Source organism: Oryx dammah, unplaced genomic scaffold (genome assembly GCF_014754425.2).
Source record: "Oryx dammah isolate SB20612 unplaced genomic scaffold, SCBI_Odam_1.1 HiC_scaffold_26, whole genome shotgun sequence".
Taxonomy (NCBI): domain Eukaryota; kingdom Metazoa; phylum Chordata; class Mammalia; order Artiodactyla; family Bovidae; genus Oryx; species Oryx dammah.
In genome coordinates this window covers 23501904-24464942 of record NW_024070210.1, presented here as the reverse complement: position 1 = coordinate 24464942, position 963039 = coordinate 23501904, and the positions used below count along the sequence as shown (strand labels likewise).

At 39.0% G+C, this 963039-nt stretch overlaps 9 protein-coding genes, 1 long non-coding RNA gene and 1 other non-coding gene across 24 annotated transcripts in view; 7 read left to right on the top strand and 4 right to left on the bottom strand.

Annotated features, from left to right (window-relative positions):
* Positions 1-44344: 44344 nt before the first annotated feature.
* Positions 44345-56912, top strand: CCDC196 (coiled-coil domain containing 196). The gene is made up of 10 exons (XM_040226255.1): positions 44345-44394; positions 44499-44651; positions 45922-46018; positions 46898-46948; positions 48593-48670; positions 48873-48956; positions 49480-49539; positions 49906-50047; positions 56550-56608; positions 56793-56912. The coding sequence occupies exons 1-10, from the start codon at positions 44345-44347 to the stop codon at positions 56910-56912; spliced, it is 894 nt and encodes a 297-aa protein (XP_040082189.1).
* Positions 56913-68026: 11114 nt separating this feature from the next.
* GPHN (gephyrin) lies at positions 68027-615148 on the top strand. 5 transcript variants are annotated; one of them, XM_040226254.1, is made up of 24 exons: positions 68027-68566; positions 200047-200125; positions 273484-273541; positions 312374-312466; positions 343884-343978; positions 376488-376554; positions 382629-382901; positions 414324-414458; positions 430083-430139; positions 432278-432349; positions 465817-465859; positions 507855-507992; positions 528466-528558; positions 538024-538079; positions 545757-545876; positions 547369-547427; positions 548716-548869; positions 565201-565322; positions 587115-587202; positions 599265-599338; positions 603684-603748; positions 605828-605931; positions 612942-613038; positions 614146-615148. In XM_040226254.1, exons 1-24 carry the CDS (start codon positions 68503-68505, stop codon positions 614277-614279), a joined length of 2340 nt encoding a protein of 779 aa, XP_040082188.1. In that variant the 5' UTR covers positions 68027-68502; the 3' UTR covers positions 614280-615148. The 5 variants fall into 5 exon arrangements, with proteins under 5 accessions (XP_040082188.1, XP_040082184.1, XP_040082186.1 ...); XM_040226250.1 differs by lacking the exon at positions 432278-432349 and adding an exon at positions 384290-384397; XM_040226252.1 differs by lacking the exon at positions 432278-432349.
* LOC120852805 lies at positions 74827-78384 on the bottom strand. The gene is made up of 2 exons (XR_005718653.1): positions 75459-78384; positions 74827-75426 (listed from the first exon to the last, which is right to left on the bottom strand). It is a non-coding gene; the product is annotated as an uncharacterized LOC120852805 (long non-coding RNA).
* On the top strand, positions 226434-226505 carry TRNAR-ACG. Its single transcript has one exon. It is a non-coding gene; the product is annotated as a tRNA-Arg (tRNA).
* A 14780-nt stretch (positions 615149-629928) lies between the features above and the next one.
* FAM71D (family with sequence similarity 71 member D) lies at positions 629929-645904 on the top strand. The gene is made up of 5 exons (XM_040226249.1): positions 629929-630087; positions 633187-633386; positions 634250-634784; positions 637940-638184; positions 645797-645904. Exons 1-5 carry the CDS (start codon positions 629929-629931, stop codon positions 645900-645902), a joined length of 1245 nt encoding a protein of 414 aa, XP_040082183.1. The 3' UTR covers positions 645903-645904.
* Positions 645905-667224: 21320 nt separating this feature from the next.
* Positions 667225-749161, top strand: PALS1 (protein associated with LIN7 1, MAGUK family member). Of its 2 annotated transcripts, none has more exons than XM_040226243.1 (15): positions 667225-667407; positions 694897-694975; positions 701141-701428; positions 720084-720292; positions 722701-722778; positions 723775-723921; positions 725074-725235; positions 727274-727351; positions 733041-733224; positions 736953-737024; positions 737387-737458; positions 739797-739964; positions 740617-740819; positions 742201-742311; positions 746198-749161. In XM_040226243.1, exons 3-15 carry the CDS (start codon positions 701164-701166, stop codon positions 746372-746374), a joined length of 1926 nt encoding a protein of 641 aa, XP_040082177.1. In that variant the 5' UTR covers positions 667225-667407; positions 694897-694975; positions 701141-701163; the 3' UTR covers positions 746375-749161. The 2 variants fall into 2 exon arrangements, with proteins under 2 accessions (XP_040082177.1, XP_040082176.1); XM_040226242.1 differs by having other exon boundaries at positions 700891-701428.
* Positions 749162-751696: 2535 nt separating this feature from the next.
* ATP6V1D (ATPase H+ transporting V1 subunit D) lies at positions 751697-767721 on the bottom strand. Its single transcript, XM_040226247.1, has 9 exons — positions 767435-767721; positions 763369-763486; positions 762525-762604; positions 760743-760810; positions 759978-760022; positions 758960-759063; positions 758320-758386; positions 756334-756412; positions 751697-752409 (listed from the first exon to the last, which is right to left on the bottom strand). The coding sequence occupies exons 1-9, from the start codon at positions 767473-767475 to the stop codon at positions 752268-752270; spliced, it is 744 nt and encodes a 247-aa protein (XP_040082181.1). The 5' UTR covers positions 767476-767721; the 3' UTR covers positions 751697-752267.
* Positions 767722-767732: 11 nt separating this feature from the next.
* On the top strand, positions 767733-791584 carry EIF2S1 (eukaryotic translation initiation factor 2 subunit alpha). Of its 2 annotated transcripts, none has more exons than XM_040226246.1 (8): positions 767733-767812; positions 772316-772557; positions 778932-779011; positions 780950-781101; positions 785063-785169; positions 786904-787001; positions 787758-787901; positions 788559-789659. In XM_040226246.1, the coding sequence occupies exons 2-8, from the start codon at positions 772317-772319 to the stop codon at positions 788682-788684; spliced, it is 948 nt and encodes a 315-aa protein (XP_040082180.1). In that variant the 5' UTR covers positions 767733-767812; position 772316; the 3' UTR covers positions 788685-789659. The 2 variants fall into 2 exon arrangements, with proteins under 2 accessions (XP_040082180.1, XP_040082179.1); XM_040226245.1 differs by lacking the exon at positions 767733-767812 and adding an exon at positions 767990-768234 and having other exon boundaries at positions 788559-791584.
* Positions 791585-792022: 438 nt separating this feature from the next.
* On the bottom strand, positions 792023-812124 carry PLEK2 (pleckstrin 2). Its single transcript, XM_040226244.1, has 9 exons — positions 812023-812124; positions 800059-800223; positions 798084-798265; positions 796477-796568; positions 795983-796170; positions 795656-795757; positions 795278-795361; positions 793306-793384; positions 792023-792563 (listed from the first exon to the last, which is right to left on the bottom strand). Exons 1-9 carry the CDS (start codon positions 812062-812064, stop codon positions 792436-792438), a joined length of 1062 nt encoding a protein of 353 aa, XP_040082178.1. The 5' UTR covers positions 812065-812124; the 3' UTR covers positions 792023-792435.
* A 51912-nt stretch (positions 812125-864036) lies between these two features.
* TMEM229B (transmembrane protein 229B) lies at positions 864037-904932 on the bottom strand. Of its 7 annotated transcripts, none has more exons than XM_040226236.1 (3): positions 904866-904932; positions 877531-877712; positions 864037-867849 (listed from the first exon to the last, which is right to left on the bottom strand). In XM_040226236.1, exon 3 carries the CDS (start codon positions 867832-867834, stop codon positions 867331-867333), a length of 504 nt encoding a protein of 167 aa, XP_040082170.1. In that variant the 5' UTR covers positions 867835-867849; positions 877531-877712; positions 904866-904932; the 3' UTR covers positions 864037-867330. The 7 variants fall into 7 exon arrangements, 6 of the variants coding, with proteins under 6 accessions (XP_040082170.1, XP_040082169.1, XP_040082175.1 ...); XM_040226235.1 differs by lacking the exon at positions 904866-904932 and adding an exon at positions 887055-887247; XM_040226241.1 differs by lacking the exon at positions 904866-904932 and adding an exon at positions 887055-887241 and having other exon boundaries at positions 877523-877712.
* A 19641-nt stretch (positions 904933-924573) lies between these two features.
* PLEKHH1 (pleckstrin homology, MyTH4 and FERM domain containing H1) overlaps positions 924574-963039 on the top strand; it is a 55748-nt gene continuing 17282 nt past the window's right edge. The window contains exons 1-9 of one of the 2 annotated variants that reach the window (XM_040226231.1): positions 924574-924701; positions 935835-935993; positions 949820-949882; positions 950739-950888; positions 954833-954916; positions 956383-956464; positions 956596-957338; positions 960052-960130; positions 960754-960845. In XM_040226231.1, the coding sequence (XP_040082165.1) occupies positions 935868-935993; positions 949820-949882; positions 950739-950888; positions 954833-954916; positions 956383-956464; positions 956596-957338; positions 960052-960130; positions 960754-960845 (1419 nt within the window). In that variant the 5' untranslated portion in view covers positions 924574-924701; positions 935835-935867. Of the gene's footprint in view, positions 924702-935064; positions 935994-949819; positions 949883-950738; positions 950889-954832; positions 954917-956382; positions 956465-956595; positions 957339-960051; positions 960131-960753; positions 960846-963039 lie in introns of those variants that run through there. The other variant, XM_040226229.1, reaches the window with a different exon arrangement.

The following is a 963039-nucleotide window of genomic DNA, read 5'->3' as shown; positions in this document are numbered from 1 at the left end:
TCAACATGCTATCTAGGTTGGTCATAACTTTCCTTCCAAGGAGTAAGCGTCTTTTAATTTCATGGCTGCAGTCACCATCTGCAGTGATTTTGGAGCCCAGAAAAATAAAGTCTGATACTGTTGTTTCCACTGTTTCCCCATTTATATCCCATGAAGTGATGGGACCAGATGCCATGATCTTTGTTTTCTGAATGTTCAGCTTTAAGCCAACTTTTTCACTCTCCTGTTTCATCAAGAGGCTTTTTAGTTCCTCTTCACTTTCTGCCATAGGGTGGTGTCATCTGCATATCTGAGGTTATTGATATTTTTTTATGCAATCTTGATTCCAGCTTGTGTTTCTTCCAGTCCAGCGTTTCTCACGATGTACTCTGCATGTAAGTTAAAGAAGCAGGGTGACAATATACAGCCATGACATACTCCTTTTCCTATTTGGAACCAGTTTGTTGTTCCATGTCCAGTTCTAACTGTTGCTTCCTGACCTGCATATAGGTTTCTCAAGAGGCAAGTTAGGTGGTCTGGTATTCCCATCTCTTTCAGAATTTTCCACAGTTTATTGTGATCCACACAGTCAAAGGCTTTGGCATAGTCAATAAAGCAGAAATAGATGTTTTTCTGGAACTCTCTTGCTTTTTCCATGATCCAGCAGATGTTGGCAATTTGATCTCTGGTTCCTCTGCCTTTTCTAAAACCAGCTTGAACATCAGGAAGTTCACGGTCCACATATTGCTGAAGCCTGGCTTGGAGAATTTTGAGCATTACTAGCATGTGAGATGAGTGCAATTGTGTGGTAGTTTGAGCATTCTTTGGCATTGCCTTTCTTTGGGATTGGAATGAAAACTGACCTTTTCCACCTTTTCCAGTCCTGTGGCCACTGCTGAGTTTTCCAAATTTGCTGGCATATTGAGTGCAGCACTTTCACAGCATCATCTTTCAGGATTTGAAAGCTCAACTGGAATTCCATCACCTCCACTAGCTTTGTTCATAGTGATGCTTTCTAAGGCCCACTTGACTTCACATTCCAGGATGTCTGGCTCTAGGTGAGTGATCATACCGTTGTGATTATCTTGGTTGTGAAGATCTTTTTTGTATAGTTCTGTGTATTCTTGCCACCTCTTCTTAATATCTTCTGCTTCTGTTAGGTCCATACCATTTCTGTCCTTTATCGAGCCCATATTTGCATAAAATGTTCCCTTGGTATCTCTAATTTTCTTGAAGAGAAGTCATTTACATAGGTTAATTCCTAGGAGTTGAAATCGATAGCACCCTTTTGCTATAGCAAGTGTGGGAGAAACTTTTCTTTTGCCATAACACATAGGGTTCATCTTCTTAAGCACACATATGTGGGAACTCCTGACAATAGAAATATTCAATATTTTGTATTGTTCCTGAACATTTAGGATTGAATATCTTTCCTTCCCTGGATATGTTACTCTTCTGATACCAAATGCCACAGTTGCTGTCCCAGTAAAGCATTGCTTGAATTTTCCAGGATTCAGCACTCGTTTGCAGATCATTGCTCAGTCTCTGGTCCTACTTCCCAAACTCGATTCAGTCACTATGTGTATATCCCACAAGGCTTCACTAACCTCAATAATATACAAGTCACCTTCATCTCTGTGGCGGGATGATTTACTGAGATACGAATTTTACCTTGTTCTTGCTCAATAGGAGAATACAAAGAATGAAAGGGAAATTTTCCTCTTCCTACCTCCCCTCCAAGCCTCCCTTGCTTTTGTGGGCATTCGTTTAGTCACTTCTTTGTGATTCAGAAGAGACCTTGAAAGTAACACCCCTCTCACACCCAGATCTCTGAGAAGAAGCTGTTGCTTGGAAAAGGGGAATTAATGTCCTGAATTCTGGAGAAAGAGAAGGATTCCTGTAGAGTGGGAGGCTTTCGGAGGGCAGAGAGAGCTGTTATGTGATCCAGGTGTAGATGGAAGACGACCTTACCTCCTGTGCAGTGGCCCAGCAATGGTCAGGCCTCTGATGTGGCAACACATGGGTACCAGGTATCATGGTCTTTGCAGCTGTGATCAAGTCTGGTACAAGGGAGTGTTCAGATTCAAATGGACCAGATAGGCTTGGGCAGTGAACATCTTCGCAGCAACTATGATAGAACTGAAGGCCTTTTCCCAAGTTTCCTCCATTGTACAAATCCTGGTAGAGGAAGAGCCCTGTGCCCCCTCCCTTGCCCTATGTGCCTACAATTAGATTTTCTGCTGGCAGACCCCATGGAGGAGGGCATTGCAACCCACTCCAGTATTCTTGCCTGGAGAATCCCCATGGACAGAGGAGCCCGGTGGGCTGCAGTCCACAGGGCTGCAAAGAGTCAGACGTGACTGAGGCAACCTAGCATGCACACATGCTAGCCCAAATGTGTCCAAGGCGGGAAACAAAGCATGAATTCCTTTCTTACATCTTAGTCAAAATGTGAAATTACACCGACGTATACTCATGAAAAGAAAATCTCCATCAACAAGTTCCTAGGAGCTGGTGCTCTAAGGTGCTTTCCATTCTTGCACTTTTTGGTTTCAAGCTAGTCACCATCCCTGGACAACATGATCCAGGAGTTGGTAGGAGTCAAGTGTGTCGGTGCGAACATTTCCTCTGGATCTAGTGACAGCTAACTGGCACCAATAGGCCTGTTAGCAGGTGTGAAATAAAAAAGATTCTGATGCTACCATGCCCACAAAAGAAATTACACAGAAATTTTGCTGCAGGACTTAACAGTAAAAAGCTCCATCAGTTGTAGTTGGCTCTATCTACTAGTCCAAAGGAAATTTCCTTCCAAACCTTTAGCATTACAGATTCTCTCTTTCCCCTTGAACTTGAAAATCCAGCTGTGTTCTCTCGCTTCTGACATCAGCATTACTGGCTTTGATTCAGCCAACCATCTGGTTGATGAGGCATGAGACAGAATGGGATCCAACTCACTGGTCCCTGCTGTTTCCACAAGAACACTACCAAATCAACTGGCATCAACATGGATGGTGAGCTGTGACTCAGACTAACAAAGAATGGATGCATTAAATGACCCTGGGTCATAATTTCTGATGACCATCATTGACATTTTCAGGTTGAGAATAAGGCATCTCTTCTTGTCATATCATGGAACTTTTGGAGGATGTTTTTAGTTAGGTGATTTCCCCAAGAAGTTCACCAGATGATGGGAAATCTTTAACACAGATGATAGGATAAAGATCCAGAAAACTGAGAAAAAGACTTAACATTTTTAGCTATTTCCAGTTAGACAGCATCACCGGTTCAATGGACATGAATCTGAGCAAACTTCAGGAGATAGTAAAAGACAGAGGAGCCTGGCATGCTGCAGTCCATGGGGTTGCAAAGAGTCAGATACCACTTAATGACTGAACAACAACAATTTTTAAGTATGGAATGTAGCTGTTCTTTTATTGTTTGAATTCATATTCCTTCTAAAGCTGTTCTTTATTTTTCCCTACTCTTTTTCAACGCCTTATCTGTAAGTAGGAAAGTTCTATGCATCAGTGTTAACCATTTTCTTCACCTCCCATCCACAATAACTCACTCCTCCAGCATTCCTGTCATTTATAAGGTGGGGAATTGTAAAGGGAAAAGAGAGATAACAACTACAAAAAAGGTGTAAGAGTAAGAAGAGGCAGCCTGATGGTGGAAACAGATTTTGTCGTGGGAGAACCTGGATTTAGTCTTCATTCTACTACTTACTAAATGGTGGTATCTTTTTGTAACATCATTTGAATTCTCTTCACCTCAGTTCCCTAATCTATCAATTAGGGAATAGCAAATGAGGTCACAGAGAAGGCAATGGCACCCCACTCTAGTACTCTTGCCTGGAAAATCCCATGGGTGGAGGAGCCTGGTGGGCTGCAGTCCATGGGGTCACTAAGAGTCAGACACGACTGAGCGACTTCACTTCCACTTTTCACTTTCATGCATTGGAGAAGGAAATGGCAACCCACTCCAGTGTTCTTGCCTTGAGAATCCCAGGGACCAGGGAGCCTGGTGGGCTGCCGTCTATGGGGTTGCACAGAGTTAGACACGACTGAAGCGTCTTAGCAGCAGCAGCAGCAGCAAATGGGGTCAGGTGTGGACTGTGCAAGACTTTATTGACATTATTTATTAAAGAAAAATTGAGAAAAGGATTTTGAACTTCATATTAGATCATGAATAGAGGCAATAAAATGGAAGTTACCAAAGAAAACTAGTTTATCCTTCTTATTTTCCCCATGAGCACTGAAGTAGGGACTATACTTGTCCCTACTTTGCTTTCATTATGGAGATGAATTCCCTGAATAGATTTTTCCTGGTAGGGTGAGAACTTTGGTCTCTTCGGAGAATAGACACTTAGGATTCAGGAAAAAACACCAGGCTTTCTACTTATTTATCTGCCTGTGTCCCTGGATGTTCCTCTTGCCCTTCTCCAACTCTCCTTTGAAACTGAAATATTGAAGAGGAAAAAAAAGGGCCATCCACAGCCTTGCTCAGTGTGACTGAGCAAATCTATTCCATTCTTACTCTGTATTCAAGACACACACGCTCCTCCTCCTGTAGTATTTGCTGATGTACTTTGCACTCCAGCTGCTGCAATATTTAAATCAGTGATTCAATACATAGACCACACGATGTGCCACTGCACTCCAACAAGCAAGGTCTCTCTCTCAGTGGGGACAGAGGATCTAAGCATCTGTCATTCTCCTCCTGTCGCTTATAATTAACCACACACCCCTTTACACACACAAATATTTATATGCAAAAATAAAACTCTGGTGCTTTAAGCCAATCTCTCTTCTACTCAGTGAGCTTTGAAAGTTGCCAAAATGGATGTTTTACTTAATTCAAGACTCTATAAGAAATTCTTTGGTGTGAAGAACTTATAGCACATAATTATATTCCCAGAAAATAATTTTAAAATCTTGGAGTGGAGTTAGAAGTAGGATACATGAAAACTTCCAGAATGTAAGCTCCATGAGGGAGTGGTCTCTGTCTATCTCATTGACATACCCCAAGTGTTAGAAGAGTCCCTGGTATAAAGTGTGAGCTCAGTGAGTATATTTTGAGTGTTGAATGAATGAATATATAGAAACCCCAATTGTGAGGTATGATCCTGCTATTTAGGATGAAGAATTTAAGACTAGAACTTCTAGGCAAACATTGTGAAACTTGAAAATACTTTGATATTAAGTGAGACTAAGGCAGAGTGAAAAATAATCACCCACTTATTTATTAATTGACCTAATGAATTATTTAACCATTGCCAAGCATGATGAAACTAAGTACTGAAACGTCTATAAAAAATAAATAATGGTCCTTCCCCTCAGGGAACTCTTGGCTTGTGTGTGATTCTCAGAGGATGGCTTATGGATCTCCTATCTGTATGTGTTAAAAGTACAGAGTCCCAGGTCCTACCCCAAACTAACTGAATCAGAATCAATGAGGATGATTGCTAGCCAGGCACTTACAAGCACTATTTGAGAAGCTGGTCTAGTGGAACTTGAGGCTTCCCAGGTGACGCTAGTGGTGGAGAATCCGCCTGTCAATTCAGGAGACATAAGAGATGCAGGTTTGATCCCTGGGTCAGGAAGATCCCCTGGAGGTAGGCACGACAACCCACCAGTATTCTTACCCGGAGAATCCCATGGACAGAGGAGCCTGGCAGGCTACAGTCCATAGGGTCACAAAGAGTCAAACACGACTGAAGTGACTTAGCACACACACACACATGCACTAGTGGAACTTGTGTTATTTGCCTGTTTCTCAGCAATTACCATTTAGGTAATATAACATCATCACAGCCAAGCATCTCTTAGTGAACCAATAGAATGTAATAATATTAAAATAAAATGACTACTTTAGATTAATTGCTCAGTATCTTATTGATTGGGCTTCCCTGGTGGCTCAGGGGTAGGGAATCTGCCTGCCAAGCAAGAGATGTGAGTTCAGTCCCTGAGTTGGGAAGATCGTCTAGAGAAGGAAATGGCAACACACTCCAGTATTCTTGCCTGGGAAATCCTATGGGCAGAGGAGCCTAGTGGGCTACAGTCCATAGGATTGCAAAAGAGTCAAACATGACTGAGTGACTAAACAACAATCCTATTGACTGGAGCTTACAAAATGGTCCTCTGTAAAACTAATCTTTCCTGGGACTGCAATTTGAGTTGTGTTGAAAAGGCAAGCATGTAGCACTTATAGACTTTCAGAAACGGGCCGAAACTGAATTTCCTGCATGTTCACTAAGTTTCTAAACTTCTGCAAATTGTGTTTGAAACTTGCCTCAGGCCTCATCAATTTCAAATATTAGAGTGTCTCCATTAAACTGTCCTGCCCAGCACTGACTCCAGAATTGACTGACACCTGCACACCTTCTTGAAAAAACTAATTAGGTCCTCAGTGCCCAAGGTATAATCAGAATCAACCACCATCTGTCTAAGGGTGACAGAGCCTTAATATTCTGAATGTTTAGCTTTAATTATATGTTGTATAATTTAGTGCAATTTTTATGACTACTGACATAGCACATCTTTAAACAACTTTGCTGACCTCCTGTGGATTGTAAGATCTGTTTCCCAGTTGTTCTTCCCCACTGGAATATTCTCTTCAACATGGCTTTAGCAAGCAGAGCCTTTCACATCTTTACTTGTCTAATGTCTTGTTCACGTCTACTCTTGCATATTTCTGCATTGTTCAATTCTGTGATTTCTCCTGGCTCATCAATTATTTCTTTTATAGATTCTGACATCTTTAATAACCACTTTCCCCATTTTAGGGCTTTCTAAGTGACTCAGTGGTAAGGAATCTGCCTGCAAATGCAGGAGATGCAGGTTCGATCTTTGAGTCAGGAAGATCCCCTGAAGGAGGAAGTGGCAACACATGCCAGTATTCTTGCTGGGAAAATCCCACGTGAGCTACAGTCTATGGGGTCACAAAGAGTTGGACACAACTGAAAAGGGCATAGCAGCCCCACATTTTAACATTCATGCCAATCTTTCTCCAGTTCCTCACCAATTATTTTTTAAATGATTTGTATAAATTTAACTTTAATTATTTTCCTAGTTCTGTGCCCCAGAACTGTGTTGTTTACCATTTCACTAAATAGAAAGTACAAACTAAGAGTTGATCACATAGTAATGTTGGTTATTATTTATATACTAGTATATTATACTCTTATCCTCTGTGGAAAAGGTATATATATTTATACTTAAGATCTTTAATGATTGAACTGTAGCAGCAACCTTTGGTGAGAATGTAATTTTTTCCCTAATTTCCAAACTCTCACTGGTTTGGAAGGACAGTTAAGAAAATAAGAAACAAAAACCTGATTACAAAGTCACAGAGGATTGTCTCAGGACTAGATGGTGCCCTCTGCTCTTTGTCCACAATAGCAAAATGGACAGGAGGGGTTGGGGACAACCACATCAAGGGGGATGAAAGGAAGACTAAGGAAAGTACTGGCAATCTACGCATTTTGTGGAAAAGGTATATTAAATTCAATCCCAGCCGGAGAAACTGCAAACATTGGTCACTGAGCTAGTACAAACAACTCCTCAGCATTTTGAAAAAACAGATTAATGATAATTTGAGATAGCATTTAATATCTTAGTGTTGAATTGTTCATATTTGCTGTTAATCAAAACAATTTTCTCAACTCAAACGGATGGTACTTAATGTTCTGTTAATTATTCAAGGAGCTAATCAATTTGTCCCGTAAATGGATGTTCAACTGATTAAGAGAAGCTAATCATCAGTTATGAAATCCATACGACTCAGATGAGTCAGTGATAAAATGCTTTCTGCTAACTTGGGGCCAGTAATTCTGTCTCCTTTAATTACCTCTTATTTCAATTGGAAGAAGTTATTCTTTTCTTAAATATGTAAGTGTTATATTATTACTTGTGGATAGGAAATTAAAGCCCAGGCTAGCCTATAGTTTAGGAATCAAACTAAGGATAATGAAATGATAGTTCAATTTCTTGTGTAATCTCTAGATGACAATAACTAGGCACAGCAAATATAATTCAGTATTAAGAATTCAGTTCAGTTAAGCCGCTCAGTTGTGTCCGACTCTTTGCGACACCATGAATTGCTATAAATAAGACCATAAGTTTAACTCTGCTCAATGCTATAAACAGGGACAAGGTAGGTTAATTGTTCAGTACTCTAAGAAGATCGTTTTATTGATAATATCATCCACTTGACAAATTTTATTAAGCATCTATTAAATATCAGGTACTGTGCCAGACACCAAAAATGTAATTAAGGGCATGTGAGGCACAGTTCCTGATCTTAAAAGGCCAAAAAGAAACAAAAAGCAACTACCATGTAGACATTAGGAGTCCTCATCATAAGAAAAAAATTCGGTCTATGTATAGTGGCAAATGTTAACTAGACTTACTGTGGTGATCTTTTCATAATATACGCAAATATTGAGTCATTCTGTTGTACGCCCGAAACTAATATAATATTATATGTCAATTATACCTTAATTTTAAAAATTTAAGCAACCAAAATGATAGATAATTAGGTACATTTTTACCTATAAGAGTCACTCAAAAATAAACATAGCAAAAAAGAAAGAGAAGCAGAGTCACACTGCAATGTGCTAAAGCTTATACATCAGAGATTAACAGGTGGATAAAAGCTACTCAGGTCAGAAAAAATGTATAGTTCAATGACTCCAAATTCAATTGACTGGCAGTCAGAATGCCTGGCTTCTAATTCTACCTTGTAGCTATCACTGGTGTCCTTTTTGACTCTGGGAATATTTAAATTCTCTCTGTATTTCAACTTTCTCATCTGCAAAAAAAAAAAAAAAAAACAGTGAACTTTCCACCATGCAGTAGAGGTCAATTTTAGATCACTTGGAGGAAAACCAGCAGATCCTCAAGGGCTTCTGTAGTGAGAATTCAAATGCAAAGTGCATTAGTCGATCAATCATTCAGTCAGTTATCTATTGATTATCTAATGAGCGCTTTTCAAGATGCTGCCCTGTGATGGAAGAGGAAATAAAATGATCATTTTCTAAATTAGCTGCCAGCCTTGTTAGGAAGAAAACAATTAATATGCAACAATAATGAAGAAGGAAATAAATGAATATATATCGGGTGACTACTAAATAACAAGAAACCCAAGAGACATGGGTTCTATCCCTGAGTTTGGAAGATCCCCTGGAGAAGAAAATGGCAACCTACTCCAATATACTTGCCTGGGAAATTCCATAGACAGAGGAGCCTGGTGGGCTACAATCTGTGCGGTCACAAAGAGTCAGACACGACTGAATGCACACTGAATAACAACAACTATATGCAGACACTGTTACTTTAAACTGTAAGTCTCTTTCACATGTTATGTTTTTTAAGACTGAGCAAGTGAATAAAATCAAATACTAGATTGCAGCCTGTTAAGAACTGTAGAAAATTTGAGGAGAGAGAAATCAGTTTTGGTACATTCAAGGATGGCTGCACTGAAGTTAGAGGACTGAACTGCGCCAAGATGTTGAACTGTTTGGAGCAGGTGAAGTTGGATAGAAAGCAGCACATTTCAGAGGAAAGGGATAAACCCCACAGAGGCAAGGAACAGAAGCTGATTATGGTGGATTTGCGGGCATCTGCTTTTACTGAAGCTAGAGGTATTATAGACAGATGATGAGAAACCAGAAGTGGACTTTGAAAGCCTAATTTAAAATTTGCAAGAATGTCAATCTAGGAGAAAGTGTGTAAAAAGAAAGAAAATACTTGAAATAGGGGTAGGATGAAATTTCTAGAGTAAGGAACTAATGTGATAAAAGAAGTTTAAGGGAGATTGGTCTGGTCCTGGCATACTGACTAGATTTTAGGGCTCAGCAACTAGACCATCAGGAGATTGGCTTTTTCTGATCCCATATTTCCGATTTCTGCAACACCCAATCACAGATTTTGTTCTTATCATTCGTAGAATAACATATCACAGAGAGATGTTAGATCTGCTATTTGATTTACTGAACCTGCCATGACAGATGGCTCATGCAATGTCAAATGTTGATTCTACCTTATCCAATTTGAGATTTGTCATGCAAAGATTTTCTCAAAAAGAGAGAGAAGTTGTTTATACGTCCAGTTTATATTTCTTCGTGGTGTTTCTAACTATCTTTTGGTTCAGGGTTGAGCTAAAACAAAGTTAGCAAAATAAGGCCATTAATTCTTTTCTTCCTTCAGTATCCAGGCACGGGTGAGTGCCTGGCCAAGGTGAAATGGGGTCATGACCCAAAGGGTCCTCAAATCTTTTCACGGGGTGAAAAGTTGGAAGTCTAAGAATCAAAATGAAAGTGGCCACAGCAACTGCCCTCTCTTCAAGATGATTGAAGAGAGCTTGGAAAGAAGGGAGAAGCAGCAAAGAAGAAAACAAGTAGAGATAAAATGCGTGTTCTTTTCAAGTCTAAAGGAGGAGCTGTAGAGCCAATTCAAGACACAAGCTCAGTTCTGCAATTGCCTGGAGCATCTTAGGAAATTCCCCGGCAATACCTCTAGCAGAAGAATTTGCCTTCTGTCTTTCCTCTTCTGTTTCCCCTCTCTCTATGTATTTCCAACCCACAAACCTCCTCCTCTGTCAGAATCCAGGCCTTTTTTTTATCCAGACCCACTGTTCAAAGGGGAAAGAAAAAGAGTTCTTGGGTTGCACATAGGCAAGGCTGGCATTCAGTTATTATGCAGGTACCTTTTTTATAAGTTATACTTCAACCTGTGTGGCTATCTATCTACCTATCTATCTCATACAGTTGTCTAAATATATATTAACCCTATACCCTTTTATAAGAATGGCCATGAGGAATCAATTCCAGGCCTATCTGGAATCCTCAAAAATGTTCCTTACTGCCCTACTTTTTCCCTTATTTTTTCCATCCTTTCCTTCCTGGCTCTTCTCTCCTCACTGTCTTCTCCTCTTCTCCATTCATGGCAGAAAATACACAAAGAAAAAGAAAATAAGGGGATTTCCAAGAATAAACATTGACTTTAATAGAGGAGGCTTGCTTTCTGGAAAAGGTAGACTGTAGAGGGACACCCAAACAGCACACTCTTCTTTTTTCATGGTTTTTGTCAATGGCCATAGGACTTCCCTCTTTCATACATCAGTGGATCTGAAATTGGGTCACTTTAACCACAGCACTACTCATCAAGGTTTCAAGAATCATTGTGCTGTAGCCCTCATGCTCCTTTGTTGCCTTTCACAGAATGCCAGTGGGAATAAGCTATTCTCAATTCTAACAGAAAAGCTTTTTCACTAGGGCATGGGCTCATGGGCACTGAACACAACACAGAAATGCTGCAATGTCCCTCTGCGTTGGAGAGTTAAAAGAGAAGATCATTTGGTCTAGAGTCTGGATACAACTTTCTGAACCCTTTTAATATTCAATTTTTTGATTTCTGAAATCGGCCATATTCCCATCAATTTTAATTTTTTTTCTCCTCCCTCTCTCTCCCCACTGTCTCTTTTTTATACATACTTCTTTATTCTATTTTACAGCAAAGAACTCCTATCTAGTTCCCTGTATTCTCCTCCATTTCAGTTGCATGTAAAAACATCAGCAATGATTCTAAAACCATAAAGTTTATGTTTTGGAAATACTATATTCTAATTAGGTAATTGTGCATGGAGCAAATGCATACTGCTTCAGACCAAGTTATGACTACTTCATTTCCACAGTGCTGTAAGCCCACTCTGTGATCAATTTTGTAATAGGAAATGGGTCTGTTTTAATAAATATTCAAGTTTACCTGCTTTGAACTGGCCTTCAGATTTCTTATTAGCCTCTAGCTTTTCAACCACATGTGTTCCTAAAGTAATAATTCTCCACTGGCTCAGTGGGTAAAGAGTCTGCCTTCAGTGCACTAGATGCAGGAGATGTGGGTTGGATCCCTGTGTCAGGAAGATCCCCTAGAGAAGGAAATGGCAACCCTCTCCACTCTTCTTGCCTGGGAAATCCCATGGACAGAGGAGCCTGGCAGGCTACAGTCCATGGGGTCACGAAAGAGTTGGATATGACTAAGTAACTGAATACACAATCAACAACAATTTTCCATTAGCTAATCAATGAGCTTCCTTGTAAGAATTTTGATAGATATCTGAGTATTAAAATAGAGGAATGAGATGGAGTAGAAAAATCAACCTTGTTGGGATTTTTTTTTAATGTTAGGCATAGTATCATGCGTGCATGCTCAGTTGCTTCAGTTGTAACTGACTCTCTGTGACCCTATGGACTATAGTCCACCAGGCTCCTCTGTCCATGGGATTTTCCAAGCAAGAATCCTGGAGTGGGTTGCCATGCCCTCTTTCAGGGGATCTTCCCAACCCAGGGATGGAACCTGCTTCCCCTGCATCTGCTCATTGCAGGCAGATTCTTTACCACTGAAACACTGGAGAAACTTTTTCTTCTAATGCAGTAATCTAGTATCATGCTGGTTACATTAAATAAGATTCCATATTAACCTATTTAAAATTCATTTTTAAAATTAAAAGTACTTTTTGACTCTTCTTATCTCAGAATGTTTCAGACACATGCTGCTACATTAGACATATTTCACACCCACATTAATCAAAGCTCAGAGACTTTATTACTAAAGATGTGAGATTGACAACACTGTTTTTTGAGACTTCTTGAGCAGACACTATACTGCATAGAAGATAGTATTCAACCCAAACCTCCATCTGCCCTCCTTCACTTCTCAATGAATCTCTCCTAAAAGTTTTTGTTTATAAGCCAAAGAGGCCCCAACTCAAGATAAGAGAAATTGTTGAAATCTTTACAACCAGATCTATTTTTGACTTTATTAAGTAAACAAACAAACCAAAACAATAATCAACAGTAGATGTGGTTATAGAAATGCTGCATGACAATTGGAAAAGTCTAAGAGAAAGCAAGTTATTTTTCTCCAGAAAGCCATATTGCTCTCCAATAGCAGTGATGCCATCATTTACTTTTACAAAACTCATTGACAAAGGTCAGCAATATTTTTCTTGAAAGTAATTCATTCTTCATTCAAAAAATACTTGGCATTTATTATGCACACAAATTCAACATGCTGGGGATCAAAGCAATCTCAAGAAGGAAGAACAGAGCTGAATGTGTCACATTCTGATTTTGTACACTACAAAGCTACATTAATCAAAACAATATGGTACTGGCACAAAAATAGACACATAGATCAATGGAACAGAAAAGAGCCCAGAAACAAACCCATGCACCTATAGTCAGTTAATTTACAACAGAAGAGACAAGAATATACAGTAGGAAAAGACAGACTTTTCAATAAGTAGTGCTGGGAAAACTGGACAGCTACTTGTAAAAGAATGAAATCAGAACAATTTTCTCACACCGTATATAAAAATAAACTCAGAATGTGTTAAAATCTAAGATTAAGACATGGTACCACAAAACTACTAGAAGAAAATGCAGGCAGCACGCTCTTTGACATAAACCATGCCAGTATGCTTTTTGGAACTGTCTCAGCCTAAGGAAAAAGAAACAAAAGTAAAAAATAAACAAATGGGACTTAATTAAACTTAAAATCTTTCACACAGCAAAGGAAACCATCAACAAAATGAAAAGACAACCTGCTGAATAGGAGAAAATATTTGCAGATGTTATGATGGGAAGGGATTAAAATTTAAAATATATAAATAATTCATACAACTCAATATAAAAAAGGCAAACAACCTGATTATAAAATGGGCAGAAAAAAGTAAATGGACAGAAGACCTCAATAGATATTCTTCCAAAGAAGATACACAGATGGCCAACAGACACATGAAAAGATGTTCAACACTGCTAATTATCAGAGAAATGTAAATTCAAACAACAATGAGATATCACCTCACACCTCAGAATGGCTATGCTGTCATTAAAAAAAAAAAAAAGGCCACAAATAACAAGTATTGGCAAGGATGTGACAAAAAAAGAACTTATATACTCTGTTGATGGGCATATAAATTGGTGCAGCCACTATGGAAAACAGTAAGAAGTTTCCTCAAAAAAATTAAAATAGAATTACCATATGATCCAGCAATTCCATTCCTGGATATATCCAAAGAAAACAAAAACACTAATTCAAAAACCTATAGGCACACCAATGTTCACAGCAGCATTATTTACAATGTCAAAGATATGGAAGCAACCTGTCCATCAACAGATGAATGGATAAAGATGTGAGATATATACACACATATATATACACACAATGGAATACTACGCAAACTATAAAAAGGATGAAATTCTGCCATTTGCAACAACATGAATGGAACTGGAAGGCATTATTCTTAGTGAAATAATGGCACAGAAAAAGACAAGTACTGCACATTATCACTTATTTATGGAATCTAAAAAATAAAATGAACAAGACAGAAACAGACTTACAGGCACAGAGAACAAACTAATGGTTACCAGGGGAGAGAGGAAAGAAGGAAGAGGTAAGAAAGGGATAGGGGATTAAGAAGCACAAATTGGTATGTATAAAATAATAAGATAAAAGAATATATTGTACAATACAGGGAAACTAACCAATATTTTATAATAACTTAAAATTGAATATAATTTATAAAAATTTAGAATCATTGTGTTGTATACATGAAACTAATATATTGATACTATACCTAAATAAAACTTTTGTAATTTAAGAAAAAGGAAAACCTGTTTTTTTAAAAAAAGGAGTAGGGATACAAGATTCCTCTTTTCCTGGAATAGCATAATAGAACTTTCTGCAATGATAAAAATGTTCTATCGTCCTACTATCCAATATGTTAGCCACTAGCTACATGTAGCTATTGAGAATTTGAAATATGACTAATGCAATTTGAAAACTGAATTTTTTAATTTATCTTTAAATGTATATTTAAGTAGCCATATGTGGCTAGTGGCTATATATTAGACAATGTGGTTTTGTGCACGCATGGGTGTGGTGTGTATGTGAATGTGTGTGTATTGAGAAGGTAGAAACAAACTGTATAAATATTTACCTGAATAAGAAACATCAAATTATACTAAGCACAAAGCAGACAATTAAAGTAGGGTAATGTGATAGTGCTTGGAAGGTTACTTTAGAATGAGTGGTTGAGGAAGCAATCTGACAGCGACATTTAAACTGCCAATGAATGACAAGAATGTACACACGTGCTAAGTTTCTTCAGTCGTGTCTGACTCTTTGTGACCCCGTGGACTGTAGCCTGCCAGGCTCCTCTGTCCATGGGATTCTCCAGGCAAGAATACTGGAGTGGGTTGCCATTTCCTCCTCCAGGGGATCTTCCTGATCCAGGTATCGAACTCATGTCCTCTATGTCTCCTGCATTGGCAGGTGGGTTCTTTAACACTAGCACCACTTGGCAAATATCAGAGCATCCCAAGGAGAAGAAGTGACTAGTGACAAGCCCTGAGGTGGGAACCAGTTTGGTGTTCCAGCACCAAGGACAGCAGGGAGACCAGTGTGGCTGGATGGCAGAGGGCACAGGAAGGGCAATAGAGTTGAAGCTAGTGAGTTATAAATACACCTATATTTGTTTCCTAAGGCTGTTCTAACAAGATAACAAACTTGGTGACTTAAACAGCATAAATTATATTCTCTCACAGTTCTGGATGCCAGAAGTCTGAAATCAGGGTGTCAGCAGAACCTGCATCCGCTAAAGGATCTAGGCTCTAGGGGAGAATCTTTCCTTGCCTCTTCCCAGCTTCCACTGGCTCTCAGCAATCATGGGTGCTCCTTGTCTTGTAACTGGATCATTCCAATCTCTGCCCTTGTCTTTGCACGACCTTCTTCTCAGTCTCTGTCTCCTCTCCTTTTGTTTTTAATAAACTAGAGCCTATTATACAGAGTGAAGAAAAGTCAGAAAGAAACATCATATACTAACACATATATATGGAATCTAGAAAGATGGTGCTGATGCAATTTTCTGCAGGGCAGCAATGGAGACACAGACAGAGAACAGACTCATGGACATGGGGTGGGGATAGGAAGGAGAGGCTGAGATATGAGGAGAGAGTAACATGAAAACTTATGTTACCATATGTAAAATACATAACCTCTAGGAATTTGCTGTAGGATTCAGGGAACTCAGACAGGGGATCTGTTACAACCTGGAGGGTGGGGTGGGGAGGGAGATGGGAGGGAGGTTCAAGAGGGAGGGGATATGTGTATACCTATGGCTGATTCATGTTGATGTTTGGCAGAAACCAACAAAATTCTGCAAAGCAATTACCCTTCAACTCAAAAATAAATAAATTTCTAAAAAGATTTAAAAATGTTTTAAAACTTTATTTATTTATCTATTTTTGGCTGTGCTAGGTCTTCACTGCTGCACAGACTTTTCTGTAGTTGTGGCGAGCAAAGGCTACTCTCTAGTTGCAGTGCACGGGTTTCTCATTGTGGCGTCTTCTCTTGTTGCAGAGCATGGGCTCTGGAGCACTTGGGCTTCAGCAGTTGTGTTCTCAGGTTCCAGAGCTCAGGCTCAGTAGTTGTGGCACACAGACTTAGTTGTCCCACAGCATGTGGGATCTTCCTGGGGGATCGAACCCATGTCTCCTGCATTGGCAGGCAGATTCTTTACCACTGACCACCAGGGAAGCCCCCTTTCCTGTTCTTATAAGGACACCAGTCATTGGATTCAGGGCCCATGCTACTTCAGTATGACTTATTTTAACTTAACTACATCTTCAAAGCCCTATTTCCAAGTAAGATCACATTCTGAGGTTCCAAGTAGACATGAATTTGGGGTAAGATGCTATTTAACCCTCTATAGCACCAATTTTAGAGAAGGAAATGGCAACCCACTCCTAGAGAATCCTGTGGATGGAGGAGCCTGGTGGGCTGCCATCTATGGGGTCGTGCAGAGTCAGACACAACTGAAGCGACTTAGTTTGCATGCATGTATTGGAGAAGGAAATGGCAACCCACTCCAGTGTTCTTGCCTGGAGAATCCCAGGGATGGAGGAGCCTGGTGGGCTGCTGTCTATGGGGTCGCACAGGGTTGGACACAACTGAGTGACTTAGCAGCAGCAGCAACACCACCACCACCAATTTTGTAAGACTTTGAAAGTAAGATGAAGGAGTTTGACCTTTATCTTAAATGTGTAAGAAACTATTGGGAAATTCAGAGTAAGAGAGTGAGTAATATGATTCATGCTTTAAAAAAAGTCATTTTGGTCATAGGTAGATTGGATGTTAGAGAAGTAAGAAGTAAGAGTAGAAGAACGGAAACTAATAAGGAAACTATTACAGGAGCCCAGACATGAGATGACAGTGGGGGCACGGATAAGGCAGTATGGTGGAAATGGAAGAAGCAGGCAGATTTGAAGTATGTTTTATAGGTAAAGAGGTTGGGATTCACTGATGGATTTGGTTTGAAAATGAGGGGGAAAGAAGAATCAAGGAAAATTCCAAGATTTGGACTTTGAGCAAACAGCAAGTGGTGGTGCCACTTGTAGGTCAGGGCAGAGTAAGGACTAAGGCAGGTTCTACTTTATTTTGGGGGGCTCCAAAATAACGGCAGATGGTGATTGCAGCCATGAAATTAAAAGACACTTACTCCTTGGAAGGAAAGTTATGACCAACCTAGATAGCATGTTGAAAAGCAGAGACACTACTTTGCCAACAAAGGTCCGTCTAGTCAAGGCTATGGTTTTTCCTGTGGTCATGTATGGATGTGAGAGTTGGACTGTGAAGAAAGCTGAGCGCTGAAGAATTGATGCTTTTGAACTGTGGTGTTGGAGAAGACTCTTGAGAGTCCCTTGGACTGCAAGGAGATCCAACCAGTCCATTCTGAAGGAGATCAACCCTGGGATTTCTTTGGAAGGAATGATGCTAAAGCTGAAACTCCAGTACTTTGGCCACCTCATGCGAAGAGTTGACTCATTGGAAAAGACTTTGATGCTGGGAGGGATTGGGGGCAGGAGGAGAAGGGGACGACAGAGGATGAGATGGCTGGATAGCATCACTGACTCGATGGACGCGAGTCTGACTGAACTCCGGGAGTTGGTGATGGACAGGGAGGCCTGGCGTGCTGCGATTCATGGGGTCACAAAGAGTCAGACACTACTGAGCAACTGAACTGAACTGAACTGGACTGAACTGAACTGACTGATGATGTTAAGTTTGAGATGCCTTTTAGATAGTCAAGTTGAGACACTGCTAGGCAATTTCAAATGCAAATCTATAATTCTGAGTAGTCAAATCTGGAAATGCAGATTTGAAGATTTAGAAGAAGAAACTAAGGCACAGAGAAGCTAGGAAAGTTTTCCTATTTCACACAGCTAGTAAATAAATGGAAGAGATGGAATTAGAACCTGAACATTTCAGCTCCAGCATCCATTAATTTAACTGCTTTGCTGTACTACTCATTAGCACGTAAAAGGAATTGAGCTATCTGGAACGTAAAGAATATATCCAGTGAGAAAATATCCAATAAGAATTAAACAACATCTTGATCAAGTATGGTCACACAAAAATAATTATTTAACCAACAATTAGAATTTAGTAATTAAACCATAGCAACAGGTGATGCCATACCCTGTAATTCAGTTCAGTTCAGTTCAGTCCCTCAGTCGTGTCTGACTCTGCGACCCCATGGACTGCAGCATGCCAAGACTCCCTGTCCATCACCAACTTCTGGATTTTACCCAAACTCATGTCCATTGAGTCAGTGATGCCATCCAACCATCTCATACTCTGTCATCCCCTTCTCCTCCCGCCTTCAATTTTTCCCAGCATCAGGGTCTTTTCAAATGAGTCTTCTTTTCAAATTGAGTTCTTCACATCAAAGTGGCCAAAGTATTGGAGTTTCAGCTTCAACATCAGTCCTTCCAATGAACGATCAGGACTGATCTCCCTTAGGATGGACTGGTTGGATCTCCTTGCAGTCCAAGGGACTCTCAAGAGTCTCCTCTAACACCACAGTACAAAAGCATCAATTCTTCGGCCCTCAGCTTTCTTTATAGTCCAACTCTCACATCCATACATGACTACTGGAAAAACCATAGCTTTGACTAGATGGACCTTTATTGGCAAAGTAATGTCTCTGCTTTTGAATATGCTTTTGAGGTAGGTCATAACTTTCCTTCCCAGGAGTAAGAGTCTTTTAATTTCATGGCTGCAGTCACCATCTGCAGTGATTTTGGAGCCCAAAAAAATAAAGTCAGCCACTGTTTCCACTGTTTCCCCATCTATTTGCCATGAATTGATGGGACTGGGTGCCATGATCTTAATTTTCTGAATGTTGAGCTTTAAGCCAATTTTTTCACTCTCTCCTTTCACTTTCATCAAGAGGCTCTTTAGTTCTTCACTTTCTGCCATAAGGGTAGTGCCATCTGCATATCTGAGGTTATTGGAGTACAGGATGAAGCAGGACAAAGGTTAACAGGGTTTTGCCAAGAGAACACAGTGATCATAGCAAACACCTTCTTCCAACAACACAAGAGAAGACTCTACACATGGACCTCACCAGATGGCCAACACCAAAATCAGATTGATTATATTCTTTGCAGCCAAAGATGGAGAAGCTCTATACAGTCAGCAAAAACAAGACTTGGAGCTGACTGTGGCTCAGATTATGAACTCCTTATTGCCAAATTCAAACTTAAATTGAATAAAGTAAGGAAAACCACTACACCATTCATGTATGACCTAAATCAAATCCCTTACGACTATAACAGTGGAAGTGAGAAATAGATTTAAGGGACTAGATCTGATAGACAAGAATGCCTGATAAGCTATGGATGGAGGTTCATGACATTGTAGAGGAGATAGAGATCAAGACCATCCCCAAGAAAAAGAAATGTAAAAAAGCAAATGGCTGCCTGAGGAGGCATTGCAAATAGCTGTGAAAAGAAGTGAAAAGCAAAGGAGAACAGGGAAGATATACCCATTTGAATGCGGAGTTCCAAAGAATGGCAAGGAGAGATAAGAAAGCCTTCCTCAGTGATCAGTGCAAAGAAATACAGGAAAACAATAAAATGGGAAAGACTAGAGATAGCTTCAAGATAATTAGAGATACCAAGGGAACATTTCATGCAAAGATGGGCTCAATAAAGGACAGAAATGGTATGGACCTAACAGAAGCAGAAGATATTAAGAGGTGGCAAGAATACACAGAACAAAAAAGATCTTCACAACCCAGATAATCACAATGGTGTGATCACCTTGTAATTAACATAGATTGAATTTTTAAATGGCATCCATGATTAGTGACAAATAGTAAAATACTTAAGTTTAAAGTCACTGTACTTACAGTCAAGAGAGAATGTGGCTTTGGGAAAAAAATTCAAACTTCTGAAAAAGAAAAGTAGGAGATTTTAAAAAGATGTAGTATGCATTTTAGACTCTTTGGGAAATGTCCTAGCGTGTCTGCTTAAGCAGCCCAGTGTCTTGGACCAGAGGCAACAATGCACAGTGATTCAAAGCACAGACGGCTCTGTGTTCTACCATGTCCTCGAAATGGGCACTGGGGAAATTATTTAACTTCTCTTGCCTCCCCTTCTTTATCTACCTCTTAGAATTATCATAGGAATAAAGTGACATAATACACAGAAAATGCGTAGAGCACTGCCCAACACATAATAAATACTCCAAAAAAATGATCCATTTTCAGATTTCCTCACTCTGTTTGTCTTTCTGGCCTTAACTAACTAAAATAATTGCCTAAGTATGAGGTGCCAAATATATGTTCCATATTTCTAAACCGGCTAACTGAAACTCTCATCAGAAGCTCCCCCAATATAAGCTCAAACCTGCTGCTCTGTGACAACATAGAGGGATAGGATGGGGTGAGAGGTAGAACAGAGGTTCAAGACGGAAGGGACACATGTGTACCTATGGCTGATTCATGTTGAGGTATGGCAGAAACCAACATAATATTATAAAGCAACTATCCTCTAATTAAAAATAAACAAATTTAAAAAGAAGAAGAAGAAGAAGCTTCCCCAGTGTAAAAGGGGCCACCTGATTACCTCATATCTCTTCCTTATTTCTGCTCTTGGGAGCTAAATGTTTTCTTCAGGAAATCATTCAAAATCTCCATTATCAACTATGAAATTCCACTTCTAGAATTTGGTAAATTTATCCTGAAAAAAATAGTTAAGAATTTTATGCTCAGATTTAGCTGTGATATTGTCAATAATAGTGATGAAATGAATTCAGACAAAGTAACAACGGAGGATTGTTTGGATAAATTGTGGAGCACCATTCAAGCAATAGAATCTTAATTCTAAAAAGAATGCTGTTCAAGAATAATGAGTCCTGGGGAGTGATGTTAATAATATATATTAATTTTTACAAAGCAAGCTACAGTGCACGATAGCATCCATTGTACTATTTTTTTAGTGTATAAGTAAATATAAGCACTGAAGATGTCTCGAAGGTTTTCACCAAAATATAGCATATCAACCACTCACATTTCCCTAACATCACAAAGGTCTACTAGCTAGCCTAGAAAACCAGCTATTCTTGTGTAAACAGCCTAATCCTTTTCTTGCTAAGCAGAGAGTGGGAGACAAAAGGGGACACACTGGTTACAACTAGAAGGAAGGAGCAGCAGTCTGTACCTTTATAATTCTTCCTTTTATACCTCTTTGCTTTGAAGGTTTTACTGCTGGGGTTTCCTTGAATCAATGCCCACAAGTAGCTAAAGGAGTCAGGGATGACAACAGAAGCAAAAGTTATTATATTTCCTCTGTAGGACTTTGCCCATGATCACTGTTGTGGTCCTAGGGCCATTGTCCTAGCCCAGACCTAGGCCTTTCAAATGATTTTATGAGTATTTGGAAATTTGAAATTGTTCAAATAGTGAAGATCAAAATTAATCTCCTTGCCTTTTATCATTAATGGCAGTATTTTTAAAAACAAGCTATAGATTCAATTTGTTATTATGTTCTTAATTATGAAATACATGAAATCTTTTTTAATAGTTGAGAGTTCTTGTTTCAACTTCAGAAAAGGAAGGGACTGCTATGTGTAAAGTAATCAATATTTAAGGACATTAAATCTTTTTACAATATATTCAGATGGTCATTCCACAGTCTCTAGTGGCAGATTTATGATTAGCCATAAAAGTTCATAGTAAAAATGTCAGCTTCACATATTTTAATGAAGATGCTATAATATTTGTTCTAATTTTTTAGATCACTTTCAGTCCCTGGCATTTGGAAGCAAAGAGCCCTCTTAATGAACATTAAAGTACATTTTCTTCAAGCTTCAGTGTTTTCATCACTTGGAACTATAGGCATAAATTAGATGGTAATTTGTAAACTAAGATCACACCAAATGAAATTGCCATTTTTTTGACCTCTAAAAAATGACAATTACATACGGTTCACCCTAATATGGTAATCAAAGGTATATAAATGACTTCTAAAATAAAGCCTCCTAAAAAAAATCTTAAACAATTGTTTTAACATTTGTTATATACAACAGAATTTTTTGTTAACTTGTTTGTTTTTAATCTGAGATTTACCAGAAGTTTTATAATCACACTATGTTCTAAGGGAAACAGGAACAGGGAGACATTAAGTATAAATTGTGTAACTTGCTCTAGAAAGTAAACAGGTTAAATGGGTATCTAAGGAAAGAGCCTCAAAGCTAAAACAACCTTTTTATCCATTCAACAAATATTTGTTGAATGTATACTATGTGTCAGACACTAAACCAAATGCTGAGAACACACCAGTGAATAACTTCCTCATGGAAATTGTGTCCAACTTTTTACTTAACTTTATGAAAATATTCTCATGAGTTTATTTCTCATTTAGATTCTAAGGAACATTTTCATGTACCACTGTCATCCTTGATGCCTTTTTTTAAATGTAGTAAAATATGTATAGAATTTACTGTTTTAACCACTCTGCTAAAGTAATTTTGATAGGGACAGTGTGAAGAAACAAAGTAGGTGATTAAGTAATTAATCCCACTAGGGAATTGTAAGTAGAAAAAATATGGAGGTCTCCTGTAAGTTGATGATTATTCAAGAAAGGTTTGCTTAACCACCAAACGAAGTAGGCTTGCTTAACAATAAAACCACGGATCAGAAACACAAGACAAGATCAAAAACAATAAAACAATGGTGGAAAGAGACCCACACCTTGCCCAGTGAGCTCAATAAGTTAGGGCACACTCTCTGAACACATAAAAAACAATAATCTGTGGACCTGACTTCACCATGTAAGGACAAGAAAACTCCCCTGGTCAACCTGGAGAAAAAACTAATGACAGAAGCATGATGTCTACTCAAGAAAGACAATGAAGGTCTTCTCCTCCTCCCCACTTTTCCTTTGATTATAAAATGGTAGACGAGTAAGTTCTCAGGGCATGGCACCCTCTCACCCACCCGCTTGTAAGTCTCACAAGTATACTATTCTAATAAGTCACTTCTTATCTATCACTCAGCCTCTTGCTGAATTCTTTCTGCGCTGAGACGTAAGGGACTACAGATCTTTGGAACCCCTGAAACAACACCCAACAGTTCCGGTTTTTGTCATCAAGTGTGTAAGGAAAGTGTTCAGGCTATGTGCATTAACAGTATAGATCTATGTGCATTGGACACTGTGGATCTGTCTGATAAAGTACCAAAAGTTCAAAAAGTTGGAAACTAAATCGAGACTAGAGTCTACCCTTTGGGAAACTGGCAATCAGGGTACGGTAAGAACTTGGCAGCAAGTTCTAAATCCGTGTTTCCCATACATATTTTATCTCATATAATGTGGTGATGAAAAATCAACAGGACCTCATAAAATATAAGCATCTGGTCTAAAGTAGACAGTAAAAGATGATCTCTAAGAAAATGTAACTGTTAGACATAATCAAAATTTTATCCATATCTCAAATATGCACAGTATAGGCTGAAGATCATGAGAAAATCAACATACACTACTGTTTAGATTAAGCTGGTAAAATGGTCAAATCTGGCTCTGCAGTAATTAATAAGTTGAACACCAGTCAACTACTCTTCAGGTTACATATACAACTCCCTTTGTTCTTAGAATTGCCCACCATTTCTTGGTAACAGACTTTTGCATAATAATAAGAGCAACAGAAATGTGCTTAGTACTTTTCTCACATATATTTTTGAAATGTACTTTTGAAGAAAATATTGTTAGCACCAGGTTTTGGGGTTTGTTTTTTGTTTTGCTGAACCTATTAATATCTTAGGACAGATTGGGAACATTGTTCTATATGCCACACAAGCTATAAAGTATTAATAAAAAAGGTTTCAGTCATGTGTGAAAACTCACCTTATTTTTTCAAAAGGTTTTATTAACACTGAGAGTATCTGCCAACTTACATGGCTATACATGATCTGCCCCACTTGTTTATCAGGTTAGGACATTATAAGACAATTGGTTAATCAATTCAAGGATTTCTTCTTAAGATTATAAACTCTGAGAGACAAGGAGAGAATCTGCTCCTGGTTTATATCCCTAATCATCTCCTTATTTAAAGCACCTACCATTGTACCTTTTATATAGTAGACACTTAATAAGTGTCCACGGGAAAAAAGGCAGGGTGCCTAGTCAAACACCCTTGAATTCAAACTCTAACTCAGCTTCTTAATAGCTAAGTAACCATGGGCAAATTTATTAATCTTGTTTATTACAAATTACAGGATTTGTTAATCCTGTATTATATGATGGTGACAACTTGTTCCATAATTGCTATGAAAAGTAAGATAAATACAATGTGTCCAGTACAAAAGCTGGACACAATAGAGACTCAGTGAATGTTAAGGTCTTTTCCCTTATTTAATATATCCTTCTTACTAGAATCAATCCTAGAAAAAATTGTAAAGTGAAGCCCCCTTGCACTTTCCCGTTAGGTACCCAAAGATATTTTCACTTGTGGTGGGCTGATTTCGGCTAAGGTACAGTTCCTGTATGTTCAAATTCCTTCTTTTGTTAGTACAGTTGATTTGTTGAAAAAGTTGATGATTTTTAAGTTTTCTTCCAGCGCAGGAATTCTTTCAGCTCATCATTCTCCTCCTCTCCTTCCTACCAAATTTCAACTTAACCTGATAAACTAGGCATCAGGGAAAACCTACTGCATATTGCCCAAGGCTTCCAGAGGCAATTTTCTGGGCACAAGCAATTAGCTGCCCTAGGCAAAACTGCACAGTAGGCAGTTTGCCTCCTCCCTCTCCTGCTGTACCCACCCCCATTCCTGCAGGATTCCTCAACTGCCTTCAGCCTGCCAGAGCACTCACACCCACTTACAAGTCTGACTTTTACCTGTGCCTCAAGCTCTAAACATTCCCCCTCTATTCCTCTTTATAATCTTCATTCTGTCTTTGAAGTTCATCTCAGCTAGGTTATATAAGGTAATCTGATTTAAACTTTTCTGATTGACACCTGCATTTTAAAGAAGAATGTGTTGGTAGAAATAGTGAAATGTTTATGGGAAATGTTTCTGAACCCTTGAACCATTAATCTGCTCTTTGTGCATTCTGGGCTACCAGATGTTGCTCTATGACTTTTATCTCTTCAAAAGAACAGAGGACATGAAATACTTCCCATTATTATGGAAGTATTATGAGATACTTCCAATTATTTTGATATTATTTCTTTTGTGTTATGTGGAACTCATAGGATTTAAGCTATATTAAGTAATTCAAATGGAGTCACAACGACCAAAGCAAGCTTCTGTATTTGTTGCTTTCAAACATCTGGTTTAGGACTGCAAGTTTCTCAGTCTGATAAACGAAGAGTGCTACTTTAGATAAGGAATTTGTTTGGTAGCATCCAAGGAAAGATGTCACTATAACAGAAAGAGTAAATGATAGAGATAAGACTCCCTGGGGCATGACTACTACACCCTACAGGCAGACTCCTTAAAAATGAGACCCTTGAGCCCCGTGACTCTTGGCTGCAGGACCTGACTCTATGCTGCTGAGAAGTGATGCAAATGAAGGCTGTCAGAGGCTTTTCTTGGGAATGGGTCATTACCTCCTTTTCTGTTTTCACTACTTTGACTAACTTGTATTGTGTGCTAATTCTGTGCAATAGACCGAGTGATTCAGGAATTGAGTAATAGCTATTTCCTCCATCTCCTATCCTGTGATTCTTACCTGGCCTTACCACTGGGCCCTGTGTCAAAACACCAAATCCCTGTGATAAATTAACCAATGCCAGTAGAGTTCTTAGAGAATATACAAGTCTCAGTGACTTCTTTTTCATATTACCCTTCAATCTGTAATATCTCACTATCCTTCCTCCATCTGTATGAAACTATAAAATCAGGGATATTGAACTGGTGGCCTAGGATTTGTAGAGGCAACTTCACTTTTCACTGAATATGTTTTGTTTGACTATTGGGCCTATAACAAGTAATGAATCACATATTAATCTAACCCAGCAACATAAACAGCTTAGCACCTATTGTATTGTATCTAGTCTACTTCATCTAATTACGCACAAGGCCTTTCAGTTTGTCAAACTTTACTCAACCTTCAAGATTTCTCATCCAAAAATCATCTATTCCATGAAGTTGAGAATCAATCCTTTGTATATTTATAGCAAGTTAGGTGCTAGTTTCATTAATTAAAAGTACCTAGCCTTACACAGAGTCTCTAATAGAACGCATGTATGCATGCTCAGTTGCTTCAGTCATGTCTGACTCTTTGCAACCCTATGAACTGTCGCCGGCAAGGCTCCTCTGTCCATGGGATTCTCCAAGCAAGGATACTGAAGTGGGTTGCCATTCCCTTCTCCAGGGAATCTCTCCAAACCAGGGATTGACCCTGGGTCTCTTATGTCTCCTGCATTGGCGACGGGTTCTTTACAACTGCACCATCTGGGAAATCCAATGTGGGAGACCTAGGAAGTTGGTTCTAATGGAATAGTTCACTGCAAATGCAACCCAATGGAATAGGTATCATTGTGGAGATTTCAGGTATCCAGGGAGCGAGAGGTATTTTGAGGCCAACTGAGCTTTTCTGTGCCCTTAAATTGCCCAATATATGATGTTAGTTACTTAACATCTAGGAATGTCTAGTACAGCCTGTACCTTCCAGTGGCCCTGGTGGCAGTACTTACCCTTATATCTTATATGTTATTGGTGTTGTTCAGTCACCCAATCATGTCTGACTCTTTGCAACTGCATGGACTGCAGCACGCCAGGCCTCCCTGTCCCTCACCATCTCCTGGAATTTGCCCAAGTTGATGCTCATTGCATCAGTGATGCTGTCCAGCCATCTCATCCTCTGATGCCCTCTTCTGCTTCTGCCCTCAGTCTTTCCCAGCATCAGGGACTTTTCCAATGAGTCATCTGTTCACATCAGATGACCAAAATCCTGGAGCTTCAGCTTCAGCATCAATCCTTCAGCAGTGAGTATTCAGGGTTGATCTCCCTTAAGAGTGACTGGTTTGATCTCCTTGCTGTTTGAGGAACTTTCAGGAGTCTTCTCCACCACCACAGTTCAAAGGCATCAATTCTTTGGCTCTCTGCCTTCTTTACTGTCCAACTCTCACAACCATACAGGACAGGTGGGAAGACCATAGTCTTGACTATATGGACCTTTGTCGGCAGAATAACATCTCTGCTTTTCAACACACTGTCTAGGTTTGTCATCGCTTTCCTGCCAAGAAGCAATCGTCTTCTGATTTCATGGCTGCAGTCACCGTCTGCAGTGATTTTGGAGCCCAAGAAGAGGAAATCCGTCACTACTTCCACCCTTCCCCTTCTATTTGCCATGCAGTAATGGGGCCAGATGCCATGATCTTAGTTTTTTTAATATTTAGTTTTAAGCTGGCTCTTTCACTCTCCTGCTTCACCCTCATCAAGAGGCTCTTTAGATCCTCTTTGCTTTCTGCCATTAGAGTGGTATCATCCGCATATCTGAGGTTTTTGATGTTTCTCCCACCTATCTTGATTCCAGCTTGTAACTCATCCAGCTCAGTATTTCTCATAATGTCCTCAGTGTATAGGTTAAACAAACAGGGTGACAGCAGACAGCCCTGTCGTAATCCTTTCTCGATCTTGAACCAATCCATTGTTCCATACAGGGTTCTAACTGTTGCGTCTTGACCTGCATACAGGTTTCTCAGGAGACAGGTAAGATGGTCTGGTATTCCTATATACACTGTGTCAATATTTACACAAATTTCACTTGTATTATGTAACATCATTTTCCCCCTCTCATGTGTGAGCTGAACTATTTGAGCCACTTGGGCTGCAGCCAGAAGCCGCTCCTTTGTCACCTTCCCCCTCATCTAAGCAAAATAAGCAAAAACAGCACGCCTGTGCTCATTTCCCTCCATTGCCATGACTCCCAAGAGAGTAAACAGAATAATAAAGCAATCAACATTTTTTTTTTAAAGGCACAAATCTACTGTCTTGGAGATTTGCTATGGGCCTACTATATAAAAAGGCTTCCCTGGTAGCTGAGCTGGTAAAGAATCTGCCTGCAATGCAGAAGACACCAGTTCAATTCCTGGGTCAGGAAGATCCCCTGGAGAAGGGATAGGCTATCCACTTCAGTATTCTTGGGCTTTCCGGGTGGCTCAGACAGTAAAGAATTCAAGGAGGGTATGGCAACTCACTTCAGTATTCTTGCCTGGAGAATCCCCATGGACAGAGGAGCCTGGCAGGTCCATAAGGTAGAAAAGAGTCGGACATGACTGAGCAACTAAGCCCAGCACAACACCGCGCCATACAGGAACTATTCTCCCGGTATTTTGGTAACTGAACCTCCTTGGACTGGAGATTGAAAGAACATAATATTATTCTAAACCGTATTCTTTTGCAAACAGAATAATGGCAAAATTCCAGCATAATAATACTGGACATTTACATAATGCCCTTTTTCACAGGCATTCATAGGGCTTTCCAAAATTTTTATGCATTTTTTCAATATTAAATAAGAAGACAGGCAAAGCTGATTGATTTTAGATGGGGAAAGAGGGATAGGTAAAGCCTGGCGGGGGGGGAAAGTGTGAAACAGAAAGCTTAACAATATAATCCTGACTCTGAACCTAGTGCTTGTTCTCGCCACTATCCTTCTAAAAGCAAAGGATTTTTCCTTTTCTTGAGTCTGCTATTCAATAGCACCATGTGAATATTGAAAAGCAAAGAACATTAAAATGGCCCTTAGTATTGGACACAGAAAATAGACATGTTTAGAAGGCAGTGTTTATTAAAAATGGGTTCCAAAGAAGCCTATTTTATGAATTAAGGAGCCAATAGCGAGTCAAAATTAGGGGAAAATATTAAATACCAACAAAATGAGCTATACCTTTGTATACCCTAATAATGGAAGTACAGGAAACTGTTAGCTAAAAAACAGACGAGACTACCCTTAAATAACTTAGAGTAATAGATTATAATCCATCTGATAAATTTCTCAAAACAAAAATATATCCAGCTTGGACTCACTAGGGATTTTTCAGAATATTAGATTTAGAAGAGAAAAGAAAAGTACCTGAAATAGAAAAGCCAGGTGGAGAGGAGAGGCAAGGAATATACAGAGTGATTAAATTCTGAGCCTGACTTAAAAAAAAAAAAAAAACGGTAAAAAGAACTAGTGACGTGATAATAGCCCCAAGGATTTAAAAAGAGTTTCCTCAAATATATCTGGGGGATAAGAAACACTGGAGAGAAAATAGACCCATTAATAAATGACAAATGAGATGAAATGAGATTTTGAAATAGTTGGGCTACTGAACTGCTTTCTTAAAAAATAGCTCTTTTAACAAGAAAAACAAAAAAGAGGGATAAGGATGGGGAAGGAACAAGGCTTGTCAGCAGAATGCTGATAAATAGCGAGCAAGGGAATTCAGTCCTTACAAAAAAAAAAAAAGGATTTTCCAAATCAGCAAACTTGGGGGATATGCCTTCTACTGGGGATAAGAAAGAACTGAGTAATTTATATACTGAAGCACATTTTCTCTTGCATCTTCTTCTAGCCAGGATGATCAAACCATATTATCAACCCCAGAAACTAACTTCATGCAAATCACCTGTATTGTGCTCTTACTTCTAATATCCTCAGATAATCTCACATGCTTTTAACAAACGTTAATTATCTCCTAGTGCCAAGCACTGTATTAGGAACTGCAAATACAAAGGCTGAAACATTAGCACGTATTCTAATTCATCCAGCTTAGCTTGGGCCCCTCAGTTTTGTTCAGGACCTTGTTTTTTAACAAGCACACATACACACACATGCAACATCAACCTACAAGCATACAAGTTAATACCTTTTTTCCTTTATATGACATTTACTTATCTTCATTCCTAAACTGAGGATTCTGGAACTAAATACTCATGACCTTGAGCAAGCCAGTCATAGCCCTGAAGCTCTCAGAAAGCCTATCAACTTTCTTCTAAAGCATAGCAGTTTTAACTGAAAAAGTGATTAATATATATGGTCTACATTTCAGACTCTCAAAAGGATCAATATACAATTAAAAGTAAGCATTCCTCTCAACCTAAATTACTAGACCTCCTTCCCCAGAAGTCATCACTATTGAATTATGTAGTAATCTACCATATACTTTTCATATACAAAAATAGGTATATGAATACTTTTAAAAGAAAACTTAAACTAGCTGATTTAAAACCCTGTTCTTCATTTTTACCCTTTCTTAATAAATTCCTCTATATCTTGGATAGCTTTCTATAACAGCAACAGAGAGATTTTTTATAAGCTACATTAAAAAGTAGCTGCATAATATAGTATTTTATTGTACAGATTACTGTAATTTACTTAACATGTCTCCTATATTACACATATTGATTGCTTCCTCTCTTTCACCATTACAGAGAACTATGTTATTTATGCATCTATAAAAAGGAGATAATAATGTACTTCTGTGCAGAGTTAATGTAAAAATTACATGAGATGTGATTTATGTGAAAGCATCTAGAATGCCTAGCACATGTTAGGCATTTTTGGTATGTGTTAGCTAAATGAATGAATTGAATGAGGGAGCAAATAAACCAGCAATACTCCCTGTTTTGTTCCTGTCCAGTGTCAGTCTCCATCCACCAGAATAAAAACTATGAAAGCAGAAATCAACTTACTTGTCTTTGGTCACTGCTGAATCCTTACAGCTTAAAATAAGTGCCTTGTGTATAGTAAATGTTCAAATTGGTTAATGAATATCATTAGCCATCATTGTTACTTTCCTATGACTCAGTTTTAATTTCAAGATATAAAGGCCTATAGTGGCGGTGGTTTAATGACTAAGTCATGTCCGACTCTTGCAACCCCATGGACTGTAGCCTGCCAGGCTCCTCTGTCCATGGGGTTTCCCAAGCAAAAGTACTGGAGTGAGTTGCCATTTCCTTCTCCAATAAAAGAGCCTATTTAAGATGAAAAACAGCACAGCCTTCTTTCAAGTGAGATTATTTGTAATTTGATTCTGAGAAAAGTTAAAGATCAAGGCCACTCCCAGAGGAGTGTAAGACCCTGGCAACTTATACTATCCTGCCTGCCCACACTAATCTCTCACTCGCAAGCCAGTTACACCGTCAGCAATTTTCATAAGCCTCTTGGGATATCATTATAGGCAGAAATTTTGAAAGTGACTTCAATTACATTAAAAAAAAAAAGAACAGGTGCAACACCTACACGGCCCTGCCTCCACATCAGATGCTCAGGGTGACAACTCTCATTGCCCTACCCAAGGGATCAGCCTCTTAAAGACAGCCAGCATTTGTGAATTGATCACTATTTTCGAATATAGATCAAAGTCTAGTCAAAGATTTCTTTATAAGAACATTATGCTCACTAGAATTGCTTTCTTAATTTGGAGAGATGTCTCAACTCTGGGTACACCATGCAAATATGTCTCCTATAGGAACAACGCTTGTCCCATGTGTTGCTAAAAGAAAAAAAAAAAGATAACCATTGGTCTAGAATAGGGCTTTTTAAGTCATGTGAGAAAAAGTTGGTCAGATTTCTGGGACTTCCCTGGTGGCTCAGAAGGTAAACAGTCTGCCCACAATGCAGGAGACCTGGGTTTGATCCCTGGTTTGGGAAGATCCCCTGGAGAAGAAAATGGCAACCCATTCAAGTATTCTTGCCTGGAAAACCCCATGGATGGAGAAGCCTTGTAATTGCATATCTGGGACAAGCAAAGTCTTAAGTTTGGGAATAATGTTAGAACTCAATAAATTGTGTCGAGCCTCACTTGGCTCATTCTCAACTTGTTTTCATGTTCAGATGCAAACACCTGGGAAGTATTAGTATAATACTGTACTCTCTTCACTCTTTACTTCTAGTAGAGTGGAGAAACATGCACTCCAAAATGGAGAGTGCATTCTGAAGGCAGAGCAAGAATCTTTTAAGTCCTTTCTCCATGGCTGTCCCTTTCTATAACCTCCTACAGATGGCAGCTGCTGCCCAAAACATTTACTCACAGCGTCTCCAAGACTATACCTGACACCTAGCCCGTGAGTTTCTCTCTCTTCTTCCTCACCTCCCCACGGAAACCTGTCTCTCACATGGTGTAAGTTTTGGGCATGTAGTTTTCCCTTCTTCAGTGCTGATTGAAACAGATACTCTTTATTGTCAGAATTATCTCAAGTGACTTGAAAGGTTTTTGTTTGTTTTGGTTTTAAATCTTCTATTATTATTTCTAAATACAGATGTTTCCATGTTTTCTTCCTTCTTATTTTCCTAGTTTTAAAATTAGAATATTTTGATTCTACAATAAGAAAAATGTTTTTAATTTTAAAAGTTTCCACGTGCTCATGAGAGAAATTTTGGAAAGTCCAGAAAAATAGAGGAAAATATGATCACTGAGAGCACCTTGATTTTAGTGTATCTTCTTCAGTATTCTAAACAAACACACACATATATACACACACACATAGACTCTGCTGTTTTGTGTTTGTTTCTATTTCATATTGTGTTTTGAGTGTTTTCTCTTTTTAATAATAATCTTTCAGAGTAAGATTTGTATGGCTCAATGAATTCTATTGCATGGATATATCATAATTTATTCACCTATTCTCCTGTTGTTAGAAACTTAGATTATTTTCAATTTTTCATGACTTTATAATGAATGTTCATTAATCTTTGAATCTAGGATATTTCCTTAAATAAATCACTAAAAATTAGAATTCCTGAACCAAAAATGATAAACATTTTTTAAAAGTTTATGAAAATTTCAACTGTACCCCAAAGTAGAGAAACCAGTATAATAAACTTCCCCATATATAAAGAATATCACCGCACAGTCAAACATTTATCAAAATTTTGCAACATCTTTATTTTTAAGGTTATGGATATGCAGTATATTGTCTAATCACTTTCCTGAAGTGTGCCAATTGTCACTTTCACCAGAACTGTGAAGTTCCCACAACTACTCTAACCAGTATTGAGTATTTTCAATGTCTAATCTCTGCTGGCTAATTTGGTCAGTTATTTCAAATCTAACTGGTCAGAATATGGCATTATATTGTCCCAGAGTCCAGTTCAGATCCTTTGAGAATTCGTTTCATCCCACAATGCAATTTCTATTTTTTAAGACCGCCTGCCTGTCTTCAGTTGAGCAGAGGAACTCAGACTTCATCTGACAGTCCTGCCACCTCTAGAGAGAATGGCATAGCAGCAGCTCCTTTTCTATGAGACTCTCTTTGGTGTACTTGAGCAGTGCAATTGATCATCCTGTTACTCATCAGGAATCACTGTGATTAATGATGATTGAAGGTTGTTGGCAGCTTTTAATCTCATACTAACAGTTTCCATGTGTCAGTCTTCTTCAAGTTCTGCATCTTTGCTGAATAGACTAAACTATAGAATATATAATTAAACATGACATTATATGCATTATCAGAAATAGGTTGGTCTATTTATAGAGAAATTGAATATCTCACAGGCTTAATACTTTTATTTGAGGCTAGATGTTCATAGGCAAAGGATTATTATTGTTGCTATTCAGTTCAGTTCAGTCGCTCAGTCATGTCCAACTCTTTCCGACTCCATGAATCACAGCACACCAGGCCTCCCTGTCCATCACCATCTCCTGGAGTTCACTCAGACTCACGGCCATCGAGTCAGTGATGCCATCCAGCCATCTCATCCTCTTTCGTCTCCTTCTCCTCCTGCCCCCAATCCCTCCCAGCATCAGAGTCTTCTCCAATGAGTCAACTCTTCACATGAGGTGGCCAAAGTACTGGAGTTTCAGCTTTAGCATCATTCCTTCCAAAGAAATTCCAGGGCTGATCTCCTTCAGAGTGGACTGGTTGGATCTCCTTGCAGTCCAAAGGACTCTCAAGAGTCTTCTCCAACACCACAGTTCAAAAGCATCAATTCTTTGGCGCTCAGCCTTTTTCACAGTCCAACTCTCACATCCATACATGATCACAGGAAAAACCATAGCCTTGACTTGATGGACCTTAGTCGGCAAAGTAATATCTCTGCTTTTGAATATGCTATCTAGATTGGTCATAACTTTTCTTCCAAGGAGTAAGCGTCTTTTAATTTCATGGCTGCAGTCACCATCTGCAGTGATTTTGGAGCCCCCAAAAATAAAGTCTGACACTGTTTCCCCATCTATTTCCCATGAAGTGATGGGACCGGAGGCCATGATCTTTGTTTTCTGAATGTTCAGCTTTAAGCCAACTTTTTCACTCTCCTCTTTGACTTTCATCAAGAGGCTTTTTAGTTCCTCTTCACTTTCTGCCATAAGGGTGGTGTCATCTGCATATCTGAGGTTATTGATATGTCTCCCGGCAATCTTGATTCCAGCTTGTGCTTCTTCCAGCCCAGCGTTTCTCATGATGTGCTCTGCATATAGGTTAAATAAGCAGGGTGACAATATATAGCCTTGACGTACTCCTTTTCCTATTTGGAACCAGTCTGTTGTTCCATGTCCAGTTCTAACTGTTGCTTCCTGACCTGCATATAGGTTTCTCAAGAGGCAGGTCAGGTGGCCTGGTATTCCCATCTCTTTCAGAATTTTCCAGTTTATTGTGATCCACACAGTCAAACACTTTGGCATAGTCAATAAAGCAGAAATAGATGTTTTTCTGGAACTCTCTTGCTTTTTCCATGATCCAGCGGATGTTGGCAATTTGATCTCTGGTTCCTCTGCCTTTTCTAAAATCAGCTTGAACATCAGGAAGTTCATGGTTCACGTATTGCTGAAGCCTGGCTTGGGGAATTTTGAGCATTACATTACTAGCATGTGAGATGAGTGCAACTGTGCAGTAGTTTGAGCATTCTTTGGCATTGCCTTTCTTTGGGATTGGAATGAAAACTGACCTTTTCCAGTCCTGTGGCCACTGCTGAGTTTTCCAAATTTGCTGGCATATTGAGTGCAGCACTTTCACAGCATCATCTTTCAGGATTTGAAATAGCTCAACTGGAATTCCATCACCTCCACTAGCTTTGTTCGTAGTGATGCTTTCTAAGGCCCACTTGACTTCACATTCCAGGATGTCTGGCTCTAGATGAGTGATCATACCATCATGATTATCTGGGTCATGAAGATCTTTTTTGTACAGTTCTTCCGTGTATTCTTGCCACCTCTTCTTATCTTCTGCTTCTGTTAGGTCCATACCATTTCTGTCCTTTGTCGAGCCCATCTTTGCATGAAATGTTCCCTTGGTATCTCTAATTTTCTTGAAGAGATCTCTAGTCTTTCCCATTCTGTTGTTTTCCTCTATTTCTTTGCATTGATCACTGAAGAAGGCTTTCTTATTTCTTCTTGCTATTCTCTGGAACTCTGCATTCACATGCCTATATCTTTCCTTTTCTCCTTTGCTTTTCACCTCTCTTCTTTTCACAGCTATTTGTAAGGCCTCCCCAGACAGCCATTTTGCTTTTTTGCATTTTTTTTCCATGGTGATGGTCTTGATCCCTGTCTCCTGTACAATGTCACGAACCTCATTCCATAGTTCATCAGGCACTCTATCTATCAGATCTAGGCCCTTATATCTATTTCTCACTCCCACTGTATAATCATAAGGGATTTGATTTAGGTCATACCTGAATGGCCTAGTGGTTTTCCCTACTTTCTTCAATTTAAGTCTGAATTTGGCAATAAGGAGCTCATCATCTGAGCCACAGTCAGCTCCTGGTCTTATTTTTGTTGACTGTATAGAGCTTCTCCATCTTTGGTTGCAAAGAATATAATCAATCTGATTTCAGTGTTGACCATCTGGTGATGTCCATGTGTAGAGTCTTCTCTTGTGTTGTTGGAAGAGGGTGTTTGCTATGACCAGTGCATTATCTTGGCAAAACGCTATTAGTCTTTGCCCTGCTTCATTCCATATTCCAAGGCCAAATTTGCCTGTTACTCCAGGTGTTTCTTGACTCCCTACTTTATTATTATGCAAACAATATAACGGTTCTATGTTGTACTAGAAAGATCACGAAGATGGGAATAGAGGCAAAGTGTAAACTTGACTCTGCTATTAGTTATGTCATGTTAGGTTTGTTTTAAAATCACTTAAGATTTAATTTTTCTCTGCTTTCCTAAAATCCTGTGCAGTTCTACCTACAGCCTGTCATACAGAGTGAAGTAAGTCAGAGAAAAACAAATGTTATATATTAATGCATATATATGGACTCCAGAAAAATGGTACTGATGAACCCATTTGTAGGACAGTAATAGAGATGCTAGCTCAAATAGTGAAGAGTCTACCTGCAATGTGGGAGACCTGGGTTTGATCCCTGGGTTGGGAAGAGCTCCTGGAGAAGGGCGTGGCAACCCACTCTAGTATTCTTTCCTGGAGAATCCCCATAGACAGAGGAGCCTACTCACCCCTTTTAAACTTTTTTATGTTCCTAGGCAGTATTATTTTTAAACACTAAGCCATATCATAACTTCAGTTCCAAAGAACTTTTACTTAATGAATGTGAACCTCTTAAATTAAGCTTTGTGACCATTGTAAACAGTCTTTAATGAATGAGAAAATATAATGAATGAGAAAATTTCAGGACTTTTATTGTCATGATGCATTACTACATAATGCACTTCATTTAGTAAATGCTGTTTGGCTTACAGATAAGTTTATAATACATGTACCCAAGTAATAATACTTTATAAAATGATTCTGTAGTTCAGAAATAATGTTTAATTTGATGCCTCATTTTGTAACATTCAGAAAGTTTGCTATAGTGCACCCAAACTGAAATTGGAAAAGGAGTCTGATTTGGTATAGTAAACAAATCTCTGAATAAAATTTTCTGTGCATGGAAAATAGCAGCTTATAAAGTCAGAAGATTTTCAATTTTGTCACTTAGCGCTATACAGCCTTTCAAAAATACAATCCCTGCTCAGACTTTGTTTTTTTATATTTTCTAATTATCATTTATAATCCTCTAATTACTTATTTGCAAGTGCAAATTAAAAAAATGCTGCAATGCAGAAGAAACACTTAATAACATGATAAATCATCTTATTTTTAGTATTTGATTATTGAAGCAGTATAGGTTACAAGGGTACATAATTTTGTACTTATTTTTATTTTGTAGCATCTAAAATTATACATGGTTATTACTAAATTTTTAAAACTTCAGTAGAGAGATACTTCATGCTGTTTGGTTTTTTCAGTTGATGTAGCATATAAGCCTGTATGAACAGCTAAACCAGAATCAGAGAATTCTCTGCTCAGTTTAGACTACTGAGCCTACTTGTGATTCTGACTATACAATATGCCTAGATTGTCTACTAATGTTACATTTTATTTATATAATACTTTTTAATGTCCCCCATAAGGCCTAACAATAAATGTCAAAAATATCTGTGGTTTTGGGGGTTTGGTTTTCATTTTGTTTTGGAGAGTGTTGCCTCTGTCATTCACTCTCTGATACACTCAATCTAAACCTGTCAAATTAGGAAATGAGATCAAATTGGCATTTCATATAATTTAAGCAAAACATTGTGTAAATTACCTGGATCTAAAAGGCTATTTGAAAGTGATCATTTCAATGCAAGAAAAAGAAAAACTTGGAAAGTACAGAAAAAATGGATTTACCTTGAGTTTAGGTTTCAAAATGGCAGCCTGCAGGCCAGATGAATCCCATAAATATGTTGTTTGAGTCATACAACACTTAAAAGTCAAGAAGTGACATAAAAAGTCAACCATTTTCTCTTAAAAGTCACTAAGAACTGGCAGAGTTGGATCTGCATTTCAGCTGGAGCCAAGTGGTGACTCCCATCCCCATACTTACTGCAGACAAAGCCTCTGCTGCCCTCTATCCCCACTCAGTCCCCACCATGTAATAAGCTAGTCCCCCAAGTCCATCTAGTTTATCCTACTCCCCATTTTTCCAGTTGTGCACCTGAAATCCCAGTATGACTTACCAGTTAGTACACCCAAAATGTAACAATAAATTTCATCAATCCATTCTGTACTTCCATAAGTAAAGCAAGCTTCCTTTACAGATGTATACACACACAGGTGAATAAAACTAGAAAATATTTTGGCTCCAATCTATTGTATCCATATATATTTAAATTGATACAAAAGAATAGTTTTTGCTATTGTTTACATATTTATACTTCTCTAGAGAGGATCTGAGATGATTTAGTAATAAAAAAGAGGAAGGTCATTTAAAAAATCAGGACCAAGAAAAATATTAATTGGAAGATCATAAGCAAGAAAGAGCTAGGACCCAAATGTCCAAAGGCACAATATTATCTCTAAGATTCTCAGTAAACCAGAGGAAAAGAAAAACAAAACTTAGTTTATTGATTTATCCCTAAGGAAAACTGCATACCAATAGTTTCCTGAAGAAGCAACACTTTCTTTAGTACCTAATTCTGAGTGAAATGTGTGATATGTGATCACCTGTGAGCAGTACTGGTGGCCAGGAGAGTAGATAAGAGACTGATGTGTTGGATAATCTTCTTTACAAATTCAGGAAGGCTTCATAAAAATTTCTCAAGGCATCCCAAGTGAACGGTGAAGGTGTGACACAAAATATGACTCAAAGGAGGCAGGAAGTTCTATAGATGACCCAGGAAAAATGATGCAAGTAAGCAGCCTTCTGCTGATGCGCTGTGATCTGAGAAGAAACCTTGAAGTGGTATTTCTCAAAGGTCAGTCCACAGATCACATATCAAAATCACCATGGAGTGCTTGTTAAAACTGTACTTTCTCTAGATGTACAGAGTAGGATCTCTGGGGGATGAGCCTGGAAATGTGCAGCTTTTGCAAGTTTCCCAGGGGATTCTTAAATACAGCAGAGCCAAGAACCACTGCCCTGGAGCAATGGTCTTTAGCCTTGTTATTTTTCACTTGTCTATTCTAAAAGAATTTTGAAACATGAGGAAACTAGGTATCATTTCACATGTTTTTAGGTTGACATCTAATCTTTTTATTGTAAGTTTAAGAGGTTAAAAATATAATTTCTGATGTAATACTGACATTTCAAATAAATCTTTTATATTACTTTAAAATGTATACAATTAATTTAAAAAACTCATATGCAATAAAATCTAAATACATGAAGAAGCTCTTCTTTAGCAGTCAAAATTTTTACATTTTCTCCTTTTCCTCTTCGAACGCAAATTTCCATCCCATTTCCCCCACAGAATTTTATTCAAATGCAACATATTTTATGCTTGAAGTCTCTTTTTTATCACCCTATCATTCTTCTCTGCAAAATAGGTATGTACATTGAAATTTTATTTTTTATTTCCTGTCACCTTATGTTGCTAAATGTTAAAATTTCTTCAGAATTGCATTAGCATTATAGTCATTAGTAGTACGCATTGACAAAAAAGACATTTTCATATTAATTTTTAGTTACAATGAATTATGTTGGAAATGCTTCTATTAATTTGGTTGGTAGACTGTTTCCCCCATTTAGTTTTTGTATTCATAGGTGAATATTATTTATGGCTAGAATAAAACAGACCAGCACCAATTTTATTCACATTTTTTGCTTTACATACAATGTTCCCTGAGAGAACTTTATACAAATAAGCAAATAAGAATGGAAGATGTTTTGTTATAGCAGGGTCTCTCAGACCTTTGAACTCTCTCTGAATTATAAGCCAAAACCCGTATAGTAATTTATCATCAAAATTTATATTTAATAAATTTAAGCTGACGATTTGATTATGTCATTCTTCAATTTTGTTGGAAGAATTGGAAACGACATGACCTGCAAAAGAATTTGTAATCTAGTCACTAATAATCATTCACTCCAACTCCAACACCAACACTGGGGTTAGTTTAAGGTCTTAGATGTTTATACACATCCACCAAAGCATACCACTGAAGTAGGATAAGTCATGGAAGATTTCAGATGGTTGAAAGGTTTTCATTTTAACAAGTGTAAAAGTGATAGGAGAAGTCATCAAGGAGCATTTTCAGGCAGATCCATTTTAATAAGTAAGTACTTGTGGAAACCCAGAATCAAGCAAGATCTCCTGAAAACAAGCCTTGTTTTCGTGTTTCTTGTGAACATTCACGTACCTCGGTTTGAAGACCATTGTACTAAGCATCTGGATACACTGAGAGAATACGTTGCTTTCATAAAGACCTCAACAATAACACAGAGAATTCAAGAGTTCCAAAATTTAATCTTCCTCTTCTTAGCTACCTGGATTCACTCCAAACGTAGGTGCACCCTAGCCTGGGACAGCTCTAGCGCAGATTAAAGTGAAGCAGACCACAAAATGGTTATAACAAGCGACACAGAGAGATGTGGGTGATCTTTAAGAGCCTGCAAGCTTTTGCTATTATGATTTTGCCAGCACTTCTCTCCTTACTTTAGTTAATGGAATTCTTATCATCTCCTCAGGGGTTGAAGTGGCTCTGGGTCAGAAAGGACCAGAAGGTCCTCATGTTTCTTCCCTGAGCCACTCTGTAATTTTGTTGCTACAACCAAAGCTGAGGGAGAGAGGGTAGGGAAAAAAAATTTTTTTTTGCTTTAATATGAAAATAATTGCCTCTCCTCTTGGAGACGTGGCTTAATTAAACTAATCTAATTTTCTACTGGTAAAACTAACATGAAAATGCTACTGCTCTGAGTTCTCTAATTATAGAGCAATCACACTTTTTCTTAACAGATACTAAAATCAAATGCTATAATGTTGGATGAGGTCATTGTGAATAGCTTGTTATAAGGCCTATTTTGAGGTGTCACATGAATTTCAGTGAATATTGTGCAGTGACAGGAAGCAATAGAAAGCTTACTGCAGGAAAAAAAAATATGGATTTCTACTAGAATTTATCTAAAAAGTGATGAGGTTCTACAAATTATTTCTTAAGAAGTGTGGTCACTGACCATAATCTCCTGTTCTTCCATCCCAAAGTCCTTAAATTCAACTCCTTGATTTCCCCTCTTAGCTACCCCCTTTTTCATGTTTTTCCCCTGCCTCACCTGAATGATGATCTCTCTTTTGCTGGTTATACTCACCAGCCCTCTCAGCCTCCCTACACTCTTGAACTTCTACATATCCATTCTGCCAAGTCACATCTCAGAATCAAACAACCATCTGCTCTCTCTACTACTGCTTCTAGTTTGCCAAGTACTGCTGGAGAAATTGTGTTACTACCAATTCATGCCGTAAGAGATCTGCAGTTCCCAAACTGACCTTGACCCTTGGCACTACTTGGCAGTCCTTTCACTCTTGCCTGGTTGACTTCCTTTTCCACTGCTCAGGTACTATTTCAAATCGCAAGTCATTACTCTTTCGAAGTTTCCTACCATGCTTCCTCAATCAACAGATGACCTGAATGTCTACCTTAGGAAAAACTAGCATTCACCTTCTTTTCTTTCCACTTCTAATGGTCATCTGTAGCTTTACCCTCCCTACATCTGTCCCAGAGATAATTAATATGTTGATTTTCTTCCATTCCATACTGTTGTTTTGGGGTTTCGGTTGATTTGTTTGTTTGTTTGCTTTAAGCTCTTAATGTCTGTGTATGTTATTACACGGAATTCTTCTTGGAAGTCATATTCCAAGTTGAAGAAAAGGCGTCAGAATGTTAGGAAATTAAAAGTGCTGATTGGTTATAGAAAAGAGCACATCAGAATAACAAGTGTTCTACTTTCAATCATTCCCAACCAAGGACAGAAGGGAAGGTGAGTTGGGATGTGGTCTGTGCATTAAATGCTTAAAATTCTAACATAATTCTGCCAACCAAATGTTACAACATGTAATTTAAAGAGGTCATGCTTTAGTGATCAATGCCATTTTTGTTCTCTATTTGTAAAATCCACCACATCTACAATCTAAAAAGCTACTACTAATAATTAGTACACTTTGTTCCTTTTAATTATATGGAGTTTGCTCAGACTCATTCAACCCAAACTTTTCATGGGCACTCCTAGGGCAACCAATGTAAATTACATTATGTTGCACCTGATATAGCTATTCTAATTTGGTGTCTTATTACACTAACTATCATATAAAACTTACAAGTGACACATATATGTTTTAGAAAAAAATATTTGTAGAGACTGCCTAAAGAGAGGTTTTGGTATAGAAAATACTTTATATACCCTTAAAGTATATATAGTTTGGGGAGTTCTCTCCTTCCAAAAAAGAATACAAAATAAGATACAGTGTCTTTGGAAGAGGTCTATGAAAATGAAGGACTCTGAAACTTAAGTTTCATTAGCATAATATAAATCTTTTTTTTTTATTTGACCTCTTAGGACATAAAACAATCCCTAAATCAAAACCATCCAAAAATTCACTAAAATGTAAATACCTGGCATGAGCCAGAAACTTCACATAACTACATCTCATTCTCACAACAAGCCTTTTAGTTCACTGCTGCTACTGCTGCTGCTAAGTCGCGTCAGTCATGTCTGACTCTGTGCGACCCCATAGATGGAAGCCCACCAGGCTCCTCTGTCCCTGGGATTCTCCAGGTAAGAATACTGGAGTGGAAACTAAGACAGAGAATAGAGTAACTCGCTCACAGTCAGTGCACTGCTCACAGTGAAGCTGAGATTCAAACCAAGATCTGACAAAGTAAATCTTGTTTAATTTTCACTACATTTTCACTGCCTTTAAGGTTTCCCAAAAGACAGAAAGTCTAAGTTACTTTGGAGAATGCCCCTAGAACATCCCCGAAAAGGCTCACTTGAAATTAACAAGACAGTTCACACTTGAGAATGTGATTGAAAATATGGTCCTAAAACTGTTTAAAGAGCATAAAAGGAATTCCCCCAGTGATCCAGTGGTTAAGACTCCATGCTTTCACTACATGGGCCCAAACTGAATCCCTGGTTAGGGTACTAAGATCCCACAAGCCATACAGCAAGGCCACACACACACACACACACACACACACAAGAACATAAAGAAACAAAACAAATGTATAACTGTTAAGAGTTATCCTCTGATCACTACTGGAATAGAAGAAAATGGAAGATCTTAGGGACTAAGAGAAATGTGATTCTAGTAGGGTGAGGAAAGTGGAAGCGAATTCAGAATCTGAAGGGAAGTCTAGAATTACAGCCTCTCAGGAAGGAATTTGGCCATGGGGTGATCTTTTACATGAGCTTTTACAAACTATATCCTCTTGTTACATGTCTAGTATAATTCTACCTTGCCATTGTGATACATCACATTTTTAAGATAAGAAAGTAATGACAATCGGCTCATGTATTACATTGCTCAGTATTGTACCCATACCTTGCATTTGCCAGTTTGGCCTCTATTTTTTTTAAGATGTATGCTAGAGATGTCCCCTTCTCCTCTGAAGACTCCCAAAGGTAGATGCTTTGTCTTTTATCTTTTCCTCACTCACAGAATCCAGTCAGTACTGTGCCCTACAGATAGCAGGCACTCTATTCCCTGGAGGTCAATTGCCATGGAAGATGGTGTTGACGAGTTATTTTTGACAAGCCATCATTCTCTAACACAGTAGGAATTCCATAATATAGATGTTTTATGATACTGTCCTATTTAGTCCAAGACTTCAGAATAAAACTGTTGACATTGGCTAAAGCTAAGGCAAGAACTGATCAGACATCGTTAGTAGTATTTTCAGTCAACAAGCTGTCACTGATGTTCAAATTACTTAAGTGAAGTGAAGTGAAGTCGCTCAGTCATGTTAGACTCTTTGCAACCCCATGGACTGTAGCCTACTAGGCTTCTCCATCCATGGGATTTTCCAGGCAAGAATACTGGAGTGGGTTGCCATTTCCTTCTCCGGGAGATCTTCCTGACCCAGGGATTGAACCCGGGTCTCCCGCTTTGTAGGCAGATGCTTTACCGTCTGAGCCACCAGGGAAGTCAAAGGCCTGTTTAATCTGTGGTCTTAGCGCCATTGTGACCTCAACCTGTAGCTAAAATCAGTCCAGTGCAACAGGAGTTTGAAGAAGAGCAGCACAAAAACGATGACTTAACTGAATGAACGGAACAAGAAGGCACATCTTTCCAAGAAGACCTTTTTTATTCTTGGAGTAGAAGTTTTCCTTCAAGATGACAAGTGCTTCAAACTCTCCAGAATCTTACTTATCTTCCAAAGCAAGGTAAGTCTATGATGAAAGATGCTGAGTGGTAACTATCCAGGAGAGAGAAGACAGTCTCTATTATTAGTCCAGGACAAGGGAAAATATAGTGTCTTTTCCCACAGAAGTTCTAAATTAGATGACAACTACTTGAAGGAGTTAAATGAGGACTTAAAACTGAGGAAGCAGGAACTGCTAGAGATACTAAAACCTCTAGAAGACAAGAACAACCTGTTGTTCCAGAAGTTGATGTCTAACTTGGAGGAAAAACAAAGAAGGTATGTGTTCCCTTTTCAGGATTTCCTAGAAGGGGAAAGGGAGGATAACTGGATTTTGTGATGATTATTTACATTTTTAAAAAGGTTTAGTAGCTATAGTAAATCAATAAGAAAGTAACCACAAAATCAGAGTGGCAAGGAATCCTTTTTTCTTTTGGTAGAATTAAATATGACTCAGCTCATCTCACAGGGCTACAGTTACAACGTTTCTTCCCAAAGAAAAGATAAGGCACTTCAGTATCCTCTGTGTATCAGGGTCACACAGACAGCTGCCCATTCATGTTTGTGGAATCACCTTAGGAGGCATGACTCTGCTCTTCAAATGCAATCATTTCTGAGCATCAAACTCCTCTGGATTAGGGTCTGGCCTTACTCTTAATAAATGTACTAGGCAATCGAGGTCTTAACTCTTTGCTAAGGCACTCACTGTTCTTGGAATCTACCAACTTTCTTTTTCCTTCCTAGTCCTAGGGAATCTCACCTTAATGTGTCTACCTTAGCAAAAGTACTTCATGGAGCTTGGACTTTTGGAAAGCAAAACTCAGGCAGAAAGCTGTGAGAAAAAAAGCCAGGCAGAAAATTGTGGTCAATCAACAGCTGCTTACAACCCAGAAACTTAGCCCTCTCAGGGCAAGGTAACACAAAGGCTTGCTTCTCCACTTATAATTAGAGAGGGAAAAGTACAAAAAGGGAAAAGTACAAAGAATATAAGCACAAGTTAATTAATGCCTTTGAAGAATATCCTCTCTTACAGTCATAGACTTGATATTTATTCAGATTTTGTCAAAAACTTTTTGACGGCTTGATTCTCTAGAGGCTACCATAGGATATAAGTGGGTTCCTCAGTTAACTCCAATGTTTTTATATAGAGAAGCAAAGCAGGGGAGAGGACAAGGAATGATTCTGAGATTTATCCTTAAGACAACAAGTTTCTCAACCTCCTTCCTCACAGAGGTGAAAAACGCCCCCTTTCTACTCCAAAAGTCGATAAGCAAAACCTCGTCTAAAAGGGTGGAGAGGAGTTTCACTAGCTCTTGGAGACGTAACTTTTGAGTGTTTTAGGGCACAGAATTCACTCCAGAGCACATACCTAAGATAAATGTCAATTAGGAATGAGATTGGAGAACTTTTATGTCCAGAAAGACTTCCACAGCTCCTATGATTTCAGCCCCCATCTCCCTCTCATGGTAGAATAGTTTCTGGCTGGTCACGGAATGTTAGTATTTCTCTTTAGGAAGTATTGTTTATGCTATCTCTTTCTTCTTTCCAGTCTACAGATCATGAGGCAGATCATGGCAGGGAAGGGGGATGATGACTCCTCAGTCATTGAGCTTGTTAAGGAAGCAGAAGAGATGAAGCAGAACCTGGTAAGAGGTTGGAGGGCACTCCAGGGAATGGCCTTCTGAACATGGTCTCAGTTCCACAGCTTCAGACAGAGAGCTCATCCGGAGCACTGGTGCTCCAGCACTCATAGGGCCTTGATCTAGGAAGTCCTGGTTGAACCAAAGAGAGTCAGATGAAACATTGGGAAGAATAAGGACTAGCTAGTAAAAATTCTATTTCTTTGACTTTTAGAAAAACTTTCCATCTAAAGATTAATGAGTAGAAGCACATTCAGTTCAGTTTAGTTCAGTTCAGTCGCTCAGTCGTGTCCGACTCTTTGCGACCTCCATGAATCACAGCACGCCAGGCCTCCCTGTCCATCAACTCCTGGAGTTTACCCAAACTCATGTCCATTGAGTTGGTAATGCGCACCCTCTGTCGTCCCCTTCTCCTCCTGCTCCCAATCCCTCCCAGCATCAGGTCTTTCCCAATGAGAAGCACATTAACCCCTCACATTTCAAAATAAATAGAACATACCAAAGTAAAAGGGAAGAGTGTGAGAGATTCTTTAAGATTTTTAAAAATCAACAACAGAGGATCTTAAAAATGAGAAATTAGGGGTCTGAGTCCCAGAGAAGCTGTCCTATGATCAGGAAATGTGAAGTAGTGCAAGAGTGAGGAACTCATTACTATATTATTACACCACAATTACCATAATTAAAGTTATTATTCCAAGTTGTTATTATTTTTTTATCATCATCATCAATCTCATCTCTCATGTTCCTGGGTTTGAGGCGAGGCTCATTTATTGCCTTCCTCTGTGGTTTATTATGCCGCTGCCCCCTGTTCACCCGATTAGTAATTTCTTCCAACTTTAATAAGACAAACAAATTTCTGTTTGTTTGGACTTTCCCCTCCAACAGGAGAGGAAAAACAAGATGCTTTGGAAGGAAATGGAGATGCTGTGGAACAAGGTATGTGTGTGTGCCTCTAAGGATCTCTCGGAAAAAGAGAAAATTCCCTTTTTTCTGGTCCACATCCTCACTTTTTCATGTCTCTGTTTCCACACATGCCTTATTCCAATTCATTCTTTAATCTTTATTTTTAAAACTATTATGTCATGTCGCTCTTCTTATGAAAACCCTTTACAGTTATTCCTTATTATGGCATAGGCTGCCTCTTGCCACCTTTCCAGTCTCCTCTCAGAGAAGTGCCCCCCTCCCACACTGGCCTCCACATGTCAAGACCTTTCCTTGCTCAAAACTTTTGCCTTTGCTTTATCCCTGGGCTGTAATGCTGTTTTCTTATAGCTGACTCATTCTCATCCTCCAGGTCTCTGCTTAAACGTTACCTCCTCAGGGAAGCCCTCCTTATTTACTCCATCTGAAAAAGGGCATCACCCCACCCCTTACTTTCTATTATACAATTCTGTTCACGTCTTCCATAGCACTTTTTATAAGTCCATTATTATTTTTTGTGTTATTATTATTTTATTTGCTTGTCTCCCTGCCCTGCCCTGAAATACATGCTTCTCCACTATTTTGATTGCTTTGTTCATCTCAGAATCCCTAGCATTGTAGCACAATGCTTGGCACATAGTAGATGATCAATATATGGAAGTTGAATGAATAAATACCTAGTTCTAATTCCCCTACAACTTTGCAACAGTCAAGGCACGGTTTAATATAAAAATTTTATGGCCTTTTGATGGGAAACCAAGCAGGACAGAAATTCCTTCATGCACTTAGCCTTTGGGATTCAAGAGCTTTTTCATATATTATGAGACGGAATAGCAGATTGTCTTGTGCTATACAGAGGTGTGACTGTGTCTCTGACAGTTTTTTCCATCTCACCTTTCCACACATAACTGGAATACTATCAAGGCCTGTATCTTGTACTGAGATCTGCTCTTAGTGCTTACTGGGAACTACATACCAGTTCTATGAATTATGAGAAATTTTAGTTCCTGAGTTCTTGAATCCTAGTGACAAGAAATATGCCAGCACCCTTCCTCTGTCAACATTCAGTTTCTCCAGAGCTCCCAAAAGACTTTGTATAAGGGATGTCCATATACCCAAGCTTATGGTTGACTTACCCTACTGATATTTTTAGGCAATGAGAAGTGGGGAGACAAGATCATCTGCCTAATGGTTAAGAACACAGACTTAAGGAGTCCAAGAGATCTGGTTCGAGTTCCAGCTCCATACTTCCCTACTTGAGTGACCCTAAACACATGACTTAACCTCTCCAAGTCTTGGTTTTCTGATCTATAAAGTAGATCAAAAATAAAAACAGCCATGTTAGGATTAAATGAGAAAGTTTGTAATGCGGTAGCATAAATAAGTAAAGGAGTGATTAGCTTACTATAGTGATTGACGTATGATAAAGGTTCAGTTAATAGTTTTTATTATCATAAAGTACACTCAAGAGACCAGACAGAAAGGCTCACTTCATTCTGAACCTCCTTTGGTAGTACCCTTTTCATGTCAGACCCTGAGAGGTTGCTAAGTGGCAGTAATAAACCAGTTTTGCTGGCTTTCCAGTTGACCCATATTGGCTTTCCACTTCCCTCACAAAGTCCCACTAATTTAAATGTTTGCCAAAATGCCTCTCTACAGACATTCAACACGGAAGAATTCAGTGATGAAGAAAAAGTACTGCAAATAAAGAACAAAACAGACTTACAGGATGGAAAGGCAAGTGGACAGCATAGTACTTAGAATTTCAGAGTTGTTGATGCCACACAGATGGAAACAGCCTGTTGACAATCCAGGCTAATTTGGGTAGACAGACAGGTAGGAGCTGGGCCTTAAGGGTATATTGGATTTACTGTCAGCTGAGACATTACATTTCTTTCCTGGGACCTCCTATTCCTTTAGCTCTCTTCTTTCCTCCCAGGCTCCCAAAACCCCCTCATCGTCTAGGAGGACCAAGAATGAACTGGAGACATTGTGTGCAGAGAAAGTGAAGGAAATAAGGAAGGTAGTATGATCTTTCTGGAAGTAGTGACTTTTAGAGCTGAGAGATTAGAAATCTTTAATGTAGCAATAGTCTGCCTAAACTATGGTGTGCTCCTGAACAGATACAAAATTTTATGGGAGATTTGGGTCCCTTGGGATGCTACATTTGAGTCAGAGTGACATTGCAAGTTTCTTGTAAATTATGATAGCTAGGGCAAAGTAGGAAAAGCTATGCCAATAATGACAAATTTGAAATAGCTATGTGATGTCAAAATACTTGTTAATTTGTTTTTGAATGTATATTTAGAGATATCATGCATCTCGCAACCACTCATTGATAGAAAATGATTCTATTCATTTAGCTTTCAGCTTTCAGAGAGTTAGGTTGTTCAGGTGGGGCCAATTAAGAGGACTAATGCAGTTGAAACCAATATATTAGTGAATCTATGACACCATAATTTTGCTATAAAGTCTTTGCAGCATACTGAGAGAACTGATTTCTGATCTCAATTTACTTTGTCACCAGAGGCTCTTTCTCCCACCAGGAAAAGAAACAGAGGAAAATGGAATGGGTCAGGTATCAGGAACAAGCCAACATCATTCAGGTACAAAGTCTTCCCAGGCTGGACATGGGGTACAGTTCCATCTATGCAATATAGAAACTTTTAGTTACTTAATGTTAAACCTGATCCCCTCATCTGGATTACCAGCCGTCATGCTAAAAGAAATATTTTGTGGGAAGATGGCTGGAGAGATCTACCTCCAGCTCCACCTTGGGTATAGCACTTTTCCCCTATGATCTTGATTTTGCTCTATTTGAAATGGGAAAAGAATCACAAATACTTTCTCCCCACTTTTACAGACTGAGCATGGTAGGATCATTTTAAAACTTAGGAGTAAAAAGGATTCAGGTAGTAGTGGATTTAGAGAACAATTCTATATGAGTAGTCTTGAAAAATGTTCTCTTGTAGAATGACTTTAATGGCAAAGTGATTGAGCTGAGAATCGAAGCCTTAAAGAACTACCAGAAGGCCAACGATCTGAAGTTATCACTGTACATACAGCAGAATTTTCAGCCAAAGCAAGCAGTTTTGAATCTTCCCAGATCCCAAGGTAAGTACAATAGCATAGGTACATAATTTGAGGTTTGTTTTGTTTTCCACTGGAGAGTCCATTACTTATAAAGTGATAGCACAATTCCTGGCACACAGTAAGTTAGTAGTATTTTAATAAAGATTATCACTATCATCATCATTGTTATTACACTGAAGCTCTTATATCAACATAAAGATTCTTCTGGAGGAAAAAAAATTTTCCTTTGTAAAGATTAAGTCATACATTGTGTACTTAGCATATGTACAAGATAGAGTTGACACCTGATAAAAATTAGTTTCTTCCTCACCGCCTCTCCTTTCCTAGTAATTAGAGTAGTTTAATCTCACAAACCTTTTTGGAATAGGCTCTGCTACTTCAGAATGGAAGACCAGAGACATCGGACAATGGTTGTGCGTTTCACCACTCCAGATATTCCTCTGGGAGTTTCAGCATTTCCCCACCCCAAAGGATTTATGACATTGTTAGAGGACATCATATAGGTTACCATAAGAAAATGAAGAAATGGGACTTCCCAGAAAGCCCATGGGTTTAGACTTCGCTGTCCTGATGCAGGCTGTGCAGATTCAGTCCCAAGTGGGGAAGCCAAGGATTTGGCCACAAGGATTTTGGTTAAATCCCAAAACATAAAACAGAAATAGTATTGTAACAAATTCAATAAAGACCTTAAAAATGGTCCACATTAAAAAAAAATCTTTCAAAATAAATGAAGGAATGGTCTCTGAGGGGCAGGAAGAAAGGACATTTAAATTTTCATGGATCTATGAATCTGTGTAATTTTTAAAAAAGAGACATGCAATAAAAAAATCATGGCTAAGGGATGCCAATGTTTTAACAGTATTAATGTGTATGTCTCTAATTTCTTCTCAATCTTATTCCCTAATGACTTGAATAGGTTATAAAATCATTTATAGCACAAAGATTAAATAAATGACTAAATCAAGGCAAAGTAAAAATAAGTTGAAGCCAGGTAAATACATGAAAATGTGTAATGAAATACACAGTTGGTACAGGTAGGCTTCAAACTCGATTCTGAATTTCCCAGAAAAGGAAACATGGATTTATGGTGTCCAAAAAATAAAAATAAACCAACCCCTCAGAAAAAATATAGCTTTTACTTTTACTGAAATGAGAGAAACTTCTCCTCCAATCCTCATCATGGGAAGAGGATGCTCTAATGTGTGTCATGTTAGCTAACGTCCTCAACAATATTTCTAAGATAAATTCAGAATCTCGATTTCTAAGACTGGTTCTTATCTACTCCTTGGCACAGTGTGATAAGAGATTATTGATTTGAATTTTTGTGTCAGTGATGGATCAGCTCATGAGGATTTGGTCCATGTCCATAGCACTCCGTTGAGCTGAATTGATCCATATTTAAAAGTTAGAAAATGTAGAGACTGGAGGAATCTACCTGTCCTTCAGCCCATGTTCCATCCATATTTTTCTTTTAACTTTTGTTTTGATAAGAATTGGAAAGCAGAAAGCTTGAGGTTTTCCTCTCCAATAAGAATCTGGAATACAACCAGAAGCAGTATAAAGTCATTAAAATGTGAATTAAAAAGATAGAGGAAGGGAGGGTGACGAGGGTGAGAGATCCATGTCTTATTTCGTTTAAAATTAGCTGAAAGTCATCTCAAGGGATCCATAGAGTAAGGAGCCAAAAATCCTTTCATTCTGGATTCAAATCAAGTCAATAGTCAATAAATAGTGAAGGGTTCCATTCAACATGATCACTTCAGAAGATTTTTTTTCCCCTTAATTTCAGAACCCTGAATCTTTGAACTCTGAACTAGAACAGCCCAGAGATCAACATCTCCTTTTCTCTTCTCTCCTCTTAAGCTTCTGGAGTACTAAGTGATAGGGCACTAAACTGTTCAATTTCCACAAGTGCATGTAGCCCCAGGTATGTGTTACCCATTTCTTGTGTGTTATTGATTTATGGATTGCACATGCATTGGATACTGATTGCAGGCCAGTTTTATTTTCTAAAACACACGCATACAAAATCTTTGAGTTTGTTTGAGACCAAGTGGATCTGAAATCTAAGTCCTAAATTTTAGTTATATTGATCTATTTATAGCCTAGTATTTAATTAATGAAAAGAAAACAAAAGAAATACTAATTTTCTTCAATGAGGGATTTTAAAAGTAATTATATTAAGATATAATTACCAACCTGGAGAAGGAAATGGCAACCCATTCAGGGTATTCTTACCTGGGAAAGCCCATGGTAAGAGGAGCCTGGCAGACTAGAATCCATGGGGTCGCAAAAGTCAGACTCAACTTAGGAACTAAGCTACCGTCACCATGATTACCAACAGTGATACGATAGGGAGGTGGTTTGGTGGGTGCTCAGTGTTTCCCAACTACTGTGTCACTTGAACTATTTTTTATTGTTTATTCAGTATTTGTATTGTTTATTCAGTATTTTTATTGTTTATTCAGTATTTTTCTGTTTACATTGACTTCAATTTCTTAAATACCTTCCTTGAAAATAAAATTGTATTGCTGTTTTACATGAAAAAAGCCTATAGTTTTCTACAATAAGTAAACATCATAAGTGAAAGTGAAATTGCTCAGTCGTGTCCGACTCTTTGCGACCCATGGACTGTAGCCTACCAGGCTCCTCCGTCCATGGAATTTTGCAGGCAGGAGTACTGGAGTGGGTTGCCATTTCCTTCTCCAGGGGATCTTCCCAAGACCAGGGATCGAACCCAGGTCTCCTGCACTGCAGGCAGACGCTTTGCTATCTGAGCCACCAGGGAAGCCCAAACATCATAAGTATACAGAAAATAAAATTTTAGTATTCTAACAAGATACTGAAGCCTAAGGCCTCTTTTATCTTTATTAGGAAGTGAGATTGGAGAAGGCAATGGCACCCCACTCCAGTCCTCTTGCCTGGAAAATCCCATGGATGGAGGAGCCATAGGCTGCAATCTATGGGGTCGCTAGGAGTCGGACATGACTGAGCGACTTCACTTTCACTTTTCCCTTTCATGCATTGGAGAAGGAAATGGCAACCCACTCCAGTGTTCTTGCCTGGAGAATCCCAGGGACGGCGGAGCCTGGTGGGCTGCCGTCTATGGGGTCACATAGAGTCGGACAAGACTGAAGCGATTTAGCAGCAGCAGCAGAAAGTGAGATTAGCAAGATGTAAACAGTTTTAAAGAAAACCACCAAATTGAAACTTTTCTTCTTGATGCCATCAGGGTTTCAACTTTGAAAGAATCGAAAAGGGGGTAGTTATCTCACTATGATTTATAGTATTTAATGTGTTCCAGCACCTCCTAAATTATTGCAGTTGCCTCATAAAATCATCTCACCATCAGATTTTGGGAAATAGTAATTTAATGGGTAAAAGCACTGGATTTGAATTCAGATACATGACTTACAGGCCTTACACTTAGGCTAACCAGTGAGATGACCTGGACCAGTCATTTTGTTTCAGTGTTTTTCTTTATCTAAAACAACCATAACACAGTACAGAGCAAGTTGAAAACATATAGTTTGTGTAATCCTCACAATGACTCTTTGAGGTAGGCATTATAGAACAAGAAGCTGGTTCAGAGAAGCCAGGTTTCTGACTCCGTATCCAAATCTCACCTCCTAAAATATTCTGTAATTGATAGTGTTCCAGTATATGATTTCTTATGACTCTTCCAGCTCTAAAGTCTATGATTTGGATCCAGGCCAATCACCTGTTTGATGTATAATCCTCCCAATAAAGAATCATACCCACAACATTCCTTTTTTCAGTAACAGAAATGCTAGTTTCAAGAGGTTGACAGATTTGTAATTCTACATTTATCCCAGTAGGTGGCACCAATCACATCCAGGCCTCTAGCCCATAAACGGTGGTAATTCAGGAAACTTTAGGGAGCCATTGGTCTTTCATGGCCCTTAGACAAAATGTACTACCCCTCAATATCAAATGAAAATATTAAAAAATCTGTTAGTGTTTCCCACCATGCTTCATGACACTGGGATGTATTACTGGCAGCCTTGATTATACCATATTAAATTCAGTATTCTGCTACAATATCTGTAACTATCATTCCACTCCGTAAACTACAGGAGCCTCCATTCCAAAAACGGCCACTGTCCACTTCCTCCACAATCGCTGTCTAATTCTGTTTTTCTTTTCTACCACAGATAAATCAGGTGATTAGGACAAGGAATTTAAAAAATCAGGCAATTGTACAAGGTGGTGATTTTCTTGAAGTTGAAGTACTTAAAAGGGTTCCTGGATAATGTTCCTTTTCCTCTAGTTTCAAAAGAATTGAATTTCACAAACCTGTGGTAAAGAATGGATGGAATGGAATTTTGGACACACCTTCCAGCAATTCAGGGTACAGGCCCTTCTGTTACAGGCATTTCCAAGCAGAGGGAGGGTTTTATTTTCCCCCACTGCTCCTGGCCAAGAATTCCTCCTCCCACATCAATTGTCCTGTGTGCTGGTTGGCTGCGTCACAGTGGTGTGATCGACTTGGTTGGCAAAATACAATCCTCTGTTAATACTGACTTTGTTACACTTCAAGCAACCCCTCTTTGCAAATTCCCTTGAGGCCCAGTCGCAGCATTAGCACTGTCAGTCTCATCTGCTTAGCATACTGCATCTCCTAGTCTTACGGAGAGAAAAGCATGTTATAGCCTGGGTGAAGTTTTACCTTTTGGTCTCACCAGAAACGAGTCACATTTGAAGGGATTTACTTCCAGACCAGTTGTAAAAAGACAGTTTGACCCAGAGTATATGGCAGCTCTGCCCAGGTTTCTGTAGAGTCAAGAGAGCAGTTCTTGGCCTTTGGCAGTCACCTGTTTTAAGAGAGCTCAGGCATGTAACCATCTTTAAATTCAGCTGAGTTTCCCATCACACCTGCTGCTGATCAAAAAAGAGCTTTATCTTCCGTCATAACAGAACTGGGGATGAAACACTTGATTCTGACACCCTTGCTTTTCCCTCCTCCCCTACCCCGCCCCCTAGTTCCCTCCCCAACTTTTCACATTTCCTTGAGCTCTTTTAAGAAGCTGAAGGTTGTATGTGAATATTTTGCTCCTCTTATAAATTCAGATGAAAGCCCAGTGCGGTGGGAAATGAATACTCCTGAGACTTTATTTATTCTATAACTCCCTCTGTTCTGAAAGCAAGTCTTTCTCCCCAGCTTTAACCTTCACTTCACTTTAGCATTACTCTCCCTGATGGCCAAAATACATTCCCGCAGGTGCTGCGAAAGGAAAATAGTAGTGTTAAGCTAAAATTCTAAAAGGCAGGGGTGGAAACCCACAGCTACCTCAAACCTGGGTCCTTGATAAATAGCATTGCTCTCAAACACAGATTTTTTTAAAGCTTTGCTGCAACTTGAACCTTTTCAATGTCAGCGTTAGGCTCATGGTATTAGTAGGTCATGAAGTTAATTTCTAAACTAGGTCATTCTTTCACTTCTTATAAAACCCCATAGAAGTCCAGGGGAGAACAGACGTCATCTTTCCTAAACATAAATTTTGAAGGTTGAAAAAAATGTAAGCTGTACCGTTATTAATATTATTATTTCTTCAATGAATGACAGTAGATTGTAAACTTTTGCATCACACACTCAGGAGAACAACAGGTTGTCTAGAATAGGGTTGTCATATTTAGCTAATAGAAAGAAGATGTCCAGTTAAGTGTAAACTGCAGATAAACAATACCTTTTAATTTAAATATGTTCCGAGTGTTGCATGGGACATACTTATACTAAAAATTATTTGGTGTTTATTGAAATTCACATTTAACTGGGTAACCTGTATTTTAGTCTGGCAACCCCCACCTAGGACAGACTCACCACAGAGCCTGTTTAACACTTTAATTGTCCCTCTTCCCCCTTTTCATTGTCTCCCGTGTCCTTCTTCTCTGTCTGGGCCTGTCTTTTTTTCTGCCTCCTCTTTCTCATTCCCACCCCAACCTTTATCTTTTGTTTGTTCTCTGCTGTCCACAGTTGGCCATTTTTGAGGAATATGTATCTGGGTTATCAGAGGGTACACAGATATTACGTGAGTTATCTCATTTTGTTATTTAAAGGAGGGGTTGGAGGAGATAGATACATGTATATGTAAGAGTGAGTCCCTTCACTGTTCATCTGAAATTACCACAGCATTGTTAATCGACTATACCCCAATACAAAATAAAAAGTTAAAGAAAAATGTTGTATTGGAAGTATCCTTTTTAGGCTCTCAAAATAAAATTGTTTTTATTTGATGTAATCCTCAAATGATTTTTTTTTCCCTGTGGGACATGAGCTTTCAAGAGAAAAAAAAAAAAAGATTTGCCACTTCTACTTTAAAAATATTGCTTGATGAGGTTATTTTCTAAAACATCAATTAAAAAATCCGTATCAGCACCAATACCAGAGTCAGTCCTACAATGATATGATACTGTGCTGAATGCTAACAGACTTGCAACTAAAAATAAAACTAGGGTTTTTTCACTCAAATAAAGCTCTCATTTTCCTAATTTTCCCCATCAGGTACCGTGGACACTACAACTATGAGCAGAGCAACTACCTGCAAAAATGAATCTAATGAGGTGAGAATTACTTTGGTTTTGGAAGTCATTTTAAAGGCTTGAATAGACAGTAGGTATAGAATTTTGGAATGTATTTGTTAATGTACATTTTAATTTAATATTTGCATGGGATTTGCAAAGTGAGTACCAGGAAACTTGGGGTTTTAGCTGTCTTTTTTTTTTCTTCTGTTTTTCCCTGTCTTAGAGAATTCTGGGATCAAAGACCTACACAGAACAACAAAGAGCTAAAGGAAGTCAGTTTGATGATGCAAGAGGGAGGCTCTTTTTTCTAAGGTCAAGGCCAGATGAAGTGCTGAAGGATTAGAAGGCTTTCACTCCATTTGCTTTGGATAGATTTAAAGACTAGGCACAGCCATTTGTGTTAATTAAAATCTTTCCAACCTTTGTTTTAGTGCTGTTTTCACTCTCTTTCTCTTCCGAATGGGTGGAAATGCTGGTTAGATGCTTGGCCTTATGCATGTCATAAATTTAGTCATTTGGAATAAACAGCCTCTGATTATTTTGATAGCTTTTGCTTTTGAAATGACTAGATCCAAACCACATTGTATGTTGTTAACAAGTCCATAAAAAGCTGCTGCTCTCCGCCTCTCAGGGCTTCCTCTGGTACCTCAGGGGTAAAGAATCTGCTTGCCAATGCAGAAGACACAGGTTTGATTCCTGGGTCGGCAAGATCCTCTGGAGAAGGAAATAAAGCCCACTCCAGTATTCTTGCCTGAGAAATCCCATGGACAAGAATTAGTGACAAGAATCAGACAAGATTTAGTGACAAAACAAGAACAACTCCACCTCTGAAGTGTTTAATTCTGGGCAGATCCTCCACTGACAAATGAGCCAAAGTAGTTACAAACTAAAGAAATAATATTCCATAGACTCCTCTTACTCTCTCACCCATTACATCCATTTGCTCTGTTGATAATGCTTCCTAGTTACCTAGTCCTTGAATACCTTCTACCTTCCTGGTACCACTGTTTTTGTTCAGGTTCTTTTTCCTGCCTGGATTACCAGAGCCTTATTTGGTTTCCTTGCTTGGTTTCCAACCCTTCTAATTAACCTTCCACAGCACCACCAAAACTATCTTTTCTAAAAGAGAAATGAGATCATGTCACATTCCTACTGATTTCCCCTTGACATTAGTGTAAAGTTCAAAACTCGCTCACAAACCACATAATGATCTACCTTCTACCTACATCCCCAGCCTCGTCTTCTACTGTAACCCTCTGCCCTGATACATCTACACTGAGCTATACAGAACAGGTTGCAGTTCCCCTGATGCTCCATGAGTTCTATTATCTCTATGCCTCTGCACAAAGTTGTTCCTCTGCCTGAAAGAGTCTTCTCTTCTTGTCTGCTTGACCACTGCCTACTGATCCTAAGGGCCAAGTTTGGTACCCTTGTTCTATCCCAGTAATTCTCAGTCCTAGTTGTGTTTCAGAAGATCCTTGGGAGCTTTTAAAAACACCAATTCACCAAGCCCCTCTCCAGGTCATTTAAATTATGATCTCTGAGAGGGAGGGCAAAAAAGCATCTGCATTTTTTAAAAGCTCCCTAGGAAATTCTAAGGTGCAGTCAGGTTTGAGAATTATGGTTCAGGCTGTCTTACCTCTATCATAGCACTTACCAAACTATGTTGCAATTATTTACCTAGCCATTGATTTCCCTAACTAAATTGTGAGCTCTTTGAGGCCCTTGACTGTCGTCTTCATCTTTTCATTTTGATCACATAACAGTACCTGGGATTTGATAGAGCCTCGGATATTGCAAAAGACCACAGAAAGTTAACTGTAAAGTCCCAGGTCTCTTGACACTCTGTGTGTGTCAGTATAATACCACTGGATCATATTGTAGTCCCTGAGATCTTCAGATCTTTTAATTAAATTGTCATTAATTTCCTATCTCATGTCAGTAAGAATGTTGACTTGTTACAAAACACTTCATGACCTGTAGGAATCCTCATATGGTATAATGAGTAAAGTAAGCCAACCAACTAAAAATCTTCCCTTTCCCAAGGTCAATTTAAATTTTTAAAGGTCGCTTGAAAAGGTGGATTTTTAAAAAATCTGTTTTCAGACTGGAAAACTTTTCACAAAATCATAGAATTGGGGCATTAGATGGAACCTAAAGTAAGTATGGGTTTCCCTGACAACTCGGTTGGTAAAGAATCCACCTGCAGTGTGGGAGACCCTGGTTCCATTCCTGGGTCAGGAAGATCTGCTGGAGAAGGGATAGGCTACCCACTCCGGTATTCTTGGGCTTCACTTGTGGCTCAGCTGATAAAGAATCCACCTGCAATGCAGGAGACCTGGATTGGGAAGATTCCCCAGAGAAGAGAAAGGCTACTCACTCCGGTATTCTGGCCTGGAGAATTCCATGGACTGCGTAGAGTCACAAAGAATAAAAGAAGTATAAATCTCCATCACTTTTCAGAAGATACTGAAGTTCAGATATGTTGAAAGAGTGTTCAAGGCCCACAGTTAATTGAGGCTATTAACAGTTAAGCTAATTACCAGAGCCTGGTATTATTACTGCCAATTCCAACTTAACTCCTATCTTTTCTCTCTTGACCACAAAAATAAGAGGCTCTTCAGTTCTATCAACTGAAAGTGAAAGTCACTCAGTTCTGTTCGACTCTTTGCAACCCCATGGACTATATAGTCCATGGAATTCTCCAGGCCAGAATAATGGAGTGGGTAGCTTTTCCTTTCTCCAGGGGATCTTCCCGACCCAGGAGAATCCTCTTGCAATGCAGGAAACCCCGGTTCAACTCCTGGGTCCGGAAGATCCTCTGGAGAAAGGGATAGGCTACCCACCCCAGTACTCCTCGTGGCTCAGCTAGTAAAGAAATCACCGTTACAGTCCACGGGGTCTATACAGTCCATGGGGTTGCAAAGGGTTGGACACGACTGAGCGACTTTCACTTCCACTTTTTCTATCAACTGAGTTAGCTGAGTATATAATCTATATTCTGTTTCAAGAAAGCCACCTCTCTTCTCCTTTGGACCCTCTGTACTTTAGCAGTCCTGAAAGATTTTCCAAGCCAATTGGGTTACACAGAGCAATAAGAACAAAAACCAGGAATATAAAATCTGATTGAACCACTGAGTACCTTTGATAAGTCATTTAATCTCAAGGTCTTAGATTCCCATTTTAAAAGTTGAATTAAAAGAACACCATTCAAATGTTTTAAAATCATGTTTTTTGTCTGTTTGTTTTTACCATGAAATGAGTTTGGATGAGTATATGACCTTCCCCCCACCAACACCTTTTTTTCCTGTTAACCAAAGCATGAAGTAAACAATTCACTTGCTAACAGAGATGTATAACTTCTTAACAAATGAAACCATTTGCTATCGCTAAACTATTGAAATCGTATGTTCATTATTATTAGGCTTATCGCTTTTACCTCAATGCTCCAAATCTTTCAGTTTCTTCAAAACTCAGAACTGAAACGTTATAGCCTTTTTTTCTACTGTCTTCAAGACTTCACATTGGATTTTGACTTTCACTTGTATGGCAGTGCAGTGTTATCAATTAGATTGGCTGGCTATGCCTGGGTATCTGCATTTTGGTAAGTTCAAAATATGGATCTCAGCTTTGTGGGTACAAATTTATTTGGTCAACTTACCCAACAGATCAAAAACTCATTCAAGATACCCAACATCCCAAGAAAAACACTGATAAATCCAATATTGGATATTCATGGTGGCTCAGATGATAAAGAATCTGGTTGTAATGCAGGAGACCCAGGTTTGATCCCTGAGTTGGGAAGATCCCCTGGAGAAGGGAATGGCTACCCACTCCAGTATTCTTGCCTGGAGAATTCCGTGGACAGAGAAGCCTGGAGGGCTATCCCCTGGAGTAGGCTACAGTCTATGGGCCACAAAGGGTCTGACAAAACTGAGCGACTTTCACTAGTTTAAATCACAAAGAGGGCTATACTTCCTAATATGGTTGAAATATGCCTATATTTAGGGCATTCCCACCTCAGAATCAAATTGTTAGGGAAACTGAATTAGTAATCAGAAAATATTGATGGCACTGAAACATTAACACTTTTATTTATATTCATAATATTCCAGTTATGCTTCTCGGAGAATAAAACTCCTGATACTCTTGACTGTACTTAGGAGATATGTTCCCATTTTAAGTTCAGCTGAGGAAAACTCTATCCCCATCAGCAAAATGCTTAATAACCATAATCTTGGGTAGTACTATTTTTGTGGCTTATCTCATTTCTTCTGCCTTGACAATCTACCTATTCAAAGAATATTTGCTAACATTTCACCCTCAAAAGTTGCCTTTTTGCAATGACCACAAAGTGATTAGTAATGTTTGTCACACTTCTTTCCTAAATGAAATAAGGTCGGCAACAGTCTGCAATTTTCATCTTTAGTCCAGAATTGCAGTCACCAGAGAGGGTAAGTGATAGTATGCAACATTTCACCATACACTATTCAATCCAGGTAGAAAAATTCAGTTTTAGCATTGTTTGTGTGAACTCTGGCCACGTGGGTTGTGTCTCCTTTTATAAACAGAGGCTTCTGCAAGCTGTTACAAGCCAAGGCAAAATTTTAACAGCCCCACTGGTACCTTGGGAGGAGCCTGCATTGCTAGCAATTCCAAGTCCCTACTGCTTCATGTGTTCTGAATTTAGTCATCAAATATTAGGAAATGGGAAGAAAACAAGATTCTGTGTTGAAAAGTGATACTTGCTCTGCACCCAATCAATCCCACAGCAGGAGATACACAGGCAGATAAATATGAAATGTAATTATTACATGGTAAAATGAGATTTTTCAGGACAACTGAAAAATCCATCATTTCTGCTTCCTCCACCAATTCATTTATGCTTGCTAACATTTCAAATTCTACTTAAGGTTCATTTTAAGCTAAAATACTGTACAAACATTCCTATCAACCATATTTCCTCCAATTATTACTCCAATTATTAGCTTGGGAGAAAATGAAGCTTCTTAGGTTAACAAAATTATTTTTTTGTTGCTTTACAGAGACAAAACTATTTTGCTAGGGCAGTTGGGCTCTGATTACATTGAAACCAATTAATAATAATTTAAGAAATTCACGATAAATTTGATTTTTTTAAAGCTCACTTAAACTCAATCCATGTTGGTGGTTAGCTTTGGGACTACTTTTTCTTTACTTATGTATTATTGTTGTTCAGTCACTAAGTCATGTCTGACTCTTTGCTACCCCATGGACTGCAGCATGCCAATCTTCCCTGTCCTTCACTCTCTCCGAGTTTGCTCAGACTCATGTCCATTGAATGAGTGATGCCATCCACCCATCTTATTCTCTGTCACCTTCTTCTCTTCCTGCCCTCAATCTTTCCCAGCATCAGGGTCTTTTCCAGAGTCGACTCTTCACATCAGGTGACCAAATTGGAGCTTCAGCTTCAGCACTAGTCCTTCTAATGAATATTCAGGACTGATTTTCTTTTGGATTGATTGGTTTGATCTCCTTGCTTCCCAATGGACTCTCAAGAGTCTTCTCTAGCACCACAGTTTGAAAGCATCAATTCTCCAGCATTCAGCCTTCTTTATGGTTCAACTCTCACATCCATACATGACTACTGGAAAAACCATAGCTTTGACTCTACAGATCTTTGTTGGCAAAGTTGTGTCTGCTTTTTAATATGCTGTCTGGTTTGTTACAACTTTTCTTTCAAGGAGCAAGCGTGTTTTAATTTCATGGCTGCAGTCACCATCCACAGTGATTTTGAAGCCCAAGAAAAGAAAATCTGTCAGTGTTTCCACTTTTTTCCCACCTATTTGCCATGATTCACTTTTTGGAATGCTGAGTTTTAAGCCAGCTTTTTCACTCTCCTCTTTCACCTTCATCAAGAGGTTCTTTAATTCTTCTTCACTTTCTGCCATTACAGTGGTATCACCTGCATATCTGAGGTTGTTGATATTTTCCCTGGCAATCTTGATTCCAGCTTGTGCTTCATCCAGCCTGGCATTTTGCATGATGTACTCTGCATAAAAGTTAAGTAAGCAAGGTGACAATATACAGCCTCGACATACTCCCTTCCCAATTTTGAACCAGTCTGTTGCTACATGTCCAGTGTTGCCTCTTGACCTGCCTTCAGGTTTCTCAGGAGATAAGGTCGTTTGGTATTCCTATCTTTTTAAGAATTTTCCACATTTTGTTGTGATCCACACAGTCAGAGTCTTTAGCATAGTCAATGAAACTGAAGTAGATATTTTTCTGGGATTCCCTTGCTTTCTCTTGATCCAAGGGATGTCAGCAATTTGATCTCTGGTTCCTCTGCATTTTCTAAATCTACCTTGTACATCTGGGATTTCTTGGTTCATGTACTACTGAAGCCTATCTTAAAGGATTTTGAGCATTACCTTGCTAGCACGTGAAATGTGTGCTTGTGTATACCAGATCCTAAAAATGGAAAGCCTTGTAGATAGAGCCCTTCTATGAAATCAAATAGTTTCTGGACACTTAATGTTACTTTTCCATTTAACAAATCCCATTCTCCGTTCCCCTATCTAATAATTCCTTCCTTTTCTAGCAAATACTGTTCTCCTCCCTTTTCATCTACACTTTCTTTGAATTGAGGGAGAAAAACCACTGCTTTCTTTAGAAATAAAAACGTGTTTCTGGTTTCCTCCTTTTATCAGGTAAGCAGCCATGTAAATAAGTAGTGACCTTGCACATTTGTAAATTGGCAGGACACACAGGGAAGAGCTTCTCTATCTTCTGAATATTAACATGAAAAATTGTGGGTTGTATCAAAGGTATAAATTAGAGTCCTCATTAAAGATTAAAATCTATAGTAATGATAGAGAACAATAAGAGGTTTTGTGAGTGTGTGGTTATGCATTTACTTTCTCAACAGTTCTGCTAATTCAGATACTTAAATGGAAGTACAGAACTTTTCAAGTTTTTATCGCCAGAAATAATTTTAATTCTCAGCTGATATCTTAGTTTAAGTCCTTTCTGACTAACCTATCAAGGCACTAACCTAGCGTATGGTTTCCAGAGCCATCCTCCCTTGATCTTAGTCCTTTTGGTAGCAGTTCAACTGATGCTGATCCTCTGGGTGAGTACATTACTGAAGCCTAACTAATGAGAAGATGCTATTCCCTTTGCCTTAGTGTTCTGGGATGGAGCCATGACCTTAACCTGTGGTTTCTAAGACTTTGACCTCAGGACCTCTTTACACTCTTAAAAATTATTGAGGACTCCAAAGAACTTCTGTTTAAGTAGGTTATACCTACTGATATTTACTATATTAAAATTTTAACATATATGAATATACAGACATCGTTCATTATCTATCAGAGTGATGATGTCACTACACATCATGTAACCTCTGGAAAATTCTACTGCATCTAGTGAGAAAGAAAGAGGGGAAAGACACATAATGGCTTACTGCTAGTATGAAAATACTTTTGACTTTGTAGACCTTCTGAAAAAGTCTTGGAATCTCCAGGTGTCCCTTGATATTCTCAACAACTGCTGATAAAAATTATAACCTACAGAAGCCAATGCATGTCTGAACTTCCTAAGCACATGAGCCAATGCTTTTTAGCTTAAACTACAGTCAGTCACTTGCAAGCAAAAACATTCTCATACATTTGAATTCCCAGTTAGGAACCTCAGAGGAAGAGAATAAGGTGGGGGAAAAGTACAAAGGACTGTGGCACAAAATTATTCATCTGGGCAGCAGAAATATAATATGAAGCCCAAGGAAGGAAAGGTTCCAATTTATTTTAATAAACATGGCAGACATTGGAAAACACTGTCCTAGTTGTTCCCAAATAACTGTCATCAAACTCCATGAGAAATTGAGGTTTCTCAGCTTCACTTCACTAAAAGATAACCAGGGCACCAGAACTGAAATCAAAATGTCAGTTTCATTAGTGTGTGTGTGCTCAGTCGTATCTAGCTCTTTACAGCCCCATGGACTGTAGGCCACCAGGCTCCTCTGTCCATGGAATTTTCCAGGCAAGAATGCTGGAGCGGGCTGCCATTTCTTACTCCAGGGGATATTCCTGACCTACGGATCAAAACAGCGTCTTCTGCGTTGGCAGGTGGATTCTTTACCACTGTGCCACATAGGACTGAATAAATTTTTCATTAGACTTTGGAAATTCCTAATTTAGAAAACTACTTCTGGGGAAAAAGCATTAAGCTATTTAGGTCAAATATTAAAAATTTCCCCATTATTCTCTATTCTATAGAGCTGTATTTTCTCTAAAAATGTGTCTAATTTCTAAGTCTAAGCTTTGAAAGAAACTTTGGAACGTTCTTTTCTAATAGGCTGAATTTCTGATTTGTAGGATTACACAGTAATTTCATTTACCACTGCCTGTACTAGACTAAACAGTGTCCCCTCAAATTTCACATCCACACAGAACCTTGGAATGTGACCTGTGTGGAAATAGGGTTTTTGGAGATGTGATTAGTTAAAATGAGGTCATACTGGATTAATATGGGCCCTAAATCCAATGAGTGGTATCCTTATGATGGGCAAATAAAAATACACATAGGGAAGAAGGCCATGCAAAGACAAAGACTGGCTGATGCAACTGTAAGCCAAGGAATGCGGAGGACTGTAGGTTACCACCGAAAGCCAGAAAGAGGCGAGGGAAGAACTCTCTAGAGCCTTTAGAAGGAGCATGGCTTTGCCAACACCTTGACTTTATATTTCTGGCCTCCAGAACCACAAGAGAACAAATTTCTGTTGTTTTAAGGCACTGGGTTTGTGGTACTTAGTTATGGCAGCCCTAGGAACTAATACATTGCCTAATTCAGTCAGTCAAAAATTCATTTGAACTCCATCACACTTCCTTTGAAGAATACACTATGTTAAAACCAGCCAGAATTTCACCTTACATTCATAGTTTTTTAAAAAATTGTGCTAAAAACACATAACAAAATTTACCATTTTAATCAGTTTAAAGTGTACAAAGCAGTGGAATTAAGTATATTCAAAATGTTGCTTGCACCCATTTGTAATCCACTCAGTTGTGGCTATTAGACAATCAGGAAAGAGGCAAGAGTAGAATAAGACTTAGCAGAAAAATAATCCATTACCAAATTTGTTCCTGTTTACATCTAGTGCTAATGAGGAGAGTCTAACCCTAGAAAAACCAGTAAATTTTTGCCTTATTAATTACATTGAAAGTGTGACTAACCAGAGGAAAACTAAAGTCCTAGGAGGGCTAAATGTAAATACACCATTACTAAAAAAACTCAACTTTTCTTCATTTAGTAATTCATTTTTACTGATTCATAACTTTTATAATGAAAATCATTATAACAGCCAAATATTTACCCATCTTTTATGTTCATTCTCATTGTAAACTCTTAATTTTCAGTATTAAAATATCAGGAATGGAGAGACTAAATCCCTGGGCATTTCTAATTCTTTAGGTACAAACCTTTAACTTTTTTACTTTCTCTCCTCTCCCACCCCCTGCCTCTATATGTTCCTGAGACATTTATCAAGGATTGGAAATACTACTCTCTTTCTACTTTCCAGAAAGCCTTTATTGTAAACTTGATTCCATGATGAATTCTGAAGAAATGTCACATGGAGTTAAGAAGCATGTGCATACCCAATATTCATTCAATAACCAGCAGTAAAAGAAAAAATCACATTAGACAGTAAAGTCGCTGGACTTTTCCTGTGTAAATTTTGTTGTGTGCATAAATTTTTTTTACAGATTCCTAAATTCAGCAGAAATGAATACATTTGAGGAAAATTGTTGAAAGACAAGCATCTATTATAATTGTCCAGTTTTATTCTAACATTACTTTTCAACAATTTTAGTAGTTTTAACAAACCTCCATATACTTTAAAAGGCTTAATTCATTTTCACCCTTCCCAATTAAATTTTAATGAATTTCACCATCACTTTTATAGATAAAGTCTCGTTTTCTGTTATTTGTGAAACAAAATTGCCAGTTTCTTTCCATGAATAATAACAGAATACTCTAAATTGGAAGGGTGCTTATCTACCAATTTATTTAAAGGATATTGAAAATGGCCCCGATTTATTTAAGGTTGCAGAATCTATAGTGGGCAGAATTAGAATTTCTCTAAAAATACAAGATATTTTAAAATCATTTCAGACTATGGAGCCTTAGAGGGAATAAAGATAGAAAGGTAAAGTAACCAACTATTTGCTTATCTTTGTTTGAAATAAAGTAAACATACTTCCCATATATACCTCTCATTTAAACTGGTTCAGAATCCACAAGCTCCCAGGCTCTATGGTGACAGATTATTATAGGAAGTGGGATCATGATATGGCTTCATTTTTAAATCCTGTCAAAAATACTAGCAATACATACTCAAGTAATTTTGCTAATTAATTTTATTCTACCTCAATTCCACCCATCTCTATGTACTCCCATTATTTAAAATGAAATACGTAACAATATGAATCTTCAGTTAGAGATTAGTCCACGTTCTAGTTGGCATAATAAAACGCATATAACCATAGAGATGTTCATTGTGTACAAATGATAATTATACTTTTTGGGGGACATATTTCATTTTTTATGCTTCCCAGTTTTACTATAGTTGAGAACAAAAATTATACATATATGGGTGTACATGTTTTATTCAGAAGTTGAAAGGGCTAGAAAGAACTAAGAAACCAATGTGAAATAGCCACAGGTGATTAATAACACTTCATGAAAGACACATGAAGATAAGTGTCAACAAAAGCTATTTTCATGGTAATTTCACATCCCACAAATACTGAAATGAAAATTGCCACCACCGGGGTTCTATTTCCAGTTTTGCGATTGTAGCTCAGGTGGGAAAAACATTCTCTAATCTCATTGTCTAAGATTGGTGTTTTTCAACTAAAAGCAGAGCCTCTAGCGAAGAAGCCTGATGCCACAAAACCATGGGACAGCGTGGGGAGCAGAAGCCTGTTATTTCTGCCGCAGGCTCCTAAGCTTCGGGAGTGAGTATCCTCCTGTAGGTACAGCCTTGGAGTTGGGAAATCCTCCGGCAGGTCGAGTCGACTAAAAAAGCAAGCGGGAAGATGAGGCTGGATGGGATACCTCCTCCCTCGCTCACCGCGGGCTGTCACAGTAATTGGGGGTTGTGCCACTCACGCAGGTTTCTAAGGCACCTCCAGGCTCCCTGGAGCCCTCTCTCTTCTCCTTCGGGAGAGCGGGCTCCGTCGCCCCAAGAGCCGGCCGGAGTCGCTGACAAACGACCAGGAGCCGGGCTCGGCAGGGGATTGCTTCTGTCTGGGGCTCGGCGGAACCTGCGTTCGTGTCTCGCGCGCACTCGCTCCGCGTTCTCCTAGCCAATCCGGCGCTACTCGCGCGCCCAGGAGCGTTCCCCGGTCCAGTTTGGGCTGGGCCGGCTCCTTCCCGCTCCCAGCGCTTCGCAACCGAGCGCTCACTCCTCCCCTCACTCTCCACGAGTTCCACGATTCGCGGTGTAGCTCCGCCCCTGGCCCGAGTCCACCCCCGCAATCTCGGGAGCTTGTGCTCTCCTTTCCCCTCAGTCTCCTGCCGACTAGCCGCGCTGGGTCTCGCGCTCCGCAGAGCGGCACGAGTCTCTGCCGCCTCGCTCTTACGCCTCCGCGCGGTCTCCCTGGGCAGCCACCGCGTTCCCCCCCGGCAGCTCTTCGCCTGCGACCCGAAGTCGGGGTCCCGCGCCCTGACTCCGCCCCCCCATCCCCCCGCGGACTCGCGCGCTCGGGGCCCGGCCTCTCACTCGCGTAGGCCGCGGAGCACTCGGCCGCCTCCCCCTCCTTCCCTGCTCGGCTCGCTCTCCCCGGGCGCTCTCGCTCTCGCGCTCTCCAAAGCGAGCGCGCTCCCGGCCCGCGCGCTCCGGGCTCTGGTTTCTCCCGGCTCCTGTCAGTGCGGTGACTGCGCTGGGAAACATGGCGACCGAGGGAATGATCCTCACTAACCACGACCACCAAATCCGGGTTGGAGTCCTCACAGGTAACCGAGGGAGGAGGTCCAGGACCGCCGCGGCCGCTGTCCCCGGCTTGCCTCAGGCTTCTTGCCTGTGATGACCCTTCTCTGCGGCCTCGGGAGAAGGGAAGGCAGAGGAAGGGGACGGGGTTGGGGGGGCGGACGTTTTTACAACCGCTGAGAGGTGCTCGGAGGTTGGGGTGTTCCCGCGGGGTCCCCCGGGAGCTGGGGCCGATCCCGTGGATGTCAGGCCCCAGTGCCTTCGCAGCCGAAGTCCTGGGCCCCTGGGGACCGAGGGGCCGGTGCGGCGGGCGCTGCGGGGCTCCTGGCAGGCGACGGGATCCCGGCTCCGCAGTCTGAAGCATGCCGCTCTCGGCTGGCCCGCGCGCTCCCTCGGCTACTGCCTGTCCCAGAGAGGGGGGAAATCCCTTTTCCACCCCCTCCCTCTTTTCCCTTCCCCCTACTTGGGCGGCCCCGCGCTGCTCTAGCAGTGCTTTCGCGGGGCACCGGCCACAGTCGACATGGGTGTTCTTTAGGCGAAACTCTGCTCGGTCTCAGGCTGCCCCTCGCGAGCCGGGAATCCCCTTTGCCACCCATGGGACACCCTTCGTTCCCCACCCCGAGAGGTGGGGATCGGCTTGCGCCCGGACCTCGGAAAGTGTTTGCATTCTGCCTTTCCAAGTGGAGGGCCCTCTGCCCGCCTCTTCGTTTTCTTAGAGGGAAGGCTGTAGCCTGCGACTGGAGATCCAGCCTTTCTACTTGAGAGGGAAGGATTCCCCTACTCGGGCTCTTCTGTCCCCCTCCCTTGTGGGACCTCCCCCCACCCTCCCGAGGCTTGTGAGGAGCGCACTTTTCCCGGGTCGCGTTTCCCTCCCTCGCGGAAGCCGTGTGTGCTCTGCATGTCTGATTCCGTTGCGTTGTATTTGGGTAATATCCCTCAGTTCGGCGACAGGCAGTTGCTGCAGGGCATGACTTCTGAGATGAATAGCAAACCGATTTGTAGGGGTTTCTGCTGTGGTTCTGTAGTTGGTAAGGTTTCTGTGTAATTGAGTGGCGAGGTGGGGGTTAAAGAACTATATTTGGAACCTGAGAGCTTAGTTCGGAGGGAAGGAAATCCAAGACTTACTGATTTTGGAAAAAGAAGCGATGTAGACGGGAATCCTCGTGTTCTTCCCCCCTCTCCTTACCCCCGCCCCACCACACACACACACACACACACACACACACTTTTTTTTCCCTTGTCAAATTCTGACAGGTTGAGACGGAGCTCGAGAAGGGACTAAATTGAATGAGACTTGCTTTATTATTATTATTAGGCAGAGAAAAATCTCTGTTGATAAGATAAAGAATGCAAAGCTTAATTTGGCTGCTGAGTTTTATGAAGATACTCACGGTGCCCCTTGTTCCCTTTTAACTAACTGGGTCGTCTTTCTCTGATATTGTTTCCAGATGTTAATAGTAGTTTATTGAATTTTCCTAATTGAAAGCCCCCGCGATAGTGAAACTAGTCTGAATCTGTTGCAGGGAAGGGAAACCACCCCCCACCCCCACTGTTAGAAGATGCGCTGTTCGCTTCTTTTGGTGCTGAAGCTCTTGCTTTGTGTGAAGATTCAGTTGTAACTCAGCAATCTTGGCGTTGACATTGCTGGTATTTAGAGTCTTTTTGCGGGGTGTAAAATTGTATACCGTATATCAGCCCTCAGCTCTCACTTTAGAATTTAAAATTAATAAGAGTAGTGAGAGTAAAGCTTAATAGAAACCAAAGTGTGTCAACTGTTCACGGAAATGAAAGGTCATAAATGTTTTCAAGTTAAACCATAGAGATTTTTTTTTTAAAACTTTTTTTTATTGTTTATTTAAGCTTTCTCTGATACTTTTATTTAGTGAATCAGCTTACCTGAGTAAAGTGACTTAGTAGATAGCTGTTGTACAGAATGCTTTGAAAGGTGCAGCCCTTATCTGTGTCTCTGCACTCCAATAGGGATGACATTGATATGCAAACAAATAAACATTGTGTGTAATTACTGTGCTAAAATTGTCTAAATAAATTACTTGTGTGATTGAAAGCTAAATGTAAAAGGTATTCGTTACTCAGATTGATTAGGAGCAAATGTGATTACTTAAAGAGAGAATTTGTTATGTTTCTCAGTGGTAAGAGGAAACTGACATTTTTAAGGGGAGTTGAAAGTCAGTTCAGTGGCAGCCTTATAAATGAATATGTTGCTGAGGTTGAGGCTCTTGAGCAGAATTAAAATGTAATGCAAAGGCCCTGGAATGCCTAGGTAGGATAGGTAGGTGGCACAAGCAGAATATCAATGAGAGAAGATAACTTTGGCAGTGGAATTAAAGACAATAGATTGTCCAACTATCTCATGAAAATGAAGTACAGTAGTTTAGGGGGAATTCTAGGGTCAGGAATAAGGATATAGCTGAAGGAGTGAAAAGGAAGGTGCACATTTGGGAGAAATGGTAACAGAGGACAGTAGGATTTGGTGATAAAATGGATATTTGAAGTCAGAAATAATTCAGAGAGATTTTTACTTAAAATTATTGAAACAAATATTGTCTGCTATGTTAGAGTCCGGAAACATGGAGAAGAATCAGAGCAACAGCACCAGCTCTGTTTGTGAATAGTGGATTTTACTATGAATAGCTTAATATTTATGATCTTAACATTCCACATACAATGAAAACCTACAAAAATAAAACCATTTTGCACAATTTTGTCTTGTATAACTTCCAAGTATTGCAATTTTACTATGTAAAATTATTCTTTACTGAACTTAAGCAGATACTATGGTTTCATACTTAAGAAAATTGAATTGAGGCCACATTTGAAACCATGTTTCTTGAGTCATAATTTGTGGCTCTCTTATTAAAGGTGGAGGGCTTGTTTTATAAAATATCCTCTTCGTGTTTCATAATAGTGATTTTAAGTAATTTATCTAAGTCTGTTTTAGAGAGGTTTTACATATTTTAGAGGAAATACACACATTTTACAATATGTTAGTATTTTGGTGAATTGTGTTGTCATTTCTGAAATCTTTAATTGACTTCTTTGTGACATCTTTGATAATCTCTTGAAAGATAATTTTTGTACCATTTTGAAACTTTTCATTTTCTAGATGTTTTTGTAATCCTGTCTCAGCTATAAATTTGGAAAATACGGTACGCAGCTATTGAAACTTATCAAATCGATTAACTGTTAGAATTTTGAAAGAATATAGTAGGAAAATATTTAGCAAAGGCATTTCTTTTTTGTATTACTATCTTGAATCATTCAGAACTTGGAAATCAGTATGATAATTAATGTAACACGGATATTTTAGTTACATTAATTTTTTGGTCAGGAAAAAGGGAACATTTACATAGGTTATCATGGAAACATTTTATGTTGAAGATTATTGTCCATCTGCAAAAACAGTATCTTTATTAGTAACTTTTTATGTTGATTTGTTAGAAATGAAAGTTATATGATCTTTAGTAGTCTGAGATCTAGTTTATAATATATTAATTTCTAATAGTCTCTAAGACTAAAGACAATGTGATGATGAATAACATGAGGCAAGTAAACAAGTATCTGTTGCTTTGAGACTAGAAGTGAGATGTAGGACAGATGTAAGAATTTTTCTTTTTTCTTTTATTTTTTTTACAACTTCAGTAGTGATTATACTTACAGTCAGTCTTAAGAATTACACAGCAGGTTCACTATATCAAATGTGTCACTTTTCACCTTTTTTTCCCCCTATTTCTGAAGAAGCTGTTTATTAAGGAAGTAGACTACTACCTCTATAAGCTCCATGGAAACATCAGGAAAATAGAGTACATGTATGTTTGTGATACAGGAATAGATTATGCTCCATTGGTTGTTTAATATCCTATTAGCTAGCCACTGCTGATGTTTGGTATACCAGAGCACTTAGCTAAAGATAATAATCCATTACCTAAATTTTCACTGATAGTGACATGGATGAGAAAAAGAGGCAAATATTTAGGAAAGGGCATTTTAAAATCATGGTTTTGCTCTAATAATATACATTTTATTGAACTAAGTTGTAGATTTGTAATCAGTAAGAGATATTAGACATATATAAGACTAGATAATAGAGATTAGATGAAAGACTAATTGTAAACTAGAAACTAAAATATTAGTAACATTTAGGGAGTATTTCAGTCATTTATAACTAAAATCAACGTATTAAAAAAACAAATTCTAAGCCAAGGATTTAATAATCATATGACTCTGGAATTGTTCAGTCATTTATTTCATTTCATTCCTCATGCCTATCTTTATATATTATGTGTGTGGTTCTTATTTTCTGAAAAGCCCACTTACTGATAAAGATATATAAATATATCTTTTGAGAATAAATGCTGTCATTAAGTAAGGCAAATCACTATAGCAAACAAAACCTGTATCCTACAAAATGGAATTGTGTGTACTGTCAAGCATACCAATATTGATCTATATGACTGTTATTAAATAGAAGCTTATTTCTCAAACTAGGTCATTCCTTCATGAATTTCTGATTGGAAGCAATGTATTAGTGCTTAAGAAATCATTACATTAGATACCGTTGAATACATTTAATACTATTACCTTTGATCAAAGACTTTATAAACTAGTAGTACACAAACTTAGTTAAGAGTTTTAACTGTATTAAAGATACTTATGATTATTTGACTTTAACTGGGGTGTGTGGTGGAGAATCAGCAGCCTGTTATTGGGGAGGAAATGATGAATGAATCTGTTTTTCTCTTACTGGTGATAGATTCCTGGTTAAGGTGAATGGGGTGCTTTTTGAAATAGTGAGTAAAATAGATAAAGTTTATACTTGGCAATTGTAAATAAGATTGAAAAACTAAGCTTATTTGGAATTTGAGATGTTAAAATAAGGAAATCCTGAGAAAGAAAATAGTGAAACCACAAGGGATATGTTCCTTCACATCTAGGCAGAGAAGAAAAACAGATTATTTAACTTGTTTAAAAGTAATTGGATCTATTGTTAATATGAATAGCATGCAACCTTACTTAATTTTTGAGTGACCTCTGGGAAGAGCGAATGTCTAATGAGTTATTGTGATGTAGAGATTCCATCCAGGTGGTTTAATGAGTTTATAAGTGAATTTGTACTTAATCAGTTTAAACTGAGTATGTAGAACTGCTTGAAGATGTTGTAATTAAACGACTGCAATAACTTTTACAATAGTTTTGCCAGTAAGTATACATTTTGAAAAAACGGAGTTAAATTTACTATGCTTTAAAAAAATGTCCTCATTTGAAAAATAAAGGAGCAAGGAAATGTGAAAGGAGCATTACACAATTTGTGCCATTTCTCCAAGTTGGGATACATGACATTGAACACGGATACTCTAGTGATTCTAAGCACTAGAATCTAAGCTATGGAAACAAACATAATAATTCCTGAAATATTGATTTCCTGAAATATCAATGTTTAGATCAAAATTGATCTAAAATATCAATTTTAGAATGTAGTATTTAAAGCATTTTAATACTACAGTAAGCATGAGTAAATCAGGCATGAATGTACAATTTTGAAGGAGCTTTTAGATAAAATTAAACTTCAAAGAAATTTCAAGTGAACCTATTACATAACTCCAGACCTCATGTTCTTCTGTTGTTGGTGCCTTGGTGAGGAAAAATTAAGGAGCGCGGGGCCATAGCAAGAACTCTGGAAGACTCATTATCTAATGCTAGTCTGGCCAGTGAAGTTCTGTAACTCTCTCAGCTTTTCTCACTATTAACATGAAGGAGGCTCTTATGGCAATATGTGTTTCTATCCTTTAGTATCCTGACTAGCTGGAAAGAGAAATGTTGGATAGCAGGCTTAGTTTTTTGTTTTTGTCTTTTTAATGGGAATCATTATGGGGGAGGGGTAGATTATACATTGAAAATACAAGAGAATAAGAAATGGAAGAAAGATGAAAAATTTAAGTGATTACATTGTCAGTATAAGCCTAAGGGAAAATATTTAGATTTTTTTTCATTTAGAAGTTTTTGTGGTATCACTCACAAAATTAACAGTGGTTTCAGTTTTACATTTAATTTCAGACTCAGCTCACACTTCATTTCCTCAACAGAATCTTTCCTAGGAATTATTCTCTATGATGATGTCTTTCTTTGTTTTCTTGTAATGTTTATAAATGTTGCTATACCCTATAATCATGTACATGTGGGAGGCTGCAAGATGTAGTTTAAAGGAAAAAAAAAAAAAAAGACTTTGGAGTCAGACTTGTATTTCAGACTCTGATTTGCCCTTTATTTTGGGAAGCTCATTTTACTTCTCTGAATTTCACTTTCCTTCTCCAGAATGAATGTAGTGATGCTTACTTCACAGGGTTGTTAAGAACTGAGATAATGTATGTGAAAATTCTACCATATATGTCTAACTTGGATTATACAGTTAACTCTTTAACAATGTGGAAAGGGTGAGTAGGGATACCATCACTTACCCCAACTTGCCCCACAGTCCACAACCGGTAAGCTTTGTAGTCTGTCTTCTCTGATTCTCCCCTATCCAAGATTCTGTCGATTGAACCAACCTTGGATCATGTAGTACTACAGTACTTAAAAAAAAAAAAAAAAATCCTAGGTGTAAGTGGATTGGTGCAGTTCAAACTATTATTTTTCAAATGTTAATTGGGTACTAAATAATCTTCTTTCCCCTTCATATGCTATTTTGGTGCAATTTGCTAATAGGTTCATGTATAAACATCTTATTTAAAGTAGATTTTACAGTTTTTGAAACAGGTGATTGTGTTCTTCACTTCTTTGCCCTTTTGTTATAGGATCTATTAATAAAGTATTTCATTAATATTAATGAAGTATCAATGATGTTAAAAAAGAACAACTAGACGGTGTGACTCTTAGTAGTTTAGGAAACAGTAGCTCAGCCACGGTGTGACTCTTAGTAGTTTAGGAAACAGTAGCTCAGCCACGTTTAGATAAACAAGAACTTCACTATTATTACTAAAAAGATAGTTCAGGGTAAGTGGAGTGGGGTTTAGTATTTTTCTATACATTTATTACTGTTGACAGGATGATATCAATGATGTGTATTTGAGATATTTCATACTATCAATTTAATATTTATATAGTTTTATTTTTTCTTATGTGTTTATATATTTTCTGATTTTTATATAATTAAGTTGATAGGCATTATCTGTGTAAGAGTTATTTTAGAGTAGTTTTTTAAACTTATTTTAAAAAATTAAAAATTGAAATTATAGGTGAAAGATTCTGAAAATGCTGTTATTTTGAAAGTTAATTCTGATAGACATAAAAGCATAAGATAGGAGTCAAAAGTTCTACATCTTTTACCACTTTCAAGACAATGTAACTGCGTTTTATCTGAATTTCCTTAGTTTTGAATGGGAGAAATTATGCTCAGCTTGTCCAGTTACTGTGAGGGAGACAGAAAGCAATGTATCCAGTACTCAGTGCCTACTGCTTGCTTGGCTCTGTGCTAAAGTGAGGGGCACCACAGTGAGCAAGACAGACACAGTCATCCTCTTGGAGATTATATTTTAGTACCAACACGAACACACTATTTAGTCAAGTTAGAGTCTGACAAATCATGTTTCATTTATGTTGCATTTCGAGGAATAAAGTGCTTCTGTATTTTATTTGATGTGGATAAGTATAAGCACCAAAACTGTTTCACGTTAAGCCATTTTTGATACAAATTTTTAAACCATTACACATTTTCAGCTTTCTAAGATGGAAAGTATTGAACATAATTTAATTTTCTTATTTAATCAGGTTTAAGTAATTATAGCTAACATCTGTCGAGTTTATATATATATAAATACACATATACATATTTATATGGCATAAATATGTCCTGTTTGTGCTTAGCACTTAGCACATGTTATTTACTCTTTATAGCCTTTATAAGGAAATATATTATTCCTTTTTATTCTGCCTGAGAAATAAAGGTTAGGTAACTTGCTTAAGGTTGCACCTGCCGCCCTGCCAGAATTCAAGCACAGGCCTGACTGTATTCTGAGCAATTATATTTCTGTATTCTCTTCTGAATACCTTTTATTGTGGTGTATGGTACTGTGGTTCTCTGTTGTGTTTTCTTTTCTGCTGTGACTTTACACACTTGTCCCCTTCCCTACTTCTAGCTTCTCATCTGCAGTCAGTGGTAGATTATGGACTACTAACCAGTACAACGTTTCATTAGGCCCATACTGTGTCTTTACAAAAAAGTTTCTTTCTAATGTTACCAAAGACATTTTATATTAACCTGTATTTTTAGTTTTTTTAAGATCAGCGATGCTGTCATCTCTTCCCACAGGACAGCAGTTGGTTAGAGTAGCTGTCCTCGTGAGATAGGGCATGTATTCTCCAGTTTCCCACAATTCCCACTTAACCTGTTTGTTACCTGCCTTGCCTGGTAGGTGTTTGAGTTTGTGATCTTTACTCGCATGTATTCTGTACCTTCCTCTTTTTTCATCATAGTTCAGACAACTTTTCATGTTAGTGGAAATAATAATACAGGGTTAATTGAGAGTTACCAAGTATGAGATAATTTTCTAGAGCTTGCCATAGAACCTATTAATTTATTTAATCCTCATCATAGTATCAGTATTGCCACTTTACATTAGAAGAAATTGTAGCAGAGAGAGATTAAGTAATTTGCTCAAATTACTGTAATAAGAGGCCACATTGAGAAAAGGCCAAACTGTGAGTTGAACTTTTCCTAGGGCTTCCCTGGCAGCTCGGACAGTAAAGAATCTGCCTGCAGTGCAGGAGATCCGGGTTTGATCCCTGGATCAGGAAGATCTCTGGGGAAGCGAATGGCTACCCACTGCAGTATTCTTCCCTGGGAAACTCTGTGGACAGAGGAACCTGGCGGACTGTAGTCCATGGGGTCGTAAAGAATCAGACACGACTGAGTGACTGAGCACACATACAGAGGCTGTTCCTAGAGTAAAGGTCTTAACCAGTACAGTATATTCCTTGGCATTTAATAGTTCATAGAGATGCACATCTTTCTTTTTAATGTTTGTTATATATCATCATAGGTTTCACTATATTTAATCAATCCTCTATTGATGGACATAGAGGTTTCTAATTTTTCATGTGTCAAATGCTGTAGATGATAACATGGTACATTTGTTATTGCATATTTGTGAGTTTTTTTAGTGTAAAATTAATTACTATAAATATAATTTTGGGGTAAACAGTATCTGCTTTTAAAAATTTTGATAAAAATTACACCCTTTTTGGAAGACAAGTTTGTACTAATTGTAATGAATATTCTCACCTTCATTTGGTATTATCTTTTTAATCTTCATGAGTTCTTTTGAGATACAACTCTTACATGAATTATATACATGTATTAGGAGTCCCAAGTTGCTCAGCGTTAAAGGATCTGCCTGCAGTGCAGGAGACACAGGAGATGAGGGTTTGATGTCTGAATTGGGAAAATCTCCTGAGGGAGGAAATGTCAACCCACTCCTGTATTCTTGCCCGGAAAATCCCATGGACAAAGGAGCAAAGGGGCCATGAGGGCTACAGACAGTGGCGGATGGGGGGTTTTGGGGGTCTTCGGGGGTGTCACAAAGAGTCAGATAGGACTGAGCGACTAAGCACAGCACAGCACATGCATGTAACAGTAGGATCTTGCTAGTTTTTGCAACAGCTCTTTTATATTGCTTTATTTAAAGTTTTGTTCAGTTATGAGTCCTTAGTTTTCTTTTTCTTCAAATGATCCCTTCCAGTGTTTCCTAAGTTGTGTTCTAGTAGCACTTCTTTGGGAAATGTTATAATAGGTATGATATTAAGAGCTTTTAATGTGGTTAAATAAATTTGGAAAGTGCTGTATAATATATCCCTTCTTAAGGAGATTAACAGTATACTAGAGCAACTTCCAGTACTCTTGCCTGGAAAATCCTATGGACAGAGGAGCCTGGTGGGCTGCAGTCCATGGGGTCGCTAAGAGTCAGACACTACTGAGCGACTTCCCTTTCACTTTTCACTTTCATGCATTGGAGAAGGAAATGGCAACCCACTCCAGTGTTCTTGCCTGGAGAATCCCAGGGACAGGGCAGCCTGGTGGGCTGCCGTCTATGGGGTCGCACAGAGTCGGACACGACTGAAGCGACTTAGCAGCAGCAGCAGCAGCAGCAGCAGAGCATATTAAAGATGTGAGTAACATGGCAGTGTGGAGCCTGTTGAAGATTAGTTTAGTGTTGCCAAAACTTTTTGAAGATGGAATGCTGTTTAAAGACAAAGCAGAATTCTGTTTAACACTTCTTTGGGAAATAATGGTCTTTGTCCTGAAAATGATCTTTTGGAAGTCTGTATGATGTCTTTGTATTATTAATATTTTAGCTTTTGCTGTAGAAATATGGTTTCCAACAGTAATCGCTACTATGAAAATTAATCCTTTTTTTCTGGATTTGCCTTTAAAGTGTGTATGCGTGTATTTCCCAGTTATCTCTTTTTTCTTCCTCTTTCGACATTAAAGGATTGGCTGAATGTATTATTTTATTCCGAAAATCTATTATAGCAACAGCCAGTCTTGATTCTGTTACTACTGTATGGGGAAAGAACATTGGAATAAGTTCTGTTTTGGATTTTTCCAGTGAGTGTTTGGTATCATTATCTGTAAATGTAAAGATGAAGTGATGCTTTCTAAAGTCTCCTTCAGCTCTAAAATCTTAATAATCTCAATCTCATATTTACCTCATGTTTACCATACTCTCACTGCTAGTAGTCACCTTATCTACAGTTTGTTACTGACAGCAAAATTATTGATTTGAAATGCCTTCCTTGCTTCAAATAGGAAAACTGCTGGAAAAAGACACTGACATTCATACCAACTGTAAATAGAAATAATGTCTGTTACTTCCATTGCAGAATATATGCAGTTTTATTTCATTAACTGTTACATGCTACAGAGAGTTCATATTGCAAGACACTGAAGATTTAGAATACAAATTATATTCATGTAAGTATAACAACTGATTCACACAGTCAAGCTTAGAAGGGTAATAGTGGGTAAGAGGTTTTGAAATAGTACCTTTTTCCTTTTAAATTTAAATTGTAGTAATATGCCAGAGACCTGGAAAGCAAAAATTAGCAAGCCCCACAAATATGATTATTTTGCTGTTAAATATTTAAAATGAAGCTATTGTAAAAATAAGACATATAGCTTCAATGAACAGTATTATGCATTAGGTTCATGCCTGGGTTTATACCTGAGTTAAGTGAAGTTTTCAGAATTACTTCTGTAAGCTTCAATTTTCTCATCCTGTGAAATGAGGAATAATCCATTGCTTGCCTAAGAGGGTTGTTTTGGTAAGTGAAATAATAAGTGTAAATGTTGAGTGAGTGTGCCCACATAATAAATAATCATTACCTGCTTGTTATATATTATAATAAATTTAAGTCTAATTACCATTACAGATATAATAATAGAAAGCAAACGATGTAACTTTTAGCTATATGACCCAATCATGATTAATTTTCATGCTGTTTTTCTGTTTTATCTTATTTAAGGAGCATCATTAAAGATCAATACTATACTAGGGATTTGCTTGATCTAGAGTCTTATTTTCTAGCTTAATTTTGGTGTTGTTAGAGTCAGAAAATGCTGTTTGTAGTGTGATAACTAAGGACAAATATTTGAGATTTTTGAGGCATAGGTTTAAAGTATATATGGGAAACTGCTTCTAATAGTCTCTAAGGCTTGTTAAGATCTGTAGAGAAAATTGCCTTTATATACAGATATGTTCGTATTATAGTTATGGGATACTATACTGTAGTTAAGAAGGTGGAAGAGTTTTAAATGTTATACAGTGGTGTTAAATGTTAAGTGAGGCAGTAATACAGGATGATAAAGTGATAGCAAAATGAAACTATTTATATTAGATAATAGTTGATTTATAGAAGAGTTTTAATCGATATATAAGGAAAATAGTAAACCCCAGGGACAGTGAGCCAAAGCCTAGACCTTGCTGTGTTTGGGGGACATAAGACAAATGAATATTATATATAAAAGGTGAAAGATACTTTATAAAGTACCAGATACCAAAAGAAAATCTATAAAATTTAAAGCATTGTCAAAGATGATTTTAGGCAGGAAAGTTTGAGAATCATTGATTATGTTGATACTGGACTTGGGTTTTCCATTTTTTTCCTGCAGACACATCTATGAAGCATTATTAATTGAAAAATTGCCAATTGTACCTCATAATGAAACATTCATTCCTTTCTGATTTTGAATGCAATTCAGAAGTGGGTCCTATCTAATACATGAGAAACTTGAAATAGGGACCCTCCTATCCCCATAAGTAGGAACTTTATTTAGTTATAGATTTGATTTTATTACTGTTGTTTTCCTGGCCTGTCATTTCCTATTAATTAATCTGTTTGACCATAGCCTGACTTGTTAACAGGCACTGCAGTCCAATTCAGTAACTGTCTTAAGTCTGCTTGGGTTGCCATAGCAAAGTGCTATATAGACTGGGTAGCTTATAAAGAACAGAAATTTATTTCTTACAGTTGTGGAGTCCAGGAAGTTTAAGATCAGGTTACCATCAGCTTCAATGTCCATCGAGGGCCTACTTCATGGTTCATAGATAGCCATCTTCTGTTTCCTTACATTGCAGAAATGGAGAGGGGACTCTCTGAGTCTCTGTTTAAACGCTACTCATCTCACTCATGAGGGCTAGGTCCTCATGACCTAATCCCTCCCAAAGGCCCCCCATCCAAACACCACTAACTAGGGGAATCGGTTTCAGCATGTGAATTTAGAAGGCTGGACACAAACATTCAGCCTTTGGCAAATATGTGCCATGTGTTTTGTTAAGCTAAAGCTACTGAATGTTTACAGTGTCATCTTTTAGGTATGAGGAGTTGGTTGTAAAGTAGGTTTACAGTTTTAGTCATTTATATATTAAAACACTTACCAAGCAGTGCATGACAGGGTTTACTAAACTTTTTCTGTAAAGGGCCAGATAATAAATATTTTAGGCTCTGCCAGCTATATGATTTATGTCACAGCTACTCAGCTCTGCCCTCATAGCATAAAAGCAGCCATAGATAATATGTAAATAACTGAGCATGATTATGTTTCAGTAAAAGTTTATTTACAAAAACAGTTGGTTGTCCAGGGTTGGCCCAGAGGCGCTATAGCTTCCCAATCCATGCTGAAAGACATAGTCTCTGTTAGGAAAGTATAATTTTAAGTTACCTGCATGTGAATCAAACTTTATTTGCCCTGTAAACCACCACAACTTTTGTGGTTTAAAACTACAATTTAATGTTTCTCACATTTCTATGAATTAGCTCAGTAGTTCTGCTTTACGTGGCATTGGTCAGGGTTGTGGTCTGTCTGCAGTCATCTGGAGGCTTGGTTGGGACTGTTGTCCAGGGTCTTGGTTCTCCTGCATGTGGATTTCTCCACATGTCTGATTCATTAGCCTCATGGTGTGATGGCTGAGTTCCAACAAGGATTCCAAGAGCAAGCATTGTGAAAGGAAGAAACAGAGCTGCCAGGACAATTAAGGGGTAGGCTTGAAATTGGCAGAGCCTCACTTCTAACCTTATTTTTTTGATCAACATAGTCAGAGGCTCAGCCCGGAGTCACTGTGGAAAGAGACTAGGAATACTAGGAAGCATGATAAATTTGGGATCATCGAAATAACAGTCTATTGCAGGATTGTTTTGGTTGCAAGTGACAGTTCAAATGGACTAGCTTTAGTAAAGGGGAAATTTATTGTAAGAATAATGGAGTGTCTTACTTCACAGAGCCTAAACATGGGATGAGGTGCTAGAAATTTTGGACCCAGGGTTTGAAGGTCCTCACAACTGTTTTTTGTTTTTGCTTCACTCTGTAAAGTAAGCTCCATTTTGTCTTACCACAGCTCTACCTTTTTCATAATGGAAAAAACACTATCATTGACTAGTCTTGTGTTGTTTAGATCTTCCCATTTCAGTCATTCAGAGAAGGACTGACTTTATTTTCCCAGTTGTGTTTCTAAAATATTTCAAGAAGAACTTTGTTCTGGACCAATCATTTGTGATCAGAGCATAGAGGTTATGTTGTACCAACTATGTGGACAGGAGTAGAGTCAATTAACAGAAAAGGGATACTAAATATTTAACCACTAAGCAGTTCGCTTGCTTTCTCCCTAATCAACTATTTCCTGACATAAGATAATTTGGGGATTATTTTAATAAATAGTTTCCCCATTTCAGGCCTAACTGGCTATTTTATTCACCTATCTGCCTTTGTTTATTTCATTGGAGAACAGGCTGAATTAGCTCAGTATTTGAATGTTCATTGTAATTTCTTCTGGCATTGAGTAGGGGACAGCAGCATTTAGTACCTGTTGTTTCTCTTTGCCACCATTAACATAGAATCAGATATGAAGGTGATCTTACTATACTGTTATTCATTGATTTCTGAGTTTGATTTGAATGATATGGTTGGCTGAGGAAGTATATACTTCTGGAAAGGGTGTAATTGTATACAAGAATGCAAGGAACAGAATGCAGTAATACACAATGAAATAAGAGCTATAATAGAAGTTCAAGCAGCATACTGTGGGTGCACAGAGGAAGGAACAATTAATTTAGACTGAATGGCTGTAGGAGGGTGTGGTATTTTAAAGGAGACAGTGTTTGAGTAAGGCCTGGAAGAATGAATAACCCATCCTTAGGAAAACAGGAAAGGTAATCTGGCTGTCAGGTTTCTTGGGTGACACCAGAAGGGGTGGCTCCAGAATGTCTTGGCTAAAGTAGATGAGCTTAAGTATAAGTATAGAGGATTCAGAATAAACAGCAGCATGTACTTCTTCTAACCTGCTTCAGTTAGAATTATAAGAGCTAATTAGGTTTTGCTACATTCAGACTTTAGGTGACTCTGTAGTAGTTTGAAATTTGATTTTTTAAATTAAACAATTTATCTTAAAGACTCAGATTTTTGGATTTAGAAAGAACTTTAAGGATTATCTGTACTAACCCACTGTAGTGTATAAAGAAACTAAGATGCAGTTAAATGACTTATTTAACGTTACACATCTAAATGATAGAGTTGGAGCTAAAATCTGGGTACTTTACTCCTAGTCTTGGGTATTAAAATAAATTATATGGTGTATCATTTGTAGTAAGATTTGTCCCAAATATTCTATTTGAATTATGTAGTGTAGAAGTTTTAGAATTTGAGATATATATACAGTAAAATGCACAAATGTTATACAGTACTGTGAATTTTTCATATGTATAGATCCTTTTAAGTATCACCCATGAACATTCCAGCAGTCCAGAATTTTCCTTCATGCCTTCCTCCATCGTTTGTATTATCATATGTATTTAGAAACAGATTACAATTCTAAAAATCTATAGGTATTACAACTAGGATTGTATTGAAACTGTAGATCAGCTTTCAGAGAATTGGCATGTTACAATATAGAGTCTTTCATTCTTTTATTGCCTTTTTATACTGTTTTGTCAGAAAGTGGTCCCCTGAAGAAGGCAATAGAAAACCACTCCAATCATCTTGCTTTGAGAACCCCATGAACACTATGAAAAGGCAAAAAAAAAGATATGACATGGGAAGCACCGCAATTAGTGTCCAATATGCTACTGGGGCAGAGTAGAGAAATAGCTCCAGAAAGAATGAAGAGGCTGAGCCAAGTGGAAATGACAGTCAGTTGTGGCTGAACCTGGTAGTGAAAGTAAAGTCTGATGCTGTAAAGAACAGTATCGCATAGAAACCTGGACCGTTAGGTCCAGGAATCAAGGTAAATAGGATGTGATCAAGCAAGCAGGAGATGGCAAGAGTGAACATTGACATTTTAGGAATCAGTGAACTAAAATGGACGGGAATGAGTGTATTTAATTCACATGACCATTGTATCTGCTATCTGTGGGCAAGAAACCCTTAGAAGAAATGGAGTAGCTCTCATAGTTAGCAGCAGAGTCCGAAATGCAGTACTTGAGTGCAATCTCAAAAACAACAGAATGATCTCTGTTTGTTTCCAAGGCAAACCATTCAGTATCACAGTAATCCAAGTCAATGTCTCAACCATTAATCCCAAAGAAGCTGAAGTTGAATGGTTCTATGAAGACCTACAAGACCTTCTAGAACTTACACCAACAAAAGATATGCTTTTCATCCTAGGGGATTGGAATGCAAAAGTAGGAGGTCAAGAGATACTTGGAGTAACAGGCAAGTTTGGCCTTGAACTACAAAATGAAGCAGGACAAAGGCTAACAGGGTCTTCCCTGGTGGCTCAGATGGCAAAGCATCTACCTACAGTGCAGGAAACCAGGTTTAATCCCTGGGTTGGGAAGAGCCCCTGGAGAAGGGAAAGGCTACCCACTACAGTATTATTGCCTGGAGAATTCCATGGACAAAGGAACCTGGTGGGCTACAGTCCATGGAGTAGCAAAAGTCAGACATGATTGATGCAGCTAACACTCACTCGGTCAAAGGCTAACAGAGTTTTGCCAAGAGAACACACTGGTCATAGCAAACACCCTCTTACAACAACGTAAGAGATGACGCTGCACATGGATGTCGCCAGATGGTCGATACTGAACTCAGATTGATTATATTCTCTACAGCCGAAGATGGAGAAGCTCTAAACAGCCAGCAAAAACAAGACCTGGAGCTGGCTATGGCTCAGATCATGAACTCCTTATTGCCAAATTCAGGCTTAAATTGAAGAAAGTAGGGGAAACCACTAGGCCATTCAGGTATGACCTAAATCAAATCCCTTATGGTTGTACGGTAGTGGTGACGAATCGATTCAAGGGGTTAGATCTGGTAGACCGAGTGTCTGAAGAGCTATAGATGGAGGATTGTAACACTGTACAGGAAGGGTGATTAAACCCATCCTAAAGAAAAAGAAATGCAAGAAGGCAAAGTGGTTGTCTGAGGAGGTCTTACAAATAGCTGAGGAAAAAAGAGAGAAGCAGAAAGCAAAGGAGAAAGGGAAAAATATACCTGACCGAAGTGAGTGAAAGTCGCTCAGTTGTGTCTGACTCTTTGCGACCCCAAGGACTATACAGTTCATGATTCTCCAGGCCAGATTACTGGAGTGGGTAGCCTTTTCCTTCTCCAGGGGATCTTTGCAACCCAGGGATTGAACCCAGGTCTTCTGCATTGTAGGTGGATTCTTGACCAGCTGAGCCACAAGGGAAGCCCAACAGTACTGGAGTGGGTAGCCTATCCCTTCTCCAGCAGATCTTCCTGACCCAGAAATCAAACCAGGGTCTCCTGCATTGCAGGTGGATTCTTTACCAACTGAGCTATCAGGGAAACCCAGAGAATATCAAGGAGAGAGAAGAAAGCCTTCTTAAGTGAACAATGCAAAGAAATAGAGGAAAACAATAGAATGGGAAAATTAGAGATACCAAGGGAACATTTCATGCAAAGATGGGCACAATAAAGGACAGAAACAGCAAGGATCTAACAAAAGCAGAAGAGATTAAGAAGATGTGGCAAGAATATACAGAACTATACAAAAAAGGTCTTAATGACCCAGATAACCACGATGGTGTGGTCAGTCACCTAAGCCAGACATCCTGTGATGTGAAGTCAACTGGGCCTTAGGAAGCATTACTATGAACAAAGTTAGTGGAAGTGATGGAATTCCAGCTGAGCCATTTCTAATCCTAAAAGATAATGCTGTGAAAGATGATGCATTCTATATGGCAGCTAATTTAGAAAACTCAGCAGTGGCCACAGGACTGGAAAAGGTCAATTTTTCATTCCAATCCCAAAGAAAGGCAATGCCAAAGAATGTTCCAACTACTGTACAATTGTGCTCATTTCACATGCTAGCAAAGTAATGCTGAAAATCCTTCAAGCTAGGCTTCAGTAGTACATGAACTGAGAACTTCCAGATGCACAAGATGGATATACAAAAGGCAGAGGAACTAGAGATCAAATTGCCAGTATCTGTTGCATGATAGAGAAAGCAAGGGAATTCCAGAAAACATGTGCTTCATTGACTACACTAAAACCTTTGACTGTGTGGATCACAACAAACTGTGGAAAATGCTTAGAGATGGGAATTCCAGACCACCTTACCTGCCTCTTGCAAAACATGTATGCAGGTCAAGAAGCAAGTTAGAACTGGACATGGAACACTGACTGGTTCAAAATTGGGAAAGGAGTATGTCAAGACTGTATATTGTTATCCTGCTTGTTTAACTTATATGCTGCATACATCATGTAAATATATGTACAGCCTGACTGGAGGAATCTCAAGCTGGAATCAAGATTGCCAGAAGAAATATCGACAACCTCAGATATGCAGATGATACCATTGTAATGCCAGAAAGTGAGGAGGAACTAAAGAGTAATGTTTAAAAATATTGTTGTGAATATTATTATTTATTTAAATTTCATTTTCCAGTTTTATATTCATAGAAATACTATTGATTTTGTGTTTTGGTCTTTTGAACAGGAGCCTTGCTAAATTATTTATTTTGCTTTCTATTTTTTATTCATTAAATTTTTAAAAAATTTAACTTTTTAATTGAATGAAAGATTCTTTAAATTCTATAGCACTTTGTAGTTTTCAGAAGTTTTAGACACACATGTGCTCGCATAATAACTCTTTCTCTCCTACTCACTTATGTCCCCCCCAACCCTTCCCAGTAACCACTAGTTGGTTCTCTATATCTGTGAGTCCATTTTTTTGTTGTTGTTGTTTTATTTTATTCACTAGTTTTTTTTTATAATTAATTTTTATTGGAGTATACTTGTTTTTTAATGTTGTGTTAGTTTCTCCTGTATAGCAAAGTGAGTCAGCAATACATAGACATATATCCCCTCTTTTTTGGCTTTCTTTCCCATTTAGGTCACCACAGAGCATTGGGATGGGTTCCCTTGCCAATCAGTAGATTATTTTATACATAGTAGTGTATAAAATCTCTTAGTTTATCCCACTACACCTGCCCTTGCCACCTGGTATCAATCTGTTCTGTACATCTGTGTCTTTATTTCTGCTTTGTAGATAAGTTCATCTGTATCATTTTTCTAGAGTCTACATATAAGCAATATTGTACGCTATCTGTTTTTCTGACTTACTTCACTCTAGGTCCATCCACATTTCTACAAATGGCACAATTTCATTTCTCTTTATGGCTGAGTAATATCCCATTGTATATATGTAACACATCTATATCCATTCTTCTGTTGAGGGGCATTTAGGTTGTTTCCGTGTCCTGACTATTATAAATAGTGCTGCAGTGAACACTAGAGTTCATTTGTCTTTTTGAGTTATGTTTTTTTCCAGGTATATACCCAGGACTGGGATTGCTGGGTCATATAGTAGTTCTATTTTTAGTTTGTTAAAGAGTCTCCATACTGTTCTCCACAGTGACTATATCAATTTACCTTCTGATCAAATTTGTTGTGTTTTGAATTCCACATATAAGTGTTACTGAGTCCAAGCTCATACTACTTGCCATACAGCAGGCCAGTAATTCAAGAGGTGAGTTGTTGGGGCAAGGAACAGAATTCTTTTAGAAAGCCGGCAGATGAAGATGGTGGACTAGTGCCCCAAAGAACCATGTTGCCTGAGTGAGAATTCAGGCTTCTTTTATAGTAAAAAGAGGAGAGGGTGTGGTTGGTTGTACAAACTTCTTTGTGCTGGAATCCTTTGTTCTTTTTTTTTTTTTTTTTTTAAGTTTACTAAAATATTTCTTTATTTGAATAAGGTCAATGTCCTTTGTTCTTGCAGGTGTCCACTAGGTCTGGTCACAGTGTTTGTATAAACCTCCAGCAAGACAAATGTTATTCTCTGTTCTGCAACTTTTTCTATCTGTATGAATGGAAAAGTTCTGAAGGTCAGAGACTTGAGAATGGGGCTGTCCTGTATATTTCAGGCTAGAGGCAACATTATTTAATTTATTGTAGCAAAAGCATTAGAATAAAAGGATAAAATAAAAGAAACAGATCCAATATGGAGTCAGATGTGTTCTTTCCTGTTTCATAAGTAACATCAGACAGTGTTTGTCTTTCTGTGTCTGACTTATTTCACTTAGCATAATGTCCTCCAAGTCCATCCATGTTGCTGCAAATGGCAAATACATTAGCTTATTTTTAATATATAACAGTTTGTAGATTCTGTTCTATTTCCTGTTTACAACTATATCATCTGAGGACAATAATACTATTACTCCTTTCTTGTCTTTACACTTTTTTCTTTCTTTTTCTTAATTGCAATAATCAGAACTTTCAGAACAATGTTTAGTGGAAATAGTGATTGTTTTATTCCTGAACTTGGTGTGTGGCGGGGGATGTTCACTTTTTCATCATTGATTACTATGTTAGTATAGGTTTTTGTAGGTACCCTTTATCAGATTAAAGAAGTTACTATCTATTCCTAGTTTTCTGAAGGTTTTCTAAATTAGTAATGGCTAACATTTATTTAGGCTTCTCTGGTGGCTCAGATGGTAAAGAATCTGCCTGCATGTGGGAGACCCGGGTTCGATCCCTGGGTTGGAAAAGTCCCTTGGAGAAGGGAATAACAACCCACTCCATTATTCTTGCCTGGAGAATTCCGTGGACAGAGGAGCCTGGTGGGCTACGATCTGTGGGGTCACCAAGGGTTGGACAAGACTGAGCGATTTTGCTTTCTTTTCAACTTTTATTTAAATATGCTTATGTTTACTTTAAATATAAATTGTTAATAGTTAAATTTTATGAAATGGTTTTCTGCTTTTACTGAGATAAATCATATGATTCATGTTCTTAATTCTGTATTATGGTGAATTATACTGATTTCAATGTTAAACTAACCCTGCACTCCTAGGATAAATCCCATTTGGTCACAATGTATGGTATCACTGGATTCAATTTGTTAACATTTTGTTTAGGATTTTTATTTCTGTTCGTTAGCCTGTAATCTTTCTTTCTTGGGAAGTTTTTGTTAGGTATTGTTATCAAGGTTTACTGGCCTCGTAAAAAGTACTGGGAAGTCTCTGTCTCTCTTATTCTCTGAAGGAGTTAGTGTTGGATTGGTACATTTCATCTGTGCTAGGAAAGAATATTTATTCTACAGTTTGTTGATCTTAGTCCTATGTGTCAACAATATCAAACTGGTTAATCATGTTGATCAAATCTTCTAATGATTTTTAATGCTTTTCTTTCTTTTTTGTCAGTTATGACAGAAGAATCATAAAATCACCAACTCTGACAGATATTTCCTAGATATTTCAGCTCTCAACTTTTCTTTTATGTTTTCTGGGGCTCTTGTTAGGTTATAAAAATTTAGGATTGTTATAATTTTCAGTTGAACCATTATGTAATTATAAAATATCCTTTTCTATCTCTATTAGTGTTTCTTGCTTTGAAGTCTACTTTAGAATTTCTGTTAATATGATTGCTCTTTCTTTTCATCTGTATTTCTATGGTTTATTTTTCCTTTTATTTCAACCTATCTGTATTCTTGTGTTTAAGGTATTATCTTTTGGAAATAGCATATTATTGGGTCATGTTTATTTGATCTAGCTTGACAATCTTTGTGTTTTAATTAGAATGTTTATTTACATTTAATGTGAATACTAATGTAGTTGGGTAGAATTCTGTCATATCACTAGCTCTTTTCTTTCTGCTCTATCTGTTCCTTGTAATTGTTTAATTATTCCTTTCTTGCATTTTTGATTTGTCAACTTTTGTAAGTTTCATTTTTTTCCTAATTAACTTTTCTGTTATGCATTCATCTATAATTGTATATTTTTTAGTCATCCTAGAGATTTTAATGGATATCATTGATTAATTAGTGTATCTTAAATCAATACTCTTGCTACTTTCCAAACAGTGAAAAACTTAAGGCAGTTAAGTTTCATTTACTCCTGTCTGCCTTTCATGGTGTTTTCATCAACATGTGTTATAAAACACATAGACATAATTTTTTCAAACAATATCTTCTTTATTTATTTGTATACTCTTTCTAGTGCTCTTCATTCTTTTTTGCTGTTCTTTGCTATCATCCAGGATAATTTTCCTGTAGCTTGATGTCATTCCTTTAATATTTCTTATATTGCTCATCTGCTGGAGGTAGATTTTCTTAGCTGTAGTTTGTCTGCAGACATCTTTCATTTCATGTTTTTAAAGGAAAATTTTTCTATTAAGAGAATTCTAGGTTTGTGTCTTTTATTCTTTCTACAGTACCAACATGTCGTTCCTTTCCTGGCTGCCATAATTTCCTTCGAAAAGTCAGCTGTCAGACTTATTGTTGCTTGTTTAAACGTAATGTGTGTTTCTTTGCTGCTTTTGGAATTTCTTTATGCTTTTAGTTTCCAATGGTTTGACTGTGTGGTATCTAAGCATGATTTTATTTGCATTTATCCTGTCTGGGGTTTGCAGAGTTGGTTTTTGTTGTTGTTCTTTCTGGGTTGATTTTTTAAAATAATTTTGGAAAAATTTGGCTTTTGTATCTTTGTTGCTGTGCTGTGCTCACTCGTGTCCTATTCCCAGGCTCCCCTGTTCATGGAATTTTCCAAGCAAGTATACTGGAGTGGGTTGCCATTTCCTACTCCAGGGGATCTTCCTGACTCAGGGATTGAACCCGAGTCTCCTGTGGCTCCTGCATTTGGCAGTCAGATTCTTTTACCCCTGAGCCACCTGGGAGGCCCTTATATCTTTTGTTACTTTCTCTCCTTTCTCCTCTCTCTATTCCCTCTCCTCTCTCCTCAACCATGTTAGATGTTTTGGTTGTATACTATATATCTCTTGTGCTTCTCTTTACTCTTTTCTCTCTGTGGGTTAGTGGGTGTTTTCTATCATCTTATTTCTTAAGTTTATTCTCTCTTTATATGTCCAGCCTAATACTGAAATTACTTCAAATATCTTATTTTCTCAGTTCTAGGAATTAAAAAAAAGTAGAGTCCTGTTTTTAAAATAGTCTTTTAAAATAGATCCCCATTTTTGTTGACTATCTCCATTCTTTCATAAACTTCTGAAGATTCTTTTCTTTCATGAAAATACTGACAATTGCTATTTTAAAGTCTTTGTCTGCTTATTCCACTATCTGCATCACCTGTGACCTTGCTTCTATTTTCTTGTTTTTGTCTTGATTATAGGCCATATTTTCTTGTCTCCTCACATAAGTTATTAAGGAAGCAAAAGAATATACAGTGAAAATATTGATGAAAAGGATGGTTATGTTAATAGCAGTTCAAAATTTTTTTATTATATACTGAATATTATATTTTAACTCTATAAAGTTTGAAGAGAATATATACCTTTTTCCAACTGTTAGGCCAGTTGAGTGAGGTGCTGACACCTCAATTTAATTAAGAATTGAGCTGGGTTTAATTAGGGTCAGTCTTGATTGCAGTTCTAGTAATATTTTAGTAAGATTTAATCATCTCTCATTTGTTATACTTGCCCTACTAGATTTTTGAATGAGAGATTGTCAGGCTTCTTCTCCACAGTCCTGAAAGACTACAGAAGTTTCAGTTCTGTTCTTTGGCGGTTTTGAGATTGGCCCTTCGATCTCTTGCTTCACACTGCTTCAGATTCAGGCAGTGTTGGAGACCTGCCATGTGTTTGCTTACGTGAGTCTCCTTTTTCTAGCAGGTTTTCTCCCAACTACCATGAAACTAAGGGACATTTATCTCTGCAATTCAGTCTCCTTCACCCAGCCTCCTGGGAGAATTACTGGAGAACTCAGCAGTTGTCCCTTTTTTTGCCTTATATTTGGAGCTTTCTGGTTTTCAGTCCATCACACTTAAAAGCTCTGCTGCTTACTCTTTTCACCTGTGCTCTTGCCTGGGCCAATCTCAGTTCTCAGTCTGTGTCCAGAATCATTAAATGATGTTAGGAGAGAAGTAGCATGTGATTGTCACCTATCCTAAAGAGGACTCTTCTCTTTCTGGAATTTCAGTTTATTTACTTCTTATTACTTCTTAAGTTTTCTGATGTCTTAAAAATATGATCACACTTGCTTCATTTTTTCCCCCTAGTTGTTGTTGAAGTATTTATTACATACCTACTTTCCTTAAAGATTGAAGCAGTGAAATCTATTTTTTCAGATTTAAAAAATAATACATGCTGTATTAACTTTTGCTGAATTATATTGTGTGTAACAGAAGACCCCAATATTTCACTGGCTTATAACAACAAAGGTTTATTTTTCACTCTTGCTGCATGTTACCTGAAGGTTGGCAGTGGCTCTGCTCTTGCTCCATGTATCTTCTGAGATTTCTGACATCCAGGTTGGGGAGCAACTCCTATTTGGGCCACTCTGTTCTTATAACGGGGAAAAAAAGAAAGAGATTTGGCAGAAATATGTTCTGGCTCTTAAATCTGCTTGGATGTTTGTTTATATGCCATTGGCAAAAGCCAAAGTCAGTGGGGCAGAGGTGTTTACTCCTGTAAAAGTACTGTGTTACGTAGGTACAAGTAGAGGTGATTCTCCTTTTGATGAAAGGTAGATTGAATAATTGTAAATTTTAATAAAACTGATTAGCCATGCTAACTGAACATAACTACAGAGACAGGGAGCATTTGTAGTAGAATTCTGCCTTCTGCCTTCCAAGATCATCAGTGATGGTACTTTGATATTTTTTCAGGATTGAAGCCTTCTTGTTGTCCTGACTTTATGGTTTCTTTGAAAATAATAGTCTTGACTAAATTATAAATAAGATCTTTGTCTTTTCACCCATTTACTCATAATAACAAAAGAGCCCTCAGTCTGGCTACATTTACTTCTTGCTTTGCCATGTACTTCCAGACTTACTATAATGTTCAATTTACATTTCTAAATATAAAATATCTTTAACACAAGTTTGGGTCTGATTTGTGGCTTATAATATTATCACTTTTTCACTCTGAGAGAAGGTAAAATTCTGTATTGTGGGATTTTTTAAAGGATATAGTTAAGGGAGACAGTGCTAGAAAAATAAAAGTTAGTAAAAAATTCTTATGCAGCTGAATTATTTTACCTAATATGGTTGACATTGGGGCTTAAAGAGGGTTAACCAGACTCCCTGTTAGAATGAGAATACCTGTGATGAGGGTTTATTTAGTCCTTTAGAGATATTTTTACATTCAGAGCGATTCTTAAGTGGTTCAGATTTTCATGAAGGGGGTCTATTAGAAGGGGAAAATGAAAGCAATTTTGTATAAACTGAGGGAGGGCATGACTTATTTGTGAGTTTGGACACAGAAGAGTTCTTAGAAGAAGGAGGAGGTGAAAGAGGCCTGGGAAAAAATTGTGTAACTTGTAATGTGCCTAGGTCCAACTTGACAGAGGGTGGCATGCCAATGAAAATCAGATTTACAAGACACTTGGTGCTATTGGTATCATGGAAGGAGTGACTGGAATGAAGCACATCTGAGTTCATTTTCTGTTCTTATTATGTAACTGAAATGATGCGTGATTTGGACAACTTAAGTCTTTTTTTACAAAATAGAGATAATTGATTTATTGCCTCTACCATCTTTTAATTTGTCCCTCTGTTCCTTGAGCTGTCACTTCCTCTTTTATCCAACATAAATTTCATGGTCCTTCATTATCTATAGCATGCATTCACAACTCCTTTCATAAACAGGTGACATAAACCTTTAACTTTCTTATCTCACTTTAACGTGGTCATATTCACTTAAAAAAACTATAACCCAGGTTAAATCCAGTCTTTTAAATTTAGTTTGTATCTGTGGAGCTGTATGTGTCTAGAGGAAACTGCAAAATCATGCTGACTAGTTTTACTTTAAATTCATCGATATTTTCCTAGATCAATTATTTTTCTCTTCTCTTAATGACTGATTTCATGTTTTCTGTCATCATACCTTCCAATAGTATCTCATCCCTGGTTTTGTCCTCTGCTGATGATTTTGCTTCTTGCCATACTGAAAAAATTGTAGCAGTCAGAAGAGAACTTACATAGACTCCTTTTTACCACATTTACCTGCTATGAATATCCCCAATCCCTATAGTCTGTATTCTCACCTGTTACCTTCTGTTGTTCTAAAGCCAGTCCTCTCCATTGTGTTTTAGATTCTATCTCTTTATGCCTAATTAAGGACATCAGTTCTCCACTCTTATTATGTCATAAAGTTTTCTCAGTACTGCATCACTGCCATAAGAAGACAAAATCTACTGCTCTTTTCTGTCTTTAAACCATGTTTCTTTGTTGTTTTTTTTTTTTTTTTGTGCCCTGCTTACTTACCAGCTAGCACTTACACTCGCTCCCCATTTACAACAGACTCCTTGAAAGAGTTCTCTATGTTCACAGTGTCCAATTCCCTTTTTCCTGTTTCCCCTTAAGTCTAGTACAATTAAGCTTTTGCCGTTACCATTGCATTGAAACTACTTTTGACAATATTATAAATGACCTTCATTTTGCTAAATCTCAAGTTAATTCCTTAATACTCATCTCCCATGATTTAACAGCAGTATTTAATACAACTAACTATTCCTTCTTACATATACCTTCTCCTTCTGCACTTGGCTTCTAGGAAATTATAGTTTTTAAAAATCTTTCTTTCTTTGTCACTTGTTTTCCTCCTTTTCCCAGTCTCTTAAATATCTCAGCATTTGTTTTGGGTTCTCTTCTGTATCTCTACTCACTACCTTGAGGACCATGGCTCTAAATACCAACTATATCCTGAAAATTCTTAAACTTATATACAGTTGACCCTTGAAAAACATAGATTTGTGAACTGTGTGGGTCCACTTATACTCTTTTTTTTTTTTCTTTTCAGTAGTAAATACTGTAAGTACTATACAAGCCATGGTTGTTAAATCTGAAGATAACAGAGCCTTGGATACAGAGGAACCTCAGATAAGGAGGGTAAATTATAAGTTATACTTGGATTTTCCACTGTATGGACGGATAGGTGTCCATAAGCCCTCTGTTGTTTGAGAGTTAGCTGTGTATCCCCATTTAAGATCCCTCTCTTGAACTCCAGAGTCATATATTCTGTATACATATCCTCTACTTAGCATCACCATTGGGATGTCTAATTAACATCTTATAATTAATATGTCTGAAACCAAATTACTCATTACCTGCTCAAAACTTGCTCTTTCTGCAGTATTTTTTAGTTCAATAAATGTTTACTACATTTTTTCCAGTTGGAGTCGCCCTTGATTCTTCTTTTTTACTCCCATGACCAATTGTAATCAAAATCTTGTCAAGCCCTACTTTCAAAATATGAAGATTTATTCCAAATATGTTGGTTTCTCACTAAAGCTTCTTCCACCTTGGTCCATACCACTATTATTTCTCATCTGGGTCACTGCAATAACTTTGTAATTTAACTCAGTTGCCCTCTTACATGCCCTCTGACAGTCTTCTCTTAACATAGCTCAGTGATCCCTTCAAAAAGAAAGTAAAATATTTCACTTCTCTGTTTAGAACTCTTCAGTGGCTCCCAGGAACTACACAAACAACTTCTTTAAATGTCACCATCTCAAACCACTGTAATTAAAATCACAGCCTTATCTCTTTTTCACATACACTCCTCTGCTATATACCTCTAATCCCCCTTACCTGGTTTGTTTTTTCTATAGGGTTTTTTTCTTCTTTTTTTTTTGCCATTTAACACATTTCTTAATTTACATATTGAATTCATTCTTTATTATCTACCTCTTTTGTTAAAATAAGCTTGACCAGGGCAGAGATCTTCACCTTTTAGTTTTGCTTACTGATGTATTCTGAGTATGCCAAACAGTGCCTAGCACATAGTAACCCAGTTAATATTTGTTGAGTGAAAGAATTGCCTACCTCTCAAGATTGTGTACATAATAAATGTGATATTGAGTGTATATGAACCTCTTAAAATAACTGACAAGTTGTACATGCTTATTAATTTTGTTCTCTTTCATCCCCTGTTTCTTAGATACTCATGCTTTATGTAGGTTTTCTGGAGGTATTAGGAGTGTTGTTCAGTTCAGTTCAGTCGCTCAGTCGTGTCCGACTCTTTGCGACCCCATGAATCGCAGCACGCCAGGCCTCCCTGTCCATCACCAACTCCCGGAGTTCACTCAGACTCACGTCCATCGAGTCAGTGATGCCATCCAGCCATCTCATCCTCTGTTGTGCCCTTCTCCTCCTGCCCCCAATCCCTCCCAGCATCAGAGTCTTTTCCAATGAGTCAACTCTTCACATGAGATGGCTAAAGTACTGGAGTTTCAGCTTCAGCATCATTCCTTCCAAAGAAATCCCAGGGCTGATCTCCTTCAGAATGGACTGGTTGGATCTCCTTGCAGTCCAAGGCACTCTCAAGAGTCTTCTCCAACACCACAGTTCAAAAGCATCAATTCTTCAGTGCTCAGCCTTCTTCACAGTCCAACTCTCACATCCGTACATGACCACTGGAAAACCATAGCCTTGACTAGATGGACCTTAGTCGGCAAACTAATGTCTCTGCTTTTGAATATACTATCCAAGTTGGTCATAACTTTTCTTCCAAGGAGTAAGCGTCTTTTAATTTCATGGCTGCAGTCACCATCTGCAGTGATTTTGGAGCCCCCCCCAAAAAAAGTCTGACACTGTCTCCACTGTTTCCCCATCCATTTCCCATGAAGTGATGGGACCGGATGCCGTGATCTTCGTTTTCTGAATGTTGAGCTTTAGGCCAACTTTTTCACTCTCCTCTTTTACTTTCATCAAGAGGCTTTTTAGTTCCTCTTCACTTTCTGCCATAAGGGTGGTGTCATCTGCATATCTGAGGTTATTGATATCTTTTAGATACTGTATCTTATCCCTTTCTCCCTAGCCTTTGAAACTGAACCCAACTTTTTCTCATTCTTTTTGCTCCCTTCCTCTATCCAACAGAGGGCAGACGGAGTTAGAATTAGAGGAGAAAGAAAGAGGAGAAGGAGGTCTCTTATCTTCTAGTAGATGGGTGAAAAATTGATCGGACTTCTTTTAATAATCTCTCTCTCATTTTAGCAGGTTTCTTTTTTTCTCTATATATATGTTATTTTCTGGTTCATAGTTCCTAGCGTGTAGTTGATGCTCTACAATTTTTGAATGACCATATTTCCTCTGTTCAATGGAATTGATCTTTCCAAACATAAAAAATGTCTTCTATGAATCAAAAGGGTCAGAAGATTCTGAGAACTAGGGGGTTAATTCAGAACAGTGAGTTAAAAGTTGACAGTTCTATGCTACATGGTCCAAAGGGAGAAAATTTAGTTATGCAGTGAATTAGAGGTAGACAGGTTTTGACATGAATAAGATGTTTGAAAAAAGTGCAGCCCCTTAGGTTTTTTAAGTCATTTTGTTCTTTCTTGTTGTTTATTTATTTATTTTTCTTTCTTTCTTTATTTTTTATTTTACTTTACAATTCTGTATTGGTTTTGCCATACATTGACATGAATCCACCACGGGGGGGTTCATGTTTGGGAACGCATGTACACCCGTGTTTCTTTATTTATACAAAATGTTTTGTTATCCCAGTATTATAAACGGGGAAACAGATTCAGAACTATGATATATCTTATACAAGGTCATACAGTGAAGTATCAGAGTTGATTCTCAAAATTAGGTTCTCTTGATAGCTAATTTCATGTTCCTTCTAGTAAGACAAGGAAACAATGAGGAATAACAAAAAATAATATTCTAAGGCATTTATCCTAAGTTTATGTCCTGGTTCTGCAGATTATAGGTGAGATCACATTCTATCTCTGAGCCTGATAACCTTTTACAGGGTGATGGTTTTGAGATTTAAATGGGAGGATGAATGTAAAAATGCTATAAAAATGTTGTGTTGTTGGTGTTATTATACAGGGTGGCAGACCATGGCTGTGTTGAGATTATAGGAAATGGTATGACTGAGTAGAGGCAAATAAAAAAACAGTTCTATCAGTCTCCTAGGAAAACGTGACCAGAGTGAATAAGAAAAACAAGAGACTGGTGAATCTGAAGAAAAAGTAGTAAGCATTAAAATGAATGAAAATAAGTGAGAAGTTAAGGGGTCACAAAGAGTTGGACATGACTGAGCGACTGAGCACATATTAGAGAGAAGGAATTTCAGAATGAGCAAGGGAGAGAAATGATGTGAGCTCCTAATTTAATGAGAAGAGAGAATGTGAATTTTCTTAATGCATTTTAACATAATGAGAAATTCTTAAACTGAGAGAGACCTTTTTGTTGTTCAGTTGCTCAGTCATGTCTGACACTGCGACCCAATGGACTGCAGCACGCCAGGCTTCCCTGCCTTTCACAGTCTCCCGGAGTTTGTTCAAACGCATGTCCGTTGAGTCAGGGATGCCATTTTATAGGTAAGGAAATGAATGAGTCACAGAGAAGTCAATCAGATTGCTCAAAGATGTAACAAGTGGTGAGATTAGGATTAAAACTCCACTGCTGGGCTTTTTACTAGCGTGTGAGACGAGTGAAATTGTGCGGTAGTTTGAGCATTCTTTGGCATTGCCTTTCTTTGGGACTGGAATGAAAATTGACTTTTTGCAGTCCTGTGGCCCTGCTGAGTTTTCCAAATTTGCTGTCATACTGAGTGCAGCACTTTCACAGTATCCTCCTACAGTTTTTGAAATAGCTCAACTGGAATTCTATCACCTCCACTAGCTTTGTTCGTAGTGATGCTTTCTAAGGCCTACTTGACTTCACATTCCAGGATGTCTGGCTCTGGGTGAGTGATCACACCATCGTGATTATCTTGGTTGTGAAGATCTTTTTTGTATAATTCTTCTGTGTATTCTTGCCCCCTCTTCTTAATATCTTCTGCTTCTGTTAGGTCCATACCATTTCTGACCTTTATCGAGCCCATCTTTGCATGAAGTGTTCCCTTGGTATCTCTAATTTTCTTGAAGAGATCTCTAGTTTTTCCCATTCTGTTGTTTTCCTCTATTTCCTTGCATTGATCACTGAGGAAGGCTTTCTTATCTCTTCTTGCTATTCTTTGGATCTCTGCATTCAGATGCTTGTATCTTTCCTTTTCTCCTTTGCTTTTTGGTTCTCTTCTTTTCGCAGCTATTTGTAAGGGCTCCCCAGACAGCCATTTTGCTTTTTTGCATTTCTTTTACATGGGGATGGTCTTGATCCCTGTCTCCAGTACAGTGTCATGAACCTCCATCCATAGTTCATCAGGCACTCTATCTATCAGATCTAGTCCCTTAAGTCTATTTCGCACTTCTACTGTATAATCAACGGATTCAAAATTCTCCAAGCCAGGCTTCAGCAATATGTGAACCGTGAACTTCCGGATATTCAAGCTGGTTTTAGAAAAGGCAGAGGAACCAGAGATCAAATGGCCAACATCCGCTGGATCATGAAAGAAGCAAGAGAGTTCCAGAAAAACATCTATTTCTGTTTTATTGACTATGCCAAAGCCTTTGACTGTGTGGATCACAATAAACTGTGGAAAATTCTGAAAGAGATGGGGATACCAGACCACCTGACCTGCCTCTTTTGAAACCTATATGCAGGTCAGGAAGCAACAGTTTGAACTGGACATGGAACAACAGACTGGTTCCAAATAGGAAAAGGAGTATGTCAAGGCTGTATACTGTCACCGTGCTTCTTTAACTTATATGCAGAGTACATCATGAGAAACGCTGGGCTGGAAGAGGCACAAGCTGGAATCAAGATTGCCAGGAGAAATATCAATAACCTCAGATATGCAGATGACACCACCCTTTTGGCAGAAAGTGAAGAGGAACTAAAGAGCCTCTTGATGAAAGTGAAAGAGGAGAGTGAAAAAGTTGGCTTAAAGCTCAACATTCAGAAAACAAAGATCATGGCATCTGGTCCCATCACTTCATGGGAAATAGATGGGGAGACAGTGGAAACAGTGTCAGACTTTTTTTGGGGGGGGGCTCCAAAATCACTGCAGATGGTGACTGCAGCCATGAAATTAAAAGACGCTTACTCCTTGGAAGGAAAGTAATGACCAACTTGGATAGCATATTCAAAAGCAGAGATATTACTTTGGTCAAGGTTGTGGTTTTTCCAGTGGTCATATATGGATGTGAGAGTTGGACTGTGAAGAAAGCTGATCCCCGAAGAATTGATGCTTTTGAACTGTGGTGTTGGAGAAGACGCTTGAGAGTGCCTTGGACTGCAAGGAGATCCAACCAGTCCATCCTAAAGGAGATCAGTCCTGGATGTTTATTGGAAGGACTGATGCTGAGGCTGAAACTCCAATACTTTGGCCATCTCATGTGAAGAGTTGACTCATTGGAAAAGACTCTGATGCTGGGAGGGGTTGGGGGCAGGAGGAGAAGGGGATGACAGAGAATGAGATGGCTGGATGGCATCACCTACTTGATGCACATGAGTTTGGGTGAACTCCGGGAGTTGGTGATGGACAGGGAGGCCTGGAGTGCTGCTGTTCCTGCGGTTGCAAAGAGTTGGACACGACTGAGCGACTAAACTGAACTGAAGCGATAATCAATTTTAAATGTGTTGGTATAACTGAAATTATACAGAAGATGACATTGAAATACATGCTTTTCCAGTGAACCTAGTAAACTTACTCATACCTGTCTTTTCTAAAGTGCTACCAACTCAAATTAATAGAAATATCACTGAAATTTTGTTCATACAAAATAATGCTAAGATATTTCCAAGTAGGCTAATATTAATAAGTCATGCAGTCTGCTTCGGAAGTATTTTGTAAAGTCCTTGAGTTATGTTAACATAGCTGAATAAAGCCAGGTTTTATTTTTTTTTGTTCTTTTTTTAAAATAAATTTTTATTTTTACTTTATTTTACTTTACAATGCTGTATTGGTTTTGCCATACGTTGACATGAATTTGCCACGGGTGTACATGAGTTCCCAAACATGAACCCCCCTCCCGCCTCCGACCCCATATCATCTCTTTGGATCATCCCCATGCACCAGCCCCAAGCATCCTGTATCCTGCATCGAACATAGACTGGCGATTCGTTTCTTACATGATAGTATACATGTTTCAATGGCATTCTCCCAAATCATGCCACCCTCTCCCTCTCCCTCAGAGTCCAAAAGTCTACTCTACACATCTGTGTCTCTTTTACTGTCTTGCATACAGGGTTACTGTTACCATCTTTCTAAATTCCATATATACGTGTTAGTATACTGTATTGGTGTTAGTATACTGTATTGGTGTTTTTCTTTCTGGCTTACTTCACTCTGTATAATCAGCTCCAGTTTCATCCATCTCATTAGAACTGATTCAAATGTATTCTTTTTAATGGCTGAGTAATACTCCATTGTGTATGTACCACAGCTTTCTTATCCATTCATCTGCTGATGGACATCTAGGTTGTTTCCATGTCCTGGCTATTATAAACAGTGCTGTGATGAACATTGGGGTACAAGTGTCTCTTTCAGTTTTGGTTTCCTTGGTGTGTATGCCCAGTAGTGGGATTGCTGGGTCATAAGGCAGTTCTATTTGCAGTTTTTTAAGGAATCTCCACACTGTTCTCCATAGTGGCTGTACTAGTTTGCATTCCCACCAACAGTGTAAGAGGGTTCCCTTTTCTCCACACCCTCTCCAGCATTTATTGCTTGCAGACTTTTTGGTTTTATTTTTAAATGGCAATTTAGGCAATCCCATTTAGGGTTTCTCATGATGATTATTTCAGTAGTAAGGGCAGATGATACACCATTTCCAAGGCCCTTGGTTTCCTCTAAAGAAATCTTCATCAGGTCTCAGCTTCCAAGTTTCTCTGGTTGTTATTTGGTACCTAATTTATGGTTGTTCTCTGGGTCCTGTCATACTTACTCTTATGTTCCAATGGCGACTCTTTGCCTCCACTGTTAAGCTGCCTCTTTTCTGTATCTTTTCTGTATTAAAACATGCTGTAATAAATTGCAAAAATGGCCACAATTTTTTGCATCTCTTTCCATTTTGAGGTGTAGGGCATTTTGTCTTACCCCTTGAATCTGGGCTTGTCTTGTTACTTGCTTTGACCAATTGTATATGGCTAAGAACTATTGTGCAAATTCTGAACCAAGACCTCCAGAGGTCTTGTAGCTTCTACTTTTGCTGCATTTTGGAGCCTCTTCTCTCCTTCTATGTATGAAAACCTGGATTAGCTTTCAGGGTGATGAGATATATACATGACCCCTGTTACCCCAGGTTTCAGCCTCCCTGCTGACAGGCGTGTCAGTGAGGCCATCATCCGTGTACCAACTGACAGTACCAATTGATATATGAGCAAGCCCAATAGAGATTTGCTGGTAACTTAAAAAAAAAACTTTTTATATAGCTCATTAACAGCATTGTGGTAGTTTCAGGTGAACAGGGAAGGAACTCAGCCATATGTATACATTGCTGGTAACTTTTTTTAATGTCTAGTCTTATGGGTAACTTTTCTTATAATTCTGGCTTAAACTTTAATACTCAGTTGATGCACAGAGTTTTGAGCTAAAATTAAATGGCTATTTTTAATCTACTAAGCTTTAGAGTGGGCTTCACTAATGGCTCAGTGGTAAAGAATCTGCTTGCCAATGCAGGAAATGCAGTTCATTCCCTGGGTGGGGAAGACCCCCTAGAGAAGGAAATGGCAAGCCACTCTAGTGTTCTTGTCTGGGAAATCTCATGGACGGAGTTACCTGGTGGGCTACAGTCTATGGGATTGCAAAGAGTCGGGTACCACTTAGTAATACAGTGGTATCAACAACTTTGATAAATAACAACAACAAAGCTTTAGAATGTTTTATTGTACATAAAACAAAAGATAAAAGATTCACATACTTTCCTATGTTGTCAAAACTCTCCCTTGATTCCATACTCCATCTCTGTTTAATTTTAAGGTTGTCTCTTTCTTTACTCATAGATGAGTCAGCAGTTTCCATTTCCTAGCTGAAGGCCAACGAGCAATGTTTTCTAGTTCTTTTTCACGAAGGACAGTTTCTTTCTGACTTTTGGCTTTGTGCAAGAATGTCAGTGCTAGCTATCCTGTGATTTCCATTCTTTTAGGAATAAGCATTAAAACTGTAGCCTTTAAAATGCATACATGGGATTTATACCTACCATGGTTGCTGAATGTGAGTCTTGTTTACTGTTATGAGTTTGAGTTTCATTTTTACTTCTGGCACCTAGAGACTTTTCTTTTCATCTTTACACATTCATCTACTTATCTTGATTTAAAGTCTGCCAGGATTTGATATGCAGATGACACCACTCTTATGGCAAAAAGTGAAGAGGAACTAAAAAGCCTCTTGATGAGAGTGAAAAAGGAGAGTGAAAAAGTTGGATAATGCTCAACATTCAGAAAACAAAGATCATGGTATCTGGTCCCATCACTTCATGGGAAATACATGGGAAAACAGTGCAAACAGTGTCAGACTTCATTTTTGGGGGCTCCAAAATCACTGCAGATGGTGACTGCAGCCATGAAATGAAAAGATGCTTACTCCTTGGAAGGAAAGTTATCACCAACCCAGATAGCATATTGAAAAGCAGAGGCATTACTTTGCCAACAAAGGTCTGTCTAGTCAAGGCTATGGTTTTTCCAGTAGTCACGTATGGATGTGAGAGTTGAACTGTGAAGAAAGCTGAGCGCCGAAGAATTGATGTTTTTTAACTGTGATGTTGGAGAAGACTCTTGAGAGTCCCTTGAACTGCAAAGAGATCCAACCAGTCTGTTCTAAAGGAGATCAGCCCTGGGTGTTCTTTGGAAGGAATGATGCTAAAAGTTGAAACTCCAGTACTTTGGCTACCTCATGCGAAGAGTTGACTCATTGGAAAAGACTTTGATGCTGGGAGGGATTGGAGGCAGGAGGAAAAGGGGACGACAGGATGAGATGGCTGGATGGCATCACTGACTCCATGGACGTGAGTTTGAGTGAACTCCGGGAGATGGTGGTGGACAGGGAGGGCTGGAGTGCTGTAACTCATGGAGTCGCAAAGAGTCGGACACGACTGAGTGACTGAACTGAACTGAGGATTTGATCTGCTGATCAGTCAGTTCTTTAAAACTCCTTTATCCTCTGTCAGTGAAGCTACTCTTTCCTTATTTCAGTTCAGTTCAGTCGCGTCCGACTCTTTGGACCCCATGGATTGCAGTACCCCTGGCCTCCCTGTCCATCACCAACTCCTGGAGTTTACTCAAACTCATGTCCATCAAGTGAGTGATGCCATCCAACCATCTCATCCTCTGTCCTCATCCCCTTCTTCTCCCACCCTCCATCTTTCCTAGCATCAAGGTGTTTTCAAATGAGTCAGTTCTTCGCATCAGGAGGCCAAAGTATTGGAGTTTCAGCTTCAACATCAGTCCTTCCAATGTATATTCAGGACTAATTTTGTTTAGAATGTACTGGTTCAATTTCCTTGCATTCCAAGGGACTCTCAAGAGTCTTCTCCAACACTATAGTTGAAAAGCATCAATTCTTCAGTGCTCAGCTTTCTTTACAGTCCAACTCTCACATCCATACATGACCACTGGAAAAACCACAACCTTGACCAATGTTGGCAAAGTAATGTCTCTGCTTTTTACTATGCTGTCTAGGTTGGTCGTAACTTTTCTTCCAAGGAGCAAGTGACTTTTAAAATTTCATGGTTGCAATCACCATCTGCATTGATTTTAGAGTCCGCCGGAATTAAGTCTGTCACTGTTTCCACTGTTTCCCCATCTACTTGCCATAAAGTGATGGGACCAGATGCCATGATCTTAGTTTTCTGAGTGTTGAGTTTTAAGCCAACTTTTTCGCTCTCCTCTTTCAGTTTCATCAAGAAGCTCTTTAGTTCTTCACTTTCTGCCATAAGGGTGGTGTCATCTGCACATCTGAGGTAATTAATGTTTTCCTGGCAATCTTGATTCCAGCTTGAGCTTCATCCATCCCAGTTTTTTTTCATGATGTACTCTGCATATACGTTAAATAAGCAGGGTGACAATATACAGCATTAATGTACTCCTTTCCCTATTTGGAACCAGTCTGTTGTTCCATGTCCAGTTCTAACTGTTGCTTCCTGACCTGCATACGGATTTCTCAAGAGACAAGTCAGGTATTCCCATCTCTTTCAGAATATTCCAGAATTTGTTGTGGTCCACACAGTCAAAGGCTTTGGCATAGTCAATAAATCAGAAGTAGATGTTTTTCTGGAATTCTCTTGCTTTTTCAATGATCCAGTGGATGTTAGCAATTTGATCTCTGGTTCCTGTGCCTTTTCTAAATCTAGCTTGAACATCTGGAAGTTCACAATTCATGTACTGTTGAAGTCTGGCTTGGAGAATTTTGAGCATTACTTTACTAGCATGTGAGATGCGTGCAATTGTATGGTAGTTTGAACATTCTTTGGCATTGCCTTGCTTTGAGATGGGAATGAAAACTGACCTTTTCCAGTCCTGTGGCCACTGTGGACTGGCAAATTTGCTGGCATATTGAGTGCAGTGCTTTCACAGCATCATCTTTTAGGATTTGAAATAGCTCAACTGAAATTCCATCACATCTACTAGCTTTGTTTGGAGTGATGCTTCCTAAAGCCCACTTGACTTCATATTCCAGGGTGTCTGGCTCTAGGTTGGTGATCCCACCATCATGATTATCTGGATCATGAAGATCTTTTTTGTACAGTTCTTCTGTGTATTCTTGCCACTTACTTCTTAACATCTCGTGCTTCTTTTAGGTTCATACCATTTCTGTATGGACAGAAATGTTTGCATGAAATGTTCCCTTGAAGTGAAGGTGCTCAGTCGTGTCCAACTCTTTGCGACCTCATGGACTGTACGCTACCATGCTCCTCCATCCTTGTGATTTTCCAGGCAAGAATACTGGAGTGGGTTGCCATTTCCTTCTTCAGAGGATCTTCCCAACCCAAGGATCGAACCTGGGTCTCCCTCGTTATAGACAGATGTCTTACCGTCTGACCACCAGCGAAGCCACCAGGAAATGTTTCCTTGGTATCTCTAATTTTCTTGAAGAGATCTCTAGACTTTCCTATTCTATTGTTTTCCTTTATTTCTTTGCATTGATCAGTGAGGAATGCTTTTTCGTCTCTTCTTGCTATTCTTTGGAACTCTGCATTCAAATGGGTATATCTTTCCTTTTCTCTTTTGCCTTTTGCTTCTCTTCTTTTCTCAGCTATTTGTAAGGCCTCCTCAGACAGCCATTTTGCCTTTTTGCATTTCTTTTTCTTGGGGATGGTCTTGATCACTGACTCTTGTACAATGTCACGAACCTCTGTCCATCGTTCTTCAGGGACTCTCTCTATCAGATCTAATCCCTTAAGTCTATTTCTCACTTCCACTGTATAATCGGAAGTTGTTTGATTTAGGTCATATTTGAATGGTGTAATGGTTTTACCTACTTTCTTCAATTTAAGTCTGAATTTGGCAGTAAGGAGTTCGTGGTCTGTGCCACAGTCAGCTCCTGGTCTTGTTTTTGCTGACTGTACAGAGTTTCTCCATCTTAGGCTGCAAAGAATATAATCAATCTGATTTCAATGTTGAGCATCTGGTGATGTCTATCAGTAGAGTCTTCTCTTATCTTGTCAGAAGAGGGTGTTTGCTGTGACCAGTGCTTTCTCTTGACAGAACTCTATTAGCCTTGCCCTGCTTCATTCTGTACTTTAAGGCCAAATTTGCCTGTTACTCCAGGTATTTCTCGACTTCCTACTTTTGCATCCAGTCCCCTATAATGAAAAGGACATCTTTTTGGGGTGTTAGTTCCAGAAGGTCTTTTAGGTCTTCAAAGAACCGTTTAACTTCAGCTTCTTCAGCATTACTGATCAGGGCATAGACTTGGATTACTGTGATATTGAATGGTTTGCCTTGGAAATGAGCAGATATTTTGTCATTTTTGAGGTTGCATCCAAGAACTGTATTTTGGACTCTTTTGTTGACTATGATGGCTACTCCATTTCTTCTAAGGGATTCTTGCCCACAGCAGTGGATACGATGGTCATCTGAATTAAATTCACCCATTCCCGTCCATTTTAGTTCCCTGATTCCTAAAATGTCGATATTCATTCTTGCTGTCTCCTGTTTGACCACGTCCAATTTGCCTTGATTCATGGACCTAACATTCCACGTTCCTATGCAGTATTGCTGTTTACAGCCTCAGACTTTACTTCCATCACCAGTCACATCCACAGCTGGGTGTTGTTTCCTTTTTGGCTCAGCCTCTTCATTCCTTCTGGAGCTATTTCTCCGCTCACCCCACTCTAGTACTCTTTCCTGGAAAATCCCATGGACGGAGGAGCCTGGTAGGCCTCAGTCCATGGGGTCGCTAAGAGTCAGACACGACTGAGCGACTTCACTTTCGCTTTTCACTTTCATGCATTGGAGAAGGAAATGGCAACCCACTCCAGTGTTCTTGCCTGGAGAATCCCAGAGACAGTGGGCCCCCGTCTATGGGGTCGCAGAGACGGACACGACTGAAGCAACTTAGTAGTAGCTCCGGTAGTATATTGGGCACCTACTGACCTAAGGAGTTTATCTTTCAGTGTCACATCTTTTTGCCTTTTTATACTGTTCATGGGGTTCTCAAGGCAAGAAAACTGAAGTGGTTTGCCATTCCCTTCTCCCTTTTCCCTGTTTATCACCTATCTTCATGGCTACTTATCATTCTTTAAGGTGTTTTTCTTCCTTTGTATTGACTGATTGTGTTTACTGGAACTTTATCCCTGGTCCTTAGTCCCTCTTACTTTAGATATTACTTTTGGATAACCTTTCCTACACGTAACTACCAGTTTTATGTTCTGGCCTTGTATCTAAGCCTTAAGCTAGAAGGTTTTCACCTCCACATTCTTGCATTCCATTTCCTATTATCATTTCCACTTGATTGTCCTCTGTGCATCCTCTGCATGCCCAGAACGAAACTCACAGCCTTTATGTTTGAAAACTTCTTTAACCATATCCCCCAGTGTGGTTAAGGGAAACTAACTGATGGCTCTGTAACCAAGAAAATTTGAAGTCATCCTAGATATCTCCCTTTCGTTCTTCTCAACGTTTATTTACTCATTAATGCCTGACTCACTAACATATCCGGAAACTATTTGCTTTCCTAATTTCTTTCCATATAACTGCAAGCTAGATAAGAATCCTTCTATCTTCTTAGAAGGTTCTCATATTTCATATCTCACACTTCCTACATCACTGTCTGTTTCTCATTATCCACCTTACCCAGCTTGTTTCCTGTTTCCAGTTTTCCAGTGTAAGACCTTACTACAAGATACAGTTATCTTTGGTATCCAAGGAAGGTTGGTTCCACGACCACCCCCCATACTAACATATGTAATCGCTCAAGTTCCTTATATAAAATGGTATAGGATTTGGGTATATCCTAGGAGCATTTTCTCAATACACACTTTAAGTCATTTCTAGATTATTTATAATAACCTATACAGTTTGAATGCTGTGTAAATAGCTGTAAAAATAATATAAATGCTTTGTAAATAATTACTGGCACATGGCAAACTTAAGCATTGATTTTTGGAACTTTCTGAAGTTTTTCATTATATATGTTACTTCTGTGTACTTTTTGAACCCCACTTTACCCTATGCTGCTATATTTTACATTAAACAGTTATTTAACTTTTAAGGGCTAAGGAAGAAAGCCTAGTCTTTGTTTTCCCACTTATTTACCACTTCTGGTAGTCTGTGTTCCTTTCTTTAGATCCGAGTATCCACTTTGTATTCTTTCTTTTTGACCTGAGAGATATCCTTTGGCATTTCGTATAGTGCAGATCTAATGGCAAGTATTTATTCTCTCAGCTTTTGTTTAGCTGGAAATGTCTTTTTTCACCCTCATTTCTGAAGGATATTTTTTTAATGAATATAAAATTTTAGGTTGCTACTACGTGCCCCCTCCAAGTACTTTAAAGATGTTATTCTGTTCTTCTGACCTCCGGTGAGAAGTTGGCAGTCACTCTTATCATTATTTCTTTGTATATGATGTGTTTTCCCTCTCCCCTTTTTTGTTTCTCTTTTCTCTGGTTGCATTCAAGATTTTTTCTTTATGTTTGGTTTTTATCAATTTGAGTATGATATGCCTAGATGTGATTCTATTTATGTTTATCCTGGTTTGGATTGGCTGTGAAAAAAGTGAAAGTGTTAATTGCTCAGTTGTGTCCGAGTATTCGAAATCCTATGGACTGTACCCCTCCAGGCTCCTCTGTCTGCGGAATTCTCAAGGCAAGAATACTGGAGTGGGTAAGCCATTCCCTTCTCCAAGGTGTCTTCCTGACTCAGAGATCAAACCTGGATTTCCTACGTTGCAGGCAGATTATGGTCTGAGCCATCAGGGATCAGGTATGCTTGTTAAAATTGGTGTTTTTCATCATATTTGGAAAGTTTTCAGCCATTTATTTTTCAAATATTTCTTTTCCCCCAGTCTCATTGTCTTCCCCAGTGAGACCACAATCATACATATTTTAGATCATTTGATAATGTTCACAGTCCCTGAAGCTTAATAATTTTCAATTTTTTTCCTCTCTGCAAGGTTGGATAGTTTTAATAATTGGTCTTCAGCTTCTACTACCGCCAGTATATTGTTAAACCCCATCTAGTAGCAGTGTAATTTCAATTACAGTACTTCTAAGTTCTAAAATTTCTGTGTTTAATGTTTTCCATTTAGTTAGTTTCTCAGTTAATCTCAATTATTGAGTTTTATATGGATAGTTCCTTTGCCCTCTTATTTCATTTCATCTTGCTTACAAAATAGTACTAGGTATAACTTATTGCAAATTAAAATATTTGACTCCTTATCTGAAAGTTTATTATACATTTTGGGATATTTTTACTTTCCTGAATTTTCTGGGTTTTATTCTTTAAAAACCACATGGATTTACAATTTATGCCAGAATGGATGTGTGTAATCAAGGGCAGAGACAGGGACAGAAATGAGATTAAGGTTATGTTCTGTAGAATGGCCAGTGGAACAAATAGAGCTATCACTTTAATGATGTTTTAAATTAGGTACATGTCCCAATAATTTATTAGATTTCTCCTGTGTTTTTCTGTTATACTGTCCGTTGCACAGTTAGGAAATCATGGACTTTTAGTTCCTGAATAGACTTTAGAATTGATCCTAATAACTTCATTTTCATTTTTTGAAAGTAGGTATATAAGAATTTCATTCACACTGAGTTGAACGGATAGGTGAAAGATATTTCTAATGCAAATAGTTAAGCAAAAATACCTAGTAAAATACATACATGGTACAATACAAAGGTTTCAGTAGTTTTCAGCCAATTCATGGCAAATATTAATGTATAGATTTAAAATACTGGAACAAAGGTAAATTCAGAATGTGAAGAATAAACAAGTTACTAATTTAAAAACATGGGGCTTCCCTGGTGACTCAGACAGTAAAGAATCTGCCTGCAATTCAGGAGACCTGGGTTTGATACTTGGATCTGGAAGATCCCCAGGAGAAGGGAATGGCTACCCACTCCAGTATTCTTGCCTGGAGAATTCCATGCACACGGAAGCCTGGTGGGCAACAGTCCAAGGTTTACAAAGAGTCGGACACGATTGAGCAACTAACACTAAAACAAAACAAAAGCAGAAGACAGTAGTAGCATAAGCACCTAATGTTTTTTTATTATGTCACAAAATAAAGTCTCTGTAGAAGATTGTGAACATATGGTAGGCTACATAGAATAGTATATTATACTTTTAGTATATTGCATCAAATATATATATGTACATTTATCTATATACACACATTTACCTAAATTGTATCAAGTTCTATAATATTACCAAATAATAGTTTTCATCTTCTTTCCTATATTGATATAAGATTCATAGGTGTTTAACAATAGGAAATGAAGTGACTGTTTCACAAATGTGTATGTTATCACTCTTATCTCCCTAGCATCTATTACAGTATCTGGCATATGTTAGATGTTTAATAAATATTTATTGCATGGATAAATGCATACAATTTTTAAAAGAATCATTCTTTTGAAAAAGTGCTTAGAGAGATGGATTTATTTTTGTACTACTACCAAATAATTATCATTATAATAAGCCCACATAAAATACTCTAAAATAAAACTTTTATCCTCATAATCTGGGGTTTGTTGTAGTATTTGGAATTTCTCCTTAGTCTTCTTCATGAACATTAACTTTGTGTTAACCATCCTGAAATCAGTCCTGATTGGAAGGACTGATGTTGAAGCTGAAACTCCAATACTTTGGCCTCCTGATGCGAAGAACTGACTCATTTGAAAAGACCCTGATGCTGGGAAAGATTGAGGGCAGGAGGAGAAGGAGACGACAGAGGATAGGATGGTTGGATGGCATCACCGACTCAAAGGACATGAGTTTGAGTAAACTCCAGGAGTTGGTGATGGACAGGGAGGCCTGGCTTGCTGCAGTCTGTGAGGTTGCAAAGAGTTGGACACACTGAGCGACTGAACTGAATGGACAGGTAATAGCTAAAGCATTTTTATGTGATGTGTACCTAGAATTATTAGGTTGGTGCAAACGTAATTGCGGTTTTAGATTGTGAATTTTAAATCATAACTCGGCTCAAGCACATCTTTATTAATCAAAATAGGAACCATTACAATCAACACATTTTGCCAATAAGAAATGTTTGTTTATTTCTGTAGCTTAAAAAACTATGCTTTGGGATTCATTGAACGCTTGGAAACCTTTTTCTGCCTCCTGTTGATTGTGAAAGCGTTTTCCCTGCAAAAAGTTGTCAAGAAGCTTGTAAAAGTGAGGTCAGTGAGGGGTCAGTTGAATATAGCATTGCCCAATTCGTTCAACTTTTAAAGTGTTGGTTGTGCTACTTGCCATTGGGCATTTTTCGTGGAGAATTGGGCCCATTCTGTTGACCAGCTGCAAGTGTTGCAGTATTCTGTGCATCTCATGGATTTGCTGAGTGTACTTCTCAGATGTGATGGTCTTGCCGGGACTCAGAAAACTGTTGTGGATTAGATGGGCAGCAGACTACCAAACAGTGACCATGACCTTTTTTTGGTCCAGGTTTGGCTTTGGGAAGTGCTTTGGAGCTTCTTGTGGCTCCACTGGTGACTCAGAAGGTCAGGAATCTGCCTGCACTGCAGGAGACCTGGATTTGATCCTTGGGATGGGAAGATCCTCTGGAGAAGGGAATGGAAACCCACTCTAGTATTCTTGCCTGGAGAATTCCATGGACAGAGGAGCCTGATGGGCTATAGTCCAGGGGGTTGCAAAGAGTTGGACATGACTGAGGGACTAACAGTTCACTTTCACTTTTGGAGCTTTTTGTTGTCCAGCCACTGAGCTGATCGTCACTGGTTGTGGTATAAAATTAACTTGTTGTCACATGTCACAATCCAGTCGAGAAATGGTTCATTGTGATTATGTACAATAATAAAAGACGACACTTCAGAATGATGATTTTTGGTCAGCCCATGAGGCACCCAACTTAATCAAGCTTCTTTACCTTTGCAATTTGCTTCAAATGCCAAACCACCATAGAATGGTAGACATTGAGTTCTTCAGCAGCTTCTCATGTAGTTTTAAGAGGACCAGCTTTGATGATCCTCTCAATTGGTGCTTGTCCACTTCCAGTGGCTGGCCACTTTGCTTGTCATCTTCAGGACTTTTGTCTCTTTTGCAAAACTTCTTGAACCACCACTGCACTGTACATTCTTTACCAGTTCCTGGACCAAATGCATTGTTGGTACTGCGAGTCGTCTTGGCTGCTTTATGACCCATTTTGAACTCGAATAAGAAAATTGTTTGAATTTGATTTTTGTCCAACATCATTTCTGTGGTCTAAAATAAATAGCAAGTAATAAGTCATTAGCAAAAAACATAAAGTAAGAAATGTGTACTAATATGATGTATAACACTATCACATTTGTTTAAGAATGTATTCCAATGTCAAATGGCAAAGTTCAACAGTGCAAAACTGTACTTTTGCACAAACCTAATACCATGTGACCTTTTCTACCCCCACTTTTAATCGTTTCCATTCATCTTGGCATTTAATCAGCTTCTATCTTGTATTTATTATTTAAATGTTTTACGTGTATAAATGTTGTTTAGCCATGGTGTTGTGTACATCTTAAGTATGGAACCCCTCTTTTAAACAGTTATTTGCCATATAGCGTAGTATTACTCATGTAGTTGATGGTCTTTGGAGCCAAAGATGGAGAAGCTCTATATGGTCAGCAAAAACAAGACTGGAAGCTGACTGTAGCTCAGATCATGAACTCCTTATTGCCAAATTCAGACTTAAATAGAAGAAAGTAGGGAAACAACTACACCATTCAGGTGTGATCTAAATCAGACCCATTCCGATTATACAGTGGAAGTGAGAAATAGATTCAAGGGATTAGATCTGAAAGGCAAACTGCCTTATGAACTATGGATGGAGGTTCGTGACATTGTACAGGAGACAGGGATCAAGACCATCCCCCAAAAAAAGAAATGCAAAAAAGCGAAATGGCTGTCTGAGGACACCTTACAAGTAGCTGTGAACAGAAGAGAAGCAAAAAGCAAAGTAGAAAAGGAAAGATAAACCCATTTGAATGGAGAGTTCCAAAGAATAGCAAGGAGAGATAAGAAAGCCTTCCTCAGTGATCAATGCAAAGAAATAGCGGAAAACAATAGAATGGAAAAGACTAGAGATCTCTTCAAGAAAACTAGCAATACCAAGGGAATAGTTCATGCAAAGATGGGTTCAATGAAGGATAGAAATGGGATGGACCTAACAGAAGCAAAAGACACTAAGAAGAGGTGGCAAGAATACACAGAAGAACTAGAACAAAAAAGATCTTCACAACCCAGGTAATCATGATGGTGTGATCACCAACCTAGAGCCAGACATCCTGGAATACGAAGTCAGGTGGGGCTTAGGAAGCATCACTATGAACAAAGCTAGTGGAGGTGATGGAATTCCAGTTGAGCTATTTCAAATCCTAAAAGATGATGCTGTGAAAGTGCTGCAGTCAGTATGCCAGCAAATTTGGAAAGCTCCGCATTGGCCACAGGACTGGAAAAGGTCAGTTTTCATTCCAGTCCCAAAGCCAGGCAATGCCAAAGAATGCTCAAACTACCAGACAAATGCATTCATCTTACATGCTAGTAAAGTAGTGCTCAAAATTCTCCAAGTCAGGCTTCAACAGTACATGAACTGTGAACTTCCAGATGTTCAAGCTGGATTTATAAAAGAGAGAGGAACCAGAGATTAAATTGCCAACATACATTGAATTATCGAAAAGCAAGAGAGTTCCAGAAAAACATCTATTTCTGCTTTATTGACTATGCCAAAACCTTTGACTGTGTGGATCACCACAAACTCTGGAAAATTCTGAAAGAGATGGGAATACCAGACCACCTGACCTGTCTCTTGAGAAATCTGTATGCAGGTTAGGAAGCAACAGTTAGAACTGCACCTGGAACAACAGACTGGTTCCAAAAAGGGAAAGGAGTATGTCAAGGCTGTATATTGTCACCCTGCTTATTTAACGTCTATGCAGAGTACATCATGAGAAATGCTGCACTGGATGAAGCACAAGCTGAAATCAAGATTGCTGTGAGAAATGTCAGTAACCTCAGATATGCAGATGACACCATCCTTACAGCAGAAAGTGAAGAAGAACTAAAAATCCTCTTGATGAAAGTGAAAGAGGAGAGTGAAAAAGGTGGCTTGAAACTCAACACTAGGAAAACTAAGATCATGGCGTCTGGTCCCATCACTTCATGGGGAAACGGTGACAGACTTAATTTTGGGGGGCTCTAAAATCACTGCAAATGGTGCCTGCAGCCATGAAATTAAGACGCTTACTCCTTAGAAGAAGAGTTATGACCAACTTAGCACATTCAAAAGCAGAGGTATTACTTTGCCAACAAAGGTCCGTCTAGTCGAGGCTATGGTTTTTCCAGTGGTCATGTATGGGTGTGAGAGTTCTACTTTAAAGAAGGCTGAGCACCGAAGAATTGATGCTTTTGAACTGTGGTGTTGTAGAAGCTTCTTGAGAGTCCCTTGGGCAGCAAGGAGATTAAACCAGTCCATCCTAAACAAAATCAGTCCTGAATAGTCATTGGAAGGACTGATGCTGAAACTGAAAACTCCAGTACTTTGCCCATGTGATGCAAAGAACTGACTCATTGGAAAAGACCCTGATGCTGGGAAAGATTGAAGGCGGAGGAGAAGGGGATGACAGAGGATGAGATGGTTGGATGGCATCACCAACTCAATGGACATGAGTTTGAGTAAACTCCGGGAGTTGGTGTGGACAGGGAGGCCTGGCATGCTGCAGTCCATGGAGTTGCAGAGTTGGACACGACCAAACAACTGAACTGAACTGAGTTGATGGTCAATACATATTGAATAGTTTAAAAAGACGTCACGTAGCACAATTACGTTTGAGAGCTGGGTGGTCATTAAACCTCGAGATGTTGTTAAGTGCCTTTCCCCGCATATCTTTCTAAAAGAAACAGCCTCTGTACTATTATATCCTCTGCCAAAGTGGTATGCCGAGGCAGGTGTGCATAGTCATCTGGACTTAAGAGAGGGTAAGAGATGTTTCAAGAGATGCTAAGTAAATAGACTGGCCTATTATCTGTTTAACTTCTTGTGTCTGAGGTGTTTTTATCTAATCTGATGGAAATTAGGAAAATGAATGAGTTAGGAAGGAAGCTAAACTAATGAAATTTCATGAGATTGACTTAATTTATGTTAAATTGAATCAAAGTTACCAGCTCATGTCATAGGAAGCAGAAAAGAGAAAGGATAGAAGGTAAAATAGCTTGTTAGTAGAATGATCAGAGCAGTAGCTATGTGAATACTTAGATATTATGACACATAAACTGGCTTAACTTGAATTACTATTTTAAACTATACACAGTAGGGTCTTAAGTTTTCTACTTAAGAAAACAGGAGTGACACTGCAGTGTTAAATACTTATATGCCTGTTCTGTGACTTATCTTTCGTGATGTTTAGGATTAGTTTTAGACTTTGTTCAGTTCAGTTCAGTTCAGTTCAGTTCAGTCGCTCAGTTGTGTCTGACTCTTTGCGACCCCATGAATCGCAAGAGTCGATGATGCCATCCAGCCATCTCATCCTCTGTCGTCCCCTTCTCCTCCTGCCCCCAATCCCTCCCAGCATCAGGGTCTTTTCCAATGAGTCAACTGTTCACATGAGGTGGCCAAAGTACTGGAGTTTCAGCTTTAGCATCATTCCTTCCAAAGAACACCCAGGGCTGATCTCCTTCAGAATGGACTGGTTGGATCTCCTTGCAGTCCAAGTGACTCTCAAGAGTCTTCTCCAACACCACAGTTCAAAAGCATCAATTCTTCGGCGCTCAGCTTTTTCACAGTCCAACTCTCACATCCATACATGACCACTGGAAAAACCATAGCCTCGAATAGACGGACCTTTGTTGGGAAAGTAATGTCTCTGCTTTTGAATATGCTATCTAGGTTGGTCATAAGTTTCCTTCCAAGGAGTAAGCGTCTTTTAATTTCATGGCTGCAGTAACCATCTGCAGTGATTTTGGAGCCCCCAAAAATAAAGTCTGACATGGGCTAGTCTAATTCACTTTTGCTCTTGTTCCATGTAGTCCTAAATCCAGGCCATTCTGAGGTCTCAGCTTAAAGCCTGGGGGGTAATTTATCAAGGTCTTTTAAAACTTAAATTGCAGTCTTACCAACATTATATGATTACTGAAACCTTTGCTCAGATCTTTAGTTTCCCACCTGCCATTTCTGCTGGCATTCTTGAAGTTTTGTTTTGTGCATGTGAAGTTCAGGAGTAAGTCCACAACTGGAGGAAATATCTTTACAGATTTTTAGGCTCCTACTCTGCAGTTTCTTTAAAGTCTTAGTTCCAGTGGTGGTTTAATAATAGTTTTATTTTTTCCTCCCAGACTTCTTTTCAGAAGCTAGGGTTGTGGTGGTGTGGTAGTAGTTTGAGGTGTAAGTTCAAGCAGTGAGTCTAGGTGTGGTCTTTGCTAGAGCTAGAGAACTTTAGTTCCCATTACCCTACAGGAACTGACTGATTATCTGCTACTGCTTTCTTCTGTACAGAAGCGCTCAATAGGTCTGTAGCTTTAGCTCAGTTCACTTTATGTTTTTATTTTATTCCAGATCACAGGATAGGAGTGGGGGAATATATATAGATTAGGCTCTTGAACAGTACAGGTTTGAACAGTGTGAGTCCACTTAATATGCAGAGTTTTATTCAATAGTAAATACTGTAGTACTACATGGTCTGAGGTTGGTTCAATTTGTGGATGTGGAATTGTGAATACAGAGGGCCAACTATGTGTTAAACATGGATTTTCAACAGTGCAAAGGGTTGGCACCCCTAACCCTGTGTTGTTCAGGGGTCATCTATGTGTGTATACACACACATACACACACACACGTATGTAAATATAAATATAAAATACAAACATACAATATGTAAAGTAAATATCTTATGTAATTTTTGTATTAATTATTTTAAAATGAATGTTGAGTAACATTGACTTTTTGGGCACTGTTCTATGAATTTTAATTCATGTATAAATTCACATAGCCATGACCATAGTCAGGATACAGGACAGTCTCATCATACCAAAATCCTCCCTTATGTTGTCTCATTTTGGTCACACCTTCTTCCCACCTATAACTTTTGGCAACCTCTGATCTATTCTTTGTCACTGTAGTTTTTATCTTTTCAAGAATGGTATTTCAAAGGAATTGCATGGTGTTTAATCTTTTCTAGACTAGTTTCTTTCGTTCTGCAGAATGGCTTTTGAGATTCTTCTAAGTTGTTGCATTTATCAGTAGTTCATTTCTCTTTAATATGGAGTTGTATTTCATTGTACAGATGTGCCGTAATTTGTTTATCCATTCACCAGTTGAAGAACATTTGGGTGTTTTGTTTTAACAGATCAACTCTAAAAATTCATGTACAGGTTTTTTGTGAACATACGTTTTTGTTTCTCTAGGGTAAATACCTGGGAGTGGGATGATGGGACCTATGGTAAGTGTATGTTTAACTTTTTAAGAAACTGCTGAACTGTTTTCTATGTGGCTATGCCGTTTTTGTCCTCCCAACAACGTGTGAGAGTTCCGGTTTCTCTGCATCCTCGTCAGTATTTGTTCTTGTCGATATTTTTCATCTTAGTCAATCTTCTAGGTATGTAATGGTATCTCATTGTGGTTTGCATTTCTCTGTTGACTAATGATGTTGAACATCTTTAAAAATGTGCTCATTTGCTATTCTTACACACTATTTGGTGAAATATCTTTTCAGGTCTTTTAAATCTTTTGTCTATTTTTTCAAGTTTTTTTTTTTTCTTTTAAGCTTGAATATCTTTCTTTTTTTTTCCCTTTCCAATTTTCTTTTCTGTGTCACTACTGTGTGTTTGGAGCTGCTGCAGTGAGTCTAAATTCACTAAACCTTTTTTTTTTTTTTTTTTTTTGCTGGGGAGGCGGAGAGGGTCGTCGAGCTACGAGGCATGTGGAATCTTAGTTCCCTGACTAGAGATTGAACCCCTGCCCCTTGCATTTGAAGCACAGAGTCTTAATCACTGGTGTGCCAGGGAAGTCCCACTTACTGTACCATTTTGATAGAAAGTTCAAGGCAGAATATTTTCAAAGGCAGAGTTTTTCATATGAAGGGATTGCAGAAAAACTACAGCAATGGAAATGGAAGAGCATAATCAGGCATATTTAAGTAATCCAACTAAATATGCCTTTGTAGGTATATATAGTGACCTAGAAAATGAGATGGGCTTCCCAGGCTGGCACTAGTGGTGCTGTCTGCCAGTGCAGGAGACGCAAGTGACTTGGGTTCAGTCCCTGGGTCAGGAAGACCCCTTGGAGAAGGAAATAGCAACCCACTCCAGTTTTCTTGCCTGGAAAATCCCATGGACAGAGGAGCCTAGTGGGTTATAATCAAGGGGGTCACAGAGTTGGACATGACTGAGCTCTCGTGCATGCACACACACACACACATATACAGAGAATATGGAATGAAACTAGTTTTTATTCAAATCAATAGGAGATTTTGAGATATTAGTAAAAGTCAAACTTTTGGTTCTAAATTTTAAAAGCCTGCATTTAAAAACTAATTTTAAAAGTCTGTTTATATAGATTTATATTAAATACATTGAACATTTAACATTGACTTTATTGAAGAATAACAGAAGCACTGTTGTACTGTTAAGTTAGATATGTCAGATTACATTAACATATGTTTTCAGTTCAGTTCAGTCACTCAGTCATGTCCAACTCTTTGCGACCCCATGAGCCACAGCACGCCAGGCCTCCCTGTCCATCACCAACTCCTGGAGTTCACCCAAACTCATGTCCATCGAGTCAGTTATGCCATCCAGCCATCTCATCCTCTGTCATCCCCTTCTCCTGCCCCCAATCCTTCCCAGCATCAGGGTCTTTTCCAATGAGTCAACTCTTCGCATGAGGTGGCCAAAGTATTGGAGTTTCAGCTTTAGCACCATTCCTTCCAAAGAAATTCCAGGGCTGATCTCCTTCAGAATGGACTGGTTGGATCTCCTTGCAGTCCAAGTGACTCTCAAGCGTCTTCTCCAACACCACAGTTCAAAAGCATCAATTCTTCAGCGCTCAGCTTTCTTCACAGTCCAACTCTCACATCCATACATGACCACTGGAAAACCATAACCTTGACTAGACGGACCTTTGTTGGGAAAGTAATGTCTCTGCCTTTGAATATGCTATCTAGGTTGGTCATAACTTTCCTTCCAAGGAGTAAGCGCCTTTTAATTTCATGGCTGCAGTCACCATCTGCACTGATTTTGGAGCCCAAAAAAATAGTCTGCCACTGTTTCCACTGTTTCCCCATCTATTTCCCATGAAGTGATGGGACCGGATGCCATGATCTTTGTTTTCTGAATGTTGAGCGTTAAGCCAACTTTTTCACTCTCCTCTTTCACTCTCATCAAGAGGCTTTTTAGTTCCTCTTCACTTTCTGCCATAAGGGTGGTGTCATCTGCATATCTGAGGTTATTGATATTTCTCCTGGCAATCTTGATTCCAGCTTGTGCTTCTTCCAGCTCAGTGTTTCTCATGATGTACGCTGCATATGACAGCAGGGTGACAATATACAGCCTTGACGTACTCCTTTTCCTATTTGGAACCAGTCTGTTGTTCCATGTACAGTTCAAACTGTTGCTTCCTGACCTGTATATAGGTTTGTCTCTTTATAAATTGGAGTTCCTTCATGGCAACTGTGATAGTATCAATTGGTGCCGGACTATACAAAGGCCTCCTTACACCTGCTTATGTTTTTTTTTTTTGGACATGCCAAAAGGCAAGTGGGATCTTGGTTCCCCAACCAGGGATGGGTCAAACTTGTGCCACCAGTGTTGGAAGCATGGAGTCTTAACCACTGGACTGCTATGGAAGTTCCTACATATCTTAATTTAAAAAAAAAAACAAAAAAACTGATAGTGTTTGATGAATACTGAGATAGTAAAATGTTTCCCAAGCTTGAAAATATAATGGTAAAATGATATTTTAATGCAAAGCGGTTGTCACAATGAACAGAAACATGACCCAGTGTGTTTTCCTGGCTGATTTGAGGTTGCAACTATCCAGCTTTCACAAGAGGAATATACTGATTTTGCCATAGTGCCTGGATTTCCAGCTTCAAGCTAACACATTTCCCTGCACATTTAGAGCTGTGTAGAGACACTCCCTAGTGTACAGACACTGTACTGTTTGCTGAGCAAAGATATCAATGGAGAGTGCTCTGTGAATGTGGATGGCCAAGCCTGTTTTACCTGATTAGGTGGAAGGGTTGTCAGATGATTAGATGGAACATACTGTCAGATGACCTCGCAGCAAGTAGTGGCAAGCTGCCTGATTCTTGAGAAGTGAAGTTTTTTAGTCGTGTGCGACTCTTTGAGATCCCATAGACTAGCCTACCAGGCTCCTCTGTCCGTGGAATTTTCCAGGCAAGAGTATGGGAGTGGGTTGCCATTTCCTTCTCCAGGTGATCTTCCCGACCCAAGGATCGAATCCAGGTGTCCCACATTGCAGGCAAATGCTTTACCCTCTGAGCCATCAGGGAAGCCCCCCAATTTTTTTTAATGCAAAAGCAACTTATAATTACCACTTTAAAATATAAGTCATCACTTGATTTAAGTGAACAATGATTGAGATATTTGACATCTGTAAATAGAATGACTGCTTACATAAAGTATGTCATATCTTTAGAAATTTGTTTTTAGTTGTATTGGCAGAATTATGATTTCTCTGGGAAAGAAGATACATTTTTTACATTAAATCATAAGATGGAACATATTACATGATTTTTTGAAGGCATAGTTTTAAAGTTTTCAAAGCCTACATTAAAAAAAATTATTATGTAGCTTTGTTGGGTCTGAGCTGTGGCATGTGGGGTCTTCTTGTGTCATGGGGGATCTTTCATTACAGCACATGGATTCTCTACTTGCAGTGCAAGGGCTCAGTAGTTGTAGCACACAGGCTGAGTTGCTTTGTGGCATGTGGGATCTTAGTTCCCTGACCAGGGATCGAACCCATGTCCTTTGCATTGCAAGGCAGATTCTTAACCACTGGACCATCAGGGAAGTCCCCATATTTTCTCACAAATAAAACCAAAATATTAAATTGCAAGAAAAGTAACGTTTCATGTTCTGATTATCTGTATGTTCCCTTTTGAATCCACTGGATTCTATGATTTAAGTTTGTTTAAAGATGGCTATTATCAGAAACCATCTTGGCTTTTTTTTTTTAATGTGTGTTACATCTATTTATATTTACCATTTGAGAAGTAAAATAAGAAAAAAACCTAAGTATTGGTAAGCTGACAAGCTCAAGGTAGAGAATATGAGTTTCCAATATTCTAATTTATTTTCAGAGATTGTTTTTGTTGCTCAGTTGCTCAGTCATGTCCGATTCTTTGCAAACCCATGGACTGCAGCATGCCAAGCTTCCCTGTTCTTCACTATCTCCTTAGTTTGCTCAAACTCTTGACTTTTAAAAGTGTATTCTACCTAAGAATTATGTGTAAAATAATCTCTTAAAACTGAGTTATTGGGACTTCTCTGGTGGTCCAGTGGTTAGGACTCTGTGCTTCTAATTCAGGGGGCATGAGTTAGATCCCTGGATGGGGAACTAAAATCCCACATGCCATGCATTGCAACCAAAAAATAATAAAATAAATTTAAAAACCAAACAAAACTGAGGTAATTTTCCAGTTATGTGAGTTATTAATATATGTAATAGTTGTGAAATTGCAAATTGTGATAATCCTCTTGCCCTTTATTCTCATTTTGGTTTGAAAATAGTTCCTGAAAGTGTTGTGTTAGTTGCTCAGTCATGTCCAACTCTTTTCAACCACATGAACTGTGCCTACTAGGCTCCTCTGTCCATGGAATTCTCCAGGCAAGAATAACAGAGTAGGTAGCCATTCTCCAGGGGACCTTCCTGGCCCAGGCACTGAACCCCTGTCTCCCACATTGTAAGCAGATTCTTTACCATCAGAGCCACCAGGGAAGCCCAGTTAGTATCCACTGGAGACATTCAACAGTCTTATCTAATCATTATTTTAGATGTAGTTTAATAATTTTTTTGAAAAATTACTAAAAAAAAAAAACCAAAAAACCCTCACAATGAAGTGTTTCTTTTTAAAAACCTGAAAAAAATGGCTTTTCCCCTCTCTTAAAGGATATCTCTCAAACTACTGTGGGGTAGGTTTCCAGTAGAAGAGTTTTGGTAACCTTTACTGCTGTGTGCTAGCAAGTGTCACTGTATAAAACTGAAGGTTTATAGATTCCTGAGGAGCTACAGCATCATAATAACATTTACTCCCACTCAGAATTTATTTTAAGAAATGACATAAATACTGTGTTATAATTGATCTGTTGTACAAAAAGTACTGAATAATACACAAACAAGACAACATCCAGTCTTGATGATCAAAAACAATTTTTTTTCTGTGAAATTCTCTTTGAATAATGAAAGAGAAGGTGTCAGGGTGAAAAAAATAATCTGATTCTACTGTCTGTGTCTTAGATAATGACATTCATCAGATCTATATATATTTTGTTATTATTTCCTTTCAAAGTAATCTTTAAATGTTTGCTCCGCCCTGAAATTTGATCCTTCTGTTAAGGGCTTTGTTACATATTTTAAGTCATTCTTTTAATTTCTCATATCATTTAGTATATAATTCATTGTTATAAATGGGATTAATTGTATAATGTTATTCTCATTAATATAATCTTAAATTAATAGCTATTTGTATATTCTGTTTAATCCTTAGCTTTCTGGAGTCTAGGATAGTATTGACTATAATTGTGGTTTTGATTTATTTCATAACAAACAGTTGGTCACGAGTTTCATATTACTGATGAGGAAACAGTTGACCCAATGATGAAGAAATAGTTTACCCAAGGTCACACAAATATTTAACTGTCAGACTGTGGCTAGAATTTAGGTTATCTTATTCTTAGTGTAGCATTTTGCTTTATATATGTTTGTGTGAGTATTATTTCTAAAAATAGGCCAAGTTGAAATATCTTAATTTATAAAGCTGAAGTTACTTATAGAATATATATTATGTTTCCAGTTGCTGCTGTAACAGATTATCACACACTGGCTTAAGAGTCCAAGATGGACCTTCCCACTAAAAGCTGTTGCTGCTGCTAAGTCACTTCAGTCGTGTCCAACTCTGTGCAACCCCATAGCTGGCAGCCCACCAGGCTCTGCCATCCCTGGGATTATCCAGACAAGAACACTGGAGTGGGTTGCCATTTCCTTCTCCAATGCATGAAAGTGAAAAGTGAAAGTGAAGTCGCTCAGTCGTGTCCGACTCCGTGCAACCCCATAGATGGCAGCCTACCAGGCTCCTCCGTCCATGGATTTTCCAGGCAAGAGTACTGGAGTGGGTTGCCATTGCCTTCTCCACACTAAAAGCTATAAACATCCTATCCCCAGAATCTAAGAATATGTTATCTCACATAGCAAAAGGGATTTTGCAAATGAAGATTACAGACCATAAAATGGGGAGATTATCCTGGATTATTGGGTTGACACAATCTAATTACTCGAGTCCCTAAAAGAGGATACCCTTCTCAGTTGTTTTCAAAGGAAAGCAAACAGGTTGAATGGCAGTATGAGAAGGACACACTCCATCGTTGTTGGCTCTGAAAATGGAAGGAGACCTGAGCCAAGGGATACAGGCAGCCTCTGGAAGCTAGAAAAAGCAAGGAATCTATCCTGTAGCCTCTGGGATAGAATGCTGCTGATACCTTGACTTTAGCCCAGTGAAAATTGTTATATTCTTATTTTACCTCCCAGTTCCAATATTTTTCTTTATGTCTTCTGACTAAACCTTTTTTTTTTAATACTTTGATTCCAGTAATAGGTATCATGTCTGACTCATCACAGGGCTTCCCACATAGCTCAGTGGTAAAGAATCCGCCTGCCAATGCAGGAGATGTGGATTTGATTCCTGGGTTGGGAAAATCCCCTGGAGGAGGAAATGGCAACTCACTTCAGTATTCTTGCCGGGAAAAACCCCATGGACAGAGGAGTCTGTAGTCCATAGGGTTGCAAAGAGTCAGACATGACTGAGCAACTGAGCTCACACACACTGGTTCATTACCACTTCTTTGGCCTGCTCATTTGGGTAATTCTGCTTGACTGCTTGCTTTTTTTTTATTTGACTGGACACTTGTATGTCTCTTTCTAATCACAAATGCTAGTAATTTCCAGTCTTGTTTTTCTTGTCCTTTAACAGAACCTTGGTTCTGCTATTAGCAAGTTTTTTTGTTAATGTTGTATATTACTATCAGCATAAGTGCATAGTAAGTATTTGATGAATAAATTAAGTGTATGTTCCATTTGAAGCTTCCCTGGTGGCTCAGATGGTAAAGAATCAGCCTGCAATGCAGGAGACTCAGGTTTAGTCCCTGGGGTGAGAAGATTCCCTGGAGAAGGGAATGGCAACCCACTCCAGTTTTCTTGCCTGGAGAATTCCATGGGCAGAGGAATCTGGAGGGCTTAACTCCTTGGGGTTGCAGAGTTGGACATAATTGAGCAACTAAGACTTACCATTTGAAGCATTTAGAGGTTGTGAACATGTATTCTTAATAATTTCCTAGAGATTTTTCAAGTTCCTATTCCTTTTTTACCTCTGGGGAAATAGGTAGCAATCACTACATAATTGTAGTTCATTATTAAAATACAGGGAGATTTAAACCTTTCATTGGACTCAAAACATAAGTGTCCTTAGCATTTACTTTAGTGGTTTCTAAATTTTTACATTTCATGTACTAGTAAAATGTATTGAAAAGTTCGGAGGATGAACAAAGACATACTAACTTTTTGTTTTGCTGAGAGCATGATAAAAAGCCATCACCAGCTATCACCATTGCATTGTAAAAAGATTTTTGAATGTCTAAAAAAGGAAAAAGTCACTGAATAAAACAGTTCTCTAAATTTAATAAAGTTAGCTTTATAGAAAAAATCAATACATTGTCATTTGCTTTTCTGAGTTTTCTGAGAAGGAGTAAAACTTGAAAGGAAAATTGGTCTTGGGTACCACTAGTATAGTCATTCTCTTATTTAAGTGGAACTTCAGTTTCAGTGTATATGGCTTTCATAAATCTTAAAGCAAGCCGATATTTGAAGGAAAAGGCAAAGAAGAATCAGAGGTACGTTGTAGTCTTTTTCTTAGGGTGACTTGCTTTGATCACATTTCCAACATTTTGATATAGTAAATAGTATTTTACCCTTTTTGCTTCCTCTATTCTCCATTTCCTACAAAAATATCCGTTCTCCCACTTTGTATTCAGTACTTGTAATCCTCTGTATTTTCCATACGCTTGAGCCTTAATGTTGTTGTTTTGGTTGTCTAAAGCTTCTTTTTTTCATGGTCTGCTTAATACTTTCTGATTTATTTGTATTTAATATATACACACATTCAGTATATCACAGAAATGTTGAAAATGAAAAAAAATTTCAATCTCAATCTCTTGTCCTTTTCTTTAAAGGTAATCATTGTAAATTTCTAGTATAACTTTTTAGAAAAAGCATTTTCTGCATATACCAGTAGCTGGCTATACTAAAATATGTCTTCTAATATATACATCTGTAAAAACATACAGAAATGGATTTTCACTTATGGTACATTCTTAGCTTTATTCCTGTCTCTACTTTGGCCGTACCCTTGTTTTTCAGTTTTCCAACCTGTATTTGGACTAAATTATTTTTTGACCTCTTAACTTGCTTTATTCTGTTGGCTAATGTTGAAACGTATTTGTTCTAGGGGTGACAGTTTTTAGGGTTGCTGGAAGTGCCTTTCTCTGGACTGGATGTACTTTGATTCTTTTGATCACAGTGAGATTTAAATTTCAGTATACTAGAAAACAGAAACCTATGAAAACAGGATTTCTCTAACCCTTTATTTTTATCGAAAGGAACGCAAACAATACCTCTTCTGTCCCCACCTGAAGGTGGGAATTGTCCAAAACTTCCTTGTACTAAGAACTAGTTTTGTTAGCTCAAAAACAGTAGGTTGACCTGTATGGGAGTTTTGCATCTAATCTATACTACTCCAGCAAGGGGAAGTGTTCTGACCTTTCTCTGTGACAGAAATTGCAGAAGTTATTCATATTCTCCTAGGGCAGGGACTTTATTTCATATTTGCGTAGGGTTATGATTTGCTAGTCTTGTTTGTTTCTACAGAGTTCAAACTGTTGCATGATGGTACAAGGAATCATAGAACCCAAGTATTATTTCTTAATTAATATAAAACTAGGGAGCTAAAATATTTTAAAAACAGAGAATATTTCTACCTAAATTATTGTGGTAATTAAGAGGTATTTAAGGTATTAAGAGGACCTAACAATTTGTTTCCCTTTTATGCAGTTGGTAAAAAGAAAAAAAGTGTAGGAATGCGGAGTTGTTTCTCTCAAATTTTTAGCTAAAGTTATATAACTTCTGATTAACATAAGATTTTGTCCCAAACTGTGAAGGCACTTGAACACTGAGATGAGTTTTAAATAATCTTATGACTAATATGTTAAAACAAGAGTGTATGTCATGTTTCAAAGTATAAGGTGATATTTGCTTTATTCCTGCAACACTGTCATATTCTTACCTATAATTCATTGGTGTTTAACTGTAGAGAATTAGACTTTGTTCCTTTGAAATATATGATCATTGAAATAAGAACCAAAGATTTTGTTGGTTTGTTTTTGGTACCGCCAGCCTCCTGTTTTTTTTGTTTTTCCTGTTTTGGTGATGAAAGTGAAAGAGGAAAGTTAAAAAGTTTGCTTAAAGCTCAACATTTAGAAAACTAAGATCATGGCATCACTTTCTGGCAAATAGATAGGGAAACAGTGGAAACAGTGGCTGACTTTATTTTGGGGGGCTCCAAAATCACTGCAGATGGTGACTGCAGCCATGAAATTAAAAGATGCTTGCTCTTTGGAAGAAAAGTTATGACCAAACTAGACTGCTTATTAAAAAGCAGAGACATTACTTTGCCAACACAAGTCCATCTAGTCAAAGCTATGGTTTTTCCAGTAGTCATGTATGGATGTGAGAGTTGGACTGTAAAGAAAGCTGAGTGCCAAAGAATTGATGTTTTTGAACGGTGGTGTTGGAGAAGACTCTTGAGAGTCCCTTGGACAGCAAGAAGATCCAACCAGTCCATCCTAAAGGAGATTGGTGTTCATTGGAAGGACTGATGTTGAAGCTGAAACTCCAATCCTTTGGCCACCTAGGGCAAAGAGCTGACTCATTTGAGAAGACCCTGATGCTGGGAAAGATTGAAGGCGGGAGGAGAAGGGGACGACAGAGGATGAGATGGTTGGATGGCATCAGTGACTCAATGGACATGAATTTGAGTAAACTCTGGGAGTTGGTGATGGGCAGGGAGGCCTGGCGGGCTGCAGTCCATGGGGTCGTAGAGTTGGACATGACTGACTGACTGAACTGAACTTTTTGATCTGTTTTAATAGTTGCCAAACTTTCACTCCAAACTTAAGTTAATGGCACAAAATAAGCATTTCTAGTGCAAGAAAAATAGCATACCCTCTGACATACCATTTTTAGTACTGTCTGGCAAAAGCAAAGCAAGGGCTTGAAACACAGAGTATAGTTATAAAATATTAGGACTGAAAAGGGCTTTAGAGATTATTCACTCTAACTCCTTTCCTTTTAAAATTATCATCTTTGAATTGATGAATAACCTTTTTGAACCTTGATTTACTTTTATATAATTTGACAACAGACTTGGGGAGCCTTATGTGATTGTTAGAATTAAACTGATTAATATAAAAGAATGATGTTGTAAAATTCAATGATTATTGTTGTAAGCAAAGTTATTACTCTAATTTTTAAAAATTTAGAACAAAATAGTAGCAAAAGATAGCATGTGTAAAACTGTAAAACACAAATAACACTTGAACTGAAAATTTTGACTTCAGACCCCTGATTTTGTGTGTGAGCTAACCTATATTAACTTTTTAAAAAAAATTTTCATCTTAGTCATTTTACTACACTGTTGTATAAATAATCTGAGACTTAAACTAGGTAAGGAAATACCAAAAACTTAAAGCTAAAAGATAGTGTTAGATTCGAGAAATTCTTTCAAGACCTTCAGGAAAAAAAGGAACAATATAAAAGAAAAATGAAACCAAAAGCCAAAAAGCAGAAAACAAAAAGACTCATCTTTCTACTTTCTATTTATTTTAGAATTTTCTGTTTTTTAATACCATCAGTTTATCAATCCTAAAGATTCTTCTTGTCTTCATTAGGAGTAATAAGGATTTTAACATCTGCTGAATTCATATCATATAATTTTTTTTTTTAAGGATACCGACATTCCTCCACCTTCAAATTTTCTATTACTGGGAATTTAGTTAATTCATCTTCTTGCTTTAAAGAACCTTAAAGTATTTTTGACATTTGTGTTAACTTTAGCATACTGGAGAAAGAAGTTCCCCCATTTCACTGAAATCCATTCTAGTATTTAATAGCACGCATTGAAGACATATTTCCATTTAATCAAATAGATGGGAATAAAAGAGACATGAATCCTTGTATCTTTGGTATTAATTCTACAGCTGACTTTAGGAGACAGTTATGGAAACAGTGGGAAACTTTGTTTTCTTGGGCTCCAAAATCACTGCAGATGGTGACTGCAGCCATGAAATTAAAAGATGCTTGCTCCTTGGAAGAAAAGTATGACACACCTAGACAGTGTATTAAAAAGCAGAGACAGCACTTTGCTGACAAAGGTCCACATAGTCAAGGCTATGGTTTTTCCAGTAGTCATGTATGGATGTGAGAGCTGGACCATGAAGAAGGCTGAGCAGAGAAGAATTGATGCTTTTGAACTGTGGTGTTGGAGAAAACTCTTGAGAGTCCCTTGGACTGCAGGAGATCCAATTAGTCCTTTCTAAAGGAAATCAACCCTGAGTATTCATTGGAAGGACTGATGCTAAGGCTGAAGCTCCAATACTTTGGCCACCTGATGGGAAGAACTGACTCATTGGAAAAGACCCCAATGTTAGAAAAGATTAAAGGCAGGAGGAGAAGGGGATGACAGAGGATAAGATGGTTGGATGGCATCACTGACTCAATGGACATGAAGTTGAGTAAACTCCGGGAGTTGGTGATAGACAGGGAAGCCTGGCATGCTTTAGTCCATGGGGTCGCAATGTGTCAGACATGACTCAGTAACTGAACTGAGGGTCTTTTATGAGGGAATAAAAATACTAAAGAACTGTGGCAACTATGTCTCTGATACATGAAAGTGAAGTTGCTCAGTTGTGTCCGACTCTTTGCGAACCCATGGACTGTAGCCTACCAGGCTTCTCTGTCCATGGGATTTTCCAGGCAAGAATACTGGAGTGGGTTACCATTTCTTTCTCCAGGGGATCTTCCCAACCCAGGGATCGAACCTGGGTCTCCCGCATTGGAGGCAGGCACTTCAACCTCTGAGCCACCAGGGAAGCCAACCTGATATATAGTAAGCAGATAATATATTTTTTATTGTCTGATTCTTTCCCAATCTAGCTTTTATGGGTTCCTGATCTATCCATACTGTTAACTTAATGGAAATCTTTTGACCCCACTACTGGGCTTCTTGAAGAAAGGAAATTTCTTCTTCATCTTAAGATCTTTAATCAGGTCTAGCTTTGGGAGGTAGTCAGTCAGTTTTTGTTTATTAGTTTTTTTTTTTCTGAACTGGTGATACTTTGAGTTTCAGGGGGTTAAAAGTGTTTATGAAAGTGAAAGTCACTCAGTTGTGTCCAACTCTTTGTGACCCCATGGACTATACACTCCATGGAATTCTCCAGGCCGGAAAACTGGAGTGGGTAACCTTTCCCTTCTCCAGAGGATCTTCCCAACACCCAGGTCTCCCACATTGCAGGCGGATTCTTTACCATCTGAGCCACAAAGGAAGCCCAACAATACTGGAGTGGGTAGCCTATCCCTTCTCCAGCGGATCTTTCCAACCCAGGAATCGAACTGCGGTCTCCTTCATTGCAGGCAGATTCTTTACCAACTGAGATATCAGGGAAGCCCAAGAGTGTTTATAGACTCCTAAATATTTCACAGAATAAAGTAGAGGACATAACATTTTGGGACAATGACAAGGTTTCTCTTGGCAACACAGGGCTGTTCACAGTAAAGGAGTCTTGAGACTTAGCCTCTTGGGAACTTTACAGCATAGATTGCTTGTAGATGCCAACTTTAGAAATTAAACTGAATAGATCAAAGTAATCAAAAGGTGTGGCAGGCTAGGTTGTCTTTAAAACAGTGTTTTGGGCACTGCATTTTCAAATGGAGCTAGTGCCAGCCACGTAGGCAGAGCATTTTAGGAAATTCATAACACGTAACAGTCATGAAGGGGTTATTAATTATCTTGGAGCCAAATTTTGCCGGTTAATAGAGTCCTGGATATGAATTCAGACCCTCAGATAAAGAACTGTAAGAAAACAGAAGCACGCATTAAAGCAAAATCCAGCTGGAATCTTACACATACTGGGTTGAAGAAAGCTGAGACTCCAGAGCAGCATTGGAGCCTAGAGGTGGTATCTTATCTTTAGATTTGTTTAGCAGTCTAGGGGACACTTAGGATGGTGGTGCAGTTTTGCCAGCAGGGGCTCTTTATCATTACTTGGTTTGGAAGGGTAACCGAGGCTAAACGCCAATGGATAAATAGCTAAGACTATTTAATGCTGAACTGCTTTCATCTGGAATCTTCCAGGGGCTTATTTTATCCAAATGTAGAACAAGAAAATGAGAAAGTGGTGGGATGCAGAACTGATAAACCTAGGAGGACTGCCTTGGAGGCTTGTTTAAATCCCTAGGATTTGTTTAGCTCTTGACTGTAAAGTTAGATCATATTGATACGTTGTAGGTTCCCAGAAAATATTTTTTGAATGATTGACTGAATCAAAATGGTCACTTTGGTGCCCTAAGGCCATTAATACAACCTATTTAAGTTATGTGGATCATTTCCTTTATGTAACTGTGGAAATAATCACATCGCCTCATAGCTCAGATATAAAAACTCCTAGTTAAATTACTAATCTGGGTAATAGGATTTTATTGGTATCACTTTTGTTGCTTCTGTAAATTGATGTATGTGTGTGTGTGTGTTCAGTCATGTCCGACTGTTTGTAACATCATGGACCTTAGACTACTGGGCGGGCTCCTCTGTTCATGGAATTTTCCAGGCAAGGATACTGGAGCAAGTTTCTATTTCCTGCTCTAAGGGATCTTCCTGACCCAAGGATCAAAGTTATGTCTCTTGCATCTCTTGCATTGGTAGGCTGATTCCTTACCACTTGAGCCACCTGGAAAGTCCAGTTGATACATATTCCGCTCAGTAAGGGCTTCCCTGATGCCTCAGAGGGTAAAGTGTCTGCCTGCAATGCAGTTCGATTCCTGGGTTGGAAAGATCCCCTGGAGAAGGAAATGGCAACCCACTCCAGTACTCTTGCCTGGAAAATCCCATGGATGGAGAAGCCTGGTAGGCTACAGTCCATGGGATCCAGAGTTGGACATGATTGAGCGACTTCACTTTCACTTTCACCACTCAGTAAACATGGAATACATTTTGTTGCTGAATAGTATGTGTAGTGATTTATTTTGTGCCTTTGTTCAGTAGGTGTCTTTTGAGGGTCACTATGTGTATGTTCATGTACTAAGCACTGGGAGATCTATATAAGGTGTAAGATGTACTCTCTTGCAATAAGAAGCTTGAGTTTCAGTAGCTAACTCAGAGGAAGTTAGGTAAATTATGCCAGTCAGTAAACGAAGAGTGCAGTGAGTGATGTTTGAGAAGAAAATATTTGTAACTGTACATTCAAAACTTGATAATGGCAGTCTAGCTGAAATTTTGAAAACATTGTTCTCTAATATTATCTTATTTTAAACTCACAGTATTAAAAGAAATAGAAAGTAGTATTATTTCACATTTTAATTATAAGAAAGGCAGTCTGTTTTTCAGTAGAGGTGTTGTTAGATAACTCATTAACATTTACAAAGAAAATTTATAGTATTCTAGTTAAACTGCAGTAAAGAAAAAAGTGAAAGTGAAGTTACTCAGTTGAGTCTGACTCTTTGCGACCCCATGGACTGTAGCCTACCAGGCTCCTCCCTTGGAAAGAAGTAAATGTTTTATAAATAATCATTCGCTATATTTAAGATTTGATTGGTTCAATGCGTCAATTAATACAGATGTTCAGCATGCTGTTTTATATTTCTGGTTAAAGTATATTGGTGTTGGTTAAGTTTGTGAGCCCTGTTTTTTGTATTAGATCCATTTTGATTTAATGAGAACAGTACCATCTACGAGTCACCAATGTGACATAATATGTATTATTTACAAGGGAAAAGAGGAAAATATACATTTATTCAGTTATTTTTCTTTCTTCTATTTTAAAATCTAATTGTTTAGTTTCAAAAGAAGTTTTAATGAAAGAATATGAGTAAGCAGGTGCTTTGATGCTAAAAAGTTCCTTGGTTGGAAGTAGTAATTGAATTTAAACATTAAATGCATTACTTTCCTAGTACATTAAACAGATTGAATACTATCAAAAGCCTCTAACTGCTTGTAAAATATATCACTTTATCCATCATCATCCTTATGCCTTTCTTCCTTTTATATTCCACGAGCGTATTTTTTCTGCTTCTCAAGTCAAACTGTTTTTAATAATGGATTGAATACTTCCTTTTCAATTCAGTGAGGTAATTCAGTGAATTGTGAAAATTATCCTGCTATCCCATCATTACATAAATTCATGCATGTTTATATGCTAAATTCATAGCATGTTAGCAAGTTGTTTGACCTTGAAAAGATATTCTAGGAAATCTCTATTTCCAAGAAGAAAAAAGCATGTGAAATAAAGTACATTGTGCTGTATTATCATTCAGTCAGTCATGTCCGACTGCGTCCCCGTGGACTGCAGCACACCAGGCTTCCCTGTCCTTCACCATCTCTGGAACTTGCTCAAACTTATGTCCATTGAGTTGGTGATGCCATCCAACCATCTTATCCTCTGTTGTCCCCTTCTCCTCCTTCCTTCAATCTTTCCCAGTGTTAGGGTCATTTCTAATGAGTAGGCTCTTCATATCAGGTGGCCAAAGTATTGGAGCTTCAGCTTCAGCATCAATCTTTCCAAAGAATATTCAGGGTTGATTTCCTTTAGGATTGACTGGTTTGATCTTCTTGCAGTCTAAGGGACTCTCAAGAGTCTTCTCTAGCAGGACAGTTCAAAAGCATCAATTCTTCTGAACTCAGTTTCAGCACCACCCATTAGCAGGAAATTGAATTAAAGATTTGCTGTGAGCATGGCCCTACCCACTAGAGCAAGACCCAGTTTTCCCCCTAGCGAGCCCCTCCCATCAGGAAGCTTGCACAAGCCTCTTATCCTCATCCATTAGAGGTCAGACAGAATGAAAACCACAATCACAGAAAACTAACCAAACCGATCACATGGACCACAGCCTTGTCTAACTCACTGAAACTATGAGCCATGCTGTGTAGGGCCACCCAAGATGGATGGGTCATGGTGGAAGTGAAGTAAAGTTGCTCAGTCATATCTGACTCTTTGCGACCCCATGGACTGTAGCCCACCAGGCTCCTCCATCCATGGAATTTTCCAGGCAAGAGTACTGGAGTGGGTTGACATTTCCTTCTCCAGGAGATCTTCCTGACCCAGGGATCAAACCTGGGTCTCCCACATTGCAGGCAGAGTCACCAGTGGAGAGTTCTGACAAAACGTGGTCCACTGGAGAAGGGAATGGCAAAACACTTCAGCACTCTTGCCTTGAGAACCCTATGAACAGTATGAAAAGGCAAAAAGATGTGACACTGAAAGATAAATGCCCCAGACCGGTAGGTGCCCAATATGCTACTGGAGAAGAGCGGAGAAATAGCTCCAGAAGGAATGATGAGGCTGAGCCACAGTGGAAACAGCACACCCTTGTGGATGTGTCTGGTGGGGCAAGTGAAATCCGATTCTATAAAGAGCAATATTGCATAGGAATCTGGAATGTTAGGTCCATGAATCAAGGCAAATTGAAAGTGGTCAAGCAGGAGATGGCAAGATTGACATTTTAGGAATCACTGAACTAAAATGGACTGGAATGGGTGAAATTAATTCAGATGACCATTATATCTACTACTGTGGGCAAGAATCCCTTAGTAGAAACGGAGCAGCCCTCATAGTCAACAAAGGAGTCCAAAATGCAATACTTGGGTGCGACCTCAAAAACGACAGAATGATCTCTGTTCTTTTCCAAGACAAGCCATTCAATATCACAATAATCCAAGTCTATGCCCCAACCACTAATGCCAAAGAAGCTTAAGTTGAATGGTTCTATGAAGACCTATAAGACCTTTTAGAACTAACACCAAAAAAGGATGTCCTTTTCATCATAGAGGAATGGAATGCAAAAGTAGGAAGTCAAGAGAGACCTGGAGTAACAGGCAAGTTTGGCCTTCGAGTACAAAATGAAGCAGGGCAAAGGCTAACAGAGTTTTGCCAAGAAAACTCACTGGTCATAGCAGACACCCTCTTCCAACAACACAAGAGATGATTCTACACATGGACATCACCAGATGGTCAATACTGAAATCAGATTGATTCTATTCTTTGCAGCGAAGGCAGAGCAGCTCTATACAGTCAGCAAAAACAAGACTGGGAGCTATGGCTCAGATCATAAACTCCTTATTGCAAAAGTCAGACTTAAATTGAACAAAGTGTATATGCCATCCAGGTATGACCTAAATCAAATCTCTTAAAATTATAAAATGGAAGTGACATACAGATTCAAGGGTTTAGATCTCATAGTTAAGAAAGCCTTCCTAAGTGATCAATGCAGAGAAATAGAGGAAAACAATAGGATAGGAAAGGCTAGAGATCTCTTCTAGAAAATTAGAGATACTAAGGGAACATTTCATGCAAAAATGGGTGCAATAAAGGGCAGAAATGCTATGAACCTAACAGAAGCAGAAGATAGTTAAGAAGTGATGGCAAGAATACACAGAACTATTCAAAAAAGATCTTAATGACCCAGATAACCACGATGGTGTGATCACTCACCTAGAGACAGACATCTTGGAATGTGAAGTCAAATGGGCCTTAGGAAGCATCTGTACGAACAAAGTTAGTGGAGGTGATGGAATTCCAGCTGAGCTATTTCAAATCCCAGAAGATGCTGTGAAAGTGCTGCACTCAGTGTGCCAGCAAATTTGGAAAACTCAGCAGTGGCTACAGGACTGGTAAAGGTCAATTTTCATTCCCATCCCAAAGAAAGGCAATGCAAAGAATGTTCAAATTATGGCACAATTGCACTCATTTGACATGCTGGCAAAGTAAAGCTGAAAATTCTCCAAGTGAGGCTTCCACAGTTCGTGAACCGTGAACTTCCAGATAATCAAGCTGGATTTAGAAAAGGCAGAGGAACCAGAGATCAAATTGCCAACATCCATTGGAGCATAGAAAAAGCAAGAGAATTCCAGAAAAACATCTGCTTTATTGACTATGCCAAAGCCTTTGACTGCGTGGATCACCACCAATTGTGGAAAATTCTTAGGAATATCAGACCACTTGACCTGCCTCCTGAGAAATCTGTATGTAGGTCAAGAAGCAACAGTTAAAACAACTGTTGGAACAAAGGACTGGTTCAAAATTGGGAAAGGAGTGTGTCAAGGCTGTATGTTGTCATCCTGCTTATTTAATTTGTATATAGAGTACATCATTTGAAATGTCAGGCTGCATGAAACACAAGCTGGAATCAAGATTTCCGGGAGAAATATCAATAACCTCAGATATGCAGATGACATTACCATTATGGCAGAAAGTACAGAGGAACTGAAGAGCCTCTTGATGAAATTGAAAGAGGAGAATGGGAAAGCTGGCTTAAAACTCAACATTCAAAAAACTAAGATCATGGCATCAGGTCCTATCACTTCATGGCAAGTAGATGGGGAAACAGTGGAAACAGTGACAGACTTAATTTTCTTAGGCTCCAAAATCACTGCAGATGGTGACTGCAGCTGTGAAATTAAAAGATGCTTGCGTCTTGGAAGAAAAGTTATGACCAACCTAGACAGCATATTAAAAAGGAGAGGCATTACTTTGCCAGCAAAGGTTTGTGTAGTCAAGGTATGGTTTTTCCCAGTAGTCATATATGGTTGTGAGAGTTGGTCCATAAAGATTGCTGAGCTCTGAAGAATTGATGCTTTCGAACTATGGTGTTGGAGAAGACTCTTGTGACTCTTTGGACAGCAAGGATATCAAATGAGTCAATTTCAATCCTAAGGAAATCAACCCTTAATAGTTATTGGAAGGACTGATGCTGAAGTCGAAACTCCAATAATTTGGCCACCTGAAGAACCAGCTCATTACAAAAGGCCATAATGCTGTGAAAAATTGAATGCTGGAGGAGAAGAGGATGACAGAGTTCAAGATTGTTGGATGGCATCACCAACTCAATGGACATGAGTTTGTACAAGCTCTGAGTGATGGGGAAGAACAGGGAAGTGTGTCATGCTGCAGTCCATGGGGTCTCAAAGAGTCAGAAACGACTGAGCAACGACAATAGCAGCTTTCTTTATGGTCCAGCTCTCACATCCGCACATAACTACTGGAAGAACCATAGCTTTGACTATGGTTGTGCTGTGTATTATAGCTAAATTGAACTTATTCTAATAACTACAGGAAACTATATAATATATATATTTTTGATTTGTCATTCTTAAATTCTTGATACTGAATGATGGCTGTGTTTAAACACCTCTGTTGATAGTTAGAAAACCATGACTGTTGAAAAAGTTGCTTTTCCTCAAGAACTGACCAAATCTGTTTTCCCCTGCCAAAATAAATGTATGTGTCCTAAGGAACTGGTTATACACAGCTAGAAGAGAAAACTCACTATGATTGTGAAATTGAATTAAAATGCTATAGATATTATTTTTCTCTGTTCTGGATACTTTTCTCATTTCTGTTAACAGACTCCTTTCTCCCCAGCACACTCACCACTGTGCTTTGTTGAGATTACCTAACATATTATTCTATTCTTGTTTATTGAGGTGGGGACTTAATCCAGATGTAGTCAATTGTAATGCCCATCCTACTAGCTATGGTGGTATATCCTGGGGTGAATAGGAGTTCTTAGCTGCCAGAGGTCATGCTCACCCTTCCATCTCCCACACCATGTTGACAGACAGTCTAAGGTTTAGTTAGAATGAGATCCACTCACAGAGTGACTGAAGAGGCACAAATAATTTTAATTGCATGGTCATTTCCCAGGTTCTACTTCTTATTGTCCCTATAGTGGCCCTATATCTGGCTAGTTTTTGATACTATCTGCTGCTGCTAAGTCGCTTCAGTCGTGTCTGACTCTGTGCGACCCCATAGACGGCAGCCACCAGGTTCCCTGTCCCTGGGATTCTCCAGGCAAGAATACTGGAGTGGGTTGCCATTTCCTTCTCTACTGCATGAAAGTAAAAAGTGAAAGTGAAGTCGCTCAGTCCTGTCCGACTCTTCGCAACTCCATGGACTGCAGCCTACCAGGCTCCTCCATCCATGGGATTTTCCAGGCAAGAGTACTAGAGTGGGGTGCCATCGCCTTCTCCGTTGATACTATCTAGATATCCTGTAATAACACTACCCATGCAAAGATGGGCTCTATAAAGGACAGAAATGGTATGGACCTAACAGAAACTGATTGGAGAAGAAAATGGCAACCCACTCCAGTGTTCTTGCCTTCAGAATCCCAGAGATGGGGGAGCCTGGTGGGCTGCCGTCTATGGGGTCGCACAGAGTCGGACGTGACTGAAGTGACTTAGCAGCAGTAGCAGTAACAGAAACAGAAGATATTAAGAAGAGGCGGCAAGAATACACAGAAGAAATATACAAAAAAGAGCTTCACCACCCAGATAATCATGATAGTGTGATCACTCACCTAGAGCCAGACATTCTGGAATGTGAAGTCAAGTGGGCCTTAGAAAGCATCACTACGAACAAAGCTAGTGGAAGTGATGGGAATTCCAGTTGAGCTATTTCAAATCTGGGAAGATGATGCTGTAAAAGTGCTGCACTCAATATGCCAGCAAATTTGGAAAACTCAGCAGTGGCCACAGGACTGGAAAAGGTCAGTTTTCATTCCAATCCCAAAGAAAGGCAATGCCAAAGAATGCTCAAACTGCTGCACAATTGCACTCATCTCACACGGTAGTAAAGTAATGCTCAAAATTCTCCAAGTGAGGCTTCCACAGTACGTGAACCATGAACTTCCAGGTGTTCAAGTTGGTTTTAGAGAAGGCAGAGGAACCAGAGATCAAATGGCCAACATCCGCTGGATCATGGAAAAAGCAAGAGAGTTCCAGAAAAACATCTATTTCTGCTTTATTGACTATGCCAAAGCCTTTGACTGTGTGGATCACAATAAACTGTGGAAAATTCTGAAAGAGTTGGGAATACCAGAGCACCTGACCTGCCTCTTGAGAAACCTATATGCAGGTCAGGTAGCAACAGTTCGAACTGGACATGGAACAACAGACTGGTTCCAAATAGGAAAAGGAGTACGTCAAGGCTATATATTGTCACCCTGCTGTCATATGCAGCATATATCATGAGAAACGCTGGGCTGGAAGAAACAAGCTGGAATCAAGATTGCCGGGAGAATTATCAATAACCTCAGATATGCAGATGACACCACCCTTATGGCAGAAAGTGAAGAGGAACTAAAAAGCCTCTTGATGAAAGTGAAAGAAGAGAGTGAAAAAGTTGGCTTAAAGCTCAACATTCAGAAAACGAAGATCATGGCATCTGGTCCCTTCACTTCATGGGAAATAGATGGGGAAACAGTGGAAACAGTGTCAGACTTTATTTTTGGGGGCTCCAAAATCAGTGCAGATGGTGACTGCAGCCATGAAACTGAAAGATGCTTACTCCTTGGAAGGAAAGTTGTGACCAACTTAGATAGCATATTCAAAAGCAGAGACATTACTTTGCCGACTAAGGTCCGTCTAGTCAAGGCTATGGTTTTTCCAGTGATCATGTATGGATGTGAGAGTTGGACTCTGAAGAAAGCTGAGCACTGAAGAATTGATGCTTTTGAACTGTGGTGTGGAGAAGACTCTTTGAGAGTGCCTTGGACTGCAAGGAGATTCAACCAGTCCATTCTGAAGGAGATCAGTCCTGGGTGTTCATTGGAAGGATTGATGCTAAAGCTGAAACTCCAATACTTTGGCCACCTCATGTGAAGAGTCGACTCATTGGAGAAGACCCTGATGCTGGGAGGGATTGGGGGCAGGAGGAGAAGGGGACATCAGAGGGTGGCTGGATGGCATCACCGACTTGATGGACATGAGTTTGAGTAAACTCTGGGGATTGGTCATATACAGGGAAGCCTGGCATGCTACCATTCATGGGGTTGCAAAGAGTCTTACATGACTGAGTGAGTGAACTGAACTGATCCCTCTGTTTAAAATTTAAGTTATATCATTTGCCATCAAAATAAATCTTTATTTTTCATACTTAATGTTGCCAGTTGATTTTAAAGCACATTTGCTGAGAAAGCTGACTCTGCTTTAAACCTCAAATTTAAATATTTTTCTGTAGGCTAGAAAAGACCTCCATTTTATCATTAAGTCAAGAATTCAGAAACAAAATTTTCAGTTCAAGGGTTATTTCTATTTTATATTTTTATTGCCCCTCTTTTTTCAGTCTTGGAACATGTAATTAGTTCAGGAATGAGGGTGGGGATTTGGGAGGAAATCAGGGGCTTCCCTGGTGACTCAGAGGTTAAAGAATCCACCTGCAATGCGGGAGACCTGGGTTCGATCCCCAGGTTGGAAAGATCCCTTGGAGAAGGGAAAGGCTATCCACTCCAGTATCATGGTCTGGAGAATTCCATGGACAGAGGAGTCTGTAGTCGATGGGGTGATAAAGAGCCGGACACGACTTAGTGACTTTCACTTTCAGAGTAGTCAACAAATGTTTGTGAGTTCAGGCTTGGGATAGTTTTTACAGTGATAAAAAGAAGTTTAGAAAATTCTGACTAACGAAGGTTCTGAACACAGCCACCTTCCTGAGAGGATCCTCTCCCTCTCTACACTTTAACCTGGGACATTCTTAGAAATATCAGTGATTCTGGTTGGGTATCTTTGCCAGCCTGCGATTTCTCCTTCTCCTTGTGGATCATGTTTGAGCAAGTCATCTCCCTAAATGTGTATTCGCCCTTCCCTGTTCCCTCCCCACCAATCTCTTGTCCTGCTAACACTAAATAAAATGTCAAAAGGATTCCTTTGCCTTCAGCCATTCATTTGACATCTGCTTTCACAGATGTTAGATCGAGAACTAAGACATTGAGTCCCTAAAAACGTCAATTCTGAACATTATACTAGTCACTTACTGTAACATTCACATCTTTAAATGAATAAGATAAACAAGTAGGTGAGTCTTTTCAGCTCTAAGAAGTGAACAATTCTAAAGAAATTGCTTGTTTTAATGACAACTTTTCAGTTTACTTAAACATTATCATTAAGTGCCTACTGTGTACCAGTTACTAGACTAGATACTCTGGGGAGTTAAATATAACATTCATTTTCTGCCAGTAGAATTTTAAGCTGTTTAGGGGATTAACAAGAGAGAGGTATCAATTAAGAAACAATATGGTGTGGTGTAGTGTTTCTCAAAGTATGTTACATTCAGATAATTGGGATGATGACAGGCATGTTCAGGACAGAGTATCAAATAACGTCAAATTGCATAAAAAGCTTTTCACTTTTTCTCTCTCAGTCCTTTTCATTATATTTATAAACATAAGCCCTTAACACCTTTTGAACACTTAACCATTCTCCCTTTTTAACAAAGAGGGCTCAAAATACTGTGAGCAACTGTTCTCTAGTAGTATTTAAGATATATATAACATATATTTATATTATAATATATATTTATATTATATAATTTATATAATATAAATATATAGTTTATATTACATTTATTTATATTAATATATTTTAATATTATATAGTAATATTTAAGATATATAGTTATCTTTTAAAAAATTTTACTGAAGTATAGTGATTTATCATGATGTGTTAGTTTCTGCACTACGGCTAAGTGAATCAGTTATGCATTTACATATTTACACTCTTTTAAAAATTCCTTTACAAATTGGAAGATTGAGATCGACATGTATACTATTATCTTTTATTTATGTCAAGCCATACATTTTTTCTCATTTGTTGTAATGATATAAACGTTTTACTTGGAAGTTTTTGTTTTAAAAAGTGAGTTGATTAAAGATGGCTAACATTGGGAAGCTGATATACTGTTTTAAGAACTGCCAAAATTAGTATCTTTCTTCTTTTGCCTGGATTGTTTTAATTTTTTTCAAATTACAACAAAATAGAAATTTTAGAAGAGATATCTAAAAGATGCTCATTCTTTATTCCTTTTCAAATGTATGTCTCAATATCTATGTGCTCTACTTTCAGTCTTCTGTTTGAATGTAAGAATGTATAACTCTTCACTCGTCCAAAGGATGTTGGTTCCAGATAGGATATTTTTCCTTCAATGATTAAGGGTAGAGCGGTACAGAAGGATTGTGCTTAACCTATACTAGGATAGATATTGTGGGTCCTCTGGTGAAATTTAGTCATGTCTGTCCCTAGTGATATCTCATTAGGCCTCTCCCCAGGCAAAATTCCTTTAGCTTTTTCTTTTGCTTTATTTGGTAATTAAATGGATAAATCTCTCTCTAAAATATCTTGGAAAGAGACTGGTTAAAACATCAGGGAGCAGAATTTCTTAATTTCAGAAGGAGAAAATGCATGTGTTACTCATTTTCCCTTAGTGTAGATGTGACTGATATCATTTAAACCTTGATTGCCAAATCTTGTCATAATTTAATAATACACTAGGTTACTTGAAGAGGGAACAATGGTAGCATGACACATTGGAAGAATTTCAGGTTTGCTGCATAGATTTAATTGCCTTGTAATTACATATAAATAAATGAAGATTGAGAAGCACTGGTATAGTGAAAAGTGGACAGAATCTGTTGTTAAATTTGATTTTCTATGGCTCTACTACTATTATAGTTACAGTGACCTTGTTCAGGATCCTAAAATTCTCTGTTTTTAGATGGATTTTAAATTTTGTAAAGACCTTTATAACTCTTAAAATTTTGTAATAACCTACTGCATACTCTATTTTAAGTTCCTTGCTATTCTAGGTATAGAAGGTGGACTAGTAACAGTGTCATCTGGGAGTTAATTAGAAACACAAAATCTCAGGCCTCAATCCTAGACCTAATGAGTTAGAATCTGCATTTTTACAAGATTGCTGGGTGATTACATAGAAATGGAAATTTGAGAAGCACTGCTATAAAATGCTTATTTCTTTTAGTTGTTACTTGAATATTCAGTTGCTCATCAGAACAAAGGTAAAAGTAGAAGGCATAGGGGTTTGATTAGAGAAAAGGGAAATGTAGAAATTCATGTTCATTAAGATTAGCATAGCTGAAGAACAATAAACCTTAACAATACTGATTCAAAGTATGAATTAAATAGATATTTTAGAGAAAAAAAGATTAAAAAATAGTTCATCTCTCAATCTCTCAGAAGAGAGAGATGTATTTAGCATTTATTAAGAGTAAATACATGCTAGCATTTATTAAGAATACACTAGTTTCAGGGATTCCCTGGTGGTCCTCTAGTTAGGATTCCTTGCTCTCACTGATGAGGGCCTAAGTTCAATTCCTAGTCAGGGAATTAAGATCCTGCAAGCTGTGTGGCATGACTGGTGGAGGGAAAAAAGAATATACTAGTTTTAATTACATAGATGTATTATTCTATTGGTAACACCATGGGATTGACACGAGAGTATTTTAGCTCTTTTATTTCCACCAAAAGTTGTCTCCCACTGAATCTCCCAAATAAATTTAGACTGCGTATAGAAAACTTAAGCCTTTCAGCCTTATACTCTCCCAGGAAGATTTCTATCCTGGAATTCTTCTTATATAGCTATCTCTGGCAACATTATACATATTTTTAAGATAAGAAGACAGGTTGCAGAAAGGTTTAGTAAATTGCCTAAGGTCTCTCAACTAATAAATGGCTGAGGCACGATTCATATCTTAGGCTGACTCAGTTTTGTCAGTTTTCCTACCATTATACCATTCTGTTTCTCTTTTGGGGAAAAAATCAAATTTATTACAAAATAGCTAAAGACTGAACATTTACTTTGTAAAAGAATTATTGGTTCCTTTAAAAACCATCACAAGACTTTCATAATCCTTTGTAAAACAAAATGACTTGCAGCTTTTTAATTTGTTTATAACTTTTAGAGATACAGGTAATAGGATAAATGAGGTAGGACTATATCAGTCAGAGTTCAGTCAGGGAAGCAGAATCATCATGAGTTTTTTAGAATCAAGGACATACTACAGATATAAAACCTTGTATAACTGTGGGAGAAACTGGTAAGAATCCTACAGAGGGAATTGGAATTGCAGAGGAAAGTCACTAATCAACTATTCTGAGACATTGATGTGGGTGTATTAATTGGAGCTTGCAAGGGAATATGGGAAACCAGGCATCTCGAACTATTAGAGTGGGATCACAAAGAATAGCTACTGGATAAGTCTTGTGGAAAGCTGTTGCCTGTGTTTCTGTCTTTCATCACATCTAACTGTGATGATCTTTAGAAACTAATGGCTGCTGCTTCACTTCTGCCTTGTAGGTCTCATGCTCATTTGTATGGATTAGCCAAAAACTAATCAGAGAAGAGGATTCTGGGAAACATAGTTTTGGCTTATCCACGTGGACACTATTAAATCACCATAATGTGTCTTATGTGTCTAAGATTGAAAAGAGATGCTAAGCTATTGGTTGATGTTATATACTATTAGTGAGAAATATATTTAAGTATACTGATAAATTCATTTCATGAATAATTCAGCGTGAGATTTTGGATGAAGCAGCGGTACTTTTGGCGACTTTGGATTTTAATCATATCTTAGATTTATGACCAAGATGCTTAATTGTCATGTTCTCTTCCATGCAAAGAAAGAGCCAGCTTCATTTGATAAGTAATAGTTAAATAAATAAGTGGAAGCCTGCCTACTCTCCTCTAACATTTTATTGTAAATGTTATTTTAGAATATTTATTTTATTATAATATTTTATTTTAAATATTAAATATCACCATAATATTTAAATATTATTTAAATGTTTTGAATATTACTTAAAATATAATATTTAAAATATTATAAAATATTTATTTTATGATATTATATGTTCTGACATATAACAAAGGTAAAATAATTATATACCAAATATCTATATAGCACCACCTAGATTCTGCTATTAATATTTTATTTTTCTTTGTTTCATCAGGCATATCTAGCAATCTGTCTATCCCATGTTCCATCTGTTAGTGCATTTTATTTTTCGTGGATCCAAAGTAAATTTCACATATCTGTATAGTTCTTAAATACTTCAGCATGTATATTTTTACCTAGATTCAGCATTAATATACAGGTTTCTTTTTTCTTTGTATGTAGAATTTACATGCAGTGAAATCTCGTCTATTTTTGCTGAGTTTTGAGATGCATATATCTGTGTAATCAAAATCCGTGTTACTATAGACTGAGTGTATCTCCCCTACCCCCAGATTCATAAATTGAAACCTTAATATTTCAATGTGGGACCTTTGGGAAGTGGTTAGGTCATAGGATGGGACCCTCATGAATGAGATTGAGTTCAATTCAGTCACTCAGTCGTGTCCGACTCTTTGCGACCCCATGGACTGCCGCATACCAGGCTTCCCTGTCCACATCACCAACTCCTGGAGCTTGTTCAAATTCATGTCCATTGAGTTGGTGATGCCATCCAGCTATCTCACCCTCTATCGTTGCCTTCTTCTTCCTGCCTTCAATCTTTCCCGGCATCACGGTCGTTTCCGGTGAGTCAGTTCTTATATCAGGTGGCCAAAGTATTGGAGTTGCAACTTCAGCATCAGTCCTTCTAGTGAATATTCAGGACTGATTTCCTTTAGTATTGATTGTGTGTTAGTCGCTCAGTCATGTCTGACTCTTTACAACCCCATGGACTGTAACCCACCAGGCTCCTCTGTCCATGGGATTCTCCAGGCAAGAATACTAGAGTGGGTTGCCATTCCCTTCTCCAGGGGATCTTCCCAACCCAGGGATTGAACCTGGGTCTCCTGCATTGCAGGCAGATTCTTTACCACTAGGCCACCTGAGAAGCCCATAGGATTGATTAGTGCCCTTTTATTTATTTATTTATTTATTTATTTATTTTTCTTTGTGAAATTTTTTAAATTAATTTTTTATTTTTTAAATATAAATTTATTTATTTTAATTGGAGGCTAATTACTTTACAATATTGTATTGGTTTTGCCATACATCAACATGAACCTGCCACAGGTGTACCCGTGTTCCCCATCCTGAACCCCACTCCCTCACCCTCTCTATCCCATCCCTCTGGGTCATCCCAGGGCACCAGCCCCAAGCATCCTGTATCATGCATGCCCTTTTAAAGGATTCCAGAGAGCTTCCTTATCTTTTCCACCGTGTGAGGACATGGCAGTCTGTGAACTAAGAAGTCTTTGCCAGACACTGAATCTGACAATCCTTTGATCTTGGACTTCTCATCTGTGAGAAACATTTATCTGCTCACAAGAAACAGTATATGTTTTATTCTACAAGCATTATAATTTTAGGCCTGTTTATCTCAAATTAATTTTTGTGTGTGATGTGAAGTAGAGGAAACCCCTATCCTTTCCTTGGACCATGAATGGAAATCACTATGGGTAACACACTAGGTTTTATTTTGCCCCAAATATGATAAAACAGATGCTGTGGATTTTATTTGTTCAATGTGTTTTAGATTTAAAAAGTTTTGAGAGTGAAAATGATCAAAAATCATATGATAGAGTCTTTATAGTTCTGTAAGTTGACATTAGAAAATCAAGACCACCCTGGGAACAGAAGTCTACATGTGGTAAATAATTGCGCTCGAGAGAGGAGCTGACTGTGGTGGATGATCTAATGTAATTCTGGCATAAAAATACCATTTTTCAAAAGTTTCTCAGTCATGTCTGACTCTGTGACCCCATGGACTATACACAGTCCATGGAATTCTCTAGGCCAGAATACTGAGTGGATAGCTTTTCCCTTCTCCAGGGGATCTTCCCAACCCAGGGATCGAAATGTAGTCTCCTGCATTGCAGGCAGATTCTTTCCCAACTGAGCTATCAGGGAAGCCCATATGTGAACTTTATTCTAATTTAGTGTCAGAGATGAAATGATTGCTGTTAAAGTCACCAATTATATATGTTTCGAGATATACTTTCTTATACAGTGCTTTTATGTTTTTCAACAGACAAAGCAAATGTAGACTTTCAAAAACTAAGAGTATTATCTGCTATTGTAATACCTACTGGGGCTTCCCTGGTGACTCAGTGGTAAAGAATTCGCCTGTGAGGCAGGAGACGCAGGTTCACCCCTAGGTCTGAAAGGTTCTCTGGAGAAGGAAATGGCAACCCACTCTGGTATTCTTTCCTGGGAACTGCCATGGACAGAGGAGCTTGGCAGGCTACAGTCCATGAAGTTGCAAAAATGTTGGACATGACTTATCGACTAAACAACAATAACTATTAAATGATTCAATTTAGTTGTTTACCTTTGGTGATGAATTTCATAGCCAGCAAGCAGTGTCAATGTAGGGCTGTGTAAGGAAGTTGCTTTATTACTGAAAAATTTATGTCAAGTTGTTTCTTAATCTAGCTCTGATACACATTTTATTTTCCTTATACCAGGCCCCAAAATATGAATTTTAGCTATTTTAAGATCACAGTGTTATTTACAAGTGACCGGAAAGAAATATAAATGTAAGGGAATGAAGAACAGCATACCTGTTTACATACCTAGAATACATCCCATTTGGCCTTGGTGTGTAATTATTTTTATATGTTGTTACTAAGTTTGTAAATGTTTTACTGAAGTTTTTTTGCATCAAAGTTCATGAGATATTGCTGTGTAATATTGCTATTTTTCATTCACTAAAATTACTCATTTAACTATAATGCTTTTTTCAGTGTTTGGGTCATAGAAGTTATCAAATACCTATAATTGTAAAATCTTTTATATGTGTAAAAATTAAAGTTTATAGTACAATTTCTTGGGACATAGTAAATGCTGTCATCACATTAGCAACATTGTCACTTTTCAGATGTCCCTAGAACACTGCTGTGACTTCTGTGACTTTTTTTCCTAGGTTAGTTGATACAATCATATCGATTTTCTTCCATTGATATGGCATATTACATTGATTTTTTTTTTGAGTATTGAACAATTTTGCGTAACTAAAATACATCCCATTTGGCCTTGGTGTGTAATTATTTCTGTATGTTGTTATTCAGTTTGTCAATATCTTACTGAAGATTTTTTTGAATCTTAAGTTCATGAGATAATTGCTGTGTAGTTTTCTTTGTATTATCTTTGTCTGTTTTTGGATTTAGAGTAATATCTGCTTCATAAAATGAGTTGGGAAGTGTTTGTTTCTCTGTGTCAGGAAGGATTTTGTAAAATGTTCTTTAAATATTTGGTAGAATCCTCCTGTGAAAACACCTGTGCCTGGAGTTTTGTTTTTTTAAACTTTCATAGTTGTGAATTCAGTTTCTTTAATAAGAAACTAATCATATATATGTGTGTATGTGTGTGTGTGTGTGTATATATATACACCTCCTAATCAGCTATTCAGTACTGTTTCATCTTGGTTGTATTTAATCGTTTGTGGTTTTGGAGCAATTGGTACATTTTTTGTAGTTTGTTGACTTTGTGAGTGTAAAGTTATCTGTAGTATTCCTTTATTACCTTTTAATGTCTATGTGATCTTTACTGCTCTCTGTTTTATTCCTTATTTTAATGACTTTTATCTTCCCTATTCATATGGGTATATCTTGCCTTCTCCTTTGTCTTTTGCTTCTCTTCTTTTCTCAGGTGTTTGCAAGGCCTCCTCAGACAACTGTTTTGCCTTTTTGCTTTTCTTTTTCTTGGGGATGGTCTTAATCCCTGCCACCTGTAAAGTGTCATGAACCTCTGTCCATAGTTCTTCAGGCACTGTGTCTATCAGATATAATCCCTTGAATCTGTTTGTCAAATCCACTGTATAATCATAAGGGATTTGATTTAGGTCATACCTGAATGGTCTACTGGTTTTCCCTACTTTCTTCAATTTAAGTCTGAATTTGGCAATAAGGAGTTCATGATCTGAGCCACAGTCAGCTCCTAGTCTTGTTTTTGTTGACTGTATAGAGCTTCTCCATCTTTGGCTGCAAAGAATATAATCAATCTGATTTCGGTGTTGACCATCTGGTGATGTCCATGTGCAGAGTCTGATCTTGTGTTGTTGGAAGAGGGTGTTTGCCATGACCAGTGTGTTCTCTTGGCAAAACTGTGTTAGCCTTTGCTGTGCTTTGTTTTGTACTCCAAGGCCAAATTTGCCTGTTACTCCAGGTAATATACTACGCTAACATTAATTTAAAAAAAGCTGGAGTAGATATATTAATTTCAGATAGAGCATACTTCTAAGCTAGGAATGTTATCATTACATAATGAAAAGAGGATCAATTCTCCAAGAAGATATAGTGATCTTTAATGTGTGTGCACCCAACAACAGTGTCAAACTATGTAAGGCTGAACTCCAAAACTGCAAAGAGTAATATATGAATCCATTATTTTAGTTGGACACCTCAAGCTCTGTCTGTCAGAAATGGACAGATACAACTAAGAGAAAATCAGTAAGGACATGGTTGAACTCAACACCATCATCAATCAATTGGGTATAATTGACACCTAAACAAACTTCATCCAACAACAGCAGAAAGCACATTCTTCTCAAACTCACATGGAGCATTCACCATGATAGACCACAATCTGGGCTGTAAAATACATCTTAATAGATTTAAAGGAATAGATATACAGTGTCTACTTTCAGACAACAATGAAATTAAAGTAGAAATTAAACTTCTTCAATGACAAAAAAATAACTGAAAATCCCCAAATGTTTGCAGATTAAATAACATTCCTGTAACTAATAAGTGATTACAGCAAAACTGAAGGATAAAAAGTTAATATACAAAAAAGCAGATTGCTTTCCTATATATTTTTCAGCAACAAACAACAGAAACTTGAAATTAAAAATAGAATACCATGTATATTAGCACCTTTCATAAAGAAATACTTAACTTAGGTATAAGTCTAACAAAATATGTATAAGTTCTATATGAGGAAAACTACAAAACCCTGAATGAAATAAATAAAGAAGAAATAAATGACAGATATTCCATGTTCATGGACAGGAAATCTGAATATTGTCAGTTCAATGATTCAATGCAGATTCAATGCAATCCAAATAAAAACCTAGCAAGTCATTTTATGGATATCAGTAAACTGATTCTGAAGTTTATATGGAGACACAAAAGTATCTAAGTAGCCAATACAATATTGAAGGAGAACAGTGTTGGAGAGCTGATACTGTATTTTGACTTTGAGACCTACTGATACTATAAAGCCATAGTAATCAAGATGGTGTGGCATTGACAAAAGAACAGATAAATAGATGAATGGAATAGAATAGAAAAACATAAATATAGTCAGTGAATCTTTTACAGAGGAGCAAAGGCAACACAATGGAGCCAAAAAAAAAAAAAAAAGGCTTTTCAGCAAATTGTACTAGACATCCATCCACATGCAAAAACTGAATTTAGACACAAGATACAGACTGTTCTTCCTTGTAAAAATTAGCTCAATATGGGTCACAGAACAAATTTGTAGCCACAAAAATTATAAAACTAGAAGATGATATAGGAGAAAACAGATGACTTGGGTGCAATGAGTTTTTGGATGTAACTTTTAGATACAAGGGCATAATCCATGGAAAAAATAATTGATAAGCTGGACTCATTAAAATTATTGCTTATCACAATGAGAAAGAATCAAGTTTGTAATTTCAAGATGTAGAAACTCCGCTTAAAAAAACTTTATTGAAGTAGAATTTACATACCATACCCAATTCATTTTTCTATAATTCTATAAGATCTATTTTTCTGTGGTATTTTGCAGTGTTACTATGAGGTGAGTAGGTATAGATTACTTTTTATTCATCTTGCTAAAGACTTGTTTGGATTTCTACATGTGAAGATTGATGCCTTTCCAAAGTGCGAAATTATTATTTGTATTGTATGATATTTCAACCGTTTATTTTCCTTCATCCTCTATTTTCTTCTGAACTTTAGTATATTTTATATTTTCTTACTCTATCTTCCATCCAACCAGTCCATCCTAAAGGAGATCAGTCCTGGGTGTTTATTGGAAGGACTGATGTTGAAGCTGAAACTCCAATACTTTGGCCAACTGATGCCAAGAGCTAACTCATTGAAAAGACCCTGATGCTGGGAGGGATTGGGGGCAGGAGGAGAAAGGGACGACAAAGGCTGAAGAGAAAGGGACGACAAAGGAGAAGGGGCTGACAGAGGATGCAGTGGTTGGATGGCATCACCAACTTGATGGGCATGAGTTTGGGCAAGCTCTGGGAGTAGGTGATGGACAGGGAGGCCTGGCATGCTGCAGTCCATGGGGTTGCAGAGTCAGATAAGACTGAGTGACTGAACTGACGAACTGAACTGATCTTCCGTGTTTCTTGTCAGTTTTGCTACAAGTTTTAAAATTTTTAAAACTTTTCAAAGAACCGGCTCTTTATTCCATTGATTTTCTTTATTGTTTTCCAGATTTTAATTTTATTAATTTTTGCTTTTATAGTTTTCTTCCTCCTGGGTTCCCTTACCCTACTGCTCTCCACCCGGGTGCCCTTTCCCAATAAAATCTCTTACTTTGTTAGCAGGTGTGTCTCCTCGGACAACTCATTTCCGAGTGTTAGACAAGAGCCCAGTTTCAGGCCCTGGAAGGGGTCTGCCTTCCTGCAAAAAATGGCAACTCTGGCGAGACTCTTCTTCGCTGAGACTGACATTCTGACCACTCGGGGTACTCGGGCCAGCTTGCCTGCCAATGGACCAGACCCAGCAGCCGCAACTGGGACCCTTTTGTCCCTGGTCTCCTCCTGACGTGGACAACTGACCAGAGTGCCCTGACCCGTAAGGAGCAAGAGACTTTATTGATCTCTCTCCCCTTCCCTCTCTCTTTCCTCTCCTTAACCCTTCCTATCCTTCCCTGTTTTTCTAGTCCCCTGGTCCTGGATGCAGGAATCTGGTCGAAGGCCCCTCAGCCTGACCTGAGGATTGGAGACTGATCACCTCTTGGGAGAGAACTCGAATTCTGGTTCTGGTCTGGTCTGATTTCTAGTAGGGCCGAGTTCCAGTCCTCCCTTCTCTGGAGGCCCAAGGAAAAGTCCCATAACGCCTGGGCATCTGTAGGTGGCAGGAGACGTCTGTAAGGCCACCCCTTTTGCCCCGCCCTCTCCCGCCTCCTTCCCCTTCTTCTTTCAACGTGGCTTCCTTTCCTCCCTTGAAATCTTTGATGTTAGTACTTGGATTCTTGTATTTAAGGGCTTCCCCGGTGGTGCAGAGGTTAAAGCATCTGCCTGCAATGTGGGAGACCTGGGTTCGATCCCTGGGTCAGGAAGATGCCCTGGAGAAGGAAATGGCAACCCACTCCAGTATTCTTGCCTGGAGAATCCCATGGACGGAGGAGCTCGGTGGGCTACAGTCCACGGGTCGCAAAGAGTTGGACACAACTGAGTGACTTCACTTTTCTTTTGCTTGCTTGGGTACATTTTATCTTTTTGGTTGTTTGTTTCTTTACATAGTACATGCTTGCTTTACTGATTCAAGGTATGCTTTTTTATGATGTAAGCATTTTAATGTTGTACATTTTCCTCTTGGTACTACTCTAACTGTACTGATTACTTGATAAATTGTATCTTCATTTTTAGTTAGTTCTATGTATTTTTTAATTCCTTTGAGAGTTGTTTCATTCCTGAGTTATTTAGGAGTATGTTCTTTAATTTCAACAGTTTGGAGATTTTATTGTTGTTATTGTTATCGTTTTCTAGTTTGATTCAGTTATAGTTAGAAAACATACTGTGTATGATATCAGTCATTTTACTTTGTGAGATTTATAATCCAGAATATGGTTTATCTTGGTTATTATTCCCTGGGAACTTGAAAAATATGTTTATTCTATTATTAGATTGAGTGGTCTATAAATATTATTTAGATACTATTTCTTGGTCATGTAGTACAGTTCAGTTACTTCATATTTTTGCTGATTTTTCTGTGTGGTAGTACTTTCATATGCTGCAAGTAAGATGTTGAAGTCCTCAACTAAAATGTGGCTATGTCTGTCTGTCCTTTTAGTTCCCAGTTTTTGTTTTATGTATTTTGAAGCTCTGTCATTTGATTCACACACATTTAAGATCCCTGTGTCTTTTTGGTGGTGGGTTGATCTGTTATCATAAGGTAAGATCCTGCTTTGTCTCTAGTAATTTTTATTGCTCTAAAGTTTATCTGATAATAGTATATCCATCTTTGTTTTTTCTGTTTTTAATGTTTGCATGACATTTCCATCATTTTCTTTTAACCTTTTTATATTATGTTTGAAGTGAGTTTCTTGTATACATTGTATAGTTTAGCTGTGTTTTTTAAATCCACTTTGCCAATTTCTGCCTTTGTATGTGTGTGTTTGAACTGTTTACATTTAAAGTAATTATTGATTTGTAAGGGCTCAAGTCTGCCGTTTTATTATTTGTTTTCTGTTTGATCTTTTGTTTCTCGTTGTCTTAGTTCTCTTTTCTTGACTTTCTTATGGATTACTTGAACATTTTTTATAATTTTAATTATAATATGTATATAGTTATACATATAGTCCCTCTAAAACCAAAACTATAGCTTTTGTATAGTTTTCGTAGTGAGAAAGAAAGCTCAGTGAGCTGTTATAGGTAGTAACATAAATGTACATAATTTATCATAGTCTGCTGGTAGGTATCACTATTTTACCATTTCAAGCAAAATGTGGGAAACTTTACTTCCATTTAGACCCCGTTACCCTTTTATTTATATTTAAAATATAATTGTTATAATTATTTCCTTTACTTGTAATAAGCACTTTAGATTGTGTCATAATTTTTGCTTTTGCCATCAAATATAATTTTATAAATATATGAGGAAGATAGTCTGTTAATATTTATTCCTGTCACTTTCCTTTCTAATCTTCTAAGACCTCTATTTAGAGAATTTAATGTTAATCATTCCTTAAAGGTATATGCGCTAATGACAAGTTTGTCTGAGAAATTATTTCTCATTAATTTCTGTAGGATATTTTTGCTAAATATAGAATTTGTGGTTGACATTTCTTTTCATTCCACGTTTGAAAAATATTATGCCCTTTCCTTCAGGTTTCCATGATGTCAGGTTAGAAATCCAGTGTCATTGGAATTGGTGCTATTCTGTGTAACATTTTCAGGTGTATAGCAAATTGATTCTGTTATATATATATATATTTCTTTTTTAGATTCTTTTCAATTTGGATTATTACAAGATATTGAATATAGCTCCTTGTGCTATACAGTAGGTCCTTTTTTGTCTGTGTTATATATGCTGCTGCTGCTAAGTTGCTTCAGTCATGTCCGACCCTGTGTGACCCCAGAGATGGCAGCCCACCAGGCTCCCCCATCCCTGGGATTCTCCAGGCAAGAACACTGGAGTGGATTGCCATTTCCTTCTCCAGTGCATGAAAGTGAAAAGTGAAAGAAGTTGCTCAGTCGTGTCCGACTCTTTGCAACCTCATGGACTGCAGCCTACCAGGCACCTCCGTCCATGGGGTTTTCCAGGCGAGAGTACTGGACTGGGGTGCCATTGCATTCTCCGTGTCAGTAGTATGTATATGTTAACCCTGAACTCCTAATTTATCTCTCACCCCCCTTTCCCCACTATCCCCTTTGATAACCATCAGTTTTCTTTCTGTGTCTGTGAGTCTATTTCTGTTGTAAATAAGTTCATTTCTAACATTTTGTCTAGATTCCACATATAAGTAATATCATATGATTATATGTCTCTGTCTGCCTTGATGCTGCAGATGGCATTATTTCATTATTTTTTTGTGGCTGAGTAATATTCCATTATGTATATAATATTCCACCTTACACACACACACACACACACACACACCACACCTCCTTTATCCACTCATCTGTTGATGAACATTTAGGTTGCTTCCATGTCTCAGTTATTGTACACAGTGCTGCTGTGAACATTGGGGTGCATGTTTCATTTTGAGTTACAATGTTTGCCTTTCCCAGATATATGCCCAGGGGTGGAATTGCTAGATCATATGGCAACTCTATTTTTAGTTTTTTGAGGAACCTTTCTACTGTTCTCCTTAATGGCTGCATCCATATACGTTTCTACCAGCAGTATAGGAGGGTTCCCTATGTCCTCTCCAGTATTTAGTATTTGTTTTCCTGATTTTAAGATTTTGGCTTCTGTTTCTAGAAGGTTAATTATAACATGACTTGAAATGGATTTGGGGAAGTTATCCTGATGTGGCTTGACTTGGAATCTTTTGGGGGTTTGGCTGGTAGGCTTATGTCTTTTGTCAAAAGGAAAGTTTTCTCCCAGTATTTCTGTAAATTCTTCTCAGCCTTTTTCTTTTTTTTCCCCAATGATATGAATTTAGGTCTTTTGATGTAGGTCCACAAGTTCTTCAGTCTCTGTGTATATGGTTTTTTAAGTCTATTTTTGCTCTATTCAGACAGCTTAATTTCTATTGTTTTAAGTTCACTGATTCTTTCCACTCTCATGTTCATTTTATCAAATGTACCCGGTGAGTTTTAAAATTTTGGTCACTATATTTTTTGAGTTCTATAATTTACATTTGATTTTTCCCCCATATCTTATATTTGGTAAGATTTCAAAGAATGTTTGTGATTGTTGAAGAATTTTTATGATGGCTGATTTAAAATCCTTGTCTCATAATTCCAGCATCTGATTCCTGATGGTGTTTGTTGATTTTTATTCTCACGAATGTTTTGATTTTCCTTTAATCTTGGTATCAGTTCAGTCGCTCAGTCGTGTCTGACTCTGCGACTGCATGGACAGCAGCACTCCAGGCCTCCTTGTTCATCACCTACTCCCGGAGTTGACTCAAACTCATGTCCATTGAGTTGGAGATGCCATCCAGCCATCTCATCCTTTGTCATCCCCTTCTCCTCCTGCCTGCAATCTTTTCCAGCATCAGGGTCTTTTCAAATGAGTCAGTTCTTCACATCAGGTGACCAAAGTATTGGAGCTTCAGCATCAGTCCTTTCAACGAATATTCAGGACTGATTTCCTTTAGGACAGACTGGTTGGCTCTCCTTGCAGTCTAAGGGATTCTCAAGAGTCTTCTCCAACACCACAGTTCAAAAGCATCAGTCTTCAGTGCTCAGCTTTCTTTACAGTCCCAAGTTTCTTTCTTCTCACATCCATACATGACTACTGGAAAAACCATAGCTTTGACTAGATGGACCTTTGTTGGCAAAGTAATGTCTCTGCTTTTTAATAAGCTGTCTAGGTTTGTCATAACTTTTCTTCCAAGGAGCAGGCATCTTTTAATTTCATGGCTGCAGTCACCATCTGCAGTGATTTTGGAGCCCCCCAAAATAAAGTCTGCTACTGTTTCCACTGTTTCCCCATCTATTTGCCATGAAGTGATGGGACCAGATGCCATGATCTTAGTTTTCTGAATGTTGAGTTTTAAGCCAACATTTTTACTCTCCTCTTTCACTTTCATCAAGAGGCTCTTTAGTTTCTCACTTTCTTCCATAAGGGTGGTGTCATCTGCATATCTGAGGTTATTGATATTTCTCCCGGCAATCTTGATTCCAGCTTGTGCTTCATTCATTCCAGCATTTCTCATGATGTACTCTGCATAGAAGTTAAATAAGCAGGGTGATAATATACAGCCTTGACATACTCCTTTCCCAATTTGGAACCAGTCTGTCATTCCATGTCCACTTCTAACTGTTGCTTCTTGACCTGCATACAGATTTCTCAAGAGGCAGGTCAGGTGGTCTGATATTCTCATCTCTTGAAGAGTTTTCCTCAGTTTGTTGTGATCCACACAGTCAAAGGCTTTGGCATAGTCAATAAAGCAGAAATAGAAATTTTTCTGGAACTCTCTTGCTTTTTTGATGATCCAGTGGATGTTGGCAATTTGATCTCTGGTTCCTCTCTCTTTTCTAAATCCAGCTTCAACATCTGGAAGTTCATGGTTCATGTACTGTTGAAGTTTGGCCTGGAGGATTTTGATCATTACTTTGCTAGCATGTGAGATGAGTGCAGTTGTGTGGTAGTTTGAGCATTCCTTGGCATTGCCTTTTTTTTGGGAGTGGAACGAAAATCCAATATTGGTATGGGGAATGTTTTTTGGTTATGTCCTATGAATGTTGGTTGTTGATGTGGATTCTATTTAAATCTTCTAATTTAAGCAGACACACTGTGACAGTTTAATTGTGTAGGTCTTGGCCTACTTTTGGGAGCTGTGGTTTCAATGACAATTTATGCTGAGAGTTTTTATAATGCTGTTCTGATCCCTCCTTTTACCTGGTACTTCTGTGCATTCTGTTTGGTCCTTATTGGGGCCATCCTCAGGTGTCGAATGAATGTTCTTGGTTTGGATCTCCTAGGTCAGAGGCAGAGGTCAGTCCTATGGGAACAGAATACTCTTCCCCTTTCTGCCTGCTGCTGGCAAGACTCCCGCACCATCCCAGTTGGTGCTTTTGCTAGAGCTCGAGTCCCTTGGACAGCAGTCATAAAGGAAATCAGCCCTGAATATTCGTTTGAAAGACTGATGCTGAAGCTGAAGCTGAAGCTCCAGTACTTTGGCCACCTGATGCAAAGACCTGACTCACTGGAAAAGACCCTGATGCTGAGAAAGACTGAAGGCAGAAGGTGAAGAAGGTGGCAGAGGATGAGATGGTTAGATAGCATCACCCACTCAATGGACATGATTTCAGCAAACTCTGGGAGATGGTGAAGGACAGGGAAGTGTGGAGTGCTGTGGTCCATGAGCTCACAAAGAGTTGGCCAAGACTTAGAGACTGAACAATAACAAAGGTGTTTCTCAACCTACCTGGGCTGCTTTTCACCCCTGCGTGTTGGTTTAGATAACATCAAGCCTTGGGTGCCTTTTTTAGTTAGGTGATAGACTGAGCAGTGCTTAACTGCTGCATTATTTCTTCAAGTTCTGGGATCCCTAGCCAGTTGCCTTTTTCCGCCCACTCCCATCTTTCAGACTTTTATATGGCTGTCTCATATACTGTTTCCTGGTTTTTAAGTTGTTCTAAGCTTGGAGAAGCATGGATAGATGAATGCATGCAGTTGTGCCCAAACTGAAATCGTAAAGCTTAAAAAAAATTAATTTAAGAAGGTAGTAGTATTGTAAATGACGATATGAGGTTTCTTTTGATGGATTTATGTTTAGCAGTATTGGTCATTAGATTTATTTATTCTCCTTTGTTAAATTTGCTTCTATTTCTTTTTTAAAAATAGAAAGTACTAAAATGTTTTTTTTAAATAGCAAGAATATACAATAATTAAAAGCAAGCTTAATTTTCCTGTGACACCCTTTAAAACCATATTATTTTGGAGTGTGCCATTAGGGCAAATTATTCTGAAACCAGATAAATATTTAGTTGTTAATTCATTTCTGTATCTTATAGCCTGAATCCCTTCAGCCATCTATGTATTTTTGTTGTATTTCATTATAGAGCTGAAGTGTGTATGATACTGGATTAGCAAAAAAATTTCAGAGTGGACCTGATGAAAGATATTGGTAATGTTTTAATTAAAGAACAAAAACTTTTGTTAGCACATTCCCTCGAAGTGAAATGCTGTTTGTTTCTGGGAAGCAAGAAAATTTGATAACTAGGGTAAAGGTAATTTGATGACATGGTAACAAGCTTCCTTTTTAGTGTGCTTGTTAATTTTGTGGTTAGTGGATTCTGTCTTCTTTGAATAAGTATGTGGTATTTAGTATATTGACAGACGTGTATAGCTGCTACCACTCTTCTTACTTCCAGAACATTTTCATCACCCCATAAAGAAATCTTGTATTTCATTAGCAGTCACTCTGTTTTCTCCTCACGTCACTTACTAGCCACCGACCAATCTGTTTTCTATATAGATTTGACTCTTCTAGACACTGAATGTAAATGGAATTGTATACAGTATGTGTTTTTCTGTCTGGCCTGTCCCCCTTAGTATATGCTTTTAGGGTTTATTCATGTTGTTTCATATATGAATACTTCATTTCAGTGCCAAATAACATCGTATTTTATGAATATACTACCTTTTGCTTATCCATTGATCCATTGATGGAGGGTTGTTTCCACTCTTAGAGTATTATAAATTATGCTGGGTAAGAGGATTGATAATACAAGTTTTTTATGGGCATGTTCTCATTTCTTGTGAGTAAATATTGATACCTAGTAGTAGAACTGCTATGTCATACTGTGAAAGTGAAGTCGCTCAGTCGTGTCTGACTCTTTGCGACCCCATGGACTGTAGCCTATCAGGCTCCTCCGTCCATGGGATTTTCCAGGCAAGAGTGCTGGAGTGGATTGCCATTTCCTTCTCCAGGGGATCTTCCCGACCCAGGAATCGAACCCAGATCTCCCACACTGCAGGCAGACTCTTTACCGTCCGAGCCACCAGGGAAGCCCACTTACTTTTAATTTTTTAAGGCAGTGCCAAACATTCTGAAGGGGTTGCATCATTTGACTGTCCCACTAGTAAATGTTTGAGGATTCCAGTTACTCTACATCTTTGTCAAGACTTGCTATATCTTTTTTATTTTAGTCACCCTCTGATATCTCATTGTTTTGAATTGTATTTCCCTAAGGACTAACAATGTTGAGCATCCTATCATGTACTTATTGGCCATTTTAATATCTTCTTTTGAGAACTATATATTCAGGTCCTCTTGCGCACTTTTAACAATATACTTTTTTAGAGCAGTTTTAAGTTTACAGCAAAATTGAGAAGAAGAAGCAGAGATTCCTCATGTTACTTCTACCCCTATATATATTTGTGTGTGTGTGTGTGTGTGTGTGTGTACATATACATATGGCCTTCCACATTATCAAAATCCCATACCTGAGTAGTGCATTTGTTAAAGATAATGAACCTACATTTACACATCATTATCACCTGAAGTCATAGTTTAGATTAGGCTTTATTTTTCTTGGTGGTGTATGTCCTATGGATTTTGACAAATGTATAATGACATATTCACCATTTTAAAATCATACAGAGTAGTATCACTCTGCCCCTCTGTGCTCTGCCTACTTGTGCCACTCTCCCCTAGTCTCTGGCAACCACTTATCCTTTTACTGTCACTATCAGTTTGCTTTCTCCAGAATGTCATAAAGTTGGAATCATATGTTGTCTGGCCATTTCAGATTGACTCCTTTTACTTAGTAATATGTATTTAAGTTTCCTCTGTGTGTGTGTGTGTTTTTTTTAAATGGCTTTGTGTCTCATTTATTTTTAGCACTGAGTAATATTCTAATATCTGAATGTACCAGGTTTATTTATCTGTTCACTTACTGAAGGACATCTTGATTGCATCACAGTTTTGGCATTGATAAGTAAATCTGCTTTAATCATTCACGTGCAGGTTTTTGTGTGAGTATACGTTTTCAGCTTGTTTGGGTAAATACCAAGAAGTGAAGTTATTGGACTGTATTGTAAAAGTATGTTTAGTTTTGTATGAAATCACCAAACTGCATTCCAAAGTGGCTGTACCATTTTGCATTCCCACCTGGAATGAATGAAAGTTCCTTTTGGTCCACATCCTTGCCAGTATTTGGAAGTATCACTGTTTTAGATTTTGTCCATTTTATTAGGTATAGAGTGGTGTCTTTCTGTCATTTCATTTTTCAAATCTCTAAAGACATATGATGATGAATATCTCTTCATATGATAATTTTGTACTTGTATATCTTCTTTGGTTAGGTGTCATTAAGGTCTTTGTGTGTGCCATGCACTCAGTCATGTACGACTCTGAGACCCCGTGGACTGTAGCCTGCCAGGCTCCTCTGTCCATGGAATTTTCCATGCAAGAATACTGGAGTGGATTGCTGTTTCCTCCTCCAAGGGATCTTCCTCACCAGGGGATCGAACCTGCATCTCCTATATCTCCTGCATTGCAGGGAACTCTTTACCTGCTAAGACATTGGGAAGCCCTATTTTAATTGGGATTTTTTTTTTTTAATAATTTTTGAGTTGTAAGAGTTCCTCTCTTATGTAATTTCTAGGAGTTTTATATTTATAGTTTTATGTTATACATTTAGATTTATGATGTACTTTTAGTTAGTCCTCTGACCATTTTTTGGCTTACTAGGTGGTGCTTTTTCATACTATTCATGGAGTTCTCAAGGCAAGAATACTGAAGTGGTTTGCCATTCCCTTCTCCAGTGGACCACATTCTGTCAGAACAGTATGAAAAGGCAAAATGATAGGATACTGAAAGAGGAACTCCCCAGGTCAGTAGGTGCCCAGTACGCTACTGGAGATCAGTGGAGAAATAACTCTAGAAAGAATGAAGGGATAGAGCCAAAGCAAAAACAATGCCCAGTTGTGGATGTGACTGGTGATAGAAGCAAGGTCCGATGCTGTAAAGAGCACTATTGCATAGGAACCTGGAATGTCAGGTCCATGAATCAAGGCAAATTGGAAGTGGTCAGACAGGAGATGGCAAGAGTGAACGTCGACATTCTAGGAATCAGCGAACTAAAATGGACTGAAATGGGTGAATTTAACTCAGATGACCATTATATCTACTACTGCAGGCAGGAGTCCCTTAGAAGAATTGGAGTAGCCATCATGGTCAACAAAAAAGTCTGAAATACAGTACTTGGATGCAATCTCACAAACGACAGAATGATCTCTGTTCATTTCCAAGGCAAACCATTCAGTATCACGGTAATCCAAGTCTATTCCCCAACCAGTAATGCTGAAGTAGCTGAAGTTGAACGGTTCTATAAAGACCTACAAGATCTTTTAGAACTAACACCCAAAAAAGGTGTCCTTTTCATTATAGGGGACTGGAATGCAAACGTAGGAAGTCAAGAAACACCTGGAGTAACAGGCAAATTTGGCCTTGGAATGTGGAATGAAGCAGGGCAAAGACTAATAGAGTTTTGCCAAGAGAACGCACTGGTCATAGCAAACACCCTCTTCCATCAACACAAGAGAAGACTCTACACATGGACATCACCAGATGGTCAACACTGAAATCAGATTGATTATATTCTTTGCAGCCAAAGGTGGAGAAGCTCTATATAGTCAACAAAAACAAGACCAGGAGCTGACTGTGGCTCAAATGATGAGCTCCTTATTGCCAATTTCAGACTTAAATTGAATAAAGTAGGGAAGACCATTAGACCATTCAGGTATGACCTAAATCAAATCCCTTATGATTATACAGTGGAAGTGAGAAATAGATTTAAGGGCCTAGATGTGATAGATAGAGTGCCTGATGAACTATGAACTAAGGTTTGTGACATTGTACAGGAGACAGGAATCAAGACCATCCCCATGGGAAAAAAATGCAAAAAAGCAAAACAGCTGTCTGGGGAGGCCTTACAAATGCTGTGAAAAGAAGAGAAGTGAAAAGCAAAGGAGAAAAGGAAAGATATAAGCAGAATTTGAATGCAGAGTTCCAAAGAATAGCAAGAAGAGATAAGAAAGCCTTCTTCAGAGATCAGTGCAAAGAAATAGAGGAAAACAATAGAATGGGAAAGACTAGAGATTTCTTCAAGAAATTAGTGATACCAAGGGAACATTTCATGCAAAGATGGGCTCGATAAAGGACAGAAATGGTATGGACCTAACAGAAGCAGAAGATATTAAGAAGAGGTGGCAAGAATACACAGAAGAACTGTACAAAAAAGATCTTCACAAGCAAGATAATCACGATGGTGTGATCACTCACTAGAGCCAGACATCTTGGAATGTGAAGTCAAGTGGGCCTTAAAAAGCATCACTACAAACAAAGCTAGTGGAGGTGATGGCATTCCAGTTGAGCTATTTCAAATCCTATAAGAGGATGCTGTGAAAGTGCTGCACTCAATATGCCAGCAAATTTGGAAAACTCAGCAGTGGCCACAGGACTGGAAAAGGTCAGTTTTCATTCCAGTCCCAAAGAAAGGCAATGCCAAAGAATGCTCAAACTACCGCACAATTGCACTCGTCTCACATGCTAGTAAAGTAATGCTCAAAATTCTCTAAGCCAGGCTTCAGCAATACGTGAACCATGAGCTTCCAGATGTTCAAGCTGATTTTAGAAAAGGCAGAGGAACCAGAGATCAAATGGCCAACAATCGCTGGATCATGGAAAAAGCAAGAGAGTTCCAGAAAAACATCTATTTCTGCTTTATTGACTATGCCAAGCTGTGGAAAATTCTGAAAGAGATGGGAATACCAGACCACCTTACCGGCATCTTGAGAAACCTATATGCAGGTCAGGAAGCAACAGTTAGAACTGGACATGGAAAAACAGACTGGTTCCAAGTAGGAAAAGGAGTACATAAAGGCTGTATATTGTCACCCTGCTTATTTAACTTCTATGCAGAGTACATCATGAGAAACGCTGGACTGGAAGAAGCACAAGCTGGAATCAAGATTGCCGGGAGAAATATCAATAACCTCAGATATGCAGATGACGCCACCCTTATTGCAGAAAGTGAAGAGGAAGTAAAAAGCCTCTTGATGAAAGTGAAAGAGGAGAGTGAAAAAGTTGGCTTAAAGGTCAACATTCAGAAAATGAAGATCATTGCATCTGGTCCTATCACTTCATGGGAAATAGATGGAGAAACAGTGGAAATTGTGTCAGACTTTATTTTTTGGGGCTCCAAAATCACTGCAGATGGTGGCTGCAGCCATGAAATTGAAAAATGCTTACTCCTTGGACAGAAAGTTGTGACCAACCTAGAGAGCATATTAAAAGGCAGAGATTGCTTTGCCAGCAAAGGCTGTGGTTTTTCCAGTGGTCATGTATGGATGTGAGAGTTGGACTGTGATTTTTCCAGTGGTCATGTATGGATGTGAGAGTTGGACGGTGAAGAAGGCTGAGCACCAAACAGTTGATGCTTTTGAACTGTGGTGTTGGAGAAGACTCTTGAGAGTCCCTTGAACTGCAAGGAGATCCAACCAGTCCATTCTGAAGGAGATCAGCCCTGGGATTTCTTTGGAAGGAATGATGCTAAAGCTGAAACTCCAGTACTTTGGCCACCTCATGTGAAGAGTTGACTCATTGGAAAAGACTGATGCTGGGAGGGATTGGGGGCAGGAGTAGAAGGGGATGACAGAGAATGAAATGGCTGGATGGCATCACCAACTCGATGGACATGAGTTTGAGTGAACTCCAAGCAATGGTGATGGATAGGGAGGTCTGGCGTGCTGCGATTCATGGGGTCACAAAGAGTAAGACACGACTGAGCTACCGAACTGAACTGAACAAAGTCTAAAACTAATCCTCAAAAACAGCATGAAAGATAAGTCACAGAACAGACATATAAGTATTTAACATTGCAGTGTCACTCCTGTTTTCTTAAGTAGAAAACTTCAAATACTTAAGACCCTACTGTATATAGTTTAAAACAGTAATTCAAGTTAAGCTAGTTTATGTGTCATAATATCTAAGTATTCACATAGCTACTGATCATTCTACTGCAATTCATGGGGTCACAAAAAGTCGGACAGGACTGAGTAACAACTGAACTGAACTGAGGTGGTGCTAGTAGTACAGAACTTGCCTGCCAGTGTAGGAGACTTAAGAGATGTGGGTTCAGTCCCTGGGTCGGGAAGATTCCATGGAGGAGGACATGGCAGCCCACTCCAGTATTTTTGCCTGGAGAATCCCATGATCAAGGAGCATGGAGGATTACACTCCATAGGGTCACAAAGAGCCGGAGTCAACTGAAGTGACTTAGCTTGCACACATGCTGTCCATTTTTACATTGGGTTGTTTTTTGTTGTTGCTTAATTTTAAGAGTTCATATCCCTCATCATATATGTGATTTGTAATTTCTTTCTTTCATTCTGTAGGTCGTCTTTTCATTTTCTTGATGTTATCCTTTGAAGTGTAACACATTAAAATTTTAATGATGTCCAATTTGTCTATGTTTTTCTTTTATAGCTTTTTTTTGTGTTGTCCTATTTAAGTAACTGTTGCCTAATACAACCCATGAAGATTTACTCTTCTGTTTCCTTATAACAGTTTTAAAGGTTTATTTCTTAACAGTTTTGTCTACGATACCTTTAGAGTTAATTTTTGAATATAAGATGACGTAGGGGTCCAACTTCATTATTTTAAATGTGAATATATAGTTGTAATAGCACCATTTGTTGAAGACAGTATTCTTTCCCCATTGAATGGTTTGGCTTTGACCATAGATGTATATAGGCTTATTTCTGAACTCTCAGGTCTATTCCCTAGATACTTAGGTGTATCCTTACCCCAAACACATACGATTTTGAGGTGGTGCTAGTGATAAAGAACCCACCTGCCAGTGCAGGAGACACGTAAGTGACACAGGTTCAGTCCGTGGGTCAGGAAGATCCTCTGGAGGAGGGCACAGCAACCCAGTCCAGTATTCTTGCCTGGAGAATCCCATGGACAGAGGAGCCAGGTGGGCTACAGTCCATAGGGTCACAAAGAGCTGGACATGAATAAAGTGAATTAGCACTCACATTACTTTCTTGTAAGCTTTGAAATCAGAAAATGTGAATCCTCCAAATTTGCTCATCTGTTTTCAAGATTATTTTGATTATTCAGAGTTCCTTGCAGTTTCTGTGAATTTTAGGATAAGCTTTTACATTTTTACAAAAAAGGCTATTATGATTTTGATAAGGATTGTAGTAAATCTGTAGATTTGAATTCTATTTCCGTGGTGGCGCAGATGGTAACGATCTGCCTGCAGTGCGGGAGACCTGGGTTCGATCTCTGGGTTGGGAAGATTCCCTGGAGGAGGGCCTGGCAGCCCACTCCAGTACTCTTGACTGGGGAATCCCATGGCCAGAGGAGCCTGGCAGTTGACAGTCCATGGAGTCAGAAAGAGTCGGACACAGCCGAGTGACACAGCACAGCACTGTCTTAAGAATAGTGAGTCTTTTAATTGATGATTGTGCAATGGCTTTTCATTTAGTTACATTTTAATTTCTATAGAAAAATGTTTTGTAGTTTTTAGTATACAAGTCTTTACTTAAAAAACAACCTATTTTTTCTTTTTGATGCCATTGTTAATAGAATTGTCTGCTAGATTCCACTTTTGGGTTATTTATTGCTAGAATATAGAAGTACAGTGTATTTGATATATTGGTCTTTTATCTTTTTGAATTTATTAGTTTCAGTAATTTTATTCTGGATTCCTATGTATTTTCTATGTACACCATCATTTTTCCATAAATACAGATAGTATTTTATTTTAGTTCTTTCTGCTGGGATGCCTTTTATTTCTTTTTCTTGCCTAGTTGCTCCTGCTGAAACTTCTAGTACAGTGTTCAGTGTAAGTCATTAAAATAGACTTTCTTTTTCACGTTCCTGATCTGTAGGGAAAGCATTTACTCTTTCACCATTGAGAAAGATATTAACTGTATTTCTTATAAATATGTTTTCATGTTGTGTAAGTTCCTTTCCAAGCCAGGTTTGTTGAGTGTGTTTGTCATGAAAAGGTGTTGGATTTTGTCAGATACTCTTTTTGTATCAATTGTGATAATCATTCTTTTTTCCTGTATTAATGTGGCCTATTATATTAAATCTGATTTTGATTACATTTCTTTATCCTTTTCAATTTCAGGTTTTTGTGGTATTTCATTCTTTCATTAAAATTTTTTGGAACATTTTTTAGCAGGCATTGTCTTAGACATGTTCTTATTCTTTTTGAGCAGTTTTAAAATTCTTTTTTATATACTATTGTTGTTTTGTACTGTGTTTCAGGTTTGCCTTTATATTAACCGAGGTTTTTTATCATCATTTTTTTATTCACTTCCTATGGCTTTCTTTTAAAGACATATTCCCTCCTCTTTGGCATGCTTTATTGAGAAATTCTTTTTGGAAACTTGGAAACTCATTTATTATTTATCTGAAAATGTCTTTGTTTTGGCCTTGCTCCTAAGGAAAGATTTTCCTCTTTCATCAAAGTACACAATTAGCATTTTAGAATGGTGGTTGTTTTCAAGTTATTATTACATTTATCTTCTAGCTTCATTTGAGCTATTAAGTCTTTTATCAATCTAATTGTCATTATTTCTAAGTGATATGTCCTTCTACTTGGGCTGCTTAAAAGATTCTTTGTCTTTTTGTACTACAGTTTCTGTATATTGTATCTGGATTATGTTACATATAGTATGAATTTCTATTTTTTCATCATTTGTTATTACTGTCTCTGTGGATTGAGTCCTTGATCTATTGTGGAAAACTCTTAGGCATATTCTTTTTGAGTATTATTGCTTTTTTTTTTTATAGTGTTGTTGTCTTGTGCCGAGTACTATGCTAAGTAATTTACTTGTATTGTCTCGTTAAATCCTTTACAATTGCCCCCCTGTTTTTTACATAAAAGAATACTGAGATTCTGACAAAGGCATTAATTAACTTGTTCATGGTGGGGCTCAGATGGTAAAGAATCTGCCTGCAGTGCGGGAGACCTGGGTTCCATCCCTGGATCGGGAAGATCCCCTGGAGAAGGGAATGGCAACCCACTCTAGTATTCTTGCCTGGAGAATCCCATGGGCAGAGGAGCCTGGTGGGCTATGGAGCATGGGGTTGCAAAGAATTGATCACTACTGAGACTGACGCTTTCACTTCATGGTTCTATGTTATTGAACCCAACAGTCTTACTTTGGAAAATTTTCTCAGCCAGAAGATACGGTGCCCTTCTCCCAAACTTCCATTCCTAAAAGCCAAAAGCAAAAAGAGAAATGGGAAGAAACTCAGTGATCATTTTATCCAGCCCTATAGTTTAGGTGGTCTTCAGCAAAACACTCTTAATGGTTTGGGAGGGAAGGACATTAATATAGTTTTGTACATGTTGAGCTTAAGAAGCTTTTGAGGCATGAATCTTTGATGGTTGCATTACTTTTAAATATATTTCCTCAGCTCATTTTGTGCATTTTTTCCCCCTTAATTGAAGAAACTCCTTTTAGTAGAAGTAGTTTTAAGGAGTTTAATTTGCTAGGGATGTTCATTGCTTTTCTGTAACTGTTATTTTTAAGCCTTTCATTGGATGGAAGTCTTTTTTTTTTTGTTTTAAGTTTTTCTTCCTTACTCTGAGTTCACATATTTCTGTGCTGTATATATGCCTTTGTTTTTTATTTTATTATTTTCCTTTTTAGGCAGAGTCTTCTCTTCATTTTTTATCCAAGTAGTTTTTTGGGAGAATATATATAAAATTATATACTTCCTATATGTTAATTTTACATTCTTCTTAGTTACTAGTTCTCTTGTGATTTGTTACAGATTTTTACTGATTATTTTTGCATTTTTATAATGTAATATACCACAAATATAGAATGCTCTAAATAGAGATTGCTTTACCTCTTTTTACTATTTTTTTTTTGTGGGAGGGGTCTCTGATATTTTTTCTTCTCTAATTCTGTTGTTTAATACTACTAATAAATTAGTTGTATGTTTTTAATGCTAATACTAATTAAATACTATTAAATACTAATTAGTATTTAATACTAATGCTGTTAATTAATAGAGTTGGTAATAGACATCCTTGTCTTGTTCCTTTTTTGAATGAAAAAGCGTCTAGCATTTCACATTAAGTAAAATGTTGGCTCTTTATATCTACACACACAGTGTATGCACATTCAGGTTAAGAACATATCTCTTAATTTCTATTTTAAACCTTTTTTTTTTATGAATCACGTTGAATTTTGTCACTAGAGTTTCCAGCAATTACGAGGATGAATATATAAATTTTCTATTAGTAATAATAATAATGATAATAATTTTCTATTATTTCTGTTAGTATGATGGATTTTGTGAATGGATTTTTGAATATTGAAGTACAGTTGAATCTGAACTATACCCCACTTTTTCATGATTTTTTAAAGGTGTTTTGGATTTTTTTACATATTAAGATTTTTACATTGTTTTTCATATGTGTTTTTCGTATGTGTGACTGATCTGTAATATTCTTTATATGGTTTTTGTTAAGTTTCAGCATCAGTGTCACACTTGCTTTGTAAAAATAATTTGGAATTTTTTTTTTCTATCTGGTGCTTATTTTAATTTTATAAAGGCAGCAATTCAGTACCTACTGTGTGCTAAATAACTGTGTGCTAAATTTATCTACTGTGTGCTAAATAGCAATAAAGATTTAATGGTAATACCTACTGAGCTCTCAATATGTAACTAACTTTCAGTAATTACTGAACTAACTTTCAGTAGTTTTGTGCTATAAAGATGCTATATTTATTGACTTAGTAGATACTGAACCATTGCTTCTAGAGGAATTAGAGGGATAGGTTCCTGAGAGTCTCCAGTCACAACATTTTGGTCACCTGAGCAATACGTAGTCTTCTTTTATATATGTTTCTGTTTAAAGACACCTTGTTTAATATGTAATGGATTCATAAATGTTGAATTCACATCCAGCAGCATTATGGATCATACCTGAATGATGATTATCCAACACACACATTTTCTCCTTAAAGCATATCACAACCTTCTTGCCCTTGGACATTATAAATAGCACTTAAGCACTGTGCAAGGGGTCTAGTCTAAATAATGAATCACCAACAGAAAGCACAAAAATAGATCGTGTAAAGGATATTTGTTTACAGTATGTGAACTGAAACAAGAATATCACCTTGTTTGACCTCAGCTGAGGTCATGTGAGTTGCCTGACATTTTTCTCAATTCTGCCTATTTCTGCAAAATCTCTAAGTACAAGTATTGATTTTAGGATTACAGGAAATTTTAGTGAGTAGGCGAATTCACAAATACTGAGTCTATGAATAATGAGGAGTGACTTTGCATCTATGCATTTAATATGTATATTCATTCATTTATTCATCACAGAAGTCCTATGAGGTAGATTCTGTAATTGTAGATGATGTACTCTGCAATAAAGAAGTTATGTAGCTTTCTTGGTGTTACAGAATCAGTGAGTGATGGACTTAGCAGTAGTCTATCCACTGCTAAAATAAATAGGACATGGTACCTGCCCTTGGGGTCCCTTTCTATCAAAAGGGTTAATAAAGTGTTTTGCTAAAATAACTAAATTCAAGGTAATTTTTAAAGTAGTACAGGGGTAATACCACCAAAATATAATTGATATCCAGCAGAAGAATTATTTCAGAGGTCTTGAAATGGTTTTATACAAATAATAGTATCTAAACTAAGCCTTAAAAAATCAATAAAATATCACTAAGTGGGCTTGTGAGGATGAAAGAAATCACTTAAATTTAGAATGGTCTCACTTTTTACATAATGGCTGGTTCTAATATTGTCAAAATAGGGAATTGAGAGTAGAGGGTCTGCATCTATATTTTTGGATTTGTATCATCACTTTGACCATTTTTCAATTACCGTCTCTTTTCCTTCTGTTCTTGTGATGTCAGAAAGTGAGACAGTAGCACCTTTAATTGTAAGAGGAACATGGCAGTGTTTTGTTGTAAATGCATGAGTTTCTCATTATGGAAGATGGAGAAACATTAGCTAGATGGAGAAATACTAGTTAAAATTAATTGGGTATTTCTAAGTAGGACTACATAGAGTGAATGTTTTGTTGTAGAGTAAAACAAGCAAAATTTTTTTCAAGTAATTATTAAAATTTGCTAAAATGTAGAGATTTTCCCCCTCATATATTTTTAAATACTAGACTCATTGTCTTCCTTAGCTACATCTTATTAAACTATACCTTTTAATTGCATCTTAAAACCCAGAAAATTAGAGAATTTTTAAGCTCTATTTTAAACCAAAATATTTTAATAGGCAAAATTGTGATGATCTTCTTATAATTGGGTTCTTATAATTGAGTTGCTTCATAGTTGGTGGTATATGTAGAAGTCTACTGGGGTATGAACTAGCTGATGCAAGAACTGTGGCTTTCATCTTCTACATTTCTAATGCCTAGCAAAGTTCTTATCTCATAGAAAGCCCTGAGGAAATGTTAACAATTAAATGAATACTTACAAAGCCTTTGTGACTAATATAATTAGAAGTGACACATATAATCAGAAATGTAAATGTTATTCTCATTTGTATATTTTAAGGAATTCCATTTTACTTGTTACTTAAATCTTCATAAGATCTTTAGTGAAGGAACTTTAGAAGTTATTACAATTTCATTTTAATGCCTATGGTAACAAACATTTATTTCTGATAAACTAGTTTAGTTAAGTAATAGGTGAAATGTAAGATTAGGAAGGCAAATTATTACTAACGAAATAAAGAAAAGAGGAAATTTTAATATGATGTGCAAGCTTTTGGGGCTTATATTTTAGGAAGAGGTGGAAGATGAAGTTTAAAGATCACAAACACTTGAATCTAAGGCCAATAAAATTGAACATTTTCAACTAAGAGTTATAGATGACTTAGTATTTGTTCCTGGTCAATTTTTTTTTTTTTTGGTCCCACAAGAAACTGTTTTTTGATCCAGTGTTCAATTTGGTTCTGTTACACCCAACAGGATTATGAGGCTGAAATGAGGATCAGTGAGCATGTATCTCACCAAAAATGGAAAACATTGTTTTTAAAGCATGGTATACCATTGTGAATCTCATAGACTATGAAATCTTTGTGGTAGCAAATTTGTATGTGGGTGGAAACTAAAAGAATAGGATTTCTAAAAATTCTAACTTTTAAGAAAATTTGAGGACCGTAAAATACAAAACAAAGAAAATTAAAAAAATCATAACATGATATTTTTCCTTCCAGTTCTCTTTTCTCTGTATATTATACTAACGGAATCAAACTGTAAGAACTCCTTTGTTCCTTGCTTTTTTAGCTTTATGAACATTGCCCATGCTATTAAAAATTTAGCACAAAACCATTTAACTGGTTATATAGTTGTCTGTTGAATACCTATGTTATAGTATAAGCTAGTCTCTAACAGTTGGACATTCAGTTCAGTTCAGTCCCTCAGTCGTGTCTGACTCTTTGTGATCCCATGCACTGCAGCATGCCAGGCCTCCCTGCCCATCACCAACTCCCGGAGTTGACTCAAACTCATGTCCTTTGACTCGGTGATGCCATCCAACCATCTCATCCTCTGTTGTCCCCTTCTCCTCCTGCCCCCAATCTTTCCCAGCATCAGGGTCCTTTCCCAATGAGTCAGTTCTTCGTGTCAGGTGGCCAGAGTATTGGAGTTTCAGCTTCAGCATCAGTCCTTCCAATGAATATTCAGGACTGATCTCCTTTAGGATGGACTGGTTGGATCTCCTTGCAGTCCAAGGGACTCTCAAGAGTCTTCTCCAACACCACAGTTCAAAAGCATCAAATCTTTGGCTCTCAGCTTTCTTTATAGTCCAACTCTCACATCCATACATGCCTACTGGATAAACCATAGCTTTGACTAGACAGACTTTTGTTGGCAAAGTAATGTCTCTGCTTTTTAATAAGCAGTCTAGTTTGGTCATAACTTTTCTTCCAAGGAGCAAGCATCTTTTAATTTCATGGCTGCAGTCACCATCTGCAGTGATTTTGGAGCCCAAGAATATTAAGTCTGTCATTGTTTCCATTGTTTCCCCATCTGTGTGCCATGAAGTGATGGGACTGGATGCCATGATCTTATTTTTCTGAATGTTGAGTTTTAAGCCACCTTTTTCACTCTCCTCTTTCAGTTTCATCAAGAGGCTCTTTATTTCTTGTTTGCTTTCTGCCATAAGGGTGGTGCCATCTACATATATGAGGTAATTGATATTTCTCTCAGCAATCTTGATTCCAGCTTGTGCTTCATCCAGCCTGGCATTTCTCAGGATGTACTGTGCATATAAGTTAAATAAGCAGGGTGATGATATGTAGCCTTGATATACTCCTTTCCCAATTTGGAACCAGTCTATTGTTCCACGTCAGTCCTAACTGTTGTTTCCTGACCTGCATACAGATTTCTCAGGAGGCAGGTCAGGTGGTCTGGTATTCCCATCTCTTGAATAACTTTCCACAGTTCATTGTGATTGACATAGTCAAAGGTTTTGGCATAGTCAGTAAAGCAGAAGTAGATGTATTTCTGGAACTCTCTTGCTTTTTTGATGATCCAGTGGATGTTGACAATTTGATCTCTGGTTCCTCTGCCTTTTCTAAATCTAGATTGAACATTTGAAAGTTCACGTTTCACGAACTGTGGAAGCCTCGCTTGGAGAATATTGAGCATTACTTTACTAGCGTGTGAGATGAGTGCAATTGTGCGGTAGTTTGAGCATTCTTTGGCATTGCCTTTCTTTGAGATGGGAATGAAACCGGACCTTTTCCAGTCCTGTGGCCACTGCTGAGTTTTCCAAATTTGCTGGCATATTGAGTGCAGCACTTTCACAGCATCCTCTTATAGGATTTGAAATAGCTCAAATGGAATTCCATCACCTCCACTTGCTTTGTTAGTAGTGATGCTTTTTAAGGCCCACTTGACTTCACATTCCAGGATGTTTGGCTTTAGGTGAGTGATCACACCGTCGTGGTTATCTGAGTCATGAAGATCTCTTTTGCATAGTTCTTCTGAGTATTCTTGCCACCTCTTCTTAATATCTTCTGCTTTTGTTAGGTCCGCACCATTTCTGTCCTTTATCTAGCCCATCTTTGCATGAAATGTTCCCTTGGTATCTCTAATTTTCTTGAAGACATCTCTAGTGTGTCCATTCTATTGTTTTCCTGTATTTCTTTGCACTGATCATTGAGGAAGGCTTTCTTATCTTTCCTTGCTATTCTTTGGAACTCTGCATTCAAATGGGTGTATCTTTCCTTTTCTCTGTTGCCTTTCGCTTCTCTTCTTCCCTCAGATATTTGTAAGACCTCCTCTGACAACCATTTTGCTTTTTTTGTGTTTCTTTTTCTTGGGATGATCTTAATCCCTGCCCCTTGTAGAATGTCATGAACCTCCGTCCATAGCTCATCAGGTACTCTGTCTATCATATCTAATCCCTTGACTCTCTTTCTCACTTCCACTGTATAGTCGTAAGGGATTTGATTTAGGTCACACCTGAATGGTCTAGTGGTTTTTCCCTACTTTCTTCAATTTATGTCTGAATTTAGCAATAGGGAGTTCATGATCTGAGCCACAGTCAGCTCCTTGTCTCATTTTTGTGGACTGTATAGAGCATCTCCATCTTTGGCTGCAAAGAATATAATAAATCTCATTTTGGTATTGACCATCTGGTGATGTCCATGTGTAGAGTCTTCTCCTGTGTTGTTGGAAGAGGGTGTTTGCTATGACCAGTGTGTTCTCTTGGCAAAACTCTGTTGATCTTTGCTCTGCTTCATTCTGTACTCCAAGGCCAAATTTGCCTGTTACTCCAGGTATTTCTTGACTTGCTACTTTTGCATTCCAGTTTCTTAATTTAAAGGACTCTTTTTTTGGTGTTAGTTCTAAGGGTCTTGCAGGTATGCTTCTACTTTATCTTAAATATTTTCAAATTATAGCTTTAACTATCCAACTTGGTGATATGTAGTCAGCTAATACTTGATAAATTAGGTCACTTTTGTTAAAGGTAAAATACTTTTTATTTTCATTTTTCTACTTTTACCCAAGACAGTTTTAGATGTATGAAGGAATCTTATATTTTCTTAAACCTGAAACTTTTAAATATGAAAGATGAAGCTTATATTTCCTCACATCTAACAATATGATTATACATCTTAATGTTAATATTCCCTGAGAAAAATATTCCACTGTTCTTTATGTATAATCAACTGCACAATGTCTACTGTGATAAAATATGCCTCTGTGCAATCCTCTGAATTTATTAGTTGTCAAGGCCTTCGGGTATGAACTTTGTTTCAGTATTTGCCAGTATGTCAGACTAAGTACTTTAATTGGATTATATCTTTTAATTCTTACGATATTAACAGGAAGCTAAGATAGTGTTTTATCCTATTTTATAGAAGATTTCTGTTTCTTGGAGATTTTTACTAAGTTTCTATAAGGTGTAAGTGGTAGAATCACTGTTAGATTATGGGAACTCTGGCTCCAGCATCTGCATTTGCAAACATATATATCATGAATGTATACCATTTAATACTGTTTTCTTCCTGTTACAAATCTCATTTGGTTTTTGAATTCTCTCCATTAATACAAGTTAAAAAATTTTTTTGTATATGATATCTATACTTTTTATATACTGTGTATGTATTCAGGTATAAATATATACCAACTTAATATTAAAATAGTCACCAGAAACTGTATCAACATTGTTAACTGGCTATAACAGTTAAAAAATATTAAAATGATTTCTTTATAGACACTAGGTTATAGGATATCTATTAAATGAAGTCTTTTTTCTAGCTGTCATTGGAATATAATTAAAATACAAATTCAAATGTCTCTCTTTAAAAATATATTTCAGAAAAAAAGATTTTAGTACTTTCTTCAGAAAATTATTCCAATTATGTAGCTATATTTTTACTCAGAAGTGTTTATGTCTAATTTAAAATTATTTAGTTGATTCTTTTATTTGTACGATAATATTTTTGTCATTAGGATGGACAATACTTATTATCTTTATAAAGCCCTTCAAATAATAAAATCAGTTTTAATGACTATTAATTTAACCTTGAATAGAAATTTTCCAGGTTGGAAACTATATAGTTCAGGTATAGGTAGGGTGATTTTTTTACTCGCAATTTTATGTTTCCCTTTTTTTTCCCCCTTAGAAGTTACCTGAGAACACTGTTTATTTCTGTTGACTAAGGTTTATCCCTTTGAATGTAAAGCATTATTTTCATGGTAAATCCACAGGTGGTGGTAATAGGGGCTGTAAGAAAGAAATTTATTATAAGATGCCTTTAATACTGATATAAATTCTTCCTGTTTTAATATTATTTCTATAAAGACAGCACAGCATAGAAAGTATAATTATTGCTATTTTTGAGTAATCTTTTGCAAATCTGAAATCCCTACTTGTGCTTTTATAGTAGTTCCATAACAGGGTTATTTTTGAAAACAATGTACAAAACAGAAATTCCAACATTAATTGGATTGACACTTCTAGTTGTAAATTAACACTTCAATTGTAAATCTTGAGATAATTGGCATCAGACTTCAACATATTAGGTTTTCATTTGGTTAATGTTCTGAGTATTATATTGTGTTGAGAAGACTCTCAGTGCTTAAACCTCTGTAGATATATCTAACTTGATATTTGTTCTTTAGAACATCTTAGCAGTCAGTCGCCAGTTCAGCTGTCTGTGGCCTTGTTTCCTTTTCTCCTTGTCGTTGCCCTTATCATTATCTCTCATAGGAGCATAGTAACGCTTCCATACTGTCCTTCAGTTTTGCAAGATTAAAGTTTCTAAAGTTTAGCTCTAATCTTGTCATTTCCAAACTTGAATGTGCAGAATGATTCCCTATTGCTCGGTGTGTTTTCTGTGGCCAAGGATTTTATGCTGTTTTGATAATTTCATCTTCTACTTTTTCAAGTTTATTTCACATTATTGTTTTTTCTTGACCTTATATTTAAGGCCAAACTGTTTCATAAATAGACTAACTCCAGTAATACTTCTGTGATTTTTGTTTACACGGTTTTCAGTGTCCACTTCATGGACTTTCCTTGCTTTTGCCTAAAATCTACCAAATATACCCATTTCTAATGACTTTTCCATGAAAACTTCAAATCAAATTATCACTTTAACTGTTTTATAAAGTTTGCTTTCTTTCCTGTAGTTTCTCTACATACTTGTATCTCCTCTTATTATTTTTTAAACTATTCATTTAGGAAGATTTAGTGAATGTACAAAAAAATAGTGTTATATGCCCTGTGTACTCATCAGATACAGTAGTTAGCATTTTGAGATTCTTATTTCATTTATATATTCCTTTACTTTCCACCTTCCACTCAATTATAGCTAGTTATTTGAGATAATTTATGTATTAAAATTCACAAATGTTAGCTGTATAATGTTGACAATTATGTGCATACATGAAACTCTTCACCTTTCATAATACAAAATGTTTCCATTTTTCAGGAAGCTGCTCCTACCACTTTTCATTCAGTCCTCCCACACTGAAGCAGGCACTGTTTAATTTTTTTCACTATATATTTGTTATACCTTTCTTATACTTTCCATGTAAATGGAATTAACTCTTTGTGTAAGGCTTCTTTTGTTCAGCATAACTTTTCTGATCCTTTGTTATTCTGTTTTATTGCTGAGTAGTATACCTTTGTTTGTTACACAGTTTATTTATCTGTTTGGTTAATGGACATTTGGGTTAGTTTCAGTTTTTGGCTCTTGTGAGTACAACTGCTATGGATACTTGCTTAAGTCTTCTTGTGGATATAGTTGATTCTTATTATTTGCACTAGTTATGTTTTAAAAAGTCACTAAGAACATTGAACTAGCTAATACTGAGCCATTTCTCCTAGGGGAAGCACAGGGCTAGGTTTCTGTGAGCTTCTGATGCAGTATTTTTGTTAACTGATTAACACAGCTTTCTTTTATGTGTGTTTCTGTTTAAAAGACATTTGCCATTGGGAGCTTTGAAGAAGAGGAGAGACTCAAACTTTTATGAGTTTTATGGTTCTGTTGGGAGAAGGCAATGGCAACCCACTCCAATACTCTTGCCTGGAAAATCCCATGGATGCAGGAGCCTGGTAGGCTGCAGTCCATGGGGTCACTAAGAGTCAGATACGACTGAGCATCTTTGCTTTCACTTTTCACTTTCATGCATTGGAGAAGGAAATGGCAACCCACTCCAGTGTTCTTGCCTGGAGAATCCCAGGGACAGGGGAGCCTGGTGAGCTGCCGTCTCTGGGGTCGCACAGAGTCGGACACGACCGAAGCGACTTAGCAGTAGCAGCAACATGGTTCTGTTGAATAAAAGTGCTCAATTCACCATCCTTCCGGGTCCCATGTGAGGAGGAAAAGAGGCACAGGCTTTGCTAAAAGTGCCAAAGACTGAAGGAAAGAGCTGCAGTAATATGCTGTTTCCCTCAGCTGGGGTGTTTTCTAAATATTGGAAGTTACACGAGGGAGGAAGCAACCCTGGGGCTTGAACCCAGCTGTGGAGGAAGCAGCTGTAGGAAAGTCTGCTGCTGCTTCCGTGTCCCTGTCATCCCTTTTCTCAAGCTCTGTTCTCTTCCCTGCAGTTATACCCAGGAGTGTCATCGGCATTTGTGGCTGTTACTGTAGCCCCAGATGTGTGCTTATTAGGGAACTTGGTTGTGTTTTGGAAGGGGAAAAAATACTTGAATTCAGCTGGTAGATGTGAACAAAGTTTATAGCTGGGAAATTAAATTGACCTTCTGGGTAAAGGCCTTGGGCTGATTATGTATACAGAGTTAATCTTAAATATTTGTACCTGGCTCACTGATGATTCAGCTAAGAGAAAAGCTGATGGTGTCCACTGGGTGGCAGCCACTCTCCAGCTCCAAGGACAGCTCTGGAAGACCGACTGTGGTAAGGACTGTTGAATAGGCTAATTTGAGTTATTTTCTTTGCCTTGGGCCAGGAGTTCGCAAACTTCAACCTGTGTGCCAAATCTATCTTCAGCCTGTGTTTGTACTGCTCTTGAGCCTGGGAATGTTTTTTACGTTTTTAAAATAAAACATTAGGAATAAAATGAATATATACTAGAGATTGTATGCAGCTTATAAAATCTAAAATATTTACTATATGTCCTTCTCAAAAATAGAAAAATTAGCCAATCCCTGCTTTAGAAAATACTCCCAAGGGTCAACAAACGTGTTCTATTTTTCCTGAGTGGTGGGCTGCTGACAATGGTCCACTTGGGTAAGGTTTCAGAATAGCAGACTAAAGGCACATTCCCCAATGAGACCACAAGCTATGGAAACAAATCACACTTGCCTTTTGGAAGGTCATGGTCACTCATCTTGATGCTTAGACTAAGGACCTCTTTTTTCATGAGAGTTACTGGAATCAAACTGCTTATTAAGCCTGCACTGCCCAAGTCACCACTCTAGCCACTTGGATCCATCATTGTTTGGGGTGTGGCTCATGTGTCCACCATCATAAACTGGGTCAAAACTGTAGCACTATATGCTTGTGACAGGCAAGCCATCCTGGCGCCAAACTTGTCACCCCAGCAGAGGCGGCCTGTTTCTTCCACAGTAAAGGACCTTTGACTCCATCTTGGGTCAGTTATTGGTGCTTCACATAACTATTTTAGTAATGATTTTGTTGTCCAGTCAGATCAACTGACTATATCATTGTAACCCTTGAAATGAGTGTGTCACGTTTTTGGCCTTCTGAACTATTTACTTTCTGACATTGGTGTCCTTTTTGTCACAAAGGCCAAATTTGATGAGCCAATAGTCAAATTCTTTGACGGAAGTTCAGTGTTTTGTACCACCCACAGACATCTGGTATTGCTGAGCACTGAGTTTGCTTTCTCCAACATCAGCTCAAAAAGATTCTTGAATGACTCTCTTTCAAATCTTTCTGATGCACATACCTTGGTAAACATGACCATCCTCAGAAAGTGGTCATCTCTTGATTGTTTCCTTGCTAATAATAATGATCAGGGAGGGCTGGAGGGGTAGAGGATTATATAAAGCTATTTTGAAAATTCAGTGTTTTGCCTTAAGTATTTCTGAGCATAATACTTCTTTCTTTCCGCTAATAGTTATTAGGTTACAATGGTTAGTACTCCCTCAGGGTGTCACCTTGCCAAAATGGAGAGAGTTGACTGGCAGGTGCAAACTGTCTTTGTGGCTGGGGTTCTAGAGAGTCTAGCCACCTTGTTTGCCCACACTTGTCCCTAAATATTTGTTAAGGCCTTTCTGGTTTCTTCTTGTCCCCGTTTATAAGCAGCTCTTCTTAGTTTCTGTTTTCTGGATTTTAGTTCATTAGACTTCTTTGCCTCTTAAGCTCTATATACATGGTTTTTTGGTTTAGTCAGTATGTTCTTATTTTTAAAGTGAGAGTGATGTTCTCTTATAACTATAACTTATGCAGAAGTCTCTACGGAATGGCTTTTAAATGATAGAAAGCATAGAAACCACTTTATTTGGTGTGACACAAATAGGAAACACTCAGTAAGTGTTAGTTCTTATTTGTGTCATTGCTTTGTTGTTACTGATGCTATCTTTATCTCAAAGGAATGGATTATGCAGTCAAATTTCTTTTATTATAATCCCCTCTGTGATCCAAACTTTGTAGCTAGGCAGAATCAGGAAAATAGATATGGAACAATAAATATTTTTAATCAGATAGAGAAAGTGAATATCATTTAAAAGTCAATATTTTTTGTGTGCTTTTATCTTTGGAATCAAGGAAATGCATTGATATTAAGTATTAAATGGAAATTTTTATCATGAAGATTCAAAAGCAAAAGAAGAAACACATTATGTTACTTAAAAAAATGCATTGTAGCTGTTGCTGGTAAGATGTGACAACTTTTTAATACAGTACCAGGTAATATGATAAGGTGGAACTCAGAGAGCACATTACCAAGTGTTTCCCTTAAGAGAAAAGTCAGAGGCAGAAAAATGTGCCTTTATAGGAATGCCAGCATATTAGAGTTAATTCCCTGGGGCAATATATATCTAATCAGAACTTTGATAATTAATTGATATTCACATGGGTTCTTTCCTGAGGTATTTTCACAGCTCATGCCAGCCTATTTGGTTTTTATCCTTGTGGATATCAAATATTATACATACAGCCTTTTGGATCCAAAATTCGTTAATCCTTTATGAAAAGTTAGTCTTCACAACACATCTCAAGGATTGTATTTTATCTAAAATCAATGTTTGTCAGTTGAGGAGATTTTATGTTTAAAGTAAGCAGTGCTTATCCTATTTGTATTTAAAAGTATAGGGGTTCAGGATGGGGAACACATGTACACCCGTGGTGGATTCATGTTGATTAATGGCAAAACCAATACAATATTGTAAAGTAATTAGCCTCCAATTAAAATAAATAAATTTATATTAAAAAAAGTATAACTCTGAGTCTGTTGGTGGTTAAGTTTGTTGTTGTTGCTTAGTCGCTAAGTCATGTCCAACTCTCTGTGACCCCCATGAACTGCAGCACTCCAGGCTCCCTTGTCTTCCACTATCTCCTGGGATTTGCTCAAATTCATGTCCATTGAGTTGGTGATGGTATCTAACCTTCTCATCCTCTGTCTGATGGTGAAGTTATGGCCTCTTAGAAGAAAAGATTAAATGTTGGGGTTTATTAAGGGATTAGGGATGATATGGACTGAAAGAATGCATTGGTTATAAGGATGAGGAAATGAGTAGGTGGAATGGATCATATTATTTTCTTTATTCCTTAAGTGATACGTGTGTGTGTTTGATAATCTGTTTCTGGCACAAGTGGTTTTGAAAGATATCTACAATAGCTATTTTCTTAGGTTACATTAAAAATTAAAGTGGTATGGCTTACTTTAAATAATTTTTATCCTTTGGAATTTTAAAAGTGTATTGCTACCATATTATTAAACTGTAAAATGTCAAAGGTGCTGCTAGAACTTGCTTATGGGGCAAAGATTATTCAGACTAAGTTTGCCTTTGAACATCATTTTAGATTTAATATAGGCTTTCAAGTATTTGATGATGTGGAAAGCTAAGTTTTGAAACTACTTTTGAGTGCAGTGGAGTTTTGTTGTTTGGGTTTCCCTGGTGGCTCAGCTGGTAAAAATTCTGCCTGCCCATGCAGGAAACTTAAGAGATGCTGGTTCGATCCCTGGGCCAAGATCCCCTGGAGGAGAGCATGGCAACCCATTCCAGTATTCTTGCCTGGAGAATCCCATGGACAGAGGAGCCAGGCAGGCTACAGTCCATGGGTTCATAAAAGAGTTGGGAAGCCCCTGTTGATATTTGGTTTCTTGGTTTCCTGTAAAAACTAAAAGATCCTTAATACAAATGAAGGAACACATATAACTGAAAGAAAGACATATATATTTATTGTACAGTTTTAAGTCTTTTTCTTAAAAATTTAATTTTATTTAAAGTATACTGGGAGGTTTTGGAAGGCTGGCATAATCCAGTTTACATTTTTTATAAACTTTATACAATTCACTTTAAGGTTTTTAATTGTGGTAAAGTACACAACACAAAATTCACATCTTAACCATTTTTAAGTATGTATTCATATTGCTGTGAAAACTATCTCAGGAACTTTTCATTTTGCAAAACTAAATCTCTGTACCCATGAAGCAACAATTCCCCATATTCTCCTACCCTTATCCTCTGAAAAACATGGTTCTACTTTCTGTTTCTATGCTTTTATACTATTTCTATACTGTAGGAATCTCATATAAGTGGAATCATACAGTATTTTCTTTTGTGACTAATTTGTTTCATTTAGCCTAGTATCTCAAGGTTTATCTGTCTTGTAGCTTGCATTAGAATTTCATTTCTTTTTTAAGGCTGAATAATTTTCCATTTTATGCATCAGTTCAGTTCAGTTCAGTCGCTCAGTCGTGTCCGACTCTTTGCGACCCCATGAAACACAGCACGCCAGGCCTCCCTGTCCATCACCAACTCCCGGAGTTCACTCAGACTCATGTCCATTGAGTCGGTGATGCCATCCAGCCACCTGGATCTTGTCCCCTTTTCCTCCTGCCCACAATCGCTCCTAAGCATTGGAGTCTTTTCCAATGAGTCAACTTTTCGCATGAGGTGGCCAAAGTACTGGAGTTTCAGCTTTAGCATCATTCTTTCCAAAGAACACCCAGGGCTGATCTCCTTTAGAATGGACTGGTTGGATCTTCTTGCAGTTCAAGGGACTCTCGAGAGTCTTCTCCAACACCACAGTTCAAAAGCATCAATTCTTCAGTGCTCAGCTTTCTTCACAGTTCAACTCTCACATCCATACATGACCTCTGGAAAAACCATAGCCTTGACTAGATGGACCTTTGTCGGCAAAGTAACGTCTCTGCTTTTGAATGTGCTATCTAGGTTGGTCGTAACGTTCATTCTAAGGAGTAAGCGTCTTTCAATTGCATGGCTGCAATCACCATCTGCAGTGATTTTGGAGCTCCCCAAAATAAAGTCTGATACAGCTTCCACTGTTTCCCCATCTATTTCCCATGAAGTGATGGGACCAGATGCCATGATCTTTGTTTTCTGAATGTTGAGCTTTAAGCCAGCTTTTTCACTCTCCTCTTTGACTTTCATCAAAAGGCTTTTTAGTTCCTCTTCACTTTCTGCCATAAGGGTGGTGTCATCTGCATATCTGAGGTTATTGATATTTCTCCCCGCAATCTTGATTCCAGTTTGTGCTTCATCCAGCCCAGCGTTTCTCATGATGTACTCTGCATAGAAGTTAAATAAGCAGGGTGACAATATACAGCCTTAATGTACTCCTTTTCCTATTTGGAACCAGTCTGTTGTTCCATGTCCAGTTCGAACTGTTGCTTCCTGACCTGCATATAGGTTTCTCAGGAGGCCGGTAAGGTGGTCTGGTATTCCCATCTCTTTCAGAATTTTCCACAGTTTATTGTGATCCACACAGTCAAAGGCTTTGGCATAGTCAATAAAGCAGAAATAGATGTTTTTCTGGAACTCTCTTGCTTTTTCCATGATCCAGCAGATGTTGGCCATTTGATCTCTGGTTCCTCTGCTTTTTCTAAAACCAACTTGAACATCTGGAAGTTCACGGTTCACATACTACTGAAGCCTGGCTTGGAGAATTTTGAGCATTACTTTACTAGCGTGTGAGATGAGTGCAATTGTGCGGTAGTTTGAGCATTCTTTGGCATTGCCTTTCTTTGGGATTGGAATGAAACCTGACCTTTTCCAGTCCTGTGGCCACTGCTGAGTTTTCCAAATTTGCTGGCATATTGAGTACTTTCACAGCATCGTCTTTCAGGATTTGAAATAGCTCAACTGGAATTCCATCACCTCTACTAGCTTTGTTCATAGTGATGCTTTCTAAGGCCCACTTTACTTCACATTCCAGGATGTCTGGCTCTAGGTGAGTGATCATACCATCATGAGTATCTTGGTTGTGAAGATCTTTTTTGTACAGTTCTTCTGCATATTCTTGCCACCTCTTCTTATACCACACTTTATTTATGCATTCAACTGCCAATGGACATTTTGGGATGCGTCCATCTTTTGGCTCATGTTAATAATGCTGCTTTGAACACAGATGTACAAATATTTCTTCCAGATCTTATTTTCAGTACTTGGATGTATGCTCGGAAGTGGAGTTGCTATTATCGTGTAAGAGTTTGCATGGCAGATCTTCACATATCCTTTATTTCAGCCTCCCTTGGTCTTTATATTTAAGATGTGATTTTTGTATGTAGCATATAATTGGGTTTTGTTCAGTTTTGTACAAAGTGACTAGTGTTTCAGTTGGAATTTTAGTCTATTTATATTTAATGTAATTGACAGTATGATCAGGACAGAAGAGGTGGACTGAGACTTACCACAGATGAAATTGAGACTTAAAATATGCCCCCAACGTAAATTCAGCTACTGATGGTGGTGTCTATATTTTATTCTGTTTTTCTAGGTAGGCATGCTGATTGGCTGCCAGCTACGCTGGTGATTCAGTTGTAAAGAATCTGCCTGCCAATGCAGGAGACATGGGTTCAATCCCTGGGTCATTAAGATCCCCTGGAGGAGATCTAACCTCCTATTAGGTCTTTGATTTTCTTCACTCGGTTCAGTTCAGTCGCTCAGTCATGTCCGACTCTTTGCGACCCCATGAATCACAGCACACCAGGCCTCACTGTCCATCACCAACTCCCAGAGTTCACTCAAACTCAGGTCCATTAAGTTGGTGATTCCATCCAGCCATCTCATCCTCTGTCATCCCCTTCCCCTCTTGCCCCAATCCCTCCCAACATCAGAGTCTTTTCCAGTGAGTCACCTCTTCGCATGAGGTGGCCAAAGTACTGGAGTTTCAGCTTTAGCATCATTCCTTTCAATGAACACCCAGGACTGATCTCCTTTAGGATGGACTGGTTGGATCTCCTTGCAGTCCAAGGGACTCTCAGGAGTCTTCTCCAACACCACAGTTCAAAAGCATCAATTCTTCAGCGCTCAGCTTTCTTCACAGTTCTACTCCCACATCCATACATGACCACTGGAAAAACCATAGCCTTGACTAGACGGACTGTAGTCGGCAAAGTAATGTCTCTGCTTTTCAATATGCTATCTAGGTTGGTCATAACTTTCCTTCAATTTTCAGTATACAAGTCCTATACAAGATTGGTTAGATGTACTTATTAGTATTTCATTTTCTTTTGAACAGTTGTAAATGGTATTATATTGTAACTTTACGATAATGTTTTCACAGCTAGTACGTAGAAATACAGTTGATTTTTATATGTTGATCTTGATAAACTCACTTTTAGTTTTAGGAGTTCTTGGTAGGTTTCCTTTGTTGATGATAATGTTATCTGTAATTAGGGATAGGATAGATTACTTCTCTCTTTCTAATCTATATGGCTTTTGTTTCTTATTATTGCCTCTTGCACTCGCTAAATCTTCCATTGCTTCATTCATTGCGCATGATGAAAACAGACATCTTCATTTTGTTCCTGACCTTTAGAGAAAAGCATTCCATCTTTTTGCCATGGAGAATGGTGTTAGTTGAAGATTTTTATAAATGCTGTTTATTAAGTTGATGAATTTCCCTTTTATTCCTATTTTTTTTCTTTAATCACAGAGAGATGCTAAATGTTATAAAATGCTTTTTCTGCCTCAATTCAATGATTATGTGATTGTACATTAACCTGTTACTATATGGAATTACATTAATTGTTTTTCAATTTTGAAACAGTCTTGCATCCTTGGAATAAATCCCATTTGATCATGGTATGTAATTTTTGTATATTGCTGAATGCTGTGTGCTAACATTTGGTTAGGGATCTTTCGAGTCTATTTTCACATAGGAAACATTTGTAGCGTTTTTATTGTTTTTTGTGGGTTTTTTTTTTTTTTTTTGATCTTTGGTTTCTACATCAGATAATAGTGTCTTTATAAAATCAATTTGGACGTTTTCCCTCTACTTGTTTTCTGGAAGAGATGATATAGAATTGGTATTAATTGTTCTATAGATATTTGGCAAATTTTCCACTGAAGTCTTCCCAGACTAGAGATTCTTGTTTAGGGAGATTTTAAATTGTAAGTTAAATTTTATTAATAGTTGTAGAATTATTCAAATTATTTATATCATATTGAGTGAGTTGTAGTAGTCTGTGCTTTTTGAGAAATTGGTGTATTTTCTTTGTGTTGCTAAATTTAACGTCTTTAGAGTTGTTTGGAGGATTCCTTTATTATTATTTTGATTTCTATGAAGTCTGTAGTCATACATATCGTATTTTATTCCTGATATTGGTAATTTGTGTCTTCTATTTTTTTTTCTTTGTCATTCTAATAAGAGGTTTGTTAATTTATCTTTTCTCAGATCTAGCTCTTTAGGGTAAATGTGCTCCTCACAAATTTTCTTGATTTTACTTCATTTGAAAATGTTATAATTGCTTCTCCACCTCTAAAGGATATTTTCACTGGATATAGGATGCAAGTTCATAGTTCTTTTATTTGAGCATTTGAAAAAGTTCTTCCTCCTGTCCTCCCTCGTTTCTGATGCTGCCATTTGAATTGTTTTTCTGCTGTTGGTAAGGTGTAGTTTCTCTCTCACTGTTTTCATGATGTTTTCCTTGTCTCTAGGTTTCAGAAGTTTGGCTATGATTGCCTTTGTATACATTTTATTATTTATCCTGTTTGAAGTTTGCTCAGCATGTTGCATCTGCATATTTCTGTCTTTTGCCAAATTTGGGAGGTTTTCAAGCCAATATTTCTTCAAATACCTTTTCAGCCCTGCACATTTTCTCCTCTTGCTTTAAGACTCAAATGATAGGAAAGTTACGTCTTTTGTTATTGTCCTATAGGGCCTTGAGGCTTTGTTTGTTTATTTGTTTGTTTGTTGGTCTATTTTTCTCTGATTAAACATTTTTTCCATTTTGGTCTTGGCACCTATCAGTTGTCTTTCTTCATTCAGTTTTAGCCCTTCTTGTTTCTTTTTTTTTTTTAATGACAATTGACTTTTTATCTGTTTTTTTTTTTCCCTTGAAGTATAGTTGATGTACTGTGTTAGTTTCTGGTGTACAGCAAAGTGATTCAGATATATATATATATACATACATACACACACACACTTCATATTCTTTTTGATTATGATTGATTACAGTGGATTGAATATGGTTCCCTGTACTATACAATGAGGGAGACCTGGGTTCAATTCCTGGGTTGAGAAGATCTCCTGGAGAAGAAAATGGCAACCCACTCCAGTATTCTTGCCTGGAAAATTCCATGGACAGAGAAGCCTGGTTGTCTAGAGTCCATGGGGTCGCAGAGTCGGACACGACTGAGCAACTTTCACTTTCACTGCTTTTAGTAACCATAAGTTTGTTTTTTATGAGTCTATTCTGTTTTATAAATAAGTTCATTTTTAGAGTCCACATATAAGTGATATATGCTATTTTTCTTTGATTCGCCTCACTTAATATGATAATCTCTAGGTCCATCTATGTTGCTGCAGATGGCATTATTTACATTCTTTTTAATGACTAATTAGCATTCTGTTGTATGCACACGTGTGTGTGTGGTATGTGTGTGTGTGTATGAATGACACCTTCCTTATGATTCATCTGTTGGTGGACATTTAGGTTGCTTCCATGTCTTGGTTATGGTAAACAGTGCTTCTGTGAACACTGGGGTGCATGTATCTTTTCACATTAGAGTTTTGTCCAAATATATGCTCAGAAGTGGGATTCCTGGATTATACAGCAACTCTGGCAACTCTGTAGGAGGGCTTCCTCACACCCACTCCAGTATTTCTTAAATGTAGACTTTTTAACAATGGCCATTCTGACCAGAGTGAGATGATGTATCATTGTAGTTTTGCATTTCCATCTCTCTAATAATTAGTAATATTGAACATCTTTTCATGTGCCTTTTGGACATCTTATGTCTTTTTTAGAGAAATATCTGTTTAGGTCTTCTGCCCATTTTTTGGTTGGTTGGTTTGTTTTTTAAATATTGAGCTGTATGAGCTTATTTAACTTATATGCAGGGTACATCATGAGAAACACTGGGCTGGAGGAAGCACGAACTGGAATCAAGATTGCCAGGAGAAATATCAATAACCTCAGATATGCAGATGACACCAACCTTATGGCAGAAAGTGAAGAAGAACTGAAGACTCTCTTGATGAAAGTGAAAGAGGAGACTGAAAAAGTTGGCTTAAAGCTCAACATTCAGAAAACTAAGATCATGGCATCCAGTCCCATCACTTCATGGCACATAGATGGGGAAACAGTGGCTGACTTTATTTTTCTGGGCTCCAAAATCAGTGCAGATGGTGACTGCAGCCATGAAATTAAAAGACGCCTACTCCTTACAAGGAAAGTTATGACCAACCTAGACAGCATATTAAAAAGCAGAGACATTACTTTGCCAACAAAGGTCCGTCTAGTCAAGGCTATGGTTTTTCCAGTGGTCATGTATGGATGTGAGAGTTGGACTATAAAGAAAGCTGAGCACTGAAGAATTGATGTTTTTGAACTGTGGTGTTGGAGAAGACTCTTGAGAGTCCCTTGGACTGCAAGGAGATCCAACCAGTCCATCCTAAAGGAGATCAGTCCTAGGTGTTCATTGAGAGGACTGATGTTGAAGCTGAAACTCCAGTACTTTGGCCACCTGATGCGAAGAACTGACTCATGTGAAAAGACCCTGATGCTAGGAAAGATTGAGGGCAGGAGGAAAAGGGGACGACAGAGGATGAGATGGCTAGATGGCATCACCGACTCGATGGACATGGATTTGGGTGGACTCCGGGAGTTGGTGATGGACAGCGAGGCCTGGCGTGCTGCGGTTCATGGGGTCACAAAGAGTGGGACACGACTGAGCGACTGAACTGAACTACATGAGCTGTTCGTATTGTATATTTTGGAAATTAAGCCCTTGTTGGCCACATTGTTTTTAAATATTTCATAGGTTGTCTTTTCATTTTGTTTATGATTTCCTTTGCTGTGCAAAAGGATATTAGTTTGATTAGGTCCCATTTGTTTATTTTTGCTTTTATTTCTGTTTCTTTGGGAGACTGACCTAGAAAACATTGGTATGATTTATGTCTAAGAATGTTTTGCCTATGTTCTCTTTTAGGAGTTTATGGTGTTGTATTTTATATTTAAGTCTTTAAGGTATTTTGACTTTATTGTTGTGTATAGTGTGAGGGAATATTGCAACCTTATTGATTTACATGAGGCTGTTTAGCTTTTCCAACATCAACTGCTGTAGAGACTGTCTTTTCTCCATTGTATATTCTTGCCTCCTTTGTCAGAGATTAATTGACAGTAGTTGTGAGGGTTTATTGCTAGGCTCTTTATCCTATTCCAGTGATCCATAGTGACAGCTAACTTTTTGTTGAAACCTGGACTTTTGGGGTATTACACTATGAACTGAGGTCTCATTTAAATCTTCTGTTTTAGCTGGCTTATTCAGATACTACCCAGGCAGGTAAAGGGCGATAAACATTTCTTCTTTATGCCAGACTGGGATAGAAGTTGGACACAACTGAAGCGACTGAGCAAAGTGCAGGGGTAGAAGTCAGGTTCTCCATTTTACCTCCTTTGATAGTCTATAGATAGGGCTCCAAGGCACTGCTGGGTGAGCGTGGTATTTCTGGCCCCCCACTGAGTCCTCAGTGATCTCTCATTGCCAAGGATTGGTAGATGAACATATATGAGGATGAATGAAGTTATTTGGAAGATTTCCTCATAATTTGAGTTTCCTTGGAAGGAAAGTTATGACCAACCTAGATAGCATATTCAAAAGCAGAGACATTACTTTGCCAACAAAGGTCCGTCTAGTCAAGGCTGTGGTGTTTCCAGTAGTCATGTATGGATGTGAGAATTGGACTGTGAAGAGGGCTGAGCGCCAAAGAATTGATACTTTTGAACTGTGGTGTTGGAGAAGACTCTTGAGAGTCCCTTGGCCTACAAGGAGATCCAACTATTGCATTCTAAAGGAGATCAGCCTTGGGTGTTCTTTGGAAGGACTGATGCTGAAGCTGAAGCTGCAGTACTTTGGCCACCTCATGCGAAGAGTTGACTCATTGGAAAAGACTCTGATGCTGGGAGGGATTGAGGGCATGAGGAGAAGGGGATGACAGAAGATGAGATGGCTGGATGGCATCACTGACTTGATGGACATGAGTTTGAGTGAACTCCGGGAATTGGTGATGGACGGGGAGGCCTGGCTTGCTGCGATTCATGGGGTCGCAAAGAGTCGGACATGACTGAGCGACTGAACTAAACTGTACTGAATGGGCTTTAGTCAGAGATATAAGAAAAGCAGAGGAGAGCATAAATCAGTTCTGTAATTTGTGTTCTGTGCATAGCCATGGACATAGGTTATACTAATGCATGTGCTAGGAATTGCATTGATTAGCTCTGTTTAGTGTGTGGTAGTTTGTATAATAATCAATGTATAGTTGAAGATAAGGTGGAAGCTCTTTAGTGGAACGGTTATTAAGTCAATTTTGAAACATGAAAAAATTTCTTTTCCACTTGAGTCAGATCCAAAAAAATGCTACTCAATCTGTAGCTTGAACTCAGAAAACATATGTTGCAAATATTGGGAAAGCAGATTTTGCATCTTTTTTAAAACTTTTCTCAGAATGGGATATGTTACTTTTTGATAGTGATGCACAACAACTTGGAATTACTTAAGATTAAAGCAACATTGGTAGTTATGAAATGACTGTCATAGTATAACTTTTGAATATCAGCATTAGCATTATTATGGAAGCTTCCATAAGCCTCTTATCTTTCTCCATCAGAAGGAAGACAGACTGATTAGTTTTCTGTGATTGTGGTTTTCAATCTGATCACATGGACCACAGCCTTGTCTAACTGAATGAAAACATGAGCCATGCCATGTAGGGTCACCAAAGACAGATGGCTCTTGGTGGAGAGTTCTGACAAAATGTGGTCCACTGGAGAAGGGAATTGTAAACCACTTCAGTATTCTTGCCTTGAGAACCCCATGAACATATGAAAAGGCAAAAAGATAGGACACTGAAAGATGAACTTCCGAGATTGGTAGGTGCCTGATATGCTACTGGAGATCAGTGGAGAAATAACTCCAGAAAGAATGAAGAGATGGAGCCAAAACAGCACCCAGTTGTGGATGTGACTGGTGATGGAAGTAAAGTCTGATGTATAGTTGAAGACAAGGTGGGAGCTCTTTAGTGGAACGGTTATTAAGTAAATTTTGAAACACGAAAAAATTTCTCTTCCACTTGAGTCAGATCCAAAAAATGCTACTCAATCTCTAGCTTGAACTCAGAAAACATATGTTGCAAATATTGGGATGATATTGTATAGGAACCTGGAATGTTAGGTCCATGAAATCAAGGCAAATTGGACATGGTCAAACAGGAGAGGGCAAGTGTGAACATCGACATTTTAGGAATCAGTGAACTAAAATGGACTGGAATGGGTAAATTTAACTCAGATATATATCTACTACTGTGGGCAGGAATCCCTTAGAAGAAATGGAGTCATAGTCAACAAGAGAGTCCAAAATGCAGTACTTGGATGCAGTCTCAAAACGACAGAATGATCTCTCTATTTCCAAGCCAAACCATTCAACATCACAGTAATCCACCTCTATTCCCCAACCAGTAATGCTGAAAGAGCTAAAGTTGAAGAGTTCTTTGAAGACCTACAAGACCTTCTAGAGCTAACACCCCAAAAAGATGATCTTTTCATTATAGGGGACTGGAATGCAAAAGTAGGAAGTCAAGAAATACTTGGAGTAACAGGCAAATTTGGCCTTGGAGTACAGAATGAAGCAGGGCAAAGGTCAATAGAGTTTTGCCAAGAGAACACACTGGTCATAGCAAACACCCTCTTGAGATATCACAGGAGAAGACTCTACACATGGACATCACAAGATGGTCAATACCAAAATCAGATTGATTATATTCTATGCAGCCAAAGATGTTGACGCTCTATATAGTCAGCAAAACAAGACCAGGAGCTGACTGTGGCTCAGATCCTGAACTCCTTATTGCCAAATTCAGACTTAAATTGAAGAAAGTAGGGAAAACCACTAGACCATTCAGTTCAGTTCAGTTCAGTTCAGTGGCTCAGTCGTGTCTGACTCTTTGTGACCCCATGAATCGCAGCACGCCAGGCCTCCCTGTCCATCACCAACTCCTGGAGTTCAGTCAGACTTGAGTCCATCGAGTCAGTGATGCCATACAGCCATCTCATCCTCGGTTGTCCCCTTCTTCTCCTGCCCCCAATCCCTCCCAGCATCAAAATCTTTTCCAATGAGTCAACTCTTCGCATGAGGCGGCCAGAGTACTGGAGCTTCAGCTTTAGCATCATTCCTTCCAAAGAAATCCCAGGGCTGATCTCCTTCAGAATGGACTGGTTGGATCTCTTTGCAGTCCAAGGGACTCTCAAGAGTCTTCTCCAACACCACAGTTCAAAAGCATCAATTCTTCAGCACTCAGCCTTCTTCACGGTCCAACTCTCACATCCATACATGACTACTGGAAAAACCATAACCTTGACTAGACGGACCTTTGTTGTTAATGTCTCTGCTTTTGAATATGCTATCTAGGTTGGTCATAACTTTTCTTCCAAGGAATAAGTGTCTTTTAATTTCATGGCTGCAGTGATTTTGGAGCCCCCAAAAATAAAGTCTGGCACTATTTGAACTGTTTCCCCATCTATTTCCCATGGAGTGATGGGACTGGATGCCATGATCTTTGCTTTCTGAAGGTTGAGCTTTAAGCCAACTTTTTCCATCTCCTCTTTTACTTTCATCAGGAGGCTTTTTAGTTCCTCTTCACTTTCTGCCATAAGGGTGGTATTATCTGCATATCTGAGGTTATTGATATTTCTCCCAGCAATCTTGATTCCAGCTTGTGTTTCGTCCAGTCCAGCGTTTCTCATGATGTACTCTGCATAGAAGTTAAAGAAGCAGGGTGACAATATACAGCCTTGACGCACTCCTTTTCCTATTTGGAACCAGTCTGTTGTTCCATGTCCAGTTCGAACTGTTGCTTCCTGGCTTGCACACAGATTTCTCAAGAGGCAGGTTAGGTGGTCTGGTATTCCCATCTCTTTCAGAATTTTCCACAGTTTATTGTGATCCACAAAGGCTTTGGCATAGTCAATAAAGCAGAAATAGATGTTTTTTGGAACTCTCTTGCTTTTTCCATGATCCAGAGGATGTTGGCCATTTGATCTCTGGTTCCTCTGCCTTTTCTAAAATGAGCTTAAACATCTGGAAGTTCACAGTTCATGTATTGCTGAAGCCTGGCTTGGAGAATTTTGAGCATTACTTTACTAGCGTGTGAGATGAGTGCAATTGTGCGGTAGTTTGAGCATTCTTTGGCATTGCCTTTCTTTGGGATTGGAATGAAACCTGACCTTTTCCAGTCCTGTGGCCACTGCTGAGTTTTCCAAATTTGCTGGCATATTGAGTGCAGCACTTTCACAGCGTCATCTTTCAGGATTTGAAATAGCTCAACTGGAATTCCATCACCTCTACTAGCTTTGTTCGTAGTGATGCTTTCTAAGGCCCACTTGACTTCACATACCAGGATGTCTGGCTCTAGATGAGTGATCACACCATTGTGATTATCTGGGTCGTGAAGATCCTTTTTGTACAGTTCTTCCGTGTATTCTTGCCACCTCTTCATAATATCTTCTGCTTCTGTTAGGTCCAGACCATTTCTGTCCTTTATCGAGCCCATCTTTACATGAAATGTTCCCTTGATATCTCTAATTTTCTTTAAGAGATCTCTAGTCTTTCCCATTCTGTTTTTTTCGTCTATTTCTTTGCATTGATCACTGAAGAAGGGTTTCTTATCTTTTCTTGCTGTTCTTTGAAACTCTGCATTCAGATGCTTATATCTTTCCTTTTCTCCTTTGCTTTTCTCTTCTCTTCCTTTCACAGCTATTTGTAAGGCCTCCCCAGGCAGCCACTTTGCTTTTTTGCATTTCTTTTCCATGGGGACCGTCTTGATCCCTGTGTCCTATACAATGTCAGGAACCTCATTCCATAGTTCACCAGGCACTCTGTCTATCAGATCTAGGCCCTTAAATCTATTTCTGACAGAATGTGGTCTACTGGAGATGGGAATGGCAAACCATTTCAGTATTCTTGCCTTGAGAACCCCATGAACAGTATGAAAAGGCAAAATGATAAGATACTGAAAGAGGAACTCCCCAGGTCAGTAGGTGCCCAATATGCTACTGGAGGTCAGTGGAGAAATAACTCCAGAAAGAATGAAGGGATGGAGCCAAAGCAAAAACAATACTCAGCTGTGGATGTGACTGGTGATAGAAGCAAGGTCCGATGATGTAAAGAGCAGTATTGTATAGGAACCTGGAATGTCAGGTCTATGAATCAAGGCAAATTGAAAGTGGTCAAACAGGAGATGGCAAGAGTGAACATCAACATTCTAGGAATCAGTGAACTAAAATGGACTGGAATGGGTGAATTTAACTCAGATGACCATTATATCTACTACTGCGGGCAGGAATCCCTCAGAAGAAATGGAGTAGCCATCATGGTCAACAGAAGAGTCTGAAATACAGTACTTGGATGCAATCTCAAAAATGACAGAATGATCTCTGTTCGTTTCCAAGGCAAACCATTCAATATCACAGTAATCCAAGTCTATTCCCCAACCAGTAACGCTGAAGTAGCTGAAGTTGAACGGTTCTATGAAGATCTACAAGACCTTTGAGAACTAACACCCCAAAAAGATATCCTTTTCATTGTAGGGGACTGTAATGCAAAAGTAGGAAGTCAAGAAACACCTGGAGTAACAGGCAAATTTGACCTTGGAATGTGGAATGAAGCAGGGCAAAGACTAATAGCGTTTTGCCAAGAAAATGCACTGGTCATAGCAAACACCCTCTTCCAACAACACAAGAGAAGACTCTATACATGGACATCACCAGATGGTCAACACCAAAATCAGATTGATTATATTCTCTGCAGGAAAAGATGGAGAAGCTCTATACAGTCAACAAAAACAAGACCAGGAGCTGACTGTGGCTCAGATCATGAACTCCTTATTACCAAATTCAGACTTAAATTGAAGAAATTAGGGAAGACCACTAGACCATTCACATATGACCTAAATCAAATCCCTTATGATTATACAGTGGAAATAGACAGAGTACCTGAAGAACTACCCACAGAGGTGAGTGACATTGTACAGGAGGCAGGAATCAAGACCATTCGCAAGAAAAAAAATGCAAAAAGGCAAAATGGTTGTCTGCGGAGGCCTTAAAAATAGCTGAGGAAAGAAGAGAAGCGAAAGGCAAAAGAGAAAAGGAAAGATATATCCATTTGAATGCAGAGTTCCAAAGAATAGTAAGGAGAGATAAGAAAGCCTTCCTCAATGATCAGTGCAAAGAAATAGAGGAAAACAATAAAATGGGAAAGACTAGAGATCTCGTCAAGAGAATGAGATACCAAGGTAACTTTTCATGCAAAGATGGACACAATAAAGGATAGAAATGGTGTGGGCCTAACAGAAGCAGAAGATATTAAGAAGAGGAGGCAAGAATACACAGAACTATGCAAAAAAGATCTTCATGACACAGATAATCATGATGGTATGATACCTCATGTAGAGACAGACATCCTGGAATTTGAAGTTGAGTGGGTCTTAGAAAGAATTACTGCAAATGAGTTTGAGTGAACTCCAGGAGATTTGATGGACAGGGCGGCCTGGCGTGCTGTGATTCGTGGGGTCACAAAGAGTCAGACAGGACTGAGCGCCTGAACTGAACCCACTAATTTAAAAAGTCAGACAATAATGTCTGTGATTGTGGGTGCAAGGAATGCTTGTACATTGCTGGTGGAATGTAAAACAGTGCAACTGCTATGGAAAACAATTTTGCAAAAAATTAAACATGAAATGTCCATATAATCCTGCAATTCCATTTTGGGGATATACTGCAAAGAATTGAAAACAGGCAGTCAAAGAAATGTTTGTACATGAGTGCTCATTTAGCCTATTCACAATAACCAAAAGGTGGAAGTAGCTCAAATGGCCAACAAAGGATTAATGGATAAACAAAAGTGGTATATACATACAGTGGAGTATTATTAAACGTAAAGAGGAATGATTTTTCTCTGTACGTGGATGAACCTTGAAAACATTATGCTCAGTGAATGAATCCAGACACAAAAAGCCATATACTTTATGCTTCCATTTGTATGAAATATGTATGATAATTAAATTCATAGAGACCAAAAAATGGATTGGTAGTTTCCAGTGATTGGGGGAAGAGAAAGGAAGAATGGGAACTTGCTGTTTAATGTGTACCAGGTTTTCTCTTGGGATAATGAAAATGTTTTGGAAATAGAGGTGGAGATGCACAACATTGTAAATAAACTAAATGTCCCAGAACTGTCCACTTCAAAATTATTAATTTTGTGTTACGTGACTTTCATCTAAATAACAAAAAGTGTACATTAGAGATTTATATTAAAATGAAACCAAGAATTATGAAGTTAATTTTTCTTACCAGTTATTAATTAAACTATATGATATATTTTCAAAATAAAACAAATTAATTGTTCATATTTCTTGACATATTTTAAAATTACATCATACTGACATTTTTCCACTACACTTTCACACTGTGATTATAGAAAGTGACATTTTCTTAAAAAATATGTGTGCTCCCAAGACCCAGCTCTTAATTTTGTGGTGTTTATTAATCATTGGTACAAAAAGCATAATTTTTTTGGTTGGCATATACTGGGGCAAAAAGCAACAGAAAAATGTGATGACCAAACTGGTTGATTTGCATATAATGTATTTATGAAAGAAGTACATTCACTGGTTTCTGAAAATGTACCATGTTCTTATTTATAATTCAGAACCAAAATTTGTTGCATTGTTGAAATATATCTTAAACTTAATACATATATTAGGTGGGTAAAGGTTTGGAATATTTGTTGAAAATGTATTGATATTTAGATTCTTTCTTCTGTTTTTAACTTAAAATTTGGATGTGATATGAACTTTAGAAAATATTTACCTCCTTTAGCAAAACTCTTTTCTTTTTTTTTTTTAATTTTTAAAATTATTTATTTTTTATTTTACTTTACAATTCTGTATTGGTTTTGCCATACATTGACATGAATCCACCACGGGTGTACATGTGTTCCCAAACATGAACCCCCCTCCCACCCCTCTCCCCACAACATCTCTCTGGGTCATCCCCGTGTAGCAGCCCCAAGCATGCCGTATCCTGCATCGGACATAGACTCTTTTCAATAGCTGTCTAACAAGCCTTTAGAGGAACGAAGGTTTATTCTGTTTTAATTAAGCCTTCAAAACTTTCAGGTTCTTGAAGTTTGTAACTCATATTTTCCAAATTGGGCAAGAAACTTTATGAGAACAAGTGTTTTGATGTAATATATTATTGCTTCAAGTTCAGCTCAACTGGAAACCAACTTTTCTTATCGTGTGGCAACATTTTATTTTTTTCTACTTGGCTCTAATTAGGAAATAATTTAATAATGAGTATTTGTGGTAAAATTAAAAACAGAATTTGTCTCAGATGAACAGGTTGATATCAGTGTCTGTCAAATATGGAAAGAAAATTATATATTGATCAAAATTGCTTATCTCATTGTGAAAAAAATGTGAGGATTATCTTTTTGCATTTAATAAAAAGAATACAAACTTGATTTCAACTTCAGATGCATCCTTTAAATGCATCATTTTATGCATTTATCATTTGTATCAGAGGCAGATTTAGATTTAGAGAGCTTATAACTTTGAGCTGTAAGAAAAGGGAATATAAAATCCAAATAAAATACTAGGTAATGAATCTTTGAAAGGAGCAAGGCAAGTGTTATATTCTTCTTGCTCCTGAGAAGATTTGAATTGGCTGAGATACATAATGAAACTGTTAAATTAAAATAGGAAATAGTTGCTTAATATTTGCTAACATATGTTACCATATGTTATATATATAGCATTTAACATGTATATATAGCATATAACATGTTAGTATAATATAGGAAATAATCACTTAATATTTATCCTAAAATATGAGTAGAGTTTTAGTTCATCTTTAATTTTAGGATGAATGTTTAATCAAGGCATAGACTTACATTCTAGATTTTCCCCCCAGCATTTTAACTATATTGTTCTATTGTCTTCTCTGTTCCATAGTTTATGTTTGATACTCAGCTGTAAGTCTTATTGTTTTTTCTTAGAAGGTGATGTGTCCTTGCTGTTTTTAAGATTTTGTTGTTATCTTTGATTTTCAACAGTTTGACTGCTAAGTGTGATTTTCTTTCACATTTTCCAGTACAGCCTTGGCTATATTCCCTGGGTCATTGAGTAATGTGTTATATCAGTTTTGGAATGTTCTTAACTGTTTTTTCTGAAAATACTGCATCTCCCTCATTCTCTTTTCAGCTATAGTCTCATTGGCTGTTTTATTCCCACATGTCTCATGTTTATTTTTTTTTTCTCTTTTTGCTTCAGTTTGGATGTTTTCTGCTGATCTCTTCCAAGTTCACTAATCCTCTGTTTTGCTGTCTTGAGTTGGCTATAAAATCCAGCCACAGATTTCTTAATTTCAGATAGTGTATTTCTCAGTTCTAAAATTACTGTTAGATTCTTTTGCATAAGATTTTAATTCTCTGTTGAAGTGTTCCTATTTTCATCTACTGTGAATGTTTTTCTATTTTTTTAACTTACGGTTTTCTTTAGATTTTTCGTCAAGTCCTTGTCTTCGAGTTCTGTATCATCTGTGGGTTGACATATACATTATTTTTTCAACTGGCTATTGGTCACATATTGTGCCCTTTACAGTATTTTGTATCAAATACTGTTTATTATACAATCATAGAAATTGATGTAAATATTACTTTCTCTCAATGTTATATTAGAAAGAAATGATTAAGTGTCAACCCTCTCAACTCAACTACAACTTGAACTAGGTGGTTTGAGTGACAGCTTTAGATATATTCAGTCTGCCTCTGGTTTTAAATGTCTTAAGGGCCAGACATACTGTGTTGCAGTCATTTCTCTTTGCTGTGGCTTTGTACTAATGTGCTGTGAAATTGTTGGAGATTTTACTCTGCAATGTGGCTTCTTCACCCTTTCTCTCATCTTCCCTCTCAAGGTGGGATGCTTTTGATTGATAGCAAATATATTGAGGGGAGATCGATAGAAATTGTACACGGGACATAGTAGGCACAGTTTGTTGCAGAGTGATGTTAACTCTTAACCACCACTATACTACAGAGAACATTATTTGCCCTATGTCCTGTTCCTTTCTCCTTTCCCCAAATCCTCTTATGCAATCCTAGCCTTCAGCAGATCTCCCAGAAGAAAATTTTCATGTGTGGGTCCCATAGGATTCCCATGAGCTATCAAAAACTATACTTCTTTCTCTTTTTCTTAGTAGTGTCCCTCTCTCTAATTCTTACGTTTAAATGGCAAGTCCTTTCAGAAATGAAACAATCAAGGGGCTCAGCTTACCCAAAAACAGATTTCACTTTTCTCCTAGTTTACCATTTTTTTTTTTTTAAATCCAAAATTCTCTCTTCCCTTTAAAGATGTTGGGGCATAGTTTATCATTTTTTTCTCTAGTTGTTGTGAAAGCAGTGACTTGCTACTAGACTGGTAAATTAATTTTGTAAAAGTAAGAATAAAATTTAGAACTATATGTTCACTCTTTTATATATTATATTTATATAAAGTCTGTGTGCTTAGATTATTGGCTTTTTTATTGAATATTAATATTTTCTGCTTAATCTACCAGGCCCCAAAATTAATCATTCTTGGTGTTTAGAAAAGACCTATCCCGATAACCAATTTTAATTTCAAAATTCCTTTTGGGTAGTAGTAAATTAACTGAAATGGAAACAAAAATTAATTTTCCTTTCTCCTTTTCCTGTTTAGTGAGTGATAGTTGCTTCAGAAATCTTGCAGAAGATCGCAGTGGGATAAATCTCAAAGATCTCGTACAAGATCCTTCTTTGTGAGTATTTGGTTTTCAGTATTAAGTGTAAATTAAAACTTGGTGTGACTTTTCTCAGAGGGATTGTAACTGTAAATTAAAACTTGGTGTGACTTTTCTCAGAGGGATTGTAACTGAGCGCTAATTTCAGATTGAGTAATTTCTTCTTTTCTAACAATTTATGTTACATGTAATGAAGCACATAGAACAGTTTCAACAGAAGTGAAGTTAACCACTTTCTGTATAGATATAGAAGAGATTTTAGAAGAAGAGATAATGAGATTAATGATTGACTTTCAAAGAGTATCTACTAATGTTTGATGATATCTTACCAATGTGGCAGTAGATACTAGGCAGATAATTAGTAGTTTAGTTGCTTGGGGAGGCAAAATTGAATTTGTTTACATCAGTTTTAAACATTTTTGAATAACTTGCAGTAATAATTTGTAAGTATAATTAAAAATGTAAAATAATTATAATAATATACTTGAGTATACTGAATACATTTCTGATGTTTTACATTTGAAAGTTGTGTGTAGCACAAGATTTTTGAGGAGTTCAGCAGGTTTCAGTTTTTAACGTTCTTAATCATAAGTCAATTCCATTCTTTATCAGAACATATTTCATATCAGAGTATAATGTCACTTTGTTTCTATTTCATGAATCAGCTTTTTTGCACTTACATATTAAACTCCAAATCATACATGCTATATTCTGTAGCATGTATGCTTTAATAAAAGTTCCTCTTTTATTAAAAAAATAATCAATACTAGTTAAGCCATAGGCAGCAGGGAAAGAAAATCAAGTGCTGACAGATGCTTTCCTTAATGATATTTAATGCATTCAGTAAAATATATTACAACAAAAAATTGGTCTTCCACATTATGTGTAATCTATATTCATACATGTTTTACTAGTAATTCATTTAAAATGTGAGGAATAAAACACAAGAGTATGTTGAACCCGAAGATTATTGATTCCTTTAGTGATAGTCCAAGTCATTTTAAAAAATGTAGTTACAAGACAGAATGGTGAAAATGATTGAATATTGAAGTTATTATAATGAACTCATTGTTATAATCAGTTCAGAAATGAGTTTTCAATCCCAACTTTCTAAATTTTTTTCTTTTTAAAATGTCTCTCTTTTCTTCATTTAAAAGAATTGTCAGTACTCTTTCTACATGGTTTTTACTGAAATGAAGATTGACCAGTTGTCCATTCAATTCTATTAAGTATTTAATGAAGAATAGAATTATTCTATGTGGATATAAATATTCCTAGTGAATGAATATTGAATAACATGTTCATGAATATATGGAAAGAAACTTTATAATATCACTGAAAGATTTCATCCACTTGAATGAATAAAATAATTATTCCATTATTGTATTATTTATAAGGTGTATTTTTGGTTCAATGGAATTATATATCTTTTTAATGCAGTCTTTGTGGGAAAAATGTGCTTATATGGACTTCAATGATATAAAAGCTGTGGAGAATTACATTTGAATAATGGATTATAGTAATGAGTTATAGTATTTGGAAATACTTTGGTACTTCTTCTTAGAATGTAGAATAGTATTCATCAGGTAATCTATCACTAAAATATGATTTTAATCTTAGTATTCTAAGAGAAATTTATCTCAGATCACTATTACATTGAGTGGACAAAATAATTCTTAGCCTGTGTTTTAAAGTAGTCAGATATCTTAGCTTAACATCATTCCCTTAAGTTGGCATTAGTCTCTTGGCATTAGTGTTGAATGTAAGAATTCAGTGAGCAAGAATTTGTCTTTGCCCTTAACACTTGGATTGGGAAAGAACTTTTTTCTTAATAAGAATTGTCAAAATGTACTATTAATGACTAATTCATTTTTTAGAGATAGATTTCTTGGTAAAATTCTTTAGAGAAAGTAATGCCTGGTGTGGAAAAGAATTATTTTTTGGGTTGTTATAATAGGAAATATTTTATTCTGAGTTACTATTCTGTAGCAATATTTTGTGTCTCTTGGGTAAGGATTTTTTTTAAGCCAGCTACCTCTTTTTCTGGCCTAGACTCCCAAACTCTCGACATAATTCATTACTTTGTTCATTAGTTCATGTGCACTACTATATGGTTTTATGTGAATTGCTTTGGTTGTAACATTAAGTAGGAAATATGTGAAAAATAACTTTTCTGAAAGAACTTTCTCAAAAAATCACTGGCATTTAATGAGTATTCTGTTAGGCTACAATCCATGGGGTCACAAAGAGTCGGACATGACTGAGAGACTTCACTTTCTTTCCTGACAAATGTAAGGGTTGCTAAAATTTTATGTTATTTCAATACATGTTCTAAATAAAAAATATTAATAGAATAAGATATGTATATTAAATGAATGCTCCATATGTAAATATGCCTGTCAGATTTGTATTATGCTTTACCTGCTTGAACTCCTGATGAAGAAAGGAGTTGATGTGTGAAGAAAACTGTACTTCAGTCACTAATGCTGTTAGAAAGAGAGAAGGAAAAAGTAGATTGAGGAGATCCCAGGCTAATTTGGTCAATGAGACACTCGGAGTGGTACTGTAGAGTGTCTTAATCAGATAAGTGAGCAGGTATAAAATATCTGTAAAATCATTGTAGTAAAAGTAATTATTGTGCTTGAGTGAACTGAGTGAGCTATATTGTGTGAACATGATGAAGGAAGGATGGTATGGGAGGAGGAAAAAAAAATGAGAAAGTTGTGAATCCTTAAGCAAGACTTTCTGGTCTTGGTACTAACTTTTTATCTGTTGTAATAATGAGAGCAGAATCTGACTTGTAGCAAGATTGTGATGAGGGGAATACCTGAGAAGCTCTCTTCTTTGGGTAGAAAGAATATTTGTTTCTAGTGTAGTCCTGTAGGTGTTACATATAAGACCAAGTAGAAGAACCTTTCACTTTTTTGCTAATAATGTGCAAAAATGTTTATTTGAATTATTAATTTATATGCATGTTAAATTTTGAAATAAACAACTGTTTTAATAATATATCTTCTATTTATGATTATAAATATTTTAAAAGTGATTTCCTCTGTTGTATGCATAGTTTGTCAGAATTGTTTTATAAGACTTCTTGTTTTAGTCGTGGTCTTCAATGGCACACTGAAAAATGTCAAATTTAGCTTACTGTCATCACCCTATTAGAAACATATCTGGGATACAGTCCATAGGATCACAAAGAGTTGGACATGACTGAAGCAACTTAGCATACCCACACATATCACCACATTAGAAACAGATCTAATATGATTCATAATTTTCATACATAAAAGGAATTATTCTTAGCATGATACAATTAATTTTTATTCTTTTTAAGTGGAGGATTATGTGCTATTTAAATCATACAAATTTATTTATACTTTTTCTTGTTACCTATGCAGGAGAGCTGACTACTATATGGAAAAGAGATACTTTATATATAACATACTTTTAAGTTATATCAGTTGTGTTCTCTATAGTTACAGTTCTCAAAAATGCTTTCAAGTTCCCATTGTTTGGTGAAGATGAAAGATAAAACATAAAACATACTACCATATTTATGCTTTATGGATTTTTTGCTTATAAACCATTTAGCAGAGATAATTATTTGAACTCAGATACATTTATAGAAATTATTAAAAGCTGTTTAATAATCGAGAGAAAATATAAGAATGAAAAAGACTAATAGAAATTGAACGCTTAATTTTACTATTCATTGTGTTGATGCTAATTGTGTGTGTGTGTGTGGTTGGTTGTAGATGGATATATCTTGTTTAATTTGCAAAAACTCTTAAAAATTTACATCCGTTGTATATATGTGATGTGTAAATCAGTTAGAGGAAGAACTGTTTAGTTCATAGAAGAATTGGCCATCTCCGAATATTAGAAATATAATTCATAATGTAGGATATTAGTGTTTTTTTTCATACAGCAAATAGGGAAAGAATTTTGCAAAACATGACAATTGTGCCAGCCTTTGTTATTTTTCTTTCTGTTGCTCAGAATATGTTTTCAGTTGTCCCAGTGATGTCAAGATTTTGAAGATTTTCCTGAGTTACAACCTCTTGTGATTTTTAAGTGAAATAGGAGAGATCTTAATTATAAATTCTGGATAAATTGTATTATGGATGAGGAATACATCTTGTCAATATTCTTGGTATTTTTTTAAATTGTAAAATAAACATCACATGAAATTTACTGTCTTAACCAATTTTAGGTGTACAAGTTCAGTCATGTTAAGGATATACACACCATTGCAAGCTCTCCTAGAGTTTTTCATCTTGGAGAACTGTAACAAAAACACGTAAAACATTAACTCCCTATTTTCCTCCCTCCCCAGCCTCTGGCAACCACAGTTCTTTTTGTTTCAATAGTTTTGGAATACCATAGAACTCTTATAAGCGGCATCATACAATATTTGTCTTTTTGTGACTTTTTGTCTTTTAGTTAGCACAGTTGTCTCAAGTGAGTTCTTTCATGTGTCAGAATCTCTTTCCTTTTTAAGGTTGAATAATATACCATTATGTATATATATATATCACAGTTTGTTTACTTATTCATATATTGATGAGCACTGAGTTGCTTCTACCTCTTAACTGTTGTGAATAATGCTGCTCTGAATAGAATATGCAAATATCTCCTTGAGCCACTGATTTCAATTCTTTTGGATATATACCCAGAAGTGGAATTGCTATATCATATGGTAATTCTGTTTTTAAGGTTTTGAAGAACTGCTATAGTGTATTCTGTAGTGACTGCAACAACGTATATTCCCTCCAGCAGTGCATATGTGTTCCAGTTTCTCCAATTCTTCATCAATACACACTTTTCTGTTGGTTTTTATTTTCGTTTTTTAATATAGTAGCTGTCTTAATGGGTGTGAGAGATATGTTCTTAGTATTTTTAATTGAACTTCACTTCTTTCATCTTTAAATAATTTTGATGCAGATAATTTACAGAGTAAAGAAAAATAAAAGGCACTCTGTGATTATTACTATGACTATGATACTTGGTACCTTGTAAAGTAAACTGTGTTGCTTATTAGTGAAATAGAAATTCTTTTCACTATCGTTACAAAGATTATAAAGTACAAATACATCCAGGGTAATTTTGTAACAATAGCATTTTCATCAATTAATCTTTCATGTAGTGTAGCATTGGAGAAGGAAATGGCAACCCACTCCAGTGTTCTTGCCTGGAGAATCCCAGGGACGAGGGAACCTGGTGGGCTGCCATCTATGGGGTCGCACAGAGTCAGACTCAACTGAAGCGACTTAGCAGCAGCAGCAGTAGTGTATTGTATTACTTGTCTTGTATTACTACTGCTCTTGTTATACATAATCTGTAAAGGATTGCTTTTGGGTAAAAATTTTTTTCTTGTTTAATTAGAAGTTTCCAAATTGGAAGTGTCACATACTAATTAAATAATAACAAAACCCTTCTAGCTGAAATGTATTTTGATAGTACAAATCATTAGCGTTTGATTGCAGCATTTAATGTTTAAGAACAAAGATAAAATTCGGCAAAATAGTATTGCATCTAGTTGTAAATTTTTTAGATGTAAAAATTTTATTTACATATATATGCTTCTTTACAAATCATAGCACCTTTAGAAGCTGTTCTCATCATAGTTCTTAAACACAGCCTCATCCCCTTGAGTATACTTGTCTTCACACTACAGTCTGATTGAATGATATTTTGGTCCCTTGGATCATAACATTAAATATGAAGGAAAGGCAGGATTGCCGTCTGGAAAGCAATCATATCTAAATATAGCCTGCACTTATCTGCTGGTGTTAAGACAGGTTGCTATGGTGAATTGAATTTCTTAAAAATGCCAGTCAGCAGAGAGTAAACAGTGGTTTTTGAAGTAGTTATTTTCCATAGAGCTCTACATTCTCGTTCTACAGGTAGATGATTTTAGTTAATTTTTTTATGGCCTATTTTTTAAATTTCAATTTTAGAGTATCATGGAGACCTTTAATAATTACTAATCAAAACTGAAGAGTTTTTATATTGTTATCCTTTTTTTCTGAAGGTAAATTTCCTTTGATATGGGAACAATTTTTCCAATGACATTTTAAGCATTATTGATTATCCATTTTGCTCTGCTGCCAGTAGTTCTGCTAAATCTGACAGACACCAAAGCTGTCTTGTCTATAATAATATATCTAACTGAAAGTTTTTATCCTTTTTAACCAGGTTCCTTTGTGGATTATATGATTATTGTACTATAAAGTGCATTTTTGGACAATATAGCTTAATCTAGGCTGGTACTCGGTATTATGGTTTTGTACTCTATGTCAGAACTGCAAAGACTTTGGATTTTATCTACTTTTAGAAGACTTTCTCTCATTTCCGTCATCCCATACATTCCTAAGAATGTATGTGGCAGATTTTGTGGGCTCATTTGTATAGAATTTATTTTAGTCAAAGCACTAGTATATGTTCATTTTACATTGTTCTTGAAATTAAGGAACATCTGATTGAAGATGGATAATATCTGTGTTTCTGCTTGAGGCATATAGATGACCTATCAGTGTTAGAATTTCTTAATGAAATAAATAACATATTGTTTAATTCCTTGATTCTTTCATTTTCAGAGTATATATTCATAAGTCAACTAACTTAAAAAGTTAGTTTGTGATTTATTGGCATATGTGATTAAAGAGTATTTCTCATGGAATCAAGAAAGCTTCAGAAACCAGGGCAAGAGTGGGAACCTCAAGGAATAGAATTAGGGCATTGTTGCAACTGAGTTTGTTTCTCTCACCTTCTGTCATCAGCTCTTTTGTTTTTTCTTTACTTTAGTCTCACTTATGACAATCAGGCTTTCTCCATGAAACTGATGAAATTCCATCCTGTAACTCCATGGTCTGTCTTCATTTCCACTCTAAAACATAAAATCTCATGGAATAATTCTGTGATTTTGTTAATCTGGTCATGTGTCCAAACCTCATCCAATCACTGTGGCTAGAAGGAAATGGCAACCCACTCCAGTACTCTTGCCTGGAGAATCCCAGGGACAGAGCAGCCTGATGGGCTGTCGTCTGTGGGGTTGCACAGAGTCGGATACGGCTGAATCGACTTAGTGTGCATGCATGCATGCATTGGAGAAGGAAATGGCAACCCACTCCAGTATTCTTGCCTGGAGAATCCCAGGGACAAAGGAGCCTGGTGGGCTGCTGTCTGTGGGGTCACACAGAGTCAGACACAACTGATGTGACTTAGCAGCAGCAGCAGCAGGAGGGGTAGACTATTTTGATTGACCTGTCATGGATAGATGCTTATGGTCAGAATGGTGGGGTCCTCTGTGAGAGAGAAGATAATCCCAGAAAAAGAGTGATCAAGCTAAGAGATGACTACTGTATTGATTCTCAGCTGTTAATTTAAGGACAAATTTATACATCATCAAGAATTATTATTTTAAAATAGAACAGTTTGCTTGCCTACACATACCATATCAATTAGATAGGTATTGGCAGTAATAGCTATAATAAGGACTGCCTAGTTCAATTAATTGATGTTAGTTGCTCCCTGCCTCCTGAGAAATCTGTATGCAGGTCAAGAAGCAACAGTTAGAACTGGACATGGAACAAAAGACTGGTTCCAAATCGGGAAAGGAGTATGTGAAGGCTGTATATTGTCACCCTGCTTATTTAAGTTATATGCAGAGTACATCATGAGAAATGCTAGGCTGGATGAAGCACAAGCTGGAATCAAGATTGCCGGGAGAAATATCAATAACCTCAGATATGCAGATGACACCACCATTATGGCAGAAAGTGAAGAACTAAAGAGCTTCTTGATGAAAGTGAAAGAGAAGCGTGAAAAAGATGGCTTAAAACTCAGCATTCAGAAAACTAAGATCTTGGCATCTGCTACCATCACTTCATGGCAAATAGTTGGGGAAACAATGGAAACAGAGACAGAGTTTATATTTTGGGCTCCAAAATCACTTCAGATGATGACTGCCATGAAATTAAAAGATGCTTGTTCCTTGGGAAAAAAGCTATGACCCACCTAGATAGCATATTAAAAAGCAGAGACATCACTTTGTCAACAAAGGTCCATCTAGTCAAAGCTATGGTTTCTCCAGTAGTCATGTATGGATGTGAGAGTTGGACTGTGTAGAAAGCTGAGTGCTGAAGAATTGATGCTTTTGAACTGTGGTGTTGTAGAAGACTTTTGAGAGTCCCTTGGACAGCAAGGAGATCCAGTCAATCCTAAAGGAAATCAGGCCTGAATATTCATTGGAGGACTGATGTTGAAGCTAAAACTCCAGTACTTTGGCCACCTGATGTGAAGAACTGGCTCATTGGAAAGACCTTGATGCTGAGAAAGATTGAAGGTGGGAAGAGAAGGGGCTGACAGAGGATGAGATGGTTGGATGGCATCACCGACACGATGGACATGAGTTTGAGTAAGCTCTGGGAGTTGGTGATGGATAGGGAAGCCTGGTGTGCTGCAGTCCATGCGGTCACAAAGAGTCGAACATGACTGAGTGACAGAACTGACATATACCATCTCAATTAGATAGGTATTGACAGTAATACCAATAATAAAGATTGCCTAGTTCAATTAATTGATGTTAGTTGCTCCCTACTTCTTAGTATTATTGCCTGCTTATGTAGTACACACACAAAAATGTGAATGACTCAGATGAATTTATTACTTTAATTACAGCTGATTAGACAGCAGGTAGAATAACAGCACATTAATAACAGACATTATTTCTGTCTTTCTGTGCTTCCTTCTTAAAAAGAGAAACTACTGCTGTCTGTCAGTTAAAAGGGATGTCAGAAAAAGGGATGTCAGAAAAAAGGGATGAGGAAGCGAAAAACAGTCAAATATTCTCATTCCCCATTCCATTATGATACCTTAATAGAGGAATATTATTATAGAGGCATATGAAAGTTTAACGAGAGCCCTGACAGAGATGATTTAAAAAGAGATGATTCTTGAAAAGAAGCTTTTATTAAGGAAAAAGAGAAGTAGAAGAAGAAAAGGAGGAAGGGAGTGAGGGAGGCAAGAAGGAATAACAGAGAGAAGAGAGACTGATTATGAGAATGAATAGAAATTCGAGGGGTCTGCTTCGCTTTTTAGAAACTCAGTTTGGCTGAAGATGAATCAGAGTCTAAGAGATTAAAACTAGTCATTAAAACAGTGTTTTTATATCCATGTATTTTATTTATTGAGAACACAATGATACATGCGACACTGATGGTCAAAGTGAAAAAAACCCAAATGACTACATTGTCTACTTAGAATAGCTTTATATTGCTGTGTAACAAATTACCACAGACTTTTTTTAAAACAACATATTTATTATTCACAGTTTGCATCAGTCAGGATTTTGGGTACAGTTTAACTGGATTTTCTTCTCAGAATCTCCCAAGATTAGAGTAAAAGTGTTAGCTGGTTGCATGTTGATCTAGAGGCTTGCCTGGTGAGGGTGCACAAACCTGATTCACGTTGTTGGCAGAGTTCATAACCTCATGTTTTATGACTGGATATTCTGGTTTCTGCTTGTTGTTGGCTAGTTTGCGTCTACAGCTTCAATCATCTTAGCATCTATTGCCTGCCTGCACTGCTTTTGAAATTTTCTTTTCATATGACAGTCACACTTAATTAGTTTAGCTCTGTCAATTTAGAGATGTAAAAATTAGACCTCAACTAAGTTGTAATTGATCTAAGGTCCTAAAATTACATAGATATGGGCTTCATGACAACCAGGCATTGCATTCTTTCTACTTCTAACCTTAGTTTTGACTTTCTTGGTTTTGTTATCACATTTTTTCAAAATCTTTTATCTAGTTTTATTGAGGTATTATTGACATTCAGCTCTCTGTAAGTTTAAGATCTACAGCATAATGGCTTCACTGAACTTGGCTTCAGTTTGTGTTGCTAAGTTTATTAAAAATATGATGGACTAACATCTTAGCACTCATCTTCTAGGAACCAACATTAAAATATTTGAAAATATTTTTAAATTTATGGCCTGTAGGTATTTTATTTTTGATCATTAATTGTTCTCTCACCATGAGCTTTTATATATTTTCTTCTCAGTGTTTGTTAGGAAGAGGAGGAAAAGAATTTTTCGGTTTGGTTTATGTTGATATCTGAAATATGAGACTGTGAAGACTCATGAGACTGAAAGTGAGATTTAACACCTGCAAAGAAAAAGCCTTAATGAAATAATGACAGTTTAGTCCTGTATATGAACTCCTCTCTGGGTTTTTCAATGGAAGATTGTTGCCTGTGGGTTGGGAAGACAAACCGGCAGGTAAAGAAGCTTGCTAATCAGAAATCTGCATAAGTATTCTTCCCTAATGAGTTTCCTAGGAAAAGCTTGCTTGTGACTCAGCCCAATTTAGGAAGAAAATAACAAAAGATAGGGGAGATCTATTTGTTTGTTTCTAGATGTTTTAAGAGTTCAAGCTTTTAAAATACTGTTTTTTGAGAGATTATGGGGAATTAAATTACCTCTATCCACATAGGAAAATGTCCTTAATACTAGACGATTGGATAGCAGTTTTAAGGAGACCAGCCCTTGCTACTCCTTTCCAGTCCTCCCTGGTCACTGTGGTGAATAACTATCCTAGTCTTCTTTAACCCTCTGAGAAAAAGTAAATGAAAGTTTAGAAGGAAGCCTAAATTTTAAATTTAGGGTAATCTATTTAGCTGGGAAGGCTAATTGAGCTGATTGAACTTGGGTTTTTTTTCCTCCCGGAGCCCTCTCTGGTCTCCCATGTGCTTTTCCTATATGTTGCCTAAACTCCTGTCATAGATTTTTGTACTATATTATCATTGTCTGTGTATGTACTGTGTATTTCAGAATAGATTATAACTTTCTTAAGGCCAGAGTCTGTTCATGTTTGATTGCTGCCACCTACCATAGTAGACCCAGCCAGATACATTTCTTAAATAGATAAATGAATGTGTGATTTAGTGACTAAGCTAAAGAATGGGTGATAGAGTAAGAGAGTAACAGACTGAATGTGCAGTGGATATACACTGGCAAAAGCTGCTTTCCTTCCATTTTTCAGGCAGTTCTGATATCAATATTCAGCCCTTTGCTGGTATTCAATATGAAAGCTTATTTTCTGGTGACCTATTAATAGCTGTATTTAAACTTTGACCAATATTGGTTCCTTCTTCAGCTTCAGTATCTTTCTAAGTGTGTATTAGATAATGAGAAACCTAACTTCATGAGCAAAAAGGATATGATGACCTTGCTAATCCCCATGGTTTTGATTTATAGGTACTTGCTATTCAGAATACTGAAAAGATACAGCCAAGAAAGGCTTCCATTCTTGATGAAATCAAGGAAGATCCCTGAAATAATTTTCAAAATTGAACCTGCTTTCTGAAGTTCACTTTGAAGACAACTCTGATAGCATAATTTTGTACAGGAAAAAAAATATTTTGAGTAACTCAGTCTAACTTTTAAATTGTTTCTTTAAAAGTAAGTTATTTTTGTATATGGTGTTAGAAAATGTTCTACTTTCATTCTTTCACATGTAGCTTCCAGTTTTCTCAGCATCTCTTATTGAAGAGGCTATCTTTTCTCCATTTTATATTCTTACCTCCTTTGTCAAAGATAAGGTGCCCATAGGTGCATGGGTTTATCTCTGGGCTTTTTGTCTTGTTTTGTTGGTCTATATTACTGTTTTAGTGCCAATACCATACTGTTTTAATGACTATAGCTTTGTAGTATAGTCTGAAGTCAAGAAAGTTGATTCCTCCAGCTCCATTCTTCTTTTTCAAGATTGCTTTGGCTATTTGGGGTCCTTTGTGTTTTCATACAAATTGGGAAATTTTTTTTGTAGTTCTATGAAAAATACCATTGGTAGTTTCATAGGTATCTCATTGAATCCGAGATTACTTTGTGTAGTATAGTCATTTTCACAATGTTGATTCTTCCAATACAAAAACATGGTATAGCTTTCCATCTGTGTCCTCTTTAATTTTTTTCATCAGTGTCTTATAGTTTTGAGCACAGAAGTCTTTTGTCTCTTTAAGTAGGTTTATCCATCAGTGTTTTATTCTTTTTGTTGCAGTGGTGAATGGGATTGTTTCCTTCACTTCTCTTCCTGATTTTTCACTGTTATTGAATAGGAATGCAAGGAATAGTGTATAGAAATGCAAGGGATTTAAATGTAAGGACAGAAACGGTAACACTCTTAGAGGAAAACATAGGCAGTACACTCTGACATATTTTGCAGCAAGATCCTCTTTGACCCACCTCCTAGAGTAATGGAAATAAAAACAAAAGTAAACAAATGGGGCTTAATTAAACTTAAAAGCCTTTGTACAGCAAAGGAAGCAATAAATAAGCTTAAAAGAAAACCCTTAGAATGGGAGAAAATAATTGCAAACAAAACAACTGACAGAGGATTAATCTCTAAAATATACAGGCAGCTCATGTAGCTCAATACCAAAAAAACAAACAACAGAATCAAAAAATGAGTGGAAGACCTAAACAGACATTTCTGTGAAGAAGACATACAGATGACCGACAGACTTAAAAAGATGCTCAACATTACTCATTATTAGAGAAATGCAAGTCAAAACTACAATGAGGTATCACTGGTCAGAATAGCTATCATTAAATCTACAAATAATAAATGCTAGAGAGGATATGGGAAAAGGGAGCCCTCTTGCACTGTTGGCAGTAATGTAAATTGATACAGGTACTATGGAGAACAGTATGGAGATTCCTTAAAACATTAGGAATAAAACTACCATTTGACCCAGCAATCTCACTACTGGGCAGATACCCTGAGCAAACCATAATGTGTTTGTCTCTGCACTTTTTACAATAGCGAGGACATGGAAGCAACCTACATGGCCATCAACAGATGAATGGATACAGAAATTGTGGTATATATATACAGTGGAACATTACTCAATTATAAAAAAGAATGCATTTGGGTCCGTCTTGATGAGGTGGATGAACCTGAAGCCTATTGAGTGAAGTAAGGCAGAAAGAGAAAGACAAATACTGTATATTAGTGTATAGATCTGATAGAGTGCCTGAAGAACTATGGACGGAGGTTTGTGATATTGTACAGGAGGCAATGATCAAGACTGCTCCCAGGAAAAAGAAATGCAAAAAGGCAAAATGGTTGTCTGAGGAGGCCTTACAAATAACTTAGAAAAGAAGAGAAGTGAAAGGCAAAGGAGAAAAGGAAAGATATACCCATCTGAATGCAAGTTCCAAAGAATAGCAAGGAGAGATAAGAAAGCCTTCCCTAGGAATCATTGCAAAGAAATAGAGAAAAACATTAGAAAGGGAAAGACTAGAGAACTCTTCATGAAAATTAGAGATACCAAGGGAATCTTGGGATAGCATCATGCAAAGATGGGCTCAATAAAGGACAGAAATGGTATGCACCTAACAGAAGAAGAAGATACTAAGAAGAGGTGGCAAGAATACACAGAAGAACTGTACCTAAAAGATCTTCATGACCCAGATAACCACAGTGGTGTGATCACTCACCTAGAGCCAGACATCCTGGAATGCAAAGACAACTGGGCCTTAAGAAACATCACTACAAACAAAGCTAGTGGAGGTGATAGAATTCCAGTTGGAGCTATTTCAAATCCTGAAAGATGATGCTGTGAAAGTGCTGCACTCAATATGCCAGCAAATTTGGAAAACTCAGCAGTGGCCACAAGACTGGAAAAGGTCAGTTTTCATTCCAATTCCAAAGAAAGGCAATGCCAAGAATGTTCAAACTACCACACAATTGCATTCATCTCACAAGCTAGCAAAGTAATGCTCATAATTCTCCAAGCCAGGTTTCAACAGTGCATGAGCCATGAACTTCCACATGTTCAAACTGGATTTAGAAAAGGCAGAGGAATTAGAGATCAAATTGCCAACATCCATTGTATCATTGAAAAAGCAAGAGAGTTCCAGAAAAACATCTACTTTATTTTTTTTTATTATTTTTTTAAATTAATTAATTTATTTATTTTTAATTTTTACTTTACAATTCTGTATTGGTTTTGGCATAGATTGACATGAATCCACCACAGGTGTACATGCGTTCCCAAACCTTTGACTGTTTGGATCACAATAAACTGTGGAAAATTATTCAAGAGATGGTAATACCAGACCACTTGACCTGCCTCCTGAGATATCTTTATGCAGGTTAAGAAGCAACAGTTAGAACCGGACATGGAACATCAGACTGGTTCCAAATCGGGAAAGGAGTACATCAAAGGTGTATTCTGTCAGCTTGCTTCTTTAACTTATATGCAGAATACATCATGTGAAACGCTGGGCTGGAAGAAGCACAAGCTGGAATCAAGATTGCCGGGAGAAAATATCAATAATCTCAGATATGCAGATAATACCACCCTTGTGGCAGAAAGTAAAGAAGAACTAAAGAGCCTCTTGATAAAATTGAAAGAGGAAGGTGAAAAAGTTGGCTTAAAACTCAACATTCAGAAAACTAAGATCATGGCATCTGATCCCATCACTTCATGGCAAATAGATGGGGAAACGGTGGAAACAGTGTCAGACTTTATTTTGGGGGGCTCCAAAATCACTGCAGATGGTGATTGCAGCCATTAAATTAAGAGACACTTGCTCCTTGGAAGGAAAAGCAATGACCAACCTAGACAGCATATTAAAAAGCAGAGACATTACTTTGCCAGCAAAGGTCTGTCTAGTCAAAGCTATGGTTTTTCCAGTGGACATGTATGGATGTGAGAGTTGGACTGTGAAGAAAGCTGAAAGTCGAGGAATTGATACTTTTGAACTGTGATGTTGGAGAAGACTCTTGAGAGTCCCGTGGACAGCAAGGAGATCCAACCAGTCCATCCTAAAGGAAATCAGTCCTGAATATTCGTTGAAAGGACTGATGCTGAAGCTGAAACTCCAATATTTTGGCCCGTTGATGCTAAGAACCGACTTATTTGAAAAGACCCTGATGCTGGGAAAGATTGAAGGCAGGAGGAGAAGGGGATGACAGAGGATGATATGGTTGGATGGCATCACCGACTCAATGGACATGAGCTTGAGCAAGCTTTGGGAGTTTTTGATGGACAGAGGCCTGGCATGCTGCAGTTCATGGGGTAGCAAAGAGTTGGACCTGACTGAGCAACTGAACTGAACTGAATGCTATGTATTTTACATATGTTCTTTTGGAACTGTAGGAGATCTTTCCAGAAATATTCTTTTTTATGTCAACCATTCTTCTAGTCTTTATTGAACTTGTTACAGTATTGCTTCTGTTTTATGTTTTGTTTTTTTGGCCATGAGGCATAAGGGATCTTAGCTCCCTGACCAGGGATGGAGCCCACATCCACCCCTTGCATTGTAAAGTCAAGTCTTAACCACTGGTCTGTCAGGGAAGTTCCTTGCAGAAGTAATTTTTAACTGAGAGAGTATGTACTCAAAGTACATTTTGAAGTGCTAATAATAATATCATAATTGAATTCTTTATAAGATTTTCAGTTTTTCCTGCAGTCTTCTTAGAAGGGTCATAAAGTCAATTATTGGAATACAGTATTTCATTCAGTCTTATGCCAGTTTGGTTTGATATTATTGCAGCAGTCAAGTTCTGGACTATCTGTCCAAATTGTTAGTGAACTGGGGTCAGATAGGTGTCAGTTTACCTGTAGGCTAAACATTGAATTTATCATTCCTTGAGAGTCCCTTGGACTGCAAGGAGATCCAACCAGTCCATCCTAAAGGAGACCAGTCCTGGGTGTTCATTGAAAAGACTGATGTTGAAACTGAAACTCTAATACTTTGACCACCTCATGCAAAGAGTTGACTCGTTGGAAAAAACCCTGATGCTGGGAGGGATTAGGGGTAGGAGGAGAAGGGGACAACAGAGGATGAGATGGCTGGATGGCATCATCGACTCAATGGACATGAGTTTGGGTAAACTCTGGGTGTTGGTGATGGACAGGGTGTCCTGGCGTCCTGTGATTCATGGGGTCGCAGAGTCGGACACAACTGAACGACTGGACTGAACTGAACTGAACTGAATAGTCTCATGTTTGAGACAGATGAGAAACATTAAAACAAAACAATATATGTTTTGAAATAATTATTGACCAACAATTTGAACTTTATATTGGTGGATCCATACAACATTCTACTGAAAAATTAGTTTCAGAAATAAACCACGTTTTAAAAAATAACAATGAGTCATGTACTTTAATGCGGCAGTTCAAAATTTTATTTATTGTGATTATCATAGCATAACAAAAAGTGACACAATCAGAATATTTTATGTATATCCACATGCTTTTAGCATTTTTTTAGCTATATCAATCTCTAATATTGTCACCAATATTTTATTTAAAAGTATAATCTTTGTTTAACTTTTTAAATGGATTGGGTGGATTCGTGTCAATGTATGGCAAAACCAATACAGAATTGTAAAGTAAAATAAAAAATAAAAAAAAATAAATAAATGGATTGCCTATAATCTTCCACAGGAAGTTTTAAAATGTTTATTTTAGCTCAAGTACTTATACAGGTGTTATGTTTTGTTACTTCATTCCAAATTCCTTCATTTGACAAATATTTTTAGGACATTAAACTCCTTAAAATAACTTCTATCTGTGATTCTTTGTACAGTTTCACAACAGTAAGATGTTGCCAATTTGTAGACTTTCTCAATTTTACTCAATTCTGTATAAGATGTGAATATATTAATCTCATTTGAAAATGAGAGCTCCATTAAAGACTCTTCTCACAACTATAAAATTTTAAATTAAATCTTTTATCCTGTATGGGATTTCTTTCTTTATCTAATTCCTCTTTTGCTTTATAACCTCTTCTCTTTATAAACTTTGTTTTAAGTAATTTTGTTGTCTTTGTTGTTCAGTTGTTTAGTCGTGTACAACTCTTTGAGACCCCATGGACTGCTACACAAAGGCTTCCCTGTCCTTCACCACGCCAGACTTTCCTGTCCTTTTCCATCTCTCAGAACTTGCTCAAAGCCATGTCCATTGAGTCGGTGATGCCATCCATCACAGTTCAAAAGCATCAACTCTTCAGTGCTCAGCTTTCCTTATGGTCCAACTCTCACATCCATACATGACTACTGGAGAAACCATAACTTTTACTACACGGACCTTTGTCGGCAAAATAACGTCTCTGCTTTTTAATATGCTGTCTAGGTGTTTATAGCTTTTCTTCCAAGTAGCAAGCACCTCTTAATATCATGGCTGCAGTCACCATCTGCAGTGATTTTGGAGCCCAAGAAAATAAAGTCTTTCACTGTTTACATTGTTTCCCCATCTATTTGCCATGAAGTGATGGGACTGGATGCCGTGGTCTTAGTTTTTTGAATGTTGATTTTTAAGCCATCTTTTTCACGTTCCTCTTTCAATTTCATCAAGAGGCTCTTTAGTTCTTCTCTTTCTGTCATAAGGTTGCTGTCATTTGCATATCTGAGATTATTGTTGTCATTCCCGGTAATCTTGTTTCTAGCTTGTGCTTCATCTGGGGCTTATATACTGTCTTAAAGGGGGAAGTGTAGGGGAAGAAGAGCACTTATGTGAAAAAATTTGTGTTAGAAGTGGAGGGGAAGAGTCACTAATAGAAAACAAATGACTTTCTTGAAGGATGTACATGCCCTTGGACAGATTGTTCCTTTCATAAGTCATGTCCAGCTCCTTGAGACCCCATGGACTGCTGGACACCAGGCTTCCCTGTCCTTTAGTGTCTGCTGCAGTTTGCTTAAATTCATGTCTGTTGAGTTGGTGAGGCCATCCAACCAGCTCATCCTCTGCCAGCCCCTTCTCCTCCTTCTCCCAATCTTTTCCAGCAATCAGGGTCTTTTCCAGTGAGTCAGTTCTTCATATCAGGTAGCCAAAATACTGGAACTTCAGCTTCAGCATCAGTCCTTCCAATGAATATTCAGGGTTTGTTTTTCTTTAGGATTGACTGCTTTGATCACCTTGTAGTCAAGGGGACTTTCAAGAGTCTTCTCCAGCACTACAGTTCAAAACCATCAATTCTTTGGTGCTCATCCTTCTTTATGGTTCAACTCTTACATCCATACATGACTACTGGAAAAACTATAGCTTTGACCATACTGACCTTTTTTGGAAAAGTGATGTCTCTACTTTTTAGTACGCTGTCTAGGTTTGTCTTAGGTTTCCTTCTAAGGAGGAAGCATCTTTTAATTTCATGGCTGCAGTCACCATCTACAGTGATTTTGGGGCCCAAGAAAGTAAAATCTGTCACTGCTTCCATTGTTTCCCTGTCTATTTGCTATTAAGTGATGGGATCGCATGCTGTGATCTTCATTTTTTGAAATGTTGAGTTTTAGCCAGCTTTTTCACTCTCTTTCACCTTCATCTAGAGACTCTTTCAGTTCAGGTCAATCACTCAGTCGTGTCTGAGACTTAGTTCCTCTTTGTTTTCTACCATTAGTGTGGTATTATATGCACATCTGAGGTTTTTGATATTTCTTCCAGCAGTCTCTATTCCACCTTGTGATTCAGTCAGCCTGGCGTTTAGCATGATGTATTCTGCATGTAGGTTAAATAAGCAGAGTGATAAAATACAGCCTTGACATACTCCTTTCCCAATTTTGAACCTGTCCATTGTTCCAGGTCCAGTTCTGTTACTTCTTGACCTTCATACAGGTTTCTCAGGAGGTAGATAAGGTAGTCTGATACTGCCATCTCTTCACAAATTTTCTACAGTTTGTTGTGATCCACACAGTCAAAGGCTTTCGTGTAATCAGTGAAGCAAAGCTATATATTTTTCTGAAATTCTGGGATTCCCTTGCTTTCTGTATGATCCAGCAGGTATGGGCAATTTGATCTCTGGTTCCACTGCTTTTTCTAAATCCAGCTTGTGTATCTTAAGTTCTTGGTTCATGTACCATTGAAACCTAGGTTGAAGGATTTTTGAGCATTACCTTGCTGGCATGTGAAATAAGCTCAATTGTATGGTAGTTTGAACTTTCTCTGGCATTGCCTTTCTTTGAGATTGTATGAAAACTGACCTTTTCCAGTTCTGTGGCCACTGCTGAGTTTTCCAGATTTGTTGACATATTGAGTGCAGCACTTTCACAGCATTATCTTTTAGGATTTGAAATAGCTCAGCTGAAATTCCATCACCTCCTCTAGCTTTGTTTGTAGTAATGCTTCCTAAGGCCCACTTGAATTCACACTCCAGGATGTCTGGCTATAGGTAAGTGAGCACACCATTGTGGTTATCCAGGTCATTAAGACCTTTATTGTACAGTTCTGTGTATTTTTGCCACTTTTTAATCTCTTTTGCTTCTGTTAGGCCTTAGCCATTTCTGCCCTTTCTTGTGCCCATCTTTGCATGAAATGTGCCCCTGGTATCTCCAGTTTTCTTGAAAAGATCCCTGATCTTTCCCATTCTATTGTTTTCCTCTATTTCTTTACTTTGCTCATTTAAGAACGCTTTCTTACCTATCCTTGCTATGCTCTGGAGCTCTGTATTTAGTTGGGTATATCTTTCCCTCTCTCCTTTGCCTGTCACATCTCTTCTTTTTTTCAGCTATTTGTAAGGCCTCATGAAGACAACCATTTTGCCTTCTTGGCATTTCTTTTTCTTTGAGATGGTTTTTGTCATTGCCTCCTGTACAGTGTTACAAAACTCCATGCATAATTCTTCATGAGATCTAATCCCTTGAATCTGTCACTTTCACTATATATTCATTCATAAAGGATTTGATTTAAGTCATACCAGAATGGCCTCTTGGTTTTCCCTACTTTCTTCAATTTAAGTCTGAAGTTTGCAATAAGGAGCTCATGATCTAAGCCACAGTCAGTTCCAGGTCCTGTTTTTGCTGACTTGTTATATAGCATTTCCATCTTCAACTGCAAAGAATATAGTCAATCTGATTACAGTATTGACTATCTGGTGATGTCCATGTGTAGAGTTGTCTCTTGTGTTGTTAGAAGAGGGTGTTCGCTATGACCGGTGTGTTTTCTTGGCAGAACTCTGTTCACCTTTGCCCTTCAGCTCAAAATAATCATTCTGTTACAGTGGCCATAAAGAAGTCTGAGCACCAAAGAGTTGATGCTTTTGAACTGTGCTGTTGAGAAGATTCTTAAGAGTCCCTTGGACTGCAAGGAAAGCAAAGCAGACAGTCCTAAAGGAAATCAGTCCTGAATATTCAGTGGAAGGGCTGATGCTGAACCTGAAGCTCTAATACTTTGGCCACCTGATGCGAAGAGCCGACTCATTGGAAAAGACCCTGATGCTAAGAAAGATTGAAGGCAGGAAGAGAAGGGAACAACACAGGATGAGATGGTTGGATGGCATCACCAACTCAGTGGACATGAGTTTGAGCAAAGTCCTGAAGATGGTGTGAAGGACAGGGAAGCCTAGGATGCTATAGTCCATGGGGTAGCAAAGAGTCTGACATGACTGAGCAACTGAACAACAACAACTCTCATACTTAGTAAGAAGTTTTCTTAATGAGGTAAGAATACCTAATTTTAAGTTTTAGCCCTCACTTATAAGATGTGTATCATAAAGAAGTATAGAGCGTTCCAAAGGGAGAGTCTGTCTCCTTTTGGCCAGAAGTGTCATTAAGGAAAAAGTGAAAAAACGTGAAAAGTGTTAGTTAGTTATGACACAGTCTTTGCCACCTAATGGAAGTGAGAATTTGAATGATCAATTATCAAGAGAAGGTGGATTGTAGGAGCACAGTTGTGCCTATTAAAAAAAAAAAAAAAAGAATAGGAATTGTTAGGGAAATAATAAATGCCCAGAGCATTAAGCATGTGAACAAAAGTAATGGGAAACTGCTAGAGGAAAGAACTTGAATGGCAAAGTAGAAAAGCTTTTGAGCAGGAAAGGCATGTTTAGAGTTGTCATAAAAAGGATAATTAACTGACAGTGACATGCATGAAATGGGCTGGATCCAGAAAGGCATAGAGATTATTATTGCAAGTGTACATACTTTACTATCCCCATAAATCACCCTGGGTTCTAAGTTATTTGTATTTCAAAAGTTAATAACTTTATATGTTAAGTTGTTAAAATATCAATGTTAGTATTACTTTTACATACATTATATGTTTCTTAGGTTGGATTCATTAGTCATATAATAATTTGGTCCTCCTTATTTATACATTCCAGGATATGTTCAGGATTTGGAATCTGAGAAGTCTCTTTTCCAAAATACTTTACATATTATATGAGCTATGTTAAAGTGGATCTAAACTTAGTCTGTGCATCGTCACGTTTCACAAGCTGCTAGTTAGCCAGGTCGTGATATGTCTTTTTCACATACACATGAATATAAAAATAGCACTGTATGTATATATTTTCTTTTTAAGGTGCTTTATAAATATTACTTTTCCCTCTAGTTTATACTCCCTATATTTTTATGCTCCATATATTTTATTCACTCATTCAAAAAAAAATATTGCTTTTTTCCCCCCCTCTAACCACCTTAATCATATCTGCTTCCTTACTTTTAGGTAGAACATCTCTTTAAGTAGTATTTATGGAGGAGTAGTATCTGGGAAAATGATTGACATGAGAGACAGTATAGCACAGAAGTTAAGAGCTAAGATCCTGGCTTTACAACCTGAATTGAAATAGTATGTTTTCCACTTATGAATGCTTCTTAACCCGGGCCTAAAATTGAGATGATAATCTTACCTACCACATAGGATTAGTGTTAGGTTTAAATGAGGTAATACAAATAGAAGTTCTTAGAAAAGATTCTAAGTGGAAAGCACTCAACAGATGCTGTTAATCATTATTTTTATAATTTGAGTTATTTATATGATCTGCTTTTTAGTATGCCATTTTGGTTTCTCATAGCTTTACTTCTGAGGAGCAAAGGTCTTAATTTCATGGCTACAGTCACCATCTGCAGCGATTTGGAGCCCAAGAAAATAGTCTCTCACTGTTTCCATTGATTCCCCATCTATTTACCATGAAGTGATGGGACCCAATGCATGGTCTTCGTTTTTTGAATGTTGTTTTCAGCCAGCTTTTAAACTCTCCTCTTTCACCTTCATCAAAGGCTCTTTAGTTTCTCTTCACTTCTCTCATAAAGGAGGTGTCATCTGCATATCTGAGATTATTGATATTTCTCCCAGCAATATTGATTCCAGCTTGTGCTTCATCCAGTTCAGCATTTCACAGGATGTACTCTGCATATAAGTTAAATAAGCAGGGTGACAATATACAGCTTTGATGTTTTCCTTTCCCAATTTGGAACCAGTCCGTTGTTTCATGTCTGGTTCTAACTGTTGCCTCTCAACCTGCATACAAATATCTCAGGAGGCAGGTAAAGTGGTCTGGTATTTGCATTTGTTGAATAATTTTCCACACTTTGTTGTGATCCACACAGTCAGAGACTTTGGCATATTCAATAAAGCAGTAGATGTTTTTCTTTAAGTCTCTTGCTTTTTTGTTTGTGTTAAAAAGATAAAAGTAAAACTTTGCTAGTTTCACACTTTTCTATAAATTCAGAGATTCTGTGTCCTCTCTAGGCTATTTGTTGAGTAGAGTCCTGCTGTCAGAGATCATTCTTGACTCTCAAAGATAGAGAGAAGGTATTAATTATCAGCACAGTTCTCAAAGTGTTACAGTAAGGATTAATAATTGTTTTCCACTAATCTACTGGTTTATGAAGGCAGCTGATGGGCATTACATATATGACATTACACACACGCACACACGTACACAAATTCCATAAATGCAAACATAGCCAGTTTGTATACATTTGGTGCTCACACCCCTGCCTGGTATCTTTTAGTTGATGTATAATCAGTTAAGTGACAGCTTTGATGGCAAATGGCAAAGCAGAAAATAAAGGATAGCATGATACAAAAAAGGTTGTGTTTTAATCATGTAGGTTGTTTTTGTTTATTCTTGTGGGATAGTTTGAGTCCTAAGACTTTTCTGGATTATCATTCTAGGAAAAAGTTAATCTACTAAATTGTGTTTTTATCAATTGTGAGACAACAGAAAATACAATTCAACTTGGTTTAAACAACAAAAGGAATATATTGGTTTATAAAATTCAACAAATTATAGATTTTTGGCTTCAAGTATAGTTTAATCAGAGCTCGAGCTGTGTTTTCTGGTTCTGATTGATCAGTTGGTTGATTGAATTATTTATTTTTTTATACTTTTCTCAACTCTGCCCTCTCTTAGGCTGGTAAAGTAGACAGCAATTCTAGGTGATTGATATCGAGAGGAAAGCTTCTATGTCTCTGTATTCCCAGTGGAATATCATAGACTTACTCTGATTGTACTGGTTGGCTTAGGTATTGTACTTAAGTACCACTTTGACAAGGGGTTGGAATGTGCTGATTGGTTTAACCTAGTTTACACTTCAGTGTTGAAGCTGGAAGTCTGAAATCAGGGTGCCCCTGTGTGAGGACAGCAAGAAGGTAGCCAGGTGAGCCTGGGAAGAGTGCTCTCACCAAACCTAACTATGCTGGTACCCTCATCTTGGAATTCCAGTTTCCTGAACTGTTAAAAAAATCGATTTCTGTTGTTTAAGCCACTTTACCACCTTATGTTAACTTGTTATGACAGCATGGTGACTAACATACCTGGCAAGCTTAAGTGTTTTGCATCTATCAAGCTTAAGGAATATATAGTTACAGTCGTGTATTTTGGTTTAGTTGAGCCTTTATTTAGTTCTAATGTTTTTCCCCTCAGATTCTTTGTCTTTACTGGAAAATAACATGCTTCATAGTATGGTAGTAGATCCTTGAAAATAATATTTTTAAGTGCAGAAAGGACAGATAGTTGCAATTGTCCCATTTCTACATTCTCCTGAAAATATAGAATATTTAATCTGCTTTCTGTATATTAAACTAAAATTTTCCTTTAGGTATTTTTAAAATAAAATATTTCCGTTTTTAAAGTTCAGCTTAGAAACACAGGATGGTCTTACAGTTCATACATGGTACTAAATAGGTCAGTAAAGTCCTTCTGACAACTTACTGTTGAAATTCCTACTATGCCTTGACTTTTATAATATATAATATTATATATATATAATATATATAATTGTATATAATATATAATAATTTATAATAATATCAAGATGATAAATCTGATCCTTAGCATCTTTGCTATTATTGTCATCATCTCTAAATCAGGTTCTTTTGGGTTCTTGGATCAAAAGAGATGAAACAGACTGATACTGTTTCAGCTGAAAGACATACAAATAACAGCTACTGCCAAAGATTTCTGCCAAAATTAGAAAACATGAATTATCAAATAGTGCCACAAAGTAAACACTTCTTTGGAAGATAAGTTAAATACATCTTACTGTTCTCTGTTAAATCAGTACAAACACACTATTTTTAATCATGTACTTTCTTTGTCGCTTTGTTCCAGAAAAATATGGAATCATTGACACTCCATACTCTCAGGATGGTGTCTGTCAGTAGAAGCATAACAGCAGAAGTAGAAGCATTTTGAAATTCATAAAATGCAGAACTTAATTAAATTCACAATAAGTTCTAATTAGAAGATGGTGCTGTCATAGGATGAATTCTCATGAAGAACTAGTAAATTTTTTCTACCAATCATGAATAGATCAACCCCAGTAATGAGTCCTTGCTTATATTTTTTTTAAATTTACTTGTACTTGCTAGGTAATCTTCCTCTAGAGATATTTTGGAATTCCTTAATTATTATTGGCTGGAGAATGGATAGAGTGCTGGTTGACGAGATGATGACTTTATGTTATTACCAGTTTGCATGTATATAGTAGGTTCCTTTTAGGTCAGGTGTTTCATAGAAGTTGGTCATTAATATCAGAAAATCACTCTGAATTTGAGAGAAATATATATAGGTAAGAGAAAATCCCTACTTAATTTACTTGCCCATCTGTTAAAAATTATGAATGAACATCTGGTTTGTATGTAGTAAGTTGCAATCTTATCTCCAAAGCAAATTGAATAAATTATATACTACAATCTAAAGATAATATAAGTTGTGATTATAGAAATCTGATACTAGGGGAGAGGAAGTTCACTGAAAAGAGTCATGTGCAAATATTCTGGGGTGGTGAAAATATTCCTTTATCTTGTCTGAGTGGCAGTTTCACAAATCTATATTCATTGAACATAAATCATCAATCATAACACCTGATCTTTGCATTTTCTCATATGTTAACTTATGAGAGTTTGAGTAGGGGTATAATATTAAATTTGCATTTCAGATCAATTTAGCAAAGGTAAAAAAGATGGACTATATGGGAAAAATTATGTCTTTTATGGGCACTAATATTTTTTTGTATAAAACAGATTTTTGTAGAAAATTTATGTAGACTGTAATTCTGTTTTCTTACCGAGATTTTATAAAGCAGTGAAAAGTCTCTTCAGCTTTCTGCCAGTAATTTTATTTGTCAAAGTATGGCAGTTTTTGTTCACCGGGACTATCTTATCTTATATCCACTCCTGGTTAATAAAAAAAAACATAAAACTTAAATTGATAAACATGTCAACGTAATATTGACTGCTGCAGCACGGGAAGATGTATGTCCGAATTTAATAGGGATTTATCATAGGATTTAGGCTTATGCCTAGTATGGTTCCCTTAAATTCAGTCTCCTTAACCCAGTAAGTCTGCTGTGCTTCACATGGGTTCCAACTCCTACACCAGCCACCTGGAAATTCTCTCAAAGCTTTAAAATCATCTATTTGTTTCCCATCCCTCTTAGATCACTGTCCTTCATGCTTAAGTTCCATTATTTGAATACTGTGGTTTTATGTATTTTGCCTGATTTTTTTTAATGCAGTGGGGATAATCCTGTCTCAGTTAGCCCATCTTAGTCAGCAGTAGAAGTTCTGGTATTGTTTCTTTTAAAAAAGTATTGGAGGAGGAGGATGTGTGGGTAGACAAAAAACCGTTAGTATGCCAGTGCTTGTTTCAAAGACATGAAAGTCCACAAAACTTGAATGACAATAGAAAATAATATAACAATAACTGTAAGCAGTTTCTTAAAATTAATTTCAGGAATAGTTTTTGATTTGTGGAAAGAGATGCATTTAAGCTAAGTTGTACTAAATAAGCACATATCAATTAATTAATTACAAGCACCTTGAAAAGAGTTATTTACTGATTTAAATTTGAACATGTTCATGTATTGAATGCTCAATAAATAAATGTTGAATAAGTGTTTCCAGGATCAGAGAGCTAGCATTCATAGTATTTATCTTGTCCCTGAGCTTAATAAAGATCCATTTGTAGGTAAGATGAGAACTAATGCTTATTTGTACAAATCCAGTCAAATATGTGATTTTATATTGCAAGTTTTAATGTTCAACTCAGTTTTTTTTTTTTAAATCTGTCGCTTATTCTAGGACTTCCCTGGTGGCTCAAACGGTAAAGCGTCTGTCTACGATGCAGGAGACCCAGGTTCGATCCCTGGATTGGGAAGATCCCTTGGAGAAGGAAATGGCAATCCACTCCAGTACTATTGCCTGGAAAATCCCATGGACAGAGGAGCCTGGTAGGCTATAGTCCATGGGGTCGCAAAGAGTCGGACACGACTGAGCAACTTCACGTTCATGTCGCTTATTCTAGTCTCTCTTCATGTGTTATTTTAAATTTACTGATTATCAACTTTTATTTTTTTCTAAATATTTACTCATATATACTCATTTTAGTAAATGAGTACATTTTTACTTGAATTTTGAGCACTTTAGTGATCATACATTAATATGATTCTTGGTCTTCTGGAGTTTACATGCTAATGGAGAAGGCACATGTTAGTCAAATAATCACTCTGATTTCTATATATGCAGACTGAGATTACTGTGTCAGAATTAACAAAAAACCTTTGTTAAAACTCAGAGAATCTATTAATTCTTATATGTAGTAGAGAATGTATTTTGGATGGTATTACCAAAGGTTATCTAGCATCATCCTTATAAAGAAAAAAGAATATGTTTTAATAAACATAAAAGCGTAGATTAGGTTGGTGCAAATGTAATTGCATTTTCAAGCTGTGAATTTTAAATCATTATAACTAGGCTCAAACATCTTTATCAATCAAAATAGGAACCATTACAATCAACACTTTTTGCCAAGGAAAAATAAGTTTGTTTTATTCGTGTAGCATAAAAATCTGTGCTTCGGGATTTGACACTCTTGGAAAGCATTTTCTGCCTCCTGCTGGTTGTGGAAGCGTTTTCCCTGCAAAAAGTTGTCGAAATGCTTGAAGAATTGGTAAGTCAGTTGCTAAGTCAAGGTAGTCAGTTGGCGAGAGGTCAGGTGAATATGGCTGATGAGGCAAAACTTCATAGCCCAATTCATTCAACTTTGAAGCATTGGTTGTGTGACATGCCATCAGGCATTGTTGTGAATTGGGCCCATTCTGTTGACTAGTGCTGGCTGCAGGCATTTTAGTTTTCAGTGCATCTCATTGATTTGCTGAGCATACTTCTCAGGTGTATTGCTTCCACCAGGATTCAGAAAACTGCAATGAGTCAGATGGGTAGCAGACCACCAAGCAGTGACCATGACCTTTTTTGGTGCAAGTTTGGCTTTGGGAAGTGCTTTGGAGCTTCTTTTTGGTCCAACCACTTTACTGAGCTGGTCGTCACTGGTTGTCGTATAAAGCCCCCCTTTTTTTTCCATGTCACAATCTGATCAAGAAATGGTTCATTGTTGTTGAATAGAATTAGACAAGATGACACTTAAAAGGGCTATCCTGGTGGCTTAGGGGGACACTTCAAAATGACATTTTTTTTTTGTAGTCAGCTCATGAGGCACCCACATATTGAGCTTTTTTACCTTTCTGATTTGCTTCAAATGTCAAACAACCATAGAATGGTCAATGATGAGTTCTTAGCAACTTCTCATGTAGTTGTGAGAGGATCAACTTCTTTGATCCCCTCAATTGGTCATCACTTCCAGTGCCCGACCACTATACTTCTCATCTTCAAGGCTCTTGTCTCCTTTGCAGAACTTCTTGAATCACCATGGCACTGTACATTCATTAATAGTTCCTGGGCCAACTGTGTTATTGATGCTATGAGTTGTCTCCACTGCTTTACAACCCATTTTGAATTAGACTAAGAAAATCACTGGAATTTGCTTTTTGTCTAACATCATTTCCCTAGTCTAAAATAAATTAAAAATAAACAGCAACTAAGTCATTAGCAAAAAAACATAAAGTGAGAAATCTGTATTAAATTCATGTATAATATAACCACATTTATTTAAGAATGTATCCAGTATCAAGTGGCAAAGTTCAACAGTAGAAACCGCGATTACGTTTGCACCAACCTAATATTAAATAATTTTCAAGTAGACAGTTACAGTTTTGAATTATTTTGATAGTAGGTTATTGAATGCCAGTTACATATTTAATCATCCCTGGTTATTGTACAGATCTTTCCCCATCATTCTACTTAATTTCAATAAATGGAACAACCATTTACATAGTTACTCAGTCCCCAAACGCAGGAAGCATTTTTGATTTTTGGTCCCTTCGGTTCTACTGCCATCACTACCACTCAGTCTAGAACATTGTCAAATCCTATCTGTTCTACCTCCAAAATAATATCAAATCTATTTATTTTATAAACACTTCTACCACCATCCTGATTCAAGTGAATACTGATGTCACGTGAGTGTATGTTCCTCAGTTCTTTGTCTCGTCACAACAAAGATTTGGAGTAACGGACATTAAAGCCCCCTTGGCGTGTCACAGCTCTCAGGTCTTGGATAGACCGTGTTATAGCTCTCAGGTCTCAAATGGACCATGTTATAGCTCTTAGACAAATCAGTGTTACAGCTCAGTGTTACAGCTCAGTGTTACGCGAGCGCACGAGCAAGCTTTGGCTCCTCTTTTTATATGTTTATCTCTCCCTGGGCCTGTCCTATGTAAATTGGGCCAGCCTGGAGTGTTGTTTGTTTTACCTGAGGTCTACTTTTGTTCTATTTTCGCCGGCTTTTTCCTTCCTTGTCTTTTAGCCACCGCCATTTTGGACTCCTTTTCCCTATTCTACCTACCTAACACTATCTCAAGCTTTATTGCACTATTTTTAAATATCTGTTTTCATTCCTATCATCTTCTAATCCATTTTCCATACAGCAGCCAGAGAATCACTTGTAAATCAGATCATGACCAGCTTCTCTTCTTAAAATCTTTTAATGGATTTCTGTCAACATTCAGAATAAAATTCAGTCTTTAAGATTCACTACTATTACTTCTGTGATCTGGTTCCTGACCTTTTCTCCATTCCTACCTCATAACCGTTTTCTTTCACTGTCTTCACACAGGATATGCTGACTTCCTTTTTATTACAGGAACTTCTCTTTTCTTCTAAGCTCTTTTCTATCTTGGTGTAAGTGTGTAGTCACTCAGTCGTGTCCGACTCTTTGCGGCCCCATGGACTGTAGGCCACCAGGCTCCTCTGTCCATGGGATTCTCCAGGCAAGAATACTGGAGTGGGTTGCCATTTCCTTCTCCAGCCTTCATTTAAATAGCTATCCATTGTTCTTTACATGGCTGCCTCATAGATGTTAACTGATGTCAGTTCCTCAGATAGACTTCTCTAACTAACTACAGTGGTTTCTCATTATAACTTTACATCATTGCCCTGAAGTTATCCTATTAATGTATTTGTTTTCTTATTTAGTTCTTATCTCCATAAATCCCATAAGAACTGCAGTTTCATTCTGCTTATATTGGTTTTATCTAAAAGAATTTTGCACTTAATTTCTCAATAAATACATGTTTTGCAAAATATTTCCCCTATCTTCTAAGTCTAAATTATAATGCAGGATCATAAGCACAGAAAACAGTAGCATAGCATTCATATAAATTAATAGTGCTAGTGCTAGGTTGCTTCAGTCGTGTCTGACTTTTTGAGACCCTATGAACCACAGCCTGCCAGGCTCCTCTGTCCAAGGGATTCTCCAGGCAAAAATACTGGAGTAGGTTGCCATTTCCTCCTCCAGGGGATCTTCCTGACCCAGGGATTGAACCTGGGTCTCCTGTATTGCAGGCAGTTTCTTTACCATCTAAACCACCAGGGAAGCCCCATTTAAACTAATAATATTGGTAATTGATAATTTCTGAAAGTTGTAATCCATGTCAACAGTTTAAGGTAGTAAGCAATTTGGATTATAGATGAAAGATCTTTAATTTTCAGAAGAATAAAGTGAAAGGTAAGAATTGATATACATTCACAAGTGTAATGTTATTTGCTAATTCAATTCAACAGAGATTTTAATTCAGTATTTATTGTGTTCACCATTGTGTTAGGCAGGCTGTCTAGTCTGATTGTTCTCAACATGTATTCTAAATGTGACAAGTAATTAATTTAGAATTTGGGCAAAACTTGTTATCTTCAAAATTCATGAACATCAACTATTTTTAGTTGTTATTTACTGTAAGAAGCCATAAGATAGACCCACGTTTATCCAAGAAGCCATAAAATAGGCCCACGTTTATCAAGGTCTGCACCAGGATACCTCAGGTTGCTGCCATAGCAAATTCTTAGGGGCACCACGTGGAATAGTTTAAAAATTTTAAGGGAAACTCAGCAACATTTGTCAGATATCATCCAAAGTTCTGGCTCAAGGAAGTTCACAATTTCAGTATTAGATTGCCCCTTTGATGATGTCACATTTTTGTGATGATCCCTGTAGTCACTGTGATAAAAAGCAGATGCTGTAGGAAAAACTATTTGAAGCAAGTGTGGACAACAGTTTCTGGTAAGATTCCAAAGATTTAGAATATGTGCAGGGCTCAACAGGTGTACCCATCCCACTAGTAAGTAATTAAGGCAATGGCACCCCACTCCAGTACTCTTGCCTGGAAAATCCCATGGGCGGAGGAGCCTGGTGGGCTGCAGTCCATGGGATCAAAAAGAGTCTGACACAGCTGAGCGACTTCACTTTCACTTTTCACATTCATGCATTGGAGAAGGAAATGGCAACCCACTCGTGTTCTTGCCTGGAGAATCCTAGGGACGGTGGAGCCTGGTGGGCTGCCATCTCTGGGGTTGCACAGAGTCAGACACGACTGAAATGACTTAGCAGTAGCAGCAGCAGTAAGGAAATTAAATGTTTTTCTTTTATTTTTTGTCTTTTTGTTTTTAGATAGCCACTAAATTGTTGCAAGATAAAAATGTATTAAGTTGTTTGGACCTAACTATTTAATATACAAAACAACAGTAGTTCTTTTGAGTTGGGAATGCCATGAAAAAATTATTAAGACTTGAAGGATACCTTGAACTGGGAAATTTTGAGACCATCTCTTCTTGACAAACTTAGATTCCGCACCCCCCCCCCCCATATGGATTTAGTCTTTTTTGATGGCATTTTTCTAGTAATCTTGTCTTTGGCATCCACTCTAGAAGACATTTCTGTTTATAATAACTAGTGTCTAGAGTATTATGAAAGCACAGAAAATGAAACATAACATTATCTACATGTTTATTACTGATGCTATAGACATCATTTTAAAATCTTGGTTAATACTCAAAGCAATCTTGAGGCATGAATAATATTCCCATTTTATAGACAAGGAACCAAAGGTTAAAGAAATTAAATATTTTGCTCAAGATTATTCAGCTAAATGTGTAAAACTAGTATTTAAATCTAGTTCCAAAACTTGTTACATTTTTATAATAAACAACAAGTAATTTTCATGTTTATTTGAACCCTGTGATGATGACTTCTTGAAATGATGCTTAAGATGTTAATTTCAGTTTAGGGAAGCGATTTGGGTGGGGGATCAAGGGAACAAGGATCTACGGTCTTAGGACTGGAAGTAAAGACTCAATGTTAGATTTATATGTTAGTTCACCAATCAAAAATTGCGCAAGAGAACTAAACAGACATTTCTCTAAAGAAGGCATGCTGATGGCTAATATAAACACATGAAAAGATGCTCAATATCACTCATTATTAGAGAAATGCAAATCAGAACCACAATGAGGTATCATCTCATGCTGGTCAGAATGGCCATCATCAAAAACTCTACAAACAATAAATGCTGTAGAGGGTGTGGAGAAAACAAAACCCTCTTATACTGTTGGTGGAGATGCAAACTGGTAGAGCGACTGTAGAGAACAGTGTGGCGATTCCTTAAAAAACTGGGAATAGAACTGCCATATGACCCAGCAATCCCACTTCTGGGCATACACACTGTGGAAACCAGAATTGAGAGACACATGTACCCCAGTGTTCATTGCAGCACTGTTTAAAATAGCTAGGACATGGAAGCAAACTGGAAGTCCATTGGCAGATGAATGGATAAGGAAGTTGTGGTATATATACACAGTGGAATATTTCTCAGCTATAAAAAGGAATGCATTTGAGTCAGTTCTAATGAAGTGGATGAAACGAGCCTATTAAACAGAGTGAAGTCAGTCAGAAAGAGAAACACAAATACTGTATATAGACACATATATGTGGAATTTAGAAAGACAGTAAAAATGGTAATGCAAGGCAGCAAAAGAGACACAGATGTAATTTGAGTCAGTTCTAATGAAGTGGATGAAACTGGAGCCTATTAAATGAGTAAAGTAAGTCAGAAAGAGAAACACAAATATTGTATATAGACACATATATGTGGAATTTAGAAAGACAGTAAAGATGGTAATGCAAGGCAGCAAAAGAGACACAGATGTAAAGAACAGACTTTTGGACTCTGTGGGAGAAGGTAAAGTGAGTCAAGTAAAGTGAAGTCTCTCAGTCGTGTCCAACTCTTTGTGACTCCATGGACTGTAGCCCACCAGGCTCCTCCATCCATGGAATTTTCTAGGCAAGAGTACTGGAATGGGAGAAGGCAAGGGTGGGATAATTTGAGAGAATAGCACTTAGACGTGTATACTAACATATGTAAAAAAGATGACCAGTGCAATTTCCATACATGAAACAGGGCACTCAAAGCTGGTGCTCTGGGACAACCCAGAGGGATGAGGTGGGGAGGAAGGTGGGAGGGGGGTTAAGTATGGAGGGGACACGTGTGCACCTGTGGCTGATTCATGCCGATGTATGGGAAAAACTATCATATTATTGTAATTATTCTCCAATTGAAACAAATTAATTTAAAAAAAGATTCATGTGTTCTTAGTACCGTTTGCTTCATTTGCTGGGTTATTAAACTTGTTAGTGCATTTGGTAATTTCATTTCTATAGACAATCAGTGAAGATTGTTTTAGTGTATACCTAGTTAAGTCTGGCCATCTACAATTTAATAGTCCATAAGATTCAAGTACTACAGTGTTACCTTTTCATTGTGAATTTTATAGTTGAATGTATTCTTACCTTTGTGCTCCTAGAACATAAAGACATTTCTGGAGCATATAAAATGCAGCTTGTTATTTGTTGTCCATATCTCCTTCTGGAATTTCTATAGTATTTTGAATTAATTCAGTCATTCTACATAGTCCTTAACCTTTTTTTCCCGATATATTTTTGTCTCTTTCTGCTGCTTTCTCTGTCATTTTTGAGACATGCCTTCCAGTATATGAAGTCTCTTTTCAGCTGTTTCTAATTTCTTGCAAATCTCCCTAGGTTCTTCCCCAGTCCTAAAGTACTATCATATGTTTCATTCATGAATGGCCTCGTTGTTTTTTTTTAGATCTGCCTAGTCATTTTTATTACATTTAGTACTTTCTCTAGGCATATTAAGTATATTAATGTTCTGTTATCTAATAATTCTAATACAGTATTTGCAGGTCAGATTTCTATAGCTTACTGTTTCTATGTATACTTCATGTAGTAATTTTTTGTTTACTTTTAATTTGTTTGATGACTTTTGAATTTGTGGAGTTTGATTATTTTATGAGAAAGGTGATTCTCCTATGCAGTTGGGATTGTACCAGTCTGGAACCCCTTTAAATTTGAGAGCGATATGAATTCAGGCCATAAACTTGCATAATGAGAGTCCTTTTTTCCTTTTTATTCTACTTGTTCCAAGGGAGACAGGCATGTATCTCTGGCAACTCACTCTTTGGGTTTTTGTTTGTTTTCATAGTTTATCATTTGTACTTTTGCCACAGTACAAAAGATTCTTGACTGTTTGTTGATTTTATATATGGCTCCCTATCCAAATTGAACTCTAAATTCCTAGCCTCAAAAATGGGGCTCTTCAATACCTACACTCTAGGTCACACTAGTGTAGGTCACATCAGCTGATGCCACAGGTCCAGCAAATATTGGCTGAAGAACTCTGCCTAGCTCGATTCTTGCCTCCTTTTATCCTTATGTTCCTTTATAGATTGTTTAGGTTCCAAATTGCACAGCCATGTGTTTAAATAAGTATTTTTTAAAATGTGTGTTTTATTCAACATTTTTAGTTAGTGGTATCCCAGGAGGGGTGTTAACTTAATATCTTGCTCTGCCGTAGTAAAAAAGACAACCCATTTGATTTTTTGGAGCCTTGACAGTAATCAGTGCTCACTGGACTCAGAAGCAAGTTACAAACATTAGAACTCTTCTATATGGATTTGCTATTGTGTTACCCAGAGGTAGAATTAGAACTCTTTGACTGCCCTGGCCATAGATAACTAACTCCTACTGCCAAAGGAAATTTAAAATAATGAAATTTGCCTCAAAAAAATATATCTCACACTCAAAAGACTATAGCAAATCTTGATAAAATGTAATAGGGTGGTAGTGGTGATAGGTAACCAGTTGTTAGATGTTCTATATTCATGCTTGATTCTTATACCAAAGCAGTAGAATAAAACTGAAGTTATAAATTGAAGCACAGTTAATTCAAAAATATCTTTTCTGTCTTATATTAAAGTGTTAGGCTAAAACAGATTTTCTTCCGACCCCAAAATAGTAACATGAGAACAATCTGTTGTCACAGAAGTCGTCCTATTATAAAGGGTATAGTCTTTATTTAAAATGTTAAGCTACAAATATTTATCCTTTTGAGCCATCTGCTCTCCTAAATACCCAAGTATTTTAAACTAAAATCTGAAAAATAGAGATAGTTTAAAAGCTTTGCATTGTTGACTCGATTTTTTAATAGCATGTATCTTGCTTTGAGTAGAAATAGATTGATGCAGTAAGCTTACTTGCAAAACATTACATTACCCTTATGTAAAAAAAGAGTTTTAAATCCTCTCATAGAAAGGAACGCTATATCTGAGGGGAATTATTTTATCAAAAATATTTAATTTGTAATATAAATAAAATAAAACTCTATTCAACATATTTATTCCCTCAAAACTTTTTTTTCTCTATTCTTGTCATTTTGTATATATATTTAACTCTTAGTTTAAAATTCTACTAGATGAATTTATATTTAAAATCATTACATTAGTTAACTAAGAAAGTTCCTGTTAGGATGTATCGAGGAAAGTTTGCTCCTCATTCTCTCCTGATGAAATAATTTTAATATTGTCTTTATAACTCCAGGAAATACTATGGCTTTAGCTATTTTCATGAATACATGTTTTCGTAAATGTTTATTTCATATTTCCTTTTTCAGTGTTGTTCCTCTAAACATTTGGATAGAGATTAGTCACTCTTGTACTACCTCTACTCATCCATCACTCATACATCTGTATGCATGTGTACACACATACACACAAACACGCCATTCCCAGAGAACTGAAAACTGGAAAGAAATATGCATTAGAGCTGGACAAAATAGGGGTTTAAGAAACATCCTTGAGAAGTAGTAGCCATGATCTTAGAATGAATTTTCAATTCAAATTCATATCACCTGACTGTACAAAAAACTTAAATGTGTGAATTTAGTTCAGAGCAGTTTGTGACTGGTAATGCTTCTGAGGTCTTGACAGAAACAGGTGCAAATCCCTGGTGAACATATTTTATCATAAAGTTCAGAGAGGTCTTCCCAGGTGGCACAGTGTTGAAGTGTCTGCCTGCTAATGCAGGAGACGCGGGTTTGATCCGTGGATCAGGAAGATCCCCCTGGAGAAGAAAATGGCAACCCACTCCAGTATTCTTGCCTGGGAAATCCCATGGACAGAGGAGCCTAGAGGGCTACAGTCCATGGGGTCACAAAAGCATCAGACACAACATAGTGATTTACTATCAGCAACAAAAAATCCTCAACAAAATTAATTTGAGACTGGACTGAACATGTCCTAAGACTTTATCATTTTGACCCTTCTGATTTATTTTCCCATGTTACTATTACTCTTAACTGTGGTCAATAGCTTTGGCTTAGATTCCAGTAAGCCAGGCAAGCTGAAACAGTTGTACTGAAAATAAGGTTTTTGTTTGTTTTGCTTAGATATCATTTGGCTGATTTTTGTTTTGGATCAGAATTACTTATGTATTACTTTGATATCATTGGAAGATATGTATTTATAATATTTGTTTTTTCCATAGAAGTTGTAAAATTAAAAAGTAAATAAAAGAGCAATAAATGATATTGAAAAAGTTGTGGCACTCATATTTTGGTAATGATCTTCTTAAAGCTCCTTAAAGAAGCATATGCCAGCAAATTTGGAAAATGCAGCAGTGGCCACCGGACTGGAAACAGGTCAGTTTACATCCCAGTCCGAAAGAAGGGAAATGCCAAAGAATGTTCAAACTGCCTCACGATTGCATTCATCTTACATGCTAGCAAAGTAATGCACAAATTTCTTCAAGCTAAGCTTCAACAGTATAAGAACCAAGAACTCCCAGATGTTCAAGCTGGATTTAGAAAAGGCAGAGAAACCAGAGATCAAATTACCAGTATCTGTTGGATCATAGAAAAAGCAAGAGAATTCCAGAAAAACATCTAATTTTGCCTCATTGATTACGCTAAAGACTTTGTGTGGATCACAACAAACTATGGAAAATTCTTGAAGAGATGGGAATACCAGACCATCTTATCTGCCTCCTGAGAAATCTGTGTGCAGATCAAGAAGCACAAGTTAGAACCGGACATGAAACAATGGACTGGTTCAAAACTGGAAAGGAGTATGTCAAGGCTGTATATTGTCACCATGCTTATTTAACTTATACACAGAGCACATCTGGAGAGGGAAGTGGCAACCCACTCCATATTCTTGCCCGGAGAATCCCCATGGACAGAGGAGCCTGGTGGATTATAGTCCATAGTGTTGCAAAGAGTCAGATATGACTGAGCAACACAACACACAGAGTACACCATGCCAGGTGCCGGGCGGGAGGAAGCACGAGCTGGGATCAAGACTGCCGGGAGAAATATCAGTAACCTCAGATGTGCAGGTGACACCGCCCTTATGGCAGAAAGTGAAGAGGAACTAAAGAGCCTTTGATGAAGGTGAGGAGGAGAGTGAAAAAGCTGGTTTAAAAGTTAACATTTAAAAAAAATCATGGCATCCAGTCCCATCACTTCATGGCAAATAGATGGGGAAAGAGTGGCAGGCTTTATTTTCTGGGGCTCCAAAATCACTTCCTACTTTTGCATTCCAGTCCCCTGTAATGAAGGACATCTTTCGGGGGTGTTAATGGTGAGTACAGATGGTGAGTGCAGCCATGAAATTAAGACCCTTGCTCCTTGGAAGAAAAGCTGTGAGAAACCTAATCGGCATATTAAAAAGCAGAGATATTACTTAGCTGACAAAGGTCTGCACGGTCAAAGCAATGGCTTTTCTAGTAGTCATGTACATATGTGACAGCTGGACCATAAAAAAGGCTGAGCCCCCCAAAATTGATGCTTTTGAACTGTGGTGTTGGAGAAGACTCTTGAGAGTCCCCTGGACTGCAATGAGATCAAACCAGTCATACCTACAGAAATCAGTCCTGAATATTCATTGGAAGGACTGATGCTGAAGCTGAAGCTCTAATACTTTGGCCACCTGATACAAAGAGCCAACTCATTGGAAAAAAACCTGGTATGTGGAAAGACTGAAGACAGGAGGAGAAGGAGATGACAGAGGATGAGATGGTTAGATGGCATCACTGATTCAATGGACATGAGTTTGAGCAAGCTCCAGGACATGGTGAAGGACAGGGAGGCCTGGCATGCTTCAGTCCATGTGGGTCCCAAAGAGTCGGACAAAACTGAGCGACTGAACAACAAAAATAAGCATTGTTTTATAGTATATTGATCTTATAATACCTATGCTTGTTTTCTTACTTTAAAATTTTTTTTCTCTAAATATTTATTTTTACTGAGTATAATAGTTGATTTACAGTGTTGTGCCAGTCTCTGTTGTATAGCAAAGTGACTCAGTTATACTGTGTGTGTGTGTGTGTGTGTGTATCTCCTTGGTTTCTTTTTGTACTTTAAACTCTGGTTGGAGGGGAGATTATGGTACCTTCCTCCTTTTGCAAGCTTGTAGGTGTTTATGAATTGCATAATTACAGACAGAGATCCACAGCAATGTTTTTCCAACTCTGATCTTAGATCATTTACATTGGAATTACCTAGAGTGCTTGCTTAAAATGCTTATTTCTGGCCCTCAGCCAACGCCTGTTGAATCAGAATCTACAGGGATGATATTCAGGAATCTGGATTCTAACAAGGTCTCATGTGTTTCACAGGCCCATTTGATCTAGAGTCATGTTCTCTGAAGTGGGTGAGACCATTGGGGTAAAGACTGAAGCCTTTCCACCAATATCCATTCTCTCTTCCTTCCTTGCTAACTTTCTGTGCAGATAGGTATGGCCATGTGCTTACTGGGCAAGAATCCCTTAGAAGAAATGGAGTAGCCATCATAGTCAACAGAAGAGTTTGAAATGCAGTACTTGGATGCAGTCTCAAAAATGACAGAATGATCTCTGTTCGTTTCCAAGGCAAACCACTCAATATCATGGTGATCTAAGTCTCTGCCCTGACCAGTAATGCTGAAGAAGCTGAAGTTGAACGATTCTATGAAGACCTACAAGACCTTCTAAAATTAACACCCCAAAAAGATGTCCTTTTCATTACAGGGGACTGGAATGCAAAGTAGGAAGTCAAGAAATACCTGAGATAACAGGGAAATTTGGCCTTGGAGTACAGAATGAAGCAGGGCAAAGGCTAATAGAGTTCTGTCAAGAGAATGCACTGGTCATAGCAAACACCCTCTTCCAACAATGCAAGAGAAGACTCTAAACATGGATATCACCAGATGGTCAGTACCGAAATCAGATTGATCATATTTTTTGCAGCCAAAGATAGAGAAGCTATATACAGTCAGCAAAAACAAGACTGGGAGTGGACTGTGGCTCAGATCATGAGCTCCTTATTGCCAAATTCAGACTTAAAGTGAAGAAAGTAGGGAAAACCACTAGACCATTCAGGTATGACTTAAATCAAATCCCTAATGATTATACAGTGGGAGTGAGAAATAGACTTAAGGGACTAGATCTGATAGACAGAATGCCTGAAGTCAGCTTGTACACCTGGAATTTCTTGGTTCACATGCTGCTGAAACCTAACTTGAAGGATTTTGAGCGTTACCTTGCTAACATGTGAAATGAGTGCAGTCGTAAGGTACTTTAAACATTCTTTGGCATTGCCGTTCTTTGGGATTGGAATGAAAACTGACCTTTTCCAGTCCTGTGGCCACTGCTGAGTTTTCCAAATTTGCTGGCATATTAATTGCAGCACTTTCACAGCATCATCTTTTAGGATTTTAAGTAGCTCAGCTGGAATTCCATCACCTCCACTATCTGTTTGTAGTAATGCTTCCTAAGGCCTGCTTGACCTCACACTCCAGGATGTCTGACTCTAGATGAGTGACCATACCATCCTGGTTATCTTAATCATTAAGACCTTTCTTGTATAGTTTCTGTATATTCTTGCCACCTCTTCTTAATATTTTCTTCTGTTAGGTCCTTGCTGTTTCTGTCTTTTATTGTGCCCATCTTTGCTTGAAGTCTTCTCTTGGTATCTCCAGTTTTCTTGAAGAGATCTCTAGTCTTTCCCATTCTGTTGTTCTCCATTCTTTCTTTCTTTGCATTGTTCAAATCTTTCCTTACTCTTCTCTGGAACTTTGCATTCATTTGCGTATATATTTCCCTTTCTCGTTTGCCTCTCATTTCTCTTCTTTTCTCAGTTCTTTGTAAGGCTTCCTCAGACAACCACTTTGCCTTCTTGCATTTCTTTTTTGGGGGGATGGTTTTGGTCACTGCCTACTGTACAGTGTTAACAAACTTCAGTCCGTACTTCTTCAGGCATTGTGTGTGCCATATCTAATCCCTTGAATCTGTTTGTCACCTACACTGTGTAATCATAAGGGATTTAATTTTGGTCATACTTGAACGGGCTAGTGTTTTTCCCTAGTTTCTTCAATTTAAGCCTGAATTTTCCAGTAAGGAGTTCATGATCTGCATCAGAGTCACCTTCAGGTCTTGTTTTTGTTGACTGTATAGAGCTTCTTCATCTTTGGGTCAAAGAAAATAATCAATCTGATTTTGGTGTTGCCCATCCAGTGATGTCCATGTGTAGACTTGTGTGTTGTATTGTTGGAAGCGGGTGTTTGCTATGACCAGTGTGTCTTGGGAAAACTCTGTTAGCCTCTGCCCTGCTTCATTTTGTATTCCAAGGCCAAACTTGTCTGTTATTCCAGACATCTGTTGATTTCCTGCTTCTGTATTCCAGTCACCTGTGATGAAAAGGACATCTTTTTTTCATCATTAAAGTGTTAATTCTAGAAAGTCTTATAGGTCTTAATAGATCTGTTCAACTGCAGCTTTTTCAGCAATAGTGGTTGGGACTAGATTTGGATTACTCTGATATTGAATGATTTGCCTTGGAAACAAACCAAGACCATTCTGACATTTCTGAAATGGTACCCATGTACTGCATTTTGGGCTGTTTTGTTGACAGAGGGATTCTTGCTGACAGTAACAGATACAGGGTCATCTGAGTTAAATTCACCCATTCCTGTTAATTTTAGTTCACTGATTCCTAAGATGTCTGTGTTTACTCGTTCCATCTCCTGCTTGACCATGTCATACTTACCTTGATTCATGGACAATGTTCCAGATTCCTATGCAGCATTGTTCTTTACAGCATTGGACCTAACTTTCACCACCAGACAACTCCACACCTCAGTGTCATTTCTACTTAGGCCCAGCGTCTTCATTCTTTCTGGGGCTATTTCTCTGCTCTTCCCCAGTAGCAATATTGAATAACTTCTGGCCAGAGGGGCTCATCTTCCAGTGTTAGATCTTTTTGCCTTTTTATACTGTTCATGGGGTTCTCCAGGCAAGAATACTGGAGTGGTTTGCTATTCCCTCCTCCAGTCCACCACACAGTGTACAATCCAGTGGTTTATGTCTTAGTCTCTTCTTTATCCCTAATCTCAGAAGATTGCCTGATACATGGTAAGTATTAATATTTGCTCAAAAATATTTGTTAAATATATTCATGAATTTGAATGTTTAACTTCGAAATTAACTTTAAAAGTACTTATGGAGAATTTGTAGGTTTAGTTGGAGTGTTCATTGCATGTTTGCATGTCAGTATTTAACAGTTAACATTTAGTGCTTATTTAGAAGTTACAAAATGCCTTAACCCTTCCTATTTGTTGTCAGTAATCTTGTGAGGTAGATGATGGTCTTTTTCTCTTTTACAAGCAAACCATGTGGAGTTTAGGCAAATGATTTGCTGCAAGGACATATAGATTTATACATGACCAGATTCTGGACTGGAATCATTAGCTTCTAGTATCTCTTGGATTCTTATATTAACTTTGTATTATATACCCAAATGTTCATTAACTAAAGGATAGTTGCAAAATTAAAGTCTATATAATTATCATTAAGATACACAAATAAATAAATGAGTACTTTGGATTGTTTCACATGTGCTGAAAATAATAGTCGTCCTTGATAATGAGCATGAGTTTTCATAAATTTAGGTTGTGTTCATTTAAATTTGAATTACGTAAAAGAAAACAGAGTGGACCTATTTCTAAATTAATTCTGAAAAGCAAAAATAGAATTACATGGCAGTTAATGAAGAAGGAGCACAAAGTGGTCTTTGAATTACCTAAATTAGTCATTTTCTTGCTTGTTCTACAAATACTTGAGTTCAGCTCATTAAATTTTCTATTATTTCTTTAAAACTAATGCAATCAGCAAAAATACAAGGAGTAAAAGAAGATGAAAACCAAGTAGAGCAGGATGTTTTGTTGAGAGTGTGTGCATGTGAAATGAGGGTGAGGGGTTGGGGAAAAGCCATGAAAATGTGAAAAGCTAAAACTTACTAGTACTTTCTATTTGGACTGATAGAATTTCTGAGAACTGGAGAACTAGAGATATTCATTATATAGGATCATCTTTTTTTGAAAGAATATGTCAATCTTATCTTAATGAGTAAGACAGTATGCAAAAATATGTATGCATCCTTGTATAAAAAAGGGAATATTTTTATATATCTCTTTCTGTGCAATTGCTTTTATATGCATTATAGGGACATCTAGGAAGCTGGTATATCAGGGTAGGGAGGGAGATTTTACTCCGTGCTTTCTTAATTTTGATTTTTTAACAATTTGAATGTATTATTTATTCTAAATATAATTTGAATGAAATTTTTCTTAAATTTTTCTACATGATGAGAGAAAACTGTAATCAAATTAAATTTCTGAGTTTATGATTTTCAGTTGAATCTTCTCTGAGAGTTTTCTGTTTTGAATATCAGCCATTGTGGTCCTCTAAATCTATTGTACTTGATAATAATGAAAATGTTTAAAATTTGTCCTTTTTCTTTACCTTTTCTTAATAGCTGTTATTTTATTCAGTTTTGCCTGTGAACTGAATCCTTTATTTATCTTCATGTTAAGAATATGTTTCAGTTCAGTTCAGTCGCTCAGTTGTGTCCGACTCTTTGCGACCACTCCAGGCCTCCCTGTCCATCACCAAATCCCGGAGTTCACTCAGACTCACGTCCATCGAGTCGGTGATGCCATCCAGCCATCTCATCCTTTGTCGTCCACTTCTCCTGTCCCCAATCCCTCCCAGCATCAGAGTCTTTTCCAATGAGTCAACTCTTTGCATGAGGTGGCCAAAGTACTGGAGTTTCAGCTTTAGCATCATTCCTTCCAAAGAACACCCAGGACTGATCTCCTTTAGAATGGACTGGTTGGATCTCCTTGCAGTCCAAGGGACTCTCAAGAGTCTTCTCCAACACCACAGTTCAAAAGCATCAGTTCTTCGTTGCTCAGCTTTCTTCTCGGTCCAACTCTCACATCCATACATGACTGCTGGAAAAACCATAGCCTTGACTAGATGGACCTTTGTTGGCAAAGTAATGTCTCTACTTTTGAATATGCTATCTAGGTTGGAAAGTTCATAACTTTCCTTCCAAGGAGTAAGTGTCTTTTAATTTCATGGCTGCAGTCACCATCTGCAGTGATTTCCACTGTTTCCCCATCTATTTCCCATGAAGTGATGGGAACAGATGCCATGATCTTCGTTTTCTGAATGTTGAGCTTTAAGCCAACTTTTTCATGCTCCTCTTTCACTTTCATTGAGAGGCTTTTTAGTTCCTCTTCACTTTCTGCCATAAGGGTGGTGTCACCTGCATATCTGAGGTTATTGATATTTCTCCCGGCAATCTTGATTCCAGCTTGTGCTTCTTCAGCCCAGCGTTTCTCATGATGTACTCTGCATATAAGTTAAATAAGCAGCGTGACAATATACAGCCTTGACCTACTCCTTTTCCTATTTGGAACCAGTCTGTTGTTCCATGTCCAGTTCTAACTGTTTCTTCCTGACAAATATGTTTAGTTCCTTTAATTGCATGAAGCCTATCATTTTATAGGTTTCATAATAAAATTATTCATTTTATTTCATATCAGAAATGAAGTTATTAGATTTTTTAGCTTTATTGAGATATAATTGATATAATAAAAATTGCACACATTTAATATATGCATTTTGATTAGTTCGGGCTTTTGCAAACACCCATGAGACTACCACCATAATCATGGTAGTAAATATATCCATTTCCCCAAACTTCTGTTTTCTTTTCTGTTGTCATTGTTGTTTGGTAAGAACACTTAATATGAAATCTGTCATGTTAACACATTTTAATAAATACCATATAGCTAACTGTAGATATATGATGTACAGTAGATCTCTAGAACTTATCTTGTATAAAGAAACTTTATATCCATTGGAAAATAGTTTCTCGTTTCTTTTACTGCCAGCCCTTGGCAACCACCATTCTATTTTCTGCTTCTGTGACATTGACTATGTCAAATACCTTATGTAAGTGGAATCATGTAGTCTTTTCCTGGGATCATGTAGTATTTTCCTTTTGTGACTCCTTTATTTCATTTACTGTAATATCCCCTAGGCTTATTCATATTGTTGCAAATGTCAGAAATTCTTTCATTGTTAAGGCCGAATAATATTCCCATTATGTGTGTACCATGTTTTCCATTTATTTGCTGATTGATATTTGAATTGCTTCCATATCTTAGCTATTGTATGCGGCAATGAACATGGTATAAATATATCTTCAAGATCCTGATTTCGTTTCTTCAGGATATGTACCCAGAAGTATGATTGCTGGATCATATGGTAGTTGTGTTAATATTTTAAGGAACCTCCATACTGTTTTCCAGTGTGGCCACACTATTCTACTTCCCCACCAACACAATATAAGGGTTATCTTTTCTCCAGAATCTGGCCAGCACTTGCTAGCTCTTGGTTTTTTAAAGTAGCCCTCCTAACAGGTATGAAATGGTATGTCATTGCAATTTTGATCTCCATTTCCCTGTTGGTTAGTGATGCTGAAGGTCATTAGTGATGATGAGTGATGTATATGCCTAGTAGCCATGTGTATGTCTTCTTCTTTGGCAAGTCCTTTGCTTGCTTTTTAATTAGCTTATCATTATCATCATTACTTTATTTTGCTGTTTTGTTGGGGGTTCTTAAATATCTTTTAATACTAACCCCTTATCAGATAGATGGTTTTCAGATAGAATACCTTTCACTCTACCGATTATTTCCTTTACTATGCAAAATATTTTTAGTAATATAGTCCCTCCCACTTGTCTATATTTTGTACTTGAGGCCTGTCGTCCTGGTGTCAAATCCAAGAAATAGTGGCCAAGACACATGTCAGGAAGTATTCTCCTGTGTTTTCTCCTTGGAGTTTCCAGTTTCAGATCTTACATTTAAGTTTTAATTTTGAAGGTTTCTTTTTTGTATATGGTATAAGCTAGAGATCCAATTTCATTCCTTTGTAGTGGAAATCAAGTATTTCCAACATCATTTATTGAAGAATCTATCCTTTGCCATTTAACGTTCTCATCGCTCTTGTCAAAGAATAGTTGAATGGATGTATGTTGATTTATTCCTGTAGTGTCTTTTCTGTTCCATCCGTCCATGTGTCTGTTTTAATGCCAGTGTCACACTGCTTCAGTACTTTAGCCCTGTAATATATTTTGAAACCAGGAAGTGTGATATTAACAGCTTTGTTCTTCTTTCCTGAGATTGGTTTGGTTACTTGTGGGTTTTGGGGTTCTATATGAATTTTAGCATTGTTTTTCTTTTCATGTAAAAAAATGCCATTTGGATTTTGGTTCAGTTCGGTTCAGTTGCTCAGTCATGTCCGACTCTCTCTGACCCCATGAACCGCAGCATGCCAGGCTTCCCTGTCTATCACCAACTTCCGGAGTCTATCCAAACCCATGTATTGAGTAAGTGAATGCCATCCAACGATCTCATCATCTGTCGTCCCCTTTTCCTCCTGCCCACAATCTTTCCCAGTATCAGGATCTTTTCAGATGAATCAGTTCTTCTCATCAGGTGGCCAAAGTATTGGAGCTTCAGCTTCAACATCAGTCCTTCCAGTGAATATTCAGGACTGATCTCCTTTAGGATAGACTGGTTGGATCTCTTTGCAGTCCAAGGGTCTCAAGACTCAAGACTCTCAAGAGCAGTCCAAGGGTCTCAAGTCTCAAGACTCTCAAGAGTCTTCTCCAACACCACAGTTCAAAAGCATCAATTCTTCGGTGCTCAGCTTTCTTTATAGTCCAACTCTCACCCCCATACATGACTACTGGAAAGGCCATAGCCTTGAGTAGACGGACCTTTGTTGACAAAGTAATGTCTGTGTTTTTTAATATGCTGTCTAGGTTGGTCATAACTTTCCTTCCAAGGAGTAAGCATCTTTTAATTTCATGCCTGCAATCTATCTGCAGTGATTTTGGAGCCCCCCAAAATAAAAGTAGCCACTGTTTCCCCATCTATTTGCCATGAAGTGATGGGACCGGATGCCATGATAGGAATTATATTTAATCTGTACATTGCTTTGGGTAGGATGGACATTTTAACAATGTTAAGTTTTCCTATCCATGATCACATAATTTCTTTTCGTTTACTTGTGTCTTTTGAAATTTCTTTCAGCAAGATTTTGTATTTTTTACCGTATACTTTAGTTACCTTTTTATAAGTTTATTTCTAGATATTTTGTTTTTTTTAATACTATTGTAAATGGAATTGTTTTCTTGATTTCCTTTTCAGATAGTTCATTGTTAGTGGTTAGAAATGCAACTGAATTTTATTTGTTGATTTTGTTTGCTGCAACTTGACTGAACTCATTAATTGTTTCTAACAAGTATGTGTGTGTGTGTATTCTTTAGAGTTTTTCATTTATAACTTTATGTTATGTATACACATAGTGTCATTTCCTTTCCAATTTGGATGTCTTTTATTTCTTTTTCTTGCCTAATTACTGTGGTTAGGATTTCCACTACTATATTTAATAGAAGTGGTGAGAGTAGATATCCTGTCTTGTTCTTGATCTTAGAAAAAAGCTCTCAGTTTTTCACTACTGAGTATGACATTAGCTCTGGACTTTCACATATGGGCTTTATTATGTTTAGATATATTCCTTCTAAATCTAATTGGTTGAATGTTTTTATCATGAAAACATGTTAAATTTTGTAAGTACTTTTTCTGTATCTATTGAGATGATCTGTGCTTTTTATCTTTTTATTCTGTCAAATGTAATGGATAATATTAATTGATGGGTATATTGAACCATGCTTGCATCCTAGGGGTATGTCTCACTAAATTATAACATGTTCCTTTTATTGTGTGGGTGAATTTAGTTTGCTAGAATTTTATTGAAAATTTTTGTATTTCTGTTTTTAGATATCTTTTTTTTTTCTATTTATTTTGGCTTCCACTATCCTTGTACAGTCCCTTATGACATTTTGTTGGGAATATTTCACTATCTTACTTCTCTGTCTTTAATCTTTCACTAATTAGATCATTTTGCATGCTCCTCTTATAAAAGTTTTCCATACTAAAGACATAGCTGGAGAAGAAGGAATTGAGAGGGGAAAGAAACATTAGTTAGAGGTAAGTTTTGAGGAAATTCTAGGGAGAAGGAGAGAGATTGCAATTAAGTGAGATATGACATTCTTCCTAAGAGACTGGCAAAAAGACCTTTTAAGAAATTTTGCTGTGTGCAGGTAGTATGCTATGTAATTCCTTCATTCACATATTTTAGATTTAAAGTAATTTTGCTCATATTTTGGCATATATGTGAATTTTGTCTCATATATGTAGGAAATACATAAATATGTTCATATAAAGTAAAATATAGTAGCACTGTATGCATTATATAGCAAATATGCAATTATATAATAAATACATATATGATATCTAAGACTACATATATATATCCATTATATATAATATACATAATTACATATGTTTTGTCTCTATCAAGATTATAAAGTTCGTGGAATCAAAAACCATCACTTTGTATCTGACATATAACCCCGAATATTGCTAAAGTAAGTTTTTATTGTTTACTCTTCTAATCTTTGTATTAAAGAGTGTATCTTTCCGTATGTTTGTGTCATCTTCCATTTAGTTTATCAGTTTCTTAGAGTTTTCCAAGTGCAAGTCTTTTACCTCCTTAGGTAGGATTATTCCTAGGCATTTTATTCTTTTTGATGCAATTTTAAATAGGATGGTTTCCTTAATTTCTGTTCGTTTATAGAAATGCAACAGATTTTTATATGTTAATTTTATATCCTGCAACTTTACTAAATTCATTGATGACCTGTAGTGGTTTCTGGTGGCATCTTTTAAGATTTTCTCAGTAGAGTATCATGCCATCTGAAAACAGTGACAGTTTGACTTTTTTCTTTCCTGTTTGAATTTCTTTAATTTGTCTGATTGTTGTGGCTAAAACTTCCATATTGTGGTGATTAAAAGTGGCAAGAGTGGTTATCCTTGTATCTCATCTTAGAGGAAATGCTTTCAGCTTTTCACCGTTGACTATGATGTTAGCTGTGGGCTTGTCATATATGGCCTTTATTACGTTGAGGTATGTTCCCTGTATGTCCACTTTCTCGAGTTTTTTATTATAAATGTATGTTGAATTTTATTGAATGCCTTTTTTTGCATCTGTTGAGCTGATCATCTGATATTTTTTCCCTTCAACTTGTTGATACCATGAGTCACATTGATTTGTGGGACTGAACCCTCTTTGCCTCTTTGGAGTAAATCCCACTTTATCGTGATGTGCCATTCTTCTTATGTGTTATTGGAGTTGGGTTTGCCTATATTTGGTTGAGGATTTTTGCACCTGCAATTCTTCAGTGATGTTGACCTATAATTCTTTTTCTGTGATATCTTTTTCTAGTTTTGGTATCAGGGTGCTGCTAGTCTTTACAGTTGGAAGCATTTCTTCTTTTGCAATTTTTTTGAAATACTTTGAGAGGTATAGGTATTAACTCTTCTCTAAATGTTTGGTGGGATTCACCTGTGAAACCATCTGGTCCTGAACTTTTGTTTGTTGAGAGTTTTACATTACTGATTCAGTTTCATTAGTGGTAAGTGCTCTGATCATAGTTTTCATTTCTCCCTGGTTTAATCTATACAGTCCATTAAATTCTCCAAGCCAGAATACTGGAGTGGGTAACTATTCCCCTCTCCAAGAGATCTTCCCAACCCAGGGATCAAACCCAAGTCTCCTGCACTGCAGGCAGATTCTTTACTATCTGAGCCACCAGGAAATCTGGTTTAATCTTGGGAGATTATATATTTCTAGGAATTTGTCCATTTATTCTAGCTTGTCCATTTTATTGTCATATACTTGTTTATAGTCTTTTATGATCCTTTGTATTTCTAGGTGTTGGTTGTAACTTCTTTTTCATTTCTCATTTTATTGATTTGGTCTCCCCTTTTTTTTCTGATGAGTCTGGCTACTGATTTATCCATTTTGTTTGTCTTTTCAAAGATCTGGATCTTAGATTCATTCACCTTTTCTACTGTTTTTTAGTCTCTATTTCATTTATTTCTCCTCTGATCTTTTTGAAATCTTTTTTCCCACTAGCTTTGGATTTTGTTTGTTCTCCTTTTTCTAGTTCCTATAGGTGTAAATTTAGGTTCTTTATTTGAGATTTTTCTTTTTTCCTGAGGTAAGCTTTGTAATTGCTATATGAAATGGCAATCCACTCCAGCACTCTTGCCTGGAAAATCCCATGGACAGAGGAGCCTGGTGGGCTACAGTCCACGAGGTCACAGAGTCAGAAACGACTGAGCGATTCCCTTTCACTTTCACTTTCTCTCTTAAAGCGACTTTTGCTGCACCATAGAGATTTTGGCTTTTTGTGTTTTTATTTTCATTTGTCTTCAGATATTTCTTTATTTTTCTCTTTGATTTCTTCAGTGATTCATTGATTGTTTAGTCACATATGTTTTAGTTCCATATATGTGTTTTGTGGGCTTTTTGTTGTTGTTGTTAATTTCTAATCACATGATGTTGTTGGAATAGATACTTGATAGGATTGAAACTTTCTTAAATTTGCCTAGCTATGATCTATCCTGGAGAAAAGTTCCATGTGCACTTGAAAAAGCAGTATTCTCCTGCTTTTGAGTGAGATGTTTATATATATATATATATGTATGTATATTTGAACTCCATCTGGTCTAATGTGTCATTTAAGGCCAGTGTTTTGTTTTGTTTTATTTTCTTTTGTTCATTTATTGTCTGGGTGATCTTTCCATTGATCTCAGTGGGATGTCAAAGTTCCCTGCTATTATTGTATTACTTTCAGTTTTTCTTTTTATGTCTGTTAATATTTGCTTTATATATATAGGCACTCCTGTCTTGGGTGCATGCGTTACATCTTTTTCTTGGATTGGTCCCTTGATCATTATGTAATGTCTATCCCAGGGCAGACCTGCTGGTGTGTAGATGGCATCGTTAGGCTGCAGGGCTGTGATTTTTTGTGGCTGGTGTCTACCCTTGGATGGGTCAGTGCTAGAGCAGGCTTGCTGGAGGGTGGAGCTGGGACCCATCATACTCTGAGGTTAGTGCCTGCCCACTGGTAGATTAGGTCCTGGAGTTTTATTGGAGGGCCCTGTGGGTCCTGGTTCTAGTGTTTGTGCACTTGTTTGTGGGAATAGGCTCTGGGTTATCTGGTGGGTAGGACTGTGTCCAGGGGAAACTGAAGGCTCAGAGGGCCTTAAAGGCAGCCTGTCTGCTGGTGGACATGGCTGTGTCATTGCCTATTTAATTGCTTGGCCTGAAGTGTCTTAGTGATGACTCCTACAACATATTGAGCCAGAGCACGTCTGGATCCTGCTAGAGGGAGGATTTCAAAACAGTTCTTGCTAGCAGTAATGTCTACGTGGTGGAATCAGCTACCAGTAATGGTTGCTGCCAGTGTCTGAAACCCCGGGGTGGGCTACAGTTGCCTCCTACCTCTCAAGGAGACTCTTCAAGATAAATAAATGGATCTGAACTGAGCTTCTTTCAAATTAGTGCTTCTGCCCTGGATTCCAGAGCTTATTAGATTTTGAGTGCGCCCTTAAGAGTGAAGTCTCTATTCACCCCAGCCTTTTGGGACTTTTGAAAATAATCCCTACTGGCCTTCAGTGCCAAATGCTTTGGGGGCCTCTTCTTCCTGGTACAAGACCCATGGCCTGGAAAGCCCAGCATGGGACTTGGACCCCTCACTCCATTGGAAGAATCTTTGCATTTGTAATTGTTCTTCTGTTTGTAGGTCACTCACTGTGTTACAGCAATTGACTGTTGTGACTCTGCCCCTCCTCCATGTCTCCTTGTGGTTCCTTCTTTATATCTTTGTTTTCAATCTTTTCTAGTAGGTTCTGGTCTTCTAAACCAATGGTTGTTGATTTTAGTTGTAATTTTGCTGTGCCTATTAGAGAAGATGGGCTCAGGGTCTTTTTACTCTGCCATATTTGCCAACATTAGAAATGAATTATATATGAGCATTTGAAGTAGAAGTTTGTTAGAATTCTTTACTTTAGCTGAGTTTTAGTTTTAACAAGGAAAATATGTAACTAAATAAATCTGATCTAATAGCAGATAAATTTTGAATTTTTTTAACCTATTATAAGGAAATGAAAAGATTTCTAATAACAAAAATTTTTCCTTTTCAATTAGAATAGCTGGACATGGCAGAGCTGCTGCAGGTTTATTTTTGAAACTGTAACAGATGATTACCATTATTCTTCCTTAAAACAGTAAATGAAGACACCAGACATTAGAAAGTAAATTTATTCAGTGATTTACTCACATGATTTTGTTTCATGAATAGTGACAATATGAGACTTTAGCTTAATGGGGGAAATCAATTGCCATTATAAAAGTATATTTGTTATTTTACATAAATGTTTTGGTCAGATACTTAAACACCATGCTTTTAAAATAGTTTTTGAAAGAATCTTCATAACTCAGAGAAGTCATATGGTTTAAACTGTAGAAATGTATTTCTTCTATGTTGTTTTCTACATTAAATTTTCCTTTTTTTTCACTCAGTGTGGTTTTCCCTTTTATTGCCTATTTCTTTCCCTTTATCACCTTGGAGAAATTTAGCTTTGTGTCAGTTTTTCTAGCTTTTGAGTAGTTCATTGTATCAGTCAAAATTCAACCAGGAAAAAAGCAGGAAGTGATTTTGATTTACTGGGATTAGCAGTTTACAGATGTGTGAAAGGGTAGAATGAAAGGCAAGTAAGACCTTTGCTAGACCTTGGTTTTACTGCTAACATTTAGGGAGTCAGGAAGGTGAAGCAACTTCAGGAATTATATATGGATGATTATGGTTGCCTCCATTTCCAAATGTGTAATTTGTACAAAAACACCTAGAAAGAAATGTTACTGAGTTAGCAAAAAATTTGACACTATAGTAAAATATAGAAGGGGGATATGCTTAATTTCTGAGAGGAAAGTTAGCTCTATAAATTCTGTTAATGGCCTGGGATGGCATTTTTTTTAATGCATCATATTCCATGTGGCTGTTTCTCACCTTTTTCTATTGTATCTCTCTCTCTTTTTTGCTTTATTTTTATTTTGCTTTACAATACTGTATTGGTTTTGCCATACATTGACATGAATCAGCCACGGGTGTACATGAGTTCCCAATCCTGAACCCCACTCCCACCTCCCTCCCCGTATCATCTCTCTGGGTCATCCCAGTGCACCAGCCCCAAGCATCCTGTATCCTGTATCAAACCTAGACTGGCGATTTGTTTCTTACATGACTGTATACATGTTTCAATGCCATTCTCCCAAATCACCCCACCCTCTCCCTCTCCCACAGAGTGCAAAAGTCTGTTTTATACATCTGTGTCTCTTTTGCTGTCTCGCATACAGGGTTATCATTACCATCATTCTAAATTCCATATATGTGTGTTAGTATACTGTATTGGTATTTTTCTTTCTGGCTTACTTCACTCTGTATAATAGGCTCCAGTTTCATTTACCTCATTAGAACTGATTCAAATGTATTCTTTTTCATGGCTGAGTAATACTCCATTGTGTAAATGTACCACAGCTTTCTTATCCATTCGTCTGCTGATGGACATCTAGGTTGCTTCCATATCTCCTTTGGAAGTCACCAAATTCTTACTGCCTCATGTCACTCAATCCCAGTCTTATTGTGCAGTGTTTTTCTTTTTTTTAAACCATGAAGTACTGAAGGAGAACCAAATAGGCCACATTTAGAGGTTGGAATTATTGGATATACATGAGAAAGGAAACTTTTTTCCCTAGGAAAAGTAAAAAGTAAAGGAGAATATCTTCATATTTTTATATTACATTCCAGATTACCATTTGTTGGTCACTTTTAAGTTCTACTGGAGGATGAGAAGAAATAATGTCATAGATGAGAAGAAATAGTTTCATAGAAAGTGAAAAGGGCAAATACTCAAAATTTCAAAAAAAATCACTAATTTGGAAGGCTGTGTGACTTGTCTGTTATGGTATGCCAGTGATACATATACCTTTTCATAGAAATCCTAGAGTTCCCCTTTTAGGTACTTCCCATCTTTGTTACTCTAACCTCATATAAGGTTCTCTGTAGGAGAAAAGATTTATTTCATTCTACTGCGGCATCCCTGATGATTCTAAGTATTCAAGTGCTATAATTACAAATGCTTGAACGTGTTTATGTGCATGCTTATGACCAGTAATTCATTAACCATGACAATGAGTGAAGAGAGAACAAGAAGAAAAGGGTTGTACCTTTTTTGAGTGAGATTTTGAACATAAGCCAACATTCAGAAAATCATTAGAACTACAAAGTGAGATTTTTAAAACCTAATGCATTTTTTTCTTTTAATTATCTAGAGATCAAACAGTTTAGTCTTTCTCTGGGAAGTCAACACCCATTTATTTACCCATAAAAAATCTCAAGTAAAGCTTTTTTTCCCTGAAGAATTATGACCTACTCCAAAGATAGAGAGATATTCACATTGGACTATTACATGAAAAATAAATAAAACTTGAATCATTGAAATTTGGGGTTGATTTGTATAGAATCTAGTGTTACTCTAGCTCTGTGTTGTCCAGATAGGGTAGCCATTAGCTACATGTGGTTATTTAAACATATAAATATAAAATATTTTGGTTTCTCAGTCATATGCATTTATATCAAGTACTCAACAGTCACACATAATTAGTGGCTAAAGTATTCGACTGTACAGATAGACTATTTCCATCTTCACAGAAAGTTCTATTGCACAGAGCCACTCTAATACACTGTTATAAGCACCTGAGTTTGTGGTTCCTGATTTAGGACCTGAAACAAAGAGAAAAATAATATTCTTGTCAATTATAAATGATTATACATGATTATTTGGTAGGGATAAAAACACTATTAAATTTATATGACAGTTATAAGTTAAGAAATACTTTCATATGTTATCTAATTTGATCTCCTAAACCAACTTTTTGAAGTTGGTAAGCACAAATTTTATCCTTCATCCTTAAGAGCATTTTCCATCAACAGACCTTTCTTATTGTAAAGATGAAGCTTAATATAAAAAAACACACACACAACACAGAAGTACCAGTAAGTACCTTTTTTTTTTACTTCTTCATCTTGTGGCTTCATCTTCCCTTAAGACCTTGGAGACTGTTGCTTTCACATAGAAGAGGAGAGAAAATTTTACTCTTTCCAGCCTGGAAGTCAAAAAAGATCACTCTGCTCACATTCAGTTATTGAAAACTTGTTATGTGGTCATATCTGGATCCATCGAACTGGAAAATGTAGTCTCTGGCTGGGCAACCACTATGTAGCAATGTATTTGATGGTATGGTAAGAGGAACACACATTTTTGATGTTCGATTTTGCCACAGAAGACTAGGCAGGTAATACACAAGAGTGAAGTGGGCCAGATGTCAGTGCAAATGCATTCTCTCTCTATATGTGTGGGGAGTGGGCAGAGCTGTGGCATGCCCTGTACATAGACAAGTTGCTATTCATTATCAGCTAGTGTTGTCCTGTCCTAACATACCAGATCTTTTAGGGTTTTCAATGAAATGTGAAACTCCTATTTTAATATCCCTGGTTTTGAAAGATTATAAATTAAATAGCTGTAAACATTCATGTATACATTTTTCTATAAAACAAGTATCATGTTTAACTTTTAAGAAATTGTGAAATTGTTTTCCTAAGCTGCTATACCACCTTACATTCCCACCAACAATATATGAGAGTTCTAATTGCTCTGTGTCTGACATTTGCTCATCAGTATCTTTTATTGTAGCCATTCTGAGAGGTATGTAATGGTATCTCTTAATGGTTTTCATTTCCTTCTCATATTGGCTAATGATTTTGAACATTTTTTCCTATACTTATTTGCCATATGTATATCAACTTTGGTCAAGTTTTCATTCAAATCTTTTACTTATTTTTGATTGGGTTGTTTGCTTTCTTCCTGTTGAATATTAAGAGTTCTTTATATATTCTTATATAAAGATATATATAAAGCTTATATATATATATATAAAGATATAGATATATATAAAGCTTATATAAAGATATATATAAGCTCTTTGTTGGATTTGTGAGTTGCCAACATGTTTTCTCAATCTGTAGCTTGTCTTTTCATTTTCTTAACAGTGTGTTCCATAGAGCAGAAATTCTCAATTTTGCTGAACTCTTTGCCAAACTCAGTCACTAAGATTTTTTTCCTGTATTTTCTTATAAAATTTTATAATTTTGCATTTAATTTTTTTATAAGGTGTGAAGTTTAAATCAAATTTCATTGACTTGCATATGGATATTCAGTTGTTCTAACACTATTTGTGGAAAAGAAAATAGAATTTTGTAGGCTGCCAGGAAGGAAGATATTTCTTAACTTCTATATTTTCACTAGGAAACTTCCTATAATGCTTTCTCATTTCCATTGTTATAGCAAGTTCATTTATGTTGAAAATTGCCTAATTTCAATCAAGATCATGTATGTTTACTAATGCTTATCATAGTGATTTCTAGCTATACTATTCCTTTCCCATACCATTAGATTCTGACTGTAAGCCTATAACCAAATTCGTAGAGTTCAGTGTGGTGTTGTTTACTTGCTCAGTCGTGTCTGACTCTTTGTGGCCCCATGGACTGTAGTCCACCAGGCTCCTCTGTCCATGGGATTTCCCAAACAAGAATACTGGAGTGAGTTGCCATTTCCTTCTCCTGGGAGCTTCCTACCCAGGGATTGAACCAGGGTCTCCTGCATTGGCAGACGGATTCTTTATCACTGGGTCACCCAAAAAGGTTTTATGTGCTAGCAAACATTTCTAAAAGACAATCAAAAAGAATTTAGAAGCAAATGTGTAAACTGTATAGTTATTTCATACTTTATGTACAGAACTGTTCTAACACAAATCTTCCCCAAATCACTCAAAAATCAGTAAACGAACAAATAATTATTGAGCATTCATTTTCTAGGAATTGGGTTCTGCAGAAGATAGAAAGACAATATATAGTTTATATAGAAATTCTACACTCAGGTTGACATAGAGTAAAATCTAGACCTGCAAACTCAAATATCTTCAGTTTCTGGAGAAGTATTGTAAACTTTTTGAGTTCCAGATATAAGAAAATAGGGAGAGAGAGTTAGGAACTTTGTTAGCCTAGAGTGTTCATTCATGATAAAAGGCATTCACACAAACAGCCATACATACAGATGTCCAAAGAAATCACCTAAAAAGACTGACTTCAGTCTAGGCTGTAAGTTTGCAACCCAGCCTCTGTCTGTGAGGATCTGCCTTTAGGTGTCTGGAAGGACTCTGAATTTGAAAGGATTGCCCTTACAAACAGTTACATGCATGTGTACATATACTTGGCTTTGTTTGGTTAAAAAGCAGATTTTTCAGATTTCTCATTGTAGTGTGTTTGTGTGTGTGAATGTGTGTGCATGTTCTTATGTATTTACTGTGGTGAATATCATTGTCCTTTTATTCTCTCCTACATTTCCTATTGATCATTATTGGTGTTTCAGTTTTGCTTGTTAACCTTCCAACTCATTTATTCTACTAAGCTCTTATGTGTGAATTTAACTATAGCTGAAGATTGTATGCTTTCCTAACTTTTTAGTGAGAATGTTTCTGACATCTCACCATTTAGTATAATGTTACTTTTGATTTATTGTATTAATATATCCCCTTTGGAAATTTCCTTCTATTCCTAATTTACTTGAATCTTTAGATTTTGCTTATTTAAATCAGGAGTTGATATAGAATTTTATCAAGTACTTTTCCAGTGTCTGTTGAGATGGTTTTATGTTTTTTTAATTTACATTGAACCCTACTCCAGAGATGAACCTTACTTGGACAAGTTATTCAGTGTGTTATTTATTTAATACACTACTAGAGTCTATTTAAGATTTTTACCTTTAAACTACTTTGTGTTCTAAACTTTTTTTCGTATTCTAAACTTTTTTTTTTGTATTCTGTTCAGTACACAGTGTGGTGGCTTTGTATATTTTGGTGCTCGTTATGTTTTTTAATAAATGAAACTTTGATAGTGTTTAAATTAGTATGTTGGAAAGATAGACTAGGGCGTAACTAATAGACCTTCATCTGTATCAGAATCCATGATAAATATGTTGTAGATACTTCTGAGAAAATATTTGTCATTTTCTATTTGACTTCTCTATTCCTCTAGTGCAGAGTCTCTCAGTCTCAGCTTTATTGTCATTTTGGGCTAGTTAATTGTCATGGGAGGCTCTCTTGTGCATGGTAGGATGTTAAGCAACACCTCTGGTCTCTCCCTGCTGGATGCCAGTACTACCATCTAAGCTATAACTAATGAAAACGTACCTAGACATTGCCAAGTGTCCCAGGGAGCAAAATCACTGCCAGTTGAGAGCCATTCTGGTGGTTTTGGCAGACTTTTTTTTTTTTTCAACAGAGAGTAAGAATGTAGATAAGGCAATTAAAGTTATAATCTTGTTGAAAGTACTTTTGGTATTTTTTTTTCTTTTAGCGTTTTACTGAATTTTACAAATGCATGTTACTGGACTATTAAAAATGCTATAAAGATATGCTCCTTCAGTGCTATAAATTTATAACTTCAGTAGCTTATAATGTCTGAGGTAAGCTGTCAGAAAGTTGAATTAGCTTTGGCAGTATGCCTGGATGAACCACTTAGCAAGGAGCAGGGAAAACACAGAAATAAAAAAAGAAAATGAACAAGTTCCATCCTTAATTGTTCATCTTTCTCAATGCAAAATATCTCCATATTATTTATTCAACTTATATATAAAATTAGCATACAAGAATGCTAAATACTGAATGTAGTACCTTTTTAAAAAAATTAGGATTGTTCCTACTAAGTAATTTATAATGCATGATAAAAATAACACACACACTGGAAACATTAACAAAAATGATATATATGATTACATGACAAGTGAACTGGGATTACCAGTGAATATTAAAAGTTTGTAGAGGAAGGAGATCATCTTTTCTTGGAATGATGTTTTTCCAAGTTTTCACTAGGAGCATTTTGCTTTTACTCTGCTCTTTCTCTAAAAATCAGACCGTCTTTGTACTATTAGTCTCCTCATTCAAGTTATGACCAGAGTTCAGAGCTCATTTCATGGACCTGAAGTTGGGGTATTCTCCAGCTACATGTTCTTCTGTCTACAAGTTTCCAGTCAATAATATGGGTTAATACAGTACTACGAATTCTGTTACCTCTCTGCAATTAACTTACACGTGAAATAAACTATTTTACTGTTGAAAATCATGATTAATAGACCTTTCTTCCTGGTAGTCCTGTTGCTTTTTATAGTGTTACTTGAGAAGGGAGAACAAATATGTTAGAGGTTAAGAACAACAGAAAAGTTTGCTGGTTAATCTGAAAAATAAAAATAGTGAAAAGAACAGCTGCAGCTCAGCTTAACTGAATCTTCCACTTGTACTCCTGGCAAACATTCAAAAAGAAATTGGATTTTTCCTCCATGTATACAACGTTTTTTGTTTGTATTGTTTTTCTTTTTTAAAAAACATAATTCTTATTTTTCATTGAAATAATACATTCACATGTTTTAAAAAAAATCAAACAATGCTAAAATAACCTATAACAACAGTGAAAACCAGCTACCTGCTTTTATCCTGCTGTTTCCAGAAGCAACCAGTTTCTTGCAGTTGTTTCTTCTGATATTTGCATACATATTTCATACAGTGCCCTTTGCTGTATCTATTTTAGACGGTATATGTTTGTTTTCTGTGGCTACCATAATAGATGATTATAAATGGCTTAAAACAGCACATATTTGTTATCTTACAATTTTGTAATTTAGAAATCCCGTACAGGATCTGAATTGCACAACAATACAGCATCTCACTTAGGCTGAGATCAAGATGTGGGCAGGACTACATTCCTTTCCGGAGATTGAAGGGGAGAATTCTTTTCCTTGCTTTTTCCAGCTTTTTTTTTTTTTACTTTACAATTCTGTATTGGTTTTGCCATACATTGACATGAATCCACCACGGGTGTACATGTGTTCCCAAACATGAACCCCCCTCCCACCCCCCTCCCCACAACATCTCTCTGGGTCATCCCCGTGTACCAGCCCCAAGCATGCCGTATCCTGCATCGGACATAGACTGTCGATTCGATTCTTACATGATATTACACATGTTTCAGTGCCATTCTCCCAAATCATCTCACCCTCTCCCTCTTCCTCTGAGTCCAAAAGTCCGCTATACACATCTGTGTCTTTTTTGCTGTCTTGCATACAGGGTCATCATTGCCATCTTTCTAAATTCCATATATGTGTGTTAGTATACTGTATTGGTGCTTTTCTTTCTGGCTCACTTCACTCTGTATAATCGGCTCCAGTTTCACCCATCTCATCAGAACTGATTCAAATGTATTCTTTTTAATGGCTGAATAATACTCCATTGTGTATATGTACCACAGCTTTCTTATCCATTCATCTGCCGATGGACATCTAGGTTGTTTCCATGTCCTGGCTATTGTAAACAGTGCTGCGATGAACACTGGGGTACATGGGTCTCTTTCAATTCTGGTTTCCTCGGTGTGTATGCCCAGCAGTGGGATTGCTGGGTCATAAGGCAGTTCTATTTGCAATTTTTTAAGGAATCTCCACACTGTTCTCCATATTGGCTGTACTAGTTTGCATTCCCACCAACAGTGTAGGAGGGTTCCCTTTTCTCCACATCCTCTCCAGCATTTATTGCTTGCAGACTTTTGGATCGCAGACATTCTGACTGGTGTGAAGTGGTACCTCATTGTGGTTTTGATTTGCATTTCTCTAATAATGAGTGATGTTGAGCATCTTTTCATGTGTTTGTTAGCCATCCGTATGTCTTCTTTGGAGATATGTCTATTTAGTTCTTGGGCCCATTTTTTGATTGGGTCGTTTATTTTTCTGGAATTGAGCTGCATAAGTTGCTTGTATATTTTTGAGATTAGTTGTTTGTCAGTTGCTTCATTTGCTATTATTTTCTCCCATTCGGAAGGCTGTCTTTTCACTTTGCTTATATTTTCCTTTGTTGTGCAGAAGCTTTTAATTTTAATTAGATCCCATTTGTTTATTTTTGCTTTTATTTCCAGAATTCTGGGAGGTCGATCATAGAGGATCCTGCTGTGGTTTATGTCAGAGTGTGTTTTGCCTATGTTCTCCTCTAGGAATTTTATAGTTTCTGGTCTTACATTTAGATCTTTAATCCATTTTGAGTTTATCTTTGTGTGTGGTGTTAGAAAGTGATCTAGTTTCATTCTTTTACAAGTGGTTGACCAGTTTTCCCAGCACCACTTGTTAAAGAGATTGTCTTTACTCCATTGTATATTCTTGCCTCCTTTGTCAAAGATAAGGTGTCCTTATGTGTGTGGATTTATCTCTGGGCTTTCTATTTTGTTCCATTGATCTATATTTCTGTCTTTGTGCCAATACCATACTGTCTTGATGACCGTGGCTTTGTAGTAGAGCCTGAAGTCAGGCAAGTTGATTCCTCCAGTTCCATTCTTCTTTCTCAAGATTGCTTTGGCTATTCAAGGTTTTTTGTATTTCCATACAAATCTTGAAATTATTTGTTCTAGTTCTGTGAAGAATATCGCTGGTAGCTTGATAGGGATTGTATTGAATTTGTAAATTGCTTTGGGTATTATACTCATTTTCACTATATTGATTCTTCCGATCCATGAACATGGTATATTTCTCCATCTATTAGTGTCCTCTTTGATTTCTTTCATCAGTGTTTTATAGTTTTCTATATATAGGTCTTTAGTTTCTTTAGGTAGATATATTCCTAAGTATTTTATTATTTTCGTTGTAATGGTGAATGGAATTGTTTCCTTAATCTCTTTTTCTACTTTCTCATTATTAGTGTATAGGAATGCAAGGGATTTCTGTGTATTGTTTTTATATCCTGCAACTTTACTATATTCATTAATTAGCTCTAGTAATTTTCTGGTAGAGTCTTTAGGGTTTTCTATGTAGAGGATCACGTCATCTGCAAACAGTGAGAGTTTTACTTCTTTTCCAATTTGGATTCCTTTTATTTCTTTTTCTGCTCTGATTGCTGTGGCTAAAACTTCCAGAACTATGTTGAATAGTAGTGGTGAAAGTGGGCACCCTTGTCTTGTTCCTGACTTTAGGGGAAATGCTTTCAATTTTTCACCATTGAGGATAATGTTTGCTGTGGGTTTGTCATATATAGCTTTTATTATGTTGAGGTATGTTCCTTCTATTCCTGCTTTCTGGAGAGTTTTTATCATAAATGGATGTTGAATTTTGTCAAAGGCCTTCTCTGCATCTATTGAGATAATCATATGGCTTTTATTTTTCAATTTGTTAATGTGGTGAATTACATTGATTGATTTGCGGATATTGAAGAATCCTTGCATCCCTGGGATAAAGCCCACTTGGTCATGGTGTATGATCTTTTTAATGTGTTGTTGGATTCTGATTGCTTTTTTCCAGCTTTTGGTGGCCACCTTCTTACCAGGGCTTATCATCCCTTCCAGTTTAAAAGCAAGCAACATCAGGAATCCTAGTCTTCACATTACCATCTCTCTCCTACTTTTAAAGTACCCTTGTAATTTTACATTGAGAATCAACAAGATAATCCAGAATAAATTCCCTATTTTAAAGTCAGCTGATTAGCTTTATTCCATCTGCAGGTTTAATTGGTCTCTGCCCGATAGCCTGGGCTTCCCTGATGGCTCAGTGGTAAAGAATCTGCCTGCCAGTGCAGGAGAATCAGGTTCAGTCCCTGGGTCAGGAAGATCCCCAGGGGAAGGAAATGGCAACCCACTCTAGTATTCTTGCCTGGAGAATTCCATGGACAGAGGAACCGGTGGGCTACAGTCCATGTAGTTGCAAAGAGTCGGACATGACTTAGTGACTAAATAACAACGACAGCCATACAGCCTAACATATTCAGAGGGGCGTTATTCTGCGTACTGTACCTTCCCAGTATGATCTGTTGCTGTTCAGTCTCTAAGTTGTGTCCGACTCTGCAACCCCATGGACTGCAGCATGCTAGGCTCTCTGTCCTCCACTGTCTCCCAGAGTTTGCTCAAATTCGTATCCATTGAGTCACAATGTTATCCAACCATCTCATCCTCTATCACCCTCTTCTCCTCCTGCCCTCAATCTTTCCCAGCATCAGGGTCCTTTTAAGTGAGTTGGCTCTTCTCATCAGGTGGCCAAAGTATTGAAGCTTCAGCTTCAACATCAGTCCTTCCAGTGAATATTCAAGGTTGATTTCCTTTAGGATTGACTGGTTTGATCACCTTACAGTCCATGTGACTCTCAAGAGTCTTTTTGAGCACCATAATTCAAAAGCATCAATTGTTTGATGCTCAGCCTTCTTTATGGTCCAGACCTTGGCTACATTTTTTCAATTCCTCCTACAGCTCAGTGAAGTCCCTCTCAGTACTCTTTTCTACTTTTTCAAACTCATCAAATAATTTGACTTCTGCTTTTTACCTGGAGATGTTTCTCCTGTTCCCTCACCATCAGTGTAAGTTTGTTTACCTGTACTGAAGACTAAGAGTCTTCATATATAAGCCATCTGCTAGCTTAAAATTGTTCACCTTCTGTAGTACCTTGTACCTACAGTTCCTCAGTATTTGAGGATTTCTAATATAAATCACCTTGTTATTGGTATTTCCTTCTGGAGGTGCTTAGGTAATGCCTGCATGCATGCTAAGTCACTTCAGTCATGTCTGACTCTTTGCGACCCAGTGGACTATAGCCTGCCAGGCTTCTCTGTCCCTGGGATTCTCCAGGCAAAAATACTGGAGTGGGTTGCCATGCCCTCTCCAGGGGATCTTCCTGACTGGGGGGTCAAACCTGTGTCTTTTATGTCTTTTACATTGGCAAGCAGGTTCTTTACCACACTAATGCTCCTTGGAAGCCCAGATAATGCCTAGGGTAAGCATACAGTTGATCTTTATCTGAACCTGGGATAACATTGGAGTAGGAAAGAAAGATAAAGGAAAGGCAAAGAAGGAAAGGAGGCAGGAGAGATAAAGTCAAGTTACTTTCAGCATGGACCAAGTGATATAGAAACGTACAATCTCACTTATTTAAATTCAGTGTTGATAAAACTGGCATTAAATTAGAGAAATTTTTGAATTATAAGTTTTTGCTCATTTTTAGAATAGCTTTAGTACTTTGAATATATACAATTACTCAGAATTAATATCAGACCTTAGTTTAAGTTATGACTTTCTCAGAGCTTAACTGGCACCACTCAATCTTGTCTGTGCTAACACATCATTCTGGTTTTTCTGTTTTCCTCATAGATCTTATTGGATTGAAATCTTATTTATTTGTTTATTTATACTTGTATGCCTGATAGAAGTAAGATCCATAAGTATAAATATCAGATTTGTTTTGTTCACTGCCTTGTCTCTCATACGTGGAACATGCCTAGCATATAATATATAGTCAATAAGTATGTATTGAATCAATGAGCAAAAGTGTTTAGGCATGTTATTTTAGCAAATAGATTAACAGAATTTTAGTAGCATTATCAAAAGAATCTTTGTATGTTTCTGTTTTAGATAATTTAAATTCTACTCTCCAGTCTCATTTAATTGTGGATTATACATTTTGCATATCAGCAAGAGATTAATTTATGTTAGTCCTAGGCAAATTATCATATAATCTATGAGTTCTTTGTGTTTACTGTAACTGTATTGTGTGAAATACATGCAATGAAATTTTACTTGTGTTTATTAAATATAAGATTATAAAACAGATTAAGCTGCAGATAAGAGCAACAGCATTCTTATAAATAAAGGCTTGAACACAGTGTACTAAGTACTAATGGTCAGGTCAAATTGTTAAAGATCTTAAAAGATTTTCTAAGTCCTTTCTAAATTTATTTATCTTTTAATTTGTAAGTCATTATAACAAAACTTGTTGTATTCCAGTGATCATCTGTATGAGTTGTTTGAATTTAAGAATATATTTAAGTTAATATTCTTAATGATAATTTAATTTTCTAATGTTTACATGAACTGAAGTCTGAAGAACATTCTCTGTCTTTCACTTTAGTTCAGTTGCTCAATCGTGTCCAACTCTTTGTGACCCCATGGACCGCAGCACACCAAGCTTCCCTGTCCATCACCAACTCCCGGAGCCTACTCAAACTCATGTTCATCTGTCAGTGATGCCGTCCAACCATCTCACCCTCTGTTGTTCCCTTCTCCTCCCACCTTCAATCTTTCCCAGCATCAGGGTCTTTTCCAGTGAGTCGGTTCTTTGTATCAGGTGGCCAAAGTATTGGAGTTTCAACTTCAGCATCAGTCCTTCCAATGAATATTCAGGACTGATTTCCTTTAGGATGGACTGGTTGGATCTCCTTGCAGTCCAAGGGATTCTCAAGAGTCTTCTCTAACACCACAGTTCAAAGGCATAAATTCTTCGGCCCTTAGCTTTCTTTATGGTCCAACTCTCTCACATCCATACATGACTACTGTCTTTAGAATAACATTTATATAAGAAAACTTAATTCTGAGATACGTATTATCTGACACAGACAAGTATGTGTGCTAAATCACTTCAGCTGTGTTCGACTCTTTGCAACACTATGGACTGTAGCCAGCCAGGCTCCTCTATCCATGGGGATTCTCCAGGCAAGAATACTGGAGTGAGTTGCCATGCCCTCCTCCAAGGGGTCTTCCTGACACAGGAATCAATCCCACATCTCTTAAGTCTCCTGCATTGGCACATGGTTTCTTTTACCACTAGCACCATCTGGGGGAAAAGGTCTGGGCATTGAAATGAGATAGATGTAGGTAAATGACACTTTTCTCCTGTTAGCTGTCTATAGTGTTAGTTGCTCAGTCGTGCCCAACTCTTTGCGACCCCACGGACTGCAGCCTACCAGGCTCATCTGTCCATGAGATTATATCCCTAAGCAAATTAACTTTCATGAACCATACATAGAGACTGTACTGAGACAGTATATGTAAAAATGCCTAGTATAATGTTCATTATAAATTCTCAATAAATTCTAGTTGTTTTTCCTTCCTTGATAAAGTTGGAACAGAAACTCTTCTCATTTACCAAAATAATGGAGAAGAATGATGAGATTAAAAAATATCCATTTAAGCCTAGTGAGCTTAGCTGTTATTCATAGATATTAAAGAGGGGAGTTTCTAATCAAAGGCTTTTAGGGATTAAACTTTGAGCATCTTTTATAAAGGTACCTTGTTTATTTTTAAATCATTTTTGCCTAGTCTTTTCCCCCATAGCCTCATGGTCCTTCCTAGTCTCCAGTAACCCTGTACTGTTGTAGGGCGATGCCACAGGACAGGCAGAGCTCACATAGCCTCTTAATGTATATCAGGATGCAGGCTGTGATAGTCTGGCCACTGTCAGAGATCAAGGTTTCTTCTGATATGCGTTCTCAGTAAATACTACCTACCACGCTTGCCCAGGTCTGAATAAACTCTGCATCCACACCTGAGCTCTTTCCAGTTGCCAAACCCTCAATCCAGTGTGTGACTATGACATAAAAGTAAGTGAAGCTAAAGCATTGGCTTAGCTCAGGCTGGAGTACATGCTGGGGCTATTGTGGGCAACTGGATAGCAACTTGTGCAGTCCTAATTATCCCTCTCTGTTCTTCTGTGGGAGCAGTGAACCAGCCAGTGCTGGTTCACTCCTCATGAGTGAAGTCCATGCTGACTATAGCCTTCCTGTTAGTCCCAACAGAGCTCAAGATGCCAATGAGTTACCTGTGTCAGATCCCAGGGCTTGGATACCCAATATGTGTCTGGAACCACTTCCTCTTCAGGAAGACTCTCCACGCCTGTAATCTCCCTTTTCCTCCATGTCCCCTTCCAGGGACACAAAGCCTGATCTGATCACTTCTCCTGCTATGTGATTTCTTGTGGATCTGTGTTACAGCCTTGCTTGTATAGGAGTCTTTATACCAGTTTTCATTAGTTTTTAGTGAAGATTGTTCCTTATATAGAATTTTTTTTTTTAATTGAAGTATACAGTAAAGAATCTGCCTGCAGTACAGGATAAAGTGAAAGTGAAGTCGCTCAGTCATGTCTGACTCTTTGAGACCCCATGGACTGTAGCCTATCAGGCTCCTCCATCCATGGGATTTTCCAAGCAAGAGTGCTGGAGTGGATTGCCATTTCCTTCTCCAGTACAGGATATGCAGATTCAAACCCTGGTGAGGAAGCTCCCCTGAGGAAGGAAATGGCAACCCACTCCAATATTCTTGTCTGGGAAATCCCATGGCCAGAGGAACCTGGCGGGCCACAGTCTATGAGGTCAAAAAAGAGTCCAACATGATTAGTGACTAAACACAGTAGTTGATTTACAATGTTACTTTCTGTTGTACAGCAAAGTGAATAAATTTTATATATACATATACACACACACACACATATATATATGTATTCACACACACAGATATATATATCTCCACTCTTTCTTTGGCATCAGATGGTTACATCTTTGGCCTCCTGATGCAAAGAGCTGACTCATTAGAGAAGACCATGATGCTGGGAAAGACCAAAGGCAAGTGGAGAAGGGGACAACAGAGGACAGGATGGTTGGATGGTATCACTGACTCAATGGACATGAATTTCAGCAAGCTCTGGGAGATGGTGACCGACAGGGAAGACTGGTGTGCTGCAGTCCATGGCATCACGAAGAGTCGAACATGACTGAGTGACTGAACAACAAATCCACTCTTTCAGATTCTTTTCCCATATAGGTTATTAAGAGTATTGAGTGGAAGTCCCTGTACTATACAGTAGGTCTTTATTAGTTATCTGTTTTATACATAGTATTATGTATATGTCCATCCAAATCTAGCAGTTAATCCTTCCCCCCAGCCATCTTACCCCAGTAACCATAGATTGTTTTCTATATCTGTGGCTGTATTTCTGTTTTGTGGATAACGTTTATCTGTGCCATATTTTAGATTCTATATCTAAGTGGTATCATATGATATTTTCTTTCTGTCATACTTAACTTAGTATGGCAGTCTCTGGGTCCAGCCATGTTGTTGCAAATGGCACTGTTTCATTCTTTTTCATGGCTGAATAATATAATATTCCATTGTTATGGAAAAAAAATAAAGATGGACATTTTTATTTATTTATTTTTCTGTCGATGGACATTTAAGTTGCTTCCATGTCCTGACTATTTAAAATAGTGTTGCAGTGAATATTGGGGTGCGTGTACCTTTTAAAATTATGATTTTCTCCAGGTATATGCCCAGGAGTGGGATTGCTGCATCATACGGTTGCTCTCTTTTTATTTTTTAAGGAACCTCCATACTGTTCTCCATAGGGTTTGTGCCAGTTTATATTCTCATCCACAGTATAGAAGGTAAAAGAGAAATTAAGGAAAGGAATGAAATACCTAGGAATAAACCTACCTAAGGAGACAAAAGACCTGTATTCGGAAAGCTATAAGATACTGATGAAAACTTTAAGATCAAGATGGCACAGATGGGAGAAATATACCATTTTCTTGAATTGGGAGAATCAATATTGTGAAAACGACTGTACTACCCAAAGCAATCTACAGGCTTAATGCAATGCCTGTCAAATTACCAGTGGCATTTTTCACAGATCTAGAACAAAAATATTTTACAATCTGTATGGAAACTCAAAAGACTCTGAATAGCCAAAGCAAAATAGAGTGGAAAGAATTAGATGCCTGACTTCAGTCTATACTACAAAACTACAGTAATCAAAACCATATGGTTTTGGCATAAAAACTAACTTATAGATCAATGGAGCAGGATAGCAAGCCCAGAAATAACCCCCCACACTTATGATCTATTAATTTTTCACAAAAGAAGCAAAGAATGTACAGTGGAGAAAAGATAGCCTCTTTAATAAGTAGTACTTGGAAAACTGGACAGCTTCATATAAAAGAATAAATTAGAAAACTCCCTAACACCACACACAAAACTAAACTCACAATAGATTAAAGACCTAAATATAAGACTGGATTATATAAAACTCCTAGAGGAAAACATAAGCAGAACACTCTCTTCCATAAACCAAGATCTGTTTTGACCCACCTCCTCGAGTAATATAGGTGTATTTTTGATGTGTTCATGTAGGATGTTGATTTCCACATCTTCCTACTTTGCCATGTTGATCCAGTAGTCTGGAGATACTGCTTTTAAAAAATATTTTTGCTGAGGATCTTGGTGAAATGTCATAGGTATGATTCCCCTGAACTAATTCATTCGTTCACCAAATGTGTGCTGATTTTTCAAGCTATAAGTACTCACTATTTGCCAAGTATAGAAAGTAATTTAAATATAATCTGTACCTTCATTATCTAGTGGAGAATATAGATCTCTAAGTACATAATTACAATAATAGAACAAAAGCTATAATGCAAATATGAGTAAGGCACTAGTCATAGTAGTTCAGTTCAGTTCAGTTGCTCAGTCGTGTCTGACTCTTCACGACTCCATGAATCGCAGCACGCCAGGCCTCCCTGTCCATCACCATCTCCCGGAGTTCACTCAGACTCACGTCCATCGAGTCAGTGATGCCATCCAGCCATCTCATCCTCTGTCGTCCTCTTCTCCTCCTGCCCCCAATCCCTCCCAGCATCAAAGTCTTTTTCCAGTGAGTTAACTCTTCACATGAGGTGTCCAGAGTACTGGAGTTTCAGCTTTAGCATCATTCTTTCCAAAGAAATCCCAGAGTTGATCTCCTTCAGAATGGACTGGTTGGATCTCCTTGCAGAGCAAGGAACTCTCAAGAGTCTCCTCCAACACCACAGTTCAAAAGCATCAGTTCTTCGGCACTCAGCCTTCTTCACAGTCCAACTCTCACATCCATACATGACTACTGAGGACGGGCCTATTTCTGCTTCCAGAGTTTGTATAAGTGTTCTGAAAGTGGTATTTGAGTCCTGAATGGTGATTTGAAGTTTTGGGGATGGAGAAGAATATTCAAGATACAGGTAATTGAGAGACATAAAGCAAAGGATTGCCTAATGCATTTATGAAACTATTGACAGTTGGGCATGGCTGTAACAAACAGGTATTATGAAGGGGTGACAGAAAATGAAACAAGAAATAGACTTAAGGAGTCAAGTTTATAAGAGGAATTTTTGTCACACTTCTTAAGGTATTGCCCATTAATTAATAAGGGTGTGACATGGCAAAAATTACATCATGGAGAGATAAGGTTTGTACAGCTATGATGAGGATACTCCTAAAACCATGGTTAGAATTAATAAAATTTAAAGTAATACAGTGAAATGGAGGAATGAATATTTTCCAGATAAATTATGGCAAATAAAAATATGACTGTCATTAAATTATGTGAAAGTGAAGTCACTCAGTCGTGTCCGACTCTTTGCGACCCCATGGACTGTAGCCTGCCACGATCCTCTCTCCATGGGATTTTCCAGGCAAGAATACTGGAGTAGGTTGCCATTTCCTTCTCCATGAGATCTTCCAAACCCAGGGATTGAACCTAGGTCTCCCTCATTGTAGGTAGACGCTTTACCATCTGGGCCACCAAGGAATGTTATGTAGGGGTTGAGAAGATAGACATTTAAAAGATCTTTACACTTCTGACATGCACTACTGGGTCAATTAACATTTATCATAACAAAAATTGGGGAGAACTGTAAAAGAGGAAGATATGACTTGGGGAGAAAAATCAAACTATTTTTGAGAAACTTTGAATTACCTTTAAATATTTATATTCCTAGTGAATTTTAATTTAGATAACCACGATGGTGTGGTCACTCACCTCGAGCCAGACATCTTTGAGTGTGAAGTCAAGTGGACCTTAGGAAGCATTACTACAAACAAAACAAGTGGAGGTGATAGAATTCCAGCTGAGCTATTTCAAATCAAAAAAGATGATGCTGTTAAAGTGTTACACTCAATATGCCAGCAAATTTGAAAAACTCAGTGGTGGCCACAGACAGGGAAAGGTCAGTTTTCGTTCCAATCCCAAAGAAAGTTCGACATTTTCTTATGTTGTACTACCCTTGAATTCCTGGGTTAATCTGATTTGGTCACCACATATAATCCTTTTCTTTCTTTCTTTTTTTTTTTTTTGAGGACTCAAGGAAGTATTAAGGCACTGAATCCAACAATGTATTAAAAGGATTATATATGGTGACCAAGTCAGATTACCCCCAGGAATTCAAGGGTAGTTCAACATAAGAAAATTAATTACTGTAATATACCACATTAACAGAAAGATAGAAAGGCAGAAACCCACATGATCATCTCATTTGACACAGAGAAAACATTTAACAAAAATCCAGCATCTCTCCATGGTAAAAACACTCAGAAAACTAGAAATAGAAGGGGACCTACTTAACTTGATAAAAAGCATTTGTGAAAATCCCACAACTGACATCATATTCAATTGTGAAAAATGGAAAGTTTCACCACTGATACTGAACATTGCATTGGAAGTTCTAACCAGAGTATTTAGACAAAGGCAGGACACAAAAGGTATCCAGATGGTTAAGTGAGAAGTAAATCTATCTCTATTCATAGATAACATGATCCTGTGTATAGAAAATCCTGGAGAATCTGAAAGAAAGCTACTAGAATCAATAATCAAGTTCATCAAAGTTGCAGAGTACAAGATCAACACAGGAAAATCATTTGTTTCTACACATCAGCAGTGAACAATCTGAAGAGCAAATTTAAAGCTGCTCTGTTTAAAATAGCATCTAAAAATAAAGATAGACCTATAGACCAATAGTATAAAATTAAGGATCCAGAAATAAACCTGTATCCATGGAAAACTGACTTTAGAGAAGGGTGGTGAGTCAAAGCTGTGAGAACAGCTTTGGGAAATAAATGGTGCTAAATGATTGGATTTCCACATGGAAAAGAATTAACTTAAAATGGTATCTCATGCCAACTGCAAACATTAACTCAAAATGGATCAGTACCCTAAATAGAAGCACTAAAATAATAAAACACTTTCAAGAAAATGTAGTAATAAACCTTCAAGACATTGGATTTGGCAATTGATTCTTATGCATTACACCAGTAAGGAGAGCAATGAAAGAAAAAAGTACATAAACTGGACTTCACCAAAATTAAAAGTTTTTGTGCATCAGCAACCTACAGAATGAGAGAAAATATCTGGAAATAATATCTTAGATAAGGGTTTAATATCCAGAATACATTAAAAAAAAAAAAAAAAACTCCTACAGCTCACCAGCAAAAAGAAAACCCAATTTAAAAATTGTCAGGGCACTTGAATTGTTACTTCTTTAGATAAGAGACACAAGTGGTCAATAAGAATATGAAAAGGTACTTTATACCCAGTGAAAGTGAAAGTGAAGTCACTCAGTCGTGTCCGACTCTTTGCAACCCCTGGTGGATTCTTCAGGCAAGAATACTGGAGTGGGTTGCCATTTCCATCTCCAGGGGATCTTCCCAACCCAGGGATCGAACCCAGGTCTCCTGCATTGCAGGCAGACGCTTTAACCTCTGAGCCACCAGAGAAGCCCTTAAAAAAATAGAATAACATTAGGGTAGCCATTAAAAAAATAGAATAACAAGTTTTGATGAAGATGTGGATAAAGTGGAACCCTCATGCATTCTTGGTGGTAATGTATGAATAAAATCTGTATAGCCACTTCAGAAAACTGTTTGGTGGTCTTTCAAATGCTAAACTTGGAATTACTATATGATTGAGCAGTTCCACCTCCTAGGTAAATATCCAAAAGAACTGGAAAGAAAGATTCAGATATTGTATGCTAATGTTTATTGCAGTATTGTTTATAGTAGCCAAAAAATTGAAGCAATCTAAGTTTGCATTAGCAGATGAATGGACAAATAAATATGGCATATATATATACAGTGGAAATTATATGGTCATAAAAAAGGAATGAAGTTCTGATATGGTGCTACAGTGTGGATAAAGCTTGAAAACTAGGCAGAGTAACATTTTCCAGACACAAAAGGACAAGTATTGTATGATTTCTCTTTGTGAGTTTCCTAGAGTAGTCAAATTCGTAAAGACAAAGTTGGTTAGTAATTACCAGGAAATGGGGGTAGGGGAAAGTGAGAAGTTATTCCTCAGTGATTATATAGTTTCTTTTTTTTTTAAATAGAGTTTCTGTTTATGTAGTGGGTAAGTTTTAGAAATAGATAGTACTGATAGTTGCCCATCATTTATCATTTAATTGTACACTTAAAAATGGTTAAAATGTCAAATTACAATATTTACAATAAAATAAAATGTATTTAATAAGCAAAAAGTAAATTACAATAAAATAAAAGGAAAACAAAAACTAGCTGAGCGTAAATGTGATATTTGTTTCCAGACTTTCAGTTGTACTCTATTGCTTTTGTATGTCTATTCTTATGCCAGCTCCACATTGTCTTTATTATTGTAACTCTTTAGTAACTTGATATCAGAAAATATAAATCCTCCAACTTTCATCTTTTTAAGATTGTTTGATTATTCTGTCCCTTAAATTGCCATATGAATTTAAGAATCTGCTTATCAATTTTTGGAAGATAGGACTGCTTATCTTAAGCCCAGTCTGCCATTTCTAGTTGTGAGATTTTCAAAAATTGCTTGTCTCATTTTTTCATAATCCTTATTATAATTTATTAGAGTTAAATGAAAAAAAAAAACATGTGAAACCTGACAATTGAGTGTTTGGCATATAATAAATACTCAGTATACTACTAACTGTAGTATTACTGCTATAACTACCATTGTTACTGCCAATGTAATACTTTCACATATTGACTAGAGTAAATTACTCTACTGCTACTTCTAACATTGTATCTTCCTTGAGTCAGGAAAGCAGAATATTGTAAGGGAAATTAACATGAAATTTGGAATCAGTCTGCCTGAGTGCAGTGCTGTAGAATACTGATGGTATGTTGAATTGATAAGTATTTTAAATGTAGCTGTGTTTCATGATGCCATGAAAACAGAAATGTCAGTACTGTTCTTGATACATCCTAGTTGTGACAGAATCTATTAATCAAAATGACAGTTTGAGCATCATAAAAACCATCAATAAGAGAAGCTTAATTATGGTTAAAAATCTAACTTATATTTCCTCCTTCAGTAGTCATTTATTATCTGTCTTTTTAAACTACTATATGGGAAACCTGAGCACAAAATGGTTGTTTTTCTCCTCCATAGTTATTGGGGTGGGTAATGGGCAATTACTGGTGGCACTCGGCTGCTAATGGCAAAAATAGTCCATATTTTTTAATACACTGTTGCTGGTTTTGAGAATATTTTTTTCTCCTAATTTCAGGTTGGGTGGGACTATATCAGCATACAAGATAGTACCAGATGAAATAGAAGAAATCAAGGTATAGTATGGCATTTTTCACCTCTACAAAAACTTAGTATCTTGGAGGGAAGGTGGGCAACAAGTTGTCTTTTCTTTATACTATTGAATCTTTACCTGTGTTGGGATATCATTTAACTCCCAGTTATTCTGTTTGAATTAAAATATACATATCAGATAATCATCATCAGATTTCATCTACCATCATTAATACAGGGTAGGAAAATAAAAAAAGGAACCCTTTCTTGTAAAACTCATTGAAAATTTACTTAAGAAAGCACTATATATAAGCATTATTGTGCATAAAATATTTCTTTATCATTTTAATTTCTTTTTCTTATAGTCTCTCACCAGTTGTAAATAATACTAGTTTTCTAATAAATTTTTCTGGCTCCTTTGATAACACAGTTGGCCAATTTCAATTTAAAATTAACAGTATAATACCTGAAAAATTGACCTTACTCCTTGAATATTACAGCATAGTCACATTTTTCTGTCTTTACATCTTACTAAATTCTGTGGATTGTTAGTGTTCTAACATAACGTGTGGCCCTTCTCTAAAAACAGTTTAAAATCTAATGAGAACTGAACTTACTATCTTTTCCATAAAGAAAATTTAACAACTGGATAGCAGTAGTCAAAGATAAATAAGACTGAGTTAAACTGTTAACAATGACATGTAAAGATCTTAACAAATTGTTAACTTTGATTTGATCACACTTTTTTTTTTAAATTAATTAATTAATTTATTTATTTTTAATTTTTACTTTACAATTCTGTATTGGTTTTGGCATAGATTGACATGAATCCACCACAGGTGTACATGCGTTCCCAAACATGAACCCCCCTCCCACCCCCCTCCCCACATCTCTCTGGGTCATCCCCGCGCATCAGCCCCAAGCGTGCCATATCCTGCATCAGACATAGACTGGCAATTCGATTCTTACATGATATTATACATGTTTCAATGCCATTCTCCCAAATCATCACACCCTCTCCCTCTCCCTCTGAGTCCAAAAGTCCGCTATACACATCTGTGTCTTTTTTGCTGTCCTGCATACAGGGTCATCATTGCCATCTTTCTAAATTCCATATATATGTGTTAGTATACTGTATTGGTGTTTTTCTTTCTGTCTCACTTCACTCTGTATAATCGGCTCCAGTTTCATCCATCTCATCAGAACTGATTCAAATGTATTCTTTTTAATGGCTGAGTAATACTCCATTGTGTATATGTACCACAGCTTTCTTATCCATTCATCTACTGATGGACATCTAGGTTGTTTCCATGTCCTGGCTATTATAAACAGTGCTGCGATGAACATTGGGGTACATGTGTCTCTTTCAATTCTGGTTTCCTCTGTGTGTATGCCCAACAGTGGGACTGCTGGGTCATAAGGCAGTTCTATTTGCAATTTTTAAAGGAATCTCCACACTGTTCTCCATAGTGGCTGTACTAGTTTGCATTCCCACCAACAGTGTAGGAGGGTTCCCTTCTCTCCACACCCTCTCCAGCATTTATTGCTTGCAGATTTTTGGATCGCAGACATTCTGACTGGTGTGAAGTGGTACCTCATTGTGGTTTTGATTTGCATTTCTCTAATAATGAGTGATGTTGAGCATCTTTTCATGTGTTTTCTAAATCAATTTCAATAAATTCAAGCTGTTAGTAAATAGTTCTTTAATTGGTTACATTATTTTTAAATAAGTTAAATTCATTAATCTTTATGTTATATTCTGTTACTTTCAGTATCTCAAGTGTTTTATATGGGCAACATCAGGAATTAATACCATGGTTATATTCTAGCAGAAAGTTGGGAAGAAAAGTCAGGCATGTCAAAACACTCTTTCCAACTTGATATAAATTAATAAAATAGTTTAGCTGGGAAGAACCTTAAGTCTAATCCAGATCCCTCATTTTTCAGAAGATAAAATGGGAATTAATAAAACTGAGCTTGTTGAAATTAATTTTTGTGATGCTTAAAGGTGCTCTTATAATTGCAATATGTGTTAAATGATAAAAGTGAAGAAAATATTCTGTGGAATACATAGGTAGGACACTTATTCAAAAAAGATAGTCAGCAAAATCTTTCCAAGGGGTATACTGAGCAAATTGAAATTCTATACGAAAGCAGAGGCATTTGTGAAATCATAAATAGGAGATAAGATGACACCAGATCATAGGGTATAAAATAAAGACTGTTGAGATGTAGGACTGGCAGTGAACCTTTATGCCATGTTAAGAAACTGAAAACCATCGAGTGCCATTATGTCATTTTAAGAAAGAAAGTGGCATAATCAGGGTAATGATTTTATTTTGATAAATGAGAGATCTTATTGCAGAGGAGAAGAGGAGGTTCCATTTATAAGGGAGGAAACCAGATTGCAGGAATATAGGCAGTGATTGAGACTTGAACTAAGGCATGGCCATGAGGTTGAAGAAAAAGAACTCATATTCAAGAAATACTATTTAAGAAAATAGAATCAATCATACTTGGTGATTTATTGAATATCTAAGGGAAAGTGGAAAGAATGACTCAGGTTTCTGGCTTGGGAATCTAAGTAGATTGTGTTGCTGTTAATCTAAAGAGGAGAGGAAAAAGGAGTGTTTGAGAGGAAGTGGGGTAAGTTTTGGACTTACTGAATTTGAGGTTCCTCTTAAGTAACCTTATGTTAATCAGCCTGTAACTCAAAAGAAAGATAATTCCATCTTTCAGTTGATACTGAGATTTTTAATTATACAAAAGTTTAGTTGAGCCATGCTACTAAATGGAATTACCTAAAAGAGTTATATGAAATCTTAATAGTGGACCAAAATTGTTGCTTTGGGGAAGGTCCATCCTAGAAACAGAAGATGAATATACTCTTTTATTAGTTTAATTAATAAGCAGAAATGTTGCCTATTTTTAGTAGTGACTTTTTCTCTAAAAGAGTAGTTTTTTATTATGATTTTTTTAAATTCTAGAATTATGACAGTTATTCCTCAAGAGATTCCTTGGGGGGAAAAAGCATGATTCATGGATGACATATAAGTGATTTTTTTTCCCATCGGTTCTTGTTGTTACATCTAAAGCAACTTCAGAGAATTTGAGGCCTGAGGCATAAAAAAATGTGAAACTCTTCCTTTCAAAAGTATTGGAAGAAAAACTGTCATAAAATATCTTGTCAGCATTCGTTGGCAGCATTAGTATTTTCCTTTTGTTTTGTTTAGAGGTAATGTGAAACATCTGGTTGTAATGTTTATTTTATTTGGCTAATATATGAGAAATTTAAAAGTATCTAAATAGTACAACTGTGTTCAAATTTGAAATATAGTCTCCATAGTATACCATGTATAAGTAAATATGCATCTGTATGAAAAGTGAAATGTTACTGCCTCAGTTGTGTCCAGCTCTTTGCAAGCCTATGAACTGTGGCTCACCAGGCTCCTCTGTCCTTGGAATTTTTTAGGCAAAAATACTGGAGTAGTTAGCCATTGCCTTCTCCAAGGGATCTTCCCAACCCAGGTTTCGAACCTGCGTCTCCCACATTGCAGGCAGATTCTTTACCATCTGAGCCACCATCTGTATATTTACTCTTAAAAGGATATGATTGATTGATGAAGCATAATTCAATTTTTGTCAGATGTTGTAGTCTTTTACAATGTTTCTAGCACCAGAATTCATTATTTAGTTCATACATAGTTTGAATTAAGCATACATTTATTAATTATAGTAAATCACCTCAGAGTGAATAGATGCTTGGCCAAAGCCTTAAGGGATAAAGAGCAAATACATTCTTGGCCCAATCACAACTATCTCTTCCACCCAATATTCTGAATTATTATCATTATCAGTTCCTTGCTTTTATTTAGTTTTACTATATATGTATACATCCATAAATATTATAATTTATTTTTGTTTCTTTTTGAACTTTATATGAATTGAATACAATCTATTGTGCCTTGCTTCTCTTTTTCAGCACTGTGAGATTCATCATGTTGTTGCCTATAGCTAAGGTTTTAGGGGGACTGTTTTGTTTTATTTTTTGATGTAAAATAGTACATTGTGCCACAAATTATTGAGACCTCCTTCTGTTGATGGACATTCAACTTATTTCCACTTGGAGCTGTTAAGAAAAGTGATGCTATATAGTCTTATAAAAATATATGTAAGAGTTTCTCTGAAGTATACACTGGGGAATGAAATTCCTGAGTTTCAGTAATACATATTTTCTGGATGAAATCAAACTGTTTTCTAAGGTAGTTATGCCAATTTATATTGCCACTTGGGTGAATTTATTTAAAATAGAGATATTTAAATATTAACTTTAATCCATTTGTAATTTATGTGTATACATTTATTTTTATTTACAAACGGAATCACTGAACTTTTATATTTTCCCAATGAATCTACTTTTGTCTGTAAAAGAACCATATTGGTTATAGATGACTTATCATCCATTGTAATGTCTTCAGTTCTGCCAACAGGCAGAAAATATGAGGAAATGATCACTCCAATTCAGTCAGAAATTTCGCTGGGTCAGAGCTGGATTGAGAACATGGTGGGTTTTCATCCATTCCTTCCTGTCGCTGTAGGAGGCTTAGCTGTAATAGTCTTGCGTTCCAGCCTGACTCTCTTGCCTCCAGCCTGACCAGCGTCAGCCGCAAACACGGGCAGAGATCTCCAAGTGGGAAGTGTCACTGTTTCTTGGTCAGGCTTACTTCCCCAGCAGAGCTTTCTAAAGTGCTATGACGAATGCAAAGGATTGTACTCCGCCTTTCAATAGTTTTTTGTCTAGCCTTAGAGACTTGTGTACAGCACTGCAATCCACAATTGCTCCCAGGGGAAAAAACAGCCATTTTTTTAAGTCTATTCAAGTTTCCAGCTTCTAAATGTCTAATAGCTTTCTGGTTTCTTTAAATCCCAACAAAAGTTCTCTGCCTGAAAAAGCTGATGGTCAGTCCTATGACCAAAATCAGCAGATACCGCAGTGGAGATGGGTGTGGTAGGAAAAGCCAGAGATTATATTTTAACTTAGAAAAGTTTCCTCCTTTCTAGAATTTTATTTGTCTGAAGCTCCTTACTGTCTATAAAAGTAGGATTTTTGTAATTATTTGATTGATTCTGCTCATTATGGTATTAAGTATTAACCTGCTGTGATCTACTGCACTCTACCCAAAAGCAAAATTCTTACTTTTATTTTTAAATGACTATTGCTATGGTATAGAAAATCTGTTTGTTTGCTGAATGAATCCTTTAACTACTTTTTAGGAAACACTGTTATTGTATCTAGTAGTTTTTCAGTTTACTGATTTAAATTAACTTTAGTAACATGAACTCACAGAATCAAATCATTTTGCCATTATATCTACTACTGTGGGCAAGAATCCCTTAGAAGAAATGGAGTAGCCATTATAGTCAACAAAAGAGTCCAAAATGCAATACTTGGATGCAATCTCAAATGACAGAATGATCTGTTTGCTCATTTCCAAAGCAAACCATTCAGTATCACAGTAATCCAAGTCTCTGCCCCGACCAGTAATGCTGAAGAAGCTGAAGTTGAACGATTCTATGAAGACCTACAAGACCTTCTAGAACTAACACCCAAAAAAGATGTCCTTTTCATTACAGGGGACTGGAATGCAAAAGTAGGAAGTCAAGAAATACCTGATGTAACAGGGAAATTTGGCCTTGGAGTACAGAATGAATCAGGGCAAAGGCTAATAGAATTCTGCCAAGAGAATGCACTGGTCATAGCAAACACTGTCTTCCAACAATGCAAGAGAAGATTCTACACATGGACATCACCAGATGGTCAATACTGAAATCAAATTGATTATATTCTTTGCAGCCAAAGATGGAAAAGCTCTATACAGTTAGCAAAAACAAGACCTGCAGCTGATGGTGGCTCAGATCATGAATTCCTTATTGCCAAATTCAGACTTAAATTGAAGAAAGTAGGGAAAACCACTAGACCATTCAGGTTTGACCTATCAAATCCCTTACAATTACACAATGGAAGTGACAAATACATTCAAGGGATTAGATTTGACAGACAGAGTGCCTGAAGAACTATGGATGGACGTTCCTGACATTGTACAGGAGGCAAGGATCAAGACCATCCCAAGAAAAAGAAAGGCAAAATGGTTGTCTGAGGAAGCCTTACAAATAGCTGTGAAAAAAAGAAGTGAAAGGCAAATGAGAAAAGAAAAGATATACCCTTTTGAATGCAGAGTTCCAAAGAACAGAAAGGAGAGATAAGAAAGCTTTCCTCTGATCAATGCAGAGAAATAGAGGAAAACAATAGAATGGGAAAGACTAGAGATCTCTTCAAAAAAATTAGAGATACCAAGGGAACATTTCATGCAAAGATGGGCACAATAAAGGACAGAAATGGTATGGATCTAACAGAAGCAGAAGATATTAAGAAGAGGTGGCAAGAATACACAAAATAACTATATGAAAAAGATCTTCATGACCCAAATAATAATGATGGTATCATCACTCACCTAGAGCCAGATATCCTGGAATGCAAAGTCAGGTGGGCCTTAGGAAGCATCACCATGAACAAAGCTAGTGGAGGTGATGGAATTCCAGTTGAGCTATTTCAAATCCTAGAAGATGATGCTGTGAAAATGCTGCCAACAAATTTGGAAAACTCAGCATTGGCCACAGGACTGGAAAAGGTCAGTTTTCATTCCAATCCCAAAGAAAGGCAATGCCAAACAATGTTCAGACTACCACACAATTGCACTCATCTCACACGTTAGGAAACTAATGCTCAAAATTCTCCAAGTCAAGCTTCAACAGTACATGAACCATGAACTTACATATGTTTTCAAGCTGGATTTAGAAAAGGCAGAGGAACCAGAGGTCAAATCGCCAACATACATTGTATCATGGAAAAAGCAAGAGAGTTCCAGAAAAACATCTATTTCTGCTTTATTGACTGTGCCAAATTCTTTGACTATGCGCATCACAACAAACTGTGGAAAATACTGAGAGAGATGGGAATACCAGACACCTGACCTGCCTCCTGAGAAACCTGTATGCAGGCCAGGAAGCAACAGTTAGGACTGGACATGGAAAAACAGGTTCCAGATCGGAAAAGGAGTACGTCAAGGCTGTATAGTGTCACCCTGCTTATTTAACTTATATGCAGAGCACATCAGGAGAAATGCTGGGCTGGATGAAGCACAAGCCGGAATCAAGATTGCCGGGAGAAATATCAATAACCTCAGATATGCAGATGACACCACCCTTATGGCAGAAAGTGAAGAGGAACTAAAGAGCCTCTTGATGAAAGTGAAAGAGGAGAGTGAAAAAGTTAGCTTAAAACTCAACATTCAGAAAACTAAGATCATGGCATCTGGTCCCATCACTTCATGGGAAATAGATGGGGAAACAGTGGAAACAGTGTCAGCCTTTATTTTGGGGGGCTCCAAAATCGCTGCATGTGGTGATTGCAGCCATGAAATTAAAAGACGCTTGCTCTTTGGAAGAAAAGTTATGACTGACCTAGATAGCATATTAAAAACCAGAGACATAACTTTTCCAACAAAGGTCTATCTCATCAAGGCTATGGTGTTTCTAGTAGTCATGTATGGATATGAGAGTTGGTCCATAAAAATTGCCGAGCTCTGAAGAATTGATGCTTTTGAACTGTGGTGTTGGAGAAGACTCTTGAGAGTCCCTTGGACTGCAAGGAGATCATACCAGTCAATCCTAAATGAAATAAGTCCTGAATATTCATTGAAAGGACTGATGCTGAAGCTCCAATACACTGGCCACCTGGTGTGCCTCCTTAGAAAAGACCCTGATGCTGGGAAAGATTGAAGGTAGGAGGAGAAGGGGACGACAGAGAATGAGATGGTTGGATTGCATCAGCAACTCAATAAATATGAGTTTTCATAAACTCCAGAAGCTGGTGATGAACAGGGAGGCCTGGCGTGCTGCAGTCCATGGGGTTGCAAAGAGTCGGAGTTGCTTTAAAACTACTAACTGATTTTAATCCTCATAACAAACATATAAGGTGGGTATTCTCTTGTTCCTATTCATAAGTGAGAAAGATGAGGCAAAAGCATAAAGAGTGTCCAAAGTCACACAGCAAATAATGCGGAATTTAGATTCAGACCCAGAGTCCAGATTCTTTTATGATAATGAGCAGTAGTAGTAGTATAGATACAACACAATATTTATCTGATCTACCTATTGTAATACATCAAACTGACTTAGGAAATGTTTACTTCAATATGTGTCACTTTCTGATACCCCTTTTCTTATTTGGATTGCTGTTCTTAAATTTCTTTAAATCTCTGATTTACCCATTCATTTATTAAATAATAATTTATTTGACATTTGTTTCTTCTGTATTTAAACTTGGTTATCTCATCCAGTTTCATAGATTTTGTTTGGGTTCTTTTTCCTAAAATACACCTTTTAATGATGTATAATATTTTATATGAGTTGTACATAAAAGACATATAATCATAAGTGTAAAGCTTGTTTAATTATCACAGATAACATATCTGAATAACCAACCACAGATAAAGAGAATATCATAATATCATAGAAATCTCCTGATACTCACTTTCAATCATTACACCTTACCTCTTCTTCAAAGGTAATTACTATCTGATTTCTATCACTGTGAATTATTTTTACCTGTATAGCAATGGTTAATTTTTGTGTTTTTGTTATATTAAATGTATAGTTTAGTTATCCATTCTTACGATGAAGGGTATTTGGGTAATTTCCAAGTAGCAGCTGTTATAAATAATGCTGTAATAGCAACCTTGAATATATCTTTTGATGTGTGTATGTACACATAATCTCATTAGATATACACTTAAGAGACAAGCTAGATATGATCTAGAGGTACTGGATCATAGGGTGTATAAATGAATAATTTTACTCAATTCTGCCATTTTCCCAAATACATGATGAATTTATATTCTCTTCCTCATTTTAGGGGGCTTCCCTGAGGTCACAGGCATTAAAAAAATCCCCCTGCAATGTAGGAGACTACTGGAGAACTTCAGTTAACTTCATATTCTCACTAACATTTAGTATTGTCTGTCAATCTTTTCATTTTAACCATTTCAGAGATTGACCAAAAATTATTTAAATTTGTGTGTTACTCTGATTACTAATGATGTTGAGCATATTTTCATATATTTTTTGGCCATTTGGATATCCTCTTTTGTGAAGTGACTGTTCATGTGTTTCATGTTTTAAAATTTAGGGTAAACGTGCTTTCTAGGCATTCCTTGTATATTCTGTGTGAGTCCTTTGTTTGATATGTGTATTGCACATTTATTCTCATACTCTGTTGCTTCCCTTTTTACTCTCTTAAAAGTGTCTCTGATGAATAGGTATTACTTTAATGTAAGTCAGTTATAGTTAATGAGTAAATATTTGTGGATTAAATGAATTATCCTGAAGACATTTAATGTCTGGTATAAGAGACAGTCTTATTCATTATAAAATGTAATTTTTCTTTTTTTTAATTTAAATTTTATTTTTTTTTACTTTACAATACTGTATTGGTTTTGCCATACATTGACATGAATCCACCACAGATGTACATGAGTTCCCAACCCTAAACCCCCCTTCCACCACCCTCCCCATATCATCTCTCTGGGTCATCCCAGTGCACCAGCCCCAGGCATCCTGTATCCAGTATTGAACCTAGACTAGCGATTCGTTTCTTACATGATAGTATACATGTTTCAATGCCATTCTTCCAAATCATCCCACCCTCTCCTTCTCCCACAGAGTCCATAAAATGTAATTTTTCTATTAAATATATATTAAAAATTCTTTAGAGCACAGAAGAAACAGTGACTGATTCTGGCTTAGAGGATAAAGAATTTCTTCAGGTCGAATAGAATGAGAAGGGCTTCTGTAGCGAAAACAAACCACAATGTGAGCAAAGACACTACTGAATCAACAGTGTTTTTGAGAAAAGCAAGTGTGTTTAAAGTCAAGGGATTATTAAAAATACTTTAGGAGATGACTCTGGAATGTTCGGTTGTACTCACATTGTAAATTATTTGTATGTCTTAGGGAGGGAAACTTTCATTTTCAGGTATATTTCAGAGAGTTTACCATCCTTACCAAAATGAATTGGAAGGAGGCACAGAGGCAGAACACTTTGGATGCTCTGTACCAATCTAGATGAATGGTGATAAAGGGAAGGCTCATGTTTTCGCAAGAGTCATGGAAAGCTCATGTTTTCGCAAGAGTCATGGAAAGCGTGGGAGGTACACCATAGTGTTTAATAAAACAGACTCTGTCTTAATTGGATTGTAACCATATCTTAACCATTCTGTGCTTTCCTTAAAATACGGATAAAACAAACCTACCTTTGTTGGATTAAAAAACCTGCTGTTGTTATTGTGAGGATAAAATGTTTATAAAGTACACAGTGCCTGGTACATGGTAAAAACATAGGAAATGACACCTATGTGATATGATCCATGTAGACTTGAGAAGTGAGGAGTACAAATAGATCGATTCAGGTTTTAAGCTTAGGCAACTTCACAGAAAATAATGCCAATCCCTGAGCTAAGGAATTAAATGGAAAAAAATTATATTTAGGAGGAATAAAGAATATTGAGGATCTTTAAGGCATATGGGTAAAGAACCTAAAACTGAAAATTTATTCATCTCCCAACCCGATCAGTTTAGTGTTTTTGTCTGGTTTGTTCACTGTTGATGATTTCCATCTCTCTTTTTTTCTGGTAATGTTCCCTTAACTGAGAAACTTTTTCCTGTTATCTTCTCTTCAGGATAAGGGCATTCCAGAGAAATGATGGCAAAAAACACATTTTAAAATATCAGAGGTATCAAATTGCTGCAGGTTTTCTCTCTACCATATTTTTGATCATTTAGTCCCTTAAGAAAAAACAGACCTAGCCTTACCATTGTGCAGTGTGGAGTAGGTAATTTTCCTCTCAAGATCAGAACAATCTGCTCCAGTAAAAGGAACAGTTCTTGGCTCTCTTTGAAAAGATGGCTTAAGCCTACCTCTCTTTCTGCTATTTTTTGCAGCCTGTAGATAGATCAATGTTCTATTGTTTCTCTTACTAATTATTACATAATATCTTTACACAACATCTCGGCAAAAATTCCACCCAAATACTATATTTAACCTTACTAAAATGAATTTCCTCTGCTATTCTTTACTAGTAGACATGTAAATTATATTGTAACATCTTTACAATATTTTTTACCACTGATATCCTCATTGAAAACTAAACCACAGTAATGGTTATTACTATTAAAGTCAGTGAAAATCAAATGTTTTATATTCCAATGTGGCTAAATATTAGTGAATAAAATTGTTTTGAGATCACTTTTGTTAAGGAGACTTTTAAATAGAATTAAGTTAATTACATAATATATGTTATCAATGTCCAATTATTTACCTACCCTGGCTATAATCAGGCTGGAATAAAATAAAACTCAGATTTATAAAAGATGTTTTTCATGTTCTCATTTACTTTACTCCCCTTGACAGTGGTCCAGCTTTCAAAGAGTTTCAGTAACTTGCCTGTGGACTCAAAGCCAATAAGTTGACAAAAACTGAAAGAGGCACCCAGGTCTGTCTTGCCTATAAGTCTGTTCCCTTTCTATTACCTTTTCTTCTAACCCAATGACTTTCAATTAGAAAATTCATAAATAGTGTTGTTAAGAGACATGAAAAACTAAAAGCAGCATATTTATCCATAGGGTTTTAAAATTAAAATATATAGGCTATTTTATATAGAACTTATTACTGATGGTGACCTTATTAATGATATATTGTCACACTGAAAAAACAAGTAAATAGCACAAGTATATGTGGGTTTTATGTACGGAGATTTGTATAGAAGGATGCTTAATAAGTTGTAAATGGGTTATCTCTGATAAAATATTGGTGATTTTCAATCCTTTATACTTTTTTATTTTGATTAAATTATTTTTGTCTTTTTTTAGTAAGTATGTATTTTTAGAATCATAAAAATCACTAAGAATATTCTCATTTAGGGTCCCCAGATTAAAAGTGGTACAAAAATAGGAACAGGTTAAAATACAAAAGTTACTTTTTTCACCAACTGGCATTTCCAGAACCTAGTTTGTAATTGTATAGCGGATGATACAAGTAAAACTTCTCTCACGTAGCCATTGTTTTTTTGCATATTGCCTATTCCACAACAGGGAGTAGAATGGCTTTAAATGCCAGACTTAGGTACTAAATTTTACTGATAAATAAAATAGTAGCTGTTTAAACTTAAATTTAAGAGGAAGCTCTATTACACTATAGCATAATAGCTCCTATTAGAAGACCCTATCTATTTTCACAAAAAACAATTATAAATGCTGGACCAATAAATAAATAACTACTTGGATGCACTGGAGAGTGGCCAAAAGCAAGTAGATTCTGACATTTGGAAGAAAGCCCTAGTTGAGTATTCCATTTTGTAATGCTTAGGCCCAGAATAGACCCCGGTTTGGCCTACTTGGCAGCTGAAATCTGCAGGCTTTCTTGCTAGAACAACAGTTTGGGCAACCACAGCTGCTTTAATGTGAGGGGATACCACGGCACATTGATCAGAATGGCCATCATTAAAAATCTGCAAAGAACAAATGCTGGAGAGGATGTGGAAAAGGGAACCCTTCTATCATGTTGCTGGGAATGTAAATTGTTGCAGCCACTATGGAAAACAGTATGGCAGTTCCTCAAGAAACTAAAAATAGAGTTGCCATATAATTCCGCAGTCCCACTCCTGGGCATATATCCAGACAAAACTATAATTCAAAAAGATGCATGCACCCATATGTTCATAGCAGCTCTATTCACAAAAGCCAGTAATGGAAACGACCTAAATGTCCATGGACAGATGAATGGATAAAGAAGGTATTATGTGTGTGTGTGTATATGCCCAATCAGTTGTGTCTGACTCTTTGCGACCCCTATGGACTGTAGCCCACGAAGCTCCTCTGTCCGTGGAATTTTCCTGGCAAGAATGCTAGAGTGGGTTGCCTCCTCCAGGGCATCTTCCCAACTCAGGGACTAAGCCCCACATCTCCTGCATCCCCTGCTTTGCAGGCAGATTCTTTATCACTGAGCCACAGGGAAGCCTGATACATGCATACATACATATACGTACATACAATGGAGTGCTATTCAACCATAAAAAGAATGAAATAATGCCATCTGTAGCATTCCACGGGTAGACCTAGAGCTTATCATACTAGATGAAGTCGGTCAGAAAGAGAAAGACAAATACCATATGATAGCACTTACATGTGGAATCTAAGACATGACACAAATGCACTTACTTATAAAATGGAGACAGACTCACAGACATTGAAAACAAACTTATGATTACTAAAGAGGAAAGAGCGTGGGGGAGGGATAAATTAGGAGTTTGGAATTACCAGATACAAACTACTGTATGTAAAATAAACAACAGGGTCCTACCATATAGCTCAGGGGACTATTGTCAATATCCTGTAATAAACAATTATGAAAAAGAATTAGGAAAATAAAAGTGAGCAGGGAAATCCTGGAAAAGATAAAGCCAAAGAGAAGAGCCTTACATTCTGTAAATAAGCTCCCTAGATCTCTGGCTGACCTCTGCACCATGAATGTACTGAGCAAACTACAAGCAACATAGCTAAGGCTAAAGAAATTGAATTAAATTTTGGATTGCCATCACTATAGAGGAGACAGAGTTTTCAGTTATGTCTACCCAAGTCATCTGCTTGGTGAAATAGAAATAAATCATTATTCTTTGGAGTATTATAAAAAAAAACCTAGTATCTCTTCAAAGTATCATTCACCATGTCCAGGATGCAATTCAAAATTATTTAACATATTAAAAAAAAAACAAGAAAATATGACTCATTTTCAAGCAAAAGACAATCAACTGATATTAACCCAAGATGACCCAGCTGTTGGAATTAACAAAGATGGCTAAATCAGCTACTATAACTAGGCTCAATGAGTAAAGGAAAACATGCTTGTAATTAATAAAGATATGAAATCTTAGCAGTAAAATGAGACTATTAGAAAGTACCCAGTGAAATTTTATAGGTGTAAAATACAATAGCTAAAAAGTATTCCAAGAGTATCTTTTGATCTTTAATTCAAGGTCCCAAATGAGCTAATTTAGGATTGATGACAATAAGATTATGTAATAAATATATAGTTAGTAAATATCAAATTAAATAAATTTGGCCTTGAAGTACAAAAAGAAGCAGGTGAAAAGCTAACAGAGTTTTGCCAAGAGAACACACTGGTCATAGCAAGCACCTTCTTCCAACAACACAAGAGAAGACTCTACGCATGGATGTCACCAGATGGTCAGTACCAAGACTATTTATATTCTTTGCAGACAAAGATGAAGAGGCTCTATACAGTCAGCAAAAACAAGACTGGGACCTGACTGTGGCTCAGATCATGAACTCACTATTGCCAAATTCAGACTTAAATTGAAGAAAATAGGGAAAACCACTAGACCATTCAGGTATGACCCAAGTCAAATCATTTACAATTATACTGTGAAAGTGAGAAATAGATTCAAGGGATTAGATCTGATAGACAGAGTGCCTGAAGAACTATGGACTGAGGTTCCTGACCTTGTACAGGAGGCAGTGATCAAGACCATTCCCAAGAAAAAGAAATGCAAAAAGGCAAAATGGTTGTCTGAGGAGGCCTTACAAACAGCTGTGAAGAGTCGTGAAAGGCAAACGAGAAAAGGAAAGATATACCCAGTTAAATGCAGAGTTCCAAAGAATAGCAAGGAGAGATAAGAAAGCCTCCCTCAGTGAACAGTGCAAAGAAATACAGGAAAACAATAGAATAGGAAAGACTAGAGATCTCTTTAAGAAAATTAGAGATACCAAGGGAACATTTCATGCAAAGATGGGCTCAATAAAGGACAGAAATGGTATGGACCTAACAGAAGCAGAAGATATTAAGAGGTGGCAAGAATACACAGAAGAACTGTACAAAAAAGATCTTCACGACCCAGATAATCATGATGGTGTGATCACTCACTGAGATCCAGATATCCTGGAATGCAAAGTCAAGTCAGCCTTAGGAAGTATCACTATGAACAAAGCTAGTGGAGTTGATGGAGTTCCAGTTGAGCTATTTCAAATCCTAGAAGATGATGCTGTGAAAGTGCTGCACTCAGTATGCCCAAATTTGGAAAACTCAGCATTGGCCACAGGACTGGAAAAGGTCAGGTTTCATTCCAATCCCAAAAAAGGCAATGCCAAAGAATGTTCAAACTACTGTATAGTTGCATTCATTTCACAAGCTAGCAAAGTAATGCTCAAAATTCTCCAAACCAGGCTTCAACAGTACCTGAACCATGAAATTCCACATGTTCAAGCTGGATTTAGAAAAAGCAGAGGAATTAGAGATCAACTTGCCTACATCCGTTGTATCATCAAAAAAACAAGAGAGTTCCAGAAAAACATCTACTTCTGCTTTATTGACTATGCCAAGGCCGTTGACTGTGTGGATCACAAAAAACTCTGGAAAATTCATCAATAGATGGGAATACTAGACGTCCTTACCTGCTTCCTGAGAAATCTGTATGCAGGTCAGGAAGCAACAGTTAGAACTGGACATGGAACAATAGACTGGTTCCAAATCAGGAAAGGAGGAGGTCAATGATGTATGTTGTCACCCTACTTCTTTAACTTATATGCAGAGTACATCATGCGAAACACTGGGCTGGATGAAGCATAAGCTGGAATCAAGATTGCCGGGAGAAATATCAATAACCTCAGATATGCAGATGACACCACCTTTATGCCAGAAAGTGAAGAAGAACTAAAGAGCCTCTTGATGAAAGTGAAAGAGGAGAGTAAAAAAAGATGGCTTAAAATTCAACATTCAGAAAACGAAGATCATGGCATCTGGTCCCATCACTTCATGGCAAATACATGGGTAAACAATGAAAACAGTGAAAGACTTTTATTTTCTTGGGCTCCGAATTCACTGCAGATGGTAACTTCAGCTGAAATTAAAAGATGCTTGCTCCTTGGAAGAAAAACTGTGACTAACCAAGATAGCATATTAAAAAGCAGAGACATTACTTTGCCAACAAAGATCTGTCTGATCAAAGCTATGGTTTTTCCAACAAAGGTCTGTCTAATCAAAGCTATGATTTTTCCAATAGTCATGTATGGATTGATGGACTATAAAGTTGGACTATAAAGAAAGCTGAGTGCCGAAGGATTGATGCTTTTGAATTGTGGTATTGGAGAAGACTCTTGAGAGTTCCTTAGACTGCAAGAAGATCGAACCAGTCAGTCCTAAAGGAAATAAGTCCTGAATATTCTTTGGAAGGACTTATGCAGAAGCTGAAGCTCCAATACTTTGGCTATCTGATACAAATAACTGACTCTTTTGAAAAGACCCTGATGCTGGGAAAGATTGAAGACAGGAGGAGAATGGAACAACAGAGGATGAGATGGTTGGATGGCATAACCACCTAGATGGACACGAGTTTGAGTAAGCTCTGGGAATTGGTGATGGATGGGAAGCCTGGCGTGCTGCAGTCCATGGGGTCACAAAGAGTCAGACACACTGAGTGGCTGAACAAATAAAAATTGATAGCATGTTGGATTCTGTTACAAACCAATATCATTTGCCTAGTTGGTTGTGTTTGGAAAGTTTTGGTACTGTTTATTAATGGAATTATACTGTGGAAATGTATAGGAAAAGGAAAACTGGAAAATATTTATAATTCTTAGTCTGTAAAGTCATCTTTGGTTGTTAGGTGGAGACCTCTGTAAAGATAGCCCACAGTTTTACTCTGGCAAATTTCTTATGTAGAATTAATAGCAAATAGCAGAATAGCTAGTTTTATATCTTCAAGCTCCCATTCTTCCACAGAAACACTATGAAACAAACAGAAACTGATTGGAGAGGATCAAAATGGTTGAGTTGGAGAACATGGAACTCAGCTTCACCCACAAACACAGCAAAACTCCCATCTACATGTGGAACAATTCTCATAGAAAACCAACTAGAGACTGGCAGAAGAAATGAGGGTTTCAAGAAACATAAGCACATAGATGAGTGAAAAGCAAAAACCAAGTCCCTCAGTCGTGTCTGACTCTTTGCAACCCCATGGACTGTGGCCTACCACGCTCCTCCATCCGTGGGATTTTCCAGGCAAGAGCACTGGAATGGGTTGTGATTTCCTTCTCCAGAGGATCTTCCCAACCCAGGGATCAAACCCAGGTCTCCTGCATTGTAGGCAGACGCTTTACCTTTTGAGCCACCGGGGAAAATATAGGACAAGTTAAATAAGGCATCAGGATAGGATCATCAACCCTGGAAGGGATCTGTGATGGAATGAAGGCCCTCATGGGCAGTTCCTTGCCCTGGGGGGCCCCACTGCCTGCTGGAAGGACTGCCAGGATACATAGAGGGGCTGAAGGGGTCACGACTCTGCTTGCAAAGAGTGTGCTGCTGCTGGTTTGCTGCCAATCAGGATAGTGAGAGGTCTGCTCTGACAGCTACCATCTTGGTGCACTTCTAAACCCAAAACCTGCTCCAGGCTGGGGTCATAGTATGCACAGAGGCTAGGGGCTAAATCTCAGAGGGAAGAGCCCTGGGAGAGGACTCAGTCTAGGGGCATGGATCTGGACTTGACTCCACCCTGGAGGGCTTAGGCACAGGCCAGGCCAAGCTCAGGGCCTGTTGTTAGCATGTCCACAGGGATGGAGCACCGGTCCAGCAGCAGAGCTGTCATGTGCTGGGGATGGGCTCAGCCACCTCAAGAGTTCCTGGGTGCACACACCAGGAGCACCACAGACCTTAGAGCTCCTGGGCGCACACACACCAGGAGGCTCCACAGACCTCAGAGCTCCTGGGCGCACACACCGGGAGGCTCCACAGACTTCAGAGCTCCTGGGCGCACACACCTGGAGGCTCCACAGACCTCAGAGCTCCTGGGCGCACACACCAGGAGGCTCCACAGACCTCAGAGCTCCTGGGCGCACACACCAGGAGGCTCCACAGACCTCAGAGCTCCTGGGTGCACACCCCAGATGGAAAGACCCTAGCAATGGGTACACAAGGGAATAATTGTTCAGTGGAGCATATCTTCTGCCCATCCTACACCAATGTTTGCAGTCAGATCTGGTCCTGGGAGAAGGTCCTGGGAGAAGTCTGCTGCAAAAGCAGCTCAGGTTCCAGGTTGCAGCACAACCAACTTGCTTCCTGCAGCAACAGTACCCTCGTCCTCAGCACCAGCCTAGCACTAGGTCTGGATGAATACAGCAAAGAAAGGGATGCACCCTTGGGCTGCTTTTATGCAAAACCATAGTTTCCCTGTTTGCTATGACCACACAGCGCTCACTTGCTTCAGCATTCACTTCCTTTGGGAAAAAGCATGAACTTGAAAGCAATGGAACCTTACTAAACCCAACCACAGAAGAGCCTGGTAGGCTGCCATCTCTGGGGTCGCACAGAGTCAGACATGACTGAAGCAACTTAGCGGCAGCAGCAAACCCAACCCTCAGAGCTTCTACTCCTATAATCTGGAAACAGACACCGTCCTGTACTGAGCTGTGAGCAAAGAGCAGGCCCTGCCTAACATGCAGTGCAGGCTCTGGAAATCATAACACCAGTCACACCCCCTATCAAGGGGATGGCCAGCACTCTCTAAGGAAAGATGTGACTGGCATCCATACTAAAAACAGCCCTTGCACCAAAAATACTGGACTCACACAGTCTACCCAGGGATGCTGCCACAGAAAAACACCTCTTCAAATCACAGTAGATAACTGCTTCTTCTAAATTCATAGACACAGAGAAAGTTAAGTAAAATGGAAAATCAAAGGAAATAATCCCAGTTAAAATAACAAGAGAAATCTTCTAAAAGAGTAAATGTTGAAATATCTCACCAGTCTACTAGATCCCAAGTTCAAAGCAGAGGTAATAAAAATACTAAAGAAATTAAGAAAGATTACCAGTAGAAATACAGATTACTATAACAAGGAACTAGACACTATAAAGAGGAACCAATCAAAATTCTAAAGCTGAATTGCCAAGATAGAAACCATAGAAGCAATGAATAGCAGAACAAATAATGCAGAAGAACAAGTGACTCTGGAAGATAGAATAATAGAAATCACCCATTCAAAACAGCAGATAGAGGGACACATAAAGTGAAAACAGCATGTGAGGTCTCTGGAATAATATGAAGTGTGCCACCCTACCCATAATAGGAGTTCCAGAAGGAGAAGGGGGAATTAAAAATGTATTTGAAGAAGATGGCTGAAAACCTCCCAAACCTGGAGAAGGAAACAGATGCTCAGGTACAGGACACAGAGGATGCCAAACAAGATGAATCCAAACAAACCCACACTAAGACATATCAAAACTTAAAGAGAGGATTCTAAAGACAGCAGGAAAAAAAGAGTCACTTACGAGGGAACTCCCATAAGGCTATTAGTTGATTATTTGTTTTTTTTGCAGAAGCTTTGCAGGCCAGAAGGGAGTGACTTGATATGTTCAAAACCTGAAAGGGAAAAGTCTGAAACCTAGGATACACTACCCAGAAAGATTATCATTTACAATAGAAAAGGAGAGAGAATTTCCCCGAAAAGGAAAAATTAAAAGAATATAGCAATAATAAACTTACCCTAAAAGAAATATTGAATGGTCTTCTCTAAATAGAGAAAAAGCAAGAATCTATAGGAAAGGGGAAAATCACAGTAGGAAAGGCAAATTTATAAAAAGAATTGAAGGTTCTTAAGTAACCAGGTACTTAAGTAACCTGGTACATAACAAACAATTCATTCAGAAAATGGGCAGGAAACTGAAATAGACAGTTCTCCGAAGAAGACATACAGATGCTTAACAGGCACAGGAAAAGATGCTCGACACTGGTTATTACAGAAATGCAGACAAAACCACAATGAGGTGTAACCTCCCATTGGTCAGAATGGTTACCATCAAAGTCTACAAATAATGAATGCTGGAGAGTGTGTGGAGACAAAGGAACCCTCACACACTGTTGGTAGGAAGGTAAATGAGTGCACTCAATATGGAAAACAGTATGAAGTTTCCTTAAAAAACTACAACTAGACCTACTATATACTCCACCAATTACACTGCTGGGTGTATTTCCAAAAAAGATGAAATTGTAATTTGAATATCTGTATGCACTCCACTGTTTATAACAGCACTATTTACAGTAGCCAAGACATAGAAACCACCCAAGTGTCCATCAAAAAGCAGTTGATTTAAAAAGATGTGGCTAATATTAATTAGCCATAAAAATGGAATATTGCCATTTGCAGCAAAATGGATGGACCTAGAGAATACCATACTCAGATAGGAAGACAGAGATAAAGAAATATTACATGATTTTACTTACATGTGGAATTTAAAAAATAATACTAAGGAATGAATATGTGTACAAAATAGGAATAGACCCACAGACATAGAAAACAAACTTATGGTTACCACAGGAGAAAGTAAAGGAGAGAGAGGATAAATTAGGAGTATGGTATTAATGGATAAAAACTACTAAGCATAAAATAAATAAGCAACAAAGATTTACTATGTAGCACAAGGAACTATTTTCAGAATCTTATAATAATGTATAATGAAAAATAACCTGAAAAAAATTGTTTAGCTGAATCACTTTGCTGTGTATCTGAAACTAACACAGTATTTAATAGTATTAACCTTCTTTAAAAAAATAAAAACAAGCAGAAACTGTTACAATCAACTTTCTTAGAACTCTATTTCAGAAAATAGTCAAAGGTTTATAGAAACCAAGCAAATGCTGGATCAATAATTTTTGTTTGGGATGATGGAAAAGTTTTGAAAAGAGATAGCTGTGATAGTTGCACTGCATTGTGGATGACATTAATGCCACTGTGCCACTGAACTGTATAGTTTAAAATTGTTAAGATTCAGTTTTTATTATATAAATATTTTACCATGGTAAAAAAAATGTGAAAAAAGTAGAATTATATATTAGTAATTTGCTACAGCATGTATGAGTCCTGAAAACACTATGGTAAGTAAAAGAAGCCAGTCAAAAAGACCACATATTGTGTGATTCCAATTGTGTAAATTTCTAGAATAGAGACAGAAAGTAAATTGTGCTTGCTTGGGCCCTCCCAGTCTGAGAAGTAGTGACTGCTAATGTTTGCCAGGTTTCTTTTGGAGTTGGTAAATTGTAAAATTACATTAAGGTAAAGTTTGCACAACTTTGTGACATTATTAGTAACCACTGAATTGTATGCTTTAAATGTATGACTTTATGATATGTAAACTATATCTTGATAAAGCTCTTAAAAAAAAAAGATTATGAGTTCACACAAATACACAGTTTTTTAAGTAAGACTAATCCATTAGATGGGCTAAATGATGAGACATGGAAAAGGACTGGTAAATAATAATTTAATATAGATCTTAAGTTCAGTTCAGTCGCTCAGTCCTGTCCGACACTTTGTGACCCCATGAATCGCAGCACGCCAGGCCTCCCTGTCCATTACCAACTCCCGGAGTTCACTCAGACTCGTGTCCATCAAGTCTGTGATGCCATCCAGCCATCTCATCCTCTGTTGTCCCCTTCTCCTCCTGCCCCCAATCCCTCCCAGCATCAGAGTCTTCTCCAATGAGTCAACTCTTCGCATGAGGTGGCCAAAGTACTGGAGTTTCAGCTTCAGCATCATTCTTTCCAAAGAAATCCCAGGGATGATCTCCTTCAGAATGGACTGGTTGGATCTCCTTGCAGTCCAAGGGACTCTCAAGAGTCTTCTCCAACACCACAGCGCAAAAGCATCAATTCTTCGGCGCTCAGCTTTCTTCACAGTCCAACTCTCACATCCATACATAACCATTGGAAAAACCATAGCCTTGACTAGACGGACCTTAGTTGGTAAAGTAACGTCTCTGCTTTTGAATATGCTATCTAGGTTGGTCATAACTTTCCTTCCAAGGAGTAAGCGTCTTTTAATTTCATGGCTGCAGTCACCATCTGCAGTGATTTTTGAGCCCCAAAAAACAAAGTCTGACACTGTTTGCACTGTTTCCCCATCTATTTCCCATGAAGTGATGGGACCAGATGCCATGATCTTTGTTTTCTGAATGTTGAGCTTTAAGCCAACTTTTTCACTCTCCTCTTTTACTTTCATCAAGAGGCTTTTTAGTTCCTCTTCACTTTCTGCCATAAGGGTGGTGTCATCTGCATATCTGAGGTGATTGATAATTCTCCCGGCAATCTTGATTCCAGCTTGTGTTTTTTCCAGCCCAGCGTTTCTCATGATGTACTCTGCATAGAAGTGACAATACACAGCCTTGACATACTCCTTTTCCTATTTGGAACCAGTCTGTTGTTCCATGTCCAGTTCTAACTGTTGCTTCCTGGCCTGCATACAGATTTCTCAAGAGGCAGATCAGGTGCTCTGGTATTCCCATCTCTTTCAGAATTTTCCACAGTTTGTGATCCACACAGTCAAAGGCTTTGGCATAGTCAATAAAGCAGAAATAGATGTTTTTCTGGAACTCTCTTGCTTTTTCCATGATCCAGCAGATGTTGGCCATTTGATCTCTGGTTCCTCTGCCTTTTCCAAAACCAGCTTGAACATCAGGAAGTTCACGGTCCACATATTGCTGAAGCCTGGCTTAGAGAATTTTGAGCATTACTTTACTAGCATGTGAGATGAGTGCAATTGTGTGGTAGTTTGAACATTCTTTGGCATTGCCTTTCTTTGGGATTGGAATGAAACCTGACCTTTTCCAGTCCTGTGGCCACTGCTGAGTTTTCCAAATTTGCTGGCATATTGAGTGCAGCACTTTCACAGCATCATCTTTCAGGATTTGAAATAGCTCCACTGGAATGCCATCACCTCCACTAGCTTTGTTCGTAGTGATACTTTCTAAGGCCCACTTGACTTCACATTCCAGGATGTCTGGCTCTAGATGAGTGATCATACCATCATGATTATCCAGGTCATGAAGATCCTTTTTGTACAGTTCTGTGTATTCTTGCCACCTCTTCTTATTATCTTCTGCTTCTGTTAGGTCCATACCATATCTGTCCTTTATTGAGCCCATGTTTGCATGAAATGTTCCCTTGGTATCTCTAATTTTCTTGAAGAGATCTCTAGTCTTTCCCATTCTGTTGTTTTCCTCTATTTCTTTGCATTGATCGCTGAAGAAGGCTTTCTTATCTCTTCTTGCTATTCTTTGGAACTCTGCATTCAGATGCTTATATCTTTCCTTTTCTCCTTTGCTTTTCACTTCTCTTCTTTTCACAGCTATTTGTAAGGCCTCCCCAGACAGCCACTTTGCTTTTTTGCATTTCTTTTCCATGGGGATGGTCTTGATCCCTATCTCCTGTACAGTGTCACGAACCTCATTCCATAGTTCATCAGGCACTCTATCTATCAGATCTAGGCCCTTAAATGTATTTCTCATTTCCACTGTATAATCATAAGGGATTTGATTGAGGTCATACCTGAATGGTCTAGCGGTTTTCCCTGTTTTCTTCAATTTCAGTCTGAATTTGGTAATAAGGAGTTCATGATCTGAGCCACAGTCAGCTCCTGGTCTTATTTTTGTTGACTGTATAGAGCTTCTCCATCTTCAGCTGCAAAGAATATAATCAATCTGATTTCGGTGTTGACCATCTGGTGATGTCCATGTGTAGAGTCTTCTCTTGTGTTGTTGGAAGAGGGTGTTTGCTATGACCAGTGCATTTTCTTGGCAAAACTCTATTAGTCTTTGCCCTGCTTCATTCCATATTCCAAGGCCAAATTTGCCTGTTACTCCAGGTGTTTCCTGACTTCCTACTTTTGCATTCCAGTCCCCTATAATGAAAAGGACATCTTTTTTGGATGTTAGTCCTCAAAGGTCTTGTAGGTCTTCATAGAACCGTTCAACTTCAGCTTCTTCAGCGCTACTGGTTGTGGCATAGACTTGGATTAGATCTTAAGTGTGTATAATTAGTTTTACCATTCCTGGTCTTAATGTATTTGAAGCCGATCAGGATGTACTGGGATCAGGAAATAAGAAGATAGCCAAGAAATACTAAATTATATAATCTGGATGCATATTCATCTTTAAACTGTTTGCTAAGTGATATATCATTACTGCCTGAATGTGTGAATATTCTGTGGTTATATTTAATTTTTTTGAGGTTGTGAATACCCTGTCTCTCCAGAAAATCCTCATAGGTATATACTTTTAGATATGATTTTATAAGAAATGTAAATCATGAGCCATGGTAGGAACATGGAGCTTTCCACTAATGAAATAGCCTGAATTGGATAAAAGAATCAGGAGTTTTTGAGTGAGTATGTTGATATAAAGAAGTAGGCACAGAGAGAGGAATAATGTAAGGCAAGAAAAGAGCTCTGTGAAACCACAGTAAACATGCATAAAAAACTGGGAATCTAGAGACCAGTGTTTTATTACTGCCATCTGTCACTACTAATTGAACAAATCTTTCTGGAGAACAATGAAATACATTGGTAAAGCATATGAATAGAGGATAATAAATGGGAAGAGTACAAATAATGATAGGAAAAATAAAACCATATTTGAATAAACATCTATTTGCCTTCTTAACATCCCAACTGTTCATTCTAATATTATTTGCCATTGCTTCATTGAAGTATGGAAGGTATACTTTTTAGAAAAAAATACAAAAAGTATAGAACACATATAATAAAAACTATAGAGGTTTTAATTAATAATTCAAAGATTAGCTTCTCTAAAGCAAGTGTTTATATTGATGGTTTTCCATTGAGATTTGACAGTCTTAAGCCTGAACATCAAAGATGATGCCATCATCCCCTTTTCTCTTAGAACTTGTAATATCTTTAAACATAGATCTTATTTATTACAAAGATATGTAAACAAATCCATAAATATTTAGTTATTCCAAGTGTTCAGTCTTCGAAACAGCATGTTTCAATATTTCTGTTGCCTACATTGATTGTGGAATTAGAATCTTATTAAACTTTGATCATTATCAGGCTAATCATATAAATTTCTCTAACAACTGATGTGATATCTATAAAATAGGATAAATATTCTTGCCATTATCTCATGGAATAAACAGATTTTTTTCCTTACCCTGCTTAGTTCTTTAGTCATGGGCTACAATATAGCTACTAGGTAGGTGACTGGAATGCAAAAGCAGGAAATCAGGAGATACCTGGAGTAACAAGCAAGTTTGGCTTTGGAGTACAAAGTGAAGCAGGTACAGGCTAACAGACTTTTGCCAAGAGAACGCACTGGTCATAGCAAACACCCTCTTCCAATAACACAAGAGAAGACTCTACACGTAGACATCACCAAATGGTCAATACCCAAATCAGATTGATTATGTTCTTTGCAGCCGAATATGGAGAAGCTCTATATGTCAGCAAAAGCAAGACTGGGAGCTGACTGTGGCTCAGATCATGAACTCCCTGTTGCCAAATTCAGACTTAAATTGAAGAAAGTAGGGAAAACCACTGGATCATTCAGATATGACCTAAATCAAATCCCTGTGATTACATAGTGAAAGTGAGAAATAGATTCAAAGGATTAGATCTGATGGACAGAGTGCCTGATGAATTACGGACAGAGGTTCATGACATTGTACAAGAGCCTATGATCAAAACCATCCCCAAGAAAAAGAAATGCAAAAAGGCAAAATGTTTGTTTCTGAGGAGGCCTTGCAAATAGCTGAGAAAAGAAAAGTGGAAGACAAAGAGAAAAGAAAAGATATATCCATCTGAATGCAGAATTCCAAAGAATAGCAAGGAGAGAAAAGAAAGCCTTCCTAAGTGATCAATGCCAAGAAATAGAGGAAAACAATAGAATGGGAAAGACTAGAGATTGCTTTAAGAAAATTAGAGCTACCAAGGGAACATTTCATACAAAGATGGGTACAGTAAAGGACAGAAATGGTATGGACCTAACAGAAGCAGAGGATACTAAGAAGAAGTAGCAAGAATATACAGAAGAACTATACATAAAAGATAGTAATGACTTAGATAACCACGATGGTGTGATCACTTACGTAGAGCCGGGAGTGTGAAGTGAAGTGGGCTTTAAGAAGCATCACTATGAATAAAGCTGGTGAAAGTGATGGGATTCCAGCTGAGCTATTTAAAATCCTGAAAGATGATGCTGTGAAAGTGCTGCACCCAATATGCCATCAAATTTGGAAAGCTCAGCAATGGCCACAGGACTGGAAAAGGTCAGTTTTCATTCCAATCCCAAAGAAGGGCAATGCTAAAGAATATCCAAACTACTGCATAATTGCACTCATTTCACATGCTAGCAAAGTAATGCTGAAAATTCTCCAAGCTGGACAAGAAGCATATATGAACCAAGAACTTCCAGATGTTCAAGCTGAATTTAGAAAAGGCAGAGGAACCAGAGATCAAATGGCCAATATCTGTTGGATCATAGAAAGAGCAAGAGAATTCCAGAAAAACATCTACTTCTCCTTCATTGACTACACTAAAGCCTTTGACTGGGTGGATCACAAGGAACTGGAAAACTCTTCAAGAGATGGGAACATCAGACCACCTTACCTGCCTCTTGTGAAACCTGTATGCAGGTCAAGAGCAACAGTTAGAACCGGACATGGAATAACGGGCTGGTTCAAAATTGGGAAAGGAATACATCAAGGCTGTATATTGTTATCCTGCTTATTTAACTTCTTTGCAGAGTACATCATGTGAAATGCCAGCTGGATGAAGCACAAGCTGGAATCAAAATTGCCGGGTGAAATATCAATTACCTCAGATATGCAGATAACCCTTATGGCAGAAAGCAAAGAGGAACTAAAGAGCCTCTTGATGAAAGTGGAAGAGAAGAGTGAAAAAGCTGGCTTAAAACTCAACATTCAGAAAACTAACATCATGGCATCTGGTCCCATTACTTCATGGCAAATGGATAGGGAAACAATGGAAACAGTGAGAGACTTTATTTTCTTGAACTCCAAAATCCCTGCAGAGGGTGACTGCAGCCATGAAATTAAAAGACATGTACTCCTTGGAAAAAAAGTTATGACCAACTTAACATATTAAAAAGCAGAGATATTTGCCAACAAAGGTCCATCTATTCAAAGCTATGGTTTTTCCAGTAGTCATGTATGGATGTGAGAGCTGGACCATAAAGAAGGCTGAGTGCTGAAGAATTGTTGCTTTTGAACTGTGGTGTTGGAGAAGACTCTTGAGAGTCCATTGAACTGCAAGGAGATCAAACCAGTCAGTTCTAAAGGAAATCAGTCTGAATATTCATTGGAAGGACTGATGCTGAAGGTGAAGCTGCAATAATTTGGCCACCTGATGTGAAGACTAACTCATTAGAAAAGACCCTGATTCTGGGAAATTTTGAAGGCAGGAGAATGGACGACAGAGGATGAGATGGCATCACTGACTCAATGGACACGAGTTTGAGCAGGCGCCTGAAGATAATGAAGCACAGGAAAGCTTAGCATGCTGCAGTCCATGGGGTCACAAAGAATCAGACATGACCAAGCAACTGAACAATAACCAGATGTATCTATAGTATTAATAGAAAAGGACACACACAGACACAAATTGAGCAAAACTCCAGTACTATAGCTGCATGTTCTACAGGTGAATGTTGTTTCTCAGTCATTTTTAATAACTTTGGGGACCCAATACACTAATGTGATATATGGTCCTCTGTCCTGTTTTCAAAGCCATTTTAGTTTTGATTGAAATATACTGAATACCGAATATTGAATTTCTCTCAGTCTGTTGGTGGTATATCTGTTTTGTTTTGACACCGGGCAGAGTAATCCTAGAATCAATCCTAAGAGAAATTTTGAGGGAGACTTTTGTGATTTGTTTTCCATACTTCAGCCATTCTCTTCTCCTAGGTAGCAAATATTTGACGGATTGGAGAAAGCGTGTAATTGCATTTCTTATATTAGGTTGATTCCTAAGGATTCCTATTGAAGTCATCTTGAGATAATATGTTTGATTTACTATTATTTAGTTTTAATTATTTCATTGTCCATTCTGAGGTCCAGTCAGTCTTAGGCAAAGCTTTCCATTGGCAGAATCATCTGCCATTTATTCAGGTCACCTATAAAGATCAATGAAGAGTACAAATATGCATAAGATATGGCTCTTAAACTCAGTTAAGGCCTTAGGGAAAATAGGAGAAATAGGTCAAAAGACTTCTTTCTTAAATCCACTTAGGTCCATAAATCATTTGATTATTCTCTTTTACTATTTATCTTCCTTTTAAAAAATGTCATTTCCAATGTTTGACCTATAAGAGTTCGTGCTAAAAAGATTACCATGAACCCTGAACTCTACTTAGATCTTCTAAGGTGATTAATGTTGTGGAAAAACTCCATACATAGACAGTGTAACTCTGACAAAAATAATACCGTTGAAAAATAACAAAAAATAATCACTTATTCAGCCCCTACTATGCCAAGTGCTTAACTTGCATCAGTGTGATTCCATCTTTAGGAGCAAATACTTGCTATTCTCTGAAGCAATTCAGGTTACTAATTTCTCATCATAATACAGTGTTCTGCACTATTGTGATGATTGCAGAATGTGGACCCAGGTTACCTTCATTCACAAAAGTACACTGGAGATACCCAAGCACAAATTAATTATACTTGAATAATTTGGCACATGATGTAGTTGCATCTTTTCATTTATATTTCTTTCGTCAGTGAGAGGTTTAATATACTATTATCTCATTAAAGTTGGGAAAAATCATGTTGATAAAAGACATTTAATAAAGTGCAAGAAAATGATATTCATAAATAATAGTAAGCTGCTTTCCATAGCAATTGAATACAGTCACTACAATATCTTACATTAATATCAACAATGGTTAGAACTGTAATCATTTGCATTCTTTAACATGTCTTTATATGTAGTACATACAGTATTTGTTGAAAACCATACTATTTGGTATCTAAATGAATAGAAATAAACTGAAATTGGTCCAGGAGTTAAGAATTAGATGATTTGAATAAAAGAACAGCCCTCACTTTCTTGTGAGCCAAAGATACAAGTAGCCTGAAATGGCACCTGGGTTGACTTTTTTGTGGGTGTATGAAAAGAACAAGTTATAATTTAAAATACAACAAAATATTAGTTTTCATATGAAAAATAATTGATGAATACTCCTTGGATAAAGTCACCTGTTTGCTTTTTATCTTTGCACCCCCTCACCCAAATATCCCAGGCACTTATACTTCTCATTTTAATCACTTGCTGTGCTGTTGATATTGTTTGCATTTACTTTTTAAAGAACTTGGTGAAAGCTTCAGCTGTATTAACAGATATTTAGAAAATATATTATTTTCTTCAATGAAGAATAGTTACTTACAAAAGGTTTTAGGGAAATATATTTTAGAATATTAACTTTAAAATGGTTTGAAGTAGATGACAAAGCCAAAAACAACCACAGAAAGAGATATTAAGTCCAGATAATACACTTCATGGGAAATAGATGGGGAAACAGTGCAAACAGTGTCAGACTTTATTTTTTTGGGCTCCAAAATCACTGCAGATGGTGACTGCAACCATGAAATTAAAAGACGCTTACTCCTTGGAAGAGAAGTTATGACCAACCTGGACAGTATATTCAAAAGCAGAGACATTACTTTGCCGACTAAGGTCCGTCTAGTCAAGGCTGTGGTTTTTCCTGTGGTCATGTATGGATGTGACAGTTGGACTGTGAAGAAAGCTGAGCGCTGAAGAATTGATGCTTTTGAACTGTGGTGTTGGAGAAGACTTCTTGAGAGTCCCTTGGACTGCAAGGAGATCCAACCAGTCCATTCTGAAGGAGATCAGCCCTGGGCTTTCCTTGGAGGGAATGATGCTGAAGCTGAAACTCCAGTACTTTGGCCACCTCATGCAAAGAGTTGACTCATTGGAAAAGACTCTGATGCTGGGAGGGATTGGGGGCAGGAGGAGAAGGGGACGACAAAGGATGAGATGGCTGGATGGCATCACGGACTCGATGGACGTGAGTCTGAGTGAACTCCGGGAGATGGTGATGGACAGGGAGGCCTGGCGTGCTGCGATTCATGGGGTCGCAAAGAGTCGGACACAACTGAGCGACTGAACTGAACTGAACTGAATACATACATACAGAGAAGAAGATAATGTGTGTATTAGTCGCTCAATAGTGTCTGACTCTTTGCAACCCCATGGATTGTAGCTTGCCAGGCTCCTCTGTCCATAGAATTCTCCAGGCAAGAATACTGGAGTATTCCTCCTGACATAAGGATCAAACCCAGCTCTCCCGCATTGCAGGCAGATTCTTTACCATCTGAGCCACCAGGGATGGTGACACTAAAATATACATAATGGGAGAATCGGCTTGGAAAAATAAATGAGAAGTTAAAGTAATTCAGAAAACAATTTGCAGAAAAAAACATGAAAGAATATCTTCGGAAAAATTTCCTACAGTATTAAGACATGCTTAAGATACTTGGATAATTAAAATTGTTCACATTAAGCTCTTTGGTAATGGAAATGATACCGTGTCACTTATATAAACTAGTAACTGCATACCTTAAAAAAAATCTGGGAAACAAAATTTTAAACCATTTAAAACTTTTCTATTTGAAGAGTTTTAGTGGGTTTTGAACCCATTTGTTAATATTTTAAAAGTAATATCTTCTAATTACTTTGTAGAAAGAACTAATATCTTAAAAGGTAGAAATGTATTAATCCCATTTCAAAAATGCAATGCATGTTTGATGGATGAGATTGAAAATAAATGTTGTATAATGATTCAGTAAGTGCTTCTTCTGTTTCCCCCTACTTATCTTTTAAAATGATATTTTACTTTTTAATTATTATATCACAAAATATCAAACCAAGATTTTCTAATTTTCTAAAATAATGAATATTTAAGCACAATTGCTTTCACAAAAAATTAGTGAGAAGAATATTTTGCACATTTAATTAGTTCAGTAAAATGAAAAAAATTAAAGTATTGTATCATCTTTATCTCATTTTTAAATATTTCTATTTAAGTGTGATATGCTAAATGCTTTCATCCAGTAATATGAAAATAACATTCAGCAATTGTTTACTGATAGAGATGCATGATCAAACATTTGAAGATCAGTCTCAGAGATGAGACATTTGAACATGTTAAGCTTTAGTAAACTATGAAAAGTGCTTTCCAGAGGAATGAGTAGGAACACATGTGGGGAACAGATTGCCTGGAGGAATTAGAGGAGACTTTACTGAGATGACCCTAAAACTGTGTTTCATTATGCACAGATAGGAATTTTTTAGTTGGTTCTTTCATAGCTATTTAATAAACTGAAGAAAAATATGACATTTCTGAAATGTTTTATATTGGTGAGGTCTGCTTAATTCAGTGATTCGTGTTTCCATCGATAAATGTAGAGAAAAGAAGAAAATCTATTATCTTAGATTTAGATCTAGTTAAGTATGCAACTTCAGGAGGATGTAGAGAATGGTGGCTTGTCAAACGTGTTTCCTCTTCTCACTATTACTGTCCCATTTTTCTCTTTACTGGGAGTTTTGCTCTTGGGCAAGAGAGAAATATTTCAAAACTTTTGTGGAGTGATGTTTTCATCCTAGTAATGAAGAAAATGTTACATATTTTAAAATATATAATACTGTGAAAAAGTTTTCTTAACATGGGCATCCCTCTTTCATAGCACTCACCTTGATAAATTGATGTACATTATATTAATTAGTTCATACTTCTGAGCTCTTTGATATTAAGGACATTTGTTATGCCTCCCTTTTTGCCCCATACCTACATTTTCCTGGCCTATGCTAGGCATTGGATTGTTTCTCAAAGTGAATGATTACATGATACAGTCACTTTCTTGAGACTTTATGCCAATTTATTTATATGTAATTCACGTCAAGTCCACTTCCAAAGCTATGTGGAAGTTTTTTATAAAGGGTGTATAAACTTATGATTAGTAAGATATAAATTGGAAATAGAGAAAGAGAAGGATGCAAAGATGCTAATTATGAAAGTAGTAAGTTTATTGTTAGATTAAAAACCACCACAAAATCTTGTGACTTAGGACAACAATGACTTATTAATTCTAATGAATCTGTATTTGCCTGGCTCATGTAGTATATCATCTTCTCTTACCTGGAATCACTCATATGGCTGAAATAACTAATCAGCTCAGCTGTGGCTAGAGAATCTAAGATGGTCTCACTTAGGTTTCTAGGTCCTTACTGCTCTCTGTTCTGCTAGGCCTTTCTCTCCACAATATCTCTGACCTTTCCATTATTTAGCCTGGACTTCTGGTCATGGTAATAGAAATTTACCAAAGAATGAAGGTAGAAACTGTGAAGTCCTTTTAGATATTGGGCTTCAGAACTCACACATCATGACTTCTGCCCCATTCTGTTGACCAGAGTCACAAGTCCAGCCGAGATGCCAACCTCGGAGAAATAGATTCCACCTCTTAATAGGAGGACCTATAAAGAATATATGGTCATATTTAGTCTTTCACAGTAGCATATGAATTGTTGTTGAGTATAAAATTTGTTTTTGCACTGGCTAAAAGTGAAAGTCTTAGGGGCTCAGTCGTGTCTGACTTTTTGTGACCCCATGGACAGCAGTCCACTAGGCTCCTCTGTCCATGAAATTTCCCAGGCAGGAATACTGGAGTGGAGGCCATTTCCTACTCCAAGGGATCTTCCCAATCCAGGGATCCAACCCTGGTCTTCTGAATAACTTTGGAATGTTTAAATGTAATGATTAGCATTACATTTTTTGTGATGCTATCATCTGAGCTACCAGGGAAGACCTGAAATAGTTAAAAATGAGGGGAAAATGAGATAATAAGGTACTAGCTATCAGAATGACGAACTAATACCAGAAGAGTCCATTTTTCTCCCAATTTTATTGAGATATAATTGGCATACAGTACTGTATAAATTTAAAGTGTACAGCATAATAATATGACACATATTTATCATGAAATTACCACAGTAAGTTTAGTGAACAGATACATTAAAGAAATAGAAAAAAATTTGCCTTGTGATAAGAAATCTTATGATTTACAGCTTTCATATATAATGTATAGCAGTGTTTGTTATAGTTATGTTGTGCATTTTATCCCTAGTATTTATTCTATGCCTAGAAACTTGTATCTTTTGACCACTTTCATCCAGTTCCCCTTCTAACCACCTCCTGCCTCTGTTAACCACGAATCTGATCTCTTTTTCTTTAAGTTTGTTTGATTTTGATGTATAATTGACCTATAATTCTATGTTAGTTCCTGATACATCACAGAAAATTCAATTTTTAAAATCTGTTTAATTTTTAAAAATACATCCAAATGATGAAGGATTCCAAAAATGCAAAAAATTAAAGTGGGAGTAAAAAATAAAATGCACTTCAAAATTCTAATTACCCAGAAATAACCATTAAGATTAATTATAAAAAAACCTGAAATCTTTCTATGCCTGTATTATAGATAGAAGAATGGATGGATGAATGCCTAATTGAGTAAAGATATAGCTATATGAATTTGTAATAATTCTCTAAAGCTAATACAAAATAGCATTTTATTTCATTTAAATAGAGGCAAAAGAAAGTGTATTGAAAAGGCATATTACTAGAGATATTATTTGCTAAACCAAGATCTCTAAAGTTAAAAAATAAATAAGAAAATCATTAATAGCTTACAGTCATAGTTTTAACTTTTTAAACCTTAGACAAAATTGAAAGATAAGGATGTTAGCACTGTTATATTTCCTTTTAACTACCTTCTGCTGCTGCTGCTGCTGCTGCGTCACTTCAGTTGTGTCTGACTCTGTGTGACCCTATAGACGGCAGCCCACCAGGCTCCCCCGTCGCTGGGATTTTCCAGGCAAGAACACTGGAGTGCGTTGCTATTTCCTTCTACATGCCTTCAAATTTCTATTTATTATATGGTTATCAAAAAAACACCTTCTTGAACCACACCCAGTCCTCAATATTAGCTTATTTCATAAACCATTGCTATGACAAACCTAGAGACTATATCAGATCTGGACAGACTTGCACAAAGTAAAATAGAGGAAGTGAGGAACCAGAGACTACATACCATCTTTGTTGGAATTGCCTTTTTTTCTCTGTGAGATTTTATTAAATGTCCAGTAATAGAGTTTTTGTACCTAAATAAGGGTTTAACTTACTATTATGTTAGGATATCATTAGGTTTCATACCATCCATGGGGTTTTCCAGGCAAGGATACTGGAGTTGGTTGCCATTTCCTTCTCCATTGGACCATGTTTTGTCAGAACTCTTCATTATTACCGTCTGTCTTGGGTGACCTGTCATGGTATGGCCCATAGCTTCATTGAGTTATGCAAGCCCATTTGCCACAACAAAGCTGTGATCCATGAAGGGGTATGAAACACCAGAGCATTTGACTGTGTGGATCACTGTGGAAAATTCTTAAAGAGAGAGTACCAGACAACCCTACCTGTCTCCTGAGAAACCTGCATGTGGGTCAAAAAGCAACAGTTAGAACCAGACATGAAGAAATGGACTGGTTCAAAATTGGGAAAGGAGTGCAACAAGGATTTATATTGTCACTTGCTGTTATATGTAGAGTATATCATGTGAAATGCCAGGCTGAATGAATCACAAGCTGGAATCAAGATTGCTGGGAGAAATATCAACAAACTCAAATAACAGATAATATCACTCTAATGGCTGAATGTGAAGAGAAACTAAAGAGCCTCTTGATGAGGGTGAAGGAGGAGAGCGAACAAGCTGGCTTGAAGCTCAATATTCAAAAAACTAAGATCATGGTATCTGGTCCCATCACTTTATTGCAAATAGAAGAGGAAAAAAATGGAAGCAGTGACAGTTGCTCCAAAATCACTGTGTACAATGGACAGTGACTGCAGCCATGAAATTAAAAGATGCTTGCTCCTTGGAAGAAAAGCTATGACAAACCTAGAGAGTGAATTATAAAGCAGAGACATCATTTTTTCGACAAAGGTCTGTATAGACAAAGCTGTGGTTTTTCCAGTAATCATGTAAGGAGTGAGTTGGTCTATAATGAAGACTGAGTGCCAAAGAATTGATGCTTTTGAATTGTGGTGCTGGAGAAGACTCTTGAGAGTCCTGTGGACTACAGTTGTGGTGTTGGAGAAGACTCTTGAGAGTCCTGTGGACTACAAGGAGATCAAACCAGTCAGTCCTTAAGGAAATCAACCCTGAATATTCACTGGAAGGACTGATGCTGAAGCCAACACTGCAGTACTTTGGCCATCTGATGCGAAGAGCTGGCTATTGGAAATGACCCTGATGTTGGGAAAGATTGGAAAGTGAAAGTGAAAGTTGCTCAGTCATGTCTGACTGTTTGCAACCCATGGACTATGGAATTCTCCAGGCCAGAATACTGGAGTGGGCATCCTTTCCCTTCTCCAGGGAATCTTCCCACCCCAGGGATCAAACCCAGGTCTCCTGCATCACAGGCATATTCTTTACCAGTGAGCCACTAGGGAAGCCGATGTTGGGAAAGAATGGAGGCAAAAGGAAAATGGGGTGGCAGAGGATGAGAGGGTTAGATGGTATTACTGAATCAGTGGACATGAATTTGAGCAAATTGCAGGAGAGAGTGGAGAACAGAGGAGCCTGCATGCTACAGTTCATGGAGTCATAAAAAGCTGGACACCACTTAGGGACTGAACAATAGATTTCTCAGATTCAGATTAGTTCCCTGATTCAGTGTGCATTTGTTCCTGGAACATTCAAACTGATCACAGAGATTTCATGGCTCATTTCATTTGTTTCTCTCAGCAGCTGCTTTTAAGATGAAAAAAATCATTTCTTTCAATTTACATCTCTCTTGATTTGAAGTTACTAGTGAGAATTTTTATGATTTTGATCGCCATTATGACTTTTGGGAGCACGAGTAGAATTAGGAGTCTGAGCCTGTCTGTCTCAAACACATTTTATTTCTGTCATTAACCACAACTTTTGAGATTTATGACATAGAGCTATATGTTTTTTCCCATGTGATCATTGCTGGTGGAAGTTTTTTTTTCTCTAGTTTTTACTCTTTTTGTTCATTCTTGTTAGATATGGAGAGGCAGAAATTCTTTGATGCAACTTGATTCTACTATGCTAACCTGTAAGTTCAAGGCAGTAAGTTTTTAAAGAAACACCTTTCACGTAATGGAAAATAATAATTAAAAATAGAAAATGCCTTCAGCTTCAGTTTTGCAGCAGCTGCAGAGGAATTTTTCATAATGATGGTTAATGTAGAAATCCTCAATGACTTTCTACCTGGTAGTAGCCAAATATTAAAGTATATTTCAAAATGAAAGATAATCTTTTAGGTGCAGAGAAAAATGTGATGAGATAAATCTCTTTCAGGTGATCTAATGTGATAGAAGAAAAGATTCACGATATTCTGAGTGGTACGTGGTTAGAAAGCATGGTTTAGTCCAGTTTAACGTGCAAATTGCATTTCAAGGAGTATTTCTAAAAATGTAGATCTTAAATCAGTAGGTCTTGGATGGGACCTGCGATTCTATATTTCTAGCAAGCTCTCAGTGAAACAGGTGATACTTTTAGTAGCACAATTCTTCACAACTGCAGACTCGGAGCAACTCTAACTGAACCCTTTAGGCCAGGGATTATAGCTTATTCATCTTTGCAAACCTGTTATCTAATGAAGTGCCCGAATAAAAGTATGCCCTGAAATATTCTCTTGTTAAATAAATGAATTGATATGTTAAATAAATAAATCACTACTAGATGCCTGGAATATTCATATTCTCTGTTAATGATTGACAAGGAATCCTTCTGTTTTGGAGACCAGTTGCATGAATGATAAGATTGCTGCTGCTGCTAAGTCGCTTCAGTCGTGGCCCACTCTGTGCGACCCCATAGATGGCAGCCCACCAGACTCCCCTGTCCCTGGGATTCTCCAGGCAAGAACACTGGAGTGGGTTGCCATTTCCTTCTCCAATGCATGAAAGTGCAAAGTGAAAGTGAAGTTGCTCAGTCGTGTCTGACTCTTCGTGACCCATGGACTGTATCCTACCAGGCTCCTCCATACATGGGATTTTCCAGGCAAGAGTACTGGAGTGCTAGTTTCTCTTAAAAAGTCCAAAGTCCTAATAAAATTTTTGTTTAGTTGAAACTGTTGTACATCACACAGCTACTTCGGACAACAAAATACTGCTTTTCAAAACTTGAACATATTCTTAACTGGTTCTCAATTTTGGTTGTACACTGGAATGATGGGTATTTTTGCTTTTCTAATTCTTAAATAAACACTTTGATTTATGAAATTACCACATAATCACCTTTATAACAATAACCATTGATAATTTGTGTGTGAGCTTTCCTCAGAACAAAATTATAACTACATCAGGGGTGTGAGTGAGAATAGGAAAAAAATCATTTAAAAATCTTGAATTGTCCTTCTGAATAATTATCCTGCATTTTGGGTTACCAGTGAATTTGAGAACTGGGAACACTGTATTTTACATATAAGTATCAGCCTTACTTATTTACTTTTGTATATGTATGTATGTATGTATATATACACACATATGTATATGTATATCAGCCTGTTAAGGCTTCCCTGGTGGCTCAGACAGTAAAGAATCTGCTGCAATGCAAGAAACTCAGCTTTGATCCCTGAGTCAGGAAGATTCCCTGGAGAAGAGAATGGCTACCCACTCCAGTATTCTTGCCTGGAGAATTCCATGGACAGAGGTACCTGGGGGCTGCAGTCCATGAGGTTGCAGATTCGGACATGACTGAGCGACTAACACTTTATCAGCCTGTTACTGATGTTTCACATCTGATTATCAACACATAAATGATATAATTGTATTATTAAATTTTGGAACTGGATTGTATAAAGGAAATGAAACAGTAAAATACCAAAGCAAGTATTTAATTACAATTTAAATGAACAGTTCATAGTTAAAATGTAGGATGGATGAATAGAACTAGCAATAGAAAGAGAGATCCTCTATAGCAGAAATCCTTGTCCTATTCTTTACAAAGTTAACTAGGTAACTTTGAGTAAATTATTTAACTACATTGCACCTCAGTTGTCTTATCTGTAAATTGAAAAGGCAGATCTACCAAGGTCTCTACCAACTGCAAAATTTTGTGGTATGTAACTCTAATCTCAACTAAGTGTCATAGTGTTGGTGTGTGGAAAAAAGTAACTTTAAGCAATCATTTATTCCTACACCTTTCCTTTAGGGCAACTATGTAAAATAAATTCTCAAGAATGTAAAACTTTCTTGAAACTAGCCAAAAGAAAAAAAAAATATTGAGTCAATCACAGGTAGAATATAGAGGAACATGTCTTGATGGTTCAACAGATCTAAGCTTAAATTCTAAATATTTCCCCTTCTAGTTTGTGAGCCCATGAGCAAGTACATTTCTTGATCTCTCTGAATCCATTAATTTAAAAAAAAAATGAATGAGTCTGTTTCCTTAAATGTAAATTTTAAGTATGAATATTTGCCTGACAGGATTGCTATACTTATTAAATAGTGAGATCATTTAATTAACACACAGTGCTCAATTTTTTTAACCCAAATATATTTTGAATGACTGAAAATATCTTCAGACATCCTATTTAAAGGCATAATGAGCATTAATTATAACATATTTATGCTGTTCACTGTGTTTCATTTACTTTCAAGAATTCAGTGATTGAATCTTCATTTTCTATGATCAATAAAATAAATACCCCAAACCTCAGATTTTTCTAATGAGTGTTGAATCTGTTTCCTCACTGAATACAAAGTATTCCAGTATGTGGATGTTTTGAGTAGGCAAGCAAACCCTTCTGCATGTGACAATATTATCGTTTTCTTTCAGGAAACCCTGATAGATTGGTGTGATGAAAAGGAACTTAATTTGATATTAACAACTGGAGGAACAGGGTTTGCACCACGAGATGTCACTCCAGAGGTGAGATAGTATATACTTTTCTGATATTCAAGAAGTAGACTATTCATGTGATTTACAGTCCTTTTAATTTTTTTGTATGATTTTTGTAATTTTGCTAGACAGAAACGACGTCTGTGGTTCTAAGAATGGGAACATTTTGCAATGGTTGAATATTTACATTTTTTTAAAAAAGTTTCTTGACTTATTTTCTTTGACTTAAACTAGATATTATCTAAAATGAGGAAGATTGAATTGGTCCAGAAGGTAATCTTGCATTTGCTCAATGGTCTGTGGTATCGGCTGAATTTGAGGCATATATTGCTAAAGGAAGTGATAGCAGAACTCTGACTCAGCATGCCATCTGGTCTGATGTGCTGTGTTAATGTAATTCAAAATATATTTGATTCCTTTTTTCTTTAGATACCCTTGTCATTGGTCTCAAGTAGAATGACTCCAATAGCATATTTAGACCAATTTTATAGTATTTGATGAGAAAGTTATATATTACATAATTTTAAATGTGAATTTAAATGCAGAATTTAATAAGCCAAGAAGCAAAATTAGTATCTAGACTATGCCTTAAGAATCACCTTCAACCTTGCACAGGAAAAAAAAAAGGGGGGAAAGAATGAAGAATAGACAGCGCTAAGTGATATAAGGGGAAAAGTCTTTCTTTGTTTTTAAAGCAGCCATAGACTTCAGCTGTAACGTTAGTGTCATATGCAGACTTCAGTTCATACTTAGACATTGTTTCACTCACTTTTCAAAAACTATTTCTTGGCTGAATTTCAACTTACTGTTAGCTGTTTCGTTTTGTTTCTTTTTAAAAAATTTTCAAGTCAGTATCCCATTGTGTCTACTGTCTTATTCACAGCAAGATATTTTTGCTCTGTACCTATTAAATAATTATTGTCCTACTTACTCTAATATAGGAGTTTTCAAACTTTAGCCTGTACCCCCATCAAAGGTAAAACAGATTGCTGCATCCTACCCACAGTGTTTCTGATTCAGTAAATCTGCAGTGGGTCCCAAGAATTTGTGTTTCTGGTAAGGCCCGGGTAATGCACATGTTGCTGGCCCATAAACCATGCTTCCAGACTTTGGGTACCACTGCTCTAGTATGTGAAAATGTAAATTGTTTTAATAGATTGTAAAATAATTTCTATTTTTCTATGTAAAAATCACAGAAATTTTAGAAATATTATTCTAACTAGGCTTATAAATATAATGGTTTTGTTTTTAAAGCAATCACAATAGAGTTGTATTGGAAGATTGTTAGCTTCCAGTACTTAAAAAAGAAGGTGGGAGGGGGGTTCAGAATGGGGGACACATGTACACTCATCGCTGATTCATGTCAATGTATGGCAAAAACCACTGCAATGTTATAAATTAGCCTCCAACTAAAATAAATAAAGAAAAATTTTTTTTAAAGAAAGAAAAAGAAAGGAAGTCATTCTTACATAGCTCTTGAGTCCTTAGGGGAAATGATCTTTTGGCCAATTTTTTCATTTCTTTTAAACTGTGAGACTAACTTAAAAAGATAAAATTGGAGGTAAGCCATCTCCTCTAGAGGTGTGTTTATGTTTTGTTTGTGAGGAAATCATCTACATATGTGAAGAACTTAATTTTTGAAGTTTGAGTGTTGTGTTGTTTTAAGTAAATAACTTTGGTTTTATATATCCCTATTGTTTATTGAATGGCTTGATATTTTCATAATATTATTTTTATATCATAAAAGTAGAAAAAAGTTACTATAGAATTCATTCATAACCAGTTAACAGTATTATTTTTAATTATGAGAAAATAATTTGCATCACAAAGTATTTCGTATTCCCTGGAGTTTCAAGTTTATTCCAGAACACTAGGTTGCAAATTCACACTTTTAAATTCTGGCTCTGCTACTTACGGCGTGGTGACCATAAACTAGTCATTAAACCATTCTGTGCCTCAGTTTCCAATAAAGTGAGAGAAATGAAAGTGCCTGTCTACCAGGGTAGTTGTGAGGATTGAATGAGAACTATTTTTGCTAAGAATACTAAAAGAAATTTTTATCTTTTAGTTAATAAAGGGTTAAATTTTTAAATTAGTTATTCCATAACTACCAAAGTGGACAAATCTGTGGGTTTTTTAATATGTAAATATCAAATGGACAAAAAGAGTCATATAGTGAAGTATTATCCATGCAGTCTTTGTGATCTTGTTAAATTTTTAAATATTTTGATATAGTAAGCTTCATATTTTATCTTTTCTATCTCCATTTAAACTAGAGGTCTTGAAATTCTATCATTCTAGTACAGATTTAGCCCCCAACATTTGTTTTTTTTGGCTGTTGACAAGAGTCTGTGTCTTTCCATTACCTTGTATATGGCCTTATATCAGAAATTGAGAGTTCCTTTATTATTCATTGAAGTTTTTCAGAAAACCCTAGAGATGCTCTTATATTTGTATATGCCTATAGCAATTGCTGGCTAAAATTTGTATTTGGCTTGTTTTTAATGAGTTTAAAATACATGTAATTATGTCTTCCCTAATCTGTTTTTGAAAACAAGTGACTTACCTGATTGTAAATATCATATTTTTATACAGACATACACATACACAGAGAGTATGGTTATCTACAGCAAAAGTCCATAGCACTGTTAAGCCTTTGAAAAATAACTGTAAAAGCCTTCTGACCACTCAAAAATAGTTCTACTAATTTCTTCTAATCTTTAAATAGTTACAATTCTTATAATATCTGAAACATAGCACTGGGATGTCAGCTAGTAATCCTGAAATATAATTTTGTGCCTGTAATAATATAGTTACTTGTCTTTATCTTATTTGTCTTAGATAATTGTGCCTAAAAAGGAAACATATTGATAACCATATGTGCCTATATACAACTGTTTGCAAATCTTTTTAAATAGAATCAGAAGTTATTGATGGAAGCCACAAATATTAGTGATGAGGGTAAAATAATATAAAATTTCTCCCTTAAGTCAGTAATTGTCAGTAATTAGTTTGATCTACAAACACAAAGTACAAGTTGTGGGTTGTTTAAAAAAAGGGGAAGGTGAAAAATACTGAATTGAATGATTAAAATAAAGCAACCTAAAGTTATTGTCACTGGATATGAACCTTAGAGAAAATGAAAAGTTTAATAGCCTTATCCAGATCTATTAACAGAAAAATGGAATAGCAACTTCAGTAAAGTATATCCTATTTATATATTTTATATATAAGACAATCAAAATTGACTTTTCTAAATTATGAATTTGTTTCTGCTTTTTGGCACCATATCTTAGAATGTGGTTCATCTGATAGTCACATGCCTGCTGGTCCTCTCCCCTCCTGTAAACATGAGATATTATCAAAGCTTACATATAGTAACATAATATTCCCTACTGTACAACTTTTTAGAGTTTTATTTGATATAAAAAGCTTTTTTTTAGTAATAGATTATGTTTTCTGTGAACTGATAAAGGTTGGATAATCTGTTGATATTGGTGAAATGGAAGTAATAGAAATTTGTAGTTATATAGAACATAAGAACTCATTGGTATACAGAGTATTATATCTTCATGTTCCACTATCACTTAAAAGTTTATATGTCCAAAATAGGTATTATTACATGAAGAATCTTTCATTATTCTTAAAAGTATAATTAAGGATGTATAAGTGAGGTAAAGTGAAGGTCTTTTAGAATTAAAGCCTAGAAGAAAATAAAAGATTAAAAACATTTATTTTAAAAAGAACATCTATATGATTACAAAGAAATGTTTGATATTATATTTTGGTAAATTAGAAAATATTACACTATTTAATATTTGTTAGGTAAAATTAAGTTTTAGCACGTTCATAGTACTAAGCTACACCAAAGGGTTGTATGGTAATATATTATTATGATTATGAATTAAAGAGTTAATTAAAATCCTAGCATGCATCTTAAGTCTCATTTATTTATTCACTTATCAGACTTTTTGTTTTTAATCCTTGATATGTGTCTTATGCCATGCTGGGTGCTGGGGATAAAAAATGAATAAGACACGATCCCTATTCTCAACTCAGTCTATCACATGGGTCAGCAAACTATGGCCCGAAGGCAAAATTCAGCCTGTTGTATTTTTTTTGTATGAGTTGTGAACTAAGAGCATATTTTGATTTCTTTCAGTGATTAGATGACTGAAAGAAATCAAAAGGAAAATGATATTTTGTAACATATGAGAGTCATTTGAAATTTGTATTTCATTGTCCATAAGTGAAATTTTATTGGCACATAGTCATACTCCTTCATTGACCTATTGCCTATGGCTGTGATAGCAGAACAGAATAGTTGAATGAAAACCATATAAGCCTGCAAAGCCTAAATTATTTACTGTCTGATCCTTTGCAGAAAAAGTTTGCCAACCTCAGGTCTGTTAGATGAAAATTAGTCATCTTTATTCACGTTTTTAGCGGACTTTTAAAATTTATTTTTACCATTTGTTCTTTAGTAATTTGAAATGATGTTAGTTTCATTTCTTAAATGTTTAATCTTAGAAGGAGCAAGGAAAGAACACTTCCACAGTAAAGTGTATTGCCCCATTGTCTCAGTAGACAATATAGAATAATAAAAATAAAAGATCCCTCATATAGATAATATATAAAATTTTGAACTTTAAAAATTGATCAAATTATTGGATTTGTTAAACATTGTTTCAGTCTTAAATCCTTTTCTTAGTAGTGCTGCTGCTGCTGCTAAGTCACTTCAGTCGTGTCCGACTCTGTGCGACCCCATAGACAGCAGCCCACCAGGCTCCCCTGTCCCTGGGATTCTCCAGGCAAGAACACTGGAGTGGGCTGCCATTTCCTTCTCCAGTGCATGAAAGTGAAAAGTGAAAGTGAAGTCACTCAGTCGTGTCCAACCCTCAGTGACCCGAACTGCAGCCTTCCAGGCTTCTCCATCCATGGGATTTTCCAGGCAAGAGTACTGGAGTGGGGTGCCATTGCCTTCTCCAGTTTTTCTTAGTAGTACCTCCTAAAAAGTGTCCTGATCAAATTTGTCATTTTGAAGTAATCAGACTAAAGGGAGAATTAAAGAATGTCAGGAAATTATAAATTTGATGTAAAAGATATTCATGTAAAAGGGTTTTTATGGTTCATTTTGTAAGTGAAGAGGCACCTGGCAAAATGACTAACTCTGACAGCAATAAAATAATCTGGTACAAAGGATGAATTTCTAGGAAAAGATTATGAACTTCACCATACATATTTTGTTTATATCTTAAAATGTTTATGTTTATTTGGAAAAGATTGCTATCTAAGCCTTTCTACAAATATTTATATATGTCATAATTTTAAGCGTCTGCCTCCAATGCAGGAGACCCGGGTTCGATCCTTGGGTCAGGAAGATCCCCTGGAGAAGGAAATGGTAACCCACTCCAGTATTCTTGCCTGGAGAATCCCATGGACGGAGAAGCCTGGTAGGCTACAGTCCACGGGATCGCAGAGAGTCGGATACGACTGAGCAACTTCACTTACTCACTTACTTACTTATACTATGACAGCTATCATTGTATGTGGTCATTAATCATTTCTTACATTTTAATGCTTAAAAAACAAGAATACTGTGTAAATAAAAGGAAAGAGACATAATTGACCTGAGTTACTGAGTTAATTATTCTTAATTTGTTACTCGTGAAAATTTACATTTAAAAGTACCACTTTATAGTAAATACTCAACATTTTAAAGATCAGAAGAACTCTTTTACATTATAGCAGAAGCATAGCAAAACATCATGTCCAATAACTTCTGTTTTTGAAAGAAAATTTGATCACTAATGCAGGTCCTTTAAATTACATAGTTGCTTTCAAGTGCATATCAATATTCTCTAGAAAAGATTATTTCCCTAAAATATCATATACTGATACTGTAGAACTGTATGAATATTTATTTTGTAATTCTAAAATTGTTGTAACTAAAGTAAAGTACCTGTTATACATGGTAAAACTAAAAGTAACCATATTGCAATAACATTTTGAGATTAAAATTTTTCTGTATAAATAGGATAACTAAACAATATGAAATTGGTAAGCGAGCAGAATACTAGAAACTTATACTGGAAATTTTAAAAACCAGATTCAATAAAATATACTGTCCCTTTATGGCCAAATAAGGTTATATTTTATGGTTTTTGAAGGATCCTTTTTCTTATTTTTTTGAAATAGTTCTGGAAGTGAGAAATATGTTTACATGTCTTACCTTTGTCTAAATATGTTGGGATGTAATGTACCTTTCTCATATAGTGTGTGTGTGTGTATATATATATATATATATATATATGATACTAACACTGTAGAGTCAGACAGACCTGAATTTGAATCTTACTTCTACCACTAACTAATTATGAAGTTAAAACAAATTAAACTGTTCACATTTGAGTTTACTCATCCACTCAGCTAATGCATACCTCTCCAGGTTGTTTCTTGTAATAATTGAGATAATAAAAGTAGTCAGTGATAATAATTAGCAAATATATATAGCACTTACTATGTGTCAGGAGCTATTTTAAACTCATTTAATTTTAATTCATTTAGTCTTCAACCATATGAGGCAGATACTAACTAGAGTTGTATCTATTTTAAATATGGAGAAACTGGGACAAATCAATTAATTGACTTGCTCAGGGTTATCCAAACTAGTAAGTGACAATAATGCATGTAAAAGGATTTTATGTAAAGCCTGGCATCTTTGTAGATCCTCATTAAATGTTCTTTATTTCCTTTACCTTTTTCTTCCACATTTAATTAATAATATTACCTATTACCTCTAATTTAATGTGATAATCCCAAGTATTTCTGCTGCTAATCATTGCAATCTGATATCTGTTGTTAGCTATTAACATACCTGATGGATATGTCTAAAAATTAAGTATGTTAGTCAGCATTTTCTCACTACTAATTTAGGGCATAGGCAAATGACTGAGAATGTCTATAGTTTATATTATATGTGGATTATGAGTAATTGCATCTCTCCTGATATCCTGTCTGAATCTACTTATTTTGTTCCTTTGTGAGTTTAAAATTTTTGGAATATGGCTTGAAATGTCCCAAATATGTAGCATTCAGGATATTTGTTAGTAATAGTCCTTTTTATCTGGAGTTTATATTTATTGTGCATTATCCAATTTTGAGTGGTATATGTCTTAGAGCTTAGGCACATTTATGACCTACCAGTTTGCTAAAAAACATTTAGAGTCTTTGTTCAATTTAACAAGTATTTATCAAGCATCTTGGGCTTTATTGAATAAACGCTAAGCTACATGTATTCCTAAAATAGTCACCTGACAAACCAAAGCGATATAAACTTAGTACTAGAAATGTTCAGCCAATTTAGACCAAAAAAAATTCTTTATAGGGAAAGATTAAGAGAGAAGTGAGCAATCAGTAAAATTTTTGTACGAGTAGAATTTAAGCTAAAATTGAAGGAGAGAAATAGAACTTAGATTCAGAGAGAAGACATTACCAATGGGAGTAAGAAAGAAAGGGGAATGTATGATCAAGCTATGAGAAAGATAAAATTAAGAAAATCTTCCTGGCTAGAGCAGAGGATTCACTTTACAAAGAAGGATGGACAAACTGGAACTATGTTATTTTAATCTCTTTCTTAGAACAGCTAGAGTAGTACTATCTCTGGAGATGAAAAACAGCAACAGAGATTCCTTAGAAGCCAAAATTCATAGGACAACTATCAACAAATACATGCCATAAAATCGTGTCATCAAAAGTAGATCCTTTTGAAAACTGGCACTTACTCAAATGTACATTCCCCAGTAAGACTAACATCAGTATTTTTGAAGATTGTTTCTATGCCCTGGTTTTTGTTTTGTTCTTTGAAATCCCAATGTAAGCTACAAACCTAGTACCATTATTTGTTTTTTTTTTTTTTTCTCATTATTTGTATGTAAAATTTAAACTGCTGTGAAGCACCAAGTTCCAGTTTTGTAGTCCAGAAACCTTTTAAGTCAATACCTATAATCCAGGGTTTCCCAGGTGGTGCCAGTGTTAAAGAACCCTCCTGCCAATGCAGGAGACCTAAGAGACTCAGGTTGAATCCCTGGGTCCAGAAGATCCCCTGGAGAAGGAAATGGTAACCCATTCTAGTATTCTCGCCTGGAAAATTGCATGTACAGAGGAGCTTGGCGAGCTAAGGTCCAGGGGGCCACGAGTTGGATATGACTGAACAACTTAGCACATAGCATGTATCTGATAATCAAGACATCGAGACATTTTTTTTTATCATAGATTTTTGTCAGTGGTGTGCCTTATCCTTGAGTTGGCCTAAGGTTTTATATAAAATTACTGTATAATAATAGAGAAATCACAGTATCTTAAGAGTTTTAGGAGAATTCAAAAGCCATTGTGTTAAAAGTCCTAACATGACCGTTTTATCATTCCCAGCCCTTGTGTGAATGCCTCAATTGCATATTCTTTCATGTGAGAGTCCCTTGTTTGTGTAATTCTAATTACTTGAAAGTCCAAATCTGCCCCCTTACCCAAGACATTTACCCTCTGTTTTATTTATACATTAAAAGAAAAAGCTCCTTAGTATAATTATCCCAGTTGAAAAGTAACTGGTTTAATATTAGACCATTTAGGTGATTAGAGCAATAGGTGACGTTGCATTTAAAAATCATGTTGTTAGGCCCTTATTCCACATAGCAACACTGCAGAGTGAAGCGAACATTGCTCTTTGAGGTGGGGATTTAGGAATTTCAAGCATAAGGTAAAAAAGAAATGTTTCATATATGAAGAACCCATAAATGAAATCCTATCTTCATTTTTCCCTTAAGTACATTTCTTAATTGCATGCTTACTCTGCATCAGAACGTTCTCAGCTTTTAGGGGGGGGTCCTGATGGGGAAAAGAGATCAATCATATCAGTAAGCATATGAATACAAACATACTTTTTATGGTAAATTCTATGTCTAATTAAAGCTTTCACTAGAAAAGTAGCATTGCTCATATAACTGTTTGTGAGGCAGCATAACATAGTGGTTAAGAGCTCAGACTACTTGAATTTGAATCCTAGATTCACCTCTTACTACCGTGTAACCTTTCACAACTTGCTTTACTCAGTTTTCTTATGTGTAAAATGGAGAAAATAGAGTACCTACCTCATAGGGTAGTTATATTAGGTGGGTTAATGTAAGTAAAACACCAAAAGCAACGTTTGTTTACTACACAAATATTTCCTATTATTACCAATACTCTAAATAGAAAGAACTTTAGTTTACAAAGGAAGAAGATAATGGTTGAGTATTGAAAGAATTTTTCTCTGGGGAAAAAATCCCGTAAGATAGGACCTAAGGTATACAATAGAATAGTTGTGGGAAAGGAAAAAGCAGCAGAGATGACATGCTAAATGTTTATTTTTACCTTGAATTTATCAGAGAAATAAAACCTTGACATCAGTGTTCCAACTCACCATTTTACAATCTACTCCCATAAAATGAACAGAGGCCAGCATACTAGGATAGTTCTATAAAATATATGCTAAGACATTGACAAGAAAACATCATTAAATATTTTGCAAATATTAATATAAAATACTAAAAGTGTGTTTATCTAGAGATATAGTTTCAGGAATGAAGATTTCAGAAATTTCCTTTCTTATTTTCTGAAATCAAGAATGTGAATTCATCTTCCTTTATTAGATCTTCATCCATGAAACAGACTTAATGTCACTTTTCACACAAAATGTAATATGATGACTTAAATCTGTCAAGTCCTCTGAGCTTCTTAGAATTCTATCACTGAATTAGAGCAGAATATCTGTGACTTCATGTTATTGCCATGCCTAAAAGGAAACTGATAGGGAGTAAGAAAATGGACTCAAATAACAAAATAAATTTTTGCAATTATTCTTATAATTTTACGAGTATTATTTCCTCATACTGGAATTTGGGAAGACCATGGCTGCTATTAAAGACTGGCAGGTGAATATCCAACAGAGGGAGTAACCATTTCAGAAAATCTTAATAACAGGCACACAACTGAGAATTTACAGGAAGAATCCAAGTTCCTTTAAAAGGTGATGAGAAGATAGAAGCAGTAAAGTTGTTGGAAGTATGACGTTTGAGAATGAACTGTTACCAGTTTCTCAGAGAGAGAGACGCAGACATCAAATATCAAAGGCAACAATGCAGAAGAAGCAATTGATTGTGCTGGAAGGACCAGTTAATAAGAGGCAATATATTATAATGTTCTGTGAAGATAGCATTATAGTGATGAATGTCATTGGGGTAATTTAAGTGTTTGTCCCCCACCTCTTCACTCCTGCATTGATATATTACTCTTACATGTAATTATCCTCAGGGTGAAACTTTATAAGAGGAGAAGAAAGGTCAGTTTTGATTAAGAGATGATTTTGAATAGTTTTAAATTTTTTTAAGTGCTTTCAAATGTTTTTCTATAAATTTGAAGCAATGACAAAATAACTTAGTATTGAATATTGTATAAAAATGGGACTTCCCTGGTGGTCTAGTGATTAAGACTCCCCACTTCCAATGCAGGGGGCACGGGTTAGATCTTTGTTCGGGGAACTAAGACCCCACATGCTATGCGGCATGGCCATAAGAAAATGCAATCTTATCATAATGTTTCTCACACTCTCAAAGATTCAACACTGTAATTTATAGGAGACCTAAATTATAAAAGACACTTTAGTATAACGCTATTGATGAGATTCAAAGAGATTCACATTATACTAATTTCCCACTGTTGTTAAACATGATATTTAGACGTTTGGCTAATTATGTGATATGCATATTTTGATATGAGTTCTCTTTGTGGGTCCTATTTATATCCCTTTCTCATATATTTCCTTTTTAGTATTTTTCAAGGCTTACCTATACTGTATCCTGTCCCTTAAGATGGGACTGCTCTGTGGGGTGATGAATGAATATCACCATCAGTATTAAATATTAATAATTAGAGGAATGAGAGATCTGCTTTTATATAATACTGAAAGCCAATCCTAATATAAATGCACCTTCTCTCATGGGTGTATCTTGTGCAATAGTAGCAGCAATATTAAAAATAATGCTCTAGTTTAACTTTGTTCAAACTTCAGTTGTTACTCTTTGCCTTCTAAATATAAGATACCTTAGAAGAGGGATCAGGAAACTTATTCTCTAGAGGAAGTAAATATTTAGAGATAATAAATAGTTTAGGCTTTGTGGGCTTTATAGTCTCTATCATAACTACTTAACTATGCCAGCCTGTCACAGAAGCTGCTATATGATGATATCAATAAATGGGCCCTGCTGTGCCACCAATAAAACTTTATTTATGAACACTAAAATTGGCTTTCTCATAATTTTCACGTGTCATGAAGTATTACTCTTCTTTTGAGTTTTTTTTAATCATCTAAACATTTGAAGATTAACGTTAGATTGCAGGGCATGTAAAAGACAAGTGGCAGGCAAGATTTGTCCTCTATTTTAGAGCATTCCTACCTACCATGTACACGCATCTCCTCTGTTATTCAAAAGCTCATAGTATGTAAGAGTGTTCAGAGAATTTAAGTCAGAACATTTCAGAAGAATTTTCTGAGAATTTAATAAGGAAAAGGAATTGCCCTATAGTAATTAACACTTGTTAGAATCAAATGTGTTGAGTGCCTACTGTGTAGATACCAAGACTTTGACTTGGGCAGTTAGAAGAATGGACTTGCCATTTACTGAAATGGAGAAGACTATGGGAAGAGTAGGTCTGAGGAGGAAGATCAGGAGTTTTACTTTGGTCATAGAAATTTCTAACTGCGTTTAGATATTCAAATGGAGATGTTAAGCTGGCAGTTAGATATGTGCATCTGGAGTTGAGAGAAGTCTGGGCTAGAGATACTATTTTTTTTTTAGAGTCATCAGCATCTTAATGGAATTAAAATTCATGACAACTGATGAGATCATCAAGGTATTTACTAATACTACTATTTATTTTATTACTACCCCTGCTTCCTTTCTCATCCACTTTCAAAGAGGTAGGTAGTTTCTAGTAACCTGGCCCCTCTGCTCACTCACAAAGGGTGGAAGGGATCCCATTGAACAGGAAGGAACCTGGCCTATACAGGAAGGACTATTAGTTGGCCATCCTGAAATTTTGCCATGGTGTAAAGATGAGAATGAGTTTTCCCAAGTACCTCCTTGCTGGAAACTGTTTGCACTGGAGGTAAGTGTGAAAGGGGAGGTTGTGGGGATTGATGGGGTGAGGGCTTCCTAAACCTTTCCCAAACCTCAGGAGTGGCTTGATTCTGAGGAAGGGAGAAGGTTCAGACTGGTTCCTATTTCCCTGAACCAGTTTGTACAGCCCTAAATTTGACCTGCTTTCCTCAAACTGGGAGTCAGAAATCCCTTTTCTCTTCTGTTTTTCTGCTGCAGAAATTCCCAACATTCCCATTTTGTGGGCTCCAGAAAGGGGTAAGCGAAGACTTCAATCCCAGCCGACCATTTCCAGATTAATAATTTTTAGTGTTTTGATTTCTTTTATCATCATAAAAATGCTTGGACCCATTTATCCCATTTGTTTAATTTCCTTGTGGATTGTTATGTATCTATGTTCTAGGGTCATTTCGTATCCCTGGGCAATAGAGTTCAGATCCATCTGCTCTCTCCATTTATGTGCTATTTCTCTTGTGGATTCTCATGTGCAGCTTATTGATGACTATTACCTAGATGGAAGACACTCCATTCAGGATACTGCTTCACTCTTAATCTCATCTTTTCCTGAATGGTGTTTTGTTCCCCTGCTGACAGCTTTTCACTACCCTACCCAACTGCTTCTGATGATCTGTCATTGCTTCTCTGCTGTTCTGTCTTCCTGTTTGACTGCCTTTGATTTTTTGTCTCTACTTTTTGCCCCCATTACTTATCTGCTGAATGATTTGCGTTCTTCACTCACTGGTGCTTTGTCCATCAGCAAATGGCCTGATACTACATATTCATCTGCTATTTTAGCATTTTTAGACTGCCCAACATTGTTTATCTGCTCTCCTACCATTCTCCTCTACTGTGGCCTTCCAAGTGCTGTGCTGTCTGTCTGCCTGATCTTGCCCTACCGAGTCTATGCCTGTAATATTATAAGTAGGTTCTGATTGTTTAACACTTCTGTTACCTATCTCCACTTGCCTTGTGCCACTAAGTTGGACTGCTGACTGAATATGCTTGACTACTGTTCTTCTCTACCTATTTGCTGCACATGGCTGCCCAATCAGTGGACTTGAGACATTGCATTTATCGTCTATGTACTCAGCAATGCAACTTGCTGTTTGGTCCATATTGCCTCCTTTATACTTCTGTGCTAAATCACTGGTGTTGTTCATCTGTTGTCTTGTAATCCTAATCAGATTTTATTTCCAAGAGAAGTGTTGCCTACTTATCGTCCAAACATATCTTAGGAATGGAAAATCCTTTACTATTTTAGTCCAGTCCAATTTACTCCTAAACTGACTTAAAGTCACTACCACTATCCTTTCTGCTTTTTTATACAACTCCACATTCTTCCTTCTATTTAGGAATAGATTTTTCTTTCTAAATCATTTATCATCTTTGCTTCAGTTGCCTTTTCATATCACATACTATGTGCTTTTTGTTCCTTGTATGTGGGATCTATCAGTAATTTTCCATATATTAAATTTGTTTTCTAATTTGTTTTCCCTGATTTTTTCAGGGCTTCATGAGGATAAATTGCTCCTATTACTTTTATCCTTTCTGTTAAGACCAGAATGGTTTTTTGAAACTTTCAAGGATCATCTCTAAAAATAATAAATTTAATGGTCTTATAGTTCTCTGTAGGTAAGATTAAAGTAACTTTCCACTCTGCTCCATTTTTTCCTGAGAATATCATTTCTCTGCCACTCCATAATTTATGTACTATCATTTAGAGATCCTTTTGATGTATTTATCTTTTCCTCCTAGACTTTAGGTTATCTCTTCTTGTGTGTAGGTAAACTTTTAAATTGATATTAGTATTTGGCATCTAGAAAAAATTGAAATAGAAATTATCTGCATGTAAAGCTTATTGTCTTATTCCTTTATATTTAAATGAATGACAAGATCAGACAAGAAGTAGAGAAGAATTGTGAAATTTTCAGTTTCAGGAATCTAAGGAGATTTAAATTGGGAAGCGTTTACATGCATGCATGTGTGTGTATGTAGACTTGAAGTGTTCTATGTGCGTATGTATCCACATCATTTTGCATGAAGTGCAGAAAATGCTGAGTATCCATATTAAATTTTATTTTATTTTTCAAAAAATAGAAAAGGAATAGGGGAAAGCTAAAAAGAGAGTGATAAACAGGAAATAGAGAAAAAGGTATCCATAGTTGGTTCTTTTCTCCTTTTTCTTTTCTTTTAGTAATAGAGGTAAAATTAATGTGAACCAAAGGGCTGCTCTAGGAATATCAAGAAAAGTATTTCAGTAGATTTTTTTAAATTTATAAAATACACACAACAAAATTTACTATTTTAATCATTTTTAAGTGTACAATTCAGTGGCATTAAACACTTTCACCATTCTGTATAGCCATCATCACTGTAGATTTCTAGAACTTTATCAAAATCCCAAATAGAAATTCTGTACATTAAATAGTAACTCCTCATTCCTTCTTTCCACAACCCCTGGTAACCTCTATTTTACTTTCTGTCTCTGAATTTGCCCATTCTAGGTACCTCATACAAGTGGAATCATACAATTTTTGTCTTTCTCAATATGACTTATTTCACTTAGCATAATATTTTCAGGTTCATTCATGTTGTAGTGTATATCACACATTCATTCATTTTTAAAGAATATTCCATTGTGTATATATACAATTGTTTATCTCTTCATCTGCCGAGGGATACTTGAGTTGTTTTCATCTTTTGACTATTAATACTGCTATGAACATTGCTGTGCAAGTACCTTTTTTCTTTCCATCCTTTTGGGTATTTACTTAGAAGTGAATTCAGTAGCGTTTAATGCTTTTGTCTAAGGAGAAATTAAATTAGTAGCAAATCATTTACATGATACAACATTAGCATGATAACAAGTCCAAGATACTTTATTAGGAGTAAAAGAAGTTACAAACTTTCAGAAAGGCCACAGAAGACCAAGTGAGATTTAGAAGATGCTCTGTTGTAAGAATAAAAGGGAGAAAAAATTGAAATAACACAAATGTTGGAGGTTTGAGGAAAGCAAAAGTGATTCTGGAGAAGGTTGAACTTAAAAAATATTTGAAATGAAATCAGTTCAGTTCAGTCGCTCAGTCGTGTCTGACTCTTTGCGACCCCATGAATCGCAGCACACCAGGCTTCCCTGTCCATCACCAACTCCCAGGGTTCACTCAGACTCACGTCCATCGAGTCAGTGGTGCCATCCAGCCGTCTCATCCTCTGTTGTCTCCTTCTCCTCCTGCCTTCAATCTTTCCTAGCATCAGGGTCTTTTCAAATGAGTCAGATCTTTGCATCAGGTGGCCAAAATATTGGTGCTTCAGCTTCAGCATCAGTCCTTCCAGTGAATATTCAGGACTGATTTCCCTTAGGATGGACTGGTTGGATCTTCTTGCAGTCCAAGGGAATCTCAAGAGTCTTCTCCAAGACTACAGTTCAAAAGCATCAATTAATTCTTCAGCAACCAGTTTCTTTACGTCCAACTCTAAAATCCATGCATGACTACTGGAAAAACCATAGACAACTAGACAGACCTTTGTTGGCCAAGTAGTGTCTCTGCTTCTTGATATGCTGTCTAGGTTTGTCTTAGCTTTTCTTCCATGGAGCAAACGTCTTTTAATTTCATTTCAGTTATTGGTCTTCAATTTGAATACCTAGCTTTCTACCTAAATTGAACTCTGCATCATAGTGTCTTAAACCTTAAAGGAGTTACAAAGGTTGGAAAGGATTGTTCTTTGTCATCAAGGGGTTTAAAACTAGAGTAGTTAAAAATGCACTAATAATGGGTTTAAGAAAAAATACTTTCAGTCTTTTAAGTGATAATGTTTTCCCTTGTTAACTCAATAAATTTTTGGTGATTTTAGCCAAGGTTCCTCATCTAAATTATCAAACACAGAAAATTATTTGAGTGACTGTTGTCTCAATTCTCTCAAGGATGGTGTGTAAACTAGTACTATTTTGTATGAATAAGAAAGAAATTAATTCAGTACATCCAACAGTTCTCTCAGAATCTATTGAAAAAAGGCTTAACTCTGTACTAAACAACCAGTTAGATATCTGTAACACAAAATCCTTGCTCTCAAGGAACTTACTTTCCAAAAGAGGGAAAAAGGCATTTGGCAAAACATGCATTTCTAATATCATCCACAAATTTTTGTTATTTTCTTCTAATTATTCAAGGAAAATGTTCAAAGTCAGAGTGATTACATATGAGGGAATCCTTTTGCCTCTTACAAGCATTATTGATTCAGGATTAAGAACGTCTCTATTTAATATCTTGTCACAGCTAAAGGATTCTGGTAATAGTTTAAATGCCAATAAGAATCTCTTTAATTTTAAAACCTAGGGCCTTCAGTGACAGATTAGTGATTTGGTAGCTGTTAATATACAGGGTTACCTAAAACCAAATTTATTGGTTTTATAGTGAAAGAATAGAGAATGACTAGATAAATAGATAATTAGTGTTCAAGAGGTTGTTCTTGAATTAATTGCAAGAACACTGAGGGATTGCCCCCACACACTCCGGGATACAACTGTATACTAATACAGAAAATGTTTGTTAATTTAATTTATTCTCACTGTCAGCTAAAGCTCACTTGAATTCTGGGTGTCAGGAATTTCAATTGATATTCACAGTTTTCTTTATGGATTTGATTAAGTAGTCATTTGAACTTGGAATTTATTTGTCCTCCCTAACTTGATATGTGCCTTCAAACTTAAGAGCAATTACTTTCTTTCCTATTGGTCAGTACTTCAGTGATTCCTTTAAGGTAATCTCTTTAAAGTGTTACACTTAAGATAAGTTTTAGTAACCTGTTTTTTCTCCCAACCCCTGATATCCTACTAAAGTTATTTATTTTGACAATACGGCTAAGGGAAGATCAAATTTTCACATGTCAGGAGAAAAGCAGTAAAATAGAAATAACATACAGATTTAACTTTTTTTTTTAACAATGATGAACAATTTTAAAAGATTCTGCTTTACTTGTATTCATTCTGAAAAATATATTTAGTGAAAAAAATAGATATTTTAAAGTATAAGATCTGGAATAAAGGAAAATATGACAATCATTTTATTCAGCTTGTTTTATTAGTAATAAATATATATTTTCTTTTCTTGTGACATCTGAAATTCTGATTTTATTTTGAGAAAAGCTTCAATTGGAAATAAAGTTGTATAATATATTTCTTTGGTAAAGGTTAACCTGAAAAGGCAATATTTCTGTCATACCTTTATTGGACTTCAAGTTCTTTTTATATTTGATAAGAAGATCTAAATGTCTTTGCAATCATGAGACTCTTTGTAGGCAACTAATCCTAACAAGCAAGTTGTCATATAATTTTTCTTTTTCTTATTTTTCCTTTCTTTCTTAAAGAACAGTAGATTATATTCAATACCTTGCAAAGGAAGATGTAGCTTCTTTATGTAAGCATTCTGTGGAGGAAATTTCACTCCTTCAGTTTTGAATACCAGCAATGACAATAGCAGGTGCTAATAACCAGTCTCTGAAACCCTTTATCTCTTTTTCTCCCCTTGTCTCCTACATCAAGTATTTCTTGTCCTGCTGACAAGCACTAACACAATACGTGTGTAGCACAGAAGATCTAGTGAAGTGAAAGAGAACATTGAGCGAAGTTAGTTGCCTCAGATACAGAAACTGGTGCAAAGCTTCATGTATGTTTCAGTTCATTTCAGTTCAGTTCAGTTGCTCAGGCGTGTCCAACTGTTTGCAACCCCATGAATCGCAGCACACCAGGCCTCCCTGTCCATAACCAACTCCCGGAGTTCACCCAAACTCATGTGCATTGAGTCGGTGATGCCATCCAGCCATCTCATCCTCTGTCGTTCCCTTCTCCTCTCACCCCCAATCCCTCCCAGCATCAGAGTCTTTTCCAATGAGTCAGCTCTTCACATGAGGTGGCCAAAGTATTGGAGTTTCAGCCTCAGCATCATTCCTTCCAATGAACACCCAGGACTGGTCTCCTTTAGAATGGACTGGTTGGATCTCCTTCAAGAGTCTTCTCCAGCACCACAGTTCATGTATGTTTAATAGTATGTAATTCCATAAACATCAAAATCAATACCTGGAAAGTTCACTAGTTAGATATATGGATATTTATAAAATACAAACCACTGAAGACTTTTGTATTTCTCTCTGAATGCTTTTGGATTTCTTGTAATATTTAGTATTTATAAAGAAATAGAAATTATTTTCCATCAGCAGCATAAAAACATTTTAGATGTTGAGGAATCAATTTTTCTTTGGTTTATTTGTAACCATATTACAGTAATAGATGTTTTCTTACTATGCATTCAGAGGTAATAATCTCCTTATAGAGATCTTGCACAAATGTTCTAAAAGAAAATATCTCTTACAAGTTAAATTCTTTTCTCATTCCCCAACCGGATGCCCTCTGGTCAAAATTAAGATCAATCTTAAAAGAAGGGTAGAATGTAAAAGCCTTTTTTAGATGTCCTATTTCTCATGATGCTTAGTAACTGAAAAGAAAACTTAAGACCATCTGTAGAAAGCTCTTATTTTATTTACCAGAAACTCTGTCTTCAAATTTTATAATTCCTGGTTTGTGTTAGAATATTTAGGACCATAGCATTTTGCATATTCAATTCAGTTCAGTCGCTCAGCTGTGTCCGATTCTTTGCGACCCCATGAATTGCAGCACCCCCGGCCTCCCTGTCCATCACCAACTTCCGGAATTCCCTCAAACTCATGTCCATCGAGTCGGTGATGCCATCCAGCCATTTCATGCTCTGTCGTCCCCTTCTCCTCCTGCCCCCAATCCCTCCCAGCATCAGAGTCTTTTCCAGTGAGTCAACTCTTCACATGAGGTGGCCAAAGTACTGGAGTTTCAGCTTTAGCATCAGTCTTTCCAGTGAACACCCAGGACTGATCTCCTTTAGAATGGATATTTTGCACATTACAGGTGTTTAATAAGAGCATAAAATGATGACTTTTTAATTAAGTTGTTATTGTTTAGTTGCTAAGTCTTGTCTGACTCTTAGCGACCCTGTGGACTGTAGCTCACCAGGCTCTTCTGTCCATGAGGCTTCTAGGCAAGAATACTGGAGTGGATTGCCTTTTCCTTCTCCAGGGGATCATCCGGACTCCAGGATCACACCTCTGTCTCCTGCATTGCAGGCAGATCCAGGCTGGACCACCAAGGAAGCTTAATATAAAGATGAGATTTTAACTGAAAAAATATATGGTTATTTAAAATTAAGAAAAGGCAAATGTTTTTATGACTTAAACGCTTTTTATTAATAGCTTTAATTTTTTTCTGAATATAGATTTCTAAATATATTTTGATTTGGTACTTTGAAATACCTTCCCACTGTGGAAAAACTTGGCCCAGTAAAAGAACATACCCTCTGAGGCATATCCTGTCAAAGGACATATAAACTCCCCAAGCACAAGTAAGGCAACAAAACCATTAATTAATAGGTGAAGTGAAAAAATGACTGCTAGAACTATCAAACACAAAATGTAAGACAGAGAAGACTTAGGTAACCATTCTTATTTGTTGCTCATATTAGGGGAATTTGTTTAGGACAAATACTAAACCAGAAAGGATGCAGACACAGCAGAAGTATATCAAACTGTCCCTGGAAATCCAGGGTTCACTAGTGGATGATGAAATATCCAAAGAACAAAGACATACTTGCAAAGATAAAAATATAACAAGAGACCATCATTTATGAACGAGCAAATGGGGAGAAAATGGGACTCTTAGAAATAAGAAAATAAAAGTTAAAATTTTTACATCTGAGGACAGATAAAACAGCAGATTGGAGCAGTAGAAGAGTTAGCATACTGAAATATGTACCTGAGGAAATTATCTCATATCAGAACTATCTCACAGAGAGATGATGTAATGGAAAAAAATACAGAAATAGGGCATGGAAAGTGAAATGAAAGGTCCAAAATACATCAAAATCCCCCAAAGGAGAGAATGGAGGAAAAAACATGATTTTAAAAGATGATGGCTGTAAATTTATAGAACTGATAAGAAAAACATGAATCTACAGATCCTCAACATATAATGTATCTCAAGAAGAATAAATGAAATAAATCGATACCTAACCACATAAAAGTAAAACTTTAGAAACAAAACAGACAATCTTAAATCTAGCCAGAGAGAAAGAACAGATCACTTACATAGGAATGACAGCAGGCTTTTAAACAGCATTGGAATAAAGCAGATAATAGAATATATCTTAAAAGTATTAATAAGTTATATTGGAAATTATTTTATACAGGTTTTCATTTTGTGACATATATGTGTGAAGTGTCTATTTTGAGGTTCACTTGTTCTTAATAAACTTGTTCTAAAGTTTGAATAGAGAACAGGTAGACACTTAATAAAGTGTATATGTGGGCTAAAATGAACATCAAAACAGCACTGAAAGAGGCAGTGTTTTATTGGCCAACCCAATAAATGAGCAGCTTCAGGAGTATATATGTGTATATTTTTGTGTATGTTGTCTACATGTTGATAGAAATGGTTATATCTACTCATTCTTGACTAGGTGTTGGGATTTGCTTAGTGCCAGTCTTAGCTGGTAAAGAATCTGCCTGCAATGCGGGAGACCTGGGTTCAATCCCTGAGTTGGAAGATCCCCTGGGGAAGGGAAAGGTTACCCACTCCAGTATTCTGGCCTGGAAAAGGTAAAGGCTACCCACTCCAGTATTCTGGCCTGGAGAGTTCCATGGACTGTATAGTCCCTGGGGTTAAAGAATCAGACACGACTGAGCGACTTTGACTTCACTTCATTTCAGAAGATCGAACTAACTTCTTCCTTCCTATTCCAACCAGCTGCCCTAATAAAGTCAACTATTCAGTTGCCTATAACCCTAACCTTAAGAACTCAACTTCAGTCCTGAGACAAGTACTTGTGTGTATACATGCATATACATTATCTTCAGTTTTATGAAGTGTTTTGTTTAAGGATAGACTCTATTTTGACTTCTAAATCTCAGACTTGCAGGAAATATAGGAGGTTTTTGGATAGTTAACTACATAATTCTAAGTACCTTTCTAAGTATCATTCAGATCTGGATGATCTGAAAAGATCTGGGGATCTTCACAGCTTAAGTTAAAGATCCTGATTCTACGATGTCAGCCCAAAGTTCCATACCAAAAAAGTATATGTGTGTGTATATATATATACCTGTGTGTGTACACAAGGGTACACTCACATGTAAATTATGATTCCTTGGGAGAATCTCATAATTATAGGATAAAATATTTTATGTTTCAAATTAAGGGTGGATATAAGAGCTATTATTTAACTTTTTAAGAACTTTTTATTTTTATGATCTTTTTTTCCATTTCTTTGGTTTCACTTTTTCATTTGCATAGGATAGTGGCACCTCTTTTTAGAACAGTTTTTCAAAATTGGGCCTCATTATTTTTAAGTCCTTGGTTAAGAGATTTTTTTTCCATTATAATAAAGGTAAATATTTTCTTCTAACATATCAATTTTATTTAATAAATAATGTGTTCCAGGTTGTTAACTCACTGAATTATTTATTTCTCACTCTTTCTTTTTTGAGACTTTTATAGATTTTTCTGCTATAAAGTATAATAATTCTTTGTTTTAAGTGATTATGATAAATATTAGAAGCAGAGCATTAATTTGAGTTGAGTCAAATGTTGCTTCTTTGTGTTCCCCTATTTTCCAGCATCCTGGATCTTAGTCCATCCTGATCTCTTGTCAGGCTGATGTTGCCTTTACAGCCTTAATTTGTAATTTATGGTTGTTACGGAAATTTTAAAAAATTATATTTATTTGTTTGGCTTATCAGTTTGAACAACTTATTTACCACAAGTAGTGATGGATACTTACTTACAGTTTTCCATCTTTGCTTAAGTATATAATTACATTGCTGTTTTTTGTTGGCCTTTGGGTGAAAACATAAATGCAGAAGGTTCTGTTAGTTCTTCTTTCTTCAAAATACATCTATTATCTTCGCACATTCTTTTCCCAATTTACTTTGGAGGTTTTATGGTAATGTCCAAGGCTATATTCCTGGTAATTGGTATCTCTAAAACTGCTGTTTCTTGATAAATCTTCATTAAGTTTTCAAGATTATTGCTGGCATATTGCATTCTTCATACATCTGGTAATTCACACACATTTGAAAACAAACATGCCCATAACTTCTACTCTATACTGCTTCTGAGAGAACTGTTCAGTTTTCACACTTTCTTTGACTGTAGTGCATAATAGCAACTTGCACAACATAGGTGACGTTAGGTTTATGTTTTAGTACAAATCTCAATATTCAACATTTGTTAAGCACTTGCTACATGTTAGGAATGATGCTATGCATTTTTATATTCTGTAGCGTTTAAACAAAGTACAGAGATCCTTCCTGTGTCTATATAGGGTGTAGTGCTTTTTAAACTGAAAGCACATAGCAATTAGATTTAATGGATTAATTTCAGAATTGGAGTCTACAGCCTAAGTTTTATTGATTTACTGTGTGGCATTGCATTATTCATTAAATTTATTAGTGAGTCTGTTTCTTCACTTACAAAAAGATAATAAAGTATCTCTTTGGTATTATGTAGTATAGGAATCTGTTAAGTATTTAAATAGAGAATATCTATAGATGTTTTGTAAGAAAGTCATCATAAATAAAACCTTCTGATGTGAATATTTCTCCTATTATTGAATTATGTTGCTTAGTAATAGTATTCCTTTTCATGTTTTCAGTGTCAGTAAGAGAAATAAGAGCTTTTACATGGCATTATAAATTTATGTTATATTAATATATAATGTTATCTATCATACTAGCATTAAAAATATTATGACATCCTTTCGGTTAACTAAAAACCACTTTATTGTGTTGAACTTTAGTTTTATAAGAAGGATAACAAATATGATTGCCCCTTTTTACAAATGAAAAGCTGAGAAAGAGATAAATTTCTGGAAGCATAGGAACAAAAGCTGCTGCTGCTAAGTCGCTTCAGTCGTGTCCGACTCTGTGCAACCCCATAGACAGCAGCCCACTAGGCTCCTCTGTCCCTGGGATTCTCCAAGCAAGAACACTGGAGTGGGTTGCCATTTCCTTCTCCAATGCATGAAAGTGAAAAGTGAAAGTGAAGTGGCTCAGTCATGCCCAACTCTTAGCGACCCCATGGACTGCAGCCTACCAGGCTCCTCCGTCCATGGGATTTTCCAGGCAAGAGTACTGGAGTGGGTTGCCATTGCCTTCTCCAGAACAAAAGCTGGTATTTGTTTAATATGTGAATAATGAAAGACAATTAAGTTATAGAATGAAAAAAGGCCTGATCATAAAGTGAGAGGTTATTAGGTTTAAAATCAATCTTTAGATGAGCAAAACTATAAGAGAATAAGTTATTGAATTCAAGCTACAGCATGTCCTGGGCTTCCTAGGTGGCGCTAGTGGTAAAGAACCCTCCTGCCAATGCAGGAGGCATTAAGAGACGCAGGTTTGACCCCTAGGTCAGGAAGATCCCCTGGATGAGATCATGGCAACCCACTCCAGTATTCTTGCCTAGAGAATCCCATGGACAGAGGAGTTTGGCAGGGTACAGTCCATAAGGTCGTAAAGAGCAAGACACAACTGATGAGACTTGGCATGCACGCATGCACACCATGTCATAGTCTCCAAATATATATGGATGTAGGTTTTTCTCCCATCTTTACTATTGGACTTCTTCTAAGTTAAGGTTATCTCAGTACAGTGGCGATATTGGGTTTCTTTGCTTTTAAGAAGTACTGTACTCATTTTCATATTTCCCCATTGGCCTGTAATTTTAAAACAGGGTGGTAGGAGAAGACAAAATAGAACACATAATAATATTTAAAATAAGAATGGGCTATTTTTTGATTTTTCTCTTTTCTTAGCAGGTCTTCCACTTATTCTGCTTCCTTTACCTCACTTATTTTTTTCTTCCTCTCCCTTTTTCACAAGTGCCTGTTTTGGTAAAAATCTAGTTTTGTTGAAAAAGAACTTCAGATGTAATAATTACATGTTTCTAATGTGGATACTTTCTAAAGAATCTACCAGTGAGAATTATTGTATCTTTAGGCAAAGAGCAAAGTTTTAATTTTTCTAAAATCAGTTGTCAGTGAGTCACTTGCAAATAGTACTTATGAGCCTAAAGTAAGAGCTTATTTCTTTTATTCTGACTTAAGATTTTTGAGCACAGCTTAACTTATATTGTTATATGAACATTAAAAACACTGCTGTAAGGAAACTTAGTAATTATGTGTGATCATTAATAAAGTGGAAATCCAGTGTGTAGATTTTTTAGGTAGCTTTTTAATGTAGCTTCTGTTATGTTTCTACTTATATTATATACCACTAATAACATTAAAAATAACAGAATTCCAGAGTAGTTGGAATAAAGAGGCTGGGTTATGTATTCCCCAGTTAACTGACCAGACAACAGCCTTTCAGTGAAATTTCAATTGGATCATCTTTCTACTTCATCTTTCTTCATATTTGAGAAACAGGATATTTTTCTATATCTATATATCAACCTTTGAAGAGCATGAATTAATAATATTTTGTTCTCTATAGATTAAAAGACATGTAACCAACAACTTACAATAAAGATGAACTTTATTGTTTTTAACATAATGCCAAAAATGAATAAATGTGTAATGCATATATAAAAATGCTAATAATCTGTAGAAATACCACTATTTTCTCACATTTTCCTGTAATGAGATAAAAAGTAATGCAATTTATAGACTACTTATTAGACTGTAAAGATAAATGCTATTCTTGTGAAAAATCTCTTACAAAAAATAGTTCACTCATTTGAGTTACCTTATTTTTTTTATAATTTGACTGTCAAATTATTAATATTTAGGTAAATGAGAAAAATAATATGAAAAACTACTCACTGAGTAAGGAAAGTACCCAATAAGTACTCACTAAGGAGTATTTACTGATGTACATGTACTCAATTTGGTTCTTTAACAAGGGTTGGGATCCAAATGTTAACAAATGGGGTAAGAGTTTTCATAAAGTACTTAGAAATCTTTTAATCACCTCCAGTGTATTTGTACAGCTAACATTATAATAAATCCTATGTCTGGTTGAGCCAGATAAATTGGTTGGCTTGCTTTAGGGCCATGTTATACAAGAAATATGTCTGATTGCTTAGCCATGTCCGACTCCTTGCGACTCCCTGGACCGTAGCCTGCCAGGCTCCTCTGCCCTGGGATTTCCCTTGCAAGAATACTGGAGTGGGTTACCGTTTCATCCTCCAAGGGATTTTCCCAACCCAGGGATCAAACTTGCGTCTGCTCTGCACTGACCAGCGGATTCTTTACCGCAGCGCCACCTGGGATGCCCTGTACAAAACTACTTTTCTTTAAACATTAAAATCTTAACTAGCAGGTGATAGGTTAACTCAGTGGTGCTTCTGGGAATTGAGGTGAACAGTGGAAACAAGAGACTCTTCACTCAGCATCTCATGCTTGTTGCAAAGTATATGTTCATTGAATGGACTGGAAGATAAATTTGCCTGTGATACTTAGATTTTTGTTTTACCATCTCCTTTGATTTTTTTCATTATAACCAGATCTTACTTAAGTATTATATAGCTTTAACTGAAAAACAAAATGGAGTATCTCCATTTTGAAAAGCTTTTTGCTTCTTCTAGGAGTGGAAAAAGACTAAGAAATAGTCTTAGAATAGTAAATATCTAAGAAAGCTAAAGCTCCAAAAAGAAATACATTACAAATAGGTATATATCTCCTAAGTAAAACTGGAATAACTATTAATATTTTCATTACTTGGTTGCAGCTTCTCCTTTGTGGCAATAGTCTTTAACCATTTGGTCACATTGTTGATTCACTGATATGTTGTGATTGGTTGAAAGATGTTTGTAGTTAATAATATAAAATTAACGAAATATGTAAATGAGTGTTTTCAGTTAATTAGAATAGAAGTTGCCTTTATAATAATGTGATTCGTATTTCCACTGTGCTTCTTAATTGAGGGGAGAAAAGAGTAAATTTATAGTTGTGTTCCTTAAACATCCCTAAGAGTCCTCAATGTAAATTTTATTCATCATATATAGTCCTGAGGAAAAAATATATTAAAGATAACTTCTCTGTACCGTGGGATACTTATAGGGACAAGATATGGATTGTTTATTATAACCATTTTTTAAAGTGTAAAATAAAATTTATATAGTTGGCTGGCATTAGTGAATAGAGTCAGGAAAGTTTAATTGTTTGGCATTAAGCTGCCTATTTTTACCTAATTTATCTCCTCACTAAGGTCTATATTTTGCTCTGATGAAGGATCATTAAATTTATTTCAGTCTGTTTTACAAAATTGAATATAAGGTGATTATGAATGTTACAGCAAGTTGTGCACATTATCATTAATCTATCTCATTTCGTCTGTCTGTGGTGTATTTTTCAAAGTATAGTCCTCTGACCAGGATCACAAACATAACCTGGAAACTTGTTAGAAATGAAAAATTTGAGACCCCAACTATACATTCTGAATCAAAATCTCTGGCTATGGCCCAGCAACCATTGTTTAACAAGGTTTCTATAAGATCCTGATGCACACTAAAGTTTGAGAACTACTGCTGTAATCATATTCCACCTGGATAGCTTAGCAAGTTTATTAGTACTTGTTAGTTAGATTTTCACAGATAGTCTTTGTCATTTAAAATTGTTTAATTAGCAGAAGACTCTGTAGTAGTTGTTAGGAAATTGTATACTCAAGTAACAATTATGTAAATATTTATGTACAAATTATACCTAATTAACTAAAGTATGTCTGTAAAAATAAGTAAACGCACTCTACTGTGTGATTTTTTACTACCACCATGCATACAAGGAATTTCTACACATTTACATTTACCTATTGTGTGTTCTGTGCGTACTTAAACATCATTGCCTGTTAGCAATAACATTTTTCAAGGTGATTTTTTTCTATGAAGGTAAAAATGGACCCAAACTTCACTGACAGGTTCCCTGGGCTATAGAATCATTATTTATGACACCCTTTTTTTTTTTTTTTTTTGGCAACTTGAGCGGTCTTTGAGCATCTTTTTGACTTTAATGTTATCTTCAAAGTGTCAAGGGTAAAAGAAAAAGATCACAATAAGTGATTTTCCATGGAAGTTGCAACCTTCAAAGTTTAGAAAGTATCTAAAAGTTAAAAATAAAATGTCTTATTTAAAGAGTGTAGGTAAATCTAATTAAACCTCATTGTTTTGGAATCTACTAGTATAAAAAAGGTTATATCTGAAGTAAGAATATAAATTTCTACTATTTCTCAAGGATAAAAAGAATATGGTAATCAAATTAATAATAAAGTGGGAAACAACAAGCTAAATATTAATAAGAAAATGATTTCATACTTTTAATGGCATCTCTTTTGCCATTGATGGTGAATAGATAATGATTTCTTGTTATCTACTTGTTAATAGATACTAATAACCTTTTATCTATATGTATCATTCTAGTATACATGATCAAAGGAATAAAGCTACAATTGTTAGAACTACTATTCTATTTGGATTTTCTAATAACCTATACAGATATTTTTCTTATTTTATTCCAAGTTAACTTTTATTTTCCTGCTCTTTGCCTTCTAGTTGAGCCTTCCCATTTACAGTTCACAGATGTTTCTACCCAGCTCGTGCCCTCCTGTTCATTCTTCTAATCTCTACTTAGTTTGGCTGTTTGTTCCTTTAGATACTGTGATTTCAGTATTCATCTTCCTGCCCGTGTTCTTATTTTGGGGTTCTTGCTGTCTCTTCTCTTTCCCCTCACCTTTGGTTCTCAACCACTGTTGCTTGCTGGGTTTGGTTTCTAGGTTTTTGAATTGTATCTCTTTTCTAACTGGTATAATAAAAACTATGAAGATGTAAGATTGGAAATCAGAGGCCTAGAGAAAATTGACACATATTGAATACCTACTCTATGCTAGGTGATTTACTTATATAATTTAATTCTCATAAAATGTAGGTATGCTTAATTATCAGCTCCATTTTGTTTGTAAGTACACCGAAGCTCAGAGAGGTTAAATATTTTGTTCTAATTTACAAAGCAAGTAAGTGATAAGGCCAGATTTCAAACCTATATGGGTTCATTTATTCACTCCTCTTATTCAACAAATGTTGATTGAGTATGTATTCTATATGTTGGCCACTATGGTAGGGGCTTCACCAGATCCAGTCCTTACTCTCAGGACCTTAACTAAGTGGTGGTATTGTCTGACTTCACAGATGTTGATCATTTTGCTACACCAAAGAGGGAAAAGATACATTTGATGTAGATGTGAGAAAAACTATATTTGTGCATTAAGAAAATATAAGCAAAAGCGTTGGTTTTTGTCTAGTCCTAGAGTCTCCCTCCTCACTCAGCACCAATGCCTTTTAGTGACATCACTACTCAATATGTATTTTCCTCCTATGTTCTCAGCTGTACAAGATTTATGTCTATAGGCCAACATTCTGTAGAAAGTCTTCGGAAAGAATTAGCTGTCTCTCCTAAATTACATTTGGAAAAGAGGAAGTCCTCTGTGTAAGAATGCATACATTCATCTATCTTTCAACCATATATTTACTAACACATTATAATATATTTAAGATGACTTAGCCAAATACACAAAACACGGCAAAACTTTTAATAAGATAAATGTGGAAAAATAGAGCAAGGAAAAATAAGACGAAATTTGGTTGTGTTCAGTGAAAGTATTAGACTCTCAGTCGTGTCTGACATTTTGCAGTCTCATGGACTGCAGCCCGCTAGGCTACTCTGTCCATGGAATTCACCAGGCAAGAATACTGTTGTAGGTAGCCATTACCTTCTCCAAGGTATCTTCCCAACTCAGGGATGAAACTCAGATCTCCTGCATTGCAGGCGTATTCTTTACTGTCTTAGCTGCCAGGGAAGCCCCATGTATTCAGCAAGCCTACTTAAAAAAAAATTCATAGATTTGTCTCTGTTCTCAAGAATAACTTGATTCACAATCATTATAATTTTAAAAACAAACTAGTATCATAAAAGAATGCCCATTTCTAGTTGTGATACTTAAAGAATTTCTTCTAAAGAGGACCTCGGTGTAGTGTGGTGAGCAATGGCCTCAAATACTTGCTAATAAATATGAGTTTTGCTGAACCATTTAATTGTACCCCACTGCATTACTACAAAAGCAAAGTCCAATAAAACAATTCTTTTAAAATTGGGACAAGCCTTTCCAAGTAGACCACCATGGTCTGGCCAAATCCATGGTATATTTTAGAGGATCTAGAAAAAATGAATGAATTGCATGTCTTTTAGGTGATTCTCATATGTAATTTGTCAATTGAATTTTTCACATACTAGATGACAGTGAGTTTACATACTCTTATAAATTTGTTTTATTCACTGTTGCAGTATCATTGCATAGAATTCTACCTAGTACATAGTAGGTGTTTAAGAAGAATTTGTTGTATGGATGGATAAATGCTGTGCTTAGAAGTATCTAAGTGAAAGACTTCCTCTTAGCTATCTGTTGCTATTTTCTTCCTTGTGCTTAAATAAAGGGTACCACTCTACTTTGGAGTACATCATCTTTATCTGGACCTACAAATTCATTAAATGTCAGACATTGTTAAGTTGACTTTTTCAAACAGATAATGAAATCAATATAAACTCTATGCAAAGAGCTCTTTTAAGATCGTTCTCAGTAACATGCCTTCCTTGATTTTTTAGGGCTTTAAGATTTTAAGGTTCCGAAGAAGTTGTAAACTTCAGTAAATCAATTTTAACAGGAAATAGTTTTTCTTTTCTAGAGACATCAAAATCATACCAGATTTATTGAATTTGGAAAACATGGGGGTAGATTCTGTATACTAGCTCAACAAATTTTAGCTGTATATTTTAATGAAAGTGGTTAATTTCCAAACTTAAGAATTTAAGAATGTCTATTTTTCCTTCCTGCTGGCCCTTTATTTTTAAAGCAGGTTTTATTGAAAAGCATTATGTTAGTGTTAATTTTTCTTTAAAATTTCTGACACTATTAAATATTACATTATGCTGGGATTCAGTGAACCAGTAGATTATATCATTTCTGGTAATCCTTTATCCTATATAAGTAATTTATATGCATCTTAAAAGCTTATTTATAACATCAACTGGATGTGACACATAGTGACACATTTTAACTGCTCTTCCCAGATTTCTTACTCTGAAAATCTGTTGAACTATTATAGCAACCTGCGCCGTCATTTTAAAATTTAGGTTATTAGGCTAGATGAGACATTTATCAATGTAAAGTTTCCATAGAGCAATGGCCTTATTTAGGATGATCACTTTACTTCTAATGAAATATTGAAATATCAACTTTTCACTCTGTTTTCCATAACTTGCTTTTTATTTTGTTTGCCTTTCTTCTTATTTACTATAATACTTTATTTTGCAAGCTTTCTTCCTGTGTTGCTCCCAATTATTATAGCGTGCTACATATGTAAAAAGAGGATTAGAAATGAATTAAATCATGTACTTCATTCCCAACTTTAGCATAAAGCTTATCTTTACCATCACATTATGATAATATATACATATTTCGGTTGAACTTTAGAAAATGAAATTTTCTTGCCTTTAAAACCTATCCCACATTTAACCATACTTGTCTTAAGAATGCCCAATCTTAAAACTTATATACTTAAAGCCCATCACTTTATTAATTCCTTTTTAAAACATATATAATTAATATTGAAGATTTGGAAAAGAATCTCAAGTTTTTCTTCTACCCAATTTATGGAGAAAATTGACTTGATGATTTGAGTTCCATTTATTCTATCATAAAATCATCGAGCTAGGAGAGATACAAGGGTTTCTCAGGTTTTTAGGGACTGATTATTTCAAGAGTGATAGACAAAGAAAAATACGCAGATTTCTTGTTCTGTGAAAACCTTTTGAGCCATTTTAACAATCTGAGGCTTAATTTTAAAATTAAGGTTAATAGGCAAGATGAGATTGCTGTCAAACACTTCTGAGTTATAATGGACAAGAAAGATCTACTAATATAAAAGTTCCCTCAATGTCCTGGTTTTCAGCTTTTATTCAGTGGTCCCAAAGAATTGAATCTTTAAGCCTTAAAAATAAAACAAATTGGAGCACTACAAAGTATGGTTTATATTAATAGATAGCATGATCTATAATTATTTTTTAAGTTAATTTTGCTACTCTGCCTTCCTTATTTTTTGGTTAATTTCACTCAGTCTGCTATTTAATCTTTAATTACAGGCCACAAAAGAAGTAATAGAACGGGAAGCACCAGGGATGGCCCTGGCAATGCTGATGGGATCACTTAATGTTACACCTCTGGGCATGCTCTCTAGGTAAGAAAGTCACCAAAGTGGTGCAAAGAAAATTAATTCCACACCAGTAATCACTACAATAGACTGAGAAACCTAAGAAACTTTATAGTCATACCACTTAATTTTGCCCTCCCTCAAGTCTCAGCATCCTGTCTAAATCTTGACCACAGTTTCTTTCAAGTTTTTTATCCTTTTTTATTTATTTTTTTTTGCATATTATGTTGAAACCTTGAAAATATCATATGATTGCTGAAAATAATCAATTATAACCCCAAGAAGAGTCCAGTTTTTTAAGATGCAATATATTCTTTTTTTGTGATTATAGTTATCAATTAATTTTCCTTAGTTGTCAAGTCCTAATTTAATAAATCTAAGCAATAGAGTCTTTTAATAGGTATTTACAAGTTAGAAACTTAATTTCCATTTGTAAATAGGCATATTGATATGTGGTCATGAAAAGAAAATCAATAATATATGTTCAAAGTGTTAGTCACTCGGTTGTGTCAGAGTCTTTGCAACCACATGGACTGTAACCCTCCAGGCTCCTCTGTCCATGGGCTTTCCCAGGCAGGAATGCTGGAGTGGGTTGCCATTTCCTAGTCCAGGGATCTTCCAAATCCAGGGATGGAACCTGGGCCTCCTCCATTGCAGGCAAATTGTTTACTGTCTCAGTCACCAGAGAAAGCTAGTATATTAAATTAGTATATTTAAAACTATGATTCATTGACCTACATGGTGACATCCATCCTCAATTTGATAGTTTAGTTATTTTTTATTATTTTAGTAATTATTAGATTAAAATCCCCTTTAACGAGAACAACAGACATCATTTAAGGTAAAGATAGAACTGTCAACTTAGTGAGAATCTGTTGATTTAATGACCTTTGATTTACACAGTTGATCTCAGAGCAATCTAGAAAATACATAGTAACTTTATAATTGGCAGGATTTCTCTATCATTATTTATAGTTGTTTATTGATCCTGTTTGCAAAATGAATATAAAAGTAAATATGTCTATTTAATGCATAGAATGAGTTATAATGCCCTTTCTGTTACTTAGACTAAGTTTGTATCCTATAAGTGGCAGCCACTTGAGGTGCAGCTACAGGTAAAAGTGAGTGGGTCATCAGTTGCTGTACTTTCTTTCCTGTTACAAGTACTATATTATAACATTTCATATAATAAGACCAAGAAAGAAACTAAAGTAATGATATTTTTAATTTAAAAGTCCATGCTAGTCTTTAACAAACCTACAGTGATTCTCCATATGCTGTTCTTTTTTCACCCTTACTTATATTACCTGCCCATAGGAGATCAAAGGTCACCTCTGGTCCCTTTTCTCTATGGAATTAAGCAGTAGTCCTTGAATATAACAACTCTTTCTTGGCATACAAGGAATATAGTCAAGATAGAATTAAACTTCATCTCTTGTTAATTACTTTATAATAAAAATCTAATTCAACAAACTCTTGAATTATTATTATTCAAAATAATCTATTTGTCAGGCCTTGTATTAGCCATTAGGAATACTCAGTGTGGAAAGAAAAGTAAGACATGGTCCTTACCTTAAGAATCCCCCGTTTATCTGGAGAACTTTTTCATTGTAACTGTTAACTTCTTAAACTGACTGTAGCTTTCCTGATCCAGTATAGAAACAGCGCTTTTGCCTTATTGAAAAATTTTTCTGGATTAATGTCCCCTCTGCCTTTTAAATTCACATAATTACTGAGTACCTCCCTGCCAGTGAATAAAAATAAACTAATAGGAGCTGATTTTAAGTATTTTGGAATGAGTTCATCATTCTTAGGCTGAAGGCTTTGAAAATTAAAACATATATACAGCATGGTAACAGATTCTTCTGACTTTTATTTCCATTACCTATTAACTGAGAGTTTATTTACAAAATTGAAACAGAGATAGTGGTCCACATGAGTTATGGAAAAGGAATTATGGGCTGTTTCCCTTAATGTTTATTTTTTTGTGCTTTTCAAAGCATTAAAAAAAATTTTTTTAATAGCCTTGATTAGATTGATGCCTCCTTTCTATAGAGTTTTTGCCTTGTATGTACTTGAGGCTTTGTACATGCTTATGTTATAGCACATGCTATGTTATAATCATTTACTTTCTTGTCTGTTTTACCTAATTTGTATGAAATACAAATTTGTGTTAAGATCAGCTGCTTTATCTTATTCATTTTACATCCTCAGTGCCAAAACAATTTCTGACACATAGTAAGTACTCAAAAAAAGTGTTTATTTTTATAATTATTATTGCTAACTCGATGTTTCATCCTGGTTTTAATAGAATATTTTTCAGGATAAAGTAATACATCAAGTTGGTGCCTTGCCTTCCTATTTTTATCTCTAGTATAATAATAATAATATAATACTTAACAATTTAATAATATAATAATTATTTATTTACTTAAGTAATTAAAATTAGTTAATCTGTTTAAATGGCTCCCATCTATTTCATTAACTTAATATTTTCCAGGTTTTTGTTTTTTTTTTACAAGTTGGAAGATTGTAGTAAGTAATGGTTAAGAGCATCATCTCTGAACTCAGATTGCTTGGGTTCTATTCTGGCTCTGTTACTAGCTATATCACATATTTCTTTTTCTCATCTCTACAATGAGGATGTTAATAGTACCAGCCTTCTTGAATTAAGTAAACTAGTCCATTTAAGTGCTTAGAATAGTTGATTCATAGTAAGTTTAAGTGTTGATCATCATTGTGTTGTTATTGGTTCAGAGTTTCAGTTCTTAGATCAAGTGTGCTAGCAAAACCTTTTAATACTTTCATTCATCTGGAAATGTCTTTATCTTACCTTTATTCCTGAAGGATATTTTCAATAGATATAGAATTCTGGATTAACAGTTCTTTCCTTTCAGCATTTAAAAAAATGCTATTCCACTCTTCTGGCTCCATAGTTCCTATGGAGAAATCCACAACCATTTGAATTGATATTTCATTATGTGTGTTATTTTCTATTTTCTGGACGCTTTGAAGATATTTTTTCTTTATCTTTAATTTCAACAATTTGATTATTATGTATCTGGATGTAGATTTTTTTTGAGTTTATGCTTTTTAAAAGAGTTTCTTTTAAAACTATGTCTTTAACCAAATTTGGGAATTAGCCATTAAGTTTTCAGATTTTTTCCTTTTCTGTACATATTTCTTTCTCATTTATTTCTGGTACTTTTGTGACATGAATTGCACATCTTTTAATAATGTATCACAGGTCTCTGATGTTCACTTTTTTTTTAACTCATTTTTATCCTATTCTTCAGATTGTTTATGTTAGTCTATCTTCAAGTTCATTGACATTTTTCCTCTTTCATCTTAATTTTGCCTTTGAGCCTAGGCAGTGAATTTTAAAATTACAGTTGCAGTATTTTCAGTTCTAAAATTTATATTCAGCTATTTTTTATGGCTCTGTTTCTTTTCTGCTGCTGCTGCTAAGTCACTTCAGTCGTGTCAGACTCTGTGCGACCCCATAGACAGCAGCCCACCAGGTTCCCCCACCCCTGGGATTCTCCAGGCAAGAACACTGCAGTGGGTTGCCATTTCCTTCTCCAATGCATGAAAAAGTGCAAAGTGAAAGTGAAGTCGCTCAGTCGTGTTTGACCCTTAGCGACCCCATGGACTGCAGCCTACCAGGCTCCTCCGTCCAGGGATTTTCCAGGCAAGAGTACTGGTGTGGGGTGCCATTGCCTTCTCCATTTCTTTTCTAAGAACTTCTGTCTTTGCTTTTATTTCAGAAGGGTTGACCTTTATTTCATGGAGAATGGTTTTATAATTGCTGCTTAATGTTGTTTTTCTGACAACTCCAATATCTGAATCACCTTGAAGTTGACATCTGTTGATTTTCTTTTTCTGTAATAGGTGGTCATGTTTTCTTGATTTCTTTCTATGTTGAGTAATATTGGATTATACCCTGGACATTTTGAGTATTATCTTTTAAACCTCTGGCCTCTGTTAAAATTCTCTGGAGAGAGTTAGTTAATTAGCTAGTTTCAGCAACCAATCTGATTGGATTCATGTTGAAAATTCTGTCTCGCCTTATATGGATGGTGAGTCAGCCTTTGCTATTGTGTTTGGGTCTGCCAGCACATGAACAATTCAGGAATTAGCTTAAGAATTGGGCAGTGGAGTATATTTTATTTATTTTTTTTTAAAAAAAACCCTTTCTTATACTTCTTTGAGTCTGTCACACATGCTTAGCTCAGGAGTAAGCCTGAGACTTGTGTCAGCTGATTCTCAGAATTAAGAAATCCACCTTAACCAGCTCTCTCCCCTCTAAGCATTTCCCTGTACTCCGCAGCTTCCAGTTACTGCTCTACAAGAAACAGCTTCTAGCTAAGGAAACTGGGAATAGAAAATATTTCTTGTAGAGTATTAATCCCCTGTGCTATTATGCAGTTCCACACAATTGGACCACCTTCAGGGCAAAGGCAAAAGAAAAGGAAAAAATAAAAAATAACAGAGCTTCCTCTCACTCACACTTCTAGACTTTAGCCAGGTAGATATGTCTTCTTACTGGGTTCTTCTGCTTATGCCATCATGACCATAGTAGTGCAGCTCCGTAACTGGAATTAGCCCCATTCAGTGTTATTATTCAAGTTCTGACTTCTGCCCCCAGTCTATCTGCAGTTATTTATGTTCAGAGTTCTCAGATAGTCAGTCTTTGATATTTTCCCCACAATCAATAGGAGAGCCTTAGTTAAGGTTCTGCTATCTTGGTCAACACTCATGGAAAAAGAACTCTATTTTAAAAATCAGATCTTGAGTTTATAACTTAGCATTTACTCTCCATGTGACCTTGGGAAATTTATTCAGCTAAGTTTAGCACTTCCAGTCCTAGTAGCTAATTGAATTGCCCACAAAATTGCAGCATATAATCTCCCAAATCTATAATTTATGCCCTGCTCACTTTTTGAAGAGATCAAATGCTTTTGGTTCTAAATGTCATTAACAGTAATAGAGCAACCACTGTGGTTACACACTGAGGCATAATTTATTCTTGTTTTATTCTCAGTTCAGTCATTAACTTGATTTGTAATCTCTACTTAGTTTTTTAGTGACTTCACATAGCTCATGGAAATGTTATGAGGTCCTGTGTAGATTTCTTCACTAAGAAAAACTACTATGTGAATATCTAAATTCATAAAAGGAAAAAGTAATCAGCAGTTTTTCATTCTATAAAGAGATTTACTGTTATAATACTTAATAACCCATCTTTCAATTGTTTTAAACATTCAGCTTATTTTTTGTTACATGTAATTTTCCAAAATGTCTCTATCTTCTAAAGTAGGAGGTGAAGTCTCTAGTTAGTTTTTAATGTGTGAAGTAGGACTAATCATTTTCCTCACAATTTATTACCGATTTGATCTCAGCCTCATCTAGTCCATGATGGAACATAAACACTCAGACACATGCACTGCTGTTGGGGAGCAGTTAACTCTTTCCATTTGGTACCAAAAATGGTTTCACACAGCTGTTGTTAAAAAGTTTTTTTTAAGGGAAAATATATTGGATTTAAATTTTTATAACAGTGAATTCAGTTATCCTAAGTATTTTTTAAAACATGTTAAAATGACATGGATCATTTAAAATAATAATTGTCAATAACAGTATTACCATCCTGAAGTGCTTCTGATTTTTAACCTAAAATAAAATATACTTAGCTTATAAAAGGCTGTAGAAGGGAACTGGGAAGAAGAGGATAGAAAGGAATCCATTTCTTGACCTAGACAACAATTGGACTAACAGAATCTAATACAACAATTTTTGATATCTTGAGTATATTCAAAGGCTTGCAGCTTCCAGGGATAGGTTTGGCTGGTAAATTGTGGTTAATTCTAGTCAATTTTGCCCCCAATAGTACTATCTATGTACTCCTCAACTCCTCAACTGCATGGCAGGCAGCCAACACTAACATGCTTGTGGGAGACAAGAGTGGGCAACTAGGACCTCATCTGTCAAATATTAGGGATCTAGGTTTTATTTGTGAATTATTGCTTTGCAATGTAGAGGTACAGACAAAGGCAGATTACCATTGTTGTAACTTCCACCAAATGAAGTGACTTCAAGGAGAATTAAAGGGACAGTGCCTTTTTTTTTTTAATGTCCCCTAGACTTTTCTCTTTTCCCCCTTTGGAAGCCAGATATTTAAGGATTAGGATACCCAAGAGCAAACACTTACAAAAGGAGATTTAAATAGTCATTGCACACGGCCAAAGAGAAATGCAGATTCAGAGAACACCTGGGATCACCTTAGGTTTACACCTCAGGCTGATCCCAACAAAGAAACACTCTACAACAATCAAAAATAGAGCAAGATCTGAAGGCATGGGAGGAGAATATGATTTCTAGAATTACCACATTACAAGATTCAGATGTTCAGTTTTCAACAATAACAAAAATACAAGGTATTAAAAAAAAAAACAGAAATATGACCCATTAAAAGAGAAAAAAACAATTTGACAGAAAAGATTCATGAGGATGACCAGATGCTAAACTTATTAGACAGAGATTTTTAAAACAATTGTCTTAAAGATGCTCAAAATACTAAAGGAAATGTCAATAAAATCAAGAAAATGATATGAGCAAAATGTAAATATCAATAATGAGATTTTTAAAAAGGCAAAAAGATATTCTAGAGTTGAAAAACACAACTGACATAAAATTTTCACTAAAGGGATTCAGAAGCCAATTTCAGAAGCCAGAGAAAGGAGTCAATGAACTTCAAGATAGAGCTACTGAAATTGTTAAGTCTGAGGAACAGGAAAAAAAAAAAGAAAAACTATTGAAGAAAAGTGAATGGAGCCCAGGGGACCTGTGAAACACCATTAAGTTCTTGGTCTAACACCACTAGACCATGCTTTGTGGGAGTCTCAGAAGGAGAAGAAAGGGAGAAAAGGGCAGAGGATTATTTGAAGATTAATAACTAAAAACTTCCCAAATTTGATGCAAGATACAAATCTGCAAATCCAAGATACTCAGCAGACTCCAACTACGAAAGTGGAAAGAAATCCATATAATAATCTGTCAGAAGCCAAAAACAGAATCTTGAAAGCATCAAGAGAAAAAATACTCATCATATACAAGGAATCCTCAATAAGATCAGGAGCAGATTTCTCTTTAGAAATATTGGAAATGTCAATATTGGACATGTAAAATATAATAATGAAAGTTTTAAAACTTAATAGATGGGTTAGCAGAGAAGGCAGTGGCACCCCACTCCAGTACTCTTGCCTGGAAAATCCCATGGACGGAGGAGCCTGGTGGGCTGCAGTCCATGGGGTCACTAAGAGTCAGACACAACTGAGCAACTTCACTTTCACTTTGCACTTTCATGCATTGGAGAAGGAAATGGCAACCCACTCCAGTGTTCTTGCTTGGAGAATCCCAGGGACGGGGGAGCCTGGTGGGCTGCTGTCTATGGGGTCGCACAAAGTTGGACACGACTGAAGCGACTTAGCAGCAGCAGCAGCAGCAGATGGATTATACTGCAGATTATATACAGTTGAAGAGGCAATTAGGGAAACAGGTAAAACTATTAGAAGAAATTATCCATAATGTAACTCATATTTACAATGACATAAAAGTGAAGTAAAAGTTAACCATGGATGATAGAGTAAGAAAATATAAAATATACTTAAAGTTCAGAAGAAGATAGTAGAGAATGAAGAAAAAGATTGAAATATCATATAATACCAAAAAGAATCTAAAACTCCAGAAAGTCATCAATCTTCCAGATGTGGAAATCCAGACAAGTCTTTAGCAAGATGAATAAAAATAATCTATACCTACTCACATCATAGTAACACTGTAAAATACCACAGAAAAATAGATCTTATGGAATTATAGGCAAATGAATTGAGCATTGTATGTAAATCATACTTCAGTAAAGTTTTTAAAGTGGAGTTTGCACATCTTGAAATTACAAATTTGATTCTTTCTCATTGTGATAAGAAATAATTTTAATGAGTCCGGTTTATCAATTATTTTTTCCATGGATTATGCCCTTGTATCTAAAAGTTACATCCAAAAAGTCATAGCAGCCAAGTCATCTATGTTTTCTCCTATGTTATCTTCTAGGAGTTTTATAGTTTTTGTTGTTAGTAATTTGTTCTGTAACCCATATTCAGCTAATTTTTACAAGGAAGAACAGTCTCTATCTTGTGTCTAAATTCAGTTTTTGCATGTGGATGGATGTCTAGTACCATTTGCTGGAAAGCTTTTTTTTTTTTTTTGCTCCATTGTGTTCCCTTTGCTCCTATGTCAAAGATTCATTGACTGTATTTATGTTCTCCTGTTCTGTCCATTCATCTATTTATCTGTTCTTTTGTCAGTACCACACTGTCTTAATTACTGTGGCTTTATATAGTATCTACAAGTCTCAAGGTCAGTTAGTATCAGCTCTCCAACTTTGTTCTCCTTAAGTATTGTGTTGGCTACTTATAGACTTTTGTCTCTCCATATAAACTTCAGAATAAGTTTATTGATATCCATAAAATGACTTACTGGGATTTTTATTTGGATTGCATTGAATTTGCATTGAATCACTGAACTGACAATATTCAGATTTCCTGTCCATGAACATGGAATGTCTGTCCATTTATTTGTTTTTTCTTTGATTCATTTATTTATTTAATTCAGGGTTTTGTAGTTTTCCTCATATAGAACTTATACATATTTTGTTAGACTTATACCTAAGTTAAGTATTTCTTTATGGGAAGTGCTAATATAAATGGTATTCTATTTTTAATTTCAAGTTTCTGTTGTTTATTGCTGGCAAATATATAGGAAAGCAATTTTCTTTTGTGTATTAACTTTTCATCCTGTAGTCTTGCTGTAATCACTTGTTAGTTACAGGAGTGTTCTTTAATCTACTAACATTTGGGGATTTTCAGTTATCTTTTTGTTATTGAAGAAGTTAAATTTCTAGTTGAATTTCATTGTTGTCTGAAAGTAGACATTGTATAATTTCTATTCTTTTAAATCTATTAGGATGTATTTTATGGCCCAGATTGTGGTCTGTCATGGTGAATGCTCCATGTGAGTTTGAGAGGAATGTGTTTTCTGCTGTTGTTGGATGAAGTTTGTTGAGGTGTCAATTATACCCAGCTGATTGATGATAGTGTTGAGTTCCACTGTGTCCTTACTGATTTTCTCTGAGTTGTATCTATCCATTTCTGACAGAGCTTGAGGTGTCCAGGTTAGATAGTGGACTCATATATTTCTCTTTGCAGTTTTGGAGTTTAGCCTTACGTAGTTTGACACTGTTGTTGGGTGCACACACGTTAAAGATCACTGTATCTTCTTGCAGAATTGACCCCCTTTTCATTATGTAATGTCCTTTATCCCTGATAACATTCCTCACTTTGAAGTATGCTCTGTCTGAAATTAATATAGCTACTCCTTTTTTTATTAATGTTAGCATAGTATATTTTTCTGTATCCATTTACTTTTAATCTATATGTGTCTTTATATTTAAAATGGATTTCTCATACACAACATATACTTGAATCATATTTTTTATCCACTCTGACAATTTCTGTCTTTTAATTGATGCATTTAGGCCACTGATACTCTCAAAGTGATTCTGAGGATGATTGGAGTAATGTCTACCATATGTTACAGTTTTCTATCTTTTGTCCTTTTTTTCCCTGTTTTTATCTTCCAGTCTTTTTCTTCTCTGCCACTTCTGATTGTAACTGAGATTTTAATGTGATTCCTTTTTTTCTCCTTTCTTAGTATATAGATTAAACTTATTTTTACTTTTTTTTAGTGATTGCCTTAGAGTTTGCAATATACATTTACAGCTAATCCAAAGTCCACTTTCAAGTAACATCATACTACTTCACATGTAAAATTTTTATTTGCCTTAATTTATTCCTTCTTTTATGCTCTTCCTTCCTTTATGTAGAGTTTCTTTTCCCTTCTCGCTAAAGAACTTTTTTTTTTTAATTGAAGGATAGTTGATTTACAGAGATTGTGCCAATCTCTGCTGTATAGCAAATTGATACAGATATGGACGTTTCTAAAGAACTCGTTTTAACAATTCTTGTAATTCTTGCAAATCTACTGGCAGCAGATCCCCTCAGTTTCTGTTAGACCTGCACTTTTTTTGGCTGCATCAGGTCTTGGTTGTAGCATGGGATGTGGGCTCAGTAGTTGCAGTGGGTAAGCTTAGTTGTTTTGAGGCCTTTGGGATGTTAATTCCCTATCAATGAAAGTGTTAGTTCCTCAATTGTGTCTACCTCTTTGTGAGCCCGCCAGGCTCCTCTGTCCATGAATATTTCTAGGCAAGCATACTGGAGTGGATTGCCATTTCCTTCCCCAGGTGATCATCCCAATCCAAGGATCAATTCTAGGTCTGCTGCATTGCAGGCAGATTCTTTACTGTCTGAGCCACCAGTGATCAAATTTGTGTTCCCTGCATTGTAAGGTGTATTCCTAACCACTAGACCACCAGGAAAGTCCCTGTCCTGCAGTTTTGAAGCATAACTTCACATAGTATTGTGAGTTGGTTTTTCTTTTCTCTCAACTCTTTAAATGTTTCACTGTTTCACTCCACTTTCTTCTTCTTCGCATGATTTCTAAGGAGAAATCAAATGTAATCCTTTATTTTGTTTCTGTTTAGGTAAGTGTATTTTCCCCTTTGGCTTCTTTTAAGATTATTGTAAATCACTAATCTTCTGTAGTTTGAAATGTTATGCCTAAGTGTAGCTTTCTTGGCAAATATTCTACTTGATATTCTCTATTTCTGGATCTGTAGTTTGCATCTGACATTAGTTTGAGAAAATTTTGAGTCATTATTGTTACAAATATTTTTTTGTTCCTTCCTTCCTTCTTCTTCAGTTCAGTTCAGTTGCTCAGTTGTGTTAAGACTCTTTGCAACCCCATGGACTGCAGCATGCCAGGCTTTCCTAACCATCTTCAACTCCCAGAGGTTGCTCAAACTCATGCCCACTGAGTTGGTGATGCCATCCAAGTATCTCATCTTCTGTTATCCCCATTTACTCCTCCCTTCAGTCTTTTCCAGCATCATGATCTTTTCTAATGAGTCAGTTCTTCACACCAGGTGGCCAAAGTATTGGTGCTTCAGCATCAGTCCATCCAATGAAGATTCAGGACTGATTTCCTTTAGGATGGACTGATTGGATCTCCTTGATGTCCAGGGAACTCTCAAGAGTCTTCTCCAATACCATAGTTCAAAAGCATCAGTTCTTTGGCACACAGCTTTCTTTACAGTCCAAATCTCACATCCATACATGACTACTGGAAAAAACATAGCTTCGACTAGATGGACGTTTGTCAGCAAAGTAACATCTCTGCTTTTTAATATGCTGTCTTGGTTTGTCATAGCTTTTTTTTCCAAGGAGCAAGCATCTTTTAATTTCATGGCTGCAGTCACCATCTTCAGTGATTTTGGAGTCCAAGAAAATAAAGTCTGTCACTGTTTCCATTGTTTCCCCATCTGTTTGCCACGAAGTGATGGGACTGGATGACATGATCTTAGTTTTTTGAGTTTTAAACTGTCTTTTTCACCCTCCTCTTTCACTTTGATCAAGAGGTTCTTTAGTTCTTCGCTTTCTGCCATAAGAGTGGTGTCATCTGCATATCTGAAGTTATTGATATTTCACCTAGCAATCTTGATTCCAGCTTGTGTTTCATCCAGCCCAGCATTTCACAGGATGTACTCTGCATAGAAGTTAAATAAGCAGGGTGACAATGTACAGCCTTGACGTACTCCTTTCCCAATTTGGAACCAGTCTATTGTTCCATGTCCAGTTCTAACTGTTGCTTGTTGACCTGCATACAGATTTCTCAGTAGGCAAGTAAGGTGATCTGATATTCCTATCTCTTTAAGAATTTTCCACAGTTTGTTGTGATCCACGCCATGAAAGGCTTTAGCATAGTCAATGAAGCAGAAGTAGATGTTTTTGTGGAATCTTGGCAATTTTATATCTGGTTCCTCTGCCTTTTCTAATCCAGTTTGAACATCTGGAAGTTTTCAGTTCACATACTGTTGAAGCCTGGCTTGGACAGTTTTCAGCATTACTGTGCTAGCATGTAAAATGAGTGCAATTGTGCAGTAGTTTGAACATTCTTTGGCATGGCCTTTCTTTGGGAATGAAAACTGACATTTTCCAGGCCTGTGGCCACTGCTGAGTTTTTCAGCATTTCCTGGAATTTGAGTGGCATATTGAGTGCAGCACTTTCATAGCATTATCTTTTAGGGCTGGAAATAGCTCAGCTGAAATTCCATATCCTCTACTAGCTTTGTTCGTAATGATGCTTCCTAAGGTCCACTTGACTTTATACTTGAGGATATCTGGCTCTAGGTGAGTGATCACACCATCATGGTTATCTGGGTCATTAAGATCTTTTTTGTATAGTTCTTCTGTGTGTTCTTGCCACTTCTTCTTAATATCTTCTGCTCCTGTTAGGTCCATACCATTTCTGTCTTTATTGTGCCCATCTCTGCCTGAAATGTTCTCTTGGTATCTCTGATTTTCTTGAAGAGATCTCTAGTCTTTCTCATTCTGTTGTTTTCCTCTGTTTTTTGCATTGATCACTTAGGAAGTCTTTCTTTTCTCTCCTTGTTATTCTTTGGAATTCTGCTTTCTGATGCATATATCTTTCCTTTCTCCTTTGCCTGTCATTTCTTTTCTCAGCTATTTGTAAGGCCTCCTCAGACAACCATTTTGCCTTTTTGCATTTCTTTTTCTTCGGGATGGTTTTGATCATGGCCTCCTGTACAATATTACAGACCTCCATCCATTGTTCTTCAGGCATTCTATCAGATCTAATCCCTTGAATGTATTTATCATTTTCACTATATAATTGTAAGGGAATTGTTTTTGGTCATACCTGAATGATCTAGTGGTTTTCCCTGCTTTCTTCAATTTAAGTCTGAATTTGGCAATAAGGAGTTCATGATCTGAGCCACAGTCAGCTCCCAGTCTTATTTCTGCTGACTGCATAGAGCTTCTCCATCTTCAGCTGCAAAGAATATAATCAGTCTGTTTTCGGTATTTACCATCCATTGATGTTCTTGTGTAGAGTTGTCTCTTTTGTTGTTGGAAGAGGGTATTTGCTATGACCACTGCATTCTCCAATCTACTAAGGAGCCCATCATAGGCATTCTTTATTTCTCTTTCATTGTTTTTTATATCTAGCATTTCTTTTTGTTTTTTTTTCTCAGGATTTCGATCTCTCTGCTTGCATTGCCCATTTGGCCTGGCATGCTGTCTATTGGGCCCTCAGATACTTGTGTTAAATTCCTGTCTTACAGTTTAAACATCTCTGCTATGTCTGTTCTGTTAACATTTGCTCTGTATCTTCAAATTTTGCTTTTTGTCTTTTAGTATACCTTGTAGTTTTTTCTTAATAGCTGGAAATGAAATACTGGATAAAAGAAACTGCTGTAATAGCCCCTTATTTACTTGGTGGTGAGATTTGGGGGGGGTGTATCTTGCTCTATATGGCTCCTAAGGTGGGCAATGGCACCCCACTCCAGTACTCTTGCCTGGAAAATCCCATGGACAGAGGAGCCTGGTGGGCTGCAGTCCATGAGGTCGCAAAGAGTCAGACACAACTGAGCGACTTCACTTTCACTTTGCATTTTCATGCATTGGAGAAGGAAATGGCAACCCACTCCAGTGTTCTTGCCTGGAGAATCCCAGGGACAGGGGAGCCTGATGGGCTGCCGTCTATGGGGTCTCACAGAGTCGGACACAACTAAAGTGACTTAGCAGCAGTAGCAGCAGCAAGGTGGGATACTTTACCTCTTTTCTTTTTTTTATATATTTTGTTTTATTTATTTATTTTGATTTTACTTTACAATACTGTATTGGTTTTGCCATACATCAACATGAATCCGCCACGTTTCTAATGTATTATTTAGAAACACTGTTTAAAGTAAAATGCATTGGTTTTGACATGTTGTCCTTTTGCTTTCACTCACTTAAGTATATTATTTTCATTTCTTTTGAGACTTCTTTTATCCATTGGTTATCAAGTTTATAAACTTGGTTTAGGGTTCCAATATATTGGATTTTTTTCTGTTATCTTCCTATTATTGGTTTCTAATTTTATCCTTTTGTGGTTAGAAACACTGTATTTTTTAACTTTCTGGGATTTATTTTTATGGTTCAGGATATGATATGTCTTGGTGAATGTTCCATGGGCATTGGAGAAAACTGTATATTATTTTTTCAGGTGGTGTGTTCTGTAAATGTCAGTTAGATCCTGTTATTAATGGCACTTTTGAATTCTTCTATATCCTTGTTGATCTTCTGTCTAGTTCTATTATAATGTCTGAAAAACAACCTAAATCAAAAATATACAAAGAGCTCCTAGTTATTTACCCAATTAATTTGAAAGTTTATGTGCATGAAAAAAAATGCATGTGAATGTTAAGGACTTTATTCACAATTGCTAAAAGCTAAAATAAGCCAAGATATACTTTGGTAGATAAATGGATAAGCAAACTATGGTGCATCAATACAACAGATTATTATTCAGTAATTAAAAAGAAATGAGCTATCAAGCCACCAAAAAAAAAAAAAGAAAGAAAAGTACAACCTATGGAGGATCCTTAAGTGTATATTGATAAGTAGAAGAAGCCAGTCAAAAAGGCATGCCATATGATTCCAGTTTTATGATGTTGTTTAAAAAGTGAAATTATGAGGCATAAAATGATTTGTGACTGCCAGGGATTTGTGCAAAGGGGGAATGCATGGATGAGTCACAGCAGATTTTTAGGACTATAACACTATGCTGTATGATACTGTCTTGGTGAAACATGGAGACGTGACATTATGCATCTGTTGAAACTCACAGAACTTTATATCAGAAAGAATGCTTGCTACATGCAAATTTTAAAAAAACCATTATTTAGACATAAAATAATGCAGACTCTTGATAAGAGGATCTAAATATCTTACAAACAGAGGAAACAATATTACTAAAGGGGTTGGAAGGAAAAGACACTGACATAAATAACTTTGGTGTCATGAGTGGTGTTTATAAGACTAAAGGTGAATGGAACTATACACACACACTTTTGTTGATAATGTTGTAATCCATGTTGGTATTTATTAACAATTCTGATGCTACTGAATTTGTACAGTTTGTCCTCAATTTGACATGGAGTTACTTCCCAGTAAACCCATTCTATCATAAGTCAAAAATGCATTTGACATATCTAACCTACCAAATATCATAGCTTGGCCTAACCTATCTTAAATGGGCTCAAAACACTTACATTAGCCTACAGTTGGGAAAAGTTATCTAACAAAAACTCTGTTTGGGGGCTTCCCTGGTGGCTCAGATGGTAAAGAACCTGCCTGCAATGCAAGAGACCCAGGTTCAATCCCTGGGTCAGGAAGATCACCTAGAGTAGGAAATGGCAACCCACTCCAGTATTCTTGCCTGAGAATTCCATGGAAAGAGGAACCTGGCGGGCTATAGTCCATGTGGTCTCAAAGAACCAGACCTGACTGAGCAACTAACACACAAAACCTGTTTTAAGTGTTGAATATTTCAAGTAGTTTATTGACTCCTGCACTTAAAGTGAAAAACAGAATGGGTTATAGAGGTAAAGAATGTTGTAAGCTCACTGCTGCTACCCAGCATTAGGAAAGTATATCATACTGTATATTATAGCCCAGGAAAAGATCAAAATTCAAAATTTGAAGTATGGTTTCTGCTGAATATATATCATTATCACGCCATCATAAAATCAGAAAATCATAAGTTGGGAATGATTACGTTGGAGCCTTTACTGGAATTGAACAATTGTGTAAGTGGATGATGAGTGGTGGGAACCACATTTCTTGCTGATACAGTAGGAAATCACATAGTTACAAGCAAGGAGAGGAGGCTAGAATGATCCGTAAGATATAATGAATTAGAGTTAGAGAAATCAGTATGGACTCATGTTTTGTTTAATATAGATATAAATGAGATACATAGAAATATTGGTAGATGTGTGTATATATGCATGTTAGCATGCACACATATGTTTCTTTGCTTTATTAGCAGACCACAGCCATACCTAATGCTCAGTGTTTGATTTCTAATACCATTTGCCAGTAAATGGAATTTTTCCTCAGAAATGGCTGTTTCTAGGACTAGGGGAAGAAATACACAAAATGAGCCTAGTTTCTCCTAGTGCTGGAAGGTAAGGAAATGCTCAAAAACAAAACAACCCCCTTCCCTTACATTATAGATGAATGTCACAAAAACATAGGAGCCAACTGACAACGCAATGGCCAAAGATAGAACAGTTTGAGCAACAAAATAAAGTAGTATTTGATTATTACAATTTAAAATACAAAATAAGTTTTCATGAGTCCATACTTATATCAAAGAATAATTGAATAAATTAATAGTGAAGGAAAGGAGACAGATCTCTTACCAAAGATTTCCAAATAATACATGTAAATATTCCACCCTTAAGGAGGGGGGCACATAACACCCCACTCTTTGGCATGGGCTGCACACTGTAACTTCCTGAACAATATGTTTCCTATGTGTAGAAGTATTTTTAAAGTAAGCAATGCCTGAAATATTACTTAACATGGATGAACCTTGAAAACTTGCTGAGTAAAAGAAACCAACCTCAAAAGGCCATATATTCCTCCATATATGAAGGAATTCATATATGATTCCATATATGTGAAATGTCCAGAATATATAGGTCTGTAGAGACAGGAAGTAGGTTAATGGTTGCTCAGGGCTAAGAGTAGGAGGAAATGTGGATTACTGATAGACATGTGATTTTTTTTTTTTAGAGGAGGTGAGTAATATATTCTAAAGTTGATTGCATTGATGATGGCACAACTCTGTGAAACACACCAAAAATACAATTTTTTTTAATGATTTAAGTTAGATAGTATGTGCATTACATCTTAATTAAGTTATTACAAAAATAAGTAAGAGAATGATTTTTAAATCCAAGAAAATAGTTATCTAAGGAAAAATGTGACTTGAGATCACGATAAGGTACACAGTAGTCTTTGAAAATATAGTAATAGCCTGTTTCTTAAACTAGATTGAAGTACCTAGGTAGCTTTTTTCCATTATTATCTACATTTTATATATACATTACAAGCTTCTATGTATTTAATACTTAATATTAATAAAAATTTATTTTTAAAGGAAACAAAATTGTATTATTCATGTTAATTTATATCCATGGCTAGTGTGACAGATTTTATTTTCTTGGACTCCAAAATGACTGCAGATGGTGACTGCAGTCATAAAATTAAAAGATGCTTGCTCCTTGGAAGGAAAGCCATGACAAACCTAGACAGCATATTAAAAAGCAGAGATATCACTTTGCCGACAAAGGTCTGTCAAAGCTATGATTTTTCCAATAGTCATGTACAGATGTGAGAGTTCAACCATAAAGAAGGCTAAACACCTCGGAATTGATGCTTTTGAATTGTGGTGCTGGAGAAGACTCTATGGAGAGTCCCCTGGATTACAAGGAGATCAAACCAGTCAATCCTGAAGGAAATCAACCCTGAATATTCATTGGAAAGATTGTTGCTGAAGCTGATACTCCAATACTTTGGGTACCTGATGCGAAGAGCCAACTAACTACTTGGAAAAGACCCTGATGCTGGGAAAGGATGAAAACAAAAGGAGAAGAAGGTGGCAGAGGATGAGATAGCTGGCTAGCATCACTGACTGCATGAATTTGAGCAAACTCCCGGAGACAGTAGAGGACAAAGGAGCCTGGCATGCTACAGTCCATGGGGTCACAATGAGTCAGACATGACCTAGTGACTGAACAAGAACAACAGCTAGTGTGATCAAGTTTAACATGGAATATCAAAATTCTGGCATTAATTGAGACTCAGATTTTAGTTTTTATCCAGTTATGTCCCATTTAAAAAAATTATTCTTTGGGTAATTATATTTCCAGAAAAATATATATTTTAGTATTAAAAGTTTCTTTATATTCTGTCTCATTATAGTCTCTGTAAGTCACTATACATTTGAAGACTATAACCTGTCTATTTTTCATCATCATTGCAACCATCCTAACTCACCTCTCATATTCCAACATTCTAACCGGGTTCTTTGTACCTCTTCAGTTTTCCACATTGCAGCCCAGAGACATCCTTTGAAAACACAAGTTTTAGTGTGTTATTCCTCTGCTTAAAACTTCAGTAGTATCTCATTTTTTCTATGGATAAAGACTCAATTCTTTAATACAATTTTCCAGGGCCTAAATAAGTTGTCTCCACTAACTGTCTATTTAGCAGCATCTCCCACTGTTCTAGTTTGGGCTGTTATAACAAAGTACCATACACTGTGTGGCTTATAAACAACATAAATTTATTTCTCACAAAGTACCATACACTGAGTGGCTTATAAACAACATAAATTTATTCTCACAGATCTAGAGGTTGGAAGTCTTAAGAGTAGGGGACAGCCTGGTCAGCTACTGATGAGAGCACTCTTCCCGATTGTACAGCACTGAGTCCTTTCTGTATATTCACATAGTGACAGGTGGAGTCTTTTTTGTAAGGGCACTAAATCACATTCATGAGAACTCTTCCCTTATGGCCTAATTACTTCCCCAAGGCCCCAACTCCTAATACCATCATACTGAGGGTTTGGATTTCAATATATGAATTTGAGGAGGATACAAAGATTCACTCCATCCCCCCCCTCCCCAGTTATTGTTATCACATACATCCAGTTCTCTCACTAGCTTCTGAGTCCTTTGTTCATGCCATTCCTCTGCCTAGAATGTTCTTCCCAGTCTAACTCTATAATACCTATTCTTCAGGCAGCAGCATAGGTTTTCTTCCTTCTAGAAGCCTTCTGTAATCATCCCTTGCCCTTCCTAGCGTAAGACTAAACTGCCCTTCCTGTCATTCCTATAACTAGTAACATGCCTGTAACTTAGTTAACTGTCTTAACACTTACTAATATTTTTCTGTGAATCTGTAAACTCCCTAGGGGGACACTGTTTGCTTATTGTTGTAGCCCCATTATCTAAGTAACACTACCTTGCTCCTGGAAGATACTCAGTGAATATTTGCTAAATGAATTAATTAATTTTGATAACCATACTTTATATATGAGGAAGATCTTTTTCAGTCCCCTACTCTGCGATCCCATGAACCTCAGCACACCAGGCCTCCCTGTCCATCACCAACTCCCAGAATCCATCCAAACCCATGTCCATCGAGTCGGTGATGCCATCCAACCATCTCATCTTCTGTCATCCCCTTCTCCCCCTGCCCTCAATCTTTCCCAGCATCAGGGTCTTTTCAAATGAGTCAGCTCTTCGCATCAGGTGGCCAAAGTATTGGAGTTTCAGCTTCAACATCAGTCCTACCAATGAATACCCAGGACTGATATTTTTAAATAACAAATTTATGTTGAATTATCCCATAATTAATCAGCAAATAGATTGAGGATTTTTTTTGTACTTGTTTTTGTTTTTTTTTTTCCCCCTGAGAGCTCTCCATTAGATGAGTATATTTTGAAGTTAATGACAGTTCAGTCTATCATTTAGGTTTCTGTACTAGCTGAGCTTTCCTGATTTTTAAATATATTCTTTATTTTGTTTAAAAATTACTTTTACATTACCATTTAATATTGAATATGTCTGACTATTTATGCATCTCCTAATTTGATACCTTTAAAGAAGACAAAAACTAGAATTTTCTTTCAAAGGAAACAAACAGAAATCTTTATTCTGTTTCTGGTTAGAGTCATCTCTTGTGTTGTTGGAAGAGAGTGTTTGCTATGATCAGTGTGTTCTCTTGGCAAAACTCTGTTACCCTTTGCCCTGCTTGATTTTGTACCCCAAGGTCAAACTTGCCTGTTACTCCAGGAATCTTTTGACTTCCTACTTTTGTATTCCATTCCTTTATGATGAAAGGGACATCTGTTTTTGGTATTAGTTGTAGTAGGTTTTGTAGATCTTAATAGAATCATTTAATTTCAGCTTCTTCGGCATTAGTGGTTGGGGCATAGACCTGGATTACTGTGATATTGAATGGTTTGCCTTGGAAATGAACAGATCATTCTGTCGTTTTTGGACTGCATCCAGATACTGCATTTTGGACTGTTTTGTTGACCATGAGGGCTACTCCATTTCTTCTAAGGGATTCTTGCCCCACAGTAGTAGATATAATGGTCATCTGAATTAAATTCACCCATTCCAGTCCATTTTAGTTCACTGATTCCTAAAATGTCGATGTTCACTCTTGCCGTCTCCTGTTTGACCACATCCAATTTACCTTGATTCATGGACCTAACATTCCAGGTTCCTATGCAATATTGTTCTTTACAGCATCGGACTTTACTTTCACCACCAGACACATCCACAACTGGGCATTGTTTTCCCTTTGGCTCCTCTTCTTCATTCCTTCTGGAGCTATTTCTCCACTCTTCTCCAGTAGCATATTGGGCACCTACCTACCTGTGGAGTTCATCTTTCAGTGTCATAGCTTTTTGCCTTTTCATATTGTTCATGGGGTTCTCAAGGCATGAATACCAAAGTGGTTTCCCATTCCTTTCTCCAATGGACCACATTTTGTCAGAACTCTCCACCATTACCCATCCATCTTGGGTGGCCCTACATGGCTTGGCTCATAATTTCATTGAATTAGACAAGGCAGTAATCCATGTGATCAGTTTGGTTAGCTTTCTGTTATTGTGGTTTTCATTCTGTCTGCCCTTTGATGGATGAGGATAAGAGGCTTGTGGAAGCTTCCTGGTGGGAGGGACTGGCTGTAGGTAAACTGATCTTGTTCTTGTGGGCAGGGCCATGCTCAGTAAATCTTTAATCCAATTTTCTGCTGATGTATGGGGCTATGTTCCTTCCCTGTAGTTGTGGTAGGGGTAATGGCAGTAATGGCAGCCTCCTTCAGGAAGACTTATTTCACATTACTCCTTTAAGTACAATGTACTCTGACTAGATGAAGGACTCAATATACACAAAAAGTACTTGGTGCTTTTTTTGTCTCTATGTTTTACTTTTTTCCCTCTCCACTTAAAGCTGTCCTCTTTTTCTTGCCTTTCCCTCCCTTTTCTACCTATTAAAATATTTTCCTTTATAAAATCATTCAAGTGCTATCTCTTCCATAAAGACATACTTCACCACCATCACATAGACATTTACTGCTTTTATTTTGATCTCATGGTATTTTAGGATAATTTCTGTCATCACTTACTATCTTGTAGTTGTTTATGTGCTTTCATGATCTGTGTTATAGTTGTAAACTTAAGGAATTGGGTTGCATTTATCCCATAATACTTACCCAGGTTTAGTGAGTTTAACTTAATTAAACTTAATAAGTTATTTGATAAATTTGGCATTCAGAAAACGAAGATCATGGCATCTGGTCCCATCACTTCATGGGAAATAGATGGGGAAACAGTGGAAACAGTGTCAGACTTTATTTTGGGGGGCTCCAAAATCACTGCAGATGGTGGTTGTAGCCATAAAATTAAAAGATGCCTACTCCTTGGGAGAAAAGTTATGACCAACCTAGATAGCATATTCAAAAGCAGAGACATTACTTTGCCAACAAAGGTCCGTCTAGTCAAGGCTATGGTTTTTCCTGTGGTCATGTATGGATGTGAGAGTTGGACTGTGAAGAAAGCGGAGCGCCGAAGAATTGATGCTTTTGAACTGTGGTGTTGGAGAAGACTCTTGAGAGTCCCTTGGACTGCAAGGAGATCCAACCAGTCCATTCTGAATGAGATCAGCCCTGGGATTTCTTTGAAGGGAATGATGCTAAAGCTGAAACTCCAGTACTTTGGCCACCTCTTGTGAAGAGTTGACTCATTGGAAAAGACTCTGATGCTGGGAGGGATTGGGGGCAGGAAGAGAAGGGGACGACAGAGGATGAGATGGCTGGATGGCATCACCGACTCGATGGACGTGGGTTTGGGTGAACTCTGGGAGTTGATGATGGACAGGGAGGCCTGGCGTGCTGTGATTCATGGGGTCGCAAAGAGTCGGACATGACTGAGCAACTGAACTGAACTAAACTGAAGAATATGGTGCTTGTGGTTTTAAAAATTATTAAATAGTGTTTGTAAAAATAACTTCTTAACCTAAAAGGCTAAATAAATAAAAAAGACTTTCTTCTTACAATAACTCTGGATATTCCAGAGATGAAAAAGCTAACTAATTTTTAAACATTCAAAGAAAAGGAAACAAAGGACTTTTGTTAAGTGTAATCTAATTTTGGAGGGGACAAAATAAAAGGCCAAAGAGTCAAATAGATTAAGGAGAAAAAAAAACAGTTTCTCTGGTTGTATACTTAGTCTTTTAGTTATATCATACATATATACATAGTACATACACAGAAGTAGTGGTCTGAGTATTACAACTATTATGTACATACAGTACAGATAGAAGTTTACATCCTTAGCTTTGTTAACACTGCTATTTGGGTATCAATCTAGAGAAGATGAAGTATTATTGAAGGCATAACGGGCCTGGGCTTGATGACCAAAATATTGGAATTAAAAGTATTTACTGCATTTTAATTTGTCACTAACATTGTGGTGGAGGGAGTTAAAACTTGGAACATTCTTGGAAACATTCTTACAAAATAGTTATATTTTGGGAAATATATTCCAATTTTTGTAATAGTTGATAAATTAGAAATGTATATAGATACATCATCATTCTTCATAAGGATAAATTTATGACTACTATACTTAGAAATGACGTGAGTGCTGACAGAGTGAACTTACTTTGTAAAATAAAAAGATCCCAGAGGCATGTATTAATCAAACTCTTTATACCTAAAAGGCAAAACTTAAAAAAAAAGAAAAGAAAAAGAAATGTTAAGAAACAGTGATAAGTGGTTTATCTGGGAAAAAATATTCACAGTAATGGTCATAAAGGTGCTTACCAAGGTCAGGCGAACAATGCAAGTCCAAAGTGAGACTTTGACAGAATATAAGAAAGTAGAGTATAATAACTGAATTGAAAATTTCATTAGAAACAGTCAACAGCAGTAGAAGAAAGGATGAGGGATAGGGCAATGGAACCCTTGAAGATAGGGCAGTGGAACCCATCCAAAGGAGTAACAGAAAGAAAAAGTACAGCTAGCTTAAGGGACAGGACAACATCAAGCAGAATACTATTCATATTATAAGAATCCCAGAGAGAGAAAAAAGGAAAAGACAAAAACCTATCAGAAGAAATAATTAATGGCTGAAAATGTCCCAAACCTGGGAAACAGACATCCAGATCCAGGACATCCAGAGAGTTCCAGTAAAGATGAATCCAAAGAGACTCACCCACAAAAAACACATTAATTACATTGTCAAAAATTATTAAAAACAAGAAGGGAAGCACGAAAAACAGCTTTTTATATATAAGGGAACTTCTGTAAGACCAACAGTAGATTTTTTAGTGGGCTTCCCTGGTGGCTCAGTGGCAAGGAATCCTCCTGCATTGCAGGAACCACAGGAAACACGGGTTCAGTCCCTGGGTTGGGAAGATCCCCTGGAGGAAGGCATGGCAACCCACTCCAGTATTCTTGCCTGGAGAATCCCCATGGACAGAGGAGCCTGGAGGGCTACAGTCCGTTGGGTTGCAAAGAGTCGGACACTACTGAAGCGACTTAACATGCACACACAGATTTTTTAGCAGGAACTTTGCAGGCTTAAAAGGAGTGACATGATGCATTTAAAGTGCTGAAGAGAAAAAACTGTCTACAGAGAATACTTACACAAGAGAGCTGTCCTTCAGGGTTATAAAGGAAAGATGAAGAATTTTCCAGTCACGCAAAAGCTGAAGGAGTTGAGCACCACTAGACTGGCCTTACAACAAAGCTTAAGGGCACTTCTTCAACCTGAAATGAAAGCATGCTAACAGGAAAGTATATGAAATTATAAACCTACTGGTAAAGGTAAATAGATAGTTAAATTTAGAATAATTTAATGTAGTAAAGGTGGTGGATTAACCACTTATAAATCTAGTGTGAAGGGTTAAAGTAGTAAAAATAGCTGTAAGTACAGTAATTTGTTAGTAAATATGCCAATTAAAAAGATACAAATTGCAACATCAAAAACATAGTGGAGTCAGAATGTGGAGCTTTGGAATGTGTTTGAACTTAAGTTGTTATCAGCTTAAAATAGACTTATAATAAAAGATATTATACTTAAGCCTACCGGTAACCATGTAGCAAAAACCTATGGTAAATAACGTAAAAGATAAACAAAAAGGAATCTAAGCATACTACTATCAAAAAAAATCATTAAATCCCAAAGGAAAGGAGTAAGAGAAAAAGAAGGTAACAACAGAATTATGAAACAGCAAGAAAACAGTTTTTAAAATGGCAGTATGTCCATACTTATCAATAATTACTTTAAATGTAAACAAATAAATTCTCCAATCAAAGCATACAATAGCTGAATGAATTGAAAAAAAAAAACAAAACACCCCACTATATGCTGCCTGACCAACTTCTCACATAAGGATACTGAAAATAAAGGATGGAAAAAGATATTCCATGGAAATTAAAAACAAAAGAAAGCTGAGATAGCTATAATTGTATCAGGCAAAATAAACTTCAAGCAAAAGACTATAGTAAGAGACAGATCACTGTAAAATAATAAAGGGATCAATCCAACAAGAGGAAATAACATTTGTAAATATTTAGGCACCTAACTGAGAACCTATATATATAAAGTATATAAAGCAGTATTAACGACCTTAAGGGAGACATAGACAGCAAAAGAATAATTGGAGATTTCAGTACTCCACTTTTATCACTGGAAAGATCATCCAGACAGAAAATCAGTAAAGAAACACTGGGCTTAAATGACCCTCTAGCCGAATTCATTCAGCTATTGTATGTTTTGATTGGAGAATTTATTTGTTTACATTTAAAGTAATTATTGATAAGTCTAAGGAGATCAGCCCTGGGATTTCTTTGGAAGGAATGATGCTAAAACTGAAACTCCAGTACTTTGGCCACCTCATGCGAAGAGTTGACTCATTGGAAAAGACTCTGATGCTGGGAGGGATTGGGGGCAGGAAGAGAAGGGGACGACAGAGGATGAGATGGCTGGATGGCATCACTGACTTGATGGACATGAGTCTGAGTGAACTCTGGGAGTTGGTGATGGACAGGGAGGCCTGGCGTGCTGCGATTCATGGGGTTGCAAAGAGTCGGACACGACTGAGCAACTGAACTGAAGTGATGGACTTACTGCCATTTTAAAATTGTTTTCTTGCTGTTTCATAATTCCGTTGTTACCTTCTTTTTCTCTTACTCCCTTCCTTTTGGATTTAATGATTTTTTGATAGTAGTATGCTTAGATTCCTTTTTGTTTATCTTTTGCGTTATTTACCATAGGTTTTTGCTATATGGTTACCATTAGGCTTATGTACGGAGAAGGCAATGGCACCCCACTCCAGTACTCTTGCCTGGAAAATCCCATGGACGGAGGAGCTTGGTGGGCTGAAGACCATGGGGTCGCTAAGAGTCGGAAACAACTGAGCGACAAGTGAAAGTAATGGCAACCCACTCCAGTGTTCCTGCCTGGAGAATCCCAGGGACATGGAGCCTGGTGGGCTGCTGTCTATGGGGTCATGCAGAGTCGGACACGACTGAAGTGACTTAGACAGGGAGGCCTGGCGTGCTGCAATTCATGGGGTCGCAAAGAGTCGGACACGAGTGAGCGACTAAACTGAACTAGACTGAGAAATCAATTATAAGAAAAAATTGGAAATTCACAAATATATAGAGATTCAACAACATGCTACTAAACAACCAATGGAAAGAACCAGGTCTTCATTTCGCTGGGTTTTCCTATTATCTTCTAAGTCTCCATTTCATTTTTCTTTTCTACTCTGGTCTTTGTTATCGCCTTCTTTCCACTAAAGGCTTAGTTATTTATTTATTTTTAATTGAGGGATAATTGCTTTACTATTATTTGTTAGTTTCTGCCATACATCAACATGAATCAGCCATAGGTATAGGTGTGTACCCTCGCTCTTGAACCTCCACCCACCTCATCCCATCCCTCTAGGTTGTCCCAGAGCCCCAGCTTGAGTTCCCTTAGTCGTACAGCAAATTCCCACTGGCTATCTGTTTTACATATAGAGTGTATGTTTCCATGGTACTCTATCCATGCATTCCACCCTCTTCTCCCCCTACCCCACACCATGTCCACAAGTCTGTTCTCTATGTCTGTATCTCCACTGCTGCCCTGCAAATAGATTCATCAGTACCATCTTTCTGTATTCCATATATATGCATTACTATATGGTATTTATTTTTCTCTTTCTTACTTACTTCACTCTATATAATAGGCTCTGGGTTCATCCACCCTATTAGAACTGATTCAAATGCATTCCTTCTTATGGCTGAGTAATATTCCATTGTACATATGTACCACAGCTTCTTTATCCATTCATCTGTCGATGGACATGTAGGTTGCTTCCATGTCCCACCTATTGTCAATAATGCTGCAGTGAACATTGGGATACATGTCTTTTTCAGTTATAATTTCCTTAGGGTATATGCCCAGTAGTGGGATTGTTGGGTCATATGGTAGTTTTATGCCTAGTTTTTTTTAAGGAATCTCCATGTTGTCTTTCATAGAGGCTGTATCAATTTACATTCCCACCAAGAGTGCAAGAGGGCTCACTTTTCTCCACACCCTCTCCAGCATTTATTGTTTGTAGATTTTTTTGATGATGGCCGTTCTGACCACTGTTAAGGTGATATCTCATTGTAGTTTTGATTTTTTTTAAAAATTCTTTGAAGTGGTTGTTTCTTTAAGCTCTTACCACTTTCTTAAAGTAGAGATTGAGCACTCTGAGCTTCCCTCTTAAAAGGAAGCTTGGGTTTATCTTTGAAAAGATAAACAAGATGGATAAGCCTTTAGCTAGACTCATTAAGAAAAAGAGGATTTAAATAAATAAAATTATAAATGAAAGAGGAGATGTTTTAACTGATACTACAAAAATACAAAGAATCATGAGACTATTATGTACAATTAAACACAACAAACTAGACAAGCTAGAAGATATGGAGAAATTGCTATCATCCACAAATCAGTCAGCATGACAAGACCATAGGTAACATACTCAGTGGTGAAAAACTGAAAACTTTTCCTCTAAGATCATGGACAAAACACAGACAGCCACCATTTCCACTTTTATCCAACATAGTAATGGAAGTCCCAGCCAGAGCAAGTAGACAAGGAAAAGAAATAAGTCATCCAAATCATAAAGGAATAAATGAAAATTGATATTCTTCTTTAAGGCATCTGGACCATTATTAAGAATATACCATATGTTGAAACACAGAGCAAGTCTCAATAAATTTAAATATTACAATCATATTAGGCATATTTTTCACCACTATGCCATGATCAACTATTGATACAAGAAGAAAACTGGAAAAATCACAAATACATGGAGACTAAACAACATGCTACTGAACAGCTGTAAGTTGATGAAAAAATCAAAAGCAGAAATCAAAAAATACCTGACCACAAATAAAAATGAAAATACAACATATAAAAATCTATGGGATAGAGCAAAAGCCATACTTAGAAGGAAGTTTATAGCAATACGGTCTCCCTCAAGAAAGAAGAAATATCTCAAATCAAAAGTCTAACCTTATACCTAAAGGAACTGGGTGGGGTGGGGGGAGAAAGTCTGACATCAATATAAGGGAGAAAATAAAAATCAGAGCAGAAATAAATGATGTAGAGACTAAAAAGGCGATAGAAAAAGTTAATGAAACTAAGAAATAGTTCTTGGAAGAGAAAATGAAATTGGCAAACCTTTAGCTAGACTGGCTTATAAAATCAGAAATAAGGAGAAATTGCAAATAATATCAGAAATATAAAGGATTATAATAGAAGACTGAACAGTTATAGATCAAAAAATTAGGCAACCTCTAAGAAATGGGTCGATTCTTAGAATCATACATTTTTTCAAGACTGAATCCATGCAAATGAAGAGATCACTCACTAGTAGGGAGATGGAAACAGTAATCAAAAACCTCCTAAGAAACAGCATCCAGTACAAAACAACTTAATTGTTGAATTCTGTCAAACATTTATGTTTTACTTATTTATTTATTTTTGGCCCCGAGGCATGTGGAATCTTAACTCCCTGCCAGGGATCGAACCCTCACCCCCTGCATTGGAAGGCAAAGTCTTAACCACTGGACCGCCAGGGAAGTCCCTATCAAACGTTTAAAGAACTAGTACCAGTTCTTCTCAAACTCTTCCAAACACTAGAAGAAAAGGGAGCACTTATAACTCTTTTTATAAGCCAACATTACTCTAATACCAAAATCAGACAAGGACAACAAAAAGAAAATTACAGGCCAGTATGTCTAATGAACTTAGATACAAAACATCTAGACAAAACATTAGCAAATGAATATAACAATATGTTAAAAGGATCATACACCATGGTCAAATAGGATTTACTCCAGGGATATAAAGATGGTTTAATATACACAAATCAATCAACATAAATACAACACTTTAACAAAAATGAAGCATAAAAATCATGATCATTTTATCAATAGAGGCAAGAAAAAAGCATTTGACAAGAGTCAACACCTATTTATAATTAAAGTAAAATACAATGAGATGGAAGGAGCATACATCAGTATGATAAAGGCCATATATGACAGACTCACAACTAACATACTCAGTAGTGAAAAACTGAAAGATTTTCCTCTCAGACTGAGACCAAGACAAGGATACCCATTCTTGCCACTCTTACTCAACATGGTGGTGAAATTCTAGCTAGAGCAATTAAGTAAGAAAAAGAAATAAAAGTCCAGATTGGAAAGGAAGAAGTAAAACTGTCAGTATTTGTGGATGACATGATTTTATATATAGAAAACCCTAAAGATTCCATAGAAAAGCTATTAAAAATAATATTTTTATTATAAATTTATTTATTTTAATTGGAGGCTAATTACTTTACAATATTGTATTGGTTTTGCCATATATCAACATGAATCCACCATGGGTATACACATGTTCCCCATCCTGAACTCCCTTCCCACCTCCCTCCCCGTACCATCCCTCTGGGTCATCACAGTGCACCAGCCCCAAGCATCCTGTATCATGCATCGAACCTGGACTGGCACTTTGTTTCATATATGATATTATACATGTTTCAATAATAATAAATGAATGAAATAAACTTGCAGGATAAAAATAAACATACAAAAATCTGTTGCATTTCTCTACACTAAGAATGAACTAGCGTAATGAGAAATTAAGAAAACAATTCATTTTACAATTGCAACAAAGAATAAAATACTTAGGAAGATTTTAATCCAAGGAAGTGAAAACTACAAGACATGTTGAAAGAAACTGAATAAAACACAAAGAAATGGAAAGATAGTCCATGTTCATGAGTTGCAAGAATTAGCGTTGTTAAAATGTACGTATTACCTAAAGCAACCTGTAGATTCAGTGGAATCCCCGTCAAAATACAATGATATTTTTCATAGAAATAGAACCCGAAAAATCCTATAGTTTGTAAAAAAATAGCAGAAGACCCTTGGATAACCAAAGCAATCTTGAGAAAAATGATCAAACTGAAGATATTACATTCCCTCATTTCAAATTATACTACAAATCTGTAACAATCAAAACAGCATAATATTGGAAGAAAAGCCCAGAATTTGAGAGCTCAAAAGTAAACCCATAGATATATAGACAGTTAATTTGCAACAAAGGAGCAAAGCACATAAAATGGAGAAAGGAATATTGGGAAAACCAGATAGCACATGCAAAAGAATGAAACTATACCCTGTCTTACATTGTACACAGAAATTAATAAAAATGGATTAAAGACTTGAATGTAAGACTTGAAACCATAAAACTCCAGAAAAAAATCATGGGCAGTATGCTTTTGACATTAGTTTTAGCAATATCTTTCTGGATATGTATTCTCAAGCAAAGGAAGCAAAATTAAAAGTAACCACATGGGACTGCGTCAAACTAAAAAGCTCTGCAGAGCAAAAGAAGCCATCAGCAAAATGGCTAAAATGGCAGAAGATACTTGCACATCATGTGTCTATGAGTGGTTGATACTCAGAATTTATAAAGAACAACAACAATTTTTTTTTAATGGGCAGAAGTTCTGAATAGACACTCTTACAAAGCAGGCATACAAATAGCCAACAAGTACATCAGATTTTCCACATCACTAATTAGGGAAGTGCAACTCAAAACCACAGAGAGATATCACTTCACATCCATTAGAATATAACAAGTGTTTGAGAGGATGTGTGAAAAAGGGAATCCTCATACACTGTTGGTGGCAGTGTAATTATGTGCAGCCACTGTGGAAAAACAGTATGGAAGTTCCTAAAAACATTAAAAATAGAACTATCATTTGATCCAGCAATTCACCTTTTGGATATTTATCCAAAGGAAGTAGAATAACTATCTCGAAAAACTATCTGCATTTCCACCTTTACTGCAGCATTATTGCCAGGACCTGGAAACAACCTAAGTGTCCATTGATGGATGAATGGATAAAGAAAATGAGGTATATATATGCTATAGGACATTAGTCAGTGATAAAAAAATTAAATCTTGCTACTTGTAACAGTATGAATGGACCTTGAGTCTATTGTGCCAAGTGAAATAGATCAGACAAAAACAAAGACTATATGATTTCACTTGTATATGTACTCTAATAATAATCAACTCATAAATACAGAGAGTTGATTGGGGTTCCCTTGTAGCTCAGTCGGTAAAGAATCTGCCTGTGATGCAGGAGACCGCGGTTCTATCCCTGGATCAGGAAGATCCCCTGGAGAAGGAAATGGCAGTCCACTCCAGTATTCTTGCCTGGAGAATCCCATGGACAAAGGAGCCTGGCAGGCTATAGTCAATGGGGTCACAAGAGTTGGACACGACTTAGCGACTAAACCACCAGATACAGAGAAACAGATTGGTGGTTGCCAGAGGCAGCGGTTGGTGAGTGGATTAAATGCATGAAAGGAGTCAAAAGGCACAAACTTCTGCTTATAAATCCTGGGGATATGATATACAGCATGTTGATTATAGTTAATAATATTGTTTGGCTGAAACTTTCTGAGAGTAGATTGTAAAATTTCTCATCACAAGAGAAAAATTGTACAATGTGTGGTGACAGATATTAGCTAAATTTATTGTACTGATCATTCCATAATATATACATACATCAAATCATCCTGTTGTACACCTAAAATTAATATAGTGTTATTTGTCAATTATATCTCAATTAAAAGGAAAGCTGTATGGACAGTTTTAAATAGCTATGAGCACTTTGTATAATAAAAAAACAATAAAATACAAGACAATTTTAGATTATTTCAAAAAGTTAAATAAACTCAATTAAAAGTTGTAGAAAAATATTCTTATGTGACTTACAACCTGAGTTATAAAATTTTAGAAATAGACTAGTTGAATCTAGTCCCTTTGTTTTCAAATAATGGAAATTATATGTTACCAGGTCAGAGTCATATAGCCAATTATTGGAAGAGCATGGTTCAAACTCTTATTTGAAATCTAGGCCTTCAACTCTTTATTCCAGCTTTCATACTTCTCAACTGCTTATGTTTTTTATCTAACCACTTGGTTTTAAAGTGACCTGAAAATTTACAGTGAACTTTGAAAGACCTTTATACTTTAAATTGACTCTTGTTTATCAATTTATCAGTTAATAGTTGCGGTCTCTAAATTCTCCCTAGCGCTATTGATCTATGAGAGACCTGTCTCACTTTTTTTAAATTTATTTACTTATTTTAATTAAAGGATAATTACAATATTGTGATAGTTTTTGACATATATCAGTATGAATCGGCCATAGGTATATATGTGTCCTCTCCATCCTGAACTCCTCTGCTACCTCCCTCTCCACCTTATCCCTCCAGGTTGACACAGAGCACCAGCTTTGGGTGCCCTATATCATACATCAAACTTGCACTGGTTATCTATTTTACGTATGGTAATGTATATGTTTCGGTGCTATTCTCTCAAATCATCCCACCCTCTTCTCCCACTGAGTCCAAAAGTCTATTCTTACTTTAAAACTTACAGACTTCCCGAGAAGTAAGCGTTTAAACATCTCACTCAATACCAGAGTGCCTTATGTGTTAGACTTTTGAACATAGACATTACTATATTAGTCATTTTTAGTACGCTATCTCATTGAATTCTTAGAACTGTAAGACATATGAAAAAGCTGAAGTTAGAGAAAGAAGATAATTTGGCCATTATTTCTTTAAAGTGGCTAATTTTTTCTGATATCATGTTCAATGCACACTAACCATTGTTATAAAAACCTCAGCTAGAGAGAGTGCCCATTTTGTATAATACTTGGTAAATATTTAGCTGTAACAGTTTTATTCCTAAAAAAAATTGTTCACATATAAAAACAATGATTGGTCTTTGTTGTTGAAAGTATTTAAACCAACCATCATGCTAAGTTAGTACTCATCCAGTTTCTTTTTCCTTCCAGGCCTGTATGTGGAATCAGAGGGAAAACTCTCATAATTAACTTGCCAGGTAGCAAGAAAGGATCTCAGGTAAGCAGTCTTCAGATTTATATGGTTTAGTTTGAGAAATTTTGGCCAGCTGTGAGAGTTAGTCATACAAGAAGTTGGAGCCCTCCACAAGACCTCACTTCTGACACCACTTGCAGTTCAGTGCATTCCCAAAACCACCCTCTGTTTCAATAATTCACTCGATAGATTCAGAGAACTCATTGAAAGGTGGTATACTCATAGTTATGGTTTATTATATGGAGGATACAGATTAAAATCAACTGGGGAAAGAGGTGCATAAGACAGAATAAAGAAATACCAAATGGAGAAGAGCTTCTAATATCTTCTCCCTGTGGAGTCATGAACACATTACTCTCTGGGCATCAGTATGTAACGACACAAGGTTTATTGCTTATCAGGGAAGCTCTAAGTCCTTAGCATCCATAGTTTTTTATTGAGGTACATCATATATTGCCCATATGGCTGACCTTTAGTCTCTTGCATTTCCCAGAGGCTGGGCTAATACTAGTAGTCTCCAACACTTACCAGAGCCAAAAATCACATTTCCCAAAGTCTCCATAATAAATCACACTGTTAGACTGCCTGGTAGCAAAAGTTTCCAGACAGAAAAAAGGTACTCCTTTCATTTCCTAGTAACTAAGGGCATAGGCCAGATTCTCTTTGGGTAAAGTTAAATTTTCATTATACAAGCTACCCCCTGGCCTATGGCCAAGGCTTTCTTACAACTAAACAATAATATTTGTCTGGCTGAGCATCTATATTTACTATAGCATTTATATTATAGACATAACAATAATAGTAGTGTGAATATGCCTAAGATTTGGAGGAGCCAGAGAGAGATAGGACTAAAATCAGAGAAACGAGTAAGTCATCCTCTAAAGCCATTATACAAATTTTCATATTTTTGTACTCATTTACCAGTTTTCCACCTTGATCTTCTGTTACTGTACCCTATGATACATTTGTACAGAACTGTTTACCATAGAAATTAGCTCTCTTGCTCAGGCCAGTCATTTCCCATTGAGAAGGCTTTAACTCAAATCCCCAGTACACATGGCCATCAATATCAGCAATATAATCTTACTAACAAGGCTTGTATTATATTGTAGTACAGTAGTAAATATAACCTGAAAAATAAGAGTCAAAAGGTACTGAAACATTACCGGAGTCCTGTACACACAGTTACAGTTAACCTAGTCGTCATCATATCACATGATCAGGATGTATCCCAGAGCAATGCTCCTCAGGTTTACAGACTTGTCATGTTCCAAAAGCAACCTATGCCTTTTCCCTTTCTAGCATCTGCTACAGCTGAGCCAAGAAACAATATCATCTCTTGTTTTAAGCTGCTTTTGAGGCACCAAAGTAATACTGGATTTCCCTGCTGCATAACCCCTTTAAACTCATTCCTTTACCTTCAACTACCATTTCTCCTTCTCTCCATTTATATTCAAGCATTTCCTTAGAACACCTCTAATGAGACACCTGATTTGGCCACTGGGCTGGTCCAGATGGCCCATCAGTAATACTAGTTCAACAAGTACTTCCCTCTCAATCCATTCCATTTATTTAAGATAAGGTTACATAAGTACAGAGTTGGTGGGCAGTCTGAAACACCAGGCAATATAATTGCATTTACTCTTAAGCCCAATTTGGCCAAATGGAGTAAGACATAGTCTGCACCATCAGATCCTTAGGAATTCTGACATAAAGGTTTAAAAGTATAGTTAACAGTTTCAGCCTAAGAATCATCCCTGCCTCTGGCACCCACAGTTACAGCCCTGGTCCTCAGACCACTACATCACATAGAAAAGAATAGTGTTCAGGTGATGTGGGGATAAAAGAAAAAGGACAATTGTAAAGAGAAAAGTGTAGTTGTATACAAACATCCTTTTTCATCCCCCCTTTAGCAGAAAAGCAGACGAATCTGTCCGGAGAGAACACTCACTTAACCTCCCTAATGTTGAGTACGATCATACACTAATGAAAGCTTCATGCATTTATCTCCTCCCATTTTAGACAACAAGTGTTTCAATTTCATTTTTCTATCATATTATTGCTCTGAAGATGAAAGTGTGTTCCTTGGTCTAAAGATGTGTGCCTCCACGGTCACTGACATTGTATCTTCTGTCCTGGTCCTTTTATAGTCTGTTGAGCATGTGTATCTACTCTGGAATAAACAAAGCTCATCCAGAGTAAGTGTCTATACCTAGTAGACCTCATTTGTAGCCTTGTACCCATTTGTAGTTAGTTGGACTAACAACATCAGCCCAGCTTGCCAGGTATACGTAGGACTTTTCCCTTGGGGAATTCACTGCATAGCCCTCTGCCGTCTCTGTCTCTCTTTATAGCAGACAAAACAGTTCTTATTGGCATTTATGCCTCATAGTGTAAGAGGACTATATCTAGATTCAGCCTGTTTCTGCCTTCTATAGGCCCCTAGTGTCCACTCTTCTCATGGGCCCAGGTGGCCTTGTCAAGAAAGTATACCAGGATATCTGCTCTCTAGTACCAATCAACTTCCAATTATGAAAGGGAGTTCTTCTGATGGGCATTAACAATCTACTTTAATATACCCATTACATTCCCAGTGATTTCCATAGAGCCATACTCCATACAGGTGTCCCTTTAATAGACCAGTTTTCCATTGCCCATCTGCCTGACCATATGACTAGGCCATTTGAACACTTCCCATGAGTCAGTAAAAACCCAAACATAGGGGCAAACAAGCAGTTCAGCCCATGGAGCTGATTTGTTTTTACCTTCTTCAATCAGAGTGGCGGCCTTCCAAACAGGATGCTGTCCCTTCACCTTGGAATTGCCATCCATAAACCAAGCAGCTCTTTGTTGATCAATAGAAAGCTGTTTATAGGGCACCGCCCAAGTGGCCCAAGTGGCCATAGGATCCAGCAGCTCCTCAGGTGGTTCCGAAGTCAGCCCTAGGTGAAAAGAGGCTGCCTGCTCGTGAGTACCTCCTTGCATTCTCCTGGTAGCATGATTCTATAATGCAACATTTCCATTTTATTATGGAACTCCCCTGGGCATTGCCTTCCTTCCTCATTAGAGTTTTTCTCTGAAATTACCAAGACATTATAGATATTTCAGGTTTCAGAGTTATTGTATGTCCTTTAGTCATAAGGACAATCTCAGTCCAATAACAAGTAGTAATTGTCTCTCAAATGGAAATTTTTTGGTGCACAATTCCAGCAGTTGTTGAGTGGCTCTCACAAATTTTTGCTATAAGCCCTAGTCTGCATGCCACACAAGGCTTTTGTACAGCAAATTAATAATCTGTGTGGTCCCATTTAGCATGTCCAAGTAGAAAACTGGATTTACATGCCTCCTGTTTTACACTGTGAGATAGGGGAAAAATTCTCCAGACACAACATGCATCCTCATAATACATTCAGGTAGAAATTCACCATTCACATAAAGTTCACTGTCCAAATATTGTAATTCTTATCTAAATGTTTACCTTAATCCCATCAACTGCTGCATTCCCATAGCCTCCCATTCTAACTATACTCCTCCCACCTCCCATTAGCATTTCAACAGGTTTTAGAATCACAGTACATGGAGCCCCCATGTCAAGGAGTCCCAGAAAAGTCTCTTATCTGTCTCCAAATGAGTTTAGCCATTTGTGTGCATGTGGCCTTAGAATTAAGGCGTGGCTTGGGCCAACGAATCCAGACTGTTTTGTCATACCTCATATCGATTAGATTATGGGGCCATCACTTAAGGTGATTCAAGGTAAGGTTTCTTTGCCTTCTGTCTTTCTAAATTCCGCCAAACAAGTGTAAAACGAAATTTGCTTAGGATCTCTTAATGTTAGGAGATCAGCAGATCTCCCATCTGTCCACTCAACACAACAGTGCTTCTTTAAGACATCTGTTTTGCCCCCATTAATAGTCACTTCATTCATACATTTCTTAATAACCATGTAAGTGTTTCCACCCTGCTAGGACAAGTCCCTTGAATCTCTTATTTCTCTTCACCCATTTTCTTATGAATCAGTCCAACTTTATTTACTGTTTATTGCTTCATCGTAAATTTTTCCATGGGAAGCAGCTCTGAGGCTAGCAGCTATGTGTCAGACCATCCAGAAGCCAAGCTTGACCCAGCCTCAGAATCCACCCCAACATTCTCCATTACTTTTGTTTTAGCTAGTACAGATACCATTTATTGTTTGTGTATTGATGTGACTCCTTAGGAGTTAGATCTTTCATTTTCAAATTTAACTGCTAATTTTGTTTCCAGTAACTAATTGCAGTACAGCTGCAATTCCGTTCTTTGGGTGACCCTGTATTCTTTGAGACTCTAAAGATTCATTATCCCCCACATTCTCTTCCTTCCTCTTCCTGGGTCGCAAGTTTCAGTGAATCAGGCTGTTTCTGTCAAATCTCACTTCTTAATACCAACTGTAAGGAGTTTTGACCAGCTGCAGAAGTTAGCCGACCAACTTCTTGTGGAGCATTCCACAAGACTAACCTCACTTCTGTCATCAATTGCAATTGAGAGGATTTCTAAAATCACCCTCACTTTTAATAATTCACTAGAAGGACTTACAGAACTCACTGAAAGCTGTCATACTCATGAGTATGTTGCATCACAGGGAAAGAATACAAGATGAAATCAGCCAAGGAAAGGAGTATATATGGCAGAGTCTAAGTGAGGTAACAGTCAGGGAACTTGTGGTCATTCTCTTTAATGGAGTCATAGATAGTATCACCTCCTGTTAACATAAAACCATTGTTGTTGCTGTTTAGTCGTTAAGTCATGTCTGACTCTTTGTGACTCCATGGACTGTAGCCCACCAGGCTCCTCTATCCCTGGAATTTCCCAGGCAAGAATACTGGAATGGGTTGTCATTTCCTCCTCCAGGAGATCTTTCCAACCCAAGGAACGAACCTGTTTCTCCTGCATTGCAGGCGGATTCTTTACTGCTGAGCCTCTGGGGAAGCCCAATATAAGACAACACACATAGAACATTGCTGACTATGCACACTCTCCTTTACCTGTGCTAACTCTCCTTTACCTTTGGTGTTCAGAGTTTTTGTTGGAACTTGATCACTTATTGCCCATGTGGTTGACCTTTAGTCAGCCATTCCCGGTTCTTTCCAGAGGTAAAACTGATACCATGTTTCCCAAAGCCCTCATAATAAACCATGTTGTTAGACTGTTCAATGGCTAAAGCCCCCAGGCAGAGACACTCTTATCAGGCATGATGTAATAAGGAACTAGAGATCACCTCCCAAAAGCAGAGAATAAAGGCCAGACCTCTCTTTGATTAAATTCCTTACTATACAATTTTTTTCCAGGAGGGTAAAAGGTTAGTTACCTTCCAGGTATTCCAGTAACTGATATTTCTTTACATATTAGATTTTAAGGTAAGTTGCTTCACATGTGAAAGAGAAAGACTTCTGCCCAAATATACTCTCCAGATATATCTGTCCTTACTTTCTGATTTTAAAGTTCTCACCTGTTTTCTTTTGGTGATAATAGGTGATAATGGACATATTTTGGGCATTAGCTGCCTATTCTCCTTACTTATTAGCACCCTACAATAAATGCTGTACTTTCCTTCACCTCCTTCCAAAAAAAAAAAAAAAAGAGAGAGAAAGACTGTTTTGACTTTTATGCTGCACAAACTTATATCCATTTTTACATATTGCACAATTTTGTCTATCTTTATTTTACAATTGTAATCAGAACCTAAGTTCTCTGAATAAAATAGTTCAGTATTCAGTTGGTTTGTTAGTTCTAGTATCCTTCTTTTACCAGAAAGGTAAAAACTGTTACCTGCTCTCTCATAATGTATCTTTAAATCCCAAAGTTGTATAAAAGTTTTACTTAAAAAAAAAATTGCTGTGTGTTTATATAATGGAGTTCTTCAGCTTATGGAGAATACTGTAATATATACCAGCTAACTTCATATTTCGCATTGCAAAGACAATACATTAAATATGATTCATTCTTAAGATAGATGGAGAGAAAATCACAAGTAAATCCAAAATCACAAATAAATTTGATTGCTCCCATTTTACATGCCTATAAAAATACTTTATCTTCATTTTTTTCCTTCCTCTTGCATACAGGAATGCTTTCAGTTCATACTACCAGCCCTACCTCATGCCATTGACCTTTTACGTGATGCCATTGTAAAAGTAAAGGAAGTTCATGATGAACTTGAAGATTTACCTTCCCCGCCACCACCTCTTTCCCCTCCTCCCACAACTAGCCCCCATAAACAGACAGAAGACAAAGGGGTTCAATGTGAGGAAGAGGAAGAAGAGAAGAAAGATAGTGGTGTTGCTTCAACAGAAGATAGTTCTTCATCACATATAACTGCAGCAGCCATTGCAGCCAAGGTAAGCCTGTTGAGAGAGACCCAGAGATCTAAAGGACCCATAGGTAAATGTATTGATTTCATCTCTCTTTCCATCCCATTCTTCCATAAGTTAAATACAATTTTGTGGCATCCTTTAAAAAGAACTGGGATATTCATGACACTCTACAGCTGTATTCCCTCCATTATGTTGAGTTCTTGAAACATTTAAGTTTTGTTTTGAGTTCTGAGGCATTAAAGATTCTGCTGTTACCTATTGAAGCAGTAGCTCCCATGATAAACAATGTGACATTTAAGAACTCTGTGAAGATGTCAGTTTTGTGATCATATTAAATATATAATGTTTATGTATTTAGAACATCAAACATTCACAAATTCTTAAAGGAGCATCAAAAGAGGGTAAGAGACCTAAGATGGTTCAAAGAATTAGTTGAGAAAGATTAATATATTTTTTTTAAAAGACAAGACTTTTCATCAATTAACTACCATTTATTTAACTGTTGGACACAATTTACACCAGTCATATGGAGAAGAAATGGATGTAAGGTATTTGTATTTTTAATTTAATAAAGCAATAAATATTATTAAAGCAGTATCAAAATATTGCAAGTTCTCTTCAAGCAATTCTGGGAGTAAATAGTACCATACAGTACCATACAGTACCATACAGTATTTAGTACAGTAAATAGTACCATACATTACTTCTGTAAATTTCATCATCATGTCAGAGTCACAGAACATGATTTACGTTGTTAACCATATGTCGTATAACCCACCTTGTATACTTTAAAATCTTCAGACAGTAGCATATCCCTTCTGGAAGTAATGCTTGTTCATTGATCGAGAATGTAAAGAATCTAATCGTTTATGAAGTAATTCCTAAAGTTTTATGGCTCGTTCCAAAATTTCAGCTATGAGCTTAGTATGAGAGGACTTTTTGAGAACATATATATTGGAAAGAATCATAGAGATCCTTTTGAAGTGTCCATTCAGACAACCAGTAGATGGTTCCTTCACTGAAAACTGGATCATTCCATCTCCAGATCCATTCAGTGACCCATTAAGTCCTTACTTAGGGTAGTAAGTATTTTAGTTATGTGTGAGGTTTGTTTTATTTCATTTTGTTTTGTTTTTATGGAACTGAATGATGAAATAGGTACATTATTAAATCATCATATGTTCTCTTTCTTTTACTCTTAATTAAAAGAGTTAAAAGTACCATCAGTTTCAACCTTTAAAAAAAGCGTATACCATCTGAATTCTAAGCTGATTTTGTCATTATACATTTGCGAATTTTGGGCATTTCAGTGTTCCATTTGTTTTCAACTTTTTTCCTTTCCAGTCATTTTGCTTGTATAGTTTCATGTTTTCCTCTCATTGTATTCATCATTGTTATGTGTTGTGCATTAGAAGCATCCATTCTACACCAGTCCTGCTGTTATCATGGCACACGGTGAGCAGCCCATCCCTGGTCTCATCAGTTATTCCCATGATGCAACAGGCAGTGCAGAGGAACCGGTAAGACAAGAGGCTTTTGCATTAATGATTTTGCAAGCATACAACCTACCTCCTGTCCTTAGAGGTAGGCTGTAACTTATTACAGAAGATGTGTTTTATTCTGAAGGACCTTCACTAGTGCTTTTTTGTTGAAAATATAAGTGCCACTGAGTATCTTCCATCAAGGAATTTAATAGTTTCTCCTGTACCTGAAGTACTCTAACATCATTAAGATTTTATAGTATGTGGCAATGAACTTTCATCACATGATTTCCAAGAAATTCATGACTCAGAAGTCTTTTTATTTAGTAATTTCATCACATACTTTTAAATATATTGCCTGCCTTAATTAAGATAATCCCGTAAGAAGATCACATTAAGTTTTAAAAATCTAAACAGATTGATCAAAATAATATTTAATTTATATCAATCTTGCTTTTTTTTCTTATGGTTTTGCATCTTTCTTTTCTATAACTCTGTTTGCATTATAACCATTTAGAGAGTTGAGGCTTTGTACAAAGGCTGATATTACTAATCTTCAGATAGAAACTTTTAAGGATATGTATTACTTCTTTCCAGCTTTCCTGGTGGCTCAGACAGTAAAGATTCCACCTGTAATGCAAGAGATCTCTGGGTCGGAAAGACCCCCTGGAGAAGGGAATGACTACCCACTCCAGTATTCTTGCCTGAAGAATTCCATGGACAGAGGGACCTGGAGGGCTACAGTCCATGGGGTCACAAAGAGTCAGACTAATACTTTCACTTTTTTTTCATCACTTCTTTAAGTCATTAGCTGTGAATGGTACTTTGTCAAAAGTGTCAGGCTAGAAAAGATTAAACTGGTAAGTATAACTGAATAAGCAGTGACAATTTAGACCAAGGCTTCCAAAAAAAAAAAAAAAACAGTCCCTGATATGAACATAAAATAAGAAAAGTAATAAAGTATAATTTTGTTTATAATCCTTAGAAGAAAAATACCCAGAATTTCAGGGTAATGCAAGGAGGAAAAGTAGTATTGGTTATCTTTTGGTGGATAAGCTACCAAATGGTGACTTTCACCATCTATTGAACAAGCCACACCTGGTTAGAAACAAGCTTAGCCAAGTCAGAGGCCAAGTAGAAAAAGGAAATATTGGTTAATAAAATGATTAAGAATTTCAATCAACAGCTGAATTCCCCAGCTATAGCTTTACTATAAATTATAAACATTCCAAAATATACCAAACTGTCTTTTGTGTTCTCATATTATAAAGCAACCATAGCAACTATAATAATAATCCTGATTTTCAAACTGAAATATTTGGAAGTTTTCTATTCATAACCAAGCTTTCAAGTTGTCATATTCTGTGTGTTATGTTATTACATGAAAAATATTTGAATAACCAAAAAGATTTGAATAACTCTTCAATAGTTAGTTCCTAGTGATCTGAATACTTGCTGTTGCCAAACCAACAGGTTGCTTTTTCAGGAAACGAAGAAGCTTGAGGAATGCCCCTGAAGCTTGTAGTGGTTATTTGTTAGTTGCCTCTCCAGCAGCCATTTGCAGTTCCCTCTTCCTAACACTTTACCACATTCCCCAGTCATGTGAATTGGATGAGATTGACTAATCCTCCAGCATATGTATTTCACATAGCCACAGTTTTAATTCAAGAAACACATAATTCAGGTCAATAAGAGAATCTGTTAGGTTTTATTTGCACTGCTAGGAACATAGACTCTATGTTTTCTATTGAATATGAATGAGGACATATATAACTCTAAAAGAATTGCTATCTTGAACCATCAAAGTAATGCCTTCCAGTAAATAAATAAATAAATAAAGAAGCAATCCTAAGAAATGGAAGAGAAAGTGAGATCCTGAGTCCTGGTCACATTGTTTGACCATTTACTCAAGCCCTTACTGACTTCTCAGTTACCTGAGCCAATAGAGTACTTTAAAAATGTTAGAGATATAGACGGGTCAACTGTGGTGTGCAACCAAAAAGCATGTTAGCATATCTCAATATGTAGTGTCTAACCAAAGAGCTACCAATGGTATTTTTCACAGAGTTAGAACAAATAATTTCACAATTTGTATGGAAGTACAAAAAACCTCGAATAGCCAAAGCAATCTTGAGAAGGAAGAATGGAACTGGAGGAATCAACCTGCCTGACTTCAGGCTTTACTACAAAGCCACAGTCATCAAGACAGTATGGTACTGGCACAAAGACAGAAATATAGATCAATGGAACAAAATAGAAAGCCCAGAGATAAATCCACATACCTATGGACACCTTATCTTTGACAAAGGAGGTAAGAATATACAATGGATTAAAGACAAACAATCTCTTTAACAAGTGGTGCTGGGAAACTGGTCAACCACTTGTAAAAGAATGAAACTAGATCACTTTCTAACAGCATACACAAAAATAAACTCAAAATGGATTTAACATCTAAACGTAAGACCAGAAACTATAAAACTCCTAGAGGAGAACATAGGCAAAACACTCTCCAGCATAAATCACAGCAGGATCCTCTATGACCCACCTCCCAGAATATTGGAAATAAAAGCAAAAATAAATAAATAGGACCTAATTAAACTTAAAAGTTTCTGCACAACAAAGGAAACTATAAGCAAGGTGAAAAGACAGCCTTCAGAATGGGAGAAAATAATAGCAAATGAAGCAACTGACAACTAATCTCAAAAATATACAAGCAACTCCTGCAGCTCAATTCCAATAACAAAATAAACAACCAATCAAAAATGGGCCAAAGAACTAAATAGACATTTCTCCAAAGAAGACATACAGATGGCTAACAAACACATGAAAAGATACTCAACATCACTCCTTATCAGAGAAATGCAAATCAAAACCACAATGATGTACCATTTCACACCAATCAGAATGGCTGCGATCCAAAAGTGTACAAGCAATAAATGCTGGAGAGGGTGTGGAGAAAAGGGAACCCTCTTCATTGTTGGTGGGAATGCAAACTAGTACAGCCACTACGGAGAACAGTGTGGAGATTCCTTAAAAAACTGGAAATACAACTGCCTTATGACCCAGCAATCCCACTGCTGGGCATACACACCAAGGAAACCAGAATTGAAAGAGACACGTGTATCCCAATGTACATCGCAGCACTGTTTATAATAGCCAGGACATGGAAGCAACCTAGATGTCCATCAGCAGATGAATGGATAAGAAAGCTGTGGTACATATATATACACAATGGAGTATTACTCAGCCATTAAAAAGAATACATTTGAATCAGTTCTAATGAGGTGGTTGAAACTGGAGCCTATTATACAGAGTGAAGTAAGCCAGAAAGAAAAACACCAATACAGTATACTAACACATATATATGGAATTTAGAAAGATGGTAACGATAACCCTGTATGTGAGACAGCAAAAGAGACACAGATGTATAGAACAGTCTTTTGGACTCTGAGGGAGAGGGAGAGGGTGGGATGATTTGGGAGAATGGCATTGAAACATGTATAATATCATATATGAAAGGAATCTCCAGTCCAGGTTCGATGCATGATACTGGATGCTTGGGGCTGGTGCACTGGGATGACCCAGAGGGATGGTACGGGGAGGGAGGAGGGAGGGGTGTTAAGGATGGGGAACACATGTATACCTGTGGTGGATTCATGTTGATGTATGGCAAAACCAATACAATATTGTAATTTACCTCCAATTAAAATAAATAAATTTATATTTTTAAAAATGAAAAAATTTCCATATAATAACTGAAAAATTTAAAATAGGAATCCCTGAAGTTTCATATTTGAGTAAGAAACCTCATTCAAGGGAATAGAGAGTAGGAGAGTGTGACACACAGGAGGTATCTTGTCCCATCACTACATGGCAAACAGATGGGGAAAAAGTGGAAACAGTGACATATTTTCTTGAACTCCAGAATCACTGCAGATGGTGTCTGTGGCCATGCAGTTAAAAGATTCTGGTTTCCTTGGAAGGAAAGCCATGACAAACCTAGACTGTATATTTTTAATAAAAAGCAGAGACATCACTTTGCTCACAAAGGTCTGTATAGTCGAAGTTACGGTTTTTCCAGTAGTCATGTATGGATGTGAGAGTTGGACCATAAAGAAGGCTAAGCACTGAAGAATTGATGCTTTTGAACTATGGTGCTGAAGAAGACTTTTGGAATCCCTTGAACTACTTGGACGTCAAACCAGTCAATCTTAAAGGGAATCAACCCTGAATATTCATTGGAAGAACTGATGCTGAAGATGAAGCTCTGATACTTTGGCTACCTGATAGAAAGAGCAGCCTCATTGGGAAAGACCCTGATGCTGGGCAAGATTGAGGGCAGGAGGAGAAGGGGATGACAGAGGATAAGATGGTTGGATGGCATAATCAACACCTTGGGCATAAGTTTGAACAAACTCTGGGAGATAGTGAAGGACAGGGAAGCTTGGTGTGCTGCAATCCACAGTGTCACAAAGAGTCAGACATGACTCAGTGAGTGAACAACAACAACACACAGGAGGAAACAGGGATAAATAAATCTTGCCCCTCTGATTACTAAATAAGGGTAAAGGTCATTTCAAGGAGACTGGATCCAAACGTGAAAAAATTACAACTATACTTTGTATGCTTGCAATATGCTTCCACAACTCCAAACATAGTGAGAGGCATTTAAGACAAAGAGGCAAGAGAGCCATGGAAATACATAATAAGAAATCATATCCCACTGACAGAAATTAAATCTTCTGGAGAAGTCCCACATAATAATGGTGGTCCCCAACATGCATTGATTACAAGAAAATCTGCTGCCTGCTATGAAAAGAAAAAGAGTTGCTGATTTCCCATTGGGAAATAATGGGCTTCCCTGGTGGCTCAGACGATAAAACATCTGCTTGCAACATGGGAAAACTGGGTTTCTATCCCTGGGTTGGGAAGATCCCCTGGAGGAGGGTATGGCAACCTACTCCAGTAGTCTTGCCTGGAGAATCTCCATAGACAGAGGTGCCTGGTGGGCTACAGTCCATGGGGTCACAAAGAGTCAGACACAACTGAGTGACTAAGCACAGCACGCAGCATAGAGAAAACTATGTTCGATTGATAGGACCAATCAGGAAGAGTCTACTTCCCAGAGCATGTATTTGTAACTTAAGAGAGAAAATGCTGAGTTAGCAACCTACTAATATTATTATTGATTTCAGTTCAGTCACTCAGTCATGTCTGACTCTCTGCGACCCCATGAATCGCAGCACGCCAGGCCTCCCTGTCCATCACCAACTCCCGGAGTTCACTCAGACTCACATCCATCGAGTCAGTGATGCCATACAGCCATCTCATCCTCTGTCGTCCCCTTCTCCTGCCCCCAATCCCTCCCAGCATCAGAGTCTTTTCCAATGAGTCAACTCTTCACAAGAGGTGGCCAAAGTACTGGAGTTTCAGCTTCAGCATCATTCCCTCCAAGGAAATTCCAGGGCTGATCTCCTTCAGAATGGACTGGTTGGATCTCCTTGCAGTCCAAGGGACTCTCAAGAGTCTTCTCCAGCACCACAGTTCAAAAGCATCAATTCTTCGGTGCTCAGCTTTCTTCATAGTCCAACTCTCACATCCATACATGACCACTGGAAAAACCATAGCCTTGACTAGACGGACCTTAGTTGGCAAAGTAGTGTCTCTGCTTTTTAATATACTATCTAGATTGGTCATAACTTTCCTTCCAAGAGTAAGCGTCTTTTAATTTCATGGCTGCAGTCACCATCTGCAGTGATTTTGGAGCCCAGAAAAATAGTGTCTGACACTGTTTGCACTGTTTCCCCATCTATTTGCCATGAAATGATGGAACCAGATGCCATGATCTTCGTTTTCTGAATATTGACCATTAAGCCAACTTTTTCACTCTCCTCTTTCACTTTCATCAAGAAGCTTTTTAGTTCCTCTTCACTTTCTGCCATAAGGGTGGTGTTCTCTGCATATCTGAGGTTATTAATATTTCTCCTGACAATCTTGATTCCACTTTGTGCTTCTTCCAGCCCAGCGTTTCTCATGATGTACTCTGCATAGAAGTTAAATAAGCAGGGTGACAATATACAGCCTTTACGTACTCCTTTTCCTATTTGGAACAGTCTTGTTCCATGTCCAGTTCTAACTGTTGCTTCCTGACCTGCATATAAGTTTCTCAAGAGGCAGATCAGGTGCTCTGGTATTCCTGTCTCTTTCAGAATTTTCCACAGTTTATTGTGATCCACACAGTCAAAGGCTTTGGCATAGTCACTAAAGCAGAAATAGACGTTTTTCTGGAACTCTCTTGCTTTTTCCATGATCCAGCAGATGTTGGCCATTTGATCTCTGGTTCCTCTGCCTTTTCTAAAACCAGCTTGAACATCAGGAAGTTCATGGTTCACGTATTGCTGAAGCCTGGCTTAGAGAATTTTGAGCATTACTTTACTAGCATGTGAGATGAGTGCAATTGTGTGGTAGTTTGAGCATTCTTTGGCATTGCCTTTCTTTGGGATTGGAATGAAAACTGACCTTTCCTCAGCCACTGCTGAGTTTTCCAAATTAGCTGGCATATTGAGTGCAGCACTTTCACAGCATCATCTTTCAGGATTTGAAATAGCTCCACTGGAATTCCATCACCTCCACTAGCTTTGTTTATAGTGATGCTTTCTAAGGCCCACTTGACTTCACATTCCAGGATGTCTGGCTTTAGGTGAGTGATCACACCATCGTGATTATCTTGGTTATGAAGATCTTGTTTGTACAGTTCTTCTGTGTATTCTTGCCACCTCTTCTTAATATCTTCTGCTTCTGTTAGGTCCATACCATATCTGTCCTTTTCGAGCCCATCTTCCATTTAGGTGTTTTATTAACCACCACCACCACCCTTCTCCCACAAATAACCCAGAAAATAATTAGAGGCAAATAAAGCAGAGAATCTGAAGAAATTGGAACCCTTATGTAGTTTTTTTGTTGGAAGGAGTATAAAATGGTGCCACCACAGTGAAAAACACTTTTGTGGTTCTAAAAGTTAAACATGTGATGTAGCAATTCTACCACTCTTTCTATACCCAAAAGAATTGAAAGCAAGCACTCCTGTTTATAGCAGCTTTATTCATAATGGCCAAAAAATAGAAATAGCCAAAATATTTATTAGCAAATAAATGAATAAACAAAATATTATATACATATAATAGAAATATTATTCAACCATAGAAGAAAAGAAGTTCTGATATATGCTGCAGCATGGATGAAACTTGAAAACATTATGCTGAATTTAATAAGCTGAAATAAAAGGGAAAGTATTATATGAGTTCACTTACTTGAGGTACTCAGAATAGTCAAATTCATAGAGACAGAAAATAAGATAGATGAAAACAGGGAGTGGGGAGTTACTGTTTAAAACTTAGGAAATTTCTTTTTGGGATGATGAAAGTGGTGGATAGTGGTGATATTTGCATTACATTGTATATTTGTTTAATGCCATTTCATTGTACACTGATTAAAGTGGTAAATTTTGTTATATATATTTCACCACAATAAAAAATTTTATTATTAGTAATTGATGTCCCCTAATTCTTATTTTAAAATTATCCATATTTCTAATGATTATCCATTAATTAATTTAATATCAATCCAAAGTTTAAGTTACTTAAAGATCGTGGAAATTATATTCAAGCTGACATGTACTTTAGGAGTAATTTAAGCTTGTTCAGTCAGTAAACCTCTATGTGTTTAGAGAAAGCAGCCCACGCAAAACAAAATATATACTTATATTTAACATATAAAAAATTTCAAGACAGTCTTTAAATTATAATTATTTAAGCTTATCACATTTGCCAAAGATTTACCCTAATTATATGAACTTGAATTTTTAAAATATGAATTACTTTCTATTGATTTTTTTAAGTCTAGCATATTTGAAGTATTAAAAATTCAGTTTCTTTATTTTGGAAATACTAAGGATAATTCCCCTTCATGGATCACAGCCTTGTCATGGTGAAGGAGCTTGCATAATTCAGTGAAGCCATGAGCCATACTATGCAGGGCCACCCAAGACAGACGGGTCATAGTGAAGAGTTCTGACAAAATGTGGTCCACTGGAGGAGGGAAATGGCAACCCACTCCAGTATTCTTGCCATGAGAACTGCATGAACTGTATGAAAAGGCAAAAAGATGTGACACCGGAAGGTGAGCCCCCTAGGTTGAAAGGTGTCTAATATGCTACTGAGGAAGAGTGGAGGGCAACTACTCATAGCTCCAGAAAGAATGAAGCAGCTGGGCCAAAGCAGAAATAACTCTGTTCTGGATGTGTCTGGTGGTGAAAGTAAAATCTGATGCCATAAAGAACAACATTGCATAGGAACCTTGAATGTAAGGTCCGTTAAGGTAAATTCGACATGGCAGTACATTGTACTTCCCTAGTGAAAAAGGGCACTTGGAGAAAAACTTTCTACATTACTCTCATTTTTTTTACAACTTAAATTTGTAAAATATCTAAAAGACTGAAGAGTACAGATAATTCAAAATGGTCTACAACACAAGACAGCTAATAATATTTTTGCCCACTTCAGAGTCTTTCACAATTTTTGCTGGCAAAGGAAAGGAATTCAGTAATGCATGGATGTTTACAGAATTGAATTAAAATTTCTGTTCAAGATGTCCATGGGCTTAGTGTGCTTTTTTATACTTATTTGTTTCTATTCATACAGATGCCACATAGTGGGATTTTTTTAGAAGATTATGTGATCTTTAGTAATAAATGTTTGAGTTTCTCAAAATTTGAATTGAAAAAACCAAAAAGTTTTTATATTCCTATTATAGATGTCAATTTTCCACAGTTTATTGTGATCCACACAGTCAAAGGCTTTGGCATAGTGGATAAAGCAGAAATAGATGTTTTTCTGGAACTCTCTTGCTTTTTCCATGATCCAGCGGATGTTGGCAATTTGATCTCTGGTTCCTCTGCCTTTTCTAAAACTAACTTGAACATCAGGAAGTTCACGGTTCACATATTGTGGAAGCCTGGCTTGGAGAATTTTGAGCATTACTTTACTAGTGTGTGAGATGAGTTCAATTGTGCGGTAGTTTGAGCATTCTTTGGCGTTGCCTTTCTTTGGGATTGGAATGAAAACTGACCTTTTCCAGTCCTGTGGCCACTGCTGAGTTTTCCAGATTTGCTGGCATATGTGCAGCACTTTCACAGCATCATCTTTCAGGATTTGAAATAGCTCCACTGGAATGCCGTCACCTCCACTAGCTTTGTTCATAGTGATGCTTTCTAAGGCCCACTTGACTTCATATTCCAGGATGTCTGGCTCTAGATGAGTGATCGCACCATCGTGATTATCCGGATCATGAAGGTCTTTTTTGTACTTTTGAACTGTAGTGTTGGAGAAGACTCTTGAGAGTCCCTTGGACTGCAAGGAGATCCAACCAGTCCATTCTGAAGGAGATCATCCCTGGGATTTCCTTGGAAGGAATGATGCTAAAGCTGAAACTCCAGTACTTTGGCCACCTCATGCAAAGAGTTGACTCATTGGAAAAGACTCTGATGCTGGGAGGGATTGGGGGCAGGAGAAGGGGACGACAGAGGATGAGATGGCTGTATGGCATCACTGACTCGATGGACGTGAGTCTGAGTGAACTCCGGGAGTTGGTGATAGACAGAGCGGCCTGGCGTGCTACACTTCCTGGGGTCACAAAGAGTCAGACACGACTGAGCGACTGAACTGAACTGAACTGATAGATGTCAATATAGGGACTGATTTATTAGGATGCCAATTGTTTTCTTCCTAACATTGACCATCGAGTAATATTGTGGACTGATTGTGTATATATTTGTTATAAACTTGTAGTGATCATTACTTGGGTAAAAAATGTATGTTCTTACAGTTTTTCAAAAATATTGCTATTATCAATAAGGTAAGTAGGAAGTTACATTAAAGTAAAGTTCATAGACTTTTTCAAATCTGGGAAATAGTATGCACTGTGCTTTAACAGCTAGAGCCTTGACATTAGATAGTTTCTGTTCTGCTAGATTCTACATGATCTGTTTCTAGGTCCTTCTGTTACCATTTCTCTCCCTCTCCCCATTGCTCACTAAGTTTACATCCAGCTTTGTCTTGGCTCTGGGAACATGCTGTTACCACTACCGAGAAGCTCTTAACCCCACTCTTTGCCTGGCTAACTTCTGTGTATCTTTCTGTTCCAGTTTCAGTGTCTCATTAATCACAGAAAGACTTTGCTAATCTGCCTTCTCCGATCTAAACTTTTCTCATTATTCTCTCTCATAACACCTTGTTATTTTCCTTTATAATACTTACCACAATTTACAACTATATATTATTCATGTGTTTGATTTCTATGGGACTTCCCTAGTGGCTTGGATGATAAAGAATCCACCTACAATGCAGGAAACCTGGGTTCAGTCCCTAGGTTGGGAAGATCCACTGGAGAAGGAAATAGCAACCCACTCCAGTATTCTTGCTTGGAGAAGCCCATGGACAGAAGCATCTAGCAGCTGCAGTCCTTTGGGTCACAAAGTTGAACATGACTGAGCGACTAACACTTTCACTTTGATTTCTGTATATGCTATCTATAACAACCATGAGACAAGGGTGACATCTCTTAGTTTATATGATTAATCCTGGAGGAAATCAGTCCTGAATATTCATTGGAAGGACATACTGAAGCTGAAACTCCCGTACTTTGGCCACCTGATGTGAAGAACTGACTCATTTGAAAAGACTCTGAATGATTGAAGGCAGGAGGAGAAGGGGATAACAGAGTATGAGATTTGGATGGCATCACCGACTCAATGGACATGAGTTTGAATAAGCTCCAGGAGTTGGTGATGGACAGGGAACCCTGGCTTGCTGCAGTCCATGGGGTTGCAAAGAGTTGGACATGGCTGAGCAACTGAACTGAACCGACATCTGGCACAGTTTGACTCATAGTATATACCCTGTATGAATATTTGTTAACTATATTTTATGAAAAAATATTAAATATTATCCAACTAATTTCATAAGACATATTAAAAAAACAAAATATATTTAGCATTCTCCATGATTTATAAGAACTTTTCCATGATATAAACAAATAATCAACATATTCTTTCCCTATACTAAGCAAATATATTAAGCAGCTGTAGTAATAATGATAACAGACAGCTTTTAAATGCTGATTATGTAGCAGACATTTTTCTAACAGTTTTAGACAAATACACAATCGGAAATTGATACTGGAATACAGGTATCAGCAAGGTTATACATTTTTATTTTCCTGGAAGGCAAATTTATATGAAATAGCATGTTATAATAAAAACTCTGATTAAGACCATTAAGAACAACAAAAATCCTAAATAATTTTAGTAGGTGTAAATAATTGTTAAGAAACAAACTCATGAATATTTAAATTTTTACATTTATTTAAAAACGTCTATTATAATCATACTTCATAAGGTCTCTGTCTAGACAAAATCATAAAATGTGGCTTTTCTTTATAAATATGAATCATAAATTCTTGTGGGTTTTTTTTATAACATTGATTTTAATCAAAATCCAGGTCCTCACATATATTCTTGTTGAATTTCATTTTGCTACATTTAACTGATCAATCCACCCCAAGGAGACTTTTTCAAAATCTGTATAAGACATCTTATATTTTATGCAAATAATGCAAATACATTAATCATGTTGTCACTTAGTCACTTAGAGAACATTTTTTTAGGATAGGCTGTTTCACATGCTGGTTCAGTTCAGTTCAGTTCAGTTGCTCAGTCGTGTCCGACTCTGCAACCCCATGAATCGCAGCACGCCAGGCCTCCCTGTCTATCACCAACTCCCGGAGTTCACTCAAACTCACCTCCATCAAGTCAGTGATGCCATCTAGCCATCTCATCCTCGGTCGTCCCCTTCTCCTCCTGCCCCCAGTCCCTCCCAGCATCAGAGTCTTTTCCAATGAGTCAACTCTTTGCATGAGCTGGCCAAAGTACTGGAATTTAAGCTTTAGCATCATTCCTTCCAAAGAACACCCAGGACTGATCTCTTTCAGAATGGACTGGTTCGATCTCCTTGCAGTCCAAGGGACTGTCAAGAGTCTTCTCCAGCACCACAGTGCAAAAGCATCAATTTTTCGGCGCTCAGCTTTCTTCACAGTCCAACTCTCACATTCATACCTGACCACTGGAAAAACCATAGCCTTGACTAGACGGACCTTTGTTGACAAAGTAATGTCTCTGCTTTTGAATATGCTATCTAGGTTGCTCATAACTTTCCTTCCAAGGAGTAAGCGACTTTTAATTTCATGGCTGCAGTCACCATCTGCAGTGATTTTGGAGCCCCCAAAAATAAAGTCTGACACTGTTTGCACTGTTTCCCCATCTATTTGCCATGAAGTGATGGGACCAGATGCCATGATCTTAGTTTTCTGAGTTTTAAGCCAACTTTTTCACTCTCCTCTTTCATCAAGAGGCTTTTTAGTTCCTCTTCACTTTCTGCCATAAGGGTGGTGTCATCTGCATATATGAGTTTATTGATATTTCTCCCGGCAATCTTGACTCCAGCTTGTGCTTCTTCCAGCCCAGCATTTCTCATGATGTACTCTGTGTATACTATGTACATGCTATTTAGGATAGGGTATTTCACATGCTACCAGAAAGCCTATTGGTTAATTGCTTAACCAGCTGACGTATTTCTCTTACAGCCCATCAAAAGCCACTTTGTCTATCTTGTTCCAAGAACTTTTGGAATTCTTGTCAAATATATGGCTTGTCAAATACCTTACAGAACTCAAGATACTCTGGTTTGATAGTTTTATTCTTTAGTAAAATTTTCATAGTGCTTAATCATAGAACTTTAATTGGTATTCTGACCAGTATTAGAAGCTCTGGAAAGACATATGATATATATATTTTTTTTTTCTGAAAGAACCCATTTAGGCATTCATATGTAATCTATTTTTATTATTAGTTCAGATCCTGTACTGTACACTTGGATGTATAATAGGATTTTTAAGAGAGTTCAGCCTACCTTAAATATCTCTAAACAGAGACATAACTAGGAAAGGTTTTATATGAGATAGCTAACCACCAGGCTAGACAAGGACTTCAAATCTTCACCATGGAGACTGGCAAATTGTTGTTATGAAAGCCATATTTCTTTATATATGGCTGTTTTGGGAGACTCACGTCAATTATTATAAGTTTGATCACTAGCTACCCAAAATTTAATCCAGATAACAGGTCTTCTATTTTATTTGTCTTGCAACTTTTCTGTTAGTTTAAATATTTTTTCAAAATAAAAGTATTAGGTGGTAAAAACAGTGATTGAAAGGGAAAATGTCTGCTCACTTAAGAATTTCTCTAGCATCAAGATACAAAGTTGTGTGTTTGTTGATATTCTTACTAGCAATTCAAAAGACAGTTTAAAAGGAAATGATATTTTGGCTAGGTACTCTAATTTTGATAATATAATTCTCCATTTCAGTTTTTAGAAGCGTTTGCCCAATCAGTGAAAACAGCTTTAGAGCAGAATACCTACATAACTAGAAATAATCAGATCCTAAGAAAATAGGTATTCCAATTATAATTTCCCTTCATGAGGAGAATTCTGTTGTTTAGTAGTTCACAGTTGAAATTACAGTACATATCTACACAGGATTTGATAGTAACTGAAGCAAATTGTTTTCCCTGTGTTCTCAGTTGCATAAGATAATAGAAATATAGATGAGTGCTCTTAAAAATAGGAATGTTATTTCTTTTGGAAGTTATTGACATTTCTCTTCATTTGTGCTGACTTAACCCACTGCAAATTTCACTACTTTAGCAAGGTTTTCATTCATCTCTTACTGATTCCTTTTTTTTTTTTTAAATTTTACCTGGAGTATAGTTGCTTTACAATGCTGTGTTGGTTTCTGCCATACATCAACTTGAATTAGGCATAGGTAGATATACCCCTCCCCTTGAAAGAAACTCCCTCTCGCCTCCCATCCCATCCTACCCTCCTACGTTGTCACAGAGCACCTGCTTTGACCTCCCTGTATCATACAGAAAATTTCCACTGGCTACCTATTTTACATATGATAATTTCTATGTTTCCAAGCTACTCTCAGTTTGTCCTACCCTCTCCTTCCCCTCCTGTGTCCATAAGTCTGTCCTCTATGTCTGCTTCTCCGTTGCTGCCCTGCTGATAGGTTCATCAGTACCGTCTTTCTAGATTCCATCTACTGCTAAGTCACTTCAGTCGTGTCCGACTCTGTGCAACCCCATAGATGGCAGTCCACCAGGCTCCCCCGTCCCTGGGATTCTCCAGGCAAGAACACTGGAGTGGGTTGCCCTCTCCTCCAATGCATGAAAGTGAAAAGTGAAAGTGAAGTCGCTCAGTCATATCCAACTCTTCGTGACCCCATGGACTGCAGCCTACCAGGCTCCTCCATCCATGGGATTTTCCAGGCAAGAGTACTGGAGTGGGGTGCCATTGCCTTCTCCGTGATTCCGTATATACGCATTTATATATGATATTTGTTTTACTCTTTCTGACTTGCTTCACTCTGTATAACAGGCTCTAGGTTCATCTACCTCATTAGGACTGACTCAAATGTGTTCTTTTTATGGCTGAGTAATATGCTATTGGGTGTGTGTGTGTGTGTGTATATATATATATATATATATCACAACTTCTGTATCCATTCATCTGTTGATGGACATCTAGGGGTTGCTTCCATGTCTTAGCTGTTGTAAATAGTGCTGCCGTGAACATTGGAGTACATGCGTCTCTTTCAGTTTTGGTTTTCATGAGGTATGTGCCCAGTAGTGGAATTTTGGGGTCATATGGTAATTCTTTCACTAGTTTTTTAAGAAATCTCCATACTGTTCTCTATTGTGGCTGTAACAATTGCAATTTTTAGAGCTTTACTTTTCTTTTAATCTTCTCATTTCCCGTATTCTCTCTTGCTTATTATATTAATAAGAACACCAAGGCTAAACAACTGTCCTTTCTGCTTAAACTATTTTTCTGAGTTAATGTTTTATTCTATTCCTTCTATCTCAAGAGAGCCTATAATTCTGTTATTGGCTTCTTCAACTTCTTTATTATCAAAGAAAAATTATTCACTATCAATTCTGTACAAGACATTATGCTCCTTTTTTTGAGTTCTCCCTAGCTGTTGAGCATATTTACCACTTCTTAATTTCTGAAACATCCCTCCCAGAATTTTCATTACTAAAACTTTTTTACTGTACAGTAATACATGAGTACAGTCTTCTTATTAAAACATACAGATGAAATATAGGTAAGATTAGCATCCACCTCAGTCATCCTCTCATCTCATTCTCATTTGCGTTCATACACCCCCAGAAGTAAATGCTTTTTAGTAAATTAGAAGGATATCCTTTAAAACTTTATTATCTTTTTCTGTACAAAGGTAGTAAATAAAATCCTAACAGTTTGTATGTAGTGTGTGTATGTGTGTATTTAATTAAGAGGAGAGAGAAAAGTGACAAGCTGTTTCTAAAATTTATACAGAACAGAAAGTGCAAAGGATCAAAAATAACCACGATCCTCTTTGAATAAGAAAAGAATAAAGTGAGAAGATCTGCTCTATAAATAGCAAGAATTAAAATGATATAAAGTAGTACATTGCTGGTGCAAGAATTAACACTTTGATCAATGAAACAGAAGAGAAGCCTGAAAAATACCAACAACTTGGTATACAACAGAATTTGTACCACACATTAATGAAAAAGCTCTTTTTTCAAAGAATGATGCTGGGACCACACGCTGTCCTTATGGGGAAAAAGAAAGTGAAATTGATCTCTTATCCCATACAATATCCAAGAATCAATTCTAATTTTTTCAGAGACCTAAATATGAAAGGCAGAACTATAAAGCTTTCATAGATTTATATAGGACAAAATCTTCATTGTAACGGATCAGAGACTTCCCAGGTGGCGCTAGTGGTAAAGAGTGAAAGTCACTCAGTCGTATCTGACTCTTTGAGAGTCCATGAACTGTCCATGGAATTCTCAAGGCCAGAATATTGGAGTAGGTAGCCTTTCCCTTCTCCAGGGGGTCTTCCCAACCCAGGGATTTAACCCAGGTCTCCCACATTGTAGGCAGATTCTTTACCAGTTGAGCCACAAGGGAAGCCCTGCCTACAAATACAGGAGACATAAGAGATACAGGTTTGATCCTTGGGTTGGGAAGATGTCCTGAAGAAGGAAATGGCAAGCTACTCTAGTATTCTTGCCTGGGAAATCCCATGGACAGAGGAGCCTAGCAGGCTACAGGCCTTAGGGCTGCAAAGAGTCAGATACAACTGAAGTGATTTAGCTTAGCAATGGATTAGGGAAGGATTTCTTTTTCAATATAATTGAAGTCAGATGCACCATTTTTAGGTGTACAGTTCAATGGCTTTTAGTACATTTACAACGTGTGCAAGCATCACTGCTATCTAACTCCAGAATATTTTATCACCCTTCAAAAATACCACACCCAGTAAGTAGTCACTACCCATACCCCTACCTCTCATCCCCTGTCAGCCACTAATTTGCATACTGGGTATGTATTTGCCCCCTCTGAACATTACACGTGAGTGGAGTCATGCAATATGTGACTGTTCATATCTAGCTGCTTTCACTTCACGTCGTGTTTTTAAGGTTCATCTCTGTTGTAGCAGTATTGGTACTCTGCTTTTATAGCTGTAAAATATTCCATTGTATAAGTATACCACATGTTGTTTAGCCATTGATAAGTTGATAAACATTTTAGTTGTTTCCACTTTTTGGTTATTAATGCTGCTATCAACATCTCTGTACAAGCATTTGTTTGAAAATCAAGTTTTAATGCTTTTGGTTATACACCTTGAATAGAATTGTTGAATCATATGGTAATTCTATGTTTAACTTTCTGAGGAACCATCAAATTGTTTTTCACAGAGCTGCAACATTTTACAAATCTAATAGGAATGTATGAGGTTTTCAATTTCTCCACATATTCAACAACGTTTTTTATTTTCCTTTTTTAAACATATCAGGGCCAGTGAGTGGGTGTTAAGTATCTCATTGTGGTTTTGATTTGCATTTCCCTAATTACTAATGTTAATATCTTTTCATGTTCCTTGTTGGCCATTTCTATATCTTCTTCAGAGAAATGTCTATTCAAGTTGTTTCACTCATTTCTTAAAATGAGATATTTTATTAATGAGTTATATTTTGTTGTTCCATTGTAATTATTCTTTGTATATTCTGGATACTAAACTATTGTCAGATAGATGGTTTGCAAATATTTTCTCCCATTCTATTGATTGTCTTTTCAACCTTTTGTGATAATGTCCTGTGATGTACAAAACTTTTTGTTTTGATGATGTCCAATTTGCCTAAATTTTCCTTTGTCTCTGTGCTTTTGGTATCATATCTAAGAATCAATTACCAAATCCAAAGTAAAGGACATTTATCCCTCTGTTTTCTTCTGAGAATTTTGTCACTTTTAGCTCTTACATTTAGGTCTATGATCCATTTTGAGATACTTTTTTAATATAGTGTGAGGAAAGAGTAGAACTTCATTTATAAATGTGGATATCTAGTTGTTCTGGCAGAATTTGTTGAAAAGATTATTCTTTTCTATTATCTTAGCACTTTTGTCAAAAATTGGTCAACTATAAAAGTATAAAGGATTTATTTTGTTACCTCCAATTGTATCCCATTGATCTGTGTGTCTGTCCTTACGGCAGCATTGCACTGTTTTGATTACTGCACCTTTGAAGTAAGTTTTGAAATGGAAAAGTATGAGTTTTCCAACTTTATTTTTCAAGATTGTTTTTGCTATGTGGAGTCCATTGGGATTCCATATGAGTTTTAGGTGGGCTTTTCTAGTTGTGCAGAAAATTCTGTTTGAATTTGATAGAGATTGTATTGAATTTATAATTCCCTCTGGATAGTGTTGCCATTTTAATATATGTCTTTCCATTTATTTATGTCTTCTTATGTTTGGTAAGATTTGGTGTATAATTCTTGCACCAACTTGGTCAAGTTTATTCCTTATTGTGTTACCTTTTTGATTCTGTTGTAGATGGAACTGCTTTCTTAATTTTCTTATTGAAATTTTCACCATTAGTGCTAATACAACTGATTCTGGTGTGTTCCTTGTGTATCCTACAACTTTGCTGAATTTATTACTTCAAATATTTCTTTCTGTGGAAAAACTATGTATTTTATATATATATATACACACACATATATATGTATATATATATTTATATAGTGGTATCACCAACTCAACGGACATGAGTTTGAGTAAGTCTGGAAATTGGTGATGGACAGGGAAGCCTGTCATGCTACAGTCCATTGGGTTGCAAAGAGTCACACGTGACTGACTGAACTGAACTGATTAGTAGAGATTATCTTACTTCTTCATTTTGAAATCAGATGCCTTTTATTTCTTTTTCTTGCATGATTTCCCTAGCTAGAACTTCTAGTAATGTTGAAAAGAAGTGATGAGTGCAGACATCCTTGAGCTTGATCTTAAAGGAAACTTTCAGTCTTTCATTAAGTAGTATATTAGCTATGGGGTTTTCAAAGAGGCTATTTATGAGGTTTGGAAAGTTGTTCCTTGTTTTCTGAGTATCTTTATCATGAAAAGGTGTTTATTTTGTCAAAGGCTTTTTCTACATCATTTAGAATTTTGGACCATGTGGATTTTTTTCATTCTATTAATGTTTTGTATTATACATTGTTATATTACACATAGATTATTATGTTGGGTCACCACTAGAATCATGGAATAAATCCCACTTGGTTATAGTATATAATACTTTTAATCTGCTGTTAGATTCAGTTTAATAATATTTTATTTAGACTGTTTGCCAAACATCTATATTCATAAAGGATAGTTAGTTCAGTTGCTCAGTCATGTACTACTCTTTGCAACCCCATGGACTATGGCATGCCAGGCTTCCCTGTCCATTGGATATTGGCTTGTAATACTCTTTTCCTGTGTCATCTTTATTTGTCTTTGGTATCAGGGCAAACTGACCACATAATACAAAACCTTTCCTTCTCTTTTATAGGAGAGTTTGTGAAGGATTTATGTTAACTCTTCTTTAAATATTTGATAAAATTTTTAGTGAAGCCAGCTGGGGGCCTCTTGAGTGTCTTGGAGGTGTTCAGTTCAGTTCAGTCGCTCAGTCATGTCCGACTCTTTGCGACCCCATGAATTGAACACGCCAGGCCTCCCCATCCATCACCAACTCCTGGAGTTCCCCCAGACTCACATTCATCGAGTCAGTGATGCCATCCAGCCATCTCATCCTCTGTCGTCCCCTTCTCCTCCTGCCCCCAATCCCTCCCAGCATCAGAGTCTTTTCCAATGAGTCAACTCTTCACAAGAGGTGGCCAAAGTACTAGAGTTTCAGCTTTAGCGTCATTCCTTCCAAAGAAATCCCAGGGCTGATCTCCTTCAGAATGGACTGGTTGGATCTCCTTGCAGTCCAAGAGACTCTCAAGAGTCTTCTCCAACACCACAGTTCAAAAGCATCAATTCTTCGGTGCTCAACTTTCTTCACAGTGTAGATTCATGTATTTCATCAAATTTGAAAGTTTTAGACAATATTTTTTCAAATATTTTCTCTGCCACTTTCTCTCTTCTCCATAGGATTCCCATTATGCATACCTTGGTAGACTTGTTCGTGTCCCATAGGTTTCTTAAACCTTGTTCGTCTTTCTTTATTCTTTATTTCTACTCTTCAGTTCACTGACTTTTTTCTTCTGCTTCCTCAAATCTGATACTGAATCCCTCTAGTGAATTTTTTATTTTAGTTATACTTTTCAACTTCAGAATTTCTATTTGGTTTCTTTTTATGATTTCTGCCTCTTTATTGATATTGCCTATTGGTTATATATCAACACCATGCTTTCTTCTGTTCTTTTCCAGGTTGCTTTTAGCTCTTTGAATATATTTTAAATACTTAATTTAAAAGTTTGCCTCGTTAGCCCAGTGTCTACAGTTTCCCAAGAACAGTTTCTGTTTTTTCTTCTTTTTTGCTAGACATAGGTTATAATTGCTTGTTTCTATGCATACCTTATTTTTTGTTTTTGAAAACTGAAACCTGTGAATATTATTAGTAGCAACTCTGAAAATCAAATTCTCTTTCCTCCCCAGGGTATGTTATTGTTACCTGTTACAATTGTTGTTGTTTGTTGATTAACTTACCTGAACTACTTTTGTCAAGTCTGTTATTCTTTGTTGTGTGTGACCACTAAAGTCTCTTTTCTATTAGCTTCATGGTCAGCTAGTGATTTTACATAATTTCCTAAATGCCCAGAAAATATGTATATACAGAAAAGGAAAATCTCCCATTCTTTGCAGATGAGCTCTCTGTATATATTTTAGCACACCTTCAACACTCAGCTAGGCAGTTTACTGCTCTGACTAATCTTCACTTCCTGCTTGGGCAAAATCTTTAGCTCAGCAAGAGCTGTAATCATCTAAAGATATACCTGGCCTTGGGCATAATTATGACTTCCTGGATACTCAGGAATATCTGTGAACTTTTCAAAGTGCATTACATGGCCTTCCCTCCCAGGTTTTTTAGGTATTATGCTGTTATTTCTTTCACATTTTTTCCTTTACCCAGACAGCAGTGACTAATATATTTGGCATTAATTTTTTGGTTAACCTCCCCTCCTTATTGCAAAATTCAGACTTGAATTGAAGAAAGTAGGGGAAACCAGTAGGCCATTCAGATATCACCTAAATCAAATCCCTTACAATTATACAGAGGAAGTGACAAATAGATTAAAGGGATTAGATCTGATAGAGAGAACTCTGGATGGAGGTTCATAATACTGTACAGGAGGCCATGATCAAAACCATAGCCAAGAAAAAGAAATGCAAAAAGGCAAAATGGTTGTCTGAGGAAGCCTCACAAATAGCTGAGAAAAGAGAAACGAAGGCAAAGGAGAAAAGGAAGGATATATCCATCTGAATGCAGAGTTCCAAAGAATAGCAAGGGGAGAAAAGAAAGCCTTCCTCACTGATGAATGCAAAGAAACAGAGGAAAACAATTGAAAGGGAAAGACTAGAGATCTCTTCAAGAAGATTAGAGATACCAAGGGAACATTTCATGCAAAGATGGGCACAATAAAGGACAGAAATAGTATGGACCTAACAGAAGCAGAAGATATTAAGAAGAGGTGGCAAGAATACACAGAAGAACTATACAAAAAATATCTTAATTACTCATATAACCACAATGGTGTGATCACTGACCTAGAGCCAGCCATCTTAGAGTCCAAAGTCAAGTGGGCCTTAGGAAGCATCACTATGAACAAAGCTAGTGGAGGTGATGGAATTCCAGTTGAGCCATTTCAAATCCTAAAATATGATGCTGTGAGGGTGCTGCATCCAATATGCCAGCAAATTTGGAAAATTCAGCAGTGGCCACAAGACTGGTAAAAGGTCAGTTTCATGAAAATCCCAAGGAAAGGCCATGCCAAAGAATGTTCAAACTACCACACAATTGCACTCATTTCACACGCTAGCCAATTCATGCTCAAAATTCTCCAAGCTAGGCTTGAATAGTTCTTGAACTGAGAACTTCCAGATGTTCAAGGTGGATTTAGAAAAGGCAGAGGAACCAGAGATCAAATTGCCAACATCCACTGGATCCTAGAAAAAGCAAGAGAGTTCCAGAAAAACATCTACTTCTGTTTCATTGACTATGCTGAAGTTTTTGACTTTGTGAATCAAAATAAAGTATGGAAAATTCTTAAGAGAGATGGAAATACCAGACTACCTTACCTGCCCCCAAAACCTGTATGCAGATCAAAAAGCAACAGTTAAAATCAGACATGGAACTATAGACTGGTTCCAAATTGGGAAAAGAGTTTGTCAAGGCTATATATTGTCACCCTGCTTATTTAACTTCTTTGAAGATTACATCATGCGAAATGCCAGGCTGGATGAAGCATAACCTGGGAACAAAATTGCTGGGTGAAATGTCAGTAACCTCCGATATGCAGATAACCCTTATGGCAGAAAGCAAAGAGGAGCTAAAGACCGTCTTGATGAAGGTGAAACAGGAGAGTGAAAAGGCTGGCCTAAAACTCGACATTCAAAAAACGAAGACCATGGCATCCGGTCCCACTATTTCATGGCAAATAGTTCGGGAAACAATGGAAACAGTGAGAGACTATATTTTGTTGGGCTCCAAAATCACTGCAGATGGTGACTGCAGCTATGAAATTAAAAGACGCTAGACGCTTGCTCCTTGGAAGAAAAGACCTAGGCAGCATATTAAAAAGCAGAGAGATAACTTTGCCAACAATGTTCCATCTAATCAAAGCTATGGTTTTTCCAGTAGTCATGACTGAATGTGAGAGTTGGATCATAAAAAAGGCTGAGCATCAAAGAATTGATGCTTTTGAACTGTGGCCTTGGAGAAGACTCTTGAGAGACCCTTGGCCTGCCAGGAGATTAAACCAGTCAATCCTAAAGGAAATCAGTCCTGAATATTCATTGGAAGGACTGATACTGAAGCTGAAGCTGCAATACTTTGACCACCTGATGCAAAGAGCGAACTCATTAGAAAAGACCTTGATACTAGGGAAGGTTGAAGGCAGGAGGAGAAGAGGACAACAGAGGACAAGATGATTGGATGGCATCACCAACTCAATGGACATGAGTTTGAGCAAGCTCCCGGAGATGGTGATGGCCAGGGAAGCCTGGTATGCTGCAGTCCATGGGGCTGCAAATAGTTGGACACAACTGAGCAACTGAACAGCATCGATAACTCCTCCAGTAGCTGCCTGAGCCATTTGGGAGTTCCAAAATAGGGGAAATAAAGGCAGGTCTTTGAGAATATCCTTCAGTGAGCCACCAGAAATGTTGAAACAAACAACCCTCACTCTTGAGAACAAGGTTTGTTTCCCCTTCAGTACCCAGAACCTTCACCAGAGTTGTGGACTCTGTCATCTTCACAGCCATCACTGAGCTATGTATTGGGGGTCATTTGGGAGTTTTGTGAGTTTTTTTTTCATTAAGCACTTGGCTGCTGTAAACTTGATTAGTTTATAGATTTCTGATAAAGTTGATTCTAACAGTTTTTGTTAGTTTATTCACTTGTTTCATAAGGGATGGGCTGTTGACATTACCTACTCTACCTTTCTACTGAGGTCACTCAGGAAGTTTTCCTTTTAGGATACAAAATTCACTAATTATAAAGGAAAATACTGATTTGTTTTTTAACTATCTAATCAATAACCTCAGATATGCAGATGACACCACCCTTATGGCAGAAAGTGAAGAGGAACTAAAAAGCCTCTTGATGAAAGTGAAAGAGGAGAGTGAAAAAGTTGGCTTAAAGCTCAACATTCAGAAAACAAAGATCATGGCATCCGGTCCCATCACTTCATGGGAAATAGATGGGGTAACAGTGGAAACAGTGTCAGACTTTATGTTTTGGGGCTCCAAAATCACTGCAGATGGTGACTGCAGCCATGAAATTAAAAGACACTTACTCCTTGGAAGAAAAGTTATGAGCAACCTAGATAGCATATTGAAAAGCAGAGACATTACTTTGCCAACAATGGTCCATCTAGTCAAGGCTATGGTTTTTCCTGTGGTCATGTATGGATGTGAGAGTTGGACTGTGAAGAAAGCTGAGCACCAAAGAACTGATGCTTTTGAACTGTGGTGTTGGAGAAGACTCTTGAGAGTACCATGGACTGCAAGGAGATCCAACCAGTCCATTCTTTTTTTATTTATTTTAATTAGAGGTTAATTACTTTACAATATTGTATTGGTTTTGCCATACATCAATATGAATCCGCCACAGGTATACACGTGTTCCCCATCCTGAACCCCCCCTCCCTCCTCCCTCCCCGTACCATCCATCTGGGTCGTCCCAATGCACCAGCCCCAAGCATCCAGTATCATACATCAAACCTGGACTAGGAGAAAAACTATTAAAAATTCCAACATATGGAGGCTGAACAACATGCTGCTGAATAACAAACCAATCACAGAAGAAATCAAAAAAGAAGTCAAAATATGCATAGAAACGAATGAAAATGAAAACACAACAACCCAAAACTTGTGGGACACTGTAAAAGCAGTGCTAAGGGGAAGGTTCATAGCAATACAGGCTTACCTCAAGAAACACAAAAAAAGTCAAATAAATAACCTAACTCTACACCTAAAGCAACATGAAAAGGAAGAAATGAAGAACCCCAGGGTTAGTAGAAGGAAAGAAATCTTAAAAATTAGGGCAGAAATAAATGCAAAAGAAAAGAGACCATAGCAAAAATCAACAAAGCCAAAAGCTGGTTCTTTGAAAGGATAAATAAAATTGACAGACCATTAGCCAGACTCATCAAGAAACAAAGGGAGAAAAATCAAATCAATAAAGTTAGAAATGAAAATGGAGAGATCACAACAGACAACACAGAAATACAAAGGGTCATAAGAGACTACTATCAGCAATTATATGCCGATAAAATGGACAACGTGGAAGAAATGGACAAATTCTTAGAAAAGTACAACTTTCCAAAACTGAACCAGGAAGAAATAGAAAATCTTAACAGACCCATCACAAGCACGGGAATTGAAACTGTAATCAGAAATCTTCCAGCAAACAAAAGCCCAGGTCCAGACGGCTTCACAGCTGAATTCTACCAAAAATTTAGAGAGGAGCTAACACCTATCCTACTCAAACTCTTCCAGAAAACTGCAGAGGAGGGTAAACTTCCAAACTCATTCTATGAGGCCACCATCACCCTAATACCAAAACCAGACAAAGATGCCACAAAAAAGAAAACTACAGGCCAATATCACTGATGAACATAGATGCAAAAATCCTTAACAAAATTCTAGCAATCAGAATCCAACAACACGTTAAAAATATCATACACCATGACCAAATGGGCTTTATCCTAGGGATGCAAGGATTCTTCAATATCCGCAAATCAATCAATGTAATACACCACATTAACAAATTGAAAAATAACAACCAGTCCATTCTAAAGGAGATCAGTCCTGGGTGTTCTTTGGAAGGAATGATGCTAAAGCTGAAACTCCACTACTTTGACTATCTCATGCAAAGAGTTGACTCATTGGAAAAGACTCTGATGCTGGGAGGGATTGAGGGCAGGAAGAAAAGGGGACGACAGAGAATGAGATGGCTGGATGGCATCACCGACTCGATGGACGTGGATTTGGGTGAACTCCGGGAGTTGGTGATAGACAGGGAGGCCTGGCGTGCTGCAATTCATGGGGTCGCAAAGAGTCGGACATGACTGAGCGACTAAACTGAACTGAATAGCTATTAAATAAAATTTAAATAAAATTTAATAAAAATTAAAATATTCTGTTATCAGAATACATGATGAAGTTGGAAGGCAAGCTGCATAGTAGGAATGGATATTTATATCATATAAAACTGATAAAAGACTTGCTATCCAGAATAGATACAGAAATTTAATAATTAAATAAAAAGAATGACTCAATAAGGGGAAAATTGGGCGAAAGACTTGAATAGGAACTTTATAAAAGAGAGCATCTAAATGGCTGGTAAACATGAAAAAGTGTTTATTCTTATTAACAATGAGGGAAGAAGAAAGCCACTTTAAGATATTTTACTGTCCATCACATCTGAAAAAATATTACTGACAATACTAGGTAGAGCTAAGTTGTGAAGTAAGACAAATTGTTACTATTTTCTTTTGATAGACTTTTAAATTGGCTTAACCAATTTGTGAATTTGTAAAAGACGATATTCACAGCCATCAACCAGCAGTTCTGTTTCTGACTGTATATATCCTAGAATTAATGCATATGGGAATTATGATACATGAACAAGAGTCATTGATAATGTCTCTAAAAAGGAAAAGTTACAAACACTCTGTAACAGAATAATTGGCTTCCATTATTGATTTTATTTATTATTGTAAGAATTCACAATGATCATTGAGAATTCCTTTGCCAATGCCTTAGTTATCCTCCATGCTCATTCATCAGTGCGTTTATTCCAGATGTTTATGACTCTCCTAGAGAGATCTTTCCCACTTGTATTTCCCCCTTTTCTTGTCAAATAGACCTTTATTCCAAGCACCAAAGAAAAGAGTATTAGTGAATGTCTTTTTCTCTCCCCACAAATTTTGCTGCTTTATCATCCCCACTTGCTTCCTCATTTCTACTTTTTCTGGTTTACTTGTAGTATCTTATATAATTGTATATCTTATACAATTGCTAGATCCAAGGACATCTTTTCAGCTCTCATCTTACTCCTGTTCTCTCCAATAATTGATGTTTGGTAACATCTCCTAACAATTTCTTCTCTTTTCTCTTCCCTTATGTTTACTCTGTCTTGATTTTCCTCTTTTGTCTTGATTTTCCTCTTTTGTCTCTAACAATTTCTTAAAGATAGGAAGACCAAATAATTTATCTTCCAAACTGAAATACTTTCATACCATCAACCTTTGGTCTTTTACATATTTTCCTTGGATGACCTGAAATATTTGCATGACTGAAACTGCCACCTTCAGTGATAATTCTCAAAGTATATGTCCAGTCTAACTTTTTCATGACTCAACTCCAATAGTTTATTGTCTATTTCCAAACTAGTAACCCAAAAGTATATACATGACAATATTTTTAATTTTTATTCACTTATTTATTTATGTTTTTGGCTGTGCTAGATCTTCATTGCTGTGTGGGTGTTCTCTGATTGACATGAGTGGAGGCGAGGCTATAGTTGTGGTGTGTGGGCTTATCATGGTGTCTTCTCTTGTTGTAGGGCAAAGGCTCTAGGGCGTGCAGGCTGCAGTAGTTGTAGCGCGTGGGCTCCGTAGCTGTGGCTCCTGCGTTCTAGAGTAAAGGCTCAATAATTGCGGTGTACAGGCTCACTTGCTTTGTGGCATGTGGAATCTTCCTGGACCAAGCATTAGCCCCTTGTTATCAAACGTGTATCCCCTGCGTTGGCAGGCAGTTTCTTATCCACTGTACCACCAGGGAAGTCCCTGTACCTCACAGTTTAATCTTACCGTCTCCCTCAAATTTCCTACTCTTTTGTTTATTGAAGGGGTGGAGGTGAAAACTGTGTGTGTGTCTGTGTGTGTCTGTGTGTGTGTAAGTCTGGAAATCACACATGTATACTACTTTGTGCAGGTGCTTCATTAGGCACTGGACATACAGTAGTAGCAAAACCTTAGTTCCATCATCATGACAGTGCATTCTGGTATGAGAGAGAGACATTGACCAAACTAGCATGCATATAAATGTAGTATAAGTGTGGGTAATTTCCATGAAGGAAAGAAACATGGAACTATGTGAAATACAGTAGGGGCATTTGACCTTTTTCTTCCCAATACTTGGCCTTTCTTATTAGATGTAAGTGGCAATATATAGCTCTTCTAAATTAGAGAAGAGCTTCTACCTCTGTTTCTTAAAATACTTATTGCAATTCAGTATTTAAGTGTACTAGCAAATGGAACCATTTTTCTTAGAATTCCCACTGCTTTTCATCATAGTTATCCAGATATTGTTCATAAATCACAAAAATTAAGCCCAGAGATTGTGGCAGTACCTTTGGTATTGAGGATGTAGGTACAGAAACTAAATGAAAGAGCACCTGTGGACGTAGTATTTCCTTTGTGAGAAAGAGATGATGTGTAAAGATAAAGAGTGCCTTTCTAGTCACAAATTCTGGCTGATGTTTTCTTCTTTATACATCCTAAGTAATATTTTGATTGAATGTTAATTGGTTATTCTTTCGTCATATATATTTCCCCTCTTGTGCATAAAATTTGGAAGTGGTCAGCTTGTCATTTTGAGATTAAAAGACCTATAGTCACTAGTACTAGCCCAAAATAAGAACTAAATTATACATAGCCCTAAATAACAAATTTTATAATCAACATAAATATTAATAATTTTAAAGACAAATAATCCACAGTATTTGTCCTACATTTGTATGTTTTTACAGTAATGATGTTCACTTACATCAGTTAGTGTATAACATAATAATAACAATAGCTAATATTTATTAAGTAATAACTACTTGTAGGGGCTTCCCTGGTGGCTCAGAGGTTAAAGCGTCTGCCTGCAATGCGGGAGACCTGGGTTCGATCCCTGGGTCAGGAAGATCCCCTAGAGAAGGAAATGGCAACCCACTCCAGTATTCTTGCCTGGAGAATCCCATGGATGGAGGAGCCTGGTGGGCTACAGTCCATGGGGTCGCAAAGAGTCGGACACAACTGACCAAGCAACTTAACTAACTAACTAAACTACTTGTAAGTGCTAGATAATTTATATGCATTATCTTATTTAGCCCTCAGTAGTAATCTGGTGAGGTAAATGCTATCATTTATCCACATTTTTTGGAGAAGGCAATGGCACCCCACTCCAATACTCTTGCCTGGAAAATCCCATGGATGGAGGAGACTGGTAGGCTGCAGTCCATGAGGTTGCTAAGAGTAGGACACGACTGAGCAACTTCACTTTCACTTTTCACTTTCCACTTTCATGCATTGGAGAAGGAAATGGCAACCCACTCCAGTATTCTTGCCTGAAGAATCCCAGGGACGGGGGAACCTGGTGGGCTGCCATCTGTGGGGTCGCACAGAGTTGGACACGACTGAAGCGACTTAGCAGCAACAGCAGCATCCACATTTTTTAGATAAAGGAAATGACAGTTTAAAAATTATATCCATCAGTATCCCAGCAGAAGTCACAGTGTACCTAAATGGATAATTGTGAAGAGTTTAGTAAAGGACTATGATATTTATAAAAGCATGGGAAGATTTTAGAGAAAGCAACAAAATATGATTCAGCACCCTGGAACTAGTAGTAATTGGTATCATTAATACTCCTAGACCTAATGGGGCAAAAAAGAGAGCAGGTAATTGGAATGCAGAAAAGAGCAATAAGCGCAGGTCATCTAACAGGACCTCTGATCTTAGCCAGCCTACAGTGACCTGCTGGAGAGGAAGCCAAGGGAATAAATATCAGACCTTATTCTCCCCCAACTCTTCAGTTTCCTGATAGTACTTCTTACCTGACCCAGCTAGAAATCAGAGAGCACAAAATAGCTTGTTGATTCTATCTCTACAGTTTAGCTTGGTCCAGAGAGAGTGAAGAAGGGTGGAGAATGAATCTGAAAGGGAAATGGAAAGTATCTAGGAATTAAATAGGTGTTAAATGACAGAGCTAGTATATGAATGCCAAATACTTTACTCCTCTCTACAATTCTATACTGCCTCATAAAAAAGCTTTGATGAAATATTATTTGAAATATTATTTGGCCAAGGAAAATATATTGAATCTGAAGATTTCTACCTTATCCCAAATTTTTGGATGCAATCATACTTAATTAGTTAGACCAAATATCTGAGAGCTGAGCGGCAAAGGGTTTCAGTCATTTAATGTCTGACTCTTTGCGTCTCCATGGACTGCAGCATGCCAGGCTTCCCTGTCCTTCACCATCTCCTGGAATTTGCTCAGATTTATGTCCATTGAATCAGTGATGCCTTTCAACCTATCGTCCTCTGCCACCCCTTTCTCTGGCTTACAGTCTTTCCCAACATCAGGGTCTCTTCCAGTGAGTCAGCTCTTCACATCAGGCGGCCAAAGGATTAGAGCGTCATCTTCAGCATCAGTCCTTCCAGTGAACATTTGGGGTTTATTTCCTTTAGGATTGACTGGTTTGATCTCTTTGAAGTCCAAGGGACTGTCCAGGAGTCTTCCCCACCACCACAATTTGAAAGCCTCAATTCTTCAGCACTCAGCCTTCTTCATGGTTCAACTCTCACATCCATACAGGACTACTAGAAAAACCACAGCTTTGACTATATGTTGACTATATGTGCCACCGCGCACCGCCCCCCCCCACCAAAAAAAAAAAAAAAGTTTGGTGTGGGTATTGATTTTGCATGTGATTGGTATTTTCAGCATATTAAACCATACTTCTTCCTCTTGTTCAGATTCCAGACTCCATCATTTCTCGTGGCGTTCAGGTGCTCCCACGAGACACAGCCTCCCTCAGTACTACTCCGTCGGAATCTCCCCGTGCTCAGGCTACATCTCGCCTTTCTACAGCTTCCTGCCCGACACCAAAAGTAAGTATAGTTCCTTGGTACCTTACACCTGCTCTGCTATGTACATCTGGGAAAACTAACCAGTATTTCCCTCTGCTTGTCAAGGTTGGATTGCATGTAAGATATTACAATGAAAAATTAATGGGCTATAACATAGATATCACCTAATGTTTCACAAATTGTTGTATTAGGCCAACAATAGAATAGAAATTTCATTCAAAATGCCTAACCTCACAGCTATAGGTATCACTTTCTGTAACTCCTGTTTCTTTGTTGTAGACTTCTTATTTTTTAGCATACTTATTTGTATAGATATGCAGTTATTTATTTATGCAGAGGGTGAATGTGTTTCTGGCCAATAAACAGCAGGATTAACAAAGGAAAATGACGTCACCAAAAGGATTTTTTTTTTAACTTGTCCAGGCAGGGGTAACTCCTTGCTCTAGTATCATTCCAAATTTTTCCAAACATATTCAACTTGGAATGTTGCTGCCTAATATTTGGAAACAAATCTAAATTGATAGAAAGTTTTAATGCCAACCTTTGGGGGAGGGAGGAAGTATCTTAGTATTTATTTTTTATAATTTTTCCCAAGTACTGAAGCAGTGAGCCAGGGAGAGGATTAGATATTTATTTGCTGCCTGACATTTTCATGTGTGTGATAAACTGAGTAGCAAACCTAATTATGACTATGATACTTTTTCTTAGAATATCTCTTCCCTGTAAATTAGTCATTTGTAGCTTCAAGTTTCCATAGGATGGATCTACTATTGGCATCAGAAGCAAACAGTAACATTCCTTCTTATTTAATAGGATATGATTTTAGCTATCAGGCTATACAGTAAATTTATTTCAGAAATCTGTAGGTAATTTTTCAAACTATGACTTTTTCACTGTCATCAGATTTAAGGATTTATCTAACTACCTTCCTCAATTCCAGCTTTTCTATGAGTTTTATGACTGTTATTGTTGAATTTAACTGGAAGTGATCTCAATCAGTCCTTGAGATGTGTAGTGCTTTTACATTCCATGCTACATCCTTTTTAGCAGTCTTCAGAGTATGAACTGTTGAATATCATTTTTAGACTTGTGTCAAAAGTCACTGATAATTAATTGTATAGTTAAAAAAAATGAGGTCTTAAATCTTCATGAAGAAAAACTATAAAAACATTCTAGATATAAAATGTTTGTTATATGTTCATACATTGAATGCCAGCCAGCTGAATCTTTAACTGAAGGAAAACATGGAGTTATCAAGACATAAATTGGGTAGAAGAATATCGTCCATATCTTACAAATTTTTAAAACAGAATGATTTATTGTTTGACTTCACTAAATTCCAGCTGTATAAGTTTACTCATTTATGAAGTCTGGGAAACAATTAAAGCTAAATGTTAAGTCCACTATGAAAGACTACTCATCCATCAAATATTAAGACCTTAATGATTGGAATGTGGAATTATCTAAGACAGTATATTTTTCTTAGTGTTGTACTGTGTACATAAATATTGAAAACTAAGTTTTTTCTAAGTTCTTGGACCTTATTAAAACTTCGGAGTTACATTTTATTTACCAGGAGAATATTAAATACAGTTAATAAATGCAGTTATTAAATACAGTTTTAAAAATTGCTCCAAAATCCACATTTATTATTTTGCTTATTTCAAAACCTTAGGATAACAAGTGGCTTGTCTTGATATTTTTCCATAGATAACACTTAGCTGTTCAAATTGACAATTAATTCAAGTAAAAGTTATTTCAAAATCTTTTTTTTTTTCAGAAATTTTTCTTCTTTATTTTTGCCTAGGAATATGATTCTGTTTCTTTTAAATAATTTTACAAACACCAAAATGTAACCTCAAAGATAAAATTATTGCTTTGGTATTATTTAATTTTAAAATTGAACTTTTAAGGGTGAATCAGAGTAGTAATATAATAGAAAAACTAATTTGAATACTTTTTAAAAAGAAGTGAAGACAATCAAATTATTCTTTCTATTGAAAATCTCAAATTATAAGACTGCTTAATTAATGTATACTAGATGCTTTAACAGAGAAGGCGATGGCACCCCACTCCAGTACTCTTGCCTGGAAAATCCCGTGGACAGAGGAGCCTGGTGGGCTGCAGCCCATGGGGTCACTAAGAGTCGGACATGACTGAGTGACTTCAGTTTCACTTTTCACTTTCATGCATTGGAGAAGGAAATGGCAACCCACTCCAGTGTTCTTGCCTGGAGAATCTCAGGGTTGAGGGAGCCTGGTGGGCTGCCGTGTATGGGGTTGCACAGAGTCGGACACGACTGAAGCAACTTAGCAGTAGCAGCAGCTTTAACATGTACTTTTATATCAGTGATAGATGTAATCTCTTCCCCCATAGAGTTTACAGTTTAGTCAAAGGTATGCTGAAACAAATAGGTATTTTTAAAATAAATTTATCTAAAATAACCTTTAAAATTATATTAAATAAAAAATAAAACCTTTAAAATAACGTAAAAATAACCTTTCAAATTATAATAAATATACTTTTATAATAACTTAATAATGATACATTGAAATTCATGCTAAGAAGTGAAAAAGTGTAGTAGAAAGTAAAAGGAGGGAAATCTCAGATTGGATGATCAGAGAAGGCAGCTCTTAGGAGTAGCATTTCACCAGGAACATGACAAATGGTGAAAACAAAATAACAGCTTTTTTGCCAGGTGGAGGTTTTGAGAATTAGGTTCAGCAATAATGACCACGTTAATGGTAGTACTCACGAATCAAAAACTCTCTGTAAAACCTCATTAGTACACGAATAATCTAATTCAGTGACTTCAAAATCCAACTTCAGATCAGTTCTTCTTTATTTTAAATAGTGATTTTTTCCCCTTTGCATACTAAGTAAAATTCAAGGCCATAGGTTTTAGCACATAAATATATTCTAGATAAATTAATTTTATAGCATAACAATGTAAGGCAGAGAAGAAATAAAAATGAAGGTCAGGGTTCTAATTTAAATTTTGGGTAAATGATGTTGTTAACTATACTAAGGAATGAAAAAGCAAAGGAAAATTGTTAATACATTTTGGTTTTGAATGTTTTCAGTCTAAGATATGAGACATCCCAGGGATATTATCTTGCACAAAATCAGAACACAAGTTGAGTCTGACATCATTATTGTTACTACATCTTGGCTGGAATGTTTATAATTTAGTACATAATACTGTTAGCCAAACCCCATAAAAATCCACCTCCCATGTTTCAGATTAAGCATGCAATCTGTCATGTGCAGAAAAAAATGTGTAAATACGTTTTCCTTACATTGGAAATACAATACCATCAAAAAAGACCAACACTAGAAAGAGCACTTGACTTGATATTAGAAGTCCTGGTTTCAAATACTGGCTTCTCTACCTAATAACTACACTGCATTAAGCAAGTTGTTCAACTTCTCTGAGCTTTTTGTCTGTAATAAAACTGGTAATCCTTGCCTGTCCAACAAGGTTATTAACTATTAAATAAGTCTTTGCCTGGTGCTGGGAAAGCAGTGGTGGGCAAATAACACTGTTCTTGGCTTTATAGACAGATAAAGCAGGCAACTATAAATTATAATAAAGTCCAATAAATTTTATGATTTATCAGCAGAAGTACAGAATACTCTGGGAATAACCATCAGAAACACTTATCCTAGTCTTTGGGAAAATACGGAAGGGTTAAATAACCAAATTATGATTAAAAACTAACAGTTCTAACCTTTTCCTCTGTAACATTTTATCACGGGGCAGCATTTAAGCTGGACACTTCCTGTCCAATTGTATGTATGCATCTATTCCTGTTAGGTCAACAACTATAATGTTGGTATTACAAATTATTTTGAGTTCACATTTTATTTGCTCTCTGCAATATTTTATTCTAGATTGTGCTTTAATCCCTTAAGATTCTCCACCTATAGTGAAAACATGATCTATCAAGCAAACCAAGTCTGGATTTCCTTTTCAGTACACTCGTCACAATCTCATAAAGACAGGGTATTATCTCTTCTAAAGTTCCATATAGAATGGCATTGTTTGCTGGGATGACATATTTCCGTATATGGGGAAATTCATTTCTCCTTAATATCTGATATTTTCTTTTCATGAAATCTAACTGAAATGACAAGTGATTTTCACTCCTTTAGCTTGAGGACTCTGTGAAATGTATTTTAACAACAAACTTGAGATTTTAGTCTTACATTGCCCTAAGTAAAATAGTGCCTAAGCAAAAAAGTCAAATAGTATATAGATTCTATGAATGGGCAATCTCTAGAGGACTCAAATTCTAAAATGGTAATTGTCTCCCAAAAAATGGTTTGCTAAAAGGATAATTCTATAACAAATTCTGTTTTAAAGTGAATATGATTCACAAATGTAATAAGTTCTGCTTTTCAGTTATGAAAAGCAGCAGCATCTCTTTTAGAATCAAGAGGCTTGACATAGAGAATAATAACCAGAACTGAAAAGGAAAAAAAATCCAGACTTTCAATCAATTCACCACTCCCTATCAATGTCATCAAAAAGAGAATTTTTTACAAAGACCAGTTCAATTTTCCTTTTAATCCCTAAGCATCTGAAGTTTGACTAAAATAAATAGATTAATAAAGGTAATCTCTGCACATACTCCCTTGTACTTCAGAGTTTAGAATAGAACTTTGTGCACGGACTAATCAGCATGTTACTTTTTCTCTTCTTAAATAGAAAATATAAATTAATTTCCCTATCTAATTAAAGTTTATAAAATAATTTTTAAATATATATTAAAGTATCCTTATGGAGTATGTGTTCCTTTAATAATAATGTCTAATCTTATATTCAAACAAAATGCAGAATTATAACCTCTCTAGGCTTCTGTTATTGTCCTTTGAGCAAAGGAATTTAGATTACTCCGGATAAAGAATATTTTCTTAACTCACAATTTTTAATGTGTATATCTGAAAGGGAGTGGATTCCCTTTACATATAAAAATGGCATTATTTGATCTAGTATCAAGGTAATATTTTCTCTTGGGTTTTTTTTCCTAGTGATACTAGTTTTTACCAACTAGTCTATATTATCACCACTTTCCTTTGTGAACACCAAGATGATTGTGTAATATGGCTAGTTCATTGTTTCCCAAGTCTTTGGAGACTCAAGAAGTTCTATAATTCTAGCCTGAATCAGGACACTGACTGAGGCCTGCAAATTATTTTCTACTGTTTTTGAAAGCCTAAAGAAAATTAGTAAAACTACACTGACCATCAGGTTTCTTTGCTTTTGTCTGAAGTCATATCAGCATTGGCACATCAACAACTGTTCAGCTGTTAATGACATTGTAGAAGTGTATGGGTTCTACATGTGGAGTCAACAAACACCAAAAAGGTTGGAAAACATTTTGAATTAATAGTTATTAATATAATTAGTGTAATTAGTTATTAGTATAATTAGTGTAATAAAATGCATCTCTGGACATAAAAATATAAGTTTTGGTTAACTATCTCATGGAGATGAGGGTTGCTGAACAATAATATTCTCAACTTTGTTGGTCAGATCCATCAGTTCTCAAACTTAATAGTCTCAGGACCCCTTCACATGCTTAGGAGTTATTGAGTACCTCAAAGGCTTATTTATGTGAGTCATAGCTGATGATATTTATTGCACTGATAATTAAAACTTAGAAATTTTTTAAATGTTATTTATTTACTTTAAATTGAGAATAAGACCTTTCTATGTTAATTTAAATAATATTGCTAAGGGTAAAAATAATGTTTTCCAAAATTTAAAAAAATCTACTAGAAAGGATGACGTTGTTTTACATTTTTTTCCTATTCATTTCAATGTCTGGTTTAGTAGACGACAGCTGGATTCTCACATCTGCTTCTGTACTCAGTCTGTTGGAATATATTGTTTTGGTTGAAGGAAACAAATCCAACCTCACACAGTTATGTGGTTAGAAAATAAAGGGATATCTCAATAGCCTTTTCATATAATTGTGGATATTCTTTGATACTACAGCAAAATTGTTCAGTTGATAATATATTGAAAGTTAGTTAAATTGTAGAATTTAGCCCTGTCAAGGGCCATTTCATACTCCAATATATTAAAATCTTTTGGACATACTGCCATATATGAAATAGATAAACAGAGACCTACTATATAGCATAGGGAACTGTATTCAATATCTTATAATAACCTATAATGAAAAGGATCTGGAAAAGGATGTCGAGATATATATATTTATAAATGAATCACTTTGCTATACACCTGAAACTAATGCAACATTAGAAGTCAGCTATAGCTCAGTAAAAAGTTGTTCATTCTGGGGAAAAAAAAAAATTCATTGGTCGGTCCTGAATGTTTAATGGATCTTATATCCAGGTATGTTTTTGTAATGTATTTTTTTATCACATGGAAAATATAAGTTCTTCCAAGTGTTTAGTGTATCAAAATTCATTTTCATTAATATAACCACCAACTCATTAAAAACTCCTTGGAAGCATTGGAAGCTCATGGTGATATCCATTTTCCATAATTTTAATTTTTGCTTAAAACATAGAGTTTTATCTTTGGCCAAAAAAAAAGCCAACAAACCCTGTTTGTTTTCCCGAAGTTGACTGTCTCGTTTCATTCATTTTTAAGAAAATGTCTATCAAACATCTAAGTCTGAATAGCCATAGTTTGTGAGACATTCTTTCAAGCAAAAATAGTGTTCTGTGCAAAACCTGGCTAGTTCAGCTTGCAACTCAAACTATTGCCTAAGTTCTTTAACTTGAGACACCTGTCATTCTTTGTTATACAGCAGAAGTGTTTTATTTCATTCTTCCTATTTGTCACACTCAACAGACAAATTTTAACTAAATTGAGTTAGTATTTACTGTTTCATTGAGAGGACAATGTTAATGAAACTGTTAGGACACAAGGGTGAATAATACAATAACTGTTCACACTATTTGTATCCACTGCCTAGATTTCTACTGTAGTACCAAACCACCATTGCTTTTGTACCATCATTTCAATGTCAACATAGTGTTAGAGGCAAATAATATATTGGTATTATTATTAAAATCATTTGACCTTGTGGAACCCTGAAAGAATCTCAGGGACTCTCACAGGTCTGTGGAACAGACTTAAAGAACCACTGGTATAATCAAATGAGTGTAGTGCTTAATGTTTCTTACAAAGCATCCTGGGTCTCTTTTGTTTAGACCAAGTTGCAATGGTATTCTCATTCCAGAGATCTTATCCTTTATGTCAATGACCACCAGTACCATGCTTAATATAAGTGACTCACCCTGACTCTGATCCAGATTAATTCTAGGAAAGGGAGCAGAGTTTCTCCTCCCTGACTCAAAACAATAGAAGACTTCACAACGTCTTTTGAAGATAACAACCAGAAAATACATCTCCAGCTAGCTTTACTCATTTCCAATGTGAAACTACTTCTATATTTGTACAGCAACTAATGTTTCCCTAGAATCTCCTTTCTACTTATAGGTACACATAGAGTCCTCTTTTAAGCTATAACTTAGTTGATGGAAGATAATTTTATTAGGGATATCTTTGGGGATGACGTCCTTTTTTATAATTAGTTTGGAACATTTTAAATTGATGAGATTTTTTAAATTGGTGAGATTTTTTAAATAAAAATATAGTTTTCAGCTTTCTAAAAAATCATCTTAATATTACTAGGCCAGATGATATATATTAATACTCAACTGGCTTTCTTTATACCTTCCAGGCTACTTTACTTGTTTGCATTAAGTACCTGGCTCCTAGAGACTTTTGAGTAACTTATTTCTACTCTCATTCGTTATTGTCTATTTTCTCCTCCTTTATAACAACATTTTTTTTTTGCTATTTATTCTAGTTTGATAGAAAAACAGATCTTTGAGACTTTAAATAAAGAGTTTTCATATCTTTTCTAATAGGAAAGTCACTTTCCAGTGTGGTAAACTGTTTCATATTTTAAAGAAAACTAAAATCAGATAGTAATAATATATTTTAGCTGTGAATTTTGAGTTTACAAATTATTTTAAATGGTTGTTAGTATTCTTAACATTCTGCTAAGTATACAAGATTTACCTTGATTTTTATTTCTTCATTCATCTGATTAAACATCCCCTCTATGTACAATGAAAATTGAAAATGGAATTTCCCCCATCCTTTTCTTAGCATTTAATGTTCACAGAATTAATTTATCATTGAAACTAAGTATAACTTAACTGTGAAATGTACAATCACCACATTGAAATCTGAGCTGCAAATGAAATTTGATTAGCTAGCCTGAGAATATATAGTTAACAAGAAAGTATTAGCTAATAGTTAACAGTTTTATAGGTTAGACAGTCTACAAGTGCCATGGTCTTTTTATTATTATTATTTAAGAAAAGTAATATACATGATCATTTTAGAAAATTTTAAAAATTAATATAAGCAAAAACAAAGAGAATTCCTGTAAGACCACCTTTAATAACAGCAGCTGTTAAAACTCTGCTTATATCATCCTGGGTTTATTTTCCTATGCATTCAAATATTTCATATAAATGGATCATGATGAGAAGGCAGTGATTAAGAGCTCAGGTTCTGGAATCTGACAGGCTTAGCCTTGAATCTCAGCTTTTTCAGTTACTATAGCTTTCAGAACATTACTTCATCTCTATAACCTTAGTTATCTCATCTGTAAAATGAAAAATAATAATACCATTTGCCTCAGAGTTAATTTAAGGTTTAAATTTTAAAATGCATATAAATCAATGACTACAGTGTTTGAAATATAGGAAATTATCACTAAATATTAGCTATTGTTATTGAACTATAAATATTATAACCTATCTCATACATTTAGTAACATTCTTTCCTTTCTATGTCATGAATATATTTCCATGTTTTTAAATTAACATGTTTTAAATTATCATTTACAATATCAATCTTTGTTCAGTATTCTAATTTGTGGGTATAGCATAGTTTTTTCACCAGTCCCTATTTTGCATATTCTAGTTGTTATCTATTTCCTAGTCTTACAAATAATGCTGTGATAATCTTCTGAAAGTTAAATATTTTAGAGTCTTCTCTTAATTAAACATAGCAACTTGTATTAATTCTACCTTTGTTGGAAGTATATGCCAGACTTTTAGGCCCATGGTTCCCATAATTCATATGGATCATTTTTGCATCTTCGTGAATTCAATTTTAATATTCTGGAAGAAGCAGTTTCTAACATTTGCATTTGACTGATCTGCTGATGGATGTTTAAAAATTATAGATCCAAAGTTATTTGAAAAGTCAACAATATTGAGTATGTAAAAGTACTGCTCTTTCAGGCACTAAATATTGAGCCCTGGTCTGCCACTTTATAACTTTGTTAGAACTAGTAGACCTCAGTTTCTATATCTGTAACATCATGATAGTAAGTTAAGTAGCCTATAAAGACCTTTGCAGGCCTATAATTCTATTCTTTGAAATAAGTTTCTATACAGACTGAATAAATATTATCCTTCTCTTTAGCCCTTCTCTCTGATATTATGTTAATGTCCAATTAATGTAAAATAATTTACATTTATTTCAGCTTTTCCATTTCATGCTGCTACATAAAGATTATTAACTGAAAATATTCTAACTTTGTTTAAGATCTGTTTCATTTAGTTCAAGCTTTGTCTTTATTAAATGGAATATTGTTTTCTCTTGGTATTCACTAGCATTTTGTCTAAGTTTTGGATGATAGGGGACTGAAAGCTGTAGAAATACAAGGAATAATGAAATTAATACTTTCAGCTTAATTTAATATCTTTGATTCCTATAAACTTCTTTCTAAAAGTTTAGAATATGTTTTGTGTAAAAGCAGCTCAACAAAATAATCTGTCCAATCATTATTTCAGTAGCAGAATTTATTAGATATAGCCATAATTCAAATCTATATAGTTATCTGGCCATGTCTCATTCATGACTTTACTAGAGAGCATATCCCAAACTAAACTATTTCTTAGATCTTTATATTTTTAAATGATACATATACCAAAATTTGCCAGGTAGGTTCTTGCCCAAAACTTCAGGATTATCTGCTCTCCCTTTTCATTCTACTTTCATTCAAGATACAACACATGTTAATTCAGAAATCCATTCAATGAGTATTTTTAGTGTACATTATGTCAAATACTGGGCTAGGTTTTAGAAGTATAGTAGTGGATAGACTTACTGAACCTGACCCTAAAGATCTTATAGTGGAGCAGATGTGGGGAAAAAAATTACAACGAATCTATCAAAGCTTTGATAGTATAAAAGAGCTCGTCTCATCTTATAGGGTAAAAAATTAATAAAATGAGTAAAGGGCTGTTTACTTAGCCCTTTGTGAAACAGTAAATAGCTGTTTCACAAAAACAGAGAAAATCAGCAAAGAAATATGTGGGGGAAAATGTACTCTCACTAGAAATCTATTAAAATTTTTGTAGTCAAATTGATAACGTTTTAAATTATAATCACTGCTAGAATGAGTAGGGACATGAATATTCCTAGTCACACTAGCAGAAATATAAATTTGTATGACATTCCAAGCAAGCTATATATTTTTAAAATATTTTGTTTAACCAGTGGTATTATTTCCAGAAATTTTTGGTGGAAATTATCAAGTGGAGAATGAAAGATTTAATTATAAGATTATTTATCACAGCATTATTCATATTCATGAAACAGAATCAACCTTAACGTCTGTGGTTAAATAACTTACTATACATATGTATATATGAGTTATTTATATAATCTAAAAAGTCATATTTAGGAATATTTAATGGCATGGGAAAATGCTCAAAATAAAATATGTAGTTTAAAAAAGTAGTAAACAAAATTAGAGATTAAATTATAGGTTATTTTATAATCTAAATTTTTTACTAGAGCAGAAAAATATAAGTTTCTCTGGTTTTGTTATTTAGACAGGATCTGGTAATGACAAGGATGGGTGTCTTTTGCCTGCTTCATAAAGCCAACTATTTGCTTGTGTTTATAATTGTATTTATACCAGGGTATTTTTATATGCAGGCTAAACCATTCTATTCTTAATCTTATTGGATAGAAAAATTATATTTCAGTTGAAGTTTGAATACAAACTTTTTTCTATCTGCTATATAAATAATAAATAATTCTTCAGAACATACACTATACTATTTAAAAGTTATCTATTCCAAAGTACCTAATAACTCTTTTATACTGCACCTATAATGGGCTTCTTAATTTCTTTATAGACAGATAAGAAATTTGGGGAAAAAAGATCATGGGTTGAATTATTCTCTAGATAGTGGGCAGGAAATAGCATGCTTAAAAGTCTAATTTTGTATAGATTGCATGATTTCAAAGTCAGAGCTATCATAGAAACTTAGGGATCAAAATAATATGTGTAATAAATGTCTAGTAAAATAAAAATATTTGAAATGATAATAAACCATTAGAAATCATAGCCTTTCAAATAAAGGATTTCCTAAGTATACAATTTTTTTGTAAGCCAGGGGGCAGTTGGTAGATCTGTGACTTGCTACCAAGATTCTTATTTTTGACTTCTTATTTCTTCATTATTCTTTGCAGTATTTCCTTGATCTTCTCTATTCTTTTATTGGTTTGCCTTTCTCTAGAAACGCATTAGATTATTTTTCCTTGATGCACAGAATTACTGCTTCTCTTATTTTCATTTCTTCCTTCCTTCTTTTTTACTTTGCCTTAATAAATCGCAAGTGAAACAGAATTATTTTACATGAAGCACCAGTTTTACTGAAAGGCCTAAAATATAGTGAATTGAAATATTAACCAGATCCCAAAAAGAATTTCTTTATTCACAAATTTGTTTAAATTTTGAATTCTGAAGTAAAACTTTTTAAAAACCTCCTTCTCCGATCATAACTATCAGAAGGAAACTATAGCTGTATCAATATATGTTAAGTGATATTGGTTAGAAGACAATTTCTAGGAAAAAAGTTTTATTTTCTGTCAGTGATACCCATACTTTTTTTAAAAAAGTGGCATATTAAAAATGTCTGTTTCTCAAGGTAGTTCTAAACGTAAATTAGGTAATTCTAAAAACAAAACAATTCAGTCCCTTGGACAATCAAACAGAACTGTTTTTTAAATCTATACAATCTTAATCTAAATCAATATAAAATATATTAAGGGAGAAAAAGGGGAAATCTACATAAGTTATTCTGTAGATGAGAGGCCAAATTTAATGAAGAGATCTCAGAGCCAGATAATTTAATACCAGCTATTTACTTTTTTAAAAATTATAGGTCTCTAGAAAGCTAGTGATCCTAAGACCTGAGTTCTCTCATCAGTAAAACAAGTGTATAAAATATGTAACCTTTTCTCATAATTCTTCAACAAAATCTTGCCACTAAAAAGAAGTATTAATGCATACACCTAGTGACATGGACACTTACCTTAACATGACTTTTACAGTCCAAAAATTTCTTGAAGTTTCATATTTTGTTTCAAAAATTAATATAAAGATGATTTTATACTCCAAAATGTTGTATGTTTGCCTTTGAAAAAATATTGACATTTTGTTTACAACTACTTATTATTGGCAGGAGAGATAAGGGTGAGATGGGGTAATTTTCTGCTTTGTTAATAATGGAAATACTTTTACAGTATTTACAGAGCTCAGTTTTGGAGAACCAAGCTAAATCACAGGGAATCAACAACTCATATTGTATGAACATCCAGGCATTTCCTTTTGTTGCATAGTATATCTATAATTCAAGCTCTTATTTTAAAAAGATGAATACAAATAGCAGTCTTTTCACAATTTTAGAGGCCACATCCTCTTAATTAATTCCTTAGGGTAGATTACCCAGTAATTAATTGCTAAAGAAATATTCCCAGAATGCTGCCAAAGAAGTGATACAGTGCAGTCTTCTCAGACAACTTTTAATGGATATCTTGTTAATATATTCTAGCTGAGAGGCTGAATAGAAGATTGAAATGATTTTGATCCTCTAATTTATTTCTTTTACAATCTCAGTAAAAAATATTTACAGAAAGACCTAATAATTTTAACCAACCTGTAATCCCTACAGTTCTTTACATCCAGTCCTCAAATTTCATTTATATTGCAATGATCTTATATGTAAACATTTGAAGTTTAACCTCTTTTACTTATTGATGGAGAATGTTTAGTCTCACAGAAAAATATATATCAAATTAGCTATCATTGTGAGGCTTTTATAGTTGTAATAAAGAGTGAATTTCATTTTATCCAAATGCTAATCTTTTATTTCTTTTACATTCTAATCAAAGTAAAAAAGTAATCAGATATTTGGATTAGCTGTGAATTTCTTTTATTTATGCTACTCCATGATAACTGATGATTAAGTGTTGACTAGAATAAATGAGACCATTATATTTTAAAATCTATGATTTGACTTCTCTCTACAACTCAAATTTTATATTTACAAATTCTTTCTGAAGTTTTTCAATATTAGGCATTATTACCTGTGTCAGGAGCCAAAAAAAAAAAAAAAAATCACATGACACTTGAATTACAGCCACTTGTAGCGCTGATAAGCACATTGGTTTCCTAAAGTCTTCCTCTTAAGATAGTTAAGAATTTGCAAAATCAGATTTAAACACAGAAAATCAGTGTCAAGCATTGACAGATGAGCTTTCTACTCCTAAAAATCTTTGTTTAATTTGATGTATAGTCTATTTTTCACATCCAGGGTTCATGGTGATTGTCTTTTCTTATATTTCATTCTTTAAACTTCTGTACTAGCACTTATATTTGGAATTGAAATGATTTAGGAAGATTTTCTTCCATGCATTAGTATAGTAACAAAATTTCTAACATAAATTGGGTAGATAGACAAATAGACACACAGGGACCTGTATACTTAATACAGCCTCTTATAAACATCAGGGTTTTTTCCAACCTATTTATTTCCAGGCCTATTAAGGGTACAACTTTAAAGTAGAAATCAGGAATGGTGGATGTTGGTCTTGGCTTTGTCATTAACGTCCTATGTAACCTTGACTTCCTGTTGCTGGACTTGATGTAATTTTAAGCCTTCCAGATATAAAAGATAATGTAGAAAACGGTGTTCATGTGTTACTATTAATATACAATAACTCAGTTTCTAAACATTTTTAGAAAGCAACATGAGGTATTAGACTATTTTTATATAAAACTACATAGTTTATAATCAAGATTTTGTGAATATCAATTTAAAATGGAAAATAGCTTTTGATATAAAGATGTTCTCTGAGATCAAATAAAATAGCATGAGAAAATGACTACACATGAATGCACTGTCCATCAGAGGCCCTTTATTATAGAATTTTGCTATTCTAATGAGTATCCATTGTTTCTGAATTTGAGAATTTTTTTCAACTAAAGGATGAGTAAGGATCAGTGATTATCTTTAGGATATAACATTTAATTAGTCTTGAATTAATAAAGACTATATCAAGTAAAACCAAAAGTTGACTCAGTTCTTATGGACCAAGATGCTCTTTTCAAAGTGAAAATCCAATTTTCTCAGATATTCTTAGTATTTCTCAGTATTCCTAAGCAATCTCTTTATGCTATCAAAGATATCATAAAAAAATATAAAACAGTAGCCTGCCTCCAGAAATTATAATTTTGTAATATGGTCAGATTTCTTATTTTTCCTGAGGACTTTAACACTGGGAATTGGTTATCACATGGATACTTCATCTACTGTCTCCTAATACAAGCAAGACCATTACAACTAACTCGAGCTATGCTGGTCTGAATGGAGACCGTCATCCTGCACATGAAGGAATCCATAATGTAAAAGCACTTGATCTGAAGCTTCCTTTCAGTCTCCCCTGACTCTTTTTTTCAGTTTGTAACAATATTAGTTATTGTTACAGCTCCATTAAAATAAAGGCAAAGAGATTTCTTGTTTATAGTTCATCTAATAAAAACACTTTGGGTTTAGAATCTTCCTTTTCTCATTTACACAGTTATTTGAAACAAATTTCTAAAAAAGCAGTTTTATTTTCTTTTTTGTTGTCTTACCCAAGAGGAAAATTCAGCTGAAATAACTGAAAGTTTTGAGGGAGTGAATGTATCTAACTTTGGTCTGGCATTAAAATTTTCTGGTTGGGCAGCACAATTGTTTAATTGGGAACCTCAGTGACAGCTGAATAACCTCAGTGCTTGGGTCAGCAAGCAGAGGAACTTCACTCTGTCACCTATCAAGAATGATGCTTGTCAAGACTGATCTCTCCACTTACGGAACACTCATGCATCTAGTAATACCACTGTTGCCTTCTGATATTACAATGGAATAGACACTAAAAGAGACAAAGTTTTCTGCATAGGTATATTTGTAATTCTTTGTTTTTTGTAAGCCAAATGCAAATGTTTAACACTACGCCAGATACTGCTTCATCAGAAGTCCCCAAGATAACCAAAAGTAAGTGCCCGTTTCCTCATCTTAGGAACAGAGTCATAACAAAGACTCAATTCTAGCAACCAGCCTATTTGCAGAGCATGTCATATAGCCTCTGGGTTAGTTACTTAACTCCTTGGCCTCCTAAGACATATCTCAGAGTCGATTGATGTTTTTGCATGTATTATTTACTAATGTTTAGAAAAATTTTTAAGTTCACTTTTTCTTTATTCTGTCTTTTTTACCCATCTTCCCTCATTGTAGCAAATTAGACGGCCGGATGAAAGCAAAGGAGTTTCTAGTAGAGTTGGATCCCTCAAAGTAAATATGTTTCTAACATTTTTTGGCAAGATTTCGTCTATAGCCTACACTTCTTCCTTTTTGGAGGGTGGAGGGAGGAAGGGGGCTTTTTCCATTTTTCACCATCCCATTTTGTTTTATTTTAGTATTTTTATTGGCTGTTGGGTCATATTTTCTTTTGTTTGTTTCAGCTACACATAGAGCAACCAGCTGAAGGCAAGCTGTCAAATAACTAGCTTTGAGTGGCACCACAAACAAGAGAAAGGGCACCTGCCTCATTTCAGGTGCCTATAATTTGGGGTTCCAGAGTAAACCGTTCCTCTGATTGATGTCACTGACTGTGTGTTAAGTTCCTGTTACACAGAGAATCAGCATTTATTTTCAGATTGTTATATCCCCCTTTTTTTTTGTTAAAAGTAATTAAGTGTATTTTAGTGCCATTGCCATTTGTAGTTCATTCCAGAAAAATAATTGTTATGAGTTAATAACATGTATCACATATATATAAAATCTTAAGAATTAGAAAAGGAATTTCATATGATGCTATTATAGTGAGCTCACATATAGCTAATAGTAAGCACTCTTAATCCCCTTTGTTTTATTTGTCAAAAGTTAAAAATTGATATAATATTCAAAAGAAACTGATATTTATCTAAATGTTTGCCCATTTGTATATGTGGCCTACTAATATAGCACTTAAGATTTTTGATCTAATGGTACCATTTGGTAGTTGTTAAATATCCATTTGGTCAATATGTCTTGGGCACTTGGTACTCTAATATTTAATCACGATGAAAAGATAAATAAGTTATCACCCTTAAGCATAGCCAATTAATCACTTTTAATGCTGCCACCATAAATGCAGGTTGGAAATTTTGCTGAATTTTAAAAATAGACAGAGAAAGCTCCTTCAAAATTAGCCACTTCTTATATCTCAATCCCATGTGTCCTAACAGCAATGATAACTGCTAAATTAATCAAAATGACATAAATCACTGTACTGGAATGTCCCAATATTCAGTAACTACTTTGAGGCTAATATTAAGTCATTTAAAAATTTTACACACCTCCAATTTATTTCTATTTAACAATTTATGAAGCACTAATTTCTGCACTCTTTTCTCTCCTTGCCTCTTCTGCCTTCTTAATTTTACTTTTTGTTGTTGTTTATCTGTATGTGTGCACACATGAGTGCACATGGATGAGGGTGTGTCTGTATGTTTGTGTCTTTTATTCCAAACAAGCCATCTTCTCTGTTCTCTAACACTGCTATATACTGGGTAGCATTTTTTTGTTATTATTTCACTAAGAATAATCAGAGGGGCTTGGAAGTGTTGGTTATATGCCTATTTCAAAAGCAAGGCAAACTAAAATTATTTAGTCAGAAAAATATGACTATGTATCTTGATGATATATCAGTAGCATTCCTCACTGTCTACCTGTGAGGTATCATATTTTAATTTTGAAGGAGACATAGATCCATTATTGTTGAGACTAGATTATAATTCAGATTAAAGAGAAGGTGCAGTTTGACATAACTTTTTGGAAATGACTGATAGTGAAATAAAGATTAAATAGCATTCATAACTGCAGCACCATGTGCTATAAACTGGATTATACGTGCAAGTGCACCTATGTTGATCTTGAAGTTAAGCCTTTGGATGTATAGAACTTCAAGTTGTAATTATTTGTTTATTGTTTTTAAGTGTATATACAGTATGATTATATATGTACACATAAATATATTTAAGAACAAAATATAGATTTTAGGGTTCAGTCCATTTACTTGGATATGAATAAAGCCTTAAATCATAAATCCTGTTTGGGAAAGAAAGGCAAATTTCATAATTCTTAAGTATCTTTTTTCTGCAAAATAGAAAGTTTTAAAGTAAATCTGTAGGGAATTATAAGAATAGTTATGGTATTTATTTTCTCTAACACTTTGGGGAGAAAAGATGCTTTAATTAAAATATTCTCTTCCTAGTCATGGTTTATTGAGCATGTATTCTTGCACTGTACAAAGATCTTTGATGTTTTGAGATGTTTGCCAAAGGCAGTGAGGAATGTATAACGCTATGATCTTATTATTAAAAGGAAAAAGGAAAACTGAAAAGAGAACAAGTTGCTTTTTCAATTCATTTTCTGATGTTTACATGTAGCTCCATCGAAAGCTGGAGGAGCTCAGAGATCACCTAGAAGGCAATGTGAAAGGATACTCTCTCAGAGTAAATGTACGATTTCACTCGGTGATTTTTTTTTCCCTAAACTTCTGCTGACTGGTAATTCCAAATCAGATTGGTTTGTCCTCTCATCTCCATTTTTTTTTACTTTCTGTCTCTTTCTCCCTATCTCTTTCTTTCTTTTTGAGCTGTAGCTTCATGCTCACATTTATGAAATAAAGATTAAACTGGCAGGGTAGATGACCTTTAAGCCACACTAACATTGCATTTGATTTAATAGCATTCTAGCTCCAATGCAAATTAAAAACTTTTTTTTCCCCCTCAAATCTGCGTTTCTTACACAGTTGTATAATTTTCTCAGGATCTTTTCATGAGACTTCATTGGAGCTTTTCCATTGACTGTGTCTTCTGTCCCTTGTTAGATGTGTCAGCAGGATTCTAAATTATGTGCTGGATTCAAGTGATAGAACCTTGATGATTCCATTTCAGTTGTCAAGGAAAATATTCAATGTTAGAGTCTCATAATGGGTAATCTGGAAAGTAGATAGGTCTATTCTGAGTTAATAGACTTCTCTTAACTCAGACTCTTTGGGAATAACTAAGATACAATTTTTTTTTCCTAAAAATAAAATTAGGCAGTAAGAATCTTCACTATGAACACTATTATGTAACATCCTACAAATACTTGAGATAATCGCTAATCTCATGACCCAGCACAACACTTTGAAGGAGAACAATACCTTATAGTCACTCAGTACTGTCATACATCGTATAGGCATACTACCAATAGTATTTTTGTGACTGATTAGTTCAGACTCAAAAGGCTTGGTCCTTCTCCTGAGTATATCTTTTCAATATAAATAGAATTAAAATCTCTGAAATGGTATATGGTATAAATACAATAGAAGAAAAACAAAAATACTGCAGTAAATAATTTCTGGCTCTATTTAACCTAGATTTCCTATTTCTGGGGCTTTAAAAAGAAGATCGTAAGAATCTTAGGTCTGATTTACTTCTCCCAAGGTTATTGCCATACTTTTAATTCATATTGCTATAATAGTTATGAGGGATAGAATAAAAAATAATAGTGCTATGATAATTCTCTGGTTTCTCAGCTTTGTTTTTAATTATGTACTCTATGTATTATGTGTATCTCTTCATTAAGTTTTTGATTACTAAAGTTCAGTTTTTAGTAATATCAGTCATTAAATACTGATAGCTAAATAGAGGAGAAATTAATATGTATCTCATTTTTCTACTTCTTTCTTTTGAGCCAGTCTTTCTTTTCAGTCATATTCTTGGAGAATTTGAAAAATCATCCACAGTCATCCCCAGAATTCATTCCACTATTTTAAGAAATTAAAAAGATTTTTATTAATTTTATAATTAAATAAGTCTAGATACATCTGGATATCATTCTAGAAATACCTAAAATGAGTCTCATAATGTATGTATATAGTGCCATATTCTTCCCTAACCAGTCATAGGAAGTGATATTATTTTTCTTTCAGTGAAACCAAGAACAGAAAGTTAGACTTGCTAAGGTTTATATGGTAGGGTGTTCATGTTAGATTCGGGTTAATTAAAGCTCTGTGCTTTGAAAATTGGGTTCTCATGCCCCTCCAGTTTCTTCAATACCTATACTGCAAGGAGTACATAGTAACTAGTCTCAGTGTCCTCGCCTTTTGTTTAATTTCACTGTGTCACACTTTGTTGTACCTTTTTTGTGAAAGGACTGAATATAAAGTATATCATCCTAAGATTCCTGTTAACTGGAATAGTAGGCAAAAATTTGAAAAAAAAAACTGTCAAAAGGCAAATAATAGTATCTTCTCTACAGAGTTCAGCTAAGAAAAGATACAAATCAAATCTTGGCTGAATGTTCAGGTTTTCTCCTTTCCTGTTAATTCCCACAAAATGCTTTAAACTAATGGCTTCCTAGGTGTCTCAGTGGTGCGAGTCCACCTGCCAGTGTAGGAGCTGCAGCAGGCGCAGGTTCCATCCGTGGGTCAGGCAGATGGGGGAGGTGATGGCAACCCACTCCAGTGTTCTCCCTGGGAGCATCCCATGGACAGATGAGCCCGATAGTCTGCAGTCCATGGAGCTGCAAAAGAGTCAGCCACATCTGAGCACGCCTTAAAATATGCCTTGTATGTTAAAAACTGTTACTTAGATGTAGAATAAAGTTATTCTCAGTACCATAGGCTATATCAATAGGTTTTGTTTCTAAAATGAGATAAATTGGCATATCGTGACCATCTCATTTTGTGGAAATTTATTATTTCCACAGAAGAGCAAGTATATGAGTGCTTTTTAATTCAGTGAAACATTGCTAAATATTTCAGAGAGAGGAATGATTGAGAACCATGTTGCCACTTAAATATTTAATAGTTGAAGGTGAGATCATTCAGAAGTTTGGGATAAGGATTTAATTAAATCAGTGCTTCAACTGGTATCATCTATGTGATATATTATGTTTTTTAGAGGAAAGAACCCTGCATTTTTATTTATTACATATAATCAGTGATATAAAGTTGAATATTAAGCAATTATTTTTAGAATAGTTTTGTTTTTATTTCTCATGTGAAAACATACTTTTTTATTTTACATGGATTCTTCTATAGCAGAAAGTAGGATGCACTTGATTCTTGTAAATTAAGAATGTATCATCTTTTTCTGTACTTTGTACAGAGCTGCAGTATTCTGAACCCTAAATTGGTTTTCAGTAATTTTAATAATAATAAAATTATCATCTTGGACCCTGGAAACAAGCTTAAATGTTAAAACAGTGAGAAAAAAAATAGATAAGTGCTTAAGAAATAAAGACAAAAAAGAAATGAGAGGAATAAAAATACCTCAAAGCCACAAATTTTGAATTTAAGTCAGTCTATATAATACCCTGGTAAATTTCCATTCGTCTACAAATATATACAGATAAGTTTGGGGTAATCAAATATGTTAATTTTTTGAAAGACTTTAACAAACAGTAAAGGGAAGATGACTTATGAAAACAGATTACTGGCACATCAGTGAACTAAGAAGAAAGGTGATGAAGTAGAAGGAATATGATGAATACTTGCTATGCTAACAAAAAAAACAGATGGTATTATTTGAAGTAGGAAAAGTTAAGGGAGGAGATATCACATAAAATAAGACTGTATTTTTATTAAGAAAAATGTTTCAATCAAGTCAGAAAGCAATGTCTTTGAAGAGTAGTTTTTCAATGTTTAGTAATTTCCTAAATGCTGAAATGAGACTAGTATGAAATAGGATAACAAATAATGAATTAGACAGTTGTGATTTTACAGGCCTTTAAGATCAGTGTCTTGATTCCAGCTTTAGTTCTAAACTAACACTTCTTTATGTGTTGATGAATTGTCTGCAGGATATTTGTTCATTAAATTAATGCTATAACTCAGGGGTCAACAAACTACAACCCTTGGGCCAAATCCTGTTTCTCTTTTGTGGGTTCATGACCTAGGAATGATTTTTGCATTTTTAAATGGTAGGGAGGGAAGTCAAAAGGATATTTCATTTTAGCATGTGGAACATTATATGAAACTAAAATTTCAGTGTCCAGAAATAAAGTTTTATTGAAACACAGCCACACTGTTTCATTGTATGTAATCTGTGGTTGCTTTTGAACCACAATAGCAGAGTTGAATAATTGCAACAAAGACCGTATGGCACAGAAAGCCTAAACTGTGCAGTACTATCTCCCTGTTCGCCAAGACCTGCTAAAACTGGTTAGTGTGTCAAGATGACATTGACAAAGAGATTGTTATAATAGAGGCTGTGTGAAATTATTTTACAACTCAAGGAAAGGAGAATTGCTTATTTTTTCTTGGGATGGTTACAGATCATTCTGCGTGGAAGCATGCACTGAAAAGAGTTGATCCCCTAAAATTTCCTACTTTACATTTTTATTCTTCCTTTTTATATTATTTTTTCCAGCTTCTCTCTCTTCACATACCAAACACACACACCTGCACACTAAGTAAACTCACCATGAAATTACATTAAACCCTTCAAATATAGAACTGTCTTATGGATAAAGTACAGATTATTAATTCCTCTTTTCTGGGCAGGGGCGGGTAACCTTACAGAGATTTAAAGATAAATTGCATTCTTACTCTTTGAACTGTTTTAAAATGTGATTTTAGAGTATTTTTGCTGCATACATTGCATTTTTCTGTTTATTACTTCCTTGTATCTTAGTAAAGATATTTCCTCTGAAAACCATGTTAACTTTTGATTTCTGCCAAATTTCCTATTTGACCCCACATAAAATCATATAAGTTCTATAGGAAATTTCATACAACTAGGAAAGACACTCTAATGTGATCAAGTAATACATCATGTCTTAATATAGTATTTAAAAATGCTTAAGTGTTCACAATGAATCAACCTGCTTTGATTGAGATGAGGAAAAACAGCTGGACCATTACTCCTTAGATGAATAATCTTTATGTAGATTTTAAATGAGTAAACGTCAATTTGTTTGTGTACTCTTTCTTTGAGCAAATTTCAATGTTTTTTGGTTCTTGTATGTAGAACATTGTTTGGGCCTCCTAAGTCTTCCTTCTTTGACATTTACTCACATTAATAATAGGCATTTATTTACTATTTAATTTATAACATGCAACATCCTGAGTATCTTGGTAGGTAATGTTTTATACTGTGACCAGGTTACAATATTGATAAAGATGGCAGTAAATAAATTTTAAGATTATCTCTTTAGAAAACAGCCTAATTTTGCTTTTGCTTAACATGTAAAGTGAATTAATTCAATCCTGAAGTTTCAGTTCTACTGAAAAATAGTGAAAACCTTTCTTGTGCTTTGAACCATCTAATACTTGTAAAATTGCCTACAGTAGCCTAAGACATCACTTGGAGTGGAAGTGACACATCTGTGAGGGATTTAATGCCTATTATGGAATTGCCCTTCTCAGAATTGACTTTAATACAAAAATACGGTATTAACAAAAGATCTCCTTGACAAGTAAATTTCCCTAGTAATTGAAAATGGAGCAGTGAGAAGGAAAAAAAAGACAAGACTCAAATTATTTTGAAAGATAAAGTTTTTCAGTTTTATGGGTATAGTTATAGGAATAGAACAAACATGCTGAGGAAGGGCTTCTTAGAACTAATATCCTGCTAAAGAAAATTAGATGTGTATATGGCCGAAAGAAAGGTTAAATTTCTTAATATGTATAGAATTGATCGTATTTTAGAAACTACGTCTTAGTAACTCATTAATTGGCAGTGATACATTTTATCACAAATCTTTGTGATGATAAATATAAAGCTTTCTGAATATTAATTCACATAATTCAGTTTTTGAGGATAGGAAAAAAAGACTTTGTATATTCACTCATTCAACAAACCATTATTGAGTGCCTGCTATTATATTCCACTGTGCTGGTTGCTAGAAATATACTAAAAGAACAAATCAGATAATGACATTTCTGACTTCTCCACTGTGCCGTCTTCTTCTGTTCTTTATTTTCCCACCCTAACTTTGTATTTTGGAACTTCATAAAGAGTATGTAACTAGAAAATCCACACTTAAGTATTCAACTCACATGGCATTGTGACAGCATTATGAAAAAAGAAGCCACAATATTTAACGTGTCATGTGACAACCTAGAAAGTAACAAGAGGGCAGAAAATTAGCAAGTCAATGTCATGAAAAAGTCACAAAAAAGTCAATGAAACATTCTGATAAAAGATGGGTCTAAAGAGTTTTGTGTTCAGGTTTTTAAATATCTTTTTGTTATTCCTATTGGCTTATTTGTTTATTTAGATTCAGTATTACAGAATGGATTCAGTAATGAGAATGGAATAGTAGGAAAAGGATATCAGAATCAGAATACTGAGCTGGCTTTGACACCTTCTTTAAAGAGTAATATGAAAATGTACATAGAGTCATTCTATAAATAATCTCACATGTAGTGTGCTAACGTTATGACAGTGTGATCAGTGTAGTACCACAGGAAAAAGTAATCAGTATTCCACTTTCCTGTTAACCTTACCTGAGCATCTTCTCAGCAAGACCAGACCAGATTCTAACTGGGGTAGTCCTCTCCGTCATGGATATTTTTTAAAGCCAGGTATTTTTTTATCACAAGGTTCTCCTCAAATAGTATGAACCTTGAGATTGCAAGCTCAAGTGTCTGTTTTTAAGACTGTTTTATTATCTGGCAAATGTGTTGTCGATGGAACCTCCTAAACTTCTGAGACACTTACTGTGCTATAACTTCCACTTTAACAGTGTTTTCTTTTCCCCACTGCAAAACCAGGCTCGGCTTCCCTCGTGCTCATCTACCTATAGTGTATCTGAGGTATACTTTGCACGTGTTCTCTTACATGGTCAACAACATGCTCGCCCTCACCATTCTTCTTATTTTATTTTCCTTTTGCCTTAATTTATTTTGCCTTGCACTTTGCACTTGGCTGAAAGGGATGATGGTACTAAAGGGAAATAGTTAGCTGTTTTAAGGGGAAATTTGTATATTTTCATACAGTACTTTTTTCTGGCAGTCACTGTATCATATTGAAATGGTTAAAGCCTAAACAGCCAACTTGATTGTTGACACCTTAATTCCATAAAGATTCCTTTGAACTGGGTAATTTGTTATTACACCCTTATTGGCTATGACAAAGATTCCAGTTTGCAGACTTGTATAGGTCTGTCTCTGGTAGCTGAAGATTTACAATGAATTAGTAAAATCTTGTCCTGTTAATCATAGAGGAAAGCATCCAAAATGATTATTAAATGAGAATTTCATATGATTCCCCTATTTTTATGTAAAATAGATTCACTCCCTTTTAAAAAACTGATTGGGTTATTCAGGAAAATAGTCTCCTTGATGCTTGTATAAGGTTCGTACAGTCTAGGGCTTCCCAGGTGCCTCAGTGGTAAAGAATCTGCCTGCCAGTGTGGAAGACTCGGAAGATGCGGGTTTGACCCCTTGGTTGGGAAGGTCCTCTAGAGGAGGAAATGGCAATCCACTCCAGTATTCTTGCCTGGAGAATCCCATAAACAGAGGAGCCTGGCACGCCACAGTCCATGGTGTCACAAAGAGTCAGACACAACTGAGCACACACATACAGCATCTTAAAATCTAGAAAAGCTTATCACTCATGAGATCCATGTTCTTTTAACAGAATACTTTATGTGAACTTTGACCTATGTTCTTTCCCTTTTTAGAGATTTAATTTCTTACTCTTATTGTGTTAAACCATAGCATAAATGGGTTTTCTAATTGTATAAGCCACAGTCACAGAAATATTAAAAGACTTTGAATATCCTTTAAGCCTACTGTTCAAAGCAGGGGCACTGTTGAGTAGCTAAGAGAAAAGAGTATATGTACCTCAAAATATAATTAGTAAATAACAGGACTTTAATAGCCTGTGAATTTTTAAGATCTTAACTTTTTACTTTGCAGACATAACCTATTTCTACATATATTTACTTTGTGCAGGCTACTATAGTTAGTATATATGCAGGCCAGTATTGTCAACTTAATTCTGATTGCAGAAATATTATGTCTGAATGTCATACAAAAAACAGAAAGATGGCACTATCTAAAATACCAGGTAATGTATATAGAACCACAAGCAGAAAATCATCCTTTGACTTTAAAACTTTATAAATAGCCTTGCAAAGAATGGCATTGCTAAACCAGTAACTTCACAAAGATTAATTTATTGAGTCAGTAGAATTACAGCCATCTTCTTTAATTTTTTCCTTTGCAAATTGCAGCTGTTACAGAGTTTTTTTTTCCTTCTTAACACTGATTTTTGGAGAATTGATTTTTTCTTAAAATGTGTATTTGTAGAGAGAAACAAAGTAATGAAAAGCAGATGAATTACTTGTGATATTAGTAAAGACTTTGAAAGAGAAGATTGGTACCATCTCATCACATTTCTCTTAGGTCTTAATTCCCCAGGATTATGATTCCTAGTGTAAAAAATATATAACTCATTTCTTTCTGCCACTTCATCCAGGCAATTCTCCATTTCCCATGAGAGTATTTAAGAAGTCTACCATTGGCATCATCTCCAGTCACAGCCTACAGCATCCATCAGGGTATCACTTTCTCTGTGACAGCATGTGTGCAGGAGGGCTCTCAGGTTGGAATGCAAAACTGGTTTCTGGGGGGATGGGATTGTGTATGCTGTGGCCTTTGCTCCATAGCACTCAGCTCTTAAATGAGTTCTGGCTTCACTTGGATTTGTTTTTTCCATTATGACACATGAGATTTATTTACTTGTCATGAAGTGTGTTCCTCCTTTTGTCATCTGTGGCAGGGTTTCTACATTTCTATACTCAGTGCCCCATCTCTGTGGACTCCATAGATGGTTTTATGTTTCTCTTACGATGTGACAACCTGATAAATGTTCATCTCCTTTATCTCATCTCAATCTTCACTACGGTTCTGTTTAGAGAAGATATTATTGTCACCTCATTTTGCAGATAAGGAAACTGAGGCTCAAAGAGGTTAAATATCTTGCCCAAAGTCATAAAAGCTGCCAGATGAGTAGCAGAAAATTGTTTTGTCTTAAATACAGTGCTTTTCACTTTTCAGGATTTTTAAAAGTCATCAGCTCTCTGAATGGCATGCAGTAGTCTTGTATTTTCACAGTGTATATTTACTTGGTTCAGGTTGATTATGTAGTTTTGGATTTTATCTTATCAGAAGATACAGGTGTATCTATACAATACAAAACTTGAGTTTAAGAAAGTATTAGAAAGCCATTCCTTTCTGTAATTTCTTATTTTTCTTGTATTTATTCATTTAATAAATATTTGTTGAGCACCTACTATGCTCTGCTTAAATACAACCTTCTAGCTATTTCTTGATCTTTGAAATTGGCTTAACACTTAAAATGCATAAAATACTATGAATGTAATGAGATAGGTGGCTTCAGTTGTACACTATTATTCATCCCTTCAAGTCAAGTTAAAAAAAAAGGGGGAGATGGAGCAGGGGGAACTCACTTCCAGATTTCTAACTAACATTCAATTTTGTTCCTGCAGCATTCATTTTTTAAAAATCCTTTGAAAAAAAGTGCTTTAGAATTCCCTTAGCTTAAACCAAAGCCAAAATTAGTACTGTTTCTTGGTAGAAATGGTATTCTTTCTGACTTATTTGGAAAATTGAAGTATATACTAGATATAACTCTTTTATGCTTTGTAACAGTATCTAAACCCCCCCCAAAAAAATTGAGCCCTGTAAAATCTTATTTTTAGTGTCTTAGATTTCCCAGTAGTGAGATTCATTTATGGATTTGAGATTTTGAAGCTAAATTGATTTTTTTCTGTTGAGTGGACAGAGATTGAAGCTTAATTGTTTTTACTTAATGCTTAAGAACTTTTAGGGAACTTCCCTGGTGGTCCAGTGGTTAAGACTCCTGCAGTTCAATCCCATCCTTAGCGAAGTAAGATCTCACACACTGTGCAGCAAAAAAAAAAAAAAAAGAACCTACCTAAAGAAAAGGTGACATTTTTAAGTTGTAACCTGCTAATATACAAAACAGTTGCTGTTGGAACTCTTAACCCACTATTAGCGTACCAATTCTGATCTAAACAAATCTTGATTGACAATTTGGAGTTCTGTTGGACAATGAAGCTCCATATACTTCTGGATCAATCTCATAATTGACCATATTTATTATTATGATCGTCACCATCCATCATCATTATTATTACTTCTACTTATGATATTTTTCCAGTAGTCATGTATGGATATGAGAGTTGGACTGTAAAGAAAGCTGAGCACTGAAGAATTGATGCTTTTGATCTGTGGTGTTGGAGAGGACTCTTGAGAGTCCCTTGGACAGCAAGGAGATCCAACCAGTCCTTCCTAAAGATCAGTCCTGAATATTCATTGGGAGGACTGATGTTGAAGCTGAAACTCCAATACTTTGGCCACCTGATTTGAAGAGCTGACTCATTTGAAAAGACCCTGATGCTGGGAAAGATTGAAGGCGGGAGGAGAAGGGGACAGCAGAGGATGAGATGGTTGGATGGCATCACTGACTCAATGGACATGAGTTTGAGTAAACTCTGGGAGTTGGTGATGGACAGGGAGGCCTGGTGTGCTGCCAGTCCATGGGGTCACAAAGAGTCGGACACAACTGAGTGACTGAACCGACTGACTGACTAATGATATAGCACTTACTTTGGTCAGGGATCATTCTAGGAGCTTCATGTATGTTACCATTACATCACTATATAATGACTACCTTGGCACCAACTCCTGTTTATAAACCACATCTCTCTCCAGAGTTATAAGCACTTTATATCTAACTTAGCCCCCAAATCTTTACCTTTACCCACTAATCCAGTATATGACACTACCCAATCACTCAAAGACTAGAAGCCTGGGAGTTATATCCCTTATAACCAATCAGATCTAAGTCTTAAAGATTCTGCCTCTTTTGTTTCTTTAGAATCTATGCCTCTTCTCTCCAAAGCCACTTTCAATTATTTAGTTGGATTTTTTAATCTGGATTATTAGATCAGTATCCAGACTAGTTCCTCTACCCTCATCATTTATTCCACAAATATCACTAATCCATCTTTGCACACATAACAGAATGAACTTTTTAAAATGTTAATGTAATAATGTTATTCCACTACTTGAAATCTTTCCGTGGCTCTCCATAACCCTTAGGAGGGATTCCCTGGTGGCCCAGATGGTAAAAAAAAATCTGCCTGCAATGCAGGAGACCTGGGTTTGATCCCTGAGTTAGGAAGATCCCTGGGAGAAGGAAATGACTCTCCTCTCCAGTACTCTTGCCTGACGAATCCCATGCACAGAGGAGCCTGGTGGGCTACAGTCCATGGTGTCACAAAGAATATGACATGACTGAAGGAGTCACACTTGCAACCCTTATGAACTGGTGTCTATCTACCTCCTCAGCTACTCCTCTTACCACTCCCTGTCATGGTTAAAACTAGTTTCAGCCATGCTTTCTGCCGTTCCCTAGTTCACTTGCATCTGTGAATTATGCTGACCTTTTCCTCTGACTTTCCTATCTTTTCTTCACCCAAATTATAATTTTCCCTTAAAACTGTATTCCTATATCCCAGCTTCAAGAAATCATTCCTGATAACCTTCCCCTGTCTCCCACCCCCAACTGAATTAGGAGCATCTATTACATATTCCCATAGCAGTTTCCACTAAATTCTACTATAATACTTATTATGATATATTGTAACTGTAAGTTTTACTTTGTGAACTCCTAGAGACCAGAGGCTGCTTTAGTTTCAACCTATCATCCACAGGCTAGATTAGTTTGGGGGCAAACAGTAAACAATAAACATGGGTTGAATGAATGACATTAATTATGCCCTAATTGCTATATCTATAATAATATTCACTTTGTTATTAGATTATTAAACTCAGTTGGGTAAAGACATTGATTTACCTTCTTTATCTAGCACACAATAAGCATTTAATAAACCCATATTAACCAACTCATGAATTATAACCCAGTATTGAGTATTTCATTATATATGTATCAGAGTTCCTAAGATTTGTACGCATTTTTCTAATTCCCTGAAGCATATATTAATTTAGGTCGATGTTTTTGAACTATTTTAATTCTATACTGCCTGAATGTTCCTACAGTCTACTTTAATATTTCATTTTTAAATAAATCATAGGGGTTGCTGGCACAATTTTTCTTCAGTATAGGCTCAAACAATATCAACAATCATCTCCATCTCTAAACTTTAATTCCTTGTTGACCTTGAAGGTAGGAGCAGGAAAGAGTCTCATAAACTGTGCATTTGACTTATCTTGCCCTACTGTTGAAACTCGAAGTTTACATAGAGCAATGCAGCTTTGTTCTCTGTGACCCCAATCAGTCTCCTTGACATCCTGTTTGAAAAAAACTGTGAACTAAAAGTCTGTGAAAAATCACACTCTTATAAATTCAGATGGGAATCAGAATTGGTACACAAACAAAAGAAAATATAAAGCTGACATTTATTGTTAAGTCAGTAAGTATTTCTTAGTTAACTTTCAACAAAATTGTAGTCAGAATCTAATGTTGTTGATTGGTAAATAAGTTGTATTCAGGCCTCTGACTAAACCTTCTTCATCTGTTACCAAGACACAAAGGGAATATGGGCAGGCAATTTAAATCAAAAGGAGGCTCAAAATCTAAATTCCCAATAACTTTTTTTTAACTCTGTATCTGATATTGAGGAAAATTGACATCAAAGTGATTTTTATTGCTCATTGGGTGAATGTCTATCGTTCTCTTCTGTCGTGTGTCCTTATGCACCACAGGTCAGCATTCCATCTCCATTTTTCCTTTTCTTTATTAACCCAATTGTCTGTTCTGCATAAGAGATATACCAGTGGATGCTTGCACTGCTGCTTGTACATTACAGAGATTTAATGAATATTAAACAGTTCATGGCCATACTATGATGTGGTTCAGAGCTTTACACACATTTGGTTTACTACCAATCCTACTCCAATTTTTAAAGGTTCAGATAAGTATTTTCCTGACTACTAGCAAAGTCAGTTTTCTTTTATATGTTTACAAAAATGTGCGTTTGGTTACAATGGAATTTATAGCCTGGACTTTAGGATCAATAGAATTATCAGTTTTTTCTAGTCACCTTGTTTTTCCCCTTTGAAAAGCACATCCTTTCTCAACCAGAGTTCCTCATCTAAACCAGTGCAAGAAGTGGTTTGTTTGGCTGTTTTCTCAAGCTGCTGTGAAGATGGTGCTCTTCTAGATTCATAAAAGAGAAGTTAATTCATTATATACAGTGGGTATACTTAATTCTCTTGCCAGAATTGAAAAAGATGTAGTAATTCTTTCTTTCATTCTTAAGTATTTCAGTGCTTCTTGAAACCATTTGTTATTTAAAGCTGTACTTAAAATTTCTTCTTTGGGAATTCTCCCTATTGCCTTTTTTTTTGAATACTGAAATCTCTATATAGCCTAACGTTTACCATGTGAACTTAAGAGCTAAGAGTATGAGGCATGTTTTTATCATAAAACATGTTTTTTTAAAAATAGACTTTTCATTTTTCTGAAAGAATCAAGAGCTTTAATCAGCTTCTTAACATATTCCAAGGACAGTCATGCTTTGGTGGAAATTAATATTTACTGGTTGTCTCACAGTGCTTAAAAGTGAGCTAAAAAGTGAGATGGGCTAGATTTGAATCCCAGCCGTAGATGGGAATCACAATCCTAGATTTGATACCCTGTGCTGCCTCTTACTAAAATTGAGCTAAAAGTGAGATGGGCTAGATTTGAATCCCAGCCGTAGATGTGAATCACAATCCTAGATTTGATACCCTGTGCTGCCTCTTACTTTGTAATCATAAGCACTTGATTGTTAAGTTAGCTTATCTATACTTCATATTTTTATAAAATGGGAATGATATCACCTTAAGGATTTAATTGGTTAAGGCTGCTTGGTGCAGTGCACAATATGTGTAAGTACTCAGTAAATATGTTTTATTATTATCAATACTGATTATCATACTAAAGGCCCAAACGTAAAGTTATTTTACTTTGAACCAACTCTGTCAGACATATGCTACATCTGTCACAGAGTAAAATGTGTCTTGTTCTGTTATGGTTATTAGCTACAATCTGACTGAAAAATCAAGTATTCTTAGCTGCACTATCAACTTGATGCAAGTTAATGTCAACACTTGTACCATGCCTGCCTTCTTTTTCCTAATCATTGTCAAGTATATTGAATATGATATATATGAACATATATCTATGAGATATATCCTTTTTAATTCAATGAGTTGACTTATCTTCTCCAATATTTATCTTGTTTTTTCCTCCAAAATCACTTTCCTATTTAGTGGCCACATTATTTATGCACATAGACCTCACCTTACAGAAGAATATCGCTAAAAAGAATAAGGCTTTTTTATTATAATTATTATTTTAGGGTAGGAAAAGTTTTCCTTGACCCTCTTAGGGCCCTTGATTGGATCTGAAAATTAAACTGATAAAGATTAACAGGAATAAGCATACAAATTTATTTAATATAAATTTTACAAGAAAATGAAGACCCAAAGAAACTGTTAAATCCGATGTTGTGCTGGGGCATCCCAGGTGGCACTAGTGGTAAAGAATCTGCCTGCAATGCATGAGACGTAAGAGACACAGGTTCGATCCCTTGGTGGGGAAGATCCCCTGGAAGAGGGTATGGCAACCCACTGAGTATTCATGCCTGGAGAATCTCACGGACAGTTGTTACATGGAGAAATATGATGGAACAAAGAGTATGAACTGAGGATAGTAAACTGAAAGAAACTTAGTAAGACCTGTTCATTCCTATTCTTCTTGGTGTCCTTCTGTCTTGGAAAAAACAATGCTTCTTTCTTCAGGGTATAAAGAGGACACCTCTTATTTGAGGGTCTTATGACCTTTTTGAGGGGCAGGGAAAGGACAGGAGGCCTTGCTTTCGCCATTTTCTCATACTTCAGTTTATTCAAGGTGCCCCATTTACAGGTAACCCATCCTAGACACCATCATTGCATTGTCCTTGAATTTCATTAGATTCCACTTTATGTCATACTCTAGAGAGGGTCACCAACTTATAAGTGGGGCAAACCAGTTTCCAGTGAAAACAGCTTTATAAGTGGTTACCACATTTTTACGCTAGTTCTTAAAAGTTTAACCCTTAATAAGCTGAAATGTAGCTATGGTTTAACTGAATTGAGGGTCAAGTAGACATATATGGATTAATGTAGGAATCTATATACTATTTGTAACATTATTTGCTGAGAAAATGCTTTAAAACCTCTGACAGAATTCAGTTTACTCCAAAGTATTTTCACCCTGGCAAATTCTGAATGGCATCAGGATCTTACATTCTGTTTTCTTCTTGCAGCAGCTTAAAATAGAACATCTTCTTTAAAATACACATTGTTGTGGAAGGTAAAAGTGGGAGGGAGCTAGCAATTTGGGGCAAGGATGTTTCCATAGCATCATAAATCAATGTTTGCTGAATGAATTTATAAACTGAATGTTTATATCAAGGGTTTATGTCTGTATAGTTACATTGCAATATACTTTCTATGGCATGTATTATTATATCTAATTTCCCTTTCTAGTGAATGCTGATATTTCTGACTTATTAAAAACCTTCTGTGTCCTTAGTATCTTGTAAGTAAGAAACAGGTCTTTGAGCCAGCTGAGCAAAATAAAACGAATATATGACTGTGAATTAAAAGCAGTGATTTCTACTGCATAGTCTGTGCATGAGAGAACTAATTTGTTATGAATATACCAAATAGTATTTTTAATCCTATTAAAATATTAATGGTATAATTTTAAAGGAGTTGAATTTTGATTATCCAAAATCAAAATACTTTATAGGAGTATATATTTTGCTTTCTATGTGAAAGTTTAGTCAGAGTACCAAATGCAGATAAAAAACATATGTTGAGCTTGAAAGTATATAATGGATCTTAATACCCTGAATTAATGTAAAAATTGGAATCAAAATAATAGTTATTTTTACTTGATTGTTTATAACTGCTAACCCTACCAGGTGGAGAAGGCAATGGCACCCCACTCCAGTACTCTTGCCTGGAAAATCCCATGGATGGAAGAGCCTGGTAGGCTGCAGTCCATGGGGTCGCTAAGAGTCAGGCACGACTGAGCGACTTCACTTTCCCTCTTCACTTTCATGCATTGGAGAAGGAAATGGCAACCCACTCCAGTGTTCTTGCCTGGAGAATCCCAGGATGGGGGAGCCTGGTGGGCTGCCGTCTATGGGGTCGCAGAGAGTCAGACACGACTGAAGCAACTTAGTAGCAGCAGCAACCCTACCAGGAGGTCATGATTGGGCTTTCCTGGTGGCTCAGACCGTAAAGAATCTGCCTGCAGTGCGGGAGACCTAGGTTCAATCCCTGGGTTGGGAAGATTCCCCTGGAGAAGGGAATGGCAACCAACTCTGCCAGTATTCTTTCCTGGAGAATCCCCATGGACAGAGGAGCCTGACAGGCTACAGTCCGTGGGGTTGCAAAGAGTCTGACACGACTGAGTGACTAAGCACAGCACAGCACAAGTCATGATGAGTCATCAAGTGTCTTTGAGCATCTACACTACAAAGTAGACATTACCATATTAGGTATATAGAAAACAGCAAAAAAGTAAATGTGGGGCCTCACTTAAGGAGTTTACAAATTGGAATATTGTCTATTGTTTTAAATCATATTCTGTGTATTCAGGCTGTGGTGTTGGGAAATATTTCTAGAAAAATGTCTTTGGCTTAAAAAGTGAAGCTATTTAGTGGTAGCATAAAAAAATCTATAGGAAAATTACCATTTGGGGGGTCTTATATTCACAAAATAGTCATGGGGAGTTATTTTAAAATTTACTAATTTGTTGATAAGTTCTCAAGAAAGAACTTGCATAGGACAGATTTTCCTAGAATAGATTTGAGTCCTTAGGGTCTTAATTTGTAACTTGAGAAATACAATACTATTTCTTTAAGCCACATTTTTTCTATACAAAGATGGTATCAGTTATTCTAAGTTGGTGGTAAGGCTTATTTCATTTATTTGCCAAGTACACACCTCTTTGGAAAGGATAAATTTAAAAAAGCTTGATGTTACTCTTTATCTACATTGCTCATGAAGAAGAATGCAGATTTTCAGCCCTTGATGCTGTGCTCTGCCCTGCGAAGTCATCTGACACGTTAGAGCTGTGTGGGAACCCTAGGGGAGAGGACTCCAGTAAACATTATAGTTCAAGGTGGATAACATATGCAAAGAAGACACAGTTTATGAAAAAGAATCTGATTTTTTTTTTTAAGTCTACTCAGTTGATTTTAAGGGCATGTTTTGAATCCTGTGAAATCCGTTCTGACCATACTGATAGTCTTTCACATGTATTTCAGGTACTTACCTGTTTTATCTAATAACACCTCATTTACAATTGCAGCTATCATTCTCCAAAGTAGATTAATCTATAGTATTCACAGTTTTGTTAATTCTTTGTCTATGTCTGTGTCTACCATGTCTATTATTCAAGAGTTTTTAAAATAGTATTCTTTTGTCTTCTTACAGAATCTCTCTAAGGAGTTTTCATTTTATTCTCATTTTTAATAAGAGTTACAAAATGTGGAATTATAAAGACCCATTGAGAGATTTTCCACAAGGCACCCTACTAGCATCAATAGGCTAAGCTAGAAATAAAAGTGAATAATGTATGGTAATATTCTTTCCATTAGCTTTGAAAAGTTCAACTTGTGTAATTATGTGTATATAACATCAGTTTTTCATAAGTATATAAATTTTATCATATTGACTTACTTTTCTTCAACTTAAATATTTTAGGAACCCAGATTCATATTTGGTTTTTCAGCGAGGTATTTTTTATCCAGGAATAATTATCAATGCATTGGATGATAAATTAAAATCACATATAGCTTGTGAACTATATGTAGTTATATCATTTTTTAATCTACCTTTTCAAGTCCTTTTGATTTTTTTCAATGTGAGTTTTACTATAGAAAGCAAAGATTTATAAAACATAGTGATGTTATTATATAAACTAACATTATTTTTAATATAACAGCTAGATGTGTATTATGATTAGGAAACCTAAATTGCATATATCCCTGGGAATTGAGAGGGGAGAAGAAAGAAGGTATGTTGGTATCAAATGTTTTACATTAAAAGAAACTTTTTAAAATAAAAAGAGAAATTAGGGGGCAAGAGAAAGTAAAGAAAGAGAGAGATGGAGAAAGAAAGCAAGCCCTGGTTTTTCATTCCCTCTTCTGCCTCGGTATTTTAGAAATTGGTCACTTATTCTGACTCTCCCATATTAAACAGTTGCAGAACAAAAGCAACAACTTATAAGAACACGGGTAAATTCAGAAAGACCTTAAGAATATTTTTAAATTCGTGTTGCGTGAAACTCTGAATGGAATTCAGATTCATCTGGACTTTTGTAGCCAGAGTTTTCAATTATATTAGCAATTTTCCTAGTTCTACTTCTAAGTCTGCCTTAGGATAAGAAAAGAAGGGTCTATTTTTGAAATTTTGTCCTAGCCATTCTGCAGTCAATATTGCCTACAGTCATAAAACTCAGGCTTGCCGCTTTATTTTTTTCCTTTTCTTTCCTCTTTGGCAACTTGCTGCTATCCCAGCACACAACAATTAAATCTAATTCTGTTTGGGCTGCCATGCCTAACTGTTCTTGTTGACAAGCATGGCATGAACTAATGCATGGCTCTTTGAGAACGCTGCTGTGTATATCTGCACTGAAAGAAAAGTTCTGTAGCAATCTAGCCCTTTACATTGAATATTAAAACTGCAGTAATTAATGATGAACATCTCTACAGTGCTTGACAGAGAAGGGAATTCCTCAGGAATGAAAGTGAAAACTGAGGAAGAAAAATGATCTTTTGCAGTCAGATACTGCTAAATTGGGCTTCCCTGGTGGCTCAGACAGTAAAGAATCCACCTTCAATGCAGGAGACCCAAGTTCCAGACTGCTAAATTAGTCATTGCTACTTCTCATTTGAGGAGGTAGGCATCCATTCAAAGAATGCACGTGAATGAGAGAGTAGGAAAGAAAAAAACAGGATGCCATTCAGACCTGAAAGAGGTTATAAGAGAAAACGGCAATTTTTAATCTCAGATATTTGGCTCAAGAATCTGAAGTAGTTTGGGTGAAAATGAGACTGATTTTAATTGTCTTGCCATCAGATTTCATAGCCTAATCATCCAGTGTTAAATATACTGAATATGACTTAACTCCTTCGTATCCATGGCAGTCTCAAACTGTTTTTGTAAACAACTTTTTAATTGCCTTCAGTATTTTAAATGTTTATTGGGAGCACTGGTTTAAGGATCATGTGATCAGCACCTTTTATCAGTTCTGTTAAGCATTTGTCTTGTTTCATGTGTGCATTTTTTCTTCATAAGCAAGTGAATTAAACTAGATGCTATTTTTCCAAGTGAAAAAAACCTTCCTTTTTCCTTTTACATTACAGTTTCATCTTGAGAAGATGGGAAGCAAGTGAATGGTCCTAAAATTAGTCATTTCATCTTTAGATTCCTAATGCCCAGTGTTTCTGTTTTCTGGATGTTTCCAGATAAATATAAGGACAGTGATCAAACCAAACAAGCATCAGTTACTCCAACCTTGATGTATAGGTTAGTGAAGTTTGAACAAAGAGTGCTGTATGACCAGAAGTTCAGAATCCTCTAAACTGCCTTCTTTAGCTCATTTCCCTTTATACATAGCACATACACCTGTAATCTCTCCAGTTCATCTGTTTTAGAGCCATGTAGCACAGTTCAAGAATTCGAAGGACAAGTCAAAATAATACTGGCTTATTTGTTCAACCTTAAATGCCGCCATATAGCAAGGATCTCATATAGCAAGGATCTCTGTAGCCATTCTCACTACTACAGGTCAGTGATAGTAGCATTTCTAAAGTGTTCATATAGGTGCCACTCTTTCAGTTCACCTGTATCTCTCTTCTTTTACTTATCTATCTTTCAGACGTAACTGACCTCTGTTTCAAGGCTTTGGTCTGAAATATTATCTCGATAGTTACCTACTTGGGCTTTGCTTTACTGAGTCATTTATCCTGGTAGATGTAGTCATATTATATCATTGCTTCAAGTTTTTTTTCTTGAAATCACTTTGTTAAAAATATCCCACCCATAAAAGGAAATTTTGCTATTTGAGATTAGTCATGATGTAATTCAAAATATTTTCTTACATACACAGTCTTTAAAATTTTGTAAGCTATACCTTTTGACTTTAAAAGACAATTTCAGGGATGATATTGGTGTTTTTAAGGTCTACAGTGATATTTTAAAGGTTGGTGTAAGAAGTTTGAACAGAGGAATAATCTGTAAGAATCTCCAGTCCATTATTTATTACCTTATTTACATTCACCCACCTTCTTACTACATACAGTTTCCTATATGTCATCCTCTTAATAATTGCTGTTAAAATTAATAAGTGTATCTCATTTTACTGTAAAGGAAGAAAATGGGATGAACATAGCTGCTCTTGTGTTTAATATAGTGACCCAAGCATATTATTGTGCCTAAATTTTAGGCCTGTTAGTTCACAGCAGTATAAAAGAAGTAATCTGAATGAATGAATTAGCATAAATGAATTAGATATCTCTAATTTATAAGTAGCATTTCTACCTGTAAAATTTCTAAGTCTAAAATACAGTGACCCTGTGAAAAGACTAAAGTATATGTGTGCCTTTTTTAGCTTAGATGAGTTAAAATGTAATGCTAATGCATCCAGAGTTGCAGTTTATAAAACCAGCTTAACAACTGTTCTATGATTATAGACTGTAAACTAATCCTGAGTATCTTATTGCAGATATGTATGCAGAGGAAGGACTGAGGAAGGATGTGTTGATGGTTCAAATAAATCTATCAACAGTTGACTGAGACTGAATTGAACAAATACTATAATGGTCAATCTATATTATACTGAAAGGTTTGAATTTTAGAATTTCTAAAAAAGTCAAATGTCTGTCATTTTCAATGACACTTTCTATTTCATTTTCAACAACTTTTGTCTTGTTTTTCCCATGTTCAGTAAAGAATATAGATAAGAAACGTGGGGGGAAAAATCACCCTTGATCTCTCCCATGTTGTTTGCTATTAACATTTAATAGAAAGAAGTAATATGGGTGGTGAATTTAAGAAAAGAGGAGAAAGTAGGCAGTTCTATAGAGAATGTAAATAAAGAATAAAGAAGCATGTATAGAAAGAAGAATTATTACTGAAGAATTCCCTATGTGGAAAATTTTAAGAATAGCTAGTGTATAAGAGATCTAAAAGTTGGAAAATTCTGTGGATGTGTTTCTGTCGAGTTTGACCTGGTTATATTCCTCATGTAACGACTGAGCAGCTGAGGGAGTAAATTGGCTAATGGTGAAACTCAATGTTAGTGGTTACAATTTAACAGCATTCTCAGTCCACTATATATTTAGTGAAGGAAAAAAAAAAGATGGAAAATACTTGGATTGAAACCTTGGCATTTGTATTCTTAAAATAAAGAGGGCAAAAGGATATACAGATGATCCCAAATTCTAAATGTAAAAAATATAAGCCAAAGGATTTGTGAGTATAGTCAGTGTTATACCAATGCCCTTTGGTAAATCAGTTCCCTCTTTTCTTTTTTTATAGTTCTCATGTTTTAATTAAATATATCAAATACATAGTAAAGAATATATCTGACAAATATCCATATGTTGACCAGCTTGATTTAATAAATATTAAGGTCGTTCTCTTTTCCTTATGAATTTCTCATGACCTGAATCTTGACAAGATAAGGTTTATATTCAAACTGAGTTTTCACTAGACTTGGATGAAAAAGAAAACTACACATATGTATGTGTATTACAATTTGGAAGCTATATTTTAAATCATTTTTAAAAGAATGAAAATTTCATATGAATTTATGCCATTTTTTCAATATGGTAAACTTATTTTAATATTACAATAACACAAAAGCTGAAGTCCACTTAAAAGTAACTACAGTAGATATTTCATATAATCTTAGAAACCAAGGTTATACACTAGGAGAAAAACTAAAAAAAAAAAATCACAAAACTAGAACTCGATTTACAGACATAAATTCAACTAACAGGTGTACCCTACCCAGGTCAAAAATTTATCAGGTAAAATTGTGAAAGACTTTGAAATGAATGAAAAAGAGTATTGGCTGTCTTATCTAGATCCTTCTGGGTCATCATCTCCTTTTAACATCTGAGCTATTGTGTATTGAATTGTAGTATATGAATAGTAATGTACATGATTTTAATCCATAGAAATACATATTAAGTCTGGTTGGAGATGCAATTAATTTTTGCTCAATTAATGTGTAAATTCATTTTGACATTCCTGATATTCCATATATGTGTATTTTTTTATTCTCTTTTGAACAAATTAGACCATCTTCTTGGTTCTCTCATTAATTAACACTTTAGATAAAATTTTTAACACATGTTCATTTTATAATTGTATGAGAGTCATGAGTTTATCTTTTTAAAAAAATAACTTTTAATAGTTATGTCTTCTCTGTAAGCTAAAAGTTCAGTTTTAATGGCAATGAATTTTCTGCCTTGCCTTTCCTTAAGCCTAGACCTCAAAGCTTCCCTCATAGCTCAGTTGGTAAAGAATCTGCCTGCAATGCAGGAGACCCAGTTCAATTCCTGGGTCGGGAAGATCTGCTGGAGAAGGGTTAGGCTACCCACTCCAGTATTCTTGGGCTTCCCTTGTGGCTCAGCTGGTAAAGAATTCGCCTGCAATGCAGGAGACCTGGTTCAATCCCTGGGTTGAGAAGACCCCTGGAGAAGGGAAAGGCCACCCACTCCAGTATTCTGGCCTGGAGAATTCCATGGACTATACAGTCCATGCAGTCGCAAAGAGTAGGACACAACTGAGCAACTTTCATCATCATCATCATCATCATCATCATCATCATCATCATGACATCCAAAACTTGAAAATGGAAAGGACTGATATACTGCAAACAAGAGTCTAACAATAGTATCAAGCTATGTCTGTTAACCGTTTACTTGGTTAGGTAATGGGAGACTTGATACTAGAGTTGGTAGGCCTTCCCTTCTCTAGGAGATCTTCCTGACCCAGAGATCCAACCAGAGTATTCTGCATTGCAGGCAAATTCTTTACCGTCTGAGCCACCAGGGAAGCCCAATATGCACTACATGTGGCTGCAATATAAGGCTTCAGAATACTTAGCTCTTATTTCTAGGCCTCAGGGGAAATTCCTAAACATTTTCTAAATCATTGCTGCTTATTAATATGTTTACTTTTATATATCTTCCATATACCTTATGAATACTATTAATAATTAAGCATTTAGAGAAATAATAGTCACAGCTTTTTAAACTGATGCTGTGTTTAAAAAGAAACAACAGGCCCAAAATGGAGTCACTTGTGCTAAGCCCTACATCAGCAAATCGAGGATTAATACCTGGCCATGCAGTTTCAGCCTCTCCCAGGAATGTAACCTTTAACTAGTCAGTCTGGGATTTCCTATCTAGCGGCACTGGTGAGGCAATCCACCTGATAGATAGCTGCCTTCCCCCACCCTTTTCCACCACCCCCAAGTAAGGTGGTTGTTGTTCAGTCATTCAGTCGTGTCCAACTCTTTGCGACCCATGGACTACACACGGCAGGCTTCCCTGTCCTTGACCATCTCCCAGAGCTCACTCAAACATCCATTGAGTCGGTGATGCCATCCCACCATTTTGTCCTCTCTCATTCCCTGTTGTCCCCTTCACCTCCTGCCTGCAATCTTTCCCAGCATCAGGGTCTTTTCTAATGAGTCGGCTCTTTGCATCAGTGGCTAAAGGCTTGGAGCTTCAGCATCAGTCCTTCTGATGAATATTCAGGGTTGAATATACCAAGGAAGGTAGCCTAACATAAAATATTTTTGTCTTGTCTTACACCTTTCTGCCTCCAAAATCCTTCTATTTGTTCAGCTTCTCAGAGCTCCTTACTAATTACTAGTTGAGATGCTGCTCAATTCATGTAATGTTGAATAAAGCCGAGTAGATCCTCAAATCTTCTTAGTTGAATTTTGTTTTTAACAACTGCAATATAACAGCCTTTGATTTAGAAAGGAAAACAGTGCAGCCATACTCTTACATGGTATATTATACTCAATAAAAATAGTAAATTGTTTTGTTTTAATGAATAAGTGATATGACATGACATTTAAGAATGTTAGAGGAGGCAAATAATTTTTCTTTTTTAAATATAATTTTTCATGTATCTATTTGATATTTTTGCTGAGATACCTGTGATTCTGATTAACAAGAGGAAAATGAAAGTTTGTTAACATGTATACCTCGTGTTTACTTGGGAGCTACCTAGGAAAAAATAAGTAACTCCCTAAGATAGCTTAAACTACCAGTTTAAATATCATCCTCAACTAAAGACAAATGGAAGATGGGAACAGGAAGGCCAGTTACAGATAGATTACCAGGAAAAGTTCAGTGAACAGGTGTAAGGTTTGTTACACAGATTAAATCGGTGCCGTCTCCATTGACAAGATGACCTTGTGATTTAGAGTCATCCTTCTCTTCAGGTCCAGAAGACTGAGACTGTAGTATAAATGGAAATCTGCTCTATGAATGGAAATTTCCCTTGCAAAAGGGTAACTTCTACTCTGTGTCAGAGCTGCTTTTATGTCTACTCTTTCTCAAAATAATCTTTATGCCAAAGAGCCACATTTTGGGTCAGCATTTCTGGTACTACTCGAAGAAGATCAAGGAAAGTCTAGTTAAAAACTCAACATTTCAAAATTCATGGTTAATGAAAACTAATATGGTTTTCTGTCAAGTATTAGAAAATGGTAATAATTACAAGTGCTCAGTAATTCAGGTTTTTATATTATTGACTGGACCTATCTCGTACAAGGGCCTTATTTCATGAGATTTATTAGTTCTTTTAAAGTTTCTATTCAAATACTTACCTAACTAATGTTACTTGATCTTATTTATGAGAGCTGTCAAAATCACAAAAGAAATTAGACAGCTTTCTTTATTACAGATCTAGAATATCATCCAAACAAAAGAATGATAATAATAACAACAAACATAATAATAGCTAATACTTATACACTGTTCACTCTGGGCCAGATATTCTTCTAAGCAAACACCTTATTTCATACTATCTCATTTTCTTCACAACAACCCTATGAGATAGTTATTGCTATTATTCTCATTTTATACATAAGAAAACAGAGATTATGACCTGTCCAGTTTTAACAGCTAATAATGATAGAGCCTAAAGATTCAAATCCAGTTTGGTTTCAGAGTGCTACATCAGTTTTTCTTCACTCCTACATTCACAGGCCTATTCTAAATGATTTTCATTGCTACCAGAAATAGTCAAGAGCAGAAAGTCAATGAAAATTCAGGCCTGATTAGAAATACAGTGATTGCTTTTGGTAGGTTAGAAACATAAGGTTTTCTACTAGTGTTTAGAGAAATGGATTTAGAAGTCAAGAGGGTTAAGTTCCATTACTACTATACTGTATCATCTAAAGCCAGTAACAATCCTGGCTTTTTCATCTCTAGAATGAAGATAAATTATTCTGTAAAATAATCATTTATTCATCTGAAGATTGAGATGAATAATATTTTGAATAATTCAAAATCTCTACTAGTCAAAAAGTATTTAGGTTTGTTTTATTATATATGTGTGTGTGTATGCATGTGTGTGTTTATAATTAGGTAGTGTATTTTCCTCATAATTATCATGATCAACATTAAAATCCTCAGAACAAACATAAACTCACAAATATTTTTGGTACCAAGGGAAGACCAACCTGGGATTTCCAAATTTTCTAGAGGTCATTGAGAATGACTCAATTTAGAATTAAAGCTTTAAATGGGAAATACATTAAGAATATTCTCCATTGATGTTCAGATTAATTGCCTGTTGAGTCGTGGTGTGACCAGGTCTATTCTTCTACATGTTCTTCCTATTATATTATTCTCTTTGAGAATAAGGAACTTGCCATGTTACCTATAAAGCAGCACAAAGGCTTCTTATTTTAAATGGTGATTGTTCACTTCACCAGCTGTGTAACCTGCCACAGTTCCACCTTCTTTTAGAGAAGGTTAATATTGAAAGAAGATAAATTCTACACGTTTACCTCGGACTTCAGAAAGCTAAGTGGAATTTAATGAGATGGTAGTGATTTAAATGACATGGGAAAACATTTAAGACTGGTCCTCTGGAAAAGATTTGTAAAATTATGTTGCTTATAAATATTGTCCACATGCCTGCAAAGTTATATGTTAGATAACAGCCTTGTTGCTCTCTGCCTGTGATCAACACATGGCTGAATTAAAAAGATAATTAATGAAACATATTCACACTTGTGTGTGTATGTGTGTGTGTGTATGAGTTCACTTTTAGTTAAGAGAGTTTGAAATGTGATGAATGTTAAATGATTATTCCATTTAATTATCTAAACCAACAGGAAAATAACAAGTAAAGCAGAAGTTTTTTTTTTTAAAAGTCTGAGGTATTTGTTACTTCTTAATAGCCATGTTTCTTTTTTGTTTCTGAGATGGTCTTTTAAAGGGGCAGTTGCTTAATTCAGTGACCAATATTTAATTTTCTTAAAAAGAGAAGGACTTCCTTTATATGTAATTTGATAAAAGGCAGCAGATGGAGGTGGTTAAGGTTTCTTACAGTTACAAAATCCTAGAGATAAAAGGAAGCTTAGATGTTATCTGTTGTAGTTCAGGGTTTTTTTTTTAACCTTTTTGCTTCCATAGACCTTTTTGGGAATCTGGCAAATCCTACAGACTTTGTTTCAGAAAAATACTTTAAACATATATAAAATAAAATACATAGGATTACAAAAAATTTAATTGAAATCATGAACAAAATATCTAATACAAATTATATCATAATACTGCCTTTTAAAATGCATTAAATGACAAAGTCTAGTATCATGTCATTAGACACTTCTGTAATTTGAAATCTTGGTGACATAAACAGTATTTTTAAATATGCATAATAATTTGATGATTATAATAATAGATTCTGCTAATATTACTATAGCTTGCCACCTAATAATGAACAAAAGTAATAAAATTTAATTAGGTTGGTGAATAATTGTAATTTTTTCCTGCATTCTGGTGAATGGAATACTCACTTTTAGTCACAGGTTCTCCCAAGGGGCCTCAACCTCAGTTGAAACCCCTGGAAACATCTTCATTTTGTAGGCGAAGAAACTAAGTCCCATAGAAGTGAGATAGCTTGACTAAAATTATACAACACGATATTAAATTAATCCTTGCAGAGGTAACCTCACACTTTACCTCAGTCTTTTTTTGACACTTTTGTCTAGAAATTGGCAATGATAGTCTTATGATTTGTCACTGATCAGTGGCATGATCTAAAGCAAATTCTTTATTCTCATTATGTCTCAGATTCCACCTGTATAAAATATAGGTGACTTAAAATGTACATAAGGATAATAATAATGACTTAGATTTGTATTGCTCTTTTTCATTTTACAGTAGTTTTTACTTTTACATACATGATTCTACTTAATTTTCCTCATTTTGTGGATAAGGAAATTAAAATTTCATGATGTTGAATGTCATGTCTAAATATCAGAAACCATACCACCGGACTCCAGAGGACATTAAATAAACCAAAACTCTGAGTTCAGTTCATATTTATTGTGATTTCACAAACACAAACACAAATAAATGGTCATGAGGCTCAGATGAGCCAAATACTTATACCCTAACTTATCCAGATAAAGTGATGAATGAATAGAACTACAGAACAGAGCTTTTGTAGACCAAGTCTCTGCTTTTGCAAAAGGAAGTGAGAAGAGAAAGAAATAGATTTTAAAAGTCTAAGATTGTAGAGTTGTTGGCTTAATGTTATTCAAATCAATCTTTTCTTTCCTTTTGTTCATGGTAGGCTAAAGAGGCAAGTAATCTGAGGTCCTTTTTCTCTCTCCTCTTAAATTTTACTTTTATGAGTAAATGATATTCAGTGAAGTTTGCAGAGATCGATTACTCTTAAATAAGTTTAATAAGGTAGAAAAATTAAAGTCAAAAGGACCATGATACATCAAATATCTCTGTCATCCTAGTGAGCTGACCTATGAGATACAAAACATCCTGTTCTCTTAGGAAATAAGAAATCTTCTTAACCTGACCTAAAACCTTTATTGGACTCCAAATGTCACTATTTGATTAACCTTAAGCAGTATTAATAGTAATCTGTTTTCCTAATTCTTACAGTCATTCTGTAGGTTATTTCTTTGCTATAATCCACATTTTTTTTCATGTTCTCTCTCTTAATATTGGCGGGTCCAAATAAATAAACATGATACTATAGGAATAGTTATGATCACACTTACACTGTAAATAATAAATTTGAATCTGCTGAGATTGAAAAAATATATAATTACTACAAAATAAGCATTCAGAGTTGACAAATATTTACTCTGTATAAAACACTATATTTGATATAGTAAGAAATATAAAGAGAATTAAAGTCATGGTCCTTTTCCCTCCAAAAATGTACAGTATATTTGGGGACCTATGTCAGTAATTGGAATGAAAGTAACTATGATAACTCTTAAAATAGAAGTTTAGTTAAAAGGCTTTAAGAATTTAGGTAAACTTAAAAATAGATTATGGTAATGATTATACAGCCAGATAGATCTATTAAAAGCTATCAAATGTGTACTTAAGTGAACTTTATAATAGCTGAATTCTGTCTCAAAAAGGCTGTTACAGAGTTCAAGGAAAAAAGAAATTGTTTCTAGTTGGGGAACTGAGGAATATTTTTTGCCCCAGATAGAATTTAAACTGTATCTTAAAGGACAGATAGCATAGGAAGTAGCTTGTCTAAGGACTGAAAGCTCAGGAGTGCAAGGAGTCATCCATACGAGCTAGTGCAGACATTGCTCAGCCTTAGACTGTGTGGTTTTCATTCCTACCAGGATACATATGGCCATATGGCTATGCCATTTCCAAAAAGTTTCCTCAATTCCTACTGAGAAAAACATATAACTGTACACTGAGGTCTTTTTTTCTTTCCATCAAAAATAAGAGTTTGCCTCCATGTTGAGCTGATGGGGAAGTTATAATGAGGAGGGTATATAATTCAGAATTATTTCACAGTTGTCAGTGGCTCCACTGATCATAACAACCACTGATACTTGTTTCCACCTTTATAGTTTAAAATCACTGATACAGATACTATCTCCTTTGAGTCCCATAACAACCTTTATTTTTCCATTGAAGAAAGTAAGATTAAAGGAGGGAGGGCCCAGAGCCTAAGATAATAAAGACCTGCTAAAGGAAAGGTCAAGATATTCTGGACTGCTAAGAAAAGGATGAGGAAGAGAAAATGGTAATATAAGTAAATGATCTTTAAAAAATAAAAATCTGATAACTAAATTGTATACCACACATGAATTAAAACACGTCTCAGACAAAAAATAAAGCAGGTCAAATTAACTACTATCATCAATAATAGAAAACCAAAGGTGAAATTTTTTGTAATAAACCCATACAACCATATTATTGACTTGACAGGAACAGCTTATTGTAAAAAAAAAAAAAAGTCTTAATGACGGTAGAGAAAAGTACATGGGAGTCTTACACTTTTTAAATAGGTAGTCTTCTTTATTATTTACTTTTTAAAATTTAAATATTAAAATTTAAAACAAACCATTGACATAGAATTTCTCAGATTGTATAAGTAAACATATATACAGCAAAATTAAATGTAAATAAAGCCAAATTAAATACAGAAGCTTAATTTTTAAATTTAAAATGTAACTGCCAGCCAGTAAAATCATGCTAAAAATAAAGAGGGCTTTCTTAATGTTCATCAAAGAAGATGATTTGTTTTATTCTTGGCTTTGACCCCACCTGACCCAACTGCTCAGAATCTTTAAATATGAGCCATATTGTATAGATTTATTCCAAGTCTTTTCAAGGAAAACGAATGCAAATTAACCTGGTGAGCAGCAAAAGAGAGTCAATTTTATGAAACCTGAGTTGATTAACCTGCAGTCAAATGTAGTCTTTTTTTAATATTTATACATCTTTATATTGTTACAAACCTATTCTTAACATGGGTTTTGTTTCTCTCCTCCCTCACTTCTGTGAAATGCAGAAGGGAAAGGGTGTTTGTTATTCACACATTTGTACCCCCACTAACTCGTATTACACAACTGGCTTCCACTGGAGAGCCCCTGACATCGCAGGGAACGGTGATCAAAATTCCACACACTAGCTTCAAGCTGGGGGCTCGTGGCTACCGCAGCATTGAAGGGGATCTTTTCCTGGCTTCTTTAAAATAAGCATGGTGATGGGATGGTTTAAGGGAAGAACACCTCTCAAATCACTTGACCACTGCTGTGCTTCCGTGTGTCCTGCTTCCTTCATAACAGCTTGGCACTACATTCTTTCCCTGTATCTTAGTGAGCCTGTGTGTGTACAAGTGGAATGGGGGTTGGGGGTGGGGGCTGTCAGTAGATGCTTATATATATGCATGCATCTTTCAATGTTAGAGTGATGTGCCTTCCCTTATGTGTCACAGATTAAATCTTCTGTGTTCCTGAGAGTTTGGGCTGTCTCTCTCTTATTGTTGTGAGATTCATGTGTTTTGATGTTTACACCCTCAAATGTTCTTCATGTTGCATTAAACATAAGTTGAAATGTTCTCCCATAAGAGTTAGCTTTTCATGTTGGGCTGAACAAGTCTTCATTTCTGTGTAGCAATTCATGTTATTATAACCTATGGCTTTCAATTGTACCTCCCATAATGAAGAGCTGACTTTAAACACTGTGCTATTCTTGTTATGACCTAAGCATAAGGTAAGTCACTTCTCTAACTGTATCTAAAGATTGTCGTTGTTTGTTAAAGTTTCCTCAGCTTTGTTTAAAGCATTTCACTTTTTTTCCTTGCCATTTATTACATGCTCTCCCCCCTTTTGTTTTCTGTTTCATGGCTTAAGATTTCTTAATGGACAACGTGACCTTCAGCAAAAATTATATATATGTAAACACATGTTGAAATGAATTAAATTAATTATTTGATGTCTGAAAGCAGTCTTGATTAGTAAATTAATTGCCTAAATTTTCAGTAAGTCTCTTGTGTTTTGTATTTCCTTCATTAATTTGAATATATTATACTGTTTTTACACATGATTTTAGTTTTTATTTCAATTAAAAGGGGAACTGTCAATACCAAAAATGTTAATTTTAGTAAAATAATGAAATCCAGTAGAATAAAGTAATAGATCATCCAAGGCCATACCTTTCATTTTTAATCCTTGACAAATTGGGTAAGATAAAGGAAACCAATAACAGAAAACCATAGAACTCAAGACAGACCTGTATTGCCTTCTTTATAGTCCATATTGTTCTTACAATATGGAAATGGCAACCCACTCTGGTATTCTTGCCTGGAAAATCCCATGGACAGAGGAGCCTGGCAAGCTCTAGTCCATAGGGTTGCAAAGAGTTGGACATGACTAAAGCGAGTTAACATTGTGAGAACAAAAACAGCAGTTGTTTTTCAACTTTGTCCTTTAAAATAAACCCCATTACATTGTGAGCTAAGCAAAATCTTCATATTGGGATTTTATAAAATTAAGTCAATATTAAAAAGACAGCCAGTTTCATGGTATAAAAATAAGGGACATTTACTGCATGCATAAGTATTAAAATGTTTTAATTTAATTTCTTCAATTTTTTATTGTATACTCAAAATCACTAAGGTAAAGAAGTTCATTTTATCCCTGATTTTTGACAGTGATTTCCCTCAAATTTGAATCGAATAGCCAATGTAATGTAAATGAGAAAACATTGGTTATACTGATGCTGGCAATTTTTGAACCCAAATTCACAGATTTAAAAATTTGAATTTGTTTCATCATCCAAATTTCTCTTTCCAAAACTGTTTGAAATGTATCATTCTAAACTTATGTGCCACAAAGCAAGACTTGAGTTTCTTTATTAAATTCATGTTATGAATGAATTTTTTGTTTTTTAAGCCACCTAAGGAAGGGAGAGGGTTTTTTTTGTTCTGTTTTTTTATTGTGGTTTTGGTTTGCTTTGCTTTTTTGGTAAAACCAGCTAGTACTTCACCTCCATTTCCATTTACACAATATATAATCTGTTGAAACATTTGATGAGACAATTTGAACTACTCATCTGAACTGCTCTGTTCATTGTAAATCTCTTGTTTCTATCCATACACTAGCTCCACTCTAGATTGGAAGGGCTTAAAGATGAACTCTGGAGGAATAGAGGCTACGACTTAAGAGTAACTATTACTGATCAAAGGAGCTGCTTTCCATTCGCAAACATTGCTTTGCGCTATGGGTTTGGGCTCCTTCCGTTTCTACATCTTGTTGAAGACCTTCTTGACTTCCATTTGACTTCCTTGAACTCTGTTTTTGTCTTTTAACATTTTCCCCTTTCTTTTCCTTCTCTATCCCAGATTTTTCTCTCACTCTTTTAAGTATCTCTTGTGTTCTTTGAATCGCTTTTTAAAATGTAGTTTATCTCTTTATTAAGCTTGTCTATTATTTGTCTATCAGTATTTGTTTCTTTTCTCCTTTAAGGCTGTAGTGATATAGTTAACACTTATTTTCATTCCACGGTATGCCTACTTGCTTTTTATTTCGAAGCAAGTTCATTAGTCATTCTTACTCTCTTGGTATAAATTTTCAATAAGAAATAGCAGAATATTCTGCATTTATATATTGTCCCTTTCTATAAGGCAATACTTTCTTTTCTATCTTCTAGATTTACCCCCGCTCAAGCCTCTCTCTCTTCTTTTTCTTTTCCTTGCTCTCGTGTCTTCCTTCCTGTATTATTTTAAGTAGTCATTAATATCTTTCCCATTTGGCCCAGAATTGTTATTCAATAAAACTATAAGTAAAGCATTTAAGAATATTATCTTCCAGACTAGTTTCTTCATTCTAGTGTGTTTAAAACTAAACAATCTGGGCCAAAAGAGAATAACTTTAACATCTGGAATTATTTTTCCCCTTTTTTTCCTTTCCTTTTTTTTTTTTTTTTTTTTTTGGTATGTGTGTGTGTATTTTTCTTGTGTATGTTTGTGATTTTTTAATTATTGTTGTTCTTTCTTTTAACATTAACACTTGTTTTTTTCAGGGAAGGACAACCATAACCCACCCTAAGTTGCAACATTCTTTTCATAATTTGTTTCATTACAATAGTAGACTGTGTTAAGCAATAGAAGTTAATTTGTTGTGTATACCATTTGGGGCAAGCTGCTGTGGAGTGGGAAGAAGAGGTGTTTAAACAGCTTCCTCAGAAATTAACAAGTGTCAGTGTCATCCAACATGGCTCTTGAATTCATTAGTTTTGCAACATTTAAAAGAATGTTTCCACTTTGAAATATTTGAATCAGCATTAGATTCTGATTGATGTATCTACAGACTTAAGAACTGGCAAATAAATGACTTTAATTTCATAATTTCTCTTTTCTCCTCATTAACATATGTAACTAAAAATGACTATCAAGGACTCTTTGATTACAACTTTATTACTTGAATTGCATTATTATTTTAGTCAAGAGATATGCACAATGCCTTTAATATTAAGGGTCTGAATTCACAATTGAATATATGGTAATTAAAATTTTTCCCCATATACTAATTTCAAATACACATCAATTTTAAAATGCCTTTAGTTTTACCCTTGTCCCATTTACAGTATTGTGCCCCCATTTTTTTTCTAGAAATTAGTCCTTTCTTTAAGTAAGAAAAGGATAAGTTAAAAATATATGGAATAAACTAACATTTTTATTGACATGTTATGATATGTGTGATACATAAAGCCTTTGCTCCTAGACCTCAGGAGTTTGCCCATTAAATATGCATACATATCTGTCTGTCTTTGTCATGAGCCCTAAATTACTGAGTTTATGCTCTCTCTGCAGGTCCAGTCCAGGTGCAGCAGCAAGGAGAACATTCTCAGAGCCAGTGAGTATATCATTATTTCAGATGGACTACTGGATTAGAACTTGTGGTTCAGCCAGAAAGAAAGCTAAAAATGACATTTTAGTGAAAGAATAAAATAAAACAATGGGGAAAGTTAATGTCAAGAATACAAATTTTAGAGCTTTGCCTTCCAAAAATATCATTAGCAATATATTAATGAATATTTCCCTTACACCAGTTGTTTTTGCAAGCTGACATCAGAACTTCAATAGCACTAATGGTTAGGATAGAAATGAGCTCCTCTGTGATTCAAACATGACAGCCATCTTTAATTGCAGCACTGCCAAAAAGTTATTTGAGAACAGACTAAAATAGTATAAATCCACTTAATGAATCTAACTAAAAAAGAAACGAAGATTTCTAAGAGGACACATCATAATCATTTTGTAAGTATGAATTTCTAAAAGATCTTATCTTCACAGGCAGCATGTTTTAGAACATAGTGCCCTAAACCAAGGAGGAAGAAACAATAATTTTATTTTTCTGTTTTGTCACCAGTAACATTTGCATGGAAGTCATTTGACTTTGTGTATTATTCATTTTCCTGTCTTATAAGAAGGAAATATAAATAGCTTTTCCTTACCTGTATCCTTGAAATGATTTGGTATCAATGGTTATACTTTGAAAGCTTTGAGATTCTATGAGAAAAGTAGTGTAAATGCTAATTTTTTAGATATTGTTCTCTGTAACTTAATGATATCACTCTGTCTTCTTCCTGATCATTGTCAAGAAAAGAAGTACAAGAGGGCTATACTGAAATTGGTCCTTACTTATACCACTGGGAGTTTTAGTAAATGGAATGGTTTCTGTTTCCAGCAGAATGTCTGTATTATTTAACAATCAAAAAAAAGTCAATGGAAAACTTCAAATAGGTAAAATTTTGTTTTATTTTATTTACTTTAACATAAAATTTTCTCACTTCTGTGTTGTGAAATCTGCTACCTAAGCTTGAAAACCTTGAGCTATTAGGCAAACACACTGGCAGTTCTTTGCTCAGAGACTTCATGTTAGAGTTATATAAAAATAAATGCAAACAGATTTGTTTAACTTGTATACTTTTGTGAGTTTTCATAATGTCTGACAGACATGTGAATCTGAGGGAGGCTTTTCAATTATAGGAGATGTAAAGTTCTATAATTCCTTCTTAAGACCTAAGATTGAGAAAACTAAGAGTCAGGGAAGTGATGACTGAATATTTACTAAAATAAAACAATAGCAATAAGTAACATTTTAAAGTGACATTTTTCATGATTACTGTATAATTTCCATTCATTGTTGATCCTGAGATGATTATGGATCATTGACAGTGATTGTGATGATTCAGAACAAAACTAATTTTGTATCGAGAACAGATTTCTTTGAAATTTTTTTCACCTCTGTCATGGATCTTTGTGCTGTTAGAACTGCTTTCATTTCAGTTACGCCCTTACTGACTTGTTGGCTATTAATCAGATGGACATTGTGATGGTCCATGTTTTTCTGTTCATCTTTTCTTAGGATGAAATAGTCATGTAGATGCATGCAGAGATCCCTTCCTACATTGTAGCCTCTTAGTTCTATGAGTTCTACAAGTTCAAGGTCTTTCCTCTCAATACTGCTTTAGTAACTCATGCACATAACCACACTCAGGACGTTTTCATCACCATAAGCTATTCTATCTCTGAACTTCTTAATCTCAGTACTTACTTGTGTGAAAGTTGCTCAGTCATGTCTGACTCTTTGCGATCGCATTGACTATACAGTCCATGGAATTCTCCAGGCCAGAATACTGGAGTGGGTAGCCGTTCCCTTCTCCAGGGGATCTTCCCAAGCCAAGGAGAAACTGGTTCACTGCTTAATTTTACCAGTCATTTAAAGAAGAATTAACACCAGTCTTTCTCAAATTCCTCCCAAAAATTGAGGAGGAAGGAACATTACCAAACTCATTTCTTAAGGCCAGCATTACCCTGATAACAAAGCTAGAAAAAGATCGAGCAAGAAAAGAAAAGTGCAGGTCAAGATCCCTGATGAATGTAGATGCAAAAATCTCAATAAAATACTAGCGAACTAAATTTAACAGTACATTATAAACATCATTCACTATGATCAAGTAAGATTTATCCCTGGGATGCAATGACAACTCAATATATGCAAATAATAAATGTGATGCATTAATTAACATTAATAAAGTCAAAGAAAAAAATCATCTAAGTAGACAGAAAAAGCATTTGACCGAACTAAACATAGATATGGAAAGACTGAGTGAGTGAAAGTGGCTCAGTCATATCTGACTCTTCGTGAAGCCATAGGCTATAGCCTGCCAGCTCCTAGTCCGTGGGATTTTCCAGGCAAAAACACTGGAGTGGGTTGCCATTTCCTTCTCCAGTAGAAGGAATAATAAAGACCATATATGATAAGCTCACAGCTAACATTATATGCAATGGTGAAAAATTAGAAGCTTTTCCACTAAGGTCAGGAGCAATACAGTGGTGCTTACTCTCATTATTCTTACTTAACCTATTACTAGAAGTCTAAGAAAGTTAGGCAAGAAAGAGAAAAAGCATCAGAATTGTAAAGGAAGAAATAAAATAGTCTGTATATGCAGAACACATGATTTTATATGAAGACAATCCTAAAGACTCTACCAAAAAAAGAGAATTTATCAACAAATTCAGTAAGTTACAGAATACAAAATTGACATAAAAAATTCAGTAACATTTCTATGCTCTAACAATCAGTTATCTGAAGAAAGAAAATAGCTTCAAAAACAATAAAATACTTAGGAATAAGTGTGACCAAGGAAGTGAAAGATTGCTTCACTGAAAACTACAAGACATGTATGAATGAATTCGAAGATACAAATAAATAAATTGTTCATAGATTTGTTATTGTTGGGTTGTTAAGTGTGTCTGACTCTTTGCAACCCCATGGACTGCAGCACACCAAGCTTCCCTGTCCTTCACCATCTTCCAGAGTTTGCCCAAGCTCGTGTCCATTGAGTCAGTGATACCATCCAACCATCTCTTCTTTTGTCTCCCCCTTCTCGTGCTGCGATTCATGAAGTCACAAAGAGTCAGACACAACTGAGCAACTGAACTGAACTGAACTCTCCTCCTGCCCTCAGTTTTTCCCAGCATCAGGGTCTTTCCCAGTGAGTCAGCTCTTTGCATGAGGTGGCCAAAGTATTGGGGCTTCAGCTTCAGCACCAGTCCTTTCAATGAATATTCAGGGTTGATTTCCTTTAGGCTTCATTGGTTTGATCTCCCTGCTGTCCAAGCAACTCTCAAGAGTCTTCTCTAGCACCACAGTTCGAAAGCATCAGTTCTTTGGTGCTCAGCCTTCTTTATGGTTCATTTCTCACATCTGTACATTAATATTGTTAAAATGTTCATACTGCCCAAAGCCATTTATAGACAGTAGACTGTACCCGTCAAGAGGGCAATGACATTTCTGTAATAGTTAAGTCATATGGTTCTGGCATAGAAACAGACAACAGACATAGACCAATGAGACAGAATCAGGAGCACATTAATAAATCCAGTCATATATGTTCAACCAGTATTTGACAAGGGAGCAAAGGGAGCAATATTCGATAGAAAAAAAGTCTGTTCCATAAATGGTGCTGGAAGACCATTTTTCCACGTACCAGGAGGCATGGGGATAGTTTCAGGATGATTTTAAGTGCATTACATTTATTGTGTACTTTATTTCTGTTATTATTACATCAGCTTCACCTCAGATCATGAGGCATTAGATCCCAGACATTGGGGACCTGTGATATCAGTGATCCCAGAGAAGTATAAAACCTTGTGAAAACCACTCTTACCTAAAAGTACACATGTTTTTCCTTGAAAGGCAAATATTATATCTAAAGCAGTTGAGCCACTGCCCTTGTAATTTCATGAACATTTCAAGTGAGGAGTTCTTTAGTCTTGGTGGCATTATCTTTTGTTGTTCACTCCCTAAATCATATCTGACTCTGCAACCCAGTGAACGACACCATGCCAGGCTTCCCTATCCTTCCCTATCTCCCAGAGCCTGCTCAAACTCATGTTCATTGCATCAGTGATACCATCCAACCATCTCATCCTGTATTGTCCCCTTCTCCTCTTGCCTCAATTTTTCCCAGCATCAGGGTCTTTTCCAGTGAGTCAGCTCTTTGCATCAGGTGGACAAAGTGTTGGAGCTTCAGCTTCAGCACCAGTCTTTCCAATGAATTCAGGGTTGATTTCCTTTAGAACTGACTGGTTTGATCTCCTTCCTGTCCAAGGGACTCTCAAGAGTCTTCTTCAGTACCACAGTTTGAAAGCATCAGTTCTTCAGTGCTCAGCCTTCTTTATGGTCCAAGTCTCACATCCATACCTGACTACTGGAAAAACCAAAGCTTTAACCATACAGACCTCAGGAACAGTATGAAAAAGCATTATCTTGCTCACCTGCTCATCTCTGAATCAGAGCATGTAGCACGCTCCTTATTTTCTGGGCCTCTTGTAAAGTTTGAAGTAAAGAGGCTTGAAAAAGGAAGAAAGAAAGCCAGAATTTCCCTGGAGTGATCAAGATTTCTATTCTTAAATCGAGGTCCAATTTTCTTACTTTTATAAAAATTAAATTATCTGACAATATTTTTCTTTCTTCAAAAAGAAAACAATGGCTTAAAATGGATCCTGGATGATGTTGGGGACTCTACTGAATGGCAGCATCAGTTTACAAAGATCATATCCAGTCTGCAAGTAGTAGCTAGCAGGCTTTTGTACCACAAATCAAATACCAGTCATTGGAGAGTACACAGTGACCTATTTGGGGCCAAAATACCCCTAAAGTAAAAGTGAAAGCTTCCGTCACTCAGTCATGTCCAACTCTTTGTGACCCCATGGACTATAGCTTGCCAGGCTCTTCTGTCCATGGAATTCTTCAGTCAGGAATACTGGAGTGGGTAGCCATTCCCTCCTTCAGGGGATCATTCCAACAGGGATTAAACCCAGGTCTGCTGCATTGCAGGCAGATTCTTTACTGTCTGAACCACAGGCAAGCCCTAAAATACCCGTATGTGCTTATCAAATATGTTATAACATTTGGAGCCAGTCACCAAAAATAATTCTGCACCATATAATAAAAAATTTAAAGTGTTGAGACTGTTTAGAAGATCTTAAATAAAGGAGAAATATCAATAATATCTTAACTTGTAAGGTGTATAAAAGTATGACAGCTTCCAAATAATACATTCTTGTGTCTTAGTTCCCTTACAAGTTCTATTTCTATTAAAGTTTGGTTACAAAAGCTAATTCCCACCCAAAAATCTTAAGAGAATTATTTTGGTGATGTCAAGAACCTTGTCTTCTAGGTATGACCTAAGAGAACGTGTTAGATTTCCATCTCTTTGACCTGATATATAGTTTGTCATCAGAAAAATCACCTAATAGTTGAGAATAGTTCCATAGGAAACCAAGATTCATTATCAGGAGGTGGAATCAAAGAAATCTGGGTGGCTACCAAAAAAAAAATAAAGTGCAAAACCAGTTTGGTTGTATGCATTAGCTAGTTCACAGGTGAATAACAGCCAAGTATGAATGACTGAAGATGCAAATGAAGTGCATTATTAAGAATAGGGCAATATAGATAACATAGTTAAAAGGAGCATTAAACCATGGAGAGAAAAGGAGGAAAATAATAAAAATTAATAATAGAATGCAGATGAAAATGTAGAAATCTACTGCCTTATTCTATGAATCTTGGGTACAACCTCCCTACAAACATGTGGTCAATGGTCTTGAATGGAACATGTCTCTTTCAGAGAATTGTCTATTTGTAAAGGATTTCTAAAAACTCCTCAGCTTAAAAATCCACAAGTTCAGGTTAGATTATGAATCCTTGGAAGCCCCATGAATCCAAAGATCAAACTTTTAGAGTTGTATTACTATGCTCCTTACTGACAGTACTTGATAAGCTTTAGTAGGGTTCTAGAGTTGTTTCGCCTTTTCATACTGTTCATGGGGTTCTCAAGGCAAGAATGTGGAAGTGGTTTGCCATTCCCTTCTCCAGTGAACCACATTCTGTCAGACCTCTCCACCATGACCTGCTCGTCTTGGGTGGCCACACAGGGCACAGCTTAGTTTCATTGAGCTAGACCAGGCTGTGGTCCTAGTGTGATTAGATTGACTAGTTTTCTGTGATTATGGTTTCAGTCTGTCTGCCCTCTGATGCCCTCTTGCAACACATACCATCTTACTTGGGTTTCTCTTATCATGGCATCTGGTCCCATCACTTCCTGGGAAATAGATGGGGAAACAGTGCAAACAGTGTCAGACTTTATATTTTTGGGCCCCAAAATCACTGCAGATGGTGACTGCAGCCATGAAATTAAAAGACCCTTACTCCTTGGAAGGAAAGTTATGACCAACCTAGATAGTATATTCAAAAGACACATTACTTTTCCAACAAAGGTCCGTCTAATCAAGGCTATGGTTTCCCCAGTGGTCATGTATGGATGTGAGAATTGGACTGTGAAGAAAGCTAAGAGCCAAAGAATTAATGCTTTTGAACTTTGGTGTTGGAGAAGACTCCTGAGAGTCCCTTGGACTGCAAGGAGATCCAACCAGTCCATTGTAAAGGAGATCAGCCCTGGGTGTTCTTTGGAAGGAATGATGCTAAAGCTGAAACTCCAGTACTTTGGCCACCTCATGCAAAGAGTTGACTCATTGGAAGACTCTGATGCTGGGAGGGATTGGGGGCAGGAGGAAAAGGGGATGACATAGGATGAGATGGCTGGATGGCATCACCGACTCGATGGACGTGAGTTTGAGTGAACTCCGGGAGATGGTGATGGACAGGGAGGCCTGGTGTGCTGCAATTCATGGGGTCGCAAAGAGTCGGACACAACTGAGCTACTGAACTGAACTGAGAGTTGTTTTTCTCTGATGTCTTTTCCAAAAGACCACTTATCTGGGCTTCAGGTCATGCAAGGGATATTTAAAAGGGTATTGAGGAAAGGGTACTTTTACCTACTTATACGGCTTCATGTAAGGCATGAATAATTCCTTGCAATACTTAGCCATGTCTGATTGCACTAATGCGGAATTTGGAATGAAAGATGATATTCCTCGGTGTATGTGGGAGAGTTGATGGAACCACAGAAAGATTTTATCTCATTATTATTAAAGACAATACCTTAGGCCATGGAAGTTCAGGAATCTCTGAGTTTAGCTGATCTGATATTTAGATCTATGTTTGTTCTCTCTTACCTTTGCTGAAGATTGATGGTAAAGTTGACAGTAAAGTATCTTAGTAAGTGGCAGACTTTCCAAAAGTCTTTAGTAATAGGCCCAGTAAAATGGATGCCTCCATCACTAGAGAGAAAGGTCAGAATTGTCTAGATTGGGAACATGAAATCAAGAAAATTTTGCTATTACTAGAGTTGATAAATAAGCAGGGTGACAATATACAGCCTTGACGTACTCCTTTTCCTATTTGGAACCAGTCTGTTGTTCCATGTCCAGTTCTAACTATTGCTTCCTGACCTGCATATAGGTTTCTCAAGAGGCAGGTCAGGTGCTCTGGTATTCCATCTCTTTCAGAATTTTCCACAGTTTATTGTGATCCACACAGTCAAAGGCTTTGGCATAGTCAATAAAGCAGAAATAGATGTTTTTCTGGAACTCTCTTGCTTTTTCCATGATCCAGCGGATGTTGGCCATTTGATCTCTGGTTCCTCTGCCTTTTCTAAAACCAGCTTGAACATCAGGAAGTTCACGGTTCACGTATTGCTGAAGCCTGGCTTGGAGAATTTTGAGCATTACTTTACTAGCGTGTGAGATGAGTGGAATTGTGTGGTAGTTTGAGCGTTCTTTGGCGTTGCCTTTCTTTGGGATTGGAATGAAACCTGACCTTTTCCAGTCCTGTGGCCACTGCTGAGTTTTCCAGATTTGCTGGCATATGTGCAGCACTTTCACAGCATCATCTTTCAGGATTTGAAATAGCTCCACTGGAATGCCATCACCTCCACTAGCTTTGTTCATAGTGATGCTTTCTAAGGCCCACTTGACTTCACATTCCGGGATGTCTGGCTCTAGGTGAGTGATCACACCATCATGATTATCTTGGTTGTGAAAATCTTTTTTGTATAGTTCTTCTGTGTATTCTTGCCACCTCTTCTTAATATCTTCTGCTTCTGTTAGGTCCAGACCATTTCTGTCCTTTGTCGAGCCCATCTTTACATGAAATGTTCCCTTGGTGTCTCTAATTTTCTTGAAGAGATCTCTAGTCTTTCCCATTCTATGTTTTCCTCTGTTTCTTTGCATTGATCACTAAGGAAGGCTTTCTCATCTCTTCTTGCTATTCTTTGGAACTCAGTATTCAGATCTTTCCTTTTCTCCTTTGCTTTTCGCTTCTCTTCTTTTCATAGCTATTTGTAAGGTCTCCTCCGACAGCCATTTTGCTTTTTTGCATTTCTTTTCCATGGGGATGGTCTTGGTCCCTGTCTCCTGTACAATGTCACGAACCTCCATCCATAGTTCATCAGGCACTCTATCAGATCTAGTCCCTTAAATCTATTTCTCACTTCCACTGTATAATATAAGGGATTTGATTTAGGTCATACCTAAATGGCACAAGCTGGAATCAAGATTGCCAGGAGAAATATCAATAACCTCAGATATGCAGATGACACCACCCTTATGGCAGAAAGTGAAGAGGAACTAAAAAGCCTCTTGATGAAAGTGAAAGAGGAGAGTGAAAAAGTTGGCTTAAAGCTCAACATTCAGAAAACGAAGATCATGGCATCTGGTCCCATCACTTCATGGGAAATAGATGGGGAAACAGTGCAAACAGTGTCAGACTTTATTTTGGAGGGCTCCAAAATCACTGCAGATGGTGACTGCAGCCATGAAATTAAAAGACGCTTACTCCTTGGAAGGAAAGTTATGACCAACCTAGATAGCATATTCAAAAGCAGAGACATTACTTTGCCAACAATGGTCCGTCTAGTCAAGGCTATGGTTTTTCCTGTGGTCATGTATGGATGTGAGAGTTGGACTGTGAAGAAAGCTGAGCGCCGAAGAATTGATGCTTTTGAACTGTGGTGTTGGAGAAGACTCTTGAGAGTCCCTTGGACTGCAAGGAGATCCAACCAGTCCATTCTGAATGAGATCAGCCCTGGGATTTCCTTGGAGGGAATGATGCTGAAGCTGAAACTCCAGTACTTTGGCCACCTCATGCGAAGAGTTGACTCATTGGAAAAACTCTGATGCTGGGAGGGATTGGGGGCAGGAGAAGGGGATGACAGAGGATGAGATGGCTGGATGGCATCACTGACTCTATGGACATGAGTCTGAGTGAACTCCAGGAGTTGGTGATGGACAGGGAGGCCCGGTGTGCTGCGATTCATGGCGTCGCAAGGAGTCGGACACGACTGAGTGACTGAACTGAACTGAACTGAGAGTTGTAGCTCTCTATGAAGGAAAGGCTTCAAACCATCCCAATTATAAGTGAACAATGACTACGTCATATTCAAAACCCAGACAGTAGCTTTATGAAACCCATTTGGAGATGTTTAAGGGTGCCCTGAGATTTGGGCTCTTAGCCATGTACTGCTTTTCTTACCAGGATTATATTGGTGACAGATGAGATAGAGTAACGGTTTCCCATCAATGTTAATTATATACAGTGGCAAGTTTCTTCTTTCACTGGTGGGTATTCATATAAAATTTTTACAAGATTCCATTTGAGGTCCTTCAGAGCTACTAAATAGCTAATAATGCAATTTACACACAGCTTTCTCGTAGTACCTTTTTTTTGTGACTCTGGAGCTGATCGCTGGCATTCTGTAATAGAGGCTTTGAACTCAATTTGCTGTTAAATCAAAGAGTTAGTCCCTTGGGGTATTATAAGGGCTATAATTTCAGTGAGGGCTGTCTTTCTGGCATGATGATTAGTCAAGACATTTTCTCTAGCCTCCATATTATCTCCTTTTGTTTGAGCCCCTACTATTATAATAGCCACTTCCTCAGGAAGCATTAGAGCACTTAAAGATTCTATAAATAGCTAACCATTCTTAATTGAGATTCCTGCTGAGGTCAAGAATAGTTCCTTGTTTCCAAAGCATTTCAGAATCGTAGAATAACCCAAAAGCATGTCTACTGCCAATGAATATATTAACCTTCTTATCTGTAGCTAACTGAAACTTCTGGTGTGCTCACTGAGTTCTGCCATCTGGGAAGATTCGCCTCTGGCAAAGGATCAGTCTAAGGATGAAGTGTTATTCATTAGGTAGGAAGTAAGTGAGAAGCTAATCTTAACTCACAAAAGACCTGTTCATGTTCAGGGCCCAGGGAAGAGGTTCATTTTCCAAGTACTTGGTTAAGTCTTAAATTGGCATGGCAATCGCAGGAAAGTTGGGAACCCATTGCCAGCGAGAGTGAAACTCACAAATTCTTTTAATTATCTCTTTGTTACTGACATGGGAAAATTTTTAAGAGATTTAGTTCCTTGAGATAAATCCTGTTCTGAGTAATGAATTTAGACAAAATTGTAATTTCTCTTTGGAAATTCTATCATATTTGTGAGTTGAAAAGTAAGTGGATAGAAGGAATTTTAGAGCTCGCTCTGTCTTTAGAACACAACAAATGTTATCCCCATGTTGAATAAGAATAGAATCGCAAGGAAATACAAAATCTTGAAGGTCCTGATTGAGGACTTGTGAAAAGTAAGAGTGTTTCAGTAAATCTTTGCAGTGTAACTGTCAAAATATATTTTGTGTTTTCTTAGGAGAAGGCAAACAAATATTGACTATTTTGACCTAAAAGGTCATTAAAGAAAGCAGAATATAAATCACTGTTGAATATGAAGCCTCAGGAGGCACTAAAGATAAAATAGATTTGGGGATTAGTACTACATGGAAGTGGGAAGTGATTACTCTATTATGGCCCTATTTGCTGAACAAATCCGTATCCCCCCTATTCAGCCTTTTGATTGGGAGGATAGAAGTGTTAACGGAAACACTGTAAAGCAATTATCCTCCAATTAAAATAAATAAATTAAAAAAAAACTAGTACAACCTATGTTGAATCTTTTCTCTGTTTGCTTTTACCTCTTAGTTTTAGTGCCTCTTTAGCTTCTGGTTCAAGAGAGTATTTTACACTTTAGGGTATAGGTTTCAGTGGTTTAATTTGCACATTAATAGCTTCAGCCCCAGTAATTCTCCCTATTTTCATTGAATTTTTGCTCACAGAATGAAAAAGCCTGAGATCTCCTCTAGATCTTCAATTTAGGATCTACTTAAGCACAAAGATACTGGTAAATCAATTTCCAAATTAGCCATTATCTCTTTGCAAATAAGGGAGTCCTTCGGGATTTCAGGAAAGAAACCATCAGGAAAGTATTTAATCTAATAATTCCATTTATACAGTACGCCCTGCCTAGCAAGCCAGCAGATACAATATCTCAGAAGAAGAAAGATTGTTCTTTTGTTAAATGTCCAAAGGTGACAGTTATGAATGAAGTGGAACTAACAAAAGGAGTATTTGAGAAACACTCTGAATAGTTTTTTACCTGAAGGGAGAGATTTTGTAAGAGTGGTAGAGTTTTAAGATTGATAGTGGGGGCTTTCCTGGTGGCTCAGTGGTAAAGAATCTGCCTGCCAATGCAGGAGAGGTGGGTTTGAATCTGATCCAGGAAGATTTCACATGCCATGGAGACTAAGCCTGTGTGCCAAAATGCTCTGGAGCCCAGGAACCACAACTGTTGAGCCCATGTGCAAGCAACTGCTGAAGCCCACATGTCCTAGAGCCTGTGCTCCCCAGCAATGGAAGCCAGTTCAATGAGAAGCCTGCACACTACAACTAGAGAGTAGTCCCTGCTCTCTGCAACCAGACAAAGCCTGTACAGCAGTGAAAACCCAGCACAGCCAAAAGTAAATAAATAAATACATTTTAAACTGTTCTTTTCAAAATAAAAGAAAGACTAATAGTGTATGCCTCTATATCAATTAAAAAAACTTTTTGGCAAGGTTGTCCTTTAATATTTATATAAATTTCTCCCTGGGAATTTAAGAGTAAGACAAAAAATCTTCAAAACTCACTTTATTTTTTTTTTTTCCTTTTAGCTTCTTAGCTAAGACAAGACAGTTCTTTTTTGATGTCCTTTTTTATATAGTATTGATAAGTGCAAGAGATTCCCTCTTTTGAGATTTACTGACACTGGTAGGAACATCTAGTTTTATCTGTAGTGCTATCAATTTATTTATGAGTTTTATTTTGTTTTTATTCTAAGACTCAAAAAATTCAGCAAGGTACTTGAGCTCTAGCAAAGGCATTATTTCCCATATCATTTTTTGCTTGCATACTGTATCCCCCATGTGGCTTAAGACTGTTTACAAAAATCTAGGAGAGAGTTAGGAGTCACATCTGCTTTAACATCTACTCCTGAGTGCTGTCTAAAACTGTTAAAAAGCCTGTCTCTAAAGTCTCCTGAGTTATCCTTTCCTTGCTTGTAAGACTAATTCAGAGCCCAGTCTACTTTCTCAGGAAGGACTTTGGGAATAGCCTCCTTTCCTCCAAAGGATTTTGACCAATTTCTATAGCTTTTCTAAACCCTTCTGGTTTCCTGTGCAATTTAGATTCTTCTGTGCCGTGCTTAGTTGCTTAGTCGTGTCCAACTCTTTGCGATCTCATGGACTATAGCCTACCAGGCTCCTCTGTCCATGGAGATTCTCCAGGCAAGAATACTGGAGTGAGTTGCCATGCCCTCCTCCAGGAGATCTTCCCCGCTCTGGATCGAACCCAAGTCTCCCACACTGTAGTCAGATTCTTTACCATCTGAGCCACCAGGGAAGCCCAGATTCTTCTGAGTTACCTTCAGATTCTTCACATTCTACTTTTCTCACAGAGTTTTTTGCATCTCAAGCTTCCACAAACATGAACTAACTGTTAGAGATCTGGAACCCCCAGGTATGTTCTTAAAATTATTCCAAATTGCTCTGCAGAATTCACTGTGCCCTTTCTAGGCTTTGGAAAGTCATTGATGATTCTCAGCTCAGAGGAAGAAGAGCTTAAAATCAACCACAGGGGAAATTTTTTCTGTTCTGAAGGAAGTTAACTTTAAGAGGTAACTGAGTTTTGAAAGTTTTTCACCAACCAAAAGGAAAGAGGAGTGGAGCAGAGGGAGAGATGGGCAGAGGAAAATGGAGGCGTATAGGATGGGTAATGGCACCCCACTCCAGTACTCTTGCCTGGAAAATCCCATGGATGGAGAGGCCTGGTAGGCTGCAGTCCATGGGGTCGCCAAGAGTCAGACACGACTGAGCGACTTCACTTTCATGCATTGGAGAAGGAAATGGCAACCCACTCCAGTGTTCTTGCCTGGAGAATCCCAGGGACAGGAGAGCCTGGTGGGCTGCTGTCTATGGGGTCGCACAGAGTCAGACACAACTGAAGCAACTTAGCAGCAGCAGCAGCAGCAGGATGGGTGAAGACAAATAGATAAAACCGACTAGGTTCAAGACATGATTTTTAGAGAATCTAAACAAATACTAAGTTTTTCTTATTTTTATTTTGCCTTGACCAAGAAATTTCTTGAAGCAGTTTTGGAAGCTGAATTTTTTATGGACATTTCCTGACACAAATCAAAAATATCCAGCCTACTAGATGTTTGGAATTTTGTTCCTTTTTTGTCCTACAGCACCTGTCAAACAATTCTGTCCATAACAGAATTTTCCCAAAGTGGCCACTATAATTCCAAATTGTCCTTAGTGAGATTACAGATAAGTACAAAGATTTGGGGAACAACATAAATACATGTAAGAAGTAGGAGTCTGATCTGGAAGAGGCATAGACTTAGGTTTAGACTAAGGAAAATGAGAACCTGTGAATAGTCCATCCAAAGTGTTCCTTGGATACCTCCTACATCAGACTCCCCAGCCTAATGAATAGATAGTCCAACTACAAACTGACATATTTATAGTTCTAGAGCATCAAAAGTTTGAAGGGGAGCTCTCTTCTGTAACTAGACTCTCACTAACAAAATCAGACCAAGGAAATGGGTAACCCAAGGCATAAGGTAATCCTTGTTCAAAGGATACCACTTTGAAAATAAACCTGAACCTCTCGGTTCCCAGAGCCAGTTTGCGAAATAGACTTATTGGGGCCTACTCACCATATTTTTCCACACGAATTTAACAAAAAATGTGTAACAAAAAATGACAAGGGTAGACAGAGATATATGGTAAAGTTCTTAGTAATAAGATGGGTTCCTTATTCCTACGAGACAAAATAAACTTAGCAGTTGGGGAGCTCAAAGAAAATAAATCTGTGTTTGGTCTAATGTAAGACTCACTTATCTCACTGTGATGATTAGAGACACTCCCATTCCCCAGAGCGAAAGGCTTAAGGGATCTCAGAGGAGCTTGCTGTTGTCAAATCAAGGATCTTGGGCTTTGGTGAGAAGGGGTCTGTCTTGCCTGGGTCTCCCTGTACCCTCTAAGTTGGTTGAATGCTGGCTTCCCACAAATAAGAGGTTATTATAGCCAGGGAGAAATCTACCTTAACAGAGTACTAGTAGCATCTCAGTGTGGGTTCACCATTGAAATATGTACGTTTGGAAGCTAGGTTTAAGTTGAGGTTTTCATTGTGACAGTTTGATTAGGATCGAGTAAAGTTCATGATATAAGAGTTACGATTGGTGGACACAGCAAGACAAGGGTTTTGCGTGTGTGGTGTGTGGTGGTGGTGGTTTAGTCACTAAGTCGTGTCCAACTCTTGTGACCCCATGGACTGTAGCCTGCCGGGCTCCTCTGTCCATGGGATTTTCCAGGCAAGAGTACTGGAGTGGGTTGCCATTTCCTTCTCCAGTGTATGGTGTGTGGCTTTGTTTTATTTTACTTTAATTTTGGCCTTTTTACTCTACAGAATAGTTTTGCATATAAGCAAAATTTGAAAAAAAAAAAAAAAAACTGAGCAAAGCTTGAGCAAAAGGGCCAGTGCTAACTCCAGGAAATCCTGCAGGAATCCATCAGGAGTAAAAACAACACGTTACAGTTGTGATTTGAACATAGTGAATTTTTGGTGTATTCAGTCAGTTAGCCCCAATCTTCAGGTGTCAGTCAGCATGAGTACCTACGACACAGACATTATGTTAATAACAACCTAGCCAAACTAGATAGAGAAAAAGAGCTATGTTTTTTCAGAGAAACAAGCCATTCCAAATCTGAAATGACTAAAAAAGTTCATTTCATTTCATTCATGGCTTAAATTCCACTGGAGTCAGAGATGAAGTGTCGTCAATTCCAAGAATGAAGTCTTTAGGTAATGTTTCAGATGCAGTCTTAACTAAATGTCATAGGAATACAGGATCCAAAATTTCTCTCATTGATAGGCTCCTCTGGTTTCTAAACCATCAAATGAATCACCATGGCTTCCAAAGTCTACACAAAGCCAATCCACCATGTCCTTCCTTTTTTTTCAATTGAGGTGAAATTCATGTAATATAAAATTAATCATTTAAAGTGAATAATTCAGTGGTACTTAGTAAATTTATCATGTGGAACCACCACTTCTATATAGCTGCAAAACATTTTCACCACCCCATAGGGAAACTCCATACCCTTTAAGCAGTTACTCTCCATTCCCCCACCACTGACAACCACCAGTCTCATTTTTGTCTCTAGGGATTTGCCTACTCTGAATGTTTCATATAAATGGAATCATACAGTTTTAGATGAATGTAAAATGTAATCATTTTTATCTAGCTTCTTTTACTTAGCTTAATGTTTTGGAGATTCCTCTATGTTATAACATGTGTTAGTATTTCATTCCTTGTTATAGCTGCATAATATTCCACTGTATATTTATACCATGTCTTGTTTATGCATTGATCAGTTTATAGACGATTTGTGTTTCCACGTTTTGGCTGTTGTGAATAGTGCTGCTTTGAACTTGCCTGTACCTATATTTGTTTTTGAGTACCTGTTTTCAGTTCTCTGGTGTATATACCTAAGAAGTAGAATTGCTGGGTCATATATTAATTTTATATTTAACTTTCTGAGAAGCTGACAAACTATTTTTCACAGTGACTGAACTTTTGTACATTCTCAACAGCAGTGTACAAGGATTCCAGTTTCTTCATATTCTTACCAAAACTTGTTACTTTCTTTTTTCTTTTTTTCATTTTAACCATTCTACTATGAGCGAAGTGGTATCTCATTTTGGTTTTGATTTGCACTTCCTTAACGTTTTGCGTGCGCTTCTTGGCCATTTTTGTATCTTCCTTGGAGAACTATCCATTCAAGTCCTTTGTTCGATTTTTAATCAAGTAGATTGTCTTTTTGTTGTTGTAGGAGTTCTTTCCATATTTTGAATACTAGACTTTAACTTGTATATATCATTTGCAAATATTTTCTCCCATTCTCTAGGTTATCTCTTCACTTTTTTTATAATGTTCTTTGATGTACAAAAGGTTTTAATTTTGATAAAGTTCAATATGCCTAAATTTTCTTTTGTTTTGTTGCTTTTTAAATTTTTTTTATGAATTATTTATTTACTTTTGATTGAGCTAGGTCTTTGTTGCTGCGCACAGGCTTTTTCTAGTTGCATCAAGTAGGGGCTACTCTAGCTGTGGTGTGTGGGCTTCTCTTTGCAATGGCTTCACTCGTTGCAGGCCACAGGCTCTACAGCACCCAGGCATCAATAGTTGAGCATGTTGCCTCAGTAGTTGTGGCACTGTTAAATTTTTCAGTCTTTCTTCCTTTGGATCTTAACGTACAGTTCACTTTTATATCTCAGGTATTTGTGCATTTCACAGTGAACTGGGTAGGCCATGGCATGTATTAATAAGTATCTCATGGAGATTCCATTCCCAATAACAAAGTAATCTGTGTGTTTCATCTCTGGAAGAATTTTTATCACACAAATATATATTTCATTTTCTTGCCTTAAAGTGAAAGCAGCATGTCAATGACAAATTTGGGATTAATATGATCTGTTGTACCAAACTCCAGGCACCCCTCCCCAGTTTTCCTCCCACCTGCTTTTCCAGGCAGGGCTTAGGGTCAGGCAGCCCTGACCCACTGGTCCTGTAGTGGGCCACCTCAGAGCCAGCCATGGAGGCATGAACCCTGTGCCCACAGCGTGCCTCACTCCATGGGAAGGGGCTCTGCACCACAGCAGTGCCCCGGCTGCCTCCAGTGCAAGGATCTGCACATGAGAGCTCAAAAGAGTCTTAGTGCTTAAACTGTCTTCGGTATTATCCATTTAAGAGTTAATGGGTCTTTCAGGAAATTCCTAGGTTAAGTAATAAAGTTATTTGCAGTTTTGTCTCCCTGCTCAAGAAGTTTCTGGGTTAAGGTAGGTTGATGAAAACAATGGTATGTAGTAAGGCCATGTTTCTATTCTCATTCTAGTAGCCAACATTAGTTATCTAGGCAGAAATATCCCTAGAGTGCAAAATAATTTTTCTGCACCCTAATTTGATGAAAAGGCATCCTTCATTTAACTATGTAAAAGATTCCATGCCAATTTCTGGAGACTCTTCTTTGAACAAACTGTAAAATAAGTAAAATAGAGGCTTCGGGGTTTCAGTTCTATAAAGATAGAACTGACTTCCTTCTTTGAATGAATTAAGAGATTTTACTACTTCAGTAGCAAAAACTGGAATAATGATTCAGTTGAGTCACTACTGAAGTAAGGGATTTCCCATAGATCTATTTTGAACCTGACTCACCACTGCCCTCTTTTTTAAGCAACTCTTTTCTTCCAAATTGTTTTGCCAGTTCTCAAAGACTAGCACATTCATGCCAGGTTTCAAATAGACTTTTACTTTCAAAGTAATTTTATCTTACAGACACATTTACTTGACGACATTACTATTTTATGGGAGACATTAATTATATAATAGAACAGGGTTCCGTGGGATGTAGATGAAATCAATGTCATTCATTAAAATTCTTACCAGAACTATTAAATGAAAATTTTGAGAGATGTTAGTTTATCTGCAGCTACTAACTTTCTATGAGGCTTTGCTTTTCTGCTTTATGCATAAAAGTTTGCCTAGTCTTACTCTAAGCAACTGAATTTTACAATTTTTAGGGTTTCTCTCGCTAATCTTAATACTTCAGGCAAAAGTTTCAGAAACTAGGTTTATTTCTGTTTTATTTTATAATCATTGATTCTCTATCTTACGACCTCACTTATATCTCCTTCTTGGTCACAGGCCTGTATGTTGATATTGCATACATAATACTCATACATAATCGATCATCTTTTAATGATGCATCATCATCTTAATGATGGCGATCTTAAATATTTGTAAGAAACCTGTCCACCATTCCACTACTTTGGTCTGATAAATATTTCCTCTAATGCTAGATCTAGTCCATTAAAACCCTTTCATATTTAAAGTATTATAAGTCCCAAATGTTAATTCTAATTTAAGTAATGAAAGACATTTCAATAAGCATGATTTGTGACGTAACCTGAACCCTCCAAATTAATGTACTCAAATTCAGGCACACACATAAGCAGAGCAAATGGTTGCCTTATATATATATATAAGGCATATATATCTCAAAAACAAAATATATACTATACATATGTATATACTATATTTTGTTTTTGAGATACAATGAAAAATCTGTAGATCTCAAACATGTGTCCTCACTGGCTCATTTTATACAAGAAAACACACTCTAGTATTAAACTCAGTTCAGTTCAGTCCCTCAGTCGTGTCCGACTCTTTGCGACCCCATGAATCGCAGCACACCAGGCCTCCTTGTCCATCACCAACTCCCGGAGTTCACTCAAACTCACGACCATCGAGTCAGTGATGCCATCCAGCCATCTCATCCTCTGTCATCCCCTTCTCCTCCTGCCCCCAATCCCTCCCAGCATCAGAGTCTTTTCCAATGAGTCAGCTCTTCGCATGAGGTGGCCAAAGTACTGGAGTTTCAGCTTTAGTATCATTCCTTCCAAGGAAATCCCAGGGCTGATCTCCTTCAGAATGGGCTGGTTGGATCTCCTTGCAGTCCAAGGGACTCTCAAGAGTCTTCTCCAATACCACAGTTCAAAAGACTACTTATACTCAAATCTTGGTTTCTCTACTTAGTAGCAAGTGTTCAGTATTTCTTGCCTTCATTCTCTCATCTGTAAAATGAGGATAATAAGAGTATCTATCTGCCTTATAAATTGTTGTGAGGATTGAACTGTGAAATGTTCAGTAGACAGTCGCTCAATAAATGTTAGCTACTATTATTATTACTGCTAGTACTACAGATGTTACTGTTACTGTTTTAATAAATGTTCTTTAGAGTGACAGCATTGTCTCAAAAAAGAAGCTACTACTTCAATGAAAATGTGTAAACTGAATGGGGTAACAAATTAAGCCTTTAGAACCATTAATTTTAGATAAACTTATAAATCTGACCACAACCTCTGAGAATTGAGGTTTAAGAAAATGGGTGCATACAGAACTATTTCCAGGGTGTAAGAAAAAGGGAAAGGCTAAAGGAAGGTAGGTCAGCAATTATCATCCTTGGTATTGTTCTCTCCTTTAAAATATGTTTCCTTTTTCTCCAGCTTCTCTGAAGTCTCCTACTTTGGGCCCAGTCATTAAGTATCAGTGTATTCAGAGACATTCCCACTCTGTATTCTGCATGTGCAAGATCACCCACTCACAAAGCTTCAGTAAACCTATATTTTCCCCTAAACTTTAGTAGATCTATTCTTGAATATTCTACAAGTATCTCATACTCGGCATGACTAAAACTAAATTTATAATCCCAGTCTGCTCAAGAAGTGACATCAGTATCTATGTAGTTGTCCAAACTAGAAATCTTTACAGTGTTATCTTTTATTCCTCTCCCTGCAACAATTTTATCTTTCTCAAATGCAAATCTAAACCTATCATACTCTTGTAGTGGTTCGTTCTTTAATAGCTTCTTGCTGTTCTCAGAGTCCCAAATCCTTGAAATTGTTTACAGTCTAGCTTCTGCTTACCTCTTGTTTTACCTCTACCGCTCCCACCTTGGATTCAGTGCTCCAGCGAAATGACACTTTCAATTTGCAAACAGTACTCTCTTTTCAAAATGTTGCCGTCCCTTCTCTTTCCCTGAAAAACTTCTGCTTCTCCTGTATTTCCTCCAAGAGGCACTTCTTAAATCTGAGCGCTTCTCAAACCTCAATTACTGTGCCTTGTAGTCGCATGCCTTATTGCATGCCTACTTGCAGTATGGTATTTTTTTGTCTTCACTTTTTCTTCCATTCTATCCTAAGCTCCTTTCAGTACCTCATCTATCTTGTTCACCAGTACTATTCCCAGGATCTAGCACAATTACTGTCTCTTGATAAATGAGTTGAATTGGTAAGTGAATAGATAAATGAAAGGTAAACCTTGGGCAAGCAGAGGAGGCAAGGGACAGCAAAACATCCAGAGTAAGAAATCAGAAGGGGAGCAGAGAAGGAAAACAGTAGACATTAGCAGAAATGCTAACCTCTTCTTACCAATACTGTTTTTCTTAACTGCTTCTTAACTTTAAATTATTTTCTGTTTTTCTGGCTTTTATTCCTTCACTCATTCTTACTATTGTCACCTAGACTTGGGACCTGTTACTACCTCTTACCTGGAGTATATTTTCATTACTTTATGGTTTTAGTCTTAATACCATTCAACCCTATTTTAGGTAGATAAATCTTCTAGATAATTTTCTGCACCTTGCCAGAAAAAAACATGAAGCTTTCTTTTTTCTTCATATTCCTCAGAAAAGAGAATTATGAAGTAGTTCTTGAAGTATGTTAATTTCTTGCAGTTCTTATTTCTAGAAAATTTTCTTAGTTCTCTCCTTCTGTAAACTAATTCCTTACCCCCAAGTTGGCACTTACTAGATCAGACAACAACTGCTTATCATCACGTATTCAATTTTTCTTTATACATCTAAGCATAATTAGTAATTCTCTTCCATAAATATTTTTGAGGTACTATTTATAAGCACCTCCCTTCTCAACTTTCTCATCTTATTTCCAATTTATTTACCAATTTCTTAAATTGTTTATTTACCAATTTCTTAAATACTTTTTCATTTGTAAAGCCTAATAATTCCATAAGAAGTATTTACCTTCAATTTAAATTTGATATCATTTGTCTTATTTTCCAAGATTATCACATTTTTATTTTGTATGAAAAATTATGACTCATTTATTACTTTTAGCCAATCTTTTTTAGTCCCTTCATTGTCAATATTGTATCTGATATAGCTAAAAACATTGAGTTAATAGATTGCAGAAAAGGCAGTCCTACCCTTGTTTCACCTACAGACACCAGCTTAACAATATATGGACCAAAATATCTTTATGAAAACTCCAGATACTAGTTAAGATGTTGCAGTACCCACATGTGGGCAAAACCACAAACAAGCCAAGAGCAGGGCATTAAAATGGGTAAGAAGAGCCTTTTCACTTTACCTGTGATCTCTTTTGCCCTGGCTTATAGTCTCTCGCTGGAGAGAGAAGGAGAAAGAAGAGTATATCCAACGTTCCAGCTTTTCACAAGGTTGCCCAAGGAGCTGGTTTCTGTCTTGGTTCAGTTCATTTCAGTTCAGTCGCTCAGTCATGTCCGACTCGTTGCGACCCCATGGACTGCAGCACACCAGGCCTCCCTGTCCATCACCATCTCCCGGAGTTCACTCAGACTCACATCCATCGAGTCCGTGATGCCATCAGCCATCTCATCCTCGGTCATCTCCTTCTCCTCCTGCCCCCAATCCCTCCCAGCATCAGAGTCTTTTCCAATGAGTCAACTCTTCGCATGAGGTGGCCAAAGTACTGGAGCTTCAGCTTTAGCATCATTCCCTCCAAAGAAATCCCAGGGCTGATCTCCTTCAGAATGGACTGGTTGGATCTCCTTGCAGCCCAAGGGACCCTCAAGAGTCTTCTCCAACACCACAGTTTAAACGCATCAATTCTTCAGTGCTCAGCCTTCTTCACAGTCCAACTCTCACATCCATACATGACTATTGGAAAAACCATAGCCTTGACTAGACGGACCTTAGTCGGCAAAGTAATGTGTCTGCTTTTGAATATACTGTCTAGGTTGGTCATAACTTTTCTTCCCAGGAGTAAGCGTCTTTTAATTTCATGGCTGCAGTCACCATCTGCAGTGATTTTGGAGCCCCCAAAAATAACGTCTGACACTGTTTCTACTGTTTCCCCATCTATTTCCCATGAAGTGATGGGACCAGATGCCATGATCTTCGTTTTCTGAATGTTGAGCTTTAAGCCAACTTTTTCACTCTCCTCTTTCACTTTCATCAAGAGGCTTTTTAGTTCCTCTTCACTTTCTTCCATAAGGGTGGTGTCATCTGTATATCTGAGGTTATTGATATTTCTCCTGGCAATCTTGATTCCAGCTTGTTTTGGTGCATACAGGCCCCTGAAAGCAAGGGAGAGCAGGAGCAACTTGCATCAACACCAGAGAGCCTGTAATGGTGCAGAGCCCAGCATGGTTCAGTGCAATGGAGAGAAGTCACCCAATTCACAGTTTCTCCATTGGGTAAAAGGGAGAAGAGCAGAGCATGTATCCTGCAATCTGGGTTTTTGTGTGGTTGTATGAAGGAGTGATTTCTGTCTACCCGACTCAGAGCACTTGAGCCAGCATACATTGGATGCCTAAGAATAAAAGAGTAGGTTGCTTTGCCAGTGCAACAGCAGAAAACCTGCAGCACTGAAGGCAGACACCAGAAGGAATAAGAGATTATGGACTTCTGAAAAAGAAACTGGCAACCTCTGATTAGGAAATTGTATACACAGCCAAGAGAAGCTGCCTCACCCAAAAAACGTTTCAGAGGCCTCCAATCTCTAGCCAGGCTGATTGGTGAAAATCTTTCCCTGTACAAAGCCCATCCATAAAGACTGGGAGGTGTGGCTAGTTTTTCAAATGCATAAAGCTCAGCGCTATCCACCAAAGAAATCACAAGGCATATGAAGAAACAGGGAAACATGGCTCAATCAAATGAATAAAACAAATCTCCAGAAACCAACCTCAAAGGCACAGAGATCGATAAATTTCCTGAGAAGGATTTCAAGGTTTTGTTTTTTCTTTTGAAGCAAAATGGTCTGCATGAGAATACAGATAGACAACTATGCAAAATCAGGAAAACAGTTCATGAACAAAGTGGAAGTATCAACAAAGAGAAACTTTAGAAGAAGAACTAAATAGAAATTCTGAAACTAAAGAATACAATAACTGGATTGAAATTTTCGCTAGATTCTTTCAATAGCAGACTTAATCAAACAGAAGAACGAACTTGAAAGACCATCATTTGAAATTATCAAGTCAGAAGAGCAAAAAAGTAAAGACAATAAACAAAGCCTAAGGAACTTCTAGGACTACATCAAGCAGATTAATATATGCATCATGGGAATCTCAGAAGACAGAGAGAAAGGGACATAGAGCTTATTTGACAAAATAATGGCTGAAAACTTCCCAAAGCTGAGAAAAGAAATGAACATTGAATTTCAAAGAGCTCAAAATACTCCAACTAGGAATAAGGAAGTTGGGAAATTCACAAATCTGTGGAAGTTACACAAACTCTTGAATAGCCATTGAGTCAAAGAAGAAATCACAAGGAAATTGGGAAATATCTTTAGACTAATGAAAATAAAACAAACCACCAAAACTTATGAGATGCAGTAAAAGTAGTCATAATAGGGAAGTTTCTTGCAGCAAACCCTACATTAAAAAAGAAAAATCTCAAATCAGTAACCTAACTGTACATCTTAAAGGACTAGAAAAATAACAACAAATTAAACCCTCTCATATATGGTCAAATGATTTTTTACAAAAGTGCCAAAACTATTCAATGGGAAAAAGATAATCTCTTCAACAAATGATACTGGGGAAACTTGATGCAAAAGAGTAAAGATTGACCCTTAACTTACACCATATACAAAAATTAATTCAAAATGTACCAAAGACTGAAAGGTAAGACCTGAAACTATAAAACTCCTAGAAGAAAACATAAGGGGAAAGCCTCAAGACGAGTGAGTAATGATTTCCTGGATATATACTAAAGCAGTGACAACAAAACAAAAATAGACAAATGGCACTACGTCAAACTTTAAAACTTCTATACAGCAAAGGCCATAGTCAGTAGAATGAAAAGGCAACCTATTGGATGGAACAAAATATTTGTCTGCCATGTATCAGATAAGGAGTTAATTTCTAGAATATGGAAAGAATTCCTGCAACTCAGTCACAACAATAAAAATTATTTTTAAATGGGTGAAGGACTTGTAGAGACATTTCACAAAAGATATACAAACACATGAAAAGATGTTCAACAGCACTAATTATAAGGAAAATGTAAATCAAAACTACATGTATTCAGTTCAGTTCAGTCGCTCAGTCGTGTCTGACTCTTTGTGTCCCCATGAATCACAGCACCAACACCTCCCTGTCCATCACCAACTCCCAGAGTTCACTCAGACTCATGTCTATCGAGTCAGTGATGCCATCCAGCCATCTCATCCTCTGTCTACCCTTTCTCCTCCTGCCACCAATCCCTCCCAGAATCAGAGTCTTTTCCAATGAGTCAACTCTTCGCAAGGGATGACCATTATCAAAACAACAGAAATAATAAGTGTTGATGAGGATGTGAGAAATTGGAGCCCTTGTGTACTGCCGGTGGGATTGTAAAATGGTACAGCTACTATGGAAACCTGTAAGGAGATTCCTCAAAAAGTTAACATTAAAACTACCACATGATCCAACAATCCCACCTCTGAATAAATAATTGAAAACAAGGTCTCAAAGAGAAATTTGCACATCCATGTTCAACACAGCATTATTCACAGTAGACAGGACATGGAAGTGGAGAAGGCGATGGCACCCCACTCCAGTACTCTTGCCTGGAAAATCCCACAGACAGAGGAGCCTGGTAGGCTGCGGTCCATGGGGTCGCAAAGAGTCAGACACGACTGAGCGACTTCCCTTTCACTTCACTTTCATGCATTGGAGAAGGAAATGGCAACCCACTTCAGTGTTCTTGCCTGGAGAATCCCAGGGACGGGGGACCCTGGGGGGCTGCCGTCTATGGAGTCGCATAGAGTTGGACACGACTGAAGTGACTTAGCAGCAGCAGCAGGACATGGAAGCAGACTAAATGTTCATCAACAGATGGATGAATATATACATACAGTGGAATATTACTGAGCCTTTAAAGACAAGGACATCTGTCATATGCTACAACGTGAATGAACCTTGAGTCATAATGTTAAATGAAATAAGCCAGTCACAAAAAGGCAGATACTGCATGATTAGACTTACCTGAGGTATCTATAGTAATCAACTAATAGAAACAAAGTACTGTGGTAGGTACTGGGACTGGAGGAAGGAGGAAATATGAGAGGAACTCATTATTCCATTCGCACAGAATATCAGTTACACAAGATGAAAATGTTCTAGACATCCATTTAACAACAATATGCATACAGTTAACAAGACTATTCTGTACACTTATAAATTATTGAAAGTGAAGTCGCTCAGTCATGTCTGACTCTTTGTGACCCCGTGGACTATAGCCTACCAGGCTCCTCAGTCCATGGAAAATTCCAGGCAAGAGTACTGGCATGGGTTGCCATTTCCTTCTCCAGGGGGTCTTCCCAACCCTGGGATCGAACCCTGGTCTCCCACATTGCAGGCAGATGCTTTACCATCTGAGTCACCAGGGAAGCCCTTATAAATTGTTGAGTGTAAAAGAAAAAAAGAAATGTATATTATTGGATTGACCAGCTGTATACTATTGATGCCTAAATATAGGCCTACTTTCTCTCCCAAACTCCAGACACTCCTTGATGTTGCATACTGAAATCACCCCATGATGTCCTGCTGGCATCTCACGTTTCCCCCATCAGTAACCAAAATTTAGTACCCTTCCATCCAAATTGTTCCTATATTGCTCTGTTAGTTAATGACATTCTTGCCTACCCTAATAACCAAAGTTGAAATCTGACCACAGTATTCACCTTCTTCCCAAAGCACAGTCAGTCATGCATAGAACTGTTTGTTGTGGCCCTTTTAAATATCCTTTCTCCAGTTTCTGTTGCATTAGTTCTGGCCTTCATTGTCTTTTACCTTTAGGATTTCGGTAGCATACTAATTGCTCTGCCTGTCTACAATCTCTCTTCCTTCCAATCTACCATCAGTGAAGTATTGCAGTTTTATGTATCACTTCTCTGTAAAAAGTTTTGAATGGTGTTCCATTTACTGCAATACTTAGCATCTTCAAAATCTGTCCTTAACTGAATTGACACTTTTATTTCTTAATATTTCATCCTTTCCATCCAGTCCCTAAACATATTAGGCAGTTTCTCATTCTCTACAAGTTCTTTCTCTCTTTTTTTGTTCATTCTGTTTTGAATGTTCCTCCTTTTTTCTTATTGTTTAAAGCTCAAATCAGTTGTTACTTCCTCTGTGAGGTTTTGCAGTTTGTTCCGTCAGAATCAGTTAGTCCCTTTTCTGTGTTATCATACATAGTATTTTGTTTTTACATTAAAGCATAACTATTTACAGGGTTGGTTTTTATTTGTTTGTTTTTTACTTTTTCCTTAAAACGCAGCCTGATTTGTGTGTTCATGAGACTGGGAAATAGGAATCTCATCTTGTTTACCTTAATATCACTCCATAATGTTTAATAAAGGGCCTTATATAGAGAGAGTATTCAATTCATTTTTAGTAAATAAAGTTGAGCCAAAGAAAGTTCCCCTAGTGTAATATAGGAGGAAGCACACCATACTAAATATCTGGAAATTTGATCTGTTAAGACATATGACTTTGAGCTAATGTTTTTAACCTCTCTGTGGCAGAATTTGTTTTTTTACAAGAAATCTTAATGGGCACTACACCCATACTTAGAAACTTTAAAATATTGGCCTCCGTGGTAAAGTTATATAAATAGTTTTCCATTGCCTTACACGTTAAAGTTCAAACTCCAAAGCCTAGCATTCAGAGTCCTCCACAGTCTGGTTTTAGATGCTGTTCTAGTTTCAGCTTCCACTAACAGGAAGCCAAGGAAATAAATACCTTAGTTTCATACTCTTCTGCTCACCAGCCTCCTGCCAGTACCTTCTATTGGCCTAGCTCAAGCAGGAGCCTCAAGGACAGAGAGACCCTTGGTCCTCTTCGTGAACACTAGCCCCTTGGAGGCACAGCGCACAGTAGGGAATAATGCGAATGATGAGGAGGAACAAACGCAGCTGCTTTGTTCAAACTGTTCCCTCTCCCTTCCTGGATTTAGGTCTTTTTATCTCAAGTGATGACTATAAAAATAATAATAATGCAGGTATTTAACATTTATGGAGAACTTATTATTGTCCAGGCAGTTTGCCATGCAGATGGAGGAGGAGATTAAGTCTGAGGAGGAGGAAGAAGGTAATGATGGGAAAGAGTCTTGAAGAAGTTACCAGATCATGACCTTCAATTGGCCATATTCTTTTTGCAGATGAACCTAATTGCCATGCTAGTGGGTTTGGACGTTATTGTGAAGGCCGATGAAGGAATTTAAACATGGAAATAGCAAGATCAAGTTTGGAGCTTTTGAAATAATATCTACTACTTGTGTGGATAATGAATTGAGTCAGGGTGAGAGCAGAACCAGGAATCTGATGAGAGCTTGAATGAAAGCTGACAAAACAATAATAGAAAAATAAAGCAAGATTTTTGAAATATTAAGTAATCACAATTGACAGGATTAGAAACTGCATGTGGAAGGTAAGAAAGTCAAGAATGACTCCAAATTTAAAACTTGGGCAACATATGTATTACAGTACCATATGTTGATATAATCTATACCTTATCTTCAGAGTCTTACAAGATAAACAGTTATTTGCTAGTTGGACTGGAAGGAGAATGACAGTTGAGTCAGATGTGTGACAGAATCACGGTGTGTACTAGAAATTATTAAGCAATGGCACCCCACTCCAGTACTTTTGCCTGGAAAATCCCATGGACGGAGGAGCCTGGTAGGCTGCAGTAAAAGGGGACACGGAGAGTTGGACATGACTGAGGACTTCACTTTCAGTTTTCACTTTCATGCATTGGAGAAGGAAATGGCAACCCACTCCAGTGTTCTTGCCTGGAGAATCCCAGGGACGGCGGAGCCTGGTGGGCTGCCGTCTATGGGGTTGCACAGAGTTGGACATGACTGAAGCGGCTTAGCAGCAGCAGAATAAGGGTATATGTAAGAACAAAGAGATAAAAAGTTGAATAGAAAGAACAGACCAAGAAAGACCGAGCACATTATGCTAGACAGTCTGAACTTTGTCCCTGCTGCTGCTACTGCTGCTAAGTCGTTCCTTCTCTGAACTTTGTCCCTAGAACAGTAGAAAGTTTTTGATGGCTGAGAGCACAATTAAATCAGATACTATTGAGAAATTTTCCTAGAACCCTAGAATTTGGACCTTGAGTTTGGAAGATATTGACTAGAGTTGACTAAGAAAATAATTATTTCAAAATAAACAGCATTTATTGAATTTTTTGAGTGTTGTCGTAGCAGTCAAGAATCTGAATAATAAAAATAGGGAAAAATCCACTCTCATCCTATTGTGCATGCATGCGTAGCTCAGTCGCTTCGGGCGAGTTCGACTGTTTGCGACCCAATGACCTGTAACCACCCCCCCCCCAGGCTTCTCCGTCCATGGGATTCTCCAGGCAAGAATACTGGAGCAGGTTGCCATGCCCTCCTCCAAGAGATCTTCCTGACCCAGGATCAAACCCGCCTGTCCTGTGTCTTTGCATCGCAGGTGGATTCTTTACCGCTGAGCCACCAGCGAAGCCCCGCTCATCCTGTTACTTAAAGATAACTAGTACTAACATATATAATTATTTTAATTCAGCCTATACATTGGATTGTACTTTATTTCTAAGCTATAATCATATTATGATATATACTTTTTAAGTCTACAGCATTCATATCAGCAGAATTAATGGTGAATAAACCATACTTTTTAAGACCTATGGAAAGACCAGGATCATATCAAGTGCCCAATAAGTGTAAACTGCTTAGTTTCTACCTCCATATTGTGCAAAATACCGTAAAAACTAGATTTGTTTCACCAATGACACTTGATTCAGTCTTCACATTTTCTTCATTCTCAGATTACCTATTCTAAGATTTCCTTTCTCAGCCATACAAAGTAGTATCTACTACTTGCCTAAAGACCATGTTTAACAGTGTTTACCTCTTACAAGATATGAATCAAAATTTACTTTTGATTAGTCTATCATTGAAATTAACATACAGGATGGGTATTCTGGAAGTTGAAGCTTTTGTGCTTATACCTAATAATATGAGAAACAGCACCATAAAGGAAAGATTAAGAGAAATGAGACTTTTATGAGCTGATAAAATTTCTCTAATAGCAAAGATAACTTTAACTTCTCTTGGTCCTTTTTCTCAGGCCATTATAGAGACTAATTAGTTAATACTCTAAAAGGAACTTGTCAGATTCTACTTTTAAAGATTTAATAGCTTTTGATTTCTAAGGAAAAATTACTTTTTCTCTACCTTTGTCTAGGGAATGTTTAAAACAAGGACCTAATAAAGAAAACAAAATTCTAACTTTGCATTTCAGTACTGAAGAAAACAAAAATTTAACTTTGCATTTCAATACACTGACACAATGAAAACATTCCAAATGGAAGCTGACTAGCTGACTTTGTGTTTTTTCATTTGTATATGTGTGTGTATGTGTGTGTGTGTGTGTGTGTGTGTGTGTGTGTGTGTGTGTGTGTGTCTACATCTGAAACTATCCTGACAGGCTCTTTGGGAAATAAGAGAATTCTTGGCCAGCTTTTTTGACTACTCAAGGTTTAAAAGGGGGTTTCTAGCCACCTCACAAAGGAAGCTAGTGTTTAGAGATGCAAAGTGCACCAAACCAGAAATCATAGAGCAAGACAGGGATGAGCCATCGGAAATATAAATCAAGCTCTGAGGTTTACGTTCCTGAACCAGAATTAACAGCAAAGCAAAAGGTAATTACCAATAGTGTAAGCAAATAAAAAGGTCTGATGAAAGATGGGGGCAGAAAAGGGGGAAATTGTGTCTAAAACTGAAAGCTGCCATAATGGCTATAACCAGAACTCACAATTCTTAATGTATATAAAGCATTAGTGCCACTAGTAAGGGCAGGAACCAGGGATCTTGAATTGAGACCTTCCTTAAGAATCCTCAGTCCTTAAGAAACTTTGTTGTGAAATCCAGACCTATAAAGACAGTCATGAAGAACTCCTGTTGATCATCTAAAGCCACCTCAACTCAAAACACTTTGCTTCCTTTGTTAGGAATATTGACACTTGATTCCTACATTTAAAGCTCTTTATGGCAACCCACTCCAGTATTCTTACCTGGAGAATCCCATAGATGGAGGAGCCTGGTGGGCTACAGTCCATGGGGTCGCAAAGAGTCGGGCACGACTGAGCGACTTCACTTTCACTTTCAAAATAATTTTATCCTTTTTCTAGTGTTACTTTAGCTACTCTCTTTAATCACTGTGTCTGCTAATACTGTGTTTTCTTCACTTCTATCTCTACCCTGTTATGGCAGCTCTTCACCAGTTTACTTTTAATTTTGTATATTTAACTTACCTATGTGTGACAAATTTAAAATAAAAGCCAGAGGAAGACAGTTGCTAAGACAGTTCACACCTGATCATGGGAAGTGAATTACTTTTCCTCCTTTTGGCCTTATAATTTTTCTATAGGTAACCCTTTTGATCTCAGAAATAACTGATAAAGATTTACTTACAGTGTTGTCTACAGTGTTCTCATTTTATCTTCTAGCTTGGTAGTACATGCATTAGCTTTTTGCCCATTTCCCTGATTACTTGACCTTAGCTAAAAGTGACAATTACCATATTATTTTCATTATTCTTTTTCTTTTCCCTACTACAATAACACTACTTTTTAACAAAAAGGTAAAGAGAGGAAAACCCAGTGTTCACTCCATTGCTAACAAATGTTTACTTTACAGCTGTCTTTGAAAAAGGAGTCATTCTCCATACAGATGGCTAACAAACACATGAAAAGATGCTCAACATCACTCATTATCAGAGAAATGCAAATCAATACCACAATGAGATACCATTTCACGCCAGTCAGAATGGCTTCGATCCAAAAGTCTACAAGCAATAAATGCTGGAGAGGGTGTGGAGAAAAGGGAACCCTCTTAACACTGTTGGTGGGAATGCAAACTAGTACAGCCACTATGGAGAACAGTGTGGAGATTCCTTAAAAACCTGGAAATAGAACTGCCTTATGACCCAGCAATCTCACTGCTGGGCATACACACCGAGGAAACCAGAATTGAAAGAGACACATGTACCCCAATGTTCATCGCAGCACTGTTTATAATAGCCAGGACATGGAAACAACCTAGATGCCCATCAGCAGATGAATAGATAAGAAAGCTGTGGTACATATACACAATGGAGTATTACTCAGCCGTTAAAAAGAATACATTTGAATCAGTTCTAATGAGGTGGATGAAACTGGAGCCAATTATACAGAGTGAAGTAAGCCAGAAAGAAAAACACCAATACAGTATACTAACGCATATATATGGAATTTAGAAAGATGGTAACGATAACCCTGTATGCGAGACAGCAAAAGAGACACAGATGTATAGAACAGTCTTTTGGACTCTGTGGGAGAGGGAGAAGGTGGGAGGATTTGGGAGAATGGCATTGAAACATGTATAATATCATGTAAGAAACGAATCTCCAGTCTAGGTTCAATGCAGGATACAGGATGCTTGGGTCTGGTCACTGGGATGACCCAGAGGGATGGTACAGGGCGGGAGTTGCGAGGGGGGTTTAGGATGGGGAACACGTGTGCACCTGTGGCGGATTCATGTTGATGTATGGCAAAACCAATACAATATTGTAAAGTAATTAGCCTCCAATTAAAATAAATAAATTTAAATTTTTTTTAAAAAAGTCATTCTCGTAAGAAGAACATTGAATTAATGAACAGAATAGAGTTTGAAATTGTGTGTAGTATACATCTCTACAGCCCATCTTCTTTGGCAATCTATATATTCCAGACTGACTGAAATCAAACATTTAGAAACTCATTCACCAGAATTTTCTTTGTGACCACATGTGCACAGTATCATTGGGCCTTGACTTAAAACATCTTTTCCTTTCTCAAAGAGTTGATAATCTAATTAAGAAAGCAGACAGGTATATAAAAAAGTATAATTACTGTAAGATATGTAATGAATACAATATGCAGTGAAATTCTGAGATAAAGTATTTAGAGTGCCTCAGTGTAGGAAAAAATGGAATGGTCATGCATTTCTCCATAAAAGGCAGACCATTAAAAAACTTCTTTAATTTTTTAAATTTTAAAATAATTTCAAGCTTTAAAAAATCTGCAAGAAATAGTACAAACAATTCCTGTTTCTTTCACCCGGTTTCCCACAAGTGTTAACCATTTTGCCACATTTACTTTGCCATTTCTCTCTACATATTAATATACATATTTTCCTGAACTGCTTATGAGTAAATTGCAGACATGATGCCCCTTAATGCATCAAATGTATATGTCCTTTTTTAAAAACCGAAGAAAATTTTAAAAAAGAAAATAATATTCTTAAGCACAGTATAATTATGAAAATCAGGAAATGAACCTTGCCATAATACTATTATGTAATCTTATTCAAATTACACTTTGCCAGTTTTTCTAATAATGTTCTTTGTAGCCAAAGGGAAAAAAACATTCTCTTCTTCTGATCTGGGATCCAGTCCAGAATCATGCATTACTTTTAGCTATTATATGTCTTTAGGCTATTCTGTCTGGAACAGTTCCTCAGTTTTTCTTTGTCTTTCATGACCTTGACATTTTTAGAGTGTGGGAGAGTTATTTTGTAGCATGTTCCTCAAATTTAGACTTTTCTGATGTTTCCCGATAGTTTGGTTCAGGTTATGCATCTCTGACAGTAATACCTCATATGTGACTTCATGTCCTTAATACATTCTTAGGAATTTCATGAGGTCATTACTGGTGATTTTAACTTTGATCATTTGGTTAAGGTAATATCTGCCAGATTTCTCCACTATAAAATCACTATTGTGATTAATAAGAATCTTGTGGGGAGATATGTTGAGACTATATAAATATATTGTTTTTCTTGAGATTTTCATCTTCTAGTCTTAGTATCCGTTGATGATTTTTACACCAGTTATTACTGTGAACCAATTATGGTACTCTGCTGTGTTGCTCAGTCGTGTCTGATTCTTTGCAATCCCATGGACTATATATAGCCTGCCAGCCTGCTCTGTCCATGGGATTCTCCAGGCAAGAACACTAGAGTGGGCTGCCATGCCCTCCTTCAGGGCATCTTCCTAACCCAGGGATTGAACCTAGGTCTCCCACATTGGAGGTGGATTCTTTACCATCTGGGCCACCAAGGAAGCCTGAACCAATTATTACTGTTGAGCCAATTACTACTATGATAGTTGCCAAGTGGTGACTTTCTAATTCTTTCTCTTCATTTATCAGTTGTCATTCTGCTGTAATGAAGACTTTTATTTAATCATTACCTTATACTATTATATACTCATTGATTTTAATTTTTTATGGATCATTTTATTAAATAGATTATCTGTTACTATCCTAATTTATTTTGATGCTTAAGTTGTCCCAGGTTTGACTAATGGGAACCTTTTCATATTGACTCTAAGATCCTTTGATATATGTTCTCATCACTATTTGAATATTTGCTTACCAAAGAAAGTTGTGAAAGAAGAATAATTTCCCACAAAAACAAAAAGATGAGAGAAAACTTATTCTGTGCAGAGAAAACATACAAGAGCAGGAAAATATGAAATAGTGCAGTGTATTCCAAGATCTACAATATTATTAATTTTCTGAATGATGGAATAATGTGTGATGACTGAAAAGGAAGCAAGAAAAGTTTTGTATACTATTAAATTCTAAAGAATTTAAATTTTATCCTGGCGATGATAGTGAACCATTGATAAAAATTTTAGAGTAAACATTTTGTGACAACAATGCCTTGTTTTGTATCTTGAGGCCCATAAATTCCAGGGGTACTTTATTTTAATACTTCTTATACAAATTAACACAATCCTTTCCCTCATAATTTTTAGGTTTTATCAGAAATATTGGGTTGGCTAAAAAGTTCCATTGGGTTTTCATAACAGCAGTGAGAAGAGAACGAACTTTTTGGTCAACCCAATATTCTGAGGCTCATTATCTTGAATAAACAGGTAGAAAGAGTATTAAACTGAAAGCAATATAAGAAATTTATTTTCAGTTATACAGAGTTCCCTGTAGACCTGAGCCTGCAAACACTATCATTGCCAGTGTTTCCCTAGAGGTTTGGACCTGATTCCTCTTAATTTGAGATTTATATAAAAGACTAAATGCTTTTTGTATTTCTGAGCCACACATTGTTTGAATTACCAAATGCCCTAGTTATTTAACCTGAAAAAATTACTATCATCTTTGCTTTTTAAGCTTCCTAGGAAAGTTATTCGTTATCTTAGGTGGTTTGTGTTCAGAAAGAACCAGGAAATAGAAATACAAGAAACTGAAGCTGCAGATACCATGGGAAACAGAGGCAGTAATATTAATAGGGCAGACCAGGTCTCTCCCTTGAGATTTTCTGTATCTAAAGAATGAATAATGATGTACACTTTGGGTAGTTTGGGAACTCTTTTACTGATTGTTCTGAAGAATAAAGTTTCCTCTTGAGGTTTTGAATTTAATCAAGAACTTGCATGAACATCTTGTTTCTATTATATTCTGTTCTGTCACCTGAAAGCATCTTCTCTTCACTTACTTCTAATTTAAAAAGTGGATTTTCAAGCCAAGGTGAAACATTGTATATTAAGAATTGGCAGATTAAAAAGGATGCATTTGAAATGGGAAAAAGTCATTCCACTGGTATAAACAGTTTCATTTAATATGTCTATGCCATAAGAAAAATGTTACTGCTGTATTACAAAGACCTTAGTTTACTCAATAGAAAGGAATCCATTTGTACTTTTTTGTCTCTTTAAAGGCCTTGTACAACATAGATATTGCCATTAGTATTTAAACATGTCTTGGATGATGGCGATCCTGAGTGAACATCATATATTGTCTTTTTAGTGATTATAAATGCTGCATGCCAGATAGAAAAATCTCAGTAATATTTTAAGTACTTTATCTGCAGATTCTGAACTCACATATAATCATCCCCAATTCTGAACCTATACATGAGAAAAAAATAAATGAGACAAGTTAAATTTTACTAATGGAAGCCTAAGCTTATTAGAGAAACCTCTAGGTCATCAATCTGTGCTAATTTAGAATTGCTTTAATCCCACAAATCTACTTCAGAAAATTAAACCCCTCATATAAGAATGCCATCAATGTAGGTGTTATAAAAATTCAGCCTGTTACTCTTTGCTTAGTTTGGACATTTATGAGTAGGGAAGATGTCTAGACTTCCTTTTCCCACCACCACCCCTACTCCCATATAAGGATCCCATATCCTAAACTACCTCGTAGTTTATTTTTTGTCAGAGTAGTTAGTCTGCCTCATTACCATACATCACCAGAAAATTTTACTATTATAAGTTTAAATAAATATTTATTTGAATAAGCTTAAATAAATATTTCTTTGAATGGTATAATCTCAGGACACATTTTCACATTTGTTAGTTTTGTTTCATTTTATAGTTTACATAAATTGAATGGAGCCTAGTACCTTTACATTTTCTTTGTGACTATTAGTGTTCATTTATAAGGTAGCCATCAGAATATATTTATGACTGTGAAATAGCTTTTGTTTTGTAGGAAAAGTTCTATGCAAATTTTGGATACCTTCTCTGTCGCAAAGAGTCGGACACGACTGAGCAACTGAACTGAACTGAACTCACTGTCCCAAACCCAGACTTTCTTTTGTTATAACCTTCTTACTCTTTAACAATTGTTCTTTCCTTCATTTCCTACTTCTAGATAAATGGATTTTATGGACCACTCAATGAAAATTGCCTGCTAGGCTGTATTAACTCATCTGGTGTAAGAGACAGAGACAAAAGTGCATACTGTTTTTCCCAAATTTTTTCTCTTCTATCAGATTTCTATTTGAGCTCAAAATCAAGAAGAGGGAAAAGATTTGGAGTAGAATATTTCTTGATCCTTTTTCCTGTCTGACTGAGTTCTGCAATAGTCCTGGACAGGTAGAAGTGCTTTGCGGTTATAACTTGTGAAATAAGAAAAGTCAGAGATAAATATTCTTAAATTTTGTGAAGCTTTCAATTTAAAACTTCTTATAAATCACTGGCATCAACATCAGAAAATAGTTGAAATTATGTTTTTAATGGAAACCAAACAAAAGAAACAAGTATTTGCTTACCAGCTTTATTTTGGAAATGTATGCCTTCTAATAAAGGAGCTTCCCCATGCCAGCCCATGAGAGGCTTTCATATGAGCCCCTGAGCTAACTGGTGGTGCTGTGCTTCCTCAGCCTGTACCTGCAGCTGCCAGTTCCTCTGTGTGTGTGTCCCTGGGGCTGACCCTCGAGCATGGTTTGTCCACTTTCAATCTGAAAATGAGAATACTGAATCACCTAGATCGATAGTTTTTTTTAAAACTTATTTTAGCTACAGTTTTTTGCTAAATGGAATCTTACATAACACATAGACTTCCTGCATGTGGGGAGGGATACAACAGAACTAAGTATATTAATGTTATTTAGTAATTCCGTTTATGCAAAAACAGCAGCTATTTAGAGAAATTCAAATCAAAACTACAATGAGGTCTCACCTCACACCAGTCAGAATGGCCATTATCAAAAAGTTTACAAATAACACTGGAGAGGATGAAAAAGGAACCCCCTACACTGTTCATAGGAATGTAAATGGTGTAACCGCTGTGGAGAACAATATGGAAGTTACTTTAAAAACTAAAAAGTTACCATATGATCCTGCATTCTCACTGCTGGGCATATAGCTGGACAAAACTCTTAATGCAAAAAGATACATGCATCACAATGTTCACTGCAGCACTATTTACAACAGCCAAGACCTAAAAGCAATCTAAATGTCCATCTACAGAGAAATGGATAAAGATGTTGTGTGTGTATGTATATATATATATATATATAAAATAAAACAATCAAATACTACTCAGCCATAAAAAAGAATGAAATCCCATTTGCAGCAACATGGATTGACCTAAGCGAAGTAATCCAGAAAAAACAAATATCATATGATATCACTTGTTTCTGGAATCTAATACAAATGAACTTTGTATAAATATTAATACAAATGAACTTATTTACAAAACAAATAGATTCACAGTCATAGAAAACAAATTTATAGTTACCAAAAGGAATAGTTGAGGCAGAACTAAATTGGAAGTTTGGGACTAACATGTACACACTACTATATATAAAATAGGTAGTTTTTACAAGGATCTGCTGTATAACACAGGGAGCTATACTCAATATCTTGTAATAACCTATAATGGGAAAGAATCTTAAAAAGAACACACATATATATATACACACACACACACACATATATATATATGTTCTTTGCTGTATACTTGAAACTAACAAAACATTGTAAATTAACCACACTTCAATTTTTAAAAGCACAACTATTGCTTACTTCATTAATTTTATTTTTTATATCTAGACAGTAAGCCACAAGTACTACTTTTCTCATATTTACACAACCAAGTTAACCCTTCTTTACTGGTGAAGTAGCTGATTATTTCCACTGTGCGATCTTGGGTGGGTCTTGAGTGGGAAGAAGCCTCTTGGCACATAGAAAGTTGCTCAGTAAACACTTACTGAGAACACATGCACACACTTGCTGATGTGCCAGAGAATTAAAGTACTTCTCCTTTGAGACTTTTTTTCCAGTTATTTTATCCAGAAGTCTGCTCTGATGACACACAGTTTAGTGAGGGGCGAGTGTTAACTCATTAGCATCAAAGTTTGGATTATGTATCTAGTGACACAATCACTTTGTGAAAGAGAATTGACAAATACAGAAGGTCTTAGAGAAGCACTGGGCAGAAAAGGAAGCAACACTTTGGTTCTCCCTTCCCAACTTTAGACTTGGTTTGAGGATGTGTTATTCATTCATGAAAAGTGATAGATGCTCAGTCATGTCCAACTCTTTGCAGCCCCAAGGACTGTAGCCCACCAGGCTCCTCTGTCCATGGAATTATCTAAGCAAGAATACTGGAGTGGGTAACCATTCCCTTCTCCAGGGGATCTTCCCAACCCAGGGATCGTACCTGGGTCTTGTGCACTGCAGGCAGATTCTTTACTGAGCCACTAGGGAAGCCCCATTCATTCATACCTCAAGTATTTATTCAATATCTACTAAGGAAAGCATAACTCTAAAAGTGGCAAAAGATGCACAGATTAATGAGATACAGGTTCTGCCTTCAAAGAGTTTGTGATAAGCTAGCATAAGCAGGGCAAATACTTAAATGTCTACACCATAAGGTGGAAGATGGTACATGCCATAGAAAAATAAAAGCAAGTACAAAATTATTATAAAGACAGGGAATATTTTTCCAGGTTGATGGAAATTGGTATGCAGTTTTTAATTAAAAAAAAAATACCAACCTCTAGAGAACAATGAGGTGGTTTGATATCCTCCTGCCTTTATTTTTTATTTACTTACATACCTTTCCTTTCTGTTGAACTGAAACATTCTTCATTGCAGGTTGTATCTTAGTCTGTGTAGACTAAGTACATAACTGTGCCTGGCTCATAAAATACACTCAGTAAATATTTGTTGAATGGATGTGTGTATCGCTGATAATCAAACTTGGTTTCTAATAACAAAAATTCCATTACAAAGCACATTCAACAAATAACCTCTGTACAGTTAAAAAGTGTAATTTTTCCCTCAGAAACCAAACTTAAAAAAAAAAAAGCTTTTATAAGATTATACATAATTTTCACCCTAAAGAGAGTAAAGAATATCTTAGAAAAGACCAGATCTGAGATCTATAAATCTAAATAAAATGCAGAAGCATCTATCATGCTTTTCAATTATACTGATTGTGACAATATGTATTGATAATATTTAAAGACAAAACAAGGACTTCAGTGAAAGTTGTGAATAAATTTACAGTTCAATTATAAGTAAATGATTAATCACACAAAATCCTTCTCTAAGTATTCACCTTGAAGTAGAAATTTTTTTTCATATTTAGCACTAAATAATCTCTAAGGTCCTTAAAGTTAAAAAATTTTGTGATTTCATGATTGCCCATGGATGAAAAATAAGTATATTGTATGTCTTTTCTTTGACTACTTATGACAATGTCATTTGTCTTAGAATGAAAAGTATGGGACGGTACCTGTGAGTTCAATGAATATATCTGAAGTAGCCTCTGGAGGTGGGATGGGAGGACTAAATTAAATAAATTACAATGACCAGGAACTTACAGACTTCTGAGGGATATATACAGTCATTGTTGTTCAGTCACTCAGTCGTTTCCGACTTTGTGACCCCATGAACTGCAGCATGCCAGCCTTCCCTCTCCTTCACTATGTCCCAGAATTTACTCAAACTCATGTCCATTAAGTCTGTGATGCCATCCAACTGTCTCATCCTCTGTTGCCCCCTTAAGAAGTAGGAGCTTATTTGTCCCACATATCAAAAGTCTGGAGGCAGGCAGTCCAGGGTTTGTACAGTAGCTCAACACTGTCGTCAGGGATTCTGGCTCTTTTCCTTTCCTTGTTTCTCATACTTACTCTATGGGTTTCTAGTCTCATAGTTGAAAATGACTATAGCACCTCCCAGTAGCTAGTCATGTTCTCCTCTTAAAGTTTTACCTGTTTATCTTTTTATTTGTAGTAGGAAGCCTGCCCCCAGGGACTACTTCCTACATCTTGCTGGCGAGAACTTAGGTGGCTATAAACATATTGTATGGCCAGTCTTAGGTGAAAGGCAGCTGCAGAAGAAGTGAATTATGGATATTTGTTCGGATAGCCAAGCAACAGTGTTTGCAGTTACTCCTTTTATGTTAACCCTTTGAGCTATAGACTTTTAAGATTTCAAAGAAAAGGCCAGGTATACGTATACATGAAGACATTGTACTCTAAGAAGTCCCTTTCTGTCATTAAATGATACATTCATTAATTCAAAAACTATTGTCTAGTGTGTACCAGGTACTGTTCCAGGTATTGAGGATAACAACAGTGACAAAAAGACAAAGTTGCTGCTGTCATGAAGCTTACATTAGAAAATTATAAATATATAAGTATATAAATATGAATATCCATACATGTGTGTGTATGTTTTTTTCCACAAAGAAAAATAAAATAGGTAAGGAGAATAAAGAGTGATAGTAGGTAATAGTCTTTATAGGATGTCTAGCAAAGGCCTCTGATGAAGTGATATTTTAGCAAAGACCTGAAAGAAATGAGTGATGAATGGAACCATAATATCTGGGGAAGAATGTCCAAGTAGAGGAAACGGCGAGTATGCAGACCCTGAAGAGAAACATATTTGGCTTTCTCAGGCGAGGAATCAGTATGCCCACAGCACATTGAACAACAGTAAAATGATAGGAGAACAGTGTAGACTATATGTTGGGCTTTGTAGACCATAGCAAAGTCTTTACTCTGAGTGAATTGGAAAGTCATTGGAGGTTTGTGAGCAGAGATGAATACAATTCACCTTACAGTTTAAAAGGACTATTGTAACTGCTGTGTGGAGAATAAATTATAATGGGACAAGGATAGAAGCAGGGAGACCAGTTAGGACCTTCTTCAATGTCCCGGGAAATAAATGATGGTTCCAACTATTGTAGTAATTATAGAGATGGTGAGTAATGATGGGATTTAGAGACATCTTCCCTGGTAGCTCAGCTGGTAAAGAATCCACCTGCAATGCAGGAGACCTGGGTTCGATCCCTGGGTTGGGAAGATCCCCTGGAGAAGGGAAAGGCTTCCCACTCCAGTATTCTGGCCTGGAGAATTCCATGGACTGTATAGTCTACAGGGTCACAGAGAGTCGGACACGACTGAGCGACCTTCACTTCACTCACTATGGCTCTGATAATAATAGAAAAATCAATGATGTCACCAAGGTTTTGAATTAATAACTTAATGAATGGAGTTTCTATTTACCAAGATGGGAATTGCAAAAGAATAAGATATCGTGTAGGTAGGTTAGGAGGATGGGGAATCAAAAGTTTGATTTTGAACATGCTAGGTTTGAGTTGCCTGTTGCACACTCAAATGCATGTTTGATGATTTATACATTTGTAGATATCTACTCTTATCCACCAACTGTTTGGATGACATATAAACCTAGAGGTGAAGGTAGAGGTTGGGATTGAAGATATAAAATTAGAAGTTTTAGTATATGGGTAATATGAATGCCATGACACTAGATAGGGTTACACTGGGAGTACATAACTAATATTTTTCTATGACTTTTTTTAGAAGAAAGAGAATTTCCTATGAAATTCTAAATAAACTTAAGCTTGTATATTTCTTTTCACTAACTGGCTTATTGAGTAGTAAAAGTTCAGTATACTAACTAAGGACATGGACTCTAAAGCATGGCTACCTAGGTTTGAATCCTAGCTCTTTGTTTTCTATCTTTACGATTTAGGCCAAGATATGTAAACCTCATTTTCTTCATCTGTAAATAAGGATAATAATGATACTCCCTTTAGGTTGTTGTGAAGCTTAATTAGAATAGTGCCATGACACATAGTAAGCACTGAGAAAGAATTAGCCAGTATCATCATTAAACTTCACCAGCTTTTGCTACATGATATAAAATTATTAACAATTTAATGTTCTGCCAAAGCAGGCTATATTTGGGGAGCAGTAGAAAAATTTTCCCCCTGTAATCTTCATTTCTAGACATATTAAATGAAGACTGAGAATTACTGTTGTTTATAAGCCATTCCCACTTTTTAATCAGGTTTCAGCATCATATTCTTAGTTACTTATCTTCCTGTTTAGGTCACAGTGCTGTCGATATCACCAAGGTGGCTAGAAGACACCGTATGTCTCCTTTTCCTCTAACGTCTATGGACAAAGCCTTTATCACAGTCCTGGAGATGACTCCGGTGCTTGGGACAGAAATCATCAACTACCGAGGTACTGTTATATTTGCCCATTGCCTTTTATTTTCATTCTTTTCCAAACAAGATTACTCTAACACTAATACACAGTTTTCCTGAAAAAGAAATGTTATTAACCATTTATCACAGTTATTACCATCTTTCTTTTCACTTCTTATTTCTACTCAACTCTAAGATCAGTCTAACAGTATACAGAGTAAAATACTCATAAATCTTCCTTTACATTAAAAAAAAGGAAAAATTCAACTGTGTTTCTCCTATTCATCAAAATATCAATATTCTCAAGAGAAGGCTGTCAGCACTGAATGAGGAGAATAGTTGACTGTGGTCTGCCTTATGTCCTTTCTGATAAAAGTGAGAGATAAGTAATCTGTCTGGTAATTATTTTCATTTGTGAAAATCATGTTTTTAAATGTAAATACTACATTAATTAATTTATCTGTGGATCACTGAGCAGCCAGTCTGATCTCAGTTTTTCTGCTTCATCTATCCTCTCATTTTCTGCTCTTAGTTTAGTAGCACATTGAGACCAGCTTGTGGAAAGATAATGGAAAGGTAGTATTCCCCAGTGTTTGCGGTTTTTAACCAGCTACTTCCCTTTCTAAACATCCAGTTCAGGTGCAGTCTGAATAAAATGTAGTTTCTAAATTGTTTTTGTTGTGCAAATAAAAACAATGCAGAAGTATTGATTTTACAAATAAATGACTTTATTCATAGATTGTAAAATAGTCAAATTTCAGTGATATTAGAGAACGTCTATACAAGCACTCTAATTTTTCTACAAGAAAACTCAAAACAGCAGAAAAGGAATGGAATTGAGACTCAAGACTTAACATTCTTGGGAATTCCCTGGCAGTTCAGTGGCTAGTACTCAGCACTTTCACTCAGGTGACCCAGCTTCAGTGCCTGTCAGGCAGCTAAGATCTTGCAAGTTGTGTGGCACAGCCAAAAGAGAAAAAAGAAAAAAGCTCAACGTTGTTCTCTTTCTACATGATAATGCTCTTCTGCCAATATTAAAATATAGAAAGTAATAGTAGATAAAATTATGTTAAAAGGCCTAAAGCTAGTGAAATATTAAATGCCAGATGCTAGCTCTTTGGTCTCTGGCCCTACTTAGGCAAAAATTGCTTTAATTTACACCTGTCCTACTTCTTTAACTTATATCCTCTTAGACATGTATGTCGTTAGGTTTAAACCTATTCTTTTGTTTCTGTTTTATTCCTTATTAAAGGAAATAAAGATAGTAAAACTAAAGTGGAATTAGAAATTAACTGTGTGATTTCAGAAATCAATTTTAATGAAATGGTTTCTTTCTGTTATTATATGCAGATACTTAGGTATTTTTATGTCAATCAGTACTAAGACATCTTCAGAAAATATGAAAGTAAAATTAAGTTGGAAAAAATTTAATAGTGCTTTACATTCTATAAAAATAAGTTAACCATACCTGGCCTCTTATAATATCAGGGTAGTTTCTCTTATCATCAGTCCTTAAAAGAATCTCACTGTGATGCCAGGTCACATTTAGACAGAAATTCCAGGACTTTTAAGGAAAAAAACAGAACTGGAAATGGCTGTTTCTGTTTCTCCTCTAGGGAAAAAAAGATACTGTCAGATGGATTCTCTTTTCCTGTCATATGTTTGTTTCTCCTTCATTTGTTCATCAAATCAGTTGTCACTCATAAGTAAGCAAACTCTTCATGCGTGGTTAACTCTTGTCAAGTGTTTCCACCCATGATGATGAGAAATAATAGTTAGGTTTGCATTCACCCTTTGAGCTGGATCACACTTGGTTTTTAATGCAAAAGAGCATTATAATTAATCCTCCTAGGCACTTTAGTTAGGTGTGTAGAAAACAATACCATATATAGAAATATAATTTATTCAACAAGTATCTATTAAAAATCTGCTAAATACCAGGCGTGTTAAGTCCAGGTATGCAAAGATGAATAAAATAAAACCCCACCCTATGGTTCTCACTGTATAGTACAGGAGAGAGACAGATAAACAATGTGGCACTTGTTTCCTGTACTGGTTTTTTCGTAAGCTTGCCTTCCTTTGTCAATTCCTTGAATATGAACTTTCTTTTCAGCTTGTCTCTGGCCCTTTTCAAATCTTACACTTTATTTCAGATAACCTCACATATACCAGTTGTTTCAAGTACCACCTATTAAGTGATTGCTAAATCTATATCTTTACCCAGACCTTGCCTGAGTTCCAAACTCATACAATAGATGTATACCTGCTGCTACTAAATTTAACATCACTGTTACTAAACTTTTTTTCTTTTTAATTTTACTTTACAATACTGTATTGGTTTTGCCATACGTCAACATGAATCTGCCACGGGTGTACATGAGTTCCCAATCCTGAACCCCCCTCCCACCTCCCTCCCCATACCATCTCTCTGGGTCATCCCAGTACACCAGCCCCAAGCATCCTGTATCCTGCATTGAACCTAGACTGGCAATTCATTTCTTACATGATATTATACATGTTTCAATGCCATTCTCCCAAATCCTCCCACCTTCTCCCTCTCCCAGAATCCAAAAGACTGTTCTATACATCTGTGTCTCTTTTGCTGTCTCGAATACAGGGTTATCGTTACCATCTTTCTAAATTCCACATATGTGTGTTAGTATACTGTATTGGAGTTTTTCTTTCTGGCTTACTTCACTCTGTATAATTGGCTCCAGTTTCATCCACCTCATTAGAACTGATTCAAATGTATTCTTTTTAATGGCTGAGTAATACTCCATTGTGTATATGTACCACAGCTTTCTTATCCATTCATCTGCTGATGGGCATCTAGGTTGCTTCCATGTCCTGGCTATTGTAAACAGTGCTGCGATGAACACTGGGGTACATGGGTCTCTTTCAATTCTGGTTTCCTCGGTGTGTATGCCCAGCAGTGGGATTGCTGGGTCATAAGGCAGTTCTATTTCCAGGTTTTTAAGGAATATTCACACTGTTCTCCGTAGTGGCTGTACTAGTTTGCATTCCCACCAACAGTGTAAGAGGGTTCCCTTTTCTCCACACCCTCTCCAGCATTTACTGCTTGTAGACTTTTGGATCCCACCATTCTGACTGGTGTGAAATGGTACCTCATTGTGGTTTTGATTTGCATTTCTCTGATAATGAGTGATGTTGAACATCTTTTCATGTGTTTGTTAGCCATCTGTATGTCTTCTTTGGAGAAATGTCTATCCAAGAAAAAGATAAACTTATTTTCTTTACCGCTACAATACTCATTTCCTCTACGTCCTCTTGAATCTACCCTTTATTTGCCATTCCCACTTCTCTCATTTTAATTTAAGTCTATATTATTATCTTCCCGGATTATTTTAACAGCCTTCACTTCCCCAATTAGCATCTTCCCATCCATTTTCCAATTTGATTCCAAAGTAATCTGTTCAAATGGCGAGTTTGATATTAACTAACATTCCTGCATATAGCCCTTCAGTAGTATTCCACACAACTCCAGATTAAATTCAGAACTCCTTGATATGTCATATAAGGCCCTTTGTAATCTAATTTCTTCCTACTTTTTCAGTTCCTTCTCATCAGAACTTGCTTTCCCCTAAACTTGCCATGCTGTTCCTTACCTTTTATGGTCTTATCTCTAAGGCCATTGTCTCTACTGTCTTTTGCTTAGGACAATTTTATCCTATTTCTCTGCTCAGTCACTATGTACTCTTTTTTTTTTTTTTTTTTTGGTCTGACTTTATTGAGGCATAATTAGTAAGTTAAAAGTGTATATCTTTAGGGTATTCAACCATGTTGAATATACATATATATATATATAGGTTGTGAAATAATTACCACAGTCAAGCTAATCAATACATTCATCACTTGATAGTTACTGACTGTGTATGAGTGTGTATGGTAAGAATGCTAAAGATTTACTCTTTGAGCAAATTTCAAGTATACAATACAGCATTATTAACTATAGTCACCATGCTTTATGTTAGATCCCCAGATCTTATTCATCTTATAATTGACAATTTGTACCCTTTGGCCAACATCTCCCCATTTTCCCAGTACATGTTTTTTAAGAGTAAATTTTAAGAAGCTCTCCTCCATGAAGGCATTCCTGGTGTCCACTCCTCCGTTTCACCAGCTGAGTTAAGTTTTCTTCCTCCATGTCCGCATAGCACTTTGTTCATGTGTTTTATAATAGAAATGACTGGGATATTTGATCTTCCTCTGTTATAAATGCTCTAATAAACAACATGGGTATAAAAAGTTGAGTGATCTAAATGTGAATCACTATAAATTGAGTTGTGAGTCAGATATGGCCTATAATTCTCTTACTGAAGATAAGAGATTTCTCTCCAGAAAAAGATTAGAAACTCATTCTCACTGTAGCTGTTATCTTTTCTAGGGATATTTGCATTTTAATGAACAAACCTTCTTAGTTCATTCTGATTTCAGCTGAATGCACCTCTAACTATCCAATTTCATCTATCAATCACTAAGTAGGAAAAGTATGCGGATGGAGATTCCAAATATTTTGCCTCTGCAAATACGCTGACACCTACAATTACAGAAGCCTGTAGAGAGATGTGCACATTTCCTAAGAGAGATCCAGAATCAATGAATCTTTGAGGCCATTTGCCACCGTGAGATCTCTAAAATTACTTACTATATCTCTGTGAAGGTTCAGCAAGAATCCCAGAAAACTAAGAATAAATCATGTATACAGAAGTGCTTGGAAGTGATGCTCTCAAGGTCATATACATAGGGTAGATCTGTGAAGGAATGTTAACAGTATACTATATGAAATACTTATAATTTTACAAAAAGAAAGTGATTTGGAGATCAAGTAGTCTTTCTTACTTTAAAGGCAAAGAAACTTAGGACCAAAGAGGTTAATAATGTTCTTAGAAAATTTGCTATGATTCAAAACAGCCGGAGCCGAAGATTCCGTACTCCTAGTCCTCTGTTCATTCCATTACAGCAGTTCAGTGCAGTGCAGTTCAGCTCAGTGCAGTGCAGTTCAGTGCAGTTCAGTGCAGTTCAGCTCAGTGCAGTGCAGTGCAGTTCAGTTCAGCTCAGTTCAGTTCACTCAGCCGTGTCCAACTCTTTGCGACCCCATGGACTGCAGCTTGCCAAGCCTCCCTATCACCAACTCCCAGAGTTTACTCAAACTCACGTCCATTGAGTCGGTGATGCCATCCAACCATCTCATCCACTGTTGTCCCCTTCTCCTCCTGCCTTCAATCTTTCCCAGCATCAGGGTCTTTTCAAATGAGTCAGTTCTTCACATCAGGTGGCCAAAGTATTGGAGTTTCAGCTTCAACATCAGTCCTTCAAGGAATATTCAGGACTGATTTCCTTTAGGATGGACTGGTTGGATCTCCTTGCAGTCCAAGGGACTCTCAAGAGTCTTCTCCAACACCACGGTTCAAAAGCATCAATTCTTTGGTGCTCAGCTTTCTTTATAGTCCAACTCTCACATCCATACATGTCTACTGGAAAAACCATAGCCTTGACTAGACAGACCTTTGTTGATAGAGTAATGTCTCTGCTTTTTAATATGCTGTCTAGGTTGGTCATAACTTTTCTTCCAAGGAGTTAAGCGTCTTGTAATTTTTTAATTACAGCAGCTGCTGCTAAGTCGCTTCAGTAGTGTCCAACTCTGTGCGACCCCAGAGACAGCAGCCCACCAGGCTCCCCCGTCCCTGGGATTCTCCAGGCAAGAACACTGGAGTGGGTTGCCATTTCCTTCTCCAGTGCATGAAAGTGAAAAGTGAAAGTGAAGTCGTTCAGTCATGTCTGACTCTTAGCGACCCCATGGACTGCAGCCTACTAGGCTCCTCTGTCCATGGGATTTTCCAGGCAAGAGTACTGAAATGGGGTGCCATTGCCTTCTCCAAGAGTATGTCTCAAATCAGTATGAAAATTATCCTTCTAAAGTAAGAACCTAGAAGTGCATGTATATGCAAAGTTTACTATTTATTTTAATGTGTTTTGGCTACAGGTGAATTTTCTTCTGTCTCTGAGCTGTCCTTTATTATATCTACTATTTCAACTCCTATCTGCAAGCAAGACCTTTAAGGAACAAGTGCTCTACTAATTAAACATACCTTCCTTTGGTTTCTTATAAGAGAAATACCAATGGAGATAATATTTGTCACACTACCATTTATGATTCATCTTTGCTTATAAAATACATGATGTGAATACATTATAAATTCATACTTGGTGCAGTACTAGCTGCTGTAAAGCAGATTAAAATATTCTAGAATTCCCTGTTATCCCCAATGTCTTTCAGTTAACAGTGAAAAAAACTAAGGTATGAATAGAAAGGCTTCTGCTTTCTTAGGAGCATTATTTTACAAGCTCTAGGGTTTTTTTTTAAGACTTTATAACCAAAGACTTTGGCATTTCTGACCTGAGTTCTTTGTATTTCCACAAAAGACTTAAGCATTTCTAGAGATTGGCAGTGAAGTGTCCTTCTTAGATACTGACCACAACAGATGTACTTCTCCCTGTTTCTGACCCAAAATGAGATATATTTATAATACTTTTTAAAAGAGAAAAATATGTATGTGAAAATATATAATAATATTCATAGAAGAAGGTATGAAATAGGAAGATTAGTCTACTCGTTTGTGACATAGGGATGATTTAGCCAGGATTATAGGTCTGATTTTTTTTCTAAGTGAGTTAATTATACTCAATTGTGTAACTGTAAAAATAACTCCCCCCACACAAGGGGTCTTCCTGAGTGCCAACCAGTCATATGATTAATATCTAGTCTACTGCTGCCTGCTGCTTTTCTGAAACCACACGCCCAACGTTTATTCAACAGTAGTACTTTGGCTCCACCTATGGGCAAAGAGAAGAGATGGTTTAAGATCCATGACAGTATTTAAATGTAAGCAAGAGACACCTCCAAGTAATAAAGTATTTTGCAGCACTACTACATACTCTGTAAGTTCCCAAATCGATCATCTGGTGAGACATTGAATGAAATCTAATATTAACTGCTTGGAAGAGCTAGTCATTGCCTGATCTGTGAATCCTCCTGATATATATTGATATACTTCCTGGTGTATATTTACATTTATCCCTCAGCTCTCTTATATTTGCTGCTAACTGGAAGGCCTTACCATTTTCCAATCAATTGCATATTTCTTGTCAAATCCTTTCCCTTGCCTTAGGCCTTTAGGGAAAAAAGAAACTTGGGGTAATACATGTTTTTCTCTTTGAAAAGACTTAAATGCTGCTGGTAAGTTAACTTGGTATCAACTCCAAAAGCAGAACTAATCTAATAGAGATCTAATTTACCTTAAAGATAGAATTCCTTATATTTAGTATGAGTACAAAATAAAAATTGGCCGATTTTCTGTTATTAGATTTATGCTGATAACCTTAAGCATGAAGCTGTTCTTTCTTTCCAGAGGAAATGTTTAATTTTTCTTTCCAAGATATTTCAAAGATCTATAAAGACCAGATGGTATATGTGTACTTCAAATATGACTTTTCTTTACTCTTCTAATATAATTATATATGTTAAAATGAGAGAAATATTCTTCTTTAAAAAATCTCTTATTCTTGCCCTTTAAAAAATAACAGCTTTATTGAAATACAATTCATATACCATATAATTCACCCACATAAATTATATAGTTCAAAGGTTTTTAGTTTATTCACAGATATGTATAGTCATCACCATGTCAGTTTTAGAATATATTATCACTTCAAAAAGAATCTCCACCGTCTTTAGCTATCATCCTCTTCCTATCCCCCTAGCCCACTATCCAGTCTTAAGCAGCCACTAAACTACTTCTATCTCTATAGGTTTACCTATTCTGAACATTTCACATAATGGGATTATATAATGGGTCTTTTATTACTGGTGTTTTCTACCTAGCATAATATTTTCAAAGTTTATCCATGTTGTAACATGGATCCATATCTCATTCCTTCTTTAAAAATTATTATAGTAAGAAACATAAAATTTATCATCTTAACATCATTAAGTTAATTAAATTAACAGATTATCATTGCAATTAAGTGGCATTAAGTACCTTCACATTGTTGTGAAACATATCTCCAAAATTTTCTCATACATATTCCTCCTCATCCCAGCCCCTGGTAACCACCATTTTCCTTTCTGTTTCTAAGAATTTGACTACTTTAGATATGGCATATAAGTTGAGTCAGCAGTATTTGTCTTTTTATGGCTGGCTTATTTCACTTAGCTTAATGTCCTCAAGGTCTGTCCATGTTGGGCCATGTGATAGTATTTAGATATATACTCCACGTTTGTTAATCCATTCATCTGTTGATGGACATTTGGAACACTTCCATTCTTGACTATTATGAATAGCACTATTGTGAACATGGATGTGCACATATCTCTTCAAGACCCTGGATATATACTCAGAAGTGAGATTGATGGATTATATGGTACTTCTATTTTTAATTTTCTGAGGAAATTTTTTCTCTTTTCCATACTGGTTGTACTATTCTACTATGTAAGAATTCCAGTTTTTCTACATTCTCATCAGCACTTGATTTTTTGATAGTAACCAATTAATGGGTGTGAGGTGATATCTCATTGTAGTTTTGATTTGCATTTTTCTGATCATTAATGGTGTTGAGCATCTTTTCATATGCATATTAGCAGTTCATACATCAACTTTGGAGAAATATCTATTCAAATCCTTTCCCAGTTTTAAAATTTTTTTACTTTTAGTTAATATGCAATGTTCTGTTAGTCTGAAGTGCACAGCACAGTGATTCTTTATATGTATACATATATATTCAGATATATGTGTGTGTGTTCTTCTTCAGATTCTTTTCCATTATAGCTTATTACAAGATATTGAGTAACATTTTCTGAGCTATATAGTAACTCTTTGTTGATTACCTATGTTATATATAGTAGTCTATATATATAAATCCCAAACTCCTAATTTATCTCTCCCCTGACCGGCAATCCTCTTAGGTAATCATATATTTGTTTTCTATGTCTTTGAGTTTATTTCTGTTTTGTAAATAAGTTCATTTGTATCATTTTAGAGCAGTATCTTTATAAGTGATGTTATATATCTCAGAGATATATCTCTTTCTCTGAATGACGCACTTCACTTAAGGTGATAATCTCTAGGTCCATTCATGTTGCAAATGATGCAAATGGCATCATCTCATTCTTTTTTAAGGCTGAGTACTGTTCCACTTTATATATATATGTATATATACACACACACACACATACATACACACACACACACTATTTCTTTATCCATTTATCTGTGGACGAGCATTTAGATTGCTTCCATGTTTGACTATGAACATTAGGGTGCCTGTCTTTTTAAATTAGTTTTATGTGGCTATATGCCCAGGAGTAGAATTACAGGATTATATGATAACTCTTATTTTAGCTTTGTAAGAAACCTCTGTACTGTTCTCCACAGTGGCTACACCAATTTACATTTCCACCAACAGTGTAGGAGGGTTCCTTTCTCTCCACATTCTTTACAGTATTTATTATTTGTAGATTTTTAATGATGGCCATTCTGACTGGTGTGAGGTAATGCATCATTGTAGTTTTGCTATTCATTTCTCTAATAATTAGTGATATTGAGCATCATTTCAAGTGCCTGTTGGCCATTTGTATGTCTTCTTTGAAGAAATGTGTATTTAGGTCTTCTTCCCACTTTTTAATTGAGTTGTTCAGTTTGTATATATTAAAGCTGTATGAGCCATTTGTATGTTTTGGAAACTAATCCCTTGTCAGTAGCATTGTTTGCAAACATTTCCTCCCAGTCCATAAGTTGACTTTTTGTTTTGTTTATGATTTACCTTTGCTGTGTAAAAGCCTTTAAATATAATTAGGTCCCATTTGTTTATTTTTCTTTTTATTTCCATTACTCTAGAAGACAGACCCCCCCCCCAATATTGTGACTTATGACAAGGAGTGTTCTGCCTATGTTTTCCTCTAGGGGTTTTATGATATCCAGTCTTACATTTAGGTCTTTTATCTATTTTGAATTTATTTTTGTATATGTGTGCTAGTCACTCATTTGTGTCTAACTCTTTGTGACCCAATGGACTCTAATCCTCCAAGCTCCTCTGTTCATGGGATTCTTCAGGCAAGAATACTAGGGTGGGTTGCCAGTTCCTTCTCCAATTTTTGTATATGTATATGGTGTTAGAGAATGTTCTAATTTTGTTATTTTACATGTGGCTATCTAGTTTTCCCTATACCACTTATTGAAGAGACTGTCTTTTCTCCATTATATATCCTTGTGTACTTTGTGGTAGATTAATAGACCATAAGTACATGGGTTTGGGGGCTTTCTGTCCTATTCCATTGGTCTATAAGTCTGTTTTTGTGCCAGTACCATACTGTTTTGATTAGTGCCAGTTTGTAGTATAGTCTGAAGTAAGGGATTGTGGATTGAATTTTTAGCTTCATTCTTTCTCAAGACTGTTTTGGCTATTCAGAGTCTTTTGTGTTTACATACAAATTTTAAAATTTTTTGTTCTAGTTGTGTGAAAAATGTCATTGGTTAATTTGATAGGGATTGCATTGAATCCATAGATTGCTTGGGTAGTATAATTTTAACAATATTGATTCTTCCAGTCCAAGAATACATATATTAATATCTTCCATTTGTTTGTGTCATCTTTAATTTCTTTCTTAAGCATCTTACAGTTTTCAGAATATAGATCTCTTGCCTGCTTAGGTAGGTTTATTCCTTGGTATTTTTTGTTATTGTTGTTCTTTTTGATGTAGTGATAAATGAGATTGTTTCCTTAATTTCTCTTTCTGATCTTGTACTGTTAGTATAGAAATGCAAAAAAATTCTGTTTATTAATTTTGTATCCAGCAGCTATACTGAATCTACTGATGAACTCTAATCATTTTCTAGAAGGAGCTTTCAGATTTCCTGTGTATAGCATCATGTCATCTGCAAACAATGACAGTTTTACTTTTTCCCCAATTTGGATTCCTTCTATCTCTTTTTTTCTCTGAGTACTATAGCTCAGACTTCCAAAGCTGTTGAATAAAACTAGCCAGAATGGTCATCTTTGTCTATTCCTGATTGTAGAGAAAATGCTTTCAACTTTTCACCATTGAATATGATGTTAGCTATGGGATTATCATTGATGGCCTTTATCATGTTGAGGTATGTTCCCTCTATGCCCACTTTCTGGAGAGTTTTTATTATAAATGGATGGTGAAATATATCAAAAGCTTTTTTCTGCATCTATTGAGAGGATCATATAGTTTTCATTTTTCAATATCTTAATGTGATGTATCACATTGATATGCAGATAGTGAAAAATCCTTGCATCCCTGGGGTAAATCCCATGTGATCATGGTGTACAATTCCTTTTTTTTTTTTACTATTTATTTATTTATTTTTGGCTGCTCTAGGTCTTCATCGCTCTTCATGGGCTTTCTCTAGTTGCAGCAAGTGGGTGCTCCTCTGCATTACAACGCTTGGGCTTCTCATTGTGGTGGCTTCTTTTGTTGCAGAACACAGGCTCTAGGCACATGGGCTTCAGTATCTGCAGCACATGGGCTCAGTAGTTGTGGTGCAAGACCTTAGTTGCCCAACAGCATGTGGAATCCTTCCAAACCAGGAAGCCTCCCCAACCTCACTCATAGTTACAGGTTTTACGTCTTTAATCCTTTTTGAGTTAAGTTTTGTATATGGTGGAAGATAAGAGTCCAGCTTCATTCTTTCAAATGTAGCTGTCCAGTTTTCCCAACATCATTTTTTTAAAACTATCCTTTCCCCATTGAATGGTCTTGACACCCTTGTCAAAAGTCATTTGACCATATACATGAGTGTTTATTTCTGTGCTCTCTATTCTATTCCATTTGTATTAAACAGAGCTCTCCAGAGAAACAGAACCAATAGACTATATATAGGAAGAGATTTATTATGAGGAATTGAGTCACATGATTATGGAAGCTGAGAAGTCCCATGATTTGCCATCTGCAAGCTGGAGACCCAAGAAAGTTGGTGTTATAATTCCATTCCATGTCCAAAGGCCTGCAAACCAAGGGAGTTAATGGATAAAGCCCATCCAAGGGCAACATCCCAAGTCAAAAGGCAGGGAGGAAGCAAAAGGGACCATTTTTTTCCTCCATCTTTTGTTCTACTCAAATGCCCAGTGGATAGAATGATGCCACCCCCACATGGGGAGGGTGATATATTTTATTTATTTCACCAATTCAAATACTAATCTCATCTGGACATATTCTTTTGGAATTGCATATGAATTTTAGGATGAATTTTTCTATATTTAAAAAAATGCTGTTTGCATTTTAATGAGATTACGTTGAATCTATAAGTGACTTTAGGTAGCATGGGCTCTAAGAATATTATGTCTTTAAATTCCTGAACAAAGAATGTCTTTCCATTTATTTGTATCTTCTTTATAATTTCTTTCAGCAATGCTTTATGTTTTCCATTAGTACCTCACTCCTTCTTGTGGCCAAATAATATTTCATTGTATGTATCGGGTTTTTATCCATTAACCCCCTTGGTTTGCAGGCCTTTGGACTTGGACTGGAAGTCTAACACTCGCTTTCCTGGGTTTTTCTGAATGAACTTTTTGGCTAATCCAATATACATCACTTTTATTTATCCATTCATCAAGGGATGGACTGTTGGATTGTTTCCATCTTTTGAGTATTAATGAATAATGTGCAATTAATATTTGTTTACAAGTTTTTGCCTGGACATATGTTTTCATTGGGCTTCTCTGGTAGCTCAGCTGGTAAAGAATCTGCCTTCAATTGACTCTGGTTCAGTTCCTGGGTCAGGAAGATCCACTGGAGAAGGGATTGGCTACCCACTCCAGTATGCATGGGGTTTCCTGGTGGCTCATATGATAAAGAATCCTCCTGCAATGCGGGAGACCTGGGTTTGATCCCTGGGTTGGGAAGATCCCCTGGAGGAGGGCATGGCAACCCATGCCAGTATTCTTGCCTGGAGAATCCCCACAGACAGAGGAGCCCAGCAAGCTACAGGCCATGGGGTCGCAAAGAGTTGTACACAACTGAGCAAGTAAACACAGCACATGTTTTCATTTCTCTTGGATTTATCCTTCCCTTTTAAGAAGAACAGAATTTAAATAATAGCAAAGATTCCTGGAAGTCTAGGCTGCTAAAAGTTATTTTGAATATAACCTGTATTTATTGTTTTGATTAGACATAAAGGAAAGAAAAAATACAGTTCTGTGTCTTCAGAAACTTAAGAAACCAAATGCACACTTCTCATACTCATCACCCTGAGAACTCTTACACACAACTCTGCAAGTACTTGCTGATATACTACTAACTGAATATACAGAGTCGTATTCAGAGGGGCATCAAGGAGAACCTATATCTTTAATGAAGTCTTGAAATAGATGATGGACATTTACTGATAACAAAAGGAAAATGTCCAGGTTTAGGGAAGTCATTTCTGTAATCATGGAGGTAAGCATCCATTATACAAAAAGATTTGCTTAAAGGAGTCTAAATGGGGAATAATGAAAGTAAAAGTTAGCAAGATGGCCTTCTGTATTATATATATTCTTTGGGTGAAGTTGTTTGTATTAATATTTGATTGATATGACTCTCTTCTCTATTTATCCAACATTTCCCTCCTTAGTCCTAATCATTAATGTACTCATTCATTGACTCAGTCATTCAGCAAACACTTACTGAGTACCTTTTAAGTACCAAGCACTGTGCTTGGTACTGGGGATACAATGATAGGTGAGTTATGCTGTGAAAACAAGGAATTAACAACTTAATGAAGAAGTCAAGATATAATAGCTTCACAAACAACCTAATGTAATGTGGAAAGTGTACCATAACAGATGGATACAAATGTTTGAAAAATATGAAGACTGTGTATAATCCCTCCAATCCATTCTATATCTTGTCACTAGGCACTTAAAAAGTTCTATTAAAAAGTGCTATTCCTTAAAAGTTCCATTATCTCTGAAGAGATTTAAATGCTGCTAGGAGGTTAACTTGAAGTCATTATTTTGCTTAAAATCCTTCATTGGATTCCCATTTTCATAAGATTAAGTTTAAATTCCCTTGATCCTGTTTCTGTTGTCGAAAATGCCCCCCACTCTTCTCCTACTTTGTTTGTACTTAAAACTTTAAAACTCAGCGTAGGTATCTCATCTAGGAAGATTTTCTTGATGTTCCACGAACTGTTGATTAGGTGGGTTTTTTTCCTATTGTTGTTGTCACTAAGTCATGTCAGACTCTGCAGCCTCATGGACTGTAGCATAACAGGCTCCTCTGTCCTCCACTATCTCCCAGAGTTTGCTCACATTCATGTCTTTTGAGTTGGTAATGCTATCTAACCATCTCATCCTCTGCTGCCCCCTTCTTTTGTCTTTAATCTTTCCCAGCATCAGGGTCTTTTCCAGTGAGTTGACTCTTCACATCAGGTGGCTAAAGTATTAGAGCTTCAGCAACAATCCTTCCAGTGAATATTCAGGGTTAATTTCCTTTAAGAATGAGGGTTTGATCTCTTTGCTATCCAAGGCACTTTCAAGAGTATTTCTTGAGCACCACAATTTGAAAGCATCAGTTCTTTGGCGCTCAGCCTTTTTAACAGACCAACTCTCAAATCTATGCATAGCTACTGGAAAAGCCATAGGTTTGACTATACAGACCTTTGTTGGCAAAGTGATGTCTCTGCTTTTTAATACTCTGTCTGGGTTTGCCATAGCTTTGGTTCTTTTGTGTATTCTTGCCATCTCATCTTAGTCTCTTCTGCTTCTGTTATATCTTTATGATTTCTGTCCTCTATCATGCCCATCATTGCGTGAAATGTTCCCTTGATATCTCCAACTTTCTTGAAGAAATCTCTAATCTTACCCATTTTATTGTTTTCTTCTATTTCTTTGCATTGTTCATTTGAGAAGGCCTTCTTATCTCTCCTTTGCTATTCTCTGAAACTCTGCATTCAGCTGGGTGTATCTTTCCCTTTCTCCTTTGTCTTCTCTTCCTTCCTCAGCTATTGGCAAAGCCCCCTCAGACAGCCACTTGGCCTTCTTGCATTTCTTTTTCTTTTGGATGGTTTCAGTCACTGCCCCCTGTATGTTGTCATGGACCCCCATCCACTCTGTCCAGTCACCTCCAATCTTAAGGGATTTGTTTTAGGTCATACCTGAATGGCCTAGTAGTTTTCCCTACTTTCTTCCATTTAAGCCTGAATTTTGCGGTAAGGAGCTCATGATCTGAGCTGATTTTTTCTGTATACGCCCATATTACCCTGATGATATATTGTCACTGCCCATGCTGTACTATCTTGTAGTCATATTTTTATTTTTCCATATTCTCCTTTCTCACATATACTGTTACATGTGAATTCCTTGAGGAAATCAGCCAGGTCTTACTAGTATTTTTGTCCGCGGTGTCTAGCATATAGTAGGTTCCCAGTGTTGGTGATGAATGAATAAATAAATCAGTCAGTGAACTTTTTTTTCTTGTTTAGAGGCAGAAGACCAAAGACATGATATCTGAGCTGAAACTTAGGGGATACCTAAGATTCACTAGGCACAGGAAAGGAGAAGGAAACAAATATTCCTGTCCAAGGCAACATTATTTGCAAAGGCATAGAAATAAGAAAAAGCCCCCCATGTTTAAGGTGCAGCAGATCATTCTTTGTATCAGAAACTAGACACTTGTCAGAAATAAAGCTCAATCTCAGTATAAACATTTTCCAAATTATGCTGGGCAAGCCTTACGCTAGTGCTACAGAATTCTTAAAATAGGATCTGTGTATTATTTTGTAGCCTAGTGAATCTTGGGTAGATTGTGGCATTTAAATAACTCACTTATAGCATGTAGAGAACAGGGAACCTCCACCTACACTGTTGGTGAGAATATAAATTGGTACAGCCACTGCAGAAAGCAATATGAAAGTTTCACAGAAAACTAAAAATAGGACTACCATATAACCCAGCAATTCTACTCCTGGGTATGTATCCAAAAAAGCAAAAACAGTAATGAAAAAAGATACATGCACCCCAGTGTTCATGGCAACATTATTTATAATTGCCAAAATATGGAACCAATCTAAGTGTCCATCAACAGATGAATGGATAAAGACATTACACACACACACACACACACACACACAATGGACTGCTACTCATCCATAAAAAAATTATGAAGTTTGCCTTTTGCAGCAATGTGGATGGACTTAGAGGATATTATGCTAAGTGAAGGGGCTTTCCCAGTGGCTCAGGCAGTAAAGAATCGGCCTACAATTCAGGAGACCCCAGTTCGACCCCTGGGTCAGGAAGATCCCATGGAGAATTCTTGCCTGGAGAATTTCATGGGCAGAGGAGCTTGGGAGGCTACAGTCTATGCAAAGAGTTGGACACGATGGAGCTACTAACACACACTATATATGCTAAGTGAAGTAAGTCAGACAAAGAAAGATACTGTATGATATCATTTATACATGGAATCTAAAATAAACCAGTAAATATAACAAAAAAGCAGCAGACTCACATAGTAGAGAACAAGCTAGAGGTTACTACTGGGGAGAGGAAGGAAGGGGCAATATAGGGGTAAGGAAGTACAAGCTATTAGATATAAAATAAGCTACAAGCATATGTTGTACAACACAGGGAATATAGCCAATATTTTATAGTAACTATAAATGGAGTATAATCTTTAAATGTTGCAAACCACTATATTCTCTGCTTGTAATTGATATAACATTTACAGCAACTATATTTCAATAAATAATTAAATAAACACTAATTCCTGGTCATATGTACATCTCAATCTGTCATTATTATTTGATTCTCCTCAGATTTGCAGGCTATTTTTTAGTGTTTATGTATATGGTAAAGTGGCAGTAAGGAGGGGCAATTATTACTGGAAACTTACATAACAGGATTTTTACTTTAGTTTCCAGAATCTAATTGCATCAAATTGTGGTTGAGTAGACCCTATGACTCAGACGGTAAAGCGTCTGTCTACAATGCGGGAGACCCGGGTTCGATCCCTAGGGTGGAAAGATCCCCTGGAGAAGGAAGTGGCAATCCACTCCAGTACTATTGCCTGGAAAATCCCATGGACAGAGGAGCTTGGTAGGCTACAGTCCATGGGGCCAAAAAGAGTCAGACACGACTGAGAGACTTCACTCACTCACTCGGACCCTGTACCTTAGGAACCATCCAGAATGGAATTGCACAATAAGATATATGAGTAACACAAGCATTAAAGGGAGAAATCAAGTCAGCTGATACGCTTTTCTCTAAACTGGCCATCAGTGAGACCTTAGTTAACTTATGTTAAGCTGCTGCAGTAGCTAAGACTGTCAGTATCAACAGGCTTTTGAACTTAGCATACTAAGTGCTCAGCCTCTTTCTTCCTGGAATATAGAAGTAAAAAGAGTCTTGATGAGATTGTATCACTTCTCTTGAGCTACTGGCAAGGACCTAGGGAGGGAAAATACATGTGTTAACTGTTGATGACAGCCATTCTTTGTAGTTTTTTGTGGCGGTGGTAACAAATAAGACTTATCATTTTAATCATGTTTAACTGTACAGTCCAGTGACACTGAATACATTTACGTTGTTTTGCAACTGTCACTACCTTCCATCTCCAAAACTATTTCATCACCCCAAACTGAAACTATATACTCGTTAAAAAATAACTTCCTATTTTTCCCTTTTCCCAGCCCATAACAACCACCATTCTACTTTTTGATAACTATAATTTTGAATACTCTAATTACCTCAAAAAAGTGAAATCATACGATGTTTGGCCTTTTGTGGCTGGCTTGTTTCAGCTATTTTCACTTATTTCATAGTCCCTTCAAGTTTCATCCATATGTATATGGATAACATATGTAAGAATTTCCTTCTTTTTTAAGGCTGAATAATATTCCTATATGTATGTACCACATTTTGTTTACCACCTCATCTGTCAGTGGATACTTGGGTTACTTCCACTTTTTGACTATTGTGAATCATGCCACTATAAAAATAGGCACACAGATATCTGTTCAAGTTTCTACTACTACTTCTTTTGAATATATACCTAGAAGTGAAATTGCTAGATTATATAGTAATTCTATCTTTAATTTTTTGAGGACTCACCTTGTAGCTTTTTTAAATGTTAGAACAGAAGAAGAGCAGTATATGAAGGGTATGTAGCTATTGCCATTGTATTAATGATTGAAGTTCTAAGATCTAAATTTAGGTCCTTTCTTGGGCATCTGTAAAATATGTGATCTTGGGTAGGTTACCTGTTTAAACTTCTCGTAATTTGCCTCTAAAATGAATATAATAATGCTTTACTAGATTTTTTTAAGAATTAAATGAAATTATATATGTAATATTACTTGGTAATTTATAAAATGCTATATAAACATTTACTAGATAAACTAGATCTTAGCCCTAGTGCTATCTTTGATTATTAAATACTATTACTGAGTTATTCAAATCCCAGAAAAGTTATTCTCTTGGGATCTGTACTGGTGTCACACTTCCATTTTCATTCACCACACTGGACGGAATAGTTTCAGATAAGGAGCTAACCCAAGTAGTTTATGTTGACCCTAAGCAGATGCCATAGGGTCCACTATCAAAGGCTGCCTTATAGCTTCAGGTTCATTTGGGAATTAATGTTGTATATATGTATACAAACAAGGCCCTCTAGTCCCACCACTTCCCTGGTCTTACAAAATATGGTCCATAGCTCAGGATAGCTCCAGAATAGTTTCAACCTCCTGAAGGTACCTAAGCTAGTTCTCCCAATTCAGGTGTCACTTTCCTTAAAAAGGGTTAATATCACTATTACTGTGGATCAGAGTTGGATCAGAGTACAAAATTTAAAATCTGTCTGTACTTACTTCTTTGTCCTGGGTTCTGGAAACCAGAGGACCCAAAGTAGCTAAGAATGACAAAGCTAAAAACAAAAGACAGACCAAAGAAAACTCATCCATCCAGCTCTGGAAACAATAGCATTTTCTAAACCTATACAAATGTGTAAATCAAGTTGTATATACCTATAGTCTTTGGAGTGAAGTTTGATTTTTTTTTCCCTCCTCTTCTTCTTCTTCCTTCTCTACCTCCTATTAATTATTATATTACTTCTTGAATAGCAAGAGTAATGATAATAATAAGGGCAGATTCTGACTAGAGGATTTAAGTAATTGGTCGTGACTCTTGAAACTTTTATTCTTATTGGCATGAAATCAAACTCCTGGGAGCTCACCAAAGATGCTTGTCATCCAGAGTATATGAATAGTGGTTTGAATATCCACTTCACACAATACATTACTGATGTTCTTCTAGTCACTGCTTTTTTAAGTTAATAAAGTCAAAATTTTGGCTGAAGTTAAATAGAATGCTAAGGAAGCTCCTTTCTTTACTTTTCTCTTCTAAAAGAAAAAAATAAAAATTACATGTGATCATTGTAGAAAATTTGGAAACTTTCTGAAAAGTATAGCATAGGGTATAAAAGTATACATAATTCTAACATATTGCAGTAAACAAATACTTTCTTATTTCATGTATGTCCTTCCCATCTTTTTCTATTGATCTATACACATATATCTTAACGTAGTTAAGATTATACTTTACATGTATAGTTCTACATGTTTTAAAATGCATATTATAAGAATTTTCTTGTGTCAGTGAATATTCTTTATAAAATACAAATATTGTATAATATTTTGTCATAAGGATACATCACTGTTTAAATTTCTGTATTGTTAATCTTTTTATTTCTTTCCATTTCTCACTAATGTAAGCAACTCTTAAATAAACACATACAGGAAGACTTGTCCATTTTCTTAGAAGTGAAATCACTGGGTCAATGACTATGACTATTTAAGAACTTACTTTTTAAAGAAAATCATCTAGGAGTTGTTAAAGGGTTTATGACACATCAACTTGAACACATCTTTGATGACTGTGTAGCTACTACTACTACTACTACTACTACTACTAAGTCACTTCAGTCGTGTCCGACTCTGTGCGACCCCATAGATGGCAGCCCTCCAGGCTCCCCCGTCCCTGGGATTCTCCAGGCGAGAACACTGGAGTGGGTTGCCATTTCCTTCTCCAATGCATGAAAGTGAAAAGTGAAAGTGAAGTCACTCAGTTAAGTCCAACCCTCAGCGACCCCATGGACTGCAGCCTACGAGGCTCCTCCGTCCATGGGATTTTCCAGGCAAGAGTACTGGAGTGGGGTGCCATCGCCTTCTCTGACTGTGTAGCTACTCGTATTCAAATAACCCCTACAAGTGTTACTATTCATTGACTGATCTAATCTTTCATTTCAGACACTAGGAGGCATCTCTTCCTTCTGTCGCCTATTCCTTGGGATAGAAATCAGGAGATCTGACTGAGCCCTTATACAAGCCTTATATTTATATAAGTCAGACAAGTACTTAGGTCCGTCTTGTTTAGGACCACCTGTTTAACCCACTGCACTTAACATCCATATTTTCCTTTTCTTTCTCTTACAGATGGAATGGGGCGAGTCCTTGCTCAAGATGTATATGCAAAAGACAACCTACCCCCTTTCCCAGCGTCAGTAAAAGATGGCTATGCTGTCCGAGGTAAATATATTTTGGTTTTCTTGAGTATCAACATACTCACATTGGTTCTGGGGGGTTTGTTGGCTTTTTTTGCTTTGTTTTTAGTATTCTGTTTTTAGATGTTTGACTCAGCCCAAGTACCTAATGACTGTTACATCTGTTTCCCCCTTGGTTGTCAAAATTCATTCACAGATAACAATATTAACCTACACCTATATATTTTCTGGCCCAATCTTGAGTAAAACTTCAGAGAAAATACTGTAGTTACTTGAAAATTCTTACTCACAAATAAATATGTAGAGATTGGTAAAGATACTGTGCCATAATTCTTTTGGCCTCTACATATACCAGATAGCAGACAGTCTTAGTCTGAAGTTTTCCAAATGTTTTCTAGTGGAAAACATCTATAGGGCCAAGAAGACAAGCAGACTCCCACCAGGGGATAAAGTGGGCCAGTTTTTTTCCTTTGCTTTAAATTCAAACATCAATAAGAGCTTCATAGAAAGCAAGTGTGAGGAAACCTCTAAATCCCTAGAAGGTCCTATTTTTCAGAGCTCCAAAGCCCCAGATGGTACCAGCAGTTCACGCCTTCAGAATTGCCTGGGATGGGATAAAGCTCAAAAGCAAAATCATTTGCCTCCCTAAAGCCCAATTTAAGAAAACACAAAATGAAAATGCAACTGAATTGCTTAGAAACTAATATCAGTTATATTATATTGGCTGACATCATGGAAGAAATGGCTAAAAGCATTTCCCAGTTTATCAGAGCTCTTAAGAATGCCAGTTCCTTTCTAATGATCATTTATGGAGTCCCTTAGTTGACTGTCTTCATTTTTTATTTTTTTATACTGTATCTAACTATTAAAATATTTTCCTCTTTCTTGTGATTAAATATATTCACTGATCTCCTCAATGTTGTATCACCACCTCTTAGGAGTATCTTTCTGTGTTGGAGACAGTAGAACAAATGGTTAAAGTTATGGACTTCAAGCAAAGAAAGTGATCTGGGCTCTTGTACCAGTTCCATCTGTGTAACTTTAAGCAAATCAGTTCAACTTTTTGATCCTTGGTTTTCTTGTCTATAAAACTATGATAATTATAACCATACTTACCCCAACAGGTTATTGTGAGGACTAAGTGGGACTGTAGAAAGTCTTAAAGTATCTGGCATAAAAAAAAGCTCTCAATGTTTTTAATGTTTCATAATAGTACCTATTATTATCAATCATATTTACTTAAACCATCTCTTAAAAAAGGATAACATTATCTGAACTGTTATTCTCATAGAACAATGGAGAGGTTAATTCCTCCTAGTATATTCTTTCTCACGAAACTATCTTAAATGCACCTAATTTAGCTTGATCTCACTAAATTAGTTGTTTTCGTTGTCCAGTCACTAAGTCGTGTACGACTCTTTACAACCGCATGGACTCCAATGTGCCAGGCTTCCCTGTCCTCCACTATCTCCTGACTTTGCTCAAGTTCATGTCCATTGAGTCGGTGATGTTATCTAAATTAGAGCTGAAAACAAATAACAAATACCCACTGCCTCCTTTGTTTTCTAAGTTCATTTCTTCTATAATGTTTATTAAGATGAATACTGTTCAGAAAAAAATTAATTTAGTATTCTGATAGCCTCATTGACTCTTCTTTCTTATTCCCTCTAAAATGTAGCTTCTGTCTGAACTTTTAATTGGTAGCCATTTGGATTGTTTTGAAATGAAAAAGAATTCTTACTTCCAGAGTAGAACAAACAACTACAGCAGATAAAACACCAAAGGGACAAGAAAGTCTATTTTTTTTTTACATTCTCAGTAATATAAAGTAGGAGAAAGTGAGGAGGTAAATAATATGAGACAGAATTATTCCAAAACAGAATGTTGTTCTGTGATTTTTACCTAAGGTAGCAGCAGCTCAATATAAAACTATTGCTTTTGGTTTTTTTAGTTAGCCCACATGAACAATGAAAGAGCCTTTCTGCAACTGTACAGTCTTATCAGAGACATGTATATATAAAATTACCATTTAGACTATCATAGTCTATTGTTTTAAAGTGGTGGTGTTTTTAGTTATTTCACACATGTACACAAACACACAGAGACATTTAAAATGGCATCTCACAGTATAAAAGGTTCAGCAGACAAGCTGCCATGCAGCTAATTCACATTATTTCTTTCCTGTGAAGTATTGCTAGTTCTCTAAGATATGGAACATATAACAGAGATATAACGGAAAACCATCGTGGAAATGGTTACATTTCAAAGTTGGAATGGTTGGTTAATTATGATCAATATCACAATTAAGGCAGCAAAGGTTCTCAGTGAACAAAAAGGCACGGTCTAAGTCTTTTCTGTGCTGTAACACCACCCTAGGCGGTGTTGTGGGGAAGAGCGGCCTTGAGGCTGCTGTTGTGGCTCTCTACCACTCTACTTCCTGTACCTTTCTCTCCACCCTGTCTTCCTTTACTCCCATTCCTTCCTCCCCACTCCCTTTATTCTCCCTGTTTTTCTTCTCCTCTGCCTTTGCCTTAGGCCTTCCAGTAATAACCCGTGGCACCTGTGAACATTGCTAACCCTCTAGGTGTAAAGAGGTTCCTAACTTGCTCTGGATCACTAAGCATTAGCCAGTATCCTTCAGAAACATGTGGGATAAAACTCCAAACCAGTTGGAGGATCTCTTGCTTTAAGGTATGTGGGTTGAAAACTCAAGACAGTAACAAGTAGCTAAAGAAATAGGAACAGCTTTTAAAGAATAAGAAAGAATAGAGTATAAAGAAGACAGGAATTAAGCAATGATGATGTAAATTAATAAATCTAAAACTACATTCAGGAGGAGGAGGGAATGAATTTGAAAGATATAAGCAGAGAAAACGAAAGTAGCACTTACCAGCTAGAAGCAATACAATAGTTTTATTCATATTTTTGAAGAGTTATTTCTCCCTTCACACTGATTAAGCTAATCATCTTGAGGCATTCACAGCCTCCTATAGAGATGTGGATGCCCGTTGTCTCACAGTTGCTTCTTGATTCATTAATAAAGGCAAAGATATCTCAATACCAAGTTCACTCTCTTGAAAATGTTCAATTTGAAAGACTTATCGCTTCAGAATTAGTTTAGGTATCATTTAGGCAAAGGAAAAATTACAAACAAGCCAATAATTATTTTAAAAACCATGTGCAGCAAACAATTCCGGAAAATTAAGAGAATCTTTGCATTTTAAGTTAATATTTTTTTTCTTTTTTACATGCTGATTAAATACATGCTTATGGAAATATAGAAAATCAAAAAGAACATTTTTAAATTACCCATTATCACTGTCTAGCTGCTATTAACATCTATGTACTTCCTCCCAGTAGGTTAAAGTACATACTAAAATTCTGTATAACCTTTTTAATTTTGAGCTAGTTCTTATTCTGTCACAAAAGTCATGTTTAAGAGTTTCTGTTTTGTCCAGTTAAGTCCTGTTTGGCCGTAGCTGGTTCTCCAATTCACTTGACAGCCTTTAGTCTTCCACCGTAGGACACTTTGGATGAAGAAGAGAGCCTTATGATATAGGAGTACTACTCAAGTGAGCCGAGAGATAATTTGAAATAATTGATTTTAGTTAATTCAAAAAAGCTTAAAATAATATATTTAAGGAAATAATATATCTTTTCCCAATACTAACAATATATGGGCATTTTTCTCCTGGAAGATGATGATAAAGAATATGAAATGCCTTCTAATTCACCTGTACTACTCCTTGCTCCCTGCTTTCCAGGCAACAGATTTAAAATCCCAAACAATTCACCAGATTTAATCTCTCAGTATAAGTGCAGCAAGTACTGATCCTGTCGTGTTAGTATTGTCATCTACCTTTGCCACCACTCCAAACTCTTCCTATAATGTTAATTTTAGTATACACAGAAATACTATTATCCTGTTGCCTATCCACCAGTCTTAGTTTGGTTCCATAGTTAGAGTAAACAAAATCTTAGTCCCTCTGCCTTATTCCTCCATTGAAGATACTTCCTAGGACCTCTGAAAGTTATGCTATCTCTCTGGCCTCCATTTATTCAACCCTAATGTGGAAACAATGAGACTTTTGTTACTGAAAATAAGTGAATAGCTATAAGAGATTTAAAGAGAGCTCCCATGTGACTAGAAAATGAAAATGAGGGATAATTCTAGGGCAAATAGCCTTAGGATGATCATTTTCTGTATATTGCCACGTTGAATAGTTATCTAATGCTATCAGTTTTATATCAAATGATATAATCAGAGATCTTCAAATAAAGAGGTGAACAAGACTAAAAGTGTTTCCACATTAAAAAGATGGAGGTGGAAGCAGCTTCAGGGTCTAGCATTAAGCTTTATAAATTGCTTACACAGTGCATTTGCTGTTAGGATTTGGTTTATATTGCTTTTATCACTTCCTTCAAATTAAATTCTACAGTTGCAAAACATAAAAGAAAAGCTATTAACCAAAATGCCAGAATTGAGGGGTGGGGGCCGGTGGAAAGAGTCTAAGCCTTTACAGAAATCCTTGCAATCCATCCATTGTTTCTAATGGCATACTGTGGCTGATTTAGTTTCTTTCTTTCCAAGCTTTAGGTTCATCTGCCACTGTACCTCCACTTCTGCCCCCTCCCACCCAAGCTGGTAGAATTCATCTTGAAAATGGCAACCATTTTCTTTTTTTTTTTTTTTACGTATCTCTTTAATAGGTTTTTAAAATAAATATCAACAAGTTAGGTAGATTGATCATTACCTTTCTGCCTTTATGTAAATAATGAGCCTTGTTGGTATAAAATCAGAACTTCTGTTGTAGTTCACTAATTTTTTTATTTAAGTTTTCTATTAGTCTGAATTTGTCTGGATTCCGTTCAGTCTTACAGTGCTCTGCTTCTCATAAAGGGTAGTCCCTTAACCAGCTGCATAAGCATCAGCTTGTTAGAAATGTAGAACCTCAGGACCTATCCCAGCCTACTGAATCAGAATCTGTATTTTAACAAGCTCTCTAAGTGATTTCTATGTACATAGAACTCTTAATGTACATTAAGAGTTGAGAAGCACTGTTAAAAGGGAAATGGTAAAAAGGACTCCTCCATTAATATCAGGGACTTTCTATAATGTTGGTTGACTAAACCTTCCTTAGCCAACAACAGAGAGGCATAGTTCCCAGGTGGAAATTTTCAGAGGATAGTGGAGAACCTAGTTAAAGTGAGACATATTCTCTCCCCAGTTAGTGTACCTTCCTTGGTAACAAAGCATCTTGCTTCTTTCACTTAAAGACTGCTTCAGATGTTGGCTTCCCTGACACTCTGTACCAGCTTGGCCCCATGTTATCTCTAGCCACTCATTATATAATGACATTTGCTTGGAGTGCTTGTGCAGAACACTGAGATGAGTGTTTTGAGTGTATGCGTATTAGAATGTGTGAAGAGGGAAACAGGAGGACTGAAGAGCAGACAGTTTCAAAAAAGAAATCTAGGAAGTGATCCCTACCTCAAATGAGCTTATTATCTAGCTGGAGATAAAATACACATGTTTATAAAATTATTTAAGAAAATTTACAAAGCACAATACTAATGCATACAAGACAGTTTACAAACTTCCTACCTAAGTATTATGGAAAAGCAAAGTTCAATTCTTTATTTTAACAAGTATTTACTGAGCATCAGTGATGAGCTTAGCACTATGTTAGATATAACCTAAGTTATATGGAATTGATCAGAGCAATCTTTCTAAACATTCTGAAGATGGTAAATGTTGACTCACATTTTAAAGAAAATAATATACCATGAACCAGCAAAAAAGGAAGGCATTCAAAATACAGCATTTTGTATTAGAAAATATTTATTGTTTCATTCATGGATTTATTTTTCTAAAAAGATTCTTAGGAGCCACACTCATTCATTTCTTTCACTTGCGAATACTTCATATATTCAACACTTATTGAATACCTATTTTTCAGCAGGTACCAGGAATTTCCCTGAGACAAATAAGCAAATGATTACAAATACATTAAGAAACCATAATTAGAGTTACTTCAGGAATACACTGGGGAAATAAAAGAGAAAGGGGAAGGAAGTCAGATATGACTTCCTAGAGAAGGTGACACTTGAGCTGAGTCCTAAAAACTAAAAAGTTTTTAACCAGAAGGCAGGGAGAAGGAAAGGACACTCCAAGCAGTGGGAGTAACATATGTTATGGAGCTGAAATATGAGTCATCTTGTTATTCTCGGTACGTGAGAGAGTAGCTAGACTATAAGATAGATGGAGGACAAGAACCAGAGCCTTTACACACACTCTTTCCTTTAGGTGAATATCTTTAGATGCAGCATGTCCATTTCCACTTTCTCTCTCCCCTTACCACCTCTCCTCCCTCACACACACTTTTTGTCTACTTAGTTCTGGCTTATCCTTCATATTCAAATCATAAATCCTTTATATCAAGGTGGCTTTCCCTGACCCTCCAGGGTAGTTCAGGTACTCTCAGTGTATGCTCTCATTAAATTGTGTTCCTTTCCTTTAGAGTGGTTTTCTTAATTTATATTTGCATATTCATTAATGTGACTATTTGATTAACATTAAAATCTATCTCCCTCACTATCTCAATGGCTTTAAGAGTTTTGGTTTCACCACACCCATAAAAAGACAGGCACTAAATACATTATATATCATAAACCAAGGATATACATATACAGTACATATAAATATACATGCATGCATATATATAAACAAAAGTTTCTGAAATAATACTCATCTTTACCATGTGTGATAAAATATATTTTCTATTTTTCATTTAAAAAATTGCTTACAAGATAATTTTAGAGCCCACCTCTATTTGTGTAAAACATTGCAACAAATTGACACTGCATTAAAATAGAAACAGTATCTAGTTTTACTTTGGTTTCCCTGGTGGCTCAGTCATAAAGAATTTGCCTACGATGCAGAAGACACAGGTTCAACCCCTGGGTCAGGAAGATCCCATGGAGAAGGAAATGGCAACCCACTCCATTCTTCTTAGCTGGGAAATCCCTTGGACAGGGGAGCCTGGGGGGCTGTACTCCATGAGGTTGCAAAAGAGTTGGAAATAACTTAGTTACTACACAACAACAACTAGTTATACTCTCTACTCTGTCCCAGCATCTAGTATGACACTTAGGACATAGAAGACACTCAGTAGAAACTCAGTGAATAAATGAAAGAAAGAAAAAGCCTTAAAAGGTATATTTTAACATATGGTTATTTTAAATATTTTAAAACCATATTTTAAAGTATGGTTATTCCCATTTTTATCAACAAGCAAACAGAAGTTTAGAGAAAAATTTAGTAATTTGCTGAAAATCCTAAAGCTAATAATAGTCAGAACCAGGATTCAGATTCAACTTTTACTCTAAAACCATGCTAATTTCCCCTTGTTCAAGAGGCAAAAAAAGAAAGCGTCTGGGTTGCTGTGGGGAGGCAGAAAGCTAATAATATCTCTAGCAGAAAAATAAAAATGTTTATTCAGATTTGAGATGCAATTAGTGCAAAACTCTGAAAGATAATTGACTTCTTAATTTTCTAAAGTAAGAAAATTATGATTAGTTTTAAAATACTGAGTGTGGATATAGATGAAACAAAATTGGTAAAATGTTGAAAATTGTTGAAGCAGTGATTTCTCTATCTGTTTTAAACTGTTTCATTAAAAAGAAAAAAGAACCCATGAAAGCAGCATAATAAGAATGCCATTCAGGAAAACTGCAGTAGTCTCTTTTTTACAGGTAAACACTGAAAATATTAATATAGTAGGATTCCAAAAAAACACCAGAAAGCCAAGAGTTTATTAACTGAGACAAAGTCTAAAAAGCACAAGATACAACATATAGTAAGTAGAAGACACCTAATGTTAATTTTTGTTCCTCTCCACATTAGGTTAACCAAAGCCAGCTATACAAAAAAAGTGACTTATATTGCATTGTATATATAAGCCTTTAGAAAAAATACGGCTTTGCAGTCACATAAAGAAACAATGAATTTTATATCTCCTCTAAAAGAGGGAAAATGCTTTTTATTATTTATAAACATGGCTGCAAATATGATTAAAAAATTCATATAAACACTGTTGTCTTTGCTGTGTGTGTGCCCCAAGACCCTTGCTGTATGCTGATTACAAGGAGCTAATGGTCATGATCATAAAACTCAGTAGGTACATATTGCCTTGACAGTAGTATTGGTCTGAAATCCGCATCGTATGTGAAGAAAACCCTTTTAAATACGTTTATCTTCAGGAGTATTTTTTCATCCAGCCATTACTGTACTGTATGTGGGGGGAAATTGGATAGGAAGTTTTCTCCATCTCAATTCTGAAAGTGTTTTCTTCCAGTTTAAAAATAAGCAGTCAGTGGAAATTGTGATGCAGCACTGCCTATGTATTTTGTTTTTTTAGCAGCATTTTGATCTTTCATAAAAAAATAATGTTGTATTGGAAATTCAGGGTGTGAGTTTTCAAATCCTAGCTCTCTCACTATCACTTATTAAAGGTACTGAACCTTCTCCACCTGAGTTACTTCATTCTGTAACTCATTTCCTTCAAGCATCAGTTCCGTTCAGTTCAGTCGCACAGTCGTGTCCGACTCTTTGCAACCCCATGAATTGCAGCACGCCAGGCCTCCCTGTCCATCACCATCTCCCGGAGTTCACCCAAACTCATGTCCATCGAGTCGGTGATGCCATCCAGCCATCTCATCCTCTGTCGTCCCCTTCTCCTCCTGCCCCCAATCCCTCCCAGCATCAGAGTCTTTTCCAGTGAGTCAACTCTTCGCATGAGGTGGCCAAAGTACTGGACAGCTTTAGCATCAGTCTCTCCAAAGAACACCCAGGGCTGATCTCCTTTAGAATGGCCTGGTTGGATCTCCTTGCCCTACTTCATGCTTCCCTCATAGCTCAGTCGGTAAAGAATCTGCCTGCAATGAAGGAGACCTGGGTTCGATTCCTGGGTCAGGAAGATCTCCTGGAGAAGGAAATGGCAACCCACTCCAGTATTCTTGCCTGGAAAATCCCATGGACAGAGGAGCCTGGCGGGCTATGGGATCGCAAGAGTCAGACACGACTTAGCGACTAAACCACCACCACCACTTCATGTATAAGTCTCCACGAGTGTGTACACACACATCACACATACATACCCTTTTATTTAGGAGGATAGACTAAAAGAACTTCCTATTTAAAAGTACAAGAGTGGAAATTATGGAACAACAAGAAAACTGTCTCCAAAGACACCAGGAAAGGGCACATTTAGAACCACTCCTATTGGTACTTGTAAATTGTGGATACCAACGATCTAACTAGTATTACAGTAACAAAACTTTTTTCTAAGCTAGGTGATCAGAAAAGTGTTCCAATTTCCTGAAGCCTTGCCTAATCATTTGAGTCAACTTTTAGAATTCCAAGACTAGGTTCTTATTCCTTGCCATAGGTGCATTCTGATGATTGTTCTTGCTTCTGTTCCTCTTACAGCTGCTGATGGCCCAGGAGATCGTTTCATCATTGGAGAATCCCAAGCTGGTGAACAGGTGAGATTCATAAGCCTGAAAAAGGCCCTAAAGATTTTAGTTTCATGGACCTTCAGAGTCTAATCCTGAACTTCTGCCATTGTTTTTATGGAAATTTTAGAGAAGGATTAGATGGGTCATCAAAGAGATGAAATGATGATTCCCCTGAGAAAGAATCAAATGAATTCTTTCCTAACTGAAAGAACCTGCCTCTAGTCATATGCAGCATGGACACAGTGTTATTAGTATATCTCACAGACGTGCCCCACAAGCATTTTCCAGCCCTGTGATTGGATGAATCTTTCTCTTAGTATAAACATTAATGTTCTGAATAGAGCTATAATTTCTAAGTGGTTTTCTCAGACTTTTCCCCAACTCATGTTATAAACAGGAAAACTTAGAAGAAGCAAATTATTTCATCTTTCTTGCTAATCTTTTTTTTTTTTTAACTTTATTTTACTTTACAATACTGTATTGGTTTTGCCATACATTGACATGAATCCGCCACTGGTGTACATGCTAATCATTTTGATTAATTTTACTCATTAGGGAGCTAACTAGAGAACAGATATACATATATTTCTAGTAAGAAATGAAGTACTAAAAAAAAAAAATGAAGTACTAATGGGCCACAGTGGACATATAATAGAAGTCCTCTAACTGCTTTTGATACTAGTAATTGGTCATTTGATTGGAAATAAGTTAAAAATGGCAAATTATCTTTTAAAATAAATTTAAATTAATGAACATTTATTTGTCATTAATCTGATGGAGAGCCAAGGGTTTTCTTTTAATAAGTATCTACTATTTGAGTTTCTATTATACCCACAGGGCATTATATGGGATTTCTAGTGTTGGTTTCTTTAAAGTGGAAGAAATTTTAAGGACCTTTGCACAGTGTCTAAGTATAGACTCCTTCAGGATTTTTATTATATTTTTACAGTACATTTTACAGTCGTTTGACCTACACCTAATTTGACAGGAGTTCTTTTTTAGCAGACTTTTTTAAATGAGATGTTCCAAAGGTTTAGCTTAATTTTTTCAGGAAAAATAGAACCCTTTTTACCCTCATATATCATTGGTTTATGGAATATTTACTTAAATAACTTGATACAGTAGCAGCTATCGCCACAAACTGGTACAAACAAGTTTAGGAACAAACAATTTGCATCTTAGACCAGTAGTTTACAAGTGTCTAACAGTTTCAAACTTAGAGTGTACGGTAGGCATCATCTTGTTCAGTAGGAAGCAAATGTTAATCTAGTGAGCTGTGAAAGTTGATTAAAAGAGCTCTTTCCTTTTTGACTAGAATCAGAAAAAGACCAGCACACTTTTCTGCTGTGACCAAGCACTCATAAGCACTGTATAAAAATAAAGGAGGAAATAATAAATAGAGCAGTTGAACAAAAGCTATGTCCCACACCTTAGCAAATCCTCCCATATGTACTAAAAATAGAGAGGGGTTGAGGAAGTACACAGGAGCATATGATGCTAATGGTGGCAACCCTAGCTCCCTCACCTCTACCAAGGAGTATGTGTACAGAGCCTCTGACACTGAGCCTAGCACTATAGTAATTAGATCCTTTTTCATGCTATACATAGGCTTATTTCAGTCTTCATGACTGTTTTCCTAACAAAAAGAACAACTAGTCTTGGGTCCCTTTTTTTTTTTATAAATAACTTAGATTGTGATCTTATAACTTACTTCACCTCTTGGTATGTATATACATCAACAATGGACATCTAAAGCATCCATTTTTTAACAAAGCTCCAAAATATTAATTATTCAAGGAATACTTCTCTGATCTTCAGTTGAGTCTATCCAACATTTATCAAGCACACCTACAGTTTGTACCAAGCACTCTGCTAGGTTGTAGGGATATAAAGTAGATTAATACATGATTAATATTCTGAACAGTTTATATCTAGTGGAGGAGACAGAGTATAAACAACTAAATATAATACAATATATTAAGTGTTAAACTAATGCTGTCAGTCATGTGCTGTGGAAAACAATAGAGAGGTTAAGCACTTCATCCTAGAAGGGTTAGGAAAATAACACTGGAACTGGGCGTAAGAGAGTTTTTACAAAAACAGAAATGAAAAAGGACCATACCAAGCAGATAGTATAGTGTAAGTCAAGACCTAGTAGTGTTTGTGGTAGTCACAGCCTAGTATACTTAGGCATAGGTAGTAGATTGTTAAGAATCTTATGGACCTTTAAACTTTATTACTAGTTATGACTTCCAACTGAAAACTAGAAGCACAAGAAAAGTTGTGAAATTATAAATTGCCAGCTTCTTGTAAGTTCTCATAAAAGTATGATAGGAAAAAAAGATCAACACTATACAAAAAAACAGGGTTTTTACTCAAATTACCTGGGATGTATTTTATCTCTAATGGATGTATCATACACACACACACTTTAAATCAATCTCAGGGATCTTGCAAAAGCGAAATTGCTCGTTTATTGAAAGTACATATGCTTGAGACCTAGAGTGCCACTGCATCCACTAAGACAGTTTTTTATTTACAACATACTTTATTGATGTATGAAATACTTGATCTTAGTCACTTACCATTTGGTCCTATTGATTAGCATTCAATATCAGTTCAGTCACTCAGTTGTGTCCAGTTCTTTGCGACCGCATGAACCGTAGCACACCAGGCCTCCCCATCCATCACCAACTCCTGGAGTTCACTCAGACTCACGTCCATCGAGTCCGTGATGCCATCCAGCCATCTCATCCTCTGTCATCCCCTTCTCCTCCTGCCCCCAATCCCTCCCAGCATCAGAGTCTTTTCCAATGAGTCAACTCTTCGCATGAGGTGGCCAAAGTACTGGAGTTTCAGCTTCAGCATCATTCCCTCCAAGGAAATCCCAGGACTGATCTCCTTCAGAATGGACTGGTTGAATCTCCTTGCAGTTCAAGGGATTCTCAAGAGTCTTCTCCAACACCACAGTTCAAAAGCATCCATTCTTTGGCACTTAGCTTTCTTTATAGTCCAACTCTCACATCCATACATGACCACTGGAAAAACCACAGCCTTGACTAGATGGACCTTTGTTGACAAAGCAATGTCTCTGCTTTTTAATATGCTGTCTAGGTTGGTCATAGCTTTCCTTCCAAGGAGTAAGCATCTTTTAATTTCATGGCATTGGACACTTTCAATTTCAGTTATGCAATTATGAAGTGCTATCTTTGGACAAAGTTCAAAAAATCCAACTCAGTACCTCTATTAAGGAAAAATCAAGATTCGGATAGTTTTTACTTTATATAAAGTATATGAGCCACAGTTTCCTGGTGGCTCAGATGGTAAAGCATCTGACTACAATTCAGGAGACCTGTGTTTGATCCCTGGGTCGGGAAATTCCCTGGAGAAGGAAAAGGCACCCCACTCCAGTACTCTTGCCTAGAAAATCCCATGGACGGAGGAGCCTGGTGTCCATGGGATCGCAAAGAGTCGGATACGACTGAGCGACTTCACTTTCAACTTTCAAAGTATATGAAGTATAAAAATTAAAAGGAGTATTCTTAGCAATCTATAGGAAGTACCTCATGTATTGCTAGAGTTTTTCCAGTTGATTCAATTCAATTGCCATTTATATGTCTACTCTCAGTGGATATATAAATATCTTTGTATATCTGGGAGTATGTTTTACGTTGGGTTTAATATAAGTGAGCTGGTAGGAATCCTTCAGCTAGCATTAGAATTACTATTTTGGGATAGGAGCCAAATTTTTTAATAGCTACCCAAAAAACACTTCTTAAGACTTAGTTTAAGCCAAGAAGTAGGGAAAATTACAGGTATAACCTGAAAACTTAAAGTAAATTTGCATAGTATGGTACATTGATCCAGACTAAATTGAGGTAGCCTGCAGGCTAACACACTTCAGCTTAAGAAGCAACTACCTGAAACTCACTTTGGGATTCACTTTCCCAAAAAGGCACTTGGAGCAGGAAAAAGTCTTTAAGTCTGTATTAAATATTTTAATTGCACAAGCTCGTAAGATAGTTTTGACATTAACACCTCTACTAAAAAACAAATATATCAAATATTCATACTTTTCATAAAAAAATCACCACACTGCAAAATGGTCATGTTTAGTTAATTTAAAAATGTACCAGATAATAAGCAGTATCTGGTGCTGAAGAAACAAATTAATGCATTGGGCCCTAAACTTTTTTTTTTTTAATTCTATGTATTATCTTGGTAGAAAATTACAGTGTTGTTGTTGTTCAGTCGCTCAGTCGTGTCCGACTCTTTGCAGCCCCATGGACTGCAGCACACCAGATTTCTCTGTCCTTCACCATCTCCAGGAGCTTGCTCAAATTCGTGTCAAGTTGGTGATGCCATCTAACCATCTCATCCTCTGTCATTTCCTTCTCCTCCTCTGTTGTCCCCTTCTCCTCCTGCCTTCAATCTTTCCCAGCATCAGGGTCTTTTCTAATGAGTTAGCTCTTCACATCAGGTGGCCAAAGTATTGGAGCTTCAACTTCAGCATCAGTCCTTCCATTGAGCATTCAGGATTGATTTCCTTTAGGATTGACTGGTTTGATCTCCTTGCAGTCCAAGGGTCTCTCAAGAGTCTTCTCCAAAACCACAGTTCAAAAGCATCAATTCTTCAGTGCTCAGCTTCCTTTATGGTCCACCTCTCACATCCATATGTGACTACTGGAAAAACCATACCTTATCCTATATGGACCTTTGTTGGCAAAATAATGTCTGCTTTTTAATATGCTGTCTAGGTTTGTCAGACAAATCCTGGTAGCTCAGCTGGTTAAGACTCCATCTGCGATGCAGGAGACCTGGGTCGATCCCTGGGTTGGGAAGATCTCCTGGAAAAGGGAACAGCCACCCAATCCAGTATTCTGTCCTGGAGAATTCCATGGACTGTATAGTCCATGGAGACTCAAAGAGTCGGACACGACTGAGCGACTTTCAGGTTTGTCATAGCTTTTCTTCCAAGGAGCAAGCGTCTTTTAATTTCATGGCTGCAGTCACCATTTGCAGTGATTTTGGAGCCCAGGAAAATAAAGTCTGTCACTGTTTCCATTGTTTCCCCATCTATTTGCTGTGATGTGATGGGACCAGATCCCATGATTTTCGTTTTTTGAATGTTGAGTTTTAAACCAGCTTTTTCACTCTCCTCTTTCACTTTCATCAGGAGGCTCTTCAGCTCCTCTTTGCTTTCTACCATAAGGGTAGTGTCATCTGCATGTCTGAGGTTATTGATATTTCTCCTAGCAATCTTGATTCCAGCTTGTGCTTCATCCATCCCAGCATTTCACAAGATGTACTCTGCATATAAGTTAAATAAGCAGGGTGACAATACACAGCCTTGATGTTCTCCTTTCCCAATTTGGAACCAGTTCATTGTTTCATGTCTGTTTCTAACTGTTGCTTCTTGACCTGCATACAGGTTTCTCAGGAGGCAGGTAAGGTGGTCTGGTATTCCCATTTCTTTAAGAATTTTCCACAGTTTCTTTGTGATCCACACAGTCAAAGGCTTTAGCATAGTCAATGAAGCAGAAGTAGGTGTTTTTTTTGGAACTCTCTTGCTTTTTCTATGATCCAGCAGACGTTGGCAATTTGATCTCTGGTTCTTCTGCCTTTTGTAAATCCAGCTTGAACATCTGGAAGTTTTCAGTTCACATATTGTTGAAGCCTAGCTTGGAGAATTTTGAGCATTACTTTGCTAGTGTGTGAGATGAGTGCAATTGTGCAGTAGTTTGAACATTTATTTACATTAGAATAAAGTATTTCTGGATAAACCTGAAATGTCTCTTATTCAAATATCAGAATAAGAGGATATAAAGTACGCAGCTCAATGCCAGATCTGATCTCAAGAATCTTTCTCCAATGACTTGTTGGAAAAAATTAATGAGATCACTGGAATTGTAAGCCAAGAAGGATTATATGCTTCATGTAGTTATTGTGATAATGAGATCATGCATGCTTATTCATTCATTCTGGAAATACTTATTGACTGCCAATTTTGTGTCAGATACTCTCTAGGCTTTGGGATGATAGAGCAATAAATATGTTTGCAAAGGGAGTGATTAAAGATGCATGCAAGTACTCTACCGAAGATATAGACAGGATTAAAGGAAACTGACAAAGGAATGTGAAACATTCAGGTGCTAACAACAATAAGATTTCATTCCCACCTTTAAGTCTGAAGGGGCAAAGAGAGAAAGTGGTACCTGGACCTGGGAGATTGATAGCTATGGGAGAGGGCCACCTAATAGGAAATGTGGCATCAGTGCTATTAGATATGACATAGCCATCACCAAACTGCAACCCAGCAGGGAAACAGCATGGGAAATAAAAATTGTACTTCTCTCTCTCCTACCCTCTTGTCTCTTGTTGTTCAGTCACTAGGTCTGTCCATGTTTTTACAACCCCATGGACGGAAGCATGCCAGTCTTCCCTGTCTTTCTCTATCTCTCAGAATTTGCTCAAACTCGTGTCCATTGAGTCGGTGATGCCATCCAACCATTTTGTCCTCTCTCACCCACTTCTCTTCCTGCCCTTGGTCTTTCCCAGCATCAGGGTTTTCTCCAGTGAGTCTCTTGTTAGCCCCTCCCACTGACTGAACTTAACCAGAAGCCAGAGTGATGGGAACCCAGTTGAAACAATCTGCAAAGACCAGCCTCTAGGCCACAGCATAGGATAAAAATGATGATGTGAGCTAAAAAGGCAAACAGAAAATGAAACAAATTTCTGTCTTTATAGGGCTTATATTCTGAAACATAATAATGCACTTAACCCTAAGCCTAGCATAGACTGAGTATTCCACAAATATTAGCTATCGGTTGCATTATTTGCAGCAATAACATAGAAATAAGCTTCTTAAGGCTTTTCTAACAAATGAATTTCCAGTTTTACTTTGATTGTACATTTAGTGGAAGGATAGTTTTCCTTAATCATTCCTTTTTTTTAATGTGGTGAAAAATATGTAACATAAAATGTACCATCTTAACCATTTTAAAATGTACAGTTTTTTTAGATTATATAATTATATTTGCTAAACTTTTATTATTAATTGCATGGTACTAATATATTTTATAAAGATTTCAAGAGCAGTAAATTTTCTGGTTTGCCTTTATTTAACCAAAATGTTTATTAATAAAATACTATATTTGTCAAACATCAGAACTTCAGCAAATGATTAACATGCTGGTTTTTCATAGTTGTCATTCATAAAAATCATACTGCATGGCACTTTTTAAAGACTATCATATCACTTTACATATATTAGAAAATTCACACCGAGTGAGAGACAGTAGTGGCAAATATAAGTGGCAGTTCTTCAAAAAGAAAGCAGGGCACCAAGAAAATCATCTGATAGACATCACCTCAAGTCAAGTGAAAGCCTCTTTGGTGTAAGTGTACCTGTTTGACTTTTATTATATTTTCCCAAAATGAATAATATTCTCCTTTTACGAAAGTGAAAAAAAAAGAAAGTATTAGTCGCTCAGTCATGTCCAACTCTTCGTGACCCTGTGGACTGCAGCCCACCAGGTTTCTCTGTCCATGGGATTCTCCAAGGGAGAACACTGCAGTGGGTGGCCATTTCCTTCTCCAGGGGATCTTCCTTTTATGGTTTGTTTCAAAAACTGTTACATCTGCAAGAGTTTCCTTTGCAGGAGCAAAGTAAATCACCTCTTTCTTGCGTGTTTCTATTTCCAGCCGACTCAGACAGTAATGCCAGGACAAGTCATGCGGGTTACAACAGGTGCTCCAATCCCCTGTGGTGCTGACGCAGTAGTGCAAGTGGAAGATACTGAACTGATCAGGGAATCCGATGATGTACGTCATTACCAGGTCTTATGGCTTCATTCCTGCGGCAGTATTATAAGTCATGCCCATTTTCTGCAATGTTTGTGAGATTAGCCCAATTGTTTTATGTTAGGACCTTACACTGTAGTGTATAGTGAATAAGGAATTGCCTTAGGCTTGAAAGCCTTTTATTATAGAAATTGTTTTTATGACCATTACTGGGATTACAGCAGAATTTGAACCACATTTGAGCCAAGAAATTGCATCTGCAAGCAAGGAAAGAAACTACCTCAAGATAAAAAAGCAATGATATTAACTGTTGTCCTACCATCTAGCTGAGAAGTTTGCTCATCAAAATTAGCTTCTGATAAAATGTGAAGAATTTACAAAAAATTTAACAAAGAACTTTGGGCAAGCTCTTGAATACTTGACTAAGCCAAGCATTTAAACCAAATGACCCTTTCAGCTCTGGTTTTCTATAATTCAGGAAAATCTGTGCCACCAAATTGCGGTCTGGAAACATTAAATTTATGTCAATTCCCCCTCTATTTCCTAAAATAAAGGACTCTGTTCTTTTATAAATAAAGGCCTCTAAGTAGGCCTATATTTCACTGGAACTACTGGCAGTTATTGAATCCAGAGGATCAGTCAGGAATAAAAATTTCAGTGGAAGATTTATGATTTTGTTTTGTGAAGAAGTTTAAGATATCTTGTATTTTTTAATACAAGAATAAATGACAAAATATATTCTCCCAGACTGAACATATAGTAAAATTTGGCCATGCTGAGATATACCCTCTTTTCTTCATTTGAGGATTTTCCTTTTTCTCACCCACAAGTACTTACTTCCCACAAGTAAGGCTTATAAAATCCAGCTCTTGGCATACAGGTCACATTGTCCTGCTCTTAAAACGGCCCAACAAATTTATTGGCATCAAGGAAGCCAGCAGAGCATTGAAATCCAGAACACACTCTGCCAGATGACAGGACACAGTTCCAATATCACAATATTAGTCACAGTTCATAAATGTAAAAATTATGATCACCATTAATTTATAGAAATCTATTACCAGGCAAACTGTAAGTCTTCACTGAAATTTTTACAGATATTTGGGAATTTTGGCATAGTATTGAACCCGTGATTTATGGGAACAGAATAGTTACCTCCACACACATTCACTGTATCTATGAGAGTAGAGATCTCTCTCTCTATGTGTGTGTGTGTGTTTTTCCTTGAGAATGCTATTTACAAAGTATGAGTCAATATTTGAGTTGGTACATGTTTTAAAAGTATGAGAATCAGTGAAAATGTTTATTTATTCTTTGGGATCAAGCCTAATTTTTCAGGAACCTGTGGTAGAAATTCATGTTCAAAGGATTTTGCAAAGGATTTCCTGTTCCTCTGTATCTTTATATATTCTGAGCCTATCCGATAATGAAAGCATCTGAATAGCTAAATTCTATTGATCGAAATTCAGTCAGATTGCTCTGTTTGAAATTACATGATTTGCTGTTACCATAGGGCACTGAGGAGCTTGAAGTACGAATTCTGGTGCAAGCTCGGCCAGGCCAAGATATCAGGTAAGTTCATAAGACATAGAACATATAGCCAACTTTTGTTTCTACCATGATCATGAACTCAGGAAAGCATGGCTATTATAAATTCACAGCTCAGTCAATTAACCATTAGCTTTCAGGGATTTTAACCAGTAGCAAAATGATTTTTCTAAATTATATATCCCATGTCTGCCCTACTTACTTTTTTACGACGTTACTAAAGGCAAATGATTTATTCAAAAGCAAGTTGAGAAGGAGGCAAAGTCATAAGCCTGCATAATCCATCAGTTAGTTCAGTTCAGTCGCTCAGTCGTGTCCAACTCTTTGCGACCCCATGAATCACAGCATGCCAGGCCTCCCTGTCCATCACCAACTCCTGGAGTTCACTCAGACTCACGTCCATCGAGTCAGTGATGCCATCCAGCCATCTCATCCTCTGTCGTCCCCTTCTCCTCCTGCCCCCCGATCCCTCCCAGCATCAGAGTCTTTTCCAGTGAGTCAACTCTTCACATTAGGTGGCCATAGTTGATCCTATTTCTAGATAATCCAGAATTTCCCATCCTTACCCCTAGGTAACTGAGAATTTTATATTAACACAGATACTCTCAAAGTTGAGTATTTATATAATTAGCTGAAAGCCCCTCCTCAACTACCAATAATAATGGAATGATGTGCTACTCCTTATATACAAAGTTGAGCCTACTGTCTTATTATAAGTAGTGTATATCCTTCAGATGATTTTTCTCATGATTGACTATGTTTGCCCTGATTCCATTAGTCCTAATTTATTCAACGTTTTGTAACAAAGCTACACTTCTTCCACTCCTGTGGGGGAAAAGTGAATGGGGTGGCAGCAAAACTGGGCCAGTCTAAGTGGCCTAATGGAAATTATCTCCATGGCTGTCACCTCATTAGCATCATTCTCTTCACCACAAGGCTAACAGGCTCTGGAATGGCATTAGATATTTTCATAGAAATGCCTGCCTTACACCAAAGAAAGTTTGCAGTTGGTGTTTTTGACTATAATGTGTTACAAAGCAATTTGTAAAAAAATTTTCAAACATAAAGTAGCATATTCCTGTTTAACAGCAATAGATAACAAATCTATTTCTGTCTTCCATTGTGTGATTTAATTTTTTTTAATTAAAAAAGCATAGAGTTTTAAAAATCTCTTCGTTTTAGTACTCTGTTCCATGCCTCATTTCCCGTTCTCCCCCTTGAGTGTCCTCTTTCCCTGAGACTAAAGTTTCCCTCTGAGTTGAGAAAATATTGTTCTTAGTCGTACTGCTTATGGTTCTGCTTTGATTTTCAGACCCATTGGCCATGACATTAAAAGAGGGGAATGCGTTTTGGCCAAAGGAACCCACATGGGCCCCTCAGAGATTGGTCTTCTGGCAACTGTAGGTGTTACAGAGGTTGAAGTTAATAAGTTTCCAGTGGTTGCAGTCATGTCAACAGGGAATGAGGTAAAAAGGGCGGGGGGAGGGGCGGGGTGGCAAGGGAAGAGGGGTAGTGGGACTTTCAGACAAGAGCATTTCTGACATTCCGTGTTCTATATTGTGAATAGAATATTAAGGATTATAGATCTTACCACGTTTCTATAACAAGGGAATAATAAATGGGCCTCGGGATAGTTCAAGTACAGAAGATGAAAAGGAAGAAGTAGAAAGTATATATTAAGAAGCATTCCTTTCCATTTGCTAGAATGAAATATTACAACCAATGGCCTTCCACACATTCAGTACATATAAACAGAACATTGACTGCTAGCTGTAGATATTCAACTGTGCAAACCTAGTACTTAGTCTGCTGGTATAGTGAATCGTGCCTGCTCGGCTGCTGAGATGATGGGCCACCTCTGTGGGAGAAGTAATTCAATGAATTGGGACACCATGGCTATCCCTTTTTCTTGCTTAACATTCCATGTGATCTTTAGTCACCAGGAAGGATTTGAAAATCATTTTTCTCTCTAAAGATAGCATCTCTAGTGGCATGCTATTCAGAATATGTCAAAATGTCATTTCAGTCCTAATTTAGGAAGGGAAATGTAGTCAGTATTCTGGGAACTTTTGAAAAACTTTCTGTTCCCTCTTTGCTTAGGTTATACAGAACTTCAATTGGAGGCTATAAGGCCAAACTAGGAATATTGAAAAGTGAATCTGCTGGAAATTCAAAGCCTAAAAGCAGAATCAGAAACTACTGAGATTTTTTTCAAGTTATTCCTTAAGATCTTATACTATTTTTAAAAAGATTAACAGGATTTTTTTTCTATCTCTCTTTTAATCTCTAACATTCTGAAAATAATCCATTTCTACCATTATTTTTCATTTCTTAGACTTGGAAATGAACATTTTCAAGGGTCTATTGCCCTTATAGCTCTTTTGGAAAGAACAGAAGAAAAGAATATTTTGTTTTGATAATGGAGAGATAAATCAGCATTCTACATCTGTTTACTTCCCAGTATAGGTGTACTGCTAAGCTACTAAGTCACTTCAGTCGTGTCCGACTCTGTGCAACCCCATAGACGGCAGCCCACCAGCCTCCCCCATCCCTGGGATTCTCCAGGCAAGAACACTGGAGTGGGTTTCCATTTCCTTCTCTAAATAGGTGTACTGCTGCTGCTGCTGCGTCACTTCAGTCGTGTCCGACTCTGTGCAACCCCATAGGCGGCAGCCCACCAGGCTCCTCCATCCCTGGGATTCTCTAGGCAAGAATACTGGAGTGGGTTGCCGTTTCCTTCTCCAATGCCTGAAAGTGAAAAGTGAAAGTGAAGTCGCTCAGTCATGTTCAGCTCTACTAGTCATTCCCTAAAACTATTGACTGACCCAAAAGAAACATTCTTTTTAGTTGATCTACACAGTGATGATTTTCTATCCTTAGGACCAACCAACACTATGTTTAGCATCAGAAAGAAATTTCTGTTCAACTGATTGACTTAATGAACTGTTCTTATTTGAGATTTATGTATATGCTTTGTGCATCTAAGTGACTTCATGGACCTTAGGAAAGCTAGGTAGAATGAGCAAACTAATAGACAGCTATTTATTAGGCAACTTTATTTAAGCTACATTTTTTGTTTTCCTCCTAATGACTTTGTAGGTCTGGATTCTCAGTTACACCCCCAGAGTACATTGGCAGTATTTTTTAAGCTACCTTTTATACTCTTTACTAAAACTACTTACTAGTAGTAGGGAATAGTGACAGGATGAGACTAGAGATGGAACCTACATGGTAGAACCTAAAGAAGATTTTGTAGTTTTAGTTCCCTGCCCCTGTAGACTTGATTATCTTTGAAGAAGCTTTGGCAGATCCTGCGTGACTCTCTTTCCCTTCAATTTCTGGCCTGCTGTACTTACATGGTTTCCCAAGGGAGTAATGCTTTTAAATTCCACGATCTCGAGCTCCATGTAGTTTGACGTTCCTCCCTGTGCTCTGCTGTGCTTGGTTGCTCAGTCGTGTCTGACTCTTTGCAATGCCGTGGACTAGCCCACCAGGTTCCTCTGTCCCTGGGGATTCTCCCGGCAAGAATACTGGTGTGGGTTGCCATGCCTTCCTCCAGGGGATCTTCCCAACCCAGGAATCGAACTGGGGTCTCCTGCATTACAGGCAGATTCTTTACCAGCTGAGCTACCAGGGAAGCTCTGACATTCCTCCCTACTTCCATCCAAAGTTAGCTGTTATTAAATTTATGATTCTCTGTCACCATATAATTCAACAAATGTTTATTGAGTACTTCTATGCCAGACACTATACTGGAAACTAGAGATAAAAGAGATAAATAAAGCATAGTATCTCTCCTGAAGGCTTGAGATCCTCAGATAGCCAGAAAACAATAAGAAAAAAATTGTTCATTTATATCAAAGAGGCCAAAAGTAATTACATTTGTATATTAATGTGATAAGTCTATAATTTACTCACTCACAGCACAAGCTCCACTTAAGTATTAGTTCTGATTTTTTCTGATATGTATGGCTTCACATATGCCACCTCTTGAATCCAGTGTGGTATATTGATAAGCAGAACAGTAGCCTTAGGCAGCCCAAAGAAGGCCATACAAGATGTCTATATAGACTCACTCAGAACCTGCTTTGTATTTTGTGACTACATGAGCTTATTCAGGATGAAAGAATCATTTTAAAATTGGGAAGCCAGAGTTGCAAACTATAACTCACACAGAATAGCTGATGTAGACATTTGTTAATTTTGACAAACTGTGCATGTTAAAATTTAAATAATAGCATCCAGTAATTAAATAATTGTGGTCATACATTTCCAACCTCATGCATTTGCTCAGTAAATGTTTGTTGAGCATCTGTTACATGCTGAAATACCCACCAGAGGTTCTCTTAAGTAAACATCAGACTTAGAAGATATGAGTAATCTATACCTTGAACCAGTTTCTTGAGATATTAAAAAGGAAACTCAGCATTCAGGAGGGGAGCATCAGGCTTTCTTCAGTGGGACCAGTCATCATAGTACTTCATACAGCCATCCAACAACTGTTCTCTTTGTTCTTCAAGTAACATTTAGGTGCAGGAAATAAGAGTTCTACTAGAAGAGTATGAGAACCATCAGCATAAAAGCACCAGGCCCTGCAGAGGAATCAGTATTTCTTATAACAATCTTAGGCAGTTTCCAGAGTCCCTACAAGGGAAATGCCCAGTTTCAAATGTTACCTCATTCATGGAAGCCCAAAGCCTGGCTTTCCGTTATGGATTCATTTGTAATCCCTTCTATTCCATACACAAGTTACTATTCAGAGACCATTTTTACCATAAGAAATGCTGTCTACTAACAAGTTGACCTTTTTTTTTTTTTTTTGTCAAATTTCCAGAGAAACTGAGCTAGAAAGTTAACCGAAGTGCAAATTTGTCCTTAGAAATGGAGAAAGGATTTTGTTAACTTCACATAAAAGAACACACTGTCTGTAGAAAATTAGAAAACAGTAGTAAAACTAACTACAAGTCATTCTGTTCTTTATTATCGGCATGCACTGGCAATTCTAAACAATGTCAGTGATAAAATATTCCTTTCCACTGAGGCAGTCACTCTTACAACCCCTCCTCTCTCAGCATGCTATCACACTGATGCCAGATAATATTCTGAGTACTGGAGACAACAGCAGCAAGCAAGACAGATAAAGCCCCTGCTCTTATAGAATTTATGTTCTGATGGGAGGAGGGGGATAGTCAATAAACAAACAGTGGTAAATTGTATGAATTTTTAAAGCAGGGTAAGATGATAAAGATTGCTAGTAAAAGAGGTATATGCCAGGTATATAATAATTGTATTCAATATAATCAATTATTCATTATATTCTATCGAATAATATAATTATATTCAATATAATCTATTGAAACTTATTCCATATCAACCCTTTTATTCTCTCCCTGATACAATAAAACTGGAAGCCTGAAAACACAATTTCTTAGGCTCTCTTTCTCTGTGGTCCAGGTATGTTTTGCCATTGAGATGCATTAACATGATATTAAAAGGTGGAAAAAGGCAGCAGCAGTAGAATCTCCTCAACTCAGTAGCATCTCTCTCCTCCAGCAGCCCCGGGGACATTGGTGACTTCTGGCAATTACTGATCTTTAGTGATATACTTTTCTTCTTTTGTTTCTCCAACTTGGCAACACACTTATAACCAATCCAAGCATTAATTCCTCTCTTTTCCTGCTCTCTCCATTGGAAAAAGCCAAAGGAGTTTTGATTTTCGTGTCTGGACCTGACTGGCAGACAGATAGAGTCCTCTGTTTTACAAAGGCTAATTAGGCCTCACTGATGAGGGAAATCAGAGTGGAAATGCGAAGACATTGCAGGTACATGCCGTGTGACTAGAGCTGTGTTCCAGGCAGAGGGGGTGACAAACACAAAGGCCCTGGAGTGTGGTGCATGCTTATCATGTTTGAGGAACAGCAGTGAAGGCATTGCTGAAGAATAGTGGGAAGGTAGCAAAGTGAAAGGAGATGAAGTTGGAGAGGTAACAGAAACAAGATCCTTTTATTCTAAATAGACAGTGTTGAGGAAGTGGAACATGAAATATCTTAAATTTGCAAATGCTTCCTCTGTCTTCTATATGAATGATTTGGCATATGGGAGGGAAAAGGTGAAAGACCGAGACGCCCGTTGAAAGGCTGTGGAAAGAGTACTCCAGCAAGAGATTTGGACTGGAATGGTAGTAGAGATGGTGAGAAGTAATCAGATCCAGAATATATTTTGAAGGTAAAATCAGCAAAAAAGATTTGCCAGAGAAGTCAAAGTAGAAGATAAGAGAAAGTTAAAAGTCAAGATGAACTCTAAGGTTTTGACCTGAGCTTTGATAACTGACCTAAGGAGAGTTATCATTTACCCTGATAAGAAAGATTAGGCAGCAGAAATCAAGGCTTCTTCTTTGGAAATGTTAAGTTTGAGATACTTATGAGAATTAAGAGTAGGCAATTAAACATATTAGTCTGGAGCTTAGGAGAAAGGTTAGAATTAAAGGTACATATTTGAAAGTTATCAGCATATATATATATATAGTATTTTAAAATAGTACATATATATAAATATAGTATTTAAAATCATGAGACTGCATAAGGTCACCTAGGAAATCAGTATAAATAGAAGATAGGAGGTGTAACTTTTACACTTAGGCAGCTGTCCCTTCTTCCTCTTTTCCCAACCTTTATATTTCCAAGTTTTATTTTCTAATTTTGACTCTTGATGACATCATCTCTCCATTCCATAAAATATATTGTTTCCCTTGAAACTGTAGATGGTAACTTACAGATCTTTAAACTGGATAGCAGTCTGCCAGCTGCCATTAGCTTCAAGAAATCAAGATTGTGTAATTGTTACCTAGTTACCGAAGTACTAGCAATAAGTATTCCTTCCAGAGATGGTGAGTTTTCATATAATTTCAGTCACCTTCAGCCATATTCCATAACTCATTCATTCATTTTTATTCATTCCCTCCCCCACCTCCTTCCCTGTCTCTCCCTCCCTCTCTGCAGCCCTCGCTCTCTTTTTCTCTCTCATGCACATACACACAGAACTAGGTGAATTATGTCCACTATTTATTTTATTCCATCTTTTATAAATCCCTTGGCCACTCTAATAACAGGTGTTTGTACAAACAAGTTTATAGTTTAGACACATAAGGTCTGTCTAAAATCTCCCTATACTGTTCTTTGGGGGCTGCCGCAAGCAGCTGTTGCTATAAAAGTAGAATCTTTAAAATCTTTGTCTCTACTAGTAAGAGAAAGAATAAGAAGTTGAGTGTCTACTGTGACCAGTACTGCTATATGCTTTATGATTAAAGCAACACTATGAGGTTAATATAACTATCCTTCATTTTATGTAAGACAAAATTGAAGCACAAAAACAAAGCAACTTACCCAACATCATATATTTCGTCTAAGTGATTGAGCCTGGTTTCACACCTAAGTCTTTTGCTGTAATGACCTTTTCCCACTATTCCACAATGCTTCCCAATTCCTTAAATTTCATTTCCCCAACTTTTTAATGGAAGTCTCTGAAACCTATCAGGTTAGATTTACTGACTCTGCGACCCCATGGACTGTAGCCCACCAAGCTCCTCTGTCCATGGGATTCTCCAGGCAAGAATACTGGAGTGGGTTGCCATTTCCTTCTCCACTATTTTTCTTCTAGCCACACTTTATTTCTTGTCCAGATTAAAGACCATGACTCACCACTTGGAAGTTGCCCTCTCTAACACTTCAGATAGCTTCACTCCTTCAATTTATTCCTTTGCTTACTATGGTGAAACCCAAAATGAATGACTCCTTTCTCCACTTTCTCCATTTTTGTTCTCAAGCAGAAAAACAGTACTGAATAAAATTCATAGAACTATGATTACCTGAACAACTACAAATTACTGGCATTTAGTGGCAACCTGGAACTTAAAGTTGTTCAGTAATTCTGATGTAACTGTCTTGTTGGTTTTCTAGCACATTCTTTCAGATCCAATATGATAGTTCATTCATACATTCTACCCCCTCTTCAAACCTCAGCAGCAGCCCTGCTTTCAACTCTTGGCAGATAATCTCACTACCTTTGTGGGGAAAGGTGAAGCTTAAAAATAAATATATCTGTGAAACTGAGCACTATGAGGGCTCCCTCTTCTTCCCGTCTCATTAACTCAAAAATTTCCCCATTCCTTTAGCTATATTCCTTTCTTTCAATCTAAAAAGAAGAGGTACTTCTCCTTCCTGAGAACAATACTTCTACTTTTAAGCCTGCTTTTTCTCACCTTCCTCAGAACTTTGATCGCTAAATTATTTCCTGTGTCTTCTGGGTTCTCTATTTTCTCTCTAGTGGCTCGTCCTCCTGCATCCAAATAGACAAAGATTACCACTATCACAAGAGAACCTATGTTTAAACACCGCTTTTCCTCACTGAGCTACTGCATAGTCACCTCCTATCCACTACTAGATTTGTTGACAGAGAGGTCAGCAATACTGCCTTTCCTTCCTTGCTCTCCACTCTCTACTCAGACTCCCAAATCTCATTCAGTTCAGTTCAGTTCAGTCGCTCAGTCACGTCCAGCTCTTTGCGACCCTAGGAATCGCAGCACGCCAGGCCTCCCTGTCCATCACCATCTCCCGGAGTTCACTCAGACTCACGTCCATTGAGTCAGTGATGCCATCCAGCCATCTCATCCTCTGTCGTCCCCTTCCCCCCGCTACCCCCAATCCCTCCCAGCATCAGAGTCTTTTCCAATGAGTCATCTCTTCGCATGAGGTGGCCAAAGTACTGGAGTTTCAGCTTTAGCATCAGTCCTTCCAAAGAATACCCAGGGCTGATCTCCTTTAGAATCCCATTAGTACAAAAACTGCTTTCCTGAGTACACTCATCACCTCCTAACCTCCAAAACCTGCTCTGATATTCAGCCTCCTTACCATGTATATATCATTTGACATCAGACACATTCCTCACCCACCACCTGGAAACTACTTCATTCCTAATGCTCTATGACAGTTCTCTCTTGATGCCCTGAGAACTACTCCTTTTTATCCTCATGATGCCTTTCTCTATTCCCTACTTGGTATATTCCCTTAAGATGCTGTTCTCTGCTGTGTCCTCCACTCTCTCCAGATTCTCCCTTAGACTTTTCCTCTCATGCCAAATATGTGCAGGCAACTTCTCATATCTAAAGCCCTAATTTTAACCTCTTTTGTAAATGCAAGCCTTCATTTACAACTTCCTTTGGATATTTCCACCTCATATTCCTTGGACAGCAAGGAGATCAAACTAGTCAATCCTCAAGGAAATCAACCCTGAATATTCTTTGGAAGAACTGATGCTGAAGCTGAAGCTCCAATACTCTGGCCACCTGATGTGAAGAGCCGACTCATTGGAAAAGACTCTGATACTGGGAAAGATTGGGAGCAGGAGGAGAAGAGGACAACAGAGGATGAGATGGCTGGATGGTGTCATCAACTCAATGGATGAGTTTGAGTAGACTCCAGGAAATAATGAAGGACAGGGAAGCCTGGCATGCTGCAGTCCATGGGGTTAGAAAGAGTCGGACATGACTTAGTGAGTGAACAACAATTTCATCTTCCACCATTGCCTAATCTCACTCATCACTTTTCCCTTCCTACTATAAAGAGTGGGATACTTCCTTCCTGACTTACTCCTCCTTTTTTTAATATGTTGTTGTTTAGTTATTTACTTAAATTTTTGTTGGGGTATAAGTTGCTTTACAAAGTGGTATTAGTTTCTGCTGTTTTTTAAAGGCATCATTCTTCCCTAAAATGTTTATTACCAAGTGACATTTTTTTCATTTTTAATTTACCATGTTAACTATTTTTAAATGTATTTTGTTGTTGTTCAGTCATTAAGTCATTGACTTTTGATAATTAATTTTTCCAAAAGAGGAAAGAAGAAAGAAATGATATGTATGGGAGCTGTTTGCAATGGATGTGGAAATAGTTACTGACATATAGAAGTCTAATATCTTCCCTGTGTTAAGATGAGAAAAGTCTTAGAGGCAGACAACTCCATTTCAGTACATTAAAAAGAGAGAAAGTAAATCATTATAACAGTCTTGGGCCCCTTGACAATTCCATCAAGACCATAGGGTTAAATCTCTGAAACAGAAACAAAGAAGGAGGTCTCTTAAAATAAGTGATTTCTCTTATAGACAAATAAGACAGAGAACTTCCTCCTGAGGGTTTAACAAAAGAGATTTCAAATGTTTTGGGTTTTTACTTAAATTTAATTTTGAAGCAATGCATAACAATAAAAATGATAATCATTGAATATTCAGAATAATATTCATCCTCTGTTCTAAAAGTACTTTCAAACTGTCCACTTAAAAAATAGTCACAATTGAGTTACCTTTTATTGGGTGAGAATTTTTAGGACTCAAGCCCAGGAGACAGTGTCTCAAGTAACCTTGAGAGAACTGCTCCAAGGAGGGGGGGTGAGTCAAGTTATATAGAAGTTTGCAACAAAGAGCAGGTACTCTGATCATCCAGAAAAACATCTACTTCTGCTTGATTGACTACACTAAAGCCTTTGACTGCGTGGATCACAACAAACTGGAAAATTCTTAAAAAGATTGGAATACCAGACCACCTTACCTGCCTCCCGATAAACCTGTATGCAGGTCAAGAAGGAACAGTTAGAACCAGACATAGAACAAAGGACTGGTTCAAAATTGGGAAAGGAGTATGTCCAGGCTGTATATTGTCTTCCTGTTTATTTAACTTAAATACAGAGTACATCATATGAAATGCCATGCTGGATGAATCCCAAACTGGAGTCAAGATTGCCAGGAGAAATATCAACAACCTCAGATACCACTCTAATGGAAGAAAGTGAAGAGGAACTAAAGAGCCTCTGGATGAGAGTGAAAGAGGAGAGTGAAAAAGCTGGCTTAAAACTCAGCATTCAAAAAAATGAAGATCATGGTATCCTGTCTCATCACCTCATGGCAAATAGATGGGGAAACAATGGAAACAGTGATAGTCTTTATTTTCTTGGGCTCCAAAATCACTGCAGAGAGTGATTATAGCAATGAAATTAAAAGATGCTCCTTGGAAGAAAAGTTATGACAAACCTAGACAGCATATTAGAAAGGAGATTCATCACTTTGCTGACAAAGGTCCATCTAGTCAAAGTTATGGTTTTTCCAGTAGTTGTGTACGGATGTGAGAGCTGAGCTATAAAGTAGGCTGAGTGTTGAAAAATTAATGTTTTCAAATTATGGTGCTGGAGAAGACTCTGGAGAGTCCCTTGGAGACTCAAAGAGCTCAAACTAGTCAATCCTAAAGGAAATCAACCCTGAATAGTGCTTTGGCCACCTGATACAAAAAGCTGACTCATTGGAAAACACTCTGATGTTGGGAAAGATTGGGGGCAGGAGAAGGGGGCAACAGAAGATGAGATGGTTGGATAGCATCACCAACTCAATGGACATGAGTTTGGGTACTCCGGGAGTTGGTGATGGACAGGGAAGCCTGGCATGCTGCAGTCCGTGGGTTCACAAAGAGTAGGACACAACTGAGCAACTGAACTGAATTGGAGCACAAAAACTTTCCATATATGGTTCTAGGTTCTTTGGCTGGTCTAATAATTAAATTGACAGATTACCGGAGAAATATTAATCTTGTACATATAGGAATCCCATAAAAATATGAGACTCAAAAGCAGTCATGCAATTGAGGTTTGTATGCCAATCTGAGCTGAGAAAGGAAAAGACCCTGGGACTTCAAAGCGGGAGAAGGGCAGTTCGCAGGAAGATGAGAAGAGCAGATGTTTTGTAATCAGTCATTCGCCCTGCCATACAGGTAGGTCTTTCGGGTGAAAAATTTTCTCCTGCTAATGGCTCTGTTTCTGGGCCAGGTCCCCTATCTAAGTTCTTAGGCAGTCAAGGAAATCATAAAAGTTTTTGTTGAGTCTGCTAGGGTTTGATTGCCTTCAGCTCAAAATAATCCACGTACCAAAGAGGTTCATTTGGAGGTGGCATATTCTGCTCCCCTTCTAAACAAAATAAATTTCAGCTAACTTTGAGAGCTCAACAAAAAAGGATCAGTGCGTGCTACGTCACTTCAGTCGTGTCTGACTTTGTGACCTCATGGAACTGTAGCCCTCCAGGCTCCTCTGTCCATGGGGTTCTCCAAGCAAGAATACTGTAGTGGGTTACCATTTCTTTCTCGTGGGGTCTTCCAGGCCCAGGGATTGAACCATGTCTCATGTCTCCGGCATGGGCAGGTGGGTTCTTTTCCACTAGCGCCACCTGGGAAGCCCTCTACTTGTAACTTCATCACTAAGTTATCTTGAACGTGCTGCTGCTCCTCTCTGGTATTCCTGCCATACCATCTATAAAATGAGTCTTCCAGGCTGGACAGGCTCCCAGCTCTAATGCAGTGTCACTAGTTTTAAACATCCCCACCCAAATCTTACAATGAAATCTTCCAACCACCTTTATTTTCTAGAAACCAGCATCTGTGAGAACTTTTCCATAGCTCAAAGTTTAACCATCTTCCTGTTTTTCCTGAGCTTTCTTGCTTTGTGAATGATCCTTTCAAGATCCCAAGAATAAAGCTGTCCCCAAAGCTTGAAGGAGATAAAAAGCAACAGCAGTATAAGAGAGTAAGCTCCAGGAGTTGGTGATGAACAGGGAAGCCTGGAGTGCTGCAGTCCATGGGGTTGCAGAGTCAGACACAACTGAGCAACTGAACTGACTTGACTGCCTGCCTGAGTACAAGAGGAGAAGAAATTTGTGGGCTTTCGCCTTCCTCTCCTTAGTTTAACTTCTGACCAATTTAAATATTTGTTATACTTTTCCTGGAAACTTGAAAAGTTGAATTTGGAATCCAGTCAACGAGAGAAAAAAGAATCAGAGCTTAATGTAAATGCTGGACTTACCGTCATAGATACCATCTTCCCCAAACACAGAGACTCAGAAGACCTCAGTGAGGTGCAATTTAACCAAAATGAGAATACTGGTGGCATGGGGTCTTGCCTAAGTGTGGTGGGGACTTCATGACTATCATGATCCTAGTACAGAGACCACCTGGGAAACCTGCTGCTCATACAAAGCTGGGTATATTAAATTTCTGAACAAGGGAGAGCATCACCTTGATAGAGTGCTGAGTTTTCCATATTTGCTGGCATATTGAGTGCAGCACTTTCACAGCATCATCTTTTAGGATTTGAAATAGCTCAGCTGGAATTCCATCACCTCCACTAGCTTTGTTCATAGTGATGCTTCCTAAGGCCCACTTGACTTCACATTCCGGGATGTTTGGCTCTAGGCGAGTGATCACACCATCGTGCTGGGTCATGAAGATCTTTTCTATACAGTTCTTCTGTGTATTCTTGCCACCTCTTTTTAATATCTTCTGTTTCTGTTAGGTCCATACCATTTCTGTCCTTTATTGAGCCCATCTTTGCATGAAATGTTCCCTTGGTATCTCTAATTTTCTTGAAGAGATCTCTAGTCGTTCCCATTCTATTGTTTTCCTCTATTTCTTTGCATTGATCACTGAGGAAGGCTTTCTTATCTCCTTGCTATTCTTTGGAACTCTGCATTCATATGGGTATATCTTTCCTATTCTCCTTTGCTTTTCACTTCTCCTCTGTTCACAGCTATTTGTAATGCCTCTTCAGACAGCCATTTTGCTTTTTTGCATTTCTGTTTTCTTGGGGATGGTCTTGATCCCTGTCTCCTATACAGTATCACGAACCTCCATCCATAGTTCATCGGCACTCTGTCTATCAGATCTAGTCCCTTAAATCTATTTCTCACTTCCACTGTATAATCATAAGGGATTTGATTTAGGTCACACCTGAATGGTCTAATGGTTTTCCCTACTTTCTTCAATTTAAGTCTGAATTTGGCAATAAGGAGTTCATGATCTGAGCCACAGTCAGCTCCTGGTCTTATTTTTGCTGACTGTATAGAGCTTCTCCATCTTCAGCTGCCAAGAATATAATCTATCTTATTTCAGTGTTGGCCATCTGGTGATGTCCATGTGTAGAGTCTTCTCTTGTGTTGTTGGAAGAGGGTGTTTACTATGACCAGTGGCTCTTGGCAAAACTCTATTAGCCTTTGCCCTGCTTCATTCTGTACTCCAAGGCCAAATTTGCCTGTTACTCCAGGTGTTTCTTGACTTCCTACTTTTGCATTCCAGTCCCCTGTAATGAAAAGGACATATTTTGGGGGTGTTAGTTCTAAAAGGTCTTGTAGATCTTCATAGAACCGTTCAGCTGCTTGAGTGTTGCTGGTTGGGGCATAGACTTGGATTACTGTGATATTGAATGGTTTGCCTTGGAAACAAACAGAGATTGTTCTGTCGTTTTTGAGATTGCATCCAAGTACTGCATTTTGGACTCTTTTGTTGACCATGATGGCTACTCCATTTCTTCTAAGGGATTCCTGCCCACAGTAGTAGATATAATGGACATCTGAGTTAAATTCACCCGTTCCAGTCCATTTTAGTTCGCTGATTCCTAGAATGTTGACATTCACTCTTGCCATCTCCTATTTGACCACTTCCAATTTGCCTTGATTCGTGGACATAACATTCCAGGTTCCTGTGCAGTACTGCTCTTTACAGCATCGGACCTTGCTTCTACCACCAGTCCCATCCACAACTGGCTGTTGTTTTTGTTTTGGCTCCATCCCTTCATTCTTTCTGGAGTTATTTCTCCACTGATCTCAGATAGCATATTGGGCACCCACTGACCTGGGGAGTTCATCTTTCAGTGTCCTATCTTTTTGCCTTTTCATACTGTTCATGGGGTTCTCAAGGCAAGAGTACTGAAGTGGTTTGCCATTCCCTTCTCCAGTGGACCACATTCTGTCAGACCTTTCCACCATGACCCGTCTGTCTTGGGTAGCTTAGTTTCATTGAGTTAGACAAGGCTGTGGTCCATGTGATCAGATTGGCTAGTTTTCTGTGATTGTGGTTTCAGTCTGTCTGCCCTCTGATGCCCTCTCTCAGCGCCTGTGGTCTTGCTTGGGTTTTCTCTTACCCTGGACGTGGGGTATCTCTTCACGGCTGCTCCAGCAAAGCGCGGCACTTCTGCCTACCTTGGACGTGGGGTATCTCCTCTCGGCATCTCCTGCACCACACCCTCAAAAGGATACTTAAAGGATTTTGAGGACTGGGATTGGTCATGGGTGGTTTTAAGGTAGTTTCTAAATGTGGTCTAGGCAGAGACTGATCACATTTTGTAAAGTAGGTGAGTTGCTGAAACAGCTTCATTTTTTCTTTGGAGTAAGAGTCCATATGGAGTTATCATTGTCTCTATTTGTCCATGATATTATAGGAATATATAGGTCTGAATAAGCTTGTGTTGTAACAATTTGACTTAAGATAGTTTGTGTTAAATATCATGGTTTGGTATAGTTTGCCTGTTTTGCAAGTTGATGTATCTATGTTATCTCTCAGAAAGAAAGTTTGTTGGCAAGATAGCCAATTATAAGGCTTTTGAAGAAATTCAGATATATTGAATACCTGAAATTCAGACGAATGGGGAGTTGATAAGAGAGTGAATGGAAACGTAGGGTCATTGAGGAATGGAGTAAGGATTAAGGATTGAAACCTTTGGGAAGATTGTAGACCACAAAGGGAAAAAAAATCAAAGGTTAAATGTTTGAAAGCTGGAAATACAATGGCACCATTGACAGTAACAGAAACAGGAAGTTGAAATTTGGCATTTGGTAGATAAGAAAGTAATAAGATATGAAGATAATGGGTTATCTTTTTTACTTTCTGTTGTAGTTTTTCTTTTGTATTTTAACTATAGTAAGTTTTAGGCATCATTCTAGAGATGACCAGAAGATGTTAGAAAATTAGATTTCATTTTAATGAGGAATATTGTGAATTTATTCTAGTGTATGCAACCTTATATTCTTTCATTCAATTCTGTGTATTTTCTTTGAAAAAAGAAATCCCACACCCTCATTTAACTAGCTAATATTTCATTATGTCAGTTTTACAGACAAACAGCCAGTGATCTCTAATTGTTCTATTATTTCTGGAACTTTGTGCAGCAAAATAACAAAGAGGAACATGAATGGCAAAGAAAATGCCCTATTAACAGGGAAATCTTATTCCTTAGTTGGTGGTCAGTACACTTTGTGAAAAATATCTTTTCTCTCCATTGGAACTTGTCTGATTAATGCAGTTAAAAAGCTGTAAGTCTTGGCCTTTGTAAAATTATAATAAGTTCAATAACTATGTGTTAATTAAGATCAGAAAATCAACCTATATTAGTACTTCAGTAGCTCTGCAATAGCTCTTTCCCAGCTCTGCCAGTGACAAAGGATACGAGTGGGTTGCAATGTCACATGCATATGATTAAGTTAGATTAGTACAGGATTTGAAGGGAAGTCTCCCAGGTGACAGTGAATAAGATGATCAAAGTTTTTCTCCAGATATTTTAAGGGGACAGTTGGTTGAAAAGCTACTACTTTTCCAACATAAAGCCAAAAGTCCAGCCACATGGTATCACTAATGAGTCAGAAGGAAAGACTGAAGGTTTGAGGTTACTGCTTGGCAGTACTGATATAGAAAGTCCTTGGTATTAACCATATTAACAGCCTAAGTGTCTGAAGTATGCAGGCTTGTCTTCAGTCTCCTAAGACAATATTCCAGGTTTTCTCACTTCAAAGATGTACTTTTTTTTCATTTTCTAATTTTCTGAAATCAAAGTACATCTTAAAATTGTATAAAGTTGCATGTTGAGTGTGTGTGCGTGTGTTAAGGACCTCCTCCTCTTCAGTATTTTATAATCTAATGTAAATCTATGTTCACATTGTCAACTGATTCCATCTATACTAGCATGTAGAAGTAACAATATTTAGGACAATTGGAACTAGGGGCTTTTTCAATATTATATATAATAAAGAAAGGACAGAGAATTGCATTTATTTTCTATTTGTCTATATTAACTGAGTGTTCATTATCTCAGTCCTAATAGCTGCCTTTCAAGATAGTTATTATTATTACTGTGTATTATAAATGGGAATATTATGGCATAACATATTTGGGCAACTTGAATTTGAACCTCATCTGAATAAGGTAGACTCTTGCTACTGTGCCACACTGCCTCATTAGGACATCCTAACATAAAAGAAACTTCTTATAATTTTCTTTTTTGACATATAATTGTAGATATTAAGTCTCTAAAGGGTGATTCAGTTCAAAGTCATGGAATTGTGAGTGTGTGTGTGAAGTTAAGTATTACTTGTGTAAGCTTGCTAATAGAGACAAAATATCTGGCTTCGTCTCCTTCAGATAAGTTTAACTTTTTCAGTATTACTGATCCTGCTTCAAAAAAGATATACAAAAGCTTGAAAGAGAAGAGAAAATATCAGTCTCTTCAGACTTGAGAATATCATGTCAGAGTCTCTACCTTAAGTATTCTCAGTGAAAGATTAGAAAATATTAGTGAAAGAGAAAATAGAAAGTTTGTTGTGTCTGTTTTTTTTTTTTTTTCAGTTTGACCCAGTAAACAGCCAGTGGGAAGGCCACTATCTCCAGAGCACTATTTTGTCAAATTATAACCAAAGCTGATGTGATATTTGGCCTACTGTTTAGTCACTTGAATTTCTGCATGTTTTTTAATTCTGGAGAAATGTTTTCTCATTCTCCTGGCTTTCACTATTTACCAAAGATCCTTTGAGCATATATCTTTCTCATGCCAGATAATGTTGTAGGTGCTAGATATGCTAAACTCTGTTTATTAGATCTTTTTTTTTTTTCCATTAACAATAGGCAGTATTATCCTAAGAAAATAATTTGTGGTGGTTTTTTTGGCTTTGTAGTTGCTAAATCCTGAAGATGACCTCTTACCTGGAAAGATTCGAGACAGCAATCGTTCAACCCTCTTAGCAACAATTCAGGAACATGGTTACCCCACAATCAACTTGGGAATTGTGGGAGACAAGTAAGTATTGGATTTTATTTTGAAGTTGTTGTGGTACAAATACAAATTTGGGGGATACTAACTAGGTGAGATTGTTGCTAAAGAGAAAGGGATTTAATACCATAATTTCCACTTATTTCATTCTTCAAAAGCCAAAGATTTGTGGAGGTGTCTATTTCCTTTAGTGGTAGACATTTTTCTGGAAAGCCTTGTACAACCAGAGAAATACGTTGCTCTGCCATGGGTGCTATTCCTATTCACACTTTTACTAGTTTCAAGAAAGATAAGGAAGATACAGGTGAGATGAGTAAGAGAGAAATGTCGAAATTAGCACTAACTGATGCTTTGAAGTTTAAGTACAATTATTTTCTAGGACTTTTGTATTGATTTTTGTATTCTTATATAACTTGAGTTTCTCCAGGCTTCACCCGCCTATAAGTACAAAGGGAGGAACATTGACTATAATTGACCATCTCCAAGAGCACATTACCCCCCTTTACTCAATTAACTCAGCTGTCTGCTAAATTCCCCACGTATTTCTCTAAATCTCCAACTGCATCTCACTTGTGATCAAGAACAAGTCTGCTCTTCCTGAGTAGCCCCTTCCATGCAACATGCCACCTTTCACCAGGCACTGTTTCCAGTTCACAAGAGGTGTGCCTGCCCTTAGTAACCCTCAAATATCAGCCTCCTAGAGGCAAAGGTAGGAAACAGATCTGAGTGACGGATACCCTGATGTATCTGTCACCCATAACTGCCTCTTTCTGTCTTATCATCACCTTGTCACTAAGAAAAGCTCATTATGCCTGACTCCTTCTTCTTTAACAATGAGTGCGTTCCCAAGGCTCAAATGTGCTTTTGAAGAGGCTCTGCCCTACCATTCCACAAGGTATGTTCAGACACCTATAAACCGGACACAGTGTAGTCCAGACCTAAGACACACCATCTTGCCAGTAACCTGAAAGGTAATAGTTTTTAATGTTAATCTCACCTTTTAAAGTTCTCTTCTAACCTCTTGGTTTTTTCTTTCTCTGAGAATACTAGAGTAGAGGCTGTTAGACATATCTTCAAACATTTTTTTTTAATTCACTATTTATAATTACCTGAAAGTTTAGTGCTAGAGAAATCCATAGGTAAGTAAACAACCAACTTATAACCCATGCTGGTAAAGTCAGTACTACAGGTCACCAGTATTAACTTGACTCAGACTCCCTAGCCCTGGGAAGGGAAAGAAAGAACCCACTGAAAAGACAAGGAGTGGGTTAAATTTGGACCTGACCAGTAACTTGTCTTTTTTTTTTTCAAGATTTTTAAGATAACACTTATTTCTTAAAAGTTAACGTGTATAATAGGAAACCAAAAAATGCAAAAAGCGAAGTCATTCATAATCACAGGCAGTTTACCATTTGATGTGTCATCCTAGGTTAATTTGTGCATTGCACAGCTAAGCATCCATTTTTATGGAAGTATGATCATACAGTTATGTATCATGCTGTTTCACACATCAGGAATGTTTACTGTTTCAAGGTCCCAAAGCTATAATACACTGCACCAACTCAATCTGGAAGGAAAAAAATATGCAATCCTGCCTTCTTGGTGACAAAAATTTCAGAAAAGACAAAAATGGCAACAGTCCTCTAGATAAAGATATTGGCAGACTTATGATTAAAATACTACATTCCTTAATGTTCAATTAAAAGTAAGACATAAAGCAACAGCATACACCAAGGATAATACTTCTAAGAGGATTCATCATTATTTGATGTAAACTATTAAAGAAATAAGTTTCCTTTGAATACTTAACAGTGCATTCTTATTGTACAATAAAGAGATGCACACACATGGATGGTTATCATCAAAATATAAATATGCGTACATCCCTTCCTTTATACTTCCTTCTGCCCCTCTGCTGCCAGCCTAAGTGAGCAAGTCCTAACATACATTGAGACAGTCATATAAACTTCAGGTATCTAAAAATTATCCTGATGCAGATACACCTTTAAAGATGACAAAAATTAATTTCTGAAAAGAAATAGGATGAATCCAGGAGTTCCAGCAGCACAGAGCAGGCCTGAAGTTCTAAGGAACAACTCACCAGATTTTGAGTTTGTTTCCCACCCGTTGCTGGCTCTGGCCCTGCCACCAAGTGTGTTCATGAGCTCTAAGAACTATCATTAGGTAAAAGGTGCTTTTTGTTTGTGTGTATCACTTTTACCTTATGCTGTCCTAGACTATAATTCTCTTCATTCTCTCCTCCTAATGTACTTTTGTATTAAAAAGGAAGTAACTTGATATATATACTACATGCTGCATTGTCTTTCTATGAAAGCCAAAACACCATTAAAAGGTTACTGTGTTGATAAGCTAATATTTGATTGTCTGGGGCTAATTGTTGACTTGCTATAGACATTTCCCAATAATTAATGTACCTTGAAAACAGCATATAAAGAACAACAAAACTATAAGCAAGATATAGGCAATTCTGAGAATATGCAGATCTTTAGTGTATTCTTTTCTTGGATTGTATACCTTACATAAAACTGAGAACAGTTTTTAAAGTACAATTGATGCAAATCCAAACTTCCTCAGTCTTAGAGTGCTATATTGAAAAATCCCAGAGTAAATGGTTTAAAATGCAGAGGTGGAATGTGGGAGGAAAGAATTTATAACTGTTCAGATGGAAATCTTTGCTGGGAATTTAGCAGAGGAAACAAGGTACATTTAATCTGTAGCCTGTTGATATTCTGTGAAGGTTGCCTCCCTCTTCATTCTTCTCTTTCCTCTATAAGACATTTGCTTATGAAACAAAGGTTGTTATTCCGAAGCCTTTGTGTGAAACTCTCCAGGGAAATAAGCAGGGTCTTGGGAGAAACTACCCTATGTTTAAAGCAGGGAGAGAAATAACTCAAAATGTCAGCAAGCACAGAACCGTTACTCAGCTAGGCAGATAAGAGTAGGGAGTAAGAGTACTATTCTTATTACTTTCAAAAGGTTTCAGTCCGGGTTTAAATTCTACATGATTAGATTTCTCAGCTCTTATTCTTATCACCTTTTATAACTTTAACAGTAAATGTTAAAATTGAAGAATAAGACTCTATAAAACATTTGTTGTTTGTGGTCTTTTTAATAATAGCCATTGTGACAAGTGTGAAGCAACATTTCACTGTGACTCTGATAGATTAGTGATATTGAGCATCTTCTCATGTGCCTATTGGCCACGTGTATGAAAAAGATGAATTTTTAAACGCAGAGATGTTAATTGAACTTTCCCAGCATTATACAAGTGAGTGGCAGAGGTGAAAATGCAATCTAAATTTCTTGAAATTAACTATCATTATGAAGAAAAGAGAATAAATATAAATATGTCAAAACAAGCATCATATAGGTTGGAATGGTCTGTGAGAGTTTTAAAAAGGTGCATTTTTAGCTAGAACAGAAAGAATGAATAGGATTTATGTAGTTAGGAAGAATGTGTTAACCAAGTAGGAAACAGAGAATGAACAAAAATGGAGAAGTAGAAATGAACAACTTAGGTCAGAACAGACTGTTTAAAATAGGAGGTTTAAGAAGAAGGATACATGTAAATTTGATAGAAATTTGAGGCCAAATTTTGAAAGGATTTGCAATCCAGGCAAAACTACCCAAGTTGCTTAAATGTACAGCTTTTTTAAAAGCAGAATTGACATAATAAATCATTATTTTGGAAAGATAATTTGACCAGGTGTTATCACTTGGACTAAAGTTGGAGACCTATTAGAAATAAGAACAACAGTTTATTTCTTGTTCAGTTCAGAAGTACTGATTGTGAATCTTTGCAAATCATCTAAAGAGCTTATTAAAAATGATGATTCTGATACAGCAAAACTGGAGTGGGCCAAGATTTAGCATTTCTAACAGGCTCCTAAGATATCAAGCCACTGGTCCATGGGTCACAGGAAGTAATGAGAATGTCGTATATTTAGTCATGTACCAGGGCTTCCTTGGTGGGTCCTGTAAAGAATCTGTTTGCTGTGCAGGGGCCCGCCTGCAGTGCAAGAGATGCGGGTTCCATCCCTGGGTTGGGAAGATCGCCTGGAGAAGGAAATGGCAACCCACTCCAGGATTCTTGCCTGGAGAATCCCATGGACGGAGGAGGAGCCTGCTGGGCTACAGTCCATGGAATTGTAAGAGTCAGATACAACTTAGTGAGTAAACCATCACCACCACTACAAAGCCTCATTGAAATGGTATGTGTCTATTCTATAAACACAAATAAAATGCTTGCAAAGCCCAGTTATTAGGTCTATCACAGTCTTACATCCCTCTCTAGCACTTCACCATTTCAGGTTCTTCATTCTCTATTAGTAGTTTATCCTTTCTTGGTTTTGGCAGCATCTCTTCCTGTGCTCATTTCCAAGTATAAGTGTCAACCATGGCTCACCCTTGACTATCTTTCCTTCTAATTCTTTATGCTGACTCCCAAATCTGATCTCTGTCTTGAGCTCTATGCCTAGATCTACCTGCTTGCTGGGTGTATTTTCTTTTTAAGTTCGATAGGCAGAGCAAACTCAACATGTCCAGACTAAATTCATTATCCCTCCTTTCCTCTCTCACTGCCCACCCCCACTGCCATCTTATTCCATGTCCTTGAGCTCTTTAACTTACATGCAGAGTACATCATGAGAAATGCTGGGCTGGATGAAGCACAAGCTGGAATCAGAATTGCTGGGAGAAATATCAATAACCTCAGATATGCAGATGACACCACTCCTGTGGCAGAAAGTGAAGAACTAAAGAGCTTCTTGAAGAAAGTGGAAGAGGAGAGTGAAAAGTTGGCTTAAAATTCAACATTCAGAAAACGAAGATCGTGGCATCTGGTCCCATCACTTCGTGGCAAATACATGGGGAAACAGTGGCAGACTTTATTTTGGGGGCTCCAAAGTCACTGCAGATGGTGACTGCAGCCATGAAACTAAAAGACGCTTGCTCCTTGGAAGAAAAGTTATGACCAACCTAGACAGCATATTAAAAAGCAGAGACATTACTTTGCCAACAAAGGTACAGTCAAGGCTATGATTTTTCCAGTAGTCATGTACATATGTGACCATTGGACTATAAAGATATCTGAGCACTGAAGAATTGATGCTTCTGAACTGTGATATTGGAGAAGACTCTTGAGAGTCCCTTGGACTGCAAGGAAATCCAACCAGTCCATCCTAAAGGAGATCAGCCCTGAATGTTCATTGGAAGGACTGATGCTGAAAGCTGAAACTCCAATACTTTGGCCGCCTAATGCTAAGAGCTGACTCATTTGAAAAGAACCTGATGCTGGGAAAGATTGAAGGCAGGAGGAGAAGGGGACGACAGAGGATGAGATGGTTGGATGGCATCACCGACTCAATGGACATGAGTTTGAGTAAACTCCAGGAGTTGGTGATGGACAGGGAAGCCTAGCATGCTCCAGTCCATAGGGTCGCAAAGAGTTGGACATGACTGAGCAACTGAACTGAACTAAACTGAGTTTTCTGGCTCAGCAACTGCCCACACCAGCCACCCAGTCTCCCAAGCCAGAAGAAACCTGAATGGAAAACTTCTAGCTCTCACTCACCCCTGCATTTAAATCCCTTACAGTTTCCCCCATCAGTATTTCTTATACATTCCTCTCTCTTCCTGTCTACCATCCTGGCTTAGTTTGGGGCTCCATTTACTTTTTGTTTAGACACATGAGACTAGCCTCTTAACTGGCCTCCCTGCTTCAAGTCTTGTTCTCTTCCAACTCACCATCTGTTCTGCTACGAATATGATCTTTCCATGGTACAAATTATGTACTTATGGCAGAATTGGGGTTTTATTATATATGGGTAAGCATACTCCCCAGTGACCCAGGCGTTAAGAATCTGCCTGCAATGCAGGAGCCATAGGAATACAGGTTCGATTCCTGGGTCAGGAAGATCCCCTGGAGAAGGACATGGCAACCCACTCCAGTATTCTTGCCTGGAGAATCCCATGGACAGAGGAGCCTGGTGGGCTACAGTCTATGAGGTCCCCAAGAGTTGGACACAACTGTAGTGACTTAGCAAGAGTACTCTAATAATTCAAGAAACTTTCATGAAGTGTTATGCTATATCAGACATTGTCTCAGTCTTTGGTACTACAGGGAGAAGGAATTGGCAACCCACTCCAGTATTCTTGCATGGAAAATTCCATGGCCAGAGGAGCCTGGCAGGCTACAGTCCATATGGTTGCAAAGAGTTAGACATGACTGAACAACTTTCACTTCACTTGGTACTATAGAGATGAATAAGATAGTTATTAGTAAGAACTACAAGGAAGATTTCAATTCTATTTCACTCCTCTCTTTCCTCTCCAGCTAATCCATATCCATTACCTCCAGCCTCCTCACTCCAAACTTGTCGGTCTTTACCTGGGAAGAGACACGAATCTTTACTTACTACCTAGTATGTATATATAACACTATAGTGCACTTTTTTCACTTATCTAGGCCTCATGGAACAACAGATCCAGATAAGTGTCTTTTATACTCATTTGTAGATAATATTGGGTTAGCCAAAAAGTTCTTCTGGGTTTTTTCACAGATGTTTTGGGAAAACCTATGAGACAAATGAAATTTTTGGCCAACCCAATACTACTGAAGCCCCAAAAAATTAAATAAGTTGTTCAGAGTCTTACCTTCTCCTATTATAATCTTTCCTTTTATCTTTCCTCCCACAACTACTGGAGCCACTTTTGCAACATTTATTACCTTTGGGTAATTTATTATACCAAGTTTATAGTGTCTTAGGAGTGGGAGAGAATGGAGAAGACAAAATAAAAAGTCCATCCCAGCCCTGTCTAACTCCAGGATCTTTCTCCTTTTCCTCTACCATACTATCCTCTTAATTAGGCTTAGCACCCACAATTTACTAATATTAAGGTTAATAAACTAAATATTCTATATCCATTTTAATAGATAAAACCTCTAAGTAAATAGTAATTGTCAGTATTTCAAAGGCCAGAGAGGAAAATTTAACTTTGAAATTAAGTACTGATTGTATATATGAGTGAATGAAAAGGACTTGAGCTGCAAAATCCTAGATCTTTAGATTTTATAGAAATGGACAGAAAAAAAGGCAGGAGGATTTATTTTTTATTTTCTGGACCCCTAAATAACTCTTATTTACTGTAAAATACACTCTTCCTTCCATACAAAGAAAAGTCCTTTCCTATTATAATCTCTTCTTTTATCTTTCCCCCCACAACTACTGGAACCACTTTTGCAGCATTTATTACCTTTGGGTAATTTGTTATACCAAGTTCAAAGTATCTTCAGGAGTGGGAGAGAATGGAGAGAAAAGGAGTATGGGAAAGAGAAAAGTGTGTGCGTGCAATGTGAATGTATAATAATTTCATATTCAGACCTGCATTAATTCAATTTACAAATGACCCAGATTCACAGATGGCCTATTCTAACCTTTCCCCTACTCACCATCTAAGTACCTCTGTCAGTACTTTAAGAGAAGGGAAAGAGAAATAGCTTTTAGAGAAGTGAAAGGAGGAAAGCCATGAATAGCAAAAAACTGTCAAGAGACAGTTAATCTCCTTATTCCCCCAATTCTCAAGATCCAGGCTATTTAGGGGACCCCAATGAGCGACTGAACTGAACTGAAACTGAACTTAAGTCATTGGCTCCATGTGTTTGTTCTGTTTACTTTGCAATACTTCCTGATAATCAAATATTTAGAGTTCCATTTGTGTTTTAAGTATTCTACCTGAGGATGAGTCGTTTACATATTAATATTTATTATTTCAAATCAGATATCCAACACGTGGGTAAGTCTGCTGTCCTGAAAAAACAGGAACTAACCACTTAAAACGAAGTTCTCTGACTTGGAGGAGCAAATTCTGAACAAGACCACATCAGAACCTTAGCACAGCAAGATATGTAGGCATGGCAAGAAGTACATTTTATTTATTTGGGTCCTCTCTCTTTTTTCTTGATTTGGCTAAAGGTTTACCCATTTTGTTTATATTTTTGAAGAAACAGCTCTTAGTTTCATCGATCTTTCCCAGTATTACTCTTCATCTTGTCTTTAATTCTGTGTCTGTATAGAGTTTATGTGTATGTGAATGTGTATAGGAAAAAACAAGAAATTGTACTTATTTTCAGCTTCCCTGGTGGCTCAGATGGTAAAGAATCTGCCTGCAATGCAGGAGACCCAGGTTCAGTCTCTGGGTCAGGAAGATCTCCTGAAGAAGGGAATGGTAACCCACTCTAGTTTTCTTGCCTGGAAAATTCCAAGGACAGAGGAGCCTGGCAGGGTACAGCCCAGGGGGTTGCGAAGAGTCAGATAAGAATAAGACTGAGCAATTAACACCCATACTCATTTTCACCTTTCATGTTCCTTCCATTTTTTTACTGAGTACATCATAAACATCTGTCCATATCATTACATAGTACTCCGCTATGTCATTTTAATACCTACATATTCAGTTCAGTTCAGTCTCTCAGTCGTGTCCGACTCTTTGCGACCCCATGGACAGCAGCATGCCAGGCCTCCCTGTCCATCACCAACTCCCGGAGTTTACTCAAACTCATGTCCATTGAGTCAGTGATGCCATCCAACCATCTCATCCTCTGTCATCCCCTTCTCCTCTTGCCTTCAGTCTTTCCCAGAGTCAGAGTCTTTTCAGATGAGTCAGTTCTTAGCAGTAGGTGGCCAAAGTATTGGAGTTTCAGCTTCAGCATCAGTCCTTCCAATGAACATTTAGGGCTGATTTCCTTTAGGATGGACTGGTTTGATCTCCTTGCAGTCCAAGGGACTCTCAAGAGTCTTCTCCAACACCACAGTTCAAAAGCATCAAATCTTTGGCTGTCAGCTTTCTTTATAGTCCAACTCTCACACCCATACATGACTACAGGAAAAACCATGGCCTTGACTAGATGGACCTTTGTTGACAAAGTAATATCTCTGCTTTTTAATATGCTGTCTAGGTTGGTCATAACTTTTCTTCCAAGGAGTAAGCGTCCTTTTATTTCATGGCTGCAGTCACCATCTGCAGTGATTTTGCAGGCCCCCAAATAAAGTCTGCCACTGTTTCCACTGTTTCCCCATCTGTTTGCCACAAAGCGATGGGGCCAGATGCCATGATCTTAGTTTTCTAAATTTTGAGCTTTAAGCCAACTTTTTCACTCTCCTCTTTCACTTTCATCAAGAGGCTCTTTAGTTCTTCTTCACTTTCTGCCATAAGGGTGGTGTCATCTGCGTGTCTGAGGTTATTGATATTTCTCCAGACAGTCTTCATTCCAGCTTGTGCTTCATCCCAGCCCAGCGTTTCTCATGATGTACTCTGCATATAAGTTAAATAAACAGAGTGACAGTATACAGCCTTGATGTACTCCTTTTCCTATTTGGAACCAGTCTGTGTCCAGTTCTAACTGTTGCTTCCTGACCTGCATACATATTATTCTATAGTAAAAAGTATAATTTGACTTGATGGATATGACCCCTTGTTGACAGACATTAGATTGTTTCCTAATCTTTCTCAATTGTGAGTAATTGGTGAAGATCTTTATAACTAAATCTTACCGTATACCCACAATTATTTGATAGCTTTTAAATTTCTATATTATTCATTTTATGACCATTTATTGAGCGACTGATGTATGCAGAGCTATAGTGAAAGCAGGGGTAAAATGATAAATAAAAGAGCTGCTGTCTTCAACTGCTTGGTGGTAGGCATGTGGAACAAATTGTTCATGGCTTTATCCTTAGCATTTAGAATATTGCCAGCACATGGTAGCTACTCAATAAATTCCAGGAAGTAATAGGAAAGGAAAGAGGGGAACACTGAATATAGCCTGCTGGGGATATCAAACAGATAGAAACTAGTGGGTGTTTACAGGACTGAATTACTCCTAGTGCCATCCTGTTTCTGCTTTGAATATGGAACAGTAGATGTCCTAATCTTCTTTTCCCCGTGACTGATTCAAAAACCTGTTAGCCTCCTTTTGTCCTCCTAGGCAGCATGAACTGTTGTTCCCTACTGTGGAGAAAGTCTTAGACAAATGAGGATGGTTGCATACCTACGTAAATACAGAGTACTGTGTGTGCCAGCCACGACAGTTGCAGCCCGACTTGGTTAAGATATTAGGCATTTGGCACATATGTGCTTCTCTATGTTTACATTTTCCTCTTTTCCCTCAGTGTCCTGATGTGGCCTAAACAGGGTAAGAAAAGGATTTGTTCCTGTTGAGCCAGAGTTGTTTTCTTTCCCATCACACTAATAAGCTCCTTAAAAGCCAGGACAAGATCTATCTTGGTAATCCTGTGTCTACAGCCATTAGTAGGAGTACCTCCTCCAGATTATACAACCCTGCCTTCTTTCCCTATACCACCCTCCTTTTCCATGGTACCGAGAAACTTCCAACTGTGCAACTGTCCAGAAGAATCTTCCAGGGTTCCCTCAAAGTGGGTGCCTTCGCCATGGGAGCAGATCAGAAAATATGGCTCTGACAACAAAACTAAATTAGTAACTGAGGCACATCGCAAAAAAAAAAAAAAAAAGAAAATGAAAAGCTTTGTACCTAGGATGATTCATTTTATATTTCTGAAGAATGTGGGCTGGGATGGGGAAGCAGAATTCCAAATAGATTTAGGAAGCTTCTAATGTTAAAAGTTGGAGAGTTATTCTACTGACTTTGGGTGAACTTACCATTTACCTCTTAAATATAACAAACAGTGATCATGGTTCAAATACACAAAATCCACTTGGGGAAATTTTTTTTTTAATGAAATTCAGCATTAATTGAATTATATCATTCCTAAAACTGAGTTTAACTATTGAGCTGTTTATATTTCTACATCAGTTTTGAAACAGTTTGGTAAATGTGGCTTTCAAACTGCTGACTTGTACTTTCTATTCTAGCCTTTCAGGGGCTGGAGGGCTGGGAAATTCCCTTAATTAAGAAAAGAATTCCCCCTTCTGGAAAATCTCCATCCCATAAGCCTACCCCATTCAAATCATGCTGGGCTTGTTTGGTTCTGTCATAAATTGATGTTTGGATTTAAATTTCCTGATCCTACTGCTGCCAATTTGTGAAGCTGCCTCCTTGCATTAAAGCATGAAACAAGAGGAACAGCAGTAAGATAGCAAATTGGATTCTTTTAAAACTGGCACAGTTAGCAGGAATTAACAAGCTAGACTTAACAGTACAGTGATTATTTGAGCAAAGCCCAGTGCCTTAACATCCTCCAATTTGTGAACCAAACATATCCTAGCTTCCTAGTACTTAATTTGTAGAACTAGAGATCTCATATTATCAGACAAAATTTAGATCTGGATTTAATTGGCTCATATCCTCTTTATAAAGTACCAGCTTCCCTTATGGAATAAATACCCTTTTCTGCTCAAAATACAAAGTTTTAATTTTAAGTCAACATAATAGATTTATTTTATGATCACTTATTTTCTATTGGCTAACCAAAAATATTTTTTATTGTAACAAACATTATGGTATTGACAAAAGAGTCTTCCTACTCTTAATGATAGACTTCTTCATGGCTACTGCATTTGCCTTTTTTAATCCTTAAGAGTTGCTATTACGGTTGACATGACCGTTTCTTCCTAGAATTACCTCTAGGTACTATTGTAATTTTAGAAATTTTCTCATATGACCTGGCCCTCATAAAAAGCAATATGTCCAGAAAGCCTTTCCTAATTATTCCAGGCCACTTCTGATCATTCTCTTCTACTCAACATTTGTAACATTTCTTTTCATTTGTATTTTCATTTTAATTAATGTATTTAAATTCAATCAATCAATGTTAATTTAATTGCTCCTTTTATTCATTTTCTAAATTTTTTCATCTGTTTTCTGCACTGATTTGTAAACCGAAAGGTGGTGACCATACTTTGTTCTATTTTTATATGATTCCATAGTACTTAAAAACCCAGTGGGAATGATGGAGAACTAAATGATGACTATATAAATATACAGTTTGATCCTGTACCTGAAATAGACACCCAGGACATATTCATTATTCAGGAATTTATCCTTCCTTGACTTCCGAAGAAATCAGTATATGATTAGTTTCTCTTTACCCTTTTTGTGATCTCTGTATGATCAACAGCCGTTATTTTTTCATCTCCAAATCCTAGAATTTTTTCTCACCCTCCTACCGTCATCTTCAGTCTTCTTAGAATGATGCAGCTCACAGTTGGCATAACAGATGAAACAAGAAACTAATTAGCAGTTGTTGTCCATCTGTGTGTTTATATTAAATATTTTAAAATAAAACTGCATTTGCATTCTGAATACTCTGTCTGAAATCCATAAATCTAATCTTGGGTAAAGGTTCTGTCTTTGTTTTGACTTTGCAGTAGACTACATGGGAAAGCAAAAAAAAAAAAATTTATGCCAGAATCAGGATTATAGTAAGTTAAGACAAATACAATTTTTTCCAGTTTTATTGAGATATAACTGACATACAGCACTGTATAATTTTAAGGTGTACAGTATAATCATTTGACTTATAATAAGTCTATGTTTAGTTTTATAAGAAACCTCCTTACTGTTCTCCATAATGATTTACCAATTTGCATTCCCACCAACAGGGTAAGAGGGTTCCCCTTTCTCCACACCCTCTCCAGCATTTACTGTTTGTAGATTTTTTGATGATGCCATTCTGACCAGTACGAGGTGATACATGCACTATTGTAAATAGTTCATCACAACACTATTCACAATAGCCAAGACATAGGAGCAACCTACGTGTCCATTAACAGAGGGATGGGTAAAGAAATGTGGGAGATACACACACACACACACGCACGCACGCACGCACACACACACACACACTGAAATATTACTCAGCCATGAGAAAGAATGAAATAATGTCATTTGCAAAACCATGGATAGACCTAGAAATTGTCATGCTGAGTGAAGTAAGTCAGACAGGGAAAGAGAAATATCGTGTGATATTGCTTATATATGGAATCTAAAAAAACGGGGAACTTACTTACAAAATAGAAACAGAGTCACATGTAGAAAACAAGCTTTTGGGTATAAGGGGGAAAGGGGAGGAGGGATAAATTGGGAGATTGGAATTGATCTATAAGGCTACTATATATAAAATAGTTATCTACAAGGACCTACTGTATAGCACAGGGAAGTCTACTCGAAACTCTGTAATAATCTTTATGGGAAAAGAATCTAAAATAGAGTGAATTTATGAGTTATATAACTGAGTCATTTTACTGTACCACTGAAACTACCACAACATTGTAAATCTACTCCAATAAAAAATTTTTTAAAAAATCTTTTAACTTGCATACATCATGAAATAATTGCCACAGTAAATTTAGTGACCATCATCTTGTGCAGATACGAAATGAAAAATTTTTTTTCTTGTGATGAGAGGTCTAAGGATTTACTCTCTTAACAACTTGCATATATAACATACAGCAATGTTAATTAATCATGTTGAACATTACATCCCTAGTACTTATTTATCTTTTAACTCGAACTTGGTACCTTTCCATTGCCTTATCCAATCCGTCTCCCCGCTTACTACCTGCCTCTGGTAATCGCAAGTCTGACCTCTTTTTTCATGGGTTAGTTGGTTGGTTTATTGAACTGTAATTGATCTACAACACTCTGTTAGTTCCTAGTATACAACATAGTGACTCAATATTTCTATACATTACAAAATGATCACCACAATGTTAGTTACCATCTTCACTATTGTGGATAGTGCTACAGTGAACATAGTGGTACATGTATATTTTTAAAATATTTGTTTTGTTTTCTTTGGAAATATACACAGAAGTGGAATTGGTGGATCATATGGTAGTTGTACTTTTAATTTTTTAAGAAACCTCCAAGATGTCTTCCATAGTGGCTGCACCAATTTACAGCCCACTAGCACTGCAGAAGAGCCCCCTTTTCGCCATATTCTTGCCAGCACTTGTTATTTTTTTATGATAACCATTGTCTTTTTTATAATAGCCATTCTGACAGATGTGAGTTGATACCTCATTGTGGGTTTGACTTGCAATGCTGTGACAATTAGTTAACCTGAGCTTCTTTTCATGTGCCTGTTGGACATCTAAATGTCTTCTTTGGGAAAATATCTATGCAGGTCATCTGCCATTTTTAAATCAGGTTATTTGGGGTTTTTTTGATACTGAGTTGTATGAGCTGATTGTGTATATTGGCTATTAACCCCTTATTGGTCATATCATTTTGCAAACATTTTCTCCCATTCAATAGTCTGCCTTTTCATTTTGTTGATAGTTTCCTTCTTTGTGCAAAAGCTTTTTAGTTTGATATAGTCCCCTTTGTTTATTTTTGTTTTTTGTTTCACTTGCCTGAGGAGAATTATTTTAAAAAAATATTGCAGAAACCAATGTAAAAGAGCATACTACTCATGTTTTCTTCTAGAAGTTTTACAGTTTCTGGACTTACACTTAGGTTTTTAACCCATTTTTAGTTTATTTTTGTATATGGTGTAAGAAATTGGACAAGTTTGATTCTTCTGCGAATAGCTGTCCAATTTTCCCAACACCAAAAGAGCATACTACTCATGTTTTCTTCTAGAAGTTTTACAGTTTCTGGACTTACACTTAGGTTTTTAACCCATCTTTAGTTTATTTTTGTATATGGTGTAAGAAATTGGACAAGTTTGATTTTTCTGCAAATAGCTGTTCCAGTTTTCCCAACACCATTCGTTGAAGAGACTATCTTTTCTTCATTGTATATTCTTGCCTCCTTTGTCATAGATTAATTGACCATAAGTTTGTGGGTTTGTCTCTGGGCTCCCTGTGTTGTTCCATTGGTCTGTGGGTCTGTTTTTGTGCTAGCATCATATGGTTTTGATTGCTGTAGTTTTAGTATGGTTTGAAATTAGGGTGCTTGATACCTCCAACTTTGTTCTTCTTTCTCAAGATGTTTTGGCTATTCATGGCCTTTTGTGTTTTCATACAAATTTTAAAATTAATTATTCTAGTTCTGTGAAAAATGCTATTGTTATTTTGATAGGAATTATGTGAAATCTGTAGATTGCCTTGGGTAATACAGTAATTTTAACAATATCACTTCTCCAATCCATGAACACAGTTGATGTATCCTTCTGCTTGTCTCATCTTCAGTTTCTTTCAACAGTGTTTTATAGTTTTCTAAGGACAGGTCTTTTACCTCCTTAGGTTTATTGCTAAGTATTCTATTCTTTTTGATGCAACTATAAATGGGATTATTTTCTTAATTTCTCTTTCTGATTGTTTGTTGCTAGTGTATAGAAACACAACAGACTTATATATATTAATGTTGTATCCTGCAACTTTACTGAATTCATTTATTAGTTCTAATAGGGTTTTTTTGGCTGACATCTTTAGGATTTTCTGTGTATAGTATCACATCATTTGCAAACAGTGGCAGTTTTTCTTTTCCATTTTGGATCCTTTTTATTTCTTTCTCTTGTCTGATTGCCGCAGCTAGGATGTTCAATGCTATGTTGAATTAAAGTGGAGAGTGGACATCCTTGTTTCGTTCCTGATCTTCAAAGTGCTTTTAGCTTTCCACCATTGAGTATGATGTTGACTGTAAGTCTGTCATATATGGTCTTTATTATATTGAGGTACATAGCCTCAACCCATTTTATTGAGAGTTTTTATTGTATGTGGATATTGCATTTTGCCAGAAGCTTTTTCTACATCTATTGAGATGATCGTATGATTTTTATTCTTCTTCTTAATGTGGTATATTGTATTAATTTGTGGATATTAGACCATCCTTTTCTCCCTGAAATAAATCCTACTTGATCATGATGTATATTGTTGAATTCTGTTTGCTTATATGTCATTGAGGAGTTATGTGTCTATGTTCATCAGTGATTTTGGCCTATAATCTTTTTTTGAGATATCTTTGACTGTTTTGCTATCAGATGATGCTGACCTTGTATATAAGTTCAGAATCATTCCTTGCATCTCAGTTTTTTGGAATAGTGTGAGAAATATAGGTATTAACTGTTCTTTTACTCAGTAGAAAATTTCTAACAGCTGGCCATCAAGTTTTTATTTGATACTTTTGCTGAGAAAGATGTTATTTGCCTCATGAGATAGCACATTTATTCTTGGATGGCTGTTATGGCAGGGATTTTTTTTTCTTTTTATTACACTAAGCCAAAGTCTTTATCCCTGTTTCTTTCAGCTATTAGTACTAATTCTGCCCTCATGAGCAACACCAAATAAATTAACTCCCTCATCTACATGACAGCCTTTCAAAGGAAATACTATTTATGATTATATAAATTTAAGTAGTATCTTCTCTTCCATCCACAGATAATATTATTTGCCCATAATATCATTATAGTTATAAATACTGTATACTGTTCATTCCCAAAGCTACAGTGGAGAGATTAAGTTGATGTCAGGATTCATTCAGTTCATTTATTGAGTGCCTACAGTGTGCAAGGAGTTGGCAGGACAATCAAGAGGCCTAGATAAAATTAGACTATGTCTTGTGAGGCAGACATATATTATTGTATCAGCTTTATAAATTTGCCTTTCATCACAACTTGTTTCCTCTCTTTATTCTGTTTAGTTCTTTTGACTTTAAACTCCACTTTTACATCAAAATGCCATTCCTGATTTTTTGCATGTTTACATTAGCTTGGTGCCTTTTACCATAGCTTTTGTTTTTATTCTTTCATATCTTTTAAGTGTATCACTTATAAATAAGATCCAAATGGGATTTGAGCTTTAAAAAACTACATCTTACATTTGCCTTAAGTTACTGTAACCCTGATCCTAGCTTGTAGTTCATTTTGCTTTACCGTGAAGATTGCTATAAATATTCCCTTGATATTTTTCCTTCCATCTTACATTATTTTTACTATTAATAGAACTTTTGTTATCCTTGTCCTTTTCTCTGTTGTTGGTTTAATCCAGGTGCTATTTGTTCCCCGTCACTCATTATTTTGGAAAGTATGGGGTACTCTACCATCCCCCTCATACTTTCCTTCCAAATTCTGATACTAATAATCAAATATTTATTTCTCCACTGTTATATTTTTAAAAGGTACTCACTATACCCCTTCTGCACAGCCTTCCCATTTCCTCCCTGCGCCTCCTACATCACTGAGACTTTGAGAATACTTTTACTTCTCCCAGCTACTTCCACTCCCCCCACTTTTAGGCATTGCTGAAATAATGCTTTTAAATCTAGACTAAGTTTTCTTTTGTATAATACATCTCTACAATTTCTGAGGAATCCATGTTTAGCATATATATTATAATTTCCCTGTTTGATTATTATTCATTTAGATTTAGTTATATATTTTCTAAATGCATGTGGGTATGTGTGTGTGTGTGTTACTAGTGTTTTCTCTACTCTTCATCTTCCCCTATCTTGAGACCTCTGATCTGGTTAAATTTTTTTCGTTTAAAGTCATTTTTTTGTAACATTACTTACTGATTTATTATCTAAACTTTTGCATTTCTGTTTAGTTCTTTTATATTCTTCTATACTGATAGATGAAGAGTGTCTGACTGGGTATAGGATTTGGGTGTTGCAAGCCTTTTTTCTCAGAGTACATTGATGTTAATCTACTGTTTTACAGTGTTTAGTGTTGTAGGTAAGAAATCCAAAGCCAATATTCTTTTCTTCTTTGTTAGTAAATCTAATCTGTCTGACAGTTTGTAAGATTTTCTTTTTATCCTTGAAATTTATTTACATTCTTAGGTTTATACTCTTTTGTCAGTCTTAAACTAGATCGCAATCAGTTTCTAGTGCTTTAAATCAGTGAATGTTAGACATGGAAAGGACCTCGTCCAAATTTTCATTTAAAAGTAAGGACAATGAGACCCGAAAAAAATGATGTTCATTTTTCAAAATCATCTCAGTGGTAGAAACAACTTGATTCTAGGCCCTACACTCTCAAGCCTTCAATTACCACTTCTCTTTTCTGTCACTGAGCATTTAAATTTTTAGCATTTAGCACTGAATCATTTAGCACTGAAGCTTTTAGATGTTTTTATGTAATATCAATACTCTCAAAGAACCGTGGGTAGATTGCTAATTTCAAGTGAAAGTGGAAAGTGTTAGTAAATCAAGATTAATACTAGTATTAGATTTATCTTTAAAAATGGTTAATCACTCTCCTAATTAATACTGCAGTTTTTAATGAATTAAGAATTAAATGATATCACAGTATCCCTTTAAGACCTGCTGCTCTTTGAGGAAAGGGAAGCAACTGATATATACATATATATATATATATATATATATATATATATGTAAAGTTTAATCTGCTTAATTCCATATCCCTTCCAGCGGCAATGGTGAGACTATATTTCAAATGTAAAAAGTACACTTTATTGGATATTGATCATCACTATTTGGCATACACAAATTAGATATATATTGTTAGATAACAATGATAAATAGCTATTTTTCTAAAATAATATAACAAAGTGTCTTTCACAATATGAATAACTACTATAGTTTAAAAGAATAGAAAATGAATGTAGGTGACCTTGAATCTGTCACTGCCTTTGTGAATTTCATTGACCTCTCTTGTCCTGCCTACATCGTATAATTGTAAAACTAACACATAAGTGTGAGAGTGTGTTGTTCTTTGAAAATGTGAGAATTACTGTCATTAATTTTATTTCTTAACTATCAACTGATCTTATATATGGAAGTAATGTCGTATATAAGACATATAAGGCCATATTGTGTTTTCATTTTACTCTCCTCTCTTTAAGCAAATTAATATGCTATGCTCTCTGTTTAACAAAACATAAAATCATGAATTATTTTTAGCCTACTGTAATATCCATGATTATAATCTTTACTACCTATTTTTTATCATTCAGAGTAATCTCAGTCTTAGAAAGCAAACTCAATTTTTATTTTTTAAAAGTAAAAAGGTTGAGGTGAGTGAATAAAAAATAAATACAGGAAAATATCAGCATTTGTCAGATCTGAGAGATGGATACATGGGTGTTACACTATTATTTTGTGTTAGAAATATTTCATCATTTAGAATATATTATGACTCACAAAAAAGAGAGCAAATTGATGACTTGTAAGCAGTCCTAAGTTACGTTTAATCAAATCTTAACTTAGTTTTCATCTGAATATAGGATTCAGAATTCAGTTCCCCAGAAATGTACTAACATGTCCACACACGCACTTATCTTGTCATCCCAGACAGATCCTCACCTGCTGCCTTAGCGTCCTCTGTTTGATGCTTTTGCACAATTGTCTATCCTGCTGAGAACTTTCCTTTTATGACATGTCATATGCCTGAAAAAAACTAGACAATTGCTCTACTTAGGCACTTGACAAGGAAGCAGAGGTTCTAATCCTAGCTCTGCCCCGTACTGCTCCACCTAGCCTTTAATATACCACTTTGCCACTCTGAATAGCGTTCTCCTTTTCTGTAAACTAGGGATAATTCATACCTGTTCAATCTACCTCAGAGATTTATTGTGAAATAACAGGTGGAGTTATATCATGCAATATAAAGGAAGGTGCAGATCCTCTGACAATTGCCACACTTGGCTGCCTATCCCTCTAAGCTATGATCTCGTACTAGATCTACACAATGAAGGTAGAGTTAAAGAGGTAGGCAGAGGAAGACAGAGAAGCGCCAGCCCCAGAGTGCTCAGAGCTGTGCTACTGGGGGTGCACAGTGACCCCCAGAGACCTTTCCGACTTTTTAAGATTCAGTGATTTTGTGAATCCACCACCCTCAGAGTAGAAAGCAGCATTGAGCGTATTCTTTGAAACATAATAAATTACAGTAAGGACTTGCTTGGTATAAAAGTCCTTTTAGTTTATTTCTACAAATTAGAAAATTTCCTGTGGAAAGTTGATGACTCTTCAGTTTTACAAAAATAGGAAAAAATCTTTCCCAGATAATATGAAAACAATAAATAAGGAAACAAATCATGGAAAAGTATGCTTATTTGCAGTCATCAGCTAGCCTGTCCCAGGAACTTTATCCATATGCAAAGATGTCATTGTGTATGTCACTGCTACTTTGTTTCCAGTGACTTTACAACCCTGTAGAGTCAACATGCTATGAATGAAATACTGTAAAATTGGTGGAATTAGCTAATGTCTCTTTATACTAGCACAAAATTCTATTATGTGTTGATAATAGTCACTGACCATTCACCTGAATCACATTCCACATCACCCTGTGCTTGTAATGCTTTACCATTTTCTCCATAGGCCAACCATTTGGCTCAACTTAATGATCCAACAAGGCAAAGGGACCAGAGTGCTGGGCATATAGTAATCAAGAATCCATCACATTCATATCTTACAGTATTTCAATACAGAGGATAATTTGCTTTTTTTCCTTAAAGCAAAATGAAAAAGATTGATGAAAAATCTGTTCAAAATACATAGTCCAAGAATAATTTAAATATACCCATTTTGAATATATTTCTTCCAAGATGTTCACCTAACCAAATTAACTTCAAAATCCATTTCAGGGATTTTTTTAAAGTTTTTTTCTTTTTAATGTTTACACATAAATCCTTCCTTCATTAAATGCCTGAGTATTTTTTGCTGCATAAGCAGTTAACTGGATGAATTCAAAGGATCTCTGTGTTATAGATTGAACTTCATGTCAGCCATTTTTCAACTTTTACTATTGTTTTGTCTTCTTGAGAGTTCATTCACCAAAGCCAAGCAACCTCCAGTATACTCATGGACAGACCAGTGCTTGGGGCGCAGGAGAGTTCTGTCTAGATTCAGTAAGAGAACCTAATAGTAAATGGAACTATTTAGGCTGAAACCAGGCCTGGGTTATTGAGCCATTTGGACTTTTCAAATATAGTTCTATGAATGTATTTGAGGTCCAATCTATGATATCCTTCTGTGTTAGTCATTGATATTCTCTGAAATAAAAACTGCCAAATATGCTAAAGTTGAACTCTGCCAGGTTGTTGGGTATGTTTGTGTGATGACTTCTCTCAGTACTCCCAGTAATATCAACAACAACAACAACCAAACTTCCTTGAAAACTTGTTTTGTACCAGGTTTTATTCCATAAACTTATATGTCCTGTTACTTAATCTGCATAACAACCTTATAGTATCCCCACTTTATAGATGGAAAACTAAGGCAAAGAATGGTTAAGCAACTTCTCACTTTTCCAAAGTTCTACATCTCCCAGGTCGGAGCACCAGGATTTAAACTCAGGCAGTCCGAGTTCAGAGCTCTTACTCTTAATCTCTGTGCTGTGCACCTCCCAGCTTTGTCTCTTGTAGAGCCTCTTGGGTCGATCTCAGGTTTCTTTTCTTACCTCTGTCACTCCTGGATAAAATATGAAATGATGCTGTACTTAAAAATCAGCCCATTCCTCAAGACCTAACCAAATTAAGTCATATTCCCTCTAAAGGGTCCTAAGTCTTTAGCACCTAGAGTGATCAATTTTCCTGGTATGCCTGAAATTTCCTAGAACATGTAACTTTCATGTTACATGAAACCAAATCTGAGATATTCCTAGGCAAACTGGGAGGGTAAGACAGCCTACTTACACTTTACTGTGTCCCCTCTTTATACCGCCTTGTTATATACAGCAAAAAGCCCATGAAAGTACCAGTAACCACTACTTCTGCACTTAAAAGTTTCTTTCTTCACAAGTTATGCTCCTACTGCATAGAGACCTTTTTGATTCCCACTTCATACAGAATTTAGTGCTATGCTCACATTAATGCCTACTCACTGAATAGGTGGTTTAGTTTTCAGCAGGCACTATATATAAGAATCTTTCCTTGTGTGTTAATTTGTCTGTCTTTTTTTTTTTTTTCCAGCCCAGATGACTTACTCAATGCCTTGAATGAGGGTATCAGTCGTGCTGATGTCATCATCACATCAGGGGGTGTGTCCATGGGGGAAAAGGTATGAAAAAAATGGGGTTCTTGAAACAAGATTGATTAACAGTGGTCTGGTAGACATCTTGTATCCATAATGAGACCCCCACGAAGCTGGAAATCCACAGGGGTTCAGAAATTCCTGAGCATTCTAAAAGGGATACAGTACAATAGGTCAGACAGCTTACCATCTCAAATTAAATCCAGCAGTGAGGGTGTTAAAGTATAGATATTAATAGTTATTCTCCACACAGCAGGCAGATTGCTGGGATAGTCTTCCCTCAAAGTCTCCTAGAGGTCTTGAGCAGATTGCTGCCATTTTCTCCCAAGATCACAAAACCTAGGGGCTGAGGCCTGCATTGTCGCAAAGCTGTAAAAAATACTTTGCATTACCATCAAGCTCCCTGAGGGGCTCTGAGCATCATAAGAGCAGACCCTGAGGTTAAGAGTACTTAAGTGTTATATTTATTATTTCTAGAGTGTTTCATGTAAAAGTTTTCTTGGTTGCTAATGAACTTAATAATGGGACAGTAACCATTTGGCAGACCAAAAGTTTGTTTTTCCAGGACTTCTGAAGAGGCAGCAAGCTTGTAATTAACATAGGCTTGGCAGTTGTGGCTCAGTTATGGTAAGAACAGAACACTCAATCTTAACCTTCTTTATTAGTGCTAACAAAGATGTCATTTATCCTAGGGATTTGCTCACAGGTAAACAGCCAATATAGTAAAGCATATTGGTTTTCTTTATTTTACTCTCTGTGTAGTAAGATATTTACAATAATCCTTTAATTTACTAAGAAGGCTATTTTAAGAACTTGGCATCCCAGAGTATTCCATAGTGTTATCAGTCGTGCCTGAATCTTTGTGACCCTATGGACTGTAGCTTGCCAGGCTCCTCTGTCTGTGGAATTCTCTAGGCAAGAATACTAGAGTGGGTTGCCATTCCTCCAGGGTATCTTCCTGACCTGGGATTTGAACCCAGGGCTCCTGCATTGGAGGATAACTATTTACCATCTGAGCCACCAGGAGCTAATAATTGTCCTTCCTACCTCCTCGAGGGGGTATGAGATGAGAGAAGAACCAGGAAGAAAGAGACAAAGTATCAATGCAGCAAACTCCTGCCAGCCTGCAAATTCTAGTCCTCAAAAGAATTCCCGTGTACTTCAGCAGCAGAAAGAAAGAAAAGTATAAGAGAGAGAACATCTGTTTTAGCCCAAGGGCTGAGTCTGAAAATCAGTCACTGAATACACAGGAAAGTAAGTCAAAGAAAGATCCAGCAGCATTATTTAGCAGACATGATTTTTAAGTACAGAAACTCGGGTATGCAAGAAATTTATTTACTTGTTTAAACTTAAATTCTACTATGAGCACCGGTACTATGCAACTGGCAGGAAGTTTACTTAAGCCACTACAAAATTAATTGCCTCCAGGAATTATACCAAAGAACGGGCAGGGGCTTGAGAGGCAGCAGGACATCAAGGAGATACAGGTCTGGTCACCAGTCTTCACAGGATACATCTAGAGTGTCCTTGTCATGTTACTGTATATCTCAGGTCTTTGCTCTTTGGAGATCATACTAATAGCACTGAGATCAAGGGGGAGGCTGGAAGCCTTAGAGCAGAGGGAAGGGGCCCCTGCCGCATGTGGGACCCACAGACCTCGAATCTCTTCTCAGCCAAGGAAAAATGACTCTTCATAGTTGCTTCCTTTAAAATCCCTCCCCAGTCCCACTTCTTCCTCCACAAAGCCTTTTCAAAAAGTTTTCATTTTTTATGTATCTGCTTTTTGCCCTAAAACCTAAGGAATTATATGCGTTACTATAAATTCTCCACCACCTACAGAATTGTAAAATAGCTCAAAGACAATGAAAGGTATCAGTTCAGTTCAGTCACTCAGTCATGTCTAACTCTCTGTGACCCTATGAATTGCAGCACGCCAGGCCTCCCTGTCCATCACCATCTCCCGGAGTTCACTCAAACTCACGTCCATCGAGTTGGTGATGCCATCCAGCCATCTCATCCTCTGTCGTCCCCTTCTCCTCCTGCCCCAACCCCTCCCAGCATCAGAGTCTTTTCCAATGAGTCAGCTCTTCACATGAGGTGGCCAAAGTACTGGAGTTTCACCTTTAGCATCATTCCTTCCAAAGAACACCCAGGACTGATCTCCTTTAGAATGGACTGATTGGATCTCCTTGCAGTCCGAGGGACTCTCAAGAGTCTTCTCCAACACCACAGTTCAAAAGCATCAATTCTTCGGTGCTCAGCTTTCTTTATAGTCCAACTCTCACATCCATACATGACCACTGGAAAAACCATAGCCTTGACTAAATGGACCTTTGTTGGCAGAGTAAAGTCTCTGCTTTTGAATATGCTATCTAGGTTGGTCATAACTTTTCTTCCAAGGAGTAAACGTCTTTTAATTTCATGGCTGCAATCACCATCTGCAGTGATTTGGGAGCCCCCCAAAATAAAGTCTACCACTGTTTCCCCATCTATTTCCCAAGAACTGATGGAACCAGATGCCATGATGAAAGGTATAGATAACCATTAAGGGTACCCTAGATTGAACACCCAGTAATTGTTTCTTCTTATTTCAAAGTCTCTTAATTCTTCCTAGGGCTTCCCTTGTGGCTCAGCTGGTAAAGAATCCGCCTGCAATGTGGGGGACCTGGGTTCGATCCCTGGGTTGGGAAGATCCCCTGGAGAAGGGAAAGGCTGCCCACTCCAGTATTCTGGCCTGGAGAATTCCATGGACTGTATTGTCCATGGGGTCACAAAGAGTCGGACACGACTGAGCGACTTTCACTTTGAGTTCTTCATAACAGTGTCTCCCTCACCTCACATGATCAGAAAAAAGGGCTGGTCTCATAGGTTTGCCCTGATTATTTAGCACCAAAGGTATTAATTAATCATATAGGTCACCTTGAGTATGGCTCCTAGAGCCATATAGCAGTAGAATATTAAAACTAATCAATAGTATTCCAAACAAACAATTTGTTAAAATATCCTTTTGTCTCCCTTATTTCATTTAGTCCTATGTTTCTTGTTCTGCAAGATCTTGGCTTAGCAGTCTGCTTTCTTAACACCTTCTGCTTCCATTCTAGAGGGTCCTGGGTTTCCTGACTCAGTCCACTGGTACTGTATAAAAGTGACCTAAGCTGTATCACCTCAGAGGTCTATACCCTAGAGACTATTCTTTGAAGCATCAATTGTTCAAAATTCCTATGAAGGTCCTTTTTCCTAGTGCTCTGGATATGTCTTTGTTTAGACACAGACTATTTACTATAGCTTACAGCAGTGCCTTTACGCCAGCATCAAAGTAAAACAGGAACTTTCCTTAGGAAATAGATATTAAAAGATATTAAAGTAAGACTCTGTATTTGGATACAGTATGTAACAATTTCATAAAAAATTTTGGTCAGTGTTTTCCCTGAAGGTGAAAACACATCATTGACAGTATAAGCATTGTCAAATCTCCAGACAGACACTTCCCATAAAGCATATAATTTCTGAAATATTATATTAATGACATTTTACCTGCCTGAATCTAACCTAGCACACACTGAGCCTCTCTTCTCAGTTGTAACAGTAACGTCCTTTCCATGAAATTCTTATAATGGTAACATCAAACAAACCTATTTCTAATGTCTCTTTTTATAAGATAAAAGAATAAACCTTCATGACTTTCTAGGAGCCCTCTAGGAAATTTCAAACATAGTTTTAGGCTTAAAAAATATTCTGCAATTTTTTTTTCTATATTTTGGTCTGATCTTTAGAAGGCAAAATCAAAAGAGTTGTCCAAATAAAATGAGTCCTTAATTAAGATCATGGATATTTAAGAAACAGTTCTTGGTTACCTAATTTTTCAAAGCAACAATAAAATATTTGAAAACAAGCATAGAGAACCTGCTTGCTATGCTTTTTTATTTCCTTAAATAATCAAAGACAAAATAAAGTAAACAAAAAGCACAAAAAGGCAGATTACACAAAAAGAAAAACACTACATATCATAGGGAAAGCATTGGTCAGTAAACCCAAGAAGTAAGCTCATCAAAACTGAGTGAACTTACTAAAATTTTAATATATACCTCAGCTTCATTTCAAACATAGGTATTATAAACCAAGGCAAATCAAAGTTACTTTCAGAGTTTTATCCTTTTTATGCTTTTTTAAAATGTTTTGGAACAACCTGACACTTTGCTTTAGAACTAAGAGTGGTCTGCAGATCCAAGAGTGTCCTTGAGATTCTTTAAGCAGGTCTGCAAGGTTAAAACTATCCTCATAATAAAACTAGGTCTTTATCTGACTTTTTTATTTTCCTTCTCTCATGAGTGAATAGCAAGTTTCCCAATGTTGGAAGATGTATGATCTCATCAGACTGAATACTGAAGCAAATAAGAGAATCTACCTGACTTCTCTTAAGCTGAACATTAAAGAGAGTTTTTAATTATAAAATGCATAAACAATAAATTACTTACATTAACGTGAAGTAGTTCATCATTGCTATTTCCAGATGAACCAACAAATAAATACTTTTAACTTCTTAGTTTTAATTTCTAACACAGTAAACATTGATATACATAAGCCACATAAATAAAAGCTCAAGGATCCTTAATGGATTTTAATTTAAGAGAATATAAAGCATCCTGAGACCAAATGTTTTGAATATTGTATGTCTTTAATTGTTTAAATGAAAGAATACATATAATTATACTTGTCTGTCATATTACTCCAATATTTAAGAAAATAACTAATGTCTATCTCATAGTGAAAACTAGGGGACATAGATAATTGACAACTCATATGTAAGCATTTTAGCAGACTAGCTAAGTTCATATACACACAGAATACAGCTTTGTAGAAAAGACACATCCCCATTTTCACCTTCTTAATGGAGCAAAAATGAAAACAGATTCATTAACACAACCCAAAGGTATATCCTCCCGATGACATATCAAAATAATAGGCAAAGTACATTAGCTTCAAGTTATGTTTAGTAAACAGTGATCCAGTGTTCTATCTTACTGAGAAATCATCTAGGTTTCCCATGATTGTTCATTAATTAACCAATTTAATAACTTTATGATTTTAAATTACTTAAAGATCTTGAAAATTATTTTTTCAAGCTAACATTCTACAAACATAATTACTATTTAAAAATTTTTCAGAATAATGATTCAATTTCATTGAACCAAATTTTAGATTTTTCACAATCTTAAGTATTATATAAGAATAGCATTAGCTTCTTTGATGAATTAATCTATATAATTTTAGGAAAAAACAAACCCAGGCAAAATAAAATGCATTTGTCTACTTAACACTGATAAATAAGAGAAAGAGCATGGCTGGATTTACTTATTAACCAAAATAATAAGCTAGTCTCATTTGCCAAAGATTTACCTTAACTGTGTGAACTTTGATTCTTGAAATTGTAAGAAGAATATTTTTTTAGCATAGCATATTTAAAATATTATAAGATAAATTTTCTTATTATCTGTGAATTTTAGGAATATTCGATTTATGTAAGTACTTAATCTCTCTAAGTCAATCAGAATAGGGCACCTTTAATTTAAGAGACAATAGAAGTATTTTGGTGTGTTGGCAAAGCAAAGTTTATTGTGGGCCTGTGGTTAGGGCTCTTCTCTCCAAGTCCTGGTGAAACCAGAGTTGGGAATGAGAGGCTTTTGTGTTGCTCCCACCAAGGGCAGAGACAGGGTAGGGGACACCCTGAATCTGCAGTGTGCCCTGAGAAAGGCCCACTCTAGATGGTGGTCTTACAGTCATATAATTTATGAATATCCTCCAGAAGTAGGAAAACATTTCACACTCTCAAAGCAAGATAAATGGCTTTCCGGATCAGACACATAGTCACACAACCACATAAAGAATATATAGCTTCATCTCTACAATTTCAATGACACGGGAAGAGTAAACACAGAAACAAACAAAAAACTACTCAGTCTACAAATAAAGAACTGTTTTCCTTCCCAGAGGAAGGAAAAATTCTTCACTGATGTAGGTTCAAAATGACATTAAGACAAATGAACTCGCAAAACCAACAAACCAGATTCTCTGTCTTCTCTTGCCCAACAGAGAATAGATTTCAATCATCCATTTATAGGAGTCACCAAATGGTGAGACCATAAAAGCAAATTCTCAGTCACTGCTGCTACAAGGGGGACTACCTTACTGACCATGCACAGAAACAGAAATAGAACCAAAATTAATAGAGGAGGCAAAAGTAGAGAAACCAACATTTAGCAGTTTTCAAGTTTTATTGCTGCTTGCAGAAACCAAGGGAAAATGTATCCAGGTTTAAACCACCCATGAAGTAACACTTTTCTGACAATCAAGTTTACTTGGCTTTGTCAGATAAATCAATATGGCATCTCTGTGGAGCCTTCAGAATCGAAAGATAAAATCATGAATCTCATTTATTTTATTTTATAAAATTAACATGTATCAAAGATTTTATTTAACTCATTAATTAGTGAAGGAACTAGTAAGATATTACAACTGGTTCTAAGAATTCAAAAAACACAGACGCAGATAGGTGGTCCAAAATGCTGAAATCAGTTTTCTAATAGATGTAAAACTGCTCTATATCTGGAGGAGAATAGTCAGTTACAACTCTACTGACAGAATTGATTTTTATTTCTTTGGATACTAATCATGTTCACTATTATTTTTCTGCAGACTAATTTTTGTAGAATAGCTCAAAGATAACGAAAGGCACAAATAACCCAGAAGGTTATTTGGACATCAGATAATCTTTTTTACCCATTTCAAAGTTGTTCACAATTTTTCTGACATTGTTTGTTCTTGCTTAAATTGAGTGAAAGACCAGTCTCCTTCAATGATTCATGTTTCTTTTTCATATCTGGATCTAGCTCTCAGAACATCAGAGATCCTTGCTGTTTTTGGAGATAGAAAAAACAAGAGCGATGATGATTCTCAGCCTTTATTGCTACATCTGGTACAAGCTTTCTGTCAACAGAAACACGAAGCATTTCTTCATGTTCAAAAAAGAATTGAAATGGGGCATTTTTTACAACAAAGATGACTTTTTTCAAGAAAAATAAAATACTTTCATTCATTTAACAAATATGTAATGAGTGTATATGCTTTCCAAACTCTGTATCATTATCCTTAGAGAGCCCTGCATGAATGGCCTCTGCCTGTCTCTTCAGCCTCCACTTATGCCTTTTGCCTGCTCATTCACTACCTTCCATTGTCTTTTCAGTTCTAGACACACTCTTTACTGCTGTGGAAGCTTTTGTATATACTTTTCTCTGCCTGGAATTCTTGTCCCTCCACACCTCACATGACTGAATCCTCCTCATCCTTACCACCCGTTTAAAAGCAATCTTTCCTTATTCTCCACTTGACACCATTGTTCTCTATCCTAGCACCTGCTTTTTTCCTTCAGAGTATATTCCACACTAGTTTGCTTATTTTAGGCTGGCTCTCCCCCCCGCCACCCCCAGTAAACTATAACAGGACATCTTTGTGCCAGGGACCTTGTCTGTCTGGTTTACTAGTGAGTCTCTAACACAAATAGAATTCCTGATACATAGTTCAGTTCAGTCACTCGGTCATGTCGAACCACAGCACGCCAGGCCTCCCTGTCCATCACCAACTCCCGGAGTCCACCCAAACCCATGTCCATCAAGTCGATGATGCCATCCAACCGTCTCATCCTCTGTCATCCCCTTCTCTTCCTGCCCTCAATCTTTCCCAGCATCAAGGTCTTTTCAAATGAGTCAGCTCTCTGCATGAGGTGGCCAAAGTACTGGAGTTTCAGTTTCAACATCAGTCCTTCCAATGAACACCCAGGACTGATCTCCTTTAGGATGGACTGGTTGGATCTCCTTGCAGTCCAAGGGACTCGCAAGAGTCTTCAACACCACAGTTCAAAAGCATCAATTGTTCAGTGCTCAGCTTTCTTTATAGTCCAACTCTCATATCCATACATGACCACTGGAAAAACCATAGCCTTGACTAGACGGACCTTTGTTGGAAAAGTAATGTCTCTGCTTTTGAATATGCTATCTAGGTTGGTCATAACTTTCCTTCCAAGGAGTAAGCATCTTTTAACTTCATGGCTGTAACCACCATCTGCAGTGATTTTGGAGCCCAGAAAAATAAAGTCAGCCACTGTTCCTACTGTTTCCCCATCTATATGCCACGAAGTGATGGGACCAGATGCCATGATCTTCGTTTTCTGAATGTTGAACTTTAAGCCAACTTTTTCACTCTCCTCTTTCACTTTCATCAAGAGGCTCTTTAGTTCTTCCTCACTTTCTGCCATAAGAGTGGTGTCATCTGCATATCTGAGGTTATTGATATTTCTCCCAGCAATCTTGATTCCAGCTTGTGCTTCCTCCAGCCCCGCGTTTCTCATGATGTACTCTGCATATAAGTTAAATAAGCAGGGTGACAATATACAGCCTTGACATACTCCTTTTCCTATTTGGAACCAGTCTGTTGTTCCATGTCCAGTTCTAACCGATGCTTCTTGACCTGCATATAGGTTTCTCAAGAGGCAGGTTAGGTGGTCTGGTATGCCCATCTCTTTCAGAATTTTCCACAGTTTATTGTGATCCACACAGTCAAAGGCTTTGGCATAGTCAATAAAGCAGAAATAGATACATAGTGGGCACTCAGAAATATTTGTTGAACTAACAAATGGATGAATGAAAGGCGTGTGTGTGTCACTATGGACTCATTATAAATATATTTACAGGGTCCCTGTTCTCACAAACTATATAGTACAGTAAAGAATACAGATAGTTATCAGGTAATTGCCATAGTACCTAAGTGTGTGGTGTCAAGAAAACTTGGTACTATAAGAGCATAAAAGAAAGGCCTGGAGATTTCTGCCTTTACTATGATGGAGTGGCTTATTTGGACCAACTCTCCCACCAAGAATAACTATGAAAGCTATGTGAAAGAAAGATTATGGAAGCATGAAAATGCTAGAAGGGACTAGAGGACAAAGGAAAGGGTTAATATGTAGGTAAATGTAAATGAATTGTTGATTATATGAAATAATGTCTTGAGGTTTACATGTATATAAATATATATTAAATATAGAGTATATGTTGTCTATATAATAGTTATATATACACACATTCATATTTATAATGTCTGTAAAATATATGCTACAGAATAGCACAAAAAGCAAAGAGGAATAAATAGAATTAACATGTTTTAAAGTTCTTACATTTGGGGGAAATGATGAAAATACCAGATTATGATGGACTGTAGTAAGTTAAGAATGCATTTTGTAATCTCTAAAGCAACCAATAAGAGAATGTGTAACTAACAAGCAAATAGAAGAGAAAGAAAATTTAAAAACAAAAAAATTTTGGTAAATCAAAGGAAGACATGAAAGGAGAAAAAAGGAAATAAAAACAGAAGTGACAAATAACGAATAGGAGGCCAATAATTTTATATCCAAATATAGCAGTAATGAGGGACTTCGTGATGGTCCAGTGGTTAAGAATCTGCTGTGTGAAGTAGGGGATGTGGGATCAGTCCCTGGTCGGGGAACCAAGATTCCACATGCTGCAGAGGAACGAAGCCCACACCTGGCAACTATTCAGCCTATGCACCACAACTAGAGAGCCCAGGCATTGCAACAGAGACGCAGCACGGCCAAAAATAAAAACAAATAGATAAAATTAAAAATATATAGCAGTAATTATATTAAGCGTAAGTGGACTGAGTCCTCCAATTAACAATTGTCATTTTAGATTTTAAAAAACAACAAATTGTATGATGCTTGTAAGAGACTCACCTTAAATATAAGGACACAGCTACTTGAAAGTAAAAGATGAGAAAAAAGTTAAAGAACAGCTAGTTGGCTATCTTGATATCAGAGAAAATTAAGGTAAAAAGGATTACTAGATATTAAGAGGAGGGACATTTCCTGTTCCTGTATTTACATGGATCAGTTCATCAAGAAAATTCTAAATTATTTCATCTAATAACAGAGTCTAAAAATAATCATGAATCAGTAATAAATCTACTGTCCAGCCCTGGGAATTGAGGGGAGACTTGAGATTGAGAATAGAGAGAGGAGGGCAGAAAGAAAGAGTATTCCAGACAAAAGGCAGAATATTTTCAAAGATTTAAGGCAGTTCAGTTCGGTCAGTCAGTCATGCCCGACTCTCCGTGACCCCATGAACTGCAGCATGCCAGGCCTCCCTGTCCATCACCAACTCCCAGAGTCCACCCAAACCCATGTCCATTGAGTTGGTGATGTCATCCAACTATTTCATCCTCTGTCATCTCCTTTTCCTCCTACCCTCATCCTTTCCCAGCATCAGGGTCTTTTCAGATGAGTTAGCTCTTTGCATGAGGTGGCCAAAGTATTGGAGTTTCAGCTTCAACATCAGTCCTACCAATGAATACCTAGGACTGATCTCCTTTAGGATGGACTGGTTGGATCTCCTTGCAGTCCAAGGGACTTAAGAGTCTTCTCCAACACCGTAGTTCAAAAGCATCAATTCTTCGGCACTCAGCTTTCTTTATAGTCCAACTCTCCCATCCATACATGACTACTGGAAAAACCATAGCCTTGACTAGACAGACCTTTGTTGACAAAGCAATGTCTCTGCTTTTCTATTTGAGGCAAGAAAGTGTGAAAACTGACAGCAATATTGACTTGTAGGAATGTTGAGAGAGATTGAAGAGGAATGGGGCTGGTGGGAAATGGATTGCCTGATAAGAGCAATGATTGGCAAAAAGAAGGTAGAAAATATCAATACAAGAATCCTAGCTATGATCATTTAAAAGATGAAACTTATTTCTGGAGACCATGGAGTTATTGAAGTGTTATACAGTGATTTGATCAGATCTGTCTCTCTCACTACTGTCAAGGGAATGAATTGGAGAATTGGTAGAGAGACCTGTTTCAGTAATTCAGGTGAGATGATGTTGGCTGAGGCTGTAGAGATAGAAGGAAGGAGCTTTTAAAAATAAAGTGTCTCATAACTTGTGAAATATTTAATATTTTAGTAGAATACTAGACTCTCTTGAATTAGTGAGCAGGAAACTCAGTAACAGAAGTTGCATTACTTTGGAGAAATTTTTTAAACTGCTATTTTTTTTCTTTATATTTACGAAACCAACTACAAGGCACTGTTGCCTTTCCTTTCCACAGATCAGGTTTTGTCGGATTGCTCTGGGTTGATCATAACCTTAGGTTGGTTGTGTTTGTAGTCGCAGAATATGAAGTTGGAGCAATTAATCTCCCTTAACTTTCTGTTTAGAGCGCCCTCCCTAAGTTTTCAGTTGACTTATTTAGACTCGGTAATCTTGGGTAAACTCCAGTACTTTGACCACCTCATGTGAAGAGTTGACTCATTGAAAAAGACTCTGATGCTAGGAGGGATTGGGGGCAGGAGAAGAAGGGGACAACAGAGGATGAGATGGCTGGATGGCATCACTGACTCGATGAACATGAGTTTGAGTGAGCTCCGGGGGTTGGTGATGAACAGGGAGGCCTGGCGTGCTGTGATTCATGGGGTCACAGAGTCAGACACAACTGAGTGACTGAACTGAACTGAATTGAATCTTGGTTAAATGTCCAAGTCTCTCCTCAAGGAATGCACATTACTTCAAGCTCATTAAGCAGAACAGCATGGGATACATACATGTGGCTTCCTTGCCCAAGCACAACTTCTTAAGCCATATTTATTAACACCCTTTCTCAGACAAAATTCTATCCTGAAAGAGAGACAACAGCCTATCAAGTAATAATTTGTATGTTAATGTGGTTATTTGGTTTACTCTCTAACTACTCCTATTGGAATGTTCTTTTTATGAGAGAAGGAACATTGCCTCTTTTGTTCAAGGCTGCATCTCCCTGTATATTGATTGATATTCAGCATACATATATTATACTTGATAAATATTTACTGAATGAATAAATGAATGAGGAATGAAGAAATAGTTGTCATAAATCAACCACTAAAATGGGTGTTTCTTTTCATTTCAATCTTATACATTTTTTTTTCGTTTAAAGTCTGAAAGTCTGATATTGAAATGTTTGAAAGTAAAGTGATTATTTTTCATATTTGCAGGACTATCTCAAGCAGGTGCTGGACATTGATCTTCACGCCCAGATCCATTTTGGCAGGGTTTTTATGAAACCAGGGTATGAAAATAATCTTCTTATCTAATATATGGGTTGGTTTGGCTTGCTTTGACTAACAAAGTTTTTAAATGCTTTCCTATTACATTTTCTATTATGGATTATTTATTCTAATAAAGGAATGTTACAGTATTAGAGTTCTTTGAAAAAGTATATATCCTATCTGAAATGGGAATTAATCTTCTTTATTAAACATTGGATCTGGTTTAAAAAGAAGCAAAGCAACTTTCCAAATCTTTTCTCCTTTTAATTTCCATGTCTAGTTCCTTACTTCTCTTTTTTGGCTCCTTCTCTCACTTAAAAACATTTTAGTATGAAAATTCTCAAACATACACAAAAGCAGAGAATATAATGAAACTCTCTATACCCCATAACCCAGCTTCAATAACTATTAACATTTCTCCTTAATTGTTTTATCAATCCCTTCCTTTACCTTTTTGGGAGGACAGAGGGTTAGATTGTTTTAAAACAAATTCTAGACATGGCATTTTAGTATACATCTCAAATATTAATAATAACAATAGCACTATTATCTTACATAATCACAATGGTATTATCTCACCTAAAAAAATAAATAAGAACACCTGAGTATCATCTAATGCCCCGATCATATTTGAAAAGTCTCCCGAATGTCAAGGAAGAGTATGCCTTCTTATGTATGTTTTGTTTGAATTAGGATTTGAGTTAGGTCTACTCAATGTATTTGGTTGTTGACTCTCTATTAAACAAGAACATTTAATACCCGCCCCTGCTCCCACATTTTTGTTATGCCATTGACTTGTTGCAAAAACTGAATCCTTTGTCCTTGTGAATAGATTTGGCTGATTGCCTCCTTGTGGTGGTGTTTGACTTGTTTCTCTCTCTCTCCAGTATGTTCTGTCCACTAGAAGTTAGATCTAAAAGTTTGATTAGATTCAGATTCACTTTTTTTTCTTTGCAAGAATACTTCATGAATAGTATTTCATAATGCTTACTACCTCCAATGAGGAAAGAAAAGTGAACACATACCTAGGTCTTACATATCTCCTAAAAATTAATAGCTCCCTGAGGAATGGCTGGAGGTTTTGTGATCCATTATAAATCCTCAAAGAATGCAAACATTGGTGTTGATAAAATATGTGTGGCCATATCTTTAAGCAATAGCCTGTCTGTTCAGACAGCTGCTGCTCTCTAAGTCTGTGATACATAAATGTTATAAAAAAACAGTGTTGAAAGGCCTCAGTGTGTAGGTGAGCATTTCAGCACACTGCTGTGCTATCAGGGACAACAGTGATGATGCTTAGTTCAGGGTTATACTCTGATGGGTGCTCATGTGGACCCTGAGAGTAGAGGTGGGACCTACCAGTTATTGCAAGTGAGCTGTAATAGCAGAAATAGCCGGGAAATGGCAGAAATTTCTAGAAAGAAGCCTTTAAGTGTCAAGCCAGCCCTTCTGATCTCCCTGATTGATTGGGCACCTCATGTAGGTTCTAAGACAGAGATTGGGCTTCATGTTTAAGTATCAAGTTAAGATAATCCCTAACGCCTTTCCACAATCTAATAGAATTCAAAATTCTTAGGGTTGAATTTCTGTAGTTGCTTCAATATGGCCACCACTGACAGGACCTTTTTACTGTTGAAGCTGCTGGATTGGGATCAGTCTTATTAAGAATATTTTGTCTTAAGCAAATATCTTTATGCTGTGATTACACACAGACTTTTTAAAATTCCTGTCCCCATGGGCAGTACTAATTTGATTAGAATACAGAGAACATCCCATGAATATGTCAATGTACTTCTCACTAAGTGCAAAAATTGAATTGATTATTTCTCTCCAGTGAGAAAGAAGCTGACATTACTTGCCCTTACCTCTAGGGGAGAAATATTTGTGTAATATCTATTATTTAAATTAATCTCAGCACCTATGATATATAATAAGTACTCATTTTATTTTTAATCTGTTGTTACCATTCACTTCAGCTATAGGAGTTCATCAGTTCCTACTATTTATTCTCCTGCCTTAAAGTCTAAAAGCTGTTACATTCTGATCTCAAGAGGGAAAAGGAACAAGTGTTGAGTTTTAAGGAAATAGCTTTCCAGATCCTAAACAGAAACTTCATAGTCTAGCAATAAGACAGTCATGATAGCAGTGCACAATTACAAAATGTTTTATTATAATGGAATCTTTTTAAAACGAATATCTTTAGAGAAATCACAGTACCTGCCTGCAAGATTCAAAAGATGATTTAAATTAGCTTTAAATACATAGAGGGAAGGTGTCATGTGCTCCCTCCTTACTCTTAGTTTTAGTTTGCTACAAAAAAGTGGTTTAGAACTTTAAATGGGCTTCCTTTAATTGGCCAGAATTTTCTACTGTCTGAAGATAAGAATTTAAAGTAATTGCTACTTAATAGTAGAACAAGAAGAAATATAAAAAGCTGAAGAACAATTTAGCTTTACTCTTCCCACATACCGTGCATTCAGAATGCAGCTAACCTCTTTCATTTTAGACAAAAAGATACTGAAAAACCATTTGGAATATTATCAACCAGATCTACCAATCACAGTTTTTATGGGTCATCTGCATTGAACATAGCTGTTGTCAAAATGTACTTTGGAAATTATTTTCATCACACAGTAACAATAATCGCCAAATAACCTATCTATAAATAGATAAGACAGTCAAATCTGTTTTCTAAAATACATCAAAGAATCAGGAAGTAAGCAAAAGAGGCCTCAGTAGCCAAAAATAGATGTTATGAAACCAATATAGTAACACTTAACAGCATACCCTATGAGAGCCTTATCTAATTATGAACCATAATGTTAGAAAAACCTTGGTTCAAATCTTTGTTTCCCCATTTTGTATCTGAGTGATTTTGGCTAAACTGCTTAATCTCTGAGTCTCATTTTCGTCATCTATAAAATGGAATAATAATTGTCACTTCATAGGATTTTTGTAAGAATTAAATGAAATAATGGATATAATGCTTAGATGTTTCTTTAAAAGTGGTAGTTTCTATTATTATTATTATTCTAACAATATAACTATTACTACTCTCCAGTTCCCAAACCTAAAGCCAGCTTTAAGGGTCGAGATGATGGCAGTCTCATATGAAGGGGACCCCAAAAAATAAAACACTAGGGGGAGAAAAAGCAGAAGCGAGAGCTGTAGAAACATTGCAGCGTGTGCTGCTGTATTATGGTTTAACACTCTGGTGACCCAAGATCACTGTATCACAGCAGAGTAGGATTGGCTAAGAATGAGGGCTGCAATTCATCAAAAATGTTAATGTTCATCGTATTACTGCAAAAGCTTCTGCGTGAATGATCCTTTTCTCATGCAGCCCATCAGTGAAAATAGTAAAAAGGAAAACAGGTTGGGTAGTTTTTTTAGTTACGTGGAAATTTCAGCATTCCCTAAGAATTTTGCATCATTCAAGTTTCATTTATATAATAAAAATTTTAGCTGAGATTCTGTGTGAGGGGTAGTCTATAGAAAAAAAAAAATCACTCGTATTTACTGCCTGCCCCCTTCATGCCACTCACACCCCTCTCCATCACCTCCGTGATGAGGATTCCTGTCAGACCCTTAAGGAAATAAGGAAATATAATTTGAAAATATTTTAAAAGTATTATTGCTTTAAGGGCACTCAAAGCTGATGCACTGGGACAACCCAGAGGAACGGGATGGGGAAGGAGGTGGGAACAGTTTCAGAACAGGGGGACACACGTACACCCATGGCTGATTCATGTCAATGTATGGCAAAAACCACCACAATATTGTAACGTAATTAGCCTCCAATTAAAATAAGTTAATTAAAAAAATAAATTTTAAAAATTATTATTGCTTTAATTTTGTTCTAGTCATGATATTTTGTTTTGATGTTTCAAAAAATTCCCTTCATGGGGAAGCTTTAATGTTTATTGCTAAGTATAGTCTTAAAGGGCTAAGAAATACTCATCTTCAGCAATAGGTGGTTATCTGATAGACATGTCTTACCAGATGGTTGTCTGATAAAAAGAATGGTTGTTACTGGTCAGCAGGAAATAAATGCATTAGAAATTGTTAAACTAAAGGTCTAGAGAAACTGGGGTTTGGGATACACTTCTTTGGCAGTGGCAAGAAGGAAACAAAGTAAGCTACAGAAAACCAGGAAGTGTTGGTTAAAAACAGAAGATGGTAAAAACAAATTAATTTAATTGTGCTTCACTGCAGGTTATAAAGGTTTAAAGGAGAGTCAACAGAAAAGTATTTTTAGAGAGTAAGTGATCTATGAAGGATCATATAACAAGAAAACTGCAGTATTTAATTTACTCATCAAATTGCTTAGCAGTCACTAACAAATATCCTCTATTTTTCTTCTAGCCTGCCAACGACATTTGCAACTTTAGATATTGATGGTGTAAGAAAAATAATCTTTGCACTACCAGGTAAGAATACCTTAAATACTTTCTTTTGCTTTTTCTGGAAAAATACCCAAAATCTTTTTGTGCCCCAGGTGACCAGTCCCCTATCAGAACACATGATTTGGAATCTGAAAGACCTGGACTCAAGCCCCAGCTTTTCATACTGTTATGACCTTGAACAAATCACATAATCTCTCTGAAGCTGTTTCTTCATCTATAAAATGGGGCAAATATATGCTTCATAGGGCTTGTGCAAAAGTCAAATTATATAGTACCTTTCAAAGCCCAGTTCAGACTCTAAGATGATAAGTGTTACCTGTTACTACATCATTCTGGGGTACTTAAAGGACACTGATCAAAGTTAGCAATATAATCAACTCCCGCAACTCGAGTATTGTGCTCAAGGGGCCTTGAATCACCCCTGCAGATACTAGAACAACAACAACAACGGAAATACAACATTGCATCTACTTGTTATTTTTTCAACTTCTAATATTATCCTCTGATCTGTAAGCAATGTTCCATTCTCTATTTTTTGGCATAGATTCCTTCAAAAAATAACCTACTTATTCCTTTCAGATTTACAAGTCTGGTGGCTTTCGGATGCTTATTTGCTTTTTTATAGTTAATAAATCTCAGAGATAGAAAAGGCAGGCAAAAAATTTTAGAACTTTAAAAACATTGTTAAAGCCCCTTATCTGTAAGCATAAAAGAGGTTTGATTTCTCTCATATTAAGAGAGAGGACATGTAAGTAGAGCTTAAGTCTCAAAATTTATCTGTGGTATAAAACTCCTTAAGGCCTTTAATATAGCCCTAGATACTCTGAACACCATTAGGTAGAAAAAGGATAACCTCTTTCTAGCTTCATTTTGCTTAGAAGAGACTGTTTATGTTGTCTACAGAAGATATGACTTGACCTACGAAGTATGTTGTAGTGGGAGCCTGTTTTGCCATTACTAACAAAGTGTTGTTTATCTGCCAAAGAAGTTACAATTAAATAGCCTACTTTTCACATTGCTCCTCTGAGATTTTCTATGCTCAGCCTGAAGGTACCAAAAGAGGGCAGCAACAGTGCACACGTTCAGATTGTAAAACCAGCAAAGTGGTTCTTTTTACAAGGATTTGAAAACTCAGAATTGGATTTTGCAAGTCTTGTGTATCTACTTGTTCTTTTTTTTAACTTTGTAAACACTCTAGTAACGTGTGTTCACTGTAAAACATTAGAAAATACTTAAACAATAAGAAATGTTATCCATAATCTCCCTTACCCTAAATAACCACTATTTTCAGATTTTTGGTGTTGGTTCTTCTAGTCTCTTTTTTTTTTTACATCGACCAATTCATTTTTTATAGAGTAATTTTATCAAGCAGTAGCATTACAGGAATACTGTAATCATTGTTGAGCTTTTTTTCTTTTTCCTTTTTTTTGCTTTCCCAGAAAAATTTCCATCTGTTTACATTTTGATTCAAGAGTAAAGCAATTAATTGTCACTAAGAGTCTGCTATCCTGTGGAATAACTCAGAAAAACAACAATTTTTTCTACTGAAATAATTGTGTCACTCATCACTTTACAACTTTAAAAAAATCTCTTTTTAACTGTTTTTGTAGGTAGAAGAAAATTAAAGGTATGGTTTTAGCTAGTAATAGGCTAAACCAGCCATTGCCTTTTATTTTGGTGATGAAATTAGCATCACATAGCCAGGCCAAGGGAATCTAAAAGCACAAGCCATTCCCTACCCCCACTATATATACACACACACACAGTCACATATCACTGTATAAAAGTATCAGTAAAACTATAGCAAGTACAAACTGATTAGTAAGGGCTTCAATGTATGGCTCTCAGGAAAGCAAAAATAAATGGTGTTCAGCAGCTTCTGTGCATCAGAAGTCTGCGTTTCACTGGTAGATCCAAGTGTTCTGTGCCATTTGGTTGACTATAGCTCTATTCTGGCATCCTTTTGGATTCAAGGTGATTCAAAAGAGGAAGGCTAGTGATTAGTCACTTCATTCGCTTGGATACCTGAAGATGTAGACATTCATGATTTTTGGGGTGCATTTCTATGTGTACACTATAAATAACTGCTTGCTTGACTTCCAGGGAATCCTGTGTCAGCCGTGGTCACCTGCAATCTCTTTGTTGTGCCTGCACTGAGAAAGATGCAAGGCATCTTGGATCCTCGGCCAACCATCATCAAAGCCAGGGTAATGTCTCCTAATGATCAGAAACCAAAACTGAAGCCTAATAACAAATAAGGATATGATTTTTTAACTGCACAAAACAAACATCTAGAATTTTATATTGTTGTTCAGTCACTCAGTCTCTGTGCGACCCTCTGTAGCACACCAGGCTTCCCTGTCCTTCACCCTCTCCCAGAGCTTGCTCAAACTCACGTCCATTGAGTCACTTTTGTGGGAAAATATTATTATATACCTCTCTTCATGATAGAAAACAAAGGGAAAGGAGTCCCCTTTATTCCCTTCCCACATTATTCCACAACTCCTAAAGGGAATAATTTTCTTCAGCTAGAAGTCCATTTAGGAATGGATATGTAATGACAAAATGGTCAATAGAATACTAAACTAATACTAAACCCTATGGAAGGAGGGATAAAAATTCTCTTTTCCCTAGGTAAATTTACAGAGAATAGCAATTTATTTGATCACTTTTTCTGTGACCCCCCTGATCAATTTTAAACAGTTCAGAAAAAGACAGTTAGAGGACTAGAAAGAGAAGAAGAAGGAGAGGGTGACCATATCGTTTGGAAAAGGACTACTAAGGCTGGAGTTATACCTGCAGTAAAAGTGGGTCAGAAATTACAGTCCCTTCTCGCCACACTAACTTCAACTTGATTTACTGCTAGTCAACTAACTATGTAATATAGTTTCTCTGTAACTAATGAACAATTTTCCTGGCAATTTAAACTAATACTAAGCCAGTGCTTTTCTTTCTTTTAAGACTTACTGAGGTATAATTTATATACACAAATTGCACATATTTAATGTAGACATTTTGAAAAATTTGGACAAACCAAACACCCATGATACCATCACCACAGTCAAACAACGTCCATTGCCTCCAGAAATCCCCTTGTGTTCTTTGATTTGTTTCATGGTAAGAGCATTTAATGTGAAAACTATCCTCTTAAAGTATCTTAACATGCACAGTACCACATAACTATAGGTAATATACTGTACAGCAGATGCCTTAGAGCTAATTCACCTTGCATAACAGAAACTGTATATCCATTGAGCAGCAATTTCCCATTTCTTCCATCCCTCAGCTCCTGACAGTCACTGTTCTATCCTTTGCCTTTGTGAGTCTCACTGTTTTAGATACTTCCTGTAAGTGGAATCTGGCAGTACTTTTGTAACTAGCTTATTTCACTTGGTATGATGTCCTCTAGGTATATCCATGTTGCCTCATGGGAAACAGTATGGAGTTTCGTCAAAAATTAAAAGTAAAATATGATATGATCCAGCAGTCTCACTTTTGGCTATATGTCCAAAAGAATTGAAATCAGGATCTCAAAGAGATATTTGCACCCCAGCATTCATTGTAGCTTTATCCTCTATAGCACACATAAGGAAGCAACCCAGATTTCCAACAACAGATGAATAGATAAGGAAAATGATGTATATCTGTACAATGGAACATAATTCAGCTTTTTAAAAAGGTTAGTCATTGATCTTCACAAGATATAATTGAATGCCTGTTATGTGAAAATATTATGGTCTGTAGTTTGATTTAAAACAGATATTGAAAATGATAGAACTATCTATGATTTATAAGAAGTGTAAGCCAGTTTTATTATTACTAGGAGATGAAAATTATAACTAGGTTATAGAAACTTTGGGAAAATGAAGTTGAAACTGATCTGTACCAGCATGCATAAGAATTTTAATGTTACATGATAAATTTCAGATGATTTGTGGGGCAAATGAGCTCAAGTCCCTCTCTTTTAGACTAATGAAATCAGTGCTTATAACTTCTCTAGTACTGTAAAGAATTAATGTCATGCTCCTTTAAAACCACTCTTTGGAAGCTTTGACAAGACTCAAACAAAGTCCAGGCCCTCAATGTCAGCCAGGGCCTAGAGCATGTCACCTGGGGCCTCCACTCAAATAGAATCCCCTTTTGTCATCTGTTTTCTCACGAACTCTCTTCTCTAGTCTGTGTAGCAATTAGTCCAACTTCTCCCCCCGAGTCTCCTGGAGCTTTCACCTTCCCATATAATCACCAGCAAATGTTCCAAACACATTCAGGTTTCGGCAGTTGTCTAAAAGTCTTCTTTTGTGCCTGACCTCTTATCATCAGTTGCTTTATTTCCATAATTCTTGATAATTTTAGTTTTGCTTCAGCCGCTCACATTGAAAAGCCTGTCCTTTTCAATGCCATGAAGTGCTCCATCTCAAAACTCACCAACTCTGGTATACAGTTCAAGAACAATGACAAGTTACCTACCAGTAGATATAAGAATTCAAACACCTCACCCTTTTTCCTCAGTCCAAAAGCCTCTCCTGGCTTTAACCCTTTTCTCATCCAGCCTAAATCCTATGGTGTATCACTTCAACTTTTTCTAACACCCTCAGGTTTTTTCTTTTTGTTTTTGTTTTTTTTTTTTTGCTTCTCCTTGCTTCTACTACAATCACTCTAAGAATCCACAAAGTTGAATCAATTTTCCCTTCTTGTCCTTCACTTTTATTCCCAGGGCACTGAGTACAGCTGGAGAAGAGTGTACATCTTTTTGAGTTATCACTTCCAATTTACAAATCTCAGAAGGGACCAAAATTCCCCTTGAAGAACCTTTTATATCTTGTGGATCAGCTTTTTCCATTCCTTATTCCAGCCTTCCAGATCTTCACCGTTCTCCCAACGTCCCCTCCACCGTCCACATCCCCTGTGTTTTGTAGCCAAATAAACCTGATTTGAATAATGGCACCAGCATTTGATGGTTTCTCTTCCTCTAATCTTGCCTGCTTTTAAATCCCTTTTCTGTCTAACTAATCATTGTCAGCACCTCCAATTAAAATTCTTCAATGCTTGTCATGACCCCAGGGTTAAATTCAGACACTCAAGTGAGCATAGGAGGCCCTCCGTCCCAAGGCGTGTTTTCCCTCCAGTGTTATCTGCTTCCCATCCTGCATTCTGACCATACCAAGCTTTTTACTGTCTCCAGGATGAGCATGAGATCACCTTCCTAGGAGGGTCTCTCCTAACCACCACCTTCTCTTTTCTCAGCTTAGAAAATTCCTTAATCATAAGACTCAGGCATCATCATGCCCTCTGTGAATCCTTTCCCAGTGTCCCTAAGAAGGCTGATTATTTACTTCTTTGTGCCCTTTTATACCATATAAATGGCTCCATAACAAGTTTATTATACTATATTTACGTTAATTACTTACTATGCTAGATAATTCTTTGAGGTCACTTCTCTAAAAGATGGGAAGGACAAAATATTCTCCCCTTTTTTAACTAACAAATTTTGTTTTTTATAGCACATCCAGGTTTGCAGCAAAATTAAGCAGAAAGTTCAAAGAGTTCCTGTATTAATTCTCCTCCCCACCCCATACATACACACACACACACACACACACACACGCACGCACGCACACACAATCTCCCCAACTGTTGACGTCCTGTACCACAGTGGTACATTTGTTGTAATCAATGAACCTACAGTGACACATTCATTATCCCCCAAAGTCCATAGTCTACATTAGGGTTCACTCTTGCTGTTGTGTATTCCGTGGGTCTTGATAAATGTACAATTACATGTATTGACCCCTGGGTTGGGAAGATCCCCTGGAGGAGGGCATAACAACCCACTCCAGTATTCTTGCCTGGAAAATCCTATGGACAGAGGAGCCTGGCAGGCTACAGTCCATGGGGTCACAGTCGGACGTGACTGAGCGACTTAGCACATATCACGCGCCTTTGTAGTGTCGCACACTTCACAACCCAAAAACCCTCTGCACTCTGCCTGTTCATTCCTCCCTCCCTACTAACCCTTGGTCTTTTTACTGTCTCCATAGTTTTGCCTTTTCCAAGATATCACATTGTTGGAATCATGCACTATGTAACCTTTTCAAATAATCTACTTTCACTTAGTAATATGAATTTAAGTTCCCTTCATGACTTTTCATGGCTAGATAGCTCATTTGTTTTTAGCACAGAATAATATTCCTTTCTCTGGATATGCCACCATTTATCCACTCAGCTACTGAAGGCCATCTTCATTGCTTCCAGTTTGGGCAATTATGAATAAAGCTGCTAAACATATTTGTGTGCAAGTTTTTGTATGAACATAAACTTTCAGTTCACTTGGGTAAATACCAAGGAATGTGATTGCTGGATTGCATGATAAGATATATTTAGTTTTGTAGGAAATGCCAAAATGTCTTCCAAAGTAGCTGTACCATTTTGCATTCCCGCCCCAGTGATAAGTCCCTGTTCTTCCACATTCTCAACAGGATTTGGTGTGGCTAGTGTTTTGGATTTTTGGCCTTTCTAGTAGCTATCTAGTGGTATCTCATTGTTGTTTTAATTTTCACCTCCCTATATGATGTTGAACATTTTTTCACATGTTTACTTCTCATATGTGCGTCTTCATTGATACAGTGCTCAGTTCTTTTGCCCAGTTTATAACTGGATTGTTCCTGTCCTTATTGTTGAGTTTATTCTGGATAGCAGGTCTTCATCAGGCACGCTTTGTACAGGTATTTTCTCCCAGTCTGTGGCTTTTCATTTCATTCCATTGACCTTTCTTTTTTTCCTTTTCTAATTCTCTCCATTAGATATAGTTCTTCCACCAAAATACATGTGTATATTTACTCATGGTACATCATTATTTTAAGCACTGATGCTCATAGTAAATAGGTGCTTTCTTAAGCTGCAGCTAACTGATGAAATATACCAGAACTATAATGTCAGTACAACTAAATATATTAGTGAATAAAGTATTCTGCATTTCAGTAAAACACCACAAAAACCTGATTAGCTTCATCTCTTGCTACAAAAGGAACAGCTCTTTGTGAGGCTGTGAAAAAAAATTCATTCACTTCAAATTGATGCAGTTCTTATTTCTTAAATTAACATAAATATACTCCTTTAAAACAAATAATCCCATTTTATAGATGAACAAACAGGTATGGGAAAGCAAAATAGCTTTCTAGTACAGCACACCAGTTAACAGTAAGACTGGGAGTAGAACCTAGGTGCTGGTATCTTCACAGTCTAGTATTTGCTCCACTGCACTGCCATCCATGAGCCAGTCAGCGCCACTGCTGGGGAAGAGCTTAAACATGTAGCAAATGACACAACCATGTGATAGTTCTTATGGTTTAGAACTGGAGAACACACACACCCATGGGGAGAGGTTGAAAGACAGAGATTTTTGTCCTCAGGTAAGCACAGAATAAATAAGGAACAAGGGCAAGTTACCCCCTCAGTAGATATGAAGTAGCATATAAACAAGTAATATATGAAAGAGTTGAGTGTGATTTAATTAAGGAGAAACACCCTTGAATTGAATTTTAGTCTAGATTCCAGAGAGAAAGCCTAATTAGAATAATTGTTGTTCCGTCACTCAGTCGTGTGCGACCCTTTGCGACCCCATGGACTGCAGCACGCCAGGCCTCCCTGTCCTTCACCATCTCCCGGAGCTTGCTCAAACTCATGTCCATTGAGTCAGTTGGCCATCCAACCATCTCATCCTCTATTGTCCCCTTCTTCTCCTGCCTTCAATCTTTCCCAGCATCAGGGTCTTTTCTAATGAGTCACATCAGGTAGCCAAAGTATTGGAGCTTCAGCTTCAGCATCAGTCCTTCCAATGAATATTCAGGATTGATTTCCTTTAGGATTGACTAGTTTGATCTCCTTGCAGTAAGGGACTCTCAAGAGTCTTCTCCAACACCACAGTTCAGAAGCATCAATTCTTCTACACTCAGCCTTCTTTATGGTCCAAATCTCACATCCATATGTGACTACTGGAAAAACCATAGCTTTGACTGTATGGACCTTTGTTGGCAAAGTAACGTCTCTACTTTTTAATACACTGTGAAATATTACTCATTCATAAAAAAGAATGGAATAGCGCCATTTGTAGCAACATGGATAAACCTATAGATGATCATACTGAGTTAAGTAAGTCAGACAGAGAAAGACAAATATCATGATATCACTTATATATGGAACCTAAAAAAAGTACAAATGAACTTACCTACAAAACATAAGTAGACATATAGATGTAGAAAACAAACATGATTACCAGGGAGTAAGGAGGTTGTGTTGTTGTTGTTTAGTTGCTAAGTTGTATCCACCTCTTTTGTGATCTCTATCCATGGGATTTCCCAGGCAAAAATACTGGAGTGAGTTGCCATTTCCTTCTGCAAGGAATCTTCCCAACCCAGGGATCAAACCCATGTCTACTGTATTGGCAAGAGGTTCTTTACCAGTGAACCACTAGGGAAGCTCACCAGAGAGTAAGGAGAGGGAAGGGATAAATTGGAAGATTAGGATGACCTATACACACTGCTATGTATCTAGTATATATAAGATAGTAAGGACCTACTGTATAGCACAAGGGACTCTACTCCATACCCTGTAATGGCCTACATGGAAATGAATCTAAAAATGAGGAGATGTACGTGTAACTGATTTGTTTTGTTTTACACCTGAAACTAACACAACATTGTAAATTAGTTGCACTCCAGTGAAAATTTAAAAAATGAAGGAAAGTAACTATTCCTTTTATATTAAAGATAAGTATATGAATGAGTTGCTAAATTAGCACCTCAATAAATCTGTTTGATGGATGGATGGATACATGGACAAATGAATGGATAGACAGATAAATGTATATTGAGCTTGTTTGTTGAGGTCTACCTCCTTTATTTTCAGTGTTAAAATATCTGCCTTAATTTCTCAATTCATAGGTCAAATTAGACTTCAAAAATAGACTTTGTATTTTTCATCTACCCTTTTCCGTACTGCAAGTACCAACTTCTTAGCCTTCTTTTCTCTTCTTACCAGAGCAACCCAACCTCTGGACTTCCTATATTAAGAGCATAACGTGGCCGTGGTGGAGACAGCAGAATGCCAGGATATTTCCCGGTCCATTGCACTCTGCACGACCACCACCACCCTATAGTTTTAAGAGGTGATCAAGTTTAAGTGTGATTGAGTTTGTTTTCCTTTCCTCTTTTTCCTGTAGTTATCATGTGATGTAAAGCTGGATCCTCGCCCAGAATACCATCGGTGTATACTGACTTGGCATCACCAAGAACCACTACCTTGGGCACAGAGTACAGGTTAGTCATTCACACCTGCAGGTATCTCTTTGCACCCATTCTGTTAAAACACAAATTTATGTATAACCTCCTTCCTTGAGTATACCTAATTTTGTAATTATTGTACATTTTCCCTTTTGAGGGATTAGATGTTAAGTTATTCCTAAATAGTGTGACATAACAGCAAGAGTAAAAAAGACTAATAATTGTTCATTTATTCCTTGGAACTGTATTTCTAGACAAACGTTTGAAATACAAATCTAGAATTACAGAAGATTTTTATCTGTTTGTTCAAGCAGTAAATTCTAAGCAAACTTTGGTTTTAGGAAAAGGAGGGGACTATGGCTATGCCGGGCTGAAATGTGACATTAAAACCCAAATAGACTGTGATTGTCTGTAGCCTTTACTGTCCTCTAGATATTGGTAAGATCTAAGGACTCAGAAATCCACTTTGCTAATTGAGTTCTATAGTTACCTGCTGTAGACTTTAAACTTTTATCCCCAACTTCTCTAGTCATATTTTACCTGACTTTTGATGCAATTCCAGAAAAAATTTAAACAAAGATACTATTAAGTGCAAACATCAGTTAGCACAGTGAGTAAGTACATGGGCTTTGCCATCAGAGATTGCTGGCAAATTGGCCACCACCTAGTTAGTAGGACCATAGGCAAGTTACCTAACCTCTTTTGAGGTGTCGAGAATTAAATAAAGTAGTTAAGTAAAATGCCTACTACCTTGTCTGGCACTTAAGTAAATACAAAAGAAATGGTAGCCACTGCTGTTATTATCATAATTATTTTAATAGGTTTTAGAAGCCTCTCTTTTAGACACACATCACACGTTAGCCTGAATTGAGAAAATCAATGGCCTTTTCCACAGTGCTGTAAAATTTTGGTTTCCTTCTCTTAAACAATATTTTTTAATGTTTATTTTTTAAAGTTCAATGAGAAGGTAGTAGGGTACAGTAGCTAGGTCACCTGAAAAAGATACTGGGAAGTCGGATCGTCTTTCTTCCTCTTGAAGACCTGTGTTTCTGTTCATCAGTTTTCATTTTGAGAAGAACTACAAGCGCTCCACATGCATACCCTGTGACGCTGCTGCCGCTGTAATAAGGTATTTCCTCCTAGGTAATCAGATGAGCAGCCGTCTGATGAGCATGCGCAGCGCCAACGGGTTACTGATGCTTCCTCCAAAGACAGAGCAGTACGTGGAGCTCCACAAGGGCGAGGTGGTGGACGTCATGGTCATCGGACGGCTATGACGGTCACCCGTGGGAGAAAGCTTTGATGCATGTCCACATATCATTGACTGTATCCTGTAATATGCAACGGCACAGCTAGTTTTTCTGATTTGGATAAAAGTTAATCTGTATAGTCAACATCTTGAACTATATTTCAAAAGAATTTAAATACCTTTTAAAGAAAAAAACACCTAAAAATAAATCTTAACAGACAACTCTATTCTGATTATATCAAAGCAAATTTTTCCTTTCTTGCAAATTGCTTTGTGTGTTCAATGCTAGGTCTGATAGCGATAGCTTTTAGTAGACAGCAGTAGGTGCCTGCAGAACTTGTGTTTTTCTCATCTTTAAAATACAACTACTTATGCTCTTAAATCAAGGCTGTCTGCTTATTTATACTAGCGTAGGCAACACTTGGATTTCCCTTCTTAGTATGCTTCATAACTGCTTTACAGAGAGCTTCTGCTTGTTCTTTATCATGTATCGTGTTTATGTGCACAGTGCCAAACAAAGAGTGACTGGGAGGTGGCCCTGCCCGGCCTCAAGGAGAGCCATCCCCGCAGAGCGTCCGGGGAGGAGCCTCTCTCATCCCAGTAGCCTCGTGGCACAGTACTCTTGGGCAGTAACTGGATACCTTTTATTTGAACAAACAAACTGGGGGAAAAAATGCTTCCTTAAGTGCTGACAGCCTTTTTAACCAATACATTTAAAATTGTACAGAACAAAAAATAAAATCAAAGACTGATCTTGTACAGATATTAGTGTTACCAGCATTCATGTGGAAATCAAGAGCAAAGAAAAAACAATGTTAAACAACTCTGTACCATAACATTTTCTGTAATGATACTGAAACTTAATGAATAAAAAAAATCCTTGGTCATTATTTAAAATCCATTGTGTCGGCCTTGTTATTTAGAAAAAGAGAGAGAAGATTATCATGCCATTCTGATGGGGTGCTGCTTGGATAAAAGCAGTAGTTAAGATGGCTTAGCAAGGTGAAGTGGTATAAAGAAGTGTTTTTAAAATATAGGGTAGTCTATATTTTACTGTAGCATTGTACAAATATAGACTAGAAAGTAGGGAAGAACCTGGAGTTGGTCTGGTCTTCCCAGCCATAGCTGGAGAAACTAAATTTTTCTTTCAGATGGCATAGAAAAAAATCAAACATCTACAGTTTTTTGGACTAGGAGGGAAAATAAGTAATGAACAAAAAAATTTCCAATAAGTACCTGGACTTTTTAAAATCATGATCGGAAGTAAGAAATGGGAAAAATCTGTATGACCACAGAAAATACAACAAATAAAATATATGCTGTCCACAATGGCTTCTTTATTAACTTAAGGGCACTTTTCAAACAGTGGTAACCTGGGACATTAACATGCTGTATAGTTAGTAAACCAAACAACAAACATTAGTTTACTAGTGAACCAGAAGCTAAATGATGGTGATGAATAAAGTCAAGTTGTGAACAATAAATATTTAATACTGATACTTGATATTTCCAAAACTGAAAATAAAATGTTCTTTATTTTAAATGTATATTTTCAATTTAAAAAGATAAGGTTAATTGAGGTCAAATGAAAACCGATGCAAAGAGTTCTTTACCTCCATTTATCCAAGAAACATCTATGAAGCATCTATTGTGTGCTTGAGTTTTACAAGGATGAATAGGGATAAAGCTGACATTATATTCTGTCAAGAAAGACTAAAAAAACATGTGAAAGTAAGCATAATATTTGATGTGTTTGATATTTCATAGTACATGATAGAATTGTAGAATGTGATAAATGCTATTAATATAATTCAGATTTAAAGAGTTGGAGGTGTTCAGATGGGAACCTTTTTAAGATAAGATTTCAAAGGGTAAGAATAATGCAGAAAGGGCATTCCAAAAATAGAATTATGTATAATTAATAATAACTTTTTTTACGGAATGTAAGACCTACAATGGCAATGATTTTTGTTTGTTTACTGACACCCCCAAGTCCTTAGAGTTTCTGACGTATGTACATAAGTGTAGGCATATGTAACTGTTTGTTCCATGGAACATATTATACAGAGCTTAATATGTGCCATTCACTTTTCTAAGTATTCTTCATATGTTTCATTTTCACAGCAATGGTGTGTTACTATTCCTATTATAATGAGAAAACAGAGGCACAGAGAGGTTAAGGAACTTGTCCGTGGTGACACAGCTAGTAAGAGGAGGAGCCAGGATTCAGACTTAACAATCTGGCTTCAGAATCCATATTCCTAAAAACTCAGCCATAGAAACAGAAAACTGATATATTTGTAAAACCAAAAAGTACATGTTTGAGGCCCAAACTATGAAGTTCTCAAATGCCAGGGTAAGGAGTCCAGATTATCTAGAGACAATTAGACCACTAGAGATTCTTGATCAGGGAAGTATAGGATCAGAGCCTTTTTTTTTTTTGGAAAAGTTGCTCTGGCAGCATTGAACAGGATAGATTGGATTGGGGGAAAAATTCAAGAGACACCAATTAAGAACTGATCGTGATTGTGCAGGTGAGGAGTGACGACAGCCTTAACTATAGTGGTGGAGGTGATGGTGATGGGAAGGTCATGACAGCTGAATGCACCTTTGAACAGGAAAAATCGAAAGAATTTTATGACTGATTGAAAGTTTAGGAAAGGAAGTCAAACAAAGAAGACATGATTCAAAGTCTCTTGTCATGGCTGACTGGGAACATGTTCAACAATTACCCAAAAAATAAAGTCAGAAAAATGGATTTTCTGCAGGAGCTGGTAAGTTTAGACATGTGTTTGAGATGCCAGAGGAGCCCTAAGGTAGCCATGTCCTGTTGGCATTTGAAAATATAGGTTAGGAGTTCCCAAAAGAGATGCTGGCTGAATTTAATCTTGGGGATCACTCACATAAAGGTGATATTTGAAATGTAAGGGTAAATAGGAAAGTTTATCAAAAAAGGACTTGCCAACAAGACAGGCTTGTGGAGCATCTTATTTTGAAATGTTGCTGGAAAAAGTCATGAATGGAATGAAAGGAAAAACTGTAGAAGAGATGAACAGGGTGCTGCAGTATCACAAAACCAGGGAAGAGAATTTCAAGAAGGAAGGATGTGTGTTAGTTGCTAGGTCGTGTCCGACTCTTTGCAACCCCATTGACTGTAGGCTACCAGGCCACTCTAAAGGAAATCAGTCCTCAATATTCATTAGGAAGACTGATGCTGAAACTGAAGCTTCAATACTTTGGCCACCTGATGTGAAGAGCTAACTCGTTAGAAAAGACCCTGATGCTGGGAAAGATTGAAGGCAGGAGGAAAAGGGGACAACAGAGGATGAGATGATTGGATGGCATCACTGACTCGACCGACATGAGTTTAAGCAAGCTCTGGAAGATGGTGAAGGACAGGGAAGCCTGGCATTCTGAAGTCCATGGGGTTGCAAACAGTTGGACACGACTGAGCAACTGAACAACATTTTAGAATTATGCATATATGGCATATTATGATTGATTGTCTTAGTATTATAGTTGATATTTAAATAAAAGAAGTGATGTTGCATGTTACAGCAAGTTGATTCTTTGGATGGCTTTTATTTTTGAAGTTATTTTCTAACCAACAAAACTTTCTGGATCTAACCCATAATTAACTCCTGATCTTCATGAAACCCTAATAGGTAAGTTATTATCATTCCTAGTTATAGAAAGTGGGGATTTATGTAAGCATAAAATGCAAAGAAAATTAATTGTGTATCTTATCCCAGTGATGATGGATCTGTGTTAAATAATGCATTGTATTCTAATAGCCTTATAAGAAGCATGGACCTCTACTCTCTGTTATAGTGTTGTATTTTTATAGGGTTCATTAATAACTTGACTTAGAACCAAGAGGTTAAAAAATTGCTCAATTCTGGCCATTTTTTTACAGTCAGTTAGCAATATTTCTCCTGTAGTCTTTTGTAATAATTCAATAATTTATTTAACAAGCATATATTAAGTTCCTACAATATGTCAGGCTCCATGATAGATTCAGGGATACAATGATAAATGAGACAAAAACTCTAGTATCCAAAAGGAGATAGATGATGAAAAAGCAAAAAAAAAAAAAAAAGTAAATACAGATTATGAGAAGTCTATGAAGAAAATCCTATTATATGTTAGAGAGTAACTGGATGGAGGCCTAAATCACCTTCAGTAGTGTCAGGGTCCAGCAGTTAGGAAAGGCAGAAATCACACTGAGACTTCAGTGTAGGAGTACTAAGTTAAATTTGTGTTGGACGTGTGGAAAAGCACAAAGGAAACTCTGAGATGTCAGAGATAATAACTATGGGAAGCAGATACCACAACTAGGGCTGGGGAGATGGGAGGAAAAGGTTAGAATTATCAGAATCTGGAAGCTCATAGGTCAGACCCCTGGGAGGTAGGGCTCAACCCTCCAAGGAAAGCGCACTGCCCAGATGTTGAATGGCTAGAACCAGTTGCCATTGCCAGGGTGACACACACAGAATCCAAAAACAATCCGGAAGGAACATAAGTCCCTTCTTCCCACCCTCTGCTTTCCAAGTTCCCATAGTCTAATGCAGCCTGTTGTTGAACCTAGCAGGAAGCCAGCTGGCAAAGAAAAAACCAGAAATGTAGCTAGCTGAGTTCCAGCCCCAGCTCCCACTGTATTCCGCACTGCGGAATACCGTGGTGGATTTGGCGCTGGGAGGCAGTCCCTTGTCCAGGAAGTGAGGAAAGGGTTCTCTAAGCAGGTGATATTTGAGCTCAGAGCAGAAAATAAGCCCCTCATGTTAACTGAGAGAAGAGCATTCAGATAGAGGAAAGGGCTTATAGAATACAACCCCAGAAAGGAGACTGAAACATGATGAGGGAGGGGGCAGGATCTAAAATATAGTTGGGGACGACTGAAGCCAGGATGAAGTAAGATCATGCTCACACATGTATAGGCTCTTGGGTGTGATACTAAGTACACACACACCTTAATAGCCTAATAGCATGGGAAGCCACTGAAGTTTAAAAAATAAGGACTTATTTAGTAAACACCTATTGAATACAAGGCACCACTCTAGACAGGGGCTCCTGCAGACAAGGAACCCACCCTCCCTGCTTCCTACACCTGTTCCTCTGCCTGTATTTTATTTCCTGGTTAATGGCACCACCATTTGCCCAAGTTTCCCAAACCAGAAACCTCTGAGTCATTCTTTCTTCTCACTTCCCACATCTGATTAGTCACTAAGTTCTGTCAACTCTACTAATAGTTCCTACATTAACCCACTCATTTCTAGTCCCACTGCTACCATCTTAATCTGACGCCTCTGGAATTGCCCTCCCCGAATTCACCCTTCACGCTGCTACCAAAGTGGTTGATCCAGAGCCATAAATCTCTCTGTACTAAACTCCTCATGAGAAAACTGCAACAAATGAAGTCCAAGCCCCAGTCGCCGCGGTTAAAGTCCCCCATGATCTAGCCCCTCCGTCATCTACATTCATTTCCCCCCCGCCACTTCACTTAACACCAGACCATTTGCAGTTTCCCCTTCAAACCTTGTCATTTTATGCCTCAGCGCCTTTGCTCAGGCTGCTAATCTTTCAAGATTAACCTTGGGCACTAACTCTTCCAGAAACCCTTCCCTGAATCCCCAAATTGGACTAAGTCCTCCTTATCTGTGCTTCCACTTCTCACTGCATCCCATTGGCATCACCCCTCCCCAACTTGATGGCAGAGGCTGTTCACCTCTGGAGCCCCAGCTTGATGTGGTGCCTAGGAAAGAGTAGGTACTCGTCACTAAACTTAGCGACAGAATTGACCTTGGATAGTACTCAGCAGGGAGCCGGAGACAGAACCTGACAAGAAAACTTCATATCCCATGCTTAGAACATGCAGCAGAGGGGACCCTACGCAGGCATGAGCAAGTGGGCACATCTCGTGAGGCACAAGGGTGGAGGGCTAATTGGTATGGACCTCACTTCAGCAGAGTGCCTCAAACTCGCAACTATGGCATCATCTCCAAGAACAGTTTATAAGTATGATTTAATACTCTGCATGTTAAAAAAAATTAATATTTTAAAGATGAATATTTAAAATATACCATGATTTTGATTTCCCTCCTTTGCTGTTTCTTCATGTTTTTAAGATACCGGTAGGAAAAAAAAAAAAAATGGAAGTGAGAAAGAAGCATTTCATCAAGACATCAGAATTAGTAACAACAACATGGAAGAGATGAGATCACATTTATGCAAAAATGTTTCCTGGCCCTGATGCAGGAAGCACGGAAAATGGCCCGGGATCATGCAACAAATATGCTGAATGAAGAAATGAGTGACAGGAAATCTAGCCAATGATACTCACACAGTTAGAACAAGAATTTGTCCATCCAGAAGAGGGCATTCCGGATAGAAGCAGGAAAGGGAGTGTCTGAGGCAAAAATAACAGGAAATCCTTTGATCTCGCACATGTAGAGGCTGCCCTTGTTGGCAGACGGAGCCAGTTATACATGGAAAGATATTACCAGAGTCTGCTGCCAGTAGACACCCCAGTGATACATCCAGTTCTTAATTCTGGGAAAGCTGCCTTGATATATATCCTATGGGAGTGGATGCTGTAATCTCCCTGACCCCAGCACCTGGTCCCAAATGGAAGTTACAGTTCTTAAGGAAATAGAAACCCTATTATCCACTCAAAAACTCAGACGATATTTATTTGAGAGACTGAATGTTCTCTGGGCCCTGTGCAAAGCAAGTGTTGGAGCCTGCAATATGGTGACCCAAGTGAAGTGAATTCACCAAGGTAACACCCTCCAGTCCTGAGTGATTGGTTAGTATCCCCCTTATGCTCTTCCATCCTCAGGAGCAAGCGAGGAGGTGGCTAGACGGGTGAGCACCTGCAGCCCTCGACCATAACACAAAGATGAAGGACAGTCTGACAGGAAAGCCACACAGAAAAGCAAAGACAGTTCTTCAGGAGGGAGGAGATCTTCAGACAGAGAATACTGTGTTTCATTACATTCATTCATTCATCCAACAAACAATTATTGGGTTGGGTGCCTACCACAGCCTGTGTCAGAATATACTAGAAGCTGAGATATAAAGATCCTTTATGAAATTAAAAGACACTTACTCCTTGGAAGAAAAGTTATGACCAACCTAGACAGCCTATTAAAAAGCAGAAACATTACCTTTCGAACAAAGGAAAAACACTGGTTTTTCCAGTGGTCATGTATGGATGTGAGAGTTGGACTATAAAGAAAGCTAAGCACTGAAGAATTGATGCTTTTGAACTGTGGTGTTGGAGAAGACTCTTGAGAGTCCCGTGGACTGCAAGGAGATACAACCAGTCCATCCTAAAGGAGATCAGTTCTAAATATTCATTGGAAGGACTGATGCCGAAGCTGAAACTCCAATACTTTGGCCACCTGATGCGAAGAGCTGACTCATTTGAAAAGACCCTGATGCTGGGGAAGATTGAAGGCGGGAGAAGGGAATGACAGAGGATGAGATGGCTGGATGGCATCACCAACTCAATAGACATGAGTCTGAGTAAACTCTGGGAGATGGTGATAGACAGGGAGGCCTGGCGTGCTGTGGTTCATGGGGTCGCAAAGAGTTGGACACAACTGAGCGACTGAACTGAACTGGGGTATAAAAAGGGCTCTGCCCTCTAAGAACATCACCTTCTTTTGAAGATTTTCTTCACAGAAGCTCAAAGTGGCTTAAATATTAGTATGTTTAAAGTCTGAAAATTCGGATGTAGTTAGATTGAAGGACAAATGATCACTTGAATGATAAATGATAGTGTTTTCCACTCCTCAGTACGGTATCTTTTCCATGGTGATCCTGTGACTAAATGGTCTTTTCTCTCCAGGGAAGCCTCTGAAATCTTCACACAGCAACTAGAGCTGCAGCTCCGGAGCTGGGCGGGCTCCCCAGGAGTGCTGGCGACGTCTAAGCCCAGGTGCTACTTTCAGGTCTGCTCTGCTCTTACTTCAGAGACTATGTCAGCGCTTTATGATGTGGGAGCCTGAGAACAATGCCCAGGGCAGCCTGGCCTCCTGTGTTCTTTACTAAGTGGTTAGTTGCCTGCCCAGTAGACTGAAAGCACCTTCTGCCAAAGAAATGTGAGAAGAGTTGAAAACGTGCTATTTGGAGACTATTCTCCTCGTAGACATCCGGGAGATCTCCAGAGATCTAACTCAGCCTCACTTCTCCACAGTAAGTGACTGCCTGCCTCCTGCCACTTTAATCTGAACCTGAGGGAGAAGGAAAGGAGAGTTGAATGAATCCTCATAATCTGAGGGCAAAATGTCTACCCTCTTTCCGTCTTGCCCTTTTCCTTTATAGTTTCATTTCCTTCTGGTTTCAACCGGAACAAACAAGAAATCACAGATTCTTAATACCTGGCTATTGAACTTCTTAAAAATAATTTGAGAGTTTGTTTAAAACAAGTTTTCTGGATTATTTTTAAATTCTGATTTTTCAAACTGTTACCCGAGTTTTCTCCCATAAGTGACTGAATTGGATGAATTTATGGAGATAGTCGTTTTAGATTCTTCAGATGGGAGAGAAGATCTAGAACACAGGGTTTTCTGTTCAAAGTGGAAAGGTTAGCTGGAGCCACACTGTCAGAAGAGAGGGGCCCATGACAGTTAGATCGTCTCAGTTTCAACTACAATTGCGGCCTAGGATTTCAATGGACCAATCTAAAAATGTGTTTATTACTGTGTTAAGAATCTTGGGGGAAAATCTAAGGAAATGCTTTGCTTCAAAGTGCTACAGGGAATGAATCTCTAAGCACCACGTAGTATTACAGAGACCAGCTCCAATATGTGGCAGGTAAACCTATCGTTCAGGAGCTTTCACATAATTACGGAAGCAACACACACAGAAGAAAAAGACAGGAGAATCTACATGGTCAGTGCCTGGGGGTTCACTGTGGAATTCTTTCAGCTTTGGTGCAGCTTTGAAAATGTTCTATAATAAGATACCAGGGAAGGCAAAGCCTCCATGAAAGTAGTAAACAGCCAACACGTAGAACATTTTCAGGGACATTTATAGAAGCCCTCTCTGATTTCAGTGGTCAGAAAAACTACCCAAACCACTTCCACATTGGCTCCCACTCTCTCCACTTCCCAATTTCCATTAAAACTCAAGCTGCCAAAGGTCCAGAAATTTCCCAGTAACCAATAACTACATCATCATCACCATCACAGGGTGAAGAGACCTCATAGCTGTACTATTTTTAGCACTAACAGGGCCTTGGTCTTTCTTGAAACATTACCCAGATGGGGGAGGTCCTAGTGACATCATGGAAGTCTAGAGCAAAGCTGAAGTAATTCCATCCCTGAAATGTTACAAGTCATTGCTTCTCTGTGCTTGGTTTCCCATTAAAATCCTGGTATTGGTTTCTGGTCTGTAATCAGACTTAGTTTGGAATCTGTTTTGTTTTACTAAAAGTAGCCAACAATACTTTTCAGATGAAAATCTGTACTATAATTCTGCAGAAAAGTACAACCTGATGTAACTATCTGCTGAATTAATCTCCACTTAACTGGAACTAAAAAGAAGAAAAAGAAAAACTGAGAGGATAAAGCACTAATTAAAAGAAACAAGGGATGCGAAGAATCTGCAAGTGATAGGATAAATTAGGGTTCATCTCAAATAGAACTCGATTCTTTTATGTTGTCCTTGCTCCACAACACACAAAACACCTTTCTCTGTAATAGCACTCCATATCTCACTTGCTTAATTAAATGTATAAGACATTTAATGGGCCTGGTGAAAGGCATAGATTATTGGAAAAAATATAAACTTAGATGGTGAAAACTAATGCACCATCCTTGTTAGGACATAATATAACAAAGGGTTCTGTGTATCTGTGAAATGATGCTAGTGTTTCCACGGTGGCCTATAGCAACCCTAATTTGTTTCTCTGCTTTAATTCACACATTAATTCAGCACATATTTATTGTAAATCCATAATCCATACATTCATTGAGCTTTTAATGTAATTAAGCTATTTTTAGTACTAAAATTTATTTTTTGAGTTCTATATTGTAGATAGACCTCTACTGCACATGTAATAGTAGTAAAGCAAAACAATATGAACTTTCATAATGAATTTGCATAGTCATGTTTTACTCTTAAAATATTTTCATAGGATCTATAAATGTTCAGCTTATTAATATGATAATGCTATTGCCAATTTCCCCCCCAACACCTCTGCTCTGACTTTTCATCATCAAGGCCATGTTCACATGATTCGTTCTCTGACAATTCAACAGTCACAAGGTGATACAAGAGAGATATAAATGCATTATTCATGTTTTACATTTATCCTGACTAAAAATGTATCCATGGATAATGATGAAAATGTTCTAAAGTAAGATTAGGAGATTATGGTGCCAACTGCACAACTCTGTAAATACACCAAAAATCATTGAATTGTACTAACCCTTTAAATGAATGAAGTTGATGGTACATAAATTATATCTCAAGAAAACTGTTTGAAAAACCTATCCATGGATAAAATTATTAGGAAGACAAAAACCACCTGTGAAAGCCCAGCCCACACAAATTAGAGTTATTTTGAATCACCAGAGTTCATCACATTATTTCTGTAAGGGTTGCTCATTGGCTAAGAAGGCTGGGGTCTGTGAGCGGCTTCTGATCTGTGATCCCCCCATGAGAGAACGCAGCAGAGCGCAGGGGCTCTTCAGAGGGTGAACCTCGGAGCATCTACTGCTCTTTGAGGGCAAATCTTTTCCCAAACACCAGCTGAACCATTGGGTGCAATTTGTTCTGGTAAATCTTACAGGAGATTGTGATGTTCCATACAGGTCCACACTATGATTAGTAACTGCTTTTTTTTTTTTTAAATACTGATATTTAATGTCATGGGAAAATATTAGTATATATTACACATATGAAGCAATTTTAAAACTTCCAGTTTTATGAACATAAGGTATATATGGCTATGGATATATATATATATATATATAGAGAGAGAGAGAGAGATACATATATATTGATATAGACAGAGCTATACCACAACTTTAATACTATCTCTAGGTATTAAGAGTAAGCCTAGTAAATAGTTACAGCTGACCCTGCTTTTGAACTACTGACAAAACATGTTGTGTGCGTGTACAGCCACACAATTGGTTTCACAGAACAATTCACACACTTTAAGAATTGTTAAATACTGCTGTCCCGACTAATTAACTGAGATAACTGAAGAGATTAGGGATGGGGCCTTTGGTGTACAAAGTATTAATCTCAAACCACAGTTACAACAAAACTAGGTAACATTCAGCACACATTTACCAGCCATATGCATAATCCAAAAGTATCAAAATATTTCCAGAACAAGTGCTTAGCAGCAAACAATTTTCAAAAATCCTATCACATCAGAGAAGATAAAAGATTCTATTTCATTTCCTGCTCCTTGGCTGATCCCACCCTTTGTTCCATGGTGCAAAGGGGATGTGAGGGGCCAGGCCTGGTCTTGGTGGCCAGTCCCCTGGAACCCTTCCTTCCTCTCCTCGCTCTCGGTGGCCCTGGATCCAAGCTGCTCTTGTTCCCCTGAGAGATCATTTGCCCTCTGGAGGCTTTTTTCTCATATCCAGGGATTCTGGGAGCCACATAATGACTGCACTGGGAAAGGGCCACAGGGCATATACAGAGTAGTATGTGTTTATGAACAGCAGATATACCCTCCAACATGTGGATGTTGTCACTTTGTCAGAGTGATTTTTTTTTAATGTGCACTTTATCACCCACTTCTGGATGAGCAAGAGTCAACCACTGCATTTTATCAAATCTAAAACCCATCATTTATAAGATATTATTTTATGGGCCAATGAGAAAGAAAAATGCAGCTAATTATATAGCTCAATGCTTTCTTACAGCTTGGAATTTTCCACGTGGTATTTATCACCCTCTGTGCCCTCATTCTCTGTTCCTTAGAGGAGTGCTCCACTTTAGTCTCTGGGACCTTCTTCCAAGCCTCTGATGTGCATTCTGCAAGTTTTACACTGAAAATTTCTTAATCTTACCAGACAGGGTCAACAAGAGACTTTAAGATATTCATTAATATCACATTTTAAGTGGCAATTAAATGTAACCCAGGTAGTACGACCTATGTATATAATTTAACATGAACAACCATGACACATGCAGCCAAGTGACAACCACCAGGAGATTCTGTCCCCCCTGCACACACACACACACGCACCCCGTGAGGAGTGATCACAAGACATACTCCATTTCAGTTTTTAAGCTGAGGAAAAATATGTTCCTTAGAATGAATGAAACTTGGGAAATTTGAAACTAGCAGTGATGAAGAAGGAGCCCAGCCCAGCAAACAATGGGGAGAGTGCACCTCTGGACCCGGGGTCAGGTGTGGTGGATCGGTGCGAGTGCCATTCGGGTGTTCACTGTGCGCTGGGCATGCCGTTCAGTGTGTTTTTATGCATCATTGTGTCCAGTGGGCCCAACACTGAGTTGAGGCAGATGGTTTTATCCTCATTTTACAGATGAGGAAATTGATCTCAGAGATGTTAAGTGACAGGCCAAGGGCACAAAGGAGCAGGTGACAGAGCCCAGATACGAACCTAGATGTGTCTGACTCCAATATCCTTTATATCCCCACCACACCAGTTTCCATGCTGGTCTTACAGCACTTGAGTTCTGAGAGCAATTACACTTGTAGTTGGTCTGGTCCCAAGTATTCCTGAAGGGGGTTACTTCAGAATTTCATGGAGAGGAAAAAGGATTGTCTACAGTGATTCACAATATATGGCATGAGAACTACACACTAGTGAGGAAATGGTGAGATGAGCCTATGTACGTGTATGCATATACACAACTACCAGTTGGGAATATAGAGAGTTGATTAGGGTGCTCTGGCTCTTTATAGGAAGACAATACCCAGGCTTCTCAGGACCCTACATTGCACAATGGTTATTTGAGTCTATATTACTAGACTCATGTTATTAAATATCCTCAATGATTATAGGAACCCAGGGTTTCACTTATTTGGCAGTTTCAGGCCTGCTGCAAGCTACAGACTCATGATTGTCTGGCTCTACTCACTGAAAGCCATGATCAAGACCATTGAAAACAGCTCAGCTCAAATATAGACAGCAGCTCTCTGACCACTGATAGAGTTAATGAAACTCTTCCTAAGGCATGGATCTCATGTGTGAAATGAAAGTAAGGATTAGTGTTGACATTTCTTCCTTTATCTATGCCTTATTTTCCATTTTTGTTTCCTTCACAAAAGACTTCATCATGAAAAAGAGGAAGCCCAAACTGAAGTGAGTTAAAACTTTGCCTCCAAGAGGATTGTGGCTTGGCCCTGAGTTGAGGTAAGAGGTGATGGTGCATATGGGGGTTAGGAAGGGACCGCATGGAACTACTTCTCTTGATCTCTCTCTCCCTTTAGCTCTCCTTCCCAGGCTTTTCTTTTTCTTTTTTTTTTTTCTTTTTTTAGCTGCACCAGGTCTTAGTTGCGGTATATGGGATACTTTAGTTGCAGCATGCAAACTCTTAGTTGTAGCGTGTGAGATCTAGTTCCTTGATTAGGGATCAAATCTGGACCCCCTGCTTTGGGGACATGGAGTCTTAGACACTGGACCACCAGGGAAGTCCCTCCAGGCTTTCTTTTTCTCTTTTCCTCTTCTGGGAAAGATAAGACGCTGTCCCAAAGACATTGCTTACAGGGATCAACACTTCTAGACCTCAGGCAGTGACGTGGGAACTGACAGAAGAGAGTCTGTCTGGGCTGAGAGGGATGAAAGTGACATGACGTTTGTTCTGGGAAATGAAGGGTGAATAGCTGCTCTGATATTGCTGATGACCCTGACCTGAAAGCCTGCTGACCTTTCCTCTCCTTCCTGTCATACCTTTCTCTCATCTGAAAGTGTGCTTTTCTTATGATTTCTTGTCATATCCTAGGAGATCCGCATATATTTAGGCCCCAAATAATCCAATTGATGTTTTCATCCATCTTCCCTCCTCCAACCTCACTTCCTTCTTCCTTGTATTATTATTTCCATCCATCTTCCCAAGCACTCAAGGCAGGACTGAACCGTAGGCAATGACACAAACTCCTCTCATCAGTCTGTGAGGTTCTGATTCATGGTGTGGGGACTTAAAATCTCGAGTAAGTTACTTTCCCTCTCCAAGCCTCATGGTGTATAAAATGAGCATCTTAATAATGCTACTTCATAGTGCTTTTAGAATCAAATGAGATAGCACACATAAAGCTGTTATAGCGTGCCACAAAGCAAGAACTACATAAATGTGGTTGATTATTGTTTTCTATCCTCTGTTTCAGCTTGTCATTTTATCTCTCTCTTTTATTCCTGAATGATCTTTCTTCTGTCTCATTCTATTTACATTTTGGCTCCTCTGGACTATCACTTCCTCTTGGCTCATTTTACTTTCCCTGTGTTCATGTAAGATGCACTGAAGTTGGGGTGGGGAGGGGGACATTGTGTTGTCAACAGCAGAAGGTCTGATGGGAAATTCCCGGAGTCACATATTCATGGGCTGTCAAGCAGCAGTGGTCTCTGTGCCCCTAAACTCTGGCTGGGACGGAGATGAGACATGTTCACTACCCTCTAGCTTGGCCAGGGAAAGGAAGAGAAGGATCTCTGAGAAAGGACTGAGGTGGAAATAAATCTTCAGAGCTTACCACTTGCCAATTAAGGACCCTTCCTCTGAACTGGCATGGAGTTTGTGAAGGGGAACGAGTGATCTTTTGAAGGCTTGAACAGAATTGCCTTCTGGGGCCTTGTTCCCTTGTTGGAATTCTGTGATTTCTGGCAGATGAAAGATCAAATCCAATGATGTACAGCCACTGTGTTTGTTGAAGCAGTTGTGAGAGAGAGCAGAGACACAGCAGGAGATGCACAGCTGTCAGTGACTAGACAGAATCCACTGTTCACTAAGCCTCAGTCATAGCTGAATGTTTTAGGAAGAAATGGTCTCAGGTTAGTATGGCTTCGATACTCTACTCACAATACAAGGGCTTGAGACCTATGCAATACGGGAAGCATAGTGGTAGCATTATTTAGGAAGATAGAAAATAATGGTTTGTGTAAGGGGATATATGCTGAGAGTCTTCCCCTCACCACCCTAATTCCTGTTGCTAGCATGACACCCCAGACACTTTTTGTCACATGGATCTGATCCAGAGTCTTTGTAACTCTTATCATCCAACATTTTCTTTTTCACTTGCTTACTCTGTCTCTCCAGAGAGAGTAACCTACATGTAAGTGAAAGTGTTAGTCGCTCAGTCGTATCCGACTCTTTGCAACCCCATGGACTATATAGCCCGCCAAGCTCCTCTGTCCATGGGTTTCTTCAGGCAAGAATATTGGAGTGGGTTACCATTGCCTTCTCCAGGGGATCTTCCCAACCCAGGGATCAAACCTGGGTCTCCTACATTGCAGGCAGATTCTTTGCCATCTAACCCAATAGGAAATATGTATGAGGGCAGGCGTATTATCAGTCTGATTCAGATGGATCTCCAGTGCCCAGCACAGTGCCTAGAATACCATCAATGTCGATAAAATATGTTGAATTAATGAATAAGAACATTCTGTCCTATTCATTGTCTGTTCTCTGTCTCTATTCATTGTACGTCTATTCCTTCATTTTCCTGAGGTTTATACGTAAGCACAATGAAGAAGAATAACAGGAAATCTCCCACAAGGATCGACAAGAAAGATGACATCTGTGTCCCAGACTCCAAGGATCCAGGAGAGCTTCAAAATATGTTGAATGGAGGAGAATATGCGCCTTTTGTATCTCTTCCCATATTAGAGAGCAATTTTATCCAGGTAAATGATAATTAAACCCTGAATTAAGTTATGATAACCTCAATAATTAATTTTCTCAAAGACAATGGAAAAGGTTGGAAAATTTGTTTTAATATTTTAAAAGGCACTGTGTGATAGAATTAAAGGGGATAGTTTGGGAACTTCAAACAATCTAAATTAATTATAACGTAAAAGGAAAATTCATTTCAAATTTTCCCAACAAACTCTAACCTAGAAATTCTGTCCCAATTCTACTGAAATTATTCTATAATCTTCCCAAAATTAGACAAAGAAAGTATAATCATTTTAAAACATTCTGCCACAGAAAAGCATTCAGATAACTCCTTTCTTAACTTAGGAGACATTTTAAAGAATAATATCTATGATACAACTAGGGATTAAAATGCATTTTCCTTCTTAGTTTTGAAGGAAAATATACTTGTTAAGTTGTATCAAGGAGAGAAGTTTCCTTCTCCTAAAAATGTACCTACATTATGAATGAAACTAAACTTCAATGCATTTGGGAGCGGTTCTAAATTCCTCTAAACATTCAACATTAAACTATTCAGACCGTGGGTTCCATACTGGTCCAGTGGTTATGATTCAGGCCTTCCACTGCAGGGGCACATTTTTGACCCCTGGTCCTGGAAGTTTCGCATGCTCTGAGGTGCCAAAAAAGAAAAGAAAAAAAATCCAGACAGAGAAATGGAGAACTGAATTAAATGATGTAGGGCCTACCCTGAAACCTCTTAAAGTGTCACAACAAAGTCAGACACAAAACACACCCATTTAAGCAGCTCCTCAGCTGATTCTACAAAGAAATGACAACATACACATGTCCTCTGCACTGATGGGAGAGCTCTTCATCCCCAAGAAGTCATAGTGGGGGAGGTGACGCCTCAAAGGATACTAATGTTTAAGTCATACCCCAAAACGCATGTGATGTCATGTTTTGATTTAATTCACCTTCTGTGTGCTTCTTTCCTAATAATATTTTTATTTTTCTTCTGCACCTTTCTCAAATAAGCATTTTCGAGCTTTAATGAACACTGGGTGGGGGGGGGCAGTCATAACATATCGAAGTCATAACTTTCGATAACTTAGATATTTCCCCATGTCGTAACTAGATAAGTTACTCCCTTCAACACACACAACCTCTTGTGATTGCTATATCTTTGGCAGCAAGTTATCAAGGACCTGATTCAAGTGTGAGCAAAAAAGAACACTGATTATCTCGAGTAAAGTGGTGGCTCAGATGTAAGGAGTCTGCCTGCAATGCAGGAGACCCAGGTTTGATCCCTGGGTCGGGAAGACCCCCTGGAGAAGGGAATGGCTACCCACTCCAGTATTCTTGCCTGGAGAATCTCATTGGCAGAGGAGCCTGGTGGGCTATTGTCCATGGGGTCACAAAGAGTTGGACACAACTGAGCGACTAACACAGATACAGATTGAAAGAACCACAGGGCTGTGACTCATTTGCAGGAGCCATCAGGGTCCCAGCTTCTCTCTTTTTGTCCTGTTACCTACAAATTTCTCCCTTCAGGACATCACATGTGAGCAGGACGTGACAGCTGCCAGCAACAGAAGGGGCCTCTCATCTCTGCAACTGTGAGAGCTGAGAACCCTTTCCCAGAGCCACCAGGAGGCTCGGTCCCATGGGACAGGCCTCAGTCACATGCCCCTGCAGAGAGCAATCACTGGCCAGGGGATGGGACCACCATGACTAGTTTGGGTGGATGAGGAGTTCACTCATCAGCTGGGGTCACCATCCCTGAGGGGTGGATCCTAGACAAAACCAGAATTCTATTAATCAGGAAGAATAGGAGCACGGCTTTGGGTAGGTAATCAATAGTGTAGGCTACAATCTCCTTCTAAATATATTAGTTTTTCGGTAATTTACTTTTTTGCAGCAGTTAATATGCAGCTGAGAAACCAAGTGTTTTCCCTCTCTGGCTTCCTTCACGTCCCTGTCCACCCACTTTCCCGTCTCCTCCTCCTCCAGCCAGCAGAGATTCTCCTGGGTGCCCAGCCAGTCCATGTCCCACGTTGCTCAGGTCTGATTTAGAGGCCCTTCCTCTAGGGACCTTTTTGACACTATGGCCAGGGTGTACCGAGCTGGCTGATTGGTAAGAGTTCAGGAAGTTTACAAGTCAGTTGTTAAACACAAACATCATTAAGAATTAAATAGCATAACCTTATAAATAAAACTATATTCAAAACAAAGGCAACAAATACTCAAAATTCATCATTCATTCTACTACATTTTACTATTATCTTGGGGTTATGGATACAAGAGTTTGACTTCTGTGAGAACCAATTGGCTGTATGGAGTACAACATAGAACAGTATATGACTGTAAATTGTTTGCTACAATTTATAATAAACTTATATCTTCTCTGAGAAAGGTAATTACACAAGTACCTACCTTCTTTCCCACTAAGTCAAGTTTTCTGTCATGCACCCCACAGCACAGTACCCTGAACTTGTGCTCAATAACACTTAAGACACTTAGTGACATACTTGTTTAATGTTCATCTTCCCCAGTGGACCACAGAGATCAGGGACCATGTGATATCCCCAAGAAGTCACATGAGCAAAAGCATCATGGTTCAGTTCAGTTCAGTTCAGTTGCTGAGTTGTATCTGACTCTTGGCGACGCCATGAATCACAGCACACCTGGCCTCCCTGTCCATCACCAACTTCCTGGAGTTTTCTTAAACTCATGTCCATTGAGTTGGTGATGCCACCCAACCATCTCATTGTCTGTCGTCCCCTTCTCCTCCCGCCTTCAATCTTTCCCAGCATCTGGGTCTTTTCCAGTGAGTCAGCTCTTTGCATCAGGTGGTCAAAGTATTGGAGTTTCAGCTTCACCACCAGTCCTTCCAGTGAACACCCAGGACTGATCTCCTTTAGGATGGACTGGTTGGATCTCCTTGCAGTCCAAGGCACTCTCAAGAGTCTTCTCCAACACCACAGTTCAAAAGCATCAGTTCTTTGGCACTCAGTTTTCTTTATAGAATCATGGTTCATCTCTCCTTTATTCCTACACTGTTTGGGTAAGTGAGGTTGTTGAGGCCACAGACCTTATCAGAACTTCCCTCTTCCTCTTCTCTGCCTCAGGTCAACAGGAGAGGTGAATCCATTTACCTTCATAACCGAGCCAACTGGGTGACCGTAGGCATCTGCTCTTCCAGTCCCACCATCAAGACCCCTAACATGATGTTGCTGGCTCATCTAACACCCACCGCCCAGAAAGATTCAGAACCCCTATTTAAAAGTCTCCTGACATCTCCTTCTCCAGAAAATCTGGTGCTCACCAGGTGAGTTACAAAGGAAAGAGGTTCACGACCTGTCAGAAAAAGACCCTTTACCCTGGAGGAGATGAGACTAGAAACACAGATGCTAAGTGCTCCTCATTTGTTTCCTGCTACAGATGACAGAGTCACATCCTTAGAGTCTGGGGAGGTAGTCTGACAACCTGGCAGTCAAAACAATTGGTTCACATTTAACTTCTCAAAAATTAAACCTAGGGGACTTCCTCGGTGATCCAGTGGCTAAGTCCACACTCCCAATGCAGACGCTTGGGTTCAATCCCTGTTCAGGGAATGAAGGTCCCACATGCTGCAGCTAAGACCTGGCACAACCAAATTAATTAATTAATTATATAAAATGAAGCCTGGCGTGCTGCAGTCAATGGGGTCGCAAAGAGTCGGACACGACTGAGCGACTGAACTGAATGATCAGGAGCTTCCTCCCCCACCATCCCAACTTCCATCAGGATTAGTTCTGTTCTTGTCTCAATCCACCAACTTGCTGTAGGACCCACAGCAAACCACTCTGTCTCAACCTTGCAGGACTAACTAAATGGGACAATTTCTCCTAAATAAGTAATAAATAGCTGATGTACTAGTTGATAATCTTAGGAGCATGATTCAGGTGAGTTGGTCTTCAGGAGCCTGATTATATGTATGAAAAATCAAGGTTTTTAGCCTCAAAAACCATGAGCCAGACCTGGGAACATGTGGCCACAAGAAGGTCCTGCCCCATCCCATGCCAGCTCCTCCCCAAACCTGTTTGAGAGACACACCTGGTGTCCTGTCTCACCCCACAAACGTCTATAACAGGAAAGGCCTTGTGATAGTTTCCAATCAGGCCTCCAGATGATATTTGCATTTGTCTGCAGGTTTCTCCCTCTGCAGTTTGTGACCCTCTCTGTACATGATGCCGAGAATATGCGCATCAAAGTAAAGCTGGTGAGTGGCCGAGCCTACTACCTTCAGCTCTGCGCCCCTGCATGCAAACAAGACACCCTGTTCTGTCAGTGGGTAGAGCTCATCTCCCTCTTGAATAAGGAGAAAGCCAAAGCTTCCAAAGTGTCGGAAGTCTCCAGCCTCTCGGAAATCACAAACAGCACAGACATCACAGGCTCAGTGGACATCATGGATATAGCAGCTTTCCCCGCCATACAGACCTCACACCTGTCCACGTGTTCAAACCCCAACAACGATGTAGAAAGCATTGATTTCTCGGAATTCACAGACATCACCGATGTCACCGACGTCACAGACATTCCAGAAAATGAGGTCACTGAGGCCCCAGATATAAATATTGTCACAGAAGTCACGGAAGTCACAGACATCTGTGAAGTCACGGCAAGCTCAGGGGTCAGGGTGGTGTTTGAAAATGATGACATACTCAAGGCCAAGCAAGAGGAAAAGGTATGTGACATGAAAGACTTTCATTCTCTAATAATTACTCTCTTTCACTCTCTTTGGTGAGCTTCATGACACTGATTATTGAAACAGTATGGAACTTACTCTGATTAACCTAACATTAAGAATGAGATCTGATCCCTGAACCCCTGCATAAAAGAGTTATAAGATGTCCCCTGAAATAGGCAGTGACCATCCATACCATAGAACTTAACCCTGTATCAGGAGGCATGGGAGGATCAAAAGAACTTCGGTATCAGAGTCAAAAGTCCTGGGTTGGAATCCTTCCCTGCCGGCTTCATGTTAGTTTGGCCGAGTCACTGAACATGCATCTCTCAAATGAGGATATTAATATCATGTAAGGGTTATATTAAGGTTTAAATGTGCACAAATGTATGAAGTACACTGAAGGATGGGGTGAAATTTCAATCAGTAAAAGTGAGGATGAAAATAAGAAAATAAATTCCCCAAAGAAGTGAGCAGCTTTAGAAATGGCCAGAAAGTAGAAAAACACAGAGCCATATCCAACAATATATCAGTTTGGCTGCAGCATAATATATGTGGAAAATATTAAGATATAGGATTGGAAAATTGCTTGCAAATCTTAAACGCCAAAATAAGAAGTGTAGACTCTGTCTTTGAACAAACCTTAGCCACAAAAGCTCTGTGTAAGGGAGTGAAGGGGCTGTGTTTTTAAAAGATTATTCTGACGGCAGGATGGATTGTAGGTAAAGAGATTGGTGTGTAGACTGTAGCTGAGAAATCCCCATGGGGCCCAGGATGGAAAAATGACAGAGGGCCAAGATGGACATTTCACAGAAGAAACCACTAGCTACTAAGGTTAGTGGAAAAGTTTAATCTCACTAGTAATAAGAAAATGCAAACAAAAAAAATATTTCATCCATAAAGCTGTTAAATAAGAGATCAACACAGTCAGCATTAGTAAAGTTGGGGTCATCTTGGAGTTTCTAAAGATTCATGGCAGGGTGAGAATTAGAACAAACTTTCTTGAAATCATTATGAGTCAAGAACCTAGAAATGTTGACACCCTTTGACGCAGTGATTTCACTTTTAAGAAACTTTCTTAAGGAATTAGTAAAGTCGCTTAGTCGTGCCCGACTCTTTGTGACCCCATGGATAGTAGCCTGCACCAAGCTCCTCCGTCCATGGGATTTTCAAGGCAAGAGTACTGGAGTGGGTTGCCATTTCCTTCTCCAGGGAATCTTCCCATCCCAGGGATCGAACCCAGGCCTCTCACATTGTAAGATTAATCTTAAGGAATTAATCATCAATAAGAATGAGGATCTAGCTATAAAGGTGTTAACTGTACCACATCTATACTATGTTTATAAAAATAAAATAATGATAATGAAGAAGTAACCTAAACATCCACCACAGAGGAAGGGCTAAATGAATTTAAACCATAAAGGGCGTGTGCCATGTTTATATCATTCAGGAGCAACCAAAGTGAGGGACAAGATTATATCCACTCAGTAAATACTGGGTTAAATGAACAAGTACTCCATAGCTGCTAAAACTGTTGGAGAATTTTTCTTTACTTGGAAAAATGTTTATGATATAAAGCTGAATGAAAAGTGAACTAAAAGTTACAATCCTTATTACATAAAAATGCAACTGTATACATAGATAATAGGAGGGGGATAAAGTCATGTTGTTAATAGTTATTTCTGGGCTTCCCTGATAGCTCAGTTGGTAAAGAATCCGCCTGCAATGCAAGAGACTCCAGTTCAATTCCTGGGTTGGGAAGATCCTTTGGAGAAGGGATAGGCTACCCACTCCAGTATTCTTGGGCTTCCCTTGTGGCTCAGCTGATAAAGAATCTGCCTACAATGCAGGAAGAATCCGCCTGCAGTGCAGGAAAACTGGGTTCGATCCCTAGGTCAGGAAGATCCCTGGAGAAGGGAAAGGCTACCCACTCCAGTATTCTGGCCTAGAGATTTCCATGGACTGTATACTCCATGGGGTTCCAAAAGTCAGACACGACTGAGCAACTTTCACATCCTTATTACATAAAAATGCAAGTGTATACACAGACAATAGGAGAGGAGAAAGTCATATTGTTAATAATTTATTTCTAGGTTGTGGTCTTATAAGCAATTGATGTTTTCTTCTTTACAGGTTTCTGAATGTTCTGCTTCTTATAATAAAAATAATTTTTAATTAGAAAAATTCAAGTAGCTTTACAAAGTTTTTAATAACATAGGGAGATTTTTATAGTAAATTTTAAAGTGAAAAATATGGGCTACAGCACTGCAATAAGATCACAAAACAGGCACATTCAAAATAAATAAATGGAGAAAAAGACCAGAATGAAATGTACCACAGTAGTTATTTCTGGCCTGTGGCATCAAGAAGCAATAATTTTTTCCCTTTCACTGTATATCTTTTAGGATTTTCTAAATATTCTATGAAAAATATATGTTACTTTCATTGTCAGAAAAAATGTTTAATTTTTAAAGAAGATTACTGCATTATTTTCAAAGAACAGTATAGAGGTGGTGGACTAGGTAATGACCAAAGGGGGGAGAAGGCGCAGATGTCAGGGATATTAGACAGACAGAATCTTTCAGACCAGCTGGCCTATGGCTCTGAGGCCTGAGAGAGAGTCTGGGAGAGGCAAGGAGCGGCAGAGCAGTGGTGCTAAAAACAGACGCCAGGGACACTAGGAGAATGGCTGAGATACTAGAATACTAAATTTTAGGTCTTTTGAAAAACATTCTTTAGTATTTTTATGAACCTCCAACTCCTGTCACCTATTAGATGCTCTTAAGTCAAGAGCAACTTTGGATGGGGAACAATCGGCGGCAAGACATTTCTAGAAAACCTTCCTTTCCCTGCCAGTTGAGGGAGAGGAAGCCCTGTGACTGAGTCTGAACTTTCCTTCTTGAGGTGCCACTGGTGTGCGTGACCGTGTGAGGTTTCGAATGTGCTGTGTCGGGTCCCCGTGCCGCCAGCCTCCAGTGCCCACCTAGGCTCCTCTCAACAGCTGTGCAACACCAAGCCTCATCCCTTCATCACTGTGCTTGTGCACTCGAGGGCACTCAGTAAATATGAATGACATGATTACTGCTTCATAAATAATCTGTTTCTGTGTGATGCTCTTCTGTTACCTGATTTGCGGCTGCTTGTTATTTTCAAAGGAAAAAATGGAAAACATTCTGAAGTCTGGGTGTTTACGAGATACAAAAAGTAAGAATGAGTTTAGAGAATCCTCAAAACATGTCACCATCTCAAACCTAACACTGACTTTCGAAGGTGAAAGATGTTTTCAAACTACCTTGACTCCAGAAGAAGATGAGACAGACAAGTCCAAAGAGAGCAACAGACCCTCTGAAATAAGGACAATGGACTCTGAAAGCACAACTCTCAAGGCTGAAGAATCCAGGTATGTGAAGCAGGGAGATGCCAAATGATGCTAAGATATGAAAAGCGTAAATAAGTGCAGGCTTTAAAGTCCCTGCAGGACTTCCCTGGCAGTCCATTGGTTAAGACTATGCCCTTCCAATCTAGGGGGCTTGGGTTCAATCCCTGGTCAGGGAAATAAGATCCCACATGTTGTGTGGTTAGACCAAAAATAAAGGAAAAGTAAATAAAGTCCCTGCAACTCAGGCATTTGTCATGGAAGATTCTCAGACATACGAATGACATATGAATGATAACATAATCTCAGACATATGAATGATAACATAATCAACTCAATAATCCATATTTTGTTTAACCTTGTCTAATTTTTATTTTCGCACCAACTTCTTACACCATTCAGTTGGCATTCTGAGCTATTTGCCTGGTATAGATGGTGTGTGCTGAAGGAAATAAAATAGAATCATGGTGTCCACATTTTGGAGTTAGGGCCATTGATTATCTGGAGTAATTATGGGTACTTTTATCTTTACACTTCTATTTTCTTCTTTACATGTCCCTTACACTTTTCTATACTTCCAATGAATAACTGAATAATCTGAAAAAATATTTTTATAATTATAAATTACAAGATGAATGTGAGAGACACTGTGGTATTATAAAAATAAAAGTTAATATGTTTATTCTGGAGTAACAGCTATCAAGAAACCAGAGAAAATCATAAAGATCTAAATGCTATATTAGCAAGAATGAAAATCAGGAATGTAATGAATTATGTCTAAGTTCTTTTTAAATATAAAAAGGAACAGGGGAAAACAGGGAAACAAACTTTTTAAAGGTATGAGTCATTCATTCATTCAATAATATTTACTGACCATCTTCTGTGTGCTGGAGACTGGGCATACATCAGTGAAAATAAGTCATGCAGAGTTTCATTCTAGTGGAGGGTATAGATAATAGTCAAATAGAGTGTATTATGCCAGCTGGAATGTGCTGTGAGAAAACAAAAAGTAACAGAAGCATCTGAAGAGGGAGTAGGTCTATTTTATATAAGTGGTCAGGGACTGCTTCTCTGAGGAAGGGCAGAGATCTGAAGAAACGGTGGAGCGCTGGTGGAATGGAGTTTCAAGATGATTGACTGTGTAACAGTTATAAGAGGGCCATGTTAGGTGTTCAGTAAATGGTCAAGATTGTCACTATTAATTCATTTCCAACACCAAGGATAAAAGAAAGTTACCTGTTCTGTCAGGAAAAAAATCTTAATCGACTGAGGGGTAATCATTCAAAACTCTCTTTTTCACCTTCTTCCCAGCTAAGTAGGGATCCACGGAAGCAAAGGAATATGGATGATCCTTAGAAGATTCACAAACCTTGAAGTCAGAGTAACATTTTTTTACTCTTTAGCTCCTGGGAAGCCACATTTCTCACAGTTCTGGAGCCTCTACATCCAAGTATCAATACATTCCAGGTGTTGCTGGATCTCGATTATGATTTCAATGGTCAATTTCAATTCAATTTCAATATGATTTCAATTTCAATTTCAAATTATGATTTTGGTGGTCTGCTTAAGCAAAGCGTTGTGTCCTAGCGAGGGTTTCTATATCAGTGGTTCTTAATGTATGGCTGGTAAACTCTTGAGATGAGCTCATCATTTTGTGTTGTAAAAAGCCTCCAAGTGGTTCTAATGTACAACCATGTTTGAGGACTGTTGCCTTATGAGAAGCCAGTCCTAGAAACAAAGTCGGATTGAGCAAGGAGTCCTCTCTTGTGAGTGCTTCTTCTAAGGCCCAAGAACCAAAATGAGGGTTTCTCTTCATAGCCATAGGAAGAACTATCAGTTCAAATTCAAGGAAGTCCACTTCAGAAAATTTTCCTATGTGACCAGATGTTCTGAAATTTGCATTAAAAAATATATTTAAAATCAATTCACTGCATTTTCTTCTCTGATAGCCACAGCTGCTGCTCCTGCTGCTAAGTCGCTTCAGTTGTGTCCGACTCTGTGTGACCCCAGAGATGGCGGCCCACCAGGTTCCCCCGTCCCTGAGATTCTCCAGGCAAGAACACTTGAGTGGGTTGCCATTTCCTTCTCCAATGCATGAAAGTGAAAAGTGAAAGTGAAGTCGCTCAGTCGTATCTGACTCAGCGACCCCATGGACTGCAGCCTACCAGGCTCCTCCATCCATGGGAGTTTCCAGGCAAGAGTACTGGAGTGGGGTGCCATTGCCTTCTCCGATCACCACAGCTAGGCCTTCCAAAATTATGTTGAATTAAAGTGGTGAGAGTGGACATACTTGTCTTGTTTCCTGATCTTAGAAGAAATGCTTCCAGCTTTTCACCACTGAGAGTAATGTTAATTGTGGGTTTTTCATTCTTTGTTGTTCAGTTACTCAGTTGTGTTCGACTCTTTGGGACCCCATGGACTGAAGCATACCAGGCTTCCCTGTCCATCACCATCTCCTGGAGCTTGCTCCAACTCATGTCCATTGAGTCGGTGATGCCATCCAACCATTTCGCCCTCTGTCATCCTCTTCTCGTGCCTTCCCAGCCTCAGGGTCTTTTCTAATGAGTCAGCTCGTCGCATCAGGTGCCCAAAGTATTGGAACTTCAGCATCAGTCCTTCCAATGAATATTTAAGATTGATTTCCCTTAGGATTGACTGGTTTGATCTCCTTGCAGTCTTGGCCTTTATTCAGTTCAGTTCAGTTCAGTGGCTAGTTGTATCTGACTCTTTGCCACCCCATGGACTGCAGCAAAGCCTGGCTTCCCTGTCCATTGCCAACTCCCAGAGTTTACTCAACTCATGTCCATTGAGTCGGTGATGCCATCCAACCAACTCATCCTCTGTCATCCCCTTCTCCTCCCGCCTTCAATCTTTCCTAGCATCTGGGTCTTTTCCAATGAGTCAGTTCTTTGCATCAGGTGGCCAAACTATTGGAGTTTCAGCTTCAACATCAGTCCTTCAATGAACATTCAGGACTGATTTCTTTTAGGATGGACTGGTTGGATCTTGCAGTCCAAGGGACTCTCAAGAGTCTTATCCAACAACACAATTCAAAAGCATAAATTTTTCAGTGCTCAGCTTTCTTTATAGCCCAACAGTCACATCCATGCATGACCACTGGAAAAACCATAGCCTTGACTAGACGGACCTTTGTTGGCAAAGTAATGGTCTTTATTCGGTTGAGGTAAATTCCCTCTATGCCCAGCTCCTGGAGTTTTATCATAAATGAGTGTTGAGTTTTGTCCAAAATTTTCTGCATCTACTGAGATGATCATATGGTTTTTATTCTTTAATCTGTTGATGTGGTATATCACACTGAATACTGGGAAAATCCTTGCATCCCTGGGATAAATCCCACTTAACTGTGGTTAATGATCCTTTTAATGCACTGTTAGGTTTGGTTGGCTAGTATTTTGTTGAAGATTTTTGTGTCTATGTTCATCAGTGATATTAGCCTGTAATTTTCTCTCTTTTTTGTGGTATCCTTGTCTGATTTTGGTATCAGGGTGTTGCTTGCTGCTGCTGCTGCTGCTAAGTTACTTCAGTCATGTCCGACTCTGTGCAACCCCAGAGACAGCAGCCCACCAGGCTCCCCCATCCCTGGGATTCTCCAGGCAAGAACACTGGAGTGGGTTGCCATTTCCTTCTCCAATGCATGAAAGTGAAAAGTGGAAGTGAAGTCGTGTCTGACTCTTCGAGACCCCATGGACTGCAGCCTACCAGGCTCCTCCATCCATGGGAGTTTCCAGGCAAGAGTACTGGAGTGGGGTGCCATTGCCTTCTCCAATCAGGGTGTTGGTGGGCCTCATAAAATGAGTTTGAGGGTATTCTTCCTCTAAAATTTTTTGCAATAGCTTCAGAAGCATAGGTGTTAGCTCTTCTGTAAATGTTTGATAGAACTCAAACCAGGGCTCTGGTTTGACAACCTAGAGGGGTGAGAGGTGGGAGGTGGGAGGGAGTTATAAGAGAGAGGAAACATATGTATACCTATGGCTGATTCATGTTGATATATGGCAAAATCCAAGACTATTGTAAAGCAATTATCCTTCAATTAAAAATAAATTAAATTAAAAAGTAATCATCAGTGAGAAGGAGTGAGGGAAAGACAAAGAATGTAAGAAACAAAGGTATAGAAGCAGGTGCCACTCAGCAGGAAATGTACTTTCTGCTATGTACAAGTATGACTTTCAGAGAAAAGCATAAGATTTCTAAAAAACAAATGAGATAAAAATGGATCCATACAGTCTAGCAATTTTTCCCAAACAGTAATTAATCAGGTGTGATCATTCTGACATCTTCCTCTGCTTTATTTCATTCAATATGTCTCAAATTCTGACCTGCCCCTGTCTAAGCTTTCAGAAACACACAATTTCAAAATCTTAACAAGGTTAACTGTTTAAATCATTTCAACTTCTTCTTTCCTCACCCTTTTGCAAATAATGGATGCCCTGAAGCACTGGATTAACTTTAGTGCCTTAAAAAAATCTTTAAAAAATAATAAACATTTTTAAGGTACAGTTTTAGATTTACAGAATAATCGAGCATGTGGTATATACAACCCGACACCCACACCACTGCCGCCTCCTTGCCCTCCCTCATCCTGTCCCTCATCCCGTTTGCCCTGTTGGTAACACTTGCATTAGTGTGGTACCTTTGTTAACAGTTAATGAACAGAACATATATTATTATTAACTATAGTCCCTAGTTTAAGGTTCACTCTCTATCTTGTACAGTTTTATGGGTTTTGACATATGCACACTGACATGTATCCACTGTTACATACAGAAAAGCCTCACCTCCCTAAAAATTCTCTGAGCATTAGACTGCTCGTAACATTTTAAAACGTTAAAAATTGTAAGGATAACTTGTTTCTAGGTTGAAGTGATCTGCAAGTGTGAAGTTTTGTTACTCTCACTGTTATGCTCAGTATTAGAAATGAGAAAATGAATGCCTATATAAATAGCAAAAATCTTAGGATTTTAAAGATTACAAAGGATCTTAGTTAGCAAATCCCAAAATCTTCCAGGCTCTGCCTTTTAGTCTCTCAGCTTCCTGTATCATTTATCTGCTGACTCTACTGTAAAGAAAGAAAGAAATAGATTTAAAAAACAAAGCAAAAAATGAATTTTGGTTCTAACTAATCCTCTTAAGTCCAATTTAATCAAGCATAGATTATATTTTATTGCCTATTTACATCAGGAACATAATTACTAGCTAGAGCCTAATTTGAGAATGTTCATTATAATTGAAAGATGTAATAAAATCAAAGAACAGAATGGGATTCACTGATACTTAGTCCTGGGATATTTGTAGGATTAAGTCAGGATACTGTGAGAGTGATAAATGAATTCTAGTGTATATTTTTCTTCTCCAAGACCATGGATTTCGGTGACACCTTTCTAACCGTGTACTTTGAAACAATGAAAAAAAAAAATTAAACAATGACCTTGTTGAGTATTTTGCGCTCAAATTCATTGGCCTTTAAAATGTAAATTGAACAATTTAAATATAGATGAGTGAAATACTATGGAAAGTTCTATAATGTCACTTTGGGTACTTTAGAAATGAAGGATTTACTTTATAGAGCATTTATATTCCTTTTCATACCTTGGCAATAGTGTTACTGTGACTCTTCCCTTTGTTTTAAAGAGGATAATGGCAGGCTTCATTTTAGTTTGTGCCTACTCTTTTAAAGTACACTTATTTGATACCAGTCTATTGAAAACTTTTATCATTAAACTCAACCTTATTTAAATCACCAGACCCATTTGGTAAAGGTTATGAGTATTTGCAAACTTCTCAGAAAATTACTAATTTAACCTTTACATTTGAAAGATTCACTAAAGAATTTGAACTGCATGAATTTGCCAGATCCTCTAAATGGATCAGAATTATTTCTTTGTATTTTATCTGAGAAGATATTATATAAGGATAATTATTCTTCCTATAACCTCTTACTCAAACAGCAAAACTTCCAAAATAGCTATTACAGTATAGCCAAGAAACAAAGATTTGGTGAAAATTAACTGACATAAGTTCATATTTTAGCATTCACTAGGTTAAGGAAATAAGTATTTTAATTATTGATTTTAATTTTAAAAGTCAGACATACAGGGACTTGCCAGGTTGGTCCAGTGGTTAAGATTCCATGTTGCCAGGATAGGAGGTTGGATACCTGGTCTGAGAACTAAGATCCCACAGGCCATGTAGCATGGTCAAAAGATTAAAAAATTTTAAAAAGGTATCAGGTATGCAGAAAACAGCCTTTATCCAAAGATATCTCTGAAAGTAAAATAGTCCAAAAAACTGACAGCTAGTCCCCTACTTTATATCCACTAAGCTATAAGAAATTGTAATAACTTGGATGAATGATTGAGGTTATTCACCTAGAAGATTCCCATCAAGGCCACCAAGATTGTGATGAACAGCTAGCAGAGGTGGGCAACTGCAAACCCTGGCACCCATCCATTCCAGAATATACCCCACGTGTCTATAAGAGCGTATATTCCCAATGCAACTGACTCCATTTACAGAAACCCCTGAACAGCAGCAGTTAGCTTCTTTCAGTCTCGACCCCAAATGAGTTTTTAGGGTCTGGAGATGTAGCATGATAGGGATCCTTACAGCCTCATTGAGTGACAGGTGATAGCCACAATAAAAATAGATTATATGTAATTACATACATGGAGAAGGCAATGGCACCCCACTCCAGTACTCTTGCCTGGAAAATCCCATGGACGGAGGAGCCTGGTAGGCTGCAGTCCATGGGGTCGCTAGGAGTTGGACACGACTGAGCGACTTCACTTTCACTTTTCACTTTCATGCATTGGAGAAGGAAATGGCAACCCACTCCAGGGTTCTTGCCTGGAGAATCCCAGAGACAGGGGAGCCTGGTGGGCTGCTGTCTTCATCTCTGGGGTCGCACAGAGTTGGACACGACTGAAGCGACTTAGCAGAGCAATTACATACAACTCACTTTTATGGCTTTTATAGGTTGGACAGCTTGCATGTTACATAAGTTTAGGTAATTTTACTCTAAGATGTATTATAATGGATAATACCCTTGGCTGGGGCTTCCCACATGGCACTAGTGGTAAAGAACCCACCTGCCATTGCAGGAGATATAAGAATCGGGGGTCAATCCCCGAGTTGGGAAGATCCCCTGGAGGAGGGCATGACAACCCTCTCCAGTATTCTTACCTGCAAAATCCCACGGACAGAGGAGCCTGGTGAGCAACAGTTCACAGGGTTGTATAGAGTTGGACATACTGAAACAACTTAGCGGGCACATGTGCACCCTTGGCTTACTAAATATATGTCATTACTACATTGGAAAAGACTCTGATGCTGGGAGGGATTGGGGGCAGGAGGAGAAGGGGACGACAGAGGATGAGATGGCTGGATGGCATCACAGACTCGATGGACGCGAGTCTGAGTGAACTCCGGGAGATGGTGATGGACAGGGAGGCCTGGCGTGCTGCGATTCATGGGGTCGCAAAGAGTCGGACACAACTGAGCGACTGAACTGAACTGAACTGAAGTACTTAGAGAATGGTTGTTTTCTCATACCTAGTAATTCTCTAAATATTTGCAGTTATACTGGCCAAACTTTGAAATGTGCTATTTATTTTTACAGGAGCAGGAGAACTGATTCAGACACTTCAGGTATGGACCAAATCCCACCATATTTCTTTGTGATCCCTGGTATCAAGCAGTCACCTCAGGGCCCTAGAACAGAGTAGCTAAGAACAAAGGAATCGAGCCAGACATTTTGAGGCATTCCCTTTCCAGTCTTTGCTTCCTTCTGAAAGTCTGTCCTACAGAAACTGCCACAAAGACTACATTAAGGCTATCTTTCAAGCAGTAGGCAACAATTTGCTCTTTTCTGTGCTGATAGAGTTCCCTAGTTCCCAGGATCTCTAAGGTCTCTCCTCCCAGGTTGCAGGGCAGGAACCACTCCCAAGCTATCTCTGCAAGTGGAATCAAACATGATATGGCCTGTTACTCCTGCTGCTTTGGAAGGGAAGTGATCATAACTCAATCTCTTGGTGAATCTAAAATCTGCTAGCCCCTCTTTTCTTCCTGCTTCTGTCTTTGTCTTCTGCTTTGCTGTCAGGTGATAGAATTTAACGTTTTCTTCTGGCAGCTTTTTCTTCACATATTCCCACATCTCAGGATCATTAACTGGTAACAACTGTTTGAAGTAAAGGCTGTCATGTAAACACTAGTGGAGAGTTCTTCCCTTGCTTGCTGCTGACCCACTTCTGAGTGACTGTCTAACCTCTGGGGAGGAGAAGAGACCTCTGCTCCAGTCATGCACATAAAAGAACATCATGGAAGGAACACAAAATCACATTTCATTGAACTTAAAAAGGAGGGGGAAAAAATACCAGAAATATTTGAAGGTGTTTTTTAGTTACATTTGCAGGAGTCCTACAAAAGAAAAGAAAAGAAAATGATTGGTGGGGAGAACTAAATGGGAAAGGGGATCAACCTGTATTTTTTGGGGGGAGCACATGCAGAAATATATAAAATTGTACACATGAAATTTATATAATGTTAAGTAAGTAAATATTAGCTCAAAGTTTTTTTTAAGCCAATGATTATAGAAAAGCTATATATACAAATGGGATTCATCTTTGGGCCTTCTCACTGGACTTTACTATCCAAAAGTACCAGAGGAGCTTCACTATAATGTGGTTTTTAACCTATATTCTAATCTATAGAACTGAACCTGAAAACAAATGCTATTATAGTTTATAAGAAAAATATAAAATTTCCCTCACAGTATATAGAATTTTCATCTATCAACTTCTATCCCAAATTTTATTTCAAAAAGAAATCAAATCTGTAAAAATTCCCAAGATATGCTATTACAGGCAAATATTTTCCTCTTATTTTCTAAAGGCAATATTAAATCTAGCAAAAGCCTTATAACTTAATACATAATTAGTAGCTGAGCACATAATTAGTACATTCTTCATACATTCTGAAGTACTCCTTATTTAAGCCATGGAAATTTAAAATTAATATAGGACATTGATACTTTCATTTTCATCTCATATGTGACTGATTCACCTGCCTCCTGGCACAAACTCAATTTTGTTCAACTGAACAAACATTCAGTGCCCATCTATTATATATGAAGCACTGAGACAGACTCTGGGAGAGATTAAAAATAAATAACAGGACATATAAATGGCCTCAAGACATGTGCACAAATAATGTAAGTCGGAACGTTACAGGCCCTCTAAGAGAAAAGTAGAGAACATACTTTTTCCTCAAAAGAGAAAATCATGAAGGAGTATATGAAGATGGCAATCTTTGTGTTAGGAAAGGGGACACAAGAATATCCGACTCTGTGTGACCCCATGGACTATACAGTCCATGGAATTCTCCAGGCCAGAATACTGGTGTGGGTAGCCTTTCCCTTCTCCAAGCAGATCTTCCCAACCCAGGAATCAAACCGGGGTCTCCTGCATTGCAGGCAGATTCTTCACCAACTGAGCTATTAGGGAAGCCCAATATAAGCAACAGAGTGGGCAAAATCACAGGGCTGGTACAGTGCTGGGCATATTCAGTTTAGGAGCAGTGAGAGCAAGGCAGGAGCCAGTCTGGAGGAGTCTTAATCCACACTAAGGAGTTTGGATAGTACTGCTTGGTACGTAAGGAGAATCCACTGAAACGCCACGAAAATGAAAAAATTAATATTACATTTTAGGTAGATTACTCTGACAGCAGTCCATAAGAGAAGCTGAAGCAGGTTAGAGGCAGAACGTCATTATAAACGTCTGGGTGAAAGGTACCCAAGTCTTGACCAGGTAAGAAGCAGTGAGATGAAAAAAGACCTGAACACACAGTCAACAAGCTTTAACACCTATCTACTTGTGAAAACAAGAGAAAAAAAGAAAGTAGAGGCAACATGACTAGGAGGTACTGAGTCCATGAAGTAAGCTGGGAAAAGGAAGACAACCTGGAAGGAAAAGGTGAAGAAATAAGCTGTGAAACACTGAGCTTAGGACTGAAGGCCCTAGATTTTGGTTCTGTTTGTCCTGCTTCACTAATGGGTCATTTAATCTCTCTGGGTCTCAGTTTCCTCAGCTGTCAAACGTGAGTGCATATTGGTTGGGGAATGAAGCCATGACTGGCTGTCTCAGGGCCCTTTCTGCTGCTATGGTTTATTAGCTCATGTTTGTGGTCCTGGTGGCCCATCTATGTAAATTTTAGCAGGCAGCTTGACATGGGGCTCTGGAAATGAGGAGTTGAGGAAAGATACAGCAAACATGCAGCAAAATTCTACTCTGAGCTGTTAAATCATGAAGCTGGTACAATATACAAATTTGGCATGCAGTTTTCACCAAGTATTAATTATTTTCCCTGTTTGTTTTCTTTCCTGTACTTTCTCATTCTTTCCACTTTCCTTTCCTTTATCCTCTCCCTTTTCCTTACTTAGGCTTGTACAGTTTTTCGATTTTCCCTCTGATTTGCATTTCTTTCCCCCTTGCCACACTCCTCTGAATGACTTTTTTCCCCTTTCACATTCCGTTACTCACACTTAACACTCTTCACCCCAAGGAAGCAAAGATTAGTAACCTTGTCCTATTGAATTTAGACTGAGTGTAGACTGAAAGTAAGTTTGTAAATCTGATTTCTGTTTTAGGCAGAAACCAGAATAATAACTGTTCCCACAAGAGTAAATCAAATCACTGTTTCTATTAACTTCATCAGATTCACATTCAACAACTATTGGACAAGGCTAGTTGAGGACAGCAGTCTCCAATTCTTTCTAACCTCTGAGCAGTTTGGAAGAATTACACTTTTCCTCCTTTTTGAGTAGGGTTTCAGGAAAAGCAGCACTTCAAATGTACTGTTTTTATGAAAAGTCAACAAGGTAGGGCCCAGGCTAAACCCACATCTTTGGATCTGGGTCCATCTCTCTCCTTTCTTGACTTTCCATTTCTTACCTTTCTAAGCTTTATTCTCTTTAATTTTGCTGATTTTCTTTACAATGACCCCAAACAGTAGGCTTATCTATGGTCCCCAGGCATTTTTCCAAGATGGAAAGAAATGACACAGAAGACAGAGATTAAGAAAAGAAGAGAGAGGGAAATCATTTTTGAAATACTGGGCATGTCCTCCCCTCCCCCACCCATCTATCTTTTCCATTTTCTTCTTAATTATGGCAAATCAAACCTCTGGAATCCTAATAAGTAATGGGAGAATTCTAAAAGGGAAACTGAAATTTAATAATGGGCTCCATTGGAAAGAATAAAGACATGTTTGATGAGGTTAGAAAATCATTTGAATTTAAGACTCAAGTTCTCTCTCTTTCTGTTACTTTCTTCTCTCTGGTTTTTGGCCTTTTTCTTTCTTTCTCATTTCCTCTTTCTAATGATCTCACTTCCACTTTGCTGGACTATTTTCTGGCTCTCTACTCTCCTGTCAAATCCTCTCTAAATTCCTCAATCTCGTGCCTCATCTGTCCTCCCTTTCTCAGGGGAATGATGTGAGGAAAGGAAAGTAAAACAGGAAAAGGCCAATGGAAAAAACATATAAGACAACTTAAAGGTAATTTTTGCACTTATAAGTCTCTATAGATGCAAATGACAGACACGACACGTTCACAAAAAGTTGTCAGTAAACGGAATCTTTTAACAGTGAATCATATTACTTCTATTATAGTAATAATAGGGGTGGAGTGGAATGTTGAGGGTTTTGTTGTGGTTTCTGCTCTAGAATCCACCAGGGGTCAAAATGTAACACCAGTAGGGCGAGAGGGCGCTTCAGGTGAGGCACTGGAAGAGAATTACTTGCTGCTGCTCCTAACAATGATTCCTTTCCTTCTCATTGCTACTCTTCCTCTCTGCTCCCTTATCGTACTCTTTCCCAACCTGCTTTCTCAGATTAATCAACACAGCCAAAGCCTCTTACTTTCACACCAAAAATTGTACAAATACTTATAGAGTCCCTAGAGGGCTGCCATGTACAACTGCACAGATTGTACACTGCACAGAGTGGGGGGGCCCCATTCACGAGGTAGTCTCTGTGCAATGAATGACTTGCCCAGCTGTGTGTGGTGGCCAACAGTGTACTAAGTTTCTCTGAGACACGCTTTACAGTGAGCTATTTATGAATGAAACTTCTCTCATTTGCCTCTCCTAATATAACTAATGCTGTGTGTGTGTGAGAGAGACTGCACATGCACACACATACATTTAAGGCTAAATTCACACAAGTAAATAGACAGTTGGTGAAGCAGAGGCGACTCCAGCAAGAAGCCCACGCCCATCTTATTAGGGTTCTGCTGATGGAATAGAGGTGCCTCCCCTTTTTTTCCAGCTTTCTGTCACTCCGCCAACTAAAGTCAGTTTAGCATTTGAGCACTCAGTTTATTAACAGGGCCCCACCCAGATGTACACCATCGGCCAGACGCACCAGAGAAAAACAAATATGGCCAAAAAATATCAAATGTTCACACACATTAATCCCCTGGCCTCCACATACACTCCTCATTCTGTGTTGTTTTTTGTCACTTTTTTCCCCCATTAAGTATGCTCTTAATAATGTTCTCTGGTGCTAGACAGTGAAGGGATGTCACTCAGGGTGACATGCTGGTTCCTACACCCACCTAGGGAGAGTTCCAAGCCTGGCTATTTCTCAATATATTATAGCCTTTAGAAGGAGAAATTCCTTTTAAAAGTGAACCCAATATACTACAGCAATTTCATCCTTTGACTGATATATTCTATAACAAGAAATTTCAAATACTGTGGTCTCATTAAGAGAGAGCTACAAACGCAAAGAAGGGCAAAAATAACGGTATATATAACATATTTAGACCTTGACTTTGGAAAAGTGGCTCCCAAATATTTAAATTGTGAATTACTAATATATGAGGAAAGGTAGATTTTTTTAACAAGGTGAAAAAAGTTTGCTACTAATAAAGACTTCATATTGATATTATTACAACTGAAATCATGTGAAAGTTACTAGGCCCCTTATTTACAATAAGCATAAACTATGTGTGTGTAAATCTCACATACATTTGTCTAATTTCAGGACTCAGTTTAGCACAAATCAAGAACTTGCAAATAATTCAGTGACAATGTCTACAAACTCTAAAGAATAAAAGTCCATAATTTTAATCTTGACTTCTTGATTTACTAGGTAACTGCATGGTAGAAGTAATTTTTAAAAACAAAACTTTTAAGAAATTCCTTTAACACTGTATCAACTTCTAGATTTAAAAAATTATAACTTACCTGTCCAAAGGATATTTACTGTTATATTAAGAAGAAATATACTGTATTATAAATGTAATTTTACTTATTTCAATCACTTATTTTACTCATATCTAGTTATTTTAAGTTTTACATATAACAGTAATAGCTTTAAAAGATTCTGTATTTCAGACTTTCGAATTAACTGAACTAACTCCATCTTTTTTCTTTACCAGATAAATGTAAACTACTAAATTAAAAGCAAGCACAGCTCAAGAAATAACAATTGAAGGAAGGGAAGACAAAGCAGCATCTTTCATGTGGCAGAAATAAAGACTACTACTAATCATTAAGCATTTGATCTGTGTCAGTCTTTCTTAAATCTTAATGATTGTTAATTGTGGATATTGATTTTAAAGTGAGTAGAGAACTATATACTTCATAAACTCCATTTTTATCTGTAGGGCTTCTTTTCTGTGGGACTGTTGAATGAATATGTTGTTCTCTTTCGTTTTACTTTTCTCATTTGGACATTAGCCCACCGCTGTGTGGTCTCTAACACGGGGCGCCCCAGGGTCCTCAAAGCCACGACCGTATTATTTCCATCTTGTGTTTCAGTGAGCACCTGGCCTAAGAGGCAGTACTTATGGAATCAACGAATGCCATTTTCAAACAAGTTTTTAAAATTCTCTAACTTTTAAAAATAAAGGAAATACAGACAGTCCCCATCCAAAGAATCGTTTGGATTAAAAAAAAATTTTACTTATTTGGCTGTATCAGGTCTTGGTTGCAGCACATGGACCCTCTAGTTGTGTCCTGTGGGCTCAATAGCCATAAGTAGGATCTTATTTCCCCCACCAGGGATCAAACTCACATTCCCTGCATTGTAAGGCAGATTTTTAACCACTGGACCACCAGAGAAGTCCCTGTTTGGATTTTTAAAAGCCACCACTTACCTATTTTCAAAACTTTGCCAGTCATTCTACCATATGCTTTGCCTAGATCCTCAGTCTTCACAGTAATCTGAGAGGTATGATTACTTTCCTGTTTTACAGACAGATGGTAAAAGTGAAGCTTGGACAATTAAGTTACTTGTTCAAAATCATACAGCTAAAAACATATGAGTGTGTGTGTATATATATATATATATTTTTTTTAATTTTATACAAATAGTACTGGTATTTCCTACTAGTGACCTGAGTTGCAATAACAAATATGTCTCCCCTCTATCTTCCATTTCCTGTCCCATAGACAACGCTCTAGAACTACATGGTCCAATATGGTAGCAAATGTGTATGTATGGCTCTACTGAGCACTTGAAATGTGGCTAGTACAACTGAGAAACTGAATTTTAAATTCCTTTTCATTTTAACTAAAAAAAAATGAAGCAGTGTAGAATGATTCTTCAATAAACATAAATATTGTTATGTTTTTTCACTTCAACTCTTGGAAATTTAGCATCTGTACTGTGATCAAGTGTAAAATATGCAATTGATTTTTAGGCCTTAGTATGAAAAAGAATATAAAATATCCCAGTAATTATTATATAAATTTTATATTTAAATTATAATATTTTAACTATATTGGGTTAAAATTTAGAAATTAATTTCATGTGTTTCTTTTTACTTTTTAATTGGCTACTAAATAATGTTTCACAAAATTATATATGTGGCTCATTTTATATTTCTATTGGAGCATGCTATAGAGGAAAACCCTCTACCCATCCCCCTTGGCTCACAGCCCAGGAGATTCTTCCCTTCTTTCCTTGCTGTTCCAAAGATGAAAGGGATTCCTTTCCCACTTCTACAATCAGAGATGAAATAGGGAGCAACCACGAGAAGATCAATATTAGGGTCATTTTTAAGATATGAATATATGTACACTAAAAGTTTCTAACTTGGAGTTGACTGTCTCATTATAGAAAATGCTTTGTTGAGAGTGATTATCTGGAACAAATGGTTCTTTAGGAAGAAAGTCACAACTAAGACTGAGTAATATTACCCAGTAACAGAGTCCTTCAAAAGGCAGTACCAGACCACACCAACCGTGGGTGACTATGTGCAACAACTCGATCCTGCATACATCATGGCCCCTGCACAACCACTTTGGAAAACAGGAAATGCCTTCCGAAGTTAAGACATTGTTATCAGATGACCAAATGATCCTACTCTAGGTATTTACTCAAGAAAAATAAAAGCATGTTCACAAGACATATGTTCAAAACAAGACTTGTACACAAATATTCAAAGGAGTTTTGTTCACAATAACCAAAATCTGAAAACAAACCAAATACCTGCCAGAAGATAAATGGTTCAACGAACTGTGGTGTATTCATAGAGTGATACTGCTTCATAACAACAACAACAACAAAAATATGCAACAACGAAGTCAGGTATAAAAAGAACATACGTATGAAGAACTTCCCTGGCAGTTCAGTGGTTAAGACTCTGAGCTTCCAACGAAGGGGGCGTGGGTTCAATCCCTGAATAGGGACCTAAGATCCCACATACTCCTGCAACACAACCAAAAGGAAAAAAAAAAGAATACATACTATATGATTCAGTTGAATTGAATATTCACAAGACAAAATCAATTTACAAAGACAAATTAGTAATTTCATGGAGTGGAGGTGAGCTACAGGATATTGACAAGGTGGTAAAGGAAACTCTGAGGTGAAGGGAAGTTGTATATCTTAACTGGGGTGGTATTAATAGTTACATTGGTATATGCATTTACCTAACTTACTACTTTAAAGTGGATGCATTTTATTGCATATAAATTATACTTCAACAAAATGATTTTTTAAGGCAGTATTATATTTTTATAGCAAAAAGAAACTCTAGGAAGTTCATCCTGAAGTTGCAAATTTTTATTAGGTTCACACACACACACCCCCAAACTTGCTTGCTCTTAATAATGTACTGAATTTTTTTCTTAAAAATAGATTTTTGGTCAGAGAAAATTCATAAATATTCCACCATTGAGTTGTTTCAACTTCTGCAATACTCATTCTTTACTATGTAACACATAAGACAGGTTTATAACATTTACCTAAGATTTTGGAATTTTGTACTAGTACTCCTTTATCTTATTTTCCACATCTATAAAAGTAGTTCATCTGATAACACATCAATTCCTCAGTACAGCACTGTCCAGTAGAATTTCTATGATTATGAAAAGCTCAATATCTGTGCTATCCAATATGGCCAGCATAGCCTTAGATCAAAACTCTTAAGACAATGTCTATTATAAGAAAAAATATTTTCATGATCCATTACACTTTAATACAAAAAAGTTTTAAACTATACTTTGGAAATCTTTCAGTAAAATGAAGGTGATGTTCTATGTGAAAGGATAAATAAGTGGTACATATAAATACCAAGTATTAATCTTGAGCAATCTGCTTGTCAAGTTAGGTGGAATGGTCTGTTAATGTCAATATTTAAGGAAAATTCAACTAAAGACCTAGAAGCTAATTGCATGGCTGATTTGAGTACAGTGTTACCTCTCTAGGAAGCAGATGATCTCTATAATTTAGATATGAAGTCAGTCCTTAGATGTATAATATTCATTAGAAGGGCCTTTAGACATAAATAGACTGAGGCATCAGAAGTGTGCCCTTGTCCTCTGTCACTGTTATTACCACAGGACTCTGAGGAACAGAGATGGCTATTACCTTTTTGGCTACTGGGAATGCTACTGGTGCCACTGCATGGGACCAGGGTAAAGTAGAGGAATCCCAGACATTCTGGACAACTAGCATGAGTGCTACAGGAGGCAATTCCCACAGTCATAAATTTTACCTGGAAAACACATTTTCTGGTGCATTAGTGAAGTTCTGTAGGAGCAATTTTTAGATCAAATAAGATTTTGTGGTTTTTGGAACTGATTTATAACCTCACCATAACTATAACTTGTCTGTTATCTGAGAGATCCTTGTATCATAGCTCAGTCGGTAAAGAATCCGCCTGCAATGCAGGAGACCTGGGTTTGATCCCTGGGTTGGGAAGATTCCCTGGTGAAGGGAAAAGCTATCCACTCCAGTATTCTGGCCTGGAGAATTCCATGGACTGTATAGTCCATGGAGTCACAAAGAGTCGGACATGACTGAGCAACTTTCACTTACTCATTCACTGTATCTTTAAATACGTCAAGCAGATCTAGAGTTTGCAGGGCAGGAATTCTCTGTGGCTCACTGAACACCTAAGTAAAGGCATCTTACTAGGGCAAAAGCAACACAACTTCTGAAAGGGAAGACTCATGCCACAGGAATCTATTAAAGTTCACTAAGGCTAAGTCTGAAGACAATGGAGACTTTATAGAATTTTAGAGTATGAATTTATTTGAACTGTCCACACGTTTTGACAAAGTGCCATATCCAAAGTGTTTTGCTATGTGTTGAAAGCAGCCCTGCTGTGGGAGTACAGCATTTCCTATGCTCATAAGAAAGAAAATAAGGGTTTTCTGCAAGGACTAGGGCAGGTCTTGGGTGGGTTTGGGAAAGAGTGATACAGCTATTGTTAGAGTGAATGTGGACACAGACAACAGATTGCAGTAATACTTTAAACATTATTTGATTTTATCTCAGTTCAGTTCAGTCACTCAGTTGTGTCCCACTCTTTGTGACCCCATGGACTGCAGCGTGCCAAGCTTCCCTGTCCATCACCAACCCCTGGAGCTTGCTCAAACTCATGTCCGTCAAGTCGGTGATGCCATCCAACCATCTCATCCTCTGTCATCCCCTTCTCCTCTTGCCTTCAGTCTTTGCAAGCATCATGGTCTTTTCTAATGAATCAGTCCTTTGCATCAGGTAGCCAAAGTATTGGAGTTTCAGCTTCAGCATCAGTCCTTCCAATGAACATTCAGGACTGATTTCCTTTAGGATTGACTGGTTTGATCTCCTTGCAGTCCAAGGGACTCTCAAGAGTCTTCTGCAAAACCACAGTTAAAAAGCATCAATTCTTTGGTGCTCAACCTTCTTTATGGTCCAACTCTGACATCCATATATGACTACTGGAAAAACCATAGCTTTGACCAGATGGAACTTTGTCAGCAAAGCGATGTCTCTGCTTTTTAATATGTTGTCTAGGTTGATCATAACTTTTCTTCCAAGGAGCAAGTGTCTTTTAATTTCATGGCTACAGTCTCCATCTGCAGTGATTTTGGAGCCCAAGAAAATAAAGTCTGTCACTGTTTCCATTGTTTCCCCATCTATTTGCTATGAAGTGATGGGACAGGATGCCATGATCTTCGTTTTTTGAATGTTGAGTTTTAAGCCAGCTTTTCACTCTCGTCTTTCACTTTCATCAAGAGGCTCTTTAGTTTCTTTTCATTTTCTGCCATAAGGGTGGTATCATCTGCATATCTGAGGTTATTGATATTTCTCCCGGCAGTCTTGATTCCAGTTTGTGCTTCATCCAGCCTGGCATTTCGCATGATGTACTCTATAGATGACCTGGAAAACTCTATAACTGACCTCAAAAAGATCAGTTTTCATTCCAATCCCTAAGAAAGACAATGTCAAAGAATGCACAATTGCACTCATTTCACATACTACCAAAGTAATGCTCAAAATTCTCCAAGCCAGGCTTCAACAATACATGAATCGTGAACTTCCAGATGTTCAAGCTGGTTTTAGAAAAGGCAGAGGAACCACAGATCAAATTGCCAACATCTGCTGGGTCATCGAAAGAAAAAGAGAGTTCCAGAAAAACATCTATTTCTGCTTTATTGACTATGCCAAAGCCTTTGACTGTGTGGATCACAATAAACTATGGAAAATTCTGAAAGAGACAGGAATGACCACCTGACCTGCCTCTTGAGAAATCTGTATGCAGGCCAGGAAGCAACAGTTAGAACTGGACATGGAACAACAGACTGGTTCCAAATAGGAAAAGGAGTACATCAAGGCTGTATATTGTCACCCTGCTTATTAAACCTATGCAGAGTACATCTTGAGAAATGCTGGGCTGGATGAAGCACAAGCTGGAATCAAGATTGCCAGGAGAAATATCAATAACCTCAGGTATGCAGATAACACCAACCTTATGGCAGAAAGTGAAGAGGAACTAAAGAGCCTCTTGATGAAAGTGAAAGAGGAGTGTGAAAAGTTGGCTTAAAGCTCAACATTCAGAAAACAAAGATCATGGCATCCAGTCCCATCACTTCATGGGAAATAGATGGAGAAACAGTGGAAACAGTGGCAGACTTTATTTTTGGGGGCTCCAAAATCACTGCAGATGGTGACTGCAGCCATAAAATTAAAATACACTTACTCCTTGGAAAAAAAGTTATGACCAACCTAGGCAGCATATTAAAAAGCAGAGACATTACTTTGCCAACAAAGTTCTGTCTAGTCAAGGCTATGGTTTTTCCAGTGGTCGTGTATGGATGTGAGAGTTGGACTATAAAAAAAGCTGAGAGTGGAATAATTGATGCTTTTGAACTGTGGTGCTGAGGAAGACTCTTGAGAGTCCCTTGGACTGCAAGAAGATCCAACCAGTCTATCCTAAAGGAAATCAGTCCTGAATGTTCATTGGAAGGACTGATGCTGAAGCTGAAACTCCAATACTTTGGCCACCTGATGCTAAGAGCTGACTCATTTGAAAAGACCCTGATGCTGGGAAAGATTGAAGGCAAGAGAAGAAGGGGACAACAGAGGATGAGATCATTGGATGGCCTCACTGACTCAATGGACACGAGTTTGAGTAAACTCTGGGAGTTGGTGATGGACAGGGAGGCCTGGCGTGCTGCAGTCCATGGGGTCGCAAAGAGTCAGACATGACTGAGTGACTGACGTGAACTGAACTGAACTCTATATATAAGTTAAATAAGCAAGGTGACAATATACATCCTTGATGTACTCCTTTCCCAGTTTGGAACCAGTCCATTGTTCCATGTCTGTTTCTAACTGTTGCTTCTTGACCTGCATACAGATTTCTTAGGAGGCAGGTCAGATGGTCTGGTATTCCCATCTCTTTCAGAATTTTTCACAGTTGTTGTGATCCACAAAGTCAAAGGATTTATCATAGTCAATGAAGCAGAAGTAGATGTTCTTCTAGAACTCTCTTGCTTTTTCGATGATCCAGCAGATGTTGGCAATCTGACCTGGTTACTCTGCCTTTTCTAAAGCCAGCTTGGACATCAGGAAGTCCTCAGTTCATGTACTGTTGAAGCCTAGCTTGGAGAATTTTGAGCATTACTTTGCTAGTGTGTGAGATGAGTGAAATTGTGTGGTAGTTTAAACATTCTTTGGCATCGCCCTTCCTTGGGATTGGAATGAAAACAGACCTTCTTCAGGCCTGTGGCCACTGCTGAGTTTTCCCAATTTTTTGGCATGTTGAGTACAGCACTTTAACAGCATCATCCTTTAGGATTTGAAATAGCTTAGCTGGAATTCCATCACCTCCACTAGCTTTGTTTGTAGTAATGCTTCCTAAGGCCCACTTGACTTTGGATTCCAGTATGTCTGGCTCTAGGTGAGTGATCACACCATTGTGGTTATCTGGGTCATTAAGATCTTTTTTGTATCTGTGTATCCTTGCCACTTTTTCTTAATTACTTCTGTTTCTGTCCTTTATTGTGCCCATCTTTGCATGAAATGTTCCTTTGTTATCTCTAATTTTCTTGAAGAGCTCTCTAGTCTCTCCCATTCTGTTGATTTTATCTACCTGATCCAAATGGTCATTGCTCAAAGGAGAGCAACAAGCTTAAAGCTCACCAATAAAATACTCCTCAGCCATAAATATGTTAACATGTAATTTATTGATGCCTAAAGTAATTATAACATGCTAGATTACCTGGTGGTTTTAAAAATATGTCCACAGATACCTGATGCTCCTCCCTTCGAGAAATTTGCCTTTTGGGCCCTTGCCTTGGATGTAGGCGGGACTCACTGGTCTGCTTCAGTGGATAAAGTGCAGTGGGGTGGGGTGGTTTTGAAGGCTAGGTCATTAAAAAGGCCTTGAAGTTTCTATCTTAGTTGTTCCTCTCTTGGATTGCTTATTCTGGGAGAGGTCAGCTTTCATGTCCTAAGGAAACTGAGGCCCCTAGCTGACAGCTACCTGAGGAATATTCCTGAAAGCACTTCCTCCAGTCCAACTCACTTCAGATGACTACAGGCCCAGATGACATCTTCTGGAGACCCCCATCCAGAGCCACCCAGCTGAATGGAGCTCCTGCTTTCCTAACCCTCCGCAACTGGGATTAGGGGACTTCCCTGGTGGTCCAAGGGCTAAACTCCGAGTTCCCAATGCAGGGGGCTCCAGTTCCATTCATGATCAGGAAACTAGATCTCACATACCACAACTAAGAGTTTCCACACTGCAACAAAAATCGAAGATCCCTAGAACTGAAACTAAGACCCCATAAAATAAAATAAATATTAAAAAAAAACTAAATGTACATTTGTGTGCAATTTTGTATCACAGAATCTCAATTACCCTAATTCTACTATAAGAAGAGCTTGTCCTTCTGGGTATATTTTATATAAGAACTTCTAGATGTTTTTTGAAATCTGTTAATATATTTTGGATACTCTTTGAAATAGCTCAATATTCTCATTAAAGCTAATTCAAATGTAAACGGAAAAATAATTTTCCTAGCATAGCATAGAGGAAAGATAATTATTACTCTTCTGATGTTTTACAAGGAGCTGGCTCTTTTCACTGCTAAACACAATTGTACTAAAAGATGGTTTTCAAGGAATAATTGTTCAACTGTGTGTGTGTATGTTAGTCACTTAGTTGTATCCGACTGTGATACCATGGACTGTAGTCCACCAGCTCCTCTGTCAATGGGATTCTCCAGGCAAGAATACTGGAGTGGATTGCAATTTCCTTCTCTAGCAGATCTTCCTGACCCAGGGATCAAACCTGGGTCTCCTGCATTGCAGGCAGATTCTTTACCATCTGAGCTATAGGTGAATAATGGCTTTGACTTCTAGATTACCAAATAAGAAGAAACAGGAAACCCTCAGTTTCTGCATACTTTCAAGAGCCTTTAAACTTTGGTTTGTGTATTACAAATTAAATTTAAGTGCCAAATAAAAAGTCAACAGTTCACACATTTCACCATGATCCTAGGTGTTGCTGCTGCTGCTAAGTCGCTTCAGTCGTGTCCAACTCTGCGTGACCCCAGAGACGGCAGCCCACCAGGCTCCCCCGTCCCTGGGATTTTCCAGGCAAGAACACTGGAGTGGGTTGCCATTTCCTTCTCCAATGCATGAAAGTGAAAAGTGAAAGCGAAGTCGCTCAGTCGTGCCCAACTCTTAGCGACCCCATGGACTGCAGCCTACCAGGCTCCTCCGTCCATGGGAGTTTCCAGGCAAGAGTACTGGAGTGGGTTGCCATTGCCTTCTCTGATCCTAGGTGTATTCATCTCCTATTATAGACTTAAAAGGGGCTGGTGCAATGAGACAACCCAGAGGGATGGTATGGGGAGGGAGGAGCTGGGTGGGGAGGGGGGGTTCAGGATGGGGAACATGTGTATACCTGTGGCGGATTCATGTTGATGTATGGCAAAACCAATACAATATTGTAAAGTAATTAACCTCCAATTAAAATAAATAAATTTATATTTAAAAAAGAAAAAAGAAAAAACAAAATCAGTGCATTTGTATTCTTGTTACCAAAGTGTTCTCAGTTCTTCTGTGCCCCAAATCAACATCACAAGGCTTAGGACACTCTTGTTTGCTATTCCATCCTCTTACATTTACTTCAAGTGTTATCCAGGAGCTATGAGACCTGAAAGCTTTCATTTTAAGTACTTGGTTAGTCAGGCCCTGGGACTAGCTTCACACTGTTTACTTTTACTTGATTTAAAGCAGTTTATCTTCTCAAATATGGTTTGAAAGTTTCTTCTAAAAAATACTCTGGAAAGTGGCCCTAAAGGGTTCTCTGTGGTACTCCAGATCTTTTATTCAACCCAACAGATTTTTAAAAATTTAGTTGAGGGCCAATGCATATTCTGTTTCTCCAGGAGTATACCACATGTGAAGGTTAGGACTTTTCCAGGAGAAAGAAGCTTGTAGAGTCCCAGATATCTGTTTCCACTGAGTTTTTGCAAATTCCTAATTAGAATTATCTCCTATATGTGATCTGCTATCTCCATCAGAAATCCCTTCCTCAGGCTAAGACTTCTCTACCCTGTCTCATGGCAGGGGTATGTATGCTCTGAACTGATGTATCCACTAAACAGTCACATATAATAAACCCTTATAATCTGTCAGGTGTTAGAAACAAGATATCTAAGCTTGTCAGAGACATATAAGTTCAGAAGTAAAAGTTAAGTGCAACAAAATAGTTATATCTGTTACTACTTTCAAAGGAACTTTTTGCTTTCTAATTCTCTGTCCTATTAATCAGATGAGGATTTATTGCAGCAACTGGAACGACCCATGAAGCATAGGACGGAGGTGGTGAAGAACAAATAGTTTTCTTTTTTGTGTTTGTTATACTATCTCCCTCCTTCAATACAGTACTATCTAAGAGCAAAAACAATCATGTTTAGGCAGAAATTATTCTTAAGATGGGCTAGTCATAGGCCAAAATTAGAAAAAGCTTAAGTTTTCCTTTGATCCTTTTATCATTCCTATTCCACATACTCACATCTGTTTCATTCATTCATAAAATATCTACCAAGTACTGTCTATGCATTCCCCTGGAGTAGGAAATGGCAACCCATTCCAGTATCCTTTTCTGGAGAATTCCACGGACAGTGGAGCCTGGAGGGCTACAGTCCAAGTGGTTGCAAAGAGTCAGACATGAGTGAGCGACTATGCACGCATGCACACATCCACATGTTAGGTACTGTTTAAGATACTGAGGAATCTAAAAATAAGTAGTGGTGAATAAAATGAAGTCCTTGCCATTACATTCAAAATAACAAATATGCAACATATCAGATGGTGAATAGATACAGTGAAAAATAAAGTTGGGGAGAAGGAATAAAGAGTGATGGAAGGTGGGGCATGAGAGATGTTCTAGATTTTATCTAGAATAAGACAGGCCTCCCTGATAAGATAACGTTTGAAATGAGACCTAAAGGAAGTGAGGGGGAGTAAGCCTATGGATATTGGATGTTTCAGGCATAAGAAAAAGCAAAGGCAGAGGCTCTGAAGCAGAAGCTGTTGGACTCTGTCAGGAGCAACAAAGATGAGAGCATAGCTGGTGGGAAATGAGAAGGAAAAGAGTAGTAAAAGTTGAGGTCAGGGAGATCATGCCAGGCTGCAAGAGACTGAGCAGAGCAGTGACTTGATCTCACTTTTACTTTAGCAGGATCCCTTTGGTTGCAGTAACCAGAAAAGAAAATATGGGTGGGAAGAGCATACTGCAGGCATTCAGGCAACACATGATGATGTCTTGAAGAAGGGTAGGAGCAGTGGGGTTGGTGAGAAGTGGTTAGAGAATGGAATCATTGTGAAGGTAGAAATAAAAGAATCTCCTGATGGACTGAATGTGCAGTGGGAAAGCAAGCCTCAACAACTGGAAGGGTGGCATTACCATACACTGAAATGCGTGAAACTGGACGAAAATGAGAAGTTTGACGTGTTAAATTTTTAATGCTCCCTAGAAATTCAGGAGAAGGAGGTGGCAACCCACTCCAGTATTCTTGCCTAGAGAATCCCGTGGTCAGAGGAGACTGGTGGGCTGCCGTCTATGGGGCTGCACAGAGTCGGACACAACTGAAGCGACTTAGCAGAAGCAGCAGCTAGAAATTCAAATAGAGATGTTGAGTGAGCAGTTGAATAGGTGATTCTAAAGTTTAGGGTAGAAGTTCAGGCTAGAGATAAACTTTGGGTTTGTAGTGTAAAGATGGAATTTAAAGCCACTGAGACTAGAGGAAATCATGCTGGGATGAGTGATAAAGAACATGATGATAAGAATATTTCACTCTGTTAACGCATATAGTGGTGGACACTGTTCTAAGCACTTTACATAGACATTTCATTTAGTCTTTATAACCACTGGAAGTAGCTACTTTTATTATCCTCAATTTATAGATGAGGAAACTGAGTCTTGGAGACATTAAGTGACTTTCTTATGATCAAACACCTAGTAAGTGATAGGGCTGTCTGTTCAAACCTAGGCAGAAAGAAAAGTAAAATATTGTACGTGAGAGCGCTGAGACACTTCAGCTTTTAGCATTCAGGGGGAAATTAAAAAAACTAGCAGAGAAGACTGACCAGGAGGATCCAGTGAGTAGGAAAAGAAGCTAGAATGGTACTTCTCTTGCCCAAAGGACAAAAGGAGAAAATGCTCATGGGTGTCAAATGCTGCTGGTGGCTCAAGGAAGATGAGGATAGAACACTGGCCTTTGCATTTAAGAAAGTGGCTCTTCACAAGGCTGCTTTGAAGCAGTGGTGGAGTTAAATCAGAGTGGTAGTGGTGGGGTTAAATCTCTCAGAGTCACAGAGGGTGTGAGAGAGGACATATGAGGCATTAGAGTTCAGCTCTTTGGAGTTCAGCACAGGTACCACTCCAGATCCAGTCATAGGTATTCACATATGGATATGAATCAAAGTAACTGCTGAGATGAACACATTAAAAAAATAGAGATTTGATTGGGAGCTTGGTGAGGAAAAGATATGGGTAACATTATAGTCCTTTTCAAGGAGAACAAACTTGATTTCCTTTCGCTTGGCGTTCAGTCTTGGACTTTCCTTCGTTAGATAAATGTCCAAGCTCCAAATTTGCTTACATCCTCCCTCCAAAATAAAAATTCTCCTGGATCATGTTTTATTTCCTCACATCCTCAGCCTGGTACAGAACCAGCAAAGAGGGGTACAAATAAAAGTGTGATAGATGACTAACATCCTAAATGTTAGTCATCCTTACATTATTTCTGAATATCCTACCCTGAAGTTATTGTAGACTACTTGCTGTTCCCATAAAAAGCCCATGTTTGTCTCTGTGGACTGCACTTAGTCATTCAAATTGATTAAAATTTTATATCTATCTTTTAAAAGCCATATGTGAGATCTTTTCCTATTATTGTGGGTATTTTCATAGCAGTTTACTCTCCATCCCTCTTGTCCCCTAACCCCCACCATTAGAAGTTAGTAAAGCTTCTCTTAGTATAAGACTACCTTTCTCAAAGTCCACAGAGCACCTTATTTCCATACTTTCCCTTGTATTTTACCTGTGTGAACGTGTCTCAGCTTGTCTGTTCTCTTACCTTTTTATAGTCCAGGACAGGGACTGCCACGCATTTTGATTCCCTATAGCCCAGTGCTTAGCACAGAGGAAGTACTCAATGCATGTATCTTAAATTAATGAGTGAATATGAAAGTTGATTGAGTTGAATTAATACTGACCTATACTGAATGATACCAAAGCTAAATGCAGACAGTGAGACATCCCATTTCACATGGCAACAACTACATCGTGTTCCTAGCTTAAGGTCATAATATTTCTAGCTAAGTTTATGAAAGGTTAAGAAGTACAAGATTATAAAATATCAAAATAATAACAACTAAGCCCAGTTAAATTAGAAGTCTATGGTTTGTTGGTTTGCTTTCTGAGATTTTTTTTTTTGCATTTAAGAAATTTTTAGATATTTGTTGAATAATAATTAATATGCCTACTAATTTGTTGTTTCATAACTTCTCACATTTGAATCAGTGAGTATTCTTTTAGCTTACATTATTTCTGATCACCTGGTTCATACAATTATGAAGTGATTAGGCTATAATTCAGTTATGAAAATTCAGATTTCACTGGTACACAGAGATGATAAAACCAAAGGGATATAATAACCTTAGTTAAGAATTTCCTATCTAATGGTTAATGGTAGAATCTTGAAAACTGAGATTTCAGACTTGTTGCAAATATCCAAAATGCAATACTAATATATTTCCCCAAAACCTTTAATGACATAAAATAACACAATATTTTATTACATTAACATGTAATAGAAGGTGTTGTCAGATGATGGGTTGAGCAGATGCCAAAATGAGGAAGGAGGAAGGGTATTTACTATGATTACTCTCCATGGTACACTTGATTTTACAGTTTGGCTTTCATTTCTCACCCAAAGGACTTAGTTACAAATTTGCCAGAGTGATTCAGTGGGTGAACTGCTTTGTGACAAGGATAGACAATTCTTCTGATTGGAGCTTAAACCACAAATTGCCCATTTTTTTCTATTTGGGATGAATATTATATATTTTTTCAACCGCTGATGCTATCCATATAAGAAGGAGACTTCCAGAATCCTAAAACTAGAAAGAGAAAAAGGTAGTTAACGTGTTGATTTACACATGAGAAAACTGAGGCCAGGGAAACTTGTCAGGCATCCAAATCACAGAACTAGTTAATATCAAAGCTAAAACTCAAATCCAGTCACCTTGCCTCCAGTTTCTATACTTCTCATTCTTTGACCTGTCCTTCATTTGCACATAAGACAAGTAATTTGAGTGACTTGGGGATTCTGGGAATGGTTCTATGCATCAGAAAATAAAATAAACTTTTTATTTGCCATAGGTTCTACCCTCTTTGAAGATGAAAATACCTTTAGAAAGTAAAAATAATAATTATAACGTTTGTATAGCACTTCACAAAGGAATGTCAACGTCTTTGGAGGCTGGTAGCTGCTATCTCACAGATAGTTGTCAGCATTTTACTAGGATAAGATCCTGTGACAGAAGAGTCTAAACATCTGTGGAAGCGAGGGTTCATTTGTGTGGGGTCTTTTGCAAAACTGCTTGAGGCCAAGCAATTGGAAGGAATGGGTAAAGAGAGACTACTTTCTAAGGAGGCCATTTCTTTGAAAAGCTACATCAGTGATTCTGACTGGAGGTGAGTTTGTCCCCCAGGAGATCTTTGACAACGTCTAGAGACATCTCTGATGGTCACAAATGGGGGTAGTGGTGCTGTTGGTGTCTAGTGAGTAAGAAACCAGGGGGGATGTTGCTACACATCCTAAATTGCACAGGACAGCCCCCAAAGAATTATTTGGCCCAAATGTCAATACTGCTGAAGTTGAGAAACCCCGAGCTAAAAGGAAAACAAACAAAAACTCATCGAGGAACTAAAGGAAGTTTCTTGAATTATTACTTATTTCACGTATTTAACAACTTAGAAAAGGAAATCGATCTCTCTTCTCTCTCTCTCACACACACACACTTTTTTGTTTCCTTTCCTTCCTGGATATGGCTAACCGTTTCCAGGGAATCGATGAGTGTTCATGTGGATTTCCTTGCACTGGATGTGGGTTGGCCCAGGTACTTGAGTTTTGTGCGACAGCTGTGGCCCTCTTCTGTGGCATCCTTCCTGTCTGGTTTTCAGAATTCGGTTCTAGCTGCTAGCTTTGTGAAGTCTTCCATGGCAGCAGAGAATTCTTTCGTGGAACACCACACGCATCCAGGTGTTCGGGTATGCCATGGTTCTTTTTTACACAAATGTTAGACTGTGTGACGTGCTTCACAGGACATGACGAGTAGCCTCAAGGGGAACCAGATTTTCTTCAGCAGCTGACGGACATTCAGGGAGATAAGAACGGTCTGTAGAGCGTGAGCCCGCCCACTGCGTCTTAGCGAAACCTCACGTCCTCACATAACCTGGCCAGTGAGCTCAAGCCAAAAGCAGCTCCTAGTGCCTGAAAGCCCGAAACACTCCCAGTTTTCCACTTGAGGCGCGCGAGTGCGCGCGCGGCCGGGCCCTCGGGAGCTGCAGAGCGGACCAATGAGAGGGCCCGTTCTCCGCGCCGGCTCGGGATTGGGCGAATCGCGCGAGCCTCTCTGCCAAACAGCGGGCAGGCGTGCAGAGGAGCGGCTGGGATAGGCGCGCCCACTGCGCCAGAGTCCCGGGAGCGCGTGCGCGGTCTCGCGCGGTCTCGAGGTGGAGTCTCTGGCGGCGACGGCGGCGACTGGCGGTGGGGCGGGGGCGGGGATTTAAGATTGTGAGGTAGGGAATCGCGAGTTTCTGGATTCTTTATCCGGTATTTTAAGTGCCGTTGGGAAGCTGTCGTTTCTGCAGTGTTTAGAGGAGGCCGGGGCGGGAGGAGCGGCGGCCGCCGTGGCGCGGAGGTAAGAGGCTGACCGCCGGCGGCTCGGTGTGGCGGTCTTAATCAACAGGTCTCCGCGAGCGGCTGGGGGAGGCGCGGCCGCGCTCACCCCCTCCCCCACGCGCGGGCCCGGGCGGGACCCCGGGCTGCTCCAGGCAGCGGGAGCCCGGCCGGCAGCGGAGGGTGTCAGCTCAACCTTTGTCCCTCGGAGGAACGCTGCCTGTCGGTGCCCGCTCCCTCTGCCTTGGCTAACGACTCACCACGGCGGGTCTCCTGCCCGCCCGGCCCGAGGTGCCGGGAGGCGCCTGCCCTCTGCGCCCGCGCCTCGGGGTTCGCAACTCTCCGGACTCGCTCCAGGCCGGGTCCGGGATCGTGGCGGGGCGAAGAACACTTTCCTCTGGTAGACGGAATGTACTCGTCGTTTCTCTGCCTGACTCAGCTGCTGGTATTCGGCTCCTCGCTGCAGTCTTGAAACAAATAAACAAACAATTCTTACTTCGTCCTAACCATTTTTAAAGAAAAACCTAATCCCGTTCATGGTCTCTGGTAATTTAAGTTTGCAGGTTGAAGTTGGAAGCCTATAAATTGTTGTCAGCTGCGTTTAACGAGAGGGTTTAAGCAATCTTGGGTGCAAATTATGTAACTTCCTAATGATAATAACTCACCTTCTGTCTAGTTAATTGACATACAGTAATATGTTCAGAATTTAAGTTTCCGTCGAAAGGTTTTTCTTGGCAGTTGACGTTCAAATTAAAATCTCATATCGAGGAGGTTTTTAGAAGTAGTGTTTTGTCTCCGTTCTCTTTTAGAATTGTGAAAATTTAGATTTGGCAAGCCCTTGGAACAGACATTTTGAAATTTCGATTTTAATGACAAGGTGAAAGGTGTTAATATTTGTGTTTTTCAAAAGTGTTACGTGTTAATGATAGTGTTCTAATTATGCTTTTGGATTATACCAGAAATTAATAACCTAATAAATTCTTCAATAGGAACAAGTGGCATGCTGGTTATTGGTGTCTTTGAAGTGTAAGTATTGGGATAATGAAATTATTAAATAAGCTCTTTTGGATAGTAAACTACTATTTACTAGATTTCTGTAGATTTGCATGTTACAGGTTTTAAAAAGCTTTTTATTCTGTTGTAGCAAGCGGAAGCTGTTATAGTGTAGGAACTCTGTAGATGAAACAGGCAAAAAAATACAGAAAGAAATTCATCATTTTATCTTTGTTAAAGTCAAGTAAATCTTACCATGTAGTTGAATGACTTTTGGCCACACAGACTTGAATTTGAGAAGATTGACTCATTAATATTAACGTATTTTAGAATGATAAACTACAAAAGGATATGCAAATTTTACTTGAGTGTTGCCCAAGGTAGTAGGACTTCCCTCATAGCTCAATCGGTAAAGAATCTGCCTGGAGTGCAGGAGACCTGGGTTTAATTCCTGGGTTGGGAAGATCCTCTGGAAAAGGAAATGGCTACCCACTCCAGTATTCTTGCCGGGAGAATCCCGGGAACTCTGCCTGGCAGGCTACAGTCCATGGGATCACAAGAGTTGGACACGACTTAGCGACTAAACCACCACCACCAAGTTAGTAGGGTGAGTTTAGAAGTTTATATGCTCTTTCTGAATGATTATTATATCATTAAAAAACTCATCACAGACATATAAGAAATTTGCCCCAAGTATCAGTATCCTTGTTGAGTTGGAAATAATCTTTAGTCTTTGTATAGTCTAACCTATTCATTTTCCAAGAAAAGGAAAGTGAGGTATATGGATAGATTAGTTAGCAGCAGAGTTGGAACTAAATGCTAAAATGCTTGTCTTCAGATTCCAGTACAGTGTTCTTTTCACTATATACTATTGTTAAATAAACTGATAAGTTAAACTTGTGAAAAATCATATATGGAGCCAGCAGAGTTGATTTTTTTCCCTTATGCATTTTTTTCTCTTTCTTTTTAAAATAAACACCACAGTTCATTCATTCCTTGACTGAAGGGTTATTCTCAGTTTTTCAGTATTTCAGACAATGTTTAGTGAGCATCCGTATGTGTGTCTCCTTGAACACATTTGTAAAGTTTTCTCTGGAATGAATTGCTGGGCCATAGGTTGATGTGCATTTTCAACTTTGCCAGCTGCCAAATAATACTCTAAAGTTGTAAAAATTTACAGACCTGCCAACAGTATATGAGTCACCCTTATCCACATTTAGAATTGCCAGGTTGGCATCAGATTTTTAAATTTGTGCCAGTCTGATGGGTGAGAAATGACATAATTATTTTCCTTCTTTTCACAAAGGTTTTAACTTTATTTTTAGTTTTGGTGAAGTGAAATTAACTCTTTTTGTTGTACAGTTATTTTGACAGATACATAGACCTATGCAACTACCAAAATTGAGACACCCAGTAACAGTTCCAGCCCCTGAGATCCCCTTGAGCTGCTCTTTTATAGCCTTTAACTGTTGGCAACTGATAATTGATTATTGTCTTTCCCTGTAATTTGTCTTTTCTAGAATATCAGGTAATGGAATTATATAGTGTTTAACCTTTTGAGTCTCGTTTCTTTAGCGTAAACTTTTGAGTGTTTCTTGATGTTGAGTGTATTAGCAATTCTTTATGTTGCTGAATGTAGTATTCCAGTGTATGGATGCATCACAATTTATCCATCTACCAGTTGAAAGACATTAGAGTTTTTTGTTTAAACTATGAATAAAGCTGCTATAAATCTTTGTTAGCAAGTTTTTATGTGAACACAAGCCTTCATTTCTCTTGGATAAGCACCTCCAAGTGTAATTTCTGGGTCATGTGGGAAGTGTATGTTTAACTTTAAAAATATGTGTTAGGTAGAATAGTGGCCCAAGATGTTCTGCTCCTTGGAAAATGTGAATAAATTAGATTACATGACAAAAGTGAATTAAAGTTGTAGCTGTAATTAGTCAACTGACTTTATAGAGTTTATCCTGAGGTTATCCAGGTGCTGTGCCTAGAGTATCACAAAGGCTCTTAAAAGGGGAAGAGAAGGTAGAAAAATAAAACAGTGGGAGCAGGGACAGAGAAATGCAGAGTTCTTGGTTTTAAGGTTGGAGAATTTGGGATATAAGCTAAGAAATATGGTCTCTTGATAAGGCCAGGAAATGGATTAATCTGTAGACCTCGTGGAAAAGAATGGAGTTCTGCCAACAACTTGATTTTCACCCAGAGAGACCTGTGTCAGATATTTAACCTACAGAACTGTAAAATAATAAGTTTATGTTGTTTTAAGCCACTAAATTTGTGGCAACTTGTTACAGTAGTGTAGGAAACTATACGCTCTAAAATGCATTTTCCAAAGAGGCTGAATTATATATATTCTCAGTGGTGTATGAGTATTCTAGTTCCTTTACGTCCTCATCAACACTTGGTATGATCACTCTTTTTAATTTTAGTCATTGTAATAGGTATATATATAACAGTATTTCATTGTGGTTTTTATTTGAATTTTTCTCGTGAATATTGATGAGCATCACTTCTGTGCTTACTTGCCATCTGCATATCTTTGATAAAGTGTCCAAGTTCCAAATCTTTTTCCATTTTTAAATTGAATTTTCTTATTGTCTGATTTTTTTCTAGTCCTTTGTCAGATACATGGTTTGCAGAGATTTTCTTCCAGTCTGGCCTGCCTTTTCCTTCCTTCTCAGCTGTGTCTTTTGAAGTACAGAAGTTTTAAATTTTGGTTAAGTGCAAAGTATCAATATTTTCTTTTATGAGTCTTAGTTTTGGTATTGTATATAAGAACTCTTTGCCAAACCAAGATCACAAAGATTTTCTCCTATGTCATCTTCTGTAAATTATATATTTTACCTTTAGATCTGTGCTATACTTTTGAGTTACTTTTTGTGTAGAGCTGTAAGTTGAGCTTCATTTGTCCAGTTGTTCCATGTCTGTTAAAAAGACTATTCTCCATTGAATTGTCTTTGTTTCTTGGTCAAAAACCATTCGACTACATTTGTGTGGGTTTCTTTCTAGCCTCCTCTGTGTTCCGTTGTTGTATTTGGCTTTTTCTTTTCCCTACCAGTATCACAGTGTCTTGATTAATGTAGCTTTAAAATTAAGTCTTGAAATCAGGTAATGTGAGTACTCCAACTTTTTTTTTTTTTTCAAAATTGTTTTAGCTATTTTAGTACTTTTGCCTAAACTTTATAATCAGCTTATTGCTAAAAATATATGTAAATTCTGCTAGGATTTTGCAGGTCAGGAAGGAACAGTTAGAACTGGACATGGAACAACAGACTGGTTCCAAATAGGGAAAGGAGTACGTCAAGGCTGTGTATTGTCACTCTGCTTATTTAACATATGCAGAGTGTGTCATGAGAAATGCTGGGCTGGATGAAGCACAAGCTGGAATCAAGATTGCCCGAGAAACATCAATAACCTCAGATATGCAGATACCACCACCCTTATGGCAGAAAGTGAAGAAGAACTAAAGAGCCTCTTGGTGAAAGTGAAAGAGGAGAGTGAAAAAGTTGGCTTAAAACTCAGCATTCAGAAAAGTAAGATCATGGCATCTGGTCCCATCATTTCATGGCAAATAGATGGGGAAACAGTGGCAGACTTTATTTTTCTGGGCTCCAAAATTACTGCAGATGGTGACTGCAGCCATGAAATTAAAAGATGCTTGCTCCTTGGAAGAAAAGTTATGACCAACCTAGACAACATATTAAAAAGCAGAGACATTGCTTTGCCAACAAAGGTCCGTCTAGTCAAAGCTATGGTTTTTCCAGTAGTCATGTATGAATGTGATAGTTGGACCATAAAGAAAGCTGAGCACCAAAGAGTTGATGCTTTTGAACTGTGGTGTTCGAAAAGACTCTTGAGAGTCCATTGGACTGCAAGGAGATCCAACCAATCCATCCTAAAGGAAATCAGTCCTGAATACTCATGGGAAGGACTGATGCTGAAGCTGAAACTCCAATTCCTTGGCCACCTGATATGAAGAGCTGACTCATTTGAAAAGACCCTGATGCTGGGAAAGACTGAAGGCGAGAGGAGAAGGGGACAACAGAGAATGAGATGATTGGATGGCATCACTGACTCAATAGACATGAGTCTGAGAAAACTCTGGGAGTTGGTGATGGACAGGGAGGCCTGGCATGCTGCAGTCCATGGGGTCACAAAGAGTTGGACATGACTGAGCAACTGAACTGAACTGAGGATTTTGAAATTGTTGTAGATTAGTTTGATAATTCTTAACAAAATAGAGTTTTCCAATCCATGAACATGATTTTTCTCTCTATTTAGGTCTTTTATTTCTTTCATGAATATTTCATAGTTTTCAACATGTAGATCCTGCAGATGTTTTATTAGTTGTCTACCTAAGTATTTCAGTTTTTTAGTCCTATTGCAAATCTCATTTTTAAAACCTTGTCTTTCCAGTTGACCATTGCTAGTATGTAGAAATGCAATCAATTTTTATATGTTGCCTTTGTATTCTGAGTTTTTATTAAACTCATTTATAACTTCTAGGAGCTTTTTCCTGTAGATATCTTGGAATTTGTCTAAGGAGGCAGTCATGTCATTTATGAATAGAGAAACCTACCTTCCTTTCCTGTATGTCGTTTTTTTCTTGACTTTTTGCAGTGTCTAGGACTTCCTGTAGGGTTGAAAGGGAACATCCTTGCCTTGTTCACAATCTTAGAGCATTCAGTCTCACCTTCAAAATATAATGCTAGATGTAAGTCATTTTGTAGATTCTCTAAATCATAGTAAGGAAGTTTCCTTCTGTTCTAAGGTTGCTGAGAGTTTGAGGGGGGTTGTTTGTTTGCGATTTTAATCATGAATGGATGTTGAATTTTGTCAAATGCCTTTCTGCATCTATTGAGGTGACCATTTGAATTTTTTAAATCTGTTAATACAGTAAATTACACTGATTAATTTTTCAATTTTGACGCGGCCTTGTGTGTTTCTGGGAATAACTCCAGAGTTGTTGCAAACTAAATAATTTTGGGTTCTTTTCCTTTGATACTGACATTTTTCTTAAAAAGGAAACAATATAAGATTTTATGAAAGTGTTTATAAAGTCATCAAAATCAAGGTATTCATTAACAGTTATGTACATTTCATATGTTGTAGGACTTCTTGATCTATCTATACTGGAGTTTATAGACTGTACTTTACCACTATGGGACTTCTGTTTCAAATTACTAAGTGAAGAAAGAAAATGTTTATAACACTGTAATCAAGCATTTCCTCATTCTGGCTTAATTTAAGCAAATTGTTTAAGTGTATTTGGATAGTGAAGTATATTTTGAATGAAGATAAAATGATTTAATTGGGAGATTTTTTTTACTTGGAATGAAAGCAGTGGGAATGTCACATACCACGAAGGGTGGCAGGGGTGGAGAAAGCTCCTTCAACATGAGAAAATCAACTAGACCCTTGAGTAATCACATAAATGTTTGGTTTGATCCAAGTGTAAAGAATTCAGTGAGCGTATTAAAAAATGTGAAGTGAAGTATAAACTACTTAAAATACCAGGCTCTGATTTGCTATACTGAAGATGTTCTTCATGAAAAAATGTAAGTACATAGTAAAAAAGATACATGTTTATCAAATGTGTTTTAACATGGTGAATTGTGAAGTTTTTCCTCCATCAGTTCCTACTACAGAAGACACTTTATTAAGAAGAAGGTTTCATGGGGAATTCCCTGGCAGGCTAGGACTCTGCACTCCCCCTGCAGGAGGAGGCACAGGTTCCATCCCTGGTCGGGGTACTGAGATCTAAAACGGAGATCCCATACCTTACCACCTTCCCTTCAAAACAATTAACAAGGGTTCAGTAACTTCATAATCAAGCTATTTAATTTTATCATTTTTATAAATTTGAGCTTATCATGCTTTAAACATAAAGTTTCAAGCAATTTCTCTCATGTAATTTTGAAGTTCCTTCTTTCTTAAGTTAATAGTTGTCTCAAAGACGCCAAACATTGAAGTTTTGAGGCCTCTGAGGTTCTTTGCATTTTTGATACTTTAAGGCAGGGGTTGGCAAATTTCTGTAAAAGGCCAGGTAGTAAATATTTTAAGCTTTGCAGATTGTACCAGTTGTGTTGCAGGTATCCAACTCTGTTGTTAACAGTGCAAAGATGGCCAAATGAATCTGTGTTCCAGTAAAACTTTGTTTATAAAAACAAGGTATGCCTTATCTGGCCTGTGGGCTTAGTTTGCCTATTTTGATTTTGGGCAAAAGTCAGCAGGAAAAATGAAAATAATTATAGTAATGTAGTAGAAAGACTTTAAGATCAGCTGAGTTGGAAGGTTATTCAGTGCTGTAATTCCCAGCCACGCCTTCATTTTCCTTATCTTTAACAGGTGGCCATCTAGGAAGATGATTGAAAAAGATAAAATAGGGTATGGAAAGTACTGAGCAAAATATTCTGACATGTCGTAGATCCTTAATAAGATTTGCTTCCACCACCACGCCATTTTATGTTATTTTACAGTGTGTAGTTGTCCAAATATTAGAAATTATGGTTGTATTTATATTTCTAGCTAAATTATCTTTTGAATTATGCTTATTGGACATGTAAGTTGTAACTGTTTGGTTTCACAGTAGTATCAGAAACTTCACGTGAAAAAATTGAGAGTTTGTGTTAAAGTATAATTTTTGTTTTGAGGATTTGACATTGTCACAAAAATGTTTGATATTGTCACTTAAAATGCCTTATTTTGATACGACCTAAGAATTAGGTTTTCTGTATTTTGAGTGCTTCAGAAGTGCCTGTAAGATTGTATATATTTAAATTAATTGACTCCTGTGAGTGAACTGAACTGGGTGCTCTGCTAGGATTTGGTTGTACTTTTAAAAGTACTTAAATTTAGATGCTCATTTTTGTTTAATGTTTGTGACATAAGGGATGCTTCAGAAGGTTGTTTTTCTTTCTTTCTGAACTTCTGTCCAGATAGAGCTGGATTTGAAATTTTAACTCCCCTCACTCCTCCAAAAAAAAAAAAAAATCAGTGCTTTTTGGCAGATCAGAGGCAGAGATGCCACATACGTGGCTGTTGGATTAATTTTGTGCCAGTAGTTGGTGGCCGGACTGGGGTTGGATCTCATGTACCAGATTGGTTATCTTTTTAGTACACATTTCATTGCTCTGTTGTGTGGCTTGTTAGCTCTGTTATTACCTGCCTCTGGACTCCCAGAAATTGTTTTCTTGTCCCATGTTCTCCATTTTTCCCTTCAAGCTTAAGCACAAGCTGTTGCAAAGTCTTATCAGATTTTACTAAGAAAAGTTTATATTATTGTTTAATCACAGTTATAGCTTAGAATGCAATTGTATTACACTTAGTGTGAAAGAAAAGTTTGTTTTTAAGCATATTTTTAAAATTCAGCTTTACATTGATTATATTATCTGTATGATACTTATGTATGAGTTGGTTTTTCTTTGGTTTACAAGTAATCATTATAACTAGTTTATTCAGAAGATTATAGGTAAATACTGAATATTTATAATGTGGAGACTTTGGGTGGGATATAAGGAAGTATTAGATGAAGTCACTGCCCTCAAAGGCCTGGCTTTGAAGTAAGTATGGATAGTCCCTTAGAGACTAAGTTGGATTAAGAGAATTTATTAGTTGTTTGAAATGGACAGAATCACAGAATTTCTTAAATAATATGCAAATAAATTGTAAGGTTCCTTTTATAGTGTTGCAGACTTAAAATTTTTTTAAAATTATATATCAAGGTTTATTTAACTGTTACTGTTGGTGAGTTGTTTCTAACTTTTGATTATTATGAGTAAATGTTACCATGAATGTTCCTGTAAGTTTAGTTTATGAAAGTGCATGTGAGCACATGTTTCTCGGGGGCTCTGTTCTCTAGTATAGTGGCCACCAGCTACATGTGACTGTTTAAATTTGGATTAACTAATATTAAGAATTCAGTTCTTCAGTTACCCATGCCACATTTCAAGTGCTTGTTAGCCATATATGGCCAGTGTGGCTGTGTTATACCGCACAGTGCAGATACAGAGCATTTTCATGATTGCATATAACCATCAGGGCCTTCAAGGAAATTGTATCATGAACCCCAGAGTTAAACCTCTGGCCAGGTGATTTATCTGAGGACTGTGCAGATAAGCAAATAAGCTACAGACGGTTTTCAATATAATGATCTACTTAGAAGTAAAGTAATCAGTAGATACCTTAAGAGTTTATGAAAGGAAATTTGGCGGTTCTTTTTAGGAATCTTAAAGGGACAGTGTTTTTTTTATATTTTAATCTTTTATACTTTATTTCTTACCCTTATACTTTCTGCCTTATCCTTTTATTTCAATTTTAGAGTGAGAATAGTATTTAACTTGGCTGAATCACAGTACTTTTTTCTTTCCCCTAACCCTACCCAGAACTGTATCCTTTGCCCCATCTCTTAGTTTGTCATCCTTTGTATATAGTTCTATACATTAACAACTTTGTGACCAAATAGAGGCTCAGAGACATTATTTTATTGTGATTCCTGTTGTAACTGATAGCAGGTATTTGAACTCAGTTTATTTTTCTCCAAAGCCCTTGGATTTTTCTACTTTGTATTTTAGCCTGCTTTTAGATTTACCTAGTTTAACACTGTCTTTTTGGTAAGAGTCTTTTTTAGGAAAGACATCTTTAATTTAGTATTTAAATTGTACTTGAATTAAAGTGAGAACTTTGAACCTGTAAATTGTAAGCTCCTTAAGGGTAGGGGCTACGTCTTTTTAATATCTCACTGGTTAATATGGCACATGGTAGATGGATGTATCAGTTTGCACTTTTTAATCATTTACGTATTAAACCTTAGCCTTACTTGTAAGTTTCATCCCAGAGACTGTTCTAACCTAGTCACCTCCTGTGGCCTGAGAGAATTTGAGATTCAGAACAGTTCCATTTATTCGGCGTTGACCATAATGTGTTTATTGATGGATGGGGAGGATTGTCTAACTTTCACACATTCTTAATTAGCTTTCTTTACAAATATTAAATGTGAATGGATGAATTATGGGCTTTTCTGATGGACATCATAGTCACAAACCTTGCACCAATGAAGTACTCATACTGTGGAATCGGATTGGTGCTTCTTGACTTGTGTGTGACTCTGGGCAGGTTAACCTGTGAAAATCTGATTCCTTCTCTGCAGAATGGGGGTTGTACTTATGCCTGATTCAGAGGTTGTAGGGCTGTCTGAGGAGGCCTTACAAATAGCTGTGAAAAGAAGGGAAGCGAAAAGCAAAAGAGAAAAGGAAAGATATACCCATTTGAATGCAGAGTTCCAAAGAATAGCAAGGAGAGATAAAGCCTTCCTCAGCAATCAGTGCAAAGAAATAGAGGAAGACAATAGAATGGGAAAGATTAGAGATCTCTTCAAGAAATTAGAGATACCAAGGGAACATTTCATGCAAAGATAGGCTCAATAAAAGGACAGAAATGGTAGGGACCTAACAGAAGCAGAAGATATTAAGAAGAGGTAGCAAGAATACACAGAACTGTACAACAGAGACCATCATGACCCAGATAACCACAATGGTGTTTATCACCTAGAGCCAGACATCCTGGAATGTGAAGTCAAGTGGGCCTTAGAAAGCATCACTACAAACAAAGCTAGTGGAGGTGATGGAATTCCAGTTGAGCTATTTCAAATCCTGAAAGATGATGCTGTGAAAGTGTTGCACTCAATATGCTAGCAAATTTGGAAAACTCAGCAGTGGCCACAGGACTGGAAAAGGTCAGTTTTCATCCCAATCCCAAAGAAAGGCAATGCAAAAGAATGCTCAAACTACCACACAGTTGCACTTGTCTCACACGCTAGTAAAGTAATGCTCAAAATTCTCCAAGCCAGGCTTCAGCAGTACGTGAACTTCCAGATGTTCAAGCTGGTTTTAGAAAAGGCAGAGGAACCAGAGGTCAAATTGCCAATATCTGCTGGATCATGGAAGAAGCAAGAGAGTTCCAGAAAAACATTTATTTCTGCTTTATTGACTATGCCAAAGCATTTGACTGTATGGATCACAAGAAACTGGAAAATTCTGAAAGAGATGGGAATACCAGACCACCTGACCTGCCTCTTGAGAAATCTGTATGCAGGTCAAGAAGCAACATTTAGAACTGAACATGGAACAACAGACTGGTTCCAAATAGGAAAAGGAGTACATCAAGGCTGTATATTGTCACCCTGCTTATTTAACGTCTATTCAGAGTACATCATGAGAGATGCTGGGCTGGATGAAGCACAAGCTGAAATCAAGATTGCCAGGAGAAATATCAATAACCTCAGATATGCAGATGATACCACCCTTATGGCAGAAAGTGAAGAGGAACTAAAAAGCCTCTTGATGAAAGTGAAAGAGGAGAGTGAAAAAGTTGGCTTAAAGCTCAACATTCAGAAAACGAAGATCATGGCATCCGGTCCCATCACTTCATGGCAGGTAGAGGGGGAAACAGTGGCTGACTTTATTTTTTTGGGCTCCAAAATCACTGCAGATGGTGATTGCAGCCATGAAATTAAAAGATGCTTACTCTTTGGAAGGAAAGTTATGACCAACCTAGATAGCATATTCAAAAGCAGAGACATTACTTTGCCAACAAAGGTCTGTCTAGTCAAGGCTATGGTTTTTCCTGTGGTTATGTGTGGATGTGAGAGTTGGACTATAAAGAAACCTGAGCACTGAAGAATTGATGCTTTTGAACTGTGGTGTTGGAGAAGACTCTTGAGAGTCCCTTGGACTGCCAGGAGATCCAGCCAGTCCATTCTGAAGAAGACCAGTCTAGGTGTTCATTGGAAGGACTGATGTTGAAGCTGAAACTCCAGTACTTTGGCCACCTGATGTGAAGAGCTGACTGATTTGACAAGACCCTGATGCTGGGAAAGACTGAGGGCAGGAGGAAAAGGGGACGACAAAGGATGAGATGGTTGGATAGCATCACTGACTTGATGGACATGGGTTTGGGTAGACTCCGGGAGTTGGTGATGGACAGGGAGGCCTGGCGTGCTGCAGTTCATGGGGTCAAAAAGAATTGGACTCGACTGAGCAACTGAAATTAACTGAGGGAAGGAAAAACCTTTTTCTCTTTCCTCCTAGCTTTGTCTGGGGCTCTGCAAATTAAACTCGCAAAAGACAGAGTAACAGAAGAAATGGTTTGTCACTTATGCATATGGAGGGCTACAGAGGAAAGAATTGGAGACCATAGAAGCAGTGAGTCTGAGTGATAAATTGTGGAATACAGACAAGACAAAGGAATGAGGCAAATTGTGGGAATGTAAATATGTGGGAGCAACTAGTGAATATACAGATTATTTTAGTCAGGTTTGCTATGCAGATTTATGTCTGTGTCATCTGCATTGATAAGAGTCAACTCTGAGGATTGAGTTCCTCTTTCTGGTAATTAGAAATGAAAATTCATGTTACCTTTAAAAAGGAAAATTTATGCCCTGCCTTTTAAGTCTGATAGGGGAAGGCAGTTTTTTTCTGTTGTATGCTGTTTTTTAATCGCCTTATCTCAAAATAACCCTTTTGCCAAAATGTCACCTTTTGAAGTGGAATATTCAGATCCCCTCAGAGTCTTATTTTGAGGATTAATTGAAATGATGTATCAAGAATGATTAGCATAGTACCTGGTATATATATTAATCACTTCATAAATTCTTATCCATAAATAAGAGAAAGAATACAAACCTGTTTTATGATACTTACATGGACTAAGAAAGAACTGTATTGTTTTCATAAATATATTTTGAATAGTTTGTGTGATATCAATAATTTGATTAAGCAGTTTTGTAGGAATTGTGTGACTTGGTTATCATAGGCTGAGTAAGTGATGGATAATTATAATTTTGTGTTGAAGTAAAGCTTTTATCATATCTGAAATAATAGTGAAAGTCAGTGGGAGCAAAACAATTTGTTGCTTTATTTATAAACAGCTTACGTATGTAGTGAGATCAAGTTCTGCTTAGCATTACTAGTTTCTCTTATTGACTCTCAAGCATTAGTCAAGGGTATTTTTCACTAGGTCATTTTTACTACACTTTAAAATAGGCTTAAAAAAACATAGTTTTTAGAGTTGAGTTTCATTATGGGGATTTAAAATTTTATGTTTAGAAACCATTTATTTAATTTTACTCATGGTAGAGTGCTTGAATTAGTGTTTTGTTTACTTTTTTTCCTTTTGTGTAATGGAAGCCTTTCATATATGTCTTGGGTCTTACATTCTTTCCCATTTATACAAGTTTTCTTAGGATGCTCTTCCACAACTAATTCCTGTAGCATTTTTCACAGTTGTAGTGCAGCACTTACCAAATAGCATTGAAGTTCTGTAGAGGTTTTGTTTGTTTGCTTGGACACTTGTTTTTCATACTAGAATCTCAAGTTCCTTACGAATTTAGACACTCTGCTTAGCAATCTTCTTGCCAGTGACTATCCCAAGTTTTTGTACCAAATGAGTACTTACATTGTTGAATGGATGAATAGTTTAGTAACCTTTTATAACTATAGGATTTCTGTACAATGATCTTTCAGATTGACCTTTCATTCTTATTTTTTTATAATGTCCTCATTATGTTTTACTGCCTTCTAAGACTAGTCAAAATCACAACATTACTCATAACCTCAGTCAGCAATTTTGTAGTGCTAAAAGTTCAGTGGATTCTAAACTTGGTGACATTTGTACCCTCATCAGTCTTCTTCCTTCTCAAATTCGCCTTTTCCTGTTTTGATAACATAACTTCTGGTCCTGAAAGTATTCTCTATGGATTATTAATTTTAGTCAGTTTTTTAATTCTGATAATTCTGAACTGATTATTTGGTATTCCTTCAGTGACAATGCAGATTTTTTTTAATTGCCTATTGTTGAATTGCATACCAATAAACCGTCTAGGTAGAGATAATCATTTACTAATGTGCTGACCTTTGGAGTCTTTTTTTTTCCTCTAGTAAACTATAAATCACTTGAAGTCAAGAGTTGGTGTATCTTAACAATGCACTTTTAGAGACCTGCAGCTTGTGATACAGGGATTTCAGGGAAGGAAACTGACTAAAAGGATTGACAACCTAAGATTAAAGGGGAAGGAGAAAATCTTTATAAAATAGGGATACAAATAGGCATCTAGAAAGCAAAATATTAACTCTGTGATTTTGGTAATTAGGATTCTTTGAGTTTGTGATTGTGTATTATTAATATGATGAAAGATGAACTTGACTTACTATATTATAAAGTGTTAGTAGTCTGTTTTGGAATTTTTCTTTAACGCTGTTACTCCTTTGGTAAACTGGTTTCCTCTCATTTTTAAATTACAGATGTAATGTATTCATTTTTGTGTGATAGAAGACGTCCTGATTTCTGAAGAGTTTTAACAATTGCTTAAGTGATTTATTTATAAATTCTTATTGTTGAATTGTTTATAAACTTGTTTAGGATCTTAGGGATAATATTTTGATTCCTTCTATTTGCCTAATTGTTCTGGAATTCTTGAAAGGGCTTTGGTGCTCCTGCTAATGTTTTGTACTTTAAGAAGGTAGTTGTAATTTTAAAAGTCACTACTTTTTCTGTCAAAGTATTATCTATGTGGTTTCCCCCCCCTCAAATTATAATAAAAGTGACACATTTTTTAATCACTGTTTTGTAAGGTGTCCAAATTGTGCAGGAAGTAAAACCTGATAAATAAGTTATCCTTATTTTTCAGAGATACTAAGTGAAAACAATACTCCATATATTTTTCTGGATTTCCTTGTGAATAACTTTATAAACGTTTTTATGTGCGTTTATAAAAATGGCATGATATGTATGTGTGTGTTTGTTGCTCAGTCGTGCCTGACTCTTTGCAGCCCCACGGACTGTAGCCCCCTAGGCTCCTCTGTCTATGGGATTTTCTAGGCAAGAATACTGGAGTTGGTTGCCATTTCCTTTTCCAGGGGATCTTCCCAGCCCAGGGATCAAACCTGGGTCTCCTGCGTTGCAGGCAGATTCTTTACCATCTGAGCCACCAGGGCAGCCCCTGGGTGATAGGCAAGTACCATTAATTAATTCACTTGCTTTTTTTGTTCCATGTCATTTCATTTAGGGCTTTATGCTCTAGTAGCTGCATTAAAAAAAATTTGAAATAAACAAGTGATATTCTTTTTTTCTTTTTTTTTTTCTTTTTTTCTTTTTTTGCCACACTGTGCAGCTTATGTGATCTCAGGTACTCCACCAGCAATTGAACCTGGGCCACAGCAGTTAACACGTGGAATTCTAACCACTAGACCACCGGGACTCTCTTAATAGTATATTCTATTTAACACAATGTCTAAAAAATTACCTTCTCTGCATGTATTAAATGCAGAAAATAATGAAATGTTTGTATTCATTTTTCCCCCATGAAAGTGTGTGAAAGTGTTAGTCACTAAGTTCTGTCCAACTCTGTGCGCCAGTGTCCAGCTCAGCCCACCAGACTCCTCTGTCCATGGAATTCTCCAGGCAAGAATATGGGAGTGGATGGCCATTCCCTTCTCCAGGGGATCTTTGCAACCCAGGGACTAAACCTGGGTCTTCCTGCCTTGCAGTCAGGTTCTTTACCATTTGAGCCACCAGGGATGCCCATTCCCTCCACCCCCACCCTCCCACCCCGTGCTGAATCTTTAAAATCTAGTGTGTATTTTATGCTGATGACACATCTCAATTAGAATGATAGACTTGCATTGGAAATACTTAATCTATATTTAGATTTTTAAAATTTTACACTTGAAAAAGTAGTGTAACATATCCAAATTGTTCCTAACATACTCTATAGGATAAATTTCCAGAAAAGGAATTGTTAGTGAAGGTTTATTTAAAATTTTTGGTATTTGTTGTTGTTCAGTTGCTCAATCATGTCCAACTCTTTGTGACCCCATAGACTGCAACACACCAGGCTTCCTTGTCCTTCACTATCTGCCGGAGCTTGCTCAAACTCATGTCCATTGAGTCGGTGACACCATCCAACCATCTCATCCTCTGTCATCCCCTTCTCCTCCTGCCTTCAGTCTTTCCCAGAGTCAGGGTGTTATTCTAATGAGTTGACTCCTGGCATCAGGTGGCCAAAGTATTGAAGCTTCAGCTTCAGCATCAGTCCTTCCAGTGAATACTCAGGGTTGATTTCCTTTAGAATCGACTCCTTGCAGTCCAAGGGACTCTCAAGAGTCTTCTCCAACACCACAGTTCAAAAGCATCAATTCTTCAGTGCTCAGCCTTCTTTATGGTCCAACTCTCACATCCGTACATGACAACTGGAAAAACCATAGCTTTGACTATGTGGAGCTTTGTCGGCAAAGTGATTTGTCTCCTTTTTAATACACTGTCTAGGTGTGTCATAGTTTTCTTCCAAGGAGCAAGCATCTTTTAATTTCATGGCTGCAGTCACCATCTGCAGTGATTTTGGAGCCCAAGAAAATAAAGTCTGTCACTGTTTCCATTGTTTCCCCACCCATTTACCAAGAAGTGATGGTACCAGATGACATACAACAGTGAAGTTAAATGAAGCAGTCGAGTGAGAAAAGATGAATTTCCCATAATCATGTTTTAAAGGTAAAAGAACAATGTAAATGTGATTTTTTTTTTTTTTTTAAAGGAAGCCTGTAGTTAGTATGGTATTGTTTTACAGAGACAGCACTATGGAGCCGCATGAAGGTTCACTTCTCTGGCTTTTAGTTCCTGTTCTGTAACTTTTAGCTCTGAAACTTAGCTTACAGAGCTTGCATGTCTTCTGGAAAATGGGGATATCTGACCTGCTCACCTTTCAGGGCACCTGTTGAGATCAAATGAAATAATGTGCTTGAATTACTATAAAAACTGAAAAGCTTTACAAATGTGTAAGGTGTGCATATGTAAATCACTTACAAATTTTCATTTCTAGCCTTTGAATCCCTGTCTAGCAGTTAACAGCAAGACAGAATTCCCACTCTAAATGCAATACTTCTAAAATGCAACTTATTGTCTTTCCAGTTCTCCCCTCTCCTTTTTTTCCTTGGGAGAAAAACCTTATTCTCTGAATTTTTCTATTTTAAGGTCCTGTAATTTCTGCCAGGTTCAACTATCATTCTCAATATTACAGAATTGTATTTGGTTCCTGGTCTTCAAAGCCAGTCAGATCATCCTTTATTATAAGCATTGTTTGAAATTATCCCTTTTCCTTCTGCTATTTCCTTTATCCTCCCATGCATAAAGTATTAAAACATTGTCTCTATTGACTGCTCTACTTACCTTTCTCTTAATCAACTGGTTATAGTGTTAAAAAAAAAAAAAAAAAGGATTTTAACTTTCTGAAAACTTCGTTTCCCATTCTTTTAAAATTCCGAAACCAATAGTTTCCCATTGCTTGCAGGAAAACATTCCAGCAGTTTAGTTTGCATTTAGAGTCTATTCTGGCTTTATCTTCTATCTCTTACACTGGCTCTGTTCCTTATCACGGACTGTTTTTGTTCTCCCAGCCAGGCCATAAATATTCTTGATTGGTAGCAATATTACTAAAAAGCCACATTGCAAGTAATTTTATCCCACAAGTTTAAAAATCCATTTCTAGTCAGTTTGAAAATGTTATGTTATCTTTTGTTCTAGTTCCTTTTTTCAGAAACTTTACTAACCTTTTGGATGTATTTAATCTTTCATTACCAAGTAGTTGAAGGTGATAATGGGGCAGTTCAAGTAACCAAACATTTGATATCTTTGATACTGTTTGGCTTTTAACCAGTTCTTTCTATGAGTTTGTGGCCTTAAATATCTCCTAAGACCTTCAGCCTTGTGTTTGATATAAGCAAATGGAGAATTTTCCCACTGGGGGAAAAAATAAAAACTATAATACTTTTCACTTAAGAATATTACATGATATATAGGGAGCTTAGTCTGGTAAAAAAAAAAAAAAAGATTTCCTATTCCTCCACCAGTTTTTAATATTGCAAGATATTAATGGGCCATGAAGTTTTGCCTCTTCCGCCATATTCACCTGACCTCTCGCCTACTGACTACCACTTCTTCAAGCATCTTGACAACTTTTTCCAGGGAAAACTCTTCCACAACCAGCAGGAGGCAGAAAATGCTTTCCAAGAGTTCATCGAATCCCGAAGCATAGATTTTTACACTACAGGAATAATGAAACTTATTTCTTGTTGGCAAAAATGTGTTGATTTTAATGCCCCTATTTTGATGAATAAAGATGTGTTTGAGCCTAGTTGTGATTTAAAATTCACGGTATGAAACTGCAATTACTTTTTTGCACCAACCTAATACCTACTATCACCATCACTGCTACTCAGATTCACTTAAGTAATCATTCTAGTTTTGTCCTCTGTAAAATACCATCTGAGGATGTTGTAAGGAGTATACGATACAAAGAACTTGAAACCTGGATGTGTTCAAAAGTGCATGTAATAACTGTTGAATGTTTATTCTTTATTTTTGGCTGCACTGGGTCTTCGATGTTGCACACAGGCTTTGTCTACAGAGCAGGGGCTGCTTTTTTGTTTCGGTGCACAGGCTTCTTGTTGCTGACATGGGCACTCAGGCAGGTAGGCTCAGTTTTGTGGCGCACAGATTTAGTTGTGGCTCCGCAGCACGTGGAATCTTTTTGGATCAGGGATTAAACCTGTGTCCCCTGCATTGGTAGGTGGATTTTTAACCACTGGACCACCAGGGAAGTCCCATTGAATATTTATTTTGAGGTGCTCCTTGGGCAGAATACTTGGCTTCCTTAAACCTGTTTTCTCTTTTGTCGTTGGGTATAACACTGATACTTACACTTGTATACTTGTTTGAGGATTAGCTGTGTAAAGTATGGTAGCACAATGTTCAGCACACAGAGTTAGTAAATACTAGCTTGACCATCATTAAATGTTTTGTCTATACATTTTTTAAAACAGTTCTAGTTTTTTTTTTTAATCACAGTTCACAGCATGTGGCATCTTAGTTCTCTGACCAGGGATCCCTAACACATTTTGCTGGCTTTGAGAACACAGTCTTAACCACTGGAACACCAGGAAAGTCCCCATCTTTACATTTTTTTAGTCTTGTTTGGGCCACTTTTAATGTAAATATTTATCATTTTGTATGCATGTTTAGTCTCTGGCCAGACTGTAATCATGTGATGGTGGTGGAGGTGCCGGAATGTAGTATATGCTGGAATATATTACTAAAATTGTATTCACACTGCCACTCAGGTTCCAGTGTGCAATACAAGGCAATTTATTTGGCAGTGGTTTTTATTACATTTAATGAGCTCTTTCCATCCACTGCCAGGGTGACCCTTGAAATCTTTTCCTGAACATTTTGAAAAGCAATAAATTAGATGATATTAAGTATTTTTCAGCCTCCCTGTTTATTTAGAAACTAACAGTACTTGAAAAAGAGTTTTGTCTTGGAAGTCTGAGAAGCTTAATGAAAATTATTGAATGAGTGAATGCCTCAATTTTGGGTTAGTAATTGGCTTGGTTTAATTCAGGGACTCTTAAAGTGAAAGTGTTAAGTCACTTAGTTATGTCCAACTCTTTGTGACCCTGTGGACTGTAGCCAACCAGGCTCCTCTGTCCGTGAAATTCTCCAGGCAAGGATGCTGGAGTGGGTAGCCATTCCCTTCTCCAGGAAATCTTTCCAACCCAGGGATTGCACCCTAGTCTTCCACGTTGCAGGCAGATTCTCTACTCTCTGAGCCAGCAGGGGAGCCCCAGGGTCTCTCAACTTTGGTATTATTGACATATTTTGTACTGGATCATTCTTGGCAGGGGGGTGCTATCTTGTGCATGTTTAGCAACATATCCCTAGCCTCTGCTACGTAGATGCCAGTAGCACCCCTCAGCATAGTCCTGACAGTGAATATATCTAGACACTGTCAAGAAAGATGGGAGGCAGAATCACCTGTGATGGAGAGCCACTGTGAAAATCTAGTCTTATGGAGAAGCTCTATACAGTCAGCAAAAACAAGACAGGGAGCTGACTGTGGCTCAGATCATGAACTCATTATTGCCAAATTCAGGCTTAAATTGAAGAAAATAGAAATAAATGGGGAAACAGTGGAAACAGTGTCAGACTTTATTTTTGGGGGCTCCAAAATGACTGCAGGTGGTGATTGCAGCCATGAAATTAAAAGACGCTTGCTCCTTGGAAGGAAAGTTATGACCAACCTAAATAGCATATTAAAAAGCAGAGACATTACTTTGCCAACAAAGGTCTGTCTAGTCAAGGCTGTGGTTTTTCCAGTGGTCAGGTATGGATGTGAGGGTTGGACTGTGAAGAAAGCTGAGTGCCGAAGATTTGATGCTTTTGAACTGTGGTGCTGGAGAAGACTCTTGAGAGTCCCTTGGACTGCAAGGAAATCCAACCAGTCCATTCTAAAGGAGGTCAACCCTGGGATTTCTTTGGAAGGAATGATGCTAAAGCTGAAACTCCACAAGACTTTGGCCACCTCATGCGAAGAGTTGAGTCATTGGAAAAGACTCTGATGCTGGGAGGGATTGGGGGCAGGAGGAGAAGGGGACCACAGAGGATGAAATGGCTGGATGGCATCACCGACTCATGGACATGAGTTTGGGTGAACTCCAGGAGTTGGTGATGGACAGGGAGGCCTGACGTGCTGCAATTCATGGGGTTGCAAAGAGGCACGACTGAGCGACTGAACCAAACTGATTTATGAAAGTTTATAAGTAAGTCTTTGATAAACTTTTGCAAACCAATATTTTAGGATACAGATATTTAACAGATTACAAATGCAGCAGTATTTTTTCCATGTTGTCTTTTTATTTTTAACCTCAAGGCAATTGTGTGGCCTAAAATTACGGACTAAGAATAGGAGCTTGAAAACTAAAATCTTTCTGTTGCAGATATGTTTTATATGCAGCTTTTGCCAGGAATGTTCAAAGCTACTAAGTCTTTGAAACTTTTCATCTGAGAAAGATGTGTCTTCTAAGCTATTGACATTGCCCTGTTGATATCCAGTTAAATTGAACAGGAATCCTATCTTCCTTTTTTTTTTTTTTTTTTTGTCTGTGAGAGCAATTGGTTTTAAGTACCTTTAAATTGTATGTTTCTCCTACCTCCTCATTTGATTTCTCCTTTGAGGATATTTTTCAAATGAAGGAATTTTGCTTGTGTTCTGTCTGACATAGTACATTCTAAATAAAATAGTTTTAAAACTGAGGATAGCAATGGATTCTTTGGAATGCAGTTATCTGGATGATAAAGGTTCCTTAATTTGAAACTGAAACCATGAATTAGGTAGAATTTTTAAAATTCCCTTATTATAGGATTTGTCAAAAGTTCCATTAAAAAATAAACCCAGGATATTTGCATTTGGTCTATTTCTTAAGGAACTTGGTTTGTCAGTTGTATAAATCTGTTTTGCCACTTAAAAAAAATTTTTTTTTTACATTGTACTTCATGAATTAATCTTACTTCAAATATATTATTTTTATTTTTAAAAATATTTTTTAAGTATGTTTAGTTTTTCATAAAGAATAATTGGGAAAAGTAGTGTCTCAGTTAAATCTTTGGTGAATTTATATATTTTTGCTTAAGTTGTCGGTAGTAATTTCTGAGCTAATGCTTTTCTTTTTTTTTTTTTATTTTTTATTTTTATTTTTTTTAAATTTATTTATTTATTTTTAATTTTTACTTTACAATTCTGTATTGGTTTTGGCATAGATTGACATGAATCCACCACAGGTGTACATGCGTTCCCAAACATGAACCCCCCTCCCACCCCCCTCCCCACAACATCTCTCTGGGTCATCCCCGCGCATCAGCCCCAAGCGTGTCATATCCTGCATCAGACATAGACTGGCATTTCGATTCTTACATGATATTATACATGTTTCAATGCCATTCTCCCAAATCATCACATCCTCTCCCTCTCCCTCTGAGTCCAAAAGTCCGCTATACACATCTGTGTCTTTTTTGCTGTCCTGCATACAGGGTCATCATTGCCATCTTCCTAAATTCCATATATATGTGTTAGTATACTGTATTGGTGTTTTTCTTTCTGGCTCACTTCACTCTGTATAATCGGCTCCAGTTTCATCCATCTCATCAGAACTGATTCAAATGTATTCTTTTTAATGGCTGAGTAATACTCCATTGTGTATATGTACCACAGCTTTCTTATCCATTCATCTACTGATGGACATCTAGGTTGTTTCCATGTCCTGGCTATTATAAACAGTGCTGCAATGAACATTGGGGTACATGTGTCTCTTTCAATTCTGGTTTCCTCTGTGTGTATGCCCAACAGTGGGATTGCTGGGTCATAAGGCATTTCTATTTGCAATTTTTTAAGGAATCTCCACACTGTTCTCCATAGTGGCTGTACTAGTTTGCATTCCCACCAACAGTGTAGGAGGGTTCCCTTCTCTCCACATCCTCTCCAGCATTTATTGCTTGCAGATTTTTGGATCGCAGACATTCTGACTGGTGTGAAGTGGTACCTCATTGTGGTTTTGATTTGCATTTCTCTAATAATGAGTGATGTTGAGCATCTTTTCATGTGTTTGTTGGCCATCCGTATGTCTTCTTTGGAGAAATGTCTATTTAGTTCTTTGGCCCATTTTTTGATTGGGTTGTTTATTTTTCTGGAATTGAGCTGCAGGAGTTGCTTGTATATTTTTGAGGTTAGTTGTTTGTCAGTTGCTTCATTTGCTATTATTTTCTCCCATTCGGAAGGCTGTCTTTTCACTTTACTTATGTTTTCCTTTGTTGTGCAGAAGCTTTTAATTTTAATTAGATCCCATTTGTTTATTTTTGCTTTTATTTCCAGAATTCTGGGAGGTGGATCATAGAGGATCCTGCTGTGGTTTATGTCGGAGAGTGTCTTGCCTATGTTCTCCTCTAAGAGTTTTATAGTTTCTGGTCTTACATTTAGATCTTTAATCCATTTTGAGTTTATCTTTGTGTGCGGTGTTAGAAAGTGATCTAGTTTGATTCTCTTACAAGTGGTTGACCAGTTTTCCCAGCACCACTTGTTAAAGAGATTGTCTTTACTCCATTGTATATTCTTGCCTCCTTTGTCAAAGATAAGGTGTCCATATGTATGTGGATTTATGTCTGGGCTTTCTATTTTGTTCCATTGATCTATATGTCTGTCTTTGTGCCAATACCATACTGTCTTGATGACTGTGGCTTTGTAGTAGAGCCTGAAGTCAGGCAAATTGATTCCTCCAGTTCAAAGCTAATGCTTTTCATGAGTAGCCTACATATAGTTGACCCTTGAACAACACAGGTTTGAACTGTGCAGGTTCAAGTGTAGGTGGATTTTTTTCAGTAGTAAATACTACAGTACTACAGGATTCATAGTTGGTTGAATCCATGAATGGAGAACTGTGGATATGGAGAAATCACCTATATGGAGAACCTCCTATAGGTTATTCATTTCCACTGCACAGAAGGTTAGTGTTCCTGTATCCTGTGTCATTCAGGGATCAGTTCTGTTTGAGTTTTAAACTGTATTTAGTTTTAGATATAGCTAAGTTTCTTCTCTGTGAAGATGATGCACAGGGCATTCATTGTTGGAAAGTAGAATCTGTGCATTGAGCTAAACATTTATTGATGAAATAGGATTTTTTATGTGATGTCAGTATATGACTTTGTCTTTTCAAAAACTTGGTTTTGTTAAGATACCATTTGATGCAGTTTTAAATGTATTATTTAAAATCAGCTCAGTAAGTGTAATACATTAAAATTCATTAATTTTACATGTTCAATCTGAATTTTGAAAACAATTTTTGTAAGGTATTATGTTGTATAAAATTCACATGTTTTATAAGTACAGTTTGAGTTTGTTAAATTTATATCATGTAGGTGTTACTGAAATCTAGTTTTATTACACTTCCATCCCACGAAAAAGTTCCCTCATCTCCTATCATAGCCAGTTTTTACGGCCACCCTCAGCTGAAGGAATCCACCAAAATGCTTTTCTAACAGCACTCATTTTGCCTTTCCTAGTAATTTCATATGAATGGAATCATCTAGAATGTACACTTATATCTGGCATTATGTTTTTGAGGCCATCCATGTTATTAAGTAAAGTTGTTCAGTCGTGTCCGACTCTTTGTGACCCCATGAACAGTAGCCTACCAGGCTCCTCTATCCATGGGATTTTCCAGGCAACAGTACTGGAGTGGGTTACTATATCCTTCTCCAGGGGATTAATGAATAGTATTCCAGTTTTTAAAATTTGTCCTTTCATCAGCTGAAGGACATTTGAATTGTGTCCAGTTTAAAGCTATCATTATTAATAATGCTTTTATGAATATTCCATTTAGATCTTTGTTTTTTTACAAATAAAAATATGTATTTCTCATACGGAATCACTGGATTATATATCATAAGTCTATGTTTAACTTTTTAAGAAATTGTCAAACTGATCACCAGTTCATGTTCTTACCAGTATGAGGGTTTCAGTTTCTCCACATCCTTTCCAAAGCTTAATGTTGTCAGTCTTAGATTTTAGTGATTTTGTTGTATTTGTAATGGTGGTTTAGTTGCTAAGTCGTGCCTGACTCTTGTGATCCATGGAGCCTGCTAGGCTCCTCTGTCCAAGGGATTTTCGAGGTAACAATACTGGAGTGGTTAGCCATTTCCTTCTCCAGGGGATCTTCCCAACCCAGGGATCAAACCTGGGTCTCCTGCACTGCAGGCAGATTCTTTACCACTGAGCTACTAGGGTAGTCCTGTTTGTAATGGTATTTCATTGTATTATTTAACAGCTCTGTTGAGTTATGATTCGGATACCATGTATATATAGTTCATCCAATTAAAGTGTACAGTTCAGTGACTTTACATATATTCAGAATTCTGTGATCATTACCACAATCACTTCTAGAATATGTTCATCACCCCTCAAAAGAAACCTGCATCCCTTACCCATTCCCTCCCATCACACACACACACACACACAGACACACAAAGACACACACACCTGCATCCCTTAGCCATTCCCTCCCATCACACACACACACACACACCAGCTCTCAGCAGTCACTAATCTACTTTGTCTCTCTAGATTTGCCTATTCTAGACATTTTATAAATGAAATCATATAGTACTTGGTCCTTTGTGACTGGCTTCTTTCACTTCTGTATTCAGAGTTCATCAGTGTTGTAGTATGTATCAGTACTTTTATTGCTCAGTAATATTTCATTTTGGATATACTATTTATTCATTTATCGGTTGACGGACATTTGGACTTTTTCCCTCTCCTTTTTGGTGTTAATACTGCTGTAAACATTTTTGTGCAAGGTTTTTTTCATTTCTCTTGGTTGTATACCTGGAAGTAGAGTTGCTCTATGTTTAGCCTTTTGAGGAATTGCCAGACTGTTTCACAGTGTAAAACTGTTCCCTTTGACATTCCCAACAGAAGTGTATGAGTTTCAGCGCTTCTTCTTCCCTTTTTTTTTTTTTTTTCAGTCTTAGCCATCCTAGTGGGTATTGTGGTGTCTCATGGTTTTGATTTCTGTTTCTCTGATGACTAATAATGTAGAATATCTTTTTATGCATACATTTAATAAAACCATTTGTATATCTTCTTTGGAGAAATGTCTGTTGAGGGGCTCTTCCCACTTTAAAATCAGACTGTCTTTACTATAGAGTTGTGTTTGTTATATATTCCAGGTAAAAGTCCTGAATCAAGTAAATGATTTGCAAATATTTTCTCCTTTTGTGTACACATTGTTCACATTCTTCATGGTGTCCTTTGAAGCACAAGGTTTTAAAATTTGATCATATCTAATTTATCTGTTTTCCTTTTGATGTATCTTAAGAAACCATTGCCTAATCAAGGTCATGAAGATTTATGCCTAAATTAAGTTTTATATAGAGTTCTTATGTGTGTGTTTTTGACCTGTTTTGAGTTAATTTTTGTATATGGTATAAGGTAAGAGTCCAGTTAATTCTTTTGCATGTGGACATATGGATATCTAATTTTCCTAGCGTTTTTAAGAGACCGTTTTTTTTTCTTTTTTTTTTTTTTTTATGGCCCCCCCCCCACCATTTAATTTGTCTTGGTACTCTTGTTGATTTACCTGTAAATGTTGGAGTTTATTCTGGTCTCTTAATTCTGTTCCATTGATTTCTGTCTATCCTGTGCCAGTATCTCCTTGTGGATTTATTAGCATACTTAATGATGTTGAATATTTTTCCAAATGTTTGTTGTTTGTATATCTCTGGTGGTCAAATTCTTTTGCCTCTTTTAAACAGTTACATCATTTGACTTACAGAGTTGTAAGAGTATTTATAGTGAATATAAATATTTTGCAAGTATTTCTCATTTTTTATAACTTGCCTTTTCATTTTCTTTACAGTATCTTGTAGTGGCATATTCTGCCACTCTTCAGTGGATTCTAAAAAGCTTGTGGAATCAACAGATCTTGGCAACTGATTAGAACATCTTGGAGATAGTAGTATAATTAACAATAGTAGGGAAGAAGTTGAGGTCAGTTTAGGATATATTGAAATTGAGATTCCTGGTGACATCCATGTAAAAATGTACTTTCTGTTCCCTCAACTTGGAACCCTTTATTTCAGGATATTCCCACAGCTGACTTTTTTTTTTTTTTTGGTCATTCAAGTCTCAGCTCAGTTATCACTTCCTAAAATAGACCTTTCCTGACCATCTTATCTAATGTTGAACCTTCCAAACATCATTCCAAACATGTTTATTACATAACCCAATTCTACTTTCTCTGTACTCCTTTCTCTGAAGCCATCTTACTGTGTATTTGCTTTTTGTTCTGTGTTATTCAAAATATAATCTCCCATTAGGATAGAATCCGGAGAAGGCAGTGGCACCCCACTCCAGTACTCTTGCCGGGAAAATCCTACAGACATAGGAGCCTGGTAGGCTGCAGTCCATGGGGTCACAAAGAGTCGGACACGACTGAGCGACTTCACTTTCACCTTTCACTTTCATGCATTGGAGAAGGAAATGGCAACCCACTCCAGTGTTCTTGCCTGGAGAATCCCAGGGACGGCGGAGCCTGGTGGGCTGCCGTCTCTGGGGTCGCACAGAATTGGACACGACTGAAGCGACTTAGCAGCAGCAGCAGGATAGAATCCTCTCTGTCTTGGTCTTCAATGTCGCGTTAACATTTCCCCCTCTAAATTAACTTTGGTTCCTTTCTGTCAAATTCTTTTTGGATCCTAAACTTATCATTTTCTTGGCCTTATGAAACCGTTTATAAAGTTCAAAATTGATCCAGAAGTTGTAGTTAAAGCAAAGAAAGCAATCCCTTAAACTGCGTTTCTGTTTGAGCCTTACCTAGAGATAAAAAATGTCATTAAAAATAGTCTACAGAAGGGTCATACCCTTCTTCTTTCTCATGATTGACTTCAGGTAATTTACATTGATTTTAATTGATGTTCATTAGTGATGGGTGTGTGTGCATTTTTATTGCTTTATACTGAGAAATCCGAGTTATCTGGAAACAGAATTGTATATCATATTGAATTAATTTTTCTGTCCTTTCCCTCTCTCTAAAAGATTCTGCAGATTTTTACACTTGATTGTCTCTTTTCTGTTTTACAGAGTAAGAAAGTCTGAGTTTTGCGAAAAAATCAGAAAAAACTAAGAAGATAGTCTACAAGAACTTTCCGATTTGCATAATGTAAGTTCTTTTCACTATTCTTGGCCTGAATTTTGTGTTAGCTGACAAAGCTGTCTCTATGGAAACAAATAGTGCAACTTCTGAGAATGTCAGAGGAATGCTGATCACTTAATATGAGACTTTCCAGCTGCTGGTCAAAGGGCATTACTCCTAGGAGAAGGGGAGGAAGGATGACTTGAAAAAAAATATCTGGAGTTCTAGATGCTAGTTTAGACCAAGTGTGTTTATGCCCATGAAGTGTATGTTTTACATTTCCCTCTGCCTAAAAGTTAGGATACTGATTATATCGGAACTCACCTTCTTATAGCAGTTCGTGTTTCCTGGCTCTCATATAAGTGGTTTTGTTTCTTGGTATGGAGTTTTCAGTGGGCCTGTATCCCTCAGGCTATTTCAGGCCCCCCATTCTCAATCATTTGTACTTACTGAAACTTACTTAGCTTCTTTTTACCCCCTTCTTCTGTATTCAAGTCACAGAAGCAGAGGCCTTTTTTTCTTGCTAGTTTTGAAGTTAGCATTGAAATAGCTTTGGCCTGTGAGCCTGAAAATTCATTTTCTTCTTTTGTGGAATACATAAAGAGAGTTGTTTTATTTATTTATATTTTTCTTTCCACACCCCCTCGCCACCCCCAGTCCCATGAGGTGGGATGTATAAGCTGGGATTCTGATGAGGATTTGAAATGTGGGCCTTCAAGGTGTTTTTGAAACAGTTAATTTATAATTAGAGGATAGAGAAGAGAGGGATACTCTTTAGGGCCAGCAGCTTGTAACTACTTTAGCTGCATAAGGCAGTCTTTTATTTACATATAAGGAGGTAATTCTCTAGTTCAGTCATTTACCCACCTCCAATTCCGAATCGTCAAACAAAGGAATTGGTTTTTGTTTTCTTTTTTGAGAATGAGAGTATAATTCCTTTGGATTGGTACTCTTTCATTGTTTATTTTTATGTGTTGGCTGCATAAATAAGCTGGTAATTTCGTGGTTTGTCTGTTCAAAAATTATAATCTTTAATTTTAAAACTATGGGACACAGCATAATGTTTCTTTGATTGTGGAACAGTCTGTCTTGCACCTCATGAATTAACTCATGAGTGTTATTATTAAGTCTTGGAGTTTTCGTACTGTGAGATCATTATTTAATTGAGGTGATCTGGAAAATTTTCTTGAAATAGTGGCTTGTGGTAGATCTTGAAAGTAGAACGTGAAAGGAGAAGCAGTTCTTATTTCTTAGTTCATAAGGCATTTGGGCAGGAAGAGAAAGATGTGGGATAGGCAGGTACAAGTGAGGAAGCTAACTTAGAAGACTTGCACAGGGAAGTAGTAAAAGATACAGTTAGAAAGTTGGGATTTTACCTTGTGAGTTTGGATTCTATTCTCTAGGCAATATGAAAGCCATCAGATGTTCTGAACATAGGAATAGTTTATTCATATGCCTATTTAGGTGTTTATCCCTTACTAGTTATCAGGGCTATGCAGATCAGTAAGATCCCTTAGATCATTTATCTGTATGACATATAGTCACCTTGAAATTGTGTTAAAACAAAACCTGTAACACCCTTTAATTTTTCTCCTCCTCTCTCTCATTCCCTTCTCTTGAATTCTCCGTCTTGGTTAACGACATTGCTGTCCACCTAATGACCCAAAGATAGTGTCCATGAAATCATAGCGCCTGGATCATATTTTAAAGCCTGCAGTTTGCTTGGTCCTATCCGAGGTAGGCAGTGTCACAGATCCAGAGATAAGTCAGTGTAATTCCTGACTTCCAAAAGTTTCTAGTCTGGTGGGGCAGACAAACAGATACAGACTGCTATAGTTGAGTTTGATCGAAGTTGTGATAGGGATTAAGAGGAGGCATATATCCAATATGGAAAATTACGAAAATCCAGAGGAGGATGTATGTGAGGTGAGACTTAAAAGTAGACAAGGATTAGGTTCTAGACAGTCTAGTTCTAGAGCCTGTACTCTTAAATGCTGTTCTGCCTTGGGTAACTGGGGAGACATAGTGGCATTAATTAGAGTTGAGAACGGAGGAAAAGGATCGAGGAGTGTAGAGGAGATTAAAGGGAAATATAAGTTTAGTTCTGGACACATTAATTTCTAGATTCCTGTGGGAAATTTTGGTAGATAAACTAATGGGCAGGACCCTGTCTCTGTAGCTTTAGTACCTCAGGAAAGGGTAAGTGCTCAATTAAATTTATGTTCAAATCACCCCTCTTTTTTCAACCTTTGATGGCTTTCTTACTGCCTTGAGATTAAAGACTTATATTTATAAGACTTTTTGTAAGTTGGACCCAGTCAAATTTTCCTGCCAGTATTCTCTTGTACAAACTGACCGCTATAATTCAACTAGCTTTGTTTATGCTTTCCCCAAACTTTATATGTTTTTTTGTCTTTGGTTCATATGGCTTCTTTTCTTACTCTTTCATCCTGTCCTCAAGGCCTACTTCAGTCCCTGTTCCTCATTTATAAAATAGGCATATTTGCAAGTACTTTTAGAGTTGTAGCAAGGATTAAGTGATTGAATACTGTGTAAAGCGCTTTCAATAGTATATGGCATAGAATTACGAGCTCAGTAAATGTAGTTGTTAATACTGCTACTGCTGCTGTTACTACATCCTTCTTCTCTTCCTTTTGCCCTGCTGTATGTAATAGAAATCCCAAGTTTTAGTAATTCTGTAACTTATATACTCTTTAATGTGGCTTTTTTTCACTCTAACCATCTTAGTTTAGGACCCCGTTTCTTAGAGTTACCCTCCAATTGGTCTCATTGCCATCCTTCGGTCTGTCCTCTAGCCTTCTACCAGAGAGATATTTATCTAAAAGTGAGTGTAATTGTGTTTTCCCCTGCTTTAAATTCTAAAATGATTCGTACTACTTTCAGGGTAAAGGTCGGAGTCTTTAGGTATTACCCTTTTCCATCTGGCCCCCTGCCTGCCTGTTTTATCATTGTTCATGTATGGCATATTCCCATTGTCCCATCCAGCCATTTTGCGTTCTTTTCCTACTTTTACAGCTGCCACATTCTCTTGCTCTTCCTTCCTTTTGGTCTTATGAGTCCCTCTGCCTGGAACAGATTGTTCTATCTGGCTAATCTTTAATCTTTTTTTTTTTTTTTTTTAATGCTGCTGGAAGAGAGTATCCTTATGTTGTGAGATTTGCTGTGTCTCTTTATCACAGACTAAATTTTAGAGCCCATCATCTGTGAATTAACGACACGTCTAAGTTCAGTTGAACAGATACCTGATGGGCATCTTCTATATGACACGTGTTGTGTTCAGCCCAAGGAATATAAAAAGAAGACACGAATGACCCATTTTTAACAAACTGAAAATCTAATGAGAAATCGACTGGGAAGAATGATCATTCATTTTCTTTGCTGTCTCTCCGATGGACTATGAACACTCTAAGGGAAATGACCAAAATGGAGATTTAAGTGGATTACTATCAGGTTGCAGAAACTTTCCTGAGAGTAAAAGAGTAGATCCAGGTGGACAAGCATGATCATAGTCCAGGCATTAGAACTTCAGCTGAAATTACCTGGCCTAACTTCTCTTGCATAATTATGATTTCACATTAGTGAGTATGGATACAATCTTATAAAACTTAGTTTTTAAGCTAAGTTTTAATTTCAAATAATTTTTGTAGATAAGCATATGTATAAGTAAAATATTCTATTAAATTTGATTTTTAATATCCTATAAATGTTGTAAATAGAGAAAGTTGAAAGTTTTAATTTTCTGAAAGTATATATGCTCCTAAATTTTAAAAATTAAAGTTAAATATAGCAATACAGTGGCTCCTACATAAATATCTGTTTCCTTGTAATGAAAATATTAAATAAGTTAAATTTGTATTTGTATATTATCAGTATTACAGGGCTTCTCTAGTGGCTCAGCTGTAAAGAATCCACCTGCTAATGCAGGAGACACGGGTTCAGTCCCTGGGTCCAGAAGATCTCCTGGAGAAGGAAATGGCAACCCACTCCAGGATTCTTGCCTGGAAAATCCCATGGACAGAGAAGCTTGGTGGACTACAGTCAGTGGGGCGCAAGAGTTGGACATGACTTATCGAATGAATAACAACAATAATAACGATAATCAATATTATAAAATGTAAGAATTATCTAACATTCTGATAGCTCTCATTTTTAATGAAAAAGAAGGCAAGTTAATGATAAATAAGGTATTTATATGTAGCTCACATAAATAGTGAAACTAAAATTTGGATGGAAGACAGAAAAATCTACCAGAATTCTTGTGAAGATGTAATTTTTGTGGTCATGTAGCTTGCACCTATTAAATATTTTCCTGATTGCTGGTCTAGTGGTTTTCCTGGTAGTCTAGGTGGGTTTGTGTTAAACCATCTGTGACAAGTGGTTTGCTTGAAAGGAGATTGGCTGGCATTAGGAATATTGTCTGAAAACTAAGCTTTTGCTTTGTTGGCATGTTCTCTAACAAACCTATTAACTGAAGTGCAGCTTAACTCAAGGAGGTTATTATTGTAAATATTTTTGAAAGTCTTGAGCAAGAGAAGACTAATTAATTTAGTATGTGGGTTTATACTTATATAAACAATCTGCCTATTTATGCCCAAGAAATGGCTTGATGAAACAGCCATTGTCATCCAGTAAAATATTTTTCTTGTCTAAAATATGTTGGATTTTTAAAATAAATAGAATCAAATTAATACTAAGAATTATTAAAAGTATAAATACTTTTTAGTTCTAAAACTTATATACATTATTTCATTTGAAACTCAGAACAGTTCTGTGAATAAATTTCCCAAAGGAATCCGAGGTTCAGAGAAACTAGTCTTAAGTCATAAAACTAGAGGAAATAGCAGATCCAGAATTAAAATGCAGTTTTCTGGTCTCCAAGTCCAATATATTCTTATTTGCTGTACAGTATGACTTTGAAACATTTTTGAGTGGTACCAGATAATACCATTTTCTCTAAGTGAATCCTCATAAAGAATTAACCCTAATTCTTTTTTTAGTGTAACCAATTATAAAGACTAATAACAAACATAGTCGTTTTCTCACTTTAATCTTATAGGTGTGGTTTTATCTTATAGAGGTGGTTTTATCTTGTAGATGCCTTAGCTGGTAATTAAAATTTCTTTTTCATTTCTTTTTCATAAACTGTTAAAAAGTGAATTGTCCCCTACAGTGCTGCCTTATCTCAAGTGAGTTGACAACATAACTTGCTGTATGCCAGGTTCTTTAGCAGTTAACTAGGAAGGGATTTCTGGAGAAGGAAATGGCAACCCACTCCAGTATTCTTGCCTGGAGAATCCTATGGACAGGGGAACCTGGTGGGCTGCTGTCCATGGGGTCACACAGAGTCAGACATGACTGAAGCAACTTAGCATGTTGCATGCATGCATCAGAGAAGGAAATGGCAACCCACTCCAGTATTATTGCCTGGAGAATCCCAGGGACAGGGGAGCCTGGTGGGCGGCCATTATGGGGCTGCAGAGTCGAACATGACTGAAGCCACTTAGTAGCAGCAGCAAGAAGGGATTTCAGACTCGTGTATATTAACTGACTGTAGAATATTATGTTGAGACAACTATAAAGGTGATTAAAATATCTTTATACCTTAAATATCTTATTCTCTACTAAACTAGTACCCAGAACTTTCTTATTTTTCTGCTTTGCTAAACTTTCTAATATTTCATTTTTCTCAGCTGTAAAATTAAGCAACATGCTTCAAATACTTGAGACAGCTTTTTTCTTGAAACATCTTGATTTCCTCAGTTCTGTAAAATGAAAAAATTTAATCTATATAGCAAAATAATATTATATACTTTTGAGATATTTTCTATGTTGTTTAGCAATAGAGATTGGAAGTAGATGATGTAAATTCACTTTTATATTGTAATTCTTATACTTTTTTTCCCCCCCATCTTTCCCCTTAGATTTCCTTCATGGATACATTTTCATAGCATTATTATGTGATGTGAGAAGTTTTTTTTTTTGTTTTGTTTTGTTTTTTTGAAGTAACATGGATTTTATACTACAGAATCAAGAGATTGGCTTTATAGGAAAAATTGATTTATAAAGAGTGGTACAGGTTTTTATAGATAACCATGACAACATCCCATATGAATGGGCATGTTACTGAGGAATCAGACCACGGAGTAAAAAATGTTGATCTTGCATCACCAGAGGAACATCAGAAGCACCGAGAGATGGCTGTTGACTGCCCTGGAGATTTGGGCACCAGGATGATGCCGGTGCGTCGAAGTGCACAGCTGGAACGAATTCGCCAACAACAGGAGGACATGAGGCGTAGGCGAGAGGAAGAAGGGAAAAAACAAGAACTTGACCTTAATTCTTCCATGAGACTTAAGAAACTAGCCCAGATTCCTCCAAAAACTGGAATAGATAACCCTATATTTGATACAGAGGAAGGAATTGTCTTAGAAAGTCCTCATTATGCTGTGAAAATATTAGGTAAGTAAAAACAGTAGAAGAATTAGAAAATGTTTTGTTGTTGTTTATCTCGCCTTAACATAAATGTGTATAGGAGGGAAGAGTTATATAAAGAATGTAAGTAATAACAATTTGAATTCAGACCAGGATCAGTTTTTTTCTTAGAAAGGCCATATAACTTGTTTTCTGTTAGCCATGTAGAACTGGAGCATGTATCCTAAATGTTCAGGATATGTGCTACAATGTGATTTTTATATTTAATCTTTGAAGTAAAAATTCCTATATAAGGCCTGACCTTTAAAGCCTTGAAATTCACATTTCATTTCAAAGTCAAGTTTTATATAAAAATTACTGAAAAGGAATTTTCAGGTTTTGAATTTCTGATTTAAGGTTTATGAAATAATTAATAATTATTAATGAGAAAAACTTGGTGTTATTTCTCTGGCATAATATGCATAAAACATGGCTTTAAAGTCCCTATACTAACTATTCCTAAATTTCATTTTGTGAGGAAAACCAAAAACTACTGCTATGACATATTAATGGGCTTCCCAGGTGGCGCTAGTGGTAAAGAACCTGGGCCTGCCAGTGCAGGAGACATAAGAGATGCAGGTTCGATGCCTGGGTCCAGAAGATGCCCTGGAGGAGGGCATGGCAACCCACTCCAGTATTCTTGTCTGGGGAATCCCATGGACAGAGGAGCCTGGCCGGCTATAGTCCATAGGGTTGCACAGAGCTGGACACGATTGAAGCAACTTAGCATCCATGCACGTGATGTATTTACAGATATAAAAGAATTCTGTGATCAGATTTTGAGAACAGGGGTTAAATAAGTTAAACAGCTTCTTATTACAGTACTTCTTGTAGCCTTTAGAATACTGATAGGCATTGTGAATTTATAAGAGAGATTGATGTCAAATGGGTATTTCCAAACTTAAGTATTTTACCATTGAACTTACTGCTCTTTCTTCCTCTACACACAAAAGAGAGATCTCTGAACTAGTGTCAGTGGTGTACATTAACTTGTATTCCATTAAAACCAGGCTAACTCAAAGGAAATATTTTTATTTCTTAATAATTTATAATTATAGATGTGAAAAGACAGATACTTCACTTTGGAAGGAGAGGGTTTTCATTGTTATTTTACCATTTATTTAAGTGTTTATTGAGTCCTTTACTTGATGCTATAGCAATGCCTTTCTGTGTAATTTCTACAGTAGCTCTGTTAACAGGGCTCTGTAATACCTATTTTGGAGAAAAAGAAATTGAACTTTATTTAAATCACTTGTGTAAGACTCCATGCTAAGTAGTAGGGCCAAGTTTTAATTTGCCTAATCTGGATATGCAGTTGTTATACTGCAAAGAGCAAAGGGTTTGAGTGGAAACTGACATCCATCTTGTTCTTCACTCAACCAGAGCTTTGGCTACCAAGAGTACAACATCTTTTTCTTACTTATTCAAAGTTAATCATCTATATAAATGTACCATATACTATCTATCTGTATATAAAAGTACCTTATTTACTATCTGTGTTTGTAAAAGTACTATGTGTACTATATATTTGTTTATGTGTTTACCATATATACTAATTGCAGTCTAGAACAATTTCTGCCACATCATAAAAACTGCTTTTTCTTTGCTATACCTTTACAAAGGATTCATATCTCTTGACAGAAGGCATTGTGTTGTGTTTTTCTGTAATTTAAGAAATCATAGATATATTCAGTCATAATGAAGTGTGCAAAAAATGCCTAAATGGTAATAATGAAAGGCATTATAGTAAAAACAGAGAGATTATGTATTTTAAAAATGCATTTATATGAAGGAATTTTATGCTGTTTTTTCTTAAGAGTTTTGTTAGAGTAAAAATATATCATTGCCTTTTATTGGCATCATCTCATACCACTTCATTATTTTTAAGAAAACTTACATTGTAATATATCCAACCCAAGCCTAAGTTTGAGTCTTCTGGGTTTCTATTTAAATTTCTTTGAGATTAATGTATTTGTCCATTTACTTTAATTGAATTAGGCATAAATGTCCATGTAGTAGACAAGACTCATGTAATCTCCATGAAGAAACAGAATTCACTTGTGAAATTTTTATTTATTTTCTTGCCTAACCACAGAAAATTGAAGACCTGTTGCTTGGTTTGTTTTTCTACAAGTGTAGTTAAAGGACAACTATATTTTCTTCCGACTTGCAACCCACTGTGGTTTTAAAAATTATCTTTGTGTAATCCTTGAACTTAAGGCTGTTTTACATAATTTATTTTAAAGTAATTTGGAATTTAGTACCAGCTGTCTGTAAGTCATTTCTTGGATAAGGAGAATATTTCGTGTTTTGAGAAATGAGTGATAGATTTAATTTCAATGCACTCAACACAGGTGTGTTATTTGTAGGAGGCATGAAAAGTTATCATAAGTTATAAAGTTGTTTTTGTCAGTCAAATCTTCAGTTTTTGAATGTACTCAGTTTTAAGTCTTCACTTTAAAATGAAGTATAATAGCTTTGTACCAGACATTTTTTCCCTGTTTGTAATTTGCTAACACATCAAACTACAACAGTACTCCCTAAAGTCATATAAGTCTCCCTGCCAGTGTTTAGATTAATATGCACACACCAGGAGACAACTTCTCAGCTTTTTTCACAACCAGAAACAGCAACCTTGTTTTAAATGAGGCAAGGATGGGGCAACTGATTTATTTTTCTCTGAAAGGGAGCCTTCAGTTTCCAAATGATACATCGTCATTATCTGTGAGTAGAGGGAATTCTCATTAAAGAATTGAAAGTGTGTTTGGAAAGACTGGATACTTTAATTGTCTGGGTGGTGACTTTTAAAAAGTATTTATAAATTTGGCAGTGTATAATATTAAACGTGCAGGGATGAATTGATAGAAAATATTTGGAAAGGATGAACTGAATTTTCTTATGTAAAAGCACTTAGAATCTTATTGAAAATTAGAAAATAGTGATGTGGGAAATTTAAATGAATAATTAATATTACTAGAAGGCAATGGCACCCCACTCCAGTACTCTTGCCTGGCAAATCCCATGGATGAAGGAGCCTGGTAGGCTGCAGTCCATGGGGTCGCTAAGAGTCAGGCCTGACTGAGCGACTTCACTTTCACTTTTCACTTTCATGCATTGGAGAAGGAGGTGGCAGCCCACTCCAGTGTTCTTGCCTGGAGAATCCCGGGGCCGGGGGAGCCTGTTGGGCTGTCGTCTATGGGGTTGCACAGAGTCGGACACGACTGAAGCGACTTAGCAGCAGCAGCAGCATGAATTATAAGAATTTTGATACATTAAGGAGCCTTCCTTAAAATTGACATGAGTTGTTAAAACTTCCTATGAATGAAATATCATTGTCTTGTTCTCTTTCATAAGTAAAGATACAAACTACCTTGTGAGGAAAAATTCTGAGAAAAGAGCAGAATGTAGGTTAGAGTAGAATGAGGGAGAATAGGGTTATGCTCAGATAGATGTCTTTATAGCTTTCACTGTTTCATTGATTTTTGTAATCACAGATAACTGATAGTTGGGTCAAGTAAATACAGTAGACAGACTGTTTAAAGGGAATAACTAGGAAACATTGCTGTCTATCATAGACATGACTGATTATCACATTTGTGAAGAGACCTTAGGAAACGCACACACACCCACTCAACACACACCCATAGCAAGTTATAGGTTTTGTGGCTGATAAGGACATTCTTGAAATTTGTGATTAAGGGCTTTCTAATTTTCACCAGATGCTGTTAGTGATAAGAAAAAATTTAAAACACACACACACACTGAGGGGAAGAAAACTAGGATAAATAAAATATTTTTCTATTAATAATACTGTGTTTCATCATTATTAGTACCTACATATTTTTGCCAGGTGTCTCTGCATATTCAAACTATTAATGCTAAGTCAATAGTATTCTTGTATTTGATGTTATAAAGTTAAGTATTTCTTCACATTTCTCTCTGATGTTATTTGACTTTTGGTTGATCATGGGACATACTAGAATTGTGCTGGATTGTGATGAACTTTCATTTGATTGGCTTTTAAAATAAAGTTTATTTAAAGTCAACAACAAAAAAAATTCCAGTGCCAATAAACTTCCAGTTCATACTATTTCTGAGAAGTTAATTATTCTTGCTATTAAATTTTTGCTCAACTTCTATAACTATTTCCAAATTTTATTAGCCATTCCTTTGAGGGACTTTTTTTCTGAAAGTGAACTGGTTAAATCTATTGGTATTAAGCTTAATATTTAAAATGTTGGGACTGTTTGATGATTTTTTGATTTGTTCATATTGCTAAGATTAGAGCTAACCTAAAATAAACATTAAAAAATTCATTAGAATATATGTATAGTCATACAGTGTTTGGTTATTAAATATGCATAATTCTACAGAAAAAAATTAACTGCTGTACTGTTTGGTCTTTGACACCATGTGTCAAAACTTCATTCCACCTGTTAATACAAGTATTAATAGGTTTTAACTTTTTCACCCTAGCAAATATGTTCAGAAATGTGCAACATCATTGCATATTCAAAGTACAGGGATACATGGAGTCAAATGTAGAGTTTAAATACTTTTTACCGTCACTTGCTATTGATCTTTGACAAGTTATTTCAGTTTCCTGAGTCTCAGTTTCTGTATTTTCTTGAGGACCAAGTGAAAAGAAAGCATGTATATAAAAGCATATTGTACATTGTGAGTGAGGTGAAAGTTGCTCAGTCGTGTCCGACTCTCTGCGACCCTGTAGACTATATAGTCCATGGAATTCTCCAGGCCAGAATACTGGAGTGGGTAGCCTTTCCCTTCTCCAGGGGATCTTCCCAACCCAGGGATCGAACCCAGGTCTCCTGCATTGCAGGCGGATTCTTTACCAGCTGAGCCACAAGGGAAGCCCATTGTACATGGTAAGTTTGATTAAAATCTAACTTATAAGAACCAGAAGCCACCAGAGATGATCTAACTTTTTAGTCCAAGAAATTAGCTTGTGGATTTTTTTTTGTTTGTTTTGTTTTTTTTTTAGCTTGTGGATTTTAACCAGTAATTTTTTATTTCATTTTTTAAATAACAGCTTTATTAAAATTTAAATCATATACCATAAAATTCTCTTTTAAGTGTATAATTTATGAGTTTTTAATATATTCACAAGATTGTGCAGGCATCACCATTATACAGAGTGATTTCATTACCTCAGATAGAAACTCTGGGCCCATTAGCATTTACTTCCTATTCTCTCCTCCCCCTAACTCCTGACCACCCTAATCTACTTTCTATGTATTTGTTTATTTGGAATATTTCATCTAATCATGCAGTATGTGGCTTTTGTGACTCGTTTCTTTTCACATAGCATGTCTTCAGGGTTCATCTGTGTTGTGGAATTCATTGCTTTTTATGGCTGGATAATATTCCACTGTACGGAAATAACCATGTTTTGTTTAATCCATTCATCTGGTTGGTGGAACATTTAGGTAGTTTTACCTTTCTTCTGTTGTGAATAATGCTGTTATGAATATTCATGTATAAGTTTTTGTTTAAATACCTGTTTTCAGTTCTTTGGGATGTATACATAGGAATGAAATTGCTGGATCAAATGGTAATTTTGTTTAACTTAGTGAGGAACTGGTATACCTTCCCCAGTACTTGTACTACTTTACCTTTTCACCAGCAGCCTGTGGGGGTTCCAGTTTCTCTGCATTCTCACTTCTACTTATTATTACATATCTTTTTAATTTTAGCCATCCTACTACCTAGTAAGTTTTTAAAGAACTGGAATAAAGTAGATTAAAGTATATTATGTTGCACTTAAGTATTCATATATCTTTATTTCAAATAGGGCTGTACATACTGAGTTGAAAGATAAATACACATTTTATTTCTTTTTTAAAAATTTATTTATTTTAATTGGAGGATAATTACAATATTATGATGGTTTTTGCCATACATCAGTATGAATCAACCATAGGTATATGTGTGTTCCCTATATCCTGAACTCCTCCTCCTACCTCCCTCTCTACCCTGCCCCTCTGGGTTGTCACAGAGCGCTGGCTTTGGGTGCCCTGTGTCATACAGCAAATGTGCACTGGTTATCTATTAATGTATATGTTTCAGTGCTGTTCTCTCAAATCATCCCACCCTTTCCTTCTCCCACTGAATCCAAAAGTCTGTTCTTTGTGTTTCCTTTACTGCCCTGCATGCAGGATCGTTGGTACCATCTTTCTGGATTCCATATATACGCATTAATATACGGTATTTGTCTTTCTCTTTCTGACTCACTTCACTCTGTATAATAGGCTCTAGATTCATCCACCTCATTAGAACTGACTCAAATGCATCCCTTTTATAGCTGAGTAATATTCTATTGTATATATGTACCACAACTTCCTCATCCATTCATCTGTTAATGGACATCTGGGTTGCTTCCATGTCCTTGCTGTTGTAAATAGTGCTGCATTGAACACTGGGGTACATGTGTCTTTTTCAGTTCTGGTTTCCTCGGGGTATATGCCCAATAGTGGGATTGCTGGGTTGTGTTGTACTTTTATACCTAGTTTTTTTAAGGAATTTCCATACTGTTCTCCATAGTGCTTGTATTAGTTTGCATTCCCACCAACGGTGCAAGGGAGTTCCCTTTTCTTCACACCCTCTCCAGCATTTATTGTTTGTAGACTTTTTGATGATGGCCATTCTTACCATGTGAGATGATGATACCTTATTGTGGTTTTGATTTGCATTTCTCTAGTAATGTGTGGTGTTGAGCATCTTTTGATGTGTTTATTAGCCATCTGTATATCTTCTTTGGAGAAATGTCTGTTTAGGTCTTCTGTCCGCTTTTTGATTGGGTTGTTCATTTTTCTGGTATCGAGCTACGTGACCTGCTTGTATATTTTGGAGATGAATTCTTTGTCAGTTGTTTCATTTACTATTAAAGAATATACATTTTTAATGGATTGCTAACAGAAGTTTGTGAAATAATATCCAAGTCAAACCCAGTCGTGTTATAGAGAGGTCCAGAGACTGAAGTAGATTTTCCAGTGACATACATTGCAGTAATAAGTAAACCAAGCCATAACCAGGACCCAGATATTCTGACCTCAAATTTAGTTATTTTTCTTGCTCACCAAATTCATTACAGTTTTATCTAGAGAAAAATCATGAAATTTTTGTACCTGATTGAGCAGTAATCATTTCAGTGGTGTTTCTCCATTGTTCTATATTTGGAGCTAAGATGTTTGCTCTGACTTCTCTCTCAACTGTCTTTGCTTGTATACTTGTCTAGAATTTGTTTTTAATTTGTAACCCAATGTGTTAATGATTAATTACTGTTTAGGGTCTTTATTTCCTTAAATTTAAAAAGAAAAAGGAAAGACTACCCATCCCAACTTAAGCAAGGATTTCCTAAGTGGAAGTTCTAATTTCAGCTCAGTGGATAGATGTACTGAAACTGGTATAATTTTTTCATTTGTTGTTGTTTAGTAACTAAGTTGCTTCTGGCTCTTTTCCCACCTGTAGCCTGTAGCCGGCCAGGCTCCTCTGTCTGTGGGATTTCCCAGGCAAGAATACTGAAGTGGTTTTCATTTCCTTCTCCAGGAGATCTTCCCAACCCAGGGATGGAACTGTTGTCTCCTGTATTGGCAGGCAGATTCATTACCACTCAGCCACCAGGGAAGCCCCATAATTTCCTCACCTCTATGCTATTAAGTTCCTCACCTGAATAGTCAGTTTGACTATACAGTTTAGGAGAAAAGAAATCTTTAATAGAAGTTCTCAGGAAGAAGTCATGAAGTTGGTTGAACTACAGAAGTTTCTGAGGATAGGTTGAAAGAATTGGTGGAAGAATCTTAATGCTTGAATAGGTCCCTAGAATCTATTTTCATGTGAGGTAAATGATAGCAATAAGTGAAGATAACAAAACTAATCTAAGGGAGATGGTTATCTCCACTGCTTTTAAAAGATCTTCGGAAACGGAGATGAGCTTCCTTGAGTAATTTTATTGTTTACCCTTAGAGCCAAACAGTTCTCCAGAGTCTTGGGAATCTGAGGGTAGAATTTTCAGATAGAGCAACTCTTAGTGATTGCTTTCTGTTACCTATTTTAGTCTTCATTCTGTTTCATTTGAAGCGGTCAGGAGAGGGCCAAGAGGAAAGGGAGCATTCAGGGCATGGATTTGTGGACTTGTGTGTGTGTATTTAGCTGATTAATTATCCCCAAACCAAGTGTCAGTGATTTTTCTTACTTTTAGATAATATACCTTTTCTTTCAACATAAATGATCAAGATTTAGCTATTGTATGAAATGTTAGAGCAGATAAGATAATAAACTTAATGTTTATGGAACATCAAATAAGAGGAATGGATCAGACTGCAGGACAAGGAATTTGAACTAGATACAAAGCATTTGCTTGTAGGGAAGTTGTTACAAACCAGAATTTATCAGCAAAGCCAGATCTGTTACGGGCGCGTTTGTCTTTCCCTCTGCAGAGTGTCCCCGTTTCTGTCTGCCCTCTCGCCTGCCTTATTGTGAGTACTGCTCTGCCTCAGTGCTCCCTTCTTTGCTCACTCCCTACTCTACAGTTGTGTCATTTTTTTCTCAGTAGCCCTGTAATTCTCCATTTATGTCTCTACTTCTCTGCGTAAAGAACCGTGTGGTTCTTTTTCTTTGTGCTTACTGTGTGTGGGAATGAGGAAGGGAGCTTCTGATCTGTATATGAGAAGATCTCCCTTCTCTATAGTCTGTTCTCTGTTGTTTATCTTCATCATTATTGTAGAAGTAGGTACGTATTTGACAGGATGGATTTAGCTGCATCTGATTAGATTTTTCATATTTCCTCTGGAATTGCGCAGAATTTCAAATAACTTAAGTGGTTTTGTTTAAGTATCATATAATCTAATTACTGTGTTGACAATGGAACATTTCTTAAAGTGTGTAGAAAATGTGCTGTTCTTGAGTAACATGAAGTGCTTCTAAAGATATACTGTATAAAAACAAAGTTTTTTAAACCTACAACAAAATACCTTTTGAAATTAATAATTTTTTATGAAACTAGAATGAATGTGTCAAAAATGAGAATCCCTGAGTAGGTATTGCTAACAATTATTTTTCATTATGATATCATACTTAATATGAAAGAGAAGACCCTTTATCAGAAGTCCGTTCAGAATTTTCTAATAAAATTCATTATAATCAATATTTTAAGACTAATGGTATAGATATTTGTTGCTTGCTATGTGACTTTAAAACTTTATTGGACAGAAGCAGCATAATTTTTAATATCTGTTAAATTTATAAACTGATGAAATGAATATTTCTTTATAAATAAGTTTTTAGCATTTACTGTTTGATATTTTCTCTTAGATATTTCTTTAACTACATATGGTTTAGTTCATATCTTCTATCAAGCTACTTATAATGAAGTTTTAAGAACTTCTGAGTGTTTGGTAACTTAATCTGTTCTGTTTATTCATTAAACATTCTTAATGGAAATTTATTTGAACCTGAAGCATGAGTGTATGTGAGGAAGCTTTCTTGCCTAAAAATACGATCTGGAAACTTTTCCAGCTAAATTGGCCATGAAAGCAGATATGGAATTTATCTGAAAACTGTCCACATAAATCACACTTATCAAATTTGCTGTCTAACTTAGTTACCCAGGCTGGTGCTACACAAAGGTGTTTTTACAGTATTTCTCAAAAAGCTACATGGCCTCTACATTCACAGATTGCAGTTTCGGTTTCTTTTGCTGAACCTTCCCAGTGTACTATCTAGCATATTATTGTGATTATGTTAGAATTGAAATAAAATATTCTGAGAAAATACTTAAAGCACAAGACACTTGGTTAAAATAGCAGAAATAAATGCAACAGTACTGTAAAAGTAGCATTTGGAGGGTGCATTATGTGTGTGAACATACACACAGTTAACTAGAAGAAATTCTGTCTACAGATACATGGTAAAGTAGAATGTGTAAGCACCTCTAAATGCTAGTCAGTGTACATTACATGATTCTGTATTAGGTGAGAAGACATCTCAGGTCAGCTTTTCTGAAGCAGATGAATGACATATCACAATTAAGCCCTAAAATCTAAATAATAATAATAATGATGTTTATCTTTTTAAAATCCCTTAGCATGGCAGGAAAAGCATTTCCTTGGAAATCAGAGAAAAAGATTTCTTCACCCAGGTGCCATTTTTGTGTGTGACTTCATTTTTTTCCATCTGAAGAGATTTGATCTGAATTATGTATGTCTCAGGTTTTGGTGATTTTTCTAAATTGGGAAAAAGTTGTTAGATTTTAGGAGGATTAAAATGTATGTATTTATGCCTATAATACAGTTACTGTTCTGTATCCTTCTATTCAATATTGGCAGTGACCAATGTGAAATTCAGGCCAAATTTGTATCAGGCCACCTGATGTAAAGAGTCAACTCATTGGAAAAGACCCTGATGCTGGAGAGGATTGAAGGCAGGAGGAGAAAGGGGTGGCAGAGGATCAGATGGTTAGATAGCATCACCAACTTAACGGACGTGAGTTTGAGCAAATTCCAGGAGACAGTGGGGGACAGAAGAGCCTAGTGTGCTACAGTGCATGAGGTTGCAGAGAGTCAGACATGACTTAGTACCCGAACAGCAACAACACATATTTGTAGGTTTTCAATAAGGGTTGGTGATATTTTATTGTAAGCGCTGAGCTTAAGTGTAAGTGATCTCAGTGTAGTCTGGCAACATTGACCAATGTACTAAGTCTGAAGATAACTTCTAAAAAGGGATGATTTCAGTGAAAACAGTTTTTACTAATTAAACAAAAAATGTGAGTAGGACTTCATAAAGGTTAATGGAATTTTAAAGGATAATAATTAACAAAATTAAATTAGTCTTGATAACCTTCAAAATTTGAACCCGAAATCCAGTTAAATTTGTAATTTCTGGCTCATGGCATAGTCCTTAAGTTCTCCCAAAAGCCTTTACTTAAGTAAAGTAAGATCTGTCCTATCCCTATAGATCTTATGTTGATCCCTGATTTCCTGAAAGAAAGACATTTCCAGTTTGATCCTGAAATTTTTTCCCCTGGATTTTAAACTGTCATGGATGGTCTTTATGTCTTTGAATTCCTCAGTATGAGCACAATTTGGACAGATTAACCAGATTTTATCTTTCTCTGAAACCGTATTCCTTACCTGAGGTCCTATCAACATGAGAAGGCTACTCATTTCTTAGAATTTGAAAGCAATCATCCCTTTTGGACTAACCACAAAAATTGCCTATTTCCTGTCTGTGCAAAATCTCAGCATCTCAACTATTATCTGATCTCGTGAAATAAGGTCAGTGATCTCTAGTTTTCTCTCTCATTAAGCCATTCCTAGTTTAGTTTCAGAGAAGTCAATGGCACCCCAATCCAGTACTCTTGCCTGGAAAATCCCATGGAGGGAGGAGCCTGGTAGGCTGCAGTCCATGGGGTCGTGAAGAGTCGGACACAACTCAGTGACTTCGCTTTCACTTTTCATTTTCATGCATTGGAGAAGGAAATGGCAACCCACTCCAGTGTTCTTGCCTGGAGAATCCTAGGGACGGGAGCCTGGTGGGGTGCCGTCTTCGGGGTCGCAGAGAGTCAGACACAACTGAAGCGACTTAGCAGCAGCAGCAGCAGTTTAGATTATCCTACCTTACCTTTCCTATTTCCTTGGGATATTTACATATATTTAAAATATTCTAAAAATGAAAATTATATGCTGTGTTTACCACAGAAGTGAAAAACGGCAATAAAAGAATTTGTCACAAAGGACTAAGTAGAATAACTGTAATGCAGACACAAACATTCAGTACAGCAATCAAGGTTATTTAATATAGAAGAAAATGGGTTTGGGTACTTTAGTTATTCCCAAGTATATCGTGTCTTAAAATACTACAGCTACAACTGCACAACTGCTGTTAATAAAGCATGTAAATCATTGGTTCTTGAGAGTACATAATCAACTTATATATAGGTGTATATATATATATATAATTAAGGATGACAGGGGATTCTGATTGTGTTTAAGGTAGAATTCAGGACATAAATATCTTTGTAAATTTCCTTACTGATTCTCATAAATATCTTTGATTAAAAATCCATTGTTCTGATATAGCGAGAAAATTATATGCAGTGTGTTCTATTTAAGCCTGCAGGTATATTTATAAAATCTGTGTAATTCTGGTCATTAAGGAAAAAAAAAAAGATCTAACAAAAAAGTGGTCAAAAGATAAGCAGAAAATTGAGGAAAAAAGAAACATAAATGACTGTTCACCTTGTGAAAATATATTGAAACTCACTACTGGATAAAGAAATACATGCTTTCCTAACCAGATCACCAAAAATGAAAAATTTGGTCTGTTTGTAGAAACATGCACTCAAGTTTTTTGATGGTAAGAGTACGAGTTAGTACAAAACTATGGGGGCAGTTTGGCAACATGTATAAAAGTTTTAAATATTTTTATTATCTGATAAGTGAAAGTCGTGTCCGACTCTGCAACCCCGTGGACTCTACGGTCCATGGAATTCTCCAGGCCAGGATATTGGAGTGGGCAGCCTTTCCCTTCTCCAGGGAATCTTCCCAACCCAGGAATCTAACCCAGGTCTCCCACATTGCAGGTGGATTCTTTACCAGCTGAGCCACAAGGGAAGCCCTAATAAGTAATTTTATGCTAAGAATTTTTTCTATAGACATTGGAAAATATCAGATTGCAAAACAGCATTTATAATGTGGTCTCTGTGGTTAAGACCAGCATTTTTAAAAAGTCTGAAAGGCTATATAGTATAACAAAATAGTACCAGTAGTTATAGCTGAAAGCTATGATACAGATTAAAAAAAATTTTTAATGTCCATATTTCAGTGTCTTTATGGGTGGCTTTGGTACATAGAGGTTATGCAGAAATACCTTTGCCTCTAAAAATTTAATTCTCCCTGGGCTTGAAGAGACACAGTAGGGAGATTGTTACCTTCTGGGCTGACTAAAGTTGCTTATTGATTTGTCAGCAGTCAGATCTGAAGCTTCTGATTTTCTCATTGCCCTGACAGCCAGGCTGAGTTCAGTTCAGTTCAGTTGCTCAGTCATGTCCAACTCTTTGCGACCCCATGAATCGCAGCACGCCAGGCCTCCCTGTCCATCACCATCTCCTGGAGTTCACTCAGACTCACGTCCACCGAGTCCATGACGCCATCCAGCCATCTCATCCTGGGTCATCCCCTTCTCCTCCTGCCCCCAATCCCTCCCAGCATCAGAGTCTTTTCCAATGAGTCAACTCTTCGCATGAGGTGTCCAAAGTACTGGAGCTTCAGCATTAGCATCATTCCTTCCAAAGAAATCCCAGGGTTGATCTCCTTCAGAATGGACTGGTTATATCTCCTTGCAGTCCAAGGGACCCTCAAGAGTCTTCTCCAACACCACAGTTCAAACACATCAATTCTTCATCGCTCAGCTTTCTTCACAGTCCAACTCTCACATCCATACATGACCACAGGAAAAACCATAGCCTTGACGAGATGGACCTTAGCCGGCAAAGTAATGTCTCTGCTTTTGAATATACTGTCTAGGTTGGTCATAACTTTTCTTCCAAGGAGTAGGCGTCTTTTAATTTCATGGCTGCAGTCACCATCTGCAGTGATTTTGGAGCCCCCAAAAAATAAAGTCTGACACTGTTTCTACTGTTTCCCCATCTATTTCCCATGAAGTGATGGGACCAGATGCCATGATCTTCGTTTTCTGAATGTTGAGCTTTAAGCCAACTTTTTCACTCTCCTCTTTCACTTTCATCAAGAGGCTTTTTAGCTCCTCTTCACTTTCTGCCATAAGGGTGGTGTCATCTGTGTATCTGAGGTTATTGATATTTCTCCCGGCAGTCTTGATTCCAGCTTGTGTTTCTTCCAGCCCAGCGTTTCTCATGATGTACTCTGCATAGAAGTTAAATAAGCAGGGTGACAATATACAGCCTTGACGTACTCCTTTTCCTATTTGGAACCAGTCTGTTGTTCCATGTCCAGTTCTAACTGTTGCTTCCTGACCTGCATACAGATTTCTCAAGAGGCAGGTTAGGTGGTCTGGTATTCCCATCTCTTTCAGAATTTTCTACAGTTTATTGTGATCCATGCAGTCAAAGGCTTTGGCATAGTCAATAAAGCAGAAATACATGTTTTTCTGGAACTCTTGCTTTTTTTCCATGATCCAGCGGATGTTGGCCATTTGATCTCTGGTTCCTCTGCCTTTTCTAAAACCAGCTTGAACATCTGGAAGTTCACGGCTCACATATTGCTGAAGTCTGGCTTGGAGAATTTTGAGCATTACTTTACTAGCATGTGAGATGAGTGCAACTGTGCGGTAGTTTGAGCATTCTTTTGCATTGCCTTTTTTGAGATTGGAATGAAAACTGACCTTTTCCAGTCCTGTGGCCACTGCTGAGTTTTCCACATTTGCTGGCATATTGAGTGCAGCACTTTCACAGCATCATCCCTCAGGACTTGAAACAGCTCAACTGGAATTCCATCACCTCCACTAGCTTTGTTCGTAGTGATGCTTTCTAAAGCCCACTTGACTTCACATTCCAAGATGTCTGGCTCTAGATGAGTTATCACATCATCATGATTATCTGGGTCGTGAAGATCTTTTTTGTACAGTTCTTAAGTGTATTCTTGCCACCTCTTAATATCTTCTGCTTCTGTTAGGTCCATACCATTTCTGTCCTTTGCATGAAATGTTCCCTTGGTATCTCTCATTTTCTTGAAGAGATCTCTAGTCTTTCCCATTCTGTTGTTTTCCTCTATTTCTTTGCATTGATCGCTGAAGAAGGCTTTCTTATCTCTTCTTGCTATTCTTTGGAACTCTGCATTCAGATGCTTATATCTTTCCTTTTCTCTTTTGCTTTTCGCCTCTCTTCTTTTCACAGCTATTTGTAAGGCCTCCCCAGACAGCCATTTTGCTTTTTTGCATTTCTTTTCCATGGGGATGGTCTTGATCCCTGTCTCCTGTACAGTGTCACAAACCTCATTCCATAGTTCATCAGGCACTCTATGAGATCTAGGCCCTTAAATGTATTTCTCATTTCCACTGTATAATCATAAGGGATTTGATTTAGGTCATACCTGAATGGTCTAGCGGTTTTCCCTACTTTCTTCAATTTAAGTCTGAATTTGGCAATAAGGAGTTCATGATCTGAGCCACATTCAGCTCCTGGTCTTGTTTTAGGAACCTGGAATAGGAACGTGGAATGTCAGGTCCATGAATCAAGGCCAATTGGAAGTGGTCAAACAAGAGATGGCAAGGGTGAATGTCGACATTCTAGGAATCAGCGAACTAAAATGGACTGGAATGGGTGAACTTAACTCAGATGACCATTACATCTACTACTGCGGGCAAGAATCCCTTAGAAGAAATGGAGTAGCCATCATGGTCAACAAAAAAGTCCGAAATGCAGTACTTGGTTGCAATCCCAAAAACGACAGAATGATCTATGTTCGTCTCCAAGGCAAACCATTCAATATCACAGTTATCCAAGTCTATGCCACAACCAGTAATGCTGAAGAAACTGAAGTTGAATGTTTTATGAAGACCTACAAGATCTTTTAGAACTAACACCCAAAAAAGATGTCCTTTTCATTATAGGGGACTGGAATGCAAACGTAGGAAGTCAAGAAACACCTGGAGCAACAGGCAAATTTGGCCTTGGAATGCGGAATGAAGCAGGGCAAAGACTAATAGAGTTTTGCCAAGAAAATGCACTGGTCATAGCAAACACCCTCTTCCAACAATACAAGAGAAGACTCTACACATGGACATCACCAAATGGTCAACACTGAAATCAGATTGATTATATTCTTTGCAGCCAAAGATGGAGAAGCTCTATACAGTCAACAAAAACAAGACCAGGAGCTGACTGTGGCTCAGATCATGAAGTCCTTATTGCCAAATTCAGACAACCAGGCTAAGCCCCTTTAAACAGTTAGTAAAATTTTAAACTGAAATCCCATAATCTACTCAGAAAGACTATAGTCTTCAAGAGAGTATAGTCAGTTACTTTGTTGATTCTGTAATTCTTTTTCCTTTTAAGATATTTTAAATGTCTTCCTGTTTTACTCTAAAGATACTTTAAGGCTATTGAATTCTTCCTACTCTGAGAATTCTTTATATACTTAGGTAATTTCTGTGGTAACTTCTTTGAATTTGATGAAATCTGATGTTCCATATTCTTCCCAGCACTGCTTTATTGATGTAGTTGGCAAAAAATTTTATGTATCTAAAGTGTACAATCTGGTGTTGTAAAATATACCACAGTTAAGTTAACATATCCGTCACCTCACATATTTACCTTTTGTGTGTGTGCTGAGAATGCCTAAGATCTATTCTGAGTACATTTCAAGTATACCATGCAGTATTATTGACTGTAGTCACCGTGCTGCCCATTAGATCCTCAGAACTTATCTACCTTAAAACTGACAGTTCGTACTCTTTGATGATCTTTCAGTTTCCCCTATCTATATTTTGTCTACTCTTGTAGATAAATCATTAACTTGATAAATCATTAACTTATAGCTAATTATTTAGTTCTGGATCACAACTTCTTAGGTTGTTCAGATGACTGTTTTGATTTTCTGATTTTTTTCCTGTCTTTTTTTTGGAGGGGGGCTACATTTTAAGTTACTAGATAACTTTTTTTTTTTTTTTTTTAGGACTAAAGCAGTTTTGATTTGGGGTGAGGGATGGAAGATGGGGAACTTCCAAAGAGCTTAGAAGAGCTATTCTAATCTATAAAATATTAAACTACTATTTAGTAGTAGGATATAAGAATTAATAACCTTTCTGCAAGCCCTGTATGAAGAAAACTAACAAAGGCTTAAACCAAGAGGTTTTTTTTTAATTATTATTTTTTCATGGGACTATATAAGACAGAGATGTACATAGACAGTACCTATTGTTATGTTTTTTCCAGAATCATTTACAGTTTTAATTTTAGACAGCATCTTAGTAGGTTTTTTCTTTTTGGATACGTAGGAGATAGTGAGGAGGCATCTTAAAAATGATTTTGTAGCTCACTTGAAGTCAAAACATTTTTGAAAAAGTAATGAGCAAGTTTTTGTCATGTCAGTATGAGTGTAGACTATAATGTTACTTGAAGAAGATTTCAGTTCTGATAAACCAATGGGCTAGAAACAGACCCTGATATAAGAATTTGGTTGTATCATAAATCAGTGGAAAAGAAGAGATTATTCAATAAATGGTGTTAGAATAATTGGTTAACCGTTTGGAAGAAATGAAGTTCAAATTTCCCCTCAAATCTATACAAAATTAATTCTAGATGGATTGAAGTTACCTGTGGAATAGAAACCATAATAAGTTTTAAATGTGGGTAAACATTTAATGACCTGTGAAAGTGAAAGTTGTGTTCAGCTCTTGTGAACCCATGGGCTATACATATAGTCCATGGAATTCTCCAGGCTAGAATACTGGAGTGAGTAGCCGTTCCCTTCTCCAGGGGAGCCACCTATTCCGGTGTGATTTCTCTCACTGTCTCTATGCTTATAAACTTAACGACCTAGGAGAAGAAGTTTATAAGCATAGAGGCAGTGAGAGAAATCACACCGGAATAGGTGGATTATTCTCAACACATGATAGCCAAAAATATCTACAGTAAAGTTACCACAAATAAAATTGACAGAAAAATTGGAAAACTATTTCCCACAAGTGTGACAAAGTGTATACATGAGCACATATCTACCTGTTGAGGATCAGAGAAGAGGCAACATGTGGTTCTTATCCATTTTGGAATAACCTCCTTCAAGAAAAATGTATGTGCTACATATGGACACTAATAGGAACATGCAAACATACACATGCCCCAATTTTTCAGTGTCTTAGGAGACGCATATGTTCATAAGAGTTATATGGACCACAGAAGAAGTGCTTGGTAAATACGAGTAAGCTTCAACATCCCTGTTAAAGAAATGGAAGGGTTTTAAAAATGATAATATTTGAATATTGGTATTGGGATGTGAATTAGTAAAACCTCCCTAGAAAACTGTCTGGCTTTTAAAATGTCAGAATGGTATTTTAAAATGCCATTTCTTGAAATTATTTTAAGGAACATCAGAATCTCAGACATATTTTTACACAGCAATGATCATTATGTACAGAAATGCTTGTTACACTACAAAAAAATTGGAAGCATCCTAAATGCTTGATTTAATGTAATGGTTATTATAAGTTATAGTTTTAGACATATAATGGAACATCAAGGAGCCATTATATATGTTTTTGTAAAGACTGTTTGATGATTGGGGAAACTAAATGTCCTGTTAAATGAAAAAAGGAAATGCCATGAGATTAGTTGTTTGTAAGTGATGGGACTATTGGTGGTTTTAAATTTTTTGTTCATTTATGTATTCTACCCTCTTATTTATTTTTATAGTGATACATATTTTACATAATTAAAACACTTGAAAAAATGTACTTGGTTCTGTTGTATAATTTTTAAAGAATTTTACTTAAAAATCAGTAAAATGACAGTGATTGGATACTCAAAAAATAGATGTTTTTTTTTTTTTCAAAACTTATATTGTTATTGGTTCAAGAAATTTTATATTAAGACACTTGTGGAATTAAGACAGAAAATTAATTTTTGGATACTTTTTCCTTCTCCTACTAGAAGTGGAAGACTTATTTTCTTCACTTAAACATATCCAGCATACCTTGGTAGATTCTCAGAGCCAGGAGGATATTTCACTGCTTTTACAACTTGTACAAAATAAAGATTTCCAGAATGCGTTTAAGATACACAATGCTGTCACAGTACACATGAACAAGGCCAGTCCTCCATTTCCTCTTATCTCCAATGCACAAGATCTTGCACAGGAGGTATGTATTCTGAACATCTCATTGACATATACAAGGTAATTGTTAGTGGTAGTGAGGCAGTATTCTTGGAAAATACTGCTGTGACTCTAAGGTTTATTAGAATTAATTACTTCTGATCACATATTGATAATTTATGTGTTAGGAAAAATTCACTTACGTGTATTTTATCCTGAAAAAAAAAAACTATACTTAGTTCAAAAATAAGACTCCATTCCATGAAAAGAAGAGCATTGGTTCTATTTATACAGCTGAATATTTGTATAGTAAGAGGAATATTTGTCTAAATTGCTAAAGGGGAAATTTTAAAAATACTTTTAGTATGGTTTTATTTTAAGCAATATACATTGTAAACTGAGATAAATCAGTACTGATGAGATTAAATTATGTTAGATAATCAGGTATTATACATAACTTCTGAGATTTGTTACTTGTATTGAATACATATAGAACTCAATTTATATTTAGAAACTTCCTTTTCTAGGTGCCAAAACTAGAGAACAGGCTAGTTATGATGCTGTCATTGCTGTGATCTACTTGTGGTCAAATTGATTAATCTCAAAATTATGATCTCTTAGTTTTGATAGGGGAATTACTTTTAAAATTATTTAAAATAACCATAAGAATTGTTAGAGAATTACTGGATTCCTGTTTTAATCATGAGCTAACTTTTATTAAAAACTTATATATTAATTTATTTCTATATGTTTTCATCAATGGTGATAATTTTGGTTTTATTAATCTGCATTGTTACAAAGTGCTCTTTTTGGTACTGGAGTAAGGAAATAGAAAAAGGAAGAAAATCAGAGATGTTGATAATGAGAACATATATAATATTTGAGAAAAAATAGCCCACAGAGCAAATTTTAAATATTTATGATAGAAGAAAAGATTGAAAATAATTGAACTGAATGTACAGTTAATGTGATTAGAAATTAGAAAAGGGAAGTAAATGAAAACAAAAAGGAATTAAATTACTTACATAAATTTAACATTAAAAGTTTCTCTTTTTTTAGAGAACAGGAAAATAGAGAAACCATTGACAAGTTAGATGAAGAAAAAAACACTAATAATGTTAGCAAAGATAAAAGCATAAATTATAACAAATTCTGTTTATATTATTAAATATGAAAGTGCTATCACCTAGGTTGTTTTTGTAAGAAAATAAAAATTGCCAACAGTGACTTAAACAGATAGCTGAAAAACGTAGTAACAGTAGGTAAAATTGAAAGTTAGAAATCTACTCCTCAAAAAACTGCCAGGCTCAGATAATTTTACAAACTCCTTCAAAACATTAGTGAACATATAATCCTTATGTTAAATAAACTTTTCACACATGAATATTGACTATTTCCCATCTCATTGTACTTGGATAATATAATCTAGATACTAAAAACAATAGTAAACCAGTATACTATACTGGTGACTGTGTGTGTGTGTGTATATATATTTACATATATATATATATAGGACTTCCCTGGTGGCTCAGAGGTTAAAGCATCTGCCTGCAATGTGGGAGACCTGGGTTTGATCCCTGGGTCAGGAAGATCCCCTGGAGGAGGAAATGGCAACCTACACCAGTATTCTTGGCTGGAGAATCCCACGGACAGAGGAGCCTGTTAGGCTACAGTCCATGGGGTTGCAAAGAGTTGGACACGACTGAGCGACTTCACTTTCACTTTTCATATATACATACATATATATATATATATATATACACACACACACAAGTATATATATACTTGGGACTATATTCACCAAGTAGAGGTCAATTCATTTTATGAACATTAATATAGAAATCTTAAAATATGAGTAACTCACATCTAGAAATATATTAAAATAACAATTTACTGTGTGCTAGGTGGTGTGCTAAGCAGTTTATATGGATTATCTCAATCTTTTAAGAACCATGGGTAAGGAAACAGGCTAAAAAAAAATAATCAAGCGGAGTTTATACTAAGTGGAACAATTTCTTGACTTGAGGAAAATTTTTAATATAATTCATTATAGTATAGTGGTTATTCTATCACTCTCATATAAACTTATCTTGTTAATCTAACTCTAAAATGTCCTCTCTGATTTAAAATGTAGTTACATAAACATATGATTAAAAATATAAAGTAGCATAACTGTTAGAATAGCTTTTCTCTCATATAGTCATTATTAGTCTATTTTATAATGTATTTGTAGAAATTTTCAAGAAGGAAATGCCTCATTCATAGTCATAAATAAAAATGCTATTGTCAATCATGATGATTGAAAATTCTGAGAAAAAACATTTTAAAAATGATAATTCTCTTTAGTGCTTTTCTGTCTTACAAATAGTTTTTACAATTTTAAATCCTACCCTTTAAAAAAATCTGTACAAATGTCATATTTTCTGTAATTTAGGAATAATCTTTGTTTCTTAGGTACAAACTGTTTTGAAGCCAGTTCACCAGAAGGAAGGACAAGAATTAACTGCTCTGCTGAATGCTCCACATATTCAGGTAGAAAATGGACAGAGCATTATTTTTGTGGTTTTTCCAGCATTCAGTATCACTGTGAATCAGTCTCTTGGACTAAAAAAGAGCTCAAATACTATGTAGCCTATTTTGATTGTTGTTGTTGTTCAGTCACTCAGTTGTGTCCAACTCTTTGCAACCCCATGGACTGCAGCACTCCAGGCTTCCCTGTCCTTCACTATCTCCCAGAGTTTTCTCAAACTCATGTCCATTGAGTCGGTGATGCCATCCAGCCATCTCAGCCTCTGTCGTCCCCTTCTCCTCCTGCCTTCTGTCTTTCCCAGCAACAGGGTCTTTTCCAGTGAGTCGCTTGTTTGCATCAGGTGGCCAAATATTCGAGCTTCAGCTTTAGCAGCAGTTCTTCCAGTGAATATTCAGGACTGATTTCCTTTAGGGCTGACTGGTTTCATCTTGTTGCTGTCCAGGGGACTCTCAAGAGTCTTCTCTAGCACCACAGTTTGAAGGCATCAGTTCTTCAGTGCTCAGCTCTTTTTTTACTGTCCAGCTCTCACATCCATACATGACTGCTGGAAAAACTGTAGCTTTGGCTAAAAAACCATAGCTTTGATTGTTTATATCACAAAGTAATTATTGTATTTTCTACTTAAAATTAACCACATTATTTTTGAAACAACTTATTTACAAACTTCTCCTTTTTGGTTGTTTTTCTGTAAATTTTAATTATAATGTTGGACTCTTAAAGTGACTCTGTTTTTATGAAGTTTAATAAGCGTTTTAGACTTTCATAACTCATCCCAAAGTATTCCCTAGTGTAACTAACACATGTTAGTTGGCTAAAAAAGATACAGAGCTGCATCTGTACTTCAGTTGGAAAGTTTGGAAACAGATCTGAATATATAATTAATTATATCACTTTTAAATGTTTAATGAGCAGGATACTTTGTACATGATTAGGTTAAAATCTCTCTACAGAAATAAGTCATGTTGTTACTTTAAATGCTTTGTGTTTCTTTGAAACAGGCACTTTTACTGGCCCATGATAAGGTCGCTGAGCAGGAAATGCAGCTAGAGCCTATTACAGATGAGAGAGTTTATGAAAGCTTTGGCCAATATGGAGGAGAAACTGTAAAAATAGTTCGTATAGAAAAGGCTCGAGATATTCCATTGGTAAGTGTTCCACACCTCTGATAACGAGATCCTTTCCAAGATCTATATAATTGAAGACCCTTTACATTTCTGGTAGTTTCTCTCTTTTGAGGCTGATTTTTTGGAATTCTTTTATGTTCTTGCTCATACTCCTTATTAGGCTGAGAAGAATTTGTTCATCTTTTCTCACCCATAATTTGATGAAAAAATAGGTTTTGAAGTAATTGAACAAAAAAGGGACAGGTAATCTGCTTTTTTAAAAAAAAACAAGTTAGAAATTGATCATTTCATTCAATGTAATTACTAACATACTTCACATATATTTAGAAACATTGTTTAATGTTAATATTTTATAGTTCTTATATGTAAATGTTTTTTCTCTTAGTCTGCTACTATTACCTTAATTTTGTTCCTTTTTATTTTCCGAGAAATATTCTTGAATCCTAAGGTCTTAAATTTTCTTGCATAACATGGTACATGAAATAGGGACTGTATTTTATTAAAAGGTAGTTTATGTGACGAAGTTTTATTCCCCACCAAAAAAAGAAGAAATTGGGAAAGTTATGACAAATTTTTAAAATAAAGATTCAGGAGAAAAGTATTACACACTGTCTACTTTTAAGCTTTATTCAGATTTCCATTTGTTGACTATATATTTCAGTTATGCTTCTGATTTGTATCATAAATATTTAATACATTTTAATGTGAATTGGATACAGCTATAGTATTTAATATTTTGATTATTAACCAGATTAGTATTCGTTTCATGATATTCTGAATTTAAAAAGATTCTCAGTTACAAGTCATGTTCTACTAATCTACATGTTCAACTAATTGTACCTAAATATAGTATAACCATTTGAATAGCATCTACCATATAAAGAACAAATTTGATTATAGGCTTTCACTTTATTTTTGAGCAAGTGCATTTTTATGCTGTTGTATGCTTCAAAAGTCTGATTTTAGAATTTTAACAAATAGAATGCTTCTGAAGCAGAAAATGTTGAGGAAATGATCAGCTTTCAGACTTATTGCCATGGTTACTGTATGTAAATAAATTTTTTTTCTCCAGATAAATGAAGGCTAATATTGTTAACTAGAAAAGTAAGAATTTTAAAATGAGGATATAAAAATGCATTTTTTAAAAAAATTGACTTGAATTGTATTTTTTAGGGTGCTACAGTTCGTAATGAAATGGATTCTGTTATCATTAGTCGGATAGTTAAAGGGGGTGCTGCAGAAAAAAGTGGTCTGTTACACGAAGGAGATGAAGTTCTGGAAATTAATGGCATTGAAATTCGAGGGAAAGATGTCAATGAGGTTTTTGACTTGTTGGTAAGTTGACAAGGGTAGAAGAATAATTGATGCAGTCTCAAAAATTGTTTCCTTCAGTAGACTTCAGAATAAAATATTTTAAAAGCATTTGAAAAATAACAAGATATCTATATAATTTCTAGCATAATTTTTACATATTATTTCCATAATATTTACTAGTAGCATTTTATTCTTACGGGGACACTACCAAGTTTATTTATACTGTTAGGTACGTTTTATTTGCCTCTGAAATCACTAATAGTAACTCATTAAATCATTCAAAATATATGTATTAAGTGCCTCCTATGTGCTAGCTGCTAGAGAAACAGTAACAAAACAGTTCATACCCTCATGATTTTTTGTTCATTTTCTTTATTATCTACAATTGATTGTTTTTTAACAGTATTAGATAATAACAATGGTATAGCTCTACACTGTTCACTATAATAGCCATTAGCTACATGTGCTAGTTATTTCTATTTAAATTAAGTAAAATTTAAAATTTAGTTCTTCATTCATGTGTGCATGCCAAGTTGCTTCAGTCATGTCCAACTCTTGGCAACCCTATGAGCCATAGCCTGCCAGGCTCCTCTTTCCATGGAATTCTCCAGGCAAAAATACTGGGGTGGGTTGCTGTGCCCTCCTCCAGGGATCTAACCCACATCTCTTACATCTACCTGCATTGGCAGGTGGGTTCTTAAACACACTACCACCACCTGCGAAGCTCTCAGTAACCGCATTTCAGGTGTTCAAGAGCAGTGTGTTACTAATGGTTATCATATTATGGTGTAGATTAAAGAACATGGCATTCTGTAATTCCAGTCCACTGATCAGAATTCTGTCATCTCAGAAAGTTCTATTAGACTGCTAGTATAATCAGGAAGCAATTTAGAGTCAACTTTTGAGGGCAGTTTATGATCACCTCATATATACTCATCAACCACATTTATAGTCTTATTTACTTAATATCAGTTGTTACATTAGAATTTCTCCTATCTGCGGACATCAGTTGTCAGATTTAGAAAACATCCTCACATTCTTATTTTTACCCAGTCCCATTCATTGCTTTGGTAGTACAAAGTGCCATTGGTTATTGTTCTTAGATCTTGTTTTATTGGCTGCTATGTCTAGATTGAGTACTGTTTCAGTACCGTTCCCTACTGTGTCAGGAGTATAAGTGTGATTTCTGTCTAGGCTGGAGGTACCTGAACAAGGCAGGCATTGGTGTACAGTTGTCCCTTGATATCCAAGGGGAATTGGTTCCAGGGCCCCCCACGGGTACCAAAATCCATGGATGCTCACGTCCCTTACATAAAATGGCACAGTATTTGAATGTAACCTACACACATCCTCTAGTATATTTTAAATAATCTCTGGATTACATATAATAGCCAATACAGTATAAATGCTATGTAAGTAGTTATCTGCAGATGGCAAAAACAAGTTCTGCTTTTTAGAATTTTCTGGAATTTTTTTTTCATCTGCAATTGGTTGAATTCACAGATATGGAACCCATGAATATGGAGGGCCAACTGTACTGGAAAATAATAAAGAACCTAGCAGTAAGACTATGTACAGTTAAAATATAGAATGAATGACAGAGACAAAGCATCTAGGAAGTAAGAATATTTGTATTTTTGCATCACTTTTCTAATCCTAGTGACAATTACCATTTCAGAGTCTACTGTACTAAAATCGATGTATGGCAGAGTAGATAAGCCAGAAGTACTGTAATATCTTCCAGCCCTTCATTGTGGAATCGTCCTAAACTTAAACTGAATGGAAAACAAAAACCCAAGACTTAAGGGCCAAGTGGCTTTCCCCAGTGGACCAGAAGACCAAAATTGTTGCATGCCATATGCCTGGGTAGCTCTAATATAAAAGTCCACAAAAGGGGTAATTTGTGCTTCCTGATAAAATGGGATTCATTGTTACCAGTTTCTTTTTTAAGTCTCCTTGAGGTTCTAGTATAGTCCAGACTAGGAACTGTTGATGATAAGATCATGGAATGATTTTCGTAAGTACAGCTTTTTAAAATACTGTGCTTTTTCTGTTGCAGTCTGATATGCATGGTACTTTGACATTTGTTCTGATTCCCAGTCAACAGATCAAGCCTCCTCCTGCCAAAGAAACAGTAGTAAGTGATTTTTTTTTAATGCTCCTTATTTTATGATGGGTACTGTCTACATTTTTCTTAATTAATAAACTTTATTTTTTGAGAGTAGTTTTAGGTTCACAGCAAAATTGAGCAGAAAGTATAGAGTTCCCACATAATTCCTGCCCCACACACGCACAGCCTCCCTTGCTGTCAACATCCCACATCAGGGTTAGGGTTAGGGGTTAGGGTTAGGGTTAACATCCCACATCAGAATGCTGTATCTGTTACGTTAGAGAATTTATGGTTTCATTGTTACCCAGATTCGTAGTTTATTTTAGGATTCACTTTTGGTGTTGTACATTCTATGAATTTTGACAAATGTATAATTACATATATCTACCATTGTAACCTACAGAATAGTTTCATTGCCCTGTAAATCCTCTTATGTTCTGCTTACTCATCACTTCCTCCCCGCTTGACCCATGACAACTACACTGTCTTGACTGTCTGGTTGTAACTGTTGCTTCTTGACCTGCCTATGATTTCTCAGGAGGCAGGTAAAGTGGTCTGGTATTCCCATCTCTTTAAGAATTTTCCAGTTTGTTGTGATCCACACAATCAAAGGCTTTGGCATAGTCAATGAAGCAGAAGTAGATGTTCTTTTTGAATTCTCTTGCTTTTTCTATGATTCAGTAGATGTTGGCAATTTGATCTCTGGTTCCTCTGCCTTTTCTAAATCCAGCTTGAACATGTGAAAGTTCACGGTTCACATACTATTGAAGCCTAGCTTGGAGAATTTTGAGCATTACTTTGCTAGTGTGTGAGATAAGTTTAATTGTGCGGTAGTTTGAACATTCTTTGGAATTGCCTTTCTTTGTGGGATCTTAGCTCGCTGACCAGGGATTGAACCTACACCTACTGTATTGGAAGGCAAAGTCTTAACCACCAGACCACCAGGAAAATCCCCTCTTCTCCATATAGGAGACTAAATAACTCTCTAAAGACTGGGAGCATGACTGAATTCTCTTGATTTTGGGGGTCTGGGATGGGAGGATAGAAATGTAGTTTTAGGGGAATTTAAAGACTTAGTAGAATACTAAAATCATAGTTCAGGGATACAAAGCATAGAATTAGCCACTAGCCCAGTAGTATTAATAATTGAAATATTAAGGCTCCCAAATAGTTTTTTTCCTTACAATGAATATCTACTTGATACCATTTGTGTACTAGGCACTGTGCAAATAAATGCTCACTTTATAGTAATAAACATGTTTGGGGTAAATATAATTTGGTGTAAATGTTGAGATGGAAATCAGTGAATATAAACACTGAGAATAAAAAAAGAGGTGTGGGATTGATTATATAAGGTTGGCAGGAAAGGCCTCCAGGAGAAGGTGATGTGAAGCTGACACCTGGTAGGATGAGATGAAGCCAAGCCTATTAACTTCCAGAAGAACTTTCAGGTATAATTTCCAAAGAACTTTGTGTTTGGAAAACCCATGGGAGTGGAGCCAAGTGAGGGAGTAGAAAGGTGGGGAGAGAATTCTGAGATGAGGCTTGAGAGGTAGATAGGGCCAGGTCAAGAAGGTCTTGGCCATGGCAGGGAGTTTGGATCTCAAATACAGTAACATCTGATTTGTGTTTAGAAACAAAACTACTCTGGCTGCTGGGTAGAAATTGGATTAGTAGAGCCAATAATGGAAGCAAGGAGATTTAGGAAAGTGTTGCTGAAGCCAATATAATGTATGATGATGGCTTAAATTTCTATGATAGCAGTGGCAGTGGAGAAAATTATGCAGGCTGTGTTCTGGAAGTAGCAATGACAGGACCTTTTAATGAATGTGAAGAGTAATGGATAGCCAAGAAGCAAATATGCTTCAACAACTGGATGAATAGTGGTATTGCTTACTGAAGGGCGATGTGGAGGAAAAACTGGTTTGGGGAGAAAAATCAAGAGGAGATACCTGAGAGGCATTCAGGTATAGATACCAAGTCCATAGAATTAAATACATTGTTGAGTTGCTAAGTCATGTCTGATTCTTTTGCGACCCCATAGATGTAGCGTGCCAGGCTTTTCTGTCCATAGGATTTCTTAGGCAAGAATACTAGAGTGGGTTGCCACTTCCTTCTCCAGGGAATCATCCTGACCCAGGGGTTGAACTGGCATCTCCTGCGTTAGCAGACGGATTCTTTACCACTGAGCCGTCATTCTGGAGTTCTACAGAGAGATCTAGGCTGTAGTTGTATTTATTGTGGGGAGATCAGGTCAAGGGAGCAGTCTGTCTATACATACTTCATGTGTTTGCAAAAAATTCTAAAGATTTTAAAAAATGATAGGTTAAGGATTATTCACAGCCTATGAAGATAATTGGGTTGAAAGAAAAGATTGAGAACCACATACCATCCAATATACTTTTCTCTTAAAAGTATAGAATGTATTATATAATTTTCACCTTAATTTTTTTCTCATTTGGAAGAAGATCTTAAGTTTTATAATGCAGTAAAATGTTTATAAATATGTATTTCATCAGATGATGAAAAAATATTAATATTAAAAAAAGAAAAAATATTAATAATTTCAGTGAACAGGTGGACATCTCTTTTCAGGTTCAAACAGCTGCTTTATTAAGTTTGCTGTTGCTCTAAGGTTCATATTTTTGTCTGCCTACTGCTAAACATCAATTGGATACCCACAGATACCCCAAATTTCTCCTGTTAAATATGGACAAGAAGAAGTAAAGATATTCCTTCTTGGGCTTCCCTGGTGGTCTGTCCACTGGTTAGGAATCCACCTTGCAATGCAGGGATCACCGGTTTGATCTCTGGTCAGGGAAGATCCCACAGCTGCAAGGCAGCTGAGCCCACAAGCCCTAGAGCTCATCCTCCAGAAGAGAAACCACCACAATGAGACGCCCTCGAGCTGCAGTAACCCCCATTTGCTGCAACTAGAGAAAGGCCCGGTGCAGCCATAAATAATAAATTATTTTAAAAACTATTCTTTCTTGAATGGGCATCAGAGAGGAGAAATCTTAGAATGAAGAGGAGGAATTTTAAAACTGTTGTTTGCCATTGCAAAGGCTTTTCCTGATGCTGCCCTTGGTATTTATTTATTTTTTACTTTGTTGGGTCTCTGTTGCTGCACTGGCTTTCCTCTAGTTGCGGTGTCCAGGCTTCTCATCGTGGTGGCTTCTCTTGTTGTGGAACACGGGCTTTAGGACAAGTAGGCTTCTCTAGTTGGGGGCTCTGGGTCTCCAGAGCACAGGCTCAGTAGTTGTGGCGCTTGGGCTTAGTTGCTCCAAGGTATGTGGGGTCTCCCCAGACCAAGGATCCAACCTACATTGGCAGGTGGATTCTTAACCACTGAGCCACCAGCGAGGCAAAGAGAAAAATGTTGGGCTGGAAGATAATTGTGTCTAAACAACCCTGTAATTTAAAATTTAAACAAATGATTTTGTTTGAATTAGAAACCAAACGTTGTTTTGGTCAGATATACTGTACTGATGCTACTGCATGGTGAAGCCCGGGAGCTTTCCTGTAGGGGTCAGAGTCTCTCCTTTATTTAAAAAGGACTGTCTTCCTTTGTATGGGAAAGGAAAAAAAGTAGCCACTACCCTGAACTGAAGAGGTAAGATTGCTGGACATAACTTCTAAAACTGATAAGAATTGCAGTGGAATGCCTGTGCGCATACTTAAGGGATAGTGCAGGTTCAGTTCCAGATCACTAAAATAAAATGAGTCATACAAAATTTTTGGTTTCCTATTGCATATAAAAGTTATAATTACATTGTTCTGTAGTTTGCGAAGAGTACAATTGCATTGTGTCTAAACAAACAACATATATACACTCATTTAAAAATACTTTATTGCTTAAAAATGCTAACCTTTATCTGACAACACAAGGTTGCCACAGACTTTCAGTTTATGTATATATATATGTATATATCTGAAAATGCAATAAAGTGAAACAATAAAATACATGCCTATATATAGATAGAAGTCACAAAAAAGTCACATAGTAAGTGTTAAGGCAGTACTCAGACTTTAACTCAGTCAGTTGGTTAATTTCTCTGATGTGAAATAAACTTTGCTCTCAGTTTTAGAGTACATTTTAAACAGCACTAAATAAACTTGTCACATAAACAAAGCATGTCCTCTCTTCTCCTCTTCCAGTCAACACAATGAGGGGCCTCATTCCAAACCAAAAAAATCTGAATGGTCAAGGGGTGAGACCTAAGCAAGAGTAGAGAGAAAAACATCTCTGGGTGATTTTGTCTGCCTCTACATAGACTTAGATGTAGCATCTTCACTGGCCTATTTAGTTTCCCTCAGGATAGTAATTCCCTAAGATTTTAGGGTACATCTTAAATGACATGTATGTAGCAATTATCCAAGGAACTTAATTAAAATACAGAATCTGAAAGTTTGAGATGTGGTATAAGAAGTCAGTATTTTAATAAACATCCTAGTAAGTGTTCTGAGCAAAACAGCATGCTGGGTATTGATTTCAGAATGGGATTTGATAAAATCATCCATCAAGCTGACAAGAAGTCTGATTTCATATATCTCTGAAAAGCTTGATAATAAAATGAACTCTCCACCACAATAAATGATGCCTATAGTTTCATATTTAGATTTCCAAGATTGTTTAGCTAAAAAGCAACAGTTTAAACATATGTGGAAGCATTATTGATTAATAGGAATAGTACAAGCAGAGATTTTATCATCCTATATATTCTATGCTTCTCATGCCAAGATTATAAAATTGTATGTATTCTTTTTACCCAGTCTCTCAGGTGTGTTTTGCCTTACTACTACCCTGTATAACACTAAAATTCAATTTTATCAGATTTCATATAATCTGCAGATTTTGGAAATGCCACATGCCACTTGACCAGGTTGGATAAAAATTTTAGATAGAGGAATTAAGGAGAATATTGATTCCTTTATACCTTTTAAGGAGTAAGAATACTTTTTTATAACTTAAGAAGTATATTGGAGAAAATACTGTAGGAAATAATTGAGCTTTTAATAAGGTTCATGTGAATTCTTACCTATTTTTAGTTCTGAGAGCATAGCAGGTTTTAGATATGCAAAGCACAGTTAGCAAAAATTTTAGCTTGTAGCACTAACAATATTTCAATGCCTACATACAGAACATGATAGGAATTGGTTATAAACTTGATTTAGATAATTTTAGCAGTTTGAGGTTGATTATATATGAACCTAGACATAGTCCTTTAGGATAGACTCTGAGCGATCAAGGCACAGTCACACTGACAGTGTGGTCAAGAAGAGATGATGGCACCAGGAAGCTGACACTCACCTGTTTAGATGACAGATGTGGAGAGGTTTACAGTTTACCTTGCCTGGTAATAGTGGTTTAGAAATTACATACCTTACTGCAGTCATTGTTTGCACAAGTCAGGAGTGGAGAGGGAGGGACTCTCTATTACATTCCTTCTGCTTCTGTCAAACTTTTAAGGCCTATTGGCCTGTTACAGCTTGTTAGCAGTAACAGTGCACTGTTTTGCATTCTCTTGCACATGTTTGCAATCAGCAGGACTGTCTTAATCGAAGAAAACAGATGAGTCTGAAAAAAATTCTACCTTGATTTGTTTTCAACTCGTAATACCTTTGTGCTGATGAAAAATTATAACACTCACATTGATGCTAAACATTGTGTTGCCATTTCATTATTGTCCTTACTTTTACCCTTTTTATTGTTTAGATCCACGTAAAGGCTCATTTTGACTACGACCCCTCAGATGACCCTTATGTTCCATGTCGAGAGTTAGGTCTGTCTTTTCAAAAAGGGGATATACTTCATGTAATCAGTCAAGAAGATCCAAATTGGTGGCAAGCCTACAGGGAAGGAGATGAAGATAATCAGCCTCTAGCTGGGCTCGTTCCAGGTAAAAGACAGTATGGTAGAAAGTACAAAGTTTAAAAACACATTTAAAACACAAATCTTCAAAGGGAAAAACTCACTTTTTTATGCCTTTTAAAAAACGATGTAGTTACTTTTCCATTTTGTTGGGTTTTTATGTTGTATCTGTAATATAAGTATCTTGGATGTAAGTCTCACCAGTTTGTTGGGCTTTAGAATGGGATTATCATATAATCTCATCAACCACTCGCATTTGTCCTACTGTTCACTGTAGGTGCATTGAAATTAAACCTGTTTTCAAGGCAACAAAATAGTATTGAACAATAAAAACATCAAGGCAACAAAACTTATACTATAGCAGGAGATTATCATCAACTGGGGTATCTTCCTTGATATCTAGATAGGAATTTGTTAAAGATGTGTGACTTTATTCAGAATCAAAAGAGTAAGACTGCTGAATTTATCTCTTAGGGTAGAAAAAGATGCATCTATCTTTAGATCGAAGAAAACTCTCTAATTTAGACTATACTAAAATAAAACTAGCTCATATTGGACATTAAGATTATTATAGAAACATATTTCTTGTGAAGATGATACTTAATGGATGAGATATGTAGATGTAATTTTTCCTATAGATTGTTTCTACAGTTCTCAGGACAGTATGACAGAATGAGGGAATATGTAAATTACTAAAATTATTTTGTTATTTTTTCTAGATCTGTTATAGTCACATACTTTTAAAAAATTTTAATGCTCTTAAAGATTTCCGTACAGCCATAGTTACTTGTTTTATCTAGAAACACAGTCTGTACAGTTACTGGAGATAACCTGATTTTCCTTAATGCTTTTTATGTGTCTCAAACTCAATATTAACCTTTTTTGCTTGTGGTCTTATAAAATGCACTAAGTTCAACAGATTATTCCAACATAGATGGAATTTGCTTATTGATTTTTTTTAAGAATCTCTGACCTGAATTGGAAAGAATTAGATATAAAAATTAAGTATAAAAGTAGAACTCTAATTGAGAATTTTCTAACTAAAACCACTTTTATCCTTCAGAAAAAATATACTTGATTCTAAAGTAAATCTCTGAAAATAAGATGAAAATCAGAAACCTTGAAAGCGAAATCATAATCCTAAGAGGAAAAACATAATAGGTTTTTCATTTATTTCTATCATGGGTAGCTTAATGTAGAAATGAAAAATCTTTAAAACATATACATACATACAAAGAAGGAGAGGAATTGAACACAGTAAATGTAAGAGAATATACTGAATGGTGTCTTTGAATCAAAAACTGATGAATTTTATGTAATTTTGGAAAGATAACTCTTAATTTGTTTGGTTTGCAATAATTCAAATGATCAGAACCATTGTAAGATCCAGCACAGTACTTTCCACATCAGTTCAGTTCAGTTAAGTCGCTCAGTTGTGTCCGACTCTTCGCGACCCCATGAATTGCAGCACACCAGGCCTCCCTGACCATCACCAACTCCTGGAGTTTACTCAAACTCATGTGCATCGAGTTGGTGATGCCATCCAGCCATCTCATCCTCTGTTGTCCCATTCTCCTTCTGCCCCCAATCCCTCCCAGCATCAGAGTCTTTTCCAATGAGTTAGCTCTTCGCATGAGGTGACCAAAGTACTGGAGTTTCAGCTTTAGCATAAGTCCTTCCAATGAACACCCAGGACCGATCTTTAGAATGGACTGGTTGGATCTCCTTGCAGTCCAAGGGACTCTTAAGAGTCTTCTCCAACACCACAGTTCAAAAACATCAATTCTTTGCCGCTCAGATTTCTTCACCGTCCAACTCTCACATCTATACATGACCGCTGGAAAAACCATAGCCTTGACTAGATGGACCTTTGTTGGCAAAGTATGCTATCTAGGGTTAGGGAGTAAGCGTCTTTTAATTTCATGGCTACAGTCACCATCTGCAGTGATTTTGGAGCCCCCCAAAAAAATGAAAATTGACACTGTTTTCTCGTCTATTTCCCATGGAGTGATGGGACGAGATGCCATGATCTTAGTTTTCTGAATGTTGAGCTTTAAGCCAACTTTTTCCCTCTCCTCTTTCACTTTCATCAAGAGGCTTTTTAGTTCCTCTTCACTTTCTGCCATAAGGGTGATGTCATCTGCATATTTGAAGTTATTGATATTTCTCCCAGCAATCTTGATTCCAGCTTGTGCTTCCTCCAGCCCAGCATTTCTCATGATGTACTCTACATAGAAGTTAAATAAGCAGGGTGACAATATACAGCCTTGATGTACTCCTTTTCCTATTTGGAACCAGTCTGTTGTTCCATGTCCAGTTCTAACTGTTGCTTCCTGACCTGCATACAGATTTCTCAAGAGGCAGGTCAGGTGGTCTGGTATGCCCATCTCTTTCAGAATTTTCCACAGTTTATTGTGATCCACGCAGTCAAAGGCTTTGGCATAGTCAATAAAGCAGAAATAGATGTTTTTCTGGAACTCTCTTGCTTTTTCCATGATCCAGCGGATGTTGGCCATTTGATCTCTGGTTCCTCTGCCTCTTCTAAAACCAGCTTGAACATCTGGAAGTTCACGGCTCACGTATTGCTGAAGTCTGGCTTAGAGAGTTTTGAGCATTACTTTACTAGCATGTGAGATGAGTGCAGTTGTGCGGTAGCTTGAGCATTCTTTTGCATTGCCTTTCTTTGGGATTGGAATGAAAACTGACCTTTTCCAGTCCTGTGGCCACTGTTGAGTTTTCCAAATTTGCTGGCATATTGAGTGCAGCGCTTTCACAGTGTCATCTTGCAGGATTTGAAATAGTCAACTGGAATTCCATCACCTCCATTAGCTTTGTTCATAGTGATGGTTTCTAAGGCCCACTTGACTTCACATTCCACGATATCTGGCTCTAGGTTGAGTGATCACACCATTGTGATTATCCTGGTCATGAAGATCCTTTTTGTACAGTTCTTCTGTGTGTTCTTGCCACCTCTTCTTAATATCTTCTGCTTCTGTTAGGTCCCTACCATTTCTGTCCTTTATTGAGCCCATCTTTGCATGAAATGTTCCCTTGGTATCTCTAATTTTCTTGGAGATCTCTAGTCTTTCCCATTCTCTTGTTTTCCTCTATTTCTTTGCATTGATCGCAGAGGAACGCTTTCTTAGATGCTAAATGGAAAGCTTTGTAAATACTGAGCTGTTAAAACTTCTAGCCTTTGTTTATTATTTATCTTTTTAAATACATGATATAAAAAGAACACATTTGAATCAGTTCTAATGAGGTGGATGAAACTGGAGCCTATTATACAAAGTGAAGTAGGCCAGAAAGAAAAACACCAATACAGCGTACTAACGCATATATATGGAATTTAGAAAGATGGTAATGCTAACCCTGTATGTGAGATAGCAGAAGAGACACAGATGTATAGAACGGTCTTTTGGACTCTGTGGGAGAGGGAGAGGGTGGGATGATTTGGGAGAATGGCATTGAAACATGTATAATATCATATATGAAATGAATAAAGGAAAAAAAAGATAAATACATGATATGTAATCTAGTAATACATGTCCTAGGATTGAGTGAGAGCCACATTGGAACTTAACACCTTAAACATTTGGAGCTTATAATCATAGTTGACATTCTCTCATGTACTGGCAGGAGGATTCAGAAGGGACTGTAAATGAACAGTTACTCTGGTGTTGTCCCTTAATTAAAGAAAAAAAAATTTCATCTATTCTTTTGTCTGTTTCACTCTTTTTCTTCTCTATTTATTAGGGAAAAGCTTTCAGCAGCAAAGGGAAGCCATGAAGCAAACCATAGAAGAAGATAAGGAACCAGAAAAATCAGGTTGGACTCTTATAATTGACATTAATGAGAGGTTTCTTGGGTTTCCATCTGGAATCAGGTTTAAATTTGTATATCAGAACTGTCAGGGAAGATGTATTCATGGCAAGATGGATGTGAGAAGCAAAGCTGCTTATCTTAGGACTGTTAAGAAAGGACAGGATTTAAGTATTAAAGATTATCTGTCTATAATGTGAGATTAATGGAAAACTTTAACTATTTCCCTGAAAAATAGTTATTCTGTGAACAATATAATACATGTCTGTAAATTTAAATTTAAAACTAGAGTTCTTCAATTTGAAATACGTAGCTTTATTCAGGGAAACAAATACCCCATTTATACTTATGTTTCTGACTGTCAACAGGAAAACTATGGTGTGCAAAGAAGAATAAAAAGAAGAGGAAAAAGGTTTTATATAATGCCAATAAAAATGATGGTAAGTTCCACTCTCAGATATAGCCATATTTACATCCAAAAGAGGTCCATGTCTAACATTTGAAAGAAACTAAATGAGATTTTTAGGGAATTTTACTTATGGTCCTGGCCTCTTAATGTAACATACGTGTGTATTTACTAAAGTCATTTAGCAGAAATTATTTTCTTCTAGAAACCTGTGAGTAGTGCAGAATTTTGAAATCTGAGAAAAAGTAGTTTAAAAATTAAAAGTATGATGTAGCTGTATAGTGTTGTATTGATAGTTTTCTCTTAAATTGTTTTCCTATGTAAACTCTTCGTTTGCAAAGTTAATACTTGTTCCTAACAAATTCCAACAATTAGATGTATTTTAAGTAAAAAATGAACATTTTTGCCTATCGTAACTCATCTCACCTAGGCAACCCATTCCATGGAGTCTACTGGCTGAGTCAGGCACACAGGAGAGTGTTTTGTTTTTATTTATTGTTAGTGTTAAAAGTTTTTCAAATTTTAGCTTCTTTTAAAATCAAAAGTTCTGATAACACTGGGCTTATATTCCTGTTTGTCAGCAGCCTACTGAACCTGAATGATGGCTATTGCCTTTTTAGTGGACCCCTATCTAGTTCAACAGTCTCCACCACATCCAATTTTTTATAAACCCAGCCTGATACATTGCTTTCATTACCTTCTTGATTGATCTTTATGGGCTTTAGAATTTGCTACCCCTTCTTTAATTCACATTAGAAACAAGCCAAATAATAAAGCAAAGGAACTCTGTAACTTCCTACACAGTTTATAAGGCTTATTTTTATTCTCTCAGTACCTTAAAAATTTTTGGCAGCATAAATGAAACTAATGAAAATGTTACAGATTATTGAAAATTTTGATATAAACTAAACCTGAGATTCTACCTACTATAATAAATTTTTTTTCAAATTAAACATCCTTAATGCTAATTGATAGATTATATAACTAAGAATATTTATTAAATTTATAATTCTTTTCTCTATACTTGAGTAAGTGATTAATATCTCTGTTTCTTTATCCTTTGAAACATACTGGAGTTAACTGGGTCAGCTCTAAAAGCTATTTTACTGTAGGAAATTTGCAAATCTAAGTCTGTGAATCAAAATATTTCCAGTCTGTACATGTTAGAAGAAGGAACTTAGTTTTTCAGAGGGAAAGTGTTTTGAGAAGGAAATGCTTCACATTTATATTTCTGCTCATGTTTGTTATTAGAATTAATTTTTTATTAATGATAATTATAATTTATAATAACTATTCCATTCAAGGGGAAATAGCCTTCATCCATTTAGTTCTCAAAATAAATTCCTTGAGATTACAGATTAGTAAGTTCAGGTTCAGATATGAAAGTCACCTGTTTAAGTTCTTACAGCTAATACATGGTTGAGTTGGAATTTAAACAAGTAAAGTTTGAGTTCCTACTCTCTGCTCTATGTTAATCACTGACAAGCTTAAGATGGTCCCCTCTCCCTTGGAACTTATAGCTGACAGTCTGACTACACATCTAACTCTTACCTAGTCAGGTGAAGTAATGAGAGTGAGCAGATGACAGGTCACTAGTTGTCTGCCTTTGTTCTTACCACATGACAACTCTGATTTCATCTGGATTACAGCTTTAGGAATGTTAATGTACCAGTTATAATTTATACCTCTTCTTGAATCATGATCACAGGTTAGTTTTAGTATTCCAGAATAAGGTAAACATAAATGTAGGAAGTTGGATAGCATAGGTATGCTATGTTTTCAAGTTATATAATCAAAGAAAAGTATTCCAGCGTTCTCTGTGAACACCAGGCACAGCACTATTTGTAAATGTTTATCTGTGCCAGGTATTGTTTTCAGCATACACATTTTCTGCTCCTTAAACCAACCCTCAAATTAAAATATTGGTATCCCCCAGTTTATAAAAATGCCAGCTATTATTCTCATTAGTTTATACCTTAGTGCCTCACTCTGTCAAAATATTATCTGCAAACTAGCTATTTTATATGAACCAGTACAGTTATATTAAACATTCAAACACAGTGTGAAACAAGAGAAGCAGTAATCATTTCTAGAAGGAGTAATATACTATTTATTTTCATAATATCCTGCTAAGGATATAATGACATGAGAAAATACTTATGATATAATGCTACCCAGTTATTACTTTCTTGATCTCAAAAGTTGTATTTTTAACCATGATAACTTGTGCTGTTTTCCAATTTTTTGGAAGAATTATGAGTATATATAAATATACCTTTTATATATTTATATAAATATGTTTATATATAAATATATCTTTATTATACAGCAGTAATTCTGTCTGAAGGGCTTAATTTTTCCTTTTCTCAAAGATTATGACAATGAAGAGATCTTAACTTATGAGGAAATGTCACTTTATCATCAGCCAGCAAATAGGAAAAGACCTATCATTTTGATTGGTCCACAAAACTGTGGCCAGAATGAATTGCGTCAGAGGCTCATGAACAAAGAGAAAGACCGCTTTGCATCTGCAGTTCCTCGTAAGTTTGGATGCATTCCCCGTTTTCCTGTGAATTTCAGCTTACCTCTGTAGAACCTAATTGTGTAGGGGAAGTTTTCACCCATTTCCTCAAACAGTGATGTCCAAGAAATAGGAACTTTATTTTTACCAAATCTTTTGAGAATTTGCTACTAAAGATAGTCATTCTTGAGTACCATTTTTCTGAGAGTATGGTACTAATTACTTTCTACAAATGAATTTCAGTTTTGGCTTCTTATAATTCACTGTTCAGTATGGAATCAGCTCCTGGTTTTTTTAAGTGATGCAGAAGATAGAACTTTAGACCTAATCTCTGAGCCTAGAATTTCTGTTTAAACGTTGTATAGTACCTAATCTTATGGAAAAATTGAGTGATAATGTTTTAAATGAAATGCAAAATGAAGTAATTTAGAGTGTGAGTATAAAACATACTAAATGTAACTGTTACTAAGATACTAACACCACAGTTTTGTTTACTTCTCAATTTAGAAATAAAACCAGTCAATGGTAAAACACATGGGGGTCTAACGTTTCCTTAATTCATTACTTTTAAATTTGTATTACAAAATAAAATTTGTTTCTGACTAGCAGAATTATTCCTCACCCTTGCTCTGATCTGTGCTTACTAATTTTGCCTGATTTTGTTTGCCTAGATACAACTCGGAATCGGCGAGACCATGAAGTAGCTGGTAGAGATTACCACTTTGTTTCACGGCAGGCATTTGAGGCAGACATAGCAGCTGGAAAGTTCATTGAGCATGGTGAATTTGAGAAAAATTTGTATGGAACCAGTATAGATTCTGTACGCCAAGTGATCAACTCGGGCAAAATATGTCTTTTAAGTCTCCGTACACAGGTAGAACTCTTTTGGTTTAGAGTGTTGAACTTGTATTTTGGTCCAAGAATCACAGGACCTAATTAACTTCTCATACAGATTTTTCACACTGATTCTTTACATGAACTCAGGTTGCTAAATCACTTTCAATTTCCTCAGAGTGGAAAATACATGTATTACATACTTGCCTGTATATAAATGTACATAGTTTCAGAAACTTAAAATACAGTAACTGTTGTGCTGGTAGTACTTTAGTATTTTAAGGTTATAAAAGAATTTTCCTTTCCCATATGAGAAAAATTAGATTAGTGAGAGGTCATTTTTATAGTTTTAAATGCCATTGTTCAAGTATTGGTACTGTAATGAGTGGTTGATTGTAGCTAATGAAACAGCCATTGCTTTCCATTATCTGTCATACAAAAAAAAACAAAACCTTCAAAAATTACTAACAGTTGCTTTTTAGATTTCTGTTTAAAATAATTTTAGAAATTTTGTATTTTTAAGATCATGTTTTTGTGTTTTTTTTCTTGATTGTACAGCTTTAGCATAAAACTTTCCTTAATGTGGTGGAATCTACTCTGTATGTCAACTCAGGAGATACAGGCAGTGGTTATTAAAGAGATGTATATGAGAAAAATTGACTCCAAAATGGCTTTTCTGAAATAGTAATTAGGTTTTCTTTATTTTAGTCTTTGCTATTCAGTTATAAACATTAGATTTAAGAAAAGCATCCATGTTTTTATTTTTACTAAATTCCTTAAGAATTCTTTATTTTGGCTAACAGAATTACCAAAGAACTTAAAAGTAGTTAAGCATATTGTCTTAATTACTGTTTTTAGATGGAAAAGGACATGTTCATATAATCCCCATTTTTGTGGAATGCTTCACTTTAGGGACACACAGTCATGCAATGGCAAGGTGAAAAACTATAATCTCTTAATTCAGACAGTCTGCTTTTTTTTTTTCTTGGATGTATTTTTCCAATTTTTTTTTTTTTTTTGCATGTGTATGTGAAGTTTTTCTCTAATTCTTTTTGCATTTAGATTGTGGCATATGGTTAAGGTGACTGCTCATTTGTAATTCCTTCAAAATGGATTTTTAATGTTATTGTAATCTGTGTATGATCTTATAAGAGCATTTCATGTTAAGTCTTCATTTCACTTTTGGTACACAATATATTCTTATATTGAATGGTAGGATCTTTTCTTTCTGTTCTTTTTTCTTTTTCTCTCTTTGATTTTTTAAATTATGAAAGAATGATAACCCATCTATAGGAGACTTGGAAAATACATGACAAAATTACATATAGTTCTATATATTACAGTTATTTTTTAAAATAGATAAATCAAGGTTTTAGTTCGAGTTTCAATATCAAACTCTCAGATCTGTCTTTGCTTTACAGTCCTTGAAGACTCTACGGAACTCAGACTTGAAACCCTATATTATCTTCATTGCACCCCCTTCACAAGAAAGACTTCGGGCATTATTGGCCAAAGAGGGCAAGAATCCAAAGGTAAAGTTATTATACTGTTAGACTATTCCATTAAAAGTAAACATGAAAAGCCAAGGCTTAATATGTCACAGTGCTTAAAAACCACATCAGCTTAGCCTTTCAAACTGATTATTCTTTCTGCCTTGTCACTTTCCCCAAAACTGCCACACTTGCCTCTGGTTGCATTTAGGCAGTTCTCCAAAGCAAGGGGCTCCTCTTGTTCTGCATACAGTTCCTGTTGTTATTCCAAATGTATGGTAGCCTTTGACATTTCTTAAAACTTCCGTCATCTTCACACAGATGCATGTTATTTCTGATTTCTTAAAACTTCCATGTTCTCTTCACACAGATATATGTTATTTCTAAGAAGGGTTAGATGACACCCACCCCGCCACCAAATATTCTCAGCAGATTCTTAGGGATTACCCACATTTTCTGCAGATATTCCATATATGCCAGGATCCAAGTTGAGTGCTCTTGCCTTTCTCTTCTTTTTTCTGATTGAAATTTTATGTTCTGTTTGTCTTAGGCATTTGATCTTTTCATATGATCTGAAATGGAAAATTTTTAAAAATTATCTTATATTAGGTGCTGAGTGTGGTTGAGGTGATCCATATTATACCAAATGATACTAAAAATTAAATGATAATATAGTGATATATATTAAAGCATTGATATTTATTTGACATTTTAAACATATGATATGAAAACCATCAAGTGACATGCTATATCACAGTAACAAATACTCTTCCTTGTTCTTAGCAGATTTCCTAAATGGTTCTATTTATAAAGGAATCACTTAGAGCTCATTTCATTTGCCTTTTCAGTCTCCATAAAAACACGTACTACTCCTCCTCCTTCAAATCTCCTCAGAAGTCACAAATCACACCTTTCCTTTTCTTTGGTTTTTGACTATTGACCACATCCACCAGCCTTATTTTTTCCTTCCCAGGATATCTTTTTCTACTTTAGAAAAAGATTTGTTATTCATCCTATATGGTGTTTATTTTTCAATGTCTTAGACCTCAGGGACATCCCATCCTTTATATTGAGCATAATTCGGTTGCTTTGTCATAGACTAAGTAGGCCAGCTGGTTAAAGTAGTGTTTCACTCCGTTTTCATTTTTGCAGTCACAAAAGACCATATTTGACATGATTCCATTATTTGGAATATCTAGAATAAGCAATCTATGGAGACCAAAAGTAGATTAGTGGTTGCCTAGGGCTGAGTGTTGGGAGAAAATGGGAGTGGCTGCTAATGACTATGAGGTTTTGGGGGAAGGGGAACAGGGCATGGAGAGTGGAGGGTGAGGAAAATGTTCTAAAATGGATTGTGGTGTTGGTTGCACAACTTCTCTGTGACTACAAAAAAAACTGTTCAATTGTACATTTTAAGTGAGTAAACTGTACGAGTCCACCATTCAGTTGGTTGCAGTTCACCATTAAGTGGGAGAATTGTGAATGAATTATATCTCAAGAAACCTGTTATTGAAGCAGGAAAAAAACCACAGCAGGCTTTTCTGTAGAAATTGAAGGCTGTTTTAGAATTTGTGTGCAAATTTTAAAGAATAACCAAAAACACTTTAGAAAAAAGTTGGAAGCCTTTTTCTTTGTTAATTTTCTTTATTGTTTGTTTTCCATTTCATTGAGTTACCTTATTTTTATTTTTTATACTTACTTTGGCTTTAATTTGCACTTGCTTTAGTTTCTGAAGAAAACATGATTTTTAAACCTTCTTTTCTAATTTATATATTTTTCATTATCATTTTGTTAGAAACATTTCCTAATTTCCTGTCATTTTCTTTCTTTAATCCATGGGTTATTTAGAAGTATCTAATTTCCTCCTATTGGAGATTTTAGAATGTTTTATTGTTGTATAATTCCATTGTGGTAAGAGAACATATTCTGTAAGATGTCAGTCTTTCAAATTTTGTTGAGCCTTATTTTATGACCCAGTATCTGTTCTCTCTTGGCGCATGTTCCTGCACACCAGTAAGAATGTATATTTTGCAGCTGTTGGGTAAAGGGTGATGTATCTGATTGCTTTTTATGTTTTATCTCCTTTGGTAATTAATAATGCTTACCACACAATAGAAGTGTTAAGTAAAAACTGATCCTAAATTTTAACTCTGTGAAATAGTGTTAGGTAAGAAAGTAATGGTGTTCTTCACTAAATGCACAACTTAAATAACCAGTTATCTTGTTACATTCTGAATCTGGTTTTGCTATAATGGGGTCTTAAGAGTGGTAAACTAATAGTGTGAATTATTATGGTCAATTTTGCCTATAGATAATTTTTTCAGGCCAAAGATTTTTGAGCAAAATCATTTTGTTTCAATTTCATCATGAATTGTAAAAGAATTAAAGTACCAAATAAATTATATAAGTCATTTTTGGCAAAAGATAAAATAATACTTGTTTGATAAGGAAACATTTAGGATTAGATACTCAAGTGAATCTATGTAAGATGTGCAGCTTAATAACATTTACATTTCAAATCTAGTAACACAAAGTTTAGATTCTGTTTTGAGTTCTAGAATGTTCTTTCAGTAACCTTGAGCTTTGGGTAAACATAAGTTGTGACCAGAACATCACACTGTGTTCAGTTACAATGGTGTAGTAGCTTCCTGCTGGGAAACAAAGGATTCTGTGTGCCAGAGCCAGCTGCACAACATTCCAGAATGAAAATTAGAGAGAGCCACACAAGAAACCAACTCAGGACAAGCCAGAGCTATCATCATATTTTTAGTATGTTTTCCTACTGTTATAAAAGTTTGACTTTTTGAATGATATAAATTGCTTGATATTGTGGGTCCAATATCTTTTGTATGTATGGCCTCTGTGGCTGAGACATTGGACATTTAATTAGTTCTCTTCATTGACGGGGTGCCTTGGCAGTTTCACTTTCTTGGACACCTGTGCTTGATCATCAGGGGTTCTGGATAAGTTTTGCATATAACCTTGCCATCTGCTTGTCTGTGAAAACACTTGTTTCCTTTACATATTAAAGTAGCCTGCTTCTATTTGGCTTCCCAAACTCTTAGGATACTTGTTTTTGCATCTTAAAGACCTCCTTTGTGTATTGAAATTGTCTACCAACTTAAAGTATAAAACTATTTCCAAAAAAAACATAGATTATTAAAATCTTGGATTTCCAGCGTGTTTTCATAAAAAAAAAAAAGATACCCATTCTATTGATCCTTTTCTCATGGTTTTACTCTTTTAAACTCCACAACAGATAAAAAAGGCAGGGGCTCTTTGTAAGAGCCGGAATAGGTGCTATTTAGGGTCCTGCCAGAAAAGTTCACTCTGTTACAGAAGACGTTTTAGGAAGAGGTTATGATGACCTAAAATGTTTGAAAATGAGCGTCTGTAGAGAATTCAGAGTTAACAGTCTGTGCTCTTGAAGCCTCTTGTGGATAAGACAGAAACACATAAAACCTACAAAGCAGTATAAACAGGTTATGAAAAGAAAGTGAAAGTCACTCAGTTGCATCTGACTCTTCACAACTGCATGGACTACCACATAGTCCATGGCATTCTCCAGGCCAGAATACTGGAGTGGGCAGCTTTTCCCTTCTCGAGGGGATCTTCCCAACCCAGGGATCAAACCCAGTCTCCCACATTGCAGGCAGATTCTTTACCAGCTGAGCCACAAGGGAATCCCATAAATAGGTTTTGGACATTGTACTGAGTCACAAATGATTTGCAGTGAGTGTGCTAAAGAGGCTAAAGCAAAGCAAATCTCTGTGGCCATGACAGGGTTCAGGAGGAGCTCTGAAGTTGAGTATTTTGAGAAACAGAAGGAAAGCAGTATGTTAAGGCCATTTCTTGTTTTTCACCCATCTCTGACTTACTGTCAAGTTTAGGATGGTTTACCTCATAGTTTTTCATCTTTTCTTTGCAGCCTGAAGAGTTGAGAGAAATCATTGAGAAGACTAGAGAGATGGAGCAGAACAATGGCCACTACTTTGACACAGCAATTGTGAACTCAGATCTTGATAAAGCCTATCAGGAACTGCTTAGGTTGATTAACAAACTTGATACTGAACCTCAGTGGGTGCCATCCACTTGGCTGAGGTGAAAGCATTCGTTCTGTAGCGAGACTGGACTTGACCCGGGAGACTGCCCATAGGAAGATAGCCCTGATACTTGAGCATGTCTCTGAGAAGGTGGCAGGCAGTGTAAACTGTAGACATGTTCTTAGATCTTGAATTAGTGAGAAGAAAATGCCCTTAAGCAATTTGTTAACAGCAGTCTTTATTCTCTCTCTGTACCTGGCTTTAAAGGTTCTTGCCTCAGATGGGGATTTTAAATGGAAGTTTTCAACAGAGCCGTTCTAGTTTATCCATGGTAAAAGCCCTTTAATTCTGTTTTCATCTAACCAAATCTTTTCTGCCTAGTCATATTTCCACAGAAACATGTATACACACACAATGGTCCATGTTTCACACTGCAGTAACTATTGATGTTATTTAACAGTTAATTTAAATGATTTCATGAGAATTTGGGAGTGAGGGGGAACTGTGCTGTGCACTGGGCAAGACAACAGTATTTGGTTAGAAGACTGGTTTAGTCATCAGAACTACTTTTTAAAAAAATGGTGCCACTTTGGTCTGGAGCTACTCTGTTAGCCTTGAATTCACTTATATGTCTTTTAATTATTAAAAACATTCCATTAGGAGCACCAATTTTTTTAGCTCAAACTTTGTGGATCAGACTTCACTGCAGGCTGATCTAAAACATAGACAACATATGCTGATCTTTTTAAAGGTATAATGAGTTTTTGAAATTTTATCTTAAACTGTCACAACTGATTTGGTAACTTCCTTTTCCTGATCTGCATAGTACAATAGAATGTATAAGTTATATTTTTATGAATGGCAGATATTCATATAAACTGTGTTGATTATTAAAAGTTTCTTCCTCATGATGCAGGTTTTTACATACATGAGAGGACATAGCACATTTGATGGTTTTTGCATTTTATATATGAACACAGTATAATTTGATGACTGTGTTATATATGTAGGTAATAAACTGGAATTCTGTGATCAATATAGCTGCTGTACTGTATACTAATTTAATAGATTGACAAATGGTCATTAATTACACTTGTTCAGCATTGGAATAAAATTATATGAGAGAAATGATATGACAACTGACTTTGAGATCAGAGGAAAAGATGACCTGAAAGTCATTTGACTATTTTAGGAAAAGAATACTGCAGGGGAAAAGTTAAGCATATAGAAATAGGTTTTTATCCTAAAAAAGTCTGCCTCTTATGACCAGAATGCAACAAGCTAAATCATAAAACATTTAAGCTAATGAGATTTTCATACTGTCTCTATAGCTTGAAGCTTTAAAAAGTCAACTTCTGTAATTCGCATGGAAAGTTAATTTGTAGTCTCTTCCAGGTTTAGGGGATGGTGTGGTGTGTGACAACCTCAAATGTGAATGTCTTGATTTTATTTTTATGATGACTACAGCTACAACAATTCTGTTTCCAAAGCTAAACACTGGAATAATATTGAATTGTCACTTATTAACATAAGCAACTGTTTTTAATGAGTAGTTTGTCTTGGTGTCATGTATGTATTTGAGTTTTTCTCTTTTGCATAATATTATTTGAACAAATGTAGACTGTTTATATGTAGCCTTTTTCTGTTCGACTTTGTGTGGCCTCAGAGTTGGCTGTAGAGTATGTCTAATGCAGAAATGATGTTCCTTAGAAGAAAGTAACATCCCTAGGTTGAGGGAAGGACTGCCATACATAGTGTCTCTTCAGGTCTGAAACACTCCAGTTTATGGTAGGAAAATGCAAAGGTCACAGTGATTTTCAGCAATGAAAACAAAGGACTGTAAGTACTAAATCATTTCACTTTCCCAATTTACTTTCTCCTTAGGAATGAAAGGTAGTCTATGGAATTTTGTGAGCTGCTTAGCATAACTGACAACTGTTTTCAACCCTAAGGTCTAAAATGTTTGTAGTTTCAGTCAAGTTAGAATTGAGATTTTAGGTGGTGTCAGTAAGGGGCTATCATGCTAGTCTCCTAGTTAGCCTGCAGACCACAGGGCCACACAAGGGCCACGTGCTAGGGACTCGGGCACGGCTTTAACAAGCAGGTTCAAGGACCCTGCCAAGGCACATGCCATGCCATAGTGTACTCTTAAAAGTCTAAGGTGATGAGATATTTTAGGGGTCATTGAAATCTTATGTAATTCTCTCCTTCCTCATCAGCAGTGATAAGAGGAATAGAAATGTTTATATCCCACACTTTGTTCAGTCCCAGTGACATGGATGTGCTGGTACTCGTCCCAGTCCCTCCAAAGTGAAAACTGAGTTGTTGCTGACTTCTTTGAAAGAAAATAGAAAAAACCTTGCTCCCTACCTAGCTGGGCTGTATACCACTCTGGTCAATTCCATTTCCTGGCCTTCTGTGCTTCTGATTGGAGACCCCAATGTTGGGGAGGTCTTAACCACTTAATAGGAACCATACCGATAGCTAATGAAATGCACATTAGTTCAAATAAGAAAATAACCTTCCTTTACTAAATTTTAAGTCAGAACAAATAGAAAGGAGAATAGTTTTTAGATTAATCCAGATTTGCTTTCTATGAAAATCTAATATCTGGATTTTTTTTTTCCTTTTCTCATGGCCTAAGGAATAATTTGAATGTAATTTTGTGAATGTGTGTGGAAAATATAAACCAGGGATTTAGCCTTAATAAAGGTAACTTTTTTGACACCTGTTAATTAATCTTCCTTTGTACTTTACTTTGCCTTTATCTGCACTCTGTTATTTTGAGATGTAATACTGCACAACATAATGTAAAAATAAAAAGTAAAATTATGTTTCAAATTTTAAAAGCCACTGACTACTTTCTCTGTGTGCTTACATCCTCTGCCATTCAAGGTTTTGACACAACTAAAACGACCCACCCATCTTCAAGTTTTGCTAGCAAGTCCATTGGAACCTCTGGGTGAAACACAAAATGTGTTTTATTTTTCACAGTGGAAGACTGCCCCCTTTTGGCACAAATGTAGGTTCTGTTTCCTTAATTGTTTATTTAAACTATATTAAAGATAGACAACTTAAAGCTGGAAGCTCTGAAAGTTTTCTGGGGAAGAAGATATGTAAGACTCAGGCAAATTCCACTACATGCAGCCATGGATTTGAGAACACTGAGGGTAGGATGAGTTGACAAATACGCATTTCTCAAATCTTGATCCTTCCTCCTTTCCTATACCTATTCTGTATCTCCTAAAGGAGGCCAGTCATATACCAAAAAGTGTCACACATACACACCTTGCTACCCCAGCCCCACTCCATTCCTAGTCCTGATCGCCTGCCTCCCTTTCCCAACAGCTCAGATCACCCAACCCTACACAACAAATCATCTTTCCACTACTGTCAGTGTGCTAAAGTAGGACTTTCCTGGTGGTCCAGCAGTAAAGACTTCACCTTTTAGTGCAGGCAGTGTGTAGGTTCAGTCCCTGGTGAGGAGCTAACATCCCACATGCCTGTTGGCCAAAAAACCAAAACATAAAACAAGCAATATTGCAACAAACTCAAAGATTTAAGAAAGATGGTCCACATAGAAAAAATATTTTTTTAAAATATGCTAAACCATAATAAAATCATCTACTTTTGTAAGGGAGGTTAGCCAAGGCCAGTAACAAAGGTTGATGAAGCCACAGGAAAATCCGAGGGTACTTCTCTAGCTCAGTGCTTTAAAGTTAATATAAATTTACCTAAATGAAACCACTAAAGTTGGCTCTCTGCATCAACTTTTCCACTAATTTTTACCTCCCACAGAGCATATATACCACTTAAGATTCAAGGCTCTTAAAGTTAAGATACATTTGCTCTGCATTCCACCTGCAAAATGGAAATGATTGGTATTTATACTTCACTAGGGGTTTCACACGGAGAAGGCAATGGCAACCCACTCCAGTACTCTTGCCTGGAGAATCCCAGGGGTGGCAGAGCCTGGTGAGCTGCTATCTATGGGGTTGCCCAGAGTCAGACACGACTGAAGCAACTTAGCAGCAGCAGGGGCTTCACAAGTGATGCTAGTGGTAAAGAACCTGTCTACCAGTGCTGGAGACTAAACTCAGGTTTGATCCCTGGGTTGGGAAAATCCCCTGGAGGAGGGTTGGCAGCCCACTCCAGTATTCTTGCCTGGAGAATCCCACAGAGTAGCCTGGTAAATTACAGTCCATAGGGTTGCAGAGTCGGACATGACTGAAGCAGTTTAACTTGCATGCACTAGGGTATTGGGAAGATTACATATTAGGCAGTTCATCGTTAAACCTATTTTCAAGACTTACATACTTGTTAGTTTCCCAATTATTGAATTTACACTGAGTCTGAGATTTTATTTTGTAGGTAGCAACAGGATTTCCTAAAAATCAGCTCCTCCAGGACAGGCCTTATGTGTTACCTTTACCCTAAATTTTAAATGTAGGAGAGGCAAAAAAGAAGAATCTAAAAATTCTGAACTTAGATTACCTGGGTTTAAATGGGACTCACCACTTTCTAGCTTTTTAATCTAGGACCACTCAAGCTCCATTATGCCTCAAAATTTTCTGTGAAACATGGGATTAAAATAATATGTACCTCTTATGGTGGTTGTGATGAAATGATATAAACAAGGTTTTTACTGGCACAACTAAGTTGCTTTGTAGCAGGTGTTAAATGTTCACAAAATTACTTGGTTAATTTAAAAGCCAACAGGGGCTTCATTGTAAAGAGTCCACCTGCAATGCAGGAAACATGGATTCAACCCCTGGGTTGGGAAGATGCTGTGGAGAAGGGAATGGCTACTTACCCCAGTAGAATTCCTGAAGAACTCCATGGATAGAGGAGCCTGGTCCATGGGGTCGCAAAGTCGGACATGACTGAGCGACTAACACGTTTTTAAAAGCCTAGGCTGGGATACCAGTTGATTTAAACACAATACTATTAAGGCTAGTGTTGTAATTTCATTAACCAAAAACTGCTCCATGGCCAATCATGTCAAAAAACCCCTGGAACTGAGTGCAGGAAAGCCTGAATAATGGATGACTCACACCAAATCAAGCTACTAAAAACCTTCATCACCTGATACAGCCACATTACTCTCAAATAGGAATTAGTATTTTTTTCTTAGATTAGCAACAGCAGTATCAATAAGCTCTCCTAACTCTCTGGCAATCATGTATTTATCAGTACCCCAAAATTCAACAATATCTCAGTAAGCTTAAAAGTAAAACACTGAAATCTGAAGGATGGAGGAAGGCAGACCCCCACGTCATACACGTCTGTGGAGGAAGCTCGTTTTGAATGCCAATCCCATGTGCCAATCTGAGCATAAGAACACAACTTACTCTTAACAGTAAATTCATTAAAAAAGGAACAACTCATTTTTAAATCATTTTACTGTTTATACCGTAGTCACATTTGAATTGGCAGAACTGTTCCCATGACAGACCAGAGACCTGTTATTCAAGGAAAAATAAATGAAGGTTTCCCTAAAGCTTAAGGAGAGACGTCCCATAGTAACTAACACAAGAATGGCTGTAGCAATCTCAGACAATGGTGCCAAGGTGTGTGAGCAGGTAGGAACAAAGGGTGCTCCAGAGTAGCTGGCCTACAAATGTGTGTTGGCCTGAGAGCACTGCTGCTTCCTAAAGGGATTTTCTTACTATGTTTGGTAAGCAGATGACTTGTAACAGATGTATAAAGTAGAGTGACACTTCCACAGCATAAATTCTACAGGTTTTGGGACAGGTTCTACAAATTTCATTGGTGATTAATTGTTGCTTAATTATGATTCTGCAAAGGTAGATCCCATAAACAGACATCCAGGGAAATTTTACAACTGGTGAAATTCTTAAGCCAAAAAATAAATAGCCACACATAACAAACCTACACACCATGAATTAAAATGGTGACATGTTAGGCCTTCCGAAAGAACCAGAGCAGGAAAGCTTATTCAAACAGAAGATCTTCATCCTTCTCTTCAGCCAGGAGATTAGCAGGCTCCATCACCTCTCCGGCTGCCCTCCGTTGCTCCAAGTCCTTATCAGACTTTTCCTTGAGAATCTTTTTCTTCTCCTGTATTTTCTTTAACCTGTAAGATAAAGGAGGGAATTTTTGGAACAATGTTTTGGTACTAAGTGGAACTGATTTCTTCTAGTTTTGTAACAAGGATAATAAACACCTCTACAAAGTCAAACAAAATTATGCCTTTATTAAATTCAATTTTGGTAATATATTTATGACCCTTTTTTTTTAAAAAAAGACAGGCTTGATGTTGAACACGCTCATGGCTCAGATGGTTAAGAATCTGCCTGCACTGCAGTTGGCCTGGATTCAATCCCTGGGTCGAGGAGATCCCCTGGAGAAGGGAACGGCAACCCACTCCAGTATTCTTACCTGGGGAATCCCATGGACAGAGAAGCCTGGTGGGCTATAGTCCATGGGGTCTCAAGGAGTTGGATATGACTAAGCGACTAACACTTTAACACACATTTTAAGCTAATAACTGACTGTAAAAGCTCCTATCTCAGGGTGAATAAACTTAGATATTCATGTGATGATACTGAGTATTCAGACATTAAAATTCTGGATCATTTGGATTACCACAACTCTGCATATCAACTGAAGAACTAAAATTTAATAATGATGATTATAAGTCATAATCAAATGCTACTCAAGGTCCAAGACAGTCATGGCTTGCCTTCAGTTATCTTGCACTTCTCTGAACCTGGCACACTGACCCCTGCATACCACCTATGTGGTATGTATTGTTCCATAAATCAGGGTAAACTGGAAGTGGTCAAATAGGAGATGGCAAGAGTGAACATCAACATTTTGGGAATCAGTAAACTAAAATGGACCAGAATGGGCAAATTTAATTCAGATGACCATTATATCTACTACTGTGGGCAGGAATCCCTTAGAAGAAATGGGGTAGCCCTCACAGTCAATAAGAGTCCAAAATGCAGTACTTGGGTGCAGTCTCAAAAATGACAGGAATGTTCATTTCCAAGGAAAACCATTCAGTATCACTAATCCAAGTCTATGCCCCAACCACTAATGATGAAGCTGAAGATGACCAGTTCTATGAAGACCTACAAGACCTTCTAGAACTAACACCAAAAAAGATGTCCTCTTCATCATAGGGGACTAGAATGCAAAAGTAGGAAGTCAAGAGATACCTGGAGTAACAGGCAAGTTTGGTCTTGGAGTACAAAATGAAGCAGGGCAAAGGCTAATAGAATTTTGCCGAGAGAATGCACTGGTCATAGCAAACACCCTCTTCCAACAACATAGGAGAAGACTCTATTCATGGACTTCACCAGATGGTCAATACCGAAATCAGACTGATTATATTCTTTGGAGCTGAAGATGGAGAAGCTCTATACAGTCAGCAAAAATAAGACCGGAAGCTGACTGTGACTCAGATCATGAACTCCTTACTGCAAAATTCAGACTTAAATTGAACCAAGTAGGGAAAACCACTAGGCCATTCAGGTATGACCTAAATCAAATCCCTTATGATTATACAGTGGAAGTAACAAACAGATTCAAGGGATTAGATCTGATAGAGTGCCTGAAGAACTATGGACAGAGGTTCGTGACACTGTACAGGAAGCAATGATTGAAACCATCCACAGAAAAAGAAATCCAAAAAGGCAAAATGGTTGTCTGAAGAGGCCTTAAGAACAGCTGAGAAAAGAAGAGAAGTGAAGGCAAAGGAGAAAAGGAAAGATATACCCATCTGAATGCAGAGTTCCAAAGAACAGCAAGGAGCGATTAAGAAAGCCTTCCTAAATGATCAATGCAAAGAAATAGAGGAAACCAATAGAATGGGAAAGACTAGAGATCTCTACAAGAAAATTAGTGATGCCACGGAAACATTTCATGCAAAGATGGGCACAATAAAGGACAGAAACCATATGGACCTAACAGAAGCAGAAGATACTAAGAACAGGTGGCAAGAATACACAGAAGAACTATACAAAAAAGATATTAATGACCCAGATAACCATGATGGTGTGATCACTCACCTAGAGCCAGACATCCTGGAATGTGAAGTCAAGTGGGCCTTAGGAAGCATCACTACAAACAAAGCTAGTGGAGGTGATGGAGTTCCAGCTGAGCTATTTCAAACTCTAAAAGATGATGTTGTTAAAGTGCTGTACTCAATATACCAGGAAATCAGCAGTGGCTACAGGATTGGAAAAGGTCAGTTTTCATCCCAATCCCAAAGAAAGGCAATGCCAAAGACTGTTCAAACTACTGCACAATTTCACTCATATCACACGCTAGCAAAGTAATGCTCAAAATTCTCCAAGCTAGGCTTCCACAGTACATGAACCAAGAACTTCCAGATGTTCAAAATGGATTTAGAAAAGGCGGAAGAACCAGAGATCAAATTGCCAACATATGCTGGATCACAGAAAAACCAAGAGAATTCCATCTCTTGCTTGAGAATCTACTTCTGCTTCATTGACTACAGTAAAGCCTTTGTGCAGATCACAACAAACTGTGAAAAATTCTTCAAGAGATGGGAATACCAGACCACCTTACCTGCCTCCTGAGAAATCTGTATGCAGGTCAAGAAGCAACAATTAAAACGGGACATGGAACAGACTGGTTCCAAATTGGGAAAGGAGTACGTCAAGGCTGTATATTGTCACCCTGCTTATTTAACTCATATGAAGAGTACATCATGCAAAATGCCGGGCTAGATGAAGCACAAACTGGAATCAAGATTGCAGGAAGAAATATCAATAACCTCAGATATGCAGATGAAACCACCCTTATGGCAGAAAGCAAAGAGGAACTAAGGAGCCTCTTGATGAAAGTGAAAGAGGAGATTTCAGAAGCTGGCTTAAAAAAATCAACATTCAAAAAACAAAAATTATGGCATCCCCCCATCCCATCACTTCATGGCAAATAGATGGGGAAACAATGGAAATAGTGAGAGACTTTATTTTCCTGGGCTCCAAAATCACTGCAGATGGTGACTGCAGCCATGAAATTAAAAGACACTTGCTCCTTGGAAGAAAAGCTGTGACAAACCTAGACTATAGTATTAAAAAGCAGAGACATTACTCTGCTGACAAAGATCCATCTAGTCAAAGCTATGGTTTCTCCTATAGTCATGTATGGATGTGAGAGCTGGTCTACAAAGGCAGCTGAGCAGTGAAGAACTGATGCTTTTGAACAGTGGTGTTGGGAAAGACTCTTCTTGACAGTCCCTTGGACTGCAAGGAAATCAAACCAGTCAATCCTAAAGGAAACTGGTCCTGAATATTCACTGGAAGGATTGATACTGAAGCTGAAACTCCAATACTTTGGTCACTGATTTGAAGAACTGACTCACTGAAAAAGACCCTGATGCTTGGAAATATTTGAAGGTAGGAGGAGAGGGGGATGACTGAGGATGAGATGGTTGGATGGCATCAGCGACTCAATGAACATGTATTTGAGCAAGCTCCAGGAGATGGTGAAGGATAGTGAAGCCTGGTGTGCTGCAGTCCATGGGGTTGCAAAGAGTTGGACATGACTGAGCGACTGAACAACAGCTTTAAATGTGAGCCTGCAGCCTACCAGGCTTCTTGTCTATGGGATTTTCCCAGCAATACTGGAGTGGGTTGCCACACCCTCCTCCAGGGTACCTTTCCAACTCAGGGATCGAACCCGAGTCTCCTGCATTGCAGGCAGATTCTTTACTGCTGAGCAACCAGGGAAGCCTCCCCTTATGAGACACCCACATAATCACTTCCATTTGAAAGAATTATCAATGCTATTTCTAGTTTCTCTGAAGGGCCTATGTTTTCAGAGACACCACATTTTACTTATGTGCAAAACTTGGCACAGATTTGTCTCCACAGCCTTTGGCAATATCATCTCTTGCTTCTTACCAGGAAAAAAAAAAGTTGTGCTAATTCTAAAGAACAGAAGCCAACAAGTCTCTCAGCAAATCGAGTCTTTGAAATATGGATAAACAAAAAATGACCAGTAACTTCCAAATCCAACAAACCTGTAGAACTCCTCTCGCTCTCTTTCATCCAGCTCTGTGATGATATAAGCAAGGGTACGTTCAATCCGGGGAATGATGACTAGGGTTTAAAAATATTTATGTAGTCAGAACTTCAAATCTCCTTTTTTTAAATTACCCATGCTCATTTGTACAACAGTTACTTAACCATAAATGTACATTTAATGCAAAAAACAAAAACAGAAAAGTAAAATGAAGTATAATCCCACCACCCTGGGTTCACTATTATAAATATTTTGGTATACGTCCTGTACTGTCTTTTCTATGCACAAGTAACATTGGACCATGATATATATAACACTGAATATACTGAATTTATATGAATATATAACACTGAACCACAAATTTTATTTTAAATATAACAGCAATCTACTGTTAAATGCTGGAACCCTGAACAGAGGGAGTACAGTAAGCTGAATTTTGTGTCAGTCATAGGTTCAACTTTACACAGAATCTGTTTACTCTGCTTCTAGAATGTGAGCTCCTTGCGAATTGGAACTTAAACCCATTTTGTTTTGCTTGCAATTCCAGGCATGAGGCTGGCACAAGCAAGCAGTCAGGAAATGTGCTTTGAGTTTTTAAAAAATGAGATAACTTCCTCTTTAACACTAACAGATGACAAGCAAAATAATTTCCCTGTTGCTCAAAGTTTGCTACTTTCTTACCTTAAAATTAAATAAACATTTCTTTAATGAAAACTGAGCCTTTTAAGGAAAAAGTACTTTGGCAACATTAAGGAGTCATAGTCAAAGTCATAAGGCTTTCATGCATAAATCCTATAACACATGCACTTAAATCTAGTGTTGACTGTTGTATTCTCACCTAGTCAAGAGTGACGCTATACCACTGCACAAACATTGTGTTAGTGATAAAAAGTAGGGACAATGGTGCATTAAGTGAGATGGAGGATAAAGGCATACAATAGGAAAACTTATTTTGAGAAATCAAGAATAGGAGGTAAGGCCTAAGAAAGATTTAAAGTTAAATACAGTAAGTCCTCTACATAAGAACTTTCACACTGTGAACTTTCAAAGATACAAACGTGCGTCTCATGTCTAATGTATGTCGCATGCATGCACGTGGTTGTGCTTTTGTGTACTGTATTGTACAGTACTGTAGAGTACAGTAGCACAGTATATTTCAAGCCCAGGATTTCTGGAAGCCAGTGTAAAAAGCAGTGATTGCTGTAGCTGGTACAGTACTCCCAAAACACCACTGGTCAAGAGCAGACAGAATTCAATCCAGCAAGGAACCTGTGCCATCAACGCCAGGCTTGAGTGAAATCAGCTTGCCCTCCGCCTGCTACTGCTGACGATCCATCTCCCACCTACCCTCCCTCCTCCAGTTAGTAACTCTTCCTGCCTGTTCACTTGATGCCAGCTGTTGCGCTATACTACTGTACTTTTCAAGGTACTTTAAGATTAAAAATGTCTTATTTTTCTGTTTGTTTTTTTGTGTAGTATTTGTGTAAAAAGCATTACAAAGCTATTACAGTATAGCACGATATAGCCAACTGTTAATTTGGTGACCCAGGCTAACTCTGTTGGACTTAGAACAAGCTGGACTTCAGAATGCACTCTTGGAATGGAATTCATTTGTATGGAGGGGACTTACTGTACTTCACATGTTCAAGAAGATTTATCACTCAATCACTGGAAAGAACTTACAAAAACATTAGGGCTCTTGGGAAATAGTTTCACCTTTTATTCATGAATAACCAGAAATTAATAGAACATTCCTCAGTTTTTAGTTCACCACTCTCCTCTAACTCCCCCACAAGCCATTCACATACTTCTATGAGATGATTTATGAACACTTATCTGTAGTGACCCTCTGCCCTTCTCACTGTGGACAGGGACAACATCTTAATCAGCAGGCAGTCAGTGCCTGAGTCCTAGCAGGTCTGAGACAAGGATGGAGGCGGGGACAAAAGGATAAACAAAGAGCTTCAGAGCAGCTTAAACTCACCATGTTCAATAGCATTTACACGCCTGTTGGTTATCTTAATAGCTTCATCCAAAGTAACAAAGGAAGTCTAAAATAAGAGGATAAATTAATAATGTAGGCTCAAAATTTTCTTCCTAACCATACCCTGGCCACTTGCCTTCATTCAGCACTCGTAGAAAACATTTGGAAACCAAGACTTCTACTTCTCAACATACTTAGAAAACAGAAAAGCCTTATTAGATTTCCACAGAGCTAACATGACTTCCATTCTATTAGAATTCATTTACTTCAGACTCACCTGAAGTTATAAAAATGGCAAGAGGAAGAGAATCATACACTAATGACCTAGACACATATTAACTGACCACAAATGGGAAACAAAGGCTTTCATGCATAAATCCTATAACATATGCATTTAAATCTAGTGTTGACTGTTGCTGTTCTCACCTAGTCAAGAGTGACGCTATACCACTGCACAAACATTGTGTTAGTGATAAAAAGTAGGGACAATGGTACAGAAGCCCCCATTTCAGAAATCAAAGCATCTCTGGCTTGTTTCACACAGGCATGGCAACAGTTTAAAGTACTAAGCGCAACATGCTCCGATTCAGGATCTGAATCTCCCCGACGTGACTGTTAGATATCAAACTGCAGGACTTACCTGCAGTGAAGCCAGTTCCACCAGTAGTTCCACTGCTTTGGCATAATTCCTCTTCAGTTTAGCCAACTGTTCCCCACCTCTGGCTAAACCAGTCAGTTCATAACCTAAAAGAACCAGTCAGACAACATTTGCATTTAGAGTGTAATCTTCCCCATAAATTTCCCAAAAGATGGTTAAGTCAGAATTAATACGAAAGACAGAAAAACAAATTTAGCACCCCTATTCAGTGCACACACAAAGTGCCCAATTCACTCCCCCAAACCATCGTGCACGCCGCTGTTTGCACGGGGGGCACTATTCTAACTACAGGGGAAGCTTCTGACTAACCTTCATGTACCCAGCTTGTAGACTATACTGCCTGATGCCCCAGTACAGTGACAGTCTATTAATAGGTGATGCTCTAGAATGCTTCTTCATTCAAGCTGTACTAAATATTCTATGTGAACCAATTAAACAGGAGAGCTAAAGAAAGAATATTTTTATGAGAAAGAGCTGATTACTTTGGAAAGGCTCAACAAAGATTACCACCTAAAACATGCTGTCAAAGTAGGAAAAGTGGAAAGTTATAAAAAACTGAGGATGGGCTGGCTATAAAAGTTGAGGAAGATTCAGCATTCAGGTTGTATCACAGTATCTAAAAATTTAAAGAGACCCAAACTGTAAATTACAAACAATGCATTATGGGTGTCGTATACAGAAAGACAACATGGAAGTCTAATTAATGGATTCATACTCAAAGAAATGTCAAGACTTTGTATTTCTAAAATTTGGAAATGACTAAATTTCTAGGTGGAAATAAAGTATTTTAAGCAATGTACAATGTTTTATGACTCCACACAATAACACTTTTTTGATTAACTGATAAACTATTGTCCCAACGGTATCTGATAAGCAGGCTTACCAACACTGGAACTGCTGAACTCTAATAAGATCTATCTGTCATCATTGTTCAGAATAAGGTTCATTTAAAGAGATACTAGAAGAATCCAGAGACACACATAAGAAGTTTCACACTTACTGTCAGTTCCTTCATGATAATGTTCAAATACTGGCAATGTAACACCTGTTAAATAGAAACATATATGGATTCATGAAAACATGTCCCTGAAGTATGGCTTCTTAACCATGGTTTCCTGTTCCTTTTTCAGGAAATATTCAAAAGTCAAGAGATTGCCTGGAATCATACCTTGTTTCAAGGAATGAATCTAGGAACCTGCCTTCTTAAGTGTTCATTCCTATTCCAAAGTCAAGTTATCCTTAGTAAGGGATCTGGTTGTTACAATGTTTGTTTTTTTTCTTTCAGCTTTGAAGTATACTTAATATGTACAAAGCTGCACTTATTTAATGTGTACATTCTGATGAGTACCACATATGCATACACCCATGAATACCATCATCACAATCAAGGTGATAAACATATCCATCACTTCCAAAAGATGTGTCCCTTTTCCCATGTGTGTTAAGAATACTCAAAATGAGATCTACTTTAAGTTTCTAAGTGTAGAACACCAAATTATTAACTGTAACTACAGACTGTACAGCAGGTCTCTAGAGTATATTTATGTTTAATAACTTATTTTATATCCACTGAATGGCCAGCTCCCCATTTCCCCTACCCCCATCCCCAGGCAACCACCAGTTAACAAGTTTCAACATGTAAAGCCAATCAACTTTGTCTAAGAAGTAAAGATTAACTGGGCCATTAAGATCTTGCTGTATAAATGGGCTGATTTAAAAATGTTATCTTTTCTCTGCTAAGAGTTTTAAAGGGTTGAAAAGTTACCTGCTACATTATCTTTCTTTGCTCTAATCTTCACTTGGGCCTTATTTACATTTTGGATAACTGTGGTGCTGCAGAAAAAGAAAAGGCCTTGATTTAGTTACGTCTTTAGAGAAGTAAACCAGCAGGGACCTATAAAGTATTTCAACATAAGCAAGATTTCAATTACGTTTTGATGATTGTCTTTTTTCAGAAAAGGAAACAATCACTACTACCAAAGGAGGGCGTCAGAGAGCAAAGTATGAAAAACATTCAAACATTAATCGTAAGAATACAAAGAATGGTTTTAATGTATATGGACTGCTTAAATTTTCAATCAAATATGTGGTGCGTGGATGTGGCTTTAAGGAATTTTATTCCACTGATATAATTAGGAGAAAACCTTCCTTCCTTTTGGGTTTGCTATCAAACCTTCCAGTTCCCTTACCCTGGAACCTATCTAACTTCCATCTGGCCGCACCTGACTCCCCATTTGTTACCATCACAAAATAAAGTGTCTTCCCCATAACCACTCTAAAACATTTTCACATACCACTTACACACTATTTATTTCCTCCCTCTCATGAAAAAGCCAATGCAAATCATTATCCTACCAATACTGGTGAGTATTAAAGTCTACTACTTCAAAAGGACTCACGCCCTTCAAGCTGTAAGACTGTCCATAGGTAATGTTCCTAAACAACACAAACTAAGAATGGAGGCATTGTGTTATTGGTAAAGAAGACTAAAATAAAAAACCCTGAAAATATCTTCCACTTCTGCCCCGAACAGTAATTTGACTTCAGGAAAGGACTGAACTGAAACTAAGAATTACAATGCTCACCTGGTCTACCTCACTGGCTTATGGGGAGAATCAAATGATGTTATCTAAACATACGTAAACAGTAACTAAGCCATTTTGTACACTTTGTAAGGCATACATTGATAAATGCCATAAAGTCCATGCTCTTTAAACAATTAATTCCATTCGTAAAAATTTTCCTAAGGAAATGATTTCAATAGAAATAAGTATATAAAGATGTTCATGGCACCTTTTCTAATATTCTGAAAATCACCCCAAAGGCCCATCATTACAGGAAAACGTTAACAAATTATCATACATCTACAGAAAGATTATGCAGCTGTGTGAAAATGAGGAAACGTTTATGATACAATATGCTGTGTGTGTGCACACAAGCATTTAGTTGCTCTGTCATGTCTGAGTCTTCGAGACCCCATGGACTGTGGCCCTCCATGCTCCTCTGTCCATGGGATTTTTTTAGACAAGAACACTGGAATGGGTTGCCATTTCCTTCTCCCAAGGGATCTTCTCAACCGAGGGACTGAACCCATGTCTCCTGCCTTGGAGGCAGACTTTCTACCTGCTGAGCCATTGGGTAAGCCCTTATTTAGTTTAAAAAAAAAAAAAAGACTATAAAAATAGAGGAGAAGGGAGTGACATAGGATGAGATGGTTGGATGGCATCACTGACTCAATGGACATGAATTTGAGAAAACTCAAGGAGACAGTGATTGACAGAGAACTTGGTGTGCTGCAGTTCATAGGGTCACAGACTTAAGAGTCTGTGAGTGGGACATGACTTAAGAGACTGAATAACAACAACAACAATAAAATATTAAGTATCCTGTGCCGGAAGGACTATGTAACAGATAATGTACATTAAGGTGACGGAAGTATTATTATACCATTTGTCTTTAATGCTTTTATATATATATTAATTAAAAGTGGCTTTAAATGAAATTTTGAACATGAAGGCACTTTGTTTTTCAAAATACCCCACTTTACCTGAAGTCCCCTGCTGTGAACTTGGCCTCAGCAAGTGAAAAGGCAGCTTCTCTCATCACTTCACCCATCAACATTTTAGTCTGGAAAAGCATAAATCAACAGCTGATTCAACTGGAGTTTTTATACAGGGAAAGGTGGTATCATAATCATGTCCCTTTAACAACCATCAGTGTTTCATACCAGGTGTACATGTAAATATTGATCTGGTAACAGTAAAATAAATACATCTAATTTTGCTTGAAAGGTTTGATTATGGATACTAACAACATGGCAAAATCATAAGTTTTATAATTAATATATTACAATAAAGACACTAAAAAATTGAAAACTAAATCTTTACTGAAAGGCCTACCTTATTCCTGAATGGGTCCATGGCAATTTGTTCAAATTACTCTTTTAGATTCACTATACTGCTGTCAAAATCCTAATGGCACAGTGATTCTAAAATAAATCTGGAAGACGTAATGTTTGAGAATACCCAATAATTTTTTTGAAAGAGAAGACAAACTGGGAAAGGGGGTTAAAAAGTTACCAGACAGGCCAGAGGAGCAATTATAAGAACACAAGGGAAAGAGCACTTCAGGCAGAAGGAAGAGCTAATGCAAAAGTCCCAGAGTAGGATATTAGAAAAAAGCTCCAAATGAGACCAGAGGGGCAGGCAAGGGCCAGAACAGATCAAGAGGGGCTTGGGGGCAAGAGTAAAGAGTCTGAATTTGATTTCATGACCTTTCTGAAACTTGTTACATTTATAACAGCATTTTTAGTTTTGAAAGAAAAATTTTAACAGCCATGCTGGATTTTCCATAGATACTTCTAAAACAATTCTAAGCGAACTTCATTCTACCTCTATTATCTTCTTAAGGATCTGTCGAAATCGAAGAGTTAAGGCATCAGATTTTTTCTTCAGGAGGTTTCGACCTGTCTGTGCTCCTTTTAACCGAGCCTTCATGATGGTCTGTGCCCTATGTAAACAAAGGTAAGAAATTTAAGATAAAAATACTTCCCTAATATGCTATTAAAACCCTGCTTTATCTGTTGATGTCAAGAGGGCAAGAATATACAGCATTTATGGCTGACAGTCTTAACTGGTTTCTCAATATTGTAGATATCCACCCTCGAGGTTCCAAAAGTGAGGTCTTTTTCATATAAAATAGTAACTATCCTTTAATAAGTATTTATTAAATCAGAATAAACATATAAAGAGCCCTATTTTATTTTGTCAGCATTGTTTACTTACTTGATTTGTGAGTTATAACAATATATGTGTTTCCATTAAGGATTTAAAAATTCTGCCCATTAACAGATAGCAAAATTTGAAATGCACTTATCTTCAGAACCAACAATTGCACTTTAAGGGATTTATGCCACTGACTGACTCCCACATATACACAAAAACATGTACAAGGTTAAGGATGAGTACTCCAGCCTTATTCGTAATAGCAAAAGGGTGGAAACAAATGTCCCACAAATCATGGTTCATCATACAACAGAATGATATGCAGCCAATAAAACAACAACAACAACAACAAAAAAACAGTAAGGCAGACCCGCATGTATTCCCAATATTACACTGTCTTAGTTACACAAAGTAAGGGATACATGTGCTTATATAGATACAGAGAACAGGTCTAGAAAAGTTCACAGAAACTGGTAAGCTTCCTTTGAAAAATAAGGCATTTACTTTTTAAATGGAAAAAACGGATTTACTCTTTACTACTGTACTGTTTTACCTTCTACATTTTATACCATAATCATTTCTCACTTTTTCCATTAAAAGTGTGGCACAGAAGTGTTTTGATATCACCAATGAAGACTCTACTACCAACCACTGTGTTAATTTGTAAATGGCTCTACATGACAAATGACACATAAGTAAACACTCCTGAGAAGTGACAAGCCACTGAAGTCTCCCTACCTCATTACAATCTTTTCCCATCAGAAACCCCCAAACCGAAGGCAAGAAAGCAACAGCAAAAACCGACATTTCTGTTCTTGCTATCATATGCCAGATAAAATTCAATAATGAGGAAGAAAAAGTGGGTGGTCAGACTCAATAATAGACTGAATGACATAGAATAATTTAAGGGGATATAGTTTCATATGACTGGTGTTATAATCAACTGCAAAATAGTTTTTACTAAACTTTTGGGTAAATTCTTAGATTTTGAATCTTCTACCATAGGCCTAAGGTTACTAAGACTATTCTGTTGCTGGAAAGGGCTTTAGACATTATCTTGCAGAACAGGAAAATGAAGCTCAGAAAAGTAAAACAACTTTCCCCCAGTTGCTCAGTGAAGAAAAGGCAGAGCAGGAACCTGATCAAGATTTCTGACTAGTGATTTAACGAAGGATCAAACTAAGGCTCAAACCTAAGTCCTCTGTACCCCAACCTGTGCCACACTGCTTCAGCTACAGATTATAAACGACTTCAGGTGAACAGTTCTGTCTTTGAAAAACTAGCTATTTTTCAGCTATTTTGTGGCTGAAATTGAAATTGCACTGACTAGCCTCATTTTGGAGGTCTACCCAAGTGCAGCTGGTTGTTCCCAGCCTGAGTAGGAGCTATGCTCCCCATTGTGTACATTTAACATACCGTGTTGTTGACACTAACCACCAGAATTTGGGTTCAATGAGTTGAACCAAATTTAAGTCAAATCCTAGTATTGCAGATTGCAGCAAGTATACAGTAAAAAGGTGAACTGTTTGTGAATTCATGTTTATTTTAATCTATCTTTATTTTCTGGTGAAATAGACAAATTTTAATTCTTGAAACTCAAAGAGTGATCTGCCTGAGGGCCTACAGTTAGTATGTAGTAGAACCTTGATGTGACTGATTTCTGCAGACGCCGAATCCTTCATGCCTCTTTTGCTTTCACTCTGAACTTGTTTTTGCTCTCTGGTGCCTAAGTAGGTGACAGCTCCATCTTACAGCATAATACAATAAGGTGAAAGTGTCTGAAACAAATCACTAGTGTGTTTTCTAGCCTAGCTCTTAAAAAACTTCTTTTATAAGTTTCGAAGCTGCTTGGCCCTACAAAAAATGCTTGACCTTCAGCTAGGATGATGACTTTGCTTCCAGCTGAATCAAAGACATCTGACTACATGACAAAGTACCTGCTGATAGGCCTTGGGGAAAATATTTAGAAGAGCAGTTACTTCCTGCACCTGATTTTCCTCTAAATCAGCAAGCTGAACACTCTCAAACAGCAAATTGTCACCTCCCCAAACCTATCATTCATGTCTAAGCCCAAATAAGAGTATTCTCACCTCCTAGTCTTAAAGTAAAAACATCAACAACAAAATGTTAACATTCTGACTACTACCAAAGATAAACACAGCCAGACATTAATTAAAGCGGTGAAAAGAGACATTATTCAGTAACTGCTAATAGCAGGGTAAAGAGCTGAGCTCCTTTCTGATGGTGCACACGTGATTAGGCATTTTAAAAGGACTAAGTGGACAGGATTTGGAGAAGAGAAAAATTCCAAAAGGTTGAGCAATGGAAATGCCAGCAGGCCAACTGTGTCTGCTAGCATGCAATTAAGGAAGGGAGGTCAGAGGCACAGCCGAAGGTGTTGCCTATTTGGGTAGATGAGCTTTCTTAGGCCAGCATTCTACTGGGTGCTGGAGTCATCTTAGGAACACAATCTCAGGCTCCCAGAAACCAAGCTAGAGTCCGGTGGTCTCTCAGTGCAGGGGTTTGGATGGAGTCAGGGTTATAAGTGCTGGGAGTTCTACAGTCCTCACAATCCTAGGGTATTCCTGATCTTTATCTATTTAAGAAGGTACTGCCTTTCTCCACAACTGACTGGCTTCCTACCTACGGCAAACAGCTATTAGAAAGTCAATAGATGAGGTAAAAACCAAACAAAACCCCCTTCATTTCATTAAAAGCTGTAGCCACCCAGGAAGAGACAGAAATCTAGGTTTGGGGTTTAAATAAACTCTTATTTTAACCGTCCTCAGATTCTCTGAGAAAAGTCAGGAAGAAGAAAAAACAACACAGAGATAGGGCCAAAATCAAAAGATCTAACTGTCAACGCAAAACTGATTTTCTGCTCCTCAGTGAAAAAAGAGTAAGAGGAGAGCGAGAAGGCAAATAAGAGCAATCTTTATCTTCCACACGTTGTTAGGCACCTTTGATAAAACGTCAAAATTTTCTCCTGCCGAAGAATTTAGACCAAAAGAGAAAGGAGACCACAACCGAACAGATTCCACGGGCATGGGTTCATTCAAGCAACATTTTTTGTGGACGATTAACAATCAAGACATCTCTCATCTTGGAGAGAGCTCCCAGTTCAGTGGTAAATGTACATAATCTTCTATCCACTTTACAATGAGATGGACGATATTAACATAATGGATACTGAAGGAGATGCAATGGTGATGGAACAAAATGAGCGCCTCAGAAATTCAGGGATAGCTTCCCACCGCATGTGACACTTCAGGGGATCTTGCCAAGATGAACCTGACGCCCACGTTAGGGCGATTCAACCCCCCGATTTGGCCTGCTTCACATCGCAGTCAACTTCCCTTCTCAAAGCATTTATCAAACTTCATCTCCTGGTCTATATCTTCACTGAACTGTGAGCTCTATTGTGGAAGCAGTAGCGACAATTCAGTTATATAAATCCACTGCCCGGATCAATAGGGAAAGTGGTACGAATGGCCCGATTAATGACTGATGTCAGCGGACCTCCACAAAAGTCAGCAGCTCGGGCTGGACTCTGTCCAGTCTGGTTCAACTCAGAGCAAAGGGGGTCGTCAGGGAGCCTTGCCCTGGACTCAGGAAGAGACTTGAGAGCTCAGGATCGGCCGAAGATACAAGGAGCCCCGCCGCTCTAGGGTAATGAAGGGACAGCGGCTTAGGAAGGTGTTCCTGAACACCTGCTCGTTCCATTTTTACTTACATTCGCGAGGGAAAGATTTCAATTCGGTCTTTGCCCGACATTCTGACGATGACTGTTCGGCTCGGGTCCCTGGCCGGGCAACCGTGGCTGCAACAACCCAGCCACTGAGTCTTTCTCTACCGGAGTCAGCTGGTGTGTCACGTGACCCTCTCCCGTTGCTAAGAGGAAGCCAGGCAATACAGCCTTCACTTCCCTTTCCTGTCGGTTCGGGTGAGGGCGGGGGTATGCGGAGGGCGAGGACAAGAGGAAGGCGATGCCCGGATGTTGAGGCGCGCGCACCCCGGAATCCTCCCTCATTTCCGGTTCGCGTTCTAGCCCCTCCCCTTCCACCTCCCAGGCTGCTGCGGTCGGTTCTGCACGCGCCGAGCGAAAGAGCAGGTAAGAGTACACGCCTTCTCTTCCTCCAGTTTTCATCTTTGGTCACAGCGCCACCTCCTGATTGACTGAAGTTCCAGCGAGGATTTATCCTTTAGGGACAAGGAATTAGTCTTCACTTTTACCTGAGCCTTGACGGTTATTTAGAGAAACCTAAAGATAACGAGGAAACGTACTTTTCAGGTCCTCCTAAGGGCCACATTATTTGCCCTCGGAGGACCTGGACTCTATGGTCAGTGACGAAGAGGGGGGGTCTCTCTCCCGTTGGCGCCTGCGTGCTGCGAGCTGGTTCCGCATGCGCGGTGTGGTCAAGCGAAGCGCACGCTGAGGAAAGTCGGCGGCTGCTGAGGGCTGATCGAGTCTGGTCTCTCCGACTGAAGAGCGTGGCGTGGGAGCCTGGTGTGCGACTCACACACATACCTCAGGTGACTAGTCTCTCTGATCGGTTTTTCCAGGAATTCACTTTGATTGCGTCTAGGGACGTGGGTGGTCGGTAGAGGGTAGGCCCCGGGGCTAACACCCCCTCCTTTTCCCGTCCCCGCGCGGGAAGTGTCTGGGCATGACTGCCGCCACCCGCCGGCTGCGTGTCGGCCTCCGCGTGTAGCAGAGGTGTCATGGTACGGACGGAGGAATCTCGCGAAGGCGAGTGGGCCAAGTGATGGGACAGCCTCGTCAATATGCTGAGAGTGGCGGGTGTCTTGAGGTGGGGCGGCCTGGGGAGAACGCCGTGACACCCCGCCCCAGGACGCTGAGCACTTCGCTGTCTCTAGGCCTGCGAATTCCATCCTTTTTTCTTTTCCCTTCTTCTTCCGCCCCGGCAAATTCTCAGTGGTGACCAGACAGGACACTTCAAGGAACCTGTGGATTGGGCCACGATTTTGACAAGAGTTGAGTTTAAAAAAAAAAAGATCCAAGAATAGTTTGTTAACCTGACCACTAATATTAAAAATCGAAGCCCTTGTTACCCTGTCGCTGGAGTTCTGCGTTTGTGTAGAATGAGTCAGTCCTTAAGACGAAACTAAAAGATACTACTGAAGAGTTTATTATTCTTCGTATCATTTTGCCGTATTTTCAGCACCGATGAGAATAGACTTGTAGAATTAAGCGCTGTTGTCTTACGGTTAAGCAGAACTGAAAAACATAAGATATGGAAATTTTAGGTCCCTTTTGTTAACTACCCCAGACTTCGTCTACTTTAATTTTCATTAAACAAGAAACATTGTTTCTTGAGGAAAAGGTGTAGCAAAGAAGTCTTGGTTTTTCTTCCGATTGAAGTTGTTACTCAAGGGGGAAAAAAAACCTTGTAACTCCGTGTCTTTGAGCAGTTTGGAATTACATAGAGCTTTACTGCCTGTTCTTAGTTCATCGGATGCCAAATGAGAGTTTCTGGTTCTCCAAAGATCTCAAGAAGATGCGCAGTTTTGGAGATTGGTGCTTCCTATTTCAACTACAGTGAAATAATTGAAAAGCTTTGTTTGTTTAGCACTTCTGTACTAAAGGCGAGCATTCAGAGAGCATAACTGATCAGTGTTAGAGCCGGATTAGTATTACCACAGGAGTTGCCTCTGTCACATCATGCTTTGCTTTGGAAGGGAGTATGGACTTCCTGTATCCACGATGGCGACTGGAGCGCGCAGTGATTTAAGAACTCCTGCCTACCATTTCACCAGGCAAAATTACTGACGGTGCAGGGTATTGGAAATCAGCTTGGAGCTCAGTTGTTGTATTTTGAAAGATTCTTTACTGGAGAACACATACTGTATTGTAGTACTCTGACATATTGAGGCTTTGTGGGTTAAACTCTGGATTTAGTGTCATATGACCTGGTTTTAGCTCCTGTTGTACTTAGTAAGCATTTGTCTTTGAGGAAATCATTTAGTTCTTTATTTTAATAATAAAAATAATTGTTTAATGAATTAAGTTGCAAAATGGAAATATTTCCTTTGCCTTTTAATATCTTACATTTGTATAGCATTACACTTTCCAACTCTTTTCACATGTATATTGTTTCATTTGATGTCCTCCACAAACCTGTGAAGTACATGGCACACATTAGAAGCTGCAGTTAATGGGAATACATTAGTAAGTAGGAGAGCAAAGTCGTCGATTATTTTTTTGTACTTATCTACTATCTTTCACTGTGAATGACGTACTGTCAGCAATATTCCTTTATTTACATTATCTTTTGCAAAGAGATTTGCACCTTCTGAAGCAGTGACATTCATATCACTCTTCAGAATTCTTTTACACTGTTGCCTGTGTTCTTTTACAATCAGATTCAGTCTTGCTTCTCCAAAATTATCGGCTTTACTATTTGAAGAAACTTGGTGAGTAAAAGTGGTTAGCACTTGTTAAATCTCTTAAAATGTTTTACACCTTTCCATAATGTTCATTTTTATACCCAGTATGAAACATTTTTCTCTCTCAAGTTTTAGTGCTTTACATACATATATTTGAGAACAGTTGTCCAAGAGGAAAAAAAACCCTGTTTAAAAATGAACCAACCAGCTCAGCTCTTTCTTGGTGGATAATTCTGACCATTGTATGTCTACTTCCCTCTATTTGCTAAATCCCTGTTTTGTCAAGCTTCAAAGAGAAATATTTCTCTACCACTGTTATATGCAGCTTTATTTTTTATTAAATAGGATAAGTTAATAATAAAAATTTTATGTGTGTGAGTCGCTCAGTTGTGTCTGACACTTGGCGACCCCATGGACTATAGCCTGCCGGGCTCCTCTGTCCATGGAATTTTCCAGGCAAGGATAATAGAGTGGGTTGCCATTCCCTTCTCCAGGAGATAATCCCGATCCACAGATCGAACCTGGTTTTCCTGTGTTGCAGACAGATTCTTTACCATCTGAGCCACCAGGGAAGCCCCGATATTAATACTAAAATTTGTTATGTTCTAGCACCGAATGTGTACACTGATAGTGCTTTTTGTTTAAGGTATTTCTAATTGTTGTGTATTTATAATGTTGAGAGAAAATATAGCCTGATGAATAAGACACAAACTATGGATTCAAACGTTACAGGTTCAAATTCACTTGTTAACCGAACAATATGCTTAACCCATGCTTCATATTTTTCATCTATAAAATGGGGAAGACTATGAGGAAAGTGGTACTTCAGGAAGATAGGCAGTGGCCAGATTATATAGGACCCTGTAGGTAGCAGAAAAATGTATAAGTCAGTGGGTAAGCCACTAGGAAGATATATGTGGGTGCAGTTAGCAGTTCTCAAGCTGCCCTGCAGCAGAACTCTGGTGTTCTATGAGCTGGATGTAGGTGTTTTATCTTTGAGACAGGTAATGGTGGCCCTGTTACCCAATAAGAAAAAAAGGTAAGTTAGTATGTAAATTTTCACAAATTTTTCATAGGACTTGGGATCTTATTGTTGCCTATATTCTGACCTTTAACAATAGTAAATTAGTTAAGGTTATCAGAAAAACATGAAAATTACCAACAAAGATTAATTTGAGAGCTTCCTTTTAAATATATATTTCTATTCATGGAATGATTTTAGGCTTGTGGGTCATAAAAGGGGCGGTGTTTAAAGTAGGTTGGGTGGATCAAAAGGAATAGTTCTAAATATATTTAATGTATGGAGATTAAGAGAAACTTGAACTTTATAGTAGTGGGGATATCTACTAAAGGATTCTCGGGGTGGAGTATACCTATTCAACAAGAGAGAAGATTATTTGGAAGTAATGGGAAAAGTGGAAGCTAAAAATTATGGTAGTTGTGAATTAAATTCATGTTTAAGAGGAAAAAAATTCAGAAGGATACGTTTTAATTAAATTTAGTATCTTTTGTGAAGTATGTTTTGTTATTAATCTTTAGTTTTTGTTGTGACATGTGATACTATAATTCTGCCTAAAATAAATGATAGAGTTGTGTGTCAGTCAACAGCAGAGGATGAGATGGTTGGATGGCATCTCCGACTCAATGGACATGAGTTTGAGCAAACTCCAGGAGATGGTGAAGGACAGGGAAGCCCTGGTAGGCTGCAGTTCATGGGGTTGCAGAGTCAGACATGACTTGGTGACTGAACAACAACAAATGATAGAGTATATCACTTGATGTATGGTTAGGGTTAAGATTTAATTTGTTGGAAAACTCTTCCCTTTATATAGTGGGTGGTAATCCAGTCTTAGCCGACTTGGAGGAAGAGTAGCTTTAGTTTTGCTGATAGGTTTATAACAGTAGTGATGCTTCCTATCATTTGTTATTAAGTATTAAAATAATATTTTACTCTTTATAAATGATTATTATTTTTTATGATTCCTTTGAAACTAATGGTAGAGAATCATACAAGTGTTAGAAAAATGTGGAGCAAAATAAAACTTCAGGCTTGGTTCCCAAACATTCATCTGTTTTCTAGCACCACGTAAGAAGTTTAAAGAGATGAGAAGACTAAAAACGTCTTCCAGTAGCAAGATGTGAAAAAGTGATATTTTTATGTTGACCTTAACTGAACACTGACTTGATTCTTTTGTTTAAATTGCAGAATGCCGGGTCTAAGTTGTAGATTTTATCAACACAAATTTCCTGAGGTAGAAGATGTAGTGATGGTGAATGTAAGGTCCATTGCTGAAATGGGCGCTTACGTCAGCTTGCTGGAATACAACAACATCGAAGGCATGATTCTTCTGAGTGAGTTGTCAAGAAGGCGTATCCGTTCTATAAACAAACTCATCCGAATTGGCAGGAATGAATGTGTGGTTGTTATTAGAGTGGACAAAGAAAAAGGTAAATGAGAAGAATATTTTACTTTTATTTACTTATTAAATACAAATGTAATCATAATAAATAAATATTTTATGTTAAATAATTTATATCTGAAATTTTTCTGAGTTAAACTTATTTTAAAATATATTTTTTTGCATTGCCTACTGCAGTAAAAAAAACGCCTCTTTTTGTACTTAAACTCTTACATACAAAATTGTTAGAGAAGGATACCAATTAACCATCTAAACAAAACCTTTTAAGTTAGTAGTGGTTAATTAGTTCACCCAGGACTAGTCTTTGTAAAAGTAAATGAATTTTAGGAATATTTTATGTCTTTAAAAAAGACACATCTGGAACTGAATACTGTCTGTCTCTCTGATAATCAGAATGTCTATGACCCCCAGATCCTATGGTCCTTTGGGATCTTTGAGGCAGAGGTGAATAGGCATTCATTTATTTCTGTTATTTATTCAGAGTGTGTGTGTGTATGCACGAGTGTGTGCATGTGTACACTGCTGAGTCGTGACTCTTTGGGTGCCCCTTCTTTGGACCCCGTGTAAATCTTCACCTTTGTGAACACGTTGTTTTTAAATACATTGTACGATACCAATGAGTCGGTTTTGTCTTCAGTTAATATAGTTAAGATCACTGGTTTCAGCCGTCTCGCTATAATTTGTCAGTTGTTCGTTTCAGTCACATAGTTGCCATCATGCTTAAAAGACTAGTCAGTCACCCTGACTGAACTTGTCTTTCTGAATCTCCTCAGCCATCTAGTTAATTGATACTTTTGCAAATGAATGATTTTATACATAACTGACTTTTTTTCTGATTATAATCTTAGATAATAAACTTTGGAGACAGCTTGTATTACCTCTTAACAGGTGCTACCGTTAGCACATTGATTATTCTGAATGCTTTGATATGACTGACTTGTAGCACTCTCCCTCGCCCCCATTTACTAAACTACTTGAAGGCTGAGATTTTTCCTTTTACTCTTGTGTTTAATCACTGTCCTAGTAGGACCTCAGCTGGTATCTTAGCTTATATTGCTTTCCTGTTATATGAAATAGATAACACAAAAAGGAATCAAGTATATTTTCAACTACAGTCAGAAAAAGTGAAAGGGTATGCTTGTGTAAGTACACTTCAGTTCAGTCACTCAGTCGTGTCCAACTCTCTGCGACCCCATGAAACGCAGCACGCCAGGCCTCGCTGTCCATCACCATCTCCCGGAGTTCACTCAGACTCACGTCCATCGAGTCGGTGATGCCATCCAGCCATCTCATCCTCGGTCGTCCCCTTCTCCTGCCCCCAATCCCTCCCAGCATCAAAGTCTTTTCCAATGAGTCAACTCTTCGCATGAGGTGGCCAAAGTACTGGAGTTTCAGCTTTAGCATCATTCCCTCCAAAGAAATCCCAGGGCTGATCTCCTTCAGAATAGACTGGTTGGATCTCCTTGCAGTCCAAGGGACTCTCAAGAGTCTTCTCCAACACCACAGTTCAAAAGCATCAATTCTTTAGCGCTCATCTTTCTTCACAGTCCAACTCTCACATCCATACATGACCACTGGAAAAACCATAGCCTTGACTAGACAGACCTTTGTTGACAAAGTAATGTCTCTGCTTTTCAACATGCTATCTAGGTTGGTCATAACTTTTCTTCCAAAGAGTAAGCATCTTTTAATTTCATGGCTGCAGTCGCCATCTGCAGTGATTTTGGAGCCCAAAAAAATAAAGTTTGCCACTGTTTCCACTGTTTCCCCATCTGTTTCCCATGAAGTGATGGGACCAGATGCCATGATCTTCATTTTCTGAATGTTGAGCTTTAAGCCAACTTTTTCCCTCCTCTTTCACTTTCATCAAGAGGCTTTTTAGTTCCTTTTCACTTTCTGCCATAAGGGTGGTGTCATCTGCATATCTGATGTTATTGATAATTCTCCTGGCAATCTTGATTCCAGCTTGTGTTTCTTCCAGCCCAGCGTTTCTCATGATGTACTCTGCATAGAAGTTAAATAAGCAGGGTGACAATATACAGCCTTGACGTACTCCTTTTCCTATTTGGAACCAGTCTGTTGTTCCATGTCCAGTTCTAACTGTTGCTTCCTGACTTGCATATAGATTTCTCAAGCGGCAGGTCAGGTGGTCTAGATAGATGTAAAAATGTATTTTCATAACAACATTGTTTGTACAGTGTAAGTTAAAAACATGAAACAACAATCTAAATTGTGGTTAAATAAATCATGAGACAGCTAGGCAAAGCAATTTTCTACGGAATGAAATCTGAATATTCTGATATGAAAAGATCTCCAGGATAAGATAAGAAAAAAAGCAAAGTGCAGAAGATCTATAGAGAGGATCCATTTCTGATACTAGAAGTTTAAGTCCTGTTGGATAAACCATTCAACATAACTGCTGTCAACCCTAAGCAAGTATCTAGATGGATGGTAAATTTTATCCAAAAACAATGGGAGCAACCAAAAGCAGGCTGAAACTGAAGGCAAGTTAACACTTGGAAGACAGGAACTGCACTGGATAAGTTTTACAGCCTTTTGACTGAGTGCCACGTTATACCAAGCAGGGCAGTGAAGATTCTAAAGGAAAACCCACAGTCTTAATGACTTGAGAGCCAGAGATGAGAGTTCTGGACAGCCACGACAATTGGAAAGTAGTGATAGGGATTAGAGAAAGAGACACAGAGAAAGCCGCTAAGTTTGTACATAATTCTGCTCAAATCTCTAGCTGACTCCTGAAACTACTTGTAGAGGTTAGACTGCAAGCAGCCCTACAGGATAAAAATCTAAACAAATTTTGTTTGCTTTCCATCTGGGGAGACAGCTCTGTATAGTTTTGAATTCAGACAAGTTAACTGCTAAAACAAATTGAGTATCCTTGAGAGTTCCTCGGCAGTACAGTGGTTAAGACTTTGTACCTTCACTGCCAGAGGTGGGGGCTCAGTCCCTGATTGGGGAACTCAGACCCCACAAGCCATGCAGAGTGAACAACAACAACAACAAAATCAGTATCCTTAAGAGAAACCTAAAGGAATTCAGAGCCTCTGCCACGTATCTTTTCTAATGTCCAGGATACAATTCAAAATTGTTAAATATTTGAATGAACAGGAAAATATGACCCATTCAAAAAAGATAATCAGTGGAGACTGACCTAGAGATGACCCTGATGTTGCAGTTAGCAGATAAGCATTTTAAATAATATGTTTTAACTGCTCGAGGATATCAGAAAAATGTAGTGAGTGAGCAGAAATCTTAGTGGAGAAATTAGAAACTCACATAAAGAACTAAATACAATTTCAAGAAATGAAATTTTTTTTAGTATCTAAAAAATTCAGTGCATAGGCTAACATCAGATAAAAGATGACAGCAGGCTTCTTGAAATTTGAAGGTAGTTCATTTAAAAAGAACCAATCTGAAGAACTGAGAGGAAAAAAAGAGCAACCTATTAACAATCAAAAGCTTTATTCCAGAAGAAGAGAAGAGAAAGAAAAAGCAGAAAATACACTTGAAGAAACCATGACCAGAAGTTTACCATATTTGCTGGGAGAAAAAATATTTACAAATTAGAGAAGCTCAGGAAAACTGAAGCAGGATAAATACCAAGACCATATCTAGGAATACCAAACTAATGAAAAACAATATCTTCAAAATAGGCAAGGAAAATGATGTTATTTACAGGGGAACAGTAATACAAATTACAGTGGCATTCTTTTATTGGAAATAATGAAGGTCAGAGCATTGAATGACATCTGTAAAACACTGAAAGAAAATATCAAACCTGAATTCTGTTTCTAAAGAAAATATTCAGCAATAAAAATCAAATGAAGACATTGTCAGGTAAATAGAAACTAGGGGAATTTCTTACAAGACAGAACTGCATTATAAGAGATGGTAAAGGAAGTTGTTTAAGCTGAAAGATACTAGGCTGATGCAAAAGCATGGTTTCAGACCCTGAATTTTCAATCATTATAACTAGGGTCACATACATCTTTATTAATCAAAATAGGAACCATTACAATCAGTACATTTTTGCAAAAGAAATAAGTTGGTTTGTTCCTGTAGCAAAAAGATCCATACTTCAGGATTTGACAAACTCTTGGAAAGCATTTTCTGCCTCCTCCTGGTTGTCGACTGCAAAAAGTTGTCAAGGTCTCGAAGAACAGGTAGCCAGTTGGCAAAAGGTCAGGTGAATATGACAGATGAGACGAAACTTCGTAGCCCAATTCATTCAACTTTGGAAGCTTTGGTTGTGCAAACGTGCGGTCAGGCATTGTTGCAGAGAAGAATTGGGCCCTTTCTGTTGACCAGTGCCAGCTGCAGGGTTTCAGTTTTCAGTGCATCTCATAGATTTGCTGAGCATACTTCTCAGATGTGATGGTTTCACTGGGATTTAGAAAGCTGCAGTGGATCAGACTGGCAGCAGACCACCAGACAGTGACGATGAGTTTTGGTGCAAGTTTGACTTTTAAGAAGTGCTTTGGAGCTTCTTGGTCCAGCCACTGAGCTGGTCGTTGCTGGTTGTAGTATAAAATCTACTTTTTGCCACACAACAAAATCCATCTGAGAAATGGTTTGTTGTAGTTGTGTAGAATAAGAGAAGATGACACTTCAAAACGATTATTTTTTTGATTTGCGGTGAGTTCTTGAGGCACTCACTTACTGAGCTTTTTCACCTTTCCAATTTGCTTCAAATGCCAAATAACCGTAGAATGGTCGACATTGAGTTCTTCGGCAACTTCTCGTGTAATTTTAAGAGGATCAACTTCCATGATATGCTCCGTTGTTCTCAACTTCCGATGGCCAGCCACTACTCATCTTCAAGGCTCTCGTCTCCTTTGCAAAACTTCTTGAACCACCACTGCACTGTACGTTCATTAGCAGTTTCTGGGCCAAATGCGTTGTTGATGTTGCAGCTTATTTCCTGTGCTTTATGACCCATTTTGAACTCTAATAAGAAAATCACTCAGATTTATTTTTTATCATTTCCATAGACTATTTCCATAGTCTAAAATACATAAATACATATGAAATAAACAGCAAGTAATAATTCATTAGCAAAAAACATAAAGCAATAAGTGCACATTAAAATAATGTATAACAGCCACATTTAAGAATGTATTGCAGCAAATTTCGAGAGTGCAAAACCAGTTACTTTTGCACCAACCTAATGTGGGTAAAAGTGAAAGACCATTTTCTCTTTAATTCTTTTTTCTTTTTTTTTTAATTTTTATTGGGGTATAGTTGATTTACAATGTTGTATTAGTTTCAGGTATACAGGAAAGTGAATTAGTTATGCATATACATGTATCCAATCTTTTAGATTCTTTTCCCGTGTAAGCCATTATAGAGCTTTGAGTATAGTTACACGTAGTAGTGTGTATATGTCAATCCTGGTCTTCCAGTTTATCTCCCCATCTTATCCCCTGATAGCCATGAGTAATACTCCATTGTGTATATGTACCACATCTTTATGCATTCCTCCATTGTTGGACATTTAGGTTGCTTTCATGTCCTGGCTGTTGTAAATAGTGTTCCAGTGAACACTGGAACATTTAATTATTTAAAATACGTTTAACTTCTTGTCTCATTTTGTGCCCATGGGACTTTCATTTATGAAGGTGACTGGTGACATGGAGTAGCCATGTCATTGAAAGAAGATTTTTATGACTAAAGTTTCCTAGGAAATGGGGACCCAGCATGCTGTGCAAAGCCACGTGAGGAAGCACTAGTTTTGATCAGGAGGCAGGAGGAGCAAGGGGAAACCTTAGGCCAGAGCCTGTATTGAGGTTTCCATGAGAAAGTCAAGGCAGGTCGTTGTAAACAGTTTACAGTTGGCTCACCTGAATAGTATGGGCAGTGCCTGGTGCATGGGGACTGTCTCTAGTTGTCTGGTATCTGGCTCTACGTCGGTTTAGGGCATGGGGGAGTATTGGCCTGATGCGTGGAACTTTGATGAGATGGTTGGGGACATGGGCTCTGGGTTGGTTGATTTCCCTGTGAAAGGCTCCCATTGAGCCCTTGGCTAGTGCTGGGCAGCAGAGTCTCTTCCCTGGTCAGCCAGGCTACAGATGTCAGAACATCAAGCATACAGAAAACATGATACAGTTGATCCTCTGATGCTTAAAGGACATGGTTTTAGCTCTCATTTGGATAATTGAAATTATTAGTTCCCTCTGCCCAGGTAACATTAATGATGACAGAAAATTTACTTTAAAACATAATACTTCTACATAATACATGTACTTCTTAGGCAGTTTTTTGTTGATACAATTTAAGTAGGAAATAAGAGTAGGTATGCCAACCCAGCAATATGGTTGTGAAAATTGTCAGAGTGATTTGTTGATACCTGGACAGAGATAATGTTTTCAAATTTTTCTCATATAGGATACATTGATTTGTCAAAAAGAAGAGTTTCACCAGAGGAAGCAATCAAATGTGAAGATAAATTTACCAAATCCAAAACTGTAAGTTGATTATTTAGTCAAATTAGTCCACTGTTCAATCTGTTTAATAAATAATCTACATGGCGTGTTGCTGGCAGAAACAAAAACCTAGATTTTCTGTATCTGTATTTCCATTTTCAGTTCTGTGTTTCATAGGCAAATAATTTGAAGACTTCATTTCGAAAGAGTGTGACTTCAGTGAGACAACATCAGTTGTCTCATGATGTTACTACCTTAAAGCACTGAAGTCTAGTGTTCTCAGATCAGTACCAGACCATTAGTGTTTTTAAGGTCTTTTGTGGGGAGAAGGCAATGGCACCCCACTCCAGTACTCTTGCCTGGAAAATCCCATGGATGGAGGAGCCTTGTAGGCTGCAATCCATGGGGTCGTGAAGACTCGGACACAACTGAGTGACTTCACTTTTCACTTTCATGCATTGGAGAAGGAAATGGCAACCCACTCCAATGTTCTTGCCTGGAGAATCCCAGGGATGGTGGAGCCTGGTGGGCTGCCATCTATGGGGTCGCACAGAGTTGGACACAACTGAAGAAACTTAGCAGCAGCAGCATGTTAAGTTAACTATGAGTGAGTTTAGCTGATTTGGCTGTCATAACATGTAACTTTTGACTTTCAACTCTTCTGGGGTAAGGATCACAGAGACAATTAGCTTTTTGTCTTATTTTTGCTGTTATTTGCTACTTATCCACAGTAAGCACTAATAAAGCAAGAATTATCATTTCTTCATTCTCATCTTCCTGTATTTTTCTGTTCTTTGGTCCTATTTAGATTTTCCTTTATTCCCTAGATCTTTAGTTCTTATTGGGAGTTTCCATTGCTTCTCTTTTCTTTATCCTTCTTTTGTGTCTTTTGTTTTCTTCTGCCCTGTGTGTTTTTATCTTCAAGGTAAAATGCCAAGAAAACTGTTTAAATGAAGAGATTTTTAAAATCTTGCTTAACCCTGGTAAAAGAATAAAAATATAAAAGCCATGACACCATTACCCAAATCTTTCAAGTCCCACCAAGTCCAAATTTGAGAAGCACGTCTCTAGGAAATTTCCATTTTGTTTTGTTCCCCTAGGCTATTGTAAAATGCTATAAAATGAGTACGTGAGTAGATCTTATTGGGATGATAAGATGTTAGGATGAAATAGCCAATGATATTACCTTCCCTCAGTCAGTTTTTGTGTGTAATTAACATGAAACCTTCTTTCTTAATAAACTTTCTCTTCTTTGAGCCCTTTTATTTTTAGGAGATTAGAAAAAAAATTGGCAGCAGTGAGTAGGAGATGGGTAGGATTGAAGGGTAATTGTTAAAAGATAACAGAGCAGAAGAAATACTAAAATCTCCATCCTGATTCTATGTTCTCATGTTGTTGTTATTGTTATGTGTGAGTGAGTGAGTGAGTGATTGAATGTGTATGTGTGTATTGTGTCTGACTCTTTGCAACCCCATGGACTGCAGCCCACCAGGCTCCTCTGTCCATGGAATTTTCCAGGCAAGAATACTGGAGCAGATTGCCATTTCCACATCCAGAGGATCTTCCCAATCCAGGGATCGAGCCCACATCTCTCGTGGCATAATAGTCCAAATGTCTTACATTTGATCCATGTAAGAACTCTCTACAATAAAAAGGAGAGATACTGGTATCTCCCTTTTCTAGATGAGGAAACATATTCAGAGAGGTTGATTTGTCCCAGAATTCACTTGCTCCGGATCTTAGGCTATAAATGCTATACTGTTTGTGTTTGTTCACCCACTTGAGTTAATTGTTATGGAAAAGAAAATAATTATGGGAAAAAAAGTTTTCATATGGTAGTCTTTTGTTAATGAGTTATTCTAATCAAAGTAACCAAAGGTTTGTTTTTATATGCTGTCTTCTAAAATGTAAAAATATCTTTTTAAAAAAACATGTAGATCTCTTATCTTTGAATTGTTGTGCTCTTCATTTTTTTTCTAGGTTTACAGCATTCTTCGTCATGTTGCTGAGGTCTTAGAATACACCAAGGATGAGCAGCTGGAAAGCCTGTTCCAGAGGACTGCCTGGGTCTTCGATGACAAGTACAAGAGACCCGGATATGGTGCCTATGATGCATTTAAGCACGCAGTCTCGTAAGAACTCCTCCTTAGCTCTGCTTTTCCCTTGGTATTACAGCTGCTGGGCCTAGCACACAGGTTGAGAGCATAACATTTAGTAACACAACATCCATGTAGTAAGTCCTTGTCAAATTTAGATTAAAATATTTTAGTATAAAAGGCCCATGATATGGGCCAGTCCTCTAAAGCTAAGCCTGTATGATTTGGTGTACCGTAGTTGGGTAGTTCTTTAAACCATCTGACGCTATTGCCTTAAATCTTTTCCTCTCCAAGCTTTGTGATTGTCCTCAGTGACTTCAGGGCCAGCATAGACATTTCATTTAAACTGTAATCTCTTTGTTTTCTTTACCTCAATTGCTTAGACCTTCAGCCCACTCCATGTTAGCCAGTTTTCCATATGACCTCACCCTGTGTCTTACTGTCACCAGGATTTGCTCCTCCAAAATCTTTAATTCACACATTCTGTTCTTTTATTACGGCCTCCTGTCCTTCCAGCTGCCACATTGTCCTACTCTGTTGTCTTAATTCTTACATCAGGCTCTGATTCCAGACCCTTTCTTTCCTCCCTGTCTTTTCACCTTTTCCTGCCTTCTCTTTCTTACGCAGCATAGACACACCATGGTCCATCATTTCGATAACTTTCTTGCCAATATCATGAGCTTCGCCCTCTTTTTCCTTCTGTTACATCCAGCCATGGAGCGATGTTCCTGCCTTCTCTGCATATAGACTGCTGGGTGCTGCTAGGAAAAACCAGTCTTACAGGTTGGTGCCACTGCATTTTTATGGTCTCCAACCTCAGCTGGGCCTCAACTGCTGCCCCACACCCTCTTTGCTCCTGATCACTTCTTCCTCCCATTCTTAGATTGGCTGTTTCAGAACTTCTCCACACTTCCCCAGATACCCACTCTATCCCTTTTCCCTCCCTCTCACCTGCTGCGCTCACTGCCTGAGAAAGAAGCCATTGCACAGCCTCACCTCCGTTTCCTTCCACCGTCTCATCCAGCTTACCTCTTTGCCACCTGTCATTACCTCCTGTGCTCCTGTCACACTGGGATTCGGTCCTTCTGCTCTCAGACTAAGCACACGACCTGTGCCCAGCTACTCCTGAGGAATATCATCTCCATCTGTTATTCCCTCCCTTGAGTCTTCAGCCTTTTTCTTTATTGGTTTTGCTTTATCAGCATAAAAACATGCTCAGATTTTTCCCATTTATACTAAAAAACCTTTCAACCTGCCCTCTACTTTTCTCCTGTAGGAAGCACTGTGTCCTCTCCTTTTAACAGCCAGACTTAAGTTCTCTGTACTTACTATCTCTACTTCTGCACCTCCCACTCCTTCTAGATGTTAATACTTCACAAGCAGCCTCACCACTGCATCGTTACTTGTCAGCTCCTGTCCTGCCAAGGGAGATTAGTCTCTTCAGCCCTCAGAATGGCCAATTGGGACTTTAAACTGTTAGAGCCTCTGTCATGCCTATTCACCTGAGGCTCCAGATCCCTTCCACCTTACGCCCTCCCCTCATGTGACTTAATTTTTTTTATGTCAAATTTTGGGAAAGGGGAGAAGAGTAATAGTTATGACAGCAAACATATATGTCATTCTCACAACCACCTGTGGTATAAGAGCTATTATTCCTATCTTATGGATGAGGAAATTGAGGCAGAGATTAAATTGTCGATGTTCACACAGCTACAAATGGTAGAGCCAGGATTCAAACACAAGCATTCTAGGTCCGTCCAGAGTTATGCTATTGAGCATCAAGCACTGCTTTATATTTCTGTCCTCCCTGCCTTTAGTCTTGGACTCCTCAATCAGTACGTCTCTTACCTCGGTTTGCTGTCATCATTGGCCCTGCTTACAGCTTCTGCCTCCTGCACCTTCTCCATTACTGCTCTGCGTTAACATTCTTAACAAATTAACATTCATCCTAGTGAATTAATCTTCATTTATCACCATTAAAGTTCTTCTCTTGCTTCGTCAGCCATGTTGCAACTGTCCAGATTTAACTCATCATAATTTGATGCCACATGTGCTGCTTTTTTTTTTTCTTTTTAGTTAAAATTTCTGAGATAGTTGGAAACAATATTTTTTGCCTCCAAAGCCATTTTGGTCACTCAACAATGGTAACCACTGTTCTGAAATTATGTGTGTCATTATCATTTATGGTATTGATACATGTAAATGTGTGAATAGATTATTAAAAGTACATACAGAATCTTTTTTATGTTTTAAAATGTTTAAACAAAAAAACAATTTATCATTGTGACAGGTTTTCAATACTTTACATTTTTACTTGTGATGCTGTTACTGTAAATTTCAGTAATCTGTTACTGTAAATTTGAGAAATCTATCAATTTCTCCAAATTGATACATGTATGCCTACTTCATATTAATTTCTATATAGTATTTACTTATGAGAACATGCCCTTTTTTTGTTGTTCCTCTATTAAAAAATGTTTAGGTAATCCCCTGTTTTTCAAATAGTGCTATGTGACTATCCATGTACATGTCTCTGTGTACACATTTGGAAATTTCTAAGACAGATACCTCGGAATAGAATTGTTGAGTCATGGGACTGATTATATGTACCTTTAAATTTACTTAGTTTTGTTAAAGTTTCTCCAAATTGGTTCTATAGTTTATAGTCCTTTTAGCAATTATATGAGTGTTTCTATTTCTCTTCATCAGCATTTGATATATATTTCAGATTTTTCTTTTGTTTTTGCCAAGCAGATTGATGTCCAATAGTGTCTTGTTTGGGTTTGCATTTTGCTGGTTGGTGGAAGTTGACTACTTTTCATATGTTAAGTGACCATTTGTCTTTTGTGAAACATAAGTTCATCTCATTTTCTTTTTTTTCTGTTGGTTTGTCTTTCAGTATCAGTATATCAGAATTTTCTTAAAACAGTCTTGTTAAAATCCTACCATTCTTTTAGACATTATTTCTTTTTTTTCATTTTTTAATTTGTTCAACAAACATGCCAGTGAACAAGACTCTGGTCCTTGTTTGTGGCACTTACAAGGGTCAGATGAAATGCTGCTTCATTCATGAAGCCCTTCCTGACCCCACTGATACCTTCCTCACCTCACCCCAGAAGTGCAAAAATGCACTTCTCTTTTTTTTTTTTTTAATTTTTTCCCATGTTTTTGTTCTTTATGAGCTCCTTGAAGCAAGGACTGCTAATTACATGGATATGCTTAATTATAGTGGGATGTGAGATATAAGCAGAATTCATTTTACTGCACTTCGCAAGTACTGCGTTTTTTACAGATTGAAGTTCTGTGGCAACCCTGCATCAAGCAAATCTGTTGGTGCCAGTTTTCCAACAGCCTTTGCTCACTTCATGTCTCTGTGTCACATTTTGAAAATTCTTGTAATATTTCAAACTTTTTCAATATTTTGTTGTGATCTGTGATCCCTCGATGTTACTATTGCAAGAAGATTACATCTTCCTGAAGACTCAGATGATGGGTACCATTTTCTAGGAATGAAGTATTTTTAACAGAAAACAACAGTATGGCATAGGCGTAACTTTTATACGCACTGAGGAACCAAATGTGACTCACTTTATCTCTAAACGTACTTTATTGTGGTCTAGAACCGAACCCACAATATCTTCAAAGTATGCCTGTATAGGAGACATTAAATTGCTTGCTTTAGTCAGATCTCTAAATTTTTTCTTTTAATAATGATCATTTGGGTGTTTTCTTTTTGTCATACAGGCCTAAGCACTGCAGTTGCATTATCTCATTTAATTCTGCAGTCCAGTGAGATACACGGTTTTTATTCTTGATTTACAAATTTGGAAATTGAGATCTAGAAAGGCCCCCAAGCACAAAGCTATTAAATTGTGAAGCTAAGATTTGAACTCTTAATTCTGACACTAAACGCTGTGCTCTTAAACATTATTCTGTTATGTTTGGTGTCCTAATTATCAGTAAAGTAACCTTGACATTTTGTTCCGTTTTCTTTCAGAGACCCATCTATTTTGGATAGCTTAGATTTGAATGAAGATGAACGGGAAGTACTCATTAACAATATTAATAGGCGTTTGACCCCACAGGCTGTCAAAATTCGAGCAGGTAAATGATTTTTTAAATGCTGATTAAAATATTTTACGTGTACCAGAAAAGCTATTAAATAATGAGCCTCACCAAAGAATACGTTGCTACATCAACATCTACCTTTTTCTAAATGTTTGTTTTTCACAGCAAGAAAAGCTAAAGAAATTAAGTAATTTTTGCTTCTACTGAGTTATCATAACATGCCTATATATTGACACAAGTAAATGAGCTCAGCTCACCTTAAGTTGGCCCTTTTTTGGGGTGGAGTGATTATTTTGTTTTAGTGCATGCTTTAAAATTCTGACAGTACAGTAATCCTCCCGTGCCTCTGGATTAACCACTGTTAATTTGGGATCTGTTCTTTCAGACATTTTTTTCTATACCTATGCTATATAGGAATGTATGCTGTTTATGTTCAGATATAAGTTTTTATGTTTTCGTAAGAATGGGATCGTAGTGTGCACCATTTTCTTCAACTAGCTATTTCTATTTGGTGTACTCTGGCTGCCCTTCCCTGTAGAACTTGAGGATCATTCTCATTTGAATGGTAGGTAATATTGCATAGAATAATAAACCTTGATATCAGCCAGTCTCCTCTTGATGAATGTTCAGGTTGGGCCAGTCTTTTTTACTGTAGTTGACCCTTAAACAGCTTATAAGAGGGTTGCCCACCCTCTGTGCACTCGAAAATTCATATATAACCTCGTCAGTCCTGTGTGTCTGTGATTCGGCGTCCGAGATTCAACTACCATGGTTCATGTAGTATTCTAGTGTTTACTTTTGAAAAAAAATCAACATGTAAGGAGACCATGCAGTTCAAGGCTGTATTGTTAAGGGTCAACTAACTATGTTACAAAAAACACTGCATTTTAACACATTTATACACATAGACTTACCCATTTATACAGGTGTTCTACAAGGCAAATTCTTAAAAGTAGGATTGCTGGGTCAGAGTATGCAGTTATTCTAGACAATTTGTAGATGTATTATTTTTGTTTTATATAATTTCATTTATTTGGGGGGCTTTGCTGGGTCTCTGTTGCTGTGCAGGCTTCTCTCTGGTTGCCGTGTATGGACCTCTCACTGTGGTGGCTTCTCTCTGGTTGCCGTGTATGGACCTCTCATTGTGGTGGCTTTTCCCTGGTTGCCGTGTATGGACTTCTCATTGTGGTGGCTTTTCCCTGGTTGCCGTGTACGGACGTCTCACTGTGGTGGCTTCTCTTGTTGCAGAGCAGAGGCTCTAGGGTGCTTGGGCTCCAGGAGTTGCAGCTCCTGAGCACAGGCTCAGATGCTCTGGTGCATCAGTCTAGCTGCTCCACGGCATCCTGGATCTGGGATCGAATCCACCTCCTGCACTGGCAGGCAGGTCCTTGGCCAGGGTCACCAGGGAAGCCCCCGTGGTTACTGTTTCATTCAGACTTCATCACACCTCTCCTAGCCATTTCACAGATAGCCCAGAGGGGTTGGAATTATGATCTCAACCCAAATTCAAGATGTTTGTTAAATTGCTCTTTTTTATAGTTTCATCATTCAGGGCCTTGATGTTGATGAGAAGATATGATATCACTGCATGTTCAAATATTTTTAAATATGAAAGTTAATAGCTGGGGTTGATTTATAATTGAAAGGGTGATGAAAGCTTTCATAAGTATTTGAGTACTAATGTATTTGTCATACCTCTGGTTTCTTTTTAAACTTTAAAAAATTTTTTTGCATATTTTGGAGTAAGCTTTTGAATTTTTATAATTTTAGATATTGAAGTGGCTTGTTATGGTTATGAAGGCATTGATGCCGTAAAAGAAGCTCTGAGAGCGGGTTTGAATTGTTCTACAGAAACCATGCCCATCAAGGTGAGTAGCCTGTTCTCCCTCCCTACTGAAATATCCACTTAATCCAAATTAAATCCAGGTTTTTTTGTAATGGTCATATTTCATATCAAGTGTTATTAAAAATGGTTTTTGATGATACGTCTAGAGAATGTTTAAAATTATGTGTAGGCTTTTGTTGTAGCTACTGCTGCTGTCACTATGGATAGAGATTCCTATTGGTATTTAGTGCCAAAGAACCAGCTGTGCTAAACCTCCTTTACAGTAAGTAGCCACAGTGCCCATTATGCTCATAGAGTCTTGAAAAGGACAATTTGTTCTCTTATATTCACACACAGCTTTAAGGAGGTTTGGCTTGACTCTTTCATTAGCAATAAAATTAACTGGATGACTGTTAATCAGAATCACTTAGAAGAATTTCTTCCATCGGTTTAGTTTAGAACCAAATAGAAATCTTTTTTGTTTGTTTCAGAGACAGATTATCCGTTGTGCCAGTGATGCCTATAGTTAGCTTAACCACCAAAGATCCAGAAGTCATAATTCTTCATTTTTGGTATGCAGTAGACTGCTTCTACTACTGGGTTACATCATAGTATCAGTTAGCTTCAATTAACTTCTGCTACATTAACAAACTACCCCAAGTTGCTGTGTTGCAGAATTGGGAGTAAATTTTGGGATGATTTGCTTTTAAAGCACCAGATTAGCAAAATGATTCTCAGTTATTCCTAATTATTATGTGGTCTGTAGGTACATTCATAATTGAATTTTTGTCTTCCTTAGATTAATCTAATAGCTCCTCCTCGGTATGTAATGACTACAACCACCCTGGAAAGAACAGAAGGCCTCTCTGTCCTCAATCAAGCTATGGCTGTTATAAAAGAAAAAATTGAGGAAAAGAGGGGCGTCTTCAATGTTCAAATGGAGGTGAGGTCAATACTGGGATTTTTTGCCTTGTTATTAAAGTTTTTAAGAAGTTTCAATCATGTAACTGGTTTGTCTTCTAAAATGTCTGATCAGTGACTTATAAAACATGAGCTATGTTTAAAACTACAAGTCCTCTAAGTATAAAATAGTCATTGACTCTAGTTCCTAAAAGGGTTTTAAAAGTAAATAAGAACTATCATGGAGTGGTTATTCAAGACTGTGGTCACTGGTCCCCCAAATAAAAAAAATAAAGACAATGATAATAACTGAAAAAAGAAAGAAGTGATTGATTATTGTCAGAATTTAGAATGCTTGAAGTTTGATTTCAGAATGAGGAACTACAATAGTGTCCTATGTTTTTCTCATCTCAACAAGAATAAAACCAAATTTTCATATATAATTTCAAAAATAAATTTCTTCTGTGGAAGAAATTTTGAAGCCAGAAGATGGATTTTTACAGGTCATCTTTTTTTGTGTTTGAAAGATACAGCCACTATACAGCCAATATATTTTTTCAGTTTTATTATCTCATGGAATTTATTGGTAGTATTTCGGCACTCAGAATAAGAGTTAAAATACCAGGCAGTAATAGTATTGAAACTGAATTTGTGTGTGTTTAACTACATTCACATTGAAATTGTGCCTCTGCTTCCACAGCCCAAAGTGGTCACAGATACAGATGAGACCGAACTTGCAAGGCAGCTGGAGAGGCTTGAGAGAGAAAATGCAGAAGTGGATGGAGATGATGATGCAGAAGAAATGGAAGCCAAAGCTGAAGATTAACTTTGTGGGAAACAGAGTCCAGTTTAAGGAACACAAAGCAGCCTTCCTGGCTGTAAACCCTAGACTTAAAAGTTTTCCAGTATTGAAAACTTCAAAGCTGAATATTTTTTAAGTATTTAAATGTTCCCACAGACCAAAACATGAAATGCCCTCCTAAATGTTAGCTGTTTTCACACAGGAGCTCCAACACCTTGAGCATTTTTTAAGGGAGTGGCCTGATTTCACTAGAGACAGATCTTCAAGACGAGACATAAATTGGGCTTATGATTTCCATTTCTGATATCTCCAGATTGGCACCCCTTTGTAGTTTAGTGCCTCCATGAGATTTACCAGAGGCACTCAAAGCAAATAGTTCCAACCTTTCTATATAAAATGTATCAAGCAAACATTAAATAAATTTCTGGGATATTTAACCATAGGTTTTCTTCCTTATTATCACCAGTTAAAAGCATTACAATTCCTAAGAATTTCATTTTATTTGAAATGTAGTAATTTAAAGGCAGGTGACCAGAGGATAAGTATAGCAGATCCTTTCAAAAGGAAGGTTTACAGAGACTTTGCCAGTGGTCCAGTGGTCAGGACTCCATGCTTTAACAGCTGAGGGCCTGGGTTTGATCCCTGGTTAGGGAGCTGAGATCCCGTGAGCCGTGTGCTGTGTGCCAGGCACCTTCTCTCCCCACCAACCCCCCTTTAATAAAGAGGATTTAGAGAACATTTTAATTAGTGAAAGTTTACTCCTAGGGGAAAAAAGCCTTAAAATGTAACTAAAGAATTACATTAGTTGAGTGCCTTTTACCTGTTTAAGACTGTTGACAACATGTGGTCAGAAGGAGAGTTTTATCACACTGGTCCTTGTTGGTGTACTAAGCTGCTTGTCTTGAGTTTGTAATTCAAGTTGGTAAAGGGGGGGAGGTTGTTTTTGTGTTTTTTTAACTTTAGTTTTTTGGGGGGTTTTTTTGGTTTTTTGTTTTTTTTTTTAAGAAAAAAATGCTGCTTTGTAAATTTAGTTATTTTGAGTATCATTGCCCAACTTCTAATTTTTTTTTTCCAGTAAAATATTTGCTAGGTGCTACCTTTAGAGTTTCACTTCTCTTCCTAACAGGTTAGGGATCTGTTTGAACACAATTAACAATCGTTTTTCAAAATGTTTCCGTCATTTTTTCCTTTCAGAACTGATTGTTTTAAAGGTGAATAAATAATATATACAAAGGCAAGTAAATTTCATAGATAACACATGGTTTGCAGTTACAGCTACAGTGGCCAAGGTGTAGCAAGTCTTGAGTTAACTTTGGTTTACTTCATAAATTTAATCTTTTAGGATACTTGAGGTACTAGATAAATTAATTTTACTAATTATTCCCAAGAATAGCTATTTAAATACTTAGAAAATTAAATCTAACCCACCTTACTCAATCCAAGACTAGATTTAACTCTCTGTTAAAAGGACTGGAAAATAGAAGACTGTTGGTGAGACATTTAAGCTATTTGTGAAGATTTGTCCCTTTGTTTAATTTAGCAGCCTCTACTAGCTCTTTAGATCCAGGTCTAACAATATAACTGTTTTCATGAGGGAGCCATGACTGCTAGCTTGCATGCCATCCTGGGAATATTTAGAGGAGAATCTGGATGTATTCAAATCAGCACATAATTTTCACTTCATTTTTTTTCTGAGGAGTTAAAAAGTCTGTAAAACACAGTATCACGAATGTTATCAAACTATATAACAGGTGCTCCTTAAATGTTTGTTGTAAGCAGAGGAATTGAATTTTCACTTTGTTCACTGGATTTTTTAATACTTCAAAAGCCATAACTGTTGAGAAATACTGGTGGCATCTGTGGTGAGTGGTTTATATCCTATGCAGGCCTTTTGTTTAATTCCACAACAATTTTGCAAATTTATGACCCTTGCCAGAGAAAAAGATCAGTACCTCACTGATGATGGAAAGAACTAAGTAAACTCCCTGCTGACCTAAAAGTATCATTTTCAAATATGAGAAGATAACACCCAGTTCTAAAAACTTGAATGGATTGACAAAAGATAAGTGACCAGTTTACCCAAATTTTGAATCTCTCTGCATAAAGACTCACTAGAAATTGACAGTTTCATCTACTCCCAGTTCTGTCTTTGAGGTCAAGTGGTTATCAACTCATAACTGAAAATTAGCAATAGTTTGAGTCTCATTTAGGTATTAGTTGAAAATTTTAAATGGCCGGAAAAATACAAACATCCAAATGATTTTTCATGTTTTCTAGTAAAACGAGACAAGCCAGTACTTGAGGATAATGCTTAAACACTTAGTGCAAACCCACAGACGGCCTTATTTGACCTAGTTAACTTCTACAGTAAAAGCAATTTAAATGGTTAGGAATTTTAAAAATTCAAGTGCTAGTGCCCTTGGCAAGAACTGCCCCATGATTTGCCTCAAAGTGATAGTCAACTACTTTTCAACTCATGATACTGATACCTACTGTACAGAGTGGGGTGTAATTGTGCCAATTTACAATCAAGAAGCCATCAAGCCAAATGCAGCTTAATTCAGATAAAAACCTATATTGATAGCAAAAAGCAATAAAAAAAAAAAAAAAAAAAGACACAGACCTTGGTGAGATGCCAAATGGAAAATGGTGCTTTAAAGGCAGCCTCTTACAATGTAAGGAATAAAGTAAAACCTCATTAGCTTGGAATTCCTGATCTCAATGATCAGGTATTCTAGACAAGATCAAGAGAAGATATTGAAACTATTCAAACTATTGAAAGGAATGAACTTTTACTTAAGCACTTTGGAGGTGTTCACGCCCCTTAAATGTAAGTTACATATCCATTGAAGGAAGTCTAAGCAGTTGTACTGGCAGATTACTGTATTAAGCTTGAAAGTAATAAAAATGTTTTTAAAGACACTGTATGATACAGACTTTTCACTGCTTCAGATTAACCTAACTGATGAAGCTTCTCGGTACCTATTTGTCTCCGTTAATCTTCATTCTAAAACTAAAATGTCATGCTTTGATTTAATTCTCCCATTGACATCTTTATCTCTTAGAAAGCTCCTGCTCTGCATCTTTCTAAACAACTTTTTTCTTTTTTCACAGAAAAGCTGTAATTTTATGTATGTGACTAATCCAACTGAGTCCATGATTTCTTTTCTGCAATGTGTAATACTTAACGAAGGCTACTTTTTCAAAACAAAACAATATTTCATTCAAGATTTTGCCCCCATCCCCACTTTAAGATGAGGCTTTAAGCTAACTTGAGATGTTTTTATAATCAGCTTGCCTAATAATTCGTATAGCCTTAAGCATGCAAAACCTTTGAAAACTGAAACTTTGTATAGGCATTCTAATAGACAGGACCAAGTGTCAATTTTTATTCATTCCAAAGGAGTTAAGAGGTGCTGAAAGCGTTTCGGAGAGCTCCATCATGAGGTTATAGTGTTTTGTTGAGTATTACATGGCCAGTTAGTGTGACAAGGGAGACCTACTTTGGTACCCAAGGAAGGGCTGGATGTGATAATGGGCGAAAGCCAAGGTGCTGACTTGGCTGACAAGGCTGCTTCAGCATTTACAGGTTAACTGTAAATGAAGGTGGGGAAGGCAATAGCACCACTGCCAACTTTAAGGAACTCCCTCAATCTCACTCCAAAGCCATACGAAATATAAAAAGTTAAAAATTTTAACATACTCCCATTGTCCAGGAAATCCTGTGTCATCTGGTAAGAGGGAGGAATCTCAGTCCCATTCCCTCAGGTCCTTGTCACGTTAGCTTCTTGATAGCTTCAATCCACTCTGAACGCTCAACCTTGCTGCTGGCCTGGATATAATAGTGTATGTCATCCTTAGTAATCACTTTGAAGAGATTTCCCTGGACATTCCCTTTAACCCCTAGGCAGGAAGGAAAAAAAAAAAATCAGTGAGTGAATATCCATGTCTGCTTTCAGCTGCGAACAGCTGAAAGTCACTGAGACAAAAACACATAATGAAGTAGTTCTTAGTACAAGTGTACATATATGGTTAGGAAATCCCACCAGAGGCATGCTTTCCTATTTGCCTCCCGTCCATCCCCTCTCCCTCATCTGTGCCTTAAGGCCTGCTAGTTTTATGTCTGAACGTTCTTGGAAGACCTCTTGGCCTGCCCTCTATGCTAACCGTAGGTCTGCAGTCTCACATCAAAAGTCCAGTAGGTTTATGTTAAAAGCATGGACAGATGTGGGATTTGACGGAATTGTTTAATTTCTTTGAACCTCAATCTTCCCATCCATAAGTTGAGAATAATACTACCTGCCTTAGCTGTCAAGTGTGAAATTAGCATAACATATTAAACTGTGTTGTCAATCTTTAAACACTATTGTAAGCTATTGTGCTTAGGTGGAAGCTTATGGGCCAGTAAGCACAGAAAAGGATGGGAAAGAATATTAAAGAGAATTATTTAGTTGTTAAAACACTAAGAATACCCCCATGTGCCCTTTCTCTGATTTTGAAATTGGCTTCAGAATTCACACCATTCATTGTCTCACTGAGAAAGCCCCTCTCAGGCCCCACAGCTTCGTCCATCATCAGCAGAGCATTACTGAGAGAGCAGGAGGGAGGACCCTGAGATGAGGATGGAGCCAAAGTTGCCCCTTACCAGTGGGAACGCCATTATCCTCCAGAGCTGACACCAGGGAGCCACGAAGAGAAAACCCACCCACTGGCCGGTTCTCTTCCTGCAAAGGAAAGGAGAGCTGATTGGGGACTGTGTGAAGGCAAAGAACTCTTATTAAAGAGATGGAAATAACTGGACCACATTTCCTGTTTCCTGAGAAACCTGTATGCAAGTCAAGAGGCAACAGTTAGAACCTTACATGGAACAACTGGTGCAAACTTGGGAAAAGGAAGACGTCAAGGATGGATGTTGTCACTCTGTTTATTTAACTTATATGCAGAAATGCCAGATTGGATGAATCACAAGCTGGAATCAAGATTGCCAGGAGAAATATCAACAACCTCAGATATGCAGATGATACTACTCTAATGGCAAAAAGCCATTTAGAGGAACTAAAGAACCTCTTAATGAGGGTGAAAGAGGAGAGTGGCTTAAAACTCAGCATTCAAAAAACTAAGATCATGGCATCCGGTCCCATCACCCCATGGCAAATAGATGGGGAAAAAGTAGAACCTGGGACAGATTTTCTTTTCTTGGGCTCCAAAATCACTGCAGACTGTGACTGCAGCCATGAAATTAAAAGATGCTTGCTCCTTGGAAGAAAAGCTATGACAAATCTAGACAGCATATTAAAAAACAGAGACATCACTTTGCAGGTCTGTATAGTCAAAGCTATGGTTTTTCCAGTAGTCATGAACGGATGTGACAGTTGGACCATAAAGAAGGCTGAGCACTGAAGAACCGATGCTTTTGAACTGTGGTGCTGGAGAAGACTCTTAAGAGTCCCTTGGACTGCAAGGAGATCAAACCAGTCAATCCTAAAGGAAATCAATCCTGAATAATTCATTGGAAGTACTAGGCTGAAGCTGAAGCTCCAATAATTTGGCCACCTGTTGTGAAGAACTGACTCATTGGAAAAGACCCTGATGCTGGGAAAGATTGAGGGCAGGAGACGAACTGGGAGACAGAGGATGAGATAGATAGTATCACCAACTCAACAGACATGAGTTTGAGCAATATGGGAGATGGTGAAGGACAGGGAAGGCTTGTGTGCTGCAGTCCATGGGGTCACAAAGAGTCAGACAGGACTGAACTACTGAGCAATAAGAACAGAAGAATCATGCTCTCATCATACCACCCTCAGTCAGCCTACTAAAGAATTAGTCCATGAGAGTCGTTTGTAACAGAAGATGAGGCTGAACTTGGACATCCCATGGCAAGTTATCTGCATGAGTGAGGAAGTCTGAGCTTCATTTCACAGCCAATCACATCAGCACCACGCCCCTCCCTGCCCTTTAGCTCTCCCTGTGGTCTAGCAGGGTTCCCGGGGGCTCCTTCAAGCTCTTTCATGTTCTCAGCTTAGGGTTGGGTTCCTGACTGAATGCCCACTCTTCATTATTTTAACAAATGAAAATCATACATCTTCCAAGACAAGGCTGAACAGGCTGACTAAAAGGCCATGTTTCTGTTCTTTTGATTGGAATTAGATCAACTGAGCATGCAGTAATACTTATTATCTGAAACTCAGAATTATGGCTTAAATATTAAATGGTGAAAGAAACCTTTCAAAACACTGGTGGGGACAAGAGGATGAGAGGGCAGAATTCACGGCCTGTTTGGGTGGAAAGGGGTGAAAAGAGGCTGGAAAGCACCAGTCCGGAGTCTCTTCATCAGCTCAGCTCCCCCTTCGTTAGGCACACAGCCAGCTTTGGAGGAACTGAAAGATGTTTTTCCTCCCAAAACAATGAAGATCCACTGAGCAGGATCAACTGAGCAGGCTATGATGTGATGAAAGAAAAGAGAGGTCAGACTGGGAGGAGCAGTTTGCAACTTGTGGAAGGAAAGGCATCATGGGTGGAAGTTATGGTAGGGAGGCTGGGAGGAAGGCTGGAGGTGGAACCAGCCCCAGCTCTGCTGAGGAGAGACGTATCTGGAAGCATGAAAAGGCACTCACTTTAGAAGGGTCGTAGTAATGCAGAAAAGCCGGGTCCTTCCTCAGAACAAAGCGCCGCACCTTCCAGTTTTTCCTCTTGTGCCCCTGAGGAAAAGAAAGGATGTATGCTCACGGGTGACGGCTTGTAGTCACATCCTCCCACCTTCACTCCTCTAAAGCCTTAGGCCTGCTTGTCTGGGACTCCTCTGGGCACGGACATGTGCCGGTCCCTTGCCTTGGCTCCCTTGTGGCCACCGCCGGACCCTGACTTAGCAGATGCTGCTGACAACTAGCGCCCTCTGGAGTCTCAGCCCTTCCCACCCTTTGTGGGGGTTCCTGCCTCCCCCGAGGTTCAGGACTGTCCACCTCCTCCCTGCTCCAAGGTGGGTCGTACCATACCTGCTTGGCCAAATAGCCTTGCTTCACCACAGTGCCACTTAACTCCATGGTGCTGAGACTGATTTCTTCCTTGGGACTTATCTTCTTCTTGCAGCTCTCAGCCTGGTAGGAAGGAGAGACAAGGACTCTTGTTACCAACACATCCCAGTACCAGGCTGGGGAAGCTCCCGCAGGGGAAAGGAAATTCCCACTCCACCTGGGGGTGAAGCTGTCCCCCCCACCCTGAGCCCTAGGCTTCTCCCCGCTGACCGTGGACCCCTGACCCACACTCGGCGGCCTCTTCCTCTCTCTGCTCCCGTGCCAAGAGGAACCCAGGCCCTCACTTACAAATGTGTACAGGGCTGTGGAGTCATCCAGGAACTGCTCAGACAGATCCCCCGAGCGAATGGCTCCCGTGCTTCGGGTGCCTACTGGCCGAAGGAAGTTCTCCTCCATGAGCACCGAGGCCAGCGTCACAGCCTCCAGACGGCTGGCTGCAAAGCCGCTGGAGAGGAGCCAATCCACCAGGGAGGAGCCTGCAGCAGAGCAAGGGCAGCACCCGTCAAGACGACAGGCTCCAGACCAGCTTCCTCAGGGGTGCCTGGCTGTGACCTCATTGACCTTGACCCCTGGGGTAGCCTTGGAACAGCCTTGGGGCTTGGCCCTGGAGCAGACCAAATGCCAACCCCACTGCCCAGAGCTGTGGCCGCACCCACCTCTCAGGCTGCCCCGTTGGCTGCCAGGCAGCTCAGGCCTCAACACCACTGAGTTCCAGGTCACCAAGCCCCAGGTCTCCAGTGCCTGGTCCAGCCCTGGGGGTGGGGTAGGGGTCAGGGGCTTACCTATGAAGGTCTTTTTGTAGGTGCTTCCCTGCACCATGTTGGGACTTGGCCGGATTCCACAGCTACTGTCGCGCATCTTGTCCACAATGCGACTACACGGAAGGCAGGCAGAAGAGAAGAGACCCTCATCACATTGACAGGAATGAGGGTGGGTCCATGAGCCACTGCTGAGGGTATGAAGCACGTGGCAAGTGGCATAATACACATCTCAGAGAAAGAGGGGTATTCTGTTATGCATCAGAATTTGAGAGGTAGGATTGGGGAACATTTCTTCTTGTTCATCCAAATGTTCTAATACTTCTACGCTAGACAGGTATTCTGTTTCTAGTAAAACTAAAGAGCTGTGACTTAATTTAAAAACAAAAGAATTATCTATGATCTGCTGCATAAAGTCCAAACTCCTCCAGCTACTTCTCAAAAGTCACCCATCACTTGAACCCACTCTCATCTACTGTTGGTCCTCCCTGCACCCACCATGGGTTAGCCACGCCCTAGATGCACATATGCTTTCGAACTGTGGTGCTGAAGAAGACTCTTGAGAGTCCCTCGGACAGCAAGGAGACCAAACCAGTCAATCCTAAAGGAGATCAACCCTGAATATTCATTGGAAGGACTGATGCTGAAGCTCTAGTACTTTGGCCACCTAATACAAAGAGCCGACTCACTGGAAAAGACCTTGATGCTGGGAAAGACTGAGGGGAAGGAGAAGAGGGCAACAGAGGATGAGATGGTTGGATGGCACCACTGATACAATGTACATGAACTAGGGCAAACTCCGGGAGATGGTGAGGAACAGGGTGGCCTGGTGTGCTGCAGTCCATGGGGTCGCGAAGAGTCAGATGCGACTTAGCAACTGAACAACAAAGATGAACAATCAAGATTCCAGAGCCTGGTATGGAGTTTTTTGGTAAGCCTGGGAAGTTCTGCTTCCTGCAAGGTTAGTGGGCATTTCCTGCAGATGCGTGGATATAACAATTTCCATGATGGGAATTCCTTTCATCCTTCCCTACCTTATAGTATCACTGCCACCACTGACCTGCTTCCCTTCTGTTCTGTGGGACAATCCCTGCCACCAGCAGCAGACCTTTTCTCATTGTCTGTTTAGGTACTTGAGCTGGAAAGCCCCTGAGATGAGACTTCGTTTATGCCCATCTCCATGAGCACCTAGGGCGATGTATTGCATGCAGTAGGCACTCAGTAACTATTTCTTAAAAGAGCGAATGGATGATGGATGAAGAATCCCACAGAATAAGAATGCAGCTCTTAACAGAACACATGTTCTTGACACCAGGCTGCAAACAAGACTAATGACTTGGTGAGTGGAGATTCCTGGGGAGCTGTTTTTATAGCCCTGAGCATCCCGGTTGACACTGAAGGGAGGGAGTCAAGACACTGAGGGGGGCAGGAGCAGCAGAGACCCCAAGAAGTTACCAGGACAGGCTGGCAGGGCCACTCCCACATAGAGAAAACAATGTCAGCAGGCCCTGGAGCACAGTTGCAGCACCAGCCAGGCCTGTGTAGCAGCCACAGAGGCCCCCTCCTTGAGGCGTGCAGACAGCAGAGGCTGCACCAAAGCCAGGCAGGCCGAGGGCAGGGCCGGCACTCACTGCAGGCTGATGTGAGGGGGCAGCTTGAAGGAGTTCTTCAGTAGGTGAAGCTGTTGGACCTTCCCCGGCTGCCCCGCGTGGATGGCTCCTGTTATCTCGAAGGCCCAGGCGTCCCTCTCCTCTCGAGAACAGGCCTCCAGGAAGTACTCCGTGGATGTTTGAGTTTTCAGCTTAATGAGGAGCTGTAGGAAGAGACAGCCAGTCAGGCCAAGCTGAGAGAGAGAGAGAGAAAGCTGGCTGGGCAGCAAAAATGACAGAACCGAAGCAGATCTGGGAGACCACATGATCCAGTGACTGCCGAATGCCTCACCCCTTGACCACGTCCCAGCTACTGGGCCTCTAAAGATTCCCTTGGACACCACCAGTGACAGAGAGTTCACCACCTTGGCCCCTTTGAATAGACTAATTAGTGCAGAGTCTGCTTCCTGGGGCCTTGGTCTCTCTGCTCCTGATTCTGCCTTCTCGATTAAGCTCACCTCTTACGAGAGCCCCTGTGCTAAAGAGGGAAACACACAGGCTTCCAGGTGAGACTGAGCTACAGCCATAGCTACAGCCGCTTGGGCACATTAAAGGACCTGCTGAGCCTCTCAATGGCTTCATCTAACCTATGAGGCTATTAACGCCTACCCCGAAGGAACTCAGTTCTGCTCCTTTTGATCATCTTCTTTTTTATTTATTTTTAAAAATGTATTTATTTTTAATTGAAGGATAATTGCTGTACAGTAGCTCCATTGGTAAAGAATCTGCCTGCAATGCAGGAGACCCAGGTTTAATCCCTGGGTCATGAAGATCCCCTAGAGGAGGAGATGGCAACCCACTCCAGTATTCTTGCCTGGAGAATCCCATGGACAGAGGAGCTACAGTCTATGGGATCGCAAGAGTCAGACATGACTTAGCAACTAAACTATTGTGTTGGTTTCTGCCAACATCAACATGAATCAGCCATAGTATACCTGTGTCCCCTCCCTCTTGAACCTCCCTACTATTTCCCTCCCCATCCCACCCCTCTAGGTTGTTACAGAGCCCCAGTTTGAGCTCCCTGAGTCATACAGCAAATTCCTGTTGGCTATTTTACATAAGGTAATGTAAGTTTCCATATCACTCTCTCCATACATCCCACCCTCTCCTTCTTCAAGCCCCCTGTCCCGCCCCCGTGTCCGTAAGTCTGTTCTCTGTGTCTACGTCTCATCTTCTTCTTGATTGGGTCTAATCATCCCAAGTCTTTCACACACTCTTCATATAATATGGTTTAAACTTTCTCAACCAGTTCATGCCCGAATCTCCATCCAACCCAAAGTTGGAGCTGAGCCAAATGGCTTGTAAGGGCATCTTCCTCCTTTTCAGCAAGACAGTATTCTCTGTGGCCAATAATATCTGTACCAACATTTGGAACTGTTTTTCAATTAACCATTTGCTTTCATAACAAGATCATTAACTGAAAGAACCAATCATACAATTTTCTTCCTTGACTTTTCCAAGCCTAGCGAATTTCTTGGCACTTACTGAGCCCTCAGTAAATTATTAATTCAGATTCTTTTCTGATGGTAGATGGTAAATGATTAATTCAGGTTCTTTTTAGGGTTGAGCTGCTCCTGACTTTTGTAACACGTACCCCCTGGGGATGAAATCCATCCTGTTGAACCTGAAGTAGCAGTAACTACTCACATCTGTGTGGTACCTCCTAGGCTACAAGTGTTTTGACCCACCATTACCTTCATGATCCTCATCATAGCTGTGAGCGACAGTCAGATGTCATTATATTATCCCAGTTTATAGACAAGGAACTCAGGCTCAGAGAGGTTCAATTACCTGCCCAAGGTCACGTGCCTGGTATGTGGCACAGCCAGGATTTGAGTCTAGGTTTTTCAGTAACTCAGCTCTTACCATGACTCATACTGCCTTCACCTAAGAGGCCAGGGAAGGGGGTGGTCCAGGCAGTGGGAGGGAGGCGCTGGGAAGAAGGGCCTTCACTTACCGGTCGGTTTTCATACTCCAGGCAGGGGCAGGTGATGGTGCAGCCATCCAGAAGGATGCGGCCCTTGGGAGGGGTCACTTTCCGACCCCCCTGGAACTTGTAGTATAGCAGCGTGTTCTGCCGAAGAATGAACCACCGTGCTTTCCAGTTGTGGACAATGTGACCCTGAGGATAGATAGGAGAGCCCTGAGGTGAGGTGGCCAAGGGGACAACCTGGTCATAGGGAGAGGAGTCTCGTTGCACAGGTGGTCAGACTGCCATGGGATCAACTTTCCAATAAGGAGACAGCGCTCTCTCTCTTGCTTAGCTTAATTTTATTTTTTAATTTTGAAATAATTTTAATTCAGAGAAAAGCTGAAGACAAGCATAAAACATTTTTACCAAAAAAAAAAAACTTTTACAAAACCATTTAAGAGTTAGTTTTTAACATGATGCTCCACATGTTAATATTGATGCTTCTCAATATTTTATTGTGTCTCCTACCAAAAAATAAAAAGTATTTCCAACATAACCATAATACAATCATCATTAGGAAATTTACATAAATATGTTATTTTCCTCTGTTCCATAAACTCCACTCAAGTTTCACCAATTATCCCAATAATGTCCTTAAGAGCCAAAAGATCCTGTTCCAAGTTATATGTTTATTTTCATTTTCATGAAGAAATTATGAGCTTTGGATCTCTTTGTCATCTCTATTGAGTATGTAACAAAGCCTTTGGCGTTGACTTGCCAGTTCCCATTTGTTCTTCTTTTCTGTGGTTATAAGCCTTGAAAGAAACTGCAAAGTACACAGAAGAAAAGATCCTAGGGACTTCCCTGATGGTCCAGTGGCTAAGACTCTGAGCTCTCAGTGTAGGAGGCGTGGGTTCTATCCCTGGTCTGGGAACTAGATCCCACATGCAGCAACTGAGTTCACCTGCTGCAACTAAAGATCCTACGTGCCCCAGTGAAGACCCAGCACAGCCAGATAAATAAATATAAACAAGAGAGAGGTCCTATTAATACCACGTATTTCCTTTGTCTTTTTCCCTTTTAGTTTTTTTTAATCAAGAGCATATTACGTATAGTTTTATTTTCCAGTCTTTCTTTTGTTGACTTTGCCAAGCATCTTCTCACACCATGAAATTTCTTTAAAACATGTCTTTTAATAACCAACAAGAGGATGTATCATTTCCTTGCCCATCTCCTGTTGTTTGCAACTGAGGTTTCCTTTTTTTTTTTTTTTGACTATTATAAACAACTCCATAATGAATATCCTTGCACGTAAGTTTTGATGTGCATCTCTAATTTTTTCCCCTTAGGATATATCTGCCCCCCACCCCCCCACAACAAAATGTTACTAGTTGAGGGATGTGGGCAATTTGTAAAGTGAAGCCACAAATTAAGAACTCTAACCATCTTACCTAACCTGGTGTGACAGACCTAAAAGGCAGGGGAGTCTGGGGGTGCTCTCAGATGGGTCATGGAGCCAATGGACAAAACAGGCAGGTGAAGACACAGGGTCTGTTTCTAGAACAGACCAGTGGATAGGGGAATGTCTGCTGAAGAATCAGAATGGAATAGCTTTGTACACACTCATGAAAGCGACTTTCTTGGCATATTTCCCAGAGCAGAGCCCAATTAGGGCTGGATTCTAACCAAGAGAGATGCACTTGATTTGAATCAGAGACTGTCGCCGATTCACTGGTTTCCTGACCCAGCACTGATTCATTTCCAAGGCCCCTTCAGTTGTCACATCTATGATGCTGCAATTCTGTTTAACACTCAGCAGGTCTGCACTGAGTGTATTAGGGAACTGGAAATTGTTGAAGGGGTTGACTGTGTGAGCACTGGTCTAAGCCAAACAGAATTTACTGTGGCAGCTAAGTACGGCATATATATAGGCTTTCCCGGTGGCTCAGATGGTAAAGAATCTGCCTGCAATGCAGGAGACCTGGGTTCAGTCCCTGGGTAGGGAAGATCCCCTGGAGAAGGGAATGTATTCACTCCAGTATTCTTGCCTGGAGAATCCCATGGACAGAGGAGCCTGGCAGGCTAGAGTCCATGGGGTCCCAAAGAGTCAGATACAACTGAGTGACTAACTCTTTCACTTTTCCATATATATATATATTTAATTGGAATATTAAATATATACTTATACATCTATATATATTAAATATTTATATCTATATATTTAATTGTCACCCTGCTTATATAACTTATATATAGAGTACATCATGAAAAATGCCGGGCGGGATGAAGCACAAGCTGGAATCAAGATTGCCAGGAGAAATATCAATAACCTCAGATATGCAGATGATACCACCCTTATGGCAAAAAGTGAAGAACTAAAGAGCCTCTTGATGAAAGTGAAAAAGGAGAATGAAAAAGTTGGCTTAAAACTCAACATTCAGAAAACTAAGATCATGGCATCTGGTCCCATCACTTCAGGGCAAATAGATGGGGAAATAATGGAAATAGTGAGATATGTTATTTTGGGGGGCTCCAAATCACTGTAGATGGTGACTGCAGCCATGAACTTAAAAGACACTTGCTCCTTGGAAGAAAAGCTATGACAAACCTAGACAACATATTAAAAGGCAGAGGCATCACTTTGCCAACAAAGGTCCGTCTAGTCAAAGCTACGGTTTTTCCAGTAGTCATGTATGGATGTGAGAGCTGGACTATGAAGAAAGCTGAGTGCCAAAGAATTGATGCTTTCAAACTGTGGTGTTGGAGAAGACTCTTGAGAGTCCCTTGGACTCCAAGGAGATCAAACCAGTCAATCCTAAAGGAAATCAGTCCTGAATATTCATTGGAAGGACTGATGCTGAAGCTGAAGCTCCAAAACTTTGGCCACCTGATGCAAAGAACTGGCTCACTGGAAAAGACCCTGATGCTGGGAAAGACTGAAGGAAGGAGGAGAAGGGGATGACAGAGGATGAGATGGTTAGACGGTATCATCTACTAGATGGACATGAGTTTGAGTAAGCTTTGAGAGTTGGTGATGGACAAGGAAGCCTGGTGTGCTGCAAAGAGTCAGACACAACTGAGTGACTGAATTGGAATATAATTGCTTTACAAAGTTGTGCTAGTTTCTGTTGTACAATGAAGTGAATCGGCCACATGCATACATATATCCCCTTCCTCTTGAGCCTCCCTCCTACACTAAATATGACTTTTAACAGTTAATCTGACAAGAGTTTACTAATATGTCTAAGTGTCATTACGTTACATGGTGTGTGTGCTGTGCCCAAGAGAGGACAGACATGTCAAGCTGAATTTTACAGTTTTGCTCTCTTCACTCTATCCTGTACCAAGAATCCACATCACACGGTGGCTGATGGCTGTTCTTGACACAAGCTGACATGTTTAAAGAAGTGAAAAATATTTGGCTCTAACTCCTCAGCAATGAGAGTCCTGTAGTGCTCTCCACATGGCCCAGACGCAGGCCTCCTTGCTCGATGAGCCCCTGCTGAGGGGGTTCAAGTGCAGCATTAGCAGTAAAGGCAGTGAACTGCCAGCACACAGGTGTGGCTGGTGCAGAGAGAGGAGACTGCCGTCTAAGCTGACGGCCTGGGGGCCAGTGTTGGGTGAAGGAGAGGAGGCAAAATAGTCTCAAAACATAGGCATTCTGGGCCGCGTTATGCCCTTCTCCCAAATTCATAGTTGACGCCCCAACCACTCCCCCACCTCCACCTTGTGCTGTGTATAGTCACTGAGTCATGCCTGACTCTTTGCGATCCCATGGACGGAAAGAAGCCTGCCAGACTCCTCTGTCCATGGGGATTCTCCAGGCAAGAACACTGGAGTGCATTTTCAGGCCCTCCTCCAGGGGATCTTCCCAACCCAGGGATTGAACCCAGGTCTCCCACATTGCAGGCGGATTCTTTACCACCTAAGCAACCAAGGAAGCCCAAGAATACTGGAGTGGGTAGCCTGTCCGTTCTCCAGGGGATCTTCCCGACCCAAGAATCACCACTACCTTAGAATGTGACTGTAATTGAAGAGGTCTTCAAGGAGGTGATTAGGTTAAATGGGGCCATTGTGTGCATGCTAAGTCACTTCAGTTCTTTCCAACTCTTTGCCATCCTGTGGACTGTAGCCCACCAGGCTCCCCTGGGATTCTCCAGGCAAGAATACTGGAGTGGGTTGCCTTTCCCTCCTCCAGGGGAATCTTCCCCATCCAGGGATTGAACCTGCTTCTCCCATGTCTCCTGCACTGGCAGATGGGTTCTTTATCACTAGCACCACCTGGGAAGCCCAGATGAGGCCATTACTTGGGTCTTAATCCAATCTGACTGGGGGCCTCATGAGAAGAGGAAATTTGGACACACATATGTCAGGGAGGCCTGCACACAAAGGAAAGACCGTGTAAGCACACAGCCAGAGGAGCCATGCGTGGGCGAGCTGAGGAGATGGCCTAAGAGGAAACCAAACCCTCGACGTTTTAAACCTTAGACTCCAGCCTCCAGAACTGTGAGAAAATAAATTGCTGTTGCTTAGGCGATCCCATCTGTGTCTTTTGTTACAGGAGCCCTCATAAACTAAAGCAACAGAGAAAGAAGAAAGGGGACTGGAGATGCTAGGGAGAAAGGTGAAACCAACAGATGTTGAGTAGAACAAACTAACACGCAGATAAGGCTACATTTCCTGGATGAACTGCTACATTTCCCAGAATTTCCGGCTTGAGGGGAACAGGGAGGTGGCTAGGTGGCTGCCAGGCCTGCACATGGGGCACCGATGCATGTTGGCAGCCATGAAGGTGGCAGGCTAGTGGTGGAAGGACAGGGTCTTCTGACACCCAGCCCCCAGAGTTATCAGGACCCAGTGACAAACAGCGTCGGCAGGATGTTTGCACTAGAGACGCCTCCTGGTGCTGTGGGGGTATTTCTGTCTGGCTGCATTGTCCCTGGCTGTATGGCACTTGGTCCTCCCAAATATTTCCAAGTTACCCTTCTGTTCAAACTTGCTAGAGAGCACTGCGTTATGAGCAACTAAGGATCCAGTCTGATAGCAAAGGAGAGCAGTCTGAGAAAGGCTGATGAGATGGGCTCACTTTGTAGGTAGAGCACTTGAAGCAGCTGGTGACCTCACTGTGGCTGGAGGGGAGTCCCTAAAGACTGCACGGCAGCAGAACAGCTGGACTGAGGTCGGCCAGAGGGAGTGGGCAGTCAGCTAGAGGTTCCTGTAATAACCCACACAACAGGACAGATCCCAGCTCTACAGATAAGCTACGCCATACTGAGAGGGTATAAGAGACTGACCCAAAGTCAGCAGGTAAGGGTGTTAGAAACCAAAAATATGCTGGTTATAGTGGGAAAAGAACTCAGGTCTCCCTTCACCTGGGCATCTTCTACCTTCTCCAGGCTCCTTGTCTATAAGCAGCTGGTGGGGATCAGAGGTCATTTGGACCATGAATGGCTTAGTGCCCTGTTCGGGGTAAGGAGAGTCCATAAGATGGGATGTAACCCTAGGACTGGGCTTAGGAAGCACAGAATTTTATAGCTGGAGGACCCTTTGAAAAAGGCTATATAATACTATGGGCTTCCCTGGTGGCTCAGATGGTAAAGAATCTAAACTCCCTAAGTTTCATAATGAGGAAACTGAGGCCCAGAAAGGTCTTGCCCAAGACCCTACAATCCTGAAGAAGCAGAGATGGTACTTACTATGGGTTGAATTACGTCCCTGCAAAAGACATGTTGAAGTCCTAACCCGGGGATCTGTGAGTGAGGTCTTATTTGGAAATCGAGTCTTTGCAGATGTAATCAGGTTAAGATGAAGTCATTCAGTTCAGTTCACTTCAGTCGCTCAGTCATGTCCCACTCTGTGACCCCATGGACTGCAGCACAACAGGCTTCCCTGTCCATCACCAACTCCTAGAACTTGCTCAAACTCATGTCCATCGAGTCGGTGATGCCATCCAACCATCTCCTCTGTTGTCTGCTTCTCCTCCTGTCTTCAATCTTTCCCAGCATCAGGGTCTTTTCCAATGAGTCAGTTCTTTGTATCAGGTGGCCAAAGTATTGGAGCTTCAACATCAGTCCTTCCAACGAATATTCAGGACTGATTTCCTTTAGGATTGACTGGTTTGATCTCCTTGCAGTCCAAGGGATTCTCAAGAGTCTTCTCCAACACCACAGTTCAAAAGTATCAATTCTTCAGTGCTCAGCTTTCTTTATGGTCCAGCTCTTACATCCATAAATGACTACTGGAAAAACCATAGCTTTGACTAGGCAGACCTTTCTCAGCAAAGTAGTATCTCTGTTCTTCAATATGCTGTCTAGGTGTGTCATAGCTTTTCTTCCAAGTAGCAAGCGTCTTTTAATTCCATGGCTGCAGTCACCATCTGCAGTGATTTTGGAGCCCAAGAAAATAAAATCTGTCACTGTTTCCATTATTTCCCCATCTATTTGCCATGGAGTGATGGGACCAGATGCCATGATCTTCATTTTTTAAATGTGGAGTTTTAAGCCAGTTTTTTCACTCTTCTTTTTCACTTTCATTAAGAGGCTTTTCAGTTCTTCTTCAGTTTCTGCCATAAGGGTGGTGTCATCTGCATATCTGAGGTTATTGATATTTCTCCTGGCAATCTTGATTCCAGCTTGTGCTTTATCCAGCCTGGTATTTCGCATGATGTACCCTATATATAAGTTAAATAAGCAGGGTGTCAATATACAGTCTTGATGTACTCCTTTCCCAGTTTGGCACTAGTCCATTGTTCCATGTCCGGTTCTGTTGCTTCTTGACCTGCAATCAGATTTCTCAGGAGGCAGGTAAAGTGGTCTGGTATTCCCATCTCTTGAAGAATTTTCCACTGTTTGTTGTGATCCACACAGTCAAAGGCTTTGGCATAGTCAATAAAGCAGATGTTTTTCTGGAACTCTCTTGCTTTTTTCTATGATCCAATGGGTTTTGGCAATTTGAATACCAGCTGGGCCACCAGGGAAGCCCCATACTAGATTAGGATGGCCCTAAAAACATTTATATAATCAGTGTCTTTATATAAGAGGAAATTTTGGACACTGAAAGACACATGGGGAGAAGATGGTCATGTGATGATGGAGGCAGAGATTAGAGTGAAGCACCCAGGAGCCAAGGAACACAAAAGAGAGCCTGTGTGAGATAATGCATGCACGCGTGCGTGCTCAGTTGTGCCAACCCTCTGCGACCCCGTGGACTGCAGCCCACCAGGCTCCTCTGTCCATGGGATTCTCCAGGCAAGAATACTGGAGTGGATTGCCATTTCCTGTGTGAGATGACAGAAAATACATATATTTTTCTTTGCCCCCAGTTCTTGGTAGAGAGCTCCTGAACCCCTTGAAGTTTCTTGGGTGACAGGAGCATCTTTCGTGCTAATGAGGAAACTCTGGGAGGGCTTCTTGGTGAGGGCTGGCCACTGGAAAGACTGAGCCCTGATTAGAAGCTTGGAATTTTCAGCCCCACAAGCCCTCACCCCCCATTCTCTTGAGAAAAGAAAAGAGCTGAAAATGGCATTGACAATTTGTCATGCTTACATGATGATGCCTCTGTAAAATCCCAGAAGTATGGGATTTGAAGAGTTTCTAGAAATTCTTCCCAGCAGAAGATCACTGGAACCTCTGATCCGTGGCTGGCTACACAGTCAGAGCACAGGTGACAACTTGGGCTTCAGACTGGCATCTGAAGTGTGTGTGTGACGGGTGGGGGAAGGCTGGGGAAGCAGCCTCATGAGACTGCGCTCTTAACCCGTAGGACCAGAGACTGCCTCTGGGTAGATGCGTCAGAACTGAGTTAAACTGTAGGACACACACCGGTGATCACAGAGAATTGCTTGGTGTGGGGGAAAACCTCCACACATTTGGTGACTAGAAGGGTCAGAAGTGAAGTAGTCTGTGTGAAAGTAAATGAGAGTCACAGGATGGAGAAAAACACAGCAAGTAAGAACTAGGTTTTTCCTAGTAAAGGAAAAATCGGTTTTTCCTTTACAGCCTGCAAATACCAGAAACAAACAAGGCAAGGAAGGGCTCTCCCCTGCGGGCTTCAGAGGGAACAGGGCCCTGCCAACACTTTGAACCAGAATTCTAGCCTTCAGAACTCCTTCTAGTCTTTTTTTCATCCAAGCAATATTTTTTTTCCCTTTCTCATAACATTTATATTTTCACTCTTTGGACTATAATATGAAAAACATTTTTAACATCTGCATGACCATGTGCTATGCTAAAGTCGCTTCGCTCATGTCTGACTCTTTTTGACCCCATGGACTGTAGCACACCAGGCGCCTCTGTCCATGGGATTCTCCAGGCAAGAATACTGGAGTGGGTTGCCACGGCCTCCTCCAGAGGATCTTCCTGACCCAGGGATCAAACCCACGTCTCTTACGTCTCCTGCACTGGCAGGAAGGTTCTTTACCACTAGCACCACCTACCTGGGAAGCCCTATGCTGCTGCTAGGTTGCTTCAGTCGTGTCCGACTCTGTGTGACCCCATAGACGGCAGCCCACCAGTCTCTGCCGTCCCTGGGACTCTCCAGGCAAGAACACTGGAGTGGGTTGCCATTGCCTTCTCCAATGCATGAAAGTGAAAAGTGAAAGTGAAGTCGCTCAGTCGTGTCCAATTCTTTGCGACCTCATGGACTGCAGCCCACCAGGCTCCTCTGTCCACGGGATTTTCCAGGCAAGAGTACTGGAATGGGTTGCCATCACCTTCTCCGGGAAGCCCTATGCATAACCATAATTCACTTGTAATCATTTGTTTATTTGAGGGGACATGTAGGTAGCTTCCAGTTTTTATTCTCTACCTAAATAACACTTTGTTCCTAAAGCCTTTTTTTTTAAAAAATTATTATTTATTTATTTTTGGCTGCAGTGGGTCTTTGTCGTTCCATGACATGTGGGATCTTAGTTCCCCAATCAGAGATCAAACCCACATTCCCTGCATTGGAGGGCAGATTTTTCACCACTGGACCACCAAGAAAGTCCCATTCCTAAAGGTTTTATGGCCTTTCCTGGAGATTGAGTCCTACAGATGAGAGATCTAGGTTACAGCATGTTGACACGGCCATGTCATTTTCTGAGAGTTGTAGGGGGTACGAGCCAGGCAGCCATGCCCGATGTGCTCCAGCCGCTTCTTGAAGGACAAGCAGCCCTACCCATGCAGACCTGCCCTCCTTCCTGGGCACCCTCCTTTAACACCGGGCCAAGTGAGCACCCTGCATTTTTGCCTGGAGCTTCGCCGTCTTTCTTGTCTGGGCTGGATTAAGAATCAAATCCATCTTGCCCCTGCCTGTCTCCTGCTTCGCCCTTACTGTTCTGTACTCTGGGTTGCCAGCTTGGGCCCCGCCCCACTTCTGGACTGTAAACCCTCTTGAATCCGTGGAATCCCACACTCACAGTCCTGCAACTTCCCCACTGGACACAGGGGCTGCTGCCGCCATCCAGGAGGAGAGGGGAAGTAATGGAGAATTCGGGAAAGTCTGAGTGATCAGGAGGGAGGGACTATCGGCAGGGGCAAGGGGCCCCATTCCTTACTTTGCAGGAAAGGGTGTGGCTTCCGGTTCCATCGGAGTCAGGCTCCAGCTCCAAACGCTTGTCTTTGGGTTTGGCTGGACAGCACTAGGGATTTCAGTCTAGCCCGTCTGTGGGCTTTTTGGGTCAGACAAGTTGTCTGTCCTCCCTCCTCTGTACCTTGGACTCCCTAAGGGGCCACCTTATACTGGCCTGTCTGGAAGAGAACTCACATCCTCCCCTCCCTTCAACCCTCCCCTGACTCTGCATGGTGGTGGTGACGGTGGGAAATCACGTAAGGCAAGCCCCAGGGACGGGGATGCCCACAGGGGCCCATCTGAGAGGGTTTGTCTTCAACAGGCGCCTAACAGGCTCAGTTGTTCTACCAACCAACACCTTTGGGGAACTTTTCCTGCAGCTTCTCAGGTGAGGGAGAGAGGGACAGGGGCCTTGGTGGGCAAGCCCCTGACAATCAACAGTGCCCACCAAACCCCTCACCCATCTCCCTCACCTTAGAAGCCACAGGGAAAGTTCTCAAAAGGTGCTCTCTCTGGGGTGTGGCTGCCTCCACAAACCCTGAAGGACTAATTTATCATTTTAATCCCAGTGACACGAAGCGGGCATGGAATTCTGTACCTGCTTGTATCCAGTCTGACCCTTGACCCAGCACAGCCTCCTACACCTCCTCTGGCTCACAGTTTTGAGCAAACAACACACCCACCCTCCTATGTCAAATAATGTGTAAAATAACATAACTATATTCCCTACTGACCTGAAAGAGACTTGGGACCTCAGGGTTGATCTGCTGGCCAGGGAAGGCCATGGGAGGGAGAGTCCCTTCACCCCTCTTCACCCATCCCCCTGCCAAAGCTGGAAACTCAGTAGAAGAGCCAGAAGGCTCATCCCCAGATTTTATGCTCTGCTGTTAGATTAGCATAAATGTTCAGTGTGAACATCAGTGTTAAAAGAACTTTTCAAAATCTCATTTCCCTCCTGCAGCTGCTTTTTCCTGCATTTTCTACCTTGGTCCCATATCCCTGGTTTTCATCTGGACTGTTGCTTGCTGTTGGAAAAGCCGCATGTGGTGATGTGGAAGGAGTGAAGATGGAGACTGCTCAGAGTCTGCTTGAATTTATGTTCGTGGGTATCTTTGCCCCTCTCCTTTCCAGAATGGCTAAAACTTTTTATGCTTACCAAAGTGAAGGAAAAAACAAATTATAGTTATTTATTTGCTATAAACTATGATAGATTCAGGGTTTCCCTGGTGGTTTTGTGGCAAAGAATCCACCTGCCAATGCAGCAGATACAGGTTTGATCCCTGGGTCAGGAAGAACACTTGGAGTAGGAAACGGCAACCCATTCTAGTATTCTTGCCTAGTAAATCCCATGGACAGAGGTTCCCAGTGCGCTGCAGTCCAGGGGGTTGCAAAAGAGTCGAATATGACTTAGGACTAAACAGCAACAACAATAACATGATAGATTCAACCACAACTGAAACAGAAAGATCTAAAGTACTCCAGTGTCAACTGTTCCATTTATATAATATTAATACTCATAAGGTAACCAGTTGTCCCCCAATATTTTCAACATGATCAGTAAAAACTATAGAATTTTGAAAGGCTGAACACCACATAGAAGTGACATGTGATTGGATGGAAGGCTTGGAAAATAAAACTCCAGATTTGTGAAAAGAAACAATACAGCTGACCCCTGAACAACAGGGGATTCGGGGCAAAGACCCCTGAGCTGTTGAAAATTCACATGTAACTTTACAGCTGGCCCTCCTATCCAGGATTCTCTACCCAAAGGGCTCAACCAACCACACAGCCACACGGGGCTCTGGGCAAGCGATCTCATCTTTCTGTCCCTCGGTTTCCTCATCTGTGATAGAGGGATAACAATACCCACCCTGCAGTGGGCAGCCTAAGTGGCTTCGATCCTGCTTCATCACCCACTGGTCCAGATCCTGAGCAAGCTACTTAGTCTCTTTGAACTTCCTTTTCCCCTTTCAGAAAGGGCGGTAAGGTGGGACCACCGACCTGTCGGACTGCTGGGAGGATTAAAAGAGCCAGCGTCCAGGACTGGTGCACAGCAGAGGCTAAACAAAGGCATTCTCCTTGCTCATGGGTTATTGCGAAGAATACAGGAGATGATGCATTAATCGGACGAGCCTGGAGAACTAGAGAACACCCTTCTGTTGTTTTAAGACATCATAATTAAATCCTAGACGCTTCGTATTTAGTAAGTTGTTTTAAAGAAGCTGTCCTCCAAAGGGTAGCCGCCCGCCCGCACCCGACACGCGCTAGCCGAGCGGGATTCTCCTCCTTGCCTGTACCCCCAGCCCCCAGCTCACCCCCCAGCCACCGCCCTCCCGGCTCTGTCCACCACACGCGGCTCCACCCAGGGGGACCCCAGCCTGCCCGATCGCGGCTCAGGTAAGCCGGCGGCCGCCGTGCACCCGCCCCGGGCCGTGTCCGGAGAGGCTCCGGCGCACTCACCCTCTTAACGAGGAAGCCCTCCTTGAGCACGCCATCCTCCATGGCGCCGTCCCGCGCCGCCCGCTCCTCTGCTCCCGCGGTGCCCAGGAAGCGCCTCCGACCCGGCACGGCGCCGCCCCCTGGCCCGCGCCCAGAGCCCGAGGCCGCGGGGCCTCCCGGGCAGGAAGTCAGTCCTGGTCCGGATTTCTAACGTGCTTCCCCCGCCGAAGGTGCCCTGAGGTCCGTGGTTAGTCCTCCGTTTGCTGAGCCTGCCAGCCGTTCGCGTTCCTCCCCGGCTGCCTCCATCCTGGTGCCCCCTGCGCGCCGGGTGCCTCTTACCCTTCCGTCACTGCCCATCTGCCACCACTCCCAGCCTTAACCAGGTGCCTGCCTGGCACCCAGTACATTGCTCTTGACTAATGCTTAGGGAATCAAGCTGATTGGAAAGGATTTCAAGAATCTGGGGTCATCCCTGAGCTCTATGGAAATAGGGGATGGGAGAGTGGATGAGGTGCGCCAGGTTGGGAAAGTGATCCTGGCCTCTGGTGCCTGCAGAGAAATGTTCCCATTAACGAGGTCACGGGTTTAAGGAAGCAGGCACCATCTGCAGGGGCCCTCTGGCCCCATTATACCCCTCTCTGCCCAAAAGGCTGGAACTGAACTTTCCATGATTAGGGGCAAAATTTAAGGGAGAGCCAGGGAACCCAGTAATCTAGATAAATAAAATTTTAATGCAACATTCTAAAATATGTTAAGTATTTTTGAAATTTTTAAAATAAAAATTAAGGCCAAAAAAATCCATGTTTAACAAAATGTCAAAAACAGAGGAAAGCATCTGTAATACTGAACCCGTCCTTAGGACACTGTCCCTTTATCCATTGTTTGCCCCTCAGCATGAAGGGCCCTATTAGGAATGTTCATCAGGACAGGAAAAGCCCCCAAATGCCTAAAAGGGAAGAGAAAGCTCTAGACTGGGAGAAGTTGCCCCTGGGTGCCTTTCAAAACCAGCCGGGAGCCCACCCCCAAAGCACAGTGGGCGCCCCTGCCCTAGAAATGGCCCCCTTCAGCCTTCTGTACAGACTGACTTTCAGATCTCAGAGGAGTACAAAATGAAAGGGGCTTTCATTCCATTTCAGAATGAACATCAACTCCGCACCTTCTGAAGCCAGACCTGTATTAGGTTCAGTTCAGTCGCTCAGTCATGTGCGACACTTTGCGACCCCATGGACTGCAGCACGCTAGGCCTCCTTGTCCATCACCAACTCCCAGAACTTACTCAAACTCATGTCCATTGAGTCAGTGATGCCATCCAACCATCTCATCCTCTGTTGTCCCCTTCTCCTCCTGCCTTCAATCTTTCCCAGCATCAGGGTCTTTTCCAGTGAGTCATTTCTTGGCATCAGGTGGCCAAAGTATTGGAGTTTCAGCTTCAGCATCAGTCCTTCCAATGAAGATTCAGGACTGATTTCCTTTAGGATGGACTGGTTGGATCTTCTTGCTGTCCCAAGGGATTCTCAAGAATCTTCTCCAACACCACTGGGTACTAGTTAATGTACAACACACCATAAGGTGAGTTTATTATACCATTCTTTCCAGCCAAGGAAACTGAAACTTGAAGCAGTTAAATAACATACCCAAGGTCACACAAGCTTGGATTTTAACCCCAGGACAGTGAATGCACTTGTTTCTTACATCAAGAGCTGGGAAGAGGAGGAAAGAATAATCTGAGCTGTGAAAACTTGCTGGACTCAAACCCAGGACATGAGAGATTGGAACGGGAAATTCTTATTCTTTTTGGCTCTGAAAGTGAAAGTGAATGTCACTCAGTCATGTCTGACTCTTTGCGATCCCCTGGACTATACCGTCTATGGAATTCTCCAGGACAGAATACTGGAGTGGGTAGCCTTTCCCTTCTCCATGGGGTCTTCCCAACCCAGGAATCGAACCAGGGTCTTCTGCATTGCAGGCAGATTCTTTACCAAATGAATTATGAGGGAAGCCCTTTTGGCTCTGCTGCTGCTACTGCTGCTAAGTCGCTTCAGTTGTGTCCGACTCTGTGCGACCCCATAGATGGCAGCCCACCAGGCTCCCCCGTCCCTGGGATTCTCCAGGCAAGAACACTGGAGTGGGTTGCCATTTCCTTCTCCAATGTATGAAAGTAAAAAGTGAAAGTGAAGTTGCTCAGTCTTGTCTGACTCCTAGCGACCCCCTTGACTGCAGCCCACCAGGCTCCTCCGTCCACGGGATTTTCCAGGCAAGAGGACTGGAGTGGGGTGCCATTGCCTTCTCTGCTTTTGGCTCTAACTTTGGTCTCTTACTCTCCTTCTTCCTCTCAGATGCTGGGGGGCAGCAAATTGGCACAGAGGTTGTTTTGGCTTTACCCAGACACAGCTTTCTGAGTCTTAGAAGAGTGGCATTTTCTTTGGCAAGAGGATTTCCTGAATGAGTTCACAAAAATGGGAAAGGGGGAAGGATTGGTTCTTTTTCCTGACGGTGTTCCTACTAGGAGGGAGTTAAGGCCTCTGCATACTTAGAATCTGCTTCTTGTCCTAGAAAAGCCCCTGGTCCAGTCCACCCCGAGTCTGACTCACTGGACCCAGAGCCTGAGTCACACTCCTTCCTCCCCTGGCTGTGGTGGTTAAGCCACCAGTCTACCAAGGAACCACAGTGACACAAACCAGTCTCAACCACAGGCAAGAGGATGGAGACAGAGGATGCAGACATACAGTGGCAAACAGCTGAGACTAGGGGAAGGAAGCAGGAAAGGGAAGGAAACTCGGGACAAAGGAACTTGTCTTATTGTTCCAAGGACCTTTCATTTCCCTCTCAGGTCCAGAGGTTGATGTGGAAGGGACCCTGACTCTCTTAAAAGGGCCAGCCAATGTTTGGAATGTGTAAGGTGTAGATAGCTCTAAGGTCAGTATTTGGGTGGAGGTAATTCACAGTCGAGTCTGATGCTGGGAGGGATTGGGGGCAGGAGGAGAAGGGGACGACAGAGGATGAGATGGCTGGATGGCATCACTGACTCGATGGACGTGAGTCTGAGTGAACTCCAGGAGTTGGTGATGAACAGGGAGGCCTGGCGTGCTGCGATTCATGGGGTCGCAAAGAGTCGGACATGACTAAGCAACTGAACTGAACTGAACTGAATTCACAGTCTGATGCAAAATTCCACCATTAAAGACTCACTCCTTTGGCTATAGCTAAGAATTCCATTTAAGGTCTTTCCTGGTGGCTAGGTGGTAAAGAATCCACCTGCCAATGCAGGAGACATAGGTTTGGTCCCTGGTCCCAGAAGATCCCACGGGGCAATTAAGCCTGTGCACCACAACTACTGAGCCTGTGCTCTAGAGCCCAGAAGCCACAACTGCTGAGCCCACATGCCACAACTACTGAAGCCTGCACACTTAGAGCCCATGCTCTGCAACTGGAAAAGCCACCAAATTGAGAAGTTGCACACTGCAATGAAGAATAGGCCCCACTCACTGCAACTAGAGAGAAGCCTGCACAGCAGGAAGACCCAGCACAGCTGATAAATATTTTTTTTTTAAAGAATTCCACTTAAGATACTTACAGTAGAAAAGGATAAATCATGGTGCTTATTCATGATAAATACCTTGACCCAGTGAGTTTATTAAAATCACAGAATCAGAATCTAAGCCTTAAATCATCTAATCCAGTACTTTATTTTATAAATTACTTGTCCACAGTCCCACAGCCAGTTAGTGGCAAAGACAGGACCAGAAAACAAGCTAACAAGACTTCCTCCCGTCGCAAATGCAGGGGCACTTTCTCCAGCAGTGTCCTACATCAAAGCAGGACTGCAGTGAGGGATTAACGGTCTGCAAAACCAGAAAAGACTTTAAACAATGTTTCCTATGTTTATTTCTGATCATAAAAGTAATCTATGCTCATTATAGAAAATTTAGAAAATACCAAAAAGAATAAAACCGCTTAAATCCCATCACCTAAACAGGTGATGAGTATTTTTACATGCACATATATATTTTATATGTATGGGCTTCCCTCATAGCTCAGTTGGTAAAGAATCCACCTTCAATGAAGGAGACTCTGGTTCGATTCCTGGGTTGGGAAGATCCGCTGGAGAAGGAATAGGCTACCTACTCCAGTATTCTTGGGCTTCTACACACATTAATTTTATTTAAAAATTTAAACCCTTCCTTTTTTCACTTGTGATAGTTAATAAGCATCTTCTCAAATCATTAAAAACAATTCAAAAACATAACTTTAATGGCTGCATAATATTTCATCATGTCTGAGTCAGAATGGATTTAATCATTTCCAGTTAGTTTGAATTTCCTGTTTCACTGTGTAAATGATGCTATGTTAAATATCTCTGTACAAAAGATTTTGCTACATCCCTGATTCTTTCAAATAAATGTCTAGACCTTAATTTTAAGTTAAAGGTATACATTCTTTTAATTCTTCATACATATCTCCAAGCTGCTTTCTAGCAACATACCACATTTCTAGATGTCCTCACCAGCAGCATATACTAATGCTGGCCTCTGGTGTCTATACCAGCACTAAGAGCAATGTTTTTAGAAAGCTGCTGACTTTTTCAGACTCAATATAGACCAGCCCCACTTGCCTATGCTCTGTTTTATCTCTATTGGGGATGGACCCCTACTCCCCAGGGGCAGCCAACTGGAGGAGGGGCCCCCTGGAAGAGACTCAGAACTGGGAAGTTGGTGGGGAGGGCAGTGAGAGGCCCCAAACAGGGCACCACTCACAGGAAAAGGAGGGCTTGCATTTAAGAGAAAGTGGGAGGAGAGAGGAGTTAGAAAAGCAGACAGCAGGAAAAGCTGGAAGTGAAATTTTGCCCAAATCTGGGCTTTGCTTAAGGTCATCAAATTGTCCTGTGAGAAACATATTCATTCATTCACCCATCAATTCATCCATTCACTGGAACAGGAGGCTCATATTGAGTATATCCTGTGTACAAGGCACAAACCAGTTGCCATGGGCAATACACAGACCCTCACCCCAGGTCTCACATATTCAGTATAAACAGGTACCATTTTGATTAACCACAAATATCTCCCTGGTCTGCTTCAGTTAACAAGGCAGGCCCACCAGCACATAGTGAATGCAGTGACCCAGAGCATTGCCACTCATATCATCTTGGTGACAACCAGCGATTTCCATTGCCTCTGAGTCATAGACAACATGTGGTCCTACTTGCATGAAGAAAACAGCCTCTACCACGTGCAACTTACCAGAGACTCTACATTACCCAAAGCGGTCTGTATCCTGTTCCGTGAACTAAGGCCATCACTCCTGCACTTGAGTGTCTTGGCCATGTCCAGCTCCCATAAGCTTCCAAACTTACTCTCAATTTCTTTTCTTATCTATCAAACAAATCACTCTTGAAAAGTGTTGCTCTAGAGCTCAGGTCCTGGAATCTAAAGCATGGCTTTAAATCCTGCTTCTGTCACTGTATGACCTTTGGCAAGTTACTTCTCTTCTCTGATCCTCATTTTCCTCGTGGGTAAAATGAGGTAGTACTTACCTCACAGGGTTATTGGGCGAAATAAGTGAGATCATGAAGGTAAACTGTATGGAACAGTGCGCCTAGTAAGAACACAAAATCTCTCCGTGCCATTTGATCTCAACCCTGTGAGGTTAGTAGAAGGAATCTTGATTGTAAATATCTCAGAGTCATGGATAAAATACAAAACATGGGCAGAGAAAAGAGTAGGAAGTTTATATTTACTGTATTCCTGTGCATGTGTGCTAAGTAGCTGCAGTCATGTCTGACTCTTTGCAACCCCATGGACTGTAGCCCACAAGGCTCCCCTGTCCATGGGATTCTCCAGGCATGAATACTGGAGTGGGTTGCCATTTCCTCCTCTAGGTGATCTTCCCGATCCAGGGATCAAAGAGCATCTCTTACATCTCCTGTGTTACTGTATTTCTACCATGTACCAAAGACTTAACACTTCCTACTCATTTAATCCTCAAATTTCTCAGTGAACTAGGTATTATACCCATTCTGTAGATGAAAATGAAGATTCAGAGAAGGTAGGTAAATAACTTGGACAACATCACACAAATAGTATGTGACTGAGTCCAGGTTAAAATATAGGCCTGTCTGATTCCAACTCTTTTTCTTTCATCACTTCACACTGTCTCCTTTGCCCAAAGGATGTTCTTAGAAGGAATCCACTTGGCTTAAGTCAAGTCTACCACCATGGTAGACTACATTATTGTTCCCAAATTATTCACTGCCCTATCCCTGCGATAGAATTAGACATTCCTGTGCCAAGTCACATGCATGTGATTTGGGATGGGTCACGTGACTTGCTTTGACCAATGAAATGTCAGCTGCATATCCCAGCAGGCCTTTAAGCACCATCACTTGATACCACTATTGCTCTTTCCCTGTACCACAGCCCAGCGTGGCCCACGGACAGGCTGCTCCTACAGCTTGAGTCCATTAATAAAGACAGCTGGGGAAGAAGGCTAGAGTCGAAGAGAGTCAGAAGTAAGCCTTTGTTGTTATACACTGAGGTTTGGGGAGCAGGGCTGTTTGCTCCAAAGATATGACTTAGTGAAAACTGACTGATACACCCACCTCTCTTATCCCAGCTGCTGCCAGCTCTCACCATAATGGATGCTACAGGGCAATGCCGAAAGAAATACATGACTCGGAACATCTCGCTGACATGAAGGGGTGCCATGCACTCTCATGAACACTCTGCAGCTCACCTCCCTATTCCACTGGAAAAGCTGGAACACCTTGAGAGGATTGTCTGTCTCTCCAGGGTGCTCCAGGGTCAGCCTTTGGTGTGGGAGAGCCCAGACTTTCTGCTTTCCCACAGGACCACCAACCCTCCGTACTCCCCCAGCACCCAGCCCTGAAGGAGAAATGCCCAGGCAGCTGTCTCCCGCCTGGGAGATGGGGGTGGAGCCGGATACAGAGCATGACTCAGCTGGGACCTGCTTAATGTAGATAAGGGCCCACCCCTCCTTCTCTTCCCCCTTCCTTCCTCTTCCCTCCTCACTCCCTTCCCTAAATGTTATTCCTGGAGGTTAGACTTGATTTTGTTTATTTCATGTGAGTAAAAGAGAAAGGGGGGCTTTCCAGGTGGCTTACAAGTGGTAAAGAACCTGCCTGCCAATGCAGGAGACTAAAAGATGTGGGTTTGATCCCTGAGTCAGGAAGATCTCCTGGAGGAGGGCATGGCAACCCACTCCTGCCTGGAAAATCCCAAGGACAGAGGACCCTGGCGGGCTACAGTTCATGGGGTCGCAAAGAGTCAGACACAACAGAAGCAACCTAGCAAGCACATGAGCAAGAAAAAGGGGCAGAGCCTTGGCCTGGGAATGTCTGAGAAACCCCAGCAGGAAGTGAGTGGCCGTGGGGCCAAGATGTATCACACCTCGTCATATCCGCTCTCCAAGCCTCCCACCTGGCAGTTCATCAGAACCACCTGCAAGGCTGTGACCAGCCCCACCCAGGGCCATGGCTCAGAGTACTATAGGTCGTGTTCTGCATGACAAGGGCCTATTGTGGGGGCTGAAGGGCAGTCCCTGCCCCCCAGTCCTTGATCCCTGAGCCCCCAGGGTTCTTCACCTAAAGGCTTTGCCCACTTGACAAGCAGGGCTGCATCTGCATTTTCTACTTCATACAAAAGTGGCAGGGGCCATGCCCATCCCCAGGAGATTCTGCTTCATGGATTGGGGAATCCTCATTTTAGAAATCTCTGCAGGTGAGGAAAGACTCTCTGAAGGTAAGTGGCTCTGGGAACCTAACTCTGGAAAATCACTAGGCTTCGCAGCCCTCCTATGGGCAGGGGCCTCTCAGCTCCAGCCACCACGAGTGCCAGCTGAAGATTAGTACCCTTTGCTGATTCAGAGCCCCAACTAGGCACTGCCCCCAGGGGTCTCTGCCTCTCCCAGGTGATGTGAATGGTTTGAGATGGATTCAGGTGAGCCATCTTCAGCCTGGCCTCCCACCTGTACTCATGCCTGCACAAAAGCCAAGATCCCGACACACTCGACTTTTCCCACATCCGGGGTTCTTGGTTGCAGAGTGAAGCCAGTCCCAACAATTGTAGAGCTGCGACCTTAGAGGTATGTGAGGGGTAAAGGGTTTCTGTGAACTTCCTAGGGTTAAACATGGCAAGAGGTGACCAAAGGACTGGATGGTGACTCTGAACAATTGCGCTCTTTTTTTGAAGTACCCTGTACAGGAGTTACTCTAACCAGAAATCTCCAGGACTGGAGCCTGGCACTTCTCAGCGTCCCACGTGTGCAGCTTGGGTGGCCGAGACCTCTCACTTTCAACTTTCACTTTCCCCCACTTTCACTTTTCAATTTTTTTTTACCTTTAAAGGAGGCACGCATCTCAGAGCCCTGCAGTTGTGGAGTCAGCACCCGAGAGCGCGTGCCTCCTTAAATTTTTTGCCCTCAGCTTCTTAGTCTCAAGGAGTCTTTAGTCCGTTGAGTCTTAGTCCCAACCCAGGGTTGTAGTGTCCTCCAAATTAGCTAGTGCTTCTGACAGCCTGTGGGATGCCCAACCACGCTGTAGTAACATTTAGGACTCTTAGAAGCTCATTCCCAGAAAACGGATGAACTTCTTCTCACTTGAAGATCAGAAATTGAGGTCTTTTCTGTGCAATCAGGGACTTTCCAGGTGGTTCAGTGGTAAAGAATCCATCTGCCAGTTCAGGAGACGAAGGAGACCCAGGTTCAATCCCTGGGTCAGGAAGATCCCCTGGAGGAGAAAATGGCAATTGCTCTACTATTCTTGCTTGGACAGAGGAGCCTGCTGGGCTACAGTCCATGGGGTTGCAAAGAGTCGGACCTGATTAGAGTGACTGAGCATGCAGGCCTGTGTAATCAATGATACATTTCCGATAAATGCAGATGTGGAAGGAAATGGACGACAGCGACTGAGGTCACAGGCTCTGGATGTGATCTGTCTCTGGAAGGCTGTGCCCTGCCTGGGGCTCTGAATGTCTAAATAGAGATTGTGGTTGGTCAGGGACCAGAAGTGCCAGTTGCTCAGCTACTCTCGAGGGGAGACCAGCAATGTAAGTTGCAGGGCCCAATAAAAAATGAAAAGGTAGGCTCCTGGTTCAAAGATTAAGAACTTCAAGACATTGACAGAGTATTATCACAATTGCCAGGCCTTTTGCCACTTACCTGAGCCTCATAGGTTGTTGGGAGGATTAAGGGTCAGCCATGGAAAGCACTTCGAAAGCACCTGTGCCTGGGAAATCCTTGATAGTGTTCATGATCATTATTGCCCAGTCCCAAAAGCCTTGACTATCAGACCATGTGTTGGTATGCAGACCAGCCTTCAGTTTACAGGAGAGGAAATGGAGCCCCACAGCAGGCGTTTCAAGAATAAACATTGGGTGGATGGATGACAGGCCTCCAGACATCAGGCTACAGCTTTCCCTTCGGGTTGGCATTCTCGGTGGGGGGAGAATGAGATAACAGCACAAAGGTAACCCTGCATCTCTCAGAGATACTGGGGAAAGCCTGGATTGGATAGGGTAGGGCTGGCCCTATGTGAATACAATGCTAACCATTGAATCGCTCACCTGTTGGACTTCTGGCCCAACAGGTAGGTTCTGAGCCCACTGGTAGGAGCATGGAGTTATGCAGGAACAGCAGAGATGCTGTCAAACATGGGCCCTGAAACAGATCCAGGCTGCTGTGCTATGGGTATTCATGACCTGCTTTTCATAGTTCCTCTGTCTCCTCTCTCATTGCCAGTTGCCACTTCTCATGCTGCCCATCTCCGCTGACTACTCTATAAATTGCTTACAATCTGATTAGACTCGGACAACTAACCTGGGTTATTAGATGGTGCTTTTAAAAAAAGGTAAGTGGTGTCTGAAAGCTTTAGCGCTGTTATCATGTGCTATCAGTTTCTCCGGGCTTTTCCTTTTTCCCCTGATTTCTGACAGTGTGCTTTGTTTTCCAGGTGAGGGAGGTTGCCAGATATTGAATTCTAGATGAATGAGTTATCACTGTAGCAATAAGGAAACGGATAGCAGGTTTTTAAAAATTACTGCCATCGTTACTGTTTTGGTTGTCATTATTAGGGTTTTAAAAACTGACAATAAGTTTCTGAGGTCATTCTGAGAACCAGAGCAGCTCTTCCTTTCTATTCCAAGTCAGGGTAATCCGTGCTAAGATGGCAGTTGTACTTCTAGGGCCACCAGCAGGCAACTTATGTTGAGGACAGCCAGGGTGCTGAGATGCCCAGACCTCAGCTTTGTGTACACCCCAAACCAGGGCACAGATCGTGGCCACCTCCTCCCTCCCTCCCTCCTGTCTCCCTCTGACACCTCTCAGGTGTCTTGTCATTGGCTTAGGACAGGAGAAGTGGGTGAGGCTGGGGTCAACCGAGTCAGGCAGCCCTGAAGACAGAGCAAGGCAGTTGTTTTCTCCCAGAATGGACCTCCCCACCACCCTCTCCAGCATGACCCCACTGGTCTCAGGCACCCCTCTTCCAAAGCCCCCCAGCTACCCCCAGACACTGTGGCTCAGCCCTGTGCCTCACCACAGCTTACTAGTGACAATAATAGTAATAGCTGCCATATTTGGAGTTCCGTGCTAAGTGGTCCATTAATCCTAACAGCCCTATGGGGTAGGTGCTGTTTTTCTTTGCATTTACAGGTAAAGAAACAGAAGTAACTTGCCAAGGTTGTCCAGGTCTTGGTCCAGGAGTGGGGTGATAAGTAAAATAAACAGACCTCCTGTTTACATGTGGCCCTTTTCTCTAAGCCAGCATTAGCCAATAAAACCATCTTTGCTGATGGAAATGTTTTATATCTGCTCTGTCCGATACCACTAATGGTTATGGAGCACTTAAAATGTGGCTTAGTGTAAGGAACTGAAGTTTACATTTTATTTTAATTACAATTCATGTAGCCACAGGTGACCAGTGGCTAGTAAATTGGACCACGTAGATCCTGACCTTCACTAATCATCTTGTTTTCCAAATTAAAACTCAGGACCCAGGGTCCAGTATATGGGAGTGGACATGTCAGGTAAAATATTTGAAGTTTAGACTGGATGCTCAGCTTCCCTGGTGGCTCAGTGGTAAAGAATCCACCTGCCAATGCTGGAGACATGGGTTTGATCCCTGGTTCAGGAAGATATCGCATGCCGCAGAGCAACTAAGCCCATGTGCCACAAGTACTGAGCCTCTGCTCTGGAGCCCGTGTTCCACCACAAGAGACGCCACAGCAACGAGAAGCCTGTGCATTTCAGTGAAGAGTAGCCCCCTCTGGCTGCAACTAGAGACAAGCCCACACAGCTTCAAAGTCCCAGCACAGGCAAAAATAAATGAATAAAAGGTTTCTAAAAGTTATTCAGAGACTAGATGCTAATTCCTGGACACGAGGTCTATGCTTGACCCCTTTGTTGTTTTTCAGTCATTAAGTTGTGCCCAACTCTTCGCAACTCCATGGACTGCAGCACACCAGGCTTCCCTTTCCTTCACTATCTCCCCGAGTTTGCTGAAATTCATGTCCATTGAATCCGTGATGTTATCTAACCATTTTGTCTTCTGCCACCCCCTTCTCCTTTTTGCCCTCAATCTTTCCCAGCATCAAGGTCTTTTTCAATGAGTCGGTTCTTCGCATCAGGTGGCCAAAGTATTGGAGCTTCAGCTTCAGAATCAGTCCTTCCAATGAAGATTCAGGACTGATTTCCTTTAGGATTGACTGATTTGATCTTGCAGTCCAAGGGCCTCTCAAGAGGCTTCTCCAGCACCATAGTTCAAAAGCACAGCCTTGTCTTAGCGAACAGGCTTGCATAATTCAATAAAGCTATAAGCCATACCAGGCAGGGCCACCCAAGAAGGATGGGTCCTAGTGAAGAGTTCTGACAAAATGTGGTCCACAGGAGGAGGAAATGGGAACGCGCTCCAGTAGTTTTGCCTCGAGAACCTATGAACAGTATGAAAAGGCTTGAGCCCCAGCTTAGGCTTAAAATTCTCCTCTCTGGGACCTCCCTGGTGGTCTAACGTTAAGTCTCTGTGGTTCCATTGCAGGGGGCCCAGGTTCCAGCTGGTCAGGGAACTAGGATCCTGCATGCAATACAGCCAAAAAGAAAAAAAGTAAAAATCTCCTCTTTCTCCTTCTTTCATGTATTTTTACTTCAAATCCTCACAGAAACTCTGTAAAGAAAATGATCTTACTCACTTTTTGCTGATGAGGCAACTGAGGCTCAGAAAGCTTAGTGGTGGCCAGGTCATGCCCCCAGAGCTGTCTAGTTCCAAAGCCCGGCTCCGCCCACTGGGCCACACTGCTGCTCCTTAGGCCTTTTGAAGTCAATTCATCAGGACTCAAACCAGTCAATCCTAAGGAAATCAATCCTGAATACTCATTGGAGGACTGATGCTGAAGCTCTAATACTTTGGATACCTGATGCAAAGAACTGACTTTAGAAAAGATCCTGATCCTGGGAAAGATTGAAGGTGGGAGGAGAAGGGGACGACAGAGGATGAGATTGTTGGATGGCATCACTGACTCAATAGACATGAGTTTGAGCCAGCTCTGGGAGATGGTGAAGGACAGGGAAGCCTGGAGTGCTGCAGTCCATGGGGTCCCAAAGAGTTGGAGACGACTGAGCAACTGAACAATAACAACATCAAGGGTGGCCCAGCCCTCCCACAAACCCTGGGGGCACAGCTGCTGTGAGAAACCCAGGTAAGGAAATCTCTGAGTTCAGCGACTGAGAAGTTACTAGTATATCTAGGAGAGGAAGGGAGCAGCCGGCCCACCCACAGAGCCCAACCTGCATCGCTTCCCCCGCCCCCGTAACCCCCTGCAGCCCCAACTGCATCTCCCACGAAGCGCCCACGGGTGTCCTGTGGAAGCGGCCAGGAGAGGTCATGTGGGAGGTACCACGTCCAGGGCCTGCCTGCTGCCTAAAATCCTTTCCATGCTGTCTGAATTCTATCAGTGACAGGTTGGTTTTCTCTCTCAAAATCTCATTCACTTGCTCTTTCTCTTTCAAGAAGAAAATTCTTTGATAGATTGGTTTATGGGGAGGCAAAGGGGGCTTTGATAGGGAGGAGGGTCATTTGAAGGGTAGGGTTAGAGAGAAAGGCAGGTCTGAGTGGAGTTCTAGAATGGGCAAACGTTAGACAAAAAGCCTGAAGACACAGCATTCCAGGGCGGGGGTCGGGGGTGGGGGCGTTCAGGGGTTGGGGGGCGCTGGCATGGGCAAGTGGAATGAGGGAAGACGGAGAACGCTGGCAGGCAGATCTGAAGAGGCACTGAAGGCGAGCCCACTTAAGCTCCAGTTTGCGTCTCTCAGGCCTCTCCAGCCAGCCTGGCTCCCTCCTGGCCCAGGGCCTTTGCAGGTCCTGCTCCCAGTACCCCCAGCCCTCACTAGCTTCTGGCTCTTCCTTCTTCAGCTCCCAGCTTATAGATCACTTTCTCAGGTCTGTTAATAGCTCCAGACTTTGCATTGTATGCATTGTAGGTTCTCACAGCATCTCCATGTGCTTAGCTCAGCTTCTAATTATTGACTTGTTAGGATTACTCTTTGGTTAATGTCTTACTCCCTCATTGGATTCTCAGCCTCACGAGAGCTGGGCCTGTGTGGGGTTTTACTCTTGGTTTTAGCCTCTCACTGTGATGTCTGTAACATAGGTGCCACTGCATAAATATTGGCTGAAAAAGGTAAACAATACAGATGAAGTTAGTCACCATCTACACAGAATTTTCTGCCCCTTTTCACAAAGAACTTGGGTTTTCCCAGACTGGTCACTAGAACTGTGATTTATCCATTCCCAAATGCCACCTTAACTTTCTTCTCTCATTTGCAATAAAATATATATATAGGTTATAATGCTTTGGGTTGCAAGTAACCAAAAAGTCAACCAATGTTAGCTTAACCCCTAGGGAGATGTTTTTATTACTTAACAACAAATCTTAGGATAGATGGTTTCCGAGTTGATTCAACGGCTTAATGCTGCCATGGAAAGCCAGGCTATTCCCATTTTTTCTGCCCTGTCATCATCAGTGTTCTTGCAGCAACAAACATCAGTCTCTCAAAACAGTATCCCAAACTGGATGGAAAGAGGCAAAAAGGGGTTGGGAAAGTATTTGTTTCCAGGACTGAATTTACAAAATTAAGCAGCTGTCTATATAAATCTCTAGGATAGTACTTACAGCATGGCAATGTAGTTCTTTCCTGACCCATGACCACCCCTTCCGTTTCTTCCCCAACCTGCTTCTTCGCTTCTTCGAAACAGAGACTGTACTATAGGAATTTCCTCTACCAGCCCCTAGCACAGTCCGGGCACTCTTGGTGCTCATAGAACGGGGAGCCCTTAAGGGGGCCAAGAGTGAGGGGTGGGGAGGAGCCACAGAGCGGGGAAGGGCTGTGCCCATTGCCAGACTGGGGAAACCAGAGGGAAAGTGGGGTAGCACAGGAAAGAGGAAGTGGTCAGTCTAAGAAAAGGCTGGAGAGAGTTGTGGCAAATATTGGCAAAGTCGGAGGGCTCTGCAAAAAAGGGAAGAGTGTGGATACTAAGGTTTATGCCAACGCAGCTTTGCTCAGGTCCCAGCAGTTTCCTTCATCTCAGCACGTGTTCCCTCCCAGGGAATGAGTGTGAGGCCGTCAGTCTACTCAGAAGCACCAAGTGCAAGGGAGCCCTTGGAGGCTGTTTCTGATGGCTCCTGCAATAGCTGGAGCAATTCCAGGATTTAAAATCCCCCTCTTACTTCTCGGCTATTATGCTCCAGTGGAATTGAATGCTCAGCACCAGGCAGGGGAGACAAGCTGATATATTGGGGGTCGTTAAGAGAGAAGGCAGTAGAACCAACCTCCCAGCCCCATCTTCCTTCCCATGTCTGTTCTCAGCGTCCGGCACCCTCCTCAGTCTTGAGTTCCAAGCTGGTGAAGGGCGTTGGGGGCAAAGCTGACAGGGTCAGGCCGGCTCTCAGGGCACCATCAGATCAGGAAGGCCGTGCTCACTGTTGTAACCCCGTCGTGTGCTTGGGAGTTGGTCCCCTGAGGTCCTAGCCCAGCTCCCCTCCATTGCATCCTCCCTCCCATTGCCTTAATTCTTCCCAAGTTTCACTTTGGGAGGAGGGACATCATCCCAACTGGCCCAACTGCTTTGCCTTGCCTGGGGAGACAAAGTTTCATATTCAGGTGAAACCATTTTAATGGCTGGCTTATGCTGCCCCAAACAAGACATCTCTAAGTGGTTTCTCAAAATAACACATCCCAAACCAAAATACTCTCCACATCAAACATCTAGAATATTCAGTATGACTCTCAGATTACCTTTTCCTGTGGAAAGATCATCAGAGCAGTGGCCTCTGGGACATTCTTCACACAAGGGAGAAAATTGTTGGGTCTGAGAGCATCTCGGCTGAGCTCCTGAGAAGGGAAGAGGACTAACTTCGCCCTTGGGGTTTTCAATGGTTTCAGCAGAGTTAGGAACCAAAGATGGGGGCCATGGCTGTGAGACCTTTGAAAATATGGGAGGGGGCTTCTCCGGTGGTCCAGTGGTAAAGAATCGCCTTGTAATGCAAGGGACACGGGTTTAGTCCCTGGTCTGGGAAGATCCCACGTGCCGAGGGGCAGCTGAGCCCAAGTGTCACAATTACTGAAGCCCATGCACCCTGGAGCTGGTGCTCTGCAACGAGAGAAACCACCGCAATGAGATGCCCATGCGTTGCAACTAGAGAGCGGCCCCTGCACGCCGCAACTAGAGAAAGCCCTCTTGCATCAACAAAGACCCAGCACAGCAAAAAGTAAATTAAAAATAAATCTCTGATGTGTAAAAAAAACACAAAAGTATGGGCTCCCATGTAACTAGCTTTGTCGGAGGTTTCATTATCTGCTACCCCCTTCACTATGAGGGTAATCATTCAGCCCCTCAAATGGCCAAGTGGGATTACCTTCAGCAGCAGCAGAGAAAGGGCAGGCTGGGTGCTGGTTTGGAGTCCAGAGTAAAGAGGACCTGAAAGTCTGCAGACTCCCGAGGTTCAATCTTGGAAGCAAAGACAACTCTGAGCAATTCTAGAATTCTAGGCCTGAGGTGTGTCTAGGGGGCCAGGACCAACCGTGAGAAGAGGGGAGGGGGCGGGCAAGCTGAGCGAAAAGGCCATCATTTTCCAGCTGCACTCCCCAGGCCCTGGAGCAGTCGGAACTCTCTGCACGCTTCTCTGGGCTCCAGGAGCCTTTTTCACTCGGAAGGAGAAACTAAATGACTCAAGGGAATCGGAAAGATGGAGTATGGGAGGTGATGCATGATACAGGATGCTCGGGGCTGGTGCACTGGGATGACCCAGAAGGATGGTATGGGGAGGGAGGTGGGAGGGGGATTCAGGAAGGGAAACACGTGTACGCCCGTGGCGTATTCATGTCGATGTATGGCAAAACCAATACAATATTGTAAAGTAATTAGCCTCCAATTAAAATAAATAAATTTATATTTTAAAAATGGCTGAAGACAATGGGAGGTAGGGGGCGTATTCAAGCAGAAAGCCTGGACTCTGATGTTTGTGATAGTGCCTTGTAACTGGAATGCACTATCCAAACGCTATTATAAAATCGCGTTTTCTATTATGAGAAGAGCTTCTGCCTCGTGGCCGCTAGGGGGCAGCCGAGTCCCACGCGGTTGAGATGGTTTCCGCGCGGAAGGCCCACCTTGGTGTGCCAAGACAGGACAAGAAGGGCAGCCCTGCGGAGACGCCGCCAACCACGGACCTAGGGGCTCGGGGGCGAAGCTCAAGTAGGCCACTTTTGTTGGAGGCTTGCTTCCTTGCTCTCTGCAATCCCCACGCACGCCCTGAATTCACTCAGAGCTTCCTGTCTGTTCCCCCAGCCCCACTCAGAGGCTGTGCCCCACAGAACGCCTGCTAGGACTGGCCCGCCCCATCCAATTTCAGTTCTTGTTTTCTCGGGTTCTACTAAAACACTGGCTCATCTGAGAAACTCATGTATGCTGAATGGCAGATGACTAAATGTACTGTTTAGCCCATCAAGGGGTATCCAAGCTGAGAGTGCTGTGCTGCGCTGGGCTTAGCGGCTCAATCGTGTCTTTGTGACCCCATGAACTGTAGCCCTCCAGGCTCCTCTGTCCACGGGGATTCTCCAGGCAAGGACACTGGAGGGGGTTGCCATGCCCTCCTCCAGGGATCTTCCCAGTCCAAGGATGGAACCCAGGTCTCCCCATTGCAGGTGGATTCTTTACTGTCTGAGCCACCAGGGAAGCCGAAGAATACTGGAGTGGGTAGCCTACCCCTTCTCCAGGAGAATTTCCCCACCCAGGAATCCAGCCGGGGTCTCCTGCATTGCGGGCCAATCCTTTACCAGCTGAGCCACCAGGGAAGCCCAAGCAGGGGGTGTTTGACCCCTAATAATGATGAGGCCAACTATTTCCTCAGGCAGGCCCCTGCGTGGACGGGTTATCAGTCAGTTCAGTTCAGTTGCTCAGCCATGGCTGACTCTGCGACCCCATGGACTGTAGCACGCCAGGCCTCTCTGTCCATTGCCAACTCCCGGAGTTTACTCAAACTCGTGTCCATTGAGTTGGTGATGCTATCCAACCATCTCATCCTCTGCCATCCCCTTTTCCTCCTGCCTTCAATCTTTCCCAGCATCAGGGTTACAGTAAGCTCTAACACTATATTTTTCTGATATCTTCTGCCACTGTTATGGTACCATCCAAAAAGCCTCTTGCACACATTTCTGAAACTCTCCAAAAGGCATCTTACAGGAGCTCCACCTATGACCCAGACCACTCATCATGGGGAAGCTTCTGACTGTTTCTATTGTAACGTTAGAGGGACCAGCTGCCTTCCCCCATATAAAGGTGTCCTCAGTGTACCAAACCCAAAGCAATAACATGAAAATATCCACAGTCAGTGGATATGTAGTGCGTACATGACTGGCATTTTCCTAAGGACTTATATACACTTAGTTTTCACAGCAACTGGGAGGAACTATTGTTATTATCCCTGCTACACAGCGAGGAATGTGAAGCCCAGAGAGGTTAAGTACTTTGACCAAGGTCACACAGCTGATGAGTGGGAGAGCCAAGATTGTTGTGAAGACTAAATGCACGTAAGTAATTAGGAAAGTGCCAGGCAGTCCAGCTCTTCAGCCAGATTTGTAACCAATACACACAATGTCTCTTTAGAGAGCTCAAGAAACTGCATTTTCAGCCTGGAGTCTCTTCACAGTCTTTCTTACTAGGACACAGTCGGGCAGACCTTTACTCTACTCAACAAGGCCCCTTCCTTCAGACCTCAGAATCTGTTTTTCAGATAGACTTTAGGGCCAGGCCTTCCTTCCTTTAATATTGGATATCTACCAGGCCGCTCCTTGGGCTTCCCTTGGGCCTTGGTGGTAAAGAATCCACCTGCTAATGCAAGAGATGCGGGTTCAGTACCTGGGTCAGGAAGATCCCCCAGAGAAGGAAATGGCAACCCACACAAGTATCCTTGCCTGGAAAATTCCATGGACAGAGGATCCTGGCAGGCTACAGTCCACGGTGTCACAAAGAGTCGGACACGACTGAGCAACTAAGTAGCAACAACCAGGTTGCTCCTACAGGCAAGCTCCCTGCAGCTTTTCCTGAGTGTTGAGTTCCTTTCCAGCTGCTGCCCTGGGATCCAGGCCAGGAGACAGATAGATAGGCTTTGGTTTGGAGAAGCCTGATAGACTTTGGGCAGCCTCTCTCATCTCTGCCTGTAGGCAGCCACCTCATCTGATCATCCTAAAGTTGGTCCGTGTGGCAGGGGTATTACCCCACAAGGTCAAAGGGATAAAAGAATCATGGAGTAGGAAGGCTCAAGACCCCTCCTCTTGTTTTATAGAAAATAAAAGCTCATAGAGGTGAAATGATTTGCCCAAGCTCGCCAAGCTGAAGCTGAAGCCATCACTAGAAACTAGATCATTTCATTAATAACAATAACAACATCTAATGTTTATTAAGTGCTTACGACATGTTAGGTACCAACAGCCCTTTATACGCATGACCTCATTTCATTCTTTTGACATCCCTATGCTGTGCCGTCCTGCGTGACACGCTTAGTCGTGTCCGACTCTTTTCGACCCCATGGACTGCAGTCTGCCAGGCTCCTCTGTCCATAAAGATTTTCCAGGCAAGAATACTGGAGTGGGTTGCCATGCCCTCCTCCAGGGGATCTTCCCATCCCAGGGACTGAACCCAGATCTCCCGCCTTGCAGGCAGATACTTTCCCAGCTGAACCACCAGTGAAGCCTAACATCCCTATAACCTGGCTCTATTTGATCTTCATGTTACAAGTGTAGAAACTGAGATTACAAGAAATTAAGTAATTTGCTCAAGATTGCATGGCTAGTCAGCTGTGGAGCTGGCATTGAACCCAGATTTGTCTTTGACTCCAGAGTTGTTGCTCTGAACTCGTAACAGTGTATAAGGGAATCACAGGCATCCTTGTTACACTCTTGAAGGCGGAAGGCAAGCCTGGCTGTGTCTTGGTTAGAGCTGAGGCACGTGGCCCCAGTCATACATGCCAGTCCCCTCTTCTGCTTGACAAACCCCATGCCCTGCATGACAAAGACCCAGGGCCGCCTGGGACAGAAGCTGAGTCCTGCAGATGACCTGAGTTCACTTACGTACCATCGGGGCTTGGGGAAGATAGATTATAGGGAATAATATCAGGGCACTGCAAAATGGGGAAGGATCCAGCTCAAAACCAAGGCCCAAGTGTCTGGTTCTGGAGAAACCCTGTCCTGGCCCCACACCGGTGCTGGACTGAAATGTCAGTGCTCCAAACGAAGGAGAGGGCTGCCGGGCAGAGCTGAGGGAGACACCCCGCTGAGGATTCAAGAGACTTTTCTCTAACTTTACACCCTCAAAGAAGGACGAAGAGCAGGCCTTTATTGGCAAGAAGGTGACCCAAGTGGAGTGTCATATTGATGAACAGCTGATGCTGATGGTGTCAAGGGGATAGAGTTTTAGAGGAGGCCAGTGGTGACAACTGAAGGGGTTGAGTCTTGGCATCAAGGGGGTTGGTGCAAGTATCAGGCACAGCCCTGGGACTTAAGACCCAGATGAGCACTCAGGACCTTGGAGGACCTGCTCATCACCTGGCAGAGAGCTTCATTAAGTGGAGGCAAGGCTCCGCTGCTCATTCCAATCCCTTGGGGACTCTGATAAACTCACTTTAAAAAAAGTTATTGTATAGTCGATTTACAGTGTTGTGTTAATTTCTGCTGTACAGCAAAGTGACTCCATTATTCATGTATATACATGTATTCTTCTTCATATTCCTTTCCATGATGGTTTATCACAGGATTTTGAACTATAGTTCCCTGTGTAATACAGTAGCACCTTGTTGTTTATCCATCTTATATATAATAATTTGCACCTGCTAATCCCAAACTCCCAGTCCTTTCCCCTTCTCCCTTTCCCACTTGGCAACTACAAGGCTGTTCTCTATGTCTGTGAGTTTGTTCTTGTTTCATAGATATATTCATTTGTGTTGTGTTTTAGATTCCACATATAAGTGATATCACATGGTGTTTGTCTTTTTCTGACTTACTTCCCTTGGTGGGATAATTTCTAGGTCCATCCGTGTTGCTGCAAATGGCATTATTTCATTCTTTTTGATGGCTGAGTAATACTCCATTGTGTGTGTGAGTGTGTGTGTGTGTGTGTGTGTGTACACCACATCTGCTTTACCCATTCATCTGTCCATGGACATTCAGGTTGTTCCCATGTCTTGGCTATTGTGAATAGGGCTTCTATGAACACAGGGGTACACGTATCTTTTAGAATTATAGTTCAGTCTGGGTATAAAGCAGTTACTTCTTGCTGTGCCTTTAGGACCTCAAAATGCTCTGGGAAAATGTCTCCCCAAATATGTCTTTGTCTTTACACATAACTCTATGTTACCCCAATCACTTGGCAAGAGGAGTCTCTGTTCTCTCTGGATTTCAAAAAGATAAATCAGAAAATGTGAAATCCATGGCAGGGCTGGACATCCAGTTCTAGTTTACAAACTCTGGATTAACACAAGCAAGGAAAAATGGTTTGGGAGGCGTGAGCTGGGTCATGTTCCAGGAGTTCCCGCACCTAAACTTAGGGGAGCTGAGCCATCGGTACCCGTCTGAGGCCATTGGCACCCACGCTCTAGATGCCATTGCTGGATGATGATAAAAATGGGCATGCAGTTCTATCTACATTTTCCCCCTTCATTACACATTAAAATATGTTTTAACATTAGTTTTGCTATATACATGGAACAAAAAAGGGATGTAGTGAGAAGTGTCCCTCTTGCCCTTTCTCTCTATCCTGCTCACCCCAGGGGCAGCCACTAGTAACTGGTAATATCTACCTGATGCTTTACATGTTAAACAATGATTTCCTATAGACCATCTCATCAGATCCCAGCAATAACTCCCTGAAATATGGTAGGCATAAATTTTTATTGTCTCCTTTTATGGATCGGGAGTACGGCTCAAAGAAATTAAATGACCTGCTCAGAGTGACACTTCTGGTAAATGACAGAGTCAAGACTGAGGCCTTGGTGGTCTGAGCCCAATTTCCGAGCTCTTTGAATTACATCACACTGCCTCCTTTGCAAAGAGTCCTGGGTTCTTAGAATTTGGCAAATGCCATAAATAGTTCACCTTCTGTGAAAAGAGACTTGTGGTTGGTCAGGAAACAGGAAAAATCTCACTTCTTGAGTATTTACATTCCGGAGTGGACTGTTCATTCTCTGCTTTGGGCAGCTTACAAGGACATTTCTCTGTGTTTGAGATAATCCTACAATTAAAAGTCACCACTGGGGACAATTTCAGGTGAAACTGGGGATCCTATGTAGACTAGTTTCATAGGGCTCCATAGCACAGTACCACAAATGAGGGGCTTAAATCAACAGAAATTTCTCTCTCACAGTTCCAGGGGCCAGAAGTCTGAGATCCAGTTATGGGCAGGGCTGGCTGCTTCTGGAGACTTTGAGGGAGAATCTGTTCCAGGCCTTTGTCCCGGCTCTTGGTGGTTCCAGCAGCCTTGGCGTTCCTCGGGCTCTGATGCCCCACCGCGTCAGCCTGCGTCTGTTGCCACACAGCGTTCTTCATCTCTGTGTCTGCGTCTGCGTGTCTGTGTCTGTGTCTTTCTCTTTTATACAGACAAGAGTCACTGGGTTTAGGGCCTCCACTAACCCCAGACGGTAAAGAATCTGCCTGCAATGCAAGAGACCTGGGTCTGATCCCTGTATCGGGAAGATACCCTGGAGAAGGGCATGGCAACCCACTCTAGTATTCTTGCCTGGAGAATCTCATGAACAGAGGAGCCTGGTGGGCTACAGTCCATGGGGTCACAAAAAGTCAGACACAGCTGAGCCATGTTCTAACACACATCTATATATAAAATGATATAACACTAATCCAGTTATGACCTCATTTTAACTAATTATGTTTGCAAAGACCCTATTTACCAAATAAGGTCACATTCTGAGGTTCTCTGTGGACATGAGGGGATACTGATTCAACTTAGTACACTGTCTTCCTGTTTCTTCGATAAAGAGGGGTGAAAGTGAAAGTGAAGTTGCTCAGTCGTGTCCAACTCTTTGCAACCCTATGGACTGTAGCCTACCAGGCTTCTCCATCCATGGGATTTTCCCGGCAAGCATACTGGAATGGGTTTCCATTTCCTTCTCCAGGGGATCTTCCCAACCCAGGAATTGAACCTGAGTCTCCCACGTCGCAGGCAGATACTTTACCCTCTGAGCCACTTCTTGGCCTTTTGACTAAGATCAAGTGTAAAGAGGGATGACACTTCTGGAATACTCGAAGTCTTCCTAACCAGCTATATCCTCACCCAGAAAGGTGCTGCCAGGACAATCCTGCCCATCTAACAGGCAGGGAAAGGAAAAGGCAGTCAGACAAACAGAGATGACTTCAGAGCAGCTCACAGACTGCTGCTGGCTGCCGTTGAGAAGCACTGTTCACTGGGCCTGGGGTCGGGGTGGGGAAATGTTATCATTTTATCAGCATGGATTTGTATTTTAATAAGCATGAGAATGAAGAGTGGGACAGAGGGAAGGAAAAGGGAAAGAGAGAGCTGGTTTACTCACAAAAATGATTCTCCCTCCCCCCAAAATAGTTGGAAATTAATTTAACTTGGAATAAATGATGTTTCTTCAAAGAAAATTTTAAAGCAGGAAGAGAATAGCAAAACACAAGCGAATGAAGAAGTATACTCTCCTCCTGATCATAAAGTCTAACTTAAGTTCAGATTACAAAAGAATATAAATTAACACAATGAGATACATTACAATATTTAACAAATAAATTATAAAACTCAGCTGGAGTATGAAAGGGAAAAATGTCACAAAATGTTTTGAGGAAACTTAAAATAACCACTACCCTGGTGGCTCAGTGGCAAAGAATCTGCCTGCCAATCAAGAGACACAGGTTCTATCCCTGGGTCAGGAAGATCCCCTGGAGAAGAGAATGGCAACCCACTCCAGTGTTCTTGCCTGGGAAATCCCATGGATAGAGGAGCCTGGCGGGCTATATAGTCCATGGGGTCACTAAAGAGGCAGACAAGACTTAGTGACTAAATAACAACAAAATAACCAGACAGTCATTGCTATATTCTACGGGGATAAAGACAAGAGAAACTGCCCAGGGGAGTGGAATAGACTCCACAGAAAGAGACTGAAGTTATTTAAGGACTTGATGTAAGGTGACTGAGTGTCAGCACAAGGCTATTAGAAAGAATCACTATTTAACAAATATCATCTAAATCCTGGGATATCAGCATGGATCAGAATTAGCTTATATCCATATTTTTCACACCATGCACTACAAAACATTTCAAATGGGCCATAAAAAGCCAGAGTAGGAAATGGAAAAGCAAATGTGTTTCAGCTGTGATGAGGAGAAAATATTTTGACTATTGATGAAAGAGATATCAGGGACAGGATGGATGGATCCAAATCTGTTGTTAAAAGCCTTTTGTGCCACAGAATGTAATAAAGCCGACACAAAAACGAAAGCCACAGAAGAGGGGGAAATATACGTGGCAAATAAAGCTTTCTATCCAAAATAGCTAAGGAATTGATGTAACTATAAAAGGCCAGGATCCTGCTCCTTTTTTGAGAAGCAGTCAAAGGAAATGAGTGGATAGTTTACACACAAAGCTTTACATCGAAAAATGACCAGCCCTGTTATAAATTTTGAACTTGCAATATGGACAACTTTTATATTGCTACAAAAATCAATTTAAAGGCTAAAAGTTAATGTTTAATTATTCAAGTTCCCTTGAGACTAATTTGGGAAAAACTACAAAACAATGCCTAGGCTTTGATTCCGTAATCTTTCTTTTAAGAAAATGTCTAAAGAAAATTATGCAAGAAAAAACATTATTTCTACCAGATCTTCATTGCAGTATTATTTAAATAGAAAGCAGTAGGTAGCAATCACTTGCATATTGATTTTTTCAGTACTCCTTGAAGCGAGGTCTTAGGCTCCCCTACAGCAGAATCATCTAGGAGGCTTGTCCAAATGCAGATTTGGGGGCCACATTTCAGACCTACTTCATCAGAATTTCTGAAGGGCACCTGGGAATATTCATTTTATGAAGCAGGCCAGATGACTCATAACTCCACTGAAATTTAAGAACCACCGAACTGTAAGCAAACTGCAGACCACGGGAACATTGAGAGGACTAGACAGCGTTTCAGGTGACAGACCCTGTGCCTGCATAAAACTGATAGAAGGCATAGTGATGACTGCAGAGGACTCAAAGCCCGTGGGCAGCCCACGCCCCACGTGAGACGCCCACAGAGCAGTGGCCACAACAGGATAAAATCACTGATGTCCTTGGTGCTCGTTATATTGTATTTTGTTTTAGACGTTGTTTATAGGATTCATCAAGGGCATACAAGTTTTTTACTGATTTGTCAAACTCCCATGAAGGGCACTCGAAAAGTTAAGTGCTGTGTATCGTAGGGAGCTCAGCTTGGTGCTCTGTGATGACCAGAGGGGGTGGGATGAGGGGAGGCTGGGAGGGAGGCTCAGGAGGGAGCAGCTGTATGCATGCATATAGCTGGTTCACGTCGATGTACAGCAGAAACAAACGCAGTATTGTAAGGCAACTGTACCCCAGCTGAAAAAAACAAACATCGACCAATATCCTCCATTCCTGGATGTCACCCCCTCTCCCTTTCTTTCCTTGGACCCCAGCCTCTGGGCAGTAACAGGCCCTTTCTACCTTGGATTTGATCCAAAGCCTCACATCCCACTGACTGTCACCCCACTGCTTCCTTGGCCGTGTCCAGTGTTTGCGGCTGTGGGGATGTAGTCCTCTCATCAGGACACACTTTTGCAACAAACTGGGGTTGGGGGCAGTGAGAGCTTAGCAGGCAGCTTGTTGGAGACTGTTGGATAGTCCCTTCTCAGGGTGAGGAAGGGAGACGGGTCTGATGGGGTGAGTTGCTAATGCATTTCTGAGCATCTGTGGCTCCCAGGGGGCTTACTTCCCAGCGGGCTGATCCCCGAGGTACAGAAATGCCACCCGAGATCTGCTTCCCACAGAAGCCACCTTCCTGGAACCAACAGATCCGTTCTTGCCCGGAGCCTTGGGGCTTCTTGCCAAGATCTATGGATGTCACAAGAAACTACTGTCCGGTCAAGGTTGGCCAACCTCCCTTAAGAAGGTTGGGCAAATGCCCAGGACACCAGGCGCCTGTGTGGGATGGGGGAACCCGTTATGGAACAGCCAGGGGATAGTGGGAGCCAGACTTTGCTCAGTGACATACCTAAGATTCGAATCTTGATGTTCTGCAGCCCCGAGGGAGTACAAATGTCTCTTTTCATACTAGCCCATGTGTTCCCTGGCCCTGAAATACCAGTCCTCGCTTGCTTCTGGCTATCTCACAGCTGTGCCCTCTAGGTGGTAACCAGTCTTGGGCATCTGTGTATGGTTCAGCAGAGGAGCTCCTTTTCCATGAGGGAGACCAGGCTGGGGAAAGACACCCAACTCAGGACACCAGAGTGGGTACTGGGAGTTGTCGCTTTGTTCCCAGCCTCCATCCAACACCCTATAACCTCTCTGTCACCTTCAGCCCTTTTGGAGGTCTTTCCCACAGGTTCAGAAACCAGCCCAGAGGGTAGATTCTGTACTTTGCCAGCCTCCTGTGCAGTGAACCAGCCCCTCAAGGGAGAGAGCAGAGGAGGAGAAGCCGGAGGGGTGAGAGAGACACTGGGCTGTGATCCTATGTGACTTTTGAAATGGACTTTCCATCTTCCATCCAGAAGCAGTTGAGTACCAAGTGCTGTGCTAGGAAGCTACAACCAAGAACAGACCGACCCTCTGCCTTCATGGAAATTATAGTCTGGTGAAGGCGGCAGAAGATAAACAAGTCAGCAAAGTCACGAAATGACATTTATATTGTAATGAGCGCTCAGAAGAAAATAAACAGGTGCTGTGGTAGAAAATAAAGTGGAATTCTGTTTCAGAAAGGAGGGTCAGGGACGCCCCCGCTGAGCTGAGCCTGGGTGACCGGAAGCTGTTGACTGGGAACAGGAAGCTGCTGAGGGATCAGAAGGCCCTGAGGAAGAAAAGGGCGTGGTGGGTTCCCGGAACTGCAGGTTCATCAGTGCTGGGGTTCGCTGAGTGAGGGCAAGACCTGTGGCTTAAGATGGTTGGATGGGCAGGGGCCGGACCAGTCCGGCCAAGTTGAGGAATTTGTATTTTTGTCCATGTAAAATGGGAGATTATTGAAGGCTTTTAACAAAGTGACATGATCTGGTTTAAATGTTCAAGCCGCACTGCGGCTGTAGGTCCGAGAATAGGCTTCAGGGGCTACAGTGGTAAAAATGAGAGCACTTAGCAACCTCTGCAGTGTCCAGGTGGAGTGGAGGGGAAGGGGTGGAGCTTGAGATGTATCTGGGAGGTTGGACCCTGGAGTGAGGGGTGGGGAAGAATTGAGACTGAATCTCAGACTTGCAGCTTGAGCCACCTGACGGTGAGTGGTGCCAGTCACCGAGGTGGGGAGGACCTTAAGAGCGAGGCGGACAGGGAGTGGGGGTTGGGGACAGGACGAGGTCCTCAGGCTTGTCCTGACTCCAAAGTCAAGGAAGTCATTACCCCATGTTCCTCCACAGGAGAGGCTGGGAACCTCACGGGCTATGAACAAGGCCTGTGAACGTCGTTTTCCAGGCTGAGAGAAGCAGATTGGGCCCAATGAGTCAAGAGTCGGGGCTGAGAGATGACAACAAGGAACCAGTTTGGGTCCTTCTGCACCCAGCCTGGCTCTCTCTTTCCTAGTCCAGCTGTGAAACCCCCTCCCAAACACCTCGCCAAGACCACTTTGAGGCACCTTGGTAACCACTCCCAGGACAGGAGGCTCTGGCTCCAGGGTATTTTGTCCCATCCCTAAATGCTTTTTCCAGTGCCCCTTCCTGGTCGGCATCTAAAGGGTGGGGTGCTCTTACGCTGGAGCAGGAACCTAGGAAGCAGAGACAGAGGCTGGACGTTGGTTTCAGCTCCTACCTGGCTGGGCCCATTACTTCCCTTCTCTGAGAACTTTATATTTCTGACTGAAAAATGGAACACAATCCCCCCTTTCTTTGTGTGTGTTAGTCGCTCAGTCGAGTCCGACTCTATTACCCCATGGAGTACAGCCTGCCAGGCTCCTCTGTCCATGGAATTCTCCAGACAAGAATACAGGAGTGGGTTGCCTTTCCCTTCTCCGAGGAGAGGGGGTTAGGAATGGGGGCTTTAGAGTCAGGAGGACCTCAGTTCCAATCCCAGCTAGCTGTGTGATGTTGGCAGGTCACTCTCTAAGCTGCAGTCACGTCACCTTCAAAAGGGAAACATTAAACCCCTTTCCTATGGGACTCTTGTGAGGATAAAGAGAGATTATGGAGGCCAAGGGCCTTACTTACCCATAGCATCACTGTAAATGGTCGCTGGTGTTATTGTGTTGTTGTTGGACATTGACTGATGAAGAACATCCATAAAGGGACAAGGACGGGTGCCAGTTTCCCTAAGACAAGTGAGAAATTATAGGATCTGGACAATGAGTTTTCATCTACATACCTCAAGTTTTAGACACACACACACTTTTAATCTGACCTCTGCAGAGTTAGGAAAGTCCAAGGTCAACTGAATATTATTTTGTGACTTCATTTTTGGTCTGTGCCTTAGTGACCTTATCTGCAAAATGCAAATAAAAATCATTTCTATTTCATGGGGTTGCTGTGAAACTTAAGTGAGTTAGCTTGTTAAACACTAAGTATCTAAAGTGTTTAATATAATGTCAGGAACAGGCTCTTGTGCATATTTTAGCAGCAGCAGCAGCAGCAGAGATGGTAGTGGTAGCAGAATAGCAGCAATAGTAGCAATAATGGTACAGAGAAGGCGATGGCAGCCCACTCCAGTGCTCTTGCCTGGAAAACCCCATGGACAGAGGAGCCTGGTGGGCTGCAGTCCATGGGGTCGCGAAGAGTCGGACACAAATGAGCGACTTCACGTTCACTTTCCACTTTCATGCACTGGAGAAGGAAATGGCAACCCACTCCAGTGTTCTTGCCTGGAGAACCCCAGGGACAGGGGAGCCTGGTGGGCTGCCATCTATGGGGTCGCACAGAGTCGGACACGACTGAAGCGACTTAGCAGCAGCAGCAGCAGCAGCTATAGTAGCAGAAGCAGCAGTGGTAGCGCCAGCAGTGATAACAGAAGCAGTGAACGTTGCTCGGTCACTGAGTTGCGTCCGACTCTTTGCGACCCCGTTGACGGGAGCCCACCAGGCTCCTCTGTCCCCCATTGTCTCCCAGAGTTTGCTCAAACTCACGTCTATTGACCCGGTGATGCTATCTAACCATCTCATCTTCAGCTGCCCCCTTCTCTTCCTGCCTTCAATCTTTTCCAGCATCAAGGTCTTTTCCAATTATTCAGCTCCTCGCTTCAGGTGGCCGAAGTTTGGAGCTTCAGCCTCAATCCTTCCAAGGAGTATTCAGGATTGATTTCCTTTAGGATTGACTGGTTTGATCGCCTTGCAGTCCAAGGGGCTCTCAGGAGCCTTCTCCAGCACCACAGTTCAAAAGCATCAATTCTTCAGTGCTCAGCCTTCTTTAGTAGCAGTGGTAGCAATGATGGTAGTAGCAGTATTAATAGGAGGAGCAGTAGGTTTTCATCAGCATGGCTTAGGGTGAAATGTCTCTTTACTGTGGTAAATGCTTCCATTCTCTCATCAAAAGAAGAAGAAATGAATGACTAAGGGCTGGGCGGCTGACTATTCACAGAACTAATAATTCTGGACAAAGGTGCAGAGCTGAAAGATTCATCCATCCTACCACGTAAGAGCTTGAAGATGGATCTGGGAGCATGTGAAATTCAATAGTCACCAAACTCTAGGTGTCAGACGTGGATATCTACAATGCTATTTTTTCCAGGATAGGGTAATATGGGGAAAAAATAACAACTAGTGGGTTTTTATTAAATCTAAATTTACTCCATTTTTCAACTTCAAGATTTTCATCCTTCAGACATTTGGTGTTGAAATAGTCTTTCTTTTATAAAATGTTGGTGATAGTTTTTGGTGATGTGACTGTTTGATAATCCATACTGGTGGATGTGACTGGTGATGATCCATACTGGTCCATGAAACCCCAAATCTGAAAACCACTGGTCTTTTTTACAAATGGTGAAACTGAGAGAAGGGGAAGGAGTAACATGCCCAAGGTCACAAGTTCTGTGGTTTGTGACAGAGCCAGGGCTGGGACCTGAGTGTCCTGACTCCCAGGCCAGTGCTTTTCTCACTGGGCTCTTCTGTGGCTCATCTAGGGTTCTTTCACTTTCTTTTGCCTTAAGCAAAAGAGAAATTCAAAAAGACTTCCAACTAGAAAAAAGGAGAGATAGATTCTTGACAAGAAAAAAAGCTTTGAATGTTCATGAAACCCCGGGAAATAGACCCCCACCACAACCAGAGGAGAGGAGTACATCATGAGAACCAGCCAAGAGGAGATACCCCTCGTCCAAGGTAAGGAGCAGCGGCTGCTCTTTGCTGGAGCAGCCGTGAAGAGATACCCCACATTCCAAGGTCAGAGAAACCCAAATAAGACGGTAGGCACTGAGAGAGGGCATCAGAGGGCAGACAGACTGAAACCACAATCACAGACAACTAGCCAATCTGATCACATGGACAACAGCCTTGTCTAACTCAATGAAACTAAGCCATGCCGTGTGGGGCCACCCAAGACGGACAGGTCATGGTGGAGAGGTCTGACAGAATGTGGTCCACTGGAGAAGGGAATGGCAAAACACTTCAGTATTCTTGCCTTGAGAACCCTATAAACAGTATGAAAAGGCAAAAAGATAGGACACTCAAAGATGAACTCCCCAGGTCGGTAGGTGCCCAATATGCTACTAGAGATCAGTGGAGAAATAACTCCGGAAAGAATGAAGGGATGGAGCCAAAGCAAAAACAACACCCAGTTGTGGATGTGACTGGTGACAGGAGCAAGGTCCGATGCTGTAAAGAGCAATATTGCATAGGAACCTAGAATGTTAGGTCCATGAATCAAGGCAAATTGGAAGTGGTCAAACAGGAGATGGCAAGAGTGAATGTTGACATTCTAGAAATCAGCGAACTGAAATGGACTGGAGTGGGTGAATTTAACTCAGATGACCATTATATCTACTACTGTGGGCAGGAATCCCTCAGAAGAAATGGAGTAGCCATCATGTTAACAAAAGAGTCCGAAATGCAGTACTTGGATGCAGTCTCAAAAACGACAGAATGATCTCTGTTGGTTTCCAAGGCAAACCATTCAATATCACAGTAATCCAAGTCTATGCCCCAAACAGTAACGCTGAAGAAGCTGAAGCTGATGGTTCTATGAAGACCTACAAGACCTTCTAGAACTAACACCCAAAAAAGATGTCCTTTTCATTATAGGGGACAGGAATGCAAAAGTAGGAAGTCAAGAAACACCTGGAATAACAGGCAAATTTGGCCTTGGAGTACAGAATGAAGCAGGGCAAAGGCTAATAGAGTTTTGCCAAGAGAACGCACTGGTCATAGCAAATACCCTCTTCAAACAACACAAAAGAAGACTCTACACATGGACAGTACATCATGTTTACTATGCAGAGTACATCATGAAAAACGCTGGGCTGAAAGAAGCACAAGCTGGAATCAAGATTGCCGGGAGAAATATCAATAACCTCAGATATGCAGATGACACCACCCTTATGGCAGAAAGTGAAGAACTAAAGAGCCTCTTGATGAAAGTGAAAGAGGAGAGTGAAAAAGTTGGCATAAAGTTCAACATTCAGAAAACTAAGATCATGGCATCCAGTCCCTTCACTTCATGGGAAATAGATGGGGAAACAGTGGAAACAGTAGCTGACTTTATTTTGGGGGGCTCCAAAATCACTGCAGATGGTGACTGCAGCCATGAAATTAAAAGACGCTTACTCCTTGGAAGGAAAGTTATGACCAACCTAGATAGCATATTAAAAAGCAGAGACATTACTTTGCCAGCAAAGATCCATCTAGTCAAGGCTATGGTTTTTCCAGTGGTCATGTATGGATGTTAGAGTTGGACTATATTAAGAAAGCTGAGCACTGAAGAATTGATGCTTTTGAACTGTGGTGTTGGAGAAGACTCTTGAGAGTCCCTTGGACTGCAAGGGGATCCAATCAGTCCATCCTAAAGGAGGTCAGTCCTGGGTGTTCATTGGAAGGACTGATGTTGAGGCTGAAACTCCAATCCTTTGGCCACCTGATCTGAAGAGCTGTTTCGTTTGAAAAGACCCTGACACTGGGAAAGATTGAGGGCGGGAGGAGAAGGGGTTGACAGAGGATGAAATTGCTGGATGGCATCACTGACTCAATGGACATGAGTTTGGGTAAACCCTGGCAGTTGGTGATGGACAGGGAGGCCTGGTGTGCTGTGGTTTATGGGGTCGCAAAGCGTCAGACACAACTGAGCAACTGAACTGAACTGAACTGAACACAACCAGAGTTTCCCTTCTCTGGTTCAAAACCCATCATTAGACCTGCCCAGATTCTTAGCCTCCACCCTACCCCTCCAACACACACACCCCGTCCCCCCCAACACAAACACACATACAACAGATTCATCTGCACTCTCATATACACACACACAGAGACTCCTCACTCTGATCAGTCCTTGAGGACCCAGACTTGGCCTCACTCACCCTGACTCATGCCTTTTCTCAGGAGGCACCAGCCTGGAGTATCTAATCGACCCCACATTAAACCCATCTCACTTCTTTTTCAGGGACAGAGTTACCTCCTTAGCAAAGGTCATCATAACACACTGTCCCCAGGAGCCTTTGACATAGGACTTATTGGCTGAGTAGTTATGCCTTTCTGCATTTTCTTTACTGTGTTGTTGACAATCTGCACACATCCACAAAGCTAAAAATAAATAGCAGGAGGGCTGACTTGTTTGAAGCTGGGTCAGTGTTTATTTTCTCAAAGATTGAACTTCCTTGATATGGATGTAAAGCTACATTAAATGGGCCTTGGATGCATGGACTATGGTCTGTGTTTTAAATATACAGACAGGGAGGATTTGCCCTAAAAATCTTAACTGTGGAATCCCTGTCTCAATCACCTTGCCCCACTCCCGGATCAGGTCTAGGGCATGGGAGACACACTCCACGAATCTTCTACTTTGTCCCGGTGCTGCCTGATTCTACTTCTCCCCCTGCCTTGACACACCGAGCAAATGGACACCCTTCTTGAGGCCTTACTGTCCCCATCTGGCAAGTGGGTCAGTGAAATAGAATGGAGGAAACGATGGTGGAATATTGATCTTAACTGTTTTAGTGTCTTATCTTAAGGATAGAAGTAGTTTGTGACAAAAGAGAGATGAAGCCCTTTCTGGTGGTGATGACCTCCCCACAAGAACATGCCTCTCACCAAGGATCTCCTTCATCCCTCTCCAGAATAGAAAACACAGGAAGAAGTGCCTGGTTCCTATTTCATGGATGTGAAATGCCCAGGATGCTATACAATCACCACCATTTTTAGCCATGCATAAACAGTAGTTTTGTGTGTTGGCTGCCCTACTGTCCTCTGCTAGGCTATGAAGAAAAACAAGCTTCCAGAAGGATCCTCCTTCAGATGGAAGCACCACTGAAAGCACCCTATACCAAGGGGAATGGAAAACCATCCCAATAAACACATTTTGGATACAAAAAAAAAAAGAGAAAAAGACAGATGAAGAGCCAGTCCTCTAAGACCTTGACGCCCTTTCTTTCTTATTCTGCCCAGCTAGAGATTAAAATGCCTGGGTTCCAGCCCCAAGGCTCAAGACCCCTGGCAGTGAGCCCAGGTAACCACCGTATGCTCAGAGCTCTCTCTTCTGTAGGTTCCATTTACAAAGTGGTAATGCCAAGGAAAGGGCCCTGTGTAACTTACTCCCTAAATCCTCAGCGCCAGCTTCTCCAGTAGGTGCAATAGACAAGGTGCCTAAAGTCCTGGCTCGGTTAATTTCATGTGTCAGCTTGACTGAGCCATGAGATGCCCAGATATCTGGTCAAACATTATCCTGGGTATGTTTGTGTTTCCGGCTGAGATTTGAATCAGTGGACCCATGGAGCAGATGGCCCTGTCCAGTGTGGGTGGGCCTCATCCAATTTGTTGGAGACCTAAACAGGACAAAAGAAGGCAAAACAGGGAGGCTTTCAAGTTCTCTTGGCCTGGGACATAGATTTTCTATCTTCAGTCTCAAACTCAGATAAGAACTTATGCCATTGGCCCTCCTGGTTCTTCAGGTTGTCAGCTGAAGCCTGTAGGACTCCTTGGCCTCTGTTACCACATGAGCCAATTCCTTACAATAAATCTCTTCATATATTTATATATCTATCTATCTCCTACTGGTTCTCTTTCTCTGGAGAACCCAGACTAATATGGTTACCAGTACTTTTAGGGGTCTGTGAAAATGTGGCAGTTTTTTTAACCAGAAAGAGAAGACAAATATAATAAAAATGAATATATAAAAAAACTAATCAAGGCTGAATTATACTTGTCTTTATGCCAATGTAGTCACAAATTATACTTTTAAATATATTTTTATAGAAGAATAGGCCTATAAGGGGACAAGTGCCTAAAGCCCAGGAAAGCCATAACATGTCCCCACTCACCCTCCATAGTGCTCCATCCTTAAGGATTGGGGTCTTTTTATCTGGGAACCAGTGTCCACCCATTGGTTCAGTGGGTTGACCAGGATGGTGTCTCTATGGCCTTGAACTGACCTTGAAGATGAGGTTATTTTGGAGTTGTCCTCTTGAGTTGTATCTATTAATAGAACCATATGTGTGTGTGTGTCTAGTGGGGGTGGGTCTAGCTGTGCAGAAGGCAGAGTAAACCAGAGCTAGGAATTTGATAGCAATAGCTTCTCCTTCAGAAGAGGTTGGCTGTAAGGAGCACCGTCCCTGCCTCCACCCCGACCAGTTTTCCTCTGTGTCCTGTCCTGGTTCTTGTCTAATTAGGTTGACCTCTCTCTCCTAGAGACCAGGACTCAATATTTAGTCTCCAAGATATGTCAGATACTGCTTGGGGCAGAGATCAACAACACCATGCCTCTAGCCTTTGCAAGCAGTTTTCCCTGGTGGCTCAGATAGTGTAGAATCTGCCTGCAATGCAAGTGACTTGGGTTTGATCCCTGGGTTGGGAAGACCCCATGGAGAAGGGAGTGGCTACCCACTCCAGTATTCCCTGAAGAGTCCCATGGATGGAGGAGACTAGTGGGCTACGATCCATGGGATTGCAAAGAGTCTGACACGACTGAGAGACACACACACACAAAAGGCCTGTAAACAAGCTGACGGAATAGAGTACCAAGAGCTATGGGAAGACCCGTTGTAATTCTGCCTGGGTGAACCACGAAGACGTCACACGGGTGCGAACGCTTGAGCAAGCCTTGGAAGTATGGTTGTGATTTTGACCACAGATGGAGCCTCAGCGGAGAGAGGGAGAGGGCGTGTATCAACTGACAGCAGTTACGTGAAATGAGTTCTGTCCATTGTGAGCCCCAAATTACAACTCTGTCTTGTGACAGTGTAAAATGATTTCTTCCAGCTAAAAAACAGAAGCAAATGTAAATTAAGAGCACTCTGTCAAGACTTCCCTGAGGGCCCAGTAGTTGAGACCTTGCCTTCCAATGCAGGGAGTCAGATTTGATCCCTGGTTTGGGAGCTAAGATCCCACACATCTCAGGGCTGAAAAACCAGAATATAAACAACAGAGCAATATTGTAACAAATTCAATAAAGACTTTTAAATGGCCCAGATTAAAAAAAAAAAAAGAAACTAAAAAAAAAAAAAAAAAAGAGTTCCCTGTCATAGAAGACCTACCACCACCACAAAGCATTCTGAGCCCTACAACCCTTGTGATCACCTGCACTTTGACAGGAAAAGAAGGGAAAGAAGGTCATGCCAACAGACAGCATGCCAACAGGCAAAGGGGAGGAGGGCCCGTGCCTTGGGGATGGCAGGTAGTCCTGCCAACTCAGAAGTGGGGTATAAGAATGACATGGCCCCAACCAAGCCCCTTACCCAGATAAGAAAACAGGTACCAAGAAAATGGGGCTTCCCTGGTGTCTCAGGCATAGAATCTGCCTGCAATGCAGGAGACCCGGGTTTGATCCCTAGGTAGGGAAGATCCTCTGGAGGAGGGCATGGCAACCTACTCTAGTATTCTTGCCTGGAAAATCCCATGGACAGAGGAGCCTGGCAGGCTACAGTCCATAGGGTCGAAAAGAACTGGACATGATGGAGAAAAGGAGCATCCTTGCCTTTCCTGGGAGGAGGGTGGCCTCTTAACAATGAACATGATAAAGTAAGTGTCCAGAGTGTGTTTCTGAAGCTCTTGCTATAAACATCCCAACTGATTAAGGCACTAGCATATAATATATATATAGTATAGTGTACTATGTGTAACAGAAAAAGATTAGTCTGTGTTCTGGGTTCCTGGCACAGAGATCCTAAAACCCTTGGAATTTCCTGATAGGGGTGTCTTTTGCTATTCACAATGGGCCCTTTTGAACACACTAGAGTTTATGCTAATGAGGTGACTCAGGATGAGACCCCTAGAGATAGCTTTATAGGGGCTGCTCACCCAAAAAACCAATTATTCTTGAGGGTGGGAATTTTCAGCCCCACCTCCCAAACTCTGAGGAAGGGAGGGGCTGGAGACTGAGTTATAAAAACTTGGGAACAGTGAGATTTGGAATGTTGGGGTTGGTGAACATTTTGAGGCCCTGGATGGGCTGTGTGCCCAGAGAGGACCCAGAAACTCCCCCCATACTTTTCCCTGTGTGTCTCCTCCACTCCGCTCTTCCTGAGTTGTATCCTTTAGAATAAAGTCATTAAAAGCAGAGCACTTTCCTGAGTTCTCAGTCATTTCAAGTGAATTGTAGAACTTGAAGAGGGGAGTCATGAAAACCCCCAAATTCATAATTGGTCAGGTAGAAGGAAGGGTCACTAGGGGACTCCACTTGCAGCTGGCAAGTGCAGGGGCCATGCTGGGGGACTGAGCTCTCTAACCGGCGGGATGTGACGCTAAGTCTAGGTAGGCAGTGTCAGCCAGGTGGTTCCCCGTCTGGCTCTTCTGTAGATAGCCTCTGTGCCTTTTGGCAAGTTGCTCCCATCTCAGGCTTCAGTTTATTCATCCATAAAATGAGAGGTCCTGGAATTGATGAATACTCAGGTCCACTCCGCCCAAGGGAGGGTGCCCCAAGACAGTAAAAAAGCAGGCAAAGGGCTTTCTCACACTGAATAATGATGAGTGTTGAGTAAAGGAATTTTTCAGAGAAGCGAACAGATTCCAGGCGACTCCTGCCCCACCCCTGAGCCAGATGCCCTCCAGGAAATCAGAGAAACAGAGACACTGCAAGTTGGCCCCTGGGTCAGCAGAGGCTGTGTGATTAGAAGGCTGTCCAGATAAGATGAAAGGACAACCCTCAGAATGGGAGAAAATATTTGCAAATGAAGCAACTGACAAAGGATTAAACTGCAAAATATACAAGGAGCTCATGTAGCTCAACATAAAAAAAACCCAAACAACCCAATCAAAAACTGAGCAAAAGACCTAAACAGACATTTCTCCAAAGAACACATACAGATAATCAACAAACACATGAGAAGATACTTAGCATCACTAATTATGGAGAAATACAAATGAAAACCACAATGAAGTATGACCTCACACCAATCCGAAAAAAAGGGGAAAGTGAGGTCGCTCAGTCATGTCTGACTCTTTACAACTCCATGGACTGTAGCCTACCAGGCTCCTCTGTCTGTGGGATTCTCCAGCCAAGAGTACTGGAGTGGGGTGCCATTTCCTTCTTCAGGGGATCTTCCTGACCCAGGGATTGAACCCAGGTCTCCTGCATTGTAGGCAGACGCTTTAACCTCCGAGCCACCAGGGAAGTCATATTTCACCAGTCAGAAAGCCCACCATCAAAAAAAAAAATCTACAAACAATAAGTGGAGAAAAGGGAACCCTCTTGCACTGTTGTGGGAATGTAAATTGACACAGCCACTATGGAGAACAGTATGAAGGTTCCTTAAAAAACTAAAAACAGAACCACCATATGATCCAGCAATTCCACATTGGGTATATACCCTGAGAAAACCATAATTCAAAAAGACACATATACCCCAATGTTCTGGAGGAGGAAATGGCAACATACTCCAGTATTCTTGCCTGGAGAATCCCGTGGACAGAGGAGCCTGGTGGGCTATAGTCCATGGGGACACAAAGAGTCAGACATGACTGAAGTGAGTTGGCACAGCACCACAACAGTCATTGCAGCACCATTTACAATAGCTAGGATGTGGAAGCAGCCTAAATGTCCAGCAACAGATGAATGCATAAGAAGATGTAGTACATATACACGGAATATTACTCAGTCGTAAAAAGGAACGAAACTGAGCCATTTGTAGTGATGTGGATGAACCTAGAGTCTGTCATACAGAGTGAAGTAAGTCAGAAAGAGAAAGACAAATATTATATATTAACATATATACACAGAATCTAGAAAAACAGTACAGATGAATCTATGTTCAGGGCAGGAACAGAGGCACAGATGTAGAAAACAGACTTGTAGACACAGTGGGGGAAGGATAGGGTGGGTCAAACAGAGAGAGTGGCATTGGCATTATACACTAACATGTGTAAAACACATGTGTGTATAGCACACAGGATCAGCTTCTTGCTCTTTGATGGCCTGGAGGGTCGCTTGGGGGAGGGTGGGAGAGAGGCCTTAGAGGGAGGAGAGATATATATATATACATATACGTATAATTGATTCACGTTGTTGTACAGCAGAAACACAACGTGGTACAGCAATTATACATCCATTAAAAGAAAAACCAGAAAATTGTCTGGTCAAGCAATCTTCCCTTGGCAGTCCTGGCTTCTCCCTAGTAAGACCTTTCCCAGGATGGGCAGCATGCCACCACTTACCACTTTTTCAAGAGCCTGCTGGTCTGATGAACCATGAAGACCCTGAAAGTGCATTCAATACGCATGTGACACAGAGCAGGAAGGGAGAGCTGCTGTGCTGAGTGGTAGAATCAGGTTTCAAAACTACGCCCCCTGACTTGAAAGATGCATTGAAGTTAATGAGATTATGTTTAATAAGAGAAATGAGACCAAGCTCAGATCCAAAAAGACCAAGTACATCAGGGGTTGGCAAACTAGCCTGTGTGCTGAGTCCAGCCTGCAGCAGCTTTTGTAAAATTAGATTTTACTGGAACACAGCCACATTCATTTGCTCACATGCTTACATGCTACAACGACAGAGTAGTTGCACCAGGATCCTATGGTCCACAAAGTCTAAAATAATTGCCATCTATCTGTATGACTCCTGAAAACTAGACAAGGAAGTTTGGAGGAGATTTACATTTATAGCAGCTCAAATAGAAATAGGCGGAGAGAGAAAATGAAGGTGTGATTATTTAGTCTGCATTAATAGTGGAAACTGGAAAAGATCCTGATGCTGGGAAAGATTGAGGGCAGGAAGAGAAGGGGGTGATAGAGGATGAGATGATTGGATGGCATCACCGACTCAATGGACTTGAACTTCAGCAAGCTCTGGGTGATAGTGAAGGACAGGAAAGCCTGGTGTGCTTCAGTCCATGGGGTGGCAAAGAGTCAGACATGACAGAGTGATTAAACAACAACAAAAGGGTGTTAAGACAGATTCCCTGGTGGCTCAGTGTAGAGAATCCACCTGCCAGTGCAGGAGACTAGATCTGCCAGTGCAGGAGATGTGGGTTCGATTTCTGAGTCGGGAAGATCCGCTGGAGAAGGAAATGGCAACCCACTCCAGTATCCTTACCTGGAAAATCCCAGGGACAGAGGAGCCTGGAGGGCTACAGTCCATGAGATTGAAACAGAGTTGGACATGACTGAGCAACTAAACAGCAACACAACAATATTAAGACAAGGAATGTATTAGACAGAAAGGTCTCCCTTCGCTCTAAGTGACCAAAAGTAATGCAAGATTAGCTCAGCACCAGAGGACTGTATTGGAGGGACACAGTCAGATGACCCCGAAGGTCTGAGCTATTGACTTGGCCCTAAGCCTTTATATCAAGGAGGCTGGGTTGGGTCCAATTGCCCCTTTCCCTAGTTTCAGGGGTGTATGAGCCTAACAGCCATTGCACCAAGGGAGCCCCTGACGGATGGAGCAGGAGAGCAGGGAAGGGCAGGACCAGGAAAAGCGTCCTGGCACCCGAGAGGTGGACGGTCTGCCAGAGGCCCAGGCCCTGCGGGGGTGTCACACATGGACCGTGCAGGTCCCCGGGGCTGACTCGCTGAATCCTTAACTGCCTTCCGTAGACTGGGCTGTTGCCTTCCTGCCTATCAGGGATGTATAAACAGATTTTAATTTTTTTCCCCAAAAGTTGCTGATGGATTTAACTGTTCCTAATCTCGTGCCAGGTCAAGGTGGTATTCCTGTCTCGCTGGTGGTGGGTTTGAGGTTCAGAGCTGGGATGGGAAGTTGAGGAGTAAACAGGGCGCTGTTGAGTCAGGAACCCACACACAGGCATTGCACCTGCCAGGCCTTGGCTGGGGCTTCCCTGCTGCGGAGGGAGTGGGCTGCCTCCCAGGTTTAGAGCTCAGCAGAGCGCGTCAGGAGGGCATGGGAAAGAGCAAGGTGGCTGTAATCATAGAGCCTGGCTTTGACACATACCAGCTGGCTGATCTTCTGCAAGTTAGCCTCTCTAAGCCTCAGTTTTCTCACCTGCAGAATGGGGAAGAATTATATGTCCATCTCAGGAGGATGTTAAAAAAGATACCAATTCCTTAGTTATACCAGCAGCAAAGCAAGGGCTGGCTTGAGGGTGGTACGGGGTGGTAATAAGAACGTGGCTTCTGGGCCAAAGTGCTTGGGTTAGGGCCTGGCTGCTCCGCTCTGTGGAATATATTTAACCTCTCTGCCCTCCAGTTTCCTATTCTGTAATATAGACATAGTCATAGTTAAGTGCTTCAAGCAATTGTTAGAGAATTTAAATATTAAATGTGTGCAAAGCATTTAGAACAGTGCTTGGCACATAACACATGGGGGCCTGCTAAATACCTAGCTGACATTCTTGTTTATCCTTGTAAATCCGGGCAACTTTACCTGTTGAAATTCTTTTTTCACATCTCATAAGCATCTCCTGGACGTTGTCATCCCTCCTTCCTTTTAAGGATGACACTGTGAACCCTTTTTTCCTTCATGTGGCACTTGTTCAGTCGCTCAGTCATGTCTGACTCTTTGCAACCCCGTGGACTACGCACGCCAGGCTTCCCTGTCCATCACCATCTCTCAGAGCTGGCTCAAACTCATATCCACTGAGTCACCGATACCATCCAACCATCTCATCCTCTGTTGTCCCCTTCTCCTCCTGCCCTCAATCTTTCCCAGCATCAGGGTCTTTTCCAATGAGTCTGTTCTTTGCATCTGGTGGCCAAAGTATTAGAGCTTCAGCTTTAGCATCAGTCCTTCTAATGAATATCCAGGAATGATTTGCTTTAGGATTGATGGTCCAACTCTTACACCCATACATAACTACTGGAAAAACTACAGCTTTGACTAGATGGACCATTGTTGACAAAGTAATGTCTCTGCTTTTTAATACAGAGGTTTGCCATATCTTTTCCTTGAAGGAGCAAGGGTCTTTTAATTCCATAGCTGTAGTCACTGTCTTCAGTGATTTTGGAGCCCAAGAGAATAAAGTCTGTCACTGTTTCCATTGTTCCCCATCTCTTTGCCATGAAATGATGGGACCAGATGCCATGATCTTGGTTTTTTGAACGTTGAGTTTTAAGCCAGCTTTTTCACTCTCCTCTTTCACTTTCATCAAGAGGCTCTTCAGTTCCTCTTCGCTTTCTGCCATAAGGGTGGTATCATCTGCATATCTGAAAGTGAAAGAAAGTGAAACTGAAGTCACTCAGTCGTGTCCCTCCGTCCATGGGATTTTCCAGGCAAGAGTACTGGAGTGGCTTGCCATTTCCTTCTCCAGGGGATCTTCCTGACCCAGGGATCAAACCCGGGTCTCCCGCATTGTAGGCAGACGCTTTTACCATCTGAGCCACCAGGGAAGTCCTGCATATCTGAGGTTATTGATATTTCTCCCGGCAATCTTGATCCCAGCTTGTGCTTCATCCAGCCCAGCATTTCACATGATGTACTCTATATATGTTAAATAAGCAGGGTGACAATATACAGCCTTGATTTACTCCTTTCCCATTTTGAACCAGTCCGTTTTTCCATGTCTGATTCTAATTGTTGCTTTTTGACCTGCATACAGGTTTCGCAGAAGGCGTGTACCACGTGGTATTAATTGCACAGAATCTTCTGACCTTTCTTTTTTCCAACCTTTTGGCTCCCTTCTTCTCTAGACCTCAGCAGAGACCTTCCATCCACATTCTCCTGTTAACAACATAGGGCTCAGTTAGGGCTTCCTGAGTGTGTAGAGATCCACACACCTGTCCAGCACATGCCATGACCTGAGGGCTCATTCATTCATTCATTCATTCATCAAACACTCAGGAGTCATCTCTCATTCCCAGGCACTGTGTTAGGCACTGGTGGCACAGGATGAATAGCCAAGGTCTCTGCCCTCCAGGAGTTCACAAATCAAGAGACAGGGAGACCAAAAATAAGAAAACAGATCATTAAAGTAGACTTTTATAAGTTGAATGATAAGAGGAAGCCCTGGTCCCTTGGGAACACAAAAGTGGTGCCTAACTTAGGCTGAGGGGTTGGGACCAGTCTCCTGGAGGAGGTGAATCTCCTACAAAGGGCACCTGCCTTGTGGCACCCTTTGAGCACATCTGGTTGCTGCTGGCCATCTGCTCTCCTTGGGCTTCACCAAGGGGGTGCCCGGGGTCATCATGCCATCCCTGCTCCCTGGCTGCACTCAGTTTCTCCTCCTTGCAGGCTCCCTCCCCTCACCCCTGGGTCTTTCGAATATCATCCCCTCTTCCAATAGTTTCTGTCAGTCCCTACCTTGGCTCCCAGTTAATGACTTTCTCCTTTTAGATCTTGGCTCATATGCGACTTCCCTTGAACTCCCTGACTAGGTTAAATCCACCACCTCCGACTCTTCATAGGCGCTTGTAGAAGTTTGTACCCCTGTTTTTGTAGCCCTGAGACACACATTCTGGGACCAGTTAATTCAAATCTCTCCCACAGATCAAATGTAAAATTGAATGAATAACTGAATGAATGAACAAGTGAAAAAATAAATAACTAAGGCAGGGAAATGTGTATGTTAGTCTTGAGAGACTATGGAAAGCATGCTTCCTTTTAAAGTAGTTTACAATAATCACTTATATTATAATAGCCATCATTACCACATATAACAAACACTGCAATAGGAGTTTATTTATTGTCCATGGGATTCTCCCAGCAAGAATACAGGAGTGGGCTGCCATTTCTTCCTCCAGGGGATCTTCCCAACCCAGAGATCAAACTGACGTCTCTGACATCTGCACTGGCAAGCAGTCTGGAAAGCCCATTCATTCATTCACAAATATGAATTGTGTCTGCTTTGGGTCAGGCACTCTTCTCAGCACTGGGATGAGAAAGCAGTGAAAGAGTTAAGCATGTGCCCTGCCCTCTGAACCCTACATTTGAGCAGAGAAGACAGAATAAAGAGATACATGCATAAGCATAGAAATCAGACTTTGGAAAGCTGTCACAATCCCACAGCTGCAGACCTTCACAGTTTGTCCTGTCCTTGAGGATATCACAATGAGAAAGATGACATTGACTCAAGAAATACAGGAAACCTTATTGGGAAAGTTCCACCAGGGGTTCAGACTCGAGCCTCTTTGAGCTCCCTAGTGCAGGCCTGGCCAGGAGTTGCTGGTACCAAATGCCCCAGGAGCGGTGGGCGGGCTGGGCTAGGAGATGACGGAACACCTGAGGTTCCGGCTGGTGGTGCATCAGGTATGGCTGCTCTCTTGTGCCAGGTCTCCTTGTCAGCTCGCCAGGGAGCCGCTCGGCTGACTCCTATGGCCCAACACTCCCCTGCCTCAGCAGACGGGAGCAGGAAACAAGGGCAGAGCTGGCCAGTCCCTTGCGACAGCAGTGCTGCAGCCCGAAACCTGAGAAGACGGGCTGAGATCAGTGCTGGCCTCTGCTCCCTGGCTGGGGGTGATCTTTGCTGCCGTGAATAAGGGACTCCTTATAGTGGATATGGGGTGCTAGAATCAGGATGGGGACCACTCTGGGGAGGATGGATACAGGATTGAAGCTGGAATAGGGTGAGCCTCCTCCTCAGGCTCGGAGTTGATGGAAGGATGCATAGTTCTCTGTCCTTTATGGACTTGTGATTATACCTGCCTGTTCCATCATTCACTCCACAAATGTTTATTGAGCTCCTACTGTCTGCCAGACCCACACTGTACAGGTACTTGGGATGTGGCAGTGAGTGAGATGTGGTCCCCAGTCTCCCCCAGATCATGTGGACAATATTTTGTTCTTTTTAATGCACTGTGAGGATCTCAAGTTATCCTTTTTACAATCCTGTGAGTCCCATGAGAACGTTACTATTATTCCCATTTGATGGATGGGCAAACAGAGGCAGAGAGAGGTTAGGTAATTTGCTAGTTAGAACCAGCCACCAGGTCTTGCTTAGTCCTTTTGCTGACCCCCCCATCAAGGGAATTCATGGAGGTAGTCAGTCAGTTCAGTCGCTCAGTCATGTCTGACTCTGCAACCCCATGGACTGCAGCACACCAGGCTTCTCTGTCCATCACCAACTCCTGGAACTTGCTCAAACTCATGTCCATCGAGTCGATGATGCCTTCCAACTATCTCATCCTCTGTCGTCCCCTTCTTCCTCTTGCCTTCAATCTTTCCCAGCATCAGGGTCTTTTCCAATGAGTCAGGTCTTCGCATCAGGTGGCCAAAGTATTGGAGCTTTACTGGAGAAGGAAATGCCAAGCCACCTCAGTATTCTTGCCTTGAGAACCCCATGAACAGTATGAACAGGGAGGTGGTACTTCCTACTGATTTTTAATGATTCATCCTGATCGTTAGCATCTGAAAGTAAAACTTACTAAATCAGGGAAGGTTTCATGGAACACCTGACCTTGTTTTCCTCATTCACTATTTCATTTCTAGCACCTTCTGCCTGAATGGAACCAAAGCCCTTGACAGGCAGGGGGATACATCAAAGGCCTATTTAAACTTCTTGCTCTCACCAGTCACGCCACACCCTGGTGCCCATCTTTACCAGCCCTGCTTAGAAGGCCTCACTGGATGGATGCAAACCTGGTTTGGTTTGAAGCTGAAAGGCCTCCTGGGTTACACATCAGGCTCTTAAGGGTCAGAGACACAGCTTATGCTTCTGTGCCCCTCTCACAGTAACAAAGAGCTCCCTGTTCCCCACGTAGGCGTTCAATAAACCCTAATGATTAGCTGATTGGGAACAACAGATGTATGGTGTAAATGCCTGGAAATACAATCTCCCAAAGGCTGCCAGCCAGCCAGGGGCTCAAGGGACAGGTGTTTTCAGATCAATGTGCTTGCTCATCCCCAAGGCAAAGTTTAAAGTGAGTGACTGAGCATTATTTCAGAGCAGTGCAAAACTGGAAAGAGGCAAATACCCAGCGACAGGGGAATAGCTAAGCTGACTGGGTTATATTAAGATGCTGGAAGACTGTATAGTTTTTAAAAATGACACTACAACACAATAGCAAATAGAAAATTGTGTACCAAGTACCAAAGTGGGGAAAGCAGAGTATGTGGAGAACGTGGAAATATACACACAACCATTTAGAAAGACAAGAAGCAAACAACTGCTCAGTAGCTGATTTTTGTTAAGTTCACTAAGCAAAGGGAATGACGGTAGCAGGGTGGTGTCTGCCATAGTGTGTGGTGTGATGGGAAGAGTCCTTGGACCAGTTGACCAGGTGACCCAGGGATCCTGGTGCTGCCAATTACAGTCCGCGTGCTCTTGAACCTTAGTTTGTTATCTGTCAAGTGAGAATTTTAATACTTGCCCTACTTGTCTCACAAGGTAAGGACTTATTTACCCCACTTAGTGTGATATTTATAGGTTTCCTGTGGAAATAATAATGTGTTCAACTACGGGGTACTGACTCACACCTGGTTCAGGTGTTACAAAATATGTAACATTTAAATGCTATTATATTTCTGAAATCCAGAAAGTCTCACAGAATCCCATGGGTTTAGAGTAAGGAGTCAGGGACCTGTGCTAAGTGTTTAGACACATAATTTTATTTAACTTAATTATCACAATAATCCTTCAGAATAGGTTAGATCATTCCCACTTTACAAATGAGAAAACTTGTGTGTATAGAGGTTAATGTGCTTTTCCATTGATAATAAGTGGCCCAGTTCCATTTGGGAGCATTCAAAGCCCGTGATTTGGGCCACCGTGACCAGATCAGCAGGAATCCAGAAATATGTGTTGGAGGAACATCTGCTTGTATTTGACTTATGACACCAACAAAGAATAGTTCTTCTCATATCTGACATCAACGGCATGCCAAGCACTTAAGTGTTGTCTCATCTGATCCCCACGACTCTGGGAGATACAGACTAATATAAGCCCCATTTTCAGATGGGAGACTGAAGCATAGACAGGTTACATCACACACCCAAGTGAGTCAGGGACCTGAGATTCAAACTCAGGTCTAATGACTCCAAAGCCTGGGATGTTGCATCTTCTGCTGAATAATCAGAAAGCTGTCAGGGTAACATGGTGTACAGATGGTCACATTCTGGAAAGACTGAGAAAGGGCCTGGTTACAAATAGTGTCATGAACGTAGAGCAATCTAGTCCTTCCATGTCCTGCTCTGAGCCTTCCCTCCCCTCTCCCTTACCTTCATCTTCCCTCCTCGTAGACAACAAGGTCAGTGGGCATCTCAAGGACATGAAATGTAAGCTGGGATTGGGTCCCAAGTGCCTTCAGCAGAGTCATAGGAAGGAAAAGTGTATGGATAACTTGACAGGATCACAGATATGTCAATCAGAAGGAGACGAGGATTTGTTTCTTAGGATGGCCAAGGCCTGCACAGAAGCAGAAATGATGAGATATTCCTACAAAAGGTACCATCTGGTCCTGCTGGTCAGCAGGCCTGAGACCCTAGGGGAACAGACCAAGTGAAAGTCAGCAAAATAACACCTAATGTCATTTTGTTCTCATTTCTCAAGTGACCCAAGGAAGAGACTTGTTCTTTGGTGTTGAAGTGGTCTAGACAAGGTTCTGTCTTCTGCCTTGACCCTTGGCTTTGGTTCAACAGGAGAGACCGTCCCAAGGAGCAGCCCATGGTGGAGCCAGGTGGGCAATGGGCAGTAGCTGTCCTTACCTGTCCACCCAGAGGTGGTGGGCAGACTTGTGCCTATCTCTAAAGGATTTAGAGAGCTTCAGTTTCCCCATCTGAAAATGGGGCTAATATCAATTCAGAGCCCTAAAGGTTTCCTAGAGACCCTACTGCAGAGAAGGGCAGTTCCTGAATCAGATGAATCCCAATTGGAACAGGTCTCAACCCCAGAATATGCACAAAATTAGAAAGAGTGTTATCTGCACTTCTTCATTTATAAAAGAAGGGCCTCATTTGCGGCACTCCCATGTTGGAGCTTCCTCAGCTTTCAGCAGTCAACCTAAGTCTCCCAGCAGGTGCAGAGCTGGCGAGCATAGATTGTCATGGGTGAGGTCTCCTGGAGGTGGGGTGCAGACTGGGTAAGGGGGTAGTAGTTCAAGGCATGAGTAACATCTCACGAATCAGGAAGGAGGAGTGTGAGGGCTAATGATACGATTACAGGTGACAGCTGATGCTTAAAAGAAGTCAGGTGTGTAGCAGAGTTCTTGACTGTCAACATAGAAGATTCTCACCGTTTTGCAGAGAGTGGGAGAAGGGTTGGTTAAAAGAAACAGAATCAACTAACACAAACTAAGAAGGGATTAATCGGAAAATTGTGAGGGGCACCTACGGTGTCAAAGGAAAGGCCAAAGAACAGTTCAAGAAAACAACAGGAACCCAAAGTCCTCTAGGGCTCCAGGGGACAGGAAGGGTTTACTGGACGGAGATGAGCATGTTTTGTTCACTGTTGTGTGTAGGCCTAGCACAGGACATGGTGTGTCGCAGGGTGAACGAATGAATGAAATTCTGCTGCATGGACAGCTCTGGGAGAACTGAGCTACTGCTGCTGGCAGCTGTCACGCTGAGGGTTTCCAGGGAGACAGCTCCCATCCTGAGTTTGCCTGAACTAAATCGAGAGCTGGGGCCAGTGAGAGCGTGAAGTAAACAGAGACCAACCATGCTGGCTGTAACTGAGCTCATCTGTCATCTAGTTGGGCTAAGAGAAGGGGTAAGAACATTCCAGGAAGAGGAACACAGGGCTGAAGGCCCAGAGGCAGTGAGTGGGGACAGGCCAAGTGAACCACAAGTCATTCTCCCTGGACTGTGCAAGACTGAGGGGGAGGCGAGAAATGAGGCCAAACCACAGAGGGTTGTGTAAGCCTCGCCGAGATGGTGAACTTGATCCTAAAGGTAATGGGAAATCATTAAAGAGTCTGGAGTAGGGAGTGAAGTGGTCAGGTCTGCATCTAAACAGAAAACCCAATTGCAGCTACAGGTGGTCTTGGGATGGACAGCTCCAGAGTGAAGTCGCTCAGTCATGTCTGACTCTTTGCGACCCCATGGACTGTAGCCTACCATGCTCCTTCGTCCATGGGATTTTCCAGGCAAGAGTACTAGAGTGGGTTGCCATTTCCTTCTCCAGGGGATCTTCCCAACCCAGGGATCAAACCCGGGTCTCCTGCGTTGCAGGCAGATGCTTTACTGTCTGAGCTCCAATCCCAACCTAAATGTTTGAGTTCTCTCCCAGGTTACCTACACTGTACTTCTAGCTCTTACTCTTAATGGAATTCCTACACATGGATGTAGGATACAGGGCTTCAGAAGTCTCCCTCCTGAGCCCTTGAGTGGCTCCCCAAAAGATAATGTCGTTGTTGATTTTCAGTCGCTAAGGCCTGTCTGACTCTTTGTGACCCCAAGGACTGTGACCTTCCAGGCTTCTCTGTCCATGGGATTCAGGCTAGAATATTGGCAGTGGGTTGCCATTTCCTTCTCCAGGGGGTCTTTAAGACCCAGGGATCGAACCCATGTCTCCTGCTGGGCAGGTGGATTTTTTACCACTGAGCCATTGGGAAACCCCTTCCCCAAAAGATAGAGCCACATTCAAACCCCTAGAGCATGTGAATGTGACCTTATTTGGAAAACGGGTCTTTGCAGATGTAAGTAAGTTAAGGATCTTGGGATGAGATCGTCCCGGATTACCTAGATGCACCCTAAGTCCAGTGACAAATGTCCTTAGAAGAGGAGAAGACACAGAAGGGGAAGAGGCCATGTGACCGTCGAGGCAAAAACTGGAGTGACGCCACCACAAGCCTAGGAAGCCAAGACATGCCAACAGCCACCGGAAACTAGAAGAGACAAAGAGCAACACTCCCCTACAGCCACCAGAAGAGAGTCCTGCTGACACCCTGATGTCAGACTTCTGACTTCCAGCACTGTGAAAGAATACATTTCATTATCTTCAGCTAGCTAGCTTGTGGTAATTTGTTGCAGTAGCCACAGGAACGAATACAGCGTTATACTGTAACTAAGAAGAGTCGGCCTTCATCATCAGTGGATCCTTATAAACCAGAATATTTCCTTTCTGTTTGGAAAGTGTGATTGTGACAGAGGCAAGAAGCCAGACTAGACTAACAGTGACTCCTTCTTTGAACCATGTGGCACTGAAAGGACACCTCTGCCCACACCGTGCTTTCTGGTGATAAGAAAGCATATCACCAGAATGAAGCAATGGACAAGTCAGTGGAGGTGGGTCTTTGGCCGAGGACCAAAGACTCTGGGAGTGAAGCTGGAACGCTGGCAGGGCCCTGCAGGGACCTGATGGTTTTGAAACAGAGGGGAGGGCAGTGAGTTGCTCTATGGCAGTGGGCACAGGTACGGCAGGGATGTCTGTTACCCAAATGGGATTCCTAACTCCAGGTTCCCAAAGGGGCAGGGGGTGCTCTGGAACATCCAGCCTGGCCTTTAGGGTGGGCTTACTAGGTCTGACATCCTGTAAGACTTCATTCATCAACAGTTGCTTAAAGCACCCACTGTGTGCTGGCTTTGTTCTGCAGTCTACCCATCTAGGTGTCTCACAAAGCACAATCAACATCCGTCTTTCTGGACAGTGAGAAGTCAGCCCACTGCTGAGAGCATCAGTACTTGGCCTTCGGGTCTACACTATGTGTCTCTTCCCTGGGGAGTCCTTGCCTATCCCTTAGATGAGTCAGCTCCTCTGTCAGACTGAAGCTTCTCTTTTGGAGGCCTGATCAACACTGTACTGATACATCTGCATGAAAGAACATTCAACACCTGTTTCTTGACTAGCTGTGAGGACCCCGGTAGCTAGCCTGGTCCCCAGCTCATTGTAGGTGTCCAATAAGAAGTTGAAGAACTAACCAGGTCAATTCTCAGGCCAACTGAGTTTTCAAAAGGAAAAAGATTTCACCTGGTGGTGAAGACCTTGATGCTGGGAAAGACTAAAGGCAGGAGGAGTAAGGAACGATAGAGGATGAGATGGTTGCATAGCATCACTGACTCAATGGACATGAGTTTGAGAAAGCTCTGGGAGTTGGTAATGGACAGGGAAGCCTGAAGTGCTGCAGTCCATGGGGTCGCAAAGAGTCGGACACAACTGAGTGACTGAACTGAACTGGTAGTGTCAGACCCTCTGAGAGCACCTACAGCTAGGGACTCAGGCTTAATCTCAAGAGAGGGAAATAGGATCAAAAGTGGAAGGCCCAGGGAATAAATAAAGCTGCACATGGGAGGGAGAGAAGGTGTCAACCCTAAACCCAGGTTGCCAAAGGCCAAAATCTCACAACCCTCCCTCCATGAGGAGCCATGAGCCAGTCGGTTTAAGTCTTGGCTGAGATGGTATCTCATACTTTCTTCTTTATAACCCCATCTCTCCCCCGAAACCTCCTCCTTCTGAACATTAATTTCTCATTGTGGATGGCCTTTGGAGGGGCTGGGCTCTAACAACATCCAGAATCTCATTAAAGCACAGAAGAGCACCTGAATCATCACAAGTTCTTGCTAAAGTAAGAGAAGGGTCTTCTGCTCATATTGAAACAAAAAAGTGATATGGTAAATCACAACTGGAGACTGGTTGCCCCCAGACCGCCTCTGTAAAACAGAGAAACAGCGAAGCTCACCTAGGATGGGAGAAAATTCGAGAATGAGAGTGAGCATCCCGTGCAGTGCCTGAGCAGTCGCAGCTGCAGCACCAGCAGCAGCAGCAGCCACAGCTGTTGTTCTTCTAACCTGTGATGTGATGAGTCCGAAGGTCCCTTTGAATTGGGTAAGGGTGGGGCAGAGGAGGTAAGGAAGGAAAGTTATCAAGAAAGGAAGGTATCCACTGAGTAGAGTACAGAAGGAACTGGCCAGTGAAGAAGGGCCTCAAGTCCTTTCAGGCTCTTTGTTCTGGGTCTTACCTCTTGCCTCTTCTCCATTAGGTAGACCTGGCTCCATGAAGCTTGCCTCTTTCTTTTTAGAAACACCTGCTCTAATGAACTAGTCTTACAGGTTTGTTTGTACTGACATGTAAGTGACTGTTGGGGCTTTGCTCATTTGTATAAAGGGAAAAGTTTTCAGTTACAGCAATGAATACCATCAAGTGAGGGGGGTGCGGGTGGAGGCTGAGGGCCTTCTCAGTGATTCAGAAAGCTCACTGCCTATTCCATCCAGAAAACCAACAGGTATTTTATAGCCTAGCTGCGGCAGTCGGGGATGGGATGGGGTGGGGTGGGGTGGGCCGGCAGGCCATCTTGGTTTGGTTAAACTGGCTGAGCAAATTCTGAACCCTCCCTCCTCTTCCCAGAAGTAAGAAAGTAGGCAGGAGGGTGGTGGGAGGAGAGGAGGACAAGGGGGGTTTAGACAGAAGAGAGGTACACGGAGCAGGAAGGGATGACTCCCTCCAAACACACTTCTCGGGGAAAACAGCACTGCCAGCTGGTATGCAGGAGTCTGTTTCTAAATAGCATGACTCCCAAGGCAATGGGAAATAAGGGAGTCTGGCCTTCTAGCTCTTTGGGGTACCCTCAGACTCTCTCCATGGGCCTTCCTGTCCCATGAGACATGGCAGGTCATGGCTGGCATTTCGAGAGTTCATCTCATGGGCAGTAACCTATTGCCAACCTGGATACTGCCTGAGTGGCTCCATCTGCATTGCAGTCTGGGCCCAAAGTCAGGACTGGACCAGACTGTGATGGGGAGTGGGAGGGGCTGGGTGGAGAATTCAGGTTACTAGAGCAGGTCAGCACAGAGATTGTGGATAGGACTGGTGGAGAGGGCCATCTGCCCTTCCTACAGCACGGCCCTGTCCAGCGTGCTTCAGGACAGCGTGATGCCAGTGTGTGCAGGGCCAGCAGCCCCTAGGGAAAGGGCTCCAAAATATAAGAAACAGAGATGGGCCAGAGTCAGTCCTGGAACACAAACACCAGTATATTTTATGTGCACGAATGTGAAAAGAAAGAGACAACGAGACCAATGGAGACAGAGCAGGCAATGGGTGCACCAACCAGTCATGTGTCCTTCAGAAGAGCTGCCATAGCTGGGAGACAGTCCCACCCACGAAAGGCCCTTTTGCAGAGCAGGGACCTGCAGGTCCTCCAGGCCTGGGGTGACCTTGGAGTGGAAGTTGCTTTCCTTGCCTGAGCCATGACTCCCCCAGGCCTGGCCCTCCTATTTTTCTGCATCCCCTTGATGGTGTCTGCATAGCCCAGAGTTTCATAAATACAGGTTCTCATGACCTCATCCACTCAATGGCTGCCTCCCCAGGAGACCCATGCAGAAAGCGAGGGACCAGGACAAAAGGACTTCGCGGGCACCCCCTAGGTATTATTGCTGTGAATAAGCATAGGCCATTGTGACTCACTGGCACATCAGAGGGGACATGGCACAAGGGGCAGGATGCCTAGCAGATGTTGGAATTGATTCAACCATGCAGGGCAGCACATGGCAACCTGTGACTCAGAGATGCTGCCATGGCCAGTGGGGAGGGGCCCAGGACATCAGAGGTTCATGAACAGTGAGTAGATTCTCTCCTGCTTTGCAGGGCTGGATTACTCCAAACTTTTGAGTCCTTGGGCACTAATGGATTTGGGCCCTGAAGATACCCAAAAAAAAGCAAGAATTGAGGTCTGGGTGACCTCTGGTGAGCTCTGAGCCTGCAGATCCCGGTCACCTGGAGTGAATGTGAGAGAGAACAGGAGCCTTGGGGCACCTGGATGAAGCAGGAGCATAGTGCTCTGCACGCTGCCAGGCAGGCAGGTTTACTCAGGGACCTTTCGCACTTTAGGGCCCAGAGAGATGGTACCAGGGAGCATGGACAGGGCAACCTTCTGGAGCAGATAGACCCAGTGGGCCATCCAGGGCTGTCTCTGGGAGAGAATCACAGAGGCCTTGGGCTGGGAGACATCAACAAGCTGACCCCCAGATTTCTGTCGTGGAGGAAAGAATAAAAGGTGAGTGGTATGGTCTAAGGGCCCACTAGGGGGCTTGGAGGGGTCAGGGGTGGAGGTTCAGGAGACCAAGATAACATGGAGCAAGGGGAAAAGACCAAGGAGACGACTACAGGGCCATCGTAGCAGGTGACTGTGGAACAGGGGACCAGGCAATCCTCTTCCTCTGGAATCCCCTCCACCTGTAGATGGAAAGCAATTGGCCCCCACTGGAAAGTTGAGTCCCTGGGAGCCCCAAAGCCCTGCAATTGGAGCCACATAAAATCAAAGGGACGGTTAATCCCTGCAGAATGTAGGTTGTGCCTGGACTTGAGGAGCCTGCTCAGGACAGAGAAACTGGGGATCACCCTTTATCCTGTCCTGGACAGGGTCACTGCAGAACACAACCCTGCCAAAGGCAGAGTCTCCCAGCCTTTCTCCCAGTCCAGGACACCACTCTGCCCACCCCCAGCACCTCCACCCCGGCTTGCGCCCTGGCTGGTACTATCTGCACAGCATACCTGGAGTAGTACAGCAAGAAGAGGAACTTCTCTCCACAGGTGGTATTACCACTTTTAATGTTCTATAAAAAGGGAAAGGCTAATTTCTACCTAAGAGTCCTAGGGTGGTCAAGAAGAGACCGCCTGCCGCGGGACAGGCTGCGTTCGATGGAGCCCTCCCCTGAGGGAGGCAGCAGAGCTGGAAGCAGGCTGGAGTTAGGATCTCACTGTCCACTGCCAGCAATGGCTCTGTCAGTGGGGAAGGTGGGCAACTGAGATGACAATGCCCGTGAGCATGGCAGGCTTAATCCTGCTTAAGAAGCAAGCTCCGTGGGCTCGTCTTTCCGGGAGGGGGAAGGAGACGTTAGATCTGAGGAGGTTTCGCTGCAGGGCTGGGGCTATGGCGGAACCAGGACCAACTCATTCCCGCTACAGATGCTCTGAGGACCCTCCCAAAGCCAAAGTGTTAGTCGATCAGTCGCGTCCGACTCTTTGCGACCCCACGAACTATAGCCTGCCAGGTTCATCTGTCCATGGAATTCTCCAGGTAAGGATACTGGAGTGGGTTGCCGTTGCCAAAGCTGAAAAGCCCCCTTTTCCTCCCTCAGTCTGGAAGGGAGGAAAAAACTCAGTCCAGACTCTTCAGCACTGGATACCTGCTCCTCCACCTTCTGGAAAGCTGGACTGTTCCTAGCTGGTTTGAAAATAAACCAGCCAGGTGCCTTTACTGCCCACCTCCCCCTTCAACTGACTTGTCTCTCGGTCCCCATTGTGGATCCGTGGGGCACATCTTAGCCTGACTGTGCGTTGGGGGTATCATTCGGTTTTTAGCCACTGCAGGGAGGTGAGCACCAGGGGCCCGGCCACTGTCCCCCAGATAAGGGGGCGGGGAACCATAACAAGGAACTTCCCAAGGATCAGGCCAGTGGCAATAGGGGAGGGAAAGCTGCAAGAGGGTGCAATGCATCTGCTCAGGGCTCTATCTCTGGCAGCTGTTATGTTGGCTAGGGAGATGGGGGTGGGGACAGGTGGGGTGGTTGACATGGATACAGGGGGCTGTAAGTGGTAAAAAGGGGAAACGCCACCGAACACACAGGGATTGAAACCTCCCAAAGCCCAAGGTTGGTGGGAATCCAGCACCAGGGGGGAGCCCCAGAAGGCCAAGGGAGCAGCTTGGGGCCCTGGGGGAGGGGAGAGGAACCAAGGGAAGGCCTCCCAGCCCTTGCAGACCAGCATTCCTGCCCAGCAGCCTCCTAGCTGCCCAGTCTCTTCTTAGGCTGCAGCTCAACAGGCCTTGGGGGGAGGTATTGGTTGCAAGCAAGCACCTGAATATTGCCTAATGGAACCAGCCCAAGCCCAACTAAACCAGGTGAGAGGGAGGGAGGCAGCGGCGGCTGCAGCCGCCAACAGCCCCTGCAGGCCTTGCCTCCCACCTTCTGCCCCCTTCTCAGAGTACCTTAGCCAGGACAGGGCCTGCTGCCTCCAAAGTCACCCACAAAAGTCCAGTCGCTGCGTAACCACAGGCCTCCCGCCTCCAGCCCCTGAGCTGGGCTGAGATCCAGGCACTCTACCCCAAGTTCCTTTGCCGCCCCCAACACCTGACCATGCCTCCAACCCACCCACAGCGGAGGGTCCGGGGCTGCTCCGTGTGCTCCTCCATTGGGCGGGGCTTGTGCGGTACCGAGGGGGCAACCCTACCAGCTTGGTACCCTTGTCCACAGGGTCCATGAGAGCCCCCGGGGGTCCCAACCCAGCAGCTCCCCGCCCCCACCAACTCAGTCAGTCTTGACATGGCCATTGGCCAGGGCCAGGGCATCGCTGGGCTCCCCGGGCTCGGCATCCTTGTCGAAGCGGAGGCGGAGGGTGTTGCGGATGATGAACTGCTCCACGATGAGGGCCCCGCAGAACCAGGGCACGGCGTACTCCAGGGTGATGAGGCCCATGAAGTCAAAGTCGAACTGGGAGTAGTCCCAGGGGCAGGCGTTGAACTGGCGCAGGATGAAGCCGGTGGTGAACTCCCACAGGTAGGTCCAGAGCGTGTAGATGAGACAGCGCAGCAGCAGCGGGCAGCGGCCTCGCAGGCGCAGGTACATGCGCTCCACGATGAGGATGGACGTGCCGTAGATGAAGAGCGCCCACACGCTCGTGACCCCCGGGAACTTCCAGTTAAAGTTCACCACGAACTCCCAGGCCGCCGTGAACATCACCTCGCAGAAGTAGCCGTGGATGGCGTACAGGTACCAGCGGGACAGCGCCGTCAAGGGCTCGGCGGAAGCCATGGTGCCGGCTGGCCGCTGGGGACCAAAGGACACACAAGTGAGGGGGGTGCGGAGGGGCTGCCACCGCCCGGCCCAAGGTCTGCGGTGGCCAGCCAGAGGGGACTTCAAGCCTGCTTCTGCCTTTCTCTTTAGTGAGCCATCGTATTCCTAAGCCTGTTCCTTGTTCCTTACTTCAATTCATATTCCTTACCTGAGCCAGGGAGGCAGGAGAAATGAAAGAATACAAACAGCCCCGACTGGCTTCCTCTGAGCCAACTCTACTCAAGTACTACTTAGAGGGAGGTGGCTAGCACACTCCCCATCATAACTTCTTAGGATTTATCCGTGGCGGCTATCCTGGCCCAGAATCACCCCCATTTCAAGCTACTTTCTGATCTTTTGCCCCTGGGGTTCCCGTCTCTTCCTTCACTTCTCAAACATCTCCACATCACTCACGTTTCTGAGATCTAAGGAGCCAGTAACGTTGGGTGTGTATGTGAATATGTAAAAGTTACCACTTTCCCTTGCGTTAAGTGTACACTGAGTGGAATTAAGTTCTGACTCGTTGTGCTACCATCACCACCAGTCATCTCCAAAACATTTCCCCCATTCCAAACTGAAACTGCACACACATTAAACGCCGACTTCCATCCCCTCCCCAGTCCATGCAACCACTGTTTCAGTTTGTCTTTATGAATTTGACTTCTGTAGGTATCTTATAATTTAAATGGAATCATACAGTATTTGTCCTATTGTGACTGGCTTATTTCACCGAGCATAATACCATCTTTTTCATGGGTCATCCATGTTGTGGCATGCATCAGAATTTCCTTCCCTTTTTAAGGCTAAATAATATTCGATGCTGATCTATCTAGATATATCATATTTTTTTTAAATCAATTCATCCATTAATGGGTGTTTTTGGTTACTGTGAATAATGCTGCCCTGAAGTGTGCTTAGTCACTCAGTCGTGTCCGGCTCTTTGCAACCCCATGGATTGCAAGCTGCCAGGCTCCTCTCTCCATGGGGATTCTCCAGACAAGAATCCTGGAGTGGGAGCCCTCCCCCAGGAGATCTTCCCAACTCAGTGGTAGAACCCAGATCTCCGGCATTGCAGGCTAAGCCACCAGGGAAGCCTGCTGCTCTGAACATGGGTGTACAAATATGTATTCCAGTCTCTGCTTTCAATTCTTTTGGGTACACACCCAGAAGTAAACTTGCTGGATCATATGGCAATTTTATTTTCATTTTCTGTTTTCCACAACAGCTATACTATATTACATCCCCACCAGCAATGCACAAGAGTTCCAATTTCTCCATATCCCTGCCAGCACTGCTATTTTCTGGTTTTGTGATGATGGCCATTCTAATGAGTGTGAAGTAGTGGCTTGTTGTGGTCTCATTTGTCTTTAAGTGCTCTGTTAAGTGGGGTTTTGATGTTTAGTTTGTTGAAAGGAAACCAGTGGGCTGACAGAGGAGAGAGTGCTCCCTTCTACTTCTTATTCCCTTCTGTTCCTTTCTTTGAAACCCCACTGATCTTCAAGGCCCCATCACATTTCCCCAAAGACTGGCCTGGCCCTGCACTGGAGACTGTGGACCACTCATTTGGTCCTTTATTCAATACTACCCCAATTTACTATTTTGAGGCACATGCCCTCTTGATCTCACCAGCCTGTGTACTCCTCGAGGGCAGCAACTACCTCCCAGTCCTCTGTCCTGAAGCCTTGGCACAGACCTCCCCTGAACAGGCATCTCTAAATGACATGTAGTTTATATGGAGGGTGGGATGAGAGAGTTCATGGTTAAACCGAGAATGGGAAGATAAAGCACTAGAACATGAACCACAGCTCTGCCAGCTGCCAGCAGACTCGGCTGACACCTCTGGCAATCCTCTCTCCGCAGTGGTAGAGGGGACAGAGGTTAACAAGATGACATCTGTAGGGACTTCCCTGGTGCTCCAGTGGCTAAGTTTCCGTGCTCCCAACGCAGGGGGCCTGGCATCCAAGACTCTCCAGGATCTCACTCCAATCTACTTTTTCAGCCTAATTCTCACATTTCCAGCTCTCCCTGTCTTACCACCATCTGGTTCATTGTTTTATGTGTGTTTGATTTCTTGCCTCCACAAGTACAAACCCAGCTTATAGGTTACCTCTGGTACAAAATCTTTGCATCCTCCCAGCCACAAATCCTTTCTTCCTCCTCTGAATATCCACAGCAAGTACTTTGTCTTTCTTTGGTACAGATGATTTTGTTTTACTATGTTGATAATTTTCAATCTCCAGCCAAACATCCTTCCTGTGTGCTATACCTATTTATCCTATTCATTCTTGAACACCTCCACCCAAGTGTCCTATGGGCACCTCATATTCCTTTCCTTAATCAAACTCATTATCTTCTCTCCAAAAGTCTGTTTTCCTCCTATGACCCCCATCTTGATTAATGGTACCACCACGCACCCAGTTAGCAGACAGAGGTCCTTCTTGCTTCTTCTGCCATATTGCCCCTTTAACCTGAACTCGCTGAAATTAAGGGCTTTGTCTGATTCAGCACTGCATCCCCAGATGCCAAGAATAGTGCCTCGAACACAGTAAACACTCAATTCAAGAATGAAGACATTTTTATCACTCAGCAAGTGCTACATAACAAATCATCCCCAAACTCGGTGGCTTAAATAAACTCTCATTTATTATTACAACTCACAATGCCTGTGGATTGGCAGATCTTGGCTGGCCTCAGTCACGAGACTGTGAGTCATCTGACGCTCTGTCTGTCCTATGCTTGGCCGGGATGGCTCTGCTCCGCTTGCCTCTCGCCCCTTCCCTGGGCCCAGTGGACTAGCCTCAGCAAGTTCTTCTCATGGCAAGGGCAGAGGCCCAAGAGCAAGCAACCCAACTGCACCAGTGCTTTTCAATACTGGTTAAGTCACGCCCCCTAACATCTTACTGGTCCAAGCAAGTCACATGGCAAAGCCACCAAGTCAGCCATTAACTCCTATCCATTCTGCCTCTTGAATATCTTGGAAATCCATCTCCTCCTCTTCTTTCCTCTTTCTCATTCCTGCTGTAGTTCAAGCCTCACCGTCTCTCACCTGGATGACTCCAATAGTCTCTTAGTCTCCCAGCCTTGCCTCGCTCCTTTCAATTCACCCAGCACACTGTTGAAAAACAACAGTCTTTCTAAAATACAAACCCAATGTTTCTCTCCACTTAAAGCCCATTAGTGGATCTTCAATATCTGCAGAGTAGGGCTCAGCTCCTAGGCATGACTGGCAAAGCCCCTGGTGACACACTTCTGCTTTGGAGCCTCTCCACCTGATCTCTCCGTTGCTGATTTTGTTACCTGGGGTGCCCTTCCCAACTGCTGCTGCTGCACAGGTCACCCCCCATCCCCGCCACCCGCCCAACCCATGGCCCAAGAAGTCATAATCCTTCTTCAAGATCCACGTCCTCCTCTGTGAATATTTTCCTAAACCCTTGCAGCTCCAGAGCTGTCCACTACCCTGCCTACCTCTGCAACCCGTTTGCTTCTGTGACGATAGCTAGCACTCAGCTTTGCCACAATTTGTTTGCAGGCCAGCACTAGTAGCCGTTTGATGAATGTCTGTCTAATACAATATTAAGAGAAAACAGGCAGAATTCAAAACAGAATACTTAGTACAATTTTGATTTTGCAAAGGCATGCAGTGTGTGTTAGTCACCCAGTTGTGTCCGACTCTTTGTGACCCCATGGGCTGTAGCTTTCGGGTTCCTCTGTTCATGGAACCCTCCAGGCAAGAATACTGGAGTGGGTAGCCATTCCCGTCTCCAGGGGATCTTCCTGACCCAGGGACTGAACTTGCATCTCTTGCACTGGCAGGTAGATTCTTTACCACTGAGCCACCTGGGAAGCCCCAGTTTCCTTAAAAGTGAGAATAATGAGTAACTTGCTCCAAGGGTTACAGGGCAATGGGCGAGCTAAGAGAAGTCCACTATTAAGGATAGAGCAAATGCTCAAAAAAGGTGGCTTTCATTTCTGCCACAGAGCCAGGCTTCTGGTCGGCTTCTCCCTCCCACCTGTGCCAGGGTCTTTCTGCCCCTGTCCTTGCTAGCAGCCGGGCAGCCTTCCATGCCAAGCAAGTCAGGTCTTTGCCTCCACCAGAGCCACAACCCAGGCAGCCAAGCTACTCGTGCAAATAAAAATCATACCACAGCCCACAGGAGGACAGAAACTCATCTGAGGAGGGTCAACAGGAGCTGGAAGCTCCTGTGTGGCTAAGGAGGTTTGATGGAAGGGGAGTGGTCCCAGAACCAGCCCTGTGAGGGCCAGGCTTTAAAAGAAGTGTGAGTGAAAAGGCCAGCATTCCTGCACAGTTCCTCAAGCTCTCATTTTATCCTGAACTTCCAACAGGTCCTAAGCTCTGCCCAGAACAGAGCGGGACTCCAGTGAAACTCACTGAAGAGCGAGGAGGGGTCCATGGTCTGAAGTGGTTGGACGGAGGTGGCCTGGAGACCACTCTGCCTCCCCTGAACTCAGGTCTCTCCACCTGGCCAGCACTTGTACCCCTGGCCCCTCTGTCCCACAGGACCCCAAGGAATGGGCTTCTTCAGATGTGTCCTTCATCAGCCTCATGTAACTGGTGGAGACATCACTCAGCTCAGTCCCCATCTTGATGCTGATTTTAAGACCCTGCTGACGTTGCCTCTTGGTCTCATCTTTTGCAGCAGCCAAGAATGGCTTCTGGGCCAGTTACACATCAGAGGCTCCAGCCCCCACCCCCACCCTGGAGCAGGTGATGCAGAAGAGATGGACCCCCTAAACCCTAGGGAGCAGAAGCAAGATTAAAGGAGTAGCTGTCAAAGGGTAAGAGGATGGTGGTGGAGAGAGAACAGGGCGAGCCCAAGACCTGGATTCCATTTTTAGAATCTTCCGTGACTGGAAGAACACAGGTAGGTTGGGGGTGGGGCGGCAGGAACGCATACCTAGGTGAGGTCAGGCCGCGTCTGAGAGGTTGTGCCAAGACTGGTCCACGGAAGATGAATGGGGAAAGCTGGAAGTCCTGGCCGGGGCCAGAAGGCAGGGGTGAGGACCAGGACAGGGATGTGAGACAGTGTCGTCAGCTGGGATGGCAGCTCACAGTGTGATGGGACAGATGCTAAAATTAGAGGCGGCCAGTGGCCGGGGAGGATTTTCAGAACTCCAATCCCCAAACCCATTTCTAATCATCAGCGGAGCTATGCTTAAACTTTGAGCTAGCACAGGCTCCCCCTCCCTCTGCTAGGCCCAACAGCCCCCCATCCCTGCCTGGCCTCCCTCCACCTGAACCCTTTGCCCCAGACCCTTCCAGTACCTCCTGTTCTGCCCCGGGGATCAGAGCCTGAGTCAGAGTCGCATCAAGAGGAACCAGCAGCTCACAAGATGTTGCTTCTTTCTCCTGCTGACAAACATAGCCATCCTGAGGACCGTGACACAAAGATGGGACAGCCGGCAAAGAAAACTCGGGGCGGAGTAGACAGGAAGGCGTGGGCAAGACTGAGGGCAGAGAAAACGATCTGGAGAGCAGTGGATGGTTTCACAAGCAGGATTCGGGGGAACGGCACACAAGTACAAGAGCCCTTGTGTGTGATGAAAGAATCTGGGCACAAGGAGTTCCCGCAAAGGACAAGAGCCCAGGAGTTTCCTAAGGACAGGGCGCTGCCCCTCCCAGGAAACAGGTGGGGGAGAGGGGAAAGCTGGATTTCTGAGCCTGGCTCCCTAGGAGAATCTCACCTGCTATTCTCAGAACCTGCTGAGCTGTTCCTTAGCTGGCAGAGAGCAGAGTGAGTAGTTGAGAGAAGTGAAGAGAATACCATTCAAGTCCAAGATGGGCTGGATGCAAAACCAGATGGGGTGACTGCTCTTGATTTTGCCCCAAACTCCCATTTTGTTCCCGGAAGCTAAGGTGCTACAACACAACAACTCTGGGAGTTTTCTTCCAGAGAAGCATCTTGCTAGAAAACTGGGATTCCCCTTCCATGCAGACAGGCTAGGCAGGCCTTCCTCTTTCACTTCATTTACTCCCCAAATTTCACTCCCCATCCCCAGGCAACAAAGTAATTAATACCACTGCTCTGGGAGATACACAAGCCTTCCAGGGGCCCCTGAGGGCAAGGGATTTGGGGCACGGCTTGAGCGACCCTGAGTCTAGTCTCCTGGTAGGGGAGTGGAGTCAATGAAGGGTGGGTGGATGCCCAGACAGCTGGGTGCCAGATGCAAGTTCTCAAACAGTCCTGAGCTTCCCCTGTGGTCATCAGGTTGAAGGAGAGGAAAACCGTTGCGGGGAGGGCCTTCGGGGCCAGAGGGAAGCAAGTGGGGGGAAATACCTGTGGTCACTGGCTGGCCAGAACGCCGTACAGTTCCACCCTCTCTTGCTGTGGGTGTCCCCCAGGAAGGCTCCCAGGGATGGTCCGCCTGCCACTTCCCAAGTCACAATAATAATCGGGCACTCTTCACAGTACTTTCCATGTGTTAACGCAGATAATCTTCAAGCCCATTTCACAGATGGGGAATTTGAGGCAGAGAAAGGCTGCAGAATTAGCCCAAGTTCTTACAGCTGTACAAAGTAGCTGTCCGCTGGGATTCAAACCCCAGCTCCAGAGTCTTCCCTCCTGATCAGCGCGCCTCATGGCCCTTAAGCCTGACTGCAGGCTCCTCTAAGGCACTACATTTTCTGAGTTTCTGCTTGTGGCAGGCTGAGATGGTATATGGAGAGACAACAGGAAAGCAAGAAGGACAGGAGCTTCTAGATAGATCATCAGTGAAGCTCAGGTCTCGTGTCAGAGCTGCTGAAGGCTCTCAGCCTATCCTGAGAGGCCAGGTTCTATTCTGAAGCTGCGTTCTGGCAGGAACTATGTGAAGGTCCTCCTGGGTGACCCTCCCAGGACCATCGCAGCAGCACGTGCCATTCAAAGACCTCTCACCAGGACATATTACCCAGAGCTTCCCTGACTGCCAGCCTGCCCTAGTGCTGCCGGGAATCTTAGATGCCCCAGCCCTGCCATGGCAGTGCCAGCCAAGAGCAGTGGAGGCTGCCCAGAGAAGCCTTGTGCCTGGAGCAGCAGCAGCCAGAGTATCAGAAGCAACCGATCCACGCAGGGTGGCCAGCAGGGGAGGATTCAGATGGCTTCGGATGCTAAGCAAATCCCAGCTGGCAGGTGCGGGTGGGCAAGTGGGCCTGGGGCATAAAGTCAGGTTGGCACAGAGGCTCACCAGGGCTCAGGCAGCAATGGACAGCCTGCAGGTGGTGCCTGCAGGCTGCAGGACCCCTCTTCCCACACCTCCTGAGGCTGCCTCTCTGTTGTCATTCAGATCTCAGCTCATCCATTACCCCTCAGAGGATTCTCTGATCTCTGATGCAAAGCAGCCTTCCCGTCACTCACAGCGTGCCATTTTAGTCACAGCACTTTCAGTTTCTGCTATTTTGCTACCTGTTCACTGTCTGTCTCTCCCAATTAGAATGAAAGTTCCACGAGGGCGGGGCTCTGCTTTGTTCATTCCTGGGTAACCAGTGCCTAGAACAGTGCCCGGCAGTGAGATCCACTGGTTTTATCTGTGAATGAATGAGTTGATGATGAGCGAATGGGCCCAAACAGGTTCAGGTCCTTAAACTGATAGGAGCAGGTATAAAAAGTTAACCAGCTCAGCCTTTCTCTTCAACTCTTTCTTGGGAAATATAGCCTTTAAAATTTTTTTATTTCTAGCATTTTCAAGTCATTTTCCCAATTACAAAAAATGACATGTGCTCACAGTTGAAATTTAAACATGACAGAAAGGAATGATGTAGAAAGCAGAAGTCCCCCATCTTCCCACATCTTAGAGAAAATCACTTTTAAAGGTATGGTGTGTATGTATCCAGATTTCATTTCATTTTAAAAGAAACAAATTCAGGCATCATAGAAAGAAAAGGCATTCATAATCCGAGCAACTAGCAGCCATTATCATTTCCCCTCTGCAATCTTTTCTCGTGTGTTTATTTTACAAGTTAGTGTAATGTACTTATCCTGTAATCTGACACTTCACTCATGACATCATAATCATTTTTTCAAGTTGTTATATTTCCCATGTCCTCCTCATTATAATGGCTGCATAATATTCCACCAAGGGGGAAACTAGAATTTACTTAACCTAGGTGTTCAACACAGGGAGAACAACTGTTTTCCATATCCACTCTGACAATGACGCCACAAGAAACAACTCTTTTATGCCTGTAACAGGAAAATTCAGCCCTTGTCTTTGCTGGGACTATTTCCTAATGAAAGAGTCGTCAACAATTCCAGAAGTGGGATCACTGGACGAAAGGGTACAACCATTTTGGTTTTGTTTTTGGCCACTCCGCACGGCACGTGGGATCTTAGTCCCCCAACCAGGGATCAAACCCACGCCCCTGTAATGGAAGCACGGAGTCTTAACTACTGGACTGCCGGGGAAGTCCAGGGCACAGCTGTTTTAAGACTGATGATTTAGGTTGTTCTGGGGAATTCTGTGTAATGCAGGGAATAGGTCTCTGTCTGAGTGGCTGCGTTTCCCATAGTGGCCTCCATGACCATCCATCCACCCCAAAGCCCCTCCCATGGTCCAGGTTTGCTCACACCACCTCGGCTATAAATCCACACAGTAACACCCTTCCTGAAAGCCTGTCCAGTCACGAACTGATTTTGTAAGCCTCAGCTGACTGAAAAGTAAATTCTAGCCTTGAGTGTTAAGATATCAACTAGCAGTGGAGTCAAGAGTTACCTAAAGCCGAGAAGTGCCCAGTTGCCCTCTCTCCTAAGTAGAATCTAAGGGCTCCGGGCTCCCATGGACCAGTCCAACACCTCCTGGAAGCCTATCCAGTCGGGAGTGCAAAAGCACCAGCCCTCCCTGCCCTGCCTTCTTGGGGAGCTCTCAACATGCTGGCCCCGAATCCCTCAGTGGGACTGACTGCCCTATTCAGACAAATGAGCCTTTAGGCTGGACAGCCTCTGGATAAAGCAGCCCTGATTGTCATTTTTAAAAGTGTCATCAAGGAAAAGCCAGAGGCTGAGGCTGGAAAGAAAGGCTGTGTGAGGACAGAGGAGACTCCACAGCCAGAGGGCCCTCACCCTAGAGGCTGCTCCTCTGGACTGAGGAGGAGATGTGGCTGAAACACTGTGAAGAGTGGAGGGTCTGCTCCTCTTGACGACATTTGTGGCAGCCAAGACGCCACAAATCCCTCCCCATCCAGTGCCCTGGATGCCCTACCCAAGCCACATAATCCACTCGTGGCTTCTGTGCAGAGTCTGGAAACCTAGGTAAGATCCAGTTCCCACTGCACAGAGGTGAAGCCCAGGGCCCAATGCATCCATGAGCCTAAAGATGAGAATGAGAATTGGAGAAGTTGCCTAAGAAGTCTCCTTAGGGCCCAGGGCCCAATGCATCCATGAGCCTACAGATGAGAATGAGAATTGGAGAAGTTGCCTAAGAAGTCTCCTTAGGGCTGGGTGTCTCCCATCACTTAGCTCGACTGGCTCTGGCCTGAGTTTTAGAAGCCATGCAGCTGTAAGATGGCTCGAGCATGTGATACGGCCTGAAACTGCTGGAAAACCCCCTCTCACTCCAAAACCATTACCCTGTGACAGACCCTCGGATGGGAAGCAGGCTCAGAGGTGGAATCTCCAGACGTGTGCTCATGCTGCTGAGGCAGGAAGGGCCAGTGATTCCCCTGGGAGCCAGTAACATACTCACTTATCACACCCTTGAGTGCGCGGCTCTGAACAGACATCAGGATCACTGGCCACGAGTGTCCCGGGTTAACCTTTGTCCCGGTGCCTGGCTGGGCCGCAGTGCCATTCTCAATAGTGTGAGCAAGCATTAGTCCCAGGGCTCAGCTGATCCTTGGCTACTGGGCGGGTGGCTTCCATCTATCCCTGGAATTAAAGAGGAGGAGTTCATCAGCTTAAACTGCTCCAGATCTGAGCTACCAGGCTGGTCAGAGAGGCGACCTCAAGGCAGACATGACCACTCCAGGCACTGGCTCAGCACCAGACGCGCAACACGCCCAGGCCACGGGGCCCTCTCCTGGAGCCGGCCACCTCCTCCCGGCCATCCTGCTCACCCAGGTCTGGTTAATCCGGTGATGAGAACCCGGCAAGGATCCCAGGCGACTCCCACGGGGGCTAGGACTCAGCGCTTCTTGCGCCATGAGTGAACGTGTGCACACTTGTAAATCTGATCGGGGATATAATTTTAGAATCCAGTTCCCTTCTCAATTTAGCTTCACATTACACTCTCACCTTCACCCTGTAGTGGGTACATCTGTTCTCAAGGGCAGTCAAGAACCTCACAGAAGACAGACAACATAGGACATTTGTTTTTAGCATCTGGGGAGCCAAGCACAATTACACCTGGGAAAACAAGCACACCAACACAATGTGCGCTAAAGCCCTCTCCCTGCAACCCGACTTACTCAAATTTAATTCATTCTTTTGAATTTTTTTATTATTGTCAGATTGTTCCCATTAACATCAGTAACTGACTACAAGCTGATGTAAATCTGACTTTATAACATCCCTTGCCACATACATATTTTTAATATAGCCCTAAGACTTGACCATTTGGTAGAGATTTCAACATTTATTTTTGTTTCCTAAAGGAAATCAACCCTGAATATTCATTGGAAGGACTGATGCTGAAGCTGAAGCTCCAGTACTTTGGCCATGTGATGCCAAGAGCTGACTCATTGGAAAAGACCCTGGTGCTGGGAAGGATTGAGGGCAGGAGGAGAAGGGGACGACAGAGGATGAGATGGTTGGATGGCGTCATCAACTCAATGGACATGAGCTTGAACAAACTCTGGGAGATAGTCAAGGAGAGGGAAGCCTGGTGTGCTGCAGTCCATGGGGTCACAAAGAGTTGGACATGACTGCAACTGAAAAACAACATTTTTGTTTTAATATGAAGGTGCTGAAGCTTCCACTGAAAATCCCTGGGACACTGGCCTTTCTGCACGAGCCCAAGGACAGAGCGCAGATCCAGCCCAGTCTACAGAAGCAGGGACCAGCTGCTCAGAAACTGAGAACAGTGAGTGACCGGGCAGAGCTGTCCCCATACCCAGTGGACATCAAGCAGGGAGAGCCACAGAGGCGCCGCCTGAGCTGCCGCCCTCCTCCTTCCCTCTATCCCCAGGCTCTCTGAGCAGGGGTGATGGGCCTTTGCTTCCAAAGCTGACAACCTGCAAGGCAGCAGGGAGGGGAGCCAAGAGAAGTAAAAGGGCAGGGCTTGGGGAACTGAAATTCATTGTGTGCGCATGTACTTAGGGGTAGGAAAGGTGTGCACCCCTGGATCTCTCCCCGGAGCCTCTCACTGAGAGAACTGGAGGATGAAGGACAGAGGGGGTGAGGGGCTGTGGGTTGCTATGCTCTCCTCGCCTCAGCCCCTCCCCATCTCCTGCACAAACAGGAGGGCCCCCCTCCCTTCTCCCAGCCTGCCAGACTGGGGGCAGGGGTCACCCTGGCACGTACCTGTCATTGGCATGTCCAGCATGCCCTCCACCCCCAGCATCACCATGGCCCAATGCCTGGGGAGTTTGATTCCCCTTCACAGGCACTTCCCCTTCTCTGGGCCCTAAGCAAGCTTCCTTAATAGCACAAGTCAAACCCAAACAGAAACAGAAACCAAAGCCCACATCCTGCCAGCACAGCCTGCCTGCAGTCAGCCCTGGGAGCCTCTCACTGGCTGAGGGGCTGCCCCAGCAGATGAAGTGCAGCAGTCAAAACGGGGTCCCTCTGGGGCTGCTCCTCAGGTTGGAGCCCCCCTCCTTCCTCATCTGCAGGCTCTCCCTCTAGGGAACCAGGGGCAGGTGGGGGTGCTGGACAAGGATGTGATGGGGTCCCACCTCTGCCTGCCAGTGCACCAGCTGTCCCCAGACTCCTCCGACACTCCCTGGCCCCTTCAACTGGGTATGAGAGCATGCTGGTATAGAGGGCATGCTCCCTTATGGACAGCATGACCTGAACCAGAAGTGTCTGGAAGAGAGGAGCGGGCGGAGAGCCCTTAGACAACTAACATGGGGGTAGAACTTACACTTTTTCAAGTATATCATCTCTCATGATTCTCCCCAAACTCCTGCAGGGAAGGCAGGAATTAGTCTACCTCCCACCCTGTCCCCAACCCTGCTGCATTTTAAAGATGAAAGCACTGAGTTTCAGGACATTAAGCAATTAGGCCAAATCCACACACTTGATTCAAACCCTGGTCCTGGGGCTCCAGAGTCACCCCTCTCTCCACACGGCATTCCTTCCAGTTGCTTCCCATCCCAGTCTCATTCTCAAGGCCCACGTCCGCATATGCTCGTCCTTCACTGAGTGTAATCTACTTAGTCTGTTCCGTAAGCTGCTTACTTGAAAACATTCAGCTGAGTCTGTCCGTCTAGCTTCTCCTTCAACCCAACCAGATGCCCCAGAAGCTTGAAGGGGTAGAGACCACGTTCAAGTTCAAGCTCTCTCTAACTGCCCTCTTCCGCAGCCCATCACACCCACGCCTCCTTTGAGATCCTGCCCCTCTTCATTCTTTTGTGACAACGTCCTCCCACAGCCCCTCAGTTATTCTATCACCGATGTTCCTACAGGGCATTGAACATCCTTGCATTGAAACATATGGTCCCATCTTAAAATGATTCAGTGTCTGTTTCCCCCTTCATATGGTGAATCCCTTGAAACCATGGAACTTCTGTTGGATGGAGGGACAGGCAAGGTAGAGAAGGCTCCAGCTAAATTATTGGGTGATTGTAACATCCAGTGTTATTAATCAAACATAATGATGCCTGAAAGTGTTAAGTCACTCAGTCATTGTCTGACTCTTTGCAACCCCATGGACTGTATGTAGCCCACCAGGCTCTGTGCATGGAATTCTCCAGGCAAGAATACTGGAGTGGGTAGCCATTCCCTTCTCCAGGGGATCTTTCCAACCCAGGGATTGAACCCAGGTCTCCTGCATTGCAAGCAGATTCTTTGCCATCTGAGCCACCAGAGAAGCCCGGTATGTTCTCTAATTTTTAGGCCAAAAGGTTCTTTCCCACAAAGCGTGTAAATATTGGTTTACATTGGCCAGGGGCTGTCTCTGCAGAGGAAAGAAAAAAAGGTACTTGCTATCCTTTCTCCTACCTACAAAAGCCATCACCCAGCCTAAGATGAGAAGAGATGAGGTGAGTGCCTGGGGTCTGGATGATACAGAAGACATGAGAGGAGAGATGGGGCTGGAACAGAGCATCCTAGGCATCCTGGGAGATACTGCAGGCTCTCACGTGGGCAAGAGGCCAAGCTCAGGTTCAAGTTAGAGAATATCAACGCTTATTCTGTTATTTCTACAATGTGCTGGCACTCTCAAAAGGCACATCCAGTTTTCATATATGTAGGATTCATCTCCCAAAGAGGTTTAACCAGCAGCTGCTGGCAGGAAATTCCCACTGCAATGCTCTCTCCTCCCCTGTAACTATTTAGGGTAAGCTGGGCTTGCAGGATTGAATCTCTGCTTCTCCAACTAGAACCTCAAAATCCAATCTACTGTCCCCCCGCCAACCCTTCTCCATGGCTCAGAACCTAAGACTGAAACCAGGAAACGGCAAGGAAACACTATGCCTTTTTCTTTCCTATTCTCTTCCACAGATTCATCCACTCAGGTGCCTAGGAAGTAAAGAGAAGATGCCCCAGAGACGCAATGGGGTTTGCTCTCGTTATGCATATCCTCCCCAGTTCTTCCCTTTCGACCCAGAACAACTGCTTTTACTTGTCCTGTAGTAAGACCAACCCCGAACGCAAGTGGATTTGGCAACTTCTCAAACCAAGAAGTGAACGCTCAGCTGCAAACGCAATAGGAACTCCAAATTCCCCCGGGGTGGGGTGGGGAGGCTGAGTGTGGTCAGCTCTGTCTGGGGAGCAAGGAGCCCCAGGCCCTGGGGCCTGACTGGCATGCGGAAGAAAGGGTGGAGATACGGGATGGGTTCCCCACTCCGCCTGGCCATGTCCTTCCACTCCATTTCCCTCACCCTGGGCTTGGAATTTGGGTTTCCCTGCCTGCCTGCTGGACATCTCACCACCGCCCCCCACCCCCCGCCCCATCTTCTGTCTCACCTGCAGACCACCCTGTCCTGATAACCTTTCTTCTTCCTTCCTCCTCCCGACTCTTCAGCCCACTCTTCCTGAGTCCCCCGTCCCCTCCTCCCCCCAGAACCAACCCTGACAGCCTGCCTACATCCCCCTACACCTTAGAGGGTGGTTTCTGACCCTGTGCTCCTTGCCTTCCCTCCCATCCCGCCCCCTGGCACTGGGTGGCTGCTGCTCACTGCCTGAAAGGCTGGACAGCTGCTGGGCTCTCTAATTAGCTGCCTGGCTGCCATCCCAGAGTGAGGTGTGTGTTACTGTACAGAGCTGCCTCCCCTCCCCTCCACCAATAATCGCCTCTGCAGATCCCACTGGGTGGCCACTAAGGGTCCTGGGGTCCTCATCATGGGACCCCAGCAAGGTTCCTGCTGCCAGCTGGATAGGAAGAGACGACAGTGGCCTCACAGCCTCCCCCACACACTGAGCAGGAATTCATCTCTCTGGTTTCTCCCTATTACTGCTCACATCCTTAGGAGGTCCCACAGGTAGATCCACCACACCCTACCTTTGGAGCAATGGAGACCCTGCCCCTTCGTCACCTCCCCAGCAGAGGCAGAAAGAAGCCCAGGGCAAGGACAAGTCTGAATGTTGTCAACAGCATGACACCCAATGCCCTACATTTCACAGCTTTCTGCAACCAAGCCACCCCCGGAGATTTCTAAACAACCAGGGGATCAGATCCAGGAAGTCCTGTGGAGGCTGGTTTCTTCATCTGAGGTGTCGTATTCCAGCAGTCAACAAATATTGACCAAGCACCTGCTGAAGGCCAGGCACCGCACCCATTGTGAACAAGGCGAGATTCCTGCCCCCTTGATGCTCGCGGCTCTGTGGGGAGACAGACAATAAGGAAGCCAGCCAGCACATGCTGTAATGTCTGATATCAGGCCATGAATAAGGGAAAAGGCCTGGTAGGGGACAGAAACTAGATGCTGGAGGGCGAGTATTAAGCTTCTCTAAGGAGCCAGCATCAGGCATAGGTCAGAAAGATGCAGAGAAGCTTTGCAAAGAGTGTCGGGAAAAGCATTCCAGGCAGAGGGAACAGAAGTGCAAAGATCCTGAGGCAGAAACAAGCTAAACAAGCTTCGTGTAATTAGGGGTCTGATATCCCCTGGCCCCAGAGTCCTCTGGTGATCCCCATAGGGTCTACTAGGTCAGAGCAAAGTGCTCAGGTGCCAAGTAAATACAGCCAGCCCACTGAAGACTCTTTCTGTGGTCAGGGGCTGGAAATTATGAAACCTTCAGCTTTTGTTTGGCAGTTGTGTTGAACGATGAAGGGAAGACAAAATCCTTTGACTGATGGCCTAGAATTTCCACCTGCTTCTGATCAAAAGAATTTAAGTAACTTTAGCAAATCCTCTCTAGTCCGGGTGTTTCACCTTAATAAGAAAGTAGATATTCCTTTTTACTCCAGCTAGTTTGTTAGATTTTCTGTCACTTGTGATCAAGAAAATTCTGACCAGCACAGGTGGTTTTCCCTCATCTGGAACGTACCTAGCTGGCATGAGAATCACGTACCTGAGCACCACCTACCTATCTCTGCTGCTGTGAAAACCAGTGGCTTTGGCCCCTGCAGACTGTAAGGGGGCAGGACTGCGGAATGAAAAGGTCAGAGGCCCAGCACAGTCCATGAATCTCAGCAGGATGGCTATAGCTCTGGGGGTTCCAAATTGCCCTTCTGGTCACTGATTTTTTTCATTGCCCCTTGACTCACCTGGCCTTTGCCAACAGCACACTCAACTATCTTCTCCAAACGGGACATGAGAAAACTAGTAGCCTAGAGATGAGGCCCAAGCCAAGAAAAGGTAGTACTCAGAGATGAATTTTCTGAAAACTGCACAACTGCACTAGCCAGTCTGATAGCTACATATAGCTATTTAAATTTTAACTTTAATTAACTAAAAATGAATAGAATTTAAAAATCCAGCTCCTTAGTCACCGGAGCCACATTTCAAGTGCTCAGAGCTACATGTGGCAAGTGTCCACCATATTGGACAGTGCAGAGGTAGAATGTTTCCATCATCACAGAAAGTTCCACTGGACATTGCTCTTAGAATTACCAAGGGTGTCCAAAAGGCTGGCAAACTTACAGACCTAAGGCCGAGCTTCACTTCCTTGCTCTTGGAAATCTTTGTTTTCTGAACAGACACCCTGCCCTCCCTCTTTCCCACAGACTCAGACCTAGTCAACCAAGGCTGCCATTGTGAGATGGGGGAGAATGAACCCTTGTTCCAAGAGAGTTACTGTTTACTGTCTGAAGAGTGACTTTTATCCAACAGGCCAGGAGAGGGCCCTGGCCATTGGTGAATGAGACCTGCCCTTGTGTCTTCGGCTGTAACTCTCAGTGTAGGGGCTGCTGCTTGGAGTGTTTAAAAAAGAAAATTTCAAACCATTTATTGAGTACCCTCTACATGCTGGCCAGTTGCCACACAGGTCGTCTCGTGGGTCCCCTCTATGAGCCCATGATGTGGATTGACTCAGAAGGCAAGGGAGGCTCAGAGGTTTAATGACAGCTGGAAAATGGGAGGACTGAGGTTTTCATTAGCACTTCCCCTCCCATCACTCATGAGAGATGCAGATGTGTGGACAGGAGTCAGGGCACTTAATTCTCCTATGGCAACAGGCCACCTACAGCTGCCCCTTCCTTCTTACCACAAACAATCTCATATGACCTGCCCCTTCCAGCCTACTCAAGCCCACCCAGGGGCTTGGGAGAGACGCCTTCCATGGATCTGCCCACGAAGGCCCAGTTATTGAAAGACACCTTAGAACACATCAGAACCAAAGGAAGGTCATGGTACAGAAGATAAACCCTAGAAGGGGGCAGGGGTCAGAATACAGACATGTGACATTGCTCTTGGGCAAAGAGGAGAAGGGTGTGATCAAATTTTTGGTTTTGGAAAGACATCTGGACCATGGGTTCCTTATCTTTGCATCCTCACGTCCTGGATAAAACTTGACGTACAGTAGGAACTCAAAATCCAAGTACTGAATGGGAGAAAAGGCAGGGGGCAGGTGCTCCAAGAGTGAGAGGCTTGGCCAAGAGGGTCCTGAAGGGCAGGTGCACTGGGGAAAGACTGAGCAGTGAGTTGTTCAGGAGGAGCTGTGATGGTTGCTGTCTGCTCTATACACGACCTGATCTGATCTTCCCTTTAGGTAATGGCCAGAGGAAAGGCCAGCATACACGAGGCTGGGCACTGACTGCAGCCAAGTGCTTCCACTGTGGGCCTTAAGCCCTGCAACCCTGGTCCCTCTGGACCAGCTTCTCCCAGACAGCTCCATTCACTGTGAAAGCACCGAGCCTTGCAACACGTTCAGATATGGCTCCAAACAGCACTTAGGCAAGAGTAATTAAAGGGAATGTTATCTCAGTCAGGCTCTCATTAGCCACGTAATTAGACTGCTGAAAATAATTAACATTCCTTTTGACAAAGGAAGCAGAGGACCCATTACATTCATTAGGACAGCCTCAAACCAGCCTGAGGAAGGCCCAGAAGAGGACTCATCACCTCCCAGGCCTGCACAAGAGAAAGTCAGCATCCAGGATCCCAGACCAGGTGGCAAGTCCTGCCCTGGGTCAGGCTCCTGGGTGAGCGGAGAGAGATGGCAATGGATGCCTTCATGTACACATTACAGATGATAATAATAAGACACTCATACAGCTCACTGAAGAATATTTGAAGGAAATGTATCACTGTATCAAGATGACAGACCAGGGGCAACTGTGTACCTCCCCCAAGGCCCTTGAAAATGACAGAAAAGACATTTTCCAAGAAGAATAAATCCATTACAGCACCAAAAAACAAGAGGGAATTCTATCCTTGAAGATGGAAGCAAATGAGAATAAACTGATAGAGAAACCACAACCCCCCCACCAAATAAAACCATGAAAAATAATAATAATTGACATTCATACAGCATATTCATTCATTCATATATGCTGTATGAATATATCTCATTGAACCCTCACAAAAATCCTTTGGGACAGAGGCTATTATTTTCCCCACTTTACAAATAAGACCCAGAGTTACATAGCTTTCCCAAGGTCATAGTGATAGTAAGTGCCGGCGCTAGGATTTGAACCCCAACAGGGTGGCTAAGGATTCAACATTTGGGGGAATGGCTCTGAGGGCTCCAAGTTCGGAGCAAGCAGATTAGCGGTCCAGGAGAGGCCCTGAGTGGTTGGTCATGGGATCTGGAGTGGCCAGGCCAGCAGCCCCCGCCCCACGTCTCCACCCAGATGTCCCTCCACCAGGGACATTAGGGCACTGAGGCAAAGGGACACCTAGACAGCTCCTGCATCTCCAACAGACACATCCCACCCTCCTGTCCCCAAACAGCGGTGGCTGGCTCAAGAGCATGTAATTGGGATTCACAGAGAGGCGACTGAAAAGCCTCAAAATACAGAGAGAAGCACAACCAAGGTGCACCCAACATTTGACAAAAACCAAAACAGCCAAAGAAGCACCAAATTAGAGAACACAAGCTCTAGCTAGAAAACAAAATTAATAAAGTCAACAGACTGAAACGTTTGTCAAAATATGATTAATATCCTCTGAGGGACAAGAAGGGCTCCTGAATCTATGAACCCAAATAAGCCATTGCCAGAAGAATGTCAAAGATCTCAGAAATGAAGGAACCACACCATGGTTAACTGGTTATCTCTGGATGAAATAACAGAGTGACTTCATTAAAAATTGTCTTTCTATAGCTCTATTTTTCTAAGCTTCTTACACCACACATTTATCACGTAGAATCAGAAAAGTTTTTTTTTTAATGCCTAGTATGAGGTAGGTGTTCAGTAAGGGGTAGATCCTGCCACCTACAGCAACCCTTGGCCCCATCCAGGCTGGTACATAACTCGCCATCCCCCAGTCGCTCCATCCATGCTCTCATCTCTGGGTCTTTGTGCACACGGTTCCCCTCCTGGAATGCCCTTATTTCTTCAATGCCCACTCAGAGATGACCCTTGTTAATGAATGGTCCCTGCATCAATCTTAAACCTAAACCACTCTGATCCCTCTCCTCCCAAACCCCTAAAAGCCTCTAATTCTCCAGGGTCACAGGATAACTCTTGTTGAGTTGTCCTGTGGGGTCACAGTACTGAAGACTTACATGTCCTTTACCTTTCAGTGACCAAGTCTTGTCTCCCCAACTCAATGGTAGGCTTCTTAAAGGCATTGAAGGAATGAGCTTTCTTTTTATACCCTACCGTGCCCAAATAAAGCTGTGAAGCTTTCGCAAGCACATTCTTATGTGTCAGTTGAGTGAATGACGAACGAGCTTCTGTTTCTGGTGGGAGTAGGAAGAAGGAAATTATTGTGGAGATGCGGTTACTCAACAGGGCTGGGTGGCAAAGCCAGGCCCTCCCACATGGGCGAGGCCCTCATAAGTAGGTCACCTGGTCCCAGACAGCTCAACCTCCTATCCCTTGGGTGGGATCCTGAAATACCTGTAAACCCAGTGTGGATGATTGCTAAGTCTTGGGGCAAAATGTAGATGAGGAGTAAGACATTCATATGGTCTTGTCTCCCTACAGACTGCTTATTAGTAGTGAGGAAAAATTAGTAAACACACGTTGAAGAAATGGGACACCTTGGCCAAGTGATCAAACTTCACATCACACAAAAGTGACAGAAGGACATTTGGTGCCTCTGGATGTAACACACTGAAAAAGACACAATATCACTCCTGTGTATGCTAGCCAGGAATGTGTAACTTAGAGTCTAAACATAACCCAACAACAGACCAATCCAAAGGGAAGAGCCTTCCATTTTTTTTTTTTTAAGGTGAAAAGGAGGCTATCTTCTTCGAACATGTCAGTGTCATGAAAGACAAAGAAAAACTGAGGAACTGTTCTGGATGAAAAGAGACTAAAAAGACATAACAAATGCCATGTTGAATCCTCACTGGAGAAAAATGCTGTAAAGGATGTTATTAAGTTAATCAACAAATCTGCAATAAAATCAGCAGATTAGATAAAGTGTCATATTAAAGTTCAACGTACTGCAGATAAAACAGTATCCTTATTCTTAGGAATCCACACATGAATTATCCAGAGAGAAAGGCCACCAAGTAGGCAACTGACTGTAAAAAGGTTCAGAAAAAAGAGAAGGAAGGAAAGAGAACATAAATGATAAAATGTTAAAAAATATTGAATCTGGATAAAGAGTATATATGTATTCTGTGGGCTTCCCAACTGACATTAGTGGTAAAGAACCCGATCCCTGGGTGGGGAAGATCCCCTGGAGGAGAGCGTGGCAACCCATTCCGGTATTCTTGCCTGGAGAATCCCACAGACGGAGCCTGGGGTCTACAGCAAAGAGTCAGACACAACTGGAGTGACTTAGCATGCATGCATGCGTGTTCTGTACTATTCCGGCAACTTTTCTGAAGTTACTTCTGAAGTGAGTCTGAAATTACTTCCAAATAAAAAGTTAGGAGAAAAATAATGACAGCAACAAAGGAACCCCTGCCATTAGGGGATGGGATGGAGTAGAGCAGACATGGAGAGTGAATGCAGCGGGGACACTGGTCGTCACCCGTCTACCTGGGCCCCAAATTCTAGCCCTGTCAGTGGGTCTCTCATAGACACATTTCCTCTCCAGTGGGGCCTTCCCCTTCTCTTACTTCTCTACCCGTTTACTCCTCTCTCTCCCCAAGATCAGTAGTCTTGCAGGAGACCACCCTATCAGGACCAGAGGACAGGATTATTTATATCTATCCTTGGACGTACTTAATATTTGCTGACACTTGTTTTGTCCGCAAGCCCATACTAATGAATCAGGGTATGTTTGTGAAACCATAGCCTTCTAGGTATTACCTGGTATTTCATTCCCCCTACGCTGCCCAGATTTGTGGTTAGTCCTATTCATAGTGCCTGACTTTAGGTCTTTAGACCATGTTCATCCCTTTTGAGATCTCATGCAGGCACAGCCTCTCTCCCCCAAGTACCATGTCTTGTCACAGCTGAGTGTGGCCACTTTATTTGTTTTTGTCTTCTATTTTTTGGTAGTTCCCCTACCAGGGATCGAACCTGTGCCCCCTGCCATGGAAGCATGGTCTCTTAACCACTGGACCACCAGGGAAGTCCCAGGGTGTGGCCACTTTAAATAACGCACCTCTTTAAATAAGGGGCAGGCGATGGAGCCTCTTTAAGCAGCCTCACTGCAGGAAAGGGAATCAAGCAAACCATCATATTGTGCAACTTCATTTATTTATTAATTCAGAAATCATCATATGCATCTTTTATGTACAGACTACTCAGTGCTAAGTGGGTTGAAGTATGAAAGCTGAAGCACAACAGTGGCACTGATTGTCTTTAGAACATTGTAAATATACAATCTTGGAAATTCTACTGTAGCATCAAATACCAGAAGCCTAGTAATGATAGTAACTTCCAACAGCGCCTTTTACTTAAATGAACCTACTTCAAGTTCATCTCATTATTCATGCACTCATTCACACGTTCCTTAAACAATTACTCAGTATCTATGTCATGCCACCAAGTACACAGAAACACCCAAGAGGCAAAGACCACAGGCAAAGACACCTCAGGCCACAGGTGGCTGACATTCTACGTGATCCTGGATTGTCCAAATGGCCCACTAGACACACACTTAGGGCCACCAGCCACAATGGGGCACCAGAGGAAATTATTTTAAAGAAGGCAAATGAGAGAGATTAAAAAAGATGCTATGAGAGAGAATAAAAAAGAAACTACAGTGGCTTTGGTATACAAATAAATTTTGTTGTTTCTGAAAACATTATTTTATATTATAATTTAGAATGAAGTTAATTTTTTTTAATTACTTAGGAAACCCTAAGCCCTTTCGTGCCAAGAGCCTCCAGAGACCTTAATCCAGCCAAGCAGTAAGTACAGGTTGCAATCCTAAATGTCAACAAGGGTTAGGCAGCCAACTCAAATTAGCAAAGACTCCAGAACTATTAAGGAAGCAGGACTGAAAGGACTCAGTGAGAGATTTACTGGAGGTAGGGCAGGGGGTGGGAAGGAAGGAGGTGTGAGAGAGAGAGAATGGCACCCAGAGTTCTGACTTGGGCAATGGTAGGGTCATTCACTGAGAGAAGAGGATGCAGGCAAAGGTGTACATCAGAGGTGGTCCACAGGGAACTGTGTTTTGATGCTCTTACTTTGATGCCCACAGGATTCTAGGCTGGAGGCAGGTCTCAGCCTCCACTGGCTGCAGCGGTAGAGAGAAGGGGCCTGCTGGGGAGGAGGCACAACAGGTGACATCCCAGGCCCACAGAGGGTGGACATGAAGCCTGTGGAGGGGCCAGGGAGGGAGCAGGACACCCAGGAAGGGGTCCTGCCGAGGAAGTGGGGGCAGGAGAGTGTGAGGGGCCACGGCCAACCGCAGAGGCAGGCCAACGGGGACTGAGGGGAGTCGGCAGCAAAGAGGCTCCTGGGGACCGTTGTGACCGGGACGGTGTGTACGGGCGACTCTCTTGAGAATTTTGCTTATGAAGGGAAGGGGAGAGAAAAGCTGCTGGAGAGTAGAGATGGGGGCAGGGAGAGGTGTCCTTTCTCTCTTCCTCCTTCCTTCTTCCCACATAAGAAGAGAAGCATGTGTGTGTGTGTGTGTGTGTGTGTGTGTGTGTGTGAGTCAGTCATGTCCGACTCTTTGCAACTCCATGGACTGTAGCCTGCCAAGCTCCTCTGTCCATGGAATTCTCCAGTCGAGAATACTGGAGTGGGTTGCCCTTCCCTTCTCCAGAGGATCTTCCCGACCCAGGTATCAAACTTGGGTCTCCTCCATTGCAGGCAGATTCTTCATCATGTGAGCCACTAGGGAAGCCCTAAGAGAGACATAAATATGTTAAAACGCCCAGGAGAAAACCACAGTGAGGGAGAGCTGAGGACATACAGTGTGGGGCGCATATGGATGCTCTGGGCTGACCTGAGGTCACGGAGGGAGCACCGCGCACAGTCCCAAAGACCAAGGACAAGTGTGTCATTATATTAATAACCCCTTACAGAGAGGAGATCCAGGCAGCCAGAGTTAAGGTCATACAAGTACTAAGGTGCCTTGACCCAGAAGCAGATCTCCCAGTTCCTGGTCCTCCTGGTCGTCAGACCAGTAGTTCCCAGTGGGGCCGCCCCTGGAAATGGGGGCGGGGGGAAGCGGTGTGGGGGCCCTGTGTCGGCACCACAGTGGGTGGGGAGCGCTGCAGGTACTTATTAGTGGGGACCTGGAATGCCGGACGCCCTGCAGTTCCCACAACAACCCACAAAAGAACCCTCCCACATAACTTAGAACATGCCACTGGGCATTCACAGGGGAGAAAAGCCACTTCATAGTTATCAGCATCTAGAACCAAACTCCTTTCTGAAATAAACACAGGAGATTTTTGTGCAGTTTTAACATATACTGAATTGACCAGGAATACCACTGGAGTACAAACCAAGGGGATACTGTACTTTATGTTTGGAACTTTACGGAGAGAGGTTCACCAGCCTGGAAAACCACATCAACTTCAGGGGCGCCTCTCCTGGTATCTGAGTCGCCCACACGACACACCTGTATCTCGTGTGTATTTGTGGCTGTTACATTCTCAGCGATGCTATGCACAGGTTCAAGCACCGGGCTCCTTCCTTCTGTTCTCTGTGTCGTTGTGCTCAAGCAATCCATATTGGAATATGTGGTATTGTATTATAATTAATTTTTCCCTTAGTTCTCTTTCAGTTTAGGCATATTGATTTTTTAATTTATATATACAGGTATGTCATATTATCTATAAATTTTAATTGGGGTAATCAGGCGGCATTACAAATAATTGTTCTAATAAAAAGGGACACCATCCTACATTGTGCAGTGCAAGGGAAATTGTAGTGCTGAGGGAAATGGAGGTGAGCAGAATCAGGGCAGCTTCATGTGGTCAACCCCAGACAGGAAGTTCAATGGTCTCTTACAGATATTGACATGAAGTTCCTGAATGATGGGTGCACGGTGTAATCAAACCATGGGGCTTAAGACAACTATACAACTGGGGGGCCTTTGGGAAATTTCGTCTCCACAAATAATTTAAATTATACTATACTGCAGCATTTTCCTGCACGTAATAATAGGTAGAAGACCGCATGACATCTGCAGGGCCCAGGGAAATGACAAATGGTTGAATGTCTGGAGGCAGAGGTGTGTTTAGAAGAAGTCAAAGAACGAGGTGCCAGGCTTGGTCTGGTGAATATCTTCCTAATGGATGAGAAGATGAGTAAACAGTATGTAAGAGGATGCTTAAGGATATTTATGGAAATGCTATATCACGAGGAATCGTGAACAGAAATAGGGATAGAGAAATGATCTCAGAGGACCTCCAATAGGTTAGCAAAACAGGCCAGAAATACTTACGGCTCAGAATATAAGAGGGGCTGGTTACTTAATGGTAGGGGAAAGGTGGCCTCAACTCCCATAGGCATGCCCAGCACTGCCAAATAGGTACGAAGGGTTCAAAAAAAGTGTCTTTCTGTGTATACCTATTGCTGATTCATGTTGATGTATGGCAGAAACCAACACAATATTGTAAAGCAATCATCCTCCAATTAAAAATAAAATTCTTTAAAAGTGTCCTTCAGTCAAGAGATAGCTAACTGATTCATGTATCCTCGCCATCTGAGGGCCTGGAAACAGCGCTGTCTGAACCTGGCCCTTCCACAAACCCTCACAACTCTATTACCTCTCCTCTCAATTCCCTCATCCCAAAATGAAGAAAACACAATAAAACACTTTAGATTCCATCACCGTACATTTTCCTACTGTTCTGCTGTTCTTCCAGGAGCATTGTGTAATTTATATATTTTAATTTTAAAATGTCAGGTTGAAGCAGCTATAGGGATTAACAAGAAGAGTGATTCTCCCTTCTCAGAAGGTGGTAGAGGAACATGGCTCACTTGGGCTCTGAAGAAACATCCAGGTGTAGGACTTGCATCCAGGAACCAGTTTATAAGTCTCTCTGCAGAGCTGACTCAGTCAAGGGCCAACAGCCTACCCCCCACCCCCAGGATTAGAGTGAAATGCAAGCACCCAGCAGGCACTCCCACCTGGAGGACACACCAGTTCATCATTGAGATGAACCAGGAAGCCTTCTTGGTTTCCTAGGGTGAGGCAAGACTGATGATGTACTTAAGGCGCAGAACTGAAGGAGGTGCCAAAAAAAATCTTAGCAATCAAGATAAATGGTATTGTATGTAATACAATATTTTAAAAAACCAAATCGGTACACCAAGGCGTGGGCTATCATACTGGAACCAGGGCCAAGATTAGGACAAGGTAAAGGAGGCAAGGTCATAGAGGGTCTGTGCCACTGGCATTGTCCTGCATCCAAAGGGCCTCTCCACCCATCACTGCCAACAGCACCTCTGGAGAAATACTGCCCAGAACCACAACCTCTGGTCCCAAACCCTTGACATCCAGAATTGTTTAGAATTTTTTTTTTTTTAAGGTAATGTAGAGTGCCGGAAGAAGCACAAGCTGGAATCAAGATTGCCGGGAGAATTATCAATAACCTCAGATATGCAGATGATACCACCCTTATGGCACAAAGTGAAGAGGAACTAAAAAGCCTCTTGATGAAAGTGAAAGAGGAGAGTGAAAAAGTTGGCTTAAAGCTCAACATTCAGAAAACGAAGATCATGGCATCTGGTCCCATCCCTTCATGGGAAATAGATGGGGAAACAGTGGAAACAGTGGCAGACTTTATTTTTGGGGGCTCCAAAATCATTGCAGATGGTGACTGCAGCCATGAAATTAAAAGACGCTTACTCCTTGGAAGAAAAGTTATGACCAACCTAGATAGCATGTTGAAAAGCAGAGACTTTACTTTGCCAACAAAGGTCTGTCTCGTCAAGGCTATGGTTTTTCCTGTGGTCATGTATGGATGTGAGAATTGGACCGTGAAGAAGGCTGAGCGCTGAAGAATTGATGCTTTTGAACTGTGGTGTTGGAGAAGACTCTTGAGAGTCCCTTGGACTGCAAGGAGATCCAACCAGTCCATTCTGAAGGAGATCAGCCCTGGGATTTCTTTGGAAGGAATGATGCTAAAGCTGAAACTCCAGTACTTTGGCCACCTCATGTGAAGAGCTGACTTATTGGAAAAGACTCTGATGCTGGGAGGGATTGGGGGCAGGAGGAGAAGGGGACGACCGAGGATGAGAGGGCATCACGGACTCAATGGACGTGAGTGAGTGAACTCTGGGAGATGGTGATGGACGAGGAGGCCTGGCGTGTGCAATTCATGGGGTCGTGGAGAGTCGGACACAACTGAGTGACTGGACTGAATGTAGAGCGCATCCAGTAAATTACGTGACCCCCCACAGCTCTGGGGGCAGCATCCCAAACACACGAACATCTCTGCAGCCAAATCTATGAATATGCTCGCTCTGCAGATAAAAGAGACCGCCGCTGGCCTCATGTTCGTCCAGAGCTTTGCCATCACAAGAGTTTAAAAAAGCTTTTTGGTTTTAGAATGTTTTGGATTTTGAAACTGCAGATAAAGGAGTGTGGGCCTAAATAGCATTACATTAGGTCTCTTAAAGACAAGAGGTGGCAGATTGGACCCAAAACTTCTGTTACCAACTTGTACAAAAAAAAAGAAATCCAAAGGTCCTCAGCAGTGACCACCCTGAGGAAGGCGATTTCTAGAAGTCAGTCAAGCCCAAAGAAGATTTACAGCCTTCCCCACCTACCAACCAACAGACACTTAAATACCGTCTGCATGTAAAAGGTTGGGCAGAGTCCTGGGTTGTACTGAGACATCCAAGACACAGGTCCAGCCCTTGAGAGTTGAACAGTTAGATGAGGCTGGAAGGCAACTATAAACCATTGTTTTTTGGAAGTCAAAAGGAGCAAATCCACACCCATACTTTAGGAATGATGAAACCAAAGTTCAGAGGGGGTGAAGGCCTTTCATGTATTAGCAACAGGAAGTGAGTGTCAGGGAGAGTTCAGACTGGGCTTTGCTAACTGCCCTTCCCTACACTCTGCATAAAGGCACATAATAACTGCCATTTTAGTGAGGAAATGGCAAGAGTTTTAGAAGATCCCGTGGAAGTGGCTTTGGTCAAATACACCTTTGCAGCAAAGATGGGTTCTCTTAAAAGGACTGTAATGTAGGGAGGGAGCAAAGAGGTGAGGGGCCTCCTGGCAGGGAAATAATGAGGTATGGGGTGGGTGCTATGTGGCAGGTGAGCGGGCATGTGGCTTAGGCTTTGGTGAAAGGCATAGATGGAGTTGTTGGGAAAGCAGGCGGAGGCGATGAATGGAGAGCTCAAATGCCAGGGTGAGGACTCTGCACTTAGGTCCTAAGGCAGCATTTCTCAATCATTTGAGTTCTGCCTTCATGACTTACGGCTTTCTACTACCCTTGTAAGAAGAGGCAGATACAGCGATTTAAGAGAGACCACTCTGGGACTTACCTGGTGGTCCAGAGGTTAAGAATCCGCCTGCCAATGCAGGGGATACGGGTTCGGTCCCTGATCCAGTAAGATCTTAGATGCCTTGGGGCAACTAAGCCCGTGTGCCACGACTACTGAGCCTGGCCTGGGAGCCACGACTGTCGAGGCCTGTGCGCCCTGGAGCCTGTGCTCTGCAACAAGAGAAGCCGCTGCAATGAGAAGCCTGTGCACCACAACTAGAGGATAGCCCCTGCTCTCCGCAACCAGAGAAAGCCCACAGAAAGCAACAAAGACACTGCAGCCAGGAAAAAAAAAAGAGAGCCCACTCTGGGGTCACATTCTTTCCATCTGAATCTGGGCTCCGATGCCAACTGTGTGAACTTAGAGAAGCTCTCTCTGCCTCTGCTTCCTCATTTGTAAATTAAAAAATAATACAAGTACCTCCCTTGTAAGAGTTACATGAAAGAGTGTTTTTTGGTTGTTCAGTTGCTCAGTTGTGTTTGACTTTTTGCGACCCCATGGGCTGCAGCACACCAGGCTTCTCTGTCCTTCACCATCTCCCAGAACTTGCTCAAACTCCTGTCCACCCCCAAAACAGCACCTGGCATTCATTATAAGTATTCAATAAATGTTAGCTGTTGCTAGCGTCTTGATTTAAGTTAAATTTGTAATTATGTATGTATCGTACCCTTATCCTAAGCAAGTAAGTTAAGTCGCTCAGTTGTGTCCGACTCTTTGCAACCCCATGGACTGTAGCCCACCAGGCTCCTCCATCCATGGGATTCTCCAGGCAAGAATACTGGAGTGGGTTGCCATTTCCTTCTCCAGGGGATCTTCCCAACCCAGGGATCAAACCCAGGTCTCCTGTATTAGAAGCAGACGCTTTAACCTCTGAGCCACCAGGGAAAACATCCTAAGCAATAATATTCACGAAATCCTGGGTTTCTTCTGTCGTTATAATTCTGATGACACACAAAACAAGAGGTTCAGTCAAAAGTCTTGAAAATCTTAACTAAAGCACTGAATACAACAGGTCTGATGCTCCCCAGCTGGTGCAAGGGCCTCCAACAGCACCATCCAGGAAGCCTGATATCTGAGCCTGCAGCCGGGAGGACGAGGTAGACTGGCATCTGACTGTACCCGAGACACACAAGGTGTGAGACATGAGCTGCCCATCTGCTGTGGGTGGAGCTGAGGGAGCCAGCCGAGCTGGGGGCGTGGGGGTGGGCCTGTGTCCTCAGGTTCGCTGCAGGAGAGGACAGTGTGATTGCTTCCCGGGCTAATGTGGGCCACATGCAAGAGGGGCTGGCTCCAGGTCAGAGCAGGTCTTGTCCAAGAGGACCATTTGGACAAATGGAAAGACCTTAGCCGAAAGAGGCTAGAGGTGAATTTGCTGGATTTTCAGGGGCTGAGGAAAGAACAGTGAGCTAGAATAGAGGATAATTTGCTCTTTTCAAGACAACTGGGAGTAAACAGTCCCCACTTATGGAGGAAGAGTCTCTGAGAAACCCATGACCGTAGCCACAAGAAGAGACTCAGCATTAGGTACCTGCCGAGCCCAGGAAGCTGGGAGCTGGCCAACAATAGTGCTGGCCAAGCAAGCCCTTTCCTGTCCCTCTCAGCCCAGGGAGAAAGGACTGGATGTATTCAGTACTGAATTGAGACAGCTTGCGACTTAAAGTGACCACAGGACCTTCTACTGCCTAAGACTGACCCAGATCATTCGTTATGAGGCCTGATGGAGTTTTCCTCCTGGGGCAACCAATCCCACTGAATCAACATAAAGGGACAGCGGGCGACAAAATCAAGTCGTATTATGAGTGAATCCCAATGAGTCATGTTTCTTTACATTCATTAGAAACATAGCCATTAAAACAAAATGTTTGTCCCTGGACCAACTAAAATAATTTATCAATATCCCCAGTGGTATGGTAACCACCATTCAAAATCACTGCAATAAGGCAATAAGAGACTCAGGAAGAAGGCAAGGCAGGCAGGGACAGAAAATTGGTTTGGTGGATTCAATGGCAACTCATTTGCTCCCCAACCTTGAATATGATGAAATTAAAAGACGTACCAATGGAGAGTAGAATCCTTGGATAAGTGGCTTGTTCAAAAGGAAATCGAGGCAGCCTGATTCCTTCAACAGAAAAGCTGTGACTCTCTGGATTCCCTAGGCTGAGCTTACCATATGATCTTGTTCTTTTAGGAGGAGCTAGGACTGAAGCACTGGAAAAGACCTTGATGCGGGAAAAGATTGAGGGCTGGGGAAGAAGGGGGCAACAGAGGATGTGATGGTTGGATGGCATCACCGACTCAACGGACTTGAGTTTGAGCAAATTCCAGGAGATGGTGAAAGACAGCGCAGACTGGCATGCTGCAGCCCGTGGGGTCGCAACGAGTCAGACATGACTGAGCGACCGGACAGCAACAACAAGGGCTGCAGCAGGGGATACATTCTCATGGACTCTGAGTCACTGGGAGAGCATCGGCCAGTCCCTAGGTCCTGGGGCTTTGGGAGGATACTGGGCTGAACCAGAACCTGTATCTGCCAAATCCAAGCACAGACTGTAAGACATACACCAGTGCACAAAACTCTCTGCTGCCTTCACTTGGGGACAGTAGGAGGATGAGGAGTGAAGATTAAGTTTTAAGACAAGATAGGGGTGTACTTCATCACTGGGCGATGACAATAGGGTGAACAGAAGCCACCTCTTGGCTCCCCATTTTAACAAGGAGAAGCGACCCAACCCAGGCCTCCTTCACAAGACTTAGCCCCCTAACTTGCAATGTGGCTTCTTTCTCCTTCAGCCTACCTCTATTCTCTCAGCTGTGACTTCCTCCTGCTCCAGACCAGCTTAGTTATCGCCTGAGAAAGAACCAAATTATCCAGATTCTAACGTGTCTGTGTGCACTTAGTCGCCCAGTCGGATCTGACTCTTTGAGACCCCATGGACTGTAGCCTGCCAGGTTCCTCTGTCCATGGGATTTCCCAGGCAAGAATTCCCTTCTCCAGGGGATCTTCCCGACCCAGGGATCGAACCCACGTCTCTTGCGTTGGCAGGCAGATTCTTTAGAAATTTACTAGATGACCCAAGCATTATTGCCGGCAGGAGATGTTAGAGAATATCTCTCCTGATACTCCTATTTTACAGATAAGGAAACGAATTTATGTCACATGCCCTGAGTCATTGAGTTGAGACAAGAACTGAAGTCCCATGACCTCGGCATGAGGCTCCATTTTACACTATCATGTCAACTCTCAAAACGGGGTCAGCACCCCTGCTTCAGGCCACCATCTAACTGCCATTCCTCTTCCACAAACGTCTCAAAATATGGTAGAAAAGCCCCAGAGTTAACTTGCCTGGAACAAACAAGAAAAAAAAAAAAAGATGAGAACCATCTCAATGAACTAGCTGGTCATCTTTGAATAGAGTAATCAGTGGCCACAAACACTTTCTCAGAAGGACAGGAGGGTCCAATGCTTGCTGTACCCTAGAGAGTATACCTGACATCCAGAATCATAATAGGGTCTCCACAGCTGGACTATAATGATGGGCAGGGGAAGGCCCAGAAACTAGGTCGGAAGATGAGGCCTGGAGTCCAGAATCTGCAAAGGACATTCCTGGGGGTAGAGTGGATGGGAATCGACCTGCCAATGCAGGAGATACTGGTTCAATCCCTGGTCCGGGAACTAAGATTCCACATGCCACGGGCAACTGAGTTTGTGCACCACAACTACTCACCCCATGTGCCTAGAGCCTGTGCTCCACAACAAGAGAAGCCACTGCAATGAGAAGCCCGTGCACAGCAATGAAGAGTAGACCCCACTCTGCAACCAGAGAAAGCCCACACACAGCAACAAAGACCCAGCGCAACCAAAAATTTAAGATTAAAAAAGAATCCTCAAAAATAAACTACGATGACTAGAAGAGGTAGAGTGAACTGCTACTGCTACTGCTAAGTTGCATCAGTCGTGTCCGACTCTGTGCAACCCCATAGATGGCAGCCCACCAGGCTCCCCTGTCCCTCAGAGAAGGCAATGGCACCCCACTCCAGTCCTCTTGCCTGGAAAATCCCATGGACGGAGGAGCCTGGTAGGCTGCAGTCCATGGGGTCGCTGAGGGTCAGACACGACTGAGCGACCTCACTTTCACTTTTCACTTTCATGCATTGGAGAAGGACATGGCAACCCACTCCAGTGTTCTTGCCTGGAGATAGAAAGAAAATGCTGCCCAAATAGCCGGTTAAGCAAGAGAAAAATTTGGCATGCAAATGAAATGGGGTTTATGAGATACATTCTTAGGCTAAGCAGAAAGTCTGTCCTCTTATAGTAACTCCCAGGCCATCTGGTCTGCTTCCCCAGCGCAGGATACTGACCTCTCTCTTCCCGAACATTCAAACACTTGTCAGGATATTGTTTTTCAAAGGATAATCTCAATTTCCATCTCCTTTTAACTAGCTGTGTTTAACCCAGCCCAGCTTTCCTACTCACACTCTAACCGCCACTGCCTCCACTTGACTTTCTCCCCGACATTTGTTGCGCCATGCCATCCAAGGCTACAGAACACAGTGGAATCAGACAGATCTCAGTCCAAATCTCAGTTCGGACTCTTGCTAACTGTGTGGCATGTGAGGTGATTTTATCCTTTATCAAGTGCTCAGCCCAATGCCTGGCATAGAGTGAGTATTCAATAAACAGTGGCTGGCGTCGTTATTATCACTATGTTCACAGAAGCCAGCTGGAGCTCCACGGGTGGAATGAAATCTCAGAGGGCTGAAGTGGGCTGTCCAAGGTCACACAGTGAGTCAGGGAGGGATCCCAGATTTCCTAATCCCAAAAGCCTTTGCCAAGAGTCAGCACCTACACAAACAGCATTATCGCCCAACGACCTCGAAATCTGGGTATCTGATTATATCCAGGTACTACAGCTGATGATTAAATAGGTACTCACCACGTGCTGAAAGCTTGGCAGACTATATGAAAGCTCTAAGGCATCTATAGATCAGCATAGGAAGGCCATCTCCTTGTTTGTGACAGCCAAAAACACAATCACAATACAAAAGTCTGGAGCCACTGCTTGTGTTGCCCAGTGGTGATAATATTTCTCATCCATATTTGTTTTCAGAAGGTAGATGAAAGGAAGACCAATGCCCTGGCTGCCCCATTCCTGGCTTTTAGAAAGCCTTTTTCAATTAAGAAAGAGAAAGGGAGAAGTCCTAGGGACTGAAAACTAAATGGGTCTGACCAAGGACTGCTATGAAAAACAAGAAGGGGGCTGGAAGTGGGCTAAAAATAGGTCCCCACCATTGATTCAAGGAACTGCAGTTATTTTCTTCAAGGTGGGCTTCTTGTTGTACCAGGACCTGTCTCTCCATTGACTGTGCAAACGACAAGACCGGGGAACCCCAGGAAGCACACTTTATCTTGAAGTATGAATCACCCTCTCAGAACTCCAGAAAAGAATCTTCTCTTTGTGGCCCTTCACTCTCCTTCTTGGCTGGCATTCCTCGCTCCTTGGGGCTAGTGTCAAGGCCTTAGGATAACCCAGGGTAAGTGACCTTTCTGATGGAGACAGACCATTCCAGAAACTCACAAGACAGGAGTGCCTCTTAAAAACTGAAAGGAAACAATGAATGAATGAGCCAGCTAGAAGGCCTTCATTATTCAAGTCCCACTGCGAAAGCAGTCCCAGTGCATCCTGAATGCAGGGCTTCTGAAGTGCAAAGCAGTGGCAGAAAGAGCCCTCTGCAATTATGCTCCCTGATCTAGATGTACCAATGGTAAGTTAGTCTGATTTTTTTAAACTGCCATGCATCCAGAGGGTGGAGCAGCAGAAAGCAGCAATCTGAGGACCCAAGTCCTGCCACGTAGACTGTCTGCCCTAATTCCAAGGATGCTGTCCCATCTACAATACCAGCCACATGAAGAGCCAAGAGCCCTGAAAGGATATCAAACTCCCGCTAGGGATTAAACAGAGTAAAAGACAATGGGGAGCTGAATGTTCAGAAACAGGAACTGGCAATGATTTTGGTTACTCTTCAAGCTGCCAGACTTGATTGTGACTGACCCCAAAGGCAGAAATACCAACATCAGTAGAGGGTGGAAAGTTACCTTTCAGAACCAGCCTCTGAGGAAACAGGGAGCCAATATCACTCATTTTGTGGCTTTGACCTCACCAAACGCCTAAAGGAACTGATGGATGTTAAAATGAACATTGGGGATAGCCTTAGGGCAAAGGGGGGTCGGAATCCACAGCCGCAGGATGGTGTGAGCAAAGGGAAGGGAGCAGGCTCTCCTTTTTATCTGCGAATGGGATAGGTTCCCTATCCAGCCTCAGTTCTGTCTATGGATGTCAGCTGCAGGGGTGAAAACCCCTTCCGTTCCCTTGAAGCACAGCAGCATGGCATACCCACAGCACAAAGTCTAAGACAAATGTATATCTGAAATCAAACATGTGGGTACCTAAATTCTATCCGTGCATGTTTATCTCCTAACAAAAAAGTATAACCAGTGGATCTCCAGTACTGGATTCTAAACACTCTTAAATCCCAGGCAAGAAAAACTTCCCCAACACAGGCATTCACACAGACCGTGGCAAGCATGCTAACTCAGTGTGCTAACACAGTGTGACTCAGTTTCCCTCCATGGGAGCCATAGTCAAGAGTGCCACCTCCTGGCCCTTCCCCAGAAATCAGCTTGGACTTGACTTTTCATGTATAAAGCCTCTGTGATTTCTGAGAGGTGGAGGTGGAAGAAGCAGGAGCTCTGGCCAGTCAGGCTGAGTTCCTTCCTGCTCGGAGCATCAGAATCCCTCTGACATTCCCAGATGTTGCCACAGAGAGAGTTGAGAGTTTGCCAAGTCAGAAGTTATCCACACCTTAAAAGGAAAGTTCCTTGAATAATTATAAAACAGAAAAACAAACAAACCTAAACCACCTTGCCTGTAAACTGGGAATGGGGGAGGAGGGCAAAGGAAAGTGGAGAGACAAAAATTTGTAAACAGTCAGACAGGGCCCGGGTTAGATTTCCCTTCCCTCAAGGACAGCCAGATCTGATACGGCTGCTGATAAGGCCAAGCAGCTTCACTTTACTGCTTTTATCCAGGTCTCAGTTTATAACATCAGTGTTCCCAAACATCATCAGAGACCCTTCTGAGAGCATGGAGGGGGATTGTCACTGACATCCAGGCTGGACAACATCTACCAGAAAAAAATCCTACTAGGAAGGAGCTCAAAAGCCTTCTGGAGAGCAGAGGCAGACAGAATAGCACTTGCTGCCCGCAAGTACCTTTCTGATGAAAAAAACTACACTTTTGAAACCAACACTGAGCTTTCCCTATCACAGATGCTGTAATGTGGCCCTTTCCTGCAAAAGGACACCTTTCCCTTTAGAAACAATATGTGAATCTGATACATAAAATAAATAAACACAGTATAAGTATCCCTAGCTCATTAAACATCTTTCATTCAAGACTTCAAGGCACTGAAGTCATTTTATGAATGTAAAAATTCATGCCTCATCACTTTAAAAGGGGGAGTCGGAGGGAGCATCATTTCCCCACCTCCCGTTCAGTACATTTGAGAAACAGCCCATGGAAAAGCCCCTCTCTCCCCACTGAAAGTGGGGGGGTCAAACCTCTATATCATTATCCTCAGCTCAGAAAAGCTTGGGATAAACCCAAAGGAGAACTGAGCCATAGTTAAGAGGGGAGAGGGCCCTAAAAGTGGGGTTGGTGGTGCTCTCCAGTCTCGCACCTGCATCTGACTTCAGCCACAGGTTCCAGGGCCATATAGAGCTATAGCTCAGGGGACTTCATTTTTCCTGATATCCTTTACTGCACCCTCCCTCCTGTACCTTTAAGTGGCCAAAGTCAACAGTAAATCAGCTTGTTATTTCCCTCCAAGGACCAGATAAATAAGTTGACCCAGCATCGACTGTTTCCCCAGTTACTCAACTCTGTCCCCACATATAAAGCCTTGGGGAGGAGGGCCAAGCCTTATCTCAGCCCACCCCTCCATGTGTCTGGCCGGGCCCACCCCTGGCCCAACCACTTACAGCATTAGTAGTTCATTTACAGGAGCAGACAGAAGAGTCACCCAGCCAGCCTGCCCCCACCCCGGGCAACGCCACCCCCAGTCCCACCCAGCGCATTCTGTCTCCACAAGCAAGCAGATGTAGCTCTGCCTTGCCACCAGTGGATAACCCGATTCTCAAAGGGCTGTCCTTTCTAAGAAGGCAATGGGCAATCCTGCCACAGGGTGGAAGCCGGGGGGTCACATGCAAGGGGCTCAGAGCTGGAGGCACCTTCTTCTTGGAGACACAACGTCGGGGACTGGGGACCTGGAAACTGGCTCATTTGCTTTCCATAGAAAATGACACTCCACTACCACCCCCCCCCCACAATTCCCGGAGGGTGTTCAGCCCTCCCCTTGACCCCTCTCCCTGCTTACAGCAAAGAGAAAACCCCAGGCCTCCTGACTCAAGTCTCAGGGCCAGAATAACAGCTCATTTGTTACTGGGTGCTGAGAAGGCAGGAGACTTGTGAGCAGAGCCCCCAAGGTTACACTGGCGCAGCTCCCCAGGGTCCTGTTCTTTTCCTTCTGGGAAGGCTCCCAGTGGCATCAGAACAACCTGCCACCCTAAGCAGGTTGAACCCGAGGCAACCAAACAAACATACCCCCGAAAGAGAAAGAGGGAGACATAGTCCAGGGAAGGAAGGAAGGGGGTCAGTTTCCGACTGGACATATAAAGAGGGAAAGGAAGACACCTGGGAAAGAGGCCAACGTCTCCCTCCCCTTGCGGTAATGGTCCCCATCCCAGCCCTGCCTCTCCCACAGAGGACCGGAGATCAGGGTGGGCAGATGGAGACCTAGCGGCCAGGGGGCTGGGCTGGGCCCCGGGGCCGGACCGGGGGAGGGGAGGACTCGGTGTGCAGTCCACCATCGCCTAGTTTTCCCATGCACCCTGGAGAGAGGGTTCATCTCGGCACGGTTTCTTCCCCTTCAGAAAAGTCCTCAAACTCAGGAGGGCCCGTGGTTCCCACTCCCAAGCCTCTCTAGCTTCCACCCAGACTGACGCCCCCTCCGCCCTCCCGAGGCTTCGGGGATGCTCTCCGCGCGGAGGCAGAGGGGGTGTCAACCTTGCGCTGCCGGAGATCCCCGGCTGGCCCCTTCCCCTCGCATCTCCCGGATGCCCCCTTTGTTTCTGGCGGTGAAAGTTGCCAAGGTGCACCCCTTCCCCAACACGCCCCCCTGTGCGCCCATCCCCCGCAGGGATTCCAAGCCCGGGCGCACCATCTGATCTGCGGCTCGCTCTCTAGCCTGGGCACCGCAACGAAATCGAAAGCAAAGATCAGGCGGGATCCGGCAGCGCCTCCAGCCTGGTCCCCCGGTCGCAGGGTCTTCCCCACCACCGCACCATCGCCCGCGCCCCCCGCAACTCGGCGCTGCCCGCCCCGCGTGGCCACTACTCCCGGCGGCGGAAAGGCCTCTCTGCGGGCATCGAGGGCACCTACCGGTGCGGGGCCGGGATCGCGAGCCAGGGCAGGGCAGGGCCGGCCGCCTGCCGGTCGCAGGTGCGGCCAGGAGCGCCGTCTCCCGGGCTCGCTCCCGCTCCTCCTCCCGCGCCGGGACTCGGGGCGCTCTCCTGCGCCGCCTGCTCCCCGCCCCCACGCCCGGCGCTCGGGCTCCCCCCGCGCCGATCTGCCGCTGCCGGTGCCTCCCCCACGCCGCCGGCCCTCCGGCGCCGCGCCTAGTCCCGCATCGTGTGTCGGCGCCCGCCGCGGCGCGGGGGTCGGAGGGCTGCGGCCGCCGCTGCCCGGGCCGAGCGGAGCCCCCGGCGGCGGCGGCGGCGGCGGCACTCACCCATAGTATGGATGCGGTGCAAACTGCACATGCTCGCGTCTGACAGGCGCGCTGCCTCCAGCCCCGCTTAACTCCTTGCTCGCCCGCTCACGGGCTCGCCCTCCGGGTTCGCGGCCCGGTCGACTCCTTCGCCCCTCCCCCGCCTCCGGGAATCGGCTGCGCCCCGGGCGCCTGGACTGCGGCGCAGGGGGCTGCAGTGCAGAGCTCCTCTGCCTGCCTGGCCCCTGCCACCCCGCCTGCGTGTAAGGTGTCTGAAAGAGCCTCGAGGAGAGCGCCAGCCGGGACCCCTCACCTCCCCACTTGTAGGAGTTGTGGGGATACAACGTCCACTGTGGGTGTCCTGTGGGTCCCCGTTCCCCGAGGGCCACGGTCCACACGGCGCTGCAGACCCACTAGATGCCAGCGCTGTGTTTTGTGCCGTCCCTTCATTGAAATAGGCCTGCAAGATCGGTTTTATTATCCCCATTTTCAAGATGGAAAAACTGAGGCCTGTGGAAGTTAAGGAATCTACCTAATGCAGAGCCTGAACTTCCAAGGTTGACAGTTTGGTTTATACTACAAAGATTAAGCAGAAGTCAGTTGGCATCCTTCTATTGGAAGGTGTAAAATAATGGATACCATCTAGAAAACCTGGAGATTCTGATACGTGGATCAGTGGGAAATCCCTGACAGGAGGGCCAGAACTTGAGACAGGCCCCTCAGGTGGGTCCTGGGTCGTGCAGAAAGGCTGGGAAAGGAGTAGGAAGGCAATGCAACTCCTATCCCTACGTCAAGCCCGGGTTTGGTGCTGGAGCTACAGCCAAGAGGAAAGGACATTTTTACAATTTCTAGTGCCAACTGGGGTAATTATCTGTCCAGAGGGGACACCCTTTGCTAATTCTCACAGGGACCCTATGTGTGCCGAGGCCTGATCAGAGAGGTCTGATGGCTGCTTCCCTCCTAGCCCTCACCCCCTTTTTAATCACATGCCACAGTGAGAGATTTCTCAGGGGTCCAAGGCAGCACAGAGTCTTCTAAGGAAAGGAACCATCCAGCCGGTCTCACCCCACTCTGGATGAGAAGCTGAGCTGCTGTCCTAATCTGACCTGAAATTGTGGGTTTCTCAAACCTGCAGAGGAAGTGCACAGCCACGTAGTGCCAACAGCAAGAGCTCTTGCTTCCCTGAGTTAGTTTCCTCCTCTGAGATGGAGGTAGTATGGCCTGGATCATAAGTATATTGTGATGCCCCAATAACGAAATGCATGTAGCATCCTCAGTACAGAAGACCTTCCCTAACAGGAGAGTGTTTTCTGCTGAGGCTAAAGCAGTACTGGGGAGAAGGGATCAGGGCTACATTGAAGCCATGGGCTGTCCTAGGACACTGTCAGAGATGCAGAAGACAGACCCCTCTCAGGAACTCCTTGCAAGAAGATACTTCAGTCAATCTGGCAGCAAAGCCCACCTGCTGAAGACGGACCTCCCTGGCGCCCCCTTGCCTTGGAGTCCCTTTCTGCTCTGATTTTCAATCTGGCTGGTGGCTGATTTCCACTCCCTTCTGGCTCTGGGAGGCAGCATTGCGCAGAAGAAAGCATAACAGGATGTTAAGGCAGAGGATCTGAATTGGGGGTGATTTATCCCTTAGGTACAGTGCAGGCCAGGCATCCACAATATTTTTAGGGCCCATAAAATTTTCTGAATTTCTTTTAAACTCAGAGGCAAAAAATAAACTTTGAGGTCAAAGAAAATGTTTTCCTATATAATTTTAGTTTAGAAGCCATAGTGTATGGAAGCCAAGGGGCCAGTTATAGAAAATAAAAGAAGGAAGAGTTAGGAACTAAGGCCCAAGATTTGGCGCCAGTCAGTCTCTACTTTATCCAGCTCTCCCGTGGACTTCACTCCATCATCTGGGTCTTCCTCATTCCGAAATTAGGAATCATCTCTTCCTAACAAAAATATATACAATGCCTTACAGTTGACTTATCTCATTTCTTGGATTTATTATTAATCCCCATTTTATAAATGAGGAAGTCAAGGCTCAGAGAGATTATATGGCTTGGTCACTGTTATGTTGCTAGTAAAAGCGGAATGCAATTCAAACGCAAGTCTTCTGGCACCCTGTCCAAGATCCTTTCCATCTATCTGCACACCAAGTAAAGATCAGATGTGTACAGGACAGAGCTGTCTGCTGCAGAAGCAGAACTGAAAATAACATCTGTAGCGGCGAGTGGGTCCCCTGGCTTTTCACCCAGAGAATGCTGAGACATGCACTCATTGTTGTGAGAATGGGTAGAGAGGGTGACCCTGGGTGAAGGGAGGCACTGTATAATGCTTCTAGTGATTCAAGGACAGATTCAAGGTGGAGGGCCATGGGACAAACCAAGCCTCACTGCACCAACACACACACCAGAGCATGCCAGCCCCTTTTTTGACTTCTTGTCTTATCCGAGCAACCTGGACCTGAGTTCAGACTCCACATCCTAGTCAGGCATCTTAAGGCAGTTTATTTAACCTTTCTGAGCCTATTTCCTCATCTGCAAAATGGAAATGGCAATAAAACTCAACTCCATGGCTGTTGCAAGCATAAATAAAGATGCTGAACACACACGGAGTTTGAAGTCCCTGCCACCGCAGGCATTTAACATTCGTTCTCTTCACATCTCTCTTCTACCACCGAGTAGGGACAAAGAGAGTCTTTCAAGTATCTTTGTGGTCTCTAAAGTACCTTGAAAATGTAGGTCCTTAACCATATTTTCTAAAAGACGAGAACTTTTCCGCCCTTCTACAAAGCAAACCATCCATAAAGTGGTAGCTCTTGTCTACCATAAGTCATTTTCTTGATGACTTTCAACGGGAACCAGAAAAACTCCTGCATACTCGTTAGAAAGGGTTGGTTTCCTGGGGGTTGCCCTCTGACCACAAGTCAGGAGAGATGTTGCTCAAGAGGGTGATTTCAGTGAAGGGACTGGGCCAGCAGCCAGAGCAGAAAGGACTTGGGAGGGGACTGAGGTGTGGAAACTGGAGGCCAAGAGATAACTGTATGTGGTGTGTCACAGAATGCTGTGATAAGAAAAAGAGAAGTGAGTTAGGGCAGAGGAAGCGCTGAAGTCAAAGGCTATCTTGAGCTCAGAGTTATTTGGACCAGCTTAACAGGAAAATGGGCTTCCCAGGTGGCACTAGTGATAAAGAACCTACCTGTCAGTGCAGGAGACACAAGAGACACAGGTCAGGAACATCCCTGGGTGGGGAAGATCCCTTGGAGGAGGGCATGGCAACCCATTCCAATATTCTTGCCTGGAGAATCCCATGGACAGAGGAGCCTGGAGGGCTACAGTTCATAGGGTCACAAAGAGACGAACACAGCTGAAGTGACTTAGCAGGCACGCACAACAGGAAAAAAATTTGGGTGAGAAAGAACTGGGGAAACCACCCGCTCCTGCCCAGGGAACCAGTCTTCCCTTACAAGCATACAGAAATCTTCCTGTTCTCTTTGAAAGTCATTATGAAAATTACTTATGGTAGACAGGAGCTACTGCTTTCTGGATGGTATGCTTAGTGGAAGGGCAGAAAACTTCTTGTTTTCCAGAAGATACAGGTGTGGTCTAGGCAGTAAGAGAGGAAGACAAGATCTGCTGGAGTCTGCAAATAGGGTGGGAGGAGGAGTCTGCTTGTAACAGCCTTTTTTTCAAATAGGAAGGAAAGAGGCATAAAATTTAGAAGCATAAAGAGTCTAACTGAAAGAAATATGAACCTGGAACTTTTAGGATTCTTTGGTTGCAAGCAACAGAACCCAGCTTTAGCTATCTAAAAGGAATTTATTAGCAGGATATGATTAGATGGCCCACAGATTTGGAAGGAATGCTGGCAAAACAGACTTGAAAAGGCTAGGACCAGGACAGCCTTGGGAGCCCAGGGAATTGGAAGTAACTGAGAGCCTCCTGGGGCTCTGCTGCCAGAACAATGGGACTTCAATCATTTTTATCACTTTTATCTGCTCAAATGCAGGGTTAAGTTGGTGAAGTTTACCTAAGCTCGGCCAGAGAAAGGCCAGAAGAATACCCTGATGTAAGCTCCACCAACCCCCCACAGCACAATCCAGAGGAAGACAGGGAAATTGAAGTGTTGTTACCCAAGGAAGAGAAAGGCTGCTAGGCAGCCCCCGAAAAGGGGGTGTCCATGGTGTATGGGGGAAGCCGGGGGCCCGTTACATTCTCAGTTATGAGAGAAGGTGAAGGGAGAAACAGAGAGGGCTTCAGAAAGTAGCAGGAAACTCTGAAAAGTACCAGGACAGGCTGGCCTAGATTGCTGACTAAAATCACCGCTCGCTCTAGGGTGGGTATTGAGCTGGAGACAGGCCAACACTTTCGGGACTTTGCATTGCTACGAGCTGTGCTCAGAAATGGATAAACTGTAATAGGAAAGCAGGTGCAATGGGTTATTAAGGATGTCCTCGAATGTTTGCTAAATGCTTCTGAGGAGTGGAAAAGTGGTACCAGCGGAGGGCTAGGAGGCATCAGGCCCCAGGGAAATGGTCAAGTTGACTACAGGTTTAGCAGAAGGTCTGCTATTCACATGCCCATGCGGGAGAGGGCTGTGTGTACTTTCACCGAGCTCTCAAAATAACGTATGTTCCTACTTTAGGGATCTTTAAAAGTCATGTCCTCTCTCTTTCTCTTTTTTTTCCCCCGGTCATCAAAAAGAAAACACAGTGGATAAGAACTATGCAGTATTCATGAACACCTAGAGCCTGAAAATGAGGAACTCACTATATTCTCTGATAATGCGAATTCATCCATAAAGCATTAAGACATTAATGTGTGGGCACTAAGATAGCCCAGAAAATGAGTGCAGGTTCATGAGACCAGCAGTAGATTAAGGGGTGGGGGGAGGCCAACGCTCAAAGAAATCAAAGGGAATATATGAACATACATGGGAACTAAACAACTTCATAGTCGTTAAGTGTGAGTTTAACTGTGACAGTGGTAAACTGGAGAAGGGGGGAAGCTAGAGTTGATTATGAAACTTGGGGATCATGGGGAGAGCCATCCCCATCCCCAGCTGCTCTCATTTCCGACTCAGCAGTCAGCCCAGGTGCTGGGCAAATTTGAAAGAATTTCTACCCTGGAGATTAGAAACCAAACTCCCAGCTAGTCACCTCCCCTCTGTGCCTCCCTCTGCCAGGATACAAGGAGCTCAGTCGTCTGAGGAGGGACAAAGGAGTATTGTTAAGGCGAGCCTGATTAGGAGAAGGCTTTGCAACTAAAAGCTTTTATGCTGCTATCTAAGCCCTTCAGCCTGGGGGGTTGGGGGTGGAGGGGGGGGGCTCTGTGTGCCTGTCCCAACTTCACTGGATCAGTTCAAAGAGAAATTTCAGCCTGAAATTTTTGATTGCAGGATAGCTTGGGATTTGGCAGCATTAATAGGTTAAGAATTTCTATCACAACATCTCATCCAAGACCCAATTTCTGGTCCCACTAGGTCCTGAGATGGGTTAGAGTGGGAGAATCTTTTTTTTTTTTTTTAAGATTTGAGATAAAGAAGTTGTCCCATAGGAGCTGACTGAGAGGCAGCCCAGCTTGGGGGTGAGAGTGGGGGTAGATGTGTGGGGGTGTTGGGACTATACTACCTAGGGTAGGATATAACCTGTATCAATTCTTTTTACCATCTTTGTCCTGCCCCTTGTAGAACTCTGCCACCTTCAGGAAGGGCTGCACAAGCCTGAGGGGTGGATGATCTCAGGGATTCCATCTTGTCTGAGACATGAGTTCAGGTGAGGTGTCCCATTAGTCTCAGATGCTCACTAATTAATAAGTTTTATATCTAATCTCTTCTCTGGTACTGTGCTGTCATGAAGACTGGACTCCTGATTTGAAGAAAATTGTTACTCAGTTCAACAACTATTAACGCACATGCGCTGTGTTGAGGAGTAGGGTCATAGAGGTAAAAAAATTGAGACCTAAGCGTTTGGATATGGGGACACTACACAAAGGTCTCTAACAGAGACCCCACACTCCTAGGAACTTAAATTTTCTCCCTCCCATGAAGTTCAGTTCAGTCCACTCAGTCGTGCCCAAGGACTGCAGCACGCCAGGCCTCCCTGTCCATCACCAACTCCCGGAGTCTTCTTAAACTCATGTCCATTGAATTGGTGGTGAAAGGCAGTGATTATTAGTGTTCTAAGATGGAGCTGTTTTCTTGCCAGGCTTTATCTCTACCGCACTTGATTTGTAAAGCAACTTTCAGGCACTGGCTCAATATTGACTAGTATTTGCAAATTTGTACATTTCTTTCTGTCAAAAGACCCTTTGCCCTTCTTTCTTGCCCATGACTTAGGTCAAAGTTTGCTTTTGTTTATGCCCTTCAGCAAGACACAGACTTGGGACAGGGCCTTGACATCTTTAGTGGGATTTTCCATACTTGTGAGCAGTAATGCTATCAGGTACAGAGCTGTGACCTCCCTGGAGAATACAGCAGAGGGGTCTAGGGCCGGGGAAGGAAGAACAGTGGGGTTCCCCATGATTTAAGGGAAGACCACAGAGGACATGAGTGCTTTGTTATGGACCCCCATGCGTGTTCGTAGCATCGAAGAAGGGAACTAGTTGCTCCAGGCCTCATCTTAACCTCATAAGTGCCCTTATGGGCAACTGTATGATGGGAGGTTAACACTACCCCATATCCTGGCATTTTTACTATTGAAATCCAAATTCATGTTGTAGGAAGACAATGGACCCAGTGGATCCCACCCTCTAGCTTAACTGAATGGAGCTGGATGATGGCCCCAACACTCTAAGAATGTCGAAGGAAGGGTCATGCGTGTCTCTGGTGCTGCAGTCAAGGAGCATGGATGAGTGTAGGTGGGTGTGGAGGAACGAGAAGCATAGAGGGAAGGACCAGGGGCTCCAGACTTTCTTCCTGAGATCTCCACCATGCTGCTCCCAGACAGAGGCTCACAGAGTCTACCCTCTGGACCACACCCAACTAGCTTCACATTCCTTCTTCCCTCAAGTGGACACCACGGCTGAATGCATCATTTCCCTTGCAGGATGTAAAATGGGCTTGAGTTAGAACTAGACCCAACTTAACTCTGTCCCCAGACTTGTGTCTGCTTCTTCAAGACCTGGACAACTTCCAGACCACAAGAACACAGTGTATAAGAGGAATCCAGTAATGCTGTTGTGGGCATAGCTTAATTGCTCTGAAGCGGTAACAGGATCCGGGCAATATCAAAAGCATGTGAGTCCCCTCTGATCTCAGCATTGGTCCCCAGCTCCTCCCCTTGTCATACCCCTGCCCAGGATCTTCACCAATTGGAGACAGTGAGTTGGCATTAAACGTGAAGGATGGGAGGTTATGAGGCAAGTTCTTTGACTGGTAGATTGTAGCTTTCTTGAGTTAGTTGTCAACTTCCCTGAATCGCAACTTTATACTTTACTGATGAGATCCATATTTTTTAAACATTTTAATAGCTTTATTAGAAAAATGATCTATACTCCTTGTAAAACATTCACATAATATAAAAAGAACAAAAACTAAAAATATTACAGCAGATTTCTACACCCAAATATAATCAGATAATCACCATTAATGTTTTTGGGGAAAGCTGTCTACCCATATTTATTTATGTGTCTACATATATATGTAACTATAGGTGTATAAATATATACAACTATGTGTGTGTGTGTGTGTGTGTGTGTGTGTGTATAGGCTTCCCAGGTGGCTCAGTGGTAAACAATCGGCCTGCCAACACAGGAGACACAGGAAGTGCAGGTTCTAACCCTGGGTCAGGAAGATCCCCTGGAGAAGGAATTGGCTACCCACGCCACAATCTTGCCTGGATAATTCCATGGGCAGAGGAGCCTGGCAGGCTATAATTCATGGGGTCGCAAAGAGTAGGACATGACTGAGTGACTAAGCACAACATATATAGTTTTACATAAAGTAAATTATATTAAACATACTTTTCTGGAAATTGTTTCACTTGACATTAATAATGAATTTGTTCCATGTCAATAAAAACAATTCTTCAATATAAATTTTAATGGCTGCATAGTATTTTATTTTCTAGACGAATTTTAATAATTTATTTTCTAGGTTCCAACTGATGAACATTAGGTTGTATCCTTTTTTCTTTAGTCTGTTATTATTGCTGCTATAAATATTTGGGGCAACACAGTCCTTTGAAGCATCCTTCTCCTAATGACAAAAATACTAAATGATGTAGCTTGAGGAAGGGCACAAGAATCCTAAAACCCTGTCAGTGAGAACAGGAATTTGGAGTGGAGGAAAAGGTCTTAGAAAATGTTTAGTGATCGTCACCTATATAAATGGTTTCCACTCTTACGTATATTACTACATATGTACATGACTATTGCACTGGCTTAAGTGGCAAGTTTATTTAGAGTTATTTCTCATTCTGAATATCCAGTGAATTTATTTCAACACTAAAACTTTGCTTCCCAAAAGAACCGCGTTCTTCCCAAGAGAGGCTTTGTTCCAGAGATCCTGCATCCACATAAGCACAACTCCCTGTGCCCTGCAGGGAGACTCCTTCTTGCAGGGTCAGGCCATTCCAGAAGCCATCTGAATGTTTCCCCAGTGGCCAGTGGGGCGATGCATAGTGTTTGGAAGGAGCAGCAGTCACATGTCACCCCTACAGCAATGCCTGGTGGTTTCCCATCATAGGAGCCTGTGTGTTCTGCTCCCTTGCTTTTCAGTTCAGTTCAGTCGCTCAGTCGTGTCCGACTCCTTGCGACTCCATGGACCGCAGCACGCCAGGCCTCCTTGTCCATCACCAACTCCCGGAGTCCGCCCAAACCCATGTTCATTGAGTCGATGATGCCATCCAACCATCTCATCCTGTCATCCCCTTCTCCTCCTGCCCTTAATCCTTCCCAGCATCAGGGTCTTTTCCAATGAGTCAGTTCTTCGCATGAGGTGGCCAAAGTATTGGAGTTTCAGCCTCAACATCAGTCCTTCCAATGAACACCCAGGACTGATCTCCTTTAGGATGGACTGGTTGGATTTCCTTGCACTCCAAGGGACTCTCAAGAGTCTTCTCCAACATCACACTTCAAAAGCATCAATTCTTCGGCACTCAGCTTTCTTTATAGTCCAACTCTCACATCCATACATCACCACTGGAAAAACCATAGCCTTGACTAGACGGACCTTTGTTGGCAAAGTAATGTCTCTGCTTTTTAATATGCTATCTAGATTGGTCATAACTTTCCTTCCAAAGAGTAAGAGTCTTTTAATTTCATGGCTGCAGTCACCATCTGCAGTGATTTTGGAGCCCAGAAAAATAAAGTCTGACACTGTTTCCACTGTTTCCCCATCTATCTGCCATGAAGTGATGGGACCAGATGCCATGATCTTAGTTTTCTGAATGTTGAGCTTTAAGCTAACTTTCCACTCTCCTCTTTCACTTTCATCAAGAGGCTGTTTAGTTCTTCTTCACTTTCTGCCATAAGGGTGGTGTCATCTGCATATCTGAGGTTATTGATATTTCTCCCAGCAATCTTGATTCCAGCTTGTGCTTCTTCCAGCCCAGTGTTTCTCATGATGTACTCTGTATAGAAGTTAAATAAGCAGGGTAACAATATACAGCCTTGACGTACTCCTTTTCCTATTTGGAACCAGTCTGTTGTTCCATGTACAGTTCTAAATGTTGCTTCCTGACCTCCATACAGGTTTCTCAAGAGGCAGGTCAGGTGGTCTGGTATGCCCATCTCTTTCAGAATTTTCCACAGTTTCTTGTGATCCACATAGTCAAAGGCTTTGGCATAGTCAATAAAGCAGAAATAGATGTTTTTCTGGAACTCTCTTGCTTTTTCAGTGATCCAGCAGATGTTGGCAATTTGATCTCTGGTTCCTCTGCCTTTTCTAAAACCAGCTTGAACGTCTCAAAGTTCATGGTTCACATATTGCTGAAGCCTGGCTTGGAGAATTTTAAGCATCAAAAAAAGATACCAAGGGAACATTTCATGCAAAGATGGGCTCAATAAGGGACAGAAATGGTAGGGACCTAACAGAAGCAGAAGATATTAAGAAGAGGTGGCAAGAATACACAAAAGAACTGTACAAAAAAGATCTTCACAACCCAGATAATCACGATGGTGTGATCACTCACCTAGAGCCAGACATCCTGGAATGTGAAGTCAAGTGGGCCTTAGGAAGCATCACTAAAAATAAAGCTAGTGGAGATGATGGAATTCCAGTTGAGCTACTTCAAATCCTAAAAGATGATGTTGGAAAAGTGCTGCACTCAATATGCCAGCAAATTTGGAAAACTCAGCAGTGGCCACAGGACTGGAAAAGGTCAGTTTTCATTCCAGTCCCAAAGAAAGGCAATGCCAAAGAATGCTCCCTTGCTTACCTCCCTTCATATGTACAAGACCTGTGTGTAGGCACTGCCTGATTCCTTAGGGTGGACTCCATTCTGCAAGGGGAAAAGAACCAGTGCTCCCTCTTCTGGGCCTGGATCAGGAAACTGAGAACCTGGAAATGTGGATATTCCTCTTTGGAAAGGTACACTATCCTTAGGACCTCTCTGAGAACTCCAAAGCTCACTTTTAGATGAGAAAAGCCCAGGTGATGCATGGATTCCATCAGTGTTCTGAGTCAAGCCATCTGATTCCAGCTCTATGTCCCATCACTTTATCATCCATCACTTGGGCACAGCAAAGATGATTCTTAATGCTCAACTTGCACTTTGTGCAGAAGAGACTCTTCCTGTGCCCTCCTCTTATGGCACAGTTGGGTGAGAGATGCCTGGAATACTTGCCAAGCTGATGGTCTGTGTGTGCATGCTGGAGCCACCCAGCTGGGGAAAAGGAGAACGTTCTTTCTATTTATCCCTACTTCACCCTAGTCTTTTAATACCACTAAATTCTCCAATCCCCTTCCCTAAAACTATGTAAAACTGAACAAGGACAAAGGATACGGAATTTAAAGTTTCCACTTTAGGCAGACCTTAAAGCCTCATGAATCACTTTTCAAAGTGTCCAAAATCCGCAGTGGTCTGATCAGAAGGGACATAGCCGTTGGTGTGCCTGGAAGCAGGAAGGCGCAGGCTCAGGGTCTTTTCGGGAAATAAGCCATGCCCACCACTAGATGGCGCTGAGAGATAGCCTCCAACGTCCTAGCATGGAAGACAGGTTCTGTTGCCTGGACTAACTCCTCTTCACAAAAAGGAATTGGCAGTAAGAGTTTCTGATAGGATATAAGCCCTGATGTTCTCGTAAAAAACCCTGAGCCTAAGCCTGATGATCAGAAGCACAGAGGCAAAGGTGTGATTGATCAAGGGAGACCTACTGGTTTCATACTAAACCGCCCGGGAATGGAGGAACAGCTGCAATGACTATGTCCTCTCATCCGTTCAGGTATTTCTGGTCTTCCTTTCTCTGTGAATTCTGGGGAGCGTGTTGGCTCGCTCTTAACAGCAACCACACCCTGGAAGGTGCCCTGCAGGGTAATGCTGTATTCCTGAAGCAGAGGGAACTCCCAGCCTTGTGTGGCAGTCCCCACCTCAGGCCATAGGCCTCTTCCAGTCGAAGCAGCTGCTTAGAAGGGAAGCCAAGCTGCCATAGCACCTGCCACCTACTTGGACTTGGTCCCTGCCCAGGCCCTCCTGCCCACTGATGTGAGCAGCCATTGTTTTCATCTGTGATGAAAGTTGAAGGAGAAAAAAGACAGCTGGTTTCAAACCACAATGTTCCAAGTTCTGAAATGATCTATCAATAGAATCCCAGTCAGATGGCTGGATTTACCAGATTCTCATGCCCTGAGCTCCATCAGCTCCAAATTTAGCTTCTCTTTCCCCCTCCCTGCCATCTCCTCTCCCCGATTTCCTCCTTCATCCTACCTAGCCCCCCTCCTCCTGGCTCTTTCTTGCCTGGGGAGCCCTTAGCTACACTGGACAGCTCATTCCACATTGATAAATGTCGTCATCACGTCAGTTCTACCCTGTGTTCCCCCCTGGGGCTGTTGCTGCTCTCTGAGAAGATCATTGGAATGTGGGAATATGATATATAACAAACCTGTCAGTACTGGGCAGGATCCAGGTCCTAAGCAGCAGAAAAACACACATCCCTGAGCCTGCTGATCCCAAAGGCCAGGGCGCGAATGCATATTTTGAGTAAGTGCCCCCAGGATTTTGTGACCGGAGGCTAGATGGAGAATCACTGCCTACCTTCTTGTTGGAATCCTTCTCCTTTACACCCCCCGTCACCTACTCCTCTTAATAGTTACCAGGTCTTTAGTTTTTGCATATCTTCCTAGTCCTCCACCTCTTTATACCCTCGTGTTCACTCCTCATTTAACAACACTTGTTAGGTATCTATCGTATGCCAAGGATGGGGCTAGACCTCTACCTCCACCCCTCAGAGCAGGTGAGAATCCTGCTCCCTGCCCTCCAAATGTGGAGCCTCTCCCCTCCCCATCCTCCACCCGGCTTCCTCTGGCTTCAGGGCCCACTGCTGCACTGGACGGATGGGTCACTTACAGGGACACAAGCGGAAACTGCATTGGCTCTTGCCCATGTTTCCCACTGGGAAGAGCGTGGATTAACAGCAGGTATGTCTGCTTCTGAAGCCCGTGTCCTGCATTCATCCACCACACTTGCCTGGAAAACAGGAAGTGCTCCATAAATATTTGTTAGGGAGCAGCTGAATGAATACAGGAGAGAAGGATCCACATTCGATCTTAGGATACTCCTCCAGCACACACACACACAGAGACACACAGACACACACACACATTCTGCCTCTGGGCCATCTCATGTCCTTCCTGCCCTGCACCTCTCTGCATGTCCCATCACTGCCTTCCCAGCCCCATCTGGATGATGACTGAGCCTCCGTGACCCCAGCTCATCATTGCTCTGGCTGCTCCCAGAGACTCAGCAGTAGAAATAGCCTCCTGATTTCTCTGTAACCCCAAAGCCATCAAGCTTTGCTCCTGAAGCAAAAGGCTGGACAGGGACTGGCCCCAGGGCTCCTGAGACTCTGAGGCCCCTCCCCCTTCTCCTCTTTGCTCTCCTCTCCCCCCTTTACTCTCCTCCTTACAGCAAATGAGAATCAAGCTGTGAAGGCAAAAAGGTTGCTTTGATTTGATAAGGTTTCTGTGAAGCAGGAGGGCTCTCTTTGGAGCGCAGAACCCTGCTCAGAGAAAACAAGTGGGGTTGGGAAGTGAGGTCTCTGGAAGGCCCAGGACATGGGGAGGACAAACTGTCAAGCATTTCACCAGCTCTCCTAGAGTTATTGCTGTCTCTCAAGCTATCTTGCTTAACTACTGTGCTGCAATCTTACAACAAAGAGAATTCTTTGGAAGCAGATAACACTTCTGGACCTAGTAGAGGAGGGATGTGGGAGGGTAACTAGTAAACATTAGACCTCCAGCAAATATTTGTTCAAGAATGCATAATAAAAGCTATCCTTTAGACAGCACTTGCTAAGGGTCAGACGTGTACTATCTCACTGAACCCTCTCAGAAAGCCTAAGCTGCAAGAATCGTCATCACCATTTTACAAGTAAAAAATTAACTCAGAAAGCTTAACAGTCGTCCCAAGGTTACAGCAGCACATAGGTAGTGAAGCTGGGACTCGAACAGTGGCCTGGTTGGTTCCAAGGTTCCCATTCCCTTCCACAGTGCCTGCCCAGGGAACCAGGGATGCTGCTGTATTGACTTGGGAGGAATTTCTTTTTTAACTCTTTCAGTCTAAACATTGTGGTGTGTGTATATGAACAGACTCTCCTCTCACCCCTAGAGTGGTCAGTTAGAATCTGAAGCGCCCGAATAAGGAATCTACACTCTACAGCACAGTTACATAAACACTTCAAATGCTACTAAACACTACGCAAGCGGGCTGGATGTGCTTGAGGGATGCAAGAAATAATCTCTCACTGGTAAGATGAGTAGCTTTCGAAATATGGAGGTAGTCAGAAAGATGATCCAGGCCCTCGTGTGACAGACACGTGAGAACAAAGCCAGGCCAACACCCCAAGTCCCGTGAAGCAGGTTGTGGGGCTTTGGGGGCCTGCTTGCCGATAAATGTTTGTACATTTGGTAGGTTCTGGCCTTGGTCACACTTAATGCCCCCCCTGCAGGATGTAATGGAAAGGGGGCACATGGCCTCCACTCACCTCTCATTTCCAGTGGCTGCAAATATTGGGTTGGCCAAAAAGTTCACTCAGGTTTTCTGTAAGATGATATGGAAAAACTCAAACAAACTTTTTTACCCAACCCAACAGGAGACCTTGACTATCGCCAAAGGGCCAAATGGGTTCAGAGCTGTTCACAGCGGGTGCTTATCCAGGTCTCATCCTCCTCTCAGAAAGCTGAAAGGAGGCCTTCAGCTTCTGTGGCCCAGCTGAACCTTCATCTCCGGGCACGTGATGGCTTTCTCCTCTCCTCTGTTCTGTCAGGCCACCTGTAATGATAAGCTAACATCAAGCAGAAACAAGCTTTGGGTGTGGAGGGTACCCTCTCTCTGTGGACCCTTCAGGGGGTCTGGAAGTTCAGAGCCTCTCTCTCAGCTCCATCCAGCCCTGCCTGCTCTCCTTCCTCTGCCACAATGGCACCGGCCCAATGCAGCTTATTATTATTATTATTATTTTGCCCCAGTTTTTCAAAGATTCCCCTCTTCTGTAGGGACTCCCTAGTAATCCAGCTTTTTCCTCCAGCTCTCAAATATCATGATCCAGAGGGTAGCTGTGCGGAGGAAATAATTTCCCCACTTTGTTGTCGTTCAGCTGCTAAGTCGTGCACAGGATAAAGTGAGACAGGAAGCAAGGAGATGGTTTATCCAAGCTTGTAGCTGGGCAGCTAATAGATTCCCTGGAACAACTTGAAAGTCAGCTACCACAAATGGACAAATGAAGGAATGAATGAAAGGGTGGGAGAGAGGGACAGGCATCAGCAGATACTGTCCACTGATTCAGCGATTGCCATGGTTTGACTTTGTCTCGGTCCATGGAGGGCTACATAAAAAGTGCTTTTCTTTTTTTTTATATATATTTTCAATGCGGACCATTTTTAAAGTCTTTATGAACCTGTTACATTATTGCTTCTGTTTTGGTTTTTTGGCCAAGAGACATGTAGGATCTCAGCTTCCCTCCCAAACCCCTGCATTGGAAGGCCAAGTCTCAATCACCGGACCTTCAGGAAGTCCCAGAAAGAGCTTTAAGACAAAAAGACTTGTGGGAAAAAGACAGTGTCTCAGACATTCCAACCCTGAATCTCAGAGTTGAGTTAGGCGTAGGCTAGCCTGAAGGTCCATAAGAATCCATCCTTGGGGAGGTGTGGCACGGGAGCAATGGCTGAGGGCGCCGCTGTGGAGCCAGCCTCACTGGAGTCTGAACAGTTTGTCTCTGATGATTAGGGACCAAAGAGGGGGCAGTGGAGGAACCCATCCAGAGTTGGGGGACAGTGGGCAGGACCTCTCCAGGCTGCTAGCATGGGGGTGGCTGGGGTCAGGCAGAGGAGGCAACTGCAGCAAACGCTGGTGGGACAACCTGTAGCATCAGATGGGACACTGCTCTCCCTGTGTGCATTCCTGCCGGCCTGGTTATTGATTACCTGCCAGGGTCTGAGGCAGTGGGAGTCACTTTTTCCCCTAGAGCGGAGGAGGGGACAGGCCCATCTTCCTCCAGGCAACCATTCACCCTGGGGAGTACTAGGTAGGGATTAATAATAGTAAATAGAAGAGCTATAAAACTGAGCTAAGATTGGGACAATTGGGGACATTTATGGCCTGTTCAGTCAATGATAGTATTGTGTTGATGCTAAATTTTTTAAGTGTGATGATATTAGGAAAACATGTTTGTCCTTAGCAGGAATATCCTGAAGTATCCAGGGACAAAAGGTCATGATGTGTACAACTAAGTCTCGAATGGAAAACACACACACACACACACACACACACGGAGAGAGAGAAAGTAAAGAAAGCAGTATGTTAACAATTGGTTAAGCCTAAGTGCAGAGTGTATGGGTGTTTAACATACTGCTTTTTACAACTCCTCTAGGTTTGGAATTTTCATAATAAAAAGTTGAGGGGGGAGCAGAGCTTAAGAGAAGAAGAATAGCTATCACTTATCAAACAATGATTGGATTTCAAAATTTAGGTAACTCTAATATCTGATTTAATCCTCAAACCAACTCCAGAGGGAGACATTACAATCCTCATATTAAAGATATGGAAACTGAGTCCCAGAGAGACTAAGGAACTCACCCAAGTTTACAGAGCAGGGATTGAGACAGAGCCCAAAGAAGGGGAGGTCTTGCAGGGGAGTGTGGCTGGGGGTCCGTCATCTAACACTTTTATTGAGCCTTTCTGTGTGCTGGCAGCGTTTTAAAATCGTCCATGTGTTTAACTCATTTCATCCTCCCTTCCTAAAAGCTTTGTGCTTTGTGATAAATCACTTCATCATTGTGGGTGGGAGGGAACAAAGGAGCACTCAAATGTATCAACAGAAGTGTTGGTTGGTGCAGTCTCCTTTGAGGGCAGTGCACAGCATCTGTTGAAATTTAAAATTCACATTGTGTTTACATCCTGCAATTTCACTTCTAAGTGTTAAACCGTAAAGATAGTCACATATGTGGACCAAGAAATAGGTATAGAGATATTCACTGCAGCAAAGTATATAATAGCCAAAGACTGGAAATGTTCTAAATATACATCATTAGGCATGCTAGGGAACCATTTAAAAAGTAAGGCAAATGAACAAACATCACAAAACACAAACAGAGTTATAGGTACAGAGAACAAACAGGTGGTTATCAGAGGGAGGAGATTGGGGAGAGGAAAGAAATAGGTAAGGGAGATAAAGAGGTACAAACTTCCAGTTGCAAAATAAATGAGTCATGAGTATGAAATGTACCATGTGATGAATATAGTTAATAATTATGTAATATCTTTTTATGGTGATGTATCATAATAACCAATAGCTAGAACCGAACATGGAACAACAAACTGATTCAAAGTTGGAAAAGGAGTGCTTCAAGGTTGTATATTGCCACCCTGCTTATCTAACTTCTATGCAGAGTACATCATGAGAAATGCCAGGCTGGATGAAGCACAAGTGGGAATCAAGATTGCCAGGAGATATACCAATAACCTCAGATATTCAGATGACACCATCCTAATGGCAGAAAGCAAAGAGGAACTAGAGAGCCTTTGATGAAAGTAAAAGAAGAGAATGAAAAAAACTGGCTTAAAACTCAACATTCAGAAACCTAAGATCATGGGATCTGGTCCCATCACTTCATGGCAAATAGATGGGGAAACAGTGGAAACAGTGACAGACTTTTTTTCGGGGGGCTCCAAAATCACTGCAGATAGTGACTGTAGCCATGCAATTAAAAGATGCTTGCTCCTTAGAAGAAAAATTATGACCAACCTAGACAGCCTATTAAAAAGCAGAGACAGGACTTTGCTGACAAAGGCCCATATAGTCAAATCTATGGCTTTTCCAGTAATCATGTATGCATATGAGAGTTGGACCATAAAGAAGGCTAAGTGCCGAAGAATTGATGCTTTTGATCTGTGGTGTTGCAGAAGACTCTTGAGAGTCCCCTGGACTGAAAGGAGATCAAACCAGTCAATCCTAAAGGAAATCAATCCTGAATATTCACTGGAAGGACTGAGGCTAAATCTGAAGCTTCAGTACTTTGGCCACCTGATGTGAAGAGCCAACTCATTGGAAAAGACCCTGATGCTGGGAAAGACAGAAGGCAGGAGGAGAAGGGGACAGCAGAGGATGAGATGGTTGGATGGCATCATCGACTCAATGGACTTGAGTTTGAGCAAGCTCCGGGAAATGGTGAAGGACAGGGAAGCCTGGCATGCTGCAGTCCACAGGGTTGCAAAGAGTCAGACATGACTGAGTGCACACACACACACACACACACACACACACACACACACACACACAGGCATACACACACTAGGAGACAAGGGACAGGGGAGGAAGGAGACTTACTATTCATTGTTAGCCCTTCGGCATTATTAATAATTCAAATTTATACTATGTAAATGATTACCTATTCAAAGTGAGTGAATGCATGCATGAATGAGCATAAGTCTCCTTGACAAACTCCACAGGACTTGTTTTGGGGCTTCCTTAGCAATATTTCCAGTCTTGAAGGGGACAGAGGCCAGTTACCCACAGTTTGGGGTTGATCTATTCCTGAATCCTCAGGAGGTATGAGTCCATGTTTAAGCTCATGAAGTCCCATTAACCCTGTTGAACTTTCGCCCTTGGCCTCCTGAACTGCAAGAGTCGGCTTTCCATAGAGTCTGGGCTCTCAAAATTGTGCATGAGAATTACTTGGAGGCCTTATTAACTGCACAACTTTCCAGCCTAACCTCCAGACACTCAGATTCAAACGTGGGGTGCAGCCGGGGGGCACCACCACCTGGAAAGAAACTTTCAAAGCCCCTGGGGAGAAACTCTGGTGAGTCTGCCTCTGTTCAGAACTAGCCTGAGAGCCTGCCAGATTGGGGAAGAAAGCTGTTCTGAAACGTGGATCCTTCCCTGCAATATTCTCCGTATTCATCGTCTTTACCCCATATCCACCTAACTAAAAACTGAGCACTCCACCCCCGCCCCCCGCAGGTAATTTAGGATTGTACCGGTGAGCGCAGGGGCTGCAAGGGTGCACGGAGAGCTGCCCGCGCAGGCGACGTCCTGTTTGTCTTTCCGGTTCCTCGGCCAGCCGGCTCCTTTAAAATAAATAATGCGTGCATGCATACATACAGACGTACGGACGCAAGCAAGTTACCCTCTAGGCTGCGGTGAGTTTTGTTTTTTCCTTCATATTACATATCAGAACTTTTGTCTCCCAATGGGACAGATTCTTTGAAATAAGGATTTCTGCTCTAAATATCCAGGCGTGACGGTTCCTGCAAGTCGTTCGACCAATACGGGAACCTCCTTTTGAGGGGGAACGGGGGAGGGTCTGGTCTTGCGCCCCATCCAGGGAGGGTCTCAGGCTGGCTGGGAGCTGAGGAGATGCTGGGGCGCCCCGGCCGCCCCAGGTGGCCGCTAATTCGGCCTCTGCAGAGAGCTCGGGGCCGGAGCTCTGGACACCTCTCGGCCCGCGGGACCCCGCCGCCGTCCCCGCCGCCCCAGGGACGAGCCCGGCGGTGCCGAGAGGTGGGAGGCTGGAGCCTGCTGAGGTCATTTCCTGTGCCTCTCCGCGAGCCGCCCCTGGAGCCCAGCCTGGCGCTCTGCCTTTAAGGAGCGGGCGGGGAGGGGGCACGGCGGCGTATTGAATGGGGCGCTGCGAGGTCGGCTCGGCTTTTGTGCAGCCAGCGGGCGGGCAAACCTCCCTGGCCAGCTCGGCCCGCCCCGCCCACGCCGACCCCTGCTGCCGGGGAGCGGAGACCCGGCGGCCGCGGCGGACTCCGGCGAGATCGACGCAAGGTCAGCGGCGGACGCGCGCCGGGGGCGCCCGTGTGCCAGGGGCGCCCGTGTGCCAGGTGCGCGGCGGGGACGCCCGGGATCTGGCTGGAGGTGAGCGGCCCCAGGGAGCCCCGCGGGCAGAGATGGGGGTGGGCGCGGGGGTGGGAGTGAGGGTTCGCTGGCCGGGGAGGGTGTTTGGTTAGACTGAGAGAGGATCCGCTGCCTCTGGCCGGAGGGCGATTCCGGAGCAGGTGCCTCCCTACCTGGAAACAAGCTCCTAGCAGCCAGGAGCGCTAGGAACGGAGCCTCGGGCTCGGGGAACTGGCACCGCCAGGCGAGGAGTAGCCTTCCTGGAGAGGATCCGGAGTTTGGGACCGGCTCGATCCAGTTGCTCCCGGGAAGGGCCCTCGGAGCGAACCTGCAGGCTTTCCACCGAGTTGCCTGAGCTCTAGCGGGCTCTCAAGTCCTCCTGCTTTCTTCCCGGTCTCATCTTGGGTTATTGCTTCTGTGATTCCTGGGTGGTTCTCTTAGGGTCCCGGTGGATTAGGCTTGATTTATGGAGGCAGGTCAGCCAAACAGAAGAGAAAACCAGTCGGGCGCCAAATGACAGCAGGAACTTTGCGTCCTAGGAGCCTTAGAGAGGAATCGGTCACCGGGGCGCAGGGGGTCTTAATGGAGGTGGCAGGCGCAATGAAGACCCTCATTTGGGAGTAGATCTGCTCTCTGTTGGATCTGTCCCTGGTGGTTTAGTCGCTCAGTCGTGTCCGACTCTTGAGACCCCGTGGACTGCAGCCTGCCAGGCTCCTCTGTCCATAGGATTTCCCAGGCAAGAATACTGGATTGGGTTGCCATTTCCTTCTCCGGAGGATCTTTACCCACCCAGGGATGGAACCTAAGTGTTGCGGGAAGTCTCCTGCATCGCAGGCAGAGTCTTTTAACTGAGCCACCAGGGAAGCTCTGCATCTGTTCCTGCCAAGGGACAAGTAAACTTTTACTGTGAATACACATCATGAAACTTCAGGACAAAGCTTTAGTTCTGGCTAACACTTCTGGCTAAAGATCATTTTAATATCAATTTCAGTGGAAAAGTTATTTGTTCCTTTCTTAAACTTTTTGGACAGTCTTCTATGCTGCAGACATTGTGTCTATGGTAACATCACTTAACTCTTTATAGAACACCGCTTCGAGTGTTTCTGCATGTTACTATCCCCGTTTTATAAAGGAGGAAACTAGGACTCGGAAAAACAGTGACTTGCCCAAGGTCATATAACTGAAAAGTGGAGGAGGCAAGACTCAAACGGAAGCCTCTTAAACTGCATTTACATCGCTGTTCACCACCCTCCTTCTCCACAGGCTGCCGAGGGGTCCTGTTCAGAGCTGGGTTACTCATTGAAACTAACAAGTGAGCTGAGAAAATGCCTCTGGGACCCCCTCTGCCCTCTCCAGAAGCCATCAGCTGTGGGAAGAAGTCACTCTGCTTGCAGAGGAATGCTCCATACTGTTCCCATCTTCTCTCTACGAGGCTGTGTGTGTATTGCTCAGTCGTGTCTGACTCTTCAGGACCCCATGGACTGTAGCCTGCCAGGCTCCTCTGTCCATGGGATTCTCCTGGCAAGAATACTGGAGTGGGTTGCCAGTTCCTTCTCCAGGGGATCTGTCTGACCCAGGGATCAAACCCAGATCTCCCACATTGCAGGCAGATTCTTTACCGCCTGAGCCACCAGGCAAGCCCCATGTGAGGCTGTGTAACTGCAGAACTCTGTGCTCCCTGTGGGTTGAAGAGTGCATTCTACATGCTGGCGCTGAGGTGTCAGGATCCCCTCGTGACTGATCCAAGTGACTCCATAGCAGTCTGGCCACTGAGCCACCATTCTGTGTTCTCTGACCAACCCTTCTGTCAAAAATGAATTAAAAACCGACCACCTCTGTGGGGAAATTGGTGCTTATTGCTGGCTGGAGTATGAATTAGAATAGCCTCAGGGGAGGGCAGTTGGAACTCTTTGGCCATTGTAAAATATATATCACTTAGCGGTACAGTTCCATTTCTGGGACTTTATCCTTGAGATAAACTGAGATGTGTATGAAATAATGTCTAATCATTGAATATTCATTGTAGCACTGTTTTAGTGAAAGGTTTAAAACAACCCAAGTGGCTGTCAAGTAGGGACTCAAATGAAATCATGTAATAGCCACACAAGAGAATACAATATAGCTCTTAAAAAGCTTGAGGGAGGAATGGGGCAGGTATATATTATTATATATGTACATGGTTTCTCCGGTGGCACAGTGGTAAAGGATCGCCTGCAACGCGGGAGACTCAGGAGACGTGGGTTTGATCCCTGAGTCAGGAAGATCCCCTGGAGGAGGAAATGGCAACCCACTCCAGTGCTTGCTGGGAAAATCCCATGGACAGAGGAACCTGGTGGGCTGCATTCCACGGGGTTGCAAAGAGTCAGACTGAGTGAGCATGCATGCATACACACACACACACACACACACACACACACACAAGAAGCTCTCTGAGTTATATTAAGTGCAGTGTGTATAGTGTGCCACCATTTGCTTGTGTGTATGTGTGTGCAACATACATATGGACACTTGTATATGCAGGGGACATCTCAGAAAGACTCAAATCCTCTTAACAGTGGCTGCCTCTGGGGAAAACTATGCCTGGAGTTCAGGGCATAGTTTGTACCATATACTCTTTTTGTTACTTTGTTACTTTATACCATATACTCTTTTGCTTAGTATTCAAAAACAAAGAGCTAAATAATTTTTTTATTTGGCCACACTGCACAGCATGTGGGATCTTAGTACTCTGACCAGAGATGGAACCCATGCCCCCTGCATTGGAAACCCAGTCTTAACCACTGGACCATCAGGGAAGTCCTGAGATAAAAGAATTTTTTAAAACCTCCTGACTTGCTCTCTGATAATGGTGGTGAGCACATCTCCAAGTATGCCCAGGGCACTGTTGGTTTGCCTTTTGTTTGTTGATAGTAGCTGTTATTTATCGAGTACTTCCTGTGTGCCAGGCTTTTGTATTATAATACCTCCTTTGATTCTCAAAAAAATCCCAACATAGTGTGGCCTATGAAATTGCCATTTTTGAAAGTCAAAAAATGGTTAAGTGTTGACAGTTTCACATGGTTCGACCTAATATTATTGTGCTCCTTTCAAATATTATTGCCTTCAATTTCAAATAGGTTCAGAGAAGTCAAGCAGATGGTTGAAGGTCACAGTTCGTTCTTGACTCAGTATTCAAACCCAGGTCTGTTTGGTGCCAAACCTCAGGATCTTAAGTACTACACTCTTGCCATTTCTTTTTGTTGGTTTCTGTCTGAGGGATGCTATATTCCTGGATTTCTTAGCCCCTTTTAGGATTTATGTCCCTGAAGTCTGTAACATGCTCACCTTTTCCTGACTCTCCCACTGTTGTGAAATGGGATGGTCACTCAGCATGCAAAAGAGGTAAAATTCATGTTGTTGGCTTGATCAGATAACAGTGGGAGATCAGATTGAGGGAGCTGTGCCCCTGTGTGCACTCACCCTCTCTCCGGCTTCATCCCCAGGAAAGGGGCTCTTCCTTGCCCAGAGCCGGGCAGGTAGTCAGCCTCATCTGCACAGCCCTTTCAGAAGCCCACTGCTTGTGAGTAGGAATCACAGAAGGTGCTCACACTCAGGGAGTGAGCCACAGTGAGGTGACACAGGAGAGCCTAGTGGAGACTGCACCCAGTACGTAGTCCCTGTTACCTTCTGATGCCTCCTGCAGCGACTTTAGGCACTTGCTCTGATTGGCCGTCTTTGCAAGAAGGTTCCAGGATATTCAGACTGTAGACCTGAAACGTCACAAACCACAGGGTCTTTGTTCCTCTTTGTGTCTCCAATCTTACACATAGGAATCACCTAACAAAAGTTGGTTAAGGTAAATTTACTGTCAGCATTTTGTCCACTTCTGGTCCATATCCCTAAAGTTTCCAGAGCTATCCCAGGTCAAGTTTGTGTTTTCTCTGATACAGACTGAAGTCACCTAACAACTTCCTCTTGCCTCTTTTCACCACCCTTCTACCCATGGCCCTTGCCTCTTGAGGCATGTCTCTGCTGACCTCTGTGGCCGTGTCAGTCCAGGGTGCTGGGAGCCTTAGGGAGTTCTAAAGCAGGTGCCAAGGCCATGGCAACCATTTGACTCTTGCCTGCCAAGCCATTCAGCACGCTGGGCACAAGTGGGAATCGAGAACTAGCTTTCACAAGAGCGACTATGAGTTGGTGATCATTATAGCTGGCCAGAGGGCACATGGGGATTTATTATACTGTTCTCCCTACTTGTGTGTGTTTGAAGCTTTCCAGGATAAAACATGAAACAAACAATTGAGCTGGGGTTTGTCCCTAGCTTACATCCCTTCTGTCATTTCCCCATCTAACGCAGCACATTAATGCCATATCTTCATTAGGCTAGCCTGGTAGCATAAGACTCCACTGCCACTATGGAAGCATCTTCATGGAAAGAGGACAGTTCTAGATGTTGGGAGATCAGGATTCTTAGTCCAACTCTGATACTACTTGCCTCTGTGTCCCTGAGCAAGTCATCGATGGGAGGAGTTTGCTCACCTGTTCAGTGTGAATTATATCACTTGTCCTCCATCTCGGGGATATTGAGAGGGTAATGAGAGAAATAACAGCTGACAAAGCAGTGCTTTGAAGAGTTAAGGACCATTCTGCAAGTTCATTCTTGCTTATCCTTGCGCATCTTTATGGGCGGTTCAAATGCAATGTGACTTAGCAGTTGAGGTTCAACTTACTGGCATCTCCCCCTAACATCCTGTATACTAAAGCTGCAGCTCCAGCCACCTGCCTCTGTCGAAAGAGCCTCTGGGTCTTGGTTTCACAGCAGGCACCTTGCTCCAGATCCATTTAGAAACCTCTTAGTTCCACTCACACGCTGAGACAAGCCTAACAAGAGTGCCAGCTCCTTTACCAGCATCCCCAAGGCAGGGAGAAAATGAAGCTGAGCACTTCTAAAAACCATGATGTCATGAAGATGCTGGACTGGGGAAAGAACTCCTTCCGGACTAGGTATAATCTCAGGTATCACCGCGGTATTTATTTCCAAAGTCCCTCAAGATTTTGATGATTTGGGTTTCTGTCCTCCAAAAAAATCTAAGCTGCAGCTTTGGCAATCGGTAAGAGGGAATTAACACTCACCAAACTTTTTAAACAACACAAAAGAATTGAGTTTCTGCTGCCCTTTGGTTTTACTTGGGTGCTTTTACTGCTAATTCTTAGCCCCGGGCTAGGTTGCAAGACTCCAAGGTCCTAGCTTCGGGTCTGCCACTTTTTGTACTTAGGCAGGGAAAGTGAAATCCCCTTTAAAGGACAAAGAAAACTAAACATGAAGCCTCTGGGCCTTCTATGCAGGCCCCACAAGGTTCTGTTGTGTCTCTTCAGCTGTGATCTTAGCTCAGAGAAGGTCATGTTTTGTTTTTGTCTTTTGTCTTCCTGCCCGTTCCAGTTGGTCCCAGTCTTTTGAGGTGGGGATCGCTGGGAGGTCACAATGTCGAATTGTTTGGGATGACAGTTCTGGGAGCTCAGGACTGAGGTCATGTGTCCAGCGTTCTGAGCCGCCCAGAACCGAAAGGCTCCATCACCTGACCCATCAGTGGTTTTATTGTTGGGCCTTTCTCTACAGGTCTACTGACCCTGTTTTTTAAACAAAAAGGGCACATGGCAAATATCCTCCATGCTTATGGAGGATGAAGGGTCAGAATATTTGAGACCAGGGTGCCCTGGGAAGTCTAGGGTTTGGGTTCACCTTTGCACTGAGGATCTCGAGAGAGCCTATAAAACGTTTCATTCTTAACAGTCTGCTCCACTCTTTTTTAAAAAACAGTGAACGTTTTTATTAATTTTTTAAAATACTTACTTATTTTTTTTATTTGGCTGTGCCAGGGCTTAGTTTCAGCATGCAGGATCTTTGGCTGTGGCATGTGGGATCTAGTTCCCTGACCAGGGCTGGAATCCGAGCCCCCTGCATTGGGAACCTGGAGTCTTAACCACTGACCACCAGGGAAGTCTTCTCCATTCTACTCTTTGTGAAATCAATTCTTGCAGTTTTGCGATGGGTAAGGAGCTCAGTGGCTAAGAGTAGGCACTTTAGAATGAGAATCTCAGCCCTACTGCTTACCGGCCACAGACTCTGCTCCTCAGAGTCCTCACCTGAGAATGTGGACTAATTCCCACTCCTTGTCTCATGGGTTCTCATGACAATCAAAGAGGCCACATGTGCCTGGTATACAATAAGGACTCAGTAGGTAATAGCTGTTTGTGGTGTATAATGGGAGAAAGATGTAGAGGTCACATGTCAGGTGGGAGGCAATATTGGTGGTGAACCTATCAAGGAGAGGCTCACTGGTGCCCCAGGGTAATATTTAGTGACATACAGGAGGTGGCTGGGTTTTCTGAGACCATGTATCTCCTGAAGAAGGGAAAAGAGATTTTTTAAAAATGACAAATTTTTTCATCTCTCTTTTTTTATTGAAATATAGTTGATTTACAATGTTGTGCTAATTTCTGCTGTACAGCAAAGTGACTCAGTTATACACATATATACATTCTTTTTTTATTTATTTTAAAAATTTCTTTATTTGAATTGGAGGCTAATTACTTTACAGTATTGTAGTGGTTTCTGCCATACATGGACATGAATCAGCCATGGGGTTACATGTGTTCCCCATCCTGAGCCCCCCTCCCCCATCCCTCCCCTTCCCATCCCTCAGGGTCATCCCAGTGCACCAGCCCTGAGCACCCTGTCTCATGCATCAAACCTGGACTGGCGATCTATTTCACATATGACAATATACATGATTTGATGCTATTCTCTCAAATCATCCCACCCTCGCCTTCTCCCAGAGAGTCCAAAAGTCAGTTCTTTATGTCTGTGTCTCTTTTGCTGTCTTGCATATAGGTCATTACCACCTTTCTAAATTCCGTATATATGTGTTAATATACTATATTGGTGTTTCTCTTTCTGACTTACTTCACTCTGTATAATAAGCTCCAGTTTCATCCACCTCATTAGAACTGATTCAAATGCATTCTTTTTGATATCTGAATAATATTCCATTGTGTTTTTGTACCACAGCTTTCATATCCATTCATCTGCTGATGGACATCTAGGTTGCTTCTATGTCCTGGCTATTGTAAACAGTTCTGCAATGAACATTGGGGTACACGTGTCTCTTTCAATTCTGGTTTCCTCGGTGTGTATGCCCAGCAGTGGGATTGCTGGGTTGTATGGGAATTCTATTTCCAGTTTTTTAAGTAATCTCCACACTGTTCTCCATAGTGGCTGTACTAGTTTGTGTTCCCACCAACAGTGTAACAGGGTTTTTTTCCTCTCCAGCACTTATTGTTTGTAGACTTTTTATAGCAGCCATTCTGACCGGTGTGAGATGGTACCTCATTGTGGTTTTGATTTGTATTTCTCTGATAATGAGTGATGTTGAGCATCTTTTCATGTGTTTGTTAGCCATTTGTATGTCTTTGGAGAAATGTCTGTTTAGTTTTTTGGTCCATTTTTTGATTGGGTCATTTATTTTTCTGGAATTGAGCCTCAGGAGCTGCTTGTATATTTTTGAGATTAATTCTTTGTCAGTTGCTTTGTTTGCTATTATTTTCTCCCATTCTGAAGGCTGTCTTTTCACCTTGCTTATAGTTTCCTTCGTTGTGCAAAAGCTTTTAGGTTTAATTAGATCCCATTTGTTTATTTTTGCTTTATTTCCATTTCTCTGGGAGGTGGGTCATAGAGGATCCTGCTGTGATTTATGTCAGAGAGTGTTTTGCCTATGTTTTCCTCTAGGAGTTTTATAGTTTCTGGTCTTACATTTAGATCTTTAATCCATTTTGAGTTTATTTTTTTGTATGGTGTTAGAAAGTGTTCTAGTTTCATTCTTTTACAAGTGGTTGACCAGTTTTCCCAGCATCACTTGTTAAATAGATTGTCTTTTCTCCACTGTATATTCTTGCCTCCTTTGTCAAAGATAAGGTGTCCATAGGTGTGTGGATTTATCTCTGGGCTTTTGATTTTGTTCCATTGATCTATGTTTCTGTCTTTGTGCCAGTACCATACTGTCTTGATGACTGTGGCTTTGTAGAGAGCCTGAAGTCAGGCAGGTTGAGTCCTCCAGTTCCATTCTTCTTTCCTAAAATTGCTTTGGCTATTCAAGGTTTTTTGTATTTCCATACAAATTGTGAAATTATTTGTTCTAGTTCTCTGAAAAATACCATTGGTAGCTTGATAGGGATTGCATTGAATCTATAGATTGCTTTGGGTAGTATACTCATTTTCACTATATCGATTCTTTGGATCCATGAACATGGTATATTTCTCCATCTATTTGTGTCATCTTTGATTTCTTTCATCAGTGTTTTATAGTTTTCTATATATAGGTCTTTTGTTTCCTTAGGTAGATTTGTTCCTAAGTATTTTATTCTTTTCATTGCAATGGTGAATGGAATTGTTTCCTTAATTTCTCTGTTTGCTCATTGTTAGTGTATAGGAATGCAAGGGATTTCTGTGTGTTAATTTTATACCCTGAAACTTTACTATATTCATTGATTAGCTCTAGTAATTTTCTGGTGGAGTCTTTAGGGTTTTCTATGTAGAGGATCTTGTCACCTGCAAACAGTGAGAGTTTTACTTCTTCTTTTCCAATCTGGATTCCTTTTATTTCTTTTTCTTCTCTGATTGCTGTGGCTAAAATTCACCAAACTATGTTGAATAGTAGTGGTGAGAGTGGGCACCCTTGTCTTGTTCCTGACTTTAGGGGAAATGCTTTCAGTTTTTCACCATTGAGGATAATGTTTGCTGTGGGTTTATCATATATGGCTTTTATTATGTTGAAGTATGTTCCTTCTATGCCTGCTTTCTGGAGGGTTTTATCATAAATGGATGTTGAATTTTGTCAAAGTCTTTCTCTGCATCTGTTGAGATAACTATATGGTTTTTATCTTTCAATTTGTTAATGTGTATACATTCTTTTTTAATGTTCTTTTCCATTATGTTTTAATCCCAGGAGATTGGATATAGTTCTCTGTGCTATAGGACCTTGTTGTTTATCCATTCTAAATGTAATAGTTCTCAGATGCTTATCCCAAACTCCGAGCCCATCTCTCCCCCATCCCGTTGACAACCACAAGTCTGTTCTCTACAGACAAATTCCAGGCATATATTCAAGTAGAGAGACCAGTATACCCATCACCCAGTTTCAGAAATTATCAGTGTTTTGACAAGTCTTAATGCATATATCTCTCTCACCTCCTGTATACCAGCTTCTCACCTCCTATGGTGAAGTGTTTTAAAGCAAACCCCAAGCATTACATCGTTTCACCTGTAAGCCATATTTATCTCTAAAAGATGATATTAAAATATATTATCAACCTAAGACTCATGCTTCTACTGCAGAGGGCACAAGTTCAATCCCTGGTCAGGGAACTAAGATCCCACATGCTAAATAGCACAGTCCCTGCCCCCAATTTTTTAATGAAAAATAATTTTTAAAAATGTATCAACCTAGAAAATTAACAATCATTCTTTAAAATCACCTGATAGTAGGGAAACCATATGTCATGGTTTGGGACAGACCAAATTTATGCTTATTGTCAAGCATAATTATTAAAAGCACCCTGCTGCTGCTGCTGCTGCTGCTAAGTCGCTTCAGTCATGTTGGACTCTGTGCGACCCCATAGATGGCAGCCCACCAGGCTCCCCCGTCCCTGGGATTCTCCAGGCAAGAACACTGGAATGGGTTGCCATTTCTTTCTCCAATGCATGAAAGGGAAAAGTGAAAGTGAAGTCACTCAGTTGTGTCCAACTCTTAGTGACCCCATGGACTTCAGCCTACCAGGCTCTTCCATCCATGGGATTTTCCAAGCAAGAGTACTGGAGTGGAAAGCACCCTAGAAAGGGGATTTTAAAAGTCCTGGTAATGGATGTGTCTTCCAGCCCTTCTCTGCTCTGTGCCCCCTCTGCACCTATATCTTCCTTCTCATGCACGTATATACATTCTTCTTCATTTTCTCATCCCTGACCCAGGTTTGTTTCTCTAAAATACATTCAGGAGACATCTGGGTAAATTCCCCTGGCTGGGGATATTATAGATGTCTACTTGGCTTGTTCTGGATCTGTTTGGCGTGTTTTCTAAAGATTTGTGGTTTCCTCCAGTGTGTGTGCATGCTTAGTCACTCAGTTGTGTCCAACTCTTTGCAATCCTATGGGTCGTATCCGCTAGGTTCCTCTATCCATGGGATTTTCCATGGCAAGAATACTGGAATGGGTTGCCATTTCCTCCTTCAGGGGATCTTCCCGACCCAGGTATCGAACCCGTGTCTCCTGTGGAGTCTCCTGCATTGGCAGGCGGGTTCTTTACAGCTGAGCTACCTGGGAAGCCCAGGATTTCCTCCAGAGGCTATGGCAAAATATCTACCAATTTTCTGTTTTGCATTTTATAACTTAAAGGAAAGTGAGAATATGTTCCCAAACAGGATGATTTGATGACAACATATGAAATCCCAACTGAATAGAAACTTGTCAAGGAAATTTGAAGCATTACATTTTCGTTCCTTTTTTTTTTCCATCTGAAATCTTTATAGTTGTAAAAAAAATCGGTACCCAGCTGGGAATCACAGTTCTATCTCCAGTTAGCCTTGTGATCATGGATGAATCTGCTACCCAGTTTAAGCTTTCCCTCAACACCCTCCCCCTAGCACAGTCCACTCCATTTCTCTGCTTCCTTTTATTTGCATATTGATTAGTAATTGTGACTACATTGTAATTTTGCAATTAGACTTTTCCAAAGAGTTGTTTGAAAAGACACGGGGACCTCTTTCGTTTCCCTTTGCATCTCCAAAGTCTAGAACAGTGTCTGGCACTGAATGTTTGTAATGAACACATTTTTGTTAAATGGATAATTGAATGAAAAACCAGTGAGCCCTGCTTTTCACTTCTGTAACAGTGAGACGAGGTTCTCCTTGCGGTTTCTCAGGTTGTGTGATTTTCTGAGGCTGCACAGCTGCCTTATGATGAAACAGGACCAGCTGAGCTCAGAACTTGCCCATGGGACAGAGAGCGAGCCAGGCTCACTTACCTTCCCCGCCCTGTTTCCTCTGCTTTCTGTCGGTCTCCTCCTTTCCCCACCGAACTCCTCCTCACACACTTATCTTTTCCCCTCTCTATATGCTGGTCCTCAGGGTTCCCTGGAATCTCCACAAGTTACTCCCATCATGGCAGAACTCACAGTGGAGACGCGGACCAGTGTGGACTGGCAGAAGCGCTGCCTGGCCCTAGAAACCCAGCTTTTCCGGTTCCGACTGCAGGCCAGCAAGATCAGAGAACTGCTGGCCGACAAGGTGAGTCCTGGGGAGCAGGTAGTCTCCAAGGTCCCTTAAGAAATCACTGTCACAGAGAGTGGGGGAAGGCCAACTTTCTTTTCATTTTTTGTTTTTTAGAGGTTTGATTGATTGGTTGATTGATTATAATATATTTGACATATAACATTGTGTAATTCAAGATGTACAACATGTTAATTTGATCCATTTATATATTATAATATGATCACCATTGCAGCAATAATTAGCTTGTTTATCATATTACATAATTATCATTTCCTTTTAGTGGTTGGAATAATTACGTTCTAGTCTCAGCAAGTTTGATGACTATTGCACAATGAAAAGTGAAAGTGTTAGTCACTCAGTCGTGTCCAACTCTTTGAGACCCCATGGACTGTAGCCCACCAGGCTCCTCTGTCCATGGAATTTTCCAGGCAAGAATACTGGAATGGGTAGCCATTCCCTTCTCCAGGGGATCTTCCCAACCCAGGGACCAAACCCAGGTCTCCTGCATTGCAGGTGGATTCTTTACCATTTGAGCCCCCAGGGAAGCCCTAGGGTACAATATTGTTGTCTATATTCATTATACTGTGCATTTGATCTCTAGGGCTTATTTAGTATCTGTTGCAGTAACGTGAACTTTAAAAAAAATTTTATTTCTAATTGGAGGATAATTGCTTTACAATATTGTGTTGGTTTCTGCCCTACATCAACATGAATCAACCATAGGTATACATATGTCCCTCCCTCTTGAAAGGGCTTCCCCAATAGCTCAGTTGGTAAAGAATTCACCTGCAATGCAGGAGACCCTGGTTAAATTACAGTTGGGAAGATCCACTGGAGAAGGGATAGGCTACTCACTGCAGTATTCTTGGGCTTCCCTTTTGGCTCAGCTGGTAAAGAATCCGCCTGCAATGCAGGAGACCTGGGTTCATTCCCTGGGTTGGGAAGATCCCCTGGAGAAGGGAAAGGCCACCCACTCCAGTATCCTGGCCTGGAGAATTCCATGGACTACAGTCCATGGGGTCGCAAAGAGTGAACACAACTGAGTGACTTTCACTTTCCCTCTTGAACCTCCCTCCCACTTCCCACCGCATCCCACGAAGGCAGCTCTCCAAAATACGAAGGCAACTCATGCAGCTCAATACCAGAAAAACAACCCAATCAAAAAGTGGGCAGAAGACCTAAACAGACATTTCTCCAAAGAAGACATACAGACAGCTAATAAACACATGAAAAGATGCTCAAATTGCTCTTTATTAGAGAAATGCAAATCAAAACTAGTAATACAAGGAAGGTGAGCTTTGAATAAGGTGCTCCCCACACTCATAAAATAAAACCAAGGTAGGTTTTTTTTTTTTTAAAGATCAAAATCTAAGCAGTTTACTAATCTGTCATCTGGCATTCTTTCCCACTCTGCTTCTCCCTGTAACACACCAAAGAAATGCTACAAATCTTCTTGGTCTTGCATCACTTCTTGAGTCATGGGTGTTTGCAGTGAAGGTTCTATTATTCCCCTAACACTTCTTTCTCAGTGTGAGAAAGAGATATTTTAGGAGAGTTGTTCCACATGTAGATGTATTTTTGATGTATTTGTGGGGAGGAAGGTGGTCACCACATCTTACTCCTCTGCCATCTTGAAGGTCCCCCCGATATTTTAGGAGAGGAGAATGGATATCCCCACCCTGCTGCTCACCCTCCGTTAAGGGTGTGAACTATGGAAGGCAGCCTGCTGGCTGGTGACAAGGACCCAGGCTTTGGAGCCAGACTACTTGGCTCTGCCACTTTCTAGCTTTGTGACTGAGGGCAAGTCCCTTTACCTCTCAGGCAAGGAAACAAATGTCAACCTACGCAGGAAAAAGGAAAGTCCTTAGTGAAAATGAATGTGATCCACAATGACTAAATACTTGAGAGAATAGCCCACAGTGAGTGAGAGTCCATGTATGCAACAAACTGGACTCAATCCCCACCGCTAAGAATTTCTAATAACTGTTGTTCCAACTGTTCTAAGAACTGTTGGCAAGACACTATAAAGTCCATGAATTCAAAACTACTTAAGGGAATTCCCTGGCAGCCAGTGGTTAGGACTCCATACTTTCACTTCTGAGGACCCAGGTTCAGTCCCTGCTTGGGGAACTAAGATCCCACAAGCCACTCAGTGTGCTCCCCCCGACCAAAAAAAAAAAACAACACAATACTATTGAAGACATGATAAACTAATTGAAAATATAAGATAAGGGCAGGACATCATCCAAAAAGAGCAGAAAAAGAACCAAATAGGACTGCTAGACATGAAAAATATTTGTACCGAAATTAACATCAGATAAGGCGCCACATGAGACAGACCTCAGGAATGGAAAGATGGGCCTGAGGACATAACCCAGACTCGAGGGCAACGCAGAGAGATGAAGACACAGGCTAAGACATGGATGCCAGAATGACAAGATCCTTTTTGAAGATTCCAGAAGTGGGGAAGAGAGGCATGACTTCAAGAGATAATGCCTTTAAAGTTTCCAAAGTTGATGAAAGACCTGAAGCCTCAGATTTAGGAAACAGGATGAGCCAGGCAGTACATGTGTTTAAAAAATCCATTCCTTTTCATGTGACATTCCAGACAGAAGCAGCCTGGCTCCGGGGGAGATCTGTGCATGTTTGAAGGTGGCTCACCCTCATGGCCACATTCCAGTCCCTTCCCTTTGAGAGCATGACCCAAAGGCTGCCTTCATTCCTTCCACTCACATCCCATTGGCCACTTATTCATGTGGTTATATCCCACCACCAAGAAGATTGGAAAGTGTAGTCTTTATTCTAGATAACCATGTGTTCTGTTAAAAGTCAGAGCTTCTACCTATATGACAAATAGGGGGAGAAGAGAATGTGGAGAACAAATAGAAGTCTTTAAGTCTCAGTCACTTCAGTCGCTCAGTCATGTCTGACTCTGCGACCCCATGGACTGCACTACACCAGGCTTCCTTGTCCATCACCAACTCCCAGAGCTTGCTCAAACTCATGTCCATCAAGTCAGTGATGCCATCCAACCGTCTCATCCTCTGTCATCCCCTTCTCCTCCTGCCCTCAATCTTTCCCAGCATCAGGGTGTTTTCCAGTGAGTCAGTTCTTTGCATCAGGTGGCCAAAGTATTGGAGTTTCAGCTTCAGCATCAGTCCTTCCAATGAATACTCAGGACTGATTTCCTTTAGGATTGACTGGTTTGATCTGTTTGCAGTCCAGGGGACTCTCAAGAGTCTTCTCCCAGCACTACAGTTCAAAAGCATCAATTCTTCGGCGCTCAGCTTTCTTCACAGTCCAACTCTCACATCCATACATGACTACTGGAAAAAACATAGCTTTGACTGTTGGCAAAGTAATGTCTCTGCTTTTTAATAGCTGTCTAGGTTGGTCATAACTTTTCTTCCAAGGAGCAAGCATCTTTTAATTTCATGGCTGCAGTCACCATCTGCAGTGATTTTGGAGCCCAAGAAAATAAAGTCTGTCACTGTTTCCATTATTTCTCCATTTATTTGCCATAGAGTGATGGGACTGGATGCCGTGACCTTAGTTTTTTGAATGTTGAGTTTAAGCCAGCTTTTGCACTCTCCTCTTTCACTTTCATCAATAGGCTCTTTAGTTCCTCTTCACTTTCTGCCACAAGGGTGATGTCATCTGCGTCTAGAATAATAGAAATAACAAATAGAATGTATAACTTTCCAATCAGGAGAGTAGCTACTGGAAATGGAATAAAACCTATTAAATCCAGGCAGGGAAGAGAAATAGGAATATAGACAATAAGGAGTAAATGCAAAGCACAAAACGCGGCAGTAGAAATAAATCATATACAACATTGTAACTAACTATACTTCAATTAAAAAAAGGAATAAAATAAGGAATCCAAATATATTGGTCGTAAATAGACCTCTACAAGAATGTCTATTGCAGCATTGATGCATGGAAAGTTGAAAATATTCTAAATGTCTATCAGCGTGATTGGGTAACTATGTTGAGTGTATTTGCGCAATGGAATACTACATTGCAGTTAAAAACGAGTCAAGTAAAGCTATATGTATAAGATCAACAAATCTCAAAACCCAACATTGAACAAAAAGGATCAGAAGATATATATACAAAAATACAGTTTATATAAAGTATTAAACCTGCACAAAACAGTAATGTCTGTTGTTGAGGGGTATTTACAAATGAGGTAAAAATGTAAACATAGTCAAGTGTAGGGTACATACATTTGAAAGGAGAGGAGTAACATTGGAGAGAGGAACACTGGAAGCGTCAACTGTCTGTAAAGTGGTTTATTTCTTAAAAAGTCTGAAGCAGATCTGACAAAAACTGAGATTTGACAAAGATGAATAGTGGATATGTGTTTTTTTAAAAATTATCCTCTATACGTTTCTGTTGGCCTGAAACGTTTCACGATAGAAAAATAAAGTGTTTTTAAATGCCTTCCTCCTCTATTCCCCAGCGGCCCTAAACACATTATAAATAAACATGTTCTTTTTCCACAGCCCCTTGGATCTGGGGAGGTTGAACTTCTATTGGGTTGGCCAAAAAGTTCACTCAGCATTTTCCATAAGATCATGCGGAAAAACCCGAAGGAACCCTTTGGCCAACCCAGTATAATATCAGCCCTTTCTTTTCTTCCAGACTGTATTTGCTAAGTAACCAGAATGGTCTCTAAGTATCAGTACTTATCATCTAAGCAACCAGAACGCTCTCCCATAAAGACTTTGGGGGCTCAGGCTGGGACTTGAGTAAAGAAAGGAGAAGCATATAGACTCAGGGCAGAAGAGCCTGGGGGTGTAGGAGTGGAGAAGGGAGAGAAAGAAATCTTGACTAGGAATCATGGGCTGGAAGACTTAAGCAGGGACTAGGGCTGGGGCATTAGCCTGACATCGGACCTCTTGGCAGGAAACCTTAAGGCCATAAATACCGTGTTGCTCAATGTTGGGGCCGCTCTTGTCATCTGCTGTCATTCCCCAAACCAGGAGGCCAGAGTCTGCAATTCATTAGCGGTTTTCCCCAGTACATCAAGGTAAGTTTCAGGTCCTAGGAAGAGATGACCCAGATTCTCAGGAGAGCTCCTGCCGGGGCTGGCTGGCCCTGGTCCCCGTCTCTGTTGCTGCTCCCAGAACTTACTTCTTAGTCATCATCAGTACCCACCTGTACCGAGGTGAGCCAGGTCAGCTGGGTCCCTTTGCCCCACCCCCTCACCTGCCTGCCCCCTCCACTGCCACCGTTCCACACAGCTCACCCACTGGCCCACCCGCCCGTGGAGATGGCACTGCCCGGATGACTGATGGCCACTCACTCACCGCTGGCAGTGGTGCAGGGCAAGCTGAGCCTGCGTGTCTCCCAGGGGACGGGCCCTGCCTGTGATCAAATGCCACCCGCTGGCTGCTAAGGCTTGGAAACGAGCCCTCCTCCTTCCCCATCACACAGCCTGCTCGTACCTGACTCCCTCTTTCAGAACTGTCATTCGCCACATGGAATTGTTGTGCTGAAAACCAAATTTTTTTAAAAAAGAAAAAATATCAAGGCTGCCAGATAATTCCTCACCTATTTTGGGGGGCTCCAAAATCACTGCAGATGGTGACTGTAGCCATGAAATTAAAAGACGCTTGCTCCTTGGAAGGAAAGTTATGACCAACCTAGACAGCACCCCACTCCAGTACTCTTGCCTGGAAAATCCCGTGGACAGAGGAGCCTGGTGGGCTGTGGTCCATGGGGTCACGAAGAGTTGGACACAACTGAGCAACTTCCCTTTCACTTTTCACTTTCATGCATTGGAGAAGGAAATGGCAACGCACTCCAGTGTTCTTGCCTGGAGAATCCCAGGGACAGGGGAGCCTGGTGGGCTGCTGTCTGTGGGGTCGCACAGAGTCGGACACGACTGAAGTGACTTAACAGCAGCAGCAGCAAACAGCATATTAAAAAGCAGAGACATTACTTTGCCAACAAAGGTCCGTCTAGTCAAGGCTATGGTTTTTCCAGTAGTCATGTATGGATGTGAGAGTTGGACTGTGAAGAAAGCTGAGCACCGAAGAATTGATGCTTTTGAACTGTGGTGTTGGAGAAGACTCCTCTGTGAGGAGATTCAACCAGTCCATCCTAAAGGAGATCAGTCCTGAGTTTTCATTGGAAGGACTGATGCTGAAGCTGAAACTCTAATACTTTGGCCACCTCATGCGAAGAGCTCACTCATTTGAAAAGACCTTGATGCTGGGAAAGATTGGGGGCAGGAGGAGAAGGGGATGACAGAGGATGAGATGGTTGGATGGCATCACCAACTCGATGGACATGAGTTTGGGTAGACTCTGGGAGTTGGTGATGGACAGTGAGGCCCTGGCGTGCTGCGGTTCATGGGGTTGCAAAGAGTCGGACACAACTGAATGACTGAACTGAGCTGAACTGAACTGAACTGAAGGGTGAGAGAGGGGAGGAAGCGGGAGGAGGGGAGACGGTTCTAGACCCTGTTTCTGCTGGGACGCCTCTCACGGTCCGCTGTGCCCTTGCCAGGGCCACCCATTCCGAGGCCAGGTGAACCGTGGACTCACTTTCCGTCTGGCACAGGAGTCAAGGGAATGGCTCATGTTTCAGAGGTCGCATCCTGTCCTGCTTCCGGGAGCCTTGTTTTCCGGCTCTCTTCTTGGTTGTGTTGAAGAAGTCACAGCTAGTCTGATCAATCTAAAGTGAAGTGAAGTCATCGCTCAGTCGTGTCTGAGTCTTTGCGACCCCGTGGACTATGTAGCCCACCAGGCTCCTCCATCCAAGGGACTTTCCAGGCAAGAATACTGGAGTGGGTTGCCATTTCCTTCTCCAAGGGATCTTCCTGACCCAGGATTGAACTCAGGTCTCCCGCATTGCAGGCAGATGCTTTAACCTCTGAGCCACCAGGGAAGCCCTGATCAATCTAAAAGTTGATGCTGTCCTAAGAGCTGTATGTGTTAAAAGTCCCTTGGACTTTGTTCATTCTTGCCAACCTTGTGCCTCAGTTTTCCCATCAGAAAAGTGGGAGTATGGCATCTATCTGCAACAGAGCTTCGTAGGAATTATCATGATGAGTACATGGCATCAATATGAGGACTAAAACGAATTTAACATTTTTTTATTTATTTACTCCCTCTCTGCTTCCAAAGGGGATTTGAGTGGATCTGTTAAAGAGAGGACTTTATGTAATAAAACATCCCTCATTTTTTAGCTTGAATATTTTTAACCGAGGCAGGTCTTCCTGAGGCCTGTTCTGGTGGGTCTGTACGCACTTCCTGTTTTTCTAGAATCCCTTACTAGTTTCTCCAGCCAAGGTTTTGAAATACAGTAACTCAGTTTTATATTTATATACCAAAAATTTGTACTTCAGGATTTTTTTTTTTTTTTGAGTGTATCAATGGTTCCGTTCAGTCCCTTAAACAAAGGAACAATGACTATTGCTCTTCCCCACTCTGACCAAGGATTATACAGAGGCAGCGATTCAGTTTAGGCACCAGCTTGACAGAGCAAGGATAGTTCACAGAGCCCAGAAAAACATCCTTATATACTTCAGAATTTGTGAGAAGGCCAGTACTGTTATATAAAAGGAGAACACTAGGGCTAATTAGGACTAGTTGGAAATAAAGTCTGCATAAAGCCATCACAGAATCGGCCTTAGCAGATCTACTTGCTGATAGATCCGATTTGCCTTCTAGAACTTTTATTCACTATGTTTAAGGGTGTGCATGCATCTGTGTGTGTAGAGAATTTTTTTTTATTCTCCTAACCCCCATTTTTTAATAAGGAAGGCCCACTATAATATTTCCAAGGAATCGTAGTCTTGCTAGAGCTTTGTACTCCTATAAAGTCATTTGAGAAGAGTCCTGTACCAATGGGGGCTTGGCCCTGGGATGTTTGCATCCCCAAAGGATCCCCAAACAGTTAGCTTTGCTTTGCATTCTGTACCCGGTCTAGCGTTTTTCAGAGAGTGGTCTGTGGACCACCCGCATCAGGATCACCTGGGGTTTTCTTTTCAAGCACATTCCTGGGTTCACGCCTCAGACGTGCTAAATAAAAACCTCTGTGGGCACAACCCAGGGATCTGTAACAAGGTCCGTGTGGATCCCTATGCCCCTGAGGGTGTGAAATCTACTGCCACAAACTCCTGCCCTGAACATGTCCTGAGCCCCATTCAGCCATCCTCCTAACCTGGAGCCCTGTGAGCCTCAGAGGGAATTCTGGGCTGGGTGGGGCAGTTGGACCCACAGACAAGACTTCGGAGTCCCTTCTTTCCTGCCTCTTCTGCACTCGGACACCAGGGCAGCCCCACAGTTGTGTGTTTTATATATTTGGGAATAAGAATATGATTTCAAATGAACACAAGATTTGATATTAAAAAACAAAAAGTTGAGAATCAAGGTCTTTGATGACAACAGAATTAGAACCATTTAATAGCTAGCACTGGGGGTTGTAATTTCAAAGGCTTAACTAATCTTCTATGAATGCAGAAGTTAACTAATCTTCTATGAACGCAGTGGGAGGGTTCTGGGGAGGATTCAAGGAATGTGCTATAACTAGAGGAGGAAGCCAGGTGTCTCCAGAAGAAAAGGTAATTGTCGCGTGTCCAGGTCTCCTGAATTTTCAGGAGAAGCTGAGAATCGGGGATTGCATTTTGGAGTCTGGGTTTTTGCAGGACATGAAATTTGGATGTGAGGGCCACAGTAGCTAAGGGTATAATAGACTCCGGAGCCAGTCCTCCGGAGTTTGAATCCTGGCTCTGCCTCCTGGCTGTGTGACCTTGGGCAAATTGCCTCATCCCTCTGCGTCAGTTTATCTGTACAACAGGGATAATAACAAGACCTGCCTCCTAGGATTGGGATGAAGATGAAATGAGTTGATACATGTAAAGTGCTTTAACCAGTGCCAGACACATAGCAAGTGGCCTTGTTTAGATATATCTGTGTTGGCTAAATGCCCACAACATGGTAGGTCTTACACGACGCTCTGTAGGCTAATAGCCCTGACTTAAAGCCATTCTTTCTGTAGATGGATCGTAAGCAGCATGACCAGGTAATTTATCATGTAAACCAGGAGACTTTGGAGAGAGAAAAGAAGGGTCTATTACTCATTATTCTGGAGGACAGGACTGTCCCAGGGAAACTGGTCTCCCTGGTCCTAAGCACCATCTTTGGTTGTGAAAATCCAGCAAGTAGCTTATATCTGCAAACTGCTCAGTAAGTGCCAGGTTGTGTACGTGAGCTGACTGTGAGGCATCTCCTGTGATCTTCACCACAACCCTAGGAGGTGGACATTCATTACTGTTTTTTCTACTGGTGAGAAAACTGAGGCTCAGAGAGGTTAAGGAATTTATAAGTCACACTGTAGTGGAGCCAGCCGGGCTCCAGAGCCTTACTGCTTACTGGTACCATTCTCTTCAGAGGATGTGATGCAATGGTAAGAATGTTGAGCCCTTTTCAGAGGGATAGCTGAGACCAGCCTGGTGAGGCTCTGGGCTCGAACAGCTGCTCAGCACGCAGGACTGTCCTGGGAGCACAGGAGGGTGCCTGCTGCCTTGGGGCCAGTATTTCACAGCACCACAAGGAGCTGTGGACATGGGGATTAAATACCAGGTCGGTGCCAAGAGCCTTTCATCAGGTCGCTGCAGCCCATTCTAGGATGGCTTACGAGTCGCATGTGTAAGTCGAAGCTGGTGAAAGTGGATCCCGCCTAAAAGCCAGCCGCCCAAACCTGACTCCACCTTGGCTAGCATGTCACCCAGACTAAAAGGATAGCTGAGGACTCAGTCCTAGGAGAAACAGAGCCCAAATAAGGGGGCCTGCCTGTAGCTCACCTTTTCAGATCTCCCAGCGTGGCCCTTTAAGTGAGTGCAGGGGACGATCTGCCATCATGAATTGCATTGATCCTGGAATTAAGAATTTGAAAATTCCAAAATCGACACGCAGGTATAGGCACAGTTGGGAGTGTTCCTGTAGCAATGGAGAAAATGTGTTTTCATAAAAATGGAGGGAAACATGATGTTAAAGATCTTCAGACAAGGATGGTAGGATGTTAGTAATTGTTGGAGCACAGTCATGGATACATAGATGGTCTTTTATACTCTTCTCTGTTAAAAAACTACCAGATGTGCCAGATGGTTTCAGTGTTCAGAAATTTGTTTTCTGAACATTGAGAGAGTGCTCCAGCATAAAGGTGAATACAGACTGCTTTTAGCTTTTGAGTCTCGAGTGCCCTTGCCCAGTAGATAAGAATGGCTGGAGGGTGGGTGGTGGGGAGGACCACGTGGCAGTCAGGCCAAGGCTGAGAGAAGACCCTAGGTTCCAAGGGTCACCTTCCTTTCCATCTGCTTCAGTGATAGCTTACCCTGAACTGTGGTGTTGGAGAAGACTCTTGGACTGCAAGGAGATCCAACCAGTCCATTCTGAAGGAGATCAGCCCTGGGATTTCTTTGGAGGGAATGATGCTAAAGCTGAAACTCCAGTACTTTGGCCACCTCATGCGACGAGTTGAGTCATTGGAAAAGACTCTGATGCTGGGAGGGATTAGGGGCAGGAGGAGAAGGAGACAACAGAGGATGAGATGGCTGGATGGCATCAGTGACTCAATGGACGTGAGTCTGAGTGAACTCTGGGAGATGGTGATGAACAGGGAGGCCTGGCGTGCTGTGATTCATGGGGTCGCAAAGAGTCGGACATGACTGAGCGACTGAACTGAATTGAACTGAAGGATATCTGACATTAAAAATTTAGGGCGTAAATTGTTAATACAGAGTGATTTATGGCTCTGACCAGTGTCCTTGACCAGTCTTGACCCAAATGGAAATACCCAAGTGGGAGGTAAGACTCAAATGCATTTTCTTCCTCCCTCTACCATGGTTTCTTTTCTGTGTAAGGTCACGGATATGAATGATCGTTTCTTATGGAAATCATATGTCTTCTGAGCTACAGAGCAAGTGTCAGATCTAAATGAAGGTGAATCTAGGAAGCTTGTCAAGAATCTAAAGCCTTCCCATTCAGTGTTTCATTGTGTTCTTAAAAATTAAATGCTCCTAGTAATTGTATTAGTTAGAGGTGTTCCTGATGTGGGCAGAAATTTCAACCCTGGCTAGATTAAATAGACAGGGCATGTATTAGGAAGGGCCTGGGACATCTCACAGAACTGAAGGACTTACCTGATAATCACGACTTGGTAAAGTTTGTGCATGTCCTCTGTGCAGTCCCCTGACTCTCATCTCTGGCCTCTTAATCCCACATTTCGGCTTTCTGGGGAGAGAGAACCTGGTTTGCTCCTGGACGAGTCGATTCTGGTGCCCAAGGGGGAAGGGTTATATAGTACTAACCTGGTCACTGGGTTATGTATCAACCACCCCCCCACCCCCCCACCAAGTAGCATGTTTTTTGCACTATGCAACCATGCCTATCACCATAATATTGGTTTATTCTATGCTGTTACCTCCCCCGTAGCTACGTGGGCCCGAGGACTGTTTGATTTTGGAAAGGCCATCTGGCTATAATTGATGCCTGAGTCTGGCCAGAACCAACCCAGTGTCTCATGCTTGAGTCAAGAGGTTCCATCATGATTATTAAGCCAGGAGAGGAAGGAAAGAGGACACGCAGACATCTCTGGACTGAGCACGGGGTGCTCACCAAAGATGGGCCTGTCCGTTGGGAGCCCAGGGAGCATTTTTGTCCCCTGGGTTCTAAATCTTGAGGTTTTATTTGGTATCCTCTGTCCTTTCAAAGGGAACGTGTACTGAAAACATCTGTCTCTCCTCAACTCCAAGGAGGAAAAACACAGATGAGGGAAGGTGGTCCTGAGAGCAGTTTCTCCAGGCTTTCTAACTTGAACCACTCCTGGGTAACCCTCTTTTCACTGCCTGGCACCAGACTGGGGGACTTCTTTTCTTTTTCCATCCTTTAATCAAGGCCTGAAAGCAGAATTTCACCTAGGCAGAAGAGAGATTGGGAAAGAAAGAAAATTAATTGCTTGGTTCACTGGTAAATATCAAGCCAGGGTCCATGCTAGATGGAGAAAGTTGAGTAGCCAGAGAAAAGGCCAAATCTGCCGAGATAAGGTGGGTGAGGACTGGACTAGCGCTTGGGACGTGAGGCCTGTCCAGTCACACGGAGGACACAACTGGGATGTGACACCTCTGGTATGGTTTTCCTGCATACCTGTTGCCCTGGGACAAGGCACGGTGCGGAAAGCAGGAATTGACACAACTAGGCCCTGGCCCGTGGCGTCTGGTTGGAGAATGGAATGTGTGACTGTGCTCTGCTTCCGCAGGGCCTTTATGTGATGGCGTGTGGTTTTGGCAGTGCCCTCTGAGCCCTGACCAGGGGGAGGGTGGGAGCTGAAATCCACTTCGCTTGGTAGGCTGTAAGCTCAAGAAGTGGCCGAGATGCCACCACTGCTCCTGAGCTGCTCCTTAGGCTTTAGCTTACATCTGTTTCCTGATGAGCTTCTGTGTATAAGAGCATTGGTCTCTTTCCTTGGGCCAGTTGGCAGATTCCAGAATTGCTGTGATCCTCAGACCTCCACGGGAAGCAAGAGAGAACTTTTAAGAAATGTGTCTTAAGCCTTTATTTAAGATTAAAACAGTCAAGAAGGGGATATCTATGAATGCCATTTGTGAGAAGTATTTGTCGCCAGCCAGTGAGCCGTTCCCAGTGGGAGGGAACATCCTCATCCTGATGATGGGGGCTCACGTGGGAGCAGGCTCCATGTCAGACACGTGGCGAGCAGTGGCAGGGCACTGCCTGCTGCCCACTGCTGTGGGGAGGACGGCCTGGGAAAGGAGCATGAAGGCAAGAGTGGGGGCGAGGATGCCCCAGGAAGAGAGTTGGTGGCACTGCTGCCCCTTTCTGGGGCCCCCAGAGGGAGAAAGACCTTAAGTTTTCTCACTCACTGTAGAGAGGAGGGCACCTCTAGGCTCCTCAGCTGCCCCAGGCTTCAGAGCTACCTCTTGATGAGGGTGAAAGAGGAGAGTGAAAAAGGTGGCTTAACACTCAACATTCAAAAAACAAAGATCATGGCATCTGGTCCCATCACTTCATAGCAAACAGATGGGAAAAAAGTGGAAACAGTGGCAGATTTTATTTTCTTGGGCTCCAAAATCATTGCAGATGGTGACTGCAGCCATGAAATTAAAAGATGTTTGATCCTTGGGAGGAAAGCTATGACAAAACTAGACAGTGTATTAAAAAACAGACACACCATTTTGCCAACAAAGGTCCATCCAGTCAAAGCTATGGTTTTTCCAGTAGTCGTGTACAGATGTGAGAGTTGGATCATAAAGAAGGCTGAACACCTAAGAATTGGTGCTTTTGAACTGTGGTGCTGGAGAAGACTCTTGAGAGTCCTTTGGACAGCAAGGAGATCGAACGAGTCAATCCTAAAGGAAATCAACCCTGAATATTTATTGGAAGGACTGATGCTGAAGCTGAAGCTCCAATACTTTGACCACCTGGTGTGAAGAGCTGACTCATTATAAAGACCCTGATGCTGGGAAAGGTTGAAGGCAAAAGGAAAAGAGGGCTGCGAAGGATGAGATGGTGAGATAGCATCACCGACTCAATGGACATGAATTTGAGCAAAGTCTGGGAGATAGTGAAGGACAGGGAGGCCTGGCGTGCTGCAGTCCATTGGGTTGCAAAGAGTCAGACAGAACTGAGTGACGGAACAACAACCAGGGCTGCCGTGGACATCTTTACCCTGACATTCTTGAGCCTCTTGCAAGGGGTAGTTTAAGCTGGCCTGTGTGTAGTGTCTGCAAAATTCACGTGTGTTGCCTTGATGCCGTGTTCATAGCAGGGACACCACACTCATATCTCGTTTCCTCTCTGGCTGAACAGATGCAGGAGCTGGAGCAGAGGCTGCTGGAGGCAGAGCAGAGAGCAGAGAACGCGGAGACCCAGGTAATGGGGAGGAGATGGTGGGAGTGTGCAGGGAGAATGACCTTTCCTGACCCCTCCCGTGGACACTTATGGACACATCACACCAATGTGGTCCGCCCCAAAGAGACCTGCTTCTTACAGGGACGAGGAAAACCAGCAGTCATGTGTTAGACCTTCTGAACAAATAAAGGTGCCTGGGGCTTTCTGAGGGAATCTCGGGTAAGGGTCAGTACAGTGAGCAGATGCGTGGCATAGTCCAAATAGGCTGGGTTATGCTAAGGTAACCTGTGAAGTCTGACATGTCCACAGTTTATCATATTTCGTTCTCATTCATGACACCTCTACTGAGGGTCAGCCAGGGATTCTGCTTCACACAGACTGCACATGCACGTGCACATGCAGTCTTCTTGGTTGCCATGGCAGGGAAAGATAGCTGGGTGCTTGTGCACCAGCTCTTAAATACTTCAGCCCAGAAATAATGCATCGTTCCACTCCGACCCATTGACTTCATGACTTCCACAGCCACCTAACTATAAGATGGCTGAGAAGTATTAGGAAGGTCATGAACATTCAATGAGCAGCAAATGCCTCTGTCACAGTGAGGTTGGAGCATTTCCTCTCCAGGGCTTTTTGTCCTGCCCAGCTTGTCCTTATTGGGGGCCCCAGAGTTAGATGGCCCTACACCTTGCTATTCCTTTCTCGTCAGTTCTTTCTTTTTCCCAGATGAGGCTTCATAAATGGTCACTGAATTAATTGGCTCCCATTGCCCTGGGTAAGAACTCTGCCTGGGAGTCACAGGCTGGGGCATCAGGAAGCATCCCATCCCATGTCAGTGGCATCTCATCCCCACCCTATGACAACGATTGGTACCTTCCAGGTGGGTGTGATGGAAGAGAAGGTGAAATTGTCCAGTCTGATGAATGTGGACTCAGCAGGCAGCCTGCACCGGAAGTACCAAGAGTTGCTGAAAGCCATGCAGGGCAAAGATGAGCGCATCAGCGAGCTGGAGGCACAGCTGGAGAAGCAGGTAAGTATTAGTGCCCTTTGCAGCAGCTGGAGCAGCTGCCCACGGCCTCTGGTGGCAGGGGCTCACTCCCTCACCAGGCTGTTCATCCGCGTGGAGATGTAATTATTGGAAGGGAATGAGGAGCCAGGCAGGGGATGTGGTGGGAAACGGAATTGGAGGCTGACTCATCTGGGTTGAATCCCATCTTTAGCACCTGTGACCAGATGACTTAAATTGCTGATTTTCTTTTTACACATCTGTAATATAGGGGTTGTAATATGTCATAGGGCTGTCAGCAGAATGAACTCAGGGAGTCAGGGTACAGTGTCAGACACGAGGTTGGTGTTTGGTCAGGAGAGCTTTTCCTTCTCCACCACGTGCCCTGCCAACCTGTGGGACATGTCGTATTTGGAGCAGCACAGAGCCAGACTGTCAGCCTCAGTTGGCCCAGGTTTCTCAATGCACCTGAGTAGGCAGAGACCAAGGTTGCTGCCTCCGCTGAAAAGCACATGGAACTCAGGAGAGGCCAGTGCCCGGTGTTGCAGCCACAGTCAGCACCTTTGTTCTGGAGAGGACTTCTGGGACACCCCCCGCCACCAGTCCCATACACCCAGCTTCCCCGTGGTGATCTCATTAACTTCATCCTAATTCTGTCTCTCCCCTCTGCCATTGGTCTTACCTACCCAGCTTTTCCCTGGTGCCAGAGCTTCATTGTTTCCAACAAAAAAAATACCTTCATAGCTTGGCCAGACAACCTGCAATTTTCCACATGTGTACTCTCTATGGAATTCCCAGCTGATCCTGCTAATGCCTTCCCACTGTCGCAGGCACATGCGTCATCATTCGCCAGTAGTCACTGAACATTTCCGCTGTGGGGGTGTACCTCCCACAGTGTGGGGCACCATGTCTTCCTGAAAAATCTTGGGAAAGTATAATATTGACACATGGAATCTTTCATCAATTTCCCATTGATTTTAGGTGCCTGTCTTCTCTTTTGGCCTTGCCAGGTAGCACTGGTGGTAAAGAACTCGTCTGCCAATGCAGAAGACATGAGACATGGATTCAATCCCTGGGTTGGGAACACTTCTGGAGGAGGGCATGGCCATCTACTCTAATATTCTTGCCTGGAGAATCCCCTGGACAGAGGAGCCTGGTGGGCTACAGTCCATGGGGTCGCAAAGAGTCAGACATAATTGAAGCGATTTAGCACACATGCACATTTCTCTTTTGAGCGGTCCATAGTTAAAAGTGGCAGCATCTGGCATGGGTGGGCAAAATGCGTCCTGCTAAAGCTGAGGTCAAGAAAAGAATCCTTTCACGGTAATATTAGGACCAGATCAGAATAGGGAAAATGCTGTTCTGCAAGTCGGTAGATCTGATTTTAGTCCCAGCCAGGCCATAAACTAACAGAGGCAAGTCATTTCACCCTCTGGGCCTTAGTTTCCATAGCCACATAAAGATCAGGTTATCAGGCTAGGTCGGGTTGGCAAATTTTTTCTGTAGAGGGCCAAGTAGTAAATATTCTTGGCTTTGCAGGCCACATGGTCATTGTTGCAACTACCCAACTCTGCTGCTGTGGCCTGGAAGCAGCCTTGGACAACACAGAAATGAATGGGTAGGGCTGTTTGGGGAGGGCCCAGGTGGAAGCCTGGATTTGGCCTGTGGCCAGTCTGCAAACCTCCAGGGGCTCCCCAACCTCCAGGATCTAGTGCCTGATGATCTGAAGTGGAGCTACTGTAATAATAATAGAAATAAAGCCCACAATAAAGTGCTTGAATTATCCCCAAACCATCCCTCCCATCCACTCACCCCAGTCCATGGAAAAATTGTCTTCCACGAAACTGGTCCCTGGTGCCAAAAAGGTTGGGGACCACTGCACTAGAAAAGCGTACCAATTCTCCAGCTCTGAAATACTGAGTCAGACATATTCATAGCCCCATCTCATTTCCACCAACCCTCTTGTTTGGGGCTTACCTCCATCATCTTACAGTTTCGAGGCCATTTTCCCCTAGAAGGGTAACCAGAGTCATTCTAGGTGGTCTCCAAACGGCTGAGAATATACCAGTTGTCTCCATGCTCTTCAGAGCAGGGAACTAGCACTCGTTCTGGAACGGGTTGATTACCTGCTCCTCAGGCGCTGTGCTGTGCACATTCTGTCCCTTCAGCCTCAAGATGATCCGGAAGGGAGATGTGTCATCGCCCATTTTAGGGGTGACATCACCAGGGGGTGATGGAGCCTGCACAGTGCTCGGCAGCAAATCAGCCTGAGGCAGAGGGAGCTCCCCAAAGCCTGTGCTTTGTTCTTCCTTAGGCCGCTGTTCTTTAGATGCAAACCTCACTTTTCAGTCACTTTATAGTGGTCCCTCTGTATCCACAAGGGACTGGTTGCAGGACGCCGCATAGATAACAAGATCCATGGATGCTGGAGTTCATTATATAAAAGGGCGGAGTACCCTTTGATATAGAAAAGGGTATATAAAGATCCTCCACATCTGTGGAATCAGGTCTGTGGTTGGTTGAAGCTGTGGATGCCAACCCCACCAGCAGGAAGAGCCGACTGTACTCCACCCTTTTATCTAATGACTTGAGCACCCACCCAGATCTTGGTATCTGCAGGGTGTCCTGAAACCAGTACCCCGGTACATACCGAGGGATCACTGTATACTGTTGATGATTTTGAGGGAATTGCACTCATGTGCTAATTTACTTTATTTTTTGCTTTTTAACTGTAAAGGTAATACATGCTTATAGTAAAAAATACAAATGGACCAGACGAATATAAAATGACAGCATTTTTCCCTCTGGCATCATCCTTCATTTCCATTCCTCGCCACTAATCACTGTTCTTTGTGACCATTTCCTGTGCATCAGAGCACAGCGTTCCATTTTCATTTTGTTTATTCAGCCAAACTCTTATTTGTGGACTCTTAGAGGTTATTTCCAGTTTTGAGGGTTTTTTGTTTTTGTTGCTTTATCAAATAATAATGCAACTAATGATTCCTAAGCAGTAGATTTGTTAGATCAATGGTATGGACATTTAAAATGTTGATAAATACTATCAAGTGTTTCCCCCAAAAGGCTTTGCCAGTTTGTAGGAGGTGAGCTGTTTTCCAACACCTTTGATAATTTGGGGTTTTGTCAAACTTTTAGGTTGTGTTAGTCTAGTCACTTTAATCTGCATCATTAAAATTATAATTAAGATTGCGCAGCTTTTCATGGGTTTCTTTATGTTAATTTTGCTGTTGATCTCCTATTCATATCCTTTGCATAGTTTATTGGTTTGTTCATTTCAAATTATCCCCTTTGTATGTAAGTCATTTGTGTTGCAAATCATCCCCCAATTGGGTTTTTTTGGGGGGAGGGGGCTCTATCCTGGGTCCTCGTTGCTATGCAGGTTTTTCTCTGGTTGTGGCGAGCAGGGGCTCCTCCCTAGTTACAAGCACAGGCTTCTCGTTGCAGCGGCGTCTCTTGTTGCAGAGCATGGGCTCTAGACCACATGAGCTTCAGTATTTGCAGCTCCCAGGCTGTAGAGTACAGGCTTAATGGTTGTGGTGCACTGGCTTAGCTTAGTTGTGCCATGGCATGTGGGATCTTCTCAGACCAGGGATCAAACCGGTGTCTCCTGCGTTGGCAGGTGGATTCTTTACCACTGAGCCACTAGGGAAGCCATCCAGTTAGTCTTTTAATTTTGTTTAAGGGCATCTTTTTGGGGTTGTATAGTAATTTATAGTGATGATGAAGATTTATTAGTCTTCTCCTTCATGGCTATTTGGGATTTGTATTTGCAGTATGCTTAGGAAGGCCTCTCCCACTTATATTTTCTAAAAATTCATAAATGAATATATTTTCCATATTGGCTCACCTCCATCCTGTCCGGGAATATTTCTTCTCGGGGCCTCCCACCTCCATTTATTCACTAAACCAGGGACTGCCCTGACTAACTAAAGGCCCTTTCCGTCTTGCAGAAGCAGATGAGAGCGGAAGAGGCAAAAGTTGTTCAAGAAAAAGCTGCAAAGATCAAGGAATGGGTGACACTGAAATTAGCAGAAGTGAGTTAAAAGCTGGTCTGGGAACACGTGGGAGGGACCTGTGTGTTTCTGCTTCCATCTGTATTCGGGGTCTTGCCTGCCTTTCATTTTGTTAACTATTTGTCCTCCACTCAGCTTAGATGCGGAGACACTTCACTTTTCCCTTCCTGTTGTCAGGGTTGGGTTTCTCTTGAGCTCCTGGTTAGCTTTGTGTCTGGGGAGAAGGAAGGATTTTCCCTTCTGAGAAGTCCCATCAGTTTCCCTCAGAGAAGCACTCATGGTCCTTACCATCCACACTCTGTCCTCGCCATTCTTTTTACGTTTGTTTTTTTTTTTTTTGATGGTCAGATATACATAAAGTGTACCATTTGAGCTGTCTTTAAAGTGTACAATGCAGTGGAATTAAGTACATTCACAGTGATGTGTACCCATTACCATTATTTCCAAAACTCTTCATCACCCCAGACAGAAACTCTGTACCATTAATCACTAACTCCCTATTGTCTCCATTCTACTTCCACCTCTGTCCATCTCTTTTCATAGTTTCATCACTTGATACAGCTTTATTTAGGAAACTCAAGACTAGAAAAACGAAAAAAGCTCTAAACAAAAGGAAAGGGAATTAACGTTTGGAGAGGAGCAACACTCATCGTGGCTTCCTCTTTCCTGACACAAGTGACCCACACCTGTGGGAGGTAGCTGCTCATTTTGCCTCTTGTCCCTTCTGTGGCTGCACATCTCAGGTCACCTGCTAGACTACAAGTCCTTGGGGACAGAGCTGACGCCTGTTACTCCATCTTCCACAGCTCTGACCTCTTGCTAAAAGAAGCTCAATAAAAGTGTGTTGGGTTTCATTTCCAAGAAAATGCAGCCATTCTGAGGCTGGATCTCATGGATGGTGTGTTAAGCAAAAGAAGCCAGACAGAAGTCCACCGCAAAGAGTTCTATTTACATAAATTTCTAATGGGCACAACTGCATGAATGTGCGTAGGGATGCATCCTTAGACGGTAAAATGCAGAAAGCAAGGAAATGAGTCTTACGGACTCGGAAGACTTGTCTCCTCGGTGGGCAGGGAAGACGGTGTGACTGGGGAGGGATGAGTCTCAGTTGCCTGGGGTCTGGCAGATTCCTCTCTCTTAACCTGTGTGCCGGTCACATGACTGTTCATTTCACAATCATTTGTTACGATATTCATTGGTGTGGAATGCGTTTTTGGTGTTATATTTCACCATTTTTTGGAAAAGTTAAAACAACCTAGAAAAGAAAGCCCGAGGGCTCCCAAATGGAATCTTGTCCCAACCAAAACCAGGGAGCCTAGAGGGGAAAGCAGAGGTCAGGGCTCCCAGAAGAGTCATCAGTGGACTGGGTTAAGGGCACCATGGGTTCTTTTTTGAGGATTGGATCTCTGAGAAGGATTTTAATCTCGTTTTGAATTATTTGTCTAAACCTATAGGCTTGAGTATTCTAAATCTTCATTTTTCTTTAGCTTGAGATGGAGAATCAGCACCTGAAAAGCTGTAATCAGCACCTGGTGGAGCAGGTGGGCGCCCTTCAGTGTGCACTGGAAGGTAAGTGGGCCAGCCTGTGCGGGGACTGGGGGAGCGGGTGTGTGTGGAGGGGGCGGGGGTGCTTGTGTATGTGGTAGGTAGCGGCTGAATTGGGGGAGCTCTTAATATGCCTATATTTGCCCCAACCACAGCTCTTCAGATGTCACCTTCGGGGAAGCTGCTGGTGGCCCCCCAGGGAACCACAGAGCGGGAGTCTGTCCCTTCAGGACCAGGAGCCCAGCCAGTGGGGCAGGACAGTGGTCCTCCGGCCCAGGGTGCCCTGAAGGCAGCTATCCCTGCACCTTCTCCAGGTGCCCTGCAGAGCAAAGCCTCTGTTCCTAAAGCAGGAAGCCCCGTGGAGGATTCTAGTTCCCGGACAGTCCACCCTGGAGCAACATCAGAGGCCAAGACCCTTCCACTTCGTCTGGGAAGACAGGGCTCTCCTGGCCAGCTGTGCCTGCGGCCTCGCACCCCCAGGCATGGTCTGGCCTCCTGGGGTGAGGGCCTGGTCACTGCTCAGGGAGGGACGCTCCCTCGGACGAAGACTTCTGTCAAGGAAGGTGGCCCTGGCTGCAGCCTGACCCTGCCAAAGGCCCGGGCTCCCAGCACCCTCCGGGACAGCATCCAGCTGGTCAAGCGGCACCACAGCCAGCCTCAGGCAGGCCCTGGGCACTTCAGCCATGTGGTTCGCATTGAAGTGGGGACCCTCTCAGCCTTCCACCCCCCCAGCCTTCCCAAGGGGGTGGTCAGAGCCGAGCCCCGGGAGGAACCAGAGAAGATGGAGATGGAGGAGCAACCCCCCGTGGGGAAGAAGGAGGCCCAAGGAACAGAGCTGGAGGATGTGGATTTGGAGAACAAACCACCCACACCCCCCTTGCACCGCTTTCCATCCTGGGTAAGAAGCTCCCTCAGGCATAGGACAGAGGAGCCCGGCTGATGATACGACCACTTTTTTGGTGCCCAGACCACCCCACCCACAAGGGGCGGAACAAAGATTTGTGATGATCAGATGGTGGCCGGCTGTTTCCTGAGCTTGGGCCACAGCCAAGCTGCGTGCCTGTTTTCTTGTGTAATCTTTGTGACTCTCCAAGGAGGTGCGGTGTGGTGGCTAAGAGCACCTAAGATCAAACAAGGATTGAATCACTAGCTCTGTGAGTTAGCATAAGCTGCTGAACTTCTGTGCCTCAATTCCCCTCTCTGTAAAATGGGGATAGTAGTACCTGCTTTAATGGCACCCCACTCCAGTACTCTTACCTGGAAAATTCCGTGGACGGAGGAGCCTGGTAGGCTGCGGTCCATGGGGTCGCAAAGAGTCGGACACGACTGAGCAACTTCTCTTTCACTTTTCCCTTTCATGCATTGGAGAAGGAAATGGCAACCCACTCCAGTTTTCTCCCCTGGAGAATCCCAGGGACGGGGGAATCTGGTGGGCTTCTGTCTATGGGGTCGCACAGTGTTGGACACAACTGAAGCGACTTAGCAGCAGCAGCAGCAGTACCTGCTTTACAGGGTTGCCCTGAGGATTAAGTGTGTTAATGTGTATTTGATGAGTAGTTGCAGCAATGGCTTACAGCAAGGGAAAAGGTTGTTGGAAACAGGGCAGGAGCCAAGGGAGGTTAGAATACCACCAGAACCATTCCTCCTCTTGTTCACTGCTATCTTGTAAATCCAGATGCTTTAGAGTCCTAAAGCAGAGGTGGGCAGTCAGGGAGCATTCAGCAAGAGGGGTCAGTTCCTTCCGTCCGTGAGACAGTATCACTCTTGTCACTTTAGGGAACCATAATGGCCAGAAAACCCAACGTCCATTCTTGGGTGGGACCAGCTGGGCAGTAACCACATGGGAAAAATTGAGACTGAAAATTGGGAGAAGGCCGTTTCTCAATCTGAGGGAGTCAGATGGACTTATTTGCTGATTTAGAGTTCCTTTTTCTGATAGTCTGCAAAATAACCTTGTGAGTTAGCCATTGTGTGCTGTGTGCTCAGTTGGTTCAGTCGTGTCCCACTCTTTGCAAGCCCATGGACGGTAGCCCCCCAGGCTCCTCTGTCCATGGGATTCTCCAGGCAGTAATACTGGAGTGGGTTGCCATCCGCTCCTCCAGGGTATCTTCCCGGCCCAGGAATCAAACCCGCGTCTCCTGTGTCTCCTGCGTTGGCAGGCGGGTTCTTTACCACTAGTGCCATCTGGGAAGTCTGAGTTAGGTATCAGGTAACCTTCTGTGAAACGCTCTTGCATTTGTTTAACCTAAATCCCTCGTTTCACTTTCTGTCTGTGAAGTCAGAGGCCTATCCGTAGTTGAATTCCACAACCACTACTGGCAGGAATAATCTTTTTTAGGCCTGATTTTACCACTTGGACCCAATTTATCTGCCCTACATAAGCAGAGAATTCCCTGCCCCAGCCCAGTGCCACCCCCACCCCGTAATCCCTTCTTGCTACCCATCACTTCCCTTCCCTTGCCTGCAGGTACCGTAGGCTCTCATCCCAGCCCTTGCCAGCCCATTCCTCCCTCCTCCACGTGCCCCAGCACTGCCACTACTCTCTGGAGTGGCCTTGATGTAGCATCCACCCCACTTCCCGCCCCAACCCCAAGAACCGGGCCAACAACCTTTCCCAGTCCCTGCGCCTCACACGTCACCTGAAGGGGCCTTTGTTTTCCCTTTACCTTGAGTGGAAAAGAGATATGGAAAAGGCTAAGTGGGACTTCTGGGTTGTTTGGGAGGGATCTGAACCCTAAGGAAAGCTCCCCAGGCCTGTGGGCCTGCTTCAGAAGCAGGGAACCCTGAGGGGCAAGGGGATAGTTGGGGTGGGCATTCCTGTTGTCTTCTGTGGTGGGGTTCAGGAGTCTGGGTGAGATAGGACTTTGAGCTTGAAGCCTAACCATGATTTGACATTGTTGCCGTAGGGAAAAAAGATGTCTCAGTTTTCTAACAACTGGCTTACAAAAGGGCACGTCCTTGCCCTGGGACTCTCACCTCCTCATTGTCAGTACCCCAGCTTCTAGAGCTCTAAGATGCAGAGAAACAGGTCCTGGTCCCCTCTCCTCCTGAACTTCTTGCCCCAAGGGGAAGGGCCGCAGCGAGGGAGGGAATAAATATCACCTGATGAGCCCTGGCTGTATTCTACGCATTAGATGTTTTTGTTGATAATTTTATTTGATTGTCACAACAGCCTGAAAGGTATTATTTATTACGCCCATTTTGCTTGGTTGGTTTTAGTCACTAAATCGTGTCCAACTCTTGTGACCCCATGGACCATAGCCCGCCAGGCTCCTCTGTTCATAGGGATTTCCCAGGCAAGAATACTGGAGTGGGTTGCCATTTCCTTCTCCAGGGAGTCTTCCTGACCCAGGGATCGAACCTGGGTCTCCTGCATTGCAGGCAGATTCTTTACCGACTGAGCCACCAGGGAAGCCCACATTTAGAGCCGAGGAAAGTGAGGTCCAGAAATGATGTTAACTTGCCCCAGATCCCCCCCCCCCACCCCTACCCTTGGAGACTAAGCGTGAATGTGGCCCCAGGTCTGCCCGCCTCCAAAGCCAAGGGCCAGGATGGGCACAAGAGTGGGTGGGGTGCGTGGGCCCTGACCCCCTGCCACCGCCCTGTTCCAGGAGAGCCGGATCTACGCTGTGGCCACGTCCGGCATGCGGCTGTCTGAAGTGCCTGTCAGAAGTAATGCCACCAGCTGCGGTGAGTCCCAAGTGGCTCCTGTGGTGGGCAGGGTGGGCATGCGCGAAGGAGAGGACTCTGAACTACGGCCAGGCCAGGTCACCTGCAGCCCATTCCTTCCCACAACAGGTGAGGTTCAGGTGAAAGCACGTGGCCAGGGCTCCCTTGGAGGGAGAAGGAAGCTGCAGGGTTCTGCTCTTCAAGTGTAGGGTGGGAGTGGGCGTGAACGGAGTTGTAGCCAATTACAGAGATGGAAGGGGTTTTGGAGGCGGGGCCTCCAGCCTCCGTCCACCTGCGCGGGCCTTCCCTGCTGCAGCGCGAGGACTGTGGGCTGAAGGAGCCGCCACCCCTTGCTGTGTGTGGCTCCGGAGTCACCCGCCATAGCGACCCCACAGTGATGCGAGAGCCGTAGTCACATGGCGTGTAACTCACCTTGGCAAGAGTGGGACTGAGGAAGACCTTGGCCCTCGTCCTGCTATCTGTCACCCGGTCTTTCCGGTTTGTCCAGAGTGCTGTTTGTTTCAGGGAATGCGGTCTATGCGGATCTCTCTCCTCCGGGCGCCGCTCAGGTCTCTGCCTCCCTCCCACCCCTTCCTGGGTTATGTCACCGGAGTGAATCTCATTCCTCTCTCCTGCCCCTCCAGCTTCAAGCCCTCCTACCCTGGCATCACCTGGGCCATTCTCTGGCCTTGTCTACAAGAATGTCACCGTGCCTGTCTACACAGCCCTGAAGGGGGTAAGAAGCCGCTGTTGGAAGAGGGATTGTCCTCCTCCAGAAAGGCCTTCCCTTCACCTCCTGACCACCACCCGTATCTGCAGGCAGTGGCTGGAGTCAAGCTCTAGGGTCAGGCCTCTGAACACACATGTAACTCTGAGCAGGCAGCTCAATGCCTGCTCCACTCCCCAACACCCACCATATATCATTTTATTTATCTTTCTTAGATTTTTTAAAATCTATTTTTAATTTTTCTTCCAATTTTATTGAGGTAATGGAAACCTAATAAAGGTATTGCTGTGCACCAGGAACTCATATAGTGTTGTAGGTCAATTATACTTCAAAAACAAAGAAACTCATAGTGAAAAAGAGATCAGACTTGTGGTTACTTAAGTGGGGGAATTGGAGGAAGGTGATCAAAGGTATAAACTTCTAGTTATAAGAACTAAGTATGTAATGCACAATATGATAAATATAATTTACAGTGTTATATGTTAATACACGAAAGAGTAAATCCCAAGAGTCGTTATCACAAGGGAAAGGTTTTTTTTTCTGTTTCTTAAATTTTATATCTATATGAGATAATGGATGTTTTTTAAGCTTATTGTTGTAACCATTTCGTGATGTATGTAAGTCAAACTATTATGCTACACACCTTCATCCAATTCCCCTACAACACTATATGAGTTCCTGGTGCACAGAAATATCTTTATTAGGTTTTTATTAGAAAAATTCTACATTTACAGAAATGTGAATCATTATGATGGAGGGCAAAGTAAAAAGTTAGAGGTTAAACCAATGCCTGCTCCACCTCTTCTCATCTCTTCACACGTCTGTCCCAGAGACCAGTGGGATATTCCATCCTGAACTTTTTATGTGTTCAACCATGTATTCCCATATATATTCCCATAACTTTTCTACATAAAAAAAAACCATTTATTTATTTGGCTTCCTCGGGTCTTAGTTACAGCACATGGAATTTTTACTGCATCGTGTGGCGTCTTTCATTGTGGCACGGAGACTCTTAGTTACTCCACAGCATGTGGAATCTTAGTTCCCTGACCAGGGATCAAACTCACGTCACCTGCATTGTAAGATGGATTCTTAACCACTGGACCATCAGGGAAGTCCCTCTCTATATATATATTTTTAACAAAAATCAGATATTGCTGCAACGTGGTGTTTTCATATACTTTTTGGTCTGCTTTTGTTACTGTTTTCTGAGATCATAACAGTAATACTTTGTAAAACTTGTTTGTAGAAGGATAAAAAGCCCAAAGTGAAATTTCCTCTTACGTTGCTTTTCCCTTATTCCGAACCCTAGAGGCAACTATCACTAATGGTTTGATGTTTATTCTGTAATGCCCTCTGACGCATTTACAAATTTTCTGTCCCTCTCTCAGACGCACTCACAGAGAGGATGACGTCATACACGTCAGTCTGCCTGTTGCTTTTGCACCCAGCCATGTGTCAGGTCTCCCAGCCCCGCCTCCACAGGCAGCACAGCTCTGCCTCCCGTTTTAGGGCTGTCCAGTATCCCTGGTATAGATGCCCCATAACGACTTTAACTTGTCCTCCCCTGATTCACAGTGTGGGTCATCTCTGTCTTTCTCTAAAATCAGTGTTGCGATGAACATCACCTTGCAAATACTTCTCTGTGCACTTATATATACATATTTCTGTAGGACCTAGTTCTAGAGGTGGAATTTATGGGTAGATAATATGTATGTTTTAAATTTTGACAGGTAGTGCCAAATAACCTTCTAAAAAGATTTTATCACACTATAGAGAGTATCCGTTTCCACACAGTTTCCCCAACATTGAAGTAATTGGTCTTTTAAATTTTTTACCATGATCTCTGGATTTGTCATCCCCACCCACTTTTAAAGCTCCGGTCTCACCCTTGGCCGTTGGTGTGGTGTTCTGGCCCCCTAGTGGCAGGGAGCAAGGGTCCCAGCGGCCAGGTATTCAGCCCCAGTAGGGCAGCTCCCCTGGGGATCACGTGGTGTGTGGGGGAGAGAGAAGCATGGAGGTGAGGATGCAGGGGCAAGGTGATCAGGTCGGGAGGGGACAGTTGTCTTTTGGGTGTCCCAGCTGGCTGGAGGCGTCCCCATGCGCTAGACAGGCTGTGTTGGCCATACCCGGGGCACCTGGAGCTGGAGTGAAAGTGCAGGTGGGTGGGGCTGGCTCTGCAGCAGGAGCTGCAGTGGGGAGG

Excerpts from the sequence above, each read along its gene's own strand:
- PLEK2 (XM_040226244.1), bottom strand. The coding sequence starts at position 812,064 with ATGGAGGATGGCGTGCTCAAGGAGGGCTTCCTCGTTAAGAGG. Across the intron at positions 796,569-798,083 it reads CCCCCTCACATCAGCCTGCA|TCGCATTGTGGACAAGATGC; the intron begins GTGAGTGCCGGC and ends CCTTCCGTGTAG. Across the intron at positions 793,385-795,277 it reads ATTACTACGACCCTTCTAAA|GAAGAGAACCGGCCAGTGGG; the intron begins GTGAGTGCCTTT and ends TTTCCTTTGCAG.
- CCDC196 (XM_040226255.1), top strand. The coding sequence starts at position 44,345 with ATGACAAGTGCTTCAAACTCTCCAGAATCTTACTTATCTTCCAAAGCA. Across the intron at positions 48,671-48,872 it reads CAGACTTACAGGATGGAAAG|GCTCCCAAAACCCCCTCATC; the intron begins GCAAGTGGACAG and ends CTTTCCTCCCAG. Across the intron at positions 48,957-49,479 it reads AAGTGAAGGAAATAAGGAAG|GAAAAGAAACAGAGGAAAAT; the intron begins GTAGTATGATCT and ends TTCTCCCACCAG.
- GPHN (XM_040226250.1), top strand. The coding sequence starts at position 68,503 with ATGGCGACCGAGGGAATGATCCTCACTAACCACGACCACCAAATCCGG. Across the intron at positions 68,567-200,046 it reads CCGGGTTGGAGTCCTCACAG|TGAGTGATAGTTGCTTCAGA; the intron begins GTAACCGAGGGA and ends TTTCCTGTTTAG. Across the intron at positions 613,039-614,145 it reads ACCTTGGGCACAGAGTACAG|GTAATCAGATGAGCAGCCGT; the intron begins GTTAGTCATTCA and ends ATTTCCTCCTAG.
- EIF2S1 (XM_040226245.1), top strand. The coding sequence starts at position 772,317 with ATGCCGGGTCTAAGTTGTAGATTTTATCAACACAAATTTCCTGAGGTA. Across the intron at positions 772,558-778,931 it reads TAGAGTGGACAAAGAAAAAG|GATACATTGATTTGTCAAAA; the intron begins GTAAATGAGAAG and ends TTTCTCATATAG. Across the intron at positions 779,012-780,949 it reads AATTTACCAAATCCAAAACT|GTTTACAGCATTCTTCGTCA; the intron begins GTAAGTTGATTA and ends TTTTTTTTCTAG.
- PALS1 (XM_040226242.1), top strand. The coding sequence starts at position 701,062 with ATGACAACATCCCATATGAATGGGCATGTTACTGAGGAATCAGACCAC. Across the intron at positions 725,236-727,273 it reads ATGAGGTTTTTGACTTGTTG|TCTGATATGCATGGTACTTT; the intron begins GTAAGTTGACAA and ends TTTCTGTTGCAG. Across the intron at positions 733,225-736,952 it reads TCTAGCTGGGCTCGTTCCAG|GGAAAAGCTTTCAGCAGCAA; the intron begins GTAAAAGACAGT and ends TCTATTTATTAG.
- ATP6V1D (XM_040226247.1), bottom strand. The coding sequence starts at position 767,475 with ATGTCGGGCAAAGACCGAATTGAAATCTTTCCCTCGCGAAT. Across the intron at positions 762,605-763,368 it reads TCCTTAAGAAGATAATAGAG|ACTAAAATGTTGATGGGTGA; the intron begins GTAGAATGAAGT and ends ATGCTTTTCCAG. Across the intron at positions 758,387-758,959 it reads TGGAACTGGCTTCACTGCAG|ACTTCCTTTGTTACTTTGGA; the intron begins GTAAGTCCTGCA and ends CTCTTATTTTAG.
- TMEM229B (XM_040226241.1), bottom strand. The coding sequence starts at position 877,657 with ATGCTTGCTCACACTATTGAGAATGGCACTGCGGCCCAGCCAGGCACC. Across the intron at positions 867,850-877,522 it reads AGGGTGTGATAAGTGAGTAT|CGGCCAGCCGGCACCATGGC; the intron begins GTTACTGGCTCC and ends TTTGGTCCCCAG.
- FAM71D (XM_040226249.1), top strand. The coding sequence starts at position 629,929 with ATGAAGAAGAATAACAGGAAATCTCCCACAAGGATCGACAAGAAAGAT. Across the intron at positions 633,387-634,249 it reads GAAAATCTGGTGCTCACCAG|GTTTCTCCCTCTGCAGTTTG; the intron begins GTGAGTTACAAA and ends ATTTGTCTGCAG. Across the intron at positions 638,185-645,796 it reads CTCAAGGCTGAAGAATCCAG|GAGCAGGAGAACTGATTCAG; the intron begins GTATGTGAAGCA and ends TTATTTTTACAG.